This window comes from Ovis canadensis, chromosome 9 (assembly GCF_042477335.2).
Source record: "Ovis canadensis isolate MfBH-ARS-UI-01 breed Bighorn chromosome 9, ARS-UI_OviCan_v2, whole genome shotgun sequence".
Lineage (NCBI taxonomy): Eukaryota > Metazoa > Chordata > Mammalia > Artiodactyla > Bovidae > Ovis > Ovis canadensis.
Window position 1 is genome coordinate 89,576,829 of NC_091253.1, and position 1,134,154 is coordinate 90,710,982.

The window sequence follows — 1,134,154 nt, forward strand, 5'->3', positions numbered from 1 at the left end:
AGACAACAGGAAACGAGGTCCCTGATGGTCACAGAGCTGCCAAACTAACCTTGGACTGTCTACCACTTGCCTGCTTTTATGTAAGACCAATGACACCTTTATTTTGTTAGAGTCTAAGACTGGGTTTTCTGTTATATGCAGCTGAGCCAAGTGCTAACTTACACACTGCCATTTTGCTATTCTTCTCAGGGGTTTGATTCAGCAATTTCCTGCCTTTTATCTCCCTTCACAGCTTTCCCTACCATAACCCCTCCAGCTATCCTTACACTTAGGGATTGGGGAGCTTTCTTTACAGGCATTTTAGGAGCTATTTTAGGCTTTGAGAGTCATACAGCCTGTGTTGCATACTTAGAGCAGACCAGAGTCTGCTCGTGCAGTACAAAGCTGCCCTGACACCACACAAATGATGTTGATAGGGACAGAGTAGAGTGACAAAGTAGGTGATTAAATAGTTAATCACAGTAAGTCCCCATTAGGGGACTGTAAGTAAAGAAAGAAGTATAAGAGACCCCTGAAAGTTAATGATTCCTCAAGAAAGCAGGTGTGCAAAATTGAAAAAGACATTTTTCAATTGAAGAAGAAAAAAATGCTCATTTCAGCTCTATTTACAATAGCTAGGACATGGATGCAATCTAGATGTCCATCAACAGATGAATGAATTAAAGAAGCTATGGTACATATATACAATGGAATATTACTCAGCCATAAAAGGAATGCATTTGAGTCAGTCCTAATGAGGTGGATGAACCTAGAGCCTATTATACAGAGTGAAGTAAGTCAGAAAAATAAAAATAAATATTGTATATTAACACACATAGATGGTATCTAGAAAGATGGTACTGATGAACCTATTTGCAGAGCAGCAGTGGAGACGCAGACATTGAGAACAGACTTATGGACATGGATTGGGGGGTGGGGAGGAAGGAGAGGGTGGGATGCATTGAGAGAGCCACACGGAAACATACATTATCATATGTAAAATAGATAGCCAATGGGCATTTGCTGTATGACTCAGGAAACTCAAGCTGGGGCACTGTGACAACAAAAAGGGGTGGGATGAAGGGGGTAGTGGGAGGGATGTTCAAGCGGGAGGGGACCTAGGTAGACCTATGGCTGATTCATGTTGATTTTTGGTAGAAACCAGCACAATACTGTAAAACAATTATCCTTTAATTACAAATAAATAAATTAAAAAAAATCCACCCCCCAAAAGAAAGCAGATTTGCTTAATCACATAACCAAGCAGGCTTGCTTAGCAATAAAACCTAGGCAGCAGAAGCATGGACATGGCTCCAAACAGCAAAACAATGGTGGCATGAGACCCACATCCTGCCCAGTGAGCACAGTAAGTTAATGACCCCTGGAACATGGTCTGCACACATAGAAAACAATAATTTATGGAAAGGTGATATTTCAAAACAAAAGACCCTTATTGTGTTGAGATATGAAATAATTTTTCCATAGTGCCAGGACAGTCCAGGCTTGACCACGTAGGGACAAAAATTCCCCCTGTCCAACCTGGGGGAGAAGCTGATGATGGAAGTGTGATGTCTACTCAGTAATGCAGAAGAAGGTGGTCTTCTCTGCCCTCCTCACTTTTTTTTGGAATATAAAACTACCCCACTAAGTTCCTGGCATGGCACCCTCTTGCCCACCTGCTTATAAATCTCACAAGGATCCTTTTCTAATAAATCACTTTTTATCTATCACTTTTCCTCTTGCTGAATTCTTTCTGTGCTGAGACATAAAAGACTGGCGCTCCTTGGAGCCACGCCCCCTCCGCCCCTCCCCCTCCCCCCTTCCCCCGCCCAAATGCCACCTAAAGGTTTCAATGTTGTGGATGTGTTGGTTCTAGTAAACCTTTATTTATAAAGGTGTGTAGCTGGCCTGTGGGTGCTCATTAGCTGACCCTTCTTTAGCCCACAAAGCCCAGGGACACACCAATATGTAGGCTGGGGAAGGGCCCCCAGGTGGAACGCTAGACTTGGGCTTGCTGCAGGAGCCAGCCTCAGAAGCCCCTGAGAGGTGTCATTTGGGGAGGAGCACTAGGGTTACTGAAGATAACAGGATGTCCCAGGAACATCAGGTAGTTTTCCACCTGACTCATCAATACTTAACATTAATGAAGAGGTGCAGAACAGAGTCAGTCTTTCCGAGATGTATTCTTCCGACATCGTTATTCAAAGCCTCTCCAGTCTACTGGGCTGGTGATGCCCAGAAAGATCCCACTACATGGAGGTGGGAGCTAGGGTGGCAGACTGTTCTGGGAAGGTGCACAGAAGATGATTTACACAATGAAGTCACCACTAAACTGCAGCTGAAGTCCAGTCTCTGACCTTTTTTCGGCTGGACAGTCCAGAATCATCTCTTTAAAAGCCAGAGAGTCCATCATGGTGAGCACCTCATGGAAAATGTCACTTCATCTTCATGGTGCTTTGAAGCCGCCATGTTAAATCCGCGAATCCGCCACATCCCTGCTGCTATATGCTGCTGCTGCTGCTGCTAAGTTGCTTCAGTCGTGTTTGACTCTGTGCGACCCCATAGATGGCAGCCCACCAGGCTCCCCCGTCCCTGGGATTCTCCAGGCAAGAACACTGGAGTGGGTTGCCATTTCCTTCTCCAATGCATGAAAGTGAAAAGTCAAAGTGAAGTCGCTCAGTCCTGTCTGACTCTTCGCGACCCCATGGACTGCAGCCCACCAGGCTCCTCCGTCCATGGGATTTTCCGGGCAAGAGTACTGGAGTGGGGTGCCATTGCCTTCACTGCTTCTATATACTTTTTCTACCAAAGAAATGTATTTGTTAGAAACAGATGTGTAGGTGAACTCATTGCCTTCCATGTCTTCTAATCCTGGTGGTACTTGTCCATGAAATGCCTCTGTAATCTCTGGAAATCATCATCCATGATAATGGCCGAATATCTAACCGCAGCATCAAATTCTGTGTCAGAGGCGGAGGATGGCGCCGAGCGCTCTTTCTTTGGGGCGTCCTCTTGCTGCCGCAGTCGCCTCCGCGCGGCCCTGGCACGGCCTCCGCTCAGCTCCGCAGGGCGCCCGCTGGCATCGGGGAGGCCTCTCCGCGCAGACCAGCCGGCTCACGGCCCGGCCAGGCAGCGCCTGCACGCGAGGCCCCGGCCTCAGGCTCCCGGGCTGCGCACCGGCCTTCCACGCCGGGCCAGGCCTCACTGAGCTCGCGGCTGCCGCCGCCCACCCCTGCTTTCTTACCCGCCTGCAGACAGAAGCACCCGCTCTGCCGCCAACTGAACAAACGCCTCTCACTTGGGGAAGTGACGTTTTGAAGTCCCAGCCCCGAGGGCAGGCTGTGCTACTGGCCCAAGAAGGAAAGGGGGACCAGCAGACTTTTCTGTCCTCCGCTTAAAGTAATTCAGAGCCCAGACAGAGGAATCAAAACGAACGGCGTTCCAATCAGAAAGTGAAAGTCGCTCAGTCATGGCAGACTCTTTGGGACCCCCATGGAATTCTTCAGGCCAGAATACCGGAGTGGGTAGCCTTTCTCATCTCCAGGGGATCTTCCCCAGGGATCGAACCCAGGTTTCCTGCATTGAAGGCAGATTCTTTACCAGCTGAGCTATCAGGGAAGCCCCTTAGGGAAGCCCCTTCCAATCAGAAGGGAGACTTTTATATTTCTTGTCTCTTCATCACTTTGGGAAATTGGGAAGAAAAACTCTCGCCCTTGGTGACTAACTTTTGAATCACCAGCAGAGGGCAGGCACTGCTCACCTAAAGGAAAACCCGCCTTTCCCCCACCTCCTTGGTCAAGTAACAGGATGAAATGCCGCTATCTGCAGCGACCGGCTGATCCATCAACTCCCATCTTCTGGTGGTTTTCTTCCTCCCTGTCACAAGTGACACAATTAAAGTCACGCAGTAATAATCCTGTATCAGGAAAGATTTAATTTGTTCTCCCTTTTGGAGACAATTGTGTGAGATAATTTGAAAATCTTTCATAAAAAAAAAGCAAGTATTGTTTTGCTAATTAAAAATAATGCAGGAGGGATAGGACTTCCCTGGTGGGCGAGTGGCTAAGATGCCACTCTTCCAGTGCAGGGGGCCTGGGTTCAGATCCCTGATCAGGAAATAGATCCCACATGCCACAACTAAAGATCATGCATGCGCCAGCAAAGACCCAGCCCAATCAAATAAATTAAAAAAATAAAAATATGCATGATATTTTTAAAAATTCAGGAAATCCCCTGAGGGTCCAGTGGTTGGGATTCCATACTTCCATTGCAGGGGGCACAGGTTTGAATGGATCCTCCTGGCATGCCACAAGATGTGGCCAAAAAAAAGAGAAAAAGGCATAAAGCATTGAAGAAAATTAGAAAAAAATATAAAACCACAAAGGAAATTTTCACCTCCTGGAGATGATTCCTGTTAGTTTGTCTTTTTGGTGCTTTTCCTTTTAACCTCTTTTCTTTGAACACTTATGAAATGTGTTTGTAGCAATGACGCAGGAGGGGTTCTTGACACCGAGAAACATATCAACATGCCATGCTTTCTTGCCTCTGTACTCACCTCTGTCCTCTTGTCTCACCCAGCTCAATTGGAGATTTTTTTTACTAATCTCTGAAAATCCAAATGTAAATAGTCTTCAAGGTCAAGCTCAAACGTCTTGCTTGATTCTCCCCAGCAGGAATTGATTGCTTTTCTCTGTATTTTTGTGTCACTGTGTTTATGACTCTCACGGCAATTACCACCTTCCATCTTGTTTTGTGATTTAGATGAACTCTGAATCTTCCTACTCGGTAGATCTAAATCTTTTAAATGTAGGACTCTTCATCTTTCAAAAGGAAGGAGAGAGGGAAGGCCAATGGTGGGATTTTCTCAGAGTAGAAGACCCAAAGTTTGGGCATTTTGGTGGGCTGAATGATGTCCTTTGAAATGATAGGTTGAGGTCCTAATGCCTTGAATGTGAACATGATCTTATTTGGAAATAGTGTCTTTGCAGATGTAGTCAAGTTAAGATGAGAACACACTGGATTAGAATGGGCCCCTAGGCAAAAAGACTTGTAAGAAAAAGGAAATTTGGTCCCAGAGACCCACAGAGAAGGGGGAAGACCCTGTGATGACCAGGCAGAACTTGGGGTGATGCCATCTGCAAGCCAGGGATGCCACCAGAAGCTGGGAGAGGCAAGAAAGAATTTTCCCTTGGAATCTTCAAAGAGAGCACGGCCCTGTTGACACCCTCATCCCAGACTTCTGGCCTTTAGAACTGTGAGAGAATAAATTTCCATTTGTTTAAGCCACCTGGTTTGTGGTAATGGTAATTTGTGACAGCAGCTCAAGGAACTAAATGCATCATGTTTGGGATGCTTAGTGACAATAAATCCCCCTGGGAGTGAAGGGAAGCCCTATGGATATTTGGAAGGAAGTCAGAATAGAATTTGAAGGAAATATACAGAGTTCTTGGTGAGGATCAGACAGAAGCAGATGTGTTTGATGGGTTCAAAGTTAGCTTTCATTTGTTTCTTTGCCAAAATTTTAGCACAGCAATCCATCTTTCCCCTTCATTTATTTCTGAAGGCATTAGGCCTGACGGAAGGTCTTTGAAAAATGTTGCAGAAGTGGAACATTTGATTTCTTCTGTGTCATCATGGACTATTTCTAAATGCCAACAGTGGCTGGCATCTTCTTATTTCTTAAATAGTTTCTATTGTATCATGATATATTTGAAAATGTGATGTGAAAAGCTAAGATTATGGTACCCACTCAGCTCAAACTCTCAGAAGGAAAATAAGAATTTCAGGTACTGCAGCCATTCATTTATCTATTATCATTCTAACAAAGGTTATTATTGATTCTGAGGATTAAATTAAAACTGGGAAAGTATTGCCAAAGTAGGGGCAGTTTTCATTCCAATTCCAATGAAGGGCAACACCAAAGAATGTTCAATGAATCTCACACTTGCGCTCACTTCACATGCTAGCAAGGTCATGCTCAAAATTCTCCAAGCTAGGCTTCAACAGTATGTGAACTGAGAACTTCCAGATGTACAAGCTGGATTTAGAAAAGGCAGAGGAATCAGAGATCAAATTGCCAACATTCATTGAATCATAGGAAAAACAAGAGAATTCCAGGAAAATATCTACTTCTACTTTATTGACTACACTAAAGCCTTTGACTGTGTGGATCACAACAAACTGTGGAAAATTCTTAAAGAGATGGGAATACTAGACCACCTTCCCTGCCTCTTAGGAAGCCTGTGTGCAGGTCAAGAAACCACAGTTAGAACCAGACATGGAACAGTGGACTGGTTCCAAATTGGGAAAGGAGTATGTAAAGGCTGTATATTGTCACCCTGCTTATTTAACTTATATACAGAGTAGTACATCATGAGAAACGCTGGGCTAGAGGAAGCGCAAGCTGGAATCAAGATTGCTGGGAGAAACAGAAATCACTTCAGATATGCAGATGATACCACCCTTATGGCAGAAAGTGAAGAGGAACTAAAAAGCCTCTTGATGAAGGTAAAAGAGGAGAGTGAAAAAACCCAACATTCAAAAAATTAATATCATGGCATCTGGTCCCATCACTTCATGGGAAATAGATGGGGAAACAGTGGAAACACTGAAAGACTATTTTCTTGGGCTCCAAAATTGCTGCAGATGGTAGCTGCAGCCATGAAATTAAAGATGCTTGCTCCTTGGAAGAAAAGCTATGACAAACCTAGACAGTATATTAAAAAGCAGAGACATTATTTTGCCTACAAATGTCCATCTAGTCAAAGCTATGGTTTTTCCAGTAGTCATGTATGGATGTGAGAGTTGGACCACAAAGAAAGCTCCAGAAGATGATGAAGGACAGGGAAGCCAGGCATGCTGCAGTCCGTGGGGTTGCAATGAGGTGGACATGACTGAACGACTGAACAGTAACGACAAGGGGAATGGTGTTTCCTCTCTGAAATTAGCCCAACTGTTCCCCTTCACTTCTGTAACTCAGGTAACTTAGGTTTTACCATCCAAGAAAGAAAGATCAATTTTCAGAATGACTTTCTGGGAGGTATAGGTGAGACTGCTTGATATATGTCATCATTTCTCCCCATTGTAGGAACCAAAAGTTAGCAGACATCTAGATAACTTGCCTTGGGATCCCATGGTGACCTTCACATGCCTCCAGCATGGGAGAAATAATGATGAATATGATGGTGACAGGGATAAAATAAGCATGATCACTGGAACAAAACCAGTAGCAAACACTATTTCAGAAAAGATTTTAACTTAGCAGTGTCTAGCACATAGTATCCACTCAAAGGAAGTGCTGGGTGAATGAAAAAGATGAATAAATGAATGAGAGGATTTGAATCCCTTATAACAGTGCCCTTTATTGCTTTGTGACTGAATTTATTTCTGTAATTTCCCACCAGGATGTCCAGGAGTGAGGGAGGCTCAGTAAATACTGACAATAGAGGCCCAGAGCTCTTAATTTCAAGCTGTTAATGAGTTTTGGTTTTTCTATATCACCTCCTGTCTTTTCAGGGTCACTGGCTCCTGAGCATATTAGTGGGCTGGGATTTGATCCTAGACAAAGATTTCAGGGCTGCTGTGATGCATTGTCTTCAAAACCAAAGGCAACTATGTCGAATGTAGCAATGCCCATGACATTTCTGCTTTCAGTTTCTGCTGAGTCCCTCCCTGGATTAAGTTTCTATTGGCTAAAAATAATATTGCTATTTGAGTATTTCTTGATCTTAGGATTCAATCCTAATTGATTTACTCAACAAATATTTTGGGGGTAACTATTATGAAGCTCCAATATTTTGGCTACCTGACACAAACAGCCAACTCATTGGAAAAGACCCTGATATTGGGAAAGATTGAAGGCAGGAGGAGAAGGGGGTGATTAGAGAATGAGATGATTGGATGGCATCATCGACTCAATGGACATGAGTTTGAGCAAACTCAGGGAGATAGTGAAGGACAGGGAAGCCTGGTTTGTGGAGTTGCAAAGAGTTGGACACGACTTAGCAACTGAACAAGAACTATGGGCCAGATGTGTTTAAGGTATTGAGGACTTTTTAGTAAACAAAATGCCTCCATAGAGCTTAAATTCCACCAGAAAAAAGAGCAATAATAAATAAGAGTGTAAAACAGTGTCAGATGTTGGTCATGCTATGAAGCAGAACAGCAGAATAAAAGGATGGAGAATGTTGGGGAGGCAGGAATCTCTCCTTTATTTTATTTTTGATTGAAGTATAGTTGATTTACATGTTATGTTAATTTCTGGTTAGTTTCTAATTTCAGTTATATATGTATATTTATATTTTCATATTCTTTTCCATTATGGTTTGCTATAGGATGTTGAATATAGTGTTCCCTGTGCTATACAGTAGGACCTTGTTATTTATCTCTTTTGTGTAGAGTAGTTTATATCTGTTAATTCCAAATTCCTAATTTATTCCCTCCAACCCCCTTTCTCCTCTGATAACCTTAAGTTTGCTTTCTTTGTCTGTACAGGGTTCTCTATTTCATATAAAGTGGCCAGGGAGAGCTTCTCTGAAGAGGTAATATTTTAGCAGAAACTTAAATGAAGTGAGGGAGTGAATTGTGGGAAAATCTCTGGGAAGGACATTCAGGCTTGTGAAGACTCTAACCTAGGAATGAATTCAAGGTGTTTGAAGAGCAGCCAAAAGGCCAGTGTGGCTAGAGTGAAATGAATGAGTCTGAGAGTTCTAGGAAATGAGGTTGCAGCCTATGTGGGGGCCTACAGAGCATGGGAAACAGTTTGGATTCTATTCTGAGTGAGATGGAAAGCCATTGGAGGGTTTTGAGAAGAGGCATGACTTGACGTGGCTTAGAGTTTGAAAAATAAAAATTTCTCAGGCTGCTGGGACTGTGACAGAGAAGATTCAAAGCAGGGAGCATGGCCAGGTGGCCACTGCAGCAGCTCAGGAAAGAAATCAAGGTGCTTAGGCCAGGGTGGTGGGAGGTGGTCTTTTTCTGGGAATTTTCGGAAGGTAGAGCCAGTGAGACTTGCTAACAAATGAGGTGTGGGATGTGAGGGTGTGAGAGAGACATCAAGGGAGATTTCCAGGGTGTGGGTGGGTGTACATTTTACAGTTATCGGGGAGACAAGGAGAGACGCATTTGGAGGAACAAAGTCAAAATTTGTTTTAGCCGTGTTAAATTGGAGATGCCTATTAGATTTCTGAACGTCGTTTTCTCCTGATGTCAGAGTTGTAGATATGTGTGTGAGTGCATGCACGTGAGTGTGAAGAAATAGGACTGAGTTAAAAGAGCACTGGACAGAATGTCCAGATGCCTGGACCTAGCTGTAGGAAAAAGAGAGGAAAAAAAAAATAAAACAACCTATGTGGCTGTAAGCATGTAACTTAATCTTCTTGGGTCTTATTTTATCTTTAAAATGAAAAATTCATTAAGATGATCTCTTATATCATTTTCATCCTGTGATTCTAATTTGTGGTATTTCTATCCTTTAACTCTAGACAGCTTCCTGGTTGCCCTAAGAAGATTATCAATGTCCTAAGCTTTTGCTGAAGGCATGGTTATCTGGGCAAATGAGACAGTGCTTTGACCCATTCATTCACTCTCCATCACCCATGGATGGAGCATGATGCATCCGTGATAAAGAGTTTTTCATCAGTGTACCTTCTAGTTGTCATATAATGGGTGAGTTGTGGTTGTTCTGTACTCATGATGTTACACTGTGGACCTGTTAGGAGGGAAGCCAGCTCCATTGCACAAGAGGAAATGTTTAATCTCAAGGGTGAAAAAATGCATTTAGGCAAGCCCCAAAACCCACCTCTACTGAGACCGTTTACTATATGGCCAGTCTGCTTAACTATGAAGTCCAGGGGGCTTGCTCATATTACTGACTGCTTTATGCATGTCACTTGGCATTGCTGCTGAAACTTGCCTTGAACTGCCTCCTTTGTTGTCTTTCATGCCCAGACAGCCCTCATTCTCTGCCTCCTTCTTTGACTCTTTCCTGTGTCCTTGTTATTTCTGGCTTTTCCTCTTTCCCTCTCTTCCGTGAATGAAGGTCTCTCTCCATAGGGTTCTTTTCCTGGTTTTATATTTTTTCCCTTTTCTTTCTGCACATCCTTCCTGGACCATATTATTTTCTGCTTTGGCTCCCTCCACCACTTAGATAACGTTGATTCCTAAATCCTCAACTCTGACCTGTCTTAGGAACTTCCTATTTTCAAAAGATGATTAGGCATCTCTGTATGTCTTCCACATGGCAGATCTAAAAATGAACTACTTATCTCCTCCTTTCTCTCAAAAACTGATTGTTTCTCTTGTGTTCTGTATCATGCTTACTTCCGTTGTTGAATCATTCAAGCCAGAATTCTCAGTCGGCCTTTTTGGTTAACTTCCATCTTGTTCGTTGTAGTAGTCAGGCTCCAAGATGGCCTCCAATTATCCTCACCTTCTGCTATTTGAATCTTTTTATGGTCCCCTTCAACAATGCATCATAGTTGGTTTGTCTGACCAATGAATACATTAGAAGTGATGGTGTGTGACTTCCCAGGTTATGTTATCAGAGAAAGTGCCACCTCATTTCATTGTCTTTTAGGTCACTTGCTCTGGAGGAAGCCAGCGGCCATGTCATAAAGATACTCAAGCAGCCCTATGGGGAGGTCCTTATAGGAAAGAAATGGAGCCTCCTGTCAACAGTGAACATCAAGTTGTCAGTCATATGAGTGAATCATCTTGGTCATGGATCCTCTAATCCCAATCAGACCTTCAGATGATGCAGCCCTGGACAACATCTTGAGTGCAACTTGAGAGATCCTGAGCCAGAACCATCAGCTAAGCTTTTCTTGAACCTCCTGACCCACAGAAAACTGTGAGATGATATATTTATCATTATTTTAAGCTGATATACTTTTGGAGGAATTTGTTATAAAGAAACAGATGACTAAAATATTTATAAACCACATTTTATTAATCACTGAATTCTTGTTGATTTTGTTCTTTAAATATTTTCTAAGTATAGCTCATCTTATCGCCACTATTATTGTTCTAATTTTAGGCCATTATCATTTCTTTACTAGATTATTGCAGTATTTCCCTGTTGGTTTTCTTGCCTTTAATTAACCTCCGCTCCTACCTCTAATTCATTCTCCATGTTGCCATCAACTGCCTTTTAAAAATATCAATCTGATCATGTTATTCCATTGCTGTATCAGTCAGGATAGCCTGAGGTTTTGCTGCAGTAATAAACAACCTCTAAATTGAAGGGGTTAAGACAACAAAGGTTTATTTTCTTACTCTTGCTACAAGTGCACTGTCATTCATTGTAATCACTCAGGAACTGAGTCTGACAGGAAAGCCAGTATCTTAAGATTGCTGGTCACTGGCTGGAGGTGAAAGAGAAGCGGTAAAGCATGCATGGGCTGTTAAAGATCTATGCAGAAGTGACACCCAGCATGTCTATTCGCGTTTCACTGGCCAAAACAAGTCATATGATCACTTCTAACTTCAGGTGGGCAGGGAAATTCTATCCATCATGTGCCAGCTTAAAACTCTGACTGGTTCCACGTTGCTTTTATTTTTTGAATATTTTTGAAGTATAGTTGATTGACAATGTTGTGTTAATTTCTGCTGTAAAGTGATGACTCAGTTTTACATATATTCTTTTTCATATTCTTTTCCATTAGGTTTAATCACAGGATATTAAACATATTTCCCTGTTCTATCCAGTCATTGTTGTTTAGTCTCTTAAGACATGTCTGACTCTTTGCGACCTCATGAACTGCACATGCCAGGCTCTGCTGTCCTTCACTCTCTCCTGGAGTTTGCTCAAATTCATGTCCATTGAGTCAGTGATGCTATCTAACCATCTCATCCTCTGTCACCCACTTCTTTTGCTTTCAGTCTTTCTCAGCATTAGGGTCTTTTCCAGCGAGTTGGCTTTTCACATCAGATGGCCAAACTGTTGGGGCTTTGGCTTCAGCAACAGTCCTTTCAATGAATACTCAGGGTTGATTTCTTTTAGGATTGACTGGTTGGATCTCCTTGCAGTCCAAGGAACTCTCAAGAGTCTTCTCCAGCACCACAATTCAAAAGCATCAGTTCTTTGATGCTCAGTCTTCTTTATGGCCCAACTTTCACATCTGTAAATGACTACTGGAAATACCATAGCTTTGATTACACAGACCTTTATCAGCAAAGTGATCTCTTTGCTTTTAACACGTTGTCTAGTTTTGTCATAGCTTTCCTTCCAAGGAGCAAGTGCTATACAGTAGGACCTTATTTATTCCCTGTGTATACTAGTTTATATCCCCTAATCCTAAACTCTCAGTCCTTCCCTCCTCCCACTGCCCTTGGCAGCTACGTGTCTGTTATCTGTGTCTGTGAGTCCACACTGCTTTTAGACTAAAGTCCAGATCCCTTTGCAGAGTATGTAAGATCCTTTGTGATTTGGGCTTAGTCTGCGTTTTCAACATCAACTTCAACCTCCCTCTACTTAGTACGCAATGCTCTGCTTCAATTACACTGAATTACTCTCAGTTGTAGAACGTTGCTTGTACTTTCTTGCCTCTGTGCCTTTGTACATGTTAAATTTGCCCAGTTGCAACTACTCATCCTTCAAGGTCTATTTTCCCTTCCTTTATGAAGCAATGCTAGAACTCCCTAAATACTCATTCCTTCCTCTTTGACTGCATTCCATTTTTGTACATATTTCCTTTCTAGCTTACCTTTCATCACCTCACAGGGTAGGAAGGTAGAAACATCAGATTTATTTCCATATCTGTCTCTTCTCTAGTCCAGAGCTCCCTTAGGGCAGGGCTAATGTCTTATTCACATTTATGTGGCCATGCCTAGCACAGAGACTGGCTTAAAAAATATTTGTTGAATGAATGCATAAATATCCATTTCCACAATCCCTGAATGTTAGACATATGCCCTCTGCTTTCTGATTCATGGACTTTAAGGGATTTCTGCCATCTTATTTCTTTCCCACTATGTCATTTTTGCATTTCCTGCTTTCTAATACAAGACTGACTCTTTCACTTAAATCCCAAACAATCTGTTAGTCACACTCCATGAATTCCCTAAGTAGCTCTGATTGAACTCTCACTTATTATTCTCAACTAATATCAATCACATTTAATGCCAATATTTATTGCCCTCTTTATATGCCAGCACCATGCTTGGTACTGGGGATATGAAGGCAAATGACAGTGTCTGTAGTCTATTTTACCCACATCTTCGGGTGTACCTTGGGACCTGATTAGGTGCCTTCATAGAGCGGGCTAGCTAAAACTCCTATTCCCATTTCTTTTCCCAATATAGGATGCATATAAATCCTTTGTGGGAAGAAAGCGTCTTCTGTCCCACCATCTGTTAACGCTCAGGCTGTCGCTTGGCACTGTTGGCCAATTTAATTACTATCCAACAGCACCAGATTAAATAAAAATTTTAGGACAGGGATCTGGGATTTGGGGTGAATACGTAGCATAAGTCAGAGTGAATTAGGAATGTTATTGACTGGAGTGATATAATGGAGGGGAGTGGGTGGGTCTGCTGAAGTGGAGGCAGGGCTTTGGAAATGGGGAAAGCGTGGAGACAAGGTGAATAGAGTCTGGAGCTGTGCTTTCAATATGGAGGCCTCTAGCCACCCGTGTCTAGTGAACACTTGAAATGTGTCTAGTCTGAATTGAGATGTTCAATAAGTATAAAATACACACTAGATCTTAAACACAACACAAAAAGTTGAGAATCCCATGATCATTTTTTATATTGACTACATGCTGACATGATAGTGTTTTGGATATATTGCACTAAGTAAAATGTCTTATTAAAATTTATCTCACCAGTTTCTCCTTATATTTTTCATGTGGCTACCAGAAAATATGGAGTGACAAATGTAGCTCACTATTAGGGCTGGCATTACACTTCCAGCAGACAGCCCTGGTCTAGAAGCCAACATCACCATTTGGTTGGTTGTTGCCTCCACCCTCCTTCTTCCCTTTCCTCACCCCTCCCTTCCTTCCATGCCTCCCTTCCTTACTGAGCATCTTTTATGCTCAGGTTCTGTTCTAGGCTCTGGGTTCTTCCTAACCACTTCTAATCAAGTGGTGAAGAAATTCATAGAGACAAATGATTATACTCTAGTGTAATTATACTAGATAAACTCTTTCTTAGGCTATCCATGGGGAGTCCTTTGGGGGAGCATTTGATTCTGAGGAGCCGAGGAAGCTTGAGCTGACTTTCAGTTCAGCCTGCACCCATCTGCGGGGAATGGCTGCCCCAAATCAAATAGTTCTTTACAATTATGGCTCTAATTACTCATTAATCCTCCGAGGGAACAATGATCCTTTCAGTCAAGTTAGGGTTGGGAAGAGAAGAGGAAAGGAACTTAAAAATTCGGATTTTACAGTATACAGAACACTCTGCGCTTCACATGTACCACCTTACTTTATCCTCTCCACAAATCTTCAGATTATGTATTGTCTCTAATTACAGGTAAGGAAGCCGAAGCTTCCAGATATTCAGGAATTTGCATATTTCACCTTGGCCACCTGTCTTCAAAGAGGCATTGGATAATTCGGTGTGGCTGGCTCAATGCTAATCCTTCACCACAATGAGAAAGTAGCTGAAAGACTTGTCCTATTGATCATGAACTAACAATGTCATACACAAAGGATATTTCATTGCTTTCACTTTTCACTTTTTCCCTTATTTTTATTTTTTCTTACATTAAAAAATTAAAGTATAGTTGATTTACAATCTCATGGCTTTTGATAGCCATCATCAATGTATAGTTAATTTTGGTCCAGCATCCCTGTTTCTGCAATTCTACCATTTGGTCAAATGTCACTCTCTGGATCTTGGGGAGTTCTGCCCTGTGTGTTACCCATCTTTCCTGTACTTCTGCTTTCATCTCAGGGGTTTTTCATTTATTACATCTCAGGTGACAGAATGCTTCTGTGAACAGAGAAGAGCTCTCAGAGGTCTTTACTTTTTCTCTTTAAGCTCCTGTTTTCCTTTTTATCAACGATACTATTTCCTTTCACATTTTTTAGTTTGAATACCCTATTGCTACCAATGATGAATATTTCCTAAAAATACTAACATTGACTTAAAATACTAAAATTGATTATAATCAATTTTATTGACCTAAAATAAGTTGATTATAATTGACTATAATCAAATTTACTGACCTAAAAATACTAACATTGATTATAGCTATTGTGAATTAATGAAAATGATTCTTGGACTAGCACTGAATTAGTTGAGTTGAATTAGTTCCAAGAAATAAGTCTAGGACCTTTACCTCATATCTTCAAACCCTACCCACCGTGGCACGTGCCCCCCAGCCCCCACCTTCCCAACACAAATCATCCGTCAGAAACAGTCTAGGAGTAGAGTATTTTAGGACAAGAGCACTGGCCTGAAGCTCACGATCTGGAGTGTGGTTCTTTGGGTCTCTGTTCTGCCATCCTCAGTGCTGGTTGCATCTTCAGGCTAATTAGCAAGACAGCTGCAACAATTTCAGGCAGCCATTTAAAAAAGACAACCCACAGAGCCTTCCAGTGGCTCTTTATGGAGAACGAGGGAGGAGTCTTAGCAGGCTTTTTTTTTGCATCTCATTGGCCATCCCTGTGTTATTAGCCTGTGCCTGATCCACTCACTCCAAAAACAGTGGCATTATCCTTGGTGGGATTGACTTTGATGGGAGTCACCTTCCTCTGAGGCACTTGGCTGTGTTACACCTGAGCCAAATTACGGCTCTATTAGGAAGGAAGAAAAGAGAATGGGTGCTTGGTAGGCAACAAAGGTATCCACTCCAGCAAAGTCAGCACAAATCAATATGGTACAGATGACAGGTAGGTATTTTGGTGGACTGTGGTAACATACAGAAACATTAGTGTCAGTGACTAGATTTTCAGGGTAATTAAGAAGTCATGAAGAGTAGAGGGTGGGAGAACTCTCCGCAGGGATTGAAGTTTCATCGTCAAGAATAGTTATATATAGGATTGCTGTGTTATTGTTTTGCTGATGAATCCAGGCCTCTGCAGGGGAAAACAGATGTTTAGAGCAAAGAGCTAGAAGAGAAAAGAAATGAATCCAAGTTCTGCTGCGTAATATTCAGGTGTTTCATCAACTTAGCTGCTTGAGTCTCTGGAGAGAAGGCAAGAGGCTCTGAGTCAGATGTTCACACATAAGTAGTAGGTCAAAAATAAATGAGCCTTTTGCTACATCACGCAGCCTGGGGTGGTGTTTAGTCACATCAGATTTCTTATTTATTCACATTAACAGTAGGAACTAACAGGATGAGTATAACATGTGGGACTGGATCCGTACCACACTCTCCCTTGGGGCTAGTGGGAAGTTCTGCAAATTCTTGATTATTCACAACAACGGATGAAAGCAAGAGCACAGCTAATCCAAACTGGCAGTCAAAAGGGTTTCTTTTTGGCAACTATGACTTGCCTATGAATATGTGTGTTACCTGCTGTTTTGTTACTAAAAAATCCGGCTCCAAGATTAGGAGTCTCTCTACTTCCTCCCTTCTGTCCTCCTGCTGCTCTTTGGACCTCTGTTTGACTCAGATGGAGTCACCCCCAGGCCCCTGCTGGTCTTTCCTAGAATGACCTTCCCTGCCTTGCTCACCTGGCAAATTCATACCCCTCTTTCTGGATTCGGATCAAGGCTTTGGAAGTTCTCTCCCGCTAACGATTCTCTGCCACCCAAGTGACTAAAGCCTTCTATTGTCTTCAGGATGTCTCCAGGCTAAAAAGAAGTTCTTCATCAAAAGGATGAGACACTGTTCCGTTCGCCTGGGCCTGAGTTGGGGGGGGAAGAGTGTCCGGGGATGTGGATTTTCAGTGCCAAACCCACAAAAGTCCAGGCAAAACTGGCACAAGTTGGTAATCCCAGAAGATCAGCCACTTACGTGTAAGGAGGCAAGAGAGGCAAGGTGGGCTGGGAGGCAAGAAGTAGTAGGCGAGCGAGAGGTTGAAACGGTGACCAAGCTCTCACGAATCCCACTCCCTCAAACTTCAAAATTCATCACGAGGTTCAGGCTTTGAAACACTGAGTGAAAACAGTTTTGAGATGGAGACAATTAACAAGATGTTGATCTTTTCTGATTAAAACATGTGTATTAAAAGCTTTCAGTCTTACCAGGAAGCAGTACTATTGAACTGCCATGACCACTTCAGTTCAGCTCAGTTCAGTCGCTCAGTCATGTCCAACTCTTTGAGACCCCATGAACCGCAGCATGGCAGGCCTCTCTGTCCATCACCAACTCCCAGAGTCTACCCAAACCCATGTCCATTGAGTCGGTGATGGTATCCAACATCTCATCCTCCATTGTCCCCTTCTCCTCCTGGCCTCAATCTTTCCCAGCATCAGGGTCTTTTCAAATGAGTCAGCTCTTTGCATCAGGTGGCCAAAGTATTGGTCAAGCACTTATGGGGCGCTTAGTGAGAGCTCAATCTCCCAAGCTGCCCTTGTAAGTTATGCCCCACTCATTCATTCATTTATCCCTTTAACAGTCATTCGCTGAGTGCTAGGCACCATGTGGGGGCCATCAGTCTGGAAGAGGCAAGGCGAGGGCCCTGTCTCCACCAGGAGCCAACTCTCAACTCTCTCCTGTGCCTCTTCTTGTTTATAGCTGATGGCTTTTCTGTGCAGGGGGATCTTGGTGGGCTTCCAGAGCCATCTTGAGAATGAAATAGCAGAACCTTGGCAAGTTTGACTATAACTTGAGACTCAAGTTCTCTGAGATGCCCAAGAAAGAGCATCACCAACTACAGAGCTTGCCTGGTGGCTCAGTGGTAAAGAATCCACTTGAGAGGCCAGAGACATAGGTTTAATCCCTGGGTCAGGAAGATCCCCTGAAGAAGGAAATGGAAACCCATTCCAATATTCTTGCCTGAAAAATCCCATGGACAGAGGAGTTAGGTGGGCTACAGTCCATGGGGTCCCAAGAGTCAGACATGACTTAGGACTCAACTACACTTTATTCTCAGCTTAAATGCAATTGTGAGATGTAGAAACAAATCATTTTTTGGGTTAACTGTACAGCTCCTGTCCTCATCACTTCCCTCCATCTATCCCCAGTGAACTATTTGTAGCTCCCTGAACATGCTTGCTCCTCCGGCTTCTAGGCTTTCCTGTGGGCTAGTTTGCTTGACATCCTTCCCAGGATAACAGTTGCCTCCGCCCCCATGAAGTTTCATCTTCTTCACCTTTAGAAGAATATTGTGTAATAAATGTAATAAAGTAATAAAGGATACTATGTAATAATGCTGTATTATTATAAATGTGTAGCATTTATTACATAGTATTGAAGTCAATTTTTGAAGTTATGTAGTTGAGGTTATTTATTGTTAGATGTCTTTGGCACTAGATTGTGAGTTTTCTGGGGGCAGGATTGTGCTCTGCTCGTGACAAAGCAGGTGCCTAATAGACATTTGTTGAGTAATTGGAGGTGTGAATAAAATAACGTTTTCTTAAAATGGCAGTAAATATATATTCCATGATCTTTGAGGTTGATTGACGTATTCTAGTTTGAGAATAATATTCAGAATATTTATTACTACTGAAGTAGGTTATCAGTTGGAGTAGACCCTGGCTCAGTGGGGCTGGATTAAGGTGCTGGAGCCCCAGCTGTGCCGGAGGATGTTAACTTTTTAGTTGCTGGATCCTGAGGAGGTGGGGAGTCCCGCAGGGAGGAGCCTGATGTTGGAGGGGGTGGGGCATGATGGAAAGATGTCTATCTACCAATTGATACTGAAGCATTTTAATATTTTAACAACTGTCATGGGCATCCAGGTGCATTTGGGCCACATTTCAGCCCAGGTCAGGTTCATTTTCTCATTAAAATGGATGCTATAGAGTTTTTAGCAGGAGGAGAAAGGCTGCATTTTAAATCACCCTAGTTTCCCCTGGTGGAATGCTCTGTGTAATCTTATTAGATATGTTTATGCATAGGGAGGACTCTTTATTTGGTTTCCATGGCAAAGCAGAGAAACATCGATTTTGTCCAGAATTCTCTCCACTAGAATGCCAGGCTGTGGGGCTTCACTGGGGTCCACGCTGACCACCGTTCCTGACATTGACGTTATTAAGCCCCATGCTTTGACAGAAGGTGTAACGGTTTGGGGAAGTTGGTGGTGGGAATGTTGACAGTTGGGCAGTATTGGGGGATGCTATGCTCCTTGGAGCTTTCCAAAGGATACCGACCTTCAAATCAGAATTTTGAAACAGAGACAACCCCCAAACTGATTTCTTTCAGAGCCTGAAAGTGCCAAAGTAAAGTGTGAAATCATCAAGAAATGAAGACACTTGGATATATTTGAAACCTCTTTGTATTTCCAAAGACTTTAAAATTTGGCGTCATTTAATTTAGCCATAGGGAGATGGCTGGTATAATCGCTTTGCCTGTTTTGCTCAAGAGCAGAATTTAGAAAGGTGTTGAACTGCAACTTGGAGGCGAATGAGTGCAAATTTCAACAACTTTGCCACGTTCCCCAGTGAAACACTGATTTAAAAGAATTATACAGAGCCATACTTTCCAAGCATAAGGGATTTGGGAAAGAGATAGAGTTCAGAAAGTGCAGCTTTGTGTTATTAAGCCTGTTTCCTACCCATTTTAATATATGCTTGGAAAATGCAGGAATATTAGAAGCAGGGGAGAATGTAAGTAAGATCTGAGTTATGTACTGAAAGATCCTGGGGAGTAGCTTCCAAGGTGTAATAGGATGTAAGACGGTCAGAGACTGCATCAGCTCTAAGGACACCATCCCTGATTAAGAGCTCAAATCTAACGGCCAGCACACCTGAAGCAGCTGAATGAAAATAGAATCCCCCAAAGAATCTTTGAAAAGAAAATAGGACAGAAGCCCAGAGGCATATCTAGAAATTGCTAAAGGCACCAAGTAGAGAAAGATCACAAAGAATAAAAGAACATGGACTGGTGAAAGGAAGGAGGAGACCAGGAAGGGGCATCTCGTTAAAATATAGTGTAAAAACTCTACTGTTTCCACTTCCTGTGACTTAAGCAGGGGGACAGCCTTCTGTGCAGGCCCCAATTTATGCTCAAAGATGTTCATCACAATGTTATTTATCACAGCTCAAAGTGGAAATTGTCTTAAAGGTCAACAGTAAGAGAATGATTGAACAAAGGCCAGTGTGCCTATATGGTATGCTGCAGCATGCAGCCATAAAAAGAACGTTCTTTTGCAAGTTTTTACTGAAGTGAAAATATCTGTGGCATTCACACAGCTTAATTTCATCCATGTACACAAAGAAATTTGTTTTGTGGCTGCAGGTTAGTTCGTTGAAATAGTAATTTGTTTTTCTCCCTATAATTCCCCTCCCCTCCATTTTTAATAAGAAGGCAGATTTTGTCATTCTTGGGCTCGGAGATATGAGCAGTAAGCAGAAACAGTCTGAAGTCAATTACCTTTGAAAATATTACTTTCATAATCAGAAAATGGCATAAGTGTTATTTAAAAACTACTACTAACAGTTCCACTTTGAACATTGGGGAAAAAATTACGCAATGCCATTTGGCAAAACGGTGTGTGCAGCCTGCTCTGAAGCAGCTGCCTCAGCCGCTGCCCCGAGTGGTCCTGGTTGCTTGCTGCTGCCAGATTTTCAGAGGACAGGCAGGTTGCCCGAGGCTCCTGAGCCCCGGAGAAAGGATGAAGCTTCCCCATCCTCTCACCGTGGGAGAAAGGATGAAGCTTCCCCATCCTCTCACCGTGGAGGTCCTCTCAATTTCTATCAAGAGCGACTTTGATCTTATGATAAACTATCATGGAAAAGAATAAAAAAGAACAACATATATTGTTGTTGTTCAGTTGCTCAAACTGTGTCTGACTCTTTGCAATCCCATGGACTGCAGTATGCCAGGCTTCCCTGTCCTTCATCTTCTCCCTGGAGTTTGCTCAAGCTCAGATCCTTTGAGTTGGTGATGCCATCCAACCATCTCATTTTCTGTCGCCCCCTCCTCCTCCTCCTGCTCTCAATCTTTCTGAGCATCAGGGTCTTTTCCAATGAGTTGGCTCTTCACATCAAGTGGCCAAAGTATTGGAGTTTCAGCTTTAGCATCAGTTCTTCAGCTTCCCTGGTGGCTCAGACTATAAAGAATCTGCCTGCAATCTGCCTGCAGGAGACCTGGGTTTGATTTCTGGGTTGGGAAGATCCCCTGGAGAAGGGAATGACAGCCCACGCCAGTATTCTTGCCTGGAGAATCCTCATGGACAGAGGAGCCTGGAGGATGCAGTCCATGGGGTTGCAAAGAGTTGGACATGACTGAGCAACTAACACACACACACACCCCCATGTGTGCATGTGTATAACTGAATCACTTTGCTGTATACCTAAAACTAACACAATATTGTAAATCAGTTATACTTCAAGAAAGAAAATAAAAAGAGCAACTTGGAGAGTTTACCATATATACATATAATGTATTGGGAGAGCCAAGAGTGGTTAAAGCTGGTGCTATCTTTCTATTAACCACCACTTTCATAAGACTTTACAGTACTTCCTGAATCATCCACATTAGCTCAGAACAGGTTTAGGGTGAAGTACATTTTGTTGTGGGCTTCCCAGGTGGTGCTGGTGGTAAAGAACCCACCTGCCAATGCAGAGACATAAGAAACTCGGGTTCGATCCCTGGGTTGGGAAGATCCCCTGGAGGAGGGCATGGCAACCCACTCCAGGATTCTTGCCTGGAGAATCCCATGTACTGAGGAGCCTGGTGGGTGACAGTCCATGGGGTCACAAAGAGTTGGACATGACTGAAATGACTTAGCATGCTCACACGCTTAGTTGTAATCCAATTATTCCAACATTGGTAATTCAGGTAGGGTCTGAGTCATGGAACTTAACTAGTATAGTGGTTTCCAAACTTTCTTTTCAACAGAGTGACAGTCCGTTTTTCAAGCCCAAGCACATGTTTACTAGGTCAAGGAAAAACAAGTTGAGTTGCTCTGGTAAAGTGGTGATGGAGAGCCGTCCCCATCTCCAGGTCAGTCTCACTTCTCCTCTAAGTTACCGCCTCTCCCCCCTGCCCCAACCTGGGAGGACCCTCAGGACTCTTCCGTGCTCTGTGAGGACAATTAGAAAACTACAGAACCTCACTATTTTAATGAGAATGGGCTTTGTTCCAACCACAACAGAAAAAAGAGATTCTACAGCTTATGGATGGTCTAAGCTTATTACGGATTACTGTGGCTTGTGGGGAGGTAAGGGAGAGAGAAGGAAGGGGATATCTTCCTTAACTGAGGAAGATTTGGCGGTCCCCAGGCCCTTTCCCTCCCCCAAACCTCATCATTTATGCCTTTCTTTGGACTATGAAATCTGAGAGTGAGATACTGCTTTATGGAATGCAATAGAAAATTAAATGAAACCCCCAGCTTTAATATATTCCAGGGTCAACTCTACATTTGAAATGTGAGAAAGAAGAATGCTCTAACAATGTTGTGTCAGAAAGCCTTTGCATTTTAAGTTCATTTGGTATGACAAATTTCTTCATCTCCTCTCTTTCCCTAATTAAGGTCAGATTTTTCAGGGATCCTCCGAGCTCATTTACTAACTCTGTGGCTTCTTCGGTGTCCTGGTGATCAACCTTGCCTGGGTTCTGATGTAGACAGAATGGAGTCTGAATCCTGTCCCCCATGGAGTAGCTGCATGTCAGAGAATGAGGCAGGTAAGCTATATGAGCTCTGATTTCTCTCCGGGAAGAGGAGAGGAAAAGCACTTATTTCAGAGGGCAGTTGTGAGGATTGAGTGAGATGATGCATTAAAATACCTATCACAGTACCTTGCACGTGGGAATTGCCCAATAAATATTTATTATTATTGTGATTTTTGTTTGTGAGCCTCTAAGGCAGTAATTAAAAAAAAAAACAGGACTGTCCATTAGAATCACTAGGAGTGCTCTAGTAAATTACCGATAGCCCAGACCAATTAAATCAAAGTTTTGGGGCCGGGGTCCAGGCACGGGTAATTCAAAAAATTATTTCAGTAATTGTAATGTTGACAACCACTGGGATAAGACATGCAGCTGTGGGTGAGACAGCTGATGGTGGAAGATAACAGATGTGGGAGCAGGAAGAAGGCTGTAGAGACCCACAGGGATGCTCGTCCTCCTCTGACCCAGTGTGGGGGTGTGTGTGTGTGTATGTGTGTGTGCGCGCGCGTGTGTGTGGCAACCGAAGGAGGCCAAGGCTGACTGGGAGGAAGGGAGGAACTGATTTCAGAGATGCTTGGAGGGAATGGAACCAATCACCAGAACTTACGTGTGCATGGCATTTTCAACATGCTTTCCCATAATTAACCTGTTCCGTCCTTTCAATAACCCTGAAGTACACAGGGCACAGGTTATGCCCAGTTAAAGAAAGGGGGATTGAGTTGCAAAGAGTCAGGTCCTGTGATCTCGGACAAACAATACCTGGCACAGTCGGGAGGAAATCAGTTTTGGATTTTGTGTCAATAACAAGCCTTAGGGCTACTTTTGTGCCTGAGCTCCTGGAAGTTGAATCAAGTTTGTGAATGGGAGACAAATACGTTACAGGATGGAGTTCAAACTACTTCTGTTGAATATTCCAGGAAAAGTCGAACTGAGAATACATGATGTTCTCAGTGTCCAGTGTAACTTCTTAGAAGAACCTGTTCCAAAGTCAACTGTGGTCTGGAGAACAGATGCTTACACACATATGTACCCGCCCACTCCCCCCGGGACAATAACCCAGAACTGGATCCAGCTCTTGGGTACTCTGTGGCCCACTACTTCTTTGATACTCCAGCTCTCTTTATTAGCCCAGCATAAACTATCTGATTTCCCCATCCTTGGGGATCTGTTGCAACTTCAAATGCTGTAAGCAGACGATGGGTTTACAGGAATCGCCTAACCGGGCATTGCATCTTGATTTCTAGTCTTACAGTTGGTTTTAGAGTTGATCTGGAATCAAAGAAGTGAATGACCACAGAATCAGGGTGTGGGTTGGTCTTAAAAACAAGGGTGGATGTTCATTTAGATACAGCCTTCTGGGAACTAGCTTATTTTGTACCATGAAAGAGACCATCAAGGTGTTTTTTTTTTTTAATCTCCATTTTGTTTTTAATGAGACTTGGTTTAGTCATTTATTTGGAGACTTTAAGCTACATATGAAATCCCCTAGGACCTGAAGTTATAAAAGGAAAACTATTTTAAATTATGTTTCAGTCAATGCTGCTGAGAGAAATATTATCCAGAAAACCTCTGTGCTCCATCCTTAGGGACTTTTTTCTCATGAGGATCTCAGAAACATAGAGAAATGTCAGGTTTATATCTTACACTTTGGATTCTGATCAAGGTAACCATCATTATAGTTTTGATGAGCCGTCAGGAGAAAAATCATCACACATGGATAAGCCAAAAAGAAGTGTGACTGTGGGGTAATGTCATCTTGCTTTCTTTCTGTTCCCCCAATATCACCCTCCTTCCTGCTGTAGGACATTTGACAGGCCTTTCCCTCTGGCTCACTTATCATCTGCTGGTTAGCTCCTAACCATCTGTTATGAGTTGAATTGTGTCCCCAAAATAGGTACGTTGAAGTTCTGGTCTCCAGTCCCTCAGAATGTGATCTTATTTGGCAATAGGGTCATTGCAGATGAACTAGTTAAGATGGGGTCTTACTGCGGTAGGGTGGGCCCTTGGTCCAATATGAAGGTGTCCATAAAAGAAGGTCTTGAGAGACACACAGGGAGAAACCCATGTGATAATAAAGGCAGATCCTAGAATGATGCAGCTGAAAGTCGAAGTATGCCAGAGATTGATGGCCACCACCAGAAGCCAGGAAGAGTCTCGGAGGGATCGGGTCTCTGCTGACACCTTCATTTTGGAGTTCTAGTTTCCATAACTGTGATGTTTCCATAACTTCTGTCATTTTAAGGTACCAGGTTTGTGGAGTTTTGTTATGGTAGCCACAGGAAACTAATACACCATCCTGATCTGAGTTCAAATGTCACCCTTTGGAGAAGCCTCACAGGTCCTTCCATGGCTTACGAGTATTCTCCTCCGTCATGGTCTGTTACCACCTCTAGTTTTCCCTCACAGCACTTATCCCAGTTGGCAAAAACTGCAAGCTTCACCTCTTCTCTTAGACTGTAGGAGCTCTGAGGGCAGGGATGATATTTCCAGGACTCAACATTGCATTCCAAGCAACTACCATGAGCAGCCATGCTCTAAATATTTGTTTACCAAACCAAAGAATAATGAGTAAGTTCTATTTAATTTCATTTCTGACCTTCCAAAATAATCAGCAGGCTAACACTTTAAGAGTAAAAATTTTCTTGTGAAGTTCACTTTTCTGAGAGAAGGGATTGCTTTTTTTGAAGTTTGAAACCCACTCTTTTTATACTTAGTCATAATATTTTTTCAAAGTACTGAAAAGTATTTAGGCTTTCTTTTATATGAATAGTTTTCAAGATGGGAGCAGTGTGAAAAAAACCTCACTGAAATTGTTTGAAGTCTTCTTTTCCTCTCTCTTCCATAAAATGCCATTTAGAATATATTTTGAATATCCTCTTCTTGATGGATCTGCCACTTAAGGAAGTAACAAGGCCATTCATTGAATATGAAATGAGTCAACAAGTTGAAACTATCTTCCTTGCCTTTTCCTCAGTGTCTTCCACCTTCCTCTGTGAAAGATTATAAAGTATCTTTCTAAACCTTCACATTCCCTTTAGACCGTGTATAATAGTTACAGGGAACACTTAGAAAAATGAAAATATGAGGTTCAACCATAAAGGAGTACATTGAAAAGAGTGTCTCTTCACCTTTGGGTATTTAATGCAAAATTGCTAGAAACATTGTTCTTTTATTTTGGAAGAGTTTCTAGAACTTGCAAGAAGACCTGTCATTACTATGTTGTCATGTCTGGTTTTGGAGGGGAAAAAAGTAGATCTCCTCTTTATTTATTTGTGTAATCTTTATCTGATTTTTGACCATCTCCAAGGACGGAAATTTGTCCAGGAAGGGGAAATTGGAGGGCTGGGGTCCTGAGGGTTCAGCTGTGCCAGCTGACGAGCCCGAGGAAATGCTGGCGGCGGTGGGGGGGGGGGGTTGAAGTCAGCATGGATGAACCTGAACGCCCATTGGTGAGGCTGAGCGAGTCCTTAACTGTCTTGCATCTCAGTTTCTTCATTTATAAAATGAAAATGAGATTTTATAATGTTGCTAAGAAGATGACTTATGACAATACGTGTGAAAACACTTGACTGCATATTAAGTGCTCTGTGGCTATGAATTGAAACAGAAGTTAATCAGGTATAATTAAATGGTACACTTTGGTAATACCACTTACAAATACCACTTTTGGACACATTCTGTTATTTGAAATTTAAAGTAGTCTACTAAGCAACCTGAGTTAGGCACTGAACTATTTTGAAGAAAAAAGAGTTTCTAGTGTCATGGAGCTTGCGGCCTACTGGGAGAGAAAGAAAAAAAAGTAGACAATTGCAGCAGTAAGTGCAGTGATAAAGGCATGGGTGAAGAGTAATCACAGGTGACAGACACTTAGTGAGTGTTAGCAGGTGTCATATCCTTTACCTTGTACTTTATGTGTGTTAAACTCGTACAGTCAAGCCACGAGGCAGTAATAATTATCTAGGCGACTTGCCCACGGTTACACAGCTGGCAAAGGATGATCCTGGTACTGAAATCTAAGTGTGTCTCCCAAGTTTAAGGTTTGCTACTGCACTTGGCAGTGACTTCATAGATGTTCTGGTTTTATTACTGTGTAACATACTGTTTCAATCTGAGTGACAAAACAACAACCATTTTATTATGCTCATGGATTTCTATGAGTCATGAGCTCGTAAAAGGGCACAGTAGCAGCAGCTCGCCTCTGCTCCATGGTGTCCAGGCCTCAAGTGGGCAGACTGAAAGGCTGGGAAAACTCAGCAGCTCAGGGCTGGAAGCCAACTTACTCACATGTCCCATGGTTGACGTTGGCTGTCCACTTGGACCTCAGCTGGAGCTGTCAGCCAAAACACCCACATGTGGCCTCTTCAAGTGGCTGCTTGAATTTCCTCACAGCATGGTGTCTTGGTTTCAAGAGGAACCATCCCATGGGGAACCAGAGTGCAGCTGCACAGCTTTTAACAACCTAGCTTTGGAAGTCACACGGTGTCATTTATAAGCTCCACTCCCACCTCATAGTTAAAGAGAGGGAACATAACCACCATTCTCAATGGGAGGCGTGTCAAAGTTGAATTGTAAGAATACATGGGATTGGAAAATATATCTGCCACAATCCACCCTCTCTCTGGCCATAATAGTTCACAGTCCTCCTACATGTAAAATTTACTCATCCCCTTCTCCAAGAACCCCAAGTCTCATCCCAGTGTGGCAGCAGCTTGAAGTCCAGGATCTCATTATTTAAATCAGATCCAGTGTGGATGAAGCTCTTTCCATGCAGCATCTCTGGTGGAGTTTCTCTGAAGCCCAGAGACAAGTTATCCACCCTCCTCCTCCCCACCCAGTATACATTGACAGGACAAGGCATTATGTAGCTATTATAGCACTCTTATTTGAGCAGGGGAAAATGAGCGGCACACAGCAGTTACTGGTCCTTAGCAATTTTGAAATTAACCTGGCATAAACTGTTCCTCGGTCAGGGCTTAGTCCTACTGCTTGGGAATTGTTCTCTTGGTTCCACCTTCTGAGTTATCCTTCCTTTTCTACAAGAAATTGCTGGTGCTTATCACTGAGTAGTTTTTCTAACTGATTTACCACAAATAGTAGGTCAAAAAAATCAAAGACCTCTTGTTTCTTTTACATCAAATCTGATGTTCTTTTACATCAAATCTGGTATAATTCATTAAATGATTTTGCGAGTTTCCTGTGTCTCTATTATTTCCATTAAACAAAAACCATACCTATAAAACTCTTTGAGATAAGCACCCTCCTCTCTCAGGCTCCCTTGGCACTACTGTGGGACTATGTTCTTATGGTTCTTAGGAACCATATTGTTTAACAGGGAGAATCTATGAAGTATGTCTTTAAGATACTTAAAAGCCAGTTGCCTATTTGAAATGTTCTATGAAGTTTCAATAAAGGATCTTGGAGTCTTTTAAATTGACCTCCACCCTGGATTTGATCTTTGGCCTGAAATCTTTTCTTAGTTTAAGAACTGGTTGCTGTTGGAGAGGTTGGGAATGAGAAATGTTTTCTATTTGAACCTAGTAAGTCCTTGGTCCTTTATATTTAGCATTTCATTCTTATTTTCTCATATTTTATTATTGAAAGCAAGAAGAATCCAAATGTCATTTTCATTATTCTGCCTAGATAACAGAAATTGCAGAAATATCTTTTTGGATTGGTTTCATAAAGTAATGGAAATAAAAACAAAAATAAATGGGACCTAATTAAACTCAAAAGCTTTTGCACAACAAAGGAAACCATAAACCAAATGAAAAGACAACCCACAGAATGGGAGAAAATATTTGAAAATGATGCAACTGACAAGGGATTAATCTAAAAAATTTACAAACAGCTCCTGTAGCTCGATATTAAAAAAAATGACCAATCCAGTCAGAAAAATGGGCAGAAGCCCTAAATACACATTTTCCCAAAGAAGACATACAATGTTGGCCAACAGGGACATGATAAGATGCTAGTATTGCTAATTATCAGAGAAATACAAATCAAAACTACAATGAGATATCACCTCACACCAGTTGGCATGGCCATCACCAAAACCTCTACAAATAATAAAATCTGGAGAGGGTGTGGAGAAAAGGGAACCCTCCCACACTGTTGGTGAGAATGAGAATTGGTATAGCCCATTATGAAGAACAGAATGGAGGTTCCTAAAGAAACTAAAATGGAGTTATCACATGACCTAGCAGTCCCACTTTTGGAGCACATATCCAGAGAAAACCATGGTTCAAAAGGATACATGCACTCCAATGTTGACTGCAGCACTGTTAACAATAGCCAAGACATGGAGGCAACCTAAATGTTCATTGACAGATGAATGGATAAAGATGTGGTATATATGTACAATGGAATATTACTCAGCCATTAAAAAGAATGAAATAATGCCATTTGCAGCAACATGGATGGATCTGGAGATTATCATACTAAATGAAGCAGGTCAGAGAGAAAGAAATATATCATGTGATTCTGCTTATATGTGGAATCTAATAAAATGATACAAATGAACTTATTTACAAAACAGAAATAGACTCACAGAGTTGGAGAATGAACTTATGGTTATTGGGGGGAAGGGTGCAGGGTAGGGATAGATTGGGAATTTTGAATTTGTTAGATATATGTCCCATTTTCCACATTACCCCAGTGACAATGTTGCTAAACTTTCTGTCTTTAAATAAGAAGCGCCCCCTATCTTCCAGTTTCTGATAACATTTTAAAAAAGTTTCCTTTAATCCCTCATAAATAACCTCCTCTAAGTCTTACAGGTTTTCACTAACCAACCAGTCTCAAAATCAGTGCTATATGTTTTAGGTTTTATTTTGGCAGCACTCTACTTCTGGATATAAAAATCTATTTTGGATACTATTGCCACACTATGTACCATCCTAAACTGAGTGGTGTAAAACAGCAAACATGTTGTTATGTGGGTTAAGAATTCTGAGCAGGCATAGATCTCACCTCATTTTCATGAAAATTTGGAACTGGGACAGTAAATGTCAATTGGAACATCTTGGAGACTGAGGGGGAATTGATGGCTGAGGACTAGAATCATCAGAAGACTCATTCACCCGTGTGTCTGGTACTTGATCTGGATGTTGCTTGGGATCTTAGCTGGGATTGTCAGCCAGACCACCTATACGTGGCCTTTCCTTGCGACTACTTGGGCTTCGTATGAATTCACTCTGTGCTCCAAGAGTGAATTCTAAAGGGAACCAGGAAGTAACTGTAACATTTTAAAGATTTAGCTCTGTGAGTCATATAACGTCTCTTCTACTCTAGTCACGAGCCTTCTCAGATTGAGGGAGAAGGAATATAGACCCTTTCTTGATGGAAAAAAGGTCAACATTATTGAAGAATAATATATGAATGGGAGATGCTGTTATAGCCATTTTTGGAAAATATACTCTGCTATGATTGGGAAATATGGGATTATAAAGAATGAACACCTGAGGATTCCAGAAAGGTTGTCACAGGTCTAAGTTTTAAGGGGTGGCCTTGGAGAGAGTAAGTATCATCCTGTTCCTTACTTGATGGCAAAGGGAAACAGAGTTATATGAGTACAACCTTTTATATTCCTGTGGGCATAACCTCCTGAAGTGACTCAGTCAGTTCAGTTGCTCAGTTGTGTCCGACTCTTTGCTACCCCATGAACCGCAGCATGCCAGGCCTCCCTGTCCATCACCAACTCCCAGAGTTTACCCAAACTTATGTCCATTGAGTCGGTGATATCATCTAACTATCTCATCCTCTGTAGTCTCTTTCTCCTCCTGCCTTCAATCTTTCCCAGCATCAGGGTCTTTTCAAATGAGTCAGTTCTTTGCATCAGGTGGCCAAAATATTGGAGTTTCAGCTTCAACATAAGTCCTTCCAATGAACACCCAGGACTGATTTCCTTTAGGATGGACTGGTTCAATCTCTTTGCAGTCCAGGGGACTCTCAAGAGTCTTCTCCAACACCACAGTTCAAAAGCATCAATTCTTCTGCGCTCAGCTTTCTTTATAGTCCAACTCTCACATCCATATAAGACTACTGGAAAAACAATAGCTTTGACTAGACAGACCTTTGTTGGCAAAGTAATGTCTCTGTTTTTTAATATGCTGTCTAGGTTGGTCATAACTTTCCTTCCAAGGAGTAGGCATCTTTCAATTTCATGGCTGCGGTCACCATCTGCAGTGATTTTGGAGCCCCCCAAAATAAAGTCAGCCACTGTTTCCACTGTTTCCCCATCTATTTCCCATGAAGTGATGGGACTGGATGCCATGATCTTAGTTTTCTGAATGTTGAACTTTAAGCCAACTTTTTCACTCTCCTCTTTCACTTTCATCAAGAGGCTCTTTAGGTCTTCTTCACTTTCTGCCATAGGGGTGGTGTCATCTGCATATCTGAGGCTATTGATATTTCTCCTGACAATCTTGATTCCAGCTTGTGCTTCATCCAGCCCAGTGTTTCTCATGATGTATTCTGCATATAAATTAAATAAGCAGGGTAACAATATACAGCCTTGACATATTCCTTTTCTTATTTGGAACCAGTCTGTTGTTCCATGTCCAGTTCTAACTGTTGCTTCCTGACCTGCATACAGGTTTCTCAAGAGGCAGTTCTTGAAGTGACCACTTTTAAACAAAAACACTCATTTACATACACAAGTTATACTGCATGAGAAATGTCCACTTTGTAGCCAACTTCACACTAAATATATGTTTAACAACAATCTGTAAATGGTAAAAAGAGTCACTTTTTCAAGAGATGTAATTCGAATGAATTTGTAACAAAGAGCTATAAAGAACTGATAAAAGATAAAAAGAAAATTCAAACACGAACATCAGGAAAAAGAATTCTACAGGAGGAAGAAAGAGAACTGAGAATCTGCCACAGTACAATTCAGGGAGATTCAAGGCTTCAGATTAAATGGCTTTTCAATTTGGGGATAAATACAGCCAGGACTGGTCAATATGGAGGGCAGAGGGATGATACGGAATCTCCTTTTAAAAGCTCTAGGTCACTATCTCCATAGCACTGTTCTAGGTGGGATTGTCTATGCCATACATTTTCCTGTTGAAATGATGGTCTGATAGTGAATGGAGGGCCATTTGGATTTCTAAATGTCCTTCTAATCTGCTGCACTTTTCTAAAAAAAAAAAATAATAATTTTTTCTCTTTTTTCCTCCTGTGCTGAGTCATGTCTGACTCTTTGTGACCCCGTGGATGTAGCCTGCCAGTCTTCTCTGTCCTTGGAATTGCTATTTCCTTCTCCAGGGGATCTTCCCAACCCAGAAATGGCGTCTCTTGCATGTCCTGCATTGGCAGGTGGATTCTTTACCACTGTGCCAACTGGGAAGCCTCTGCTGCCCTTTTGATGGAGCTTTGTAGTGAAAACTTCTCAAAGCCTTATTTCATCTTTCTGTCCCAAGTTTCACCTTAGTTTGGCACATTATTTATTTTTCTTTAAAATAATTTTATTTGAATTTCTCTGATAATGAGTGATGTTGAGCATCTATTCATGTGTTTGTTAGCCATCTGTATGTCTTCTTTGGAGAAATGTCTATTTAGTTCTTTGGCCCATTTTTTGATTGGGTTGTTTATTTTTCTGGAATTGAGCTTCAGGAGTTGCTTGTATATTTTTGAGATTAGTTGTTTGTCAGTTGCTTCATTTGCTATTATTTTCTCCCATGCTGAAGGCTGTCTTTTCACCTTGCTTATAGTTTCCTTTGTTGTGCAGAAGCTTTTAATTTTAATTAGATCCTGTTTGTTTATTTTTGCTTTTATTTCCAGTATTCTGGGAGGTGGGTCATAGAGGATCCTGCTGTGATTTATGTCAGAGAGTCTTTTGCCTATGTTCTCCTCTAAAACCACAATGAGGTACCATTTCACACCAGTCAGAATGGCTGCGATCCAAAAGTCTACAAGCAATACATGCTGGAGAGGGTGTGGAGAAAAGGGAACCCTCTTACACTGTTGGTGGGAATGCAAACTAGTACAGCCACTATGGAGAACAGTGTGGAGATTCCTTAAAAAACTGGAAATAGAACTGCCTTATGACCCAGCAATCCCACTGCTGGGCACACACACCGAGGAAACCAGAATTGAAAGAGACACGTGTGCCCTAATGTTCATCGCAGCACTGTTTATAATATCCAGGACACGGAAGCAACCTAGATGTCCATCAGCAGATGAATGGATAAGAAAGCTGTGGTACATATACACAATGGAGTATTACTCAGCCATTAAAAAGAATACATTTGAATCAGTTCTAATGAGGTGGATGAAACTGGAGCCTATTATACAGAGTGAAGTAAGCCAGAAAGAAAAACACCAATACAGTATACTAACGCATATATATGGAATTTAGAAAGATGGTAACTATAACCTTGTATGCAAGACAGCAAAAGAGACACAGATGTATAGAACAGTCTTTTGGACTCTGTGGGAGAGGGAGAGGGTGGGATGATTTGGGAGAATGGCATTGAAACATGTATAATATCATTTAAGAAATGAATCGCCAGTCTAGGTTTGATGCAGGGTGCAGGATGCTTGGGGCTGGTGCGCTGGGATGACCCAGACAGATGGTATGGGGAGGCAGGTGGGAGGGGGGTTCAGAATGGGGAACACGTGTACACCCGTGGCGGATTCATGATGATGTATGGCAAAACCAATACAATATTGTAAAGTAAAAAAAAAAAATCTGGAAAAAATAGTTTTATGAGTAGTTTTAACATTTACCTTATTCAAAGAATCAGAAAGTATAAATTGCCTTGCCATGAAATTCTTCCTCCCATTCTTGTCCCTATTCCACTTCGTTGTAAGTAACCTCTATCCTTGGTCTCTTAGGGGTTGTTCTGGAATTTCCTCATGCATAGAATAGCAAATACATTGACAAATACAGACTTTTATTTTCTTCCTTACCTACCCTTGCTCCACTGCCTTTTTTAAACACCAAAAGATAGTATATTATATAACCTGTTCTGCACTTTGGTTTTTTCATATAACTACCTCTCTTGCAGATTTTTTTTCCTCAGATAATTACATGGTGAGTTTGTCTCTTTGTTTGACTCTATATATTACAAGCAGTAAGAGAATTCTTAAACCATGAGCTTCCCTCATGGCTCAAATGGTACAGAATCTGCCTGCAATTCCAGAGTGAGTGAATGAAATCGCTCAGTCGTGTCCGACTGTTTGCGACCCCATGGACTGTAGCCCACCAGGCTGTTCTGTTGGTTCAATACCTGGGTCGGGAAGATCCCTTGGAGGAGGGCATGGCAACCCACTCCAGTGTTCTTGCCTGTCAGAGGAGCCTGGCAGGCTACAGTCCATGGGATGGCAAAGAGTCCGAACGGACTAAGCGACTAACACTTTCACTTTCTTTCATTGAATAGAATATAGATGATTGGGATTAGGACCAATATGGGTTTGAAACTAACGTTTTCAGTTTTAAAATATTTTTGATTCAGATTAAAAATTCAGTGTAATATTTGGCAAGTTCCTTGATCTTTTAGAACCAATTTCCTCCTTTGAAAGTGGTAACAATAATACCTGGCAACCTGGTGGTGATGCCATCAATGAAAGGCTGTATATAAATGGCTTAGAACATAGCAGATGATCAAAAAAACTATCCCAACTTCCACCCTAGCTTGGCCCACTATTTATTTATTTCTCTTTAAATTAATTTTATGAGTAGCTTTAGCATTCACTTTATTCAAAGAACCTGAAAGTATCAATGGATTTGCCATGAAATTCTCCCTCCCAGTCTTGGCCCTATTCTGGTTCCTTGTAGGTAACCCCTATCATTACTATTATTGTTTCATCACCTGAGTTTGGAATGACTCTTACTGCTTTTCAGTGCCCCAGTCATCATCCTGATCTGGTTCTGGAGAGGTTTAATGATTGTCTCCTAAACAAGTTCCATCTCCATTCTGTCAGCCACTTTGTAAATGAGGTTCTATAAGTCCTTGGAGGATTCAAGGTCTCTGATGAGCCTCAACGATGCTGTGCAGGTAATTGGCAGTACTCAAAGGGAGCAACGAAAGATGCCAGATCTTAAACTGAAGCTTGTATTATGGCTCAGGTGCACTGGCCATTGGGACTTTTTTTTCATCTTTCCCTGTATCCGTGCCATTAGATATGTGACTGGCAGCTGTATTGCTGATCTTTCTCACAGCGCCAATTACCTCACTATCCATGCTGTCCACGTGGTTTGTTAAACCCAGGGTAGGCAAGGCACAAACTAACATACTGAAAGGAGACTCGAGGCAGACATGTTTATGCTCTACTGACTGACGCCCCAGACGTAGCAGTATTCATGCTGTGTTCTCCCCTCTTGTGGCTGACCCAGCGGACACAGCCGTGAGGCAGTAGTAATACCAACGCTTTTTAGGTGGAGCTCACATATCCCTCCAGCACAAAGTAGCCCGTGACCAAGTGAGTATACCGCGATGCACACGCACAGTGCTACGGGTGACCTCAGCTGTTACATAGTCGTTATTTAAAAAACGTGGGGCGAGAGAGCCTGAACACGCCATCTTGGCTAATTCGCTCTATCCCCTCTGCAGTTGCCCTGCTAAAGGGATGGAGTATATTTCCCTCTAACTTAACTATGTGTTTGGTCATATGATTTGATTTCATCGATAAAAAAGGGTGAAAGTGATGGTGTGTCACTTCTTTTTAAGGAGGCCTTGTGTATTTCCATTCTCTTTCTGTCTTTGCTGTGAGGAGAACACTTCTCAGTTAGCCCTCTGGCCATTAAGTGAAAGTTGTTCAGTCATGTCCAGCTCTTTGCGACCCCATGGACTATACTGTCCATGGCATTGTCCAGGCCAGAATACTGGAGTGGGTAGCCGCTCCCTTTTCCAGGGGATCTTCTCAACCCAGGGATCGAACCCAGGTCTCCCACATTTGTTTAACTTACACATCTGTGAGTTGTCTAGACCCTGCAAGGCTGTATGGCTGAATTAACCCCGTGGCTATAGAGGAGGACAAAAGATGTGTGAAACAGGGCCAAGCCAGATGAACCATTCCAGTCATACAGCCTTGCTGGATCCAGACAACCCACAGATGTGTAAGTTAAATAAATGGTTAATGGAATTATGGTCATTTTTTGCACAGCAATAGCAAACCAGTACAACTGCCCTTCACCGAATGCTAGGGAACGGCTGAAAAATAACAGGAAATTCAGAAGCCACAATTAGTTGGGGATAGATTTATCCTGTTATATACAGGGACAGAGTAGGGGTCAAGGAGATTAAGAAGTAGAGCAGGCATTTCCTCTGTGGTCCAGTGGCTAAAATTCTGTGCTCCTAATGCATGGGGTCCAGGTTCGATCCCTGGTCAGTGAACTAAATTCCACATGTTGCAGCTAAGGGTTCTCATGCTACAGTTAAAGATTCCACGTGCCACAAGGAAGATAGAGGATCCCACCCCCCACAACTAAGACCCGCTATGGCCAAATAAATAAATATTAAACAAAAAAGAGCAATAAAATAGTTAGGTATGTTACAATGCAGCCAGACAGGGATAGGAGCGGGTATATAAACTCACTTCAAGCATCTGAAGCACAAATAGAAGGGTTGAACTCAGCAGTCCACTGAGCTCCAAGAGGAAACACTTAGGAAAAAATGTGTCAATGCTGAGCCAACAAAAACTTAAGCTGGGCCCAGAAAAAGTCTTCCCGGTAAGATCCGCATCACTTTTGCTCCTGAGGAAGGATTAGGGGCCCCTTTGCTTTCACAGTTTTAAATGTAACTGAAGAAGAAAATAGAAACATATTGTGGAAATAACCTCTGGCCAACTGGATGGGGACTAGAATCTGCAGTTCAGTAAAGCTGAGCATCCAAGTCTCATTAGACAGATGGGCAGCTATCCTGTCCCCAGTGATCTTCCTGCTGTCTAATTACATCCGTCTGTGAATTTTAGACAGCTTAAAAGAAGAAATATTATAAATCATCTCTTGACTCAGAACATTCTCCTTTAAAGCTAGATGTACGGCACAAACAGACCTGACAAGGAGTCCAGGTTAATGGGCTTTGGGTCAGAAAGGAATTGGACTAAAGTTGGTCTCGTAAAAGCTGGCACATGGCCTGGGACTATGGCTGGAACACTGGTAATGCGCCCCAGTCCAGGCCGAGGGAGGCCTCGCTGCTGTCATGGTTAATATTGGCTGGGAGAGTTTTTTCTCTCTCTCCCTGTCTCTTTTTAAAATATAGCAACAAGATTGAACATTTCAGGGGAAAATAATTCCAAAAGAAGTTCCTGTTCCCTGAATAAATACAGGCTTTCAACCCTCCAAACGGCCATTCCAATTTCTTTTTTCAGGAAACACATATTATTCTTAAAGGACCCGTTTAGAAGTCCTTTTTGCAATTTGGAGAGTCGAATAGTCTGTTGGTTATACAGGAACAGATTTTATGGGAGTGTTGATGGGGCTCTCTTGTTGGGAAGGAATTCACAAGAGGACCGGACAACGTAGTGTACCTTCCTGTCATTAGCGGAGAAGGAAATGTTCTGTCATTGGCTTTATCAGGGGCTGGGTCTGTGTGAGTAGCTTCTCCTGGTATTCGTAATAATCTGCCTCATAATGCTTTCAAAATAATTTAGATTGACTTTTGTTGGCTTCTTACAAATGAATTCATTCCAGCATCCTGAAATAGGTAGCTGGGAGACTTGGCACAGTCTCCTTCCTAAGGTTGATTTAATTAAAACAGTTGCTTCCTCATGGTTGTTTGCTCTGATTCTCTTCAGGATTGTCTTGATTTTGATGAGTTAATACAGAGAAACAGAATACTTAGAAGGGAGTTAGAGTAGTGTCATTCTTAAGGGTTAAATATTTTGGTGACAGCAGGGTAAGTCTAGATTCTAGACCAATTGGTAATGATTCTGGAATGTAGATTTATATACGTGTGGGAGAGCCTCTGCTATGTGAATGGTAGAACATGTTCCTCTAATGGTATGTGTAAGAAATACTTTAATCTTCTGTTCTCAGGTTTTAAATGGACATATAGTTGATTCACCATATTGTGAATAAGTGGAGAAGATCTATGTTTAAAAAAAATGACCAATTCAAAGTCACACAGTCGGTGAAAGAATTGGAGGGTTCTGGGATTAGAAAAAATGTTCTTATCACAAATGGGATATGCTTTTATGGTAGAATCAAATGAGCAAAAAAGAAGGACACTTACATCATCTGTAATTTCCCTACCCACTGAGTGATGAAATCCACACGTGGCAGGTGAGACCTCTCCTCCTGGTGGTCTCCACCTCTGTGGGCAAAAGGGAAACAGGATCCCAGAGCCCTGCAGACCCCCTCCACTCCCTCCCCCACAACTCTCACCATGTTAGCCTCTCCCTGCCTGGTGAGCAGCAGAATGAATCATCCTGGAGTTAGCTGTCTCAGTCTCCCTGCTCACCCCTCTGTCCCCCAGGACTCTGATGCCTGTAAGGCTCTGTACACGCCCTTCTCTGACCTCATCTCCCTGACCCAACTCAAATTTTCAAGCTACACAGTAGGTGAAAGAATTGGAGGGCTCTGGGATAAGAAGAAATGTTCTTATCACAAATGGGATATGCTTTTATGGTAGAACCAAATGAACAAAAAAAAGACACTTTATTCTGCCCTCTGGAACTCAAGGGCAGTCATCAACCTTCTCTCTCCAGCCTCTTCTCTGAAGTTTCCCTTTATCATCTTGCTCTCATAACTGGCCTCTCTGCCTCCCTCTCACTAGGAGGTTGCTTTCTTGTCTTATCATTCATACCATGGAGCCTGGAGATAGATTCCATCTCCTCCTGATTCTTCTTGCCGTGGCCAGATCGTTTTCCTTATCTTCTTCCTGAAAACCCTGGGTTTGAATTTCAATCAGATTGTAACCTGTATTTCTCCTGTGACAGACATCTCCCTCTGTTCTTCATTCCTAGAAGCATGTTCAATATCATGCTTGCTAAGAGGACTAGAACCACTCACTGCAATCTTGGAGGTTTTCAATATCTGCAAAAATAGCTATTCTAGTACTCTGACCTCTCAGTTCCTTGGCTTCTTCTCCTCCAGTGAATTTTTTGGTTGCACCTTGTGCCTTGTGGGATCTTTGTTCCCCTCCAGGAATTGAACTCAGGCCCTTAACAGTGAGAGTGTGGAGTCCTAACCCCACCAGGGAATCTCCTCCTCCAATGATCTTGCCCTGCACCCTGTTTCAGCCTCCACTTCCTGGCCATGCCCTGGACCTCATCATTACCAATGACTCTGCTGTGTCATTTAAGCAAACCACTTTGAAGTTCTCTCTCTGTAGTTTACCTCTAAGTATCCCAGACACACGACTTCTCCAGCATCACTAGCACCAACAGTCCATCAGTCCTCCCACTTCTCACCGTCTCTCATAGCCTCTTCATGTCCTCACCTGCCGCCTTACCATACTTGGACTCCATGGTTGAAATTTTATCACTCCCTATGTATACTCTTGATATATAGACCCTGATGCTGGGAAAGATTGAAGGCAGGAGAAGGGGACAGCAGAGGATGAGATGATTGGATGGCATTACCGACTTGATGGACATGAGTTTGACCAAGCTCTGGGAGATTGTGAAGGACAGAGAAGCCTGGAGTGCTGCAGTCCACGGGGTCACAAAGAGTTGGACATGACTGAGTGACTGAACAACAATATGTACTCTTAATTCCCTTTCTTTTCTTCCCTTCATCATATTCTCTTGGCAAAACCCTTTTTCAATCCAAGTCTCTACTGATTCTGTGTCTGTTCAACTGAGCATGGCTGGTAAAGCTCATGATCCTGCTGACTGGAGCCCCTTCCAATTTATGGCCACTAACCTCAAGTGGGCCTCTCTTGCTGCTTGGCAGCCTCATTATATTTTCCTAGTTCATTTATGCTCTCGCTCCCTGAGTGAATTTTTCATATCTATTTCTCTCATCTCAAGCCTCTACTGTAATCCTTACTCTGAGCTTGCTGCCTGTCTCACTAATAGAAGCAATTAGAAGATGATTTCTTCATGTTTCCATCGCCATATCTACCGAGCTAATTGCATCTGTGTCCACACACCCCACCCGTCTTCCTCCCTGGATGAGCTGTCTGTGCTCCATCAATGAAGAGCATTTCCACTTTTGCACAGCCCTGATCCCCTCTCAGCTACTCAGGGATGTCATGGTCTGTGTGTGAGTTGGAAAAGAATTTCCAGACGTGAGGCAGAATGAAAGGAGAATAGAGTTTATCAGAGCTGTTAGAAGAGTGGGCCAGCTCAAGGGAGAGCCACCGCTTTCACGGGCTAGTGGCTGATTTTTATAGCTTTAAGACAAAATTCCTGCTGGAAGGGTGGCATTAGGTGATTGGTTAGAATGCTATAGGGTGGGTGATAGGGTGGGTATGTTACCTAACATGGGATCAGGAAGCTGGTCAGTTTAGATCAGGGGGGGCTTCTGGCAATAGTTGCTATGGGACTCAGTCAGTTCTGGAGGTGACCTTGGTGCCAGACTCTGCATCTGTGGCCTTGGTGCAAGGCCTTGCACCTGTGACCTTGTTATAAGGTTCCACAAGGGATGCTGCAATTTTTTTTGTGTGTGGTGCCTCTGTCTACATGAAATTTTTGATTAAATGATGTATTACAAAATTCATATGCAAAATCCATGGGAGATACTGTGATTTATTGATGAAGATTTGGGACTACAGCCGAAGTTCTTATGTATTTGTTTATCATCCCACCAGTGGAAGTGAAGAGGCTTCATGGTGTCCAGGGGCCATTGTTTTCCTCTTCAGATCCAGGGACCATCTCTTTGATGCTTCAGGCTAATTTCACATCTCCTATCACATGAAAAGGTAGTAAGGCTGCAATCACTTTGGCCTGGCTCTCCAGAATCCATTTATATGAAAATAATATCAATCTTCTGGCCTCTGAATTTCCCTAGAACCTTTTATTTAAGACATGTTATCTTACCACTCACGAGGCTGCATCATTCATTACGCTGCCAGTGAACGCTGGCTTCTGACTCTGTCAGAGCTTATTTCCTTGCTTCATTGCTGACCGTGTCAAGTGCAAGTCTCACCCAGAGCATGCAGGAAAATGTGATACTTTCTTTTCTGGTTGTGTTAAATTTACCACTCAGAACTTTATTGAATGAACACAGGACAACACAGTCTTCTCTTGAAACACTTTGGGCTGTAATCACTGCATTCCTAGGATGTGATGTCTTTCAGTGTTGACCCAACCCCTGCTTTGCACACACTGGCCCCAAAAGGAAGAATAGGAGAGGAGTGGGATGAGAAGAGTGATTTCACCCAACCCACCTCCATCCAACATGACTTACGGTCTGCTTGGGAGAGCATGGTGTTGTCACATTGATTGAGATTGGAGAGAGCATCAATTGGGAGTACCCACTTGGGCAACTGTCTCAGAAAGCCCCTGGAAGAGGTAGGCAGGGACCCTCTGAGGACTGCCTGACACATGGAGTGAAACCTGAGAGGAAATGGATGACTACCCTGGGTACCAGTTACAGGGACGTACAGGGTAAAGGATGACTGTCACTGTCCCTCTGGATGGGAAGTGGCATTGTGGTCAGAACACAGATGAACAGGAGTCGTCACACAGGCCTGTCTACACCCAAGAGTTGGTAGTAGACTACTGGTAGCCCAGACTCCTGAATTCATCCTGTAGTACTGGTAGTGTTAGTTGCTCAGTCGTGTCTGACTCTTTGCAACCCTGTGGACTGTAGAGCCCACCAGGCTCCTCTGTCCATGGAATTCTCCAGACAAGAATACTGGAGTAAGTTGCTCTTCCCTTTTCCAGGGGATCTTCCAGACCCAGTGATCGAACCCATGTCTCCTGCTTGGCAGGCAGATTCTTTACCATCTGAGCCTCCTGTGAAGTCCATATTTACTATGCTATTGCCAAAGAAACCTCAGTATTTCACAATCTACTTTAAATCTATTTCTTCTTATTCTACTTTTAATTAGTAAAGCTGGGGAAATTGCTATTCACCCCTGCACTGGATTGAATAGTGTCCCTCAAACACTCGCATCTGCCCAGAATCTGTGAATGTGACCCCATTTGGAAATAGGGTCTTTGCCGGTGTAATCAAGTTAAGATGAGACCACACTGGATTAGGGTGGGTCCAAATCCAACCTGATGGACATCCTTATAGAAAGAGAGATTTGGACACGGAGACATACACACATGGAAGATGGCCATATGATAGTGGAGACAGAAACTTTTGAAATGATGTTATTGCAAGCCAAGGAATGCCAAGAATTGTCACCAGAAGCTACAAGAGACAAGGGGTCATGCTACTCCCAATCTCAGAGGGAGCACGGACCTGCCAACACCTTGTATTCAGACTTCCAACCTCCACGACAATGAGAGAATACATTTCTGTTGTTTTAAGCCACCTGGGGTGTGGTGATCTGTGACGGCAGCCGCAGGAAACTGATCAGCCCCGGTCTTTATGTCATCGTCCTCTCCTGCCTCTGTGAAGGCTTTCTGCGGTAACTCCTTCACGCTTCCTTTATAGTGTTCGCTTTGTAATTGTTCAGTCTATGTATGAACATGCATTTTCTCTAATCAGAAAGCCTGTTTGAGAAAAGTGTTAAAGGAAAGCAGCCCACATATAATATAGGAGAGCTGTGGACCACACATGAGGAAATGTTTTAGGATTTCAGAAGACAAGCTCATTCAGAGTCAGTGGTAGATGTGGCTTCCAGAAAAGCTAATGCATTGTCGAACTATACTTGGTATTCATCCAACAGAATCATCCCTAAGATCCACGCAACAGCTTTGGTTTCTACCAAGGCTCCCTGTGAAGAGCCTTTTCAGTTCCGTGTGGTCTGGACTGTTAGTCTTTAGGACGCTTTCTTCTGGAGACAGAACAGTAAATGGTTCCCTTAGAAGAGAGATGGAAATGGCTGCCTAGAGGCTTCCAGATACTACCCGTCCATTCAGCTGATCAGACAGCCTTCCCCTCTAAATGCCTACCTGCTGGGCCTGGAATTAGGAGGGACCTTTAAAATAGTCTGCCAAGTAGGCAACAGATTTCACACTCTAAAGGACAAGCAGGAAATAAGTCTGAGACTTGTCCCACTTCCTTCCCCTGTCTTATTTCCCAATATGCTATTGTAATTGGTTGTCACTGACTTCTCTTTCTTCTTCTGGATTCTTCCTTTTGATTGATTCCTTTACTGTTTCCACTCTGTTTTATTTTTTCCTTCTAGTTTTATTGAGATATAATTGACATACAGCACTGTGTAAGTTTCAGGTATATAGAGTAATGATTTGACTTATACATGTCATGAAATGATTATCACAGTAAGTTTAGGGACCATTCATCATCTCATATAGATACAAAATTAAAGAAATATAAAAAAATTATTTTTCCCTATGATGAGTACTCATAGGATTTACTCTCTTAATGGCTTTCATATATGACACACAGCCATGTTAATTATATTTATCAGGTTGTGATAAACACCTCTAGTTTATCTCATAATTGGGAGTTTATGCATTTTTACTGCCTTCATCCAATTTCCCCTTCCCCTACTCCTACCTCTGGTAATCACAAATCTGATATCTTTTTCTATGAGTTTGTTTTTGAAGTACAATTGACCTACAACACTATGTTAGTTCCTTTTATAAGCATAGTGATTCAATATTTCTATACATTTCAAAATGATCACCTTGATAAGCCTACTTGCAATATGTCACCATACAAAGATATTACATAATTATTGACTATATTCCCCACACTATGTTTCATACCAGTGACATTATTTTGCACTGGAAGTTTGTACCTCAATCTCCCTCATCGATTTCTTTCCTTACCCCTGCCCCTCTGGAAACCACCTGTTTGTTCTCTGTATCTATAGCTCTGTTTCTGTTTGTTATGTTTGTCCATTTGTCTTTTAGATTCCATGTATAAGTAATAATTCCATTATAAGATTAATTACATGTATAGATTCCATGTATAATTTTTCTTCCTCTGCCTAACTTATTCCATTTAGCATAATACATCCTAGGTCCATCCATGTTGTTGCAAGCAGCAAGATTTCATTCTTTTTTATGGTTGAGATGATGGAATTTCAGCAGAGCTATTTAAAATCCTAAAAGATGATGCTATCAAAGTGCTGTACTCAGTAGTTAATGGAAATCTGGGAAACCCAGCAGTGGCCACAGGACTGGAAAAGCACAATCCTCATCCCAGTTTCCAAGAAGGGCAGTGCTAAAGAATGATCAAACCATGGGACAGTTGCATTCATCTCCCATGCTACTAAGGTTATGCTTGAAATTCTCCAAGCTACACTTCAGCATTACATGAACTGAGAATTTCCAGATGTTCAAGCTGGGTTTAGAAAAGGCAGAGGAACCAGAGATCAAATTGCCAACATTTGCTGGATGACAGAGAAAGCAAGGGAATTCCAGAAAAAACATCTACCTCTGTTTCATTGGCTACTCTAAAGCCTTTGACTGTGTGGATCACAACAAACTGGAAAATTCTTAAAGAGTCGGGAATACCAGACCATCCTACCTGTCGCCTGAGAAACCCACATATGGGTCAAGAAACAACAGTTAGAACCTTGTATGGAACAACTGACTGGCTCAGGATTGAGGAAGGAGTATGACAAAGCTGCTTATTGCCACCCTATCTATTTAATTTATACACAGAGAACATTATGAGAAAGCCTGGCTGGATGAGTTACAAGCTGGAATCAAGATTGCCAGGAGAGATGTCAAGAACCTCAGATATGTGGATGACACCACTCTAATTGACAGAAAGTGAAGAGAAACTGAAGAACCTCTTGATCAGGGTGAAAGAAGAGAGTGAAAAAGTCGGCTTAAAACTCAATATTAAAAAAAACTAAGATCATGGCATCTGGTGCCATCATTATGCAGCGAATGAAGGGGAGAAGGTGGAAACAGGTGGATTTCCTTTTCTTGGTCTCTAAAATCACTGCACATGGTGACTGCAGCCATGAAATTAGAAAACGATTGCTTCTTGGCAGGAAAGCTATGATAAACCTAGGCAGTGTGTTAAAAAGCAAACATCACTTTGTTGACAAAGGTCTGTATAGTGAAAGCTATGGTTTTTCCAGGAGTCATGTACAGATGTGAGAGCTGGACCATAAAGAAGGCAGAATGCTGAAGAATCGATGTTTTGAACTGTGGTGCTGGAGAAGGCTCTTGAGAGTCCCTTGGACTGCAAGGAGACCCAACCAGTCAATCCTAAAGGAAATAAACCTTGAATGCTCATTGGAAGGACTGATGCTGAAGCTGAAGCTCCAATAGTTTGGCCATCTGATGCAAAGAGCTGACTCATTGAAAAAGACCCAGATGCTGGGAATGACTGAAGGTCGAAGGAGAAGAGGGTGACAGAGGATAAGACAGTTGGATGGCATCATCAGTTCAATGGTCATGAACGTGGGCAAACTCTGGGAGATGGTGAAGGACAGGGAAGGTTGGCATGCTGTCGTCCATGCGGTCACGAAGAGCTGGACTTGGTTTGGCGACTGAACAAAAACAGCAACAAAGATTCCACACTGTGTCTATCCATCTGTCTAGCTGTTTGTTGTTTTTAGTTGCTAAGTTGTGTCTGACTCTTTGGCCATCCCTTGGACTGTAGCCTGCCTCCTTTCTCCATGGGATTTCCCAAGCAGCAATAATGGAGTGGGTTGCCATTTCCTCCTCCCGGGGATGCTCCTGACCCAGGGATTGAACCTGCATCTCCTGTATCAGCAGGTGGATTCTTTATCACTGAGCCATCAGGGTAGCCCCCATATTAATGTGTGTGTATAAATATACACACACACACATCTTCTTTATTCAGCTATGGGGTGGGCACTTAGGCTGTTTCTGTATCTTGGATTGTAAATAATGCTGTCATGAACATAGAGGTGCATATAGCTTTTCTAATCAGTGCTTTTGTTTTCTTTGGATAAATACCAGAAGTAGAATTTCTGGATCATATGATAGTTTTATTTATTTATTTTTTTCGTGAGGAATCTCCAGAACTGTTTTCCATAGCAGCTGCTCCAATTTACAATCCCACCAACAGTGTGTGAGGATTCCTTTTTTCTCCACATCCTCACCAACTCTTGTTATATGTGGTCTTTTAAATGATACTCATTCCTTCTGCTTGCATTTTCCTGATGATTAGTGATGTTGAGCACTTTTTAATGTCCCTGTTGGCCGTCTGTATGTCTATTTTGGAAAAATGTCTGTTTCGGTTCTCTGCCCATTTTAAAAATCGGGTTGTTTACTTTTTGATGTTGAATTATATGAAATCCTTGTTTATTTTGAATATTAGCCTCTTATTGGATATATTGTATGCAACTATCTTTCCTCTTTCAGTAGGTGGCCTTTTCATTTTGTGATGGCTCTCTTCACTATAGCTTGATGCAGTCCCATTTGTTTATTTTTGCTTTTGTTTCCCTTGCCTGAGGAGACATATCGAAAAATACATTACTAAAACCGATGTCAAAGAGCTTACTGCCTATGATTTTTTCTAGAAGTTTTATGGCTTCAGGTCTTACATTTAAGTCTTTAAATCATTTTAAATTTATTTTTGTGCCTGGGGTGAGAGAGTAATCCAGCTTGATTCTTTCGCATGTAGCAGTCCAGTCTGATCTTTTTTTCCTTTTCTGTTGTATTGCCTTCTGAATTGTCTTAGGTTTATATCCACAAAAGACTGCTGGATTGACTTGTACCACACATCTGTATTGAGTCTTACTGGCTTGCTCTGGATAGAGAGGGTTTTTTAAATAGGAACCATAGACCTCCCACCACAAACTAAAAAGACCACAGCTCTTGATTCTACTTCTTTGAGCTGCGTGAGGTCAGAGGGGCCTTATAAGTGTGGAGTGATCTATTGCTTTGACCAAGAACTTTCATGTTTGATTGGTCCCAGTTTTCCTGTACTTTCTGATAGGAAACAGCCTGGACTACATTTTCAGGCTTCTCAAAGTGAAGAAATGGGCCTAGACCAGCAGGATGAAATTGAACAGGATTGTATGTATATAAGAACAGGATATGGCATCCTGAAATATTCTACTTTGGCAGAAGGATTAGTTTGAGCTGAAGGCAATTAAGAAACACAGAGACAGGAGAAAATTTCTGCCTCTTTCTGTCTAAAAGCAGGACATAAATTTTCCTTTCATAAGGTTAGCATAAATTTCTCTTTGCAAAGGTGTCTCACTCTTCCTTATCAGGAAAAGGAGAATGGCTCTTGATCATTCCGGACAATGCATCACTAGCGAGGACACCAAATTGAGGCTGCATACAAACCTTCTGTGTGTGTGTGCGCACGCACGTGCGTGCTCAGTTGTTCCAACTCTGTGTCATCCCACAGATGTGGCCCGCCAAGCTTCTCTGTCCTTGGGATTTTTCAGGCAAGTATGCTGGAGAGGGTTGCCATTTCCTCCTCTAGGGGATCTTCCCCACCCAGGGATTGAATCTGAGTCTCTTGCATTTGCAGATGGATTCTTTCCAAATGAGCTGCTTGAGAAGTTTTGCTAAGCAACCCTTATCTACCATTAGTTTCCTCACATAATTACCCTCTCATAATTTACCACCTCTGGGATGCTACTTTTTGTCTAGTCACTTCTCTGCAACTTACCACCCTTTGTTAAAATTGTATATAAGTTTCAAAGTCTGAATTGACCCTCCCCTCTATTCCATGCTTGTAAAATTAAAAAACTGACAACAATGAAACATAAATGCTCTTATTCCTGTTAATCGGCCTTTTGTTTTTTACTTCCCATGCCCCAGCTGATAGACCTGAGAGGGAAGAGGAAGTTTTTTTTTCCTCCTCTACATATGTAATGTTCTGAACAATGAACCAGAAAACTAGCTACATGAGTTCAGTGGCATAATAGCATCAAGAGCATGGGAAAGAAACTAGTCAATAGTAATATCAGTGTTAGTCAGAAATTTTCTTTGTAGTTTCTCATACAAATTAATGTCCATCTTAAAATAGAAGAATAAAAATAGCATTAAGAGGGATCCACATGAGCTAGAGCTTATTACAAAGACCAAAATAGAGAATTGCCTGTGTAGCAGATGAATTAAAAAAATGTCCCCAATCTTTCAACCTCCTCTCTGTTTCCATACATTCTGCCATTTGAACATGCCATTTCTTCCATCAAGAGATGAAATGTATTTCTTCACCCCTTGAATCAAGCCTTGTGATGTTCTTTGGCTACTGTATAGCGTGTGGCAGAAATGATGGTGAGACAGTTCTGAGCCTAAACTTTGTGAGCCCTTGCACATTTCCACACTTTGTCTTGGAATCATGCCTCTATCAAGTGAACAAGTCCAGGCTGTGCTTAGTTGCTCAGTCATGTCCAACTCTTTGTGACCCCGTGGACTGTAGTCCTCCAGGCACCTCTGTCCATGGGGATTCTCCAGGGAAGAATACCGGAGTGGGTTGCCATGCCCTCCTCCAGGGGATCTTCCCAACCCACTGACTGATCCCAGGTCTCCCACATTGCACACGGATTCTTTTTCTGAGCCACCAGGGAAGCCCAAGAATAATAGACTGGGTAGCCTATTCCTTCTCCAGGGGATCTTCCTGACCCAGGAATTGAACCAGTGTCTCCTGCATTGCAGGTGGATTCTTCACCAGCTAAGCTACCAGGGAAGCCCAACATGAGAAATGCATGGCCTAGTCATCACCCCAGTTAACAGTCAATGGCTTCATGTGAAAGGGCACTGTTGTAGACCAGCCAGTCTCCAGCTGACCTGGCATTTGACTGAGGATACATACATGAGTTCGAGATAAGAGCCATCAGCTGGCCTGTAGATGCATGAGTTACGGTAAATGTTTTTAAAACCCAAGTTTTGGTTTGTTACACAGCAATAGATAACTGATACAGCCTTGAACGCATAACTTAAAGAGAATTGTTACAGTAATTAGTGATTTTGTACTTGTAGAAGAGAAGAGTTATGAATATGAGTGGGGGGGGTATGTCAAGTCTGGAGACACTGGTGCCATAGATATTTGTGGAAATGTAAAGTTCAGAAGGCTGCAGTAGTTAGCTGACTTGATTGATGACAGAGCAAAGAAAAGTGGCTGCTAAGTGAGTGGCCTGCCCTCCTAGATTGTAGGAAGAAAGGGTGCATATTTCCAATAGATCCAGTGTGAACTATAGCCTCGAGCAAGTTTAGAGAAACTCTGCTCAAGAAGGTAGCCTGGAAGGTGTTACCTGCCAGAAGCAGAGTGCTAAAGGTTGGTAATAATTGCTGACTGGAGGGAGTATCAGATATGTTAAGGGGATTGTGTGAAAGATCTCGAGGGAAGTCTCTGGTGAACCCACCAATACCCACCATGAAGAGTCCACAGGGCACCAAGGCCAAAACACAACAGAAGCTCTCAGGTAAGCTCTGTCCCTGCCCTTTACTATCCCTCCTCCTACTCTTTATCTCTGGGGAGAGAGTCCTGGTGCGTGGGGGATGAGGGGTGGAGGTGCCAGGCAGGTAAATACAATGCAGAGAACTAACCACTGTACGATCTTGGCAGGACAGCAAAGCACTGTAGCATAAATGATCATGTCTTCTTGTCTCTTGAGAGTCCCTTGGACAGCAAGGAGATCAAAGAGGTCAATCCTAAAGGATATCAACCCTGAATATTCATGCTGAAGCTGAAGTTCCAACAGTTTGGTTGATGGATGCAAAGAGCCGACTCATTGGAAAAGACCCTGATGCTGGGAAAGATTGAAGGCAGGAGGAGAAGGGGACGACAGAGGATGAGATGGTTGGATGACATCACCGACTCAGTGGACATGAGTTCGAGCAAACTCTGGAAGATGGTGAAGGACAGAGAATCCTGGTGTGCTGCAGTCCATAGGATCACAAAGAGTTGGACACGACTGAACGACTGAACAGCAAGGGAAGCCTGGAGTCTGTAGTCAGGCACTGGGGTTGCAAAGAATCAGACACGATTTAGCGACTGAACAACAACAAAGTCACATCTATGGAAATGGGAACAACCAGCTATAACCTAGGAGTCTTCCTTATTTGGTTATTCATATACAGAGGTGTGTGATATACGTATATATATTATATATATATTCCTAGTGTGTGTTACTCACTCAGTCATAACCGACTCTCTGTGACCCCATGGACTATAGCCCACCAAGCTCCTCTGTCCATGGAATTCTGCAGGCAAGAATACTGGAGTGGGTTGCCATTTCCTTTTCCAGGGGATCTTCCTGACCCAGGGATCGAATCTGGGTCTCCCGTATGCCGGGCAGATTCTTTACCCTCTGAGCCACCGGGGAAGCCCATATATATTCCTGTATGTTCTTTATTATTGACTGTTTTTTTGGCTGCACCGGGGCTTGGTTGTGGTGTGTGGGATCTAGCTTCCTGACCAGGGATCAAATTCATTCCTCCTGCATGGGGAGTGCTGAGTCTTAACCACTGGTCCACCAGGGAAATATATATTATTGATTTTTCATAGCATTTTAAGAGCAGTTTTAGATTCACAGCAAACTTGAGGGAAAGGTACATATACCCCTGCTTCTACACATACAAAGCTTCCCCCATTATCAACAGCCCCACACCAGGGTGGTATGTTTGTTACAATTGATAAGCCTATATTGACGCATCATAATCATTGAAAATCCGTAGTTTGCAATAGGGGTCATGTTGTACATTCTGTGGGTTTAGGCAAATTTGCAATGACATGTCTTCTATAGCATCGTATAGAGCAGCTTCACGGCCCTAAAAGTCCTCTGTGCCCCGCCCGTTCACCCCTCCCCACTAAGCCCTGGCAACCACTGATCTTTTACTCTCTCTGTGGTTTTGCCTTTCCCAGGATGCCATATAATTGGAATCATACAGTGAGTAGCTTTCCAAATTGCCTTCTTTCACTTAGTAAGACGCATTTAACTTTCCTCCATGTCTTTTCATGACTTGATAGCTCATTTCTTTTTAGTGTTGAATAATATTCCCTTGTCTAATGTACCATGGATTATTTATCCATTCACCCAGTGAAGGGCATCTTGATTACTTCCAATCAAGGATACTGGCTGAGATAATACTCACTTAGAAAACTACAAGTAATTTCTAGCTGGTTTCGAAGTGCTTGATAAAGTTCCTTTACTACTTTATTTTCCCAGTGTGTTTTTGGTTAGACCAAAGCTCAAATTAATTTTAATTTAACTAATGAACTTGTCACCAGGAGAGCTGTAAAGGTGTAGGCCAAGATTAAGTCTGATCCAAAGTTTAAAAAAATGTTGATGGATAATCACAATTAACCAAGATTTAACTGTTATTGAAAGTTACACATATTTTATTCTCATGTCCATGAAATGCAAATACAATGACTTCAAAATATTTGTCTGGCATGTCAATAAATTCTTCTGCATCTATATAAAAAGCATACCGCAGATGTACCACAGATTGTTTATACATTCGCCTAGGGAAGGGCATCTTGATGGCTGCCAAGTTTGTGGTTCATTGTTCAGTCACTCAGTCATGTCTGACCCTTTGCAACCCCATGGACTGCAGCATGCCAGGCCTCCCTTGTCCTTCACTGTCTCCCTGAGTTTGCTCAAACTCAGGTCCATTGAGTTGGTGATGGTATCCAACCATCTCATCATCTGTCATCCCCTTCTCCTGCCCTCAATCTTTCCTGTATGTACTTTTCCAAAGAATTGGCTCTTCACATCAGGTGGCCAAAGGATTGGAGCTTCAGCTTCAGCATCCGTCCTTTCAATGAATATTCAGGACTGATTTCCTCTAGGATTGACTGGTTTGATCTCCCTGCTGTCCAAGGGACTTCTCTAACACATAGTTTGAAAGCATCAGTTCTTCATCGCTCAGCCTTCTTTATGGTCCAACTCTCACTTTCATACATGACAACTGGAAAAACCATGGCTTTGACTATACAGATTTTTGTCAGCAAAGTGATGTCTCTGCTTTTTAATATGTTGTCTAGCTTGGTCATAACTTTTCCTCCAATGAGCGAGTGCCTTTTAATTTCGTGACTGCAGCCGTTTTGGAGCCCAAGAGAATCTGTCACTGTTTCCACTTTCTTTCTGTACATTTGCCATGAAGTGGATGGAACCAGATGCCATGATCTTTGTTTGTTTGAATGTTGAGTTTTAAGCTAGTTTTTTCACTCTCCTCTTTCACTCTCATCAAGAGGTTCTTTGGTTCCTCTTTGCTTTCTGCCATTAAAGTGGTATCATCTGCATATCTGAGGTTGCTAATGTATCTCCCACAATCTTGATTCCAGCTTGTGAGTCATCCAGTCTGGCATTTTGCATAACGTACTCTGTTCTGGTACTTATAATTATAGCTGCTATAATCATCCTTGTGTACACTTTTGTGTGAATATAAGTTTTCAATTCCCTTGGGTAAATCCCAAGGAGTGTGATTGCTGCAGTGTATGGTAAGAGTATGCTCAGTTGTCTATGAAACCACCAATCTATCTTCCAGAGTGGCTATATGATTTCTTTAAAATTTTTATTTTATTTTATTTTTGATTGTAATATAATTGCTTTACAATGTGGTGTTAGTTTCTGCTGTACAACATCATGAATCAGCCATATGTATACATATATCCCCTCCATCCTGAGCCACTGCTCCCCTGTTCTTGTCTAGGTCATCGCAGAGCTCCCTGGGCTGCACAGCAACCTCCTACTAGCTATCTATTTTTCGCATGGTAGTGTATTTATGTCAATGCTGCTCTCTCCATTTGTCTCTACGTCTCCTTCCCTCCATGTGTCCATGAATCTGTTCTCTATGTCTGTGCCTCTATTCCTCCCCTGCAAATGGATTCATCAGTACCATTTTTCTAGATTCCATCTTATGCATTAATGTACAATATTTGTTTTTCTTTTCCTGGCTTACTTCACTATGCATGACAGGCTCCAGGTTCATCCACATCACTTCAACAGACTCAATTTCGTTTCTTTTTATGGCTGAATAACATTCCATTATATACATTTACCACAGCCATTCATCTGTTGATGGACATCTAGGCTGCTTCCATGTCCTGGCTATTGTAAATAGCTGTGTAATGAACATTAGGGTACATGTGTCTTTATGAGTTATGGTTTTCTTAGGATATAAGTGAAAAGGAACTAAAGAGCCTCTTGATGAAAGTGAAAGAGGAGAGTGAAAAAGCTGGCTTAGAACTCAACATTAAAAAAAGCGAAGATCATGGCATCTGGTCCCATCACTTCATGGGGAAACAATGGAAACAGTGATAGACTTTATTTTCCTGGGCTCCAAAATCACTGCAGACGGAGACTGCAGCCATGAAATTAAAAGACGCTTGCTCCTTGGAAGAAAAGCTATGAAACCTAGACAGTATATTAAAAAGCAGAGACATTATTTTGCTGACAAAGGTCTGTTTAGTCAATGCTATGGTTTTTCCAGTCGTCGTGTATGGATTTGGACTATAAAGAAAGCTGAGTGTCAAAGAATTGATACTTTTGAACTGTGGTTTTGGAGAAGACTCCTGAGAGTCCCTTGGACTGCCAGGAACTCAAATCAGTTCATCCTTAGGGAAATCAGTCCTGAATATTCACTGAAAGGACTGATGCTGAAGCTGGAGCTAAAAAACTTTGGCTACCTGATGTGACGAACTGACTCATTGGAAAAGACCCTGATGCTGGGAAAGAGTGAAGGCAGGAAGAGAAGGGGATGACAGAGGATGGGATGGGTGGATGGCATCACTGACTCGATGGACATGAGTTTGAGCAAGCACCGGAGTTGGTGATGGACAGGGAGGCCTGGCGTGCTGCAGTCCATGGGGGGCGCAAAGAGTCGGACATGACTGAGCGACTGAACTGAACTGAATACCCAGTAGTGGGATTGCTAGGTCATGTGGTAATTCTTTATTTAGTTTTCTTATTCCCAGCAACTGTGTATGAGAGTCCCTTACCTTCCCTGGGGCAAGACTATTGTCTGGGCTGTAAAGAAAGAAGTTGGATTTAGGGAAAATACCTAGAGGTTATTTCAAATATACTATCCCCACTACAGAGGCTTCTCAGGTGGCACTAGTGATAGAGAAGCTGCCTGCCAATTCAGGAGACCTAAGAGACACTGGTTTGATCCCTGGGTTGGGAAGATCACCTGCAGGAAGAAATGGCAACCCACTCCAGTATTCTTGCCTGGAGAATTCCCCTGGACAGTGGAGCCTGGCGGACTACAGTCTATGTTCTCAGAGTCAGACAAGACGGAAATGACTGAGCATGCATGCATCCCCACTGCAAAAAAGATTAAATGAAAGGAGAAGGTGGTTGAAAGCAAAATGTCCTTGGGGGAGGGAGCGGCAGAATGCACCCCATCAGTTGTGTGGTGGGTGGGGCGTCTGAATGCTCTGCTCTTCAGCCCGGGAAGTATTATGCACTTTAAGCTACATTGATCTCATGACTCTTAAATTCATGAGACTAGCTCACTTCCCTGATGATCAACTCTTTCTTTATCATTTTACTCTAGGAGACTACGGTTGGAAAATGGCCATGCTTCCTTCCGCATAAGTATAAACAGATAATACATACTGTTAGTATCTAATAACCAAGATCTATGAACTCAGCCCAGGGTGATAAAGCTGAATGATTTTTCTTTTTATTCACTGTCTTTCATGTCAATCCTCCTTCACCACAACATCATCAATCAATCAAAGTGTGCTTGGAGTTCTTACGTTACCATGGCAATGCCTGCCTGCACAGTTAAAAATAAAACTTCTGTGCTCCTGCTGAAATTCGGAGAGAGCAAGAACCTAATTGCCTGGTGGTCTTCACCATGGGAGAAACGGTACCTCAGCAAAGGCAAGCCGGCTACTTTTGTCCTGGAGGGTGAAGATGAAGGGTCCCACTGTCTCCTGGGATCGTTTCCATGAGCAAGCAAGCCTACCTGTGTGCAGAGGTACGGTGGTGGTTTTCATCACAGACCCACTGAAGAGCCGCCTTAGTTCTTAGTCCTTGACAGATATCTTTTGGCAGTTTGGCAAACCTATGAGGAAGATGGAGAAAAAGAAAAATCAATGCAGATAGCAGGTTGGGAGCCTTAACTGCTCTCTAGGACATTTAAGGCTGCTTAATAAGGAAAAGATTTCTCAGAGATGTTGCCTTCATTTGCATTTCCTTAGAGACAGACCCTCATAGCTTCCCTCGTAGCTCAGTTGGCTACACAGGAGTGCAGTGCAGGAGGCCTGGGTTTGATCCCTGGGTTGGGAAGATCCCCTGGAGAAGCAAATGGCAACCCGCTCCAGTATCCTTGCCTGGAAAATCTCATGGACAGAGGAGCCTGGTGGGCTGCAGTCCACGGGGTCGCAAAGGGTCGGGCACGACTGAGCGACTAACACTTACTTACTTAGAGACAGATGCCCAAGACAGGTAGTTTATTTGAGAACATTAGTGGGGCAGGGGGAGGTGGAAAAGTCATACTGAGAAGAAAAGATAGTCAGTAAGGTTGGATGGCCTCCCTGACTGGATGGACATGAGTTTGAGCGAGCTCCGGGAGTTGGTGATGGACAGGGAAGCCTGGCATGTTGCAGTCCATGGGGTCGCAAAGAGTCGGACATGATTGAGTGACTGAACTGAACTGAAGGCTGTGTTAGTCACTCAGCCACCCCGTGGGTGACTGGAACTTAGTCCGGTGGGGAAACTCCAAGATGCACAATAAAGACTTGCCTTCAAGTTATCCTATCTGAAGAGTGTGGAGTTGGGTGTTTCCTCCCAGCGCCTGAGTTCCGCCACATGAAGCAGAGAAGCCCTTTGGCTCTACGAAACCTGCTGGTGCGGTGCTCATATCTGCCGTCAGAAGTCTGTGGCTGAGGATTAAGGTTGGGACGCTAAGAGTGTCAGCTACACGTTCTCAGACTGGAGACTTTCTTTCTTTTGGGAAGTCAGAGAAATTCTATGGAAGCGAGTTTATAAGAACCTAGTGAGAGTGAGCTCCAGAAAGAGTGAGTGTGGAAAGAAGAAAGGAACAGAAAGTGGCTTTAAAAATCGAATTGTTTTGGTTGGTGGTGTTTTTTAATTTTCTGGGTAATTTCCTATAGGAAGGATATATGAATCTTCACTATTGTAAAAGGGTCGCTTCATCCTCAACCAAGTGCTTAGAACTTTGAAAGTCAAAGTGTTAGTTGCTCAGTTATGTCCAACTCTTTTGTGACCCCATGGACTGTATAGCCTCCAGGCTCCTCTGTCCATGGAATTCTTAGAACTTTAGTTGTTCAAAATCAGCCATTTATTCCCCAAATATCCTCGTGCCACCACATCAGTATAACCACCTTCCCTAAGTATGTTTTGCCTTTTAAGTTTTGCTCCTTTGAAATCTTTCCCAAAAATGACTCCTGAGAACAGTATCTGAGAATAAAGAGACTGAAATGACAGAAATAAGGCTCCCCACAGGAGGGGTAATAATGAGCCCTTGCGTTTATTCAGAGTCTGCCATGTGCCAGACACTGTGATGTTGTTGAATCCTTTCACCTAAAACTCATAACCGCTCAATAAGGGAGATGCTATAGTGATTCCCTTGTACAGATGAGAAAACAAAGCCACAGTAACTTGAAAGTCCCACCTCTAACAGATTTGGGAGCCAGAATTCAAATCTAGGCTGTCTATTCCTGGAAAATATGTCCTTGGTCAACTTCATTATCTTTTTTTGTTTCATTAGTTCTTCCAAATCAAAGTTGATGTTTTGGGTTGACAGTTTTCAATACTCAGATGGACTATACTGCAAAGTGTCTTGGGTTATCTAGGATTAAGCTACCCTCAACTAACCACTCCAGCTGGCCCTGGTCAGGAAACAATGTCACTTCAAATCAACTATTCAAGGAAAGTGTACTAAGATCCCTCTCCCACAACCCACCCACCAACACAAACAACACCCACACCCCCACACCCCCCCCCCCACACACACACAAAGGCAAATCACTGGCAATATTCTTAAATATTTCTCTCAGGTCAAAATTTGTTTTGTATTTCAATTTGTCCAGACCACTGAGAAGATACTGCTTGAGGACAATTTGCCTCTGGTTTAACGACACCAGCAACCAATCTGCTGGAGAGGTGGAAGTTTCTTTAGACAAAGCAATATATCTAAATTTTTCCTCTTTGGGTGAGGAAAGAGTGACTTAGAATACTGTCTTAGGTAATTCACCATTTATTTTAAGGAAAACTGCACCCAGGAAACAGGGAAAACTGCAGAACCGGACAGGAAAGGGCAAGGTGCACAGACTACAGAGAGAAGGGCCTGAATTCTAGAGCCTTGTGCTGATGAACCTTCAGCCCCTCTGCAGACCTGCACCTTGATTCTCTCTGCTCTGTTTTCCTTTCTGTATCTCCACACACTTCCCTGCTTCCTATCTTCTCCTTTGTGTAGCATTTCCTCTTTTTTATCTTTGCGTTACACATGGAGCAACAGCAATCCTGGCTTCTATCTACATCATCATCTTTCAGCTGCTTTTTTCACAGTTGACTGTTCTAATCTCAGTATTTCTTTTCCTTCTTTGTTTTTTTTTTTCGCTTAAATGATGAAGGGAGAGGTTTGCAGTGGACACATTTTTGTTTTCAATGACTGAGCCAGGTCATAAGTTTTCAGTGGCCTAGGGTTCATTAGCCTATAAGCCAAGTGACTGCCTCTGGTCTGGTTAGCTTTGGCCAGGTACACACACAGAACCCCTTCAGCAAAGGTGTCCACAAGGGCTGTAGGCAGGTCAGGCAAGGACCACGACTGAGATCTACTTGATTTCCGTGACCAAATGGCATTGTGCCCCTGCATTTCTGTTATTGAAAGCACATGGATCTAACATCAGGTGTCAACAGAACTATAAACATATTTAGGAGAATTCAGTCTTGGGTTGTCTCTCTAAAGCCCAGCCATGATATTTTATATTTGAGAAAAATAATCTAACAGAATTTCTAACCACCTAATGTTCTAGGGTTTCCAGGTTCTATCTCCACATCAAATTCTAGCACAGAAAATCACAAACCTGGAGCTCATTAATTACTTCTCTGCAGAAATGCCTTCATAGAAATTGGACCCAATATTATACCCTTGGGGTTTAATATAAGAAATGGTTACATGAAGAATGTTTGTATACTTAAAATTGCTTTAAAAATTGCCTACTATTGTTCTTTAAATATAGATTCAGGCGATAATTTTCTCTTGGATTTTAGTCCCAAGGACAAAATCTTTGTTTCTATTTTAATGAATGAGAATTATATAATTCACCAAATTTCCTATCTACCTCTAGAAAAATCTAAAGCAAAATTTAGGATTCAGTTATAGAAACTCTCTGTAGTCTGAGGTTATATAATAATCTTCCCAATTGTGGTACATGCTTTTTATGTTGTATCTTTATCTTAATGATCAAGAAAGTATATGTATCTGTTTGCTAAACCACTGCAAATGCTTTCCAGAGTAGCTAGAATGGGCTTCCCTGGTGGCTTAGCAGTAAAGAATCCGCCTGCCAATGCAGAAGACTGAATTTGATCCCTGGGTCAGGAAGATCCCCTGGAGAAGGAAATGGCAACCTACTCCAGTATTCTTGCCTGGGAGATTCCATGAACAGAGGAATCTGGAGGGCTACAGTCCATGGGGTTGCAAAGAGTTGGATACAACTTACTGACTAAACAATAAGAAGAATGCAAATAATAAATATTCAATACATACTGTGTATTAATACTGTTGCTTTATAAAGTAAATTCTAATGATTTCAGGAGAATTTTTGATGGTTTATGGAATCTCCAGACTAGTAACTTTTTATGCTTAAACATGTAGTAAATGAGTTATTAGTTATTACTGTGATTCAGCTATTAAGCAAATGTTTATAGGGCTCCTGGAGCAATCTGAGGATGTACTTAAGTTGTAGAAAACTGGAATTAAAGAGAGTTCATGCAAAGATTTTTACTGAAAGGGGAAGGGCTGAAGTTGGTAGCCATTGGTGAAGAGTTCTTTATTCCATGAAGGAATCAAAGAAAATCTGAGAGTAATTGGCCTTTTATAACTGCTAGAAGCTTTTGCTAGTTACTTTTAAGTATGTTTCCAGTTTCATCTTTCTGATATATATTCTGGAGTGGTGTCTTCTTTCCAGCTACTTTAGCATCAGTTGAAAATGCAATGTGTCAACGACCTGTCTGTGCAATACCAAGAATGGATTAATGGATTTTTTCCTAACTATGTAAGCAGGGTAGTTGTTGTGACTTTGCTAGACACAACTCCAGGCTTCCCAGGTGGCGCTAGTGGTAAAGAACCCACCCGCCAATGCAGGAGACTTAAGAGACGCAGGTTCCATCCTTGGGTCAGGAAGAGTCTCTGGAGGAGGGCACGGCAACCCACTCCAGTTTTCTTGCCTGGAGAATCCGGCAGGGCAGGGGAGCCTTGTGGACTGAAGTTCTTACAGTCGCACAGACTCGGACACAACTGAAGCAACATAGCATGCAGGGCACGCAGATATAACTCCAGTATACAATTTTAAATAAGTCCATGGAAACTAACACTTTTCAGAAAAGAAGCCACTTTTCTGGAAGGTAGCAAGCCATGTGATCTATCAGGGTCACAAACTCATTTTCCACTAAATGTTTTTTGGGTTTTGCATTAAAATATGAGATATAGAAATAGCACCAACAGAAAGGGTTGTCATTGTGACTTTCATCTCTGTGGAGTGGTATTTCTGGGTCACTGGGCATTCTCTGCTCTTGGATTTAGTGACATGTCAGTGAATTCTTATTTCGAAAGTTGTCAAGTCTTAAAACCTTCAGACCCTTTAGCCTCTGTCCAGTCCTCCTGTGGCCTTGATCAGTCCCCAGTTGACCTCTGTGGCAGAGTGAGTTTGATCTGTTGCTCTGGGCCTCTTTTCCGTTGCTGCTTGTTCTTTTGGGTGCACTTTGGAGGACTCAATGCAGCTGCTTTTGGCACCTGAGTCTGTGACCTTTTTTGAATTTCTCCTTCACAAGCTCTTGTCACAGACTCAAGTCCCAAAGGCACATGCTAACTCAGTCCAGATGCCAGGAAGATCCAGCCCTAGCTGGGCCATCTGACCCTAATGAGTGGGCAGCCATATGCACAGTTAATTAAAACTGAGGTTGAAAAAATAAAATGAGTTTTCAAGTGCACTTAGCAATGGTAACTCTTCCTTTTGCAAAACCCAAACCACTTGCAGAGCCACCAGGAAAAATGGGCAAGCTACTTGTATTAATTCTGTTGTCTCCTTCAAAATCTCAGTTTGCTACCTGTCACGTGGATCTATGTGATATACAGAAAAGTCTACTGAAAGACGTTACAAGACAGATACAATAAAAAGAAAGCTCTGCTCTCAGTGAGCTTATAGCTTAGTGGGGCGTTTAAAATTTAAACTCTCTCCTTCAATGACTTCAGTGACTGGAGACTAAGATTTTCTTTATTTTCTTTGATGCTCTGCAGGTAGGACTTGTCGCTTACCTGTGTGGTTCCATGGCACACTGTGCCTGCCCCTGTATCCTGATGATCTTGTCTCCCTCATTCAACTGTGAGGTTCAGTGGTTGTACCTGCACCAGGTGCTATGTTATATGTTCAAGAGTGTTGTGAGCCTGCTGTTAAACCATAGGTGCACGCTAAGTTGCTTTAGTCCTGTCAGACTCCTTATGACCCAATGGACTGCAACCTGCCAAGCTCCTGCACATGGGATTCTCCAGGCAAGGATACTGGAGTGTGTTTCTGTGCCCTCCTCCAGGGATCTTCATGACCCAGGGATTGAACCTGCATCTCTTAAGTCTACCTGCATTGGCAGGCAGGTTCTGTACCACTAGTGCCACCTGGGAAACCATCGGCCATAGTGGGGATATTTACATCATGAAAATTGGCAAAAGCTACAAAATCAGGGCTAAGAATTTTTTGAGAGTCAATTTACCAGCACATAAGGTCCTTGAAGTCAGCAATATGGCTTTATGTTTGGATCTCCCAAGACTTACAGTATCTGGCATGTGATGGGTACTCAATACCTATTTGCTGAATGAATGAAGACACTCTACTTGGGCTCTCTAGGACAGAAATAGAATGAAACCAACCAACCTGGTCTTGTGTAGAATGAAACAAGCTGTCACAACAATGTAGTGACTTGAGAAACCTGTGGAAAGGGTCCCATCTCCCTATCAGAATGTATCCCTTGCTCTCTTGCTGCAATACTGGATTCCCATATCGATGTCATTTTTTTAAAAGGAAAGTACACATTTTGACTGGTTTTAGGGAGAAGTTCACTGGGTGGAGCAAGAGAAGAGGAAGCAGATGGGGGCAAGATAGTGGAAGGTGACGCATTAGCCATACTGAAATGAGGAGTACTTTATCCGACGGTTGTTCCACTTGTGGTCTACCACCGAGCTGGCGCTGGGCAGGGCTGTGAAACGGGGATTTCTTCCTAATCCTTTCTCATGCCCCTCTCTCTTTTGGCCCTTTCCCTGTAACCTAGGGCCACCAGGGCATCCCTTGTTGAGTCAAGGAGCATTTCTGATGTTTTTAAAGAAAATAATTCCTGAAGCTCTAAACCTATTTTTCCGATTTTTATTATTCTGTTATAACTTCTTCGTCTTTTGGCCCATTGTCTTTAAGCCGGTTATTCCTGGTTAGGACTTCACTGTAATTCAACAGAAGGCTCATGGAAATGGTGGAGGTTGAATCCAATGCAGCAAAAACTCCTTTGACAGTATTTCAGGACCTGCGGGAGGAGTATGGGAGAGAACTTCATAGTGGGGGCAGAGAACATTCAGGACAGTGTGCTTTAAATCCTATCACATAAGCAAACACCTCTATGGCCTCAGTGTAACATAGGTTTTAAGTCATTTTCCATAGAAGTGAGTGTGGGCCTGGAATAGGTTAAGTTTTAATAAAGCGAAGGAAGAGAACAGGTCTAGGATAGGGGTAATGTTCCCTACCACGAATCCTAGACATTTGGAGGGTATAAAGAATATGGAGTGTGGGTGCGTGTTGAGGGTGGGGTTGGGGGCTGGAGTGTGGTGGGGGAGGAGGTTTCTGAAAGTTGTAGGCAAGGGGACGGCAGGGGAGTAGAGGGTCTTGGACGAACACACCTCGAGCTAGCATTGACTGCCAGCTCTGAGTTTCGTCTTCTACTATTTTTTACTAGTTTTCATAATTTCTGAAAACTTGTAATGGAATAAGCTTCTCAGATGAGATTTCAGGTTTTGCATTGCTGGCCTATGAATCCCATGAATCTTTCCTTGGAGGATTTCTAGGTTTAGGGACCCCTGCCCCTCATCCACCCTTTCATTATGCTTTAGAGAGAAGGCGGGTCCAATGAAAGGGATTCTCAAAAAAGGCTTATTTACAGTCTACTAGAGGATTCTGGGAAATAATTTTGATACCAAAAAGCAAAAGGGGCAGAATCTTTTTATTACAATCTCCACATTTACCTAAGTGTATGTCTTTATTCCTTAGATAAACTGTGAGGAGATGGCAGGTGGGGAAAACCCTAACACCCTCCATACTGTTTTGCAGTGTTTATAAGGTTTAGGTAAAGATTTCATCAAGGCTTCAGAAAAGTACCTCTTCTCCCTTGACTCAGCTCTCTGTCTGGGAGTGTAAAGTACAGTTGGAGAAAGCGACTTTACTTTTGTCTCCACTGAGACTGGGACAAACAAGTAGCATCCTTAAAGACAGTATGAATAGAGAATTCCCTGGTGGTCCAGTGGTTAGGAAGCCACCGTGCAATGCAGGAGATGCAGGTTTGATCCCTAGTGGGGGAACTAAGATCCTCTGTGTCATGGAATCTCACGGAGCAAGTAAGCCTCTGTGCCACAGCTGGAGAGTGTGTGTGCCCCAATGAAAGATGCTGCAGGATGCAGCTAAAACCTGACACAGATAAAAAAGAAATAAACCACAGGATGAATAGAGGAATGATGCCACCAGGTGAGCGACTTGCAGCAGGGTGTTGGTTTGTGACATTTTGCACAAAGCTCAACTGGAAGCTGCTTTGTCTTTAAAGGTTTCAGGTCATGCAGGGACGCAAGATGGCAGCTAGAGGGAGGCCCCGCGTGCGTGTGCCTAACCTCAGCTGGTTTGCCCGAGCCCACCTGAGTGCCAACCCTAGTCCCCCGTGCGGCCCCATTTCCGCTCCAACAAGATGAAAAAAACTATCATGAACCAAGAGAAACTCTCCAAACTGCAGGCACAAGTGCTCACCAGTGGGAAAGGAACTGCTGGCAGAAAGAAGAAGGTGGTTCCTAGAACAGCCACAGCAGATGACATAAAACTTCAGTTCTCTTTAAAGAAGTTATTAGGGGTAAACAATATCTCTGGTATTGAAGAGGTGAATATGTTCACAAATCAAGGAACAGTGATCCACTTTAACAACCCTAAAATTCAGGCATCTCTGGCAGCGAACACTTTCACCATTACAGGCCACGCTGAGACAAGGCAACTGACAGAAATGCTCCCCAGCATCTTAAACCAACTTGGTGCAGACAATCTGGCCAATTTAAGGAGACTGGCTGAAGCTCTGCCCAAACAATCCGTGGATGGGAAAGCACCGCTTGCCACTGGAGAGGGGGATGATGAAGTTCCAGATCTTGTGGAGAATTTTGATGAGGCTTCCAAGAATGAAGCAAACTGAATTGAGTTAACTTCTGAAGAAGATAAATCTTGAAGACGTTACTGGGAGCTGCTATTTTATATTATGACTGCTTTTTAAAATTTTGTTTATGGATCTGATAAAATCTAGATCTCTAATATTTTTAAGCCTAAGCCCCTGGACACTGCAGCTCTTTTCAGTTTTTGCTCATATACAAGTCATTCTTTGCAGCTAATTAAGCTGAAGAAGCCTAAGAATAAAGTTTGAGACAAAGATAAATAAAATTCTTTGCCTAGTAAAAAATAGAAAATAAAATCAATGTTTCAGGTCAGAGTAGTAAGGGAGTAATCAGTTCAGTTCAGTTCATTTCAGTGGCTCAGTTGTGTCTGACTCTTTGCAACCCCATGAACTGCAGCACGCCAGGCCTCCCTGTCCATCACCAACTCCTGGAGCTGGCTCAAACTCATGTCCATCGAGTCAGTGATGCCATCCAACCATTTCATCCTCTGTCGTCTCTTTCTTCTCCTGCCTTCAATCTTTCCCAGCACCAGGGTCTTCTCCAGTGAGTCAGTTCTTCGCACCAGGTGGCCAAAGTATTGGAGTTTCAGCTTTAGCATCAGTCCTTCCAATGAACATTCAGGACTGATTTCCTTTACGATTGACTGGTTTGATCTCCTTGCAGTCCAAGGGACTCTCAAGAGTTTTCTCTAGCACCACAATTCAAAAGCATCAATTCTTCGGTGCTCAGCTTTCTTTATAGTCCAGCTCTCACATCCATACATGACTACTGGAAAAACCATAGATTTGACTAGATGGACATTTATTGGCGAGGTAATAGAAGCACACATCAGTGTACTGAGTACTTACTGTGTATCAGGTACTGGGTGCTAAGTACTTTCCATGATTATCCCACTTGGTCTTTTAACAAAACCACCCTATGAGGTGGTCAGTTATGAGCATCCTCATTACATAGGAGAGGACACTGAGGCAGAGAGCAGTTGATTAACTTGTCAGTGGTTAGCACTGGAGATGAGACTGCACACCCAGACAGTCTGACTCCTCAGCCTATGCTTCTAACCACGATGCTCTCCTGTCTCCTGGCAGCTAAGGGCAGGGGGAAAAACTGCAGCAGCGTTTTTGGAGCACCTACAGTATGCCAGGCGCTGCACTGAGCCTCTCTACACATCATTCACTTATTTTCTTAACAACACTGTGCAGTCGGTTCTGTTAGATTCCCATTTCACAGAAGAGGAAACTGAGGACATAGGTCACAGGATTAGTATGATGGAGCTGTGGGGAGGGGCGTGGGAATGAAGCATCAGCTGGGCTTGAACTTCTGCAGCTAAGCATCAGAATGACTAAAAACTCTAGCAAGGACATACAGCGGTTTCCATAAAGGTTAACCTAGAGGCCTCACATAACTGGTCATGAGCATGCTCAGAGCTGCACACATGTGGGATTTCTCTCCCTGGGGGGTGCTACCCAGAGGTTGCCCTGAGGTTTCTGCTCTGCCTCCTGCTGCAGTGGCTTCCAGCACCACCCTGCGGCCCTCTGCTCTGAGTGGCTCACTTCTCAGGGTTCAGTGGAAACCTTTTGGTGCTGCCGGTGCACAGACAGGGTCTTTGGTTTGTTTGTCTGATTGCGGTAATAAATGAACATTAGACAGAAGGAATTTCAGGTTCTTCTACATCACTTGGTTCCTGTTACCAAAATTGTTCTCCGTCTTTTTCAGGCAAGAAGAGAGGACCAGCAATCAATGGAACGTAAAAGTCACTAAAAGCAGCCTTTCAAGATGACAAAGATGCTGCCAACCCACGTGGGCAGGTTCAGGGACAGAAGTTTACTGACCATGTCTTGACTTAGCAAGGTTGGCTGAAAGCTGAATTTTATCATTTATTCTTTATTGAACCTCACTTGAAGTTACTGTGCTCCCTACTTTGGTGTTTTAGAGATTAAACTGGTGGTCCATTCCCCTCCCCCAATCTCTTTTATCCCTGTGCTGTGCTTAGTCACTCTGTTGTGTCCAACTCTTTGTGATCCCATGGACTGTAGCCTGCCAGGCTCCTCTGTCTATGGGGATTCTTCAGGCAAGAATACTGGAGTGGGTTGCTATGCCTTTCTCCAGGGGATCTTCCCAATTCAGGGATCGAACCCAGGTCTCCCACATTGCAGGCGGATTCTTTACCGTTTGAGCCACCAGGGAAACCCCTCTTTTTATCCCTACATTGTACTTACCTTTTATGATCTGGAGGTTGGCCATCTCAGTGACTTATGAAATGAGAGATGTCTGCAACTGAAAGGTGTACCCGTGCCTCATCATTTGAAGACTTACTATTTGTGCTTGAGTTGTTTTCCCAGACACAGAGATAGATTGGCAGTGAGTCATCCATACTACGTTGCTTCAAGCCCCCTGCCTCTAGAAGCAAGTGTAACCCAAGCTTCCTGCATTTATGTGGGTGGGGACTCAATTGGCTCTGCTCCTGCCTCACCACTATGGATACCACACCCCTGTACGCTGATGTGTAATGAATGAACTGCAGCCCCATTCAGACTGCCACCAAGGCTTTGCTGGGAGCTTATGAGCTGTTTTTTTTAAAAAATTAATTATTTTAATTGGAGGCAAATTACTTTACAGTATTGTAGTGATTTTTGCTGTACATTGACATGAATCAGCCATGGGTGTACATGTGTCCCCCATCCTGAACCCCCCTCCCACCTCCATCCCCATCCCATCCCTCAGGGTCGTCCCAGTGACCTGAGCTGGGTTTCTATTTTGGATCCTCTTGTCGTTGCCCCAGTGGTGTAGTCTCCTAATGCTTCTCACCTCGCAAACCCTAAGGGAGGCTATGGTGCCCAACCCCTCTGCAGTTTTCTTGCACAAAAGCTCCATGCAGAGGTGAAGCTGTGCTCCACACCATGGCGTGTGCCCTTCTCCCCTGTGGGGTCTCTGAGTCTCCCAGGTCCCTACTGCACACAGCTTCCTAGGTTTCTGTCTGCAGCTTTCTCCAACAGCATCAGCTGTAAGTCCACGGGGCTGGCCCGTGTCAGCACCAGACACAGCATCTCCATCAGCCCATCAGACACACCCAGACAACGGTGCATCCCAAGAGCGAGTGAAAATTAGTATGAGATTGGGACCGCAGCTTGTGATGTAATTTCAAGACATAATTATATTATTCTGACAAATTCGGCTTAAGGGTTAGAGTGAAGCCAATGTTTCCATTCTGACCTGGAACACACTGCTTTGGCCTTTTAGCTCTGGCTACTCCACGTGCTGTCTCTGACCTATGGCCCCTGCCTCACTCCAGAACAGTTCAGAGATGCAGTCGCAGCCTCCAGCCTTGATCTACTGAAGATAAATTTGCATTTTAAGCAGCCCCTGTGGTGGTTTACATACACAGTTAAGCCTGCGTGGCACTGCTCTGCGCTGTAACTGACAGATCGGGCTGTACCTAAAAAATGATGTTGAAATGATTTTCCAGATTTGGGGAGCCGTGCAGCGTAGCATGTCTCAAGTAAACCCAATGAGTGCTTGCTATTAAATCCCTACAGAGATTTTTGTTTTGTCTCTACCACTTTCATTTAAATTCATATTTTATCTTGGGATTTTTCAATATTCATATTAGTCAATAATGGAGCTTGATATTGTATATTAACTTGAATTCTCCTTCTCCTCCATTCTTCTTGGGTTAAGAACTCTGATAATAGAAGAAATGTATAGAGCTGACATTCAAGGAAAATCCAGAAAATGAATTCCGTTTTTATCTTTGGGCCGAGCAGTGCCGATGAATAAGGTACTGTAATAAAACCTTTTTATATGCCTGTCGTAGAAAGACAAACCTTTTCCAAAGGAAATGGATTTGAGTATTTGCGAGATATGATAAACAGCCTGACAAAAAAGGGCCTGAATTTCCCTTTTAAATGTTCAGGAGGGGAAGGTTTTAGCTTCCCTTGTCAGGTAAAAAAAGAATTCATTATCAAAGCCACTCCAGCTGAAATTCAGAAATGAGAACTAGACTGGATCAGAGTGGAAAGCAATGATTTAGGAATGTGTTAAAGGGAGCAGTTTAATGAATAAAGTGTCAACTTTCTATAGGAGTAAAAATAAATCATGCATCGGCATAACCAGTTTTGTCGCCACGAATTAGCTGGGTGTAGCTGGCTCCGGCACTCGGCGGTGTAAGGAGATATTAAAATCTAATTCTCACTAAGATCTGTACATGTGAATTGCTGAAAATGATGTTAATAATTGCATTATATCCATTTTATGACTACTCTATTCCAGAAAGGGCTAAAGGGGAAAAGAAAACAAGGAACATTTGAATGAAAATGGCCCGAATTCTCGCTTTTTTCTCTTGGCAGATAGCCTTGAGCCCTGGAATCATTTCGTCAGGAAAAGTCCAGGTACAGAATTGCCAGGACCCTTGGAGCTGCCTGTCTGGGGTCTTGGTTTCCAGGTGAGCTGCCTGTCTTATTTCCCAGGGCTGCTCTGACAAAGTGCCACCGGGTGCCTTAAACAACAGAGATGGATTCTTGGACAGTTCTGGAGGCCAGGAGCCCTACAATAAGGGTTTGGAAGTTGGTGCCTTCTGAGAATCATAAGGGAGCGTCTGCTCCATGCCTCTCCCAGCTGCTGGCGATTTCCTGCCGGTCTTTGGTGTTCCTTGGACTGTAGACACATCCTGCTGATCTCTGCCTTTGTTTTCACATGGTGCCCTCCCTGTGTGTGTCTGTGTCCAAATTTTCTTGTTTTATAAGAACACAAGTCATATTGGACTAGGGCCTACCCTATGGCCTTATCTTGATTACACCTGCAAAGACTCTATTTCTAAATAAGGTCACATTTTGAGGTACTGGGGGTTAGAACTCCAAAATATCTTTTTGTGGGAGACATAACTAAACCCATAACACCAGGTGAGGCTGCTTTATAATGAGGTTGTTTGATTTGCTAATAACTAAACTGTGGAAGCAAACGGAATGTCCATTAACAGAAGAATGGATAAAGAATATATACAATGGGATATTACTCAGTAATTAAAAGGAATGAAATAGTGCCGTTTGCGGAGATGTGGATGGACCTAGAGACCGTTATACAGAATGAAGTAAGTCAAAAAGAGAAAAACAGATACCATGTAATATTGCATATATGTGGAATCTAGAAAAATGGTACAGATGAACTTATTTGCAAAGCAGAAATAGAGAGAGATGTAGAGAACGAACTTACAGATACCTAGGTGGAAGGAGTGGGAGGGATGAATTAGGAGCTTGGGAAGGACATCTATACACTATTATGTATAACATAGATAACTAATGAGAACCTACTGTGCAGCACATGCAGCTCTGCTCAGTGTTATGTGGCAGCCTAGATGGGAGGGGAGTTTGAGGGAGACTAGATACCAGTATGTGTATAACTAAATCACTCTGCCATACACTTGAAACTAACACAATATTGTTGATTAACTATATTCCAATATATAATAAAAACTTAAAAAAATGAATTCATTTGATCTAGTAAGTTATTAACAAACTGATGCAAATTTCATTAAACACTTGGGCTCCCAAATCACTGCAGATGGTGACTGCAGCCATGAAATTAAAAGACGCTTACTCCTTGGAAGAAAAGTTATGACCAACCTAGATAGCATATTCAAAAGCAGAGACATTACTTTGCCGACTAGGGTCCATCAAGTCAAGGCTATGGTTTTTCCTGTGGTCATGTATGGATGTGAGAGTTGAACTGTGAAGAAGGCTGAGCGCCGAAGAATTGATGCTTTTGAACTCTGGTGTTGGAGAAGGCTCTTGAGAGTCCCTTGGACTGCAAGGAGATTCAACCAGTCCATTCTGAAGGAGATGAGCCCTGGGATATCTTTGGAAGGAATGATGCTAAAGCTGAAACTCCAGTACTTTGGCCACCTCATGCGAAGAGTTGACTCATTGGAAAAGACTTTGATGCTGGGAGGGATTGGGGGCAGGAGAAGAAGGGGACGACAGAGGATGAGATGGCTGGATGGCATCACTGACTCGATGGATGTGAATCTGAGTGAACTCTGGGAGTTGGTGATGGACAAGGAGGCCTGGAGTGCTGTGATTCATGGAGTCGCAAAGAATTGGATATGACTGAGCGGCTGAACTGAACTGAACCTTCCTATACACAGAAGAATACACAGAAGAACTGTACAAAAAAGATCTTAACGACCAAAATAATCACGATGGTGTGATCACTTACCTAGAGCCAGACATCCTGGAATGTGAAGTCAAGTGGGCCTTAGAAAGCATCACTATGAACAAAGCTAGCAGAGGTGATGGAATTCCAGTTGAGCTATTTCAAATTCTGAAAGATGATGCTGTGAAAGTGCCGCACTCAATATGCCAGCAAATTTGGAAAACTCAGCAGTGGCCACAGGACTAGAAAAGGTCAGTTTTCATTCCAATGCCAAAGAAAGGCAATGCTAAACAATGCTCAAACTACCGCACAATTGCACTCATCTCACATGCTGGTAAAGTAATGGTCAAAATTCTCCAAGCCAGGCTTCAGCAATACGTGAACTGTGAACTTCCTGATGTTCAGGCTGGTTTTAGAAAAGGCAGAGGAACCAGAGATCAAATTGTCAACATCCGCTGGGTCATGGAAAAAGCAAGAGAGTTCCAGAGAAACATCTATTTCTGCTTTCTTGACTATGCCAAAGCCTTTGACTGTGTGGATCACAATAAACTGTGGAAAATTTTTCAAGAGATGGGAATACCAGACCATCTGACCTGCCTCTTGAGAAACCTATATGCAGGTCAGGAAGCAACAGTTAGAACTGAACATGGAACAACAGACTGGTTCCAAATAGGAAAAAGAGTATGTCAAGGCTGTATATTGTCACCCTGCTTATTTAACTTCTATGCAGAGTACATCATGAGAAAGGCTGGGCTGGAGGAAACACAAGCTGGAATCAAGATTGCCAGGAGAAATATCAATAATCTCAGATATGCAGATGACACCACCCTATGGCAGAAAGTGAAGAGGAACTAAAAAGCCTCTTGATGAAAGTGAAAGAGCAGAGTGAAAAAGTTGGCTTAAAGCTCAACATTCAGAAAACGAAGATCATGGCACCTTGTCCCTTCATGGGAAATAGATGAGGAACCAGTGGAAACAGTGTCAGACTTTATTTTTTTGGGCTCCCGAATCACTGCAGATGGTGACTGCAGCCATGAAATTAAAAGATGCTTACTCCTTGGAAGAAAAGTTATGACCAACCTAGATAGCATATCGAAAAGCAGAGACATTACTTTGCCAACTAAGGTCAGTCTAGTCAAGGCTATGGTTTTTCCTGTGGTCATGTATGGATGTGAGAGTTGAACTGTGAAGAAAGCTGAGTGCTGAAGAATGGATGCTTTTGAACTGTGGTTTGGAGAAGACTCTTGAGAGTCCCTTGGACTGCAAGGAGATACAGCTAATCCATTCTGAAGGAGATCAGCTCTGGGATATCTTTGGAAGGAATGATGCTAAAGCTGAAACTCCAGTACTTTGGCCACCTCATGCGAAGAGTTGACTCATTGGAAAAGACTGATGCTGGGAGGGACTGGGGGCAGGAGGAGAAAGGGACAACAGAGGATGAGATGGCTGGATGGCATCACTGACTCGATGGACATGAGTTTGAGTGAACTCTGGGAGTTGGTGATGAACAGGGAGGCCTGGCGTGTTGTGAGTCATGGGGTCGCAAAGAGTTGGATGCGACTGAGCAACTGAACTGAACTGAACTGAACCTTCCTATGGAAAGTCCCAGTAGCTCAGAGGTTAAGAATAAGCCTACCAATGCCGGAGCTGCAGGAGATGCAGGTTTGATCCCTGGGTTAGGAAGATCCCCTGGAGGAGGAAATGGCAACTTGCTCCAGGGTTCTTGCTTGGAGAATCCCATGGACTGAGGAGCTTGGTGGCTATAGTCCATGTGGTCACTAAAGAGTCAGACACAACTGAGCAACTAAACACCAACAGCAGCCTTCCTACATGCAATAATCTCTGAACTCTCCTCTCTTCTCCCCTCCTTTCCCCTCCCCTTTGGTACTCTTTCTTTCCCTTCTCCTTTCTTCCATCCCATTTTTAAAAGATGCTAATTTGCACTTTTAAAATTGATTTTATGATGCATGAATGAATTCCAACCTGCAGTTTAAAAACCCAGTGGAAGAGACCACTAGCTGTTCATGCAAATCCATCATCCCTCTTCCGGTCACACAGTGGGATGATGTTTCTCTGCCTTCTGTATATTTAGGTATGACCCTGTACCCAAGTCCTCTCCACTGGGGTGTGAGTGGAAGCAGTGGGCACAGCTGCCAAGCCCAGCCCTATGGGTCCTTCATGCTCCTTCCCCCTCCCGGTGAACTGGGAGGGCAGTTCTCAGGGAGACTTATGCAGCCGCCTTCTGGAAATGGCAGAGCCATCTTGGCAGAGTCCAGGTGCCCAGGACTCTTACAGGAGAAAGAAATTCACTTCTTGGTCTTTAGGCTCCTAAATCTTTGCAGTTATTTGTAAGGATAACAGTAATATCTCATCCTCATTTATCTAATGACCAAGTAGAGATTTGACTTTTGAGAGACAACAGACCTCTGTGTAACACTCTCTCTCCTTTGTAGCTGTGGTCATCTTTCTGTTTACAGGCCAGGAGCAAATCTATCCAGGTAAACAGAGGCTGCCTGCCCTATTGCCTCCTGAATACGAAAGTCTCGGAAGATGCTCTCTTCCCCAGGGCTACGCTGACTGACTGAGCTTGGTACGTGCGAGATGGGCACATTCACACGGCTGCTGCTGCCTTTTTATGCACAATGGGAACAGCACAAATAGCATGAAAGCACAAATCTGCAAGAACGAGAAGACCAGATCTATAATGGGAAAACACACTCCAAATCTGAGTTATCATGACAAATCACCCATTTAATGCTCATGCATGCTCTTTGGATCTCTCCAGCAGACAGTGCGGAAAGATGGCCATTACGTATTGGTTCTCCCTGCATGCCTGAGACAGAGAAGCCCATTGTGTTCTGTGATGCAATGCTTAACATTTCCTTCCTCCTTCTGCTTTTCATCTTTGATGTATTAAGTTTCCACCTGTATCTTACTTGGCTTCCCATGTGGCGCTAGTGGTAAAGAACCCACCTGCCAACACAGGAGACATAAGAGGCGCAGGTTCGATCCCTGGGTCAGGAAGATCCCCTGGAGGAGGGCGTGGCAACCCTCTCTAGTACTCTTGCCTGAAAAATCCCATGGATAGAGGAGCCGGGCGGGCTCCAGTCCGTAGGGTCGCAAAGAGTCGGACTGATGCAACTTATCATGCATATTCACCAACTGGCAACCGTGATGAACTGCAGTGATTATCAAGGGTAGCAGGAGCAGAAGAGAGAAAACAGGGGCCTGCATCATTTTTAAACTGAGTTCATTCACATGTCATTTAGAAATGACTATGGAAAGACATAAAGTCCTCTTTATAAGACTTGACTTTAGGTAAATTCAGTTTCCATAATCACCCTATTGAATGGAAGTGTCACAGAGCCTTATAACTTCTAGTCCATCTCTCCCTTTTTACAGGATACTGAGCCCAGAGACGATAAGGGACACATCCAAGGTCACAAAAATTAGTTTTTGCCAAAGTCTGTACTGGAGTCTACATTTTCTTCATGCCTGAGTTTCTATTAGAGTATGCTACATCTCCTTCCCTTGTGTCTCAGCTGGTAAAGAATCTGCCTGCAATGCTGGCAGTTCAGTCCCTGGATTGGGAAGATCCCTGGAGAAAGAAAAGGCTACCCAGTCCAGTATTCTGGCCTGGAGAATCCCAGTCCATGGAGTGGCAAAGGGTCAGACATGACTGAACGACTTTCACTTTCACATTCCCTCCCAGAACTCAAGAGCTTTTTTGCTACCCCTTTCCTCTTTTTCTTTTCTTTATTTCAATTTTTTTAAAATTGAAGTATAGTTGATTTACAACATTGCACTAGTTTCAGATAACAGCAAAGTTATTTGGTTATTATAAATACTTTGGTGTCTCCTAAAACTTGCCTCTTTTCTCATTTTCTCCTTCTATTTCTGCATAACCCCTCTCATATATTCATTCTAGAAGATGGCTAACCATGAAAAATGTGTTCTCTCTCTTCCCCATTGTGGCATTGTTACTGGGAACAGGCAAGCCAGACAGGGATGGCATTTTCCAGCCTTCCTTGTGTACATGTGTGACGAGTTCCCAACGATGAGAGGTGAGCAGAGAAAAGTGTGTCATTTCAGGCTGGGACTTTGGGGAGGAGCTCTGCTTTCTCCGCTATCCCTTTCCTCTTCTGCCAGCTCAAAGTAGAGGTCTCCAGGGCCCTGGTGAAGTTACTTCAACCTTTGCTTTTTATTGGAAACATCTGGAAAGGTTAAAAAAGAAAAAAAGACTTGGTTGTCCATTTTGATGCTAATTACATCGATCTGAGGTATGGTGCCAGCAACAGTTTAAGCTCCCCAGATGTTGCTCTAAAGGGCTTCCCTGGTGGCTCAGATGGTAAGGATCCACCTGCAGTGTGGGTGACCTGGGTTTGATCCCTGGGTTGGGATGATCCCCTGGAGGAGGGCATGGCAACCCACTCTAGGATTCTTGCCTGGGGAATCCACAGGGACAGAGGAGCCTGGCGGGCTGCAGTCCTTGGGATGGCAGAGTCCGATGTGACTGAGAGACCAAGCACAGAACAGATGTTCTAGAGGATAACCAAGGTGGAGAGCTGCTGCTCCAGAGGGCTAGAGGGACCCTAACTGATTAAGGACGAAAGCTGCTCAACTGGCCAGGACATCCACACTGGAATGGTACTTAAGAGAGAAAGAAATTTTTATCCTATGAAGTCCCTGGAAATTTGAGGTGTATTTGTTACAGCAGCTTAGTTATCCTAATTAATATATCTTTTTAATGAGCTCAGGGAGAATGCCTCTTTAGCATGCCATGATTTTCTCTGCTCCAGCATTTTTCAGCTGCTTTGTTCTGTCGGATTGGACTGTCCCGAATCAGGCAGCTGGTGCGATGTGGTGGAGCGGCCGCCGGGCTCTGACATTCCTGGGTGCTACTCCTATGACCTTGAGAACTTTGAATTAGGAACAGCGCCCCTGGCCACCACCCGCCCCCAAAACTTACAGGGAGCTAATCACTATTTATTTGAAAGACAGTGATTCCCTGAGGTTTGTATTTGTTCCGTGATTCTATTAGGCTTTGCAATTCTGTTTACTAATACCCAGTGCTCAGGGTGATGCCTTCTACTCTGTGGGTTGGTGATATGATACCACATTTAAATTTTCCAAGTTTTCTGATACCACTCAGTGGGAGAAATAATTGTTAGTGTGTAATTGCAGAATGTTTCCACCTAATTGTCTCAGAACTGCAGGGTAGGTATTTGATTTCTTTGATTGATCTGTTTTGTGTAGGTATTTTTCCAACATCTTGAATAATTTAGGAGCAAGCCTGGGTTGGTGGCTAATTTGGTGTCTAGCAATTATGAGTTCTTCTGAAGCATATTTCACTCAAGTGTCTGAAGGCAGGAAGGAACCGCAGAAACAAGATTCATTGTTACATGAACTTGGGCATACCACGTGGCCACTTAGGTTCCTGGAAGCCTAGTGCTTATCTTCAGGTTCAGTTGCATTCTAGAAGGCAGGCTTGGTCCTATCTCCTGACACTGGCTTTGATGGGTTGATAAGTTTTCTCTTTGCTCCTTCTTGTGTATTAGTTGAAAGCAGTGAAGAAAGGGAAAACAATGCCTGCTCGAAGTCCAGGACCAAACTTGAAAATCTAGTATGGGGTATCCCATACTAGGAAATCTAGTGTCTAGTATCCTGCTTCCTAGCAGAATCAGCTCAGGAGCAGAAGTGGGCTGTGATAGGGAGTAGGCAACAGTACTATAGATGCTAGGGAATTATTCTAAGCACTTAGGGACTGTACTCCAACTCTCGAGCAGGTAAAAGGATTCATCTACACCAAACTGTGTCCTTTTTTTCCAGCATCTGACAACAGGATTCCACAGCCAGGAGGTCAGGATCTCGCCTGCTAGATCTGGGACACTTCGTGCTCTTCTCTTGGCAGCTTTCGAGAATTACCAGTGGGATGTTGAAGAGGGTGAGGAGCAGATCCCCTCTTTCTTCCTCCCAGGAAACTTAAATAACAGTCTTCACTGAGGGTTCAGGCCTTTCTTGTCAGAAATCCCCTTCTCAAAGTGATCTCAAGGCTTTGGCAGTACACAAATGCACCTTGTCGATGACCTCTGGCCAAAACCACCAGGAACACACTGGTGGTTGAACAAGTCGGGTTTGTTGCTTGTGACGAGGAAGACACACACCACAGGGAACTTGGGGAGACTGGGTTAAAGGGTGTTGGGAAGAACCTACTATAGGATTTGGACTGTGCTTGATGCTTGATAATTTGGGGGAAAATTCAAGAAATCAGGACTGGATGTCTTCCGGAACTGGGTATGTATGGTTGGGCATCTTAACCCAACCATCGGAGGTGCGATGAGTGAGTCAAGGCTGGAGCTGTAACCGGTAAAGAGAAGGGATCACTCACTAGCAGAGCAGGGGGATGAGGGTCACTTTTGTACTCTGGATGATGTTCATGTTTTTGCATGGTCTTGTTTTCCTTTGGATCCATCACAGTCATTGGTGTTCTGTGAAGCTGCTCATATTCAACAAGGCCTGGCCGCCGGTATTAGCTCCAGCTCCTAGCGACACTGAGGCCTGACTGATAGAACTAGGCCCGTCTGGGATGTCAGTGGCTATTTTTCTTGTTCTCAATCTGGTACACTCTGGATCGTTAGAAGATGGAAATAGTTCTGACTCGCTCAGGTAATAGTCATTGTCCACTGCCACGAGCCTTCCGAGGGCACTCTCCTGCCCTGTCCTCTTCCACTTCCCGCATACCACTGGCGAGTAGCAAAGTTGCCAACCTTCTAGATCCTGTCCCAGCTCCATCACTAGCATCTGTCCTGATGAATCAGAGCCCGAGTGGTGCCTGCTGCCAAGGTTTGGAATAAAAGCTGAACCCTAGCTTTAGGACTATAGATCTTCTCAACATTAAGATGGAGAAGACACAAGATGCCAGAGGAAAGGGAAAAGAGAGGAGAAGGAAGAAATAAGACAAAAAGAGAGAGTGAAGGGTAAACAAGGGCGAGGGCAGCAGGAAAGGAAAAGACGTCTAGACAATGAAGCAGAAATGAGGCCCCAGGAGTGCAGGTAACAAAGGCCAAGAATGGAAAGACAGTGCTGAGAAGTGGGAAGGAATAGGCGGAGACAGAGAACAAGAGGACCATTCAGTCTAAGGCGCCCCGCTTAAACATCTTACCTTGTACTGCGGTTCCCTTGCATTGAATATGTCTTGAAATAAATCTGCCAGGAGCTGGGGCTTAGAAAACAATCATTTTGTTAGAGAAAGTTTGGGTTGGAGCTGGATCAAATTTGACAGGATTTAACCCGTAAAGAAAAGAGGATGCAGGGCTCTCCAGTCAGACGTTGGCCGCAATGCCGCTCAGGGAGGCTGGTTACGAGTCGCAGCTTGGGGCCTCTGCTGTTCTTCTTTCTATTTCATCCGCGCTGCTTCTTTGAATCCCAACTTGCACAGGTATGAAAAACCTGTCTGTCTTTGAGTTAGGATGAAAAACAGCGTGCGTTTCCCTGCCAAGTCTCGGAGAGAAGGCAGTGCGAGCAGATGGCGGAGGAAACTGCACAGAGAGCCTTGATTAACCCATGGTGATGGAGCGGGCATCACTCGCGGAGGCCTTTTCCCTGCTTGTGAAGAACTTCTGCAAATAGCCAGCGGGGACCCGGGAGCGGGGTGGAGGCGAGCTCCCTCGCCTCTGAAGTGGTGGCTCTTTGAATTGGTAGCATAACCACTGTTTCCTGAACACAGGGCTATTTGAAGGCGTCATTGAGAGGGAAAGAGGAAGTGAGCAGGAAGCAGGGGAGGTGGAAAACCGGCAGATGGAGGCTGGGGTCCTAAAGCCAGAGCGAGCCCGGAAGGTCACTCCATTCCGAGTTTTCACCGCCGCTCCCTGAGACCTGGTGTCTCGGCATCTCCGGCAGCGAGTCCTTGTGGACCCTTCCAGTGTCCTACTGTGGCGGGGAGAAGCAGGCGATTGGGAGATTCAGACCAGGACAAAGTAGATAAGACATTCACGGAGTGACTTGCCAGGAAATCTCTCTTGTTTGCTTTCCCCTAGAGAAACATCACAAAAGATTAAGACAAGCCCCACCAGCTCTGAGTCTTCTTCCTGCATGTTATGTTTCTGTCCCAAGGAAATAACTGTTGACGTTGTTCTTTCACGGGAATTCCTTTGTCTGGGCACTAGTGGATGTAACTTGTGTACATTTCTTTGTTTTGCATTTTTGGTCACGTGAATATACCTGGAAAGTTGAATTTCCTTCAGGGTCGTGTCAGTGTAGTTCCTTTTTACTCAAGAGGGTTCCTTTGAGTCATAAATGTTATATCTACCTCCTCTGGAGACAGTAGTGTATGTTGGATAAAATGATATCTCATCTAGAAATCTCAAACCTGACCATCACATTCCTCTTTTTCTAATGCCTTAAACAGAGACCCATAATTTCAGGATGAAAGCCAGGATCGTTGCCGTGGCGGACCGTTTAGGATCTGGCCCCTCCAGGCTTCTGTCTCCTCACTTCCCCCACAGCCTGTCCACGTTTCCTGTTAGGAAAATCCTGGGAATCTTTCCGAATAAGTCATGTACCGTCCTGTTTTTCTGCCAAAGCACAGACTGTTCCACGAGAAACCACTCTCATCCCGTTGGGCAGAAAAGACTTGTTCCTGTAGAGTTAGATTTGTTCAGGTTCCAAGGAAAAGAGGCTCAGCTAGAGTACTTTGGGGTTTCATTTGAGGATGCTTAGGGAACAAAGAAAAACAGAAAATTGTCTTAATCCGCGGCACCGCTGAACTCGGGGAAACCAGGAGTACTTGGGAAGTGGGCCACAGTGCAGCGCATCGTAAGGCTTATCTCGTTACTGACTCCCTCGCCTGTGCTCTTTTTTTGTTACGGTGCCATTACCTTGTAGGTTTGGTTGATTCGTGGCTTCTGCTCACTGCCTTTTTTCTTTCTTTTTTTACAGAAGAGATTTCTTAAAAAATTTTTTTTGGCCGCACTGGGTCTTCATTGCTATTCACGGGCTGGTGAGTGGGGGCTGCTCTTCATTGCGGTGCCTGAGCTCAGTAGCTGTGGCCCTCGGGCTCTATAGTGCTGGCTCAGCAGTCGTGGCCCACGGGCTGTGTTGCTTTGGGGCCTGTGGAATCTTCCCAGACCAGCGATGGAGCCTGCATTCCCTGCATTGGCAGATGGATTCTCAACCACTGGACCACCAGGGAGAAGGCCCTTATTGCTTTTTCCGACTGGAGTTTTTCCATTTCCACGGCTTCTATGTCTGTTTTCCTCTGTGTTTCACGTTCAGATTTCCTTAAGAGAGAGATTCTGTTTGGGCAGTCTGCATCCTGAAGAAATGGCACCCACTGAGTCTGGTTTTGATCCTGGGCACTCATTTTGGGCACTGGCCGATCAAGAGGTCAGATGCCTGTAGGTCAGATGCTAGTCCTTGGTCCGACCAGCTGTGGTCAAGGTAGCAGAATTACCTGGTGGAAAACGTATTGCCCTGGCTTGATGATGAGAGAGGGGCTTCAGAAAGGGGCCATTGGTGGGTCGGCATAACAAAGCTTCTCAGAAATGCTTGTGTGGGCTGCTTGGTACTCAGAGAGAAGACAGACAGCAGTAAGTGTCATATTAGTTAAACTGGCAATACGTGTTCTTGACCAGGTCAGAAGTAGCTGAGATCATTATGGTCTGGGGTGGGCATTCCTCTGCTTACAGTCTTGAGCATAAGCTTCTCAGAGTGCCATAAAGTCTTTATGGGATGAGGCCCTACTCTGTCCCAGCCTCTGGATCCTCCCTGCAGCCCCTGGGTGGCCATGCCATGTTTATTTGGATGTCACTCCTACACCTTCACTCTGTGTATTCAGAAGAACTCCTACGCTTTAATTTCGAGGTAAAGCATAATTTCTTTCCTGAAACCTTACCACCCTACCTCAGATACTTAACTCCTCCCCCAGCCCTCTGTACCTGCCTATTATAGCAGCAAGAGCGCTGGGCTGTGGTTCCTGGTGGACATTCCCACCTTGATCACCAGACTGGGAGGAAAGGGACCAACTGTGATTTATTCACTTCTATGTCCTAGCAACTCGCCCAGTGCGTGGTACCTACTACTACTGCTAAGACTAGCTCCTGTTTATTGAGTTATTATTCTGTTCCAAGTATTTTATGTATATTAACTAATTTAATCCTCTCAGTAGGAGTCATCATAATCCTGTCTGTGTTTTGGGAAACTGAAGCACAGAGAGGCTGAGAAACTTGCCCAAAGTCATGCAGCTCATATTGAGTGGAGTCAGGGTTCAAATCAGGCAACTTGTTCCAGTCTGTCTTTTGCCTGCTGAGTTATACTGTCCCTTGGCAATAAATCTTGTAGAGGAATCGATAGGCATTCAATTAGTTTGAGGATATAAAGGAATCAATGCTGGTGTTTTGAGAAGAAAAGGCAGGGGGAAGGCAGTGTAGGTGAGGCAAATGAGGCATGCAGAAACTCACCCACAGAGCAGCAAGCGCCAGCCTTGGAGGCAGGCCGGACATGTTAGTTGGACCAGATGGTAGACAAGATAAGAGGCTGGGAGTGACGTTGATTAAAAGCAAGTTTTAAGAAGATTAATCTGGCTTCAGATTGTTCAGTTCACTTCAGTTCAGTGGCTCAGTTGTGTCCGACTCTTTGTGACCCCATGGACTGCAGCACGCTAGGCCTCCCTGTCCATCACCAACTCCTGGAGTTTACTCAAACTCATGTTCATTGAGTCGGTGATGCCACCCAGCCATCTCATCCTCTGTCATCCCCTTCTCCTCCCACCTTCAATCTTTCCCAGCATCAGGGTCTTTTCAAATGAGTCAGCTCTTCGCATCAGGTGGCTAAAGTGTTGGAGTTTCAGCTTCAACATCAGTCCTTCCGGTGAATATTCAGGACTGATTTCCTTTTTTAGGGTTGACTGGTTGGATCTCCTTGCAGTCCAAGGGACTCTCAAGAGTCTTCTCCAACAGGTTCAGATTGTAGGAGGCTTGAAATGGGAAGAGGATAAGTACAGGGGTCCAAATAGTAAGCCATTGAAGTAGCCTTGGGAGGCAGGAGATGCTGAGGTGATGAGTGTGGGCCTGGAGTCAGGTGAATAAAGGATGTGAGTCTCAATTCTGTCACTCACCAGCTGTGTGACCTCAGTCTCCAAGCCTCTGTTCCTTCATATGCAAGGCAGGAATTATTACTCAACTCACAGTGTGTTGCAAGCATTACATGCGTGTTTGCCAAGGGCTTAGCACAGAACTGACCTTCTTCTTCCTTTGCCTTGGGTGGTAAGGGCCTACGCCCCTGTGGTAGCACTGCAAGGGAAAGGATGGGGAAATGAGACCCTGTAGAACTTGCTGATTGCTGGGCCTTGGGAAACTGAGGCAAGGAAGGGTCAGTACAAGGAGCCTGGGTCCTGGGTCGGGTTTTGTCACTAACGACTTATGATAAGTCACGCATCCACATGGCTGGATCTCAGTTCCTTCCCTGAAATGTAAAAGCGTTGCTCTAACACTCGTTTTCCTTCCAGCTCTGAATATAGCCAAGAGGTTTGGAACCTGGAAACTGGGAGAATATAAAAGATGGTCAAGCTCTGCCCTCCCCTCCAAAGATATTTTTCCACCTCCTTTGCTTTTTATTAATCCAGCCCTTTGTTCTCCTTCTGAGTTGGCAATATGAGTGTTTTCTTTTGTTTTAGGCAAATGGTTCCAAAATCTCAGCAACTGATGGAAGGTTTTGCAAGTGGAGCAGAAGGTGAATCAGAGACGAGTTTTCCCCTGGAGCCCTCTGGTTGCCCTGGTCCTGACCTGAACCTCCTCATCTCTCGAGAGGCAGAAGCCAGTGACTTCTCATACAATTTACCCTTTCTTTTCACTTTCCTGCAGGGCACGTCCCATGCTCTTCTTGGTCAGTCTTCAGAGCTGATTTGATGCTCCTAGGATATCTTAACCCATGGAGACTCCAGCTGGGCGTCCTCAAAAAGAAAGTTGGAGCCTATACCTGGCAACACACACGCATAGTCCCCTGCTAATAAATACTTTTATACTTTGGGCATTTCCTTGCCTGGATTCCATCCTGCTGTAGGTGAAATGAAAATGTGTAAGCAGTTGCCAAATCCTCCAGTGAGTAGGTTTCCATGGCAGCTTTCGGAGGCTTGTTCAGTTCAATTCAGTTCAGTGGCTCAGTCATGTCCGACTCTTTGTGACCACATGGACTGCAGCACGCCAGGCTTCCCTGTCCATCACCATCTCCTGGAGCCTACTCAAATTCATGTCCATTGAGTCGGTGATGCTATCCAACCATCTCATCCTCTGTTGTCCCCTTCTCCTCCCGCCTTCAATCTTTCCCAGCATCAGAGTCTTTTCCAATGAGTCAGTTTTGCAACACGTGGCCAAAGTACTGGAGCTTCAGCTTCAGCATCAGTCCTTCCAATGAATAGTCAGGACTGATTTCCTTTAGGATTGACTAGTTGGGTCTCCTTGCAGTCCAAGAGACTCTCAGGAGTCTTCTCCAACACCACAGTTCAGAAGCATCAATCATTCGGTGCTCAGCTTTCTTTATAGTCCAGCTCTCACATTTATACATGACCACTGGAAAAACCATAGCTTTGACTAGATGGACTTTTGTTGGCATAGTAATGCCTCTGCTTTTTAATATGCTGTCTAGGTTGGTCATAGCTTTTCTTCCAAGGAGCAAGCCTCTTTTAATTTCATGACTGCAGTTACCATCTGCAGTGATTTTGGAGCCCAGGAAAATAAAGTCTGTCACTGTTTCCATTGTTTCCCCATCTATTTGCCATGAAGTGATAGGACCAGATGCCACGATCTTAGTGTTATGAATGTTGAGTTTTAAGCCAACTTCTTCACTCTCCTGTTTTACTTTCATCAAGAGGCTCTTTAGTTCTTCACTCTCTGCCATAAAGGTGTTGTCATCTGCATATCTGAGGTTATTGATATTTCTCGTGGCGAACTTGATTTCAGCTTGTTCTTCATCCAGCCTGGCATTTCTCATGATGTACTCTGCATATAAGTTAAATAAGCAGGGTGACAATATACAGCCTTGACTTGGAGGCTTGTGTCCTTCTCCAAAAGACAGTAGTTTATTTTCAATTAACAAAGGGCAAGGAGGCCCTTACTTCAGTTTGCTTATGGAAACTTCAGATAAATCTACCCAGCTCTCCAGAGGCCATATGGTGCTGGGAGGAGAGTTGTTGACTTCTGTAACATACAACACCCCAGACATGGAATGTTGGTGATATGAAGACACAAGAAAGCGTTGGTTCTTAATCCAAAAGGAAAACATTATCAAATTGACCTACTAGGCATTCATCAAGCACCTCCTGATACTTCCACCTGCCAGAGATGGCAGATTTCCACTCTGAAAGAGTTCTGGGTTGAGTGTTGAGATTGGATGTCTACTTCATAGGAGGATGAATTGCCTCATTCTTTGAGATGCTGACCAAAAATATGGGTGCAGTCAGCTACCACCTTAAATAATTTGAGAATCACAGTTTCTATGAAGAAGCAGAGATAATAATTACCCACATATGCTTTACAAAAGAGCAGCTCAACCTGTGGAAACTTGCCATGTTGTTGTTGTTTAGTTGTTAAGCTGTGTCTGATTCTTGCAACCCTATGGATGGGATTTCCCAGGCAAAAATACAGGAGTGGCTTGCCGTTTCCTACACCAGGGGATCTTCCTGATTCAGGGATCAAACCTGTGTTTCCTGCATTAGCAGGCGGATTCTTTACCTCTGAGGCACCAAGGTACCCAAAAACTTGCCAGAATTCCACTGAAAGAATAGGGAACAATTCTGTTTTAGAGTCCTGGAAAATGAGATTCTATTTGACTCAGAGGATGTCCACAATTTTTTCCAGATTACTAATTTTCTCTTCAGATGTGTCCAACCCGCAGCCAAATACAACCATTATAACTTGTTGTTTTGGTTCTTGTATATTTTTCATTTTGGAAGTTCATTTCTTTTTCAAATATGCTTGTTACTTTGTAGAGTTTCCTATTCCATGTGTGGGCTTCCTTGGTGGCTCAGTGGTAAAGAATCTGCCTGTCAATGCAGGAGACCTGGGTTCGATCCCTGGGCTGGGAAGATGCCCTGGAGGAGGAAATGGCAGCCCACTCCAGTATTCTTGCCTGGGAAATCCCACGGACAGAGGGGACTGGAGAGCTACAGTTCATGGGGTCACAAGAGTCAGACACAACTGAGTGACTGTAAAGCAGAAACAACAATCCCATGCATATATATTCGTGTTGTTATTCATTTCTTTAAACATGTCATCGGAGTTTTTTTCTTTCTTTTTTAAAAAATAAACCAGATCTAATAATTCCACTCTCTAAAATCTTTAGTCTATTCCTGTGATCTGTGATTTTTGATGGTTCTTTTTTATGTTCAGGTGGTTTTGTTTTCTTGTATGCCTGCTAATCTTTGTTTTCTGGTCATTTCATTAAAAAAATTAATTTATTTTAATTGGAGGCTAATTGCTTTACGATATCGTGGTGACTTTTGCCATCCATTGAGATGAACCAGCCGTGGGTGTACGTGTCCCCTGTCCTGAACCCCCGCCCCCCAACCTCCCTCCCCATCCCATCCCTCTGGGTTGTCCTAGCGCACCGGCTTCGAGCGCCCTGTTTCAGGCTTTGAACTCGGACCGGCGATCTATTTCACATATGGCAATATACATGTTTCAATGCTCTTCTCTCAAATCATCCCACCCTCGCCTTCTCCCACAGAGTCCAAAAAGTCTGTTCTTTATATCTGTGTCTCTTCTGCTGTCTCAAATATAGGGTCTCCATTACCATCTTTCTAAATTCCATATATATGTGTTAATATACTGTACTGGTGTTTTTCTTTTTGGCTTACTTCACTCTGTATGATAGGCTACAGTTTCATCCACGCCATTAGAACTGACTCAAATACGTTCTTTTAAATAGCTGAGTAATGTTCCATTGTGTACATGTACCACAGCTTTCTTATCCATTCATCTGCTGATGGACATCTAGGTGGCTTCCATGTCCTGGCTATTGTAAACAGTGCTGCAATGACATATGTGTTCATGTGTCTCTCAATTCTGGTTTCCTTGGCGTGTATGTCCAGCAGTGGGATTTCTGGGTCGTATGGCAGTTCTATTTCCAGTTTTTTAAGGAATCTCCACACTATTCTCCATAGTGGCTGTACTACTTTGCATTCCCACCAACAGTGTAAGAGGGTTCCCTTTTCTCCACATCTTCTCTTTTCTGGTCCTTTCTATTGAAAAATTATCTGTGTGAGTGCTCTGAGGTCTCAGCTTGACGTGTTTTCTCCTGAGATGAGCTATCAGTCAGAACACCTTAGAGCAAGGTTCAAGGTTTGAAACCCAGTGACTCAACATCCAGGCTGTATAGAATGAGGTTCGAATTTCTAAGAGGGCTGTCTGTGACTGCATATCCCCAAGAATAGCTGTCTCTCTACTTTTCTGTTCCCTCTCTCTCTCTTTTTTTTTTTTTTTTTAAATCACTGAAACAACCCTTTGGGAAGTTTCCAGAGGTTTTTTGGGGGGAGAGGCAGGATGAGATCTGGTTGCATTTGTCTTGAGATTATAGTCCTTTTGGATCTCAGCACAGTGTGGGAAAGGTCTCCCCAAACTCCTCACTGTCAGTGGGCTTGAGCCCAACTCCTCTCTCTGCACATCTGTTGCTGACACCTGGGGTCACTTGTGTCCTTGGCAAGTGCCCTCAGATCATAAGCAGTTTTGTAGGTCTCATTTTAGGCTTACCTTTCTGGTTACAGAGTTTCACCCCACAATTAGCCTGGACGTTCTTATGGTTTTTTTTTCTTCCAGACAGATAGTCAATGTTTTTAAGTTGTTTTCATTTTGCAGTCTTATCCATCACTTTCCTTTGATTTCAGCTGCAAGTTTAATCTGTGTAACATTTGGTCTGGGAGGCCACCATGATCTTTCAAAATGTAAGCTAAGGCAAATTTCTGCTCATCATGTAGGACAGTCTTCTGATGGTGGGACCCTGGGCTGCACTTCGAGAAACTTCCAGGATAAAGTTCCAGCATCTTAGTGTGGAACATGAAGCTTCTTCCTCCCTCTCTAGACCTACTGCCTTCACCTCCCCCTTCTCACTCCCAGACACTGTGCTCCAACAATGCAGATGAGCTTGGATTTCCCTGAACACACTGTATCTTTTCTCACCACTGTGCCTTTGCACGTGTGCGCCCTGTGGACTAGAATATGGTTTCTCTTTGAGACAAACACTCATCCATCTTTCAAAAGTCAGCTCAGAGATCACCTCCTTTACAAAACTCTCTTCAACTGCCCTCTAGCCATAGTTGCAATTCATCTTCTCTTTATGGTACACTTTGTACATCATCCTATGAGTACGTATACTATTGTAATTTATTTTTGTACTAGATTTCAAGATTCTTGAGAGCAAGGATTATAGTTAATTCATCTGATGCTCAATCTATTTTTGCCAATTGCGTGAATGCAAGACACAGTCAGACAAGTCAGATATCCAGCCCAGGAAGAGAGAATCCTGCCGTGACTTCTGACACGCCTTTTTTTGTTCAGTCTCTAAGCTGTGTCTGACTCTTTGTGACCCCATGGATTGCAGCATGCCAGGCTTCCTTGCCATTCACTATCTCCCAGAGTTGGCTCTGACACTAACCACCCAGAGTTAAATTAAACTTTACAGATTAAAGGCATAATCCTCCACGAGAATGCCCTCATTTCAGAGGCCAGTGGCAAGTTCAGGGGTCCCCACACTGCCCTCACTTCTGCTTAACTGGTAACAAACTTTGGGGTTCACACCACCCCTTGGGTTTGATAATTTGCTAGAACCTTCTCACAAAAATCAGGAAATGCTGTACTTATGACTATAGTTTTATTATAGCACAAAGGATACAAATTAGAACAAGCTGAACGAAGAAGTACAGAGGGAGGGCCCCAGACACGAAGCTTCCATGTCCTCTCTCTGTGGAGTCATGATGTTTCACCTTCTGGGTACATCGGTGCGTGATGATATACTGAGTATTGCTAACCAGGCAAGCTTACTTGCACTGCGATGTCCAGAGCTTTTACTGGGGTATCATGATGTAGGCATGACATTGAATTATTGGCCACATGATTCAACTCAGTCTCCAGTCCCTTCTCCCTTCCTCAGAGGCCAGACTGATGTCAGCTGGCTCAAAGCACCCAGCCTCTAATCACAAGTTTGTGTTGTGTGCTTAGCCGCTCAGTCATGTCCAGCTCTTTGTGACCCCATGGACTGTAGCCTGCCAGGCTCCCTTGTTCATGGGATTCTCCAGACAAGAATCCTGGAGTGAGCAGCCACTCCCTCCTCCAGGGGAATCAAACCCAGGTCTCTTGCGTCAGTACTCTGGCTTCCCTGGAGGCGGTGGCTCAGACTATAAAGACTCTGCCTGCAATGTTGGAGACCTGGGTTAGATCTCTGGGTCAAGAAAATCTCCTGGAAAAGAGAGTGGCAACTCACTCCAGTATTCTGGCCTGGGAAGTCCATGGGCAGAGAAGACTGGAGGGCTCCAGTCCATGGGGTCACAAAGAGTCAGACACAGCTGAGCAGTCTTCAGTTCAGTTCAGTCGCTCAGTCGTGTCCGACTCTTTGTGACCCCATGAATCGCAGCACGCCAGGCCTCCCTGTCCATCACCAACTCCCGGAGCTCACTCAGACTCACGTCCATCGAGTCAGTGATGCCATCCAGCTATCTCATCCTCTGTCGTCCCCTTCTCCTCCTGCCCCCAACCCCTCCCAGCATCAGAGTCTTTTCCAATGAGTCAACTCTTCGCATGAGGTGGCTAAAGTACTGGAGTTTCAGCTTTAGCATCAATTCCCTCCAAAGAAATCTCAGGAGTGATCTCCTTCAGAATGGACTGGTTGGATCTCCTTGCAGTCCAAGGGACTCTCAAGAGTCTTCTCTAACACCATAGTTCAAAAGCATCAATTCTTCGGCATTCAGCTTTCTTCACAGTCCAACTCTCACATCCATACATGACCACTAGTAAAACCATAGCCTTGACCAGTCGGACCTTTGTTGGCAAAGTAATGTCTCTGCTTTTCAATATGCTATCTAGATTGGTCTTCCAAGGAGCAAGCTCTTTTAATTTCATGGCTGCAGTCACCATCTGCAGTGATTTTGGAGCCCCCCAAAATGAAGTCTGACACTGTTTCCACTGTTTCCCCACCTATTTGAGCAGTCTTAGGACCAGTTAAAACTCAGGTGTGTTGGGGGTAGGGAATGAGAGATGTATTAAAAAAAAACAAGTAAGAAGATGGATATTGGGAAAAATAAACAGATTGTATCATACCAGCCTAACATGTTTGGATTTTGTCTCATAGGACGCAAAAACCTATTGAGAGTTTTAGTGAAGAAATGATCAAGCTCAGTTCTGAATGCCTTCTAGTGCCTGCCGAGGGGTTTCTAGGATGGAGAATAAATATTTTTGATTTATGTTGATAGTGAGACCAGAGCAGAGGAGGACCAACCTTACCACAGGAGGAGGCAACTGTCCAAAAACCTCCACAAACATCTCCACTGATGCTTGAAATTCCGCCTTTTGGGAAGGGCACTGGGAGTCAAGCTTCCCGAGCCTCCTCCTGCAGGGAGCACATAGTCCTCACTCTCAGTGGTTCCTTCTGTAGACGGTCCTTCTTCACAGGGACACCCTGGCCTCCCTCTGCTCCTACATCACTATTCCCCAGAGGAAGAGGAGGCTCTTACTTGATGGATGAGCCTTTAAATAGGGACAGTGTCTCATTTGTTCTTGGTTGTGAGGGGTCCTTCAGGGTTGGTCTCGAAGGACGACCCTGGCCCTGGCTGGTGACAGTGACACCAGAGCTGAGCCGTGCCCTCCAGGAGAGCTTTTCATCCGTATTGAAGGTGGTATTTCCAACTTCATCTGGCAGATTCCTGCGTCTGCCTCTGAACCGTTTCAGAACTCTGTTGGGGGAACAGGAGCACTATTTATGGGCCCCTCAAAAGTGGCTCAGACGGTAAAGCGTCTGTCTGCAATGCAGGAGACCCGGTTTCGATCCCTGGGTTGGAAAGATCCCCTGGAGAAGGAAATGGCAGCCCACTCCAGTATTCTTGCTTGGAAAATGCCATGAACCGCGGAGCCTGGTAGTTTACCGTCCATGGGGTCGCGCAGAGTCGGACACGACTTCACCTTCACTTTCACTTTCACAAGCTAACAGGTGTGCACAGAAGCGACTCCTGGCAGGTGAAGGAGCTCAGTTCATCCCCTCTGCTCCTGAGAAGTGGGGAGTCTGACTCTGCAGGGGAGAATGCAGCTGGCTTATTGGCAGACACTTCAGCAGACCTGGGTTCGATCCCTGGGTTGGGAAGATCCCCAGGAGAAGGGAAAGGCTGCCCACTCCAGTATTCTGGCCTGGCGAATTCCATGGACTGTATAGTCCATGAGGTCGCAAAGAGTTGGACGTGACTGAGTGACTTCCACTTCACTTCACTTCAGCAACACATCGAATCCATAGACCCTCCTGAAAGAAATGAAACCCACACAAGAGAACAGGGAGGAAAGAAGGAAAAAAGAGGAAAGCAAGAAATGAGAAGGACTCAGAAAGAGGGAGCTGAGTTAGTAGAATCAGGATGGGTTTCTTGGAAGAACACAGGGCATGGCCCAGGTTTTACATTTTTCTCTAATGGTTTCTTTTCTTGCTTCCACTCTGACAAAGCCCCGTTTTATGTCTTCTGTGTCCTGGGAGCCCAGAATTTTCCACAACATACTGATCAGCTCCATACACCTCTTTTTTTTAAGGGGTAATATATGAGTGCAATTTTCCATCCTCCTTTCGAGCACACTTGGCTCCCTTAAGGAAGCTCGGCAGGCTGTGGGGGGAACCAGCTGCAGGGAGTCCCTTGTTTCTGATGGCCAGTGATGATTCACTTCCCTCTGCTGGCCTTGAAGAGCTTCCGAATCTACTCCTGGGTCAGGCTCCTGCTCCATAGTAGCCCTTTCCTCTGAATTCCATATGCAAGAAGTTAGCCGCTGGCGACCCGGAACGCAGCCCCAGCTGTTAGGTGGAGGACCCGGGTTTCCGATTCTGCAGCAGTGGGACACGTTCTGGATTGTCATCAAGCTCAGACTCTGAAGGAAGGATGAGAACAAAGCTGTGAATGCCAGAGGCGGGGACCAGCAGGCAGGGTCAGGATCCCAGAGGGCTTGCTTATTACACTGGGAACTTCAGGCCTCAGGATAATGACTTTCAGAAGTCAAGAAGGATTTAGCTCTCTGTGGCCCCCAGGTAAGACAGACTGAATTTAATAGACACAATGAGAAATCCTGGGTGCACAGACTAGAAATCTCCGCTTGAAAGTCTAAGTGGTCCCTCAAAATGAAAATTTTCAAAATCAAACTGACCTTATTCTCCTCTCACCAAGCCTGCTTTCCCCTCACCTTCCTTCTTATTTAGTGATACCACCATTTACCCCAGGGCTTCTCTGGTGCCTCAGATGGTGAAGAATCTGCCTGCAATGCAGGAGATCTGGGTTTGATCCCTGGGTCAGGACGATCCCCTGGAGAACGGAATGGCTACCCACTCCAGTATTCTTGCCTGGAGAATTCCACAGACACAGGAGCCTGGTGGGCTACAGTCCATGGGGTCTCAAAGAGTCAGACATGACTGAGCTCACAGCATACCATTTACCCCACGTGTGCCTTTATGCTAAGACGCTTCAGTCGTGTCTGATTCTTTTTGACTCTATGGACTGTAGCCCGCCAGGCTCCTCTGTCCATGGGATTCTCCAGGCAAAGAATACTAGAGGAGGTTGCTATGCCCTCCTCCAGGGAGTCTTCCTGACCCAGGGATCAAAGCCGGGTTCTTAAGGTCTCCTATATTGGCAGGCAGATTCTTTACCACTAGCACCACCTGGGAAGCCCCATTAACCCCGTATGCAGCCTCAATTTTCATTCTTTAAGCCCCTGCTCAAATGTCACCTCTTTTATAAAGACTGGCTTGCTTTCGCCCCTCCCTCCACTAGAGTTACTCCCTTCCTGTTCCGCGCTGCTCCAACTGTGGTTCATCCTGCTGCCCTAACACAACACTATTACAACTGGTTTTCTCTCTGGTTTTACCCCTTATTTCACATCTCCCAGAGTTCCCTGCAGAGAGCTTGGACTATTTGTCTGCCAGGGCTAAACCAAGTACCACAGCCTGGGAGCCTTAAAGAGCAACATGTATCGTCTCACAGTTTGGAGGCCAGAAGTCAGGGATAAAGGTCTCCGCAAGGTTGGTTCCTCCAGAGGGCCGCGAGGGAGCTCTGTCCCAGACCTCTTGCTTCTGGTGATACTGCCCGTCTTTGACCTTCTTCGGCTTTTAGAAACATCACCAGAATTTCTGCCTTCATCTTCGCATGAAGTTTTCCCTGTGTGTGTATTTCCTTCTGTCCAGATTTCTTCTTTTTTCTGACACCAGTCATATTCGATTAGGGCCCACCCTAGTGACCTCATTTTTTCTTGCTTGCATTTGTAAAGACCTTGTATCTCAATAAGGTTGCCTTCTGGGTTACTGGCTGATAGAACACCAACATATCATTTTTTTTGTTTTGGGAGGATACAATTCAACCCATAACAAGTACGTACCCCCAAATATGAGTTGGTATAAACTGGAGTCATTTTCTGGGGAAACATAATAGTACCCGTGAGTCTTCTAAGCTTCTCTCTATGTTGAGTTTCCTAAAGGCAAGGCCTGTGTCTGGTTTCTTTTTCTGTTCGCAGAATGTAGCTCTGGGTGTGGCATGCTGCAGTTACCCAGTAAGCGAATAATTGGCTATAAATCCTTATTCAGATGCCAATTTTCTTCAAGAGAAACCTGCGTAGCAGGAAACTTCTAGGCTTTAAAAGGATAGAATTCCTTTTAAATTTACGTAGAATGGTAAGTAGATTTATGCAAGTTGGCCTAATATCCAGCCTAGCATTTTTCAGTGTAGCAACAAGACAAATTACATTTTGCGCCCTGTGAAACAGCTACATGAATCAGGTAGTGGGGCCAGGTGAAGATAATAATAGCCAACTTTATTCTCTCACTGAACCCTCACAATCATCCTTGGAGATACTGCAGGTACGGGTCCCATTTTGCAGATAAAGAAGTAAGGTAGATACATGACAGACAAGTGTCAGGTGGTGAGAATCTGACCCCAGTTCTGAGACCAAATCCAAGGTTCTTAGCTACCATGATGCTCTGCCTCTCTACTTAGATTTTGAGTTGTCTGGGGAGACACAGGCTTAAAAGTTGGAATGACTTTGAAGATCATCTCAACAATAGTCCCCTCAAGGCAGGAGCCCACACTCTCATCTCTAGGACCCATGGTGTGCCTGTAGCATTTCTGGGCCGGCATTTTGTTTTCTATGCAATGAAGAGGTGGGAATCTATTGTCCCCACCAACTCAACAACATCCCCAGGAAGCACTTTGCCCTGAGAGGGGTGGTTATAGCCCTAACTGAGAAGTCTGTATGGACTTGACATCTGTCCCTGCAGATTCTGCCCCTTTCTCCTGGTTTGGCCCCTCTGGATAATCTAGTCCTTCTTCCCCACATGGCAGCTCTTTAGAGGCAGCAGCCTTTTTCCTTTGACACCGTCTTGAAGGACTTTCCTACATTGGTTCTCCTCCTCTGAACGGGCACCATGTTGTCAGAGAAATCCATTGTGAAATGCAGGTTGGGGAAGGTCTGATGAGGTTGGGGAGTTCTGTGGTTGCCACGTGCAAAACTGCTTCTACAAAGCTGTGGGCTCCCCTCTTTCTTCCTTTTGGATGCCTCTGCTTAGGCAGAGCGCCTGGGAAGGTACTGAGGCCCATCGCCCTGGAGCTGTGGTGAGACTGTGTGGCCACCTCGGGCTGGCTGGGCAGCCTCCCAGGGCTTTCTAGACCCCAGCCCTGCAGAACTCTTGGACACCATCTGCTTCCTGACTCTTCTATTTCTTGCTCCCACTCAGGCCTGTGTTAGGAACACTTTTACCTGGTTAGTAATCTGGTCAAGTTTCAATTTCGAGTTCCATTAACATTTTTTTTTTTAGGTTTATGTTGGACTAGGTTGATTTACAATGTTGTGTTAGTTTCAGGCGCACAGCAGTGATTTAGTTACACATATACACATATCTGGGCTTCTCTGGTGGTTCAGACAGTAAAGAATCCACCTGCAATGCGGGAGACATGGGCTTGATCCCTGGGTTGGGAAGATCCCCTGGAGGAGGGCATGGCAACCCACTCCAGTATTCTTGCCTGGAGAATCCCATGGACAGAGGAGCCTGGCAGGCTACAGTCCATGGGGTTGCAAAGAGCTGGAAACGACTGAGCGAATAAGCACATATGTATATCTATTCTTTTAAAAATTCTTTTCCTGTTTAGGTTATTACAGAATATTGAGCAGAGTTCCCTGTGCTGTGCATTAGGTCCTTGTTGATTATTTTATTATTTTATGTATAGTAGTGTGCATGTCAACCCTAAACTCCCAATTCATCCCATACCCCCAACCTTTCCCCATTTGTTAATCATGTTTTTTTCCTACATCTGTGACTCTGTTTTGTAAATAAGTTAATTTGTACCATTTTTAGAAAAGATTCTACATATAAGTGATATCATATGATATATTTTTTAAGACTTTTATTTATCTATTTATTATTTTTGGCTGCACCGGATTTCGTTGCTGCATACAGGCTTTCTCCAGCTGCGGTGCCTGGGCTTCTCATTGATGCAGAGCATGGACTCGGGTGCGCGGGCTTCAGTACTGCGGTGCATGGATCAGTATCTCAGACTTAGTTGCTCTGAGACCTGTGGGGTCTTCCTGGACCAGAGATTGAATCCACATCCCTTGCGTTGGCAGGGAGATTCTTAACCCTTAGACCACCAGGGAAGTCCCTGATATTTGTTTTTCTCTGTCTGACTTACTTCACTTAGTATGATGCTCTTCAGGTCCATCCGTGTGGCTGCAAATAGCATCATTTTATTCCTTTTAATGACTGACGAGTATTCCATTATATATATGAACCACATCTTCTTTATTCATTCATCTGTTGACGGACACTTAGGTTGCTTCCGTATCTTGGCTAAACAGTGCTGCAATGTCAAGTCCCATTTCTTTAGAATATCTCCTGGGGGATATTCTACTGCCTCTTCTCTTGGCCAGACCCTGACACCCCGGGGCCTGGGTTTCCCCTGTGGCTGCATCCTTTCCTACTCCCTCTCGCCCCATTTCCTGTTGCCAGAGTAGCTGTTCTGCAACACCGCCTCATCCAGCAGCCCCTCCTGTTCCTATATTCTCTTTCTGCCTCTTAGTCTGTGGTCAGGGTCCTCTAGCTAACCCGCCTGCCCCCCTGCTGGACCCCACACATATGGTGTCACCCCAGTGCCTCTCACGGTGAGAATGAGGCCTCGTAGCGTAGATGCAGAAAATGGAGTACAGACTGTTTATCCCTAAAACACTTCCTTATAAACTGATATGAACTGGAGTCCTTTTGTGAAGAGCAGGCACCCATCCATTTTCTGACAGTGAAGAAAGGACTTATTTATTTAAGAAAGAACTTATTTTGATTTCTCAAGAAGTCAAAAAGGACCAAGTCTGGCTGAAGCCACTCTGATTTCAAACATAATCCCCCTTCTCATTAAGAATTTGGAGATGTTTGAGTCTGAAATTAAAGAAAACAGTTTCCAAAGTATTACCTCCCCTCCCAAAGAAATTCATCCAATTTTACCAACTCAGAGGAGGATATTAAAGATCCTACCAAAAAAAAAAAAAAAAAATCTAACATTGCTCAGGTGCCAGTTCCAGATGGTGAGAATGAAAGATTATTAAAAGTGAAAAAAACCCAAACAACTGATCATTAAATGACAAGAGGATGACATAATGGCTTTGGGCTTTCATGTGAGTTTTATATGGGAGGATAAGGATCATTTCCAGCTGTGTAGCTGGGTGCGGCTTCCCCTGGAATGACCAAAATTTCCCACTTATCTGAAAGTCAGTTCCGTGAGAAAGATATTAGATTCATTTCTCTTTCCAACAGCAGATGTATTTTTAAAGTGTCTTTGGGACCAGTTCCTCATTTCCTCACTGAGAGTCTTTTCTTACAGTGACATCCCAGGACTCCCCGGAGCTTCAGGGCTCAGGATGCCCCAAAGCAAACTCCCTGTGTTACTTCCTGCCATGCAAGCCACCTCCAATCTGCAGGCTCTGCGGCCCTTTCCCCTGGGACCAGTGCAGAGGAGAGTGAGGGCTTCCAGCTGGAGACCGAGGACGACTCAGCCTATAGAGTCATGGATTTGAGGGAAGTGAGTATTGGTTTGTTCTCAGCATGTTAGTCAGCACCCTCTCCTCCATTTTCCTCTCACGTGTAACATGCATTTCCTCGTCTTTCCAAAACTTCTGCAAGCTCTTGGGGTAAGGCGGGAGGCGACTTGATGGATGCAATCCGGAAGCTAACACATGAGGCACTTGTTATCTAATCTGAATGGTATTTGGGGCTTGAACAAAGTATGATTGTTTAGAATTTAAACTGCCAAAAAAATCTTGAATACAGATATTAAGTGGGATCATAGCATCCTGCAAGGGCTATTACAGAATATGAATTGAGTGGGATATTTGTAATTCATTGATTCACTTGATAAACTTTTATCAAGACTTACACATGCCAGGCAGGTACCTCAGTACTGGGAATGGGGGAAATTTAGTAATTATTGAGATGCCTACGTGCGCACACACACACTCAGTATTCACATCACAAAATCTCCTTTTGACACCTGGGTAAGTACTGGTGCTTCAGGTCAACAGTTTGACCTGAAGCACCAGCTGTGGTTGCTTGTTTTTGCTTCAGTTACCCAATTTCCTTATTTACCTTCCCCTCCAGTTTAATTTGGTGTTGCCACTGTGTAAGAAGAGGCTTAGATGTTGGGAGAGAGGTGGAAAGACATATGTGTATTTGGTGTAAGACATTTGTGTGTGCAACTGAGCCGCTGATCTAATGAGATGACATCTGGGTCTGCAAGCTCAATGAAAAGGAAGAGAGAAGGGATTTACAAGCTGGCTTGATAATTAAAGATTTGTTTAACTGTTACCAGGATTCCATTTCATGGTTTTGTTTTTGTAATTAAAATTATTTCACCACAGGGTTAAAACCTTATATCTGAAGTGTCACCCAAAAGCATATTTTTTGTGATTTAGTTGTTCTGGAAAGCCTTTGAAACACAAGGTTTACCAAGGAAATAATAAAATGCAGGCATAATAAATACAAAGGGGCAAACTCAAGGTGGCTGATTAGCATGGAAAAATTATTGAAGTGTGCAGTGAAATATGGGGTAATCTAGTGGACATGGTTTATGGGGAGACATTTTAAAACACAGGGTGTTTTAAAATAAGTAAAACCCAGCTTTGATTAGTGTGTGTACTTTTGGTAACAGGATACGTAGTCTTGAAAAAATATTGGAGTCCCCTTTGAGGTATAATGGTTTAGCACAGATTTTTCATTTGAAATTAGTGTTTACTTTCAGCCAGAGAAAACTCCCAGATGTTTTTTCCATTAAGTTGTGTATTTAACTCGAAGCCATAATTACAGAGCATTTTGCAATGTGTGGTGTGCTATTGCCTATATCCGAAGCCTATACTAATATTAATAACTACCATTCATTACGGGTTTGTCTTATGCCCAAGCCTGTGTTAAGCATTTTGCAAACCTATTTAATCCTGAGGAACACCTGTGGGTATTATTATGTCCATTTTACAAATTAGGAGCCTGCTACCCAATGAAGTTAACAAGTCCCCTGCCCAAGTTTCTGGAAAGGCAGAGCTGGAATCCTGGGCAGGTGTGTCTGACTCCAGAGCCTGGAGCTCTGTACCTACTCGGGTCCTGAATGGGGGTGGGGTGTTTGCGTGGGACTCCCTAGGTCTTGCCTCCTGTGTCACCAGGGTGCCGTGCAGTTGGAAAGAACATGTGGTCCTCTACGCCAGCAGCCAGCACCTCAGTTTCATGTTCTGTAAAATGGAGATCATACTTTTAAAAAAAATTATTTATTTATTACTGTTTATTTTAACTGAAGTACAGTTGATTTAAAATGTTGCATTAATTTCTGCTACAGCAAAATGATTATCCATATATTGGTCTTCCCTGGTGGCTCAGTGGTAAAGGATTCGCCTGCAATGCAGGAGCCACAGGAGATGCAGGTTCGATCCCTGGGTTGAGAAGATTCCCCTGGAGGAGGACATGGCAACCCACTCCAGTATTCTTGCCTGGAGAATGCCATGGACAGAGGAGCCTGGTGGACCATGGTCCATGGGGTCACAAAGGGTTGGACACGACTGAAGCAACAGCAAGCGACAGCATAATAATTAATATTGTTATTAATAATGATATATTATTTTCATATTCTTTTCCATTCTGGTTTATCACAGGATACTGAGTATAGTTCCCTGTGCTATACGATAGGACCTTGTCTTTATCCATCCAATATATACTAGTTTGCATCTGCTAATCCCAGCCTCTGGAGAAGGAAATGGCAACCCACTCCAGAATTCTTGCCTAGAGAATCCTGTGGACAGAGAAGCCTGGTGGGCTGCTGTCCATAGGGTCGCACAGATTCAGACATGACTGAAGCGACTTAGCATGCATGCATGCATTGGAGAAGGAAAGGGCAACCCACTCCAGTGTTCTTGCCTGGAGAATCCCAGGGGCGGGGGAGCCTGGTGGGCTGCTGTCCATAGGGTTGCACAGATTCAGACATGACTGAAGCGACTTAGCATGCATGCATGCATTGGAGAAGGAAAGGGCAACCCACTCTAGTGTTCTTGCCTGGATAATCCCAGGGACAGGGGAGCCTGGTGGGCTGCCGTCTATGGGGTTGCACAGAGTCACACATGATGGAAGCGACTTAGCAGCAGCAGCAGCAATCACAACCTCTCTCTCTGTCCCTTCCCCATCTCCGCCCCCGTCCCCCCTCTCTATCGCCATGCAACCACAAGGGTGTTCTCTGTCTGTGAGTCCTTTTCTGTTTCTGAGATAAGTTATGAGTCACCGGCTTGTTGCGAATCTGAAGTGAGACAATGAGTAAGAAAATTTTGTAAACTGTATGGTGTCCTATACATGTAATATCAGTTATGCTAATTTTACTGTGACAATAATATTAATCAGTCAATCCTCACAAACTCTGTGAATATAGTTATTATCCCAGTTTCCCAAGGAGGCAGAGTGTTTGGCTGGCTTTTTAAAGTTTAAAACACAGAAATGTGTTTAGGAGTATGTGTTTTGCTGACTCTTCTTCTCTTCTACCTGCAGCTCAGATCAGGGGCCCATGCCTCCCTGTAGATGGAGAATTTCATTTAACTGAAAAACCTCTTGGCCTCCGGAAAGCATTCCTTCCTTTGCAATAACTATTTAAAGGTTTTATTGTCATGGTGGCACTAGTGGTAAAGAACCAACCTGCCAATGCTGGAGATACAGGAGACGTGGGTTCGATCCCTGGGTCTGGAAGATCCCCTGGAGAAGGAAATAGCAACCCACTCCAGAATTCTTGCCTGGAGAATCCTATGAACAGAGGAGCTTGTCAGGCAACAGTCCATAGGGTCATAAAGAGTCGGACGTGACTGGAGTGACTTAGCATGCACACGTTGTCATCTGAAGAACTTTGTTTGTGTGGCCACCACTGAACCCTACCTATTTGCATCCTTTTTTCCCTACTAGCCCCAGGACTTTTAAAGCGAGACTTAGGGATTTTTTTTTTTTCCTTCCCATCCTGAAGGATCAAGTGACTCACAGCAGCTGGGAGAGAGTCTAAATGGCTCTAAATGGATGGGAGATAGATAAATAAATGATAGGTGGCAGTCCAGTCCAGAGATTTACCTTCTCCTGGGCAGGCCTAATAAGAACCTTCATTCAAATGGTCTGAGTGAGTTGCTAAGGCTCTCATGACTCAGAAGCAATAGATAAGATATGAAGTACCTTTTCTTGGGATCAACTGTGGTATTGGAGAAGACTCTTGAGAGTCCCTTGGACTGCAAAGAGATCCAACCAGTCCATCCTAAAGGAGATCAGCCCTGGGTGTTTATTGGAAGGACTGATGTTGAAGCTGAAACTCCAGTACTTTGGCTACCTGATGCGAAGAGCTGACTCATTTGAGAAGACCCTGATGCTGGGAAAGATTGAAGGCAGGAAGAGCAGGGGATGACAGACGATGAGACGGTTGGATGGCATCACCGACTCAATGAACATGGGTTTGGGTAGACTGCGACAGTTGTTGATGGATAAGAGGCCTGGCATTCATGGGGTCGCAGAGAGTCAGACATGACTGAGCGACTGAACTGAACTGAACTGACACACTAAATGAGAAAACCATCTAGAGAAGCTTCTGGAAATTCATATGTATTCCATAAATATTTGCTAGGGCCAATCACATGTTAGGGATGCAAAGATGAGAAAGACACAGGGCTTGTTTGCAAGATGCATTTGTACTATTGGGAGGAAAAGACTGGAAGAGAAGTGAGTGTAAACTTAGGTAGGATATGCAACTCATGTCAGAATGAAGATACAACATATGGGATTAAGAAGAGGCCCAGAGCACATTCCGTTGGGGGAAATGAAGAGGACTCCATGATGAAGTTGGGACCCTGGAAACAGAGAGTGGTCCAGGTTGGCAAGAGTGTTGGGTTGTGTAGGGGAGCAGTGAGAAATGTGATGGGGAGGTGAGCAGTTCAGGTGACATCACGGGCAGTCTTCAATCTCAGGCCCTTGAGGGAAACTGACAGAAGAGCTGGTCCCTAGAGTCATCTCGTTTTCTGCAACCTTTCCAGGTCCTTGTGTAGGATTATGTTAAACCCACATCTTTTGATGGGTGCTTTAATTGGATTCCTTGTATAAAAAGAGCATGACCAAAGCTAATCTTTCTCTCTGTGATTTTTTCCTCCTTTTGTCAATCTACCCTCTCCCAGGGCTCAACATTAGAGCTGTAGGTATGTGATAATTGGCTGTAGCCACTGAGGGTAACGGGGCTCCCCGCTCACTTCATCTGAAATCTCTTCATCTTGGTTGCACATCCTGTGAAGATTGGGATGGATCAAGGCTCACTTCAAAACACACGGAGGAGGTTCCTTACATTATTGGTTCTCAGCCTTGGCTGCATGTTAGAATCCCTGGGGACATTTAAAAATTCTGGTCCTTTGGCTCCACCTCAGGATAACTGGATGAGAATCCCTGGGGCTGGGCCTGGATGTAGATGTTTTAAAACTTCCTCTGGTGATTCCAGTGTACAGTGAGGGTTAGAAATCACTGCTTTAGGTAATTTCTGCCGTACAAAAACTCAGCAGTCGAGGAACCTAATGTTTCCCTTTTTGACATCTTTTCCTGAACTCAAGGTGGAATAAAGAAGTGCCATCTCTCAGTTCTAAGTGCCTACCCAAGTGTCGTCTAGAAGCAGCTGCCAGCAGCCTTACCGCAGGGGGTGACTGAGAAAGCACGTTTGCCCCACGTGGGGACCCGGCAGGCTAATGTCAAGATTGTGATTTTTGACAAAGTGAGCACTAACTCTTCTTCCTAAACACAGTGCTAGTGTGCAATGACTTTGGAATCTGCAGTGTAAACAGTGTTTTTGAAGCCAAGCAGGGCCCTTTGGGGTTCCTGGGAGCCTTTCTGTGGCCTTCATTCTTTGTTCATAGGGAACAGGCTCCAGTCTCCAAGATTTTCCCTGAATCCCACAGGTCAGATTCAAACCACTGCTAAGCAGGGAAGGTAGCGGAAGCAGAGACAAGGCAGGAGCAGCCAAGAAACAATAGTGTAGCCGAGGGGCAGGGTCCTGGTTCTGCCTCAAGGGATACACATAAAAATATCTTTGAGGCTTTTCCAGAACAGCAGGGCTTCCCTGGTGGCTCAGACAGTAAAGAATTTGCCTACAGTGCAGGAGACCTGGGTTTGATCCCTGAGTCAGGAAGATCCCCTGGAGAAGGGAATGGCAACCCACTCCAGTGTTCTTGTCTGGAGAATCCCATGGAGAAGGAGCCTGGTGGGTACAGTCCATAGGGTTGAAAAGAATTTTGACACAACTTAGCAACTAAACAACAAGAGGCTGCACCACACCCTAATCTTATCAGCAAACATACCCTTGAACTATTGCTATAAGACTCCTCACCAAATCCTCCTGTTAGGTAGTTAGAATAGGAAGTGTTGTTTCCAAGAACCTGATTTTTTTTTTTTGTCTTGAATTATCTGAATAATTCTTTCATGCACTCCATTCTGTATACAGTTTTCCTTGGATCAAGAAGTCCAGATCCCTAAATGTGAAGTCTCATGTTTGATGCATATCTGCTCCCAGAGTTGTAAAACAAAGGCAGTACATTCACAAATGTTGGTTCAGGGGAAGAATTTGGTCCAAAAACCGCAAATTGTTTTGGCTTCACAGTTATCATATAGGACATTATCTTGATATATTAGTAGGCATCACTGATTCGTTGGACAAGAACTTGGGCAAACTCCGGGAGATGATGGGGGACAGACACCCTGGCATGGTACAGTCCATGCGGTCGTGAAGAGTTGGATGTGACTTGGTGACAGAACAACAAGTACATTATCAGGCAAGCTATCCCAGGGTAAAGATTACACTCTCCAGACTCTCTTGCAGCCAGGTGTAGCCAGGTCACTAAATTCTGGCCTATGAGACATAAGCGAAAGTGACATGTGACATTTTCAGGTCACACATCTCAGAAGGAAGGCGTATCCCCTCCCCTTCTCCCGTCTTGCTGGCTGGATTGAGGGTGCCATTAAGTCTCCAGGGATAGGTGGTTGAGAGCAGCTTTCATAAGAGAGAGAAAAACACATTTCTATCTTATTTAAATCAATGTGGTTCTGGGTCTCGGTCACATGTAACTGATCTCATATCCTAGCTGATAACAGAGTCCTCAATCTCCTAAGTACCATTATAAAATCTTTCCTAGGTACTGGCTCCAGGGGAGGGAAGGGAGTTTGGGAAGAAAACTTGACTTGCGGCACAGTGATGTCCTGGCCCGCTTTTTTTTGTTTGTTTGTTTAAAGTAGTCTGATTTGAGTACACCACAGAGCCAAGGAGGAATGGAACACCAGAAAACCACACAGCAGAGAGGGTCCCTGGAACACAGGTGCGCTGGGCAAGCTACCCTTGGTCATGCTGGAAGCCTTGTCTAAGTGGGAGAGAGACACAAATCAGAAACAAACCAGGTCACTGAGAACAAAGCGACAGCCACACTGTATACAATGCATCATTCTATAAAGGAGACGCCTCCATGTGCCATGCACAGTTCACGGGAAAAATTTGTTTAAAATAAGACCTTAGTTATGTCTATATGTTCAAAGTGTCTCCCAAAAGAGTTGGATTTCTGAATTACGTGCACCAGTTGCTTTGCTAAAGTCATAAATTCCAAAGAAACAGAGAAACGTGAAAGGTGTTAAAGTCCAGGGAGCACTTAGAGCCGGGGCAGTGAGCCCCAGACCATTTGTCTCTGTACAAGCTCCCTGAGTGATCCTTGCGGTATCTGCTGAGGAGAGAAGCTCGACTCCATACTTCGCAGAGGTTCACTTCATTTTTCCTCAGCCCCAGAGAAGACTGTCTAGCATCTGGCATGTTTAGGAAAGAAAGTAATGAGCTGTCAGGAAGGGCAGATTAGAAGCAATTGACTGAGTAGTCAGGAAACAGCTCTGTTTTTGTCAAGGAGACAAGCTCTCCTGTCCTTGATTCTTCTTTGGAACTTCCTTGTGTATTAGCCTTGGGGTAAGGTGTCCAGTCAAGCCGCTGTGGTCGTCTAATCCCCTCACACTGGCTCTAGTTTTCTAGACATGTAGGAACTGATGACATTGGATATATGTTCACCTTTCCCTCTCCTGAGCCACTTTTCTTCCCTTGATTCCAGTGCAAACTCAGATATTTTCAGAGCACCAGACTTAACAAAACCTATGATACGGAATTACATGAAGTGTGTTTAATTCCACTTAGCACTGTATTTGCTGATGCATTGTGAAGTTTTAAAATAATAGTTCAGCAGAGAAATGTAAATGTTCTTGTAAATGTCGCACCTTTCCCAAGCACTTTGGTTGATTCACTGTTAAATGAAAAGCCTTAATTATATTTCTGTTCCTCATTAGCTGCCGGGCAGGGATATTCAGTCTCAGAGCTTTTGGAGGGCTGATTTGATGAGATGGCTCACAGATATCAGGCGAAAAGACATGTCCCTCAAGGAGATGGGGTGAAGGAGTGGCTGATTTATTTGGTGCTATAACTGACCTTCAGGGAAGGATGCGGAACTTTTTTTCGGAAAATATCTGCCGACCTCAAAGTGTCCTGTTCTCACGGATTACTGAGGTTCTCTCAGGTCTAACAGGACTCCCAAGGCACCTTCTCAGGCTCCTGACATGAGCCTCTCCCCCAAACTGCCTACCTCCATCCAGGGCGTGTTGTTATGGTTCTTTCCTCTGCCCCTTCTAAAGGAAGAGGGAGGTGTAGGTTCTGAGAGAGGAAATGGGGATCAGACAGTTGTGAAGGTGAGGGGAGTGAGGCCTGGGGACCAAAGGACGAATGAATTAAGAGAAAAGGCAATTTAACATATGGGCCACCATTGGCTGGAGAGGGAGAGAGATTTGTAGCTCACCAGCCAGGCAGAGTCTGAAGCAACTGTGGACACCAGGGTCTCCCAGGGAAGGGCCAAACTGGGCAGGGACATAGAGTTTAGTGTTGTCCATTTTGCTAGTTGAGTCCCCCTGGGAATGTCTGCTTAGAGTGTGATAAGGAACAGTGGTCCAAAAACCTAATGTGGGTTGAGTTTATACTAACCTTTTTAAAGGCTGTGTATCCCTTGCCTCATTTCAGCCTCATCAAGTAGCGTTTCAAGGTGGTGTTGGTGTTGTTCAGACACTCAGTCATGTCTGACTTTTTGTGACTCCATGGACTGCAGCACGCCAGGCTTCCCTGTCCTTCACCATCTCCCAGAGCTCACTCAAACTCATGTCCACTGAGTCGGTCATGCCATCCAACCATCTCATCCTCTGTTCCCTTTTCCTCCTGCCTTCAATCTTTCCCAGCATGACTACATTTCCCAAATGTAGTCAGTTCTTTGCATCAAGTGGCCAAAAGATTGGAGTTTCAGCTTCAGCATCAGTCCTTCCAATGAATATTCAGTATTGATTTCTTTGAAGATTGACTTGTTCAATCTCCTTGAAGTTCAAAGGACTCTCAAGAGTCTTCTCCAACACCACAGTTCAAAAGCATCAATTCTTCAGTGCTCAGCTTTCTTTATGGTCCAACTCTCACATCCACACATGACCACTAGAAAAACCATAGCTTTGACTAGACAGAACTTTGTTGGCAAAGTAATGTCTCTGCTTTTTACTATGCTGTCTAGGTTGGTCATAGCTTTTCTTCCAAGGAGCAAACGTCTCTTAATTTCGTGGCTGCGGTCACCATCTGCAGTGATTTTGGAGCCCAAGGAAATAGAGTCTGTCACTGTTTCTATTATCACTATTTCCACTGGCATTTCAAGATAGTGAGGATCATCTCTCCTTCTCCAAAGGAAACTGAGCAGTAAAGAATCTTGACTGAAGTTACTCAGGAAGTGATGAAATGTAGGTTAATTTATCCATTTCATTCATTCATCCCATAGCTGGGTGTCTACAGGTCTATTAAAAGACACTTGCCCCTTGGAAGAAGAGCTATGACAAACCCTCAGAGGTGCCTAGATATTGATACCTCTACTCTCAGGGCAGCTGGGAGGGATAGGAGCTCCCAGCCACTTCCTTATCCCGTGATCCACACACGTATTGTCATTTGCTCTATGCACCACAATGGGAGAATGGTTGGGTAGTGCTGCTATAAACTGATCTTGCTCCTGAGACCACTCTATATGGTGAAAATGAAAGGCGGGTGAAGAGTACTACTGTGTTCAACGTACAGTCTCATGGTATCTCAGTCTCTCCCAGTTTAATCCGCCTCATTCAGGTGAGCTCAGTGTGGTCCATGGAGATGCTTGGCTCTTCAGCCTTCCTCTCATCCCCTCTCCTTCACTCCCACGTGGTTGCCCGTGTACAGGTGTGCACGCCATTGGCCCCGGTAGGCTGGATCCTTGCTGGCTTTGATTGAGGGGTTTTGGCCTGCTTGTCTTTGTGTATCTGCTTTCATCCTCACTGAATCCACTGCTGGGTTACGTGCTAACATCAGTGGTGGCTTTTGCCCCAGGTCTCAAGGTCTTTGCTCTTGGGAGTCTCATCACCCCAACTCCAGACCTCTTCAGTCCTTCTTACCTTTCCTGTGACCCCAGCCAGAGTGCATTGGGACTTCTGGAATGCCTGCAAATTCTAGACCGGCCATGGAGAACCACGAGGGCCATCTCAGTCTCTCTGTCCAGCCCTCTTCCTATATCATCCTTAGACTCAACCAGATAAGACCTCTGTCCTGGGCCCTACATTCTGGAGGGCACCCCACTGGCTGCACCTCTTCCCACCAGAAGGAGCCCATGGGCCAAAAAAACGTGTTCTTTCTCTAGACTACATTTTTGGTACCCAGGTCCCTGAAAATTCCTGTGCAAACAGTTCAGAGGTGCCCTGCATGCCTATTCCCAGGCCACTAGTGTTACAAAGCTGGGCCCATGAATGACCAAAGGGCAACCTTGGTCTGTGCGGAGATGCATGGATATGTGGGCAATCCCCATTGTGGTGCAGAATGGAGGCAGGGATGGGAAGAAGAAAGGAGTCATGTCAGGGGCCTCTGGCTGCCAACCGACCCCTTCCCCAAGGGTACACCTGCTCCTCCTTCTGCCTGGGAGCACCCTGCAATTGTGCCCAATTGGAGGCGAGGCCCTGCTGGTTGCAGTTCTGCTCTGAGAGCCTGCAGTCTCCCTCCACGGTGTTAAGGAAGCTGGCCACTTGTCCCAGTTTTACTGTGGTTTCTCCATATGGGTCTGGATCCTTCTATGACCATCAGCAATCCCCTCTCCCTATCTTAGGATTTTTGTGAAAATGAGGTCTAAGGGATCTCCCGTTAAGACACAGAGATGGTTCCCCATCTCCGAGGCACCCCCCACCCCCTGCTAATAAACATGGCCCAAGGAATGTCTTCTGGGCAGATGAATCAGGCTGGGAAACCCTCCTCTCAGTGTCAGGCGCGGGGAGTGCAGCTGAGTGGAGGGCTGGCAGAAAAATGGCTCAAGCAAGTTGTCTTCATCACTGTGGTCCAGCAAAGGTGTTTTGATATTGTCAAAACATTTCTTTTTCTTCTCAGTAGAACCACCAGCTTTGGTGTCACTGTTTAGTTTAAAGGTGCATGATTCTTTTTACTGAGTGATTAGACTGAAAGAATTAATGTGGTTCACTCAGCAACGTCCCATTTGAAATGCATGGGTTGTGGAAAACAGATCTGTTTTAGGATATGTATCTTTTTTCCCCAAGGGTCTCAAAGCCCAGGTTTGGGAGATTTTTCTTCCTAAGTTGCAGATAGGAAACAGGCCCAGGGAGGTTGAGCAGGCTGCCTGTGGTGATCCATCAGCGGTCAAAGAGGGTATTTGGTTCCAATTCTCTTCTTGTTGCTCTGCCCAGTATGACGCTCTTGGGGATTTGTGCAGCACGATCTTTGCCTGGGTTTCTGAGGCAAGTGATCTGTTTCTTAATAACTCATCACAGAGAGGCCCTTAATGGATTTACTTCATTTTTTTTTTAAAAGGGTGGAGCTCATTTCTTCTCCCAAGACACATGTGTGGCGGATGAAATTATCTTGTCAGTTGAATTCTCCCTCTTTTCATTTTTGCTGCTGCTAAGTCATTTCAGTTGTGTCCAAATCTGTGCGACCCCATAGACAGCAGCCCACCAGACTCCCCCATCCCTGGGATTCTCCAGGCAAGAACACTGGAGTGGGTTGCCATTTCCTTCTCCAATGCATGAAAGTGAAAAGTGAAAGTGAAGCTGCTCAGTCGTGTCTGACTCTTAGCGACCTCCTGGACTGCAGCCTACCAGGCTCCCCCGTCCCTGGGATTTTCCAGGCAAGAGTACTGGAATGGGTTGCCATTGCCTTCTCCTTTCGTTTTTGAGTGGAGGGCTTTTTAGCTGCACCTGCTTTGACAAAAAAGATTGCCTGTAGTGGTGAAGACCTACGATGCCCTGGAGGGGGCGCAGTGGAGCCAGCAAGTGGCATTCAGCGGTTTTGGGTTTCCATTTCTTGCTGCTCTGGGACCTCAGTCTGTACACCCATAGAAATGCTGCACACGCATGGACAGTCACATTGGTTGAGGAAGTCGGGTGTCTTTTTCACCTTCCCCACAAATGTATGAGGCACAAAGAAGCCCATTTGGGACTTCAGACTGAAGGGTACCCAGGACAAAGTGTGTGTGTGTGTGTGCCAAGTTGCTTCAGCCATGTCCGACTCTTTGAGACCCCATGGACTGTAGCCCACCAGGCACCTCCGTCCATGGGATTCTCCAGGCAAGAACACTGGAGTGGGTTGCCACACCCTCCTTAAGTGGATTTTATTTGAAGGGAGAGATAATGGAGGCAGAGACTCCCATTCTCTAATGGAAGGGAATGATGAGAAATCAATAGTGGTTCTCATGTTGAATGCACAGAGCTTGGACTGGGGGCAGAGCTAAATTTGGAGGGTTGTTGACTGGCAAGAGGACCAGGTGCCATTCTGCATAATGTTCTGTGCCATTCTTCAGAACATCTGAGAAATATTGTGCAGAGTAACTCAGATTTCCACGCGATGTTCTCCATAACTGGCCAAAGGCAGACTGATTCTGTGCCCATTAAAACAAGCAAGACCTCGAGTGGAAAGCAAAGACTAACTCCTCACAGTTCATCTCTGAGTATCTGCAACATGCGTGTGTAAGTTGCGTGTTCCAGCCTTCTGTACCTTGAGTCTAGCTCCTGTTACAACTGTGAGAAGTTGGCATTTGTAGGGAATGGATATTTTGAAGCTCAGTAATGCATGATATGGGCTTCCCAGGTGGTGCTAATGGTAAAGAACCAGCCTACCAATGCAGGTTAGACAAAAGAGATGTGGGTTCCATCCCTGGGTCAGGACGATCCCCTGGAGGAGGACATGGCAACCCACTCCAATATTCTTGCCTGGAGAATCCCCATGGACAGATGAGTGCTGGGGTCCAGCCCTGGTGGATCCAGGGTAATTCAAAGCAGGGACAGCATGGGCGAGGAAAAAACTTATTTATTTAATTAGAAATATAAAGAGAGATTAGGAAGAAATAGTATAGTAGGAAAATTTAGTGGAGAAAAGAGGCTAAATAACTTGGTTTACAGGGAAAGCCAATAAAATCTCAGGACAAGAGATCTGCACCATCTACGTTAGGCCACCAGCGTCCGTTTGAATATTGGAGAGTGCCCTGCCTTGGGCTCCCTCTCTCACGGATCTTAGAAGCCAGGGCAAGTAAGTATACATGGTGAGCCTCCACGCCCCAGATGGGAATTCAGCCTAAAAATAGAGTAAGAAAAGAAGACACGGGGGAAACCAGTCCAGCGACTGGCCCAACTTCTATTGTTGTAAAGGCCTTTTATACCTTTTTTTTTTGTACATAGAGATCAATGGATAATATAAAATTATGCAGCATCAGCAGCCCTGACTCTTATCAAAACCAGGCTTTCTTTCTGCATACCTAGTAGTATACACAAGTCTTAGGTGATTTACGTCATCTTCTGGCCAGAAAGCCAATTAGCATTTTACAGCCTTTTTTTCTGATAAGGGTTTGTCAACCAGAAGACTTATTTATGTTGTTCTTCCCAAAGTCTGGTGCCACTCTCAGAAAGCACTAAATAAAGTTACATTCCTACATAGCAAAGATACAACAGTTTATAACAATGAAAGAAGTACAGTGATTTATAACAAAGAAAAGTAATTAACTCAAAAGTCTAGTGTTGCTAACATCAAAACTACTATATTCCTATTTCTATATCCCAATTACATTGATTAATATCCTTCAGGTGCCTAAAAGATAAAGGATATGGAGGCCTGGCAGCAGTCATTGACCCAACAGTGAAAACCCATCACCAATATGATTTTTAGCTCTTTAGAAAAGGCTCTGTATCTTTAAGATGCTTTAAGCTTTGGTTGGGGGGCTGTAAACAATTCACAGGTTGTAAAAAGTCTGGGGGAACCTGTTAGGCAAGTTAGAGAGGCATCAGAGGGGGTTTGAGCTGAAACATTCCTTTCAAATGCAGAAGACTGAAGCCCTAAGTTAACTTTTTCCAGAGAGTGTCAGAAGAGTGGAAAAGCACAGTACAATAAAATCAGGCCGACTCTGGTTTTTGGGGATAGGTGTTCAGGAAAACTCAGGGGGAACCCCTGAAGCCAGATCACGCCTTTGCGTTTTGTCGGGCTTCCTTCCTCATGACCTTTGCCATGGGCGGGATTCCTCACGCTGGCTCCCAGCAGATGAGCCTGGCGGGATACACTCCATACAATATCAAAAAGTCAGACACAACTGAAATGACTTAGTACACATGCAGTACATGATATGGTACTTTTTAGTGGGCATAAGTAATTTATTTTACAGTGTCTGACTCTTTGCGACCCCATGGACTATACAGTCCGTGGAATTCTCCAGGCCAGAATACTGGAGTGGGTAGCCTTTCCCTTCTCCAGGGGATCTTCCCAACCCAGGGATTGAACCCAGGTCTCCTGCATTGCAGGTGGATTCTTTACCAGCTGAGCCACCAGGGAAGCCCAAGAATACTGGTTATGTAGCCTATTCCTTCTCCAGCGGATCTTCCCAACCATGGAATTGAGCTGGGGTCTCCTGCATTGTAGGCGGATTCTTTAACAACTGAGCTATGAGGGAAGTCCCTATCTTACAGTAATTTATTTTATTGTTGACATCTTTACATGGTTCAGTTTGCTTCTGAGGCATTTTCTGGTTCTGAAGATGAGAGTCATTAATCTCTCATTTTTGAACCTAGAAAAGTATGCAGTTTTTGTTAATAGAAAATGAATTTCTCTTTACTTCCATTAAATAAATGTTGAATAGGAAAATTCCCTGGAGAAGCCCAGTGGATAAGACTCTGTGCTTCCACTGTGGGGTTTGGTCCCTGTTGGGGAAATAAGATTCTACAAGCCACATGATCAGGAAAATAAAATTGAACAAATGGCTGAAGAGTATTGGTCTGAAGGATCATTTAATTACTAACTGCTCAGGCCTGATGTGAAGAACTGACTCATTGGAAAAGACCCTGATGCTGGGAAAGACTGAAAGTAGGAGGAGAAGGGGACGACAGAGGATGAGATGGTTGGATGGTATCACTGACTCGATGGACGTGAGTTTGAGCAAGCTCTGGGAGTTGATGATGGACAGGGAGACCTGCGTGCTGCAGTCCATGGGGTCGCAGAGTCAGACACAACTGAGCCGCTGAACTGACCTGAGCAGGCCTCTTGTACGTCTCGGTAGATAGAGTTCTACCCACTTTCCTAGCTGGAGGTAGAATTGAACGTGGAAGATAGATTTTGCCAATGTTCCAGAGAAAGAAATGACAGAAGACAGTGACAAATCAGACAAGGGAAGACAATGACAAGTCCTACTGTACTGATTTGCATTTGGCCCAACCAGAGTTGGGCCTGAGAGAGGTGGCTTTTATGGCAAATGGGGGAATTGGTGCTTAGGGGCTCTCCTCACTCTTGGAGCCCTAAAGGGACCAGAATGCGACCTAACAATACAGTCTTTGCAGTTTTGCTGTTTCAAAGTGAATATATGAACTCAATCCAAGATTATTCTGAAATTTTCTCTGAGAATAATGAGAGCACATTTGTTATATGAAAGAAAGAATCAATTTAGAGAAAGATAGTAAAGAAATGTCATCTTTGCTATTTCTAGCCGAAACTGGGATCTGGTAGGAGATGTCAGGAAAATAGGAAAAGAGGAGAATGAGCTAAGAGTCAGGAGGAGAGATATGTGGGCTCAGGGAGAAACCTCCTCTCTCTTATTATTTTCTCAAGACCTAACTTAGGGAGCAATTATTTATTTAAAGATGTTTCTCAATGTAGCTGTAGAAACATGCAATCCTCTTGGAGGAAGACTAAACAAAAAGCCTAATGATTACCGATATATCATTATTTTTCCATGTTGAACATGAGAATTATTATCTGTATTATTTTGCATTTGGATTTCAGCATTTTTCGTTTGCCCTTCAGATCATTAAATGTGTTTTCAAATCAGGAAAATTCTCAAAGGCTTTCGCAAGCTAGGATTGTTTATAGAGCAAAAACTGAGCTCCCAACAAGTATTTGCAACTTAATGACAGTTTGTATAAAGGCTGGAATTTTGTATAAAACAGGTGTTGGCTCTGTGCATGTTCCCTGCTTCATTAAGCATCTACCTTCCCCTTGAAATTACACCCCATCTTATATGGCACTAATACACTGAAGTGGTCATTTATTTTAAATTAACTCAGTGCTGGACTGGAAAACATGGTGCCCAGATGATGGCAAAATTATTCCAATGAGGTTGCCTTTGGGACTGTTACCCATAAAGTGATCTTTATAAGTCAGTGTTTTTCATTGCGAGCTGCTGTGACTGCATGGATGATAAACGTCTGGCATGGAGCAAAAGAGGTGTTTGACCAATAGGGCTTTATGGCCCATATGTCTTCAAATTCCATTTTCTTTTTTCTTTTACTCTTTACTCACCACTGGGACATGTGGAAAACAGGCGCTTTGAGCAGGGGAGACATTCAAAGGTCTCCCTGTTCTGCGGCAAAATATAAACAAACACGCTGGTCATCGGTTTTCAGATTTCCCCGTTTATTGCTTTCATTGCACCGCCGGCTCTCACTATGGGAACTGTTCTGGGTCCCATCTGGGGCTCCTCTTTGGCAGAGTGAGTGAGCGGACGAGTCCAGCTCTCTCTCCCTGTGAAGATTTTCTGACCCTGCCGGATCCGATATTGTTGCTTCTAGAGCTTATCTCTCAAGTCCTATAACCCAGCCCATGGCTTCTTGCCAGGCCGTCCTAACAGAGGGTGAAGGGGGTCTCCCTGTCTAAACTGCAGCGCTGACTTTGATGGTTTAGCTCATGGTTGTGGGGTTTGCTTACCAGTCTCTCTCCCTGAGTTCCCTACCATCTGATTCCCGGCTCTTTTTTTTTTTTTTTTTTTTTTAATTGGTTAATTTTTGGCTGTGCCGGGCCTTTGTTGCTGTGTCGGCTTTCTCTAGCTGTGGCCAGTGGGGGCTACTCTTCCTGGCGGTGCTCGGGCCTCTCACTGCAGTGTTGCCTCTGGTTGCAAAGCACAGGCTCCAGGCACACGGCTTCAGTAGCTGTGGTGCGTGGGCTCAGTAGTCATGGCTCACAGCTTGGCTGTCCCGGGCATTTGGGATCTTCCTGGACCAGGGATCGAACCCATGTCTCTTGCATTGGCAGAAGGATTGTTAACCACTGGAACACCAGGGAATTCCCACTCATTCCCAGCTGTTGGTTTAGCCTAGTAGCAGAGGGTACGCATTGGCTGCACGCAAAGGAACAGAGTCCTTGTTTACGTAGCTCTCCTTCTTCTTAAGGCCGATGGTGTTTTTCCAAGATTCTGGTGCTTGGTCTTTGGTGCACTGACAGCCACTGATCAGAGCCCAACATCCAGGTTGCCTTCAAGCCCAGTCATGTCAGAATCTTGAGACTGGGATCCAAGCATCGATATTTTTTTAAACCTTTTCGGTAATTCTTAAGTGCAGCCACAGTTGAGAACCACCATCTTAAATGTCTTTGAGTGATTGTGACACTTCTTTGGTGTTTCCTAGTGAGATGATTGGAGAAGGAAATGGCAACCCACTCCAGTGTTCTTGCCTGGGGAATCCCTGGGACGGAGGAGCCTGGTGGGCTGCCGACTATGGGGTCGCATAGAGTCGGACACAACTGAAGCGACTTAGCAGCAGCAGCAGTGAGATGATATTGACTGACTGTTTTGATTTCCTTGAATTCAGATGAAACCTGGGAAAGCCTGGGTCTGAAGTTACCACCTTAGATGTCTCTGCAACTTGAACACTGAGAATCTCTGTTCTTGAAACTTCTGCCTTAGCAGAGCTTGAGACGTCTAAAATTAGAGAGCCAGCAGTTCTTCACTCAATTAACAACTTAACACTAGAGTCATAAGCTGTAATATGTAATATGTAATGGGGTATTGCTTAGAGACGGCTTTACAAAGTACCATTTGTTGACTAATTTGCATACACACAGTTATGTTGCTTATTATAGTTTGTTGTTATGGGCATATTTTCTTCACGTTTATACACTGGGAAGAACTGAAACAAATTGTGATGTTGAAACTGAAGGTGAAACTTTTCTTTATGTGCTTGGCTGTTAATTCATTCATAGTCCTCCCCTCCAAAAATAGGGCTTCCCTTGTGGCTCAGCTGGCAAAGAATCTGCCTGCAATGTGGGAGACCTGAGTCTGATCCCTGGATTGGGAAGATCCCCTGGAGAAGGGAATGACTACCCACTCCAGTATCCTGGGCTGGAGAATTCATTCCATGGACTATATAGTCCATGGAGTTGTCAAGAGTTGGACAGGACTGAGTGGCTTTCACTTTCACTTTCCTCCAAAAATAGAATAAAGCAAATAAATCTCAAAAAATTATATTTTGAGCTTAGGAAGTTGTTTTACATTAGGTGACTTCAAATATACTTAGATGCGACCATGTTAATGATCACTTTTTCCTATTGTGATTGGATTCATTTTTATGCCATTCAAACAGCCAAATTGTGTATTATCATCCATAGGAGGCTTATAATAGATTTTGTTTACTGAGATAATCATGATGAGTATTGAGCTCTCAATTCCAGAAGATTTATTTGAATGATTTATTACAAATAAATATTTGTACAATTTGCAACAAATAGAGATATTACAAATAAATTTATTTGTATAATTTAAAACAAATAAATTGGCCAAAGTGTCTGATAAGCACAGACTGTGGTTACCTACAGCACACGTAGGCATCAGCAAGGAAATGAGAAAAAATAGCTTCGAGTTGCATCAAATAGTCCATGAGTTTCCTTGTGAACTCTTTTTCATTTTTCTCTTAGAATCTAAGAATTTTAGAAATGGAGCCTAAAATTTACCTAATATCTTGGGGCTAAAACATCTTATCCTTAGTGCCAGGCAGTGGTTGTGTGGGTCGTTGTGTTGATGAAGAGAGTGAGATAACCTGTGGACTTAGTGGGAGGAACTCCCCTGTTGACAGTAGTGCCTACAGTGGGAGGAGGGCAATGGCAGAGGCTGGGTCAGTATTCCTTGCCTTCATTTAGTCCACCTGTTTCCCCTTCTAACAGTGGTTTTCAACATGGTTGCATGCTATGATCATTTAGGGGTCATAAAAAATCCCAATGTCCAGGCCACAAACAGGCCAATTAAATCAGAATCTCTGGGCATAGGGCCATAGTGATTTCCAGTGCATCCAATGTTGAGAAACACTTTCTTAAGGAAACACGAGCCTTGAGAGATAATGTGAGTCACTCAATGCGGAGTAATAGTTGTAGGGAAAGGATGTCTACTGAGTCTCATAATTGCTATCCGCTCTTCATCATACCATCTTGGCTCCAGCATGATTCTTTATGGAAACACACGCATGATGGCTCATTGATGATCTTGTCTGTCAACTTTTAGAACTATATTTCCCTAACTATGACTCTCTGCATGAAATTAAGTGTAAGTTGTGATACTTTAAAAGTACTGTTTTGAAAATATGTAGAACTTGCTTTGATGAGTAAGACACAAATTTATTTAGAAGCACTGCTAAATTCAGAGTAGCTTTTGACCTTTTGTATTTCTCGCTTCCCCCTACCTGGTTGATCCTGCCAGTAGCATATGCTTGTCTCAAAGATTAAGCCATGCATGTCTAAGTACGCACGGCCGGTACAGTGAAACTGCAAATGGCTATGTTGAGGTTGGGAGCCTTTGATTTAGACCTAAGAGGTGCATGAAGCAGGGCAGCTGTGAGGAGCCCAGACTTTCACCAGAATTAATGAAAAGGCTCAGTGATTGCCTGCGGACAAGCTTTGACACTAGCCTCGCTGGCCTGTCTGCTGCTGTTGACATATGTAGAGACGAGAAGATTCTTTTAGGACACATGTAGCTCAGTGTAATCTGACTTCTTGGGTACCAGAAAATGATATCCTCGAGTCTGATTCCATGACAGTACCAGTGACACCTCAGCTTGGAGGTATTCTGAGACTCTTTGAAATCACCAACTAGCAGAAATTGGCAAAGTTAATGATCATGTGATTTGCCACTGTGGTTCTTGTGTTTGTATAAAGTCTATTTAGGTAACTCCATTTTATTGTAGCCAGAAAGCCTTGTATAAGTCACTTTTCCCCCCCATGATCCAAATTTCTAATCTCTAAAAAGGAGGGATTAATATCTCTTCCAATTCTAAGAAACTGTCTCCTAGGGACCTATAGTTGGATGGTTATTATTTCATAAATGAGGACCCCAAGGCCCCGAGGTGCATGTAAAAACTTCCCTAAGACACTACTTATTTATTTGAAAATACTGGACTAGAGTTAGGTTTCTTGACTTAGAGATCTATTTTCTTTCTATTAACAAGGCTAATTAAAGACCCATCGTGGTACTGAAGTTTTAAGGTGAAAGTCTTGGCTCCACACATTCTTCCCGGGATCTCCACTCCAGGACTTCTGGAGGATGCTCGGAAGACAGCTAGGAGCTCAGAAGCACATCCTTCCCACTGCTGCTGTGCTTGTGAATTGGGTAAAGGGCCATCTAAGAAGATGCAGTGGTTCTCTTCTTTAGGAGTCAGCCCTGGAGCAGGAGCTGGGGAATGGGACATTTAATTCTGTAGGACATATATTTATTGAAATTCTACTTACTATGTGCCAGGAACTTTCAAGAAACAAATTGAGTTGAAAGGAGCTTCTACCGTCTTCTTGTTTGTGAAGGAGACTGACACACGCGCAAACAATGACTATAAGGCAGATTGATAATGCAGGTGATGGCGGCAACATTCAGAGACATCGCAAATGAAGATGGGGCCTGCCTGGCCTTCAGAGCCCGTGTCATTGGACATGGGTGTGTTGGCCAATTTAGTACCCATCTCTAGATTCTTTGCTTGCCACCCTCATAGAGGCTCAAAAAGCTAAATGTTTTAAAGTATCTTGTGAAGGAGGCTGGGTCATACGCTGCTGCTGCTGCCGCTGCTGCTAAGTCGCTTCAGTTGTGTCCGACTCTGTGCGACCCCATAGACGGCAGCCCACCAGGCTCCCCCATCCCTGGGATTCTCTAGGCAAGAATACTGGAGTGGGTTGCCATTTCCTTCTCTAGTGCATGAAAGTGAAAATTGGAAGTGAAGTCGCTCACTCGTGTCCGACTCTTTGCGACCCCATGGACTGTAGCCTACCAGGCTCCTCTGTCCATGGGATTTTCCAGGCAAGAGTACTGATCATATGAAGTCTTGTCAATGAGATATAAGAGGAAGACAATCTGAGAATGCTTCTGAGAAAGCTTTATGTTTCTTTCTTGATGAAAAGAGAATGTCATCACAAGTGCTACTTCTTCCCATTCTTCTTGGATATGGATGTGGTATCTAGAGGTTCAACCACCATTTTTCAACAAGGAAGCAAACTGTATGTAGAAAAGGGCAAGACATTTGCAGAGATGGCCTAACATAACCCATCCACTGAACCAACCGTAGTGGTGGCTGCCTCCAGACATTTTGTGATATGAGAAAATGAAATCTTGGTTTGAACCACTATAAGTTGGAAAATACTATTACCTTCAGCTGCATGCATTTCCAACAGACGTAAATATATGCAAGTATTCTGGGAGTCCTTTTCTCTCTTCAGATGGGGCAGTGTAAGATGGTGTTTAAGGGCATGGACTTGGGAGTCAAAGAAGGCTCTGCTGCTTAGGAGCTGTGTGACCTTGAGTAAGTCAGTTAACCTCTCTGAGCTGCCTTTTCTGCATTTGTAAAATGGAGACAATATCTCTCCAGGGTTGATATAAGGACCAACGCTCACAGAATTGATGCAAGGACTAACTGAATCTTGATAGTACCTGCTATCATGACTGGCATGTGGAACATGCCCAACTGGTAGCTCTTTTTATTAACATCCTTCTTGAACCTTTTTATTGAAGTTCTTGTGGAGGGCTTAGGTATTTTTTGATAAAGCTTGCTGCTTGTCGCCTCAGTCGTGTCCAACTCTGTGCAACCCCATTGACGGCAGCCCACCAGGCTCCCCCGTCCCTGGGATTCTCCAAGCAAGAACACTGGAGTGGGTTGCCATTGCCTTCTCCAATGCATGAAAGTGAAAAGTGGAAGTGAAGTCGTTCAGTCGTGTCTGACTCTTAGCAACCCCACAGACTGCAGCCCACCAGGCTCCTCCATCCGTGGGATTTTCCAGGCAAGAGTACAGGAGTGGGGTGCCATTGCTTAGTGCCTGGTATATAACAGTGGTTCAAAAATTTTTTTGTTGGATGAGTGACCTAGCACCCAGTGAACAAATCTCTAAACAGAAGGCAAGCCCAAGTGTGACCTGGAGAGCAGGTCATGAATGATCTTTGCTGTGGATGCTGTTGAGTGCCACACAGGACCCCCTTCCTCTCTCAAGGCTGCTGGGGGCGTTGCAGCTGATACTTCTCAGCTGAGTCCCTCTCTGAGTGCTGTCCTCAATTGAAGAGGACACCTCACCCAAGGTCATTCTCCCTTCCCAAAGTCAGCCTATATCCCACCTATGCCTAATGACACGGGCTATGAAGGCCAGGCAGGCCCCACCTTCATTTGAAATGTCTCTGAAAGGCCATTCCAGCTCCAACTCTCCCTGTAGGTTCCAGCGAGGCCACTGTTATGACTATGAAGTGAAAGTCCCTCAGTCGTGTCCGACTGTTAGCAACCCCATGGACTCTACAGTCCATGGAATTCTCCAGGCCAGAAAACTGGAGTGGATAGCCTTTCCCTTCTCCAGGGGAGCTTCCCAACCCAGGGATCAAACCCAGGTCTCCCGCATTGTGGGCGGATTCTTTACCAGCTAAGCCACCGGGGAACCCCTGTTATGACTGTATTGCATAACAATTGCATACCTGCTCTCTGTGCCTGGCCCTGCTTCTTTCACTTCCCAGGGGTGTTGATCCTGAGAGCCCTCACCAACCATCTTCCCACAGGAGAATCTCCATCTCCAAGGCCATTTCCAAGGGAAAGACTGCAAGTGCCTGGTCCCACCTGTGCACAAAGAGCCATGGCGAGTTTCGGCCACATCCCTGAGGACGAAGGACAACCTGAACCATAGTAGATATCTTTGTGGGATCCACAGTTGTGTGTGTGTGTGTGTTGTTGTTGTTGGGGTTCCCAGGTGGCACTAGTGGTAAAGAACTTGCCTGCCAGTACAGGAGCTGTAACAGACGTGGGCTCAATCCCTGGGTCAGGAAGATCCCCTGGAGGAGGACATGGCAACCCACTCCAGTATTCTTGCTGGAAAATCCCATGGACAGAGGAGCCTGGTGGGCGACAGTTCATAGGGTCGCACAGAGTTGGGCACCACCAAAGCTACCACACACACTTGTGTGTGTGATTACTTCTCTCCAAGACATTACTTGTTCACTTCTTTGTTTATTCATTCATTCCATCCCACGAACAGTTCTCAAATGTCTACTGTGGTGCATGGTGTCTACTCTAGCATGGTGCCAGGCTGTGCCCACAAGAAGCTCATGGACTAGTATATGAAGGTAGATGTTAACTGAACAATCACACACACCTCGTAAGATTACAACTATGACACACCCTATGAAGGAGAGGGGTGCAAGAGACTGGTTTTGGGGTGGGAGGGAGGAGTCAGGAAAGTCTTACCTGAGGACACGATGCTCCAGCTGAGAGCTGAAAGCTGAAGGGTCAGCAAGAGTTAACCGAGCCACAAGGGGAGGCAAGAGCATTCCAACAGAGGGCCTTTGGGGGGACGGAGGGGGAGCCTGAGGGGCTGAAAGGAGGTGATGTGGCCACAGTGAAGGAGCGCGTGAAGGGGGCTGCCTTTCCTTCTCCTCGTGTTTTCTCCATGTGGTGGGAGCTGCATTAGTTGTGCGTCCCTGGCCTCTTTTGACCCCTCGCTGGCTCGCCTTCCCTGGGGTGGAGTAGGAATAGCCTCTGTGAAGTAGAAATGGAGGTGCAGCCTGGGTCGTCTTACCTCTGAGGGAGGGAGCTGCCTGCAGGGGCTGCAGGAGCCCCCCATCCTCCAGGGAGGGACCCTGCACCCCCCAGCTGCATTGCCTCCCCGGGGCAGGGAAGTCTGCTCAATTCTGGGTCTCAGAGCATGAAAGCACAGCAGTGCAGAGACCCCAGCTTCATCCTCCAAACTGCCATTCATGTGAACAAAGATACTGTTATGGTCTCTATCAGCTTCCTCCTATGCTCTCTCTCTCCACTGTCCAGAACTTGGAGAAAAAGGGACATGATTTACGGGGCCCACAAAGACCCCAAGAGGGATAGGTTGTGACCATAGAGATGGTCAGGGTTCAAACCATTCAGAGCCTCGCAGTTTTTGTTTAGAGGTTTGCATTTCATCCCATGAGTGATGGAAGTGTTTGACGGGGTTTCCAAGCAAGACAGGGACCTGATCAGACTTGCATTTTGAGAATTTCCGTCTGGCTGCTCCCTAGTGAACAGAATGGGAGATTCTTCATCCTGGGTGCACCTCTTTCTCTGTCCTCTGACTTGGAATAAATTGTCCTAGGTCTTGCTTCAGGAGATCTCAGAGCAGGCAGAACTGCAGTGGGTGGTCCTGAGCCCCCAGAGGGGCGAGAGTCAGAAGCAGATCTTTCTCCTCCAGCCTGAGCTCTAGCTGAAGGAAGCAGCTGAGGCTCCCTGACCACCCCACAACCCCCACAACCCCTCCCCAAGGTCCCCCTAGCCCTTCCCCCTACCCTGCCCTGGCTCCTTTTAGTGGACTAAAATAGACTCAGACACACAGGGCTGACTTTGAATAGTGATGACCTGATCTTTTCAGTTGTTGATGCTGAGAAAAGATTTAAAATGCAGCTTCAGGTTAAAAGGTGCAGTTTGGGTGGTGGAAGATAGATTGGCAACGGCTCTTTTGATTTCTAGATGGGTATCTGTCTATCTCTGGATTTTTTTTTTTTTTTTTTGTAACATGGAAGTATTTGTGGAAGATGGGACAGGCAAGGGGAGAAGGCTGCAGCTTGGCTGTTTGCTTGTTGGGGAGAGGGAGCAGGCAGTGTGGCAAGCCGTGATCAGGGCTTTAAGGAAGCAAACTGGGGACTGAGAGAATTTAACAGGGATGAATGACCTCCTGTCAATAAAGGGCCAGGGAAGCCTATGAAGGAGGGATTTGTGAGCAAGAACCTGAAGGAAAAGCAGAGGTGAGCCAGAAAGTAAGAGATTAGATGAGCTTGAGCCAGAGGAGGGAAGAGTTGAAGACACAGAGCGGGCCAGTTACACCAACTGCCAGTAACATGGGTCTGTGTGACCCCGGAAGAGCTGCCTTGGCCAGAGGAAGCAGTGCTGACCTAGGGGGGACTTCAAAGGGGAGATGGCATTGGAACTGAGCCTTCAAGTCTGAGTAAGAATTCTTCAGGCAGAGAGAACAGAGATGCACATTTCAGGGACAAAGTAGCCTTGCTTAAAGGCAGAGAGGTATGGAAAGACCTGATCTGGGATGACCACAGCCTTCAAGGATACTTAATACAATGGCTTGTGGCTCAGGTTGTATTTCCCCACTTCCTGGTTTCTTTCCCGTTTTGTTTGTCTACTATAGACAAGCGTCTTAGTGCTTCCACTGAAAATAAAACTCAGGTAATTTTACTCACACTGTGAAAAGCCCTTAGTGTTGGGCCAGCATAAGCAGAAAGCAACCAGAACTGTCCCCCAAATACTTATTTCCACAGTCTGTGTCTTCTATGTGGATTGAAAGAGATGCTTGTCACTGATGCAGCGATGAGCTAGGGTTTGAAAGTTGGTCCACAGAGCAGAAGGCTCAGGGGTTCACACCAGTTTAACCAGGCCAGGAAGTTGGGACTCTGTCAGCAGAGAGACACTGAGAAGAGGGAAACCTCCTGAATAATTCAGATCAGAAGTGAAACACTTTGGCTTTAACCTGGTTTCTGGAGAGATGCCAACTTCCTTTCCCTCAGCCCTCAGAGGCCAGTCTGTAAAGAGGCAGCGATAAGTGATCACCCATTAGGACTCCTTTCTGCAGCATGGTCTGTTTACCTCAGGAAGCATGAGAAGTCCAGCATTCTAGACCCTTCCTTGTGGCCCTCCCTCTGGCCGCCTTTAAGCTGCTGCCCCCTTTTCTGACTCCCCAGCCCTCCAGAGCTTCCCACCGTGCCTCCTGGACTCGTGGCGTCTCATCAACAAAGTCTTTTAGGGCCTCAGATTCTTTTCGGAACATTTTCTTCATCTTCTTGCAGCTTGACTGAAATCCCCCTCACCTCCCTCAAGTGGTGTTTCTTGGTTGCTTTTTCTCTCTCCTACTGTCTTCAGAGGAGAAGGAAATGGCAACCCACTCCAGTGTTCTTGCCTGGAGAATCCCAGGGACGGCGGAGCCTTGTGGGCTGCCATCGATGGGGTCGCACAGAGTCGGACACGACTGAAGCGACTTAGCAGCAGCAGCAGCAACTGTCTTCAGACCCTGGGCTGGGAGGTGGGTAAGGTGGCCTCCTGGCTTCTCACTGTTGCTTCCAGGGGTTTGTTCTCCCCACTCCTTGACGTCGTCAGGGCCCCGAATGCACAGGCCACGGGGCTTGGCCACGTCCTTCTCCTCCCTTTGCATCACCCGCTTTCTTCCTCCTCATTGATAAGTTTAACCCCTGGATTTCAGTCTTTCCACCACCACTGTTGTCATTCCTTTTGCGTGGTGTGTGCTAAGTCGCTCGAGTGGTGTCCCACTCTTTGCAGCCCTATGGACTGTAGCCTGCCAGGCTCCTCTGTCCATGGGATTCTCCAGGCAAGAATCCTGGAGTGGGTTGCCATGTCCTCCTGGAGGGGATCTTCCCAACCCAGGGATCGAACCTGCATCTCTTATGTCTCCTGCATTGGCAGGCGGGTTCTTTACCACTAGCGCCACCTGGGAAGCCTGTCATTCCCTTTAGTAGTCTGAATATCCACGTGCGTGATGCATCCAGCCCGGGGCCTCTCAGCTGCAGGGATCTCATGTTCCCACCACAGCGGCCTGTTGTTTCTGTGGTCAGCATCCTGCAGACTCTGGAGCACCCTCTCCTTCACCACCTCAAAGTCTCAGCTTCACTTTCTGGCCATCTCCTCCGGTCCTAGTCCACTCCCTTCAATAGGCCAACTCTGGGAATTGTTTGGCCCATCTCAGACCTTCCATTCATCTTCCTTCTTTCCATTGCCGTCTCTTCCCTCTTTACCTAGCTGAGATTTCATAGCCGGTCTTTCATATATCTTCTTTCCTGCCACCAGACTCCTTTGTTTGTCTCTCCCTTCTTTGAATTTGTTGGCAAAACTCCAACTCTGGTAAAATCCACCTCTCTCACCAGCAAGACCTGCTCCCAGCAGCAGCTGAGTGTGGCTTGTGAGTGACCAGCCTTTCAATTCATGACTATGGACTTGAGGTAGGCTCTCATCCCGGCCTGGCAGAGTGACTTTGTTTCCCTTGTCAATTCATTACCTACCCTTTGAGAGAACTGGTTCACTTTCTTCTCTTTCCTAAGACTGCCAATGCTCTCCTCCTATCACCCACAGCGTTACTTGTCACTTCACCGAGAAAATGAACACGATGGACGAGAACTCTGGTAGGCTTCACTAGCCAGATCCGCTGCTGCCGGCTTTCCCCACCGCTCCCACGTGTTCTCTGTACCCCGGTAACTTGAGGGCGAGTTTACAGAAGCTCTTACTCAAGGCTGGCTCTCCATCCGTGCCCTGAGTCCCAGCTGCTCGGGGGCCTGCTCCTACCTGTCTGTTCTCTTCGGCATCACCCATCTCGTCCTCTGCCCCTTCATTCTGTTGTGCTTTATTATTATTATTTTTTTTCTGTTGTGCTTTAAACCTGCTGTACTACCTCCTGTCTTCATCCCACATCACACTCAGCCTCCAGACTCACGTTGTGTTCCTTTTTTTATAACAGAACTCCTTCAGAGAGCTGCCTCTTTTTTGCTGTCTCCATTTCCTCCCTTTTTGTTCTCTCTTTCATCCATTCTCATCAAGTTTTGGTCCTAATTACTCCATCAAAACTCTGTGTGTCTACACTGATCAATCCAGTGGAAAGTTCTCACTCCTTATCTCAGCTTAAGAGCATCATCCGACACTTCTTCCTGAGGCAGCCTTCCCTTGGCTTGTAAAATGCTGCTCTCTCCTGGCTTCCTTCCAGCTTCCCGGCCCATTCCTCCCCAGTTTCACCACCTGGACCCTTCTCTTCTGGACCTCTACATGTCAGACCATGCCTGGGCTCTGTCTTGAACCTGTCTCTTCCTTAGCCAGATTCGTTTCCCAGGTCATCTCTTCCAGGTCCGTGAGTTTCAAGACCATCTAGTAGCTGATGACTCCCCAGTTGGTATCACTTGCTGGACCTCTCTCTGGTCTTATTTCCCACCCAGGGCCATACAGTTGGGCTTCTCACAATTCCAGGATGGGGTATCATTGGTATTGGTGGCAATCATAGATCTGTGTATTCATTATTATAACTTTCTGGCAATTGACAATGAAGTGTTTTCTAGTTTGTACCAAGTCACCTGGTGGGCTAGTGGGCAAGGCTGTAACAACTTTTCCCTCTATCAGGCTACACTCCTGCCATCCTCTGTTGGGGCTGCTCTTTAGGCAAACCAAGGACACACCTCCCTGTGCTGTGCTCTGCTCTCGTCTGCCGTGGCCCTATTCTACAGGCATGTGCTTGGTCACCTGCCCACTTATGTCACTCCAGGTTGTGTTCAAGTATTACCAACCTGGATAAACCTCAACTCTCTGCAGCTTGACTATTTTTAATGGTCAGCACCTCTCCTTTGCATTGTATTGTAATTATGTTTTCTTTCTTTCTGGTTTTTTTTTTGTTTGTTTTTTGTTTTTTTGGCTTCTTTCACTAGTCTTTAAATTCCTTGATGGCAAGGACTTTGTTTTGCTCACTGTTGCCATCTCAGCATCTAGAAGAGTGTCTGGCATGGAGCAGGTGCTCAATAAATAAATACTTCTTGAATGGATGGATGAGTGGGTGGCATGGCTAAACTTCATGGCACCAGCTTATGTCCTAGTATTCCCTACATAGTAGGTATTATGGACTGAATGCTTGTGTTTCCCCCAAATTCATACGTTGAAGGCTTATCTTCAAATGTGATGGTATTTGGAGGTTGTATTGGTGGTATTTGGGAGCTAATTAGGTTTAGATGAGATTATGAAGGTCCTGGGGATACAGCAGTGAATAAGCAAAGTTCTTGTCTTCCTAGGGCTTACAAATTCTCAGAAGATCAGATTTCCTTCTCTTTTTCTTCTTTGCTCCAGCTTCGCTAGTGCGTGGTTTGGGTGAAATGTGCAATCTTTAAAAAAAAAAATTATATTTATTTTTTTTTAATAGAAGGACAATTACTTTACAGTACTGTGTTGGTTTCTGCCAAACATCAACATGAATCAGCCATAGGTATAACATATGTCCCCTCTCTCTTGAACTTCCCTCCCATTTCCCTCCCCAGCCCACCCCTCTAGGATTTTACAGAGTCCTGCTTTGAGTTCTGTGAGTCATACAGCAAATTCCCATTTGGCTATCTATTTTACATACGGTAATGTAAGGAGGACTTCCCTGGTGGCTCAGAGGTTAAAGCGTCTGCCTCCAATGCGGGAGACCTGGTTTCAATCCCTTGGTCGGGAAGATCCCCTGGAGAAGGAAATGGTACCATTTCAGTATTCTTGCCTGGAGTATTCACATATTCAGCAATACGTTAACCGTGAACTCCCTGATGTTCAAGCTGGTTTTAGAAAAGGCAGAGGAACCAGAGATCAAATTGCCAACATCCGCTGGATCATCGAAAAAGCAAGAGAGTTCCAGAAAAACATCTATTTCTGCTTTCTTGACTATGCCAAAGCCTTTGACTGTGTGGATCACAATAAACTGTGGAAAATTCTGAAAGAGATGGGAATACTAGACCACCTGACCTGCCTCTTGAGAAACCTGTATGCAGGTCAGGAAGCAACAGTTAGAACTGGACATGGAACAACAGACTGGTTCCAAATAGGAAAAGGAATACGTTATGGCTGTATATTGTCACCCTGCTTATTTAACTTATATGCAGAATACATCATGAGAAATGCTAGACTGGAAGAAACACAAGCTGGAATCAAGATTGCCAGGAGAAATATCAATAACCTCAGATATGCAGATGACACCACCCTTATGGCAGAAAGTGAAGAGGAGCTAAAAAGCCTCTTGATGAAAGTGAAAGAGGAGAGTGAAAAAGTTGGCTTAAAGCTCAACATTCAGAAAACAAAGATCATGGCATCTGGTCCCATCACTTCATGGGAAATAGATGGGGAAACAGTAGAAACAGTGTCAGACTTTGTTTTTGGGGGCTCCAAAATCACTGCAGATGGTGACTGCAGCCATGAAATTAAAAGATGCTTACTCCTTGGAAGGAAAGTTATGACCAACCTAGATAGCATATCGAAAAGCAGAGACATTACTTTGCCAACTAAGGTCAGTCTAGTCAAGGCTATGGTTTTTCCTGTGGTCATGTATGGATGTGAGAGTTGGACTGTGAAGAAGGCTGAGTGCTGAAGAATTGATGCGTTTGAACTGTGGTGTTGGAGAAGACTCTTGAGGGTCCTTGGACCGCAAGGAGATCCAAACAGTCCATTCTGAAGGTGATCAACCCTGGGATTTTTTTGGAAGGAATGATGCTAAAGCTGAAGCTCTAGTACTTTGGACATCTCATGCAAAGAGTTGACTCATTGGAAAAGACTCTGATGCTGGGAGAGATTGGGGGCAGGAGGAGAAGGGGAAGACCCAGGATGAGATGGCTGGTTGGCATCACGGACTTGATGGACATGAGTTTGAGCAAACTCTGGGAGTTAGTGATGGGCAGGGAAGCCTGGCGTGCTGCAGTCCATGGGGTCGCAAAGAGTCGGACACGACTGAACCACTGACCTGACTGAGCTGCCCCGCTTACAGCTGCAGGAATAGCAAAGTTACTTTGTCTCCATAAACCTCATTCATCTACCCAGTAAAATGCAGGGACCAATGGAATTTACCTCGCTGGGCCGCTGTGAGTGTAATCTATGTGAAGCACTTGGACCCAGGGGAACCTAAGTGTTCAGTAAGTGTTACTACTTGTGGAGCCATTTTAAAGAGAGGTCAAGGAGAGAATGGGCTCCTCTCCTAGCTCAGAAGTAAGGAATCTGCCTGCCAATACAAGAGTCGTGGGTTCGATCCCTGGATCGGGAAGATCTCCTGAAGAAGGACATGGCAACACCCTCCAGTAGTCTTGCCTGGAGAATCCCATGGATGGAGTTGGGCACGACTTGGAGCCTAAACAATGACGACAACAAGGAGGGAACAGCTCCTGAGGGACAGCGTTTCAGATCTTAGCGCAGGAAGGAGGATTTCTTAGAGAGGTCCTGGATGTAGGCATATTTATTACCCAGAGATTGGCTGCTACAAAAGGACATCATACAATAGCAGGGTCCAGTAAGAAAGGAGGGGGAGAAGCAGGGCTGGAGCAAGAACAATGAGCCAAGTGTGTCTGAGGATGTGGAAGAGGTGGCCTTTCTGAATTCCAGGAACGAAGGAAGGTGGGTTGGGTCCATGGGTTTGGGGCCTGACAGTGTGAAGGGGAGATCTTCCAGAGGGAAGTGGGCCTGTGTTTATTTAGCTGAGACCTTGAGAGGCTTTGAGTTTGCCAAGGTGGACGTGGGGTTGCAGAGGGGAGTGGGAAGACTGAGCTCAGTAGAGTGAAATGAGTCTGGAGCTTTCTGGGGCTCTGGGGAAGTGAGTTAGGAGGATGGTGAGGGGAAGGAATGGAAAAGAGGGGAGATGAGCCAGCAAACAGCAGCTTAGTGGGGTCCAAAAGTGACCCCAGTGGCTGAAACTGAAGAGCAAAACAAATTGCCACTCTAAGCTGATAGCTCTATGTTGTGGCCATATAACCCCTCCCTGTGCTGTGCAGCCCCTTGCCTGGGGCTTGATGTTTTCCTGGATGGTTTAGAGTAGGGTTGAGGGGACTGAGTAAAGTCATCCTTTTGGAAGGAGTTTTCATTCAGTCCAGGACTTCACGCCCCCCACCCTACACATGTACAAAGACATATATTATTCCATGATACAATACTTAGCCATACTTTGTGTGATAAAGTACAAACATAAGCGATATCAACTATGGTATTAATTCTTAAATGCAAATGGAAACAGTTTCAAATAAATAAAATTACTATAATTTCAAACAAATAAAGATATAGTGAGATAGTTCTTGCCTATTCATAAATATATCCTAAGACACATCTACTTCTGGCATATCTGGTCAGCAATTGATCACAATTTTTCTTTCCTTTTCATGTGGTCAAGGTTAAAAATTTAGTTCACCCAAATGGGTTACCATGAATGATAATGTTAGCAACATACTTTTCTACTTAAAAACTTCTTAGTCTCAATCCAAAGTAATGAACATAAGCAAATCTTGTAATCTTTCTTCAAGGCAAATGATGAAGCTGCAGTAATTTATTCCCTTTTTTGGACAGCATCAAGTTAAACTCAGTTATTGAATCAGGGTTTGGAAAAGAAAATGGATTTGTAATCCAGGCGTTTTTCTTTAATGTTTCAATTTCTCTTTTGGAAAGCTAAAAATTAAACATTTGGGATGGAAGAGACTTGTGAAATATCTCTAATTCTATTTCGCTTGGGTTGTGTTAACTAGTAATGTTCTCTTTGATATGTTGTAACAACACTGGGAAGATTTAGTAGTGAAAGCCATTGTTTATTACTTAAGTTCAGTTCAGTCACTCAGTCCTGACCGATTCTTTACGACCCCATGAATCGCAGCATGCCAGGCCTCCCTGTCCATCACCAGCTCCGAGAGTTCACTCAAGCTCATGTCCATCAAGTAGGTGATGCCATCCAACCATCTCATCCTCTGTCGTCCCCTTCTCCTCCTGCCCCCAATCCCTCCCAGCATCAGAGTCTTTTCCAATGAGGCAACTCTTCCCATGAGGTGGCCAAAATACTGGAGTTTCAGCTTTAGCATCAGTCCTTCCAATGAACATCCAGGACTGATCTCCTTCAGAATGGACTGGTTGGATCTCCTTGCAGTCCAAGGGACTCTCAAGAGTCTTCTCCAACACCACAGTTCAAACGCATCAATTCTTTGGTGCTCAGCTTTCTTCACAGTCCAACTCTCACATCCATACATGACCACAGGAAAAACCATAGCCTTGATTAGATGGACCTTTGTTGGCAATGTAATGTCTCTGTTTTTCAATATGCTATATAGGTTGGTCATAACTTTCCTTTCAAAGAGTAAGTATCTTTTAATTTCATGGCTGCAATCACCATCTGCAGTGATTTTGGAGCCCCCAAAATAAAGTCTGACACTGTTTCTACTGTTTCCCCATCTATTTCCCATGAAGTGATGGGACCAGATGCCATGATCTTTGTTTTCTGAATGTTGAGCTTTAAGCCAGCTTTTTCACTCTCCTCTTTCACTCTCATCAAGAGGCTTTTGAGTTCCCCTTCACTTTCTGCCATAAGGGTGGTGTCATCTGCATATCTGAGGTTATTGATATTTCTCCTGGCAATCTTGATTCCAGCTTGTGCTTCTTCCAGTCTAGCGTTTCTCATGATGTACTTTGCATATAAGTTAAATAAGCAGGGTGACAATATACAGCCTTGACATACTCCTTTTCCTATTTGGAACCAGTCTGTTGTTCCATGTCCAGTTCTAACTGTTGCTTCCTGACCTGCATACAGGTTTCTCAAGAGGCAGGTCAGGTGGTCTGGTATTCCCATCTCTTTCAGAATTTTCCATAGTTTATTGTGATCCACACGGTCAAAGGCTTTGGCATAGTCAAGAAAGCAGAAATAGATGTTTTTCTGGAACTCTCTTGCTTTTTCGATGATCCAGCGGATGTTGGCAATTTGATCTCTGGTTCCTCTGCCTTTTCTAAAACCAGCTTGAACATCTGAAAGTTCACGGTTCACGTATTGCTGAAGCCTGGCTTGGAGAATTTTGAGCATTACTTTACTAGCATGTGAGATGAGTGCAATTTTGCTGTAGTTTGAGCTTACTTGGCTAAAATCCGTTGAAACCCTTGGATGTGTTATCTTATTGATTTTCTTCTATGGTTTCAAGTTTAGTTAATTAAGAATACTGAAAACATCATCAACATATGCCATTTTATTAACAATATCATCTTTGAAAAAATTATCAGTTAGTATTACCTCTCAATTAGAAAAATGTGAATTTCATTCTGGAATTCATATACCCTGCTTACCACTTTCAATGGATATGATTAGCTCTAATCTCTGAATAAAATATTCCCAAAGTCAGTTTTGGTGAGGTTCTTTTAATAAATTTAACAACTTAGCCTGTATTTTTCAATTTGTCCATGAGATTTGTAAAATATCTTTAGATGCCCAAGCCTCAAGATATTTAATCCACATTCCAAAATGTAACGTCTATCCATTTTCTAATAACTCCATTTTTTCTAGTTGTATTTACTGTTCTGTGTCTTTTAATCTCATTATAGTGTCCCAGTTTAATTCATATTGATCAATAACACTAATTTTGTGCATGTGTGTGTGTGCTAAGTCACTTCATTCATGTCTGACTCTGTACGACCCTATGCACCATAGCCCGCCAAACTCCTCTGTCCATGGGATTCTCCAGCCAAGAATACTAGAGTGAGTTGCCCTGCCCTCCTCCAGGGGATCTTCCCAACCAAGGGATTGAACCCATGTCTCTTACATCTCCTGTGTTGGCAGGCGGGTTCTTTACCACTAGCACAACCTGGGAAGCCCCATTTCTAATCGTATAACTGTTCAATTAAGTTGTTTGAGACCCAGTTTAAATTATTCAACAACTTCTCCATGTATTATCTTACCACACATATCTGACATAAATGAAAGGGATTGTTTCTCTCTCTCTCTTTTTTAAAAGATTTATTTATTTATGGCTGCCTTGGGTCTTTGTTATTGCATGTAGGCTTTCTCTAGCTGTGGTGAATGGGGGCTACTCTCTAGCTGGTGTACATGAGCTTCTCAGTACAATGGTTTCTCTTGTTGCAGAGCATGAGATCCAGGCATGCGGGCTTTAGTGGTTGAGATGCATGGGCTCTGTGGTTGCGGCTCACAGCACGGGCTCAGTAGTTGTGGCACAAGGGCCTAGTTGCCCCTTGGCATGTGGGATCTTTCTGGACCAGAGATTGAACCTGTGTCCCCTGCACTGGCAGGCAGATTCTTTACCACTAGGGCCACGAGGAGAGCTCCAGAGACTGTTTCGATTATAATATTGGTGCCCTCAAATTGGATCTCAAAATCTATACTAGTCTGTGTGTTCTGTACAATATACTGGGTTTTCACTAAGAAGAAGAGTTTTGATTTTTATCAAAACTGATGATTTATCATTAAAAATAGCATTCACCATATTTATGCCTGCCAAAGATATAATATTTTTCAAGCTGTGTATTCCATTTTCTCTTTTATTGCACAGTATGTCACTATATATGAGGTTACGACTTTCTTCTTAGCTGCTGTCGAATGAGTAAGAATACCATAAACAAATGCCTATATGTAGGACTCTCTAGGGTCAAGCTTTACCTTTTTTCGTTTGTTTTTAAAATTAATTACTTAGGTAGGATCTTTCTGGACCAGGAATCAAACCTGTGTCCCCTGTATTAGCAATCTTAACTGCTGGACCATCAGAGAAGTCCCAGGGCAAGCTTTGTCTTTACAATGACACCATGAATTAACTACTGTTTTTATTTTTCACTTTACAGATAAGGAAATGAGGCACAGAGAGGTAAAGAAGCTCATCCAAGTGATCACAGCCTCTAACAGGGGGATCTGGAATTTAAACCCTGGAAGCTAACTCCAGAGATTGATTTGAACTACCTCTCAGATTAGGAATTGTGTCACTAATTTGTCTTTTTTCCTTTTATTTGAAAAGACTTTGTGGGATTTGTAGAAAATATATGGTCACAAAAAATATATTGGGTTCTCTCATTTTCAAGGGATTAGATAAAGCCCTAATTCTACGTACTCTTCACTACAAAATCTTGCATTCAGTTTTTACTTTTCTAGAACGCTGTTCAAATTAAGTTCAAGTGTACTGATAAAGTTGCCATTTTACTTGATATGGGTAGTTTTAACTTCAAATCCAGCAGCAGAACTGTGCAAGTGCCTCGGGATGTTTCAGCTCATCATTCTTCTGTCTTCTAGCAATAAAATATCATTTTTATGGTGAATTTATATTGTTTGTACTGAAAGGTAACAATTGTTGAGAAATCCAAAAAATGACATGTTTGATAGTGTACCTTTTGAAAAAGATTTTGCAAATTTGCAAGCTGTTGTGACTTTGTTAAACCAGCACTTGTTACATAGAGCCTAGGGGGTGTCACAGAATGGTGACCCCCCAGTTCAATAATGGACCATGATAGAAATGAAAATGGAGAGATCTCAGGGGAGGTACACAGCCCACCTCCAGAGGCCACATGGGGAGGAGGTCCAGGCGGGGTGCAGACACAGAGAGTGGCAGGACCTGGGACACTTGGATGGAGTGCTTTGGAGTTCCTGGGCTAAACCTGGATCAGTCCTTTCAAACCCCTCACAGCAGGGTTTTTGCAGGCTCCAAGGGGGTCTTATTTAAGGGGCACAGGAGAAGGTCCTGGGAGGCAGGAAAGACTTGATCATGGGTTGCTAGGGGAGTTGTATCAAGAACTGACATTTGTTTGTGACTCTGTGGGCTGTCAGGAATACGCTCAGGGGGAAGAGCTGGTGTGGGTCCAACAGTCCACTTGGCCACACAGGACATATGCTGAGGCAGTGATACTATGCTATAGTTTAACTAACCTCTCAACACACCAAAACTCAGTTGAATGATTCTATAATTTTGCCTACAGGGAAAATGCAAAATTTCATATAAAGGACACCAAATTAAGCCTCACATTATGGTAATGGTCAAATTGACCATCATAAGTAGAGAAATAGAATGAGGCTTCCATGAGCAAAAGAACAATCGACCCATTCCTGGTCACTGTGTGTGTTCATCAGATGCCTGCCGCTGTGCCTCTTGCTTGGAAGAGAGAAACTGAGCACAGCATTTGGGGTACAATTTGCATTGCCAGGATTCCTCCCATGAACTCTGATATTTTTCAGTTAATTTTAAAAGAATGCTGGTAGTGACCATTGATTTTAAGACCTACCAATAGGTGGGAACTGCAGTTTGAAAAACACCCAATGAAAGGGGTTGAGTTCCCCATTGGGTCAATGCCAGAGTGGAGATAAATGAATAGCCATGGGATATGGCATCCCAAGAATGGGGATTATGGCAAGTTTAGTGGAGCCACCCAATTAGTGCCAGAGGTGACCATGAGACCCTTGACCTTTTGAAAAATTTCAGGATGAGTGGAGAACACTGGAGTTTCCTCAAGACAGGGATGGAAGTTTGAGCTGACCTCATCTTGAGGGGCCTGGTGGTCCCAGTTGCCATTGGGTGGACAACAGCAGCAGTGCATTGAGCTTTGGGGTCAAGTGCATGAGCTTTGGGGCATGGATGCTGAGTGTGAATCTTGGTTCTGCCACTTACTACCTGTGTGAAGGTTGTTTTACCTTTTTGTGGTTCAATTTTCTCATTTGTAAAATGGGATAATCGTATTGAGTTCAGAGGATTATCGTGAAGACTAATGAATTACTGTATACTGAACATGTAAAATACTTAGTGCATACAATGAGATATGCATTCACTTAGAATAAGAATTATCAAGGAGAGTTGTGCTCAGGCAGACTGTAGGAGTTGAAAGAGCTTCTCAGGATAGTTGAAACCTCCACCTGAAGATGGCCTCTCTGGGAGAATAGTGCTTCCCAACATCAGATGAGTTGGAAACGCTGTCATTCCCCATTAGACCCTCCCTAGGAGTCTGTATGAGTCTGTGTTCAGAGACTGCACACCAGGGTCCAGGAGCTGGGGTAGGAGCATGTCATCAAAAGGCCCGGGTCAAACTTGGGAATCCCAATCAATACTCCTCATGAGCAGTGTGATGGAGATTAAGTTGTTTGCAGTAGAGGAAAAACTTTCAGATTTCAAATGATGCAGTTTAAGATGTTGGCAGAGGAACAGCTATGGGTTGGGCCAGGGTTCAAAAATGTGAGCTGTGGCACACTGCTCAGAATGGCTATCACTAAAAAAATCTGCAAACAATAGATACTGGAGAGAGTGTGGAGAAAAGGGAACCCTCCTACACTCTTGGTGGGAACGTAAGTTGCTGTAGCCACTGTGTAGAACAGTATGGAGGTTCCTCAAAAAAACTAAAAATAGAGGTGCCACATGACGCAGCAATCCCACTCCTGGGCATATATCTGGAGAAAACCCTAATTCAAAAAGATACATGTGCCCCTCTCTGGGAAAACTGGACAGCTATGTGTAAAAGCATGAAATTAGAACATGCCTAATACCATACACAAAGATGAACTCAAACGGATTAAAGATCTAAACGTAAGACCAGAAACCAGGCTGAACACTATGACATAAATCACAGCAAGATCCTCTATGACCCACCTCTTAGAGTAATGGAAATTAAAAAAAAAAATAAACAACTGGGACCTAATTAAACTTAAAAGCTTTTGTACAACAAAGGAAACTATAAACAAAGTAAAAAAAAAACAACCCTCAGAATGGGAGAAAATAATAGAAAATGAAATAACTGACAAAAGATTAATTTCCAAAATATGCAAGCAGCTCATCCAACTCAATACCACAGAAACAAACAACCCAATCAAAAAGTGGGCAGAAGACCTAAACAGACACATCACCCCAATGTTCATTTCAGCACTATTTACAACAGCCAGGAATGGAGGCACCCTAGATGTCCATCAACAGATGGATGGATAAAGAAGCTGTGGTACACATATACAATGGAATATTACTCAGTCATAAAAAGGAATACATTTGAGTCAGTTCTAATGAGGTGGATGAACTTAGAGTCTATTATACAGAGTAAAGGAAGTCAGAAAAACAAATATTGTATACTAATGCAACAGACTGGTTTCAAATATGAAAAGGAGTACGTCAAGGCTGTATACTGTCACCCTGCTTATTTAACTTCTATGCAGAGTACATCATGAGAAACGCTGGGGTGGAAGAAGCACAAGCTGGAACCAAGATTGCCAGGAGAAATATCAATAACCTCAGATATGCAGATGACACCACCCTTATGGCAGAAAGTGAAGAGGAACTAAAAAGCTTCTTAATAAAAGTGAAAGAGGAGAGTGAAAAAGTTGTCTTAAAGCTCAACATTCAAAAAACGAAGATCATGGCATCTGGTCCCATCACTTCATGGCAAATAGATGGGGAAACAGTAGAAACAGTGTCAGACTTTATTTTTTGGGCTCCAAAATCACTGCAGATGGTGATTGCAGCCATGAAATTAAAAGACACTTACTCCTTGGAAGGAAAGTTATGACCAACCTAGATAGCATCTTGAAAAGCAGAGACATTACTTTGCCAACAAAGGTCTGTCTAATCAGGGCTATGGTTTCTCCAGTGGTCATGTATGGCTGTGAGAGTTGGACTGTGAAGAAAGCTGAGCATCAAAGAATTGATGTTTTTGAACTGTGGTGTTGGAGAAGACTCTTGAGAGTCCCTTGGACTGCAAGGAAATCCAATCAGTCCATTCTGAAGGAGAGCAGCCCTGGGTATTCTTTGGAAGGACTGATGTTGAAGCTGAAACTCCAGTACTTTGGCCACCTCATGGGAAGAGTTGACTCATTGGAAAAGACTCTGATGCTGGGAGGGATTGAGGGCAGGAGAAGGGGACGACAGAGGATGAGATGGCTGGATGGCATCGCCTGCTTGATGGACATGAGTTTGAGTGAACTCTGGGAGTTGGTGATGGACAGGGAGGCCTGGCGTGCTGCGATTCATGGGGTTGCAGAGTCAGACATGATTGAGGGACTGAACTGAACTGAACTGAATGCATATATATGGAATCTAGAAAGATGGTATTGATGAACCTGTTTGCAGGGCAGCAGTGGAAGTGCAGACCTAGGGAACAGACTTGTGGGCACAGGGTTGGGAAGGAGAGGGTGGGACAAATGGAGAGAGGAGCGTGGAAACATATACATTACCATATGTAAAAGAGCCAATGGGAATTCGCTGTATGACTCAGGGAACTCAAATCAGGGCTCTGTGACAACCGAGAGGGATAGGATGGGGCGAGAGGTGGGAGGGAGGTTCAAGACTATGGCTGATTCATGTTGCTGTATGGCAGAGACCAATGCAATATTGTAAAGCAATTATCCTTCAATTAAAAATAAATACATTAAAAAAGTTTAAAAAGATACATGCACCCCTATCTTCATAGCAGCACTATTCATAATAGCTAAGACATAGAAGCAAACTAAATGTCTATCAACAGAGATTTGGATAAAGAAGATGTGGTACCTATATACAATGGAATATTACTCAGTTACAAAAAGAGTGAAATAAGGCCATTTGCAGCAACATGGACGGACCTAGAGATTATTATACTAAGTGAAATGAGTCAGAAAGAGAAAGACAAATACCACATGATATCACTCATATGTGGAATCTAAAATATGACACAAACGAGCTTAACTACAAAACACAATAGACTCACACACAGAGAGAACAGACTTGTGGCTGCCAAGGGGGCGGGGAAGTAGGGATGGAGAGTGGGTGTTTGGGGTTAGCAGATGCAAACTATTGTATATAGAATGGACAAAGAAGGTCCTACTGCAGAGCTCAGGGAACTGTATTCAATATCAATGATTAAACCATAATGGAAAAGAATATGAAAAATGTATATGTATCACAAGCACTGGGACATATGGTAGAAATTAACACAATATCGTAAATCAACTATACTTTAGTTCAGTTCAGTCACTCAGTCGTGTCCGACTCTTTGCGACCTCATGAATCGCAGCACGCCAGGCCTCCCTGTCCATCACCAGCTCCCGGAGTTCACTCAGACCCACGTCCATCGAGTCAGTGATGGCATCCAGCCATCTCATCCTCTGTCATCCCCTTCTCCTCCTGCCCCCAATCCCTCCCAGCATCAGAGTCTTTTCCAATGAGTCAACTCTTTGCATGAGGTGGCCAAAGTACTGGAGTTTCAGCTTTAGCATCATTCCTTCTAAAGAAATCCCAGGGCTGCTCTCCTTCAGAATGGACTGGTTGGATCTCCTTGCAGTCCAAGGGACTCTCAAGAGTATACTTCAAAAAAAAAAAATATGCTTGATGGCAAAAAAAGGGAAAAAAATAGATTGTGAGGCATGGGATGCAGGAAGCTGAGGTCCTGGGAAAGCTGGGGGCGGGGCTGCAGATGGAGCGTGGAGATGATGGAGTGTGAAGATGATGGAGCGTGAAGATGATGGACCAGATGTCAGAGCTAGTGGCCCTAGAGGATGAAGCAGAGCGACAGACGGAGTGAAAAGTGGGGCAGAGAGAGCTGCGAGCTTTCAGGGAGAGGCTGTTCAGTGGGTGGGGGGGGGAGCTCACAGAGGTGTGAGGGCAACGTGGGGATGCTGATGCTGCCTCTGAGCCTGTGAGTGTCTCGGGGCGAGGTGAGAAGAGCAGCCTGATTTGAGAGGAGGAAGGGGGAAATGGCCTTTGGAGAGCTGGGCAAGGCTGAGGGCACGCTGCAGGGTGGATGTGTTAGCGGCCGACCACAGGTCTAAAGGGAGGGAAGCGGAGGCAGACGGGAGCAGGAGAGATCCAAGGCATGGCAAGACGAGAGCCCCTTTGCCGACAGAGGTGCCAAGAAGGACAGGAGCGGAGGACATGAGCTGACCCAGGGGAGCTGATCTGGGCAGGGACATGCCTGGCACAGCCCCTCCCTTCTGTGAGTTTCGACAAACTTGCTTCCCGTCTCCCTTCTCTCCTTTCCCGTCACTGAGCCTCAGTTTCCTACCTTGTACACTGAGCAAAGCAACTGATGTTTGCACATTGCTCATAGACACAAAAACGGGCAATTGACTCCATGGTATTCTTTTTCTCAGTACCCACATCCTTCAAGGTCCCTCCTTTGTGATCTTCCCTGAAGACGGTCCCCCAGTGGTCTCCAATTCCAGTCATTGGAACCTGTGAATTGTGTACATCAGGGCTGGGGGTAGGGCTCCCTTCTGGCTGTCTTGCCAGCCCAGGGGCTGGACTCTTGCTTCCATACACCATGGCCACTGGGGGTAAGGCTCCACTTTCTGTTTTAGGGACATTGGTACATTTAGGGCAGTTGATAGGGGAGGAGCCACATGGGGCTGTTCTGATGGGGGCTAAGCTATCCTTGCAGCACAGGCTGCCAGGTGAGCTGGGGCATGCAAGCTTCCTTGATGGAAGTGGCGGGTGGATGTGACCTTGGCACCGGAACTGCTTCCTTGAAGTGCTGGCATGAGCTCCAGGCCCTCGATGGGCTTGTGAGTGGCTCAGACACCTCTCAACACAGACTTCCCTCCCTGAGAGTCCTTCCTGTACCCCACCTAGTTCTGGTCCTTCTGTCTCTGATTACAGAGCCCCCCCAAGGTCAGGGTCTCACCATGCTAGTACACCGTCCACCCCCTCCACACCCCCACCCCCTCCATCCCCCCATCCCCCCAACCCCCCCTACCCGTGCTGCTCCTGGCCTGCTCCAATGCTGACTTTCCCCATCTCTCTGAGGGAGAGTGCCGCTTGGTGGCTTCCTCCTCCGTGACTTTCTACTCTTAATTACAGAATTAACTCTGTCTGTGTTCTCTTCCACTCAGGGCTTGCTCTTGATTCTCAAGAGTCTGGAAGTAAAGGAGTCCAATTATTAGCTCTTTCCTTTTCTCTGTGTCCCTGCAGCTCAAGGACTTTAGCTGTCCTAAAGGGGGAGTGGCCCTCCCTAATCTCTGTTAGGGCAGCCGACTTGAAGCTCTGCTCCATTCAGGGCCTTCTGTTCCCTTCAAGGTCAGCAAGTGAGGGAAGAAAGAAAAAGCCCAGAGATGGCCCTTTCAGCCTCTTATCTCAGCACACAGGCTCCTGGCTGTTTAGGAGTCGACTTCAAAGGGCTGCACTGGGACAGGCTGTCCCATCACAGACCCTCCGTGGGAGGGACCTGACGGCCAGCCACTATTTCTTATCAGGATTCTCTCTGTTACAAGTGTCACAAGCTCCCTGGGGAATATTTCATACAAGGATACAAGGATGTCCCCCTGCTGTTGGGAGCAGGGGAGCAGCTGGCCTCAGATGGCGCTTGGCACCCAGGCCTGGAAGCATCTTGGTGTATGCGCTCCTTCTTTCATGCGGACTGATTTTTCTGCTGCTCTGGCTACTTGGCAAACATGGCTGCCCTAAGGCTCTCATACATACACAATAGAGGGTCAGCCACTTGGATGTTGTCCACTGCCGCCATTTCTAAGCCCAGATTCCCAGGATGGGACTCCGATGGCTGTGTTTGGATCAAGCATCTGCCTCTGTTCTGATCGTCTGGGGCCAGGTGGGTGCGGGGCTGCAAGAGGGCTCAGGCAACACCCCGTGGTTCTAGACTGGCCATGTCTGAGAGAGGAAGGGGCAGGTCATCCTCAAAGATCAGAGAATCCTCACACACAGGGCGGGCTTCTGTGCTTTGTCCGGCTGTACATCTGCTGTCGGGGGGCCCCTATGACCACACTCCACCTCCTGGTGGTCCAGCCTATGTGAGTCCCTCCAGGGAAGGGCAAATCTGTCACTCTCTTTCCCCAGGGTTGGCAGACTGTTGAGCTGAAGGCTTTCTCCCAGTGACATCCCGTCCCTCTTGTTAGTTCTGACCCCTGAGGCCAATGAAAATTAATCCAGTCCCTTTTCCATGAATAAGCCCATTTGGTATTTAAAGAAGCGGCTTCTTCAGGGAACTCTGGCCAACTCCTTTAGCTTCTCCTGGTGGGATGTGGGCTGGCTGCTTTGCCGTCCTGACCACTTCCCTCTGAAGGAGCTCCTAGTTCAGTCGTCTTAACTGTGAAGTGTGGCCTCCCGGGCTGGCTGCGGTAGATTTCTGTGTGGCCTGGTGTGGCACAGGCCAGCACCGACGCGCTTCCCTCATTCTAGAAACTCTAGAGCATGCAGCATACGGTTGCAGCAGGTTATCTAATGAACTTCTGTAAAGCTGAGAGGGCGCTAGAGCAGAATTTAGCCAGCTGCCTGTCTCCAGATCCTGGCTCAGCCACTGGCTAGTGAGGGATTATGGGAAATCACTTCACGAACTTCCGGAGCTTCAGTTTCCTCTTCTGTGGGAACGCAAGTGGCCCTAACCTCCTAAGTATATATGTTCCTTTTAAATGGGGACTAAATAAGTTAGTAAAAGGAAAGATCTTGGCGCAGTGCTGGATTCTAGGACATGTGTAGTAAAAGTTAGCTATTAGAGCCATTGTTGTTAGTATTGCTTCAAGCATCTGTGTGGGCTTGGATGTTTCTTTCTTTCTTTTAATGTCCTCTGGGGGCAGAGGAATCACCCTCCCCTCCTCCCCCCTCTCTCTCTTTAAAACAATATTTATTGATTTATTTATGCAGGATCTTTCAGTGAAGCCCATGGGCTTCTCTCGTCGTGGCTCGCGGACTCAGTAGTTGCAGTGCTCAGGGCTCTCCAGTTGTAGCACATGGGCTTAATGGCCCTGCGGCAGGTGGGATCTTATTAATAGTTCCCTGACCAGGGATTGAACCCATGTCCCCTGCACTGGAAGGCTGATTCTTCATCCCTGGCTGACCAGGGACGTCTCCGGCTTGGGTGTTTCGTACCTGATGTTCCTGTAGGCATCCGGCTGTACCCACGTGGTGTTTAGGAGTCCAATGTGGGGCTCTGCCTTTGCGAAATTCCATCATGTTAGATGATTCTGCCCATTATTCTAACCCCTTCCTGCTAATTTCGGACTCTGGCTCAGTGCAGCAGTCTATTCCATGATTTGCCCAAATTTGTACCTTGGCCGTGGTTGAAGGAATCTCAATACCAATAGGAGGGTAGTGTTCATTTTCCATTGGCCTCTCTAGAGCGTTGGTGAATGGAGTGGAGAATATAAACGGAGAAATGGGAAGGTCAACCCACCATCTCAGGAGTACAGAGTGGCCATTACCAGCTCCAGGAGGGGAGTCAGCAGCTAGGGGTTCCAGCGTCTGCCAGCTCGTGGTGCAAGGCAGCATCAGTGAACGGAGTGCTCCAGGCCTCAGCTTCTTCATCTGTAATATGTACAGTGTACAGAATCTACCTCTTAGGGTTGTAAAGTGTGGATTCCATGAACAAAAGCATGTCTGGTACATACCTAGTAGGTGCTCAGTAAATTCGAGCTGCTCTTTTTACATTACTGTGATGGTTGTTCTCTGTGGTCCTGGGCACCATGGCACACCCCTGAGCCTAACAACAGCTAGAGTCTGGATGGCACTGGTGGCTGGGTACCATCGGAACAGTCCTTGGGAGAAAAAGGAAGGGGATGGAGTGAAAACTGGAGGATCTGATGGCCAGGGGAGCCAGCTAACAGAAACAGCAGCAAAGCGGTCCAGCTCGCACAAGCCACCCTTTGTTCAGCCCTCCCCTGGCACGCTGTCCTCCAACACTGAGGCTATTATAACACAGGCCTCCTGAGCAGTGCACATATCCCCAGCCACCAAGGTCAGGCGTATGCAGCCAACCTTCCCCAGCTGTGGTCTGGCCATCTTCCAGCGCATCTGTGGGTTGGGTGTTCAACAGAGTGGGGGGCCCACAGGGCCAGGGTGGGTGGGGAATTATGGAAGCTGAATCTTGTGTGGCAGCCACAGAAATGTGAAAAAGGTCCTTTTTTATTTTTCAAAAGCTCCCACCTTAAGGTTTGGCATTGGGTGTCCCCAAAGACGATGGTGATAAAATGATGGTGATACATTGTAAAGATAGGGGCTGTTCAGGCTTATGTTTTGGCTTGATGGAAATGAACAGCTTCTATGCACATTGAAAATTAATCAAATGATTGAGATCTTTGCATAATTAAAGTCCTTTGTAGGGATCAATGAAGCCTCTGCTGGGAGGCTCTCAGCCATGCGTGTTCTGGAGATCTGGGAGATACCCAACCAGGCTTATTTTGTCCAGACTTAATGACAGTGAAACGGAAAGAAAAACCAGAGAGGACCAGACCAAGTTGTTTGTATCTGTCTGGTCCCAGACTACCCCAGCGTGACTGAGTGCAGACCTCGCCTTGGAGAACTTTCCTCCACCCTCCTACTTGTTCTCAAGGGTCTCAGGAGAAAGGGGTGCTGCATCCCCACACTCAGCCATGCCTCAGACCCAGCCCTCTGCTGCAGGACGTTGTTCAGGAAGCTGGAGCCCACCAGACCAGCCGAAGCCCTGAGGGTAGACTGTCCCAGGATCGTGGCATCCAGGCCCTCTGTTTAAAAAGGAAACATTAGAAGTAGGTCATTTGGCTTCCGTTCTGGGCTCTGGGGCCACTTTGCAACTTCCCTGAGGTTTCACTTTGCTCTGTGGTAATATCTTTTCAGCCCGTTCCAGAAACCAGGCTACCCGCTGGCTGCTGGGTTCCTGGCACTGCCTCTTGTTCCTGGGTGGCCAGGTGGCACCTGGAGAGAACTCTGCCCCCTCCTCCTAAGCCACTTGCTTGAGCCTGAAACGGTTCTCTTTCCCCGCATCTCACATGATGCCCACAGGTCTGCCCTCCTCATAACTTCACAGCTGACTGTGGCAGCGCTGTGGCTCAGACCACTTGAGTCTTTTATGTGGGTCATCATTACAGAATTCCTCACAGGAAGCCCTCTCTTCTCCCTCCAATCCATCCTTCATGCCAAGGTTTCCAGAGTCCGGATCTGACCATCCCCAAAGTCCACCATGCCTTCCCACTGTCTACAGCACAACGTTAAATTCCTGAGCCCAACAGCCAGCAGCTCCTTTAGCCTGACTGCAGTCCCCTTTGGTCACTCCGCCTGTCTCTCTCTCTTTTATTTTGTTCCCACTGTGTCATGCAACCCAGAGTTTTATGAACCTGGGATGTATCTTCTTGCCTTATGCTTTCGTGTCCACTCCTCTCTGCCTGTCTTTCTCCATCACAGTTTCACTCGTCTTGCTGATCAGCTTGGATGCCTTCTCTTGCGTGAAGGCTGTTCAGACCCCCTGTGGAACTGACTGATTGTTCACTTTGCTCTCACAGAACTTGGATTCTACCTCTTTTTGAACATTTGTTTTCTTTCTGCTTTGCCTTAGCGTTCGTTTGTTGCCTGGCCTCCCTGCCAACCCTGGCCCCCCGCACTGTAATGGCCTCTAAGATTAGACCTTGTCTTACCAAAAGTACCTACCAAAAGTAATGCTTTCCTTGCGCATAGTTGGTGCTTAATATCTGGATGTCGAACTGAATCGAATCAAAGACAAACTGCTTCTTTTTCAATACAAATAACTTTGGTTTGAAATCACACTATGGGCAGGGACTCTCCAAGTTAAAACATAAATACATTCTCCTTGTTGGAGTTTTGAAGTAACCAATTATGCATGTCATTCTTGTTCAATTGCTAAGCTTACTGAGAAAAAAGATGCAGATGTCAGATTGGGATCAAAATTTCATATTTTGATCTATTTCTGACAAAACAGGACTAGAAAATGCTATTTGGACTCAAGGGCAAAATAGACAACCTACTTTTCCCCCGTTTTGGTTGAATTTGTCAGCTGAGATGAGGATGGAGCAGCAGAACATTGGCAGGCCCAATGGCAAGTGAGGCAGAGTCTGGCCTAGTGCTCGTTGCCTGGAAGAGGGAGGAACCTGAGTGCCCTGCAGACAGCCTGCCCAGAACACGAAAGAGCCAGGCAGAGCCACGTTTGTTCCTGCCCTGTTTCCCTGTCTCAGTGGTCAGAGAACTGACTCCCCCTCAGAGGTAATCATTATTCACCCTTTAATGGCTCGTTCCAAGCCTTTCTCTTTAATGTGTTTGTAGAATAATGTAGATACTTATGCAAACATGGTCTATATTTTGCATACATTGAATTATACAGTATTTTCTGCAACAAGTGTTTTCCATGATGATATGTCTTACATAATTTTTTCCTTCAGCACAGATACACATACTGTGTTCTTTTAAAATTCCACTTATAATCCATATTACAGATGTGTCATGAAACATTTTTTCTCTGGATATGACATTCTGGTTTGACAGTGATTTTCTATTGTTTTGTTGAATTTTTGACTTTGGGCTTTCATTGTGGCTGTTGGCATTTCAGCTTTCAGCTCAAGTGATAGGAGGTAATCTATCTTTTTTCTCTTATGGACATAGAGACTCTCTGTGTTCTGTAGTTTGCGTGTGTGTGTGTTGTTTCTTTGTGTATCTTGAATCTGTAGGTTGATGTCTCTTAATACTATTGAAAAATTCTTACCCGTTATCTTTTAAATTATTTCCTCTGCTATCCTTTCTCTCCTCTTGTATGAACTTCAATTCAACATATGTTAAATCTATCCTCTGTGTCTTACTAAGTTGCTCATCTTTTCCATGTATTTCTTTCTTTACTTCATTCCAGATACTTTTTAAAGTCTATCTTCCAGTTTATTGTCGATTTTGTTGAATCTATTCTGCTGTTAAATCTGTCTGTTGAGCTTCAAAATGCTAATTAACATCTTTTCATTGTTTGGTTTTGTAAAATCTTTTTTTTTACTAGTTTTTTTAACTTTATTACACGTTTTTCAAGCTTCTATTTTCTTTCTTTAGTCATAGTAAGCAGAACTATTTGCGTTTTTGACTGATAATTCACATATCTAAATTTGGGGATTTATTTTTGCTGTCTATTGTTTCAGCTGCCTCTCAAACTTGGTGACAGGACTTCTAGCGAAAAGCTCACATAATTTTCATTGTGTGTATGTGTGTGCATGTATGTGTGTGTGTATATGTGTGAAAACAGTCTTGAGGCAGGAATGAAGGTGAATTCTTCCAGTGAGTATTTGCCTTTGCAACACAGCTGAGAGCATTACAAGGTCAAGTTCAGAATCATTTAAAACATGTATTTATGTATTTGGTAGTCGTGGCACGTGGGATCTTCGTTGCATCACGTGGGGTCATTCTTTGCATCACACGGACTCTCTAGTTGTGACGTATGGGCTCAGTAGGGTGGTGCGCAGCTTAGTTGCCTCTTGGCGTGTGGGATCGTAGCTCCCCAATCAGGGATCAAACCCATGCCCTCTGCATCGAAAGGCGGATTCTCAACCACTGGACCACCAGGGAAGTCCCAGAACCACTTTAAACCAAATACTTGTTTTGAGAATTTTATAAGACCCACCTCAGACACTATGAATTTGGGCAATAAATTGGAGTGAGGAATGGCTTGTGGATATAACTTCTAGAACTTTGTTTTTCTCCTTCTGAGGGTACAGCTTATGGGGATGAGAATTTTCTATTAGTCCTCCAACTTTTGGTGGCTCTTGGCCTTCCTCAGGCTATAAAAATGAAACAGAAGTGCACTGCGCTTGGCAAATACGCTCTGGTGAAAGGAGCATTTTTGGGTTCTGTCTGCCTTTTGAAGTTCCCGTCCTCACTTATGATCTGATGTTAGTAATTCTTAGTTATTTTGCAGCTCTTTGCCTTTAAGATATCAGTCGTATTTCCTCCAGCATTTTAGCTGTATTTAGTGAACAAGTCGGTCTTGAAACCTAGCTACATATATTATCTTCCACAAATTTAGTCAACCATTTTCTTTTTATTGGAAATTAGTTTTCCCCCAAATTTTTCTGTTACAAATCATGCTGCAATGAACATGTGTCTTTGTGCATATATGTGGGTATGTTTCTCAGGTAGATACTTATAATTGGAAATTCTATGTGGAAGGGTAGGTGCAGTTTAGTTTTGATACATAAAACATTACTAATTTATCTTCTCATAAAAAGTGGATGAAATTGCTGTTTTTTGTAACCTCTCACTAGCATTGGATTTTCATGCATAAGAATTAGTGTCAGTGTAATAAGTAAAAATATATATCATAGTTGTTTTAATTTGGGATTTCTTGTTCATTTGTGAGTTTTATTATCTTTTAATCTCTTAATTGACTTTGTATCTTTCCTTCTGTGAAATGTCTATTTATATCCCTTGTCCTATTTTTTTTTTAAATGGACTGTTGTTGTCTTACTAATTTGTAGACTCTCTTTGCACTGTATGGATATTAATTCTTTGTCTTCATATTTATTGAAAATATTTTTTCAAATTTTTCACATTAGCTTTCAACCTTTTATGACATCTTTTTCCACAGAGCAATTTAAAAATTTTATGTATTCAATATTTCAATTTCTTTCTTTATGGATTTTGAGTTTTCCACTATTTTTATCTAAAAATTTTATGGTTTTGCTTCTGATGTTTAATTCTTCAGTCTATCTAGATTTAATTTTTTAAAATTGTGTTATACAGTGTTATGAGCTTTTTTTTGGAATGGGCAGTTGCATACCATTTTTATTGAAATAAAGATTTGGAAAAACAAAAATAGCCCTTTATTATATACTAAATTTTCATGTGTGTATTAGACTATATCTGTACTCTCTATTTTCTTTCTTTGACTTAGTTTTCTATTCTTGCTCCAATATCTGACTTTAAATTATATTATCTTTAAAACATAATTTGAAAGTTAGAGCATATCCCTCTTCATTGTTCTTTTTTGGAATTTACTTGAGTATTCTAATGTGTTCTTTATTCCTGATGGAATTTTAGAATCAGCTTGTTAAATAGTTTGAGAGTCCTTTTCATTATAATTACATTGGTTTATATTTTATTTGGAGGGAATTAGAGTCCATATAATAATAAACATTTCAATTCAGGAACAGGGATAGCTATTTAGCCTGGTCTCTTAAAAAACATCCTTCAATGTATTGTTTTTCAAAGCTTTCTCCATATTTTTTTCTGAGTATTATCTATTACATTCCTCCCCTAGATATTTTTATGGTACAGTAGTGAGCAGAGTCTCTCTTCCTATAAAATTTTCTAATTGATTAATTTTGGAAAAAGACTGGTTTTGTTGATCATGTATTCAGCTCCTTTGATGAATCCATTAGTAGTTTTCATTAATAAAGTTATCTTGATATTTCTAAGAAGATATCATTATCTACTGCAAATAATGACATTTGTGTGCATGAGTGTGTATGTGTGTTTATGATAGATTTTCTCCCAAACCTCACATTTGGATCACATACAGAGGCAAAAGAAGGGGGGAAGGCTAAGGCTCTAACGTAATAATTTGCCTGACCTAGGAACCACTGCCTTGACCTTATCAGGCATCCTCAAAATAGCATTGCCCCAAATTCTATGTCCTGACCTGATTTTGGCTCTTTGCCTCATCTTCTTCCTCTTCCTTTGTAAGTTTTTCATAGATCAGATACTTAATACAGCTCCCTTGGTACTTCTGAATCTTGCAAATAATTCCTCTTGTTTCTTTTTCTTATCCTATTGTACTGGCTGGATATCTAACACCATGATGATAGGAGATTTCTTTGTCTTTTACCTGAATTTAATGGGAATGTTTTTAATATAAGTTTGTTAGAGATTTTAGATAGCTTTGTCGTATTAATAAGTTTGCTTCTATTCTTAGCCCAGCTTTTTAGGATAGGCTTTTTAAAAATATAATGTTCTTTTAGAATATGTTGGGTTTCATAATTTTTTCATCTCTAACTTGACAATGCATTGAATTAAATTAATAGATATCTTAACACTGCATAATTACTTAATACTTGCATAATTATGATAAACTCAACTTAACCATGAGGTATATTCTAGAAAATTACTACTATATTCCCTTTGCTGCTTTTACATTTATGACTTTTAAAATTTTTTCCAAGAAAGATTGGCCAATCATTTCTTTGATCTATTTTATCTTCTCCATCTTGGTGTTGGGGTTATGTCAGCCACATATGCTCTTGCTGCAGCCCATCCCCTACTTCATGCCCTTACTTTACATAACACAGGGTTTGTGTGCTTGCTAGAATTTGCCATTAAAGTCATCTGAGCCTATTATCATTTTCAGGATGTATCTTTGGCAATTTATAAAAAATTTGTTAAGTGGTTATGTGTACACTGTTTTCGCACCTCTTCTTGAGTCATAGATATTCATAGGAAAACATGCAATACATGTAAATATTCAAATTTATTGGCATAAAGTTGTATAAAATATTTTTCGTGTTTAAAAATAGCCCTTTCTGGGGACTTCCCTGGTGGTCCAGTGTCTAAGACCCTCTGCTCCTAATGCAGGGGCCTGGGTTTGATCCCTGGTCAGGGAACTAGGTCCTACATACCACAACTAGGGGTTTGCATGCCACAACTAAAGATCCTGTGTGCTGCAACTAAGACCTGGGGCAGCCAAATAAATAAATAAATACAAAAAAAACACAATCTTTTCTGTATCTAAAGTTATATTATCTTTTGAATTTCTCACATATTTTTGGTCTCTTCTTCCTTAACAAGACTTGCCAAGTTTTTTTTATTGATATTTCTAAAGAACAAACTTAGTTGCAGAGTTTGTCTGCTATTTCTTTTTTATTTTGCATTCTAATGCATTAATGTTTGCCTTTTGGTCATTAGTTACTTCTTTGGGTTTAATTCTTTGTTTTTTCTTAGCTTCTAGAATCAAACACTAAATTTAATTTCATTATTCTTTTTTCTAATAAATATCTATGAGGTTACACATTTTCCCTTTTGGTACCACTGTAGCCAAATCTCTTAGCTTTTGATATGTAGTACAGTCATTCCCTTCTAAATAATTTATAATTTCTCTTTTAGTTAAGTGATTATTTTGAATGCTTTTAAATTTCCAAGTTAAAAAAAATAATTTTTGGCATGGGAGATGGTATTAGTTCTTACTGATGGTATAATAAGTTACCATAAACTTAGTGACTTACAAATTTTTTTCTCCTCTAGTTCTAGAGGTCAGAGTATGGGATCAATCTCATTAAGCTAAAGTCAAGGTGTTGACATGGCTGATTCCTTCTGGAGGCTCTGAGGGGAGAGTCAATTTGCTTGCCTTTTCTTCTGGTGGTTGCCTGTGTTCCTTACTGTGGCTCTTTCTTCTTCTTCAAAACTCACCACTCCAGTCTCCACCATTGTCATCCCTCTGCCTTCTTTTCTGTAGTAGTGTCTCCCTCTGCTTCCTTCTTAAAATAAATCCTTCTGATTACATCATTGGGCCCACCTGGATAATCCAGGATAATCCTCTCGTCTCATGATCATTAATCTAATCACAACTGCAGGGTACTCTTGGAGAAGGTGGTGGCACCCCACTCCAGTACTCTTGTCTGGAAAATCCCATGGAGGGAGGAGCCTGGTAGGCTGCAGTCCATGGGGTCGCTAAGGGTCGGACATGACTGAGCGACTTCACTTTGACTTTTCACTGTCATGCGTTGGAGAAGGAAATAGCAACCCATTCCAGTGTTTTTGCCTGGAGAATCCCAGGGACTGGGGAGCCTGGTGGGCTGCCATCTATGGGGTCGCACAGAGTCAGACACGACTAAAGTGACTTAGCAGCAGCAGCAGCAGCAGGATACTCTTAGCCATATAAAGTAACATTAATATTCACAGGTTCTGAGATTAAGATGTGGATAATTTAGGAGGGCACTAGTCACCCTAATCTCTAATTGTGAATTTCTAACATGTTTTATTTCTGTGTTAGTGATTTTGTTATGTATTTTATGGGAAGATTAACATGCTTAAGTTTTTAAGAATATTATAATTTAAACCCCTGATAATGATATGTAGGGCATATATATGACAATATATATATGAGAGAGCATTAAAATTGGTACGAATATGTTGTATACAGAAGATAGGAGAAAAGCTGGCATTTTAGAGAAAAATGAATCAGGAAATGCTTATATAAAATCAGATGATGAAAGAGTTAATAAAATTAGAGTTAAATTGAAACATCAGTGTGAGCTCACAACTTTGAAATGGCTTCTAGTGTGTCACTAAGGTAGTGTAGGCAGCCTTTGGCGTAACTGTGTCTACAACTTATAACAAAACAAAACCCTTTAATAGAAGATGCTTATTGTGGCCATTGCTTTTCAGCAATGTAGGCCAGATGTTTTCTGCCCTATGTTGCAGCAGTATTTGCAAAAAGAGAGAAAAAATATTTGCTTGAAGACGTTTGTTTAGGATTCCTGATTGCTTGCTCTTTTGTTATATGTCTTTGTATCAGGAGAAAGCTGTAAGGGATTTTGTCAAGGTTCGAGCTCATGATTGATTTCCCCATGGGTAGTGGTTTTAAGTAAATTTCACCATAGCTCTATAATCTGCTTGCTGGAATTATAACCTGAAAATTCACTAGAGGGCTAAGATTTGGCTCCTGGCATTTCTTGCATGCTCCACTTGCAAAACTGTGCAAGCGATCCCAGATCTGGGTCCTTGGACTGTTTGCAAAATTGTTTTTTCCAACAGAGCAGAAGCCTGAAATCAATGTGGGCAGAATCTAAATATCATTTAAGCATTACATACAATAGTGGATAAAGGGCTCTGAAATCAGCCTGTCTCTTGATGTTCTGAAACTTACTTCAAGAATCAAAGAATCAGTGTATAATCTATAATGCTGCTGCTGCTGCTGCTAAGTCGCTGCAGTCGTGTCCAACTCTGAGCGACCCCATAGACGGCAGCCCACAAGGCTCTGCCATCCCTGGGATTCTCCAGGCAAGAACACTGGAGTGGGTTGCCATTTCCTTCTCCAATGCATGAAAGTGAAAAGTCAAAGTGAAGTCGCTCAGTCGTGTCCGACTCTTTGTGACCCCATGGACTGCAGCCTACCAGGCTCCTCCCTCCATGGGATTTTCCAGGCAAGAGTACTGGAGTGGGGTGCCGTTGCCTTCTCTGATAATCTATAATAGAGATAGTGAAATTCTAAAATTTGGTCAACTGTAAATTATGTACCAAGTTATTTAGTTTTAACTGCAGGTTCTCCTGGTTTCTTTGCTTACCACTTGTGGTGGGATGAATTTGGTTTTGCTTGAATCAGGTCTGTCAGAGGCCACTTGACTTGTGAGGGGCCCATCGAGAGACTTGCTCAGTGTACATCACAGAAGGTTCAATGTATTTCTCCTTTGTCTTTAGCCATCTAGTCTTACCAATGAAAAATTTTATTAGGATATGCTTGGGCAGCCTCTTTTTCATTAATACTCTTGAGCACTTGGAAATTCCTTTCTAGAACTTTGGGATGTTTTCTTCTATTTAAAAAATCACTTTCTGCCCTTACTATTTAATTTTTATTTTTAAGACTTTGTTGCCTCCTGAGAAACCTGTATGCAGGTCAAGAAGCAACAGTTAGACCCGGACATAGAACACAAATTGGTTCAAAATTGGGAAAGGGGTACATCTAGGGTGTATATTGTCACCCTACTTATTTAACTTATATGCAGCTATTTAATTTATATGCAGAGTACATCATGCGAAATACCTGGCCGGATGAAACTTAAGCTGGAATCCAGGTTGCTGGGAAAAATGTTAATAACCTCAAATATGCAGATGATACTTTAATGGCAGAAAGCAAAGAGGAACTAAAGAGCCTCTTGATGAAGGTGGAAGAGGAGAGTAAAAAAGCTGGCTTAAAACTCAACATTCAAAAAACTAAGATCATGGCATTTGGTCCCATCACCTCATGACTAATAGATAGGGAAAATATGGAAACAGTGACAGACTTTATTTTCTTGGGCTCCAAAAGTCACTGCAGATGGTGACTGCAGCCATGAAATTGAAAGGCGCTTGTTCTTTGGAAGAAAATCTATGACAAACTTAACGTATTAAAAAGTAGAGACACCACTTCTCCCACAATGGTCTGTCTAGTCAAGGCTATGGTTTTTCCAGTAGTCATGTATGGATGTGAGAGTTGGACCAGCCTTCTTTAGAAGGCTGAGGGCCGAATAATTAATCCTTTTGAATTGTAGTGTTGGAGAAGACTCTTGAGTGTCCCTTGGTCAGCAAGGAGACCAAACCAGTCAATCCTAAAGGAAATCAACCCTGAATATTCATTGGAAGGACTAATGCTGAAGCTGAAGCTTCATACATTGGCTACCTGATGTGAAGAGTAGGTTCATTGGAAAGATGCTAGGAAAGACTGAGGGCAAGAGGAGAAGGGGGCAACAGAAGATGAGATGATTGGATGGCATCATCAACTCAATGGACATGAGTTTGAGCAAACTCTGGGAAATGGTGAAGGAGAGGGAAGCCTGGTGTGCTGCAGTCCATGGGGTCACGAAGAGTCAGACATGACTGAGCGACTGAACAACAATTAATATATAAAAATTGCATATATTTAATATTTGCATTTTTATGAGTTTGGATATATGTATGTTAGTCACTTAGTCATGTCCAACTCTTTGTGACCCTGTGGACTGTAGCCCATAAGGCTCCTCTGTCCATGAGAATATTGGAGTGGGTTACCAGTTCCCCCTCCAGGGTATCTTCCCAACCCAGGAATTGAGCCCAGGTCTGCCACATTGCAGGCAGCTTCTTTACCATCTGAACTGCCAGGGAGCCCTTTCAGATATATGCATATATCCATAATACCAATTCTAGAGATATGCTATACAGTATGGTGTCCTTAGTTAGCTACACTGTACTATGTACTTTAAAATGTTAAGAGGACAGATAAGATGTTAAGTGTTCATACACCAAAAAATCCCCTCAAACCCAAAAGAAACTGGAGGTGATGGGTATGTTCAGTGCCTTGGTTGTGGTAATAGTATTATATACCAGTTTCTCTTGTGGGTTTTTTTTTTTTCTTTTTGGTGGTAAGAACACTTAACATCTTATCTGTCCTCATAACATTTTAAAGTACATAGTACTAAAGACACCATGCTCTATAGTGTATCTCTAGAATTATTCATCTTCTGTAACTGAAACTATACCCATTAAGCAACAATTCTCCATTTTCCTCTCCCTCCAGCCCATGGCAGTCAATGTTTTACTCTCCATTTCTATTGGTCTATTTCATCTTATTAAAATTTTTTTAAAATTTATTTTCAGCTGTTCTGGGTCTTCGTTGCTTTGCCCACGCGTTCTCTGCCTGCTGCGAGTGGGGGCTGCTCTTTGTTGCCGTATGTGGGCTTCTGATTGCAGTGGCTTCTTTTTTGCAGAGCACAGGCTCTAGGCCCACGGGCTTCAGCAGCTGCAGTTCGCAGGCTCACCAGTTGCAATTTGCTGGCTCTAGGACGTGGCAGCCTCAGTGGCTGTGGCACAGGGGCTCATTACTCGTGGCTTGAGGGCTCTAAAACATAGGCTCAGGAGGCTGGGGAGACGGGCTAGGGCGGGACCACGGGAACTTTGTCTGATGTGCCAGGAATCAGTTCAGCAAAAGCCTAGCTCCTTATTCTTAGACAGTGGCCCCCAGAGAGGAGTGCATGAGACCATATAATGGGAGAAAGGGAGAAAATAGTAGAACTTCCAGAGAACTTCTGTCTATACTCGTTTTGTATCTCATTCCTCCCAAACGTCTTCTTTTCAAACAAAATATATTGACAATGTTTCATTCATTTCAGGTGTACAGAAAAATAATTCAGTTATACATACATACATACATGTTCTCTTTAAGATTCTTTTCCATTTTAGGTTATTATAAGATATTGAGTATAGCTCCCTATGCTATACAGTAGGTCCTTATTGGTTATCTACTCCATATATAGTAGTGTGTGTGTATATATATATATATTTTTTTTTTTTCCAAATAAGAAAAGGAGTACATCAAGGCTGTATATTGTTACCCTGCTTATTTAACTTCTATGCAGAGTACATCATGAGAAATGCTGGACTGGAAGAAGCACAAGCTGGAATCAAGATTGCTGGGAGAAATATCAATAACCTCAGATATGCAGATGACATCACCCTTATGGCAGAAAGTGAAGAAGAACTAAAGAGCCTCTTGATGAAAGTGAAAGAGGAGAGTGAAAAAGTTGGCTTAAAGCTCAACATGTAGAAAACTAAGATCATGGCATCCAGTCCTATCATTTCATGGCAAATAGATGGGGAAACCGTGGAAACAGTGTCAGAGTTTATTTTTTTGGGCTCCAAAATCACTGCAGATTTTGACTGTAGCCATGAAATTGAAAGAAGCTTACTCCTTGAAAAGAAAGTTATGACCAACCTAGACTATTAAAAAGCAGAGACATTACTTTGCCAACAAAGGTCTGTCTAGTCAAGGCTCTGGTTTTCTCAGTAGTCATGTATGGATGTGAAAGTTGGATTATAAAGAAATCTGAGAGCCGAAGAATTGATGCTTTTGAACTGTGGTGTTGGAGAAGACTCTTGAGAGTCCCCTGGACTGCAAGGAGATCCAACCAGTTCATCCTAAAGGAGATCAGTCCTGGGTGTTCATTGGAAGGACTGATGTTGAAGCTGAAACTCCAATACTTTGGCCACCTGATGTGAAGAGCTGACTCATTTGAAAAGACCCTGATGCTGGGCAAGACTGAGGGCAGGAGGAGAAGGGGACGACAGAGGATGAGATAGTTGGAGGGCATCACCAACTCAATGGACATGAGTTTGGGTAGGCTCTGGGAGTTGGTGATGGACAGGGAGGCTTGGTGTGCTGCAGTTCATGGGGTCACAAAGAGTCAGACATGACTGAGTGGCTGAACTGAACTGAACTGAACTGAACACTGGGGTACATGTATCTTTTTTGAATTAGAGTTTTCTCTGGATATATACCGAAGAGTGGGGGTCACCTAATGTCTCTCTTAATGACCATTTTGTATTGCTTGTTTGGTAATTGATACATATAATCTAGTACTATAAATGATACATATACATACATATACACATATGTGTGTGTGTGTGTATATATATATATATATGTGTGTGTGTGTGTGTGTGTGTATGTGTATTATCGGAGAAGGCAATGGCATCCCACTCCAGTACTCTTGTCTGGAAAATCCTGTGGACAGAGGAGCCTGGAAGGCTGCAGTCCATGGGGTCGCTAAGAGTCAGACACGACTGAGCGACTTCACTTTCACTTTTCACTTTCATGCATTGGAGAAGGCAGTGGCAACCCACTCCAGTGTTCTTGCCTGGAGAATCCCAGGGACGGGGGAGCCTGGTGGGCTGCCATCTATGGGGTCGCACAGAGTCGGACACGACTGCAGTGACTTAGCAGCATATATACTTCCCAGGTGGCGCTAGTGGTCAGAACCCACCTGCCAGTGCAGAGGACACAAGAGACGCAGGTCTGATCCCTGGGTTGGGAAGATTCCCTGGAGGAGGGCATGGCAACCCACTCCAGTATTCTTGCCTGGAGAACCCCATGGACAGAGGAGCTATAGTCCATAGGGTAACAGAGTCAGGCATGACTGAAGCGACTTAGCACGCATGTGCGTCCGTGTGCACAAACACATGTAATATTTTGTGTGTGTTTGGTGCTCAGTTATGTCCAACTCTTTGTGACTCCAAAGACTGTAGCCCTCCAGGGTGCTCTGTTCATGGAATTCTCCAGGCAAGAACACTGAAGTGGTTAGCCATTTCTTTCTCCAGGGGATCTTCCTGACCCAGGGACCGAACCTGGGTCTTCTGCATTGCAGGTCGATGCTGTAATGTCTGAGCCACCAGGCAAGCCCATATCATATTTTGCTGATTTGGTATAGGACCAAAAGAGTTCAGATAATGCAGTACTTTAAAGCACAGCAGCACAGTCTCCCCAACTGTGTGGCCAGGAATGAGGTTGTTCTATCAAAGTGGCAAAATTGGCTCTAAGGTTCTAGGATGCCAGTCCTGGGTCCTGGTGGCTGCTCAAAGCAGGTGGGAAAAAATTGTTCAAGATGCTGGAATTGAATCCCACTGGCCCTATTTTCAATATCTTCCAACATCTAACTAACCTGTCCTGACAGCCTGCTACAAGTCAATGTGTTTAGTTACTGGTGTATCTTGGAGGGGTTTCCAGGAAGTGACATTGCTTAAAGTTCAGTATCTGGCTTAATCAGTATATTTATTGATTTTTTTAAATGACTGCACCTAGAGTTTGTTAATAGGTGATTGAATTTGTTCTAGGCTGAAATGATTACAGGTATACTCTATGGAGTAAGGCTTTGGGGGCTCGGTCACGCATAGTACCCTGGTATGCCTGAAATCATTTGTAGAGAGAATCTGCGCCCTGCTCGGGGGGTTCTCCTGTGTCTCGCTCTGCACAGGAGTGGGATGGGGTGTGTACCAGGTTCCTGTCTTTAAAATGCTTCTCATTCTCCATAGAAGCTTGTAGGTCCTTGCTGGTTATCTACTTTGTCAGTGTCTATCAGTACGTAGACACCCAGGGGAAGACCATGAGCTTTCCTTTAGCAGTGCCATGGAATGCCTGCACCCGTGGTATTAGAAAATGTGCTTATGGAACTCTGCCTCCAGGGATTCAGCTGGGCTGTTAGAAAGCTGTAAAATCTGGATTTGGCTCTTTTCACCTGGGTTATGAGGTTCAGCTTCTTCATGGCACCAAGTTGTGTTGTAAATGGATCCATGAGCTGGTCTCATGGAGCTGTTGTCAAATTTGCTTCAGGGTGCTGTAGCCGGCGACAGTCTATTATTACATCACACAGCCCTTTTTAAGAGCCTCAAGTGAGGAATTCTCTGTACAGGGGATGAGATGGTTGGATGGCATCACTGACTCAATGGATATGAGTTTGAGCAAACTCCAGGAGATGGTCAAGGACAGGGAAGCCTGGCGTTCTGCAGTCTACAGGGTCGCCAAGAGTTGGACATGACTGAGCAACTGAACAAGAAAAACAACTCAGTACCAGCATAGAGACTTTTCCCCCAAGAACGTAGTTTTTCATTTTATGAATACTGTAGAGTATGTAAGTAAATATATGTCCCTCTTTGAGAAATGTAGAGCCAAACTTTCTGCTTTCTTCTTCAAATACATAGGACTCTTGGGTGTATATTTTGTGTGCTAACTCCAACTCCATCTTATTTGTTTCTGCCTTAAGTTTCCTCTTATCTCTTTACTTCGCTGATTTGTCATCTTGTGTACTGAATGTTTTTTAAGTCACCGCAGATATTTCTGGAATTAAGGGAACTGAGAAAGGGGCACTGATTAAAAATGTGAACTCTTGAGTCAGAATGACCTGAAGTCGAATTCCTCCCCTGCCACTGAGGACTCATGTGACCTTGGATAACTTAGCTGACCTTGTTCAGTCTCAGCATCCTCAACAGTAAAATGGAATAACAAGAGCACCAATTTTTAAAGGCTGGTGTGGGTAGCAGACGGAAAGCATTTACTGTAGCTTCTGGCAAATAGTAAGTACATTTGACGCTGGGTATTGCAAGGAATTCGCTCCAGGACCTGCACCAGCCCCCATCCTTGGACACCTTCTATAAAATGATGTAGTACAATCAGCTCTCCCATAGACGTGGGTTTTGCAGCAGGGCATATGGAAGCTGACTACACTGAACCAATGTTACCCCTGGCAGCTCAGCAGTAAAGAGTCTGCCTGCTAATGAAGGAGACATGAGTTCAATCCCTGGGTTGAGAAGATCCCCTGCGGAAGGAAATGGCAACTCACTCCAGTATTCTTGCCTGGGAAATCCCATGGATAGAGAATGGGACAGAATCCCAGAGAAGCTCGGCAGGCTACAGTCTGTGGAGTCACAAAATGCTCAGACACAACTTAATGACTAAACAACAAACAACAGAAGTATTGAAACTAGTGGGAGATTAAACAAATACTTGAATAAATGAATGTATCTGTTGGACTAGAAAAAGTCAGTCTTGTCTTACTGAGACATTTCCTGTGTTCCCATGGGCTGAGGCAGCGCAGAAAATAAACTGTATAAACTCTAATGAAGATGACTTAAAATCCTGTAGAAGCTCACAAACCCCTAAGTCCCTGAGAAGAATATTTATTATTTTTTTTAATGTTTTGACTAGAAGGGAGTGGAGGAAGGGTCATAAAATGTTACAGTATATTGCTGATTATATTACTGAACTATATCACTTTTTAACAGTAACTCCTAAAATTATTACCATCTCAGAAAACAATTCCAAACAATAACATTGCGGCTGGTGTGTATGCTGTCATCAATTCGGAGAGGGGTATTGATAGCTAAGAGCCACACACTCCAAAACTTCAGCAATAAAACAAAATGGAACCATAGAAGATGATAATATTCTATCGCAGGCTGGTAATGTTACAGTAACTAAAGACCAGATGTATTTGAGAAAGAATAGTAATACCAAGGTGGTGTCTTTATTAAGGTACTTTGTAAACATGAGCCTATTATTTCCCCGAGGAACAGTCTGAAATAGCATAAGCTCGAGACACCAGACTGAGAACTCATTTGGGTCTGAACTTTTATGTGCTTAACTCATCTTTGACTCTCTTCCAGCACCCAGAACATGCCTGGCACAAATGTCTGTTGATGGAAGAAATGAATGAATAGGTTGCCTCCAGTTGGGGCAGGTCCCCACACTAGGCATGAGGACCACAGGAACCTCGGTGACCTGTGGGTTGATGAGTAAAAGCCGCCGAGGCCTGGAATCCCGGACACACGGGAGAAGGGGGACACACGGGAGAAGGGGGGCACATGCGTTCACTCATTCTTTCAATAAAATTTTAAGTCACTACTCTGGGTTGTAATGCCAGGCTGGCCATGGTGGATAGAAAGGGGGAGGCAAATCCAAGCTCTGTTCTCCTGGCGCTGACACAGTAACAACATAAGCGACGGGCAAAAGGCACACCCGGGGACGACAAAGGAAGGAGACCCAATCCAGAGCTGGAAACGGGGAAAGCTTCGGCAGGAGTGGCTGCACTGACGAGGTGAACGGTGCAAGGGGGTGGGGGCAAGAACAGTCAGAGAATTAGAGAGTGAGTGGCACTCGAGGGACACTGGCATGCCGGGTCAGTGTGGCTGGGGCAGAAGCGGTGATGTGAGTCTGGTGAGGGAAGGGGAGGAGCCTGATCAGCGAGTCCTTGCCTTCTCCGAAAAGTGAGAGTGAAAGTCGTTCAGTCGTTTCTGACTTTGTGCATCCCCGCAGTCCATGCGATTCTCCAGGCCAGAATACTGGAGTGGGTAGCCTTTCCCTTCTCCAGGGGATCTTCCCAACCCAGGGATCGAACCCAGGTCTCCCGCATTGCAAGTGGATTCTTTACCAGCTGAGCCACCAGGGAAGCCCAAGCATACTGGAGTGGGTAGCCTATCCCTTCTCCTTCTTCCTGACCCAGGAACCGGGGTCTCCTGCATTGCAGGTGGATTCTTTACCAACTGAGCTACAGGGAAGCCCCTCTCTGATAACAAATAGAGCTAAATGCTGAGATCTGTGGGAATGAACTGAACATTTTCAAGCAGAAGAGTTTCAATATCAGATTTGGGTTTAGAAAGCTTATTCTCGATTCTGTGGGGGAGTGAATTGAGGGGTGGAAACTAGGGGAACCACCCAGGAAGGGGGCTGTTGTTGTCAACCGGGAGATGCAGTGTGGGTTTGAAACACAATGGGGGGTTCTGAGTGGTTGGTTGTAATTGAGGACCACAAAGAAGGGCCAAAGCTATTTGCATAAGAATGAATGAAGATCAACGCTTGCTTTGAGTCCTGGGTAGACACATTTCCACTTCTGTTTGCAAAGGCCACCTTGTGACCCTTGGGTGGGACAGTGGGATGTGCCCCCACACACAGGGGGCTTCCTGAAGTTCTGGGAGCTTCTCTTCTCTCCTCGTCCCCAGTCTTTCCATCATGGTGCCCTTGGTGCTACAGTCACTCTGGGAAACTGGCAGGGCAGAGGGGGAGCTGAGGACCCTTCTGAAGGGATTTAGGAGGTTTTAGATCTTCTGACAGTGCTGCCTCACACAGATGAGTGGGGATTAAAAGCTGCCCATGAGGGCTTAGTAGAAATAGAAAACAGGCAGATATCAGTGAAAGGGATAATCAGAGCAACTGGGCTTCCTGGGATTTGCAGGCAGAAAACTGGAATCCAGGCTCCATCTGGGGTGAGTGTGGGAAAATCATTTAAGCTCCAACACTAAAATGTTATTAATGTTGACACTAAAAATTATAACGACTTAACACAAATCCATGAGTCATTTATGCTCTTCAAATCACAATTTTCTCCTTTATGGAATGAAAATTAAAATATCTGTGTGTACATATATCTTGAATGAAATAAATCACGTGTACTAATGTTTGAAGACTGCAATATGATTAACTATGTACATGTTAACATAACATAACAGCACAATATATTTGGTTGTTTTAAGTCACCAAGCTGGGGGGTAGTTTTTTAATGCAGCAATCCATGACAAACACATCAAGTCACTCTCCCTGAGGTCCAGTGTCCTCCTCTATAAAATGCAATCCCAGTATCTGTTTGTAGGAGTCACAGCAACAGTTCAATGAGAGAATGTATCTAAGCCAAATGCAGTAGTGCCTGGCATGTAATAGCACTTTGTGGATGGTTGTTATTATTTTATAAAAGGCAGCAGAGCCCAGAGACAGCTGAATGCTACACACAGTGCGGGTGCCGAGTTTCGGGCAGTGAGTTCCTGGCTGCCCTGTCATCGCATCACTGCACTTTTATTATTAAAATTGTTTGTTTAGTTATGTGTCTTCCGCAGTTGACTTTGAATTGGATGAGGCTGTGTCATGTCACCACTTTATCTCCTGCCCAGCAGCACTTAGTGAAAGAAAGTGAAAGTCACTCAGTCGTGTCCGACTCTTTGCGACCCCATGGACTGTCCATGGAATTCTCCAGGCCAGAATAATGGAGTGGGTAGCCTTTCCCTTCTCCAGGGGCTCTTCGCAACCCAGGGATCGAACCCAGGTCTCCTTCATTGCAGGCGGATTCTTTACCAGCCACCAGGGAAGCCCAAGAATACTGGAATGGGTAGCCTTTCCCTTCTCCAGGGGATCTTCCCAACCCAGGAAGCACTCAGTGAGGGTTTGTTAAATGAACGAACAAATAATTGAATTAATGAGAAGGCTGAGAGATGTCCCCGTGGGATACCTAGTTCCATAAACAGCTGGCACTCGTCCCAGGAGGTAGCGCAGGGAGTGGACAGGTTGCTGAGCTGCAGCATTAGGATTCCTCCAGGCTCACGGGTCTTGCTTGCTGTGCTCAGACCTTGGTTTTCTTATGTATCAAGTGAGAGTAAAATAGTTGTCCTAATTTCTTAGAGGGTTGCTGTGAAGATGAAGCAAGGTCATGGATACAAAAGTACTTGGACAACTGCAAATACAATACAGACATGACTATTAGCATCTTGGTGGAAACCAGCCCAAGATAATCATTCTTCTTAAGTGGCCTATTATTCAACCAGCCATGTTTTGACACAACTCAGACTTAGAAAATATGCTTGGATTGTAGATAAAATCCATGAACTAATTTCATGTAAAAGGCCATATTCTAACAAACATTACCCTTTTATATTATCTGGGTTATATATTCTTTCAAAGGGGTAGAATGCCTTGTTTTTCCCTTGAAATGTTTTTGTTCGCCTTTGTGATCCGCATATTTGGATTTTCGAATGGGGAATGTGTCCTTTAGAGAGATATTCTTTAGCAAAGGACTTGGTAGGTTTGCGTGTCGTTCTTGAATTTGGCTTTCAACATTTGTTTGGGGTCCACTGACATGTAAGTAAACACACTTACTGGCTGCAGAAAACAAAGGGTCTTGAGAAGGACTTCTAGCTGAGGTCAGGCTGGGTTAACCACCCCCCCCCCACCCCCCCCACCCCCCCCCGAGGAACCAATTCTGTCTCATGTGAAATACCCCAGCAGGCCCCAACTGGACAACTAGTTTTTGCCTCAGAAAAACCCAACATAGCCAAGAAGGCTAAGCCAGTTTTCCCGGAGCAGGGAAACTCCAGACCTCTTCCCATGACACCCCAGCCTCCCTTTCCAAACACAGCTTCCTTTGTACAATGATGTCTTTCCCTGGCATTTTACAAATTGAGTGCGGGAGGGATTCACCTTAAATGAAGGCACCGTGTGACGTGAACTTGAGTTGAGGGTACACAGCACACTGGATCCCCTGCATGAAAAATCACAAATCCCTGGTAAGGCAACTGACCTTAACACCACTTAGGTCAAAACAAGCAACATTAAGGCAGAGTTAACTGCTTCCTTTGTTCTTTCTTATAGCTTTTTAATGACAATGTTAACCTTATTACCTTTTAGTTATTTGTCCACTTGCGTATCTCCCTAGTTGCTCTAACATCTTTAAGAGTATAGACTAACTTTTTACCTCTACTTTTCTGCTTGTCCGATATCCAATACAGTGCTAAGAATAGAATAGAGATTAATAAATGTTTCTTCTTTTTTTTTTTTTTTTGCCACACTGCAGGGCATGTGGATTCTTAAGTTCCCCATCCAGGGGATTAAACCTGCGCCCCCTGCAGTGTGGAAGTGCTGAGTCTTAACCCTAGAATACCAAGGATGTCCTCAATAAATGCTTTTAGAATAAACTGATGGAACAATAAAAGCTGAATCATCTAAGGTGGGCCACATAAACAGAACTTAGAAGAAGAAGCTACGGAGAGGCAAAACCAGTCAGGTTTGTAATGGGCCAGAATCAGTTATGGGGTAAAAATCCCACTTTATTCAGTTGCTCCGGGCCGAGTCTGACATCAGATGACTAGTCATCACTCCAGATAGATTTGGTCCTTTGTAGCCATTTATTCAGTGTCATATAAGGATAGTCTTGTTTGTACTTTCCTGCCCAGGGATACTTCTTCATCCACACAAATCTTTAATTTTTTCCTAGAGACATGAGTTTGTTTACCGGGGGAAAGCAATTTATAAACTGCTCATCTCAATTTGGAGTTAATGAAACCAAATACACTGGGATCCTTAAATGACCAATAAGATGATCCTCTCACAATGACATTGATAAATTTGGCCAGATACCAATCTAACAGCATGGCACCAACCACCTCCTCTCATGCTGTGGGTAGAAGGTAATTCTTGGAGGCTTTGAGCAGGCTCTCAGGTTCTCCCTTACTCACCAGGTTGCACTCTCCTTTATGGACAAACACAAACAAGTGGAAAAAAGGATTTGACTCGGACAGGCTCAAAAGTCAGAATAAAGTGTCCTCTGTAATTTTTACCCTTGGAGATCCCCTGTCTTTCAATTAGCTCATATGTCTTTCAATGTAGCTACATATATCTGGGGGTCTGAGTGTAAGAGAGAGAGATGACTTTTCAGATAATAATGCTGACTCCTAAAACATGGCAGCTGCCAAACAAAGGGGAGTGTGATGGCATTGGGTTGTTTCACCATTAGTGAGACAAAACATGGCCATAAACTCCAGTTAAAGGTCTGTGTCCTCTGGTGCTAATCCTAACGGCATGTGGAAACAGTGGAGGACTCCTTCAGAACTTGGCCATGACATGCAAAGCTTTAGGACGCACTTGGGTCTGTTTCCTGAGACCTAAGTGTCATTAATTGCTGAGTAAGGTCAACAAGCACAGCAGAAAAGACAACAGGAATGACACCTTCTTGCATGTACTTACTGGTGGCTCAGCTGGTAAAGAATCCACCTGCAATGTGGGAGACCTGGGTTCGATCCCTGGGTTGGGAAGATTCCCCTGGAGAAGGGAACAGCTACCCACTCCATTATTCTGGCCTGGAGAATTCCATGGACTATTCTATGGGATCACAAAGAGTTGGACACGACTGAGTGACTTTCACTTCACTATCAAGGGCCATCCTGGGAACCCAGTTAAAGGAAAGAGAATTGGTAAAGATAATCTTTATTAAAAGTGACACCTGTTAAATTGCTAGTTGACAGGAATTCACAAAGCATGCCAAAGACAGAAGAATTAGACTTTCTTTTTATTTTTAATTTATTTTAGGTTTTATTGAAGTATAGGTGATTTATAAGGTCGTATTAGTTTCTGATGTATGGCAAATTGATTCATATAGATAGATAGATAGACACTCCTTTCCATTATTATAGGTCTTCCCAGGTGGCCCAGTGGTAAAGAATCCACCTGTCAATTCAGGAGACACAGGAGACATGGGTTTGATCCCTCAGTCTATCAATACACTGTAATTACCTATATGGGAAAAGAATCTATAAAAGAGTTGTTGTTGAGTCGCTAAGTCATGTTTGACTCTGTGACCCCATGGACTGCAGCATGCCAGGTTTCCCAGTCCTTCATGTCTCCTGAAGTTTGCTCAAACTCACGTCCATCGAGTTGGTGATGCCATCCAACCATCTCATCCTCTGTGGCCCCTTCTCCTCTTACCCTCAATCTTTCCCAGCATCAGGGTTTTTTTTTTTTTTTTCCCAATGAGTTGGCTCTTCACATCAGATGGCCAAAATACTGGAGCTTCAGCTTCAGCATTAGTCCTTCCAATGGAATATTCAGGGTTGATTTCTTTTAGGGGTGACAGGTTTGATCTCCTTGCAGTACAAGGGACTCTCAAGAGTCTACTCCAGCACCAGAGTTCAAAAGCATCAATTCTTCAGTGCTCAGCCTTCTTTATGGTCTAACTTTCACATCCATATATGACTACTGGAAAAACCATAGTTTTGACTATACTGACCTTTGTCAGCAAAGTGATGTCTCTGCTTTTTAATATGTTCTCTAGGTCTGTCATAGCTTTTCTTCCAAGAAGTAAGCATCTTTTAATTTCATGGCTGCAGTCACTGTCCATGACAGCACAGTCATGCTGTCAGTGATTTTGGAGCCCAAGAAACTAAAATCTGCCCCTGTTTCCACTTTTACCCCATCTATTTGCCATGAAATGACTGGACCAGATGCCATGATCTTAAGTGGATATATGTATATAGCGGATTCACTTTGCTTTACATCTGAAACTAACATAGCGTTGTAAATCGACTATACTCCAATAAATTTTTTAGATTAAAAATAAATTATAAAAAAAGAGTAAAAAATAAAAGATGTCTGGGAAGAAGAGAGGGAAACGAGGTAAAGACAAGGGGAGGTCCCAGTGAGCATCATAGATACCTGGTGGGCAGCTCGTTAGACAAATAAGTGAAGCGCCAAATCACTTACTGCTGAAATTTTGGAGGGAGTTACTGGAAGGAGTCTAGGAGGCCAGGCAGAAAATGATTAGCAGAAAGTAATCATCTACCACTTTCAGAGCAACACTGAAAATCGTACTAAACAACACAAACCAAAAACATCACAGAAAAAGCCAGAAGATGTGCTCTGGAGCCTGAAGGCTCCTGTAGTGAGGGGGTGGGGTGGGTGGCTGCTGTCCCGCAGACAGAGAGCTGCGATGGGAGCGGGGACAGTCTATGATGCTCTGGAGGAAATATTGGTACCCCAGAGCTTTGTAGTTGACAGAGCAGCAGTTCCTGCAGACAGAGAAGAGAAGGTCAGGACTGTTGGAAGCCCAGCACCCCTTCCTGAAGAAAGGAGAAATGATGTCAGCTCCTGGAGATGAGAGCTGTTTGGTTTGGCCCCAGGAGTTGCCCTGCAGAAATTCATGGGTAGAGAAAGGGCACGCACTGTGCAGTCTGGGAGATGGGCTGACCGTGCCGGAGGCCATAGCAACCCCAGGAGCTGGACAAGATATGACCAAACCGTCTCCATGTGGGTCGGAACCCAAGGCTGACTTGCTCCCTCCAGCGCATACATTCTCCGGTTTCTGGACTGTAGCTTTTCTGTTAAGTGTCTAGGTAGTACTCCGGCCACAGTAAACAGTCTGGTCAACCCTTTTTCTCCTCTAGGGGTTGCAGAGGGATGGGGTGGGAACTGTTTAGGGTCCTGGTATCTTCCTGGGCATGGTGATGCTGGGCTCACCACTGGCATTGGGGTGGGGGGAGTGAGGTGCCCAGGGTACAGGATGGAGGGAGGCGCTGACTCCCAGTGTCCTGGAGAAAGTTGAGTTATACTTTGTGCCTGAAGTTCCTCACTCCCCCCGCCCTAGTGCTGGCTCTGGTTGGGGTCATGTATTTTGTTTCACATTTGCTGGTCAACTAAGGCAGTTTGCAGTCTTGAGAAGCTGTAGCCAAATCTGGAAAGCATCAGGGTGGGGAGGGGTGTTCTATTCTCTGCAGCTTCCAGACTCCCAGGAAGCTGTGGTTACCATTCAAGAAGGGACTGGTGGGGACCCACTGCTGCGGGTGCTTGCGGTCTATATAATCCACTCCTTCTCTGGGCAAGGAGAGGTGAGCAACAGGAGGAGAGCTTTGAGCAGTGTGAGCTCAAGGGAGTACTAAAAGGACATACTGACCAACTTTAAAAGATGGCACCTGTTTTTCTCCTGTTTAGAAAAATAAATGCATGTTCATTTTAGAGCTTGAAAATTAGAAAACCTACAAAAATTAGAAAACCAACCTCCTCAAAGTGATCCACTCTTTTCATATCAGTCAGTTCCTTTGGATTTTCATCTTTAATCACGTGGTACTAAAGATGATAATGACAAAGACGAGAGTGATGACCACAACAAAAAAGATGTGTCGAACACTCACTTCTCCATATCAAACGCTATGCTAATTACTTGACACGCATTTTCTAGCATGATCTAATTTATTGATCATAGAAATCCCATGAAGCTAGCAATATTATACCTGTTGTGCAGGTGAAGACATGGAAGCTTAGGGATGTGAAGTTGCCAAGGTGACACAAGCAAGAAGGAGCAGAGTGGGGGTTCCAACCCAGGTCGACCTGACCCCAGAGCTGGCGAGCAGGACGATGTGTTTAGAAGCAGTTCTTCCTGTCCCTACTGCCTACCTCCATTCCTTCCCTGCCCTCTCACAAAGGAAGTGTAAGGGAAAATGAAACAGCAGGTCCTATTTTGGATGGTTTTCCACCCTCTCAGGAGGAAGGAAATGAGAGTCCCTCAAACAAGAAGTAAATGGTGATCCCTCCTGCCCACCGCACTGTAGGTTCTGCACGGTGTTTCTTGAGCTTCCTCACAGCATTTAATTTCCGAGTTGAAATCAAAGCCTCTTGTCTTCTTTTTGGGTTTGCATTTAGATTTTCCAGATTGTTGTGACTCTTTCTGGCGTTGCATAAAGTTCGAGCAGTGGAAAAGACAGGGGCCCATTGGAGAGGACTGTCTCACTCAGATCCAACATCTCTCCTATCAGACTTTCTCCACTCTTTTTGTTGAAGCCAGACACAGTGGGGCTACACTCCACTGTCATACCAAAAAACTGCCCTGTGTACATACGTGTTTTAGAATTACATGCAACATGAAATAAGGATGGCTGCAAATTCTTTGACAGTCCCTCTTTCGAGGGAGAAGTTTTGTTTCTCCTCCTTGACACTCTGAAGGGTGGCCTGTGACTGCTCTGATCAATAGAGTATGGCAGATGAGGTGCTATGACATTTCTGCCTGTAGCTTTTATAAGAACAGGCAGCTTAGTCTCTTAGAACATGCTTTTGGAGTCCTAAGCTCTCCAAGTGTGTTTCAGGCTACCCTGAGGCCACCATATTCTGAGGAATCCATGCCAGCAAACCCTGAAAGGGAGGAGGAGAGAGACTAGATAGCCTTGCAGCTGTTCTTGTCCCCAGCATTCAAGTCATCCCAGGTGAAACCTCAGACACTGCGGAGCAGAAATAAGCTGTCCTTTGTGTCCTTTCTGAGTTCTGATTCATAGGCTCTTGAGATAAAGTCATATTTGTTATCTTAAGCTCCTAAGCTTTTGTTTGTTTGTTACTCAGCAACAGATAACTAACAGAACAATTTGTAAAATTTAACAAAACCACTGACGATATTTTGACCCAGACAAGCCCATAAAAGCAAAGGGGCACTGTGTTAGTTTCCTAGGGTGGCTGTAACAAAGAACCACAAACGTTTTTGTTGTTCTGATAAGACTGTGTTTTAATTGCCTATGACAGATATATCACATAATGGCTCAAATGAATAATCCAGCAAAGATTATAAGGAAAACAGAGGAAAATGAGTTTGTGAATCCTTAACATTACATAGGCTTCCAGCAAAAAAAAAAGAAAAGAAAAAATCAGAGTTAAAATCATGTTGGTTCTTTGTTACAGCATTTGTAAGGCTAAAAATGTGTGGTTTAAATCAAAGCCTCACAGTCCTGAAGGCCAGAAGTCCAAAATCATGACAAAGGCAGGTCCATGCTTCCTCTGAGACTCTGGGTAGCATCCTTCCTTGCCTCTTTGGATCATGTGGTGGTCAAGGGTGCCATCAATCTTTGGCACCCTTGGATCAAATCACTGCAATAACTTTTTCTGTCATCAGGCACTATTCTCCCTGAGTCTCTGTCTCTCTTTTTCATATAAAGACCCAGTTGTACTATGGGTCCACCCTACTCCCGTATGACCTCATCTCAATTTAAGTTATTAGTCTATTTCCAAATAAAGTCACATTCTGAGGTACTAGGGGTCAGAACATGAACCTATTTTGTTTTTTGCAGGGGGTTGCAATTCAACCCATAATAGGCACTCTGGATAAGCGAGAAGTCAGCTAGCAGTCCAAAGGCTGTTCTCTTGGACAACACATTTCCCAAATTATTAGCAGAGTTAAATAAATAATTTGTTGTCTTCTAGTCCAGTTTTAGCTTTTACTCTGGTTTTCAATTCAAGAACTGAAAGCATTCAACATTCTAGGGAGATGTTTATTTCCAACTTTCATTGGAAATATTTCATGGATAGCCTGTAGACATATTTATACTGGTAAGACTGGGGGAACTAAAACAGTCCACACTGTTGCCTATTACAGCCTGTGATTGTATAAAATACTGAGCGATCAGACAAGAATGTGGGCACTCCCTGTATTCCCCCCTACTTTTATTACACTCACACACACACACTGCCACAAAGCTCAGAAATTCTGCAAGTAATCAGGGCCAATCACAGAGCTTTCACTTTGGGGGTAGGGGGGGAGGAGGGCTGGGTGGGAACAGCACGGCAGGAGGACAGACAGGTTCTGGAAGAGTCTAGGAGTGGCAGCCAGGTGGCCACCGTGCATTCAGTTGCTCACACGTTCATCCAGCAGCCACAGCGGCAGTGCAGTGACCGTCGATTGAGTGCGAGTCTGTGTGCCAGCAGCCGTCAGATGGTAACACCTGTCGTTCTCAGTAAGGACTTCTTGGCAGCCAGGAATGTTAAAGGAGGTGGTGGGAGGCGGAGTAGAGAATGATCTAGATTATCTGATAAGCTAAACTCAACCGGGACAGTGAGTGTGAATCTTGGAGGAGGTGATGGGTGGAGGGGATGGTGGAAACAGAGGCATTTACCGTCACAACCGACAGTTAACTTTAAATGTTAGGATGAATCCACCACCACAGTGTAGGTGGCCTTGTCTAGTGGTTAGGCACCACTTAACCCCTGGGGCCTGATCACTGGAGTTTGAACCCAGCTTGACCCCTTCCCTGCTCTATTGGTTTGCTGGGGCTCTCATAACAAAATACCACCGCCTGGGTGTCTTCAACAACAGAAATCTATTTTCTCACAGTTCTGGAGGCTGGAAGTCCAAGATCAAGGGGTCACAGGCTTGGTTTCTCCTGGGGCCTCTTTCCGTGGCTGCAGACAGCCGCCTCCCCGTGGTGTCTTCACCTGATCTTCTCTGTGTGTACCTGAATCCTTAGTGCCTCTTTTTTGTGTCCAAATTTCTTCTTCTTATACAGACACCACTCAGATGGAATTAGGATTCATCCTAACAGCCTCATATTAACTTAAGTGAAAGTGAAAGTTGCTCAGTCGTGTCTGACTCTTTGCAACCTCATGGACTATACAGTTCATGGGCTTCTCCAGGCCAGAATACTAGAGTGGGTAGCCTTTCCCTTCTCCAGGGGAATCTTCCCAACCCAGGGATTGAACCCAGGACTCCTGCATTGCACGCGGATTCTTTACCTGCTGAGCCATAAGGGAAGCCCCATATTAACGTAACCACCTCTTTAAAGGATTTTCTTCCAAACACAGTCACATTACTCCACAGTACTGAGAGTGAGGACTCAATGTACGGACTTTGGTGAGGGGGTGGGCCCGGGGCACAAGTCCATAACACCTGCTGTCCAGTATTGGCAGTTAACCCTCTCTCTCTAAGACCTATCTTCTGTACCACTGGAAAGATGTTTACAAGGAACACAGATCAAACATTTCCTGTGTTTTAAATATTTTACTTTCATTGTCTCATTTAATCCTCACAATAGCCATATAAAGTTGGTGTTACTATAACACCAAATGAAATTATAAGATGCCCAGTCAAATTTGAATATCAGATTAAACACTAATATATATATATATATATATATATATATATTTTACTGTAAATATGTCCTGTGCTTGTTGGAGACATATTTACACTAAAAAGTTTCTCATTGCTTATCTGACATTCAAATTTAGTCAGTTGTCCTGTAATTTATCTGGCGACATTATCCCTTGGAGCTAGGATAGCAAGCAGAGTCAAGACTGCTCCCCTGGGACAAGGTCCGATTGCCTGTCCTCTCTCAGCGGAAGCTCTCTTCTCTGCTGGAGCATCAGAAGAAGGCCTCCTAGGTCAGCCTGGTTCCTGATTTTGAAAGGAATTTACTCTCTCCCTCTCTCTTTAGTTCCTTCTCCTCTCTGTCTCTGGGTAGTGTGGCTTAAATAAGATTTTCCCTGCATTGCAATCATAATACCAGGGACTCAAATATAAGTTGGAGGGAAAATGGCTATTTTGGTCCAGTGTGACTGGTTCAGAGTGTGACCTACCTACACAGAAAAGAAAGACTCCTCTGTACAAGCCAGCAATGTTCACCTAAGCCCTCCACTCAATTTTGAGCTCAAATCTTCAGCCAAGAGTAAAGTGCTATTTGCCTTAGTTTGCTTTTCCTCATCTGGAGGTTTAGATCTCCCTTGGGCACTTTGAATGGAATATTGAGAAAAGTTATTCAAAACTTGGAAGTGAGTAAAATGATGACTTCATGACCTCTTAATGTCATTTAAGGCCATGTTACCCAAAGTGTGGTTTGCTAATGGTGGCACCTCTGAACTTATTAAAATCTGGGGTGCTGGGCCTAGCCATATGTGTTTTCACACAGAAGCTTGTCTAGGGATCCCCTCCCACTTTGGGGGAATGTAATATAATTTATACGATTGATTTGGCCTCAGACATTTTACAGTATGGGTGAGATGGTGATGATTTTATCTTCTGTCTGGCAGAAAAGACAATTCCAAATATTATGGTTTTGCTGCTCTCTTGGATATTAACCAGTTTTGTATCTGGGTTTGCAATCCTACCCCAGCCCTCTGTTCGTCCCCCACTGACTGCAGAGGCCTGCCTTCTCACATTCTCCTATGATCCAGCAATGTCATCCTGCCTGCTCCTTTATTAATGAATTGAATAAAAGTATGACAAGGGCTTACTTATCTATCTATATGAAAATTAGGTTTTTAATATTTAGAGAATTATACTCTAACACAAGCATAACTGAGAAAAGACAGAGATTCCTCTCTTCCTCAGACTCCTGGCTAAATACTGTCATAACACTCTGTGTCTCAATCAGGGTCTGTGTTACAAACAACAGAAGCCAACCTGAATAACCGTAAAGAAAAAGGGATTTAGTGAAAGCCTATGGGAGTCTCATGAGCCTCATTTGCAGAAAGTATAGTGAGGCTCCAAGGGAGTGGTAAACTGTCAGTTAGTCTCCGATTCTTTCACTCCAGTGCCCTCTGGCCCCTGATATTCTCCAGCAATAAGCACTGCATTCTGGCTTCTTTACAGACTGGTTTCCCTGTTTACTTATCAGCATGAATGTGGCTTAAAATGGATCTGAATGATCTTCCAGCCTCTGACAAACCAGTAAATCAGCTAGATTTGCGTCAGATGCCAGCCTGCTGGGAGAGGGGGAAAGAACCAATGCTTCAGCTCAGCCATCCAATCAGAAGCTGAGGTTAGAGCTGATCGAAAAAGCACCAGTGGGCAAGGCTGGTGAATATACCTCTGATACTCTAGGTGGCGCTAGTGATAAAAGACCCGCTCGCCAACGCAAGAGACAAAAAGAGATGGCGGTTTGATCCCTGGGTCGGGAAGATCCTCTGGAGAAGGGCATGGCAACTCACTGCAGTATTCTTGCCTGGAGAATCCCACGGACGGAGGAGCCTGGTGGGCTACTGTCCACACAGTGTTGTAAAAAGTCAGACACGACTGAGTGACGAAGTACAGCGCAGCACAGAGATTAAGGAAAGACAGATGGTGAGAGAGGTGTTCTTTCCAGAGTTTCCTCCCTTGGACTTGAGAATGGTCTTGGGACCAGTTTGGCTCAACCCACCTCTGAGGACTATCAGATAGAAAAGCCTCTCGGGCTTTTCTGAAATGGGCAGAGTGAAAGTTGGGGAATGACAGGGTGATTTTTGATTAAAACTCTTTGAAATGGAACCTAATAAAAACCTTATTATTACGGGTTGCACATTTTAGTTAATTAACCTTTGAGAAAAATCATATCATACTGGTATTTTCAGCCAAAATATTTAAATTAGAATAATACTAGCTACTATAACAAATCTCTAAATTTCACCCTGTTTAGCACAATAGAAGTTTATTTTCTACCTACAGCAATGTAAATATAAAGCAGATATTCCTGGTCAGTGGGTAAGAATCCTTTAGTTTATTTGCTGCTGCTGCTGCTAAGTCAATTCAGTCGTGACCGACTCTGTGCGACCCCAGAGACGGCAGCCCACCAGGCTCCCCTGTCCCTGGGATTCTCCAGGCAAGAACACTGGAGTGGGTTGCCATTTTGTCATTAATGGTTTTTACATCTTTTGCTAAATTTATAGATATGGGGGGATTCGGATACTATTGTAAGAATTATATTTTTAAAAATTCCATTTTCTAATAATTTGTTGCCAGAGTATTTGAAAATATAATTTTATAAATATTTACCTTGGTCTATCTATTTTGGAGAAGGCAATGGCAACCCACTCCAGTACTCTTGCCTGGAAAATCCCATGGACGGAGGAGCCTGGTAGGCTGCAGTCCATGGGGTCATGAAGAGTCAGACACAACTGAGCGACTTCACTTTCACTTTTCACTTTCATGCTTTGGAGAAGGAAATGGCAACCCACTCCAGTGTTCTTGCCTGGAGAATCCCAGGGACGGGGGAGCCTGGTGGGCTGCCGTCTGTGGATCGCACAGAGTTGGACACAACTGAAGGGACTTAGCAGCAGCATCTATCTATCTATAGTCATATGTACATATGTATATAATTCCAATCTGACTAAATCTACTTTTTCATAGTTCCCAAGGTACTTTGTGGTTTTTATTCCCAGGTGGTATGAGTGGTAAAGAATCCACCTCCAATGCAGAAGATGTAAGAGACATGGGTTTTATCCCTGGGTCGGGAAGATTCCCTAGAGAAGGGCATGGCAACCCACTCCAGTATTCTTGCCTGGAGAATCCCTTGGACAGAGGAGCCTGGTGGGCTACAGTCCATAGGATCACAAAGAGTTGGACACGACCGAAATGACTTAGCACACATGTACAGATGGATCCGTTCAGTTCAGCTGCTCAGTTGTGTGTGACTCTGTGACCCCGTGGACTGCAGTACACCAGGCTTCCCTGTCCATCACCTACTCCCAGAGCTTGCTCAAACTCACATCCATCGAGTTGGTGATGCCATCCAACCATCTCATTCTCTGTCATCCCCTTCTCCTGCCTTCAATCTATCCCAGCATCAGGGTCTTTTCTAATGAGTCAGTTCTTCTCATCAAGTGGCCAAAGTATTAGAGCTTCATCTTTAGCATCAGTCCTTTCAATGAATATTCAGGACTGATTTCCTATAGGATTGACTGGTTTGATCTCCTTGCACATATGTATACCATCATATTATCAAAATACCATTATTTCTTCTTTTCTAATTGTAATACCTTTTACTTTCTTTTCTTTTGTTCCTCCCCTGGCTAGGTCCTCCAAGATGATGTTTTGTAGATGAGATGTCATCAGATATCCTTGTTAATTCCATTTCTCAGGGAGAAGCGTCCACTATTTTACCATCAGGTATTTATCTGTCAAGGTCAGTTAGAATACAGAAACCATACAAGTTATTTTAAGAGAGGGAATTTAATTTAAAGAGTTGTCATCCGTGTTTTGGAGAAGAGAAAAGGCAAAGAGATGACATTAAGTATTGAATATCACAGAGATTGTAACGGCAAGAAGCAGCTGCTACCCTTGTGCTATGAAAACAAAGGGAAAGAGATTAATATTAGTAAAACTCAAAACCTTAGATAACGGACTCTATGGATCTGGCTGCAGACTCCTGGAGACGGGACATTGCCTGACCAGTGCTTGAGGACCTTGAAGAGAGCCCCTTGGAGGTGCTTACAGACCTGTGAGGAGGGGCAACCAGGGCTCTGGTATTATTAGCTCTGACCGGGCATGGTGAGACAGATTCTGCAGTATAAAAAAACTGCAAACTGCAAACAATCGCCGCTTCCAGGTTGAGGAGCTTTGGCTGCCGTAACACAAACAAACAGGAAGGAAATAGGAAAGAGAAAGCCCTTTCTTCCTTCTCTAGGGTAGCAGGCCCTCTCTTGCGTCCCCTTAAGCCTAACAGGGAGCTTGTTGGCAAAGGAAAATATGATATGCAGAGTCCAAGCTCCCAAAATACAAAATGAAGAAAAAAAGGGTGGGTTTTGTAAGGTCAGGGCGAGGTCAGGATGAAGGGTCAGGGCAAGGCCAGGAAGAAAGGTCAGGGCAAGGCCAGGAAGAAAGGTCAGGGCGAGGTCAGGAAGAAAGGTCAGGGCAAGGTCAGGCATGTCGGGACATGTCCCAGCAGAGGGCGCTGCAGACAAGCCTCGGAGACGGCCCGGCAACCAAGCCGACCAATCAGGAGCTGACACGAAGCCCTCGCCGTCCAATCAGGTGCTGACACGGAGCCCTTGGACACCAATCACTGCTGAGCCCGCGTTTTCTTCCTTATATGGGAGCCCCGGCCCAGACTATAAAACCCTTCCCCACCCTCACAGACTCCCTTCGCTTCGCAGACCCCCTCGCTCCCTTGCTTACCCGCCCTTGGGAGTTCTGCCCGAGAGCGACCGCCCAATAAAAGGCCCTGTTCAACGGTCCATAGGGGTGGCTCCTTCTTTCCGCGGCGTTTCTTACAGGTTTGAAGCTTAATACTTACCAAATAGCTTAATAATCCAAAAAATAACTGTGGCACTTGCTGTAGATAAATCCACTTTATAGGAAATTTGCATCTATGCCTAGTTATTAGTAGTTTCTATAGTGAATGAGTGTTTAGTTTTATTAAATGCTTTCTCTGGACCTGGGGCTTCCCTGGTGGCTCAGACAAGCAGTAAAGCATCTGCTTGCAATGTGGGAGACCCAGGTTTGATCCCTGGGTGGGGAAGATCCGCTAGAGAAGGAAATGTCCACCCAGCCCCAGTATTCTTACCTGGAGAATTCTACGGACAGAGGAGCCTGGTGGGCTACAGTCCTCAGGGTCGCAGAGTTAGAGCCACTAATGCTGTCACTTTCTGTCTGTAGCTATTGAAAGAAACAGGTAATTTTCCTCCTTTATTCTATTAGTTTAGTGAGTTACAGGGATTGATTTGGAGTGTTAAATTAACTCTCTATTCCTGAAATAAGTCTTACTTGATTATGTCAGATTACACTTCTATTAGTCGCTTGGTCATGTCCAACTCTGTGACTCTATGAACTATAGCCCGCCAGGCTCCTTTGTCCATGGAATTCTTTAGGCAAGCTTAATTAAGCTATAAAAAAAAAAAAAATCTATGACTAAAATTTTCCATTTATTTAGAATTTAAAAGTCATACTTCGAAACATTCCAAGGCCAAAGGAGAAATAACAAGGAAAAGTAAAGCATATTTAGAACCTGAATCATATTAAAGATACCATCAAAAATTTTAGGCTTCCACTAAAGCTATATTTAGAGGGAAATTTATAGTCTAAAGAGCAGTCAGACAAAAATTATGGTAGAAAATAGATTAATTAAATATCTTAAGAAGTTAGGAAAAAGGACTAAAATACACTCAAAAAAGTAAAAGGAAAAAAAATAACGCAGGGTTAAAGCAGAAAATGAACACATAATAAAGAAGACTCACAAAGCCAAAGGTTTTTTTGAAAGGTTAACAAAATTGACGCACTCTGAAAACAATGAAAACGAGAGAGAAGAGGCACAAGTTAATGTTAGAAATACAAAAATATCTGACTACAGATGTTGCATATATTAAAAAGAAAATATGGTCTCTGAACAATTTAATGCCCCTAAATTAGAAAATTTAGATTTAATTGACAAATCCTAGAAGAATATAACTGACCAAAACTGATTCAAGAGAAATAAAATCTGAGTAGTTTTATAGTAAATAAAAATATTCATTCAGTAATATTAAATATTGCCACAAAATATCAAGCATATTTTTTACAGTTTTATTGTATTTTTAAAAACAATTATACAGTTTTACTAAGTGCTATCAAACATTAAAAAAAATCGGTTTTATAAAAATTATTTCAGAATATATGAGTCTAGCACAGTAGCAATATCAAACTTGGCAAGGATAGTACGGGAAAAGAGAATTACAGTCTAGTGTCACTTATAAACATGGGTGCAAGCATTCTACACAAAAATATTAGCAAATTGAATTCAGCGATGTAGGAAGATAATAATATGTCATGAGTTAGTTGGATTTATCCCAAAGATATAAAGTCAAGCATTAGAAAATCAATTAATATGATTTACTACATATTAAAATAAAGGGGTTGGGAACTCCCTGCCAGTCCTGTAGTTAGGATTCAGCACATCCACTGTGATGGTGGGGGTTCAATCCCTGGTCAGGGAACTGGGATCCCACAAGCATGTGGCATGGCCAAAAAAATTAAAAGAGGAAAAAGGTACAATTATATCAATAGTTACTATACATGGATTGCTAAAATTCACCATGTGTTCATGATATAAACTCTTAGCAACTAGGAGGAACGCTCAATAGGAAAAAACCTCATTAACTTAAAAAAAAGTCTATAAAAGCTCTCCAGCAGCCAAATCATAAAGAAAGAAGTATTGAAAACATTCCTTTTAACATCAGGATGAAGACTAGAGGGCTTACCGTCTCTAGTTCTATTTCATGTTATAGTTGCAGTCATAAGTAGTTGAGTCAGTGTAATGCTGGCATCATAAAAGTTATACTAATAGCATCTGAAGTTGTCTGCGTAGAAAATTCAAAGGAAAACTCTGCAATCACCCTCTGTGGTTTTTTTTGGTTTTGTTTTCTTCTGTCTAACTTTATCGAGGCTTTCAATGACTAAGTCAGAGATCTCTCTTGGTAAATGTCACATTGAATTTGAAAATATGTGGGTTATTTTCAAATATCTTTTGATATTGATTTCTAACATAATTGCATAGTGCTAAGAGAACAGACTTTGTATGATTTCAGTAACTTCAGACCATGAAATTTTTGTGCCTTGTTTTATGTCCCTGGATATGTTCCAGTGTCTCCTGGTTTACAGTCTATGGGAACTTGAATAGAATTTGTATCCTACTATAGTGTAAAATGGAGAAGGCAATGGCACCCCACTCCATGGGGTGGAGGAGCCTGGTGGGCTGTAGTCCATGGGGTCGCTGGGAGTCGGACACGGCTGAGTGACTTCACTTTCACCTTTCACTTTCATGCATTGGAGAAGGAAATGGCAACCCACTCCAGTGTTCTTGCCTGGAGAATCCCAGGGACGGGGAAGCCTGATGGGCTGCCGTCTGTGGGGTAGCACGGAGTCGGACACGACTGAAGTGACTTAGCAGCATTGTGTAAAAATTGTATAAATCTTAATTATATGTTGAGTTGGTTCACAGTGCTTCTCACGTCTACTCTATCCTTCGACTTCTCTGTATATTCATTCTATTAATTTTTGAGAGTTTGATATTGAAACTCCCACTAAAAATCTTTAAAAAGTAACTGTAATATATAGTGGAACTATATGTAATTTTGTTCTATATTTTCCAAGTCTCCTGTAAATGTGTTATCGTACTTTTGAAATTAAAAAAAATGAAAATAAATACAAAAAAGAAAATCCAAAGGAATCTACAGTTCAGTTATTAAACTTAGTAAGAAAGTTTAGCAAAGTGACTGGATAAACAACCAACAAAATCAAGAATAGCAACAATACAATTGCATTTTTAACTATTGGCAATGCATTAAAAAAATGAAATAAACGCACACATGGCTTGGGTCTAGGTGTCATCCTGGCAATGACAGGTATGACAGTATCCCCAAGCAAGTCCACTGCATAAATTAAAGGTTTGTAAAATAAGGACTGCAGGCGCTTGACTTTCTTCCAGGGAGAGACTCTGACCTTAGAGGAGGAAGTCTTGAGAAGTTAAACAACTCATTTGTATTGTGTTGTTTCAGCCTCCAAGCTATGCAAATCCTAAAACCTTGCAGAATGTGTCAGTTAAAACTGACTGGAGAAAAATGGCTCTCTCCTTTCTCATGGAGAAAAAGGTGATTGGTCTTGGACAAATAGAAAATGATTTTGCCAGATATATGGTAATAAGAGACCCCTCAGCTTTACGGTTTGCTGTAACAAGGCTGAATTACTCTTGGCATGGTTCAAAACTTGAAGGCTTAGTTTTTATCTTCAATTACTGTCAGACGAGGCTACATTAGGCTTCAGGTGCTTTGCCTCAAACCAAGCCATCCATTGAAAAAAAAATCATACTGCAGTAATGAAAAGGAGGCTAACCCAAGTCCTCATTTAGTGAAATGTGGCCCCTGTCACAGGGGAACACAAGTCTGGTTACAGTGGGTGTAAATGTCCTACTGTGCCCTTTTTCTACATAGAATTTATCACCGTGTTATTATTATCCATTGAAAATCAATGGGAAAAAAGTTGGGAGCCCAAATCGCATTCAGACTAATCATCTCAGGATGTTTAATCACACGACTGTCAGCCTTGGTGTAATCATAGCCCGCACAGGTGGTAAATGGCATTTCAAAAATGCTGTCAAGTCCTGCCTTTCCCCTGTGGCTTACTTCTACAGCTGAGATAATTTGACCCACACCAGCAAGTTCAGTCCCACAGTAGCTTCCAGGAAAACAGTTACAGATACGCTTACCTCTATTTCCTGCTTCCCTTTCTGAGATAGACACCATTAATGGACCATCACGTTTATTGTTGATAAAGCTGCAGCCTTAGAATCCTGGCTGACTCAGTGTCCCAGGCAGGATAGACATGCAGGCAGGAATGTATTTGTCTTCCCTCTTCTTGAACCAGTTGGGTGTAGAAGACCATAACAGAGCCAACCTAGGACCCTAGCTCCACGTGACATCACTCATGCTGTTCAGCCGTCCTTGACCTTGTGTTCCTATTCTTAAACCTGGGCTCTGCTTCATCCATCCATTTATTCAACAAACACTGCCTGAGGGCCTCTTATAGTTAGTTAGTGTGAGTTGCTCAGTCATGTCCAACTCTTTGCAACCCCATGGACTGTAACCTGCCAGGCTCCTCTGTCCATGGAATTCCCCAGGCAAGAATACTGGAGTGGGTTGCTATTTCCTATTCCAGGGGATCTTCCCAACCCAGTGATTGAACCCAGGAGGTCTCCTGCATTGCAGACATATTTTTTACCATCTGAGCCAGCGGGGAAGGGCTCTTATAGATCAGCTACTATTCTAAATTCAAACGATACAGTGTTTATATTGTATTATATTTATTGATAATATATTTATATTATTTACAATAGAACATACTTATCTATGAGCTTCCCAGGTGGTGCTAGTGGTAAAGAACCTGCCTGCCAATGCAGAAAACGTAAGAGATGCAGGTTTGATCCCTGGGTCAGGAAGATCCTCCGGAGGAGGGCCTGGCAACTCACTCCAGTATTCTGGCTGGGAGAATCCCATGGACAGAGGAGCCTGGTGGGCTACAGTCTATAGGGTCACACAGAGTCAGATACAACTGAAGCCACTTAGCATGCATGCATGCTATCACCTTAGAGTGCTCCCTCAGTACCAAGGTCACTCCGAGGGTATGGCAGAATGGAGGGTTGGTATGGAAAATGTTAAGGTACCCATCCAGATGGTTTCCACTCACGGGACATTGGCAAGAAGGCAGTTAGATGGCCACGACTAACCACAAAGGATGCTGGCTCAGAAGGAAGAGAATCAGGTGTGGAATTAGGCAGCAGTCTTCTCCAGTTCAGAGTGGCCAGACCAGGATTGAAACCCAGGTCTGTCTGCCTCCAGAGTCAATCTTTCTTTTCGCTGCCCTCTTCTCTCTCCCTGATGTGAGCTCTCCCTGTGCTCCCATCTGAAGGCCTGCCTCTTGCCCCTGCTGACTGCCTTCACTAAGCCCTGCTGCCTGCCTGCTTTGGAGTGTGGCCTGTTCCCAAATGCCTTTCCCCCGTGTTTGGGTCATGCGTCAGCGTGTTGGCTCCCCTGTTGTCTGGGTCTAGTCCTCCACATGCCGAGGGTCTGCCTGCTACACTGGGCCTGCACGCAGGGCTCCCCTGTCCCAGTACCTGGGGTGCTCCAAAGGGCAGCCTTCTCCCAATACTGTTTGACTTTGTAGCCATGATGGGGCTAACCTCAGTGTTAACTGCAGGCATTATGTTTGGAAAACCAATGGTTTCAACATACGCTACCAGTTGACCATTATGGTTAAAGGAAAGGTATTTTAGGGACTTTGACAAACTTAAAGGAGACAACCTAACACTTAAACGAATTGGAAGTCATCAGAACCAGCACACGTGGAGACACAAGTGTGGAGTATATGAGTGAATGGAGTCTCAGAACATAAGCATTGTACTTACACAGGGTCACAAAAAGCCTGAGGCATGAGAGGGATGGTTTTGGGCCCCCCCTGCCATGCCCAGAAAGGAGCTCAGAGCACATGTGTCCCTGAGAACAGGCTAGTGACCTCACCTTTACATATAAAAGAGAAGACACAGTAACACAAATTTATAGAGGAGGACTTAAAAATTCAATTTCTACTAAATGCACGTTATTCTGTTTTATAGAATGATTTTGTCTTCAGGATCTTAGGATAGCACATGCCTGCTTGCTTTGCTTCAGTTGTGTCCGATTCTCTGCGACCCTATGAACTGTAGCCCACCAGGCTCCTCAGTCCATGGGATGTCCCAGGCAAGAATACTGGAGAGGGTTGCCATTTCCTACTCCAGGGATCCCACGTCCCTTGTGTCTCCTGCTTTGGGAGGTGGATTCTTTACCACTAGGGCCACCTAGGATTGCACAGCAGAGTTTCTTAATACACACTTGATAAATGAAGCATGAGTTATAGATACATGAATGAATGAAAAGGAAGGATAAAAACTGAAGTTCTCCAACTCTTAACATTTGTGAGGAGATGAATTTTTGAGCAGAAAGTTTTGGAGATTTGTGAAGATGATTGGTTACCACAATTTAATAAGCCTTATAATAGAGTTAATCTGATGCATGTTACATATGCATGGAACATACAATTAATCAGGTATGAACTTTAACCAACTCCAAAGGTGGGACCAGTAGGACACCCAGACCACTCCCTGAGGTCCTCCCTGTGTTATGAGCTTGGGGAGCCTGACCCTTCACACTCAGGCCAGTGTCAGGGAAGATACTTCACCCGAAGTCTTTCAGAGAAGGTCCCAGAAAGTAATAGACCCAAGGAAAGAAAAGAAAGGAAAAGGCAAATAAAACTGCAAGGAAAAACCAAGAGAAAAGAGCAGTCTTGATTCTCTTAACTCTGGCTCACATGTGAGTGTGCGCATGCACGCATACACACACACACACACACACACACACACACACACACACACACACACACCCCTGTTTCCAAGGCACTTGACTTTTCCCTGCCCTCTTTCTTCTTCCCTGGAATTTTCCCGTTCCCTGGCTGATCCCTGTAAAGGTCTAGATTCATTTTATTATAGTGTGAGGACTCCAGAAAGAGAAGCCAAGGAGACAAAACCAAACCTCTCGTTCAAGGTGATGCTCAGGGGGTCTCTTGCATTTTGGTCTCCTCGGGCTGTTTTGTCATGGGTGAGCATGTCACTGCAGGCTGCAGGGACCATAAGAAATGAGCAAGTAGGACTCTAAGAGGCAGTGGACTTCCCCCTTTCTCTTATTCCACACACACCCTTATGGGAGTTTAGTTCTATGGGAGTTGAGTCTGTCCTCTTCTCTTTATCAGGCTTCTTCCTGCCTTGGGTCAGGCTCTGGCTGCCTCTTCCTGGGTTGACAGCTGTGGTTTGAGCCCATGGACCAAGCATGCATTAGCCTGGCTGAGCTATGAGGCTTCCTTCACCTCACTGGGTCCCAGTTCCCACAGCTACCAAGCGTATCTGGAAGGTTGTTGAGATTAAAGAAGACACGAGCCTGGGTGTCCTCCTGGGAAGGGTCTCAGAGAGTGAGACCCCCCACTTTCCTCTTCTGTCTCACTCACCCTCCACACTGATGCCACCTCTCTGAAATGCAAATCCAATCGCTTTGTCTTCCTTCTCTCACCTCTCCTGTTTCCCTCCATACTATAAAGACTCCTTATCGTGGTTCACAAGGCTTTCATGACCAGCTCACTCTACTTTTCTGATCTAATCTGCTGCTACAAATTACTGCCTTGCTTCCAACCATACAAAATCACACACACTTCTCCCCGAACGTACCCTTTCCCCTCAACCCAAGCCTTTTCATGCACCAAGACCCCTGTCTGGACTTTCTTCCCCTCTCTTGTCCATCTGGTGAACATCCAGTCATTCTTAGAGGCAATTCAGATAGACGGCATTCTGCAGAAGCCCTCATGCCTGTGAGTTCTCTCCTCAGCGGGCAGCCACACTGGCCACATGTGCCTGCAGTGGCGAAGCCAGCCTGCAATGTGTTGTCAGTTCACGTGTCTCTCTCCTAGTCTGGGGGCTCAGTAAGAGTAGCAGCCTGACCATTCCCCTGTTTGGATCCCCAGCATGTGCTCAGTGCTAACTGATGCTTATTGAATCACAAGTTTTAGCTGGTTAATTCATCGTGAGGAGAGCATTGCATCCTTTCTGTTGCGGGTTGATTATGTTCCCCCAATAAGATATGTTGAAGTCTTAACTCCTAGTCCCTCACAACATGACCTGATTTGGAAGTAAGGTTGTTGCAGATGTAATTAAGATGGAGTCATGTTGGGTTTCCCTTGTAGCTCGATTGGTAAAGAATCTGCCTGCAATGCAGGAGACCTGGGTTCGATTCCTGGGCTGGGAAGATCCCCTGGAGAACGGAACAGCTACCCACTCCAGTATTCTTGCCTGGAGAATCCCATGGACAGAGGAGCCTGGCAGGCTACTGTCCATGGGGTCGCAAGAGTTGGACACAACTTAGTGACTAGACCACCATCACCACCACGTTGGATTAGGGTGGGCTCCTCAGTGAATATGACTGGTGTTTTTATGAGAAGAAGAAAAAGCACACAGACACATACACAACATTGCAGGCAGAGTCTGAACTGGTGCATCCTCACGGCAAGCATGCCAAGGGTTCCGGGGAGCCACCAGAAGATGGAGGAGGCAAGGAAGAATCCTTCCCTAGAGCCATCAGAGGGAACACAGCCCTGCTGACACCTTCAACCCAGACTTCTAGTCTCCAGAACAGCAAGGCCGTCAATTCCTGTCATTTTGAGACACTTAGTATGCAGTGCCCTTATGGGAGTCCCACAAAACGAACACACTTCCCATCAGAATATCTGATCAATCCATGCCCTTCACATTTAAGGCTGACTTTGCTGATTTTCTCCCTGTCACTGCATAGAGATGATACAAAGGTTGGCACACAGAAGCACAAGGACCAGGAAATTCATAAAGCTTAAACTTCAAGGGTCCTCACGTATGAGCTCCGTTCCAAGAGCATGCGAGGATCTCCAGCTTGGTGTTCACATGATTATCAGTTCAGTTCAGTTCAGTTCAGTTGCTAGGTCGTGTCCGACTCTTTGCGACCCCATGAATCGCACCACGCCAGGCCTCCCTGTCCATCACCAACTCCCGGAGTTCACTCAGACCCACGTCCATTGAGTCGGTGATGCCATCCAGCCATCTCATCCTCTGCCGTCCCCTTCTCCTCCTGCCCCAATCCCTCCCAGCATCAGAGTCTTTTCCAATGAGTCAACTCTTCGCATGAGGTGGCCAAAGTACTGGAGTTTCAGCTTTAGCATCATTCCTTCCAAAGAAATCCCAAGGCTGATCTCCTTCAGAATGGACTGATTGGATCTCCTTGCAGTCCAAGGGACTCTCAAGAGTCTTCTCCAACACCACAGTTCAAAAGCATCAATTCTTCGGCGCTCAGCCTTCTTCACGGTCCAACTCTCACATCCATACATGACCACTGGAAAAACCATAGCCTTGACTAGACGGACCTTAGTCGGCAAGTAATGTCTCTGCTTTTGAATATGCTATCTAAGTTGATCATAACTTTTCTTCCAAGGAGTAAGTGTCTTTTAATTTCATGGCTGCAGTCACCATCTGCAGTGATTTTGGAGACCCCCAAAATAAAGTCTGACACCGTTTCCACTGTTTCCCCATCTATTTCCCATGAAGTGATGGGACCAGATGCCATGATCTTCGTTCCAAATGCCATTTTAACCACAGTAAATTAAGAGCACTGCCTTTTCCCTCTCTGACTTTGCTTGGGGTCAGGTGACTTTATCATGGCCTGAACTTTTACGGTTGTTGCTAAGAGGATGTAGACTCAGAAATACTTTTAGTTTGGTTCAATGGCTTATATTTATGTGGTTTTCAGTCGCTTTCACGTAGAGTGAAGTTGTTGCTAGATCTCCTGGTGTCAATGACTTTCTGAAATTCTCCCCCACTCACTGTGCCAGAGGCTGCCCCATGTTACACATGTGTCCTTCCGTGTCCAGACCTGATGCCAGGGAGAAGATGAAAAGAAGGTTTCAAGTATATCTAGACACTTGTCTGTGGAGAAGTCTAAATCACCAGATGTATAAGATTGTAATGAGAGAATTCGGCACTCATTGACTGTCAAAACTGAAGCTCTCTCCTCAGTCAGATATATACTTGAATGACGTGGGGTGTACACTGATAATGCTCCTTACATTTGAAAACATTATAATGAGGGTCTTCTAAATACTGTAAATAGAGAGTCCATTCTAAATGCAAAGTTGTGTTTTCTGCATGCCTAGCAGATCGTGTTTTTATGAATGTAATAATATCTCTTGTTCTGATGAAGTCTGGTGATTCCAGATAAAACAGCATGTAAGAAACAGCTCTTGGAAACAAGTGTATCCCTGAACAAAACTCTTACACATGTCCATTTTTGAATCATTGTGTAGCATAAGAGTAATTTGTTGTACAACCTGGTAGTGCATTATAACACAACAACCATTTTAAAGTGCATTTCCTCTACTGAATGTGTGTCATGAATTTTAAAACTATTTAAGATTAGCTAAGAAATGTCCTGAAATCCTATGCCTCATTTTTGAAAGCAACAGGATAGTTTCCCGGACTTGAAAACCCTAAAAGTTAGTACAAAATTGCGAATAATAATTTGTGAAGCTCAGAGTAAATTTTCTAAACTGTTGACAGTAAATTTTTTTTTGTTTGCTTTTAGAAGAAAGAGTAAAATTTCTACTCTCTCTCTGGAGAAGATTACACAATTATTATTATATGAAGAGTTATATTGAGAGTATGGAGCCAAAAACTGTGGGGCAAGAAAGTATTATAGAAATGTGCCAGACAATTAATTCATAAAAGTATTATCTTACATTTATGGATTTTGTAATACTTGTGTTATTAGTTAACTTTGCTATATTTGTAATTTGTTGTACTTTCCTCTCTCAGTCTGAAGAAATAGTCACCTTTTACCAAATTCTATATTTCTCATTTTGTATTCTTTGTCTTAGAGAAGTCCCTTCTTCCAAATTATATGTGTTAAGCCCCATAAAACCAGGATCTCCCCATGCTAGCACACAGTCATGATTGACATGATTTGTTCATCAAGTTTGGTTGAAAGCCATGACAATGTGGGGGGAAGTTTCTGGTGCAGAGTTAAAGTGGGATGTGGTTGGAATTAAGGGTCCAGAAGTTCAGTCCTAACTCTCCCAGAAAGAGCTGTTTGAGACAAGGCAAGTCCCTTCCCTCTTTAAAACTTGGTTTCTTCTTATGTTAAAGGAGAAGTCTGGATTAAATAAGTTCCAAAGCTCATCTTCATGGGACAATTTTTTGCTTCTTAAAATTTATTTTATTGAAGCATAGTTGATTTACAATGTTGTCTTAATTTATGCTGTACAGCATAGTGATTCAGTTTTACGTATATATGCATTCTTTTTCATATTCTTTTCCTTTCTGGTTTATCACAGCATACTGACGATAGTTCTCTGTGCTATGCAGTAGGAATTTGTTGTTAATCCATTCTGTGTATAATAGTTTGCCTCTCTTGTGACAATTTTCTGAATGTGCATTTCAGAGTTAGCTCAGCTTTAATACTACTTATGAATAATATTGCCTTCATCTAACAGTTTCCACTCTCTAGGAGTTTATGATCTTGGTGAGCCAAGATCAGCCTTTGGTTTGTTGTTGGAGGAAGTGTTTATGGGTAGTTCTGTTCCTTGGCTTTATAGGTTGGTTTACATCTTGTGCCACGTATGCCCCCTTTCCAGTTGCTGAGTCATTGAAGCTGTGCCTGGTCAGGTCCTCGTGAGGACCGCTCCATTCCAGTGAGAGTCACCACACCTTATGGCTGGAGTGACATTTGGGTCTCACTGAGCCTCTGACAAATCCTGCTCACAGGACCTCCATCAAGATATACTCCTGCCTGGTAGTCTGGGGCAGGATTCCTTGACTTTGCGTTCACGGACTCTACCTTCTAATAGAGTATTCTCTTCCATGTTTTGACTGTGTTGAGGGGATGGCTGTGACTTCTGCCACAGAGATAATGCTTATTGTCACATGGGATATTGACAAGAGCAATATCTACGTTGTTCCATAGTTCTTTGTTTACTAAAGAACCATCTTCCATATAAGTGCCAAAAACGAATATTCCAGCAACCAGCTAATGTTTATCCTACATTAGAAGATTAGCAGTGCCTACTTCTGTTGACACTTCTATTTTTATTTTCATGCCCAAGTTAATTGATGGCCATTTTATTCATGATTCATCTATTGATTTGATTCACCTTTCTTCTTCCAACTGAAGGATTTAAGTTGGATTTCTGAACTCAGTAGGGAATTCTGGCCACATCAGAATGGCAGTTTTTAAAACTGGTGAGATGGTAATTGTATTTGGGTACAATTCTGGTTTCCAAAGATAACTTCAGAAGGTGTCAACATCCCTTAATAAGGTCAGTTACATAAGCAGGTAATTAGTTTGTGAACAGAATGTCAACATTGATAAAAGCTGCTAATTTGGTTATTTTTAAAGGTGTTTCCGCTGTGGCACATACTTTTTAAATAAGAACTCTTGTCTGCTATGGCTGTTTTTGAAGATTACACACAAGTCAGTTAAATGATTCATTTACTAGCTCCCTCAATAAATATTTGCTAAGGCACTGAATGAGATGCTGTTGGCCACTTTGCAGAGATGATGGCAGTTCTGCAGATGGAGGGTTAGTGTGAAGATGAAAGTTACAGGTCAATTTGACCCAGAAAAAGAGACCTTGCCTTTGAAGTTCCACCCCAAAGATGTGAAGCTGATAGATGGTGTTGATCCCTGCTGGCTTGGCAGACACTAACAGAATAATTGGAAAAAATGGTTCAACTCCAGCATGATCCTCTTGGGAGTCAATAGACATTGACTCTTTTTAATGAAGAACGTTGTCATTTGGTTGCTGCTGCAGAAGGTAACCAACCGTAGGGTTGAGCTACAAAAGCAACAGAACAATAGAAATTGCATGGATCAAATTATTAGTATTAATGGAACCATGCGGAAAGTGTCCTGGACATCTTACTAATTAATTCAAGCACTCAGTCATTCTAACGTGGCAACCCACTCACTCTTGCCTGGCAAATCCCATGGACGGAGGAGCCCGGTAGGCTGCCGTCTCTGGGGTCGCACAGAGTCGGACATGACTGAAGCGACTTAGCAGCAGCAGCAGCAGTTATGCACTAGGCCTTCGCTAGGTGTTGAGAAATCAAATATGAATAAACTGTATGGAGGTCAGTGTAAGGAGATAGATAACTAAATCAACACTGCAAAACAGTTTGGAAAGCACAATGACAGAGTACTTGACAAGAACCCAGTTCATTCTGGCGAGGGAGTGCTGAGCAAAGAACTATAGGAAAGGAATAGCCAAAACTGTCATTAGTCTACCAAGCTCCATTTCTGTCATTTGTTTTTGCCTATGGAACCTGATAGCCTACCCAGGTGGTGCTAGTGGTAAAGAACCTGCTTGCCAATGCAGGAGACTTAGGAGACACGGGTTCTATCCCTGGGTGGGGAAGATCCCCTGGAGGAGGGCATGACAATCCACTCCAGTGTTCTTGCATGAAAAATCCCAAGGACAGAGAAGCCTGGCAGGCTACGGTCCATAGGGTTGCAAAGAATCAGACACGACCGAAGGGACTTGGCGTGCACACACATACACACACAGAATAGGGACTTTGTTCTGTAATGCATTCAAGAAAAGGGGTTTCTCCTCCAGTCACAGATAAACCATAGTAACTCTTCTCCTTTTGCCAGTGATTTGTCCAGAGTGAGACAGCGACCTGGACTTCACTCAATGGGACCAGAAAAGAAATCTCCTGGGAAAGATTTTCTTCTCTGCTTAAAAATAAAAGAGATATTCAAGGAGAAGCTCTTATTTATTTATTTATTTATTTTTCTGCCTTTGGATGTAATTTTGTGTGGATTTCATGTTTGAAGTCAAGGTACGCATTCTGAGATGGAGACAAAAAAAGGCAGCCTCAGCTGCTAAATGAGCTAGTTCCAGAACGGCAGAGTCTAAGAATCTCTATATGATACTGTAATAAATATCTAATTTGATATTCTGTTAGCTGAAGTTGAAAATATCCAAGCTGATACAAAAGTCTTCCTAAAGGAAGTTCTGAGCTGAGTCTTGAAGAGCGTGTGAGACTTAACCAGACAAAGAAGTGGGTAAAGGATTTTCCTGGCAGAGTCGCATGTTTGGGGAACCACAAGTACTTAAGCATGACAATAGCAAGAGATGGGGCTAGAGAGAAATGCAAAACCTTGTGTGCTATGAGAAGCAGCTTACAAATGTTTCCTAAGGTAACCTGGGGGTCACTGAAGATTTTGCTTAGATTTGATTGTGCAGAGATGACTTTGTGGCCACATAAAGGCAGATCAGGGGGTTGGGGATGAAATGGAGACCATGTAGGGTGATCCCTATCAGAAATGGAAGGGGTACTGGCGAAGGTGAGGCAGAGGATGGGTAGTTTCGGGAGATGTTAGGGAAGCAAACTCCACAGGACTAGAAATGTGACTGAATATGGGAAGAAGACAGAGGGAGGTGAAAAGGACAACCCTTGGCTTTCTGGTGGGTGTCCATGGGGAAAGTGGTTTTTGCCATTGAGATACGAAATTAACAGGTTGGGTCTAAGACCAGGGGAAATAGCAGGTAAGCATGCTATGATTTGAGGGTGGCATAGGGATAATAAATTCAACTTGAATGTATTACATTTGAGAATTTTGAAGACAAACAAGTGAGATTTCTAGTGGGAAGTTTCATACGTAGGACTGAAGCCATATGTTCCAAGGTGAGGCCTCACCTGAAGAGATCTGAGGGTCCTCAAGATCATGCTGTCTGGTTTCATCACTTCATGCAAACAGATGTGGGTAACAAAGGAAACAGTGACAGATTTTATTTTCCTGGGCTCCAGAATCACTGTGGACAGTGACTGCAGCTGTGATATTAAAAGACGCTTACTCCTTGGAAGAAAAACTATGACGAACATAGACACAGCATATTAAAAAGTAGACACATCACTTTGCTGACAAAGGTCCATCTAGTCAAAGCTATGGTTTTTCCATTAGTCATGTATGGATGTGAGAGTTGGACCATAAGGAAAGCTGAGGGCCAAACAATTGATGCTTTCAAACTGTAGTATTGGAGAAGACTCTTGAGAGTCCCTTGGACTGCAAGGAGATCGAACCAGTCAATCCTAAAGGAAATCAACCCTGAATATTCACTGGAAGGACTGATGTTGAAGCTGAAGCTCCTGATGGCCACCTGAAGCTACTTTGGCTACCTGATGCGGAGAGCCGACTCATTGGTTGGATGGTGTCATCGACTCAGTGGACACAAGATTGAGCCTACTCCATGAGATGGTGAAGGACAGGGAAGCCTGGTGTGCTGTGGTCCACGGGGTGGCAAAGAGTTGGACACAACTGAGCAACTGAACAATGACAAGCGTTAGAAACAAAAAAGAGGAAAAAGTAAGAAAAAGTGGGACAAATGAGGCAAAGAGACATAACCAGAGAAACAGAAGGAAAGTAAGAAGATGTGCATGAAAGCAAAGGGAAGACTTTCGCTGCACCAGTTCTCAAGGGTGAGTGAGTTGTCATTTATGTGATGAATGGACTGTCAGTTAGTTTCTTGTTTATTTCTGTCCCTCTGACTATACTGCAATATCCATGGTGGCTGGGACCTTATCTCTTTTGCTTGCCATTGAATCTCCAGTGATAGACTTACTTCCTGGACTCTAGTAGGTTCTCATTAAATATTTGTTGAATGAATCCATGGTTTATTTATCTTGGTGTGCTCAGCGGCAATCACTAGGATGCTCAAAAATATGTCTAAAGAAGTAAGAAGCCAGAAGCCTGCCACAAGCATCACACCACATCCCCTTCTTGATTCCTCAATATTGCAGAGCCTAGAAATAAAAAATGAAGACCAGTGTCAATTATGCAGCCCAGACCCCATTACTACCTGTGAACTGACTTGGGCAGGCTGGTCACCTGGGCGACTCCCTGGAGAAGGGAAGGAGAGTTGGAGTAGGAAGTAGCTGTTTGGGAGTGTGAATGATGCAAGGATAATTCCAAATGTGAGCACAAAGGCATTTGGAAATGGGTCTTCCATTTTTTATGTCACCTGAACAGAGTAGCCAGCTCATAATGTACAAGCAGCAGGAAGAAAGAGATTAACAAAATCTGATGTCTCTGTTTCCCTTATTGGGCTAGCATGTGCCTTCTTGGGGATTGTTTGAATTTGTTGGCTTGTCTCCCCTTAACAAAAAGTAAGCTCCATGTTGTTGGTCAGTCACTCTGTCTTGTCCAGCTCTTTGCGACCCCATGGATTGTATGTAGCAGGCCAGTCTTCCCTGTCCTTCACCATCTTCTGGAGTTTGCACAAACTCATGTCCATTGAGTCAGTGATGCCATCCAACCTTCTCATCCTCTATCCTCCCCTTCTCTTCTTGCTCTCAATCTTTCTCAGCATCAGGGACTTTTCCAGTGAGTCAGCTCTTTACATCAGGTGGCCAAAGTATTGGAGCTTCAGCTTCAGCATCAGTCCTTCCAATGAATATTTGGGGTTGATTTCCTTTAGGACTGACTAGTTTGATCTCCTTGCAGTCCAAGCTCCATGAGGGCAGGAAATTCTGTTTCATTCCCTGGTATATTCTTAGCTCCTAAATCAGCATCTGGCCGACAATAAATATTTATTGTATGAGTGAATGAACATTCGCGTTGGGCTCTGGCTATTATTCATGGCCACTTTGTGGGTTTCCTGCTTTCAATCCTGCAGCAAACTCCCTCCCACTCTAGAGCTTAATCATCACCTGCTCCATCATGATGCTGGTTGGTCTAGCTTCTTGAAGTTCTGGACTCCATAGGGAAGAGATTTTTGTCTAATTGCCCTCAGTACTATTACACTCCAGAGCACAGAAGAAAGTGTGAATGAAGTGTTGAATTTATTCATTCAAAAAAGACTGGCTGAGCATGGCTGGTTTCAGGCTCTATTGACACCTTGGTACCTATTGATGCCTTGGTAAACAAGACCCACTTCCAATCTCAAGAGTTTACCATCCTGGGAGGACATATGGGCAGATAATAATCAAACCAGTGAGAAGTGCTATGCCAGTGGGGTCCGTGCAAAGGGCATCAGGAGGGAGTATGCTGGGGTACCTGTCTCTGCCTGGGGGTGGTTGGAAGGTACACCAGGGAAGGCTCCTCAGAGAGGATTCTGTTTGAATTGGGAGATGGGAGGACCTGTGGGTTGGAAGGCATGGATGGGTTGGAAAGTGGTGTGAAGAGAAGCATATTAGGCAGAGAGAAGAGTGTATAGACCATAAAAACAAGGAGACACAAGAAAGTGTGCATGAGTTCAGGCTAGGAACATCTGTCATGACGTGGAAATAAATCAATTGATTATAATCAGAATCTGGGACTCCAGCTTAACTATGGCAGCTGCAGGTAGGCAGGATTGTTCACTCTGCTCCCCGAACACAGTCTCAGTGCACGAATCCCAATAAATAAGATCTCCAGCCTGAAGCTTGGGCTCTGCTTTCTCTTTTATTTGTAATTAATCACTGTGGTTGATAAGATCTCATCTTTCTCCACTTTAAATCCTGTGTTTTGTGGCTGATACTGATCTATGTGATTACAACTCTTCTCTTAATATTGACCTGGTTTTATGGCATAAGATACACTTTCAAATGATGAAACTTGTTTTCTTTGAGATAAAAAGGGTTGGGAAAGAAACTGACTACAGTGTCTGTAGAAGGAGAAAGAAAATAAACACTTTGGGATGAACATGGATATTTTAAGCCCCAAACTGTGATCTATTAGGGACATTTATATCCAAAGGCAACCCTGTAGACAGCAGTGAGCAGAAACTGTTTGGGCTGCAAATACTAACTGCTTCAAGCAAAACATTCCTCTTTTAAAATAATCAAGTTCAAAGGAAAGAGAATTGAAACTAAATCCCATTCCTAATTTGGGCTAAAATTCGTGTGGTTATAATGTACGATTTTTAAACGAAATTATCTTTGGCCTCTTGAACTGACATGATTGGCTTTCTCAATAAAAGGAAAACAAAGAAGGAAGAATCGTTTTCTCAGAATGTGTTTGCTCTCTGAGTGGGGCTCTTATTTAATTGGTTCTGTTCTGATTTTTCTGTGAGTAGATATGGAGATGAGGTTGCAAGGTAGACCAGACTCCTGTGTCTTCAAACAGAAGAGACAAAGTAGAAGGTATTTTGCCATTTTGTTTTTATTTTCTGAACTTGGCTGAAGTCACTTATCTTTCTTCAGAATACAGAGAAATTTACACCAGAGAAATGCAGACCCTGTAATTCTTGTCAGGGACAAAAGAGAAAAAAAGATTTCCAACTGATCATGCAGTGGGCTGGAAGCATGCAGACACATGTGGTATGAATTGAAAGGCTCCATGGAACTTCCTTTATGACCATAATACAGGTAGTTTCCATGATTCTACCATTGTCCCTAAAATTCCTATTTGATTTATTCTTTTAGGGGAAGATAGGTCAATATTTCAGATTACTGTCATCAAATGGTGATAGCCAGCTAGATTGCTAGCTGTTGGATGGCAGGGCTAGCTGATGCTTCCTTAATAGGCCCAGTTGGTTCAAGTACAATCTATACACACAGTAGGTATTCAATAAATACATGTGAGAGCCCTAACATATGACTACACTAAGCATAGTTAACCCTTACTTAGCACCATATGGCTCGTTTGTAAAACAGTTCTCCAACTAAGAACACCAAAATCTGTGCTTATCCAGGAGAACAAAAGTTAGGTTGGTTTGGGTGTTTTAGAGAATCAGGAGTAGGATGTGAGCATGAGTTGTTTGGGGCCCAGGTATTAGGCCTGTATTAGAAATGTGTGAACCACATATGTAATACGTAATTTAAAAATTGCTAGTAGCCACACTGGAAAAGGAAGAAGAAACGTGTGAAATTATTTTTAATATATTTAATCAATATACAAGAATATTATGTCAATATGTAATCAAAACAAAAATTATTAGTGACATATTTTACACTTTTTTAATGCTGTCTTCAAAACCCATCATGTACTTTAATCTTATCACAAACCTCAATTCAGAAAAGCCACATTTCAAGTGTCCAGTAGCCATCCACGGTTACCATACTGGACAGCACAGATCTGTGCCAGTTGAAAGTGACTGGAAATTGGGAGGAGAATGGGGAGAGCCAGGGGTCAGTAGAAAGTGGCCAGAGAATGGGGAAGAGAGTTGGAAATCGGGAATATGACAAAATGTGCTTTGAAAGTTTTCTGGGGCATCTTTGGTTTAATGGCTGGAGCTCCACTGCTCAGGTGTGTTTGGCTCAGACTGGGCCAAAAGGATTCTCAGAGGTTCTCATAGATGGGGTTCCTTTAAGTGAAAGAAGTATCATTCCTTTGGTGTCTTTGAAGTGAACTGATCCAACCCAAAGTCTCTCAGACACCTGAAGTTATAGTTACTTTCTTCTAGAGAATATCACCATCTCCTAGAGGAACATAATCAAAAGCTCATTTTCCAGCACAGGTATACCTAGCCAAATTCTATCTCCACAGCTCTATATTTAATATCCTGAAGATCATAGCAAAGGCTCTGAGCAAGAGAGTACATAGAAAAACTTTCGGTTTCACCTTTTTCAGAATGCCATCCAGTCTACCCAGGGCACTTTCCCATAATCCATGACCTGTGAACTTAGATTCAGCTGGGAGACAACTTCCTTAGATTACTTATCACACTAGTTTAGCATGCGTGGGGTGGGTGGATGAGTAGGAGTGAAATCCACATGAAAATACCATTTCCTTCTTTAGAGACTAGACATCGAAACATTCCTGTTTTCTTGCCGAGTTCAGAGATTTACATCAGGAGCAGCCCCAGTCACCAAGCCTAATTCAAAGTCTATTTCTCTCCCATGAAGCAAATTAAAACTTAGAAACTTTAGGATTGTTTTTCTATTATTAACCTCTAGATTTTTTTCTCCTGAGGGTACCTCATCCTGAAAGAAATTAAAAAAGTGAAGTTGCTCAGTTGTGTCCGACTCTTTACGACCCCATGGATTGTAGCCTACCAGGCTTCTCCATCCACGAGATTTTCCAGGCATGAGTACTGGAGTGGGTTGCCATTTTATTCTCTAACCTCATCCTGAGAGCTAAGAAATCAAAGATTTCTGGATCTTTGCAGTATCTATCATTCAAAAGCAGGTTTTCCATCTTCATATTATGAGTTGGATACCCCAACCTAGGGGGTGTAGTTCTGGTAGACCAATATGTAACCTGAGGCTTGCACCTGATCTACTTTTGAACTGCTTGGCTTCTTTTTAAAGCGTCTCGTTTTCACTGTGCCTTTGTGGGGACTCCATGGATTTCTTGGGCATGTCTTTCAGGTCACAGGTATTGTTTGCATTCACTTGTGATAACAGTTCTATCTTGAAACTAACCCAGTATTTCTTCTGGGTATTTTAGATGGATCCTCCCTTCTCAAATCTAAGATTTCTGTAACCACTGCTGCTGCAGGCCCCTGCCTGTGGTTTCTCTGATTGCTCGCTTTATGGATTTTCTTCCTGTTTAAGAGCCTGCATCTCTAAATGATCTGCTAAACTTGGGATCTCTTTGTGGGTAGGGGTGGGGGAGGGCTCGTTCTAGCTGGCTCTGTTAGATTTCATCACTTTTTCCCCTAATCTTCTTTTTATGAGCAGCTGGAGCTGGGTATGCCTCCTGATCCCCTTTATATCCACCTACCTTGTCTCTCACACCCCAAACCTTCTCCTAAGGAAACCTTTCTCTTCCTCTTGCTTCATCAGCCCATCTGCTTTTATTTGTCTTTCAATTCTAGTGAGCTACAAAGGCAGAAGTGTATTTTGATAGTCAACCCAGTTTCTCCCGGAGTGAAGAAGTGAGCAAGCCCACTTTCAGCAACACTGTTTTGGTTTCAGGCTTTCTGAGTTGCCTTCTAAGCTTTGGGGCCGAGCTTCTTTGGGGAGTCAGGGGTTGTTTTATGTAAACCCAAGGAGATGGGACATTCTTTATAAAAACTGTGGCTCCTATCCCTTCTTTGATGTCTTCATTAGTGAAATCTATCATCCTTTGGAAGTGTCACCAATGGGAAGTAAAGCTAGGGCCAGAATTTATGTTAGTGAACAAACTGAGGATAACCTTGAGGCCTGGTGATTGGGGGTGACTTGAGTCTGGGGATCAGCTCCCTCTTTTTACACTTGTCCCTGAATGCACTTCTAGATTAAGGTCTGGCATGAAACCACCACTGTTGCTCTGTAGCCAGGAAGAACATAGCTGACAATGTTGTTTAAACACTCGGCCTCTAGGAATGTCAAAGAGACATAATCCCAGTAGGGAAAAAAACCTCCCTACCCCAATGTCTAAAAAAGCACATATGCTGCAGCTTTGCCGATTTGAGGATTAGTTTTAACTAGGTTTAACATGTTCCATTTTTCCTGGAATGCAATTTATGTCACAGCCACACCTGCTCGGGCATGAAGGGCTCCTGCAAGATCAGATTAAGGTCATCCTTAAAGGTCATCATAGTCATTGCTTATGGGTAGGAAGAATTAGAAGATTCTGCACCCCCAAATTCTTGTTCTCCAGCAGAGTGCATCCTTTGTGGGAAGAAAGATGAGAATCAGAGATTCTAGCAGGGGCTGACCTCAAACACTCAACTCCTTCCCTGAGATTCACCAGGAGGACACAGATCCTCTCCAAAAGGTAGGGAAAATCATCAGAAGGGTCACTCAGCTGAAGTTTCTCCACCCGGAAACCCAAATGCAGGGCAGCGGTTCTCAATTTGATCACTTGGAGGACTCGTTGAAACAGAGATCACTGGGTCGCTCCCAGAATGTGATTCAGGAGGTCTGGGGTGTCCTCTGAGCATCTGCCTTTCTACCAAGTCCCTAAGCGATGCCAGTGCTACTGGTCCAGAGACCTCACTTTGAGAATCTCTGATCTATAAAAATGCAGATGTTCTCCAAGAGGCAGACCAGTCATTCTTTGCCTGGACGAGAAAACTCCTTGTGCTTTGAGTGACATGGAGATGTGTGAGTGACAGAATGGGGGATGTAGTCCCAATGGTTTGTTTCCACAACAGACCTGGAAGAGAAGAGCTGACTGAGAAAAAGGATTTTTACCATTCTGACACTCAGTCCTTCCTTACAAGGGGCATTGAATTGATCTGTCAATATTATTCTAGAACCATGGTGACACGCTGATTATACTAGACCCAATGCTAGGAGGTGTACTGAGCAAGATAGCACACAGGCCTGTCCCTTATCAAACTTGGACTATCAGAGGCTGCACTAAATGGTTGGACTTCTTGGGACAAAGAACCATGGACCAGCAGCACTGGTTAGAACTGCAGAATCTCAGCCCTACCCCAGGCCTCCCGCAAATAAGACTGTGCATCTTCACAAGATCACCAGCTGATCAGGCACACTCAGACATTCCAGAAGCACTGAGATAGTTACATCCTCTTCTCTCCATCCTTTATGCAGCTGCCAGAGTGCTCTTTAAAGATCTAAATCTAAACAGTCTTTGCTTCAAAGTCTTCAATGATAAGGTTTCCCAGTTAGTGCTAGTGGTAAAGAATGTGCCCATCAATGCAGGAGATATACAAGATTCAGGTTCCATCCCTGGGTCAGGAAGATCCTCTGGAGAAGGGCATGGCAACCCACTCCAGTATTCTTGCTTGGAGAATCCGGTGGGCAGAGGAGCCTGGTGGGCTACAGTCCATTGGGTTGAAAAGAGTTGGACATGGCTGAATTGACTTTGCATGCATGCTTCAATGATATCCATTCATCCAAAGAATTAAATTTAAGTGTCATACTTTTGGGGAGACAAGGAGTAGATAAATATGATTCCAACAGAGGAGTTGTAGGTAGATAGGGTTAGTGACTAGACAGTTTTACAGACTGAATGGTGTTTTTCTGTCTTTCCATTACTCAGAGAGGCATCAGAGGAGCCCAGCTCAGCCTGACCCTTCACCCCACAAAGACCATGCTTTGAAAAGGGCAAAGCCTTGCGTGCTTATGCCGCTGCCCTTTCCTGTACCGGTGGGTTTATCCATCGGAGTTCTCTATGGGACGGGAAGAGGTAACCCCCGTGCTTAGAGAATCTAGACACAGCAACAAGGGGAGAAACTGCATCTACGTGCTGGTAGTTAGGCAGGGGAAGGGGGAGCATGTGTTGAATCTGAAGGGGTTCATGGAGCAGTAGGAAACCACCGAGGGGCTCCCGGATGAGAGCCCCCATTTACTGAGGGGTTCCGGTGCCACGTCATGTGCTAAGAGCTTTACTGATACTCTTTCATGGAATCTCAACAGTCATCGAGTCAGGTACTAATAATACCCACAGTTAACAGAGAAGAAAAGAACGAACTGGGAAGGTTAAGCAATGAGTCCATGTTACTCAGCCAACAGGAGGTGAAACTAGGATTGAAATTCAGATCAGATTCTAAATTCAGTGCTGTCACTTGGTTCACTACATGGCTTCCTGTCACAAAGGCAGTCATTGTCCGTCCCTGGCCAGTGATGCACATATATATGAATATATATGTATATATATGAATATATACATATTCATGTCCATATTCCTTGGACATGCATCTCAGGAAATTGCTGACTGCCCTTTCCCATGATGCTTCCAGAATGCGTTTCCTTACAAGTGATGAAGTGGAAATGGCACCAGTGTGCAGGAACGAATGGACGGATGGGGAGCTCCAGATGGAGGCGGCAAATGCTGGAACGACGGGCCGTGACCATGAATCAGCAGACGAGCCTTGGCTCTTGGTGACAGACACCCATTTGCCCCGGAGCCAAACTGTCTGCTTTGGCTTCTCTGAGCTGCAGTGGAAGCCAAGTTGTCTACCACCCAATCAATGACCCAACAAGAGGGGCTGAAATTATGGCAAAGTCAAGCCAGATAAAAATCCACCCCTGTGCATTGCTGCAGCGGCAGAAGAGAAGTCACATATCTGTTTCTGAATGTGTCAGAGATTCCTGTGGCCTGGGAATGGGATGCCCATGACTGGAAAGGCAGAGGGGTGACTGCCTTAAATGCACTGCCTGTAAAGTCTTTTCGTCTTCTTGCCAAGAAATTAACGAAGCCAGGTCAGAAGGAATTGTTATTGGACAACTTAACATCTGCCATTTAAGCTAAGAATAAAGCAGAAAAGGAGGGCCTGCGAAGCCATAAAGGACAATAGTTTAAAGCTACCGAGAGAGAACTAAGGCAGGTTGTTGTAAACCTTGATTTTCAACCCTATTACTGACACAGATAGGCCTGTGGATATTTTGAAATTTATTGCTTTTTCATGCAAGTTTGAACCAAGCAAATCCGAAATCATGTAATGTGAAGACAGTAATAAAGTCTCCCTTTAGGTACAACATTTGAGATAATATAAATCTCCTTGATTTGCCATGGTCCCAATAGCAAATAGATGGCAAGCTTAAACTGTATGAAAGAGCTCTTGACAAAGGCATGGGCAAGGTGTAGGGAAACTGCAAGGAACTGTGGCAATCTCCTCTCCTGCCCTGAAGGAGAGGGGAAGGAGCAGTCACTGCCCTTCTTGGGAGGGTTAGCTGTGTGGAGAGGATCGTTGGACAGGAGCTGGGACTTTGGTAAAGGGACACAGTTGATCTGTGGTAGCCTGGCAGAGGGTTCTGGAAGAGACACCTAAACCACTCTTTTCATCACCTTGATGTCTGTTGGTGGGACCTGCCTGGAAGCCACAGGTCAAGGAGACTTGTTCGTGTAGCCCATATGGATCAACCACCTGGGAGGAAGAGGATGGAAACAAACCCCAAAATGAGGCAAGTATGATATAATTTCAAACCAGCAGGAAGACAAACTGTAAATAGTGTTTCTGCTATTGCCACATGACCCTGCCATTTCAGCTGGTAAATAGCACTCTTGCCCCCGAGGCCCCCAAACTGTAATATCTACCTATCTGTGGTTGCGATCGCTTTTGAATTGTGTGGATTTTGAACTATGACATGCTTTTAGGAAACATGCTTTCCATCAACTTCCCTAATTCGTCTTCAAAAGACCACTTTGGTTTGGAGTCTCTTGTAGATTTTAAGCTGCAAATAAATTATCAGGCTACAGAAAGAATTCTGGCTTACCTCCCTTTATGCAGTTTCTGTGCTCTTGAAATGCCACAAAATTAAGATTTTTCAAAATGCAATTCTATTTTTATTTTGAGGCATGGGATACGTTCAATTCTGTGCAGACTTTTTTCTTACTTTAGAATCAATTGATGCTCCAAGAAGCTAATTTTGAACAGAATGAACAGCTGAGTGTTCACAGTCATAATGGTTGTAGGAACTTGGGTTGATGGATTACAAGCTCCCTGAGAACAGGGGCTGTGTCTCATTCAACAGTGTATCCCCAGCTTTCAGTGTAATGCCTGGTTTATAAAAAGCAGTCAATAAATGTTTCTTGAATGAATGAAGAAAGGTTTTTAAATACTGCATAGATCAATTGTACCAACTTCCAACCATATTCCTATTTATTTCGAGCTTTCAGAATCACTAGAAATGATACTATGAAGGTTGACTGGTTTCCCCTCTCCACTGGAATTCTTATAAACTAAGAATTAGCCTCTAAACTTAGTCCTCCTGTTATTGTTCAATTATTTTGAGAATTCTCCTAAGTGTAATAATTGCCAGTTAGAAACTTTTCCCAACCAAGAACCAAAGGAAGTCATTTATAGTTTCAGATTCCCTGTGAATACAGAAATCTGGAATCTCAACCAAACCAAGTATAAGTGTTGTCATGGGGGTCCATCCTGTTTAGTCATCTGCTTTCCTTAGAAGACGCCAATCCTGCATTTTATAGCCACAAAGTGCAGCACAAGCAGGTTGGAAGAAGCCTTTGATCCTCTCTAAGACATCCGGATTTACTTGGTATCACCTGCTACAAGAACGAGCTGGAAGGGGCTAGAAGGATCTAGAAAAGCTTTGCCCTGCGATACTGGGCTTTGCTTACAAAGCCTGGATTCTGGCATCCCTTAATGATGACCTCATTTGGGATATTTTTAATTCAGGAGATTAAACCGAGGCCTCATTAAAGAGGTAACCCATGAATTTGATTTCCATTAAGAGCAGGAGGAATGGATTGTTTTCCTGTCTTTTTGGGGCTGAATTTCCCCTTTACTCAGACTTCCTCTCCTCTGCTTGGTGGTGATGCCAAGGTAGCTTTTAGTCTCTGGTGGGGCCGTGGGTGTGTGGCTCCCCCTGCAGCCATCGCTGATTCATCTCGGTGACTCATCCGCCGGGGGCCTCTGGGCTGGGATTGAGTGATGTCACTGCACCCCCAACCCCCACCCCCTGCCGCCCCCTGCTCTCCTTCTCTGCATGATCACCAGAGGCGCATGCCGCTGAGGCTGCCCAGGGAGTCTGGGAACTCGCTGAGCTTCCCACATACCAGGCGATCCCAGGCAGGGAGCCCTGGGGTGCTCATCGATGGAGGGCTGAACTCCTTCACCTAGCTCACCGCGAGGCCATTTATAGACACAAAGAACCGGGAGGTGACCAAACCGACACATCCGAGGCTGCCAGAGGTCCACGAGTCAAGTTTCCCTGCCCCAGTCTCTCTGCTTTGAGATCAATTATTATAAACTACCATTTGGTAGGAATGCTCTTAATTCAGCTGTTGTATAAACCATGGGTCTGTTTCTCAGCACTTATAACTCAGAGCCTTCAGACAGCCGTGATCCCTGGTTTGATCTCCCCGCCCCCGCCTTTCCATTTCTTTCCTCCCATCTCTGCTTCAGCCGCTCCCCCACCTCGCTCCTAACAGTTTCCAGCTGTGTATCATTTGGCCCTATTCTCACCCCGGTTATCACACGCAGCTGGACCCCTTCTCAGTCCCAGATATGCTATTTATTTATGCCCAAACATCTGGGCCTCGACACAGTCTTGTCACGGCAACGTAGCGAACTTGAGAAAGCTCTGACTGGCGGTCAGCTCACAGGCTCCAGCATTGCAGCCAGCCAGGCAGGAGGGGCCGTGGGGACCCGGGGAAGCCAGAGGCTCACACGTGCATGCTGCGGCTTTTAGAGGGGCCTAGTCACGCTGGAAGATGAAGGTGTGGTTCCTTTTAAAGTGGAGGTTTCACTGCAAAATCCAAATAGCTCATTCTCCCCCATCAGGGAGCTGGAAGCGAGGTTACCCATTTAAAGCAAATGGTCGTCGCCCCTAAGTGACTGGGCTGTGACCAGCAGAGATGCACGCCAGGATCTTCAGACCGCCTGCCAGGGACAAACAGAGAAGGCAATGGCACCCCACTCTAGTACTCTTGCCTGGAAAATCGCATGGATGGAGGAGCCTGGTAGGCTGCAGTCCATGAGGTCGCTAAGAGTCGGGCATGACTGAGCGACTTCACTTTCACTTTTTACTTTCATGCATTGGAGAAGGAAATGGCAACCCACTCCAGTGTTCTTGCCTGGAGAATCCCAGGAATGGGGGAGCCTGGTAGGAGGCTGTCTATGAGGTCGCACAGAGTCGGACAGGACTGAATCGACTTAGCAGCAGCAGCGGCCAGGGACAATGGATTGGGAGCCCAGAGTCCTGGTTCTGGCTCTGGCTTTCTACTTGTTCTCTCCCTGACCTTGGACAAGCCTTCAATTTCAAGGGTTGATTTGAAATTTCAAATCAATTTCACATCAACAGGCCAATTCACTTTCAATCTAGACTCCTATTTCCTTTTCCATGAAGTGAGACTAGGTTAAATTGTGCAGTTTTTAAGTTTCTGTTTTTAAAGCTCTAGGTTTAGCTTTTCTTCTATGGAGCATCTTTTAAAATTTTGTGGCTGCAGTATCCACAATGATTTTGGAGCCCAAGAAAATAAAGTCTGTCACTGTTTCCACTGTCATCCCCATCTATTTGCCATAAAATGATGGTACCAGATGCCACGATCTTACTTTTTTGAATGCTGAGTTTTAAGCTAGCTTTCCACTCTCCTCTTTCACCTTCATCAAGAAACTCTTTAGTTCCTCTTTGCTTTCTACCATTAGGGTGGTGTCATCTGCATATCTGAGGTTATTGATATTTCTCTTGGCAATCTTGATTCCAGCTTGTGCTTCATCCAGAACTTCACATGATGTACACTGCATATAAGTTAAACAAGCAGGGTGACAACATACAGCCTAAGTATCTGGTACTGAGAAAACAATAAACATTACCTATTTTTATTATCCCTCAACATCCTTCAAGCTAGGCTTTAGCAGTATGTGAACTGAGAACTTTCAGATGTACAGGCTGGATTTAGAAAAGGCAGAGGAGACAGAGATCAAAAAGCCATCATTCGTTGGATCATAGAGAAAGCAAAGGAATTTCAGAAAAACATATATTTCTGCTTCATTGAGTACACTACAGCCTTTGACTGTGAGATGGGAATACCAGACCACCATACCTGTCTCCTGAGAAACCTGTATGCAGGTCAAGAAGCAACAGTTAGAAACGACCATGGAACAACTGGTTCAAAATTGGGAAAGGCATATGTCAAGGCTGTATATTGTCATACAATATGTCATAGCTTGCTCCTTGAAAGAAAAGCTATGACAAACCTAGATGGCATATTAAAAAGCAGAGACATTACTTTGCTGACAAGGTCTGTATAGTCAAAGCTAAGGTTTTTCCAGTAGTCATATATGGATATGAGAATTGGACCATAAAGCAAGTTGAGGGCCAAAGAACTTATGCTTTTGAACTGTGGTGTTGAAGACTCCTGAGAGTCCCCTAAACAGCAAGGAGATAAAACTAGTCAATTAAAGGAAATCAGCCCTGAATATTCCTTGGAATGACTGATGCTGAAGCCGAAACTCCAATACTTTGGCTACCTGATGTGAAGCATCTTTCCTGATGCTGGGAAAGATGGAGGGCAGGAGCAGAAGTGGGTGGCAGAGAATAGGATGGTTGGATGACATCACTGAGTCAATGGACATGAGTTTGAACAAACTCTAGGAGACAGTGAAGGACTGGGAGGCCCGGCGTGCTACAGCCCATGTGGTTGCAACGAGTTGGACAGTAACTGAGTTACTGAAATGAACTAAAGCTGGGCTGGACTGCTGTGATCAGGAGGGGCCCGATAAGTGGTAGAGGGAAGCTGGTGGGATTGAGATGTGAAGATGGAGCAGAGCTGAAGAGCCAGGGGATGTGGACAACCTCCAGGAGATGGAGAAACACTGGAAAGGACTCTCCTCTAGGTTCTCCGTCAGAAACGCAGACTGGCTGATACCTGGATTTCAGTCCAGTGTGGCCAGTTTGCATTTTTGACCTCAAGAACTCTTAAGATAATTTATGTTGAACTAAGTCACTAAATTTGTGGTAATTTATTACAGAAGTGATAGAAAATAAATTCAGGCCCCCGTACCTCATTAGCTTATTTCAGTATTTCTGTTTCTTGCCAACAGGAAGCCTGGGTTCAGATCAGTTCAGTTGCTCAGTTGTGTCCGACTCTTTGCGACCCCATGGAATGCAGCATGCCAGGCCTCCCTGTCCATCACCAACTCCTGTTTACCCAAACTCATGTCCACTGAGTCAGTGATGCCATCCAGCCATCTCATCCTCCGTCATCCCCTTTTCCTTCTGCCTTCAATCTTTCCTGCATCAGGATCTTTTCCAGTGAGTCAGCTCTTCACATCAGGAGACCAAAGTATTGGAGTTTCAGCTTCAGCATCAGTCCTTCCAATGAATATTCAGGACTGATTTCCTTTAAGATTGACTAGTTTGATCTCCTTGCTGTCTAGGGGACTCTCAGGAGTCTTCTCCAACACCACAGTTCAAAAGCATCAATTCTTCGGTGCTCAGCTTTCTTTATGGTCCAACTCTCACATCCATACATGACTACTGGAAAAACCATAGCTTTGACTAGACAGACCTTTGTCGGCAACATAATGTCTCTGTTTTTTAATATGCTGTCTAGGTTGGTCATAACTTTTTTTCCAAGGAGTAAGCATCTTTAAAATTCATGGCTGCAGTCACCATCTCCAGTGATCTTGGAGCCCAAAAAAATAAAGTCTGTCACTGTTTCCATTGTTTCCCCATCTATTTGCTATAAAGTGATTGGACCAGATGCCATGATCTTCGTTTTCTGAATGTTAAGCTTTAAGCCAAATTTTTCATTCTCCTCTTTCACTTTCATCAAGAGGCTCTTTAGTTCTTCACTTTCTGCCATAAGGGTGGTGTCATCTGCATATCTGAGGTTATTGATATTTCTCCTGGCAATCTTAATTCCAGCTTGTGCTTCATCCAGCCCAGCATTCCTCATGATGTACTCCGCATAGAAGTTAAATAAGCAGGGTGACAATATACAGCCTTGACGTGTTCCTCTCCTGATTTGGAACCAGTCTGTTGTTCCAAGCCCAGTTTTAACTGTTGCTTCCTGACCTGCATACAGATTTCTCAAGAGGCAGGTCAGGTGGTCTGGTATTCCCATCTCTTTCAGAATTTTCCACAGTTTCTTGTGATCCACACAGTCAAAGGCTTTGGTATAGTCAATAAAGCAGAAATAGATGTTTTTCTGGAACTCTCTTGCTTTTTCGATGATCCAACAGATGTTGGCATTTTGATTTCTGGTTCCACTGCCTTTTTAAAATCCAGCTGGAACATCTGGAAGTTCATGCTTCACATACTGTTGAAGCCTGGCTTGGAGAATTTTGAGCATCACTTTGCTAGCGTGTGAGATGAGTGCAATTCTGTGATAGTTTAAGCATTCTTTGCCATTGCCTTTCTTTGGGATTGGAATGAAAATTGACCTTTTCCAGTCCTGTGGCCACTGCTGAATTTTCCAAATTTGCTGGCATATTGGGTGCAGCACTTTCACAGAATCATCTTTCAGGATTTGAAATAGCTCAACTGGAATTCCATCACTTCCACTAGCTTTGTTCATAGTGATGCTTCCTAAGGCCCACTTGACTTCTCATTCCAAGATGTCTGGCTCTAGGTGAGTGATGACACCATAGTGATTATCTGGGTTGTGAAGATCTTTTTGTATAGTTCTTCTGTGTATTCTTGCCACCTCTTCTTAATATCTTCTGTTTCTGTTACATCCATACCATTTCTGTCCTTTATTGTGCCCATCTTTGCATGAAGTGTTCCCTTAGTACCTCTAATTATCTTGAAGAGATTTCTGGTGTTTCTCATTCTGTTGTTTTCCTCTATTTCTTTGCATTGATCACTGAGGAAGGCTTTCTTATCTCTCCTTGCTATTCTTCGGAACTCGGCATCCAAATGGGTATATCTTTCCTTTTCTCCTTTGCCTTTTGTTTCTCTTCACAGCTATTTGTAAGGCCTCCTCAGACAGCCATTTTGCCTTTTTGCATTTCTTTTTCCTGGTCTTGATCCCGCCTCCTGTACAATGTCATGAACTTCCATCCAGAGTTCTCAAGCACTCTATCTATCAGATCTGATCCCTTGAATCTATTTCTCATTTTCACTGTAATCGTAAGGGATTTGATTTAGGTCACACCTGAATGGTCTAGTGATTTTCCCTACTTTCTTCAATTTCAGTCTGAATTTGGCAATAAGGAGTTCATGATCTGAGCCACAGTCAGCTCCTGGTCTCATTTTTGCTGACTGTATAGAGCTTCTCCATTGTTGGCTGCAAAGAATATAATCAACCTGATTTCGGATTTGACCTTCTGGTGATGTCCATGTGTAGAGTCTTCTCTTTTGTTGGAAGAGGGTGTATGCTATGACCAGTGCATTCTCTTGGCAAAACTCTATTACCCTTTGCCCTGCTTCATTCTGTACTCCACAGCCAAACTTGCCTGTTACTCCAGGTGTTTCCTGACTTCCTACTTTTGCATTCCAGTCCCCTATAATGAAAAAGACATCTTTTGGGGGTGTTAGTTCTAGAATGTCTTGTTGGTCTTCATAGAACCATTCAACTTCAGCTTCTTTGGCATTACTGGTTAGGGCATAGACTTGGGTTACTGTTATATTGAATAGTTTCCTTGGAAATGGCAAAGCCATTTGGAAAGACTGGAAAGCTTTGAAAGCCTAGGTTATCTGAGTTCAAAATCATAAAGGTCTGGGTAGAATTTCTTTAGACCCTAACATATGCTGCATTAAGGTGCTATCTGTTCCTGCCAACCCCCTTCTCCATGCAATGTGATCCCATCCTATCCCATCCCACGAATGCAATTGCAAAATCATAAAATTAATTTTGTTTTAATTTTCAAATGGCACATTACTTTGCTGTGTGCAGTTTTAGGGGGTCGTTGGGAATATTTACCACTCATGACTGATGATAAAATTAAGGCCAGAAAGCCAGGCTCTTAGATTAAACTGAGTTATGCCAGCATGATTCTTAACATGATTTTTTCCAGAATTTTTCCTAGGAAATAAATTCTTTCATCATCAAGAGAATGCCATATAAACTCTCTTGATAAAAGAATTCAACTACTGGAGTATGTGAGGCATATGGTAGTATTTATTTTTTTTTAATATCACTGGTTGCTGAAATCCTGTTTGATTATACAAACTGGGAGAACTGATTGTTGTTACTTGCTTTTCTTTTTCAGTTCCTTTTACTTTTTAATTGGCTCAAGTGATGGAAGACAAGAAACGAGGAATATTTGCCTTCTCCTTCCCACAGGGGATTCCCTGGTGGCTCAGATGGTAAAGCACCTGCCTGCAATGCAGGAGACCCAGGTTCGATCCCTGGGTCATGAAGATCCCCTGGAGAAGGGAATGGCAATCCACTCCAGTATTCTTGCCTGGAGAATTCCATGGACAGAGGAGCCTGGCAGGCTACAGCCCACAGGGTTGGAAAAGTCATACATGACTGAGTGACTAACACTTTCCACAGGCATTTTCATCTTGTTTCAGTCATCGGTGGGCTGCCCAGGTACTCCAATGCTTGGAAACCTGTGCAAGAAGCCTGCTGGTGCCCAGTGTCATTTCCCGGCCTAACCCTGCAGGGGTGGTTCTTGCTTCCTTCTGCTTGAGGGTGGGGTGTGGGTGGTGGAGTGAAGAGAACACATCATGGAAGGAGGCAGGAATCCCTTGGCCAACAGGTCATATGTTTAGCCACAGGACAGTTCACTTTCTCTTCCTGTTCTACATAAAGTAATAATTCTATGTTCAAACTGCTACTTGTTTTGCTTGCCATTGACTCTGGACTCACAGATCCCATGATGCTGGGAATGGCTGAGTTTCCAGAAATCTCAGCTATGACATGCTGCTTAGCTTTAGCTATTTTCTCTTATTAAAGAGGGTTGCAGGGTGGGAGCGGTTCCCTCTTTAAATCCCCATGCCAGAAAATAGATCTTTTATCTTTCCTTATACTTGGCCTTGTATTTCTAAGTCTTCCCCCACCCTCATCCTTCTGGAGCTCACAGCTGTTGAGAATTACCCAGTCTCCACACTCTTGCTCTCTCTGAGAGGCAGTCTTAGAGTAGGAGCGTCTACTTATTCTCCAGTGACCAGCATCTCAGAGGGTGTGTAAAGTCTTAGTCGACACTGTATACTCTTCTTGAGTTAGATTTTTACTATCACATTTCAGCCTGGATTCTGCAGTGGGAAACTTACTGCTACCCAATTCACTTTTATGCAACATCTTTTCTAAATGTGGCTATACCCCTTTTTAGTTCGATATTGTAAAAATTAGTGCTGAATCATACCCAAGACCAGATGGAGTTGGCTTTTTCTGAGGAAGACACAGTGTTAGGTTTCCTTTTTAAAATAAACTTTAAACTTTTTATTTTGTATTGGGGTACAGCCATTTAACAATGTTGTGGTGGTTTCAGGTGAATAGCGAAGGGACTCAGCCGCACATATACATATATTCATTCTTTCCCCAACGCCCCCGCTATCCAGGCTGGCACAGAACATTGAGTAGAGTTCCATGTGCTATATAATAGGTCATTGTTGGTTATTCATTCTGAATATATAGCAGTGTATCTATTCAAACTTTCTAAACTCCCTATCTTTTCCCCCCAGCAACCATAAGTTTGTTTTCTAAGTCTGTGAGTCTCTTTCTGTTTTGTAAGTAAGTTCATTTGCATCACTTCTTTTTTAGACTTCACATATAAGGGATGCCGTATGGTATTTCTCCTTTTCTGTCTGACTTCACTCAGCAGGACAAATCTCTAGGTCCATCCATGTTGCTGCTGACGGTCTTTTTCATTCTTTTTAATGGCTGAGGGATATTCTACTGTATATATCAACCACATCTCCTCTATCTGTTCCTCCGTCAATGGACATTTGTCTTAACTGTAGTAAACAGTGCCGCAATGAACATTCGGGTGCATGCATCCTTTTGGATGTTTTTCTCCAGATGTATGCCCAGGAGTGGGACTGCAGGGTCATACGGTAGCTCTATTTTTAGTTTTTAAAGGAATTTCCATACTGTTTTCCACAGTGGCTGTACCAATTTATATTCCCACCAACAGCGTAGGAGGGTTCCCTTCTCTCCATACCCTCTCCAGCATTTGTCGTCTGTGGATTTTTGATGACAGTAGTCATTCTAACTAGTATGAGGTGATTATGAAAACTGTCAGTTTGAGCAATAACCTGCTGGTGTCCTAAATGTGTTAATGTGAGAATCAGAGGGGCCATGTGGGCCATCTGATCAATTATGTGGGTACTGATTGAGAACAGGAAGAAGTAAACAACCCAGAGAGGCAGTGTTAGTCACACAAATCTACCATTTGTGTCAGAATTCTGTTACTTGCTTGTTAGAACTTTGCAGATACAGCTGCTGGGTGAGCAAACCAGTATGGATGTGTCTCTGAGCTGATCTCACAAAGCCTTCGTATTGCAGGGAGATGAAAAATGTTTTCAGAGTCTAAGTCACACAGGGTAAGAAATCAGAGGTAGCACAGGATCTTAGGTATGAAAAAATAAAACCAAGTAAAAATAACAATCATTATCTTTGAAGTTTAAAATGAAAAGGGATCTTGACGAAAATATAATCCCTTACTTGGGCTCATCTTGAGTAAAGCTGTCTCCTGGTTCCCATCAGTTCCTCACTTGCCTTAACAACACAGGATGGAGTCTAGCTTGAGTGAGATTACTGTTCTTTATGTTCATTGGTTTTCCTTGAGTGACAGCCACAAAAATTGCTCTTCTTTGGAGGGATTTAGGTAATTTCTAGACACTACTTCATGATTTCATTTAAAAACTGAATTAAAGAAAAAAAAGAAAAACAAGATTGAGGAACAGGGGTGGCAAAGTAGAATCTACAAGCCTGACTGTCCTGTTTGGCTATCACAGGATTTTTTAAATATTATTTTATTTATTTTTAATTGGGGGATAACTGCTTTACAGTGCTGTGTTGGGTTCTGCCATACATCAACGTGAATCAGCCATAGGTAAACATATGTCCCCTCCCTCTCGAACCTCCCTTCTCCTCCCACTCCATCCCACCCCTCTAGGTTGTCACAGAGCACCAGATCTGAGCTCCCTGTGTCATTCAGCAAATTTCCACTGGCTATCTAATTTAACGTATGTAATGTACATGTTTCAGAGCTGCTCTCCCAATACGCCCCACCCGCTCCTTCCTGCACTGGGTCTATAGGTCTGTCCTCTATGCATCGTCTTTGCTGCCCTGCAAATTGGTTCTTTAGGGCCATTTTTCTAGATTTCATATATATGTGTTAATATATGATATTTTCCTCTTTCAGACTTACTTCACGCTGTATAATAGGCTCTAGATTCTGTCACGGGAGTTTTAAAGTGAGGAATTTCACATAAAAATACAGATTTCTCCACGGCTACGATCCGCTGGAGTGGAGTGGCAATTGCCAGCCGGAGATGGGGCGTAATTCCCTCTTCAGTTCCCTAAAGGCTTGCTCTGGGCCTGCTTGCCTCACTACTCCCCATGCTGGGTCCTGAACCTGAACTCTGATTCTGGCCGCCACCTGACACTGTGGAGACAGTGTGGTACAGAATCACTGTGAGAGGGAACCGCGGTTTAACTCCACGAAGACTGGGTTTAGCCTGTGTGTGAATGGGGGAGGACCAGGAGCGGGAAATAGTTGTCGAAGCAATTGGAACAGTTTCCCCAAATGCATCCATGTACAGGGGAAGCAAAGAAAGGGAAGTGAGCAGAGATAGAAAAAAAAGGGGAAGGAGAGGAGGGCCTGGTTCTCAGAAAAGGTTCTGATCCATTAGGTAGCAGGGAGTGGGACGGAACTCACCAGCTCACTCTTCGTGTGATCCCTTCCACAGGCAGCACCAGGCTTCAGGCACACGGTCAGCCGAGGAGGCCCCACTGCAGAGGCTGACCTCAAGACACATGCCCACCTTCTCCTCTAAGTTCTGCAGACTCTTCTGGAATAAGCCATTCTAGCTCTGGACCCGAACCACCATGGAACTGCATCTACAACCGGGCTCTCTGTCCAGCTGCCCACCAGCCTGTAAGGCGGGGCTCCGGTTACCACAGTGCCAGACTCAGTGTCAGGATGCTAAGGGGACCTTCAGTCCTGATATTCCTCTCTGGATTCAGCATTTTGGATCAGTGTATTTTCTCTGAGAATCTGTTTTTTTTTTTTTCTTGTTTGTTTTTAAGTATTACAAAACATTATGAACCTTACACCACGTCTGATTTCTCTCTCTGCGCTGGTGGATAAACATCAGAATCAAATTTGTGGCCAGCTTCTAGCAAGTGTAGGAGACACAAATGTCTGGGATGCATTTGGGGACAGTCAACCTTCCATTATCTGTAGTTTTTGCATCTGCGGATTCAGCCAACCTCGGAGGAAACCATTAAAAAAATTCCAAAAAGTGTCAAAAGCAAAACTTGAATTTGTTGCATACCAGTAACTATTTATATAGCATTTACATGGTATTGGATATTACACATAATCTGATGATTTAAAGCAGGGGTCCCCAACCCTCAGGCCACAGACCAGTAGCGGTCCGTGACCTGTGAAGAACTGGGCCTCACTAGCAGAGGTGCTGTCTTCCACAGAACCAGTCCCTGGTGCCAAAAAGGTTGGGGACTGCTAATTTAAAATATATAGGAGGATGTGCATACGCTAAGCTATGCTAAGTCACTTCAGTCGTGTCCGACTCTGTGCAACCCCATAGATGGCAGCCGACTAGGCTCCGCCGTCCCTGGGATTCTCCAGGCAAGAACACTGGAGTGGGTTGCCATTTCCTTCTCCAATGCATGAAAGTGAAAAGTGAAAGTGAAGTCGCTCAGTCGTGTACGACTCTTAGTGACCCCTTGGACTGCAACCTATCAGGCTCCTCCATCCATGGGACTCTCCAGGCAAGAGTACTGGAGTGGGGTGCCATTGCCTTCTCCGAGGATATGCATAGGTTATATGCAAATACTACACCATTTTATATAAGGGACTTCAGCATCTTTGGATTTCTTATTCTAGGTGCCCTCCTAAAAGCAATCTCCTGCAGATACCCAGAGACAACTGTACTTTGCTTTTTCTTAATTTTTGAGCTCTTTATTTTCCTTTGTTCTTCTTCTTGACTGATAATTTTAAAGTGCTTTAAAAAATATCTTACTGCTGTCAGATGCTACACAAATACAAAATGAATAACCAAAGAAGGCATTCCAGAAGGCAAGGAGCATCTTCAGTTAAATTAGTCCAGGAACAATCAAACCTCATGCTTATGGGTGCTAGTTGATTGCAACATGCAACTGAACATTTTAACTGCACAATGCTCGCCCATTAATTTAAAAATTAATTTAATTTTACCTTTGTTCATTTTCCTCATGTACTCAGTGGAAATTCCTAGCTTCATGAAAACCGATGGCTTACCATGGGGTCGGGGGAGGGTGTCTTCTCACCCTCATAGCTATCTGGCAGTGTGTGACATGTGCTGATTGATATGATTGGATTCACTGGCCTACCCCCATCCCAGGATCCCAACTCCCTGCAGGTACTGGTTGTCCTCCATGAAGATCCTATGTGTGTGTATATGTGTTAGTCGCTCAGTTGTATCCAACTCTGTGACTCCATGGACTGTGGCCTGCCAGGCCCCTCTGTCCATGGGATTCTCTAGGCAATCATACTGGAGTGGATAGCCATTCCCTTCTCCAGGGGATCTTCCTGGCCCAGGGATCGAAGCCAGGTCTCCTGCATTGCAGGCAGATTCTTTACCGTCTGAGCCACTAGGGAAGCCTCAGTCTTGGGACCCTGTGTAACCCATGAGAGATCTTAGATTATATATGAAGTTAGGGTGATTCCACTTTCTGTTCTTCATACTGTCCTTTCTCAATGACTCTTATTTTTCTGGGATATCCCAAGATTTATATCTAAGTCCTGTTGGGATCTTTTCTTCCCAATTAATCTCCCAAGTGAAAATCTACCAACTTCACTTCTTTCTCTAGAATTCTTCTGTACCATTAAAGTGTTGTTGGGAAAAAAGAGAAGCTGAAAGTATGTGAAGAGTGTGTATGTACATGTTGGTGGGAATGCAAACTGGTGCAGCCACGATGGAGAACAGTATGGAGATTCCTTAAAAATTTAAAAATAAAATGACCATGTGATTCAATAATCCCACTCCTGGATATATATCCAGAAAACACAAAAACTGTAATTGGAAAAGGTAAAGCACCCCAGTGTTCATAGCAACACTATGTACAATACCCAAGACATGAAAGCAACCTGACAGATGAATGAAGAAAGATGTGGTGTTTGTACACATGCACACACACACACACACAATGGACTATTGCTCAGCCATGAAAAAGAATAAAATAATGCCATTTGTTTCCACATGGATGCACCTAGAGATGATCATACTAAGTGAAGTCAGTCAGACAGAAAAAGATAAATATATGATATCACTCATGTGGAATCTAAAAAAATGATAAATGAGCTTATTTACTAAACAGAAATAGACTCATAGGCATAGAAAACAAACTTATGGTTACCAAAGGGGAAGGGGGGAGGGATAAATGAGGAGTTTGGGGTTGACATATATACACTACTATATATATATACAAAATAGATAAATAACAAGGATCTATTGTAGAGTGCAAGGAACTATAGTCAACATTTTATAATAATCTAAAAATAATCTGAAAAAGAACATATATATATATATAAACCAAATCACTTTGCCATACACTTGAAACTAACACATTATAAATTTCTATTAAAAAAGAGTATGTGTGTGCATAAAGGAAAGGGAATAATAAAGATACTAAAACTATGGGTATAATCTGAACAAAATATGGCATGAAAAGAGATGGTAGGGAAAAGAGAGACTCTGCACCTACAGCTCTCTGTGCTAGACAGCATGTGGAGGTGTTGACTGAGGGCAGCTTTTTTGTTCTGGAAAGTGATGAGGGCTGTTGGACAACTGGGGAATGACTCTAGGGTGATTTAGAGAAGTCATGATGTAGCTTACATAGAAGGCAAGACCAGGCTTTGTAAATCATCAAGCTTCTACTCTGGTTGGAGATGAAGGCTGGCATATGTATATCCCAACCAGAGAGAAATTCAATGACTAAATTACACATTAAAAGTAGTAACTGCAACAATTGGAGAAGGCAATGGCACCCTGCTCCCGTACTCTTGCCTGGAAAATCCCATGGACAGAGGAGCCTGGTGGGCTGCAGTCTGTGCAGTTGCTAAGAGTCAGACATGACTGAGTGACTTCACTTTCACTTTTCACTTTCACGCATTGGAGAAGGCACTGGCAACCCACTCCAGTGTTCTTGCCTGGAGAATCCCAGGGACGGGGGAGCCTGGGTGGGCTGCCGTCTATGGGGTGGCACAGAGTCGGACACGACTGAAGCGACTTAGCAGCAGCAGCAGCAACAAATAGGGTACACCCATGATTCTAAGTTCTACGTACAAGCAATTAGTGGAAGACTCTCTTGGACAGCACTTAGTTGTGCTTTAGGGTCTCTTTCTAAATTGTAGTGAAAATCTTCATATTTGGTGATTGGAGTCTCATAAATTTCTTGATTTTTACAATCATAACCGTGTTTTATGAGGTCTTCTGTTAATACTCTGTTATTTTCTAAAATAATCAATGTCGTTTACCTTCTAAGAAGTTTTGAAGTCAGCTGTCCCTTAAGTTTCTTTGGCTTTGGTATCGCATAGCTTAAACCCATTAGTTACTCAGTCTAGTCTAGGTAATATTATTGTAGTGAATATGAATTTTCATAGTTACAACAATTCATAAAATTCAGATGAACTTAAACATGGCAATTCAAGGAACTAGGTAACAACACTTAAAATACAAAATTCAAATAACTTTCTTTGGCAATACGTACGCTGTACAAATACTTCTGGCTGCCCTGTAATGGGAATAAAACCCCCTAAGAGTATTTCTTGTCTGAGTCCAAATGTACAAGTTGGGAACTAGTTCTCCCTCCTCTGAGAGGAGTACTCCCTACTCCTTTCCAGGGAAGGTGGTCTCTACCAGTTCCAGGGAAGGTGGTCTCTACCAGTTCCCCAAGAGTTTTGACCCCTGGAGGGGTAACTGTGAGAATTCCTTTCTCAAGATCTTGCACCAACAATCCAACAAGGCACTCTCTAAATGTTTCCTAAGCTCTTTAACTCCAGCCAGCAAAGATTTTTGTCTCCTCTTTGTGTGGTAGAGATTTGGCTTATATATCATCACATGTTTTTCTTCCTTTATGATTTATATTATAAACTCTTAACGCTCCATGGTTTGCCCTTGTAGAGCTAAAACTTTCTCTTTCAATGCTACTGTAGCTTCCCCTCTCAAGAAATTATTCTGAAATTCAAAATAAGAATTTGAGTTGCTAAATTCTACTCTTTCTGGGTTCTTTGGTATTTTCCCTTCTCTGTAACAAAAATCTCAGCCTAAAGATCTCATTTTTCTGGTGAAAAGAAAATGCCAGGAAGGAAGATTATGTCTACCAATATTTTAAAAATATTTTGCAGTTACTTATATGACATGAGACTACTTATATGACATTGAGAGTCCCTTGGACAGCCAGGAGATCAAACCAGTCAATCCTAAAGGAAATCAACCCTGAATATTCATTGCAAGGACTGATGCTGAAACTCCAATATTTTGGCCACCTGATCCAAAGAGCTGACTGATTGGAAAAGACCCTGATGCTGGGAAAGACTGAAGGCAGGAAGAAAAGGGGACGGCAGAGGAGGAGATGGTTGGATATTACCAATTTTATGGACATGAGTTTGAGCAAGCTCTAGGAGATGGTGAAGGACAGGGAAGCCTAGCAGGCTGCAGTCCATGGGGTCGCAAAATGTCAGACACGACGTAGTGACTGAGCAACAACGACAAAATATGTGAACGGAGTGACTTAGGTGGTCTGCTATAACATTTTGCTCTGTGGGTGGCAGGGTGCGGGGAGGGAACTGGGAAAAAGCTAGGCACATTTTTCAAGATATTAGTTCAAATAGTTTTTGCAATTTACCTTTAAGAGCCAGATTTTTTTTCTTTCCCTTTGAAAATATTCCTTACGTCACTCCTTTTCAATGATCTTCCATAATCTGGGAGGGTTAGTTGGCAAAATTTCATACCGTAAGCAGTACTCACTGTCTCATCTAACAGACTCAAACTATCACTCTGGGGGAAGAGAAAATCTCTGTGGCTAAAAAATGTCATCTGGGATCTTAAAGCCCATCAGCAGGGAGACAGTGAGGAATGTGGTTCTCTTGATTGGGGAATAGGTTGGATGACTGGAATGTCTTTTTCCCCCAGCATGTTAATTTCTATGACTGGAAGAAATCAGACCTTAAAAGGAATGGAGGAAGTACAATTTTCAGAGAACAACAGTGAAGACTAGTTACTGGGGAAAGGTGAAAATACTTCCAGGTCTGAGTTCATGACAGTAAATTTGTATTGCTTTCATAACATTAATAGAATGATTTTCACAAATGCAGTGCAAATGATGATGTTTTATTCCCAATGTGGACTGCTGAAATGAACCTCACTTCTCTTCAGCATCATCATGCCACATATACACACCATAGAAAATGATTCACAACATATATATATATATATGTTTATACATAATTGTAGGTGTATATGAAGACTCATGCATATATAACTGTATTAAATATATATATTTGAAAATTAAAAGGTATTTTTATCCACTAGAGAGAGTCTGATATTTCAATCTATCAAGCCATAATTTTACATCACAGATTAGTGGCTAAGAGCGTGGGTGCAGGAGTTGGATTGCTTGGGCTAAGACCATTTATTAGCTGCGTGATCTTGGGCAAGGTCCAGGATCTTTTTGTACAGCAGTAACCTCAGCTCTAAGATGGGAGAAATAACCGTACCTGCCCAATGGAGTAGTTTAGGGATTCAGTGAATTGGAACATGGTACTGGATAAAATGCAAAATAAAGGTGAAATTGTGTTAGAATTACTAGTATGTGTAAGGGCCACACTAGGTGCTTTGAGGGATAAAAAAGGAGACACAGTCTCTACCCATACACAGTCTACTGTCTAACTGGAAACCCAAGATGCAGTCTCATACGAATTAACTACTAATGCCTGAGAAGCAAACCAACAGTTTAGTTCAGTAGCACAGACCAGCTTCTCAAGGAACAGAGAAGTGTATATGAGGTGTCAGTTTCACATTTGCGTCCCTTTACTCAATGCTTACCTCTTTGACATGATGAAAGGCTCAAGCAGATTGTATAATAAACACTGCTGCAGTGGTCAGCCTACATTAATCCTGCAGTGGTTTAGTCATGGGTAAGTGTTATGACGCAGATGTTAATGCTGGATTAAGGCTCTTGACAACGGAGGTTGGTCCAACTGTTAGTGCTCTGAAAAGTGAGCCAATCCATCAATTTCTGCAGTTTATACAGGGATGGTGATGACTTCAGCTAATCCCACCCCACCCCCCCAACTCCCTGCTGAGATTTACAGAGAATTCCAGACTGTGGTTATCTGGTTTAAGAGGTAATTCTGGACAAGAACTAGCACAAAACTGCATGTCTAATTGCCAAATGAATGTATTACAGTTAACAACCTCTCTGTGGGATCAAGGGCTGCTTATATGTGCTCTGAAATGATGATGGAAGGCCTTGGGAAGAAGTGATTATGAAAGGGCCTTCAACAAGATTTAAGGTGATTCCTGGCTTAATCCCTTTTAAGTTAAATATTAATTCCCCTAACTTAATTTTTAAAGCATCACTCTAGATTTTTACCTAAGACTGCCCTGAATGGTGCCCATATCAAAAGATGCTTTCTAAAGCTAAATTATCAGTTTAATAGGTTTCCATGTATTGATTTAAATATGTAACCTGCACCTATAAAATTGCTTCTGTGGGGAAAAGAGGGATATTCTGATTTCAGAGTAAATTAAAAATCAATTTATAAACTCACTTTTAAAAACTCTGCTCTGACTGGTTCTTTCACTCAACAATTATTTATTGAGTGTTTTTTATGTATCAGACATCAGACACTGTTGTAGTCACATATGAACAAAACAAAGATCCTTGCCCTGATGGAGCTGACATTCTAGAGAGGAGAGGCAGTAAATAACGAACACAATAAAGAGTTGGTATAATGTTATTACCAGAGAAGGCAGTGGCACCCCACTCCAGTACTCTTGCCTGGAAAATCCCATGGATGGAGGAGCCTGGTAGGCTGCAGTCCATGGGGTCGCTAAGAGTTGGACATGACTGAGCAACTTCACTTTCACTTTTCACTTTCATGCATTGAAGAAGGAAATGGCAACCTACTCCAGTGTTCTTGCCTGGAGAATCCCAGGGACAGGGGAGCCTCGTGGGCTGCCGGCTATGGGGTCGAACAGAGTTGGACACGACTGAAGCGACTTAGCAGCAGCAGCAGCAGCAGCAGCAGCAGCAGCAGCAGCAGCAGCATAGTGTATTACAGGTTTCCCTGGTGGCTCAGACAGTGAAGAATCCACCTGAGATGCAGGAGACTCAGGTTCAATCCCTGGAGTGGGAAGATCCTCTAGAGAAGGGAAGGGCTACCAAGGTGTCAAGTGCTAAGGAATTAAAAAAAGTAGTGCAGAGTTAGAAGGATGGGGCTGGGTGTCAATTTTAAATAGGACAGTCGTTGACAAGGTTATATTTAAGCAAAGTGTGAAGGGAGCCAGCCAGGGGAGTTGAACCATACATGGGGAAAGAGCCAATGCCAATGCCCTGAGGCAGGAACCTACCTAGTGAGTCTGAAGAACAGTAGGTAGGCCAGTGTAGTTGGAAGTGGGTGGGAGAGCAAGAGGATGTGGTCAGAGAGGTAAGCTGCATAGTGGCAGGGAGGGAACTGAACAAATCATGGAGAGCCTTGCAAGCTACTGAAAAGCCTTTGAGAAAGACAGCAGTCACTTGTACTAGGCTGGTTTAAAGTAAGGCCCTGAGCTGGGCTAAGTTGCTTTAGTTGTGTCTAACTCTTTGCAACCATCATGGACTGTAATCCGCCAGGCTCCCTTGTCCATGGGAGTCTACAGACAGGAATACTGGAATGGGATGCCATGTCCTTCTCTAGGGGATCTTCCTGACTCAGGGATCATATGGACATCTCTGACCTCTCCTGCATTGGCAGGTGGGTTCTTTATACCACTAGCACCACTTGGGAAGTCCACCTGTATCAAAACAATTCCTCTTATTCCTTGTCTCCTATACTTCAATTTGAATGTGGAAACAATCCAATTGAGATCTTGTTAAAAGTCAAATTTTAAATTAGCAGGTCTGAGGGGGGCCTAAAATTCTGCATTTTTAACGAGCTTGCAGGTGACGCCAGACTGCCAGTCGACAACCCCACATTGACTAATGAGAGTGAAGAACCAAGGGGCTTTGAGGCTTTCTCCTCCATTGGTTGGCTGCAAGGGCCTTCTTGCTCCCTTTGAGCTTAAAAGGACATCCTGAAAGCTTTCATACTGGTCATAACCTCATCACTGGCCTCACTCTTTCATGTCCTTTCACATGGCTAGTAAGGGTACGGTCCAGAGCTCTCTTGGGAATATGAGATTTGGCTGTTTCCATGCAGGGTCTAAGAAGTTTCTAGGGCCTCCTTACTGCCACTATGGGGGCTCTGCTTCTAAACCTTCACCTGGGAAGCCCTGCTCTACTCCTTATATGATAATAGTTCTCTGAACACATTCCTGTCTTACTCCAATTATAGCAAGTAATTCTGACTTTTAGCCTTCACTCCTGGTCCTGTATCTTGAATGATAGCCTGACTCTATAAACTAGGCCTGAGGCAGCTAGAGAATTTGGGTGATGGTCCTGGGATGAAGAGGTGCTCACCTGATGTTAGCGCAACAGGTAAGGTTGAACTTTTTTTTTCTTTTTTTGCTGTTCAGTGCAGCTAGTGAGATCTTAGCTTCCTCACCAGGGATTGAACCCTTGCCTTTTGCAGTGGAAGCAGAGTACCAACCACTGAACAACTCGGGAAGTCCTGAGTCTGACTTTCATAAAAACTAATGAAGTAATTTACAGCTGAACAGGCCTGGAAGGACTAGACATTTGTGAAAATAAAACCAAGGTTATGAGTCGGATAGACCTGGGTTAGAATTATCCTTCCACGCCTTACTGTGTTATGTCAAGAATGTTCCTTGGCATCTCTGAGCCATAGCTTTCTCACCTGGAAAATGAGAATGATAACGATACCTCCTTCATACATTGAGAAAAGGCATATGAAGCATGTAGTAAAGTGCCTGATGTAATGATACTCATAAAATACTAGACGCTATTAGTTTTATAATTACTATTAAAATCCAACCACATGTCACATCGCTCTGTGGCCTGGCATTACGGTACTTACCTTTAAAGTCCCTGGAGTTAAAAGTACCAGGGCACATCCCTCAGCAAAGTCTTTCAAAGATGAGACAGACCAGGAGCAGGTTCATCATGGCAGATGTTACAGTAGTTAATGGAAGGAACTTTAGATGGTTAGTTTAGAAAGCATATCATGGGGGTACTGATAATGATCACTGTCTTGAGGGTATCTTGTAGAAGAGGACCCTGAGAGCACACCTGAGACCAAAGGGGAAGGGGGAAAAAAAAAAAAAAGGGAAACGGAAGCACATCCCTCTGTAACCTGTGAGTGAGTTCAGGGGTGAAATAGGGGGTGGGGGCGCCTGCGAGGGTCGGCGGCTCTTGCGCAGCTGCGGCGGAGGAGCCAATCAGCGGGTGCATCCCGTCCTCGCGCGACGGTACAGTCGTGCCGTCGTGACGTCGGCGGTTGCCATGGAGCGCCCCGCTCCGTAGGGCCGCAAGCCGGCGCCAGGGGGGCCGCGGGGTCGCGTCGCGGCTTTGAGGTCCAGTCGGCTGCCGCCATGAGCGGCCGGAGTAAGGGGAGAAGGTCCTCCCGCGCCAAAGGCCGTGGCAAGAGCCGCGCCAAAGGCCGAGTCCGCGCCGCGCCTGACGACGCCCCACGCGACCCGGACCCTCCACAGTGCCAGAGGCTCGGGGAGGAGACCAAGGCGGCACAGGTGCAGGCTGGCGCGGTTTGGGGTGGCCCGGAAGGCGCTGTGCCGGCGCCGCCCCGCCGGCCCGGGGAAGAGGCTGCCTGCCGGCTGCCCCTAGACTGTGGCCTCGCGCTCCGGGCCCGGGCGGCGGGGACTCGCGGGCAGGCGGTGACCAGGCCCTGCCCGGTCAAGGCCACATCCCTCCCGGAGCGCTTGGTGACCGACACCGTCTTTGTGGGAACCGTGGGCGCCGTCGCGAGGCCGAGAAACGGGCCCCGCGTCGGAAGCCGGCGCGGCCCCGCCGCAAAGAAGGCCCCAGATACCTGTAGTGCGGTGGGCAGGGGGTCTGCGGCCTCGGCCGGTGGGAAGCCAAAGAAAGGGGCCGCGGCGGAGGCCGCCTCCGTCCCCGTGGGCGAGGAGAAGGTGGAGAACGCGGGGTCAGGCCCCCCGGCCACAGAGGGCAGCATGGATACGCTGGAGAACGTCCAGCTGAAGCTGGAGACCATGAACGCCCAGGCGGACCGGGCCTACCTGCGGCTCTCCCGCAAGTTTGGGCAGTTGCGGCTGCACCACCTAGAGCGCAGGAACCTCCTTATCCAGAATATTCCAGGCTTCTGGGGGCAGGCCTTTCAGAACCACCCCCAGCTTTCGTCCTTCCTGAACAACCAGGATAAAGAGGTCCTCAGCTTCTTGAATAGCTTGGAGGTGGAAGAGCTTGGCCTGGCGAGACTGGGCTACAAAATCAAGTTCTACTTCGGGCGCAACCCCTATTTCCAAAACAAGGTGCTCATCAAGGAATACGGGTGCGGCCCTTCGGGTCAGGTGGTGTCTCGTTCCACTCCAATCCAGTGGCTCCCCGGGCACGACCTCCAGACCCTTAGCCAGGGGAATCCCGACAACGGCCGGAGCTTCTTTGGGTGGTTTTCAAACCACAGCTCCATCGAGTCTGACAAGATTGTGGAGATAATCAACGAGGAGTTGTGGCCCAATCCCTTACAATACTACCTGATGAGTGAAGGGGCCCGTGCAGAGAAAGGAAAGGAGGGCAGGCCGGGTCCTGCGAGGCCGCCAGGGGAGACCCCAGAACCTGGGGTAAACAAGTCCAACTGATCCTGCTCAAGTCTGCGTCCTACCTCCTGCTGGCCCTGTGCCCGGCTGGCCTTGGGTGTTTGGCTGTCTGCCTTCTCTTCGTGTTGGCCTCTGCACACTATTGCTGTTGGACTTCGGTTACAAGAATATGGCATTTATGATCATGTTCTTTTGCCTCCCCGTGACGTTCTTGCTTTCTCTTTACATTAGTATCATATGTTATATGATCTCGCCCCTCCTGTTTATATGTTAAACTCACTTGATTCCTGTGTGCTGCCTCCCTCTACATTGCTTGGACCTTGTTCTTGGCTCTGTTGCCCACATGGACACTCATGAGTCAGTCAGCAGGAAGACCAGCGCATCCTCAAGCTCTACTACTTCAGGGCTGGTGACTTGCTGGGCTTGGAGTTCATGCCAGCCATGCATGCCATCTGTGGCAAGCTTTTCGGTGGCCACTGCAGAATGAAGCTAGTGCATGTGGCATTGGCCATCAGCCAAAACTGATTGTCTCTTGGCTCTGGGGTCACCAGCCGAGGTGCCACCTGCAGGATCTCTGGCTTTGGCCAGGGACCCATGCTGCCCTCCTAGACACAGGTTGAGGTTCAGGATGAGAAGCAGTTTGCTATGGGTTCTGTACTATTCTGCATCTCTTCCTGCCTCTGGGCCTTTTCCTGGTAAACCTTTGTCAAGGTCTGCACCATACCTCATCACTGTCAGGCCATTGGATTTTGTCTAGGTTGCCAGTCGGCCCCAATTGGCTTCCTGGGCAACAAGGACCTCGAGAACTACCTGTGGGCGCAGGCCCTCTGCTGGTGCATGAGACACACACCTACCCTCTCCAGCCTTCCAGGAACTCTGCTGGCTGCTGGACTGATGGGCAGGCTGGTACGTGTGGACATGTGCTCACTGCTGTCAAGCTGTGGCTCCAGGTGAGGGTGGTAACCGGACTCACTTAAAGTCTAGGTACCTTTATCCACTCCCCCCCTCCCTGCCTCCCACATGACCAGAGTGCTATAGTGGGGTTGCTGGGGAAGAGGGATTTCTGACCTGTGGGCCTGTGTCTACTTCACCTCATGCCGCTGCACCTCCTGCCTCAATCCTTTTGCTGTTCCCTCACCCTCTCTTCCTGCTTTCCCTCTGTCCCTGTGCTTGTCCCCCACTCCTCCCTTCCCTTTTTTTTTTGGTTTCAGTAGTGGTACTTCTGAAAGAGAAAACAGAGAGAGAGAAAACAAAACAGTTGTGAAACCAGGGTTTTCTGCGTACAGCTAGTGAGTTGGCTGGGGCCTTGTTAAACACACGCACACACTGGGCTGGAAGAGGGTAGAGGAAGCCAGAAGGCCAGATCAGATCCTGCTCCCTCCCGCCTTCTGTGTTCCCTCTCTCACTCTGACATGGAGATTCTTCACATGGTGGTGCATCTGCTAGAATGGTCACCCCCCAGGTAACAGTGTTGGGGACTAGGGTGACTCTTGCTTTGGCCTTTCCCTCTGCCTCCCAAGACCCGGTTGCCTTCTGTTTCCTCCTCTGGGCAAGTGTCTCTTGCCCTCTGGGCTCATCCCCCAGCGCTCACCCTCAGCAGTGAGGTTTCTTCCTTTTCTCTAGGTTTCTACCTTCACGTACCCTTGGAGAAGACTGTACTCTTTAGTATGGGAGATCCCAAGGCTGCCCTGGGGCATGGGGGTTGGGGAGGGGGGGAGTACTTTTTCGAAATCTCCAGGGCTCATTTCCAGTGGGTGTAAAAGCTGAGCTGCGCCCTCCCTGCCTAGGCTCATCTATGCCCTCTTTCCTCCACATCCCTGAGGATGGGCTAAGTACTGAGGGTGTCTGTACTTGCCTTCACCCTAATTTCTCTCTCCATAGGAAGACCTCCTTCTGAGTTTCCCGTGGGCTAGGGAAGTCTTGCCTCGGGAGCTGTCAAGAGGGTGTTTGGGGCAGGCGAGTTGGGGCAAAAACCTAGAGCAGGAATAAGCCTAGGGTGGAGAGGGCTTGGCAAAGCAGCTGGAAGTGGCTTGAGGATCCTCCAGGAGAGTATAGCTATCTCTCAGAGACAGAGGGGATGGGAAGGAGGCTTCCCTAGGGCAGGGACAGAATTAAAGGGCAGTGGGCCAATGTTTTGCTGAGGTGAGGGTATGCCCAAACTTTTGTCCAATCTTTTATTTTTGGTAGATTTTATAAATCACAAAAATAGTCTGGATAACATTTCTTTGGATGCTTTCTCTTTTGTTCTAGGTGTGGCCTTGGTTTTGTGGAAGATTATGTGCTACTTATTTTGTCTCTGAGTAAATCTTATCATTTTCCCCATTTTTTGCCTAATGGGAAAATAGAGCTGTACAGGTCGGCTTTTTTTTTTTTTTTAAGCTTTTTCCTCTTTATTATGGACATTTTCTGACATGCACAGAAGTGGAGAGACCCCCGTGTGCCGTCACCTAGCTACATCATTTATCAGTTACGGTCAACCCAGTTTCATCTGCATCTCCATCTCCCCGCCTGTATTGTTTATCGAAAGTCCAAGACACTGTGCCAATTCAACTGGGACCGCTTTGGGAGACTGAGACACTGCTGGTGGTGATTGTGGTGAGGTGCACTCTCACTACCACATCAGATCTGCTTTTTGCTTTTCCTGTTAACTAATGACATTCCAGAGATGGGCCTTAGAAATGAAAGTGTTCAGAGTTGACAAGAAGTCTCAAAAAGTGATGAAGCTGCCTTTTCCCTGTGTCCACAAGAGGAAAGAGAGACTGTTCTGTTGTAAACTCTTTCAAAGACTTATCTACCAGTCTTTGATAAGGTGCTTACTTGAGACCTTTCACCAGAATAACAGTCTTTTTTTTCCCCTGTAAGATGGAGACTTTGTGTGACTATTACAATTATCAGCGTGTCCTGGTCTCATGATATAACTCTGAACTTGAAAGTAAAGTATAATTTGGAAATTGTTCCTGTGTTCTGTGAAAATAACCTCCCCAAAGTAATCAGTAACCAGTTGTCTTACTTGGTAATTTGGCACTCTGGTAATGATGCGATTATTTCTCTGTTCTGAAACAGTATAAATAGTTGTAAGCTTGCATGTGTGATGGAAACAATAAAAGCTTGTATCTCTATTATATTTTATTATTTTAAAAAAAGAATTGGACGGTTAAGCAGAGGCTAGGTAGTTGATGGCATGTATACTGTGGCATACGTGAGTGATTCTTAAGCCTCAGGCCCTTGTGTGGCTAGACCTATAACAATATATAAAATTCTGATTCCCAAGCCCTTATCAGAGGTTGAGATCCTGTGGTTCTGGGAAGAAGCCATGCAGTCTTGTTTTTAGCAAGCTTTCCAGGTAATGCTAGTGCAAAGCCAGTGCTTCTCAAATTTTAGAGTTCCTCTGAATCGTATGGGGAATCCTGTTAAAATACGAATTCCGATGTAGCAGTCTGGAGTAGAAGTTAAGATTCTGCATTTCTGACAAACTTCCAGGTGATGCTGGTGCTGGCGGCTTGTGAACTGTACTTGGAGTAGCAAAGGGGGTGACTTCAAGGACCTTTCAGACTAGAGTAACAACACTCAGTCTTGGTTGCACATCAGAGTTATGTGGGAAGCTTAATATCCACACTGGCAGAGCTCGCAAATACCAACTAAATTAGAATGGGGAATGGGATTGATCCAGTTGTAGATGTTTATTCTGGACACACCCCAGGTGATTCTGATGTCTAGCCATAGTTGACAACTAAAGTTTCTGATGCTGTTCTTAATAGATTCATAGACCATTTTCCAAAAATCGGGCGGATCAGCAGCAGACAACCAAATGCCACATAAAGCTGCCTGGCTGAAGATTGTTGGAAAAAAAAACAGAAGTGAGCTGCTAACTCACAAAGTAAATTTTGGTTTGTATGATGTTGCACAGCAAATGTGCAGTGTTCAGGTGCTCAAATTATTGAGTGAAAGTGAATTTAAAACAGGTTATATTCAAATGCCTTTGGGCTAGGCTGGTAATTAAATTTGTGAAGTGGGTCATATTTACTTTATAAGGATGTTATGTGTTAGGTTATCCGGGCTTCTGTAACGAAGTACCACAGATCAAGTGGCTTAAACAACAGAAGTTGACTTCCAGTTCTGGTGGCTAGATTTCTGAGATCAAGGTGGCGGTAGGGCTAGTTTCTGCTGAGGTCTCTGTCCACTGTCTGCCTGCTGTCTCTTGGTGATCTTAGCTCTGTGTGTGTCTGGGGGCAGTGGGAGGAAGTCTGGGCTGTGTGTAGCTGGGGCAGCTGTGTGGCAGTGCCAGGACGTTTACTTGGGGCCCACAGGCCTGGTGTTGCTGCAGCTTCAAAAAAGTGGCAAGAATCAGCATCTCCCAATTTTGAATATTTTCAATTAAAAAAATCGAACACCCAGAGCCTCGCTCTTAGTGGTAGGTGGAGTGCAGAAGGGTCCCAGGGGCAGCCTCTCCAGGTGTGAGCAGCCTCTCCAGGCATGAGTGTCCTCCTGAGACCCATGCAGAGTCCTCCGGGGTTGTGAACCGGGACAGCTGTCTGCCCAGTTCAAGCTCATATACACTTCCCAAGCCCCTTTCCACAGCCCTCCCTTCAGTTCCTTGCAGAACCCATCTGATGGGGGGTTTCATCCCCCTACTGCCCCAGGTCTTCCTCACTCTTTGCCTGCTATGTGTGTCAGTCTTGCAGACATTAGAGATACAGCTATGGACAAATACAGCTTTGAATTGTGCCCCTTGTTCTGCGTTTCAGCCTCCTCTTGGTTTTGCCTGAAATTGTCAGTCAATCCTTTTTCCCCCCTTTTCCTACATGGGCCCGATGAGGGTGTCAGATCCATATGGGGGTAGCTAAAGGAAACCTCTTCAGTCTGGCCTCTAGGTCTGACTTCACAAGGTAATTTGGACTTTTAATAACCTGGAGAGTGAGGGCTTCTTGGAGTAATTCTTGTTATGCTAGGAGTCCCTTGCCCCTTTCTCACTCGGTTTTATTGCCAAAGACCTGATTTCTTCTTACGTGCTGGGCTTTTCTGGAATGTAGTGGGTTTGTGCTGTGCCACAGGGGAGCAGGGAGGAGAAAAGAAGCATCTTAATACCTGTAGCTTTCCCGAAGTCCCTCTCAGCTTCTGTCTCCCCTCACACGTGGGCTCCCCCTCTGGTCCACTGCACTGATTTGCTACAGGGAAGGAGGTACCCTGCTTGGGGGTGGCCTCACCGAGGGAGGGGTCTTCCCCCCTCTGCCCTCAAGATTTTGGAACTCCTTCCACACTCTTATCCCTTGAGGTCCTTGGCCTCGGGGAGCCACTGGTACTGCTGGGTGGAGCCGTATCCCTCCAGTATGGAGGCAGGAAAAAAACAAAACCCAGAGATTCTGTCTCCAGTCTGTGGTTTCTGTCTCTGTCCTTAGCGTCTTCATTTCTGCTTTTGGAATCTTCTCCAGCTACATTTCACCAGTCAGGCTCACAGCTCACTTCTGCCGAGTCACTTTCACCTGAAACTCCGACCTCGCGTTAGTGCTTCCATACCCCAGGTCCAGCACCATCTGGTCAGGTGTTCAGTTACGGACTGTCCAAGGCTGGAAACTTGAATTCCTTCCTCCTCTCCCTGCCTCCTGTCAAGCTGGTGCTGAGCTGAGGTTTGACAAATACAAGATGAAATATGTGTGATACTTCATGGTTTACAAAGCACAGTCACTCTCATCATCTCAGGGATAACAATTATCCCATAAGATGGCTCGAAGAGATTAAATGACCAAAATCACAGAGCCGGTAGGCAATAGAGCTGGGACTCAAACTCAGGGCTCCTGTTTCCAAACACCTTCTGAACGTGCGTGGGTAAACCTGAGGCCTGGCAGTCGTCTGGCATAGGACTGGAGGAACTTCTGCATGCAGAACCTGTATTTAACCCTTCACTCAAAGCATCAGAACCCTCAGCACAGCACATCAGTCACCACCCATCCCTTGGAGCTGACGTGAATGTGAACCTTCCTGATAGTCTGCAGCTGCTGGAGCTCAACGAGGGGCAGTGACTCGATGACTTGAGCGACTCAGAATGTGGCCAAGGCTTCCTCTCACTGCTCTGTCCCAGAGTCAGGACTGGTTCCAGACACACATGGCTGCAGATGAAGGCTGAGTGGGGAGGTTTGGGGCTCTAAGTAGCAATAGTCGAATATGAATGTATTGGAGAAAAGGGTAACAGAAGTTCTCCTGTAACAAGAAGTTGGGTGATAGGAAGTCACAGGCTTGCTTCAGTAGCACAATGATATCAGGGCTCTGGGTCCCCTTGTCTGCTTCGCTTCTATTGGGTTTCCCCTGGGGGTTCCCTAACTCCAAGCACCACAGTCTCACCCAGCTGCACTTAAAGACAGACGGGAAGGAGGAGAAGGGGTCTTCTCCCATGTCTCTTTCATCAGGAAAGAAAATCTTTGCCTATAGTGTCTGGTGGATTTCAGGGGATCTGAGTCAGTTTCCTTGGGCCAGAAATGAGTCATACTCTCACACTCTGCTTCAAGGAAATTAGCATTTTTTAACATCTCTCATGAGAGTGGGGTTCTGCCTCCAGGGAATAAGATCAAAGGGCTAGAACTGACGGGAGATCTTAGTCACCTGTAGACTCGTCCTTTTTGCGGTAACATGGCCGTGCTGCTGACCCAGAACACGACTTAATAATACCTGGAGGTGCATGTGCCTGTGCTTTCCCCAGCTCCCCCAGTCACCTCTTCTGACAAGAAAGCTTGTTTTGTGTCTCACCTCCTCTGTTTATGGTAAGTGTGTTTCAAGCCAGCAACGCCTTTTTGGTGTTCCTATCTCCCACAGCACTTAGCTCAGGCTTCTCTCAGCGTTTGGTGTGAAGTGAAAAGTGAAAGTCGCTCAGTTGTGTCCAGCTGTTTGCGACCCCATGGATATAGTCCTTGGAATTCTCCAGGCCAGAATACTGGAGTGGGTAGCCTTTCCCTTCTCCAGGGAATCTTCCCAACCCAGGGACTGAACCCAGGTCTCCCACATTGCAGGTGGATTCTTTACCAGCCGAGCTACAAAGGAAGCCCAAGAATACTGGAGTGGGTAGCCTAACCCTTCTCCAGCGGATCTTCCCGACCCCAAAATTGAACCAGGGTCTGCTGCATTGCAGGCGAATTCTGTACCAGGTGAGCTAGAGGTGGTCAGTAAACGCTAGTTCAGTCAACACATTAAGCCAATAATCTTTCTGAGATGTAAATTTGATCCTGTCAATGACCCATTCAGCCTTCAGGAGTAAGGTCCAAATTTCCAAGAAGCTCAAAACAGGCCATTCATGATCTGACCCTACATTTTTTTCTTTCAAACTTTTTTATTATGAAAACTTACATGAAAGTTGATAGAAAAGTACAATGATCACCCATCATACACCTACCATTTAAGCTCAGTGAATGGTAGCTTTTTGCCGTATTTGTTTACTCACGTGTGTATGTTTGTATTTTGCTGAACGTCTGAAAATAATTTGATGTTTCACCCCTAAATACCCAGCATGAACCTCATAAGAAATAAAGATATTCTCCTACATGATCAAAAAACCATTATCAGACTGTGGGAAATTACAGTTCCTGAATACTGTCTAGTATCCAGTCCAAATTTAGACTTTTCCATTGCTCCCAAGATTATTTTAGAGAGAGAGAGAGAGTGTGTGTGTGTGTGTGTACAGTCGTGTCTGACTCTTTGCAACCCCAAGGACTGTAGCTTGCCAGGTTCCTCTGTCCATGGGATTTCCCAGGCAAGAATACTGGACTGGGTTGCCATTTCCTTCTCCAGGGGATCTTTCCATCTCAGGAATCAAACCCATGACTCCTGAGTCTCCTGCATTGGCAGGTGGGTTCTTTACCACCAGTGCGACCTGGGAAGCTCTATTTTATAGTATTAGGTTTAAAATCAAGGTCTAATAATGTTCAGGCATTGCATCTTGCTGTTTTTCTTCCTTTTAAAACAAGAAAAATTCACTCACGTTCTCCCCACCTCACCCCACCTGGCCATAACATGGAATTTCTAAACACGTTAGGCAGTTGTTTTACAGGCTGTCCCACATTCTGGATTTGTCTGATTGCTTCTTCCCGGTGTAATTTAACTTCTTGTTCTGTATCCTGTATTCTTGAAAACTGAGGATTTGGGTGAAACATGTTTGGCGAGGATACTGCATAAACAAGGTGTCACTTCAGAAGGCACATGCACGCTGCTAGTTTCGTCTCTTGGTTAAGGTGGGTGATCACTAGATCTTTCCTTTGTAAAGATACATTTCCCCTTCCAAGCAGGTCATCTCTGAGATGGTTCTTGATCACTGTGAGAATATCCTCTTCCCTTAAACTTTTCATTTCAAGGTTTTAGCAGCCATTGATGATGTTTGCCCAAATCAGTTATTTCTCTGTGGGTTACCAAATAGTGATTTTCTAATCTTGGCAGTTTTTTTTTTTTACCTATCTTAGCTGATATTCTATAAAGAAAACTTCACCCTCATCATTTGGTGATGAACTCTATCTACTTCCTTCTAGGAAGGCAGATAAATGCTTAACTTATTCCCTTTAGCTTCCAGTGTTTAGAATCAGAAGTTGATGTAGTAATAGTCTCTCATGCTTTTGAATAAGGGCATGTTTTTTTCCCTCTTTACTATGTCTGTGAACTTGTGGAATTTTATGTATTTAATGTTTCACAATCAGTTATGGTCATTTTTCTTTTGGCTACACAATTGACTCCCATTTTGCTCCAAACACACTTTCAGCAGACTCCCTCTCATCCTTGTCCCTTATTTCCTCCCTTTTCCTGTGTGTGCCTTAGCTAGCGAGAACCACTGTGAGTTCTCTGGACACTAGGGTGTTTCTTCACACCCTGCACATTTGCCTACACCATTTGCTGGAAAAACACCCTCGCAGCTCCTCTTGGGTGCTCAGATAGGGCTCAGATATTTTTGTCCGTGCTGTAGTTTTTAATCTTTCAAGGTGAAATTCATCCCTCCCTTTTCTTTATTTCCATTATATTTTCTTCACACTTCGATTCATGGTACCTGATGGGGTGACTTGTTCTTGCCCATTTATCTGTCTGCTTCCACCAGAGACTATGAGATCCTTGAGACAGCAGATTAGTAATTAGCAGTATGTCTTATTTATTTTGGCTTTCCCAATAGCTCAAGAGCTTACACACAGTAGATGCTCATTCAGTCCTGAACAAGTGAGAGAATGAATGGTCCCTGACAATTCACAATAAACTGCAGAGAGGTTGGAAGTACCGAGGAGCAGAGATTGGGAATAACTTCAAGTGAAGGAGGAGCATGAACCTAATACAAATGCATTAAAAGATGGTGGGGAAAGGAAGCTATTACCTGCACAAAGCCTCGGGCAAAAACCGCACCAAATAACTCTCACAGCATATTGGAAATCAAGTAGGAAGATGGAGGTGAGCAGGAAGTTGGACATGTACCAGGTATGCTGTGCTTTAGTAATTTCCATAGCACACAGGTCTCTAATGGAAAACAAGAGAAAGCTAAGCCCATGTGATGACTTTCCTGGGAGCTTTCTCTCTCTTTATCCGGGGATGTGTATATAGAGTCTGAGATCTCCTAAGAGGTCCTTTGAATTCAAATGACTTTCACAAATTGGATAAGAACCAAGTCAATCTCCAAAGAATGATGTCATTGAAAAGCACCTGGGCTAGAGTGAGCTGCTCAGTGGCATCCAGGGAGTGGATGTAGGGGAGAGGGGCCTTGAGTTTCAGTATCAAGAAGCCTAAATTCTGAGATGCTGCTAGTTCGCCTATGGTCCTCAGAGCCTGCTGCTGCGTTGCCTAGTGAAGTGGTACCTGATGTCTTAAGAGAGCGTTCACAGCACTTCGGGGGACGGAGGAGCCAGACCCGGATGCTTGTCCCTCAGGAGGTGAGGCTGTTGGGCTGGGTGTGTCACGTGGGAGCTCTTCCTCTTCCGCTCTGAGAACTCATTTTGCTCTCAGCACCGCCTCTGGCGTGGGCGCCATGGACTCATCCAACCCTCCTTGGACTGAGCTCCTGCATAGTCACACAGCTTTCTCTCAGGAGAAGGTCTTATCTGACTCCCTGATAAAATAGTTCTCCCACTCCTCACTGCTCGCTGTATTCCTTCTTTTCCTCCAGAGGACTCAGCACAAGTCCAGACTATGACTTTGTCTCTGAGTTTGTCTCTTCCTCTGGACTGTAAGAGCTCAAGGCTCTTTGCTCACTGTTGAATCCTAAGTGTGTATGCACAGGAGTTGCTTGACAAAAAGTGTGGGCCAGGGGTCGTGCTAGTCTTACACGAGCTCCTGCCTGATCCCGTGGTGGTTGTATGGGCTGTGCCTGGCAGTTGTCCTCTGGTGGGAAGAGACTGTCTCTTACTAAATAGGCACTGGCACTTAAGTCTATTCTGTTGAGCACATATCACATGCTAAGCACAATGCTAAGGCATTTTATCACATCCTCGCAACCATTCATAATACCTGGATTTTCCATGTGAGACCAAAAGAGCCCAAGAGCATGTTCCGTGTCATGGAAGTTATCATTCCTAAAGCTGAGGGAATTACCCACCACTCTGCCCTGCTTCTCAGGCTGGGGTCTGCAGGCGAGTTGATGAGCTAGACTAACATTGTCTCCTGACTTTGGAAAGGTGTGAGGAGGGTGTGTGGCTGCAGGCAGGCTTCCAGCTTTCTGGAAGGTGCCCACTCACCACAGATGGGAAGGGTGTGTGTTCGTGTGTGTGTGAGGCCATCTCTGGATGTGTGAACAGGAAGGGCATGGGTCCTGGGTATGCCCAGGTGTGTATCCGAAGCCAGCTTTGGAACACAGCCTGCCGATGGCCTGCTTCTTATCTGCAGGCCCACGGTGCCCCGAGGCTTCTGGGCATGCTCGCTTGCTCCGGACACTGCCAGCTGAGCCTTGGAGCCTGCGCTTCAGAGGCTCCCAGCTTGGGCCGCCTGTGGGGAACAGACTCTCCTGGTCTGAAGCTGCTTAGAAGAAGGGGCCTCTACTGAGGCCCCTGAGTGGATGATTTGTCAGGGAAGCTGAGTCCCAGAAGGCACCAGACTCAACAAAAGTGTGTCGCAGCTACGAAAGAAGAGGATTTGTTTGTGTGTGGGCAGCGGAGATGGGCCTGCTGGTCTTAAGCAGGTCTTTGAGCTGCAGCCTCCCACACAGACAGTCGTTCTTAGCACTGCTCTTGTCTCTGAGTGAGAAAAATGGTGAGAGATCGTTCTTTCTTGACATTTCCCTAGGGGTGTGCTTCCCTATGGGCTGCTCTGGTGGCTCACATGGTAAAGAATCTGCTTGCAATGCGGGAGACCCAGGTTTGATTCCTGGGTTGGGAAGATGCCCTGGAAAAGGGAATGGCAACCCACTCCAGTATTCTAGCCTGGTAAATCCCATGGACAGAGAAGCCTGCCAGGCTACAGTCCATGGAGTTGCAAAGAGCTGGACTTGACAGAAATTCACAGAACCTGTTACTCCGCACAGGGATCACATGGAGGGAAAAGAAGCAAGGTAGTGAGCATTTATTTAATACCTGCTGCATACCAGACTGAGGGGCTTATGTGCAAATTATTTTTTACTTTTTATAATAGTAAGCTTATGAAATCTGCATTATCTACATGTTATAGTTAATGATACCGAAGCTCTGAAAGTTAAAAGCTTGATCAGGGTTACTCAGCCAGAATTTCGATGGACAAGAGCGCCTTTGGTGTCAAAACAGATGTTCTCTCCCTTATAGAAAGGAGACATAATTACTCCAAATTTTAGTGAAAGTAATATGAATCAGATAGAATGATTTCAGTATTCTGTAAGTGCAAGTAACGTATGCAACTGTAATGCAAGTAACAGAAACTTTGACCGGTGAGGTCCAAGGATAAGGGCAGTGACTGTTTTCATAAAAAGGAATTTGGAGGCAAGTGATCCCATGCTTGGTTTAGCTGCTCTGTTATTTTATCAAGTCCCCAGGCTCTTTCCACCCTTCTAACATTTTTGGCATAGACTGAGTGAGAGCTTTGCGTCTTCACACTTGTCTCATGGTCTCAAGATGACTGCTTCACTTCCAGGCATCATATTCTCAGAGACAGTATCTAAAATAGAAAAGTAGCCTTGGGGGCAAACAGGGAATTCTCTCTCTGTGTCTTAACTGGAGAGGGAAATCTTTCCTGGAGTCTCTGGTGCGCTTTCCTTAACACCTCATTCATCTCACTGGCTAGGCACGAGCCTCACATGCGTATATTTCCATCTTAGACCAATTCCTGGCCAAGGGGAATGTTCCTGCCATGACTGACTTAAACCAACCAAAGGATTGGTTCCCAGAGGCTGGGCGCACACTTGTAGGGAAGAAAGGAGCATGGTTGTTGGGTGGGCACTGGCCACATGGTATTCGTCTCACCGGCCTCTGTGTCCGCTGGCATAGCCAGAAGAGAATAATTGGGAGGACTGACAACATTCACTGTTTATTCATAGATCTGGACAGCATGCTTATTTAGTACCTTCTCTGATCTGAGACATGAGTTAGGTATCATGATGTGTTGAAAGAACTGTGGGATATAGATATGCAATGTACTTTATAATGTAAATGGGGGAGGAGTTAAATAACAGTGAAGAGTTAAAAAAAGCATGAAACAAAAATTTAGCCAAAGCCAGCATAGGATTTAATGGTGTCTGGGTGAGAGGATAATTTTGCAAATTCTTCTGTTTTTAAAAAAATTGTTTTTAATTGAAGGATCATGGATTTGCAATGTTGTGCTGCTTTCTGCCAAACGTCAACATGAATCAGTCATAGGCATACGTATGTCCCCTTCCTCTTGAACCTCCCTCCCACCCCCATCCCCACCCCACCCCTCCAGGATGTCACAGGGCACCAGCGTGTTATAGAGCGACTTCCCACTGGCTATCCGTGGTACACACGGGAGTGTACATGTATCAGTGCTGCCCTCTCAGGTCTTCCCACCTCTCCTTCTCCGTCTGTATCCACAAGTGTGCTCTCTATGTCTGTATCTCCACTGCTGCCCTGCAAACAGGTTCATCAGTACCATTTTTCGAGATTCCATATATATATATGTTAATATACAATATTTGTTTTTCTCTTTCCAACTTACTTTACTCTGTATAATAGACTCTAGGTTCATCCACCTCATTAGAATTGACTCAAATTCCTTCCTTTCTACAGTTCGTTCTTCTTGAAAGTATTTTGTGATTTCTTTGTCTCACTCATGACTGGATAGAAGTGCTTTAAAAACTAGTTTCAATAAGCAGGATTCATTTTTGTATCTTCTGCTGGGTTTTTGCTATTTCCTTCCAAAGAAAATGCATAAAATTCACAATGATTTGAGAATATTTGGGGGCCAAGGAAATTAATTTTAGGTGTTAAACACAATATTGCTGGTTTCCTGGAAAAAAAAAATTTGCTGTTTTAGCAAGAGATCTGAACCAATCTTAAATTTAAGCATCAGCACTGGTGGCCTTACTGTGTAAGGCTGACATTTAAAGTGAAGTTGCTCAGTCGTGTCCAACTCTGTAACCCCATGGATTGTAGCCTTGCAGGCTCCTTCATGCATGGGATTTTTCCAGGCAGGAATACTGGAGTGGATTGCCATTTCCTTCTCTAGGGGATCTTCCTGGCCCAGGGACTGAACCCGGGTCTCCCGCATTGCAGGCAGACTTTTACAGTCTGGGTCACCAGGGAATCCCCTTGTGGATCTAAACAGTATTCGAATTAAGTATGAACATTCATTTCAACAGTTACATTAGAGACATTTGAATAATGCTTCAAAAAATGCCATAGCTGCAGCCAAAACTTTAATTTGGCCTCTGATGAAGGACAGTCTTCTCAAATTGGCCTCAGTTCCTAGAGAAATCCTTTGAATAGATAAACACAAACACATACTTTGCTGATAATTGTGTTGACCCTATAATGAATTGGTTAGGAATTGTTTATCATTTTAAACCAAAAAGGGTGAAACAGAATGTGTGCATGTTAAGTCACTTCAGTTGTGTCTGACTTTGTGCAATCCTAGGAACCGTAGCCCGCCAGGATCCTCTGCCCATGGTATCGTCCAGGCAAGAATACTGAAGGTGGTTGCAAGGCTCTCCTCCAGGGGATCTTCCTGACCCAGGGATCGAACCCATGTCTCTTACGTCTCCTACACTGGCAGGCAGCTTCTTTATCAGTAGCAGCACCACCTGGGAAGCCCATGATCCAGAATATAGACCCCTATTTCTTTAGAGTTCCAGATGGAGAATCTTCCTTGTAGCCCACTCACTTTGGAAAGATCATTATCTGGGAGACATCTCCCCTTTGTTTGGGGGTGCTTTTGTTATGTGATTCCACCCTCCCCCCACAGAGATGCTGACTTTATTTTTTCCAGCCTCTTTTTGGTTGGGGTTTGGAGGGAGCAGGCAGGGTCATGCCCAGGGGAGCATTTCTCAGGCTCTGTTTTCAGGGACTGTTGTAATTAGAGTGGGGAGTGTTTTGTTACCTTACCCCAGCCTGTTGGGTATTTTAACTGCTCCTCAGCCCTAGTTGAGCTGGAGCCATGGTGACCCAGGCTAACTGTAGGGAAAGAGCAAATTAGCCAAGATGGCGGTGGTCAGGCTCTCTCACCCCACATCCTCTGTCCCTCGCTCCCGCGTTCTGTGAACAATGACTTTGCATGGTTATGTAACAGCAGAGATCACTCACAGCACTGCGCATGCACCTAACGATGTACTCACTTGGCCGCGGGCCACTGCGGCCTGTGTGTACCCTTATAAACTCCACCTGAAAAGCCCTTGTGGCTGTGTTATGGCTGAGTTATGGCTGTGTCCACTGGGTCAACCACAAGAGAATACAGCATAATTAATTGCATTACGGCTGCTGCACCAGCCTGGAAAGAATAAACATGTCTGTGGTTCTACGGCTCCTTGAGTTTTCTTCCAGCTTCCCCACTCATGCCTTGCCTACTCTGGGTTCAGGGAACAGTGTATACAGCGAGGCAGTTGACGTAGTGGGCAGGGTATGGAGGAGCCTGAGGCTCTGATGGATGGAGGAAGCCAGTAGCCACCACATAGTGTGTGGTGCCCAGTGGCTGCAGTCCTCCTGGCGGAAGACTGGGCGGCGGTGGACTGGCCACCTGATAGTCTTCAGAAGGCGTCACAGGCAGTGAGCTCCCATCTGCCGGACAAAGTGGCGGGTACTGCTGCTGGCATCATGGGGTGGGTTTTCTCGTTGCCTGGAAGGTGAACATGGACAGTGCCCTCCGTGATGCTGCCCAAGTGCATGAGTTGTAGAGACAGGAGGAGCGAGGGCATTGTATATGCATGCTGGAGCGAGAGATGCATGGCTCTGAGGAACTCAGCGCCTCAGACTAGCAGGTAATGAGGGATGAGGACGAGGAACACTGTGAGACCACGGGTCCCCGCTTGGCAGCGATGCCCATTGTACAGCAGAAAGTGAAGCATGAGCAGCTTGTGGCCCAAGCAGGGCATCCTCAAGGGGCCCCCAATGTGGCTGAGTTCATGGCATATTGACCACATACTCAGGTGGAGTTGGTTGATTTGGCTAAGCAGTTTTGGCCGAAGCAAGGAGAACCCTTGGCAGCATGGCTTTTGCGACTCTGGGACACAAAGGTGGATGGTATCATTTGTTCGGGGGATGAAATGAATGGTTGGCATCTATAACCACTCAGCCCTCGTTGAGACAATGGCTGTAGAGTGCTAGGCGACTCATGCAGGGGGCGCCTAATCAAACACACACACCCTGATGGAATGCATTAACGCTGCCACCTGAACCGTGTATGTGAATGCAGAGAGCTCCTGGCTACTGTGAGTAAATGGTATACCTATGCCAATTTGGCCCAAATTGTGAGAAAACTGGGCGTAAAACAACATTTAACCCAAGTACCCAAGGCCCAGATAAGGGCCATGTGCAAGGTTCTGTAAAACACGTGTTTCACAGGTGGCATGCAAGACGCCATTTTGAACAATGCCCTGTCCACCTCTTTCGGATCCCTGCCTGCTTTTCTTGCACCCTATGGTGTGGGGCACCCCATCTATGAGATGACCTAGGTGTGACTAGCTTGGGAGAAATAGAAGGGCACTGCCAGGCCAAAAGTGTTAGGCGTGTGAAGACCCCAAAGGAGGGGCCAAGCTGGTAAAGACCCTGTCTGTGTGCCATGGATGCAAGTGAGGGCTGATTTGCTGGCAGCAGGAACTGACAGAAATAAAACTGATAAACAGCCCAATTCTCCACTCCTAAAGCTCTGGAGGCAACTGAGACTGGAGCAGCGGTTTACCAAGCGTGAGACGCGCCCACAGCGAGATATATGGGCGGTTCAGTTAGAAGATTACATGGCGCCCAAGGATGTTCTTTCAGATGCCCTTTTCCACTTTGGATAAGGCTCAGGCCAAGGTGCCCACCCGAAGAGCCCAAGTGGGGACCAGAGGCCCCATGTAGAACTTGCCATGTACAGAGAGCGGTGGCCCTGGTCGACCCCGGTGCCGAGTGCAGTCTTGGTTACGGCCAGCCAGAGTGATTCCCAGCCCTACTGCACACATTGGTGGCTATGGCGGCCAAAAGGTTAAGGTGAAAGCTGTGTCCTTACCTTTGAAAACTGGACGATTCCCTGTGCAGCTGTATACTCTGTATGTGTCCCCAGTCCTGAGCCATATTTTGGGGACAGATGTGCTACAGAGCACAATATGACAGACCTCCGTGGGGGGAATTTCCTCTCCGAGTGCATGTGGTGACGGCCATTGTGAGGGGCGATTTGAAGCATCACCCATGGTTAGCGCCGGGACGTTGCAGGGTAACAGCTCTGATACAACACCGTTTACCAGGTGGCCATGACGAAATCTGTGCCAGCATTGCTGAATCTAATTGCATTTAACTCCCCTGTGTGGCCCGTTCAGAAGCCCGATGGCCCATGGTGAAGGTGGTGCCGCCTGTGCCTGCTGCTGTAAGGGCAATTCATGACTCGAGGGACCTACTGACCGCAGTGCTGGGCGCTTATCACCATGTGGTGGATTCTTGAAATGGAAACACCCAACTTCAGTACTCATTCAGCATCAATGAAGACAAAAAAAAAATGTTTCTTCCCTTGCAGCTCCCCCCCGCAAGTCCTGAGATTGACACGCTTGGTTCTTAGGTCATTACATACACTCCAACCAATCGCTAAGAACTGGGTCACGCCCACCCTGGAGCCCCAAATGGAGTCACCCCACCCAAGCTATTAAGAACGACGATAGGGAAGGGATCATTTTTCTCAAATGAATATGAATGATGGTGTCAGCATCAGAGGAAGTGGGGATGGATGCTGGGCAGGAAAAACAATAGATGTCCACTGAGCAGAAGTCCATTCCCGGGTCATCCTTGTTAAGAAGAGGGTGGGAAGGAGGAACAGAAACACCACTGTTGTTTATCAGAACCAGGCGCCGACAACTCCCTGCCTTGCCTTTCTTCACAGTGTGAGGACGACAGCCTTTCTACTATGGAAATTTGGTTGCGGCTTGAATGTGACGCACAAACCATGTTGCTGCAAGCCCTCAGGGCATCGAGGTTTGTTCTTCAGCAGCTCCGCTCTTCCCCCACTTCTGTCCTTCATTACTGTTCTTCCCTCCAGATTTTGGCGTTTTCCTCTGTGGTTTCTGGCGTGCCTCTTGGCTGCGGGTCATCTAGACAGTGACTGCTGACTGTGGGCACGTGAGGCTGGGAAGGCCCAGCAGTGAGGTTGGCAGCTGCTCCTGGAGGGCGAGGAGGGTGCCTTCAGAGGGCAGGGTGTGGGGCCTCTCACCTGTGGGGGTGCAGAGCCAGGTGAGAGTCTGGGTCCTCAGAGGATCTGATGAGGGATTACGGGGTTTCCTGGGAGCTGTGGGACTTTATGTACCTCGGAAAGGTTTAGGAGTTTTGGCCCACCCCCCGCCATTTCTCAGGCCTCTGGCCTGCCCTTCACCACCCACCATGCTCCCTATGGCTTCCACTCTGGGGCTTGCATTCCTGTGGCTCCCTCTTGTCTTCTCTACATGATGGGGGATACGCCATCACAGGTCACCCCTCAGGAATGTGGGTGGTTCAAGGACACACAAGCAGGTCAGTGACTCCCAACACTGGGCCAGTGAAAGGTTGGATGTAAGACTGGCCACACAGGTGAAGTTCCTAAGGCCAGAGAGATGGCAGGATTTACCTTAGGCCACAGCAAGACAGGCTTCCCTGGTGGCTCAGACGTTAAAGCGTCTGCCTGCAATGCAGGAGACCCGGGTTCAATCCCTGGGTTGGGAAGATCCCCTGGAGAAGGAAATGGCAATCCACTCCACTACTCTTGCCTGGAAAATCCCATAGACAGAGGATCCTGGTAGGTTACAGTCCCTGGGGTTGCAAAGAGTCGGACACTACTGAGTGACTTAACCCACAGTAAGAGAATTAGAATGGATGAATAATAATGAGAAAATGATTGTTTACAGGAAATGTCCCCCACAAACCTATAAAAAGAACATCAGCTGGGGAAAGAGCTGATCTCTCCCTGGTGATGGTGGTGGTGGTGGGCTGTGTGCTTCCCTGCAGGCCATGCCGTGGTGATGGGAGGAGGCCAGGGAGAGAATAAAGGGAGTTTAGATGAGTTGCACAAAATGTGGGAATAAGAGGGAAGGCGGCTGGACACAGAAGGGGCATGGCTAATTAGGTTGGGATGGGTGGGTATCTAGGTAAATTTACCCCAGAGCCCAAGGGGTGGGCCTAGGAGTCAGGCTGTGTGAAGAGGCTGATGGTGTGATGCTGTGGGGGCTGCCTGGGTCTCAGCACTGAGGCTGTGGACAGAGCAATCTCTTCCTCCAGACGCAGGGATGGTGGTGGGCGGGTGAGGACTGGAGAGGCCTAGCAGGGCTGCAGGACGCCCCCCGTAGGCACTCAGGGGGCTCAGCCTGTCCTTGGCCCAGCAGGGTCTATGTCCTGGTTCCCATCCTCCACCCTGCCTGAGAGCCATAGTGAGGTCACCCACCACCCCCCCGAACTCCACCCCCACCCCCACTTCTAAATCATAAAACTCTCTGGCTCCAGCCCAGCCTAGAGAAACTATTTGTTCTCTTAAGCTTTATTTCTATTTCCATAGCACAGAAGGAAAAAAAAAAAAACAACCAGTTTTAAACAAAAAGGAAAACCATTTTAGACAACTAGGGGCTTTGTTTTGGTTATTTTTGGAAAGGCGTGTAGTGGGGATTGAGGGGCAGCTGATTCGGGGCATTTTTCCAGCCCTGGAGAATCTAAATCAATGAAAAGTAAATTAAAAATTGGGTCCCAAGATGACACAGAAAAGTCTCAATCCAGAATAAACTCTGAAAGCCACATTTTCAGCTTGAAAGATGAGAGCTGGTGGAAAGGTTGGCAGCCCCTGGCTCAGTGGCCCTGGCCCTGGGCAGTGCTGTGATGCTGTTTATTTGAGGACAGGATACAGCCCCGGGAGTGGGATGCTTGGGGGATGCGATCCTCAACTCTGGGGCCTCCGTGTCTCCAGGAGCGAGCCCCTTCTCCTGCCCAAGCTCTGCCCTGGCTCCACTGCTGGAGGGCTCTCACCGCAGATGCACCCTGGGCATCTTCTATGAGCTCCCCTCACCTTCAAAAGAAGGCACTGTTGCTTTCCACCTGCCTCTTCCTGGGGATTTTCTTTACATGGGCCTGCAAGGCAGGAAGCGCAGCTGTGGGCATGGGGGGTGAGGGGCCCACTGGGAGTTGAAGTAAGGGCTGAAGCCACCACTGGCACCCGAGGGACTTGTCCTGTAGGCCCCATACCTCATGCCCCAGCTGTGGTCTTCTGCTGGCTGGCAGCTCAGCTCCTTGGCTGGGCTTGAACCTGGAGGGAAAACCATGCTTAGCCATGTAAGGATGGCAGTGTGTGTGGGTGTGTGGGTATGTGTGTGTGTGTGAAGGGGGGGTGAGTGTGGACAAGGACAGTAGGGGTACTGATTGGGAGCACTGGCCTTGCAACAAGACAGAAGTGGATTTGAATCTTGGACCTGAGACTTTATGGTAGAGAATCCGCCTGCAATGCAGGAGACCTGGGTTTGATCCTTGGATCGGGAAGATCCTCTGGAGAAGGAAGTGCAACCCACTCCAGCATTCTTGCCTGGAGAATTCCATGAACAGGAGAGCCTGGCAGACTACAGTCCATGAGGTTGCAAAGAGCTGGACATGATTGAGGGGCTTAAAACACTGGACTTTTCACCTGAGACTTACTGACTATGTGACTTTGGGCTAGTCACTTGACCTCTCTGAGGACAAAAAAAATTTCTTGATTATTTTTTTTACAGTGATAATAATGAATACTGTAGATAAAGGCTTAGGACCTCTTGTGCCCTGCAATATATTGTGTGATTTTGAAATCCATGCCTTGGACTCAGACCTATAGACTGTGGTTTATGAAAATTCCATCCTTCTCCTGAAATGGGGTCTACGTTCTGGTAGACTTCTCTGCTGCAGCTTCCAGTTGGCACCACAGCCTCCATGTTGCCCTCTATTAGCCCACACTCAACACTCAGGTCCTTCAGTACTTTTCACAAAACCCTCTCTCTGCAAGCACCTTGTGCATCTGTAAACTTCAGGGATGGCCTGGGGACAAGCACCCAGCTTCCTGTGTTCTTTCTGGTTCTTTCTCTCACCTCTCTCCACTCCCGTCCACGGAGATTGCTCAGAGTTCCAAGTCCTCCTGCCCCTGTTTGCCGAGTGTGAGGCAGTTCTGGATATTGGGGGTGGAAGTGGAGATGTTGGGGGCAGCTTCCAGGAGCCCACCCTCCACTCCCTTGGTCCTTACCCCTTCCTCCCTCCGCCCATCTGTTAATGTGGATGGAATGGCCGTCCCAGGAATGGCAGAGGAATGGCCGAGTCGTGAGCCCAAAGGAGGTGGGGCTCCCCAAGGGCAGGTAGAGCCACCATCCCAGCCATGGGTGGCTTTCCTCTGCATTTTTATATGTGAGAGAAGGAGCGTCCGTGTTGTTTCAGCCACCGCTACCTTGGGTCCCTGTATGTCACGGCTGAATCCTCTCCTATCTGAGGTGGCAGGCTTCTTGGCTTCAGGCCCAGCATGGCCTGTCATCGCTGTCCACAGGGTGGTGGGGTGCAGGCTCACTGTGGGGGCTCTTGGGGGTTGGGCAGGGGAGGAGTCTCTCAGCAACCCCCACGGGGGGCTTTGGAGCATACAGTGGTCCTGCTGTGGGCCAGAATGCCAGGGTCTAGGGGTCCCGACCCTGTCAGCTGTGCATGGATGCCTGGAAAGGAAAGACCTACCCTTGGATGAAGCAGCCCTCCGCAGCTAGGCATGCCTGGAAGGAGCTGGTGGCTGGAGGCAAACAGTCCTTTCCCAAATTGGGGTCTGATTCTGCATCTCGTCCTCTATCACGTTCTCCATCTGCACAGTGGGGGTGGTAACAGGACCAGCCTCACAGGGTTTAAGTTAGATAATGCGCGTGTATATCTTTTGTAAATTGGCATCGGTCATCTCTACAGGCATTAAGGGCACTCTCCCAGTCAGGCAGCCCTGGATGTGGGAGCCCTTCCTGGTAGAGTTGCCCTGGGAGAAAAGAAAAGTGAAAGTCGCTCAGTCATGTCTGACTCTTTGTGACTCCATGGACTATAACCTACCAGGCTCCTCTGTCCATGGGATTTTCCAGGCAAGAATACTGGAGTGAGTAGCCATTCCCTTCTCCAGGGGATCTTCCCAACCCAGGGATCAAACCTGGGTCTCTTGCATTTTTTTTTTAAACCATCTGAGCCCCCAGGGAAGCCCTGAGAGAAAGACCTGGGTAAGTCCCCGAGCTGACCAGTCCGTCCTGACAGGATTAACCCCCTGCGAGTGTCAGGAGTGGTGGATCCAGAGCCCACAGAATTGGATGGCAGTGAAGAGGAACATTTTATCGAGTCTCTGCTGATCCTTCATTCCGATGTTTCACATTCACTGGCAGTGCAGACTCAGAGTAAGGTGGTTTCTGATCAAAACCAGTGAGATTAAATATGGAGCATGTCCAGAAAAGAGGAATGCTGAAGGAAACTGAGTTTCATTCCATTCTGAGATTTCTGGATGTATATAAGACCTACATCTGCCTGTTTTAAAAGCATAGAGCTTTCTATTCTACATGAGTCAGAACAAGAGTCATTTCAGACCCAAGCCTAAGTTGGGGTAGATGAATATAAGGATGGCTATAGAAGACTGTCCCAGTGATGGCCCCCAGAGATTACGCTTCCTGGCATTCACCCCTGTGTGGTTCTCGCCCGCACTGGCTCTGGGGTTGGCCATGTGACTTCTTTTGGCCAATGAGATACCAGCCCACGTAACAGAAGCCGAGACTTGGTAGGTGCTGGGGCACTGGGATTTGCTGAGTTTTGGACTTAACTCCTTGAGGATGAGTTAGAAAGAGAGGCTCTGCCCTCCCAGGCAACCCTTCTGCTGAATGGAGCCTAGGTGAAGCCGGCAGAGTCTGCCAGCTGGCCCACAGAATTACGAGAAAGAATAAATTGCTGTTATTCCATTATTTTTTAAATGAAATGAAATGCATGTAACATACAATCAACCATTTTAAAGCATACATACAATACTAAAGCGGCATTCAGTACATCCACAATGCTGTGAACCCCTCACCTCCTTCCGGTTCCCAGACACGGTCATCACCCCACAAGCAAGCCCTGTGCCCTTTAAGTAGGCACTCCCGGTCCCCCTCACTCTCACTCCTGGCGGCCACCAGGAGCTTTCTGTCTCTATGGAGACAGACCTTTCATGACTAGCTTCTTTTCATTTAGCATGTTTTCCATATTCACCCATGTTTTAGCAGGTGTCAGTACTTCATTCATTCTTGTGCTCAAATAGTTGTGAATGTTCATAGCAGCACTATTCATAATAGCCAAGGGACAAAACAATCCTAATGTTCATCAGAGGATGAATGGATAAATAAATTGTGGTATATGAATACAACAGAATATTATTTAGCCATATGTTAGTCGCTCAGTTGCTTCTGTCTCTTTGTGACCCATGGAGTGTAACCCACCAGGCTCCACTGTCCATGGAATCCTCCAGGCAAGAATATTGGAGTGGGTTGCTATTCCCTTCTCTAGGCGATCTTCCCAGCACAGGGATTGAGCCTGGGTCTCCTGTATTGCAGGCACATTCTTTACTGTCTGAGATTATTTAGCCATAGTTACTGCTATTTTCAGCCATTTGGTTTGGGGTTGGCTTGTTACTCTAGTCATAGATAACTGATACAGTTTTTAAGGTGACTGGAGTAATAATAAGAGCTACCAATTCTTACATAGTTTCTATATACCCTGTACCATGTGAAGGACTTTGAATGCTAATGCTTTAATTTTCACAAGAAGATTAAAGTACCCTGTGATTTAGGTACTAATAATGATCCCATTTTGCTTTTTTGCATTTCTTTTCCATGGGGATGGTCTTGATCCCTGTCTCTTTACAATGTCACGAACCTCCATCCATAGTTCATCAGTCACTCTAGCTATCAGATCTCATCCCTTAAATCTATTTCTCACTTGCACTGTATAATCATAAGGAATTTGATTTAGGTCATACCTGAATGGTCTAGTGGTTTTCTCCACGTTCTTCAATTTAAGTCTGCATTTGGCAATAAGGAGCTCATGATCTGGGCCATAGTCAGCTCCCGGTCTTGTTTTTGTTGAGTGTATAGAGCTTCTCCATCTTTGGCTGCAAAGAATATAATCAGTCTGATTTCGGTGTTGACCATCTGGTGATGTCCATATGTAGAGTCTTCTCTTGTGTTGTTGGAAGAGGGTGTTTGCTATGACCAGTGCGTTCTCTTGGCAAAACTCTATTAGCCTTTGCCCTGCTTCATTTCGTATTCCAAGGCCAAATTTGCCTGTTATCCCAGGTGTTTCTTGACTTCCTACTTGTGCATTCCAGTCCCCTATAACGAAAAGGATATAATGTTTGGGTGTTAGTTCTAAAAGGGCTTGGAGGTCTTCATACAACCATTCAACTTCAGCTTCTTCAGCATTACTGGTTGGAGCATAGACTTGGATAACTGTGATATTGAATGGTTTGCCCTGGAGACGGACGGAGATCATTCTGTCATTTTTGAGGTTTCATCCAAGTACTGCATTTCGGACTCTTTTGTTGACCATGGCTGTCTGGGAAGGCCTTACAAACAGCTGTGAAAGGAAGAGAAGTGAAAAGCAAAGGAGAAAAGGAAAGATATAAGCATCTGAATGCAGAGTTCCAAAGAATAGCAGAGATAAGAAAGCCTTCCTCAGCGATCAATGCAAAGAAATAGAGGAAAACAACAGAATGGGAAAGACTAGAGATCTCTTCAAGAAAATTAGAGATACCAACGGAACATTTCATGCAAAGATGGGCTCAATAAAGGACAGAAATGGTATGGACCTAACAGAAGCAGAAAATATTACGAGGTGGCAAGAATACACAGAAAAACTGTACAAAAAGATCTTCATCCGAGGAAACCAGAATTGAAAGAGACACATGTACCCCAATGTTCATCGCAGCACTGTTTATAATAGCCAGGACATGGAAACAACCTAGATGTCCATCAGCAGATGAATGGATAAGAAAGCTGTGGTACATAAACACAATGGAGTATTACTCAGCCGTTAAAAAGAATTCATTTGAATCAGTTCTGATGAGATGGATGAAACTGGAGCCGATTATACAGAGTGAAGTAAGCCAGAAAGAAAAACACCAATACAGTATACTAACACATATATATGGAATTTAGGAAGATGGCAATGACGACCCTGTATGCAAGACAGGGAAAGAGACACAGATGTGTATAACGGACTTTTGGACTCAGAGGGAGAGGGAGAGGGTGGGATGATTTGGGAGAATGACATTCTAACATGTATACTATCATGTGAATTGAATCGCCAGTCTATGTCTGACGCAGGATGCAGCATGCTTGGGGCTGGTGCATGGGGATGACCCAGAAAGATGTTATGGGGAGGGAGGTGGGTGGGGGGTTCATGTTTGGGAATGCATGTAATAATTAAAGATTTTAAAATTTAAAAAATAAAAAACTAAAAAAAAAAAAAAAAAAAAAAGATCTTCATGACCAAGATAATCACAATGGTGTGATCACTCACCTAAAGCCAGACATCCTGGAATGTGAAGTCAAGTGGGCCTTAGAAAGCATCACTACAACAAAGCTAGTGGAGGTGATGGAATTCCAGTAGAGCTATTTCAAATCCTGAAAGATGATGCTATGAAAGTGCTGCACTCAATATGCCAGCAAATTTGGAAAACTCAGCAGTGGCCACAGGACTGGAAAAGGTCACTTTTCATTCCAATCCCAAAGAAAGGCAATGCAAAAGAATGCTCAAACTACCGCACAATTGCACTCATCTCACATGCTGGTAAAGTAATGGTCAAAATTCTCCAAGCCAGGCTTCAGTAATACGTGAACCGTGAACTTCCAGATGTTCAAGCTGGTTTTAGAAAAGGCAGAGGAACCAGAGATCAAATTGCCAACATCCGCTGGATCATCAAAAAACAAAAGAGTTCCATAAAAACATCTATTTCTGCTTTATTGACTATGCCAAAGCCTTTGACTGTGTGGATCACAATAAACTGTGGAAAATTCTAAAAGAGATGGAATACCAGACCACCTGACCAGCCTCCTGAGAAACCTATATGCAGGTCAGGAAGCAACAGTTAGAACTGGACATGGAAACACAGACTGGTTCCAAATAGGAACAGTACGTCAAGGCTGTATATTGTCACCTTGCTTATTTAACTTATATCAGAGTACATCGTGAGAAGTGCTGGGCACAAGCTGGAATCAAGATTGCTGGGAGAAATATCAATAACCTCAGATATGCAGATGACACCACCCTTATGGCAGAAAGTGAAGAGGAACTTAAAAGCTTCTTGATAAAAGTGAAAGAGGAGAGTGAAAAAGTTGGCTTAAAAGTCAACATTCAGAAAACGAAGATCATGGCATCTGGTCCCATCACTTCATGGGAAATAGATGCGGAAACAGTGGAAACAGTGTCAGACTTTATTTTTCTGGACTCCAAAATCACTGTAGATGGTGATTGCAGCCATGAAAATAAAAGATGCTTACTCCTTGGAAGGAAAGTTATTACCAACCTAGATAGCGTATTCAAAAGCAGAGACGTTACTTTGCCAACAAAGGTCCGTTTAGTTGAGGCTATGGTTTTTCCAGTAGTTATGTATGGATGTGAGAGTTGGACTGTGAAGAAAGCTGAGTGCTGAAGAATTGATGCTTTTGAACTGTGGTGTTGGAGAGGACTCTTGAGAGTCCCTTGAATTGCAAGGAGATCCAAACAGTCCATTCCAAAGGAGATCAGTCCTGGGTGTTCTTTGGAAGGACTGATGCTAACACTGAAACTCCAATACTTTGGCCACCTCATGCAAAGAGTTGACTCATTGGAAAAGACTCTGATGCTGGGAGGGATTGGGGGCAGGAGGAGAAGGGGACGACAGAGGATGAGATGGCTGGATGGCATCACTGACTCAATGGACATGAGTTTGGGTGAACTCCGGGAGTTGGTGGTGGCCAGGGTGGCCTGGCATGCTGCAATTCATGGGGTCTCAAAGAGTCGGACACGACTGAGCGACTGAACTGAACTGAACTGAATGATCCCATTTCCCAAATGGGGAAACTGAGAGATTAAATAATTTTCCCATTTTAACCCAGATAATCTCATTCCAGTGCTTATGCTTTATCAACTCATAGTATCCACTCAACCCAGCCCTAAATGATAGGCTTGTTCTGGGAGGTGTAAAAGCCCATGACAGTCTGTGGCTTTGCCATGAAAGAGACACAGTCTCAGTTTTCTATACGGTTCATACTGAATATCACTGGAAGAGAGGATCGGCAGAAATGAAAGCCAACTGTGTTTAAAATCTATGTGATGTAAAATTCTGATCTGTGAAGCCTGACTTGGGAACATTGAACTTTGTAGAAATACTGTCTTTAAAGGAACTGTTCAAAGGCAGAAATAACAATCATAATATTTGATATAAACAAAGCACACATATTGATGGGTCATGCTTTATTGTAAAACCTGCATGGGAAAGAACCCCCAGTGAAAATAAATTCTGCGATGTTCAATATGACAAAAATGAAAAGACTTTGAATGGATTTAACTGGACTATTAAAAAAAAATTGATCAAGAAATCAGATTGACTGAGTGGAGCTTTTCCAAAATTTAGTCCCAGTACAAAAATGTATCCATGATGATATAGTTGTGGTTTAGATTGTCATATTCTTAAGAGTCAAAATATCCTCACAATAGAACATCCTTCTGACTCAAAACATCTTTCATCTTTTCATAAGGATGCTTTGAGGAGTGTTAAATGCTATGAAAATGTGAGTGTGGGCTACTCTGAGATGTCATGAGAGATTTCTATGAGCCTTTGGAGAGTAGGTACGCTGGGATTTGGGCAAACTCCCGGATGATGAGATTGCTTATGATCTGGGTGAGGAGGTGGAGGCTGCCCTGGGGAGTCAGGGCACTGACTCCCTCCTATGCAGGGCGGAGTCGAGTTCTCATATCTCCCTTGAGACACAGGTTCTGGGCACTGGCTCATGAATAACCTCCTGACCCAACATGTAGGGAACTTAGTATAAATTTTCCATAAGAGAGAGATGTCATCCTTAATGGAGAAGGAAGAGCAGCAACTTTTGGGGCTGTGGTCTTCTTAGGAAGCCAGAGAGCCCAGCACAACAGAAGTATGAGCCAAGCAGCAACAGCCACCCACTAGCCAGGAAGAGGATTTGGGCTGGCTGGGGCAGCACGGGGATGGGGAGATACAAGGGACCATTTCCACATTAGTCCTTATATGTAGGCCTACAAGTTTTTCAGGACTTCTGAAAATATTTATTAGCTATAAATGTATAAGGAAAAGTTCAAAGCTAAAATGAATACATGAATAAATGTATATAAAATATAACACTATTATCTAGTAATAGATTCTGTATAGGTCTCATAGAGTTATGCATATATATAAAAAGTCTGGATTATAAAAATAAAACAGTTCTTTATTTTTTGCAAACTCAAATTTGTGAAAATTAAACCTCCTTTCAAAAATATATTGCAAAAATATAGAATATAATATAAATAATATATACGTGGAGAAGGCAATGGCACCCCACTCCAGTACTCTTTGCCTGGAAAATCCCATGGACGGAGGAGCCTGGTGGGCTGCAGTCCATGGGGTCGCTACGAGTCGGACACGACTGAGCAACGTCACTTTCACTTTTCACTTTCATGCTTTGGAGAAGGAAATGGCAACCCACTCCATTGTTCTTGCCTGGAGAATCCCAGGGATGGGGGAGCCTGGTGGGCTGCCGTCTATGGCGTCTCACAGAGTCAGACACGACTGAAGCGACTTAGCAGCAGCAGCAGCAGCAGCAAAATATATGTATGATTCTCTCTATTTATCTATCTATTCATCCATGAACACTGTGGGTATGTTTTCACGTATTTGATGTGATGTACGAGTGGTCTAGGACCTATACAGGTTTTCATGTGACATGAGTGGGGGTGGGGACATGACTTGAAAGTGAAGTAAGGGTAGTTAGCCTGTTAACAAAACTGGGTGGGTGAGGAGCCAGTGACCTTGTCAATTAGCCCAAGAGTTTGTTTTTTCTTGGGGCACGTGTGACCTTGGAGACAAAAAGAGTATACAATGTTATGAGAATTTGAGCAGAAAAAATACTGAGTACACAGATAAAATCTAGGTTTTAAGACTGAACATGTAGATTGTGGCTCAATGACATACTAGGTGCCAAGTGGGGTTAAAAATAAGCCCTCCTAACCACATCTGGGGCCTCTGTGTGGATGGAGCCCTCTGGAGTTGCGCAACATCGTCATGGCCCTGCCACATTGCTAGGGTTCACAGAAACGTGGAAAGCAGGATAGAACTATGGGGATTGTTCATCCAGCCTCTGTTCAATGAGATCCTGTGTGTGTTTGTGTGCGCCTATGCGTGTTCAGTCATGTTCAACTCTTTACGACCCCATGGACTACAGCCCAGCAGGCTCCTCTGTCCGTGGGATTTCCTCATGCAAGAATACTGGAGTGGGTTACCATTCCCGTCTCCAGGGGATCTTCCTGACCCAGGGATCGAACCCATGTCTCCTGCATTGGCAGACAGGTTCTTTACCACTGAGCCACCTGGGAAGCCTCAATGGGATTCCACTCAAGTTATAAGGGCTGTGGAGTCATCACAGGAGAGGGAAAAAGAAGGCGTCACGAGAGACAGGAAGCCCCCAGGCTAAGCCCTACCCACATCATCACCTCTCTGTCCTTCCTTGCAGGAAGCGGGCTCAGAGGCTCAGGGAAGACACAGCTCTTGCCCTTTTTCTAGAGAAGCTGGAGAGGTCTGGGCAGCTGGCCATGGGCTGAAGAGACAGCCTGAAATGTGGAGAGCACTCATTTGTCAGGAATCCCTGAAGCCCCTTCTGTCACTGGACATTACTTACATCCTAGAAGTTTTCTTTGCAGGGGCCTTCTCGCTCACAAACACATCCATAAACTTAATGCCTTTGTTTTTTAAGGGGACAGAATGTAAGTCAAGGCTGCAGCAGCGGCTGTGTGCTCTGCGAGCTCCGCACACTCTCACGGTTCATCTTGTTGAATGAGGCAGGCCGGCCTCAGCACACAGGACAGTTAACTACTGCAGCTTCACTTCTGGAGAGAACTTGAAAGTTCTCCTGACTCCTAGCCTCAGCATTCATTTTCCTGAAACAGGAACCTCTCCCCTTGATGCTTCAGAAGCTGAACAGATCATGGGAACACTTCCATGGTGGATGCTGAGAAACAGATCCTTCACCAACACCACCCTTCCCAAGTTCAAAGAGAGCTTGGCCAGTGTATTGCTAACAGCTATTCTTGCAGCCACTCATAGGGCTTTGGTGGGAATTTGACTAAAAGGGCTTCATCCTCTTTATTCTTGCACAGGTGACTGCCCATTCTCACCCTGCCCACCTCTCTGTCTCTGCTCTTCCAGATTTAGAATCCTAGGGCATCAAATTTTAACCTGAGACTGCCTTATCTAACGTAGTCTTTTTTTTTTTTTTTTCCCTTGAGGAAACAAGACCCTGAAAGATGAACAAAATAGCCAATAGTGACTCAGCTTAGCATCACAGCTGTGGCTAAGTTGGACCCACTGAAGGCAGGGCCATTCCCACCAGGGCTCAGGAATTGTGTCTCTTATTTTTCACCTAAAGGAAGGGGGCTGAAGACCTTTTGATGATACCCAGTTAACTCCAGGCTCCTATTTGGAAACGTGTGGGAATAGCCTCATAGATACAGGTTGACTAGGACAAAACTCTACTGGACATACAATTTTGCTTTGCGGACCAAACAGTTTGCTAAAAATTGTATACAGCTTTTTGTTAACAACTACACTTTATAAATGCAAAACAAACAAACAAAAAAAAACAACCCTGGTAAGTTTAAGGAAATGTAAAGGAATCCTTTTGAGAGGCAAGTTAGCATTTCTTAACTTGCCTTTTATGACAAATGCAGATCTTCACAATCTGTGAGAATCTTCATATTTGGACATCATATGAAACCTTGGATTAAGAAAGTACTGTATGTCTTTGTTTTCTCACCAGCAATATAATACTGATATTCCCCTGTATTCGCTGACAGGACAACTGTGGGTGTTGACTCAGTAGGCTGAACAGGAGCTCTCAGCCCCACTGCCTGCCCAACATTGTCAGCAGGGTCCATTCAGTCCTTAGCCTTTCACTGATGCTGGCTGGAGCTTCCTGTCCGGGAACAGGAAGATAGATTAGAGTGTGTTTATGAGGGCCCGGCAAGCTGAAAGGGGAGCTATTCACAGTGAAGAGAAGCCCAGACCGAGGGGGTGACAACCCACTTCAGGTTAACTTGTCTACCGAGCACCCACCGTGTACCAGGCGCTGTACTGGGCCCGGGAATGGAGTGACCTGCCTTTGGCCTCACATGGTCACTAAGGGAGGGCCCCAGTCAGAGCTCTGCTTGGATTCGATAAAGAGAAACACTCCGCCTTCTGACTCGGGTGTGACCCATCAAGGACAGAGTCATCTGCCACCAACGTATATTCAGTTGTATTGAGATGATCCTACCGGACTTCATCAGACACATCCTGAAGATTAGCAGAGGCAAGAGGCCCATGGAAGAAAGGTGGAGAAATTCACAGCGACTTGAAGCTTCACTAAAGTCAAGATGTTTCTTTGGAAGGGTTCTGATCAAGCTTCCACCTTGTGGGGAAACTTCTCCCCCGCTTTCCTCCTGCACCTGCAGCTGCAGGCGCTGAAGGTAAGCTTCAGCCGTCGCGTCGCTTGCCTTGGCTCTCTCAACATCAGTAACCATGACGAGCAGCATCTGGCCATGGTAACGTTTAACTTTTTTTTATAGAATCCTATCTGGAGCACTCACCACACTTAAAAAGAGTGCTGCCCGATAAGCCGCCTTCAGGATGCCATTTCCAAACACCCATCTCTAACGATGCGTGGCTAACAAAATGTGAACGGTGATTATTTATTCTACCAGCAAGTCCCAAGGTGATAGAATCCATTGTATGTGAAATTTGCTTTGACAAACCATCCCTGATTATGTAAGCCTTCTTCTGTGCTCCGGATCATGGAGCTTCCACTACTGACTGGAGCTTCTGATCAACTCTTCCTGCAAATGGCGGAATAGAGTTGGAAGTCATCTTTCAGTTGAGGCATGCGCCATCTCCTGGGACTGCACTCGGAGAAACAGGCTGCTGAACAGTGGGGAGGTTATGGGGCTGCAAGATACAGTGTGAGATGCTGTTGCTTTCCTGGGGAGAAGCCAGTTGTTGGAGACCAAGAAAGGATGGTGTGTGGTGAAGATGTGATGATAGAATTCCAGGTTATAGCGGTAGTGAGGTTTCAGGGAACCCTGTCGGATCAGGCTTTGTCTCTCAGCAGATGCCCAGTTTCTGCAGTTTCAAAGGAACTTATACCTGCCCTGGAAATTCTGAAACCTCCGGCTGCTGGCAGTTTGACATTTTCCGTTGTGTTTAGACTTGATGGCTTCAGTTTTATAGAGATGCACCCACATTGTTCAGGACAGAGAGCCTGGGACAAATGGGCAGTTTACTTTGATTCAAGATAGTGAAGTCTTTCTTGAAAGAACTCATAAATATCATTCAGTTTGTATCTGTTAAGGATTAGGACCAGCTGCCAGAAACAGACAACAGAAATAAAAGTGGCCTCAATAATATAGAGGTTCATTTTCTCTCATATAAACTAAGTCCAATACCTAGAATAAGTTTGGCCCTCTAGCTTCCATAGCCCACAATGGCTTCTGGAGTACCAGTCATCACATCTGTACTCTAAGTAGGAGAAGGAAGAAGGATGGGCAAAAAAAAAAAAAAGCCTTCTGATGGAGTTAATTTTTTAAAGAAGCCCCGCTTTTACTTTTATTGGTCATCCTTAGTTGCAGGGAAAGCTGAGTTATTTATTACTTTAGGTGGCTACATTGCTGCTCACTGCTTTATTTTGGGGGGCTCCAAAATCACTGCAGATGGTGACTGCAGCCATGAAATTAAGAAAGATGCTTGCTCCTTAGAAGAAAAGTTATGACCAACTAAGACAGCTTATTAAAAAGCAGAGGCATTACTTTGCCAAAAAGGTGCGTCTGGTCAAAGCTAGATGTTTTTTCCAGTAGTCAAGCATGGATGTGAGAGCTGTACTATTAAGAAAGCTGAGCACCAAAGAATTGATGCTTTTGAACTGTGGTGTTGGAGAAGACTCTTGAGAGTCCCTTGGACAGCAAGGAGATCAACAAGTCAATCCTAAAGGAAATCAGACCTGAATAGTCATTGAGGACTGATGCTAAAGCTGAAACTCCAATACTTTGGCCACCTGGTGAGAAGAGCTGACTCATTTGAAAAGACCCTGATGCTGGGGAAGATTGAGGGCAGGAGGAGAAGGGGACAAGAGAGGATGAGATGGTTGGATGGCATCACCAACTGAATGGACATGAGTTTGAGTCTCTGGGATTTGGTGATGGACAGGGAAGACTGGTGTGCTGCAGTTCATGGGGTCACAAAGAGTCGGACACAACTGAGCAACTGAGCTGACATTGCTGCTCAGAACATGCTGGGCTGGCAATAGGCACACTCTGCCATATCACCTTTTAAGGGTTTCCTTTATGGCTCAGATGGTAAACAATCTACCTGCAATGCAGGAGACCTGGGTTTGAACCTTGGGTCAGAAAGATACCCTAGAGTAGGAAATGGCAACCCACTCTGGTATTCTTGCCTGGAAATTCCATAGACAGAGTAGCCTGGCGGGCTACAGTCCATGGGGTCGCAAAGAGTCAGACATGACTGAATGACTAACACACACTGATTCTTAGGGGGAAAGAGTATTGCTTGAGAACCTAGACAATTTATTCTGATTTTCTGATCTGTTTCTTTAATCATAAAAGTGAAAGATACTAATGCTACTGAAGGGACGGCTATAAGGAGTAGATGAGACGGCTTATGAAAGCGCTGAGCACATGACTGACCCTTGAGTGGTAGTTGTTCAATAAATGTTAGTGCCCTTTTCTTTCCTGTGCATTAGAATGTATTATCTCCCTGCATGGAGGACCAGCAGCTCCTTGGCTGGGGCTCATGACACATTCCCTGGCAGAATGCCCGAGAGGATGACAATCACAATTTCATGCTTACAACCAGAGAGGCATAGGCAACAACAAGAGGGGACACGTGTCCTGCAACTTTTCCGCATAGGCACCGTGCAAGGTGTTCTTCACAAACCCTCTCTTACAAGCCTGTGAGTGTTAGATGTCGCGTGTCCTCCGCCAGGTCCTGGGGCTTCTTTTACCATATCAGTGCTTCCGGGGCTCACATCTGTGTATCTCATCAGATCTGACTAAGGGCTCCTGGCGTTGGTTTGTCCACAGGGTAGAGTGCCTGAGTGCCTGGACTATATCTCCTGCACGCCCTGAGCCCCTGAATGACCAGAGCAGGCACACGAAAACCCTGTTTCCTTGTGAGCGGGACAGGCTGATGGATAGCATCCTCCGAAGTGCCTGGGAGGATCAGGCTGGGAAACCAGACCTTTCTTTGACTTCGGCCCATCCCTGCCTGTTTTGTCAACTCTTGTAATGGAAGCGTGTCCTAAAAAAACCACCTGCATGCAAATCCTCCTCTCAGAGTCTGCTTCTGGTGAGTCTGACCCAAGATACACCTCAAAGCCCACAAAGTTTTTAAATTGAGCTTTTTATTTTTTATTGGAGGATAGCCGATTAACAATGTTGTGACAGTTTCAGGTGGACAGCAAAGGGACTCAGCCATGCATATACTATTTTATAGGGGGAAAGTGGAAGTTTAGACTGGCCAAGCAATTTGCCTGAGGTCACATAGCAGCAAAGTGGTAGAAACGTGACATGGTCCTGACTCCACCTAGCAGCACCCGAGATCTTACTCTCTAGCTATACATCCTCTCTGAATGTGGGACCAGAACTCCTGGGTCACGTTCCAAGGACTCTGGCACATTGAATTCCTCAGCCTGGATTGAATCCCAGCCTGCTGGTAAGGTGGGACCCTGTTGTTTCCAAGGTTACTGACGAGCACATCTAAGTTAGGTCCTCAGTGAGGGGTCACCAAGGGTGCCCTTGAGATGTGACTGTTTCGACTGAGGTTTAGGGAGGAAGCAGTCTAGCCACCGGAGAAGATGCAGGAGCATCTCCTGGCCAGCCGGAGGGGCTGAGCCCAGTCTGGTGGTCCCCGTGGTACAGAGGCTGTGGCATTCACGCCTCACAGCCAGTCCCTGCCACATGCTCTCCCACGGTGCTCTGCGCCAGCCTGGCATGCCAGCGTCAATTCTGCCCAGCAAATTGGGCTCACTTTTACTGTTTCCAAGCCATTTGGCTTTATCTCTGAAAGAGTGACACGCTGAGTCTTTCCACTTCCTAAGGGCTGGAAGCTCACTCCTTTCCCTCCCTTGGGCCTGAGGAGACTGTCAACACTATTTCCATGGAGGGAGACTGGGAAATAATGAAATTAGCAGTAACAATTCAATAATTATAAAAAGTCCTCATTATCTGAGACTGATTGATATTAATGGGAAAAAGGCTATGTGAAAGTGAATCCACTTAAAATATTGATCAAAAGATCGTGGTAAGATAGTAAAAAAAATAAATAAAACCCCCCAAATCATGAATGCGATTTTGCCTGGAAAATGAAATATTTAATAAAAACCTTTATAAAAATTGGGCTTCCCAGGTGGCACAGTGGTAAAGAATCTGCCTGCCAATGCAGGAGACACAGGAGATGCAGGTTCAATCTCTGGACTGGGAAAGTCCCCTGGAAAAGTAAACGGCAACCCATTCCAGTATTCTTGCCTGGAAAATTCCATGGACAGACGAGCCTGGAGGGCTACAGTCCATGGGGTTGCAAAAGACTGGACACAACTGAGCAAACGAACACACACACAACTTTATACAAATTATTTCCTGTTCACCAAACTTAGGGAGTTAATAACAACTATTAATTCTTAAAGAACCCCACTACTGAGCATACACACCAAGGAAACCAGAATTGAAAGAGACACATGTACCCCAATGTTCATCGCAGCACTGTTTATAATAGCCAGGACATGGAAACAACCTAGATGCCCATCAGCAGATGAATGGATAAGAAAGCTATGGTACATATACACAATGGAGTATTACTCAGCCGTAAAAAAGAATTCATTTGAATCAGTTCTGATGAGATGGATGAAACTGGAGCCGATTATACAGAGTGAAGTAAGCCAGAAAGAAAAACACCAATACAGTATACTAACACATATATATGGAATTTAGAAAGATGGCAATGACGACCCTGTATGCAAGACAGCAAAAAAGACACAGATGTGTATAAAGGACTTTTGGACTCAGAGGGAGAGGGAGAGGGTGGGATGATTTGGGAGAATGGCACTGAAACATGTATACTATCATGTAAGAATCGAATCGCCAGTCTATGTCCGATGAAGGATACGGCATGCTTGGGGCTGGTGCACGGGGATGAACCAGAGAGATGTTATGGGGAGGGTGGTGGGAGGGGGGTTCATGTTTGGAACACATGTACACCCATGGTGGATTCATGTCAATGTATGGCAAAACCAATACAGTACTGTAAAGTAAAATAATTTAAAAAAATTAAAAAAAAATTAAATTACAACTAAAAAAAAAAAAGAACGAATGAACATTTTTACATGTGAAAAATTTCCAGCAAAATCATATGATTATGTAATACTAAATTCTTCACATTTAACTTTTGTAGCACAATCCAAAAACTAGTAATTTTTAAAAATGCTTGAGCTTTTATCATTTCCTAAAAAGCCCCTTAAAAAGCTTTTGCCTTTCAAATGGTTTTCTCTGATGCAGCACTGACCTTGCACTTTTCCTCTCTGTTGGTAGCTGCCTACCTCTGCCCATGCTCCTTGGTGAGTGTCTTAGTTCACTGAACTGTGCAGTCCCCAACATCACTTTCATCGACTTCATGAAATCCCTCATTTATTGCAAAATTTGCAGTTGCATTTTGCCATCTATTTGCATTGCATCTGCAAATATGGTGAGTTCTTGAGGGGATCAGACCCTCAGGAAGGGGCAGACCTTTCCCTTCTGGCAGGAACAAGTGCTTATATTAACGACAAGGAGTTTTGGCGTGGGGACAGAATTTTAAGTCCTGTACCTCAGCAGTGGATAGTGTTGGGCTGTCACTCCTTGTGTCAAGCATTTGCATGATGAATATCATGCAAGGCCTCCTCTGTGAACCTACATCGCGTTTCAAAGTTTATGAAGCACTTTGACATTTCATTTGACCCCCAGAACTGCCTAGTGAGGAACCATTAGTTTCTGGATGACCTTTCTGAGAGCCATAAAGGTTACCTGACTTGCCCAAGCTCCCTTAGACACTGGAGGAGCAGAGCCAAGGCCTGGAACTTGGGGCTGTTGGTGTCATTCCTGGCTCTCTCTCTCTCTCTCGCTTATCCGCAGAGCTGGCTTATCCAAGGGGAACTAAAGTAGCCTTTGAAAGAAAGAATTTGATATTTCAAAAAGATGCATCGAAGCTTTAGTAGAAAAAAAATTCAGAACATCTTTAGAATTTCTTGAATTAATTTTAAAGTTTACTAGTACATTTATTTTAAATTATGCATCATGGAAAGTGAAAGTGAAGTCGCACAGTCGTGTCCAACTCTTTGCAGCCCTGCGGACTGTAGCCCACCAGCCTCCTCTGTCCATGGGATTCTCCAGGCAAGAATACTGGAGTGGGTTGCCAGTTCCTTCTCCAGGGGATCTTCCTGACCCAGGGATCAAACCCGGGTCTCCCGCATTACTGGCAGATGCTTTAAAAGCATCATGGAGGGCCGTGTTTTTTGGTGTTTGCACTCTGGAAGTTCTTTATCTGGCCCTGCACGCTTGGACACCCAGCAGAGCAACAGCACATCCTGAAGGGAGGGGAGAAAGGCGGAGACCCCCTCCCTGATTCTGTCCTGGTCTCTTTCACTAAATAGGAAGCCTGTATATGGGCAAAATCTGACACCTAGCCCTCCTCAGATCTAGCTCCATTCCCAGGTTAAAAAGCCCCATTAACAAAGCTCATTTATAAACTTTACCAAAACCAAAGTTAGGTCCTCTGTTGGCAGAAGAGTCTGCTGTGAGCAAGGAACTTTCTCTCTGGTCCAGCATTGCTGTCTGCTTCACCTTGGCAACGTCATTTCAATTAGGGTCAACAACCTCCTTAATTAGGCAGTATTCCTTAAGCAACAAAGTAATGCTTCATTCATCAGAGTTTTATCTCCTCATTACACCGCTAAGAGTCCCTTTGGTCTACTCCACGCAAATCATCAACGTGAATAAATCTGAGAGTTTAGTATTATCGCAGAGCCAGTCATTCATTAGCGCTCGTTTTATTAGCCTCCTGCAGTTTGGAGCTGCCAGCAACTGGGCTGTCCGCTGCTGGCCAAGGATGAACTGTTACAACTAGACACAGAGGCGCAGTGGCCCAGGGGGGCTTCTAGGCAGGCCAAGAATGGGGAGGGGGCCCTTGGGTGGGTTCTGGGGGAGGCAGAGGCAAGGATTTCTTCTCATCATTTCTAGCAGATGAAGCATTCTTTTCCCCATATCTTTCCCAGGACACGACAGGAGAGGTCAAGGACTCACAGGAACCATCCAGCTTATTCTTCCCCCACTGGCTCCCGTATGCTGGCTTTGCACTCGAGAGAGCTGAGGGATCATTGCAGTACGTCTGGGCACCCATGAGGGCATCCACCTCTGTATTGCACTGCCATATTTCAAATGTTTTCCGGTGCCTCTGGGATGAATAAGATAAAAATTCATTTAAGAGATACAGAATTCATAATCATTACATCAGCAGCTTTATGCAGGCCATCTTTTCAACCTCCAAAGACTCTTTTTCTTTGAGAACTAATTTCCTTCCCCAAATAGAAAACGGCCCCTGGCCCATGTTCATATCCCTCATGCCCCCTTCTTCTCAGTTACAGCTAACTGGACTTGGAGCTGGCGCCTTGTCTACGCGAAGCTGACCCGAATCTCCCTTCTAGGACTTGGACTTGAGATTTAATGAATGTTAGGTGCAGGTGTCTGGCACAGAGGTAATCCATAACTGACAACTGTGGGCCAGCATCACCTTCTTGTTTTAAGCTGGAAAAATGGGGAGCTGGGGAGAAGTGTTGTTAACACATGGAGAGAAGCAGAAATCCAGGAAATCACAGCTGAAAACCTCGCACTCTCCAGGTCCAGCATTTCTCTTCCCAGATGCTGCTGGCAATCCCAGGAATCCTTCCAATACATTAAAAATTGATTAAGTCTAATTCCCTGGTGTGCATACTAAGTCGCTTCAGTTGCCTCCGACTCTTAATGACCCTGTGGACTGTAGCTCACCAGGCTCCTCTGTCCGTGGGATTCTCCAGGCAAGGATACTGGAGTGGGTTGCCATTTCCTACTCCAGGGGATCTTCCCAACCCAGGGATTGAACCCTTGTCTCTTTTTCTCCTGCACTGGCAGGCTGTCTCTTTACCACTAGCGCCACCCGGGAAGCCCCAATTCCCTGGTAGCTCAGCAGTAAAGAATCTGCCTGCCAATGCAGGAGACCCAAGTTGGATCCCTAGGTCAGGAAGATCCCCTGGAGAAGGAAATGGCAACTCACTGAAGTATCCTTGCTGGGAGAATCCCATGGACAGAGGAGCCTGGTGGGCGACAGTCCATGGGGTCACAAAGAGCTGACATGACTGAACACGCCACAAAACCAATCAAAGAAACATTGACAAAATAGTGATTTCCTGTTAGAAAGATTCTAAGTAAAACTGTTATTTTGTGGGGATCCTGATTTTCATAAATTATAAGGGTCCCTGAATTCCTTTCTTCCAGTTTTAATATATGTATTTTAAATTGAGGTATAGCTGATTTGCCACGTTATGTTAATTTCTCCTGTATAGTAAAGTGATTCAGTTATGCATATATAGTCATTCTTTTTTTAAAATAATCTTTTCCTTTATAGTTTATCACAGGATATTGAATGTCGTTCTCTGTGCTATTAAGACCTTGCTTATACATTCTATACATAAAATCTTACATCTGCTAACCCCAGCCTCCTACTCCATCCTTTCCCCAGGACTCCCCCTTCCCTGGCAGCCACCAGTGTGTTTTCTGGATCAATGGTTCTGTTTGGTAAATAGGTTCTTTTGTGTCATAGTTTAGATTCCACATATAAGCAATATCATATGGTATTTGTCTTTTTCTTTCTGACTCGCTTCACTTGGTATGATAATCTCTAGTTGCATCCATGTTGTGCTAAATTCTTAATAAGAATGTTTTAGAAGGAGGGTGGTTTCTGCTTTGCCTGAAAATTCTCTGCAGAAGGAGATGCATTGCAGGAGAAAATCCACGTGCATCACTCAGCAGCCTTCACAGACTTCATGCTCAACAAGCATTATCAAGTATTTTCGTAGACTCCTGACTAGTGCTCACAATGACCAAAAATACCCTTCTGAAGTCTAGAGTATGTCCATGGTTTGAGTCATGATTTGAGCATAGGTCTTCCTCACCTTGAAGATCTTTGCAGACATGAGGCACTATTGTGCTTTCAGGAGCGGGAAGAGCAGGCACTGGGATTGTTTGTGGAGTGTGGTGGTCTCACAAGCAGCACCTGGAGAATGTGTTGAATTAAAAATTCTCAGACCCCATCCAAAACCCACTGAATAGATGCTTCAGGGGAGGAAGCTGAAGAGCTGCATCTTTATCAAGTACCCGAGGTGATCCTCATCACCAGGGAGTGTGGCCCTGACTTTTAAGTGGATAAGCCACAGCTCTGAGCAGATGTCCTGGGTGTAGAAAATCATATCATGCTTTTTAATTAAGATAAAAGGGGTTGGTTATTTTCACAGTGACCTAGCATCCAATTGCCTACTCTAACACTACTGAGATTTTCAGTCTGTTTTCTTCTTCCTTACAAATCACAGGTGCTTTTAGGAAGCTGACATTGCACTCCCCCCTGCACCCAGGTCCAGAGGTGGTTCCTGACTAAATCAAGCCAACCACTACATTCAAATTCCTGGTTAAAGTGTGGACACATGACCCAGGCTGATATCATCTAGGGGGATTTTAGGCCTGTGGCTTCAAAGGGATGGTGTGCTGTAAGAAAGTGAGGGTTGAAGCTACTGTAGTTATTTTGCCACAATGAAGGGGAAAGTGTTTAAATGACTGACCCTGTGCAAAGCATAGTAGAAAAGAGAAAAGAAACCAAGCCTTCACTGACATTATTAAGGTGCCAAAGCTTAACTTAACTCTGTGCTTACTTATCCTTTGTAGGGATTGAGATCCTCAGCTCCATCTCCTTCACTGTCCCAGTGCATTGCTAATGCTTCTCATGTCCTAATTAGGTGTATATGTCCTAGACAGTGCATCCTCAGCCTGTTTAGCCCTGAGTTGGATATTTGAAACTCAAAATCACTGCAGATGGTGATTGCAGCCATGAAATTAAAAGATGCTTACTCCTTGGAAGGAAAGTTATGACCAACCTAGACAGCTTATTCAAAAGCAGAGACATTACTTTCCTGACAAAGATCTGTCTAGTCAAGGCTATGGTTTTTCCAGTAGTCATGTATGGATGTGAGAGTTGGACTGTGAAGAAAGCTGAATGCCGAAGAATTGATGCTTTTGAACTGTGGTGCTGGAGATGACTCCTGAGAGTCTCTTGGACTGCAAGGAGATCCAACCAGTCCATTCTGAAGGAGATCAGTCCTGGGTGTTCATTGGAAGGACTGATACTGAAGCTGAAACTCCAATACTTTGGCCACTGCATGTGAAGAGTTGACTCATTGGAAAAGACTCTGATGCTGGGAGGGATTGGGGGCAGGAGGAGAAGGGGATGACAGAGGATGAGATGGCTGGATGGCATCACTGACTCGATGGACATGAGTTTGGGTAAACTCCGGGAGTTGGTGATAGACAGGGTGGCCTGGCGTGCTGCAATTCATGGGGTCACAAAGAGCTGGACACGACTGAGCGAATGAACTGAACTGAACTGAACTGAACTGAATAGATATACTTCACAACATCTTTAAAAACCACTAATTTTATTTCATGTATTCCTGTAAATTGATCAAGGCATTACATCTTTGATTAATCCTTAAGCAAAAGGGAATGAACTTGAATTTCAGCAATAGAGATTTGGGTTAGAAAGAAGGAATACTTTCTTCCCATGAAGGTTGTGAGGTATTTAAAAGTGTCATCCAGAGAGGTTTTAAGAGTTTCCTGTTCTGCAGATTAAAAAAAGAGAATTTGTTAGGCTAATTTTAGTGTTAGATGAATTATCCTCACTTAGGACCTTTTCTGCTCCATGATTTCATAAAACCATCCACACTTTATTCTAGATGAGGGTTCTGATTCCAGTTATGAAATTCATCATCCCAGCTCTCCTGGAGTTACCGGAGTGATACGTTGCAAACCTTCTCCAGGTAGACCTGCCCACATGCCTTCTCTCAGGCCATGAGGAATGAAAGAGCTCGTTCTCTCTCTCTCTCATCATAACCAACCAGATGTGTCCCTTGGCTGGCCAGGAATATTTTTATTGCCAATGATGCTGTTTCCACCAGTCACAATTCCAAAAGCTGTTAAGACAGAAACAGAATAAAATATTGTATTCCGGTTTGTTTGATTTTTCTGATGTGGACTTGATGAAGCAGACTTTATTCCAGGGTCTTAAATCTTTCTCACCAAAATGTCCCATAAATCCAATGCCTGCTCCTTTATACACGAATGGAGCCATGGAGGTAGCTTTGCCAAAAAAAGACTGTGGGTTTTGTTTTTTGCCTTTTTTTTTTTTCCTATACAGGCTGCAACATGGACCAGGGTGCAGTTTGTGTGTGGGGGAGACATCCCCAAGTTTATTCACTTGTTTATTAGTTGTTATTCAACTTCTGATGCTAGGCAGAGGTTGGTCAGAGTTGAATTAGACACCATCCCTGCCACTGATACTCTCACAGGCCAGGGACAGAGGACCCTGAACTGCTAAGAGGATGTGAGAAGTGTAAGCAAAATGCCAGGGAGGGAGGGATGGATGGTGGTGAGGATCAGCTGGGCTAGGATCCCGAGAGGGAGAAGGCCACCTTTCTGGACTCCCAGAGGACCGTGAGCTGAAGAGAGCTGACGGTAGCTCTCATCTGGGAGTTAAAGCTCTGGCTGTGTAGTCCCAACTCTGCTTTTTTGTTTGTTTGTTTTTTTAACCTTAAGCCAGTCACTACAGTTTCCTGAGCTGGTTTCCTCAACAGTCAAGCAGAGCTTATAAAACCACTCCGCAGATGGTGTGCGAGGGCTTTAAAACCATGACGTGTCACTGCGGGTGAGTTCACTGTGAGGCTGGGAGGGCCTGGGTCAGGAGGCACCTTTTGTGAAGAGGGCAGTGAGCTCCGGGGAGGCCGGAGCAACATGGACTGTTGCTGGTCTCTCCTTTCAGCTTAAAACGGCAGCAAAGGCAGGCTGTCTCAGATGATGGCGTCAACCGTTTCCAGGCATGGGAGTCAAAACTCAAAATTCCAATCCCACTTCCCTGGCCAAGCAAAAAGGCCCAATTTGTGTGTGAGTGTGTGTGTGTGTGTGTGTGTGTGCACGTGTGTACGTGTGTGTGTTTTCCATCTCTGAAAGCTCAGGAATGTTTGACAAACCAGGCTGTGTCACCATGGAGATGTGAACCTGTGGGTGATTCCTGGAGCAGGGCAACCCAGGCATCGAGGATGCCACACTCCATGGGCCGATTTCAGACATCAAGAAGGCCCCCATCTCTTACTTTCCCTAAGGTCCTCAGGGCTTGCTTTTCCTGTTGAGGGGGAGGAGGGACACTGTTGAGTAGTGCGGACATTTCCTCTAATGAGGATAATGTCCTTTCATCCCTTAAAGGCTACAAAGGGCTAAGATTCCATTGTCCTCAGGGAAGAGAGGAGGGTGACTGTTGCACAGAGGTGTACATAAACAGTGCGTGAGCATCGTTTGAGAAGGATGTTGGGAGCTCGAGAGAGATGAGAAGAGAGCCCAGCACTACTTAGTGTTTGGAAACCCAGGGAAGCACCGCCTACTCTGGCAAGAAAGAGGGGAACAGAATGGCTGCTCAGCACGCTGCTCTCTCTTAGTCCCTTTAGGCCTGCTCCTATTCAACTGCCTGAGACCCAGGGGTGCTGTCTGTCAGGAGACTGGCATGGTGAAGACAATATGTCCATTTTCCAAAACAGGGAGAAAAAAGAACTTGAGGAAATACTGGGTTTACTGTTGCTCTTCACCTGAATTCTAGAATAGATTATTTCCTAGAGGTTTGTGAGCCTCTCTCAAAAAACAATGAAAAGATGGGCAACATCTTTAGTTATTAGAGAAATGCAAATCAAAACTATAATGAGAATGGCTGCGATCCAAAAATCTGCAAGCAATAAATGCTGGAGAGGGTGTGGAGAAAAGGGAACCCTCCTACACTGTTGGTGGGAATGCAAACTAGTACAGCCACTATGGAGAACAGTGTGGAGATTCCTTAAAAAATTGCAAATAGAACTACCTTATGACCCAGCAATCCCACTGCTGGGCATACACACCGAGGAAACCAGAATTGAAAGAGACACATGTACCCCAATGTTCATCACAGCACTGTTTATAATAGCCAGGACATGGAAACAACCTAGATGTCCATCAGCAGATGAATGGATAAGAAAGCTGTGGTACATATACACAATGGAGTATTACTCAGCCGTTAAAAATAATTCATTTGAATCAGTTCTGATGAGATGGATGAAACTGGAGCCGATTATACAGAGTGAAGTAAGCCAGAAAGAAAAACACCAATACAGTATACTAACACATATATATGGAATTCAGAAAGATGGCTATGACAACCCTGTATGCAAGACAGGAAAAAAGACACAGATGTGTATAACGGACTTTTGGACTCAGAGGGAGAGGGAGAGGGTGGGATGATTTGGGAGAATGGCATTCTAACATGTATACTATCATGTAAGAATTGAATCGCCAGTCTATGTCTGACGCAGGATACAGCATGCTTGGGGCTGGTGCATGGGGATGACCCAGAAAGATGTTATGGGGAGGGAGGTGGGAGGGGGGTTCATGTTTGGGAACGCATGTAAGAATTAAAGATTTTAAAATAAAAAAAATACAAAAAAAAACTACAATGAGATATCACTTCACACCAGTCAGAATGGCTGTCATCAAAAAATCTAGAAACAACAAATGCTGGAGGGGGTGTGAAGGGTAGGGAACCCTCCTACACTGTTGGTGGGAATGTAAATGTACAGCCACTGTGGCGAACACTATGGAGGTTTCTTAAAAAACTAACCATATGACCCTGCAGTCCCATTCCTGGACATATATCCAGAGAAAAAGAAGATCTGAAAAGACACATGCACCCCAATGCTCACTACAGCACTGTTTACAATAGTCAAGACACGGAAGCCACCTAAATGTCCATCGAGAGAGGACTGGATACAGAAGTTGTGGTATATATATACAATGGAATATTACTCAGCCATTAGAAACAATGAAATAAGGCCATTTGCAGCAACATGGATAGACCTAGAGGGTGTCATGCTGAGTGAAGTAAGTCACACAAAGAAGGAGAAATATCATATGACAGTTAATTGTGGAATCTAAAATGAGATGATGCAAATGAACTGACTTACAAAACAGAGACTCATAGACTTAGAAAATGAACTCATGGTTGCTGCGGGGGAAGAGATAGTTAAGGACTTTGGGAAGGTCATGTACACACTGCTAATTTTAAAATGGATAACCAACAAAAACCTATTGTACAGCACATGGAACTTTGCTCAACATTATGTGCCAGCCTGGATAGGAGGAGGGTTTGGAGGAGAATGGATACATGTATGTGTATGGCTGAGTCCCTTCACTGTTCCCCTGAAACTATCACAACATTGCTAATCAGCTATACCCCAATACAAAATGTTTTTTGGTGTTAAAAAGTAAAAATTAAGAAAGATAACAATAAAAAACCAAACCAAACCAAAACAAAGAAAGTAGTGCTCGTGGGTTATAAGCAAAGGCTCAGTTAGGAGTAGCCTGTAGCCATCTCCTTCCACCAAGTGCTATGAGGGAGGCAATAAAAAATATTTGTTAAATAACTGAAGGCAGACTTGAGGTGACCTGTAAAAACAAAAATATATCCTAGAATGGATAATTGTAGATATGAAAAAAATAGTGGAGAAACAGAAAAATAGTTTTAAAAAAAGAAAGAAAAAACAGAAGTAAATATTTTAGTATCTGGGCTGATTGAAAGACTGCAAATAACATAAGATTTAGCTCCAAGATTCCTGGAAACCAAAGCAAAAGAGTCATTGTTGGGCTCTCTTATTCTTTCTATGTTTGGCAAAAAAAAAAAAAAGGAAACATAGAATTGCATCTGAATAGATGGTTTTCATTTTTTTCTGGCACTAGACTGTATGTGAAATTTATTGCATGAAAATTGCATTTTACAAGGAACAATATGTTCCCAAAGATCGAGAAATGTTCTTCAAATCACCTTTTAATACTGATTTTCTATAAAAACTTAGGACTTTGTATTGAGTCATAATTCAGGTAAGATATTTCTTCAGGAAACTATTCAAATACAGGCCAGATAAATGTCTTCAGAGACCCTAAAGGAAACAAATAAGTAACGTGTCCTTTTCTAGTGCAAGCTTTTCTAATATTAAAGCTGAAGATGAACTTCCGGGCACTAGCAGATGCCAGAGATGCCCGTGCTCTGTAGATGTGATGCAGGAGGGAGTTAAATACAGAAGAAAGTTGGATACAATGTTATTAAGAGACCGTAGGAATTTGATAAAAATTCTCATTCAGATAAGTAATATAGTATAGAAAAATAAGAGCTGCTCAGATAGACTGGGTCTCAAAACTTTGCTCAACAATTATTATGTGACCACCTTGACTAAGCTACTTAATGTCTCCCAGTCTGGGGATTCTCTTTGCTAAAATGTGGATAATATGCCCTACTTTCAAGGTTGAGTGGAAATTAGATGACATAGTGTATTGATTGCCATTAGTTTTATCTACAAGTAGCAAAAAAAAAAAAAAAAAAAAAGAATCCAAAGCAAACAAAATAGGAGTGACTCAAATAAGACAGAAATTCATTTCTTGTTTTGTTCTAGACCAAGGATATTCTTCTTGTAGTAGACCAGTCTCTTAGCTTTTTGTTCTACCATGAGGGACTTCCATACCTCAGATAACCTCATAGTCCAAAATGGCTGCTTGAGTTCCAGCATGCCCTTTATATTCCAGCAGGTGGGCAGCAAGGAGAGAAAGGGGCACACTATTTCCTTTAACATTTTTATTTGCATCTCTTCAGCCAGAATTTTATCACATTAGTCTCATTAGCACTGCTGTGCTATGCTCAGTTGTATCTGACTCTTTGCAACTCCCTGGATTTTAGCCTGCCAGGCTCCTCTCTCCATGGAATTTTCCAGGTAAGAATACTGGAGTGGATTGTCATTTCCTCCTCCAGGGGATCTTCCTGACCCAGGGATCAAACCCTCGTCTCCTGCCTCTCCTGCGTTGGCAGGTGGATCCTTTATCACTGTGTCACCTGGAAAACCCAGGTGGCTGTTTAGCCAGCACAGAACATCTACTGTTATCCCCAACATATTTATAAAATCGCAAAGACCCAGGCTGCATGCTATGCCTCTCACCTTCCTTTCCAACAATCTCATTCCTCCTGGTGTGCTTGTTCTTGGAGGCAGAGGAAGTCTAAGTGGGAAATGATTGCTCACTTTCAGCCGCACAACACAACCATGCTGAGTGATGAAGACAGTAAAATGGGGTTGATAATAATTAACCATCAAACTGATGATCCAGAAGGTGTGTAATTGGACATAGACTTATACAGTGGTCTGCCATTTAGCAGTAGTGATTAAAGGAGGGTTCTAAGTGGGTTGGACTTCCCTGTGACTCAGACTGCAAAGAGTCTGCTTGCAATGTAGGGGACCTTGGTTCGATCCCTGGGTTGAGAAGATTCCCTGGAGGAGGGCATGGCAACCCACTCCAGTATTCTTGCTTGGATAATCCTCATGGACAGAGGAACCTGGAGGGCTACAGTCCATGGGGTCCCAAAGAGTCTGACATGATTGAGAGACTAACATACACTTTAATGTGTTTGACCTGGGTATTTTCCTCTTTGCTTCAGGCAGTTCACCTTAATCATTCCTGGAGAAGAAATTGTCTAAAGAGAAGCAATATTCCTCATCCAGCTTTCCCACAGATGATTGTTTGACAGAGCCATCGTCAATTTTGTCATTCATATATCAGATTCAGCAGATGTTTTGCAGATGTCAGACTCAGAAGAATTGATTGGGTCCCTATATTTCTAGGATGTGTATATATTTTTGTAAGATAAGAGATTGCAAGATGGCCTTGGAGAAGAATCAACATCAACATTTAAAGGGATGAGTTACCAGATGTGCAGAGCTGACCCATAATTTTCATAGAACATTACTTTTAACGAGAGGACACATATCTTGTGATTAGGAGCTTTGTGGGAAATTAAATATGACCACAAATCCTTTCCCACTCCTCCCTTTGAGAGATGAGATCCTCTCTCTTTGAATCTGAGCTGGCCATAGTGTCTTACTTAACTAATAAAATATAATGAAAATGATGTTCTGGGATTTCTGAGGTTAGGTCATAAGAAGTGCTGTAATTTCTGCTTAGGGCTCCTGGATTGTGCACTCTCAGAATGGCGCCTCTTGAGGCAGATGCCAGGCTGTCAGAAGCCCAGGCCAGCATCAGCTGCCAGCTGTTCAAGTGAGCCTTCTTGAGCATCCTCCACAGCCAAGGCTTCGGATAACCAGCTGCTATCTGAGAGTAAGTGGATGAGAAAGCCCAAATGAGAACACCCAGCTGAGCTCAGTCCACCCACAAAGCCAGGAGAAATAGCATATTGTTGTTGTAAGCCATTAAGTTTTGGGTGGCTTGCTATGCAGCCACAGATAATTAGAACAGAGTTTGGTATCTGTAAGTGGAATGCTGCTATGATAAGAACTTAAATCCTGGGATGTTGGCTTTGAGACCAAGCAGCAAGAAGAAGCCAGGAAGTGCTTGAGGAAACGATGAATGGAAACAGAAAGGAAAAGGAGGAAACAGTTATTGCAGGCTGGAAAAAGGCATCCCTTGTTTTGTAATGATGGGTAATTTGGAACTCTGTTGTGTATGGTAATGCAAACAACAGGAAAAGTACCTGTGACATAGCAGACTTGGCTAAGGATACATCCAGGTGGAATGTTGAAAGTGCCCACTGTTTTCTTTCAGGCAGGTACAGACAGAGAGGTGAGCTGAAAACTGAACTATTCAGTTTCAAGTAAATGTAGATGAAATATAAAGAAGCAGACTTGTTGGGTTTAGCAATAAAGTTAATTCTTATTCCTAGCCTCTCTTGCTGGAAAAAGGTTCTCAAAGTAAGATATGATATGAAGGTATTGATCATCTCAAGACATGGCTACAAGATACTTGTTAAGCTTTTAGAAAGTTTTAAGAGTATGCCTCATGACCTTCTCAGCTACACAGACAAGTTTCAAAGGAATCTGATGGGTATTGTTCCACACATCCGACTCTCAGCCCAAGGCAGAAAGGGGTCTGTCTCAAAGAGATTTGTTGGTATGTATTTTGACTAATGGCATGAACTCAAAAGAGTCCTTAGGAAGCTCACAAAAATTTAAGAGCATTATACATGAGGAAGCACCTTTAGCTGGGACTGAAAAAGATAGAGATAGTTCAAAAGGCAAAGAGCCTTCTATGGGTGGCAAACAGGAGAAGAAGGCTACGAAGCTGCAAACATGGCCATTTCTTAGGGAAAAGGAAGAATGATTGAGAGTGAAGAATCAAAATCACAGTGAGTGGGGCTGAGAGCCACAGGAAATCAGTAGTGCTCAATTGGTAGTCCTGGAAGAAATCCCAGCCCACAGCCAACACTGACAGGCAGCTTGTATGAGTCGTCTTCTTGAACATCTAGCCCAGTCGGGCCTTCAGATGACTGCGGCCCCAGGACAGAGGGCCAGTGAAGACGTCCACCTAAGCCCAGCCAGCCCATGGAACCACGAGAGGCAACAGTCAACTTGGGTAAAGCCATTACATTTCGGAGGTGGTTTGCTATACAGTGATAGACAAGCCGATGAGACTTCAAATCTCAAGTCCTTCATTTATTCACAGCTATAGGAATGCGGGTAAATCAACCGAAATCTCTGAAAACTTCATCTCCTTCTTTGCAGAGTGAAAATGTTAACAGGCTCTACCCAGTGTACTTGTTTGGGGGATTAAAAGAGATCATGTACGAAAAGCAACAAGCCCAGTGAGCATGTCTTAGTAAGTGGGTGATAAGTAGCTACCACAGTCAGTAAATCAGTGAAAATCATTTGCTTTTGTCTAAAAGGTATTAGTAGATGAAAAGCCTGGGGAATGTGGGAGGAATTCCTTTAAGAGTCTGGTGTTTTGTTAACAACCTGAGAGTAAGATTAGGCCATCAACATCTCTACGTTTACTTTCTATTTTTTTTTCCCCCACAAGCCAGAGGGCATTTTTGAGTCACTGGAGAAATTTCCCAAAGAAATTCTGAGGTCAGAAAAATTAGTACCAATTGGTCTTTGAAAATGTGGCTGCTATGACCCTGTAGGTGGGTCTTACTACCAACATGTGAGCTGAGCAGGCCTGGTTCATGAAGGGGATAATGAGGGACTGAGCAGCCCTGATTATTGTCACAGTGAGACCTGTGGACCTCCCAGGCAGAGGAGGAGGGCTCTAAGGTTTCCTGGAACCGGAGGATGGTGCTATCTTCCCACGTGTGTAGGTGTATGCCGAGGGCTGGGGTGGTTGCTGGGGAGTAGGTCCTGGAATTCCGAGTGGATGGGGCAAGCTTTAAGAGGCGAGGCCCTGGCAGAGAGAGTTAAAGGAACATCACACTGAGTTTCAGTGCATCAGCACACTCATGGGTTCGGTCACATTCTGGTCATTCATTCATTCATGTAGTCATTCACTCATTCAACACCTATTCATAGCGCGGCTCTGTGTACCAGACTGGGTGCTGTGCTCTGGAGACCCACGATGCATAAGAGACAGTCCCTCCCCAAGAGGTCACAGTCTAGTGGGGGAGACAGATGCGTAAACAGGAAGTATAACCAGACAGTAAGCACCGCAGGAGAAGAGACGTGAAAGCGTGGGAGTGGAGCCCCAATCCTGAAATCGAATCTGTAACAAAGCTGGTGACAAAGCTCTGAGAGGAGCTGCAAGTGGGGCTTGAGCTGCGTCTGGAAGAAAAGGACAGGCTCAGCATCAACAAAGAGTGAGGCTCGGGCAGAGGCTACAAACACAGCAGGGACACCAAAGGACAAGCCACCCCTGACCTCCTGGGGGCTCAAGCCTCTCCCTCCCCTACGCCCCATCCCCCCTCCTGCAATGAGGCTCAGCTCCTGGAATCAATCAGGCAGGTTTGTTCCAAGCCTCCCAGGGGACCTGAAGGGAGGGACCATCTCTCTCAGGCTCAGATGGAAAGCAAAGCAGTTCAAATATGTCTTGGTTTTTGGCTCCAGAGACAACTTCTGTGTGGGCAAATATTTTTCTTCGTGTGCTCTATTACTATTTACTGTTCATGATCTTAAAAAAAAAAAAAAACAGCAAGGAAAAGCTAAAATAAACTTCCACAGGGTTCAAAATGGCAGACTGTGGTTAGAGCCAACGTCCTTTCCCTTCCAACACTGGCCTGTCCACCGAGTGATCTCATACACACTTGGGGAGACTGGGCCCCCCCCCCCCTCGACTCCCCTCTTCTCTTTCCTCTCACCTTCCCCCATCCCTGCCCACATGAGGTTCTCGTCAACAGCAGCTGTGGTCAAAGGCCTGGGATGAAGTCTACCCTGAATTAATCTCTTCGGGGCTTGGCTGAGGGACTCGTGTCCGTATTTGGAAGTTGAAGTGCCTATGTGGGATTGGTCCCCAAGATATCATTTTTGTCAGTGACGATGTAGAACTCTCTGGTCCTTTATCCAGCTGATTGTCTAGCTTGAGTCAAGAATAGATTTCTGGGACTTTTCTGGTAGTCCAGGGGCTAAGAATCCACCTTTCAATGCGGAGGACACCAGGTCCATCCCTGGTCGGGGAGCTAAGACTCCATATGCCATGGGGCAACTAACCCATGCTGAAACTGCTGAGAAGCCCACACACCGCGAAAAAGGGGCCACATACTACAGTGAAGAACCGGCACAGCCAAAAATAGATAAATAAATTATTTTTAAAAAAGAATCGATTTCTCCCTGAAGTTATAGCACAATGTTGGCAGCAGCCGTGGCCAAACACAATCCGAATGTAATGGTCATCAGCATCAGTGGGTGAGGGTCCCAGTCCTGGTCCGGGAGCTCCTGGAGAGACCAGAACTCCTTGATTTTCCAGCATCCAGCAGCCTCCGTGACATCTGGAAGGGGTCAGTAGTGCTCGTGGCATTCAACCCGGCTGTCAACCAGGCAGATAATAGCTCTCAGCTTCACCTTATTATCAGGAGGGCTTTTTTTACTGTCGAAGAATAATTATGATAATGGTAATAACAATTTAAAAATGAATGCTATGCATTGAGCCCTAACTCTTTGTCACTTTGTAGGAGGACAAGCCTTTTCCATGCGTGACCTCATTTGAGACTCAGAACCTTTGCTGTTTGTCATTACCCTCACTTGATAGATGAAGAAATGGAATCTCGAGAGTTGAGGCAACTTGTCGCAGACTGGTACATGGGACTTGGACCAGATGTAGGAGGGTCAGTTTTGAAGACTGACTCTTACTCACGATATTGCTGTGGATCCTATGTTAAGACTTCTGGAAGGGCTCAACCCTGGAGGGCATCCGGGTACCAGGGGATAAATCAATCCTCGGGAGTGCGGAGCAGTTCCTGCCAGGTGTCCCTTTTGTCTGGGGTATACCTCCAACTCTCCCCCAGGGAAGCAGGAGCCAGGCTTGTGCAATGGGAGGATGGGGTTTGGTGCCCAAGCAGTGAAGAGATAAACACTATCCTGATTCCCACTTAAAAGAAGCAAAGCAGCCCCAGGGCTCACATGGGCAGGGCAGGGGCTGAGGGATTTGGTAGGTCTGTTTATTTCAGTTTGTATTTGACCTTCCATTACATTTGCCAAGCAACTCCCAGTGAATGCAGAACCCTTTCTCCTGCCTTGGGAACATTTCCATACAAACAGAAATGTCGCACAGATGACAGAAATTAAGATGTACTCTCTAGCTCGCCTTGCTGTATTATTTAAAACAATTACTGTATGATTTTGCTTTCACATAGCCATGGAAACCCTGCTGAAAGGATTTAATACAATTTATTGTGTGAAGCTTAAGAAGAAATCTGTTTCCCTAGTGCTGGAAAACAAAGCAAGCCAATTCCTCCCTACTTCCGTACAAGGTGTGATGGATGCAAATTGGGGACCGGTGACCTCACACAGCAGGCGGCTGGGCTTTCTGGGAAAGCGTTCTGGAGATAAGCGGACGTGCTTCCTTTAGTTGTAGGGGAAAACAAAGCCAGTGCCAGAGGAGTGACAATCTCCTTTGATGTGCCCGGAGCTGGTTTGCTATTTCAGAAAGGGAGATACAGCTCTGAGTGGCAGGACCACAGAGCTTTGCAGTAAACACCAGAGAAACCCTCCCTGCCAGGTGCCCCCAAAAGCCTCTCTTTCACGGGCGGCTCTTACAGGTATCTCAGACCACAGTGATGGGATTCACGAGCGAGGGTATCTTGACACCCGGGTCTGATGAGTCGGTGGGTAGTTTTACAGCAGCGGTTCTCAACACTGGCTGCTTCAAACCCCTCAGGGCTTGGGGAAATTCTGACTCTTAAGTCCTGGGTGTTATTGGTTAGATCAGAGCTTGGGAGGCTGGAGTAGGCACAGGTATTTTTATAAAGGGCACCAGGTGATTTGAATGGGCAGCTGGGGTTGCAGGCCACTGCTCCAGGGTTTGACCTTCTTTAACTAACCTCTTTGATGGTTACTTTCAGGTTCCCAGGAAGAGAGGCAGTGCCTGATGGTCTGTAAACCTAAAAAGCCTGTTTTCGCCACAAATCTGTAGTTCAATTCTTTATCCTTGGTTTCAGTGGGTGGTGGGGAGAATGTAAATTGTGGCAGAAGCTGGGGAACACGAGGCTTCTCTGAACTCTTTTTTGCAACTTCCTGGGCATTTCAAAACAAAACATTAAGCAAAAATTGCCGCTGAAGACTTGGGTTCAAATTCTGTATCTGCTACTTGTTAGGTGTGGGACTCAGGGAAATGTCTTATCCTCTCTGACCTTTTCCTTTGGAAAATGAGGATGATTGTAATCTACTTATAGTGTGAACAAATGAGATATTAAAAGTGAAAAACCTAGATGTTAGCTGGAGTTCCTTTGCCTCTAAAGGGCTAGATGACATTGTTCAAACCCTCAACCTCCAGATCGCGGAACGCCTGATTATTTTCTCAGGAGTCATGGGAATTTCTGAGCAGCTCGCAGCCTTGTGGTCACCTTATGCTGTGAGCTCCTGCAGCCACAAAACTAGTCGGTTCAGCAAGCGCCTCATCACCTACCTGGGTTGTTCAACCCAGATGTGCAACCAGTTATGTCCCTTAGCTTCCCCCAAACAGACCTCTCATACAGGCGCTTGTGAGTGTAGGTGAGTTTACTGCAGACTGGGGAGGACGAAGGGAATTCCACTGCAGCATCAGAAGAGACACACCACACAGCGGCAGACAATCCTGCTTCTCAGCTTTCTGGCCACCTCCACACGCTCATCTTTCCTCCTGTATTTCCCCTTCATCCCTGAGTGTCTGCACATTTTTAACATGGAGCGTTGAGTGAGCTCATTTGTTTCCTTGGATCTTGTCTTTTAAACTAGACATCTTGATTAAACGATTTGCCCCTCCAAAGCTCCGTGGAGCTTCAGTAGGTTGACAAAGCTGGTCCCTGCCTGACCACATGTGGAGATAACAGCAGCAGAGCGTCCTCAGCTCAAAGTCACCGTCGCGGCCCCTCCTGCCCTCCACAGGCCCCTCCCACCTTCCACAGTCCCTGCAGCAGCCCTGGGAAAGCCCAGGTGTCAGGAGTGGGAAGCCGTCTAACTCAAACTCTCTCTCCTTTTTCAGGTTCAGATTGGAAGACCACACTCTGGACATTGGAGATGAAAAAAATTCCAGCCTTTGGGGAGAATTTTAAAAAAGGGTTTATAGAGCCTTCTGGTATCTTGACTAGAAAATGACATTTTGAGGAATGTAAACAAGTCAGAAACCCAAGACTGACATTTCCTCTGGAATATACAAGTTTATAAAAATCGAAGTAAAACACACTGGGCCCAGTGCCCTCTACATGTTCAGTGGGAATTTGGACTCATGTTGTTGTCCACAGGCCTCCTACCAACAAACCCAGCTGGGAGGAAGGGGCCCCAGAGACCAGGAAGGGCCAGTGCTCCACAAACATTCCCCCCATTTGTCCTTCTTCCAGGGCTGATGACAGGAAGCTCAGAGTTTTGAGGCAGATAACTGAAGGATGGAAGGGATCCAGTCAGTTCCCACTGCCTAGGAATAGCTCCAGAAGCCTCCCGTCCCTCCCCTCCCTTATGGATGTTTCTCTGCGACCTGCCAGATCCAGGGCGGCCTTGCAAGAGGCGTCCCTGAGAATCTTCTCCTCCCCCAGGCAGGTTGATCAGCCTCCTGGTGTGCCACCCAGGGTTGCTATTGGTACCTCCATCAGATGGACTTCCCCCAGTTGTACACTGGGTCTCTTTCTTACCCAACCCCTTGCCCTAGCTGGTCAGGTTTTCCAAGGCAGGAAACACATGTCTTCTAACAAATAACACAGCCCTGGTGCAGAGAAGACATTTATGAATGCTTGCTCCAAGAATCAGCGAATATGTAAGGGTTCACCAAACAACAGCCCTAAATGTGCTGCTGCTGCTGCTGCTAAGTTGCTTCAGTCGTGTCCGACTTTGTGCGACCTCATAGACGGTAGCCCAACAGGCTCCCCCGTCCCTGGGATTCTCCAGGCAAGAACACTGGAGTGGGTTGCCATTTCCTCCTCCAATGCGTGAAAGTGAAGTTGCTCAGTCGTGTCCGACTCTTCGCGATCCCATGGACTGCAGCCTATCAGGCTCCTGTGTCCATGGGATTTTCCAGGCAAGAGTACTGGAGTGGGGTGCCATTGCCTTCTCCATGAATGTGCTAGTGTTATTTATTTTAATATCCTGTGAAATACAGAGTGGGCATTATCATCTGCTCCTAAGGCTTTTGTGAGTGGCTAATCAACAAGTTATGACTAAAGATAAACTGCATCCTAAGAAGTGGGTGAGAAGAAAGCAATGGTGACCACATTCTTGAAGAGGTTTATAATCAACTGCTACCTTCCATTGTTAAAGCCATTCTTTAGAGTGCAGCCATTCTTCAGAGCTTATAAAGTGCTTTGCTTCATTTAAAAACATCTTAGCAAGGATAAAGGACAGCGCATTTTATAATCGCTCGTCAGTAATTACCAGCTCTCCGGTGATAGGGAAGGATCGAAATTCAGAATCTTTAGAACTTCAGGCTCTGCTGTCATTTAGTTTCTTGCAATAATTCATTTCTGGAGAGAGAAGCTAAATCCCTCTAGCAGGCAGAGATGTGTGTCTTAGCAGCAGAAGGCAGGTCTCGGTTTTCCCAACTGCCTTGGAGCTCGTCTTCCTCTGGAGTCCTGTGAACTTGGCCTGGGGCTTTTCTGGATCTCTCAGCTTTCAGGTCCACCCCAGCACTGGAGGCGGGCAACGGGCAGCTGAGGAGGCGCTTGTCAAGCCTCAATGCTCATGCTCGCTCAGTGCCATTGAATTGACACCACGTGGCTTCGACATACTTCGGAGAAAGTCAGTCTGAACACATTTATTGGCTGCCTTCTGTGTTCAGGCACTCTTCTAGGTACTGAAGATTCTGAAAAAAAACAAAAAAAAACAAAAAACAACAACAACAAAAAACAAAAATGAGAGCCATGGCCCTTATCCTGCTTGTCTAGCGGAGAAGATGGACATTTAACAAATAAATGAGGATAAATGTGAAAGTTGCTATGAAGGAGAAGGTGCCCTGTGCAAATCAAGGGTATCGTGGAACTAGGGGAGGAGGTTGAGGTCCCCATGTGCTTTCTTATTGTGCAAACTGTGGTTTCTATGAACAGCATCCACTGGAGTTTTGTCTTCTATAATCTATCTGGTCAACACAGTAGTCCTGGCTGAGAGGGAAGAAAGAACATGTAAACTGAAAAGGATGGAAAAGATTGACCAGGTGAAGAAAGGACAAGAGCCTCCCAGAAAGAGAGCTTGACATGTGCCAGGGCCCTGAGACAGAGAGGAGCTGAGCGTGGCCAAAGGGTGCAGGGAGCCCGGAGTGACTACAGCGACGGGATGGTGGGTGCTGCGCCTGGAGGAGGCGGAGGACCATGCAGGGCCTCTCTGGCCCTTGCAGGGAGTTTGCCTGCTACTCTTTCGTTTTTTTCATTGAAGTATAGTTGAGCTACAATATTGTATGTGTTTCAGGTGTGCAACAAAGTGACATACTTATACCTATATACACATGTATAAAAATATGTATATATTCTTTTTTCAATTCTTTTCCATTATGGGTTATTAAAAAATATTGAATACAGTTCCCTGCACTATATAGTAAGTCCCCTACATATGAACCTTCAAGTTGCAAACTTTGAAAGATGCCAACGTAGATCCGGTTCCAGCAAGGAACTAGAACTTATGCCATCAATGTCAAGTGTGAGCGAAACTGCACTTTGCCCTCCATCTTCTATTGCTGAGGATCCTTCAGCTCTCCCATCTCTCACTTCTTCTCCCTCCTCCAGTCAGTAGCTCTTCTTGCCTGTTTGCTTGACGACAGCCCTTGTGTGCCAGCTGTTGTCATGTACCACTTTACTTTTCAAGGTACTCTACTGTAAGAATAAAAATATTTTGGTTTATTTTGTGTGTTTGTTTTTAATGTATTTGTGTGAAAAGTATTATAAATCTATTACAGTCCAGTACTACATGGCCGATTGGGTTACTTGGGTATCCAGGCTGACTTCGTTGGTCTCATGAACGTGCTCTCGGAATGGAATCATTCGTAAGTAGGGGACTTACTGCACAGCGCATCTTTGTTGTTTATCATGCTAATTCTAATTGCTGTGGGAAAACCTTTTAAACTGAGAACGACATGATCTGATTTATGTCATTTTGCCTGCCGCTGGCGGAAGGACTGGGTGGGAGTGGCAAGATTGGAGGGGTAGCAGGCTCAGTGTCAGGGTCATTTTGCAAATCCCTGGTGCACGCTGGGTGCACAAGCCTGGACTTCCTGTTCCTTCCCTCTTATAACTGCGACATGCTTTGCAATTCCCGAAGCACTTGCAATTCCTTATCTGCTTTGATTTGCATAACGTCCCTGGGAGGTGAGATGAGTATTTTCTCTGGACTTCACCCCTGCAGAAACTGAGGATTACAGGGCAAACAACTTTCCTAAGGTCCTCTAGTGCGTCCCTGAGCTGGTTTTCCCATCAAATCAGGGAATCACCAAATCATCCATCCTACCGCATCATTCAATGTCCAAACTAAATTATATAATTACTTACTTTTCCAAACATGAAGAAGTAATTTAAAATTTCCAGGAGTCATGATGTGCAAATAGAAAAAGAAAGAAAGAAAAATACCAGTGAAAAAGATAATATTTTCCCTAAAAACAGCCTGGGTCATCCAAATTTCAGATTGACTAAGAAGACTGTGTTTCATTGGAGTCACAGTGCTTCTCTCTTCTTTTCATCTTTATTTACTTCAGCTTGGCCCACTAAAAAGCATCCAGTGTGCTCTGAGTCTCGGAAGAGATATTTTTGCTCATTAATCACCAAACAGGGGTTAATACATAAACAAATCAACATTATTTATACTGAATGAGGCAAACATTCCTTGCAAAGACTTGCATTTCCTCTGGGAACACAGGCTACCTGAGCCATAACCCCCAAATAAGTATTTTTTCTTTCCCTTTTAAGGAAATGCCACCTCGTTGCCAAACCTCAAACACAGCATCCCAAGTGGAAGGAGATGTTTCAAGTAGACCCAGGGGGTGGGGGATGGCGGAAAACTCAGATTCAAAGGCTTTAGTCCTCAGCCACTAGGGACTCTCTGAAAATGTCTGTGGATAGTGTTTAATGTTCTGCAAATCTTCTATTGAAAAGAGATTTTCGTCACAATTACATTATAATGTTTTTCCCCAAGATCCTTCCTTGTCTGGGAGCCAGCAGCTGAAACCTTGAACCAGTGGTTCCCAGACCTCATTTCCAATGCCCTCATTAAAAAGGAGGCAGGCACGCAGGAACATCAGGCTTATCTTGCCTTTGTCCCTGACTCTGGGGGGCACCAGATAAGTTGGGAGTTTGGGGCTTGAGACCGTAATGTGCGATTGGCCCGCTTCCCTTTGTTTGGCCAGCTTTTTGTCAGACTGTTCTCTTGCATTTGTGTTTTCCTAGCATCTCTATGGAAATTACTGATCCTGAACATTACAAGCACCATCCCCATGAAAGCAATAAAACTGACATGTGGGTCGACGTGGCCTGGTGGGAAACAGAGAATGGTAAACGTGAAAAGGGGACCTTTTCAGCAACCTAGGGTTGAGGTGAAGGGATGGAAGGTGACAGAACTCAAAGCGGCCACAGCTTCAAGGCGTGGTCAGTGGAAGGTCTGCGCCTGGGCACTCAGGAGAGACAGCTCGGGGGATGCAAAGCTGCCAGCCATGCCCTCCTTCACCTGGCTTCGCTGTCACCACTAAGAACCCCACTCTCTCCCTGGGAACCCTTGCCCAGACATGGAAGGAGGGGGTGGTTGCATCCACTGGGTCAGCTCTCAGTTCTGGGAGGAAGCTCAGTGTGGTCACCTGACTGTGGCTGGCACACACAAGCAGCAGAATGGGTGGGCCGCGGGCCGGCTGCAGGGACTATCGCAGGCATCCTGGGTCTCTGTGCACACGGTCCCTGCTGTCTCCTGTATGCCTTTTCCCTCCCCTTGGGGGTGACATGAGCATCTGCATACCTGCTGAGGGTTATCGACAGAGGATGAGATGGTTGGGCAACATCATCGACTCAAAGGACATGAGTTTGGGTAAACTTCGGGAGCTGGTGATGGACAGGGAGGCCTGGCATGATGCGGTCCATGGGGTTGCAAAGAGTCGGACACGACTGAGCGACTGAACTGAACTGAGCTGAGGGTTGTCTGTGCCTCTTTTTATTTTATTTTTTAATCCTTTAGGGTTCCTTGAATGCAAACAAGAGAAAGTGACTCTAAGCAGCAGAAGGGTGGTGGGGAGGGTTTGGTTGGGCAGCAGATGAGACACTCATAGAATGAGCAAGACTGTTGGAGCAAAGGCTACGAACAAGACAGGAGGCCAGGGGGACCCAGGGGCCTGGGAAAGGAGAGCCCGGGAGTCACCTTTTATCAGGACTGGGCACTCGGGATGCCACCACTGTGCTGGAGGGACCCTATGGTGGCTCCTTGGGACACTCAAGACTCAGAAGTGGGGGAAAGCATTCGTTCCCTGGGCTCGGTCCTGCCTGGCTCCTGTGACTTTGGGTAGCAGGGGAGAACTGTCTGGTTCCTCTTTTAGGAGGGGAGGTCCATGGTAGAAGTTCCTCCACCTACCTTTTTGGAAATCAGTGTGCTGATAGGAAAGGGCATGGATGCTTTGTGGGGGTGGATGGGGAAGAACAAGTTTCACCAGACTTTCTTGGTCTCTCCCAAGGGATGGAGAGCTGGTCTAAGCAGGGGACCAAGTGTTGTTTGTCATCTTGTATCCCCAGGGTAGAGTCTCCTGTTTAATGACAATATCCCCAAATGGGGGCCAATGGGCTCGCTCTTGTAGGCTGAATGCTGGGAACAGAGAAGTCCTGAGAGAAGGTAGGAGGTGTCTGCGGCTCCCTCTCCAGGGTAACTGTTGGCTGTGAACTCTCCTCACTGAGGGAGCTTCAGAAGTGGGGATCAGGGGTCTCGGCAGGGAAGGGAAGATTCTCTCCCAAAGCCCCTAGGGGATGCCCAGCCCAGCTACTCAGAGGACCTCCAGGAGCCAGTGAAAGGTGGGAATGAGTGTGGTTGAGAACTTGAAAGAGAAAGCACAGGTTCTCTGCCTCTCCCTGGGATCCCTGGCTGTCTCAGCGGCAATGATGACTGCCTTTGTCCCTCCCCTTCTTTCCCACCCCTGAGCTAACACCCTCGACAGGATCTGCTTTCTGAAGCAGTTAGAAAAAACACAGCACCCTATAATGATTGGTGGTTGGGTTACAGTTTTAACACAGGTGAAGACTTAAGAGAAAAGCACTGGTTTTCTGGGAATCAGTAAATGGGAGGGAAGGTGGAGATAAGAGGTTGCTGTATAAGTAACTAACAAACTTCTGAAGTTATGACTATGTGTTTTTTTATTAAAATAAATAGTTGTTAGAATATTAGCATGTAAAAGCTCTTTGCAGTCCTGACAGAAAGGGAAAGGTTTATCTCTTTATGATTTAGCACCTCCCTAAACTTATTTGGACATGAAATATTTTCTTTTCATAAAATACTCATTAACAGAGGGGAACTTTGCAATATATATTTCCACATATCTATTTGTACAGGATGGGAACTGACCACAGAGTTGAGACAGTTGGGTAGTTTGCAAAGAAATGACTCAGTTAATCAGGGCATTGAATTTTCTTTGAGTGCTCACCCAGGACCACGTATTATAATGGGTATACAACAGGCAAGTTAGTAAAAATCCAAGGTTTCTTTCTTTAAGGAGCATGCAATCTGGTAGTAGGAAAGAGACTCATGAAAATGATGTAAACTTGCCTTAAGTACTGTTATGGAGTGAAGTATGTCTCCCTGTTATGGGTTAAATGTTTGTGTCCCCCTCAAATCCTTATACTGAAACCCCATATCCCAGTGTAATGGTCTTAGAAGGTGGGGCCTTTGGAGGCTATTCGGTGGTTCAGATGATAAAGAGTCTGCCTGCAATTCTATAGGATACCCAGGTTTGATCCCTGGGTCAGGAAGATCCTCTGGAGAAGGGAATGGCTACTCATTCCAGTAGTCTTGTCTGGAGAGTTCCATGGACTGAGGAGCCTGGCAGGCTACAGTCCGTAGGGTCACAAAGAGTGTGACATGACTGATCAAGTAATACTTAAGTTTCAAGATTAGAAGAGCCCTGATGGGTGAGCCTAGTGCCTTCATAAGGATCCCCAGAGAGCCTGCTTCTCCCTGCTCTCGGCCATGTTCAGATACAACGAGAAGCCAGAGGAGGGCTCTCACCAGAACTCAGCCTTGTCAGCACACCCATCTCAGGCTTCCAGGCTCCAGAACTAAGACAAAATAAATATCTGTTGTTTATAAGCTACCCAGTCTATGGTACTTTGTAGGAGATTGAACAAGAAACCCCCAAAATTCACAGTGAAGCCCTGTCTCCCAATGTGACTTTATTTGGAGATACAGCCTAGAACAGGAGGAAACTAGATTGGATGAGGGTGGGGCCCTAATCTGATAGTCTGTGGCCAAAGAGGAAGAGAGAGGCCAGCCTCTCTGCACACACGGAGGAGAGGTCAAGTGAAGACACAGTGAAAAGGCAAGCCAGGAGGAGAGACCCTACCAATGAACCCAACTCTGCTGGAACCTTGATCTCAGGCTTTCCAGCTCCAAATTGTGAGAAAATAAATTTTTATTATTTAAAATAAAATAAACCCAGTCTATGGTATTTTGTTATAGCAGCCTGTGCTGACTAATATAAGTATAGTACGCATTTGGGCAGGGACAGGGGACCTGAAGTCGAAAGTGGTCAGTCACAAAAGTGTCAGAAATGACAGCTGGGGTGGACGAATCTGGTTCCTTCCAGTACACCATCCTTGCCATGCACTCTCTGTGGACATTTGAAAGCCAAGTCAGGTCTCTGGGCCTCAGCTTCCTCATCTGATAGGTCTAGATGACTCTAATGCTTTGCCATTATTTTGTATTTGTTTTGTAGGGATGTCACAAACTTGGTGGCTTAAAACAATGAAAATTTATTGTCTCACAGTTCTAGAAATCAAGGCGTCATCAGGCCCACGCTGTCTCTGAGACTGTGGAAGAATCCCTTCTGGTCTTTGCCAGTGTCTACTGGTTACCAGTAGTCCTTGGAGTTCCTTGCCTTGTAGCTCATCACTCCAACCCTGCTTCTCTCCTTTCATGGCCTTCTGCTCTGTGTGCATATCTGTGTCTCCAATTCTACTTGTCCTTACAAGGCCACCAGTCACTGAATTTAGGGCTCAGTCTAATACTAATGACCTTGCCTTGATCACATCTTTAAAGACCTTATCTCCAAATAAGGCTTCACATTCAAAGCTAAGACTTAGACATACCTCTTCATGGGACACATTCAACCCATTACAGCCACCCATAGGTAGACGAGATCAACTTGCCCAAAGCTTGTTGCAGTGCTTTTAGGCCATGTCATAACGCAAGAAAGATTGATCAAGACTGGCCATGTTTGCAAACATCTCAAGCTAGAAAGCATGCCATCAGCTCCTCCCTAGTGGTCCTGCTGCTCGTCTCACACTCCTGCCATTCTCTACTGTGCTCTGAGAGTGTCTGTAATAGAATACAGATCTACTCATGCCATCTCCATGTCCAAAATTCTTAGGGAATCCTCGCTTGCCTAAAACACAAACAATACTCTATCAGAGACCATGCCAGACCTCATGATTTGGTCACCACACAGCCTGGCGTGGGTTTGTGTGCCTGCTCCTCCAACTCATCAGAGCACTGGGATGCCAGAAGGCACAGTCAGGTGGAGAGGGGAACAGCAGTTATCCCCCAAACTCCATGATTGGGAGGGATGAGATGGGAGCTTTGGTTCAGTGGGTCCTTCCCCAGAAAGGGGCAAAGAGGAATGCAGTGGGGCTTCTGCCAGAAGAATCTCAGAAGTGACCATGTGATGTCTAAGGAGTTGTGTGAGATAAGAGGTTTGTCAGCAGGGCTTGTATGGCGCCCCTTCCCTGCCCATGTCTAGAGGGAGTTGGATTGGCACTCTGGTGGTTGGAATAGACAATTGTCTCCCCATAGGTGTCAGCTAGGAGGGGCGCGCCCCCTTCCTTCTTCCCGCCTGCAAGACACATCAGAGGGCGGGTGATGAGAAAGCAGATTCTGACTCATCCCAGCCCATGGCCCCAAACCCTAGGAGCCACACATGCAGTCAGCACTGGGGAGCCAGCAGGAGAAGAACTTTGCAGCTGGCACTTTAAAATAAATAACCTCAAGTTCAACTGGAGAAAACAAACAGTGAAATGACTGTAAGTGGCAACGTGCAGTTGCCTACAGTTACTGAAGAAAGAAAATTGTGTGGTGTTTATGCCTAGCAAGTTAAGAACTCTTCAATAATCTTTCTAGATGAGGAAATCGAGGCAAAAAGATGTTAAGTGGCTATCACGTTCAGTTCTGGGGAAAATTAAATTGTGCACGGTCCCTGGCATAAAACTAAGCGCTCTGTAGAGCTCGGCTTTTACTATGTCAAATAGAGAGAAAAATGTGGCACAAAACAGATGTTCTGCTGACCTTGGTATCGTCTCCACGCTGGCAGTTGTCATCAGCATTGCGGTTCTTGCTTCTCATGCCTGCCTGCCTGCTTGACTGTGTGTGATGTGCCTGACACGTAAATGATGAATGAGTGAATAAACAATGAATAAATGGAGTTAATACACTGAAAGGTATTCCTTTTTCAAATTTCAGGATTTAAGAGCAGACATGGTGGGTAGATAGGTTTAGCTAAAATAATTGGGATGTTGATAAAGATGGTGATAAACTTGGAATTTTGAATTTTTTCTTTGAGATGTGGGTGGTAATAAATTTGAGTTCGTGAGAGAATAAGTGAGAATGAGTTGATACCTTTAAACCAAGCTGGACCAGTGATGTACAGTGGGGGAGGGGAGGGGGTTGTCTCTCTGATTTCTAGGGAGTCATGAGCAGCCTGGATTTGATGGTGACTAGTGACAAAGGGCCAGAGAAGGCAATGGCACCCCACTCCAGTACTCTTGCCTGGAAAATCCCATGGACAGAGGAGCCTGGTGGGCTGCAGTCCATGGGGTCGCTAAGAGTCGGACATGACTGAGCGACTTCACTTTCACTTTTCACTTGCATGCAATGGAGAAGGAAATGGCAACCCATTCCAGTGTTCTTGCCTGGAGAATCCCAGGGACGCCAGAGCCTGATGGGCGGCCGTCTATGGGGTCGCATAGAGTCGGACACGGCTGAAGTGACTTAGCAGCAGCAGCAGTAACAAAGGGCTTCCCTGGTGGCTCAGTGGTAAAGAATCTGCCTGCAGTGCAGGAGACCTGGGTTCAGTCCCTGGGTTGGGAAGATTCTCTGGAGGAGGGCATGGCAACCCACTCCAGTACTCTTGCCTGGAGAATCCCAGGGACAGAGGAGCCTTGCAGGCTACAGTCCATAGGGTTGCACAGAGTCAGCCACGACCGAAGCGACTAAGCAGCAGCCGCAGTGACAATTGGAAGACAAAGCATGTCATTATGTTCATTGTCAAGTGCCTGAGTGTTAGACTTGGGCTTTAAGAGATCAATGTCACATGGAAGAAAGCATTCCCTGTAAGCCAGTTCTGTTGTAATAATAATAATAATAAAACTACCAGGGACCCAGCTTAATAAGGTCAAATCCTGACTAACAAGGCAGCGCTGGCCCCATTTACAGAAACTCAGCATAGAATTGTGCTTATTTGGGGTTTTGGAGAGATGTTTTCCGAATTGCAGAAAAAGAAATCATTTCCAAGGAATTATTCTCAGAAGAGAAGCACCATCCTTCTGCTGGGACAGCTTCCCAGGCTTCCCTGAGACAAAGGGTGAGGGATGTGAGCTCTCTGTCCCCAGCATGTCAGAGTCTGGCATGTAGTAGCTGCTCAATAAAGACGTGTGGGTTCAAAAGGAGTTGGATCTGAAGTCTTAGGGAGAAAATAACTGACCTGTGTAGGGTGGAGCTCATTCTTTATCTTCTTAAATGACTCAGTAAGTGGCAGTTTGATAACTGTGACTGCACAGAGCTGAGACGACACAGTTCACACTGCAGGAGATGTAGCCATTTGGTTTCAAGGACTTTCCTGGAGATCAAGGGGCTAAGCGTCCACCCTGCCAATGCAGGGGGTCAGGGTTCCAGCCCTGGTCAGGGAACTAGATCCCACGTGCCACAACTAAGACCACGGATGCTCAGCCACTAAGTTGTGTCTGACTCTTTGTGACCCCATGAACTGTAGCCCACCAGGCTCCTCTGTCCTTGGACTTTTCCAGGCAAGAATACCGGAGTGGATTGCAATGCCCTCCTCCAGGGGACCTTCCAGACCAAGGAATCAAATCTGCATCTCCTGCATTGGCGGGCAGATTCTTTACCATTGAGCCACCTGGGAAACCGACTAAGACCTGGCACAGCCAAATAAGCAAATAAAAATAAATATTAAAAAACAGATTTTGCTTCAGAAGGTTTTAACAATCAGCTCTTTCATAAGGTGAAAGTCCTATATCTTGTGATCTCCTCCTTGCCCCTTTGGTTTCAAAAGGACCAAATATACTTATGAAGCACTTCTAGCATACCACAACTCTGTGGTAGGTACTGGATTTGCTTTCTAGTCTGGGTGGCAGATATGTAAACAAAAACAGAGAGATACAGGATGCTCAAAGAACTGCAGCAATCTTCCTCTTCCACATCCTGGGAGGCTGAATAACTCAACATCCCTGGACAGGATTCAAGGTTAATCCAAGACTTTTGATCTGAGCTCTGGAAGGATGGAGTTTCCACTTCTGAAGATGAGAGAGAAACTTGGCAAGAAATAGATTTTGGGAGGTGGGAATAGGGCTTCAGTTCTGGATGCCAAGATATCTGAGATGGCTGTTAATAGTTTGGACTTAGAAGTCCATGGTTCATAAGGATGAGTGGTCTGAGCTGGAGACAGAAGTTTGGAATTCAGCAGCACATAGATGGTGTTTACAGCATGGAGACCTAAAACATCTATGGAGTGATTAGAGTCGAGAGAAGAGAAAAGATCTGATGACTGAACCCAGGGTGTCTAAGAGAACTGAGGAAGATGAGGAGGGTCCAGCAAAGGCGACCAAGAAGGAGGAGCTCCCGAGGGAAGGGAGCCGGGGAGGGTGGTGCTTTGGAGGACAGGTAAAGTGTCTGGAAGAAGAGCATGCGGTCCCCTGGGGGCAGACAAGCACTGAAAGAGGCAGACAGGGTGAGGATGGAGCCAAACTGATTTAGGGATGCAGAGGCTTCAGGACCAAGACACTGTTTCAAGGGGGAGGAATGTTGTGACCAGAACGAGCTCAGGAATAAATGAGAAGGAAAGACATGGAAACCCGGAGGAGAGACAACACTTTTGAAGAATTTTGCTGTAAAAGAGTTGAGAAATGGGACAAGAGATGGGGATGTGAGGTAAAGGGAGTTTGTTTGTTTGTTTGTTTGTTTTATGGGAGAAATGATATTTGTGTGCCAATGGGAAAGTTCCAGGAAGGAGAGAAAAATAAATGAAGCAGGAAAGAGAAAACTGCTGCTGGGAACAAGTGGTCTCCCTGGGGCAGGTAGAGAGTCCCCTGGAGGTGATTCAGGAGGGAGCAGGGCTCAGCGCCAGGGCTGGGATGGGGTGGGGGGCAGGGCTCGGGAGCGGGGGTGGGGTAGGGCTGGGGGAAGGGTGGGGAGGGGTGGGGAGGGGGAAGGGAGGGGAGGGGTGTCTCTGCAGTGCCAGGGGCCCTGGGGGTGTATGGGTGCTAGGAAAACGTGCAACTTCTTTTTGGATTTTTCCACTTTCTTGGTGCATTAGTAAGCTGTGAGTGAGAAGAGGGAAGAGTCGTTTGAGGAGGAAAGTGTGAAAAACTCATCTATGAGAAAAATGATGTGATTGTCCTGGGAAATGATCCTTGACTGGTCCTGGGAAGCTTTCAACAAAATATCAGTGCCTGAGTGGGAAGGAGGGAGGGGGCTGGAGGAGGCGAAGCTGGCTGCTACTCCAGCTCTGCTTGTACCACAAGGGGTGTGGGAGGGGCAAGTGGCCTCATGGGACACGGTGCCCTTGGGGAGAGTGGCATTCAGTGAGAGTGAGAGAAGAGGGTGAGTTTGCTGCCCGGTCAGGGATGCAGCTGGAGAAGGACACGGCAACCCACTCCAGTATTCTTGCCTGGAGAATCCTAGGGATGGAGGAGCCTGGTGGGCTGCTGTCTATGGGGTCGCACAGAGTCAGGCATGACTGAAGCGACTTAGCAGCAGCAGCAGCAGGAGGGACGCATCAGCCACCCCACCACCTGCCACCCTCCATCCAGTACCTGCTCTGTATTCCGCACACAGCCTCGGTTTCCTGAAGGGTCTCTGTTGACGTAGAACCGCAGCCTTCCGAGGGCAGGGACGAAGGCCTGCACACTGCTTTCTTCCTCTGGTCCTGGGCACTACCTAGTGTTTTATATGGGCTGTCAGTATTTTGTATTTATCTGTTAGTGTTTTATATATCTGTCAGTATGTACCACATTGAAAAAATTTTTTAATTAAATACTTATTCAATTCAGTCCAGTTCAATCACTCAGTAGTGTCTGACTCTTCATGACCCCATGGACCACAGCATGCCAGGCTTCCCTGTCCATCACCAACTCCCGGAGTTTGCTCAAACTCATGTCCATTGAGTCGGTGATGCCATCCAACCATCTCATCCTCTGTCGTCCCCTTCTCCTCTTGCCTTCAATCTTTCCCAGCATCATGGTCTTTTCAAATGAGTCAGCTCTTCGCATGAGGTGGCCAAAGTATTGGAGTTTCAGCTTCAACATCAGTCCTTCCACTGAACACCCAGGTCTGACTTCCTTTAGAATGGGCTGGTTGGATCTCCTTGCAGTCCAAGGAACTCTCAAGAGTCTTCTCCAACACCACAGTTCAAAAGCATCAATTCTTTGGCACTCAGCTTTCTTTAGAGTTCAACTCTCACATCCATACATGACTACCGGAAAAACCATAGCCTTGACTAGAAGGACCTTTGTTGGCAAAGTAATGTCTCTGCTTTTTAATATGCTGTCTAGTTTGGTCATAACTTTCCTCCCAAGGAGTAAGCGTCTTTTAATTCCATGGCTGCAGTGATTCTGGAGGCCTCCCCCCTCCAAATAGTCAGCCACTGTTTCCCCATATTTATTAGTTCATTCAAAAATAATAAACCCATTACATGTTAACACAAGTCAGTACTTTTATGAACAAATGATTGTATTTTCCCAAGGCCTTCTCTGGTTACATGCTAAGTTGCCTCAGTGGTGCCCCACTCTTTGCGACACCATGCACTATAGCCCACCAGGCTCCTCTGTCCATGGAATCCACCAGGCAAGAGTACTGGAATCAGTGCCCATGCCCTTCTCCAGCGGATTGAACCCAGGGATTGACCTGACCAGGGATTGACCTGACCCAGCAATTGAACCCTGGGTCTCTTATGTCTCCTGCATTGGCAGATGGCTCTTTACCTCTAGCGCCACCTGTTTTATTAAGTCAGATGCAAATCTCTTTAAATCTGACTTAATGAAAAGTCAAGGGATCCTCATACATGCTAGTGCCTTCAGTATGTTGAGTCTTCCCTGGTCATGTAGACTCTGGAAACCCCCATGGGACATTTGTAAGAGAATGAGGGTGGAAAAGGTACAGTTTTGGAAGTATTGTGAGAATGGTTTTTTGGAAGTATTGTGAGAATGGTTTTGACTACTTGCACATGCTCTGGGGTACCATAGAACTATTCCATGGACACTCTTTAAATATTGATATTTGCTGACTGATTGGCTGACTGAATGAATGACCTTCTCTTTGTGCTGTGTCCACAGTGTTCAATTATAACTGGGCTTCCTGCTCCCACTCGGGTCTCCCCCATCCCACCTTCAGTACTATTGCAGAGTGACCTTTCCATTGCAGTCTCTGTCATCTTCAGGATCTAGTGTGACTTGGTAGCATGGCCTCCATGTTCTCCAGATCTGGTCCTCCCCCCGCTTTTCCACTCTTTCTGTCCCTTGTTTTTACTCTCCCCACAGAGGCCCCTGCTCGCCTCCAGCTGAACATAGCTGCTTCCACCTCTGCTGACATTGTTCTTGTCCCGTCCAGAATATCTGTCCTTCTCCCCTCACCCCTCACAACACAGCATCTGGTAAACTTGTTCAGCTCCTTCAGAACCTACTAGAGGTCACTGCTCTAAAGCCTTGCCTGCCTGACTGTCACCTAATCCACAGGCAGACAAAGAAGCACTTTGTCCAGACCCTGCTGCACAGAGGCAGAGACCTTCAAATTCAGCGCTGATGACTAAAGTGGGTGCAAACACCCCACAGGCCTTACACCTTCAACCCTCAGGAATTCTGTGAGTCAGAGGTCGCCCTGTGGCTTCTGTTGGCCACACTGGACTGCAACCCGGGGTCCTTTAGGTCATGGCTCTGGATCAGATTCTGAGAAGCTTGTCTGAAATGCCCGGTTGTATGACATTAGGCAAGTGACTTAATATTGCTGAGCCTTGGAATCCTTAGCTATAGAATAGGATGCTAACTGGCCCTAAGGGCTTTACAAGGTTTGAACAGGGTGATACATGGTTTAGTACACACAGTGTCTGGCACGCAGACATATTCAGCAACCGTGGGCTCTTGTTATTTATTGCCATGAGTTCATTAGTTCCTATCTTCTCTGCTCTCTAAATGGAGTCAGATATTTATGTCATTTTTCCCTATTTGACTCTGAAGTCATAAAAGCAGCAAGTATGTCGTATGCCAATGTATGTAAGGCATCCGCTACAGGGCATGGCACTTAGTAGGTGCTCAACAAATACCCCGTGAACCAAAGCATGAGCGGCTGAACGACGGCCTGAGTCAAGGAACGCATATTCCCTGTTCACTGGATGCCATCTTGGTTAACGTTTGGCTTTCACATCGTTGACTGAGCTACACATTCAAGCCAGCATCTTGAGAAGGCCCTTCATGGTGCCTCCTTTTCTCAGGGTGACCAGAGGAATTTGCCCACATTATTTTCTCAGAGGGAATCTGCAAGGAAGTATAATTTGAGGAAAAGTGTCTGGTGAAGGCATGCACCGACATTTCTTTTGAGAAGTGCCCTTTGAAGGCGCATGCCTTTTCGGAACAGGAACAAACCCAGGGTGCCCAGTGGGCACAGAGTCTTCTGGACTACTGCAGCTCTGTGTATGGCTCCTCAAAAGTGCTCCCTGATGTGCTCGAGAGAAGACGGGCTGGCCTGCTGTGGGGGCCTGGCTCTGTCCCCCTTAGACTTTCTTCCCGGGCAGTGGCTGGGTGGGGCTCTGGCTTCGGGAAGGAGTGCTGGGTTCTAGTCCTTCCACACTCTCACTGCCTGGCCTTGCACACACATTGTTTGCTGTTGCTGTTATTATTGTCATTGCTGTGGGAGTGTCACTCAAAGTCTGTCCTCCATCAGAACGAATGATCAGCTTCTGGTCCATAACTGTGCTCCTTAGGCCTGAAGGCTGTGATTCATGATGGTCAAGGGCACCTGCTTGGGGAGTCAGGCAAAACTAAACACAAACCCCACCTCTGCTTTTTACTGGCTGTGTGAGATTTCACACAGCCAGAGCTCAGATGAGAAGCCTCAGCTTCCTCATCTGCAAAATGTGGGTTGTGATGGTCCCTCAGAGAGCAAGCATGAGGCTTATGTGATTTAGGTAAAGCTCTGGGACAGCCCTTAGTGTTTAGTAAGTGCTCCAGAAATTCTAGCTGTTGTTAGGACAGAAAAACCTCAGGGTAAGCAGGCCGGTGTGTGCATGCCTGCTAAGTCACTTCAGTCCTGTCCAATTCTTTGCGACCGTATGGATTGTAGCCCACCAGGCTCCTTTGTCCTTGGGATTTCCCAGGCAAGAACGCTGGAGTGGGTTGCCATTTCCTTCTGCAGGGCATCTTCCTGCCCCAGGGATCAAACCCGTGTCTCTTAAGTCTCCGGCATTGGTAGGCAGGTTCTTTACCACTAGCGCCACGTGGGAAGCCCAAACAATCTGGTACTTTTCCTTTTTTTTTTTTTTTTCCTTAGAAAATCCGTTGGGAAGAAGGTTTGATTTTTATCTTAATAAAGCAAGCACACAGTGTAAATATTTTATAAGTGTTGGAAGTGTTAGTTGCTCAGTCGTGTCTGATTCTTTGGGACCCATGGATTGTAGCCTGCCAGGCTCAGTCATAGAATTGATTCATGGAATTCTCCAGGTAAGAATACTGGAGGGGTTAGCCATTCCCTCCTCCAGGGGGATCTTCCCAACGTAGGGACTGAACCCAGGTCTCCTGCATTGCAGGTGGACTCTACCATCTGAGCCACTTTGAAGATAAAACAGAACCTTTGGGAAAAATAAAAGAGTGTTTTCAATGTCTGTTTTGCCCTTTGTGAACTTGATTCCAGAGTTGCCAGTCCTAAGACCAGAAGCTCACTCTCCTGTGGAGGAGTTGGGATGGGCAGGATTACTTCAAGTCTGCAGATCAGGCCCTTCTCTGTGCAGGCCTAACAATACAGAGTCCTGGGTCCAATGACTCAGAGGAGCTGTACCCCTAGGAAATGGGAGAGGGTGAAGCTTGCCCTCTCTTTTATTTGTATTTTTATTTATTTTTAAAATTTATTTTATTGAAGAATAGTTGTATTAATTTCTGCTATATGCCAAAATTATTCCACTTCATATATGTATATATTCTTTTCCATTATGGTTTATCATTGGATATTGAGTAAGTTTCCTGTGTTTAGGGCAATGTTGTGTATCCATTCTATATATTACAGTTTGCATCTGTTAACCCCAGCCTCTCACTCCATCACTACCCCCGCCCCCCTACCATGTCCCCTTGGCAACTACAAGTCTGTTCTCTATGTTTGTGAGTCTGTTCCTGTTTCATAGCGGAGTTTGTGTCATATTTTAGATTTCAGATATAAGTGAAATCATATGGTATTCGTGTTTCTTGTTCTGACTTACTTCACTTGGTATGATAAGCTCTAGGTCCATCTACGTTGCCGCGAGTGGCATGATGTCATTGTCTTTTATGGCTGAGTGATGTTCTGTTATGCGCGCGTGTATGCTGAGTCACTTTTGAGACCTTATGGATCGTAGCCCGCCAGGCTCCTCTGTCCATGGGGTTCTCCAGGCAAGAATACTAGAGTGGGTTGCCATGCCCTCCTCCAGGGGATCTTCCCGACCCAGGGACTGAGCCTATGTCTGCTGCCACTCCTGCATTGCGGGTGGATTCTTTACCACTGAGCCACGGGGGAAGCCCAGTATTCCATTAGATAGATACAAAGATACAGATATAGATATATACACACACAGATATCACACTTCCTTTATCCACTCTTCCGTCAGTGGATATTTAGGTTGCTTCTATGTCTTGGCCATTGTGAATAGTGCTGCTTTGAGCATAGGGGGTGCATGTATATTTTTGAATTATAGTTTTGTCCAGATATATGCCTAAGAGTGGGATTGCTGGATCATATGGTAGCTCTATTTTCAGTTTTTTCTTTTCTTTTTTTTTTTTTTTTTTGGCTGTGTCACGGGGCTTGCAGGATCTCATTTTCCCAATGAAGGGTTGAACCCCAGCCACAACAGTGAAAGCCTGGAATCCCAACTACCAGGCCACTAGGGAACTCCTTATTTTTAGTTTTTAAAGTAAACACTGTACTTTTTTCCACAGTGGCTGCACCAGTTTACATTCCTACCAGTGGGTATAGGATGCTGTCCCTTTTTAGGACTCCTAAACTGTCACAGATGAGCCGCAATTAATCTGCTGCCTGAAGCCAGAACAGAGCTGGTCCATCGGGGAAGGCTAGGGGCGATTTTATTCATTTCTCATCGCTGAAGTCCTTCAATATCCTGCAATTTTTTGTCTCCCTTGAATCCATGTTCTCATTCCCAGCATTTGAACTCACTTCAGGGCTGTGTTTAACCTCTGGAAAAGTGGACAGGACTGTTAAGATGTGTGGCAATTACTTCAACCACACCTTGGCTTTCTTCTTACTTTGGTGGCAAGGCTTGAACCTACGGTTTCTGGTGGCTGTCTTCTGGGTAATTAGATGCCAGGAGACAAGTATCAATACAATCTATGATGCAGGCTGGGTAGCTGCTTCTCCACACTTCTCTGCAGATGGCGCAGGCAGTTCATGGCCTCTCATCCCTGGGTCATCGTAGGTCTATTTAAGGTCAATTACGACAAGCTCAAAACAAAGGATTAATGTAAGTCTGACAAATCGTGTTAGGAAATGTATTTATTGTGCCAGATTTCTTGAGCAGTAGTGTTTCTCTGTGCAGGCTGAATGATGACACTCAACGTGCATACTTACTCATCCTGACAGCTAACAAGATAAACATGTCAGCATGTGACTTGCCAAATAATGCCCCATGAATTTCACATAGAAGTCGCCAATGTGCACGCTTTGGAAAAGGGATGAGTGTTACCTTCAAGGCAGTGGCTATCAAACAAATTCATTTCTGCCTGCTCTGCCCAGGTATTGGCCTCTCATGACCAGGTCAGCCACACCTGAGCCTGATTGGCAAGCTCAGGATGAAGCACTGTGGCATTGCAGGCAGAGAGCTGAAGGCCTGTGGGCACAGGCAAAGGGCACCACTGATTGGCAAGGGCATTTCTGCAGGCACAGATGTCCAGGAGCTGCAGTGTAGAGGGCGCCTGCCACTGTCAGACTGCCCGAAGGGCACCAGATTGAGCCCTGGGGAGAACCTCGGATCTCAGAAGGCTGGTTGGGGCCTGGCGACAGAGAAGATGGGGGTCTCAGAGTGGGGGTACCCTGTGATCCCTTGCCTGGCCCGCCAGGCAATGGCTTGTCAGGAACTACTGTATCAACCTCTCTCTTCATTTCCATGCAGGCTGCACTGGCAAGACAGGGCACTTCTGGGTTAATTTGGTCCTTTTGCCTGGCCTCTAGTTCCTCTTGAGGGGTGCCCATGGACACAGGATGCCTCCAAGTTTAAAGCGCAGTGGACCTCTCCAAACTGGAGAACAAGTTTTGACAAGGAAGCCATGCTAGTGCCACAGAGGACTTGCCCTCCCCGCCCTGCTGTCTCCTCTTCTCTGACAGTTTCCCACCCCGAGTCTCAGTTCAGTTCAGTCGCTCAGTTGTGTCTGACTCTTTGCAACCCCATGGACTGCAGCACGCCAGGCTTCTCTGTCCACCACCAACTCCCAGAGCTGGCTTGAACTCATGTCCATCGAGTCGGTGATGCCATCCAACCATCTCATCCTCTGTCATCCCCTTCTCCTCCTGCCTTCAATCCTTCCCAGCATCAGGGTCTTTTCCAATGAGTTAGTTCTTTGCATCAGGTGGCCAAAGGATTCGAGTTTCAGCTTCAGCATCAGTCCTTCCAATGAATATTCAGGACTGATTTCCTTTAAGATTGGCTGGTTGGATCTCCTTGCAGTCCAAGGGACTCTCAAGAGTCTTCACCAACACCACAGTTCAAAAGCCTTGTGTCTGGTCTCTCACAGTATTCAGGTAGGTCCTCAGTACATTCTTGTAGGTTGACCAAGTTCTGGAGGGACTTTTTGTTTTGCCCACTGAAGACACAGCCTAGAAGATAAGGTGAGCTTCCATCTCCTTGATGAGGTTTCCCCAAAAGTTGCCTTTTTGCCAATCTGATTACATAAATCTTAGGGTATAAGTTAACTATATGCCATGCTTGTGTTTTGGAGGCATCTGCCATTTACAGACTCATGTCTTCATTCTTGGTTTTCCTGATGTTGGACCCCCTGGCGCTTCCTTCCACTGAGACCCTCTGTGAGTCTGGCAGCTCCACAAAAAAATCCTCCCTGAAGGAAACTGTCCTTGAATTGGTCTCTGGTCGAATTCTATACTGGCCATAAAGCCAAGAATACTGGAACTGGTTGCCATTTCCTCCTTCAGGGGATCTTCCTGACCCAGGGATAGAACCAGCATCTCCTGCATTGGTAGGTGGGTTCTTTACTGCTGTGCCACATGGAAAGCCTGGCCATCACGTCTACTTTAGCATTTGTTTTATTTAGTCATTTGTTTTTTAGGTTTTTTTTTCATCTTATAAGGTATTTTTTGGTATTTGTGTTTGACATTTTATGTTACTTAAAAAAATAGATTAAACCCTTCCCTAATACATGGTTCTGTACTTCATAGAAGAAAAGTTATGACCAACCTAGACAGCATATTAAAAAGCAGAGACATTACTTTGCCAACAAAGGTCTGTCTAGTCAAAGATCTGGTTTTTCCAGCAGTCATGTATGGATGTGAGAGTTGGACTATAAAGAAAGCTGAGTGGCGAAGAATTGATGTTTTTGAACTGTGGTGTTGGAGAAGACTCTTGAGAGTCCCTTGGACTGCAAGAAGACCCAACCAGTCAATCCTAAAGGAAATCAGTCCTGAATATCTATTGGAAGTTCTGATGTTGAAGCTGAAACTCCAATACTTTGGCCACTTGGTGCAAAGAACTGACTCATTGGAAAAGACCCTGATGATGGGAATGATTGAAGGAGGGAGAAGGGGATGACAGAGGATGAGATGGTTGGATGGCATCGTTGGCTTGATGGACATGAGTTCGAGCCAGCTCTGGGAGTTGGTGATGAATGGGGAAGCCTGGCATGCTGCAGTCCACGGGGTCACAAAAAGTCAGACGTGACTGAGTGACTGAATTGAACTGAACTGACTTCATTTTTCCCCCTAAAGGAAGATTTATTGTGTAAATCCCACAGTAAATTTCTTTATTTTAATGATTGATTTTGGAGTTAGTAGGGTTTGAAATGGGATCTCAGAAACATCACAAAACTTTTTTCCAGTTTTATTTAAAAAATGAAGTTTTATAGCATTAAAATGTGCTTTTCATTTTTTACATTTAATTTTTACATGTGGTTTTGGAGCATCTGTACTAAAAGATGACTTTCAGTGTTTTTAAACAGAAATCCTATTAGCCTATCTTAAGGACCCAGAATCTTGCTTTAGGTTGCTTTCCAAAAACAATAATTTCTCTATAAAACGCAGTGTCTCATGTCAGGCTCTTTGTTGGAATGTTGGGACATTCTCTCTGCCCTCTCCTCTGCGTCCACTGTCTCCCGCCATATGGTGGCTTCCCAACTTCTCAGGATGGCCGCTAGGGGTCGGCGCCAAGTCGACATCCGGCTCCTCACCGCTTCCTCAACAGTGTGATTTGTCCTTTGACATGTTCTCTCAGCCAATCAGAAATTTGTACATGGTAATCAAGTCTTTATGATTCTTTTCACGGTATGGGATAAGTCACAACTCAGTCTAATTTGGAGGATGACGGAGTTACTCACTTTCAGCTTTAAGTTTCCAAATCCCAAGTGTGTGAGAAGTTAGTCCCTGGAATCTTGGGAGACACAGCACACACTGGTAGTTGTGCAATAAGGGTCCGTGCAAGCAACTTGCCCTTTCAAGTGTGATTACCCCACAGTACTGCAGCTCACAGAGGAGGGGCAGCACCTCCCACTCTGTACCCCCGGAAAGCAGAAACCAGCCGAGAGCTCAGCCTTCACCTTAAAATACAAATGCTTTACTTTCTATTTCTCAGAATGAAATTCATGAGTGAATTTCATATGTGAATGGTAGAACCAAGGGCTTTTGAAGTCAGAAAAACCCAATTTAAAACCTTCACTCCGCACTTCTTAGCTGGGTGACCTCAGGCTCAGCGTTTCACCTTCCTCAGTCTCAGATTATTCACCCATAAAATGAGATGATGACACTGACCTCCTAGGGCTGCTCAGGACACTCAAGGAGACAAATATGTTTATGCGGCACCAGATGGACTGTACCCAACAGACAGCAGGAGGTAAAGAAGTAAAAACAGGCCAGCCTTTTGAAAGACCTGGCATATCAGTGACAGAGTTTCTAGTCTAATTCAGGCCAGGAGATTGCCCTTGCTGGGTGCCTCTTCATGCTGCCCTCAAGTCGATTGTGGGGGCAACCACAGGGCGTGGTCCTCATGCAGAGGGGGCATCAGCTCAGGGGTGGCAGATGCTGTGGGCCAGCACCTGGTTAACTGTTGCCTCAGCTCTTTCCACGGAAGGTTATAATCTTATAATAAACTCCCGTCACCTGAGGCAACTTGGAGACATTCTTCAGAGTTAACACATCTTAAATAATCCAGGATCAGAGATCAGAGGTCAGAAAACATTTTCTCTAAAGGGCCACATGGAAAATATTTTAGGCTTTCTGGCCTGTGTGGTCTCTGCTGCCACGACTCTCTTTACAGCATGAAAATCAATCACAGACCACACTCAAATAAAGGGGTGTGGCTGAATTCTAATAAAACTTTATTTGTAGAGACTGAAATTTGAATTGCATACAATTTTCCCTGGTCACAAAATATTCTCCCTTCTATGTTTTAAATTGGCATGTAAAAATATTAAAAAATGAGCCATACAAAAAGAGGTAGTGGACTAGATTTGGTCCACAGGTTGTTTCATTGACCCCTGGTCTAGAATGATGTCTTGTTAAACATAAAATAGGGGAGTCTGCTGGCTTTAGTTTTCTTCTTATTAAATGTATGTGTGTGTGTTGGCTGGGATCTTAGTTCCCTGACCAGAGATTGAACCTGTGACCCTTGCAGTGGAAGCATGGAATCTTATCCACTGGACTGCCAGGGAAGGCCCAGGTGCACATCTTTTGCATGTGGATTCTGGGCCTGTATTGGGTTAGGTTCACATTATCCAAACTTCAAGGGGAAAGCAACAAATCCACCATTATAGTGAAAGGTTCCAACACTCTCCTTCCCGTAAATGACCCATAAATAAGACGCACATTATGTCTTCTCATCTCCACTCAACACTCCAAAATCACCCTGATTTTGCCATTGGGGAAACAGAGGTTCAGAGTGGCTGCCTAACCTGTCTAGGGTAATACACGGGGAAGTGATAGAACCAAGATTTAGCCCAGCATTGTGTGCTGTTAAAGCTCACAGTGCTTTGCACTGTCTCTCATGCCCCCTGCCCTTCACCCACAGCCTCATGATCATGGGCAAACTTGCAGGGGAGCAGAGAGCTGGAACTGCAGAGTTGTGTTGACCACTGATCTCAATTTAAAACCCAGGTCAAGGATTCTGTTAGGGTAACACTGAGTTTGATCAAATGATCAGCAACTGAAATAGCTATTCATATTTGGTTTTGAATCACATGAGCAGGCATGACTATTAGCCAGGAGTTGATGGCCACACACGGTGAGAGACACCCAGCAGTGGGACAATAATTCCCGAGGCCCTCTGTCACTGTGGGGCAAAGCTGATGCCAGGGTCTCTTCACTGATGGAGCAGGTCAAGGAGGCTGAGCCATGCTGGATGTAGTTCAAAGCTGTCTGTGTCAAAGGATGCCAATCAAACTGAAGAAATACAGAAAAATAAATATTAACAGCTCTGGAAGGGGCTGAGTCAGGGAGCCCAGTTTCTGACTTGACAGAGTTGTAGTGGGGGCAAGAGATGATGGAAGGTTCCCAAGAAGAGCCATTTGCTCATATTTGGCTTGAGAGTAGAGGAAAGGGGTCAAGTGATCAACTTGAATTTTTCTAGACGTCATTAACCAGTCTCCTCTCAGAACATATACACACACACTCTCACACACAGAAAGACATGAGCAAAAATTGAGAAACAAGCCAAAATAGCAAGAAAAGCTTGAGGTTTACCATAAACTGGTCTTGGAATAGCCTCTGAAAGGAAGAACGTGTGTTTGTTGTGGGAGAAGCTGGACTCGGGTGCAACATGAGATAATAAGCAAACAGGAGGAACGCTAAGTATGAAAATGCCACATCCGTTTTCTCACACTGGGACCAAAGGGGCCAGGTTTCAGGGCGCGAGCCTGGCACTGTGGCATGGAAAGTGTGCTTCTCCAGGGCGTCCTGCCCACGGTGTGTGGGAAACGCAGGCGGTCCCAGACTGATGACAAGAGGATGTCTCAGCGGAGGCTGCTCCCTGGAGCAGACGCGGAGAGCAAGCCTTCAAGAGCAAGTAGGTTCTCGGGGAGGTGATTGCAGGAAGCAGAGGGGGGAAGAGAGAATGAGACAGGAAGACAGCCCAGTAAAGGGACATCACCTGGCAAGTTACCCCTGCGGACAGACAGCTTAATCCCACCGGGAACGCAGTGGGCCAATGTGGAGTGTGGGCTTTGGAGTCGTCCTGCCCCAGGGGACAGGGAGAGACGATCAGTGGCTGCTTTCGGGCCTTTACCCACGTGCTGTGTGACCACTGACTCCCAGCGGGCTCCTGTGGGCACAGCAGGCACAAGGACTTTTGCAGTCAGAAAGAGCCCTTGGGTGAGCATCACAGGGAGGATTGGGCTGGTGCGTATGGTCCTGGTGAAAGCGGAGGGGATATGGCCAGGGCACTGACAGCGTCTCAGCTGGGCACCTTCCAAAGCTTATCTCAAAAGTGAAGGCCGAAGGGTTACGGTTTTCCACGTCCACATGCCCCTGGCTAAACAAGCAGGAGGCAGGTGGGAGAGAAGGGAAAGATGAAAGCTGTAGAGCCAGAGGATGGCTACAGAGAAAAAGCAAGGAAAGAGCAAGTTCAGGTAAGACCAGGGGTGTCAGAGGGAAGACCAGAGCCAGCAAGCTGAGGGCTAGACTTTTCTTGCCAGTTGCCCATTCCTGGGACAAAGCAAAGCTGGATATCGTCCGTGGAGCCTCATAATTCAAGTCTCCCCGTTCTCATGCTGAGGATCGTGCTGGATACGAAGATAGATGGTTCTCTCCTTCTCAAGAGTGGAGCTAGACATGGGAGAAAAAGTTGGCCATGTCGAAAAAATTAAGCTGCTTTTGTTGGCATGAAAACCTCCACAGATTAGGGGGAAAAGAGCCTCTGAGTCCTCCTTGTAAGTGGTCTAGTAGTGAGACAGTTTTCCCCAAATGAATCCCTGGGCCAGTATAAACCTCTGCTGGGGCCAACCTGCCTTTGCTCTCTCCACCCATTTCCCCAGAAGCATGAGCCCAGCCAAGTCCTCTTTCAATACAAGCTAAGCTCTTGGAAGGCATCCGAGAGTCGGTCTTGTGTAGGGAGAGGGTGTCTCCACTCAGCAAACAGGCTCCATCCATCCTCCGAGTCTGGGAGCCGCTCGCTCAGATGCCCTGGGGACACTCTTCTTATCTTTGAGGCTGTGGCTTTTGCTGATTTTCCCTGTTACCCGGGGGGATGGGGTGAACTCCTCTGAGCTCAGGGCATCTTCCTCCCTCAGGAAGCCAGAGATATCAGGTCCTGATTCCTGGAAACTCTAAAGGTTCCTCTGTTTGGAAAAAGCATGTTTGCATTACTAGATGTGAATAAGTCAAGAATCTGAAGATGAAGAGATGAACCTGGGTTATCCAGGCCCTGAAGGCCATCACAAGGGTCCTTACAAGAGAAAGGCAGAGGGGGATATCACACTCCTGGAGAAGAAGGCATATAAAGACGGAGGCAGAGGCTGGAGGGATGCAACTGCCAGCCAAGGAACGTTGGCAGCCACCGGAAGCTGGAAGAGGCACAGAGTGGATTTTCCTCTAGAACCTCTGGAGGGAGTGAGGTGGTGCTGACACCTTGGTTCAGGACTTCTGGCCTCCAGGGCTGTGAGAATCAATTTCGGTGTTTGAAAACAAGTTTGTGGTCATCTGTCACAGCAGCCAGAGGAAAGCAATGCACGAAAGTATAAACTTGCCCATCACAAGATGGTCTGGTTTCAACCAACTTGTGGATCAAGCTGGGTAACCTCTCAGCATATCTTCTTCTGAGCTGAGGAGGAGGTAGGGAAAGGAAAAGTCAGGAGAACTCTGCTTCCAGCAGTAGCATCTCTGGGGTGCAAACCTGCCTCCAGAGTCCTTGGGGGAGACTTCAGTTCAGTCGCTCAGTCATGTCCGACTCTTTGCGACCCCATGGACTGCAGCATGCCAGGCCTCCCTGTCCATCACCAACTCCCGGAGTTCACTCAAACTCATGTCCATTGCGTTGGTGAAGCCATCCAGCCATCTCATCCTCTGTCGTCCCCTTCTCCTCCCACCTTCAATCTTTCCCACCATCAGGGTCTTTTCAAATGAGGCAGCTCTTCAACTAAGCAGGTCCTTACTTTCATCTTCTCAGTGGCCATGCTGCTACCCAAGGTGGGGTAACTCACCAAAGGAAAATGGGGCACGCTGTGGATTTGGGTCTGGGGGCCAGCTCCAGTTCCCCCAGCTCCTCTCTGTGCAGTGAGGGGGCAGGCCTGGGGTAAAGCTGGGGTCTGTACTCGGGTCTCCTGACTCCACCGTGGACAGCCCAGGACAGAAATGCTTCTGCCTTCCATGGGCTGTGAGGAGGCTGCTGGTCTCAGACCCTGTTCTTTTACGGGTAACGCTGAACACTTGTAGGATACCAGGTACTGTCTTAAGTACTGCAAAATGTCTTCACAAAGTAGAATTTCTTATTCCCTCCAGAGAAGCAGAACCAATAGGATGTGTGTGTGTGTTTTAAATAGGGGCTTCCCAGGCGGCACCACTGGTAAATAATCTGCCTGCCAATGCAGGAGACACAAGAGATGCCGGTTTGATCCCTGGGTTGGGAAGATCGCCCTGACTGGGAAGATCACTTTCATGTATATATGCAAGTTAAAGTGAAAGTGTTAGTCTCTCAGTTGTGTCTGACTGACTGTGATCTCACGGGCTGCAGCCCGCTAGGTTCCTCTGTCCATGGAATTCTCTAGGCTAGAATACTGGAGTCGGTAGCTATGCCCTTCTCCAGGGGATCTTCCCAACTCAGGGACTGAACCTGGGTCTCCTGCATTGTAGGCAGATTCTTTACCATCTGAGTCACTACAAATATGTACATATATATATATATATATATATATATATAGTGTTTTATATGTATATGAAAAATAACATGTATATATAGTGTTATATACATATGGAAGATAATATATATAATACATATATAATACAGTATATATACTATATAATATCTACCTATCTATCTGCCTATCTACCCATCTATAGAGAGATTTTAAGGACTTGGCTCATGCAATTGTGGAGGCTTGATAAGTAGAAACTGCAAGATCGGCCAGCAGGTGGAGACCCAGGGAATCACTGATGCTGCAGCTCAAGTCCATAGGCTGTCTGCTGGCAGAAATCACTCTTGTGTAAGGGGAGGTCAGTTTTTCCCCTTAAGGCCTTTAGCTGATTGGAGGAGGCCCACCCACATTATGGAGGACAGTTTGTTTTGCTCAGCCTACTGATCTAATTATTCATCTAATCCAAAAAGTACCTTCATAGCAACAACCAAATGTGTTTGACCGGCTGTCTGGGTCTTGCGGTCCCACCAAGTTGGTACAAGAAATCACCAGGCTCTTCTCCCCATCTCCCTATTTTTTCACAGGTAAGGAAACTGAGGCTTAGAGAAGTAAGACCACTTGCTCAAGCCGTGCAGTGAGTGTGTGATTTAACTCAGAAGCCATGCCTTAGCCTCCACGTTACACTGTTAAGGTAACCCTGCTGTTAGGCTGAAGTTGGATGCACTGATGCCCCGCTCTTTGAGCAGGCAGATAGCCAATGCAGCCTCCTTTGCCGCGCTGAGTCGAGGCAACAAGCTGAGGTGACCTTCATCAAACTGAATTCTTTGTCCTTGTTTACTGCTCACCCAGAAGATGCCTGCAGTACAGGAGACCTGGATTCGATCCCTGAGTTGGGAAGAACCCCTGGATAAGGGAATGGCAACCCATGCCAGTATTCTTGCTTGGAGAATTCCATGGTGGGCTACAGTTCATGGGGTTGCAAAGAGTCACACATGACTGAGCAACTAACGCTTTACTCCTCACCCTTAGCCTTCTGATTCTCTTCCTCAGCACCCTCCTGCCCATCACATTTTTCTGGTCCCTGAGTTTCTTTTGGCATGTGCTTCCCGCTGGTGTTCTATTGTTTCAATTTACTTTCAACACTTCACACAGATTTCAGGTGCCATGTATTTACCCAGAGAAGGCTGCCACTGCTGCTGCTGCTAAGTCCAGTCTCCTGCCAAGAGTCGTGCTTCTTGTTGGGCACACTTAGTCGCGGCTGGTGAGGGGTTTCCCTTCCTGCACCCATCAGTCACAGGCAGTGAGAAAGAACAGAACCTGAGTGTTCTCACTCTTGAAGGGTGAGGGCTTGTCCCCTGCCGACCTTGAAGGCAGGGCTGTCTCTTGGACACCTTTGTGCCCTACACTGGTCAGTGTCAAATCAGCAAACCTGAAACATACCAGAGATTTGAAACAGAATCTGAACTCAATCTGGGAATCTATTGGAAAAAAAATCCTGAATAGCACAAGGAAAGGGTAAGGGAGACCAAAGATTAGTGGCTGCAGAGAGCTTCTGGGGAGCAAGGGGAAGATGGGACGTGCAGAGGGCTCACCAGCCAGAGAGACGGCTGTGGTCCTCACTGCTTTGACCCCCGGTTTGACCAGCTGCTGCTGCTCCTTCAGGAAGTTAGAAAGCATGCCTTATTCTGGATAGGGGTGCTCTCTCAGAGAGATGCCTGAGATTGATGCAGAGCAGCCGTGAAGCTGAGGGTGTAGCTGTCATGACGAGGCTCTGTGCATATGTGTGTTTGTGGGAACAGGTGCTCTTCATTGCTTAGTGCCTGGATTGGGTAATTAACCAGGCTCCCGTGGCCCACTGCCATCCTACAGCACTTGGTCTGTGCCCCAGTTACTCCAGTGAGCATCTGTGATCATTCACTTTACCAGCTTCCCATCTAGACCGCTGGCTCCCTGGACTAAGACCTGGCCCTCTGTTTTGTTTTGTGTCCCTTGTGCCCGTCACTCAGAGGCTACTCAGTGCCCGTGCATTGACTGACCACCAACCGGGATCTCAAGAAATACCTCTTCTTTTCTCATCAAAAAACACGTGCAGCACATCAAAGGGTCTCATGGGAGTGTCTGGTTTTTTGAGAAGAAAGCTGGCTTTGCAGGGTGTGTTTTTCCTTGGCTATGGCTGTATCATTCAGCTTTGCGCAGAGAAAGGGCAGCAAGAATGCATAGGCAAACGGCAGTCAAAAATAGAAGACTGGAGGACACGCGCTCCTTCCTGGGGGCATCGCTGAGCAGAGGTGGGGTGGTCACCGAAGCAGGCAGAGCTGGGATGCGATAGCAGCCGGGAGCCTGCCCACACACTCTCTCATCATCCATCTCTCCCTGTGACCATTATTTACAGCCCACTGCCCTGATCCCACAGGCTCATCTTCACTCCCCAGGGAAAAAGACTTGAAATAGATGGATAAGAGAATCGGTGTGTTTCGTGCATGAGCCTGTGGGAGTTGGCATTCTGAGAGCAGCATTCTTTCTCCCAGAGAGAATCTGAAGGTCTGGGTGTGGCCTCTCCCTGAGAAGCTGCTCTGTCTCGTGGCCGAAAGGGAATGGACTGATTCCTATCCTCGGCGGTGTTAATTAAGCTCTAGTAATGAGTTTATGTTAAGGGACTGTCAGGTCTGCTGGACCATCACAGCGTGGGCTCTCTGAGGATGCGTTTTAATCTTGTCCCTGCAAATGTGTTTAGTAGACTTGCACTTGTTCAAGAGGCTGCCCCTCATCCACCGTTTGACCACAGCATAACCTTGGCATGTCTGTAAGGTTCATACTCTTCTAAAAAAACCCAGATAACTCCTGTGTGGGAGGGATATAAAGTGCATTTTATCTTGGATGTCCACTTTGATCATCTGTTGGCTGCCTGGGGCATTGTGTTGAGAAGGATTCTGAAGCACTGACATCAGTAAATGAGGGGCACCAGAGGACTTGTAAGACTCTTGTATAAGAAACATGCTAAAACCAAAGGCTTAATAAGGGGCCTGCGAGGGATTTTTCTGTTTCTCTAAAATGCACAAGGGGCTATGGTTGTTCTTTTCTTTTCTTTTTGCTAATAGCAAAATTTCCCTTCCCGTCACACTTGCCTGTCAGCAGACGTGACAGACTTCACAGTATCATTGAGTGTTAGTGCTGGATGATTCTTCAGAGAGCATTTAATCTAAGCACCTTGTTTTACAGCAGGTGAAAATGAGGCTGTAGGAGTTTGATTTTCAAAAGGTCACACAGCTGGTTAATGCAAGTCCTTTCTGTCTCCCCTTGTCTTCTTTAGGACTGTCTGCTACCAAGGCACGAAAACTGTCTTTACCTTGACTCTCTGCTTGAAAAATATGCGGGCTTGTGTAAGATGGGGACCTTGAGCTGTGACAGGAGCATCTTCAAGCCACAGAGCCTGGCTCTCTCACTTTCTAGTTAATTGGCCACGAGTGACATCATCGTACTAAGCCTTGGTCTCCTCACCAGTCAACTGAGGGTGAAGATTGTGAGGATCAAACGAGATCATGAATATAAAGTGTGTAGCTCTGAGCCTGGCTCCACAAATACAGGCTGCTGTTAACATCTGCAGAGCAGACTAGTTGGGCTCAATGGTTCCTTACTCTGAGTGCCTGTAATTTGGAGCATCAGCAGATAATACGTGGGGTTGTGTCTGAAATATCTGTGAGGAGTTCCAGGTTTCCATCAGGACTGATCTATCAAATGACATGATATGTGGAGGGTGAATTTTTGCTAACTGAAAAGCAATTTTCATTATTTCAGATAACCTATGTACAACCATCATTATTCCTACTGTTGCTGCTAAGTCGCTTCAGTCATGTCCAGCTCTGTGCGAGCCTATGGATTGGAGCCCACCAGGCTCCTCTGTCCATAGGATTCTCCAGGGAAGAATAGTGGAGTGTATTGCCACGCCTTCCCCCAGGGATCTTCCCGACCCAGGGATCAAACCCTCCTGTCTTCTGTCTCCAGCATTGGCAGGTGGGTTCTTGATGACTAGTGCCACCTGGGAAGCCCCATTATTCCTGCTACTATTAATCATTTCAAGATATAGTCTGTGAGTATTGCTCTGATTCCATGGCAAGTTTCAAATCCATGAAGGACTCTCTGGAATTCCTAACCCCCTTAAGGACAACCTCTTGTTGCAAAGCTTTATATTCTGACTTGTGACTTTAAACTGATCCTTCTCAAACAGGGTGGTGTTTTAGGTAGATCTTTTTATCTCGCTACAGTTTAAATTAGTATCATATTTATATTTGCTTTTTTATTGATATCTTATTCCTGGCTGGTATCCAGTGTCATTTTATAAAGGACACAGTTTTTAAAAGCCTAATAAATAAATGATAACTAACTAAATAAGTAAATAAATGATAGGCTTAAGTTGGCACAGCTTCTGAACAGCGAACATAGTTATCTGTGAACGGGAGTGGCGTCTTGAGGAAGAATCATCTCTTAGGCTTAGGAATGTCGTCTGGGCACAAGTTCTCAAATATGCCATTCTCCATGAAGCACAATGAGGGCGCAGTTGAAACAGGCTGGGACCTGGGACCCGTCACTGCAATGCTTGCACCTGGACAAAGGTCTCCCTCAGCAGCGAAATACACAGAAAGTGTGTGTGTGTGTGTGAGTCGCTCAGTTGTGTCCAACTCTTTGTGGCCCCATGGACTGTAGCCTGTCAAGCTTCTCTATCCATAGGATTTTCCAGGCAAGAATACTGGAATGGATTGCCATTTCCTTCTCCAACAGAAAGTATAAGGGACTAAAAATAACTTTGAGCTTGTTAGCTGGGCCAAATTATGGACAAAATGAAACAAGAAGACCAAAAAGCCCACTGCCACTTTCTGAAGAGCCGGGAGCAAAAGCAGGGTATTAGAAGCAAAGGCAGGGAATTGCATATGCCCCCCTGCACACAGCACCACCAGAGGGGTGGACAGACCACCTAAGCCACACCTCTGGCCCAACCCCTGGACACATCCCTTCTGTCATCCCATACCAGGAACCAGCTCACTCCCATTCAGTGAGCAAGCCAGCAAGGGAAACTGTCGTTTGTTCTTGCTGCCCCCTGCTGCAGTAGGGACCCAGTAAAGCCTCGCCTGAATTTTTGTCTGGCCTCTGATCAATTTCTATTGATGAAGGAGGCCAAGAACCCTGGTCAGTAACAAAACCATCCCATTCTTGTAGACCTGATCCACGTGGCATGTACCAGCTGGGAAGATGGATGACATGAACTCAGCTGATGTCTTGTCTTAAAGTATCTCGAAGCCCCATTGAGTTCCTGGGTCTGCGCTTTATCCTGCTAGAGACGTGCTCCATGGACAAAGTCCAGTAGTGGGGCTTGGCTACATTCTGACTGGCCAAGGAATCTTAAATGTCCATGATGGCTGGAGTTCTGGTCTTCCCTGGTGCTCAGATGGTAAAGACTCTGCCTGCAATGCCAGAAACTCAGGTTCGATCCCTGGGTCGGGAAGATCCCCTGGAGAAGGGAAAGGCCACCCACTCCCGTATTCTTGCCTGGAGAATTACATGGAAGGAGGAGCCTGGTGAGCTACAGTCCATGGGGTCGCAAAGAGTCAGATACGACTGAGGGACTAACACTTTCATTTTCATGACTGGAGTTCATGGACCCACTAGGGTAAAATCACTGAATATTAGGTCTATTCTTTTTTCATGAAAAAGAAGCACAAAGACAATGAGGGAAAGTGAATGTTTTGTGATTGGAGCACCTGAGTTAGCGTCCTGGCTGGCCCTTGCTGTGGTATTAGCCACCTGATGCCAAGGCTGGTGCCTCCATCTCCTGCAGGGTCAGTTTCCCCATCTGTGAACTGGACTGTTCTTCCACTGACTTATAGGTTGTTGAGAGCTTTGAGTGAGATAATAGGCACAAAAGCATTTGTAAATTCTTAAGTTATTTCAAAATTAAATTTCTCACAACAATCGTAACAATTCTAGTGATGCATTCAAGTTCCAAGGGCAGAGAGGAGGAGCAGGAGAGATATGGAAAGAATGAAGGATGGTCTCCCCTCTTGAAAGCTGCAGCCTAGACTGCGCCTGTGATCCTGATGGCAAATCACCAATGAAGCCTGGAGCTCAGGGCTTGTCAGGCAGGTCTTTTTCAGTCATGAGTGACAGCACCCAGGTCAGCATGGCCTTAACAGAGAACAACTGATTGTCTCTCCGCAGGGACAAGATCACAGCTGGATCCAGAAGCTGGATGCCAATGGGCCCTGGTCTCCCTCACTCAATCTCTTGTCTCCACTCTCCTCCTTGTTAGCTTTAGTCTTGGGCAAAATCATCCCACAGTTCTTGTGTTGATTCCAGGCATAAAGGAATTTCTTATTCTCAAGAAAAGTCCTAGAACTTGAATCCAGCCTCTAAGGGAATGGCTTCGGTCGTGTTGGTCAGGTTTCTAAACCAACCGCCGTTGCCAAGGGCCTGCAATAGGCTGATTCATTCATCTACTGAACACATACTTATTAAGCATCTACTTTGTTCCTAAAGCTTTTCTGGGAGTTGAAGATAGACCAGTGACCAAAACAGACACACAAGTAAGTATATAACTACACAAATAACTTTGGAGACAGACTCAAGTCAGAGGTTCTAGGTGGGAGCCAGGACTGCATTTTGTCAAGCTCCCTGGTAAGCTGGATGCCAGTGGTCACCACTTGATAAGGTGGTATTGGGCTTCCCTGGTAGCTCAGCTGGTACCTGCAATACTGGGGAGCTTGGTTCGATTCCTGGGTCTGGAAGATCCATGGAGAAGGGATAGGCTAGCCACTCCAGTATACTTGGGCTTCCCTGGTGGCTCAGCTGGTGAAGAATCTGCCTGCAATGTGGGAGACCTGGGTTTGATACCTGTGTTGGAAAAATCCCCTGGAGAAGGGAAAGGATATCCACTCCAGTATTCTGGCCTGGAGAAGTCCATGGACTGCACAATCCATGTGGTAGCAGTTGGACATGACCGAGTGACTTTCACTTTTACTTCTCTTCACTCACTTAAATGGAAATGTGCATTAAAGGTGGAGACTCAGAAGAAGGCAGAGTGGAAATGTCCCAGCGCTCATCCCGTGGGGCTCATGTACCAGAGAGGGAAGTGAGTTCAACAAACGGGGTGACTTAACCAAGGTCAGCCAGGAGCTTTCAATGACAAAGCACTGCAAGGCAGAGGCTGGCCACTGTGCCCAAGGGCAGTTTGGATTCACCCGGAAGCGCAATTCCTAAAGTCTATCCAGTTACATAATAAAGAAAGAAATGATATTATGTAGTTATTTAGGGATAAAGAAATGTTATGAGTCAAATTTTGACTTTACTTGAAACTTATTCCTCTGGGGCAAGATGCTTGGCAGAGAGAGGATGGCTCCATCTGTAGAGGAGGATTTGGGCAGCTCTTGACTGCTTTCTGTAACGAACAAGCCTCCTCAATGGTGACACCTGGTTCCTTAGGACCTAGCAGTTTCCTCTCTTATTAAAGAGCTTCTTGAATAAAATTTGAATCCTAATTAAAATAATAATAAAATAAAACGATGAAGAATTAATTCAAATCACGTATCACTTCCTGCTTCCAACCCTTCAGTCCAAAGGTCTGAGCAAAGCTTTAGCCCTTAACCAATCTCAGCTGCCACCTGACTTCTCACCACCCTGAGCTACTGGCTCCATCCTTTTGAAGACTAAGTTATGCATGGAAATCATCAAGTCTGAGAAAGTGAGTTATCTGTTTCAGCATGTGAGAAAGTGTTTCTTTAAAAAAATTATTTTAAACAGTCAGATGAGTTGTCAGTATTGATACTTGGACTATGAGAGCTGAATTCAAATGAAATGGTGGTGGAGGTGGGTGGGTTGGGGACAGAGAAGAAATATAACCTGGTATTCAACTAAAAATATTAGTTCGACCTTAGGTACTAAGGTGAACGGGGGGGGTGGGGGGAGGGAGGCTTCTCTGAGCCAAGTTCAGACATGACCTCCTTTCCTAAAGAGGCCCAGTTAAAATCATATATCAAATCACCTCCCAGATTTGCATGTGTGAAGGAGCAGTTATGGACATAGCAGCCTGTCTGCCTGTTGAATTACGTATAAGGAGCTGTCCCTTCCTTCTGTCATCAAGACACTATTTCAGCCATTTCTGTATTGATTTTGTAGACTGGAAAGCCCTTGTTGCCATTAATTACATCTGTTCAGAACTGGAACGAGTGGAGATGGGTTGGTAATAAAATAAGGCGAGGCAGAAAATCTTGCAGAATACCCCTCCCCTTGCTGGGAAAGGGCTTGGGATTATCTGTGCAAAGAATCCAGGCGGGCAGAGCTCAGGAGGCCAAAACCGTCTCTCAGGGCAGAAGACACTTTTTAGATGCCCGTCCCCACGTCCTCTTCTCTCTCCACCACCCCCACCAGGGGCAAGCTCGTCCGAGTCACCACCCAGCATCAGGTATCATGCTTTCTCTTCTGCTGTGAGATACATCAGGGAGACCCCTCCCTGACCCGCCAGCAGCCTGTTGCCTCAACCCAGATAAATACTTTGGTTCTCAAGTTATCCATGCATTAAAATTACCCAGGAAAATTAAAAAATATATATACTGATGTTCAGGCCTGATTTAATTGGGCTGGGTGGGCCCAGATGTTCAGTTTTCTGTTTTTTTTTTTTTTTTTTTGTTTTTTTTTTAAGCTTTCCCCCTTGGTTCTAACATATAGCCAAGGTGGAAAATTAATGCACTTAAGAAAAGCATAAATACTTCAGGAAAAGATGATGCTTCTCCATCATTGTGTTCAGTTCAGGCAGGAACCTTCAGACCCAGCCCTCCAGGAAGCATGCTGGAGGGAGGAGGTCTGACTTCGGGGCTCCTCACCCCATTGGCCGAATGTCTCAGCCTCACTGGGCTCAGGTTCCTCTCAGATGAAACTGGCTCCGTTTCCTCTGGTTCTTAAGGAGATGATGTTGCCAGAGCCGCTCCAGGTCTGTGCTCAAAACCTGCCAACCCACACCTTTAGCCAAAAAGAATGCTTAGTCACTAAGTCATCTTTGACTTTTTGTGACCTCATGGACCGTAGCCCGCCAGGCTCCTCCATCCATAGGATTTTCCAGGCAAGAACACTGGAGTGGGTTGCCATCTCCTCCTCCAGGGGATCTTCCTGAGCCAGGGATTGAACCCATGTCTTCTGCTCCTGCATTGGCAGGCGGATTCTTTACCTGCTGAGCCACCTGGGAAGCCCTTTAGCAAGAGTCAACATAAATCTTTAAGTTAAAGTGTCCACAGACAAGAAAGGATGGTATAAATGAACAGACAAAAACCCAGATGGAACCAGCCAGGGTCAAGGTGGTGATGAATCTGACCTCCAACAGACCTTGAGTCTCATTATATGCTGATTTTACTACATGAGCACATTAAACGGCACACCTATCAGTGACCAGGACTGGACCTTAAGGCCCAGGAAAGGATTAAAAGGGGGTGGCAACCACGTCCTAGAAAAAGCCCTGCCCCTTCCCCAGTAGAAAAATGCACACGCTTCCCCATCATTAGCCCCCCTCCCCCTCCCTTTGTCTTACTCTTTAAAATTAAATCCCTGTCGCCAGGTGCGATTTCACTGATTCGTAAACTTATTTCTTGCTTCTCCATTCTTTGGCCACTGAGTAAAGTTTATGCTGCATCCATCTCACCTCATCTTTGATTTTATTTTATTCAGTAGCTTAAAAAAAACATCCTCTCCAGCCGAGGCAGAGAACCTGGCTGGGGTAGGGCCCCAGCAGGGCCCATAGGAGTGAATTCTGTGACCGTGACTCTGGGATTCCTGCCGGACCTCTGTTTGCCTGCCTGACCGAAGCGCAGTGACCGAAAGTAGCCTTTGTCCCTTGTTAGCCCAGTGTAAACGGGCTCGCACCTTGCTGTCTCTTCCCTCAGATTTCAAGTTTGGTCTAACTCTAGGCTGGCGAATCACATTCTCTAATGAGAACATTTCCACAGTTTATTGTGATCCACACAGTCAAAGGCTTTGGCATAGTCAATAAAGCAGAAATAGATGTTTTTCTGGAACTCTCTTGCTTTTTCGATGATCCAGTGGATGTTGGCAATTTGATCTCTGGTTCCTCTGCCTTTTCTAAAACCAGCGTGAACATCTGGAAGTTCACAGTTCACGTATTGCTGAAGCCTGGCTTGTGTGGATCACAATAAACTGTGGAAAATTCTGAAAGAGATGGGAATACCAGACCACCTGACTTGCCTCTTGAGAAACCTATATTCAGGTCAGGAACAACATGCTGGACATGGAACAACAGACTGGTTCCAAATAGGAAAAGGAGTACATCAAGCCTGTATATTGTCACCCTGCTTATTTAACTTCTATGCAGAGTACATCATGAGAAACGCTGGACTGGAAGAAACACAAGCTGGAATCAAGATTGCCGGGAGAAATATCAATAACCTCAGATATGCAGATGACACCACCCTTATGGCAGAAAGTGAAGAGGAACTAAGAAGCCTCTTGATGAAAGTGAAAGAGGAGACTGAAAAAGTTGGCTTAAAGCTCAACATTCAGAAAGCAAAGATCATGGCATCTGGCCCCATCACTTCATGGGAAATAGATGGGGAAACAGTGGAAACAGTGTCAGACTTCATTTTTTTGGGCTCCAAAATCACTGCAGATGGTGATTGCAGCCATGAAATTAAAAGACGCTTACTCCTTGAAAGAAAAGTTATGACAACCTAGATAGCATATTGAGAAGCAGAGACATTACTTTGCCAACAAAGGTCCATCTAGTCAAGGCTGTGATTTTTCCAGTGGTCATGTATGGATGTGAGAGTTAGACTGTGAAGAAGGCTGAGTGCTGAAGAATTGATGCTTTTGAACTGTGGTGTTGGAGAAGACTCTTGAGAGTTCCTTGGACTGCAAGGAGATCCAAACAGTCCATTCTGAAGGAGATCAGTCTTGGGATTTCTTTGGAGGGACTGATGTTAAAGCTGAAGCTCCAGTACTTTGGCCACCTCATGCAAAGAGTTGACTCATTGGAAAAGACTCTGATGCTTGGAGGTACTGAGGGCAGGAGGAGAAGGGGATGATGAGATGAGATGGCTGGATGGCATCACCGACTCAACGGACAAGAGGTTAGGTGAACTCCAAGAGTTGGTGATGGACAGGGAGGCCTGGTGTGCTGCAATTCATGGGGTCGCAAAGAGTCAGACACAACTGAGTGACTGAACTGAACTGAACTGAATCAGAACATTTTCTTCCATTCAACCTTAATTGGCTTGAGTTTGGCACTGCAAGGCCTGATGCTGGAGGAGAAAGGTCAGGATGTCGGGTTCCAGATGGCAGGCAAGCTCAGTACCTGTCAGAGCTGAAAGCATGCTGCACCACTGCTCAACAGGCACCTTGGACTTAAGCACTCTAGCCTGGAAGCCCAGATGCCTGTGACCCTTAGAAGCTTCTAGGTTGAAAAAGAAACTTCAGGCTCTTGGAAGCATAAAACTCCCCCCAAATCCTTGATTTAAACACAAAAGACATAAACGTCCACTTAGCTCTAGAACACAGGCTGTCACACAAGAGCAACTATAAGGGTTAATACATAAAAAATCGGTTAATAAATCTTGAGGGCAAAACTGAAGTGCAGGCAAAGTAGTAAGATGTGCATTATGTTTTCCCTAAATGGAACTCATGGTGAAAAATAAGACAAGGATTTGGGACTGAAATATGCTGAGGTCTCCTTGAGCTCATGCTGTGCACAAAGGCAGCCTGGTGGTTATGTATGTGAGGGTGTGTGTGGCTTTTTCTTTTTTTCCCTCTGCCTGAACCTGCTGCTGGAATCTATCGTCCTGTCCTTTTTCATAACCTTCTCTGCAGGGTGGATGTACTTTCCCAACTGGAGCTCTATTTGCCCTGCCAAATCTCATTCTGAAAATCACCTTTCCAAATGGCAGCCTCACAGGGACACAAACAAGGCTGAAAACTAGGGAATCAACCTACAGGAGTGGCCTGAGTTCGAAAGTTAGAGATTCTGAGCTTCCCCATGGAGCGCGCTCATATTTCCAGAGGCCCCTGCTGGCTTGTGCCAGCAGAGGTGACCGGGCTTTCCAGATGGGTCGTGCCACTTCGTGCACTGGGCTGCGAAAGCCCCTGACAGCTGCGGTCTTCTTACTGCACCAAGAAGAAGAGATATGCCAATGGAAGCAGCAACCAGAAACGCACACTGCTTGAGGCAGATGTCCTATTAAAGCTGCAATGGCCTCCACTAGAGAAACTCCTCCCCGTGTTCTCGTTCTCTGTATTTTTCAATAGTCTTCCCCCAACCACTTCCCTCAAATCTCCTGGTGGCTCTTTTGTGGAAGAGAACCAAAGGACTTTCTAGCCTGGACTGCTCTCACTGTTGAGATATAGCTGCTGCTGCTACTGCTAAGTCACTTCAGTTGTGTCCGACTCTGTGCGACCTCATAGACGGCAGCCCATCAGGCTCCTTCGTCCCTGGGATTCTCCAGGCAAGATCACTGGAGTGGGTTGCCATTTCCTTCTCCAATGCATGAAAGTGAAAAGTGAAAGTGAAGTCGCTCAGTTGTGTCTGACTCGTAGCAACCCCATGGACTGCAGCCCACCAGGCTCCTCTGTCCATGGGATTTTCCAGGCGAGAGTACTGGAGTGGGGTGCCATTGCCTTCTCCGGTTAAGATATAGGAAAAAGCCTTTTTCTTGTTTCTCCTTATAGAGACCCTTGCCTCAGACATTGCATTTTTGTATTCATTCACACATCCATCCAAACATTCATCCATCCACCCATATATTCAAGCATTTATTGAACCCTCTGAGAATATTTGTTGTTTTTGCCTGCCCAGAGATGTTCCTTCTTCTTTTGACAACAACCTCATTTTTTCTTTAGGAAAATGTCCTTATTCATTTTCAATCCATGTGGTTCAAGTGGAACTGACCTAAAATCAGGTGATACGTACACCACCCAGGCTGGACACTGCCCTACTTCAGGGACTGGATAAATTGGGTGACTTGGAGTCACTGGTCTGTGGCTGGAGCTCTTGGGAAATAGAATCTCACGTAGCATTGATTGCCAAGCTACAAGAATATTAACTTCGAGTTGACAGTAGTGAAATAGTTAAGAAACAAAACTGGGAGATGACGAATGGGCAGGCAAATTCCCCTGCCTGGTTGAGTCCACGGATCTAGCAGTTTCAGTTCTAGTCCCTAAAATTTTCAGGCTTGTGAGTGAAAAATATTCCTTTTCACCTTTTGGCTTGGGTTTCTGTCACTTGCAAATGAAAGAGTTCTGTGTACTCTGTGCTAGGTGCTGAGACCAAGACAAACCAGTCTCAGAGCCTAGGCAGTCTACAGAGTGATGAACGTAAACTGTGCTCACATATGAGTTTTGGTTCCACTGACAGACAGCATGACCTCACATGCGCTCCTTTGTACCTTCCTTTACTCACCTGGAAGATGGTGAAGGGACAGGGTATTTGTCATGGCTTGCTGTGAGGATAAGCAAATTTAACCAAAGTGTTTAGTATGGTGCCTGGTCTGTAGTGAGCATTCAATAAATAGGAGCTAGAGGCAAATTGTGGTCCACAGTGTCTGGAGACAATGAGTGAGATCACAGTCATACCAATTCGCTCATGAATTTGCCTTCTTATCTTTCTCTTCCCTCTTTATCCCACTTGTAGAGATTGCATTATCATTCCTAATTCATAACAAACCATAGTTGTTGTAAGCCTTTGCTCCTGTGGCATATCTCAACAACAGCTGACTAATAGATCATAGCTCTCCACCCACTGCAAATAAATGATGAAGGCAAGACATATCGTGTAGGAAGATTATCTCCAAGTCCATGAGGTTCAGTTCAGTTCAGTCGCTCAGTCGTGTCCGACTCTTTGCGACCCCATGAATTGCAGCACGCCTGGCCTCCCTGTCCATCACCAACTCCCGGAGTTCACCCAGACTCACATCCATCGAGTCAGTGATGCCATCCAGCCATCTCATCCTCTGTAGCCTCTAAATACACCATCAGGCAGGCTATCCCAGAAAGACTCATAGAACAAATTAAAGTACTTATGTCACAACGACTAAGATACATTCAAAACATACAGCAAGAAAGATGGGGTGAGTTAACTCACTCAGGACAGGGTACAAGTGGGGTGCAAGGACCACATTACCTGAGGTACACAGTGTCTCTCTCTGCACTCAGCTCTCCCTGCTGGTAGTGTGGTTACTTGGACCAGAGTTGAGGTTTGAGCAAGAGGAGTGGCTGGAAAAGGGTTAACTGAGCAGGCTCGGAGTGTTCAAGCTCTGTTCATTCCAAAGAGAGGACTGGCCCTTGATCAGCTCCTGGGAGGTAATCCTTGAGCCCTTGAAATATCCTGCCTGATAAGAATGTCTTGTTTACCTGGGGTCTTGGAACCTGCCAGATAGTTTATGCTAACAGTGTGATTAACGGAAGGGGCTTTTGGTCACACACCATCAGCTGGACTTCTGGGGGCTGGGAACTGAGGAGTTAAGTCATTCCCATGGGCAATCTGTGCCTATGTGACTGAACCCCAGTAAAAACCCTGGACACCAAGGCTCAGTTGAGTTTCCTGGTTGGCAGCACTTCGTATCTGGTATCACACATTGCTGCTAGGAGAATGAAGCGTCATCCATGTACAGTTCAACTGGGAGAGGACAGCTAGAAACTTGTGCCTGTTCTATGCACCTTTCTACTTTGCTGATTTTAACTCGTATCGTTTTGCTATATAGTAAGCTGTAACCAAGAGTTTAACTGCTTTTCTGAGTTCCATGGGTCCTAGAAAATCATCAGATCTGAGAATGGTGTTGGGGATCCCTGACACAGGGGCCACACATGGTGGTGCCCTGGGTCAATGTCACATACTTGTCCTCCTAGAGAGATGTGGTGTCCCTGGCCTCTGCTGTCACACGCCAATTAGCCTGATGAACAGTTATGAACTCTATTTGAGTTTTTTGGGCAGAAGACATGTGACCCACGGAGTGTAACTAGTAGGTTCTCAAATTAGGAGAACTTGAATGCTAAATACTCATGTATATTTAATGACTCTTGATATTTAATCTCATGTGTATTTAATACATTATGAATATTTAACACTCAGGTACATTATACATATTAGGTATTTCTTGCTTCCTCCACTCCTTCTCTATTTGTGTTTAACATGCACATGTCTTTAAACATCTTAAGATAGTTTGCCTATGTGTGTAAACTACAGGTTTCTTTATTTATTAGAGCTGAATAATCTCAAAAGCACGCGCATCACAGGGCACAGTCTGATCGGTGAATTAGGGGAGGGGAGGCACGAATATGTCACTGAGCACTCTTGTGCTCTAACCACTTCGGTTCCAGAAATGAACATGCATAGTCTCGATTCCTGGTCATGGTGGCTGCCTCCCAAAGCGTTGAGCTCCTGCTCCTTGCTTCTTGGGGAATAATGATAATTGTGATAATAACAGCAATCACACACATAGAGCGACTATGTTCCAGGCATTTTTTAAAAGCACTTCACATGAATTTATGCTTGACAGGAACCCTATGAGGTAGGGGCAATTTTAATCTCATTTTTACAGAGGAGAATATAAAATGCAGATGAGTGAAGGCACTTGCTCAATATCGATAACAGCGATGATGCTACAGCTGGAGCTCAGACTCAGGAGAGCTGGCTCCACAAACCCTGCTCCTGGTCACAGCCATCTGCTCACTTCCACAACAGCGTCAGCCCCTCATTTGCTCACTGCCTTGGATGAACTCAAGCGGAAACACCTCAGAAACATTGCTAAATATAAAGTATCTGCAAATTAAAAACGCTTAAGCTCAATGTTGATAAGAAACTAGAGTGTGGTAGAATGCATTCATTTATATTAACCTGTGACAACACCACCATTCAGGAGAATGTCTTATAACTATCATAATTGCAAAAAGACGTGAAGAGTATAAGTCCGAAATGGTAAAATGTCATCCAGCGCTAGCACAGTGAAGGGGATGTTCTTAAAAGGTAATTTGATTTGGAAGTGTTAGAATAAAAAAATACTTATCCATAGCAATATTGAAAACACAGTAGCATTCATGGAGCATCAACCCATACAACCATTCCAGACTGGCCAGGTATTTGTCACAAGGTTTGTCTGCCTACATACATACTCAAAAGTTAGGAATATTAAGAAAAAAAAAAAGTCCAGAAGCATAGATGGGGTGGGTGAGATCGCAGTGTTCATACTCAGAGGGAGCCATTTGAAAATTCCTACCTTTAATGCTTATGGCAACAATTTGAACATTTCAAGTTCCTGTCTGGGTTATTCTGTTGAAACAGGGTTGAAGAACCGCAAAGGACCAACAGCGGTCAAAGGATAAAGATGCCAGCTCTGCATTCACCAGGTAGCCTGCTGGTCTCTGAGCCTGACTCTCAGTGTGTCGTCAGCAGAACTGCTGAGCATCATGCGTGCTTGCAGGTCCGGATGCTCTGGGTATGGGGGAGCAAGATCAGGAAAAGTCCGTTGCACAGGGTCTGGCATACAGTAGGTGCTTAGTAATGAGCACAGTGGATTCTGAAGTGTGTATACATATTATTAAAATAGTTCTTTGGGAAGTGAGCTACTACATTTTGCCTGTCCTGGCTTCTGCTTTGTCCTCACAATGTTGGAGGATGAGTGAGTGGGTTGGGAACTGAGTTCCTGGCTCAAAATCCAATGTTCTTGACAAAACACAAAATTTAGTTTCCAAGGGCTTCTGAAAGAAAATGTCTCATGCAGTTTCTTGGAAATAAGTGCTTCCCACCTGAGTGTGTTTTCAGGCACAGGTGAAGGCAGAAGCACCGGGCACAGAGGAGAGTGGGGAGGAAGATCTTGAAAAAGCTGTCTCCATCAACGTACTGATCCCAGGGACCAGGGAGCCGGCCCCCGGGGCAAGGTCTGTTCAGAGCTTTACCAAGATCCTCATTTTAAGAAATGAGTAATTCTGCTCATCTTGCTCCTGCCCGCTTCCCCCTACCAGTAGTTAATGATCCCTGTGGGCAACGGTCCCCACAGCTAATGAACCCAAACACGACCAGGCCTCCAGGCCAGCACACAGGCCCGAAGGCTGCATGTGGCATCAGACTCCCCGCGAAGCCTTTGCTGGGAGGGGACCGTTGTCACCAACCGTGGCCACCTGATTGACCCCTTCGCTGGGCGTCACTAAAACCCCTCAGCTCAGGCCATGGAGTTCTCCTTATAATTAACCTCTCTTTTGTAGCTAATGGTTCTTACAGATAAGGCTCTAGTGTAGGGCAGCCAGTAATTCACCAGAAGGCTTCTTTCCACCTATGAAATTAAGCATTGTTAAAAAGAGTCTTTCCGTGGCCCAATAGCAGCTAAATGTTGCTTAGAAAGCTCATGGCAAAAACCTATGTTACTCTGAGGACAGTTCTGCTGGACCTCGGTTTGATTTCATTGTTTTTCCCCTTTATTTATTTGTTTATTTTAACAACAGAAGGAACGAGGTTCATTCCCATTTAAGTGTGTTGTGTGATTGTAAATGGTGCCCTCCCATATTCTGGGGAATATCTGACCAGGGGTTGCTGGAAGCTGAGATTTCAGAGAACTTTCAACCCGAAAGTGATATTGTTATTAAGACAATTTCTAAGATGGAAAGCTGTATCACCCACCTGTGAATTCAAGGGCACAAACATTGAGGCTAAGGCAAAAAGGGCTAGAACTTTCCAACAGACAACCTGTTCACAGTTCCCACCAGACTGCCAAATAAGTAAATAAATACAAAAACAAACATACCAATAAACAAAAGTTCCAAGACCCTGAAACAAGATAAAAAATGAATGTGGCATCTCTCAGCTCTGTAAGAACAACCGATTTGGTGATAATGACACTAAGAAGAGAGAGTATTTATTGCCAATTGAGGCCATGCCAGACGTGGTTCTAAGCAGTTGGTAATGGTTCCCTTACATAATTCTAGGCCAACTCGATGAAGTAGTGGCTCTTAGTCCCATTTTACAGATGAAGACATTGAGGTGAATATACACAAAGCCGGAAAATGTTGGCTTATGACCAAGAACTGGTTCCTGGCCATGCTCCAGGCGAGTTCATACAGCAACCTGGGTAAGGATGTCCTCTAGAGACCAGTCTTGGGTGACCTGCTGACCTTCTTGGCTGTTGGTGGCAGCTTATGCTATATTTTCTATTACACAGCTTTAGAGTCCTGGAAAATTCTCCCTTTTAAAGCCACGTCTCCAATCTGTTCTATCTAGTCCCTCTTCAACCCATTTGGTTTCTAGATACAAAGCCTGCAGCCATGTCAAACCAGAGGATGAGTAAGACAGAGTGTCCAATGAGCCTGCCCTGGGTTGATGTAATGTGTGGGCCTCTGGCACACAGAAGATCAAAATCCAAGGTCCTTGCCCTTGAGGATTTCATAATCTGGTGGTGGCGACAGACATGTAAACAGACCTTTCCAAAACATGTCACAAATGTTATTATAATATGCACAAATAGCACTTAATTTGTACCAGGCACCGTTCTTAGCACTTTTCATAGATTTTTCTCATTTAATCTTCACAACAATCCCATGAGTAGCTGTGGTTATCATTTTGCTGACATAGTGAGAGGCTATGTGACATAGATGGAAGTGAAAAAGACAGGATTCTGAAGCCAGGCAGTTGGGCCCCATTTCTGCACTTTTAGCTGAGCTGCTCCGTGGTCTCCGCCGTGACGGAGGCGAGCATGGTGGACTGTGAGGGCACAGAGCAGGGACTCTGCAGCAGGCAGGGAAGGGCCTCGCCAGAAGAGGGGGCTCCCAGGTTGGGCGAACTGACCCACAGAACCCGTTTGTCCATGCCTGGGCCGGACATGGGTTGGGGGAATAGCAAAATGGTGCAGACCATATGTATGTGTTGTTGTCGGAAACAGCGTGCTGGCAGCCTGGCAACCTTTTACATACCTTTTGAATACAAGACCGAATGGCAAAAGGAAGACAAAGAATGGGCCCTACAGCCTGATGTCGTATATGTAAATTAAAAATGCATGCACACAAAACAATATGTATGATATAAGAACACATATAAATGAAATGATTTCTATCAAACAGATAGCGTGGCTGCCTTTGAGGACAGGTGGAGAACAATGGGAGAAGAGGGATACGATGAAATAAAGAAAGAGAAACACGATGACAGTAATGTGTTGTGAACTGAAGAGAATAACTAAGTCAGCCTTGGGCCCCTGAGAGGAGGCAAGAGAGGAGGAAGAGGTTCCTCAGGGGCAGCTGCAAAACTCTCCTGAGCTAAGTTTAGCCCCTTCCTGCATCCTTCCCTGGGTGTGGTAGGGGCACCAAGTTGCTTTCTCCAGTGTGATCCTATGCCCTTCTTATCCCTGATTGGTTCAGGGATGGGTGCCTGACTCAAGCTCAGCCAATCAACTCATTTCCTTTTATAGACAGCTTTGATGCTCAGTAGAGGCACCCTAGTTTAGGGTAAAGGGCAAACTCCAGCCAAAGTAAATTACAACATGGCTTCCACTGCTGACCACGTGAGCTTGGGCACATGATTTAGCCTCTAAGTCCTGAGTTTTCCTGTCCATATTGTAGGAATATATAATACCCAACGTACAGGATTGTGTGAAGATTTCATGAATGAATGAAATCCGTGTACAGTGCTTAGAACAGTGCCTTCCTTAACAGGACTCTATAAATGTTGGCCATGACTGTTTTCTAGTGAAAAATGAAAGTTGCTCAGTCGTGTCTGACTCTCTGTGACCCCATGGACTACACAGTCCATGGAATTCTCCAGGCCAGGATACTGGAGTGAGTAACCTTTCCCTTCTCCAGGTGATCTTCCCAACTCAGGGATCAAACCCAGGTCTCCTGCATTGCAGGTGGATTCTTTACCAGGTGAGCCAAAAGGGAAGCCTGATTGTTTCCTAAGAACTTGGTAATTGAAAGACTAAAGAGAGGGCTGGATCTGGGCAGCTAATCAGTGCCAAGGAGTAAGTCACTTCCCTGTTGTGTGAAGTATTCTCATTATTTTATCCCCAGGGGCCATAGAAATATCATTGTTTTGTCTAATACTTGAAAGGTGAAAAAGGTTGGAAATTATTGCTAAGCAGGGGTCAGACTCCGGTTCAATTCCTGAGGCTTCACTATACTAAGACCTTGAGCTCACCTCATACTTCAGTATCTTTGCATTCTATCTGATACCCACACCCTCCCACCCCTTTTTGTGCGTGAAGTTAAAGTATATTTCTGTCAGCTACCTACAGAATCCTGGTAAAGAGGGTCATAATGACAGTGAAGACTCCAAGGCTCAGTCTCTGAGCTCATCTCAATGTATGGTCACTTCCATTCTGTCATCCTTACAGTGAAGGTCACCCTTACACACTGATGACCAAGTTAAAAATTCTTGAAAAACAAGTACAAGATCATATATCCCTCTTGCTACCATGATCAAGTCCTAGTTCATACAAAGTGTAGCCTAACAACCTCAGCACACAGAATTTTATAAAATCTGGATTTTACACAGGATTTTCTGGAGGTAACAACACATTTGTGACTTCATGAGCTTTAACTATGTTGACAAAAAAGTCAGTTCTTGCCCTTACTCATTTACCCCTATTCTGGTAAAGTTCTATTTACTATTTCCTAATAGAATGTTTATACAACTGTTTCTGAAAAAAAAAATCATTTTCAGTTTTTGGAAAGGGTGGTCAAGGCCTTATTGGGAATTCAGACTTGCGTATTAAACAGATAAATAATGGATTTCAATTTCCTAGAACAAAAGTACCTAGGAGAGAATGTGAAAATGTTTCAGGAAGGAGGAACAAACAAAAACCCTTCCTTGACCTTTGGAAGTCAGAGAATAATCCACAAACTGATTTAGGCAATTTCACCACTTTGAAGGTTTTCAAAGAAGACTAATTTCTGTTTGTTCAGCCACCATTTGGAAGTGCAAAGATCAGGGACATCAAAAGCTTTATCTGAGCTTCGAAATGTGTTTGTGAAATTGCAAATATGCCATGGAGGCAATTCTCGGAGATCTGCATTTTGACAGTTTTTATCTATCAGTTTGACAGGTGCCATCTGATCAAGTGGGTGGCCCTTCCGGCATGCCAAACGCCTTCTGGACGCCTTCCAAAGGCAAGCCAGAGAGAAAGGAAAACCAGCCATTTCCTGTGACTGGGAGTCAGGGGCAGCTGCTGAAGGGGTCTATAGTGACTTCCTGAGGATGTTTAGTCAGTCACTACAGTGGTTAAAAGCTTTTGCATAAAGTCCGTGGTCCACACTTCCCAAAGAGCAGTATTAAATCTTCAGAATCATAAAGTCTAGTCATCCTTCAGTAGGAAGTACAATAGCCATAAAATTTATCTGAGTGAGTCAGCCCAGGCCCGACAGGGTACTCCACAGTCTCAGGAACCCATAGTCCTTTCTGTTTGCGTCTCTGCTGAGTGTGCTTCCCAAGTTCACTTCGTGGTTCAAGTCTGGTGCTGCTGCTTCAACCTTCCAAGAAGAAAAAGGATGGGAGGAGAAGGGCACACCCACCTCCGCCAACTCTCGTCAGGAGACTTTCTGGAAGTTTCTCATGCTACTTCTGGTTTTAAGCCATTCGCCAGAACATAATCATGTAGCTACCTCTAATCACAAGGAGGGTTGTAGGATATACTCTAGCAAAGATTTAAGGGGTCTGTTATCACTTATAGAAAAGGTAGACCGGATTTTGGTGGACAATTAGCTAGCCCTGCCCTATCACCTTTCAGGACTCAGCTCAAATGTCCCTTCTTTGAGAGAGACCGTCTGAGCCCATCCTCTCAGGAGCAGGCTCTCCTCACTGACTCTCTCTCATGGAACCTGTTTGATTCCTCCATAGGAATGATCTTGTTCATTTGTTTCCTCTTACTTTTTCTGGCCTCAGTCCCCCAGTGGAACAAAGCTCCCTGAGTCCAGGAGCCTTATCTGTCTTGTTGCTCTTCACTCTGCCCACAGTAGCTCTCAGTACCTGGCACCCAACAGAATAAACATGTGGAATGAGCAACAAAATAGTGCCCTTACAAAGAAAACCACTGAGATTAAATATATAAGCTCTGGGGTTGGACAGCCTTGATTAAAATCTTGCCTCACCTCATTAATAATGTGACTGTGGGTAAGTGACTTAACTTGTCTAAGCCTTGGTTTCTCTTTTTGTAAAAATGGAGAGGAGGACTTTTGGAAGAATGAAAAGGGTGCATATGTGTGAAGCGCTTAAGTCTCGGCCTATTCGAGAGTGAACGGTCAATAAGTTTATATATGCTCACCAAAATGATTTTTAGTTTTGTTGTTATTAGGATTTACCTAGTCCAAAGATTCAAAGGAGGCTTCTTGGAAGAAGGCATCTTAGGGAGAGTCCAATGGACAAGCAGGAGTTAACTAGACAGGAAAGGGGTGAGGAGGGCGTCACAGGGAGAAGGAAGTGCACCTGGAGAGGTCTTGGGGTCCGGGGGTGGGGCTGTGCGGGCTGAACCGGAATAAAAGGCAACTTGGCCAGAGTGAAGAGAGAAAAAGCAGCGCGCGCACAGATGGGGAAGGAAGACATGGCGCGCTAGGACACGCAGGGCCTCCATACTATGAATTTTATCTCAAGTGCAAAGAGGAGTTACCAGAGGTCTCCAGGCAACGGAGTGCATAATCAGGTTTATAAATCTTTAATATCATCCTGGCTGTGGTATAGAGAGGCAGTTACAGCATCAGAGTGACTTCCATCCATGAAACGGCTACTGTATTCTCACTTTCAAGTCCAAGTTAGCCCCCATCAAACATTGTGAGGCTCTGGGCGAAGAGCACAGAGCAGGAGGCCAGCTTGGGCTAGCTATTCTTGGGCTTCTTGACTGTGAGAAACTTTTAGATATGCTTAATATTTAAGCATTATGAATGAAACCATCAAACTCTTAAACTAAATGTGTTGTAGCATCCTGTTTTGAAAACTATACACACATAATGACAAAAAGTCAGAAAAATATAAAAAATGGTTGAATTTAATTATCATCCATGCCTGGGTGTTCTGTTATTGGGCTAGACATATATAATTTGAAATTTATTATACATGTATTCAAAAAACTGTATTTTTATTGCCTTCAATTTGGCAAAATCATGAATTGTGTTCTTATAATCCAGATTTTCACATAATTTGCACTCTGCTGAAAAAAATGTTCTACAGGATGAAAAAATTAAATGCACTTGTGTTCAAAGTCTAGAAAATTTGAATACATTTAATAAAAATGTAAATTAAAGTAAATGTAAGCAATTAAAATATTTGTATACATTTTCAGAAAAGTGACTGCTCTTCTAAAATGTTGAAAGTTAACTACTAAAGCCAGGGCAACTAGCCAAGAAAAAGATAAAAAGCATTCAAATTGGAAAGGAAGAAGTAAAATTATCTCTGTTCATAGATAACATGATATTATATGTAGAAAAAGCCAAAGATCCCACAAACTGTTAGAAGCAATAAACAAATTCAGTGAAGTCTCAGTGCACAAGATAACATATACAAATCAGCTGCATTTTTTAAACATTTATTTTTATTTATTTTTTGGCTGCACTGGATCTTAGTTGCAGCAGGCAGGATCTTTAGTTGTGGCATGTGGAATCTAGTTCCCCAACCAGGGATCAAACCCAGGCCCCCTGCACTGGGAGCTTGGAGTCCTAACCGCTAGACCACCAGGAAAGTTCCATGAGCCTCATTTCTCTATACTAACAATGAACCATTTGCAAAGGGAATTAAGAGAACAATTCCATTTATAATAGCATCAAAAAGAATCAAATACTTAGGAATAAACTTAACCAAAGAGGTAAAAGTCCTGTACACTGAAAACAACAAATTGTCGCTGAAAGAAATTGTCACAAATAGATATAAAGGCACTTGCTGTGGACTGAATGTTTGTGTTCTCCCCAAACCCATATTTTGAAGCTCTAGTCTTCAATGGATGATATTTGGAATTAGGGCTTTTGGGGAATAATTAGGGTTAGATTAGCCCATGAAGGTGGGGCCCTTGTGGTGAGATTATTGCCCTCATAAAAAGAGGAAGAGGCCTGAGATCTCTCCATGAGCACACACCAAGGAAAGATCATGTGAGCACGTATTATGAAGGTGACTGTGTACGGAAGAGGGCCTTCAGCAAGAACTGAATCAGATGGCACCTTGATCCTGGCCTTCCTAGCATCCAGAGCTATGAGAAAGAAATGTCTGCTGTGTAAGTTACTCAATCCGAGGTAAGTTGTTATAGCAGCCCAAGCTAAGACAGCATTCCTTATTTGTAGATTGGAAGACTGAATACTGTTAAGATGTCAGTATTATTCAAAGTGATTGACAGATTCAATGCAATCCCTATCAAAATCCCAATAGTGAACCTTTGCAGACATAGAAAATATATCCAAAAATTCATATGGAATCTCAAAGGATCTCAAATAGTTTAAAAAAAAATCTTAAAAAAGAACAAAGTTGGAAGTCTTATGCTTGTTGTTTTAAAACTCATAAAGTTATAGTAAGTGTGGTGTGTAATAAAGATAGACATATAGATCAATGGAATAGAAGAAAGACCTTAGAAACGAATACTTCATTTTATGTGGCAAATTATTTTTGAGAAGTGTGCCAAGACCATACAATGGGGAAAAGACAGTTTTTTTCAATAAATGCTGTTGAAAACCCTGGATATCCACATTCTAAAGAATGATGTTGGATGTTCATCTTATACCGTATACAAAAATTAACACAAAATGGATCAAAGGCCTAAAAGTAAATGTTAAAACTATAAAATTCTCTGAGGAGAACATAGGGGGAAGGCCTCATGACACTAGATTTGGCAGTGGCTTATAAGACGCCAAAGGGACAGGCAACGAAAGTAAAACAGAATCACATAAAAATGAAAAAATCCTCTGCATCAAAGAATGCAATCATTTTTTGAAAATTTATTTTTTTTTATTTTTTTATTTTTTTTGTCTGTCTTTTATTTTTTTTTATTTTATTTTTTTTAAATTTTAAAATCTTTAATTCTTACATGCATTCCCAAACATGAACCCCCCTCCCACCTCCCTCCCCAAAACATCTCTCTGGGTCATCCCCATGCACCAGCCCCAAGCATGCTGCATCCTGCGTCAGACATAGACTGGCGATTCAATTCACATGATAGTATACATGTTAGAATGTCATTCTCCCAAATCATCCCACCCTCTCCCTCTCCCTCTGAGTCCAAAAGTCCGTTATACACATCTGTGTCTCTTTCCCTGTCCTGCATACAGGGTCGTCATTGCCATCTTCCTAAATTCCATATATATGTGTTAGTATACGGTATTGGTGTTTTTCTTTCTGGCTTACTTCACTCTGTATAATCGGCTCCAGTTTCATCCATCTCATCAGAACTGATTCAAATGAATTCTTTTTAACGGCTGAGTAATACTCCATTGTGTATATGTACCACAGCTTTCTTATCCATTCATCTGCTGATGGACATCTAGGTTGCTTCCATGTCCTGGCTATTATAAACAGTGCTGCGATGAACATTGGGGTACATGTGTCTCTTTCAATTCTGGTTTCCTCGGTGTGTATGCCCAGAAGTGGGATTGCTGGGTCATAAGGTAGTTCTATTTGCAATTAAAAATAAATAAATAAATAAAAAAAAAAAAAAAAAAAAAGACTACCAAGCCACTGAAAAATATCACCTTCATTTTATTATTTTTCTTTTTTCTTGACTTTATTCCTTCTCAAGCTGAGCATCTATGGCTCATCATTCAATTATGCTCTTGGAAATAATCTGACCTCCTTTTTTCTTTTCCTCCATTGTAGTTGTTTGAAATAACCCAAACACTGAATAAATCTAAATATCTGAAAAAAAAAAAAAAAGAATGCAATCAACAGAGTGAAATGGTAACTCATGGAATGAGAGAAAATGCTTTCAAATCACATCTCTGGTAAGGGGCTGGTGCTCAGTGTTCAGTCACTTCAGTCGTGTCTGACTCTGCGACCCCATGGACCACGGCCCGCCAGGCTCCTCTGTCCATGGGATTCTCCAGGTAAGAACACTGGAGTGAGTTGCCATTTCCTTCTCCAGTGATAAAGTATGAAGTGAGGGTAAGGGGCTAATATCCAGAATATGGGCTTCCCAGGTGGCCCTAGTGGTAAAGAAGCTGCCTGCCAATGCAGGAAATGTAAGAACTGCAGGCTCAATCCCTAGGTCAAGAAGATCCCCTGGAGGAGGGCATGGCAACTCACTCAAGTACTCTTGCCTGGAGAATCCCATGGAGAGAGGAGCCTGGAAGGCTGCAGTCTATAGGGTCCCGAAGAGTCAGACACAACTGAAGTGACTTAGCATGGACACACATCCAGAATATATAAGGAACTTCTGCAACTCAGTGACAAGAAGTGACCTGATTAAAAGGCGGGGGGAGGACTTGAGAAGATATTTCTCTAAGAAGATATATACAAATAACCAGCAAGTACCTGAAAAGATGCTCAGCATCACTACTCTGTAGGGAAATGCAAATCAAGACCATAAGATACCACTTCACATGCATTAGGAGGGCTACAAAAAACAAACAAAAACAACACCCCACAAAAAGATCCCCCAAAATACAGGGGAAGAAACAGGAAGATAACGACTGTTGATAAGGAAGTAGAGAAATCAGACCTCTTGTGCACTGTTGGTGAGAGTGTAAGATGGTGTAGGCACTGTAGAAAACAGTATTGTGTTTTTTCAGAAAATGGAAAATAGAGGTGCCATATGACCCAGCAATTTTACTTCTGAATTTAAGCAGGATCTGGAAAAGACATTTATACACTCATGTTCATAAGAAATAACCAATAGCCAAGAAGTGGGAACAATCGAGGAATGGATTAACTTCAATGGATAAATAGATAAACACAATGTGGTATGAGATATAATGAAAAAGTTTTCAGCCTTAAAAAGGAAGGAAATTCTGACACATCCTACATCATGGATGAAACTTGAGGAAAAGTGAAACTCCAGTCACAGGACAGATGTGATATGATTTCACTTATATAGGGGACCTAGATAGCTCAGCTCATAAAGCATCTGCCTGCAATGCAGGAGACCCCAGTTCAGTTACTGAGTTGGGAAGATCCCCTGGAGAAGGGATAGGCTACCCACTCCGTTATTCTTGGGCTTCCCTGGTGGCTCAGCTGGTAAAGAATTCACCTGCAATATGGGAAACCTGGGTTTGATCCCTGTGTTCGGAAGATCCCCTGGAGAAGGGAATGGCCACCCACTCCAGTATTCTTGCCTGGAGAATCTCCAAGGACAGAGGAGCCTGGGGGGCTACAGTTCATGGGGTCGCAAAGAGTTGGACATGATTGAATGACTAAGCACAGTGCAGTGCAGGGTAGTCAGATCCAGAGAGAGGGAAAGTAGAAAGGTAGCTGCCAGGGGCTCGGGGGCAGACAGTCATGGATGTTACTGTTTTACAAAATGAAAAGAGCCCTGGAGATGGATGGTGATGATGACTGCCAAAAATAATGTGCATGTACTTAATGTCACTGAATTGTACATTTCAAAATTATTAAGATTGTGAACTTCATCTTATATATCAGTTCAGTTCAGTTCAGTTCAGTTGCTCAGTCGTGTCCAACTCTTTGTGACCCCATGGACTGCAGTACACAGGCTTCCCTGTCCATCACCAACTCCCAGAGCTTGTTCAAACTCATGACCATGGAGTCGGTGATGCCATCCAACCATCTCATCCTTTGTCGTCCCCTTCTCCTCCTGCCTTCAACCTTTCCCAGCGTCAGGGTCTTTTCCAGTAAGTCAGTTCTTCACATCAGGTGGCCAAAGTATTGGAGCTTGAGCTTCAGCATCAGTCCCCCCAATGAATATTCAGGACTGATTTCCTTTAGGATGGACTGGTTGGATCTCCTTGCAGTCCAAGGGACTCTCAAGAGTCTTCTCCAGCACCACAGTTCAAAAGCTCAGTTCTTCAGTGCTCAGCTTTCTTTATGTCCAACTCTCACACACATACATGACTATGGAAAAACCATAGGTTTGACTAGACGGCCTTAATATATATGTATATTCTACCACAATTAAAAATAATAACTTAAGTAAAAGAGAAATATAAATTATACTGAATAAATCTCAAAATTTTAAAATAAAAATATTAAAACATTTTCTTTTTAAATTTCAAAGTTTATGGAATGTTGATAATTTTACAAATATAAAACTATTTGCAGTTCTAGCATGAAATGTCCATCAAGTTGCTAATCTAAGTAATGGATATTAATATTAAATAACATTGAAAATATTAAATAATGCCATGTGCCACCATGTACAATTGTTGTGAATACCCAGCTTATTCATGAGTACTTTCAGAACCACAGATTGGAACATGATGAGAATCAAGACAATGGGTGCCCCACACTTCTGGGAAACACCTAATTATAAAAGAATACTGCTTTCTAAAAATCTCTTGATGAAAGTGAAAGAGGAGAGTGAAAAAGTTGGCTTAAAGCTCAACATTCAGAAAACGAAGATCATGGCATCTGGTCCCATCACTTCATGGCAAATAGATGGGGAAACAGTGGAAACAGTGTCAGATTTTATTTTTTGGGCTCCAAAATCACTGCAGATGGTGACTGCAGCCATGAAATTAAAAGACGCTTACTCTTTGGAAGAAGGATTATGACCTACCTACATAGCATATTCAAAAGCAGAGACATTACTTTGCCTACGAAGGTCTGTCTAGTCAAGGCTATGGTTTTTCCTGTGGTCATGTATGGATGTGAGAGTTGGACTGTGAAGAAGGCTGAGCACCAAAGAATTGATGCTTTGAACTGTGGTGTTGGAGAAGACTCTTGAGAGTCCCTTGGACTGCAAGGAGCTCCAACTAGTCCATTCTGAAGGAGATCAGCCCTGGGTGTTCTTTGGAAGGAATGATGCTAAAGCTGAAACTCCAGTACTTTGGCCACCTCATGCAAAGAGTTGACTCATTGGAAAAGACCCTGATGCTGGGAGGGATTGGGGGCAGGAGGAGAAGGGGACGACAGAAGATGAGATGGCTGGATGGCATCACCAGCTCGATGGACGTGAGTCTGAGTGAACTCCGGGAGTTGGTGATGGACAGGGAGGCCTGGCGTGCTGTGATTCAATGGGTCACAAAGAGTCGGACACGACTGAGCTACTGAACTAAACTGAACTGATTGCCTTCTTGCTGTCTGAGAGGAAAGGTTTGACAAGTGAAAGAATTTCTTTTCTTCTGGGGTACTTGTTTCCTCACCTCCTCTTGCTCTGAGGCAGCATCTATGTTCACAGCATTTGGATACAGTTGTCTCTCAAAGGCAGGACTTGAGTGGCAGTGTTTCTTTGGAGCCAACACGGCGTTGCCTGGAGGTGGATGCTTAGGCCCAAGAGTCTTGCTGTGCCTGCCTTGAGTGTCAGATAGCTGGTGACAGGAACACCCTTATATCTCTCAAGAAATTTGTTGTTTGTGTGAGTTTGTGATATGCAGGGCCCCTCTTTCTTGGGCCAAAGCGTGGCACTGTTCAAGCCCCACTTTCTAGTTCTCAAAATGAAAATAAACCAGTTAGACTGGATCTGTCCATGTAGTGAAGTCTAGAGGGGTCACCATCCAGAGGGTTTATGTTTGTCTGAGTGGGACTTTGGGGTTTGAATTTTCTAGATGTTAGCCACATTTTTTCAGCTCCATGATCTTGGAAAAGTCAATTGTGAGTTGTATATCCAGGATTTCTCATCTCTAAAATGGGAATTAAAATAGAGCTGACCTCACTGCATTGGGTGAGGGTTCACTGAGAAAATACACTTAAAGTTCCCAGCAACATAACTGGCCCAGGCTGGGCATTAGTGATAATCATGATATGATTTGGATGACAAGGTGAACATGGGAACATTCACAATCTTGAGGATAGACTGGTTGGTCCTTAGAATTAAGAGAACTAGTTGGATTAGGGTGTGACTTTATCATCAAGATCTGAGTCACAACTAAATGTTCTTTAAATCTGGAAGATAAAGTGAGGCTTTCTGAGGTGCCATCAGACTCGTTGATGTGTGGCTTGGGCAGATCTGGAATGGCCACCAGTGATAATAACATCAGATTCTTATAACATCAAATAAGAACATCCAAGGAACTTGGACATATTTAGGATATGCTGCATATATATGAATGTTTCTCTGTCAAGTTTCAGGACCAGGGGGAGGCTCTAACATCCGGGGAAAAGACCTTTACCTGAAATGGTGTAATTGATTGGTTGGAAGACCTGATTTGCTGAGAACTGAGTTCACCCGTCTCATCTTGTGTACAAAACCCCATTAACCATGCTTGTCACCATTCCATTACTGAACTGCAGATCAAAAGGGAAAGCAAAAAGGCAAAAAGAAAGAAAGAAAGAAAGAAAGACTTCAAAAGTAATTCCTTTCTGCTTCAAAAACAGTCTTGGGTTTTCTGGTTTAACTGAGAATTGAGAAGCAAGCATGCATCATTAATTTCTATGCAAAAACATTCTTCACTTCAAATGGCAATTAGTTGATAACATTTCTATCTCGTGTCGTGATGAGATTTTTATGCTAATCATCACATAGCAGTAAATTAATCATTTGGGCACAGTTAGAGAGGATGTATATTTCATGAGACAGATATAGATATCAAGATCTCTTTGATATTTACTCAAGGTAAGTGAGAAGCATCTCAAATTATTACAAGGGAAGCATACTGGGCAAATAGGTCTGTGTGGCACTGAAATGTACGCAGTGGAGGCACCTGAGGATTTTCAAAACACTCTTGGTGTCATTAATGTAATTATTGTGAGGAAGTTGGGGCACTCTGGGGAACTTCAATTCCAAATCATTCACAGAAATGCCAGAACCCTGAAAACCACATCTTTAACAATGTCAAGGGCAAATTCGGCAATCGACCTCCTTTTCCTCTAATCCACTCCTTTTTCTGTTATAGAATTCACCCTTTTCACATTGTACAATATTTAAATGGGTTTCTCTGCTCAATTTGCACTTAAGTCTACTCAGTCAAACGAATCAGAAAAGCATCTTGACCCTAAAGTCAAATTGGAAAGCTGCTGTGTGCATAGGAACTAGGCCACCACTCAAAATGAAATGCTGTTTCTTAGTAGATGAACAGGGCCTCTTACAATTTATGGAAAACAAGAGAATTGTACTTGAAAATGCCTGTAGCCATAGTGATTCAACAGCACGTGCTAAGCTACCTGGCTGCCTGGGAGACCTTAGTGATTACGATGTGCAAGTGGAGTTATCATGAGAAGAAACTCTTTAGACCCCTCTCCTCCTAATTCCTCATCCACCACGTGTTTCCCCAACCCCATGCAGCTCTCTGCAACTCCTATGCTATCACTACTACTTCTCACCCCACCCGCTGACACACTGCCCACTGCACACACTCACACTGTCCCCTGACCCAGCCCCTCCCTTCTCCTCCAGTAAGCCAGCAGCAGAGCACCCAATGAGGGCGTGCTTTTAGTTGGCATGTGCAATTATTATTTTTTTCCCCAGGGAACTAGAAAACCTTATGGGGAAAGGATGGGCTAAGATCCATCTCTAGGATATAGGAGGTGAAGGTACGCCTCCAAGCCTTGTGCAGAAGGTGGGGTTGGAGCAAAGGCTGCCTTTCCTAGAGGGACGGTGGGTGCAGACTCAGGAGGCATTTGGTGAGGTGGGGTGGAGTCTTGCCAGCTGGTGGCAAATTGAAGCTAGACTATAACTCTTTTTCAAAGTTGCTTCAAAACTTAAAATTCTAGAGTGAGTGGGGAGGATGGTGGTGGCAGAGAGTGGAGAACACAAAATGGGATGTATTTGAGTTCCACCATCTGGGAGGGAGATCTAAAGATGCTACCCAGGGCGACAAGCAGAAGGCATAGCAACTCCAAGTCAAAGGGAGGTGGGGCCCATGAGTGTCCCTCTCTGGTGATCTTGAAGGAAATGGAGACACTGGTCCAACAGGACATAAACATCCTATTTTAGGGAGCAACAAGGAGGCAGCTAGCAGCTTATGAGTTTATATAATAACTATGTACTTTAAATATAGAGAATACCCTGGTAGGTTAGTCAGTAAAGAATCTGCCTGCAATGAAGGAGACCCAGGTTCAATTCCTATGTCAGGAAGATCCCTTGGAGAAGGAAATGGCAACCCTCTCCAGTATTCTTGCCTGGAAAATCCGATGGCCAGAGGAGTCTGACGGGCTACCGCCCATGAGATCACAAGAGTCAGACATGACTTAGCGACTAAACCACCCCCACTTTATGTGTACTTATATATTATTTAAAAAATATATATATACTATTGTTGTTCAGTCACGAAGTCATATTTGACTCTTTTCAACCCCATGAACTGCAGCATGCCAAGCTCCTCTGTCTTCCACTATCTCCCAGAGTTTGCTCAAACCCATGTCCATTGAGAGAGTGATGCCATCCAGCCATCTCCTCCTCTGCCACTCCCTTCTCCTCCTGCCCTCAATTCTTCTCCAGCATCAGGGTCTTTTCCAATGAGTTAGCTCTTTGCATCAGGTGACCAAAGTTTTGGAACTTTAGCTTCAGAATCAGTCCTCTCAATGAATATTCAGGACTGATTTCCTTTAGGATTGACAGGTTTGATCTCCTTGCAGTCCAAGGGACTCTCAAGAGTCTTCTCCAGCACCACAGTTTGAAAGCATCAATTTTTCAGCAGAAAACAAAAGGAAGAAAGAATTAAACCTTGAAGCCTGAAAGACAATAGGCTTTAAAAAAATAATAATGAAAAAGGCAGAGAAATACTGTACAAATGAAAGAACAACTACTGGAAAAACCATGGCTTTGACTGTATGGATCTTTGCTGGCAAAGTGATGCTAATGCTTCTTAATATGCTATCTAGGTTTGTCATAGCTTTCCTTAAGGAACAAGTGTCTTTTAGTTCATGGCTGCAATTATTTGGAGTGATTTGGGGGTCTGCCGTGATTTGGGAGCCCAGCAAAGTAAAAATCTGTCATTGCTTCCACTTTGCCCCTTCTATTTGCCATTAAGTGATGGAACCAGATGCCATGATCTTTTTTTTAACGCTGAGTTTCAAGCCAGCTTTTTCTCCCTCCTCTTTCACCTACATCAAGAAGTTCTTTAGTTACTCTTCACTTTCTGCCATTAGAGTGGTACCATCTGCATATTTTAGGTTGTTGATATTTCTCCTAGCAATCTTAATTACAGCTTGTGATTCACTGAGCCCAGCATTTCACATGATGTATTTCTGCCCAGAAGTTAAATAAGCAGGGTGACAGTATGCAGCCTTATTGTATTTCTTTCCCAAGTCTGAACCAGTCTGTTGTTCCATGTCAGGTTCTGTTGCTTCCTGATCTGCATACCAGCTTCTCAGGAGACAGGTAAGGTGGTCTGGTATTCCCATCTCTTTCAAAAATTTCCACAGTTTGTTGTGATCCACACAGTCAAAGGCTTTAATATAGTCAATGAAGCAGATGTTTTTTTCTGGAATTCTGTTGCTTTTTCTATGATCCAACAGATGTTGACAATTTGATCTCTGGTTCCTCTGCCTCTTTGAAACCCAGCATGTGCACCTGGAAGTTCTTGGTTCATGAACTGCTGAAGCCTAGCTTGAAGGATTTTGAGCATAACCTTGCTAGCATGTGAAAAAGTGAAAGTGAAAATTGCTCAGTCATGTCCGACTCTTTGTGACACAACAGATTATACAGTCCATGGAATTTTCCAGGCCAGAATACTGGAATAGGTAGCTGTTCCCTTCTCCAGGGGATCCTCCCAACCCAGGGATTGAACCCAGGTCTCCCGCATTGCAGGTGGATTCTATACCAGCTGAGTCACCAGGGAAGCCCAAGAATACTGGAGTGGATGACCTATCCCTTCTCCAGGGTATGTTCCCAACCCAGGGATCGAACTCAGGTCTCCCACATTGCAGGCAGATTCTTTACCAGCTGAGCCACCAGGGAAGTTCAAGAATACTGGAATGGGTAGCCTTTCCCTTCTCCAGCGGATCTTCCTGACCTGGGAATAGAAACGGGGTCTCCTGCATTGCAGGAAGATTCTTTATCAGCTGACCTACCAGGGAGGCCCTGCTAGCATGTGAAATGAGTGCAATTGTATGGTAGTCTCAACATTCTTTGGCATTGCTCTTCTTTGGGGTTGGAAAGAAAACTGACTTTCCCAGTCCTGTGGCCACTGCTGAGTTTACCTAATTTGCTGACATAGTGAGCACAGCACTTGAAACAGCATCATCTTTTAGGATTTTAAATAGCTCAGCTGGAATCAGTCCCCTTCTCTAGTTTTGTTCATAGTAATGCTTCCTAAGACCCAAGATGTTCAGCTCTTTACTTCACACTCCAGGATGTCCAGCTCTAGGTGAGTGACCACACCATCATGGTTATTTGGGCCATTAAGACCCTTTTTGTATAGTTCTTCTATATATTCTTGCCACCTTTTCTTAATCTCTTCTGCTTCTGTTAGGTCCTTACCATTTATGTCCTTTATTGTGTCCATCCTTGCATGAAATATTTCCAACTTTCTTGAAGAGATCTCTAGTCTTTCCCAGTCTGTTGTTTTCCTCTATTTCTTTGCACTGTTCATTTAAGAAGGCCTTTGTATTTCCCCTTGCTGTTCTCTGGAACTCTGCACTCTCTCTCCTTGCCTTTTGCTTCTCTTCTTTCCTCAGCTATTTGTAAAGCCTCCTCAGACAACCACTTGCCTTCTTGCATTTCTTTTTCTTTGGGATGGTTTGGTCACTGCCTCCTGTACACTTTTATGAACCTCTGTTCATAGTTCTTCAGGCACTCTTTCTACCAGATCTAATCGCTTCTATTTATTTGTCACTTCCACTTATAATCATAAGGGATTTGATCTAGGTCATACCTGAATGGCTGAGTGGCTTTCTTTAATTTAAGCCCGAGTTTTGCAATAAGGAGCTGATGACCTGAGCCACAGTCAGCTCCAGGTCTTCTTTGAACTGATTCTTTAGAGCTTCTTCATCTTTACCTGCAAAGAACATATCAATCTGATTTTGGTATTGACCATTTGGTGATGTACACATGTGAAGTCATCTCTTGGGTTGCTGAAAAGGGCATTTGCTGTGACCAGCATGTTCTCTTGACAAAACTGTTAGCCTTTGCCCTGCTTCATTTTGTACTCTAAGGCCAAACTTGCCTGTTATTCTGAGTACCTCTTGACTTTCTACTTTTGTATTCCATCCCCTATGATGAAAAGAACATCTAATTTTCATGTTAATGCTAGAAGATGCTGTAGGTATTCATTGAACTGGTCAACTTCAGCTTCTTTGGCGTCAATGGTTGGGGCACTAACTTGGACTTGCTGTGATGTTAAATGGTTTGTCTTGGAAACAAACCAATATCATTCTGTTGTTTTTGAGTTTGCACCCAAGTACTGCATTTCAGACTCTTTTATTGACTCTGGAGGCTACTCCACTTCTTCTAAGGTATTCCTGTCCATGGGAGTAGATATAATGGTCATCTGAATTAAATTCTCCCATCCCATCAATTTTAGTTCACCAATTCCTAAGATGTTGATGTTCAATCTTGCCATTTCCTGCTTGAGTACATCCAATTTACTTTGACTCATGGACCTAATCATCCAAGTTCCTATGTAATACTGTTCTTTACAGCATCGGACTATACTTTCACCACCAGACACATCCACAGCTGAGCATCATTTCTACTTCGGCCAAGCTGCTTCATTCTTACTGGAGCTATTGGTAATTGCCCTCTGCTCTTCTCCAGTAGCAATATTGGACATCTTCTGACCTGGGGGGCTCTTGTTCTGGTGTCATGTTTTTTTTAACCTTTTTAAACTGTTCGTGGGGTTCTCCAGGCAAGAATACTGGAGTGGGTTGCCATTTCCTTCTCCTGTGAACTATGTCTTATCAAAATTCTTCACTATGACCCATCTGTCTTGGGTGGCCTTGCACAGCATGGATCATAGCTTCATTGAGCTAAGCAAGCCCCTTCACCATGACAAGGCAATAATCCATGAGGGGAATATACTTGTATATTAAATATATAGTGTAAGATATTTATTCTGCTGCTGTGCTCAGTTCAGTTCAGTTGCTCAGTCGTGTTCAGCTCTTTGTGATCCCATGGACTGCAGCATACCGGCCTCTCTTGTCCATCATCAACTCCTGGAGTTTATTCAAACTTGTGTCCGTTGAGTCAATGATGCTATCCAACCATCTCATCCTCTGTCATCCCCTTCTCCTCCTGCCTTCAAACTTTCCCAGCATCAGGGTCTCTTCCAATGAGTGACTTCTTTGCATCAGGTGACCATCAGTCCTTTGCTGAGCTCCATCATATCCAACTCTTTGCGACCCCATAGCCTGTAGCCCACCAGCCTCCTCTGTCTGTAGGATTATCCAGGTAAGAATACTGGAGTGGTTTGCCATTTCCTACTCCAGGGGATCTTCCCAACTCAGGGACTGAACCCAGGTCTCTCATACCTCCTGCATTGGCAGGTGGATTTTTACCACTGCACCACCTCTTGCGCTCTATTTATATATAATATTATATATTATATGCAAATATATATATGTAAATGTATATATCCATGTATATGATATAGTCTTTCTAGAAAATAATCCTGAAGCTAAAGATAATTACCAGGTAAACCATTAGATTATCTTTGGACTCTGATAATGCAGAGATGCCATGAATTTTAGTTCAGTCTTTGGACAATTTGTGAAATCTCTAAGAAACTATTTTTCCAAATTGGAATCAAGCAGTGAGAAAAGAATGGTTCAAAATGTAAAAAGAAAATGCGTGTATACACTGGATAAAAACTGATGACTTGACACTCATTTCTGACCAAGCAGGGGTAACAGGGATCAGACTTAGTTTTAGGTATGAAGTAATTAAAAATTCAAATAAAATATAAAAACAATAGTTTTTAAGACACTACACATCAGGAAATGAAGGGCAATCATGCCCGAGATACAGAAAGTGACTGAAATGAGTCCTAAATGGCACTAGTTCACCTTGAGGAGCTCCCGGTCGCACTTCAGGAAAGGAAAGCCTAAGTAGAGCCGGAACCGCAGTGGGTCGAAGAGCGGAATCCGAAAGTCCAGGGAGGCCCCGGCAGTGCGAACTCTCAGGACACAGTCTCAGGGAGGGAGCGCCTCGCACAGTGAGACGCTGGAGAGCTTCGGGGGGGGGGGGGGGGGCCAGCCCTCCCCAGCTGGGCGCGGATCCATGCATGCGTAGGAGAAAACCATCAGAGGCTGGGGAAGCAGCCAGCTAAAAGGAATAGAAGAGAGGGCTCAGAAATCATCTGATTGTTTGTTCCTCCAGTCAGAGAGGAAAGCCTCGTAATTAATGGGGCGTCAATAGAGCACTCAGAGAGGTTAGTTCTAGGAGTTAGACAAAATTAGCCTAGAATAATGCTCTCAGAATTCCACCTCACAAAGCCTGGCTAAAGAAGGAGGATGTGGTATATTTCTCAATCCAGCATGAATCTGAGGACGCCTGGATTTTGGAGTGAGGTGGAAGACACCACTTTGTAAACTGCCTGACCAGTATTCAGTCAAGAGATCCTCCTGTGTCTCTGGAGGGCCTCCGGGGTAGGAGCTGGCAACCTTGTAGCAACTTCCAGCCCAGGTCTCCATTTATGGCTTCTGTTTCCTTTTGTGAAGATGGGATACGAATGGGACACAAATGGGACCACCTAAAGCACAACTGTGGAGACCTCCCTCACTGGCAGCTTCCCATATATCCTGCCTAAGCCTCAAGAGAATGCCAGGACTTTCCTGCTGGTGTTCAGGTTAGCTCTCTCTTGACACGGCTCTACGATGTGACTTTTCATCTTGTTTCTGTCATTTCCTCAAAGAAGAGAACAGAGGAATGGAAACTGAGAAATGGATTTGCCATCAGATTGAAGGAGCTGATGTCCCCTAGTCAGAGGACATTTACTGAAGCTGCTATGCCCTGTGCACTCTTTTTGGTGCTTTCAGATATTTCTCAGGGGATTGTGCCTTTAAATCAGGCAAGTGCTTTAATCACTTGTTTCAATCTATTCTCAACAAGATGCTACAGAAGAGGTATGAAGTGGGAATCGAATTGTTGACTTATTAGACAACTGTTCTAGCATTGTCTGAGAAGTCTTTTCTTTGTCTCTTTTGCTGATCTTCTCTACCAACCTGGCCATAAACCAAGTCTTCATGAATGTGCGGCTCTGGATCTAGACTCTCTGTTCTGTTCCATTGGTCTATTTCTCTACCCGTGTGCTAATGCCATGTCATCTGAAATACTACATCCGATAAGGAGTCAGAGAAAGCTATGATAATAAAACCTCACAAATTATCCATGTCTGTATATAATAAAGATTTATCTCTTGTGCATACATCATGTCCATCATGGGTAGACTGGAAATTGGGTCATGCCTCATTATCACTCAGGAAAGAGGTTCCTGGAGCAGGCACTCTTGGGAACATTGTCCTTAATTATGGTGGGGGAAGAAAGAGCCTACCAAAATCATGCACTAGGTCTTAAAATTTTCATCCAGAGGTAACCACTGCTGCTCCTATTTCTTTGTCAAAAGCACATGGTAGTACTAAATTACAGGGGTCAACAGGGTACAATCTTGCCGAGAAAGAAAATAAAAATGTTTGGAAATCACATTGATGGCTACTTTGATCCTTTACTTTCACTTTCTTTTTCAGGAATGCTGGCTATTGTTAGTCTTTTGTCATCCGATTACACTTTAAAATCAGGTTGTAAACAAAAAAAACAACAAACAAACCAAAATTAAGAACTCAAACCAAAAAAATCCTATTGTGAATTTTGATTGAGATTGCATTGATTCTATAGATAAATTTGGGGAGAATAGACATCTTTACTACTGAGTCTTCCAAAACTTAAACATGGCGTATTTATCTAATAATTTAGTTCTGTCTTAATATACATGAGGGCTTCCCTGGTGGGCCAGACAGTAAAGAATCTGCCTGCAGTGCAGGAGACTGGAGTTCGATCCATGGGTGGGGAGGATTCCCTGGAGATGGGAATGAGAACCCACTCCAGTATTTTTGCCTGGAGAATTCCATGGACAGAGGAGCCTGGTGGGCTATAGTCCATGGCGCTACAAAGAGTTGGGGATGACTAACACTTTCACTAAAATATATGAATGGAGTTTTACGATTTTCTCCCTAAAAGAAACTTGCACATCTTTTTGTAAAATTTGTTTCTAGATATTTTATATTATTAGATACTAATATAAATAATATAGATTTGGTGGCATTTTCTAAGCATATGTATGAACATGCTTCTCATTATATCTGTTAATTTTTTCTCTAAAACTTCTAAACTTTGTTTTTAGTTTTGATTTTTTTTGTAGGTTCCTTTGAATTTTCTACATAGTCAATCATGTTTATCTATAGATAAAAAGTTTCTTGCTTTTTCTCATTGACTTTGCCCTCCCTGCCTTTCTATAGTGGCCAGGACATCTAAGAAACCATTGACTACAGATGACTCCAGTAAGCACTCATGCCTTATTCTTTATATTAAAGGAAAGTGCTTGGTAATTGTGATATTTTAACTTTTTCTTTTTTTGGTAGGAGTTTTTCATCAGGTAAGGATGTCCTCTTTAATTTTTATCATAAATGGATTTAGGATTTTACATGACTTTTCCCTGTATCTTTTGTGGTCTGTAGTTTCTCTATAACATGTCATTGCAGATTTCTTGTTTATTCTTTTTAGGATTCATTGGGTTTCTAGATTCTGTGGACTGGTATATTTATTTCTGGAAAATTTTCATTTATTATTCAGAGGATTCTGTCTTCCTCTTTTCTGGAGCCCTGATTAAACATAAACTAGACCATATAACACTAGCTTTCATATTTTTAACCTCATTCATATTTTCCATATCTTTTTCTTTTGATGCTGAATTATCATTAATTTCTTCACTATTTTCTTTAAGTTCATGAATTCTCTTATCTGCAGTTATGCTGGTCCTCTAATTTTTAAATTTCATTTACTATAGTTTACACTTTATAGAATAGAAGTTCTATTTGTTTTCAGTAGAAAGAGAAGTTCAATTTTTTTTTTTTTACAATACACTTGGTCACTTATTATATCCCTTTGCTTTCTCTTCTACTTTCAATCCCTTCTCTTTACTTCCTTAAACATTATAGACATAGATTTGAAAATCAATTTAAACATTCCAGTATCAAAGGATATTGTGAATTAATTTTGCTGTTTTCTTTTTTGTACTGCTCTTGCTCAGAATGCTATGATTCCTGTTTTATTTTATTTTATTTTTTACTGGGAGTTAATAGTTATTGTAACTTAATCTGTGGGAATTTCTCTGGACTCTCCACTCAGCACTTAAAACGGTAATGTTTCTTATGGTTCTCAGAGTTATTTTTAATGTATAATTTTATTTACTTACTTATTTTTGGCTGCGCTGAGTACTCTTTGCTGCTCGGGCTTGTCTCTGCTTGCGATGAGCGGGGCCACTCCTTGCTGCGCGGTGCAGGCTCCTTGCTGTGGTGCGCAGGCTCCTCACTGCAGCGGCTTGTCTTGTGAAGCGCAGGCTCTAGGCTCAGGCTTCAGCCATTGCAGCGCGGGGACTCTAGCTCCTGGGCTCTAGGGCACAGGCTCAATAGCTGTGGCGCATGCGCTTAGTAGTGCGGCAAGGTGGGATCTTTCTGGATAAGGTATCAAACCTGCGTAGTCCCTTGGGGGTCTCAGTTTCATTGAGGTTGTCTAGTATCCCTAATATGGCAGGCTATGGAATTTGCTGAGTCCCCAAGCCACTAAAGTGAAAACAGAATTTAAGTTCAAAAGAAAGCTCAATGTGCTCTCTATCACCTTGGTTCATGTCTTCACTTAATTTTCGGTCTCATGGTCTTTATCTTTTAATCAGTTAATTCATATGTTTTAAAATGTGTTTCTCAGACGTCATCCAGCATTTTGTGTTCAGTGTAAGGACCAGTCCGCTACCTTGCCAGGAATGAAAGATCTTTTTAATTATTACCATTAATAAAACTGATACTTTGTTTTTTCCTTCCAAGAATTTAGTTATGTGTATATTAGACCATTTGATAACAAATTACATGTATATTAGGCCATATACATATTAGATCACACTCTGGGGTGATTCATTCTGGTGTTTGCCTTCCTTCACTTTTCCTTCTCTTCGTGTTTTAGTTTGGATCATTTTTATTGACCTATTGTCAAGGTCATTGATTCTTTTCTCAGCCTTATCCAGTCTGCTGATGAGCCCAAAAAGGAAATTACCCATCTCTGATGTTGTATATTTTATTTTAGTATTTGCATTTGATTCTGTTTTATAGTTTTCATCTTTCTGTTGAAATTCTCCTTCTGTTCATGTATATAGTCCCATTTTCCTACTAGATTTTAACATATTAACCATAGTTATGTTAACGTTGCTCTCTGATATTTCCAATATCTGGAAATATGATGCTGCTTTGTCTGGTTTTCTTAATTGCTTTAACTCTTGACAATGAGTTTTTCTTGTATTTTGGGGTGTGTCTTGTAATTTTTTAAATTGAATATTGGACATTGTGTGTGAAAGAATAGTAGAGATTATTCTCAGACTAGATGAGGATAAGTGTTTTGCTCTGTGAATATGATTTAGCTTCTATGAGCCTCAATATTTTTTCTTTTTGACCACGCTGCACTGCATATGGGATCTTAGTTCCCTGACCAGGGGTTGAACCCATACACTCTGCAGTGGTAGCACAGAGTCTTCCCCTATGAGCCTCAGTTTTGTTATCAGCAAAATATGAATAAGCTCCAACTTCATAGATATATTATATGAAATATATAAAACATAAATGTAAAATAATATTATCATTTGCTCATGGTAGATCTTTAATAAGGAAATTGGATTGTACATACTTGATTTTTTTCCTCAAGTGGTAACATTTTTTTCTATTAATTAAAAAATTTCATACCTCATTAAAAAATTCTAATAATATCAAAGTATATAAATTAGAAAGTCAGATGCCTGCATATGTTCAATTAAGACCATACTACAATTGTGTATTCCTCTACCTTTCAATGAATAACTTAGAACAAAAAATTGGTGTTACTATATTTGATTTAATGTTCATAAATACATGCATAAAAGCCAGAGGTCTTCCAAAGCTTTATCCAGTATTTACTTGTGAAATAGAAACAATATTTTTAGTAAGTGGTATAAAGAAATGCCCCCAGTGGGATCTCTACCATATTTTGATTCTATGTGGGGGTGGGATTTGATTTGATTCTATGTGGGATTATTCTTTACACTAGGAAAACAGAATTTGGAAAGTATCAAGAAAGATAATGTCAGAAATTAAGAAAAATTGTTGTGCTTTGTAAATGATTAATAAAGTTGTCGGGTGAAGAGGAGCTTCCTAAAGCTGCAGACCCAGGATTCCTGGCCAGAAAGGACAAAAGTGCCCTCTCTCTTTCTTGCTAAGACCTGGGCAGCATTTCTTCCAAGTCTGCAACGACGTAAGAGACGACGGCCCAAACAGCGGCAGCAACATTCATCTGCTTTGGATCCATGACGGTCATGGTGTCTCCATGGGAGTGATGGAAGGAGAAATATTTATACAGGTCATCAAGCAGACTGGCTCCTGGGGAGAAAAGAGGAAGAACTCTTAATGAAGTCTTTTGACAGACATTGCTGAATAGCTGTTCAGATACCACTGGCCCTCTTCCTTGCTCCTATTGGACAGGCTGTGATGGCAAAATAATGACATTCCCAGCCTCCCTTGCAGCAGGAAATGGCAGTATGGCATCATTCTGACAACTCTGATATGAGTGGCAGGCATGGGAGAGTTCTAGGAAAGTCTTAACTTGGTTGACAAGAGTCAGGAAATGCCCTCGTGCTGAATTCAAAGAGATGAGAAGTTTAGAACTGCAGGGGGCAAAAAGCCTCCACACTAAAAATGGCAAGGTGGAAACACAGAAAGAGACTGGGTTTAGAAAATATTGCAAGCCCACCGAGTAAGCTCTACATTGCCTAATTCTGAACTTCCTGCTATGGGAAGGAAAATAAACTTTATTTGAAAAGCAAGTGATGCAAATGTCCCCTCTATTTATAAAAGGACAATATATGTTTGGTTTTTTTTTTTTTTGTATCAGCAGAGTGCAAATTATGTACATCCCTGGATACAAAAGAAAGTCAGTACTCCTTTGCTCAAGATTTTTTTCTCAAGTCATTCAGTCACTTTCCATGAAATTTCCCAGCAAGCCCCACCAACAGGAGTCTCTACCACCCTTAAGAACTTTCTTCTTACTCCAGTGAGGTCTTTTTCTAGTTTGGTCATGGATCAGAGCCTCAGGGAATGGTAGCTCAGCTGGTAAAGAATCTGCCTACAATGCGGTAGACCTGGGTTTGATCCCTGGGTTGGGAAGATCCCCTGGAGAAGGGAAAGGCTGCCTACTCCAGTACTCTGGCCTGGAGAATGCCATGGACCGTATAGTCCATGGGGTCGCAAAGAGTCGGAGACAGCTGAGCGACTTTCACTTTCTCACTCTAGTGAGGCGTTCATCTACTTTAGTTATGGATCAGAGCCTCAGGGAATCTTCACACCTCCTAGTCATCCTTCAGAACCTACTGGGCCCACTCTGCAGGTTCTTTCGCCTCAGGCCTAATTATTTATTTACTTACCATTTTATTAAAATATATACCATACATACATAAGATTGTATAGAACAAAAATGTATATTATAAAGGGTGACAATATAAAAGTTCACATATGCCCATGATTCAATGCAAAAAAGGCATCACCATTACCTATAAAGCCCATTTTATGAGCTCCTTCTCACAACCCCATGGATCCTTCCTCTCTCCAGAGGGACCCACTATCCTGTTCTGCTGTGTGTTAGCCACTCCTTGCTTTTCTTTATGGTTTTTCCAAATAAATATAATCAACACCCTCCAGGCTCTAAACGTAGGGGTGTAATTGTTGGGCTACAGAGCATGCGTATGTTTAATTTCATCACGTATTTCCAAAATGTATTCCTTTTCGGTTTATCCTCCCATTGTTATTATATGAGTCTTCCTCTTGCCTCACATCTTCTTTAGCACTCAGTGTTGTTAGTTTCTGCTTATCTAGTGGATGTGAAATATTATCTCACATGATTTTAATTTTTAAAATTATTAATGAGATTATGTTTTCATATATGCATTTTTTGGTCATTTCTTTTCCATGAAATGCCTGTTCATGCCCCTTGCCTATTTTAAATCGATTTTCCTTTTCTTATTGGTTTGTAGGAGTTCTTGATATATTTTAGATACTAACCTTTTGTTGGTGGTCAGTTTATATAAATCATTTCCCAGCTTGTGACTCTTTTCATTCTGTTTAGCATGCATTTAGATGAATAGATGCTCTTACTCTTAATATAGTTGAATTTATGAAGACTTTCCTTTATGATTTTTACTTTTTTCTGTTGTTTAAGAAATCCTTCCTTACCTTTATATCACAAAAAATAGTTCCTAGGGTCCTAGTCTAAAACTTTTAAAGCTTTGCTTTTCATTTTTAAATTTTTCATCCACTTAGAATCAGAATTGATTTTGCAAAGGAGAAAAGGAAAGATATAAGCATATGAATGCAGAGTTCCAACGAATAGCAAGGAGAGATAAGAAAGCCTTCCTCAGCGATCAATGCAAAGAAATAGAGGAAAACAATAGAATGGGAAAGACTAGAGATCTCTTCAAGAAAATTAGAGATACCAAGGGAACATTTCATGCAAAGATGGGCTCGATAAAGGACAGAAATGGTATGGACCTAATAGAAGCAGAAGATATTAGAAGAGGTGGCAAGAATACACAGAAGAACTGTACAAAAATGATCTTCATGACCAAGATAATCACAATGGTGTGATCACTCACCTAGAGCCAGACATCCTGGAATGTGAAGTCAAGTGGGCCCTAGAAAGCATCATTATGAACAAAGCTAGTGGAGGTGATGGAATTCCAGTGAGCTATTTCAAATTCTAAAAGATGATGCTGTGAAAGTGCTGCACTCAATATGCCAGCAAATTTGGAAAACTCAGCAGTGGCCACAGGACTGGAAAAGGTCAGTTTTCATTCCAATCCCAAAGAAAGGCAATGCCAAAGAATGCTCAAACTACCGCACAATTGCACTCATCTCACATGCTAGTAAAGTAATGCTCAAAATTCTCCAAGCCAGGCTTCAGCACTATGTGAACTGTGAACTTCCAGATGTTCAAGCTGGTTTTAGAAAAGGCAGAGGAACCAGAGATCAAATTGCCAGAATCTGCTGGATCATGGAAAAAGCAAGAGAGTTCCAGAAAAACATCTATTTCTGCTTTATTGACTATGCCAAAGCCTTTGACTGTGTGGATCACAATAAACTGGAAAGTTCTTCAAGAGATGAGAACACCAGACCACCTGACCTGCCTCTTGAGAAATCTGTATGCAGGTCAGGAAGCAACAGTTAGAACTGGACATGGAACCACAGACTGGTTCCAAATAGGAAAAGGAGTACGTCAAGGTTGTATATTGTCACCCTGCTTATTTAACTTCTATGCAGAGTACATCATGAGAAACGCTGGGCTGGAAGAAACACAAGCTGGAATCAAGATTGCCGGGAGAAATACCAATAACCTCAGATATGCAGATGACACCACCCTTATGGCAGAAAGTGAAGAGGAACTAAAAAGCCTCTTGATGAAAGTGAAAGAGGAGAGTGAAAAAGTTGGCTTAAAGCTCAACATTCAGAAAACAAAGATCATGGCATCTGGTCCCATCACTTCATGGGAAATAGATGGGAAACAGTGGAAACAGTGTTAGACTTTATTTTTCTGGGCTCCAAAATCACTGCAGATGGTGATTGCAGCCATGAAATTAAAAGATGCTTACTCCTTGGAAGAAAAGTTATGACCAACCTAGATAGCATATTCAAAAGCAGAGATATTACTTTGCCGACTAAGGCCCATCTAGTCAAGGCTATGGTTTTTCCTGTGGTCATGTATGGATGTGAGAGTTGGATTGTGAAGAAAGCTGAGCGCCGAAGAATTGATGCTTTTGAACTGTGGTGTTGGAGAAGACTCTTGAGAGTCCCTTGGACTGCAAGGAGATCCAACCAGTCCATTCTGAAGGAGATTAACCCTGGGATTTCTTTGGAAGGACTGATGCTAAAGCTGAAACTCCAGTACTTTGGCCACCTCATGCGAAGAGTTGACTCATTGGAAAAGACTCTGATGCTGGGAGGGATTGGGGGCAGGAGGAGAAGGGGATGACAGAGGATGAGATGGCTGGATGGCATCACTGACTCGATGGACATGAGTCTGAGTGAACTCTGGGTGTTGGTGATGGACAGGGAGGCCTGGTGTGCTGTGATTCAATGGGTCGCAAAGAGTTGGACACTACTGAGCAACTGAACTGAACTGAACTGAAAGTTTATGCGTGTAGGAGCACACAAACTTGGAATCACATCTTTCTGGTATTAATAAATTGAACATCTTTATTAATATGTGGTCATCCTTGCCATTTGTAGTAATGCTTTTTGTCTTGAAATCTAGTTTTCCTAATATTTAATAACAATCTCCTTTCCTTACCTCATTCTTTTTGTGCCTTTTCCCATCAATTTATTTGCAGTCTGCCTCTGTCCTTATATTTTTAGGGAATTCTCTTATGAATAAAGTTCAATTTTAAAAACTAGTCTAATAATCTTTGGTTTTAACTGGAGGTTATAATTCATTAATGTAGATTCCGATTATTGTTAACTTGGACTCATTTATACCATCTCAATGTTTGCTTTCTATTTGTTTATTTGTTTTCTGTTGTTTTTTCCTTTCCTTTCTTGCTCTCCTTGTGTAATTTTTTCCCCCTCCTATTATTCCTCCGCCACCTCCCCAACTCTTCTTGTTTGGAAGTTACACACTTTATATCAGTTTTCTCACTGGAGATCTCAAATGACTGATATCTCAATAGCTTACATATTTATCTAAGGTTAATCAATAAATGACACTAGGATCCTAAGTTTTGTCTCCTGTCCCAGAAGCACTCACTGCTCTTTAAAATCCATGCTCTAGGAGAAAAAGGATGGGCAAAGATACCCTCAGACAAAGGCTCTGGAGTTTACTCACTTCTTACAGATTCTCACTTCATCTTTCACCTCTGAGGAATTCCCTTACTTTGCCTTACTAAGCCATGTATTATAGGAAGATGGTCATCATTTTACCCAACAATTATTTTTTGGGGGGGCGGGGGTGGCATGATGTGTCTCGGAGCTTCTGGTCTACCATGTTGCCATTGTTCTCTTCTCCTATTCCTCTCCTTCCTGGTCTGTGCAGTGGACAGTCTCATTGTTCTTGAGCCCTCTATTGCCTCAGAATGCTATCCAGCTTTTCTTTCCACCAACCCAAGTTTTAAAAACTTTGTACCAAGGTTTTCTTGTACTTATCTTCCCAAACTCCGTGCTCTGGAGTAAGATACGAATTTCTCTGTATTCATTCGTATTTCACACTGAGTTCAACTATGATGCTATCAAACATAACACAAGCCACTGAAGCAAAGTAAATAGATAAAAGAAAGCTCAGCTCTCAACTGTGACAATTAAAGATTCCAATACCTGTCGGCAAATATCCAAAACAGGGTGTATTAAGCTGATAACACCTATTGAACCCTTCACCAGCGTTGAGGAGGTTTCTTCCTGTTCAGTGATTTTTTGCTTTCTAAGCTAATAAAACATCTTTTCTGTTTCTCAAACAGCTCTGAAAGGGCGGAGTCTCACTATTATCCAGCCTAATGATGTACACCCTTCAGTGTGTGGGCTAGAGCTGAGGTTCATAAGTGTTCAGAAGGTTCTATCCAATTCAACTGGACAAGTACTTGAGTTCCTACAACATTCTAGCAGTGGGCTAAGATATAAAGGTGAGAAAGACAGTCTCTGCTCTCAAAAGCTTATTCTGCAGTAGAGGCAGCAAAAATGTGTCCACAAGTGATAACAACACAATCAGAATGTACTGAATGCTGTGGCGGAAGAACAAAAAACAGTGGATACTTTGAGTAGTTGAATGACCTTTCCTGAGCCCTATGTTAGGCACCCTCGCTGTGTGCTCCCCGTACTTCTTCTGTTGGAATCGTCACCATTCTTTCTTAGAATTGCCTGTTTCACATTTGTTTTCTCCACTATGTTGTAAGTTTCCTGAAGGCAAGAACACTGTTTTGTTCTCTACTCTGTCACCAGCTGAAGCTGAAGCTCCAATACTTTGGCTACCTGATGTGAACTGCTGACTCACTGGAACAGACCCCGTTGCTGGGAAAGATTGAAGGCGACAGGAGAAGGGGTCGGCAGAAGGTGAGATGGTTGGATGGCATCACCTACTCAATGGACATGAACTTGGGCAGACTTCGGGAGATAGTGAGGGACAGGCAGGCCTGGCGGGCTTCAGTCCATGGGCTTGCAAAGAGTTGGACATGACTTAGCAACTGAACAACCACAAAAAGCCTAAAATGTAACAGCAAATAGATGATGAATGTATATTTGCAAAGCGAATGAATGAAATCAGCAAATTTTATATGTGAACTGAGGCTTGAGGGTGCTGTGACAGTTAGAGCCTTTGTAGGAAACAGATGGGACACTCCAAGGAGAAAACTGGGAAAATTTAATGAAAGGATTATTTACAAAGAGTGGTCAGGGTTAAATGAAACTAGTAAGGGATGCTAAAGGAGCTGCAAGGAAGGCCATCACCACCTCTCAGCCTTAGAGGCACAGAAGAAAGCAGCGATAGCTACGGTTCCATCTGCTGGAGAGGGCCACCAGAGGAGCTGCGCGGGTCTAAAGAAGCCAGCGAATTAGTCCCCGCTGGTGCCTCTCATATCCGACTGGGCTCCCTTGGCCAAACCCAATCATAAGCCAGAGGGTAGTCCGTAAGAGTTCGCCTCCCAGGGCACAGTATCGGGTAGAGAAAGGTGAGGACTGATACGGAGTAGTGAAAGAGTATCTAGCCCAAGCACTTGGGATGTCAGCAGAGAGGTGAACAGAACACGGGAGCATTCCAGTTTGAGTGATGTGGGTTAATTTCAGGCAGATAAAGCTGGCAACTGATTTATCCATGAAAAGTCCTAAATAAGGCTGAAAATAGACTGAATGTAGTCCTTAAATGGGGAGCGACTGGGGGGGCAACAGGCAAGAAGATGGGGAGACTGGAGCTGCACCTTAGGGAGACATCCCAGAAAAATGTGGAGCTGGAACTGCATGAACGACTGTGGTGATGAGGAGACGGTTGGGGAGAAGGTACAATTTGGGGGACAAGTGACAAAGATCAGGGCCAGACGATGATACCCCAGCCTCTGAAATTCTCTGAACAGTGTGTGGACAAAGATAGCCAAACCCGCAAACAGTGAAAAGGGCAGCAGTCCATTTTTAAACTAGAAGACAACTTGTGCCATGAACTCACAGCACAACCCAGGAGAGACAAATCGGCATGTTTACTCTGGTAGGAAAAAGAAGCAGTTTAACAGAAATCATGACATTTTGGATCTAGTTAAAGCTGGTGAGAAGCACGTGCTCTCTGGATCCCAGTTAACTTGGGGTGGATGTCTTATTCATGGATGTGTTAAGGAGGGCATCAAGGATTTCACAGAATGAAAGTCACTAAAGCTAGATAGGTCAGTCACAATTGTGCGCCTGCAGAAACAGGAAAGGACATTTAACTCCAACAGGCAGACTACGGCTCGCTCAGGGCTGGTTTGCCCCCATTTAGTTTCCTAAAGACTCGGCATGGTGGGTGACAGACTAAGGCTCCAAATTCCTTACTGAAAAAATAGATGCAAGAAATATTTGTGCATGCCCTCTGAAATTCCATTTCTGTCTCAGACTGAAAGAAACTGACTGCCAGATGGCTGGGAACTTGGCTGCCTCCCTTCAGAAACTGGTGACTTAAGGAAAGCATTTCCTCAGAGACCATCGACGTTCCCATGAACATTTTACAAAACTGAAACAGTTCCAGAAGATCTGGTACCACCAATGAGAACACTGATAACCACAGGAGATATGAGAGCCGGCCTGCTGGCAGCCTTGCAGCTTTGTCTCTGTGGTTCCAAGGAGGCGTTTTATCAGTGACAACCACTGCTTGGAAAGACCAGCACGGAGGGACAGCCTGCATTTCAGTTTCTGAGAGCACCTGACAATACAGGGTGGGGGCAACGGGGGAAATCTTAACTATCCTTAGGGGTAAATGGCACAGTGTCTTTGACAGGTATGTGAGTTCTGAACAGGGAATCATCAAATTTCTTTTTCCTTTTTTTTAAAAATGATTTTTTTTTACAATTAAATTTATTTTTAGCTGAAGGATAATTGAAACAATGGAAACAGTGATAGATTTTATTTTCTTGGGCTCCAAAATCACTGTGGACAGTGACTGCAGCCATGAAATTGAAAAAGGCTTGCTCCTTGGAAGAAAATCTGTGATAAACCTAGACAGCATATTAAAAAGCAGAGACATTACTGTGCCAACAAGGTCCATATAGTCAAAGCTATGGCTTCTCCTCTAGTCATGTACGGATGTGAGAGTTGGACCATAAAGAAGGCTGAGGGCCGAAGAATTGATGCTTTTGAACTATGGTGTTGGAGAAGACTCTTGAGAGACCCTTGAACTGCAAGGGTATCCAACCAGTCAATCCTAAAGGAAATCAGTCCTGAATATTCACTGGAAGGACTGATGTTGAAGCTGAACCTTTAATACTGTGGCCACCTGATACAAGGAGCCAACTCATTGGAAAAGACTCTAATGCTGGGAAAGATTGAAGGCAGGGGGAGAAGGGAACGACAGAGGATGAGATGGTTGGATGGCATCACCGACTCAATGGACATGAGTTTGAGCAAGCTCTGGGAGATGGTGATGGACAGGGAAGCTTGGCGTGCTGCAGTCCGTGGACACAGAGTTGGACATGACTGAGGTACTGAACAAACGATTGTGTTGGTTTCTGCCAAACATCAACATGAATCAGCCATAGGTACACCTGTCCCCTCCCTCTGGAACCTCCCTCCCACTACCCTCCCCATCCCACCCCTCTAGGCTGTTGCAGAGCCCCGCTCTGAATCCCCTGAGTCACACAGCAAATTCGCACTGGCTATCTATTTCACATATGGTAACATATATGTTTCCATTTTACTCTCTCCATGTATCCCACCCTCTTCTTCCTCCCCCTGCTCCATGTCCATTCGTCTAGTCTCTATGTCTTTGTCTGCATTGCTGCCCTCCAAATAGGTTCATCAGTACCATCTTTCTAGATTCCGTATATTATGAGTTAATATATGATATTTGTTTTTCTCTTTCTGACTTCACCCTGTGTAGGTTCATCCACTTCACTAGAACTGACTCAAGTGCGTTTCTTTTTAAGTCTGAGTAATATTCCATTGTATATGGTTTTTAGAAATAGAAAGCTGGTAGGAAGGAGTCTGCTCTGAAGGCCAACATTCACCCCTTGGAAATAAACTACAGCAGGCTCAGGGTAGTTCACCTTTAGGAAGTTAGTTCTGATGGAAGTTTGGAATATAAGGATGTGAAGATATGTCCTTGAGCTTATCAGTCAAGGAACTGGACCTAGACAGGGAGATACAGCTGAGAGAACATAGGGGTTAGCATCAGGTATGACTGGGTTCAAATTTAAACTTGAGTGAATTCAGGCAAATCACGCAAGGCCACCCAGCCTCAGTTTTCCTCATTCATGAACGAATCAGCGCTGATGATACCCAAGTTCAAGATGCTGGTGAGGATGACTAGGCACTCAGTTAATACATTGTTATAGGTATTATGTATCCACAAGGTTGACCCAACATATCCACAACAGCATGACCGATTAAATACAACTTGAAGGATTTAAATCTCTCATTTAATAAATCAAGGTTCTGATGTGTTTTTTAAAATTTTTATTTACTTAGTTTTGGCTGCACTGGGTCTTTGTTGCCGGGTGGGCTTTCCTCTAGTTGCAGCAAAGCGGGGCTGAGGGGGGGTGTGCTCCTCCCTAGCTGTGATGCGCGGGCTCCTCATTGTGGTGGCTTCTCTTGTTGCAGAGCATGAGCTCTAGGGTGCACAGGCTTCGTAATGCTGGCTCCTGGACTCTAGAGCACAGACTCAGCAGTTGTGGCTCATGGGCTTAGGTGCTTTGTGGCATGTGGGATCTTCCCGGTCCAGGAATCAAACCCATGTCTTCTGCGTTGGCAGGAGGCTTCTATCAAGAGCCACCAGGGAAGCCTGATGATCATTCTTCAAGAAGAACCAGTTGGGCTGTGAGGTCTATTCTATGTGACCCTGCCATGACCTGGGTTTGGATTATTTTCTCTTCTCCTCTGGCTCTCCCCGCTTCTCTCTCCTCTCTGAATCCCTTTCTGTAAACTTTCATCTCACTAAATTTTTTCCAGCTGTGTGACTGGGTGAAGATGGTCCAGTGAATATTGTAAGAAATACCTGACCTGCCCCTCATTGCTCACAGCAGATTCCAGTCTTCACAGAGCGATCCCATCAATGACCGTGGTCCAGGCAGGATATTGGAACAAGGTTAAATGAATATGTGCTAATTTCTGAAGAGATGGGTGGTAAATACACAAAGATTCTCATGGCCCCCTCTTATCGTAGGTTGACTCATTCATATGTAATCAGTGGGTTTTCATGTACACAAATTAAGCAATTCATGTTATGAGAAGTTTTTGAAAGGCATTTGAAAGCTTTCAGAGTTTCAATTCGTCTGTTACTTCCGGGCATACATTGACTGCCGCAATGTTTCATGAAGGATACACTCACAGGCAAGCAGCTGTGGAAAATCCATTTCTCCTTTATAAACAGATCTTGAACAGTCTGGGGTATGCAATTTAATTACAGTGTAATGTATTACAGACATTTCCTGATCATAATAATTATGGGGTTAGAGAAGAATGTTATGGCCTTAACTTATTCCCTGCAAGAATAGTTAGTCTCTTGGATAAAATATACAATTACATTTAAAGTTTAATTAAAATTATTTCTTTCAGCAACATTATCAGATGAAGAAACATTATTACCAAAACAATTAGAAAATCAATTTGTGAAATTTGCAGACATTTAATCTCTCTTTTCAAAGGGGGCAGTTTTATCCTTACTATATTAAATTTCATTGAAAATTAGAGTGAGGTGCAGGTAATTAATAGCTTCCTAACCCCTAGCACTCCAGAGGAGAAGCAACTTACAAAAGAAAAGAACAGTAAAACAAAGGAAATGACAGGACAGGAGCAGAACTGGAAAAACATCCCAGATCAAAACTCCATGAAAAGGATTATAATTTTACTTTCTAAATTCTCACCCAGGAATTTCCAAGCATGTGCTAAAAGGTTTCAAGTGTCACTAAGACCTTCCTCCTTCCATCTCTTTGGAAAACTTGAATTGGTGGCTAGGATAATTTTGACCACAGATCAAAGGTCAATACCCACATATCTGGAGGACCTCCAGTTCCTCTGTGAGAAGGAAATGGCAACCCACTCCAGTGTTGGAGTGGAGAATCCCAGGGACAGGGGAGCCTGGTGGGCTGCCGTCTATGGGGTCGCACAGAGTCAGACATGACTGAAGCGACTTAGCAGTAGCAAACTCTATGATAATGATCCGTCTTCCCATAACGCTGAAGAACTGTATGGCTGTAATAAGACTAATTAATTACTGCTACATGAAGATAGCACTACAGGCTCTCCCAAACTGCAGGAATGACAGGAACAATACTATTTGTTGAGGACTTCCAGTGTGTCTAGGGCTTTTTGGAGTTTATTTCATTTAATTTTCCAAGTGACGCCATGAGGGAATGACTATCATACCTCACTGACACATGGAAAATTGACTTGAATAACTGGAGTTCCATGGTAGTAAGTGATAGAGACAGGATTCAAATCCAGGTATCTCTGACCTGAACACTCTGCTCCTAACCAGTTTCCTGCGCCTTCTCTCCCTGCCCTATCCCAGGACACCTGTAAGAGTTTTTATTTTCCCTGGTGGAGAACTGTGTGTGTGTGGTTTGCTCCACTCTCAGCACTAGTCCCCCATCCCTATTTTGCTTCATGACAAGAAGATGGAAATTCAAGCTGGAGGTATCTTGGGCCATGAGCTAGAGTGAAGGCTCAACCACGTTCCGACAATGGGCGCAGGCAGCCTGGGACTACTCGTCAGAAGATGGATGGCAGAACCTCTCCTTACACTAAGTCCTCTGTTCCTGCTGGGCCATACCCTGCAGGGCCTGCCAGTCCTCCCAGGAGCTAAACACCATCCCATCTAAAACCCACCCCTCCCCTCTGATCATTCATTACACTCTTACCCTGCTTCTTTCCCCTCACTTTTCATAGCAATTTCTACTACCTAAATCTATGTTAGTCTTATAATGATTTCATTATTTGCTGCCTGGCTTTCCCATTAGAAAGTAAGAGCAAGGGCTTTGTCTTTTTCACTCTAATTCCCAATGCCTGGCAGGTAGTAAGCGCTCAGTAACTGTTTGTTGGATCACTGAATGGATAAATGAATGAATTATTAAACATCTAATGGGGCAAAAGTAGAGATATATACTGACTGCATTCTCTGACTCTATAGTAATTTTGCTAAGTAAATCCTATTTTCTGGGGATTCTCCTCTCACTTGCTGCCTTGGTGAAAGACAAGAAGATTCTTGTTACCAAAAACATGGGATATTTCACGGATAAGCTGAGATCTAAACACTATTCTGTACTACTCAATATGCCCCTTTACTTTTCACCACTGTTATGGAAATTATCCACAATTTGAAAATAAAGCAGAAAGGTGGGTAGCGTATACTTCCAGTGTCATTCGGGGACAAAGTCCACGTGAAGTCCATCCTATCTAGGACGATGTACTTGGTTTGACTCGTTGCTTACTACTGATTAAAGGTCTCAGACTTAGTGATGTTTTATGTTAACTCATAGATATTTAGTCTAGTAGAGTTGAAAATTATTTCTGTCCCATAGAACAGTTAGTTCTGAAGGTTACAGTTTATTGGCCTCTAAAACATTAACCAGTTAACAAGTTTTTATCTAGGGAATCTTAGGTTAATATTTATTAAATCACACACACTCAGTTTCTCAAAAGTTCTTTGAATTAGTGTGAATATCTTACTGATTCTCATATTAATGAATGAATTGAATAAAATCTTGGACATGACACGCGTTCATTTTTCATTTGCATGTGAATCATGATTTTACCTTTTAGAAAGTTATAAGTTAATACCACCCATCTACAACCTTAAACCTTAAAGCAATAATCACATTCATGTTTCTTCTCCAAAGTTCAGTGACTCATGGATCCCGTCTATGATTTTATCCATGATTACTCTAAAAGCACCGGGCAAGGTGGTCACCAACATAAGGGCTGGTCTTCTGCCTTCTCCCTGTATGGTCCCCAGTTATGAAGACTGTTGGGGGGAAAAGAAAAGCAAATTTTATACACAGACACACACATATTAATGTAAATGTATGTGTATATATCAATATGTGTCTCTCTCTATACATAGAAAAACACGTGTGTGTGTGTGTATGTGTGTGTGTGTGTGTGTATAAAATTGGACTTGTCTTCAGCATCTACCACCCACCTCTTAATATCCTAATTTCTCTCCTGACTTGCCTTGTACCTTCCCCATGAGTCATGATTTTGCCCTTCGGAAAACTATAATTTAATACCACTTGCCTAGAAACCTTAAAAGTACAACCACATTCATATATGATTGGTTCCTTATCTTGGAGTTTGTAATTTTATATTTGTGCATGTGTAGCCACAGCTTCCATATGTAGCTATAAAGAATACCACTCTCTGCATCTACCTTGTTTTGCAACTCAAACTAATATTGACACTTCTTCTGGGAGGTGTAATTTTGAATCTTACTCGTGTTTACTCGTCAGTCCTAATTTATTAATCCCCCTTTGTCCATATAGAAATGATTGCCCATTCTTCTTTCATGGCCTGATGTCAATAAAGCTCCCACCTGTCTGAGTCAGTGCGACTCTCGTAAATGCCTTTCTGCGGTTCTCTCCATACCTGAGAACGATGCTCCGAAGAAAACATCAGTAAAAACTGTCTCTGACAGAGAACACTGTGAGAATATTCAATGCACATGGGTCTTCAGAGTTGGAAAGACTAAAAATTGGTGCCAGGGTGGAGTTTATAATGAAAGTCTTAAAATCATCCTGGTTTTCTACAGTTGTGTTCAAATGGAAAGATTTTGATTTCTGGGTACAGATATATACAGGTTACAAAGCTGCATGTGCAGTGGAAGACAGCTGTTGGTAGATAGAAACCTTTGTTTCTGCGTGCCACCTCCATTCTGTTGGCAAGAAGACACAAAGGAAAGAGAGAAGTTGGGAGTATTGCATGGACATGTGTAGGCTTACTTCCTGCACTGAATATGAATGATTCTGGAAGGCTGGCTAGCAGGGGTATTGCAGGAATGCTGGGGACATGCGGCAGCTGGAGACAGCCATTGTAAATGACTACTGTTTTGGAGGACAACAGGTCAATAGGAAGATGTCCATTCATGAGAGAGGCTGCAAGGGAGACTACAAACCTCTGATTAGTGATACTCACTGCCACATGGCCAGGTTGGTGGATTTGTAAAACTTACTTTAAAAAAAAAGTTTGTTATTAATATTAAAGCACTAAAGCACTTCCCTATAGTCTATCAGGAAAAAGAGGTCATAGTTTTCATAAAAGGAAGAGTTGTATTATTTTTACAATCTTTAAATAGGTTTTAAAAAAGTTACAAAAAAGGAGAAGGGGGGTATTTTACTCATTCAAAGAAACTTTGATAAAACTATGCTGACAATCAAAAGGTTACGCTTGCTGTAGGACTGAAGGGAATGTTTTGCCGCGCATAGGGATCTAACCGGCTATGAGACGAAGAACAGGAGCAGCTGGGTCTTTCTCACTGTTCAAGGCAGCCCACCTGAGGATTGGTGTCACTACTGGGAATTGGAATCAGTTTTGAGAACCCACACTAGCCCTTCCAGTTACATTGTGGATCTCCATGTCCCCTCTCCTGCCTGCCCCTACCCAGGCTAAAATTGTCCCTAGATGAAAGTGAAAGAGGAGAGTGAAAAAGTTGGCTTAAAGCTCAACATTCAGAAAACGAAGATCATGGCATCTGGTCCCATCACTTCATGGCAAATAGATGGGGAAACAGTGGAAACAGTGTCAGACTTTATCTTTTTGGGCTCCAAAATCACTACAGATGGTGATTGCAGCCATGAAATTAAAAGACTCTAACTCCTTGGAAGGAAAGTTATGACCAACCTAGATAGCATATTCAAAAGCAGAGACATTACTTTGCCAACAAAGGTCTGTCTAGTCAAGGCTATGGTTTTTCCAGTAGTCATGTATGGATGTGAGAGTTGGACTGTGAAGAAAGCTGAGACCCGAAGAATTGATGCTTTTGAACTGTGGTGTTGAAGACTCTTGAGAATCCTTTGGACTGCAAGGAGATCCAAACAGTCCATTCTGAAGGAGATCAGCCCTGGGATTTCTTTGGAATGAATGATGCTAAAGCTGAAACTCCAGTACTTTGGCCACCTCATGCGAAGAGTTGACTCATTGGAAAAGACTCTGATGCTGGGAGGGATTGGGGGCAGGAGGAGAAGGGGACGACAGAGGATGAGATGTCTGGATGGCATCACTGACTCAATGGACATGAGTTTGAGTGAACTCTGGGAGTTGGTGATGAACAGGGAGGTCTGGTGTGCTGCAATTCATGGGGTCACAAAGAGTCAGACACAACTGAGCGACTGAACTGAACTGAACTGAAAGGGATCTAACTAAATTCAGAGCTGATCAAGCTATGTTGGGTTACAAAGAGTTATGACATTATTTTAGAGTATGCACTCCAAATTTTAGAGGTCATGGCAAGGTGGGCAGCCAAGTCCTCCACAAAATGGCTTTGGGGGCTATTGTCAGCAGTAGAATTCTGGGCTAGAGGGACCAAGAGTCTCTACCAAGATGGGCTTTTTCATTTTTGGATATCATAGTGTGAAGGTCATGGGAAGTTGTACAACAGAAAATAGGAAATATACAGAAGAAAGCTTTACTACTAAAAAAAAAAAACTCATCTAAAAAGATAGCAGCATTAAAAATAATAAAAAGTAACACTAAATGTGATGCTAGAGAAGACTCCTGAAAGTCCCTTGGGCAGCAAGGACATCAAACCAGTCAGTCTTAGGGGAAATCAACCTTGAATGCTCGTTGGAGGGACTGATGCTGAAGCTGAAACTCCAGTATTTTAGTCATCGGATGCGAACAGCTGACTCATTGGAAAAGTCCCTGATGCTGGGAAAGATTGAGGGCAGAAGGAGAAGAGGGTGTCAGAGGATGAGATTGCTGGATGGCATCACCAATGAAATGGACATAAAGTTGGGCAAACTTTGAGAGATGATGAGGGACAGAGAGGCCTGGCGTGCTGCAGTCCATGGTGTACAAAGAGTAGCACATGACTAGGCCACTGAGCAACACCACCACTAGCGAAAAATACGCAATCAAAGTCCAGAAAAAGGAGAATGGTACCTTGTGAATCAGTTTACAGGCAGCCCAGGCCAATGAGGAAAATTGATCTGGGAGGGAGCACCTCTAGACTCCTTTCGATTCTTTATTGTTTGTTTATATGTCAGATAGCATGGATTTATCCAAAATAAGTATGTCCACACTTTTGCGTAAGTCAATTGGTTTCAAAAAGATCACAGACCACTTGAATACAGCTGCAAAATATAGTCAAATTTTCACACCAGCTTCTGGGGAAAGAACTACAAGGAAAATAGAAACATGGTGAATAGTCCTGCCTCAAACCCTTGAAGACAGAGCAAGTAAACTTAGAGGTTGACACTGGTGAACAATTTGGCGAATACTGGCTCAGTTATTCTAATACGCTCTTTTATTTACACCAATAGCCTTTTTCTTTCTTGGTCACCTGGCTGGCTCCCGTTTGGCAGTTAAATGCGGCCCCATTAATTGACTGTCTGCTAAAGGGATGCTCTTTTTAAAAAACACAAAACCTTTAAAAGTATAACCTTTTAAAAATCATTATGCAGTGAGGGGGAAAAATGAGCTAAACATCAAAAGCTTTGTGGATTCCAAAACAAAGGAAACAAATGTATAAGAAGGAGACTGGGAAATGAATAGGCTTTTAATGCAAGCACGTTTCACTTAAAGTAAAACATCAATTCAAGGAATATCCATTAAACGCCAATGCTCATGAAAAGATCCTGGCCCATAGTCATCAATTTATAGGGAATTTATAAGGCTGAGGTGTAAATTTAACATTTAAATGTAGCTGAATTCCCAATGGTATTATGGTTCACCCTCAATGTAATTCTTAGGGCCATTCTTATCACGAAGAAACAGTGATTATTCTCAGTAGCCACCCAATATATAATTACAGTACATTTGATTAAATGCTCCTGTTGTGAGATAAACCACAATTTGTACATTTCTGCATATTCTTTTAAAAAAGGCTGATGATGAAAAAGGAAGCTAATGCTCCTTTGTGAGACATGTCCTTAGCTGTCCCATCCTTTCTACTCAGACTCCAGCTTTATGGGCAAGGTGAATGGTGCTTGAGATGTGCTGCTATAGACCCTGAAATAATTTCCAGAGCAGAGTTTATAAGTAACAGCTGGAGTCCAGTTAGTTGGTTCACCTTCTGAGTCACTTTTCTTAGAGTCTTCAGAATTCTTGAGAAAAGGTGCAAAGGAAAGAATGCTGTCCTTTACTAACTAATTAAGCTGGTAAGAAGACCTCATTATTAAGAGGGACTTGGAACACGAAGCATGAATTATTTCTTGACAGTTTCATACAGCTGAAGACCAATCTTCAGCTGCCGTAGACATGTTAAATGACTACTCAATATGATTAGAGTGACACAAAGTAGGAATCTTGACTTTATTGCTGCATAACCCCACAGCACTTGGGGCTGTGTCAGACATGATGTGTATGCAAGGCTTTTGGAAAGAGATCACATTCATTCATCTGATACCTGATGAGCACCTACTGAGTGCCAAGTATCTTGCTAGGCCCTGGGTAAACACTGATGGACATAACTTACAGATGTCTGCTCTCATGGAATTTCATAGAACTTTTAATTTAGTAGAATACATCTCTGTAGAAATGAGGTTGACTGGAAAATAAAGTATATCACATCCAAAGCTGCTTAGGACTCTGCAGATGAAACTTAAAAAGGAGAAAGCTCATTCTTCCCAGGTTTCTGATTTTAATGCAGAAAGGATTAGAGGATGTTAGAGGGCGGCACAGGCTGGTTCACTCTGGGCATGGTACAGACTGGACATGGAACTCCTACTTATTGTCTCTGGAGTATTGGCAGGGTATGATGACATATTATTTAATGATGAGAAAGATAATAATTCATAACCATTTTCATAGCCAGGACTTACTAAGTACTTTCTATATGCAATAGACCTAACTAAACATGCAAGGTCTTATCGAATCTTCACGAAGATTCTATAATTATTTTTATAGAATTTTTGCAGATGAATAAACTTAGACTTAAAGATTTTAATGACAATTTTAAGCAAAGGGGTCTGATGAGAGGATGTGCATAACTTTTTCTGTTGTGCTGAATCCGTTCCTTCATCTTAAGGATGAAGGTCCATAGGAGTGAGGAGTCTTGCCCTCACAGAGTCGGGTGAAAGGGCAATTCTATAAATCTTCCATCCTCCCCATCTTCAGGTGATCCATGCCCACATCAGCACCATCTTTTCTTTCCAGGGAACTTCTCACATGAATCTGTGTTTTTTGAAATTCCTATTAGATTTCATAATGAATATCACGTTTGTACATTTCAGAATTAGATCCTTCTCTTGCTTGTAATTAAACCTCACTTGCTTGGTAACAGACACTGGATCCCACTCTGTTGTCTCGGGGGGAACCCCACTCTCCCTGTGGTCAGTGGACTGTCAGGATGGCTACTATCCCTCTTAATGTTTAGAATCTCTTCTCTCTGTGGGGAAACACCTCATCCTGGAAGCTTTGTTTTTACACAGATCAGAGGTGGGAGAGAACTTCTCTAGTCCAGCCACCATCTGACGTTTGAGTCGCCTTGCAGCATTTTTAATGGAGAGTCACTCAGTCTTCTCTTAAACTCCTCTATTGACAGGGAACTTGGGACCTTCCAAAGTGGCCCAACCCAGTTGGTCTCCAGTAATGCATTCATTCAGCATTAACTACATTCATAAAATGAGCTTCGGGGCAAGCTTTAAACAAAGAACAGTTACAATTCTACCAAGCCCCTGTGCCTTATGAGGCTCAACTAAGGGAGCTAAGACAGGCACACCAAGAACTAAAACATGAGATCCAAAGTTCTGTAGGAGCTCAGTGGATAAACAGGTCAACTTCAATTATAATATTCAATCAGACCAAGACAACCCATGCTAATCTCCTACTTCTCATATTAACTGAAGGAATTCAATGTGCTGTATAACTTTGGGAAAGAGTTAGACAATAGTAAGTGCTAATATTGTTTATGCAACAAATATTTAACTTCTTTTATATATAATCTGTGTATTATAAAATATACCCATTTTAAGTATACGTTCTTCAATTCTGACAAATGTACATACCTGTGTAACTCCCGCCGCAGTCAAGCTGTAGAGCATTTCCACCGCTACTAAAAGTTCCCCTTGTAGTTCATTCCTTCCTACCTTTACCATCAGGCAACCACGGATTTGTTTCCAGGCACTATAGATTACACACGTCTTTCCTAAAATGTCACATGAATGGAATTACACAGTATGCAGGTTTAGTGTCTGGCTTCTTCTGTCTGACATGATGATTTCAGAGTTCGCCTATACTGTTGCGTAGTTTTTTTTTTTTTATTGGCCACTGAATATGTAGGAAAGTCTCATCTTTGTTCGAATTCAGATTTCTAAGATGACTAATAATGTCAAGCACCTTTTGATGCAATTATTGGGCATTTATGTATATTCTTTGTGAATGTAGTGTTTTTTAAACTTTATGTGATAATGTATATATATATCCGTTTTTGGATTCTCTGCTCTGCTATTGATCTGTTTGTCTATTCTTATGCCAATATACCACACTGCTCTAATTGCTGTAGACAGGGTAATTTAAAAATAAGATAGACTAAGTCCTCCAACATTTTTTTTTCTTTCTCAAAATTGTTCTGTAGTCTAGGTCCACAGCATTTCTGCATAGATTTTAGAATCAGCTTACCATTTTGTACAATAAAGCACTACTTTAGCTTCATCCCACGTATTTTGATATGTTGCATTATTATCAGGAAGATCCTAAACAATTTCTAATTTTCCATGTGATTTCTTCTTTGACCCATGCATGCTGTTTAATTTTTATATATTTGAGTATTTTCTTAATACCTTACTGCTTTTGACTTCTTATTTAATTCCATGGTGGTTAGTCAGCAAATATGATTTCAGTCCCTTTAAATTCATTGAGATTGCTTTTAATGACTCAGCATATACTCGATCATGGTATATGCTCCACGTGCAATTTAAAATAAGAACATGCATTCTGTTATTACTGAATTCATTATCCCATAATATCAATTTGATCATGTGGGCTGATAGTGTGTTTGAGCCTTCCATACCCATACTGACTTCCTATCTAATTTTTCTAACATTAAAAAATGAGCATTGACATTTCCAACCATAACAGTCTATTTGGCTCTTCTTTCAGTTGTGTTGTCTTTTTTTTTTTTTCATGTATTTTCGAAGCTCTGTAATTGAGTGCATTCACATTTAAGACTTGTACGCCTTGCTGATGAATAGACTATTTTATGATTACAAGATGTCCCTTTTCTACAATAACATTCTTTATTTTGACAGTTATTTTTACGGATAGTACAGTTAGTATGGTCTTCACATGTTCAGAATTTGCTGTATATCTTTTATTCATCCCCTTACTTTTAACCTACTTGTGTCTTTAAAGTGTGCTTTCTGCAAATAGCATATATGTAAGTCTAATTTTTTGTTCAGCTTGACAATCTCTGTCCTCTAATTAAAGGGTTTGGTCTGTTTATGTTTATGTAATTACTGATATGCTTGAATTTTAGTCTACAATCTTGTCGCTTTGCATTTGTGTCACTTCTTCTTTGTTCTTCCATTGAATGTACCACATATTCAACAAGCTTGATCCAGTTTTTGGCTGATCAAAATGTAAAATTTTCCCAGCCCTGTGGTCTCTGGGAATTGTTCAGCCTTCAGCTTCCTGATAGCTGTTCTCTGCTGATTCTTGTGGAATTTTATTCTATGCATGCTCAGCTTAGTATGCAGCAAAAGACTCAAGGGGACCCTTATGCAGATTTCTGGAGCCACTTTTCTGCATTGCTCCTTGCTCTAGTACTCTGTCCTACAAAACACAGCTCCCCCAGACTCCCTGAGCTCCCATCTCTGAAACTCAATGAGGCCACTGGGTTGTGCTTGGGTGTTCCTTTCCTGCCTCATGACAGAAAACGAGGGCAGTGACTCATCTTTGGCTTTCTTTAATCCAGGGATCACAGTCCTCACCACCTTGTTGTATAGTGGGTGAACTAGTTGTCTGATATATTTGTCTAGTTTGCTAGTTTCTTCTTTTTTTTAATGGCAAGGGCAAGTCTAAGTTTCTCTCCTATGGCTTGAAGTAGATATACTTACAGCTTCTTGAAGGTGCAAAATATGTCACAGACTCCTACATTTCAGCATCTGACAGTTACTTTACTTGTCAATATAGCACAGTGATCAATATCACAAATTATAAAGCCAGCCTCTCTGAGTGCGAACCTTGACTGCATGTATCAGCCTGTGAGGCGGGGAAGGGTATTTTACTTCTCTGTGCCTTAATTTTCCCATCTATAATATAGGAATGGTAATAACCTAGCTTTTTGGTTTCTTTGAGTTTCAATGAGCTAGCTAACAAGTTAGAAGCCTCTACACATGGACATCACCAGATGGTCAATACTGAAATCAGATTGATTATATTCTTTATAGACCAAGATGGAGAAGCTCTACACAGTCAGCAAAAACAAGACTGGGAGCTGACTGTAGCTCAGATTATGAACTCCTTATTGCCAAATGTAAACTTAAATTGAAGAAAGTAGGGAAAACCATTAGATCATTCAGGTATGACCTAAATCAAATCCCTTAAGATTATACAGTGGAAGTAACAAATAGATTCAAGGGGTTAGATCTGATAGAGTGCCTGAAGAACTATGGATGGAGATTCATGACATTGTACAGGAGGCAGTGATCAAGATCATCCCCAAGAAAAAGAAATGCAAGAAGGCAAGACGGTTGTCTGAGGAGGCCTTACAAATAGCTGAGAAAAGAAGAGAAGCTAAAGGCAAAGGAGAAAAGGAAAGATATACCCATTTGAATGCAGAGTTCCAAAGAATACCAAGGAGAGATAAGAAAGCCTTCCTCAGTGAACAATGCAAAGAAATAGAGGAAAACAATAGAATGGGAAAAACCAGAAATCTCTTCAAGATAAATTAGAGATACCAAGGGAACACTTCATGCAAAGATGGGCACAATAAAGGGCAGAAATGTTATGGATCTAACAGAGGCAGAAAGTATTAAGAAGAGGTGGCAAGAATACACAGAAGAACTGTACAAAAAAGATCTTCACGACCCAGATAACCACGATGGTGTGATCACTCACCTAGAGTCAGACACCCTGGAAAGTGAAATCAAGTGGGTGTTAGGGAGCATCAGTACAAACAAAGCTAGTGGAGGTGATGGAATTCCAGTTGAGCTATTTTAAATCCTGAAAGATGATGCTGTGAAAGTGCTGCACTCAATATGCCAGCAAATTTGGAAAACTCAGCAGTGGCCACAGGACTGGAAAAGGTCAGTTTTCATTCCAATCCCAAAGAAAAACAATGCCAAAGAATGCTCAAACTACCGCACAATTGCACTTATCTCACACACTAGTAAAGTAATGCTCAAAATTCTTCAAGCCAGGCTTCAGCAATACATGAACCATGAACTTCCAGATGTTCAAGCTGGTTTTAGAAAAGGCAGATGAACCGGAGATCAAATTGCCAGCATCTGTTGGATCATCAAAAAAACAAGAGTTCCAGAAAAATATCTACTTCTGCTTTATTGACTATGCCAAAGCCTTTGACTGTGTGGATCACAATAAAGTGTGGAAAATTCTTCAAGAGATGGGAATATCAGATCACATGACCTGCCTCTTGATAAATCTGTATGCAGGTGAAGAAGCAACACTTAGAACTGGACATGGAACAATGGACTGGTTCCAAATTCGGAAAGGAGTCCATCAAGACTGTCTATTTATCTTATATGCAGAATACATCATGTGAAATGCTGGGCTGGATGAAGCACAAGCTGGGATCAAGATTGCTGGGAGGGAAAAAAAAGATTGCTGGGAGAAATATCAATGACCTTAGATATGCAGATGACACCACCCTTATGGCAGAAAGCAAAGAACTATAGAGCCTCTTGATGAAAGTGAAAGAGGACAGTGAAAAAGTTGGCTTAAAACTCAACATTCAGAAAGCTAAGATCATGGCAATTGGTCCCATCACTTCATGGCAAATAGGTGGGGAAACAATGGAAACAGTGTCAGACTTTATTTTTTTGGGCTTCAGAATCACTGCAGATGGTGACTGCAGCCATGAAATTAAAAGGCGCTTGCTCCTTGGAAGAAAAGCTGTGACCAACCTAGACAGCATATTAAAAAGCAGAGACATTACTTTGCTGATATAGGTCCATCAAGTCAAAGCTACAGTTTTTCCAGTAGTCATGTATGGATGTTGAGAGTTGGACTGTACAGAAAGCTGAGTGCTGCAGAATTGATGCTTTTGAACTGTGGTGTTGGAGAAGGCTCTTGAAAGTCGCTTGGATTACAAGATCAAACCAGTCAATCCTAAAGGAGATCAGTCCTGGGTGTTCACTGGAAGGACTGATGCTGAAGCTGAAACTCTAATACTTTGGCCACCTGATGCAAAGAACTGACTCATTGGAGAAGACCCTGAGACTAGGAAAGATAGAGCGGGAGGAGAAGGGGATGGCAGAGGATAAGATGGTTGGATGCCATCACCAACTCAATGGACATGGTTTGAGTAAGCTCTGGGAGTTGGTGATAGACAGGGAGGCCTGGCACGCTGCAGTCCATGGAGTCGCAGGGAGCTGGATACGACTGAGTGACTGGACTGAACTGAACTGAATGAGTTAAAATACTGCTTGGCATACGATATTATTCAATACTAGTGCTATTTCTAATATTATGATGACTTGTCTTCAAAGGGCCAGGTAGCTTATTCCTGTATGACTGATTCTTCACTTTTTTGGAATCTCATGCAGATAATCAGAGTAGGTTAATCAGTGAAAGCACATGATACTGTTCCATTGTTGTTGTATTAAAGAATCACGCACCTCCATCTTTCCCAGCCAATTGTAAGTAATAAGTAACAGTAAGCTCCTAGCCTGAGAACAAAGGACCTTGACAAAAGCTGCATTAAGATCTAAGGGGACTTAAGCACGCCCTGCTCTTCATATTTCCATCTAGGTTAGCAATGAAAAAGCGCATGTGTGCTGCTGTTCTAACAATGAGATTTTATTAGAACTGCACCACTGGCAGTTAAAGGGGCACGGCAGCGAATCTGCTTGTGAAGTAAAGACTTCTTTTATAGAGCATATGATTGCTCACTAATTTATCTCTGCCATAAATCTAGAGATTTGTATGTAGAGTGTGTAAATGGGCTGCGCCTGAGCCAATGGTACTTTCAAAGAGTAGGGGTGACTTGGCTAAGACTTAGCTGGCTGCTTTGAGACATGTTAAGAGTTGTTCCTTTAGGGAGCTCCTCTCTGGGTCTTTACCCCACCACCACTGTTCTGTTTTGGGAATAGTCCTTTTTCTTTCTTGGTCCTGGATTAACATGGCCAGCTCTCAGGCAACCTCAGCAGAGATGCTGGCATGATCTGAAGTTTATGTCTTGTAAATGTTTAGTGAAAGTCTTCAGCGAATAAAGGGATAAAGCAGCAATTAAAATGCTCTCTCTTGACAGGATACTATTGATTAAATCAGATTCTGGTGTGTTACTGTAGCTTTTGATGTGTTACAACGGTACAGGGGTTTGTATGCTATCACTGATCTAAGTAACCCCTCACGATGTACATGAGACAACTAATATCACTGAGTAATAACACACCAGTTATTGCTTCCGAATCATCTAAGGGCATCTGCCCTATGAATAATAGTAAGTGTTAGTCACTCAGTCGTGCCCGACTCTTTGTGACCCCATGGACTGCAGCCCACCAGGCTCCTGTGTCCATGAGATTTTCTAGGCAAGGTTACTAGAGTGGGTTACCATTTCCTTCTCCGGGGGATCTTTACTACCCAGGGATTCAACCCGGGTCTCCTGTACTGCAAGCAGATTCTTTACCAACTGAGCTACAAGGGAGGCCCATCTTATGAATAATACTTGAATTTAAATCATATTTCCTTCATAAAAATATCAACATACTTGTTCTCTTATCTACCTTAAAACTTCTAAGAGGAAAAATGGGGTTGGATCTGTATTTCCCTCTTTGGAGGAGTTGGTTTCCCAGGTGGTGTTAGTGGTAAGGAACCTGCTTGCCGATGCAGAAAACATAAGAGATGAGAGAGACACTGGGTCAATCCCTGGGATGAAAGATCCACTGGAGGAGGGCATGGCACTCCACTCCAGTATTCTTGCCTGGAGAAGCCCATAGACAGAGGAGCCTGGAGGGCTACAGTCCTAGGGTTGCAAAGAGTCAGACACGACTGAAGCAGCTTGGCACACACACATGCACTTTTGAAGAGTATGAGAACCAGAGAACCAGAGACTAAATCACTTGCATGATATCCTTCAGTGACATGGGACCCAAGAGAATCCTGGACCCTGGAACACCAATCTTGAAACCTTTCTGCTAAATCAGGGTTAGCCAAGTATTCTTGTAAAGAGCTCAGTTCAGTTCAGTTCAGTCGCTCAGTTGTGTCCGACTCTGCGACCCCATGAATCGCAGCATGCCAGGCTTCCTTGTCCAACATCAACTCCCAGAGTTTACCCAAACTCATGTCCATTGAGTCTGTCAAGAACTAGAGGCTAAATATTTTAGACTGGGTGCGTGATACTGTTTCTGTGGCAACACAACTATTCAACTCTGCTGTTGTATCATGAAATCAACCACAGAGTATAAATGTACAGAATGAGCATGGCTGGTTAATATGATTGACTCCCTCTCTTTCTCTCTACACACACGCACATGCACACACACACACACACACACACAGAGCAGGTGATGGGCCACACTGGGCTCACATTTAAAAATTTAACAACACTTGCACCACATTGTGACCCATGTTAGATGCTACCTTAGGACCAAAAGGATACTGCATGGCAATAGAATGCGACATTTGTCCTTGCTTTTGCATTATCACTCAGGCTTCACAAGAACCCTGCTATATAGTTTATTAATGACTTTCCATTTTATATATGATAAAACTGAGGCTAGCTCATTGTCTAAGGCTGTGTGTATGCTTAGTTGCTCAGTCCTGTCCAACTCTTTACAACCCAGTGGACTGTAGCCTGCCAGGCTCCTCTGGCCATGGGGATTCTTCAGGCAAGGATACTGGAGTGGGTTTTCATGCCCTCCTCCAGAGGACCTCCCCAACCCAGGGATCAAACCCAGGTCTCCTGCATTGCAGGTGAATTCTTTAAGGTCTGAGCCTCCAAGGAAGGCCACATGGTTGTAAATGCAGTGTGAAGACTGCAGTACAAGTCTCCCGACTTCTAATGCTTCTCTTCTGCTAGCTATTCCATAAAGAGTTCTTATCCACACTTTCATTTTGAAATGTGAAAATGCTTGGACCGGGGGAGGAATTATTTGTCTGGGGTCAGTGATCCTTTAGTGACTTGTGCCAGGATCAGAACCTCATCTGTTGGCTTCCAGGTTGGTCTTCTATCCCTTCACATTATTGTGAACATCCCCACCCCCCCAAAAAAAGGTGTAACTTGATAGAATGATGGCATGTTCATTGTATTTCATTCTTTAAGCTTCCTGAAATGATATCATTTTAGAAATGATTTCTTTGAGGTACCAAACAGTATCCAGATGGAGAATAATGATTTGCGATTCACTTTATGTCTTTGACTAGTTTTCAAAATCCCAATCTGGATTAAACAATTCTTTTTATAAAATTAAACAGCAGTATCTTTTGTTTAATTTTATTCTTGAGTGCTGACAATTACAGATTTGGTCACAGTATTTAATTATCTCCTCCGATCCGAGGAATGTGTGAATCAGAAAGTAAATTGGTAAAGAGGACTCAGTTTTAACCAGCACTTCAAAAGGAATCATTGAGTAGGAATCACTGTGATTTCTAGGGTCTCTTCAGGCTCTGTCAGAATATGGAAGATGATTGGGTGATCAATCGTCCTGGTTTGCCTGGGACTGAGGGGTTTCTTGGAATGCAAGGCTTCCAGGGCTCAAGCCAGAAAAGTCCCAGGCAAATGGTTAGCTAAATCATATATGTTCAATGAATTGACCATTAACCATAACTCTGCATGCCTGGAGGTAATGATGTTCCTCTGGAAAGGAACTGGGGGACAAGAACAGGACAAGAACAGCTTCTCAGCAACACTTGAGCATGACAGGGCTTCATGAATTTGTAGAGAAACCTAACTATAGATACCCAACGATATTAAAATATCAGAGGGTATCGAAAGACTAGCTTACTGACAAATATAAACCAGTCTCAATTATTGTTGCTACTTTTCCCACTCATTGGTAAAAATCGTGGAATCAGACACTTAATCTAAGAAACACATAAACGAAGAGGACTTTTAGTTCCAACTATAACAGAAGGTGTCTGCTCAACATGGAAAATTATCCACAGGCTACTGGAGAGCATCAGTTCTTAGACTCAACAGAATATCCAGTTGCCAACACGGGATCCACAGCAAGACCAGGAGGTGATGCCAAGTTTCCAGACCCTGGATCTGAAGCCATCGGCCAAATGACACCTTCTTGAGATTTCTCTCAGGCCTCCTGCCATTTCTCCGTCCTCTGACAGTTCTGGTTTTGCAAATGTGGGCTGGCTGAGAAGACCTGCTCTGGATTTCCCAACTTTGGGGAAAGAAGTTTCTGGTGGTCGCATTATACACCAAGTCTCTGAAAGGTCCCTTTGTTACTGCTGGAGTTAACTTTCCTGCCAAGGGGCTTCTCTAGCCACCACAGGTGTTGGCCACTCTCCCTACCCTGGAGGATGTTAAAAGTAAACACCAGAGGGATCCACACAGTCCAGCATTGGCACAGTTGCTACCATACTAGCCAGGGTTAAAAACCACACATGACTAAAAACTTTGGAAAAAGCAACACAGAGGATTTTCAGATTTTCCTATAGAAATGCTCACTATCGAAAGCCTTATTCTGCTTTTTCAGTTACATCTGGTGACTGTTTATTTAAGAACTTGGTTAGAAAATTCAGTTGAAATATGTATCAGTAAATTCCGTTGCCCATCACAGGCTGGCCAAACACAGTTAATGAGTCTTCTTGGCTCTGATTTCCAAGTCTGAGTTAGCATCTGCAGGGGGGCGGTCTCCCTGACCCTCACGTGTCCTAAGGCATTCAGACACCTAACCCACTAGGGACTCCTAGCTCTGCCCACATCCTCCCAGTAACCTGCAGTTCTAGAGCCCTCACTGGCTCTGACGTTTTTCTCCTTAATCCTTACTTTGGCCTTTACTTTTTCTATTCCTTTGTTGAGTCCATTTCTCAGGTCCACATCATTTCTTTTCCTGTCTCCTGTCTTCCCTTCTGCTCCTTCCTTGACGCTTTCTCCCTTTCCGATGCATCCCCGTCGACCTCTCCCACTTTTCTGTGCTATTTGCCTCTCTCTTTTGAACTGTTTCTGCGCCCTGATTTTTCTTCCTCTTGCGGAACCTGTTTCTTGCTTTCCACTTGGAATTTCTTTAACTATTAAAAAAAAGAACAATTATTGCCATGCTGCTTCATTTTTAGTAAACCTGATTTCGAAAATGGAAAACTCTATTTCCTTAGCGTGCTGTGGCAGAGAGGTAGAGACATAAATTAACTAGAGCTGGCTGAGATGCAGAAGAGAGCCAATTTGTAGTTCTGCGCCAGAATGAATACGAAGCAGGTGGCGAAGGGAATGAATACACACCTCCATCCAGCTCAGCACACTCTGTGCTCACCGAATATCTACAGCCTGTGCGGGCCCGGAGAAAAATCAATTTCTCCTTATCGAATGCCAAATGAAGGCTGTTGAAGTCAGGTACTGATCCACTATTTAAAGAGAACAAATTCAAAACTGGCACAGAGCTTTCTGAAATTGCTGCGAAGTCCAGTTTCAAAAACATGAGTACTTGACTCAGCCGAGGACACTCCTACAGGGGTTCTGATGTCTGTGTGTTGGCAGGAGCGCCCTGGTATATTCCCCAGATCCCCTAACTTTCTGCTAACACAAAGGCTGAGCCACACAGGCCCACTGGCTAGAATAAAATTGCTTCAGGTTGGTAAGCGTTCAGTAGTTTCCCTGAGTTTTCAGCAGGCTCAGATTCACACCTGCCAGTATTGCTTTTGATTACGAAACACAACAGTTGGGCAGTCCAGGTAACTGTAATTGTCTCTGTAATTAGATTCTGTCATGCACGGTATACTCAGGCCTTGGGCTTTTGTGGAAACAGAAGAGGTGCCTGGAGTATCTTTAGAGCACTTGGTCTCTTCTAGAGAGCAGGTTGCTAATAAGCTCTTCCTGCAGCAAGGAGAAGGCGGGTTGTCTCCCTCTCACACCTCCTTCTACCCCTTTCTGGTTCAGCAAATTTGAGCTGTGTTGCAGAATGAAAAACAAAGGAGAAAGCTGTAAACGAGGAGAAGGGACGGAAACTGTCCAGGAAGAAATCCAATTTCTGTCTTGGGTTCCCTGCATTTCAAAATGGAAACGCTACACTCGTTAAAGTGCCCATTAAGCAAACAATACAGGGAAATGAGGTGGGGTTTAGGAGGCTGGGAGGGAGAAGAGGCAGGTCAGGGAGAGGAGGGCATTGTTTTTAAAAGCAATTGCAAAATGTTCAATAAGGGGGAAGGAACACCTGCAGATATTTCACTGGAGAGTGAGGAGAGCATTATCTCTACACTGACAACTGGCAATAATGTCTCTATTGTAGTCACACAAAGGTCTGTCTGTATCTAACAAGACAATGGCGGGTTTAGTGATGGTATAAACTCCACGCCCTGAGATCTAGGCATCAGGAGGCGGAATGACTAAATACTTGATATACTGAGTAGATGTGGGGAAATATAGCAGATCTGTGAGAGTAAACATGTTTACCCAGCAGTTAAAACAGTCACACAAGGAAAGGCAAAGAAAAAACACAGCTTACTGTGTGCCAGGTACTTCCATCTTCTCTGTCTCTATCCCAAACTCACACTGATGCAGTGGGCATTATCAGTCTTCATTCCCAGATGAGCAAAAGAGTTCAAGAAGATGTAAATAACCCAAGTTCATCTAGCTGCTCAACAGTAGAGTCAAAATTTGAGGGCAAATCCCACTGCAGATGGTGCCTGCGGCCATGAAATTAAAAGACGCTTGCTCCTTGGAAGAAAAGCTATGACCAACCTAGACAGCATATTAAAAAGCAGAGACATTACTTTGCCAGCAAAGGTCTGTCTAGTCAAGGCTATGGTTTTTCCGGTAGTCACGTATGGATATGAGAGCTGGACTATAAAGAAAGCTGAGCACTGAAGAACTGATGCCTTTTAACTGTGGTGTTGGAGAAGACTCTTCAGAGTCCCTTGGACTGCAAGGAGATCTAACTAGTCAATCCTAAAGGAAATTCAGTCCTGAATATTCACTGGAAGGACAGATGCTGAAGCTGAAACTCCAATACTTTGGCCACCTGATGCAAATAACGGACTCACTGGAAAAGACCCTGATGCTGGGGAAGATTGAAGGAGGGAGGGGAAGGGGATGACAGAGGACAAGAGGGTTGGATGGCATCACCGACTCAATGGACATGAGTTTGAGCAAGCTCCGGGAATTGGTGATGGACGGGGAAGCCTGGCGTGCTGCAGCCCATGGGGTCGCAAGGAGTCGGACACGACTGAGTGACTGGAGTGAACTGAACCCATCTGACTTATACCTGGTCATGCTGCCCTCCAAGAACACAGTCTCCGTACCTTCCAGAAAGGAAACCAACACTTAAGAATCACCAACCATATGCCAGTTACTCTGGACCACACTCTCACATTCTTCATCTCCCACAATTTCAGTTCCACCCACACACAGATGATTTGACAGACAAACAGTACGTGGTCTCTTCAAAAAAAAAAACAATTCAAATCTCTGCCACTGCAATTACACAGCCCTGGTGTCTGGGGTTGGGAGTTCTATGAGATTCCCAGCACTGGCATCCCTCCTGAACAGAGAAATCTCATCTGAAAATCAGAGGAAAGGCTTTGGAAAGAAACGGGGTAGAGTCTACAGGAGATTTCTGGGCTACGCTCACACTGCCTTCCCAATGGGCACATCTCCTGCCCCTCTGAGTGGAGCCGACTCACAGACTTGAGGAACCCAGCTCTTTAGGACGGGTCTGATTTTCTACAGTCTAGAGAACAGGATGTTTTTTTCAGACTCATTAGTAGCCCAGGTGAGAAGCCACTAGGTGAGTCCCTTCCTTGGAAAGTTAGGCTTCCTTAGATGATTTCGGCTAACATTTCATTAGCACTTGCCTGCATGTGCCAGGCACTGTTTTAAGCACTTCTGCATCTTAGCTCCTTGCACTGACGAGGTGGGGATGTTTATTCCGACTTCGGGCACAGAGATTGGGTAGCCTCAGCTTCTAACGCGCCACAGGGTCTGCCCCGGGACCAGCCCACCCTGCTGCCGTGTGGAATCAGATTCTTCAGCCCTTTGGCAAATTGGGGACTCAGCCTACTCTTGTAGAACTTTGTTGTTATCGAGTGGACACAGGGCCTATATTCCCTCATTTGCTATTTTCTCTCTTATTTGCTTTCTATCCTACAACTGCTTCTCAGCACAGATTCCGTGTTTGCACCTTCCTTGCTCATTCTAAAGCACGTTTCAGCCCTGTTTCTGGTTCTCCCACCTTACAATACCGCCCATTCTTTCACCCCACGCCCCTCTCTAGCTACTGCTCTTTCTATCTCCTCCCTTTATAGCCAGTCCTCTAGAGAGTTTCCTGTCTTGCCATCTCTGTTTCCTCACTTCCGCCTCACTGCTCAGTCTGCTTTACCTCCACCATTCCCCTGAAATTGTAGCCTGTCTGGGCGGTAACTCCAGTGGGTTTAAGGGTTTCTTCCTGGGACATCAGACCGGGTTGGCCATCTGTCTCTTGAAAGACTCACCATTGCCTCCTGTTAGGGTGATCCGTCCGCAGGTTTGCCCCCTCCCTGCCGCCCCCATTCAGTCTCCTCTGTATATTCCTCTTCCTCTGCTCTCCTTGCTTTCCTCAGCCCTCCCCTCTCCTGGGCTCTCTAACCCGTTCCTGGCCTCGCCCTTTACCCTTCCTTCTCCCCCAGCTCTCTTGACGTCTCTAGCCCACTGCCTTCTCCAGTCTCCCCGCCGCTCCTCTGGCTGAGCCCCTGTCCTGCTCGTCTGGCCCGCCTGCTGCTCCGGCTTCACCTCTCCAATCCACGCTGTCAAACGTGGCAGAGTGACCTTTGCAGCCACTAAAGGGGTGACCTCTCTCTCCTCTATGAGCCTTTGAATGATCCCCCTTTGCTACGAGACATCCCTACTCATCCAAATGTACAGGCAAGGCGTGTTAGGATCATGCCCACAATTGCCTTTTCGGCTTCAGTTTTCATGATCTCTCCTGCATCCTGTGATCCAAACCATCAAACTTCTCTCGGTTCCTTGCTGTACCCCACTCTCACAGGTTCCACTTGTTCCCACATATGGCCTTTATTACATGAAGCACCCCTCTCCCATGCTCATGTCTTCCAGCTGACGTCTAGGTAAGTGTTACTCGCTTAAAGGTCAGCTCGTTTTCAAAGCCTTCCCAGACGTCCTGAGCTTGGACCGAGTGCTCCTTCTCTGTGTCCCTCCAGTGCCCTGGATGCCAGTCAGGACACTTTTTTGTAGTTGTCTCTCTGTATATCTATGTCTCCTAGTAAACATAAGCTCTAGAAGTAGGCACTGTTTGTATCCTGGCTTTCATTCGACTTGAACCCCTACCATAATGTTAACCGATGCAAAGAGCAGACTCACTGGAAAAGACCCTGATGCTGGGAAAGATTGAGGGCAGGAGGAGAAGGTGGCAACAGAGGATGAGATGATTGGATGGCATCATCGACTCAATGGACATGAGCAGACTCTGGGAGACAGTGAAGGACAGGGAAGCCTGGCCTGCTGCAGTTCACGGGGCTGCAAAGAGTTGGTGATGACTTAGTGACAGGGCAATGACAATAATAGTGTTTAGTGAAAAATTAAACAATTTAAAGTAGCATTACATATTTTTGAATGAACAAGCATGCTTTGTAGGAACTAGGAGGTGAGGACAAAATGAAGCAGCCTAGCCTGGTGAAGGGATGACCAGAAGGGCGGAATGAAGGAAGCTTGGGAAGGTAATATCCCTGAGTACTCCTGCTCACGCTGTCCAGTATTTAAAATGAAGGCTCTTTCTGGAGTTGAATAAAGACAAAGGGAATTGAAAGAGAAGATTCTTTCGTCCAGCCTGTCTTTCAGGAAGATGTCTGGGAGACTGCCCAGAGTCTACGAGGAGACAGAGAAGGTGCTGGTTTGTTTCGCGAGAGAGTGAGAGGGAACAGAGACAAGAAAACCTGGAGGCTTATAAGTGCCCCCAACCCCGTCCTGGTCAGGATATTTACCAAGTTTCAGCCAACTGTTTCTGCGTCTCGCTTGGAAAGTGAGCAGCCTGTGCGGATGGGGTGGGGAGCTATGCCACTTGCTGCCTCTCCACATGCCTGCAGCACTGAATGCTTTGACACACGCTCTGAAATGCAACTCAAGCTTTCGACTGACTGGTGAGTGACGAAACCTGGTCTGAGGCAATTTATCGTTTCAAGATGATGGCAGGAGGCAGACAGTTCCGGCTAGAAGTGGAGCGGATCCTTTTGAGCAAAGGATATAAAAAAAGAGATTCTGCATAGCAGCCGGCCCCCTGGAATGCTGGCCACAGACATTTGGAGTACACTTGTCATGTAGGGGTCCTGGGATGCCCCTATTAACCTAGAGCCCCTGGAAGCCAGGATGGGGGCTATCACCCTCCACTGGGACGGTTATAATGATTCACAAGAGAGAATAGTTACCGAAGGGTAAAGTGGTGGGCAAAGCATCATAGAGATATTGGCATATGCCAGGCCTTGAAGATGTAACTTCTAGGAGGGAAAAAGACAGGGCATTCCATGTAAGCATTTCCCCCATAATATGGGAAAAGGCAAGGAGTAGGGTGTAGGCAGGGTATGCCCGGGGAATACCGATTAGAACAGCTTGGCTGGAGAGGCGAGCTCCGGTCATAGAATATTGGAAGTGAAGACAGGATAAAAATACCCTGCAGTGCTCTATAGGTAAGATCAATGGCTCATTTACCCAGCTTCAAAAGGCTGCAAATAGCTATTTTTTATGTTGGAAAAGAAATCCAATAATTTGTATCACTTGCCGCTATGAATCTGATAAAAAGCCCTTCCTGAAGACTGTAACAAATGGCCGCGGGAGCCCTGCATTCAAGCTGCAGTATTGTAAGACACGGCCAGGAGAGCTGGATCATATTGATTTTGTTGGGCCTCTTGGGCTGTGTGTACAGAATCCCCAGAGCCCCTGCCTCGCTCACTGGGTTCCATTTTCTCCTGTTTTGTATAGATTTGGAGAGAGCCAGCTCGAAGGAAGGCTGCACTGGCGTGCGCAAAGCCCATCGAAGCACAGCTGCAGTCCTTAAGAGAAGCTCGAGTGGAACAGAGGTAAGATGCTCTAATGATTCAGGGCCACGTGTCAAAGAAAAGCAAGAACGAGGACACGAAAAGAAGAGACAGATGTGGAGCAACTGGAACTGTCGTCCACAGCTGGCAGGAATGTCATTCAGTCACTAGGTCGCATCTGACTCCTTACGATCCCATGGACTGCAGCACACCAGGCTTCCCTGTCCTTTATTATCTCCCAGAATTTGCTCAGTTTCATGTACATTGAGTCGCTGATGCCAACTGACCATCCCATCCTCTGCCACCCTCTTCTCCTGCCTTCAACCTTTCCCAGCAGCAGAGTCTCTTCCAACGAGCCAGCTCTTCGCATCAGGTGTGAATATAAAGAATGGGAAATGGTAAAACCATTTAGGAAAAGTTAGGCAGTTTCTTCCAAAGTTAAACATAGCTGCCCTTCTAGATATTTCCCTAAGGAAGAAAATGCATGTATCCACATAGAACATTTGTATAAGAATATATTGTAAAGAAACTATACCCCAATAAAAAATAAAATAAAAAGAATGTACCTAGTAGTTTTCTGCATAAATACAAAAAAAAAAATAAGCCCTGAAAAAAGCTAAATGTATACTTAACAAGAAAATGGATAAACAGATTGTGGATGGAAAGTGCTCATCAGTAAAAAAGAATCAATCACTGACAAGCGCAACAGCATGGATGGGCCTCAAACACACGACAGAGCGATGGGTGACCCAACTCCCTGCGCGTATTCCATTTACACAAAGTTCAGGCACAGGCAGAACCGCACTTGGATAATAGAACTCAGAACAGTGGTTGTCTCTGGGGATGGGGTGAGGTTGGGAGTTGTCTGGAAAGGAGAATGAAGAACCTATCTGGAAATGTGGTATCTTAACTTTGGGTGGTGGTTACCAAGGTATTCACGACTATCAAAACTTATCAAAGTGAGTACATTTTACTGTATGTCAATTGTATTTCAGTAAAAAAAGGTATAGAACAAGAAAGGAGCGGGGTAAAGGACAGCATGGTTTCATGGAGATGCTGCCTTGGGCAGCTTCAGAGAGAAGCTGGAGCTCGGAGTGAAGCTGTGATGGGCGCGGTATGTGAGTGCTCCCAGTGGATGTCCTCACATCTCAATACAGCTGGAAGAGAGACCCTCAGTGAAGGGGACAAAAAGCGAGGGCTGGGGCTTGAGGAGCATAGACAAAGCTCAGAACAGGATGCTACAGAGAATTAGGAAGGGGCTTTTCCTGAGATGAATGGACACATTTTGAGAGTTACGCATCATGGCTTACCGATGGAGACCATTAGCCAGGCTCGGGACTGGCAGGGCATGGAGGATGGAAGCGTACGGTGCTCACTGAGAGCACACTCCCAGTGGTCTTGGCTAGAGGATAGGGATGAGAGTGCAGGGCCGATGGAGATCGCAGAGGGGTCAAGGTTCTGGCTGTCAGGAAGAAGAGGAGCAAGTCCAGGAGGCATAAGACATTTGACTGGTAGCTCAGACAGTAAAGAATCTGCCAGCATTGCAGGAGACCCAGATTTGATCCCTGAGTCAGGAAGATCCCCTGGAGGAGGAAATGGTAACCCACTCCAGTATTCTTGCCTGGAGAATCCCATGGACAGAGGAGCCTGGGGGGCTACACTCCATGGGATCACAAAGAGTCAGACACGACTGAGCGACTAAGTGCACGAGACGGTGTTGATCAGTGAAGGTGGTTTTCTGATTCACGATGCCTGAAGGAGAGCAGTTCTGAATGATGGAGAGGTTGAATGGTGATGACACAGCCTTGGAAGCTGGGAGTCAACAAGGACAGTGGCAGAAGAGACATGGAAAGGGAGACTGAGACAAAGGCTGAAGTCCTTGCAAACACGGTGGCATGTCCCCAGTTACAAGTTCCTCTCTCTCTCCAGATGAAGCGGAAGCTGACCTGAGCTTGGATTACAAAGTATTGCTTTAAATAATACGCAATTGGCTGTATTTAACTCTTTCTATTCTATGAAGATGAAAATGCTTCAGGGTATGTTTTAAAGCTGATTTTAATCAAGTCTCTATGAGTTAACACAAAATGGTTTTTATTCTCTTTGTACAAATGAGGAAAGGAGCCTTACCTCACACAAGGCTCCTCCCCACAGCCTTCCTTCTGATCGGGGTAGGATATCACCGGGCTGTGCAGAAAGGGACTGCCCTTCAGAAAGGGCACAGCATGGCAGAGGTTTCAGTGTTTGAAAAGAGCTGTACTGTATGTTTTGACACTACAAAAGTAAAATTTATGGGAAGAAATAAGTTGTTCTGTTCTTATTCATCTTTCCAGTTCTTTTATTGATTTTCTTATTGGAATAATTCCTTCAAGCCCTTAAAAATCTAAATTCTTATTTAGAGACTCCCAGACTCCTACATCAAGAAATATATTCCAAAGGCCAGTGGGGGCTTTTTGGTATATCATGAATCAGAAGGAAATGGCAGCAGAATTGTTTCTACTGCTTATTAACTGTGTGATCTCTTGACAAAATATTGCATCTCAGTGCTTTGAGTTCCTCATGGGGAAATTATGCAAGTAAAAGAGCTATACAAGGTTGGGATTTTTAATACTCTAAGAAAACAGTGAATCGTTAGTGAGCCCTTAAATAGAATTAGCAACAAGAAAGTCAGCTTAGACCTGAAACAGCATTCTGGCAAGGTATTCTTAATCAGGGGTCTTCTAGAAATGAGCGCTGATCAATAAGATGAGAACACCCCCCACTCCCACCCCCACAGCTACTTCCTCATCAGCATCAGTACCCCCGTGCTCTGTCTTCCTGCCTGTTACCAAAGGTGAACCATTCAGGCTTATGTTGTTCAGTTGCCCAATCATGTCTGACTCTTTGCAACCCCATGGACGGCAGCAGGCCAGGCCTCCCTGTCTCTCATCATCTCCCGAAGTTTGCCCAGGTCCATGTCCATTGCATCGGTGATGCCACCCATCCATCTCATTCTCTGATGCCCTCTTCTGCTTCTGCCCTCAATCACGGAGTGTGGGCTACAGGCCCTTTCCCTCTGCCACCAAGTTATGGTGTAGAACTCCAGAGTCAAGAGTTCTAAACCTGAACCTAGTTTTCCAGGTTCTTATGAACTGTATTTGTATGTATTTGTCATGGGAAAAAAAACATTTTTGTCTAATAGTTTGTTAGCTTGATACAGAAATTTTACATATTGAAAATATATGCTGATTCCTTCCTTGATCTTATCCCAACCTCTTATATGCTGGGGTTGCCAAGGCTCAGTCTCAGAGCCTCTTCTCTTCTCTACACTCATTCCCATCTGATCCACCCAAGCCACGGCTAGACTGCTGATGACTCCCAAATGGCTTCTCCAGCCCACACCTCTTTCTTAGTTTTATACTCTTTACTTGACATTTCCACTTGGATGCCTAACAGGCATCTCAAATGTGCACATCTACCAAAATAAACTCCTGTCTTCTTTCCAAAATCCATTCTAGTCACAGCCTTCCACATTCCACTTTATGCCAACCCCCTCTTCCAACTGCTTACGCCAAAAACCTTGCAGCATTTTGGAATCACCTTTGAGTCTTGCAATCTGTCAGGAAACCATGCTGGCTTTACACTTAAAATATATCCAGAATATGACCATTTCTCACTACGTCTGCTGCCACACCCTCTCCAAGCTCCAGTCACCTCTGGTCTGGACTACTGTGATCGCCTGCTCATAGTTCTCTCTTTTGGTCTATTCTCAATACAGACGCCAGTGTGATACCATCCCAATATGACAGATCATGTCATTTTGCTCAAGATCCTGCAATGGTTTCCCCATTTCTCTCTGAGTAAAAGTGAAAATCGTTAACATTCTTCAAAGCCCTATGTTCCCTAGACCCTCATACCTTCGGCCCGCTTCCTCCCTTGCTCCTTCAGCCTCAGGCACTCAGGTCTCTGTGAAGGTCCAGAAATGTGCCACGTAGATTCCTGAACCAGTATGTTGCTCTGGCTGTTCAGTCCGCTGGGAGGCTTCCCTCTCACTTATCTGCTTAGTATGTCTCCATCCACCTCATTCCCCACACTGTTCTCTACTTTTCTTTACCCCATACCACTTACTATCTTCTAACATTCTATAGTTTATTTAATATTCCCCTTTCCTACCTCATGATGGAAATGTCATACATCTGTACTGTTCAGTACAGTAGCCACCTGCCATCTGCGGCTATCGACCACTTCAAATGTACTTAGAATTGAATTTTAAATTTTACTTAATTTTAATTAATTTAAATTTAAATTTTGTTTAAGTAGCCACACGTGGTTTGTGGCTAGCATCAGGAACAGCTCCAGAATCTGAGTACCATGAGACAGGGAACTTTGTTTCATTCGCCAAGGTCACCTAAATACCCAGCAGAGTGCATGACACACAGTAGGTACTCAATAAAAATGTGCTAATGAATGTGTGATCAAAGTCCAAGGCCAACTTTTCCAAGACCTGGCAGTCTACCACTGGACAAGAGATAGAGGCAGAATCAGGAACTCATCAATAGGAAGCCCGCTTTCCCAGCATATCAAAGAAAGAGCCACAAGTCAAGGCAAGGGCTGTCTGTAAGTAAGGGCCCTGTCAGTAAAGTCTAGGCAAGGGTTTCCTGCAAGCAAGGGCCCTCAAAGTAAGCACAGTGCCTCGCACATATAAATTAGGAAAACAAACAGTCCCTCCTGCACAGAATACAATCTCCAGTCTCTACCAATGTGTAACCAACTTGGCTCACTTGTGGCCACCATCGGAATACAAGGCAGGGGCTCCCCACAGGCATGGTCTTGCAGAGAAAGGTTAATACGAATGTGTAAAGCACTGCAACATCCCAGCAGTGAGGAATAAGAAGGCAAGTATCAGCATCACTGATGAAAATGCTGAGGTCATGGAATACAAGGTTTTATGCAATTGCATCTTGGAAACCAAGCAGAAGTAATGAAGAGTTGTGGAAATTTATGTGAATTTGGTAGAATGAACATACCATGCAGGAAATTAAATAACCATTGTGTGAATGGTATTTTAAAAGCTATTTTGGAGACGAAGTAGAGAATCAGTCTTACAATACCAAATCAAGATTTTCAAACTGTTTCCTTCTAAAATCTTATTTTGAAGACCCTGAAGACCAGTGCTTTCAGTATTACTAAGGTAGTGAAGAAGTTAAAAGTGCTTTAAGCTACAATAATACTAAGGATTAGGCAATATTTTCTTTGTGTTATCTGACTAGCTCTTTAGGTTCCTATTGAAAGCAATAGATTTTTATGTCTCTAGTTTTTACTTTAAAATACTTCAGCATATATTTATACACCCATGTTCATAGCAGCATCACTTATAGTAGCCAAAAGGTGGAACCAATTCAAATGTTCACTGAATGAACATTTCGATAAACAAATAAATAAAACATGGTATATACATACAATGGAAAATTATTCAGCCTTAAAAAGAAATGAAATTCTGACACATGCTACAACATGAAGACATCATGCTAAGTAAAATAATGCAGGAAAAACATTGTATGATTCCACATATATGAGAAATGTAGACTGGTCAAATTCATAGAGACAAAAAGTGAAGTGAAGTCACTCAGTCATGTCCAACTCTTTGCAACCCCATGGACTGTAGCCTACAGGCTTCTCTGTCCAAGGGATTTTCCAGGCAAGAGTACTGGAGTGGGTTGCCATTGCCTTCTCCAGAGGATCTTCCCAACCCAGGGACTGAACCTGGGTCTCCCGCATTGTAGGCAGATGCTTTACCATCTGAGCCACCAGGGAAGTCAGGGGAATGGTTATTTCCACTTTGGGAAGGGGAGTTATTGTTAATATTGTTTTCTGGGTATAGAGTTCAAAGTTTTAGATTGAGAAGATGAAAAAGTCCTGGAGATGGAAGGCATGGTGATGGGTAACAATGTGAATGGACATAATATCACAGAAGAGTACACTTAAAATGGGTTAAAAGGGTGAGTTTTCTGTTAAGTATGTTTTACTACTGAACAAAGACAGACAAAAATTATCAGCATGTGCCATGTGATACCGTGTGGCCATTTCTCAGGGTAAGCTATAACCGGGTGCTGGAATGTGCTGCATTCTAACAAAGAAAGCACAGCACGGGCTGGTCTTTCCTATTAGCTCCCACAGGTGTCTGCTTTCTGTGTCTCAAATCACTAGCAGTGCTGTGCCAATTATTATACCAAAAGTCAGAAATGCTTCTTTTAATTGATGAAGTTAGTAGTCGGTGATGCAGCATGGTGAATCTTAGAAATGCTCTCTTATTATTGAAATTTAAATACTACATTATATTCAGAGGTGGACTGGCAGAAATTATTTGAAATCATCCCCATACTTGCTCCATCTGGGCATAAGAATGACCTAGTAGTGAAGCTGTCAGCTAAGTAGGAAACTCTTACCTCAAAATTTCTTCAGGGGCTACCATGATTTACCAAGAAGAACCTAAGGGTCACAGATGGCCGAATCAGCCCAGGTCAGGTCACAGTCACACACACAGAGGCCAGAGGAAAGTTCTAGTGTCAAAGGACAGAGGAAACCAATCTGTGAAGACCTGAATTATTAATCCTGGGAAAATACAATAGATTGCTTAGTTTACTTCCCTCCCTGATTTTAGAAGACAAAAAATTTGGGCTCAGAAATGTTGAGTGATCTTTTTTAAGTGTTGAGTGATCTTTCCAAGTGTGAATGAATTTCATCTGCAGAAACTAAGAGGGGGATATTTGATGTCATCCTTATTGAAGAGCTGCCAGTTATTGAGGAATGAACATATGCGGGGCATACTATTAGGAGGTTCACCACGTGATTGCGGATTTTCACAAAATCCCTGCTGAGTGAACTGCTGTCCTCAGTTTTCAGAGGAGGGGCTGAAGTTCAGAGTGGTCATGCCAGCAGATGTGGTCTGTACCACATTCACAGCCCCAGCGCACACAGGCTTTCTCACCAGTTGTGGGCGACCTGAGCAGGCGGGGAGTCCTGGGGACAGTACCTCTGGGTCAGCACTTGGTCAATGAAGAACCCCCTCCCAGGTTAGGCATCTCTGAGGTAAGTTTTATACCGTCTCCCAGAACCCAAAGTGCACCCAAGTGGCCCACAAGAGTAACCTGCCCAAGACCATGATGCTTGTTAACTTTCTTCCATTCCTAGACTCATTTCCTCACTCCCCATCAGTGCTTCTGGGATCACCTTTCAAATAAACTACCTGCCTCAAATCCATGCCTCAGGGATGCTTTGGGGGCAATAGTGTAATTTTCCAAGGTAACCCAGCCAGCCACCAGGTTGCAGAGTTGGATGGTGAACCCAAGTCTATCTATGTTTGAGGATCACACTGCTCTTCTACAAATTTAATTACATCTTTCTGCCTGAGTAAGTAGAGATAAGATAGAAGGAGACAGTGGATGTTTCAGAAGTTCTTGAGATTTCTAAATGATGTGTTTGGTTAGTATCTCAAGTACTCATGTCCTCCGAGTTTCTACTCACTGCTTTGCATCATAGAGACATGAAGCAAATTATCACAATGTTGTTCACAAATCTGATCCACGTGGGAAGTTGAAAAATGGCTCCCAAAGATGTCCACAATTCCAGACCCCCAAACCTGTGAATGTTCTTTTGCTGCTGCTGCTAAGTCGCTTCAGTCGTGTCTGACTCTGTGCGACCCTATAGACGGCAGCCCACCAGGCTTCGCTGTCCCTGGGATTCTCCAGGCAAGAATGCTGGAGTGGGTTGCCATTTCCTTCTCCAATGCATGAAAGTGAAAAGTGACAGTGAAGTCGCTCAGTCGTGTCCGACTCTTCGTGACCCCATGGACTGCAGCCCACCAGGCTCCTCCGTCCATGGGATTTTCCAGGCAAGAGTACTGGAGTGGGTTGCCATTGCCTTCTCCGGTGAATATTCTTTTATTTACTGGTTAATCTTATCTTATTTTACTTGTTTGGCTGGGTCAGGTCTTAGTTGCAGTATGTGGGCTTTTTGTTGTGGCCTGCAAGCTACTCTGGTTGCGGCATGCAGGCTCCAGAGCGTATGCAGGCTCAGTAGTTGCAGAACGTGGGCTGAGATGCCCCATGGCATGTGGGATATCAGCTCCCCAACCAGGGATCAAACCCATGTTCCCTGCATTGGAAGGTGGATGCTTAACTATTGGACCACCAGGGAAGTCCCTGACTGTCTATATGACAAAAGGGAAATTTGCAGATGTGACCAAATTAAGAATCTTAAGATGGGAAGATTATTCTGGATTATCTGGGTAGATACAATGTAATCACAAGGGTCCTTATAAGACGGACTTAGAAGGAGTCAGAGAAGGTGGTAATGGAGTGAGGAAGGCAGAGATCAGAATGATGCACTCCGAGAATGCAGGGAGGGGCCACAAGGTAGCAATACTGGGGGACAAAAAAGATAAGGAACCGGGTTTTCCCTCACACCCTCTAGAAGGAACCATCCCTGCTAATCCCTTAACTGTAGCCCCATGAAACTGACTTCTGACTTGCAACCCCCAAGACTGTAAGAGGACAAATCTGTGTTGTTTTAAGTCAAGTTTGTGGTGGTCTATTACAGGGGTGACAGGAAACTGACACAGTTAGCTAAACATTACCAGTGATAATAATATAATAATAGATGATATTTGGACCTCCCTGGTGGCTCAGTGGTAAAGAACTCACCTGCCAGTTCAGGAAATATAAGAGATGTGAGTTTGATCCCTGGGCCAGGAAGATCCCCTGGAGGAGTGCCTGGCAGCCCATTCCAGTATTCTTGAGTGGAGAATCCCATGGGCAGAGGAGCCTGGTGGGCTACAGTCCATGGGGTCACAAAGAGTCAGATGCAACTGAGCGACTAAACTACCACCAGATAATGTTTATTCCTAGTGATAATAGTTAAATAATAACAGATAATGTTTATTCAGCCCGGAACATGTTTAGGCATAGTTCTGGGAACTTTATTAGACCATCTAATCTCTAGTCCTCACAAAAACAGTGAGGAACTACTTTCAATTTCCTCATTTTAGAGATGAGGAAGCTGAGACTCAGGTTCAGAACTTGCCTCAAGTCACAAGCTAATACCTGAACTCAGGCTTTTCTGACCTCAAACCACATTTCTAATAAAATTTCCAAAATCTGATTCCAACACTGAGAGTAAAAGGAGGAGGGTGAAAGGACCCTGACTCTCAGTGTTGCACAGCAGCCGCCTTGGCCTTCCATTGCGTGAGCAGAAGAGAGATAGCAACATGCACAACCTTCCTGCCGGACACAAATCGCTCTGGTCCTCACCTGATTCTCCCAGCACAGAGCCTCTTTCCTGTTCCTCTCCATGTTTCTGGAAAAGGGAAGCTTAACCCAAACATACTGCTGGTTGGACAAGGGTAGTTTAGTAATTAGGTGTTTTGGTTTCTAAGGTATTCTTATCTTCTAGCTTCTATCAGAATTGAGCTAACAAGAAATTATCCAGCAGCTTTCCTGAAATCAGCAGTAGCTTTGAAAACCCAGAATGAAACACATCCTTTTTTTACTTTTTTTTTTTTTTTTTTTTTTTAGTTTGAGCGCTTTTTCATTTTAAAAACAAACAAAAAGCTCAAGTGATCACATTTTAAAAGGGAGCAGGATTTGTCTGGTTCACATAGCTTGACCTTGTCTAAGTATACAGTACTGTATATGCTTCCAGAGCAGGAAATGGTCTCATTATACCTTTTCTCTCCTAAGCACTCAGTATAAGGTGAGCTATAAGTAAACCGAAGGGGATTGGGGGTAGCAGAGTCACTAGTCCAATAAATAAATAAAGAAGAGCCAAATAAATGAAGCAAGCAAGATGTGAGAAGGGAAGCTGAGAGCGGCTTTCATATCAGTCCTGCATCTATGCATTTTAATCATATGCGCTTATACACTTCCGGGCCATTAACAGTGATAAGGGGGGTCCTGTATTTGCAACTTTGTGGAGCCATCCCTCACTCCAGGATAGTAAGCAGTTTTCCTTTTGTCTGTGTCAGCTCTGACCTAGTGGTGTGTTAGGCGCTTAGTCATGTCTCTTTGCAACCCCACGGACTAGGGCTGGCCAAGCTCTTCTGTCCATGGGATTCTCCAGGCAAGAATTCTGAAGCAGGTTGCCATCTCCTTCTCCAAGTGGGTACTGGCTTCTAAAACCCTAAATGGTGAAAAGAACTAATGGCCAAACCAAGACTCAGCTGGAAAGAATGTGTGATTGATTAATGATGTCTGCTTTGAACGGAGAGTAAGAGAGGAGTGTGTGCATTTGCAGAAACTTCCACACAACTAACTGTGGGCGGAGCTTACTGTCCAAGTTTGTTTCAAGACAATGCCATCATCTCAAACTGTCTCTACACTGTGAATATGTAGTTTTCACTTCTGCCTCTTCAATAATTTCTTTCACTCACAACCACTGGATCTTGCTTTTTGCTTCTAGGCATACTTGGAAACAATGACTTTAATTTGAAAATGTATTTGAAAAGAAGTTTAAATTGATGTTTGTCAAGTTCTCTAAAGATACAGAATGCTACATATTCCCTAAAACATCAGCAACAATCAAGCTTTGTTGAACATTCTTGAACAATACAAGTGCGCTTGGGTATTATTCTAATCGAGTTCCTTCACTGACTCAGTGAATCAATGGATCTTTACTTCCTGCATATACCTTTGTGAAATGAATATATCCAATTGATAGTAATTTAAATTAATTACACAAATTTAACTTTTAACTATAGTCACGTTTAAAGTTTTTTTTCTCACTTGTCCTATTTTGAAATTATTCAATAAGAAGTCAACAGATTTCATCTTTTTATCTATTTCTTCCCAGGAACACATTCTAGGCCATTCTATGAACCATTTTCTGCATTCTAAGAGCACCTCCACAATCAAAAGGTCACCCAGAAACAATAATAATAAAAATAATGCCATCTCTTAAATAGTTAAAGTTTATAACTTTTCACCTGTTGTATCTTCTTGATTTTTAATTAATATATATTTTAGTATTATCCCCAAATTATAGATCTTAAATTAGGTTATTGAATAAATGGCAGTTCAAATCAGTTCAGTTCAGTTCAGTTCAGTCGCTCAGTTGTGTCCAACTCTTTGCGACCCCATGAATCGCAGCATGCCAGGCCTCCCTGTCCATCACCAACTCCTGGAGTTCACTCAAACTCATGTCCATCGAGTCTGTGATGCCATCCAGCCATCTCATCCCCTTCTGTCATCCCCTTCTCCTCCTGCCCCCAATTCCTTCCAGCATCAGAGTCTTTTCCAATGAGTCAACTCTTCGCATGAGGTGGCCAAAGTATTGGAATTTGTTTCAGCATCAGTCCTTCCAGTGAACACCCAGGACTGATCTCCTTTAGAATGGACTGGTTGGATCTCATTGCAGTCCAAGGGACTCTCAAGAGTCTTCTCCAATACCACACTTCAAAAGCATCACTTTTTCACCACTCAGCTTTCTTCACAGTCCAACTCTCACATCCATACATGACTACTGGAAAAACCATAGCCTTCACTAGATGGACCTTTGCCTCTGCTTTTCAATACGCTATCTAGGTTGGTCATAACTTTTCTTCCAAGGAGTAAGCATCTTTTAATTTCTTGGCTGCAGTCACCATCTGCAGTGATTTTGGAGCCCAGAAAAATAAAGTCTGACACTGTTTCCACTGCTTCCCCATCTACTTGCCATGAAGTGATGGGACCGGATGCCATGATCTTCATTTTCTGAATGTTGAGCTTTAAGCCAACTTTTTCACTCTCTCTTTCACTTTCATCAAGATGCTTTTTTAGTTCCTCTTCACTTTCTGCCATAAGGGTGGTGTCATCTGCGTATCTGAGGTTATTGATATTTCTCCCAGCAATCTTGATTCCAGCTTGTGTTTCTTCCAGCCCAGCATTTCTCATGATGTACTCTGCATAGAAGTTAAATAAGCAGGGCGACAATATACAGCCTTGACGTACTCCTTTTCCTATTTGGAACCAGTCTGTGGTTCCATGTCCAGTTCTAACTGTTGCTTCCTGACCTGCATATAGGTTTCTCAAGAGGCAGGTCAGGTGGTCTGGTACTCCCATCTCTTGAAGAATTTTCCATGGTTTATTGTGATCCACACAGTCAAAGGCTTTGGCATAGTCAATAAAGCAGAAATAGATGTTTTTCTGGAACTCTCTTGCTTTTTCCATGATCCAGCGGATGTTGACAATTTGATCTCTGGTTCCTCCGCCTTTTCTAAAACCAGTTTGAATATCTGGAATTTCACAGTTCACACATTGCTGAAGCATGGCTTGGAGAATTTTGAGCATTACTTAGCTAGCATGTGAGATGAGTGCAATTGTGTGGTAGTTTGAGCATTCTTTGGCATTGCCTTTCTTTGGGATTGGAATGAAAACTGACCTTTTCCAGTCCTGTGGCCACTGCTGAGTTTTCCAAATTTGCTGGCATATTTAGTGCAGCAGTTTCACAGCATCATCTTTCAGGATTTGAAACAGCTCCACTGGAATTCCATCACCTCCACTTGCTTTGTTCATAGTGATGCTTTCTAAGGCCCACTTGACTTCACATTCCAGGATGTCTGGCTCTAGATTAGTGATCACACCATCATGATTATCTGGGTCATGAAGATCTTTTTTGTACAGTTCTTCTGTGTATTCTTGCCACCTCTTCTTAATATCTTCTGCTTCTGTTAGGACCATACCATTTCTGTCCTTTATTGAGCCCATCTTTGCATGAAATGTTCCCTTGGTATCTCTAGTTTTCTTGAAGAACTCGATAGAAACCCAAATGGTGTGACAAAGTCCATACTTGCATGCTTGGTCTGCCTGGTTTCTATCACGTCACTGAGTTAAGCCCATTTCCCCACTGCACTGTGATCATTCCCTCTTCTCTTCTTCTCTTTTCTCGTCTCCTGGCTCGGTGTGCCCATCTGACTCTCCTCTATCCACTCGAAGCCTATAACTCTTCATGGCTCTGCTCAACCCTACCATCTTCATGGATTGCTGCTATTCATGCTGAGCTCCTTCAACTCTCTCTATGTTGTCTCATCTCCATTCATTTAACAAATACGCCTAAAGGAGCCACTACATGCCAAGTCCTACTTAGGCACTAGGTATTCAGCAGTGAATAAGGCTGCTTCTCATGGAGTTCCAATTGGGGTTCCTGCTTCTAGGGTCCACCTCTGGGTTTTAAGCTTCTTTACAACAGTAACCCTGCTTGTGTCTTCTCTATGCCTATGAAAGAGCAATGTAAGTTCACTGCTGTACAACTTATCACAAATAAAGTGTTGTCCTGGTCATGTGAGTATATAGCCAGCTAATATCAGAGGACTGGACAAGCAACCTCACTTGAGATACCAGCTCATTCAATTCTCCAATAATTTTCTAACTCTGGGGAATCTATAATACTGTTGGGTAAGTGACTTTAGAAAATCTTGAGGAGGATATTGCCTGGAGATGCTTCTTCATCCATGCTAAAGCAAAATCCAAAATATTCATTCCTTAGAGATATGTCTGGGAAGTTCCACCAACTTGGGAACAACAGTTGAAAAGGTTTTGAATCATTGTGTCTCATTAACATGTTCTTCCCTCCTTTGATCTTTTCCTTGAGGGTAACTAGAATTACTCTTACAACATTTCAGGGGTGGTGAAAACTTAACACTATGAGAATACTTGCTCAGAAAAAACCCAAAACCATATTTTAAGATTTGTTATAACCAAAATGAACAAGGATGGAATTGAACCCACCAACCAAATAAACAACAAAAACACCACTTTTCTCTCTCAAGTATGATAGGAAGTGATCAAAGAAGTTGTTTTAGGACTTCTTCCAGAGAATTCATCTTAGGAAATCTGGCATTTAGAATGTTTTTAAAATTTGATTTAAAAAGATACTTGCTTGCTGTGTTAAATTAAACTTATATTTAACAGCCTAAGGCAGTCTCCTCCACAAAATTTCCCCCTGAATTTTGTAGACACACACACACCCACACCCACACACACTCACACCCACGTCTTCCTTGAGGAATCATGAGATTTCACTGGCTGTCTGTGGGAACTGATTTGCATAAAGTCCCCTTTTTCCTTATGGGAGGACATGAGAAGGGGAACTTGGGATTCCTGCCAACTCTTCTCTCTACCTCAGAGCAAGCTTCCTCCAGAGGCCTGTGATGCCAGCCTGGGACATCCAGAGCCACACAGAGAAGTGTGAGAGCTCACCGTGTACCGGCGAACACAGTGGATTTGTGTCATGCCTCAGGACACAGCTGTTGAAACAGAATCTTAGCTATAAGCAGGGGCACGGCACTGGCTTATGTTCCCTATACTTATCTCTCAAAATTAATCCTAGGGACATTTGTAGAAGGTTTTGAACCTTTGGAAACAGAATCTCTGGAAGATCAAGTAGGCTTTCTATAAAGAGTTGCTGTCTAGAGCTGACATGGAGAGGGGACTATGTCTTCTCTCTGAAGGACTTAGAAGCAGTCTGAGAAGGAGAATGTCTCTGGAGAAAGACTTTTGGAGTTGATGTTAGAACATGACATGTTCTAAGGCTGGCCCCCAATAGACTGAGCATCTTAAGAGCAGTCTTGTTTGCGATGTACTCATCATGACCTAGGACAGGGGCCGACTCATGGTAGAACCTCAGTGTGTTTGAACTGAACTAAATCGGAAGCAGCTGCAGAAAGCTATGATCAAGGAAAAAGTAGGCAGGGCAAAGTTGAGAAGCCTGTATTATTTGTGTATTCCCAGTGTTCTTCACCAACCTATGGATATCTGAGAGTAGGGGAAGGCAACTTTGAAACTTTCAAAATATGCATAATAACCAGAATAATGAAGAGGATAAGGACTGTGATAGAGATAATACTACGTGTTCACCAAGCCACTTTATTTCTCTCCTGAACACAAGAAGGCTACATTTTCCAGGTTCCTTGTATCTAGCCAGGGCTGCATAATGTGCTCTGGGCAATGGGATGTAGGGCAGAGGTGATATGTACTACTTCCAGGACTTTTCTAGTGGTCCAGTGGTTAAGACGCTGTGCTGCCACTGCAGAGGGCGTGGGTTTGATCCCTGACTGGGGAACTAAGATCCAATAAGCCTTGTAGTGTGGCCAAAAAGAACCCCCCCCCCCCACCCCAAAACCCTGTATTACTTCCAGGGCCTGGCTCCAAACTCCTCTCCTGTTATCTTCCAAGTCCCTCCTTCCTTCCTCCCCTCTCCCCTTCCCTCCCTTCCTCATCCCCCTCTCCCTGAATAGACGCAGAGGTTTCAGTGGAGGACTCTGAAGGTTTGAGGGCACAGCGAGGCCAGTAGAGGGGAGGAGTCGGAGAACCTGAAGACTGTGGTGCACAGCGTCCCCTCCCAAACACTCAGCCCACTGGACCGTGACCTGGGTAAGAACAAAGCATTTATTTGTTAAGTCCCCGAGCTGGGGCTGTTCATTGTAGCTGCCAGCATTACAGCTCTGACTGATAAAAGGCCACCAGATTCTGTGTTGGTTACAGGGGCCTGGCATCCACTGGTTCCTGACAGAGGGTAGGACTGGAAAATGGGGATTCCAGTCAAGTGTGTATGTGTACACTGAATCACAAATGCAACTTCTTAAGCATTTTCCATATGCAAGGCATCAAATAGCAAGCAAGGATTTCAAAATGACTCTTTGTGTATTCATACATTAGAAGAAGTGAGTCACCAAGTAGTCATGTCAGAGCTGGCTGCTACCGGCTTCAGGAAATCAACCCTGAATATTCATTGGAAGGACTGATGCTGATGCTGAAGCTCCAATATTTTGGCCACCTGATGCAAAGAACTGAGTCCTCAGAAAAGATCCTGATGCTGGGAAAGATTGAAGTTGGGAGGAGAAAGGGACGGCAGAGGATGAGATGGTTGGATGAAATCACTGACTCGATGGACATGAGATTGAGCAAGCTCCGGGAATTGGTGATGGACAGGGAAGCCTGGTGTGATGCAGTCCATGGGGTCACAAAGAGTTGGACATGACTTAGTGACTGACTAACCAAAGTGTCAGATTTCCTATGGCTATTACCTATTTTCCCTAAGAAAATGCATGCAGAAAAATAATTCTGTGTTAAACAAAAAAGGGATCAGACTCACTGAGCAAAAATCCTTGCAAGGATCTCCTGAGAAATCCACAGAGTAGAACAGAAAGGCTCACTGTGCTGCTTTCTAGGAACCAACAACTTTTCAAGACTAGAAGCACAAGGTTCAGTTTCAAGGCCTCAGGATAGCTCAATTTTCTCCTGGGGTGTTAAGATACCATTAAAAAAATCAGCTCACCTTATTGTCCAGGGAAGTAGGCACACTTAGACCAGGTGATGTGCGAATGCATGAGCTCTGGGAAGGAAGCATGCATCAGTCTAAAGCTTTGGGGCATACTTCCTTGCTTCCAGAGACCCCTGCATGGCAGCGACCAATGGGTTCTGAACCAGGGGTGACTGTCTTCTACCTCTACCCCTCCTTTCTCCGGAGGGAGAAAGACTGCTGAAGCCTCCTGCTTTTGTTTCACTCCTCTGTTATAAAGTCAAGTAATAAGAGGTGGTTGTTCTTTTCCCTGCAACCACTCTTCAAATGCCATACACTCTTCAGCCCTGGTCATCTTCACCCACTAGGACCCAACTTTTCAGGAGCATATGAGATGCCACCTCTTCTAAAAAAGGCTTTCCTGAGTTTTTCTCAACCAGGCTTAATCTTTCTCATTACTTAATTTTCATATCATTTGTAAGTTCTACCATTTATAATATTTTCCCTAGTTGTTTTGGTATGTCTGTATATTATTTACATGTCTAGGTAATAAACTTGAGAGAAGTATATTTTATTCAAAGACCTATTGGGTTGGCACAACCGTAATTGCAGTTTCGGATCGCAGTGAATTTTAAATCATTATAACTAGACTCAAACACATCTTTATTAATCAAAATAGGAACCATTACAATCAATGCATTTTTTCCAATGAGAAATAAGTTTGTGTATTTCTATAATGTAAAAATCCATGCTTCAAGGTTCAGTGAACCCTTGGAAAGCATTTTCTACCTCCTGCTGGTTGTGGAAGCATTTTCCTTGCAAAACATTGTTGACATGCTTTAAGAGGTGGTAGTCAGTTGGCAAGAGGTCAGGTGAATATGGCTGATGATGCAAAACTTGGTAGCCCGATTCGTTCAACTTTGGAAGCACTGGTGGTGTGACGTGCGGTCCAGCGAAGTCACAGAGAAAAACTGCGCCTTTCCTGTTGACCAAGTCTGGCTGCAGGTGTTGCAGATTTTGGTGCACCTCGTCAATTTGTTGAGGGTACTTCTCAGATGTGATGGTTTCACCAGGATTCAGAAAGCTGTAGCGGATCAGACCAGCAGCAGACCACCAAACAGTGACCATGACTCTCTTTTTGGTGCAAGTTTGGCTTTGGGAAGTGCTTTGGAGCTTCTTCTCAGTCCAGCCATTGAGCTGGTCATCACTGGCTGCTGTGTAAAATCCACTTTTGGTTGCATGTCAGAATCTGATCAAGAAATCGTTCGTTGTTGTCATGTAGAATAAGAGAAGACAACACTTCAAAATGACGTTTTTTTTTTTTTTTGATTTGCAGTCAATTCATGAGACACCCACGTACTGAGATTTTCACTTTTCCTATTTGCTTCAAATGCCTAATTTCTGTAGAATGGTCAACACTGAATTCTTCAGCAACTTCTCGTGTAGTTGTAAGAAGATCAATGTCAAGATCAAGATGATTGCTCTCAGCTGGTTGTTGTCAACTCCTGACAGCCAGCCACTATGTTCCTCATCGTCAAGGCTCTCACCTCCTTTGCAAAACTTCTTGAACCACCACTGCACTGTACGTTCGTTAGCAGTTCCTGGGCCAAACGCATTGTTGATGTTGAGAGTTGTCTCTACTGCTTTACCACCCATTTTGAATTTGAGTAAGAAAATCTCTTGAATCTGCTTTTTGTCTAACATCAGCTCCCTAGACTAAAATAAATATAAAATAAACAGCAAGTAAGAAGCCATTATCAAAAAACATAAGGCGAGAAATGCACATTGAAATGATGTATAACATAACCACATTTATTTAAGAATGGATCCTGATATCAATCAGCTAACTTCAACAATGCAAAACTGCAATTACTTTTGCACCAACCTAATAATTCAATTAGAAATTAGATATATAATGAACATTTGAGTTGAGTTTCCAGGCTTTCTCTCTCACAGAATAATAGGATAGACTAAGGTTAGTATCAGGACATGGAAGATATTTCTCCTTTCTTTTTGTACTCTGGACTACTATTCCATGTGTTCAAATCCCAACTTCACTATTTATAAGGTGTATCATTTGGCTAAGGTACTTTCTTCTCTCATCTCTAGTTCCTTCACCCATAAAATGGAATTAACAATATATATATTACACTTAGAAAGTGCCTAGCATGTAGTAAGAACTCAATACATGTAATCATTATCAGCATCACAAGAATTTCACTAGAAAACTATGGATGGTCTTTGTTATTTTAAACAGGGATAGCAAACTCCAATGCTGTAGGGTCCAGGTAGGTAGTGTGAGTGAAAGAAAGTAGAATGGATAAGTAAAGTGAGATGCTTGAAGTTCAGAAGTAGGTGGTGAGGAAAACAGGTAGCTGATTACAACGTACAGATAATAGTATGATTAATGCTGTGTTACAGGTTTACTATGAAAAGAATCAACAGGAGGGGCACCAAGCAGCCTTACATACTAAATGGAGGCATAATGACAAAAGCAGCAACTATAATAATTGCCAGCATTTCCTGAATGAGCATGTAAAGAAGCTATCTGAGCTGAGCCTAAAATTAGAAATTAGCTGGGAGGATTAAAAAGGAAGACAGTTAGAAGCAGAAGTAGCAGTATATGACAGGAGGAACTGTGAAATAATTTGGTGTTTTTAAGGAACTTTGTGGGTTTCCCAGGTGGCTCAGATGTTAAAGTGTCTGCCTGCAATGTGGAAGACCCATGTTCAATCCCTGGGTTGGGAAGATCCCCTGGAGAAGGAAATGGCAACCCACTCCAGTACTCTTGCCTGGAAAATTCCACAGATGGAGGAGCCTGGTAGGCTACAGTCCATGGGGTCACAAAGAGTCAGACACGACTGAGCGACTTCACTTTCACTGAAGGAACTTTGAGTAGGATATTATGGCCAGAGTGGAGGTCCACATGGAAACCTGGTAAGAGCCCAGGCTAGAGAATTTGACTGGTGTCAGGTCATGAAAGACCTTGTATGTCTTGCTCTAGAGTTTGCCTAGAAAGCAATGGGAAGTGACATTTTAGGAAAATGGGTAGAAATAACGTAGTAATGAAGACTTTGAGTACTGTAACTTAAAGCACAATGGACAGAGAAGAGGCTACATTTAGAAGGTGGAACTGGTGTATCTCAGGGACTGGTTGAATGGATACGGCTGACTGAGGAAGAGAGGGCAACGTCAGTACAAAGCCTGCAGGTCTGGGTGACTAGGATGACTCTCTGCTCTTCCTAAAGATGGGCAGCAGTGAGAGTGAGAAAAGTTCAGCTTCAGACATGTGGAGTTAAGAACCTACAGGGCACTGAAAGGCTTCCCTGGTGGCTCAGAGGGTAAAGAATCCACCTGCAACGCGGGAGACCTGGGTCCGATCCTTGGTCTGAGAAGATCCCCTGGAGGAGGGCATGGCAACCCACTCCAGTATTCTTGGCTGGAGAATCCCCATGGACAGAGGAGCTTGGTGGGCTACACCCCATGGGGTCGCAAAGAGCTGGACATGACTGACTGACAAAGCACACGGGGCACCCGAGTGGTAACAGTGGCTATATGGATTTCAACACCTGGACATACAGATTTGGGGATCTATAGAGTTATCTTCTAGGAACAGTGAGTTGAATAAGAGTTTAAGGATGATACCATATACAAACTAACACTGAAGAAGCCAGTGCAAGGACAGAAGCTTGAAAAGGAGGAGGGAAAAGGGGGCGCAAAACTGGGGAAGAGAAGTGCAAAGAAGTTAAGGAAGTAAAGAGCTGCAAGATGTGGACGGTGTTTGACGGTGTTTGACAGTGTTGATGCTTCAGAAGGATCAAGTTAAGAAAGGACTAACATGGGCCCATTTGATTTGGGCAAAAGGAAGACCTTTGGGTCCTGGGAAGGGCAGTCCTGGTGGACTGCTTCAGGTGGAGTTCAGTCTATAGTGTGAAAAGGAATGAAAGGGAGGACAGGAGCTGTGATGCAAAGAAAAGAAAGAGCTGGAAGGTCATGGAGTCATGTAAACGTGTTTATGCTTTTTTCTTAATGCTAAAGACTTGAGGATATTTTATACTCTTAAGGGAAATCTTTCAGGGAACAAAGAGGACTCAGGCTATAGAATTTGCTGTTGTTGTTTAGTTGCTAATCATGTCTGACTCTTTGAGATTCTATGAACTGCAGCCCACCTGGCTCCTCTGTCCATGGGATTCTCCAGGCAAGAATACTGGAGTGGGTTGCCATGCCATTCTCCAGAGGATCTTCCTGACCCAGGGATCGAACCTGTGATTCCAGCTTGGCAGGAGAATTCTTACAACTGAACCACCTGGGAAGCCAAAGCTATTGAATAGAAACTCTAATTTTCAGTTTGAGGTGCTTGAGGGCATACAAGGATATAGGGCCCAGAATGTAGCCTGAGATAAGAAGACATATACCCTACTGTATCCAAAAGGGAGAACGAGAAAGGATGGATATTGGATGGCTCTTTGCTGAGCGAGGGAGCAAATGGAGCACAGGAGAATGTCAGTGGAGATGGTTTGGGAGAGGAAGTGACTGAGGACATGTTGCCGAAGTATGAGGCCTCATCAAGGGTTTAGCTAAGGTCGGAGGTCTTGAGTCTGCAGGGGCACCAAGTTAGTGTGTACGTGACTTTCAAGCACCCCTTGGTTGTTCAGAGGCAAAGAAGGCACACGAAGGAATTGATCCAAGGTGTCCAGACATCTGGAGAAAAGCTCATGCCCATGAACTATTTAGTGATTTCCTCAGCCTGAGATTTCATTATGAGTCAGAACAATTTGCAAACCTGCAAATCATCTGAGATTTCCCCAAAGCTGTGCTGAATACTAATTCATCTGGATAGACAGGGTAACCTGCGAGGGAACTGGAGCCTTTAAACTCCATTCTCCCTTGACACTTGAGAAATGAACGGAGAATCATGTGTCCAATTCTTAATCCCTGGAGAGCCAAGCACAAAATGTTTTATAAGAGTTATCAGAGAAGAATTTTGTTCTTTGTGGAATGCTCAATTTGAAACGAGAGAGGAAAAAAAAAAAAAAAAAGGAGAGCACGGGGATTTTCACATACTCCAAGAGTAGTAGGAGGAGCTAGCTAAGGGCCCTCCCTACCTTTATTTAATAAAGCCTCAGACCTTATGGTGCCACAGGCTCTAGATACTGGCTATGACAAGGCTTTAAAGTAGGAGGAAAAGAAATCACATGCCATTTGTTTCCCTTAGAGATTTCAAATTCTGGTTGGTGGTTTAACCTCTCAGTAGGTTAGTCCTTACAAAGAATCCGGAAGAGAAGAGGGACCACTGTCCTGTGCCCAGGGTCCTAAACGCTGAGTGAGAGCCCAGCCTCTATAGTCATCTATAGCACTCACGAGGCACCTCTGGGCTCTTTACCACACCTCTAAAGGAAGGCTGCCTCTCCACCGAGTGTTTCCACAGGAGTGTCTTTTGGAAAGGAATGCACCCCTCAAACCCTGACTCTCTTCTATGTTTGTATGAAAATGAACACTTCATAGGCTTCAAACTGTATGATGCTGAGGTTGTGATAACCACAGCTAGTAAGAGACTTCTGACAGATTTCAAAGGTAATGGGGATTAAAACAGGCTTCCCTGATAGCTCAGTTGGTAAAGAATCTGCCTGTAATACAGAAGACCCTGGTTCAATTCCTGGGTCAAGAAGATCCCCTGGAGAAGGGATAGGCTACCCACTCCAGTATTCTTGGGCTTCCCTTCTGGCTCAGCTGGTAAAGAATCCACCTACAATGCGGGAGACGTTGCAAATAGATTTTTTACTGAGTCTTCATCCTACTTGTGTTCCCCTTAGTTAAGAAAATCTTGTGAAACATTAGTTGCTTTTCCCCATAATTTTAGTAGCCCATAATTTCAGTATTATGTGTCAATACCATGTGGAATATGTATGTATGGATATGTGTACACACATAAACAAATAATAAAATGGGAGGAATCATATGCCTTGTTGGTTATTGGTTCTAGAGGTATTTAGGATAACTGCAACATGTCTGGCAAGGAGTTCAGATGGGCTTGGTATTTTATATCCACCCACCCATCTGTCCAGAGAAGGCAATGGCACCCCACTCCAGTACTCTTGCCTGGAAAATCCCATGGATGGAGGAGCCTGGCAGGCTACAGTCCGTGGGGTCGCTGAGTCAGATACGACTGAGCGACTTCACTTTCACTTTTCACTTTCATGCACTGGAGAAGGAAATGGCAACCCACTCCAGTGTTCTTGCCTGGAGAATCCCAGGGATGGGGAAGCCTGGTGGGCTTCCATCTATGGGGTCGCACAGAGTCGGACACGACTGAAGCAACTTAGCAGCAGCAGCAGCAGCAGCACCCATCTGTCCACTCATCTGTTCCAGACTTGAGTAGACTTTGGCCTCAGTTGTATCTTTCCTTGCTCCTCCTTATCATTTTCCTACTGATTTACAGCTTCATGGGGAGGAACCTCTCCTCACTCTACTTACTGTTCCTCAGTCCCTAAATGTCCCTAATGCCTAAGTTCCTAAATAGCAGGGGCAGACAACTTGAGATCAGATAAACCAATCATAAACAATGGCAAAGCTGAATATTAATTAAAAAAAAAACCCGACAACAAAGTATCTACAAAGAGAACTTGAAACATTCACAACAAAATAAATCATGCTGCTCTAAAACCGATTTTTATACAAGGTCACTTGATCAGAATAAGCAGAAGCAGCCCCTGGCATTCAGAAACTGATGTGACCCTTACAGGTCGGTGGCAGGGCTGTTAAAGAAGCTGGGCCATCTCGTTCTCCTGCTGGACACATCAAGAACCTCGCAGAACACCAGCGTCAGACAAGAGCATTCTGCGACTGACAAAGTGAGTCAAAAACAAGCCACTTCATTGTTCTGTGTAAGTCCAGACCAAAACAAAGTTACTCTGCAAACCACAAAATATGAAACATCTCCTTTTCTGAGTAATATGAGTGACTGTTCCTTCTTTACTCATTAAAATGAGTAAAATGCATTTGGTCTGCTTCCAACACATGAGACTGAAGATACCCAGTCACTGAACTGTCCCTCTTCCAGAAGGCAAGCAAGTTAGAGGAAAGCTCTGCTTCCTTCAGTTCAGTCGCTCAGTCCTGTCCGACTCTTTACAACCGACCCCATGGACTGCAGCATGCCAGGCCTCCCTGTCCAGCACCAACCCCTGGAGTTTACTCACACTTCCTTGGACCTTCCCAAACCCTCTCCTCACCAAACCCTGAATCTCCCAAGTCCTTTCTAACATTCTCTGACTGAGATGCCTCAAGGTTCCTCATGGGATGTGCCCTCCCTCATTGCAACAAGTGATCAACTCGCCTGGTTCCATCACAGGCATCTCCCTGGGTCGACAAAGCAGAGGTGACAGAACTCTCGCAGCACACTGCTCTGAAGTGAAGTTCACGCAGTGTCTGGAAAGGATGAAGTGGGCAAAATGAGAGAGGCTCCCCTAGTGAGGAGGCAAGGAGGCTTCCCTGCAAAAATTCCAATGCCAAAGAACCACTTGAGAGCTTTCCCCCAGTCGGCCTCTTCTCTTCTGCATGAAGTCCTGTATAGAGGCATCCATACACTGACTCTTGATTGGGAAGGCTTTGTGGTTTAATCAGACTTTTTATCATACACCATCTCGGGCTAGCTCAGCAGCTGTTTGTTATTTTTGGTGAGTCAAATATGGCTGACCTCCTAGTTTCTGAGCATGGGAAATGTAAGATTTCCAAGGGCCCCAGTCAGAGGGTGGTTTAGGAACGTGACATGTAATCTGACATCTCAATACCTTTACAGAAATGAACTGAGACAGGACGAAGGTAAAGTTGAAAGTTATGGGCAAAGTCTCTGAGGAAATAGTTTTACAAACCATCATCTAAAACTGAGGGAAAATATTATAAAACTTAAGGAAAAGGATAGCTTTTCCACGGGTGTCTGGTTTCTGGAAATCTGTTACTTATGTAACTACACTACCACATAGGGATTAGCTTCTTTTTACAACTTGTCCTCAACGTTTGTCAGAGCCTTGGTATTAGGTGGGTAGAAGGCAAAGCTAATTATCTCCACTCATCTACTAGAAAACTGAGTCATGATAATAAGTCACTCAACGCTGCCAAAGCTTCATCAACAGGGCCCTGGAACTAACCCAGGTCTTCCCACCCCAGGGCGCTCTCAGCAGCCACTAAATGGCGTTCAGGCAAACTAGCCTTTGGGTCTGAACCTGGTAACGTCAATAAACCTAGGAAAACACTGCCCAGGTCATCTAATTCTCAGGTAGCTACAGTAGATACCTGTTGTTTTGGACTTGTGGGTAAAAAGTCAGAAACCATCTTCTTCATCAAAGGATGGTTCCCAGACAGCCTATGTTCTACTTATTAATCATCAGGAGAACTTTAAAAAAAATGAAGATTCCAGGTCCCACCACAGACTTACTGCAATACTGTTTCAGATATAAAACTCAGGAATCTGCACTTTTAATAAGCTTTCAGAGAGCTTCCTAATTGCACTGTTTGAATACTACTGGTCCAGGGTAAGCACGTGTTTGCAAAAACCACTCAAAGTTAAAGAAAGGGTCAACACCCCGAACCATTATCCTCTCCTTGTTAGGAATAGTGCTGAAAAGGAAAAAGCTGCAAATGTTTAATTCAGGAGTCACCAAACAAAAATGTCAGAAGTGGCCCTCTTAGTTTTTATTGACTACAAAATAAAGAGATCTTCAGCATAAAGGGATCCAGAGGGTTTTCAGATCCTCTTACAACAAAACTGCTGTTCTTATGCTCATGGGGCAGGCAGGTATTCCCTGTATTAATAGCAAGAACTAGCGACTATTTTGATGTTAGCAGAATCTGCGGCTTTAGGTCTGGTCTTGATTGAAATGGGGCCTTAGGATATATTCTGGATCATTAAAATCGCTTCTAGGCCTGTGCTTTTAGGAAAGAAGCAAATACACAGCAAGGGGATGCAGAAGCAATGTAATTTTCTTATTAGCAACGGCTGCCTGGGAACCTTAGGAGTGTAACGTTGTAGATTATTATATTTTTTAATAGAAGGCTCACCTATAAAAGTTATTTCAAGCATAGCTTGGACTTCATATTTTTTATAGCTATGCTTTAGGCAACCTATTTATTTTCTTCCTGTATATGTAGTTAGTTTTAATCAAGCTTTTAAAGCTATCTATGGCTAAAGCTAATCAAGTGGGATGAAAATCATGTGACAAACCACTCTGTTACCCTAAAGCAGACCAAGCCCTGGGTCTGAATGCAGAGATCTCTCCTGACTAATAAAAGCAACACAAGGGAGTGAGGGGCCTGGTAACAGAGCTGAGACCATCATCAGCCTGTCCAGCATTTCAGTCTCAATTATTCTCATTTTCATGGCTGAAACCAGTGAAGTTTCAGTTCTTCAACAATTGTATAACGTTTAGAAACTCACAGCAAATCACATTCTGGTTTTTAAAATGCCATTCTAGGTAACAGAGTTTAAACTAAGGTAACCAACTTGTATAAAATTTCTCTTTACAAAAGTTTCATTTGGGATCTGAATACAGTATACAGAACCAGAAAACAGGTATTAAGAGAAATCAATGAACCTTTTAGCTTCCTTTTCCCAAATGGTCATCTTGAACACAGATGTTTAAAATGCGCTACAGATGTACACATCAAGTATATAGCCATTTATAAAATTAAAATTCCATTGATCAAAGGCAAAATATTTACATTTTTTTTACCCGAATCTCAGCTTGGCAAATAGTTGTGTGAAAATTAAATATACTTACCTGAAATTTATTACCACTCCTTTCATCACTACCATTTCTTCTTTGTCATCAGTAATTTTAGGGCAAACACAAAGTATGAAATATTGTTAAAGAAGTAAGTACTTTCTCTTTTAAAATTATATTATGAAGAAAATAGGCGAACAGAGGTAATTTTCTTCCTTTTTCTCTCTTTAACTTCTGTTTGGATGTAAAATGTTTAATAACTGGAAGTCAAATATCTTTTGATGAGAAAAGAAACTTCTGATATTATCTTATAAATTGTGATTGCATCTCACCAGAACAAAATAATAACTATTTCCATTTAAAATTTGATAAAGTGCTCTAAATGTATAACTTCTTTCTCAATCAGGTACTGCAAATAGGTATTTTTAAAACCAGCTACAGACTATGAATATAAAATATCCCACGCTAGCAATAACCTTTTGTGTTTTTTAGTGAGATCTTTTCAAATTCATCTTTCAACACTGATATTGAGAAATCCCAGTTCTTGTCAGTTCTCAAATTTAATGACAGCCTTTTGCATTTGTGATGCGGAGGATTAGAATGAGGTAATGAATGCACAAACTTGGCCAATTTAACTTACCTCCCGTCCACAAAATTAATGCAACTGGATTCCTAGAGGAAAAGCTTTTAAAATTTAAAATTCTGTTTTGGATTTCTTAATTTACTATTCAAGATGTAATGCTAATTACCATGATAACAAAAGATTAAAATAAAGAGAAGAGCCTGCTACTTTGCAGGGAGGGTGGTAAGGACTTGCTGAGAAAGGACTGTTCGTTAGGCAGGGCTGAAAGCTCATTAGGCTGAGGGTGACCTCGGCTCTCTGGGCCAGGAAAGGTGGACTCCAGAGGCAGCTGCCTGCCCAAGCCAGGGGCCAGAGGCTATCTTGATTCCCTCATTTTTTCACAGTGCAAGGCCATTCCTTCTGTCCCATGTAATTTGCAGCCATTATCATAGATATTAGATGTGGAAAGACTTGGCAAGTTACCTAATTTCCCAGCCCTTCGCACAGAGTGCCCCTGTTGAATATGTATGAGGCAGTTGTTAGCACGCGCCTGTGCCTGTTAGCAGTAATGGTCATTTACCACCACCTGGGGGGCAAACAACAGCCAAAGAGCTTTAACATATAATCATAAGTGGAAAAATAAAGAAGGAGGGAAAGCCGTATTTAAGACATCTGACTAATTGTCAAGCAATGAGGTTTACTAAAAACTTCCATAGAAACTAGGTTCCTCTTATTTTAAGAGGGCTGGAAAGAGTACACAGTGGTAGCTTTCTTTTTGTGTAGAAACATCTCAAAATGGGCTCTTCCCATATCAGTTCAAGAGCCAACCTGAAGGATTCTTAATTTAGGTGCCATACATTTAATGAATATGAGACAGCACAGCATATACTTAATATAAGATGACAGTCTTCCTGTTCCCTGGAACAGTATGAGTCTTGAGACATTTTGAGCTGGCTATAAAGTAGAAACTAGAGACTGGATACAGCGTTATTTGATCTAATTTAGACTCAAACCCAGATTAATCAAGCCTCAAGTTGATTTGTAGGTTTGAAGTTGGGTGTGTGTCTTTGGCAAGTCAGGCTACACTGATTGCAAAGCCTAAGTGAACTAAGAAGCTGCCACTCTTTGCTGTTTTCAACAAAATCCCAGGGATGTAAAAATAGCAGAGATGGAAACAGGTTTTGCAGTCATGCAGAGCTGATGTCAGATTGTGCTACACCTCATACAAGTTAGGAGAATGCTCCTAGGCAGTCCTGGCTTGTTTCCTCATCTGCAGAACAGAGATAGCAGTATCTTCTCATGGATATTAAGAGGAGAAGATAAAACAATGAATGTAATACCTTGCAGATCTTCAATAAATATTAGCTTCCTTTTTCCCTCTGAGAATTCTATTGTTGCATTTGAATAATACATTATTTAGGTGTACAGCAAAAATTTATTACAGGTAAATTTGCATGACTTATAATGCAATCAAATTTTCAAACTATTTCTAACCCACTGAACAGTAGAGCAAGTTTTTGAAGTGCCAAGCAATTAGAATCACTTCCTTCACAAATCCTTGTGTTTAATAGCAAACTGGTGCAAAATTTAATGCTGGAGAAGAGGCATGCTCTTGCATCCTGCTTTCCCCACTTGAAGGATGTGGTACCTTGGATGTAAGAGCTTTCTCTCTTCTGTAGAACTCTCAAAACTCCTTGAGCTGCTCCTCTTCAATAAGCACTAAAGAATCTGTGGGACGCTTCCAGCCTTCTCCAATATGGTGGTAATTCATTTAGATAACAGTGATAGTTAAGCATTACAACATACTTGATATTTAAAAATTAAGAAACACTGTTATCCACCATGGATGAAACTACCACTGGCTTTAATCTCAGTCTGAACTTCTTTCTCTTCTAATTCTCTTTCAGCCATTAAATAACTTTGAGGTACCTCTTCTGCTAGGATTCATTTCATTGTTCATAATATTAATAAGAGGTACAATGTCCAAAAGTACCTATGTCTTAAATGAAAACAAAATTAGTATTCCTATAGTCATGCATACCCAATGCTAAACAGTTGAGTGAAAGCAGGAAAAAAAGGTCAATACTTTGGACATTGCCAAATATTCCAGGTGCTAGGCTTAGACAGATAAAATACCTAGATGGATGACTTATAAATCCAGCTTCTCTTCTCTAGGTTCTAGATACTTCTTGAATAATACTGTTTATAGAATGAAAAAGGCTACATGCTCTCAGGTCAACTAGAGGGCCGAAAGAAAGACAGCATAACTCCAGAGGGAATCCCAATGATTTATAAACACATGGATCATATTTTGAAAAATCTGACCCAACTCTTAACTAAGAATATAAATGAAATCAGAATTAAGTAGTATCCAAAGAACAGATAAAATCCAAGAAAAGCCAGAAAATGTGCTATTTAACAAAAGAATGAATAAAAAAAGTAAAGAAGCAGTATATAAGAAAAGTGGGTGGTTATGTAGAAAAAGGTCTTTATACTTATTAAATGGCATGGTTCTTTTTTGGTGCAGATACACACACACACACACACACACACACACACACACACCCCATAAGGGAAAGCAAAAGGGAATGATTAGTTCCTTTACAAGATACATAAACACGTTATCAGGCAAAATTAAACCCTTTAGTTCCAGGACAGTTAAAAAGCACACACTTGCAAATGTCTCTGAGGGCTTGTGACCCGAGGCACAGGGAAGCACAGGCCATGACATGAATGGCACCGTATGTGCCCCTGTAATCGTCACCAGATGTGGCATGCCAGCAGACTAGAAATACAGCTTCCACTTAACAGATGCCTTTTTGGTGACTGACAGGCTGAAAGTCTTAGAAAAATGAAGGTTTGATGAATGAGGATCCCTGCTTAATTGTGCTAAGCTGTTTAGTTGCAATTTTCATAAACAGATTCAACAGTTGAAAATAGGAACCCTCTTCTGGCTACTCTCAAGAAGAAAAGAAGGGGAGGGATAGGAAGGAAATGAAAGACAGAAGCACAAGCTCATGTTGCCATGGGATACCTAAGCTGTATAAATCAGGCATTTATATGGCTGTATTAGTAGAAATTGAGATAAAATTGTACCAAGACCAGACAGTAAAAAATATTAAGAAAATACGTCTCTTTACTGCTGAGATATACTCATCAATTTGCTCCCTACGTTTTAGTGATGTTGAAGTACCATTCTTCTGAACAATTTAAAATCCTTAGCTGACCTTTATTCATGTTTGTTTGATATAGGCAATTCTGTGCTATTTAATCTCTTGCTCCTAAAAGGTAGATGTAATCTCAGTTCTCTTTCATTTAAAATACCTCTGTTTTATTATCAAAAGGAATTTTCACTTCTGGAAAAATATGGGCTTTGGGTTAAGACGTCAACACTAGAAGAAGCTTAGAAATGTAATTCTCCCATTTTTTAGGTCAGAGAAGATGCACACTGTCTATATTTTTTTGCTGCACACTATCTGAATATCAATTGTCTGTGATGAGGCTCCTTGCCAACAAAGGATACCTACTTGGTTCACAGTACAGAATCTAGAACTTGATGTTGCCCAAGAGAGTCAGTGAGAGTGCCATCTGTGTCCTTGGCCATGAGCCAGTTGGCTTTTACACATTCACTTATATAATCCTCCCACCAACTTTTATCAACCCATAATCAATTTACTTTGGCTGAATAGAAATGGTAAAGAGGCCTCAAAATCCCCAAAGTATCATTTGACATAGAAGAGCTACTAACGGTATTAACATATGGCTTTTTCCTTCTTTGCTTCCTTCTCCGCAATGTTCACCATGTTGTAATGAGGTGAGTCAGGTGCTTTCCTAGATAATGCTGTTGAACCAGTCAAGTACCAGGGTCACTTGTGGTGAATGTCAGCAGTTTTCATCCCTCATTTGCACAACCACAAAGTAAGCATGCTAAGACCCCAAGGTCAGTGAATACCAATAATACTCCTGCATCTTCTGCAATATTTCCTAGAATATTCAGGTCATCCTCTCTACCGGGTCTAAACACATAAGAGCATGTTCATAGCGAGGTCTCTTCAGTAATTCTTTAAAGTATAAAACTATACCCCAAACACTGAAACCACTTATTGAAGATCAACTGTGTAGGGTGTAATTGACTTTCAAATACATTATCACTTATCAAATGCATTTCATTCTCACAATAGTCCTGTGCAATATTATTGCCCTCACCTCACAGATCAGGAATCTGGAGCTCACAGAAGTTAAATGACTTGTCAAAGGCACAGAGATGAAAAGCTACAAAGCCTGTTGCTCTAGACATTTGCTGCCTCTCTAACACAAATGTTAGGTAAGTGGTTAGAACAACGCAAATGTTAGAGTGTGGCTGTGTCTTCTGGGTCATTCTTCCTCATTGACTTCTTGGATAAATACAGAGAGCATTTGTAGAGTGTGCTCCTATGAACAAGTCTGCTAAGTTTTCCCATTTGTGGAAGGAAGGAGAGACCTCTGGGTGGCAGTGGCAGCAGAGAGCACTTTCGGTGTTAGACCACGTGGGTTGCTGCGAGTGTGGCACCAATTTATCCAGCTTTGCATGTACTTTTTTGCCTGAGTGTCTCAGGTAAGCTGAGCCAGAAAGGGTGAAGGAATGCTTTTTCTTTTTTGCCCTAAACTCATCTTCAGTCATGAAGAGCTGAGGGATTAGGTGTTATAAATTCAAGGTATTTTTTTTTTTTTAATTGCTTCTGGGACTTCATTGTTGTCCTTCCATCTGCTAATAGATCTTAGATAGCAGAGCTTTTATGTGTTTTACATATTTGAATCAGGTCTTAACAGTGAAAATAAAGGTGGTTTCTGTGTTTGTCTACCTGCATATCACTGGTTCTCCCCACTCTAAGGACAGCGCATCTTGACCACAAGGATGAGCAAAGGAGCCAGGCTGGGCCACTGTGATTTTCTCAGCTGAGTTGGAGGTGATGAGTTACTCGATTCTTCTGTGCTAAAGAGGCTGTAAAGATCTAAGTCTTTGAGCTTTAAGCTGCCTAAGGTCATAGCTTAGCCCCTAAGGAGACAGCTGGCTTGAGAGAATGGAGGCAGCATGAAAGAAGGTGGAATAAGCACCAGAGAGAGAGAGGATACATGCTCTAAGAGCATCCTAAGGCCTGAGTCCGTGAGACCAGATCCAGCCCTCCTCTTCCTGTGGTGTGCTCAGAGTCTCCATTTCTGTCTCAGGTCTTCGGAGTTGGACTTCTGTCACTGAGTACTGAAGGAGTCTGGACTAATACAGAAATTATGCTTTAATACTGAAATAATAACAGTGGCTTCTTGACAGTTAACTTCGTGCCAAGCATTGCTTTTGGATTGTCTTTATTTTTTTTCAATATAATCTCACGAGATGGTATCATTATCACCATTTTATTTATGAAGAAGTTGAAGTTTCAAAAGGTGAAATGACTTTCTTAAGGTCACACAGCTAGAGAGCAAAGCAAGATTTTGAATCCATTTCTACATGGCTTCTAAACCCATGCTCTTGAGGCCTAGGCTATGCTCTACCTCAAAATGGTTCTCAATTCTGGCTGCATATTGAAACCCCCTAGGTGGCTTCTGGAACCAGTGCTCTCCAGCGCTCTCTCTAGGCCCCAAGTCTGCACAAGCTCAGCGGGCCCCTTCAGTGTGGAACACGATGGTGTTCTTGGTCAATGGTTCTCCCTGAACTTGTGCAACTGCTGTGGCCCCGCAGCCAGACCAATAAAATCTCAGTCTTTGGGGTAGGGCCCAAGTGCCAATATGTTTTTAAAAGTCGCCAGGCAATGGCATTCCACTCCAGTCCTCTTGCCTGGAAAATCCCATGGGCGGAGGAGCCTGGTGGGCTGCAGTCCATGGGGTCGCTACGAGTTGGACACGACTGAGCGACTTCACTTTCACTTTTCACTTTCATGCATTGGAGGAGGAAATGGCAACCCACTCCAGTGTTGTTGCCTGGAGAATCCCAGGGACATGGAAGCCTTGTGAGCTGCTGTCTATGGGATCGCAGAGTCAGACACGACTGAAGCGACTTAGCAGCAGCAGCAGCAGTAGCAGCAACAGGTGATTTTAAAGCTCAGCTGGGGTTGTGAACCACAACTATAACCTGAACACATATCTGGGTCTACATCAACACAAAATGAAAAATTAAAGCCACTGAAGTTAACATGCCAAGTGACTACAATTATGTCAGATAATTGGATATCTCAGGTCAAATCCTCTATCAGGAATAGTGAGTGAGGAATTACTGACTCTTCCATTTGCGCTTTGCACTATAGCATTGACTAAAGATATTAAAATGATATCTATGAGGCCCTTCATGCTTTAAATATGGTATCAATAATACTTAATAAAACATTTCTTCCAAAAATGTGGACTTTTGGTAAATATGTGTCCAGCAAACATTTTCAGGTAGGTATACATTGTTCACAACTGCTTAGTTTTGGGTGATGAAAGCCCTAATGAAAGCTAGGCCCATCTTTACATACAATTCTGTTCTCTCAATTGTTGGGAAGTTATTGCAGCCATTGCAACAAGAAAGAAAGACAGAGAGAGAGAGAAAGAATGAAGGAAGAGAGGGGAAAGGAGGAATGAAGAGAGTGGGGAAGAAGGAAGAGAGAGAGAAGGAGGAGAAGGAGGGACAGAGGAAGAGAGGAAGGTGGGGAAGGGAAAGGAAGGAAAGAGGAAAGAGGAAGGAAGGAGGAAGAAAGAAGAAAAGAAAGAATTCTGAGGATGTACTTCATAACTAGTCCTATTACAGCCAACAGCTCATCACATCACAAAGATCCACAACCAACAGATTTCACAGAGCTCACCCATGTTTGACTTATGCAGTACGAACTGGAAGGACAATTAAGATAGCAAATGTCATATTGGAAAAGAAAGTTTAGTTACCTAGAATTATGCAATCTCACACTTTCTTATAAAAATGAGATAATAGAGAGACTTCATTAACTGTTAGAAATCCCCATGAGGGGAATGTACAAAAATATCGGGTTAAGTAGTCATTTTTGAATTTTAATACTGAGCAAAAAAAAAAAAAAAAAAGGAAGGATCTTAAGCCAATGAAATTACATAATCTAAGGAATCTATCATACATAACTGAGATAGAATTCACTTCTATAGTCAGAAGACTTTATTCAATCAGAAAATCAATTTTACCAATATCTCTTGCGTTGTGATGTTTTTCTGTTGTTTCCATAATCCTATGCTTATTAAAGTAATTAAATTGATAAGCATATTTTTAGTAGAGCTCAAAAGAAATAGATGAGCTGTCACTGTACTCGAAGGTTTGTTTGACTCAAAGGAGATTCAACAGGCTGATTATGTCCAATTATAGTCAGACTTCATTGTTAACATCTAAGAACCCCAGCTACCACTGCCAATCATGGTGCAACGTTTTATGGGACTACTCTCTATGTCTTTCCAATAGGATAGTCCGTCAAGTAGCAAAACGTCCCAAACAGTGCAATTTTAGCAAGAAATTGCTAGAGGACATGCAGACCAACCCGTGAGATGTGCTGGTATTTGTTCTGAGTCTCCCAAGGACGATGCTATGGGTTAGATGGTGCCTTTTCAGGGGCTGGAATTGAGCCCTACCTCGTCTCCCTCCTGTTCTAAACTTTCAAAACTTTCTGGCTGTCCCAAATTCCTAAATGACAGATAGGGTCAAACTGGGGTCCCAAGAGACCTTTTTAGTTTTAGCTCTATTTCCCTATATTAAACTAAACTGTGGCCAAACCAGTTGTTGTTAGTCGCTAAGTCACGTCTGACTCTTTACAACCCCAAGGACTGCAGCATGCCAGGCTACCTCTGTCTTCCACTATCTCCTGAGTTTGTACAAATTCATGTCCTTTGAGTCAGTAATGCTATCTAACCATCTCATCTACCACTGGCCCCTTCTCCTTTTGCCTTCAGTCTTTCTCAGCATCAGGTCCTTATCCAAAGAATCGGCTCTTTGCATCAGGTAGCCAAAGTACTGGAGCTTCAGCTTTAGCATCAGTCCTTTCAATGAATATTCAGGGTTGATTTCCTTTAGAATTGACTGGTTTGACCTCCTTGCTATCCAACAGACTCTCCAGAGTCTTCTCCAGCACCACAGTTCAAAAATATCAATTCTTAGGGGCTCAGTCTTCTTTATGGTCCAACTCTCAGATCCATACATGTCACTGGAAAAACCATTGCTTTGGCTATATGGACCTTTGTTAGCAAAGTGGTATCTCTGCTTTTTGATACACCGTGTAGATTGGTCAATAGCTTTTCTTCCAAGGAGCAAGTGTCTTCTAATTTCATTGCTGCAGTCACCATCTGCAGTGATTTTGCAGCTGAAGAAAATAAAATCTGTGACTATTTCCACTTTTTTCCCATCTATATGCCATGAAGTGATGGGACCAGATGCCATGATCTTAGTTTTTTTGAATATTGAGTTTCAAGCCAGCTTTTTCACTCTTCTCTTTCACTCTCATCAAGAGGCTCTTTAGTTCCTCTTCAATTTCTGCTATTAGAGTGGTATCATCTGCATATCTGAGGTTGTTGATATTTCTCCAAACAATCTTGATTCCAGCTTGTGCTTCATCCAGCCCAGCATTTTGCATGATGTACTCTGAATATAAGTTGAATAAGCAAGGTGACAATACAGAGCCATGACATACTCCTTTCCCAGTTTTGAACTAGTTGTTCCATGTCTGGTTCTAACTGTTGCTTCTTGACCTGTGTACAGGTTTTTCAGGGGACACAGGTAAGGTGGTCTGTTATTCCCAACTCTTAAAAGAATTTTCCATAGTTTCTTGTGATCCACACAGTCTAAAGCTTTAGCATAGTCACTGAAGCTGAAGTATATGTTTTTCTGGAATTCCTTTGCTTTTTCTATGATTCAACAAATGTTGACAATTTTATCTCTGGTTCCTCTTCAAAATCCAGTTTGTACCTCTGGAAGTTCTTGGTTCACAAACTGCTGAAACCTGGCTTGAAGGATTTTGAGTTTAACTTTGCTAGCATGTGAAGTGAATGCACTTGTCGAGCACTTTGAACTTTGTTTGGCGTTGCCCTTCTTTGGGATTGAAATGAAAACTGACCTTTCCCAGTCCTGTGGCCACTGCTGAGTTTTCCTAATTTGCTGACATACTGAGCACAGCACTTGAACAGCATCGTCTTTTAGGATTTTAAATAACTCAGCTGGATTTCCATCCCCTCCACTAGTTTTGGTCATAGTAATGCTTCCTAAGGCCCACTTAACTTCACTCTCCTGGATGTCTAGTTCAAGGTGAGTGACCACACCATCATGGTTATCCGGATCATTATGACCTTTTCTTGTACAGTTATTTCGTGTATTCTTGCCACCTCTTCTTAATCTTTTTTTTGCTTCTATTAGGTCATTACCATTTCTGTCCTTTATCATGCCTATTTTTGCATGAAATGTTTCCTTGATATCTTTAATTTTCTTGAAGACATCTCCAGTCTCCCCCAGTCTATTGTTTTCATCTATTTTTTTTTTCATTATTTAAGAAGGTCTTCTTACCTCCCCTTGCCATTCTCTGGAACTCTGCATTCAGTTGGGTATATTTTCCCCTTTCTCCCTTGCCTTTTGCTTCTCTTCTTTCTTCAGCTATTTGTAAAGCCTCCTCAGACAACCACTTTGTCATCTTGCATTTCTTTTTCTTTGGGATGGTTTTGGCCACTGCCTTCTGTACAGTGTTACAAATCTCTACTCATAGTTCTTCAGGCACTCTTTCTACCAGATCTAATCCATTGAATCTATTCATCACCTCCACTGTATAATCACAAAGAATTTGATTTAGGTCATACCTGGATGGTCAGGACTTCCTTTATGGCTCAGTTGGTAAAGAATTAACCTGCAATGTGGGAGACCTGGGTTCGATCCCTGGGTTGGGAAGATCCCCTGGAGAAGGGAAAGACTACCCACTCCAGTATTCTGGACTAGAGAATTCCATGGACTGTATAGTCCCTGTGGTCATGAAGAGTTGGACACAACTGAGATAATTTCACTTTCACTTTCACTGGATGGTCTAGTGGTTTTCTCTACTTTCTTCAGTTTAAGCCTGAGTTTTGCAATAAGGAGCTGATGATTTGAGCCAGTCAGCTCCAAGTCTTGTTTTTACTGACTGTATAGAGCTTCTCCATCTTTGGCTGCAAAGAACATATCAATCTGATTTCAGTATTGATCATTTGTTGATGTCCCTGTGTAGAGTCATCTTCTGTGCTGTTGAAAAAGGGTGTTTGTTGTGACCAGCATGTTCTCTTGACAAAACTCTGTTAGATTTTGTCCTGCTTCATTTTCTATTGGAAGGCCAAACCTGCATGCAATTCCATGTACCTCTTGATTACCTACTTTTGCATTCCAATTCCCTATGATGAAAAGGACATCTTTTTTTGGTGTTAGTTCTAGAAGGTCTTGTAGGTCTTCATGCTGCTGCTGCTGCGAAGTCACTGCAGTCGTGTCTGACTCTGTGTGACCCCATAGACGGCAGCCCACCAGGCTCCCCCATCCCTGGGATTCTCCAGGCAAGAACATTGGAGTGGGTTGCCATTTCCTTCTCCAATGCATGAAAGTGAAAAGTGAAAGTGAAGTTGCTCAGTCGTGTCCAACTCTTAGCAACCCCATGGACTGCAGCCTACCAGTCTGTCCATGGGATTTTCCAGGCAAGAGTACTGGAGCGGGGTGCCATTGTAGGTCTTCATAGAACTGGTCAATTTCAGCTTCTTCAGCGTTAGTGATTGTGACATAGACATGGATTACTGTGATGTTGAACGGCTTGACTTCGAAACGAACTGAAACTATTCTGTCGTTTTTGAGCTTTCACCCAAGTACTGTATTTTGGACTCTACTGTTGACTATGAGGGCTACTCCATTTCTTCTAAGGAATTCTTGCCCACAGTAGTAGTTACAATAGTCATTTGAATTAAATTCTCTGATTCCCATCCATTTAAGTGTCAGTGTTCACTCTTGCCATCTCCTGCTTGACCATATCCAGTTTACCTTGATTCAGTTTACCTAACATTCTAGATTCCTATGCAATATTGCTCTTGAGAGCATCAGATTTTGCTTTCACCACCAGACACAGCCACAACTGAGTACTGTTTCTTCTTTCAACCAGTCCCTTCATTCTTACTAGAGCTGCTAGTAATTGCCCTCTGCTCCTCCCCAGCATCTTGGACACATTCCTACCTGGGGGGCTCATCTTCCAGTGTCATATCTTTTTGCCTTTTTATATTATTCACGGGGTTCTCCAGGCAAGAATACTGGAAGGGGTTGCCATTTCCTTCCCCAGTGAAGCACATTTTGCCAGAACTCTTCACTATGACCCATCTGTCCTGGGTGGGCCCTGCACTATATGGCTCATAGCTTCATTGAGTTATGCAAGACCGTTCGCTGTGACAAGGCTCTGATCCCTGAGTACTAGTGGTGTTAGCTGATCAGTCATGTCTGACTCTTTGCCACCCCGTGGACTGTAGCCCACCAGGCTCTTCTGTCATGGAATTCTCCAGGCAAGAATACTGGAGTGGGTTGCCACTTCCTTCTCCAGGGGATCTTCTTGACCCAGGGATCAAATCCAGGTCTCCCACATTGCAGGAAGATGTGTTATCATCTGAGCCACCAGGGAAGCCTGTGATCCCTGAAGAGGTGGCCAAACCAGACTACTCATCACTTTAAGAACCCGCTAAACTTTTTCACCTCTGCAGTCATGTGTACCCTCATCTTTTCATGTGGAATGCACCCCCTCTCTACCCCTCAGAATTCTATTCTTCCTGGAAAATCAGGGGAATTGTCTCTTCTCTTGTGATACTGCTGCTATAATTCTCTGTATTACCCTTATCACTCCCTAATGTTTGTTTGTTTCCATTCTGGATTGGTTACATTTTGTCTCTTCCTATTGCCCTCTCCGTACCCCTCATTACATTGTAAACTCCACAAGGGCAAATAGCTGGTCTTTCTCAGGCTCTAGCCTCAGTGTCCAGAGTGCCTGGTTTTACAGTCGGCACTCAAGACAGGCTTGCTGATGGAGTGAAACCGCTGGACTATGTAGAGGGTTATAGTAACAAACCAGGGAGTGTCCTTTTCATGTTCCCAGTGGTGTGAAGTCTACTCACCATGCAGCATCACTCTGTCACACATCACTGCTGCTGCTAAGTCGCTTCAGTCGTGTCCAACTCTGTGCGATCCCACAGACGGCAGCCCACCAGCTCCCCCGTCCCTGGGATTCTCCAGGCAAGAACACTGGAGTGGGTTGCCATTTCCTTCTCCAATGGGTGAAAGTGAAAAGTGAAAGTGAAGTCGCTCAGTTGTGTCTGACTCATAGCAACCCCATGGACTGCAGCCCACCAGGCTCCTCCGTCCATGGGATTCTCCAGGCAAGAGTACTGGAGTGGGGTGCCATTGCCTTCTCCAGTCACACATCACTAGAGCTGTTTTTTTTGTTTTATTTTTTTAACCATAAAGGAGGCATCTTTTCATTAGGGACAGCAGGGGACACAGAACTACTATATTGCACTGTTCCATCTGGGACTGGAAAACATATGAGCCCTGGGCCCAGAGGCTGAACCTTCAATTTACTGTACATTCCTACTTGTGCCCTCATCTTCTCCTTTCTTGGAAAATTTTAGAAGAAAGGCCTTTGGAAATGTAGAAATAAAACATTTTAATTTAGTTCTGCTTAATGCCATCTAAGGTATCAGAAAGAAGCAAAATGGAAAATATGAGAAATTCTGAGTAATCTGAATATTTGGTACTACACTATGGAGTCTGAACTATTCTTAAAAAATGAAAGAAATTAAAATGTGATTTTAAAAACAATACATAACAGGACAGCTTGATGAAGCAAAGTTATCACTACAGTAATCACAACTTATGGCATTTCAGTTTACAAACTTCTTGTACAACATCACACTCTTCCTACAAACGTAGATGATACTGATTCAGCATTTGATTCAGGCCATTCAGGCCGTTTGGTCTGGGCTCCACCCTAGACCCAGGAAGTAAAATGTAATCAATTCAGGGCCAGGCACTCCTTAGATGCTGGAACTGATGAGGAATTTGCAATCACAGCTCTAAAAGGGTAACTGCCATGAGGAGAGGTGAACAGGGGGTTATGAGAACACAGCCAGGGTTTACTCACCCAGCCAGCTAGGGATTAAAGAAGGTTTGTGAGAAGAGAACAGGGTGCTGAATCATGGACGAGTAGGAATTCGCTGGTGAAGAAGACAGAACAGGCAGGGCCAGTGGCAAGGAAAATGAGAGTACAGGGTGCACTGGAATCTCGGTGAGTGAGACTTGTATAAATAAGAGATGGACAGAAAAATGGGGTGGCCATAAGAGGGGAGGCTGCACAGCCGCCCAGGGTGAAAGCAGAAGGGCCTTGAATCTCAGGCTAAGCAAAGACCTGCCACAGAAAACAATGGGAGGCGATGAAGGATTTTAAGCAGGGAGAGATGATTAAATATGCGGCTACTCTCCACCGCTCACAAGTGGGAACCCTGATCTTCCTACAGAATCCAGTTATTCTCACGCATCAGGAGGCTACATTTTCAGGGAAGACTGGGCTCCACCCTAGACCCAGGAAGTAAAATTTAATCAATATAATACAGTTTTGGTAATTCCACTTTACTGCCACCAACATGTTACAATTTTGGCCAATGAAACTGAGGAACAATTGGCTTTAAAGCTTCTGGATGAGACTGCCTCACTGTTATAAGGGCCAGCCATTGTGGACATTCACGCTTCCATTGCCGTACAGTGTGTGAAAATCTATTGCCTGCAACAACTGCAGCCATCTTGGGGCCACGAGGGGACAAGCCTGAAGACAGAAGTCATGCTGATGATGGGACAGTGGAAAGATGTGAAGAACCAAGATATTTGGTATGACTGATGACTAAATTAAGCATTCTGTAACCACCTACTCCAGAGCTCTTTTTTTAAGTAAATTAAAAAAATCCCCTTACTACTGTTCTAAATATTCTGTTAAGGTGACCTGAGGGAATGGGCCCATCATGACTGCACATCTTCCAATAAGAGTTTCTTCCTCTGCTTCAGAAGCTGAGAAGCAGTCTTTTGCTTATGATCTTGGCAAGTGGTAGACAGTGTGCTGGGAAGGATTAGAGAGTGTGTTCTAACAGAAGTTGCAGCTTCTGTGTTATTTTGCAGCCAAGGGCAACCCAACTGATAGTCTGATTTTTAATCTAGAAAGTTCACTTTGGAAGAAGTGAGCCAATTAGATGGAAGGGAACCAAGAATGCAGGCTGAGATGCTAGCGGCAGGCTGCCGCAGGAAAATCAGTGAGTACTGCTGGGATAAGGTTTGTGGGGTAGAGAGGAGGGAGTGGGCTTTAAAAATAAGAGGAATTTGGAGTAAACAGGACTTGAGAGCATTTGGCTCTGTGTCCTGGATGGTTGTGTGGTTTCTGGAAGGTGGTCCTGGTCAATGAGAGAGAGGACAGAGAAGGAGGAGGAACATATATGGGGGCTTGGTGGTGACCATACCCATTTTACATATGAGATAATCAAGTCTCACTCACTAGACTGTAGAGACTGTGGAGCTGTCTGTCTCCTTTACTATGGATTCCCAAGTGCCATACAGCAGGATAAGAATAGTCTGGTTTTCTCTGGTGGTCCTGTGGTTCAGAATCTGCCTTACAGTGCAGGGGACACCAGCTCAACCCCTGGTCGGGGAAGATTCCACGTGCTGCGGAGCAACTAAACCCGTGCACCGCAACGACTTTGCTGGTGGGCGGCAACTACGGAAGCCTGTGCGCCCTGGAGTCCGTGCTCTGTAATAAGAGAAGCCACTGCACATAGAAGCCGGTACATCGCGACTGGAGAGGAGCCCCCACTTGCCGCAACTAGCGAAAGCCTGCACGCAGCAATGAAGACCCAGTGCAGCCAAAAATAATAATAAATAAATAAATCATTTAAAAAGTTATACAGAAAGAATGCTTAATAATAACTGTGTGAGGCTGAGAAAACTTACATCATTTGCCCAAGATGGCACAGGCAGTTCAAAGTGGTGAACCCAGAACACACTCCCTGATCCTTCCCAGCAGACTGTCTACCACTTGCCGAGATCATCAGCAAAAGACTGCTTCTCAGCTTCTGAAGCAGAGGAAGAAACTCTTATTGGAAGATGTGCAGTCATGATGCGCTCACTCCCTCAGGTCACCTTAACAGAGTATTTAACTTTTTCATTAATGTACATTTTATAGAAGAGTTTCTAAAGAAAAGTGTTCAAGCTGGATGCATTATGGACATCTGAGCACCATGAATTATATCTTATTACTGACATGTTCAGAATGAAATAGATTCCTGTCACTCTAACTCAGACCTCATAATTGGAAAATCAGGCAAAAATTTAAGATTGAAAGCCTCTCTGCTATCTGGAATCAATAGAGACTCACCTAAATGCATCTTGGACACTTTTGATGCTCATATTATCTTTCAAAGAGAGTCAGGGAATAACTGTTTACGATTTTAGGTATAAAAATCACTAATGGACTAGAAAATACTAATCAACATCTTCTCTCAGTCTTTACTCCTTTAAGGTAAATAATCCTAATTACTCTAACCTTCTTAATTTATGTCATCCCTTCCATCTGTATGTCTTTTTTTCCCCAGCATCTTTTAATTTAACCACACTTTTAAGCTGAAGGACCCAAAGCTTGTTGAGAAAACAATTACTTCTATGTTTTTTTTTTCTCTTGTGATATTTACAAGAATTTAAATGTTTCCCACAGTTAAACTAATAGCTAAAGAGGATGCAAAGAAATAGAAACCCTTGACCTCAAAGAACTGATCATTGAGTACAGGAGGCAGGATGAAGGGAAATTCCTAGTAACCCAGTGCAATGTTAGTGTGCGTCTCGAGTGCCATACTCGGGATTACAGAAGTGTTTTAGAAATTCAGGAAAGCAATAGAGCACCAGGCTGTGTTAAAGAAGGATTCCCAGACACAGATGAATATGGAGTGAGCCTTAGAGAGCATTTAGGATTTGGAGAGAAAATAGGAAGAAATATAGAAGAGGGTGGTGGCTGAAGTATGAAGATGTCTAGGACAGAGAGTTTATGTGAGACATATATCTAAGATTTTTTTTAAAACTTTCCTCCAACCCAAAGCCTTATGTTTATGTTGATAATTATTCTGTTCATCATGGACATCACCTAGATGGATGAAGGATATCCTATCACCTCTCCAAAGATGATCATTTCATAAATTTATCCATTTGACTTCTATAATTAATGAAAATCATGTTGAATTTTAATCCTATCTGTGCTCTTAATTAGTATTTTGATACAGAGTATATAAAAACCATTTAAAAAGTGGGGCTCAGTCATCACACTACAGAAATGTGATAGGCCAATAACTTGAAAGGGCCCAATAAATATTTATTAGTTCAATGGAAGAAAAGGAAGAAAAATAGAAAGAAGAAAGGATGAACAGAGTTTGGAAATATTTCTCATTAATTTTTCAAAAGTGAGCTGAACAGTTATTTCAATCATAACTAAATTAGTATTTTGAGTCCCATTTTTAGGTTTAACTCACTGTAACTTGCCATGTCTTCAAGAATTCCAAGTACACAACTAATATACTTTAATTTTCTTTTTCAGATTAACTATGGTTCTTTATCTTTTTTTCTAAAGTTCCTAAAATTTTCGATGGGTAACAAGAGTTATAAACAGTTCCATTATTTCTTCCAGGAAGAGCTCAAACTTGAAACACCAGAAGACAGCTCAATAATAATAGGGGAAAACAGCAATAATTTGGTTCCATCTTACAATACTCTAAACGGAATGAAAAAGAATTCCAGGAAACATAAGTTGCAGTCTAAATGAGCTACCAAGTTTACATAAACCTTCCTGATAGAGAGAGGAGTGGAACAAAGAATGTGAGAAGAAATAAGTAGTTATTTACAATAACAGACTCCTTTCCCCAGGGGTAAATTATTCTGGAGCAGGAATGAACTGAAATCCTTTGCATAAGCAAGAGCCGAGCAAGATAAACATTTCAGACACTGTCATAGATCTGGAAGACCATCTCAGCATTCCAGACTCCCCGTGTTGTTGCATATTGTGGGAAAGGGGCCACCAGCCTTGAAACCAAAGTGGCCTGTTCTCAGGGTGACTTCCGCACTTAAGAGCCAGATAGACTTGGGCAAGTCATTCAGTCCCTCTGAGTCTGCTTCTTCATCTTCAGAACAGGAATAACTGTATCTAACTCTTAGGATGGTCATCTAGAGCAAAAAGACAGTGTCTGCAAAAACCCTAACTGGGTGTCTGACAGCTAGCAGGAGTTAAGTAAATTGTATTGTTTTTGTTCAATCACTAAGTCATTCAGTCACTAAGTTTTATCCCACTCTGCAACCCCATGAACTGCAGCATACCAGGCCTGTCTGTCCTTCACTATATCCTTGGGTTTGTTCAAATTCATGTCCATTGAGTTGTGAATCTATATAACCATTTAGATAGATTGATGCTATCTAACCATCTTCATCCTCTGTTGCCTTCTTCTTTTGGCTTCAATCTTTCCCAACATCAGAGTCTTTTACAATGAGTCAGCTCTTCACATCAGGTGGCTAAAGTATTGGAGTTTCAGCTTCAGTATCTGTCCTTCCAATGAATATTCAGGGTTGATGTCCTTTAGGACTGACTGGTTTGATCTCCTTGCAGTCCAAGGGATCCAAGAATCTTTTCTAGCACTGCTGTTGGAAAGCATCAATTCTTTGGCGCTCAGCCTTCTTTATGGTCCAACTCTCATATCTATACATGACTACTGGGAAAAACCATAGCTTTGACAATATGGACCTTTGCTGGCAAAGTGATGTCTCTGCTTTTTAATATGCTGTCTAGAGGCTTCCCTGGTGGCTCAGATGGTAAAGAAACTGCCTGTAATGGAGGAAACCCGAGTTCGATCCCTGGTTCCGGAAGATCCCCTGGAGGAGGGAATGGCTACCCATTCTCGTATTCTTGCCTGGAGAATCCCATGGACAGAGGAGCCTGGCAGGCCACAGCACATGGGATGGCAAAGAGTTGAACACAACTAAGCAGTTAACACTTTCACTTTCTTTTTCAGGTTTGTCGTAGCTTTCCTTCCAAAGAGCAAGTGTCTTAATTTCATGTCTGCAGTCACCATCAGCAGTGACTGTGGAGCCCAAGATAATAAAATCTGTTGCTTCTTCTACTTTTCCCCTTTCTATTTGTCGTGAAGTGATGGGACTGGATGCCACGATCTTAGTTTTTTAAATGCTGAGTAAATTATAACTCACATGAGTTCTTAAGTAATCACAGTGGGGTTCAAATTCCCCACTACTCCGTGGCAAGACGGGAAGCCCTCCTTACCTTTGTGGAGACAATCAAATCAACTTGTTCATCCCAAACAGAACCATTCTTATGGAATATCAACATGGAAGGAATAATGCTAGAACTGATTCTCAATCATCCAGTGCAACAAAGGCAGCAAGTACCTGGCACGAGGGAGCACACATGTCTTTGTTCTCCTTCTGTCTTTGGTTTCAGCTCCACCCCTCCCCTCCCTTTTTACCACCTCCAGTCTTCACGCTAATTCACCCACAACCTGTCAGGGTTTTTTCTCACTTCTTACCACCCAGCAAACTTACAAGCTTTTCTGAAATTTTAAGAAGATTCTTTCTGGAAAATTCATGGGTCAAGAAAAATCTAAAATTCAAGCAAAAACATTTTATACAATTCAAAGGGCAAACATCCTTCCCGTAGACCTTGATCATGATTAAAAGCACATATATGGAGAGAGTCTCGGTTCTGTACAGATGAACCACAGCACTGAAAATGGAAATGCTGTTTTAAGTCATTTCAAAATGTGGTTAAAATATACACAAACCACTGGAGAGAATTTAGGTCCTTGTCTTACAATAAAGAAAAACTCCTTCTCTTTTTAGTTATAAAAGACTATTACCAACCTTAACATCTAAAATATGCTTTAATCTATAATAGCTAAAGAATGAATTTTAAAAAAACCTTAAATACATACAGTATGGTTTTTCCAGTGGTCACGTATGGATGTGACAGTTGGACTGTGAAGAAAGCTGAGCGCCGAAGAATTGATACTTTTGAACTGTGGTGTTGGAGAAGACTCTCGAGAGTCCCTTGGACTGCAAGGAGATCCAACTGGTCCATCCTAAAGAAGATCAGTCCTGGGTGTTCATTGGAAGGAATGAGGCTGAGGCTGAAACTCCAATACTTTGGCCACCTCATGCAAAGTGTTGACTCATTGGAAAAGACCCTGATGCTGGGAGGGATTGGGGGCAGGAGGAGAAGGGGACGACAGAGGATAAGATGGCTGGATGGCATCACCGACTTGATGCACATGAGTTTGGGTAAACTCCAGGAGTTGGTGATGGACAGGGAGGCCTGGCGTGCTGCGATTCATGGGGCTGCAAAGAGTCAGACACGACTGAGTGATTGAACTGAGCTGAACTGATGCTACTGACAAAGTCTATTTTGCAGGCTGAAAAAAAAAAAGGCTAGAGTGGGGTGGATCTTGAGAGACTTTTAAAAAATTGTGAAATATTTTGTAGCTATAAAAATGGTTCTGGAAAATAATTTTTAAGACTATTCAAAAGCTAGACTTCCTGTTTGCATAATACAAGTACAGAATAATACACAAATAGATTTTTTAACAGTGTTTTTGGTTATGGATATAATGGTGTTGAGGGAACAACCTCTGTGATCAGAGGTCTAATATCATCAATAACCCTCTCCCATGGCCAGTCTCAGCAAATTTATGAAGGAAATTTGTTTGTCTTCTTTCTTGTCCTGTAACTATCCCATGTCTAGTCCTACTACATAATTTCATACCTGCCCAGGACTTGTCTGTCCAACCGCTTAAAGCAGTCTTTGCATTAGGAAAAAATGATTAACAAAATGTTCCCAACCTCAGAGAATAAATCTTTAGTGGTAAAATTCCAGATACTTTGATTTTGGGTAGGGGATTATTTGGGTCAGAGAAGTTTCTGCAGCACAGGACTAGAACTAGAAGGATATCAGTAGTAGTAAATAACAGTCACCTCAGATATGCAGATGACACCACCCTTACGGCAGAAAGTGAAGAGGAACTAAAAAGCCTCTTGATGAAAGTGAAAGTGGAGAGTGAAAAAGTTGGCTTAAAGCTCAACATTCAGAAAATGAAGATCATGGCATCCGGTCCCATCACTTCATGGCAAATAGATGGGGAAACTGGAAACAGTGGCTGACTTTATTTTTTGGGCTCCAAAATCACTGCAGATGGTGACTGCAGCCATGAAATTAAAAGATGCTTACTCTTGGAAGGAAAGTTATGACCAACCTAGACAGCATATTAAAAAGCAGAGATATTACTTTGCCAACAAAGGTCCATCTAGTCAAGGCTATGTTTTTTTCATTAGTCATGTATGGATGTGAGTGTTGGACTGTAAAGAAAGCTGAGCACTGAAGAATTGATGCTTTTGAACTGCGGTGTTGGAGAAGACTCTTAAGAGTCCCTTAGACTGCAAGGAGATCCAACCAGTCCATCCTAAAGGAGATCGATCAGTCCTGGGTGTTCATTGGAAGGACGGATGTTGAAGCTGAAACTCAATACTTTGGCCACCTGATGCGAAGAGCGGACTCATTTGAAAAGACCCTGATGCTGGTAAAGATTGAGGGAGGAGAAGGGGATGACAGAGAATGAGATGGTTGGATGGCATCACTGACTTGATGGACATGAGTCTGAGTAAACTCCAGGAGTTGGTGATGGATAGGGAGGCCTGGAATGTTGCAGTCCATGGGGTCGCAAAGAGTCGGGCACGACTGAGTAACTGAATTGAACTGAACTATCTTCTACTCTATTTCATAAATTTTGGTCAGGAGATCATTTGTGTTACAATCACCACATACCTGTTTTTAAAAACACCAAACCAATTTCTAGGCCCCATCCCAGAGTCATTAAATCAGAATTTTTTGGAGAGAGGAACTTGTACTTTAGAAAGAGAAGACAGATGGATAAACAAATATAAAGGAGTATTATTATCCCAATATTGGAAATCATCAGATTATCTCTTGTAGACAAAAGCTAAGGGTGTCCATGTATTAATTGAACTACCAGTATCTGTTGTGGCGTGTTTGTTAGAACAGAAACTTTGTTTTAAATCGCTGGCAGTACACAAAGAACCCCAGCTTCATCTTCTGCTCTTACCAGGCACTCCATCTTGGATCCAGAAGTTAATGTCCGTCCCATCTCCAGCCTTCAGGACCTGTGTGATGTTGATGGGCTTCAGCAGGCTCATGACCTCCTCCATGATGATCCTGGCCGAGTCAGAGCCAGTGAACTTCAGCCCAGAGGGTAAGAAGGTTCCCAGGTCCGACTCCATCACGAGGCTGTAGTTGGAACTATTTGCCTAAACAAAAGAGATAAGTGTTTGGTTCATATCTGCTGCACTCTGCTTTCTCTTTGGGAGTTACTGAAAAAACAACAATCAGAGACTTTATCTCCTCACGAGTTCTTGCCAAAACACATGAGGCCCTGCTGGACTTGGGGTCTGGTCTGCATATTACTAACAGTTCTGAGATGCAAACTTACTCATCCTGGGATCTGCCAAATTTGAGTTGACTTGGAAAGATTTTCTTTAAATTCTATGAAAATCAACATAAAGCTCCATATTAAAATTACTCAATTATTGCTATTATCAATAATATTCTTTCAATTAATTTTCTTAACAGCTTAATTTGTACCAGATACAGTTCCTTTTCTACAGTAGGGATCTCCAGATAGCATTAGCCACGTTCAGGCCAAAAATAGGTACGCTCTGTGGGCCTATTTCGCTGCACCTCTTTCCTCTTGATGGACATTCTGTCTTATTTTAATTGCGGATTCTGCAATGGCTTAAAAGCATCAAACCAACAGGTTTGTCTTGGTTTTCTGATTCTGTTGTTGTGCCATCTGTTGAGTCCCCAGGGAGGGAGGTATTAGAATGCCACTGAAATGCTGCTCTCTCTGGGGTACAACTGTAGAACTCTAAACCCCAGCAGTTCTGCCAGGAGGCTAGTGTGTAAACTTTTCCCAAATAAAGTCTGGTGAGAAAGCACAGTGATTTCATGTAGCCAATATTGTCACAGCAAGAGCCTAGAAGAGGCCCTCACCAGATTGCACAGCTCAATTGCCACCCAGCCCAAAGATTTTCAAGTTTAAGGTTCTTTCAAGTTTAAAGTGGCCTGGCCATCTATTTCTCAGGAACCATTCTTTTCTTCAAGACTGACCAAATACTAATTTGGTCGAGTTATTCTCAAGCTGGCATCGTCATTACTCACCTAGTAAAAATCAATAATGACATTTTTACATTGCTTTCAGAGGGCTTTCATGTTTGCAATCTCCTTTGATCTTCTTCCATAACCCATAAAGTAGACAGGGCAGTTTTATCATTGATAGTGGTTTATGGAAAAGGAACTGAGGATCAGAGAGGTTAGGTGACTTGCTCAAAGTCACATAGTTGGCAAATGAGAGAGCTGGGTCCGAAATACTATGCTTTCCAAAACTTCACAATGCTATAGCTAGCATGGAGTTACACCTGTTTTGAATTAGAATGATTTTTCACTTGCATAACAATTTCAGGGTTGCATAACTATTTTTTTCTTTTGTAAAACAGATACTTTTTGTAATGATTTCCTATTGCCATGGATGGGCACTGTTGTTACGACAGCAAGAACAGTGGTGGGTTCTAAAGAAGGACATTTCTAACATTTATAGGACTGAACTTTGTGGTCCTGGGATACCTATTCTGTTGTTATTGATGATAAGGTTGACAAAGCAGAAGTCTGTTGGTATTTTCACTTTCACTTCTAAGCAATTTCTGTCTTCATGGTGATTTTTAGAGAAAGACCCAAGGCAATTTTGATTAAAACAAAACAAAACAAAACACTTTCCTCTGCTTTCAGCTGTGGCTACTGCAAGAAGGTAGCATCATTAAGAGTTAATAACATGCAAAAATATTTGCATTAATGTATTATATTCAGGGTTCTTTCAGCTAGCACATTGGTGCTGGTCAACAAGTTGATATGAATTTGGCAGGGTTAATCCTGTCCCCTTATGTGCCCACTGCTCCCACCCCAAATTCTCTTCATCCCCTATAAAAATGAGAAGAGAAATAGCACAATTTATCTTTAAATAAAGACAGAGTTAGGTAATGTCTGTGAGGGTTCCCATGCTTCTCACACACTTCCATCCTTCCAATAAGAAAATTACCCAATTTGCTCCTGACTATATACTTTTTAGTTGAAAGTAGAGCTAGGTAGTGATTTGGGCATCCGCCTGGTGAGGCGTGCCCAGCCCTGGACCCACTCAGCTCTACTCCTGGCTCAAGAACCGACCTGCTGGACTGACAAGAGGAGTGTCTGGCCTCTCTCTCTGTCCCCAAGTCATGATGCCTTGACCTTTAGCATCTCCATCTGTAGGCTGGAACAAATGCCTTTTTCTAGGCTTAGACAGTGGTAAAGAACACGCCTGCCAGTGCAGGAGATGTAAGAGGTGCTGGTTCAAGCCCGGGGTTGAGAAGATCTCCTGGAGGAGCACAGTGACCCACTCCAGTATTCTTACTTGGAGAATCCCATGCACAGAGGAGCCTAGTGGGCTATAGTCCATGGGGTCAACTGAAGTGACTGAGCACGCACCCAAGCTTGAACAATGAGCCTGGGCACATGGAACTTTGAGGGTCTTCAAAGAAAAAAATCTTTGTGGACCACAGTGAAAGTGGTTGTGTGAGTTGAACTTGTCCAAGCTCCTTAAACAATATGCATGAAGGGCTTATTGACCCTCTACAAATGAACAAGGGCTAGGGTATCCCACCATCTGTGAATGGTACCATGCAATGCCAGGATGCTGATAGGAATGTTGAGAATAATTTAAATCAGGGCACTTTCAGAGGTGTCAGATGCTATGTGGCAACAGGTTTAGCACAGTGATAGCAAGTATGGGCCCTGGGACTATTCAGTCTGAGTTTAATCTGCAGACTGACCAGCCACGAGCTCTGTGACTCTGGGCAGTCTGTGTGACTTCTCAGGTTCGTCTGCTGTGAAATAGGGATAATGGTGGCACCGCAGTACTGGTCTTACCACGAAAGATCTAGACTTCTCAGGTTTTCAAGAAAGGCCTCCATATAAACCATTCTGTTAGCATATAATGATAACCGGTATCATTTTTGCAGTGCTTCCAATGTGCCAGACACTGTGTGACATGCCTTATAGCTTAGCCCAGGTAATGCTTATAATCATTCTGTAAGTGCTATTATATTTCTCATTTCACAGATGAAGCAACTGAGGTCTGGCCAGGTTAACTAACTTCCCCAAGCTTACCTAGCTAGTGAGTGGAGTGGTCAGAATTCAAGCCCAAAGGTCTGCTTCCCCAAGCCTGTGGGCTCAGCCTCTCCAATACTCTGTCTGCTCATGCTTACTTCCAATTGTCAGGCCACACAGGTCCTTGCTTTTAATTAATAAATGCAAAGACTGTAGTCAAACAAATGTACAGAGTTTAAAATATTCTTGCATGATCACAATACAAAATCTGTTTGGACAGAATTTATTGTTGCTGCTAACAAAGTAATTTGATTAGGCAAAGAGAAGATTGAAAACAAAAACAAAAACAAAACCCTTGCTCCACCATTTCCTACCAACCAGGAATAAAAAGCCTAAAATAATAAAATATCTTTTCCAACCCGAATTAGACAGGATGTGCAGATTTCAGTAAATCAGAATTCTGTCGTCGGTAGAGACGTGCTACATTTCTATTCATGGAGGATTTTACTAGCCGTTGCTAACATGACGGCAGCAGTCCATTGTTGTCTATTTATATATAAACATTTCCATATGTTTTCAACAAGGAACTAAGAAAACAAACCACCCACCATCCATGACACTGCTTTTCCTCCTCATTGCTGGCATCATTGTCTAATCGTTAGCACATGGCCAAAGAGCTGGGAAAACAAAATGTCTCTGCACAAAGAAACCGGGATGAATAAGCCAGGTCACAGGGCTGTTACAACTGCTGCTTCTCAGGAATGTGTTGTCACAAACATCCGTGTCCCTCACTATGCTATGGGTCACTGGGGACACACTCAGTGTCGATCTGGAAAGCTGATTATAGCTAGTGACAGTGGTGCAGACCCATGCTGGTTTCACTCAACCCATTTCTGCACACAAAACCAAATATCCATCCTCCTACTTACAGGATGTAGGGAGAAACCTCCCTTCTGGAGACTGAATGCTTTATTGCTGAGATAACCAGCACTGATTGAGGCAAACGTATAGATGGGGAGGCTGAGAAGCTCAGTGACAAGCTCAGATACTACATGTAAACTCCTTGCCCTGCTCTCTTAATGAGGAGAAACACTTCTTTCTTAAGAGTCATGGAAACTGTCCTTCATTGCCCTGTAATGGACATAATGCAATGCAGAGAAAAGCTGCTGGCTAACCTCCTAGATTGGGGTTGCTCGAGTAGTTAATATCTGCTTAGGGTTGAAGATTCATACGTTTGTTTTGTGCTAGAATCACATCCTATCACTTCTTTTCTTTTTTTAAGGGTCAGCTTACTCTGCCAAAGAACAATTTGGTAACCATTAGCATTCTTTGGGTGCAACGCAAGATTAAAAAGTAGAACAGTGCTTAAAATACATATTGCATATTTTCAAATGCTTACTTCCTAACATAAACACAAGGGTGATGTTTGTGTTTTTTGCCTTTATAAAACTCAAGATAAATCTTCTTCAGAGACATAGACCCAAGCTCGACATCTCCCTCCTCTCCTCCCAAACTTGGCATCTTTTTTGTTTTAAAGCTTTTATTTTCTCATAACCTAGGCAACCTGTTTTTAGTTTTGAACGAAAATCGTAATCCCCAAAATCAAATGATGAGAAAAAGAGACTCCTAATTATTTGAATTAATCATTTAGCCTCCTTAGTTCAATCTTCAAAGAAGTAAATGCACCCCCCTCCAACACCGCCCCCAACACAGGGCAATCAGTCTTGGTACCACGTCCCTGCTCCAGTAAAAGTTAATATTTTGCAGATGATGGTGGTGACACTGTTTGGGCAGGTGGTAAACTCAAAACAAGTTCTCAGAAGGAATCATCCTATGAGACCATGCTCTGAGTTGCTACAGCCATCTTCTCCAGCGCAGCCAGTGACCCTGAGATTCCCATTTCAAAGGGTATATAAATGGGGTAGGGCAGTGCTGCATGAAGCTTTAGGTCAAACACCTGTCATGACAGGGTGATAGGAAGAGGTTTCTCCCTGCTGGGCAAAACCAAGAAGAGGTTTTCCCTTCTGGTCATGTCTACCCTGAGGTTCAGACTTTTATTTCTGGCAGTCGCCAGCACTCAGTTTTGAATAACCTTAAGGACCCAGCGGGGAGAGTCAGGAAAGAGGATGACAAGGTGGAGGACCATACGTTATTTTTATTTGACAGTTAAACTGGCTGTGGCTCGGGAGAAGGGGCAGTCTTGGGTAAGTTACACTGGTACTAAAATCGCAGACACCTATTGCGGTTTAGCCACCATGCTGCCTGGAGATGGCACAGAATAAATGGCTTGCGGAGACCCCTTTCCAACCCCATCATTCTCTGTGTGTGCAAAGAAGGTTTCTCCTGTGAGTCAAACCTGTGTTTTCGGGCAATCCAATTTTCACAATGTTGCTCCAAGCACTCCAGATCTCAGTGAATTCTCTTGAGCTGGTTAAGGCCCATGTATGTATAGCCCTTAAACTTATGGAAAACACATGATCCCTCTATAAATGTCACTACGGTAACAACAGTGAGTTGGAAGGCTGAAAGATATAGCATAAACATAGGCGAAAAGAAATAAGAATTTTATTTATATTATACTGGAACTATGACTGTATTCACATTTCTTTGCGGAATAAAAACGACCCAGTAACCAGAGTATTTGGTAGACAGGCTTAAGAGCTTACATGGCAGCTCGTTGTCTATCTCAGCTTTTAATTTTATTCCTGCATGTTGAAGCAACATAATCAATAGCTGAAATCAGTAGGACTCAGAGTCCCCGCAATTCAATTTTGATTCCTTTAACATAATGTATTGCCCAAGTGTTTTGCATTGCTCGCTTCATACACATTTCAATACGCAGCTGTAAAGAGAAATCTCCAACACAGCTGGCTTTATGAAAGCAGCTGCTCTGCCTCTTTCATTCTCCGTCCCTCTATCGACCTCCTACCTCACGTGGCTTTTCCCTGCCTGGCTCCTCTTGTGCCTGCCATGCTGCCATCAAGGTGTAAGAACTAAATCGTTTAAAAGAGGATCCCTTCCTTCGTCTGACCTTTCTTCTCTGACACTGTTACATGCTTAATAGGCACAGAGACGTGTTTCTTGTTTTGGACAGCGGGGTCTTATCAGCCAAGACAGAGCTTTTGAGTTGACTTCAAATCAGTCCCCTTCTCTTGGCTGGAAAGCCCCCAGCAGCTTCTTTAAATCCCTATTCAAGGTTACAACTGATAAGGGGTTCCTTTTCTTATGTGTAGACAGGTTATTTCTTTTAAAAAATAATAGTGCTTATTTTCATGTCCTGCAAAAATAGGCTACTTTATAATCTGAAACTGAAATATTTATTTGATCCAATGGTGTATCATATTAAGGCATTGTTAACCACTAATTCTCCTTTTTCCACAGCCAGTAGATAAGCACTTAGAGCCTGTTTGGATTATGATAATATCCTTAAATGCTTTATTTGATCAAGCACTCTTTACTAATATTAGTAAAGATGCTAAACACAGCTTTAAAAGTAATTTTATTTTTTAAACATGCCTTCTTTTCTCTCAGAAGCAAAATGGAGGGTCTGAAACCTCATGAAAGACAACGGTACCCAAATATAAGCTTCAGGCTCTGGCCCTACTCAAGGCTTCACACTCTGCCTCTCCCCTCGCCTTCTGTTTCCAACACACCAGACCCCTACCTAATGCGCTGCACTGTTACATTTTATTCAATTTGTTTTTTATACCCACGTTGCTCCTGAAAGAATTCCTATAGACACTAAAGTCTTCCTATAAGATACTAATTGACAGAACTGATGCTTTTGAACTGTGGTGTTGGATGAGACCCTTGAGAGTCCCTTGGACTTCAAGGAGATCCAACCAGTCCATCCTAAATGAAATCAGTTCTGAATGTTCATTGGAAGGTCTGGTGCTGAAGCTGAAACTCTAATAATTTGGCCACCTGATGTGAAGAACCGACTTATTGGAAAAGACCCCAATGCTGGGAAAGATTGAAGGCGGGAGGAGAAGGGGACAACGGAGGATGAGATGATTGGATAGCATCACCGACTCTATTGACATGAATTTGATTAAGCTCCGGGAGTCGGTGATGGACAGGGAAGCCAGGTGTGCTGCAGTCCATGGGGTCGCATAGAGTCGGACACAACTGAGCGACTGAACTTAGAACTTATAAGACACTAATATGATATTTTTAAAGTATTGTAAACTCGAGAACCAAAAAAATGCCCTGAAGGCAGGGATTGAATCTGTGTGGATCTCTACCACACCTCTAGCTTAAATAACAGAGCTCAGTACATGGTGGGTGCTCAAGAAATATGTGAGGAGAAATAAGGTCACAACTGGGAAAATCTGACATGATATCCCAACAGCAACTTGGAGATGTAACTTAGCTAGTGCCGCCAAGGTAAGAGGAAAAAGCAACGTGCTACAAAGCTCTCACTACTTAGGAAAAGAAAGGATATCACCAGTTCCTTGGAGAACTTACTTCAGCTCCAGATTATCCTCTTTTTAACAGTTTTGCCAGCAATCAATTCTGAGAGGAATTGCCACATGGTTCTTTCTATGAGGAACATTGAACAAAATTATGAAAGAGTCTCCAATAGCAGTTTTTATAAAAGAGGCAGAAACTCCTTTCATAACACTGCTTCCTAAATATTGATCCTCAATTAAATCCAAAAGCAAAATATTAAGTCACACTTCAGTAAAGCTGTTTCTTTAGGAAGCAACCTGTATTTATTTAACAGTTACTGAGGCAGAAACCAAATTGGATGACCGATTGGATGTTTGCTATTTGCTCTGGGCAGTCTGTCTGTCCCGGTATAATTATTAACGGTGCCTCCTTTTCCTAACCCACTCTCAAATATCAATTGTCCCCCCTAGAATTTTTGTAGAAGTTAGTGAAAATTCCAAGATTGAGATCACTTAGCATTAAACTGCAAATATTTGGCGGAGCTGAGCTGGTCACTTGCTGATTCCTGCCAACACTATTCCCTTGGCTTCCGGGGCCTTAGACTCTTTGCTCTCCTCATGCATCACTGGATGAGCCTCCTTGGTCTCCTGGCTAGTTTCCTCATCCTTCTGATCTTTAGATGTTGAGGTGGTCAAAAACAGTTAAGAGGGCTTGTTTTCCTAGCCTCTTCTTAGAATAGAGTTTGGACCCTGATGGCAGGGACTTCTCTATTATGTTTAGTACTTATGATTGATTATTTAATGGCTACAAACCCTCCCATTCCCTGTATATATTTCCTTTTCTAATGTGAATGTGACATTCCTTTCATCAGGAGGTATAAATCTCTCCCCCCATGCTCTGAATGTAGGCTGGTCCCATGCCTTTCTTTGACCAAGAGACTCTGGCAAAAGTGACCATTTGTGACTTCAGAGTATGGGCCAAAAGAAGGCTTATAGCTGCCACCTTGACCTGTTGTTGCCCTAAGACTGACATGTAAGGAAGCCTGGGGTACCACATGGGAAGATCAGCCTAGATGACAGTCAGTCCAGTCCCAACTTCCATAAGTAGGACCATCTTTGATCACCCAGCCCAGGCACGCTGTCATGTGACTACAACCTGAGTGATCAGATAAGATGCAGGATACTCAGTTAAATTTGAAGTTTTTAGTATAAGAACATCCTATGTGATAGTTGGAAGCATATAAGGCAGAAAGTGAAGAGGAAGTAAAAAGTCTCTTGATGAAAGTGGAAGAGGAGAGTGAAAAAGTTGGCTTAAAGCTCAACATTCAGAAAACGAAGATCATGGCATCTGGTCCCATTACTTCATGGGAAATAGATACAGAAACAGTGGAAACAGTGTCAGACTTTATTTTTTGGGGCTCCAAAATCACTGCAGATGGTGACTGCAGCCATGAAATGAAAAGATGCTTACGCCTTAGAAGAAAAGTTATGACCAACCTAGATAGCATATTCAAAAGCAGAGACATTACTTTGCCAACAAATGTCCGTCTAGTCAAGGCTATGGTTTTTTCCAGTGGTCATGTGTGGATGTGAGAGTTGGACTGTGAAGAAAGCTGAGTGCTGAAGAATTGATGCTTTTGAACTGTGGTGTTGGAGAAGACTCTTGAGAGTCCCTTGGACTGCAAGGAGATCCAACCAGTCCATTCTGAAGGAGATCGGCCCTGGGATTTCTTTGGAGGGAATGATGCTGAAGCTGAAACTCCAGTACTTTGGCCACCTCATGCAAAGAGTTGACTCATTGGAAAAGACTCCGATGCTGGGAGGGATTGGGGGCAGGAGGAGAAGGGTATGAGAGAGGATGAGATGGTTGGATGGCATCACTAACTTGATGGACGTGAGTCTGAGTGAACTCCGGGAGTTGGTGATGGACAGGGAGGCCTGGTGTGCTGTGATTCATGGGGTCACAAAGAGTTGGACACGACTGAGCGACTGAACTGAAATGAAATGAAGAGTCTTTTGATGAAAGTGAAAGAGGAGAGTGAAAAAGTTGGCTTAAAGCTGAACATTCAGAAAACTAAGGTCATGGCATCCGGTCCCATCACTTCATGGCAAACAGATGGGAAAACAGTGGAAAAAGCAGCAGACTTTATTTCTGGGGGCTCCAAAATCAGTGCAGATGGTGTCTGCAACCATGGAATTAAAAGATGCTTACCCCTTGGAAAGGCCAATCTAGACAGCATATTAAAGAGCAGAGACATTACTTTGCCAACAAAGGTCCATCTAGTCAAGGCTATGGTTTTTCCAGTAGTCATGTATGGATGTGAGAGTTGGACTATAAAGAAAGCTGAGCGCAGAAGAATTGATGCTTTTGAACTGTGGTGTTGGAGAGGACTCTTGAGAGTCCCTTGGACTGCAAAGAGATCCAACCAGTCCATCCTAAAGGAGATCAGTCCTAAGTATTCATTGGAAGGACTGATGTTGAAGCTGAAACTCCAATACTTTTGCCACCTGATGTGAAGAACGGACTCATTTGAGAAGACCCTGATGCTGGGAAAGATAGAAGGTGGGAGGAGAAGGGGACAACAGAGGATGAGATGGTTGGATGGCATCACTGACTCAATGGACATGAGTTTGGGTAGACACTCCAAGAGCTGGTGATGGACAGGGAGGCCTGGCGTGCTCCAGTCCATGGGGTCACAAAGAGTCGGACACAACTGAGCATCTGAACTGAACTGAGGCTCCCTAATTACAGGGAACACCTTAATGACAGGGTACCGGAAACACCAAGAACATGTAACAGGTTCTCAATAAATAATTATTGAATGAGTGGATATTCTATATTATCGATTCAAAGAAGATTCATATGTTTACATATAATTTGGATATGTGGAAAAGTTTGAATTTTTATCATTAAAAAATTAAAAAGTTTGGTTGTAATCTTCCCCATGTGTTAGACCATCCCTCCTCTGCTGACATGGGTTTAGGAGCAAATCTAAAAAACATTCTCAAAAAGCACCTTCAGATATGCTGAAAAGCCCAATTACTTGCTTAGTTGAATTTCCAGAATTCTTCACCAAAAGAATGAAAGAAATGATCTTGGTCAGGAAGAATCTGGGGGCAAGAGTTACTAGTTATTTGGTTTTATGATTAAAGTAGCCTCAGGTTGTCCATAGACGATTGAATTGAACCTGAAAGAAGGCTGAACAAAACCATCTCAATCAAACAGAATCAACTGACTTGTTGAATGGAGTGGTGGAGCATCCAATGCCTTAAGGGGCCGGTGGCTATAAGGGCCTTGGGGGAAGGAAAGGAGAGATGGAAACTGAATCAGGAATAGGGAGAGAACAGCCCAGATAGAGTGACTTCCAATGAGTCTCATAAGGATGCGATGAAGGAGACCTTGGAGAATGCTAACTCAAGAGACTTGTCCAGTCACTCAGTTGTGTCTGACTCTTTGAGACCCCATGGACTGTAGCCCACCAGGCTCCTCTGTCTATGGGATTTTCCAGGCAAGAATACTGGAGTGGGTTGCCATTTCCTACTCCAGGGGAACTTCTTCACCCAGGGATCGAATCCATGTCTCCTGCACTGGGAGGTTATTCTTTATGGCTGAGCCACCAGGGAAGCCCATAGTCCTGGGGACTAAAGGCTCTTATATCTGCTGGAGGGCAAAGATAGCATCCCTCTGTTGAAATCATGGAAGCTGGGCTTCCAATGGATGGGAGGCAGAGGTACTGAGAGAAGGAAAGTAGTACTGTTGATACAGAGGGAGCATTTATATGGAGAAAACTCCATAACCATGACTACCTTTAGACTTCTCCCCTAAACTCTAGTCTTTTTTACTGAGCTGTGTATTTGACCTCTCCATGTGGATGTCTGATAGCTCAAACTTAACATGTCCAAAACTAAGCTCCTTTTCACCTCCTCAGATCCTTCTAACAACTCCTCCCATTCGAGTTGCTCAGGCTTCCAACTGTGGGGTCACACTGGTCGCCTTTCTCTCACATTCTATATACAATTCACCATCAGATTCTATTGGCTCTTCCCTTAAAAATATCCCTGGAGGCTAACAACTTCTCACCCCATCCACTGGTCCATGTTACTATTATCTCTCACCTGGATTATTCAGCCTTGTTCAGTTCTAGTCCGCCTTCAGTCTTCGTGAACTCAGGGATGGCATCATGCCAGACTCCTCTGTCCTCTACTATCTTTCAGAGTTTGTAAAAATTCATGTCCATCGAGTCCCTGATGCTGTTTAAGCATTTTATCCTCTGCTGCCCACTTCTCCTTTTGCCCTCAATCTTTCCCAGCATCAGGGTGTTTTCCAGTGAGTTTGCTCTTCCCATCAGGTGGCCAAAGTACTGGAGCTTCAGCTTCAGCATCAGTTCTACTAATGAATAATTAGGGTCAATTTCCTTTAGGATTGACAGGTTTGATCTCCTTGCAGTCCAAGGGACTTTCAGGAGTCTTCTCCAACATCACAATTCAAAAGCATCAATTCTTCAGCATTCAACCTTCTTTCTGGTCCAACTCCCAGATCTGTACATGACTACTGGAAAAACCATAGCTTCGATTATATGGACCTTTGTTGGCAAAGTGATGTCTCTGCTTTTTAATATGCTGTCTAGGTTTTGTCATAGCTCTCCTTCCAAGGAACAAATGTCTTAATTTCATGGCTGCAGTCACCATCCAAAGTGACTTTGAAGCCCAAGAAAATAAAATCTGTTACTTCTTCCACTTTTCCCCCTTCTATTTGCTGTGAAGTGATGGGACCAGACCATGATCTCAGTTTTTTGAATGCTGAGTTTCTTCACTCTTCTCTTTCACCCTCAAGAGGCTCTTTAGTTTCTCTTCACTTTCTACCATTGGAGTGGTATCGTTGAGGTTGTTGATATTACCCCTGGCACTCTTGATTCTAGCAGCTCCCCTAGCTTGTGACTCATCCAGTCTGGTCTTTCGCATGATGTACTCTTCATATAAGTCATACTTTTTTCCCAATTTTGAACCAGTCAATTGTTCCACGTCTGGAACTGTTTGTTTCTTGACTCGCATATAGGTTTTTCAGGAGACAGGTAAGGTAGTCTGGTACTTCCATCTCTTAAAGAATTTTCCACAATTGTGATCCACACAGTCAAAGGCTTTAGCTTAGTCAATGAAGCAGAAGTAGATGTTTTTCTGAAACTCCCTTGCTTTCTCCAGGATCCTACAAGTGTTGCCAATTTGATCTCTGGTTCCTCTGACTCTTCTAAACCCAGCAGGTACATCTGGAATTTGTCAGTTCAAGTACCACTGAAGCCTAGCTTGAAGGATTTGAGCATAACCTTGCTAGCATATGAAATGAGGGCAAAAGTATGGTAGTCTCAACATTCTTTGACATTGGCCTTCTTTAGGATTGGAATGAAATTTTTTTTCCAGTCCTGTGGCCACTGCTGAGTTTTCCTAACTTGCTGACCTTTGTGTAGCATTTGAACAACATCATTTTTTATGACTTGAAATAGCTCAACTGGAATTCGGTCACCTCTACTAGCTTTGTTTGTAGTAATGCTTCCTAAGGCCTACTTGACTTCACCTCTAGGATGTCCAGCTCTAGGTGAGTGATCACATCATTGTGGTTATCTGGGTCATTAAAATCCTTTTTGTAAAGTTCTTCTGTGTATTCGTGCCACCTCTTCTTAATCTTTTCTGCTTCTGTTAGGTCCTTACCGTTTCTGTCCTTTATCGTGCCCATCCTTGCATGAAATATTCCCTAGATATCTCCAGTTTTCTTGAAGAGATCTCTAGTCTTCCCCAGTCTATTGTTTTTCTCTATTTCTTTGCATTGTTCATTTAAGCAGGCCTTCTTATCTCCCCTTGCTATTCTCTGGAACTCTGCATTCAGCTGTCTATATCTTTCCCTTTCTCCCTTGCCTTTCACTTCTCTTCTTTCCTCAGCTATTTGTAAAGCTTCCTCAGACAATCACTTTGCCTTCTTGCATTTCTTTTTCTTTCAGATGGTTTTGGTCACTGCCTCCTGTACAGTGTTATAAACCTAACATAGTTCTTCAGGCATTCTCTCGACCAGATCTAATCCCTTGAATCTATTTGTCATCTTCACTGTATAATCATAAGGGATATGATTTAGGTCATACCTGAATGGTCTAGTTGTTTTTCCTGTGTGTGTGTGCATGCTAAGTTGCTTCAGTTGTGTCTGGCTCTTTGTGACCTTATAGATTATAGCCCACCAGGGTCCCCTGTCCATGGGGATTCTGCTTAATTTAACCTTGAGTTTTGCAATAAGGAGCTTATGATTTGAGCCACAGTCAGTTCTAAGTCTTGTTTTCACTGACCGTATAGAGCTTTTCCATCTCTGGCTGCAAAGAACACAATCAATCTGATTTTGGTATTGACCATTTGGTCAATTTGGTCATTGATATTTGGTGATGTTCACGTGTATAGTCATCTCTTGGGTTGTTGAAAAGGGTGTTTGCTGTGACCAGCATGTTCTCCTGACAAAATTCTGTTAGACACTGCCCTGCTTCATTTTATACTGGAAAGTCAAAGTTGTCTATTATTCTGGGTACCTCTTGACTTCCTACTTTTGCATTCTAACCCCCTATGATTAAAAGGACATCTTTTTTTGGTGTTAGCTCTAGAAGATGTTGTAGGTCTTCATAGAACTGGTCAATTTCAGCTTCTTAGGCATTGGTGGTTGGGGCATAGCGTTGGATTACTGTTATGCTGAATGACTTGCCTTGGAAATGAATCAATATCATTCTAGTTTTTGACGTTATACCCAAGTATTGCATTTTGGACTCTTTTGTTGACTGAGGGCTACTCCATTTCTTTTAAGAGATTCTTGTCCACAGTAATAGTTACAATGGTCACCTGAATTAAAATCCCCCATTCCTATCCATTTTAATTCACTGATTCCTAAGATGTTGATACTCACTCTTGCCATCTCCTGCTTGACCACATCCAATTTACCTTGATTCATGGACCTAACATTGCAGGCTTCTTTGCAACATGGTTCTTTACAGTATTGGGCACATCCATAGCTGAGCATCATTTCGACTTTGGCCCAGAGGCTTCATTCTTTCTGAAGCTATTAGTAATTGCCCTCTACTTTTCTCTAGTAGCATATTGGACACCTTCCGACCAGGGTGCTCATCTTCCAGTGTCGTATGTCTTTGCCTTTTCATACTGTCCACGGGGTTCTCTAGTCAAGAATACTGGAGTCGTTTGCCACTTCTTTCTCCAGTGGACCACGCTTTGCCAGAACTCTTCACTATGACCCATCTATCTTGGGTGGCCCTGCACAGCATAGCTTATAGCTTGAGTTACCCAAGCCCCTTCACCATGACAAGGCTGTGATCCATGAAGGGGTATATTTTATAAAGCTTTTCAAATATATAAAGTTTTACAACACTTGTTATAAGGGCTAAAAATAAATCCTTCCTATAAGGCTATACAAACTAATAGCAATAAAAAATGCTCTTCAATTACCTAACTGCAAATGAAAGTTCTAAGATTCCTTTAATAATTGAATATGAAGATAATCTTATTCACAAAGCTGTGCGGCCAAAGTAATCTCTCTCTCAGGTGAAAACAGTGCTAAAAGACATTAGCAGACCCTATGTCATGATCATTTCACCATCAAAGATGAGAAATCCTAATGTGCAAGATTTGTCAAAATAAAAAGGCCAGCATCAACAGGAAGAGGAAGAATGAGCAGTTACCAGCTGAACTGCCAAGGGGGCATGCACATAGAATTTTTAAAATATTAAATAATTTTTAAAAGAAATCTTAAGGTTTGTTATGCTAGAGTTAGTACAACGTGAGGCCAATAATACATGGTGTAATTGGTAAGACTCAATTACAGAAACTAATAAATGCATCCTGGGACTACTTAGAGCTCTAACAACTGCCTCACATACTTCGTAAGTTTTAAAGTATTCAGACAAAATGAAGGAAAAATAATAAACAGATGAGGCAATTTAGCTTTGAGAAGAGTTAAGATAATTTAATAGGTATAGTTTAGATAAAAAGAGGCTAAGGAATTACAGCAATTACAGAACAAAATCCAAATAAGTATCTATATTGAGCTAGGGGAGGTGTAGAAAAACAATTTCCCTCATCTGAGAATAGTAATAAGCAATAGCAGTAATCACCTAAAGGTAGAAAAGGAAAACAGCTACGGTAGAAAATAGCATCAAATACATCGGAAACAATGATCATTCTGAAAAGCCACCTGGGGACCACTCAGGGGGAGACTGAACACTAAAAATGCTTGGAGGAAAGTTGAATAAAAACAGTCAGGCACAGAGACCTTGCCCCAAATTTCTCTTTGGTTATCTGCAATCTTCACCAAGGATATCATTGGTGTTTGAAGAAGGTGCAAGTGATTTTAATCCTGATGGGGTCATCTGTCTCAGAGAGGGGTGGATGCTATTGAGTTCCCATCTCAATAGTGATTGCCACTGGGGAGTCAAAGGAGGTGATGCACAGATGCTAATATCACTTGACACTCTTCTTGGCTATTGGGTGAAAAATATTAGGCACATTACTAAATATTCTGGGCCTCAGTTTATTTAGTTGTATGATGGGGTTAATAGTTATTTTGCCAATTTATTGAAACTAAGAGTTCTTAACCTAGAATCCCTTGGGAGTTAATAAATTTGGAGGTGGTCCCACTTGAGTGGGAAAAAAGTACATTTTTATTTTCAATATCCTCTAATTGAAATTTAGAATTTCCTTCAATTATGAATGAAAGTAACAAATCACAGTAGTATAAGCAAAACCTGCCACTTTGTCACCAGTAGACATCACAGATATTTTCATATCATGTTAGACTTGTAGAAATCTCAAAATAATGCTTATGCTCACCGCTTCTTTGAAACTACAATAATAGATAATGGTGCAAGATCTTATTTTATGCATTTAAAAATATAAAAATATCACATATTTAGTTTAAAATTTTGATAACTCTATTTTAATAAAATTCATATCCTTGTAATAACTATGCATTTTATTTTATGCTTTAAAAAATAGTTCTTGAAAAGATGTCCATAGTCTTCACCAGATTGCCAAAGTGGTCAATGAAACAAACAATAGTCACCAACCTCCAATGGGTAACTGATAGCTTTACTATTAATGTGATGATGATGATGATAATATTCCTCCTGTTATTATTATTAAAGTCACTAGAATTCTTTGGCCCTGGACATCTGGATTGGAGTCTTGGTTCTGTAACATAAAGTTGAATGAGCTTGGCAGCCCACTTAATCTCACTGAGCTTTGTACCCTCTTCAGCAAAGGAACAACTGATTTAACAAGGTTTTCCTGAAGATTATATGAATTTATTATATGTATTTATTGATATATTGTATATCAAGCTATTCAGTTCTCCTGAAACTTGTCACTATTGGTGTGACCAACAAGTGTCCAATACATAGAACAGTCATATAAAGGATCACCCAAACCAATAACTCCTTTAAGAGCATAAGGTTAATAATTATGGCAGGACAATGGGTAGAAAGTGGACTATCTAAGGTAAATTAGGAACCAAGAAGCTACTTGAATATTAGCTTTTTTTTTTTTGTACCTCCTATTTCTACCACTGTAAAAGTCAACAGATAAACAGCAAATTTCCATGATTATAAGAATCACATTTTTCTCCTATTTTAGCATTTTGGAAATTGGAATGCACCTTGTTATTGATTGTTGGGGCTTCCCTAGTGGCTCAGATGGCAAAGAATCCACCTACCATGCAGGAGACCCAGTTTGACCCCTGGGTTGGGAAGATCCCCTGGAGAAGGGAATGGCAACCCACTCCAGTATTCTTGCTTGGAGAATCCCAAGGTCAGAAGAGCCTGGCGGGCTACAGTCTGTGGGGTCACAAAGAGTCGAATACTACTGAGTGACTAACAGTTTGTTGTTGATACATTCCATAAGATACTTGCCAAATTCCAGGCAAATAAACAAATTATGCCATTTATTAGCTGTCATTATCTATGAACAAGCATCATCACACACAAAGGGTCTCTGAGATTTCATTTTATGCTTTGGTTATTTGCATTAGTATCAACACAGATCCCTAAATTTTAAATTTTAGCCCCTCATTATTGACTAAAATTCCTCATAAGTTTCATGTATACAGAAGATTGATTTATGTGTATGAGGCAAACAATGAAAGGCAGTAGAAATTGCCAGATGTTCAGGCTAAATCCTAGAGTGTTCAGGGTTAGCAAAGATGGGTGTTAGCAAACATACATCATGGAGGCCTCTACTCAGGTATGGAACAATTTGTTGACAACTTCCTTAGACTTTCAAAAGAAGTTGTATGACTTTCAGAAATATTAAAATTCTTAAATGGAAGAAAAAAACAACCTTAGCCCAACTGAAAATACAGAGGAAATCCTATATTCAATATGCCTCATAACTGAACTGTCAACCATAAGAGGCCATCCCGAGCCCCTCATCAAGATGAGTAGCACAGGTTACACCACGTGGCCTCCCACCAGACTTGAGGCCTAATTGCTCAGAGCCAAAATGTATCCAGAGCCATCTTTAGACTTGGTGAGAACTACAAAAGTGTGAGATACTGTACTCTATTGTCAGTTCTTAAAAACTGTACATTTAAAGTAGTTTCACTTTTCCTGAGGGGTTTCCCAGGTAGCGCAGTAAAGAATCTGCCTGCCAATGCAAAAGAGGTGGGTTTGATCCCTGGGTCAGGAAGATCCCATGGAGGAGCAAATGGCAATGCACTCCAGTATTCTTGCCCACAGAATCCCATGGACAGAGGAGCCTGGCGGGCTAGAGTCCGTGGGGTGACAATGAGTTGGAAAGGATTGAGAACACACACATGTACATTTTTTTTCTCCTGAAAAGGCTTTATTATTTCTAGTTGCACTCCTTAAAACTGATAACCCTTAAATCAAATAAATGGAGAATCAAATCTCTTCCAATCAACCCTACCAAGTGCCTCTCCAGTTTTCTCTCCCCTCTTTCAGGCCCCACCATTATTTTACAGCTTAAATTTGAGACTACAGGATTTTATATTCTGTTGTTCTAGCTGAAGATCTGTGAGTGGTTGAGGGTTTTTTTGCTGCTGTTTTTATGTAAAAGGACCTCTCTTCCACCACTATTTGTACATCAACTGCTGGAGCTGTGTTTTGAAAAAGAGGAATAGTCCAGATTCTTGCAGCTGTTGGTAGCCATATCCCTTTATATTCCTTGGGTTTCACTGTCAGTAATAATTTACTCACATAAACCTCACTACCCTACTTCAATGATAAATATTTGCTAAAATAAGGTAGGACTATACATATAAATATAAGAAGGCACTTTTTACTTACAGTAGTCATGAAAAAAGTGCATTTCATTCCACTTGAAAATTTTAAGTGAAAGTCCACAACTGCTGGTTCTTATGAAAACCACATTAAGCTACTACTTCACATGTGTCACTTCAATATAACGAAATAATTAGCTGGGAAATTTATATTTGCATTCTCAATATTTTTGTACAATAGGAATGTCATTAATTAGGCATTAACACAGTTTAAGAGAACTGGAAGTAGAAACCTTATATATCAGCGATTATTTTTTCCATCTTCATTTGCTCCATTCTCATCTCAGTGATTCAGAAAAAAAGATGTTTAAATAGAGCCTTTCAATGGAAACCATCACTACTGTGTCCCATGTCAAGGTAATTGCCTAAATGAGTATGAAGATAAAAATCACATGGGTGGCCAGTATTTCTGCCAAGCTCTCAGTTCAGTTCAGTTCAGTTCAGTCACTCAGTCGTGTCCAGCTCTTCGCGACCCCATGAATCACAGCATGCCAGGCCTCCCTGTCCATCACCAACTCCCGGAGTTCACTCAAACTCACATCCATCGAGTCGGTGGTGCCATCCAGCCATCTCATTCTCTGTCGTCCCCTTTTCCTCCTACCCCCAATCCCTCCCAGCATCAGAGTCTTTTCCAGTGAGTCAACTCTTCACATGAGGTAGCCAAAGTATTGGAGTTTCAGCTTCAGCATCAGTCCTTCCAAACAACACCCAGGGCTGATCTCCTTTAGGATGGACTGGCTGGATCTCCTTGCAGTCCAAGGGACTCTCAAGAGTCTTCTCCAACACCACAGTTCAAAAGCATCAATTCTTCAGCACTCAGCTTTCTTCACAGTCCAACTCTCACATCCATACATGACCACTGGAAAAACCACAGCCTTGACTAGACGGACATTTGTTGGCAAAGTAATGTCTCTGCTTTTGAATATACTATCTAGGTTGGTCATAACTTTTCTTCCAAGGAGTGAGTGTCTTTTAATTTCGTGGCTGCAATCACCATCTGCACTGATTTTGGAGCCCCCAAAATAAAGTCTGACACTGTTTCCACTGTTTCCCCATCTATTTCCCATGAAGTGATGGGACCAGCTGCCATGATCTTCGTTTTCTGAATGTTGAGCTTTAAGCCAACTTTTTCACTCTCCTCTTTCACTTTCATCAAGAGGCTTTTCAGTTCCTCTTCACTTTCTGCCATAAGGGTGGTGTCATCTGAGGTTATTGATATTTCTCCTGGCAATCTTGATTCCAGCTTGTGCTTCTTCCAGTCCAGCGTTTCTCATGATGTACTCTGCATAGAAGTTAAATAGGCAGGGTGACAATATACAGCCTTGACACACTCCTTTTCCTATTTGGAACCAGTCTGTTGTTCCATGTCCAGTTCTGCAAGCCAATAGACTTAGTAGTTTAGATTCCAAAGATGTGATACACTCTTGAACATATCCTTCCTTTCACTTTCCTTTCCACTGCTGTTGTATTAGACTTTGGCGGACTGAACTACTCAAGAGAGGCAGCTCTTGGTCAGGCACCTTTCAGTGAAGAAGAGCAAACACCAATCTATTCTGGCAGGTACAATTTGCCTCATGTTCAGAAAACAGTTTGTCAAAAGCAGTAACAAACTGAGGTCTCAATTATGAAGAAAAGAACATACGGAAGGTATAAATTATTTTATCTCCCCACCAAGGAGAGAATACATTAGATCCCCCTTACTTAAAAACAAAATGAATGAACAAACAGAACAAGTGCTAAAGAATTTGCTCTTTGAGTTTAGTTTGTAAATGTTTAAATTCCTCTTTCGCAATGCACAATTCATCCCCCACCCCACAATTTGTCTTTCCTTCCTTGGTGTTTTACACAGAGATTACTAAGGCAGGGAAGGCTTAAGGCACACTAACTTTTGGAGACCTAATGGAGATCTCATGGCTAACTTCTATTATAACTGCTCCTCTGCTATTCTAAGTTACATCCTTAAACTAAGACATTGCTAAGTGGACACGGCCTGCAATATGCTTATTGTCTGGTAATGCTAAAAAAAATACTGACACAGTGAAATCTCTGCCCTTGGAAATGTGTAAAAATAACATAAGCAGGGCTCCATCCTGGTGTATCCTCCTTACTTAGCGTTCCAGGCACAGCTATCTTGGAGCAAGTAAGCTGAACTCCATTTGTGGAGAGTTTCAGTATATTTTCCTAGGTGTCTAAGCTCAACACATATACAAAAGATGTAAACAGATAAATATATATACTATATCCATCTCTCAAGGATCAGAGTTTTCATCTCATTTTCCTTTCTTTCAAGATTAGAGGCAGATTCCACACATACGTGCTAAAATACGATATTTGTTTTTCTCTTTTGGACTCACTTCACTCTGCATGACAGATTCTAGGTCCATTCACATCTCTACAAATGGCGCGGGTCTGTTTGTTTCTATGGCTGAGTAACATTCCCCTGTATATGTGCTCCGCATCTTCCTTATCACTCCTCCGGTGATGGACATTTAGGTTGCTTCCATGTCCTGGCTATTGTAAACAGTGCTGCAATGAACACGGGGGCGCATGTGTCATTTTGAATTATGGTTTTCTCTGGGTATTTGCTCAGGAGTGGGATTTCTGGGTCACACGGTGGTTCTATTTTTCGTTTTTTAAGGAAACACCATACTGTTCTCCACAGTGGCTGTACTTACATTCTTACCAACAGTGCAGGACAGTTCCCTTTTCTCCATATCCTCTCCAGGATTTTACTGTTTTTAGATTTTATGGTGATGAAAATTCTGACCAGTATGAGGTGATATCTCAGTGCAGTTTTGATATGCATTTCTATAATAGCTAGTGATGTCAAGCATCTTTTCATGTTTTTATTGCCCATCTGTATGTCTTCTTTGGAGAAATGTTTGGAAGATGTCCTAAGGTGGTACCCAGCTCAGCCTCTGATCTGAAGTCAATCTTTTAAACAGTGAAATGATTTCAACTTTTATTAGTGTGAAGACTTTCGTATCACTAAGAGTACTCGTTGCATGTTTTTTTTTTAAATTTTATCTATTGTCTAGCTAAAACATTACTTAGAAAATGCCCCAAACTAAAAGCAAATTACAGTGAATATTAAATTTTTTTATATCATTGTAACAGGATTTAGATAATTAACCTCAGGAACAAATAAGTATATTTATTTTTACAGTCTTCAGAGAAAGTGTAAATATAAAACATTGAGAATTATTGGTGACAGCCAATGTCTGCATGATTATACAGTATTTCTTGACCTTTATACTCTAAAATATAGTAAAATATGATTCTGTGCTATATGTGTTTTAAACTAAGCATTTAGAAGTGACTTCTCCATTCATCCATTCATGTGTTATTGCACCGAGCATTGCTGTTGTTCAGTCTCTAAGTCACGTCCGACTCTTTGTGACCCCAAGGACTGTAGCACGCCCGCCTTCCCTATCCCTCACTGTCTCCTGGAGTTTGCTCAGATTCAGGTTCATTGAGTCAGTGATGCTATATAACCAATCTCATCCTCTGCTGCCCTCTTCTCCATTTGCCTTCAATCTTTCCCAGCATCAGGGTCTTTTCCAATGAATCGACTCCTTGCATCAGATGGTCAAAGTACTGGAGCTTCAGCTTCAGCATCAGTCTTTCCAATGAATATTCAGGGTTGATTTCCTTTAGAATTGCCTGGTCCAGGGGACTCTCCAGGGTCTTCTTCAGAACCACAGTTCGAAAGCATCAATTCTTTGGCACTCAGCCTTCTTTATGGTCCAGCTCTCACATCGGTACATGACTACTGAAAAAACAATAGCTTTGACTATATGGACCTTTGCTGGCAAAGTGATGTCTCTGCTTTTTAACACACTGACTAGGTTTTCTCATGGCTTTTCTTCCAAGGAGCAAGTGTCTTTTAATTTCACGGTTGCAGTTACCACCAGCAGTGATTTTGGAGCCCAAGAAAATAAAATCTGTCACTTCTTCCACTTCTCCCCCTTCTGTTTGCCATGAAGTAATGGGACCAGATGCTACGTTCTTCGTTTTTTGACTGTTGGGTAGTGAGCCAGCTTTTTCACTCTCCTCTTTCACACTCACCAAAAAGTTCTTTAGTTCCTCTTTGCTTTCTGCTATTAGATTGGTATCACCTGCATATCTGAGGTTGCTGATATTTCTCCTGGCAATCTTGATTCTAGCTTGTGATTCAAGCAGCCTGGGATTTCATACAATATACTCTACATATAAGTTAAATAAACAGGGTGACAATATACAGCCTTGTCATATTCCTTACGGGAAAGACTAGAGATCTCTTCAAGAACACTGGAGCTCTAAAGGGAACATTTCGTGCAAGAATGGGCATGATAAAGGACAGAAATGTTAAGGACCCAACAGAAGCAGAAGAGATTAAGAAGAGACGGCAAGAATACACAGAACTATTCAAAAACTGTCTTGAAGACCCAGATAACCATGATGGTGTGGTCACTCACCTAGAGCCAGACATCCTGGAGTGTGAAGTCAAGTGGGCCTTCTGAAGCACTATTACAAACAAAGCTAGTGGATGTGATGGAAATCTAGCTGAGCTATTTCACATCCTAAAAGATGATGCTGATAAATTGCTGTAGTCAATATGTCAGAAAATTTGGAAAAGTCAGCAGTGGCCACCACACAGGAAAAGGTCAGTTTTCATTCCAATCCCAAAGAAGGGCAATGCCAAAGAATGTTCAAACTACTGTACAATTTTGCTTATTTCACATGTTAGCAAGGTTATGTTCAAAATCTTTCAAGATAAGCTTCAGCAATACATGAGCTGAGAACATTCAGATGTATAAGCTATGTTTAGAAAAGGCAGAGGAACCAGAGATCAAATTCCCAACTTTCGTTGGATCAAAGAGCCAGCAAGGGAATTCCAGAAAAGCATCTACTTTTGCTTCACTGACTAGGCTAAAGCTTTTGTGTCCAGCATGCCTAATAAATTGGTATGTATATGCTTCAGACTATGACAAGCAGATAAATGTACACATGCTGCTGCTGCTGCTGCTAAGTCACTTCAGTCATGTCCGACTCTTGTGTGACCCCATAGACAGCAAATGTATGTAAATCCTATTTATAAGTACACAGAGAAATCATTATGGCTCAAGTCCGGAGACAGAAAAGCTAGGTTCAGGTTCAGGCTCTGGAGTGCAGGTTCAGGCTCCATGCTGTGTAACATGGTTGCTTTTTTTTTTTAAACTCCTCTTGAGCCTTATTTTTTCAAATATCAAATAAGGAAAGCAGTACATGGCCTGGCAACTGCCAGGGTCATTACTATTACCAGTAATGAAATGAAAAAGTGTTCAGATTTATAAATGATCATACAGACACAAGTGATTATAATAACATCTTGTAAATAGTAAGAACATAGTACCTATTTGTTTGGGAAATGGGATCTCTCAAGATTCTTGATTGTTTCTTTTCTCTCTATAAGTCTAACCAAAAAAATCTCTAGTGTTGCATTTCCAGATCTATTAAAAGGAACAAAGTATTTTCTCTTATATGGAAAAATTGAACAATTTTCAAAAAGCACTTTCCTCCTCTACTATTGCATTCTTTTCCCTTTGACCTTTCCTATTCAATTCAAAGGATAAAACAGTTTCATTGTCTCCCATTTAGTTCTGTGGGGCATAATAAAGTCTTCCAGAGCTTTGGAGGGGAAAATACCACACAGTCATGCCAGTGACAGGCTTGGAGGTGCGCCATACAGCCCCCAGGTGTTAGTGAATACCTGCAGAGTTTCCTGAAATGCAAATTTACAAGTATTTAACATAGGATCATCTGTACTTTCATGAGGAAAGGAGTACGTCAAGGCTGTATATTGTCACCCTGCTTATTTAACTTCTATGCAGAGTACATCATGAGAAACACTGGGCTGGAAGAAGCACAAGCTGGAATCAAGACTGCCGGGAAAAATACCAATAACCTCAGATATGCAGATGACACCACCCTTATGGCAGAAAGTGAAGAGGAACGAAAAAGCCTCTTGATGAAAGTGAAAGAGGAGAGTGAAAAGTTGGCTTAAAGCTCAACATTCAGAAAACGAAGATCATGGCATCTGGTCCCATCACTTCATGGGAAATAGATGGGGAAACAGTGTAAACAGTGTCAGACTTTACCTTTTGGGGCTCTAAAATCACTGCAGATGGTGATTGCAGCCATGACATGAAAGCACACTTACTCCTGGGAAATAAAGTTAGGACAAACCTAGATAGCATATTGAAAAGCAGAGACATTACTTTGCCAACAAAGGTCCGTCTAGTCAAGGCTATGGTTTTTCCAGTGGTCATGTATGGATTCACATACAACTCTCATGAGTTGGACTGTGAAGAAAGCTGAGTGCCGAAGAATTGATGCTTTTGAAGTGTGGTGTTGGAGAAGACTCTTGAGAGTCCCTTGGACTGCAATGAGATCCAACCAGTCCATCCTAAAGGAGATCAGTCCTGGGATTTCTTTGGAAGGACTGATGCTGAAGCTGAAACTCCAGTACTTTGGCCACCTCATGCGAAGAGTTGACTCATTGGAAAAGACCCTGATGCTGGGAGGGATTGGGGGCAGGAGGAGAAGGGGATGACAGAGGATGAGATGGCTGGATGGCATCACCGACTCGATGGACATGAGTTTGAGTGAACTCCGGGAGTTGGTGATGAACAGGGAGGCCTGGAGTGCTGATTCATGGGGTCGCAAAGAGTCGTACATGACTGAGTGACTGAACTGAACTGAACTGAACATAGGATCATGTGCACTTTCATGAGGATGAGTTTCATTAAATGAAACTATAGAAATTTCTAAAAGTAAATTACAGTCTTTTTTTAACTAGTAATGAATATTCTGTCTAGCCTCAAGAACACTCATGTTATGAAACCAACTTAAACCTCCATTGAAAGGTCTTGCTAAGTTTCAAAATTTCAAATTGTTGTCTATATATGTTGTGCTGTGTGGGGTATAAAAGCTCTTGAGCAATTGATTCTGAGAATGCTCCTTTAAGAGAACTCTGAAACCAAAGCAGTTTAGGCAAACTGCTGGTTGCTAGGGGTAACCTCAGCTTCCGGAATGAATAATTTTAAATGCAGTACAAGCATTTGATAAGAAGATGCAAGAGTGAGATCTTCTGAAAGAAAATAAGGAATGAGAGTTCTAATCGTTTAGTTTGGAAAAAATTATACATAAAGGTATAATATGCTTTTAACACAAATAGATTATAGCTGTATCCTAACAGATAAGCAAGCTAGAAAGCCAGACCATAATCTACTCTATCAGGGGACAAGTGGTATCTTTAAGACAACACAGGACTTGGGTTAACACTTATGGGAATGACCTACTGGGATGAGTTCCAGAGAGAAAGACAAAGGACTACGGGCAATACTCAGGCTGTGCTCTCAGCTGTGTCCCACGATTCTACTTCTCAGTTCCCCATTTGATCTCTAGTCCTGAAAGTAACGCAGTTTCAGGACTACCTACTGTGACTTCTGGACACTCCTTCTCAGAGTACCAAGTAAACTCAACATCCAGTATCTGCTTTCTAGCACTGACCTTGCTGGCATCCCTGCTAGCTTGGTTCTGCCTATTCAGTCCTCAAACCATCATTGACAGACCATTTTTCAATGGTTATGTATTATTCTAGCAGAAGTACACAAAAATTGCAGCAACCAGAGTGGAGGACAAACTTCTAGAAAGACTTGTTGTGTTGTTCAGTCACTAAGTCGCGTTCATCTCTTTGTGACTCCATGCACTGCAGCACGCCAGGCTTCCTTGACCTTCACTATCTCTTGGCATTTGTGCCAACTCCTGTCTGTTGAGTCTGTAATGCGATCCAACCATTTCATCCTCTGTTACCCCCTTCTCCTCCTGCCCTCAATCTTTCCCAGCATCAGGGGCTTTTCCAATGAGTCTGCTCTTCACATCAGGTGGCCAAACTATTGGAACTTCAGCTTTAGCATCAGTCCTTCCAATGAATTTTAAGGGTTGATTTCCTTTAGGATTGACTGGTTTTATTTCCTTACAGTCCAAGGCACTCTTAAGAGTCTTCTCCAACACCACAGTTCAAAAACAGCAGGTCTTTGGTGCTCAGCTTTCCTTATGGTCCAGCTCTCACATTTGCACATGAGTACTGGAAAAACCATAGCTTTGACTATGCTCAAAATTCTCCAAGCCAGGCTTCAGCAATACGTGAACCATGAACTTCCTGATGTTCAAGCTGGTTTCAGAAAAGGCAGAGGAACCAGAGATCAAATTTCCAACATCCGATGGATCATGGAAAAAGCAAGAGAGTTCCAGAAAAACATCTATTTCTGCTTTACTGACTATGCCAAAGCTTTGACTGTGTGGATCACAATAAACTGTGGAAAATTCTTCAAGAGATGGGAATACCAGACCACCTGACCTGCCTCTTGAGAAATCTGTATGCAGGTCAGGAAGCAACAGTTAGAACTGGACATGCAAAAACAGACTGGTTCCAAATAGGAAAAGGAGTACGTCAAGGCTGTATATTGTCACCCTGCTTATTTAACTTCTGTGCAGAGTACATCATGAGAAACGCTGGACTGGAAGAAACACAAGCTGGAATCAAGATTGCCAGGAGAAATGTCAATAACCTCAGATATGCAGATGACACCAGCCTTATGGCAGAAAGTGAAGAGGAACTAAAAAGCCTCTTGATGAAAGTGAAAGAGGAGAGTGAAAAAGTTGGCTTAAAGCTCAACATTCAGAAAATGAAGATCATGGCAGCTGGTCCCATCACTTCATGGGAAATAGATGGGGAAACAGTGGAAACAGTGTCAGACTTTATTTTGGGGGGCTCCAAAATCACTGCAGATGGTGATTGCAGCCATGAAATTAAAAGACGCTTACTCCTTGGAAGGAAAGTTATGACCAACCTGAACAGCATATTCCAAAGCAGAGACATTACTTTGCCGACTAAGGTCCGTCTAGTCAAGGCTATGGTTTTTCCTGTGGTCATGTATGGATGTGAGAGTTGGACTGTGAAGAAAGCTGAGTGCCAAAGAATTGCTGCTTTTGAACTGTGGTGTTGGAGAAGACTCTTGAGAGTCCCTTGGACTGCAAGGAGATCCAACCAGTCCATTCTGAAGGAGATCAGCCCTGGGATTTCTTTGGAGGGAATGATGCTGATGCTGAAACTCCAATACTTTGGCCACCTCATGCGAAGAGTTGACTCATTGGAAAAGACTCTGATGCTGGGAGGGATTAGGGGTAGGAGGAGAAGGGGACGACAGAGGATGAGATGGCTGGATGGCATCACTGACTTGATGGATGTGAGTCTGAGTGAACTCCGGGAGATGGTGATGGACAGGGAGGCCTGGCGTGCTGCATTTCATGGGGGTGCAAAGAGTCGTACATGACTGAGTGACTGAACTGACCTGAATTGATATGGACCTTTGTCAAGAAAGTTATGTCCCTGATTTTTATTTATTTATTTTTTTAAAATTTTTTTTATTTTTATTTTTTTTTAGTTTTTTATTATTTAAATTGTCTACGTTTGTCCTAGCTTCTAGAAGGGCTGCTGCTGCTGCTGCTGCTGCTGCTGCTAAGTCACTTCAGTTGTGTCCGACTCTGTACGACCCCATAGACAGCAGCCCGCCAGGCTCCTCTGTCCACGGGATTCTCTAGGCAAGAATCCTGGAGTGGGTTGCCATTTCCTTCTCCCTTTAGAAGGGCTACTAATTACCAAACGACATGAGGTGCTTGGGGTTTCCTGGGAAGAGCTTCTCTCTCACATAATAATTCAGATTTAAAAAGACACAGCAGGCAAATGTATGGATAAAACTAGGATGTGGTTAAACAGTGAATGACAATCGCTATGGATTAGTAGAAAATTGCCAAGATATTACACATTAGAGTGTTCATTTCTTTCAAAGATGCTTCTACATTTTAAAAATGCCATTTAAAATATATTTTCAAATGTTATCGTATTTAGTTATCTTAATAAAACCTTCTGCTCTTCTTTAGGAAATATTGAGGAAGTATGTTAACCCTGTCATCCAATCAGCGTACTATACTTGTTGTGTGCCTCACTGGGCTATGACTAATGAGACAGACTGACCTGGCAATGGAGCATTCTGTTGGCCAAATATCTAAGGGGAAAAAACTGCAACCTCTTGAGTGCTGAGCATACAAATAACAGTCATATTAAAATCTAAATGTTAGCTAAAGACACTCTAAATGTTAGAATATCATCATGTGCTACAAACCTCTTTCTCCAAAAGGCGTGATTATGAAATTGAAAAAAGATTTGGAAGAAAGTTCTCTAAACTTCTTCCCAATAACAGGAATCATCATACTATGGCCAGCACGTCATATCTGACCGCCTCCTTCTCCTCCCTTCCTTCTGCCCTTTCTCCTCCCCTCTTCTCTCTTCTTCCTCCTCTCCTTTTTCTCCTTCTCCTTCTTATATTTTATTGGAAAAGTCATTTGTCTAGTATTGTCCATGACTACTTTGGACCTGTAAAGACTGAGTTGAATAGAGAGGTGATATGGCCTGAAAACCTAAAGTATTTACTACTTGATCCTTAAGAAAAGCTGACCAACCCTCACTTTAGAAGACAAAGGGAAGATGACATTCCTAGGTGAATTAAAATAGTGCTGGTGGTTCAAAAGTGGTTTGTTGGACTCTGTAACTTGTGCATGGGATGCGACAATTTAACACCAAAGGCTCTTGTGATGCATAAGTCACTTGGGAGTCTAAGCGTGACATTCAGATTTGTGTATCCTTGTATGCCAACCTGATTTCTTAGGAAGTTCATGCACTAAATATGCTGTGAGTTCTTCCGGGTCGGATCACGACCTGGTTAGCAACAGAGGCAGAAGCTGTTTGTGACTACTAGGCAACCTCTAGTAAGCTAGTAAAATAGGCTGGGTACAAACTGAAGTCAGTCATGGTTTCACAAATGGAGAACAAATGAGGTAAGATGCCAACCACAAGAATTCACAATAAACCTTGGGGATTTGGCACAGTGTTCTTGGAACCAACTTTGACAGGTGGTTGCCTTATTTGGATTAGTAGTCGTAGTAGAGAAGTCAGGATGTGGTTCTTTACATGTTTGGGCAAAACCAATACTCAAGCCAGAATTCACTGTGACCTGTGACATAAGGTCATATGATAAATATGGTAAATATTGCCCCACGACTGTAGGCAAGCTCAAAGATTCCATTCTAGTTGTCTAAGGTAGTCTTTTTACTTTAAACGACTTCTTTTCTTCTATATGGAAAATAATACTAAAAGCTTAGCTAAGAAGTATACCTTCTGAAGAGTTAAAAGACAGAGGTGAGTCCAAGCCTACTTTGACAAGGTGCTGTAATGTGATTGTCCTAAAACCAAAGGAAATATTTTGACATCTCTGCCCAGGCTGACATAACATCTATATAAATACAATACAGAATATGCTAAAGTCCCATAGTCATAATGGAGTTCTCAGGAGAAAGCAAACAAATGCAAAAGACAGCACTTTCCTTAAAATATAAAATAAAATTCACAAATTCGAATAAGACCCCAAAGAGCTCTCAGGCTTGCTGTAGAAATTATGTGAATGTTGGAACTACATGGGACTCCAGACCAAGAAGACACTAAGAGAAATGAAATTTAAACCAATTTTGTGATGTGCTTGACAGACTAATGCAAATGCCTAGATCCTGAAAGAGAAACATGGATGCATTGAAGCCCAGCAGTAATGACTGAAACCATAACCTCTGATTAGTACATCTATGCTGCACGGAACATCAACAATATAAGAAACGCCATTCTGGAGACCCAGTCCAGACACAAGCAGGCTGAATGAGCCTATCAGGTCTATTATTTTTATAACCAGAGCTGCAGATGAGTACAACACTGTTTTCTCTCTAGCAGTGTCACCCTAGCTAAATCACCATTACATGGAAGCAATAGGGTTGGTGAAATAAAAATGCCAAAGTAAATCCATTTGCCCAAATAACATTGAAGAATTCTCAAAAGCATTTCCAAGTATCTTTTATTTTAGAGTGAAACATGAATCCAGCGTGGGTTGGGAAGTTGGCAAGAACTTTACTACTAAAAGAAGCTGGCATTTTTATATATTTACATAAGTAAAGAGGAAATTTTGTTCCTCAGCGTGGCAACACCAGAAATTCTGACAAAATATTATACATATTCATTTTAACTTTTTCTGTTTTAGAGTTGGCTAGAGTTAGGATAAACTAATGTATTTAGAATGATCATACATCCCATCCCTCATTTAATAAAGCCTGTTTAAAATATTGCCCTTATTAATGACTACCAGAACACAGCAGTGTTCATAATCCCAGTAATTCAATTGCCAGTAGTTTGTGCAATAAATCAGGAAAAGGTTAAAATATTTTTCATGCCAGAATAGAACATATCAATCTATTTTATTTGATTACTTTGTGTAATGAGGCTTTTTCAAGGCCAGATTACCTTACTCATTATAATTATGCCAGATCATATTTTTGCTTAAAATGGAAAAGATTTAAAAATGCCAGCAATAGAGTTGAAACTAGTCTAGGGTGTTTTTCCTCCTTTGTATGTTTCAGGACATGAGAAATGACATCCTGCTCTCCTTTTAAGAGTAGAGAAGAAAGTAACATTGTTCCCATGAAAAGCAGATTAGGCAAATGGCATCTGGACAACACTCATTTGACTCATTGACGTGAAAATTCAATAAAATCATCTGCAATGTTTTTTAACTCCAAAGTTAAATTCCACTCTGATAAGTAAACTCTTAAAAATCACTAAAGCACAATAATATCCTCTACGTGTGGTGACATTCCTTTCTCAGTGAATGCAAGCTGAATTCAACCAAAAAAAAAAAAAAACTGTTCATATTTTTAAAAAATAATAATTTTATCAACAAAGAATAACTCAAAGCATTTTCTGACATTCTTTTCCCACTTTCTAGAATAAACTCTTTCGGGGACATAAGGGAAATCTCCCTTCCCAAACCTGATGGAGCATCAGGCCCCGTTTGGCTCCAGCTGAGTTCCAGCAGCTCCACCCTGCTGTGAGGTCTGTCTCTATGGAGTCAGCTGTGGTCATGAGAGGAGGGCATTTCTATAACCTGCTCTCCCGTGTTCCCCCAAATTGAAATAAGGTCACTCCAACCATGAATAGCTCCACAAACTTCACGCTGGGTAAAAAGGCCTTTGATCTTGGTAAATCACAAGACAGAACAAAGAATGAAGGCGGCAAGGAAGCAGGAAAGGGTGAAACAATGATGGCCACTAGAAGTGGGGTCAGAACTTTTCCTGGGACTTTTCAGAACTGTATCTCATAAAATTATTATTCCCACAAGAATGGTCAGAAATAAGAAGTCTACCAAATACTACCATATATTGGGTAGGATGGGGGAGCAGTTAGGACTCTTGTATGTTGCTGGTGAGAATGCCAAATGGTATAACCCCCTGCCACTTTGACAGTTTCTAACAAAGGTAGACATTCATCTCTCACATGAGTCAGCAATTCTACTCCTAGAAGAGAAAAGAAATGCGTATCTTCACCTAAAGATTTGTCCAAAAATTCACGTCAGCCTTATTTACAATAGCTAAAGCTAGGAGCAACCCAAATGACTGGAAGTAGGAGAATGGATGAAGAAGTTGTGCTATATACTACTCACACAATAGGAAACTTGGACGTGATCAAGCAGGAGATGGCAAGAGTGGACATCAACATTTTAGTAATCAGTGAACTAAAATGCATGGGAATGGGTGAATTTAATTCAGATGATCATTATATCTACTATTGTAGGCAAGAATTCCTTAGAAGAAATGCAGCAGCCCTCATCGGCAATAAGAGTCTGAATTGAAGTACTTGGGTGTAATCTCAAAAATGACAGAATGATCTTGGTTCATTTCCAAGGCAGACCATTCAACATCACAGTAATCCAAGTCTATGCCCCAACCACTAATGCCGAAGAAGCTGAAGTCAAATGGTCCTATGAAGACCTACAAGATCTTTTAGAACTAATACTAAAAATAGATATCCATTTCATCACAGGGGATTGGAACGCAAAAGTAGGAAGTAAAGAGATACTTGGAGTAATGGGCAAGTTTGGCCTTCAAGTGCAAAATGAAGCACGGCAAAGGCTAACCGAGTTTTGCCAAGAGAACACACTGGTCACTGCAAACACTCTCTTCCAACAACGCAAGAGACAACTCTACACATGAACATCACCAGATGGTCAATACCGAAATCAGGTTGATTATATTCTTTGCAGCCAAAGATGGAAAAGCTCTATACAGACAGCAAAGACAAGATCTGGAGCTGACTGAGGCTCAGATCATGAGCTCCTTATTGCAAAATTCAGGCTTAAATTGAAGAAAGAAGAGAAAGTCACTAGACTTTTCAGATATGACCTAAATCAAATCCTTCATGATTATACAGTGGAGGTAATGAATAGATTCAAGGGATTAGATTTGGCAGACAGAGTGTCCAAAGAACTATGGATGGAGGTTCATAACATTGTACAGGATGGGGTGACCAAAGCCATCCCCAAGAAAGAGAAATACAAGAAAGCAAAGTGGCTGTCTGAGGAGGCCACAAATAGCTAAGAAAAAAGGGAAGCAAAAGGCAAAGGAGAAAGGGAAAGATATTTACAACTGGATGCAGAGTTCCAGAAAATAGCAGGGAGAGATAAGAAAGCCTTCTTAAGTGAACAATGCAAAGGAATAGAGGAAAACAATAGAATGAGAAAGACTAGAGATACTTCAAGAAAATTGGAGATGCCAAGGGAATATTGCATGCAAAGATGGGCACAATAAAGGGCAGAAACAGCAAAGACCTAACAGAAGCAGACAAGATTAAGAAGAGGCGGCAAGAATATACAGAAGAACTATAAAAAAGGTGTTAATAACCCAGAAAACCATGAAGGTGTGGTCACTCACCTAGAGCCCGACATTTTGGAGTGTGAAGTCAAGTGGGCCTTAGGAAGAATTACTACAAACAAAGCTAGTGGATGTGATGGAATTCCAGCTGAGTTATTTAAAATTCTAAAAGATGATGCTGTTAAAGTGCTACACTTAATATGTCAGCAAATTTGGAAAAATCAGCAGTGGCAATAGGACTACAAGCAAGGTAATGCTCAAAATCCTTCAAGCCAGGCTTCAACAGTATGTGAATTGAGAAATTCCAGCTGTACAAGTTGGATTCAGAAAAGGCAGAGGAACCAGAGATTAAATTGCCAACATACACTGGATCATAGAAAAAGCAAGGGAATTCCAGAAAAACATCTACTTCTATTTCCTTGACTACACCAAAGCCTTTGATTTTGTGGATCATAACAAACTGTGGAAACTTCTTAAAGAGATGGGAATACCAGAGCACCTTACCTGCCTCCTGAGAAATCTGTATACAGATCAAGGAGCAACAGTTAGAACCGACCATGGAACAAAGGACTGGTACAAAATTGGGAAAGGAGTACGCCAAGGCTGTATAATGTCACCCTGCTTATTTAACTCATATGCAGAGTACATCATGAGAAACGCTGGGCTGGATGAAGCACAAGCTGGAATCAAGACTGCTGGGAGAAATATCAATAACCTCAGATATGTGGATGATACCACTTTAATGGCAGAGAGTGAAGAGGAACTAAAAGAGCCTCTTGATGAAGGTGAAAGAGGAAAGTGAAAAAGCTGGCTTAATACTCAACATTTGGAAAACAAGATCACGGCATCTGGTCCCACCATTTCATTGCAAATAGATGGGGAAAAAGTGGAAGCAGTGACAGATTTTATTTTCTTGGGCTCCAAAATCACTGCGGACAGTGACTGCAGCCACAAAACTAAAAGCTGCTTGCTCCTTGGAAGAAAAGATATGACAAAGCTAGACAAAATATTAAAAAGGAGAGACATCATTTTGCTGACAAAGGTCCATATAGTAAAAGCTGTGGCTTTTCTAGTAGTCGTGTATGGATATGAGAGTTGGACCATAAAGAAAGCTGAGCACTGAAGAGCTGATGCTTTTGAATTGTGGTGATGGAGAAGACTCTTGAGAGTCCTTGGACTGCAAGGAAATCCAACCAATCCATCCTAAAGGAAATCAGTCCTGAATATTCATTGGAAGGATAGACTGAAGCTGAAGCTCCAATAGTTTGGCCACCTGATACGAAGTGTGAACTCATTGGAAAAGACCCTGATTCTGGGAAAGATTGAGGGCAAGAGGAGAAGAATACAGCAGAGGATGAGACAGTTAGACAGCATAGCTGCGCATTTTATCACTGAGTGCTAATTATTCCTCAATAAAACAGCAGGAAAAATGTATTGTTATTGTTTAGTTGCTAAGTCCCATCTGCCTCTTTTGTGAAGCCATGCATTAAGCAGGAAGTTAGCTGAGGGTAAGGAGGGGTGGCCCCTTCACCTAAACATCCAATGGCCGCCTAATCCCACCAAGAAATTCACCAGCCTCACCTCTACTATGCCCCTATCAGTACTCCAAAATAGTTAGAGGACCTGGAAAAATTCCTCACTGGCCAACTGATGGGACTTCACTACTCTGTCACAGGAGCACACCTCACACTGTGTGAGTGTGCTGAGTCACAGCCATGTTCAACTCCTTGCGACCTGATCCACTGTAGCCCACCAGGCTCCTCTGTCTATGGAGTTTTCCAGGCAAGAATACTGGAGCAGGTCTCCATTTCCCTCTCCAGGGAATCTTCCCAAACCACGGATAGAACCTCTGTCTCTGGAGTCTTCTTGCATTGGCCAGCGGATTCTTTACCACTGAGTCACCAGGGAAGCTCCTGAAAAATGTGTTACTTTTAAATGAATCAATAAAGTACAAACAATATACATTTAAATAATTCTCAAGTTCATGCGACAATGTAAGGAGCCTGCGGAAAGGATCTCCACACTAGGAGAGAAAAGTTTACAGTTTATCAAAATAAGGGAAATAACTTTTAAAAATTAATTCATTTGTTTTAATTGGAGGCCAATTACTTTATAATACTGTGGTATTTTTGCCATTAAAAAAAAAAAGAGAGAGAGAATATTATGTACACAGCTCTGCAGTCCTTATGGGACTTTATGCTATGAATTGTTATGGGCATGCTGGATGGACACCAGGAATGATTTCTATTGAAGTTGACTCCAAAATATAGCGAAAAACTCAGTATTTCCTGTTTGAGTATTTATTAGTAATGCTTGCTAAAATGCTCATAGACATTTTTCAGTTGGAATCTGCTTCCTTGTAAAGTGTTTTAGATATCACAATAAAGTTCGATTTTCGTTTCAAAATTTATATGCAAACCACAAATAGCCTCACATATTTCATGACAATTAAGTAAGGCTAGCAATTATTATAATAATTGAACTAATACTTTATAAGAAAGCATAATTATGAAATAAAGGCAGCTATTAATCTGAATACAATTTTGAAAATTAGGTAATAAGTTTAAGCATATGATTTTAAATCATTTTAATTTTATATATTTTTCTATGAATATATTAATTATAAACAAAGATATATTTCCTAAGAAAAGGATAATAATGGTAATATTAATTTTATTCCCATGAAAGTTTGGCTTATATACATATCCCTTAAAGTAATATTTATAGAACTTTTACTGTTGAAAAGATTCTATAATGATAAAAAAAGAATATATTCAGGGCAACAAAAAAGAAGAAATAATAATTTTTTACAAACTACAAAAAGAAGAAATTTTTTGCATACTGGTTTTCTTTATAATTAATGCTGTGAAAGTCTAGCTAACTTTATGGTAAAACTCTACACCAAATAAGAATGCATAAAAAAAGAGTGGTAATGTAATTTATGTTATTGAAATAATATCTTTCTGCAAAACACTTAACTGGCTCCAAATAAAATGTATAAAATTATCATTTAGGTCATACAAAGTTATACATAAATTATTATATGGAAATAACATGAAAATATTTTATGATTTTTATCATATAAATTAAGGATCAATGAACCGTTTCTGCAAAGGGCCAGATACTTATTATTTTGGGAGTTGCAGGCTACATACAATCTCAGTCACATAATCAGTTAAAACATATAAAAACATTCTTATCTTGAGGTCTGTACATAAACATATGGATTTAGTCCACAGGCCATAACTTACTGATCCTTGATATAGATCATTAATAACCATAACTATATCATAAAAATGCTAGCATAGTTATTTTAAAAGTTCAAATCTTTTCTTTTTATAATTACCCAATTAAAGTTCTGTTCTTGTTTGTTATCACTCAAACCAATGCCAAGGGTATTTGTCAGGCAGTTCTCATCAGTATGAAGGGGAGTGGCTTTCCTTTTTTTCTCCCTCCTGACTACTCACTCAAACTCACTTACTCCTCAAGGATGAGGTCCTTGTTATAGTTACTTTAAAGTTAAACTCAGCCACCCAGAAATCATTTGCTCTTGACAATTCTTAGATCCATATGCTAATCATAAGAATATAGAATTAAGTCCTTCAGAATTGGTTGTGTCTTGTAAAACACACAGAATGTCTTTTTAAAGGAGAGATAAAGAGTTATCCTAAAACAAAAGGCCTATGTTTTCTCTTTCTGGAATTTCTTCTTTCGATCCCTGAAATTGCAATTCAGACCAGCCACCAGTATATAGACACATCTGTAAGAAGGCAACATGGATGTTTCCAAGATAAAACAGCTTCATTGCATGTCCTTTGAGTATATATTCATATATGTGTGTGTGTGTGTGTTCATACCTGCCAACTTCTTAGAAGTTTAAAATCAAGTAATTTCTAATTTTATCCATGTAGTAGACTACAGCAAAACTCAAAATCTTCAGAGAAATAAATTTTTTTTTTCAGATCTAAGGAATTTCAGTGGTTGAGGAAATTTCAAGCTGGAGCCACTGCAGTTTTATTAATACATCTTTTTTTTTTCTTGAAGTAGAGAATGACAGAGCTTCAAAAGAGTTCCTTTAGGTGTTTTGTTTTTAATAGAGGCCAAGATGTATAGATTCTAAACGCGCCTTCTTAAAAATAATTTAATTACTCCCTTGTCCTCTGGATAAAGTGCCAACTTCGAAACGTGGTTTGCACCTTCTCATCCAGGCTCCTTTTTCTCTCTCTTCTTTGCTCCTCCCGTGGGGCACCTTGCATTTGATGTGGCAGCCACTCTGAATGCCTCTCAGTTTCTGCTGTGTTCAGTGACCTCTGTACCTCCAGCCTTGGTGCATGGAGGTCCCAACTGCTCTGGACTCACTTCCTCTCTGCCAGCACCTTTCCCTTACCTGGCTTCTGCTTAGTCCTCAGTCTCTGCTTAGATGTCATTTCTCTCATGTAGTCCATTGTGACGGCTCCCGAAGCCCAGGTTATGTGGATTTTCTGTCTCTGCCATCGCTGATTTATTTTTTATCAGAACACTCTTAACACATTTTATTGTGGTTGAAGCTCAGTGGTCGGTGCCATTCTTTTGATAGCTGTCTCAGTAAGGTCAGGGTGAGGCTTCTTAATGACAGTAAACCTAACGCCTAATATGGTGCCTGAGACGGTAGATTCTCAGAGAATATGAAACGAATGTTGCTGGATTTAGAATGACTTCCTGTCTGATCCTGTCCTACAAGATCAGATCTCTGATTTTTTAGTCTGATCTCTCCTACTACAACGGAGAAAAGATGATGCTACTGACCCACCAACCAAAGGACATAATCTGAAATAACCTCATTCTCCATGAATACTTGAGGCCTTAAGAACTGAAGTAGAGAAAGAGTTGGGCAAAAGGCATGGCCTTCCTTTGTACAGAAAGTAACAATATTTAGTGACCAAATTTGTGACCTTGAACTTATTCTTAAGCTCTGCATAACCGAAATAGGGTAACAGAGACTGACTCTGTCAAGTGATCAAAAAGGATACAAACACAACTTGGAAAACAGCAGACTTCTCTCTGATTTAGATTAACTGAAATTTACAAGACGTGTTCCTTTTAGCCTGCAGATGCAGGGAGAACAGTCCAGCAGACCAGATTCCGCTCCTCTGCCCAGCCACCACTGCTCAGCAGTCACTGACTGGGGAATTCCTCTTTAAACCAACATTTGATTCGTGCTTGTACATTTTGCCCCTTCTCCCCTTTCTCAAAGGTTGTTCTGGATATTAATCTCTCTGCCCCTCAATTTTTTTAAAATTAAGTTTAGTTGATTTATAGTATTGCTTTAATTTTAGGTGTATAGCAAAGTGATTCAGTCATGTATACATATTTTTTCAGAATATTTTCCATTATAGGTTATTACAAGATTCTGTACATCTTCTGTTATATAGTAAGTTCTCATTGCTTATCTATTTTATATAGTAGTTTGTATGTGATAATGCCATACTCCTAATTTATCCCCCGCCACCCTGACTCCCTTTCCCCTTTGGTAACTGTAAATTTGTTTTCTATGTCTGTGGTTCTGTTTCTGTTTTGTATATACATTCATTTGCATTATTTCAGATTTCACATATAAGTGATATCATAAAATATTTATCCTTCTCTGTCTAACCTACTTCACTTAGTATGATATTCTCTAGGTCCATTCATGTTGCTGCAAATGTCAATTTTTTATGACTGAGTAATAATACCCCACTGTATGTATGTATGTACGTATATATATATATACACACACACCACATCATAAGTCTGTTGACTGGCACTTGGGTTCTTTTCATGTCTTGGTTATTATAAATTAGTGCTGCCATGAACACTGGGGTGCATGTACCTTTTCAGATTAAGGGTTTTTATCCTTCCCAGATATAGGCCCAGGTGTGGGATTCCTGGGTCATACGGTAGTTCTAGTTTTCATTTTTTAAGGAACCTCCATACTGTTTTCTGAAGTGGCTGCACCAATTCACATTCCCACCAACAGGTTATGAGCGTTCCCTTTTCTTTCAGAATGTATTATTTGCAGCCATTGTAATGATGTCCATTCTGACTGATGTGAAGTGATACCTTATTGTGGGTTTGATCTGTATTTCTCTAATAATTAGTGATGTTGAGCAACTTTTCATGTGTCTTTTGGCCATCTGTATGTCTTCTTTGGAGAAATGTCTTATAAGGTCTTTGCTCATTTTTGATTGGGTTGTTTGTACATTTTGGATATTAGATCTTTGTTGATCAAGTCATTTGCAAACATTTTCTCCCATTCCACTGACTGCCTTTTTGTTTTCTTTATGGTATCTTTTGCTGTGCAAAAGCTTTTAAGCTTGATTAGGTCTCATTTGTTTATTTTTGCTTTTATTTCTTTTGCCTTGAGAGCCCTGTTCCCTGTCTTAAATGTGGTCTTGTATTTCTATATATGATCTTCCACTATCACCTTCTTGCCTCAAGCTTCACTGTCGCCTTATTTTGGTCAGTGTCAAACCACACTGCCCTCCACATTCCCAGGTCTGAGACCTTTGCTTGCTGCCATTCCCACGGCCATTATCCTGGCTGACTCGAGGTCTCAGGATGTGGCTTTCAAACACCAGCACTTGGGACCTTGGGGCATGAGGGTGGGCTCAAGAGGAACAGGGACCGTGAGCCTGTCACTGCTTCTCTGGCACACATGAGCATGGCAGGACTGGAGAGTCGACAAAAATGGCTACATAGCAAGTGGACTCTTCCTAATGCCACAGACTAACGTAGACATAGGAGATCCCTCAGCTCACCAGGGGGTTCTCCTTTATGGGGCTGAATGACGAAGATTTCTGCAAGAGGTGTTTGCCAGGGTCAGCCTACCACAGAGTACTGTTGAGTCTTCAGGACAATAGAGGGAATTTTCAAACCAACAGCGTCAGTGCTTTTGGTGTATTTACACTGATCTTACACGTGCAAGTGCCCAGCAGTCCGTGGCTGCTCTCCTACCTTGTGCAGCTGATAATACTGGGAGGAACCGATTCCACCTTGCTCCTCCGCGGTCCAGAGCACCAAACGCAGGGTTCTCTTCGGACGCAGCCCTGGGAATGATAATAAAACAAGTGATTCTTCATTTGATTTTGAATTAAAAAAAAAAATGGCAGGGCCTCTCATCTGAATTCTGCAGGAGGGAAGCAGGAGGGAATCAGAGGTATGCCCTTTCATCTCTTGCTGGTGTGGCTGCCTGATTCACGGTGTGGCAGACCCAGCAAAGGAGGACCCTCAGGGCCAATCTCCAGGTCAGGTTAATGATGAAAGGGATTGTGATGAATGCTGTCTGCAGCCCAGGGAGTGAGAGCCTCTGTTCATATTTTTAACTGGACAATGTACTCAGTAGGACACAATTGATGGCCAAGTTCACTGGGCTACTAGAGTTCATCCAGAAGACGTAGTTAGGAAGACTCTAGGCAGATCCTGAGGCCTTCCTTCCCATGATTAACTGAAACCCTGTGATTAGTCTCTACTTCAAGATAAGGTACGGAAGGGGTTGCTTCTTAGTCTAAATACACGAGTATAACCAACTGCCCATGCTACCCTTAGTAATGAATGATCATGAAGAAAACACAATGCTGCATTCATTGACTCGGGAAATACAAACTTACATCCTGCAGTCATTGAAGTTACTGGCAGATCTGGCATATTTAGAACCAGTTTTGAGTGATGGTGTCAGCTCCGTAAAAGCTAACTACAGGGGTCAAACAGTATGTTGGGAGTCCCACTTTTTGACCAAGACTTGAAACTTATTTCTGATTTGGACCTGATAATGTTGCTTCTGAGAAATAATAAGTGCAAAAAACATGAAGCAGGGCTGAAACCTCATTAAGAAGACCTTTCCTCTTGCCTCACTGCAGGGAAGCCATAAGGAAGGACTTTGAATGGCCACGAGACAGGCACACAGCAAGCATCAAGTATAACTACCCAGTGCTGCCACCCAGGCACGTGGCCTTCTTGAAGGGAGCAGGCTGCTTGACTGCAGCCTGGATGATAAGTGCTCCTGGGAAATGGAGCTCTGTTCCTCCTCCTCTGGACACCGACAAGCATTCTCTCCTTGCATAAGTCTAGTGCTAAGGTACTGAAGAGGAGTTAAGCTTTTCACTAAATGAAACACTATGAAATGACTTTACACCTGAGCAATTTAGACATCAAACAGCACAGGCTATTGAGTTCCAACTGTTGAGCTGAGTTGAGTTGAGTTGAGGCAGGCTGACCTGAGTTCCAACTGAAGCCCAGAAAAGCAGTGTCCACATCCAGTTGTTCAGCAGATCCCATTGGTGTTTCCTGCTAAGTCCATCTAGAATCCAGCTTTTCACCTCTGCTCCCATGCTGGTCCAAGACCCACCCATTTTTGTCTGGACTGTTGCAGTCGCCTCCAAGCTGGTCTCCCTGCCACAGTCCATGCCCCTCTGCAGGTGATGGTCTGCACTGCAGTCAGCAGGCCCCTTGTAAAACATATGCCAGAGTATGTCATTTCTCTGTTCAAGACCTCCAAGAGCCACAGTGTAAGCTTCTGGTTCAACGCGATGCCCCCAGTGCCTAGACTGTTTGGCACACATATTTGGTGCCCAATAAATAGGTACCAAACTACTGCACAATTGCACTCATCTCACACGCTAGAAAACTAATGTTTAAAATTCTCCAAGCCAGGCTTCAGCAATACATGAACCATGAACTTCCAAATTTCAAGCTGGTTTTAGAAAAGGCAGAGGAACAAGAGATCAAATTACCACTGGATCATCCTAAAAGCCATAGAGTTCCAGAAAAACATCTATTTCTGCTTTACTGACTATGCCAAAGCCTTTGACTGTGTGGATCACAATAAACTGTGGAAAATTCTGAGAGGGATGGGTTTCTGCCTCTTGAGAAACCTGTATGCACATCAGGAAGCAACAGTTAGAACTGGACATGAAACAACAGACTGGTTCCAAATAGGAAAAGGAGTATGTCAAGGCTGTATATTGTCACCTGCTTATTTAACTTCTATGCAGAGTACATCATGAGAAACGCTGGGCTAGAGGAAGCACAAGCTGGAATCAAGATTGCTGGGAGAAACATCAATAACCTCAGATATGCAGATGACACCACCCTTATGGCAGAAAGTGAAGAGGAACTAAAGAGCCTCTTGATGAAAATGAAAGAGGAGAGTGAAAAGTTGGCTTAAAGCTCAACATTCAGAAAACAAAGATCATGGCATCCGGTCCCATCACTTCACAGCAAATAGATGGGTAAACAGTGGAAACAGTGGCTGACTTTATTTTTCTGGGCTCCCAAATCACAGCAGATGGTGATTGCAGCCATGAAATTAAAAGACACTTGCTCATTGGAAGGAAAGTTATGACCAAGCTAGACAGCATATTCAAAAGCAGAGACATTACTTTGCCGACTAAGGTCTGTCTAGTCAAGGCTATGGTTTTTCCAGTGGTCATGTATGGATGTGAGAGTTGGACCATAAAGAAGGCTGAGTGCTGAAAAATTGATGCTTTTGAACCGTAGTGCTGAAGAAGACTCTTGAGAGTCCCTTGGACTGCAAGGAGATCCAACCAGTCCATCCTTAAGGAGATCAGTCCTGGGTGTTCATTTGAAGGGCTGATGTTGAAGCTGAAACTCCAATACTTTGGCCACCTGATGCAAAGAGCTGACTCATTTGAAAAGACCCTGATGCTGGGAAAGAATGAGGGTAGGAGGAGAAGGGGATGGCAGAGGATGACATGGTTAGATGGACCAACTCTTGGTTAGATCACCAACTCGATGGACATGGGTTTGGGTGGATTCCGGGAGTTGGTGATGGACAGGGAGGCCTGGTGTGCTATGGTTCATGGGGTCGCAAATAGTTGGACACAACTGAGCGACTGAACTGAACTGAACTGAAATAGGTACCAAATGAATAAATAAATCCAAGATGTGGTGTCTTAGAGTAAAAGTCAAAGCTCTCTAACACTATCCCAGCCTCATCTCCTAAAACTTTCCTGCTAGTTCATTTTCCAGGCAAAGTATTACAGTTGAAAAATGTGGACAGATCTGCTGAGCCCTGCTATCAACAGGCACCAGGTGTGTAACCACTGAGATATTTCTCCACCTGAACTTCAGCTTCCTTATCTGAAGAGTGGAGGGAATATTACATGTTCATAACATAACAATTTCCCAGTGTGGTTGTGAGGATGAAATGAGATGTGATGCTGTATGTAAGACACTCTGTATCTGGCATGTGGCAGACACTCAGTGAACAAATTATAAAACTACCCAATGGATAGCCAGGCACAGAGCATATGCTTTTACCCATAGAGAGAAGGAGCATCTAAATACTCCGTACAGACAATCTTCCAAAGTCGTTTGAAGACTTTTTCAGCAGGGACTGACAAAGAACCCTGCTGAAAAAGAATCCTGAAGGGCCCACTGCCTGCTCCACAGAGTCAAACTGCCTACTCATCTTCATAGCACAAACTGTTGTTGGAGAAAGAAACTTAATCAGTCTATCTAAAGATTACAGTCATTGGCTCCTCAAACAGAAATGTGATTAATGTCAATTTAAACCCAATGACATTTTGTTGCAACATAGAAAACAGTAAAAGAAAAAAGGATAAAGTGCTGCAAATGAAAATTCTGAACATTTTTTAAAACCCACAGAAAAGGGGGAAAAAGATTTCTGTTTACATATCTCTGCCTTTACCAGCAAAACAATACCAAATTATTAAAATGATGGAATTCTCTAAATAAGGATCAGATGACAGTTTAGCACAAATTAGAGAAAAATTAATTTTTCAAAGCAAATGCTCTGTATATCCCCATAGACTTGGTGTTCTAACTTGCAAATCATTGCTGTATAGGATTAGTCTCCCTCACATTTCAAATCAGCCAGGTGGCCAGTGATGTTCCATTAAGATAACAAAAAAGTGATCTGTTTGAAGTAAGGGATGCTAAAACCCGCAAACACCAGCAGCCTAGCTAGTGCACAGCTGGCCCTGAGGAGACAAAGAGACCCCCACCCCCACTCAGTCCTGGAGAAATTCAGTCCCCATTCTACTCCGCAATCAAGGTGAAGGCCCAACAGAAGAGGTTAGGAAACCGGCGGTTAAGCAGATACCGACTGAGCTGCAAAGTCTCTTTTCTGCTCTGACCTTCTAATTGCCCCTAGGACCTAAGAGAAGGGGCCTTCACTCAGCCCCAGACCCTGACTCTAGCCTGGAGTTCGAGCTCCCAGGCCACCTGAGTCCACAGACAGGCAGTGCGGGGCACAGAGAGGTGTTGGCCCTGGGATCTCAATAAACTCGGGGTCCCTGCTCTGCCCCTTCTAGCTCTGTGACTTCAGGGGAGTTGTCTAATCTCTCTGAGCCTCAGTTTCTTCATCTACACAGTAAGGAAAAGAGTAATTGCCTTATGGCCTTGTTAAGAAAATTAAATGAGACCAGGCATTTAAGTAAATATGAAGCACAGTTCCTGGCACACAGTAGGCTTTCAAGAATCATGTATTAGCGTCTTTCTACATCACTCCACGAACTTTAGCCTGTGCCAGTGATTTCCAGGAGGTACCTGTGAGAGTACCAGGAAAGAGGCATCTTCCTCGTTCCTCTTCCCTAGGAGCCGCAAAACATCTTTGTTTACACAGAATACACTCGCAGCCAAGGGGAAGATACGAGTTTCATCTAGCTTGTGGAAAAACACATAATCTCTTTCAGCATGGAATATGCCCTCATTCCAACACAGAGCATGTCTACTTCCAAATAAACAGAAGTTGTTTCCTCACTTTAAAAACAAGACAATCAGAATTTTTAGTTTCTGGATAAAGTACACACACACACACACACACACAATAAATCGGAAAGCTGAGTGAAATTTATATAAGCGATGTCTATATTTATCATTTTAAATAACAGAATTTATTGTGTATCTCAAATTCAAACTGGTTTTAAAAGCTGGGAATTTTAAGTATATGAAGTAACAAAAATAACAACAATAATAAAGCAATAATATTGACAGCAACACAACAAAGTGATTCAAGGTCAAAGGCAGGGCTCTCATCTTGTAGCAAAACCAGGGTAATGTAGGAGTCCTAGCTCACAGCTCTGGCCCTGGCTCAGGGGTTTACAGCACCAGACTAAGGCAAGCACAGGAAAAGAGTCTTTGAGCTGACAGAAAGGACTCTGGGCGGAGCAGGCTTGGAGTCGTGTCTCATTGAGGTTTTGTCAGAAGATAAGCAATTAGTTCCCCCATCAATATAACAAAACTGCCCAGAGATCTCCTGACCTCCTGGAATTTTTAATTAGAACTTTAGAGAGTATAAGAAACATTATATGGGATTACAGTTATCCTTTAAAAGAACATAGACTATGGATAATACATCAGAATTTTGCCTTTGTTTATGAAATATGACATCCATGCACTCACTTTCATTTCATTGAGGAGAGTGATAACGCTCCCGGGAAAACAGTGTCTATGAGAAAGGGTGAAGATAATCTGGTAGGAGTTTATTTTTTGTTGTTATCAAATTTAAAGATAAGAAGGTTGAGAGTAAAACTGATAAATCGGAAAGGTCAACTGACTGTCCTACACTTGGATGAGGAGTGAGCCAAAATTAGATTAATCCACCCCTGTAGAGAGATTCTCCAAATTATGAATTCTAAAGAACACTATTTATAAACAAAGTGTATTAACCCAAACGCCTGTTTACTACTCCGCTTCAATCCTACCAAAACTATATAAGTACTCTTCTCTGTTCTGAGACTTAATTTTTCAGCATGCATGCATGCTAAGTCACTTCAGCCATGTCCAACTCTTTGCGATCCCATGGGCTGTAGCCCTCTAGGCTCCTCTGTCCATAGGATTCTCCAGGCCTAAATACTAGAGTGCTTTGCCATTCCCACCTCCAGGGGGTCTTCCCAACCCAGGGATCATATCTGTGTCTCCTACACTGGCAGGCAGGTTCTTTACCACTAACAGCACCTGGGAAGCCCAAATTTTGCAGAGAAAACACATTTTTCTCTTATAGTAAATATACTCAATTTATACATATATACAGTTTTAGATCATAAATACTTGTTGTCCAGCTCCTCTTTATCAACAATTCAATATCTGCACTTAGAGATGTCTAATTCTCAGTGGTAAAGAATAAGTCTGCCAATGCAAGACACTCAGGTTTGATCCTTGGGTCAAGAAGATTCTTTGGAGGAGGAAATGGCAACCTATTCCAGTATTCTTGCCTGGAAAATCCCATGCATGGAAGAGCCTAGAGGGCTGCAGTCCATGGGGTTGCAAAGAGTCAGCCATGATAGCATCTATTACACAATTCTGTAATAAACTCGACTAGTATAAGTGTAGTATCTAAATTAAACAGTAAATAATGATATGTGCTGTGCTTAGTTCCTCAGTCGTGTCTGACTCTTTGCGATCCCATGGACTGTAGCCCACCAGGCTCCTCTGTCCATGGGGATTCTCCAGGCAAGAATACTGGAGTGGGGTGCCCTGCCCTCCTCCAGGGGACTTTCCCCAACCCAGGGACTGAACCCAGGTTTCCTGCAGTGCCGGTGGATTCTTACCACCTGAGCCACCAAGGCAGCCTATGTTATATTAGCACATAAGCTGAGTGAGATGAGGCAGTGAACACAGTGGTTAAGCATATAGGTTTGGGGGTTGAGACCTATTTCAATTTTGGCCAACTTACTTAGCTCATTATATATGAAAACATTACACTGATTTTTTTAAAACAGGGGGCATGGTTACATAAAGATTCATTATTTTTGTGAAGTAAATTGTGACTACTCTTTATAGGCAGGAACAGAAAACCACTCGGAAAAAGATCTTTTGTTCTCAGAAGAATCACTTGGTATCTTTCATAGTCATGTAAATATAAAGCAATTAGGCACTTTGGGGGGGCACTGGGGCAGGGCAACAAACTTGTAAAACTCTTGCTGGTTACTGCCTCTTGAGCTCTCTGACGGAACAACCTGGATACCAGGCAGGAGATAAATCAGAGTGTGAAAGGAGCCTTCTGGGAGGAAAGCCAGTGCTCCGACTGCTGCTTCCTTGGGTGGAGGACTGGGGCTGAGGGAACTGTTGAGGCAGAGTGCTGCTGTTCTTCAGTCACTAAGGCGTGTCCGAATCCTTGCAACCCCATGGCCTTCCCTATCCTGCACTGTTCTGGAGCTTGCTCAAACTCATGTCCATTGAGTTGGTGATGCCATCCAACCATCTCATTCTCTGTCATCCCCTTCTCCTCTTGCCCTCAATCTTTCCCAGCATCAAGGTCTTTTCCAATGAGTCGGCTCTTCGCATCAGGCGACCAAAGTACTGGAGCTTCAGCTTCAACATCAGTCCTTCTAATGAATAGTCAGGGTTGATCTCCTTTTGGATTGACTGGTTTGACATCCTGGCTGTCCAAGGGACTCTCAAGGGTCTTCTCCAGCAACACAGTCCGAAACCATCAATTCTTCGGCACTCTGCCTTCTTTAAGGTCCAACTCTCAGATCCATACATGACCCCTGGGAAAATCATAGCTTTGGTCAGGGTGACCATAGCTAAAGGCCCCAGGGCAGGGAAGGTCCTGGAAACCACTAAAACAAAATGACCTTGATGAAGAGAGGAATCTGGGTTGTTATTGTCCTGGGCTCAACACAGTGGAGTAAGACTGAGGGGAAAGGTGAATTTTAGACTAGCGTGTGGCCAAGTCCAGAAGCTCCTCCAGATCCAGCCACTCTAGTAGAGGTTATGATTTAGAGAACAACAGCTGAGGATGGGAATATCAGCAAGGGGCGTTGTAACCTTGTTTCCCAAAATGGGCACCACTGTAACTTAAGACTGTGAACAGTGCCGTGCAGCAGGCAGAAAGAATAGCAGTCACAAGTGGATCCAGCCACAGGTTTCTGGAGAAGAAATGACCCATTTGTCTTGAGTCAAGGCTCAGGAACCTCTGGAGGAGATAATAGACTTTGTGCTAATAAGGTCTATGGAGGTTTGGATGATTAATGGCAAAGAAGATTGAAGGATGTGATCATATTTATAACCTGTGTTTGTGGAGCAGGTCATAATAGTTATAATTTCCATAATTCAAAGGGAACAGTCCTACCTCATTATAAAGATTAGGATTCTATTAGCCAGGAAAATCATGATTAATCACTGCTGAAGTAGAAACGCTGTGGCCACCAGGGTGTGAAGGCCGTTTCTGGCCCTTATCCAGTTTTCCACTCTTTCCATCCTGCTTTTACCTCTCACTCTGAGCTCCAGCCACATATTCCCTACTTGTCCCTGACCCGAGATGCCATGCTGTCTCAGATTTCTGGTCCTTTGTAGACTGATGCTCTTCTTCCTATCTAGAATGCTCCTTCAACTTTTCCACCTGGCAAGCGCTTATTCATTTGACAAAGTCCATTGCTAACATTTACTTTATCTAAGATGGAACCCCTAACTCTAGGGAAAAGCTGGCTGTTCCTTTCTTAGAGTTCTTCTAGAACTTCCTACGGACTTCTCTGTCAATTTTCAGCCACACTTACATGTTGATCTCCCCACCAGATCATTAATTTTCTGAGACTTACTTGTTTCTCTTTTTCATAATCCTGACCCAGTCCCTGACATGCAGCGAGTGCTGAATAACTATTTACTGACTGACTGAATGAGTGAATAAACATATTTACATAAGTGTATATGTAGCTACTGTCTTTTCATTTAATCTAAAGCATGCTAGCTACTCCTTAGTTCAGAAAGTTAAGCTGTACTTTTGCTGTGAAACCAAAGTCCAAATAACACAGGTGAAACCACCCCAGTAGCCTGGTTAACATGCGCTTCAACTTCTGCATCTGCTTCAGTTACTAATACATTTACCTACTTTTGTACCACAGGTGGATCTATTAACAGTCAAAAGTATTACTCCATAGCTCTTGCTGATCAAGTCACTAAATATAGAATAAATATATTATGGTCTCAGAAATCATTCTGTCAGCTAGTTGTATTAAATTATAGGTATTTACATTTTAGACTTTGATAACTCTAATTTTCACTTCAATTTCTTTATGATTATAAACAATATATCCTTAAAATATGAAAAACAATAAAAAGTAGAAAACAGAACCTATAAGCATGTGGTAGTTCCTTATAATTTTTATATGCTTGTATTTGTATACATATACAAAGAGTGATTTTTATATTTGATTTTATTCTACTTTTACCACTTAAAAACCTTGACATATATGGCTATTATTATAATCAATAATTTTCAAGAAAGTAATTCTTAAACTTTTTACCTAGTCTCTTATTGCTGCATATTTAAGATTTTTCCTTAGGGCAAGTTTTTAAAAGTAGAAATAATTAGTCTAAATATTATAAATATTTTTAATTTTTAAGGCTCTTGAAACATATCTGTAATGCCCTAAAGAAAGCTTATCAATATATATTCCCACCAGCAGTGTATGAGAATATTCACTTCTACTTAATGTGGAAATTTTAATCTTACTTCTAATTTTTATGTCTGTCAATATGTTGTATATATATTTTCTATACTACATTCTACTCATTTTCAGCCAAAATAATTACACACAGACACACACACACATACACACACAATCTGTAGTGGAGTTCAACTTGACTGAGACAAATGTTAAGTTTATATCTGATGCCTGACTAGAGTTAAAATATATGAATTTGTTTTTCTTGTTTAAAATGCCTGATCATACAGCTCTTTCATCAAAATATTTCTAAGATAATGTTATGTCTTGTAGGGATCATAAGCCTGATCTAGCTGGCATTTTAAAACATACAATTTCTTTTTCCCTATCATTATTTAGAGGGTTCTTATCTCCAAGGAGAAATCGAGAAGCCTGCTTAATGATAGATTAGAACTTTGAATCACGCTTTTGTTAGGAGTTCTACCTTGCAACAACATCAAATGGGGAAGTTAAACAAATAGTGCAATTTTAAAAAAAAATTATGGTAAATAAAGCACAAGTACCAAAACCTACCTCTCTTACAAATTTACATTCGCCAATATGGTGCTCTAAATTGTATTTCTTGTGAAGATGGTGCTGTGTGAGGAAGCATGAGAGTATCTGTATTTCAATCAAGGATTATCAACAAATAATGCATCTCCAAAAAACTACTGAGAGGGAAGCTTTCTGGAATCCTTTTTCAACACCAAGCAGCAGATATAAAGCATAGGCGTTTTATTATATAATGAAGCACCATCATTAAGCTGCCCCTGTTTACTCTTCCAAATGCTCATTTTTAGGATTATGGTGGAGAAGAGCGGATGCTACCTATATTTTTAAAGATTTCTTTGTGTATAAAATGATCTGTAAAGTTATCTAAACTTGTTTTCGACCAATAATTAATCATAATTCTTATTCTTGTTTCTATTTAAGTTTTAGTTTTCAGACCACAACATGTTTGGTCGTATCAATAAATTTTTGCAATCCATTTTGAATAACAACAACAAAAAACTCATCTTCTTTAGCAAAAGTGACTGCTGACTGCTCTTGCTAAGGGAAAATCTCACTGTGAAAGGAACAAGATTATCAATGTGTCCCTGGAACTCCCCACCTTCTTTCCATTCCCACCATGGCCACCATTATTTAAGTCCTCTGAATTGCTGCGGTCGCAAACTAACTGCTTCTTCTCTCTGTAGAACTGCTGCCAGATTTATCTTCTTAAAATACTGCTTTGAATATGTCACTGATTAAATGAAAATCTTTAATCATTCGTCATCTAAAGAAGGAGCCTGCCTCCATACTTTTTTGAACATGCATCGCTTCCAGTAAAACATTTGAGGATGCATCACCACATATGTATATTAATGAATAAATGACACATATAATATTGTCTACATGTGCAATAAATATTAGCAAGAAATTAATGTCTCATTTTAGACAGAGAATAAATATTTTCCTGTACCCAAATAATGGTCCTACACAGCACCTTGCTCTGATGGCCACTGGTTTATAGTGCAGTCGGTTGATAAAGGACAAAAATGGTATGGACCTAATAGAAGCAGAAGATATTAAGAAGAAGTGGCAAGAATACACAGAAGAACTGTACAAAAAAGATCTTCACGACCAAGATAATCACAATGGTGTGATCACTCACCTAGAGCCAGACATCCTGGAATGTGAAGTCAAGTGGGCCTTAGAAAGTATCACTATGAACAAAGCTAGTGGAGGTGATGGAATTCCAGTGGAGCTATTTCAAATCCTGAAAGATGATGCTGTGAAAGTGCAGCACTCAATATGTCAGCAAACTTGGAAAACTCAGCAGTGGCCACAGGACTGGAAAAGGTCAGTTTTCATTCCAATCCCAAAGAAAGGCAATGCCAAAGAATGCTCAGACTATCGCACAATTGCACTCATCTCACATGCTAGTAAAGGAATGCTCAAAATTCTCCAAGCCAGGCTTCAGCAATACATGAACCGTGAACTTCCTGATGTTCAAGCTGGTTTTAGAAAAGGCAGAGGAACCAGAGATCAAATTGTCAACATCCGCTGGATCATGGAAAAAGCAAGAGAGTTCCAGAAAAACATCTATTTCTGCTTTACTGACTATGCCAAAGCCTTCGACTGTGTGGATCACAATAAAGTGTGGAAAATTCTGAAAGAGAGGGGAATACCAGACCACCTGACCTGCCTCTTGAGAAACCTGTATGCAGGTCAGGAAGCAACAGTTAGAACTGGACATGGAACAACAGACTGGTTCCAAATAGGAAAAGGAGTACATCAAGGCTGTATATTGTCACCCTGCTTATTTAACTTGTATGCAGAGTACATCATGAGAAACGCTGGACTGGAAGAAACACAAGCTGGAATCAAGATTGCCGGGAGAAATATCAATAACCTCAGATATGCAGATGACACCAGCCTTATGGCAGAAAGTGAAGAGGAACTAAAAAGCCTCTTGATGCAAGTGAAAGAGAAGAGTGAAAAAGTTGGCTTAAAGCTCAACATTCAGAAAATGAAGATCATGGCAGCTGGTCCCATCACTTCATGGGAAATAGATGGGGAAACAGTGGAAACAGTGTCAGACTTTATTTTTTTGGGTTCCAAAATCACTGCAGATGGTGATTGCAGCCATGAAATTAAAAGACGCTTACTCCTTGGAAGAAAAGTTATGACCTACCTAGATAGCATATTCAAAAGCAGAGACATTACTTTGCCAACTAAGGTCCGTCTAGTCAAGGCTATGGTTTTTCCAGTGGTCATGTATGGATGTGAGAGTTGGACTGTGAAGAAGGCTGAGCGCCGAAGAATTGATGGTTTTGAACTGTGGTGTTGGAGAAGACTCTTGATGGTCCCTTGGACTGCAAGGAGATCCAACCAGTCCATTCTGAAGGAGATCAACCCTGGGATTTCTTCGGAAGGAATGATGCTAAAGCTGAAACTCCAGTACTTTGGCCACCTCATGCGAAGAGTTGACTCATTGGAAAAGACTCTGATGCTGGGAGGGACTGGGGGCAGGAGGAGAGGGGATGACAGAGGATGAGATGGCTGGATGGCATCACCGACTCGATGGACTTGAGTTTGAGTGAACTCTGGGAGATGGTGATGGTCAGGGAGGCCTGGTGTGCTGCGATTCATGGGGTCGCAAAGAGTCGGACACGACTGAGTGACTGAACTGAACAGTCCTGTTAGTTAGTATGGCATTCAAGAGCCTACACAGATGGGTTCCAATCTGCCCCTCCAGACTTGCCTCTACCTCTCCCCTTCCCAAAGTCTCATTTCCAGGAAACTGGTCTCTTCATGTTCTTCCTGCTTATGTGCTTTTCCTCACACAATTTATCCCATCCCCTTTGCCCTTTCTTTTCCTTCTTGATTTACCTATATCCCAACCATCTTTTAGAATTCAGTTCTAAGACCTCCAGTTCCACTCTCTTCTTCCTCTGAGCTCCAAAGCAATTATTTTCTGTTTTACCCATTTGGCAATTAATCATGACGAATGTATTAATACTTCCTGCTCTTGACCTCCACAAACCAGTCCCTGGTCAACTACACGTATTTCTGATGAATGGATTAGCACATCTAGTGGAAGTTGTTTTAAACTGAAACAAGACAGATACAGACTAGACTGCAAAAAGAACTTTTGGACACAAGACAGTTTTAAACATTAAATCCGTTATCAGTTACATTTGCTTAAGGGAGAGTAAAGCCTGGAAAACAGGCTGGGCTTGGACAGGTTTGGAACATGGAAACAGACTGGAATCTTTGCCATCTCCGTTAGATCTAGAATATTATCATTGATGACTTTGCAAATACTGAGCTCCACCCACAGGGATGTGAGGCTGACATTTTCTCAAGAGAAGTATTTGGCCTTACAGAAGATATGTTGTTTATCTCAAACACTTTCATTTCTCAATTATGAAAAGTGTGAACTTATTTATATTCTCCAGATGAAAGAAAACTTAGAGAAAACTCAGAGTGTTTCCATGAAATCAATGCTGCATAATCTATGCATGCCACATTGCCAAGGTAATGGATTATCTGACCTCGTGGGCCTCTTGCTTTTCCAGGTCATTATGTCACATCTTACATATAAAAGCCATTAGGGTAAGGGAGAGATTTTATATGTTCTGTTAAAGTAGTTATAGGCACTCGTAAAAATGTACTGGAGATCAGGGGATTGTCGTCTTAGAAAGACTCTCCAAATTTAGCAGCTCCATCCCAGGGCCAAGCGCCCAGGGCATGTTCAGAGTCTGTGGACACTTTGCTTCTGAAATGAAACCAAACCCATGCAGAGTTATGTGCTTAGTGTGGGAAGGAATGCGATGCCTCCAATCTCGGAGCTTTTCCCAGGACCCCTTGTCCTCAAACCTTAAAATCAAACTATTAGAATTCTTTTTCCCTTTGTAGACACTGACATTTCAAGAACATTATTTCCTGTCATTGATATTTAATGTGTATATATAATGCTTACTAAAACACAGCACGGTCCATCTTTGGATGTACAAGCATGTGTTTAAGAATTCCATGCCATAAAAGAGGAAACTAATTCTGTGCTAGAACAGGTGAACATATAAATCAACAAATACTCACCTGGACTGACTGTGCAGAAATCAAGAAGATGGCATAGTCAAAGCTGCTTGAAATATCAGACTCCTTAATTTAACAACTATTCTTGGTCCAGGAACAAGGAGTTTAGGACTGAAAAAGACAGTCATGCTCTTTGAAACTTACAATCAAAAAGACAAAGTGAGTAAGAAATTCCCACCTTATTCTTATCATCATTGCCATCACCATCAATCACTGTTGTAGGTACTTTCAATCTGTTTAAAGAAAATCGATTTTTAAAAATTAAGTTATCATTGCTCTGGATGGTGACTTAACTAGGTTCAAGGGTAGAATTGGGAGATACGGAAGAAAGGTAATGAAGAAAAGAACTGGGGGAGAGCAATGATGTAGGAGTAAAAGCAATGACAGCATCATCCATGTGATTACAGAGATGGCCAACATTCAGCACAAGATGCGGGAAGAGGGGGCCAAGATGGATGGGCACTCAGTACCCTACCAGACACTGCCGAGACGTTGTCAGACGCTGTATCATATAATTTCAGAAACATGATTTCATTTAGTTCTGCAAAGCAAGTAATAGTGCCTTCCTCTTTTACAAATAATGAAACCAAGAGACAGAAAAATTGTCACTTGCCCAATACTACACAGTCGGTAATCAGCAGAGCTGGGATTCTAATGTGGGGCTGTCTGATGCCCATACTATGATCTTAACCACATCATGCTACTGCCTTCCCAAGCAGTTAGCTACATGGAAAGAGCTGACCCACCCTGTGCAACCTCTGCCTTCGGTCTTTATTAGCTGAAGCTCTCATGTCAGAAAATAATATACTCTAACAAAGCCACTGTGTCTGTCCCGTTACTCAGAGGTCCATGTTAAGGGTCTTCAAATCCATCTAAAAGCATTCAGTTTCAAGAGACAGGGTGGCAAGAATACGACTATAGATAGTTGGCTGGGTAAATGCGTTTGGTCAGGGCGGGTGAGGGCTGGGACCAGTGCAGAGAAGGACCCTTTCCAGGCCAATAGAGATGAGCAAGACACTGAGCCATGCAGAAACTGAACTGAGATTCGAGTACTGAGATTTATAGCGACAGGAGTGACAGAAGTCTTATAAAGTGTTGGGTCCAAAAACCATCACGGACTCAAAGTAAATAGGTGACAGAGAGAATACTTTAACTTCTGGGTGAGGTGCTGAAGAGTTTCTTGCATTTTGGGGACCTGAGCTCCAGAAATATTCGAATGAAATCTAAAAAATTAGAAGCCTAGCTTAGATAAGTTAGACAAGATCCTTTCTCTGCACACAAAAAACAGAAGGCTCTGCAAAAATCAGAAAATACTACCGTCATAAACTCCAAATGTAAATATATTTTTACTGTCAGTAATAAAACCTATTGGAAAAGAAACACTCATAAGGTATTCTAGGAGCTTTAAGTTCTTTGCAAGAAAAATTATTTCTTTAATCATCAAGATTTCACTGTCTTTGTGAAGGAGATTTCATTAGAGAGTCACGGTGTGTATTTACTACACAGTTGGTAACTCGCAGAGCTGGGATTCCAAGGTAGAGCTGTCTGGTGCCCTTTCCATGCTCTTAACCACATCATGCTACCACCTTCCCTTGAGCTTAGGACCTGGTCCTTGAGTTTAGGACCACTTGGAGGGGAGGCAGAAGGTGATCAAAGAGTGGAGTGGCGGAGAGTGATTTTATCAAAGTAAGTATTTACAGCCCCACTGCTCCTGTCTTAGAAACGGCTGACTAGCTGTGAGCTGGTGAAACAGGGAGGTGAGGAGAGGAGAGCAGGGTAGACTGGATGTTAGCCATTGAGCTGGACTTTGTGCTAACTTCTTTCCAGACAGGATCTCACTTCATTTTCATAGCAATCCTACAGTACCCAGGAGTATGATGATACCTGGGGCTGTTATCCCCAAGTAACAGATTAGAAATAAGGCTAAAAGAACACAAATGACTTGCACTATGTCACAGGGCAGGTAAGAACCAGGGGCTAGATATGAACCCAGTGTCTGCGCCTTCTCTACTAGACCACCCTGACTCAGGCTCTCTTACAGTAGGAATATTCTCTGACAAATAAGACAAAAATAACTTAGGACAAATACCGAAGCCATAGGGAAACCACAGGGACCTGAACTTCAGTACGATGTGGAGATAACCAAACTAGCGTATGTTTCACTGAGTCCACCGAGGGCGGAGTCATCAGTGTTAGGTTACCGGCATCACCATTGTGGAGAACAGGGCCTGCTTACATGTCTTCTGGTGGCTCAGATGGTAAAGAATCTGCCTGCAATGCAGAAGACCTGGGTTCGACCCTTAGGTCAGGAAGATCCCCTGGAGAAGAGAATGGCAACCCATTCTAGTATTCTTGCCAGGACAATCCCATGGACAGAGGAGCCTGGCGGGCTACAGCCCATGGGGTCACAAAGAGTTGGACATGACTGAGTGATTAACACTTCACTTCATTCATTTCTATTAGGTCCCTAACCTTCAAATCCCTCAAGCTTCCAGAGCAACCTTCCTCAGAAAAACAAAGATTGAGATAAATGCAAAGTGTAGGGAAGGAAAGAAGTGGTACAAAGACAGACACAAAGCATAACAGCCAATTAAACACCACCAACCAGCTACCTGCAGAAATCATAGAAACGATACAGACAGATCACGTTGTGTGCCGTAGGCTCTGAGCCATCACATCGCTGTTCTCCACTATACACTGTACGCCGCGCTCTGAGAAAAGTGTCACCTTCTGTCATTTAGCGGACCATGTCACCTGGTTTAATGGATGGATGAGCAGATGAATGAATGAACAAACAAAAGAATAAAAGAAAGGAAGAAAGAAAACTAATTTAGATTTAAGAAAATCAAGAAAGCAAATGAGTAGGACATAGTGATATAGATATGATACAGACATTCATTCTCAAGTCCCATTTCAAGAGATGAAAATCAAATGGTAACCTGTGTTTCTTTTCATACAGAATAAAGAACATCTTTTTTCCCCTCAGTAGATAAATAATTCCTTAAATAAAAACTGCTGACCATAAACAACACTGTCACAAACTCAAGATGTGGATGCCTTCCTCTGTTCCTCCCAGCCCCTCCTGCCAACACCACCCAGGCTGGAGCGGCTGTCAGCAAGCCACAGTCACTCCTGAGACTCTGCATCCATCCCCTAAGATAAGGAGAAATCAGATGTGACATGGAGGAGATGAGGCGGAAAGTGTCGGGACCGGGTAGAAAGAATGCTGGAATTTGTCAAACAGAGACTCCAAGAGTCCCGACATGTAGGTGCCATCTGGCCTGGCTCTCTGAAGACTGGTATGCTGCGGTTGCTGCAAGCCAGCACGGAGCCTTGCAGATGGTGAACAAGTGCCCAGGGGCTGATCAGTGGGGGCCTGAGCAGCTGGCTGACTGCGGCTAGCACCCTGGACAGTCAAGAGACCTTGTGCACAGGACTGGCTGCACCCCAAGCCAGGACCACAGCCTGGACGGTGGAGCCACCCAGTCAGCATGTGAAGAAGTAAGTAAGTAAGCAAGTAAGGCTATAATGGACCGATAAGGCTGGTGGGCTGCAGTCCATGGGGTTGCGGAGTCAGCCATGACTGAGCGACTGAGTGCACACACACTGTACAGCACAGGGAATATCATCAATACTTTGTAGTCACTTTTTTGGAGTGTATTCTATATAAACTTCAAATTGCTACATTGGTATACCTGAAATACAAACCAGGCAGACTTCCATGGTGTCACGCTCACCCTGATGTAGACAGGAGAAGACTAACTAGAGGATAGAGATGTTTGCTAATGAAGTAAGGTCAAAAGGAAGCGACCATTTACTGAGTACTTGCAACGCGCTAAGGCAGTTTTACAGTCTGTTAAGCACTGTGTGTGTTTCTTTAATTTTTCTCAACTGATCCTCAGAGTAACACAAGGACACAGGTATTATCACTATTCCTAGTTTACAGACTAGGAAACTGAAGCTTAGGAAGATGAATGAAGCAACTCACTCATGGTCATATATATAATATTGGCAGAAGCAGCACTTGAACCCAGGCCCTTCTGACTCAGAGCCCATGGATTTAGCCTGCCCAGGGGGCCCTCAATGAGCCTGGTGGGCCAGGGTTGACTCACATGGGGAAGAGCCCTAAGGTAAGGGGCATAGATACCTGATGAGGATGATAACATTATATCACTGATACACACTCAAGACTCTAATAAGAAAACTATGCTTTCATCCAGTCACCAAACTGGAAAATGAGGAACCCAGTCAAGGCCAAGAGCTAATCTCTTGGCACTAGGCCCATGCTGGCTGCAAACTGAAGGTACATGTATATACATTTGTGTAAGCGAACAGTCTAAAATGCCCAAGTATAAACCAACACATTATTACAGAGTCTGCTGGGCTATTGATCCAGCTTCCCAGTTCTCCTCGGCCTGACTCACTACTTGCTTAAATCTATTTCTGTGTGCTGGGAAATCAGTGGCACAAGGCATCAATTTGCTCTGGGCACATAATTTTGTCTTTATATTCTTCAAATGACAACTGGCAATAGAGGGATTTTTTTAAAACATAGAGATGCTAGACCTCTTCCTCAAGGCCCGGACTTCACAAGGACCTAAGGAGGGAGTATGACTCAGCGCCCCATCACCCAGCCACACATCGGTTCAAACGCTCTGTGTGCTAACCATGTTGATGTATTCATTTTTGAGCCTTGGACCTGGATTACTTTGAGTCAACTGCCTAATCTAAGTCAGACTGTTTAACTGTTCCAGCATTAAATAATGGCACCTCAGTGACTCTCTCTAGCACCTAACAGACCACGGGCATTAAATGTTAAATAAACAAGACTTATCCCAGTGTTTCGCAGCCCACTTCTTTATGGTATTAAAACTTGCTTCATCCCCCTGAGGTTCCCAAATAAGAAAAACAGCCTGTTCTTTATTATAAGCAGTAACATTTTTTCCTCCCATCTAGAAAATGCATGTCACTGCCCAGAATGAAGCTTATTTCAAGAATTAGATCACCTTAGACTGTAAAGCATAACTGTATTCTGGCTGCCTGAGAAATCACAATCCTTTTTGAAAATGTGTACACATTTGTCATTTAGAAATAGTTCTTTGCCTTGGCTGTTGAGCAAGAGGAGAATTTTTCTAAGGACAGTGTCAGACAGCCTCATCGTGACTCCCAGTTTGGTGTGCTAATTGTTATCTTCCATGACCTGGCTGCAGACATGGTAGGCTTTGAAAACAGCCTCTGTAAGGAAAACAACATATGAGTCAGGAGGCAAACAAGTTCTCAGTAGCCTTTGTGTATCATTTTATCCTAGGCAATACCTGCGGCATTTCTGCAGGGTGGGCCTGCTGTCATCAGCTGCCAGGGCATCGTGGGAAGACACTAGCTCTCAAAGATCTGGCTGAAAAAACACCACACAGCTTCTGTCAAAACAGTCAGATGCCAAAAATGAAGCCACACAGAAAACCGTTGTGTCCAAACTCCAAATGAAACAGGAGGTCTGCCTCTCTTGAGAGAAGCTCCTCTCATTCCAGAACCAGCTGTTACAGACATCGGGGTACTTGGGGTACATCTGTTCCTCTACAGAAGAAACTCTTCAAACCAACTTTGGTGCAGGGGGTGGTGGGGGTGGGGAGACAGGGTTGTGCGCAGGAGTGTGCTTTTTAATGACCAAGGCTGAATAAGCTTTCCTCTGGTTTTCTTTTATGTTTCTCCATAAAGCACTTTTCATGCTTTCCTGCTATTTTGCAGTGGCTTTTTTTTTTTTTTTCTAATTTACTTAGGTTGCCAAAGGGAAAAAGATTCTATCTCTCTGGTTAGTTGAAAGGCAAGTTTCAACTATTTCATGCAGGAGAATGAGCTGGCAACCTGCTGCCGAGGTCAGGTAACAAAAGGCTCCCTTCAGAGCCTGTCAGTTTCCAGGCGCTGCTGCTCTGCGACCAGGTAAGTTGGTTCCCTGTGCACCTGGGTCCTCCCAGGCTGCCTCGCATCAAGGAATCCGTCATGATATTTGCATTTTAATAAATATTTTGTTGTTATTACTTTTTCCTGTTTGTTCCCAGCTGTTCTAAGAAAGGGAGAGACACAGTTATAATCGACGCATGTAGGGTAGAAGCAGCTACATTGGGCTGAACTGCCATTTGGTCTAAGAAATCTGAGCTGGAATTTTTTCCCAACAGGACAAATGTTTAGAAGGCAACAAATGTACATTGCATAAAGTCCTTTCATGTCCCTTGCAGAGCAATTCCTTGCCACCCTAGTCATGGACGGTAACAGTTGTGGTAGAGTAACAGAGCCTATGAGACCGTGGGAGTCCAGCTCCTGACACCTTTTTCTGGGTCAGATTTGAATAAACCTAAGGAACAGCAGGACAGGTACACAGAAGAGATGCAGAAAAGGCAACTCTACTTTTAGAATCTTTCACTCCTATTCAATCTTACTTCTATCCCTTCTGCAAACTGTAACAGTTTTCCTGGTTTCAAAATTGCTTCCTTCTGACAATTATGAATAATCCTTCTGATAATTATGAATAATTATGAATAATCCTTCAAAAAACCACAGGTACAAGGATTTCAGACCAGGTGACAGACTCAGCTGCCTGAAACTAAAGGCCTCTGTTAGGGTACCACTGGGCTTGTTTAGACTATACTTCCATCATCATACACTTTTGAGGACTTTTTCAGGATTCTAAACTGAGGAGGGTACTTGGGATATTGATGGTTATTTATGGAGCATATGAAATGGGCAATTTAAAAAATTTTAAGGTTCCCATTATTCAGTGCAACACTGTATGCACGTGGAGATCAATATTTCCAGAGTGGGAAGATTAGCCTTGAAGGACGAAAAACTGAGATTTTATATTCAGAACAAACAAACAAACAAACCACAACTCTGTTTAAGTTCAGTTCAGTTCAGTCGCTCAGTCGTGTCCGACTCTTTGCGACCCCATGAATCACAGCACGCCAGGCCTCCCTGTCCATCACCATCTCCCGGAGTTCACTCAAACTCAAGTCCATCGAGCTGGTGATGCCATCCAGCCATCTCATCCTCTGTTGTCCCCTCTCCTCCTGCCCCCAATCCCTCCCAGCATCAGAGTCTTTTCCAATGAGTCAACTCTTTGCATGAGGTGGCCAAAGTACTGGAGTTTCAACTTTAGCATCATTTCTTCCAAAGAACACCCAGGACTGATCTCCTTTAGAATGGACTGGTTGGATCCCCTTGTAGTCCAAGGGACTCTCAGGAGTCTTCTCCAACACCACAGTTCAAAAGCATCAATTCTTCGGCACTTAGCTTTCTTCACAGTCCAACTCTCAACATCCATACATGACCACTGGAAAAACCATAGCCTTGACTAGACGGACATTTAGTTTTCATCCTATTACACTGATAACCTCTTCAATGAATAGATAAGGTTCATTTGTAATCAGTACCATTTATATGTAGTGATATACAGTTATAGAGCAAAGACATCACTTTGCTGACAGAGGTCTTTATAGGCAAAGCTATAGCTTTTCTGGTAGTCATGTGTAGATGTGAGAGTTGGTCCATAAAGAAGGCTGAGGGCCAAAGAATTTATGCTTTCAAATTATGGTGCTGGAGAAGACTCTTGAGAAGTCCCTTGGACTGCAAGGAGATCAAGTCAGTCAATCCTAAAGAAAATAAACTCTGAGTATTCATTGAGAGGACTGATACTGAAGCTAAAGCTCCAATACTCTGGCCACTTGATGCAAAGAGTTGACTAATTGGAAAATACCTTGATGCTGGTAAAGATTGAAGGCAATAGGAAAAGAGGGTGGCAGAAGATGAGATGATTAGATAGCATCACTGACTCAATGGACATGAGTCTGAGCAAACTCCGGGAGACAGTGAAGGACAGGGATGCCTGGCATGCTGCAGTCCATGGGGTCACCAAGAGTCAGACACGACAGCAACTGAACAACCACAACAATAACACTTTTATATACTTATTTGGCTGTGCTGGGTCTTAGTTGCAGCACGCAGGATCTTCAGTCTTTGTTCCCGCTTGGGGGATCTTTGAGTTGTGGCATGAGAACTCTTACTTGCGGCATGTGGGATCTAGTTCCCTGACCAGGGATCAAACCCGGGCCCCATGCATTGAGAACCTGGAGTCTTAGCCACTGGACCTTAGGGAAGTCCCTTCTATGCTTTTAAATTGGTTTAAGTTGATCCATTACACATGTAGATTTTTCACTTTACATTACAACCTGGATGTTAATCTGTGTTATCTCTGTAAATTTCTATTTCTATTTCAAAATATTTAATTATAAGGGTGAAGCATAAGTTAACTGTTCTTCACTTGTTATACTTTTCATTTATTTCCAACGTTTAATATTAAACATAATATTGTAATGACTATTAAACATAATATTGTAATGACTAGTTTCAACAAAAGCCTTTCCAGATATTTGAATTTTTTGAGGATAGATTATGAGAAGCAGAATTAGTCAAAGGGTAATTTTACCTCTTGAGATATATTGCCAAATTGCTTTCCAACCAGTTAGTATCAAATTATACTCCTATACACAGTGTATTGGAGAAGGCAATGGCAACCCACTCCAGCACTCTTGCCTGGAAAATCCCATGGACGGAGGAGCCTGGTAGGCTGCAGTCCATGGGGTCGCTAAGAGTCGGACACGATTGAGAGACTTCTCTTTCACTTTTCACTTTCATGCATTGGAGAAGGAAATGGCAACCCATTCCAGTGTTCTTGCCTGGAGAATCCTAGGGACAGCAGAGCCTGGTGGGCTGCCGTCTATGGGGTCGCACAGTCGGACACGACTGAAATGACTTAGCAGTAGCAGCAGCACACAGGTATAAAAATGTCTTTCTGTTGTGTTCTTGCTAGTACTCTTCTTTAAAATAGAATCTTACTTATTTTTGGTTGTGCTGGGTCTTTGTTGCAGTGAGCGCTTTCCTCTGGGTGCAGAGATGGGGGACTGCTCTCCTGTTGCAGTGAGCGGGCTTCTCACACAGTGGCTGCTCTGGTTGAGGAGCACGGGCTCTAGGGCACATGGGCTGAGTAGCTGCGGCACATGGGCTTAGCTGTTTTGTAGCATGTGGGATCTTCCCACATCAGGGATCAAACCCATGTCTCTGGCATTGGTGGCTGGATTCTTACCGCTGAGCCAACAGAGAAGCCCCAGTATTCTTTTTTTTTTTAATAACTAATTTAAAAGGTAAAAGTGTTATTTCATTGTTTTGAATTACATGTATTTGATTGCTACTACATTTTTGTGAATTATATATTATGGTTCTTGGCTCATTTCTTTATTGTGAACACTTTATATTAGGGATATTTATATTAGGGATATTATTGGCTATAATTTTATTGGAATTCTTTCATGTATTGTGAATTCAATTCTGTGATTTTACTATCTGTCCTTCTTAATCCTCAGTCTTCCTGTTAACATTTCAAAGGATGGTTTTGGATATCACATAATAAAAATGAATTAGGAGACTTAAAGAAAAAGATGTCAGAATAGTTAAATTCAAAATGTAATTCTCTCTCTAATATTATAAATTCAATGCTGCTCAACATGCCAAAATTCCTTCCTAAGCCTGAGTAATAGAGACAGGTGCACGTATCCTAGATAACGGTGATGATCATCATCAACAAAATATCTCACCGAGTGATAAGGTTTAAGGTAAATGCTGCATCTATGTCCCTGCTAACAACTAGAATTCTTCCCCTCCCCCCCACTTGGTTTGGCATCATGAGGAAGAGTGTAATTTTAAAGGCCCCTACCAAGCAGAAGTTATCAATATGCATCCAGGTCCTTACCAAATACTTTAGTTACCAAATTCACTTGACAAAGCACACAGATACCTTCAGACCAAGTTATATAGCACGAGGCCACCTGGGAAATGAGAGAGGTAAGCTATAGGTGGGAACTTAGTGCTGGGGTCTCATAATACAGCAAAGCTGGTTACCACTGAAGCAAAGGCCAAGGCTCTCGGGCTTCAGGGAGAACACCTGAAGGAGTGTATAAGTCTGTACAGTGGGTAGAGTCATAGGAAGTAAAGTCAAAAAGAATTGCAGACAAATACATTCACCTAAAACAAAAACTTCAGGTTAGTAACAACTAAACTGTATACAGTGCTCTGAGGTGGCTCAAATGGTTTTAACACTGATTTCTCAGTTGATCCCTCCAAAAATTCAGTGCCTAAATGATTATATTAATTTTACTGATATAATAGCTAAGATAAGAGAATTTCATTGAGGTGTCCACAATCATAGAGCTTTCAGCTTGCAGAGCTGAGAATCAAAGACAGACCTATTAAATAAACTATAAGACCAGTCAACTCTTTGACTTATTAATGAGCCCTAGCCTTGCTGGTCTTCTGTGGATACCTCTCCTCCAACCCGAATGGAAAGCTCAACTTGTCTTCTCACCTAAACTTTATAAAACTCAGAAGTAGAACCAGTGCCTGCTTTCAAGAGAAATACAAAAGAGTAGAGAGGAAATGCCCTTTTGTTAGAATCTACAAAAGGCAAGTAAGTGCTATAAAGGGTTCTCCAGAAATATATATCACAGGGATAACTAGACTGGCTGAGAGAGTACTTATGCTTATCTAGCCTGGATGATCTTGGCCATATGTGGATCTGAAAAAGTGAACCATCTATAAACCAACCAATCACTTGTCTGGAGATCAGAAGTCATCAATGTCAATGTTCTAGAATACAACCACCACAGGAGAAAGGCTGCTGAGACAGATAGCCAGTAGTTTTCCTAAAGGCTTCTCTTTTTCATAAAAAAGGGGCTTAGTATTAGACTGACTCTGTTAAAATCTAGGATATCTCACTGACAGTACTAGTCAAAGCTACACGACCTTGGACAAGTGACTCAGCTTCTGTAACTAAAACCCAGGGTTCTCATCTGGAGGATGAGGATGGTACAGTAGTGCTAGCTTCATGTGGATATCATGAATGGAGATTATATGAGAAAGGTCTTGTAAAAGTGCCTCATAAATAGTAAACATTCTATAAACAGAAGCCATCGTTACTCTAGTATGATTACATGCTGCTTTAAGCCTATCCTTTGTTCCATGGACTAATCTTATTTATTAACTATTGAAAGTTTCTTAATAAAAACAGTTTTTGGATTGCCTAATAAATAGTAAAGAACAGCAGCAAACTAAAACAGCTGGAGGAGAGCACAATGACTACATGACTGACTGTAAGCAAACAACTAATATAAAAGAAAGCGTCATCATAGGAGAATGTCAGAAGAAACCTCCGGTAACCAGGAGAGCTTCAGTATTATTTCATGTCTCCTCATTTAGAAAAGTAAACATTTTGTCCTTGACATTCTTTAGCTTCACTATAACATAAACACAAGAAGTTTTAAAAATGTAATATTGCTTGGCATTCTTTGAAATTTTGTGACTACGAATACTCATGTCTTGCCTTAATTACAGAAAATATTCAGCCATTTGCTATCTGTTTTCTCCTACTGGGACTATTTACTAATGTACACTAGAATTTGTTATATTTTAAAATCTTTAATATTTTCAATTTTCTTTTTTCTCTTTTATGCAATTTGATTGTTTTCTAATTTACCTGTTCCAAACCATAGTCTCTCTTTGACTATTCCTTCTGTTGAGATTTTTTTTTTTAATCTGAATGACTATACACTTTATTTCCAATAGTTATAATTGGTTCTGTTTTTGTATCTGGACATTTAGTTTCACTCTAGTTTCTACTATTTAGTTATTATTTCGTAAGCTATTTGTTCTTTTTCAATGGATGCTATTCATTCTTTTATTTTTGAAGATTTTAAACATACTTATTTCTTACTTTCAAATCTTTTCCACCATAATGTTGCCACCCTGTGATGACTAGGGTAGCATGGCATGCTCCTAATGGATATAAACTCAGGTTGCTAGACAACAAAAGAAAATATAAGACTGAAGGAAAGGTATAAGCAGAGGAACGGAGGTGATGGAGATAACGTGAGAAAGCCACCACAGCATTTCTACTCTTCTCAATTTGGATTTTAAAATATTGAGAGAAAGGTGTTGAATACACTTTTAAGAAATATAATAGCTTAAGACCTATGGTAAATGACTTGATTTTACAAATTCAAAACTCTGATTATCCCCAGGTAGCGTTCATCATCCATTGCTTAGCCAGAGCTTTAAGACCCAAATGCTCTCAATAACTGCAGGTTGAACGGATGCATGAAGAATAGATGGATGAATATTAACTAATGATGAGTCCCTCAGATGGAAAGTCTCAGTCAAGTGAAATGATCATTAATACCAGAACTTTTCAATTACAAGAGCATATTCTCCAACATTTAATGTTTTTAAAATAGAATTATGATCAACATACACATTCAAAATTTTTTTTCTCATGAAAATTTCTTAATGCAAAGATGTATCTTTCAACTAATCCTATTTGGAGTTAAGAAATAGAATATTTTAATACTGTAATTATGAAAAGGCATTACACATCTGCATGAAAAATAAAATGATTAAAATGATTCGAAAGTTTCTAACTAAATGGGAACAACAGAGACCAGTCCCTAACTGAAATGGGATAGGCTGCATTACATATGTCAGTTCAGTTCAGTTGCTCAGTTTGTCTGACTCTTTGTGACCCCATGGACTGCAACATGCCAGGCATCTCTGTCCATCACCAACTCATGGAGCTTGCTCAAACTAATGACCACTGAGTCGGTGATGTTATCCAACCATCTCATCCTCTGTCGTACCCTTCTCCTCCCGCCTTCAATCTTTCCCAGCATCAGGGTCTTTCCCAATGAGTCAGTTCTTCACATCAGGTGGCCAAAGTATTGGAGTTTCAGCTTCAGCATCAGTCCTTCCAACGAATATTCAGGGCTTATTTTCTTTAGGATGGACTGGATGATCTCCTTGCTGTCCAAGGGACTCTCAAGAGTCTTCTCCAATACCACAGTTCAAAAGCATCAATTCTTCAGCACTCAGCTTTCTTTATAGTCAGACATCTTGGAATGTAAAGTCAAGTGGGCCTTAGGAAGCATCACCTCAAACAAAGCTAGTGGAGGTGATGGAATTCCAGCTGCGATATTTCAAATCCTAAAAGATGATGCTGTGAAAGTGCTGCACTCAATATGCCAACAAATTTGGAAAACTCAGCAGTGGCCACAGGATTGGAAAAGGTCAGTTTTCATTCCAATCCCAAAGAAGGGCAATGCCAAAGAACATTCAAACTACTGCACAATTGCACTCATCTCACACACTAGCTAAGTAATGCTCAAAATTCTCCAAGCCACGCTCCAACAATATGTGAACTGTGAACTTCCAGATGTTCAAGATGGATTTAGAAAAGGCAGAGGAACCAGAGATCAAATTGCCAACATCAGCTGGATCATCAAAAAAGCAAGAGAGTTCCAGATAAACATGTCCTCTACTTTATTGACTATGCCAAAGCCTTTGACTGTGTGGATCACAATAAACTGTGGAAAATTCTTAAAAAATACTAGACCACCTGACCTTTTTCCTGAGAAATCTGTATGCAGGTCAGGAAGCAACAGTTAGAACTGGACATGGAACAACAGACTGATTCCAAATAGGAAAAGGAGTACGTCAAGGCTGTATATTGTCACCCTGCTTATTTAACTTATATGCAGAGTACATCATGCAAAATGCCAGGCTTGATGAAGCACAAGCTGGAATCAAGAGTGCCAGGAGAAATATCAATAACTTCAGATATGCAGATGACACCACCCTTGTGGTAGAAAGCAAAGAACTAAAGAACCTCTTGATGCAAGTGAAAGAGGAGAGTGAAAAAGTTGGCTTAAAACTCAACATTCAGAAAACTAATATCATCGCATCTGGTCCTATCACTTTATGGCAAATAGATGGGGAAACAATGGAAACAGTGGTAGACTTTATTTTTTTGGGCTCCAAAATCACTGCAGATGGTGACTGCAGTCATGACATTAAAAGAGTGCCTGAAGAGCTATGGATGGAGATTTGCGACATTGTTACATATGAAGTCAGCAAAAATATAAGCTTGGTCAGTACCAGAGGAAAATTAAATTATATGCCTTGAACTCTTCAGAAGAAAATAATCTTTCCCTAGTTCCCTAGGGTCTGTCCATACGAGCAACTTTGACTCTTCAAACTAACATGAGCTTTCTAATAAACCAGTGGAACCTCGTTTATGAGTTTAAGAGGAACTTAATTGGTAGAGAAAAAACTAAAAGGGGATTTCTGAATGCTCTTGATCAAAACTGAGGTATCTGTGGGAGAAATTTTTCCCCTGAGGCTAAGAAAACATTTGAAGAGACTTTCCAAACAGAATATCTCAGATAAAAGGCAGCAGTCTTGAATAACGATGCAGTCATAAATTCTGATTCTCTTATGCCCTAGCAAGACTGGAGGTGAGTGATGGGAAACCTGGGACCTTTTAAAAACAAGGCCATTGGCTCCTCCTGGTAGAACATTTCCAGATGCTTAGTCTACCTTATCCCACTAGTAGCAAACTAACTGCTTTATTCTAGTCAATAATCCAACTAGAGCTCTGGGGGAAAATGTTAAAGTCTTTGAAAAGAATTATCATTCAGTAAACCTCATCCAATGTTATGATCTAATGATTTAATAATTATTCTTTGCAAAAAGCTGGAAACATACGCATGAAAAATAAGTCAAAAAGATAAACTGAAAATAAGCATAAGCAACTGGTTGTAAAAAGTAACCCATTAAAGAGGTAGGTTGTAAAGGAATTAAATGTTGTGATGCTAAAAAATTGAGAGCCCTGTTAATAAATATAGTAGGTATGGATTTATGTTTGAAGATATATATCCCAAAAGACTCATAAGATCAAATTGAATTCTAATTTAAATTTGTTAGGATAAGACAGATTTTATGATTTGTGTACAGGTATCACCCTGTGAAAATAAAAGCTGAACCATGGAAATTATTAAGTAGAGAATCATGGAATAATAAACACTGAGGTGGAAAGAACTTTGAAGGTTATGTAATTTAAAAACCTTTCCTGGTCTGCAAATTCTTTTGCAACCCGGGGGCCAAATGATCCCATAAGCTGTTTGTTTTTGTTTTTTTTTAAAGAGGCTCCAGCCACTACCTGACACTTTTTTCTCCTTCACAGTCAAGTGTCCTGAGGAAAAGAATGTTTCATTATCTCCACATTCTCTCTTCTCATCCTCACTGCTACTCTGTGATCAGACTTCTACTTTCCCTACTCCGTTGAACTTACTTTTTTCTAAAATCACAAAGAGACCCTCCTTTTTGTATCCATAGCACTCATTTCGGTTCTTGCCCTCTCGAGTTGTGTTTGGCACTCAACACTGACACCCATCTTGCTCTTCGTCCACACCTATCGCTGATTCTCTTCTACCTATCTGGCTATATTCCTTCTTGTCTTTTTCAAGGGTCTTTATCCTCTGACCTTCAAATATTGGCTTATCCCAGATATCAAGTAATGGCTCTTTCTTGTCTCACGCTGAATACCGTTTGATCTCCCATATTTCCTTCGTTCCAACCACCATTTAAGATCCTAAAAACTCATAAATCTAGGTTCCAACTCAGAACTCTATCTAAGCCCAGATTTAGATATTCAGCTTCTTATAAGACACTGTCATTTGGATAACCAACAGGTCCCTTAAACTCAACACAAACTTTTATTTTCCCCCACTTAAATTGGCTTTTCCTGTATCAACTCTTTTAGTAATATATCCAAACTATATGCATTATTTCCCTCACATAAATGTTTCCCCTGCATTTACTATTTTTAAGAGCTTGTTTTCTTTCATTTATTTATTTGGTTTCATATTCTATATATAAGAAAGGTCATACGGTATTTATCTTTCTATGTCTGACTGTTTTCGCTTAGCATAATGCCTCAAGGTCCATCCATGCTTGCAAATGACAAGATTTCCTTCTATTTTATGTGTTTGTTATTTGCTTACTCATGTCTGACTCTTTGCAACCCCATGGACTGTAGCCCACCAGGCTCCTCTGTCCCTGGGATTCTCCAGGCAAGACTACTGGAGTGGGTTCTCCCTTCTCCCTTCTTCTCTATTTTATGGTTGGATAATATTTCATTGTCTGTGTGATACACACACATATATGTGCATGTATATATGTAGCAGATTTTGTTGTTATTGGTTACTGTGTATAGATAGAGAGACAGATTTTGTTGTTGTTTAGTCACTAGGTCATGTCTGACTCTTTTGGCAACCCCATGGACTATAGCCTCCAGGGCTCCTTCCATCCATGGGATTTTCCAGGAAAGAATAGTGGAGTGGGTTGGCATTTCCTCCTCCAGGGGATCTTCCCAGCCAAGGAATAGAACCCACATCTGAATTTCAGATGGATTCTTTACCATTGAGCCACCAAGGAAGTGTATGTATATGTGTGATACACACACACACACACACACACACGTAATTGTCTCTTTTCTCATCCATCCATCAGGGAAGTGAACATTTAGGTTGTCTCCATATCCTGACTATTGTAAATAATGCTGCAATGAACTTGGGGATACATATATATTTTCAAGTTAGTGTTTTCATTGTCTTTGGACAAATACCCAGAAGTGTAATTGCTGATCATATGGGATTTCCAGTTTTAATTTTTTGGCAGAACCTCCATACCATTTTCCATAGTGACTTGTATCAATTTACATTCCCACCAGCATGCATGAGAGTTCCCTTTTCTCTACATCATTGCCGACATTTATTATTTCTAGTCTTTTTGAGAAGAGCCATTCTAACAGTTGTGGGATGATATCTTTGGGGTACTGATTTGTATCTCCCTGATGATCTTGTACCTGTTGGCAATCTATTGTCTTCTTCAGAAAAAAAGCCTATTTGGATCTTCTGGGTTGTTCAGGTGGTTTGTTTTTTTTTTTTAAGCTATTGAGTTGTATAAATGTTTTATCTATTTTGAATATTAGCCCCCAACAGGTAGATTGCCAGGAGAAATATTAATAACCTCAGATATGCAGATGACACCACCCTTATAGCAGAAAGTGAAGAGGAACTAAAGAGCCTCTTGATGAAGGTGAAAGAGGAGAGTGCGAAAGCTGGCTTAAAACTCAACATTCAAAAAATGAAGGTCATGGGATCTGATCCTATCACTTCATGGCAAATAGATGGGGAAACAATGGAAACAGTGACAGACTTTTGTTTTCTTGGGCTCCAAAATCACTACAGATGGTGACTGCAGCCGTGGAATTAAAAGATGCTTGCCCCTTGGAAAAAAGCTATGACAAACCTAGACAGTGTATTAAAAAGCAGACATTACTTTGCCAACAAAGGTCTATATCGTCAAAGCAGTGGTGTTTCCAGTGGTCATGTATAGATGTGAGAGTTGGACCATAAAGTTGGACCTTATCTGAACAACAATCAGATAGAGGATTTAAAAATATTTTCTCCCTCTAAGTAGGCAGCTTTGTCATTTTGATGATGGTTTCCTTTACTGTGCAGAAGCTTTGCAGGTTGATATAGTCCCACTTGCATATCTTTGCTCTTGTTCTTTTGCTTTGGTATCAGAGTTCAAAAATCATTGCCAAGACTTATGTCAAGCAGCTTACTACTGAGGTTTTCTCCTAGGTATTTATTGGTTTCAGGGCTTTCATTTAAGTCTTTAGTCCATTTCAACCTAAATTTTGCATATGTAACTGTAAGATAGTGATCAGTTTTATTCTTTTTCATTTGACTGTCCAGTTTTCCTAACAAGAAATTGTCCTTTCTCCATTGTATATTCTTGGTACCTCTGTCATAATTTAATTGATCATATGTATGTGGGTTTATTTCTGGGCTCTTTATTCTGTTCCATTGATCTATGTACCTGTTTTTATGCCAAAACCATTCTATTTTGATTACTATAGCTTTGTAATATTGTTTTAAACCAGGAAGCATGATGTCAGCAGCTTTGTTCTTCTTTCTTAAGATTGCTTTGGCTATTTGGGGTCTTTTTGTGATTTCATACAAATTTTAGAATTGCTTGTTCTATTTTTGTGAAAATTGCCATTGGAATTTTGATAGGGATTGCATTGAATCTGTAGATTGCTTTAGGTGGTATGGACATTTTAACAATTTTAATTCTTCCATTACTTAAGCATGGAATATCTTTCCATTTCTTTGTGTCTTCTTCAACATCTTTCATTAACATCTTGTAATTTTTGATATACAGGTCTTTCATTTCCTTGGTTAAGTTTATTCCGAGGTGCTTTATTCTTCTTGATGCAATTATAAGTTTATAAATTATAAATCTTTGCTTTTCTTGATAGTTAATTATTAGTGTATAAAAATGAAACAGATTTTTGAGTATTGATATTGTATTTCACAACTTGTTGAATTTGTTAGTTTTAACAGTTTTTTTTTTTAAATTTGATGGTCTTTAGGGTTTCCATACATAGTATCATGTCATCTGCAAACAGTGACAGTTTTATTTCTTCCTTTTCAATCTGAATATCTTTTATCTTTCCAGTCTGAATGCTGTGAATGGGAATTCCAATAAAAATAAAATTTTCATTAGAAGTGAGAAGAGTGAACATCCTTATTTTTTTCCTGATCTTAGAAGGAAAGTGTTCAGCTGTTCAGTGATATTAGTTGTGGGCTTGTAATATATGGCTTTCATTATGTTGAAGTTTTTTCCCTCTGTACTCCCATTGTGAGAGAGTTTTTATCACAAATAGATGTTGAATTTTGTTAAATATTTTTTATGCACCTATTGAGTTGATCATATAATGTTTATCCTCATTTTAGTAATGTGGTCTATCACATTGGCTGATTTCTGGATATTGACCCATCCTTACATCCCTAAAATAAATCCCATTTGATCACAGTGTATAACTCTTTTAGTGTATTGTTGAATTCTGTTTGTTAATATTTTGTTGAAGATTTTTGCATCTGTGTTTATCAAGAATGCATGTGTGCTAACTTTTGCTACCAGCGTAATGTTGACCTGATAAAATGCATTTGGAAGAGTTCCCTTTTGTTCTGCTTTTGGAAGATTTTTAGAAGGATTGGTATTAATTCTTCTTTGAATGTTTGGTAGCATTCACTAGTGAAGGCAGTTGATCTTGGAATTTTGTTTGTTGGGAGGTTTTTAATTACTGATTCAATCTCCTTTTCAGTAATTGGTATGTTTAGATTTTCTTTTTCATCATGATTCAGTCTTAGTAGGTTGTATGCATCTAGATTTTTATCCACTTCTTCTGGGTTTCCAATTTGTTGGTGAATAATTGTTCATATTAGTCTATAATGATCCTTTGTATTTCTGGGGTATTAGTTGTAACATCTCTTTCATTTCTGATTTTATTTATTTGAGTCTTCTCTTTTTTTTCTTGATGTGTCTAGCTAAAGGTTTGTCAAATAAAAATAAAAATGCAACGTACCAAATTTATGGAATGCAACAAAAGTCATTATAAGGGAGAAGTTCACAGCAATAAATGCTTACCTCAAGAAACAAGAGAAGTCTCAAACAACCTAACTTTATACCTTACGGAGCTATAAAAAGAAGAACAAATGAACCCCAAAGTTGATATAAAGAAGGAAACAACAAATATTAGATTAGAAATAAATGAAAGAGATTAAAAAGATATAAGAAAAGATCAAGGAAACTAGGAACTGGTTCTTCACATTTTCTGTTTTACACAACCATCTATCAAGACTCCAAAGTCAAAAACCTGTGAGTTTCTCAGATACTTCTGGCATATCCACTCATTACAGAAGAACCTACTCCTCCTCTGCCCCCTCCTCCTCCTTCTTCTTTGTTATTGTGATCATAACAAATATTTATGGAGTGTTTACTGTATGATAAACACTCCTAAGCTTTCTAAGTTATCTCATTTAGTTTTAACAACAATTTATTATTAATCCCATTTTACAGATTAGCCAATGAGGCCAAGATTAGTTGGTTAACTTCCCAAGTTAAAATAGCCAATAAGTGGTACAGTTGGTTTTCAAATACAGAGAGTCTGACTCAAGAGCTTGCTGCTAAGTTGCTTCAGTTGTGTCCGACTCTGTGCGACCCCATAGACGGCAGCCCACTAGGCTCTTCTGTCCCTGGGATTCTCCAGGCAAGAATACTGGAGTGGGTTGCCATTTCCTTCTCCAATGCATGAAAGTGAAAAGTGAAAGTGAAGTCGTTTAGTTGTGTCCGACTCTTAGTGACCCCATGGACTGCAGCCCACCAGGCTCCTCCATCCATGGGATTTTCCAGGCAAGAGTACTGGAGTAGGGTGCCATTGCCTTCTCCGACTTAAGAGCCTATGCAGGTTAGTTATCAAGACTGCTTAGTTTAATTTCTCAGCCTCTTTCAAATATATCTACCCTGCTCCATCCTTATAGTATTGCTCTGTTTACACCCACATCATTCACCAAATCAGATTCTAACTCCATGAAGATCAGAATCATGTGTGCCTTTGTTTATCCATGTCCCCAGTGCTTAGTACAATGATTAGCACTTAGTAGATCTTCAATAAGCATCTGCAGAGGATACAAAATATTTTCACCATGTTAATAATAGGAAGATAGCCATGTACCCTCATAGTTCAGTAGGTAAAGAATCTATGATGCAAGAGACCAGGGTTTGATTCCTGGGTCAGAAAGATCCCCTGGAGAAGGAAATGGCAACCCACTCCAGTATTCTTGTCTGGAGAATCCCATGGACACAGGAGCCTGGCAGGCTCCAGGCCACGGGGTCGCAAGAGTCAAACGTAACTTAGCAACTAAGCCACCACCAGCCATGTACTTTGGTGTCCAAACTGGGAGTTTTTTTTATTGAAACAGGGCACTATCAATAGTTACTCTGCATCGACAGGAATAGGTTGGGACTGTTCCAGACAAACTGAGACCTATCATGACCCTGATAACTGGGTTACCTGTGTATGCCGAATTGTTTTCTGCAACTCAAAACCATTTTCTCCTTCACTACTCTCCCTGGTAGTAGAGGGATGGGAAATCCAGGAGCTACAATTCCAGGAATCCATGCCACCAGTGTTATGAGGTAAGATGAAAACAGTGAGCTTCATTCACGTGAGATTTCAAAGACAAAAGAGAAATAGAAACCACTATTGTTCTTTTGAGCTGCATAGTCACTTCAGCCTTGATAGATAGAATATGCGATCTTTTGCCAACAGCTTCATAGTATCTTCCTAAAAACCACTCACTTTGGGGCTGGGGACAACTGAAATCATTGGTGAAAGTTTCCAGTAGTTTCTGTGCTTCAAGATTTTCTGAATATCAGTAGCTGCATCCCTGATATTCCCTTTCCTAGGCTGCCCTGAGAGAGGGAAAGTCCCTTTATTTGCAAGGCAATCATTGTAGATACCTCACAGACAACACTCTCAAATCTCTTTGTGTTAGTCTGGTAAAAGTTGACTTATGCTCATGCAAAGTCCAAACACAGGTTGATAAGAGCTCTCTTCCATCTGGTGACTCAAGACAACCAGGATTCTTCCATCTTTTTATATAGCTTCCAGGGTTGCTCCCAGGGGCAGTAAGTGTTGGAAGAGGCCTACAAGCGCTTAACCATTTTTGCCCCGGGAAATTAATTCACTCTCCTCCATAGTCCTTTGACCATCATAAGTTCCCAACCTCATAGCAAAAGAGGATGAGAGAACACTACAAAGTTTGGTAAACATTAACTTTCTGTCATAGGCTCATATTTCCTAAATTGAATCGCTTCCTGCTTGAAATATTTGAGGTAGTCCCTGCTCTTCTTCTGGATATGCTATGAACTAATACATAATCGTAGAAACTAAATATATTAACTTTATGAAGAGGCATTTATCATTTGTTTCCACACATAAATGTGTAATTATTGAGAAGGAAATGGCAACCCACTCCAGGATTCTTGCCTGGAGAATCCCATGGATGAAGGAGCCTGGTGGGCTACAGTCCACGGGATCGCAAAGAGTTGGATACGACTGAGCGACTTCACTTATATATACAAATATCTTACATAAAATTTTACATACATGCTATGGCTTAGCTCATATGTATATGAGCTAATATCTATACTGCTATATACTGTTTGAATTAATAGATTTAACAGTAAAGACTAAACTGTCTTTACTGTTTAAGGTATTATTGCCTTAAAAAAAGAGAACAAAACTTTGTCGATATGTAACCTATTTCTACATATAGCTACCATTCCTTTGAATTAAAATCATCTATTTTTTATGATTAATAATGCTTTCGAAATTTATAAAGGACTGCATCTGTTGTACTTGTAAGGACCAGGGTCCGTATCATTATCTTTTTATACCAACATGCCTAATGGTGCGTAAGGCTGTAATAAAGTGAGCAAGAGTGGATGTGAAACAGGACATTGACTCCTGACCTTAGTAATCACTATATGTTCAGAGAAAACTATTAGCTTCCATTCAACTCTTATCAAGAAACATAATAATGCGTATACAAACCCACTCATGCAACAGAATATCTGAAAACATTTGTGTTGGTGTGACTGCAGATGCACCATATATATACAGTGCTAGCTATCTGTCCTTTCCATTTGAAGGTGACGCCCAGTGGACAGACCCTCGTTTCCACCTCAGGGACTGTGGTGAAGATGGGTTAATTTCCAGGGATGATGTACAGTCAGTGCAGGTGCCAGAGCCAGCCTGCCCCACAGGCAGCATTCAATTCCTGCCCAAAGTGAGATATTCATCACCGTGTTCTGCCTGTTTGTGTCTCTGTCAGCAAATGAAGGTCAGGTTACTCCCTGCAATTGGTGTTAACAGGAAACATGGGTTTCCAAGCAATCTGAAAGATAAATATGAGTTGAGAGTAAGTGCTCTAGGTGAGCCACTCCAGGATGAAGTCTAATTCTGCCCCTTTTCATTCAGGTTAATTTATAGAAAAGAAAATGAAGGGAAAGGAAGTGAGTGGAAACTCACCTTCACTAAATATTTACTCTGGACCAGATTCTGGGCTCACTAGTTTCAGACATATTTCCTTACTGAGTCATCACAACATCTCTTGTTCAAGGCATGACTGTTATTTTATAGTAAGGAGGCCTGACTGTGTTATTTACTGTCTCAAAAACTTTGAGCCAAGCTTCCTGTCTCTCTCAGCCTCAGTTTCCCCATTTGTTAATACCTACCCTACAACTAGGTGTTCTTTATACATGAAATTGTTTCTTTAACATTTCCCTTCTTTACCAGACTATCAGCTACATGAAACGTTCACATGCAGACCTGTCTGGTGCCAGAGGCCGTCAGAGCCCACCTGTAGGGAGGCTTTAAAATAAGAGCTCGCTTGGATAAGCTAGAGCCTCCTCTGCCGACACGTGTACACCCTCAGGCAGGAAATGCATTTAGTGCCGCACTATGAGAAGCTTATCTCTGCCGCTAAAAATACTCATACATCAAAGACCAAAGAAGAGAACTGCAGGAGAGCCGGTCAGCGGTGATAAGCAGAGAAGGTCACCCCGCTGTCTATGATCACCCGCACCCATGCATCACGGGACGCAGAACAGACCCGAGAGAAGGTCAAACGCCTCCACGTTGTGTGCCAGGTACTGTGAGACCAGGGAAGACGCTACAGAGAAATATCATGAACTTTTGATGGGCCTCGCTTACAGCCGAGGGTCAGTGTGGGTCGTCAGATTTGCTGAGTCTTTACCTTCTCAGTCATGGAGAGTAGAAAATGGGAACCCAAACTAAAAACTACCATTCTCTACAGAGCCAGGACAGGAAGGTCATAGATAACAGGAATCATATAACAGCTCACAACTGCTTTTAACTCTTCCTGTCACTGCATCAGCCAACCACTGACTATGGCACATACCCCACTGTGGACCGAGTTCTGGAGGTACAGCGGTAAACCAGACACACACGGGGCCTGCCCTCGTGTAGTTGATAATCTGGTAGTGAAGGAAACGCCAGGAAATTCTATGTGTGGAGAATATCTAGATGTAGGGCAGGGATTCTTACTCATATTTAACAGGCAAGACTGAAGCTGGGATTGGTAAGAGGCTATTTTTTGAGCATCATTTTTTTAAACCAGTAAGTGGTACAGTCAGGCCTCAAACATCGGTCTTTCTATTTGTCATCCAGGGCTCCTTCCATGTTGCTACATGTCTGGCTGCCTGCCTCTGAGGACCCCTTTCTAAAATCAAGGCCCCATGCTTTGAGTGTACCGAAAGCTGAACACGGTGAATACAGACTAGAATGAGAAAAGAGTAAACAGATGACAGGAGATCCTGGAGCTGACCTTGTGTCCTTTCTTTTCCTGGCCTTAAACTGCAGGTCTCTTGTTTCCAGAGGGGTTTTAAAAAGGAGGTAGAAAGCATGTCTCTGAATTGCACTATGATTCACAGGACTTTTGCTTAGGATAACTATGGTCTTTATTAGTTTCCATGCAAAATCTTTCTATCATAAGGATCCTGCAGCTTTCCTAGGGCTCCCCAGTCAGCAGTCAGTAGATACCTGTGTTGACCATCTACCATAATAGCCCTCCTGTGGCTTCTGCCCCTTCTCAAAGAAGAGCTTTAGATGAAACTACGGGCGGCAGACTATACTATTGGCAAGGCTGTTGGGAGACTTCCATCTCAACAAGAATAGGAACTAGCTCTTTTTGGAACTGTCTCTGGAGGGAAGGGATACATAAAAATGACTACTGATGCACTAGTTACAATAGCGAGGACATGGAAGCAACCCAGATGTCCACCGGCAGATGAATGGATAAGGAAGTTGTGGTACAAATATACAATGGGATATTACTCAGCTATACAAAGGAACGTGTCTGAGTCAGTTCTAATGAGGTGGATGAACCTAGAGCCTATTATACAGAGTGAAGTAAGTCAGAAAGAGAAAGACAAATACTGTATATTAACACATATATATGGAATTTAGAAAGATGGTATTGGCGATCCCACGTGCAGGGCAGCAAAGGAGATACAGATGTAAAGAACAGACTTTTGGACTCAGTGGGAGGAGGAGAAGGTGGGATGATTTGACAGACTAGCATTGAAACATAGATGTTTACCATATGTAAAATAAATGACCAAGTTTGATGCATGAAGCAGGGTACTCAATGCCAGTGCTCTGGGACAACCTAGAGGGATAGGGTTGGGGGGAGGTGGGAGGGATATTCAGGATGTGGGGGAACACATGTATACCTATGGCCAATTCATGTTGATGCATGGCAGAAATCATCATATTATAAAGCAATTATCCTCCAATTAAAATGAATAAATAAATAATGGCTGCTGATACAGATGCTAGAAATGTTTGACCAGTGGAGATTGATTCTGAAGAGGACCTGAACTTGAGTGCAAGTGACTTCTGTGTGGTGTGTTTCTCCCTGCCTCTACCTGCCCGACAGGAGACTGTTCAATCCACCCACTGACAGCAGCGAGGCCGCTGTGTTCTCAGCCGAGTGGGAGGAGTGGGAGGACTACAGTGCAGAAGAAAAAAACTCAGACATCAGAGAGTGTGGTCTGATTAGGAAGCTGAGAACAAGCAAGCATGCTGCTGCTGCTGCTAAGTCACTTCGGTCGCATCCGACTCTGCGACCCACAGACGGCAGCCCACCAGGCCCCCCAGTCCCTGGGATTCTCCAGGCAAGAGTACTGGAGTGGGGTGCCATTGCCTCCTCCAAGAGGAAACATGAAACAGAGGGTAAAAATGGGGTGAAGGAGTCCAGGGAGAGGAGAGGTTTGTTTAGATGGGAAGAGCTGTAGAGCCTTCACTTTGGAAACAGGATGGATTGTGTGCTTCGGGAGGTGGTGAGTTTGACTAGAGGAGCTGGAGGAAAGGACACATGGCGTCAGCAGAGGTGTCCAGGTGGAAGTGAGGAGGGCTCCTGGGGGCCGCAGCGGCCCATTCCAAGAAGTAGAACATGCATCCTGGAGAGCAATGAGATTCAGCTGGTGAGTGTACTACAGCCTGCCCAGGGCCACAAGTCAGAAAACCTGGCCTGCGACACACTCTGTGCTCTGTATCCCTGCATGAGCCACATTCTACTTTATCCCTACGAACGGATTATTCCACTGGATGATCTCTGAGATCTGCTTCCAGCTCTAGCAACTACGATCCTGTGATTCTCAAAGATACAGGGGCTCCACTTCTGGCTAAAAGGTCCAGGGTCAAACCGAGAACCAAGACCCACAGGTAGGAAAATGTCCGATTATGGTTTAGCACGGTTGAGACCGCTGGAACCCCTTAACAGAAGGAAGGAGTCTGGGTGGTTTCACACGGAGGTGCTGAGGCTCCCTGTTCCTCTCCTCCCAGGACCCACTGCCCATGATTGCTGGGGTTTGAGGAAATCCAGCTCACAGTTGCTTTCTTTGCTTTTCTGCGGCACTCGCTTTTGACAGGAAGACATGCTTCACCAGTCATACCCTGTAAAACTGGCCGCGCCCACTGCTTTCTTCAGAATCATTTCCCCTTGAAGAAGATGCTTCCTCACAAACAACGTGTTCAGTGGCCACTGCGGCACTTTTCATTTGGTGCCTCAGAGCTGGGGCCTGCAGAGGGCCGGCTCCCCTGTGTGGTGTCACCGTGACGGGGGTCACCTCTGCCGCCTGGCAGCGCAGGGGCCTGAAGGGATGGCTGTGGGAGATGCAAGGCCGGGCCCTATCTGTAGCAGGGGGAATTCACACAGTGGATAAAAATCTTGTCTTCATCTCAACACAGCCTGGGCAAACAGGACATTTTAAGTAGGCTCTTATATAAAACAAGCATTTTGCAAGAAAACCAGTTTGATCTAGATGTGTTTATCTTAAGGAGGATAAATACATGAGAAAAATACATTTTTGAAGACCAAATAAAAATAAGCACCAAATAAAAATATACACACACTCATCAAGGGAAAGCCTCTAAGACTTTGATTTCATTAGTACTACGCAGCATCCTCAGTTCATACTTAACTGAAGGAGGAGGCGTTTCTGTTTGATCATTTTTATCTCCTCCTCCTTAGCGAGGAATTGCTTTTTTAAATTGCCGGCTGTCTGAACAAGAAGCAGAATGACCAAGTTTCCTTTTTCTTGATGATGTCTCATAAGATTTTAACTGCGAATATGACTGCTTCCTCCACCGAGTCACAGGAGACAAATCTCCCCAAGTTTGTCAGGTCAACAACCAAGGTTTGGTCAGAATTGGGAAACAGCATCTGTACTCGCGTTTCTCACGGTTTCAAGCAATAAGTCATGGGGAGAGAGAAATAAAAAGGCATCTATTGAAATTAAATCATCTGCTCACAAACAGCACATTTTTTCCCAGTCTGAAAGACTTGAAAAGAAAACAGAAACCCTGGAGGTGTATGCAGTAAACAGGAGCAAATGCTGATCAGTCTTAAATAATACATATAACATTCTAGAAATGAGACTTGTGTAGAATAGTAGGTATATGAATTATTTGAAAAAGTGAATATAATGAAGTTAGTATCACTGAGGAAAGATAAAAGATTCCCTCTCTTCTCTAGGCATCTTCCAGTAAATGAAGTCGGGGAGGGAGAAGAGCATGTAAAAACTGCATATTAACATAAAATTTCAGGACAGCTAAACATAACAAAACTACCCCACAACTGAACTAGTGAACAGCAACCAGATCCAAAAACAACAACCAAAAATGTTTGAATCGCTTGGATGTAGATCAACTCATCTCACACATTTTTGAGTCTAAAACAAACTCTACATAGTTGCTGACAGACAGTGTGGAAAGAAAAATTACTTCAAAGATGATCACCACAATTCACAATGACAGGACAACTCCCATCATGGGAATTCACTTCATGCCATTAAGTTACTTTTTATAGCATTTGGAGAATTATGAAGTGACCACAACTAATCTTCCCACTTGAAAAAATTATTCAATAAAATCTATCTTCTTCCATAAGAGGAAATAACTGTCACTTTATTTTTTTATTAAAAAGTACTTCCATATTTAAAATTTTTTCAACGTGTATATTTTATCCCAAACTCTTTTAAAAAATATCTACAAACTTTATTGGCCATACTACTTTACTAACTATACTTAAAAGTGTTTGTAAAAAGAATATCTACAAGAGAAAATCTATTTAATAGATGTTCAGATATATAAAAAAGTACTTTATTGCCAAAAAACACTAACCATGATCTAGACCTTCAATGAGCCATAATATTTTTGCTGGTTAGAGTCTTGCTCTTGGTTGTAGAATATCAACTTGATAATTGGAATTAGAAGTGGAGCCTGAAGATATGACTGAATTGCTATAATCTCATGATAAAACTTGAACAGATGAAGAGTAGCTTCTTATGAATGGTCAAAGAAAGTACTGAATAGCTTTCTTGAGATGAAATCAACTCCTGATAAAGATGCTGGGAAGACTGTTGCAATGACAACAAAGGGTTTAGAATATGACATAAACCAAGTTGATAGTGGTGGCAGGGTTTGAGAGATTGATTCCAATTTTGAAAGAAGTTCTACTGTGAGTAAAATCCTATCAAATGATATTGCATGCTCTAGGGCTTCCCTTGTGGCTCAGCTGGTAAAGAATATGCCTGCACTGTGGGACACCTGGGTTCAATCCCTGGGTTGGGAAGATCCCCTGGAGAATGGAAAGGCTACCTACTCCAGTATCCTGTCCTAGAGAATTCCATGGGCTGTATAAGTCCATAGGGTTGCAAAGAGTCAGACACGACTGAGCGACTTTCACTTTCAGAGGAATCATTCATGAAAGGGAAAGGATGAGTCGATCAATGTGGCAAATTTGATTGTTATTTTAAGAAATTGCCAAAGCCACCCCAGCCTCCAGTAACCATCACCCTGATGTGTACAGCAAAAGGACTGAATGTGGCTCCCCTGGGAGACTGCCGAGGTTAGAAGAAGTGTTCTGAGTTAATACCAATGTGATGGTTAAGATGTAGCTTAGGAAGGACAAAAGAAAAAATGACTAAATTATTAAATAAAGGCTACTGCTGTGCTGCTACTAAGTTGCTTTAGTCGTGTCCGACTCTGTGCGACCCCAGAGACGGCAGCCCACCAGGCTCCCCCGTCCCTGGGATTCTCCAGGCAAGAACACTGGAGTGGGTTGCCATTTCCTTCTCCAATGCATGAAAGTGAAAGGTGAAAGTGAAGTCGCTCAGTCGTGTCTGACTCTTAGCGACCCCATGGACTGCAGTCTACCGTGCTCCTCTGTCCATGGGATTTTCCAGGCAAGAGTACTGGAGTGGGTTGCCATTGCCTTCTCTGAAATAAAGGCTAAGTGATTACCAAAAAGCTAAAATCCAGAGACAGTGTAATGATGGCACTCAGATCAACCAAACTTAGATGTGGACTTCCCGTCTGACTTTACAATATGCACCCAAACATCATTCCTTCAATCTGCGCTGGCTCCCTCAACCAGGCTCTGCTTCTGCTGGGTTGTACCTCTACCATCTTTTCTTCTTTTTTACCCCTTTAGTCACAGCTGGCTTACTTACCTGCCCTGTGTTTCTGTAAGAGACCCAGTGTTTCTGTAAGAGACCTAGGGTCTCTGCGGATTGACTCCTATACCTGCCAAATCAAGCTTCCCTTTTCACTTTCCTGGCCCAAAATATTTCAGTGGATCAGTTCTGCTGAATCTGACAAACACTACTATTAATATTATCTTGTGTTGGGGGCTGAACATGCAAAGATTAAGTCATGCTTAAGGAGCTCAAACCTGACTATGGAAACAACAGGCACATGTAATGTATTGGAGATGAAGTGAAGGAGAAGAGATGAAACAGTATGGCCGATGTAGGGACCTGCTGTAGATGTCACGTAGCATACTCTTGAAGACACACTCTGAGACCTATGCCCACTCCTTCCAGGCCATTGACCAACAGTGACCAACATCACTTTCTATTCTATTCTCTTTATTCATGTTCCCTAGATTTAAATATGTACTCCTAAGTGTCCTCAATGGGCTTCCCTGGTGGCTCAGATGGTAAAGAATCTGCCTGCAATCTGGGAAACCTGGGATCAATCCCTGGGTTGGGAAGATTCTCTGGAGGAAGGCACAGCAGCCCACTCTAGCATTCTTGCCTGGAGAATTCCCATGGACAGAGGAGCCTGGCGGGCCATAGTCCTTGGGGTCACAAAGAGCTGGACACAACTGAGTGACTAAGCACACACACAAAGTGAAAGTTGCTCAGTTGTGTCTGGCTCTTTGCGACCCCATGGACTATATAGTCCATGGAATTCTCCAGGCCAGAATACTGGAGTGGGTAGCCGTTCCCTTCTTCAGGGGATCTTCCCAACCCAGGGATCAAACCCAGGTCTCCCTCATTGCAGGTGGATTCTTTTGTCCTCACTAGTGTACCCATCCCTCACTTAATGGCCTTTCTTCATTATGAAAATAAAGAACAGTACTTAGAAGTAAATCAGGCAAATTATGAGGCTAGAAGTGTGATTCACCAGTTTGGATAATAAAGCTGTATTGTTTATCCCTCTAGCAAGTCCATTCCAAAATTATGCTCTCTAACTACATAAAGCAACAAAGAAATGGCTGCTCCTCCTGGTGGCTTCCTGATTCACCCTCCCACTGTCGCCTCAGGCTCTCCAGTGACTAGGGCTTTGCCCACTGTCCTTCAATAATAGGGCAGCTTCTGAGTAAGCTCAGGTGTGAGTGTCATGCATGGCTTAGATTTGGAATGAGGGATTTGTTTCTTCTTCAGTGATGGGTGTTGGGGGCTGCAAGATGGGGGGATGGAGAAGACTGCTTAATAATTACCAAGAAAAATCAAATAGATTTTTCTAAGGTACTATTCTGAAAAAATAAACAAAAACCCACAGTGAAAACCTTTAAATGAGGGTGATTATATAAGTTGCATTTATAAAAGCTGGCAGAATCACTGATAAGAACACATTTGATTAGATGTCCAAGGACTTTATAATCTGATATGAAAATTGGGGTCATTTATTAAGGGTGGCAATGAGAGGATTTTGTGTGATAGTCTTCCTGCTAGTCCAAATAGCATCCTCTGAAAACTATTAAACACCTGTGCTCAGACCATTTAGGAACTGTATCTCCAACCTCTGTAGATGCTGAGAAGAGGGTTAGCAGGGACTTCAGATGCAGTTTCTGGACCAGCCAGCAACAGCCAGACCTTGGGAGAGAAGGAGGTAAGCAAGAATGACTGTTCTCTTTCTAGGGCTCTATCAGTGCCTTTATGTCAGTGTTTCCATGAGAGGGTCTATAAACCAATTTCTAAAATCACAGAACAAAAAATTACACCTTTATATGTGAAATGGTTCCCTGTGTAAATTAAACTGACTATTTTTTTTTTTTTGCTCTTGGTTGGAAGAATATCAGCTTAATAAGAGTAACACTGGTCAGCCCATGATAAAAGTGTGGATGTTAAAAAATTTAATGAAAAACAAAATTTGAAAATAAATCATCATTAGTTAAGAGGTTTGTTTTCAAGATCTTGCAAAGCATGCAAATAAAGATGAAAACACAAAGGAAGCTGGATGGTAAAATGATAGGGGACTTTGGCCTTGGCTCTCCATTCTTTTCTCCTTGTCCCTTTCTCATTATTCCATGACAGTAAATGCCATAGACAGCTCACCATCCTGGTTTTCCAGTTGTTCTCATTTCCAGATGCCAAGCATTAGGGTGAATGAAAAGTGTTCTGCTTTCTTTGAAAAGAACTAGAGAACTTCTGGCTGCTCAAGGTGATGCCAAAAGGACCCCTTCTCATATAAATATGTATCAGTTCAGTTCAGTTGCTAAGTCATGTCTGACTCTCTGCGACCCCATGAACCACAGTACCCCAAGCCTCCCTGTCCATCACGAACTCCCAGAGTTTACTCAAACTCATGTTCATTGAGTCAGTGATGCCATCCAACCATCTCATCCTCTGTCGTCCTCTTTTCCTCCTGTCTTCAATCTTTCCCAGTATCAGGGTCTTTTCCAATGAGTCAGCTCTTTGCATCAGGTGGCCAAAGTATTGGAGTTTCAGCTTCAACATCAGTCCTTCCAGTGAGCACCCAGGACTGATTTCCTTGCAGTCCAAGGGACTCTCAAGAGTCTTCTCCAATACCACAGTTCAAAAGCATCAATTCTTTGGTGCTCAGCTTTCTTTATAGTCCAACTCTCACATCCATACATGACTACTGGGAAAAGATAGCCTTGACTAGACAGATCTTTGTTGACAAAGTAATGTCTCTGCTTTTTAATATGCTGTCTAGGTTGGTCATAACTTTCAATAAATATGTATAAATGCTTAGAAACTATGCATTTTAAAAATCATTTTTAATTCATAGCATTAACTCATAAGAAGAGAATTGGAGGAAGAATTGAAAATTATAAAGTTGACATGACTTAGCAACTGAGCAACAACAACAAAATAGGTAACAGCAATAAAGATAGGCAGAATAAACATCCCTGTTAACTGACAGGGATTGTGAGATTGAATATTTAAAAATCTAACTATATGCTGTTTGTAACAGAATCAAATGAAACACAATGACCTAGATTAATCAAAATTAAACTTAGAAAAAGAGTAACCAAAAGAGAGATAGTCATGATACGTACTAATATAAAATAGACTTATAGGGAAAAAACATTATTAAGGATGAGAAGATCTTTAGACTCAACCAGACACAGCAACAAAGCTTCAAACTATACAAAGCTAATTAAGCTGACAGAAATTCAAGGAGAAATTTATAAAATCACAATCTTAGTGGGGGATTTTATTATATTGCTCTCAAAAACTGATAGTGCAATCAGATTAAAAACTAGTAATAATACAGTAAAGAGCACAATTAATATATTTTCTCTACTGAATGCATATGTAGAATGCTATCCTCAGGAAAATGAGGACACATACTCCTTGTAAGTCAAAAGGACACAGGTTTTAAAATTTGACTGAGTAATAAACCAATATTTTCTCTCAAAAAATACCAAAGAATCAGTATTACATAATCCATGTTTAACAACCACTTTCTAACAAAATTAGAACTCTATAACTAATATTTTTAGAAACTTAAAGCTGTAATGACTAAGTAGTCAAAGAAGAAATCATAATGAAAATTCTAACATGTTTAGATTTCATGGCCATTAAGACACTATTTCAAAACTGGTGGAAAGTAGCTAAACCAGAGATTAGCAAGAGATGTATGGCCTTAAATGTGAATATTATAAGAAAGGCTGAATATTAGTGGACTAAATAGTCACCTGAAGAAGATAGAATAAATAAATAAAACACAATAAATCCGCATATGGAAGAGAATAAAACCATTTATGTAAATTCAAAATAACAATAACTATATGATACTGATTTTGGATAAACACACTTACAGAATAATGTTATAACAATCAGAGCATGACAACTGCAGGGGAGAAAGGATGGATTGTGGAGAGGTGCAAAACAGGTTTCAACTATACTGGTAATGTTTAGCTTCTTTTTTTTAATGACAGTATAATTTTTTAAATATTTTAATTGGAGGCTAATTACTTTACAATACTGTATTGGTTTTGCCATACATCAACATGAATCCGCCATGGGTGTATACGTCTTCCCCATCCTGAACCCCCCTCCTACCACCCTCCCCATACTGTCCCTCTGGGTCATCTCAGTGCACCAGCCCCAAGCATCCTATATCCTGCATCGAACCTGGACTGGCAATTCGTTTCTTATATGATATTATACATGTTTCAATGCCATTCTCCCAAATCATCCCCTCCTTGCCCTCTCCCACAGAGTCCAAAAGACTGTTCTAAACATCTGTGTCTATTTTGCTGTCTCACATACAGGGTTATCATTACCATCTTTCTAAATTTCATATATGTGTGTTAGTATACTGTATTGGTGTTTTTCTTTCTGGCATACTTCACTCTGTATAATCGGCTCCAGTTTCATCCACCTCATTAGAACTGATTCAAATGCATTCTTTTTAATGGCTGAGTAATACTCCATTGTGTATATGTACCACAGCTTTCTTATCCATTCATTTGCTGATGGACACCTAGGTTGTTTCCATATCCTGGCTATTATAAACAGTGCTGTGATGAACATTGGGGTACATGTGTCTCTTTCAATTCTGGTTTCCTTGGTGTGTATGCCCAGAAGTGGGATTGCTGGGTCATAAGGCAGTTCTATTTCCTGTTTTTTAAGGAATCTCGACACTGTTCTCCATAGTGGCTGTACTACTTTGCATTCCCACCAACAGTGTAAGAGGGTTCCCTTTTCTCCACACCCTCTCCAGCATTTATTGCTTGTTGACTTTTGGATTGCAGCCATTCTGACTGGTGTGAAATGGTACCTCATTGTGGTTTTGATTTGTATTTCTCTGATAATGAGTGATGTTGAGCATCTTTTCATGTGTTTGTTAGCCATCTGTATGTCTTCTTTGGAGAATTGTCTATCTAGTTCTTTGGCCCATTTTTTGATTGGGTCATTTATTTTTCTGGAATTGAGCTGTAGGAGTTGCTTGTATATTTTGGAGATTAGTTGTTTGTCAGTTGCTTCATTTGCTATTATCTTCTCCTATTCTGAAGGCTGTCTTTTCACCTTGGTTATAGTTTCCTTTGTTGTGCAGAAGCTTTTAATTTTAATTAGGTCCCATTTGTTTACTTTTTGCTTTTATTTCCAATATTCTGGGAGGTGGGTCATAGAGGATCCTGCTGTGATTTATGTCGGAGAGTGTTTTGCCTATGTTCTCCTCTAAGAGTTTTATAGTTTCTGGTCTTACATTTAGATCTTTAATCCATTTTGAGTTTATTTTTGTGTATGGTGTTAGAAAGTGTTCTAGTTTCATTCTTTTACAAGTGGTTGACCAGTTTTCCCAGCACCACTTTTTAAAGAGATTGTCTTTTCTCCATTGTATATTCTTGCCTCCTTTGTCAAAGATAAGGTGTCCATAGGTGTGTGGATTTATCTCTGGGCTTTCTATTTTGTTCCATTGATCTATATTTCTGTCTTTGTGCCAGCATCATACTGTCTTGATGACTGTGGCTTTGTAGTAGAGCCTGAAGTCAGGCAGGTTGATTCCTCCAGTTCCATTCTTCTTTCTCAAGATTGCTTTGGCTATTGAAGGTTTTTTGGATTTCCATACAAATTGTGAAATTATTTGTTCTAGTTCTGTGAAAAATACCATTGGTAGCTTGATAGGGATCGCATGGAATCTATAGATTGCTTTGGGTAGTATACTCATTTTCACTATATCGATTCTTCCAATCCATGAACATGGTCTATTTCTCCATTTATTAGTGTCCGCTTTGATTTCTTTCACCAGCGTTTTATAGTTTTCTATATATAGGTCTTTAGTTTCTTTAGGTAGATATATTCCTAAGTATTTTATTCTTTTCGTTGCAATGGTGAATGGAATTGTTTCCTTACTTTCTCTGTTTTCTCATTATTAGTGTGTAGGAATGCAAGTGATTTCTGTGTGTTCACGTTATATCCTGCAACTTTACTATATTCATAGATTAGCTCTAGTAATTTTCTGGTGGAGTCTTTAGGGTTTTCTATGTAGAGGATCATGTCATCTGCAAATGGTGAGAGTTTTACTTCTTTTCCAATTTGGATTCCTTTTATTTCTTTTTCTGCTCTGGCTGTCATGGCCAAAACTTCCAAAACTATGTTGAATAGTAGCAGTGAAAGTGGGTACCCTTGTCTTGTTCCTGACTTTAGGGGAAATGCTTTCAATTTTTCACCGTTGAGGATAATGTTTGCTATGGGTTTGTCATATATAGCTTTTATTATGTTGAGGTATGATCACAACAGACAACACGGAAATAGAAAGGATCATAAGAGACTACTATCAGCAATTATATGCCAATAAAATGGACAACCTGGAAGAAATGGATAAATTCCTAGATAAGTACAACTTTCCAAAATTGAACCAGGAAGAAATAGAAAATCTTAACAGACCCATCACAAGCACAGAAATTGAAACTGTAATCAGAAATCTTCCAGCAAACAAAAGCCCAGGTCCAGATGGCTTCACAGCTGAATTTTACCAAAAATTTAGGGAAGAGCTCACACCTATCATATTCAAACTCTTCCAGAAAATTGCTGAGGAAGGTAAACTTCCAAACTCATTCTATGAGGCCACCATCACCCTAATACCAAAACCTGACAAAGATGCCACAAAAAAAGAAAATTACAGGCCAATATCACTGATGAACATAGATGCAAAAATCCTTAACAAAATTCTAGCAATCAGAATCCAACAATACATTAAAAAGATCATACACCATGACCAAGTGGGCTTTATCCTAGGGATGCAAGGATTCTTCAATTACTGCAAGTCAATCAATGTAATACACCACATTAACAAATTGAAAAATAAAAGCCATATGATTATCTCAACAGATGCAGAGAAAGCCTTTGACAAAATTCAACATCCATTTATGATAAAAACTCTCCAGAAAGCAGGAATAGAAGGAACATACCTCAACATAATAAAAGCTGCTGCTGCTGCTGCTAAGTCACTTCAGTCGTGTCTGACTTAGTGCGACCCCATAGACGGCAGCCCACTAGGCTCTCCCATCCCTGGGGTTCTCCAGGCAAGAACACCGGAGTGGGTTGCCATTTCCTTCTCCAATGCATGAAAGTGAAAATGAAAGTGAAGTCACTCAGTCATGTCCGACTCTTAGTGACCCCATGGACTGCAGCCTACCAGGCTCCTCCATCCATGGGATTTTCCAGGCAAGAGTATTGGAGTGGGGTGCCATTGCCTTCTCCTAATAAAAGCTATATATGTTTAACTTCTTTTAAACTAAGGTTTGGAAACAAATATTTGAAATTGTTAACATTTATGAGATCTGGGTGGAGGATTGTTGGTGTTTATTATCTTATGTCAGTTTCCAAATATTTGAATTATTTGTTTAAAAACGAGGGGGCAAAGAAAAAAAGAAAAACATTAAGAAAAAGAAATAAGAGATTTTCTACTTTTGCAGAAATTGTAACCAGCTTCAGCTTTAGGCCCCTCATCTGTAAAAGGAATAATAGTAATTTCTACCTTCCAGACTCGGTGAGAACTGCATACCCCACACGTTGCTCAGAGCTTGGGACACAGTGCTCTAGCAAGCTAAATGCCATTATTATTTCATCCTGAAGTCAAGGAGCATCTCCTCTCTTCTTCACATCAATCTAAGGAGACCTGGATGAGAAATCTCACTTGATTCTCCTTCATTTACGTTCCTAAAGCAAGAATATCCACTGTTACTGTTGACTCTTAGAAAGAGGAATGTTATACATTTGTAATTAGTAAAATGATGCTACCATTATAAAACGCTGTAGGACATCACTGAAGCTTTTTCTTACTACCACCGCTTTAAGGTTGCCTTGTCTCCCTACCTCCCAAATCACTTCTCCACTGAAGCGCTCCGTTTGAATTCCAAGTCGGTGAGATGGCCACCATCAGTGGCAGCATTGCCATCTCAGTGTTCTTCAACATCTGTGGCATGGAGTTTTCATCTTTACAAGTCTGATAGATATGCATTTGCTTACATTGTGTTTGATTTATGTAACAGTCCTGCAAGCATATTGTCATCTATTTTCTTGCTAAGGAACTAAAGGCTATATCTAGCCTTTAGTCCAGTGTACCTTCCAGGCATAATGATATATACATCGAAGGGCTCTTTTGAGGATTGAAAAAGGTCATGTGATGTAACTGGTGCACAGGAAATATTCCTCATGTATTAATTCTCTCCTCTTTTCTCCTAGATGTTCAATTAATGTTTGCTGGTATGTTGTTTAATTTATGTCTGTTTATTATATTAATATTAAGTGAAAACATATGGGCCTCTTTTGATATATGTTTTCCATTTTTACCAAAAACTCATGTTTTATTAATTTAACCACCGGTTTCTTTTGCAACACATAAAGTTCAAAAATTCTGCTCTTTATTTGTGGCTAAAATGATACTCAAATGATTCCACCTAAAATTATTCAACTATAAAGGATGAATTCACACTTATATCTTTCATAAAAAGAGTAATTCTAATTGCTGGTTTCAGTGTAGGTATGGAGGCATTTGATGAGCTCCTGTCAATTAATGTTCCCTGGAGTCAGTTCTCTGGTGTTCTCAGGATTTGGACTTAAGCCTCCTGCTTCTGGTTTTCAGTCTTATTTTTACAGTAGTCTCAACACTTCTCCTTCTATACAGCACTGTTGATAAGACATCTAGGTTAAAGATGAAAAGTTTCTCCACAATGAGGGTCACTCAGAGAGGTTCACAGAGTTACATGGAGAAGAGAAGAGGGAGAAGGGAGTTAGAGGTGAACCGAATGAGATAAGGTGGAATCAAAAGAAGAGAGAGCAAGCTAGCCAGTAATCACTTCCTTATGTGCACTCCTCAGTCTGGACCACACAGAGATGTTCATGGAGTTATACAGGGAAAAGAAGAGGGAGGAAGGAGACAGAGGTGGCCAGGAGGATAAAAGGGGGGAATCAAAAGGAGACAGACAGATCCAGCCAGTAATCAGTTCCCTAAGTGTTCTCCACCATCTGAAACACACAGAGATTCACAGAGTTGGGTAGAGAAGAGAATGGGGAGGGAGGAGACAGAGGCAACCTAGTGGAGAAAAAGGAGAGTCCAAAGGGGGAGAGAGCAGTCAAGCCAGTAATCTCGCTCCCAAGTAAAAATGGGTACTGAAGATTGGGTTCTTAAAGGTACAAAATTGATAACAAATACCAAAAAGCAAAGATTCAAAAGCTTGGGGCTGGTCCACTGGGATGACCCAGAGGGATGGTATGGGGAGGGAGGTGGGAGGGGGTTCAGGATGGGGAACACCTGTACACCCATGGCAGATTCATGTTGATGTATGGCAAAACAAATACAATATTGTATAGTTATTAGCCTCCAATTAAAATAAATAAATTTTTAAAAGGAGTAATTCTAGTATGAATCACTTCATGAAATCTTCCCTTGTTCTAAAGTGCTGCCTGAAACAACTGAATATGGGATGGCTAAGTGGATATATGGTCTATGGTGATGAGAACAAAAATACAGCCTTTAAATCAGTTCCTGACATGTTTTCCTATACACATTAATCAAAGCCATAACTTGGAATACTTTCAATTACGGTTTAAATGTATTTCTTTTAAAAGATGCCATTATTACAGAGAAAGAACAATAATTCAAGCATCAGTGGTCATTTTCCTTAGTTTTCTATGCATGATGATCCTCTGAGAATGACCGGAAAGTGCAGGATTTTTTTATTATATTAAAAAGCAGAAATATTCTTGAGAATTTAGTTATAAGAGTAAGAACTAGATTTGATTCTTTGTTTTCCCCACTTTAAGTTTTTCTATATTTCAATTTACTTTGTAGTAGATTATGTTGCTCTCAACAGCTATTTCCTGATTTTACTATTTTATTTTTCTTCAGGGATATTATACAGGGCTTCCCTGGTAGCTATTATAAGTCTTTGTAAATACGGTATTACTAGCTTAAGGATATTGGCAGAAAGCTAAAAAGACACAAAAAAAGATGGAGCTCTTTCCATTCCCATATGCTGTGCATGTTACTTTAATTCTGTGTCACATTTTTGAAGCATCTATTTAGTGCCCTTCTCTACAGCAATGAGGAGAGAATCAGCCTTATAGATTAGCCTTATATATGCTCATGGATGCGGGCTATCCTGGGGTGATGGTATGTGAATTGGGCTCATTGGAGCCAACTACTGTTCTTTCATTATGAGGCTTCTCTGCTTTAGGGATGACCCCAGCCAACCCCAACTGTGCAAAGAATACAGACATCAAGCCTTGAGAGACAAAGTCAATCCTAAGATTATACCCTCTGCTAGAATATCCACCTTTGCTTTGGCAATTAGCATCTAATAATCATAGTTATTATTACCGATGATCTAGTTGAGGGGGCAGATACTATCTAAATTATTTCAAATTATCCTCTAACAATTCAAGATAAGCTGTTACCATGGTAAGAGGAAATGGAGATTTAAAGGTTAAATAAATTTGTCCAACATAATACAGCTACTAAATAGCATAGAAGGATTTGAACCCTCAATACTCCAACAAGGAGGGTATATATCCATGCTGCCTCTCATTTGCCTACAGATTCTGAGTTATTTGTGGGTTAAGGAAGGAGGATTTCATGGGCTAAAAAGCCCATGAAATCTGGGTCACATGGTACAGTCTGGAGATGTTGAGGTCAAACAAGAACATGGACTGGGCATCAGTTCATTAGCAATGATTTATCCAATATGAGGATGGCATTAGCAGGATCACAAATAAGTAATCTTATAATAGTCAACTTAATTTAATACTTATCATTTCTGGCACACACCCAGTAGAAACTCTCCATCCCTAGAGCTTGATTTTGAGGATGTTCACAGGGTTGGTGGTGCCTAAAAATGAACTAAACTAAATCCTTATCTCCCAAGGTCCAAGCAGAGGTTCATAATATATTTCCTTGTTTCTTGGTCTGCAGACTTCTGTTTTTAGGCACACTTACTGGAATGGAATTCATTCTAAGCTCAGTAGACCTCAGCTTTCACAAAATGTAGCATTAAGCAGGATGCAGAGAAGTGTGTCGGCAAAGAACACAGCATCCTTGGAAACCCCAGCACTTCCTCTTTGGTATATTTAGCATAGAGAGGTAGAAGCTGGCTTGTCAGCTACATGGCAAATAAACTTTGCTTAGTAACTCCCAAACTCTGGTTTTCCAGGCTCTGTATAGCTGGAATCTCCCTGACTCTACTTTCCTGTGTCTCCATTCTATTCATCCCACAGCCTACCCAGTATCTTTAGAAGAAGTCAATCCCATGCTTAAAATCTTCAGTGGCTCCTACTGCCTAGAACACCAACTCCAAAGCTGAGCTTTGTGTCCAATGCCTTTTTACAAACTGACCCTAATTTCCCACCACTCCTCACTCACCTATTGCTCTAGATTTACAAAAGCGTCCTCCACTCCTCAAAACCATGGACTTTCCTGAGCTCTAATTTTGTCTTTTCTTCTCCTGTCTCCCACCCATTCAAGGCTTGACTCAAATCTCTGTCCATGTGAAGCTACCAGTTCCTGACTGTGATCTCTTTGATGGAAGGATCTGTGTCCTATCCCTTTTATTTGTTGACCATGAAGTGGGTGTTCAACATTTACTACTGAAGGAGGAGATCTCCTTGTGAGCCAAGTTGTGCAACACTGTGATGACACTGTTTTAATGAGGTAGCCTCCATTTTTGAGACAGCCCTGCCCTGGGCTTATATGGATCCCATTCTTGAGTGGGAAGAAATCCACTCGGGTGCTAAGGATACCATTATTGTTTTTCCATAGCTGTTCTTCTCCAGGATAAATAGCAGCAACTTTCAAAGCTTCCATTTCCTTTACCAACACCACATTTCTTAGCTTTCTAAGGCATACAGGCCAAATCAAATTAGATGTGGGAGAAGCTGAGTATGCTCCAGAGGGGCCCCCCGAGACCCTTCCTCTCACAGCATTCATCTGCCACCCCTCCAGATTCTGTCACACAGTGAGGAATTAGTCATTATGCTGAATGTCACTGGGCCAAGGTCTTGTCTATTTTTACAAAGAAATGGTATATTTTAGCTAACTGATAAAATAATAACAGCAATATTAATGTAGTCTAAGGCTTGAAAAGGACTACAGAGTCTCCCCTATCACATCCAAACTAAAAGGTAGGATACCTTCTAAGTGATTCATTTTTAATAAATCTTACTTTATCTCATGACACATTTGGAAGATCAATCTACACAGTTACATCTCTTTACACACACCAGTGGAATTGTTTATGTTATCTGAATGAGATATAAAGATGCAAAGTGTTTTACTGAGACTTATCAATGTGTTCAAACCTTAAGAAAAGTTCTCAGCAATTCCCAGCTGCAAAAATATGTATCCGCCACAAGTGTTAAGGTAAAGCCAGACATTACATAACCTGCCACTAGAGGAAATAACCAGCTGAATAAAAATGAGAGTACCATCCTCTAAAGATCATGAGAATGAGCCATAAATGTCCCCTTACTATAAATCTACTTTTAGATTTTACACAAAAAAGAGAAAAAGCAAGCAAATCAGTTTTTACTTCTTCCATTGTTCTAGGTATTTGCATCACTAAATATAATCATAAAATATCAAGACCAAAATTTGTTCAGAAAAAAAAGGCAAACAACCATCTGTACATTAAAATTCAAATTAATAAAGTGTAATGTTGGGGAAAACATTTTTTTCTAAGTTAATTTTTTTCCAAGTTAATGGAGAGTTCCAGAAGCAGACATATTATTTCCTAAAGGGATTGAGGTATAATAGGAAATCTTTCCCAGGGCTGTAAGTTTCCTAAATAATTGTGTTCACAAAATAATTGCAGAGGAACAGCATCTAGAATGGGAGGAGGGAATTTAAACATTGTGGAATGTTTTAAGATAAAACTTCCTCCTAGAAAAAATAAATCCTAACAAATTCTAATGTACTTGGAGCCACAGAAAAACCTGGCAGAGAGAGCCTTCAGCATATGTCAAACATTTCCAATAATACTACATTCATCTTAATAAAATAGGCTCAGATAGTACAGAAATAAAGTTATGTATTAGGTTAAATTTGCACTTGGGTGGGTACAAATGCTCTTCAAGACATAATAAAAGAATAATCTCCCCCATGCCAATTCAGGAACCATTACATGCTTATGTCTTGTCAATATTCTGGCAAACACAAGAGCCCAAAGACAACCCACAAAATCTAGAATGAAAATAAATCCACGGCCATTTGTACTCAGTTCCATGAACTGTACCTCAGCAAGCATTCTTGGATTCTTCCTCACTTCTGCCAACACTGGCAATGGCCCAGAGCAAGGCTTCCAAAGCACACTTGAGTCATGGAAGACTCTCCCAACAAATGTGTTTTAATGAATAATGAAATTACCAAGAGGGAGTTTCCCAAACTTATCTGACCATAAGAGAAGATTCTTTCCAATGGGCTCTTCTTTCTAGATGTGGGCTAGTCCTGAGCTGGCTTCAGGCTTTCTCTGTCACTGGCTCTACCCTTCAGGTGTCCCTCTCTTGGAAGTTTTTCATATCCCTAACTCAGATATTCTGGATTGAACTTCCTGAGGCTTTTCCAAGGGAGGCTTGACCAGGGCCTGGGAGAAGAAAACCCTTTTCCTGGATGGGTCCCCACCTCTAAGAGGCAACCTGCTGCATTAGAAATAATTCCATAAAGCTCTAACTACACCAAAGCCTTGGCATGCATTTGGCTGTGTATACTTCTGGGCCTGGAAGGCTTGGTGACTCATGTGTGATTCTTCCTACTTCATACCTCTGCTCTGTAGTTCCTGTTAGCAGACTATTTTTAGTGATGGCAATACCAAGAATTTTTTTTTTTTAAATTTTGAGGGTTTTTTTCCTTAATAAAGTAACACAGCTTCACTACTAAAAAATCTAATGGTATGTATGTATAGGAGGTAAAAAGAGCATCTCTTGCAATTCTGCAAATCTTCCCTTCTCCCCACAGTCCCATGACTGTTAACTGTCAACAGTTTCCTCCTCATTTTTAACGATGCACAGCACTGGAAGCTCTATAATCTGCTGGGAATCCTTCATTGTGCCCCCTTTGCTTCAAGAATTTCTATTTATCTTTATAAAAGAAAGCTCAAATATCACCTTTGTGAAGGTGCCTTGACCCAGACAAGCCATGCTGGTCCCTTTTTTTACCAGCTGCCTGAAGTAATTTGCACATATTTCAGTTAAAGTGTTTATAACAATTTCATTGCAATTTTTAAACTAAATGTCTCTCTTACTTCAAAGACTTCAAGGATTGTGTCTCATTCCTCTTTATTGCAAGGTATCTGGCACACTGACATTCAATCAGTATATTAAATATTTGTTGACTCAATGAAATATGAATAAAATATTTTCTAACACACAGACTTCAAACTCTATAAAAATTACAGTCAAGATACTCACATTAAAATTTCTCTAAAAAGATGTTTCACTTATATCCAACATTTCAACAACCAGGTAGTACTGTAATTTTTTCCCTTTGTTTAGGCCTGAAAATTAAAAATTCTAACTTAATGGAAAATGGTAAAGTTGGAAGAATTTGGGGATGGATGGTGGTCTATTATTCAAGTGCCAAATGAACATTTTGAAGCATAACTTCTTTGGCCATAGGCTTTGTCCACTGACACCAGAACATTCCAGGAAATGACATTTCAAATAAACACTGAGTTTCAAGTCCAGTAAACCACAAACACAAAAAAGTATTCAATAGCATTTCATAGCAAATAGCCTTCTGTTGACAGTTACTCAGAAATGACTGATTACATTTGCAAAGTACAAATATCTCTTCTGTTAGATTAATTGAATCTGGTTTTAGCTGATGACTTGGGCAAAAGAGTGAATCTATAAAAGTAGTAAGAGAAGAGACATGAAGAATGAATCTTAGAACAATATGCCTAAATATCAGAAAGTCCCACTAGACCAACACTTCAAATTAACAAGCCCCACTGAGGGACTTTGACATGCATTCTGCATGACATATTGTCCAAGGGACAGCAGCCAAAAGAAGTCTCACTTTTCTTGGAAAAACAGATTGCCATAGAGCTTTCATATTTCACCAACTAAATAGCCTGGACTCAATGTAATTAAGTAACATAATTATGAACCCATTTCTTGGCCTCTAGCCCAAAGTGCTAGCTCTCATTCAAGTAAATCAGTAATTTTCATCTAGAAGGCATCAGTCACATGTTAGACCTAGTTCTTCATATTAAAACACATAGGTAATCTATAAACAGAAATCAACAGTCTAATTTTAATTTTAAAATTAAAGAGTAAGACTCAGTAGGCGCAATTGCAGAATATGAGATGTAGTGTGGATTCTGGGCATTCAACTTAAGCAGAAAGTGGAAGCAGAAGATGACCAGGAGAAATTTAGACTCTTGAAAAATTACTATGAAAGTGGAAAACTGAAGAGGTCAATGGATTTCCATAATACAATGGACAGTGACTTTAACAGTAAATGAAAAGGATATTTAGGGATATCATAGCATCTGGCCCTAGAGTTACAATTAACATATTAAGTTAGGAGGCAGGGCAATCACTGAGCAGATGAGAGGTTTAAGACAAAAAAAAAAAAAATCCCTTAAGTAAAAAATACAGTACTGTTAGATCATGCTTATTAAATAATAAAAGTTAATTTATTGAGTTTTGGGGATGGGTTAGGCTCTGTTTTAAGTACATTATATAAATAGATTATTTCATTTTCAGAGCAACCTTGTGAGATAGGAACTATTATTATTTCCGTTTCACAGGTAAGAAAATAAGCACAGAAAGGGAAAGTAACTTACTGACGGCCACATGTTAGTGAGTTGCTGAGATGGGATTTGAACCCAGGCAGTCTGGCTCCATAGTGTTGTTTTAACAGTATAGCATGCTGTCTCTTAACACCTACTCAAAAGAAATGTTACTCTTTAGAGCTGTATTCATATATTTACATAGGTTTTCAGATATCTATAGAAGAGTTAAATCCTGAATTGAAGGAGACTTACTACTACTTTCAAAAGCAAATGAAGTCAGTGTAGTTTCAAAGCTGGAGAAAGATAATTCAATTCACCATTGCATGCTATTCATGCAACTGAATTCAACTCAATTAACAGTGATTTAGAGTCCCATGATGAAGGAAGTAAGATTCAAGCCTAGAAAAGACACTAATAGGAGATGGCAAGAGTGAACATTGACATTTTAGTAATCAGTGAACTAAAATGGATAGGAACGGGCAAATTTAACTCAGAATACCATTATGTCTACTACTGTGGGCAAGAATCCCTTAGAAGAAATGGAGTAGCCCTCATACTCAACAGAAGAGTCTGAAATGCAGTACTTGGGTGCAGTCTCAAAAACAATAGTATGATCTCAGTTCACTTCCAAGGCAAACTATTCAACATCACAGTGATCCAAGTCTATGCCTCCATCACTGACTGCAAAGAAGCTGAAGTTGAACAGTTCTATGAAGACCTACAAGACCTTCTACAACCAACACCAAAAAAAGATGTCCTTTTCATCATAGCAGATGGCAATGCAAAAGTAGGAAGTCACGAGATATCTGGAGTACCAAGCAAGTTTGGTTTTGGAGTACAAAATGAAGTAGGACAAAGGCTAACAGAGTTTTCCCAAAAGAACACACTGTTGTAGCAAACACTCTCTTCCAACTACACAAGGGATGACTCTATGCAGGAACATTATAAGATGGTCAATACCAAAATCAGATTGTTATATTCTTTGCAGCTGAAGATGGAGAAGCTCTATACAGTCAGCAAAAACAAAACCTGGAGCTGACTGTGGCTCAGAGCATGAGCTCCTTATTGCAAAATTCAGACTTAAACTGAAGAAAGTAGGGAAAACCACTAGGCCATTCAGGTATGACCAAAATCAAATCCCTTATAATTATACAGTGGAAGTAACAGATTCAAAGGATTAGATCTGATGGAGTGCCTGAAGAACCATGGATGGAGGTTCATAACATTGTACAGGGGCAGTGACCAAAATCATTTCAAAGAAAGAGAAAAGCAAGAAGGCAAAATTGTTTGAGGTGGCCTTACAAATAGCTGAGAAAAGAAGGGAAGCAAAAGGCAAAGGAGAAAGGGAAGGATATATCCAACTGAATTCAGAGTTCCAAAGAATAGCAAGGAGAGAGAAGAAAGCCTTTTTAAGTGAACAGTGCAAAGAGATAGAGGAAAACAGGAGAATGGGAAAGACTAGAGATTTCTTCAAGAAAATTAGACATACCAGGGAACATTTCATGTAAAGATGGGCACAATAAAGGACAGGAATGGTATGGACCTAACAGAAGCAGAAGAGATTAAGAAGAGGTGGCAAGAATACACAGCAGAATTATACAAAAAAGGTCTTAATGACCCAGATAACCGTGATGGTGTGGTCACCCACCTAGAGTCAGACATCCTGGTATGTGAGGTCAAGTGGGCATTAGAAAGTATTACTACAAAGTTAGTGGAGGTGATGGAATTCCAGCTGGGCTATTTCAAATCCTAAAAGACAGCTGCTCTGAAAGGGCTTCACTCATTATGCCAGGAAATTTGGAAAACTCAGCAGTGATCATAGGAAAAGGTCAGTTTTCATTCCAATCCCAAAGAAGGGCAATGCCAAAGAATGTCCAAACTACCATAAAATTGTGCTAATTTCACATGCTAGCAAAGTAATGCTAAAATACCTTCAAGCTAGGCTTCAACAATACGTGAACTGAGAACTTCCAGATGTACAAGCTGGATTTAGAAAAGGCAGAGGAACCAGAGAATTGCAAACATCCATTGGATCACAGAAAAAGCAAGAGAATTCCAGAAAAACATCTAATTCTGCTTCATTGACTATGCTAAAGCCTTTGACTGTGTGGCTCACAACAAATTGTGCAAAATTCTTAAACAGAAGAGAATACCAGACCACCTTATCTGCCTCCTGAGGAATCTGTATGCAAGTCAAGAAGCAACTGCTAGAATCCACCATGAAACAAAGGACTGGTTTAAAATTAGGAAAGGGGTACATCAAGGCTATATACTGTCACCTTGTTTATTTAGTTTATATGCAGAGTACATCATGAAAAATGTTGGGCTGGATGAATCACAAGCTGGAATCAAGAATGCAGGGAGAAATACCAAAATCTCAGATATGCAGATAATAACAGTCTAACGGCAGAAAGTGAAGAGGAAGTGACGAGCCTCTTAATGAAATTGAAAGAGGAGAGTGAAAAAGCTGGCTTAAAATTCAGCATTCAAAAAATTAATATCATAGCATCTGGTCCCATCACTTCATGGCAAATAGATGGAGAAAAATGGAAATAGTTGCAGCCTTTATTTTCTTGGGCTCCAAAATCACTGTAGATGGTGATTGTGGCCATGAAATTAAAAGATGCTTGCTCCTTGGAAGAAAAGCTATGACAAACCTAGACAGCATATTAAAAAGCAGAGACATCACTTTGCTGATGAAGGACCGCATAGTCAAAAGCTATAGCATTTCCAGTAGTCATGTACACATGTAAGAGTTGGACCATAAAGAAGGCTGAGCGCTGAAGAATTGATGCTTTTGAAATGTAGTGCTGGAGAAGGTTCTTGAGAGTCCCTTGGACAGCAAGATTAAACCAGTCAATCCTTTTGGAAATCAACCCTGAATATTCAGTGTGAGGACAGATGCTGAAGCTCCAGTACTCTGGCCACCTGATGGGAAAAGTTGTTTCACTAGAAAAGATCCTGATGCTGGGAAAGATTGAGGGAAGAAGGGGAAGGGAGAGACAGAGAATAAGGTGAGGTTGGATGGCATCACTGACTCAATGGACATGAATCTGAGCAAACTCCGGGAGATTGTGAGGGACAAGGAAAGACTGGCGTGCTGCAGTCCATGGAGTCACAAAGAGCATGACATGACTGAGTGGCTGCACAACAACAAGAGCAGGTAAAACACTCTGGAGGCTAACAGCTGAAGTGAGATGAAGAAAACAAATCCAGAGAGTCCAAATGACCTGCCCCAGGCCAAGAAAGCAGTCTGTGGCACAGAGTGACCTAAAAATCTAATGGAGATGGGTCTAGTTCTCTCTTTACACTACCATTGTGCCTCCAAGCTGGTTGGAACACACTGAATTAAAATTAACTTCCAATATAAATATCTATGCCCCATGGAGAGGAAAATTTTTGATAGTTGCCTGCCTCATCTCTCGAACCCACTTCATTCTGGAATGAAATTAAGGGCAGATAGCCAAGGGTATATTTTTTTTTAAGGAAGAAGAGGAAAGAATTTACATGTGGAGTTTCCCAGATCTCTGAAGGAATGCGTGTTTCTGTTTTTATTTGCTGGACAATTTATCTTTCAAATATTACCCAATTCTAAAAGCAGACTTGATATTTTATATTTGTAACTATGTGTGTAGGTGCAAATGAATGTCTTCAATTATATTCTAAGGGTCTTAAGAACAGAGAGTATGTAATATGCTCAGCTTTCACAGAATGATTTCACATAGTAGGTGCTCAGTATGGTAATGATGTTTAAAGTATAAACAATATAAAGTTATTAATTAGTTCATTTAAAAAAATGACCTGTGATTAAACCATATTGGAAAACAATACAAAAGAAGAATGCATATATATGTATAACTGAGTCACTTTGTAGTACACCAGAGATGGGCACAACATTGTAAATAAACTATATTTCAATTAAAAAAAAGGCAATTATCTGCCCCCAAATAGCAATAATGCCAGGGTTGTGAGACACTGGTCTAATTAGAAGTAAAGAAATTGCACAGTCACCTTTCCATTTTTCCATTTTAAAACACAAGTAAGATATAAATCAAAATTATACACTAAAGATTTGCCCCAATCAAGACAATTTCAGTAGTCTATTGTTAAGATGAACAATTGTATACCTGTGGCCAATTCATGTTGAGGTATGGCAAAAACCATCACAATATTATCATTATTCTCCGATTAAAATAAATTAGTTAATAAAAAAAACAGGGCTCAAGTCCCCCCAAAAAGATAAAAAATCATTTAAAGAGCTGATTTAGGGTTCAGTCCAGTTCAGTTCAGTCACTCAGTTGTGTCCGACTCTTTGTGACCCCATGAATCGCAGCACGCCAGGCCTCCCTGTCCATCACCAATTCCCAGAGTTCACTCAAACTCATGTCCATCAAGTTGGTGATGCCATCCAGACATCTCATCTTCTGTCGTCCCCTTCTCCTTCTGCCCCCAATCCCTCCCAGCATCAGAGTCTTTTCCAATGAGTCAACTCTTCGCATGAGGTGGCCAAAGTACTGGAGTACAGTACAAAGCTGTACAAAGTACAGCTTCAGCATCAGTCCTTCCAATGAATACTCAGGACTGATCTCCTTTAGGATGGACTGGTTGGATCTCCTTGCAGTCCAAGGGACTCTCAAGAGTCTTCTCCAACACCACAGTTCAAAAGCATCGATCTTCGGCACACTCAGCTTTCTTCACAGTCCAACTCTCACATCCAAACATGACTACTGGAAAAACCATAGCCTTGACTAGACGGACCTTTGTTGGCAAAGTAATATCTCTGCTTTTCAATATACTATTTAGGTTGGTCATAACTTTTCTTCCAAGGAGTAAGTGTCTTTTATTTTCATGGCTGCAAGCACCATCTGCAGTGATCTTGGAGCCCAGAAAAATAGTCAGCCACTGTTTCCACTGTTTCCCCATCTATTTCCCATGAAGTGATGGGACCAGATGCCATAATCTTAGTTTTCTTAATGTTGAGCCTTAAGCCAACTTTTTCAGTCTCCTCTTTCACTTTCAAGGGTTCATTAAAAGTCAGAGGCAAAGCTTAGATTTGAACACATGGGTATTTAAGTAAGCAATGGAATGCTTTCACCAAAGGGAGTGCTCTGATCTCTATGACATTTAAAACTCCACAGTCACAATGGAAACATTCTGCTGATGAGGCATTTTCCAAACCACCACTAGTCTGATTCAGATATGGAACTGTCATTACAGATTGATTGTTTCTAACCTCACTTAAAATCCACCTCTTGACCAGCCCACAAAAAGCAAATGTATGTTTTTTGTTTGCAAATAGGGTCATCAAAATAAACTATTTTCACAATTAGTTCTTGCTTTGTATGCCTATCCATTTTCCCCCCATGTCTAGTTTAACCTGCAAGGTCCAGTTTTTCATGCTGGATTCCTCACTGTGGTGAAAAGAATCATTCCTCCAGGCCTACTTTGCTCGCCTTGACTCCGGATATGGAAAGATGAGTGCAGCAAAGCTATCCAAGCAGCTAGGTGATGTCTTTAAACAAGGAAAAGGAAGTGGGTGAGCTACTGATTTTTCTTTCCACTTGTTTATGGTTTCCTTACATAGTCTCTAGCTGATGCGGTTGCATTTGCTGCAGTTTTATTACCTTGTTCATTTTCCCCAGTGGCTGATTATATTTGATACTTTGGCTGTCTGGTGGACACTTGAATAAAAATTTCGTTCTTTATGGGGACAAATTAGTTCTTTTCTGGGAATCAACTGACAAAAAACATACAGACCTCAGGAGCATCTTTGAACATTCCACAGCAACTAATCTGCTGAGCATTTTGTGTGTTGAGTTAAATATCACCACTGACAACCTCACACATTGGTTAACTACTTTCTAAATATTTACCAAGATCTTTAATAAGCGAGAGGGCTTCCCATGATATAAAGGCTCCACCACCATCATCCATGGCACCCTGCCCGACATCCCAGCTGTCCAGATGTCCACTGACCAGTACAACCTAGAACAAATAATAAAAAGAGAAATAAAAACCAAGCAGAAATGACATCAAAGAAGAAGCATTCACAGGCATTCCAAATACAGAAAAGAAGTTTTATATTTTTTTTTTCTATTTTTACTTTTTAAAAGAACTGTGTCATTGCTAATGGAAAACTTGGTATAGAGGTATTACATAAGGGGTATAAGGTCATCTTAATATGAATAAAACTTCTCATCTTGTACTTCTATTAATATAATTTTGAATGCTAAAGAAAAATTATTTATTACTGATGGATGTTTGACAAGTTTATTATATGGCTTGAAACCTAAATGACATGCAGATAGAGCTCAAAACTTCAACCATATTCTCAGTTGTCCCAAATTCTAGCAGACAAATAATAAACATGTGTTGAATTGAATTTAAATGAAAAAGCAAGAACAATTAATTTGTTTTTAATTATTGTGTTTGTGCATTATAAATCACTCTAGTGTTGAATAAATATGCCGGTATTACAAACTAGAGTCTAATTTAACAGAATAACTTCCAAGAAATATCTCAACTTACATGCTAAATAAATTTATAGATTATATTATAAATTTTACACCATCATAGATTTAAATTATTTTCTGAGAATCATTAATAATTATCACTAGAAAAATATAAAAATATCTCAGTAAAACTAAATTTCACAGATATATTTTAAACAAGTTAAAAACCAAATAAAATGATGCTGGGCTAACAGGATATCTACATGGAAATTATATATTGATCTCTGGATTATACAATATATGAATAGCAAGTCAGATGAATTACAAATTTAAATAAAGATGTTGGAGGAAAGCAGAAAAGAGCTTTGTCAACTTAGAGTATGCAAAGATTTCTTAAACTGGATAAGAAAACTGCAAACTATAAAATGAAAAAATAATAAACTGGACTTTAAAAATATTAGGAATATTTGTTCATCAAAAGATCTCATTACAAGAGTGAAAAGGCAACCCACAGAGAAGAAAATATTTATAAAACATATTTTCAACAAAGTCCCATATTCTGATTATATAAAGAACCCCTATGAAACTGTAACTAAAAGGAGAGTGAAATGATAGAAAAATGGGAAAAAAAACTTGAACAGACAATTCTCAAAGATAGATACACAAATCACTAATGAAAGTCACTCAGGTTCATTATCAACAAGGAAATATATGTTAAACCACAATACATATCCACTGAAATAGCTAAAATGAAAAAGATAGAAAATATTAGTGAGGAAGTGGACTAACTGGAACTCTCATATATCGAGTGTGAGTATAAATACTAGTCAAGCCTGTGGTTGACTAGTCTAGTTAACCAGATCTAGTCAAATCCATCTAGTCAAGGCTATGGTTTTTCCAGTAGTCACGTATGGATGTGAGAGTTGGACTGGAAAGAAAGCTAAGCACTGAAGAATTGATGCTTCGGTGGAAAAACCACCAAAAAACAAACAAACAAACAAAAACCACCATAGCTTTGACCATATGGACCTTTGTCAACAAAATGATGTCTCTGCTTTTTAATACACTGTCTAGGTTTGTCATAGCTTTTCTTCCAAGGAGCAAGAACCTTTTATTTCATGACTGCAGTCACTGCCTCTGGTAATTTTGGAGCCTAATAAAATAAAATCTGTCACTGTTTTCACATTTTTCCCCTTCTGTTTGCCATGAAGTGATGGGACTGGATGCCATGATCTTAGATTTTTGAATGCTGAATTTTAAGTCAGTTTTTCATTCTCCTCTGTCACCCTCATCAAAAGGCTCTTTGCTTTTTGCCATTAGAGTGGTATCATCTACATATCTGAGGCTGTGGACATTTCTCCCAGCAATCTTAATTCCAGCTTGAGAATTTTACACTTCAATACTGAGAATATTACACTTCAATAAAAAGCTTAAAAAACCAAGTTCAACAGTCTGATCCTATGAATAGCATACAGTAAATAAGCAAACCAAACTCGAACAAATCTTCTTGATGATCAACATGAAAGTGCCCCAGGACTTTGGGAAAGCATGATTTGGGGTTTCAAATGTCAGAGTGACCCATAGCACGGCCGTCTTCCCTGAGCAGCTGCAGGATCTCCCATTGACTCTGTGTATACAGACAGTCCTGACTTACTATGACTTCACTGTGGTCACAAACAAGCACAATGCCCCAGACTAACAAATGGCCATGTAATGAACCCAAATGGATTGCTTCTAAGGAAAAAAAAAGAATAAAGAAAAAACATGTTGCAATAGCAGGAAATTCTGGTTCAGAAAGTGGTATAATCCCCTGTGGGATGAACAAGCCAATTAGTCAACATGCTTACCCTCTCAGAACCATTTTCCCAATGAAGTTCAAGTTCCAGTGGATAAAAAGTGTCAAAATCTGTTTTAATCAACTTTTTCTCATATAATACATCAGTCAGTAAATCAAGGCAGCTATTGTTTTAAGCTTCAGATTTTGGAATAATTGAGGTTGCTTTTACAATCATACTTCTTTCTGTTTTCTGAAATATCTCTGTTCTCCAATCCAGAATTATTACTTAAACTAATAGTTCAAAGATGGAAGTGTTTTTGAATGATAGGGGAGTAAATGTTATCTCACAGGATAAGGACTTTGGCACAGTGATATGGAAGAATGATCACAAACTATTTGGATTATTATTTGTTTTAATTTTTTTTTCTTACAGAAAAGAATATACTGGGGATCATCAAGAGACAGTAATTTTAATATTAACTGATTCAAAAACTAGGTGATGACAGAAAACTACTTCAAATTCAGCGACATGTTTAACAAACTTGAATTTTCCTAATCATAAAAGCTTCAACCTATACCTGGAAAATAGCAGTGCAGGGGGTCTCAGTTAACGTGGTGTCTGTTTAGCATTGCTTAGTGCAGTCTCACGAAGGATAACCCAGTAACACATAACAAAGTCACTACATCTTGTGCCAGGGTCAGGCAGAAATGAATATCAGCTGTAACACATTTGGATCTGATTTAAGCAAACAAAACAAAAACACACAACTCTGAGACACAGTAAACTCCAGATTTATGAAAAAGGATCACTTTATAAAAGATAGGAGAATGCACTGGTTCTGTTGCCAGAAGTGGAGCCCCTCAAGCAATAACATGGCCTAGAACCAACAGAGAAGTGGGGCTCCCACCCATCGACCCCTCTTGTGTGCTGCTCACCAAGGCAAGCAGAGCACTGACCAATTCCCCGCCCTCCAACTTCCTTCTCACCACCGTCTCTTCTAAAGGCAGTAATGACTAAAAATGATTAAAACCCTCAGCAGGAGCCAAGAACAGCCACAACAAAACAAACATGAGGGCAGGATGGGAACCGCAATGCTCTGAAATACAGAGTTGGCCATTTGTGAGGCACACATTAGTCCTGTCCACCAAAGAATTGGCCTTAGGGTGGGAGCGGGGAGGGCCTTCTGCAGCAGGGCAGAGATACCCTGGATGACAGCCTGCCAGGATGAAGAATTAGACTGGCAGTGGTGCAGAAACACTTGCAGGCCAGCTGTGGGTCTGAGAGCAAAGACAGTAAATCAGGGGTAGACAGATAGCAGCCCAGGGACAGGTCCCCACTTCTCTGTTATTAGGGCATATGGAGATACTGAAGGCAATCAGATTTGCTTGATTAAAAGATGAATAAGAACATAGCTGGAATGGGACATATGAAAAACATGGCAGAACGAGGGAGAGAGGAACTTCAGAGAAAGTACATTCTTATGAAAACAGGTAGGTGCAAAATACTGGAGAAAAGGTCCTGCTCTTTGGGCTTTCCTGCCTGCACTTCTCCAACAATTTTAATTGAGTGTCTATTAAGAGCCAGAGACATAGAAATGGATAAAACAAATATTCTGCCTTAATGGAATTTATGTGCTCGTGAGGGAGATGGGCAATACATAAATATAATGATAGTTTCAAGTACTACAAAGAAAAATCAGGCAGAGAAAGGGGATAGAGCATGGTGGTGGCAAGAAGAGGAAGAAAAATCAGTCTGCTTCTTCCTAAATCATAGACAGCCTCGGAGAATTCTGCCCCCATCTTAATGAGAAATCGGGATAATCTCGAAAATTGTAACTTTTTAAAAGCCTGTCAGAGGTCTCAGATTGTCATTCAGTCAGAGGAACTGAATTCCAGAGGATAAGGAGCTCATCTAAGGAGAGGTGGGATACAGTCTTCCTTTAGCAGAGAGTAGAGAGAGAGAGCTAACAGGCATAAAAGCAGGAATAAAGACAATGAAATGCTGACAAATTCTTCAAGGGTGAGTGTGAGTTAACATGAGAGTTTAGAAACCCTGGGAACCTCCTATATAAGCGCTCTAGGTATCCGTTTTCCAGGTCTTTTCCACAAGATTCCATTAGGTGCTGATAGGAAAAACTGAGAGCAGGGCAGAAGCCCTGAGAGCCCACCTCGTGACGCAGGGGTGCAGATGACGACTGGTGCTGCTGGGAAGCAGGGAGCAAATACGCCTGCATCCAGGACCCTTCTTTCAAACTAGAGCCAACTCTAATGTCCAACAACAGTGAAATGAATAAGCTATGATACAGTCATACAGTGGAATATTATAAAGTAGCTAAAATTACCTATAGCTACATTTATAAATGAACACAAGAACAGAAATATGAAAGGAAAAGAAAGAAGAAAATAAATTGAAGAAGAAATAGAAGAGTATGATTCCCTAACACAAACTGCAAAATTCAGTGAGTTAAGTAATCTTTTGCACTGCATAAAAAATATGATAAAATTGTGAAGAAAAAGCAAAGTCATAGTAAATGAAACTTAGGAGAGTGTTTATATCAGATGAGGTTCAGGCAGAGAGGAAGAGACCATCAGAGAGGGCAGACAGTGGGCTTCGCAGGCACTGGTGGGGTTCTATCTCTGAAACTGAGAAGACATGTAACCCTCTCATCCTCCTTTAGACTGCATATACATGCTAAATAGAGTCTTGGTACGTGTGCTGTGTTAAACCATAGCAAGAGTTATTAAAGATAGTTCTTAAAGTGAGTTGAAACAAACACTAAAGGTCAGATTTATCTCATTCATTTCAGCTGTTGCAAAGAAAAATATGGAAAATGTCTATATTTACTTACAATCATAATTTTGTCACTAAAGCATGAAAAAAGTTTGCATTACTTTCTAAAAGTCCACTAGAGATTAACTATAATTGTAAAACCTAAGATTATTGTATCTAGTAGCATATTGAAAGCTATTGAAATATAATGACTCAATGATCTTCAAAGTTACAGATATGCAGCAGATAACAGTCATCTCTCCCTCAGTATATTCAGAGTGTTTGGTTCCAGCTGTTGTTAAGTTGCCCAGCTGTGTCCAGCTCTTTGTAACCCCATGGACTGCAGCAACACAGGCTTCCCTGTCCTTCACTATGGCCAGGAGTTTACTCAAACTCACGTTCACTGAGTCAGTGATGTCATCCAACCATCTCATCCTCTGTCATCCCCTTCTCCTTCGACCCTCAATCTTTCCCAGCATGAGGGTCTTTTCCAACGAGTTGCCCTTCCCATCAAGTGGCCAAAATATTGGAGCTTCAGCTTTACCATCAGCCCTTCCAATGAATATTCAGGGTTGATTTCCTTTAGGATTGACTGGTTTGATCTCTTCGAAGTCCAAGGGACTCTCAAGAGTCTTCTCCAGCTTTTGAATTGATTCAAAAGCATCAATTCTTCAGTGTTCAGTCTTCACTATGGTCCAACTCTCACATTCATACATGACTACTGGAAAAACCATAGCTTTGACTATAATAACCTTTGTTGGCAAAGTGATGTCTCTGTTTTTAAATACCCTGTCTAGATTTATCGTAGCCTGTTTTCCAAGGAGCAAGTGTCTTAATTCCATGGCTCTGTCACGATCTGCAGTGATTTTGGAGCCCAAGAAAATAGAGTCTGTCACTGTTTCCATTGTTTTTCCATCTATTTGCCAGGAAGTGGAGGGATGGGATGCCATGATCTTAGTTTTTTGAGTGTTGATTTTTAAGCCAGCTTTTTCACTCTTCTCTTTTACCTTCTTCAAGAGGCTCTTTAGTTTCTCTTTGCTTTCTGCCATTAGGGTGGTGTCACCTGCATATCTGAGGTTATTGATATTTCTCCCAGCAATCTTGATTCCAGTTTATTTTTAATTCAGCTCAGCATTTCACAGGATGTACTCTGCATAGAAGTTAAATAAGCAGGGTGACAATATATAGCCTTGACATACTCCTTTCCTAATTTTGAACCAGTCTGTTTTTCCATGTCCGGTTCTAACTGTTGCTTCTTGATCCGCATATAGGTTTCTGAGGAGGCAGGTAAGATGGTCTGGTATTCCCATCTCTTTAAGAATTTTCCACAGTTTGTTGTGATCCACACAGTCAAAGGCTTTAGCATAGCCAATGAAGCAGAAGTAGATATTTTTTCTGGAATTGCCTTGCTTTTTCCATGATCCAGCAGATGTTTGCAGTTTGATGTCTGGTTCCTTTGCTTTTTCTAAATTCAGCTTGTTGGGCTTCCTGGTGGCTCAGATGGTAAAGAATCTACTTGCAATTCAGGAGACCTGAGTTTGATCCCTGGGTCGGGAAGATACCCTGGAGAAGGGAATGGCTACCCACTCCATTATTCTTGCCTGGAGAATTCTACAGACAGAGGAGCTACAGTCCATGGGATTGCAACGAGTTGCATATGACTGAGCTACTAACATTTTCTCTTTGGTTGCAGGGCCCCCAGCAAATACCAAAATCCATGGATGCTCAAGTCCCTTATATAAAATGGTATAGTACATGCAGATAACTTATGCACAACCTCTCATAGACATTAAAATCATCTCTAGATTACTTATAATGCCTAGTACAACATAAATGCTATGCAAATACCAGTAGTTGCCAACTTGCAGTAAATTCAAGCTTGGCGTTTTGGAATTTTTTTCCCCAAATAGTTTTGATCTGCAGTTGGTTGATTTCTGTGAATATGGAACCTGCAGACCCAGAGAGCCAACTGTATGAATAAAGGGCCAGTACTATTATACAGAGTGAAGTAAGCCAGAAAGAAAAACACCAATACAGTATACTAATGCATATATATAGAATTTAGAAAGATGGTAATGATAACCCTGTATGCGAGACAGCAAAAGAGACACAGATGTATAGAACAGTCTTTTAGACTCTGTGGGAGAGGGAGAGGGTGGGATGATTTAGGAGAATGGCATTGAAACATGTATAATTTCAAACATGAAATGAATCTCCAGTCCAGGTTTGATGCAGGATACAGGATGCTTGGGGCTGGTGCGCTAGGATGACCCAGAGGGATGGTCCGGGGAGGGAGGTGGGAGGGGGGTTCAAGATAAGGAACACGTATACACCTGTGGTGGATTCATGTTGATGTGTGGCAAAACCAATACAATATTGTAAAGTAATTTGCCTTCAATTAAAATAAATAAATTTATATTAAAAATTAGAATAAAAGCTAAAATATATATTTATATTTCTTTACAATAATAACCATGTAATTACCTTTAAAAAAAGGGGGGCCAGTACTGTCTCACCCTTGCCATTTTGGTGTGCCTAGATTTTCACAGTCTGCATTTTAAACTGTGAGTTGTATAAGCATTTATCTAAACCTGACCAAGTTCTTGTTGATCAATCTTCAATAAATGAGATGCTAACCTCTCCGAAGCATGCTTCATTTTATAAATGTTTTGCTCAATCAAAAGCCAGAATGACAAATCTGGTGGTTTTACTTTTTAGTTTTGCGATGTTTTGTTTTGTTTGCAGCTGCTTCATTCTCTTTGTCTCATTTCATTTTGTGTATTTAAAGAGCTAGCAGGGAGGAGTATTAGGGCTACAGAGTTCAAGGACTAATGCATTTCCAGACATAGGAAATCCCCGATCAAATTTTCAACAAAATTCATTAAATAGTTGAAAAATATGACCTACAAAAAGAGAAGGAAAACCTTCTCATTACTTAGCCTTAAAGGAGAAGCCAAGAAGTGATCTAATAATGGGCTTCAGCTGTGATGGGACCCTCTGTGGCAGATATGAGCAGCAGAAGATGGAGCAAAGGAACAGGTCTGGGCTGCAGCAGTGAGCATTTAGGGTCATAGAACCGAACAAGAATTTTCTGATGGAAGGATTTTGTAGAAGTTAAAAAAAATAGGTAACAGGGAAAAGGTTATGGAAAACTCCATTCCTTGGAGGGTTTCTAAAATAGGACACAGGAATAAATAAAATCTTTCAAGGTCCCATCTTGTCCAAAGTCTATGACAGTTTTCAAGAGTTCTTGTTTTATTCAAACCACTTTAAAGGGGGAAACTGTGCTTTGAAAAGTCTCCATAACCTCAACAGACTTTTTGCTTAGCATGTCCCAGCTACTGTGGCTACCACAATCTTCCCAAAATTTAGAATCTAAACACAGGTGGGTAGGCACCTCTCAAGAAATCTGTTTCATATTTCCTGTCAGAGACAAAGACTTGGCTTTCAGAGGGCAGTTGCTGAATGTTTCATGCTATTGCCTAGAACAGACAAAGGGGACAATGTTTGAACAGATATTATTCTCCCCAATGAACAGACCAGGTGGTTTGCAGAATAAAATGGGGCTCCTGACACATAGGGTGTTCAGAAATAACCCAGCAAACAACTTATCTCCTCTTGACTTGGTTTCTTATCATCAAACCTTGTTTAATGAAGCTTTTGGGTGTTGATAGCTTGTGGGTCACAATAAAATGTTCCATCTGTCCAAATGCTCATGCATCACAGAGCTGCTTCTGAAAGGGTCTCTTTCCATCCTACAGGAACCCCTTACCCAGGCAGGGCCCTCACACTCGCCTCAGAAAATGAAGATCATGCCTATTTCTAGTTGAATTCTGTGAGCTGATGTTGGAGGGAAAACCAAGATGGGCCTAATTTATCTGTGATTCACAGAAACCAAGTCTCCAGTAGATTTAGAAAATGTGGTTGCAGTGTATTTGAAAGAAATGGCTGAAATTGATTAAACATTGATTTGTGGATGGGGCACAGCAGAGACTCTATGGAAGGAAATCATTCCAATTAAACGGAGGTGATTGAGTTTTATCCAGAAGTCAGGACTGGTTGCAACTAAAGATGATATTCTTTCAAGTGAAAGAACTATGCTCCTGCACGCCTCCTCCCTTGGTCTAAGCAACTACAGGATAAGCTGCCTCACTTCAGAGGATGGGAGGAATAGAAAAGCTGACTTACAACATTGCACTTGAACCTTCTCAGGGGAGGCGTGAGAGACAGAGGCTTTAGGCAACTTATACCTCGATGACCATCTTTCCTGTGATTGAATCCAACTATGATATTAGTACTGTGCCCGGATAAAACTTCACTCTTATTACAACCATTCACTGACCACTGTGTTCCAGAATTTTGTTAGGCATGGTATATAGGACTAGAAATAGAAAGAACAGAGGCCCATGGTACTTTGAAATCCTACAGACACTTTCATGGTTTGATTTAGACAAGCTAATAGCGGTACATCACTTTCATTATAGAAAATGGAGGCTAAGGTGCTTCCTACCTAAAGAAACTTTTTTTTTTTTTTTTGCCATTTAGATTTATAAGCTAAAAGATTCTTCTTGTCCCCTAATGGTTTCTAAAATCCCAGAAGCCTTTGCAGCTTAGAGTACTGCTTTTGATGCTTGTTTGTCTATTGATTGTGGAAACTTTCTCAGTCACTGAACCTTCTCGGATATTCTGAACATTCCCTACAGAAGCTGGTCTACAAGATCAGCTGAAAGGCTCAGTCTATAAAACTTCCCGTTCTGAGCCATGAGACAAAACTAAATAACAGGCCAAGATTTACCTATTCAAATGAGTACTGTCATTTTGAAAAGCACAGTCCTTGACAGGTTATACAATAATTCCTTCTCTACCGCCAGTTCCCATAAAGAGAAAGTCAAGTTAGCATGGATTAGTATACACATTTACTTCTGTGTACTTTTTCCTTAACAGAAAGAAATTTAGCCTGAGGATGAGGGATTTTTACTTGCTTTAATTGTGATGACTGGGAAAGGAAGGAAAGAATTACAGAAGGAAGGAGAGAGGGGGAGGAAAGGAATGACAGCACAAAACAGAAGATGAAGAGAACAGATCAGAAGGGAAAGTGTAAAAGTGAAAGTCGCTCAGTCGTGTCCGACTCCTTGCAACCCATGGATTATACAGTCCACGGAATTTTCCAGGCCAGAATACTGGAGTGGGTAGCCATTCCCTTCTCCAGGGGATTTTTTCCAACCCAGGGGTCAAACCCAGGTCTCCCACACTGCGGGTAGATTCTTTACCAGCTGAGCCACCAGAGAAGCCCAATCAGAAGGGAAGAGGTTGGCAAAGAAACTTGGAGAAAGGCAGAGGAAGAAAAGAGATGTAAACCCAGATCAAGACATGAACTCAGGCTTGTGGCAGGTTGCTGAGGTTCACCTGGCAAAAGTTAAGAGAAGATGTTTCTCCATGTTCTGATGTGCACAAGCTAGAGGTCCTCGTGGATGGTGCTAAGACTAGGTAAGCTCAGAAGTGGGAAGGAGGCACTGGAAATACCCAGACATGATAGCCTGTGTAATTTAAAGAAAAGTTACCTAAAATATTCCTGCCTCAAACATCTAAGTAATTCTGTTGGCTCCTGCCTGCTGTATCTTTGGACCACAGTGGTAAGAAAGAATCAGAAGTCAACCATCTCAAGTCCTAAAACTTTGTAGTGAACTCAGGGGTAGCTCCATGGCTTCCTATGACACCAGCACTTAAGACAAGCTTAATTTTGATGCATAAAGTATAGCTTAAACAAAAGACCATCAAATCATGTTATAGCTACCCAGATAGAGGACATCATTTTTTTTTCTTTATAGCTGTATCATGCAGCCTGTGGGATCTTAGTTCCCTGACCAGGGATCAAACCTGTGACCCCTGCAGTGGAGGCATAGAGTCCTAACCAATGGACTGCCAGGGAATTCCCAATAGAGGACTTTTCAGAACATTTTGATGACCTAGTGTTTAACTTCAGGACAGAGTGTCAAGGAGCCAAGCCACAGGCTTGCTGCTCAAGGGTAGCCCTTCCTGGTCTTTTGGTCCTCTCATCATACTTGACCTCACATTCTATCAGCCAGGTCATAGGAGTCAATAATCTCTATATTAAGACTCCAGAAAGAAGTCAGATTTCCATTGGTAGATTTTGTTTTAGGAGAAAGATGTTGAAAATATTAAACATTTTATATTCTTGCATCCTTGTGCAAAAGAATATTACTTTGCCCATTAATCCTGATTCTGTCTTATTTTTGATTTCAGTTTCATGTCCTAGGAAAAAAACCCAGAATAGACCTCTTATCTAGCATTGTACCTAATATATACGCTATGAGATCCAGGGAAAAGTATACACTACATATATTTACCCAAACTGAAAAACTCTCTTTCCATTCAAAATACAATAAACTGAAGCTCAACTTCAATATTCACAGGCAAATTACACATCTACATGAAGAAGAGAAGTGACAATTTTAGTCTCACAAGAATCAAAAGTCACTATAGCTAAAAAGTGGGTTAACCGTATGTTTGTGCATCACAGCTCAAAAGGAATTGCCAGGAAGTGAATTCTTCTAAGTCCAAAGTTAACCTTTGAAGCATGGCTGTGCTTTGCACAACCCAAAAACTTGTCCTCTGTCCTTTTTAAAGTGACCTTCAAGGATAAAAGAGCTGCCCTGGTGGCTTAGAGGATAAAGCATCTGCCCACAATGCAGGAGACCTGGGTTTGATCCCTGGGTAGGGAAGATCCCCTGGAGAAGGAAATGCAACCCACTCCAGTACTCTTGCCTGGAAAATCCCACGGATGGAGGAGCCTGATAGGCTATAGTCCATGGGGTCGCAAAGAGTCGGACACGACTGAGCGACTTCACTTCACTTCAAGGATAAGAAGTAGGAGCAGTTTGAATGTCATAATGTTTGGTAAAGGCAGACCTGCTAGACAGAAAGGAATAAAAATGGGCCCGAGGGACCAAGAGTCCATGAGGAGTGCCTATCGAGAAAAGAAACTAATGAGAATACAAGGTAATTTTCAAAACTTATCAGAGGCCACAAAAAGATAATGAATAGTTTAGCTTTTGTCTCTCCAAAATGCAATTAATTAGACTAAAGTAACATCGTGATAAAAGAATGTTCACTTTCTCCATAAATGGATATTGGGACATTATTATCCCATTGTAGCCCTAGATTTCTTAATGTCAAATCTGATGAGGCCATCCATGATCCCCTAAGTATTTTGACTTGTCATGAGGTTATATTCTCATCAGTTAAATGTTGATTATAGCCATGTGGTTTGAATAGTTAATCATATACTTTGGGGAAAGAAAGGAAGAGGGGGAGGGAGGAAGATGGACTCTTTCTCCTGAGTTGTCCTTTTTTTCTGAAAAATCAAAATGCTAATAAGATAAGTATTTATTAATTTAACTTGTATTTGGTAGCACAATCAGTATATTTTAATAGAATACAGAACTAGAGCAAGATAAAGAGAAATATAAGCATCAATACAAGTCACATAATTTGCACCAAATTCTTAATGTCAGCATAATCAGATTCAATGTTTTCATCAATATCTTAAAGATATGCTTATGAATTTTAGGAAGATAGAAGTATAAGATGAATCAATATGTTGGGTCAAATCAAGATCCAAAAATATCCTGAGACAGAAATAATAGCTTATTGCCAACAAGATAATTCAGCAGGATGAATATGAAGGTGCGCCTTGCACATTTTGATGGTGGGTTGATCACAGATCATTTGGGGACAACCAGAGCATTCATGTGGGCATCAGCATATTGAGCCAAGAGGGTGTCTCAACTATGAAAAAATGTTAGTAAAATTTAGGGTTTGTTGATTAAAAATATGGTATTCTGACTCTCACTTTATTCTAATCAATCAAACAATTTTTCCTCCCTTTTTTCCCCCACCTAAATACCTAAGCAGATCTTCTAGGGGAAAGGACTGTGGCCAGAGAAGAGCTGTTGGGATTAGAGAGGATGTGGACATCACATTGGTTGAAGAGCAACTGAATATGTTACACTGATGAAGAGAAGGCTTCAGAGGGCTAAACGCTTCATCCACAAAAAGAAGAAGAACCAGGCAGAAGCAGAAGGAACACCTGTCAGGTAAAGATGGATTCCTGACCTGAGGTGGGAGTGGCAGGTGGGCACTGAGCTGGATAATCTCTAAAGGCAGTGTCAACCCCAAGATTCAATGATTCGCAAAGGAAAAATGGACTTATCCTGGCCATTATTCAGCAATTCCCATGATACTACTTATTTTTCTACAATAAATTTCTATTATGCTTTTTTTTTGACTGGGCTGAAAATAAAAATTGAAATTATATTGCTAGTGACATTTATTATTAAGGAAATGTGCTGTACTGAAAAAAGAAAACTTTTTATGATTTCAAGTTTGCCTTCCTGCTGCATCAACTTCCACTGGAACCTAGGGGCGTCCTGTGGGAGGGCAGAGTAATATGATCTCTCTCAACGCCATCCTTTGGGGGAAGCTCCACCTTTTACAGTTTCCTTTACTAATTCATGACGGACCATCACCTCTTCATTCAATTAAATGTTATCAAAGTCATTTTCATGTTTTGCATCCATGGGTAAAAAATCCCATCAGTCTATCAACCCCAAGTTGTATTTCCCTTTATCTGCCCTAAGATTATCTTCTCAAGTACATAATACATAAAAATTATGACTTGGCAGACATTTCTAAATGAATTATTATTTTTTCTTTGCAAGGTATAAAGATTGCTGCACTCATTATAAGGGTCTCATTATATCATTTTGATGGTTCATTCTGAACCTTCTCCAATTCCACTGGATTTTGGAGACGTGGCAATCAAACTTGTAATGTATAGATGACATAACTTTTTGTGTGTATTATAAAGAAACTGCAGGAACCTTCCTGATAGTTCACAGAATTTACTTGGACTCTTTAACTGCTTAGAATTACACAGATTAAGAAACCTATCTGTCTCTGGACTCCTTGTCAGGCTCCTACATCCACACTCTAAGTAAAAATAACCTTAGGAGATCATGGCCAACACCCTGCTTTTACACAGGGAAGTAATTTGCCCAAGTGGCAGGGCTTGCAAATAGAACCCAGAACTTCTGACCCACAGCCAAGGGTTATTCCCATCACATCCCTCTGCCTGCTTCATATGAATGGTACATAGCCTACTTTTGATTGCTTTTCTTTAACACATTACCTTTTACTTGACTATGCTAAAATTAATCTGCTATGTTTAGCTTTAACACATAATCTAAAGAATTTTTTAAACAATTTATCCCGATTCATGTGACATGGCTGAGTTCTTTAACCTCTCTAAACCTTGCTTCCCTAGCTGTAAAGTAGGAATAATACAAACCTTGAAAGTGTATTGTGAGAATTAAATGAGATGAAATAACGTGTTCATCACTGTCATGGTCCCTGGCACAGAGCAAGAACACCTAAATGGTTGCCAATATTGATTACACCATAATTATTTCAAGACGACCTCAAATGCTGCAAACAATTCTCTTGAGGAAAGCCTCACTTGGGGGGCTGGAGCACATAAGCGGGTTTCACACAGCCCACTGCCACAGGCACAGGTTTTGGGTACTATGTGCTGCCAGTTTAAATTACAGAGAGTATCAATCACAAGCACATGTTATTTAGAAATATGACAAATATTCTAAAAATGTTGTTTGGTGAGCTTAATTTAAAACAGCATGAACTTCTTCCATCTGAAAACATCCATATGCCATGAAGTAGCTAAGTTACATTTTCATTTCAACAGTAGGTTGCAAAGGCAGTGGGGGGTTGAGGGGGAAAGTTAGAGCTCAAGCAATCACAAACACACAGGCTTCTCTAAATAACTCTGCAGTTACTAGGTAACCAGGTAGCACTGGGTGAAAATAAATTCAGGTGTTTGAACTGACGCTGCCCATGTACCAGAGGTGAGTTTTGCCCTGGCAATGGCTAATTGAATGAATGATTCCACTGTCAATTGCATTTACAGAGCTAGTAAGACTGGCTACACAATAGCTTTCTTCTTAGGAGAGTCTAGAATAGAGTCTTGGAGGAAGCATCAAAAGCCTGGCATATTTCATGTAGAACTGAGAAGCTTATGCTGGGAACAAAAAGCATATCCTGACATCACATTTGAGCATACTCTCTGTAGGGAAGGTAAAAAAAATCACCGAGAATGGGGAGGGGATGACAAAGGGCAGATATCAATAGTTTATGCTATTGTAGACAAATTTAAGGGTAGCATTGTCTGAAGATCAAAGAAATAACTCAATGGCTTATCAAAGGAGCATTGTTTTATCTCATTCAACTCTATACTTTAACAGTTTATGAATTTCAATGTCCATATGTTCCTACAGTAAACTGCGATGAGGTACAGCAGGTTTCAACATTGACTTTGCCCCTCTTCTTTCAACAGAGTAGTTAAGACCATGGGCTCTAGAGGTAGAAGGGTAGGATTTAAAGCGCACCTCTGGCGCCCACCAGGCTTCCCAGGTGGTGCTAGTGGTAAAGAAGCCACCCGTCAGTGCAGGAGGTGTAGGAGACGTGGGCTTGAACCCTGGGTCAGGACGATCCCTGGAGAAGGGCATGGCAACCCACTCCAGTAATCTTGCCTGGAGAATCTCATGGACGGGGGAGCCTGGTGGGCTGCAGTCCACAGAGTTGCAAAGAGTCGGACACGACTGAAGCGACTTAGCAGGCACACATGTCACACTGTGCCATTTACAAGGAGCTTTCAGTAAGCTGCTTGGGCTCTCTGGGCTCCCATTTCCATGGATCTAAAAGTGAACATTAACAAATATCCCCAGCATTGATGTACTCACAAGCACGAGGAAAGGGACTCGTGCCAGGCAGCCAGTGCAGGCTCCATCCACCTAGTTTCCTAATCAGTCATCCTAGTGTTTCATTACATGTTTAGTTGTTAGCAGGCTGTCCTGATGAAATGGTGTCTGTCTTTAGTACAAACGGATCTCTTGACGGTATTCTCAAGCAACTGAGGGGCAAAGAATAAACTACCCTCCCCTGGTGGTAGGGGCCTGGGAAGGGGGAAGAGTGTGCAGACTTCAAAAATAAAAAGGCTCCCACCGCTGATCTGGTGCACCTCTCCCGGAGAGAGGGGAGGGTGCGCCCACAGCCCCGTCCCTCAGCTGAGAAACACTGTGCTCTCCTAGCGGCAGTTAGGTCCTTTGTGTACGTTTCTCAAAGGACCTGAAATATGGTAGAGAACCAACACATCAATGGTTGATTTTCTTCTATTTAGTAATAGAATGTGACTCATAATCAAAATAGTTCAGTCCCTTACAGAGAAAGATATTAGTTGTTGTGATCAATATACAATGAAAACAAATTTCCAATTGATTACTTTGACTTATACGATTTAATCACATAAACCTATTAAAGAAGTTTACTTTCTACTATGCATAATGGATAATGTAACTGTCTTCCTCTCAATGACGAGTATAAACACTGAGTATAAACATTAAAAAAAATTAACCTTCAATGCATTCTTTGATGGTCAGAACCATATAGAGCTATGAACAAGAAATTAGGACCAGCATTAAAGTCATGCTTAAAAAGTTAACTATAAGACTTCTGGTCAGCAAATTCACATCTTCATGAACCTTTGTCCCAAACATGTAGCAATTAGAAATGAAATTATAAAAAGAGAAAATCAAAAGGTTATAATTTGCTTCCAAAAACCAGATAAACATCTCTGTGGACTAGAAATGGATTAGAATCACAAGGCAGTGAGTGAGTTTGAAGCCAGGGGACCTGCAAGGCTCCAGATGTAGAAGCCAGCCATGACTGCTGGGCTTTCTGTTCCTGTAGGCAGAAAAAAATATAAAATCCCTTCACTGGAGAAAGGGAAACCTAAGCCAGGCTAACTGTGTGAAAGCAAGCAAGAGGGCTGAGTTCAAGAGAGGAGGCTGAAAACAAAAGAAACCTGCCAAGAGGTGAAGCTTTATGAAATAGTTGCGCCTACGACGGAGAAATGAACTAAGATATTATTGAGAACCAGGCACTGAATCAAGCTGGCCTTGTAACAGGATATGTGATCCTTGTTATCACCATTGGCAAGAGCGGCTGATACAACATAACGAAGCCTGGTTCTCGACTGGCAATGTCCTCAGCCAAGTGAAAGCAACCACACAACCTTGAGAGAGAGAGAACTGAACCCAGAGGGAGAGAACACAGTGCAAACAACAACACAAACTGAATTTTAAAACTCAGAAAGAGCTAGCAAACCCAAGTTTCAAAACACACAGAGGAACAGAGTGCTAAAAGTGTCCACAAATCAGCAACTGAAAATAAAACCTCCACTCCAGATTAATTTGTGGAAAGACTGTATAACAATTTTTAAAAAATTATGCTTAGGGTGATCAAAGGATTAATTTTCTAGAAAAAGAAAAATCACCAAAACTGACCTAAGAAGAAATAGAAAACCTGGAAATATCAATAAACATTAAGAAAGTCAATCAAGAATCAGAAAGCACCCTCCGTCTGACACACACAAACTAAGCCACCAGACTCAAGAGGTTTTACAGGTGAGTTTCACCCAATCAAAAGAAATAGAATATCCTCAAACTTAGCCAACTCATTTATCAAAGTGTTACACTGAAACCAAAAAAAGACAGGGACAGTACAATAAAGTAAATTATAGACCAACCTTATTTTTGAATAGGATGCAAAATTATTGAACAATTAAACATGATGCACAACTTCCTTCAATTTTAATTGATAACATTAGAAAACAACAGAAAAGCTTCAGTCCAGAATGTGAAATATAAATTGGTGATTCTCTATGAAAAAAATAAAATCCATGATACTTCTGATTAGAGACGTGATGGGGTCAGCAGATCTGTGTACACAGACAATGGCATTTGGAATAATAAATTCCAGGTTGTTACCCAAAGATTAATTTGAGCAGAAAATGAGCATGCTACTTCATTTACTCCTGCTCCACTGCCCACATACGTAAAGCCTAACAGCATGGTACCCTAGCACCACAGTTTGTTTATTTTTGTTTTATATTTACACTATTGCAGTATCCGTGAAATATTCAGCAATTTAAAAAGAAAACAAAACAACAGTAAGAGAGAAACATAGGACTGCGGGCGCCCAGTTGTCTTCTGGGCCAGACAGGAGCCCTAAAGCACTAAGTGCCTGCCCCGCCTGAGGCTTCTCCCTAGGAGAGCCTTGGGATTCCTTATGGACAGAGCTATTGGAGCTCACGCCATGTGTCAAGAGGAACCAGCTCTGCGTCCAGGGCTACAAATCATTATCTCAAAATCAGCTTCTAAATCAAAGTAACATAGGTAAATCAGACATGAGAGAAGTTTACCTTTGACCTGGCTTGGCTCAAAAACCTATTCAAAAAGGTGAGTTGCACTGGATGGTGATACATGAGGGGCCACAGAGAGAGGGAGATGGGAGGGAGGGGCCCCGACATCCTATGGGGTTCATCTTGGTTTATCCTTAAACCTGCTCTATAATACAATCTTAAAAGTACAGGGGCTAGAAATCTCTGTAAAGCGAAAAAGCAAACGACACACCCTCCACCCACAGGTCCTCATCGCCCCCCAGGTTAGTCTGGGCATATCCCATCCCTTCTATGTTCCCACAATTATCTGTCCCATCTATCTAAATATAGTTAGAAAATGCTATTTCACTTTAGAGAAACCTGTTTAGCTTTACCCACCATTTCCAAAATGTTTTATCCATGTACTCTGCAAGCATTTATTAATCCACTGTTAGACGTCATAGTGCATATGTGGTGAGGATAGAGCAATGAGCTTGACGGATAAGTCCTCTGGCCTTCTGAAATCACATTCCAGTTGAAGGACAGGTGATGACCAAGTGCACAGAGATAACCCCAGGCAGTGACACATGCTGTGAAATAATAAAATCGCATGATGTGTAAAGAATGGTGGGGGGCTCGTTGGCCAGAAAAATACCTCTCCAAGGAAGCAGAGTTTGATTGAAAACTGAATGGTAAGAGCTGGACACACGAAGATCTGGGAAAGGAAACTCCAGCCAAAGGGAACAGCTGATGCAAAGATCCAGGGGTTGGAATGAATTTGAGTGGTTAAATCTTTTTTCACAACAACTTGTCACCATTTAGCAGAACAGTGAATCAGGGAACCACATTTAGGAAATATTTGAAGTACCAGAAATACTGGTTTAATTTGAATTTGGGAATTATGAATGGACATGCTGATAATTACTAGAAATTACTTAAATGCTCATAAACAGATCCATCTGGAAATGACAATAATTCTCTTTCAAGTAGGGGAAATGCAACATATTAGATCTAGAAGTCACAGGAAAGGTGTGATATAGCAAACTGAAGTGAGATATTCTAGGATTATTTTTCTAGTCAGAGACATTCATCAAATAATTTTGTTTTGGAAATCAAAGTAACGCGAATGCCTACTTGTCATAGAAGTCTTGTCGAAGGGAACCAATAGGGGAGGATTTTTTTTTTTTTTTAGGGGGCAAAAAAATCTATCTACAAGGGAAAACTGGGGAAGGGATGGGCACTGAAGATGGAATCAAATGGAAGAGGAGCCGGATAAACAGAAGATCAAAGCAGACACAGACCCCTTCATGGTCAGTGGGAAAGGCAACATCACTGAAAGCAGCCTCGGGGCCTGTGGTCTGCAGCACTGGGGGCGCCAACCAGGCAGTGCGCCCCTGGGCCGCTGCAGCATATCCGGCGAGCAGCCGCGGCTCAAGGCAAGTCCCCTGGGAGTCACCTGGGCTGACTGCAGTTCAGCCTCACAAGAGATGGGCAGAGAGCAAACTCAGGGGAATGTGAAAGCGAACTAATGGTGTGGAGAACTTCCTCAAGAAGAGGACGCAGTTTTGGAACGTGGGGAAATCAGTTAAGGAAGAATTCATGCGGTGCAAACTGGATGAAACGGGGACAAGTGAACAAGTTAGCGAGGAGGGTTATGTTTTGGGTTTTATGGACTATCGTACCATTACAACAGATTACCTTTGAGAAATGTAAGTTCCTCCAATTTCAAATCTAACTTGAAAGGGACGCTAAACTGGATTTAAGTGCAAAAGATAACCATGCTGCTGGGGCCTCTTTCATCTTGAGGAAAAAAGAAAAAGCAAGCTCAATCAAATCATTTGTGGGATGGAGCGTTCTGATTAAATCGATTTCCTGACTAGATAGATTTTTAAAATACAGTTGCCAATCTTTCTTAAAGATATCAGCTAAGATCAGAGGAACAGAACAGAAGCAGTCCTAAAGCAGATCTGTATATGTATATGAAATAATTAAGTGTATTATAAAAAAATGGCTCACAACACCGGCACACTATGTGCATTATGAAACACCCACAGAACTAGAAATTTGAAATGAGATAAACCTAAGTTTTACATTTTCCCCCAACATCCTCAAGGGCCTCCTTGTACCCACTCAGAGACGTCTGTGTTCTCTACCCACACTGACCTCTGCTAAATTACCATCATGACCTCTAGGAGGGTGGGGACCATGGCTGCCTTGTTTATTCTCTGCTGCTGCTGCTGCTAAGTCACTTCAGTCGTGTCTGACTTAGTGCAACCCCATAGATGGCAGCCCACCAGGCTCCCCTGTCCCTGGGATTCTCCAGGCAAGAACACTGGAGTGGGTTGCCATTTCCTTCTCCAACGCATGAAAGTGAAAAGTGTAAGTGAAGTTGCTCAGTCGTGTCCAACTCTTAGCAACCCCATGGCCTGCAGCCTACCAGGCTCCTCCATCCATGGGATTTTCCAGGCAAGAGTACTGGAGTGGGGTGCCACTGCCTTCTCCTGATTATTCTCTAATCCCCAGTGTCCTTAGAGTGCTCAGTGAGTATTAGATCTCCCTTGAGCCCTTTCCTTCCTGGGGGGCGCTGACACTAAACACAGGTGATACTAGCTTTTCCATTAGCTTTCAGTTCAGTTCAGTCGCTCAGTTGTGTCCGACTCTTTGTGACCCCATGAGCTGCAGCACGCCAGGCCTCCCTGTCCATCACCAACTCCCAGAGTCTACCCAAACCCATGTCCACCAAGTCAGTGACGCCATCCAACCATCTCATCCTCTGTCATCCCCTTCTCCTCCTGCCCCCAATCCCTCCCAGCATCAGGGTCTTTTCCAATAAGTCAACTCTTCGCATGAGATGGCCAAAGTACTGGAGTTTCAGCTTTAGCATGAGTCCTTCCAATGTACACCCAGGACTGATCTCCTTTAGGATGGACTGGTTGGACCTCTTTGCAGTCCAAGGGACTCTCAAGAGTTTTCTCCAGCACCACAGTTCAAAAGCATCAATTCTTCGGTGCTCATCTTTCTTTATAGTCCAACTCTCATATCCATACATGACCACTGGAAAAACCATAGCCTTGACTAGACATTAGCTTTAAGCAATCTAATTCTATAACCTCTGGGGCTGGGGACCACTAAAGTGAACTTCTCCACACAGTGACAGAATGACAAGCATGGGGTATAAAGTGAGTCCCTAGCCTGAGGCTACTGTTGAAAGTGAAGGAGAATTTTTATACCCTCTAGGAAATGCAGTCCATTAAACCATTAAAAATAGGAATTTAAGGTATTTCCCCACTACCCTCTGCCACTGGAAGAATTTTTAAAGTTGAAGAATAAATATGGGAACACTGTAACCTTTCAGAAGTACAACTGTTTAAAAAGAGCATACTGGCAAGCTGCTCAAATATTCTAAAACAATGAGCAGCTTGACATTTTTCAAACAAATATTTTAAAACTCAGGTCCACATGTGCACTGAAAATTAATGCCATTTGTTCCACAATAATAGACTTGATTCATATCTACTCTTGTACTTTGGATTATATTTGCTGATTTCATTAAACCTTCAAAAGGTTACAGCTGGTTGACATATGAAAAACTCTACACCTCTATAAGAAGGAATTTTTGTACCAGTCCTCTTTGTATAAAGCCTCTCTTCAGAAAGAAATGATAAAGTATAGGACTCTGTTCCTTTCTATCACAGATTATATATTCAAACTTCTTCACCTACAGATACACGAACAAGGAAACAGAAACAGGTGGTCATGAACAAGCGGGACTGGGAACAAGGCAGGTACCAAGGGGAACTCCTAGAACTGCCGGAAGGGACTTTGAAGGGAGGCCTGGAGACCTGCGCTTCTAGAGCAAGGGTCATAGAATGCAAAACTGGGCATGAATGTTCATGATCCCACCCTCAGCACTGGACTGGTGGGGCCAGGGGGGCATTTTGATCGTACAGAGGACTCTGGAATTCAAAGCCAATTGTCTTCCTAGCTCTTCTTTCCAGAACACACACACACACACACACACACACACACACACACACACAACTTAAAAGGGATTTTGGCAGAACTAACAGAAGGGCTGTGTAACTACAGAGAGATTGGAGCCAGCCCTTAAATACGCTTTATAAAGCTACTTGAATCAGAAGAAAATTTTTGACCATGCCAGAAACATATTGTGATCAATGTGGGTTAAGTTAGAGTTTCCAAGATCATGACAGTAATTTCTGCAATAAGATCTTTACCAGTTACTAATGTACAGAACTTTCCAGCCTAAAAGGCCTAGTGACACAAATAGCTATTACACTGTCAAATCCTGAGTGACAATAAAAGTTCTGGAATTAACCCCAACATGCATTAAAGGCCGCAGCTACTGTATCTGCAGCCTAGACACATTTCTGAAAAACCTGATAAAAAAAAAAGGACTACAACACTTCTCACTAGTGGTCACGCTGTAGTGCCCTCTATATGTTTATTTTCTTCCTTTTGATAAAGAAGGCTTCTTCAGATTCCTAGAGTTTCCGTAACAGTTTCATTTTAACTTACACAAACCGAGAGGACCGGAACTGCTATGCTCTAGTTGTACCAGTTCCCTAACTTCCTTGTGCTTTGGGTTTTTTATCTATAAAAGAAGAATAACGATAATAATACTTAAAGTAGTGGTTATTATGAGGATTAGCTGAACATGCGAATCATTTAAGACAAAGCCTGGCTCACGGTAGTTAATTATCAATTATTTGTATTATTTCAGTGTTTTATAGATTCATGAAAATAGGTCAAACCATGATATGGGAAAACTTTCAATTAAAAAAAAAACTCATCTATTGCCATTTATTTATTTATTTCTGGCTGTGCTGCGTTTTCATGGCTGCACGCATGGGCTTTCTTTAACTGCGGAGAGCGGAGAGCGGGGGCTACTCTTTGTTTGCGGTGCTGACTTCCCTTGTTATGGAGCGTGGGCTCTACGGCACGCAGGCTCAGCAGTTGTGGCACAGGGGCTTAATTGCTCTGTGGCGTGTAGAATCTTCCTGGATCAGGGACCCAATCTGTGTTCCCTGCATTGGCGGGTGGATACTTAACCACTGGACCACGAGGGAAGCCCTCACATTTTCGATAATTTACTTTCAGGTTGTTCAGCTCTTGTATTTGAAATTCCATCCTACAAGTTTCTCTTATTCTACACTGGAGTACTAGAGGGTTTTCCAAAGGAACAGAATTTGGGTAGGTCTGGAAGGCTAGCATCTTTCAATTGAAGACAGCAGCTTTCAGTCTACTCGAACCGGAAGACAGTACATGGGTCTGGTGAAAGTGAAAGTTACTCAATTGTGTCCAACTCTTTGCAACCCCACGGACTGTAGCCTGCCAGGTTCCTCTGTCTATGGAATTTTCCAGGCCAGAATACTGGAGTGGGTAGCCGTTCCTTTCTCCAGGGGATCTTTCCAACCCAGGGATCGAACCCAGGTCTCTCACATTACAGGCAGATTCTTTACTGACTAAGCCACCAGGGAAACCCAAGAAGACAGGAGTGGGTTGCCTATCCCTTTTCCAGGGGATCTTTCCAACCCAGGAATTGAAGTGGGGTCTCCTGCATTGGAGGTGGATTCTTTACCAGCTGAGCTACCAGGGTCTGGTGAGAGTCTTCCAGAAAGTAAATCTCCAGTAAATACACTTAACGCCCTCTCAGATAGAGTTCAACTAGATTAAAGGTTACATCACAGGAATTTCTTGTGGTTCAAGTGGTGTAATAATCATATTCAAAGTCATTTCCTGAAGCAGAGAAAGAGCAGAAGGGAACAGATAAGAGGTACCAAGTTGGTGTTTCTCTAAGTATGGTCCTCAGACCACTAGCATCAGAATCATCTGTGACATCGGTACAAATGCAGATTCCTGGGTCCCACCCTAGACCTACCGAATCTGATCATGGGTTTTCGAAGTCTACATTTTTATTAGTCACCCAGGTGATTCCTGTGCATGCTGAAGTTTGAAGACCAGTGCAAGATATTCGACTCAGGTTGTGGGACTAAGTCATGAGCCTGCTGTTGGTGGTGAATCTCTGTGTCAGCTGGAGGAGCTGTGAACTGGTTGAGCTCTGGCTTCTCTCTCCTACACCCTCAGTGTCCCTTTCATTTGCCTCATCCTTGCACCTCATCCCAGCCTCAAACAGAGAACCTAACTCTATAAATCGTACTGGGACCAAAGGAGGCAAATGGGCAGAGCTTGCCATCCTGAGAACTTGGCTCCAACAATGCTGACTTGGTAGTATTCCTTCCTACACATAGCTTTTGGCAAGACTTAACACTTTGGCAAGTGTTAAGTCGCTTAGTCGTGTCTGACTCTTTGTGACCCTATGGACTGTAGCCCGCCAGGGTTCTCAGTCCATGGGATTCTCCAGGCAAGAATACAGGAGTGGGTTGCCATGCCCTTCTCAAGAGGATCTTCCTGACCCAGGGATCAAACCCAGGTCTCCAGCATTGCAGGCAGATTCTTTACTGTTTGAGCCACGAGGGGAGCAATTTCTATTAAAAAAAAAAAAACAAAAAACAACTATTGAAGTTCAGCCTAAGACAGTAAGGCTTGATGAGGAAGGAAGGAAACAAAGAAGGGAGAGAGGAGGAGAAACCTAGAGGTGGGAGAAAGAAAAAGAAAGAGAGAGAAAGAAACCACTCGGCTCCTTCCTTAAAGGGATGAAAGAAGAGAATGAAATATAGAAAATGTACCAAATTAAAGAGAGAGAGAAGAAAATATACCAAATAATTGCTTTTTCTGATTTACTTGTGAAATCAAGTTAGGCAGTTTTTGAAAAGTCCATATCAGGTTCTCCTAACAAGAATAGCCAGATTCTCTCTCAAATTATAAATCAACATGGAGCTGTACATTTTTTAGACATTGCAAAACAAGCTGTCTTCTCTAGAGAAAAGGAAAGGAAAAAGGATAAGCACAATAAAGTATTCTAATATATAAACATCACCATCAAAAAAACCCAATATTTCGATAGAAGCTTGAATGGATAGGCATCTTCATCTTTAAAAGTGAGCTGCCTTAGATGAATGGATAAGAAAGCTGTGGTACATATACACAATGGAGTACTACTCAGCCGTTAAAAAGAATTCATTTGAATCAGTTCTGATGAGATGGATGAAACTGGAGCCGATTATACAGAGTGAAGTAAGCCAGAAAGAAAAACACCAATACAGTATACTAACACATATATATGGAATTTAGAAAGATGGCAATGATGACCCTGTATGCAAGACAGCAAAAAAGACACAGATGTGTATAACAGACTTTTGGACTCAGAGGGAGAGGGAAAGGGTGGGATGATTTGGGAGAATGGCATTCTAACATGTATACTATCATGTAAGAATCGAATCGCCAGTCTATGCCTGACGCAGGATACAGCATGCTTGGGGCTGGTGCATGGGGATGACCCAGAGAGATGTTATGGGGAGGGAGGTGGGAGGGGGGTTCATGTTTGGGAACACATGTAAGAATTAAAGATGTCAAAATTTAAAAAAATAAAATAAAATAAAATAAAAAAAGTGAGCTGCCTTATTCTCTCTTTTTATCAGTTCAGTGTTCTTACATTTGCATACTTTAAAATATTAAAATGCTTATATTTGATCCATAGGCATGAGAATTCGACATCTCAATGAACAGGATGTGCCCAGGTGTGAAATTGTGTTTGCCCTACTCCCGTGAGGGCATGGAGGAGTACTGCACACTTTTGCTCCAGTAGAACCATGGATCTCAGTTATGTTCCTAGCAGCAAAAGGAAAATGTCACCTCTGGCAGGAGTCGGGTGGGGAACCTGGAGTGGCTTGGCAAATTCTCCAGAGTCCCACAGTGGGCTGGCCAGGAAACTCTCAGTTGCAAGCATCTCGATCACCCCATCCTCTCAAACCTGTGCTGATGCTTAATCAGCATTATATTAATATTAGTGTAATTAATATATTCATTAGTATTACCGCTAATACTCATAGCAACCATATTGTCCAGCATTCAGGTGCACTGCCATGCTACGGAAAAAAGCCTAAAGAGAACGAAATCATTACAGAGTGTAAACTGGGGGAGTAATAGGCAGCTGAAAGTCTGAACAGGTCTGATTTGCATGCAAGCCAGCCAAGACAAATGGTTAAAGAAACTAGGGACCCCGGCAAATTCAGCTGGGTCTGGAATGCAAATAAAGTGTACACACGAGAAAGGTATCAAGGTTATAATAGTGAGAGTGCAAGGCCAGCAGGAGTTCAGCCAATCCCAGCAGCTTGTTAAAAGCAGTTCTCCCCTGGCCCACAAATGCGCTTCCTGATTGCAAAGTTCCATAAGCCCATCTGCAGCAGTGGCAGCTCCGCACTCCATCCATTACCCACATTCCATCCAGCTAATTACCAAGCACCAGACGGACTTCTATGCGAGAGGGCTGAGAGCAATTTGGTAAAGTCCCTGTGTTTTCATTAATGTGAATTTCTCAGCCTTTCTAGGTCAGAGAAACGCTGGGTGATTACAAGCTCTTACTTGTATGAAAAGGGGGAAAAGCAGGCTGGTGCATTATAAGGAGCTAATGCCAGTTCCCAAGATTTGGGGAAAGAGGACAGAGTGCTTGAAAGAATGCAAAGGTTTAAGTAAAATAAATTGATAGAATCGTTATCATCTCCGAAAAGAACAAGAGATAATACGAGGTGTTCTGAATATTAAATTACAAAAGACTAACTCCAGCAATTAAAGGTGGACTAGTTGATAAGGAATTCAACTTCATGCAGTTCTTCCTAAATGACAGTGTGCTTAGCCACTCAGTGGTGTCCAACTCTTTGTGACCTCATGGACTGTAGCCCACCAAGCTCTTCTGTCCATGGAATTCTCCAGGCAAGAATACTGGAGCAGGTTGTCATTTCGTCCTTCAGGGAGTCTTCCCGACCCAGGGATCGAACCCATATCTCTTATGTCTCCTGCACTGGCAGGTGGAGTCTTTACCACTAGAGCTACCTGCTGCTGCTAAGTCACTCCAATCGTGTCCAACTTAGTGCGACCCCATAGACGGCAGCCCACCAGGCTCCCCTGTCCCTGGGATTCTCCAGGCAAGAACACTGGAGTGGGTTGCCATTTCCTTCTCCAACGCATGAAAGTGAAAAGGGAAAGGGAAGTTGCTCAGTCATGTCCTACTCTTAGCGACCCCATGGACTGCAACCTACCAGGCTCCTCTGTCCATGAGATTTTCCAGGCAAGAGTACTGACTGGAGTGGGTTGCCATTGCCTTCTGGGAAGCCCTAAATGAAAATGAATGAAGAACTGAAAACTCTTTATAGGATTCATTCATTTATTCAGCAAATGCTCAGTGCAGCCTACCTCATCCCAGGAACTGAGGTGGGCTCAAGAATACAGAAGTCATTCAATTTCCTCCTGGTACTCCGGAAGCCATCTAGCCCCTCCACAGCACCCGATCTGGAAGTTACTCAGGGATTTAGTTTGTCTTTTCCACTAGGACTTTAGCTGATCCATTAATGAATCCATGAGAAAGGTAAAATAGAAGAGAGGGAGAGAGAGAGATGGAGGGAGACGCAGTTCCTTTCCAAGAGCACATTGTCTAGTTTGCTGTGAAAATCAAGGTGGTCTGAGGTCGGTAAAAGGGTACCATGGAGAACTGTTGGCTTTCTTCCCTCTTCGTGAGCTAAGTCCTTCTCATGGGATGAACCCTGACCTTCAGCTCATGAACCATAATTTTATGTGGAGCCCTATCAGGTCACATTCATTTTAGAGTTGTCTGCATGCTCAGTCACTTGGTTGTGTCCGACTCTTTGCAACCCCATGAACTATAGCCCACCAGGCTTCTCTGTCCACGGGATTCTCCAGGCAAGAAGACTGGAGTGGGTTGCCATTACCTTCTCCAATTATTAGAGTTGAGAAGAACTTAAAACTGATTTGGCATATTCGTTTCAATGAATTAATATCAAACTGGGTAACAGGGAACAATGAGGCAAATCAAATAGGGAAGGAAAGGGAAACAATTTTACTGAGAAAAGTAGAATTCATGTTTTAGGATAGCCTGTTAAAAATATTTATTATGATAACAGAGTCAGACTCTCATTAAACTTTCATTTGGCATCCCTGAAAAAATTAAGACATCTGAAATCATCCAGCAACGGGGAGGACAGGGAACAACCAGACCCTTACGTACTTCTGGTGGGAATGTAAATTGGCCCAATCCCACTGAAAACAATTTGGCGTCACCTAGCAGAGCTGAATATGAGTAAACCCCTTGATCCAGAAATTCCACTCCTAGGTATATGCCCTAGAGCAACTTTTGCATGTACATACCAGGAGACATGGGCAAAAAAAAGTTCATAAGCCACACTGTTTGAAACAGTAAAAACTGGAACCAACCCAAAAGTCCATCAGCAGTCAAATGGGAAGGTAAGTTATGGCAGTCACACAATGGAATATTATAAAATGTGAAAATAAATGAAGCACGGCTGCATACAGCAAAATGTATGCTATTTATTTTTAAACAAATTCTGGAAGACTACATACAATTAAAATAGTCTTGTAAAGCTTTTTAAAAAGCAAAATTATAGGATATACTGTTTAGAGATACATATATGGGAAAATTATTTAAGAAAAAACATAAAAGGATTAACACAGAAAGTCCAGACTAGCATTTGCAGGGTGAGGGGACACAGAGTGTCCAGGAGTAAAGCCCAAGGTAGTCAATGGGACTAGTGACCAGAGGCTGAGACTGTTTCATTTAACAGATGATCGTTTCATTGTTAGGCTTCCTTATATGAGATCTTAGATTGAGATCGTTTCATTATACATACTCGTTTCATTATAATCGTTCTTAGGCTTCCTAATGTACGTAGGTGGTACATATTCTGTTACACCCCTCACCTATGACATATATAAAATATTTAAAATTCTGATACAGTACCTCATGAAATAGTACACAGCCATTAAAATAAGTTAATTAGATCTGTACCTTCTGATAGGAAAAGATCAAGACAAATTGTTTAGGTTAACAAAAGAGCAAGTCAGAACACCACGGGACACTCCCATTTCTGGAACAAGTTAGCAAAGATGTTAAAAGCTCATATAACTATGTGGTAAGTATATATTTGTATTGAATCACTTCTGTTTGGCCCTCTAACCCATGCTCCATCCTGTTCTCTGGCCAAGGAGGCTGACCTAGATGGATGACATCAATCCATTTTCCTGCCCCGTGCCCCAGGCTTCCCATAGGGTTCAGTCGATGGCAGGGGTGGTGGGGAGCTTTAGTAGGAGAGTGGAGGGACTGAAAAGAGGGCAATCCGTGTGCTTCTTCCCAGACACGTACCTCCCTGGACGTGCGGCCGCATCTCTCCACCAAAGGTCTCGGCACCATCAGAGGGTCCTGTCTGCCGCACGTCCCCCGTGTCCAGGTATCCCTGACACTCCGTCTCGGTGCCCTTTCAGGCTCGAACTAGTAAATACTGTCTCCTGTGGCTTCCCCTCATCCTCCTCACGATTTGTAAATTGTCCCTTTATTAAACTCAAAGGATCCTAATTTGATGGCTCCATCTGTTTCCTGCCGTGAGCCCAACTGATACAATTATATATGGACAGTATTCTTGCCCAGAGAATCCCAGGGACAGAGGAGCCCAGGGGGGCTATAGTCCATAGCGTGGCAAAGAGTTGAAAACGACTGGAGCCAACTTAGCACGCATGCATACATGCCTAGAAAAAGAACTAGGAATACACCCAAGAAAGGTTATCAGTGGTTAACATGGGTGAAAGAAGCTAGAATTAGCAGAAGAAAGAAACACGAAGGTTTTGGCCTCTATATTTTTGTATTGTGTTACTTATTTCTAAGAGGCAAGTATGCATGTATTTGAGCAAAATGAATTTATGAGTACCAGAAAAAATAATGGTTTAAATGTAGAGCTAAAGGACCACCTCAGGTCCTTTCATGTCTATATCCCTGGTCCCCAGCCCAGTGCCAGCTACACGGTAGGTGCTGATAAGAAATGCTGACACTCTAGTCCAGTGAACCTTAGACGTAAAGGATTTCCCAGAAGCAAAGCTAGGTTCTACAGAGTTAAGTAATAAAAGGGAAAGAGTAAAGCCCTGCTAGTGTAACTCCACAGGGGATGCCTGGAGGTGTGGGTGATGGTGGCCCCAGTGACTACAGGGGCAGGCAACAACTGGGCGGGCCTGGGCAGTGCCCACAGCTGAGGCCCTCTGCAGGCTGAGCTGAGCCATGACCTCTGGGCCTGAGGATGGCACCTAGCCACTCTCATGCACGTGCACCGGTCTCTCCAAGGCCTGAGAGACTGAGGATGACTATCTCCTCTCTTGGTACCCAAGGTCTGGATGCTTCTCTGCACTGTGAACTCCATGGCTAAGCCCTTTGGCTCTCAGATGATGATCTCTAGACTGAATGCCATCTCGGCAGCTGAGACTGGGGGTGGCCCCCAACACCTGTCTGAGCCCAGGAGGGAGATTAAACCCAGGGCCAGGCTCTCCTCAGGCTTCCACTCAGCCATGGAAGACCAGGTCTGGTTAACTCAAGTTGTCCTTCCAAACTCACTTCCTCTGAGAAGCTTTTCCTGGTTCCCTGAGCTTGGGTTAAGTGCTCCTCTTCTTTAATGGTCCACACACACTGTGTACTTCCTCCATCATAATAGTTTTATGCTCTACTGGCGTTTCCCGTGAAGTTACTCATGTGCATCTCTCACTGAAATGCAAGCTCTGAGGACAGGGACTGAGTCTTAGTCACCTCTGTATCTGAAGGGACAAGGACACAGAGAAGGGATCCATCAAATACTGGAAGGGAGAAAGAAAAGGGAAAAGAGAGGGAATGAGGGAACCAAGGAAGGAAGGAGAGAGGGAAGAAACCAAAAGAAACCACACATTGCTGCATCCACAGATGTGACAATACAAAATAGACACCCTGTTTTGCTTTACCCTGGTGGCTCAGACGGTAAAGAATCTGCCTGCAATGCAGGAGACCAGGGTTCAATCCCTGGGTCAGGAAGATACCCAGGAGAAGGAAATGGCAACGCACTCTAATATTCTTGCCTGGAGAATCCCATGGATGGAGGAACCAGGAGGACTACAGTCCGTGGGGCTGCAAAGAGTCAGACAGGACTCAGTGACTAATGACTTGAAGCAATGGATATCCAAGATGAATATCCAGTGTAAAGATGAAGTTGTTGATTTATCACTGGGAATTTCCCTTTCACAAATCTCTTTGCTAGGGGCCACTGATATAATTATGAGAAAGAATACAAACCATAGTCTCTTATTGCACATATTTAGGGGTATTTTGCTTTTCGAACTTCCGCTGTTTCTAAATGTTTTGAAATATTTTCCGAAGATCTCTCGAGATCTTTGGAATATTTAGATATATAGCGTATTTCTACTAATTGTTGTCAGGCAAGAGATTACGTGAGTTAATTAGCATTAGGTACAGCTATCAGAGACCTGCACTGGCTCCTCTGTGCTGAATTATCTCAAGAATTCTTTGCCAAAGCCATGAAGATGAATGTTTCATTTTGACCCCCTCTGTCTTTCTGATGGCTTTACAGAATTCTGTGGTATTTGAAAAGCATCAGGAAAAGTAAATAATGAAGGCTTAGTGTTCTTTTTTTAAACACAAATGATACCATTAGGCAAATGAGTCAGAAATCATATAAGAGAACATTAGGAATTAAAACAAACTTGAAAATAATTTCTAAAAGATCTTAGGCAAAATTCTATTCAATTCTGCCCAGAAATACTGCACTCGTCCATCCCACCACACTGAACAACGCTACCTTCTGACTGCTCATCATCCCTACCTTCTTCTAATATGTACCCACTGGCACAAGGCATTAGGATGAGAGAATGCAGGTCCTTCCTTCTTAACAAGGCTCAGGGTTTTCTCCAAGCACGCGAGAAGTACACTAAAAGACCACGAAAAGGCGAGAAAGAGTAAACCAGCACATAAGATTACCACTCTCTGGTTTTCACTGCTCGACTTGGGCTCATCAGACACTGGCCATGCTCATTAGAAAGGTACGCAGTACATGGTGATGGACAGCCAGCTGTCAGTTACCCACAGGTGGTTAACTAGTGCAGACCTTTTAATCTCAGGGAATCTCTGATTGCCTGGGCTACCATCAAGATAAGATTTTTAAGTGGACAGAGTAGACAGTTTCTTTGTGCTATGATTTCAGGAGATCCTGAAATCCAACCTCTTCATCTTCTCCAACCCCTTTCCCTGGGCCTTTCCACGGGACACAAAATTCCCATGTTATACACACTAAGCCACTGACAGTCCTTCACCAGAAGGCAAACTCTACCAAGGATACAAAGCTTAAAGCTTTATCGCCCAGTGATAGGCTGTGTGGGTGATGTGAGAGTCAGTTCACACACACTGGCTCAACATCCATTTCCTTTTCTTTTGAAAACAGAAACCTGGATTTGTCCTGGGAACCAGCTCTTCTCCACACTCAGTCCACAGTTCGGGTGAAAGAGACCACAAACCCTGGTTCTAGTCGTGAGCACCCTAGCTAGTGCTGACAACAACAGGTCTGCAGCCCTTCAACACAATGAAAGGAGGCAAATGACTCCAGTCAAGCAGATGCAAGCTTTCTCCAGGACTTTTGCCAGAAGAAAAGTTTTCTCCACTTCTCTTTGCTGTTGTTCAGTTGCGAAGCCATGTCCGACTCATTGCGACCCCATGGGCTGCAGCACACCAGGCCTCCCTGTCCTTTACTATCTCCTGGAGTTTGCTCAAATTCACGTTCATTGAGTGATGCTATCTAACCATTTCACCCACTGATGCTCCTTACTTCTCTTGTCTTCAATCTTTCCCAGCATAACGGTCTTTTTCAATGAGTTGGCTCTTTGTATTAGGTGGTCAAAGTATTAGAGCTTCAGCTTCTGCATCAATCCTTCCAATGAACAGTCAGGGTTGATTTCCTTTAGGATTGACTGGTTTGATCTCCTTGCAGTCTGAGGGACTCAAGAATCTTCTCCAGCACCACAATTCTCTAAAATGATAGAACATAAGCCTGGATGCTATTAAGGCCTTCAGGACACCATTTTTCAGTTTGCCGAGGAATGAAGTATACCAAAAAAGTAGAGCCTTGTGAAGGAGAGGGTAACACTGGACACATGCTAGAAACCTGTATTCAGCCCCACAAAAGTGCTTTAGTTACAAGAGCCAGGACATTGTCCCCTCATTAAACCAGTCTCTCCAAGTTTCTGAAACTTGAAACTCCAAAAGTTCTGATTCATACATGGGTGCTGAGGCCCTAATCAGAATGCATGGTGCACAGGCTACAGATTGGAAGGAAAAGAACAGAACGGGAGATCACAAAGATCTGGCTCTGTCCCTAAATACTTAACATTGGGCCACATCCCTTCATAAAAACAACAGGGGAAAAAAAAAAACGGGGGGTAGATGATAATGAACTCTGCTGCTGCTGCTAAGTCACTTCAGTCGTGTTTGACTCTGTGCGACCCCAGAGACGGCAGCCCACCAGGCTCCCCCGTCCCTGGGATTCTCCAGGCAAGAACACTGGAGTGGGTTGCCATTTCCTTCTCCAACGCATGAAAGTGAAAAGTGAAAGTGAAGTTGCTCAGTCGTGTCCGACTCTTAGCGACTCCATGGACTGCAACCTACCAGGCTCCTCCGTCCATAGGATTTCCCAGGCAAGAGTACTGGAGTGGGGTGCCATTGCCTTCTCCGATAATGAACTCTAAGCTCCCTTTGAGCTTTGACATCCCGTGATTACAGACATACTTCTGAGAGCAGAGAGAATAACTAAAGAAGGGCATACTTTGCAGGTTTGCAAAGGACGATTGTTGAGCCGAGCTGACAGGGACCCACAGGTTGGGTCCATTTTCCATTGCTGACAGGAAAATGAATGATCTTCATTGAAGATGAACTTCAATAACTTAATAATTTTGCCAGAACCAGCCCTGACTATCAAAGAAAGACACTCCTGAGTCAAAGTCGAGATCTGTATGAACCATTCTTCCAGGAGCAAGGCTGCCCTAGAGGTGAGGAGGTGAAGGGTGCAGCCGCCGCACTGATGTGTGACTGGGCCCTTTCTGCTCCAGCGAGCCCCTGCCTTGAGTGCCCTCCTCAATGTGCCCTTCCTGTCTAAAGCCCACCTGACCTGCAGCAACCAGCTCAAGGCTCTTCTCCTCCACGAAGCCTCCGGCATCATCACATCACCCAGTGATCTCTCTGTGGTCCTTCATCCTGGGTCCCTTGGTTTATGTTCCCCTCACTTAAAAATTTCTGATTGTGGATGGGCCTCTCAGCAAGGATGGGAGACCCCAGAGGGTGCCAGAGAAGACACTCCCAAGGGCACCTCGGTCCCCACTGACAGACGCTGAGTGAGAACTTAGGTTCCCCAGATTCAGGGCTCTTCCCTCCACATCCACCAACCACACCCACTGCTAGCTTCTCCTACGCTTGCTGCCTTTTTACTGAATGCTCATTTCAACCTCCTTGCCCCTGAAACTTCTTCCTGAACCTCCTGTGTACGAGGCACTGTGTTAGGCTGCTTGAAAACATTCCTGTAATCATTCCAGCCCTCCTAGAAGTACACATCAGCAGTCTCATTTCACAGATGGGGCGCAGTAAGGCTGGGTGACTTGTCTGAGATCACAGAGCTAAGAACAGAAGGGCTAGGATTTGAAATCAGGACTCTCTAGTTGTCAGGCCATTTCCCCGCCCCTCTATCATCATCAACACCACCAACGCCACATTATCATCACTGGTACTTAGCAAAGAGCAACGATTTAAAGACACTACTTTAAATCCTCCCTGCCTTGCCATGTAAGCTATTCATCTTAACCAGATGAGGTTACTGCCCCCCGAAGCCATCACTGACCACCATCCCAAGCTGAGTTTAGTGTCCTCCTAGTCTTCCCTCCACCCCTGCCACCACGCTTCCTCTACTTTTAGCATGTAGCTACTACCTTGAGAAGACCAGCTTTCTGTCTCCTCCACTGAATAAAAGCAACTTGGAGGACGTCTTGTCAGCGGCTTGAAAGTGTTCGTTGCTGAGTCGGGTCTGACTCTGTGCGAACCCATGGACTGTAGCCTGCCAGGCTCCTCTGTTCATGGGATTCTCCAAGCAAGAAGACTGGAGTTTCCAATCCCTTCTACAGGGGGTCTTCCTGACCCAGGGATTGAACCTGTTTCTTGTGTGCCCTGCATTGTTAGGTGTCTTTTTTACCGCTGACCCTACCCAGGAAAGGCTGCTTATTCAGTAAATGACTCTTGAATAAATAAGGTTGACAGACATTCACAAGAAGCCTCTGCTGATGGCACAGCACACTTTCCGTTTCACCCTGGCCCCTCACTCCTTCCAGGAGGGCGCGTTCACTTGCAGGCAGAGCAAGAACAGGTGGCGCTGGCTGGCCAGCACAGCAGCATCGGGGGGACGTCACCTCCCAGTGACACTTGGCGTTTTCTCACCCAGTCTGGTATCCGTGACTTTGCTGGGGCCTAGGCAAAGCCAGATCCAAGCTAATTCCCAGAGACAGACGGCAGAAGAGCGTGACATCCACCACACCTTTCAAATTGCCGATTCCCTGTGGCAAGAGTGTTTTGGTGGCTCTCTGCAAACATTCAGTGGGCCTCACGAAGCCACGTGGAAGGACTCTACAGCCTGAACGAGTGGGCAAAAATCATCTCTTTTATCTCTTGGCAATTTGTAAAGAATAAATCAATCAGCAATCAGCGAGAATTCAGAGGTTGCTGGAGAGGGGTGAGAAGATTTTCAGAAAAGGCCATAACACCCTCTCCCAGGCATTCAGAGTCACAGCATTAAACCCTTATTCTACAGACACCTCCTTTCGCCACAGACAAACACTGAACCAGCACTCACTGCAGACCTATTTAGAAATAAGCTCCCTCCTAGACACTGCACAAATGATGGTGAACAGATGAAACCTGGCATCACAGATGAACCCTTACCAGGGAGAGGCTGCTCCTCAGGCCATTTGTACTCGCTGGAGTCAAGGCACAGGCAATTACTTTATCAAGTAGGTGAACAGTTCTTTGGAAAAGCAGGACCAAAGGGGAGCTTGACCAAGACAGGACAGTCACCCCTCTGTATCCACAGGGGGCTTGCCTTTTCTGTTTGTGTGTGTGTGTGTGTGTGTGTGTGTGTGTGTGTGGTTTTCTAAAATGTTTGAATTTTTCTAGAATTCAAAATAAGCTTTAAAAAAAGAAACATTGAGACCAATTAGGGAGTAGGACATTAAAAAAATACAGAATAATAATGAAAAAAAAATCTCAAGTTTCCTCTCCAGGGAAGTTACTAATTGGCTGGAGGGAAAGATTCCACAGAGATCCATAAATATCATTTCAAGGCAAGGGGACTAAACTCACACCAGAAAGACCTTGATGTATGAAATCAAGGTCTAAGATCTTTCATCATACCAAGATGTAGCCTGGTCCCTCTTCTCCTCTCAGCTCTAGCAAATGAGGCATTTCTATTTGGAGCAGTTCTGCTCACAGGACTCTCTTTGAAACTTGGAGAACAGGGTGTGTGGGGTCAAGGAGAGGGAAGATCAGTAGTTCTAAGGTTAATCTCAGGGCTCAGTGACACAAAGTTCTGGAACAGGTGTCTGAGCTTGAGACAGGGGCCCCAAAGAAAGGGAGGACCAACCGAAGCAGGCTAAGCCCACGGCAGCCTCCTCTGCACTTTTCCTGACGTGCCTACTCCTTCTTTGAAGGCTGAGCGTCAACCAGTCTAGGCGATCACAGAAGTAAAGTGTTACTTCCTCAGGCGTGTCCGACTCTTTGCAATCCCATAGACTGTAGCCCTCCAGGCTCCTCTGTCTATGGGAATCTCCAGGCAAAAATACTGGAGTGGGTTGCCATTTCCTTCTCCAGGAGATCTTCCTGACCCAGGGATCGAATCTGGGTCTTCTGCACGGCAGGCACTTTCTTTACCATCTGAGCCGCCAGGGAAGGCGATCACAAGTTGGGAGATAAAACAGAAGCAAAGGAAAAAGTGGGACTATAATAAAAATGAACAACAACAACAAAAAAAACCACAACAGTTTTGTGGAAACTGCATGGCAATTTCTCTGGGGTTACCATAAAACTCTAGGACCAAAACTTCACTTTTGCCAAAACATCTTCAGATAAGCAGGGGATGCGTGTGTTCTTTGTGGCACAAAAGAGAAGCTAAAGAGAAGTAAAAAGAAAAGAAGCTGACAATGAAGTCGTTTTTACTTATTTCGTGTTTGAAGCCAGCATGGCGATAAGGCAAAAAGGTCAGACCAGCAGTTGCTGAATGTCGGTGAATAGCCTTGATCCCTGGAATACTCTATAAGTGAAAGTTGGTCACCTCCTAGCCAACATTGTGATCACTGCTTTGATGAGTCCTTTGAGGGAAGAGGGGGAGAGAGTGTGTCTGTGACCTTTGGTGAACACACAGCCACTGACAAAAATGGGGGAAAGTGCACTCCTGGTTTCCCTCTTGTCCCTCTGCCCTGGACTCTCATTACTGCTTGGGGACCACCCTCAGGGAGCTGACGCAAAGCAGGCTGATGTCAGTCCTGCCATGTGAACGTCTTTCTAGGGGACAAGCATCTCCCTCCTCCCTCGGGACTGACGGACACAAGTCCAAGGAGAAATAAATCTGTCTGACATTCTAACTGTCCAGCAGCCAGCGATGCCGATCTCCATTCCTACCCTTTGGCCAGGTGGTCAGACGACACATCCACTGTGGTCCTGTGAAGGGAGCCGGCATGGTCCCCTGCACTCTGCACACTTGAAAAGTCATCATTGGGAACCAGGAGGGCAGTGATGGCTTTGCCTCTAACCACTGGGAAATGGCTGCATGCAAGTTATGCCTCCAGTGAAACTGAAAGTCCCCAAAGAATACCATCGTTTACTGCCAGAGATAGAACTTTTTGGTAATTGTGTTTGTGAGGGTCCGACTTACACTTTAGAAACAGCTAAGCAAAGAATCCAATCTCTGAAACAGCAATTCTATGGACTTCAATGGGGGACCAGGAGGTGAGAGAGATTTTCTATTCTGAACAAACTCTGCACAAGTGAACAGGATTAACATTTCATTATGTCCAAAAAGAAAATCACTGTGTATTTTAAAAATGTAACAGTTCTCGTAAGTCCTCATCCAGTGAAGATCTAAGGAGTTCCAATTGCTAGACATCTGCTGGGCTAAAAGAAGTACATGTCCCTCTTTGCTCTGTGACTTGATGAATTCAATTTCTTGATCTTGGGCTCATGTGAAGCTGAGGGATCTTAAGGAGAGAAGATAACACTGTATTTCCCCTGTTCATTTCTGTTGTCATAGAAACCTCTACAGTTTTTGAATATGTTTCAGGAAACCTGTGTCTCCCTCTTGATCTCGTAGCAGTGAAGTTTGGGAAGGATCAGTGCCCTCCTCTTGGTTTTTGAGCACTCTAGCTGGGGATGTTTCTTGACTTACCTCCTGACCTGAACACAGCACCCCTTGAGTTCTCAGCACACAGAAAAGGCTGTTTTCAAAGCAACTTGTGAAGAAACTTTTGTCTCTGAAACACAGACCTAAAGTGAATTCTCTGCCTACGTTTTTCAGTGGATGCTTTCAGCTGGGAGCAAGCACAAGTGATAATATTTGAGCACAATCCACTTGAGTGTTTATATACACACTCCTGAAAATAAAAGAAAAGACTGAAAGCACATTTTCAACCCAAGCCCTAGGGTGTAAAGGCAGATGTAAGAAAAAATTAAGCATGTTTCAGGGAGTCAGAGCTGGAGAGAAGCCAAGCTTTGAACCAGGCTGAAGAAAACGGCAGGAATATCCACTTGGGTTTCTGAAATAAGCCACAGCAGGATAACCTGAGAAGGGACTGCATTCCAATTCTCTAGGATCTGAACTGAGAAACTGACATTCGAGGAGCATACAAGAAAGCCTAGAAAGAAGAACATTTTTGTTTCCTCTTGTTAAGCAGGTCAAAATAGCCCGGGGCACAACCTCTTTACAGCATGACATGCCATGTTCAAAGAAAGCAAAACATCCTACAACCAGTTCAAGTTTGGTATATGAAGCAGGGAACCCAAAGCCGGTCCTCAGTGACAACCTGGGCGGGTAGGGTGGTGGGGGTGGTGGGAGGGGGGCTTCAGGATGGAGGGGCACATGTATACCGATGGCTGATTCATACTGATGTATGGCGAAACCATCACAATGTTGTAAAATAATTCTCCTCCAATTAAAATAAATTTTAGAAATACTATGCAAAACACAAGTTAACTAGGAGTAGGATTCAAAACAGAATTGTTTTCCCAGACCCATGTATTTGGTGAGCTTTCTATGTCAGTACATATATTTTTTTTTTTATTTTTTACATTTTAAAATCTTTAATTCTTACATGCATTCCCAAACATGAACCCCCCTCCCACCTCCCTCCCCATAACATCTTTCTGGGTCATCCCCATGCACCAGCCCCAAGCATGCTGCATCCTGCGTCAGACATAGACTGGCGATTACATATAGTTTCACTGTTCTCAATCCCTGCAGAGTGTTCCTTAACAAGGATATATTATAATTGAACAACTTCTACGGAAAAAAAAATCCTACTTGCCGCATTCCTTCCACCCAACACAATAGGTTGCTTCAGTAAGGCCTTCCTCGTGGGAACCAAATGAGTGTTACACATTTTATTTCTTTGCCTTGGAAAGGTTCTCCTTGGGACATCTTACTCCCCTATCCTTCTCCAATTAACAAAGAAAACAAGCACCTGGGATTTTAAGCTATCACTCACTTGTCAGAACGATCTTCCACCATTCAAAAGTCTGCTCAGGCTCTAAGATAAATGTTTGCTAACACTTGCTTAGAAAGTCCTGCCCCATCTGTGGGAGAAGGTGAGGGTGGGATGATTTGAGAGAATAGCATTGAAACATGTATGCTACCATATGTGAAACAGATCACCAGTCCAAGTTCCATGCATGGAGCAGGGCACTCAAGGCCAGTGCACTGGGATGGCTCTGGGGGTTGGGATGGGGAGGCAGGTGGGAGGGGGGTTCAGGATGGGGGACACATGTACACTCATGGCTGATTCGTGTCGGTGTGTGTCAGAAACCACTACAGTACTGTGGAGTAATTGGCCTCCAATTAAAATAAATAAATTAAAAAAAAATACAGTTGGATCTTAAAAAAAAAAGAAAGAAAAAGTCATGCCTCAGAATGAGGGTGGAAGGGGAGAGCGTTCTCTCACTGGGAATACTGCTAAGTCACTTCAGTTGTGTCCGACTCTGTGCAACCCCATAGAGAGCAGCCCACCAGGCTCCCCCGTCCCTGGGATTCTCCAGGCAAGAGTACTGGAGTGGGTTGCCATTTCCGAGTATAGGAAAAATACAGGTTTTTAAGTCATTCACAGCTCCTTGAAAGTGACCTGGACTGAAGAGTTTGGGTTTTGTTTGTTTTCGGACTGTGCAGAAAGCCTTCGGGCCCTGGACTCCTCAAATTAAAAATCAGACACCAGTCCAAGCAAATTGTTTCTTCTTACTTGATGCCTTCAGATATGGAGTATCATCTGCCTTCATCCAGGTCTTCAGGAGCCCATCTTGCAAGCAGTTTTCAGTCCACAAACCAAGTGAAGAGACTTCTGCTTTTCAGCGGGAGAGTCGCTGACACGGAGGGCCTGGCGGCTCTTCAGAGCACAGCCCGGGCGGCTGCAGTCTAAACATGCGGCTGCTCTGATTGCTGTGGCCAAAACTTCCAGAACTATGTTGAATAGTAGCGGTGAAAGTGGACACCCTTGTCTTGTTCCTGACTTTAGGGGAAATGCTTTCAATTTTTCACCATTGAGGATAATGTTTGCTGTGGGTTTGTCATAAATAGCTTTTATTATGTTGAGGTATGTTCCTTCTATTCCTGCTTTCTGGAGAGTTTTTATCATAAATGGATGTTGAATTTTGTCAAAGGCCTTCTCTGCATCTATTGAGATAATCATATGGTTTTTATTTTTCAATTTGTTAATGTGGTGAATTACATTGATTGATTTGCGGATATTGAAGAATCCTTGCATCCCTGGGATAAAGCCCACTTGGTCATGGTGTATGATCTTTTTAATGTGTTGTTGGATTCTGATTGCTAGAATTTTGTTGAGGATTTTTGCATCTATGTTCATCAGTGATATTGGCCTGTAGTTTTCTTTTTTTGTGACATCTTTGTCAGGTTTTGGTATTAGGGTGATGGTGGCCTCATAGAATGAGTTTGGAAGTTTACCGACACTAATAGATGGAGAAATATACCATGTTCATGGATCGGAAGAATCAATATAGTGAAAATGAGTATACTACCCAAAGCAATTTACAAATTCAATGCAATCCCTATCAAGCTACCAGCCACATTTTTCACAGAACTAGAACAAATAATTTCAAAATTTGTATGGAAATACAAAAAACCTCGAATAGCCAAAGCAATCTTGAGAAAGAAGAATGGAACTGGAGGAATCAACTTGCCTGACTTCAGGCTCTACTACAAAGCCACAGTCACCAAGACAGTATGGTACTGGCACAAAGACAGACATATAGATCAATGGAACAAAATAGAAAGCCCAGAGATAAATCCACACACATATGGACACCTTATCTTTGACAAAGGAGGCAAGAATATACAATGGAGTAAAGACAATCTCTTTAACAAGTGGTGCTGGGAAAACTGGTCAACCACTTGTAAAAGAATGAAACTAGATCACTTTCTAACACCACACACAAAAATAAACTCAAAATGGATTAAAGATCTAAATGTAAGACCAGAAACTATAAAACTCCTAGAGGAGAACATAGGCAAAACACTCTCCGACATAAATCACAGCAGGATCCTCTATGATCCACCTCCCAGAATTCTGGAAATAAAAGCAAAAATAAACAAATGGGATCTAATTAAAATTAAAAGCTTCTGCACAACAAAGGAAAATATAAGCAAGGTGAAAAGACAGCCTTCTGAATGGGAGAAAATAATAGCAAATGAAGCAACTGACAAACAACTAATCTCCAAAATATACAAGCAACTCCTACAGCTCAATTCCAGAAAAATAAACGACCCAATCAAAAAATGGGCCAAAGAACTAAATAGACATTTCTCCAAAGAAGACATACGGATGGCTAACAAACACATGAAAAGATGCTCAACATCACTCATTATTAGAGAAATGCAAATCAAAACCACAATGAGGTACCACTTCACACCAGTCAGAATGGCTGCGATCCAAAAATCTGCAAGCAATATGCTGGAGAGGGTGTGGAGAAAAGGGAACCCTCCTACACTGTTGGTGGGAATGCAAACTAGTACAGCCACTATGGAGAACAGTGTGGAGATTCCTTAAAAAATTGCAAATAGAACTACCTTATGACCCAGCAATCCCACTTCTGGGCATACACACCGAGGAAACCAGAATTGAAAGAGACACATGTACCCCAATGTTCATCGCAGCACTGTTTATAATAGCCAGGACATGGAAACAACCTAGATGTCCATCAGCAGATGAATGGATAAGAAAGCTGTGGTACATATACACAATGGAGTATTACTCAGCCGTAAAAAAAGAATTCATTTGAATCAGTTCTGATGAGATGGATGAAACTGGAGCCGATTATACAGAGTGAAGTAAGCCAGAAAGAAAAACACCAATACAGTATACTAACACATATATATGGAATTTAGGAAGATGGCAATGACAACCCTGTATGCAAGACAGGGAAAGAGACACAGATGTGTATAACGGGCCTTTGGACTCAGAGGGAGAGGGAGAGGGTGGGATGATTTGGGAGAATGACATTCTAACATGTATACTATCATGTAAGAATTGAATCGCCAGTCTATGTCTGATGCAGGATGCAGCATGCTTGGGGCTGGTGCATGGGGATGACCCAGAGAGATGTTATGGGGAGGGAGGTGGGAGGGGGGTTCATGTTTGGGAACGCATGTAAGAATTAAAGATATTAAAATTTAAAAAATAAAAAACTAAAAAAAAATAAATAAACATGCGGCTGTGTGCTTTCTGCTCAGGAACCATCGAGCACAGAGGGAAACTGCTTAACCGTGCCCGCCTGTTCAGAATAACGACGTCAGAAGAACCTGATTAAGAGGCCTGTAGCCGGCCATAAGGTCAACATCTGATAAACACGCTTCACCCGCAAATCACCAGGCTGTGTCTCTGCAGCTCCACGCAGGCCAGCACCTCTCTTTCTCTCTCGTGCAATCCTATCTTAAACCAAGACCTAATTTTTGGCTAATTCCTAATTCAAAGTAGGCAGGCACTAGACAACGCATACGAAAGGAACGTTAACCCCTGAATATTGAATTTCCTGACAACTGATTTATGCTACCATGGCAATGTTAACTCCATTTAATTTAATTGCTTTGGTTTATGTTCTTTTCAAAAGCACAAAGGAGGGAAGGTTATTAGTGCATAATGCCCAGGGTCTGGAACTCAAAGAGCACTCTCCCCTCACTCCCTTAGGAGTCTTAGGATGTTAGAAAACACTTCCTCTTATTCCTTGAGGATAAGAGATGGGTACGGTCAACCCACAAAATGAGTTGAGTAATGAGTTGGTTGTAAAACATCATGATGAACTCGAGCTATACAGTGCTTGCTGGACCGGCCCTGCATATTTTCAGTGCCTGTGTCTGTTCTAAGGTCGATGTGGTTGCAGAGGGCGCAGCTATGTCCTGGCATGATGTTATCATGGGATAGGGCAGAGCAGGGTGGAGGAATAAGCCAGAATTCATCACCGGAGTGCAAATTTCATGGCACTGAGAAACTCAGTTAGAAGGAATTCAGATCATCTTGGGGCTGGGTTTATTTGAAGGAAATAAGAACCCAAGGTCAAAGAGAAGATGATGGTGGAAACATCTTAGCTAGGTTGGTGTCTGGAGTATAAAAGGCCTCTCTGACATGTTTCTAACTTGGGGGAAGTGGCACCTTGTTCTGGTACCCACGAAAACGTTCCCGGGACCCGACTTTCCCTCTGATGGGGCGGCATAGAGTTTCAACACTTCTCCAGCACTGGTTCCTTCATGGCTGCTCATCTCCACTGTGCCCTGGTGCCAATGCCACCTCACAACACCTCCGTGGGTACCATTCTCCTGACATCTTCCAACACCATTCCTTGGGATCCACACAACAGGAATGGAGCCTGCAGAACTCCAGGTCTCAGCAGCCTGCCTTCCTCTGCTTGAAAAAGCCTTGGGAACCCATTTAAGGTTAGTGTGACCCAGACCAGCCTTTAATGTGCTTTGTTTCCAGAAAAACCTTCAGTATTAGGGAACTGGCATGATCAAGCACTTTTGGAGCAAGGTTCTCCTGGGAGACCCCAGCTGGCTGCTGGCATCATGGGGAATAACCAAAGGGGAGGCAATCTGGACCATCTTTCCCTCTCCCCAAAGTATCAAAAGTCAGCTATCTTAATCATTTAGCCTGGTTTCATTTAGAGACATAGAATGACCCAGAAGGAACTCTGAGAAGGGACCTAAGACTCTGCCCTCAGCCCTCAAGGCAGTATATAAACAGAGTCACATGAAAGTATGTCCTATTTAAAGTTTCAAGAAAAGATTCCACAGCCTCACATGGTAAACTGTTCCCAAAGTTTTATAGTCATAACAGAAATTTCTCATGTTGTAGCTTAAGCCCACGTGGTCTTTTAGTGTTCTAGCCTAGACAGATTTTTATATAAGAAATGTGGCATATTAAAACAAAACAATTCATTTATAGAAATGAAAACTGACTTTCAAATCTTCCTAAGAATCTGTACTTTTACTTCCAAAGAGGTAACCAGTGTCCCATACGTAGTAGGCATTCCTTAAATTTTTTTGAATGCATTATTTAAACATTAAAAAAAAAAAAAACTGGGGGAAGATTTTTTTTTCCCCCAAAAGTGGTAGAAAGAGGAAAAACAGTGTGAAGCTACAAAGAGATGGACTTGGATCTCAACTGTTTAGAGCCGTCCAAAGATGCAGGAGGTGGAGGGGACGACACAGGATGAGATGGGTCGATGGCATCACCGACTTGATGGACATGACTTTGAGCAAGCTTCGGGAGTTGGTGATGGACAGGGAGGCCTGGCATGCTGCAGTCCATGGGGTCGCAAAGAGTCAAATAAGACTGAGTGACTGAACTGAAACTATCCAAAGATGGATTAGCCTGCAGTGGGGAATAAGTTCCCTGCCACTGGGGGTATTCAAGCTGGACAACCAGAATGCTGTCAGTGGTATCTGGGAACTGAAAGAGTGGCTGGGTTAGTCCATCCTCAAAGTACTTTGATCCAGACAACGAGGGGCAATTATAACTGACTCTAAGAGTTATAATCAAGGTTTTCTGGGTCTTCAGAGAAGGTAGCAAAGCCACGCAGGTAGGATGGTGGTTCTCCATCTTGGCTGCACGTTGTAACCACCTGAGCTTTTAAATATCGAGAAACCTGAATCCTACCCCTAGCAGCTCTGATTTAAATAATCTTGAGGGTAGCCCAGGGTGGGGAGAAATTTTAACAGCTCCCCAACTGCATCCCAATATAAGAAGCACTGAATTAGAAGAGATTGAAGAAAAGTCACGATAGAAAGAGAAATTATGTCTGTGCCTTAAACACTGGACAAGATTTGAATAAGCGGAGAGACAGAGAAATTTCTGATATAACTTGGTACGTGCTTGATAAGCATGTTATAAATAACATGTTATATAAAACGTGTTCATGCTCTATACAGCAGCCATAAACGATTACAAAAAGAAGGTTAATTACTAATTTCTGTCAGAGTTTATGGGCACTTGTTCTGAGATATTAATTCCAAATGAATTTCTTTCAAGCATTTCAATAATATTTCCCCTATATTAGTTACAATTATGTTTGTCCTCAGCCCAGTGATGTATAGTGTAGAAAAAATTAAACAAAAGGGGAAGCTGCATTATAAAAAAATGACATGGACAATTCAATTATAAAAGATTAGTAAAAATCTTTTCTCTGATACTTGAAAGTATTAATAACCATGGACGTTTCTTTAAATTTAATTAATTCAGTGGTACCTGGTAAATTAAGCCCACCAAACTGAGCGTATAGCAATCAGTCATTGTGTCTAGTCTGGTTTTATATCCATCTCTCCTTCTCTGAAAGGTGGGCTGGATCAGATATTTCTCTCCCAGCTTTCCATGTTAGTGTCTGCTTACTAACACACAATAATTGGAGAGTGAATGGGTAATAAAACAAACTGCATTAGCCATTAAAAGAGTTATGCTACATAGATGTAATCATTCTTTGTAAAAAAAAAATCATTGCATGATAGTTGTGAAATATTCTTTTCAAATGATAGATAATAAATCAAATGGGCATGATTAATATCAGCACAGGGAAATTTGCAGTGGTGCTTTCAGTTGCAATATTTTTCTTGTCTGCATAAATCTGCTGAAAAGAGGTTGTAGAGAAAAGGGAAGCTATATATATTCAGGAAATGAGTAAGTCCAGTTCTAAACATAGGGCTGTGTTTCTGTACATGAAATAGAGTAAATACCCACTCTGGTAAACTTTAACTGGAAAATGGAAAAGTCTCATACATTTCTATTTCAGGCAGTTAGGATGGATGTAGATACTATGGGGACCTCACCCCACGGCCTCTGGGCCCACCTCTGGGCTCACCTGCAGCCTTGGTGAATAGAACCTCTTCATACCTCGCTTCTCTGCTTTTATACCCACGACTTTGTCTGGCATTAAAAGTCTACTAGGAGGGAGTCCTGAAACATGTCAGGGATTTAATGCCCCCAAGGTGATTCTCAATCGATGAGGGCAAGAGTCAATGGATAAATCTCTCAGCTTTCCCATCTTTCAGTGGGACAATTCTGAAGTGTGCTCTACAAAGTTTCTTAAAAAATTCTCAGCAGAACTGAGCCCACTTGTCCATGGCAATTACCTGCATCTCAGTTACCCATGTCTAATGCATCCTTTATTATTTTTTCCTCTTTCTTTCTCCTTTACTTCACTTTGGCTTCCTTGAGTCACCTATCAAATAAGCTACCAGTGCAGTTCAGTTCAGTCGCTCAGTCGTGTCTGACTCTTTGCGACCCCATGAATCACAGCACGCCAGGCCTCCCTGTCCATCACCATCTCCCGGAGTTCACTCAGACTCACGTCCATTGAATCCATGATGCCATCCAGCCATCTCATCCTGGGTCGTCCCCTTCTCCTCCTGCCACCAATCCCTCCCAGCATCAGAGTCTTTTCCAATGAGTCAACTCTTGGCATGAGGTGGCCAAAGTACTGGAGTTTCAGCTTTAGCATCATTCCTTCCAAAGAAATCCCAGGGCTGATCTCCTTCAGAATGGACTGGTTGGATCTCCTTGCGGTCCAAGGGACCCTCAAGAGTCTTCTCCAACACCACAGTTCAAAAGCATCAATTCTTTGGTGCTCAGCCTTTTTCACAGTCCAACTCTCACATCCATACATGACCACAGGAAAAACCATAGCCTTGACTAGACGGACCTTTGTTGGCAAAGTAATGTCTCTGCTTTTGAATATACTATCTAGGTTGGTCATAAATTTTCTTCCAAAGAGTAGGTGTCTTTTAATTTCATGGCCGCAGTCACCATCTGCAGTGATTTTGGAGCCCCCCCAAATAAAGTCTGACACTGTTTCCACTGTTTCTCCATCTATTTCCCATGAAGTGATGGGACCCGATGCCATGATCTTCGTTTTCTGAATGTTGAGCTTTAAGCCAACTTTTTCACTCTCCTCTTTCACTTTCACCAAGAGGCTTTTTAGTTCCTCTTCACTTTCTGCCATAAGGGTGGTGTCATCTGCATATCTGAGGTTATTGATATTTCTCCCGGCAATCTTGATTCTAGCTTGTGTTTCTTCCAGTCCAGTGTTTCTCATGATGTACTCTGCACAGAAGTTAAATAAGCAGGGTGACAATATATAGCCTTGATGTACTCCTTTTCCTATTTGGAACCAGTCCGTTGTTCCATGTCCAGTTCTAACTGTTGCTTCCTGACCTGCACACAGATTTCTCAAGAGGTTAGGTGGTCTGGTATTCCCATCTCTCTCAGAATTTTCCACAGTTTATTGTGATCCACACAGTCAAAGGCTTTGGTGTAGTCAATAAAGCAGAAATAGATGTTTTCCTGGAACTCTCAAGCACTCTCCAATTCTTTATTATAGGTTCTGCTTTTGAAGAATCAAACTACAAATAGAGCATCTAACCTTTCATTGGCTTCCTAAGCTGCCCAGAGAAATAAAGCTTTGAGAATATGCCTTGTATACTTGACAAATGATGGAGGGGTGGATGATTAGATGGAGGAACAGATGCAAAGATGGATGGATAGATGCACAGATGGATGAATGGACCAACAAAAGTATGTTACTGGGGACAACAGAAAAAAAAAATAAAGTTAATACTGGAGCCATGGGAAATAACATTTGAAGGAAAGAGAAACAGAAGTTGAAGAAGGAGACTCAATTATTCCTGTTGGCTGGGTTCCAGGATCCAGTTGCATGATTCTGATGGAAGAGCAGTGCCAGTGTAAGAGGAGAAGGAAGCACTTCATGAGCACAGCTGAGAGGTTTATCCATTAGAGAGGTTTATCCATTGACTCTTGTCCTCTTTGGTTGATAGTTAACTCGGGGACATCAAAAAGACACTCTCTCTGGATGCCTAGACCACCATGTGCTTAACTGTATAGCCACTGATGATTCAAGTTCATATTTTATACCATTTTCTTACACTTCATTGCTTCATAATCTTCAGTTCAGTTCAGTTGCTCAGTCATGTCTGACTCTTTGTGACCCCATGGATCGCAGCACACCAGGCCTCCTGTCCATCACCAACTCCTGGAGTTCACTCAGACTCACATCTATTGAGTCAGTGATGCATTCTAGCCATCTCACCCTCTGTCATCCCCTTCTCCTCCTGCCACCAATCCCTCCCAGCATCAGAGTCTTTTCCAATGAGTCAACTCTTCGCATGAGGTGGCCAAAGTATTGGAGTTTCAGCTTTAGCATCATTTCTTCCAAAGAACACCCAGGACTGATCTCCTTTAGGATGGATTGGTTACATCTCCTTGCAGTCCAAGGGACTCTCAAGAGTCTTCTCCAACACCACAATTCAAAAGCATCAATTCTTCGGCGCTCACCTTTCTTCACAGTCCAACTCTCACATCCATACATGACTACTGGAAAAACCATAGCCTTGACTAGACGGACCTTAGTCGCAAAGTAAGGTTTCTGCTTCTGAATATGCTATCTAGGTTGGTCATAACTTTTCTTCCAAGGAGTAACCATCTTTTAATTTCATGGCTGCAGTCACCATCTGCAGTGATTTTGGAGCCCCAAAAAATAAAGTCTGACACTGTTTCCACTGTTTCCCTATCTATTTGCCATGAAGTGATGGGACCGGATGCCATGATCTTCATTTTCTGAATGTTGAGCTTTAAGCCAACTTTTTCATGCTCCATTTTCACTTTCATCAAGAGGCTTTTTAGTTCTTCTTCACTTTCTGCCATAGGGTGGTGTCATCTGCATATCTGAGGTTATTTAGATTTCTCCCGGCAATCTTGATTCTAGCTTGTGTTTCTTCCAGTCCAGTGGTCAATTTAATATTTAATGCATTTCTTTTAACCTCCATATTAGAATTCTGATTCCAGAGAGATGATATTTTAAAAAAATCAAGTAAGGATAACAGAGGCCAAGAGAATAAAGACTAAAAGAACATCAATCTGGTTAAGTGTGCCTTGTGCCACTAAGAGGGCTGCTATGATCTTGACTGAGAAGTTCTTATCTTTGTAGCTGAGTCTTGGCTAAGATAACTTCAGCATTCAGTGGCAATGGCTCATGGAGATATCGACAGTTTGCAGCCTGCTACCTTCTACCTAGTTCTGGCCCAAGGAAACATGGAGCCGCTGTGGTAGAGGCAGGTCCTATCCCTACAGGGAGTTTATTCTCATTGAGACATATGGGAATGGACTGAAGGGAGGGTCGATGTTAAGGAGTGGTCTCAACTGCACAGCCCTGCCACTACCTTGATTTTGGAGGTCAGCTAATCCTACGGGATGAATCATCTAATCAAGCACCAAAGGATTGTTCTGACCCTGCCTAGGGCACTCTGAGCCCTCTGCATACCTTGAGGTAATCTAATCAACACCACCCATGAATGCATTCATTCAAAGACATTGGCTTTTCAAGCACATTATGGTAAGCATTCACAGGCTTTCCTGGTGGCTCAGATGGTAAAGAATCCATGTGAAATGCAGGAGACCCGGGTTCAATTCCTGGGTTGGGAAGATCCCCTGGAGAAGGGAATGGCAACCCACTCTAGTATTCTTGTCTGGAGAATTCCATGGACAGAGGATCCTGGCAGGCTACAATTCATGGAGTCTCAGAGTCAGACACGATTGAGTGACTAACACAACACTAAGTATTCATTTTTTAAAAGGAGTCTCTGCACTGGAGGTAACTATAAGGAATTTGGTGGAAATTATGATAGGTAAGTAACACTGTCTTATTTTTTAAATTTTATCTATTTATTTGTTTGGCTGTGCCAGGTCATAATTGGGGCATGCAGGATCTTTGGTCTTCATTGCAGCATGCAGGATCTTTAGTTGCAGCACATGGATCTAGTACCCTTACCAGGGACTGAACCCAGGGTCCCGGCATTAGAAGCGCAGAGTCTTAACCACTGGACCACCAGGGAGGTTCCATATTGTCCTATTTAATCAGATTTAAGCATGTTCTACTGTCCTATTTAAGCATGCAATATCTAAAAGCCTTTCAGGTTCAGAGAGACATTGAATCAAAAGTTGTAATAAATTTTTAATTCTTTTAAAACAAAACCCTGTTGCAAAGACTCATGCAGAACAGGAAAACAATAAAGTTATCCCTGCCTCCTATTACAGCCGCTAGTCAGTCTCCAATCCTGTTTGGCAGCTCAGGTTGAGTACATGGAATTCATAGCAGTCTAGCCCTTTCCAAAAGGAAAAAGAGAAACAAATTAGGGGGTTAATCCTTGCTGTCTGATGAACTCCCACTGTCCGAATCACATGCTGCTGAACAAACAGATTTAAAGCCTCTGTTTGCAAAAGCATTTTGATTATCATTCAAAGTTGTTGTGTTTTTCCCACCAAACTCACTACTTATGTCATCTTGTAAAACAGACAGTTGGGAAAGTATTAAGGGTTGATCCTTCTTAGGAAAATGGGTTGTCATAGTTACTGTTTTATAAACATGGGCTTTGGACCAATTCCAATACTGATGACAGTTAGGAAACATCTTTCTAATTAGATGGCCAGAGAATTAAAGTTACATACTTTGTGTTGTCTCACAAGAAAAACAAAGGTCTCTGAAATTTAAAATTTTAGTTTAATTTTAAAAATATGCTTGAAAAAAATAGCTGCTACTGTTAGGGAGTAAATAGAAGCAGTCTCCATTTCTTGAAGTAAGATTTTTAGTTAAAAAATAAATAAATAATATGCACAAGCTCCTTTTAAATTGTTGTATAAAAATAATAGAGATGAAATCACTAATCAAAGTTGTTACTTAAATGTCCTATCTACTCACCTTCTCTCCCAAGATATTTCCACACATGAGCAAACAGTTATAATAACTTTAATTATGAATGACTATGACAGCAAACTAAGATTGTATAAGACCAATAATATCAGATTATTTACTATATTATTTTGAGGCACACTTCTTCAAATTGCTGTAGAAATCTTTCTGAGAATGAAGGAGAATGTTGGAAGCTTAATTTTGGGGTGGGGGGAGGTATACTCTCAACACAGCAAAGAAGTGACCGTGTAATCTCAGAGAAAGGAGAAACCTCCCTGACTCAAGGGCCATAGTTTTCTATTCAAGCCACACCCCTCCATCCACACACATGACATCCTACTTCAAAAGCTCACGTCCAAACTCGGGCCTCCCAACAGATGCTCGACACATAGCTGTGGAACAAATGAACAACTAAGAGTTGATCTACCCACAGAAAGGCTTCAAATCCAAACAGAAACAGAACAATGAAAAGGCAACTAAGAATGGGAAAAAATAATTGCAAAAGAAGCAACTGACAAAGGGTTAATCTCCAAAATATATAGGTGGCTCATACAGCTCAATATCAGAAAAACAAATAAGCCAATCAAAAAATGGGCAGAAGACCAATACAGACACTTCTCCAAAGAAGACACAGAGGTGGCCAACAAACATGTGAAAAGATGCTCAACATCGCTGATTATTAGAGAAATGCAAATCAAAACCACAATGAGAGGTATCACCTCACACCAGTCAGAATGGCCATCCTCAAAAAAATCTACAAACAATAAATGCTGGAGGGGATGTGGAGAGAAGGGTACCCTTCTGCACTCTTCCTAGGAATGTAAACTGATACAGCCATTATGGAAAGCAGGATGGAGTTTCCTTAAAAGACTAGGAATAAGTCTACCACGTGACCTAGCAATCCCACTACTGAGCATAAACCCTGAGAAAACCACAACTCTAAAAGACACATGCGCCCCACTGTTCACCGCAGCACTACTCACAACAGCCAGAACCTGGGAGCCACCGAGATGGCCCCTGACAGACGAATGAATAAAGAACCTGTGGGGCAATTATGCCACCGAGTATGACTCAGCCATAAAAAAGGAACCCATCTGCATCAGTTGTAGTGAGGTGGATGAATGCAGAGCCTCTTATACAGAGTGAAATACGTCAGAAAGAGAAAAACAAGCATATATATAACAGTTAGTGGGAAGTCACTAAATAACACAGGGGGTCTAGCCTGGAGCTCTGTGATAACCTAGAGGGGTTCGGATGGAGGGGCAGGAGGGAAGCTTAGGAGGGAAGATATATATATATTTATGCCTTATTTGTGTACAAGAAAACCTAACACAAAATTGTAAAGCAATTTTCCACCAGTTAAAAAATAGATTTAAAAAAGGGTATGTCAATATTCCACTCTTCACTTTCAGTGGAACAATGATAGAAAATTTAAAGGCACTGGATTCTGGAAGCTGAGTAATAAATAAAAATCTTCTTTCCAGGTTTGGCAAGTTTGCTATTTTCCTCATCCCAGCATTAGGCAGTGATCTGCAGTCACCAGTGATACCCCGCCAGAGTTAACCTGTCAAAACTCTCTAGCAACAAATCCAGTATATGAACTACACTGGGAAGAGACAGACGCACAGTGTACACTCATGGTGACGGGAAAGAGGAGGAGGCTTGAAAGGAAAAGCCTCACTTCCGCCTGCCGCCTGTGTTTGCACAGATTCTCTGAAGGCCCAAGCACTTCATCTGTAAAATGGAGTAAATAATAACACTTATTTTAAGGGCTGGGCAAGATTCAAATGATGTGTGTGACAAGTGCTTTATAAACTACAAGGAATAAAATAAAATCAGAAATTCCGGAGTGAATTTTTCTCCTCAGTGCCAGCCGTGTCAGTCAGCTAGGGCTGCCATAACATAATACCACAGAGTAGGGGGCTTAATGGAAATTTTTTTTTTCTCAAGTTTTCTCACAGGCTGAGAGTGTAAAATCAAGGTGCCAACAGGTTGGATTCCTCCTGAGGCCAGTCTCCTTGGCTTGCAAGATGGTCTCCTTTTACCTCTTCACATGACTGTTCCTCTGTGATCACACACCCCTGGTCTCTCTGTGCCCCAATTTCTTCTTAGAAGGACATCAATTAGATTAGGGCTCACTCTAAAGGCCTCATTTTAGCTTAATCACCTCTTTAAAGACCCAATCTCTAAATACGGTCACTTTCCAAAGTACTAGATGTCAGAGCTTCAGTGTCTTTGGGCAGGGGTTGGGGGGAGGGCACAGAATTTAGCCCATAACACCAACTAAATATATTTTAATATAAAAGTGTGGTGAGGGGATGAGATACTGTAACAACACTGAAGGCTGACCTGCTGACTAATTAGCAGAATGCCAGAGTTAAATGATAGCATTTGGAGAGAACAATATATTATAATTGTTAAGAAAACAAGTCCATTACCAAATAACACATTTATTTACACCAACGGCCTCACAACATTAACAGCTAAATGGAGTAGCTAATGGACTTTAGATCATAAGAAATGATTCGTGGAGCTGCTCTTTTCCTTGGCTGCTGGAACACAATCTTTCAATTTAACGGGGCTCAGTGAAGAAAGTACGCTGCTTATTTAGACTGGTAAATTTTTTACTCCCCCACCCCCAATTTTTTTCCTAAACATTACCAAGTAATTCTAGACAACTATCGAATACTTGATTGACATTCTATTAGTTGTCATGACAGCTAACAACAAGTATAGGTAATACTTACTGAAAGCTTACCACATGTCAAGTATTATGCTAAGTGTTTTATACGCATTATCTTGTTTTATCCTTACCCAACCCTCATACAACAACCATGAGTATCCTTTTTATCTCAGCTTTAATGTGGAGATACTGAGGCTCAGAGAAGCTAATGACTTACCCATTTGGTCAGTGAAGGAGCTAAGATTCAAACTTGGTTGTGTCTAACTCCAGAGCCCATATTCTCAATTACCTCATGTGGCTCTCTTGTCTTAATCCTAACCGGACTTGTCAGTCATTGATGAAATGACTCGTTCTAAAGATTAGGCTGCAACTACATCATACCAAGGGCTACCCAGGTGGACCAGCAGCAAAGAATCCGCCTGCGATGCAGAAGACACAGGAGACGTCACCGGATCCCTGGGTCAGGAAGACCTCCCTGGAGGAGGGCATGGATGGTAATCCACTCCAGTGTTCTTGCCTTGGAGAATCCCATGGACAGAGGAGCCTGGCAGGCTACAGTCATAGCATCACAGAGGCAGACACGACTGAAGCAACTGAGCACACACACATGTACATCACAGCAAATCTGCAGGAAATTATATTAAAATACGAGTGATGCCTCCATCTAATTAGAAAACTCTAGCTGCCATCTATGGGGTCGCACAGAGTCGGACATGACTGAAGCAATTTAGCAGCAGCAGCAGCAGCAGCAGCTCTTTTGGAAATTTCCACAGTTCTTGCATTCTCAATTTCCCACAATTCTTCCAGGTCACCCAAGAATACTTCTTAGAGGCAGCATAGTTTGGGGGCATAAAACTGTGACAGATTTTTATGTGTATTCTCCCAACGCCAGCAAACTGAAGTGTAAGTCTCACAGAGGCAAAGGCTTGAAACTCAGTGACCCATGCAGGATAAGGCACCAATCTGAGAATGGGGAGATTAACTGAGAGCCTCCTATAAAACAACAGAACCCTCACTTTCCTTTTATATCCAGTTCCCAAGTACCAACGTCCTTGTTCCTGGCACTTACATACTTATTCTCAAGGAAGTATTTCAGAAAAGAGAGGATCCTGGGAGGTGAGGATGAGTGGTAAGAAAGACTGAAAATTAATAATAAGTTTGAACATGTGGGAAAAAAATTTAGACCAGAAGACAGTGATAGGTACAAAAATTAATGATCAATTCCAGGATTTTTTAATTAATAAGAAATTAAATAATCCAAAACTAAATACTGATTTAATTTTAAAAAGTTGTGAAGTTACTATGTTATAAAGAAACTGGTAACAGGAAGGAGGTGAAATAAAAGTTAAATCCTAACCTAAAATATTAGGAAATCAATGGATAATGTTTAAAGCTGATACCTCAGTAGAAGTTATAAGCACATTATTCAGAATTATGGATACAAACAGCTGAGTGGTCACTGTGCTGCTCTTGAGAAACAGGTCAAGATGGAGTCAGATGAAGGACTGCTATTTTTTTTTTTATATTATAAAGCCTTTTGTATTACAATATTTTCAGTACTATTTGACATTTTAAACTATATGTTTATTCCTTGGATAAACATAAAACACAATTTTAAAAAGATTATGTTTTAAAATTGTGTGACTGGGAAGGAATCAAGATGGCAGAGTGGGAATACCCTGAATCACCTTCCTTGGGCACACCAAAATGACAACTCCTCAGAGAGCAGCTTTTCATGAGAACAACCATAAGGCTAGCAGGAAACACTTCCTAAGACTAAAGATATAAGGAAGGAAACACAAGGAGGTGGGTAGGAGAAGCAGCATTCCCTAAGGAGCAAAAGTCTGAGCCTTGCTTTGGACTCCCCAACCCAGGGTTTTGTACCAAGAAAAATGAAGTCCCAGAACATCCGACTTTGAAAACCAGCAGGGCTTATCTTCAGGAGAGCTGGGGTTGTATAAGAAACAGAAACTCTCCTCTTAAAGGACATGTGAAAAAGCTCATACACTCCAAGTCCCAATGCAGAGGACGTAACCTGAAAGGCACCTGGGTTGGTCTTGGAGTCTCTTCTGGAGAGGCAAGAGGCAACTGAGACTCCCTGTGGGGACTAAGACACAGGCAGAAGACTTTTTTTTCGGATCTCATTCTACTGTGCTGATACTGGCACTGGCAAGTATAATTTTGAAATGCTCCTTCCAGTCTAATATTGAGGGGGCCTTTCTACTCACCAGCAACCACACATGGCTGGCCCACACAGCCAGTCATGCTAGGAGCTGGCCTCGCCCAGCAGACACGCAGCAGCTACGTAAGTCAGAGCCTCATAGCCTCACTACCAGCATGCCTATGGTATCTGGCACCACAAGAGAAGGACCCATGCAGCCACATAAGAAACATCCCAGGAGGATCTGTTCTGATGACCAGAAGGAAGTATGATGCTGGGTCCCAGAGGATGTCTCCTCCATAAGATTATTTCTCCAGGATCAGGAAACATAACAGATTTACCTAATACAAAGACATAAACACATAGAATTAGGCAAAACAAGATCATTTCTCCAAGATCAGAAAACATAACAGACTTACCTAGAACATAGAAATAAACATACACAATTAGGCAAAACAGAGAAATATGTTCCAAACAAAGGAACAAGAGAAAAACCTCAGAAAAAAAGAACCAAATGCAACAAAGATAGGCAAACTACCCAATAAAGAGTTGAAGGCAATGTTTATAAAGATGCTCACTGATCTTGGGAGAAAAATGGATGAGTACAGGGAGAACTACAACAGATTAGGAACTCCAGAAAAGAACCTGAAGAATATAATGACTGTCAGTCAGAGCTGAAGAATACAATAACTGAAATGAAAAATATACTGGAAGGAATCAACAGTAGACTAGATGATACAGAAGAGTAGATCAGCAATCCAGAAGACAAGGTAGTGGAAATCACTCAAGTGGAAGAGAAAAAAGAAAAATATATGCATATATATATTGTATGAGGATCATTTAAGGGTCCTCTGAGACTACTATTCACATTATAGTGGTCTGAGAAGAAAAGGAAAGAGAGAAAGGTACAGACAAATTATCTGAAGTAATAAGAGATGAAAACTTCCAGGTTCAGAAAGCACAGACAGTCCCAAACAAGAAAATCTCAAAGAGGCACACACCAACACACCCAGTAATTTAAATGTTAAAAATTAATGAGAAAGAGAGAATCTTAAAAGCATCAAGAGAAAAGTGACTAGTTGCATATAAGGTAACTCCCAAAAGACAATTGGTTGACTTTTCAATAGAAACCTTGCAGGCCAGAAGGGAGATGCACAATATATTTAAAATTATGAAAGGCAAACCTAGAACCAAGAATATTCTACCCAGCAAGGTTATCATTCAGAATTGAAAGAGATACTGTTTTACAAACTAGCAAAAGTTAAAAGAATTTATCACCACTAAACCAGCCTTAAAAACATGTAAAAGTGACTTTTCTAAGTGGAAAGGAATAGGCCACATTTAGAAATAAGAAAATCATAAAAGTAAATATCTCACTGGTAAAGGCAAACATATAGTAAGGGCAGTGGATCACCCAATCATAAAGTTAGTAGATAGGTTAAAAAAAATTAAAACAGTAAAATTATCTACAGTTCACCCTTGAACAACATGGGTTTGAACTATACAGGTCCACTTATATGTAGGTTTTTTTCAATAGAAAATGTACAGTTTTACCAGTTTCATGGTTGACTTAATCTGTGGATATGTAGGGCCAACTATAAAGGAAAACGCGGAACAACTAACAGTTAACATAAAATTAAAAGATATAAAATATGATGTCAAAAAACATGAAACATAGGGGGCAATGAAAGTATAGGTCTCTTAAAATATATTCAAGCCTAAGAGATCATAAACTTAAAAAATACACACATTTCTCATGTTTCAGTTCAGTCGCTCAGTCGTGTCCGACTCTTTGCAACTCCGTGAACCGCAGCACGCCAGGCTTTCCTGTCCGTCACCAACTCCCGGAGTCCACCCAAACCCATGTCCATTGAGTCGGTGATGCCATCCAGCCATCTCATCCTCTGTCATCCCCTTCTCCTCCTGCCTTCAATCTTTCCCAGCATCAGGGTCTTTTCAAATGAGTCAGCTCTTTGCATCAGGTGGCCACAGTATTGGAGTTTCAGCTTCAACATCAGTCCTTCCAATGAACACCCAGGACTGATCTCCTTTAGGATAGATTGGTTGGATCTCCTTGCAGTCCAAGGGACTCTCAAGAGTCTTCTCTGACACTACAGTTCAAAAGCATCAATTCTTCGGCTCTCAGCTTTCTTCACAGTCCAACTCTCACATCCATACATGACCACTGGAAAAACCATAGCCTTGACTAGATGGACCTTTCATGTTTAGTGTAAACCAAAAATCTATAATAGATACACAAAAGTAAAGAGAAAGAAATCCAAATGCCACACTAAATCTAGTTATCAAATAACAAGGGAAGAGAGCAAGAGAAGAAAAAATACAGCAGGGAACTACAAAAACAATCAGAAAACAATGAACAAAGTGGCAATAATTACATACCGATAACAAATTACTGGAAATGTAAATGAACTAAGTGTTCCAATCTAAAGACAAAGAGTAAGTGAGTGGAGACAAAATAAGACTTACATATATGCTGCTTCCAAGAGACTGACTTCACATTTAAAGACATACACAGACTAAAAGTTAGGAGATGGAAAATGGTATTTCATGCAAATGAAAAGAAAGCTGGAGCTTATCAGAAAAAATAAACTTTAAAACAAAGACTGTAAAAGAGATAAAGAAGGGCATTGCTGCTGCTAAGTCACTTCAGTCATGTCCGACTCTGTGTGACCCCAGAGACGGCAGCCCACCAGGCTCCCCCATTCCTGGGATTATCCAGGCAAGAACATACTGATAAAAGGACCAGTCCAACAAGATATAACACTTGAAAATATATAAGTACCCAACATACATGGTTCACCAAAATACATAAAACAAATATTAACAGACATAAAGGGATAAATAGTAGAAGACTTTAACACCCTACTTACATCAATGATCAGATTATTCAGGAGTCAAATGGTAAGGAAATGCTGACCTTAACCTATACATTACAGCATAAGGATTTATTATATATATATACCAATCCATGCAAAAAAACTGTAAAATAAACATTTTTTTTTCAGGTGCATTTGGAACATTCTCCAGGCTACATTACATGCTAAGCCACAAAACAAGTCTCAGTAAACATAACAAGACTGAAATCATGCCAAGCATCCTTTCTAATGAGAACAATATGAGACTAGAAATTAACTACAAGGAAAACTTAAAAATAAGTAGCCAAGTGGAAGGTAAGTAATATGCTACAAAGAAAAATAATTGGCTATTAAAGAAATTACAGAGGAAATCAAAGAAATAAAAAAAAATAATTGGAGACAAATGAAAATGGAAACATAATGTACCAAAATCTACTGGGCATAGGAAAAGCAATTCTAAGAGGGAAGTTTATAGTGATCTAGACCTGCAGAGTACATCATGAGAAATGCTGGGCTGGAGGAAGCACAAGCTGGAGTCAAGACTGCCAGGAGAAATATCAGTAACCTCACATATGCAGATGTCACCACCCTTATGGCAGAAAGTGAAGAGGAACTAAAAAGCCTCTTGATGAAAGTGAAAGAGGAAAGTGAAAAAGTTGGCTTAAAGCTCAACATTCAGAAAACGAAGATCATGGCACCTTGTCCCATCACTTCATGGGAAATAGATAGGGAAACAGTAGAAACAGTGTCAGACTTTATTTGTTTGGGCTCCAAAATCACTGCAGATGGTGACTGCAGCCATGAAATTAAAAGACGCTTACTCCTCGGAAGAAAAGTTATGATCAACCTAGATTGCATATTCAAAAGCAGAGACATTACTTTGCCAACAAAGGTCCATCTAGTCAAGGCTATGGTTTTTCCAGTAGTCATGTATGGATGTGAGAGTTGGACTGTGAAGAAAGGTGAGCACTGAAGAACTGATGCTTTTGAACTGTGGTGTTGGAGAAGACTCTTGAGAGTCCCTTGGACTGCAAGGAGATCCAACCAGTCCATCCTGAAGGAGATCAGCCCTGGGATTTCTTTGGAAGGAATGATGCTAAAGCTGAAACTCCAGTACTTTGGCCACCTCATGGGAAGAGTTGACTCATTGGAAAAGACCCTGATGCTGGGAGGGATTGAGGGCAGGAGGAGAAGGGACGACAGAGGATGAGATGGCTGGATGGCATCACTGACTCGATGGACGTGAATCTGAGTGAACTCCGGGAGTTGGTGATGGACAGGGAGGCCTGGCGTGCTGTGATTCATGGGGTCGCAAAGAGTTGGACATGACTGAGTGATTGAACTGAACTGAACTGAGACCTACCTCAAGAAACAGGTAAAATAAGCAATCCAATCTTTTTCTAAAGGAACCAGAAAAAGAACAAAGCTCAAAGTTAGTATAAGGAAAGAAGTATTAAAGATCAAAGCAAAAATAAATGAGATAGAGTCAAATAAACAACTTTAAAGATCAATGGAAGATGAAAAGACCCAAATATATAAAGCCAGAATAGAAAGAAGAGAGGTTCAAACTGACACCACAGAAATACAGAGGATCCTATTATTAAGATAGTTATAAAGTAACAAAGGACAACCTAAAAGAAATGGATAAATTCCTAGAAACATACAATTTTCCAATACTGAATCACAAAGAAACAGAAAATCTGAATAGATCAACTACAGTAATTAAATGGAATCAGTAATCAAAACCACTCACAGGAGAATTCTACCAAGCATTTAAGGATTAATACTTGTGCTTCTCAAACTACTCCAAAAAACTGATGAGGAAGGAATGCTCTGAACTTATTCGACTAGGCCAGCATCATCTTCATTCCAAAACCAGACACACTCAAAGGAAAAAAAAAAACCAAAAAACTTGCAGATCAATATCATAGATAAACATGGATGCAAAAATCCTCAACAAAATATCAGCAAACTGAATTTAACAATATATTAAAAGGATCATACACCATGATCAAGTGAGGTTTATCCCAGAGATGCAAGGATAAGTGAATATCCTGATCAATGTTACACACTACGTTAACAAAATAAAGGGTAAAAACCATCTGTTCATCTCAATAGATGCATAAAAAGCTTTTGACAAAATTCAGCTTCCATTTATAATAAAAATTCTTAACAAAGTGGGTAGAGACGGAACATAGCTCAACATAAGAAAAGTAATCTGTGACAAATGTATAGCCAATATCATAGTCAATGGTATGAGGCTAAAGCCAGTTCCCCTAAGAGAAGAAGATAAGGATGTCCACTCTTGCCACTTTTATTCAAAAATGGTATTGGATGTCCTAGCCACAGCAATCAGACAATAAAAGAAATAAAAGGAATCCAAATTGAAAAGAAAGAAATAATAAAACTGTCACTGTTTGCCAATGACATAATACTATAAATAAAACAGCCTAAAAACTTCAATAGAATCTATTAGAACTAATAATGAATTCAGTAAAGTTGCAGGATGCAAAACTAATATACAGAAATTTGTTGTGTTTCTATATTTTAACAACAAACTATCAAAAAGAGAAATTAAGAAAATAACTCCCTTCACAATTGCATCAAAGAGCATAAAATACCCAGGAGTAAAGGAGGTGCAAGACCTGTACTCTGGAAACCATAAGAACTGATGACAGAAACTGAAGACAACACGCACAATGGAAAGATATAGCATGGTTAGGGACTGGAAAAATTAACCAAAACAAAGGTGACAGAAGTACATAATGGGGAAAAGATGGCTTCTTTAAGAAACGATGCTGGGAAAACAGAGCAGCTGCATGACAAAAAATGAAACTATAAGCACCGTACACTAGTTAGCTGATAAAATTGTTTCCTGCAGGAGTATGAGTTAACAGTGCTGAAGCAATAAAATGCACACACTGGAATTCAAGGGAAGGGGGGTGATGGGAGCCAGCTTTCTCATTGTTGGGTGAGAGGTTATAGAAAAGCCAGAGGATAAGGCTATAATGCGGTAAAGGATTAGAGCTAGAGATGTCAGGATGAATTCAAGTTTAGTTTAATATATCCATGGATGTTGTTGAGTTGCTAAGTCATGTCCAACTCTTTTGTGCCCCCATGTTGCAGCCCACCAGGCTCCTCTGTCCATGGTGTTTCCCAGCCATGAGTACTGATGTGGGTCGCCATTTTCATCTCCAGGGGATCTTCCCAACCCAAGTATTGAATCTGCATCTCCTGCACAGGCAGGCAAATTCCTTACCACTGAGTCACCAAGTAAGTCCATAGCAATAGATACAGATGGTTATATACAGAAATATTTACAGATATGTATATACAGATGGGTTGGTATTATAAACATATCTCCTTGCTCTGTCAGCTGAGAGGACCTAGAACCAATGACATTTACTTATTACTATAGAGTAGCAGGCATACCCAGGGCCAGATCTTTGTTTTTCATGACAGTCTCCTAGAAAAAGAACTAAGGTTCCTTGGAAAAATGGCTGATTTTCAAACTGGGGCAGAAACATGCAAGATTAGCCTAGAGCATCTTGTAGTGTCAGAAAGCAAGGAAGTGCATAAAAACAAGAAAACAACAACCCATGCAACAATAATGGGAGTATGTCAAAGGGATACAGGAGCCAAATGAAAAAGCTCCCAGTGGCCACAGATGCAACAATATGAGCAAGAAAATAAACTAGTATTGAATTCGTGGCTCAAATGTAAAGAATCTGCCTACAATGTGGGAGACCTGGGTTCAGTCCCTGGGTTGGGAAGATCCCCTGGAGAAGGGCATGGTAACCCACTCCGGTATTCTTGTCTGGAGAATCCCCATGGACAGAGGAGTCTGGCAGGTTACAGTCCATGGGGTCACAAAGAGTAACACAACTAAGCAACTAACACTTTCACTTTTCACTGAATTATAACCTGAAGGGTAGAATAAATATCTATGTAACCATTGTAACATAAACAATCGAATAAACAAGTAAATAGACAAATAAAAATAGTCAAATCTGTGCATAAAAATTACAAATAATTTATATAGGTGTTCCACCCTTTAAGAGGTACGGCCTGACTCTTCAACTCTTTAAGTGTGGGATGCACATATTATTTCCTTCCAAAGAATACAACATGTAAAGGGAAAACTTTAAGGTGAAGAAAACTGTCAAATGAAGTCAACTTCAAAGGTAATCTCATATTGTTGATGTGTACCCTTGATATCGTGTGATGAGAATGGCACTTTATACCTCTGTGGTCTTCCTCCCCAAAATATATCACTCTGATCTAATCATTAGCAAATATTAGACAAATCCCAATTGAGGGACATTCTATAAAAATATCTGATCAGCACTCTTAAACTGTAAGGGACATCAAAAACAGTCAAACCAGGAGGAGTGTAAGAGGTGAGCCGTCTGAACGTAGCATGGATTTCTGGATAAGATCATAGAACAGAAGAAGGACATCAGGGGGTAAGAAGAAACATGAATAAAGCGTGGGTCAACATCAATATTGGTTCACAAGTTATGGCAAATGTACCATATTAATATAAGATGTTAAAAATGGGAAACTGGGGGCGTGGGCTATATGGGAATTCTGCACCATTTTCACAATCATCCTGTAAATTTAAAACTGTCCTGAAATAAAAACTTTGCTTAAAAAGAAGATAATGGTCACCAATTTCCATAATTTCTGCTCTAATTCTCCATGTTAAACCCACAAGTTTCTAAAACTCTTGGGAGAAATAAAACAGCATAAGAGGGAACATTATTTAAATTCATATCCAAGATCCTATTGAATTCTAAAATGTTCTGAACTGTAGGCAACAATCTACAATATGTTTTCAACATGCTGTACACTACTGTGACATCAATTGGCACTGAAGGTCAATATGTATATTTAGTCAGCAAACAATAGCTGACTTTGGCCAACTGGGACAAAATAAAGGGATTTATTGGAAAAATATGGGGCAGCTCACAGAATCTTAGGTATAGCTAGCTACCCAGCTGGGCTTCCCAAAGGACAGGAAGCAGGCAGCTCCCAGACAGGCAGCAGGATCTGCTGATCTCGTCTCATTTGAATCATGTGACCACCTATAGGCAGAGTAGAGTGGAGAAGCTTATTTTTGATGTTACTTAGCCTGCATGCAAAGTGGGACAGAAAGTTCTCCCAAGTAACTAAGGCATTTCCAGAAAAAGAGGAAGCAGATGCTCAGTGGGCCAAAATACTAGCCGTCCAACCACAGTTGTCCCTTAAAATCCAAAGGGAAGGTTGAGGCCAATAGGACATTTGGACCCAAGCATCATGAGATACAGAACAGACGTGGCAAGTTACAGAGCTGAGAGGTGGGACCCTCGAGAGAGGAATCTTCGCGATCCCCCCTCAACACTGGCAGCACAGAGATGGAAGACATCAGAGTCAAACTGATGTTTTCTGGGAAGGGAGCATTCAGTGAGAAACAAGTACAGAAAACTCTAGTGAGTGATTTACAATTTATCAATGTTGAGAGTAACCCATTTTGTCTACATGGGTGGGTGGTGTGTTTTCTCTTATTTCTTCTTTTGCAAATCAATATAATTTTTTTTTTTTTAGAATATTCACAAATCCATGAATGAAAAAGAAAGCGTATGTTCAGTCACAGGGACGCTTCCAAAGACCAACTTTAGCTATTTTAGTGTTCAGTCTGTCAGCAGTGGACTTCTAGGTACACAAGTCGCATGCTCCTAGAACAGGATGCTATCAACACTTCAGTGGGCTTGTCTCCACCTCCCCGATGTCCAAAGAGCCTTGCACACAGGAGGGATACCAGAAAAGAACCTTCTTAAACCTTGACTCTTAGAAAACAGAGGCTCCTGCAATGGCAAGAAGGAAAGATCTTTGCTAGTTTCACTTCTCGTTGGGCAAATCAGTGCTAAGGCCCACTCAGTTGTTTCTGGCTCTTTAGTTCTCTTGTGCATTATGTAAGGCAGGTAGAGCAGATAACCCAGGACACCAGCCTCCTGTGTCACAATCCATCTTTTCTGATAATTTAGAAGATATCCCTCAGATTATTCCATCCATGATTTCAATGCCAAAGAGCCAGCTGCAGTAAGTAATTTTTTCCCATTTCTGAATGCACAATGGACCACAATTGGCAGAAACGCATCCCACAAGTCAGTCTCTAACCCACGAGTCAGGCTTACATCAACAAATTCCTCCAATTTGCCAAGTGTTATTTCATCTGAGCAATCACCTTACTCCTGGCACCCATCATGCCACTTCCTGTTTTGTACGCTGGTCGTGGGGCTGGTTTATGGCTGGCTGGAGTCAGCAAACTCAGCTTGAAAGTAGCCTGGTGGAATTCTAACCCCAAAATCCCTTACTATAATTTAAAAATAAATCATACCAAAATGACAAAGCAGAACTAGGGCTTTGTTCCCCTCACTGAAAACGAAGGAGTTTAATGGAAAATAAAATGCCAAAGCTGCAGGGAAAATTACTATTGCAGAAATTGTATTTCAGATTTCTGAGCACAAGTCAATTATATTTCCTAAAGCTGTTCAGAGTATAGATAAAATGCCAGCTAACCTCGCAGTGTCTATATCTATTAATTTCCTACCAGCAATACCTGCTGAAAGTACCACAAGATGATTCCAGAGTTCTGTTTTGGGCCCTACTCTAGTCGCTTCTCCATCTCACAACCATTGCTATAGACTGCTCTGTGATGTGGGCATTCAAGGAATAAACCAAAACTATTTTTTCCCTCTTGTCTAGGTTGTAGTGAGTAACTATGGCTGACTTTTCAAAGCTATGCAGTCCTTGGAATGGTATCTTCTTTCACAAAGCTAATCAAAATCAAAAGTGAAAGTGAAAGTGAAGTTGCTCAGTCGTGTCCGACTCTTTGCAAGCCTATGGACTGTGGCCCAACAGGCTCCTCTGTGCATGGGATTCTCCAGGCAAGAATACTGGAGTGGGGTGCCATGCCCTCCTCTAGGGGATCTTCCTGAACGAGGGACTGGACCGATCTCCTGCACTGGCAGGCGAGTTCTTTACCACTAATGCCACCTGGGAAGTCCAAATGAAAGCAGCACTAATATAATTTGTTTATTGAAAAGCAACTAAATTTGTTTTGGCTATGCACCCAAACTTACCACCACAATCCCCCAACACACGCATGGCACAATTATGTAAAGAAGCTTGAATACAATGAAAGGAATAAAAATAATTTTCTTGAAAAGCCATTCGTAATCACTTTGTAAATCCAACAGGTATTTAGGAAGCATTATTTCACAAGTTCTTTTCAGTGGTGTTCAAGGGCATGCGGGTAGTGTAAACAGCAAAGTAATAACTTAATGACTTAGATCTCAATGATCATAATACTGTGGTTGTGGTTGTTTCGGTAAAGTTTTCAGCAATCAGCAAGACTTTAGACTGACTAATAATAATTTATAAATAGTTAGACTACCAAAAAAAATCCCTTGAATTGCCTCTTTGGAATTTTAGTTGGTGAGGAATTTTTTTTTTTCCTTAGGTGGAAAACAGTACATTTATAGAATATAGATGGTTTACTCTCCAACCTGAAATCACAACTAGAGTCTTGACTAGAAAAGGAATGGCAAAGTATTGTCCCATAAAGCCTGAAAGCATGGAACAGATGCGAGTCTAGAGTCCTGAGTTAAGAGAAGACAGTCTTATCCATTTAATTTCCTCTTCTGACACCCCACCGGCACATGGGCAGGGCCGCCTTCCCTTGCATGGGTAGGGCAAAGCCAGCTGCCCCTCCCTCTAATCTGGAATCAATTTATCCATCACTTTGTGCTAGAGGAGCACAGGCGTTCACAACTTGAGAGCAGATAGATATTTGCTCTTCTGGACACACCATAAGGATGACGTGGTTGGCTCAGCAAGACTTTGAAAGCCAGAGTGAAAAGCAAGGGACCATATGTGTTGTAACCATTCTTTAAAATGCTGCCAGCCCTACAAGCAGCGTGGACAATGGCCCCATATGCAAGGTACATCTGGAGCTACATGCGGTTGCCTGATTGCCTTGCTCAGTGCTTTTGCATGCTTAGTAGAATAGGAGGGTTTAAAACAGAGTCCTCTTCATACGGGAAAGTAATGGTAGCTTGTGTGTGTGTGGCTGGAGGAGAGGAGCAAGAGGAAAGCGGAGGAGTCGTCAGTGGGTCCTGGCCTCTCACGGTCAGAATGTCATGATCAGATGAACCATCTGTATGGGGCATGGCTTGCAGGCACTCCTCCTCAGAGCACTCCTGTCTCACCGTGTCTTACTCACGTGGGCCTCATGCTGTGCTTGGTCGCTCAGGCGTGCCTGACTCTTTGCGACCCCATGGACTATAGCCTGCCAGGCTCCTCTGTCCATGGGGATCCTCCAGGCAAGAATACTGGAGTGGGCTGCCACGCCCTCCTCTAGGGGATCTTCTCGACCCAGGAGTCAAACCGGGGTCTCCTGCATTGCAGGTGGATTCTTTACCAGCACTTGGGGCCTTAAGAACAGCCCGTTTTACAGACAGAGAGGAGGTGTCAGAGGAGAGCATATGGAATCATTCTGTGTAGCTGAGGCAGATTTGATTTCTGAGACTAAAGATTCTAAGTTTGCAGCAATATAACTGATTGTTTCTCTTAGTGCTCCTTCGAGGTAGGTCAGATTCTGCTGTTTCCTTCAAAGAGCTGGCCGACGAATTCACTGAATTTCTTTATTTTAGCATTATTTCTATAAAACCCTAAAGAAAATCCTACATAAAGTCATGAATTTGGCACATGCCTGATGTCATACATTTATGAGAAAATAGTAACCTCTTGACATGTCCCCAAGTCCTCAAAAATATCCTTATCATTTAATATACTTTTCAATAAGCATTTTTAGTTATTATTATTATATTGGAAATTTGAGATTTTTCTGACATTAAAAGGCTATATTAAAACAAACAATATGCTCCCAGAGATGACCCTGGCACATACAGGGTATTTTCACATTAATTTGCAAGCTAACAGAAAGAATGCCTTTCTAGCTGCCTTCCTTGCAGTGAAAGGATAAGGAATGAAAGTAACCTGGAGTGAAAACACTGATGTTATAAGACTTGACTTCTAAAGTGAGGTACCAAGCTTTAAAAAGAATATTTTTTAATCTTCCCCATACAATGAATGCATTTCAAATGTTAAAAAGAATCTCGAATGACCTTTGTCTAGCTAAAGATTCCTAATGAGGAAAAAACATCACAAATGAGCCACTCACCTGGTTCTGGGGAGCAAGATCAAGCAAAATGCTGTTCTTGAATTATAGCACTTTGCATGGGGCAGCTCCTTTGATCCTGGCAGCAACAGCGGGCAGGAGGGAGCATCACTGTCACCTTACAGGTGGGGAAAGTGAGGCTCAGAAAACTCCTAGGTCGTCACAGTTAGGCAGCAGAGCCAAGCCTCGGCCCGGGCCTGGCTGACTCTGGCCAGTCCCTGCTGTGCCCTTTTGAATAATGCTGCCCCTGTGCTGCTCTATTAACCTCCATTCGGGAAAATGCCCACAGAAAGAGCAGAAATAATGAGAAAATCAGACTGCATTAGGTTTCACAGGAAAACCTCAGAATGTCAATATTTACATTTTTCAAATGTGCATGGTTTTCTACATATGGCCATTAGAAGGGTTTCTGAGATTTAAAGATTTCATTGTATTGCCGGAAAGAACTGCTTCTCAGTAAGCCTGATTATTATATGGTGGGCCTGGATGGCTCAGTGGCAGCAGGATAGGGGTGGTGGGGCATGAGCCTTAAACGCGAGAGGCCGGATGGAAGTGCAACTCACCGCGGGTCCCTCTCACCAAGGACCCCTAACCCTGACCGCAGTGTGGGGGACAGACAGAACACGCAGCGTGGGGGGGCTGGGGGAGTGCAGAGGGGCTCCTCACGTGGATGCGGCACCACGACAAGGGGGCAAGCCAAGGCCCACAGACGCCGCTCCTGCTCAGCTGCCATGTGCCCTCTGGAGAACATGCACCAGCCTTGTCCTTGCTGGCCTGAACCTGCACTTGGCAAGAACAAATGGCTCAGACCGTCTCCTCATTTACGAGCTGCATTTTTGGAGGAGCAGTCGACTCATTCACATGTTGCAGCAAGGGCCCTTCCTGGCTGTTGTCTCGTACATTCGGTTTGGTTTTATAATTACTCCCAGTGGAAGCCTGCTGTCTTAAGCTTGATCTCTCTATGTACCGATCGGGTCTGATGGCTCGAAAGCACATGGATCACTAAAATATTAATATAACTCCAGAAAATCACTTTGGTCTTGCAGCATCCTCATCCTAAAAACTCCTGACTGCGGCCACTCAGTTATAGCTAATGCCATGGATTCCTGTTTGTCCCATCTCTCAGTCCTCTCCTCCAGCTGCTGGCACGGCACGAGCGTCCACTGAGCACAGAGCGAGGCCCACACAATGAAGCTGCTCAGACCTGGGCTCAAGCCCTCAGTCGGTCCTCAGTGAGACCCCAACAAAGTGCTTGGTCTTTGCGAGTATCACTTTCCCCAACTGTAAAGTAAGAAGCGGTGACATGATTGGAACAATACTTTACCAACTGCAAATTAAATCAGTTCAGTTCAGTTCAGTCGCTCAGTCATGTCCGACTCTTTGTGACCCCATGGACTGCAGCATGCCAGGCCTCCCTGTCCATCACCAACTCCTGGAGTTTACTCAAACTCATGTCCATTGAGTCGGCGATGCCATCCAACCGTCTCACCCCCTGTCGTCCCCTTCTCTTTCCGCCTTCAATCTTTCCCAGCATCAGGGTCTTTAAATAGGAACGTTAATTTTAAAGGGCTTCCCAGGTGGCACTAGTGGTTAAAGAACACACCTGCCAAAGCAGGAAACGTTAGAGACCTGGGTTTGATCCCTGGGTTGGGAAGATCCCCTGGAGGAGGGCATGGCAACCCTCTCCAGAATTCTTGCCTGGAGAATCCATGGACAGAGGAACCTGGTGGGCTATCATCCATGAGGTCACAAAGAGTCGGACACAACTGAAGTGACTTAGTACACATGCACACACATTCATTTTAAAAAGGACTTTACAAATTTAAAAAGCACCACACAAGTGATGGTGATTAAGGTCATCATTGTATAAAAGTACAGTGGACGACAAGGAAGGGAAAGGCAGCCAGAGGTCTAGATGTGACCTAGTGAGAAAAAGCCTTAGAAACTTTCCTCCCAGTTCTAGGTCTGCCGTTACCTCAATGTACAACCCTGGACGAGGTGCTCAGCTTCTTTGTACCCGTCTGCATCTGTCATAAATACGAATGGAAAGAAGGGAAGAAATGGGCTAGGATGTACACATCCTCTCTCATATAACCCAAATGGTAGGCTTCACGAGAAGCATCATGTAGCCACTGGTACAGGTGAAGAGCCCAGAGACCCCGAGAACTTAGTGAAAAGAACGCAGAGCACAGCCTGGTGGCTCCGGGTTCAAACCCTGCTCTTCCGACTCCAAGGCGCAAGCCCATCCTGGTCGGGAACCACATGGCAAAGGCAGAGTGGCCAGGACTTTGACTGAGGTGGCTTCTAAGGATTTCTTTTATTTCTAAAATATCATGAGTCTAAAACTTGGTGATTTTTCCATTTAATTAAAAATAAAAGGCTGAGCCATGCAGAGCTGAATCTCTCTGCAGTTTCTACTTGAGCTCCCTCCACAAATGTTCCCTTGTTTTTTCAGGGTCAGGCAAACTGGCTACTAGTGGGCTGATCAAAGCTCCTCAGATGTCCACTCCCATCGCTTCTCTGGGGGATGGCTGTGACTCATGGCATTGGGCTAATACAACTCATCTCTCTTCTCACAAAAACACAGGCCAACAACAGCAAGACAAGCAAACCCCTGGCTTCCAATACTGTGAGAAAGATCTGCCCACACATCCCCAGCCCCATGGACAAAATAAACATCTCATTCTCTCACTAAAAGAAAATAGCAGAATTTAAAGCGTAATATGCTCATGGTACCCACGTTGAGAAGGAAACAGAGAGAAACCACGGAGGAATTCTCCTCTCTGACCGATGCCTGCCACAGAAGAAAAGCATGAAGAGGAAGGCTGCCTTGTGTTAAGTACAAGGCCTCTAACTCCATCTTATTTCCACTGTCACTGATGTAATTGTGAATTCCTGTTGCATTTATAATTAAGAAAGAAACAGATGGTAGTGCTTAGTATTAAGCACTAGGGAGTGGCCATTAAAACAATCTAGAATGCCAGCAGTTGTATATGATATCAGAGGCTCGGTTTACCATAACAAAGTTTTATATCCATGGGAAAAGAGGCTGAGAAATGAAGGCCTCTTTCTCCATCACAAATCCATTCCCATCACAGCTGTCCCCTCACTGAAGGCACAGTGCGCATCACAGGCAGCCTCCTAGCCACATTCGCTGCTGGACACAAAATGGGTCACGTCACATACTATACATGGCCAACACAAGTGGCAAAACACGAAGTCCAAGATGGAACATGCACCAAGTTATGGAAATGCAGTTGGGGAGGCACCAGAGAATCACTAAAGGCACGTGGGGATCAGGGCAGGCTGATAGAGGAAAAATTCCAGAATGCTGTGGGAACATGGCCGGCAGCCTGGGCCTCCTGGAGCACATAAGAGGCTATTAAATTCTGCTACAAAAATAAAACAAACTGCCCCTCTCACGAAATATATGTGTTTATGCAGTGTGTATATGTGCGTGTATGTGTGTGTGTAAAAACTGAAAAGAGAATGGCTGTATAATTTTTTCCAGTAAGACAATCTTTAGTGACCATATCAGCTAGCTGTTGGGAAAGTAATCTATCTCCCATTCTCCACTGATACACATGAGTGCTTTTGCCTTTAGTAATCTGAGCTTCCTGAATAGTTTCTCAACTCAACCTGCCTTCAGATTCCTCTTTGAACTAATCTCATCTCATTGGAGTCACACCACACTCTCACAGGGATCCAGTTCCCATGGTGAGGGCAGGTCACTTGCCGAACCAAGGTACCCACCCTGGCAGCAGCTCGCGCTCACATCGGTCTGCTTCCATCATCCTTAGCAACGTCTGTCACTTGCCAGCCTCCGGTCTAAGTCACTAATCACACAAGGTGCATGGCAGCAGAGTAGTTTCATCTTTAGAACATCCCAAGGCCTCTAATTATAAGACCTTCCCACTATGAATAGTGCTATACATCACAAAATAATGAGGAACCAACTCTAAGAATTCTGAAATACACTGTCAGGTTAGAACATTCTCTCCCTGAATTTTGTCCCCACCCTCAACAGAGAGGGAGTGAGAGAGAGAGAGAAATTCAATAAGCAGCTCATATAGAACAAAGGAGCACAGGGGCAGGTGGAATCTTGGGAACCATTGGTAAAAATGTTGAAAATTTGTGAACTCCTCTTCTGCTTGGATGATCCTTAAGAAAATGTCGGTAATGTTTCAGAGCCTCTGATTACGTGACCAGAGTCACGCTTGAGATTCATTGTGTCACAACTGTCAGAGAAGCAAATGGAAGACAGTCCAGACCAGGGCTTTTACCAACATTTTCCAACTAACAGCACATTTAGTGGCTGTTCGACATGACTCAACAAGTCTTTTCCCCTGAGGTGCACAGGATATAGGAGAAAAACCCTAAGGCTGAGAAAAAGGAATGCCAGCATCCACATGGCCCAGAAGAACAAACAGGCGTGGCCGGATGCTAGGAGTGACGTTTTAGACAGGCTGGGAACAGCACATCCAAGGAAAGGGAATACTCAGCACAGCAGCCAATTAGTGAAGCCAGGAAGTGCAGTGACTGGCCCCACTTTCAAAGTACCATATACCTTTTCTCTGGCAGATACTGCTAGAGAGTCACCAACTCTATTCTCCCCTACTTCTACTACTAAGTCACTTCAGTCGTGTCCGACTCTGTGTGACCCCATAGAGCCCACCAAGCTCCCCCGTCCCTGGGATTCTCAAGGCAAGAACGCTGGAGTGGGTTGCCATTTCCTTCTCCAATTTATGAAAGTGAAAAGCAAAAGTGAAGTCGCTCAGTTGTGTCCGACCCTCAGCGACCCCATGGGCTGCAACCTTCCAGGCTCCTCCGTCCATGGGATTTTCCAGGCAAGAGTATTGGAGTGGGGTGCCATTGCTGTCTCCCCCCTACTTCTAGAGCATTAATAATAGAGGCATAGCTGGGTGTGTTGCTACTCAGCGAACCTGCACTTCCCAGCCTCCCTTGCACTTAAGCATGGTGCTGCTTTGAAGCTTGTCAATGGCTTGTGAATGGAAGTGACATGGGCCACGTTTAGGTCTGAACCTTAAGATATTCCACATTTTCTTATCTTTTTTCCAGCTGACAAGTCAGCTGCTGCAATAAGGATGATGACAACTGCCCTGGGTTATGAAAGAGCAACAAAATGGAAGGAAACTGTGGCCTGAATGACAACAGGAAGCAGAGGGACTCAGGAGACATGGACCACTCATGACAGGCCTGCTGCATGAGCCATAAATAAATCTTTTTGATATTTGAGTCACTATATTGTGGAGTTTGTTACAGCAGCTAGACTTTGATTAATACATTACCTGAATAGGATCAAAATATATCAAAAGTATAAAATACAGTGTGCATATTGGCCATATAGTATATATATAGTTCTATATATAGAATTACATATAGTTCTATATAAAGTATAGAAATATATATATTAGTATATATTTTATGTTTTATATATATATATGTATATATATATATATATATATATATATATATATATATATAATTCTTTGGTCCATATTTGTTTTCATCTATTGAGCTCCTTCTATCAATCTGCCTTGGCAAATTCTTCTATATTAGTTTGGCAGATCCTAATTTCTAATAGCATAGAGATATAACTAATAGCCAGGTGGTGCCGTGGTAAAGAATCTGCCTGCCAGCGCAGGAGATGCAAGAGACATGAGTTCGATCCCTGGGACAGGAAGATCCCTTGGAGTAGGAAATGGCAACCCGCTTTAGTATTCTTGCCTAGGGAATTCGCTGGGACAGAGAAGCCTGGCGGGCTACTGTCCATGGGGCTGTAAAGAGTTGACTGAGCGCATATGCGTAACTAACAGCAGTCTTGCCAATTTGATATTCTAGAAATCTTTCAAAGGCTTCGAAGCAAACTAGGTCAGATTAGGGTACCTTCCGAACACATATTCCTGTGCCCAATGGTGGATGCAGTGGGTGAGTTTACAGAAGCCCTGAAATAGATTTTTACTCATGTAGATTTCTTTCTTTCTTTCTTTCTTTTTTTTAAAGCAGATTGACATAGTGCTTTATTTAACCTTCCTGTATGAAGAAAAATAATGCACATCCCTATCATATATTTGTAAAAATACTAAGGGATGTAGAGTGTACAAAAACAGTTTCTTGTAGTTATTTCACACCCTTGTGGGCCATATACTTAAGGAAAGAAACAGTTTTAGTATGACCAACAGGAAGAGTAAATACAGTTTCTTGGGTATGTAGTTGTGTCTGCTTAAAATCCTTAACCAGAAGACTAGATCTTGTGTGGATCTAATGAAATAACTAGCAAGGTCGAGAAATGTCACAAACTATAAAACTATAGGAAGGTAAATCAATTATTAATTTGAGATTTTTCTTTTTATTTAAGTAAGCACTTTACATTTCATGCTTGCCTGTAATGCACTACCAGGAGCAAGATAAGGAAATTCTACCGTAGACAGTACAAACGATAGCAGCAAAGTGTGTACACTGATGTGTAATAGAAAGACCCTGCAGTTAATAAGCAAGGCCCTTACTATAGACTCTAAGAGAAGCAAGTGGCCCCTGCAAGTACAGCCAGCTTTGAGAAACTGGAGACCAGGTATGGGAAATGGGAAACACTAGAATAATGCGATGGAGTTAGTGTGGAAAGCAAAGCTCTGAGCAGCCCTGCCAGAAATCCACGCAGAAACGGCCAGTTTCCTCCAGGATGGCTGCATTACGGCCAAGAGGCAGACTTCATGAAAGTCGGTACAGGAATGAGTCTGCAGAGCCTGAACTCCTGCTATGAAGCCTGAACTTCAGTCACTCCTGAACAAAGTGACTCTAGGTTCAAGCCTTTCCATCCACCAGAATCCAGAACTTCAGCTATGAGCAGACACGAGGGAAGTTTTAGGATCTCCTTCTATACGCAGTTTCTGTTTGTCTCTTGTTTTTCCATGCCAGCTGACTGAGATCAGGGAATGAAAGTAAGGGATTCTTAAAATGAAAGCCAAGGAAACACCTTGTGTGACACTAACAGAATTTCAGAGCAGAGTCAAGCCTACGGTTTTTCCTGTGGTCATGTATGGATGTGAGAGTTGGACTGTGAAGAAGGCTGAGTGCCGAAGAATTGATGCTTTTGAACTGTGGTGTTGGAGAAGACTCTTGAGAGTCCCTTGGACTGCAAGGAGATCCAACCAGTCCATTCTGAAGGAGATCAGTCCTGGGTGTTCTTTGGAAGGAATGATGCTAAAGCTGAAACTCCAGTACTTTGGCCACCTCATGTGAAGAGTTGACTCATTGGAAAAGACTCTGATGCTGGGAGGGATTGGGGGCAGGAGGAGAAGGGGACGACAGAGGATGAGATGGCTGCATGGCATCACTGACTCGATGGACGTGAGTCTGAGTGAACTCTGGGAGTTGGTGATGGACAGGGAGGCCTGGCGTGCTGTGATTCATGGGGTCGCAAAGAGTTGGACACGACTGAGCGACTGAACTGAACTGATGAGACTAAGCCCTAGGCAGCAGCTGGGGACGGAGAGCCAGCTATGCAGAGTGGCCAGCCTGGGGCACAGTCAATGCTGTCATTAATCCGGAGGAAGGGTCCTTGGCCAAGGTCATAGAAATTACCTTAAGATTTGGAGGTGGGGTGGGGACAAAACAAACAATCAAAAACCAAAACCCCCAAATTACCTATGTGCTTAGTGTATGGTATTACACGTTCCCTCTGAAGAAACAAATGCTCTGAATGCCAGCCAGTCTCAGCTTTCCTCTCTTCCTCATTCCTGTTTCTTTTTTATAAAATGGATGCAAGACAACTTATAGGACATACCTAACAGTCTACTTCCTTGTCAAAGGGAAACATTCAACATAATTACCAAAAAAAAAAAAAAAAAAGTTGGGCTATATGTGTAAGTAAGAATGAACTACCATTGACTGTAACTTCCTACTCAGTACTAAGGATGAACTTTACTCCGATAGAGATATGAAAAATTAGGATAAAATCTATGTCTGAATATGTTTTAGCTGCTTTAGTTAAATGACCTTTAACCTCCTCTCAGCCCCAGTGGTCCACCCACTGCCAGCAACGGTTTCCTGTCTATAAACCCACACTTCCAGCGTCAAGAGGCTAATACATCTGCATATGAATATGATTCATCCTATTCATGACTTAGAAAGTCACTTGCTTTTTCACACAATGCAATCACAACACTACGTCATGCTGTAGTCTTCCATTTGGGGGCTGTCAGCTAGTTTAACTAAAGTACATCTCCACAATGACTCCATGGAGTCGGGAGGACTCCAGCTTGCCTCAACAAGGGCCCCCTGCCCCCTGGACTTCACAGGCGTCTTTGGAAAATGTCAGCTCCTAGCACCAAAGGGTTTAATCTGAAATCATCATTAATGAAAGAAAAAGATGAGGTTTGCATACATGCCCCCTTTCAGTGAGAAATGTTGGAATTTGAGGACATGAGCATATACAGAAAAAGAAAAGTCAGAGGGGTTCTTTGTTTTGTTTTGTTTTGTTTTTCCCCAATGGCTTAATTCAGTGATAAATGTACCATGATCAGAATAAACACACTGGGTCCTTATCCTTTACTGCCCACTTTGTAAGTACTTGAGCTGTGTTCATTTTGGAAAATAAAGTCCATTACTTACCATCCAGGACTCAATTTTCTTTATTATATTATGTTGCCAGGCCATCATAGCCTTTTAATTCTCAAAATAGCAAATATAACATCCATTTGTTTCCACCCCTTAGCATAGATAGTTGAGGATTTCTCATTTTTAGCACCAAGGGGTTGAATGACAGCATCTCTTCTCCCAAAGCCAAATTCGAATCTATATGTACAATTTCAGAGCCTCGTCAAAAATTATTTTACAAAGAGGAAAAAGTGCATGAGTCTCACCAGCGTGTACATTCCTTGCACATGGGTCAAAAGGAACTGCAGTATGTCTATTTTACATAAGTTGGAGCTGCATTTGCTAACATGCCATACAGTTCTCATCACTAAAAAATAAATATTACTGCAATATAAACAAAATCATAAAAGGACATTTGAAGTTTTAACATCCGAGAAAAAGCGAATTCACGTAGAACTGAAAGTAAAACAAACCAAAACAAACGAGGCGAACACCTGTACACCTCTGTGTACAGATTCTGGTGAAAAGCTGGATCATTACACCTGCCTACATTCTTAAGCCCTCAGAGGTGATAATATCATGAAGGAGAAGAGGATTCCAAGCACAGGGGAAATAAAATGCTCTCTGGTGCAAATCATATTGGAGACTCTTCACTCATCTACTCTGCTGTGCCCATGCCTTCTTCCTTGGCAGAATAATGTCCCTTTACCAATAACAGCCTGTGAAATCTGGACATCCACGTGAAACACCAGGCTTCCTGGGTACCTCCGTACACATATTCCTGTGCCCAATGGTGGATACAGGGGGTGAGTTTACAGAAGCCCATGAAATAGACTTTTACTCACGTAGATTTCTTTTCTAAGTAATTGGCACCATCATCTCTTTTATCTCAGTTTATTTTGAAGTATTTTTCTGAGACCTGTGATTTTATTAGGAGAAAGTATCTATTTATATTCCATGAACGAAACTGAGGCTCCAAGGAGTTAGTATATACAATTCCCTAGAAATGCAAAGAGGCTCTATTCTGAGACAGAGGTCATCATCCTTCCTCTCATTGTCAGGAGAGCAATCTCAAAATACGGGCCCTGGAGGTTCATGATAAGGCACAGCCTAGGTATCTCCTCATATCCATCGAATCAGAATTAGCCAGAGATTTGGCAGAAATCAGCATTGCTGAGAAGTGCCTCATGCAAATTAAGAAAAATACTCTTCTAGACAATGGACATAACTCAAGCCATCTCAGAAACATTTTACTGGCTTGCGAGGAGAAAAAAAAAATTCATTTATAACATTTAATTTAATCAAAACTGAATCTCAACATTTCCCCACCCCCCCCCCAGAATTTTAACTTTAAACTAGAGTACTCAATTATTTACCAACATAACCTGACTTCTGCCAGCTACTGTGATATCTTTGTACAGGCTTAAATGTGAACAAATCTCTTTTTTTTAACTTGGTTAAGAAATGGCTGGATCATTTTTTCAAAGGGGACTTTAAAATATGTAAAGGGAAAGCAATGCAAAGAAATTGAGGAAACAATGGAGTGGGAAAGACTAGAGATCTCTTCAAGAAAGTTAGAGATACCAAGGGAACATTTCATACAAAGATGGGCACAATAAAGAACAGAAACAGTATGGACCTAACAGAAGCAGAAGATATTAAGAAGAGGTGGCAAGAATACGCAGAAGAACTATACAAAAAGATCTTCACAACCCAGATAAGCATGATGGTGTGATCACTCACCTAGAGCCAGGCATCCTGGAATGCAAAGTCAAGTGGGCCTAGGAAGTCTCACTACAAACAAAGCTAGTGGAAGTGATGGAATTCCAACTGAGCTATTTCAAATCCTAAAAGATGATGCTGTGAAAGTGCTGCACTCAATATGCCAGCAAATTTGGAAAACTCAACAGTGGCTACAGGACTGGAAAAAGTCAGTTTTCATTCCAATCCCAAAGAAAGGCAATGCCAAAGAATACTCAAATTACCACACGACTGCACTCATCTCATACACTAGCAAAGTAATGCTCAAAATTCTCCAAGCCAGGCTTCAACAGTATATGAACCATGAACTTCCAGATGTTCAAGCTGGATTTAGAAAAGTCAGAGGAATCAGAGATCAAATTGCCACCATCCACTGGAACATCGAAAAAGCAAGAGAGTTCCAGAAAAACATCTACTTCTGCTTTATTGACTAGCCAAAGCGTTTGACTGTGTGGATCACAACAAACTGGAGAATTCTTCAAGAGATGGGAATATCAGACCACTTTACCTGCCTCCTAAGAAATCTGTATGCAGGTCAAGAAAAAACAGTTAGAACTGGACATGGAACCTCAGTCTGGTTCCAAATTGGGAAAGGAGTACATCAAGACTGTATATTATCACCCTGCTTGTTTAACTTACATGCAGAGTCCATAACGCAAATGTTGGGCTGGATTAAGCACAAGCTGGAATCAGGATTAAACGGAGAAATATCAATAACCTCAGATTTGCAGATGACACCACCCTAATGGCAGAAAGTGAAGAGGAACTAAGGAGCCACTTGAAGAAAATGAAAGAGGAGAGTGAAAAAGCTGGCTTAAAACTGAACATTCCAAAAACTAAGATCATGGCATCTGGTCCCATCACTTCATGGCAAATAGATGGGGAAACAATGGAAACAGTGACAGACTTTATTTTCTTGGACCCCAAAATCACTGCAGATGGTGACTACAACCATGAAATAAGCTTCCAAAAGCTTGCTCTTTGGAAGAAAAGCTATGACCAACCTAGACAGCATATTAAAAAGCAGAGACATTACTTTGCTGACAAAGGTCCATCTAGTCAAAGCTATGGTTTTTCCAGTAGTCATGTATGGATATGAGAGTTGGATCGTAAAGAAGGCCGAGAGCCAAAGAATTGATGCTTTTCAACTGTGATGCTGGAGAAGATTCTTGAGAGTCCCTTAGACTGTAAGGAGCTCCAATCAGTCCATCCTAAAGGAAATCAGCCTGAATATTCACTGGAAGGACTGATGCTGAAGCTAAAACTCCAATATTTTGGCCACCTTAATGCAAAGAGCTGACTCATTGGAAAAGACCTTGATGCTGGGAAATTTGAAGGCAGGAGGAGAAGGGGATGACAGAGGATGAGATGGATGGATGGCATCACCGACTTGATGGACATGAATTTGGGCAAGCTCCAGGAGTGGGTGATGGATAGGGAAGCCTGGCATGCAGTGAGTCACACATGACTGAGTGACTGAACTGAAAGGGAAAACAAAGCCCATAAAGAGGAGAAATTGGCAACGACAAGCTTGTGTTAGCTGGGAGAAAGTCTTACTCCTCTTGCTCAACTCAACTCTGCCTGATGAACCCTGAGCCAGGCTGCCCTTCGATGCCCTGCTTTCTGTCCCTCATTTCAGATGGGTGCCAGGCGTGACGCAGGCAATAATCTGATAACCGGCTTCCTGCGAGGCGGTGTTCATTAGCTGTTCTTAAGCTTCCATCCACTGTCCTATCCTAGCGTCATAGCTACTGTGCCTCTGTGGGGAAAGATACGCTTCCGAGTTGCTGTCTATTCAACACCTCACTCCACTCAGATAACACAAAGTCAGAGTATCCATGCTTGGAGATGACCGTCTGCAGTCATCCGCTCCCATAGCGTTGCTGTGTCACACAGCTCCAAGGGCAGCAGTCACATTCTACTCCCCGGGAACAGGGCCCACGGAGCCCGCACAGGCAGATGGCAGCCCTGGAGCTGTGCTACTGGCAATGCTGCATAAAGCGGCTCCTGAACTGTGCATCCTAATGGCCTCGGGAGCTTGTTGCAATTATGGATTCTGGGCCTCTGCTCCTTCGTCATTCTGCTTTCTCTTCCCTCTACCGGAATTGTGAATAGGCCTAAGATGGGGTCCTTTTTAAAAAGTATCAGTGGTGATTCTATGTTCAGCATGGTTTGGGAATAAATACTCTCACCCAACTCTCCCATTCTGCAGGTGAATGAACTGAGTCCCTTAAGGACTAGATGAGAGTCACCCCCAGCTGGTAAGGCAGAACTGCAATCAGGTCCCAGATCTCAAGACTTTCAACACGGGCCTTTGTCTCCATTATTTAAACAACAATAAATGACACAAACAAAGGAAAACTAAGTAACAACAACAGAAACATTACCAGAAGGGTAAAAAGTGGCGAGACATCTCAAAGTCAAATATGAAACGCAATTTGTGTTTCCACCTGTATCATGACTTGCTTCCATGGCAAATGTGGTCCTATTTGTGCAAAAAACACAAAACTGGGGATGTAGCAAGGAGGGAAAGCTGGGAGGTAAGAACTTTCAAGTCAAAGGAATGTTTAAATAAAACTTGGCTCCCCTAAGGACACCTATCAAGAAATTTATTAAGGAGGAATTCTGCTGGCTGCTCTGGGCTGGGTGACCTTCAAAAGGTCACTTTACTCAGGGTTTGGCTTTGCCAGGCAGACTTAGAGGACAGGTTCATGCCAATCCAAATCTTATACGCATGGTCCAGGAGCCAGAGGGCCCATTTACTATTTTACAATGGTATCTCTTCTTGGCTTGAGATGTATCAACAGTCTGCTACCCAGGAACAGGCACTTCTTCCTGGGAGGCAAGGACACTCCAAACACAAGCAGCTGGCTCCATCAGAAGTTGCTTCTGGAGCAAATTAGAACAAAGGGAATAAGATGCTCTCATGCCATATTTTCTCTCCATGTGGCTCTTCCCTGCTCCAAAGAACTTGCTTTGATGAGGAACTTTGCAGAAGGCAGTGGAAGGTATCAGTTTTGAGCACAGCCTTCAGAGTCTGGCAGCCCTAGGGGCTTCAGCATTCATTAGCTGCTCCATAGGCACTTCTCTGAGTCTCGCTTTTCTACCTCAAAGGAATAAATGAAACATTCTTCACCATTTTGCATGGTGTCAGGAGTTTAGATTGGTAAAAAAATCCACCTGATAATGCAGGAGACACAAGAGACTCAGGTTCAGTTCCTGGGTCAGAAAGATCCCCTGGAGAAGGAAATGGCAATCCACTCCATTATTCTTGCCTGGAAAATTCCATGGACAGAGGAGCCTGGCAGGCTACAGTGCATGCAGCCACAGAGAGTCAGACATGACACAGCACATATACACACAGGAGTTTAGAAAATGCTGGCTATTTCTACTGTTGGCAACATGAAGAGGAGAAGGAGACAGGTATAAGAGGCGGTGAAACAAGTGTGATCTCCAATTAACCTAATCAGAGACAGCATACCTGAGATGTTCTTCACTCCTAAGCACCCCTCCTCCTTTGTACTTGTTCACATTTGGTGAAATTAACTTGCTAAGTACTGACACTTCCTAGTTGTAATATCAACTTGCACTTTATTCTAAATGTGTTTTTCAAAGAATCAATGTCCTCTTTGCCACTGAACAATGAAGTATTGCTGAGACATTGCCCACTTCTCTGTTTCCACTTTTTAGCCCAGGCCTACTTTCTTAGATTGGCTTTAATAACTACGGTGGCGGTAGGGGGTGGGGGGCGGCGTGGGGAAGACGGGGCTGGAGTGGGCGGGCAGGGGGCTGGGAAGGCAGTAAACCCAGAAGAGGAAGAGTTATAAAGAAGGAAAGGGGGACCAGGAAGGATGCCAAGCACTGCCAAGTAAAGTCAGACTGTTGCTTCAAGATAAGCCACAGAGAGACCCAAGGTCTCAGGCAGGTGAATCCACTTGACACAAGGGACTTCTCTGGATGTTCTAGCAGGAAAATGCTATACCTCATTGATGGCACAGCAGGTGACGGGATATACCAAGCCACGTGTCCCTGATGCTTGCATTCCTCTGGTCAAGTCTCACCCGACAGGGAGCTAACCCTCCTGAATGTCTGGATCGTAACCCCTAGGTTCTTCTGATGCTCTTAGAGCTGCATACCAGGGCCCGTGGTTTGGTATCTCATCCAGGTTTTGAAGTGGCAGCAAGAAAGAGCCAGAAACTCTAAGACTAGCTGGCCAGCAGCACAGAGACAAGCAAGGGCAAGAACCCAGATCTCCCAGGGTGGATGGCTGGATGATTCCCTGGGCTGTGAGTGCATGATGTGGTTGGGCCAGATGGATCTGAAAAGGCATAGAGAACGTGAGTCTGGTATGCCCATCTCCTCACCTCCCACATACTCACTCTTGGCTTCTCATCAAGGAAAGTTGTGATATACAAGAAGCTCTGCCTCAGAAGCAGCTATGTAAGCATGAGCAATACTCAGAAGAGCATAAATTTGGGGGAAAACCTGGGTTTGAAGCCAGGCTCAGCTACTTAAGAGCTATGTGACACTGGAGAAGCTTTTGGACCACTTTGTGCCTCAGTTGTCTCATCTGCTAAATAGGTTTGAATGATCATCCTTTCCTCATACCATAATACACACACCTACCTCATAGACTTATTTCGGGAGTGAAATTACATACATGCACAAAATGAATAGAACAGCACCTGACATGAATGTAATAAGGGACACAGAAAAAGTATTCACCATCGCTGGACATCTGTTCCACAGCCTGACATCTGATTTCCTAGGCACTCTGGCTTGGGGCCCCATCCCTCTCTTTCCACTCAGAGTCCTGACTAGCTTCTCGGTTCTGAGATGAGCTTCCTGAACTTAACCCAGGCTGTCTCTCTTCACCTCTGCTGATCTTCCCCGCTCTTGGATATCTCAAGTTGTGGATGTGTAGCTCTCATCAGCCTCTCCTTTGTCACCAGGCTCTCAGTCCTGGCCTGCTCAGTCCTGTTACTGCCAGGTTCCTGAGATGACAAGTATGAAATTTTTGACATGCTTTTTCAGACAGTGCAAGTATTACCAGGACAATCTTATGCAGGTCTTGGGACTCACAGCTCTCCCAAAGTAAATAAAAATGCTAATTGGCTGTCTGACTACATCTCTCAAATCTCCTGAAAAAAGCCCATAGCTCTGCCACTTGACACCCCAAAGATGAGCTCATTAGGAAGCTGCTGATGAAGAATTGCAGGGACGAAATGACGGCCATCACTGTGACTAACCCGTTCAGAGCTGAGTCACTCACAAGGGACAGCAGCACCTCCACAGGAAGTGATGCTGAAACAGGGCCTCAGTTCATACAGAGAAAGAATATGAGCTTCATTTGGATCCCAAGCTACCTCCCCAACCCCTCACTCCTCACCCTGATTTAATTATAAAGCACTACCTGGCTTAACATCATCGGAGTCAAAACTCTGCAACATTCAAAATGTAGTGGACACCGGGCAGTTAAATCAAAGACATCAAAGGAACTCTTAGAAAACCACTGTCAAAATACTTAGCAACACATGTCTGCTGTTGGTAAACAAGCACGCCAAATATATGGGCCTTTAAATGGGGGCTTCTGTAACGTCTCTCTGTGATAGTTTGCTCTCGACACTTGGCTAGCCAAGTTCAGAATTCTACTCATGAGTCAGCAACCACTTCACTACTTCCAATTCATTAGAAATTCTCTCTGCCTCTTATGATCAGAGCAAAAAAAGCTTGACAACTGTTGTACGAACTTGTTAGGAGTAAATCCAGTCCAGTGCACTCAGTCCTTCTTAAAACCCACACACAAAGAAAATCCTGGGACCACACCATGTTTGTGACTAACTACCACCATAGACTGGTCCCCTCTTGAGCCTTGTCTCACGTCTCGGCCCAACTTTTCAGACCTATGATTGCTGCAGTGGCCAGTTCCGTGCAGGTGTAACTGGACAGAATTTTGCCTCAGCTGCACTGGGCATCTCTCACTTTCTGCCCAGAGCCTTCAGTGTGTGCCTCCTGGGAAAGTCACAGGCCGTCTCCCAGTAGTCTCAGGGCGTGGGCAAGCCTGGACCAGCAAGGGAGTGGGCACCTTACAGGGAAAGTCTTGACCAGTGGGGATCAGGAGCTGGTGGAGAAATGCTCTCCTTTCATCTTCTGGCAGAAAACTCTGCCCTGCTTCTCAGAGGGTCACAGAGAGGGTGTACCCCAGGTGCCCATGGTGGTGAGTAGCTCACTGATGAACCACTGGACAGGCTTTCCCTCCTTTGCTGTTTCCAGTCTTCCACTTCTATTCCTTGAGATAATTTCTCAGAATGAACTACTCACAAGTCAGCCTTGTCTACAGCCATACATTTGAGCGGGGTACCTTGGCTGAAAAACTTTTTTTCTACTATATCAGCTCTACACATTGCATTCATGTCAATGAAACTAAATTTAAAATATTCTTCAGAGTCAAAAGCTTAATGGTCAGATAGGAGATTATCCTAGGTACCCATCCATTCTGGAAGCCCTACCAAGGTATCTAGGTCTGTGAACAAAGTGAGAACCATGAGAACCACGGTTCATGAAACCACCCATCAGAGATAGGGTGTCGCAGAAGGCAGACTGCACCACACTCTGGCCTGCAGACTGTTTACATCCCTGGGATGCAGACCTGAGGACAAGAGAGGAAGGATGCAGGAAGGAACGGGTGGAGAAGTCAAGGCGTAATGCAGCCCAACCATGGCCTCACCTGGCCCCACTGGAAGCTCCAGGACTAAACTGGCTTGCCAGAATTGTCACACATTGGACCAAAATAACTGGGCTTTCATACCTTCGTACGAATCAGTCATTGGATGTGGACCACTTCAGGACAGGGAATGACCCTGGATGAAAGGCTCTCTGCCTGTGAAACAATCCCCGAATGGGGCGATACTGGAGGCCATCTGCGGAGTGCATGCCCAGATCCTGGGCCAACATCTTCCCTAAAGGAACATGTCCCCCAAAGAACCACTGAAGAGCTGGAGGAGAAACTCAGCCTAGCAAAGAGAAAGTCAGGAGAGGCAGGGAGGCTGCTTCCAGATATGTGATGAGCTCTCATGTGGAAGAGATACTGGGATCTGTCTTCTGTGAATAGAACTAGAAACAACTGGTGAATATCTGCTCATGGGTAGGAAGGTTTCACCTCAACAGGGAGGTGTAGGGAGAGCCATCTAAAGAACTGGGATGTGTCAGTAAGGATCTCACGCAGATGTAAAACAAAGTCTGCATATGGAGCAAACCCAAGAGACAATATCAGGTTTCTTTCCAGCCTTGAGATTCTCTGATTCCAAGAGTCAGAGCAATGTTCATAATACAAAACTGTCACTCATGCATCATTCATAGGCAGCACTATCAGCCCTTAGGCACAAAAAATAAATATGAAAGTTCTATTTGTCATAGCTCCATGAGGAAATAAAGTTGCTAAGCAATAGGAATACTGACTAGTGACTGCAAACACTTCCCAATTTCCAAACACTCACCTCACCAATAAACATCTGTTCATCTACCTATGTATCTACCTAGCTGTCTCTGTCAATATATCCACCTATTTATCTTTCGCTCTTCTGCAGCAAATGAATCACTCCAAGTATGCCCATTGCCGCCACTGGGCAACAAACCGAGACTTCTCTTGGGACCAGACAGCAGGACGTAGCTATCCTAGGGCAGCTCAAAATCTACATATCTAAAGCCAAGCTCACCTTTCCTTTGTCCATACCATGCTCCATCTCATATTTCTTCTATAATCCTTTATTTTGTTAATGGTGGTCTATTAGCTCAAACATTCCAAGCCAAAACTGTTAGAGTTAGTGAGTTTCAGAGCCAGACAGACTTGATTATGAAGCTGACTTTCCCCATTATTATATGGACATTAGCAAGTTACAGAAACTCTTCTTAGTCTCATATTTCTTAGTTACATCATTAGAATAATGCCTATTTCATTGGGTTGTCTTGCAACAAGGGGGCACTATGTGGGAGAAAAGTTAACAGGAACTGGAAGAAGAGGACAAAAAAGAGGGTCTATCAAAGATGACATCTCTCTCTCTCTCTCTCTCTTTTTTTTTTTTTTTCTTTATTTTGGCCAAGAATTGGCCCAAAGTTTCTAGATGAGAGAGGAAATTCTCCTTTTCCATCATCCTGTTCGCTCACACTTTCTGTTACCCTAGAACCTTGTTCTGTTACATCTAAATGCTAGAATACGAATTAAACAACCATTTTCAGCCTCATATCTATTGGAAATATGCTCAAAATTCCAAGTGACCTACTTTTTGTACAATGGCTGGTAAATTGGCAACTGTTCAAACTTAAATAATATAACAAAAGGTCACTTTAAATAGCTATGTAGCTGCACCTATGGCTTCTAATACTCTCTCCAGGCCCCTATACTAAAGATCAAAGGTATACATTTGATCAAAACTCCCCCAACATTTCACATCAGTGTTCCACCAGCCAGCAGGACCCTAAAATTGCCCAGAACCTTTCATCGGCTAAAATAACAAAGTCTTGATCCTAGGTTTCCTTAACACAGATGCCTCCTGGACATCTCATTTATAATTCTCTATATTCTTATTATCAAATCCAATCTGCACTGTTTTGCTTTTGAAGTTCTTACCACCCATAGCTGAATGTTGATTAATATGCTGGAGCCTCCTCATTCATTAAAATGGTGAGGCTTGGCAACTGGATGCCTAGATGGCTACTTCTTTACAGACTATCATCCTTCTTACTCCCTCCATGTCCCCCATCAAACCTCCAACCTCCCAAGAGACCACTGATTTTGTGAGAGCCGAGCACTGTGAGTTTTACCAGCAGTACTCTAACAAAACAGCAGTGTGACATCCCACAGTTCACAATCACCCTCAGCATCATTTGTTAACTCATCATGTGAATGGTTGGATGTTCTTCTCAAGCACCATTAACAATTCTGTGTATGCTGTCTCCTTAGGAGAAAGCATCTACTTTTGCTTTTCTTCCTTTGAGGGAAAAAGAATTATTCCAAAGACTACTAATCTCAAAGTGTGGTAAACAGCATTCATTGAATAACAACTCTGTGCCTAAGCTTTCATGGACAGTATCTCACTGAATATTCAAACCACTCAGTGAGGCATATGAACCCCATTTTGCAGAAGGAAAACCTCAGGCCCAGAGATCCTGAACTGTGTAGGGCAAGTCATGGGTGATTCAGCCCCAGCCTCCTCGTTCCCTCCGTGTCTCTGCTCAGGTTTGCAATTCTTTGTATTGCAGTAGAAGCTGGTGGCCTACCGGAAGCACAAATTTTGGAAGAGGGAACATTCCCAAAGGGAGGGATCCTGGGCAGGCACGCCTTTCTCAAGTTCTAGTTCCTTAATTGGAAGCCCACTACTTATTTTTTTGTTTCTTTAACTGAAATATAAGAAAACAAAATTCAGAGTAACTGTAGATTATGACAGAATAATCATCTTAAGGAGAGTCTCATCTACTCTGCTTTGGTATGGTGTACAGACTAAAATGAAACCATCAACTACTAGAAACAGTAGAACTGTTCAAGATTTTGCCTTTCTGTGATTTCAATAGCTTCCTGCAAAAAAAAAAAAAATCAATCCCATAGTCTCATCCATCATGCATAGAGCTAAGGTTTAATCTGCCTCCCCATCATGGTTATTAATCTAGTGGGCATGGACAAGTTGCCGGATCTCTTTAAAGCCTAAAGGCATACTTGAGGAAAATTGGCTGAGTGGTGGTATAATGGACAAATGGAGAGGAAAAAGACTAGAACAAAGATCAGAGGAGAAAAGTACCTGATTCATAGACTTCTTTAGGGGAGAAATGAAACACTGGACAGGTAATGAGGAACCTGATGGGTGGTAAACACGAGCTGATTGTTATGATGATTCTTTTGATGTCTCACTTCTATTAGGAACTAACCAAGCCACCTAGTTCTTACTCATTGCTCAAAATAAATGGTTTTTCCAAATTATTTAATCTTCTATGTTTTTCTTATGACTCAGATTAACATCTTCCCTTTTTTAAAGCTAAAATAGGTTACTGGCCCACTGAAAGTAGAATATTCCTATTGAGTGAAACTGAAAGTGGCTCAGTCATGTCTGACTCTTTACAACCCCCATGACTATACAGTCCATGGACTTCTTCAGGCCAGAATACTGGAATGGGTAACCTCTCCCTTCTCCAGGGGATCTTCCCAATCCAGGGATCGAACCCAGGTCTCTGGCATTGCAGGCAGATTCTTTACCAGCTGAATCATGAGGAAGCCCAAGAATACTGGAGTGGGTAGCCTATCCCTTCTCCAGTGGATCTTCCTGACCCAGGAATCCAACTGGGGTCTCCTGCATTGCAGGTGGATTCTTAATCAACCAGGCTATCAGGGAAAGCCCCTTTCCTATTTAGTGATGTTCCTAAAACACTAGGTCTTATAATGAAAACCAATGACAAACTATAAGGCTGCTTTTGACTTCTAGAATATAGAATGTGGTAACATGCTTGAAAGAAAGGATTGATCTAGAAACCAGAAGATAAGGATTTCAGGCATTCCTTTCTCTGTTGAAATGATCCAGTGTGGAAACCACATAGGAGTGTTTCATAGACTTGAAACCCCTAACAATCTTCAATTTCTATCCTAGTTTAACCATTTTATTTTAGTCGTTAGGTTCTCTTACTAAAGAAGTCAAAACTTTTCTTTGTTCATTAATTCATCTACCCATTCATTTCTTTATTTCAAAAAGAATTTTTGAGAGTCTACTATATACATAGCAATGAGATTCAGATTTGTGACAAAAGAGAAGTATAAAAAAAAAACAAGAAAAGTTCCGAAGACAGAAACACTGTGTATGGCTGAGAATAACTATCCTAACTGGAAAGGCTTCTTTGGGCTTTTCTGAGAGTAACTATCCTAATTAGCTAGCAAAGTAATGCTCAAAATTCTCCAAGCCAGGCTTCGACAGTATGTGAACCGTGAACTTCCAGATGTTCAAGCTGGATTTAGAAAAGGCAGAGGAACCAGAGATCAAATTGCCAACATCTGCTAGATCATTGAAAAAGCAAGAGTTCTAGAAAAATATCTATCTGCTTTATTGACTATGCCAAAGTCTTTGACTGTGCGGATCACCCCAAACTGTGGAAAATTCTTCAAGAGATGGGAATACCAGACCATCTGACCTGCCTCCTGAGAAATCTGTATGCAGGTTAGGAAGCAACAGTTAGAACTGGACATGGAACAACAGACTGGTTCCAAATAGGAAAAGGAATACGTCAAGGCTGTATATTGTCACCCTGCTTATTTAACTTCTGTGCAGAGTATATCATGAGAAATGCTGGGCTGGATGAAGCACAAGCTGGACTCAAGATTGCCAGGAGAAATATTAATAACCTCAGATATGCAAATGACACCACACTTATGGCAGAAAGCGAAGAAAAACTAAAGAGCCTCTTGACGAAAGTGAAAGAGGAGAGTGAAAAACCTGGCTTAAAACTCAACATTCAGAAAACTAAGATCATGGCATCTGGTCCCATCACTTCATGGCAAATAGATGGGGAAACAATGGAAACAGTGACAGACTTTATTTTGTGGGGGGGCGGGGGGGGGGCTCCAAAATCACTGCAGATGGTGACTACAATCATGAAATTAAAAGACACTTGCTACTTGGAAGAAAAGTTATGACCAACCTAGACAGCATATTTGGAGAAAGAATTGGCAACCCACTCCAGTATTCTTGCCTAGAGAATCCCAGGGACAGAGGAACTTGGTGGGCTGCTGTCTACGTGGTCGCACAGAGTCGGACACAACTGAAGTGGCTTAGCAGCAGGAGCAGCAGCAAACAGCATATTAAAAGGCAGAGACATTCTTTTGCCGACAAAGGTCCATCTATTCAAGGCTGTGGTTTTTCCAGTAGTCATGTATGGATGTGAGAGGACTGTAAAGGACTATAAAGAAAGCTGAGCACCAAAGAATTAATGCTTTTGAACTGTGATGTTGGAGAAGACTCCAGAGTCCATTGGACTGCAAGGAGATCCAACCAGTCCATCCTAAAGGAAATCAGTTCTGAATATTGGAAGGACTGATGCTGAAGCTGAAATTCCCGTACTTTGGCCACCTGATGTGAAGAACTGACTCATTTGAAAAGACCCTAGTGCTGGGAAAGATTAAAGGCTGGAGCAGAAGGGGTCGACAGAGGATGAGATGGTTGGATGGCATCACCAACTCAATGGACATTAGTTTGAGTAAACTCCGGGAGTTGCTGTTGGACAGGGAGGCCTGGCATACTGCAGTCTATGGGGTTGCAAAGAGTCAGACACAACTGAGCGACTGAACTGAACTGAACTGATGCTAATTAGAAGGGCTTCCCAGGTGGCTCAGTGGGTAAAGAAACTGCCTGCAATGCAGGAGACTCCAGAGACATGGATTTGATTTCTGGGCTGGGAAGATTCCCTGGAGGAGGGCATGGCAACCCATTCCAGTACTCTTGCCTGAAGAATTCCATGGATAGAGAAGCCTGTCGGGCTACAGTCCATGGGGTTGCAAAGAGTCAGACATGACTGAAGCGACTGAGCACAGCACACAGCACATCCTAATTAGAAAGGCATTTTGACACTTGAGCTGGTCCTCGAACAGTGTTTGGCATGCAACTGGTGTTCTGTAAATATTTATTAAATAAATTAATGTTATTCAATCACTCAATTAAATATTGAGCTAGAATGAGTGGTAAGATTTCAGTGGTGGATACAGAAAAGGAGGTTGGTATGGAGAAGGCGAAGAGACTTGGAAGTGACACAGAACACACGGAACAGAGAATCTTCTGGACTTCCAGAACACAGATCACCTGAGAGAACAGGTATGACCAGTATAATAGCTTGTAGACACTAAACTTTACCTGAAAGGTTTAAGAAGTGTTAGCTATTATCTTACAGGAAGTAGGGGCTCATTGACTTTTTAAAATTGATGGTACACAGAGGGATACTTAAGGAATAAGCATAAGGGCATATTGGTTGAGTGGTGGTACACCAGACAGATGGAGATGAGAAAGATCAGAAAAAACATGTTAAGATGGCATCACTATTGTCTACCCAATATCCCCTGAAGGATTAAAAAAAAGAAAGCCTGGGCCCAGTACCCTGTGTTGCATTGCGTCTTGTGCCCTCAAATCCAATCCCAATTCTTGGAGGCTTATTATGAAAATACACAAATGGTGGTTTATAGTATAAACTCAAAAGTCTTCTGATATAAACACTGAGGGAAATGGGAGAAAGTGCTACTTATAAAACTGGTCAGAATAACTCTGGAATGAAATATTGTAATTTTGCTAAGGGATGAAGCATGGCTAAGGAAGAACATGCATTAACTGGCCATAATTGCTGCTAAAAATTCACATGACATTAAATTAAGTTACTTTAACCTTAAATTAAGAGTCAAGAATATGCACAGAATAATAACATTCTTCCTCCAATCATCCGTGTTTAACTTAACTAATGGTATAACTATGATGGCACTTTCGGCACACAGCTTTATTGTCATCTTAGAACTTTCCAAAGGCAGTTCTTTTGGCAGAGAGAGAAATCCTGTTAACCCTTTGCTAAGCTTCCCATTGGTTATTATTTAAAATTACTCCATTTTAGCAAAGCCCATGAACAGTTCAAAAGACAACTTCAATATTCCCTAGCTGAATCCTTATTTAGCTATAACATCGTTTTCACTGAAAGATTCATGCATAACCAAAACATCTAATAACAGGTTAATTATAAAGCACCATTTGTTTGAATAACTGGGATACTAACATTTCTATTTCAAGGGATATTTTGCCTGATGTCAAACAAAAATTTAATCTGACAACATTTATAAAATATAACTATAAAATTGTTCAGAGAAGAAAATACAGGGAAGAAAAAGCAGCAAGATGTTGAGAGCAATTTTCTGAGTTACTGTGCTTCTGAGTGAAATTCTTCTCATTTTTCTCTATTTTTCAAATAAGTAGGTATTAATTTTATATTAAAGTCCAACTTAAACAATAAACGGAGTCTTTCTACCAGGAGCTGCTATTAACTCTAGAAAACAGTCGAGCTGGACCTGGGATTCAAAGAGATTTCTGCAACACAAACATAAAGCTTTGCTTTATGAGCCTGTCAGAGCGGGTAACACATGAATAGCACTCAATAAATAGTCAATTGATAAGATAAGCATAGAATAACAAGTCAATTTGAGCTATTCCCTTTTATAAAATTTCAGCTCGTTAGCATGACGCCAAGCAAAACACGTATCTGGTTATAAAATGTTAATTTCTACCTGATTGTTGTAGCAGAACTGGTAGGGCGAAATCCTGGGGAAAATCCAGGTGTTCTTCATTAGCTATTTCTTGGCCCTACATTTAAGCCTAAAGTTTTCAAAACACAGACCCAGACACTAGAGAGGCTACAACATAGGGAGGTGGCTATTTTGGATAGCCCAAACTATCCCCTTCACTTAGGATTTATACAGTACTTTTTAATTTTTGAAGTAAATACTTCAATGTTTTACTTTCCTATCTTCTTCAATATTACATTTGCTACTTTCTTGTAGACTCAAGTCACTTTCAGGAACATTAGTTACTGAATTATCATACACTATAATAAGTTCTTAGCAAGATTCTTATACTCCAAATGCTATGATTTGTGAGTTGTGAATTTTGTTTTGTTCTTCACTTGCAGTTTCTAAAATGTGCCTTGCAGTGTTTAAGCTTTTTCACACACATTTTCTCTTGGCACAGGATGCTTCCCGATAAATTCTTGCTCTACCTATTAAATCCCTACTCATCACTCTCATCTTCAGTAGTCACTTTTGCTGATAGCTCAGACTCAGTTACTGTTCTCTGTGTTTCTTATATTCTTTGATTGCTATATTAACATACTCCAAAACCTAATGGCTTAAAGCAATTGATATTTATTATATCATACAATTTTTGTGGGTCAACAATTTGGAAGTGACTTAGTGGGTGGTGCTGGCTCAGAGTCTCGTATAACATTGCGATCAAGATGTTGGCCAGTGTTGCGGTCATCTGATGGCTTGACTAGAGCTGCTGGATCTACTTGCTGGCTGATTTGTGTTGGCTGGTACAGAAAGCTACAATTCTTCACTAAGTGGATCTATCCCCAGGGCTGCTTGAGTATCCTTACAACATGGCAGCTGGCTTCTCCCAGAGTGAGTGATGTGAGAAATAACAAGGAGAAAGTCACATTATTTTCTATGTTCTAACTGCAGACATCACACCAATCATTTCTGCCACACTCTATTCATTACAAATTCATTCCTAAAATGAAAAACAGATAGCACAAAAAAAGAAAATGACAGGCCAATATCAATGATGAATATAGATGCAAAAATCCTCAACAAATTCTAGCAAAGAGAATCCAACCACACATTAAAAGGATCATACACCATTTAAGTAGGGTTTATCCCAAGAATGCAAAGATTCTTCAATATATACATATCAGTCAATATGATATATCATATTAACTGAAAGATAATAGCTATCTCAATAGATGCAGAGAAAGCTTTTGACAAAATTCAACACCCATTTATGAAGAAAACTCTCCAGAAAAATCAACATAGAAGGAACCTAACTCACCATAATAAAGGCCATATACAAAAAACCTACATAAAACATTGTGAAAAATTCAAAGCGCTTCCTCTAAGATCAGGAACAAGACAAGGGTGCCCACCCTTAACACTACTATTCAATATAGTTTTGGAAGTTTTAGCTACAGCAATCAGAGAAGAAAAACAAATAAAAGGAATCCAGATTGGAAGAGAAGAAGTAGAATCCTCACTGTTTGCAGATGATATGATACTATACATAGAAAATTCTAAAGATGTCACTAGAAAATCAGTAGAGCTATTCAATAAATGTAGTAAAGTCACAGGATATAAAATTAATATACATAAATTTCTTGCATTCTTATACACTAACAATGAAAAAACAGAGAAATTAAGGGGAAAAAAAATCCCACTCACTATAGCAACAAAAAGAATAAAGTACCAAGGAATAAACGTACCTAAACATGGAACAACAGACTGGTTCCAAATAGGAAAAGGAGTACATCAAGGCTGTATATTGTCACCCTGCTTATTTAACTTCTATGCAGAGTACATCATGAGAAACGCTGGGCTGGAAGAAGCACAAGCTGCAATCAAGATTGCCGGGAGAAATATCAATACCTCAGATATGCAGATGACACCACCCTTATGGCAGAAAGTGAAAAGGAACTAAAAAGCCTCTTGATGAAAGTGAAAGAGGAGAGTGAAAAAGTTGGCTTAAAGCTCAACATTCAGAACACTAAGATCATGGCATCCGGTCCCATCACTTCATGGGAAATGGATGGGGAAAAAGTGGAAACAGTGTCAGATTTTATTTTGGGGGGCTCCAAAATCACTGCAGATGGTGACTGCAGCCATGAAATTAAAAGACACTTACTCCTTGGAAGAAAAGTCATGACCAACCTAGATAGCATATTGAAAAGCAGAGACATTACTTTACCAATAAAGGTCTGTCTAGTCAAGGCTGTGGTTTTTCCAGTGGTCATGTATGGATCTGAGAGTTGGACTGTGAAGAAAGCTGAGTGCCGAAGAATTGATGCTTTTGAAGTGTGGTGTTGGAGAAGACTCTTGAGAGTCCCTTGGACTGCAAGGAGATCCAACCAGTCCATTCTAAAGGAGATCAGTCGAGGGTGTTCTTTGGAAAGAATGATGCTAAAGCTGAAACTCCAATACTTTGGCCAGCTCATGCGAAGAGTTGACTCATTGGAAAAGACTCTGATGCTGGGAGGGATTGGGGGCAGGAGGAGAAGGGGACGACCCAGGATGACATGGCTGGATGGCATCACCGACTTGATGGACAAGAGTTTGGGTGAACTCCGAGAGCTGGTGATGGACAGTGAGGCCCAGTGTGCTGCAATTCATGGGGTCACAAAAAGTCAGACATGACTGAGCAACTGAACTGAATTAAACTGAACTGAAAGAGACAAAAGACCTGTATGCAGAAAACTATAAAACACTGATGAAAGAAATCAAAGAGAATACAAACAGAGGGAGAGATATACCATGTTCTTTGATTTGAAGAATAAATATTGTGAAAATGGCTACACTACCAAAAACAATCTACAGATTCAATGCAATCCCCATTAAACTACCAATGGCATTTTTCCACAGAACTAGAACAAAAAATTTCATAATTTGTATGGAAACCCAGAAGATCCCAAAAAGCCAAGACAATCTTGAGAAAGAAAAATAGAGCTGAAGGAATCAAACTTCCTGACCTCAGACTATACTACAAAACTACAGTCATCAAGACAGTATGGTATTTGCTTAAAAACAGAAATATAGACCAATAGAACAAGACAGACAACCCAGAGATAAATCCAAGCACCTATGGACAACTTATCCTTGACAAAGGAGGCAAGAATATACAATGGAGAAAAGACAACCTCTTCAATAAGTGATGCTGGGAAAACTGTATAGCTTCATGTAAAAGAATGAAATTAGAATACTTCCTAACAACATATACAAACATAAACTCTAAATGGATTGAAGACATAAATGTAAGGCCAGAAACTATAAAGCTCTTAAAGGAAAACATAGGTAGTACATTCTGACATTTTATAAATCACAGCAAGATCTTCTTTGACCCATCTCCTAGAGTAATGGAAATAAAAATAAAAATAAACAAAGTGTACCTAATTAAACTTAAAAGCCTTTGCACAGCAACAGAAACAGTAAACAAGATTAAAAGACAGTCCTCAGAATGGAGAAAATCATTGCAAAAGAAGCAACTGACAAAGGATTAATCTCCAAAAAATATATGCAGCTCATATAGCTCAATATCAGAAAAACAAATAGCCCAATCAAAAACAAAAACAGACATTTCTCCAAAGAAAGATGTCCAATAAACACATGAAAAGATGTTCAACATTGCTCATTATTGGAGAAATGCAAATCAAAACTACAATGAAGTATCACCTCACACCAGTCGGAATGACCATCATCAAAAAATCTACAAACAATAAATGCTGACGAGGAAGAGGAGAAGACAGAATGTTCTTGCACTGTTGGTAGGAATGTATGTTGATACAACCATTAGTGAGAGAGCACGGAGATTCTAGGAATAAAACTACCATTGTTGTTTTTCAGTCTCTAAGTCGTGTCTGACACTTTGCAACCCCATGAACTGCGGCATGCCAGGTTTCTCTGTCTTCCACTTTCACCCGGAGTTCATTCAAATTCATGTCCACTGAGTCAGTAATGCTATCTAACCATCTCATCCTATCATGCCCCTTTCTTGTTGCCTTCAATCTTTTCCAGAATCAGGGTCTTTTCCAATGAGTTGGCTCTTTACATCAGGTGGCTCAAGAACTGGAGCTTCAGCTTCAGCATCAGTCTTTCCAATGAATATTCAGGGCTGATTTCCTTTAGGATTGACTGGTTTCATCTCCTTGCAGTCCAAGGAACTCTCAAGAATCTTCTCTAGCACCGCAGTTCAGAAGCATCAATTCTTTGGTGCTCAGCCTTCTTTAAGATCCAATTCTCACATCTAAACATGACTACTGGAAAAACCATAATTTTGACTATATGAACCTCATCTGGCAAAGTGATGTCTCTGCTCTTTAACATGCTGTCCAGGTATGTCATAGCTTTCTTTCTGAGGAGCAGGATTCTTTTGATTTCATGGCTGCAGTCACTGTTCACAGTGATTTTGGAGCCCAAGAAAACAAAATCTGTACTGCTTTCATGTTTTCCCCTTCTATTTGCCATGAAGCAATGAGACTGGATGCCAGGATCTTAGTTTTCTGAATATTAAATTTCAAGCCAGCTTTTTCGTTCTCCTCTTGCACCTTCATCAAGAGGATCTTCAGTTCCTTTTCACTTTCTGCCATTAGTGTGGTATCACCTGCATATCTGATGTTGTTGCTATTTATCCTGGAAAACTTGACCCCAGCTAGTGATTCATCCAGCCCAGCATTTTGCATGATGTACTCTGCATAAAAGTTAAATAAGCAGGTTGACATTATACAGCCTTGTTATACTACTTTCCCAATTTTGAACAAGTCCGTTGTTCCACGTTCAGTTTTAACTGCTGCTTCTTGACCCACATACAGGTTTCTCAGGATACAAGTAACACAGTCTGGTACTCCAATCTCTTAAAGAATTTTCCACAGATTTTTATGATCCACACGATTAAAGGCTTTAGCATAGTCAATGAAGCATAAGTAGATGTTTTTCTGGTATTCCCTGGCTAGCTCCATGATCCAGTGAATGTTGGCAACTTGATTTCTAGTTCCGCTGCCTCTTTGAAACCCATCTTGAACATCTGGATGTTCTCAGTACATGTACTGCTGAAGTCTAGCTTGAAGGATTTTTTATAAACTTGCTAGCATTTGAAATGAGTACAATCATATGGTAGTTTGAACATTCTTGGCACTGCCCTTCTTTGGGATTGTAATGAAAACTAACCTTTTTCAGTCCTGTGACCATTGCTGAGTTTTCCAAATTTGCTGACATACTGAGTGCAGTACTTTAACAGTATCATCTTTTAGGATTTTAAATAGCTCAGCTGGAATTCCTTCCTTTCCACAAGCTTTGTTCATAGTGATGCTTCCTAAGGCCTACTTCACTTAATACTCCAGGGTTTCTGGCTCTGGTGAATAACCATACCATCTTGGTTATCTGGCATAAAGACCTTTTTTGTATAGTTCTTCTGTGTATTCTTGCCACATCTTCTTAACCTCTTCTGTTTCTGTTAAGTCCATATACCCTGAGAAAACCACAGTTCAAAAAGATACCTGTACCCTAATGCTCACTGCAGCACTATTTACAATAGCTAGGACATGGAAGCAACCTAGATGTCTGTCGACAGATGAACGGATAAAGAAGATGTGGAGCTTTAAGCCAACTTTTTCACTCTCCTCTTTCACTTTCATCAAGAGGCTTTTTAGTTCCTCTTCACTTTCTGCCATAAGGGTGGTGTCATCTGCATATCTGAGGTTATTGATATTTCTCCTGGCAATCTTGATTTCAGCTTGTGCTTCTTCCAGCCCAGCGTTTCTCATGATGTACTCTGCATAGAAGTTAAACAAGCAGGGTGACAATATATAGCCTTGATGTATTCCTTTTCCTATTTGGAACCAGTCTGTTGTTTCATGTCCAGTTCTAATTGTTGCTTCCTGACCTGCATATAGGTTTCTCAAGAGGCAGGCCAGGTGGTCTGGTATTCCCATCTCTCTCAGAATTTTCCACAGTTTATTGTGACCCACACAGTCAAAGGCTTTGGCATAGTCAATAAAGCAGAAATAGATGTTTTTCTGGAACTCTCTTGCTTTTTCCATGATACAGCGGATGTTGACAATTTGATCTTTGGTTCCTCTGCCTTTTCTAAAACCAGCTTGAACATCAGAAAGTTCACGGTTCATGTATTGCTGAAGCCTGGCTTGGAGAATTTTGAGCATTCCTTTACTAGCGTGTGAGATGAGTGCAATTGTGCGGTAGTTTGAGCATTCTTTGGCATTGCCTTTCTTTGGGATTGGAATGAAAACTGACCTTTTCCAATCCTGTGGCCACTGTTGAGTTTTCCAAATGTGCTGGTATATTGAGTGCAGCACTTTCACAGCATCATCTTTTAGGATTTGAAATAGCTCAACTGGAATTCCATTACCTCCACTCGTTTTGTTCGTAGTGATGCTTTCTAAGGCCCACTTGACTTCACATTCCAGGATGTCTGGCTCTAGGTGAGTGGTCACACCATCATGATTATCTTGGTAGTGAAGATCTTTTTTGTACAGTTCTTCTGTGTGTTCTTGCCACTTCTTAATATCTTCTGCTTCTGTTAGGTCCATACCATTTCTGTCCTTTATCGAGTCCATCTTTGCATGAAATGTTCCCTTGGTATCTCTAATTTTCTTGAAGAGATCTCTAGTCTTTCCCATTCTGTTGTTTTCCTCTATTTCTTTGCATTGATCGCTGAGGAAGGCTTTCTTATCTCTTCTTGCTATTCTTTGGAACTCTACATTCAGATGCTTGTATCTTTCCTTTTCTCCTTTGCTTTTCACTTCTCTTCTTTTCACAGGTATTTGTAAGGCCTTCTCAGACAGCCATTTTGCTTTTTTGCATTTCTTTTCCATGGTGATGATCTGCTCTTACTGCATTCTAATTATTTATTTAAACACTTTGATTTTTAAGTTGCTTTTTAGGACATTATTTATTTTATCCTATATAAAACTAAAGACCTGGGCACTGACTAAAATAGTTAAGTTACAGAGGAATCAAACTTAAAATTAAGTTATAGAGGACTCTCATCTCCCACTTAACTAGATAAGTGTCTGACTTTAGTCAAGTTTGTTACTCTGAATCTCAGCTTCCTGATCTTTAAAGTAGGAGTTGTAACCACCAGTCCTGTGGGTAGGATGAAATGGAATAATACAGGTGAGAGTCCACTGCAAACTGTGAGGTACTGTATGATTACTGAACCAGGCAGGATGCAGTGAGCATAGTCTGGCTTCCAGAATTTACTGCCTTGTTTACTTATCAGTCACCACACAAGAGCCCCTTTATCACCTTTCCTGTCCTCTCGGCCTCAGACTGTGTTGCTGTTCACTGTGATACTGACAGTTGTCCTGATTTTCTTTTCATTCCAGGTTAAAGAGAGAAAACTTTTTAAACAGCTATCTTGCAGAAACTAGAACAGAAGTACAGGACCATGAATTGTTCAGAGCATGGGTTCCGGGAACAGACTTGGGGCAGACTTGGGTTAAACTCATGTCTGCCAATCAGAAGTTTCTGAACTCTGTGAACTCCCTAAGCCTCCTCAGTTTCTTCATATGTAACATGGGGATAACAGCACTGATTATTTGACAAGGTCATAATGAAGATCAAGGAGATAATACATGAGAAGCATCTAGAATACTGCCCATCACATTTTCAGTACTCCATTAATGTGTATTATTATTCATCATATGATTATTATGAAATGACTCCATTATTAACAAGGGAAAGGTATTCAGACCCATGACAGATGGCACCTTCCTGCTTTTAAGTCCCATTTTGCACTCCAGGATGACTTACTGAGTCCAGGTAAAAGAGCTCTTCCAGGCTTACCTTGTCTACCTGGGTGGCTATCTATCTAAAACAGCCTGTCTGGCTTGAGCTATTTCCATTGGCTGTCTTTATGAGCCCAGAGGCATGCACAGCTATGAGCACATTTCAGAAATTTGAAAAATAAACAATGAAATGTCTTACGCTTGCCACACACGCATTTTTTCCTACCATGATTTAGGTTGGCTGGTTCTAAGCCATAAAAAGTTTATAATAAGAAAGAAAAAAAGAATGAAATTTCCCAGTTTAAAACTCTTTAACCCCAGCCCTCAAAACTTTCCAACTCAAGGTTAAGATGCGAACAAATGTTCCAACCAATATGTTCATGAAAGATTTAATAATTACTTTGCTTATGAAAGTTTAAACAGCTGCTTAAGCGAGTAAAAAGGCTCCCACCCAGGCAGAATAACTTGCTGTACCCATTAAGAAGGTTTTACAAATCACTAGACTATGTATTCAGATGAAAGGAAAGCTGCTTTTGCTGCACAGCCTCTAACTTTCAATTATGTATGGAATGAGTTTGTCCATCAGGTCAATCAGGTTTTGTTTATTCCTTCAGCAGGGGTCTTGACAGCATCAGTGTTAAGGCAGTTTCCAAAGGGATTGCTAAGCTTTTCCATCATGTATTTTTAAAAACACACATACAGTAAATAGGCCAAGCCTTTTTCTTTAGGTTATTTTATGCCTTAGCTCCATGAATACAAAGTTCATTATCAAATTGATTGGGAAATTATAGGAGGTTGCATTACACTCCTTAAAAAAGAATAACATTACTCTTTGGACTTTCACATATGCTACTCCTTCTTCTTGGAATATTCCCCATCCCAACTACATCCCCATAACCTTTTGCATGGTTAACCCTTCATGGTTAACTATTCTGCTGTAGGAATAAGTTGGATCTCACCAGAAAACCTTCCTTGGCCTTCTTGACCAGGATGGTTCTCCCCACCATACCACTTGGCTACCATATTATAGCACTTAGCACCTGTTACTGCACTTACTTGTTTAACTCCCTGTCTCTACCATGAAACCTCACAAATTACTGAGGGCTAATTAATATATCAGCATAGAGTAGGAGCTCAGTAAATTCCTGCAGAATTAATGAACAAATTCTCCAAGTCACCCACACTGCACTTTTCCTTCTCTCCAAACTTTAACAACTCTTGCCAATTTTATTTCTTAAATATTTCCTGAATCCATCTCCTCTTTTCTAATAGTATTTCAACTGTCTCTGTTCACACCCAGCTGATTTCCTGGCTGAATTTCAGTATTTTGTCCCTCAAATACATACAGTGGGTAGAGTGAGTCAAAGTGAAAAGTCTACTGGTAACCATACCTTTCAGCCCCTCCGTGCTACTAACAGGACAAAGCCCAGCCCTCCGAGGGGCACGCCAGGCTTCTGTGGTTAGTCCCTCCTGATTTTCAGTCCCTTACTCCTGCATAAGCTCTGCCCTCTCCAAAGAAGGCTAACACTCACTGAGGGTCAGAGAGGCAAAATAACCTACCAACAAAATGTCAGAGGCAGGATGTGAATTCTACAAGCTACATTTCTAGCCACGGTGCCATGCTGCCCACTCAATGCTGCTGCTGTAACCCTAGTGCCTGACACACACCACATATTCCATAAATGTGTGCCGAATGAATGAATGAATGGTTGAAAGGGGGAAGAATATAAAAAACACCAAAATATAAACTATCCGATAGATCTTACTCCTCTTTTCTCCTGTTTCTCAGAAAGTTTGGGGATTATTGCAGAACGACCTGTTAGAGATCTCCAGTGCACATCAGCACATTAAAGGCTTAAGGAGTTCTTCAGAAAAAAAAGTGGGGTGTTTGCTTAACTTTTCTCAATAGAAGAGTTCCTAACTGTATTTGAACACAGAATGTTTTCTTTAAAAAAAGAAAGAAAAGAACACCTACCAACACCCCTCCTCTGTGAAACACTGAAAGGGCTCCCACTGTGTCTGAGCATCTGAGAGCATACAGTCTGCACTGTCAAGCTCCTGATAATCTCCAGGTATTTTTTTTTTTTTAAGAATGGAATTTTAAGGCTGGAAATGACCTTTGAGCTTTTCCAGACAAAGTCCCCCATTCTGTCTTTGAAGGATTAAGTGGCCCAAAGTCGCTCAGGTTATTTGTGGCAGAAATAAAACCAGAAACAAGGCCTGGCAACTCCCACCCAGTGGGCTCTTTGCATCAGTCCACACCAGTGACCCTCCATGTGCAGTGACCTCTGTCCCTCAGGGGACATCTAGCAGTGCCTAGAGACATCTTTGATGGTCTCGGCTGGGGAGTAGGGGACAGACGGGGAACGCTGCTAAATATTCCACAATGTAAACCATGGCCTCCCACAACAAAGAACTATCTGGCCTCAAATATCAATAGTGATGACGCTGAGAAACTCTGTCCCACACTAAACAAAAGAAAAAGCAAACTGTCCAGTGAACAGACGAGAGCTTTCATTCCAACATTTCCCGCTAGCCTGCACAGTGCGGCATTATATTTGAAATAATACCGGCATATGAAAATGAAATTGTCCTTTGAATCCCTGAAAATAACTGCTGTTGGAAAAAGGCTTAGACTAACCACCCCCCCATCAAGGCTTTACTGAAATGGGTTTGGATATTATTAACCAAAAAAAAAAAAAAAACCCAAACATACTTCTTTACATGTAATTCCCTCAGAAGAATTCTTGAATGTATTAACTTTTGAAAAATACTGCATTTACTAAGCAAGACCTCAGAATAAGGCCTAGGAGATCACTGAGGAACAATAGCAACCAGCCAGCCTTAGGCCAGCTCAAGAGACTCTGCTCTTGATCTCCCGTAGAGTCTCCCCCATAGCTGCCCTGTGGCCCTGGTCCCAGGTCCCAGTCATGTCAGTTTGAGAACAACCCTCCTTCTTGTTTGCTTGTTTGAGTGGGAGACCCTGGAAGGATCATAAATGAAGCCTGGGAAAGGACTGTGTGGGGAGATGCTAGCACGGGGTCCCACCTACACTGGGGGCTCCACAGAGGTTGCTCACGGGCAGCCGCTGCTTTCCAGGAGACAGGCTCACTCTTGGGAGCATCTTCAGAGCGTCTCCTCATTGGGTTTCTGTGCCACTGTTCTCTAAGATATCATCACTGGGGAAGCTGAACAAGGATATACCCCACCCAAGCTTCCTGCACTATTTTTACAACTTCTTGGGGGCTGAAAATTATTTCCAAATAAAAAGTGCTTTTTAGATGATGAGATTGGTAGTAGGTCTATCTTGTCTTCATCTCTGGTCTTTTGCTAAAACAGAAACACCTGATTACCTGGTTGGTGAGGGTAAAGCTGTATGAATAGGGCCACAGGGGAAGAGGGCATCAGAAAGTGTCACTGACACCAAAGAAGTGCTGTGTCTATCAGCTCCTCTTCCAAAGGGACAGGGAGCTAAAGAGGCTGAGACCCAAATCAAACTCAGCGGAGAGATGATGAGTAGCAGGAATGGACCAAGCACAGCTGGGTTTCCAAGTAACAACTCTCACGGGTGCGCTAAGGAAACTGCAAAACAGCAACGGACAGTATGTCTGAGAGTTGCTCGTGCCCAGAAAAGTGATGTCAGAAGACACAGCATGAGAAAAAGACGCAAATAATGACTTAGCAGGCACAGCATGACTTGAATCATGAATCGACAAAATCCCACAGATTTACACACTATCTGTCCAGCTAAAATGCACCCCGGCACAATGGAGTATCTTTGAGGTAGAAAGAAATGGGAGTCGGGAAACCTGTAGTCACCTTCCAGATGTGACCACACATTTGTTGTGTCTCCTTGGACAAAGTCACTCAGATTCAGTTTCCCCATCTGCAGATCAGGGAATGCCTGCTGATTGCTAAGAGCCTCACCTGTCTGTCTCACTTGTGTAAGACTCTTCTAATAGGTGTAATACCCTCTATTGACTTACTAAAAAATAAAACCTATTCATAATGGCAATAAGTTTCCTAAGAATTTTCCAATGCACATCTGCTCTTTAATAAATGTGAGTAGAATAACGTGGCTATTCTAGGGCCAGGGAGGATCAGCTCAGAAGTCAAGGAGCTCTCATTCCCACCCTTTCAGATTCATTTTCAATCATGGATGGGCCACACAAATACATGATTTCCTGGGGGAAAAGCTGTCTGACAGAAAGGCGTTCAAAGGCCTAATGTCACACAGATGGCCAGAAAACACATGAAAGAAATGTTCAACATCACTAACTATTAGAGAAATGCAAAACAAAACTACCATGAGGCATCATCTCACACCGGTCAGAATGGCCATCATCAAAAAATTTCCAAAAACTTTATGCTGGAGAAGATGTGGAGAAAAGGGAACCCTCCTACATGGTTGGTGGGAATGTAAATTGGTACAGCCACTATGGAGAACAGTATTGAGATTCTTTTAAAAAAATCTATAAATAGAACTACCATATGACCCAGCAATCCCACTCCTGGGCAGACACTGGGAGAAAATCGTAATTCCAAAAGATCTATGCACCCCAATGTTCACTGCAGCACTATTTATTAACACAATAGCTAGGATATGGAAGCAACGTCAGTGTCTATCAATAGAGGAATAGGTAAAGAAGATGGGGTACAAATATACAATGGACTCAGCCCTAAAAAGCAATAAAATTGTGCCAGTTTGCAGAGACACAGATGGACCTAGAGACTTCATACAGACTGAAGTACGTCAGAAGGAGAAAAAAAAATATCAGATAATACCATGCATATGCAGAATTTAGAAGGATGATACAGATAGGCTTATTTGAAGAGCAGAAATAGAGACACGGACTTGTAAATGCCAAGTGGGGGGAGGGTAGGATGAATTAGGAGATTGGGATTGACATGTATACACTACTATATTTAAAACAGATAACTCATGAGGAATCTACTGTGCAGCACAGGAAATTCTACTCAACGCTCTGTGGTAATTAAATGGAAAGGCATTTTCATTTATGGCATGTAGATGGGGAAACTTCATGGCAAATAGATGGGGAAACAATGGAAACAGTGAGAGACCTTATTTCTTTTGAGTTCCAAAAAATAAAGAGACTTTATTTTGAGGGAGGGGCTCCAAAATTACTGCAGATGGTGACTACAGCCATGAAATTAAAAGATGATTGCTCCTTGGAAGAAAAGCTATGACCAACCTAGACAGCATAGTAAAAAGCAGAGATATTACTTTGCCAATAAAGGTCCGTCTAGTCAAAGCTATGTTTTTTCCAGTAGTCATGTATGGATGTATGACTATAAAGAAAGCTGAGAGCTGAAGAATTGATGGGTTTGAACTGTGGTATTGGAGAAGACTCTTGAGAGTCCCTTGCACTGCAAGGAGATCCAACTAGTCAATTGTAAAGGAAATCAACCCTGAATATTCATTGGAAGGACTGATGCTGAAGCTGAAACTCCAGTACTGTGGCCACCTGATGCGAAGAAGTTACTCATTGGAAAAGACCCTGATGCTGGGAAAGACTGAAGGCAGGAGGAAAAGGGGATGACAGAGGATGAGATGGTTGGATGGCATCACTGACTCGATGGACATGAGTTTGAGCAAGCTCTGGGAGTTGGTGATGGACAGGGAAGCCTGGCGTACTGCAGTCCATGGGGTCGCAAAGAGTCAGAGACGACTGAGTGACTGAATTGAACTGAAATGGAAAGGAAATTCATAAAAATAAATTATATATATAATGATACACTTTGTTGCACAGTAGAAACTAACACAACATTCTAAAACAACTATATTTCAATAAAAATTAGTATTTTAAAAAACAGCCTATAGTTTTCTTTTTTTGTGACATCTTTGTCAGGTTTTGGTATTAGGGTGATGGTGGCCTCATAGAATGAGTTTGGAAGTTTACCTTCCTCTGCAATTTTCTGGAAGAGTTTGAGGAGGATAGGTGTTAGCTCTTCTCGAAATTTTTGGTTGAATTCAGCTGTGAAGCCATCTGGACCTGGGCTTTTGTTTGCTGGAAGATTTCTGATTACAGTGTCAATTTCCGTGCTTGTGATGGGTCTGTTAAGATTTTCTATTTCTTCCTGGTTCAGTTTTGGAAAATTGTACTTTTCTAAGAATTTGTCCATTTCTTCCACGTTGTCCATTTTATTGGCATACAACTGCTGATAGTAGTCTCTTATGATCCTTTGTATTTCTGTGTTGTCTGTTGTGATCTCTCCATTTTCATTCTTCAATATCCGCAAATCAGCCAATGTAATTCACCACATTAACAAATTGAAAAATAAAAACCATATGATTATCTCAATAGATGCAGAGAAGGCCTTTGACAAAATTCAACATCCATTTATGATAAAAACTCTCCAGAAAGCAGGAATAGAAGGAACATACCTCAACATAATAAAAGCTATCTATGACAAACCCACAGCAAACATTATCCTCAATGGTGAAAAATTGAAAGCATTTCCCCTAAAGTCAGGAACAAGACAAGGGTGTCCACTTTCACCGCTACTATTCAACATAGTTCTGGAAGTTTTGGCCACAGCAATCAGAGCAGAAAAAGAAATAAAAGGAATCCAAATTGGAAAAGAAGAAGTAAAACTCTCACTGTTTGCAGATGACATGATCCTCTACATGGAAAACCCTAAAGACTCCACCAGAAAATTACTAGAGCTAATCAATGAATATAGTAAAGTTGCAGGATATAAAATCAACACACAGAAATCCCTTGCATTCCTATACACGAATAATGAGAAAGTAGAAAAAGAAATTAAGGAAACAATTCCATTCACCATTACAACGAAAAGAATAAAATACTTAGGAATATATCTACCTAAAGAAACTAAAGACCTATATATAGAAAACTATAAAACACTGATGAAAGAAATCAAAGAGGACATTAATAGATGGAGAAATATACCATGTTCATGGATTGGAAGAATCAATATAGTGAAAATGAGTATACTACCCAAAGCAATTTACAAATTCAATGCAATCCCTATCAAACTACCAGCCACATTTTTCACAGAACTAGAACAAATAATTTCAAGATTTGTATGGAAATACAAAAAACCTCGAATAGCCAAAGCAATCTTGAGAAAGAAGAATGGAACTGGAGGAATCAACTTGCCTGACTTCAGGCTCTACTACAAAGCCACAGTCATCAAGACAGTATGGTACTGGCACAAAGACAGACATATAGATCAATGGAACAAAATAGAAAGCCCAGAGATAAATCCACACACATATGGACACCTTATCTTTGACAAAGGAGGCAAGAATATACAATGGAGTAAAGACAATCTCTTTAACAAGTGGTGCTGGGAAAACTGGTCAACCACTTGTAAAAGAATGAAACTAGATCACTTTCTAACACCGCACACAAAAATAAACTCAAAATGGATTAAAGATCTAAATGTAAGATCAGAAACTATAAAACTCCTAGAGGAGAATATAGGCAAAACACTCTCAGACATAAATCACAGCAGGATCCTCTATGATCCACCTCCCAGAATTCTGGAAATAAAAGCAAAAATAAACAAATGGGATCTAATTAAAATTAAAAGCTTCTGCACAACAAAGGAAACTATAAGCAAGGTGAAAAGACAGCCTTCTGAATGGGAGAAAATAATAGCAAATGAAGCAACTGACAAACAACTAATCTCAAAAATATACAAGCAACTTCTGCAGCTCAATTCCAGAAAAATAAACGACCCAATCAAAAAATGGGCCAAAGAACTAAATAGACATTTCTCCAAAGAAGACATACGGATGGCTAACAAACACATGAAAAGATGCTCAACATCACTCATTATTAGAGAAATGCAAATCAAAACCACAATGAGGTACCACTTCACACCAGTCAGAATGGCTGCGATCCAAAAATCTGCAAGCAATAAATGCTGGAGAGGGTGTGGAGAAAAGGGAACCCTCCTACACTGTTGGTGGGAATGCAAACTAGTACAGCCACTATGGAGAACAGTGTGGAGATTCCTTAAAAAATTGCAAATAGAACTACCTTATGACCCAGCAATCCCACTTCTGGGCATACACACCGAGGAAACCAGAATTGAAAGAGACACATGTACCCCAATGTTCATCGCAGCACTGTTTATAATAGCCAGGACATGGAAACAACCTAGATGTCCATCAGCAGATGAATGGATAAGAAAGCTGTGGTACATATACACAATGGAGTATTACTCAGCCATTAAAAAGAATTCATTTGAATCAGTTCTGATGAGATGGATGAAACTGGAGCCGATTATACAGAGTGAAGTAAGCCAGAAAGAAAAACACCAATACAGTATACTAACACATATATATGGAATTTAGGAAGATGGCAAAGACGACCCTGTATGCAAGACAGGGAAAGAGACACAGATGTGTATAACGGACTTTTGGATTCAGAGGGAGAGGGAGAGGGTGGGATGATTTGGGAGAATCACATTCTAACATGTATACTATCATGTGAATTGAATCGCCAGTCTATGTCTGACGCAGGATGCAGCATGCTTGGGGCTGGTGCATGGGGATGACCCAGAAAGATGTTATGGGGAGGGAGGTGGGAGGGGGGTTCATGTTTGGGAATGCATTTAAGAATTAAAGATTTTAAAATTTAAAAAATAAAAAACTAAAATTTAAAAAAAAAATAAAAAATAAAAAATGGCCTAATGTCAGAGCTCCCAGCGACCTGCTTTTTGCCAGTGAAATGCACCCCCTCAAAGTTTTCAGGTCTGCTGAGCCCTGCACAACACGCCCAAATCACAGAGGAGCAGTTTCAGAAGAGGGAAGAGTGGAGAGAGGATTTCAGGCCTGGAGGAGCCGTCTTGTGGGGTTTTTAGGAAGTGGGTAGGATTTGTGTCTATAATACCCTTATTCTGCCTTTTCATATATTGAGACCCAATAAAGTATTTGTTAATTGGCATTTTTTAAAGCCTGTGATTAATTCAGTCAAGGCTTATATCTGAACTATGTAACAGGGTTCTGAAACTAATGCTTTGTTAATCACACATACACTTTTCCAGAGCCAAAATTCACAACATGTTGTCCATAGATCTTGGGCCAAATCAGAAGGATTCTTTATGTGTTACATGCTTTCTTTTCATCAAGGTGCTGTGCATGTATGAGATATAAGGTGGGTGTCAGCGTCGAAGAGTATCGGCCACTGCCCGGTTGTTAGACCACTTTCAGGTCACCCACATTGCTTGGCTGCAGGCAGAATAATGGTGGTTTCAAAACACATCCTCTTCATTTTTAGCAATAATATCCACTGTGACTGGTTTGCTCAGCACTATTTGCTCGGCATTGTTCACAGGCGTTAATAAGAAGCAAGGTATCAAGGATATGTCAGGGATAAGTAGGTCAACATAAATGATCAAGACCAATATTTATGTCATTGTCAACATACTAATTTAAATTAAAACTTTATTAAAATTAAAAATAAAGTTAAATCATTTTAGAAAAGTTTTTCAGAGTTTAGGAGAGCTGAACTCCCTCACTAGCCAGTGGAAGAATGGGTCTAGGTGGTCTGGGATCTCTGCCATACATCTCCTTTTCCCCTTCTTCATTCTAATTTTCCACTCGTTTATGAATAGTACTATATAATTTAACCATAACTGCCTCCTACTCAACTTCCCTAAACTTTTCCCAATGTGATCGCTTTTCCTCTGTCTTCCTCACCTCTGATCACTCACTTCAGCGTTTACCTTTATTTTACTTTTTTTTTTTTGGGGGGGTGGGGGGAGCTTTCCTGATAGCTCAGTTGGTAAAGAATCCACCTGCAATGCAGGAGACCCCAGTTCGATTCCAAATCTGAATTGAATTCATTACAATATTGCTTCTGTTTTATATTTTGGTTTTTTGGCTGCGAGGCATCCCTCCCCAACCAGGGACAGTACCTGCACCTCCTGCATGGGAAGGTGAAGTCTTAACCAGTGGAGGGCCATCAAAGTCCCAGCATTTACCTTTATCATAACTTTTATCTTTTAGGGGACAGGACAGGGACCTGACAGCTTGGAAACTCCACTATGAGACTGGCATTTTAAAACATAACTGAACTGCATTGCAAAAATGCAGAAGCAGAAAAAGAACAGAAGAAAAGAAAGTCAGGGGGGAAATTTCAAGGGCCTGAATTAGAACAATAACAACATAAAGACAAAGCAGGAATAGATTGTTTTTTAAAATAGGTTGAAAGTAGACTGAATAGGATATGGTTCTTAACGGTAGGTCAGTAATAGAGAGGAGAGAATGAAAAATAATTTGAAGTCTCTGAACTGTGCTCATAAGTAAATAGGGTTCCTTTAACAGAGACAAGAAATTAAGATGAGGTGTCAGGTGTGAGGGGGTTGATGAACTCGAGTTTAGCCACAAAGAAATGCATTTGGGGATGATGTCCAACATGCCCATGGACAACCAATGTTCTAAATAGGCAGGAAAACTTTTGGATTTAAACAGAATAGAGATTAAGAAAATCATCCATTCATTTTCTTCTTTTTTTAAAATTTTTCTCCTCATTTCACTGAAATAAAATATGTATGGAGAAGCCACTGCTTGCCAAATTCTGGGATAGGCATTAGGGAAAAAAAGAAAGAAAGTAAACAGGAGGCTCATAGCATCTGCAACAAGCTCTGGTGGGAGATGGCGGTCTAACAGTGGCGTCAGGTGGTGGAATGAGGGAGGCTTGTAAGGGATGTACTGTGCTTACTCATGCTCATTAAGCTGCCTAACCCCTAGAGGGGAAACACACGCTTCCGGCTTCCCTTCATAGCCTAGACCCTCTCTGTGGTTCCAGGCAGACTGCAAGACAGACTCTTCCCGGCCCCCACCCCCCACCCCCCACACACACAGCCACGTGGACATCACTGCAAAGCGCTCACGCACATTCCTTTTGGGCAGGTAATGCTGTGACTTCTCTGTGGGAGACCTTTTGCTAATCTTCCATCCTTTACATCTAGGTAACAAAATATTTATAACTAACTCTTGGAATGCTAGGCAATACTATGATTGAGGTAAAATCCTGATTCCTAGGACCTCTCTGCAATTGTCCATCACACACCTGGAGAAGGTGTTACCCCATAGAATACAGACTGAACCATCTTGACAGAGATTAGGATGCTAAGATTCAGGCAAGCCTTGCAATTCCACTCCTAGGCACTTGTTGTTTATAAAGAAGGAAAACATATGGCCAGAAGATTTATACAAGAAAGTTCACAAAAGCTTTATTCGTAACAGTCAAAAATCAGAAACCACCAAAATGTCCATTATCCTTGGTGAATGGATAAACACATTGTGGTCTAGCCTCACAATGAAATATTACTCAGCAGAATAAAGGAATGAGTAGCAGATACAACATGGATAAACCTGAAAAGCATTATGCTCAGTGAATAAATCCAGTGTGAAAGACTCCACGTGCATGATTCTATCTCCATGAAATCCCAGAGAAGAAAGAGCTATAGTTTCAGGAAGCAGATCGTGGTCCCTTGGGGACAGAGGAGTTGAGGAGGAGATGGACTGTAAGGGGGCCCAAGGGAATATTTAGGGTCAGGAAAATATTCTCTATTATGCTTGGGGTTATGTTACTGGGTGCATTTTTTCAACACTCATGGAAATGTACACTTAATTTGGTAAGCTTATTTTATGTGAACTATACCTCAATAAAACTGATTGAAAAACAGTCCTGCAGGGCTGAGGAGCAGAGTGAGCGCACGCAGCAGGAAGATGCCACTGGCTCCTGGGAAGCTCTGAGCCAGCACCACCTCAATCTTCCTGCTGCTGCTGCCCAAGAAGGCCTCTGTTTTAATGCTTTAGCCACAGACCCTGACACCCACTGGCCATTTCAGACTACGGTTCTGATAACTCACTCTCACCTTGCCACCCGTACTCAGGCTAGAACCAGCGTGTGCATCTGGATAGCTGATAAAAATATAATCCTAAACCCCTCCCACCTGGACTAACAACCTTAACATAGCAACATTTTGTCCTGGAAGTACTGACAGTAAGGATTACACTCCAAGGGGGTCTTGACTACTCGGTTCCTGGACCCTGGACTCTTGGCTCTTTTATTGCCTCTGTTTCCTGAAGAGACAAGGGGCTTGTTTCTTTTCTCAACACTTAAAACCATAATTTCACTATGGCTGTCTGACTCCCCTGGTCCTACTGAGATCTTGCTTTTCCACTATATCTGTGGCTTATAACCCCAGGGTTGATCAATGCCCCAGCCCTGGGAGCAGTTCATTTAGGAAGAGAGAAAAGGGTTCTGAACTTGAAACGAATCTGTACTGCAGCACAGCCCTTAAGTCTGAGAGAGGCCCCAAGCTAGGACACATGCAGAAGTTTCTCCATCACTGTGCACTTGTTCTTTCACCCCTCTGATCTCCTTAAACAAAATACAAGTCTAAACTTTCCAAACAGCTTTATTTTAGGGGCTATTTTCAGAATTCCAATACCTACTAATAAATAAGATTCATACCAGAAACCTTATAAAAGCCGTTTTTTTTGTACATTTGATGTCATAGAAAGAAAACATGACATTCAGTGGGTTCCTGTGACATGACAAACACTGTATCAGGAGGCTATCGGATGTGCATTATCTAATCTAGTCCTCACAATAATCCTGTTCTTCCCCTTCTTTGTAGATAAATTCTCTTAGACTTAGAGAATAAGTAACTCGCTGAAGTTATTTGATCTTTAGCTAGTATAGAGTTTGAATATGTATCTAGAACTATTTGATTTAAAAAACAAACAAACAAAAAAACCTCTAAAGATTTCACATAAACTGTGGTCTACAGTTTGGTTTAATATTCACAAGGTCCTGGGTTTGAGTCCCTTCTCAGCCATTTACTAGCTGTATGGACCTTAGGCAAGTGAGTTTCCTTCTAGATTATTTTTCCTCATCTGTAAAATGGAGAAAATAGACCTACTTCACAGAGCTTTGAAAAGATGAAGTAAGACAAGTCACACAATAAGCATACTATCAACTATTGGCATGATCTCAAATGCCAAGCTGGTTCCAAATGGAAGAAATACGACACAAATAGACAAATACTGCCCTCAGCTATTCAGAGTCGAACTTCCACAGAGCGGGTCATGTTTTGCCCTTCAGTTAGTCCTGCCCTTGTTCATTCAATGTAGTAAACTTTTAATAGGGAAAATGTGTGTGAGTGTGTGTGTGTGTGTGTGTGTGTGTGTGTGTGTGTGTGTGTGTGTGTGTGTTAGCTGCTCAGTCATTCTTTGCAACCCCATGGACTGTAGCCCTCCAGGCTCCTTGGTGCATGGGATTTCCCAGGCAAGAATACTGGAGTGGGTTGCCATTTCCTTCTCCAGGAGACCATCCTTACCCAGGGATCGAACCTGGGTCTCTTGCATTGCAGGTAGATTCTTTACCATCTGAACCACCAGGGAAGCTCTGTGTGTGTGTGTGTGTGTGTGTGTGTGTGTGTGTGTGTGTGTGTGGATCAGCTGTGTGTGTGTGTGTGTGTGTGTGTGTGTGTGTGAGGATCAGCTCTGCAGATTCGTGCTCTCTTTCCTAAACCGTTTCTAAAAACTGAAACTTGACCACAACATCCTGTTCCCAGACAGTCCATCTCACCTGCTCCGGATACTTGCTCCCAGTGATCTCCGCCACCGTGTTGAAGGAATCAGCATCTGGATAGCTCTTTGCCCCCATCTTCAGTTGAATGACAATTCTGTTCCCGTGAGAAGCCATTCTTGACATCATCTCTGCGTCTTCCACCGTAATACAAGCTGTTGGGATCTTTGGCACACCATTCTGGTATTCCTGAATACCTGTGTGAGGGCTTGAGAAAAGAAGTCACCAGGTTACCTTGATAGTGGAAATGGACCAAATGTATTTTTTTAAAGCCCCTGTATTTGACATTTGATTTTCACTGGTCTTTGTTTGTATGTGAGGAACGGAAAGGGTGGGCAATATTGGTTTACTTGCTTTTGATGTGAAGGTAATTTTTTTTTTTGGTAAAAATAACTTAGAAACTGGTTTAATAATAATTTCATTGAAAACAGTCTATAAAATGTATTTTGATAATTTGAATAATCCTTTAAAAAGTTGTAAATTGCTTCAAATTCAGTGTCTTTAAGACCAAGAGGTGAACACATGTGTTCGAGGAGATGAAACTCTATCACAGCTACAGACCAGAGGACCCACAAACTGGCGTAGATGCACCTGGTTCTCTGGTCTGGCTTGAGTGCTGCTGTCTTCCCAGCCGAACACAGAGGTCTGCAATGTAGCCCTGTGTAAGAGGAGAATGCCCTGCATAAGGGTAGAACGCTCTGCAGGAAAACCATAGAACAATGTTGGAAGAAATGTTTGTGTTTCCATAAGGAAAAGTGCCAAATAAACCCAGGTCCAGTGACGTCACCACTACAAGAAAAAGGCTCCTGAATGCTCCCCGTATCCCATCAGTCTATCCCTGTCTTCTGTGGAAGCACAAGCTAAGAGCCTTCTTATTCAAATTAAAATTTTTTTTAATATTTCCATACTTGCTTCAGGTTGTCTCATAGTCAGAGAAAAGCCTCTCTCCTCCTTTTAGCCATAACACATTTCTCTCCTGGAGAAGTGACCTCAGTCTTCACGTGCACAAACATGGTGATGCAGTCTTACCACTACCTTCTTGGTGTGACTATACTCTCGTGACCATGTATTAGGTGATGACTAGAGAAACTGCATGGCAAAGTGATTAAGAATAGAGATCCTGGATTCAAATCTGGGCTGTGCCACGTACTACTAATTGGCCTTGGTCAAGTTACACATCAGACTTCCCTGGTGGCTCAGCGGGTAAAGAATCTGCCTGCAATGCAGGAGACCCAGGTTGGATTCCTGGGTTAGGTAGATCCCCTGGAGGAGGGCATGGCAACCCACTCCAGTATTCTCACTTGGAGAATCCCAAGGATAGAGGAGCCTGGCGGGTGATGGTCGCTAGGGCCACAAAGAGTCAGACACGACTGAAGCGACTGAGTATGCACGCACTAAAGTTATACATCTTTGCTTCAGTGGCTTCATCTGTGACTGAAGATGGTAATTATAATATCCACTCCATAGTTATTTAGCAAATTTACTTAATTTATACAAACATATCACTTACCCTAGAATATAGTAAGCACTCGATAAATGTTAAATATTTATCATACTAATTTATCTATTGCATTAATCTTGCAGAGAAAGACTGTGTGAGCTCAAGTCCTTAGGAGCATCTAAGCACATTCTTTATAGACATTTCTTAAGTGTTGGCTGGAAATTTTATCCTTCAGAAGAGAGAGACAAATGACTTTTAAATCTAAAACTTATAAACCAAAGCCTGAATCTGAATCCCTGTTCCAGAATATGCCTGATCCGCTCTGACTTCTGGTTTAGGGAAAGCTATGGAGTTACATAACTCAGGTCAGATCCTGGTTCTGCCAACTCTCTGCCTGCCTGACACCAAGCAATTTGGATCATCTCTCTGTTTCTGAGCTTCCACATCTGAAATGTGGAGAATATTAGCACTGACCTCACAAGATTGCTATGAGGAATAAAAGAGATAGCTTAGGTAAAGGATTTAAAAGTGCTTGGCACATAGGAATTACTTAGTAAACATTAGTTGTTATTATTATTATTTCTTCAGTGTTAATTTTCCCCACTGACTTGGTAGAGTGATTAATGACCGAAAGTATTTTGAAACATGTAGGAAGACAATCTAAATATTTATTATTCATATTACCTTATGTGATGTCTAGGATCCAACAAACTCTCCTTGTTCTCAGGCTCTCTGACTCGAAAGGAGGTCAGTGTAACACTTCTTAATAGGCTCTTTTAAATAATGTTTCCAAACAAATTGGCACTAAGTTGCAGGTAAGAGGTCTTAATCCAGGTACAGTGAACTGGGCATACACCCATAGCTCTACTGAGGAAAATGGCATTTCCCAACTGTGGTACTGAATTCAAGATATAAAATGCTTCTAATTTATTTCTGTAATTAAGCATGTGCTCTGGTGGTGGAGTATTCAGCACTGTTTAGTGGAAGTAGACAGAAAGAAGACTCAGCAGTTTTAGTTAACGTTTTGTATTGTCACTGACAATTGTCCTACAGGAGATGAGCAGCATAGACACCAGCTCTCTGACCCCATTTACAAGCCCCATGTGCAATTTACAAATAACAAAGCATAAATGAAAAGGAAGCTGTAAAAAACACTCAAAATAAGAACATTTAAAGATTAATACCAATCCCTTGCAAAGTCTTCAAAAAATACAAGGGAATGGAACGCTTTCCAACTCATTCTACAAGGCCACCACTACTAATAACAAAACCAGAGATAGACACTGCTAGGAAAGAAAACTACAGGCCAAAATAGCTTATAAGTATAAATGCAAAAAAAAAGAAGAAGAAACTAAAACAAACTGATACAGCAACATATGAAAACACCAGGACCAAGAGGACTTTATTCAGGAATGCAATTGATTTAATATCAACAAGTCAATCAATGTAGTACACTATAATAATGTAATCAAAGATAAAAATCACATGATCATCTCAATAGATGCTGACTAAGCCTTGGACAAAATCTAATCCCCTTTGACAATAAAAACACTCAACAAACTAAAAATGGAAGGTAACTTCTTCAACTCAATAAAAGCTATCTATGAAAAACCCATAGCAAACATCTTAATTAGTGGTAGAAGATGAAATACTTTCTCCCTGAGATCAAAGAACAAGACTAAGATGTCTGCTCTGAGCACTTCTATGCAACATTGGACTAGAGGTTCTAGCTAGAAAAATCAGACAAGAAAAAGAAATTTAAAAAATCTAGATTGGAAAAAAGAAGTAAAACTGTTCACAGATGGTCAAATATATAGAAAATCATAAGGAATCACACACAAAAAAACTACTAGAACTAATGAGCAAGTACAGCAAGGTTGCAGGATTTAATATCAATATACAAAAGTCAATTGTACAGTAGTGATAAACAATATAATATAGTAGCAATACAGTAGAAATGAGGGACACCTGAGTTCGATCCCTGGGTTGGGAAGATCCCCTGGAGGAGGGCATGGCAACCCACCCCAGTATTCTTGCCTGGAGAACCCCATGGACAGAGGAGCCTGGCAGGCTGCAGTCCATGGGGTCGCAAAGAGCTGGACATGACTACGTGAGTAAGCACAGCACAGCACAGCAATGAGCAGTCGGAAAATGAACAATCGCTTTTTCATTAGCAACAAAAGGAATAAAATACTACAAATAAATTTAACAAAAGGTGTGTGAGATTTACACAATGAAAACTGCAAAATGTTGAGATAAAGAAGATCCAAATGAAAAGTGCCCTATGTTTATGGACTGGAAGCCTTCACATTCTTAAGATGCTGTGTGCGTGCTGTACTCAGTCGCTTCAGTCGTGTACAAATCTTTTCGCCCCTACAGAATGCAGCCTGTCAGGCTCCTCAGCCCATGGGATTCTCCAGGCAGGAATACTGGAGTGGGTTGCCACGCCCTCCTCCAGGGGACCTTCCTGAGCCAGGGATTGAGCCTGCATCTCCTGCACTGCAGGCGCCACCAGGGAAGCCCTCTTAAGATGGCAATAGTCCCCCAATTTATTACAGACTCAGTGCAATCCCTATCAAAACTCTAGCTGCCTTTTTTGATGAAATTTACAAGTTGATTCCAAAATTCATATGGAAAAGCAAGGGACTCAAAATAACCGGCACAAGTTGAAAAAGTGGAACAAAATTGGTGGATTCACACTTTCATATTCAAAAATACATTACAAATCTATGGTAATTAAAAGGATAGTACTGGTATAAAGGTAGATATAATGATTAATAAAATAGAATTGAGAATTGAGAAGTAAAGTTTTTAAGAACGGTCAAGTCATTTTCAACAGGAGGGTTGAAGTAATTCATTGGGGATGAAAAGTATTTCCACAAATGGTGCTGGGACCAACCAGATACCTGCATGAAAAATAATGAAATTGCACCCCTACATCACACAAAATATGAAGGAATCACAGACCCAAATGTAAGAGCTAAAACTATAAAACTTCACAATCACAGGTAAGGAAATTGTTTCTTAGATACAACATTGAAGTCATAAGCAACAAAAGAAAAAAGAGATAAATTGAATCATCAAATCATTAAACTTTTGTACTTCAAACGGCACCACCAAAAAGTGAAGAAAACAAACCACAGAATGGGAGAAAAATTTTACAAATCAAATATCTGAGAAGGCGCTTGTGTCTAAAATATATTAATCACTCTTAAAAGCTCAATAATAAAAGACTAGCCAATTTAAAACTGCGTGAAGAAATTGAATAGACAGTTCAACAAATAAGATACACAAATGCATAAAAAGCCTCTGGAAAGATGCCGCACACCACTGGCTATAAGGGAAATGCAGGTCAGAACTACAACAAAGTGCCGCGTTGCATAGGATGGCTATGAACGAAAAGAAAGGTGAAAACAAACGCTGGCAGTAATGCGGAAGACTCAGTCCTTGTACATAGCTGGTATTGAATATAAAATGGCATAGTCAATTTGACAGTTCCTCAAAAAGTTAAACATTTAGTTACCATATAACCCACAGTTCTACTACTAGGTATAAACTCAAAAGAAATGAAAATATGTGTTCACACAAAAATGAGCACACAAATGTTTCCAGTATTATTCAGAAGAGGCCAAGGTCAGAAACAAACCTAATGCCCATCAGCTGATGAGGGGATATTCCAATACACTATATCTATACCATGAAATACTATTCAGCAATAAACAGCAATTGTTCTGAAGTGTGCTACAGCATGAATGGACCTTGAAAGCATTATCCTGAAGCCAATCACACACCACCACAGTTAGTCCCCTACATACGAACCTTCAAGTGGCAAACGTTCAAAGGCGTGAAGACGTGTTTGCATGTCTCACCACATAAGTTAGTTCACATGTCTGGCGTACCTCGTCATGTGTGTGCATTCTCTGTAAGTGGTGTGCTTTGGGGTACTTTACTGTGTAGTACAGTATCTTTATTTCAAGCCCTGGATGGGAGTGAACTTGCAGCTCGCCCTCTCTCCTATTGCTGATGACTCTTTCAGCTCCACCATCTCCCACCGCTTCTTCCTCCTCCGGTCAGTAACTGTTCTCTGGATGCCAGCCTCTGGATGCCAGCTGTTATTCTGTACTACTGTAACTTTCAAGGTACTATACGATAAGATTAAGAATGCTTTCTTTATTTTTTGTATTTGTTTTTTTATGTGTTATCTGTGTGGAAAGTATTATAAAGTCTATTACATACTGTTTATCAGCTTATTTAGTTGGGTACCTAGAATAACTTTGTTGGACTTATAAACAAATTAGACTTATAAATATGCACTCAGGACAAAACTTGTTTACACGTAGGAGACCTACTGTATCATAATATTCCATTTGCAAGAAATGTTCAGAAAAGGCAAATTCATAGATGTAGGAAGCAAATTTTAGGTTGTCTTGTGCTGCTGGAAAGGAGAGGAAATGGGGAGTGAATGCTGATATGGGATTTCTTATCAGGATGATAAATATGTTCTAAAATTAGACAGTGATGGATCTTTGAATATACTAAAAAAAACTGTATGTGTTAAAAAGTAAATTATATGGTTTGTGAATGTATCCTAATAAAACTTTTAATATAAAATATCAAAATAAAAATCTAAGCTTCCAGATTTCTCTTCAGGGGAAAAAGTTCATTCAAAAACTATGCTTTCATGACTCTGGTTTATGAGATGTATGAAAACAAAGCCTGCTGCTCTCTGCGCTTGCAAGAGGGTAATCCCAAAGTGTAAAATGAATATGGAAACTAAGTTTCAAATCAGCTTTTCAAATTCTACTAAATTTCTTGTGGGTGTGGTGTAAAGTGATACAATTTGAAGTAGGTTGAATATTGTCTTTTATCTACATAAAATAAGTGCAAGGTTTAAACAAGTAGGTTTGATATTTCCCACCTGACTGCCATACATCAGTTAAACTCCCTTATGCTAGTCACTTCTGACTAGCTCTTTATAGAAAATACAAGGTACACTGTGTTTCCAAGTACTTCAAAATTTGCAAAGTTCAAATCAACTGTTGAAAGTGGGTGTCATCTTATGATGTTAAATATCCTACAAAAGGAAAATTATGTATCCTTACTAAGGAACAGGTAGCTTTCCACAGGGACATGGAGACATTGACTAAAGTAAAAATTATTCACAACACAGTGAAGTCTTGGACTGTTTCCTGAAAAAAGAGGTGGAAATGATTGTGAGGACTGGGAGCTTTTGAAGCTATCGTCTTTTGTTTTTATGAGAGTGTTTTTTTTAAACTTCCTTATTAGGAAGGTTAAAAGAGCATCTATTCTGTTTATTTGCTTCCCTGGTGGATCAGTAGTAAAGAATTCGGTTGTTAATGCCAGAGATGCAGGTTCAATCCCTGGGTCAGAAAGATCCCCTGGAGGAAATGGCAACCCACTCCAGTATCCTTGCCTGGAAAATCCCATGGACAGAGGAGCCTGGCAAGCTATAGTCCATGGGGTCACATAATCAAACACGACTTAGTGATTAAACAACAAATTCTGTTTGTTTTAAAAATCAGTTTGAAAATAACTTTCTTGCAAAAATTACAGTTGACTTTATTAATTTTTTTAGATTTAGCACTTTAACAGTAAATTCATCTCAGACTTTTCTACTGTTATTAACAACAACAAGAGTAAACTGATCTCAGGCATTTATACTGCCATTAAGAATACAAAAGCAAAAGGATTCATTTACACCATAATTTCCCAAAAAGGAAACACTAACATAGTTTCAACTCCCACAGGTTAAAGAAAAGGAAAGCAAAAGAAAATCTTGATTAAGAGGGAGAAAGTAGGACTAAATTTCATTTCTAATTTTTATAATTCAGTTGAAATGGCAGGAAAAAAGAGAAGAAAAAGTCAAAGTGTTGAATTCTAGTCCATACTGATGACAGATACCACATGAGCAAAACTCAACCAGCCTATTAATATTATATTCACTGAAAGATCTTATTAAGGAGACTGTAACCGACAGCATCAGAGAGCTGTGCCTGCTTCCAAAACAGAGGAACCTAGCCAGCTCCACAAGTGCGAGACAGAGAGAAGATGGTCAAAGTGCTTAGTGGAATAAAACCAAGTGATTTTTTTTTTTTAACATCCACAGCATATACGAAGGTTTTGGCTTCTTTCTAAGACAAAAAATATAAAGAAAATTAAAGATATAAGGAGGTACTGCCTGTAAAATTAATATAAAATAGAATTCAAGATATCTAAAAAGTTTACACAAGATTTTGTCATCTAGAAGTATTGTATAAATACTAGTTCTGTTATTTTTAGATATTTTGTAACCTTAACATCAAAACATGTATTTGTTCCCTTTTTTCCTTTCTGATCTTGTTCTTCTATGTAAGTTACAATTTTCTGCTAATATTTAGTCATTTCATCATCTTAATTTGTTTTCTTATTTTCTCCTTGAATCTTTACAATCTCTAAAAGAAAGACGTACTTGTGTATTAAGTAAGATGAAAACCCACCTTGGAATAATAAAAATGTTACAATAGATACTTCATTTAGTAAAAATAATAATGATAAAGATATAAAGCAACATAAAAATCATTTTATAAATGAAGATGGTAACCTTAACCAATGAAATGTTCTGTCCATTTTACTAATTAAATGTTGCTTTTAGTTTAAGTCTCAATGGGAACCAGTTTTGATTAACTGGACTGGAAAGTATTTAAAGGTCATCTAACCCAAGATCGCTGTCTTCTCAGTAAGAAATATGCCGTTTCTATTATTAACACTGTTAAACTATGTCAGTCTCTCATTACCCTCAGAGCCCAAACACCCTCCTATTAGAACAGAACTGAAAACATAACTCATAGCACATGCTATAGATGAATGTTCATGTCCCTGCAAAATTCATATGTTGGAATTCTAACCTTCATGGTGATGGTATTAGGAAGTGGGGCCTCTGGCAAGTGATTGAGTCATGAGGATATAGCCCACCTTAGAGGGATTAGTACACTTAGAAAAGAGGCTCCAGAAAGATCCGTCACTCCTTCCATCTATGAAGTTATAGTGACTAAACACTGTCTAAGAAGTGGGTGCTCACCAGACACTGAATCTGCCGGCACCATGATCTTGGACTTTCCAGCCTGCAAAACTGTAAGAAATAACTGTTGGTTGTGTATAAGTCTATGGTATTTTTGTTATAAAAGCCAAAACAAACTAGACAGCACATTTTGTCATAAGGGAAATAAGATAAAGACATTTGAATTATTTATTATCCATTCTTGATTAGAACTCTGGGGTCAGGGGGTAAGGAATGGTTGATTTCTTTCTTGACATGAAGAAAATATTTTTAAAACAAAGCATCAGATAGTCATATAAGGTCAGAGCAAGATGACAGAGCAGGAGGACGTGGAGCTCACCTCCCCCCACAAACACGTCTACATGTGGAACAATTCCCACGGAAAACTAATTGGAGACTGGCAGAACTCTACAGCAGAAGCTGTAGGGAAGATCTCCACATATCTGGGTAGGATGGAAAGAGGACATAGGGTCAGGACTTCCACCCTTAGGATCTGAAAGAAGGGTCTGCACAGGCAGACCCTGGACCTGGGGCTGGATTAGGTTGAGCCACAGCTGAGCAGCTCAGTCTTGGAGTCTTACATGGAGGAGACAAGCCCTCTTGGCTTCAGGGAGAACCACAGGAACTGGAGAAGGGCTGGAGAAGTCTCGACTCCACTCACAAAGAGCGTGCAGGTGCTGGCTTACTAACGAACAGGGTAGAGATAGCCCTGCACCGTGGCTGCCACCTCACCGTGCTGCAGAATCCAAGTGGGGCAACACCCCACTCTGCCCACTCCATACGACGTCTTGGCACTGGATCTGGAGCAGACAGGCCCTGAGGGAAGACCCAATCCAGGGACGCACAGGAGGCTCTGGGGCAGGGGCTCTGGGGGTGTGGGGCCGCAGCTCCAGTGTTGGTGCTAACTCAACCTGCAGAGGCAGCCCAGGTCGCTGACAGCAGTACAGCCGCTGCCATTCCTCTAGCCAAGGTGCCCCAACCCCCGGCTCCAGCCTAGCGACTGCTCCACCCCTGCCCACAGTACACCCCAGCCTCGCCCTAGATCACACAGCACTAGACGCCCTTACGCTAGAGACTGCAACAAGGGAGGAACACACCTGGGGTTGTGTCTGAGTGGTGCTGCGCATGCCTACACGGGCAGTGCATCAGATCTCTGCAAGCACGGAAGCCTCACTCACTTCAATACTCCTGTCCTTCGGGGCAAAACACACACTGAGAGGGAACAGACTACTTAAGCCCAACCCTCGGGACTTCTGCTATAACATATGGGGAGCATACCCCACCCCCGACAGGCCAGGGATAGCTACAGAGCAGACAAAGCTCCACCTCACACATTGCATGGTTTTTACACCCTCCAACACCAACCACGCTCCCTATCAAGGGGACAGAGCCAGCACGCCTTGAGGAAAGATGTGGCTGGTGTCTACATCAAAATCAGCCCTCATGCCAAAGACACTGGATAAAACACAGTCTACCCAGGGACACTCCCACGTAAAAATACCCCTTCAAGACCACAATAGGTAACTTTTTCTCCTAAATTAACAGAGAACTGTTATTTTAGTTTTGTTTTGTTTTTTTTTACAGATAAATAAAATTAATGAATCTTTAGCCAGGCTCAGCAAGAAGAAAAGAGGAAAGGAATCACTTTTATTAGAGAAATGAAATTATTAGAGAAATGAAAATCAAGGCCACACACAGGTCAGAATAGCTGTCATCAAAAAGTTTACACATAACAAATGTTGGGGAGGATGTGGAGAATGGGAAATTATCATACACTGTTGGTGGAAATGTAAAATTGCTGTACCCACCACGGAAAACAGCATGGAGGTTCCCTAAAAAGCTACAAATAGAACTACCATATGATTCAGCAACACCACCCCTATGTATATATCCAGAAAAACAAAAGCACTAATCTGAAAAGATACACGCACCCAATGTTCACAGCAGCAGTATTTACAGTAGCTAACATATGGAAGCAACCCAAGTGCTCACCAACAGACCACTGGCTTCAGAAAATGTGGTGTGTGTGTGTGTGCGTGTGTGTGTGTGTGTGTGTGTGTAGTAGTAGTAGAATACCAGTCATAAAAAAGAATGAAATACTGCCATTTGTACCAACACAGGTGGACCTAGAGACTATTGCACCTAGCAAAATAAATCAGAGAAAGACACGGACTGTATGATGTCATTCATATGTGGAATGCAAAAAGTAATACAAAACTGAATATACATATACAAAACAGAAACAGATTCACAGACATAGAGAACAAGCTTATTGGGACAAATTAGGGATATGGGATTAACAGATACAAACTACTATATATAAAATAGCTGGCAACAAGTAATTTATTACATGGCACAGGGAGTTTTACCCAATATCTTGAAGTAACATAGAATAGAATCTGTAAAACAAACAAACAAAAAACCTGAATTACTATGAATCTGAATTACTTTACTGTACATCTGAAACTAGCACTATATTAGTAAACTAATTTTTAAATTTAAAAGTTAAAAAAAAAACAACAAAGTATCAGCTAAGCACCAAAGGAAACACTAGAGCCATGTTCTCAGGGTGTTTTCCACAGAATACCAGGCCGAAGAAACCTGGTAAGGGGCAAAAGATCCCATGGGCAAATACAGTCATGAGACGTTGAGCACTATTTCCCTGCTTTGAGGAGTCACAAAGCACATTAGTTTACTGATAGCTCTGAGAAGCATCATAGCTAAGAAACATGTTTGACTAAGCATTCCCAAGCTTACGTGACACTTAAGTGTAACACTTTTATCATCTCATAGTCTTATCTGAGCAAAAAGTTGATTCACTATCCTTAAAGGAGGACGAAGAAAACCCCTGGGCATTTTCCTTCAGTGATCAGTTCGGCTGGCCCTTTTTCTATAAATGTGTCTGAATACCACCAAGGCAGAGTTCCAGACTCGTTCCCCTATGTACTCCTGCTTCTCCCTCAATATTTCTGTTTATAGCCCTTATGACACTGTTATATTCACATGCCTAAACATCCCATAGTAGATATGAGTTACTCAAGAGTCTAGACCATGTCGAATGATTCTTTATACAGCAAGAACTTGTAGCTTCTACCGTATTTTAAGTATTTATATTTGCTACCATATTTTAAAGTGCTCAACAAATACATATGTGCTCTATGTATTTGTTGAACAGTTTATATATACCTTATTGGGTCTCTTTTTCCAAAGAATCCTGAGTAAAAGTCAGATTTATTTTTATTTGCAGCCAAATATATTCAAATCCTGAAAGATGATGCTGTGAAAGTGCTGCACTCCATATGCCAGCAAATTTGGAAAACTCAGCAGTGGCCACAGGACCGGAAAAGATCAGTTTTCATTCCAATCCCAAAGAAGGGCAACGCCAAAGAATGTTCAAACTACTGCACAATTGCACTCATCTCACACGCTAGTAAAGGAATGCTTAAAATTCTCCAAGCCAGACTTCAGCAATACGTGAACTGTGAACTTGTAGATGTTCAAGCTGGTTTTAGAAAAGGCAGAGGAACAAAAGATCAAATTGCCAACATCTGCTGGATCATGGAAAAAGCAAGAGAGTTCCAGAAAAACATCTATTTCTGCTTTCTTGACTATGCCAAAGCCTTTGACTGTGTGGATCACAATAAACTGTGGAAAATGCTGAAAGAGATGGGAATACCAGACCACCTGACCTGCCTCTTGAGAAATCTGTGTGCAGGTCAGGAAGCAACAGTTAGAACTGGACATGGAACAATAGACTGGTTCCAAATAGGAAAAGGAATACATCAAGGTTATATATTGTCACCCTGCTTATTTAACTTCTATACAGAGCACATCATGAGAAATGCTGGGCTGGAAGAAGCACAAGCTGGAATCAAGATTGCCGGGAGAATTATCAATAACCTCAGATATGCAGATGACACCAGCCTTATGGCAGAAAGTGAAGAAGAACTAAAGAGCTTCTTGATGAAAGTGAAAGAGGAGAGTGAAAAAGTTGGCTTAAGGCTCAACATTCAGAAAACGAAGATCATGGCATCTGGTCCCAGCACTTCATAGGAAATAGATGGGGAAACAGTGGAAGGAGTGGCTGACTTTATTTTTCTAGGATCCAAAATCACTGCAGATAGTGATTGCAGCCATGAAATTAAAAGACGTTTACTCCTTGAAAGGAAGGTTATGACCAACCTAGATAGCATATTCAAAAGCAGAGACATTACTTTGTCAACAAAGGTCCATCTAGTCAAGGCTATGGTTTTTCCAGTGGTCATGTATGGATGTGAGAGTTGGACTGTGAAGAAAGCTGAGCCCCGAAGAACTAATGCTTTTGAAATGTGGTGTTGGAGAAGACTCTTGAGAGTCCCTTGGACTGCAAGGTGATCTAACCAGTCAGTCCATCCTAAAGGAGACCAGTCCTGGGTGTTCATTGGAAGGAATGATGTTGAAGCTGAAACTCCAACACTTTGGCCACCTGATGTGAAGAGCTGACTCACTGGAAAAGACCCTGGTGCTGGGAAAGATTGAGGACAGGAGGAGAAGGGGATGACAGAGGATGAGATGGTTGGATGGCATCACCGACTCAATGGACATGGGTTTAGGTGGACTCCGGAAGTTGGGGATGGACAGGGAAGCCTGGCATGGTGCGCTTCATGGGTTCGCAAAGATTCGGACATGGCTGAGTGACTGAACTGAACTGATATTCCCAAAACTTGCAACAACCAAGGTAGAAAAGTCAGTACATTGACTATTTTTTTTTTAGTTTTTTATTTTTTTAATTTTAAAATCTTTAATTCTTACATGCAAGCTTCCCTTTTAAAAACATAAGCTCCATATCAAATAAATAAGTTCAAACTAAAATTACTGAAATAAGTCATTGCAGAAGATTCTTGGAATATGATAGAATAAACCTGCTCTTTAAGAACTGATCAAAAGAATCCCATAGGTTAAAATAAAAGGACACAATAACTCGAAGCTATAGAAAGAAATAAAGATCTCAGTAAAGATAAATGGGCAATTATAAGAGCTATTTTTTATTATAAAAACAGATTGTAGCTCCACTTTTAGTTTTCTACATGATTTAAGAGAGCAATTCATCGAAAATAATTAGTTTATGTATTGGGGCACATAATATATGGAGATGTAATCCTGTAACATCAACAACCAAAAGGGTTGGGGAAAGAGCTGTAAAGGAACAGTTTTTGTATGTTACTAAAATTAAGCTAATCTAAATTCAAATTAGAGTGTTATAACTTTAGGATGTTAAATGTAATCCCCATGGTAACCACAAAGAAAATAGCTCTAGAATACAAACAAAAGGAAATGAGAAAGAAATGTAAACATTCCACTAGAAGATAATCAACTAAACACAAAAGAAGATAGTAATACAGGAAATGAGAAACAAAAATGCTAAAAGGTAAAAAGGAAGCAAGTAGCAAAATGACAGAAGTCACTAATTATCAAAATTAGTTTAAATGTAAATGGATTAAGCTTTCTAATCAAAAGACAAATATTGGCAAAACTGATTTTTTTAAGTGATCCAACCATCTGCTATCTGCATGAGACTTGCTTTGAAGTCAAAGATGCAAACATATTGAAAGTGAAAGAATGGACGAAGATATTCCATACAAATAGTAACCAGAAGGGAACAGTAGTGGCTATACTAACATCACACAAAATAGACTTTGAATCAAAAAAGTTTACAAGAGAAAAAAAAAGGATACTGTTTATTAATAAAAGGTTTGATACAGGAAGAAGGCATAAGAATTATAAATACTTATGCATCTAGTAACAGACTATAAATGTATATGAAACAAACACTGACAGAATTAGAATTGGAAAGTAGAAATGGATGTTTCTAAAATAATAGTCATAGACTTCAATATTCAACTCTCAGTAATGGTGAACAACCACTCAGAAAATGAGTAAGATAATAAAGGACTTAAACAATGCAATAAACCAACCAGATCTAACAGACATATATAGACTACTCTTCCTAACAAAAACAGCATTCAGTTTCTTCTCAAATCTACATGAAATGTTTTCCAGGATAGACCAAATGTTAGGCCAAAATTTAATTCTCAATATATCTAAAAAGACACATATGCAAAGTATGTTCCCTGACCACAACAAAATAAAGTTAGAAACAAATATCAGAAAACTTGAAATTTTACATATTTCTGAAAAGTACATGGCAGACTCTTAACCAACCATTGGCTCAAAGAACTCACAAGGGAAACTATAAAATATTTACAGATGAGTGAAAAAATAAATACAACACACAAAATGAAAGTCAGGACATTCCTATCAATTGCACAAAATTAAAAAGAATTTTAAGAGAGTTATACGTATACATTAACAAACTGGGTAACCTGGATGAAATTGACAAATTGCTACAAACACGAAACTAACCAAGACTGAATCGTGAAAACATAGAAAATTTGAATTAATCTATAACTAGTAAGGAAATTAAATCAGTAATCAAAAATGTCTTCTGACTGATGGCTTCAGTAGTGGATTCTACCAACCATTTAAAGAACTAATACCAATACTTCTCAAAATATTTCCAATACAATTTAAGAAGAGAGAATGCTTCCTAGTTCATTCTATGAAGCCAGCATTACCCTGATACAAAAGCCAGGTAAAGACACTACGAGGAAAGAAAGCTACCACAAATATCCCTTAATATTTGATGCAAAAATCCTCAACAAAATACTAGTAAACAAAATTCAGCAGCATAATAAAAGGAATATACGCCATGACCAAGCGCAGTTTACTTCTAGAATGCAAGGATGGTAAGGCAAACAAATTTGATCAGTGTAATATACATGATCACCTCATCTGATAAAGAAAAAACATGTAAGAAATGTCAAAACCCTTTGATGATAAAAAACACTTAGTAAATTAGAATAGAAGGAAACAATTTCAGCATAACTAAAGCCATGTATGAAAAACCCACAGCCAACATCATACTCAATGGTGAAAGACAAAATTTTTTCACTAAGATCAGGAACAAGGCAAAAGAACACGTGCAATGGTGAAAGCAACCAGGCAAGAAAAAATAAATAAATAAAAGGCATCTAAGTTAGAAACAAAGAGGTAAAATTATTTCTGTCCACAGATAATATTATCTGCAGAAAACCCTAAAGATCCCCCCCACACACATACACACAGAACTATTAGAAGTAATAATGAATTCAGAAAAGTAGCAGGATACAAAGCCAACATGCAAATATCTGTTGCATTTCTATACATAAACAGTGAGCAAGATGAAAAAGAAATTTAAAAGCAATTGCATTTACAGTAACATAAAAAAATAGAATACTTAGGAATTAACTAGCCAAGGAGGTGAAAGACTTATACAGTGAAAACAATGTTGAAAGAATTAAAGAACAGATAAATAAATGAAAACACAGTGTATGTTCATCAACTGTTTAGTCCTTAAGTAGTATCCAACTCTTTAGGGACTCTGTGGACTGTAGCCTGCCAGGCTCCTTTGTTCTCAGGATTTCCCAGGCAAGAATACTAGAGTGGGTTGTCATTTCCTTCTCCAGGAGACCTGCACAACCCAGGGACTGAGCCTGCATCTCTTGCACTGGCAGGTGGATTCTTTTCCACTGAGCCACCAGGGAAACTCTCTTCATGGATTAGGAAACTTAAGATGGTTAATATGTCAATACTACCAAAGTCATCAGCAGATTCAATGCAATCCCTATCAAAATTCCAAGGATGTTTTGAGAAGAAATAGAAAAATTCATCCAAAAGTTTATATGGCATCTCAGTGAGCCTTAATAGCTAAAACAATCCTGAAAAATAAGATCAAAGCTGAAGGGCTCATGTTTCCTGATTTTAAAACTTACTTCAAAATCAACATAATCAAAACAGTGTTCTGTTCAGTTCAGTTCAGTTCAGTCACTCAGTTATGTCCGACTCTTTGCAACCCCATGAATCGTAGCACGCCAGGCCTCCCTGCCCATCACCAACTCCCGGAGTTCACTCAGACCCACGTCCATCGAGTCAGTGATGCCACCCAGCCATCTCATCCTCTGTCGTCCCCTTCTCCTCCTGCCCCCAATCCCTCCCAGCATCAGGGTCTTTTCCAACGAGTCAACTCTTCACATGAGGTGGCCAAAGTACTGGAGTTTCAGCTTTAGCATCATTCCTTCCAAAGAAATCCCAGGGCTGATCTCCTTCAGAATGGGCTGGTTGGATCTCCTTGTGTTATGCTTGCATAAAGACAGGCATGTAGACCAATGAGAGCCTAGCAATAAACCTTTGAATATATGGGGTTTTGGACAAGTGTGCAAAGACCATTCAATGGAGAAAGGGCAGTCTTTACAATAAATGGTGCTGGGAAAATTGGATATCCACTTGCAAAGGAATGAAGTTAGACTCTTACTTAACATCACACACAGAAACTAACTCAAAATGAATCAAAAATTTAAATGTAGTGCCTAAAGCTATAAAACTCTAAAGAGAAAACATGGCAAAAGTTTCTTGACACTGGATTTGGCAATGATTTCTTGAGTATGACACTGAAGGTACAAAAAACAACAACAAAAATAGACAAATTAGACTTCATGCATATTAGAAAATTTGGCATCAGAAGACAGTATCAACGGGTTAAAAAGGCAATCTACAGAATGAAAGAAAATGTTTACAAATCATATCTCTGATAACAGATTAATATCTAGAATAAACAGAGGACTCTGAAAACTCAAACACAAAAAAGCAAACAACATAATTCCATAATGGGCTAAGGATTTGAACACATATTTAAACAAAGATATATAAATGGTCAATAAGCATAAAAATTATATATTCATCTACAGATTCAATGCATTCCCTATCAAATCACCAAAAACATTTTTCATGGAACTAAAAAAAAAGAATCTTAAAATTTCTATGGAAACACAAAAAAACCCCAATAGCCAAAGCAATCTTGAGGAAGAAAAACAGAGCTGGAGGAATCAGGCTCCCTGACTTCAGCCTACACTACAAAGCGACAGTAGTCAAAACAGTATGGCACTGGTACAAAAAGAAATACAAATCAATGAAACAGTTCAGAAAACACAGAAATAAACTCACACACCTACGGTCCATTAATCTATGACAGAGGTGGCATGACTATACAATGGTGGAAAGATTGTCTCTTCGACAAATGGTGCTGGAAAAACTGGACAGCTACATGTAAAAATATGAAATTAGATCATTCTTTAACACCATATACAAAAACAAGCTCAAAGTAGATTAAAGGCCTAAATGTGAGACGGGACATTCTACAACTCCTAGAGGAAAACATAGGCAGAACACTCTCTGACATAAATCACACCAATATCTTTTTTGATCCATCTCCCAGAAAAATGGAAATAAGAAATGAACAAATGGGACCTATTTAAACTCAAAAGCTTTTGCACAGCAAAGGAAGCCATAAACATACAAAAGACAACCCACAGATTGGGAGAAAATACTTGCAAGTGATGGACTGACAGGGGACTAGTCTGTAAAATTTACAAACAGCTCATGAGGTTAATATCATCAAAACAAACAATCCAACTAAAAATTTGGGAAGAAGACCTAAATAGACATTTCTCCAAAGAAGACACACAGATGGCCAAGAGGTACATAAAAAGATGTTCCATATCACTAATCATTAGGGAAATGCAAGTCAAAACTACAATGAAATATCATCACATACCAAACAAAATGTCTATCATCAAAAAATCCACAAACAATAAATGCTGGAGAGGGTGTGGAGAGGACAGAACCCTCCTACACTGTTGGTGGGAATGTAAATTGGTATGGCCACTATGAAGAATAGTATGGAGGTTTCTTAGAAAACTAAAAATAGAACCATCATATGACCGTGCAATCCCACTTCTGAGAAAATATCCTGAAAAAAAACATGGTCCAAAAGGATGCATGTACCCCAATGTTCTTTGCAGTATAGCTTACAATAGCTAGGACATGGAAGCAACCTAAATGTCCATCAACAGAGGAATGGATAAGGAAGATGCAGTACATACATGCAATGAAATATTACTCAGGCATTAAAAAGAATGCAATAAGGCCATTTGCAGCAATATGAATGGGCCTAGAGATGGTCACACTGAATGCGAAGTAAGGCAGACAAAGAGAAATATCATATAGTATGTCTTATATGTGGAATCTAAAAAGAAATGATACAAATGAACTTATTTACAAAATAGAAACAGGCTCACAGACTTAGAGAAGGACTTAACATTACCAGGGGGAAGAGGAAAGGGAGGGATAGTTAGGGAGTTTGAGATCAACATGTATACACTGCTGCTGCTGCTATGTCGCACCAGTCGTGTCTGACTCTGTGCAACCCCACAGACGGCAGCCCACCAGGCTCCCCTGTCCCTGGGATTCTCCAGGCAAGAACACTGGAGTGGGTTGCCGTTTCCTTCTCCAATGCATGAAAGTGAAAAGTGAAAGTGAAGTCGCTCAGTCGTGTCCAACTCTTAGCGACCCCATGGACTGTAGCCCACCAGGCTCCTCCGTCCATGGGATTTCCCAGGCAAGAGTGCTGGAGTGGGGTGCCACTGCCTTCTCTGAACAGTAATCACCAGGGAAAGGCAAATCAAAACTACAGTGAGATACCTCCTCATACCCATTAGAATATCTACTATCAAAAAGCAGATAATAGCAGGTACTGGTGAGGATATGGAGAAATTGGAACGCTTGTGTGTCATTGGTGGGAATGTGCAAGAGTACAGACTCCTTGAAAAACTGTATGATTGTTCCTTGAAAAATTAAAAATAGAATTACCATATTACTGGCCATACTCCCCAAATAATTAAAAGCAGGGTCTCAGATAGATATTTGTATACCCATGTTCACAGCAGCATTATATCAACAGCTAAAATGTATTACCAACTCAATTGAATGGATAAGCAAAACGTGGTGTTTATATGAAATGGGATATTATTCTGCCTTAACAAGGAAGGTGATTCTAACATATGCTACTGCTGCTGCTGCTAAATCGCTTCAGTCGTATCCGACCCTGTGCGACCCCATAGATGGCAGCCTACCAGGCTCCTCGTCTCTGGGATTCTCAAGGCAAGAACACTGGAGTGGGTTGCCATTTCCTTCTCCAAGGCATGAAAGTGAAAAGTGAAAGTGAAGTCGCTCAGTCGTATCCGACTCTTAGCGACCCCATGGACTGCAGCCTACCAGGCTCCTCCATCCATGTGATTTTCCAGGCAAGAGTACTGGAGTGGGATGCCATTGCCTTCTCCAACATATGTTACAATGTGGATGAATATTGAGAGCATTACGCTAAGTGAAGTAAGGCAGTCAAAAAAAGGCAAATACCATGTAAATCCACTACTATGAGGTACTGAAACTAGTCAAAATCACAGAGACAGAAAGTAGAATGGGGGTTTCCAGCGGCTGGGAGAGGGGAGCTATTGTTTAGTTGGTACTGAGTTTCAGTTTTACAAGATGAAAAGAGTTTCAGAGATGAGTGATTTGATGGCTCCAGAACATTATGAATGTATTTAATACCACTGAATTGTACACTTAAAACGGTTAAGATGGTAAACTTTGTTACTTCTATTTTTAAAGCCACTGCATACATAAATTAAAATAAAATCCAATATCGTATAGACAAGGTGGAAGCATGCATATATCCCACACTGATGGTACTGCAAATTAGTTTAGTATTTCTATAGTGTGATATCCCAATATGTAACAATAACTTTAAAAATTCTTATTTTTTTCAGTTATTCTGCTATGGAGAACAAACTCCATGGAAATATTATAAAATTTAAAAAATTATAATAAGATGTTCTCTATGTCTCTGTGTATAAATGTGAAAATCTAGAAACAGTCCAGCAGAGCAATTTCAGGAGAGGTGGCAAGAAAATAAATGAGCTACACTGCAAATAAATGGCCAAAAGCTACACACAGAAACATATAGATAAAATAATGTTAAATAAAAGTATGATAAAGATTGAATATGAATTTGGATTGAAGTCAATTGAGTTAATAGTCACTTGATTCTTTGAGAAATTAGTCATCTTGTTAGACTGAAATCATGTGAACTGCAGTATTAACAATAAACAGAATTAAATCCTTAGAAGTCTGTGTCACAGTCTGTTAAAGAAAAAAACCTGGAAGCAAAATCTGAAGCTATCACAGTAGCAATCTGAATCCTTGAAATTCTAGGTCATGGGCATTTCAGCACCTGTGGCAGAATAATAGAAAAATATATGTTGACATTTTTTCTTCCACCATCAATTATAGGAAATTCTTGCAGCTGAATCCTGCTGCAGTGCCAGTCCATCGACACGCCATCTAGGCAGAACGACAAAGTTAATATTTTCTTGACGTCAATCGCACTTGAGTTCAAGGGCTCTTCCTATATATCTGGTAGTGTTTCAACTGTTTATTCCTGCTTGTGTACATCTTCTCAGCCTCTGAGTCAACAGGTACATGTCTTCTACCTTTAGGAAAGTCATTCATGAGGTCTCCATCCCACAATGATACAGAAGGGCATAGAATTAATTCTGAAAAGGATTCTGGCACAGACAGAAAGTCAGCACTTAGTCACTTCAAAAGAGGAAAATTATGTCTACAAACAGCATCCGTGCATTATTCTCAGTAAGTGTGCTTAAACAATGCATTTCCATGAAATAAAAATGGATGTCTTGCCCTTGGACTTAAAGTTTTTCCTTCTCTTGGCCTTTTTTAAAGCTTTACTTTAGTATCAACATTTTCCCCCTATTTTAGGCACCATGAAAAGACCTTTACTCAAATAAGCAATGGAGCTATGAACCCTACAGATTTAAGGAAAGGTGATCTTTCTGTTCCATGGACCCTTAAAACATAAATCCTTCCATCAAAATCACAAATACCATGAACAGAAGTCAAATTCTCCAACAGAGTGGTTCATAGAATGTTCCAAAGATGTTAATGATAATAATAGCACTTACTAAGCACTTGCTATGGGGCTGGCTGTGTGCTGAGTGTTTTATATGCTTTAATTCATTTACCAGTCACTACAACCCTATGAGGGCTTCCCTGGTAGCTCAGTTGGTAAACAGTTTGCCTGTAATGCAAGAGATGCGGGTTCGATCCCTGGGTTGGGAAGATCCTCTGGAGAAGGAAATGGCAACCCACTCTAGTATTCTTACCTGGGAAATCCCATGAACAGAGAAGCCTGGTGGATACAGTCCACAGGGTTGCAAGAGTTGGGCATGACTTAGTGGCTAAACCACACCACCACCACAACCCCATCAAGTAAGGACTTGTATTGTCCCCGCTTTACAGATGACAAAATTAAAGCATAGAGAGGCAAAGTCCACAGTCTCACAGCTAGAAGCTGACAAAGCTAGAATTGAACCCTGGTAATTCTGTCTCAAGTCCATCCTCTTTAACTGTAAAGAATCTGTATTATACGGCCATACACCACACTAGTAACAATGATGATAATCTTGATGATGTTAATTAGTTAACAGCAATAATTACTATCTATTGTATAGTAAGACATACACTGAGCTAAACAATTTCATGAATTACCTTATTTTTAATCTCAATTCTGAGATAGGTGCCCATATACCCATTTCTGAAATGAATTGACAAATACAGATTTCATGAATAGCTCAAGTTCTCTGGATAAGAAACAGTGAACTTTGAGACAAAAAATTTATTTTTTCCAGATTCAAGGGAACCCATTCAAGCCATACAGAATGTTTTAAGCTTTTATATTCCTTCTGATGGGAAGACCAAAAGAGATTATACACTGTGATTATACACTTGCACTGGGCCTCGCTGGTAATATGTAGCTTATAAACAGTATTTATCATCACCACTCATATACTGCATATATTTCTACATTAAAGTACAAGAGATCATTGCATTTATTTACACATTTTATATCCATTATACATTTTATCTCTTTTAGACCATCAGCTCCATGAAAACAAAGACAAGATCAGTTTTGCTTTTGGGTGCTTGTTACCAAGTCCAAGCTCACTCTGCTCACCATGACAGGCCAATGAATCGGAGAGACTAGGTGTTGAGGCAAGGAATATGACTTTATTCAGAAAGCCAGCTTACCGAGAATATGGCAGACTAATGCCTCACAGTAACTATATCGTTAGGGTCTGGATACCAGTTTCTTTCGTAGAGTCAGGGAGAAAGAAGCAATGAGGAACTAAAGTCGAAAGACAGAAGAGAGAGGGAGAGGGGAGTAAAGTGAAAGTGTTTTCTGTCTTGCAAAATATCTCCACAAATGGCCAGTCTTTGGAAGAGGTGTATTAATCTCTTCTTTTTGTTGTAGCTATTCACGGACGGGCAGGGTCAGATTATCTCTCTATGAGCTGAACAAAGGCCCTTTACAGTCAGGCAGAAGTGCAGGGTCCTTAGAGCCAGGACCCTATGTATGACTGTAATAACAAAAGCAACAAAAGGCAAGTCAAAGAAATAGCTTCCAACATGAAATCAGAACTGGCTTCTTCTCTGCAACATACTCAATGTTGGGGCTTCCCTGGTGGCGTAGACAGTTAAGAAGCTGCCTGTAATGCAGGAGACCCAGGTTTGATCCCTGGGTCAGGAAGATCCCTGGAGAAGGGAATGGCTATCCACTCCAGAATTCTTACCTGGACAATTTAATGGACAGAGGAGCCTGGTGAGCTATAGTCCATGGAGTTACAAAGAGTCAGACATGATGGAGCGATTAACACTTCACTTTCACTTGATGTTACAGCACAATTTTCAAATTTCAGTCTATAATACATGCTCAGAAAACATTTACTGAATTTTATTAACCTATGGCCTCTGACACCAACTTCTCTCGTCATACTATCATATTCTTGAACTTTATTTTCCCCAGGCAACTTTACTACTATTTATTTATCATGAATCTGCGTCAGAATCACATAGAGGACTTGCTGAAACACAAACTGTTGGACCCAAGAGCCAGAATTTCTAATAGGTCCAGAGTGAGGCAGTGGCATCTGCATTTCTAACAAATTCCTAGATGATGTGGATAGTGTTGAAGAGTTTGAGACTTCACTAGCAGAAAGAATTTATTCAAAGATAGCACCTATCAATTGAAAAACTAACTTTTTAACAGAGTATTCATTTCCCGAGAATCTGTCCCAAATATACACAGGTACATATACAAGATAGTAACAGAAGTGCTGTGAAAAAATCAGTCCTTACTCTCAATGATCTGACATTTGTAACAACGTTAGTTTTCTACAGAGTGTGACTATAGCATTATGAACTTGATACGGTGACAAACTTACTGAAACTCATGTATCAAAAGGACTGTTAAAGCTGTCACTATGGGAGGCTGGCTGCAGAATGAATGCAGTGATTGCCCATTGCTCTAAACATTTTTGGAACTTTTTCTTCAAAACCCACTTTCAGAGAATTTGGCAGTCTTCCAAATGGTCTAAAAGTGGAAGCAAAATTTAATATTTAAAATTTTTATTTTTTGAAATAGTCAAAATATTATGAAATAATATTATGAACAAAATGAATGAATGTTACAAAATAATTAAAATGCTGTTAATGCATGGCTAACTAATTGGCTCTAAAAAATTTCAAGATAGGTATCAGAAATATTTGCATCAATGGCAACTGTTAGAATACGTGTTTAGTCTTAAAAGGTATTTACACAATAATGCTACTTAGATGTATATATCCTAGTGTATTTGTAGAAAATGACTTACCAACAGTTATTTCTCTCTCTTTTTTAAGATTGTGAATTTTATTTTTTAAATTATTTTAATTAATTTATTTCAATTGGAGGCTAATTAATTTATAATATTGTAGTGCTTTTTGCCACACATTGACATGAATCGGCCATAGTATTTCTTTTTTAAAATGAGAGCAACCTAACAGTTCAGTAATAAGGAAATTACAATATAAATTATGGTGTTCAATTTCAATGGAGTCTTTTGCAGCCATTAAAACATTAATTACAAAACATATAAAACCACATGAAAATTGTTGATATAGAGAAAATGCCAAGTTCTATATAAACTATGATAAGTAATATAGAAGTTATACCCAAGGAATAGAAGAAAATACAGATAAAAGAAATAAGTTTAGATAGCAGGGGAAATTTTTTGCCTGTGAACTTTCTCATTTTTATACAACTACAAAATTTAGCCTTAAAAAACAAATTTTTATCTTAAATTTGCTATTGGTATTTGCCATAGTGACAGAAAAATATGGGCAAAGCTAAACATAAATATTATAAGAACAAAAAGTATGAATCCTTCTATTTGTATGTGACATGAGTTATTAAATATACCTGAAGTCAGTCAAAGGAACACCTTAAAACAGAAGTGTAGGGAGAAATATTCCCCAACTGTTTGAGAATCTGAAGGTATTTACAGCGATCTGGCACATAATTCAATAAAATGAAGGTAAATATGGATCCATTTGATGATCACAAGTGCTAAACCAGATTCCAAGTCTGAATACGTGATAAATGTATCAATCACAATAGGCTAAGTTGTACTATGAAAACAAACAGCCCTTACAATTCCATTAATTAAAATGAAACAGCCCTTACAATTCCATTAATTAAAATGATAATTTTTAAATTCAGGGACATAGAAAATAGACTGGTCATTGCCAAGGAAGAGGGCAGTGGGAGAGAGTATAATTTGGAGTTTGGGATTAATAGATGCAAACTGGTATATACAGAATGGATAAACAACGTCTTACTGTTACAGCACTGGGAACTATATCAATATCCTGTGATAAGCCATAATGGAAAAGAATATATATATAATATATATATATGTGTGTGTGTATTTAGTATAACTGAGTCAATTTGTTATAGAGCAGTAATTAACACAACATTGTAATTCAAGTATACTTCAATAAAAAATAAATTTTAAAAATGATAGTTTTATTTAAAATTTCAGCCTCTTTGAGATATAATTGACACATGAAATTGTAAGATATTTAAATTGTACAGAATGATTGATTTATGTATACATTGTGAAAGAATTTCCCCCTTGAGTTAATTCAAACACCTGTCAACTCACATATTTATCTTTTTTTTTTTTCCTTTTTGGTGAGAGCATTTAAATTTCTGCTTTCTTAGCAGATTTCAACTATATAATATCATTGGCCCTTGAACAACATTGGTTTGAATGTCTAGGTCCACTTATATCATGGATTATTTTTCAATAAATATGTCCTACCGTACTACACAATCTGGGGTTGGTTGAATCCTCAAATGGGGAACTACAGATATGGAGGGCCAGCTATAAACTTATATGCAGGTTTTCGACAGCACATAGAGTTGGTAGCCCTAACCCCAGAGTTCTTGAAGGGTCGACTGTACAGTGTTATCAATTACAGTCACCATGTTTTACATCAGGTCCTCAGACCTTATTCATCTTGTAGTTGAAAATCTGGACTTTTCCCGGCCTTTCCCTATCCTCCTTCACCCCCACACACCCAGGCCCTGGTAATCAATTTTCTACTTTCTGTTTGTACCAGTTAGACCTTTCTTACGGTTCCATGTGTGAGTGATGCCGTGCAGTATTTGTTTTTTTCGGTCTAGCTTATTTCACTTAGCATAAAACCCTCAGCGTCGATTTGTGTTGTCACAAATGGCAAGATTTTCCTCTTTCATGGCCAAATAGGATTCTATTGCACATGCATATTCATACGCGGGCTTCCCTGGCAATTCAGCTAGTAAAGAATCTGCCTGCAGTGCAGGAGATCGCGGTTTGATTCCTGGGTCAGGAAGATCCCCTGAAGAGATAGGATACCCACTCTAGTATTCTTGGGCTTCCCTGGTGGCTCAGTTGGTAAAGGATTTGCCTGCAATGGGGAGACCTGGGCTCGATCCCTGGGTTAGGAAGATCCCCTGGAGAAGGGAATGGCTACCCACTCCCATATTCTGGCCTGGAGAATTCCATGGACTGTACAGTTCGTGCAGTTGCAAAGAGTCGGACATGACTGAGCGACTTTCACCTTTTTCACACACACACACACACATATGTATCAGCATCTTTATCCATTTATCTGCCGACAGATGCATATAATGCTTATTATTTTGTCTACTGTGAATATTACTGCATTGAACATGGGGTTGCAGATATCTCTTTGATATTGTTTTTATTTATACCTAAAAGTGGATTTGCTGGATCATATAGTAGTTCTATTTTAAAATTTTTAAGGAATATCCATACTGCTTTCCATAGTGGTTGTACCAATTTACATTCCTATCAACAGTGAATAAGGGTTCCTTTTTCTTCATATACTCACCAACATTCATTATCTTTTTTCAATTTGATGATACTCCAGCAATACCTCATTGTGGTTTTGATTTGCATTTCCCTGTTGACCATATGTATGTCTTCTTCAGAAAGATGACTATTCAGTTTCTATGCCCATTTTTTAATCACATTTTTTTGACTATGAGTTGTATCAGCTATACATACTTTGTGTATTAACCCTTAACAGATATACAATTTGCAAATATTTTCTCCCATTCAGTAAGCTGCCTTTTCATGTTGCTGGTGGTATCCTTTACTGTGTAGAAGATTTTTAGTTTGATATAGTCCAGCTTACTTATTTTTGCTTTTTTTTCTAATCAAATCAAAAAAAAAAAAATTGCCAAGTCCAAGGAGCTTACTGCCTGTGTTTCCAAGTAAGAAGTTTATGGACTTAGGTCTTGTGTTCAATCCTTTAATCCATTTTAGTTGATTTTATATATGTGGTATAAGAAAGGGACCCAGCTTCATTCTTTTGCATATGGCTATCCAGTTTTCCCAATATCATTTATTGAAAAAAATTATCCTTTTGTATATTAAATTATCCTATTATAGGATATATTATTATTATCTGTATTATTTCCCAGGGTTGCTTTGGTTATTAAAGGGTCTTTAGTGCTTCCATTCAAGGAATTATTTGTTTTCTATTTACATGAAAAGTTCCATTGAAATTTTGAGGGACTGCTTTGTAAAGAATGAGCATTTTAACAATATTAATTCCTTTAGTCTATAAAGTACAGAATATCTTTTCATTTGTGTCTTTCTTTCATCAATGTCTTATAGTTTTCCAAGAACAGGTATTCACCTCCTTGGTTATATTTATTTCTAGACATTTTATCATTTTCTATGCAATTTTAAATGGAATTATTTTATTTTCTTTTTCTGAAAGTGTCTCATTAGTGTATAGAGATGCAATTGATTTTTGTCTATTTGTCTCTTATTATAATCCTTGGCTTAAAGTCTATATTGTCTGATATCTGTATTGCTACCTTTGCTTTCTTTTGGTTTATATTAAATGGGATATATTTTCTACTCCTTCACCTTCACTTTATTAAAGTTAAAGTGAATCTTTTTTAGGCAGCATATAGTCAGATCTTTTTTGCTTTGTTTTTTTTTTTTTCTCCCATTCAGTCACTGAATAATTTTAATTTAATTAGAGAGCTTAGTCTATTTACATTTAAAGTAATTATTGACAAGTATGCTTATTATTTGCCATTTTGTGGATTATTTTCTGGCTGTTTAGTAATTCTTTTCTTTCTTCTTTTGTTCTATTCCTTTGTGATTTGATAATTTTTATTAATAGTATGGTTAGAATCATTTTCTTTATTTTCTATGTATCTACTATAGGTTTCAGCTTTGGGGCAGTACCAAAGCTGAGGCTTACATACGTTATATGCTTTATAACAGCCTATTTTAAATCTTTACTTCAAACACATACTAAAGTTCTACGTTTTTACTCTCCCCCTAACATTTTATGTTTTCTGTCACAATTCATATCTCTTTTCCTTGTGTATACATTAACCAGGGCTCCCCAGGTGGCGTTAGTGGTAAGGAACCTACCTGCAAATGCAGGAGATGAAGGAGATAATCCGTGGGTTGGGAAGATCCCCTGGAGGAGGGCTTGGCAACCGACTCCAGTATTCTTGCCTGGAGAATCCCATGCACAGAGGAGCCTGGCAGGCTACATGGGTCTCAAACAGCCGGACACAACTGAAGTGACTTAGCACGCACATATATTAGCCAATTGTTGTAATTATAGTTATTTTACAATTTTGGTCTTTTAACCTTTATAAAGTATTTATAAGTGATTTGCCTACCACCATTACAACATTACAGTATTCTAAATTTAACTGTGTATTTACCTTTACCAGTGAGATTTATATTTTCTTATGTTTTCTTGTTACTAATTAGCATCCTTTAATTTCATCTTGGAGAATTCTCTTCAATACTTCTAGTAAGGCTGATCTAGTGGTGATGAATCCTTCAGCTTTTGCTTGTCTTGAAACTCTATCTCTGCTTCATTTATGAAGGACAACCTTGCCAGGGAGTGTAATCTTGGCTGATAGGCTTTTTCTTCCCAAATATTGAATATATCATGCTAGGCCTTGTGGTCTGCAAAGTTTCTGCTGAAAAATATGCCTTTAGTCTCTTATAGGGTTTCCCTTGTGCCTAAAAAGCTGTTTTCCCTCTTGCTGCTTTTAAGGTTCTCACTTTGGTGCTAACTTTAACAGTGTAATAATAATAATGTGTCCCAGTGTGGGTCTTTTTAGATTCTTTTACAAGAATCTCTGGGATTCTTGTGTCTGGATGTCAGTATCTTTCTCCAGGCTAGAGAGGTTTTTGATCATTATTTGTTTGAATAAGCTTTCTGCCCTTTTCCCTCTTTCTTCTCTTTCTGGTGCAATATTTACATCATAGGACCACCATCAAGAGTCCTCTTGATAGTGTCCCATAAATCCCTTAAGCTGTCTTCACTCTTTTTCATTCTTTCTTTTCTTTTTGCTGCTCTGACAATAAATTCCAGTGCCCTGTCTTCAAGTTCACTGATCTTTTTCTGTTTGATCTGGTATTGGTTATTAAACCTCCCTTAGAAATTTTATTGTATTCTTCAGAGCTTCCATGGTGGCTCAGCAGTAAAGAATCCACCCGCAATGCAGGAGATTCAGGAGACACAGGTTCGATCCCTGGGTCGGGACAATCCCCTGGAAGAGGACATGGCAACCTATGCCAATATTCTTGCTGGAAAAATCCCATGGGCCAAGGAGCCTGGCAAGCTACAGTCCACAGAGTCACAAAGAGTCAGACACAACTGAAGCAACTGAGCGTACATTGTATTCTTCAGCTCTGTGATTTCTGTTTGGTATTTTCTTATATTTTCTGTAGACATTCTCACTTTATTCATACATTCTCCCCTGATCTCAATGAGGGTCTTTATGACGACTGTTTTCAACTCTACAAATACCATAGCGAGCTAAGAGGGACTCAGGGAAGACAAAAGGTAGATGCGAAGCGCCAGGAGACTAAGACTGGCACCATGAAAGGGTTCTTTACCACTAGCACCACCTGGGAAACCCCCTTAAAAGATAGGAAAAATCAAATAAAGGATGGTAAAATCATCACAGATGGCTATACAGCCATTAAACATCATATTTTGATGAATCTCTAGTGACACAAGAAAATGGTTAAGACATATTTCAATAGTGTGCATATATTCTAACCCCAATAGTATATATGTAAATTTATGCAGCAATATATGACTCAAAAATAGATGAAAAGATAAAAGTTTTTTATCCTCTGAACCTAAATATAACATATAAGCTTTAATATGGCCTTGTTGTGGTTGTTTAGTCACTAAGTCATTTCTGACTCTTTTGCGACCCCATGGATTATGGCCCACCAGGCTCCTTTGTCTGTGGTATTTCACAGGCAAGAATATTGGACTGAGTTGCCATTTCCTTCTCCAGGGGATCTTCCCTACCCAGGGATTGAACCCGGGTCTCCCACATCGTGGGCAGGCGCTTTAATCTCTGAGCCACCAGGGTAGGCAAACATATATATATATATATATATATATATATATATATATATATACATTTAACCACAAAGTCAAAGTATAAGCAGGACATTAGTAAAATGGCATTTTATAAACATTTGGATAATGCATTCCTAAGGCCTAGGCCTAAAGATTCAGGAATCAGCCCCCAATAATTACAAATCCATCACTGATTGAAACACTTTTCAAACATCAAACCTGTACTTCTTGCTATGGTTTCAGATTGCACTGGAACATTCCATATGATTTAATCCATTTCATAAACACTATTTTGAGGTATTTAGCCTTAAATTTATAGTTTTAATTTTAAAGGCAGGGGTAACTAAAATCATCCAAAAATAGATGGAACTTAACTCCAAAAAATAGTAATCAAACAGAAACTATTATTTCTACTTTAGAACTACAATTAAACTTCTGTGAAAAATTATAATAATATCTATTACTCTTTCAAATCATAAAAAGTCACCAAGTAACATATAAATTTCCCATAATCATCCCCCTTTTCATGTAATTTCTGCTATTAAATACCAAGATAGATGTAATTTTTTGTTATTTTCCTAGTTGTTTTATAAGAATATTATATAATCTAATAGGTCTCATTTACTGAGAAATTTTCCTAAGCAATCTGGTGCAATGTCTTAAAACTGCCAACAGATTTGCTGAGCTTGTCCTGGGTCTTCTGCTTTTATTAAAAATAAATCATTCACCAAACCTGTGACTAAGCACAATCATTAATTACCAGAATTTAAACATTTGGCTACCAGGTTGACTTTGGCAACCCAAAGTTTCAAGCTCACTAAAGGGAGTAAAAGGAACTCATGGGTTACATTAACTCATTCTGGCCACTTGATCATACAATTAGAAATATTAATACTATAATAAATTATATTATAATAATACTATATTAAAAATATTAAGTCACTTCACAAAATGTCTTGGGCACTCAGCTAAACCAAATTCTGTGCTAAGGTAATGAAGACAGGCTACATCTTTGAATAAAACAAATGCAATCCTTGTCCTCTAAGGAAAAAAGAAATTCCACATTTTTGCAAGAGCTTATTGAGCATTTATTTCCAAGACTAACCTGAATGCCACCCTCAGTCTCTCTATTTCACTCTCTAGGACAAGTATTGTTTACATCTTTATCTCTGTATGCATAGCATTTAGTACGTACCATAACGCACAGTGCATTTTTAATAAATGTTTGATGGATACACAAAAATACACATTATTGTATCCATGATTATGTCCCTTACTAGAGGATGATGAGCCTAATATCGACAACTTGAGTTTAGGAAATACTTAACCTCTCCTCATCTGTACTCTAACTGTTCTCAAACCCTATGGGTATACTTAAAATCAATACCATCGAGTTTCTAACTAAGTCTGACAAGCATCGGTCACACAACAACTCGAGAGAAAGTGCAGCTTAGGAGGCAAAGGCAGGTTGCAAGCCCTCCAAAGTTAAATGAACTGAAGTTGAGTGGAATAGGAATCCAGTAAATGGCCACCCTCCACAGGGCAGCGTATTGACTGCACACACTAAGAAGGGTCCTGCTGGGCTCCTCTCACATGCACTTGTTAATGAAAGGGATACCTGAATATCTCAGCACATCATCTATGTGCTGCTCAAAGCTAAGTCAGGTCTAGCAGAGCCTCTTTCTCTGTTCCTTTCTGCAAAGACAGACCTAGCTTGCCCTGGTGGCTTACCCTCAATATCTGCCTCTCTACTCCAGACAGACTTACAGTCTTGCTGAGTGAAAGCTGGCCTTTGAAAGCCTTCAAACTAGACAGAGCTTAGCTATCATTCAGGGAACTGTTGATTCCATGGAGAATCCTGGAGAGGCAGGGTCAACATATGAACCAGAACAACCAGGGTCAAGTCCACCACTGACACTAACAGTATAACTTAAAGCAGCTTTCAAAGCAGGCTCGGCCTCAGGTTTCTCATCTGTAAAATGCAGGTAATATCTAGCTCAGAGTGTTGGTGAGTCTTCAGAACAGTTTATACAAAATTTCTAGCCCACTGTAATTTAAAATCGCAACCATCATTATTATTCTACTTTTTGGAGCCACTTGCCTTCCTACATATCCAGAGGCCCAAAACCCACACACTCCACCCAAGCTTTGCTCTCATGCCTTCCTCCACCGATCCTACTCCCTGGCAGTGCTACAATTATTAGCAGTTTATTACACTGTTGCTACAATTATTAGTAGTTTATTACACTGTTGTTAGTATCAGTAATAACATCTGACATTTGCATTGTACTGAGAACTTACTAAGCAGGTCCTCATAACTTTTATTTACTTTCACAACAATCATGTAAGGCAAGTATTGCTCAGTTCAGTTCAGTTCAATTCAGCCGATTAGTCGTGTCCGACTCTTTGAGACCACAAGGACTGCAGCACTCCAGGCTTCCCTGCCCATCACCAACTCCTGGAGTTGACTCAAATGCATATCATAGAGTCGGTGATGCCATCCAACCATCTTATCCTCTGTTGTCCCTTTCACCTCCCACCTTCAATCTTTCCCAGCATCAGGGTCTTTTCAAATGAGTCAGTTCTTCATAGCAGGTGGCCAAAGTATTTGAGTTTCAGCTTCAGCATCAGTCCTTTCAATGAATATTCCTGACTGAGTTCCTTTAGGATGGACTGATTGGATCCCTTTGCAGTCCAAGGGACCCACAAGAGTCTTCTCCAACACCACAGTTCAAAAGCATCAGTTCTTCGGTGCTCAGCTTTCTTTATAGTCCAACTCTCACATCCACACATGACTACTGGAAAAACCAGAGGTTTGACTAGATGGAGTTTTGTTGGCAAAGTAACGTCTCTGCTTTTTAATATGCTGTCTAGGTTGGTCATAGCTTTTTTTTTGAAGGAGCAAGCGTCTTTTAATTTCATGGCTGCAGTCACCCTCTGCAGTGATTTTGGAGCCCAAAAAATAAAGTCTGTCACTGTTTCCATTCTTTTCCCATCTATTTGCCATGAAGTGATGGGGTTGGATTCCATGATCTTGGTTTTCTGAATGTTGAGTTTTAAGCCAACTTTTTCTCTCTCCTCTTTCACATTCATCAAGAGGGTCTTTAGTTCTCCTTTGCTTTCTGCTATAAATGTGGTGTCATCTACATATCTGAGGTTATTGATATTTCTCCAGGCAATCTTGATTCCAGCTTGTGCTTCATCCAGCCTGGCATTTTGCATGACGTACTCTGCATATAAGTTAAATAAGCAGGGTGATCCTATACAGCCTTGATGTACTCCTTTCCCGATTTGGAACCAGTATTGTTACATTTTATTAAACGGAGAAACTCTGGTCAAACTCTGGCTCAATAGCACACAACTAGTAATTAAAGGAACTGAAATTTGAACCACAGTTTTGCCAGTACCTTTGTTCTGTGGGGAAGACATGCTGCCTCTCAGTGCTGTGCCATTCTTTGCCTTATCCCTCACCCTACCACTCCAATTAGCTACTGGTGTTCATTTCCTTATAGGTGAAAACACGGAGGACACATAGATCTAGGATGCAATTTTAAAATATTCCTGAAATAAGAATATTTACCCAAAATTCATTTAACAAGTATTTATTGAGGCACTCCTCTGGATTTGGATGATATACCAAGAGAATGTGATATTTTGTTATCATGGTTTGTGACCCTTTGGGGTCTCTTATGGTTCATTCATAACTCTGCAAAGTTTTGTCTTCCATATCACAGAACACTAGCTATTTTGCTATTTTGTATACTGCTCCTTAAAGCAAAACTCTGTCTCACAAAGAGTCCTATAACCTTTACATACACAGACCTTCCCCTTTAGAGTCTGGATGAGTGCAGGTAATCATAGTTTCTGAAGTTTCTATGGTCCAAAATCTGCTAAAAGGAAGTAAAGCTTCAGGTACATAAAGTCTCAAAGCACTTGCAGGAAATCATGCAGCCAAAGATGGCAGTATCTTCCGTCTTCTCCAACTGAGAGAACACGGCCAGTCCTGGCACATGGATACCAGACAAGTAGACCCACTAGGTCCTTTGGTAGGCTTGACTAGGGGCGAGACACTCTAGGCCCCCACCTCTAGCACAAGCTGATTACAAAAATAGGAGGGGAAAGGTGCCCACTTCTCAACCTTTCCTCTTGGCACAAGCCATCCTGTCCCTCACATTGCTCAACATTATCCCACTTACAGCTATTCCCATAAACACCTGGTATGTCGAGACAAAGGTAATACTGGCTACCACCAATTACAGCCAGTTACTATATGACCTGTTGTCCTGGAGACCACTAACAATTATGCATCTCATTACAATGTGTGAAATACAATTTGTTATTCATTTCATTTGATGCCAAAACTAAGACATCATGAGTTCTCAGTGTTCATGGTTTGTTGCTTATGCAGTATGATCATCTGCTCACTGCTTTAAAAGCCATTAAGTAACTTTCCAACCAAGACGATCCACTGAGACTCTTTGGGATGCAGTTGCCCACCTGAGAAGAGCTTACCAAAGTTGTAACCAAGTCTTAAAAACAGAAAATAACTTGGTGGGCTGCAGTGAAAGGCCTCCCCTTGAAACATTCAACAAAACAGCATTTTATTCATTAACAAATAAACACATCTAATCAGTACATTCTTGACTATGAGGAACCTGGGAATTCCTGTTCCTCTCCCACATTTCTCACCATTTGCAAAAGAAATAAACATTACCAATCTAGTCTCGATTCTTCCTTTAACCTTCAGCCTCAGTATGCTGCTTCTGCCTAACCCTTCCCCCACCATCTGTGAACAGAGCTTTCATCCAGTGTCAGCCTGCAGTTTTTTGCACTCATTTTACACACTTCCTACACTCTTTTCCCTTGGAATTTTCATCCCCTCCCATATAATCAATTATCAGAACTATTTCGAGGCCTGTTTCCCACTTCAAGTCAATACCCCCAACTCTGACCACTCTTCCAGGCTTCAAACATTGTTTGGTTTTGTTTTTTTTTTTTTCCTTTTTAAAAACATTTATTTAACTTTAATTGAAGGAGAGTTGCTTTAAAGTATTATGTTGGTTTCTATCAAACATCAACATGAGTCAGCCATAGGTTACCCATGTCCTTTCCCATTTGAATATCCCTCCCACCTCCCTTCCCATCCTACCCTTCTCGGTTATAACATAGCCCAAGTTTGAGTTCCCTGACTTATACAGCAAATTCCCATTGGCTACCTATTTTACATACGGTAATCATCTGACATCTCCATCTGGACTGAACCCCAAACATGCTCCCCTATATTCCCACAATTGCCATTGGCTTGGACTCCTAGAAAGCAAACTCCTATTCACTTTCCCCTCCAACTCCGAGTTGGCTAGGATTACATGCTATTGCAAGTAACAGAATGCCAAATTTTCAATGATTTCAATAAGATAGTTTAATCCTCTCTCATGTGGAAGTCTGGCAGAATTTAGTTTACCACTGATATGACAGTTGTGGCCCATGAAGTCTTCTGGGACTCAGACTCCTGCTATTTCACCTTTTCCAGTATTCCTAGGATCCAAATGAGCATCTAGACCTACCAAGAAGGCAGATTATCTCAGTAGCAGAATCAAAGAAGCGACGGAAGTGAAGGATGTGTGCTTGCAATCTTTTAGGCATGCTACTGCCTGATAGACACTTCTGGCCAGAACATAATCTTACAGCCCCACATAACCACAAGGAAAGTTGGGAAAAGAGTCTTTATTTTACAGCTAAAACTTTGCCATCCTTACAGCTAAAAATTGAAGGGGGAAAGAACAGATATTCAGGTGTGACTAGTAGGGTCTGACATCATTCTCCATTAATTGCTCTAATCTTTCACATTTCATCTCCACAATGAATCTGGCATCAGCACTGCTGTCAGAATAAAATTTCCAGTTCTAAACTTTAACTGCTTCCTAGTCAAACATTTTCAATGGCTCTCCGATATCTATATGTAAATTAAAGTCCATATTCTCAAACTAGCTCCTTTAGACCAACCAAAATTTGATCACAGAATACTTTTCTGGTCTTATCTAATACCATGGCCCCAAATTGAGACAACCTAACTACTTAACCATAATATTTGCTACCATTTCCTGATAGCCAAAGAGTTTACATAGATTATGACAAATCTTCAGGAAAAAGAAAATCAAACACACAAAAGAAACAAATATTACAGTCCCTATTTTTAAGATGAGAGAACTGAGATTCAGAAAGATTAAGTAACATGGGCATAGTCCCACATTTATGAGTAGAAAAGATCGAAGACATATCTGTGTGACCCCAAAGCATATTGTTTCTCTGCATCCTCCATCCCCACCTCCACCCAACAATATAACAATAGTCATCATAACTCCTAAAGCTTTGTTCTAAACCCAAAGCTGCTGTTATCTCACGCATAATGTCCATATCCTCCAGCCCTGTTGAGATCTATAACTCGTTGACGTTCAAGCCATCTTCCATGGTAAGTCAAAGTACTCTTTCCTTCATGAAGGCTTCTCTGATTCTTTGCCTTCCTTATTCTCTCTCTAGTCAATTATCCAAAAACCAGAAGTGCATTTTCCTCTGAATGCCCACAATAGTTTGTTTGTATTTCTTGTAAAGTCTTCATCATATCCTATCTTATATCATGGTTGGCTGTATTCCAGCCTGCCCTCTCGTGGCTTCTTGGTCTCAGAGGCTGGACCAGTGTTGTCCTGTACATCCCCAGTTTGGTAGCACTGGGTGCCAGGCATTCTGGGTAATCATCTAATTTTTGGAAAGTAAGTAAGTCTGAATTTAAACCTCAGGTTTTCTTAAGAACACACACACCTGTTTAAGATGTATCTCCATACACTCTTCAGCATGTGCTCTGTGTCAGCTCTGATGCCAGAATCAGCTAAGGGAAGTGAGATGGTGAAGAATGTATCACAGCCCAGTGATATCCTTCCTCATCATGTCCTTTTATTGAAAATTTATTTATTTTAATTGGAAGCTAATTAATTTACAATATTGCAGTGGTTTTTGCCATACATTGACATGAATTAGCCATGGGAACATGTGTTCCCTATCCTGAACCCCCCTTCTCACCTCCCTCCCCATCCCATTCCTCTGGGTCATCCCAGTGCACCAGCCCTGAGCACCCGGTCTCATGCATCGAACCTGGACTGGCAATCTGTTTCACATATGATAACATACATGTTTCAATGCTATTCTCTCAAATCATCCCACCCTTGCCTTCTCCCACAGAGTCCAAAACACTGTTCTATACAACTGTGTCTCTTTTGCTATCTCGCATATAGGGTCATCATTACCATCTTTCTAAATTCCATATATATGCATTAGTATACTGTATTCATGTCCTTATGTCTTCAGGGTCACAAGGTACTGATTGGGAAATAGAAGATCTTGTAAGCTTAGTGACCTAAACAACCTTCTTCAATCCTTGTTGCTTTTCCTCCTTCTGTTTAAATTCTGTCCTCTCAACTCTGTCCCCATTCCATTAACTTCTTGCCTCTTTCATTGTTCTTCCCAATTTTCTGCTCAGTGTTAGTCATAAGATTCTGAATTACTGGTAACAAGCAGAGCACTTTCTTAGACAACTGGCTGTATAATTTTTATTCTAAATGGAGTATTTCTGTTTGATTTCTATTTTCTATATTCTAAAGTGCTCATGCTGGCTTAGAATTCAATCTAGACAATTTTCATGGCATACCACCAACAAAAGTATCACCAGCTTATTCATTTGTCTATCACTAATGCAAAGCCCGATGTCTAATATTTAGGAGGAAGTTAAATAACTGCTTAATGAAGAGTGAATAAATAAATGAGTCCAGAAAAGAGGCTGTTTTATTTCTGACCCTTCCCCTGCTATATTCAAAGAATTAAAATGACACCATAAATCAAAATTCAAAATTTTTAAATTCAAAAGAAACCAGCATGTATTACTAGAAAACCTCACATTTAAAATCCATTTACTGGTTTTGAAAATAAGCACTACAGTTTCTTATTTTAGTATAACAGAGAGCTTATGAATACTGCCTAAAGCTAAGCTACCGTAAAGGAAAAAGGAATAAGGAATTTCTCTTTAGAATTTTAGGTTAAGTGTCCAGAGCCCTGAGACTTATCCCTACCTCCCATCTATTCAGCCAAGAGTTTAGTTCTACCCTGGAGTGAAAGGAGGCCCAAGGTCACTATCCCAGCCGACCCACCCTATGAACTGGAGAAGTCCTAGAGACCAAGCACACTTGTGCACACCACGCTTACTGGCTCTCACGCTTCCCACCGCTCAATACAAATAAATGCTTAGAAAAAGCTACCTTCTCACTCCCTGTGCCTTGGCAAGCAAAGGAATCGCTACTGGGCCAAGGAGCGTGAGGGAATCTGAAAAGGTATTCACATGCACTGAGTGAACCAGCCAAAAGACTGATTTTATAGCAAGCACATGAAGAAAGCCACTGATATGAATAACGAGCAGGTCCCACGACTTTAAAGCAGTCACCAGTATCCTCTCAGTGCAGTAATAGCTAAGCTTGTCAACTGGGGAATTGCCTGTATTGGAAATATGCTATTCTCAGTGATTTGCTTTTGTTTTCTGCCTCCTCAGGTTTCACTCCATTGGTGTCTCAGAGAATGTGCTGAAGTGCTGTAACCCACGGCATCATCATCCAACACATTGTAAAAGATCTGAATGTGCCCTCAGGAGACCATCAGGGCCAGAGCGGCAGGGCCCACCGTGCGCTCAGTGTCTCTGGAACAGAGTCTGTAGACCTCTCCATGTTCCTAGTAGAATTATTTGGTACTAGGTCAAAGGCAGACCTAAAAAGTATTGATCTAGTTGAAAGGAAGCCCCGAAGAATCTAATTTAAATAGTTTTGGAGAACAATTTGGTAATCGCTATCAAAATTAAAAATCCATATTTGTCAGTCCAGAAGTTCCAGATATTAGTAATTGCCATACACTTTAAAGTACACAAAGATGGATATACTTTAATTTCAATTACAAGACTGCAACAGTGAAAACCTGGAAAGAATCAGCATGTCCATAAACAGGGTGACGGCTAAATAAACTGTAGAAGTTAGTATATCATGCTATGAAATCATCTGTAGGAGTTTAAAAAAAAAAACGTAGGGAGAAATTCTAATTCTGGGTATAATGAGTTTTTCATAGAAGCCATGGGTATAATGAATTACTCATAGAAGGCCAACTTTCTCACTACAAGCAATAAGAAAAATAAAATAAATGACAAAAATCATATGTTTAAGATATGAAAGCATTACTGAAGCAAAGAGGACTGAAAAGTAAAATTCCAGAAAGAGAGGAAGATTTCAGAGGTGACCTAAGTATAAGCAGCTACCTACGGGGGACATCTGCTGCTCGTGAGCTGGCTCCTGCTAGAGGGTCTAGAGGACAAGCTCAGGGTCCACGCAGGCAGCAGAGAGCACTGGGACAGGGACAGCAGCAGGTCCGCTGGCAGCCACTGGGACTTCCATGACAAGACTGGCCTTATGAGCGACTTGACCACAGAGCTGGTCTCCCCATCAACTTGGCAGATTATGAAGTTGCACATGGCATAAAAGTAGAGAATTAAGTCAAAACTTCTCAAAAGCATGTCAGAAATTCTGCATTCTCTTGGGACTAAGGATTCAGAGATATACCAGGCTTTCGATGGAAAGCCCTAGGGAGCCATGCTTAGAACAGGGAGAAACCTATAGAGTCTGAGTTGTAACAAAATTGCAACCTATCCTGATGCAGCTTAGTCTGCAGCTGAATTAAGAAGATCAGTCCCTTAACTTGGTTAGTTAACCATAGTTAGTTAACCTATGAAGCCTCTATAGTTTTTTTTTTTCTTAATGCATGGTATTTGCATGAAAATTAGTAGGCATACAAAGAGTTAGAAGAACATAAATGACAATTAAGAGAAAATGAAAATAAAAGCAATTTAGTAGTTTATATAAATTTATTTTAAAATATTTCTAAACACAAAACTAAACATTCACAACAGCTGGAAAATTAGTGAGTCAGTAACCTATTTGCCTTGATAGGATAGAAGGAAAGAAGCCTGTGGAAGGACAGAAAGAGTGGGAGATCTCATTAACTACCCTAGGAATGGCGATTTCAGTTATACTCATTTTGTTAATACAATTTTGCATTAGCAATTTTCATTTGGGTGGGAAAAACAAGAGTAGCATTCAGGATATTTAACACTATTGTGTAAATAACTCAGGATTTAAATAAGTGGAAACAAAGCATAAACTCAAAACAGATGGAAGATTATCTGATAAAAATGAACACAGGCACACATACCAGTCTTGATATGGTTTGCCACAAGTTAGAGAGAACTAACAATCCAAGAAAAATACTCAAAATTAAAATCTGGTAGAAAATTTACAGAAGGATCCCTAGTAAGGCCTGGATTACCCTAAAGTATTATCATCTGTCTCCTCTATTTCTCATTGTTGTTCGGTTACTCAGTCATGTCCAGCTCTTCACAGCCCCATGGACTGCAGCACGCCAGGCTTCTTTGTGCTTCACCATCTCCCGGAGCTTGCTCAAACTGATGTACATTGAGTCGGTGATGCCATCCAACCCTCTCATCCTCTGTCATCCCCTTCTCCTCCTGCTTTCAATCTTTCCCAGCATCAGGGTCTTTTCCAATGAGTCAGCTCTTGGCAGCAGGTGGCCAAAGTACTGGAGCTTCAGTTTCAGCATCAGTCCTTCCAATGAATATTCAGGATTGATTTCCTTTAGGACGAACAGGTTTGATCTCCTTGCAGTCTAAGGCACCCTCAAGAGTCTTCTCCAACACCACAATTCAAAAGCATCAATTCTTTGGCACTCAGCCTTCTTTACGTACAGCTCTCACATCCATACTGGAAAAACCATAGCTTTGACTAGATGGACCTTTGTCCGCAAAGTAGTGTCTGCTTTTTAATATGCTGTCTAAATTTGTTATAGCTTTTCTTCCAAGGAGCAAGCATCTTTTAATTTCATGGCTGCAGTCACCATCTGCAGAGATTTTAGAGCCCAAGAAAATAAAATCTGTCACTGTTTCCATTGTTTCCTCATCTATTTGCCATGAAGTGATGGGACTGGATGCCATGATCTGTTTTTTGAACGTTGAGTTTTAAGCCAGCTTTTCACCCTTCTCTTTCACTTTCATCAAGAGGCTCTTTAGTTCCTCTTCTCTGTCATTAGGGTAATGTCATCTGCATATCTGAGGTTATTGATATTTCTCCCGGCAATCTTGATTCTAGCTTGTACTTCATCCAGGCTGGCATTTTGCATGATGTACTCTACATAGAAGTCAAATAAGCAGGGTGACAATATACAGCCTTGACATACTCCTTTCCCAATTTGGAACCAGTCTGTTGTTCCATGTCCTGTTCTAACTGTTGCTTCTTGACCTGCATACAGATTTCTCAGGAGGCAGGTAAGGTGGTCTGGTATTCCTATGTCTTTAAGAATTTTCCACAGTTTTTTGTGATCCACATAATCAATGGTTTTAGCATAGTCAATAAAGCAGAAGTAGATGTTTTTCTGGGATTCTCTTGCTTTTTCTATGATCCAGTGGTGTTGGCAATTTGATCTCTGGTTCCTCTGCCTTTTCTAAATCTAGCTTGAACATTTGGAAGTTCTCTGATCACATACTATTTCTCGTAAGACTTCATATTTCCCTTATTAACTTATTAGTAGGTACATGCTTCTTGGAGAGACAGTGCTCATGCACACTTCTTTCCTGCACTCAAAACTGAGGCCCCAAAGGACAGCAGTGTGTCAGGTGGATCTCAGTATCCTGCCTCACTTCTAGCAGAGTGTCCATATGCGGTCAGTGCTCTACATTTGTCTATGATCTAAACCAGATGAGGACACTCTGGCCATAGTGCTTAGCAAGAAAACAGACATTCACTCTGCAGGGCACCATCCATTGAAGCCATCAAACCAATGAATCATGAATCGAGCTTCCACTGTCTGGTTAGCATTATGCTAAGCTCACACTTTCACAGCATAAGAATTGCCATGACTCACCTCTTCCCAGTCTGCCTTCTGATCAATATTTCCTCCTAAAATTACAAAATGGGTTAGTGATCTTGAGTTATGAAGAACACAGAGACAGAAAAAGCATTAAATAACAAGAAGGCAAAGCCTTAGGAATGGTTCCTAGTGGAGAATGAGTAAACAGGAAGGATGAACAAATATTTAGAGACTACCTAACAACCAAAAAGTCTGTTCTGGCTAAAGTGTTTACAGTTGCTTATAAATGGACAACTGGAAAATGTCATGCTACCAGAGCATTTTGAGATTACTCCAGTCGGGGAAGATTTTTCATTTTTCATTTTCATAGCTGACCAACAAACAGTGAAAAATTTCCCCTGATCATGCATCCTTATCTGAGGAAAAGATTGCTTAAGGTCAAACAAAGCTCTTTTGAAAATCTTCTGTTCAAAGCAGATACCATGGAGGAAACAATTTCGTCGAGGAGCTCTAAATATGTTCCTTTAGTAGGGGAGGAGGAGGTGTTTTTTTGTTTTTTAATAAACATGTGGATGCTCTTAGCTCCCTCTGGGCACTGATTTCTGGCACTCCATGCTTATTGGCCTGAGTGTATCTTCCTTACAGACTTAATTCTTCCCTACTGACCTTGAGGCACGATCTTCAGCTAAATTTGCAGCAAGGCTGTGCCTGTGTGAGTCCATGGGTGGACTGTCCATGCTTAGTGACAACCAAAGCCAGGGGAACAGTTAATTTACAAGGCCTGTCCAGGCAGAGACCCATGGGTCTAGGCACTGCTGACCTACATGAGAAAGGAGAGGCTTGGCCACTTTCGTTAGCTGTCCACTTGCACAGGTAACAAAACAGGTGCCTAAGGCACACTAGGAACCAAGGGGGGCTTCCAGGCATGACCAGCCTATTTGTATTTCCTAGGGACAGATTATCTGCTTGACACTATACATAGAATATAAGACCTAGACCTTACTTCCGCGGAAATTACCATCTAGTGAACACATGGAGAACAAGAGATAAACTATTTATCATTTTCTCAACTCAGTGAAAGAGGATGAGATGGCTGGATGGCATCATCAATGACTCAGTGGACATGAGTCTGGAGCAAATTCTGGGAGACAGTGAAGGCCAGGAAGCCAGGTGTGCTTCAGTTCATGGGGTCACACACAGTCAGACATGACTTAGCAACTGAACAGCAAGAACAAGAACAACATAGCACTTATCAGAATCTGAAACAACTGGTTTCACATGTTTGTTGTCTATCGCCTCCACCAGAATGCAGACTACAGAAATGCAGAACTTTCTTGTTCTCTATACTTCAGCTTTAGGACAGGCCTGGTTCATACAAAATACTCCATCGATAATTGATTCACACACACATTCAAGCCATGTCGCTGTCCTAGATGTTGAGGCTAAGCAATTCCTTAGCACCTGATGATATAAGCAAGGTTGCTTCTCTCACTGTACCTGTAGCCTGGCAGGAGGAGACAAACAGGAAAATATACAAATGAATAAGCAAGATAATTTCAAATCAAGACAAATGCCACTTAGAAAATAAAACCTAGCATTCACCTTTGAATCTTTTATTTTCTTCACCTCCTGCATCCAATCCATCAGCAAGTCCTGAAGACTCTGCTTCCTCAACAGCCAAATCTGACCACAGCTGGCCATCCCCACTGCCATGAGCACAATCCAGGTATCACAATACCCCTTGAAACAGCCTCCTAAATGTGTGGGCTTCTTTCTTCCATTCCTTTTCCCTACAATCTGTGTGTCCCACCCTGAGGCCAGTCATTTTCTAAAGCACAGATTGTACTGAAAGTGAAAGTTGCTCGGTCGTGTCCAACTCTTAGCAACCCCTTGGAATTCTCCAGGCCAGCATACTGGAGAGGATAGCCTTTTCCTTCTCTGGAGATCTTCCCAACCCAGGGATCGAACCCAGGTCTCCCACACTGCAGGTGGGTTCTTTACCAGCTGAGCCACAAGGGAAGCCCAGATTGTATTGCTCTTCCACTAAAAACCCATTTCCATTAGAGTAAAATGTAAGCTCCAAACCAAGGCTTATACGACCCCTTTTATGAAGACGTAGCCCTGCTGATCTCTCTGCCAGCTACTTCCTACCTCTCTCCCTCTTGCTCCCACTGTTCTAGGCACATCAGCTTCTGTTAGATACTTAAAACATGTCAAATGATTCTCCCTGTTGTGCTATCTAACTAACTGTTACCTCTGACCAAGAGTCTCTTCCTCCAGGTCTCTGAATGGACAGCTTCTTGTCATCACTCAAATACAAGATGAATGTGATCTTATAGAAACGTCTTCCCCGACCAGCGGAGCTACTGTAACCACAACTGTGGCCAAGTCTACACTCTACTGCATTAATCTATTGTATTTGTTATTGCATTTAATACTATCAGAAATTACATTCTTTATTTGTTCATTTGTTTCCATTTGGGTCCATTAGTGGGTAAGATGCACAAGGGTGGGGACCTTGTCTCTTAACTACAGTCATTGTTGAATTCCCAATGCCTTTCATGGGATAGGCTCTCAATAAACTTTTGTGAATGAATAAATGAGAGCAGCTACAAGGACTACTTTAGGCAGTGTCTAGGGACAGCCCCCTGAGGAAGCAGTATATGAATTGAGGCTGCAATGGAAAAAAAAAAAAAAGACAGAATGAATGAATTACATAATTTAGAAGCTTATTTATTTCCCAGAACCAAGAATTCTCCTATCAGGACTGAATTTACCATCTTTGCCTTGGATCCTCGGGCTCATGACATGATGCCATCAGTTCCCTTTTCTCAGCATTCACTTGTTGTCTAGAGATAGGAAGACATCTTAATGTAACTGATGGGAAATGGCTGAGGTAGTTAATTTTATGTGTTAACTTGCCTGAACCACAAAGTACCAGATATTTGATCAAACATTATTCTGGGTATTTTTGTGAGGGTGTTTCTGGATCAGATTAATATGAAGGGGTCCCACCCAATCAGTTGAAGGTCTGAATGAAATAAAATGATGGCTTTCTGCAAGTGATAGAGAATTCTTCCTACCTGATTGCCTTCAAACTGAGACATCAGTTTTCTCCTGCCTTCATCTCAGACTGAAACAATGGCTCCTCCTGTGTCTCAGGCCTGCAGTCCTTGAGTTGGAACTGTATTACTGGCCCTCCTGGTTCTCGGCCCCTCGGACGTGGACTGGGATTACGCCATCAGCAGATCTCCAGCTTGCAGGTCTTGGGACTTATCAGCCTCCATAACTGTGTGAGCCAATTTCTTATACTAAATAAAGGTTAGTTCCCCTAATCTGTTACTTCCAAAAAAGAGTCACAATATAATTTTTCTGGGTGACTCAATGTTATCCCTATGAATTTCTATCATTATGGGTATGGAAATCCAACTTTGTGGCTACACTTTAGTTTTGGTCTCTTCTCTTAGTGTCAAAAATATCCTCTAGCAGTCCTACATCTGCTAATCTGGCATGTCCTTAAAACCCAGAAATCTACATTTGTCAAAAATAAAGTTTCAAGAATACCTAACACAGTATTAAAGGAGAACAAAGTTGAAAGACTGACACTACTCAATTTCAAGACTTACTGCAAAGTTGCAGTAATCAAACACTGTGGTGTTAGTGAAAGAACAGACAAACAGACCCATGGAATAAATCAGAAGCCCAGAAACAGTCTCATCTCATACACATAGGTAAGTGATCTTTGACGCAGAAGCAATAGCAACACAATGGAACAGATAGTCTCAACAAAAGGAGCTAGAACACATCCACATGCAAAAAACAAACAAAAAGCATCTAGACACACATTTTATGCCCCTCACAAAAGTTAGCTCAAAACGGCTCTTAAACATAAAGTGCAAAATTCTAGAAGTCCTAGAAGATAACATAGGAGAAAACCTACACGACTTTGGTTATACTGATGTTTTTTAGATACAACATCAAAGATGTGATGCATGAAAGAAATAATTGATAAGCTTGACTACATTAAAATTAAACATTCTGTTCTATGAAAGATAATACTAAGAGAATTAGAAGATAAGACATAGATTGGGAAAAAAAGACATCTGATGAAGGATTGTTATCCAAAACATACAAAGAATTCCTAACACTCAACAATTAAAAAAAACAAACAACTCAATTTAAAAATGAACCAAAGGCCTTAACAGACACCTCAGATATACAGATAGGATATAAATATATGAAAAGATTCTACTCATCATATGTCATCAGGGAAATGCAAATTAAAACAATGAGATACCACTATAAGCCTATTTGTTATTGTTTAGTCCCTAAGTCATGTCCGACTCTTTTGTAACCCTATGGACTATAGCCCATCTAGCTCCTTCTATCCTTGGGATTTCCCAGGCAAGAATACTGGGATGGGTTGCCATTTCCTTCTCCAGGGATCTTCCTAACCCAGGGATCGAACCTGCATTGGCAGGTGGATGCTTTACCACTGAGCCATCAGGAGGCCCAGTATAAGCCTATTAGAATGGCTAAAATCTAAAATACTGACAACACCACATCTGGCAAGGATGTGGAACAACAAGAACCTTCATTCACTGCTGGGGGAAATGCAAAAATGATTCAAACAGAAATGGCAACCCACTCCAATATTCTTGTCTGGAAGATTCCATGGACAGAGGAGCCTGGCAGGCTACAGTCCATGGGGCTGCAAAGAGCTGGACACAACTGACCAACTTCATTTTCTTTCTTTCTTTACAAAACTAAATATACTCTTAATACACAATCCACAAATCACACTCCTAGGTATTTACCCAAAAGAGTTAAAAATATATATTCATACAGAAACTTGCACACAAATGTTTATAGCAGCTTTATTCATAACTGCCCAAACTTGGAAACAACCAAGATCTCTGTCAATAGGTGAATGGATAAACAAACTGTGAAACATTCAAACAATGAAATAATATTTAGCACTAAAAAGGGATAAGCTACTGAGCCATGAAAAGACATGGGGAAAACTTAACTGCATATTATTAAAGAAGCCAGTCTGAAAGTGCTATATGCTGTATGATTCCAACGATAAGACATTCTGGAAGAGGCAGAACTATGGAGATGCTAAAAAGATGACGGTTGCCAGAGGCAAGGGCAAAGAGAGATGAACAGGCAGAGCACAGAGGATCTGTAGAGCAGTGAAGATATTCTGTATACTACTCTAATGGTGGATATCTGTCACTATGCATTTGTTCAAACCCATAGGATGTACAATATCAAGAGTGAACCCTAGGGAATTCCCTGATGGTCCAGTGGTTGAGAATCCACCTTCCAGTACAGGGGACATGGGTTCAATCTCTGCTTGGGGAACTAAGATCCCACACGCCACAGGGCAAGTAAGCCCATGCTCCACAACAAGAGAAGCCCTTGCACTGCCGCTGGAGAGAAGCCCCCCACCCCTCCACCCCCCCACCCCCCCCCCCCCGCCACACTCCACCACAACAAAGACAGGACAGCCAAAAAGAAAGGCGCAAACCCTAAGGTAAACTCTGGACTTTGGGTAATAATGATGTGTCACTGTAGGCTAATCCTGGGTGAACATTTTTGCCATTCTGGGGAGTGATGCTGTCTGTGGGGTGGGTTATGTATGTATGGGGGCAGTGAGTACATGTGAAATCTCTGTATCCCCCTCTCAGTCTTGTTGTAAACCTAAAACTCCTCTTGAAAAATAGTCTTCAATAATATTCATGTGCTAAAGTCCCAAGAGTTCTTGGAGAGAAGAGCAGAAGTACAACATGCTATCTTGCCACATGGGGGTTGTAACAGCTAGATAAGGCAGCTCAGACGTCTTTTTCTCTGATTCCCATTTTAAGTTATTAATGAAACGCCAACCTCCAAGTAAATATGCCATTGCCATCAATTGGCTTTGCCCAACTGTGCAATTCCTAATACCAAGCACATGTATCCTGGGTTGTCTACACTATTTGGTACGTCATTTCTTTGCTCACAATAATCCTTTTCTATGAATAAATTTCATCACTGAATTAGCAACAACATCAAACCTCCAAAACATGTAAATCCAGAGCCAAAGCTTACAGGCTGGAAAAAATAAAGGTTCTCATGTGAACCAAGTATTGACCAAAAAAATATTGATGCCCAGCATTAAAAACACCTGCTTTGTTTGTGTACTTGGAACATAAATTTGTGTTGTTCTCTCAGAAGGCCTCCTAAGTGACCAGTAACAGCACAGTGCAAGGCTGAGGGAAAGAATTTCACTGCAAACATAAGCAAACAGCAAATGTCACATGAATTACCAGTGTTCAGAGGAGAAATTCCACCTGTGTCTACAAAGGTTGATCTCTCTCTTCCTGTTCTCAGGGTATGTTAAGAATTTAATGATTCATAGATTACAGCCTGTCATGGTGCCCTGGCCTTGAATTTTAGGAGGTTTTACATGGACCAAAAAAAAATCTTACCTTCCACTAAATAACTTCCAATGACAATTATGTCTATAGGTTCCCTGTCTGGCAAGTGAGAGTCATCCTCCACCCCCTTCCCCACAAAAAGATCAGTCCAACTGGGAGGCAAATGGGGAAGAATATTTAAGAGTAGTAGTGTTAGTCGCTCGGTCACGTCCAGCTCTTTGCAATCCCATGGGCTGTAGCCTGCTAGGTTCCTCTGTCCATGGGATTCTCCAGGCAAGAATACTGGAGTGGACTGCCATTCCCTTCTCTAGAGGATCTTCTTGTCCCAGGGATCAAACCTGGGTCTCCTGCGTTGCAGGCAGATTCTTTACCATCTGAGCTATACGGAAGAGCCTATATTAAGACATGTCAAATGTAGCCAAGGTGGGTGATTGTCCAAAACGTCAAAGTTTTTTCAGCTTGGATAATAGGCCTGTTTATTAAACAACTAGCAGGGCTCACAACTGAGGCTTCTTCAAATATGCGCCCAAAGGGTTCTGTGGAGCATCAGCAGTAATAAGCACATATAAGGGGAGGGAGTTGTAGACTTGCTAGGCTGAGTCACTATCACGTCTTTTCCTTCGCAACTTCCAAGGAGAACTGCATTTGTATTTCAAAGTTTCCGTTTGGGTCAGCCGTGAACAAATAAGAATAGGGGAGGGAGAGATAGACAGGCCACCTGGAACGTGAGCTGGGAGCCTGATAAGAGTTTCTCCTGTTGAGCCATCTGGTGTGTCCTGGCACTTGTCATCCAAATTATTGTTCTCCTCAACAAATTTAGCTTCCCCCAGACAGTTCAGCTTAAATGAGCTCATACTGTCTATCTGACACTTGTCAAAAGAAGAGTGAAAGATTTCTCTAAGCCCTGATTGAAGGAGAGAGGGAGGTAGAGAGAGAGAGTAAGCAAGTCAGCAGGAGCGAGAACAGGGCAAGGAAATGGGATTCGAGCAGAGCAGGAGAGCACAAAAGGAGCTCTTCCTTGAAGAGCCAGAGCATTTTTATCTTCACCTATAAATCTCATGCCAGAAGGTAGGAAAAGAAGAAAAAGGGCCACTTCCAATCGTACTTGTTAAGGCAAAGATGATGGAACACACAATATAGGAAGCAGTACAAGCCACCATCACACTCATCCAGTGTCATTTTCCTTTTGGGGTCTGATTGTTGTGTGGTGTTTTGTTTTTAGTTAAGAAGGGAAGAGATGGCAGCAGAGAAATCTGATCTGGTTGGGAGTGCATGGCCAATGCTCTTTTCCATCCCAGCTGAACAGGATTCAGTAACAGGCAAGGGCAAGTGGAGGAGTGATTCATCAACTAACTCTTGATTTTGAGCTTTGCATATCTACAGATCTGGTTTTTTTCCTCCTCCCCAGGTCTCGGGGAGCTGCCAATATGTGCAAAAGGGATGATGGTAATGGACTGAAGCTGCCACAGGGCAAAGCTCTGGAAGCGAAGATATAACCAGCTGCCAGGAGGGTACAGCTTGTGCCTCTGCCTTTTAGTCTGACAGGTAACAGGGAATCTCATTTAGGAGCCACAAGAAGGTACTAAATAAAGAGAAGTAGGAGGAGCGAAAGGAAGAGCCTCACAGAAATACAAATATGTCTTTCAAAACCTACCTTCCAAAGGAAAAGGGCCTAGGACTGCAAAAGCCTCTTCACTATTGTTAATGCTGGTGTTCATACATTTGTTGGCAATTTTCCTTCTTTCATTCTCTTGACCCGATCTTCTCAACTGGAACATATCACTTGATCTCTTTTCCACTTTTACCAAAGTGATTTTACAAAAACTCTTATCAATACATTACTTCCTCTATTTCCAGTTTAGTTACATCAACACTGTCAGTTCTTAAGCTGGCAAACAGATGATCAAAGAAATTTTCTCAAAATGTCCTAGGATACAATCTCGACCAAGTTACTCAAATGTAAAACGAGTCTAAAGTCCCCTGCAACCCAAGGGTTCAGCTGAGATTTAATATAAAGTATTCAATGCTTAAAAGCTGTTGAATATACGTTAGCTCATTTCCTTTCCCCACTTTGAATTAACAGATTCCTAGAACTTATAGCAGAAAAACCCACATCATTAATAAGCAGTATTTGGACATACATTCATGAACTTAAGTTTTTTCTTAGAGGAATAAATCCATACACCTGTGGTGGATTCATATCAATGTATGGCAAAACCAATACAGTAAAGTAAAATAAAGTAAAAAAAAACAAAAACAAACAAACAAAAAAAAATCAGTATACTTTCACAATGCCTATTTGGGCTATTTATGAGCCTCAGAGTCCCTTGTAACAATTATTTAAAGGAGCAGTATTTTAAATTCACTGTGGTGTTATGGATACAGCTGGTGCTAAGCAACATAAGGCACGTAAGCAGTGAAGATCTATTTCACAGCTTCTTTCCTTAGCAAGAGAACAGATGAGATTTTGTCAGCCTCACCTCCCTGGAGATTAAAAACCAAACCCCAGAGGAAGACCAGGTAGCTGACATATAGACTCTTCCCCTGCGGAGGGAAGAAAACACCAAGTCCATGGAAAGCTTACTTCTTTGCCAGGTGAGTTCCCATTTTCTGTGATAGTGTTCCTGATATAGAGCACTTTGCTGAAAAGTCCTATCAAAATGAGCAAGGCAACCCTATTAGGTGGCATTTCAGAAGCACATTGTGCATGCTAACTCTTAAAAATATCCATTGGGGTGGGGGGAGGAATCCCACAGAGATTAAGTCAATGTATGTCTAAGTTAATTGACTCAATCCAGGGAGGCTGCGGATAGCTGATAGAGATTTACCCATGGAGACATGAGAGAAAAGAAATGTGATCAGGAGCTAAAAGACACGTTGTCCCTGTTCTACCATGGCTGAGTTACCTTCAGCCCCAAGGTCACTACTGATCATCTTTAAAAGGAAGGGGTGACCTTCAGCCCCAAGGTCACTACTGCTTATCTCTAAAAGGAAGGGGTGACCTTCAGCCCCAAGGTCACTACTGCTCATCTCTAAAAGGAAGGGGTGACCTTCAGCCCCAAGGTCACTACTCCTCAACTCTAAAATGAAGGGGTGGACTAGACGTTCTTTCAGGGCTCATCCAGCTGTACCATTTTGAAATCTAGGTCCTAAAAGGGAAATGGAATAGAAACAGGAAGAAGCTGCTTATAAAGAATTGCAAGTGCCAAACCACCAAAAACTGAAAAGACCACTAAAACACATACAGAAATGAGGAAGAGGAGGAGGAGGAAGGTGAGCATGGTGTTACCGGCTCCATCTGTGGAGGCCTCACTAGAAGCCCAGCTCAGGTCCATGTACTTCACAGTATTAACTCTCCTAAAGACTTCCCTGGTGGCTCAGATGGTAAAGCATCTGCCTACAATGCGGGAGACCCAGGTTCAATCCCTGGGTTGGGAAGATCCTCTGGAGAAGGAAATGGCAACCCACTCCAGTACTCTTGCCTGGAAAATCTCACGGACGGAGGAGTGTTGTAGGCTACAGTCCATGGGGTCGCAAAGAGTCGGACACGACTGAGCGACTTCACTGATACACTCCGACTCTATTTCTGTCATACCTCCCATCATGTTAGACAATATCAGAATGAATCTAGACATTCTGAGGAAGTTGACTGGGGATGCATGTACAGGATTCACAGTCATAATCTCCACCTGGTATGAGAGAGGCTCCCAGGGCTAGTGGCGTCATAATACAAAGGGCGGGGCCAGAGGTCACATGGTGCTGAGAACCGCTCCTGCAACACCTGGCGATGAAAGTAAGGAGCGAGTGGTAGAGGTTCAGAAGCTGGTCACTCAAAATTCCTTCCAGTTATCAGGTGTGCAAAACTGCAGCTGAAGGATTCCATTCCTATGGGCACCTACTTAACATGGAAAGAACATGGAAAGATTCTGGAATTCAGGGTATGCTATTATGAAGACACCTCCTAATTTTATGTTTTAATTTTCTTTTTTGAGCAAGTCATGCAAAATGCAATTTGTCAGAAACCCTATGTTCATAGGGCACAAGCCTATGGTTGTACTGCAAACAGTGCGTTGCTGTATGAAGTCACATGTTTTATTTGAGTCAACAGATCAAATCACATGTTAGCATATATAACATATCTGTTCTGACCAGTCTGGCAATAAATACCAGAAAAAAAGACATAGAAAAGCCATGTTTTACTGGGAGAAAGAGATGTGCTTTAAGTATTCATGATGAATAGTCTCTTAGATTATTTAATAATACAAATAATGAATGATAAATCACCTTAGAAAAACACTGACATTTCTTGACTGGACACAAAATAGTGACAAATATAAAGGTAACAGAAAGTCATAATATGTATCCAAAGACTGCTGTCAATTCATTGTCACTGTACTCAAGAGCATCCGTAATGTCCTTAAGCTCATATGTGAAAATAACTTGATAGCAACTTTCTGAAATCTGACAGCCTTAAAAATGCATATATTGCAAACAAAAATCTGTCAAGCTGAAATAAACTTCCCCAAACTATCACTAATAAAATCTAAATTTCAACCATGGTAAAGGAAAATCTGAATTTTCTTTTTATTCTCTCTATAGAAAATATAAAGACCAATCAGACTATGCAAGAAAAAAACACAGGAAAAATATAGACACTTGACAGATACTTATTTTAAAAAATTAGAATTTTTAAAAAATTTTTGTAATGTTTATAGTATTTGGCAGATTTCTTAAATTTGTAACTTTTGACAATTTGCTATTCTAACTAAGTAAATATTGATTTTATATCTAAATTTTTTTGCGATTTTGTGTTCTTTTCCTTAAAGAGACCCTCAAATTATATAAGTGCCTAGCCCTACAAAACTTGGGTCCTTCCTGGCCTGGAATATAAAAGACACCTGATGAATGTTTATTGAATGAATCAAGTTGGTAAATGTCAAAAATCATTTTCTCCTAGATGTCAAATATTTAATTTTTAGAGGGGCAACCAGTGTGGAAACAGACTTTCATTGAGCTATTAAACTAATACCCGCTGACTCACTGGCCAAAGTTGGTCACCCCTTCGCAAACACTGATGACGTGGGGAAGATGCAGTGGGTGGATAACTTCCAGTTTTCTGCAGCCCACCACAAACACTAGGTAAACTCCTCCCAAACAGGCATCCGCGCAGGCCTCTGCAAACCCACACTGAGACACATTTCTTCTGGAAAGAACTCTTTAGACACACTCCTGAACATCAGCACCACACAGCAAAAAAGTGAAAAGAAAAGGGTTAAAAAAGAAAACAAAACTCTGGAGAAGCAGCTGCTGCTGCTGCTAAGTCACTTCAGTCGTGTCCGAGTCTGTGCGACCCCATAGACGGCAGCCGACCAGGCTCCCCTGTCCCTGGGATTCTCCAGGCAAGAACACTGGAGTGGGTCGCCATTTCCTTCTCCAATGCAGGAAAGTGAAAAGTGAAAGTGAAGTCGCTCAGTCATGTCCGACTCTTTGCGACCCCGTGGACTGCAGCCCACCAGGCTCCTCTGTCCATGGGATTTTCCAGGTAAGAGTACTGGAGTGGGGTACCATTGCTTTCTCCAGACTTTGGATCTGAGATCTTTGCTTATTTTAATAATTAACAGCAATTATGGATGGGGTGAGGATCTTCATTCACATATGGTACACACTGGTAATGATAAACTCTAAAAATATTTCCAGAGTCATTACTCCAGAGTGCATGCTGTTAATGACAAAGTTCAGAGGAAATGGATGGTATTGATTACACCCTGCTAATTAGCTGACTACCTAGGATAGTTTGGGTTCCTTTGGATTAAAAGGAAAAAAAAGGGAATTCCTGTTAATGTTTCCAATATTCGAGCTTATCATAAAATATTAGCTTTGACACTTAAGGGCTTTGAAATTGTTGATGCTTTATCAACAAGAATGACAGTAATAAATTTTAATACATTCCTTTTAAAAAATCCATGAAGTGATAATCAGAAACAATCAAAACAGTGAAAGCTCTTCTTTACAAAAAAGTGCCAGTTAAAAAATATATATAATAGGAATCACTGAATTAGGAATAGATTTGTAACTGGCAATGTAATATCTGATGCAGGCAAGGATCATCAACACATGCTAAATTTTCACTGGATGAAAATTTAATGGAGAATATAAAATTCACAAAGTCTCAAAGCATCTCCCCATAATTACAATGTATTTATTTATCCTACAAAGGAGAACCTCTCTAATGAAGAAATCCAGAGATACTGCCTTAGACAAGTGATCAAACTTAGCCTCACTATTAAGGAAAACTGTTATTACTCATTTCCTTATATAATGCAATAGGGGGTACACCACATATCCATTTAGAATTCTTGCCAAAAATATTTAATTTGAATTTAATAATGGGGAAATAACTAACTCCAAACTGAGGGACACTTTGCAAAACAACTGCCCTTATCCTCAAATATGTCAAAGTGATAAAAAGACTAGGGAACAATTCCAGGTTTAAGGAGACGAAAGATACATGACCCCTAAATGTAATGCCATATCCTTGATTGGGTTCTAGAACTTTTTAGAAAGCAGGGACATTAATTATTGAGAGTTGGGGATAACGAGATCTGAATATCAATGGAATTTACATTATATAATATTTATACAACTATGTTAAATTTCCTAAGTATGACAACAATACTGCCTTATGTTACAGAAGTTCCTTGTTCTTATGAAGTATATGCTCATATATTTATGATTTAAATGCTCTGTGGCTGTACCTACCTCATTTTAAATTGATTAAAAGGTGAAAGAGAACAAATGTGGTAAAAATTAAGTCATGAATGTAGGTGAAGGGTGTATGAGTGGACACAGAAAGCAACTGAAAAACTTGATAAGTTAAAATCCACCAACATTTAAAACTTCTCATCAAAAGGCACTGTTTAACATAAAAACAAAACTATAGGTGAGACACCAACTGAGAGAAAATATTTGCAAAACTAGTGGACTTTCATTTAGAATATACAGAGAATTCCTATTATGGAATAATTTAAAAACAACCCAATTATAAAATAGAGAAAAGACTTAAGCAGACTGTTCGCAAAGGAAAATTTGGAAATGGCCAACCAACATGTGAATGTGTGTTCAACATCATTAGTCATCAGGAAAATGGCTAAAATTAAACAGACTGAAAACATCATTTTTCAGTGAGAAAGTGGAGCAAGCTGAACTCTTACACATGGCAGGTGGCAACACGAAAGATACCATCTCTTCAGGAAAAAGTTCAGCAATTTCTTACAAAGAGTATATGAGTCATCTAATAGTCTTTCAATTTTACCACAGACTGATATTTTACCAAAAAACAAAATTGGGGAAAAACATCTGTGATGCTTTAGAATGTGGCTTCAGAAAATAGACATGAGTCAGTATATATCCATTTATAGTTGGTTCTCCATTCTTTTTATCTTAGATAATTTTTTTTTATAATTTTTTAATAGTAACTGTGAAAAAGTGAAAGTGTTAGTCACGTAGTCATGTCTGACTCTTTGCAAACCTATGGACTATAGCCCACCAGGCTCCTCCGTCCATGGGATTCTCCAGGCAAGAATACTGGAGTGGGTTGCCATTCCCTTCTCAGGGGATCTTCCCAACTCAGGGATCAAACTCGGGTCTCCCACATTGCAGGCAGATTCTTTATCATCTGAGCCACCAGAGAAGTCCAAAAGACATACTCCCAGGAGCGGGTTCCACTCGGATGGATCCCAGGACCTTCTGTGTAAAAAAGCAAATGTGCTAACCACAACTTGAATCAATAAACAGTTCTTGAGTAACTAGTCATGTGTACTGAGAGTATAATGATATACAAGAAAGATGCAGTCCTGTCCTTGTGGAATGTATATTCTCATGGAGAAACACATACTGAACAAGTAGAGAGAGAGAGATGGAGAGCAGTTAGTTACCAAGATCGGGGGTCTGATCCCTGGTACTGATATGAGTCGCTTCATCTGTGGTCTGGCCACTGATCGGTCTGAGACACTGTATCTTTGGCACTATAACGGTGTGGAACACTGAAAGTGAGGTCAAAGGGGATAAAAAGAGAACAGAGTTTTAAGCCAAAGAGTGAGGGAGACTACAAGAGTGGGCTCCTGAAATCAAGACACACAGAACCAAGGTCTTTGGTGCCCACACCAAGGAGAGTTCTGGAGTTGCTGCTTTTTAAAGTGTTTCAGTTCATGTCGACCCACCTGCTTAGTGCTGTCATTATCCAAGGAAGACAGTGATGATGATAACAACCATGAGAAAGATAAGATGTCAGTCACAAAATTCACTGATTGCTTCTCACGTGCCAGGGTCTCTACACTGAACGCTTGATCCCATACAGTTCTCTCAACAACGCTATGAGAGAGTATTCTCGCCATGTTACAGATGAGCAAAGAGGTTCTCACATTAAACCATGTATGTAAATTCACACAACCTCTAAGTGGCTAAACCTGCCTTTGAATCTAGGTCTGTCTGACTCCAAATCCCACGCTCTATATTGTTACTTTGTTCATCTCCAACCCTCGAGGTGGGCTTCTCTGGTGGCACGAGCGGCAAAGAACCCATCTATGGAACCCATCAATGCAGGAGACATAAGAGATGTGGGTTCTGTCCCTGGGTCGGGAAGATCCCCTGGAGGAGGGGATGGCAACCCACTCCAGTATTCTTGCCTGGGAAATCCCATGGACAGAGGAGCCTGGAGGGACATATAGTTCATCAGGTTGCAAAAAGTCAGACATGACTGAAGTGACTTAACACACACACACAGTCCTCCTGGTAGTACCTTCTGATCAGTACTTTATCCAGGGGGCTAGAGATGCCAAAGGGTCCTTTGGACTCAAGAGGACTTTTGGAACGGTCTTCAGCTTTGATGTGAGAAAGGGAACAGAAGCGCAGACAATAGTAAAAAGCAGACTTGAGGCTACTGGGGATTATTTCGGTTCATATGCTACACTAGACATTTTTCAAAGGGCACTGTATAAGCAAACAACATTGTCATAATCCTGAAATCTGAATTCAAAATGCATTAATTTCTTTTTACCACTAGGGATTCAGAGAAACATGCCATAGTGATATGGTTCTTAAGCTTATGCTTTCTGTAATCAGAAAGCTGGAAAATAGAAGATGAACATTTACAAATATTTTAAAATTATGAATGCAAAATATCAGCCAAGAATAAATCTTTATATCAAGGTTACAAGCAGATGAAAAATGACAGTCTGTACTGGGAATGCAAACAGACCATTAATTATAGCAGCCTCACAAAGCACCCAAGTAACAGCAGTTTGCAATTCTTTACCAAAATTTACATAACTGTATAGTCTCCTTTCAGATTCTAGAGATTCTATGTTTGATAAGTAGCAACTCAGGTTAATTACCTCATCTCTATTATTATTCCACTTTTATGAATATGAAATGGTGACATCTTGAATTTACATGTTAGCAAACCTAATAGGCTCCCTCTAACACTTTTTATTCATTCATTCCAGCAATACTGTGTGCCAGGCATTGTGCCCAGCCCCAGAGACACTGAGATGAATAAGACATGGACTATGTCCCCAAGAGAACTTCCAATCCAGAAAGAGAAGCAGATTAGTAAACACACAACCCTAACAGAGTTGGAACAAACCAAACAGATGGAGATCAAAATGGCAATACAATGTTAGGCATCTCCCGATCAGATAGCAGCAATCACAACAGCGATATTGAGTAAGTTAAGTTCTCCTTTCTCTCTTCTCTCCCTCTTTCCTACCTGTCTCCTTCCTTCCTTCTCTTCTCTTTCTTCTTCCTTCCCTCCCTCTCTCCATGTTTCCCTCCCTTCCTTTTTTATTCAGTGAGTATATCCATTCATTACTTAGCAAAATTATATAATAATAGTATATTACATGTATGCAAAACTTACTTTGTGTCAGGCAATTATAGAATTTCATTTAAACCTCACAAAATGCTCAGAAGAAGGTACAATTTCCCCCATTATACAAGATGAAACTGAGGTTCAGAGAGTTACCCAGGATGCCAAGGTCACACCCTGTCAAGAGACTGAATAAAGACCCAAACCCACTGTGACTCCAGAACTGGGGCTGGAGTCCTCTAGAGAGCACATCATCTGAGTCTACCCACTACCAGATAATATGCCTGCCTGTCACACTACCCAAAGCAGTAATAAGAACTCAGTGATGAAAGGACATTTTGGAATTTCTAACAAAGGCTTTCTAAACAAAAGATCTGCCTTTCAAAAATCAGAGAGACATGAAAAAAAAAAGGATGATGAGAAGAAAAAATGCAGTGTTCAGTGTGGGTTTCCCCCTCGGGAGCACTGTGGCCTCCACCTGCATAAACGATGAGGACTGGCATTCTGCTTGATTACCATGCATCTCTTAGGGGCCTCAGAGTGAACGAGCAAACACAAAAGCAGGAAGAAAAAGCGCCTACTAATCGAGGTTGGTCCAGTTGCACCATATGAGTCATGGTGATACTCTCTTTATTTTGTAATCACCAGTGGCACATATGCCCCCTAGGCTGCAAAAATACTTCAAAACAACTTAAATCAAGCTTGATAGCTAATTATGCTAAGGTCATGCCAAAGAAGCAAACCACCAGGACATCAAAAATCCAAGACAGTCTAAGTATAAAGTAGCAGCATTAATTTTTCTCCCATTAAAAAACAAAGGGAGGAAGACAAGCTTTTTTTACTCTCTTGAGAATACACGGGCTTTTAATAATCATCCGAAATAGACCTCTTAAGACATTTCACCTCTGCTATGAATGTTTGAAACTGGTCCTCTGATTACAAAAATGTTCATGTTAAATCTCATCAAGATGCTTTCTTAAGATGAAGAATGTTTTATAAATTGTAATGGTTTTAATCAGAACCCTCTTTGAAGCTATTAAATGCTACAATGTAGCCCGACCATTGCTTCAATTATGCCACTTATCGACTCTGTATTAATTAAGTATCATTATAGGCACTGATTTATATACTTCCTCACAGCTCTCTTGCCAGATGGTCCAACATTCTCCCTCTCTGACACTCCATAAACATCACCTGGATTCACTCATATTTCTCTCCAGTTGAATGTTTAATCAGCTCTTAGTCATCTTCAAATTGGATTGCTTCTGTTCCTCCTCTTCACTATACTCTATCAATACAGTACACAAATGCCAAGTGATATAAAACATAAACCAGTGGTAGTTACAAAGCCAAGTTCTCTCATCAGCTCATTCGCACCTCAATGAATTCTTCCCCAGTATGATGACGCACTTCTCACAATAAAGAGAAAGCAGAGCCTTTTTGCTTCCTTAGCTGATTAAAACTTATAGTCTGTGTTCAATTATCTGGGGCAATGGAGAAAATAACTAGGAAAAAAAATGTATATTTGGCAATGGGAGTACAATAGACAATTTGGCCTCAGTAGAGTTTCTTTCTCAATTATATTTTGCTTGGTATAATATAAAAATTATTTTGCATTCTTGAGCTCACACATTGAGAGAGCAGGAGGCAGAAGTCCCAAGGTGTACTGCACTGCAAGGAAGCCAGCCTAGAATTTTAAACTGCCTTGGGTGATCCAAAAAGTAGATAATAGAGAAATGGAAATGCTTAACTGTTTTTCTTACAAAATATGAAAACCAGATTAATGAGACAATCTCACAGCCGCCTCAAGTTCAAAAGATCTAGAAACCCAATTGACTCTGTTGCCTCTCTATGGGCTCCCCTTCTTGACCCCCCGAGTCTCTCATCATTCTTCAGTCCCCAAGCTGGGCAAAGGGAAATGGAAACTGAGGCAGACCGAGGAAGGCACAGGCCATCAACCAAAAGGACTTGGTGCTAACCCACGAGGCTGCAGTTTACCTTACAGAAATACAAGACGTCACCTGCACAAACACCTATTTTTACATAAAGCTCATGACTTTAAAATATTGGGCTGGACTGAATGCAGATTCAACCCTTGGTTTTCAATCCTTGACTTAATGTTGACTTTGACTCCTCGTCTTTCCTCCCTTCAAATGCAACCTGTCCTTAAGTTTTGATATTTTTTTCATTACCCTTCTGTATGATCAGGCCACTCAAGATGGCTGTTCTCTTGCACTCTGTACATCCCCTGCTCAACCAGTCCCGGCTTCACCAACATGCACCCTCATGACTATCTAATTCTCTTAATCATAAAGCTTAATCAGAGTCGGGCTTGCCTACATTTGCCTCCTACCCCACTGATGGTCTGTCTGATAACCAGTGAGCCAACCTGACGTCCCTTCCCCCTCCCCTTCTCTACCCCAAGAAGCAAAAACTGCTGCCATACCCTGCCTGCTATCTGCCATACGCAGTGGGTGCCACTCCAGGACTCTGCTTCCGAGCTGTAAAATCTTCTATCCTATAAACTGCTGATGGCTGCTGCTGTCTCGGGGCTCTTCCTTCAGTGTCACAGTTGAGCAGTTGCACAACCTGCCAGGCACAGCCCAGCACCCTTCTGCTGCCTCCTCTTCTCCACTCCCACCAGCCATGTCCTCGTTACTTCACATCTGCATTCGGAGATCAGTGTCCTTACGGTCGCAAAGCACATCATCTATGGTCACCAAAATGATCTAAAACAGTAGTTCCCAAACTTTAACAAATTCAGAATCACCTGGAGGGCTGTTTAAATCACATACCGCACCCCCAAGCATTTTTTAATTTAATGGATCTCAAGTGGAGCCTAACAATTTGCATATCAATAGTTCCTAGGTGAGGCTGATGAGCAGGAGAAGGGGAGGACAGAGGATGAGATGGATGAGATGGTTGGATGGCATCACCGTCGCAATAGACATGAGTTTGAGTAAACTCTGGGAGCTGATGATGGACAGAGAGCCCTGCCGTGCTGCAGTCCATGGGGTCGCAAAGAGTCGGACACAACTGAGCAACTGAACTGAGGTTGATGAGGTTACAGGGACCACTCTTAGAGAAACAATGCTCTAAAATGTCACCTCCAACTATAACACAATCAGTGATTTCCCATTTATTCCACATTAAACTTAAAACTCCTTAACCAGGTACTTTAGATTCTTCCTAAAGCTGGTCTCTTCCTCTCACCTCAAAATAACATTTCCCTGATCTCTCATGAAGCCCTGTTCCAGTCCAGCTGGTCTACTTAAATATCAGCTAGAGATCAGGCACTCCCACTTTCCTGCCTTGATAATGTACAGAAAGTCTTTCCAGCTCTGATCACTTGCTCAAGCTCAGCCTTTTCACTGAGTACCCCAAGCCCACATTCTCCACAGAGCCAGCCCCTATCAGACCTCTTGCTCAGGCTCAGCCTTTTCACTGAGTACCCCAAGCCACATTCTCCATGGAGCCAGCCCCCATCAGACCTCTTGTTCAAGCTCAGCCTTTTCACTGAGTACCCCAACCCCACATTCTCCACGGAGCCAGCCCCCATCAGACCTCTTGCTCAAGCTCAGCCTTTTCACTGAGTACCCCAAGCCCACCTTGTCCACGGAGCCAGCACCCATCAGACCTGTTGTTCAAGCTCAGCCTTTTCACTGAGTACCCCAAGCCCACCTTGTCCACGGAGCCAGCACCCATCAGACCTCTTGCTCAAGCTCAGCCTTTTCACTGAGTACCCCAAGCCCACCTTCTCCACCGAGCCAGCCCCCATGAGACCGCTGCTGCCTCTCCTAGACTTCTAGAGCTTTAACTCTCCACGCTGCTGGTTGAATCCAAAGTGCACTGACTTCAGAGCCAGAGCCTCTCTGAGTATGACTCCTGGTTCTTTCATTAGCTGTGTAATTTGACTAGTTACATAGCCCTTCTGAACCTGTTTCTCCCTCCATAAAATAACAATAATAATACCTATTTCTATAAGTTGTATAAAGAAGTAATCAAAACAAAATTTTTAAGGCTTCTAAGAAGTATAAACAAAGTATGCTTAATAAATGTCAATTTCTTATCTTGGTCCCTTCTCCCAATCATGCATTCAGCATGAAATAAAAAATATATTACATTAATCATAAATATTTTAAGCTTACTTTCCTCTCTTTTAGCCAGATAGAAATTTCCAAGGAACCAAAAACATGTCTAATTCATCTGAGCAACCGTAGTGCCTGACAAATTCTGAGTAACAGGTAAGCTCTCAATAATCATTTACTAAAAAATATGATTAATTTGAGAAATAACATAAGGCAAGTGGTTCCACAGAGCAGCTCTTCTCTGCAGAGCTTAAGTCTCTTACAATTACTTTTATCATAAATATCTTCCTATGACAAGGCAAACTGTATTTTACACACAAGAAAACTAAAACAGATCTAATGAGAATCCCTATTAGATAGTCCCCACTTGATACTTAATACTGAACAAGAGAAAAGTCATTATAAAAGCATCAATGAAGGACAAATCTTCTCTTTGAAGTCAGTTTGAACACAAAGACACTAATAATGGGAACACAGAGAAATAATGACAAAAAGCCCATAGATAATGCTGCAGCAAGTAATGGGCTGCCTTTTGAGGACCTCTTTCATGTAACCATGTGACCGTTGTACTTCCAAAACAGCTGACACATATTGCTAACTCTACTGACAGATGTTAAGTCAAGATGTTGGTAAAACACATTGCCTGTCCTTTAGGAGATTCTCTAATTTTTAAATCAAGCAGAAACAAATGACAGCTTCTATTCTGTTCTCCAGAGTTACTGACTTCTACACTATTCCTAAACAGAATCCAGTATAACCCACTGGCATAGGGCTAAGGGAGACAGAAAAAGATATAACCTGGCATATTGGCATCTGGATATTCTCCTCCAAATACAGAGCAAAGTGCCCTAAAAGTTCAAGTTATTTTAAATTCACTATACAGAGGATACACAGTTTGATCAGAGAGCCCTAGGGACTGGGTCACCTGATTTGTTGTAAGAGCAATCTACCATAACTGATCACATAAACTCAGACAAGTTGATTCCTCCAATAGTCATTTCCTGAGTGGCCACTATATATCAAATATTATACAAGATGATGAGGATACCAAGGTAAAGTGTTTAATCCATGTTATCCTGGAACTTACAGTCTAGTGTAGAGTCAGACAGTTGGAGAAGACTGTACAGTTGTTCACCAAACTCGTTTTCCTTTCATGGTGAGCATGAAAACAGACCAAATTTCCCAGCCTCCACATAACTCCGCATTGTGGACAGAGAATGTGAGCAATGAGGTATGTCATACCCAGGCCTGACCACAGAAAGCCTCACCTTTGATTATTGACTTTCTCTCTCCATCTCCTTATTTGCCAGTTGGATGCTAGGGACCCTGCCAAGGACTCTGATTTCTTAGAGGTGACGGAGCCACAAGATGGGAGCAAAAGGCCACCTGCTGAACACTCTCTTGGAACTATCATGTGAACAAGAAAGAAATTCCTATTGTGTTAAGTGGCTAATTTGTTTGTTACAACAACACTTGAAGTGAAAGTGAAAGTTGCTCAGTTGTGTCCAACTCTTTGCCATCCCGTGGACTGTACAGTCCATGGAATTCTCCAGGCCAGAATACTGGAGTGGGTGCCACTTCTGTTTTCCAGGGGATTTTCCCAAGCCAGGGATCAAACCCAGGTCTCCTGCATTGCAGGTGGATTCTTTACCAGCTGAGCCACAAGGGAAGCCCAAGAATACTGGAGTGGGTAGCCTATCCCTTCTCCACGGGGTCTTTCCAACCCAGGAAAAGAACTGGGGTCTCCTGGATTGCAGGCAGATTCTTTACCATCTGAACTATCAGGGAAGCCTTACAACACTTGATCTACCATATCAAAGCATGAACTCAAACTACCTCCAAGGCAATATGATACAGAGTATGCATAGCCTGATATGGGATACCCAAAAGAGGCAGCTCACCTGAGCTGAAGCTGGATATTGGGAAGGGCTCCTCAGAAGAAGTGCTTAAAATGAATCTTGAAGGACAGTGTGAGACAGTGAGAAAGGGAATAGAAGGTTGCAGAGGAGAAAGCATTTGCAAAGTCATGAAACTTTGAGGAAATGGGCTGCATTGGGGAAGTCTTAGTGATTCCTGACAATACGTATTTGCTAAAATGACAGACAAAGAGCAGAACCTAGGAGATGTAGTAGCTACTAGAAATGATGGGTAGGGGAAGAGGAAAAAATGATCACGAACCATCTAACTTTAGAAGGCAGAAGAGATGGCACTGAGATAGAAAATGCAGGAGAAAAATGTGAAAGAATGAGTTCAATTTTGAAAAAGAAAGAAACTGAGATAGCTATGGAGCACCCAAAAGATGAATCAGCAGGTACTTGGACATGCGGACCTAGAGTTCAGGCAGTGGTGTGGACAGGAGAGGTGAGTTTGGAAAGGGCCATTGCACAGGTGCTGGCTGAAGCCAGAAGCAGGATGGGATGGCTCGGGTAGAATACTCATAGCGAGAAGCCAGAGAAACAGGAAAGGAAAAAGGAAAGCGGGAAAGAGGGAAGGAGCAAGAAGAAGAATATGAGAAAGAAGTTACAGATGCTAAAGACTGAAAGAAAGCAGCAGTCCCACTGCTGGGCACACACACTGAGGAAACCAGAAATGAAAGAGACACATGTACCCCAATGTTCATCGCAGCACTGTTTATAATAGCCAGGACATGGAAGCAACCCAGATGTCCATCAGCAGATGAATGGATAAGAAAGCTGTGGTACATATACACAATGGGGTATTACTCAGCCATTAAAAAGAATACATTTGAATAATTTCTAATGAGATGGATGAAACTGAAGCCTATTATACAGAGTGAAGTAAGCCAGAAAGAAAAACACCAATACAGTGTACTAACGCATATATATGGAATTTAGAAAGATGGTAACGATAACCCAGTATGCAAGACAGCAAAAGAGACACAGATGTATGGAACAGTCTTTTGGACTGTGAGGGAGAGGGAGAGGGTGGGATGATTTGGGAGAATGGCATTGAAACATGTATAATATCATATACAAAACAAATCGCCAGTCCAGGTTTGATGCATGATACAGGATGCTTGGGGCTGGCATACTGGGACGACCCAGAAGGATGGTACAGGGAGGGAGGAGGGATGGGGGTTCAGGATGGGGAACATGTGTATACCTGCGGCAGATTCATGTTGATGTATGGCAAAACCAATACAATATTGTAAAGTAATTAACCTCCAGTTAAAATAAATAAATTTATATTTTAAAAAAGCAGTCAATAGTAAGAAACATTTCAGAGTGGTGAAATAAGAGGACAGCCTGAAAAATGTCCACTGTATTCAATTAGGCAGCTATTTCTGACCTTAGCAAGTTCCATTTCAGTATCAGGAAGAGCTAAGTTAAGATGGTCTGGAGAGCAAATGAGGGATAAAGAATTACAGGCTGGAATACAGAATACTCTATATAAAAAAAACTGGTTTCTAAAAAACAATTAGCTCAAAGTGGGGACAGAGAGAGAGTTTGCTTCTCTTTGATTTTCACTTTTCAAGAAGCAACACTTAAACATGTTAACATGTTGAATTCTCTGAACTTTTATTTCTCTGTAAAATGGGGATAATAAGGCATCGTCTTGGTCCATTGGATTGTTATCAGAACGAATAAGATGAAAGACAACATATGGGAAAGAGTCTAAAGTTCTACATAAACAGCAATGTTATTTTGCATTTATAAATGTTGAAAATATAGAGTTATAAAAGTTAAGAGGCCATTGAAATATGGCTGGCCATAAAATTAATGAAAAATTATAATCAGTCTAGATCTAGAAATATTAAGCAAAATGCCTTTTGAATACACACTACATGTTGGCAACCCCAAATCTTAGAGACTAATGACACAGGCTAATTTTGCTGGACAAATTTCTTCTGGTGCATCTAGGTTACAGCCTGAGTTTCCAGATGTCTTCGTTGTAACAGGGAAAAAGAAAAAAAAAGGCCAGTGAACCCGGGCAAATTGCTGTGCATTAAATTATCTGGAAATTTTTTAGTCTTATGAGTAGTAGTTTTTATAAATAAATGTTTCTGGCATTTACCCAGTTTCACAAAGCAACAGACTAGCCCCATAATTTAGGTCTCACGACCAGTGAAACCATGGTGAATGGCCACAAGCTGCTAAGTATGTTATTCTAAGGAGTGACTGAAGTATTCTGGGAAGTGAGCTGGCCATCTCAGGACTTCCTGCCTGGGAAGACCAACCATCCGAAACAATATGGCCCAATCAGTATTTCACTAGTCACCAAACTTTTAAGGACTCTACAAAGAGCATTATTTTAAGCACTATGACATCACTGTAACTAGGTTTTCTCTCTTAAAACCGGTAACAAGTGGTTTTAGCATGCCCCAACTTCCTCCCCTGGGAAGATATCTTATCCCTGTAAAAGAAAAATCTCCCTTTCCTTTTCTGCGCACTTTTGAACAACTCTGACTGGGCTCTGATGTCTCCTCAGTTATTTTCAAGGACATAGGGTGCTAATTGAGGTCAAGCAGCTGTGACTCCAGTGCCAAAGAACAATTGTGCAGAATACAGAAGTCTTCCTTTACAAAAGATACTAAGGATCTAGTCTTGAGACCCAAATAAACTCTGTTTGCAATTACTTTTGCATGTTTCTTTTATCTTAAACAGACCGAGCTACAAGACTGAAATGGTGTTTCTTTTATCCATGTTTCTCAAATATTTTATTCTTGATATATGACACTACCTTATGCAGCTATTAAATTGGCCCAATGTCTCCAGGTCAGTTTTTAGAACTTTTATCTACTGCAATGCTAAATTTCTTCCTAGGGCTGAGGGTCAATAAAGTGCTTTGCAAATACCTCAATCAGAAATACAAAGAAAAAGACAAAGCTTCCATTGCCCTCAAAATAGACCTTTAGAGAAAACTGAGTATCTTTCATAAGTTTACCTCAATCTTAAAATAATTTTGTAAAAGTATTGTCGTTAATTATCACCAATTAATAGAGTAGAATCCTGAGGCCCTAGGAGATTTAAGAACACTCCAAGGTGGTATGAGATTAATAGGTATAAACTACTATGTATAAAATAAAGAAGGAACAAAAATATATTGTATAGCACAGGGAATTATAGGCATTATCTTGTAATAACTTACGGAGTGTGATCTGCAAAAACACTGACTCATTTTGCTGTACGTCTGAAACTAATACAATACTGTAAGTCAACTATACTTCAATTAAAAAAAGAACATTCCCAAGGCCTCTTAGTTCTTTAGAAGCAGAACCAGGTCTATATCCAAGGTCCTCTACTGCCTCAACACTTTCCACTACACCATAGATGGTCCCCATCATGTTACCCACTTTATTTGTAGTTCACTTCTCTAGCAACAATGGACGGAGAAGGCAATGGCACCCCACTCCAGTACTCTTGCCTGGAAAAATCCCATGGACGGAGGAGCCTGGTGGGCTGCAGTCCATGGGGTCACTAGGAGTCGGACATGACTGAGCAACTTCACTTTCACTTTTCACTTTCATGCATTGGAGAAGGAAATGGCAAACCACTCTAGTGTTCTTGCCTGGAGAATCCCAGGGACAGGGGAACCTGGTGGGCTGCCGTCTCTGGGGTAGCACAGAGTCAGACATGACTGAAGTGACTTAGCAGCAGCAGCAGCAGCAGCAACAATGGAAAAAAGCCTGGCTTCCTCTGAAGTCATTAGGAATCTTTGATGAAATGCAGACGTGAATTCAGTTCTCCCTCCAATGAAAATACATAAAACATACTGGTTATATAAGGAATGTTATGGGATCATCGTGGATGTAGAAAACTTTTTAAAGGAATGCACCAATGATGCTTGGAATCCTGAAACAGCCAAAGAAGATACTACAAACAAATAACCAAATGTGTAATGGGGGAAAATTCCGTAAACAATCAGTATTTTCACTGGACTAGTTTGTTTTTATTTTGTAAGGGCTTCTCTTTGATGGAAAACCCTGGTTTTTTAAAGCATTTCAAATGAACTTGATGACCAACCTGTAGATGGAGAAGGAAGCCACGGATCGAATGAGGGATGCCAAAGCCCCCACTTTGGCAGCTTCTACCGCCCCCTCCATGCGGTACTGCACTGCTGCGGAATAGTTGGTATAAGGTTGATTGTAAACGACGATCTTCCCTTCTGCGTCTGGCCCCCTTCTCTGCAGTTCATCGAAAGAGGTCACCACCAGAACTTCCGCAGTAATGCCTACAAATAAAAGTCATGCAAGATTAACGCCTGGTTTCCGATCAGCCAGGTTGAACTGGCACACAAAAGGTCACACATGCTCTATCCACTACATCTGGCAAACCGGTTTGCAAAGATCAAAGTTTCAGAGCCATCTGCTATGGGAGAAAGACTGTGGGGGTTAGCCAGTTTCCCAAGAAAGAGAAAAAGCGTTCAAAACATTTAATATATGACTCATTAGGTTTTTCAACTCGCTTGACCAGCTGCTATTAAATCACAAATTGCTTGCAAAGATGTCTTTTTTTTGTCTCTTTCCCACCCTAACAGGTCATGAGTTTCACAAAATGACACTAATTATTTATTTAAAAAACACATTTTAGAGAGCTTCCCTTGGGATTAATGAAACACATATTTATCTTTTCATAAAACTATTTTGATATGTGGCTAAACAACATTCATTGACGTCATACAAAGGATGGCAGTTTATAAAAAAAAATATTCTTAGGAACCAATGATTTTCATACTTCCAATTTTTAACAAATAGTTAATGTAACTTCTCCCAAGAGCCACAAAAAGTCAGCTTGTTTTCTTTCCTTCTTTGTACTGAATCTTTTTAAAGAATGTGAATACTGCCCATGTCTCGATTTATAGGACTTGTTCATTACCAAACATATCACTATTCTTCACCTAAAAATTCTGAAGATGCTATGTAACTATTCTATAGTCCTCTTGTCTCATTTAGAAAGATGTGACATCTTTTTTCACACCACCAGTCTTGCCCAGATCTTCCTGATTAGGACAGGTTTCACAGCTTCTGAGAAGTCATTCAAAAACTGCCAGACCACTGAGGATTCAATTTGATGGAGTAGTTACAGTGACAAGAAAAAAAGTATTTAGCAACAAAGGCCAGATGCAGTAGCTAAATATAACTATCTAAAGTAAAGAGGCAGGCGCCTACTGTTTTATAGCTTTAGCCAGGCAGTCATGAAATATGGCAGTAAAAACCCAAGTATCAACATGGATTTGGCATATTTCTTTAATCTTGCAAACTAGAGAATCAAGTTCTTCTGGAAGCTTAACATGTCATTAAAATAGTAACTGTTACTTGGAAAATCCTTTTTAAATACACTGCAGGTATGAGAGAATTCTTGCTTTCAACACAGGCCCCACCACAATGGACCCTTTGAGCTGGCTGCTCTCTGCTTCTGGTTCCACCATCCAGACTGAATCTGTACCATCACTTTAAAGTGACTGACTACATATCTATAAGTATGTCTCCACCAACATTCAGAACTCAGAACTTAATTCATAATCTAAGGAAAGCAATGTACAATTATGAAGAGTAAGGAAGCCACTAGCTTTTTCACATGATAATTATGTGTAAGAATACAAATAAAGGCTTGGCTAGACGGAGTTTGAGATTCATAACTTTTTGAAACCTGGAATTACCTTGAAATTTGACTGGCGTTATTGTTGGCATGTCACAGGAATTTTGTTGATGCTTTTCAGCTGTTTCTAATGAATAACAGATTCAATGGTCCACCCAAGGGGTGTCCCAGCAATGGGGTAATTTTGGTATCTGGATTGGAGCCACTAGAAATGAAGCCAAGTTTCTATAAATTTTCATTGGCCACTGCAAAATTAAAATCATACAAGGGGAGTATTTCACTAGGGTCTATGGTTCAAGTTCTTTTAACAAATGTGAGTGACAGAGTCCTAATGAGCCAAAACCTAACCTAGACATCAGTTGCCAGTGCAGAACACTAGAAGCAGCTATAGGTCAAAACCTGTCACCAAGACCTTGCAAGAAGTCTTCAAATTAACCCGCTTTCCTGAAAGCTTAGGGTCATCTCCAATTCCTCTGTCTCCTTCATTCTCCAGGTCCCATCAGTCCTCAGATGCTGAGACTCTTACTCCTTAAGTATCACCTGAAAGCAGGGCCTCTGCTCCGCCACATTACACCTCTCACATCACTTTGGTGCCCTTCTGTTTGGACCATGAGTTCCTCCTCCTTCACCTCGCCACTGCTAGTGTCCCAGCCTCCAGCCCAGCTCCCTCAACTTTAACTTCCAGAGAGCCGCCAGGGTGAAGGACTCGGACTGCAGAAAAGTCAGAGCAGCCTGTGCCACCATCTCCCTGGCCCCTGCCCCCTGCCCCCTCTGCCCATTACCTATCACTCCAAAGGAACCGTCAAAGCCTGTCTGTCTGTATAGACACGGGCTCCCTTTTATTTTAAAGCAGGTCAATACTAAAGGTAAAAGTTCCCACTCTCACCACAGCAGTTCACTTCTCAGTGTCTTTGTTCACACTACGGTAGATATGTCTTGTTGACCCCATGCTCCCGACTTTGTCACGTGGCTAACACCTATTTATCCCTCAGAGGCTGTTTAAGAATCACTCCCTCAAAGTGTACACAGTGTTCTGCAACAACCTGTATCAGGAAAGAATCTAAGAAAGAGTAGATATGTGAATATGTATGACTGATTCACTTTACTGTACACATGAGAGGGAGCTCGTGTCTATACAGACAGACAGGCTTTGAAACTAGCGCAACCTTGTAAACCAGCTATTCAGTTCAGTTCAGCTCAGTTGCTCAGTCGTGTCCAACTCTGCAACCCCATGGACTGCAGCACGCCAGGCCTCTGCCTGTCACCAACTGCCGGAGATTACTCAAACTCATGTCCATTGAGTCGGTGACGCCACCCAGCCATCTCATCCTCTGTCAACTATACTCCAATAAAAATAAAATTTAGATAAGACATAGAAAAAAAAAAAAGAATCATCACTTTAGGGAGCATTCTCGAGGCCTCTGGCTTCTTTGTGTCACCCCCCCCCCCCCCACCTTAGGGAAGGCTGGCTAGTGAGTGAGCCACTCAACTCTTGACTTTCAGTCTCCTGGACATACCCAGGCACTAGACAATGTTGTTTAGTTGCTCAGTCATGCCTGACTCTTCACAACCCCATGGAATGCAGCCCTCCAGGCTCCTCTGTCCATGGGATTTCCCTGGCAAGAATACTGGAGTGGGTTGCCATTTCCTTCTCCAGGGGATCTTCTCAGCTCAGGGATCAAACCCAGGGCTCCTTCATTATCAGGCAGATTTTTTTTACCACGGAGCCACCAGGAATGCCTAAGAGACAATGAAACTTTGCTTATTTATGATTGACAATACCACCTAAACCAGGAACTCTTCAGGGTCTGGGTCTGTGTTTACCTTGGTTTGTATCTCCTGGGCCTAACATAGTGCTCAGCGTGTGTGTAGGCAGCCAGTCAATAAGCTTCCCTCAAATGGCACTGCTCCAAATACGGGGCCATTGACTGGATCTGAAGCATTTCCATAGAAGCACAATTTTATCTTTAAAGTTTGAAAGCACTTCTCCCACAATAACTCAGCAGTCTGACTCTCTGACCACCCAGAGCACAGCTGCACAACAATAACCAAGCGAAAAAGGCCTTGAGGCAGTCAGAACAGAAATATAAACCCCAAGTATAAAAACTCAGGCACTTGAACATAAGGAAGCTCTTCTGGTCTTAAAGCTTAGTTACCCTTATTTATATAAAATTCTAAATCTAGTGCTTAAACCTATGAACTATGGGAAACAATGTATCAAAAAGAAGAGATAGGTTTGGAAGCTGATAGCAGTACCACAGGGGGAAAAAAGGCAATGTCAGAGACAGGAACATGAAACATAACAAATATGCACTTACTGACATTTTTGCAGTATCAGAAATGTTCTGTGTCTGGGCTAACGGCGGCCATTAGACACGTGGCTACGGCACGGTTATTTATGCGTTTACTTGGCTGCACCAGGTCTTGGTTGTGGCAGGAGTTTTGGTCTACATTTTGGCAGGCAGGCTCTTAAATGCAGCAGAGAAACTCTTAGCTGGGGCATGTGGGATCTAGTTCCCCGACCAGGGACCAAACCCAGGCCCTCCGCATTGGGATTGCAGAGTCTTGGCCACTGGACTACCAGCGGGGTCCCCCGAACACTTTAAATGTGACTAATGGGACTCAGAAACTGAATTTTGAATGCCATTTCTTTTAATCAACTTATACTCAAATGTAGATAGCCACATGTAAATAGTGGCTACTGTGTAGAATGGCACCGGGGCAGGAACAGACATGACCATCACGACAGGGCCTCCTAGAGCAGCCTGTATTCAGTACCCACTGTCTGGGAAGTCAGGGTGTGTACAACAATACTTATTTTTTGCTCAAAATGAATAAAATGAAACCAGGCCGTCTGGAAATCCTCACTCTTCCATATTAGTTGCGTTTTGACACGTTACACAAAGGAAATCCTTCTGCTCGCCTACAAGTCAGCAGGCTGCTATTCTTTTCTCTCCTCTCTGCTCCCTTCTTTTCATGCCCTCGTTCTTAAAACTAGTATATGAAAACCTCAAACATAAAACCATTGTCAGGTGTCCTGAACTCCTTATTAATAATTGTAACCCACTCCCAACCCCCATCTCTCTTTCCTAGCTTAATTTTTCAATAGCAGTTGTCAGCTTCCAGCTGTTTCTACTACAGTAATGTAAGCTCCATAGGGTGGGGGTGGGGGGGTTAGGGTAGAAATTCTTGTCTGCCTTATTCATTAATACTATCAAAATGCCTTAAGTGGTACCTGACAGGTAATATGTGAAATTTACTCATAGATACTCATAGACACAAATGCACACATGTACACATGCATATACAGAATGAAATAAAGAGAAACCAAATAATAAAAGTATAATAATAGCCCATCCATGATCACTCCCTTAAAATGTATACTTCCAAGGAACTTATATATTTCTGTAAGTGAGTATAATTGATAAAATCATAATAGTGATATTTGAGTTTAAACCAGTGTTCACAGCAACTCTGCAAAGTCGTCTTTAGGAACACGAAGTGCATAGAAATAAATTTACACAACTACGAGGTGCTGAAACGAAAACTTGAATTATCGGTCATCTGAATCCAAGGGTCATGCTCTTCCTATTAACATCATTGCTATCTTCTTTTGAAATGTAAAACATATCAAAAGAAAAGCTCTGGATTTTCATCTGAAGAGGAATAAGAAACATAAGTAAGTATATAAAAAGCTGCCTAAAGTTATCCTTTATTTTTCCTTCATCTTGTTCATACATCAGAGCACTGTTATCACACTAGGTCCGTCTTCTCACGGGGGAGCTGTGAGGGATGTTTTACTCTAGGACAAGAGCCATCACACTCTTAGAGTGATGAAAAGCATGGTGGTACTTAATTCTGAAGGAAACGTAAGACTGAAGGTAAAAGTATTCATATTATAACGTGATTCTCTTAGCTAAAGCTGATTATATTATAAAACTAGTATAAAAAGCCTCAGGTTCCCTTCTATTCTCCACTTCTAGTCCTCCATTTCTCATTTTCAAAATTGATTCACTTATTTTTTTAAACGCCTCACCCTGTGCATAGCTAGTGCGGCAGTTTTCTTGCAGAGACGACAGACGCTGACTGCTGTGGTGCTGGCTGGGATCATTTATTCTATGGAAAATTTGATACAGAGACATAAATCTCAGTCTCTTCTGCCCTGATTCCTCCCAAGAACAGTTAAGAGTAGGAAGATAGTGACGTGAGAATTTCATAATGTTTTCTATTATTAAAAGGAAAAGATTACAGACAGAAAAACATGTCTCTGGGGCTCAATTCAAAGTGGGAAATCTCAGGAAATGGATTCTGATTTCAAAAGACTTAACCCCAAATAAGAATTACTCCAGCCCCACCTAAAAGAAAGCCTAGTGTCTCACTCTTCACCACGTAATCTTATACCAAGTGCGCTATACAAGGCTACTAGGTCCAATGGAATGGTTGGTTTTCCTGAATTCAATTACAGAAAACAAGGATAAGAGCTGTTCTTGGAAATCTGATGTTTTGGCCTGAAGTGGTAAGGAAATTGCAAACTCATGACAAGGCAAATAAAAAGAACTTCAGAACAGTCCTTTCTGAGCATCCATCTTTTGGGGGAGAAGATGATAATGATTATGCACCAACCTTTTCATGGAAGAATAAGCATTAAAGATTCAAAGTTATTGAAAAAATTTATAGCCCTCCTACTGGGTGGGATTTGTGTTGAGCATTGGGGATAATAGGAAATTTAAGTTCCATTTCTGTCCTCAAAAGTTGTATAATCTGGGGAAGAAAAATAGGTAAATAATAACTTTAAAAAGCACAGGATGTCACAAGTGCTGAAAGTACAGAGTAAAATTTCATGAAAAAAGTAACATAAATCCATATCAATTCTGATAGGGGGAAATCTTGTAAGTGTCCCAATAAGATAAAACTTTAAGTGGGACTTAAAAGATTTCAGTAGGCTGAAAATAAAGAAAAGGGCATTCCCAGGTAAAGAACAAAGAAGGGAACCCCAAAATAGGTGAAACATCTATTCAAATTCAGTGAATAGACTTCCTGCCAGGTCCCACAAAACAGATAGTGGGACACTCTAAAATCTTCTAATTGTTAACCAAGATATTTATGGACCCCTATCATTCTTTCAATTCTAAGAAGACAAGTAGAAGAGTCTCCTTGAAATAATTTTCAGGAAAATATGGTTAAACTAAGCTATTATCTTATGAAAAAGTTGGCTTAAAGCTCAATATTCAGAACACTAAGATCACAGCATCCAGTCCCATTACTTCATGGCAAACAGATGGGGAAACAGTGGAAACAGTGGCAGACTTTATTTTTAGGGGTTCCAAAATCACTACAGATGGTGACTGCAGTAGTGAAATTAAAAGACATTTACTCCTTGGAAGGAAAGTTATGACCAACCTAGACAGCATATTAAAAGGCAGAGATATTACTTTGCCAACAAAGGTCCATCTAGTCAAAGCTATGGCTTTTCCAGGAGTCATGTATGGATGTGAGAGTTGGACTATAGGTAAAGGTGAGCACGAAAGAATTGATGTTTTTGAACTGTTGTGTTGGAGAAGACTCTTGAGAGTCCCTTGGACTGCAAGGAGATCCAACCAGGCCATCCTAAATGAAATCAGTCCTGAATATTCATTGGAAGGACTGATGCTGAAGCTGAAACTCCAATACTTTGGCCAACTGATGTGAAGAACTGACTCACTGGAAAAGACACTGATGCTCGGAAAGATTGAAGGTGGGAGGAGAAGGGACGACAGAGGATGAGACGGTTGGATGGCATCACCGACTCAATGGACATGAGTTTGAGTAAACTCTGGGAGTTGGTGATAGACAGGGAGGTCTGGCGTGCTGCAGTCCATGGGGTCGCAAAAAGTTGGACATGACTGAGCAACTGAACTGAACTGAAGCTATTATCTGAGTGAAAGTTAGAAGAGCAAGAGTCAAAACACTGCTCCAGTAACAGAATCGCCCTATCCACACTGGCCTCCGAGAGCCGGCTCCAATCAAACCTTGTCTGTCCGCCTTGCAAGTGAGCCCAGACCTGACTTCATCACAATCCAAGGACACAATAAATTCTCACCATTTCGTTTGTTCAACATCACAGCATGCCACAAGCTGTCTTTCCACACTAACACTTGAGGATGGGCCACAAGCAAAGCAGCTGGTCTACCCTGACCTCTAAAATACAGAGTTTGCACGTTTTGTCTTTTGCCGGAGAGGTACCTACCCCAGGACCACTATTTTTAATCAACATGTAATATAGGCCACTCAGGTTGTCCAGAGACCCAACTCAGCAACACCCTTAGCCACAGTATACAGCACAGACCAGTCCTTAGCAATCTGATCACTTAGAATCCAAACTGCTTCCACAGCAGGCAAGGCAGTCACACAATCAGGCACCTTGATCAACCTTAGTGATTATCAAAGGGAGCATTCATAGCCTAGAACATGAGGTGCACTGTGTTTGAAACACAGTTGCTTTGAAACATGGTTGGTTTGAAACATGTCTGAAATGGTAGCCTTCTCCCCAGCCCCTGGTATTTCCTTGTAATGGGGATGGGTGTGGGTGAGTGAGGGCTTTCGCCAAAACCAGTTATCTAATACGTCTGGTAAAGTGAGCAGCTGCAAGATACTGTGCACCTTGGTCAGCTTCCAGTGGTATGTAAGGAATAAAATCCACAGGCCTCAGTGATAGTGGAGATAGAGAGGTGAGTTTCTATAGACTAAAACAGGATTCATCTTAGCTTTGCTGAGAAGGTGTGTTGTTAGTTGCTCAGTCATGTCTGACACTTTGTGACCCCATAGTCCGCCTGGCTCCTCTGTCCATAGTATTTCCCAGGCAAGAATACTGGAGTGGGTTGCCATTTCCTTCTCCAGGGAAACTTCACGAGATCAAACCCAGGTCTTCTGCACTGCAAACACATTCTCTACCATCTGAGCCACCAGGGAAGTCCTTGCGATCCCAGGAATGAGTGTTGAGGGACTACGGGACATTGGCAGGGAGGCTGCGGTGAGGTGGAAGGGAGGAGAGTACTGTGATTCCAGTATGGACATGGAACAACAGACTGGTTCCAAATAGGAAAGGAGCATCTCAAGGCTGTATATTGTCGCCCTGCTTATTTAACTTCTATGCAGAGTTATCATGAGAAACGCTGGGCTGGAAGAAGCACAAGCTGGAATCAAGATTGCTGGGAGAAATATCAATACCTCAGATATGCAGATGACACCACCCTTATGGCAGAAAGTGAAGAACAACTAAAGAGCCTCTTGATGAAAGTGAAAGAGGAGAGTGAAAAAGTTGGCTTAAAGCTCAACATTCAGAAAACAAAGATCATGGCATCCAGTCCCATTACTTCATGGGAAATAGATGGGGAAACAGTGGAAACAATTGTCAGACTTTATTTTGGGGGGCTCCAAAATCACTGCAGATGGTGACTGCAGCCATGAAATTAAAAGACACTTACTCCTTGGAAGAAAAGTTATGACCAACCTAGATAGTATATTCAAAAGCAGAGACATTACTTTGCTGACTAAGGTCCGTCTAGTCAGGTTGTGGTTTTTCCAGTAGTCATGTATGGATGTGAGAGTTGGACTGTGAAGAAGGCAGAGCGCTGAAGAATTGACGCTTTTGAACTGTGGTGTTGGAGAAGACTCTTGAGGGTCCCTTGGACTGCAAGGAGATCCAACCAGTCCATTCTGAAGGAGATCAGCCCTGGGTGTTCTTTGGAAGGAATGATGCTAAAGCTGAAACTCCAGTACTTTGGCCACCTCATGCGAACAGCTGACTCATTGGAAAAGACTCTGATGCTGGGAGGGATTGGGGGCAGGAGGAGAAGGGGACAACAGAGGATGAGATGGCTGGATGGCATCACTGACTTGATGGACGTGAGTGTGAGTGTACTCTGGGAGTTGGTGATGGACAGGGAGGCCTGGCGTGCTGCGATTCATGGGGTCACAAAGAGTCGGACACGACTGAGCAACTGAATTGAACTGAACTGAGACAGTAAGGGAGAGGATAGCATGAGAGGAGACGGGCGGTATGTAGGCAACATCACATGGGAGCCCTGTAGCTGTACTATGGAAGGCATTTGGGTGGGGATCGAGAAGTCAGGCAAATTCAGATTTACATTTAGAAAACATCACTGGGCCCAGGGTGATGGAGCATTGGAGGAGGTAAGGAGGCGGGCTTGCACCACCGCCACATTCTGCCTGAGAGGTGACAGTGGCTTGGAGTAGCGCGGGGCAGTAGAGAAAAAGAACAGTGAACCGACTTTGGGCAATAGTGTGGAAGGGACGGCTTTCACTGCGATGGGGAGACTGACTTGGAGTTTTGCACTCCACTGTCTGTACTGCCCCATCTACATAACGATTTTCCTGGGGAAAGTTGTATATCAACTGAAATTTAGTGATCAAATCATTCAAAATGAAGACAATTTTGAAAATTTCTGTTTGTTTAATTTCTATTGAAGTATAGTTGACTTACAATATTGTGCTAGAACAGCAAAATAAATCAGTCCTGCATATCTCACTTTTTTAGATTCTTTTCCCATATAGGTCATTACAGAGTTTCTTGTGCTATGCAGTAGGCCTTCTATTAGTTATCTATTTTACATATACTATACTAGTGTGTATCTGTCAATTCCAGTCTCTCAATTTATCCCTCTCCCCTTATCCCTTGTTAACCATAAAATTGTTTTCTATTTCTGTTTTATAGATAAAAATTTCACATGTAAGTGATACCATATGATATTTTTCTTTCTCCATCTAAATAATGTGAATCCTATTGGTAAAACAAGCATCTTACTCTAAAACATTTTTACAGAGTGTTTATATATTGCATTATATATATGTTATTCTTTACGATATACTTTAAATGGGGTATTTCTTTATCAGTAATAAGAAGTCTCCATCATTATATATTGGCTACAAGGCTCACTAGCCTTTGATCCGGAACAAGTTGCCCAACTTTCCCCAGCCTATAACATGAGAATCACAATATTGATACCACCAGGATTCGTGGGAGCACTGTATAAGATGATAGAGGCAAAAATTATTCTGTGTATTACAAAGCATTATAAGACAAGAGTACATATGCAAGGGGTCTGGACATACATAGAATAAGTATAAGCAATAAATATATGATTTATATAAAATTTCATTTCAAATGATTACCAGAAGTAAAACAAAAATAGTGGGTATGACTTCAACAAAGAGGAAGCCTCTTGGCTCGGAGCAGAGCTAGTCTTTCTCAGGTCAGACAGCTCCAGAGGCTGTGTGACTTCTTGTCAATTTAGACTAAATAGATAACTTAGGCAGCATATCATAAAGAACTCAAGTCAGGCTGGGCAAAGAAGTTGAGTAGGTTTCATGGGTCTACTTGGCAGCAATAAGCACAGAAGGAGTGATGGCAGAGAGGAGGAGGGAAGGGACATTTTTAAGTAGCATCAGAAGAACAGGCCAAAACAGAAAAAGATGCCAGTAGCCCTATCTAAAATTACATCTGTGCTAAATGTGATGATTTCCTCTACACTTCTCTATTAAAAAAAATGACCACTTACTCATCAATTGCCTTGTAAACTGCAGGGTATCTCTTGGAACACTGGGTTTGCCATGAGACTTGTTCTGGCCAATGGAATGTGAGTGGCCAGGGTGTGTGGTCACAGCTGGGTGGGAAATGTAAGAGCCATTGTTAAGTTCTGACTGCCTTTGGAGAGCCCTTTACTTTCAGCCACAAGAATGGAGTGTCCCAGATGGGTTTTCGTTCAGCCTGAATCCTGGGGTGAAAAAAGATATCTGAGGTAGAAACAAAGGCATTACCAACTTAACATACATATTATATAAACATATATATAAAATATATAATGCATATATAAATATATTTTAAATATATTATTTTAAAAGTTTATGTTTATATATTTATGTTATATATATGACATAAACCTTGGAACTTCCCAGGTGGCGCTTGTGGTAAAGAACCCACCTGCCAAAGCAGAAGAGATAGAGATGTGGGTTCAAGACGCGGTGGGTCAGAAAATCCCTGGAGGAGGGCATGGCAACCCACTCCAGTATTCTTGCCTGGAGAATCCCATGGACAGAGGAACCTGATGGGCTATAGTCCATAGGGTCGCAAAGAATTGGACATGACCGAAGCAACTTAGCATGCATGCATGCATATGACACGAAATTTAGTGGGTGCAAGCCACAGAGATTTGGGAGTTGTGTATTATCATGCATTACTGAGGAAGAGCTGAGTGATGTAGGAGCCTTGAATTCCAAGTTTCTATCGGTATTTTACAATCTGCAGCTGATGACAGATAAGATATAGAATAAACATATTTAATGCCTTAGGGAAGACTGTTCAGTGAAAATTAGATAACTACTGTCTTCCTCCTATCAAACATCAAAGCGATCAAACACCAAACAGTAGAAAGAAAACAAATCTGAAGAAGAATTTAGTAAGCGTCAGTGATTTAACACACATAGACTAAATGACAAAGAATTTTAAGTAGGAGATAAGCCCTAGAGATCATTAAAATACAGTCTTGGCAGCTCAGTTAGCTAACCCACCTGATGTTACTTCCAAAGAAACAAGAAGCCCTGTTGCGCAGTTAAATAATTCTATATACTTTCAGGAGATTTCAATGTTTCATAGCTGAATGCATTTTCTAAATTCTATCCTCAAAAATCAAGGGCAAAAATGATAGAAATTGGTGTGGTTATGTTTGTACCAAGTATAAAATAATGTTATTGTAGTATTATATTAGAGATATAAAATAACTCTGTAACAATCAGGCATTCCAAAATGGGATTTTTGTAAAGCTATGTTTTGAAATGTTAACTGTCTTATGCTCTTCTTAGAGAAGTAAAAGTTAGGAAAAAATACTGTAACCAAACAGAATATCTGCTCTCAATAATAAGAAACCTGGCTCAGGTTCATGATTAGTTTGATACAGCAATCTGCCTCTAAAAGAAGGTTCTAGAGACATGATTGAAATATCAGAATCATATGCATTACATGAGAAAATTTCCAGGATGCCGTTTATTAAAGTCCATTGACTGGAAGGACATAAACTCAGCTATCAATGTCAATCCCATTACAATTATAATTAAAAGCTATCACCATACAGTTTAAGCAGGAGTGATTTAAGCATAAAGGCATTAACCACATTTAATAGGTGAAAAAATATGAAGTTTCAGGAAGGTACAGGAAAGTTTAAAGATCTTATCAAACTACAAAGTGGCAGAATTTGAATATATTTAGGTCAGACTGACTCCGAATCCATTCTCTTCTCACCCCATCCCACATAGATTCCCTCCCAATTAACTTAAGTAAGCATGTACTGATAAGCTTTCTAGGACTCTCTCCTCAGGTGGCCAATAATCTTCGAAGGTGCCCAACAACTGATTCTGTTCCACAAATCCCTGGACTTAGAAAGTGGAAAAGAAAAGCGAAAATATTCTGAAGCCTCACAAATGAATAAGTACCATTAACTTTTTAAATATTCAAAGATCTTATGTTGCCTTTGGGATACCCAAATTCACTTATTCCCTATATCCTCTACCCTATTCCTTCCTGTTTTACAAATAACCCATCTGTCCATGCTCGGCCAAATATCTATCTGATTCAGCACATAACTGAATCAAACTAGACTCAACTTAAATTAAGTGATGTTAGAGTGGGAGAGGTGTGTATATATATACATATTTTTTGGTCGTCCCATGTCATGTGGGATCTTAGTTCTCCAAGAATTGAACCCACACTCCATGCAGCAGAAGCATGGAGTCTTAACCACTGGACCACTAGGGAAGTCCCTATATTTCCATTTTAAAAGAGATGTTCACCTACAATAATTTGTTTATTCAATAAATGTATTTGTATTTATGCCCTTCCAATATGCTAGGCCATTCCAAAGTGCTAAAGATACAATCAATGATATGGTGGTTTCACTAAATGAAGATTACATTCTAGTGGGTAGGGTCGGTAACCATCAAAACCAGCAAACATATTATAATTACAATTTAATACATGATGCTCTGCAATTAGAGTCCTTGGGACTTGATCTGGTCTGAAAGGATCTTGAAAATCTTCTAAGAAAAGGAAACATTTAGTTAAGAACCTGTGAGATGAACAGACATTAAGCAGGTGGAGCAGGAGTGGAAAGGGAAAAATAAAATAGTCCCAGCTGACCAAATAGCATACGCAAAAGCTCTGAAGCGAGATGACATCCAAGGAAGTGAACGAGGACCAGGGAGAGCAGTAGAGCGATACAGAATGAAGCTGGATGGGTAGAATGAACCAATTTGGGCAGAATCTTGAGGGCCACTTTAAGGAATTCGGGAATTTATTAATTAGTTGGAAATAATTGAGAGGTTTTAAGTGTGAACAGTGGTAATCCATCTTCTATTTTTCAAGATCATGTAGGACTGTATCCAAGGTGCTGATGACCTTGTAACTTCATGTTTCAAGAATTAGATAAGATTAAAACAAGGTTGTTCTCACAACTTCTATTCAGCAATATACTAGACATCTTAACCAATGAAGCAAGACAAGGAAATAGAGCAAATACTTAAGCACTGGAAGGAAAGAACAAGATGTCTTTATTTGAGAATAACATAATCATCTGTAGATAATCTGAGAAAAATCCATAGACAAAATATTAGAGAAAATAGTCACACTGTTTACACAATCAATATACACAAATTAAAACATCCTACATACCAAGGAGATCCTGATGCTTAAAATGTAACAGAGAAAATCATGTTATTATTAATGGCGACAGAAATTAATGTGAAAAATTGTGAATATATTACAGAAAAAAATCCATTCTTGTGCCCATATTGAGAATGGAAGCCAAAAATAGCCTGCAACATCTCAATAACAACAAAACATAGAGAGGGTATTGCTAGATAGTATGACTTATTATAGAGCTTACATAATGAAAAAATGTAGTACTACTACTTGGAAAGAGAAACTAATGGAAAAGAATAGAGTCCAGAAATAGACCCACCCAGCGATGAAAGTTTGGTATATGATACAAGATGACAAAGAATACAACACTCTAATCAGTGGAGAAATGATAACTCATTCTATGAAAGATCCTAGAATACTATTAAATTACCCTCGACCTTCTAATATATAGAAAAATAAGTTATAGAGAGATCAAAGACATGAAAATCTTTTGAAATTTAACACAGATCAGTTCAGTCGCTCAGTCATGTCCAACTCTTTGTGACCCCATGAATCGCAGCACGCCAGGCCTCCCTGTCCATCACCAACTCCCGGAGTTCACCCAAACTCATGTCCATGGAGTCGGTGATGCCATCCAGCCATCTCATCCTCTGTCGTCCCCTTCTCCTCCTGCCCCCAATCCCTCCCAGCATCAGAGTCTTTACCAATGAGTCAACTCTTCACATGAGGTGGCCAAAGTACTGGAGTTTCAGCTTTAGCATCATTCCTCTCAAAGAAATCCCAGGGCTGATCTCCTTCAGAATGGACTGGTTGGATCTCCTTGCAGTTCAAGGGACTCTCAAGAGTCTTCTCCAACACCACAGTTCAAAAGCATCAATTCTTCAGCATTCAGCCTTCTTCACAGTCCAACTCTCACATCCATACAGGACCACAAGGAAAAACCATAGCCTTGACTAGATGGACCTTAGTCGGCAAAGTAATGTCTCTGCTTCTGAATATGCTATCTAGATTGGTCATACTGGTGATACTGGCATAGAACTAGATAAACAGGCCAATGAAATAGAATAGAGAGCCCAAGGATAAAACCCTCGCAGATATAGTCAACTGATCTTTGACAAGGATGTCAAGACAACTTGAACAGCTGATGTTGGGAAAACTAGATATCCACATGTGAAAGAGAAATTGAAAGTTTACCTTACACCTTATACAAAACTTAACTCAAAATGGATTAAAGAACTAAACATAGACTTGACACTATAAAACTCCTAAAAGAAAACAGAAGGAAAGCTTGATTACATTAGACTGGGCAATGATTTCTAGGGTATGTTACCAAAAGGGCAGGGAACAAAAACAAAAATAGACAACTGGGACTACTTCAAACTTACACAATTTCTGTGTATCAAAGGACACAGTCAATAGAGTGAAAAGGCAACCTATAGAATGGGAGAAAATATTTGCAATTCATAATTGGGTAATATCCAGAATACATAAAAGTATCCTATAACTCAACAACAACAACAGAACACAAAGTTAACCTGATTAACTGGTTAAAAAATGGGGAAAGACATGAATACACAAAAACACAATGAGATATTACCTCACATTCCTTAAGATGGCTACTGTCACAATAACAAAAGATAACAAGCGTTCATAGGATATGGAGAAACTAGAACTCCTGTGCACTCTTCAGTTCAATTCAGTTCATTTCAGTCGCTCAGTAGTGTCTGACTCTTTGCAACCCCATGAACTGCAGCATGCCAGGCATCCCTGTCCATCACCAACTCCCGGAGTCCACCCAAACCTATGTCCATTGAGTCGGTGATGCCATCCAACCATCTCATCCTCTGTCATCCTCTTTTCCTCCTGCTCTCAATCTTTCCTAGCATCAGGGTCTTTTCAAATGTGTCAGTTCTTTGCAAACACATCACCATTCCTCAAAAAATTAAAAACAGAGCTATCATATGATCCAGAAATTCCACACGTGGGAATATATTCAAAGGATTGAAAGCATGGTCTCTAAGAGATATTTGAACACTCATGTTCATGCTAGTACTATTCACAATAGTCAAGAGGTGGAAGCAACCTAAATATCCATCAAGAGATGAACAGATGAACAAAATGTGGTATATACATGTAATGGAATAGTATTCAGCCTCAAAAAGGAAGGAAATGTTATCTCACACTACATAGCTTACCTTGGTACATTATGCTAAGTGAAATAAAACCATCACACACACAAAAAGTAGTATATAATTTTACTTATATGACAATGATCAACTTCATAGAAATTGAAGGTAGAATGGTGGTTATCAGGGGCTAGAAGAGGAAAAAAAAGGGAATTATTGTTTAATGGGCATAGGTTTTCAGATTTGCAAGATAAATAGTTCTGCACATCTGTCTCACAATAATGTACATGTACTACCACTACTGAACTGTACGCTTAGAAATGGCTAAGGTACCAAGTTGTACATTATGTGTTTTTCATCACAATTTTAAAATGTTTGAAGAAATTATACTAATATTTATGACATCAGAGTAGGAAAGGAATTGTTAATACTTTATTTATTTATCTGTTTTGCTGCACCAAGTCTTAGTTGTGGCACGCAAACTCTTAGCTGCAGCATGTGGGATCTAGTTCCCTGATCGTGAATCAAACCCAGGCCCCCTACGCTGGAGCACAGAGTCGTAGCCACTGGACCAACAAGGAAGTCTTGGAAAGGAATTTTTAAAAGACACAAAGTGCAAACTGCAATGAAATGTTTATTAAATTTCACTACAGTGAAATATAATCATATAAAAACTCATGTCTGAAAAACACACAGTGAACAGAGTTAAAGTGGCGCAGACTTGGAGAAGATATTTGCTCTTCATACAACTAACAGAGGATTAGTTTCCAAACTATATAAAGAACTCGGGAAAATCTATAAGAAAAATTAAACAGGAAAATGGTCAACAAATATAAATAAGCAATGTGTATAAAGTAGAAATGCAAGAGACCAATAAACCAAAAGGCATTTAGCCTCCAATTATTCTACAGTGAAATAATATTTTACATCCATTAAAAGAAAAGTTTAAAAGTCTGGCAATACCGTGGGTTGACAAGGATGTAAGGACAATGCAACCTTCATACATTGCTAATGGTAGTGTAAACTGACATGAACATGCTGTAGAGAAATTTAGCAATTTCAAGTAAAGTTCAAGAAATCCTGCTGCTGCTGCTAAGCCACTTCAGTCATGTCTGACTCTGTGCAACCCCATAGACGGCAGCCCACCAGGCTCCCCCCTCCCTGGGATTCTCCAGGCAAGAACACTGGAGTGGGTTGCCCCAACAATTTCACACTGAAGTATTAACATTGACTTCAAAGAAATTAAAGAAACTCTCACACATGTGCATTGTGTGAGATACACAAAGATACTGTAGCATTATTTTTAACTGAATAAAAGCATAAATAACATAATAAAAGTATAAATAATGAACAAAAGTGTCCATAAATAGGGAAAATATATAAATTCTTATATAGTCATTCGAAAGAATACACAATTGTTGAACTGGACGAACCGGATCCATATGTACCAACATGAAAATCAAAGCATCAGTTGCTCAGTCACGTTCGACTCTGCAACCCCATGGATTGCAGCCCACCAGGCTCCTCTGTCCATGAAATTCTTCAGGCAAGAATACTGGTGTGGGTAGCCACTTCCTTCGCCAGGAGATCATCTCGATCCAAGGATCAAACCCAGGTCTCCTGAATTGCAAGCAGCTTCTTTACTGTCTGAGCTACCAGGGAAGCCCGTATCAACATGGATAAATCATAAAAAGAAAACTTTTAAAAGCAGCATTCTCAGACCAATTTGTTTGATTAATGTGTCATTTAAAAACACACAGAATGAAATCGCATGTGTCGTCTATGACATGTACATATAAAGCAAAAGAATAAGTACATGTAGGGGAGAAATAAGCATAACCTTCAGAATAGTTATTATACTTGGGAAAAGAAAGAAAAGAGAAAGGAATTGGTGAGAAGTACAAAAGGAGCTTCAACTGTATAAAAAATTATTTATTCTTTATTTTAAAAAGTGTATATGAATGTGTTTGTGTCTGTGACTATGAAGCAGATATACCCCAAATTTTATAATTATTAAATCTTACTAAGGAACAGTTTTCTACAAGTTTGAAATATTTTGAAAATTCACCCTAGTTGAGGGAATTGCAGAATGGAAACGCTATTCTTTTCCTATATCCTATGTCTTGTTCTCCTGTGAATATGGTACACAGTAATGCCACTATAAGCATATACACTGAGTTTGCAACTTTAAAAATATATAGGTTGTCCAACAACCCAATTGCAAAATGGGCAATCGATCTGAAGAGACATCTTACCAAAGAAGACATATAGGTGGAAGTAAGCATACTGAAAAAATGTTCAGTATCATGTATCATTAGGGAACTGTAAGCTAAAACAATGAGATAACACTGCACACCTATTAAAATGGACAAAATCCAAACACAATACCAGTGCTGGTGAGGATATGGAAGAACAGAAGCTCATTCATTGCTGATGTGGACGAAAAATGGTATAGCCTTTGGAAGGCTATACCACAGTTAAGCAACTGATACATGGATTTCTTAAAAAGTAGCATATTGACAGTAATAGTAGTAGGGCTTCCCTGGTAGCTCAGCTGGTAAAGAATTCACCTCCAATGCAGGAGATCCCTGTTCAATTGCTAGGTCAGGAACATCCCTTGGAGGAGGGCATGGCAATCTACTCCAGTATTCTTGCCTGCAGAATCCCCATGGAGAGAAGAGCACAGAGGGCTACAGTCCATGGGGCCGCAGAGAGTTGGACATGACTGAACGATTCAGCACAGCACAGCACACAGTATACTGATACAACAAAATATTATTTGGCAATAAAAAGGAATGAAGTACTGATGCATGCCAAAACATGGATGAACCTCAAAAGCATTAGAACACGTAGAAAAATCCAATAACAAATATCTCACTTTGTATGATTCCACTCATATAAAATATCTAGAATAGGCTAATCCATAGAGAAAGCAGATTAGTGGTTTCTGCTGCTGCTGCTGCTGCTAAGTAGCATCCGTCATGTCCAACTCTGTGCGACCGCAGAGACAGCAGCCCACCAGGCTCCCCCGTCCCTGGGATTCCCCAGGCAAGATCACTGGGGTGGGTTGCCATTTCCTTCTCCAATGCATGAAAGTGAAAACTAAATGTGAAGTTGCTCAGTCGTGTCCGATTCTTAGCGATCCCATGGACTGCAGCCCACCAGCTAGGGGCTGTCAATGAGGAATGACTGCTAATGGGAGTGCCTGTCCTGAACGCAATGAAACATTCTAAAATATATTGTGGTGATGATCACATTACTCCAAATATAATAAAATTCACTGAATGGTATACTTTAAATGAGTAAATTGAATGTTAGTTCAGTTCAGTCGCTCAGTCATGTGCAACTCTTTTGTGACCCCACGGATTGCAGCATGCCAGACTTTCCTGCCCATCGCCAACTCCTGGAGCTTGCTCAAATTCATGTGCATCAAGTCAGTGATGTCATCCAACCATTTCATCCTCTGTAATCCTCTTTTCCTCTCACCTTCAATTTTTCCCAGCATCAGAGTCTTTTCCAGTGAGTCACTTCTTCACATCGGGTGGCCAAAGTACTAGACTTTCAGCTTCAATGAATATTCAGGACTGATTACTTTAGGATAGACTGGTTGGATCTCCTTGCAATCCAAGGGACTCTCAAGAGTCTTCTCCAACAACAAAGTGAAAAAAGATTCAATTCTTCAATGCTCAGCTTTCTTTATAGTCCAACTCTCACATCCATACATGACTTCTGGAAAACCATAGCTTTGACTTTGTTGACAAAGTAATGTCTCTACTTTTTAATAAGCTGTCTGGGTTGATCATAGGATTTCTTCCAAGGAGCAAGCATCTTTTAATTTCATGGCTACAGTCACCATCTGCAGAGATTTTGGAGCCCAAAACAATAAAAGCTCTCACTGTTTCCATTGTTTCCCTGTCTATTTGCCATGAAGCGATAGGACCAGATGCCATGATCTTAGTTTTCTGAATGTTGAGTTTTAAGACAACTTTTTCACATTCCTCTCTCACTTTCATCAAGAGGCTCTTTAGTTGTTCCTCACTTTCTGCCATAAGGGTGGTATCATCTGTATATCTAAGGTTATTGATATTTCTCCTGACAATCTTGACTCCAGCTTGTGCTTGATCCAGCCCCACATTTCACATGACATACTCCACATATAAGTTAAATAATCAGGGTGACAATATACAGCCTTGACATACTCCTTTCCCAATTTGGAACCAGTCTGTTCCTCCATGTCCACTTCTCATTGTTGCTTCTTGACCTGAATACAGATTTCTCAGGAGACAGGTCAGGTGGTCTGGTATCCCCAACTCTTTAAGAATTTTTCACAGTTTGTTGTGATCCAAACAGTCAAAGATTTTGGCACAGTCAATAAAGCAGAAGGAGATGTTTTTCTGGAACTCTTGCTTTTTTGATGATCCAGTAAATATTGGCAATTTAATCTCTGGTTCCTCTGCCTTTTCTAAATCCAGCTTGAACATCTGGAAGGTCATGGTCCATGTATTGCTGAAGCCTGGCTTGGATATTACTTTGTTAGTATTACTTTGAGCATTACTTTGTTAGTGTGTGAGATGAGTGCAATCGTGCAGTAGTTTGATCACTCATTGGCATTGCCTTTCTTTGGGATCGGAAGGAAAACTGACCTTTTCTAGTTCTGTGGCCACTGCTGAGTTTTCCAAATTTGCTGGCATAATGAGTGCAGCACTTTCACAGCATCATCTTTCAGGATTTGAAATAGCTCAACTGGAATTCTGTCACCTCCACTAGCTTTGTTCGTAGTGATGCTTCCTAAGGCCCACTTGACTTTGCATTCCAGGATGTCTGGCTCTAGGTGAGTGATCACACCATCGTGGTTATCTGGGTCATGAAGAGCTTCTATGTATAGTTCTTCTGTGTATTCTTGCCACCTCTTCTTAATATCTTCTGCTTCTGTTAAGTCCAGACCATTTCTGTCCTTTATTGTGCCTGTCTTTGCATGAAATGTTCCCTTGGTATCTTTAATTTTCCTGAAGAGATCTCTAGTCCTCCCATTCTATTGTTTTCCTCTGTTTCTTTGCATTGATCACTGAGGAAAGCTTTCTTATCACTCCTTGCTATTCTTCGGAACTCTGCATTCCAATGAGTATATTTTTCCTTTTCTCCTTTGCCTTTAGCTTCTCTGCTTTTCTGAGCTATTTGTAAGGCCTCCTCAGAAAACCATTTTGCCTCTTTGCATTTCTTTTTCTTGGGGATGGTCTTGATCACTGCCTCCTGTACAGTATCACAAACCTCCATCCATAGTTCTTCAGGCACTCTATCAGATCTAATCCCTTGAATCTATTTGTTACTTCCACTGTATAAGTGAAAGGGATTTGATTTAGGTCATACCTGAATGGTCTGGTGGTTTTCCCTGCTTTCTTCAATTTAAGTCTGAATTTGGCAGTAAGGAGTTCACGATCTGAGCCACAGTCAGCTCCAGGTCTTGTTTTTGCTGACAGTATAGAGATTCTCCATGTTTGGCTCCAAAGAATAGAATCAATCTGATTTTGGTATTAACCATCTGGTGATGTCCATCTGTAGAGTCTTCTCTTGTGTTGTTGGAAGAGGATGTTTGCTATGACCAGTGCATTCTCTTGGCGAAACTGCATTAGCCTTTGCCCTGCTTCATTTTGTACTCCAAGGCCACATTTGCCTGTTACTCCAGGTATCTCCTGACTTCGTACTTTTGAATTTCAGTCCTCTATAATGAAAAGGACACCTTTTGGGGGTGTTAGTTCTAGAAGGTCTTGTAGGACTTCATGAACCATTCAACTTCAGCTTCTTCAGCATTACTGGTTGGGGCATAGACTTGGATTACTGTGATATTGAATGGTTTGCCTTGGAAACGAACAGAGATCATTCTGTCATTTTTGAGATTGCATCCAAGTACTGCATTTCGGACTCTTTTGTTGACTATGATGGCTACCCCATTCTTCTAAGGGATTCTTGTTCACAATAGTAGATACAATGGTCATCTGAGTTAAATTCACCCATTCCAGTGAATTTTAGTTCACTGATTCCTAAAGTGTTGATGTTCACTCTTATCACCTCCTGTTTGACCACTTCCAATTTACCTTGATTCTTGGACCTAACATTCCAGGTGCCTATGCAATGTTGCTCTTTACAGCATTGGACTTTATTTCCATCACCAGTCACATCCACAACTGGTGCTGGTTTTTCTTTGGTCCATCTCTTCCTTCTTTCTGGAGTTATTTCTCTACCGATCTCCAGTAGCACTGACCTGGGGAATTCATCTTTCAGTGTCCTATCTTTTTGCCTTTTCATACTGTTCATGGGGTTCTCAAGGCAAGAATACTGAAGTGGTTTGCCATTCCCTTCTCCAGTGGAGCACGTTTTGTCAGAACTCTCCACCATGGCCCATCCATCTTGGGTGGACCTACATGGCATGGTTCATAGTTTCATTGAGTTAAGACAAGGCTGTGGTCCATGTGATGAATTTGGTTAGTTTTCTGTGGTTGTGGTTTTCATTCTGTCTGCCCTCTGATGGATAAGGATAAGAGGCTTATGGAAGTTTCCTGATGGGAGAAACTGATTGAGGGGTGTCTTGTTCTGATGGGTGGGGCCATGCTCAGTAAATGTTTAATCTAATTTTCTCTTGATGGGCTGTGTTCCCTTCCTGTTGCTTGACTCGAGGCCAAACTACAGTGGAGGCAATGAAGATAATGGTGACCTCCTTCAACAGGTCCCAAGCACGCACTGCTGCACTCAGTGCCCCTGACCCTGCACCAGACCACCACCGACCCACGCCTCCACCAGAGACTCCTGGACACTCACGGGCAAGTCTGGGGCAGTCTCTTGTGGGGTCACTGCTCCTTTCTTCTGGGTCCTGGTGCACATAAAGTTTTGTTTGTGCCCTGAAAGAGTCTGATTCCCCAGTTCTGGGTAAGTTCTGGTGGCTCTATGGTGGGGTTAATAGCTACCTCCTCCACGAGGGCTTATACCATACCCAGGTCTGCTGCACCCAGAGCCCCTGCCCCTGCAGCAGACCACTGCCAACCCGTACCCCACAGGTGACACTCCAGACTAAGATGGCGGAGCAAAAGGATGTGCACTCATCTTATCCTGTAAGAACTCCAAAATTACAACTTGCTGCTGAACAACCATCAACAGGAGAATGTTGGATCCCACCAAAAAAAAAAAAAAGATACCTCACGTCCAAGGGCAAAAGAGAAGCCCCAGGAAGATAGTAGGAGGGGCAAAATCATGTTTAGAATCAAGCCCCATACCCAGCAGAGACACGCGGAGGGCTCAAACAAACCTTGTGTGCACCAGGACCCAGAGACCCCACAGAGACTGAGCCAAATTGAATGTTAAGTGATTTTATTAATACTCTCAAAAAAGCTGTTATTAAAAAGGTCAGAGAGAGGAGAAGGAGAAAAGAAAAGAGGGGAGGGAGAGACAGAGGGGAGAATATTAAAAGCAGAGGGTGAAATGGATATGGAGGAAGAAACAAAGTCCCCACAGTTGTATCTGTGGTAAAATGGACTCAGCCATTACTATATCACGTGGCATTTTCTTCATGATGGGCCGCAAAATACTTTTCTTATAGAAATTTGCACTTCCTGGCTTATTTTCCTACTATGGACACTGGCTTGTTTCCTACTATGGACACTGTGAATCTTGTATCTGATCATGTTTCTTCCTTTGCTTTGTTTGTCAGGCACTTTGTAGCTAAACTTATGGTGATCCCTAGCAACTGCACAAACTTTATGATATGTACTTTTTCTATAATATTAATCCTGGCATTATTTTATTTGATTGCACCTGTTTACTTTCTTCACTTATTTTCAGTGTAGTTTTGAAGTCCCCTCAAAGTCTTTTGGTAATAAGGTAGAAAAAAAATAAAATGCAAACATAAATAAGTAAATTTAAAACTGTATATTTAATGAGGATATTAAAAGTATTTATTCATAGAGCTTCTGAGAGAATCAAGAGTTAAAGCAAAACATTTAAAACAGTGGCTGGCACACTGTAAGAACTATGTAAATGTTTATTCAGTATTTTTATTAAAATTGAATCTTTACTGAAGTGACCATCAAGTAAACCTATTTGAAGAGACAGTCTTATGAACACTGGAAATAGGTTAAATGAAGAGGTAAAAGATAAAGTTATATATTTAAGGGCCACTCATCAATGATTTTTCTATGTCTGTGGATTATAATCTATGTGGCAGCTAGAGAGATGTTATGGGGAGGGAGGTGGGGGGGGGTTCATGTTTGGGAACGCATGTAAGAATTAAAGATTTTAAAATTTAAAAAATAAAAAACTAAAAAAAAAAAGATAATATGCTTAAGTCTTTATAGATATGGCCTCCAAGACATTTCATGTGTCCAGTAGTTAGGCATCTTATAAATACATATTGCTGATTAGCTGGATGAGGATTCAATCACCAGAAAGACAGTTGCTCTCAATCTACCTTTTTTGATGTTAGTAGCACTCCATCAGATATGTCTGGAATTTTTCATCTACAATATACCAAACTCTGGGGCCTAGGTTAAGTTTCCATTTTCACCTCAGTAAACAGGGACAGTGATAGTTACAGATATGAACATAAGACTTATCTGAAATAAAGCAAGTTGAAGCGTTCTGTGTGAAATCCAGCCGAAGTGTGTACATATGAAATCCTGCTAGAGTAAATCCAGACAACAGGTTTTTCCTGTTATTAGTTTCTTATAAATCTTTTAAACCAAAGAATTATTACCTCTCATCTCTAAGGTTTATTATATTGAATACAGACAGTATCTGCTGCTTTCTTTTCTTTAAAACGTCTGCCCTAAAATATAATGGAAAGTCTTAAAGTTTTACTTTTTCATCATGAGGTTGTCTAGAATAGTAGCTTCTTAGAAATGGTTCACGGATTATAAATGGGCCACATGAATTCTTGGGAACCAAAGAAGCCATGGGTTCCTGTTGCATTAATGTTTCTATTACCATAGCACTTCTGCTTAAGTTTCTGGTATCAATTAATAAACTATTAATGGTGTTAAATGAATGGCTGGTTTTCATTAATTGGTAGCTCTTCAGAAACTCATCAAAACCTTCCCAATCATTTTGTTGAATTCAGGTTGTTGGGGATGAATGACTTGAGAGCCTCTTTATTCTGCTAAAATGGATCATGAAAAATATGGTCAATTTAATTCAATCTAGCAAACATGTACTGAATTCAGAATATTGGAGAAAAACATTGTCACATACTTGGGAGGTATCACGAGATATCCTCTGTGGTGGCCATCTGTTGTTTGCTACCCAGCAACCAACCATCTCTCCTCTATTTGGGAGTAGGTGAAGGCTGCCCATTCCCAGCCATATGATTTAGGTGGGATCAGTCCCTCATTTAAACCTAAAGGTGGGTTTGCTTGGCCTAAAGTAGTCAGCATATCCCATCATCAAGACCATAGCACTGGACTCAGAGGGGACATGTAACCAGTGACTCTTAAAGCTGACTTGTTCCTAGGGTGTCTGTCTTTCCCATGGGGACCACTGGAAGAGACACTTTCTCTTTACCTGGCCAGGATAATAAGTTGTGGGGTCTGAGAGAACCTGGAGCTGTGGAGGAGCATCACACCTCACAGATGCTGAAGATGAAGGAGGGCAGTGCCAGAATCCAGAAGCTATGTGAAGTCAGCCCTACTATTGGTCACTTGAGCTGATACACTTACTTAAGCCAATTGGAAATCTCCTTAAGCCAAATGGGATTTTTCTATCACTTGCAAGTATGTGAATCCAGACATTCTTTGACCTCAACAATTAGGAAAAAAAAAAGATGCAGGATGGTTGCAACTCAAATGACAAGTATTTATTGAAATGTCCTGAGAGAAGGGACAATATTCTTCATTTACTGTTTGGTCTTCTAGGACCATTCCTCCATAGTTAAGCTCTCTATATGTTGATTGAATATGTGAGCTCAACCCTACACTAGGCTCTGTGTTTCCCACATATAGGAGAGCTTCCCCATTGGGACATTTCTGATTATAGACTTTAATGGCCTCTTTCTTTTCAATATATATTTTTAATTAATAAAACTTATTTTTAGACAAATTTTAGGTTCACAGCAAAATTGAGGGTAAAAAAACAGGGAATTCCCATATACTCACTACCCCCTACACACAAATACCTCCCGCACTATCAACATCCCACACCACAGTGTTACATTTGCTACAACTGATAATCTACATTGATACATCATTATCCAAACCCATGGTTTACATTGGGGTTCATTCTTGGTCATACATATTCTATGAGTTTGGATGAATGTATAATGACATGTATCACCATTATAGTATTGTACAGAATCATTTCATTGCCCTAAATGTGCTCTGCCTATTCATCCAGAATGTCACATAGTTGGAATCATACAAAGTTTAGCCGTTTTAGATTGGCTTCTTTGATTTAATAATATTCATTTAAACGTCCTCCATGTTTTCTTATGGCTTGATAGCGCTTTCCTTTTTAGGCCTGAATATTTGTCTATAAGTAACATCACTTCATGGGAAATAGATGGGGAAACAGTGGAAACAGTGTCAGACTTTATTTTTAGGGGCTCCAAAATCACTGCAGATGGTGACTGCAACCATGAAATTAAAAGACGCTTACTCCTTGGAAGAAAAGTTATGACCAACCTAGATAGCATATTCAAAAGCAGACACTACTTTGCCAACAAAGGTCCGTCTAGTCAAGGCTATGGTTTTTCCTGTGGTCATGTATGGATGTGAGAGTTGGACTGTGAAGAAAGCTGAGCGCCGAAGAATTGATGCTTTTGAAGTGTGGTATTGGAGAAGACTCTTGAGAGTCCCTTGGACTGCAAGGAGATCCAACCAGTCCATTCTGAAGGAGATCAGCCCTGGGATTTCTTTGGAAGGAATGATGCTAAAGCTGAAACTCCAGTACTTTGGCCACCTCATGCGAAGAGTTGACTCATTGGAAAAGACTCTGATGCTGGGAGGGATTGGGGGCAGGAGGAGAAGGGGACGACAGAGGATGAGATGGCTGGATGGCATCACCGACTCGATGGATGTGAGTTTGAGTGAACTCGGGAGTTGGTGATGGACAGGGAGGCCTGGCGTGCTACGATTCATGGGGTCGCAGAGTCGGACACGACTGAGTGACTGAACTGAACTGAACACAGTTTATTTATCTACTTATATACTGAAGAAAATCATGGTTGATTTTGAATTTTACAGTCTTAAATAAAGCTGCTATAAACATCTCTGTGAAGATTTTTATGTGGCCATAACTTCAGATCCTTTGGGTATATGTCAACAGGTACAAAGATGGACCAGACAGCAAGAGTATGTTTTAAGCCACTGAGCACTGTTACCCCAGAACTGATGCCACCAACTGTATATTACTCATCTCTATAACAACACCACCAACACCTGACTGGCATATAGTATGTGTTCAATAAAAGTCTACTCAATGAATAAAAGAATAATAAGGTTTCAAAATAATTTATTGAGAGATGTCATATATTGAGAGCAAAATTTAATAAAATACAAATATCTAGATTTAGATTAGTTTATTTATTCATTAGCCCTTAGATAGCCCTAAAAACTAATCTTATGAAAGCAATAGACTGCTTCCTTCAATGGAGCCAAATTTTCTTAAGTTGGAATGAAAACTCTCCAGGAACATTTATCCATCCGGAGTCCCTTCACAGTATTGTGCCAAAAGCCTTTGACTTTCCAACTTCTAGTCTTCTTAGTGAAAAATATGTTGTTTCCAAAAAAATGCTGTGTTGCCTTTGCAGGACTCATAATCCTTAATCTAATTGATAGAGTCCCTGTATCCCATTGAGGGAGTTTGGGGGAAGGCTTAAGGAAACAGATTGATTTTCTGTACATTTAGAAAAAAAAACATAGAGGCTAATTTAAGTGAAATTCTGTTTATTCATGGTCTCATCCTTGATTTAGGTAAGTAGACAGAATAATGACCAAAATGATTCAAGAAGTACTTAAAAGAAAAAAATAAATAAATAGAAGACATTTCTGGTGACAGTCTGGTAGCCTGAGTTCCTCACTAATTCCTACGTATCTTTTCAGATTGGCTCCTCCTTCTGGAAATGAATAAGTCAGTTCACAGAACATGGCCTGACCTAAGAGTATAATGACAGCCCAGCATCGAGAAATGTCTCATTATCCAAACACAGTCACCTGGACAAGCACTGTTGCCTCATCTTAGAAAGAAGATCAGGAGTGAGCAGCACCCAAAGTCTCCATGCCACTCTAAACTCAGTGATCTGAGTGTCAACCTCTGCATCAGCTCCCAGGCCTTGCCCTCTTCCAGATTTAGCTTGTTCTCTCCTTCCCACCAGAGATGCCTAGAATATCTCAACTAAATACATGAATGGAAAGTTGAGGTTCAAGTTGCAAAGCAGTAAAAGTTATGCTTAGTTCAGTCGCTCAGTCATGTCCAACTCTTTGTGACCCCATGAATCGCAGCACGCCAGGCCTCCCTGTCCATCACCAGCTCCTGGAGTTCACTCAGACTCAGTCCATCGAGTCAGTGATGCCATCCAGCCATCTCATACTGGGTTGTCTCCTTCTCCTCCTGACCCCAATCCCTCCCAGCATCAGAGTCTTTTCCAATGAGTCAACACTTCACGTGAGGTGGCCAAAGTACTGAAGTTTCAGCTTTAGCATCATTCCTTCCAAAGAACACCCAGGGCTGATCTCCTTCAGAATGGACTGGTTGGATCTCCTTGCAGTCCAAGGGACTCTCAAGAGTCTTCTCCAATACCACACTTCAAAAGCATCAATTCTTCGGCACTCAGCTTTCTTCACAGTCCAACTCTCACATACATACATGACCACTGGAAAAACCATAGCCTTGACTAGACAGACCTTAGTCGGCAAAGTAATGTCTCTGCTTTTGAATATGCTATCTAGGTTGGTCATAACTTTTCTTCCAAGGAGTAAGTGTCTTTTAATTTCATGGCTGCAGTCACCATCTGCAGTGATTTTGGAGCCCAAGAAAATAAAGTCTGACACTGCTTCCACTGTTTCCCCGTCTATTTCCCATGAAGTGATGGGACCAGAATGCCATGATCTTTGTTTTCTGAATGTTGAGCTTTAAGCCAACTTTTTCACTCTCCTCTTTCACTTTCATTAAGAGGCTCTTTAGTTGTTCTTCACTTTCTGCCATAAGGGTGGTGTCATCTGCATATCTGAGGTTATTGATATTTCTCCTGGCAATCTTGATTCCAGCTTGTGCTTCTTCCAGACCAGCGTTTCTCATGATGTACTCTGCATGTAAGTTAAATAAGCCTTTACATACTCCTTTTCCTGTTTGAAACCAGTCTGTTGTTCCATGTCCAATTCTAACTGTTGCTTCATGACCTGCATATAGGTTTCTCAAGAATCAGGTTAGGTGGTCTGGTATTCCCATCTCTTTCAGAATTTTCCACAGTTTATTGTGATCCACACAGTCAAAGGCTTGTGATCCATTCAATATCACAGTAATCCAAGTCTAAGCCCCAACCAGTAACACTGAAGAAGCTGAAGTTGAACGGTTCTATGAAGACCTACAAGACCTTTTAGAACTAACACCCCCAAAAAATACCCTTTTCATTATACGGGACTGGATTACAAAAATAGGAAGTCGAGAAACACCTGGAGTAACAGGCAAATTTGGCCTTGGAATACGGAATGAAGCAGGGCAAAGACTAATAGAGTTTTGCCAAGAAAATGCACTGCTCATAGCAAACACCATCTTCCAACAACATAATAGAAGATTCTACACATGGACATCACCAGATGGTCAACACCGAAATCAGACTGATTATATTCTTTGCAGCCAAAGATGGAGAAGCTCTATACAGTCAACAAAAACGACCAGGAGCTGACTGTGGCTCAGATCATGCACTGCTTATTGCCAAATTCAGACTCAAATTGAAGAAAGTAGGGATAACTGTTAGACCATTCAGGTATGACCTAAATCAAATCCCTTATGATTATACAGTGGAAGTGAGAAACAGATTTAAGGGCCTAGATCTGATATATAGAGTGCCTGATGAACCATGGACGGAGGTTTGTGACACTGTACAGGAGACAGGGATCAAGACCATCCCCATGGAAAAGAAATGCAAAAAAGCAAAATGGCTGTCTGGGGAGGGCTTACAAATAGCTGTGAAAAGAAGAGAAGCAAAAAGCAAAGGAGAAAAGGAAAGATATAAGCATCTGAATGCCGAGTTCCAGAGAATAGCAAGAAGAGATAAGAAAGCCTTCCTCAGCGATCAATGCAAAGAAATAGAGGCAAACAACAGAATGGGAAAGACTAGAGATCTCTTCAAGAAAATTAGTGATACCAAGGGAACATTTCATGCAATGATGGGCTTGATAAAGGACAGAAATGGTATGGACCTAATAGAAGCAGAAGATATTAAGGAGAGGTGGCAAGAATACACAGAAGAACTGTACAAAAAAGATCTTCACAGCCATGATAATCACAATGGTGTCACTCACCTAGAGCCAGACATCCTGGAATGTGAAGTCAAGTGGGCCTTAGATAGCATCACTACAAACAAAGCTAGTGGAGGTGATGGAATTCCAGTGGAGCTATTTCAAATCCTGAAAGATGATGCTGTGAAAGTGCTGCACTCAATATGCCAGCAAATTTGGAAAACTCAGCCCTGGCCACAGGACTGGAAAAGGTCAATTTTCATTCCAATCCCAAAGAAAGACAATGCCAAAGAATGCTCAAACTACTACACAATTGCACTCATCTCACAGGCTAGTAAAGTAATGCTCAAAATTCTCCAAGCCAGGCTTTAGCAGTACGCGAACCATGATCTTCCAGATGTTCAAGCTGGTTCTAGAAAAGGCAGAGGAACCAGAGATCAAATTTCCAACATCCACTGGATCATCAAAAAAGCAAGAGAGTTCCAGAAAAACATCTATTTCTGCTTTATTGACTATGCCAAAGTTATGCTTAGGTTGGAGCCAAACTCTAGAAGGCCTCCACCTGCCACCAACGCTTAAGTGTTTGGACTTTTTCCTGTCTTTCCCGTGGGGGAAGAACAAAACTAAATCACCATTTAGTTTATAAATACAACTTTCTGCACTAATCTATGGTATCAAACACAGGACCAAAGCCACCGGAAGAAGCCTCTCACTCTGCGTGAGGGCCCAAATCACTGTCAACCTAGACTTCAAACATTTTGACTTTCTTAAAAATGGATGTGTTGTTTCTGTTTTGATAAAGAGAAGCAATAACATATGGCTAAAAATCCAGACATCTGCTCAGCTTGAGAGGACAACCTTGGTGGGGACTCAGTATTTTCGAAGATCACCTCTTTTTTCTCTTTTGTCTGGTTTAGTAGCAACAGCATCCTTCCCTCTTATGTGACTGGTGCTGCACCAACACTGAGACACTTCACAGAAGATCAAGGAAGAGCAAGGAAACCCATTTCTGTTCTCAAAGACTCCATTATCTAAGGATCTCTTCTAACCATGCCTCTCATTCCTTGACCTTGACAATACTATTCCAGTTTTATGTTTGCATCTGAGATATTCAAAACAGTCTGCCTATGCGCAAAGATACTATTTCCCAATCACACTAACATTTCGATCCCTCCAGCAATATTTTATAGTAATTACTTTCAAAAAGAGAAGTTCTTTATTATGCATGAGGCAAGAGACCTAGACCAACCACATTTTTTTCAATAAACAGCTATAAATTAATCCATGCTGTTTAGTAAATAGGCACATCATTTTGGAAGGTGCTTTTAATCCTTTTAAAAATTAATGTAAATTTAAATATAATTAAAGATGAATGGCTGAGAAACATTTTTCCTATGGCATATAAAGGTAAGGATGCCAAACCATCTTGAAAGCTTGCAAACTTCTGAGAAGTTATAATGCAGCCTTTTCCCCCCAACCCCTGGAGGTGGGGGAGGGTATGAACAGGAAAATATCTGTGCCAAAAAGCTATGCTAAAATAAAGCCCTCTGTATTTGCAGGTTCTGCATCTATGGACTCAACCAACCACAGACAAAAAATATTTTTTAAAAAAGGCAATCAAGTTCCAAAATGCAAAACATGAATTTGCCATGTGCTGGCAACTATTTACGTAGCACTTACATTGTATTAAGGCTTCCCTGGTGGCTCAGACGGTAAAGCATCTGCCTGCAATGTGGGAGACCCAGGTTTGATTCCTGGGTCAGGAAGATCCCCTGGAGAAGGAAATGGCAATCCACTCCAGCACTCTTGCCTGGAAAATCCCATGGACAGAGGAGCCTGATAAGCTACAGTCCATGGGGTCGCAAAGAGTCAGACACAACTGAGCGACCTTACTTTCACTTTCACTTTCACTTTACATTGTATTGGGTGTTATAAATAATCTAGAGATAATGTAAAGTATATGGGAGGATGTGGGTAGGTTACATGCAAATTGTTGTTGCAGTTGTTCAGTCACTCAGTTGTATCAGACTCTTTGCGACCCCACTGATGCAGCACGACAGGCTTCCCTGTCCTTCACCGTCTCCCGGAGCTTGCTCAAACTCCTGTCCATTGAGTCAGTGATGCCATCCAACCATCTCTTCCTCTGTCGTCCCCTTATCCTGCCTTCAATCTTTCCCAGCATCAGGGCCTTTTCTAATGAATCGGCTCTTCGCATCAGGTGGCCAAAGAATTGGAGCTTCAGCTTCAGCATCAGTCTTTCCAGTCAATATTCAGGACTGATTTCCTTTAGGATTGACTGGTTTGATTTCCCTGCTGTTCAAGGGACTCTCAAGAATCTTCTCCAACACTACAATTCAAAAGCATCAGTTCTTTGGTGCTCGGCCTTCTTTATGGTCCAACTGTCACATCCATACACGACCACTGGAAAAACCATAGCTTTGACTAGACAGACCTTTGTTGGCAAAGTAATATCTCTGCTTTTTAACATGCTGTCTAGGTTTGTCATAGCTTTTCTTCTAAGGAGCAAGCATCATGGTATATGCAAATACCATGCCATTTTATAGAAGGGACCTGGGCATCCCAGATTTTTATATCCAATGAGGGTCCTGGAAACAATACTTCACAGGTACCAAGGGACAACTGTTCTGCTATATTAGAATACTGAAGATAACCCACTTGGTAAAAATGTAGTATTTCTCTTTGAGCATACCAAAGAGAATTGCCTTGTAAGCATATATAATTTTATATGAAAATAATAATCTACAAAGAAAAGGAATTATTGGGTTAATATCCCAACTATCAGAATCACTAAGGCAGATTTCTAAATAAAGACTATAAACAAATATTTGGTCTATATTCAAGTTCCTCTTTCTTTCCACTTCCCCCAATTTATACAGTCACTCATGGGAAATTCTGATTTGTGTAAAGTAAATATGAACAAGTACTGGATTTATTCCCCAAATATTTTCATATCCTGACCAAGAACACATTTGGATAAATATCTATAAATGCCTCAAGAAGTTAGTGCCCCTTGGCATATTTGAAAAGTTAAGCTAACAAATCACTAAATTATTTTAAATTGCCTACCAAAATAGAACATAGGTTTAAATCACCTTGAAATGGAAATTCACTTATTAAAAATGTCAATAATATAGAGAATTTTTTGCTTTCTACTATAATGTTATCTCATAAATTTAATATTTGTAGAACTTACTTTACCAGTAAAATATTCCAGAATCTCTCACATATTCTTGTCAACTTCACTTATTTCCATCTGTGTCTAAAAATAGTCATATCATCTACAATATTATTTTGATGAACTGTTGTTGTTGCTCAGTCACTAAGTAGTGTCCAACTCTATGTGACCCCATGAACTGCAGCACACTAGGCTCCTCTCTTCTCCACTATCTCCTGGCATTTGGACAAATTTATGTCCATAGAGTCAGTGATGCTATCTAACCATCTCATCCTCTGCCACCCCCTTCTCCTCTTGCCCTCAATCTTCCCCAGCATGAGGGTCTTTTCTAATGAGTCAACTCTTCACATCATGTGGCCAAAGTATTGGAACCTCAGCATCAGGCCTTCCAGTAAATATTCTGGGTTGATTTCCTTTAGGGTTGACTGATTTCATCTCTTTGCTGTCCAAGGGACTCTCAAGAGTCTTGTTAATATATTGAGTGCAGCACTTGAACAGCATCATCCTTTTGGTTTAAATAGCTCAGCTTGAATTCCTTCACCTCCACTAGCTTTGTTCGTAGTAATGCTTCCTAAGGTCCACTTGACTTCACACTCTAGGATATTCAGCTCTAGGTGAGCGACCACACCACTGCGGTTATTCAGGTCATTAAGACCTTTTGTGTATTCTTGCCACCTTTTCTTAATCTCTTCTGCTCTGTTAGGTCCTTACCATTTCTATCTTTATCATGCCCATCCTTGCATGAAATGTTCCCTTGATATCGTCAATTTTCTTGAAGAGATCTTTAGTCTTTCTCATTCTATTCTTCTCCTCTACTTCTCTGCATTGTTCATTTAAGAAGGCCTTCTTATCTTTCCTTGCTATTCTCTGGAACTCTGCATTCAGTTGGGTTTATCTTTCCCTTTCTCCCTTGCCTTTCACTTCTCTTCTTTCATCAGCTATTTGTAAAACGTCTTCAGACAACCACTTTGCCTTCTTGTATTTCTTTTTCTTAGTGATTGTTTTGGTCACTGTCTCCTGTACAGTGTTACAAATTCCATCCATAGTTTTTCAGGCACTCTGTCTACCAGATCTAATCCCTTGAATCTATTTGTCACTTCCACTGTGTAATCATAAGGGATGTGATTTAGGTCATACCTGAATGGCCTAGTAGTTTTCCCTACTTTTTTCAATTTAAGTCTGAATTTGACAATAAGAGCCACAGTCAGCTTCCAGTCTTCTTTTTGCGGACTGTATAGAGCCTCTCCTTCTTCAGCTGCAAAGAATGTAATCATTCAGATTTTTATATTGACCATCTGGTGATGTCCACATAGAGTGGTCCTTTGGGTTGTTGGAAAAGGGTGTTTGCTATGACCAGCATGTTCTCTTGACAAAACTCCGTTAGTCTTTGCCCTGATTCATTTTGTACTCCAAAGTCAAACTTGGCTGTTATTCAAGGTATCTCTTGACTTCACACTTCTGCATTCTAATCCCCTATGATGAAAGGACACCTTTTCTTGGTGTTAGTTCTAGAAGCTCTTGTAAGTCTTCATAGAACCAGCACACTTAAGCTTCTTCAGCATCAGTGGTTGGAGAATAGGCTTGGATTACTGTGATATTGAATGGTTTGTCTCGGAAACAAACCAAAATCATTCCGTCATTTTTGAGGTTGCACCCAAGTACTGCATCTCTGCTCTTTTGTTGACTATGAGGGCTACTTCATTTCTTCTAAGGAATTCTTGCCCACAGTAGCAGATACAATGGTCATCTGAATTATATTTACCCATTCCCATTCATTATAGTTCACTGATTTTTAAGATTTAGATCTTCAATCTTGCCATCTCCTGATTGATCAAGTCCAATTTACCCTGATTCATGGACCTAACATTCCAGGTTCCTACGAAACATTGTCCTTTATAGCACTAGACTTTCTTTTGACCACCAGACACATCCACAACTGAGGGTCATTTCTGCTTTGGCCCAGCCACTTCATTCTTTCTGTAAATATTAGTAATTTGCCCTCCACTCTTTCCTAGTAACATATTGGACACCTTCTAATCTGGGCAGTTCATCCTCTGATGTTATATCTTTTTGCCTTTTCATACTGTTCATGGGATTCTCACAGCAAGAATACTGGAGTGGTTTGCCATTTCACTATGACCTCAGGTGGACCACGTTTTGTCAGACTTCTTCACTATGACCCATCCGTCTTGGGTGGCCCTGCACAGCATGGCTTATAGCTTCATTAAGTTATGTAAACCCCTTTGCCACAACAAGGCTACAATCTGTGAAGGGGTTAAAGTCTTAATGTACCTCAAAATTTATACATCTAATTAGTTTTTCTCCCATTTTGTTCCAAGCAATATCAATTAGGTTAATAGAAACTAAAATTAACGATGTATCTATCCAATTAGAGCAGATCAAGTGCCTAGTGCTTGATCTATTACCTACAAATAAGACCTAGTCCCCATTATTTCTCCAACCAAGGTAAAATATTATTTTTAAAATGAAAATCTCCATGAAATGCTGAAAGGAATGCCACACAGATATTGTATGGTAGATTTTAAAAGTTATGGGAAATGGATCTCTTTTTTTTTCTTTTTTTTTTAATTTTTATTTTTTTTTTTAGTTTTTGAAATGGATCTTAAATACAACGAATTCATTAGTCTTAGTCACTCATTCCAGTCATATCTGACTCTTTGTGACCCCATGGACTCTTTGTAGCCCACCAGGCTCCTCTGTCCATGGAATTCTCCAGGCAAGAATATTGGAGTGAGTTGCCATTTCCTTCTCCATCATTAGTCTTATGAAGTTCCAACTGAAGGCATCGGTAAAGATCCAAAGATCCAGGAGATTTTTATTAGCTTCAACTTGGCAGCAACTTGGAGAGTTTCTGTGGTTACCCCAAATTATCTGACTCATGAACAGACTCTGAAAAGGAGATGCAACTGCAACTTGATTTTGAAATTTAGCCTTCTTAAAGAAAACTGGATAACATTTCTCTAGACTTCTTTATTCTATAGTAAGCACTACTTGGTTTATCATTTTCACATGTCTGGGTGCACTGCTTTCTGTTAAACACTAAGAAGGACACAGAGATAAATAAGAAGAGCTCTGCCTTCAAAAATTTTACACACTGGTTGGCAGTTGCTTCAGTGTGAAATAACAGAGTGAATGGATCTGACAAGACTATGGATGTCTCTCACAAGCAGAGGAAGTTCTAACTAATGCCACAAGGAGTCGGATAAACAAATCAACGTAATGCTGACTGAACTCAATCTTAAATCATCGACGGTGAACAGACTTTACCTATTTGATTTGATTTTGTATCACTATATCCCAGAGCTGAGAAATTACTTCCTTCCAATGATACAAAATAACTCATGTGTGCAAACTGTGTCACTCCATAGACTGCTTTCACCAATACATCTTATTCATGTCTCTCAGGAAGCCTATTCAGTAGATAGGACTATTTCCCTCATTTCTTACACGAGAAAGCTAAAACTGATACATTAAACAACTTGTCCAAAGTTATTCTAACCACTGAGAGATTGGGTTTCAATTAGATCTTCCTTCTTTTCCAAACTTTTCACAATCTCACACTGCCTCACCACAATTCCCTGATACACTTTCATTCATTCATTCATTCATTTTCCTTCAGAGACATTAGCAACACACTGGGCTCCGGGGATAAAAAGCATTTAAGCTACAGTGCCCAACCTCTAAAAGATTATTATCTTGTAGGGAAGTCAAGTCCATAAAGACCTAATTATAATGTAATCTGGAAAATGTTGTGATACAGCTAATATATGAGGATACTCAAGGGTGTCCCATATTTAGAGGTGAGGGGAAAATCATGGAAAGCCTGCTGGAGAAAGTGAATTCCAAACCAGATCTTCAAGGGTAGGTGGGAGTCAGCCAGGTGAAGGAGAGAGGAAGTGGGAGCCCCAGGCGAGGACAGAAAGGGAGCAAGTCCACCCAAATGTTCAGCATAAGCAAATGACAGCAGAGAGCAAAACAGTACAGTATATATGGAGGACTTCTCGGCAAGTTTCATATTACCAGAGACTAATGCTCAATGCAAGAAAAATGAGGCTGGGAAATGTATTACTTAAAGGCAGAAACTGAAATATATCAACTGTAAAAGGGGTCTATCTTGATTTGTAATAGAATGTTCCTCCTCTCTATTTCAACACTATGTTTTCTATTTTTCATGAGAAAAGTATTTTTAACTACTTCAATTTTTTAATCAACTTGTTATAAGGCATAATTTATATAAAACAAAATAGGCCAGTTTTCAGTATACAATCTAGTGAGTTTTAACAAACATATATAATTATGTAACTGTTCACCACAATCAAGATATAGACTATTTTCATCACTACAAAAAGCTCCCTCCTGCCTTCTTCAGTCAATCGCTTCTGCCATTCTGGACCCCTGGCCATCACTAATCTTTCTGCCACTAACCTTTTGCCTTTACAGGATTTTATATAAATGGCACCACAGATATGAAATGTTTTGGATTGTCTTTTCTCACTCAGCATACAGCTTTGAGATTCATCTGTGTTGTGGTATCCACCTGGCATCCTCCCATTGTATTGCTGAGTAGTACTCCACTGCATGGATGCACAACGTATGTTTATCCACTTCTCCTGGTGCTGAACATGTGAGCCACTGCAAGTTTTCAGCTGTTATGGATACAATTCAGATGAATATTCACAGGAAAGCCTTTGTATGGGCATCTTTTTCCATTCCTCTTAGGTAAATACCTAGGAATGGAATTGCTGGGTTGTATAATAAGCATTGGAGAAAGAAATGGCAACCCACTCCACTTTTTTTGCCTGGGAAATCCCATGGACAGAGGAGCTTAATGAGTTATTTCATAGGGTCACAAAGAGTGAGAGAGGAATTCATGACTAAACAACATCAAATAATAAGCATATGTTTAACTATGTAGGAAACTACTTTTTAAATAAATGAAGTGGTGGGGCAATAATTATTTATTCTCATTGAAGAACTGTTTGGTCAAACTGCTGAAAGTGAAAGAGGAGAGCGAAAAAGTTGGCTTAAAGCTCAACATTCACAAAACAAAGATCATGGCACCTTGTTCCATCACTTCATGGGAAATAGATGGGGAAACAGTGGAAACAGTGTCAGACTTTATTTTTTGGGGCTCCAAAATCAGTGCAGATGGTGACTGCAGCCATGAAATTAAAAGACACTTACTCCTTGGAAGAAAATTTATAACCAAACTAGATAGTATATTCAAAAGCAGACATTACTTTGCCAACTAAGCTCCATCTGTTCAAGTCTGTGGTTTTTCCTGAGGTCATGTATGGATGTGAGAGTTGGACTGTGAAGAAGGCTGAGCACCGAAGAATTGATGCTTTTGAACTGTGGTGTTGGAGAAGACTCTTGAGAGTCCCTTGGACTGCAAGGAGATCCAACCAGTCCATTCTGAAGGAGATCAGCCCTGGGATTTCTTTGGAAGGAATGATGCTAAAGCTGAAGCTCCAGTACTTTGGCCACCTCACGCGAAGAGTTGACTCATTGGAAAAGACTCTGATGCTGGGAGGGATTGGGGTCAGGAGGAGAAGGGGACGACAGAGGATGAGATGGCTGGATGGCATCACAGACTCGATGGACGTGAGTCTGAGTGAACTCCGAGAGATGGTGTTGGACAGGGAGGCCTGGCGTGCTGCGATTCATGGGGTCGCAAAGAGTCGGACACGACTGAGCAACTGAACTGAACTGAACTGAATGCATTCGTTTTGCCTTAACAGCACAGATTTATTACTTATATTTTCTAAGTACACGCACATGGGTGATCTTATTTTACCCTTACAGCAACTCCATAAAACAGTCCTTTTTGATGTTCAGCTGCTAAGTATCAGAGACAACCTTCCCAGATGTCTGATAGATCTACAGCAAGAACACACTGGCCGTCAGGTATTTTAAACACTTCTGAAGTAGGTCCTGTTGGCCCCGTTAGAAGATGAGGAAACTAAGGCTCAAAGTTAAGAATCTTGGCCACCATGAGACCCTGGAAAAGCACAAGGACCACAGACTTCCATTTATATCTTCTAAGCTCCTGTCCTTTCCATATTTTATAGGCACCACAAAGGAGTAACCTGGTGAGTTTAGGGGATGTTTGGACTATAATTAGATAAAAAGTGCACCTTTCCTTCCACAAGCTTTGCATGAGAAGTTTGCCCTCTGAAGTTCCCAACTAAAATTCTAGAGAATTTTAGCAAAAATACATTGGATTTCTCTAAGAGGGGCCAGGAATAGAAAACAATATCAGAGATGTTAGAAGCCTCCATCCTTGAGAGGAGAGAACTGTACGCCAAATTCTGTGATGACAAGGATAAGGGACTTCCCATGCTCTGTGTATCCAAGCTCAGTGTGATCCCCTAACAAATTCTCCCAAAGCCAGGCCAGACACCTAGCGGCTACAGCTCAGCTACCAAGACCCACTTCATAGTTTTATTTTTCTTTAGCTCATAAAAAGACACAGGTAATTTAAAAGGTGTTATTTTTTCCTCTATTTTCTTAAAATAAAACTATATTGTTACAATCTTAACAACCTTACTAAAAATCACTAACTGATAAACATTTAGTTTGGTAAAACTGAATAGAATACTAATGAGGACAAAATTAACGTTGTCCGGATTCAAGAGTAACCCCAAGATGCAGTCACGGTCTCAATAGAGTGATCTGTAAAATTAACAACAGTACCAAACTCCAACTTTGCCCAAGGCCATAAAAAGCACACTTTTCCTTGAGGAGTGTGAACCCCCTCACAGATGTTCACCTTGACACTGTCTCTGGTCTCCAGCTTAATACATTCAACTCTCTGACAAAATAAAATGCAAAAAGAAACTTTCAAATCTGCATATAAATATATTTTGATTTCACGGTTGCTTTGGGTCTGAGCACAATCTACAATTTAGCATCTAAAACTCATCCCATGTATTCTAGATCAGTGATTCTAAAGTTGAATTTAAAAAAACAACAACAATAAAAACTATGGTTGTGGTGTATATATGTGTGTGTGTGTGTGGTGTGTATATATATATATGATATCTATATGATACTACTCAAGTATAACAAAGAATGAAATTTTTCCATTTGTGGTAACATGGATGGATTTGGAGACTATTACACTAAACGAGGGCTTCCCTGGTAGCTCAGCTGGTAAATAATCCACCTGCAATGCAGAAGACCCTGGTTTGATTGCTGGGTTGGGAAGTTCCCCTGGAGAAGGGATAGGCTACCCACTCCAGTATTCTTGGGCTTCTCTGGTGGCTCAAACGGTAAAGAATACATCTGCACTGCAGCAGACGTGGGTTCAACCCATGGGTTGGGAAGATCCCCTGGAGGAGCGCATGGCAACCCACTCCAGTATTCTTGCCTGGAGAATCCCCATGGACAGAGGAGCCTGGCAGATATAGATCATGGGGTCCAAAAGAGTTGGGCACGACTGAACGCCTAAGCACACAGCACACACATACTAAATGAAGTAAGTCAGACAGAGAAAGACCAATATTGTATGGTATTACTTACATGTGGAAACTAAAAAATACAACAAACTAGTGAAGATAAAAAAGCAGCAGACTCACAGCTACAGAGAACAAATTAATGGTTATCAGTGGGGAGAGGGAAGGGAGGAGGGGAAATATAGGGGTAGGGGAGTAGGATGCACAAACTATTAGACACAAAATAAACTAAAAGGCTATATAGTATAGCATGGGAAATATAGCCTATATTTTATAATATAAATGGAATATAAACTTTAAAATTTGTGATTCACTGTATTATACGTTTGTAACATATAATATTGTATATCAGCGTTGCTGTTATTCAGTTGCTCAGCTGTGTCTGACTTTTTGCAACGTCATGGACTTCAGTAAGCCAGGCTTTCCTGTCCTTCACCATCTCCCAGAGTTTGCTCAAACCCATGTCCATTGAGCCAGTGATGCCATCCAACAGTCTCATCCTCTGTTGTCCCCTTCTCCTTCTGCCTTCAGTCTTTCCCAGTATCAGGGTCCTTTCCAACGAGTCAGCTTTTCTCATCAGGTGGCCAAAGTATTGGAGCTTCAGTATCAGTCCCTCTGGTGAATATTCAGGGTTGATTTTCCTTTAGGATTGACTGGTTGGATCTCCTTGTTATCCAAGGGATTCTCAGGAATCTTCTCTCCAGCACCACAATTTGAAAGCATCAGTTTTTCAGGGCTCAACCTTTTCTTATGGCCCAACTCTCACATCCATACATGATTACTGGAAAAACCATAGCTTTGACTATATGGACCTTTGTTGGCAAAGTAATGTCTCTGCTTTTTAATAGACTATCTAGGTTTGCCATTACTTTTCTTCCAAGAAGCAAGTGTCTTTTAATTTCATGACTGCAGTCACCATCCATCATCCATAGTTGTACATCAACTAGGTGTCCATAATAAAGAAGAAACTAGAGTTGCACCTACTTTCATGAAGCAAAAGTTTCTTGAAAAGAAACTGTCAGAAATTACAGGATAAATGATCCCAAGATATATTTAGTTCAGAGCAAGGGCATTAAGTGTGCAGGTAGACAGGGAATGAATACACAGTATACTTCTCAATCACAGACTGTCAACAGCTAAGTGGTTTTCTCTAACAAAGGGAATAGAGATCATGGCTCAGGAAAGGCTTGATTTCATTTGTCTTGCTGGAATTTCTCTTTGTTTGTGACCATGTATTAAGTTCCTCTTCCCCATTCTAGTAAATCACAAAGTATGTTAATCATATGAAAATTAGATACAGTATAGACATACTTCATCCTCTTTACATCTTAATATTTTGTCATCTCTGCTTCAGTTCTTTTTTTTTCCTTAAATAAATATCCATAGAGCACAAATCTGTAATGTTTTACCTCCCCCATCTCATTCTCTTTTTTTCTCCAGAGATAATGCTTATTATCTAAATGTAATTTTCAGATTACACGCGTGTTTAAACCTTTACTATATATAAATGTATAAACACAGCATTATGTGAATGTTCTTTAACTTCATATAGGATTTGCTCATTTGCATAACACCTCTCAAAAGGTAGCAACTCATACTCCAGGAGCACTTGGAATTTCTGCTGTCCCAGAGCATTTTGCTAGAGTCAAACTTTTAAAATTTTTTAAACTTTAATATTACCTCATTTGTATTATACTTTCAATAAATATATAAATTTGGAGTGGAGGAGGAGCAGCATGAGCCTCCAAGACATCACCAAGATACAAGCAGACAAACACACCACTGAATTAGTACCTCCAGCCAAAGTAGCACCAAAATTCATTAAAGATATGTGAGCTTCATTTCCTTGTCCATCCTACCTTGTGCTGGTGATACCTGACTCTGCTCCTTAAATTCCAACTTGGTTTCATCCCTAGACTTCGGTACCCTGCATACAGGGGCTCTGGCGGCCACACATAAAATCCTATGACAGCATGACTCAGATCCAGCCTTGAGACCCACGTGGAAGGCCAACCACACTTCTGTTACCAGCCCCATCTTCCCAGGTTTCACTCCTACCAAGTCCTACTGTGGAGGGCATGAGAGAGCATCACCCACTGCATAAACCTCATGTCAACCAAGTGAGGTCATGTGGTATAAAAAGAAAGTAAAAATGAAAGTTGCTCAGTGGTGTCCAACTCTGCAATCTGGAATTTTCCAGGCCAGAATACTGGAGTGGGTAGCCTTTCCCTCCTCCAGGGGATCTTCCCAACCCACGGATTGAACCCAGGTCTCCCACACTGCAGGCAAATTCTTTACCAGCTAAGCCACCAGGGAAGCCCAAGAATACTGGAGAAGGTAGCCTACCCCTTCTCCTGTGGATCTCCCCAACCCTGGAATCGCACTAGTGTCTCCTGCATTGCAGGCGGATTCTTTACTAGCTGAGCTACCAGGGAAGCCCATGTGGTACAACCAATGCCATATGAAGACAACGGAGAGAAGTCCCAAGTGTCAGAAACCCACGGAAAAACTCCCACAGGGACAACCTGCAATGGGGTGAGAGCTGGCTCAGCAGTTCTTTCTTTATAATGGAACTAGACACACAAATCAATAGCTGCACAGTAAGAAATCTGATGACACCAACTGTGTCGTGTAGCTTAGCAAATATTTCATGCAGAAAACAAAAAATCCCTACAAACAACTGAAATATCAGTAATAAAGGACTCAAGTAATAAAACGCTATGTGTCATGCATTGAATGCTTTATATGTATTATCTCACTTTGCCCTGATTGCAACCCTGTGAGGTAAACACCATTATTATCACGTTTCTGCAGAAACTACAACAGAGCCTTTTGAAGGTTAAAAAATTTGATAAAGGTCACATTGCCAATTAGCAATCAAATCAGGAGACAACCTCAAAGCCATGTTCTGAACAATTATACTGCACAGTCATTAAAAAGTGTAGAAATGTTCACAATGTATTTAAATGCATATAAACATTCAAATGAAGAAAAAAATAGAAGGTGTATATAGATCAAAATGTTCTTAGTTCTTACCTTTGGGCAATATGATTTCATGTTATTTTGTATTCCTACTGGTGTTTTTCTTTAGTTTTTGAATTTCTACATTTGAAAAGAAATGCATTACTTTTTAAAATCGGGAAAATATTATTTTAAAGAACTGTATGAAACTGGTACTTCCTGCTGGTACATCATTAGCTATTTAGTTGTTTAGACCAGGTATAGCACTAATCTACCCAAAGATGAGTGCTGAATAAATGCTCTTTGGGATGAAAATAATGCATTAAATACAGTCCAAGAACAAATGTCCTGTTCCATGAACTGAGAGAGACAGCCAAGAGCCTTCTCAGCAAAGTCCTGGATGTTTTGTGGTAATTTCACCAAATTAAGTAGAGAAAATCCACTTGAAGAGTAAGGTTCAGGGGCAGCACAATATGGAAGTCTGAACTTTAAAAAAAAACACACACACTTTGCAAAGCATTCTTTCACTAAAAGGTACATTAGCTTTAAAGTCATTTGGATCATAACAAGACTGAGCGACAGAGATTACAAAATGGCAGCATAAAGAAGGAGGTGAACGTAGTAGACGACGAGGTTAGCAGCTGCCCGTGAAGGCAAGACTGGAAATTATTTCGTTGATCTGGGATGATCAAGAAACTATGAGCTGTTGTTTGGTGCATTTGATTTTTTAAAACCAAAAACCTAGATATCATACTTTAAAAACTGTCAAGAATTCTCATATCAAATACATATTACACAATTACTAGTAATAATTATAAATACCAAAGTAATTGACCCCAAATCATTCGGACAAATTTTTTAACTGTCCTGGTCACACGATATAGTAACAATGATTAAAACTCAAAACTCTTCATAGCTAGTTCTTTATGCTTGACTAGGAGATACCAATTTGGATACCATCTAATCTCCCCTTCCCTTCTTTCCTTACCCTAGAAATAATTTCTGTCCTAAGAAAGGTAAGAATGCACAAGATCACCTTAGCAAGGATTTTTGCAGTCTACCTTTGCACCTTCCCAGCCCTATCATATCCCCTTCTTCTCTCCATAAACATGCTCCTCCAGTCATCAGGCAAGTTCATCGGACACTTGCACACCCTCATGGCTTTGCTTGTCTTCTTTCCTGTCTTAGGAATATCTCTTTTTCCTTCCTGGCCCCAGGGAATCCTTCATCCTTCAATGTCATGTCCGTCTGCAGGGTTGGTTAATCCACACATGCAGCTTCTCTATGTTGCCATCTTATTTACACCAGCGTTGTCTCCTTGTTTGACGCATCTCGGTATATTTGCCACCTAATCCTGTGCTGGGCATACAGAGGGGGCCAACACAACAACCAGGTAGTGTGCACCTGCCACGTGAGAGATGCAACCTTGGGGCCTGGAGAGGAAGACATTCTACACAGCTCTTGTCTGAATTAAGCTCACAGTACATTGACTTGACAGATAAGTAAACATGAATCACTGTTATGGCAGTATCAGTAGAGAATTCAGTTGTTTGTAGAATTTAACTAAGGAAAACAAGAAATGTCGCATTGGTGAGATTAGTGACCACCCTGGTCCACTGCTAACATTTTGTGGCATTTGGGAATGTTCTATAAGAGAACATGAAAGTTTTCTATGGAATCACCCTCAAAAGGTCAGTGTATTAAAAACTAACCCAATTTCAACTGTCTTCAGTCTACTTCCTTCCCTAATTCTCTTCTTTCTCTGTGGTTATCGTTTTTCTATTAATTCAGACTTGAAAGTTCTATAATCTTTAATTCCTCCCATTCCTGATCTCTTGTATCCAAAATGTATTCATGCTGCTACTGCTAAGTCACTTCAGTTGTGTCTGACTCTGTGTGACCCCATAGACAGTAGCCCACCAGGCTCCCCCATCCCTGGGATTCTCCAGGCAAGAACACTGGGGTGGATTGCCATTTCCTTTTCCAATGCCTGAAAGTGAAAAGTGAAAGGGAAGTCACTCGGTCGTGCCCAACTCTTCGCAACACCGTGGACCGCAGCCTACCAGGCTCCTCTGTCTACGGGATTTTCCAGGCAAGAGTACTGGAGTGGGGTGCCATCGCCTTCTCTGAAATGTATTCCTAGATATATATTTAATATTCATGGAGGAATCCCCTGGAAGTCCAGCGGTTAGGACTTGGCACTTTCACTACAGGGGCCCAGGTTCAATCCCTGGTTGGGGAACTAAGATCCCACAAGCCACACAGGCTGACCAATATATATACATGTCTCCATTTATTAAATCATTATCCAAACTGTTAGTCCCTCAAATCTGAACTCCCTGTGATCTTTCTCCTTTCTCATCTATTTGTCACAGAGCCAAGAGAATGTTTTCTGAAAAATGTTTATCCAAAAATTTCCCTATTTATAAGTTCACAGCAGTTCCCACCAGTTATAAATCTGATCTGGCCCTATCTTAGGTTTTCACCATTATTTAGACTGTCTGAAAGAGAAGAGTGAAAAAGTTGGCTTAAAGCTCAACATTCAGAAAACTCAGATCATGGCATCTGGTCCCATCACTTCATGGCAAATAGATGGGGAAACAGTAGAAACAGTGTCAGACTTTATTTTGGGGGGCTCCAAAATCACTGCAGATGGTGACTGCAGCCATGAAATTAAAAGACACTTACTCCTTGGAAGAAAAGTTATGACCAACCTAGATAGTATATTCAAAAGCAGAGACATTACTTTACCGACCAAGGTCCGCCTAGTCAAGGCTATGGTTTTTCCAGTGGTCATGTATGGATGTGAGAGTTGGACTGTGAAGAAGGCTGAGCACTGAAGAATTGATGTGTTTGAACTGTGGTGTTGGAGAAGACTCTTGAGTGTCCCTTGGACTGCAAGGAGATCCAACCAGTCCATTCTGAAGGAGATCAGCCCTGGGATTTCTTTGGAAGGAATGATGCTAAAGCTGAAGCTCCAGTACTTTGGACACCTCATGAGAAGAGTTGACTCATTGGAAAAGACTCTGACGCTGGGAGAGATTGGGGGCAGGAGGAGAAGGGGACAACCCAGGATGAGATGGCTGGATGGCATCACGGATGGACATGAGTCTGAGTGAACTCCGGGAGTTGGTGATGGACAGGGAGGCCTGGCATGCTGCGATTCATGGGGTTGCAAAGAGTCGGACACAACTGAGCAACTGAACTGAACTGAACTGAACTGAGCCACAGAGGAAACGGCTGAGCCACAGAGGAGACAACACAGAGAGCTTCCCTGGTGGCTCAGACAGTAAAGCGTCTGCCTACAATGCGGGAGACCTGGATTCGATTCCTGGGTCGGGAAGATCCCCTGGAGAAGGAAACAGCAATCCACTTCAGCACTCTTGCCTGGAAAATCACATGGACGGAGGAGCCTGATAGGATACAGTCCATGGGATCGCAAAGAGTTGGACACGACTAAGTAACTTCACTTTCATTTTCAAACAAGTTTTGACAGTTTTACCCTCAACTTTCTTTGAAAACACTAGGTGAATGTCATCTGGTCCCAGAGGTTTGTTTATCACCCACTTTGTCAATCAGGCATTGAGGCTCCAATGTATTTACCAGTAGTCTATCTAAAACATCTAAGCCATTTATTTCTAAAGAAGAAAAATCTTAATGTTTCCTCAAAAAAATGTTTCAATTTGATGATGCAAAATTCTAAAACTTCTTGGAAAATGTACATGCAAGTTTTTTTCTGACAAAGAAAATCAAGAATGTGAGGAGTCCCACAAGCCTTGGCCTATTGAGTGACCCTGGAGAAATCAAAGTACCTTCAGCTAATCGATATCACTGATGTGTTTTCCCAGTAGCCATCAAAATGACACTGATTCTGAGGAAACCATTTTCAACGTGAAAATGAAAGTGTCAGTTACTCAGTCATGTCCAACTCTTTGAGACTTCATGGACTATAGCCCACCAGGCTCCTCTGTCCATGGAAATCTCCAGGCAAGAATACTGGGTAGCCATTCCCTTCTTCAGAGGATCTTCCCGGCCCAGGGATTGACCCTGGGTTTCCTGCATTGCAGGTGGATTCTTTACCATCTAAGCCACCAGGGAAGCCTTTCAGTGTGAAACACATCACAAATTTTCCCTCTACTGCTGTAAGAGTACAAAACACGTGCTCACCAACTTGCTTCAAGTGACTATAATTCTAAGAACACAATGAGGCTGTCAAAGAGGACCGTTAGAGACTAAGAAAAAGATAGACGTTCCAGTTGTATCGAAAGCAATAACCTTATGGAGCTGCAAAGACATCAGCCTTGGACCACCCTGTTCGTGAGGCAATGAACCAGAAACTAGGAAGCAGGAAATGAAGAGAGACGAAATAAAAAGACAGAGTCCAAAGCAAAAAATAAAAAGAAAGAAAGCAAGAAATAAAGAGAATAAGAGAGAAGGGCAGCGATGGTTAGTACAGAGAGGCACAGAGAAAGAAACAAGGAAGAGAGAGACGGAGTACAAACAACAGGGATACAAAGAGAAAGAGAAATAAAGATTCACAACTGTTAAGAAGAAACACCTAAATTTCCTAGTGCTTCATGATGTAATTCAATACTAACTGTAGTCTTTTGATTATTGAACACGTTTCTTGGGTTCATCCACAACACCAATTATCAAAAACCTATAGTTATTAACCAGTGATACCGTCCATTAGTAAAAGGGAGTCAGAGATTCGTTAAAGGAAAGGACAGGAGGAAATGTGAGCTGAAAAAGGGTGTTTTTTAGAAAGGATACCTGGGTATCATCAACCTACATTATTTCATCATCAAGTCTCTAGGGAACACCATCCATACATTCAGATTTTAAAAGAAACCTTCTTCCTAGAAGATTTTCCAAAAAAATTAAACTAATGTGACCTAAGGGTCTGACTATGCTAAAGGCACACAAAGCAAATGTAAAAGAAGACATCATCCCTGCTTTCAGAAGTTTTGAAAGTTAAAAGATAAAAATGACAAATATTGTATATTATATCCAAACTAAAAACATATAAGTAAAAAGTAAAGATTTTACATTGTGTAAACATAAATCTAAGTGATTGCCATAAGATTATGGATGAAGAGGTAACTAGATAATGTTTAAAAAGTAAAAGAGAAATGGTTTCCTTTCCTCTTGGAGAAAATGACAAATTACCCAGATGTCTACCTTAACCTCATGGCTCATGGACAGGCAGGTGGATCAAAGTGCTGGGCTAATTATACTCCTTAGCTTATAGTATACCATCCTCATTGGCCTCTTCAAGGCAAATGTCTTATTTGCTTGTTTTTAATTTATTTATTCTATTTCCCAACCTGGTAAAGAGACTGAGAACCCCCAGGGAATTTTACTTTGGAGGCCAGTGGGATTTGATTACAGAACTTCCACAGGACTGGGGAAACAGACTCTTGGAGGGCACAAACAAAACCGCGTGTGCACCAGGACCCAGGAGAAAGGAACTGTGTCCACACGAGAGACTGAGTCAGACTTGCCTGGGAGTGTCCAGGAGTCTCTGACGGAGGCATGGGTTGACAGTGGCCTGCTGCGGGGTCAGGGGCACTGAATACAATAGCATGTGCACAAGTCCCTTCAATGGAGGTCACCATCGTCCTCATTACCCCTCCTATAATTTGGCCTCAGGCCAAACAACAGGAAGGGAACACAGCCCCACCAGTCAAAAGGAAATTGGATTAAAGATTTACTGAGCATGGCCCCACACATCCATCACAGAAAAGACAGAAAGAAAACCATAATCACAGAAAACTAAGCAAACCGATCACATGGACCACAGCCTAACTCAATGAAACTATGAGCCATGCCCTGTAGGGCCACCCAAGAAGGATGGCTCATAGCGGAGCGTTCTAACAAAACGAAGTCCACTGGAGAAGGGAATGGCAAACCACTTCAATATTCTTGCTTTGAGAACTCCATGAACAGTATGAAAAGGCAAAAAGTAATTGCACCCAAGTACTTCATTTTGGACTCTTTTGTTGACTATGAGGATTACTCCATTTCTTCTAAGGGATTCTTGCCCACAGTAGTAGATATAATGGCCATCTGAATTAAATTCACTGATTCCAGTCCATTTTAGTTCACCGATTCCTAAAATGTCAATGTTCACTCTTGCCATCTCCTGTTTGACCACTTCCAATTTACCTTGATTCATGGACCTAACATTCCAGGTTTCTAGGCAATATTGTTCTTTACAGGATCAGACTTTACTTCCATCACCAGTCACATTCACAGCTGGGTGTTGTTTTCACTTTGGTTTCATCTCTTCATTCTTTTTGGAGTTATTTCTGGTTCCAAATTAGGAAAGGAGTACATCAAGGATGTATATTGTCACCCTGCTTATTTAACTTATATGCAGAGTACATCATGAGAAATGCAGGACTGGATGAAGCACAAGCTGGAATCAAGATTGCCAGGAGAAATATCAATAACCTCAGATATGCAGTTGACACCACCCTTATGGCAGAAAGTGAACAGGAACTAAAGAACCTCTTGATGAAAGTGAAAGAGGAGAGTGAAAAAGTTGGCTTAAAGCTCAACATTCAGAAAACTTAGATCATGGCATCTGGTCCCATCACTTCATGGCAAACAGAAGGGGAAACAATGGAAACAGTGAGAAACTTTATTTTCTTGGGCTCCAAAATCACTGCAGATGGTGACTGCAGTCGTGAAATTAAAAGATGCTAGCTCCTTGGAAAGAAAGCTATGACTAACCTGCTGCTAAGTCGCTTCAGTCGTGTCCGACTCTGTGTGACCCCATAGACGGCAGCCCACCAGGCTCCCCCGTCCCTGGGATTCTCCAGGCAAGAACACTGGAGTGGGTTGCCATTTCCTTCTCCAGTGCATGAAAGTGAAAAGTGAAAGTGAAGTCGCTCAGTCGTGTCCAACTCTCAGCAACCCCATGGACTGCAGCCCACCAGGCTCCTCCATCCATGGGATTTTCCAGGCAAGAATACTGGAGTGGGGTGCCATTGCCTTCTCTGTTGACTAACCTAGACAGCATATTAAAAAGCAGAGACAAAAATAGAAAGCCCAGAGATAAATCCACACACATATGGACACCTTATCTTTGACAAAGGAGGCAAGAATATACAATGGAGTAAAGACAATCTCTTTAACAAGTGGTGCTGGGAAAACTGGTCAACCACTTGTAAAAGAATGAAACTAGATCACTTTCTAACACCGCACACAAAAATAAACTCAAAATGGATTAAAGATCTAAATGTAAGACCAGAAACTATAAAACTCCTAGAGGAGAATATAGGCAAAACACTCTCAGACATAAATCACAGCAGGATCCTCTATGATCCACCTCCCAGAATTCTGGAAATAAAAGCAAAAATAAACAAATGGGATCTAATTAAAATTAAAAGCTTCTGCACAACAAAGGAAATATAAGCAAGGTGAAAAGACAGCCTTCTGAGTGGGAGAAAATAATAGCAAATGAAGCAACTAACAAACACCTAACCTCAAAAATATACAAGCAACTTCTGCAGCTCAATTCCAGAAAAATAAACGACCCAATCAAAAAATGGGCCAACGAACTAAATAGACATTTCTCCAAAGAAGACATACGGATGGCTAACAAACACATGAAAAGATGCTCAACATCACTCATTATTAGAGAAATGCAAATCAAAACCACAATGAGGTACCACTTCACACCAGTCAGAATGGCTGCGATCCAAAAATCTGCAAGCAATAAATGCTGGAGAGGGTGTGGAGAAAAGGGAACCTTCCTACACTGTTGGTGGGAATGCAAACTAGTACAGCCACTTTGGAGAACGGTGTGGAGATTCCTCAAAAAATTGCAAATAGAACTACCTTATGACCCAGCAATCCCACTGCTGGGCATACACACCGAGGAAACCAGACTTGAAAGAGACACATGTACCCCAATGTTCATCGCAGCACTGTTTATAATAGCCAGGACATGGAAACAACCTAGATGTCCATCAGCAGATGAATGGATAAGAAAGCTGTGGTACACGTACATGATGGAGTATTACTCAGCCGTTAAAAAGAATTCATTTGAATCATTTCTGACGAGATGGATGAAACTGGAGCCGATTATACAGAGTGAAGTAAGCCAGAAAGAAAAACACCAATACAGTATACTAACACATATATATGGAATTTAGAAAGATGGCAATGACGACCCTATATGCAAGACAGCAAAAAAGACACAGATATGTATAACGGACTTTTGGACTGTGAGGGAGAGGGAGAGGGTGGGATGATTTGGGAGAATGGCATTGTAACATGTATACTATCATGTAAGAATCGAATTGCCAGTCTATGTCCGATGCAGGGTACAGCATGCTTGGGGCTGGTGCACGGTGATGACCCAGAGAGATGTTACGGGGAGGGATGTGGGAGGGGGTTCATGTTTGGGAACGCATGTACACCTGTGGTGGATTCATGTCAATGTATGGCAAAACCAATACAGTATTGTAAAGTAAAATAAAGTAAAAATAAAAATTAAAAAAAAAAAAGCAGAGACATTACTTTGCCGATGAATGTCCATCTAGTCAAAGCTATGGCTTTTCCAGTGGTCATGTGTGGATGTGAGAGATGGACCAGAAAAAAAGTTGAGTGCCAAAGAATTGATGCTTCTGAACTGTGGTGTTGGCAAAGATTCTTGAGAGTCCCTTGGACTGCAAGGAGATCCAACCAGTCAATCCTTAAGGAAATTAGTCCTGAATATTCATTGGAAGGACTGATAATGCAGTTGAAATTCAAACACTTTGCCACGATGCAAAGAACTGACTCATTGGAAAAGACCTTGATGCTGGGAAAGATTGAAGGCAGCAGGAGAAGGGGACGATAGAGGATGAGATGGTTGGATGGCATCACTGACTCAATAGACATTAGTTTCAGCAAGGTCTGGGAGATGGTGATGGACAGGGAAGCATGGCGCGCTGCAGTCCATGGGATCGCAAAAGTCAGACACAAGTTAGCGACTGAACTGAACTGAACCAATTCTATTTTACCCCCATTCTTCATTCCTAATTCCAACCCATGTCCTGGGTAGGTAACTATTCTAAAGATATTTTTTGCATATATGTCTTCTTGTAAAATGTGAACTATAATTTTGCATACATGAAAAACTATATTTTATGTATGCAACTATATTAGGTATGCCATTCTATTTTTTATTTTATTACACAGCTTTATACATGTAAGATATAACAATATAATACATCTATGTTGAGATATATATATATAAACTATATATATATAGTTCAGTTTGTTGCTTCCAACTTCTGTATAGCATACCCTGGCGGGGGGCATCTACCACATTTCACTGTCTACTCTCCCAGTGATGGACCTCCAGATGAGCCTTACCCCCAGAAACAAGGCTACAATAATCATCCTGCATTCATCCCCTTAGGTAGTACATATGTGTACCTGTGTGAAAATGTCTTTGAGAAATATACTAAGGAAGTGAATTACTTGCTCACTGGGTATGAAAATATATTTAAGTGAACTAAATATTACCAGTTTGCTCTCCAGAATGGTGGCACCATGCTTCATGCCCACCAATCAATATATAAGGGTTCCTATGTCACCACAGCACTACCAATATATTTTTACATCTCAGCTGTAAAATTATTTCATTATTTTTAAAACTTGCATTGATCTGATTACTAATAAGTTAAGATCTCTTAATAGACTTGTCAACTTGTCAACCCATTTTTCTAATAGGGTTACTGCCTTTTTCTTGTTGATTTCCAGTAGTTCATAGCCTACATGTAATCTAATAACAATTTTAGACAGTGTTAATATCTTCTTTGTTCATGGTATCTTTTATTGAATAGTAATTTTTAATCCTGATGCTATCAAATTCAGGGATGTTTTCATCTTGTGGTTTGTGCTTTTTAAGTTATGTTTGTGTGAGAGTGTTAAGGCACATAGGAGACAGATATAGTGTCCCTATTCTTGAGGAAACAACCAAGAGGAAAACAGATACACCTGCAAAGTGTTGGCAGAAAGATCCACCAAGAGGCAAGATGAAGAGGGAAGGCCACTGAGAAGGTTATGACTTGAGACATGACTGCCACATATTATATGCTGTGTTACTTGGACAAAGTGTTAAACCTCCCAGAGCCTGCAATGTGTAAAGAGTGAACAACACCTATCCCAAAAGACAACATAAGTTACAGAATCTGCCCGATGACTCATGTATAACAGATGCGCTCTCAATAAATGTGAGTTCCTTTACCCCCTTTTTTCTCATTCCCAATCCTGATGTGACGCTGAAGAATGAATTTGCAACTTGGGACACTTTAGAATCAGATCCTTCAGCTGACCCCACACCTCCAAATTCCAAGTACCATCGGTAGACATAGGCTCTTGAGAGCACTTCTGCCCATACTGCATCAGGTATCAGACAAAGATTAAGTCCTGACAAAACAAACAAACAAACTAACTAAAAAAAAAAAAAAACAGTGAAAATGCTCTTTTCCTGATGATGCCAAAGGAAGAAAAGTGGACAGGGGCAAATAACTTATTATCTGATTTTAAGTTCTTCGTTATAAATCAGTTAGCACCTCACTAAGAAATGGATCAAATGTAGAAGGCCTTCATTTGATGGATGTGCTGGGAGTGTGCAGGAGGGCTATTTTAAATTCCCATAAGATTAATGTGGTGAGAATTTGGTATAAGATTATGCTGTAGCTTTCCAGGCTTTCTGATCCATGTTGCTAAAATTTTCAAAAAGAATCCACGGGTAAACAACCTCACCGTGATTTGATTGGTGTTCATTTATCCTCCTCTTTCCTTTGTGCCTTTACCTCAGATGCAAAGCAAACTTTAAATATCTTTTTAAAATCTGTAATATTTATCACAATCTACTCATCAAATCAATATCTAGTTAATATGCATTAGTATTACATTACTTGGTGTAGTGCTGAAGGAGATACAAAGATAATGAAGATGTGCATTTCCCTGGAGTAGGTCACAATTTCTCAAGAGATAATCACGTAAACAACTAATTATCAGTTCAGTTCAGTTCAGTCACTCAGTCGTGTCCGACTCTTTGCGACCCCATGAATCGCAGCACGCCAGGCCTCCCTGTCCATCACCAACTCCTGGAGTTCACTCAAACTCACGTCCATCGAGTCGGTGATGCCATCCAGCCATCTCATCCTCTGTTGTCCCCTTCTCCTCCTGCCCCCAATCCCTCCCAGCATCAGAGTCTTTTCCAATGAGTCAACTCTTCGCATCTGGTGGCCAAAGTACTGGAGTTTCAGCTTTAGCATCGTTCCTTCCAAAGAAATCCCAGGGTTGATCTCCTTCAGAATGGACGGGTTGGATCTCCTTGCAGTCCAAGGGACTCTCCAGAGTCTTCTCCAACACCACAGTTCAAAAGCATCAATTCTTTGGCGCTCTGCCTTCTTCACAGTCCAACTCTCACATCCATACGTGACCGCTGGAAAAACCATAGCCTTGACTAGACAGATCTTAGTCGGCAAAGTAATGTCTCTGCTTTTGAGTATGCTATCTAGGTTGGTCATAACTTTTCTTTCAAGGAGTAAGCGTCTTTTAATTTCATGGCTGCAATCACCATCTGCAGTGATTCTGGAGTCCAAAAAAATAAAGTCTGACATTGTTTCCACTGTTTCCCCATCTATTTGCCATGAAGTGATGGGACCAGATGCCATGATCTTCATTTTCTGAATGTTGAGCTTTAAGCCAGCTTTTTCACTCTCCTCTTTCACTTTCATCTAGAGACTTTTTAGTTCCTCTTCACTTTCTGCCATAAGGGTGGTGTCATCTGCATATCTGAGGTTATTGATATTTCTCCTGGCAATCTTGATTCCAGCTTGTGCTTCTTCCAGCCCAGCGTTTCTCATGATGTACTCTGCACAGAAGTTGAATAAGCAGGGTGACAATATACAGCCTTGATGTACACCTTTTCCTATTTGGAACCAGTCTATAGTAAACTGTGATCACTGCATAATACAGGCAAATAATGTGCTATGAGAATGAAGATGAAAGAACAATTACATTTATTCAGGTTTGGGTTCAAGAAAGACTTAGAGAAGAGAGCCACCTTAAATGAGTCTTTAAAATGGGTAGGAATTCTCTAAACAGAGAAGGGTTGGATTGGGTTAGAACTAGGGTTGGGTTAGCAGAGATCCAGGCAGCAGCTTTTAAATCAAGGAGGAATGAATACATCCAGGCAAGAGCAGTTAGGATCATGTGGCTGAAGCACAAGGTGGATGGCTTGGGAGAAACTAGACACAAGCCTAGAAACACAGCCTGGGGTCACTTTTTAAAAGGTCATAAGGATCTAAACTATACTGTGAAAAATGAAAAGCATTTAGGTAAGGGAGTGACACAATGAGATCTCTATTTCACAAAGACAACTGAATCAGCAGTATGGAAACTGATTAAAATGAGACCAGAGTCAGGAAAATCAGTTAGGAAGTGATTATAACACTGCAGGCAGGAGAACCCTGAAAATAGAAAAGTGGAGTCATGTGACATTTCAGTCTTGGTGACCAACTGAATGCTGGAGTGAGATAAATGGAAAGATTCATTCAACAAATATTTCTCAAAACTTTTCTGTATATGAGTTACTATGTTAAGAGCTAAGACAGAGTTTATCAACTTTGGCACTACTGGCACTTTAGAATGGATGATTATTTGATGTGGGGTAAAGGGACGCTTGTTCTGTACACTGTGAGATGTTTAGCAGTATTCCTGACCTCTACCCATTAAAGGCACTGCCTCTCAGTCATGTGTCCAGACGTTGCCAAATTTCCCCAAAGGAGCAAAATTATCCCCAGTCAAGAACCACTAGAACTGAGATCTCTAATTCTAAGAGGCTTATTACATGTAGAGAAATGCTGATGACACACACAAGTATAGGGTACAAAAAAAGGAGAAAAGAGGAAGTTGTCAATACTTCTTTGGGGATGAGTAAGCACAGAAAAAATCTCCATAGAAGAGGAGACATTAAAGCTGAATCCTTAAATAAGGGCATTCCTGGCATGGAAAAACAGACTGGTTCCAAATAGGAAAAGGAGTATGTCAAGGCTACATATTGTCACCCTGCTTATTTAACTTCTATGCAGAGTACATTATGAGAAACACTGGGCTGGATGAAGCACAAGCTGGAATCAAGACTGCCGGGACAAATATCAATAACCTCAGATATGCAGATGACATCACCCTTATGGCAGAAAGTGAAGAGGAACTAAAAAGTCTCTTGATGAAAGTGAAAGAGGAGAGCGAAAAAGTTGGTTTAAAGCTCAACATTCAGAAAATGAAGATCATGGCATCTGGTCCCATCACTTCATGGCAAATAGATGGGGAAACAGTGGAAATAGTGTCAGACTTTATTTTGGGGGGCTCCAAAATCACTGCAGATGGTGACTGCAGCCATGAAATTAAAAGACGCTTGCTCCTTGGAAGAAAAGTTATGACCAACCTAGACAGCATATTCAAAAGCAGAGACATTACTTTGCCAACAAAGGTCCATCTAGTCAAGCCTATGGTTTTTCCAGTAGCCATGTATGGATATAAGAGTTGGACTATAAAGAAGGCTGAGCACCAAAGAATTGATGCTTTTGGAATACGGTGTTGGAAAAGAGTCCCTTGGACTGCAAGGAGATCCAACCAGTCTGTCTAAAGGAAATCAGTCCTGAATATTCATTGGAAGGACTGATGCTGAAGCTGAAACTCCAATACTTTGGCCACCTGCTGCAAAGAACTGACTCATTTGAAAAGACCTTGATGCTGGGAAAGACTGAAGGTGGGAGGAGAAGGGGACAACAGAGGATGAGATGGTTGGATGGCATCACCGACTTGATGGACATGAGTCTGAGTGAACTCTGGGAGTTAGTGATGGACAGGGAGGCCTGGCGTGCTGCAGTTCATGGGGTCACAAAGAGTTGGACACGACTGAGTGACTGAACTGAACTGAACTGGCAGGTGACAAAAACATGAAAGTAAGATACCATATCTGATATTAGCAAAATTTTGAGGCTCTGAGTCTGAGCACCTGGGTGGTTGGCAATGATATTAATGAAGATGAGAAACACTGGAGAGACAGGATGCTCAATTTGTGGGTTTGCAAGACAACCAGTAGTTCTCAGAAATCCAAGTAGAAAATCTTCCTCCAGTTTTCCACAGATAGCTCACAGTCTTAACCCAGACACACAAATTAATAAATGCTATAATACTCAAGTCCAGAGATGGAAAGCTTAAAAACATTAGCTCCAGTTATATAAGGAATCTGCTCCATAGCATGTGCCTAGAATACTTCTCTTTTAATATTCTGATCATCTTCACCCATCCCTTCTGGATTCTCAGAAAAAAAAAAAAAAAAACAGCCTTTCTAATCTAGAAAGATGTTATAGACTTATACGTCAGCCATTTTTCATTTTATATGTGACAAAATTAAGGCCATAGAGATTAAATGACTGGGCCAAGGTCACACAGCTAGGTGGCTAAACCAAGGATACAGCATGGGCTTCCAGGGAGATGAGCTCTGCACCATAATATCTGCACCTAGAGGTCCTTTTATGCAGACCTTACCCTATCTCCTCTGGGAATTTTCCCACACCTGATCCAGCCTAACTCTCCAGTCTTCTCAGAGCTTAAAATAGATCAGTTGCTAGACAATTGTTTATGTACCTTGAGCTCCATGGAAGAGGGCATGGGGTGAAAGTGAGTCTTAGAACACCACAGTAGACTCCAATGAGTAAAATTCACTTCCCCTTGGGTTTTTAAGGCCCCAGCAGTAATCAGTAACTTGGCTTAGTTTTCCCAGTCAGAGAGCCAGAGAAGAGCAGGCCCAGCTAAAATACAAGAAATGAGTATAGAAAAGAAAGAGAAATGAGAAGAAATATCCAAAATAAGGTACAGACACTGGTATCATCATAGTACAGGTACCAGCAACTCTTGAGACAGATCAGCTTCAGTCAAATGGATAAAAAAGGAAATCTTAGAAGTGAAAATAACATTGTTATTTGTATGTGAGGCAATATAGTCTAATGACTAAAAGCACAAACTCCGGAATTTGACACTTGTTCATGCCTGAACTTGGCCTCTCACTAGTTGTGTAACCCTGGGCAGACTGTCCAACATTTTGTAGTCTGTTTTTCTCATTTGTTCAAAACAAAACAAACAAAAACCTGTAGACCTTTAAAGACAGTTATGAGGGTTAAAGAGAAAATATATACGTATACACACACACACACACACACACACATACACACACTGGTATAGATGAGTGATAACAGAAGGCAATTAAGCAAACTCCTAGTTGACAATATAGAACCCGAGTGGAGGGTTCTCTAAAGCCTTAGAGGACTCTACCAATTATTCATACAGCCTCAGAGAGATCACAACTAGCCATCCCAGTGGTATATCCAGAATGTTGGAGTGAGAAACTTGGCAGCTCTTCTTCCCTATGAAACATTTAACTGGGAAAAAATCTTTTTAAAAAATCACTTAAAGTCTCTCAACATTGTCCTAAGGGCATATAGCAAGTAGAAAAACACTCATTCAAGAAAATACACTATTAATACATCTAAGTTAGAATTATGAGTCTGTAGCTTTTGGCAATGACCTGCTTCTTTCTCACATCCCCAGTTCCATGTTATAGAAACTGTATTCTGGTCACTTCACCCCATTTCTCTACCCAGCCTCTACCTGTCTGGTAGAAACTCTATGCCAATGATATTAATGGTGGAAACAGCCATGAGAAGACTGGAACCTGACCACAGCTATCTTAGCTTGCTCACAGGAAGAGGTCCCATGGTGGGACAGGCAAGCTGAAAAGACCAGTAGCTACCACCCCTCCCTTCTAGCACCTCCCAGGGATGTCACTCCAGGGAAGCAGGCCACAATCTCTGTGCTGAGATCCTGGGAACTCCCAGGGAAGAGGTAAGCCAAGTGGATGAAGTTCTTAACCAGGCATGAGGTTCTTAATCAGGATGGTGATTTTATTTGGAACAGAAAACAGACAATTCCATACCTGAGGATGCTGTTGCAAATGATGGAGAGCTTGGGAGATACTGATACTTCATGATACTGAGAGTTTCATGATACTGCTAGCAACAAGCCAAATGGAAGAACAATCAGAACTTCACAGCAACAACAACAACAACAACAAAAAAAACCCAGGAGAAACAACAACCAAGAAAAGCCCTCCCTGGATCACAATAAACCCTGGGGCTTGGGAAGGCTATATGCACATGTTCCTACTTAGAAACAATTGAAACTGGACATGGGTCAGATTGAAAACATTTTCCAAGCTGCACACAGATCCCTCAACAAAGGGCAGAGGCCCTACTGGCACAAGAGGCTTAAGTGCAACCTCTAACCAAATACTGGCTGTAAAATAAGCTATTCTGACACAGGGGAAAATATTATTAAACTGGGCTTAATATTAAAATCATACGCATCCTCGCAAGCTGGAACACTATGTACATGTCCAAGGCTGTGACCTCTCAAGACTGATTGGAGAAGAGATGTTCAAGCTACTAGGCCCTGACTGAACCCAGGGCAAAAACATAAATTCTTTAGTTTTAATAACAGCCCTTAAACAACATAAACATCCAACAATAAGGGGTAAAAATATAACTGGCTAAGGGGACCTAACCACAACCTTTGACCAGTAAGTGGCTTGTATAGACCTCAGGATGACACCTAGAGAGCCCGACTAAAGGAAAAATAAAAGCACTGTGAATAGGGACATCAGAATCTGTACACTATGGGAGAAAGGGACTTCACAAAGTTAGTAAAACTACCTTATTAAGCTAATAAAGGACAAAACAATAAAAACATCAATCTCCAGTGGGCAGTGGAGAAGGGACAAGAATCAGTACTCAGAATTGCTAAAATACATTATTTAAAATCAGTTTTAAACAACAACAAAAATAAACGGGACATGAAAAGAAATAGGCAAGTGTGACCAATACACACACAAAAAAAGCAGGCAAGAGAAACTGCCTGGAGAGGGTTAGTTGTCACAGACATAGACTTCAAAGCAGCTATTATAAACATGCTCAAGGAACCAAAGGAAACTGTACTTAAAGAATTAAAGGAAGGTATGATGACAATGTTTCATCAAATGGAGAATACCAATCAAAAGACAGAAATGAGACAAAAGACCAAAAGGAAATTGTGGAGTTGAAAAGTAAAATAACTGAAAAGAAAAATTCAGTAGAGGGACTCAGTAGTATATTTAAGCTATCAGAAGAAAGAATGAATTTATTAATAGATTGATACAGATTATGCAATCTGAAGAAAAGAGAGAGGGGGGAAAGAGAAGAAGAAAATGGGCAGAGCCTCAGAGAAGTACAGGACATCAAGTGCCCCAACATACTCATAACTGAAGTACCAGAAGGAGAAAAGAGCAAAAAGAGGGTAGAAAATATATGCATAGAAAAAAAAAGTTGGAAATTTTCCAAATTGATGAAAGATATTAATCTATAAGTGAAGTTCAACAACCTCTAATCAAGATAAAAGGAAAGAGATTCCCACCTAGATACATCAAAATCAAAACACTGAAAACTGGTAACAAAGACAAAAATCTTGAAATCAGTAACAGCAAAATGACTTGTCACATAGAAGCATACCTCATTTTACTGTCCTTCTCGGTTACTGTGTTTTTCTTTTTAACAAATTGAAGGTTTATGGCAATCCTGTGTTGAGCAAGTCCATTGGTGCCATTTTCCAAACAGCATTATTTTTTAATTAAGGCATATACATTTTTTAGACATACTGATATTACCCGCTTAATGGACTACAGTATAGTATAAATATAACTTTTATATGTACTAGGAAACAAACAAAAAAAATCATGTGACTCACTTTCTTGCAATATTCACTTAATTGCAGAGGTCCAGAACCAAACCACAATATCTCCAAGGTATGTCTGTACAAGGGAATTCCAGTAATGTGAACAGCTAACTTCTCATCAGATACAATGGAGGCCAGAGAACAATGAAATGACAAATTCAAAGTGTCCGAAGTAATAAAAAAAAAATGAATCAAGAATCTAATGAGAGTAAATATATACACCACCATATATAAAACAGAAAAATAGATAGCCAGTGAAAATTAGCTGTATGAATCAGGGAGCTCAAACTGGTACTCTGAGATGATCTAGAGGGGAGGGATGGGGTGGTAGGTGGAAGAGAGGGGATATATGTATATCTATGGCTGATTCATGTTGATGTATGGCAGAAACCAATACAATATTGTAAAGTAATTATCTTTCAATTAAAAATAAATTAAAAAAAGAATCGTATGAATTTGCAGGGCAGGAATAGAGACACGGACCTAGAGAACATACTTTGGACACAGCAGGGTAATGAGCTGTTGTTCAGTCGCTCAGTCATGTCCGACTCTTTGAGACCCCATGGACTGCAGCACACCAGGCTTTCTACACCATAACCAACTGGGATTTATCCCAGGAATGTAAGGTTGGTTTAACACCTGAAAATCAATAAATGAAATGTATCCAATTCAATGGGGAAAAAATAGTCTTTTCAACAGGTAATGCTAAGACAAATGAACAACCACAGCAAAAGAACAAAGTTGGACTCCTACCTCACATCTAAAATTAACTCACAAACCTAAATGTAAGAGCAAAAGTTACAGAACTCTTAGAAGAATAAATAAAACTAAGAATAAAACAGGAATAAATCTTTGTGACCTGGTTTAGGCAATGGTTTTTTAAATATAACAGTAAAAGTACAATCAACAGAAAACAATTAGAGACATTGTACTAATTCAGAATTAAAGACATTTCTGCAGGAAATACAACCATCAAGAAAGTTTAAAAACACACACACAAAAAAACAATCCATAGAATGGGGAAGAACATTAGTAAATCACACTGATAAGAGACTTGCATCTAGAATACATGAAGAGCTTATGCAATTCAATAATAAAAATTCAACTAGCACAATTAAAAACTGGGCAAAATGATACCCCTGGTGGTCCAGTGGTTGAGAATCCACCTGCCAATGCAGGGGACACAGGTTCAATCCCTGATCCAGGAAGATTCCACATGCCAAAGAGCAACTAAGCCCATGGCCACAACTGCTGAGCCCACGTGCCTAGAGCCCATGCTCTGTAATAAGAGAAGCCACTGCAATGAGATGCCCAGGCACTGCAGCCAGAGAGGAGTTCCCACTCGCTGCAACTAAAGAAAGCCCACACACAGGGGCAAAAACCCAGTACAGTCAATAATAAGTAACTTTAAAAAAAACTGGACAAAGGCTTCAAATATATATTTCTCTGAAAAATACACACAAATGGCAGACAAGAACATGGAAAGGAGCTCAAAATCATTAGCCATTGGAGAAGTGCAAATGGAAACCACAATGAATATCACTTCATACCCACTAGAACAGCTGTAACCAAAAAGACAGAAAACAAGTTCTGACACATAGGTATAAAAATTAGAACACGTGAGTGAAAATGAAAATGAAAAATGGTGTGGTCAGTTTGGAAAACAGCTTGGCAATTCCTCTGAAAGTTAAACAAAAAATTATCATATACACAAGGAATTTCACTCTTTGGTATATACTCAAGAGAAATAAAGTACATACAAAAAACTTCCACATGAATGTTTATAGCATTATTCTTAATACCTGAAAGGTGGGGAAAAAAGGTTCATCAGTTGATCTATGGATAAATAAAATATGGTATATCTATAAAATGGAAAATTTTTCAACAATAAAAATGAATCAAGTATTGATGCATGCTACAACGTGGATGAATCTGAAATACATGCTATGTGAAAAAATTCAGTGACAAAAGAAAATACTAGTGTATTATTTCTTTCATCTGAATTATCCAGAAAAGGCAAATCCATAAAGACAGGAAATAAATCAGTGGTTGCCTGGGGCTTAGGATGGCGGCAGGAAAGGGATGAAGCATGGCTGCTGATGAGTATAAAGTTTCTTCAGGGGGCGATGAAATGTTCTTCAGTTAAGACTGTGCTGGTTCTGTGAATATATTGAAAACTACTAAAGTGTAAATGGGTGAGTAATTATGATATGGGAATTATATCTCAATAAAGATTTTTTTTTTTTCGCTGTGCCCAGTGGCATGCAGGACCTTAACTCCCCATCCAGGGATCAAACCTGTGCTCTCTGCAGTAGAAATGGAGGGGTCTTAACCACTGGATGGACCACCAGGGAAGTCCTGATATCTCAATGAAGATGGTTTTTATTTTTTATTTTTTTAACTTATTTTATTTCTTTATTTTCACTGGAGGCTAATTACTTTACAATATTGTATTGGTTTTGCCATACATCAACATGAATCTGCCACGGGTGTACACGTGTTCCCCATCCTGAAGCCCCCACCCACCTCCCTCCCCATACCATCCCTCTGGGTCAGCCTAGAGCACCAGCCCCAAGCATCCTGTATCATACATCAAACCTAGACTGGCGATTCATTTCACATATGATATTATACATGTTTCAATGCCATTCTCCCAAATCATCCCACTCTCACCCTCTCCCACAGAGTCCGAAAGACTATTCTATACATCTGTATCTCTTTTGCTGTCTCACATACAGGGTTATCATTACCATGAAGATGCTTTTTAAAAGCTGACCATCTGCTTCTCTACTGGATGTTTCTCTTGGCATTAGAGAAGGTCAAAGGTTTTTATAAAGTTTTTAGAAAAGCTCAACTTTTTTTTTTTATCACTTACAGTTAACCCTTGAACAACACAGGTTTTAACTGCACAGGTCCACTTACACATAGATTTTTTTTCAATAGCAAATACAACAGTACTACTGTAGTACTATGATCTGTAGTTGGTTGAATATGCAGATGCAGAAACTCACGGATACAGAAGAACCAAACCATATATGGAGGGATGACTGTAAGTTCTGTGCAGATTCTTAACTGTGTGGAGGGTTGGTGCATCAACTCTACTATAGTTACTTTGCCATAGGAAAACAGTCCATGAATACATGCATAGTCCATGAAGAGTCCATTACTGATCAGTGGCTCACTGTTGACTACTTATACATTACTGATCTAAGCGTTTATATTGTCTGATGAAGCTGAGCCAGAGTGCTGTTAAGTAGATGGAACACCATCCTAACAACTCTTCACATTAGAGGCCTTGGGTTCTGTTAAAATAATTACTTCAAATCAATTCAATGTGCAAGGCTCTATCGTCTATTTCATTAATTCTAAGAAGTTCTGTTCATTGAGGCCACTTGAAAGAAATCACAGCTTTTGCGATCTATTTACATATATCGCATTCTCTACAAAATGATACTAATGTTATACTAGATAGAAATTATTAAGTGATTCAGTTCATAAGTATCATGGACCAATAGCAGATGCTTCATTTTAAAAAGTGACACTTTCAGAAAAGGTGGGGGGGAGAAAGGGAAGGGAGAAAAAGAGTATGAGTACAGAACTCATGAAGCCAATGAAATGGAAAATGATTCTTTCTTTTTATCACCCAATTATAATGTGAACCATGTACACTATAATCAGTTATGTCACATGGCAGTAGTTTTATAATGAACACAGCAAATTGACTTGAAAAAGCAAATCATACCTTCTGGGGGCGTTCCAATGCTGCTGCCAAGACCCAAAATAGCCATCTTGTGAATCCTCGGCTCCAGCATCACAGCAGACTCCTCTCCCCTCTCCCAGTGGGGTATTTTGACAGGCTCCAGGTGGACATTCTCCAGCCCATCTCCCTTCAGGTTTTGCTGCATGATCTCGATGGCTTTTTCTAGGTTCTTGGAGCCGCTTAGTCTGGGCCCAACAGTATCAACCAGAAGTGCCAGTCGCTCATAGGATCTGTTCTGGGCTTTACCATAAACACTAAGGTTGATGATTGATTTAGCAACATCTCCATAGCGGGCTATTTCTTCTTTGACTTCTTGTAAAGTCCTCTGAGAGGGGCCATTCCCATATATAGCTTTCCCAGAGGCCAGGGATAAAAGGTGAACAACACTGAATAATATGAAGAGAAGGAACTTCATTGTTTTTCCAGTCAGTTTTCTTCCTAAAATCATCTGTGTAAGGAAGAAATGCGTGTTAGGAGAAAAGAATCTCACTACCTGCCCATAACCCAGGGACTGCTTTTCAAATAGGATTCCCCTTCCCTTCTCAACCGATACCCAGTTTCCATCAAATTCATAACTCCCAGGAATGAAGGAAAGAGACAGCAGTTGTCCTTATTGATAGCGTAGCATTTATTAAAACCACAAAATCACATATTACCTAGAAATCAGTTTAAAATCTGCCAAAAGATTATAATAAGAAGATACCTAGGAAAGAGAGGGAGAAATGGTGGTTAACGGTGATAGGAATGTGCTGTGCTGTGCTCAATCATGTCTGACTCTTTGTGACCCCATGAACTGCCGCTTGGCAGGCTCCTCTGTCCATGGGATTCTCCAGGCAAGAATACTGGAGTAGGTTGCCATGCCCTCCTCCAGGGGATCTTCCCCACCCAGGCCTCCTGCATCGCAGGCAGATTCTGTACCGACGGAGCCACCAGGGAAGCCGAGTGACAGGGTGAGGGCAGTGTTATCTGCTACCCCTTTTTCTGAATAGTGGTAGTGCTCAGTTGTGCCCAACTCTTTACAGCCCCATGGACTGTAGCCTCCCCCCCTCAGCCCCAGGCTCCTCTGTCTATGGGATTGGAGTGGGTTGCCATTCGCTTGTCCAGGAGATCTTTCCAACAGCGCGAGGGCAGTGTTATCTGCTACCCCTTTTTCTGAACAGTGGTAGTGCTCAGTTGTGCCCAACTCTTTGCAACCCCATGGATTGTAGCGCCCCCCACCCCCCCAGCCCCAGGCTCCTCTGTCTATGGGATTGGAGTGGGTTGCCATTCGCTTCTCCAGGGGATCTTTCCGACAGGGCGAGGGCAATGTTATCTGCTACCCCTTTTTCTGAACAGTGGTAGTGCTCAGTTGTGCCCACCTCTTTGCAACCCCATGGACTGTAGCCACCCCCCTACCAGGCTCCTCTGTCTATGGGATTGGAGTGGGTTCCCATTCGCTTCTCCAGGGGATCTTTCTGACCCAGGGATCGAACCCACATCTCTTGCATCTCCTGCATTGGCAGGCAGATTCTTTACCACTAGTGCCCCCTGGAAAGCCCTTCTTCTAAACAGAGTATGGTCCAAATCCACTTCAGAGTTCCCTCTACCTGAAAGGCCTATGGAACTCATCCTTTGAGGCCCTTTCACATGTTACCTTTTCTTGATCCTCTCCCTAACCCTATCCCCTCCACATCCTTTAATCCTCACAAGCCTATGAGACAGTTTCTTATTATTACCTTCATATTAGAATTGAGGATCCTGAGATAGTGAGAGATTAAGTAACTTTCCAAAGACACACAAAGGCTTTCTAGCTCTAGAGACCATAATGTAGACGGTGCTACTCAAAGTATGGTTTGTGGACCAATGTGAGTCCACAGGTGTTTTTCCATAAAATATAAATACAAAGATTAAGAATAAACATATTCAAGGCCTCCTTGGTGGTCTAGTGATTAAGGATCCACCTTGAAATGCAGGGGGCACGGGTTCTATCCCTGGTCGGGGAACATCCCACGTGCTGCAGGGGAACTGAGCCCATGTACCACGACGACTCCACAACTACTAAGCCCGTGCTCAAGAGCCACCAGCTGCAACTACTGAGCCTGCATGCTGAAACTACTTAGGCCCAAGCACCCTCGACCCTGTGCTCCTCAACAAGAGAAGCCACTGCAATGAGAAGCCTGGGCACCACTAGAGAAAGTCAGAGAGCGGCAACAAAGACGGATCGCAATCGAAAAGAAACAGAGTAAACACATTAAGTGCTGTGCAGCACAGTAGCTAATAGTCTAATGTGATTACAATTTAAATTAAATTAAATTAAATAATCAGCTTCTCAGTCACACTAGCTGCATTTCAAATGCTCAATACCCACATGTCACTAGTGGATATTGCATTGGGCAGCACAGCGAGAACATTCTATTATCATAGAAAGTTCCACTGAACAGCACTAGCTCAGAGTCCTTTATAGATAACTGACAGAACAATGGTATATTTGTCAAATCTAGTAACTAAAAATGGTACTTCCCTTTGTATAACTCATTTTATTTTTCTAATTCACTATGATATTTTGCAAAAGTATCAGTCCGAAACAAATTCTAAATTTAAGAATCTGGTCCTTCATGACAGATAGTTTGAGAAGCACAGTCACAAACTACGATAAGAATAAATTCCAGATTCAGACAGACAGCATACAAGGCCTCTCAAAATACGGTTCCAACAACCACTTCAAGCTCATCTCTCCACCTGCCCCTCCACACATTTTCATTCTCATTCTCATTTCTTCTCTCTCCCTCTCTCTCATTTCTTCTCTCTCTCATTTCTTCCCTCTCTCTCATTTCTTCTCTCTCCCTCTCTCTGTCTCCCACATGCACCGACACACATACACCCCTAAGCTTTGAGAAACTGAGCACCTGAACTGTGGCTAGACTACACTGAGATGTTTGTACATGTAAAACATATACCTGATTTGATCTTTAAAACCTACTTCATACTTAAGTATGAGAAAACAACATAAATATTTCAGATATATTGGATTATTACTAATCTCACCTATCTCTTTTTTACTTTTTAATATGGCTATTAGAAATTTTTACTTTATATAACATTTATATTTATAATTAGCAATATTCTACCTACACTGAACTGTACCCTGTTCTTCAAATACCCAGGTCCTTTCATAACTCTGAGTCTCTACTTATGTTCATTCCCTTTTATTGCAAGGACCTTTTCTTCACCCTGCTCCCTTTCTGTCAAATGTCTATATTCACTCTTTAATGAGAATACATTAAAAATCACCTCTTCTATGTAGCCTTGCCAAACAATACCCCAGAGGTACATGCATCATTTTTGTGTGTCTACCATAATTAACTGTGTGTGTGTGTGTGTGTGTGTGTGTGTGTGTGCTGCTCAGTCATGTCCAACTCTTTGCAACTCCATGGACTGTAGCCTGCCAGGCTCCTCTGTCCATGGATTTCTCCAGTCTAGAATACTGGAGTGGGTTGCCATTCCCATCTTCAGTGAGTCTTCCCAACCCAGGGTTTGAATTTGGGTTTCCTGCACTGCAGGCAGATTGTTTACCATCTGAGCGATCAGGGAAGCCCATAATTAACTGTATTATTAACTAATATATTTGTTTATAAATCTGTCTCTCCTGCTCTCAAAGTCAAGTAGGGTAAATTATTCATCATTTCATCATTATATCCATACATAGGCACTCAATACATTTTATGAAGGAGTTAATAATCCTTTAATCTCCCTAGGTCTCAGGCTCCCTAGAGTACGAGAGTACTTGTCTTTGCCTCCTTCACAAAGAAGCTATAGGAATTAAAAACTTGATATCATATTTGAAATTATTTTGAAAAATTATAAAAACTATACATGGCTGCTGCTTCTCTTTCATTATAACTACAGTTGACCCCTGAACTACAGTTGATCTGGTGTGAACTTCCCAGGTCCACAAATAGGCAGATTTTTTTTTCCAATAAATACTACAGTAGTACAAGGTCCAGGGTTGATTGAATCTGTGCATGCAGAACCATGGATCCAGAGGGCTGACTGTGGGACTTCAGGGTCCACCGTGGGTCCTGGAACCAATACCCCTCCTCGTTCAAGGGTCAACACGTAGGTTTTTACATTTCTACAGGTACTATACTGATGCTGTGTTAAAAGCAATTTATAAGAAAAGAAAAAAGAGGTTAATAAGTTATCTTTTAATTAGCACTAACCACAAGTATCTACTTCTTATTAAAAAATTCTCTAAGCCTTCTGCAAACATTAATTAATGATTTCATAATACATGTCTAGTGATGGATTAGAGTCATATTACAATAACATATTACAATAACACTGTAGAGATACCAGTTAACTTAATCCATACCCTCCTTTTATAGAAAGTTAATCAAGGCCTCTGATGTAATTCCCAGGCAGTTGACAAGCCAGCAACTACAATCAACCAGGTAAGTGGTCCAACTAGCACATACTTCCTAAAGGATTAAGAATAGTTTTCTTATAGGAAGGGCCTCCCTGATAGCTCAGTTGGTAAAGAATCTGCCTGCACTGCAGGAGACCCTGGTTAGATTCCTGGGTCAGACGGTCTGCTGGGGAAGGGATGGGCTACCCATTCCAGTATTCTTGAGCTTCCCTTGTGGCTCAGCTGGTAAAGAATCCACCTGCAATGCGGGAGACCTGGGTTTGATCCCTGGGTTTGGGAAGATCTGCTGGAGAAAGGAAAGGCTACCCACTTCAGTATTCTGGCCTGGAGAATTCCACTGACTGTATAGTCTGTGCAGTCACAGAGTCGGACAAGACTGAGTCACTTTCACTTTCTTATAGAAAATTATATGCATTAACATATAATAGAAATTCAGTGAAGGATACCTAAAGGCAGTCTGAGAAGCAAATACACATAATAAAATATATGTATATACAGTAGCACCAGAACAAAGAGAAGAACAAAGGGGACCATGAAAAGCTACAGAAAAGACACAATATCTCAAGACAGGCTCAAGAAATGGCTGCCGCTGCTGCTGCTAAGTCGCTTCAGTCGTGTCTGACTCTGTGCAACCCCATAGATGGCAGCCCACCAGGCTCCTCTGTCCCTGGGATTCTCCAGGCAAGAATTCTGGAGTGGGTCGCCATTTCCTTCTGCAATGCAAGTATGCATGCTAAGTCGCTTCAGCCGTATCTGACTCTGTGCGACCCTGTGGACAGCAGCCCACCAGGCTCCTCTGTCCATGGGATTCTCTAGGCAAGAATGCTGGAGTAAGCTGCCATTTCCTTCTCCCCAAGCAATGGCTACAGAAGCAGAAAAAAATGAATGGCATCCCTATCAGAGGGCCACCAGAACATCATCTGTCAATCCTGGCTGTCCAGAAAATAACGGGGCCTGAGTCTATCATCTTTACATCTTTTTGCATATATGTCAACTGAATTAACAGGTAATACATCATTTTGATAATAATTCTTAACGCTTTTTAACATGGTCAGTTAACTAAATTTTGACATTAAAAATGATATAATTACTTTAAAACATAATTCAGTATCTTTGAGTATTGTTCTGAGTACCTTAACTTCACTGTTTCTTTAAATCCCACAAATGCAATAAATGCTTATTTTTAAAAGTAATTTAACTTTTTTTTCCCAATGGATCAGTTTTTCCCTGAGTATAATATTTTCTAAGATCAAAGGCACAAAACAATGCATTACACAAGAAATCACCTAGAATACTTGACATAAGTAAACACTAAATACATGTTAGTTGATTCTAAACCTAGTGCTCCTCTGTAACATAATCAGAAAATTACCAATGCAATACTTGGCTAGAATGCATAATTATATATCTCTCCAATGGAGCACTACAGAAGTATTATAGTTTATTTTATTATTATTGTTTTTAGAAAGGTACATTAGCCCAACTAAGATATGTCCTCACTAATAACTAGCAGAAATAATTATAACCAACAGTCTATATTTGGGGAGGTAAGAAAAATGGACCAAGATATTTCTATATCACATTCCACTCAAGAAAAAAAAACAAAAATATCATATATAATTTAAAAACACAAGGACTATATATAATTTATACAAATCTGATACACAATTTGTACAGTGTACAAAATCTGATATATTTGTACAGTCCTAGCAAGAAATAAAGGATTAAAATAGTGAAATATACAAACAGAGTAAGACTAAATAAAAGCCAATAATCAAAAACAACTTGAAGAAATTTGTTCCTAATTCGCAGATTTAGGATCGCCATACAACAAAACATTCATTCTAGAACTGGAGTCAATCCAAATGAGAAGGATGGCCAAAGACCCCAGTTTATTTGCAGGAAAAGACTAAAACACAGCCCACCCCAGTGTGAATATACACAGGCCAAAATTAGAAATACTTTGTTGCATAAAATCAAGAAGGGTTTGGAAAACATAAATATAGATTTACTTGCCAAATCTTTTCACACTCGTACAAGAGGATAACCCTAGTAGCTCAGAGCTAATTTTTGGAAAATCAAAATACGGTTTTACACAGTAAATTATAAACATGTAAATGCTTTACCTAGGAGAAAAGAGGATTGGCTAAAATCATGAAAGATACAGTCACTAAAGCTGAACGCTTGTGGTTCATTTGAACCACAAAACACTGGCACCACACTGACCTCAGTAAATTTCCGTAGAGGATCACCAGGAAGGTTTGCTGATCTGAGAGGCTGTCAGTCTGCCATGGCTCAGAGACAGAAAAGGTCCCTATACAGTCATTCAGTCAAATAAAATTAAGCAAGCTATAGTATTTTTCTGTAGTCTGCAAAGGGAGAAAATAATTCTATGGTGATCAATAAAAATAAATAGAATCACTTATCTCAAATATTTCCCCATTATAATTGTAAATGAAGCTTCATTTCTCCAGCCATTTAACAAGAATGTATTGAGCACCTTACCTACTAAGCACCAAAGACACAAATGTTTAAGAAAATACTCATACTCAAACAGCCATCAAGTACAATAAAGAGACCGATAATGTGAAAGCCCAATAACTGAGATGGTTACAAGGTTCTGTGCAAACAAAGTGGAGGGGCGATTAGGAGGAGTTTCCTGATAGTGTGTGAAAAAGGCCAGCGTGGCCCTGAAGGAAAGCAGAACAAAGAATGCAAAGACAGAGGGGCTTTACAAAACTTGGGCTAAGGAAAAAATAGCAAGTAGTTGGATAAGTATGGAAGATACAGCACTTCCACTGCTGTGGAAGATACAGCAGTGATAGAAAGGAATTATTCCTCAAGGTCTAACTAAAAAGGTCTTCTGTGTGGAGCTTCAGAGTATACGGGACAGAAGTCCCCAGGGCACTGTAACGGGGGATTAATAAACAGTTCCCACCACACGTGTAGGAAAAGTAATGGAGGCAGGGATGGAGGGAGGGGTGGAGGGAGGGAGGGACGGAAGAAGGAAGGAAGGAAGGATAGTTTTCTTTCTGATCTTCAGTACGACCTGCTCCTTAGCACAAAGAATCCACACGGATTCCACATCAGGACAAGGACAGCATGTAGTTCCTCAAAATCCCCGATCAAGCCACTACTTATTACCTATGTGGGTTATTCTTTGGAATTTTCACAGAGGGAAAAATAGCCCATGCTTACAAAACATGTGTTTGTCAAATAATTCATTTACAAAGACACTCAAGATTTTATTTAATATCCCTAATACTAATAACCCGATTGAAAAAAAAAAAATCCAGCACACTCTTGAGCAAATTACAGGACACTTGAAATGTCTAAACTTGAACTGAAACACATTTTTTAAAATATTATTTTTGTACACAAAAGTTTGAAGTCATTGTTCCTCTACTTGAATTCCAACTGTAGAAATATTAAACGTTATACTCTTCAAAATCTTGAGCAACTATTTTAAAGAACTCATGCTGTATCAGGTCTTTGAATTTTGAAAGTTACATATTCAAAGGAACCTTTGGAGCACTGTTTGAAAAAAGGCTTTCTTTTCATATATTGCCTTCATGAGCCATAGTTACAGATTATCTTTTTCACAAAAAGAGATAAAATTGAAATGTCATTTTCATTCTTTTCTACTTAAATTTGGAAGGAAACTTAAGCAAAACCAACTTTGCTTCTGCTGTGAATTACATTCTCTCTAATAATAGGTTTATATTTTGAGGAAACAAAACAAAATCCTTGCTTCTATTTCTAAATCTTTTCCCTGAAATATTATTGTTTGAAAATGTCTCAGGCTATGATAGAAATGCCACAATGAATAGACTAAGTGAAGTGGAAAAGGACACAATGAAAACAGAATGTGCTGAAAGACAGGAAAAGTAAGATTTAGAGACTGAGATTTTTATTGATTTTTTTTATTGTGTCACTTTTTCTTCTAAAGACTGCATATACTACTTATATAAAGACTTAGATATTTTCCCTAAACCTATATTGCTGAACAGGATTCACTGACATAAATTTAACTCTTTGTCTTCAGCCTAGCATGTGTAGCAGATACAATGGCCATAATTGTTAAATACTAGTTTATAAACTGGCACATCAAAATTTACTTCCTGACTCCCACTAATGCTCCTAGATTTATAATAATTAGCCCTTTAACCATCTTAAGGAAGATTCTTTCCTTTATTAAATTCAAAGTTAAAACAAGACCAACCTAGACAGCATATTAAAAAGCAGAGACATTACTTTGCCAACAAAGGTCCATCTAGTCAAGGCTATAGTTTTTCCAGTGGTCATGTATGGGTGACAGAGTTGGACTATAAAGAAAGCTGAGCACCAAAGAACTGATGCTTTTGAACTGTTGTATTGGAGAAGACTGTTGAGAGTCCCTTGGACTGCAAGGAGATCCAAACAGTCCATCCTAAAGGAGATTAGTCCTGAGTGTTCATTGGAAGAACTGATGCTGAAGCTGAAACACCAATACTTTGGCCACCTGATGTGAAGAGCTGACTCACTTGAAAAGACCCTGATGCTGGGAAAGATTGAGGGCGGGAGGAGAAGGGGACAACAGAGGATGAGATGGTTGGATGGCATCACCGACTCAGCGGACATGGGTTTGGGTGAACTCCAGGAGTTGGTGATGGACAGGGAGGCCTGCGTGCTACAGTTCATGGAGCCACAAAGAACTGGACACCACTGAGCAACTGAACTAAACTCAACTGCTTTCCATAGCTTATATCTAATCATTCAGTCCTTCAAGAAAGCTCATTGAGAACTTACTATCTGCCAGGAGCTGTACAAGAATTTGGAAAAGATATAAACATTAGCAAGACTCAGTTCCTAAGTAGACTCTGTTAATTACTTATTTAATATCCATCCCTCCCTTTTCTTGCTAAACAAAACTGGATTTTATTTGGGGTGCAAAGTGTCCAGCCCCATTAATCTAGGCTTTTTGCCCTTAATATGGATGGCACCAGTCTTATATTTTGTAAATGTGGTGGGTAGGGGAGAGCGTATTTGGTTGTCATAAAGATGTAGGGGGTCCTACTAGTAATTAGTTGGCAGAGGCCAGGGACACTAGACATACAGCTCTGTGGAGGGAAATCCTGTCTACTAAGAACTCTCCTGTATTCTACACAGATTTTTATTTTAATGTGAAAACCTATTATTTGAACCTTGACCCAAACTCTATTGTACATACAAATACATGCAAAACTGTTTTTTTTGCAGTTTTAATGCAAGCTGACTTTTTCAAGAAGCAACCACCATGCATATCAAGGGAGGACCATACTGTGCTTTTTCAGGATTTTACTAAGAGCAGTTCATCATTTCAGTGAAACACCAGTGACTGCACTGCTCCTGGTATTGGAGACACCATCAACTCTGGACCCGTCTGCATTCATTGCGGTCACGTTCACCATGTAAGCATCTGAACGTGTCATTATGTCACCTAGTGCAGTCATGCCTAGGAAGGTATGTTTTGAAGTACTTTATTATCAATTATTTTTCTTTAACGGCCTCTTTATATTACAGTTAGGATAGCACAGTGATTTACCTGAAAATATGCAAAAGCATATTATTTGTGATGCTTTACTCAGGATAATAAAGCAGGCATTATAAATTACTTGTTTTGCTTTTTTTTAAGAGGCACTGCATCTAATAGGATAGCGACTAGTGATTTAAGTGAATTCAACAATTCTCTTCCTCACTCTTCCTGCTTACTTTTTAACCAGAGAAGACCCTAAGATCCAATTCTACTCAAAGATAACCCAAACAGAAGCAGTTGTCAAGAAAATGGCCATAATATTAGAGCTGCATCAGCTACTTTGTAACCAAAATGGTAACTCCAAGAGTACTGTCCTGATATCACTGAGCAGTTAAACCAATATCAGCACCACCAATCTGTCCGTTATGTGAGAAAAACAAGCTACATTTGTTACAGCCACTGTTAATTGGATTTTCTGTTATTTACAGATGTCAACAGTTGGTAAAGAATCTGCTGCAATGCAGGAGACCCCAGTTCGATTCCTGGGTTGGGAAGATCTGCTGGAGAAGGAAAAGGCTACCCACTCCAGTATTCTTGGGCTTCCCTGTGGCTCAGCTGCTATGTGGGAGATCTGGGTACAATCCCTGTGTTGGGAAGATTCCCTGGAGAATGGAAAGGCTACCCACTCCAGTATTCTGGCCTGGAGAATTCCATGGAATCTATAGTCTATGGGGTTGCAAAGTGACAGACATGACTGAGCAACTTTCACTTTCACCTTATATTTCTAACTGCTATAGTACTTTCAGGCCTTCTTGGGGATCCGTAATTAAATATATTATTCATACTAATTAACACCATAAGTGTAATCAGTTCAGTTCAGTTGCTCAGTCCTATTTGACTCTTTGCGACCCCATGAATCACAGCATGCCAGGCCTCCCTGTCCATCACTAACTCCCGGAGTCCACCCAAACCCATGTCCATCAAGTCGGTGATGCCATCCAACCTCTCATCCTCTGTTGTCCCCTTCTCCTCCTGCCCTCAGTCTTGACCAGCATCAGGGTCTTTTCAAATGAGTCAGCTCTTCGCATCAGGTGGCCAAAGTATTGGAGTTTCAGCTTCAACATCAGTCCTTCCAATGAACACCCAGGACTGATCTCCTTTAGGATGGACTGGATGGATCTCTTTGCAGTCCAAGGGACTCTCAAGAGTCTTCTCCAACACCACAGTTCAAAAGCATCAATTCTTTGGTGCTCAGCTTTCTTTATAGTCCAACTCTCATATCTGTACATGACTACTGGAAAAACCCTAGCCTTGACTAGATGGACCTTTGTTGACAAAGTAATGTCTCTGCTTTTTAATATGCTGTCCAGGCTGGTCACAACTTTCCTTCCAAGGAGTAAGCATCTTTTAATTTCATGGCTGCAGTCACCATCTGCAGCGATTTTGGAGTCCACCAAAATAAAGTCAGCCACTGTTTCCGCATCTATTTGCCATGAAGTGAAGGGAACAGATGCCATGATCTTCATTTTCTGAATGTTGAGCTTTAAGCCAACTTTTTCACTCTCTTCTTTCACTTTCGTCAAGAGGCTCTTTAGTTCTTCACTTTCTGCCATAAGGGTGGTGTCATCTGCATATCTGAGGTGATTGATATTTCTCCCGGAAGTCTTGATTCCAGCTTGTGCTTCCTTCAGCCCAGCATTTCTCATGATGTACTCTGCCTATAGGTTAAATAAGCAGGGTGACAATATACAGCCTTGATGTACTCCTTTTCCTATTTTGGAACCAGTCTGTTGTTTCATGTCCAGTTCTACCTGTTGCTTCCTGACCTGCATACAGGTTTTCTCAAGAGGCAGGTCAGGTGATCTGGTATTCCCATCTCTTTCAGAATTTTCCACAGTATATTGTGATCCACACAGTCAAAGGCTTTGGCATAGTCAATAAAGCAGAAATAGATGTTTTTCTGGAACTCTCTTGCTTTTTCAATAATCCAGTGGATGTTGGCAATTTGATCTCTGGTTCCTCTGCCTTTTCTAGAACCAGCTTGAACATCTGGAAGTTTACGGTTCACGTACTGCTGAAGCCTGGCTTGGAGAATTTTAAGCATTACTTTACTAGTGTAATAAGGAAGAATAAATCTGACACCATATTGGATCTTTTCTTTTACTTTAACCTTTGTATTCTATGCTTTTGCTTCAAGTTAAGAATGTTGCCTATAGCCTGAAATATACAAGATAGCCCATTCTCCAGGTTCTTAGCTTTAAAGGTTTAATGCTTTTCCATTCATATAGAGATAAAAAGTTGCAGAATAACATGTGTCTTGTTGAACGTTTACAGGAACATCCTGACCTGACCTAAGAGGACAGCTGCAAGAACAAAGGATTCCCACACCAAGAAGTTTGCAACAACCAATAACACCTCCTCCATTTTTAGCACAAAAGCAGCCTGAATTCTAACTCAGGTAAGATGGTTCTTTGGGACACTAGTCCACCACTGTCTCAGTCTACTAGCTTTCCAACTAAAGTCACTATTCCTTGCCCCAACAACTCTTTTTTGATTCATGGGCCTGTCATGTGACAAGCAGTACAACCTTGAACTCAGGAACATAAGCAAAGCCTAGGACCTAGCATATGGTCTACCTAGACTTCCCACATGCAACTAACTTCTAAATTTCCAGGACCAAACTCAGAATCTTCCCTTCCAAACCTGCTCCTGTTCCGCACCCTGGGTCAGCAAGTTAGAAACTACACTGTGTTGTTGAATTCTTCCCTCTTCCTTGGGGAAACAGGTGAACAGACAGCAGGTCATGTAACTCCACCTTCAGATTCTTTCTCGACCCATTTCCCTCTTTTCCAGTTTACCATCACTTCCCTAGCTCAGAACCTCATTACCCTTCTTGTGAAACCCTTCCTCACATATCTCGCTGCCTTAAACTCAGGTCCCTTTGTAATCTGTGTTCCATGCTGCCATCAGCTTTATCTAGGAGCCAAACTGAATGATTGGGCTTAAAGCGTCTGTTGCCCGGTTTACTGTTCGGTGTTCTGGATGTGGCTTTCTTGACAGTTGTTTCCTGGTGTTCTCCCACCCTGATGTTGCAAGCCCTAATGAACATTTGCCATTCCTTTAAGTCAGGAAAAACTCTTTACACCTCACTAATTCTGCTCCTGCTGTTTCCTCTGCCAAAAACGCCTTTTCATCTCTTCTCCTCCTGGAGAACTCATGATCAAAACCGAGGTCCAGCTCATCAGTCTCCAGCTCCAGGCAGAATCATTTGCTACCTTTTCAGGAGTGCACTGTATGCTCTATGTCTTTGCGTCTGTCACCCTGTTGGAGTATACATCACTTAACAGCAGTAATATTTCACTTTTATAAAATTCATCAAGAAAATTCGCTGGAAGGAATGTGTTCTATATGTTTTTTATACTAAGCAAATTGCACAATGTGTGTCCTAAGTCACTTCAGTTGTATCCAACTCTGCAACCCTGGACTGTAGCCCACCAGGCTCCTCTCTCCATGGGAGTCTCCAGGCAAGAATACTGGAGTGGGTTGCCATGCCCTCCTCCAGGGGATCTTCCCAATCTGGGGATTGAACCCATATCTCTTATGTCTCCTGCACTGTCAGGCAGGTTCTTCACCATTAGTGCCTCCTGGGAAGCCCAAATATCACAATATCTGTCAGTAAATATTTATAGAAAAATAAGTTCATCAAACAAGCAGTTATATTTCACAACAGAAGTATACAGCTCCGATTCATCAGTTTAATGATTACTTTTCCTGCATCAGACATTAGTTTGCTCCTTTAAACTCTAGCATATTTGCAACTTTCTTTCATAAAGGGAGTCAAGTGACCTGAGACTTAGTCCTGGCTGTCCCTCTCTAGATGCATGACCTTAAACAATTGATCTGAAGTCTCTCTTTACATGTAAAATAAAGGGTTACATTCCAGCTCTAACATTCTATTATGGATTTTCTTAAATATTTAATATCAGTCACACTTTCTTTATACTCCGTACTAGCACTTGAATAAATTGCCTTCTACCATTTTGCCTCCTCCCACCAGCCGAAGTCAAGTGGACCTCAGAAAGTATCACTACAAACAAAGCTAGTGGAGGTGATGGAATTCCAGTTGAGCTATTTCAAATCCTAAAAGATGATGCAGTGAAAGCGCTGCACTCAATATGTCAGCAAACTTGGAAAACTCAGCAGTGACCACAGGATTGGAAAAGGTCAGTTTTCATTCCAATCCCAAAGAAAGGCAATGCAAAAGAATGCTCAAACTACCACACAATTGCACTCATCTCACATGCTAGTAAAGTAATGCTCAAAATTCTGCAAGCCAGGCTTCAGCAATACATGAACCATGAACTTCCTGATGTTCAAGCTGGTTTTAGAAAAGGCAGAGGAACCAGAGATCAAGTTGCCAACACCAGCTGGATACCGGAAAAGCAAGAGAGTTCCAGAAAAAAAATATCTATCTCTGCTTTATTGACTATGCCAAAGCCTTTGACTGTGTGGATCACAATAAACTGTGGAAAATTCTTCAAGAGATGGGAATACCAGACCACCTGACCTGCCTCTTGAGAAATCTGTATGCAGGTCAGGAAGCAACAGTTAGAACTGGACATGGAACAACAGACTGGTGCCAAATAGGAAAAGGAGTACGTCAAGGCTGTATATTGTCACCCTGCTTATTTAACCTATAGGCAGAGTACATCATGAGAAATGCTGGGCAAGGAAGCACAAGCTGGAATCAAGACTGCCGGGAGAAATATCAATCACCTCAGATATGCAGATGACACCACCCTTATGGCAGAAAGTGAAGAAGAACTAAAGAGCCTCTTGATGAAAGTGAAAGAGGAGAGTGAAAAAGTTGGCTTAAGGCTCAACATTCAGAAAACTAAGATGATGGAATCTGGTCCCATCACTGAGTGGCAGTCCCATTCGCAGAGGCAATCCCAGGAGCTCTGGGTTGGGAGGTGTGGGGGTGGCAACCTGCTAAGACATCTACCAGCAGACCTCTCTCCTTTCACTGGCCACACTGAACACCCAGAGCCCCTCTCTACAAATGTCAAGTGACCGTCTCTCTCTTATCCCTTCACAGCCCATCAGGATGAGCCACAGAGTTAACTCCTTTTTGTCCCTTGACATTTTATTGCTTACCAGTGTGCAGTTTTGAGAAATTTTAAGAAAACTGTTTGGGCTCACTTTACCAATTTTTTCCCAGATTTCTTTATCTCTTTCTTGACTATATAAGATAACAAAGCCTTAATTCCTACTGTTCAAAAACAGGCATCTTTGTCATATAGCTGAATGTAACTGACTTTTGACCTACATCATGCTGAGACTAAAAGCAATAAATATGAAGCTTCCTTACATGTTGCTTCAGGGAAACAATACGATTAAAATGCCAATAAATTAAATCAACCATGAACTCTAGGACAAACTTTATCTTCTTGGCTTGCAAAATCTGTACAGAAACTTCAAATAGATAATGAGACAGCTCTTGGTCCCTTTGTTAGTGAAGGATGCTGGACTGACAATGAGGGTGGATCCCTTTGAGAACAGGGGTCCATGATCAGTGACTCTGCCACATGTGTTCATATCTGCAATCAGCAGCCATGCCAAGCACATACAGTCAACAAAAATACAGAACAAGTCATGAAGAATGCAGCCCATACCCTTTGGGGAGCCAAATGCAAAGCAGGTAATCATAGGTGGAAGTATTTCTGAGGTCCTGTGATCCGAGAGAACTGAAGAAAAGGAGAAAACGCCATGGGATTTTAGTCTCATAAAGTCCTAGTTTTCTAGAACTTGGACCCCCAAAGTAAAAGAAATAACAGGAAATGCTTTGTTTCTGTCAGTAAAACCAGTGAAGCATTTGTCTTCGATCTGGTGATGTTAATAAAAACTACTACAAGGCACAGCAGTCTCTTCCAGAGGAAAGGCAGAGAATATGGCCCTTCTTGAATCAGACAAAATGCAGAAGGCTTCCAGAGACTCTGCTGCAGAAAACTATAAAGCTAGAGATATATAGATTTAATTACGACTTGCTAATACAGGGTTACAGTAAGCTGACTGTACTAGTGGGGTTTTACTGCTAAACAGCATGTTTTCCCCCATCTCTCTTCCCCTGAACTGGTTAATAATAAGTTCCAAGGAGCACTCTGGTAGAGATGTAAGTAATTTCCTTTGGAACATGCCTTTTTGTTTCCCTCGCTTTAGCCAGCCCCCCCACACCCCATTCTATAAACACAAAAGCTGAAAGACTCACTGAATCGTGCTGCAAACACAGTTCTTATTACAGCCCAAGCCAGGGAGCCCTGTTCAGCAAGTCACTAACTGCAAAATTTGCTATTAAACCTGTCAGACAGACCTGGATGAAACTGTGGGCGTCACTAAACAGCTGTTAAGTTTCATGAGCTTAAAAAGAAAATACCATCTAGCTATGCACTCACTGTGAACAGAAACTCACCATTCAGTTTTAAAACCTGATCTGCAGATACTCTTTTCCCCAAATCCTAACATTTGCTCTCTGCTATGAGATGGCTGCCACACAGCACCATCAGCAAACATGAGACAGCACACACACACACACACACACACACACACACCCGCACATGCGTGCTCACTTGACAACTGTGCGTGCTCCCTCCTCTTGCAATGGGAGCACTCAGCACCCGTTGCTTCAGGCTCCTGCACCTCTCAGTGGTGTCAAGGGGAGATGAATGCGCTGAGCCCTCCCTGTCCCAGTGGTCACACATTAATCAGAGGCGGCAAAAGAAAAGAGTTAAGCCAAACAGATTCACAGTAATGGAGCTAAAACAATTACTCAAAGTGCTTAATCAGTCAATGTAAAATAAAACCCTGGTAGCACTCCATCAGAGCACAGCCTGCCAAATTATCCTGGGGAGAAAGAACACTCATAAAACAAGTTTTCTACAAAGTGGAGAAATCAAGGTGATACAGCAGATGTTTGACAGCAGGAAATTAAAAAGCCAATTTTAAAAAATAAAAAAAGGAATTAGGGAGACACTCAGAGATGAGTTTGGAGTGTGGAACGACAACAGTGGGGAAAATATATCTCAGTCCAGAGGTGAGAAGGGAGGAGAAAAAAACCTTAAAGAGGCATGGACCACCAGCTGAAAGTAACTTTTCTTAACAGGAAATTTCTAAATCCAGAAAGGAACTTATTAAAAGACAATCATGCTTATCAGGAGACTGTATGATTTAAAGGATAATGAACACAGACTTAAAGAAAAGATTCTCGGATTCCAGATAAAAACTGCAGAAGAAAATAAAAAGAAAAAGAGAATTGTTACCTCTGGGGAGAGACAAAAAAAAAAAAAAAAGGCTTGGGAGGATAGAGAAATAAAAGGTACCGCAGCTTGTCTGGGTTTTGGTGATTTATTCCCCACATCTGACTCAAAAGGATGAAAATAGTCAGGTCACTTAAGTCATTGTTATGGGAAATGAGGTGAGGAAACATGGAGTCGGGAATAATCGCCCATAATTGCCTAGAGGTCTGCTCAATCTGTGAAGGATCGGCCTGTTTCCTAAAAGCAGTGTGTGTGATTTCCCTCCAGAGGATGTAGGAAATTGTACCCTTTGAAACAGATGAGAAGTTTTGGATAACATCAGCTTCGCCTGGAAAGCCCCCAGGTAATGAGTCGGCAGCTCGAAGCCTGCACAGCAGTGTCGGATACGTTTAGTAGCAGATGAGGGGAAGTTTGTTGTGACAGCTGGGCAGAAAAACAAGCCTGAAGGTTAGGTGGATCTGCAACAGCAGACGGTGGTTTGGGTTTGGAAAAAGCAAAGACGTCTTCAGATGAGGAGTACACAGAGAGATGAACAAGAGAAAAACGCAGTGCGGCGGAAGTAGAGGAGCCAGTGGTGCAGACTTCTCGGCAGCATGTCTGTGTCAGGAAGACCCGCTCATCGGTGAGAACGCCCACCCAACACAGTTGTACCGTTCGCTTTTACGGCAGTTAAGGCCTAACCAAGAGGTGGAATAATGTACTACTTGCAAGATGCATAGATGCAGAGTAAACTTGAGATATACTCGAAGATGATTTTACTTTCTGTTTGTCCTCCCCGGAGACCGGCATCCAGGCCTCTGTTCCCTCCACCCAGTCACGAAGGCCATCTCTCAGGCTCTGCACAGGTGAGGGCTGCCGGCCACCCGCCTGCCCCCCAGTGTTCTGTTCAGCCCGGCCCACGGTGCTTCATTTGTTTATTTCTCATCTTCCCTCTGCCGTCACCACTTGCTCAGAGGCCAACCGCTTCCCCTCACGAGGTGTCACCGGCAGGACAGGAGAGACCTCCTGCTGTCCACGAGATGGTCCAGACCAGCATCAGAAGGAAAAGCCCCTGGTGAATTGGAAGCAGGAAGGTAAATGACAAGTGACAGAGATGACGGCTGAAAATCCTCCAGAACTGACCACTCTGTGATCAAGTTCCTCACAGGATGCAGGCGGAAGCGGGAGATAAAGGGAGTAAGAAAACCAGTATTGACCCTTGCCTCAGCACGTGACTGGGCTCTGTGCTTTCATGTATATTATCTGATTTAATCCTCTTCCTCAATCACGGAAGGAAATAATAATAATTACTTCCAAAACAGAGGTTCAGAGAACATCAGGTGATGTGCTTACGCAATCTGAGCGATTTGCTCATTGTCACTTGAGTACTAAAATGCAGAAGCTTTTCCACTGCTTCTCTGAAGGGGTAACTTTGACTCAACTTTTGAAAAGCCTTGCCTGACTTGATAAGTTTGGGTTGGATGATCCTCCTATAGGTCCCAGTGCTACTCTGTTCCAAGTACTTTCTCCATGGTACGTATCACTCTGCATCATAAATCGCCTGTTTCTCAACCTCTGTCTCTAGGCTGAAGGCTCACTGAAGGCAACAGCTGTGGTTCAGTGTCCCTTAGCGCTAAATACAATGCCTGGGCTCTATGTGCTTGAGGAATGCTGGCCAGAAATGAGAGTCCCACCCCATGCTGTCTCTGAATAGTACTGCTTGGAATTTTAATTTAACCAAGTGCTTAGCACACTGAAAAGAGAAGCTGCAAAGATTAAACGTGTCCTACTTTCAAGCTCCTACTGTATAGTCTCAATGGTACTAATGCTATTATGTGGAACATGTTTATGGACTTGTGAAAGAAATAGGGTGTTTAAATGCAAGTGACTATACAATGCCACGGTACTTGCTATTCCCTGGTTGAAAATGAATGTTAGGTGGAAATGTTTGTGTCTGATAGTAGGGTTTTTTCCCAGGTTCTATTCCATAGAGTAATGAGAACACTGTAAGTTTAGTCTTCACTCTTAAGAGTCCCACAGACACCAATCATTCCCATGCAATATCACAACTTCAAAATGTATAAGGTGCTCTGAACTTTGGTGGAATCTTTCTTTTAGAGATGGGAACAAGAAGAGACCCAAATTATCAATACCTCTTAGCCAATGTTTTCAGGAGACATTCTGGTTTCTGCACCGTAGAACCCATGCAACTATTTCAGCAATTATATTCCAATGCCTAACTCCAAAGCAAAAAATATGTGGCTTAACCACCAGGAATGTGTGTACTAAGTTCAAGCCCAGAGCAGAATGACTGTGTCCGAGTTATCATCCCTGAAACCCTATCAGTTAATAAAGTCTAATCAATCCAGAAAACCAGTGTAAAAAGGTCAGCCAAACAACTATGTCCAGACTGAAGCAAATCTGCCTCTAGTTACTTTTCTCTCTTGTTCTAAACATATCTAAGTACAGACTTTCATAAAGGCATGTGCAAAGGCTGGTTTTACTGAATTCCACACCCAGTGGGGATAACAAATTGTGGATTAAAAAAAAGTAACCTCTAGCTACTAGAACCAGACTTGAATGTGCATTTAATTCAAAGGTACTGAACTCTATGAAAAAAAGCTCAACCTTTCTCAATTTGCCAAGGTATTTTGTGGTTCCATGCTGAAATATCTGGTCTGCCAACACTGTAAGGAATCTCCTCTCGGTCTCCTCACTGGCTGGACTGGATATTTCCTAAAGCATACAAGAAAAGAGTTGCCCAAATGCTACTGGGATAGTGGAAATTCTAATAGGCCTGAAAGCTGATGGCTAATATTCTTGTATTTTTCACCTTATTTTTTGAGTCTTCATAACATTAGTCCAAATGTTTTCAGCCACTTTTTAAAGCAGCTTTATTGAAGTATAATTAACATATAGTAACATTGTATATTTAAAATACACAATTTGATGAGTTTTGACATATGTTTAAACTCATGGGACCATCACAATTAAGATAATGAACATATTCTTTCAAACTCTCAAAAGTTTCTTCACACCCTCTGCTTGACAATCCCTCCCTTCTACTCCACGTTGAACCCTTTTACCCTAGCCCAAGGAAACCACTGATCTGCTTTCCATTAATAAACATTAGTTTGCATTTAGTAGAATTTTATATAAATGGAAGTATATAGTATGTATTCTTATGGCTGGCTTCTATGACCCATCATAGCTATTTTGAGATCCAGCCACATTGTAACATGTAAGGTCATTTCTTTTTATTGCTGAGTAAAATTTCATTATTATGGATATACTGCAGTTAATGTATCCATTCAAGTGTTGATAGATATTTCGGTGGTCTCCAGTTTGGGGCAATGACAAATAGAACTAGTATAAATATTTGTGCAAACTCTTTGTATGAATATATGCCCTAGTAATGGAATGACTGGACCATGAATGTATGTTCAACTTTTTTTAAAAAATGCCAAATTGTAGTAGAGCCTGAAGTCAGGCAAGTTGATTCCTCCAGTTCCATTCTTCTTTCTCAAGATTGCTTTGGCTATTTGAGTTTTTTTGTATTTCCATACAAATTGTGAAATTATTTGTTCTAGCTCTGTGAAAAATACCGCTGGTAGCTTGATAGGGATTGCATTGAATCTATAGATTGCTTTGGGTAGTATATTCATTTTCACTATATTGATTCTTCTGATCCATGAACATGGTATATTTCTCCATCTATTAGCGTCCTCTTTGATTTCTTTCACCAGTGTTTTATAGTTTTCTCTATATAAGTCTTTAGTTTCTTTAGGTAGATATATTCCTAAGTATTTTATTCTTTTCATTGCAATGGTGAATGGAATTGTTTCCTTAATCTCTTTTTCTATTTTCTCATTATTAGTGTATAGGAGTGCAAGTGATTTCTGTGTGTTGATTTTATATCCTGCAACTTTACTATATTCACTGATTAGCTCTAGTAATTTTCTGGTGGAGCCTGTTTTTCAAAGTGATTGTGCCATTTTACATTCCCACTAATAGTATATGAGAACTCTAGTTCTTTCATATCTTTGCCATACTTGGCATGGTCAGTCTTTTCTTATTTTCCTAATGGTGGCTTTGTAGTTTTATTTTATATTTCTCTAGTGACTAACAATTCTGAGTATATTTTCATGTGCTTATTTGCCAACTACATATCTTTTTTGATGAAGTATATATTCAAATCCTTTGCCTATTTTTTATTGGGTTATTTTCTTATTAGTCAGATCTCATAGCTCTTTATATATTCTGGATATCAGTTCTGTATCAGATCTATGACTTCCAAATATATATATATATTTTCCCCATCTTTGATTTGTCTTTTCATTTTCTTAACAGTGTCTTTTGCAGAACAGAAGTTTTCAATTTTGAAAAAGCCAAATTTATCAATTTTTCCCCAAAACTTATTATAAAGCTAATGTAATCAAGATAGCATGGTACTGGAGTACAAATGATCAATAGAGCAGAACAAAGACTACAGAGATCAACTCACATTTATATAAACAACTGCTTTTCAACCAAGACCCAGAGGCACTTCAGGAAAGAGAGGAGGTTCTTTTCACAAAACTGTTGCTAAAACAATTAAATACCTATACAAAACAGAAGAAAAATCTCACTTCAATACATATATCATGAGTTCAATTATGTTCCCCTCTCAATTCATATGTTGGGGACTTCCCTGGTGGTCCAGTGCAATGAACCATGCAATGCAGAGGACATGGGTTCGATACCTGGTCAAGGAACTAAAATTCCATATGCTGAGGAGCAACAAAGCCCGCATACTACAATTACTGAGTCCACATGCCACAAACGGAGTCTGTGTGCCACAACAAAAGATCTCACATGACACAACTAAGACCCAGCACATCAAATAAATAAATATTTTTTAAAAAGTTCAAGTCCTAATTTGCAGTACTTCAGAATGTGACTGTTACTTAGAGAGAAGGTTTTTAGAGGGTTAATTTAAAATTCGGTCATATGGGTGACCCATAATACAGCGTGACTCATGTCCTTATTAGAAGAAGTCAGAACTCAGATATACATAAGGGAAGGACTATGTGAAGGTGAAAACAGCCACCCAGAACCCAAGGGGAAAGGCCTCAGGAAAAGTAACCCTGTTGATACTCCAACCTTAGGCTTCTGGCCTCCAAAATTGTAAGAAAATAAATGAATTGTTTAAGCCACTCAGTCTGCAGCACTTTGTTATAACAGCCCTAACAAACACCCAAAACTTTCACCATATATAAAAATTGACTCAAGATGGATCACAGATCTAAATTTAAAACTTAAAACTATATAACTTCTATATAAAAAATATTTGTGACCTCGGTTACAAAAAGATTTCTAAGATACAACACGAAGTAAGATTCATAATGAAAAAACTGATAACTTGGGCTCATTTTTTAAGCATTTTTCCTTAAAAAAAAAATCTTATGCAGAGCCCCTATATATAGAAGAGATATAAACAGAGCTTCTTTTGAAGAGGCAAGGATCCTGGATAGTTTCCTTAGTCCTTCCGTCACCTTCCTTTGTGTGAGAAAGATGTCTCTGAGACATCTCTGCAGAACACAGAGCTCAAGAATAAAAAGTGGAAGCCATTAGATTTTATTAACAGGATGTTTGGATCTGCCCAAAATAATAACCACTGTTTGGATCTCACTGTTTGGATCTGCCCAAAATAATAACCACTAGCTTTTATTGTGAAGAGGGAAGTGGCAACCCACTCCAATACTCTTGCCTGGAAAATCCCATGGACGGAGGAGCCTGGTGGGCCGCAGTCCATGGGGTCGCTAAGGGTCGGACACAACTGAGCGACTTCACTTTCACTTTTCACTTTCATGCACTGGAGAAGGAAATGGCAGCTCACTTCAGTGTTCTTGCCTGGAGAATACCAGGGACAGGGGAGCCTGGTGGGCTGCCGTCTCTGGGGTCGCACAGAGCCAGACATGACTGAAGCAACTCAGCAGCAGCAGCAGCAGCTTTTATTGAGAGGCTATTAAGGCATTATGTAATGTGATAGATACTTTATTATTTGCTTTTTTTCCTTTTAATCCCATGATGTAGATGTTATTTATATTCACACATGAGGAAAATTAAGGCTCTCATGGCTGGTACATTTCACAGGTGAAACCTGAACCCAGATCTGACCCCCATGTCCATTATCTTTCAGGGACACCTCACAGTATCTTGAAATCAAACATTAAAGATAAGAACCTAGAGTTTTGTGGCCATCAACCAGTTGTACAAAATAACTGTCAATTCTAAAACATGAAATTATTTCCCCAGAAAAATAAACTCTAGCTAAAAATAATATATTATAAACATCCTGATAGACTTCCAATAAAGCCATGCCAGCATGTGATAGTGTACTCTAGGGGGAGGTTTTTTGGCAAGTCTCTTCTCCCAGACATACACACACCCATACCTTCACTACTATTAAGCAAGGGGTGCATGGGGGCGTTGCAGCTGATAAATTCCATTTGTTTAAAAGCCTAGCTAGGGGCTTCCCTGATGGCTCAGCGGTAAAGAATCTGCCTGCCACTGCAGGATTTAATCCCTGATCCCTGGCTCAGGAAGATCCCCTGGAGAAGGAAATGGCAACCCACCCCAGTATTCTTGCCTGGGAAATTCCATGGACAGAAGAGCCTGTCAGGCCATAGTCCATGGAGTTGCAAAAGAGAAGGACACGACTCAGTGACTAAACAACAACAAAAGGCCTAGCTAAGCTAGTTTACTGTGGTCTATACAGGAGAGGGTTAGGATAGCAGTGGTGATGAATATATTAATATCACACAAAGAGTAAAGAGATGGAGCCCTGATAAGATTTGATACTATTAGTAGAGGTAACAGTTAAAATAATATCTGAAAGTGAAAGCTGTTCAACCATGTCCAACTGTTTGCTACCCCATGGACTATACAATCCATGGAATTCTCCAGGCCAGAATACAGGCATAAGTGCTAGTCGTTCCCTTCTCCAGGGGATCTTCCCAACCCAGGGTTCAAACCCAGGTCTCCCGCACATTGCAGGTGGATTCTTTACCAGCTGAGCCACCAGGGAAACCCCAAATAATATCTACTCCTTCTCAAGTCATAGGGACTTAATATCACATGGCACCCCACTCCAGTACTCTTGCCTGGAAAATCCCATGGATGGAAGAGCCTGGAAGGCTGCAGTCCATGGGGTCGCTGAGGATCAGACATGACTGAGCGACTTTACTTTCACTTTTCACTTTCATGCATTGGAGAAGGAAATGGCAACCCACTCCAGTGTTCTTGCCTGGAGAATCCCAGGGACGGGGGAGCCTGGTGGGCTGCTGTCTATGGGGTCTCACAGAGTCAGACACGACTGAACTGACTTAGCAGTAGCAGTATCTCATTTAATTCTCACAACTCTGGAAGCTAGGTATCAATAGCATAGTATTATAGATGAAAGAGAGGCTTAGAAAGGATAAATGGTGGGGTCACACAGTGAATGAGGGACAGAGTCGCAATCTGCACCCAAATTTTTGACTGCAGAGCTGATTCTCTGAACCCCTGCTGCAGGGTGCCTCTCTCACGGAGAAGGAGCACAGAAAACAGAAAACTTCTCCACCCTGAGTGATTTCTCCTACCTCTTTGTCCCTTCACTCTAGTTCCCTAGGGTAGGGCAGTCACACCCCTGATCACCCTACAGACCCTACAGAGGGGGATCCCATTGAGGAAGTCAATGTAAGGCTTCTGGGAGAGGAATATGTGGGGTGCTGAGAGGAGTGGATGGTGCAGAGAGCTCTGGCCCCTGGAGGCGGTGAAGTCACATCGGAGGGCGACGAGTCTGCAAGGCAGTTTATCTGCATGTGATGGCATCACAGGCTTCAGGCCAGCCTAGGCATGTCAAGCCTTCCTCCCAGACATGCAGCCTTCCTCCCATAAGCCGAAAACCCAGCCTGGCCAGGCCTCCTTGCTCGAAACCACCTCACACCAAAAAGGCTTTAGAAAGAACAGGAAAACGCTTGTCACCTACGACCTCCTCACTTTGTCACTAGACCATTAGAGACTCAGAAGGGAGGTTTTCACCTGAAACAGCTGCGTATTTCCTAAGACTTCTCAGACAAAATGCTCAGCCACACAACAGTTTAATCAACACACAACCTGAGACTTTTATAGCTTTAGTTTTTCTTGTTAGAAGACTGTGCCTCTCTCTGACATAATTACAAGTTCCATATTTTTGCCCTAAGGCTAAAATGTAAATCATTTCCTGGTACACCACAACTTCCCAGCACTGACTATATAAGGGAAGGCTGCATAGCATTTAAAATTAAAAACATCATTTTCCTGAATGTGTGTGTCATTATGATGTTTACCAATGTGTTTTTGCAGCTTAAGTCCCAGTTCTTATGTATTTCAGTCAAAGACCCGCTGGCAGCATGATAGAAGCTAAGCACTGTAGCCTAAAACTCGCCAATTTTTATTCTCTTTGGCTTCTCTGAGTTCCTTCATAGGATAATTTACGGGGCTCCAGAATATTGATTATAATGCTTATAACCAGCAGGGGCTAAATTCTTCTCAGTTGGTTAAAGTCCTCCTTTGGGCCCTGAGAAATATTGCTCCCTCCCATTAGCCATGAGAGCATTGCCATTGACAGACCTGGGAAAAAAATCCTGACTCCTCCACTCATAAGCTTGCAGAAAGTTCTTTCACCTCTCTGAACTTATGTTTCCTCCTTCACAGTATGGGAATGGTAACATCAGATTTCTAGAGTTCTCAAAAGTGACACAGGTTGCCAACAGCCTCTGGGCATAAAACCAGTGTTCAGTACATGCTAGTTCCTGTCACTTTCTCTGGCCCTCTTATACACACAGCTCTCCCAATCCTACCCCGACAATAAATCCCGGGTTTGTAAGGGTCATAGGGAGGAGAATGAAATTTGTAATCATAGCTCAGGAAATCATTAGAAACGGCGCAGCCTTTTAAAAGCTAGGCTGTGTTGAACATCCTCACTGGCTGTGTCCAATATAAAGCTAAGAGGGAGCCAAGTAGCTAAGAGCTTGGGTTATGAAACCAGAGAAACCTAGGCTCAAAGTGCAGCCCTATCAGTGTGAGCTGTGTGACCTTGGTCAAGTTGCCTAACCTGTCTAAGCTGCGGTTCCCTTGTGTGCAACTGGGGGGATAACATGGCTGGATCTGCTGTGCTAGGAAGAGTATTAAGTAGCACCATGAAAGGACTCCCCTGGTGGTCTAGTGGTTAGGTCTTCACCTTCCAACGCAAGGGATGCAGCTTCGATCCCTGGTTGGGAAGCTAAGATCCCACATGCCTCGGGGCCAAAAAAAATCAGACCATAAAACAGAATCAATACTGTAACAAATTCAATAAAGACTTTAAAAGTGGTCCACACCAAAGGTAAAAAAAAATGACATCATGAATATAAAAACTCTAACACAGTGGTTGGTGGTGGTGGTGATTCAGTCTCGAAGTCGTGTCTGACTCTTGTGACCCCGTGGACTGTAGCCCACCAGGCTCCTCTGTCCATGGGGTTTCCCAGGCAAGGACAGTGGAGTGGGTTGCCATTTCCTTCTCCAGGTGGTGTTCCCAACCCAGGGATCGAACCCCAGATTCCTGCATTGCAGGTGGATTCTTTACCAACTGAGCCATCAGGGAAGCCAACACAGTGGCTGGTCTGCTGTAAACACTCAGCGATCGCTTTCTTTACTAACAGCGATAGGAAGCACACCCGTGTCATCCTCGCCAGAGACCTAGCTTCGGGTCCCCATGCTGCCACCTTACTTGCTGCAGGACTCTGGACGAGTCACTTAAACCTTCTGCACCTCAGTCTTCTCATCTATAGAACAGGAATGAGGATAGACTCCCTACATCCTTCAGCATTGTTGAGAGTATCAAGTAAAATAATGACCATAAATCACCACAAAAAATATGATACAGAAATTTCAGAAGCTATGATTACTATAATACTAAATGTTATGGAAATGCTAATGGATACTAATCATAAGGTTCTTAAGTTCATCCAGAAAAAGTTGGTCTGAATAGGGCTTAACTGAGTGCAAAAAAAAAAAAAAAAAATCAAGCCAGAAGCATCCATTAGTCAGGAAATCACACTTCAAAGAAGGGTTTTAATGGTTCATACATATTTATGTGGTCTATTTCTGACTTTGGAATTCAACAGCCCATTTTTCTAATACTAAAATCTCTTCTCTCACTGGAGGTTCAGGGGAAAGAAAAGAAAGGAAACAAGAGAATAAGCTGAGCTTCGTGAAGGCAGATTAAAGGCAGGACAGGGACGAAGCAGGGGGAGGCAGGCCATCCCCCACAGCCCCGGAGCATCACGCTTACTGGCTTGGTCCCAGGAGACAGGTGAGGCAGCACATGCTTCCCCCACCAGGAGATCAGAAAGCAAGGGGGTAAGGCCTGCATAGTAGGTGTCTGGGTTCCAGAGTCTCCTTAGAAAACATAATCCCACTTTGTCCTTTTTCAAGCTTTGGTGGAAGAAAGAGGAGTAGAAGCTATCGGCCCTTCATGAAGTTTATCAGTATATAAATGTTGAACATCCACTGAATGGGAAATACAGTGAAGACATTTTTTAAGTCTTAACTTAAAAAAGTTAAACTGGTGGCTCAGCTGGTACAGCATCCGCCTGCAATGCGGGAGACCTGGGTTTGATCCCTGGGTTGGGAAGATCCCCTGGAGAAGGGAAAGGCTACCCACTCCAGTATTCTGACCTGGAGAATTCCATGGACTGTATAGTCCACGGGGTCACAAGGAGTTGGACACGCCTGAGAGACTTTCACTTTCAAGACAATTTTGATCTTCAAGAAAGAAGCTCATGGTCTAATTGGTGATTCAGTACCTAAGATACTCATCCGTGCAAGTGATAAACCAGGATGTAGAACCAATAAGAAGACTCAAAAAAAGGTTCGAGGGAAAAAGTTGAGAGATCACCCAAGATGAGTTAAGTGAAAGAGAATCCAGCCTCTGAGGATGAATTAAAAACACAAAAATAAACATAAAACAAGAAAACTTAATAATAAAAATAATAACTAAAGAGAAAACCAAAAGCCACCTGAGATCCCTAGTTCATCAAAATTCAGTAACAGGCTAATGACTGGTCTCCTTAGCATGGTAGTAAGCTAGATGTACTTAACAGGGCTTCTCCGCACTTCTTATTATAAAAACACATATAATAGCTGGTAAACCCAAACACAAACACAAACCCAAATACAAACACATGTAATAGCTGGTAAAGTACAGAAACCAAAGATCAGAAGGGATAATCAATCACTATGGGTATCAAAATTCCATTGAATGAAGCCTCAGTAGGAATGGGTTAGGAAGAGTGTCCTTAGACTATGCATCACAGGCTTCATCTTTAAATCCAGACGAAGGATGGTCCAGAGAACAAAGGAAAAGATCTCTACCATCTCAAAAGCCAGCACCAAATATTAGAATACAAGAGCTGCAGTGGTCAGAAGTTCTCATAGGACAGCTTCCTGTCTACTGGCTCTGTCTAGACTACTTTGCTAAGAGACCTCAGCTCTCCTAACTTAGCAACATAATGAATATAGGTGAAAGCGCAGTTCTTTTAGAAAAAGCATCATAAATAGGGACAAAGACAGGAAGAGTTCACATTCTGGGATGACACATTAAGAGTATTTAATGTTTTACACTATTTTAAAAACTGCAAATAACATGTAACCTTATAGTTTCAAAAATTGCAAGAGCTGTATTAAGAGGATATTAACTGTAATCCATCTAAATCCTTGATAGGTGAATGCCTGCTAGATATAAAAATAAGAAATAAAGAAAACATGAAATTAAATTTTTACATTATATCTGAGCCAAACAATGTGAACAGTAAGTAGAGTGAAAAATAATTCACCTATTTCTTTTATTAATAAGAACAAATCCTGGCTAGATTTCGTATAATTCAGGAATAAATAAAGTAGGAAAAGAGCCAATAATGGGCTTATGAAAAACAAAAAGCCTTCAGCAAAAGAAAAAATAATGTCCTAAAACCTAAAAGAAAGAGAAACTAAAAAAAGTTTTCTACAAGTGAAAAATTAAATCTTATTTTGTCCTCTTCATAAAGATGTAAAAGGTCACCATCTCTATCAAGCAAAATCAGAACACAATAATTAGAGAATAAACTGCCAAAAGACTTGGCTAAAATAGGAAGATATTAGAAACCCAAAATGCAATTGGGGATTTTAAAACATATTAACAACAATGAAGAATAGAATGACATTGCATAAAATGGAATTTGTGATAGAGTAGCACTTTTCAAAATTTCAAGTACATGTGGATCCCTTAGGGCCCTTCTTAAATATAAATTCTGACTCAGCAGTTCTGGAGGGGAACCCAAATTCTGCACTCCTAACAAGCTCCTGGGAGATGTTGAAACTGCTGCTTGTTAGACCATGTACACAACAAAAATACAGAGGAAAAAGTTTGAAAAATTCTGCCAGAATACAGAGAAACAAAAAACTACACAAAGGAAGATGACAAGTAGGATGAACACAGAATATACATTCAACACCACCTATATGTTTGCCAAATGGAAAAAAAAAGATTAAAAGCAATAAACAAACAAAATTTGTCTCAACTTTAGAAGGGTCGATGAAAGAAAAAGACTGTTCAAAATCATTGCGGAAAATCATACCTAGAAAATTTTCTGAATTTCACCCTGAAAACACACACACACACACACACACACACACACACACACCCCAGATCCAGGCAACAAAACAACTGCCACAAAGGGAAATAGAGAGGGAAAAGGATGGAAAGAAGCAAAAGGTTGGTCTCAGACTTCCCCACCGAAAACATAGGAACAAAGGGGTACACATTTACACACAGATTTTACAGAAAAAAGCTGTGCCCAAAGAATATACACCAGGGCAAGTTACTATGCTCATCCCAAAGCAGCAGAACAGCATCTTCAGATGTGAATATGTTTAGCAAATATGACATACACACACTTGCTGAAAATACTACTTACACATATTCTGCCTGTAGGGTCTAATCAAAATTAAGAACTGATTAATAGGAAAGTCACCATTTTAAAATACTATTAGTGAGTATTAATCCAACTCAACACTGCTTACAATCAACAAATTAAAAGAAAATGAGGCTGAATAAAGCTATATCAGCCAAAAGTAGAAAAAAAATGAAAGGGAAACGGTACTGTACATACAAAACACAAAGGAATTCAAGACAAAAACTATTAACTAGAAGAAAGCACATTTAACATTGAAAAAAAAATTACAGTGAGCTTTATTTCCATATGAGGAAGCAGACCAATTACTTACAAATAACTCTTCCTTCCCATGAGACCTCTGAAATGCCAGTTTCAAAAAACTACAAAAGAAAATAAAAGCAGAAAATATCTGAAAAAAGGAATAGAATAAAAAACTTTCAAACTTGAAGATATCTGTCTTTAGGTTAAAAGAATCCAGGAATGCTCACTAGGAAGAGTAGAAAAACAATTCTTAGTCACTTTTGACAAAAGCACAATACTGACGTTATAAAGAAAATCTTAGAGCTTCCAGAAGGAATAACTCAGATTACTTAGAAAGTAAAGAGAATCCACTTGACCTCACACTTTCATCAGGAATGGTACATGCTAAAAGACAAATGAAAAAGCAAAGAAGCAATACTTTCAAATTGCTAAGAAGTTATTTTAAATCTAGAATTCTATACCTAGCAAAATATCAGTCAAGCATTAGGTCAAAACAAAAATATTTTCAGAAAAACTTGGACCTAGAAAGTTTATCTTTGATATACCTTTTCTGAAAAAAAAAATCATTTTAGTATGAACTACAAGGGGGAAAAATGGAATAAAAATAAGGAGGTAATAAAATAATAACTACAGAATAAAATATAGGATGTAAGGAATAAGTGGAACAAATCCAGAAGTGAAATTAAGGAAAATTCTAGGGTGCTAGCTATAGACAGACCTAAAAATTATGTCAATATAAACTAAAGTATTCCAAAATACCATGACTATCAGTTGCCATATATTCTATATGGTTAGAGTGGCATGTGCTTCTTTTAAGAAAAAAGACAATCAGAAATTCTAAAAAGAAAAAGCAAAATCGCTTTCTAAGAATGGTCCACATATGAAACAAGTTAAATCATTGAATGAGTCTGAGTAATAGATGACATATTAAAAGAGAAAGAATCCATTTAGCCTTGTCTTTGGAACATTCACCTTCAGGGGGCATATATGTTGAACTGCACTATCTTCTCTACATATTCAATATTCCTACCAAATATACAGTGAATATTTATATGACTTATTATATTAAAATGCCATCTATCAACTTTTAACTTTCAATCTATAGACAAAATATGGAAGGGTCATTATAACTAGAGAACAAAATGCTCTAAGCTTTCTCCAAACAAAAGCGATAGCATAATTGGATGGCAGAAAAAGAGAGGCACAAAAGATGTTAAACTGGGAAATTAATTTCTAAATCATAAATAACAGCATTAAAAAATGTTTAAAATGTATGAATCAAGAAGTTACAGTTTAACTGCTTTTTTAAATTATAAAGGTTAATAAAGCATTAAAATTAGGAATTTGAAGAGAGGTAAAGATTGTGTAAATAACTTAAATCTTAATCTTTTATATTGAAAAGTCAATATGTAATATTAAGTTAATAAATTAAGAATGAAAGATATAAACCTATAAGATTTATATAAGATTAAAACTTATGGAAGTAACCACTTAGAAAAATAAAAATAAGTACAATTTAAGTGTGACATTGTAGGTGGGGAATTTGAAAAAATATTTTACTTTTCATCTGATGTCCTTCTCTATTCCTTGAATTCTTATTTCCAGGTATAGGTATGAAAGGTTGTTGCTGAATCACGAAAAGATGCCGGGATTCCTGGCCTCTGGAGGAGAAGAATTCAATCTGGGGCCAAAGACAAGGCTTGATCACTCAGAGCTTTTGTGCAATAGAGTTTTAGTAAAGTATAAAAGGGATAGAGAAAGGTTCTGACATAGACATCAGAAGGGTGCAGAAGGAGTACCCCCTTGCTAGTGTTAGCAATGGAGTTATATACTCTCCAATTAGTTATTACAATGAATCAAAAGAATGTCTGGAGGTTGTAAAGACCTCACTAGACCTACTCCCATAATTTACATTTTAAGATAACAGGATTAGCCAGGTTTTTTCCAGAGACTGTCCTCAAGCAGGATACATTATTGTTATATAATCCTAAGGAATGTAGAGGGAAAAAAGTTTGTCCTTTCTTCCTCCTTGAGAATTCTAGACCCCTCTCTCCTTGGGGACCCCTGGACTTCTTATCAACCTGCCTAGGAAATGACTCTCTCAGGTATTATTTTAGAATTTTTTTAAAGAAGCAAAAGTTAGACTCTTAAATAAATATATAAGAATAATTAAGCTTTATGTACATAAAATATAAAACACAAAAATTATCAGAAATAAAAATAAAAATTGACAAAAGTTAAATTTGAAAAAGAAAGCAATTCACTACTCTTTATAATAATAGGTCAACTAAATAACAACAAACAAAAAATGTTTTGATTAATAATTATATACTTTGGGCCTCTAAAGACAATACAACCTAAAATATCCATGAAATATTTATAAAAATTGACCATGTAATTGATCACATGATGTATGTCACAACTGTTCAAAGAGTACAGAGTATAAACTACATTAATCACAATGCAATAAAAATAGAAATGAATAAATAATTTAACATCTTGTGAAAAAGTTTTAAAGCCACAGTCCTATTACTGTATTAAATGAGAAATTAAATTAAAAGTAGGTCCTTTACAAAATAGAAATAGAGTTACAGATGTAGAAAACAAACTTATGGTTATCAGGTGGTAAGCGGGGAAGGGATAAATTGGAAGATCATCTACACACTACTATACATAAAACAGATAACTTATAAGGACCTACTGTTTAGCACAGGGAACTCTGTTCAATGTTATACAGTAGCCCAGATGGCAGGGGAGTTTTGGAAGAGAACTGATATATGTATATAGATGGTGGAATCCCTTTGATGTCCACCTAAAATTATCACAACACTATTAATCAGCTATACTCCAATATAAAATAAAAAGTTAAAAAAATAAAATAAGATAAAGAATACTCTATGGTGGCCTACATAGTGAAAGCATCTAAAAAAGAGTGGATATATGTATATGTATAACTGATTCACTTTGCTGTACACTTGGAACTAACACAATATAGTAAATCAACTATCTGTTTTTGTTGTTGTTCAGTCACTAAGTTGTGTCTGACTCTTTGCAACCCCATGGACTGCAGCATGCCAGGCTTCCCTGCTCTTCATTATCTCCTGGAGTTTGCTCAAATTCATGTCCATTGAATCAGTGATCTATCTAACCAACTCATCCCCTGCTGCCCTCTTCTCCTTTTGCCTTCTTTCCCAGCATCAGGGTCTTTTCCAAAGAGTTGTCTCTTCACATCAGGTGGCCAAAGTATTGAGGCTTCAACATCAGTCTTTCCAATGAATAGTCAGGATTGATTTCCTTTCGGATTGCCTGGTTTGATCGCTTTGCTGTCCAGGGGACTCTCAAGAGTCTTCTCCAGCACCACAGTTCGAAAGCATCAATTCTTCGGCATTCAGCCTTCTTTATGGTCTAACTCTCACATCCATACACTACTACTGGAGAAACTAAAGCTTTGACTGTAAGGATCTCTGTTGGCAAAGTGATGTCTCTGCTTTTTAATACACTGTGTCTGGAGAAGGCAATGGCACCCCCACTCCAGTCCTCTTGCCTGGAAAATCCCATGGATGGAGGAGCCTGGTAGGCTGCAGTTCATGGGCTCGCTAAGAGTCAGACACGACTGAGTAACTTGACTTTCACGTTTCACTTTCATGCATTGGAGAAGGCAACGGCAACCCACTCCAGTGTTCTTGCCTGGAGAATCCCAGGGACGGCGGAGCCAGGTGGGCTGCCGTCTATGGGGTCGCACGGAGTCGGACACGACTGAAGCGACTTAGCAGTAGCAGCAGCAGGTTTGTCATAGCTTTCCTTCTAAGAAGAAAGCATCTTTTAATTTAAATTTTGATTTAATTTAAATTTACTATATGCCAATAAAATTTTCCTTAAAAAGCAGGTCTTTTTTAAACCTAACAAAAATAAAAACTAAGCATAAAGGTATTCATTCCTGACAAAGCCATTTAAGAGTAGCTCTGGAACAAACACAAGGAACTGGGAACTGTAGTTGGGGACTGATGAGTAGATGACTGGGCCAGGGGAAGGAAGGAGACTCAGTTTTCTTTGCAAGTCTTTTAGTAAACTTTGAATACTGTACTATGTGCATAAAGGACCAAAAATACACAACTATTTTAAAATTAAATTAATAGGCTTATTTTTATCACTAGTCAAGAATTTTGTTTAAATAAACTTTTCAGTCACTTAAGAAACTAGACAAAAAGAAAAAGCAAAACAACTGTAAGAAACATAGGAAAAATAAAATAACAATCTAAGCAGAAAACCAATAAAATAAATAGATGGATAGGCGGACAAATAGATAAGTAGAAGGAGTGACTATCTGGGCAGGGAAAGCTTTTAAATTGAGGAAGCTATGACAAACTAAATAAAAAAGAAAGAAACAAAATTAGAAGGAAAGTAGGGGGAAAAAAGAATTCAGCATTTATGAAGTGCTATATACTATATTTCAAATATTTGGCATAGATCATTTCTTTCCATTGTGTTTACCAACAAATAAGAACGTGTCTTATCAATTAACAAAAATTCTACACATTTACATTTTAACCAGTTTAGAAATCTCAATAATATGAACCATTTTATAGAAATATGAATTAATAAAATTGATTCAGTGGAATAAGAAAGTTGAGTATTCATGGAAAACACTGCTAATGTTATGAAGAGATAATTTGTGAGACTGGTTCCAGGCCAAGACAATGCTATGGGCAAGGCTTTGAAAGTTTTCAAGAAACTAATTAATATCTATATTGTATAATCTATTCCAGAGCATATAAAATTATGAAAGGTTATCCCGATTCACTTTGAGATGTTAACATAACTCTAACGCTAAATTTTGAAAATGAGTAGTATATTCTAAAGAGGGTTCCGTGGATATTAGTGTCTAAGTTTCTAAGGGGAAAAGTCTATGCATTAGTTTGGAAAACACTCTCTCAGAAATTTACAGCATGTATTAATTAGCATATTAAAGTCTCTGAGAGGCCAGAAGCAAAGACAGTTCTTTAAGTGTTTTAATCTGTCTTTCTTAAATGTGTTTGACCGTGAAACTTTTTTCCCCCTTGTAATATTCCTTCTAGAAAATACTTCAACTAATGATACTCCAGAAACAGTTCATTTACAGATACAGTTGTGAAAATCCTAAATAAGAGACCAGTGAATTTAAGTATATTAAAACAATAAGCAAGCATAATCAAGTAGGGCTTACCTCAGGAATGCAAGTATTATTTAATATTAGAAAGTATATTAATATAACACTATTACATCACTAGGTCAAATGAGAAAGAGCCCAAGATTATCAAAAAGGACAAAAGATCATTTGATAAAATTCAACACTTTTTTAAATTTTTAAGCCTCCTAGTGAGCTAGGAAGCAACGTATATTTCTTAATCTCTCCTAGACCAAATGTCAATCCCTTTTAGCAGCAAATTACTAAAATTGCTCTCATTAAAATCTGGAAGAAGGTAAAAGATGTCCAGGATCATTACTAACATTCAAAAAGAAAGATACATAAATATTTGAAAATAGGATAGAAGTTATAATTTTCTGCATTAGATGATTGTTTCCTAGAAAAATAAGAGAATCAAAAAGCAAAATTATAACAACTAACACTCAACAAATTGGTTAATTATAAAATATATATTCAAGATTCAGTTTCCTATATAGTAACTTCCTATATAATAACCAGTTAGAAAATATAATGAGGGAAAGGTCTAATTCACAAACTGCAAATTTCAAATTCACAGCTACAAACTGCAAATTACTTAAGGAAAACCCTGAGAGATGAAACAGAGGAGAAAATTAAACCAACATGTTCAAGAGGGCACACTAAATAATGAAAAATGTCAATTATTTCCAAATAAATTTATATTTTTGGCATAATGCCAAGCATTGAGTAGTATGCATGAAAACAGTAACATCAGTGGAAATGTACTCAAACTAGATATTAAATTGTATTTTAAAATTCGAACAGTATAATACCAGTGTCAGAATCAACAGACAAAACAATGAAACAACAACAAAAAAAAACAGGCATGAAATACTTATATATATTATAACTTAATATATGAAAAAGTACATTTCACAAGTCTATATGGAATAAAATGGGTTGCTCAATAATTTCTGTAAAACTGGACAAGTGTTTTGGAAGAAAAAAAAATGTATGGTCTCACTTCAAACCATACAACAATAAATTTCAAAAAGATTTTAGAATTAACTTAAAACATATTTTTGAAGCAGAATAGATAAATACTTGCCAAATTTTAGAGAGGAAGAATTTTCTAGACCTAATAGCTTCTGGACAGACCCACAGGTTAAAATCATGAAATGACACGGGACCATGAAACCTGACTCTCAAAACCTTTAATGAAATGAACAAAAATAATGAATGACCAGCCAGAAATATAATACACCAGCAACATTCAGAAAAAGAAAGGGGCACAACCTCACACCAAGGAAGGTATGTAACCTCATAAATGAGAGTCTGAGAAGCGAAATCCATGGAAGGAGAAAACATCTCAAGAAAAACTAAAAGCAGCTGTCCCTCAGAAACAGTTTCACTGGAAAAAGATGAAAGAATAAAATTTAGAAAAATCTTTCCATCATTACCTACCATTGCCAAGCTGGAAGTAAAGTTGTTTGGCCTTTCATGCACTCATTTAATTCGCTAAAACCAGGTGGCACAAGGGGTAAAGAGTCCGCCTGCAATGCAGGAGATGCTGGAGACCTGAATTTGATCCCTGGGTCAGGAAGATCCTCTGGAGGAAGAAATGGCAAACCACTCCAGTATTCTTGCCTGAAGAATCCCATGGACAGAGGAGCCTGGCGGCTACAGTCCCTGGAGCCACAAAGAGGGCTGAACACAGTGATACCTTTATTCTATTCCAAGCACTATTCATTTAATCCAGAAAATACAAATCTGAATGAACTATCCTTCTGTAGGTAACAATATTTTAAAAATTGTTCTCTTTATAAGTCAAGCATTATATGCTCTCTGTAGAAAATTGTAACACTAAATTAAAAGAAAAAAATGTTTTAGTGTTTAAGTGAAGTGAAGTGAAGTCGCTCAGTCGTGTCCAACTCTTTGCGATCCCATGGACTGTAGCCTGGAGCCTGGTAGGCTAAAATCCATGGAATTCTCCAGCCAAGAATACTGGAGTGGGTTGCCATTTCCTTCTCCAGGGGATCTTCCCGACCCAGGGATCAAACCCAGGTCTCTTGCATTGCAGGGAGACGCTTTACCATCTGAGCTACTAAGGAAGCCCCATTGCTTGGTCCATATATACACGAGTATATATGTTTTATAAAGAATAATCATAGTCACTTATGGTTTCTTGGACAGCTTTCTTTTAATATACCATGTACCTCTTTCCTTTTTAGTAAATATAAGCCTACATCATTATTTAAATGCCTATGTAACATTCTCCTGTATAGATGAATCAATATATTTAATCAGTTCCCTATTTTTGGAGCTTTAGGCTGATTTCAAATAAGTATCTTTATACAAACATCTTGGTACTCTTCTCATATGATTCCACTAAGAGAAATCCTTAGAAGTATAATTTGTAAGAAAAGTAAATGTAAACACCCTTAAAATGTTGAACACGCACTGTAAAACCACACTCTAGAAAGGCTGTACTGGTTTACACTTCTGTACTCACCAACAGTGTAAAGCCCCGTTCTCTCACACCAGAGCTAACCGCCAGCACTAAGAGACTTTCTTGACTGCCATGCCCTTGCGTTTCCTTCATTCTCAAGCTCTTCATCAGACCTGAACTAAGGCTCCTTCCTGAATTCCATGCTGGCAGCAGAGCACCCCTTCCAAACTGTGGCCTTCCTGCCTCTTCCTTCTAATCCTAGAAGGTCTGCATTGTTTACTGACAAATCATCTCAGCAACTTTCAGGTCAGAATACAAGATTATGAATTTCTCTGCACCCGAGGCCAGGGGTGGCGGCCGGGAGGAGCAACCCTATGTCCAAGGAGCGGTGGCTGCGAGGGCGCAGGAGGGCCTAGAGGAACTATCCCACGTTGAAGGTCAGGAAAGGCGGCAGTGAGAAGATACCCCTCGTCCAAGGTAAGGAGCAGCGGCTGCGCTTTGCTGGAGCAGCCGTGAAGAGATACCACACTCCCAAGGTAAGAGAAACCCAAGTAAGATGGTAAGTGTTGCAAGAGGGCATCAGAAGGCAAACACACTGAAACCATACTCACAGAAAACTAGTCAATCTAATCACACTAGGACCACAGCCTTGTCTAATTCAATGAAACTAAGCCATCCCTGCAGGGCAACGCAAGACAGGTGGGTCATGGTGGAGAGGTCTGACAGAATGTGGTCCACTGGAGAAGGGAATGGCAAACCACTTCAGTATTCTTGCCTTGAGAACCCCAAGAACAGTATGAAAAGGCAAAATGATAGGGTACTGAATGAGGAACTCCCCAGGTCAGTAGGTACCCAATATGCTACTGGAGATCAGTGGAGAAATAACTCTAGAAAGAATGAAGGGATGGAGCCAAAGCAAAACAATACCCAGCTGTGGATGTGACTGGTGACAGAAGAAAGATCCGATGCTGTAAACAGCAATATTGCATAGGAACCTGGAATGTCGGGTCCATTAATCAAGGCAAATTGGAAATGGTCAAACAGGAGATGGCAAGAGTGAATGTCGACATTCTAGGAATCAGCGAACTAAAATGGACTGGAATGGGTGAATTTAACTCAGATGACCATTATATCTACTACTGCGGGCAGGAATCCCTCAGAAGAAATGGAGTAGCCATCATGGTCAACAGAAGAGTCCAAAATGCAGTACTTGGATGCAATCTCAAAAACGACAGAATGATCTCTGTTCGTTTCCAAGGCAAACCATTCAATATCACAGTTATCCACGTCTATGCCCGAACCACTAACGCTGAAGAAGCTGAAGTTGAACGGTTCTATGAAGACCTACAAGATCTTTTAGAACTAACACCCAAAAAAGATGTCCTTTTCACTACAGGGGACTGGAATGCAAAAGTAGGAAGTCAAGAAATACCTGGAGTAACAGGCAAATTTGCCCTTGGAATGCAGAATGAAGCATGGCAAAGACTAATAGAGTTTTGCCAAGAAAATGCACTGCTCAGAGCAAACACCCTCTTCCAACAACACAAGAGAAGACTCTACACATGGACATCACCAGATGGTCAACACCGAAATCAGATTGATTATGTTCTTTGCAGCCAAAGATGGAGAAGCTCTATACAGTCAACAAAAACAAGACCAAGAGCTGACTGTGGCTCAGATCATGAACTCCTTATTACCAAATTCAGACTCAAATTGAAGAAAGTAGGGAAAACCGCTAGACCATTCAGGTATGACCTAAATCAAATCCCTTATTATTATACAGTGGAAGTGAGAAATAGATTTAAGGGCCTAGATCTGATAGATAGAGTGCCTGATGAACTATCGAATGAGGTTTGTGACACTGTACAGGAGACAGGGATCAAGACCATCCCCATGGAAAAGAAATGCAAAAAAGCAAAATGGCTGTCTGGGGAGGTCTTACAAATAGCTGTGAAAAGAAGAGAGGCAAAAAGCAAAGGAGAAACTGAAAGATATAAACATCTGAATGCCGAGTTCCAGAGAATAGCAAGAAGAGATAAGAAAGCCTTCTTCAGTGATCAATGCAAAGAAATAGAGGAAAACAATAGAATGGGAAAGACTAGAGATCTCTCCAAGAAAATTAGACATACCAAGGGAACATTTCATGCAAAGATGGGCTTGATAAAGGACAGAAATGGTCTGGACCTAACAAAAGCAGAAGATATTAAGAAGAGGTGGCAAGAATACACAGAAGAACTGTACAAAAAAGATCTTCACAACGACGATAATCATGATGGTGTGATCACTCACCTAGAGCCAGACATCCTGGAATGCGAAGTCGAGTGGGCCTTAGAAAGCATCACTACAAACAAAGCTAGTAGAGGTGATGGCATTCCAGTTGAGCTATTTCAAATCCTGAAAGATGATGCTGTGAAAGTGCTGCACTCAATATGCCAACAAATTTGGAAAACTCAGCAGTGGCCACAGGACTGGAAAAGGTCAGTTTTCATTCCAATCCCAAAGAAAGGCAATGCAAAAGAATGCTCAAACTACTGCACAATTGCACTTATCTCACATGCTGGTAAAGTAATGGTCAAAATTCTCCAAGCCAGGCTTCAGCAATACGTGAACCGTGAACTTCCTGATGTTCAAGCTGGTTTTAGAAAAGGCAGAGGAACCAGAGATCAAATTTCCAACATCAGCTGGGTCATGGAAAAAGCAAGAGTTCCAGAAAAACATCTATTTCTGCTTTCTTGACTATGCCAAAGCCTTTGACTGTGTGGATCACAATAAACTGTGGAAAATTCTGAAAGAGATGGGAATACCAGACCACCTGACCTGCCTCTTGAGAAATCTGTATGCAGGTCAGGAAGCAACAGTTAGAACTGAACACGAATAACAGACTGGTTCCAAATAGGAAAAGGAGTACATCAAGGCTGTATATTGTCACCCTGCTTATTTAACTTATATGCAGAGTACATCATGAGAAACACTGGACTGGAAGAAGCACAAGCTGGAATCAAGATTGACGGGAGGAATATCAATAACCTCAGATATGCAGATGACACCACCCTTATGGCAGAAAGTGAAGAGGAACTAAAAAGCCTCTTGATGAAAGTGAAAGTGGAGAGTGAAAAAGTTGACTGAAAGATCAACATTCAGAAAACAAAGATTATGGCATCCGGTCCCATCACTTCATGGGAAATAGATGGGGAAACAGTGGAAACAGTGTCAGACTTTATTTTTGGGGGCTCCAAAATCAGTGCAGATGGTGCCTGCAGCCATGAAATTAAAAGACACTTGCTCCTTGGAAGAAAAGTTATGACCAACCTAGATAGCATATTGAAAAGCAGAGACATTACTTTGCCGACTAAGGTCCGTCTAGTCAAGGCTATGGTTTTTCCAGTGGTCATGTATGGATGTGAGAGTTGGACTGTGAAGAAGGCTGAGCACTGAAGAATTGATGCTTTCGAACTGTGCTGTTGGAAAAGACTCTTGAGAGTCCCTTGGACCGCAAGGAGATCCAACCAGTCCATTCTGAAGGAGATCAGCCCTGGGATTTCTTTGGAAGGAATGATGCTAAAGCTGAAACTCCAGTACTTTGGCCACCTCATGCGAAGAGCTGACTCATTGGAAAAGACCCTGATGCTGGGAGGAATTGGGGGCTGGAGGAGAAGGGGACGACAGAGGATGAGATGGCTGGATGGCATCACTGACCTGATGGACGTGAGTCTGAGTGAACTCGGGAGTTGGTGATGGACAGGGAGGCCTGGTGTGCTGCGATTCATGGGGTTGCAAAGAGTCGGACACGACTGAGCGACTGAACTCAACTGAACTGATCCTTACTCACTGAGATAACCAAACACTGGCCCTAATCTAGACTTGAGACAGACACAAGTCTTTTACACTAAAAAGGTGGTTTCAAGCTTTTCAAATAGCCATCGTCACATCACACTCAATAAATGAATTTTTCTTGACTGCTCTTTGGCAGGGGGAGCTATTTCCCAGAGCGAAGAAAGAAGTCAGATCATTTAGCCAGTCTGTTATGGCTAAGTGGGTACACATAAGGTCCCGTGATCTAGGTATTACAGAATAAGGTAAGAAGGATACATTTCTTGAAGAACAAATATCTTGGCCAAAAGAAAATTTTCATTTAACATAAATTATTGAACATCACTTTGTGCTATAGAAGCACTTAGATATAAAGTAGAATGAAACATAACCTAGTAAGGGAGACAGAAACAACTACGTCTAGTCTCTCAGGCATGTCCAACTCTTTTTGAACCCATGGACTGTAGCCCACCAGGCTCCTCTATCCATGGGGATTTGCCAAGTCAGAATACCAGAGTGGGTTGCCTTGCCCTCCTCCAGGGGATATTTCTAACCCAGTGTTTATTATTATGTTCAATATGAATTATTAGAAAGTATAGACAAATATCCCAAGTAACAGGGAAAATACACAGGAAAGAGCACTTCACTGGGTCCATATGTGTCAGAGACAGCTTCACAGAGACGGTGACAGAGCCACTGAGTCTTGAACAATGAGTAAGAATGCTTCAAACAGAGAAGCTTCAAAAAGGCAAACCAGAAAGAAAGAAACCATAGCAACACAGGCTCCGCTACTTCACGGAGGACCCTGGTGCTCTACAAGCAGAATCAAGGTAGTTTATAGAATGGCAATCTGCTGCAACAAACCTTTATTTCTAAAGTAACATATAGGGAATTCTAAATTTTATGTTATTATTGGATAAAAACATCTTTGGGGCTTTTTCTCTTCCAGTTTTACTGAAATATAATTGACATAAAGCACTGTAATAAGTTTAAGCATAATGATTTGACACCATACACACCATGAAATGGTTATCACGAGAAGTTTAGTGAAAACCTATCATCTAATATGCTGCTGCTAAGTCGCTTCAGTCGTGTCCAACTCTGTGCGACCCCACAGATGGCAGCCCACCAGGCTCCACCATCCCTGGGATTCTCCAGGCAAGAACACTGGAGTGGGTTGCCATTTCCTTCTCCAATGCATGAAAGTGAAAAGGGAAAGGGAAGTCGCTCAGTAAGTGTCCAACTCTTCATGACCCCATGGACTGCAGCCTACCAGGCTCCTCCATCCATGGGATTTTCCAGGCAAGAGTACTGGAGTGGGGTGCCATTGCCTTCTCCGATCATCTAATATAGATACAAATAAAAAGAAAATATATCTTTCCTCATAAGAATTCTTAGGATTTACTCATCACTTTCAAATACAGATATAGCAGTGTTACTTATGCTGATGATGTATATTACATCCATAGCACTTATTTATCTTATACCTGGACGTCTGCACCTTTTCCCTGCCTTTATCCAATTCCTTCTCCTCCTAGTCTCTGGTAGTCACAGATATGATTTCTGTTATTATGAGCTTATTTATTTGATGAAGTATAATATATACCCGAACACTATGTGAGTTTCTGGTGCCCAATATAGTGATTCTATCTGTCTATACATTTCAGAACGATCACCATGATAAGTCTAGTAACCATCTGTCACCATATAAAGACATTACATAGGTATTAACTATACTCCTCAAGCTGTACATCTCATGACCATGACTCAAGTATTTTGTAACTGGAAGGGTTTTCTTTTGTTTATTTTCCATTATTTTTTTGGCTGTGCCGGGTCTTCTTTGTTGCGCCTGGACTTTCCCTAGTTGCAGAGAGCAGGGGCCACTCTCCAGTTGCAGTGTGTGGGCTGCTCAGGTGCTGGCTTCTTGTTGCAAAGGGCGGGCTCTAGGAGCGTGGGCTGCAGGAGCTGCAGCTTGTGGTCGTTCCAGTGCAGGCTCAGCAGTTGTGGCACATGGGTTTAGTTGTTCCTCAGCAGGTGGGCTTTCCCTGGGTCAGGGATGGAACTGATATACCCTGCATTGCAATGTGTATTCTTAAATCACTGGACCACCAGGGAAGCCCTGGAAGGTTTTTTAATTTTTATTTTATATTGGAATACAGTTGATTTACAGGGTTGTGTTAGTTTCAGATATACAGCAAAGTGATTTATATTCTTCTTCAGATAGAGCCTGTTACGCAAAGTGAAGTAAGACAGAGAAAAACAACGGATGAGTAAGTGAGTGAAAGTTGCTTAGTCCTGTCCGACTCTTTGCGACACCATGGACTGTAGACTGCCAGGCTCCTTTGTCCATGGAATTTTCCAGGCAAGAATACTGGAGTGGGTTGCCATTCCCTTCTCCAAAACATCATATATTAAAGCATATATATGGAATCTAGGGGCTTCCCATATGGTTCTAGTGCTAAAGACTCCACCTGCCAATGCAGGAGATGCGGGAGACCTGGGTTCCGTCACTGGGTCGGGAAGATCCCCTGGAGGAGCATGGCAATCCACTCCAATATTCTTGCTTAGAGTATCTCATGGACAGAGGAGCCTGGCGGCCACAGTCCATTGGGTTGTAAAGAGTCAGACACGACTGAAGCGACTTAACACGGATGCACGTGCAGTCTAGAAAATGGTACTGATGAACCTATCTGCAGTGAAGGAATGGAGATGCAGATGTAGAGAATGGACTTGTGACACAGTGGCTGAGGGAGAGAGTGAAATGAATGGAGAAAGTGGTATCAGTATACATACAGTGTCATGTGTAAAGTGGATGGCTGGTGAGAGGCTGCTTTATAACATGGGGAGCCCAGGCTGGCACTCTGTGATGACCTAGAGGGGTGGGATTGGGAGAGGGGAGGGAGGCTCTAAAGAAAGGGGATATATGTATAATTATGACTGATACACATTGTTATATGGCAGAAACAAAAACAACATTGTAAAAACTATAAAGCACACAAAAAAAATTTTTGAAGCCTATCTAAAAGATTGTCTTCTGCCATGCGATAGGTCCTTGCTGATTATCTATTTTATATATCAGTTCAGTTCAGTCGCTCACTCGTGTCCGACTCTTTGTAACCTCATGGACTGCAGCACGCCAGGCCTCCCTGTCCATCACCAACTCCCGGAGCTCGCTCAAACTCATGTCCATCGAGTCGGTGATGCCATCCAACCATCTCATCCTCTGTCGTCCCCTCCACCTCCTGCCTTCAGTCTTTTCCAACATCAGGGTCTTTTCCAATAAGTCAGTTTCTTCACATCAGGCGGCCAAAGTATTGGAGTTTCAGCTTCAGCATCAGTCCTTCCAATGAACATTCAGGACTGATTTCCTTCAGGATGGACTGGGTGGATCTCTTTGCAGTCCAAGGGACTCTCAAGAGTCTTCTCCAACACCACAGTTCAAAAGCATCAATTCTTCAGTGCTAGGCTTTCATTTTGGTCCAAGTCTCGCATTCATACATGACTAATGGAAAAACCATAGTTTTCACTACATGGACCTTTGTCAGCAAAGTAATGTCTCTGCTTTTTAATATGCTGTCTAGGTTGGTCATACATTTCTTCCAAGGAACAAGTGTCTTTTAATTACATGGCTGCAGTCACCATCTGCAGTGATTTTGGAGCCTAAGGAAATAGTCTGTCACTGTTTTCACTGTTTCCCCATCTATTTGCCATGAAGTGATGGGACAGGATTCCATGATCTTCATTTTGTGAATGTTAAGTTTTAAGCCAGCTTTTTCATTCTCCTCTTTCACTTTCATCAAGAGGCTCTTTAGTTCCTCTTCACTTTCTTCCATAAGGGTGGTGTCGTTTGCGTATCAGGTTATTGATATTTCTCAGGAGGCCGTTAAGGGCCTCTGATATTCCCAATTGAAGAATTGTCCACAGTCTGTTATGATCTACACAGTCAAAGGCTTTGGAATAATCAATAAAGCTGAAGTAGATACTTTTCTGGAACTCTCTTGCTTTTTCTGTGATCCAAAGGATGTTGGCAATTTGATCTCTGGTTCCTCTGCCTTTTCTAAATCCAGCTTGAACATCTGGAAGTTCTTGGTTTACATACTATTAAAGCCTGGCTTGGAGAATTTTGAGCATTACTTTGCTAGTGTGTGAGATGAGTGCAATTGTGTGGTAGTTTGAATATTCTTTGGCATTGCCTTTCTTTGGGATTGGAATGAAAACTGATGTTTTCCAGTCCTGTGGCCACTGCTGAGTTTTCAAAATTTGCTGGCATATTGAGTGCCATACTGTCATAGCATCATCTTTTAGGATCTTTTTTTTTTTTAATATATAGTAGTGGAGAAGGCAATGGCACCCCACTCCAGTACTCTTGCCTGGAAAATCCCATGGATGGAGGAGCCTGGTAGGCTGCAGTCCATGGGGTCGCTAAGAGTCGGACACGACTGAGTGACTTTCCTTTCACTTTTCACTTTCATGCATTGGAGAAGGCAATGGCAACCCACTCCAGTGTTCTTGCCTGGAGAATCCCAGGGACGGGGGAGCCTGGTGGGCTGCCGTCTATGGGGTCACACAGAGTCGGACACAACTGAAGCGACTTAGCAGCAGCAGCAGTGTATATATGTTACATCCCAACTTCCTAATTTATCCCTTCCCCCACCCCACCTTTCCCTTTGATAACCATAAGTTTGTTTTCTAAGTCTGTAAATCAGTTCATTTGTATCATTTTTTTAGATCCCACATATAAATAATCATATGATATCTGTCTTTCTGGTTTAACTTTTTTCACACAGTATGGTAATTTCTAGATCTATCCATGTTGATGCAAATGGCATCATTTCATTTTTTTTTATAGCTAAGTAATTCTGTGGGGCTTCCCTGGTAGCTCAGTAGTAAGGAATCTGCCTGCCAATGCAGGAGATGGGGTTTTATCCCTGGGTCAGCAAGATTCCCCTGGAGAAGGAAATGGCAACCCACTCCAGTATTCTTGTCTGGGAAATCCCGTGGACAGAGGAGCCTGACAGGCTACAGTCAGTGGGGTTGCAAAAGAGTTGGACACAACTTAGCAACTAAAGAATAACAACAAATATTCTGTTGTATATAGGTACTACATCTTCTTTATCCATTCATGTCAGTAGACATTTAGGTTGCCTCTGTGTCCTGGCTATTGTAAGTAGTGCTGGACATAGGGGTATATGTGTCTTTTCAAATTATGGCTTCTTCTGGATCATGTGGTAGCTCTATTTTAGTTTTTTAAGGAAAATCCTTATTGTTCTCCATAATAGTTGTACCAATTTACAGTCCCATCAACAGTGTAGAAGGACTCCCTTTTCCCCACACCCTCTCCAGCACTTGTTTGTAGACTTTTTGATGATGGCTATTCTGACTGGTGTGAGGTGATACCTAATTGTAGTTTTGATTTGTATTTTTCTAATAATTAATGATGTTGATTATCTTTTCATATGTCTTTTGGCCATCTATATGTCTTCTTTGGAGAAATGTCCATTTATATCTTCTGCCCATTTTTTGATTGGGTTGTTTGCTTTTTTTGACTTTGAGCTGAATGAACTGTTTGTACATTTTGGAGATAAAGCCCTTGTCGGTTGCATTGTTTGCAAATATTTTCTCCCATTTTGGGTGCTGGCTTTCTGTGTATTTTTTTTTACAGTTTCCTTTGCTGTACAAAAGCTTTTGGGTAAGTTCCACTAGGTTCCATTTGTTTATTTTTGTTTTTATTTTCATTACTCTGGGAATTGCATCCAAAAAGATATTGCTGCAATTTATGTCAAAGAGCATTCTGTCTATGTTTTCCTCTAAGAATTTTACCTTTAAGTCTTCAATCCATTTTGAGCCTATTTTTGTATATGGCATTAGAGAATGTTCTAATTTCATTCTTTTAGATATAGCTGTCTAGTCTTCCCAGCACCATTTATTAAAAAGACTCTCTTTTTTCCATTCTAGCCTCCTTTGTCGTCGATTAATTGACCATCAATGCAGGAGTTTATTTCTGGACTTTCTGTCCTATTCCATCGATCTATAAGTCTGTCTTTGTACCAGTACCACACTGTCTTCATTACTATAACTTTATACTATAGTTTGAAGTCCTCCAGCTCCATTTTTCTTTCTCAAGATTGCTTTGGCTATTAGAGGTCATTTGTGGAAAATAATTTTCTTCATCTTTTCTTTTGTACTTTTTTCAATTTTCTAATAGCAGTAAGTAGCAAACAGTAAAAATAAATACAATAACTATGAAATAAAAAACTCAAAAAGCCAAACTAAATCCAGTGCTTGCTTTTTTTTACTAATAAATGCTTTTGATTTAATGATTTAGCATATTTTATATGAATAAGATTGTCCCTATATCCAATGATGGCGTAAAATACTCCAACGATGGAGTAAAACTATTTCATATTAAAAAAAATTAACAGGATGACTAACTCTAGGTAATCAGCCCCATATGCTAGTTTGAGAACCAAATGATTCCTGGATGGATGGATGGATCCATGGATAGATCAGTAGATGGATGGATGGATGAGGGTGAAAAATTGGTAGATAAAACTACAAAGATACGGTAAGATGCAGTACTTGAAAAGCTCTAGTAAAATCTGTTGAGAAATTAAGTGTTTTATAACACAAAGAAATAACATATCAATTGTGTGAGGGACTTCTTTGAGTTTGTTATTTTACAGACCAAAATATCCTCAGACAAATCCATCCTTAGGAAGAGACTGAAGGTTACTGCAGTTATGCAGGAAAGAGACAGGACCAAAGCAGACTGTAAGTTAGGAGACACAGACACAAATAATGAAAATAATATACTGTCATCACATACTAATTAGTTGATTTCTGGCAAATTTAAAACAACTAGAGTCTTTGACATGAAAGAAGAGCATTCAGTTATAACCAACAGGTACATGAAAAAGTGCTGAACATCACTAATCATCAGGGAAATGTAAGTCAAACCCAAAATGAGATGTCACCTCACACCTGTTAGGATTCAGTTCAATTCAGTGGCTCAGTTGTGTCCAGCTCTTTGAGACCCCATAGACTGCAGCACGCCAGGCTTCCCTGTCCATCACCAACTCCCAGGGTTTACTCAAACTTATGTCCATTGAGTCGGTGATGCCATCCAACCATCTCATCCTCTGTTGTCCCCTTCCCCTCCTGCCTTCAGTCTTTCCCAGCATCAGGGTCTTTTCCAATGAGTTAGTTCTCTGCATCATGTGGCCAAAGTATTGGAATTTCAGCTTCAGCATCAGTCCTTCCAATGAATATTCAGGACTGATTTCCTTTAGGATGGACTGGTTTGATGTCCTTGCTGTCCAAGAGTCTCTCAAGAGTCTTCTCCAACACCACAGTTCAAAAGCATCAATTCTTTGGTGTTCAGCTTTCTTTATAGTCCAACTCTCACATCCATACACGACTACTGGAAAAAACCATAGCTTTGACTAGATGGACCTTTGTTGGCAAAGTAATGTCTCTGCTTTCTACTATGCTGTCTAGGTTGGTCATAGCTTTTCTTCCAAGGAGCAAGCTGCTGATGCTGCTGCTAAGTCACATCAGTCATGTCCAACTCTGTGCTACCCCATAGAAAGCAGCCCACCAGGCTCCTCTGTCCCTGGGATTCTCCAGGCAAGAACACTGGAGTGGGTTGCCATTTCCTTTTCCAACGCAGGAAAGTGAAAAGTGAAAGTGAAGTCACTCAGTCGTGTCTGACTCTTAGCGACCCCATGGGACTGTGGCTTACCAGGCTCTTCTGTCCATGGGATTTCCCAGGCAAGAGTACTGGAGTGGGGTGCCACTGCCTTCTCCAAAGGAGCAAGCAAGCATCTTTTAATTTCATGGCTGCAAGTCACCATCTGCAGCGATTTTGGAACCCCAAAACAATAAAGTCTGCCACCTTTTCCACTGTTTTCCCATCTATTTGCCATGAAGTGATAGGACTGGATGCCATGATCTTAGTTTTCTGAATGTTGGATGGCTATCATCGAAAAGACAAAGATAACAAATGTTATCAAGGATGTGTAGAAAAGACAGCCTTGATATACTATTGGTGGGAAAGTAAATTGGTGCAGCCACCATGGAAAATAGTATGGAGTTTCCTCAAAAAAACTAAAAATAGACCTACCACATGACTCAACAATTCCACCTCTGGGTATTTATCTGAAAGAACTAAAATCAGAATCTCAAAGAGATATCTGCATTCTCAGGTTCACTGCAGCATTTTTTCACAATAGCCAAGATATGGAAACAAACTAAATGTCCATGGACAAATAAAATGCAGTATTTACACTCAATATAGTATTATTTAGCCTTATAAAAAAGGAAATCCTGCCATTTGCAGCAATATAAATAAACCTGAAAGACATTCTACTAAGTGAAATAAGCTAGACACAGAAGAATAAATACTACATGATCCTACTTATATGAGGACTCTAAAATAGTCAAACTCATAGAAGCAGAGTGTAGAACAGTGGTTACCAGGGGCTGGGAGGAGGGAGAAATAAGGCAATGTTGGCTCAAGGAGACAAAGTTTTAGTTATGCAAGGTGAATAAGTCCTAGAGATCTACTGTACAAGTACAACTTAGTGCCCACAGTTAACAGTACTGTATTACATACTTAAAAATTTGTTGAGGAGTAGATCTAATGTTGTGTTCTTATCACAAGGAAGAGAGGGAAGAATGAAGAGGGAAAGGAGGGAGGAAGTGGAAAACTTGTAGGTGACAGATGTGTTCATGTCACTGACTGCACTGATGGTCTCACAAGTGTGTGCTTATCTCCAAACGCACCAAGTTGAGTACATTAAATATGTTCAGCTTTTGTATGTCAAAAAAGTTTTATGCGCAAAAAAGAAGTAACAAAATCTCTGCCAAAATTAAATTTACAATTGCTATCCTTCTTCATCTTCTCACCCAGAAAATCATAGGCTGTCTCAGGTGACCAAACCTCAGCGCACATACTTGCTCAGCTTGTTAAAAGGAGTTAAAAGGAAGCCACTTGTGTCCCTTCCCCCAGAGGCTCCAATCCTGTTGGCCTGGATGGAGTTCAGGAATCTTGACTTTTAACAAGCTCCCCCACTAGAAGTTCTGAGATATGTGATCCAAGGACCATCTTCGAAGAATCACTGGTCTGGCACAACAGTCACATGAGAAGGCTGAGGCCAGGGCAACAAAAGTAATGAGTCCAATCTCAGGAAGTTTCAGAACCCAAGCCCTAGGTTCCCAGTTCCCACGAAGCTTCACACTGCACATCTCTGGCTACCCACAGACAATCCAAAGTCAGTGTGGGCAACTAGATGAAATCAGAATGGTCCACACCTAAGAGTCACACGGCCGAATTCTGAAAGTAAGGATCTTGGGGGGTGGCTTTAGTCTCACACAGGCAGATGGCAGCACCTTCACCCCAGTGGGAGGCCCTCCTCAAAGTGTGTTCGCATGCTAGTAGGCTTTAACAGCCATGCCTCTTCCCACGCCTTGGGTAGCCCTTGGTTGGCCCTTTGCAACAAGGAGCTCAGCAAACTGTAAATACCTCAAGCCCCAGGTATCAGCCATGTCATGGCTTAAACACCAAGAGTCAGAAACTGGTGGGAAATAATTCGGAATGCAGCATTTGACTGTAAGAGCCAAGGGGCTAAAAGATGCTAACACTGCTAACTATTTACAATTCATAACCTCCTTATGCCTCAGTGTCTTCACAAAAGACCACAATGAGACTTTTCCTACCCCGCTCAGAGGCCTGGTATAGCATACAGGTAGCTGTGACACTGCTTTTACACATTTTAAAAGGACTATCGAAAAAACAAAATCCCTTCTCATCTACTTCGGCTGCCGCTACTGGACACTTTGAGAGGTTCCGGTACAAGCAGAAGCATAGGTCAATAGAAGCATCTGGAAGAAATTTGCTTTTGGCAAGGCTTTAAAAGAAGTGGTTACTGATGGACTGACAGTGAGGATAAAGAAAATAAGGTGTACAGAAGAAAGACTACAGGACAGGCAGCCTGATAAAACTGCTGACAGAAATCAACTAATTTCTTATTTTTTTAATGGGCTCTTGGCCTTCACAAGGCAGAATGTAGCAAGAAAGCAAGAAACAGAGGACAGACCTTTTCCCCCCCAATTCTGGCTACTTGTAAAAAACCTACCTATAAAATAATATTTCATTGTTAAAACACTGAACTTAAAAGTAAAGTACTGCTTGATTGTTGACAGTTTTTCAAGTGAGGAGGCTGATGTTAAATGCAGTCTCTCGGCTCTTGCATCTCTTGGCTCCAGCATGCCAAATTAATGAACCTTATGCTGCACTCGTGTTTTCACTCTATAAAATACACATGACCTGTTCTTCTCCTATCTAAACAGGCCAAGTCGACTTTCATCAAGTCATCATCAAATAACATTTTATTAAGCCACCACCTGTGCACATCATGTAACACTGCGGCGAGTGAGCAGCCTGAATGAAGAAAGGACAGGTTCACATTGTGGCTCCTCTCAAAAAAAGGGAGGGAGAGTTTTGAGAGGCATACACTTGTTAAGCTTTGGCACAGTTTCAGTAAGGTGATGGAAACTGAGCTTGATAGACCTTATCGGTCATCTAATCCAAGCATCTGTTCCATCAACTTCCCACTCAAAGCAAAACTGCCACTGCCACAGCCTTGACACATGAGCACCTTCTCTCTGCTTGGAAACGGCTAAAGATGGGATGCTCACTTCCCCCAAATGATAGGTCCTTAAGCTCTTGATCAAGTTTAGTTAAAAGACAGGTCTTCTCTTATTTGCTATTTACCTGTTCAACTCCCTGTGATATCACTTAATGAAAAAAACAAGAGTTGTAGAGCCATACAGGATTGAACACAATTCCCAGTTCTGCCATTTACCAGTTGTTCGACCTTGGGCATCTTCTCTAAGCTCCCTGATCCTCAGTTTCCCCACCTGTAAAATGAAAGCAGTAACTCCCTACCTTAGTGGTTTGTTGTGTGAAGTAAATTATATGTGAAAAGTGCTTAGCAATGTATATGGAACTTAACAGCTGTTCAATGAACAAAGTATATTATTCCAAGCGTTTGTTCTAGCTCTGTCACTTGCTGCTAATGTTTTATTTCCTCTTTCATGTGCATATGAGAGTTGTTCAAACACTGATGAAGGTGAACGTCTCCTTTCCTACCACTGGCCTTACACTGTCTCCAGTTCCCGCATTGTGTTCTGTTGCCATTTAATCCCAAGTCTCTACCCTGTTGGGGTCGTAGGGATAATCCAACATGGGTGGTTGAGTTATTCAGTGACGTGGAACATCTTTCAGCCGAAGACTGTGACACAATACACATCAACAGTTCAAATAATTACAAGATGGAAGGAATAAATTCAAATACAGGCATACCTCATTTCATTGTGCTTCACTTTTCTGTACCTCGCAGATACTGCATTTTTAAAAATTGGAGGTCTCTGGGAAACTTGCATCAAGTAAACTCTATCAGGACCATTTTTTTCCAACAGCACTTACTTCAAACCTCTGTGTCACGTTTTGGTAATTCTCCTAACACTTCAGATTTTTTCGTTATTATTTGTTATGGTGACCTGATAGTGACCTTTGAAGTCACCGTTATAATTGTTTTGGGACACCACAAACTGCACCTACATAAAATGACAAACTTAATAAATGTTGTGTGTGTTCTGACCACTCCAGACTCTCTCCCTTTCCTTGGGCCTAAGACACAGCAATACTGAAATTAGGCAAATTAGGAGCCCTATGATGGCCTCTAAGCATTTGTTTGAGTAAAAGAAAGAGCTGCACATCTCTCACTGTAAATCAAAAGCTAGAAATGGTTATTACACTTTGTGAGGAAGGCACATCAAAAGCCAAGAGAGGCCAAAAGCCAGCCTCCTGAACCATACAGTCGGCCGAGTTGTGAATGAATGCAAAGGAAAAGCTCTTGAAAGAAATAAAAGTGCTACTCCAGTGACCATACCAATGATAGGAAAGTGAAATAGGCTTAGTGAAGAAAGAACAAAGTTTGAGTGATCTGGATAGATCGGCCACATTTCCTTAAGCCAAAAACTAATCCGGAGCAAGACTCTAACTCTCGAATTCTGTGAAGACTGCAGAGGTGACCAAGTTGCAGAAGAAAAGTGTGAAGCTAGCAGAGGTTGGTTCTTGAGCTTTATGGAAAGAAGCCTGTAACATAAAAGTACCAGGTGAAGCAGCAAATACTGTTGTAGAAGCTACAGGAGTTATCCAGAAGTTCTGGTTGAGATAATTAACGAAAGTGGCTACACTAAACAACAGATTTCCATATAGATGGAACAGCCTTCTGTAAGAAGCAGATGCCATCCGGGACTTGCATAGCTAGAGAAGAGAAGTCAGTGCCTCACTTAAAAGCTTCAAAGGACAGTCTGACTCTCTTGTTAGGGGCTAATGAAGCTGATGACTTGAAGCTGAATGAAGTTTAAACGACCATTTCAAAATTTCCAGGGCCCTTAAGAATTATGCTTAATTTATCCTGCCTGTGCACTATAAATGGACCAATAAAGCCGGGATGACAGCACATCTGTTCACAATATGGCTCACTGAATATTTTAAGCCCCCTGTTGAGACCCACTGCTCAGGGAAAAAAAAAAAAAAAAAAACGATTCCTTTCAAAATATTACTGCTCATTGACAATGCACCTGGTCATCCAAGAGTTCTGATGGAGGTGTATAATGAGATTAACGTTGTTTTCATTTCTGCTAACACAAAAACCATTCTGCAGCCCATGGGTCAAGGAGTCGTTTCCACTTTCAAGTCTTACTATCTAAGAAATATATTTTGTAATGTTATAGCTTCCATGGATATTCCTCTGGTGGATCTAAGCAAAGTAAACTGAAAACCTTCTGGAAAGGATTACCACTCTAGATGCCATTAAGAACATTCATGATTCATGGGAAGAGGTCAAAATATCAACATTCAAAGAATTTGGAAGAAGTTGATTACAGTGCTCATGGAATGACTTTGAGGGGCCTAAGACTTTAGTGGAGGAAGTAACTGCAGATATGGTGGAAACAGCAAGAGAAACATAATTAGAATTAGAAGTGGAGCCTGAAGATGTGAACAAATTGTTGGCAGTCTCATGATAAAAGTTTCACAGGTGAGAACCTGCTTCTTTCGGGTGGGCAAAGGGGTTTCTTGAGATGGCATCTATTCTTGGTGAAGATACTGTGAAGATTGTTGAAATGACAACAAAGAACTTAGAATATTAAATCAACCAAGTTGATAAAGCAGTGGCAGGACTTGAGAGGATTGACTGCAATTTTGAAAGAAGTTCTACTGTCAGTAAATTCTATCAAACAGCATTGTATGCTGCAGAGAAATCACTCCTAAAAGAAAGCATCAATCATTGCCTTATTTTAAGAAATTGCTATGGCCACCCTAGCCTTCAAGCAACCACCAACACCAACCTGATCAGTCAGTTGCCATCAACAATGAGGCAAGACCCTCCACCTGCAGAAAGGTTACCTAATGATGGGACTTCCCTGGTGGTTCAGTGGCTAAGACTCCGTGCTCCCAATGCAGGGGGCCCAGGTTCTAGCCTAGTCAAGAGAACTAGATGCCACATGCCTCAACTAAGAGTTCTCATGCTGCAGCGAAGACCCAGCACACTGCAACTAAAACCTGGCACAGCCAGATACATACATAAATATTCAAAGGGAAAGAGAGATTACAATCTGACGAAGGCTCAGAAGATGGTTAGCATTTTTTAGCAATAAAGCAATTTTTAACTAAAATAGGTACATTTTTTTGTCGTTGTTTTTGGCTTTGCTTTCTTTTTTTCACTGTTTTTGGAGATATAACGCGGCTGCTGCTGCTGCTGCTGCTGGTAAGTTGCTTCAGTCATGTCTGACTCTCTGCGACCCCATAAACGGCAGCCCACCAGGCTCCTCCGTCCCTGGGATTCTCCAGGCAAGAATACTGGAGTGGGTTGCCATTTCCTTCTCCAAAGATATAACGCTAGTATCACATATTTAACAGACAACAGTATGGCATAAACCTAACTTTTATATATACTGGAAGGCCAAAAACTTCATATGACCCATTTTATTGGGATATTTGCTTTATTGAGTGGTCTGGAATCAAACCCCAAATATCTCCAAGGTATGCCTGTATAACATTAATCACAATCAGTGTAAATGAACCTGACTGTCTGGTTAAAAGACAAATAGTGTCAGACTGGACTAAAAACGAAAATACAACTTTAAGTTATTTGTAAGGGCCATATATAAGGCTTAACACAAATTTAATGTAAAGTTTATGAAAAAATACAGCAAACACAGTCATCAAGAAAAAACTGGTAAAGCTATATCAATATCAGACAAAACAGATTTAAAGGCAAAAGGATTACTGATATAATCATTAATAAAAATGTTCAGTTCACCAGGAATATGTAACAATTTTACATGTATATGCACTTAATCGCATAGATTCAAAGGTATATAGAGAAAAAAGAGTCTGAACTAAAAAGAAAGTGTAAATCCACATAACAATGGAAGATTTTAACATACTCTCTCAGTAACTGACACGCAAAGCAACAACAGCAATAAAATCAATAAGGACACAGAAATCTGAACTACACAACCAACTCGATCTACTGAGCACCTACGATACAATTCATTCAACAACTTGATCTACGGAGCACCTATGATACAACTCATTCAACAATTTGAGAATACACCTTCTTTTTAAGCACACATGGCTTATAAAAATTAACCATACCATAAAAGACCATTAATCAGACCATAAAAGAGATCTCAACAAATTTCACATTCTCTTAGCTCACAATGTTATCTGAAAGTAAATAGCTAAATTAAGTATCAGTAGCAAGAAGAACTATAAAAGGAAATTATATACTTGAAATTCAGAAACAAAATTCTAAATTACCCAGAGGTTACAGAAGAATTAAAATTAGAAAATACATAGAACTGAAAGATAACAAAATACTATTGATCAAAATAAAGGAAGCTAAAGCCAGATTCGTAACTTTGGAATAATGTGGAGTGTACTTAAATGAGATTTTAGAAAGCAGAACCATAAAGGAAAAGATTGGCTAATTTACTATATTAAAATTAATAATCTTGATTTGTGAAAAGACCATATAGAATGACATAGGAGGTAAAAAGCAACAAACTGGGAGAAAACACTAGCAATACGAATATCATCAAGCATTAGGACCTAGAATATAGAAAAATCTCAAAAAACCAATGAGGAAAAGATGAACAATCAAACAAAAAAAGGCAAAAGTCATTTTAGAGAAAGGAAAACAGGAATGGTGAATTTAAAAAAATTAAAAGTTCATTAGATTTTCATTAGAAATTAGGAAATTATAAATTTAAACCATAAAACATCATTTACACCACAATACTGGCAAAAACACAAAAGTCTGATAAGTATGGCAGATAACATAGAGCAAACAAAGAATTCCTACACTCTGGAAAACAATTTGGAATTATATGGTCAATTTGAACATGCACATACCTATGACCTAGAAATTCCACAACCATGTGAGCTGGTATGAGGACGGGGAGGTTGGTGGTAAAAGTACGCTTATTCTACAATACAAATTTGGTGATATTGCGGTCATTATCTCAATGCCCAGTGGAATTTTCCCAAATCTATCAGCAATTTGCCGAAGAAGTAGCTTCATAAAGGATACACTCTAAGATGTTCACAGGAAAACAGAAGGTAGAACACTGCAGTCATATCAACATGAGGTTCTGCAACCTCAAGAAGCCTCCTAAAGCTCCCAAACTGCCAGAAACAACAGGCTGAGCCATTTACAGGTTCAGCTGGAATTTACTGAAGGCTTGCAATATGCCGGGCCCAGGGCTGGTACCAAAGATACAAAGGTCATGAACAAGGGAGAGAGTGCGCTCTTTCATCGTGACTCTTACACTGGCCAACCCAGACAATACACTAAAATTACACAAATAATCACAAAACTCTGATCAATGTTGAAGGAGACAGAGTGGTACTATGAAAACATAATGGGAACCCAAGAGTCAAGGAAGGAAAGAAGGCAACCCAAGGAAGTCCTATTTGGCCTGAAATGGCAAAAATAAGTTAGCCAGGCAAAGGCAGAGGCAACAAGCCCTGGAAGTAAAAGTTGAAAAGTGTGTGAAAGTCCTAGTAAGGAAGAGAGGAGCAATGCAAGACAAAGAAGGAAGGAAGAGTAGATGTGTAGGAGCCTCAGAGAACCCTGTGGGCCACCAGAGGATTTTGGACTCTATCCTAAAAGCACGGGAGGTTGTTAGAAGATTTTCAGAGGGAGAGAGGCCTGCTCAGACTTGCCTTTTCCAACACAGGTTGCAACATGGAGAAAGGACCGGAGAACATCCAAAGTGGACGTGGGGAACCAGTCAGCAGCCACTGCGTTAGTCCAGTTGGTAGCAGTCTCTCTAAAGAGGTGGTAGCAGAGACTGAGAGCTGAAGTCAGAGTCTAGATGTATTTTGGAGGCAGAACCAACATCACTCGGTGAAAGACAGACTGGAGAAGATGGGCAAGGCGGGTGGAGGAGATAAAGTATTACAAACTCCCTTTCTGGCATGGACAATTAGGCAGTGTTACTGACACAGCGCGACTGCAAACAGCCATGTGCATTGTAATCAGTAGCTCTTGGAGGTGCACAGTGCCCTACCTATAAAAACATACAGAGCAAACCTGCCAGTGACGATTACTGAAGTGGAGAACATCAGGGAAGATTTAGGAATAAAAATCATCAGTTTAGACAAACATTTTTCACAAAGAATACAGTCTAGTTAAAACTAAACCTAAGCTCACAATTCAGTAGTCTTTCTTAGAAACTTTTGAAGTCTAAAAACAATATAGTCACTAGCTACATTTAGCTACTGAGCACTTGAAATGTGGCTATTGCAAACTGAGATGTGCTATAAAATATAAAACTACATCCTAGATTTCAAAGACTATGTACAGGTGGTGGGGCAGGGGCGGGGGGGACGAGTATGAGATACTTCACTTTCTATGTTGATTGCACAGTGAAATAATATTTTATACTGGATTAAATAAAATATATTACTAAAAATGTATTTCACCTGTTTCTTTTCATTTTTTATTGTGGCTAATACAAAATTCAAAATTAAGTATGGAGCTCACATGCTATTTCTATTGACCAGGGCTGTTCTAAGAACTGTCTGAATCATGTATTCACTATTATCCATGTCTTCATTAAGTAACAATGGAGTGAAAAAGTTCGTTGTTAAAACTAGTGAAAGGGAAATAAAGATGTGCCTCACACTGAAAAGTCAGGATCATAATCAAGGGAGTCAATTGTTAACTGAATGCAAAGGGAAGAATTGAAATCCCTATACTCTACAAGCTTCGCCTAAGTGGGTAGAAACTGAGAGGTCACCAACTTCCTATCTTTGGTAGGAAGGGAGGGGACTTTTAAATGTCCTGGCAATGGGGAGGTATAACTAAAAGGGAATTAAGTGACATTAAGTTAAAATTTAAGTAAGCCCTATCTTTAAAATAGGTTTGAAACATAAATCTTGCGTTGAGATTTGAGGAAGTCTGTATAAATGACTGTACACCATTCTGCCCCTGTCATTAAAATCTATAATGAAATCCTGAAATGCCTTTGTGGACAGATGGATGCATTAGTTGGGGTTTATAGGGAACTTCTCTTGAAATGAATACACTCACAGCAGGCTGAAAACACTGAGCCCTATCATTGATGTCACACAGAACTTAAACTGAGCTATCTTTATCAAATTCATTCCTCAGATAGCTTGTTTACCCTGAGGCATTAAAAAAATAATAATAATTTTCTTGGGAAGGAGAAATGCTAAAAAAAAAAAAAAATAATAAGATCTTAGCCTTGCAGGGGGTGCTCTTATAGGACACTATGGGCAAGTAAACTGTAATCCCAGAGCCACACGGGGCCCCTAGGCAGCGCCTGGATGTGAGCAGAGGCGCGCCAGATGATAGGAGACGGGGCCCCAGAGAGGAGGCCCCAGCTCACAGTGTGCCAGAAACTGCCTTGGTTTCAATTTCAAATTACCAAAAGGTTTTATCATTCCAGATGAACATTTTCTACTTCTTACTTCTTAGAAGTGTGTTGTTTTTTTTTTCCCCTCATCTGTCTGTTAAGAATGGAAATAAAAACTACAATACTACATTAAAATGGGTTAGCAACCAAACTCACCTATTTCGGATAATAACCTGTCAATAATTTTAAAAAAAAATTTTAATGGACTAAAGATAATCCACAGTGAGCCCACCAAACATCCTAATTTGCTCAAACACCTACTGTAACAGGATGCTATTCCTCCGCTTAGTCAGAGGCCAGAAATAAAAGAACTCTGAAGGTTCTTCATTGTGAGTGCTGAGGAAACTAGGAAAGCATTTTTCATTCTGTAGAGGTCGGGGGTGTGCAGGAAACACGATGTGGAAATCAATGCCAGCTTGTGGAAGATAAACAGGAAATACCACATTTAGCCATGCTGAGACTTGAAACATTAGTTCAATGTCACTGAGATAGGGCCAAACCCGAATGAGTTTTCTTTAAACAGATTTTAGACACTTTTGATTTGTGTATTCTACTCAACATTATTCAATTACAGATCATCTAGTTTTGTAATTCTCCTAGCCTCTGACTTCTCCTTTGTCATCTTCCTGAACACCTCCAGCCATTTCACAACTTAACAAAAGTCTGGGTAGGAAGAAGGAGAAGGAGGAGCACGTTAAATTCATATCGCTCAGTTACACTTCTCAGCATATGCACAATGAAAAACACTGAGGTGTCTGTATTACCTGGGAGTTTTGTTTAACTATATTGGGATAGCAAAATGGGAAAGAATACGTTCATGTTTTTACATACTTGCTTAAAATTCCATTGTCATTAAAAAAAAAAAGTTTCTTGAATCAAAAAAAGTCCTCCCTCATCTATGAACCTACATCTCTGTCTGGCCCACAGAGAACTCCTTCCCACATCAAACTCCAGCCCATCCATCACCACCATTTCTAGACCCTCATACTGCTTTCATTCTCATGAAAATAGGCTTGCACCTGCCTCCCTCTCCAATGATTATCTCAGTTCATTCAGTTTACGAAGTTACAGAGTATTTCCTGAGACATTTCATGGAAGTTCCTGGCTTCTCCTTCATCATTCAACAGGAACAACTCCGCCCCCCCCACTCTGTCTGTTCCCATGAGGCTACAAGTCAATCAAGAACTTCTGACCTGTCATGGATAGAGCGGATCTGTGTTCATCCGACAAGGCAAGTTCAATACAAAGGCAACTGAAGTTTCCTGGATTAAGCCAAACCATCAGTTCCTTGCCAGAACAAACCTAAAAGTTTACAGTGGCCTCAAGGAAAGCCTGAAGTACCCAAGGAGCTAACCTCTATTGAGAGTACACTAGCTTATATCAAACTTTCTTTTTTATTAACAACGTGTGAGATAGGTATCATCTCCAATTAAGAGGTAAAGGAAATGAGGGTCAGAGAGTTTAGGTGTAGTTGTCTAAAGTCACACAGTTAACAAGTAGCGTTCAAATCCAGATCTAGATGGCTAAAATCCAGTAAACTCTAGATGGGTGATGTTTCTGAATAGTCTTCCTCTTTGGCACTTAGTTCTATGAAGATGCTGCTATAGGGAGGAAATGAGAGCTTGGAAAAAAGTTAGTAATGCAGATGGCAAATGATGTCCGATGAGCAAGATTTCACAAACACCTTAAGTAAAGAAAATCCACTATTATCTTTTTTTATGCATTAGAATTCCATACAGCTTAATGGAGGTGGGAAAGATGATTGGATGTCTTTAAAAAAAAAAGATAATGCATATATGGTCTATTGCTCTAGGTCAGTAGGTCTCAAACCTAGATGCACATTAGAATCACCTGGGGAGTCTTTAAAAAGTCTGTTGCCATGCCCACATCTGAGACTCATTACATCAGAATTTCTGAGGGTGGGACCTAGGTATTTGTTGTTTTTAAATCTTCCCACATGATACCATTCAAGTGTCAGTTCCCCTGCGTAAGTTAACGCTAATAAGGACTGAGTAATTTTCCAAAACACCTTTAAGATCAGAAAGATTTTAGAGCCTTTCTCATAGCACCAGTCTTTGGGGGGAAGGAGAAAAGAGGTGAGCTGGACCCTCTCACTGTTTGCCTCCCTATACTACACTTCCTTCTTTGGCTGTGTTCCTCTTCCCAAGCCTAATCTCCTAAGGTCTGTCATCAGCTTCTCCCAAGACACTTCATCCTCTGCAGTTGTCTATTCCAAATTTGGTTCCCTGCTACAACCGAGAGAGATGGGCAGACTTCAGGAGAGAACAAACCCAAGCTGTCAGGCTGCTGGTAATTTCCTATGGCCTTCTCATAGTTTTAGTTTCATCTTCCTGTCTCTTTGTTTTAACTTGTTCTACTCAAGATATGCTATTCAATATATATGTCCAATTGGATCATTATATCCTCAAGCTCTGTGCTAATGGCCTAGCAAAACGAAAAGTCTTGCTGGTTCTTTCTGAAAGGACTATGGTGCTGTGTGTTCATATGAGTCTATCAGCTCTGCCAGGAAGCAAAACACAGGAACACAGAATACCCTACTGCCTTTTTAGTCTATCCTCCTTATTATCTGGGGCCCTCTGTGTACAGGGTCTCCCAACTGCCAATATTCAGACCCAAGGAGATGTTCAACATCAAATAAAGCATCAAAATCCATCCTGAAAAAGCAGACAAATTCAGGAAATGAGTCAGGGTGTAAGCCAACTGGCTTGTCTCTTTAACAAGTCAATGTCATGTGTTCACACAAAGACACACACACATATAAAAGTAAGGATAAGGAAGAACTGTTCTAAGATCAAAGAGGCTTAAAGAGACATAAGAATGAAATGAAATGTATTGGCCTTGATTAGATCCTGAACTGAACAAACCAGCTACAAAAGATACTTTGAAGACAAGCAAGAAATTTGAATATGGACAACGTATTATATGATATTAAGGAATTCTAGCTCAGTTTAATAAGACCAATAATAGTATATGGCACTGCAAGAAAGAGCCATATTTTTAGAGAAATATGTAAGGATGATAAACACTAGCAATAAAACAAAAACGATACAGCAAATGTGGTAAAATGTTGACAATTATTAAATCCAGATGATGTATGTATGGATATTCATTATTATATGATATTTTGAAATTTTTCATAATAAAAAATATTTTTTAGAATTCTCATCCTTGAAAAAATAGGCACAGCTAGAAAATACTGTCCTACCTATAATGAAAATTTTCATAGGAAAATGTTCAGGAAATGTGAAACCAGGATGTACAAATATTCAGGATGTATAAGGCAGCAATAAGACAAGTGTCTCCAATCCTAGGCCCAGTATGACTGTTTTCACCCTGGGTGAGCAAAGTGTTGCCTCAAGGTACACGCACACATTGCTGTTCAGTCTCTAAGTCGTGTTTGAGTATTTGCAACCCCATGACCCGCGGCACACCAGGCTTCCCTGTCCTTCACTATCACCTGGAGTTGGCTCAAACTCATGCCCATTGAGTCAGTGATGCCATCCAACCAACTCAGCCTCTGTCACCCCCTTCTCTTGCCCTCAGTCTTCCTCAGCATCATGGTCTCTTCCAATGAGTCGGCCAAAGTATTGGAGCTTCAGTTTCAGTATCAGTCCTTCCAATGAATATTCAGGACTGATTTCCTTTAGGATTGACTGGTTTGATATCCTTGTAGTCCAAGAGACTCTTGAGAGTCTTCTCCAACACCACAGTGCAAAAGCATCAATTCTATGGCACTCAGCTTTTTTTTATGATCCAACTCTCACATCCATACATGACCACTGGAAAAACCAGTAGTTTGACTAGACGAGCCTTTGTCGGCAAAACAATGTCTCTGCTTTTTAATTGCTGTATAGGTTTGTCAATAGCTTTTCTTCCAAAGAACAAGCATATTTTAGTTGCAGTCACCATCTGCAATGATTTTGGAGCCCAAGAAAATAGTCTTTCACTGTTTCCATTGTTTCCCCAATGATATGCCATAAAGTGGTGGGACCAGATGCCATGATCTTCATTTTTTTGAATGCTGAGTTTTAAGCCAGCTTTTTCACACTCCTCTTTCACCTTCATCAAGAGGCTCTTTAGTTCTTCTCCACTTTTTGCCATAGGGCGGTGTTATCTGCATATCTGAGGTTATTGATGTTTTTCCCGGCAATCTTGATTCCAGCTTGTGCTTCATCTAGTCCGGCATTTCACCATGATGTACTCTGCATGTAAGTTAAATAAGCAGGGTGACAATATACAGCCTTAACATACTCCTTTCTCAATTTTGAACCAGTCTCTTGTTCCATGTCCAATTCTAACTCTTGCTTCTTGACCTGCATACAGATTTCTCAGGAGGCAATTTAGGTGGTCTGGTATTCCCATCTCTTTCAGAATTTTCCACAGTTTATTGTGATCCACACAGTCAAAGGCTTTGGCATAGTCAATAAAGAGTTTTGCTGGAACTCTCTTGCTTTTTCAATGATCCAGCCAATGTTGACAATTTGATCTCTCATTCCTCTGCCTTTTCTAAGTCCAGCTTGAACATCCAGAAGTTCTCAGTTCACATACTATTGAAGTCTCACTTGGAGAATTTTGAGAATTACTTTGCTAGCACGTGAGATGAGTGCAATTGTGCAGTAGTTTGAACATTCTTTGGCATTGCCTTTCTTTGAGATTGGAATGAAAACTGACCTTTTCCAGGCCTGTGGCCACTGCTGAGTTTTCCAAATTTGCTGGCATAATGAGTGCAGCACTTTCATAGCATCATCTTTTAGGATTTGAAACAGCTCAATTGGAATTCCATCCCTTCCACTAGTTTTATTCATAGTGATGCTTCCTAAGGTCCACTTGACTTTGCATTCCTGGATGTCTGGCTCTAGGTGAGTGAGCACACCATTGTGGTTATCTGGGTCATGAAGATCTTTTCTGTTTAGTTTGTTTATATATTCTTGCCACCTCTTCTTAATATCTTCTGCTTCTGTTAGGTCCATACCATTTCTGTTCTTTATTGTACCCATCTCTGCATGAAACATCCCTTGGTATCTCTAATTTTCTTAAAGAGATCTCTAGTCTTTCCCTTCTACTGTTTCCCTCTATTTCTTTCCACTGATCACTTAGAAAGGTTTTCTTATCTCTCCTTGCTATTCTTTGGAACTCTGCATTCAAATGGGCATATCTTTCCTTTTCTCCTTTGCCTTTAACTTCTCTTTTCTCAGCTATTTGTAAGGCTTCCTCAGACAACCATTTTGCCTTTTGCATTTCTTTTTCTTGGGAATGATTTTAATTGCTGCCTCCTGTACAATGCCACAAACCTCCATCCATAGTTCACCAGGCATTCTGTCTATCAAATCTAATCCCTTGAATCTATTTGTCACTTCCACTGTGTAATCATAAGGGCTTTGATTTAGGTCATATCTGAATAGTCTAGTGATTTTCCCTACTTTCTTCAATTTAAGTCTGAATTTGGCAATAAGGAGTTCATGATTTGAGCCACAGTCAGCTCCTGGTCCTGTTTTTTCTGGACCTGTTTTTTCTGTATAGAGCTTCTCCATCTCAGCTGCAAAGAATATAATCAGTCTGACTTCAGTATTGACCATCTGGTGATGTCCATGTGTAGAGTTGTCTCTTGTGTTGTTGGAAGAGGGTGTTTGCTATGACCAGTGCACTCCCTGGAAAAGCTCTGTTAGCCTTTGCCCTGCATCATTTTGTACTCCAAGGCCAAACTTGCCTGTTATTCCAGGTAGCTCTTGACTTTATACTTGTATCTCAGTTTACTCTGTACATCCGTTAGCAAGATATGTTTTGCACTTTACATCATTTTGGTTTCATAGGTTTCATAGGAATGCTCTACTTTCATATAGCAGGAAGCTTGTATAGGCCTTCCAAGAAAAATGTCTGTGTTGCAACTTAAAGAGCAGGAGATAGCCAAGTAAGTGGGAAGTCAAGATGTGGGGATTCCAGACACAGAAAAGTAAATGTGCAAAGGGAAGTAACACCGCTGCACATCTGACAACTAGGGGAGATCAGCGTGACCCACACAAGGGTTCAAGACAGAGCAACGAAACCCAAGGCTGGAGAGGAAGGCAGGGGATGAATCAAAGAGGGAGGACTCTGAGTCACTTTAGAGAGTCTGAACTTTATCCCAAGGGTAATAGAATTCCTAAGGAGGATTTCCACCAGTGAAATTACAGAGCAGATGGGTGTTTTACAGAGTTCCCTCTGGAGATTGTATGGAGGCTGAAGGTAAGGAGACCAGAACAGTTAAAAGGCTGCTGTTTCAATCTTGGGTGATTATCACCTGTGCTAGTGATGGATGGGTTCTGAAAGAAGCAGAGGAAGGATTTCTGCTTCCAATAGGAGTCCGAGACAGGAGTTACTCATTTAGGACTAACACTTCCACCGTTCCCACAGAACCATAAAACCGAATGAGGGCAATGATTTTCAGACACTGACAACATCTTTCAGAGCAAGACTGTAATCTCTGAGAGAAAAAAACTCACAAGGTGACCCCAACTGCCCAGCTCTTTGCCTAGGAACAATTTATCAAAAGCAGCAAGGGGAGCTAGAATCCACGCAGAGCACAGCAGGCTCTCTGAACTGGGAAAGCTGAGTTCCGAGTTTGAAGAGCTGGAATCTGCCAGGAAGGGCAATGGAGAGGAGCAAGTCGAACAACGAACAGCCTGGGAAGTCACTGTGGGTGTCCCTGCAAGTCCCCCGCTGAGGGCTGAGACTACCGAGAGCTTCCCAGAGAGTGGCTGCTGGAGGGTTGAAAAAAAAAGCAAAACCAGAGCTTGAGGCGTGATGGAAAATCCTGGTGTTCTGACATAGCCAAAGAGGAAAAAATCTCATTTTCACCTCGTGAAACCCCTTGGCACCCAGGAGAAAGACCAAAAAGGCTTCATCTCATGAACAGGGTCCACACCCTAGAACCTGTATGCTCAGCAAGAGTGAGAGCATCAAAAGGGTGAAAATTAATGCCAGGGAGAGAAGGAAAGTGAAAAATAGCTTACCTATTACACAGCTCATAAACAGATATATTGTTAAAACGTCACAAGAGGAGTAAGGGAGGTGGGAGCAGGGTTAAAGATGGGGGAGGGAGTGAAAATGTCTCAAACGTCCCCTTAGTGGGTAATCATTTTTAAAATATTGACAAACAATGCCCTAGAGTACAGACTACTCTAGACCTTAACAAGAAAAGCCTAAAACTAAGCCTAAACAAGATCTTCACAGGAAACTGAGTATTTCTATGAGTCTCAGTAAGTTAGGCTTTGAGAACACCTAGAGCTTTCCATAGGACCATTCTAGCAAAGCATAACCCAAGCTTATCCAAGCTCAAAGTGATTATATGTCTTCTTAAAAAAATGCAAATGCCTTCTAAAAAGAAAAAATACTCTTCAGAGGACAATAACAGATCATATAATATCTAAAATGTATCACCTGCAATATCTAGCATGCAATCAAAAATTGCTAGATCTGCAAAGAAAAAGGAAAAGGTGGGCCACAGTTAAGAAATGAGTAAGCAATAGAAACTGACTCCAACATGGCCCAGGTGCTGAATTTATAGAAATTCTTAAATAATTATTATAAACATGTTCAAGAAAATATAGATGCTCAGAGAATTCAAGAAAAAGTACTCTTAGTTAATAAATGAGACTCTAAGCAAAGAAATGAAAACTATTAGAAACTTTAAATTCCAGGACTGAAAAGTATAATTAATTACCACAATGAAGAAAGTGGAATATATGAGAAGTATTTTCGGAGCTATACATTTTAGGATCTTTAATGGTGGTAAACAGAGAGAACTCTGAAACTTTCTGCTCAGACACCTGTTGAGGGGTAGCACCATTTCTTGAGATAGTAACACCATAGGAAAAGTATATCAACACTGTTCCAAAAGTCAAAACCAGAGTGCTACTGTGTGGAGACTAAAAGGCCAGCTGATAGGATGACAAAACAATTAAAGGTATACAACACTGAGACAGATTTTGTTCCTAAGTGTGGCGTACCCTTCATAGGAAACTAATGACAGAAGCTAAGATCCGCTGGAGAAGGGATAGGCTACCCACTCCAGTATTCTTGGGCTTCCCTTGTGGCTCAGCTGGTGAAGAATCCACTCGCAATGAGGGAGACCTGGGTTCAATTCCTGGGTTGGGAAGATCCCCCGGAGAAGAAAAAGGCTACCCACTCCAGCATTCTGGCCTGGAGAATTCCATGGACTGTATAGCCCATGGGGTGGCAAAGAGTCAGACACAACTGAGCAACTTTCACGTTCACCTTCAAATGAACCACAGATTCTATAGAAGAGGATAATACTGTATGGGATAGAAGATTGGACTAGGAATCCTTAGTCCAATAACCTTATACCTTATATCTAGGTATAAGCTTCCTTTTAAACTTAAATTTCTACTGTTTTCAAATCATTATGAGAACTTCAAACAGCAGTGAATGAAAAACAGGCATAGGCTCAACAAATAAAAGATGAAAAAGATGTACAGGGCTTAGCTTGCCCTTTCACTAAATGGCTCCATATTTACAAGATGATGTGGAATTCAGAATAAAGTCCTCCTAAAGATGTCCAACTCTTAATCTCTAAACCTATGAATATGTTAGGTTACATGGAAATGGGGAATTAGGGTTGCCAACCATCTGACTTTAAAACAGGGAGAGTGGGCTGGATTATCCAGGTGAATCCAGTGTAATCACAAGGGTCTTTAAAAGTGGAAGAGAGAGACAGGCGAGTCAGAGGGAGATGTGACTATGGAAGAAAGGGACAGAGATATGTAACGCTGCATTAAAATGAAGGAAAGGGACCATGAACCCAGGAATGTGGGCCACTGCCAAAAAACAGAAAGAGCAAGGAGATGGACTCTACCCTAGAGTCTCCAGAAAAGAAAGCAGCCTTGCAAGCACCTTGATTTTAGGTCACTGTCACCTCTGCCAGACTTCTAACCCACAGAACCATAAGAAAATGCAATCATGTGCTTACCCCGCTAACTTTATAATAATTTTTTTAATTGCAGCAATAGGAAACCAATACAATGACCTAGAACTGTGTCATCTAAGATAGGAGCCACTATCCACATGTGACTATTTAAGTTAAAATGAAATAAAAATTTATATTCAGTTCCTTATAGCCACATGGCCAGTGGCCACTGTAGGGAATAGTACAATCATGTCTGTTATCACAGAAATTCCTTCTGAACAGCACTGATCTCCTCAATGTCTCTCTCAATTACGTTTTCAGGCCAGCAACTTTGTACAGGGCTATTTTTAAGGCCATCATCTTTTGTTTTGTTTCCTAGGTCAAAAGTAAAAACTATATATTTCCAGGAAAAAAATAAATAAAATGCCATAGACATAACTAACTCAGATAAGTTCCAGGCCTATTACAAAAAAAGGAAATGCCATTCTAGTTTTACAGGGTGAACTCATGGACTGTGTGGAGCATGTTTTTGTTGAACTCAAAGGTTTTTATTATTGGTTTTCTCCTATATTTGTGGCTACTCACAAATATAGAAGGTTACAATTGTAAGAAATAGGCTAATTGAGTAGCAAGATCATTACTGCAATTTAAAATCTGCAATCATGTAAAAGGGATTAAGTAATGACTACTGAATTTTTTAAAAAATCAATTAAAAAAATCATTTCTTCCTCTGTAAGTTTTCTGGGTTTTACTCACAGTATTAATATAATGAAACCTGAAGATGCAAAGCAAGTTAGTGTCAATGAAAAAGGTCATGCTATTCAAAATTATACTACTGCTTATAAATCATAACTTTCCATTTTTAACATTACACTGTCATCTTAAATGTATGCCTTCAAATGTTTTAAAAAAAATTGGTCTTCACTCATGTAGACAGAATTTCATATTCATCTTGATTTGAAATCAGTGAAATTTATTTTGATGAAAGCCCCTCACCAAAGCAGCCCCTGTTTCCCCAAGACTCTCTGCCCTGACACCCTCCATGCACTCACCCCAACCCTCCAAAGCTAAGCACTACTCGTCTCCAGTCACATGCAGGTCAGGCTGATGCCCTTGCCCAAAGCTAACAAAGTGCCCAGTCATCCAAGTCATCCTGGAGACAAGAAATATAACAGGCAGAAGCTGAAAAACACAGAGCTGGCTTAAAAGAACAGAGTCACTGGTTCAAAACTAGGGACTTAAGAAAAATTCCACAGATCAAGTAAGCATAAAATTCCACAGGTCAAGAACAAACAGTTTAAGTCTTGAGAAAAGAAAACTCAGGTAGCAAAGATCATGAATTAAAGCAGAGTCCAGGCATCAAGGGCCGGATCACTAGCTGACAGCAAGGTTTCAATATTACAGCTGTTGCTTCAGCCCAGGAAAAAGAATCAGTCCCCAAACATGGGCATGAGAGGCTATGCCAGCACAGACACCCCCACAGGAGTGGAATAATGCGAGGACAGGATGGACCACTGACCTTCACACACTGATCATATTATCATTATCAGATCCATTATCAAAGAGAAAATAGAAACCCCATTACCAAAAGTAAAAATTATATGAAATGAAATAATGCATTTCAGAATAAAGAATGGAGACAAGGGTCACTAACCATACAAAAATATTAAATCTTTAGTAAAAATAATGCCTGGAAAAGGTCAGCTTTCATTCCAATACCAAAGAAGGCCAACGCTGAAGAATATTCAAACTACTGCACAATTGCACTCATTTGGGGGAGCCTGGTGGCCTGCCGTCTATGGGGTCGCACAGAGTCGGACATGACTGAAGCAACATAGCAGCAGCAGCAGCAGCAAGTGCTAGCAATGTCATGCTCAAAATCCTCCAAGCTAGGCTTCATGAGTATGTGAACTGAGAACTTCCATATGTCCAAGCTGGATTTAGAAAAAGCAGAGGAACCAGAGATCAAATTGCCAACATCCGTTGGATCACAGAAAAAGCAAGAGAGTTCCAGAAAAACATCTACTTCTGCTTTATTGACTACGCTAAAGCCCTTGACTGTGTGGATCACAACAAACTGTGGACAATTCTTAAAGAGATGAGAATACCAGACCACCTTATCTGCCTCCTGAGAAACCTGTATACTAGTCAAGAAGCAACAATCAGAAAAGAACATGGAACAACAGACTGGTTCAAAATTGGGAAATTGTGTCAAGGCTGTATATTGTCACCCTGTTTATTTAACTTATATGCAGAGTACATCATCTGAAGTGTGGGCTAGATCAACCACAATCTGGAATTAAGATTGCAGGGAGAAATATCAACAACCTTAGATATGCAGATGATATCACTCTAATGGCAGAAAGTAAAGAAGAACTAAAGAGCCTCTTGATAAAGGTGAAATAGGAGAGTGGAAAAGCTGGCTTAAAACTCAACGTTCGGAAAACTCAGATCATGGCATCTGGTCCCACCACATCACGGCATATAGATGGGGAAACACTGAAACAGTGAAAGACTATTTTCTTGTGTCCAAAATTACTGCAGGTGACTGCAGCCATGAAATTAAAAGATGCTTGCTCCTTGGAAGAAAAGCTATGACCAACCTAGACAGCATAGTAAAGAGCAGAGACATTACTTTGCCAACAAAGGCCCATCTAGTCAAAGCTATGGTTTTTCCAGTAGTCATGTATGGATGTGAGAGCTGGACTATAAAGAAGGCTGAGGGCCAAAGAACTGATGCCTTCCAACTGTGGTGTTGGAGAAGACTCTTGAGAGTCCCTTGGACTGCTAGGACATCAAACCAGTCCATCCTAAAGGAAATCAGTCCTGAATATTCACTGGGAGGACTGATGCTGAAGTTCCAATATTTTGGCCACCTGATGCAAAGAACTGACTCATCAGGAAAGATCCTGATGCTGGGCAAGATTGAAGGCAGGAAGAGAAGGGGATAACAGAGGATGAGATGGTTGAATGGAATTACCGACTCTATGGACATGCATTTGAGTCAACTCCAGGAGTTGGTGATGGACAGGGAAGCCTGGCATGCTGCAGTCCATGGAGTTACAAAGAATTGGACATGACTGAGCAACGGAACAATAAAAATAATGCCTATAATTGTGAAACATGTTCCTGGATTCTTCCAGCAAAGGAAAAAGAAGGATTCATAAAAAGTTAGGGGAAGTGGCAGTACACAATTAAGAAAGAGATGGAGGAATTCCCTGTCATTCAGGACTCCAGGCTTCCACAGCAGAGGGCATGGGTTTGATCCTTGGCAGGGGAACTAAGATCCCACAAGCAGCAGGACACGACCGAAAAAAAAAAGCAATAGAAAAGAGAATAGAGGCCTGTTGGTGGATACCAAACTGTGACGCAGCAGCTTCTAGCAGCCACAGGCCTTGGGATAGGAACAAATCCACGCAAAGACATCACAGATGAAGCATTTGAACTCCTCTACCCCTAGAAATGGTCCCATATATTTCCTGATACCTGAAGGTCACCATTGCACATTTTTAGACAAAATTCTTAAGATCGTCTATGGTTGCCAGCCAGAGAAGCTATGTAAGAAAGCTCTGCTTTCTGTCCTCACTCATCTTTCCTAAGGAGGATCCTTATTCCCACTCAAACACAGACATCTGTTTTGTGACAAACACAAACCTTCACGTTCATGCACTGGAGAAGGACATGGCAACCCACTCCAGTGTTCTTGCCTGGAAAATGCCAGGGACGGGGCAGCCTGGTGGGCTGCCATCTCTCGGGTCACACAGAGTCAGACACGACTGAAGTGACTTAGCAGCAGCAGCAGCAGCAGGTTGTCGGTGTGCTGGATGCTAGGGTTTCAAGCATGGTTTTAAAAAACAAAGTCCCAGTTCTCAAGGACAGTAGAAGGAATGGACAAGAAAATGAATAATTAGAACATAATAAATTAAGTTGAATTTCAGTAGAGAAATTAGGCTTAAGGTGGATGTAACTCTCTTTGGGCAACTGACAACAAAACTGTCTATAGAGGAAACAGAAATTGATGAAAATATAAAATTTCAGCCCCTGCCACTTTTAAGATTCTTCCCTGTTCATCCTTTTTGTCAAATCTTTAAAAGTTGAAGTTCCTTGGGACTTCCCTGGTGGTCAAGTGGCCAAGACTCTAAACTCCCAACGCAGGGGGCCCAGGTTTGATCCCTGGTCAGGGTACTAGATCCCACATACCACAGCTAAAAATTTGAATATGTCAGTTTAAGAACCCACATGGGGCAACTAAGAACCGGCTCAGCCAAATAAAATAAATAAATTTTTTTAAAGGTGAAGTTCCTCACGACTCATTAAATAAAGCTCTCTCTCTTTTTTTTTTTAAAGTCTATACTCTCTCTCTAGCCATTGATCAATACCCTCGACCTCAAATAGCATCTACAGTTTTTTGTTTGCTTGTTAGTCACTGAGTGGTGTCTGACTCTTGTGACCCCATGGACTGCACACCAGGCTTCTCTGTCCATGGAATTCTCTAATACTGGAGTGGGTTGCCATTTCCTTCTCTATGGGATCGTCCCAACCGAGGAATGAAATTCACATCTCCTGCGTTGCAGGCGGATTCTTTACCATTGAGCCACCAGTGTGTTTTTATGCAAATGTGTATAATCATCTCAGACCTCTTCTCTAAACCCAATAATATGTATACACAACTGTCTATTTGACATCTCCAACTAGAGATGTTTTACAGGAACTTTGACTTCAAGATTTCCAAAACTGAATGGCTCATCTTCAAAACCACAAAAGGTCACACTGATTTGTCTCCCTCCAATCTATAGAGCAACAAGACTGATTTCCCGTTTATAGTTCTTCAGTGCTTCCCACTGCTCGTAGGATAAAACTTTAAATCTCTTCACACAGCCTGAAATCCCTGATGTCCTGCCCTCTCCTACCTCTGTAGGCTCTTATGCATTCTCCTACCCTTGAACTCTAGATATGTTGACTTAATCTCACACACTCCATCATGCCATGCTGTGTCCCGATTCCTCTGCCTGGAAAATACACCCTCCTTGTCCCCTTTGGTTAATTCTTACTTCTTCAATTCAATCAGTATTTTCTTAAAGACATTCCTGATTCCTTGCGCTAAGTCAAAATCTCACAGAATACACTTCATAACATTACCACAACTACAAATAAATATGACCAAACATTTATTAGTGTTAGTTGCTCAGTGTCTAACTCTGAGACTATGGACTGTAGCCCGCCAGGCTCCTCTGTCCACAGGATTCTCCAGACAAGAATACTGGAGTGGGTTGCCATTCCCTTCTGCACAGAATCTTCCTGGTCCAGGGATTGAATCCAGGTCTCCTTCATTGCAGGCAGACTCTTTACCATCTGAGACATCATGTAGTATAGAGAAACATTTACTAAATAGCTACTATTAGAGTGAAAAAGTTGGCTTAAAGCTCAGCATTCAGAAAATGAAGATCATGGCATCTGGTCCCATCACTTCATGGGAAACAGATGGGGAAACAGTGGAAACAGTGTCAGACTTTATTTTGGGGGGCTCCAAAATTACTGCAGATAGTGACTGCAGCCATGAAATGAAAAGACGCTTACTCCTTGGAAGGAAAGTTATGACCAACCTAGACAGCATATTCAAAAGCAAAAACATTACTTTGCCAACAAAGGTCTGTCTAGTCAAGGCTATGGTTTTTCCAGTAGTCATGTATGGATGTGAGAGTCAGACTGTGAAGAAAGCTGAGCACCGAAGAATTGATGCTTTTGAACTGTGGTGCTGGAGATGACTCCTGAGAGTCTCTTGGACTGCAAGGAGATCCAACCAGTCCATTCTGAAGGAGATCAGCCCTGGGTGTTCTTTGGAAGGACTGATACTAAAGCTGAAACTCCAATACTTTGGCCACCTCATGCGAAGAGTTGACTCATTGGATTATTAACATAGCAAATAGCAAATTTTGGTACATCGACAATATCTCAATAAAAATTTTTGACTTGTAAAAAAAAAAAAGACTCTGATGCTGGGAGGGATTGGGGGCAGGAGGAGACGGGGACGACAGAGGATGAGATGGCTGAATGGCATCACTGACTCTATGGACATGAGTTTGGGTGAACTCCGGGAGTTGGTGATGGACAGGGAGGCCTGGCATGCGATTCATGGGGTTGCAAAGAGTCGGACACAACTGAGCAACTGAACTGAACTGATCAGACCAAACACTGTTGTAGGTGATGAAGATTTAGTTAACAGAAAAGACAAGCAAGGTGTGCACTCTTTTGGAGCGATATACCTATGAAGGCAGACAGACAATGAACAAATAGACTCCCACAAAGCAGGATAATTTCAGATAATAATATGGGGACAATAAAATTCATGATGTGAGAGAGTGGCTGGGTTAGGAACAAGGCCAAAGGAAAAAGCACTGATCTATTGTTCACTATCTGCTTCTCCTGGAAGAATGGAAACTTCAAAGGACAGAGGCTTTGTCTGCTGCTATAACCCATGTGCCTGGACATAACAGATGATCAATGCATATTTAAGGAATAAATTATAAAATATATTGCTTTCTAAATAGGACTATTTTCCAATATGCCACAGAATAGCTGCAATCTCCGGGAAGTCACATTTTTACACTACAAATTACATCACCAAAATACTTGTTCAAAATCCTTGCTGAATAGATAAATAAATGAAACAAAATCATCCACGTTTATAGGTCCCCAGGCATTTATAAGGCTCTTCATGGACCAGAATCCCTTACATAATCTACCTCTCTAAGCTGGTGATTCTTGATCTCTGAACCCAACAGTGAAACAGATGACAAGGAAGTGACATTGGTGGCTGATAATCTCTCCGTTTACTAAAGCGCTCTTAGGAAGTCAACACTGCATTCTTACCCAAGACGGACCTTAATCTTATCAGACAGGACTAAGGGAAACAAACAATCTATATAACAAACTGTAAAATTCCATTCAGAAAATCCCAACAGCCAGTGCTTAACAAACAGTATATAATCAACTAGAAGGCAACTTAAAAGTTTTATGGCTTACTTAAAGAAATTATTGATTCCCATGTCCATTCTTGTATTTCTTAAGATGTGGAATAATAAACTAGTTTATTTTATGGATATGAAGCATTCACTTACCATTTGTTAACTCATTCATTCACTCCGTATTCACTGAGCATCAGCCACTTCAGGTACTATGTACGATATTGGGTATGGGATTTTACGACATGAGGAAGCAAAGCCTGTACAGCATTAGGGGCGGCGTGTGGCAAACTGACAACACGGCTTAGAAAGATGGCTGTGTGTCTAGCCAAACTTAGATGGCAAGGAGATATTTTCTATCATCTTTGCCAGAAAAGTATGTACAATCAAGTCTCATTATTCATGGTAGTTATACTCTATAAAGTCACCACAAGCACTGAACTATAGAATACTAAACTGAGGCTCCTAGGGAAATACAGGGTTAGGTTCCTTGTCCTCTGGTTATAAGGTTTCGGGCAACTTATCAATACTTAACTTTGTTTCATGTGTTTCTTTTAAAGACACCATATATAACACCTCAGTCAGTCAGTGAAGTTGCTCAGTCGTGTCCGACTCTTGGCAATCCCATGGACTGGAGCCTACGAGGTTACTCCATCCATGGAATTTTCCAGGCAAGAGTACTGGAGTGGGTTGCCATTTCCTTCTCCAGGGGATCTTCCCAACGCGGGGATCGAACCCAGGGCTCCCGCACTGTAGGCAGACACTTTACCATCTGAGCCACCAGGTGTTAGGGGCATAACACCTAGTGACGCATTAACATCGAACGTACAGCCCATAGCACTGTAACTCGTGCCTGAACAAAGCTTATCTAACAAAGCACATCTATCCTTGCCTTCCATGTAAGGCACATCACAGCCTTCTTGCACTTGGAATGCTGGACAGCACTTCAGGACTACATTTGAGGGCCAATTTATACACTGTAATCATCCCCCCAAAAAGCACAAAAATGTGAAGAAAAAAAAAAGTGGCACAAAAGAGATCTCAGAAAAGACACTTGTTTACTGTATGAGTGAGGAGAGAAGGAAAGGGAGGGGAAGGGAAAGAATCGACCATTCGCAGGCAGGAGTCTTCTTGTTAACTGGGCAGCTCTGCAACTTGCCCTCCTTCTGGCAGCAAGGGACTAGAGCTGCTCCATCAGTGTTCAGTGGGTCACAAGGAATCTAGGCTCCAGGCAAAGTAAAGAGAGAGATGAGGAGCCAGGTGGGATGGCAGTGCCAAAGCGGGGACCTTCTCAAAGCAAACCTCCCCCTGCACCGCTGAGCTGGGAGAAGAGGGGAGGAAGCCTGGGTCAGGGCCAGTGAGTACAAGGGAAGAGATACAGTGACCATCAGCGTACAAAAGTTCCTCAGATGGGGGAAAAGGAATTGGTAGGAGCAAAGGCACTCAAGCCAGCCCCAAGTGGCAGGGCCCTGGCTGGCAGCATAAAAATCCCCTCTGCCAAGGTTGCCGAGGAACGCGCTCCCGAGGCTGAGAGCATGTCATTCAGAGCGTTTTCCCAGTGAAACGTGTGTGGCACATTTGGAGGCTGACAGAAGCCCTGCCTCGGGTCTCTTCTTTGGAGCTTCCTTGTGTTTCTGATCAGGACAAGAGACCCTTTTTTCATGGTTTTCATAGAATTAGATTCCAGTTAGATATGTTTAAACTTGTATATCAAGCAGAAAAATGCTTTCAAACTGCTACTGCTTTTACTGAAAAAGAAAGTTTGGGATTTAGAAAACATCAAATGCTTAGCAGATTTAACACGTCTAACTGCAGTAAATGACAGGTGACAGCTACACTGGCCATTAGTCCTTGACTTATCACGTCTGTCTTGAGTTACAGTAATGATCACTCCCCTTTTCAAGGATCCATGCTGCAGCCATCACACTAGACACTTCCTAGAACTTATTTCATTCAATCTTCCCTCAAATCCCTGGGAGGTGTTTGCTACAACCCATCCGCATTTCACAGTGAAGGAAACTGTGCAGAAAGTAATTTGCCAGAAATCATGTGGAAAGTAAGTGGCTGAGCAAGGACCCAAACCCAAGTCAGCCTGAGTTTAATATCTGTATCCTTTCTACTCTATTGCATATAACCAGGTAATTGTATGGTCTGCATTCAACGAAACACGAACTTGAAACGGTTTTATTTTTCCCCAGTCTTTCCTGTGAGTTGTGCCAAAAAGCACCATATACCTTATCGTCCCTTAGTAACATCTGGACAGACTCCAGAATTTTCGGATCATTTTCAGTTATTAGAAGAGTCTCAGTGCAGTTTTTAAGACACAAACCCATTTATTTCCTGGACTCCTGTTTCTCAGCCAGTTTCAAGCTCCCCTCCTTCCACCCCCCGGGGGCAGCCCTGCTTCAGGGCAGGTCTGGGCTTGGAGGAACAGGGGCCTCCAAGGGTCTGCTCCTCTCCCGTCCTCACCCTCCAGGTAGAGAGACCTGCTCAGCGCCCAGGGCACCTCCTCCCCTCCCCACCTTCCAGGCTTCAGTCGGCCAGTGCTTTGGAGCAGAGAGGGAGACCTGTGAGGTGGCAGGGCTCGAGCTCTCAGGCCAGCTGCCGGTGAGAGGCGGGCGATCACGAGAGTGTATTCGCGTGTCCACTCTGGCCGAGTCCGGTTCTCTCAGCCGCTGGAGGTCATCACGTATTTGGCAGGTTTTTACCCAGAAGGTGAGTGTGGTTTACTTGGGGAAACGCGCTGCTCCATCTCCGTCTGTAACAGAGAATGCTCTCAGAGAGCTGGGCGGTATGTCTCCTGTTGTCTCAGCCGTCAGTCCACACCCCCCAGGATCTGCCCCAGCCCCTGAACTAGATGTCACCTGATCATCCCAAAACCCAGGCCTCCCAGCCTGCATTCTCTGCTTCCTCTGCGGAGCCACAGGAACCATGGAAATCCCCCTTCAGGACCTTCTAGGTGGGGTGGGAGATCCCCTCTGCCTTCTTAGATGCCTTGCCCTCTGGAGCCTTCTTTATCAGCTTTGGCAGACTCCAGGACCAGGCAAGAAGCAGCCACCAATTTCCAAATTCACATATAGCCCTACACTTCGGAGAGCCGTGTCGGTCTCTCTCCTTCCTTCCCCATGCTTAGCTCCACTCCATGCTGATGGTAGCATCAAGAGTGGCCTCTGTTGCCCCATGTCACCCACCATCTAAAAGCCAGCGAGAGAAGCCAGGCTCCCGGGACACCCCCAGGCTCTCATCCGGCAGCCCCCCTGTCATAGGGCTTGGAGGTCCTCAGGAAGGCCCCGTGGGGAAAGGAGGGAAACACTGCCACGCTTGGACCTTTGGTCAGCATCTCACGACTGTAACAATGCCTTCTTTCTCCTCTCTACCCCACGCTTTCTTTCCTCAGCTGAGAAAGGATGGGGGAGGTATGAGGTAACAGTTTGGAATGAGAACAGTCTGGCCACCTCTTACTGAGTTCTGGGAGAAATGTCTGACTCCACTTATTCGCATCTCACTTTACAATAAGGGGTGCTGATACATGGGCCCTTGTTACCAATTCCAAGTGACAGGAGAAGTGACATTGCATTCCACTCAATACAATGCAACAGAAGTTCTGCCTTTGATATTGGTACCATGCCTTTCAAATTTTAACTGAACTTCAGTTCAGTTCAGTTCAGTCACTCAGTCATGTCCGACTCTTTGTGACCTCATGAATCGCAGCACGTCAGGCCTCCCTATCCATCATCAACTCCCAGAGTTCACTTAGACTCACGTCCATCAAGGCAGTGACACCATCCAACCATCTCATCCTCTGTCATCCCCTTCTCCTCCTGCCCCTAATCCCTCCCAGCATCAGAGTCTTTTCCAATGAGTCAACTCTTCACATGAGGTGGCCAAAGTACTGGAGTTTCAGCTTCAGCATCATTCCTTCCAAAGAACACCCAGGACTGATCTCCTTTAGGATGGACTGGTTGGATCTCCTTGCAGTCCAAGAGACTCTCAAGAGTCTTCTCCAACACCACAGTTCAAAAGCATCAATTCTTTGGCACTCAGCTTTCTTCACAGTCCAACTCTCACATCCATACATGACTACTGGAAAAATCATAGCCTTGACTAGATAGACCTTTGTTGACAAAGTAATGTCTCTTCTTTTCAATATGCTATCTAGGTTGTCATAACTTTTCTTCCAAGGAGTAAGTGTCTTTTAATTTCATGGCTGCAATCACCATCTGCAGTGATTTTGGAGCCCAGAAAAATAAAGTCTGATACTGTTTCCACTGTTTCCCCATCTATTGCCCATGAAGTGATGGGACCAGATGCCATGATCTTCGTTTTCTGAATGTTGAGCTTTAAGCCAACTTTTTCACTCTCTTCTTTCACTTTCATCAAGAGGCTTTTTAGTTCCTCTTCACTTTCTGCCATAAGGGTGGTGTCATCTGCATATCTGAGGTTATTAATATTTCTCCCGGCAATCTTGATTCCAGCGTGTGCTTCTTCCAGCCCAGTGTTTCTCATGATGTACTCTGCATATAAGTTAAATAAGCAGGGTGACAATATACAGCCTTGATGTACTCCTTTTCCTATTTGGAACCAGTACTTAGTGGAGTACAAATGTGAAGCTGTGGTTATAGATTCTTTCAAAGGATGTTGAAAGTCTAGTGCCTCAGTGACAACTGTTTTTAAATGTTGTCCGTCTGTCAGTGGAGTCAGAAGAACGCCACTCAACTGAAACTGATGAAGAAACATGTCCCTACTCTCCATCATTAAGTGGTGGTCCCAAATGAAAGCCAACCAGTAAAAAAACCAAAAGTCCCACCCCAAGGGCTTCCTCGGCTCTCATTTAACAGGGCTGACAAACTGATGGCCAAGGCCCCAAAACTGCCAATGGGCATTTTGGTTTGAGTTACACAGCATTTTTTTTAAAAAATTGGAAACAAGTGCCAATTCATCCAGAGGGCTCACATAAACTCCAGATCTCCCAGGAAGGGCCACACCGGCCGTGCACCCCCTCACAGTGACAGCTGCAGAGGCTGGGTAGTGGTTCCCCCCGGAGCCTGGGCAGGAGCTCTCCAGTCCATGACCTGCCCCCTTCAGTCATTTGTGCCATCCTGGCCCCCAGAGATGCTTGTTTATACATCATGGCCCGCTTCTTCTGCCTGCTCTCTCTGCAAATGCTTTTTTTTAAAACTCAATTAATCTTGCATCAAAACTTTAAGTAATCAAATAAATTCACCCCATATTTTCCCTTAGTCTCTTCCTTGGTTTCTATTCTCTACCAGAACCACAGCTCACAAAAGACCAAACCCCTTCCATACAGTGGAGCCCAGAAGTCCCTGACCCCATACTTCACTGACTGTGGGAGTCAGAGCTCTACTCTCCCCTTCCCTGGAATTCTCACTAACAGAAGCACCCCCTGAAGGAGACACCCAGAGAGAGAATGTCCCTCTTCCTGTCAATTACACTTAGCCTGACTTGTCCAGATCCTGTCCACCTTGGCATTTCATGGGGCCGCTCACTCTTACATTTCTAGTCCCTGTCTCTAAGCTCTCTCCTTCCAGGCTCTTACCTGATGCTGAAGTCCTCTCTGCCTGGTCAGTTATCTGAGGGGACCACCTGCTTGGACTGCCACTCGTTCTGTCCCTCCCACTCATTACCAGTATGGCTCTTTCCTCACCACCCGCCTCCTCCTAACTCTCTGCCACATGCCTGTCACTGCCCTCCATCCCGCCACATGCCCACTGCTGAGATGTGTTATTACACATCAGGAATTCCAAATTGCCGAAAGGCTCTTCTCCTTGACCTCTCTCAGCTTTGGGACTTTATAGGTCAAGTCATGCTTCTCAAAATTTTTTCCTAGTTGAGCCCCAGTGACCCCAACCTATCCTGGTTTTCCCATCTCTAGCGGCTCCCTCTCTGTATTTTTGACAGTATTAAGGCCAAGTCTCACAACAAAATGAATGGTGGCTCTCACTGTGAAGTACAGTAAAAAAAAAAAAAAAAAAAAAAAAAAAACTCACAGGCTATGGAAGGCTCATCCTTTACTAAGAACTACAACTTCAGTACTTCCCTGCTGGTCTGGTGCTTAGGACTCCAAGCTTCCACTGCAGGGGGTATGGGTTTGATCGCTGGTGGAGGAACTAGGATCCCACAAGGCATAGAGAGGCAAAAAAAGACCAACAACAACTTTATTCAGGGCAGTCCTTATATTCATTTACAAGCAAATCTGCAGTCTTGCACTCCCACTGAAAGCCTGAAGGAATCCAGCCAGACCAGACCATTCATGTGTTGTTTCAAGCCTGTCTTAGGTACATTCCTGCCTTTACCAACGTCACAGTCACCGACGGAATGCTCTCCTTGTCGGTCATATTGCATCCAGCCTTTCAGATTCACTTCAAGATCCATTTCCCAGAGACAACTCAAACCAGAGAGTCCTTGCCCTTCTCCAAAATTACAGGACTTATTAACAACATCACTGTCTTGAATTTAATCACATGAAGTGTGTGTTTTTATAAATCCCAGCTCCTTTACTGGTTTCCAAAGGAAATCGACTCAACAAACTTTTATTGTGATTTTTATGGTTATTACTGATATATATAGAGAATAAGAAAGGGTCACATTTCAGAAAACAGAGAATTTCACATGAAAAAAATCCTCTTTTGGCTTTCCTCTCCCTAAAGCCATCTCTCATACCACCATCAATGACCCTCTTGATCCTCCTGCTTTTTAAATTCGTTCTTGCAGAAACTTGAGGACCTGCCAGGCCTTGGAGCCTAACAACTCTTGCCCAAACTTATCAAACATCATCTCAAAAAAGGCATTTCTCCAAGTAAACTAATTCTTATACTAGTTACCAAAATGTTCCACTTTTTAAACTAACTTTTAAAACTTGTATTATTGTTCAAATGTAGTTCTTAAGTCCTCAATCAAATTATAAACATTTTGAGGAATACTGGTAACTAGTAGTAAGTAAGTAAGTAAGTGTTAGTCGGTCAGTTGTGTCCAACTCTGCCGGTTGTGCCAGACTCTTTGCAACCCCATGGACTGCAGCCCACCAGGCTCCTCTATCTCACTGCCCTGTGGACTTTGCTCTCTCAAGTGACTTCTGTTCTCCCACTTGCAGATGATTCCAAGATGCCATACCCAGACTAACCAAACAGCTGCCTACCTTACTGCAGCCACTCAAAATAACTTCACTTGCATCTCCAATTTCACTTCAGAGTCAACTAAACCAAAACCAAACAAATTCTCCCTCAAAACTGACTTCCTATTTTCAATTTCCCCATTTCTATTACTACAGTTATTATTCTCCACAATTCTTAATCCCAAATTTTAAGTCATCTTTAACTCATCTGTGGTTCCTATATTTAGTCAGTCTCCATACCCTGTGTGTATTAGCCAGGGTTCTCCAGAAAAACAAAGATTTATTATAAGATATTGGTTCACACCATTTTGGGGCTAACAAGTCCAAAATCTGCAGAGAGTTGACTGATGTCCCAGTTTGTGTATCAAGGCTAGTTCAGTTCAGTTCAGTTCAGTTGCTCAGTCATGTCTGACTCTTTGTGACCCCATGGACTGCAGCACGCCAGGCCTCCCTGTCCATCACCAACTCAGAGTTTACTCAAACTTATGTCCACTGAGTCGGTGATGCGATCCAACTATCTCATCCTCTGTCATCCCCTTCTCCTCCTGTCTTCAATCTTTCCCAATGTCAGAGTCTTTTCCAATGAGTTAGTTCTTCACATCATGTGATCAAAGTATTGGAGTTTCAGCTTCAGCCTCAGTCCTTCCAATGAATATTCAGGACTGATTTCCTTTAGGATGGACTGGTTTGATATCCTTGCTGTCCAAGAGACTCTCAAGAGTCTTCTCCTACACCACAGTTCAAAAGCATCAATTCTTTGGCGCTCAGCTTTCTTTATAGTCCAACTCTCACATCCATACATGACTACTGGAAAAACCATAGCTTTGACTAGATGGGCCTTTGTTGGCAAAGTAATGCCTCTGCTCTTTACTATGCTGTCTAGGTTGCTCATAGCTTTTCTTCCAATGAGCAAGCAAGCAACTTTTAATTTCATGGCTGCAAGTCACCATCTGCAGTGATTTTGCAACCCTAGGTCAGCTTTTCCTAATCCCTGCCATTATCAGGAGAGACCGCAAGAGTCTGAACAAGTCAACAACTATAGCGTTCAAAAGAGGCGCATACCACATTTTCCTTGCATTAGACATATAAACCTGTGTCACAGCTCAAACAGGGCTGCACAAAGATGTCAGAAGAGAGCACTGGTGGCTACTGATCTGAGACAAACCCAGCCGAGGACAGTTTTCCAAACTGCCCAATCTGATGGAAAGAAGCAGCAACCCCTTGTTTGGAATGATGATAGTAGAGACATGAAGTAGCAGCAGATTTTCTGGACCAGAGTTAGCACAGAAGAAAGCAGGTAGCTGGGAACAGGTAACAAGTCAAACATACAAGCCGTATTTTCAGAAAGCTGATGATGAAGCACTGAGGAAGAAAGTAGAAGCTAAAAGACCATACTCTCCAACAAAGTCCCATGTCCCAGGGACATCTGCTACTAGCCTGGAACACAGCAGTCGTCCCTCTCCCTTACAAACCTTACACAAATAACTGACATGGAACGAACATGCCTCATTTAAAGAGGACCATAAAAAGTGAGGGAAGGGAAACCTCTGGTGGTCCAGTGGTTAGGACTCAGAGCTTTCACTGCCAGGGAGGTTCGATCCTGGTCAGAAAACTTAAGATCCAGCAAGCCATGCAGCACAGCCACATAAAATTTAAAAATTACATAAAAGTCACAAAGGAGAAAAAAAGTGACTTAAAAAAATATTGGGACAGAACAGATGAAAAATGTGGCCAGATAAAACTTCACAAAATCAAAAATAAGCAAATGCCCCTATAAAACAAAAACTCAGTGTAAATATACAAGAGCTTAAGTTAAATAAACCAAGTCAATAGAAAGAGATTAATTATGTATTGATGGAATTCATCAATAGAAAAGAAAAATAAAATCATCAGAGAAATGAAAATCATTTTAGAGACAGCCCAAAGAGACCGGTAAAAAGAGTAAGGATCAGGAAGGACACAAATGAGAACAGTGATCAGAATGAAATGCAAATACAAGTTAAAAATATTTACAACAAAATTATAATTTTCAAACAATTATAGCAAAAATGAAATATATGGAATTCAAAAAAATGGAATCAAACATATGCATAGACATTGTCTCCAAAGCACATAATCAAAACAATGAAACAGACAGGATTCAATCCATATTTATTTCCCGATCTGGAGAAAAATTCTCAAGGAAATACATCAAGACCAAGCATTTTGTATCCAAAAGAACTGTTGCTGAAGTATAACGACAGCTGACAAACATTTTTTGAGCATGGAAGGACCCAAATTGATTCCCTCTCTCCTCTTCACCATCCTTTGAAGAAACCGCTAGTATATTAACCTCAGCTAATCAAGAAATAAATGAAAAAAATTCCAACAAAAAATGACTAATTCAGCAGTACTGAATTCACTATAACTAAGAACAAAACAAATAGAGAGATTATGATTATAGGATAGAATTACTGTGTTATAAGCCATAACATGCAGAAAAGTTTATTAACAAGTAAAGGAGCAAAGCAACAAGAAAGTTAGTGATGATCTACTTCTGCTGGTTTCCCATCTTAAGGAAGCAGGGATAGCAGACGCCAATGTGTAGGTCCCACCTGCACAAGTCTATTCTCCCCAGCTGCTTCTTCAGCAGAGCTAGAGGGGGCTCCCCTCAGTTTTGAGGAACGGTCTAAGCCAGGCTTTGTAGTCTGTTTGCCTTAACAGTTAATGCCTTAGCATGAACATGTGGTTCAGTTCTAGCCAATGAGGGATGAGGAAACATTTGTTTCTTTGCTCTTGTGAAGAAATGTGAGAAGGCAAAACAGCACTGTTTTTCCATCTCTTGCCTCAGCTTCATAGCTACTCCATCCCTGTAATGGAACCAAAAAGAGATAACCATGAGGATACAGTCTACATGCTAAGGAATGCAAAGTGGAAAGATGCAAAAACCCAAGGTCCTTAAAGACACTACTGAGATACTAGAACTATCCTATCTCTGGACATTTGTTATTGAGATAACACGTCTTTATCGATTAAGCAATCATTAGATCTGCTGACAGTTTTCAGTTATTCATTGATGAAAATATTTTGATATACTAGAGGTCAAAAGATATCTTTTAAAACTGACAAATCAAGCTTTAGAATTAAATGTTTTAAATGTATATAACATAATTAAATGTAGAATTATATTTAAAGAGATAAAAAGAAATATAACACTATGAATTTGGTGGTGAAGGTAGTAGAAAGAAGTGGAAATAGCCACATTCATCAATGTTCACAGGGAGAAAAGAGAGAAATATGTAAAGATGATCATAAGGGTAACTACTAGAACAAAAGTACAAATCTTCCAAATTACCATAAAGTACACACACAACCCAACAAGGCAGTTCACCCAACTAAACTGTATTTAATTCATATTGTAAATTTAAAAACAAACAAAAAGATGACAGAACTAAAAGCAAACATTTATTTCCATAAACACATATAACTTAAACTTAACTATTTACAGAAAAAAGGGACCGTTAGACTGACTCTCAAAGCAAAATCCAACTATCTGCGGCATATAAGAGGAGACCTTTAGATTCGGTAAAAAAGGTTGACGATAAAAGGAAGAGCAAAGGCTCTAAAAAGCAATAGCAAATAAAAAGAAAGCAAGGTTCATGATATTAATATCAGATAAGTTTGAATGCAAAGTAAAATACATTAACTGAAAAAAGCTTTATAATGTTAAATAGTACAATCCAATATGAAGATTAATTGCTACAAATATCTAAGTATCCATCAATATAGCATTGCTATCCATAAAGCAAAATATATTTAAAAAATAGAAGTTTTAAACTAGAAAATATAATCTCAGCAACAGGAAATTTTGATTCTTTTCTTTCATGTACATGACAGAACAGACAGAATATATCTCAGAATTTAGAAAACATAAATAAAATAATGTACCGCTAAGTGATATGCTCAGAAAATAGAGAACATACCTTCTTTCAAGTTCCCAAGATACATTTACAAAACTGACTATCTGGAAACAAAGAAAACTTTAGCAAGTTCCAAAAAAGTAGAAACAGTATAAATATCTGTGATCACAATGCAATAAAACTTTAAAATAACAAAACTAGAACATAAAAAAATTCTACCATGAGATATCTTAAAATTCTGTTAACTTTTAGAACCCTCTTACACTATAGGTGGGAATGTAAGCTGGTATAGCCACTATGGAAAACAGAATGAAAGTTTCTCATAAAAATAAAAATAGAATTACCATGTGATTCAGCAATCCAACTACTGGGAATATACCTAGATAAACTATAGTTCAAAAAGACACATGCACCCCTATGTTCATAGCAGCGCTGTTCACAAACATGGAAGCCACCTAAATGTCCATCTACAGACAAACAGATAAAGAAGCTGTGGTGCATATATTCAATGGAATACTACTCAGCCAGAAAAAAAAAGCCGTCTGCAGCAACATGAATGAAACTAGAGATTACCATACTAAGTGAAGTAAGTCAGAAAAAGACAAATACCGTATGATACCAGTTATATGTGGAATCTAAAACATGGTATGAGTGAATCTATCCACAAACAGACTTATAGAGAAACAGACTCATAGAGAACAGACTTGTGGTGCCAAGGGGGAGGGAGAGGGAGAGGGATGGATTGGGAGTCTGGGGCTGTAGATGCAAACTCTCATAGTCAGAATGGGTAAGCAACAATGTTCTAATGTATAGCACAGGGAACTACATTCAACATCCTGTGATAAGTCATAACAGAAAAAAAATACTAAAAAGTGTATAAATGTGTATAAACGAGTCATTTTGCTGTACAGCAGATATTGGTTCAACATTGTAAGTCAATTACACTTCAATATAAATGAATAAACTTATATTGCTAAAGTTTTCTCTGCTTCCAAATATGATGTAACCGATATCATATTTCAAAGATGATACCAAAATTGAAGCTGTAGAGGGACCTCCCTGGTGGTCCAGTGGTTAAGAATCCACCTTGCAATGCAGGGGATGCAAGAAGTTGAGGAATTACAATCCCAGTGCTGCAGAGCAACTAAGCCGGGCACCACAGCTACTGAAGCCTGTGTGTTCTGGAGCCGGTGAGCCACAGCTGCTGAGCCCACGTGACACAAGCAGAGTCCACACACTGCAACCAAAGGTCCTGTATGACTCAGTGAGGATTCCCACATGCTGCAACTAAGGCCGAATACAGCCAAACACATACAGAAATTAATTTCTAAAAAACAGAAGATGTAGGATATCTAGAAAATAATGATTAAAAAAAGAACTATGTGGATTGAAGCAAGAGAGTTCCAGAAAAACATCTATTTCTGCTTTATTGACTATGCCAAAGCCTCTGACTGTGTGGATCACAATAAACTGTGGAAAATTCTGAAAGAGATGGGAATACCAGACCACCTGACTGCCTCTTGAGAAACCTGAAATCCAAGAACTGTTTCTTGGGTGAAGAGGGAGTGGCGAATACAATAGAAAACCTTTGATTTGCATACTTTTTTTTTTTTTTTTTTTTTAGTTAGAAGGAAAGAAACAATGATGAGAAAATGACAAAGCATAAGAAATTAAAATCCTAAAACACAATTTTGGTCACTCAATGTGAGTAAATTTGAGAACTAAGATGAAACAGATTATTTACTAAGAAATCTACCCCAGATAGGAATGAAAATTTAACAGACTAACGTCCATAAAAAAAGTAGGACAAATTGTCAAACATTTACTCCTACAAAAATATTTCAACACACAGTTTGTTTTACAAGAGAAATTCTGCCAAATCCTTAAGAAGCAGATAAGCCCAATGCCATTTAGTGTTTCAGAGCATAGGAAAAGAAGAAAAGCCTCAAAATTATGTTTATGAAGATATAAACCTCCAATAAAGATAGTGTAGAAAAAACAAAACTACAGTTCAAATTCATTTTATGAATATTTGAATATTCATAAATATTTCATTTTAAAAACATTAGACAAATATTGCAAACAGAATCCAGGATCATATTAAAATATATCATGCCATTACCAAGGAGAGTTTATTCCCAAAATAAAGGAGTAATTTTATAATTAAAATTGATTAAATAATTTTGCATATTAATAATATAATAAAGAAAATTAAATGACCACCTCTATAGACTACAAAAAGCTTTTACTTAGGGGCTGATGTTCATTCAAATGGTGGCACAAAGGCAGAATGGCTTGATCCTTGGCAGGAACTCTAAGACAAGAAAGTTTAGTGTAGTCAGTCAGAATTGGTGGCAGTGTGTGTGTTAATCACTCAGTCATGTCTGACTCTTTGGGACCCCATGGACTGTAGCCCACAAGGCTCCTCTGTCCATGGAATTCTCCAGACAAGAGAACTGGAGTGGGTTGCCATTTCCTCCTCCAATTGGCGGCATTCAGGACAATAAGAAACACAGGAATGGTACACTGAGAACTCTTTTGAGATCACAGTTTTCTCACCAGTTTGGAGGGCTATTGAACCAAGGCAGCCCTGTAACACCAGCTGCCAGAAGCTAGAAAAAGACTCTAATGGTGCCATAGCTCCTGCCCCTGAGGCTGCTGGTGGCCCTGCACACTTGGAGCCGCCAGAGTCCCCACTGTCCAAGCAGCTGTCACCTCCATACTCTCATGGGGCATACTCTCAGGTCTCATTGGGGCAGAGGTGCTAGAGGCTAGAGGGCCAAATCTCCTGTGCCCGTGGCTACCAGCTTCCTTGCATACCTGGCAGTGCAGGGGTCCCAGTGATCCAAGAAGCTGCACCACGGTCACACCTGGCCCCCACTGAGGTAGACCCGTCCTCCAGGGCAGCCTCGGGAGCACCCTCGAAAGTGGCAGTGCTGGTTGCTTGCACGCATGCATGTAAGTCGCTTCAGTCTTGTCCGACTCTGTGCGACCCCATGGACAGCAGCCCACCAAGCTCCTCTGTCCATGGGATTCTCTAGGCAAGAACACTAGAGTGGGTTGCCATTTCCTTCTCCAATGCATGCCTGCATGCTACGTCGCTTCAGTCGTGTCTGACTGTTTGTGACCCCATGGACCGCAACCCACCAGGCTCCTCTGTCCATGGGATTCTCCAGGTAAGAATACTGAAGCAGGTTGCCATTTCCTCCTCCCGGGGATCTTCCCAACCCAGGCATCAATCCGCGGTCTCCTGCATTGCAGGCAGGTTTGTTACCACAGAGTTGGGGATAAAACTACAATTGAACTCCAGGGTCAGGGAGGTTAAGGAAGAGGATCGAGAACCGTTTCACCAGCTGTACGAGCAGCAGATTAAATCCATGCAATCAACTAGGCAGACTCTGTGTCTATGGAACATATAAAAGGACAATGAGAGTTACCACAAAAGAAAACACCCTAGCTCTGGCAGCAGTGGACAGTGGAGGCAAGAACATGCAGGGGAAGGGCCGGATTAGAGTCTGAGCTGTCCCCACAGCAGGTATAGAGACCAGCCCAGTCCTGGAGGGCAATCTAGGGAGGGGACGGTAGACTGTGACTCAGTTTTGAGGGAAAGGAAGCTGATAGCTGAGATCCGAGAAGAACATTTAGTATTATTCTTGTCTTTTGATTCACTCTGTAGTTGTTTCTGGATTTTTGTTCTTCTTTTTTTTTTTCCTCTGTTGCTATAGTTGTCGATTTTATTATTATTCTTAACTTTATTTAAGCTTTTGAGAACTTTTTATTAAATCACAGTTTTTATTTCCTTTATATACTTCTACCTCTAAGTTGGCTTTTTGAACTTCTGTGCAGTTTTTTATCTTTTTTATTAGTTTTGCTTGTTTTTCTTGTTCTTTTCCTGCTGTAGATATTCTTTAATATATATACATCTTTTTTATACACTTCTGCTTAACTTTGCTTTTCTATATTTTTTCCTTCCTTTTCTGTCTTTATCTCAGCATGCTTGTTAGTTTGTTTTGTTTTCCTTGCTTTATTCTCCAGTTGGCACTCTGCTTTGGTCTTATTTTCTGGTTTATGTTTTATTTTGTTTCATTTTTAATTGGTCGATAAATTTTTTGCTTTCCTTTGCTCACCAGGTCACTCTCTTGTACTTTCCTTTCTTTGGACTATTTTGGTTTTGTTTCTGTGTGTGTGTGTGTTCCTTTGTTTTTGTTATTATTTGTCTGATTTTGTATTTATCATTTGTCTGGGGTTTGTTTTTTCATTCTTGTTTTATTTTTTATTTTTGTGTATTTGCTTTAAACCCCTTTATTGCCGTAACAAACAGCTTGTGGAATCTCGGTTTCCCTGCCACAGACTGGCCTGAGCCTTTGGAGTGGGAATGCTGAGTCTAGGACATTAGGCTGCCAGAGAACGCCTGACCCCAGGGAGTATTAATTAGTGAGAACTCCCACGAAGGCCTCCACCTGTACCCAAGACCAGGCGTCACCCGACTGTCAGCAACACCCACTGCAGAATGCCTCAACCAAACAACAAGCAAGACAAAGACAGAAACCTAGTCATCAGCAGACAGGCTTCCCACAGACACCCCAAAACATACCAACTGACACGGCACTGTCCATCAGAGGGGAAAAAACAACCTTACCTCCTCCCACCAGGAACACAGGTGCAAGTCCCTCCCCACACAAAGCTTACACAACTCGCTAGAACAATCTCATCCACTGAGGGCAGAAGCCAAAAAGAAGAAGGAATGCAACACTGCAGCCTGAGAAAAGGAGACCACAAGCAGAAAAAATTGACAAGACAGAGAAATACGCAACAAAAGAAGGAACCAGGTAAAAACTGACAAGACCAAATAAACGACGAGGAAATAGGCAACACTGTCTGAAAGTTATTCAGAGTAATGAGAGTAAAGATGATCTAAAACCTCAAAAACAGAATGGAGAAAACAGAAGAATCAATTAACACATTTAACATGGACCTAGAAGAAATAAACAAACTGAGCAGAACAACATAATTACTGAAATTAAAAGTACTCTAGAAGGAATCAATAGCAGAATAACTGAGGCAGAAGAATGGTAAGTCCGCTGAAAGATAGAATGGTCGAAATCATAGCTGAAGAGCAGAATAAAGGAAAAAGAGGGAGAAGAACCGAGGCCATTCTCAGGGACCTCTGGACAATATTAAACTCACCAACATTTGAACCCCAGAAGAAGAGAAAAAGAAAGGGTTTGAGAAAATTTTTGAAGAAATTATAGTTGAAAACTTCCCCAATAAGGGAAAGGAAATAGTCAATCAAGTCCAAGAAGTGCAGAGAGTCCCATACAGGATAAATCCAAGAAGAAACATGCCGAGACACAACTAACAAAGATTAAACACAAAGAAAGAATATTAAAAGCAGCAAGGAAAAACAACAAGCAACATACAAGGGAAACCCCATAAGATCAATAGCTGATCTTTTGGAAGAAAGTCTGCAGGCCAAAATGGAATGGTAGGATATATTTAAAGTTCTGAAAGGGAAAAATATAAAGCCAAGATTACTCTACTTGGCAAGGATCTCATTCAAAATTGATTGAGAAGTCAAAAGCTTTTCAGACAAGTGACAGAACAAGATAGAAAGCCTGGAGTTAAACCCATGCACCTATGGGCACCTTATCTTTGACAAAGGAGGAAATAATATACAATGGAGAAAAGACAGTCTCTTCACTAAGTGGTGCCGGGAAAAGTGGACAGCTACATGTAAAAGAATGAAATTAGAACACTTTCTAACACCATACACAAAGACAAACTCAAAATCGATTAAAGACCTAAATGTAAGACCAGAAACTATAAAAAGAGAAAACATAGTCATAAATGCATTAAGGATTCTCACAAGTCAATAAGAAAAGTACAATAAAGCTTTTAAAAAATATTTAATTTTATTGGCATACAGTTGATTTACAATGTTGTGTTAGTGTCAGATGTGCAGCAAAGTTATTCAGTTACAGATATACATGCATTCATTCTTTTTTAGATTCTTTTCTCATATACAGAATACTGAGTAGAGTTCTGTACCATTTAGCAGGTCCTTGCTGGTTATTTATCTCATATACAGTAGCATCTGTGTGTTCGTCCCAAGCTCCTGATTTTTCCCTCCCCTTCACCTCTCCCCTTTGATAACCACAAGTTTATTTTCAGTGTCTGTAAGTCTGTTTCTATTTTGTAATTAAGTTCATTTCTATCTTTTTTCTTTAACTAGATTCCACATGTGAGTGATATCATATGGTATTTGTCTGTCTTACTTCACTTAGTATGACAATCTTTAGGTTCCATCCATGTTGCTATAAATGGCATTATTTCATTCTTTTTTTATGGCTGAGAAATAGTTTATTGTATAAAGGTACCATATCTTTTTTATCTGTTCCTCTGATGACAGACATTTAGACTGCTTCCAAGGGATTCCCTGGTGGCGCAGAGGTTAAAGCCTCTGCCTGCAATGCAGGAGACCTGGGTTCGATCCCTGGGTCGGGAAGATCTCTTGGAGAAAGAAATGGCAACCCTCTCCCGTTTTCTTGCCTGGAGAATCTCATGGACGGAGGAGCCTGGTGGGCTACAGTCCACGGGGTCGCAAAGAGTCAGACACAACTGAGCAACTTCACTTTCATGTCTTGGCTATTGTAAATAGTGCTGCAATAAACACTGGGGTTCATGTATTCTTCTGGATCATGGCTTTCTCCAGGTAAATGCCCAGGAATAGGATTGCTGGATCATATGGTGGTTCTAGTTTTAGTTTTTTAAGGAACCTCTGTTCCTTTTTAAGGAACCATTCTGTTCTCCACAACAGTTGTACCAATTTTCATTTCTGCTAACAATAAAGGAGGGTTCCCTTTTCTCCACACCCTCTCCAGCATTTACTGTTTGTAGATGTTTTGATGATGGCCATTCAGACCAGTGTGAGGTGATTCCCCACTGTCATTCTGACCTGCATTTCTCTAATACATAGTGATGCCGAGTATTTTTTCATGTGCTTTTTGGCCATGTACATATCTTCTTTGGAGAAATGTCTATTCAGATCCTCTGCCTGTTTTTTTTTTTTTTTAAATTGGATTGCTTGCTCTTTTTGACACTGAGCTGTATGAGCTGTTTGAATATTTTGGAGATTCATCCTTTGACAGGTACACTATTTGCAAATATTGTCTCCCATTCTGTAGACTGTCCTTTCATTTTGTTTGTAATAATGCTTTTAAAAAGAATTAAAAGACATGAATGGACAGATCACAGAAAATACAAATCACTTTTAAAGTTTGGAAAAAATGTTCAACATCATTTACAATGAGATAAAAACCAATACAGGGTACAATTTCCCTCCATCAGACTGCCAAATATCTTAAGGTTTTTACATGGTGGTAACAAGGAGATAGGGAAATAGGCACAGTTATCTATTGCTGCTGGGGGTGTACAATTTCTATAGAGAGCATGCACTTTTTAACATAAGAATTCCTCCTCTAGAAATTATCCTACAAATATACTCAAGCAAAAAGACCTACACACAAGGGTGTGTGTGTGTGTGTGTGTGTGTGTGTGTGTTAGTCATTCATTCGTGTCTGACTCTTTGCGACCGTATGGTCAGGCTCCTATGTCCGTGGAGTTCTCCCGGCAAGAATACTGGAGTGGGTTGCCATTTCCTTCTCCAGGGAAGCTTCCAGACCCAGAGATCGAACTTGGGTCTCCTGCACTGAAGGAGATTCTTTACCATCTGAGCCACCAGGGAAGTCCACAAGGATATTTACTGTTATATAGTTTATAACAGTAAAAGTGTAGAAAAGCCTAAATGCCTGTTTATAGGAGACTAAATACGTTATGGCACATCTGTTCAGGTAAAACATGAAACTATTAAAAAGAATGAAGTGCTCTCTCTGAACAAACATTGATCAGCCTAAAGATGAAATGTCAGGAAAAAAAAAAATGAGGCACAGAATAAAATGCATAATAAACTACTATTTAACTACAATAAAAAAGAAGAAGAAGAAGAACTGTCTCCTGAAGAATACCCAAGACATGATAACAAGGGGTTCCTGTGCGAGCAGGGGTTGCGTCTGTGAAGAGTAACCCAGTGGCTCAGGGCAGAAGGAAGGGGGAATCTGACATTTCACTACATACTCTTTTTGAGTGGTGTTCCACTTGCACATATGGCCTCAAAAACTATAAAAACTTAAAGCCTTTTTTATATGCTTTATCTGTCATGTATCTTCTCAAATTCTCAACAAATATGCACTTAGTGTCTCTTTATTTTTCTAAAGAGGGTGTCACCTTTGCGGGTATTCTTGTTTTGTTCCAGGGACAGGCCAGATAAATTGCACCCTTAGGGGTATCAGTGTTTCAGTTTTCAATCTGATTATGATAACCAGGAGGGAAAAAATGTAGACAATACTACTTCTTTTTAAAAAGCCCTCTAAACCATTTCTATTCTTAAGCAAATCTGTTGCCAAACATCAAAAGGTGTTTTTCCACCTTTACATCTGAAGATAAACTGTTTTCAAAGGCACTCCTTATTTTACTAGAAACAAAATAAAAATCAACATTCCCACTTCTGTGGGATGTAGCTGTATCAGGGTACAAAGGGAATGTCTCCTTCTTCAAACAAAAGTAAGATTTTCTTCACGTTTTGTTTGAATCTCTTTCTTCTTTGGAACTGCCATGCCAAGTTTCAACCCGAAAATATGTGCCTGTCATGGACATGCTGACAGATTTTTATCTAGAGAAATGTGAATCCAATGCAATAATTCTTAGCCAAGTAAGACAGGTAGTTTTTCATTATCTTAGTCTCCACAAACATTTCTTCAGGAAACTTACAGCCTTAGTACCACTAATTTGGGTTATAGGTGATGAAGTCTTACACATTAGAGACTACAAAACAATACTATTCAGCCACATAGATCTTTTTTTTTTTAATTTGGCTGCACCATGTCTCGGTTGTGGCAGGTGGGATCGTGATCTTTGCAGCATGCAGGATCTTTAGTTGCAGCATGCAAACTCAACTGTGGCATGTGGGATCTATTTCCCAGACCAGGGATCAAACCCAAGTCCCCTGCATTGGGAGCTTGGTGTCTTAGCCAGTGGACCACCAGGGAAGTCCCAGCCATGTAGATCTGACTTTAATGAGATATAAAGGAGTATATTGATTAAACAATAAACATAAAACCACAAAAGTGTATTAAACATAACATCATTAAAGAAAGGACAAAAAGTTCAGAAAATTCATGCATTTCGGCCCCTTCTACATCTCAGGCTCCTTCCTCTTCAAAACCTTTTCGGTTTTCAACAGGTTTTTCCAGTGTGAGGAATCCAACCTGAAACAGGTATTTGGGGTATTTTGCAATGTTGAAAATTTTAAGATACCGTGGTAATGGCTGGCATATTATTGTACTACCTACTAAAATAGATCTGTGATCAGTTTCATTGTTTCTAATTCAACAATTATTTGAGATACAAGATTGTTTTTATTATAGGACTATCTCCAATTCCTCCATCTCCACTATCTTAAAAGTAATAAAAAAGTCTCAACGGGTATTGTGTGTGTGTGGTTTGGGGGTTTTCCTTTTTTTCAGTCTAACCACCCTTTTCCCCAGTTGCAGCCCTAACAGCATTTTATGGCTAAGTTGCTTCACTGTGGTATTTAAGCTGCTTCCTTACTAGCAAGGCAATATGGTACTCAAGCCAACATTAGCTGTCAAACAGGATGTTCCCCTGCTGAAAGCCCTCAAATTGCGCCCCATCTCGCTCAGATACCCGCAGGCTCCTGCTACTTTCAGACCTCCTTACTCCCACTCTCTCCCCCAGCTCCAATCACTCTGGTCTCCTTGCTAAAGAACAAAGTCCGCACCTTAGAACTTCTGTACTAACTGTTCTCACTGTTTGGAACACTCTTACCCAGAAGGAACACAGTGCCTTCAAGGCTGTGCTCAAAATTCACTTTTTCCTTGACCACCAGATTCAAAATTCCAGTGCCTCCCTGACTCTACCAGTCCTTCTCTTCCTCCCTCAGTTTATTTTCTGCATAGAACATGTCACTTCTAAACATAGTATAAAATTAACTTATCCATTTAGCTTATGGTCCATATTCCCAGTCTAGAATGGAAACTCTTTGAGGGCAGAGATTTCACCTGTTTAGTTCACTGCTGTATCCCCACTACCTAGAAGATTATCAGGCACCAGGTAGGTGTTAGGGCTGCTACACAGAACTGAGCTGACTGTGTAATACATGACCCCAGAGAACATCATCACAAGGTCCAGGAGTGACACAGTGGTGCAGTCCTGACGAGGCATCCGGAGTTGTTAACTAGCTGCTTTATGATATTTAATATAGCAGCTTTCACAAATGGTTTCAGATGTCCATGAAGCTTTATTTTGCCTCCTTTTTGACTCTTGGATTCATTTTTATTACATAGAAAGAGATGGGAATACCAGGCCACCTGACCTGCCTCTTGAGAAACCTGTATGCAGGTCAGGAAGCAACAGTTAGAACTGGACATGGAACAACAGACTGGTTCCAAATAGGAAAAGGAGTACATCAAGGCTGTATATTGTCACCCTGCTTATTTAACTTCTATGCAGAGTACATCATGAGAAATGCTAAGCTGGAAGAAACACAAGCTGGAATCAAGACTGCCAGGAGAAATATCAATAACCTCAGATATGCAGATGATACCTCCCTTATGGCAGAAAGTGAAGAGGAACTAAAAGGTCTCTTGGTGAAAGTGAAAGAGGAGAGTTAAAAAGTTGGCTTAAAGCTCAACATTCAGAAAACTAAGATCATGGCATCCAGTCTCATCACTTCATGGCAAATAGATGGGGAAACAGTGGAAACAGTGGCTGACTTTATTTTTCTGGGCTCCAAAATCACTGCAGATGGTGACTGCAGCCACGAAATTAAAAGACACTTACTACTTGGAAGGAAAGTTATGACCACCCTAGACAGCATATTAAAAAGCAGAGACATTACTTTGCCAACAAAGGTCCGTCTAGTCAAGGCTATGGTTTTTCCAGTGGTCATGTATGGATGTGAGAGTTGGACTGTGAAGAAAGCTGAGTGCCAAAGAATTGATGCTTTTGAACTGTGGTGTTGGAGAAGCCTCTTGAGAGTCCCTTGGACTGCAAGGAGATCCATCCAGTCCATCCTAAAGGAGATCAGTCCTGGGTGTTCATTAGAAGGACTGATGTTGAAGCTGAAACTCCAGTATATTGGCCACCTGATGTGAAGAGCTGACTCAAAGGCCCTAATGATGGGAAAGACTGAGGGCAGGAGGAGAAGGGGACGACAGAGGATGAGATGGTTGGACGGCATCATCCACTCAATGGACATGGGTTTGGGTGAACTCCGGGAGTTAGTGATGGACAGGGAGGCCTGGCATGCTGCAGTTCATGGGGTCGCAAAGAATCGGACATGACTGAGTGACTGAACTGAATTGAAGCTGATATTGGATGTTGAGCAAACCCCGGGAGACAGTGGAGGACAAAGGAGGGTGGTGTGCTACAGTCCACAAGGTCGCAAAGAATTGGACACAACTTAGCAACTGATCAACAACAATTGGACATTGAACAGAAAGACAATTATCTGGTTGTATTAAAGCAAAAATCTATTACACCTAAATCTGTAAGAATTCCTTTAAACCATAAGATGTGATTGAATCTCTTTTTCTGCCAGATTCCTAAATATCATAGTGGTGAATTACCACTCTAGTTAAAACTTAGTTGTTTTAACTAGATCAGAAAAATTAACTGATAATTAGGAAAGAATCTAAAATGCTAAACTTCCATATACTTCATAAAGACAAATCAAGGGAAAGTTGGCAAGACCTTTATTTTCTTTATTCTTCCAATTTTTGGAAATGAGTTATAGATTTTTTTATTCATTTCAAGCACTTAGAATTACTTTTAAATGCAATCCATTACAACAAACTTCAAATTGATAGGTTCCTTGCTGCAGCTGCCAAACCTTAGCTAGACCATTTGTTTATCTTTTGTTTTACATAATTCACATGGATATGACAAACAGTGGTTAGTAGTATAGTGAAGCTATATATCCCAATAGAGTATATTCTTCTTGGCAAGTTAAGGGCTAAATAATATCACAAATGCCATGTTACACTACTGTATAGCTCTCACAATGTACTATGAAACATTAGAAACACTGAAAAAGAAGAATTACGTCTACTCTGCTAAGACATTCTTGCACATGCTTTTCACTAGCACACTCACACTTTAGGTTTGCACATACTGTAAATTGTATGCTTCTATAATTGTATTCCTAATAGCTCCAGCCATCACAATGCTGATTGATTTTCAAATGCTGAATCAGTCTTGCAATCCTTGGAATAAAGTTCTTTTTCTGTGTTGCTGAATTCTATTTGTTAATATTGTGTTAAGGATTTTCTGTCTATGTGTAAAGGAGGGACATTTGTCTGTAGTTTTCTTGTTTTTATAGACTTTTTTGCCATTTGGTACTGAGCAACTAAACACACAGCACAGCACATCACAGTAATGCTATGTCTGACTGGCTTTACTTGGGTCATCCTGTCTCTACCATTTGGGTGTGTCCTCCCACATGTGCCATTTGTTTTTTTTTCCCTGGCATCTCCTTACCTTGGAAGCTCCTGAAATATTGCTTTATTTTCCATCCCATATCATCCAGGTGACAAAAATAATAATAATAATAATCTCCCTTTAGGGGTGAGGTGGCTGTCAAGACTGTTGGAACCAGGCTGGTTATTCCTTGAAAGTGAAAGTCTGTCGCTCAGTCATGTCCGACTCTTTGCAACCTCGTGGACCGTAGCCTGCCAGGCTCCTCTGTCCATGGAATTCTTCAGGTAAGAATACTGGAGTGGGCTGCCTTTTCCTTCTCCGGGGGATCTTCCTGAATCAGTGACTGAACACAGGTCTCCTGCATTACAGGCAGATTCTTTACCATTTGGGCCACCAGGGCTGCATCTTTTTTAAACCTTCTGTTTTAACTGTTTTTTTTTTCTGGTACCCTAGCAGTAGAAGGGGGCTGGAGATGCCGCAGCCCAACACTGCCATTGGAGACAGCAGTCCAGGTTTCCCACGTGGCCTCCACTGACACTCAGAGAGGGGTCTCCTGTGAATTCTGAATGAGGATGGGAGTTTCAGATTTTCCACATAGTCTACACTACGTAGTGAGATGGTCTCATTACTGCTGGCAATGGTGAAGGCGCTGACCCTTCAGAATATCTCCTCTGACACCATGCCAGCAGAGAAGGGGAGGAGTACATTATTGCCAAATAGGCCACAGCCCCGGCTCCCCACATGATCTCTATGTACTCTACAGATGGAGTTCAGGGTGGGGAGGCTCCTTAGTGGCTGGTGGGCATGAAAGTCCTAGTTCCCTGTTTGGTCTTCCATGACCACCACCTGGTAGGCATGTTGGGATATCCTGCGACAGTCTTAGGAGGGAAGTCTAAGGTATCCATCCACTCAGTCTTTGTTGGCATGGGTCACAACGGGCTACATTTTTTTCTGTAATGTTTGACTAGAATAGAGTGATTACTTTCTAAGTTTTCTCTCTTATTAGATTCTCTCTTTCCTGATTCTTCAACTAGAGAGAACAGACTTCTGTGGAAGGGCGGGGGGCGGTTTCTGTTGGTTAGTTTGTTTGTTTTCTGTACTCACTGGCATTTCCAAGTTGCCAGCTTTTTCAGCTCCAAGTCTGAGATACATGACACAAAAAGAAAACCCAAGGGACTCAGGTCCCAACATCTGCAGCTGGCCTACCTTCTGTCCACCTTTCAGAATCTTATTTTGTTGGAGTAGGTAGGTAGGTAGACAGACAAACAGATAAGTTTTTTAGTGGTAGTTAGTAGGATAAATAGAAAAAAGTACATCTACTCCATCTTCCCAGAAGTGGAAACTCCCAGCATGCTAATTTTTAACAACACACTGTGTAAAGTACAAAACTGTCACATAGCAAACATGAGTGTCAAAGCTACCTCCCTGCCCACTTCATTTTTTTTTCTGAATGTTTTCTCCTCTGTGAATCCTTTCCTGAACTATTCAAGTCAGAATGAATTGCTCCCTTCTTTTTGTGTCCACAGCATACTATTTACTTTTCTAAAATGACTTACAATCATCCAACAGTGTCATCATTGGTCACTGAAGTAAAGCAAATTGACGATGAGGACCATGTCAGATTCACGCTTGGATTCTCAGTGTCTGAATGTCTAATAGTATACATGTATTACAATAACTCACATGGTGTGGGGAAATAGTAGATACTCAACAAATATTTGTTGATTGAATAAGTGAACAAGTGAACATTTATTCAGCACTTGCCATATGTTCCAGAACTCAATAAGGGTTTGTTAAGTTGGACTAAGCTGTTTCTGCATCTGTCAGTCTAATCAATCCACAATTATTTCTTCCTGTGGGGAAAAGAGAAGCTCACTAAGCATATCCAAAGTGCAATTATTGCAGATTAGCACTTTCTCCCAATTAACAATTAATTATCAGTCATTTATTTAAAACTATATGATCAGAACTATGCACAATACAAAAGTAGTTAAAGTTAGGATTCCTGCCCTCAGAAGTATAAAACAATTATATAGACTAAAAGATAAGCAAAAATTAAAAAGTAAATGATCAATAATGAAAAATGAAGTATAAGAAAAAAAGAGAATATGGGTGACCTGAATATTAAAAAGACTTCATAAAAGAGGCAGGACTTTAGTCAGGTCTTTTAAAAAAAAAAGTGGTTAAGACTTAGTTGTCAGAAGAGCAAAGAGAAGAGCATTTCAGGTTTAGCAACATACAGAAAGATACAACCAAATGTGGGCTAAATGTGGAGACAGAGAGGAATTCACTTAAAAAGAGGAGAAAAGGCTGAAAATTAGAGTTTGGAAAAGACTTAGAATTCATACAGCACAGAAAGAGAAAGAAAGAAACCACTATCATCTGAACATTACAGTTTATAAAGATTTTTCAAGCAAGCATTTTCTCATTTAAGCCATAAAATATCTTTGATGAAATGCAGAAGAGGTGACTTGAATTTCAATCTTCAGACATTCACCCTTGTGCTGTGTTTGCACCATTCTCTCTATATAATGTTAAAGTAACTTGTTGGTTCAGTTCAGTTCATTTCAGTTCAGTCGCTCAGTCATGTCCAACTCTTTCGACCCCATGAATCGCAGCACGCCAAGCCTCCCTGTCCATCACCAACTCCCGGAGTTCACTCAGACTCGCGTTCATCGAGTCAGTGATGTCATCCAGCCATCTCATCCTCGGTCATCCCCTTCTTCTCCTGCCCCCAGTCCCTCCCAGCATCAAAGTCTTTTCCAATAAGCCAACTCTTCACGTGAGGTGGCCAAAGTACTGGAGCTTCAGCTTTAGGATCATTCCTTCCAAAGAATCCCAGGGTTGATCTCCTTCAGAATGGACTGGTTGGATCTCCTTGCAGTCCAAGGGACTCTCAAGAGTCTTCTCCAACACCACAGTTCAAAAGCATCAATTCTTTGGTGCTCAGCCTTCTTCACAGTCCAACTCTCACATCCATACATGACTGGAAAAACCATAGCCTTGACTAGACAGACCTTAGTCGGCAAAGTAATGTCTCTGCTTTTGAATATGCTATCTAGGTTGGTCACAACTTTTCTTCCAAGGAGTAAGCGTCTATTAATTTCATGGCTGCAATCATCATCTGCAGTGATTTTGGAGCCCCAAAAAAATAAAGTCTGACACTGTTTCCACTGTTTCTCCATCTATTTCCCATGGAGTGATGGGACCGGATGCCATGATCTTCGTTTTCTGAATGTTGAGCCTTAAGCCAACTTTTTCACTATCCTCTTTTACTTTCATCAAGAGGCTTTTTAGTTCCTCTTCACTTTCTGCCATAAGGGTAGTGTTATCTGCATATCTGAGGTTATTGATATTTCTCCCGGCAATCTTGATTCCAGCTTGTGTTTCTTCCAGTCCAGCGTCGGCGGGGGTGGTTTATCCCCAGGAGTAGGAGCTGATTTTCCCCCAGTGAGATAAATCTGACAATATGAAGAAAGATGGACTAAAAAGAAGAGACTAGAAAACTGATGAAGACCCTAACTAGAAAGTCGGCAGCAAAATATGCATAAGAAAGGGATAAATCTAGAAGAGATTCAGAAGAAGATAGATGACTTGAGAGAGGGGAAAGGAAAGGCGTCAAGAAGAAAAAGCTAAGATTTCTGTTGTAACCATTGAGGAGAACATTGGTACCTAGTCAAAGGGACTAGAAAACATACATGTACTCATTGAGTTTCAGGAACTCTATAGACTTATAGAAGCCCAAGATAAAGGAAAGGCCTCAAGCCAGGGAACAGTGCATGTTGTGCAATCAGAGCTGCTAAGACAAAGACAACCCCCTAACCTGTCTGAAGTCTGGAAGCCCAGAGCCATATTTGAATTGCAAGTTGCTCAGCTCCACCACAATGGCTGCAGGCGCCTTGCAGGGCACTATGGTAACTATAGTTCCTGGCTCCCCAGCAGAGCTTCCTCCTTTTTGTTTTCTTTGGCTTTAAGTTTATCCTCTGGTCCAGACTGGCTGTCAATCACAGTACCATTCCTATCCACACTCCATACCCAAACTACAGAGATAGGATGACCCAAGCAAGGCCAATCAGAATCTTCACTGATATTGATATTGTAAAATAACAACTGTATCTTCTTATTGTCTATATTCTTGAAGCTCTGGCATCTTGGATCTCACAGACTGGGAGAACTACCCCTCCCAGGGTTGCTGCTGCTGCTGCTAAGTCACTTCAGTCGTGTCCAACTCTGTGTGACCCCATAGATGGCAGCCCACCAGGCTCCCCTGTCCCTGGGATTCTCCAGGCAAGAACACTGGAGTGGGTTGCCATTTCCTTCTCCAATGCATGAAAGTGAAACGTAAAAGTAAAGACGCTCAGTTGTATCTGACTCTTAGCGACCCCATGGACTGCAGCCCACCAGGGTTAGTGAATTCTTAATGAACATCCCTTTCATATACAATCAACCAATCTAAAACCCATACTGTTCAATCACTTCTTTTATCTAACTCTCACAGGCCAAACCAATTTTTCCCTGCCCTAATCAACCCAGGGCCAGGTACCAACCAACCTGGGACAGTTCCAATATCTGACAGTCCATTGAAATTATTCATATTAGCCAACACTAAGCCTGCCTACCCAGTCTAACCCATTCTTTCCTGCCAAAACTACAATCAAGTCTTTTGCCCATGTTTCCCCCTCATTCCTTTTACCTCTTAACCAATCCTGATGCTTCCTTATGTGACCATGCATGGCATGGCATGCCCTTCCTTCTGGGAATCATGAGCAGCATTGGCACATTCCCTCCTGGGAACTGTGAGCAAACACAAGACACTGGCAATCATTTCCTGATCTGTTGGCCTCACCATACACGAATAATAATAAAACAGATTTTAAAACATACAGATGTTGCAAGTAAAAATTATTACTGGCAGTCCTACTCATAGAAATAAGGCAAGAAAAAGAAATAAAAAGCATTCAAATTAGAAAAAAAGTAGTAAAACTGTCACTCTTTGTAGATATATAGAAAATCGTAAAGACTCCATCAAACCAACGGCTAGAATAAACAAACACAGTAAATTTGTAAAATATAAAATCACACACACAAATCTACCACATTTCTATACACTAATAATGAAATATCAGAAAGATATCCCACTTACAACTGCATCAAAAAGAATAGAATGCCTAGAAACAAATCTAACCAAGGAGATGAAAGACATATGCACTGAAAATAAAAGACATTAATGAAAGAAACTAAGAAAGATACAAATAAATAGATATTCTGTGTTCATGCAATCAAAGAATTAATTCTATTAGAATGTTCATGCTACTGAAAGCAATAAACAGATTCAGTGTAATCCCTACCAAAATTTCAAGGGTATCTTTCACAGAAATAGAACAAATGATCCTAAAATTTGTACAGAACCACAAAGACACCAAATAGCCACAGAAATCTTGAGAATGAAGAACAAACCTGGCATCATGCTCCTTGATTTCAAACCATACTATAAAACTATAGTAATTAAAACAGTGTGGCATTTGCATAAAAACAGACACATAGATCAATGGAACAGAATAGAGAGCTCAGAAATCAACCCAGGCATACATGATCATTAATTTATAACAAAAGAGTCAAAAATATACAATGAGGAAAGGTTGGTTTCTTTAATAAATGGCGTTGGGAAGATAGGACAGCCACATGCAAAAGAATGAAACTGAACCACTATCTTCACCACACAAAAAGAATTGCCCAAAATAAATTAAAAACTTGTATATAATACTTGAAATCATAAAATCCTAAAGGAAAACATAGACAGTAAGCTCCTCGGCGTAAGTCTTAGCAATGATTTTTCGAATCTGACACCAAAGCAAAAATAAACAAGTGGGACTATATAAAACTGAAAGCTTCTATACAGCAAAGTACAGATGCACACTGGTGCACCCACCGTGGAAAACAGTCTCCCCAAAAAATTAACACTAGAACTATCATCAACAAAATGAAAATTCTATCTACTGAATAGGAGAAAATATTTGCAAATCATAGGGCTAAATATGCAAAATATATAAATAACTCATATAACCTAATAACTATGAAAAAAAAGATTCCAATTAAAAAATAGTTACAAGATCTGAATAAATATTTTCCAAATAAGACATGCAAGAAGCCTCAGTTCAGTTCAGTCGCTCAGTCGTGTCCAACTCTTTGTGACCCCATGAATGGCAGCATGCCAGGCCTCCCTGTCCATCACCAACTCCCAGAGTTCACTCAAACTCACGTCCATCAAGTTGGTGATGCCATCCAGCCATCTCATCCTCTGTTGTCCCCTTCTCCTCCTGCCCCCAATCCCTCCTAGCATCAGAGTCTTTTCCAATGAGTCAACTCTTCTCATGAGGTAGCCAAAGTACTGGACTTTAGCATCATTCCTTCCAAAGAACACCCAGGACTGAACTCCTATAGAATGGACTGGTTGGATCTCCTTGCAGTCCAAGGGACTCTCAAGAGTCTTCTCCAACACCACAGATCAGCCTATCAGTTCAGTTCAGTTCAGTTCAGTTCAGTCGCTCAGTCGTGTCCGACTCTTTGCGACCCCATGAATCGCAGCACGCCAGGCCCCCCTGTCCATCACCATCTCCTGGAGTTCACTCAGACTCATGTCCATCGAGTCTGTGATGCCATCTAGCCATCTCATCCTCTGTTGTCCCCTTCTCCTCCTGCCCCCAATCCCTCCCAGCATCAGAGTCTTTTCCAATGAGTCAACTCTTCATATGAAGTGACCACAGTTCAGCCTATAGGTACACAAAAAGATGCTCTACATTATCAATCATCAGTTCAGTTCAGTCACTCAGTCATGTCCAGCACTGTGCGACCCCATGTACTGCAGCATGCCAGGCTGCCCTATCCATCACCAACTCCTGGAGCTTACTCAAACTCATATCCATTGAGTCAGTGATGCCATCCAACCATCTCATCCTCTGTCATCCCCTTCTTCTCCTTTCTTCTATCCTTCCCAGCATCAGCATCTTTTCCAATGAGTCAGTTCATCGCATCAAGTGGCCAAAGTACTGGAGCTTCAGCTTCAGCATTAGTCCTTCCAATGAATATTCAGGACTGATTTCCTTTAGGATAGACTGGTTGGATCTCCTTGCAGTCCAAGGAACTCTCAAGAGTCTTCTCCAACACCACAGTTTAAAAGCATCAATCTTTCAGTGTTCGGCTTTCTTTATAGTCCAACTCTCAAATCCATACACGACCACTGGAGAAATCATAGCTCTGACTAGATGGAACTTTGTTGGCAAAGTAACGTCTCTGCTTTTTAATATACTGCCTAGGTTGGTCATAGATTTTCTTCCAAGGAATAAGCGTCTTTTAATTTCATGGCTGTAGTCACCACCTGCAGGGATTTGGGAGCCCCCAAAAATAGTCTCTCACTGTTTCCATTGTTTACGCGTCTATTTGCCATGAAGTGATGAGACTGGAAGCCATGATCTTAGTTTTCTGAATGTTGAGTTTTAAGCCAGCTTTTTCACTCTCTTCTTTCACTTTCATCCAGAGGCTCTTTACTTCCTCTTTGCTTTCTGCCATAAGGGTGGTATCATCTGCATATCTGAGGCTACTGATATTTCTTCTGGGCAATCTTGATTCCAGCTTGTGCTTCATCCAGCTGTCATTTCACATGATGTACTCTGCATATAAGTTAAATAAGCAGGGTGACAATATACAGCATTGGCATACTCCTTTCATGATTTGGAACCTGTTGTTCCATGTCCAGCTCTAACTGTTTCATCTTGATCTGCATACAGATTTCTCAGGAGAGAGGTCAGGTGCTCTGGTATTCTCATCTCTTTCGGAATTTTCCACAGTTTATTGTGATCCACACAGTCAAAGGCTTTGGCGTAATCAATAAAGCAGAAGGATGTTTTTCTGGAACTCTCTTGCTTTTTCAATAATCCAACGGATGTTGGCAATTTGATCTCTGGTTCCTCTGCCTTTTCTAAAACCAGCTTGAATATCTGGAAGTTCACATTCCACATACTATTGAAGCCTGGCTTGGAGAATTTTGAGCATTACTTTGCTAGCGTGTGAGATGAGTGCAATTGTGCGGTACTTTGAATATTCTTTGGCATTGCCTTTCTTAGGGATTGGAACGAAAACTGACCTTTTCCAGGCCTGTGGCCACTGCTGAGTTTTCCAAATTTGCTGGCATATTGAGTGCAGCACTTTCACAGCATCATCTTTTAGGATTTGAAATAGCTCAACTGGAATTCCATCACTTCCACTAGCTTTATTCATAGTGATGCTTCATAAGGTCCACTTGACTTCACATTCCTGGATGTCTGGCTCTAGGTGAGTGAGCACACCATTGTGGTTATCTGGGTCACAAAGATCTTTTCTGTATAGTTTGTTTATATATTCTTGCCACCTCTTCTTAGTATCTTCTGCTTCTGTTAGGTCCATACCATTTCTGTCCTTTATTGTGCACATCTTTGCAGGAAATATTCCGCTGGTATCTCTAGTTTTCTTGAAGGGGTCTCTAGTCTTTCCCATACTATTGTTTTCTGCTATTTCTCTGCAATGATCACTGAGGCAGGCTTACTTATCTCTCCTTGATATTCTTTGGAACTCTGCATTCAAATAGATATATCTTTCCTTTCCTCCTTTGCCTTTTGCTTCTCTTCTTTTCTCAGCTATTTGTAAGGCCTCCTCATACAACCAGTTTGCCTTTTTGCATTTCTTTTCCTTGTGGATGGTCTTGATCTCTGCCTCCTATACAACGTCACCAACATCCGTCCATAGTTCTTCAGGCACTCTGTGCTGGGAGCCAGCGTGAGGAACTCCACCCATGGCAAAGGTCATGGGGAAGGAGGCTTCGGCATGCGCAAAGGCAGGATCGAACCTCAGGAAACCCCCTGTTCCCGAGCATCTACTCCCAAAACCAGAGTCTACCTACTTTACTGTTTCATGCTCTCACCTACACCTCTGACTTTATGAGGGGCTGTTCCCCACCGGTTCTCTCGGAGAAGGTGTAAACTTGCAGCTCCAGTCAATAAAAATTCCTGGGCGTGACAAGGGTGTCTCAGGTCAAACCTCTCTGCTGGCAGCCTAGTTTGTGTGACAGGATTATCCATACTCCTGCCACTATGTACATGATTGTTTACTACCTCTCAACCATAAACAGCACAGAGAGTTTGGAATATTTTGAAAATCTTAATTAGCATAGAGCTTTTCTCATTGTTGAGTCAATGGTTGCCGCCAGGCCTCCGTATCCCTAGGCACCTGGGAATATATTAATGTATTTGGAATATAGAAAAGGAAATATAGTAGTTTTTGATGTTAGCAATACTAAACCTTTTGAGTTAATGAGTTTTCTCTTTTTTTATAGATCACTGTACTTTGTTATAAATCACTGTGTCCTTGCTATGCAAAAATGTAACTTTATCACTATCTTAAGACTAAATAGATCTTGAGGGGAACATTGGTGAAGGGTTTTCATTTGTTGGGCTGATGTTTGCTGCTAAATCTCCATATTCCCTGCCCTTATAATGAATATAACTAGCATATAGGAGAAATAAGTATTAACCTTTAAGATTAATCATGTAGGTTAAATAAATTCCTTTCTTAGTTGTAACCCACTACACCCTCACCCTATAGGAATGCAACTTTATCTGCTACCTTCAGAGGGTGGCGCCTGGTTTAAGAAAAAACACCTTTGGAAAAAATAAGTTTTTTGGTAATCAGAAAGAAAGGATCATAAAATATAAACAGGCCTCATGGCCAGAAGATGATGTAAAACCCCTACGACCTTTTTTTATACATTTATGTGAAGCACCTGATTTTGATAAAGGTCAGGACTGCTGACTCCCAGGTGACTCTGTATTTATCCCTATGTATAACAAAAGGTATATAAGCAAACCTCAAAAATAAAGAAATCGGATCAGTTTCTGGAAAGACTGATTCCCTTGTGTCATTTCTTTCTTGCTCCCCGTTTTTCTGGCTGAATTCCTATCTGGAGCATGGCTGCCCGCCATGTCTACTTACTTGCCCCGGCTTTTAAGTTCCATGCGAAAAGGAGCCCAAGGAGGGGCACCTTCCAATATTCAAGTGGCGCCAGTGGCCCAATGTAGACGGTGCAAATTCCTTGTCTTGGAATTTTATTGGTATCCCACGTAAACCAAGTTATTCAGCATCTTTTTCTCTACTAATATTTCCTACTACACTATCTGTTTCTAATCTCTCTATATACCTGTAATTAAATAAGTTTTTTCCTAGGATACCGATTCTGCCTCCCCTTCGAATTACCCTGGATCCACCAGGTCTGGACCCCGCCAACTCTATCAGATCTAATTCCTTGAATCTATTTGTTACTTCCACTGTATAATTATAAGGGATTTGATTTAGGTCATACCTGAATGGTCTAGTGGCTGTCCCTACTTTCTTCAATTTAAGTCTGAATTTGGCAATAAGGAGTTCATGATCTGAGCCACAGTCAGTCTTATTTTTGCTGCCAGTATAGAGCTTCTCCATCTTTGGCTGCAAAGAATATAATCAATCTGATTTCGGTATTGACCATCTGGTGATGTCTATGTGTAGAGTCTTTTCTTGTGTTGTTGGAAGAGGGTGTTTGCTATGACCAGTGCGTTCTCTTGGCAGGACTCTGTTAGCCTTTGACCTGCTTCGCTTTATACTCCAAGGCCAAATTTGCCTGTTACTCCAGGTATCTCTTGACTTCCTACTTTTGCATTTGCGTCCTCTGTAATGAAAAGGACATCTTCTTTGTGTGTTAGTTCTAGAAGGTCTTGTAGGTCTTCATAGAACCGTTCAACTTCAGCTTCTTTAGCATTACTGATTGGGGCATAGACTTGGATAACTGTGATACTGAATCGTTTGCCTTGGAAATGAACAGAGATCTTTCTGTCATTTTTGAGATTGCATCCAAGTACTGCATTTTGAACTCTTTTGTTGACTATGAGGGCTATGCCATTTCTTCTATGAGATTCTTGCCCACGGTAGTAGATATAATGGTCATCTGAGTTAAATTCACCCATTCCGGCCCATTTGAGTTCACTGATTCTTAAAATGTTGATGCTCACTCTTGCCATCTCCTGTTTGACCACTTCCAACTTGCCTTGATTCTTTGACCTAACATTCCAGGTTCCTGTGCAATATTGCTCTTCACAGCATCGGACTTCACTTCCAACACGTCACATCCACAATGGGGTGTTGTTTTTGCTTTTATACTAATCATCAGGGAAACGCAAATCAAAGCCATAATGAGATACCACCTCATGCCGGTTAGAATGGCTGCTATCAAAACAACTAGAATGACAAGTGTTAGCAAGGATGTGGAGAAAAGGAAACCTGTGTGCACTGCTGAGAGGAATGCAATCGCTGCATTCCGTTGCTGAACCTATGGCAAATAGGTTCCTCAAAAAATTAAAAATAAAACGAATCATATGATCCAGCAATTCCACTTCTGAGTATTTATTTGAAGAAAACAAAACAATTATGCACTCATTGCAGCATTATTTATATTAGCCAATATACTGGCAACAACTGTCTATCCATGGGTAAATGGACAAAGAAACTGCAATATATACGCAATGGAATACTCCAGCCATTAAAAAAAAAAAAAGAGTGAAACCTTAGCATTTTCAACAAAATGCATGGTCTTCAAGGGCATTATACCAAATTGTCAGAAGGAAAAAATGGTGGAGTAGGACTTTGAGCTCACCTTCACTCTTGAGCACACCAAATCACAACTAACTGCTGAACAACCACTGACAAAAAAGATGAAGACCTGCCAAAAAGGATATTATATATCTAAAGACATAAGAAGGAACAAAACAAGAGGGTTAGAGCAATGCTGCTGCTGCTAAATCACTACAGTCATGTCCAACCCCATGCGACTCCATTGACAGCAGCCCACCAGGCTCCTCTGTCCCTGGAATTCTCGAGGCAAGAACACTGGAGTGGGTTGCCATTTCCTTCTCCAATGCATGAGAGTGAAAAGTGAAAGTGAAGTCACTCAGTCGTGTCTGACTCTTCGCGACCCCATGGACTGTAGCCTACCAGGCTTCTCCATCCATGGGATTTTCCAGGCAAGAGTACTGTAGTAGGGTGCCATTTCCTTCTCCGTAGAGCAATGCACTAGTGATATAATCAAATTCCATCCCCCCATCTCCCCAGGGCAGACCCATAAACTGGAGAATAATTATATCATAGAAGTTCTCCCATAGGAGTGAGAGCTCTGAGTCCCATGACAGGCTCCCTTGTCAGGGGGTCTGGCATCAGAAGCAGCAGCCCCCGAGGCATTTGGCATTGAAGGCTAGCAGGGCACGAGTGCAGGAGATCCACAGGACTGGGGGACATAGAGACTCCACTCTTGGAGAGCGCACACAAGGTCTCATGGGCACCAGGACCCAGAACTTCATACAAGCCTAGGCCAGACCTACCTGCTGGTCTTAGCAGGTTTCCTGGGGAGGCAGGGGATGGCTATGACTCACTTATGGACAAGAACACTGGTGGTGGAGGTATCAGGAGGCCAGCATTTTGGCACCAAGACCTGGCCCCAATGAACACCTGTAGGTTCCAGTGCTGGGATGCCTCAGGCCAAACAACCAACAGTGCTGGAACACAGACCCACTTATCAGCAGACAGGCTACCAAAAGACTTTCTGAACTCACAGTCACCTCTAGACACACTCCTTGATGTGGCCCTGTCCACCAGAGCACCCAGGCCCAGGTCTGCCCACTAGTGGGCAAGGACTGGCCCCTCCCACCAGGAAGCCAGACACCAGAAGCAAGTAAGCTGCAATTCAGCATGCTGGAGAACCGAGTTCACAAACACAAAGCAGAACCTAGCCTGGAACCAGCTGGTCCCTGGCCTTTGGGTTGAGAGAGGAGTATACTGCTGAAACACATAGGACATCCCTACAGACAGCCACTTCTCCAGGGTGAGAAACATAACAGAAATATACAACTAGAAATTTAGACAAAAATGAGGGCATTATGCCAAGTGAAATAAGTCAGACAAAGATAAATGCCATTCCACTTAATTTTTTAAGTGGAATCTTAAAAAATTAAGCTAAAAAGAAAACAGGCTCACAGATACAGGCAAGGGTTTAAGACTGGGAGAAATGGGTGAACAATTCATTTTTTTAAGTGTAAAAATAAAGGAAGGAAGGACGGGAGGGAGGAAGAAGAGCCTCTCCTTGCAATTAAAAGATGGGAACTCAGACACGCATCTATCACTGGGATTTGTTTTCTAAATGTTCCTTTTGTGCTGACATTAGATCCCTCTGAGATCTACTGAGTTTGCTGCTATTATTCTCCTACCCAAATGCTTTTCTCACCCAACTTAACCATATTCAATGTCTCTTTGCACCTAATCCCAAACCCTGTGTTTGTTTTCTTGGACCAGACCTACATTCCAAATGCGCCTGGGAGGCATCTCAACTTGTGGATACCTTCAAAGCCTAACTAAATTTACAACCTCTTCTCCTTAATGTCTTTCTAGATTCCCATTCATGATAGAACACACTATCCTTCCACATATAAATTCTCAGAACTTGGTGGGCAGCCTTCCCTTCTTCCTTCTCTCTCTAATCCTGCACACCAACTGGCCCCTGCATTGCCTTTACCCTATCTTTGCACAGCCCTTGGGGCCTCGCTCTTGGGCCAGAAGCGAGCCTCTCAGCTCTGTGGGCATCGGAGCCTTCTGCTCATATTCCTCCTGAGGATCACTGCTGATCATCCAAGTGTTATGTTCGGATGTTTGTCTCTGACACTAGACCGTGACTGTCTTGAAAACAGACAGCTTTATTTTATGTAACTATGTATTTTGATTTCCTCCATATTTCAGTCTAAAATCAAAAAGATGCTCAAATAATATTGGTTGAATTACTTTTTAATTGCATTGATTGCAATAAATGCAATGACAAATGACAATGTAAATGCAATTATTTTAAAGGGAGGATTTTCTTGAGTCTTCTGATTAGGGGAAATTAACAGAAAAATCTGATGTGAGGTGTGATTAGAACAGCATAAATAAATAAAGGGGTAAAAATTCAAGAAACTTGGTAGAAAGATGTTTAAAAGTTTCCTAGATTGATGGAAATAAAATAAATTTGGAAAATACAAATGTCTTTAACTTCAAATGATTGGAAGACAATTATAGTTGTCCCTCAATCAGACTACACTGAATACTGAACATTTGAAATAATTTACATTTTTTAAATTATAATTGAGAAAAGGTAAAATAAAGTCTTCACGTATTAAACTCCGAAAAAAGAAACGTTGTGTCCACTGGGAATGTCAGGATGGGAATCTATAGCTATAGGTACCCATTTTGCCTATTGTATACTGAGAACCTGTCTGCAAAATGAAGCTAAACAGGACAAGCTAAGCCAAAAGACAGAGACAACAGGGCTAGAGATTGGTCCATATCACATCATTTGTAACCTGAATCCTGCCATGACTAACACCAGGTATCAGAGATACCAAAAGTATCTCTGAACTTTCCAGTTACGAAAGTTACAGATCTCTCCTTTTGGTTTAGTATCATTTTAGTCACATTGCTTTCACTTCTAACCAGATGTTCTGATTCAAAATCTCCAAACTCATCACCTTCCCCAGAATCTTCTCTAACCCAGAAAGAGGATTTGCCCCCTTTCTGTTAATGTAAACATAATTGTCCTATCGTTCAGTCTCATCTATTCATTCTCCCACATATTCAATGTCACTAAATCTTATCATTCTATCCTCTGACATCCTTCCTTTTCTCCCTGCCAACAAAAATGTCACCACTGTAATTCTGGTCTTTTATTTTTCTACTTTAGCAGTAGTATCATATATCACACATCTCAAAGATCACCTTCTTTCTGAAACCTTTTCTTATCTGCAATTCCCTCACTCTACTTTTTCTCCACCTTCACTCTCCTTCAGTCTTTTTGAGTCAACTCAGGCACAGTTTTTTCCTGAGTGCTTTTCCTGACCTGGTTCCTCTTCTCACAGAATGTGTTGCATGTATTCTTCTACAATTTTCTAGCACCCTCTGCTTATCTCCTTTGAAGTTTACCATTTCTGAATCAAAATTCTCAATCAAAATTATCTAGATTATGTCACCAGTCTTAAAGCTTTTCAAGGGAAAAACCAATGTCCTATGTATGATCTGCCCAGTATACAGCAGAAGCTCAATAAATGCTTTTGAGCTTTTAAAGAGAATTGTGTTTTCTTCATCCTTGTATCCCCACCACTCAGCACATGTGTGGCAGAGCAGGAGCTAGACTGATACCAGCTAAGTGAAGAGCCTCCTGCAATAGACTGAATGTATCACCATAAAATGCATATAATGCCACCATAATAATGTGACAGTATCAGCAAGTGGGGCCTTTGATAGTTAATTAGGTCATAAGGATATAGTCCTCATGAATGGGATTTGTTCCCTTGTAAGAGGGGCACCTTCTATTTTTGCCATGTGAGGATACTATGAGAAAGTGGCAGTCTACAACCCAGAAGAGGGTCCTCGGCAGAACCTGACCATTCTGGCACCTTGATCTCAGACTTCTAGCCTCCAGACTGTGAGAAGTAAATTTCTGCCATGCATAAGCCACCCTCTCTATGGCACTTTGTTACAGCAGCTGGAGCTAACTAAGACACTTCCTTGCTTCCTCAGTTCTCAGTTCAGTCGCTCAGTCGTGTCCAACTCTGCAACCCCATGAATTGCAGCATGCCAGGCCTCCCTGTCCATCACCAACTCCCAGAGTTCACTCAGACTCACGTCCATCAAGTCAGTGATGCCATCCAGCCATCTCATCCTCTGTCGTCCCCTTCTCCTCCTGCCCCTAATCCCTCCCAGCATCAGAGTCTTTTCCAGTGAGTCAACTCTTCGCATGAGGTGGCCAAAGTACTGGAGTTTCAGCTTCAGCATCATTCCTTCCAAAGAAATCCCAGGGCTGATCTCCTTCAGAATGGACTGGTTGGATCTCCTTGCAGTCCAAAGGTCTCCTTGCCTCCAGTCCAAGGATCTCCTTGCCTCCAGTCTGACTGTATTTCTGTCTACCCAACTTACCATTTCAGATTAATCTTGGCTCACAACATCACCTGGTGGTTAATGATTCCAAGAATGCTTTCATTAGCACCTTATAACACCTTTGCCTTTCCTCTTCATCTAAGCTGCCAATTCTTCAAAATTGCATGTGCTCCATGATATTATCATCAACATTTTCTTAACCATGGCAAATATCTCCACTATGAACTAAGGCTGTCTGATCTCAGCTGGGTCCTTTGCATTGCTCAGCAACCCTTATATTTATCTTCAACTGACTCCTATCAAATTCCCCACAGCAGCTGCTACAAAGTTTTTCCACTCTCCTTAAGCCCCAGATTCAACCTCTACTCCCCTCATGCTCAGCAAAAGCTCTCCTCTTCTACATAACTGAGAATATGATATTATGACCATGAGATGACTTGGCTTTCTTCATCCTCAACCCAAAACTTTTCTATCCCTTTATCTACACAATTCTTCTCAGCTCCCATCTCAGTGAAAGAACTATGCACCCTCCTTTCCAAAGCCAAATTCTCTATCCATATTGTAGCAATTACTGAGAGGCAGAGACACTGAAGAATATCCTCCAAACTGACCAGGAACTTTGAGACCAGAAAACAAAGCAGGCAGTGCCATTAAGTGCAATTATGAAGTTTACTATGGTAACCTACACACAGGAAGGATCAGGCAGATGGGATGATCTGGAGGCGTTTGCAGTTGCACTTTGCACCATGGAAAGGGGTACGGGGGATCTAAAAGGGCCAAAGCTAAAAACAGAATCCAACTATCGAGTGAGAAGCATGACCACACCAGTGGGGATGGGGGATTTTTTCCCTCCCCGGGGATCTCATGACCAGTAACCATCTGTGTAAGCATAAGGCAGGCTTCCAGTTTTCATACCAGAAGACATGGGTAAACGTTGATGGGGAACATATCTGGCTTGAGTGAATTCCTTGTCAATTAAGCTAAAGCTCAGCCTCACAGAAAGAGGGGTAGGGGTTAGAACTGTGGATCTAAAATAGAGCTGACAAGATGGACTCAATGTGGTACAGCCACACACCAGCTATCCAGTTTTCTCCCTCTTCTTGGCTCCTTCCCTTCACCATATAGGAATGCTTCAATCTTCTCTGTCCAAAAAGTTATCAATATTTCATCATTTGCTAACATTGACTGAGCATTCACAATGTGGCAAGTGCCACCGTGAACAGTTTGCATATGTGCTCAATTGCTTCCGTGTGTCCGACTCTTTGCAACCCCATGGACTATAAACCACCAGGCTTCTCTGTCTATGGAATATTCCAGCCAAGAATATTGGAGTGGGTTGCCATTTCCTCCTCCAGGGGATCTTCCTGACTCAGGGATTGAACCCACATCTCCTGCATTTGGAGAAGGATTCTTTATCAATGGGCCACCTGGAAAGCCTGTAAGCAGTTTATATAGATCATTTTAATTAATTCTGACAATAAACTTTGATGTTCTTGATATTATATTCCCTATTTTAAAGACTAGGATACTGAAGTTGCTGCTGCTGCTGCTAAGTCACTTCAGTCATGTCAGACTCTGCAATCCCATAGACAGCAGCCCACCAGGCTCCACTGACCCTGGGATTCTCCATGCAAGAGTACTGGAGTGAGTTGCCATTTCCTTCTCCAATGCAGGAAAGTGAAAAGTGAAAGTGAAGTCGCTCAGTCATGTCCAACTCTTAGCGACCCCATGGACCGCAGCCCACCAGGCTCCTCCATCCATGGGATTTTCCAGGCAAGAGTACTGGAGTGGGTTGCCATTGCTTTCTCTGAAACTGAGCTAATAGCACTGAAAAATTTACTCAAGGTCACTTGCTTTTCACTTCCTTATACATGCCCACTTTTCTAAAGAATAATCTAAATTTGATTCTTCTCTCTTATTCCCTTCCTCTCTCCCTTTGTGCATCTGTGTCATGTGTCCAGAAGCTTCACTGCTATACCAGTCACAATTTGAGCAGTTCCATGTCTGTCAGCACAGACAGGGAAACGCATACACTACAGACACACATACTTACACACCATTAACACTTATTCAATATATATTCGCTGAAATGTTGAAAAACTGAATTATATATAGTTCTCTTATAGCTCTCAAGAGAATATTTTTTTAAAAAATCACCAGTGCCCTTTTTCACTTTCTCAGCTACTATTATCACTTTTACAATTTTTCAAGCTCAAAGGACAAAACAACTACAGCACTGAGTAGGTTTTCTTGAGTTTGAAATGCACTCATGGCCTCAGTGTTTCCCTCTAGTCACCTAACCTAATCCCATGGCCCACAGGTTGGCACAGTTTCCACAGCTTTCAAGAAGACTCTTTTTTTTCTTTTTTTTTTTTTGGCTGCACTACTCAGCTTGTGCATCTTAGTTCCCTGATCAGGGATAGAACCCAGGCCATGGCAATGAAAGCACTGAGTCCTAACCACAGGACATGACTGGGTCCAGAAACGAAGGGCATTCAACAGCTGCAACTCCTTCCCCACCAGACAGGCCAGGCTGACACCAGGTCAACTGAGGAAGCAAACGTTTCTTTTATTGAAAAGTGTTTAATTGGACATTTTGAGAATCCAATGTCATGTATGCAGATGCAAATGTTTGAAGAGTTGTTTACAGTGGAGTTTGTGCCAGACAGGCTCCTATGCCAAGCCAGCACACAGCCTCCCATTATTCAGCTGGGCTCAGCTTCTAAAGATGTTTCAGGGCTCTCTGAGTCTTGTAAATTTCCACATCCAAAGGCTCATCTGTTTTTTCAAGGCAGAGTCATTTTTCCCCTCATGCGTAGACATCAGTCCTTCCCCTGCCAATCCCTGTTACTGCCTGCTCTGGTTCAAAAAAGGCTTTGGAGCTATTATTTAAGAGGCAATTACTCCATCTCTAGAAGTTTTAGTAGTTTTGAGAAGACTGACAAAGGATAAGTCGGACTCTTGATCCCTACTCGGAAACTGGATCTTAGCTGATGTAATTATTTCAAGAACTGTTTCTGTTATTCACTGACCCAGAAAAGCACAGCTTATTATTAGCTCAGCTAATAGATTTCCACCTTAACATATCCCCCCTAAAAGGAATCAGTTCTTGATTGGGAGGATAAACAAGGATATACAAGCGGATGCTGGGAAATCCATTCATCTGTAAGAATTGAACCATCCACACTCTGCCTTGAAAATGCAATGCAAAAAGAAAAATTTGTCATTATCACAAATTGTTACGATGCCTTCACTATATTCTCTTCCTATTATCAAACACCTTCTATAGGAAAAATTTTTACATGTTCAAAGTTCTAAGTGGGAAATACACACTAAGTGGGAAGAATATTGTTCTGGTACCATGTTAAGGATACCCAGTTCCAGAGTAAAATCTGCCATTAGTTTTACATTGTAAAGCTAATAATTTTCTTATGACTTTTTATCCAGTGGAGAGCACTGGATAAAACAAACAAGCTTATCAAATTGTAAAGCAACTATAGTCCAGTTTTTTAAAACCCACTTAAAGAAAAAGAAATTAGTAGCATTTATTAATGAGTTCATTTATTCATACTACAGACAGTGACTGGTTACCTACTGTGCTCAGAGCAACTACAACTGTTTCAGATATACAGAAATAAAGAATAGGTCATCCTAGGCATAGGCCTTAGGAAGCTGGTGAAAGATGAAGGCAAATGACTAGGACACACACAAAAAACAGGAAACTGATTCTAAAGTATTCACAATAAAGTACAGTTGACCCTTGAACAACATGGATTTGAACAGTGTGTGCCCACTCACATCTGGATTTTTTTCAATAAATACCGCAGTACTGCAGGATCAAATGTTGGTTGAATCTGAGGACTACAGATAGGTGGGGCTAACTGTAAAGTTATTCTCAGATTTCTGACTGCTATGGGGTTCGTGCCCCTAATCCCCAAGTTGTTCAAGGGTCAACTGTAATAATAAAGTTGTGCAGGATTATCACAGGAGAGAACAAGGAAGTAATAACAGAGAAGATGGTATTTCAGCTCAGCCTTGCAGGATAGATGAATTTTCACAGCTGTATAGTAGGAAGGGTCTTTCTAGTTAAAGAACAACCGTGAGCAAAGATATGAACATTTATAACATGTTCTCCAGAACTTACTTATTTTGAAAAGTCTGGGGTATAAAAAGCTGCAGTTTTATAAAGCACTAGGGGGAACCTGAAACATACACATGCCTACAACAAACGTATTCCCAGTCCCATTTCAGACAGAGCGGTTCAGAACCCACAGTTAGGTGGGACCCAGGAATCAGTATCTTTCAAATCTTCCCACGTCAAGATGTGCCCCCATGATGCAATCCAATATACACATATAGAGTAATACTCGGAGGGGTCTTACAGGTGTTATGGGCTGAACTGTGCCACACCCCGTTAATATGCTTAAGCCCTACAACCCAGTGCCTCAGAATGTGATGCTATTCGGAGATGGGGACTTTAAAGAGGTAATTAAGTTTAAATGAGGGCACTGGGGGAGGTGGGCCAATATAACCTGATTGAAGTGGAAATTTGGACATATAGAGACACCAAGGTGCACATGAACAGAAAAAAAAAAATGACCATATGAGGAAACAGCAAGAAGATGAACATCTGCAAGCCAAAGAGAGAAGTTTCAGAAGAAACCAAACCTGTTGACACGTTGATCTTGGATTTTCAACTTCTATAACTATGAGAAAATAAACTTCTACTGCTTAAGCTACACAGTCAGTGGTATTTTGTTATGACAGGCCTAGAGAACTAATACAGTAAGTGAAGGCACTAGGAATGCACTGAGAAATACATTTTAATCCCAAATCTTTAAGAACCTTAAATGTCACATTAGGAGTTTCTACTTTATTTCACAGGTAATTTCTCAAAGTGTAGGTCTTCTGAGAAGGAAAATAATATGATCTGGCCTATGATCCAACTCTTGAAGCAGTGTGGATGATTTAAAGACTCTGCCCGTCCAAGGCAAGAAACAATAAAGGATATGACTAGAGCCATGATAGGAAAGGATTGCTGTTCTTGGTCAGTCGCTAAAGTCACATCCAAATCTTTGCAACTCCATGAACTGCACCACATCAGATTGCTCTGTCATCTACTATCTCCCAGAATTTGCTCAAATTCATGTCCACTGAGTTGATGATGCTGTCTAACCATCTCATCTTCTGTTGCCCTCTTCTCCTCCTGCCCTCAATCTTTCCCAACATCAGTGTCTTTTCCAATGAGTCAGTTCTTAGCATCAGGTGGCCAAAGTATTGACACTTCAGCTTCAGCATCAGTCCTTCCAATGAATATTCAGGGTTGATTTCCTTTAGGATGGACTGGTTTATCTCCTTAAAGATAAGGGTCTCTCAAAAGTCTTCTCTGGGACCACAATTCAAAAGCATCAAGAAACTCTTTTCTTTTTGGTATTAGTTCCAGAAGGTATTGTAGGTCTTCACAGAAGCGGTCAACTCCAGCTTCTTCAGCATCAGTGACTGGGATATAGACTTGGATTACTGTGATACTGAATAGTTTGCCTTGGAAACAAACCGAGATTATTCTGTCATTTTTGAGGCTGCACCCAAGCACTGCCTTTCAGATACTTCTGTTGACTATGAGGGATACTCCATTTCTTCTAAGGGATTCTTGTCCACAGAGTGGATATAATGATCATCTGAATTAAATTTGCCTATTCTGTCCATTTTAGTTCACTGATTCCTTAGATGTCAATATTCAATCCTGCCATCTCCTGCTTGATCACATCCAATTTACCTTAATTAATGGACCTGGAATTAACATTCCAGGTTCCTATGCAATGTTGTTCTTTGGAGCATCGGGTTTTGCTTTCACTACCAGACACATCCACAGCTAACCATCATTTCTGCTTTGGCTCAGCCATTCATTCTTTCTGGAGCTATTAGTAATTGCCCTCTGCTCTTCCCCAGCAGCACACTGGACACCTTCTGACCTGGTGGGCTCATCTTCCAGTGTCATATCTTTTTGCCTTTTCATACTGTTCATGGGGTTCTCCAGGCAAGAATACTGGAGTAGGCTGTCATTTCCTTCTCCAGTGGACCACGTTTTGTCAGAACTCTTCACTATGACCCCATCTGTCCTGGGTAGCCCTGCATGGGATGGCACATAACTTCATTGAGTTAATCCCCTTTGCCCTTACAAGGCTGTGATCCATGAAGGGGATAGAAAGGACGGGGACAATTAAAAAACAGAACATTTCAGGTGCTATCAAAGGTAGACACAACAGCATTTGGTGACTTTAAATCTGGGAGGATGAGGAATAGGGAAGAGTTAAGGTTAATCTCCCCAGGTTTTGAGCCTGTTTGTACCCTGTATTTCAGATACATCACAGAATCCTTTCTGGGTTTTCTATTTTGGTTAATGGCGTCTCAATCTATGAGAAAATCCAGAAAGCATTCTTTGGAATGAAACTGAGTTGAAAACCAAAGAACAGAAAGGGATCCAGTATAGAGATGGAATTCTCTTAAGAACAGAGGAGCTCATTACAGCTATAGGGTACTGAGAGCACTGTTTTCACTTCTTTCATTACTCCTGTCCTTATAGGAGGAAATAGAACTGAACAAACTGACAACCACTCCCCTTAGAACGGAGAAGTGAGGGTAAAAAGCAAACCACCATCCTGAAGTCTACAGAGATAGGCAAATCCAGAGAGTCACAGCCCAGCTCTGGCTTATCTGGAGCAGAAGCCACTGAACCCATAAAATGTAGGAATACCTGAATGGTAATTCTAACAAATTGCTGGAGACTGAATAACGGCTACCCTGGGAGTGAGGAACTCCTAAGGTCACAGTCTCAGGGAAGGAGGGGAGTGATTTCCAACAATCAGGGGTAAACGCAGGACGGCTATTACAAAAAGGCAAAAACAGAAGAGAAAGTACCAGTGAAAAAAATAATAATGACAGTAGCTAGTATTGACTGAGAAGGCCTCTCCTAAATGCTTACATTCCTTAACCCTATAACAAATCTATAGGACAACGCACTGGTTTTCTACTGCTGGCTGTAACAAAGACCCCAAAACTTGGTGGCTTAAACAAAACAAATGCTTATAGCTCTGTAGGTCAGAAATCCAACACTGGACTTACCAGCTAAAATCAATGTGTTGGCAGGACTGCATTTCTTCTGGAGGCTCTAGGGAAGGATCTCTGCGTTTACCAGATCCTAGTGGCCATTAACATGCCACTTAATTAAAGGGTTATTTGCCTCTTGGAAGATTTAATCATAAAATTGTTTCATACTGTAGACTCTCCTATTACATTTTAAGTATTGTTTGAGTTTCCCAGATATTCTCTAGAGACTGCGTGACCATTTCTACTGCATGTAGCACAGCTGGTGGTAAGGAGCCTTTCCATCACTGCCTCTCTCCCTGATCTTGGTTTTCTTGACCCTCAAATATCATCTGCTTTATTCTTATTTTTACATGATGGACATGGTGGGAGTGGAAGGGACATACTGTAACACATCAAGGTTCCCAGGCAAGCAAGATTCCAAAACAATGGATAGAGCAATGGGCTGAAATTCAGAAGGCCTGGAGTGCTTGCCAGTTATAGGATCTGAGACAAACTACAGCCTCTTTCACATCAAGATTTTTAGTTTATAAAAGAAAGATAATAGTGCCTGGCTGCACATGCTTCTGAGGGTTCATGTAACAATCAAATGTAAAAATTCTTTCTAATATATAAGGTTCTATGCTAATTTATCCTTTTTTCCAAGCAAGTCTAATGCCATGACCCTAAGAGAATACTACATCAATCTAACTTTTTCTTTGTTAGCAACTATTTCTCATAGAATTCATTATCTGGAAATTCCTCCTAATTATTACCCTTCTCATTTTATCTTACTCTGTTTTTCTTCTCTTAGTTCAAAGTTTTCCAACACTTTATCTGCAAAATAAGAATAAACCCTCTGCACAGTACCTCTAAACAATCACCTGTTTGTCTCTCCCTAACAAGCTGAATTAAGAGATGCTTGCTCCTTGGAAGAAAAGCTATGACCAACCTAGAAAACATATTAAAAAGCAGACATTACTTTGCCAACAAAGGTCCATCTAGTCAAGGCAATGGTTTTTCTAGTAGTCATGTAAGGATGTGAGAGTTGGACTATAAAGAAAGCTGAGCACCAAAGAATTGATGCCTTTGAACTGTGGTGTTGGAGAAGACTCTTGAAGAGTCCCTTGGACTGCAAAGAGATCCAACCAGTCCATCCTAAAGGAAATCAGTCCTGAATATTCATTGTAAGGATTGATGCTGAAGTTGAAACTCCAATACTTTGGCCACTTGGTGCAAAGAATGACTCCTTGGAAAAGACAAGAAATATTGAATGTGGGAGAAGAAGGGGACAACAGAGGATGAGATGGCTGGATGGCATCACCGACTCAATGGACATGAGTTTGAGCAAGCTCCGGGAGTTGGTGAAGGACAGGGAAGCCTGGTGTGCTGCAGTTTATGGGGTCACAAAGAGTCGGACAGGACTGAGTGACTGAACTGAACTGAACAAGTTGAACAGATGAGAAACCAAAGCTTGTGATATTCTTACCACTAAAGAAATACACTATTTGGAAGAGCCAGCTCAAATGTCATCTCTGTATTCCAAATCTGCCTATACCTGTGTCTTGAGCAATCTGTCCTTTCTGCTACACTCCAACCATTTGCTTATCATTGTTCGTTTCAACCACCCCCCTCTGTGTCACTCTAGTTTGGTTTTCTTGATAATTTTTAATAACCCCTGATTGTTTGAGTATCTTTTTTTTTTCAGTAGAAGTTACATAAGAATTAGAGTTCTAAGAAACTCACCTGAAATATAAACATCATTAGTAAAGTCTAATGTGTTTTTTCCTTCTTTTTACATGATTTATTGAATTGATTTGTCTATTTAGACTGCGGATCTGTCATAAAATTTGACCAGTCTTGGCTATATGATGTCACAGTACTATAGTCACTAGTCAAGGGTCTACATCAAGGATATTCCTACATGTTCTCACATCTGTGAGTTGTCTCTACTCACTGTCTTCCTCCCCAAACCTCTTCCTCATCTGATGTTTATTACCCTCATTAGTGGCATCTGCATCTACCTAAGTAAGCAATACCAATACCTCAGAATTATCGTCAACCTTACTTCCCATATCCGGCTAGTCATTAAACCCTGCTCTGCCTATCTGCTGATAATCTCTCAAACCTATGCTAGTTTAGACCCTTATCCTATTTCCTTTGGACTATAGCACCAGCATCCTCATTTTCCTCTGGACTCCCAGCTTTCCATCTCTAGTTTCCCCAAAATATTATTGCTGGAGTTATTTTCTAGAGAAAGTCCAATTATAGCACTCCCCCTTTTAAAAATTAGCTTTAAAACTCTTAAATAAAATTTTCTAGGCTGTGATAAAGTTGAAATAACATGACATTCAAGGACCTTCTTTCTCTGGCCCCAGCCTTACAAGACCCACCCAATCCATGTCTCTCCCTGGCAGTGCTATGCTCACACTGCCTCCTTTTCTTTGCCCATCCTGTTCTCTGTGCTCAGAACACTTTTCTCCCTCCTTTTGGCCTTTAGGCTTCAAAATCCAGTTCAAAATTCACCTGCTCTGTGAAGTCTTCCTAAATTCTGACCAAACCTCTCTCCTGGGAGAATGAGTGGCCACTACTTCCACATCACCCTGTGCTGCAATTATTTGTGGATGGCTCACTTCCCTCCATAAACTTGGGATCTCATTCATCTTTATCTGGCACACAGTACGCACTCAATAAACGGTTACTGAAATTAACACACAGAGTTATAAAATAATAACTAAAGAAAAATTCCACAGAAGCAAACCAGTCCTTCATCTTAGCTGCAATAAAGAAACAGAGCCCAAAAATAAAGGAAAGGACTAATAATCTAATGTAGCAAACACATAAATGGGTTGTTTGTTTTAAAAAACCTAAGTGGTTTAGGGAGGGAGGGCAGGGGGAGAAGAAAGTACATTTTAAAGCTCTAGCTCCAGGGCAAGTAATAAAAATTATTGCTTTAATGTTTTTTTCATAATATTGTGAGCAATGGGAAGGTCTATTCCATCACACCAGCCTTCAGGGCAGAAAGTTTCAGCCTCCTGAGCTAAATCAAACTGGCATCACTCTTAGTTTTTCAAGCAGCTGCAACTGGTCTCTGCCTTCTATGAAACTCGACTGACGAAGAAACAAAATAATTTACCACTTACTTTATGGGCCTCTCTTTTCCTCTTTTGCTCTTGTCAATTAATTATAAGAGTTTTGGAAACTCATCCTGCATTCCTGCCCCTAGATTACAGCAAGGTAGGCATTGTATTTTGCATTAGGAGTTGTCACTCTTATAAAGAAGGAAGTTGGGAGGTAGCAACTTATCAAGGATCGGAAAATTAGCCCAAGAAACAACACTGTACTCAGTTTGATGTCCATAGGTGCCACTCATCCATATATCTCTTGATGTGATTGATCCTTTTTATACTCCCTGGATTATTAAATATGAGCACATTTAACATTAAGATGTATGTGCACCTATGTAAAAATGTGAGTCTTCCAGAGTAGCAATGGAACTCAATAATTTTCAAAATGCTATACCAATTCTCTGTAATTCAGTCTCAATTATCCCCCTCCTGAGCTCCCATTCTAAATACCTTTATCCACAATGCCCGAGAGTTTAATATATATCCTGGAACACACACAGAGACCACATTCTCCAATGTTACACAGATTTTCCTAGCAGGGATTGTCTACATTTCTGGGAGAAACCCTGCCTCCATCTGTTTGTGTTTTGAATACCTGACCTTCCCATTTTCAAAGCACTGTTTCTATTTTTGGAAGGTGGACTAGGGATTACAAGGTATGCAGCACTTAAGTTTACAGCAAGGATGAAATGGGGCAAAACAAGTAAAAAGGTTAAATGTAACAGTGCTTGGTGAGTGGTCATTGGCCCATAAATATCATTTCTGTTACATTCCATGTCGGAATCATATGTGACCCAACAACTGGATCTTTGAGAACAGAGTCAAAAAAGTTGTGTTTTTTTTTTCACCAAGCACCACATCTGACTTCACTTCTCCCAAGAGACTTGAAAGAACAGAAGTAGGTAACGTTAATTTTATTTTACTTAACACATTTGGGACTTTGTGAAATGTAGCATGCAAGAAATATTTTAATATATATGTAAAATGACTTTTTAAGAGCCTTTTAAAGATCTCTAAGGTCCTTTCACTTCCAAAATGTTGTGATCTATGATAACTAATCTCAAATGCAGGCAAATTAATAGTGATGATTCCCTAGATATACTGAAAATATATGGCATTGTCAGGCTGGGTGCATTGAAAACAAGTTAGACCCAGGACGGGGGGCCTGTGGCAATGCACACAACTGTTTTGCCCTCCTTTCTCCCCTCCTGCCCAGAGTCTATAATTCTCATCTTAAACTCCCAGGCCCTTCTGCAGCAGATGTGAAGAAGGTGAGGAATGAGTTGTAATTTGCAGATAAGACAGTGGGGCCAATATTCTACAGAATCCCAAGCAGAGCAGCTAAAGTGAGTTAAGCTTTCCTAAAATCATCTGCAATTTCACCTTTTACCTAATAAAAGAGAATCCTGGAAGTCTATCTCAGGAAGGGGTCCTACCGAACCTCCTGCATTTCAAAGATTAAGAAACAGACCTAAAGAGATAAAGGAACAAGTCTAAAGTCATCCAGGTTTTCTGAAACCCAGGCCTGGAAACCTGGAACTGAAGCAGTGACCAATTGAGTTAAAGCAGTCTTCACCTGTGTCACTTCCAAAGTATCTGCACACAGATAAATATCTCTCTTTTCCTCTCTTAACTATAGGCAGCCTTCTTCAGTCACCCACAAACCAGCCAGCACCTGTCTTGGGAAAGCAAACAAGATCCTCCACAATCCTGAATTCAAAGAAATGTCTGGTTTTACAAATTACTAAAAGCAGAGTCACGTGGTACTGCCTTCAGATTCACTTATCTTTCATAAATACATTTAAAAATATTATAAAGTACACAATATGTAAAAAAAAAATTATAGTGACACTGATTCTGCAAAGTCAGAAAATAAAATACAAGCAAAAAAAAAAAAAACCCAGAAGAAGAAGCCTAGACGTACTTCACTTTAAGCAATGCATAAAGGAAAATCTACCTAAAATGGAAAATGAAGGGGTGCTTCTGCGGATTATTTTAATACAGCATAGAACTTTCAAACAGCCACAATCAGAATGACTGCGTTTATGAGTGCAACATCTATATAGCCCGTTTATGAGTGCAACATCTATATAGCCTTTGGAAAACTACCAGAAGATAAAGATTTGTCAGCCTCTGTCTCCACTGCCTCCACGTTGTGTGTATTTATATCCATTCATGTATTCCTTCATTCAGATCTATTTCAAGCATATTCATTCACTGACGTTAATTCACCAGTTCTCCATAGGAACTCACTTTTTTGCTCAATTCCTCACTGAGTACTACTGAAAGAAAAAGAAAGTGAAGTCGCTCAGTCGTGTCCCATTCTTTGGGACCCCATGGACTGTAGCCTACCAGGCTCCTCCATCATGGGATTTCCCAGGCAAGAGTACTGGAGTGGGTTGCCATTTCCTTCTCTGGGGGACCTTCCCAACCCAGGAATCGAACCTGGGTCTCCCACATTGCAGGCAGACGCTTTACCGTCTGCACCACACTGAGGACCTGACAAGTCCAACAGGGGCTCTGTCCCGTGGAACTTAAGAGCCGGCGTGGAGCCTAGAATTGCACACCAAAAATGAAAGTACAAAATAAAAGGTGAAAAGAACCACAAAGGAGCTCCCGATAAAAGGGAGAATTAGGAATTGCTTCCAGATGCAGGCAAGGCAAGCAGCTCGGCAGCTTGGGGCCGGAGCACTCCCTCCCGCGTCCCAGGACGAGAGGAAAAAGGAGCCATGATGCCTGGCTCCCGCCCTCTGCGCCCAGCATCCTCCTCCATCCCGGCGCCCTCATTCGATTTCCTCATTTCTGGGCCTTTGCTGCGGAAGCCACAGGCCAGACCGGTCTCCCGGCGGCTTCCCCACCCCGTATGTCAGTCGCTCCCACGAAAGAGCTACTCGGAAAGTTCCCCTCACTCTGGGGTCGGCCACCCGCCTCGGCTCGCCTTCCCGGGGAAGCCAGCTCAGCCGTTGGCTGACTGGGGCGGGCGGGCGGCGCACGCACCTGGTCGGCCGCTGGAGCTATGGCGGCGCCGGCGGCGGCGGCGGGGGTGGCCGTGCTCAGGGCCAGGTTCAGAGCCCAGCCTTCAAGTGGCGGCGGCCACACCCGCGACGCGGCCCACCCCCCACCTGGTCCTGGCAGCTGCCGGGGTTTCTGCGGCGAGAAGGCGGGGCGCAGCGGCCGGGGACTCCGGGCGCCCGCAGGCGGGGGCGGGGGGCCAAGCGCCGCCTCCACGACGCCCGACCACGGCCTCGCTGCGACTCAAGCGACCTGAGGGCCGCGGGCTACCGGCTGTCCCCTCACCTTCTGGATCTGGCTCCACAGTGTCCTGGGCCCCCGCAGTCTGGCGTCTCTATTTGGAGTCCTTCGGCCAGAACGTCGCTCTCAGGCCTCGCGGGTGCCCACGGCCTTGAACCTCGGAGCCACGAGGGGGTTTCAAGAGCGCAAGTGACCAAAGGGCCTACCTGAGATGTGACTTCAGGTGGCCAAAGGGCTCACCCGAGGTGTTGTATGCTTGCAGGAGTGGCCGGGCGGGTAGCGAAGAAAGGGGTTGAGGAGCTGAAAGGAAAAGGTTGAAGTTTTGGCTGTCTCAGCACCTGGATGAGGGCAGAGTCTGGAAACCCTGGGATAGGTGGGCTGTCCAACGCCTCCCACGGCTACCGGGTGATTAGAGCGTTATTGTCCCATCCTACCCCGCAGGGTTGTTGGAGAGCCGAGGGTGAAGAAGATGGACGAGAAGACCCCAGCTGGGAGAGATGCGGCAGAGTCCTGCCTCTTCGGTTGATGCGTTAATTATATGAGGGTGCTGGAGAAAGCAGATTCATCTGATTACCTGGCGTAGCTTTTTGTATCAAGGAGCCACTCGCATCACTGGTCACACAATGTGTGCTCACGTATTTTCAACATTTTCTGTTTTGATAAATTTGAATTCCTTTGTATAACCACACTCTTGTCAAATAAAAACAGTTATATTTGTGAGACACGGAGCAATTCAGGTCTCCTCTTTAACAACAAGAAAAACACATGCTCCCTGGGAACTTTAAAAAGTACAAAATTTGCAGTGTCCATTTACCTCGCTACACTTAACCCTCGGTTAACAATCTGTCTAAACTTTTAGTAACCCCGTTGCCCGTTGAATAAAGTGTGAACTCAGACATTCAAAATAGTTCCTCAAAGGTGACCCTGGCCCACCAGGATCATCTCTATGTTGCTATCTCCAGCTCTGCAGTATTACTTTTTCTCAAATTATCTGAGGTAAAGATAGTTTATTATTTATTTATTTATTATTTCCAATAAGTCATGCACTGTCACTTTTGTAAGATACAATTTAAAACTTGCTGCTGCTGCTGCTGCTGCTGCTGCTGCTGCTAAGTCGCTTCAGTCGTGTCCGACTCTGTGCAACCCCATAGACGGCAGCCCACCAGGCTCCCCTGTCCCCAGGATTCTCCAGGCAAGAACACTGGAGTGGGTTGCCATTGCCTTCCCCAATGCATGAAAGTGAAAAGTGAAAGTAACATCTCTCAGTGGTGTCTGACTCTTAGCAACCCCATGGACTGCAGCCCACCAGGCTCCTCCATCCATGGGATTTTCCAGGCAAGAGTACTGGAGTGGGGTGCCATTGCCTTCTCTGTAAAACTTGCTAGAAAAGTGAAAAAGAAAAAAACCATAAAAACTCCAAGTCTCAATTTTCATTACGGATATTTTCAATTCAGTTCTGTTCAGTTGCTCAGTTGTGTCCAACTCTTTGTGACCCCACGAACTGCAGCATGCCAGGCCTCCCTGTCCATCACCAACTCCCAGAGTCCACCCAAACCCATGTCCATTGAGTTGATGATCCCATCCAACCATCTCATCCTCTGTCATCCCCTTCTCCTCCTGCCCCCAATCTTTCCCAGCATCAGGGTCTTTTCCAATGAGTCAGCTCTTCACATCAGGTGGCCAAAGTATTGGAGTTTGAGCTTCAGCGTCTGTCCTTCCAATGAACACCCAGGACTGATCTCCTTTAGGATGGACTGGTTGGATCTCTTTGCAGTCCAAGGGACTCTCAAGAGTCTTCTCCAACACCACAGTTCAAAAGCATTAATTCTTCTGCGCTCTGCTTTCTTTACAGTCCAACTCTCACATCCACACATGACCACTGGAAGAACCATAGCCTTGACTAGACGGACCTTTGTTGGCAAAGTAAAGTCTCTGCTTTTCAATATGCTGTTCAGGTTGGTCATAACTTTCCTTCCAAGGAGTGAGCGTCTTTTAATTTCATGGCTGCAATCACCATCTGCAGTGATTTTGGATCCTAGAAAAAGTCAGCCACTGTTTTCCACTGTTTCCCCATCTATTTGCCATGAAGTGATGGGATCGGATGCAGGTATATAAATATAAAATTACTGTCGATTTATTTTTGTATTCTTTTAATTTCTAAGTGTTTGCTCTCAATTTCTATATTTATCTCATCATGGACCAGTAAAAACTGTTCATAGATTGGCCCTGATGACCATATTTTAAAGTGCCCTTTGACTTGCTATTCTTCAGATGTGTCCCATGCTTTCTGACTTTGAGACCTTTTATTCCTTTAGTGCCAATCGAAGTTCTTCTCACTCAAGTTTCAACTCATAATATAATAATAATAATAGCTTCACATTTATTGGATACTTTATGCTAAGACTTTAATGCATTAACTGTGACTTTAATGCATAAACTGTAACTTTAATGCATTAACTCTATGAGTTATTATTGTTATTATTATTATTCCCACTTTACAGATGAGGACATTAAGAATTAGAGACGTCAAAATCACAAACTAGTGAGATGCAGAGTTCGCACTATGACCTGTTCAGGCCTATGCCGTCAACCTTAATGGGAGCCCTCCTCCATAAAGCCTCTGCATTTGCTTTGGAGTTGAAGTTAATCACATCTTAGTTCCTCTACCACAACATTTCTCCCCTCGTTGTTGTTTGGGGAGGGGGGTGTTTTTATTGTTGTTGTGTATAGGCAGCCTGCAGGATCTTAGTTCCTTGGCCAGGAATGGAACCTGGCCCCACTATTAGAGCACTAGCTGTGGGACCACCAGGAATTTCAACCCCCACCGTTGCACCCCCATCCCCCTCATTGGTTTTTATTGATGTCTGGCTTTAAGCTTTAAGCATTGCATCCAAGTCAGTGACATTTGTGAATCTCCACCCCTCTTAGTGCTGCTCTCTCCAGCTGGAACATCCTTTATGCTCTTGACTCTGCTCCTAATAACTGGAAACCAAGTTCATCTTCATCTTTGTGTTACCACTATGTTTTGTGCTTACTCCATGCTATTTTATAATGATTTGTTTTTATCTGCATCCCCTATTAGACCACAGCCCTCCCACAACATTCAGTTGTCTTACCAAAGATATTTTTGTTTGTTTAATTGAACAAGCATTTTCATTAGCATTTATGATGAGCTGAGTGCTGAAGAATTGATGCTTTTGAACTGTGGTGTTGGAGAAGACTCTTGAGAGTCTCTTGGACTGCAGTCCATTCTGAAGGAGGGATTGGTGCTGGGACTTCTTTGGAGGGAATGATGCTGAAGCTGAAACTCCAGTACTTTGGCTACCTCATGTGAAGAGTTGACTCATTGGAAAAGACTCTGATGCTGGGAGGGATTGGGGGCAGGAGGAGAAGGGGACGACAGAGGATGAGATGGCTGGATGGCATCACTGACTCGATGGACGTGAGTCTGAGTGAACTCCGGGAGATGGAGATGGACAGGGAGGCCTGGCGTGCTGCGATTCATGGGGTCGCAAAGAGTCAGACATGACTGAGTGACTGAACTGAACTGAATGTGCTGTTCTAAGAGCTTTACAACCTGATAAACAGCCTGTAGATTAGGTTTTATCACCATTTAACCCATGAGGAACGGAGAAGGTAATGGCACCCCATTCCAGTACTCTTGCCTGGAAAATCCCATGGACAGAGGAGCCTAGTAGGCTGCAGTCCATGGGGTCGTGAAGATTCGGACACGACTGAGCGACTTCACTTTCACCTTTCACTTTCATGAATTGGAGAAGGAAATGGCAACCCACTCCAGTGCTCTTGCCTGGAGAATCCCAGGGACGGGGGAGCCTGGTGGGCTGCCATCTACGGGGTCACAAAGAGTCGGGCATGACTGAAACAACTAGGCAGCAGCAGCAGCAGCAGCAGCAGCAATTCATGAGGAAACTGAGGCACAGAGAAGTTACTAGTAAACTGCTAGTAAGTCACAGAGTCAGCCTTTCGAGCTAGGCAACCTGGCTGCAAAGCTGATTTCTGAAGTGCCACACTATGCTGATTTTCCACTTGTTCGATGTGCTTTACCTACTCAAAACACTTCAGTGACTTTCCACCACTCTTAGGATAAAGACAACACTCTTTGGTGAGGCTTGCAAAGCCCTGTGTAACCTTAACTCTGCAGCTGCATCTCCCACCAAGCTCCCACTTGCCACACTTGTCCTCTTTCCCTTGATCCTGAGGGTCATGCTCCCTCCAACCGTAGCACATGTTGTTTCCTGGACCTGGAATGCTCCTTCATCTTGCTCCTTCCTAAACCTACACTTATCCTTCATCTGATTTTAGCTCAGGAAAACCTTCCTGGACTAGGTCAAATATCCTATCACAGATTTTTTTTTCATGTATGTTCTTTCCATTTTATTTTACTTATTTATGTTTTGGCTGTGCCAGGTCTTCATTGCAGTACACAGGCTTCTCTCTTGTGACACATGGACTCTCTAGTCACATGCAGGCTTAGTTGCCCCAGGGCATGTGGGATCTTAGTTCCCCAACCAGCAATAGAACTCATGTCCCCTGCATTGGGAGGCGAATTCTTAACCACTGGACCACCAGGGAAGCCTCACCTATTGTAGATTTTTAAAGCATTTTTTGGTCTTAACGTAATTATTATTTTTAGTTTAATTTATGTGGATATCTGACTAAGGTCAATCTCCCCCTTTCAGCATTGTCAGCTCCATGATGGTAAGGATTATCTTATTTGCCCACCTTTATAGCCTCATCAATAAGAACAGTATCTGACATATAAAGTAAATGGTGTTCTAAGCATTATGAAAATATAGGAGGGGCACAGTGTTGTTCTGATAAATGTTGACTAATCAGTTGAAAAAAAAAAAAAGACCCTGATTTGCACCACTTCCACTGTCACCAGTTTCAAGATGCCAACGTGATGTCATGCAATGCTGAACTTGGGAAATGATGTGAATAATCAGCTTTGAGAGACTGTTTCAGTTGGCTCCAACACACCACTGGAAGGACACCAAGTTAGTGGGACAGAGAGTGGCTCACAAAGTCCAACCACGCTGCCTGGAGATCTAACTAAGATCTCAAGTATGAATGTTAGTTGCTCAGTCAGGTCTGACTCTCTGTGACTCCATGAACTATAGCCCACCAGGCTCCTCTGTCCATGGGATTTCCCAGGCAAGAATACTGGAGTGGGTTGCCATTCCCTTCTCCAGGGGATCTTCCCCACCAAGAGATTGAACTCAGGTCTCCTGCATTGCAGGCAGATTCTTTACCATCTAAGCCACCAGGGAAGCCCCAAGAATGAATAGAATATGGGTTTGGGAGATGGGTATATGTGTGGCACAAATACAGGCAAAGTGGGTGAGGTTGGAAAAGAAAAAGAAAGTTCAGTAGGGCTGACATGTACATTTGAGAAGAAAGGCCTGGGAAATCTTAAGAGGTTCAAACTTCATCTTTATGGGAAGCACCACATTGGCTTAGGAAGGTGAGCAGAATGCTAACATTTGGAGAGATTGCTCTGTATTCCTTTGCTAAATGGATTGGACACTGTGCGGTCACCTAGAGAAGAGATGCTGGTGAACAGAATCAAGAAAGGGATGAAGAGAAAGTGCTGAGAACTGTAAAAGGGAGCCTGGTAGGAAGTGTTTGATGTGGAGATTTGGGCAAAAGGGCAGTTTGGCAGACCTAAACTACAATCCAAGTTTCAATAAGGTGGGACCCCCATGCCTGAGGGATGGGAATGAACACAAGGCTGGAGACCCACAGATTACACCTGATTATAAGCACAGGTTTAGAAAGAGGGAGCAAGGCATGAGTTCTGGTTTAGTCACTTACTACCTGTGACAGGTCATTTAAGCTCTCTGGGTTTGCAGTTTTCTTATCTGTTAAAAAAAGAGGGGTAGAAAAAGGGGTATATACTGATGACAAGATGTGTCAGAGTAACAAATATAGTACATGGAACATAAGTGTGCAATGAATATTTTTACAATTTAATAGGAGAAAAGAAAGTCAGGTACCTTGGTTTATAAGAGTGGTCTTCAGATCTGAATAATGTTCACTTGAGGAACCACAAGGGGTACTTGATGGGGCGATCAATATTATCCTCCAAACGGAGATACTTAAGAGAGTGACAGGGTTTCTGTTAATACTTACACCAGAATAACAGGCATAAACTGGAATGTGTAGTCATCTCAGTGATGAAGGACTTTCCAAGAGGCAGACAGGCGTGAAGAGGCTTAAGATCCAGAAGCTCAAGAAAGAATTCCTCTCGTATATCCCTCATCACCCTAAAAAGGCAATGTCCTGAGGGAAGAGATGTCCCTGAGCAAGCTAAGGGACATTTTGATAATGCCCTTAATCAGAGTTCTACAGATCTACATGACCCCCATCTATCTCATTCCAGTATCTTACATTTATATTCAAGAGTTGTGAAGTGAAAGTTTCTCAGTGGTGTCCGACTCTTTGCAACCCCATGGACTATACAGTTCATGGAATTCTCCAGGCCAGCATCCTGGAGTGGATAGACTTCCTTCTCCAGGGGATCTTCCCAACCCAGGGATTGAACGCAGGTCTCCCGCATTGCAGGCGGATTCTTTACCAGCTGAGTCACAAGGGAGGCACAAGAATACTGGAGCAGATAGCCTACCCCTTCTCCAGTGGATCTTTCCAACCAAAGAACTGAGCCAGGGCCACCTGCATTGCAGGCAGATTCTTTACCAACTGAGTCATCAGGGAAGCCCATATTCAACAATTAGTGAATTCATAATATGTTTTAATGAATTTTGAACTACTGGTAAATATAATGATAATTCAATTTAGAAAAAAATTTTAACACAAGACCTTATGGTCACAGGAAATTTATGTGTATTTATTAATGTAAAGAATTATGACAGATACGGAAGCCAAAAAATACTTTGAATCATAAAAACTGGGGGATAAAATCCTGGAATAAGGGGATTGAGATGGAAAAATAAGTTCATGGAAGGAAAGGAACTGTGTGAAATTAATAACTATTTTAAGTTTTTTCAAGTATTTTTAAATGGACTATGGTGAGTAGCCAATCACTGTGAAATTTAAATGCCATTGGATACGAAGAGTGATATAACAGTTTTATTTTGAAATGTCGGTATTCACAATGCTGGAAATTATATTCTTTGTAACTATTATAATTTTAATGAAAATTATATAAGTAATTTTTTTTAATGTCCCAGAGAGTATATTAGCAAAAACATTGAAAGACCATGAGTTTACGTGACCTAGAAGTTAAAGTCTGGCTCTGCCATTTGTTAGCTGTTAGCCATGGACAAGTCGTTTAGCCTCTCTCTGCATTAATTTTCTTATCTATAAAATAGGAAATAATAAACCTACTTTGAGGATTAGATTGAATAAACTTTATAAAAATTCCTTGCAAGTCTGGCATTCAAGCCTGGTACTCAATAAATGGTACACAGTGGCAGTCAGTGTTAGCAATAGCTAATATTTCTTGATCACTTACTATATGCTGAGCACTGAGCTAATGGAATTTAATTTTGATATGACTCTCTGAAGTAGGTTTCTATGAATCATAGATGAAGAAAATGAGGCACAGGGCTGTGTCATTTTGTTTTTCAAGTACTTTTCAAAGCAATTGGTTAATGATAGAGCCATCATTCAAAAACAAGTACTTGAACTCTAGAGCTTTCCCTGGAAACCACTATACCTTGTTTTTCTTCCCTAGAGACTCCTCTAGCCCATCCAGAAAGCTCAGTTACTACCAGAATTTAGAAATAATTCTCTGTTTATAAGTGGAACTCTTTACTGTGCTGCTGCTGCTGCTAAATCACATCAGTCGTGTCCAACTCTGTGCGACCCCATAGACGGCATCCCACCAGGCTCCCCAGTCCCTGGGATTCTCCAGGCAAGAATAGTGGAGTGGGTTGCCATTTCCTTCTCCAATGCATGAAAGTGAAAACTGAAAGTGAAGTTGCTCAGTCGTGTCCAACTCTTCTCAACCCCAGGGACTATAACCTACCAGGCTCCCCCATGGGAGCCATGTAGGCTCAAAATCCATGTCCATGGGATTTTCCAGGCAAGAGTACTGGAGTGGGTTGCCATTGCCTCACTGTGCTAGGAGTCTCTTATTATCTTTCTCATTACTGACTTTCCAACCCTTTGTACATTACTGCACAGGGAAAATATCTATAGTAAACAATGGATTTGAAGAACGAGGTATCTCATTGTAGGAATGACCAGCCCAGTAATTTCTTCCACTTTAGGCCTGGCTTAACCACTCTTGAAGGTTAAGTAGAATCCGGCCTCCATACACATGTAATTCATTCCCAACACAAAGTGCACCAAGGCACACAGATTGGGAAGTTCTAATATGCATACTACTGAAGAGAGGTCTACACCTTCTTTTTCCCTTGACGTGGGTTTGCAGGAATAACTGTGGGTCCTTATTTTGGTGGGTCCTGATCAACTTGGCATTATGAAAAAAAAAAGGTGTTTTTTGTCAAAGTTGGCATCATCAGAATATTGCAATTAGAGAAGGTGTTATAATCCAATGCTATCTGTCAGCTAACAAAAGCTAATGTTATGTTGATTCTTCAAAGAATGCAATAAGAAGCATTACTTATTCCCTTTCATCACTCACTTCTAACTACTCTCCAGGTATGTGAAAAAGAGGTCTCCCTGAATATGAAAGGCTGAAACATATATCTATTCCTTTAACTTGTCTACTGTAAATCCAGTGAGGGAAAATGAGTGTCATTATAATTAAAAGCAGTATAGAATCAATGGATTTTTATCATACTTCTCTGTTTCTAGGCAACCACTTTTAATTAAGATTATACTAAACAGTATAAAGAGTCTGATAATTATGAATGCTAAATACCTGTGTATAACTCAGTGACTTTTCATGTGAACATACCTGTATAAATCAGCATGAAGATCAATAAATAATATTACCAGTACCACCAAAACCCCTTCATGCCCCTTACAGTTGTTACCTACCCACAAGGATACCCCCTTACTTCTAACACCATAGATTAAATCATTTTGGAATTTTATATAAATGGACTCATACAATTTATATTATTTTCTATCTGACTCCTTTACATTTGACGGCATGGACACAGACATATAGACCAATGGCTTAGAACAGAGAGCCTAGAAATAAATCCTCATGTATATGGCCAAATGTTCTTTGCCAAGGATGCCAAGACTACTCAATAAAGAAAGGATAGTCTCTTCAATAAATGGTTCTGGGAATCTGAACATCCACATGCAAATGCATAAAATTCCACTCTTACCTTATAGCATATACAAAAATCAACTCAAAATGGATTGAATACCTAAAACATAAGACCTAAAACTATGAAACTCTTAGAAGAAGACCTTGGAAAGAAATTCCATGACATTGGGTTTGGCAATGATTTCTTGGATATGACACCAAAAGCATAGGCAACAACAGTAAAAATATGTTAAATGGACTTCACCAAAATTTAAAACTTCTGTGCTTCAAAGGACACAATCAACTGAGTGAAAATTTCCCCTAAAAACAGGAAAAAATACTCGCAAATCATGTATCTGATAAGAGGCTCATACTCAAAATATCTAAAGAACTCCTATAGCTCAACAACAAAAACCCCCCAGATAGCTGAATTAAAAATAGGCAAAGAACTTGAATAGACATTTCTTCAAAGATAACATACAATAGTCAATAAGCATATAAAAAGATGCTCACCAATCATTAGAGAAATACAAATCAAAACCACAATGAGATATCATCTCATACCCATTAGGATGACTACTGTTTAAAAAAAAAAAAGACAGGAACTTCAATGGAGGTTCAGTGGTTAAAACTCCAAGCTCCCACTGCAGGGTCATGGATTCGATCCCTCAGAGAACTAAGATCCCAAATGCCACAAAGTGCAGCCAGCAACAAAACCAAAAATAGAAAATAACAAGTGTTGGCAAGGTTATGAAGAAATTGGAACAGTAGCACCCTGTTAGTTGGAATGTAAAATGGTGCAGTCACTATAGAAGGGCTCTGTGATAATCTAGAAGGGTGGGATGGGGAGGGAGAGAGGAGGGAGGGGACATGGGTGTACCTATGGCTGATTCTTATCAATGTTTGACCACAAAATTCTGTAAAGCAATTATCCTTCAATTAAAAAAATTTTTAAAGTGGCAAAAAATTAAATTTAAAAAAAAGAAAAATGCTCAAAACTGTAAAAATAGGATTATCATAGGTTCCAGGTATCCTACTTCTGGGATAGCCAAAAGAATTGAAAGTAGAGTCTCAAAGAGATATTTGCTCATCCATGTTCATAGCAGCATTGTTCACAAGAGCCAAGAAGTGGAAGCAATCCATATTTTCATCAGTGGATAAATGAATAAACAAAATTCAGTATATAGATCCAATGGGTATTATTCAGTCTTAAAAAGGAAAGAAATCCTATCAAATGTTAGAATGTGGATGAATCTTGAGGACATTATGCTAAGTTTGTGGCCCCATGGACTGGAGCTCACCAGGCTCCTCTGTCCATGGAATTTTCCAGGCAAGAATACTGGAATGGGTTGTCATTTCTTCCTTTAGGGGATCTTCTTGGCCCAGGGATTGAACCCACATCTCCTGCACTTGCAGGCAGATCCTTTACCACTGAGCCACCAGGGAAGCCCAAGCCACTCACAAGAAGACAAATATTCATAAGATTCCACTTATATGAAGTAACTAAAGTAGTCAAATTCATAGAAACAGTAGAATGATGGTTGCCTGGGCCTAGCAGAAAGGGGAAATGGAGAGTTGTCTAATGGGTATAGTTTTCAGTTTTGCAGTATGCAAAAGGTCTGGAGATTTGCACAACCTTGGAAATGCACCCAACACTACTGAACTGTATGCTTTAAGTGTATATGTCATATATTTTATGTTCCATGCTTTTTACCATAATTAAAGCATTTTAAATTTAAACACTGAAATAGAACTTTTAACAGTGAAAGTCAGATAATGTCATCCTGTTTAAAACTCTCCAGCAACTTCCCATTGTATCCAGAGAGTCAAGGTGCTAATAACAGCCTACAAGATGCTGCGTGGTGTAGCCTCCATCCTCACTTCTTCTCCTCCCCAGGGTTAGCCTTCTCCACCAGACAGCTTTCTTTGTTGCCACTCCTTAAACACTCCCGCATTAGGAACTTTGCTCTAGCTGCTCCTCTTCCTAGAATTCACCAGCTCATCCTCAGCCATGTCCTTCAGGTTTTGGGTCACATCTCATCTTCTCTATAAGGTTTACCCTGACTACCTACCGTATGGGATTTCCTGATAGCTCAGTTGGTAAAGAATCCGCCTGCAATGCAGGAGACCCTGGTTCGATTCCTGAGTCGGAATGATCCCCTGGAAAAGGGATAGGCTACCCGCTCCAGTATTCTTGGGCATCCCTTGCATGGTCCGCTGGTAAAGAATCTGCCTGCGATGTGAGAGAACTGGGTTGGGAAGATCCTCTGGAGAAAGGAAGGGCTACCCACTCCAATATTCTGGCCTGGAGAATTCCATGGACTATATAGCCCATGGGGTAGCAAAGAGTCTGACACAACTGAGCCAACTTTCACTTTCACGTCACTTTCACCTAGTTAGTACTATAACCAGCCCCATCCACCCTTAGCCTGCTCTGCAATTTTTCCGCATGCATGAGATTTTCCAACATACTATGTAATAGTATTTACTTAGCATGTTTATTATATGATGTCTGAAAATTCCTCAAGGGCAGATAGTTTTCCTTTTTACCTACTGTATTTCCAGCATTGAGAACCCTGTCTGACATACAGTAGGCACTCAATAAATATTCATGTTGTAAGTCCTAGTAATAGTTAAGACTGAACTGGCCAGGATAACCATGATGGTGAATTAAATTGACTTGCAGAGCCATGTAAGAACCAAGAGGTAAAATTAAGTATAGGAACTTCCCTGGCAGTCCAGTGGTTAAGACTCCATGCTTCCCCTGCAGGAGGCACAGGTTTGATCCCTAGTCAGGAACTAATATCCTGCATATCGTGTGGCATTGCCAGCAAAAGAAATAAATTAAATATAAGAGAATGGGTTATACTTCAAAACCATTCCTCCATTCCCAGCAGAGAACACCACTATGGTAGAAACCATGTTTGAAATAAAGCTTTTGGCTCACGTAACAAATCCAAATGATAACATGTGTCACATAAGTCAAAGCCAATATATGAGTTGAGCTAAATTCCATTATAATACTGTTCTTAATTATAGTGAACTGCAGCCAAATTGCACTCCCCAAAACCAAATAAATGTAGAATATACCAGGTGGTGGCCCTGTTTTCCAACACCAGAATTTCAAAGGAATTGCTTGATATTTATTTTGAATGTGCTATTCTGCAATTATCTGATTAACAGTTTAGTTTTCCCAGAATTGCAGGACCAAATCCAGTTGGGTTTTTTTTTTCTCTTGGTCTCATTGTCCATGAGATGTCACTTTACCTTTAAAACATAATGGTAGATTAGGATTTTCTAAAATATTAGCCAAAAAAAGCTAAATCTGAAATATTATTCAGGCTCAGAAATGAGGAAAATTTGATGTATGCTTTAAGGATGAACTTCAAGGACATTATGCTGAATAAACTAGTCATAAAAGGACAATGACTGATAATTCCACTTATAAGGAGTATCTGTAATAGTCAAACTCATAGAGACAGAAAGTGGATGGTAGTTGCTAGGGACTGGAGTCAAGGGAGAATGAGGAATTATTGTTTATAGGGTACAAGATTTCAGATTTGCAAGAGAAAGAGAGTTCTGTAGATAAACAATGATGATGGTAGCAAAACAATGTGAATGCACCTAGTGCCACTCAACTGCACACCTAAAAATGTTTAAGATGGCAAATTTTGTGGTATGTGCATTTCCTGACAATTAAATTTTTTTAAAAAACATAGTGGCAGCCCTTAAGTACTTGGTATGGGGCCTGGGGGATCATGTACAGTTAAAATCCTTCCCCTATTGAGGAAAAAGAGCCTCCTCTTAAATACAGAAGGATTTCTTAGTTTGAGAATGTTTTAAGTGATTGCTTGATATTTATGTTTTTTCTTAGTATTCATTCCCTGTGGGGGTTGTCCTCAGCCTAGTATTGTGATGGATTCCAAGAATCAAAGACAAATGGAACACTGTCTCTGCTCTCAAGGAGATTAGAGGCAGGTGGAAGAGGCAAGCATGTGAAAAGATGGTTTCGAGTGTGACAAAGGCTAGATTAAAGGTGAACATACCTAAGGAAGCATCTAAATCATACTGGAGGGCCAAGAAAGCTTCCCGAATTAGGTGATGTTTTGCTTCATCTGGAAAAAATGATTGGAATTAATTAGGCAGAGGAGTCAGGGCATTCCAGGGAGAGGCTGCTGAATACACAAAAGACGTGAAGGTGTGAAACAATGAGCAACGTGGGGACCCAGCATGGCGAGTGTGTAGAGGTGATAAAGTGGACAGTCAGGCAAGGATAAGAACCAAGACTGGAGATCAGCTAGAGGGTGGACTTTATCCTAGAAGCTACAGGGAACTTTTACAAGCAGAATAATTACCTCTCTCATCCCAATTTCAGGACAGTGCAAAAATGTCTACAGTGGATAAAAAGTGTTCTAAGAGATTGTCTCAGCCAGCTATTGATGTATAACAAATCATCTCAGTGTCTAAAACAGCTCATTTATTTTTGCTCATGTCTTCAGGCTGGCCAGGCCCATTCTAGGCTAGGCTCAGCTGGCTGCTCTGCTCTGCAAGTCTGCCGGGCTCAGTCCCTTGCTGTAGGTTGAGCTCCACATCTGATCCAGGTGTGTTAATTCTGGGCCCTGGGGAAGCACTGCCTATGGGGGCTTCTTATCCTCCTTGGTGCAGTTGACCATCCAGGGCATCTTCTTTCCATGGCAATGACAGAAGTCCCAGAGGGAAGGCAGAAACTGTGATGTCTCTGAAGGCCAAGGCTCTGAACAGGGGCATAATGATGTCCACCCACATTCCATTGGCCAGAGCAAGTCGTATAGCTGAGTCCAGAGTAAAGAGGCAGGGCAGTACCCTGTGCCTCTAGCGAGAGAAACAATCAACTCACTTGTAAAGAATGTAGATACAAGGAGAAGTGAAAACTGGGGTCAGTAGTTCAATTCAGGGGACTTCCCTGCTGGTCCAGAGGCTAAGACTCTGTGCTCCCAATGCCGGGAGTCCAGGTTCGATTCCTGGTCAGGAAACTGGACTCCCACATGCCACAGCTAACACCTAGCACAGCCAAGTAAATAAACTAAATTAAAAAGAATGATATTGGCATAGTCTCAAAGTATTTTAAAAACCAGTTCAATCTACCATAGAGGACATTTTTACTCAATATTTAGAGACTACATGGAAAGTAGTCTATAGAAAGAAATTCAATTGTGGAGCCAATCACTTAATATCTTTGTGGCCTTTTTAAAGTTATTTAAAATTCTCTAGACATCAGCTTTCTCATCCATAAAATATAGATTGGTATCTCCCCCACCTTGTGATTGCAAGACTTGCACGTGATGTTCTCCATGGGCTTTGCATTTTGGGCACCGATGCTAGCTATCTACAACGTGCCATGGCTATTGATAAGAGGTATGAGGAGGGAGATCAGTGGTTTGACTTTGGGGCTGCCAAGTCAACATATTGGAGAGAAACAAAAATTGAGTAGAACCCAGAATACAGCATTCCCCTAAGATGACCACTAACACCCTCTCTGCCGGCAACGACAACTTTCTGTCTTTGAGGAAAGATGTGTCTTCCAGAGAAAGTCAGCAGAATGGTATGTGTTTGGTCTGACAGCTCTTTTACATGTTCACTTTACTCCTCGGCAGGTTGAATTTTTGGCTCGTAAATAAGAGGGGTATTTGCCCCACAAGGATCTAGGACAAAGCAGGGCAGGAGGCAGGTGGGGAAAGCAGCTCCTGGCATTGGTTTACAGATGTTCCCCCTGAGTGTGTAACCACTGTTCTGCCCAGATGGGCTCCCTTGGCCAAAGCCCTGTGACGAGGACAACCCCCAAGCTATTCTTATTTATCTTCTCAGATTGAGACCAACTGGCCCAACATCAAAAACCTCTTTGAACCCGGCTCTCTTGAGTCCCATGGCAATGCTCGTTCTCCTGTTGGCATAAATTAGATAGGCAAAAGGCCAAGCTGCTGAATATGAGACAGCAAAAAGCATAGAAACTCAAATAATAATGATATTCAGTTCTCTCTCATATTGTTCAAAATGAGCCTGAAGTCAAAATGGTTTGGAGGCTGAGCTCCATGTGGACATCCAGGAATGCAGATTTCTTTTAATTTTTTCTTCAACATCCTCAAGCAGCCCTTCTCAATCAAGAAAATTAAGGTTCAATGCTATAAAGTGGTGATGACTTAACCCTTTATCTTCTGTATATACAATAGTAGAGCTTTGTACCATCCTTGGAATAATGGAAATCAGAGTTACTTAAGTCATTTCCTCTAAGATTTATTTCTCTTACAGGGATCTGATTTTGAGATAGGCTGCTTGAGTGTGGTTCTTACCCATGGTTGAAGGTAGACCCCAGCACCGTATCTGCACATTTCCCTCCATGGGAAGGGAGACAATAGATGTGAGAGGAAGGAGATTCTTCGGTCAACTCTTGCGAGTCACACACTTCTGCTCACATCTAATTACCCCAGATATAATTTCATGGCCTCATTTAGTTACACAGGTGCTAGGGAAAGTAGTTTCGCACTTGCCCACCACAAGCACAGCTAAGACTTCTGGGGATTCTGTTATTAATATGAAGAAGGATGGAATAAACAGGGAGACAGTTATCAGTCTCTGCCACATTTCACTATTATTCACTAGAGAGTAAGTTTCATGAGAGCAGGAACTGTGACTCATTCGCTAAGAACAAATAAGTAAGTATATTTTTTACAAGGACTTCCCTGGTGGCTGAGACAGTAAAGAAACCAGTGCAAGAGACCTGGGTTTGAATGATCCCTGGGTTGAGAGGATCTCCTGGAGGAGGGCCTGGCAACTCACTCCTGTATTCTTGCCTGGAGAATCCCATGGACAGAGGAGCCTGGTAAGCTAGAGTCCCTGGGGTCACGAAGAGTCAGACACCACCAAGCAATGAAGCACACAGATTTTTTTTTTTTTGTCATTTTTTACCATAGTATCTAGTACCTAGAAGATTGAATTCCATTTATTTATGTCACATTAAGATAGTTCAGAGGACTGTCTGAAATTTTAATTTTCAGAAGACCCAAGGACTACGTATTTCAGTTCAGTGCAGTCACTCATGTCCAATTTTTTGTGATCCCATGGACTGCAGCACACCAGGCTTCTCTGTCCATCACCAACTCCTGGAGTTTACTCAAACTCATGTCCATTGAGTCGGTGATGCCATCCAACCATCTCGTCATCTGTTGTCCCCTTCTCCCACCTTCAATCTTTCCCAGCATCAGGGTCTTTTCCAATGAGTCAGTTCTTCACATCAGGTAGCCGAAGTATTGGAGCTTCAGCTTCAATATCAGTCCTTCCAGTGAATATTCAGGACTGATTTCCTTGAGGATTAACTGGTTTGATCTTGCAGTCCAAGGGACTCTCAAGTCTTCTCCAACACCACAGTTCAAAAGCATCAATTCTTTGGCACTCAGCTTGCTTTATAGTCCAACTCTCACATCCATACATGATGACTGGAAAAAACATAGCTCTGATTAGATGGGCCTTTGTTGGTAAAGTAATGTCTCTGCTTTTTAATAGGCTGTCTAGATTGGTCATAGCTTTTCTTCCAAGGAAGAAGCATCTTTTAATTTCATGGCTGAAGTCACCATTTGCAGTGATTTTGGAGCCCCCAAAATAAAAGTCTCTCACTGTTTTCATTATTTCCCTGTCAATTTGCCATGAAGTGATGGAACCAGATGCCATGATCTTAGTTTTCTGAATGCTGAGTTTTAAGCCAACTTTTTCATTCTCCTCTTTCACTTTCATCAAGACGCTATTTAATTCTTCTTTGCTTTCTGCCATAAGGGTGGTGTCATCTGCGTATCTGAGGTTATTGATATTTCTCCTGGCAATCTTGATTCTAACTTGTGCTTCATCCAACCCAGCATTTCGCATGATGTACTCTGCAGGGTGACAATATAGAGCCTTGATGTACTTCTTTCCTGATTTGGAACCAGTCTGTTGTTCCATGTCCAGTTCTAACTGTTTCTTCTTTATTTATTTAACATTTTCTTCTTCTTTTTTTTTTTTTTTTTTTTTGGTGGAGGAGGGAGGTAACCTTGATCTGCTCTGAGGTAAGTTTCTTATGCTGGGAAAGATTGAGGGCAGGAATAGAAGAGGGCAACAGAGGATGAGATGGTTGGGTGGCATCACTAACTCAATGGAAGTGAGTTTCAGTAAACTCTGGGAGATGCTGAAGGACAGGGAAGCTTGGAGTGCTGCAGTCCATGGGGTTGCAAAGAATCAGACATGGCTTAATGACTGAACAAGTTTCTCATTGTTCATTTTAATTATTGATTACTTTCAAATGTTTAGGATCAATTTGAGGATTTTCATAAACCTGCAGAAGAAAAATTATTTCCTCAACTCTGACACAAAATGTTAGGATATGAAAATTATGTGGAATAAAGAAGCTGGTGTTTGTAAAAAGCACTTAAAATGACACCTGGCACATGGTGAGTGTATACAAGTGAAATCGCTGACAGAAGATAACCGATAGCTAGATAGAATGAAGAAAGTGCAATGAGAAGCAGGTCAATGCTATCTGCCTTATCTGTGAGTATATTATAACATTTTCTACTAGAGGCAGAAAATGTTGCTAGGTCTCTCTGGCAAGGACTATCTCATCAGAGACCTGAAGCTTCATTTCTTTGCTTGGCAAACCCGGGACACACTTTGCCCACTACATGGGCTCGAGTCAGTGTAACTCTTACCAATCTCTTTGTGGACACTAAAATGATGAACAAAGGTGGATGAGATTGGCAATGAAGACCCAGGGCAGCCAATTAATTAATTAATTTGTTAAAAGTGGATGAGAGAAGATGCTAGTTTAGCATATAGAGAAAGGGCCTGACTCAGAAGGAGGCCAGTGCCATAGCAAGAACGTTAAGAGTCCTCAGACTCAGTCTTCCAAGGTCATTCCTGGACATGATAGAGATAATTCTAGCACACAGATACTTCAGGACAGGAGATGACTGGAATTTGTAAAATCTATCACCCTTGGTTTGGGTAGAGCAGCCTGGAATGGTTGTGTGTTTCGTCCCACCCCTCTCCATGCATCCATAGTCTATTTCTCTGGTAAGAGCACTTTGCTACTCTTCTAGAGATCCATTGCTCTCTCCTTCCACATGATTCTGGTACACTTGTGCCTGCTCCCACCACACCCAGAATGAACTCAGAGTACGCTGTCTTCCTGACCATGTGACTGGTTTGTTAATGGATATATGACTCAAACTGAACTAGAGTCTCCCTTAAAATGTACTGCAGACACCGGAAGAAAGAGGGTGGATTCTTCTGGACAGATAAAGGAAAGTGGAAGATGATCTATTTGAAAACATCTTTCCTAGCCCTTTTCATGTAGTTTAAAAAATGCAGTCAAACCAAAGAGGGAAGCAGAGTTGAGCAGATGCCAAGCGGAAAGTACTGTTACCACATGAACCCCAAGATGTAGTTGTTTCTGAAAGTAAATTTGCCCCTTTCAGCTACATGCACAAATAATTCCTTTTTTTATTAATATTTAAGCTTATTTTACTTAGTGTTTCTGCTGTTTGCTTCCCAGAGAGTCCTAATTCATAGAGTATATGATTTGGTTGTAAGGACTAAGCTCACCATGACTGAGACTGCTGGGGAGCTAAAGACAGTTCCTAGTTATGTCCCAGAGGTTCAGAAAATTGCTCTAGGTTCCACTGTGTACCCTCCACTCTAACCCTCTTCCCTGGTTGCTCATCTCTATTTCTGTCCTGTGGTCTGGTACCCAGATCTCTTTGGATTGACACTTCACAGTCCATTGAGCCTGGCCTTCTATTTCAGTCTCACCCTGAACTTAGTTCCTCCAAAAGCCCTGGGCTGCAGCCTTCGTATCCTGTGGACCCGTATCTCCAGCCTCTGTGCCTGGCCCAGGACCCCTGAGCCTGACATCTCTCCATAAGCAAGAACCACTTTGTCATCTTGTTTTTTCCCATGGGCCCTGGAGCAAACCTTCCAGAGCCCCTTAACACATGTTCCCCTTCTTTCATGCTGGTGCCTTTGGCTTTAATTTATGCTATTCAGGAAACCCAAAGGTCAAAATTTTCTCTAGGGTGGTCCAGTGGTTAAGACTCTGAGCTTCCACAGCAGGGGGCATGGGTTTGATCCCTGGTCGGGGCTTATAAGACCCCGCAAGCTATGTGCCGCAACTCCTGCCAAAATCCAAACAACAACAACAAACGCTTCCTCTGTCATCCACCAAAGGTATTCAGACTATTTCCCCCAGATTTGTTAGTAGGAATTTTTGATGGGAAAATAGAAGAATAAACTTTCATGAAGAGGTTAGTCATTCAAATAAGGACGTTTTATGGAAGCAACCTAAATGTCCATCTACAGAAGAATGGATAAAGAAAATGTGACACTTATATACAATGGAATATTACACAGCCATGTAAAAGAACGAAATAGTGTTATTTGCAACAACATGAATGGACCCAGAGAATGTCAAAACAGAGTGAAGTAAGTCAGAGAAACAGAAACGTAGAATGACATCCTTTACATCCAAATCTAAAAAGACATAATACGAATGAAATTATTTACAAAGTAGAAACAGACTCACAGCCCTACAGCACAAAATAATGGTTGCTGGAGGGAAGGATGGGGGAAGGGACAGTTAAGGAGTTTGGGATGGGTGTGTACACTGTTCTATTTAAAATGCATAACCAACAAAGACCTACTGTATTGCTTCGGGAATTCTGCTCAATGTTATGTGGAAGCCTCAATGGGAGGAAGTTTGGGGGAGGATAGATACATGTACATGTATGGCTGAGTCCCTTTGCTGTCCACCTGAAACTATGACATTATTATTGGCTATGCCCCAATACAAAATAAAAAGTTTAATAATCCTAAAAATATGGAAATATTTAACATCTATATTGCATAAGGCACTCTGGTCACTTTTAGCCTTATGAAGACTTTTAGCCTTATTGGAGTATGTCCTTATTGTGGACTCAATTGTGTCTCCTCAAAATTCTTATTGAAGTCCTAATCTCCAGTGCCTCAGAATGTAACTGTATTTGAAGATAGAATCTTCAAAGAGGTAATTAAGTTAAAAGGCAGTCATTAGGGTGGGCCCTAATCCAATAGGTTTGGTGTCCTCATTGGAAGAAGTGATTAGGACATGGCCATCTCTCAGCCAAAGAAAGAGGCTTCGGAAGAAACCAACCTTGTGGACACATCGATCTTGAACTCCTAGTCTTCAGAACAGTGAGAAACTGAGTTAAGTCACTCAGTCTGAGGTACTTTGTTATGGTTTCCTTTGCAAACTAATCAGTTCCCTACTAATTATTAGCAAACTGACATTTCTCTTCACCAAATCCATTGGGAAAGAACAATAGAAATCTCTTCCTGGCTCGCTTCCTCTCTTTCTCTCTATGTCTCTCTCTCTCAAAAAAAACAAAACAAAACAAAACACACACACACACACACAGAAAAGGAATTCATGGTATTTGTGGAATTACTACTAAACGTGGATCAGTAGGCGTGGATCCAGGGTCTCGATCACTGGTGGGAGAGGATGCTAGCAGTCTCATCCGCCAGAGTCAACTATGGCCTCTTTTCCTCCTCTTCTTTCCCTTCCTTCCTTCTTCCTGAACAACTCGTGCAAAATCCATTAGATGGAGCTGAGCAAGTAAGGTGTGTGTGCGTGTGCGTTGGGGACCTAGGGGGTTGGTGAGCTGTGGTGGCCCAGAGGAGGACGATAGTGTCTGCGTGGCAGGAGAAGGGTATCCACACAGGGCCAAGCCTGGCACGAGGTAGCTTGGCCTGAGAAGGGTGAGGAGGGTGTTTCTGTGGTTGAGCTGCCTGAGTGAGGAGTTGAAGGCTGAGTGGGGAGAGGCGAGGCTCCATGTGGGAGTGTGACCCCGTGTGGGGTGTCATGGCCAAAGTGAGGAGGGTGTCTCTTCCTCACAGGGGTGCTACTCAGTGAAAGAGTGAAGCCTGAGCAGAGTGAGGACGACGTCCACACTGGGTGTTGGGGGGCGGTGCTGGTATGGAGTGGGAGCCCCAGAGGGGTGAGGAGGATGCCCAGACAGAAGCAGGGGGTGGTGGTATGAAGTGTCAGGGCTTGAGCTGGGTGAATAGAGCATCCATGTGGCAGGTCAGCCCAGTGTGGGGTACTGGAGCCCAGGTGGTGTAAGGAGGACAAATGAAAGATTGGTTACATAGAAGTGGGTTGATTAAATAAGAAGATATATTAAGGACAAGGAAAGGTAGATGCCTCACGGTTGGAGAAGGAAATTACAAATACAGAAAAAGGAAAACTAGTATGAACCCTGTGTGTTGGATTAGAGTTGAAGATGATGATGTGAACACACTATTTGCAATACAGATATATAGAGAGTAAACAGAGAGATGATAAATAGATTTTCAAAATGTAAATGTGTACACACACAAATACACATCCCTTATTTCTGTGCGCTGGGAGGATGAGAGGATCCGGGAGTAGTGATACCCCAATATCAGTGAACATCCAAAGTGTCTAGATTGTGATTTCTAAACACTGCTCTGCACTTTAAAAACATCAGGGATCCTTGGATAAACGGCTGATTCCAGAACTGGGCTACAAAAAGTACAAGATCACTCTGAAACCTCTTTTTGTTCCAGAAAGTTGAAAAGTGAGCAAAGAATTTAGAGCCATGTCACATCAAAAAGACACCGAAGCCAGTTTAAAGGGACTCCCACTAGCCAAATATGGAATAATACTAAATATGAAAATAAAGATAGTTACAGATTGTGACCCATTAAAGTAGGAATCCATGAATCAATACTGATGTAAATAAATAAAAAATTTTAAGGTATGATAAGAAATAGTATAGGGACTTCCCTGGTGGTCCAATGCTCTCAACAAGGTTGAGATGCACTGGGGGCCCGGGATCGATCCTCAATGCAGGGGGCCCGGGATCAATCCCTGCTTGAGGAACTAGATTCCATATGCTGCAGCTAAGACCTGGTGCAGTCAAATAAACAAATATTTTTTAAAAGCAATAGCATAATGAGATATTTCCCTAATCTCAAAATAAATCCCCATAAGGTTCTGACAAATTACAAAGGGAAAGATGCCTGGGAGGCAGATACCAGCGTAATGGTCAATGTTAGCCTCATCATGCTTCGTCATGCTTCATCACTCAGTCACATCCGACTCTTTGCAACCCCAGGGACTACAGCCCGCCATGCTCTTCTATCCATGGGATTCTCTAGGCAGGAATACTGGAGTGGGTTGCCATTTCCTCCTGTAGGGGATCTTCCCGACCCAGGGATCGAAACCATGTCTCTTGCATCTCCTGCATTGCAGGCAGATTCTTTACCACTGAGCCCTGACATCATCAGTAATGGGGCAAATCTAAGTCTTTTGACACCTGATGGGAGGCGGCATCAGTTCTATGATATTTCTGTCAAAGACACACAGCCTGAATTTAATCAGGAAGACACATCAGGCAAATCTGTGTGGAGGGATGCTCTACAAAAGCCTCAAATCTCCGCAAATGTCGAGGTCGTGAAAGTCAAGGAAAGATGGAAAAATGTTCTGTATCAAAGGAGACTAAAATGACACCAAAACTTCACATGTTATTCCAGACTGAATCCCTCATCTGAAAAGCTTTACTGGGGTAATTAAAGAAACTTGAAGAGGATCTGAAGATTAGCTGGTAGTGATATATTAGTGTTGATTTCCTGATTTGCTAGTGGCATTGTGGTCATGCAGGGGAATGTCTTTTTAAAAAAATATATACATATAGGAAATACTTAAATGTCTGGATGTGATGGGGCATCATGTTAGCAACTCACTCTCACATGCTTCAGAAAAAAGAAAAACCAGATAATTTGTGCTGCAATGTTTCTGTAAATTTAGGATCATTCCCAAATTGAAGAAAGCAAAGGTCAAGGAGGCAGCGCAACTGGGCCAGTCTCTTCAAAGAAACTTTGTCATGAAAACAGGGATGGGTTAAGAGAGTCTTATGGGATATGACAAGCAGATGCAAACATGGTCTTGGATGGGATTCAAATTTGGATAAACAGCAACAAAGCACACTTTGGAGATGACTGGGTAATGTAAATATGGTTTGTTATTAGATGAGATGAAACGTGCTGAAATGGAAAAATGGACATCGTTCACCAGGGGACAAAAGAGCAGGTTACATAGAACAAGTGGAGAAGGCGATGGCACCCCACTCCAGTACTCTGGCCTGGGAAATCCCTTGGGCAGAGGAGCCTGGTAGGCTGCAGTCCATGGGATTGCTAGGAGTCGGACACGACTGAGCGACTTAACTTTCACTTTTCATTTTCATGCACTGGAGAAGGAAATGGCAACCCACTCCAGTGTTCTTGCCTGGAGAATCCCAGGGTCGGCGGAGCCTGGTGGGCTGCTGTCTATGGGATCGCATAGAGTCGGACACGACTGAAGCGACTTAGCAGCAGCAGCAGCATAGAATAAGTAGTATGCATAACGTGATCTCCTTTCACACACACACAAAGAAATACAAGGAAAGTTCTAGAAGCATAAATGCTAACCTTAGTACTGGTACTCGCTGAGTGGCAGTTTATTCTATTTTTGTTTGTCTTTATTTTCTAATATATAATAATGTCCATGCCCTCTTTCTGTGATAGTAAAAGATATTTTTAAAGTAAAATTTAAATAAAAGAATTAGCTGGAAAGAGTCAATGGATCAGTGTATACAACCTTGAATAACTCACATTTTTATCAGCTGGGATGTGTTGATATTACAGAAGACATTGGGCAAAGTCCTCGAAGCATCTGCTTGTTTCTGGAATGGGATGATCACCTCTGTTCCATGTGTCTGAGAGGTGCTTAAGGGTGTATCTGGCTGTATCAGTCCATTTTAACACTATTTAGAAGCATTTCACTTAAATCATCTGTAAAATTGGAACTAATGCCCAACTGCAGAAGGATGTTGCGTGTACTAAATGAGTTAATACATTTGCAAAATGTTAAATGGGCTTCCCAGTTGGCTCAGTGGTAAAGAATCCACCTGCCAGGCAGGAGAGTCAGGTTAGATCCCTGGGTCAGGAAGATCCCCTGGAGAAGGAAGTGGCAACTCACTCCAGTACTCTTGTCTGGGAAGTCCCACAGACAGAGGAGCCTGGGGAGCTACAGTCTGTGGGGTTGCAAAGGATTGAGTACTACTTAACAACTAAACAAAAACTGAGAGCTGAATGGGTCATTAATAGGTACACATAGCCCCTCATTTATACAACTACAAAACTTGCAATCATCTCATTTTTCGTTTCCTAAAGAGAACAAAACCCAAGTTCTCGGTTTACAGGAGAACCCGAGTCTTCTGTTTGGCACTTGGATTCTTTACCACTGAGCCACCTGAAAAGCCTATTTAACACTTTACAAATGTATTGACTCATTTAGTACTCCCAATATCCTTCTGCAGCTGGGCACTAATTCCAATTTTACAGGTGAGGTAACTGAAATGCTTCTATATGGTATTAAAATGGACTAATATAGCCAGACAATCCCTAGGCAGAAAAGAAAAAAACAGAAAAGAAACAGAGCCTCCCAGTTTAGATTGGGGTGTGGCATTTATTTTAACTCATGAACTCTTCTATTGCACCTTCTGTATGCTAGGCACTATTCTAAAGACTTTACAAATAATACATTTTTAACACATTAAAAAATGGTTTATTCATTTATTTTGGTTGCACTGGGTCTTTGTTGCTGCACGTGGGCTTTCTCCTGATTGCAGTGTGGGCTTCTCACTGTGCTGGCGTCTCTTGTTGCAGAGCACAGGGTCTAGGCGCTTGGGCTTCAGTAGTTATGATGTGTGGGTTTAACTGCCCATGTGGAATTTTCCCAGACCAGGGACTGAACCTGTGTCCCTTGCACTGGTAGGCAGATTCTTATCCATTGTACCACCAAGGAAGTCCCAAATAAAACATTTTTCATCATCATCATAATCTTATGAGAAGGGTAATTCTATTACCTTCCCCATTTTATAGTTGAAAGAATTGAGCCCGAGAGAGGTTAAGCTGTATAAAGTCACACAGCCAGCGAGAGGCGGGGACAGGATTAGAACTAGGCAGTCCCAGTTCTCAACCTCAACCCATGTGGCCGTTCTTGCCACCACATAACCAAAGTGCAGGAGTTGCGCTGGTACATTTATGTGGTGGTGGTGGATTAGTCTCTAAGTTGTGTCCAACTCTTTGTGCCCCCATGGACTGTAGCCCACAAAGCTCCTCTGTCCATTGGATTTCCCAGGCACGAATACTGGAGTGGGTTGCCATTTCCTTCTCCAGGGGGTCTTCTGGACCCAGGGTTGGAGCCCGCATCTCGAACACTGCAGGTGGATTCCTTACCACTGACTCACCAGGGAAGCACATGTATATGCCAGTTGCTTTCCAAAAGTTCACTTGCAAGCCGATATTTTCAGTTCTAATATATTTCCCACCAAAACAGTACTGCAAATTGTTTGGTCCTAGGCCAACCTTTTTAAATATTCCAAACTTATTTAATGACACAGCTGATTCATAACAACTATGGCCTCAAGACCAGTGTCCCTCTGGGCAAGGGATGGTGAAGAGGTTTTATCTCCCAACTCGATTCTAATCAGTGACTAGTTGCTGCACAGGGCAGTGAGTGCTGTCTAGAGAAGAACTCTGAGGTTGTCCTTAGCAGACGAGGATCAGTTAATAATGTCTTCCATGAACGGAGATATAGGAAGAGGGGCCCTGAAGCTGGACATTTGCTGTTTCTGCTCTGGGCTCGTTTCACTCTGACATGAAGTTGTAAACTGAGGCTGGCAACCCTGTCTCTGAATGAGTCTCACTGTTGAGTCCTGAGGAGTCCAGGGAGTAGACATGGCAGCGATTCTGAGAACCAAAGTGGGAGGCAGAAACTGCTCGAGGCTTCCACCGACGGCAGGGGTGGAGGGTGAGATCAGCGGCCAGGACTCCTCTGATGGGGTGACAACAGCTGTTCAGAATCACGGGTAACTTGCAAGCTGAGAATCTGTGTGTCCATCATGCTGGCCTGGCCCTTCCCCACACATGCAAACATCTCCCCCACCATCTCCACCAGCAAGCCTAATGGAGGCAAGTTTCTCTCTACTCTTATGGCACTTTTTTCAAGAAGTTGTCACAATGGTTAAATGATTCATCCCAGGTCACACAGTGAGATCAGTCATGAGCTATATATAAAAGCAATGTCAGAGTAGAATGAAAATAAGTACATAGAGCCCAGCAAGAAGATCCCACAAACCACCAGCTTACGTACAGGACTGTTAAACTAGGGTTTGGGATGGGTGGATCCTTGCTCATACTGCTGAGGTTTTCAGAGAGGCACAGAAGAATGTGAAATAGACTTTGCATGTGGTTTGCTGACGGCTTATTTCTCAAGATAAACTAGAAAAAAAAAATTTAGATAAAGCTAAAAGTGAGTCCGGGGCTAGGTTGCATTTAAAAGAGTACTGTAGCCCAGCAGGCCTCCAAAATGTCATGTCAGCTTTCAAAGGCATTTCACAGTTGCTGCAACAGCACTGATGGAATAAAGCCAAGCGGCGTTAGAAGCAGCCCAGTCCCCTAGACATCGATAACAATGCCAAGAGCAAAATCAGAAAGGGCCATTGCCTAGCTTGACATCTGGGTCCTACAGCTGCCAAATCATATCCATTAACCATGCCAAAGTCATCCTCGGAGAAATTCCTCATGAGAGGCCCAGTGGCCCAGCAAGCTACAAAATCGCCCAGGATCTGGGCAAGCAATGGGTTCCAGTTCTCCAGCTTCTGCCAGGCAGAAGTTTCACTGAGTTTCCTCTTGATCAGAGCAGATCACTAGGAAGCGTTCAGTACCTGTCCTCTTGTTCATAAAATGGGCACTCCATCCATAGTGTTTGTGTGCGTGTGTAAGAGAGAGAGAGAGACAAGGAGTGACAGAGAGGGCACCGGAAAGAAATGACAAAATGAACAAAAAACATTTTTTAGGGGATGGGGTCCAGTGGCTGGGGCTCTGGGATTTCACCACCAAGGGCGCGGGTTCGATTGAGCCCTGGTTAGGTAACTAAGATCCCACAAACCTTGAGGCCAAAATAAATAAATAAATGCATTTTTTTACAAGTTGTCCGGAATATGGGGTTAACATGATTAAATGAACTGAAAAGAGAAGTGTGGAGAAAAAGAACACCTTGCTCAATTCCTAATCCCTTGTTCCGGTACGACAGGAGACTGTGGCACAGGGGCTGAAATGCCTCCCAGCAGGAATGACAGTCACACTTTTCCTCTGCTGAGGCGGTGAAAGAAAGCAAAGCTGAAACTCGGCGAAGTTGGCTGAGCCAGGCGAAAGCTTCTCTCCCACCTGCACATCTGCCTTGGGCTTTTCTTCTTTTCAAATTGTTGCAAGAAAACAGATGGTTGCAGAAGCTTGAATTTTAAATTTATGAATGGAAATTTGAACAGATGTTAGCAATCAAGATGGCATATAAGAATTTTTTTCATACCGTGCTTACAGCCCAGCCTCCTTCACATAAATGGGAGGGGAGGTCATAAAAAGGGTAGTTTTTGATCTCAGGACAGCATGGATCCAGCTTGGTGATTATGTGGCACCATAACGGAAATATTGGGAGAACAAAGGGAGAAAACACAAATCAGCTCCCTGTATAAATGATAAATATTTATCTACAAAATGATAAAGTGTATCTGCAAGAATACCATTAACCCATCAAGAGCACATTCCGTGTTTTAAGTGGGGGGATGTTCAAGTCCAAGGTCTTAACAAATATCTGTGAACACCTACTTGCTTGGATTCTGTTTAGATTTTTGACGTGATATAGATTTTTTGGTTTGGTTTGGCTTGGCTGAATGTCCCAAACATATGGTGCCTTACTACATTTCAGGGAGGAATTTTGTAAGAGCTAGTAATAGAGCTGATGATATGGGTGTGTGTCCATTATCCAAGGCTAGGAGCAGGCCGAGGTACTCAGGGTGGGAAGCAGCAAAATGGATCGAACCTGATCTAGTCCCTCAACACACTGAGAACTGAAGCATAAGCAGATACGTAACATGAGGCTTGACAAAGGTACAAGCTGAAAGTTGTAGGAGTGAGGAGGGAGGAGTGGGTTGGCTGGGGACTGGATCATGACAGTGGTTCCTGATCTCTCAAGAAAAAGGGAAAAGTCAGGAGCTTGCAGCCATCTGGGAGAAGAGTGTCACCCAGGGCTTGTTAGTAATTGCTGTTGGCCACACTTTCAAAATACGGGGTGGCCATAAAGTATGGAAATGTGAATTGTCGAATGTAATCAGGTATTAAAATATAAGGTCAATAAACCACTTATGTATTCATCTGGATTTTCAGACTTGGCCACCGTGGCTCTCCAGAACTGGCCTAGGTGTGCTCAGGCTGGGAAGCAGCAAAATGAATCACACCTGATCTAGTCCCTCAGTACAATGAAAACTGAAGCCAAAGCAGGCACATAACATGTGGCCAGCACTTCTCGCCACTGCCTTCCAATATGGTTGTCTCTCTATGGTTGTCGAGGACTGCAACAGCCTGTGGCTCAGATAGTAAAGACTCTGCCTGCAATGTGGGAAACCTGGGCTCAATCCCTGGGTTGGAAAGATCCCCTGGAGAAGGGAATGACAACCCACTCCAGTATTCTTACCTGGAGAACTCCATGGACAGAGGAGCCTGGTGGGCTACAGTCCATGGGGTCACAGAAGAGTCAGATGTGACTAAAGCATCTTGTTTTTGGCTCTCCAAAATCCACTGCTCTCGCCACTGCCATCTGTGATGGTCGTGTCTTCTTGAGGACTGAAACCGGCTCACTAGTCTTCCCGCTTGTGTTTTTGCCCAGATCCACCACCAGGCTTCCCTGGTGGCTCAGAGGTTAAAATGTCTGTCTGCAATGTGGGAGACCTGGGTTTGATCCCTAGCTTGGGAAGATCCCCTGGAGAAGGAAATGGCAACCCACTCCAGCCTGGAGAATCCCATGGACAGAGGAGCCTGGTGGGCTACAGTCCACGGGGTCGCAAAGAGTCGGACATGACTGAGCAACTTCACTTTCACTTTCATCATCCACAACCAATCTGTTCTCAACACCATAATCAAAGCAACCTGTTTGAAGCAGTGGTTCTCAAAGTGGGGTCCTTGGGACTAGCAGCAGCAGCTGCAGCTGGGAAGTTGTTGGGAATGAGAGTTCTTGAGTTCTCCTCAGCTTTAGAGTCAGAAGTTCTGGAGGCAGTGTCCAGAAATCTGTTTCAACAAGCTCTCCTGCTGATTCTGATGCCTCCTAAGTTTTGAGAATGAATTGTAAGCACAGGAGAGGTAATGTCGCTCCTTGGTTCAGCTACACGGCCATCCACATATCATCTGGCATGTGGGCCCTTCTCTGATAGCCCATCACTTGTCTCTAACCCACTTGCTCCTTGGCTATACACTAGGTCTTGGCATTTACTGCTCCTTCTGCCTAGAATGTTCCCCAGTGCTCCAGGCCTCCTACCATACTCACCATAACTCAGTCCCTCCCCTCCTTCTTCTCTGCTCACACATCGCTTTTTTTTTGACACATTACATATTTATGGTCTATCTCTTCCCGCTAGAATGTAAGTTACTTAAGAACGGGAACTTTGTTTCATTGGCTCCTGTATTCCCAGGGCTGGACCTGTGTGTCTGGTACAGAGTGGGTGCCCAGGAAGCAGTTGGTGAAGGGATGAATAAATGATCCTGAAACGAGGTTCTACCAGAACCATACCAGAAAGTGCATTAAGTGCATTACCTCACCACCTGTGCCTCACTGGATTCCCACAACAGGTCATGCAGTGTATGTTATCATCTTTATTTTACATGTGAAACAGTGAACTGGATGAGAAAAAGAAGGAAAAAAAGAGGAGAGGATGGAGATATGGGGTGATCAGAAAAGGAAATCTTCCCTAATCTCCAAGTTCTGGGTCTGACAGGCAGCCAAACTCATCTACATTTTCTACCATCTTTATCAGTTTTTGTTGCAATTGGTCTGGGCAGAGGAAATGCCAGATTACTCTGGTATTTACCTGAGCAGAATGTAATTAAGGAACAAATAAAGCTCTGCTTTCAATGATCCCAGGACAAGGTTACAAGTAGAATTACTGTTTAGTGTACTGGTATTTTCCTATTGTAAACACAGAAGACAGAGATATTTCCTGAATATTCAGATAATTCTTACTACCTCCCCATGACTTTTTTCAGTTTTAACAACAGTCCATCGTGTATGTTATTAATGACCTGGTAGAAGTAGATACTTTAACATGCTTATTAATGTGCTCAAAAATGAGCACCCTATCAAGCATTATGGGGATTTCCTGCTAAGCATCTGCCAAAATGAAAATCCAGTCCTGTGACCAGCGCTAGAGCGAATCTGGTAGTGGCTCATCTGCAAAGGACTGTGTGAGTAGGCAGGCCTAGGGCCTTCCTCCCGCTCCACTGTCCACCTCTCCAATGATCTCATCTAGTCCCACGGCTTTAGTACCACCGTCTGCATGCTGCTCACTCCTGTGTCATCAGTCGGGGGCCAGGAAGGAAAAAAGAACCCCTGAGGGGTAACAAAACAGAGGAAATTTAATCCAGGGAATTACTGACAAAGACATTGGAAAAGCTGTGCGGGCAAACCGGGGAGAATCAGATAACCCAGAGAAGAGCAACAGCAGGAAGCTGTGACCCTCTTGAGGCTGGAGAGACAAGGAGGGCAAAGTGGGGTTTATGAGAGTTTGGGAACAGTGTGGGGGTGGTGGGGGGTGGTACTCGGAGGAGAGTCGGACCAGTGGAACCCAAACAATAGAGGAGATGCATTAAAGCTGGAGATGCTGCTCAAAGCAGGGAGAGGGGAAAGTACTCTGGCTTTTCCCTTCCTCTTGATCTTTAGCCTTCTGCCAACACTGGTCAGACTTTCTCAGAAGTCAGTTGGCAGGGAAATTTGGGGAACATAGCTTGCATGGGTCACCCCCACTCCAATTTCCATGCAGAGCAGAGCAGGGAAGAGAAGGAAGTGAGTCAGAGTACAAACAGGCAATAATGGACACTGCTGCTAAATTTACATCTCCAGCTCAGACCCCTTCTCTGGGCTCCAGATTCTTACATTCAGTTGTTCACCAGACACTTCCACGTGGGTGTCTAACAGTTCTAACTTAACATGGTCCAAAGAGATCTTGTTTTAATAGCCAATTCCCCCTGATAGTCTCTCCTTCTCAAAATGCAGATCATCCAGCTCAGTCAGAAATATGAGTGACCTCTTATTCCTTCCTTTCCTCTCTGTTCCTTCCAATCTTTTAGCAAGAGCCATTGATTCCACCTCCCCAGTAGTCCCTCTCCAGGCTTCTGAGTCTCCACTATTACCACCTTAGGCCAAGCCACCGTCATTTCTCTGCTAGGTAATGATCATGACCTTTGAACTGGCCATGGTTACCCACCCACCCAGCCTCCGCCCTGCCTCCTTACATCCATTGTCCAGGGTTCAGTTCCTAAAGATCTGGAGGGCAAATATAAGGAGTCAGGATGTTACTCTCAGTAACACAGGAGCCACTGAAGCAAGTGACATAAATAATTTATATCGTAAAGAGACCAGCCGAGATTCTTCACGGGAACTAAAATAGAAGGGACCAAAGGTGGAAGAAAGGAGACTAAGCAGGAGGTAGTTACGCATCTCAGCACTCTTATCCCCCCTCTTCTACACCTGTGCACTTGCTCAGACACCGCTGGCCTTCCCACTGTGCCTCCAACATGCCGAGCCCCGTCCCTCTGAAAGGCATCCCACAGCCTGGATGTCCATCCTAACGTGAGCACGTTTGGCTCCATATCATTCAGGCCCTACTCTCCTGGAGAGCGTTCCTGACCAGGTGGTAGTGATTACAGCTGTTCGCAAATAGCCCACCTCTGTCCTTAGGGGCACAGAGTGGGACTGTACTTCTCTGCACCTGGGGAGCCGGTTGTGGCCATGTGATTTGCTTTGCCCAATGAAACATGGGTGAAGTGATATACATTGCCCCTGGGGGGATGCCCAAGAACCACTGTGTGTTTCACCATGACTTTTCTTCTGCCACGAGACTGGCAGCGTTCCAGATCATGGCTCCTCCACTGGCCCGAGGCCTGGAGTAAAGATGACGATTGTTCAGAGTCGCTCTCTCTGCCAACCCATGGGCTGGTGGCATGAGCACCATGTTTCCTGTTTTAAGCTGCTGAGACTTTGAGATGGTGACCACAGCATTCCTAGTCCACCTGGGCTGAAATAAGCCCTCAGTCCCTTACATCAGCCTGTGTCAGGTCCATTGTGGAAATACTACCACCAAGTGATCATTTCTACTTGTTGATTTTATCCATGAATTTTGTTTCTCTTATGCAGCTCTCTCCAAACTCCATGAGAGAAGGATTTCTGTTTACCTAGTTCACCACTATACCCCCAGCTTCTAGGAAGGAGCCCAGGACAAGTCACTAGGCAAATATCTGTTGATTAAACCTCCGATGCCTTGCACATAGCATTTGTGGCTTATGTGTGCTATTTTGTTGAGGCAATTGGCATGAATGAGTCTTGCACTCAGCACATCTGAAGCACCAAAGCCTAAAGCTTCACTCTGCTATTTATGGGTTAGGACAGTTGCTCAGGTTACACCCTTCCAGCTAATTCACAGGAAACCAATTTTCCCACAGTCACCACGATTTCTTGGTCAGAAAAAGCTCTGCTAAAAACCATATGCAGCAGATAAACAAAAAGGAATGAAATCCTAGAACCATAAATAAGAGTGAAGTTGCTCAGAGTTAGGAAACAGAGTGGAGCAAAATTCATTCTGATTGTTTTATCAATTCTATATGGCCGAAACATTACTTTGCCAACAAAGGTCCATCTAGTCAAAGCTATGGTTTTTCCAGTAGTCATGCATGGATGTGAGAGTTGGACGATAAAGAAAGTTGAACGCTGAAGAATTGATGCTTTTGAATTGTGGTGTTGAAGACTCTTGAAAGTCCCATGGACTGCAAGGAGATCAAACCAGTCAATCCTTAAGGAAATCAATCCTGAATATTCATTGGAAGGACTAACGCTTAAGCTGAAACTTCAATTGTTTGGCCATCTGATGCGAAGAACTGACTCATTGGAAAAGACCCTGATGCTGGGAAAGATTGAGGGCAGGAGGAGAAGGGGCCAACAGAGGATGAGACGGTTGGATGGCCTCAATGGACATAAGTTTGAGCAAGCTCTGGAAGTTGGTAAAAGACAGGGAAGACTGGCGTGCTGCAGTCCATGGGGTCGCAAAGAGTCGGACGTGACTAAGTGACTCAACCAATAATGGCAGATAGCTGTTTTATCCTTTTTCAAGTTTTCAACGCCAACTAAGTCTAATTCCCAAGAAATGAACAAACCTCTGATTTCACTACGGTCATAAAATATTCAGTTCAGTTCAGTTCAGTTGCTCATCGTGTCCGACTCTTTGCGACCCCATGAATCGCAGCACACCAGGCCTCCCTGTCCATCACCATCTCCCAGAGTTCACTCAGACTCACGTCCATCAAGTCCGTGATGCCATCCAGCCATCTCATCCTCAGTCGTCCCCTTCTCCTCCTGCCCCCAATCCCTCCCAGCATCAGAGTCTTTTCCAGTGAGTCAACTCTTCGCATGAGGTGGCCAAAGTACTGGAGTTTCAGCTTTAGCATCATTCCTTCCAAAGAAATCCCAGGGCTGATCTCCTTCAGAATGGACTGATTGGATCTCTTTGGGTATTGAAGAAAACCTTAGTGATTACTTAGATAAATCTATTTATCAGCTGGTTTGATTTATTTTAATTGGAAACCTCTGAGGGTCTCACTGTTGTCTGCCAGAGGCTTAGAACTTAAAAAACTCAAGTTAGAGGTCATTTTGCTTAGTCATTGCCTTTTAAAACCAAATACATTTTAATACACTTTTCCAAGCATTTCATTATGTAATTATAATAAAGCTGTAAAGAATATCCTTATTGTAAAATTAGGGCTTCCCTGATAGCTCAACAGTAAAGAATCTGCCTGCAATGCAGGAGATGTGGGTTCCATCTCTGGGTCGGGAAGATCCCCTGGAGAAGGAAATGGCAACCCACTCCAGTATTCTTGTCTGAAAAATCCCCATGGACAGAGGAGCCTGGCAGGCTACAATCCAAAGGGTTGCAGAGTCAGACACAACTGAGCAAGCATGTAGGATTTTAAAATCAATCCTGCAATATTTTTTGTTTTATATTTTTGCTCCTCACTTAAAAATTTTCCTTACGGTTTCAAAATATCTGAGATATTGAAGAAATAAATTCCTAAAAACTACAAAGTTACTGTACCCTTTGGTTTTTTAGGGCAACGAAGGTAAATTAATTTTGTTCTCCTTATTTAGCTGTCTCCTAGACCCTAGACAAACAGGCTATATCCTTAATAAGGAAGTGTATATTGTCTTTTACTTGCCCCCCCCCAAAAAAAAATTACCAAAATATAATTCCTTAAACATCTGATCTGAAAGTATTAAGTTTCATGTTAATAGATGGTAATTTCTATAATCTTGTCTAACCTAAATTCAACTTTATTAACCATGTCCTAATCCTGAAGTTCAGGTACTAGGCACTTGCAGGTGAAACTTTTCTTAAAATGAGCTCATACCATTACCCACATATGCTCAAAATGGGACAGTTTGAATACTGCAAGCTTCTCAAAGAAAGCCATATTCACACACAGGAAATCATTTAGATGTGGTTAAGGAAACAGGAAATTTTCACATTGGCTTTAATATTTATATTTTACCAAAATTTTCCTGAACTTGGTAATCATTACTAACACTTTTCATAGTAGTATTTACTGAATCTTAAAAAAACCAAAAAACAAAAACTGAGCAGAAAACGTAGAGTTGAAGAAAACTGGATGTCAGTCTATACAATGATTTTTTACTTTCAGCATGACAGACTTTATTTTGGCACTTTAACAAATATTTTGCTTTACAGCAGTGACAAAATATTTGCCAGAAATTTCCTTTTCCTGACATGAATATTCCAAGCAGTTAATATTCTACAAACTGAACTTTGCTATGCTTTGCACAGTTAGAGGTATACCCACTACACTCATAACCTCCATAACCGAGGGACATTGTGCAGCTTTAGAAAGTGCTATCACTTCCTTTTAATCACTCTGCAGTAGACTGATTCTGTAAGTGATGGGACAGGACTTTGAGAATTAAGGCCATTAAGAATTTAAGTAAACACTGTTCTGAGTGCTGCATCAAATTTTTTTTTTTTTTTGAGTTCTGTGGCAATTCCAGGGAATGTTCTCCAAATGAAGCAAGTATTCATACTTCATTAAAAGCAAATTATATGTTGGAAAGGTTGCTATTTTTGCTGTCTTCTTCCTACTTTGGCAGCTCACACTTTAAAACAAAATTGGTGGTAAAACAGAAAAAGGAAATGTTCAGTTAGAAGGAAGTCCCCAGCCAGGGCACCAGGGTACCCTCCCATTTCCATCTCTTCCTTAGGCATCACTGCTCTCTGGCAACCTCATTCCTAAGCAGTGAAGCCCTCCTTTTAACGCCTAGAACCTCCCTGAGGGACTCTTCTTCCCCATAGTGTGAACTATGGTATTCCATCTATTACTTCTTCGGTTAAACTTCAGGAGAGATTCGGAGCACAGTTTCAAAGGTAAAACAATCCAGAGGACTAAACCATAGATACTGACATCAGGAAAGCCCTCTTTAGTTCTTTGGAAATTATAGTCCTAAAAGTTATTTGCCAGAGCAGGTATCCATCTCAATATTGCCATCAGCTATCTCTATAAAGGTTGTGAAACTCACAATTCCCTCCCTGGCAGCCTTCCAATATCTACATCCAAACACACACAGGATGATACATTCAGATTTCCTCTGGCCAATTCAGAAGCGAATCTGATAATAAACAGCCTCATCAAATGAGCTCTTTGGTTTTGATTTACAGACACCGTGGAACACTCAGAAATCAAACCCACAACATCCTTGAGAGCAGACGGTCATTAGCAAAGGGGAAGTGTACATTTGATCGAAAATGTACAAAATTTATAACAGTGACATTTTCAATATTAGGCCACATGATTTATTCAGTAGTTTTTATATTCCCAAATTACAATTTATGTCTATTTGTAAGACTACAAAAGTTACCATTAGAATTGTCTGTGCTTATAAAATACCAACTTTTCTTTTAACTGTTATATATACTCATTAACACCAGTCTGCAACGAGTTACATAGAATCATAGGCACTTCAAAGGCTTAAAAAGACGTTTACAACTTAAATGCATTTGTAAGAACAAAAACTGATTTTTTCCTTAAGTCCCTACTCGTACCTTCAAATTGCAAGAAATTAGCAAATACAGTGGCCAAAGGAATCTGCAGCAACTTCTCAAAATACTGTTAGCATCTTTGGGTTTGCTGAGGCTTGTCAGTAACTCACATCAAATCCTCTCAAAAGAAGATCTGAATGGATAGACATGACTAAACAGTTTTGTGGTGATAATCCAATTTTACACATTAATTTGCTGTTGCAAATCTGCCTGAAGCTACAGGTAATGAAAAATAAAGCAAGTGTAAAATGGATAGTCTGACACTTAAAAATTTATACAAAGTGGAGGTTAAAGTTTACATATTTGAAAATCACATATACACTAAGTTACCATTATCTGAATTACCCAAAGACAAATTGCACCGTAACAGCTACAAAAGGCATAGAGTTTTGTTTCGTTTTCAAGGGCGAGCAGAGGAGAGGGGAACAACAGATAAATTAACAAAGTAAGACCAACTTGATAAGGTCACTCTGAGACATGCTGACACAAATGAAATAGCTTTCATCTTCGAACCATCGGATAAAAACACTCTTTTCATATTTGCGCATAGAAATTTAAACTGATTCCATGTACATTGAGCGTTTTTATAACATAATATTTTGCCACTGCTATTCACAGAACACTGCAGATGTTAAGTTTGAATTTTATGTTGTTCTAAAGAAATACATGAAAAGATTTAAATACAATGGGATTTTTATCATTAAAGTGCCAGAATGGCTCTTTAATGAAAAAAACAAACAAACAAAAAACAAAGATCTTCATTATTCTATGCAAAAGCTTTATTTTTAAAAGTTCAGTGATCTCATAAATAGAGACACTAAATGGGAGTTTTCACGCATAAAACTCCTTAGTAGGTGCCTTCTGATAAGCAGCACTGGATGGTTTGCGTTCTCCAAGATCATAACTTCCTTCATCCTTCTTTCTCATGCGATACACCAACAGCAGGATAAGGAAAATTGCAAAGAGAAAGCCGATAACTCCGCCAGCAATGACAGCTGAAACACACCAAAAGGAAAATTACTTATAGAAGAGATTCAAGGATGGTAGAAATCAGCTTTGTTAAGGCCAATTTATCAACACTTTCATAAAAAGCTTAATTTGAAAACCCCAAAACTAAAAAAAAACTGGATTAGTGAAGCAACCAGGTAATTAAGCAAAGCTGACATTCTTCAAGAGGTATAATACTTCCTTTGATTAGTATTAATAATATCACCCAAAAGCCTCAATAAGAAAAAATCTGGCTGTGACCTCAACTAGTTCCATACATTAAAACTCTTAAGCCTTTTCAGCATTCACATTTTTGTAATCTAATCTTCTAATTGCTTTTTCAATGAAAACACAAAACATGATATAACTGACCTAAATTTTGCAAAGGAAACTGTGAAAAAAGCATGCAAATTTCCTTTGTCATCTTGGATTTGGGACTTTCCTCTCAAGGATCAAGTGTTCTACAAAGGTAGAGGTCAGATCTGTGGTTGCTAAGGGAGGGGTGGGGGTGGGGGAGGGCTAGAATGGGAGCTTGGGATTAGCAGATGTAAACTATTATATGCATAACTGAATCACTTTGCTGTACATCAGAAACTAACACAACGTTGTAAATCAAATAGACTTCAATAAAATAAACATTTTTAAAAAGGACTGTGTTGTAAAATCTTGCAAATCTTCCCCTTTAAAATCAAAGGTTAATACTTTATTTATGATTAGAGACAACATCCTTCTGTGCCGTAGACACTGTATCAACGGCCCTCTCCATAAAGAACCTTCTCTTCTCTTAAATTTATCTTGAGATCAGGAGGTCTTGGATCAAGCCTGACTGAGCTTCACATTCTGCCATACCTGACACCCAGTTGTTCTAGACCAATTTAGGCCTTAACTTTCTTCTTGCCTCTCCCCACCCCAACTCAAATGGTGGGCCAAGGGGTAGGCTGAGGGAGCTGACAGAAAACAGAGACAACCTCTGCCTAACCCTTGCCTCACTCGCTCTGAAATGAGACAGGCGCTCAAGATGGTTTTCAATAGTAAGGTAACATCCGGCAAACTCTGCTGATACTTCTGAACATCACTCAGACAAACAGAAGCCTATTTAAGGACCCTCCACCGGGCTACTGACCTGCCAGGACTTCTGTTCGTTTAAACAGATTGTCTGAGTGCTTCTCAGTATATACATTTGTATCCTCTTCAGCTGGGTCCATTTTCCTTTCTGAGTCAGGGAGGTGAACTTTTTCCTTATCAATTTCTTCAGGTGACTGGTATAGGCAAAAAAAAAAAGAAAGAAAAGAAAGGTTATAAAAATCTTTTAATGTGCTGGAAGAAAGAAATAGTAAGTACGTTCCCAAGTTTGTTTTTTTTTTTTCAAACAGTGGGTTTAGAAAATAAATGAAATAGTCCCTTTGTGTGATGTGCATACCAATGGGTGAGTCCTATGGTGGACCCGCATTGTTCATGGTTTTATACAACACCCGTCACATGTACAGGCAAGATGGACAACTTACTGAGTTTGCAATAACCCTAATGGCATGGTTATTCTCCAAGCTGACATTTCACAAGGATCTCTAGCCTTCTTACCACTCTTCAGTCTTCCGGCCACCATCCCCTTCTGGCTGCTGCAACCCAACAACATTACCCAATTCAACTCACTCCTTCATCACCTTTCTGCGACCTGGGGTAAAGCGATGGTAGCTTCCCTGCAGGCATTCTCCCTGAGTGTTCCCCCAGGGCTCTGCCTGCTCTGTGGGGCACAGCCAACAGGCTTCATCTGTAAGGATCCCCACTACTTATTCACTCTTACACCTTCACCACACCCTGGATTAGAATCTAGACTTCAGGGGGGCCTGGGTTCTGTAAGGAGCTCCTGTGTGGCCCTGATCCGCTATTTTTCTGGACCTCCCTTTTTCTATCTGTCCAGTGAAGGGCACTCTCAGTTTCTTGAGTATTCTACAGTTCTCACCATCTCACCTCCAGGCAGCGTTATTCCTACCTACCAGCACCCTACAGGACCCTCATCCTTGGCTGTACCATCATAATAGATTGACCCTCTCCCCCATTTTCATCAATAGTAACTACTATTTTCTTGGGCCCCCAAAGTTATTTTGGCACATTTCAAGTTATATGTTTTGGTATGTCACAATCCTTTCAATGGGCTTGCCTGGTGGTGGCTCAGATGGTAAAAAATCTGCCTGCCATGTGGGAGACCTGGGTTCAATCCCTGGGTTGGGAAGATCTCCTGAAAGAGGGCATGGCAACGTACTCCAGTATTCCTGCCTGAAGAATTACATGGACACAGGAGCCTGCCTGGCTACAGTCCACAGGGTCGCAAAGAGGTGGACATGACTAAGTGATACCTCATATATCATATATATATGTGTGTGTGTATATATGTATTTATATATAGTGATAGTGAAGTTGCTCAGTCGTGTCTGACTTTGCGACCCCGTGGACTGTAGCTTACCAGGCTCCTCTGTCCAAGAGATTTTCCAGGCAATAGTCCTGGAGTGGATTGCCATTTCCTTCTCCAGGGGATCTTCCCAACCCAGGGATAGAACCCGGGTCTCCCACATTGTAGACAGACACTTTACCGTCTGCGCCACCAGGGAAGTCTATATATATATATATGTGTATATATATATATACACATATATATATATATAGTCCTTTCAATTTGCCTTTCACCATTCCTTCAAATTCAGTGTCTTCCATGGATTCTCATTCCTGAGGCCTCATCTAGGTCTTTACCACATCATACCCAACTGCATGCATTGGGTGGCTTCCAATCCATCTCCCAAGGCCACTCCTTAATCTCCAGTAGGAAGCCCTGACAAGCCATCTCTATTACCACTTACTTACTAAAACTGATTCCTAACATCTGTGCCTCGGTTCATACACTTCTAACTCCAATACAAAATTTTCACTTCTTTCATTGTCCATTTGTCCTTCACAAAGCCCTGATCTTCCAGCTCTCAAAAACCCCAGAACACTTTATAGCCCATTATACCATCACATAAATCATCTGTTGGCTTTCTAACCTTCAGCACCAATGTTGGCCATTGTGTACAAATGACCTAAGATTACACTGAAATCTGAAATCACCTGAAAAGTTAAAGAAAAAAAAAATACATATATATGTAAAAGACCACCACTAGAGACTGTTTCATTGTTCTGGACTGAGTAAAACTGGCACTGCTTATTGTTGGTACTTATTTAAAGTTCTCCAGATAATTCTACAGTTTAAGAACCACTGAATTAGATAAGCACAGTTCAAACGAGTTGTTTCTTCTCTATCAGGCTCAAGTTCTTATTGGCCAACACTACTGACGAAAAACAGTCAATTCCACTGGTCTCTTACTGTAGACAAAAATATTTTTTAGCTTTACTCCTCTTCCAAAGAGCAGCCAACCACCTTCATTAGGATTCTAAGCTGTGGCCCAGTTAAATGCCTGATGGCTTTTTGAAGGCCAGCATTCATCCAATATGGCCACTAGCTATTTAGCCTAGAGGGTTAAAAAACATAGGGACCTCACCTTTCTGGGGTGCCTTAAGGTCATCAGTGTTTCCAAGAAGGATCACTAGGTGTATCCATCTGAGCTCCAGGTCAGTGGGCCTTGCCTCAGTGGACAGAGCACTAGACTGGTTTCCACTGAAGATGACATATAATAAAGCACGATAAAGAATACCCGTCTTATTTTCCTAAGCCACACGAAAACCCTGTACTGACTTAACCCTCAACCTGCCATGACTTACAAAAAGCAGAGGCTACAGGAAAATGATCATTTCACTGCCGTACAACATGCACTCCAAATTTCACTATTCTCTACGTTATTGTGTGGAGAAGGCAATGGCACCCCGCTCCAGTACTCTTGCCTAGAAAATCCCATGGATGGAGGAGCCGGGTAGGCTGCAGTCTATGGGGTTGTGAAGAGTCGGACACGGCTTCACTTTCACTTTCACTTTTCCCTTTCATGCATTGGAGAAGGCAATGGCAACCCACTCCAGTATTCTTGCCTGGAGAATCCCAGGGACAGGAAGCCTGGTGGGCTGCTGTCTGTGGGGTCGCACAGAGTCGGGCATGACTGAAGCAACTTAGCGGCAGCAGCTACATTATTGTGAGAGAAGAAAATAAGGTCTCTCCTGGCTTTCCTGTACCAAGGGAAAGCTAAGAGAAAAGCTCATTGACAGTATTCTGCCTCAATTCCTCCACTCTTCTCATGGAAAGCCCATCGTTAATTGGGTGCCTGGTAGAAGGACAGACAACTCAATAGATGAGAAAATGAATTATCTGGATTCTAATCTAGGAGACTTTTCACTGCTCATTAGCAGTTAAGGGAGAGCTAGGAAAGAGAAGAGAAAACTCAAGGAGGTTGATACCCAGGCTTGTGATGAGGGAAAGAAGTGAGTTCTGGTGGTGAATGAGGTGAAGGCAAGTAGCTACTGTGACATTAGAGATGGAATTTAATTCATCCATGTCATCTTCGTCTCATTTACATGACAGATCACATGAGTTCCCCTCAGGTCTTTTCAGTCCCTAAAATCCTTTGAGAGAGTTAACATTTCCATTTTACTCAGCTTCGGATCCAACAGCCAGGAATGAGCCTACATTTCAGGGGGTCTGCAGGTTGGGGGACAGGAGGTCTCCACAGAACTGGGGCTACCACACTACTCACAGGAATGAGTGCATAAGCTTCTAAGTGCTCTGGATGGAACAGTTACTCTTTAAATTTACAAGTTTTATTGTAGGAAAGGAAGAGTTTGACTAATACGAATACTTTCTATAGTACAGAACTAATCTGAAATGCTTGGACTCTCATATACATGTGCAAAGTGAAATTATGAAAAGGCAGCATGGATGATTAGATGAAGTCAATTAAAGATCTGCCATAACCATGTCTAGTTCCTTGGATACCATGAAAATGTAACGGAGTAAAAGGTTACAAGCAATGCTCTGCTTGAACAGATGCCTGTATTCTTTTTATTTTAGTCACATAAATTTACAACAAACTGGACAGAATATCTATAACAGTGACATCAATGCCACTGTGACGCCCACTCAAAAGCAAAGTCTGTATTAATGGTATCCGAAAGGCAATGTTTAATTTAGCTGTGCCATGTAATTACAAAATAGAACATTTAATCACTAATATTAATATTATCATGATAAGTACTGCAAAAAGTATTCGACACAATGAGTAGCACTCAATAAACCTCCCACAAATGGATGAACTTTTATTATTACTACATCAAAAACAAATGATACCAAGAATACATTAAAATGTTTTGGGGTCCTTCATTTCTGAGCTCATCTGCCAAACATCTATCTTTTCTATTTCAATCTGACACTCCCTTAAAGTCAATTTTTTAAAGCTTACATCAATTTTCAACCTATTGTTGTCAACTGACCAGACAGTTCTATGTCAAATTAGGTTTTCCTGAGGATAAAAACTCTACCACAAAAAGCCAAAACTGAGTTTCTTGTCTCAAGCTGCTGCTCCTGCTGCTAAGTCGCTTCAGTAGCCCAACTCTGTGCTACCCCATAGACAGCAGCCCACCAGGCTCCGCTGTCCCTGGGATTCTCCAGGCATGAACACTGGAGTGGGTTGCCATTTCCTTCTCCAATACATAAAAGTGAAAAGTAAAAGTGAAAAGTGAAAGTGAAGTCGCTCAGTCGTGTCCGACTCTTCCTGATCCCATGGACTGCAGCCTACCAGGCTCCTCCGTCCATGGGATTTTCCAGGCAAGAGTACTGGAGTGGGGTGCCATTGCCTTCTCCGTGTCTCAAGCTAGTGAGTCCTAACGGTTCCTGACCTCAGGGGATTCAGTCACGACAACTGGTCACATATACGTGCAGTGGAGTCAGACGCATCTTTCAGCGGCCACCCTGGATGACCTACCCTCAGCTGCACCTATTGCTTTTCACTTCTCTTCTCCCTTTTTCTTTTCATTCATTCTACAGAATCCATTTCTGGAGCAGCTACCATGCAGGGAGCCAGATGGGTCTGCCTCACGGCTCACAGCTCCTCCTTCTAGTGCCTGGCCTGTGGAGTTGGTCTACCGCTAACGGAAACAGGCCCTTCTCCATCCAACAGAGGGCACTCCAGGCTGGAGAGGACTGTCCTGGCTGCTCCACATCTGAAGAAACCTAGCCAGCCCTGTTCCTCCCCAGCCTATGTGCTTGTGTGGGGAGTGGCGTGGGCAGGAGGTTAGCTGGGGAAGGGGAAGAACAAGCGCACTGTGGGAAGGGGAGGGGAAGAACAAGTGCACTGTGGGAAAGGGAGGAGCGTCATCGGGCTGGAAGCCCATGCGCAGTCCTACCTGCAGAGGGGGCACTTCTCACTCCGGAGACAGCCTGTCCCTACCTTCATGACACAGTCTTCCACATCCTGTCTGCTGTTAAACCTTGGCAGCATTTCATTTCTAACCAACAGACGGGTGAGCACCAAGCAGGGACACTTGTGATTCCAAGCTCTCCTAAGCAGCATGGTATCCTCCACTGTCTGCAGTCTCCTGCCCCTGCTACTCCACACTTTCCCTTGGGGAACTGCCCCAGTCTCTACTGCTCTAACCGACTTCCATGAAGGCTTACAGAGTGCTTACTGAGTCTCAGGTGCCATGCTGTATGCCCTCACATTTAATCTTCCCAAGGACCCAAGAGAAATGGGTCAGAGAAGCTAAGACACTTGACCAGATCTAGGACTTGAGACATTACTTTGCCAACAAAGGTCCATTTAGTCAAAGCTATGGTTTTTTCAGTAGTCACGTATGGATGTGAGAGTTGGACCATAAAGAAGGGTGAGGGCCGAAGAACTGATACTTTCAAACTGTGGTATTGGGGAAGATTCTTGAGAGTCCCTTAGACTTCAAGGAGATCAAGCCAGTCAACCCTAAAGGAAATAAACCCTGGATATTCATTTGAAGGACTGATGCTGAGGCTGAAACTCCAATAGTTTAGCCACCCGATACAAAGAGCAGACTCATTAGAAAAGACCCTGATGCTGGGAAAGATTGAAGGCAGGAAAAGAAGGGGACGACAGAGGATTAGGTGGTTGGATAGCATTACTGATTCAATGGACATGAGTTTGAGCAAGATCTGGGAGATGGTGAAGGGATAGGGAGGCCTGGCGTGCTGCAGTGCATGGGGTAGCAAAGAGTCAGACATGACTGAGCAACTGAACAACAACAGCAGGATTTGAAACTTCAGCCTTCTTTAGACTATAGCATGCATTTTCCAACGTAAAAAGCTTACCTAGTAGTAGCTGGTCAGCTAACTGCAATACCATGCTAATAAAGCCAAAATCACCAGTCCCCTAGTTTCCATTAGAAACCTTTGCTCTGTTTTAAGGCCAAAGATCTTATTTCTTAATAAGACAGCTCTCAAAATGAATATAGATATGTACCCACGTTCATCATTATCATTGGAAGAGCTGAAGTTTACATACCACTGGTGGTGGGCCTGAAAAGACTTTGGGAAAATACTTACTGAGATTAGTACCTGGAGTCTTCTTAGTCCATAACCTATTTCAGCAGATGTAAAGTTTACAATGGTTTTAACTCACAACCAATTCTTTATGAAATAAAAACAAATTTTCCTAATGTATGTCCCATAAACTGAAAAGGTTTTGCTTCCTAACTGGGCTGTGAGTTCCTTAAGAAGAAGCACCCTGTAAAAAAGATTTGTTTGTAAGCTAGGCCCGGGTGATAAAAATAATGGGTAGAAATAGCCATTAGGCTATGAAAAGACATGGCGGAACTGTAAATGCATATTACTAAGTGAAAGAAGCCAATCGGAAAAGACTACATACTACATGAGTCTAACTATGCAACATTTTGGAAAGGCACAAACTACGGAGACAGTAAAAAGAAATCAGTGGTTTCCAGGGGCTGGGAGGGCAGGAGGAACAAACATGTAGGGGAGAGAAGACTTTTAGGACAGTGCAGTTATTCGGTAGGCTACACTAATGGTGGATACATGCCCATTAGAAATGTGTCAGAACCCATACAAGGTAATACATCACAGTGAGCAAATCCTAAATTAAACTCTGGATTCTAGGAGATTATGACCAGCCAATGTAGATTCTTCCTCCTTGGAAGAAAAGCTATGACAAACCTAGACAGCATATTAAAAAGCAGAGACATTGTTTTACCAACAAAGGTCCATCTAGTCAAAGCTATGGTTTTTCCAGTAGTCATGTATGGGTCTGAGAGTTGGACTGTAAAGAAAGCTGAGCGCTGAAGAATTGATGCTTTTGAGCTGTGGTGTTGGAGAAGACTCTTGAGAGTCCCTTGGACTGCAAGGAGATCCAACCAGTCCATCCTAATGGAAATCAGTCCTGAATGTTCATTGGAAGGACTGATGCTGAAGCTGAAACTCCAATACTTTGGCCATCTGATGCGAAGAACCACTCATTGGAAAAGACCCTGATGCTGGGAAAGATCAAAGGCGGGAGGAGAAGGGGACGACAGAGGATGAGACGGTTGGATGGCATCACTGACGTGATGGACATGAGTTTGAGTAAACTCCAGGAGGGAAGCCTGGCGTGCTGCAGTCCATGGGGTCGCAAAGAATTGGACACAACTGAGCCACTGAACTGAACTGAATGGATTCATCAGTTGTAACAAGTGTACCTCTCTGTTACAGGATGTTGATGGTGGGGGGGGTGCAGTTGAACATGTGTCGGGGCAGGTGGTATACAGGAACTCTCTGTGCTTCCCACTCAATTCTGCTGTGAATCTAAAACTGCTTTGAAAAACAAAGCCTATTTAACAACAACAACAAAACAGTAGGTGGCAAATGTCAAAACGATCATGAAGAATAAGGAGGAGCCATGTACAATATAATGAAAAGACCAGTTGTCCTTACACAGTTTTAAAAGGTGCCTCTTAAAAGGAACATTCTGTACAATTTTTAAAAAAGGCACATTGACCATAACCTGATGACGCGATGTGAAATAAAACACACCTTTGTCTGAGCAGGGATCTTGTCCTGTATCTTGCTCAGCGTTGTGGTTTCCACTCTCGGAGCAGCACTAGTGAATGGTATCTTTGGAATGGGCCGAGACGTGGTCAGCTCTGGACTCTCTCCATCCTCATCAGCTCCTGGGAGAATAAGCAAAGATGAGCTAAGCACATGAGTCATGACACAGAATTCTACAGTATCTGGCTACATGGTCTGAAGTTGATAATGACAGAGCCATGTTTTTTCACAATACCTACTCCTCAGGAACTTAGCATAAACCTTCCTGCAGTCTTCAGAGTCTGAAGAAGTGACTTCAAAGTGGATCTGTGGGGAGTCTGGCGTTTTTTTCTGTATTATTATTATCCCGAATGTTCTCGAGTAGCCCTTTTAAAAACAATTTCTTTATTTGGCTGCATCAGGTCTTAGTTGTGGCATGAGGGATGTTTCATTGTGGCACACAGACTCTCCAGGAGTGGCCTGTGGGCTCAGCAGTTGGTGCACCCGGGCTCTCCGGCTGCAGTGCATGGGTTTAGCAGCTCCATGGCACGTGGGGTCTTAGTTCCCCAATCAGGGATCGAACCGATGTCCCTTGCGTTGCAAGGTGGATTCTTAACTGCTGGACCACCAGGGAAGACCCTCAAGTAGCCCTTCTTTTGCTTGTGTGTTCAGTCTCCTCTCCTCAAGAGATTGCTTCCCTTTGATGCTGAAACATGCTATATTTTCCATTTTCCATCACAACAACAACGAAAAGGGAACACCGACCCTGTATGTGAGTGAGCTGCTGCACTTCCTCCCCCATTTATAGCCAGACTTTCTCAGTGGGGTTGTGCAGACTCACCAGCTCCTTCCCACACCACCTATTCCACTCTCTGCTCTACTCCCCCTAGTCAACTGTTCCCGGTCATCACACTGCTGGCACTGTTTTCTTAAGGTTACCATTCCCCTTCACGCACCGTATCCAGTGGCATTTTCCAGAGTGGTCCTCATCTAATTGAACCTCCTAGTATTACTGGACGCTTGTCAACTCTCACCTCCTTTCTGATGCACTACCTTTGGGTTTCTATGACTCTGACTTCCCGGCTTTCCTCTCACCTCTCTGGCTATTTCTAAGTCTCGTTTGCAGATTCATTGTCTTCTACCTGGACACAAAATATGAAAAGTTCCTTAAGGCTGAGCCCTAGGCTGCACCTTACTCTACACTTTCTCTCTCACCCATGGCTTCTGTTACATCTAAATACAAATGAAACCCAAACTAACCCAAGTGGTTCCCTTCTACCACTCCTCCAAAATTTAGACCTACATATCCACCAGCCTGCTTGGCATTTTCACATGAATGACTCAAAGGTAGTAAATACATCTCGGTCACGTTCAAATAGAACTCATGAAACAGACCTGTGGTTGCCAGGGGAGAGGAGGTAAGGAGGGAAGGATTGGAAGTTTGGGATTAACAGACGTAAATTATCATACATAGAATGTATAAACAACAAAGTCATATTGCATAACACAGGGAGCTATATTCAATATCCTGTGATAAACCATAATGGAAAAGAATATTGAAAAAATATACACAACTGAATCACTGTCATACAGCAGAAATGAATACGATATTATAAATCAACTACACGTCAATAAAATTTTTAAAAACTAGAACTCATGATTTCCCTGCCTGTCCCTCTACAAACACAGTCTTTTCTCCTCATGTTATCTGGCAGTTAGTGGAACCTTTTGTTCCTGTATATCACAGCTCTGGCTCCCTCCCCTCTTCCTCACCACCACACTGAATCTATACCCAGTTCTATGGATTTTACCTTCTTTTTACGTCTCCACTCTTAACACCTTTCTAGGGTTCCCGGGCTTCCATCGCCATCCAGTCTTTCCATAATCACCATACCTCCCTTCTTCCTCATTTCCTTCCAGTCCTCTGTGCACAGACGGGCTGCAACCCCATCACTCTCCCGTTTAAAACTGTACCAGTGGCACTCCACTGCTCTCAAGGTGAATATGAAATGCCGCCACCTCTTCTTGTGTAGTCCGGTCCTGGCCTACCTTTCTTTCAGTTTCCTTCAGCATCATTTATCCTGTTATCCCCTAGACTCCAGCTGTGGTCCCCTGATCTTCGGCCAGAAGTCTCTGCCTAGTTAATTTCTAAACCTCACCTCTAGACGTTAGCACAAATGTCATTCCTTGGAGAAGGGCTTCCTTCCACATTAGAGTCTTCATCACCTGCTTATTTAGCACCACCTGTCTTACCCTAAGACTGCACTTATCACAAGCTTCCTATGGCTGAGGGACTGCATTTGATTGGCTCCCCACAAGAGTGTCTAACAAAATCCCAACACCCCCAGGGGCTGGCCCAGTATCTGTGCGGTAAGGACTAACCACTGACTTCCAACTGGCACTATGTCTTTTTGTTTGTTCATTTTGCCTTTTTACAAAAATAACACTTGAGAATTGTTCACATTCAAATACAACATTCTTTTTAAGTTGATCATTTGTCAAACTTGTAACAACTTAAAAAATTCAAAGTCTGTAACTCAAACTAACCTGCTTCCTCAGACAGGAAAAAATGATGAATAGCCCCAGACTCTGCATGGAATCATGTTAAAATAACAAGCAGTTCAAAAAATATGAGGTAAGATACTAGGAAAAGTGCAAAGCTATGAATATGACTCATTTTAAATATTTTAATATATTGATTTCCTCCAGCATGTACACTCATTATTCAGAAAAAAAATGGTGAAGAGTATATTGAAATAAATATGGGATTTGGCATTAAACAAACTTAGTACTTATTCTGGCATTTATTATCTCTGTGACCTTGGACAAATAATGCTTGAGTTAGTTTCTTCATCAGTAAAATGGAGTTAACAACTAATTCTCAGAGGTGCAAACATTATATATATATATATTTGAAAGCATTCTGTGTACATAAAATGTTACGTAAATGTAAGTCATTAATAATGATGGGTCCAAATACACTGCTCTCTCATATCAGCTTCCCTGATTTTCCATCAAAATTTTATACATAATATGACTGATTTGCTTCTTAGGAAAAAAATTCAATGAGAAAGGAAAAATTTTCAATTAAGGGTTTTCGAGACTCTTGGCTTACAATAGTTACCAATACGAATCGCCAAATTAGGAGTTTGGAGAATTTGTTGTGAAAGAAGAGATTTTATAAAGTAGAAAATTCTCTCAAGTTAGCACTTCTTAAACTAGATGAGTGGCTCTTCCACTGTATTTATCATCTTTATTAAAAAGATTGACCCTCTTGCCCAAACCAGAAATCTGGGAACCCCATTGATCACATCCCCTTCACCCCTGACTTTCAGCTCTCACTGTCCTCTGTGCCTGAAACAGCTTAACCTTGAGCCCAAAGCCTGTTTCCACCTTGGAAACTCTCCTGCTTAAACTCTCATTCCTAAAATCAGTGTCATCCCCTCTTTCTCCATCATGGAACTATTTTAATCTGCTTCCACTGTTCACTGAGTCTCTTCTTTAAAAAAAAAAAATTACATTTTCTTCTACTTCCTGAAGAAATAAATCTTTTAAAAATATAATGCATTTTTTTTTCACAGATGAAATTGGGAAATAGAGAGTATAGGAAGGAATAACTACGATTATTTCATCAGAGAAAGCATTGTTAGATTTTATGAATGGTGTCTATTTCCCCATGTTATGGGTCATTATTAAACACTAGTTGAATGAATTGAATAAATATCTGCATATCATCTCATTTCCTAATGAGCTGTTCATTTCTGACATGACAGTTTCACTCTCCAAGGACTCTTGCACTCTCACAATGTTCTTTTTTTATAGTATCCTCTTCTTGTTTCAACATTAAAGCACCTTATCTCTCCAAATTTAATAAGTTTTTCTCTAAGTTCTCACTGTGAGTTTCTGTTCTCTTCCAATTTGGAGGTATAGGAAGGTCTTGATCTTTCAGACATTTACAGCTCTCCTATAAATGTCTAGGGAGCCTTGGTTATCTTCTCATATTTAAGAGGGAAAGGTTGAGCAGCTGACTAGAAACTGAGCACACAGAAGTCTGTTAAATGCCAATGTCAGTATTTTAGACTTATTTCCTTTGAGTTGGTTCAAGTCCCTAGAGAGGGTGAAGGCCAAGTTCTGGGAACTGACTGTGAGAAGACAACTGGAAAAATCTCTGCATTAACCTAAGCATTAATCTAAGAACTCGCTCTCCCTGTTTTCAATGTGGGGCCCCCATCCCCAAATGTGCCTGATACATTTCCAGTCCAAAGACCCCTCTGTTTTTCCTCTCCAGATAACAAACCTCCAGTTTTCTTCTCAGATCAGGAGCATCAATCCCTTTGCTGCATTCTGATGGGAAGGAACTAGGGAATCTACTTACTTTCTTTTTTTTAACCTTTTATTGTGTATTGAAGTATAGTTGATTAACAATGTTGTGATAGTTTCAGGTGGGAAATCTACTTAGTTCATAAACTTTCAGTCAGTCATCCTGAGTTCAGTACCATCTTCACCCTCCATCTAGTGGCGTGAATTCTAGGGCCCTGTGGGGACTCTGCCGTGTAAATTAGTTTGCTTCTTTGCTCTCCCATCCCTGCCCCGTCCGCACCCCACAGCTGGCTAACTCAGCTTTCTCATGCCTGCCAAGTCTGTTACTACAAGCCCATCTGCCTCCCAGCTTTCAGAACACTGTGGCCTTTGGCTCCTATACCGTTCCATTTGTCTTCACGAGTTTAGGCCCAATTCATTTACGGGCAGTTTAGCTGGGTATTGGAAGGTATATACCTTCAATCCGCCACCTTTATCCAGAACTCTGCATTTAGCTCTTACACTTTTGTTGTATAGCACCTTCTTATGCTATATCATCCATGACATGGTGTAACAATTATATTTTTTCTCATTTCTACATTTTTCTCATCTGACTCTTGGTTCCTTGAGAACAGAGACCCAGTTTTTCATCTCTGTGTGTCCAAAGAATATGGCCGAGCATCTGGCACACAGTGAATGTCCATGAAACGTTTAAGCGGATGGTTGAAGTTTTCATGTCTGTCAATGCCCACCCCTGAGTCCACATGTATAGTAAGAGGATGATATATCTTCTCCCCGGGGAGGTACCCTCTGGGTCTTGGGACATTCCTGCAGGCCCTGTGCTCCTCTACTGAACAGCATGACAGCACTGAGAGCAGAGGGAACACTGGCCAAAACCCAGGAGACCCCAGTTTCCACCAGGGACTGTGCATCACCGAGGCAGGATCTCCCCGTCCTAGAGTGGGGTTTCAGGACACAGGGAGGCAGTAGAGCAAAGGAGTGAAGGGAACACACTCCCAAGCCCGGCTTCCTAGCCCCTATCCCAGCTCCATTTCCTTTAAACAGTGTGATCTGAGGCAAGCGATTCAATCTCCTCAGGCCTTAGATTTTTTCATGTGAAAAACAGAGGTAACAGAATCTGTCTTTATAGAGATGTTATAAGACTAGGAACAGTGTCTGACATGCAGTAAATAAGTAATAAGTAAAGGGCTTTACAAATTTTAGTTATATCTTCTGCTACCTTTAAGCTGAAAATCAACATCCCCAGTATAGTGCAAGGAGGTTTCCAAAATCCAGAACGATACACTTCTTTGCAGCAATGATCTGCCCAAGGTTGCAGCCGAGGCAGAGGCAATGTGGGCCCACATTTAAGTCTGAGCTCGATCTGTCTGATGAGTGGTTCAGGATTTCAAACTACCACTTCAATCCCCTTTCATCTGGATGGGGGACATGGGGGGCTTCCAGAGGAGCAGGACTGAATCTGCATTCTTTATATTAAATTTCAGGACAATCTTAGCAGAAATCAGAAAAATAACTTGGACAACCTCTACAAGTCTCTAACAACTCTCAGATTCTAAGATCTGTGAAATGAGGACCAAAATGTATGTATAGGTATATTTCCTGAGACATTTTGAAGAAGACAGTTACAAAGCACTTTTGAGGTGTTAACAAAAAAAAGAGGTGCCATGAGCGAACAATATTAATAGAGTTGTGGGCTACAGAGAACAACTTTTCACACTCATCCTGCGTGTGTGATATATATCACTCTCCCCAGAATAACTAGGGCTATTTTTACAAGAGGACTGCATTGTAAGCTCACTGTTAACTAGGTCGGCCACTACCCTTCTTCTTGTCTTTCTCAGACTTGCATTTTCCAACCTAAGATACTCATTCTTATATAGCTAGATCTCTCCCAAAGACACAATTTTAATTTGCTCTGGGTTATTCTGAAGCCCACGCTGATCTGATTGTGAGACATCTACATTCGGCATTTATTCAGTTGCTAACTCAGGTCTGACTCTTTGCAATCCCATGCACAGCAGCACACCAGGCTTCCCTGTCCTTCACTATCTCCCAGAGTTTGCTCAAACTCATGTCCATTGAGTCGGTCCAATGGACCAACCCAACCATCTCATCCTCTGTCATCCCCTTCTCCTCCTGCCCTCAATCTTTCCCAGCATCAGGGTCTTTTCCAATTAATTGGCTCTTCACATCAGGTGGCCAAAGTACTGGAACTTCAGCTTCAGCATCAATATTCAGGGTTGATTTTCTTTACGATTGACTTGTTTGATCTCCTTGATATCCAAGGGACTCCCAAGAGTCTTCAGCACCATGGTGTGAAAGTAGCAATTCTTTGATGCTCAGCCTTCTTTATGGTCTAACACTCACATCTGTACATGACTACTGGAAAAACCATGGCTTTGACTACACAGACTTTTACCAAATGTTGAATGTAAAATGAAACTCAAATCAAGGAAGATCCTGGATAAGACTTGCCTAGGATGCTGCTGACCTCACCTTCCTGATCTGATCATTAATACATGCACAAGCTCCTCCTCTTTCTCAGTTTCCTGGGAGCCAATCCTGGCACAGGTGAAATATGTCCCAGGTATGGGAAACTGATTGCAAAATGATCAAATCTTTTCTCTTTCTTGTAGTGTTTTCCTCTGCACTGTGACAACCCTACGGCTCCCTTCACTAGGAAGCAGAGTCTGGGTTGGGCCTACGACTGGCTTTGACCTATCAAACATGGTAGTGAAATTGTGCCCATTCTAAGCCTTGACTTCAAGAGACTTTGCACACTCCTACTTGCTATCTTGGGATCTCTGTCTCCTCCCTGTGGACAAATGGCTGGCCTTCTGGAGAAAGAGAGCCCATAGTGACCAGAGCCACGTCCGCCCGGCTGCCCACAGATATGACAGAGCCCAGCAAGATGAGCACACTCAACCTGCAGCTGACCACTGACATGGGAAAGAGCCCAGTCAGGCCACCTAGACTGCCACCCTGAACAATAAGGAGCTAAGCAAAATGACTGTTGTTTTTAGCCACTACCCTTTGGGATGGTTTGTCACAAGGCATTACTGAAGTAATAGATAACTGATACACCACAGGAGTTGAAGATATCAGTGTACAATCATTTTACTTGGCTACTGCATTCTCCCTCCTACTTCTGAGCAATACACTAGTAGTAAGCAAGCATAACTCTTCTCGGTCTCATCTATAAGCTTTAAGGTAGGGTTGGCAGTTTTATGAAACTAGTATTTGAGGGTGGTTTTCATGACATCACTCTGATAATGTTGACAGAACACTGACTACACGCCAAGCAGCAATCTCTAAGAGTTACAGATGTATCAACCCCTTAAGATGCATGACAACCCGATGTGGGAGGGATTATTATCATCTTCCATTCTATAAATGAGGAAACTGAGGTTCAGCCAAATTAAATATGTTTCCAAGATCTCACAGTTCAAGTAGCTGGGAGCTAGAATTCACACCCAGGCACTGAGTGTGCCCTTAACAGTTATGCCTCCTGCTTGCTTCCCTGAAGCACGTTCCAATAGAGTGTGAGTGTATGTGTGTGTAAGAGTGTGTGTGTGTAAGAGTGTGTTGTGTGTGTGTGCACATGCATACACAAACACAGAGATCAGAGATGAGTGTGGATGTAGCTAGCCTTACCCGAGCCTGATGCAGAAGCATAGTCATCATCGTCAATAGGATATACTCCTGAAGCTTCTTCAATGGAGCTGTTGTCGAGGTACATGTCTTTATCAGATGTCAGCTCTGCCCGCTGAGAAAGGAGAGAGAGGGGGTTCAGGATGGTGAGAAATTAGGAAAGAGTTTATTCATTCATCTCACTGTTCAGGCTTATACCTCAGTGACTACCTGTCCCTCTCTCCTGTTCCTTTAAACTGATTTTTGTCCCTACCTTTCCTCGGCACACCCTGACAAGTCACATGACGTCAAGGGCTGACCACAGACAATGCTCCTGAGGGAAACCTAACCCGGTGGATCCTCAGAAGATGCCTCAGAAGCACCTATCACGGGCTTATTTCCTCACTTCCTACTAAAGCTGTCTGAGTGCCAGTGGCCCCAGTGCTAGCTGGAGCCATCTGCTTTCCCAAAGTCACCGTGAGGCTCCTTGACTGGAAAAGCTGCAAGACAGTCAACTCATTTAAGACTTCCTTGGGGATGCATTAGGGTGCTTGGGAAAAATCATCTCCCAGGGATGTGTCAAGGTCCCTTAGACATTTACAGGCCTGGCCACACTCAGAGAGGCACCAGTATGGCCAGGAGCTCTCGGGGGCCGTGCAGAGGCCAGCACCACACCCCGCCAGGAGCAGGGCCTGCGAGGCTGTGGACCAGGGCAAGCCCACCGCGAGCCGCATCTGGGGCCCACAGGCTTAGTGGAGCCTTAATGACAAATGCAGATAAACCCACAGGAGCACATTCTTTTTATATTCCTGGCACTGGGTAACAGCAAATCACACACTGAATAGGGAAAGGGATCATTCGCTAAGTTGACCAGTTCCACAGCTTCTTAGCTCTTCAGTAAGAGTTTTAGTATTAAAATTCAATCTAATCCTGTTAAGAGAGTCATTTGCATGAAGTGGAGGCTGAGTAGATGTATAATTTTTCTTAAATGGTTTCAGTAAATTGATATTTTACCACCAGTATCTCATGACAGCCCAGAAACAAATACAGCAGCCTGTAAGCCTCTAAAAACCCCTCGTGTTTGGGAAAAGGCAGCACTCATTATTGTCCTATATTTTAAAAATCAAATGGAATGTTTGTTTTTAACAGGAATGACAAAAAAATGTTTCCCTCATTACAGTGGCTTTCATCAGATTTCCTTTTATTGATAAAATAAAGCCTTCTTCTGCTCCAGCAGTCACTGGACTGGAACCTTCCACGGAGGACGCCGGGGCCACCCCATCACAGCACCACTTTCTTCTCTCGGGTTTTGACAGCTGATTGTAGAGACGGAAGTATCCTAAACCCAAGCTGGTGTCCTAAACCCAAGCTGGTGTCCTAAACCCAAGCCGGTGTCCTCCAGGCCTCAGTGACGACTACCGTGAAGGTATGGATGCCTGCTTTGCTCAAGCGGCCACATCGGCACGTTCTGAGAACTGACACCTTAATGAGGCCCTGGTTTCCCAGTAGCCTGGCCGGCAGGCACTGAATGACCACCCTGAGACAAGAGTGTGCTTGAATTTTCCTAGAACAGTCAGAGCTTAACTCTGCCCTCTGAGGCCATGCTTCATGATAGCAGTCTCCAAGGCTTTCACCAGTCCAGGCTGGGCTTCCCAAAGCTCGTGAACCTACAGTATCAGGAGCCGTGGGTTCCACAGCCCCACCATCGGCGTCACTGACCCTGGCAGTCTCTTAGCTCCTACAAGGGCAAGGACTGTGCTTCATACGTCCTCAGTTCACCCCACCCCCCACAATCACACCATCTGGGGGGCAGCAAGTGCTCAGCAAACAGCGCTTGGGCCGTTTGCTGTCCTGTGTGTATTAAACTTTGTCCTATGAACTCCACTGGCAGAGCCCTCTCATTCTTTCTCTCAAGTCCAGTCTACAAAACAGGCTCTGTTTTTTCAGACCTTCCACGTCCCCTTGTTAGAAACTACTATTTTAGATTTTTAGCCTGTGAACAATTGAAGACAAAGGCTCGGTGTTATTGTCTGGTGTGCATTGTCCTGTGGCCCCTCAGCAGAGCACACTTGGAGAAGGCAGGGCCTCAATGACCTAAGCTCTCTGGCCCTCTCGGAAGGCATGGGGATTCAATAAATATTTGCTGACTGAGATTACCTAAAACAAACTGGCCTTTGACTCAGGCTTCAGAGTTAACACATGTCACGAGTCCTGGGGGACTCCTACAGTTGATATCTTTCCATCCGAAGCCTCGGAGACCATCAGTCCCAAACTGTACACATGGACAGGGACCTATTTGCGCAACCTTGAACTTAAAAGCAGAAACCTGTTTGCCTTTTCTCAACACTGAATGATTTTTTCCTCTTGGCTCTGTCAAAGAAGTTGGAGGTGGCACGGGCCATGTGAAATATTTAATCCCTACTTGTAAACTGCAAGTCTATTCATTAGGTGACCCAGTTGCTAGACGGGCACGTCTGTCACACGCACAGGCAGATGGGCCAAAACACGTCTCCCAGAGGACTGTGGCCACCTCACGACTCAACCACACAGGCTGGCTTGACAAGCAACTCACTTCTCTATGACAACCAGCTCCTTAGGAGGAGGCTGTGGGACCTGAACTGCTACAAGACTTGGGCTCAGGACACACCTAAAGAAGCTGGCAGCCCCTCAGCCCCTCAGGCTCTGCGAGGCTCCAGGGCAGTCCTGGGGCTGATGGGATGTTTAATGTGCTCGAGGGCAGCTAAAAGGATTTGTTCCTCCATTGTCTGATGTGGTACCAATAATTATGACATCACACTAAAAGTTATCTCCTCCTCTGACATCAGGGGCACCAAGCACCTAAGAGGAATTGCCAATATCTGTCCTTCCATAGAGAGCTTCACTGGTGGCTCAGCAGTAAAAAAAATCCAATGCAGGAGTCGCAGGAGCTGCACATTTGATCCCTGGGTTGAGAAGATCCCCTGGAGGAGGGCGTGGCAACCCACTCCAGTATTCTTGCCTGGAGAATCCCATGGACAGAGATGGGTACATGGACTGGTGGGTACAGTCCATAGGGTTCCAAAGAGTCAGATACAACTAAAGCAGCTTAGCATATGCGCGTGCGCACACACACAAACACACATACACACACACACAACCTTCCATAGTCTGATCTCATATAAGCAGGCTTCTTTTCCCACGGTAGCAGATAACGCTCAAAGAAAACCTCCACTGTCTTTTCCTCTTAACAAAAAATTCTTTGCAAACATGACAATTCCTTTGGTGAAGACTCCACACTCTGTGCAGAAAGGATTGCTGCAGTTAACATGCCCAGAAAGGGAAATGAATTCTGCACTCACATCCCCTGGGGGCAAGACACGCATCTTTCCAAAAGCCAAGAAAAGGGGTGACTCAAGACTATGGCTTCTACACCAGCCAACTGTGATTTGCCTCACTAAGCAGAAAACCCCAAGACACACGGAACATTCTTGCATTCGATGAGACAGAGCCCCTGGATGAAGGAAACCAATGGGGAGGAAATGTGCAGAGGCCCAGCTCGATGGCAGGACTTCCTATCGAATTTGTCTCACTGGGGACTGGCCGTGACCGAGGGGCAGCGTCAATACTGTTGGCTAACAGGGCTCAGAGTACAAGCTGGAAGAAAACCAAAGCTGGTCTTTCAGACCCTTCTCCCCTCAGCTGACTCGAGACATGCTGTGGGAGAGCAGAGGGAAGATGTGGAAAGCACCGAGGTACAATGAAGAGGAAAAGCAACCGCAGGACACAACGGAGGTTCAGCCATGGAAACCGAGCCCCGAGTAACCTCCACAGAGGAGGTAATGCCTGAAGGCTGGTAAAATCTGCCTTTGTCTCCCAACTCTATCGCTTCCTCCCTGCCCTTCAAACTGCAGCAACCGTGCCATGCTGGGCCTGGACCGTTACAAAGGCTTCCTTCCTCAGCCACCCCTCAGGGCTTTGTCTTTGAATCCATCATCTGCCAAGGAACCATTCTTAAACATGACCACATTGCTCCCCTGCTAATATAAAAAACCCTTTCTTGGCTCCCTATCTTCCACTGGATTAAAATAAAAACTCCTTGGCCTTGAAAGACATTCTTCCACTACACAACCTCACCTGCATTTCCAGTCAGTTACTGCCACTTCCTCCACCCAAACCCCAGGTTCCATGACACACACACACACACACACACACACAAATCAAAGACAACAAAAAATCTCCACTCAGACCTGGTGACATCCATTTACTTTATACAAAACCTCTAAGAGGAAATAAACTCCTCCAAGGTCAGAAAATTGAGGGGCTCGTGTATTTGAAGATGATGAAAACCAATATTCTGACAAAACAGTTCAGCCCAAACATATATGATGTCTGTAATAAAAATGAACAGAGAAAATGCTGATTTGGTGCATAGAAGACCCCAAGTGCACTAATCTCAAAATAAGAAATATCACGAATCTTCCCATTGTCTCAGCAAAGAAAATGTGTGAGATGGCAACTGAATAAATCTACTTGCTGGTTTTTTTAATTATGAGGTAAAGCTTACATCCGGCAAATCTCATGTTTCCAACTGCTGGGGTGGAAATCTGTTATTTAGAAATCCGAGGTCTTCCTTAAAAGATACACTGCTTTATATACTAGATGGATGTCCTCTAAATCGTGCAACCAATAAACAGTGGTCAAGATAATTAAAGCTCAAAGCAGTAGGTGTTAAATTCACCTTATGGTGGAAACTGGGGCTTCCCTGGTGGCTCAGTGGTAAAGAATCCACCTGCAATGCAGGAGCTGCAGGAGACGTGAGTTGGATCCCTGGTTTGAGAAGATCCCCTGGAGGAGGGCATGGCAACCCACTCCAGTATTCTTGCCTGGAGAATCCCATGGACAGAGGAGCCAGGCGGGCTACAGTGCATAGGGTTGCAAAGAGTTGGACACAACTGCAGTGATTTAGCTTGCACGCACACATGGTGGAAACTTAGGCTGATAGCAAAGTCAGAAAGTAGAAAGCCTATTTATGGATACCACCACCCCAAACCCAAACTTCAGAAAATTAGCCTTCAGACTTAAAAGTTAAATGTTTGTGTGGCCTGTTATGACACTCTGAATCACCTCATAGAAAACAAGCACCTGGATGATGTTTCTTAGTTTTAGCATAAAGGCACATTCAGTCCTGACTTGGCCTCAAAGACTCAAATGCTTATTTATTTTCATGGTGATTACAAAGCACGACACTGGCTGTAACTCTAGCTTATTTTTCCAGAGATGACTTAATAACCTATTTTATTACTAGTTGAACACACACTGTAAATGAAATAATAATTAAAATTTTCTCCTACATAGTCCCACAGGGATGATATACTTGCCCTTAAGATGATCTTGCCAACTCTGGCTTAGGTAGAGCCCATGGGAACATATAATCTTAGAGCTTGACTGGACATTATAGGCATCCAGATGACCTATTTCTTTCAAAAGTGAAGACACAGAACACCACAGTGATAAAGTCACTTAAAAATCATCCAGTCTAGTTGGTGGTCAAACTGGAGCCCAAAACATTTGCCACCTAAATTCTGGGCTCTTGCTATTGAACTATAATGCCCCACAACACGAAGCTATCAGAGCTAGTCAGCCTGGGGTTCAAAAGGATTAACTGTAGCTAACTGCTAAGTGTTTATTATGTGCCAGGCATTCTGTGTTAAGTGTTTTATAAGCACTGGCAAATCTAATCATCTCAACAATCTCCACTACAGACCAAGGAACTGAGGCTTGTCCAAAGACAGACAGCTCAGAAGTGGAGAATAAGGATTCATGTCCAAGTCAGGGCGTCAAAGTGTGTGCTCACTGAGAGTGTTGGCCTTGCTGGGCCTGCCCACTACCCACCCCTCACCACCCTGCCTTGTAATTCACACGTAATCATAATAAAGGCCCTGAGAAGAACTGTAATACAAGAGTCTTGTTGAACTCTGCTTGATCCAACACTTTCAAACTTTGGCCATGGAAATTCTCCCCACATGCCCTGAAAATCTATTTCACATCTTTCAGAACTAGTGTTTTTGGCATTATAGACGGGGAAAAGTCTGTGTGAAGAGTTAGAATTCTAGCTTAACAATTTGTTCTCTGCCTAACATCCTGTACACTGCCCCTGTGAAGGATGCCAACTGTCACTCATTCATTTTTAGTAACATCTTCATCTCTGTTAGGTGTCCCACCCAAATCAAAGATGTAATGGAAGAAAAGAAACCTATGTTTACTGTTGGGAAGCATACTGTGGTCCCTGAACATGTGTGAGATATGACTGCATTATATATTTACAGGCAAGTGCTACTGTATTTACCAAGCACTTATTCTAAGGACTTGTTTACATAAAATGCTCTGCTGTCTAACAATGGCTTAGACTTACTCTACTATCGTAACTCATACAAAAGCTGTCACACATGAAAGCAGATTCTTAAATTCCTACTTAAGAAATCCTTAAGAAAGGTCTTTAAGCTCAGACCTGCTTCAAACACCTACGCTGGTCCTTAATTACATAAAAAGCTAGCCTCTAACTTTAAGAAACATGCATTTTTATCAGCATGCATTTCTATTAAGTGGGAATTTAGTATAAATTATTTACTTGTGTCTATTAGGAAAATAAACCCAATTCTGGACAGAAAAATATCAGGTTTATGAAGGCAGAATCACATTTGGGTGTGAAGTATGAAGCAAAAAGATGACTGGGCTGCTCATAAAAATGTCACATCAAAAAATAAACTCTAAGAGAGTCAAATCATCAGCGACTGTGAAAGAATACAACTAGTTCCATGAACCTTTTGAAACAAACCAAAGCATGGGAGATGACAGAATTCCTACAAGTAACTACTTACAATCCTGCAGGTCTGAACCACTCATTCAGAATTTACTAGTCATGGCAGATTTTCCTGTTGAATGCGATAATCTTACCCCACCCCTTAGAATGTACATTACTTGGAGAGGCTGAGGAACCAGGAGCAGGTCTGGTGTTTTCTGTATCTCCTACTGCTTTAGAGCCAGCATATGGGTAAAGGTTCAACAAATAGGAGAGGTCGCATTTTTCTGAAAGGCTGAAAGCAAGCTTAAAGCCACTGGGTGAAAGAAAATCACCACATATTTGAAACAAGTTACCTGGTTAAAACACATCGGGGAAAACTCAATCCATGAACTCTTACAAGGTCTCCTTATGAAAGGGGGAATCTGGAATTTAGCCTTATATTGTGAGGAGGACTAACAGAAAGATAAGGATGACTTGAGAAGAATTCGCCAACTCTTTAAGAATACCTCCAAGGAGCCGGGCACAACACTAGTCTCTGGAGTACATCGGAATGGCTCAAAAGTGTTTCAAAAAGTAACACTGAGTTAGTGTACTTCACAGTCGAAATTTTCTTCTTTGTTTAAAAAAAGAACAGAATGTGGGTCAAAGCATTTCGATTTTCTAGCCAACAATGCACAAACAAAATCTTTCTCTAATAAAATGCTCAGCCCAACAATCAGCATGTTAAGAAAAAGAATAGCAAAAGAATCTGACCAAAGGATTTCTTGGCTCATCTCAATGTATATTAATGATTCAACAGAATCCATATCATTGTCACAAAAGATGTCTCACCATAGGTACGTTGGAGAAGCTGCTTCAACATTATTTTTCTTCCTATAGGGTTTGTCTATTGAGTCTACAGTATGGTCCTGGCTCAGTAAATGGTTTGGTGGGTAAATTTAAACCAATATCTCAAACAGGAGGACCCAGAAGGCCCTGCATGCTTATTTAACTGAAGGATGCAATTCTCCTCTGCATCCCCGCCCCCACCCCCAAGCATTACAACATAGAACAGGCAGGATTCAGGGCGTCGGTCCCATTTCTCTTTAAACTATGCCTTGGTAACAACAAACGGCCCTGATTACAGACACTTCCTTGCCAATATGCAAGAATCTGCTCCCTTGCCAATAATCGTATCACAGCCATATCACTCTACAAAGCCCCCTGTTGCACAGCCCTCAGTCTCTATAGGCCACCGTCTCACGAAGAAAAGCCATCGCCTAAACTGAGCTGAAAGAAATCTAAGCCTTGCACCTGAATTCTTGACATACTTTATGCTTTGTCACCTAGAGAAAATTACAGGGTCAACTAACTAAATGCAAAATCTCTCACCTGGAGAGCGTTTTCACTTTATGTCCTTTTGTAAATTTTGAGTTTTGGAATATCTATATTGTGAAATTCAATTTAATTTTCTTCCCAGGATTCAGTTCAGTTCAGTAGCTCAGTCATGTCCAACTCTTTGCGACCCCATGGACTGCAGCTCGCCAGGCCTCCCTGTCCATAACCAACTCCCGGAGTTCACTCAAACTCATGTCCATTGAGTCAGTGATATCATCCAACCATCTCATCCTCTGTCGTCCCCTTCTTCTCCTGCCTTCAATCTTTCCCAGCATCAGGGTCTTTTCAAATGTAAACACAACCAGTCTTCCTCTTCAGGGACATGGACGTGAAAAAGGAGGTGGGGGTGAGGGGTGGGCAGTGGGGGACAAGAGCAGAACACACCACCACGTTGCACTTCTCTTTGTGATAAAGGGTTTGCATTCTTGGTCCAAAGAGAGAAGGGAAGTTACCTGGGTCTTGAATTAAATTTGTCGGCACCAAAACTAGGGATCTTACAGAGCAATGGATATTAAAGCAATGCCTGGGCCGTGTGGGGAGGGGGGTTATGTTGAATATGCATGACACACAAAAGGAAAATGTTCATGACTTACAGATGTGCTCTGAGTGGCGCTTTCTTCCTTTTTTGGAATATCAAGCAGAGGGAAGAGAGAGGTTTGCTGCCATGTTATTATAAGCACTGCTGCCTCTCTCCCTCCTGAACTAAAATATTCTAGTATTTATTTTGCCATCCATATGACCACAGTTTAGACTAGAGTAAAAATAGAAGCCATGTGGGCCTAACCTGAAAAGTCCCAAGGGCTGGAGAGGGTCAGGATTAATATATTCTAACTGAAGTAACCAGATTCTGTTTCCTGGTGGCGTTTGGCAGGAGAGGTGGGGGAAAAAGAGATTTGGAGTGTATTTCTCATTCAGAAGTGTTTTGTAAAAACTACCATAATGGAACAGACTCCAAGTCAAGCACAGGAAGCCAAAAGGCTCTGGTTTAGATTTAATAATTCACTCTAAAGGCTTTTCAACTGCTACAATTTTAAGCCCCGAGGCATAGCCACATATATTCTCTACACGATACAGGAGCTGACAGAGTGCCCCAGGATGCCTATGGGACAGGAAAATGGGAAAGACCTCAGGTCCAAAGGGTAGACCACACCCTGCCAGGCTCCAGTTAATGCTGGAGAATAAACTTACTCTCAAGAGATGAGGGGCAGTTGGTGGATGGAATTTCCAACTGAGCCTATTTCAGGTCTAAGCTAGCACTGAGATTGAACACTGATACGGACACTTTCCTTCAGGCCTGTAAAGAGGAGTTCTGTGTGAAAGATGCCAACTTACAGAAATGGGCATGAGCCCTTTGGGAAGCACATTGGCAATGTGTTTTAAGAAGATATAAAATCTTTTCTACCATCTGATCAGATATTTCTACTCTCAGGAATTATCCTAAGGAAATATTCTAAAAAGAAGGCGAGGTGGAATGTTTACTTCTGAATTAAGGCAAAACCACTGAGACAATGTAAATACACCTACAAAAGGATAGCTATGTCAATTATGTCTCATACATTAATTTTCTCAACATAGCCATTAAAAATCATATTCCACAGAACAATGAGGAAGAATGTTTGGACAACACACTGTATTTAAAAAGTATATATTGCTTTAATATTTTCTAATATTACAACTCTCAAAATCTCAAATCAATAGAAAAATGAAGAGTTAATTGGTGAGGCTGGTGGCTTGTGAATGATCTTGTTCCTAATTACTGTTATATTTTCCCAACATACATACGCTGCTAAAGCCACAAACAATGGAAATGGCCAGGAACCAGCTTCCAAACATCAACAGTACTTTAAACAGCTAATATATTTAAACAGACAGCTACATACACGTAGAAAGAGCCTAAAGAAAGCGTCATGGAAGTATACACGTCTATAAGTGACAAACATTAAAAAAAAAAAGTGCACACTTCAGGAAAGTGCCCCAGAATCACACCACAGTGCTTTGGTCACTCTTGATCCAGTTTATCTAAAGCCATACAGGCAAGAGGTCTAGCAAAATGGATATTTAATCACAAGATTCTAGGTTCTAAAATGCCCTGGGTCTCATTACCCATCTCATTAGTTACACTTTGCTTCTGGGTTATTTAAAGCAGGGAAGACACTTCACGTCTAGGTGTGGCTGTTGGTGCCCCAGTCAACAATCTTCCTTCCTGTCTAGTCCCCACCTGCAGTGGCCACTATCTGACCTGGAAGCACTGTGCCCCGGACACACTCCAGGGCTGATGTGCCAGTGAGCCCTAAAGATGTTTTGAGTTGCTCCCGGTTTTCAGGGCACATTCTGTTACATTCCCTGATAGCTCAGTTGGTAAAGAATTGGCCTGCAATGCAGGAGACCCCGGTTCAATTCCTGGGTCAGGAAGATCCACTGGAGAAGGGATAGGCTACCCAATTCACTATACTTGGGCTTCCCTGGTGGCTCAGCTGGTAAAGAATCACCTCCAATGCAAGGGACCTGGGTTCGATCCCTGGGTTGGGAAGATCCTGTGAAGGGAAAGGCTACCCACTCCAGAATTCTGGCCTGGAGAATTCCATGGACTGCACGGTCCACGGGGTCGCAAAGAGTCGGAAATGATGGAGCAAGTTTCACTTCACTTCACTCTGTTACATCGATGTTGTCTGTCTGTAAGGAGAGCCTCTTGTTCTCTCTCTCCTTTTGCTGATTCTAGAAAGCCTTGGGTTGCCAAGGTGACTACCTGATCTAGGAGACTTTTTCGATGAAGAAAATGACATGTGACTACTTCCTTACCCTGGAAGACTGAAAATGTGACGGCACTTATCTAAATAAAAGGAACAAAGCTAGACAGAAGGAGATACCTCCAAAGGTGATGAGACCACAGATTTCAAAACTGAAGTCAAACTGTTCTGAAGGGTGGATTTTTAATACCAAGTGCCAAGTCACAGTGGTGGCTCTATTGGGAGCTGAAGCTAATCACATTCTTGATTATCTCCCAGAAAAACATCCTGATTCTGCTCAAGACTCATAGCCTCTGGCCCTGTATTTCTTTTTGTCGTAGAAAGGAATTGTTCCTGATCAAACTCTTCAACCAATTAACAAGGAAGGCCAAGCAGCCTTTAAAGAAATGATTTCCTTAACAAAGGAAGCAGGCAAAGATTTAAAGGTATTAGAGACTGATTACGAAATCCACTGTGGATCCCGTATAAAATTCCACAAGAAATGAAATCTGAGCTCCCAGACAAAAGCACCTGTTTCACAGGGAGTACGTTTATAGTCACGTGACCTGTGCCATCTCTTCTGCGAATGCATTTGAGAAAGCACTCATGTTGGTGTTGTCGAGTGTTGTTTATGAGTTATTTATCTGAAGATAATATTTACAATCTTACCAAAGGAAGAGGAAAGAAGCTGTGTAGACAGCTCAAACTAACATGTGGGGAAAAAACTTCAAAAATCCAAAAGGTAACCTAATCCCCACCACCCAGCGCTGCCTTCTGTCTTTCTGATCAGCATCTACGGAGACATTCCAACATCCTGCTGATGGAATCCTATACTCTTACGATACAAGGGTATGGAAGATGAAGGGAAAAGGGGAGCCTGCAAGATGGTAAAATTACATGCGCAATTAAAAAATAATATTTAAGAAATGCTTTCGAGAATATATTTTTTTGAAAAGAGCCCATCATTATTATTTTGTGCATCCAAGTGAGGCCGATTCATGGTAATTCCCTAGTGATAATTAAAAGTCTCAGTTGGAACACACATTCATAAGCACATTTCATAAGAGAAATAGCACTTCATTTTCTAAAAATACAGGAGATAAAGAAAAGCAAATATCAATCGCTGGGAGTCAAAAACATATCAGATCATCTCAAGGAATTTTTTTCCCCAAGTAAATCCAGTAACAAAGGCTGCTTACCAACTGATTCCATCAGTTCTAAAGCAAGCCATACCAAAGGCCTATGGGGAGATTTAGCACTCATGGGTACTAAATGTAACAATATTTTCTAAAAATTCCCACATTCCCCAGGATTTTGACTTCTTCCCAAATTAATGGGCCACCCTAGGCCTGCAAATGCCTTCTGCACAGCAACCCATGGCAAGGTCTATGCAAAACGCCCCACCTTCTCAGATGACAGCCACCCAGGGCTGCTTGTTACATCTTCATTTCTGAAAGAGCACAGGTCTTCCTGAGAAGTAAAGACTGGGGAGCCCAGCCCACATTCCCAGTCTCTCACTTTGTTCCTGTCACAACCGTTCAAGATGGGACTGGTTTGGGATAGATGTGACTGCTCCAGGCACCCTGCCGCCACGCAGTGCCTCTGCCCACAGAGTGGAGTTTATTATTTAACTGGGACAACAGCACCGGGCAGCCTGATTAGAGCTCACTCCTGGTGCTCGGTGTAAGAGGCCCATGGAAGACGCGTCCACTCCTCACTGGCCTCCAGGCAGCAGTTGGGGGTGTGGAAACTGGGGACTATCTGTTTCTATGCCTCCTTACTTGGCCTGAACATCCCTGCCTTTGGCCAATGCTTTGGAACAGAGACTGACTTTCATCTCTCTTTTCCGGCTGCTTTACACACCACTGGTAGAAAAGTCACTTGCTTCTTGCCTCTCCTGCTTCGGAGGCTGAGGAATTTGGCTGAATGATTGCAGCTGCCACGGTAACCTCTTTGGCACGCACTCCGACACCCCCTCACCTAATAGCCTTTCTCACCGCCTGCCCTGGCTCGCCGTTGCGGCCACAAGCCCTTCAAGTGGTCACACTGCAGCGCAGCCCCCATGGAAACCCGCTTGGAACTGTTCAAGCTCATAGCAAAGAAGGAGGTTTTTAATACAGATTGTTCTTTTTAAATCCTTTACAAAAACAGCTGTAATCAATCGTGCTGGGGGGGCTCTGTATAAAGCTGCCACTCAGAAAGCTCTAATATTGATTCTTTCCCCTTGCATGGCTTTTAAGAAAACAACCCCATGTGAAGAAACCATAATCAATTTCTCAAGACTTTGCTAACATGAAACAGTGTCTGAATTAAAATATACTTTTTAAAATTAACTGAAAACCATAGTAAATATAAGAAATCCATCCATTACCCTGCCTTTTATTCGAGGGCTGATGTGTTCGTTTTTAAAGCAAAGTCAATTGAACAAATGCAATAATTATTAAATACTGATTAAATCTCAGCAACTTTTCTGAGAGTTGTTTAGCAGGTGACACTAGCTGAAAGATTAAAGGGAAATCCATCTTCATTTGAGGTCTGGCATTTCCAGTTCTTCATTTGCAAGATAATATACTATTTTCTCTGTGCCTATTCTTAGAGAAACTATCAATTGTAAGCCTGTGTTTATAGACAGTCATGATTCCAAGTGGTCACATCCTGACTGGACGTCCAAATACCAGAATATTTTAAGCCTTTTCACAGGAATTCTGGTTGATATATTATTCTGTCAAATTTGCCTTTCCACATGAGGCCCCTTAGAAGCCTGAGCATGCCAAAAGGTGAAAAGTCAACATTTAAAGCTGCACTGTGCAAACAGAGCAATTTGGTGCTTTCCGTTGAAAATTCTATTAAAAACCCTCACCAGCATCAACAGCCAATTTCAAGATTAGGCATTAAGGAAAAGCACAATTTCATATAATGTCTGTTATCTGGACTTCAACATAGAAGAAAAAAACCTGAAGACTTCAGTAAAATGCCATACATAAAACGAATACAGAACTGAGATCCAAGCAGACTGACAACCCATAATACTTTGTGTCAGCATGGCACTTACCGTGTGAATGAAATTAGATCTGAGCAAATCCAAGAGCTAGCAAAAAAGAAGGAAAAAAACACACAAGAAAACTGCCATTTGCTTTTGCTCCCAAATAAGAGTAATTTCAATTTCAAGGGAGAGAGCTACAATTTCTGTGGCAAATATGTGATATTCGGTCAAGATTCACATTCCTGGAATTCAAGGACCACAGGATTTTACTCAGGGATGCGTGTACAATTTGCAAGCTTATTAGTTGAGAAGTTTAACTCCCTTTCCACACCCACCCCAACCCCTCAAATTAGAGAAAGCCCCTGCTTTTTCACCAAACTAAATAAGCAAGAACTCAGGGTTCTGTAAAAGTCCTTAACACTAGCTGATCAAGGGCCTAACCCTTTGTCAAGCTGGGCCTCCTGGGGTTGTCACACAAGGAGGATTTCACAGCTTCACTGCCCTGGGCAGCCTTTTTATCCCTAGTAAGTTATTTTAAGCAACTTTGCTCCAGCAGACAAATCTCTGGCCTTCCTCTCTTCCATTGTAAAACTGCTGCAGCACAAAACAGCTAAGCCTTAAAGAGAAACCAGAATTGGCCTGGTCAACTCACTTCAATCCCATCCTTCTATTTGAATGCTCTAGATCAGGGCTGTTCGACAAAACTATCTGTGATGATGACAATGCTCTAGATGTGCTTTGTCCAACGTGGAAGCCGTTAGACACATATAGTTATCAAGCGGTTGAAATATGGCTGGTGCAACAGAGGCACTGAATTTTTTATTTCATTGTTAATCAATTCAAAAGGAAATAGCCACATGTGACTGGTGGCTACTATATGGGACACTGCAATGCTAGGGAGAATTTTTAAACTGTTGTTAGAAGCCTGGGCATATCAAAGTTGTCTGCAGTTAGTTGCTGGGCTAAGCGGCTGTGGGGTTAAATGCTCTATCCTTAAACGATAACTGCACATTAGCAGAAATCAGTTCCTAACACAGAATTGCCTTTTCCATCACAACACTCCCTTTGTACTACACACCTATCAGAAAAAAAGTAAGGATTCAATCTAAGCCATTTAATAACTACTAATTAACCAAATACCTAATATGTGCCAAAAAGTTCTATTATCTGTTTAAGAATAACAGTAATGACTAAAGAAAGTGAATGGATAAACAAAGTGTGATACAGCCAAACAATGGAATAATATTCAGTGATAAGCTAAAATGAGCTAGCAAGCCACTAAAGGACGTGGAGGAAACATATATGCATATTACTAAGTGACAAAAGTCTGTCTGTAAAGGCTACACAGTGTATGATTTAAACTATGACATTCTGGAAGAGCCAAAACTAGAGACAATAAAAAGGTCAGATTTTCAGGGAGAAGGAGGAATGGATGAACAGGTGGAACACAGGGAATTTTTAGGGCAGTGAAACTATCCTGTGGAGAACTGTAATTGTTAATACTTGATATGATGCATTTGTCAAAACCCATAGAATGAGGACTTCCCTGGTGGTCCAGTGGCTAAGACTGCACTCCCAATGCAAGGGATGTGGGTTCAATCCCTGGTCAGGGAACCAAACCCCACATGGAACAACTAAGAGTTCGCAAACCACAACTAAAGATCCTGCATAAGTAAATAAATAAGAATAAATAAGTAAATACATAAGAATAAATAAGTAAATAAATAAGCATTTTTTGAAAACCCATAGGAATATACAACACGAAGTGTGAACCTTCATGCAAACTGTGGACTATAAGTAATGATAATGTATCAATATTGGTTCATTAATTACAACCAATGGGTGCAACAATAAGGGAAATGACGGAGTGCTGGGAGATACATGAACCTACATAGTATCTGTTCAATTATTCTGTACATCTTAAAATGAACTCCCCCAAAATAGACTCTATTAATTATCATGAAATCCAAATTTCTGGAGAATTCTTGCCCATATATCTCTCCTGAGCTATGCTCCCTTCCAGAATAACAACACACGTTTTTGGCAAACCAGCACACACAAGATGGTTCCTAGGTGCTAAAAATGGGTGTACACGGCTGCATCGAAGCAACGGCAGATACAATTAGCTACATGAAGAAAATGAGACCTTCTGGACTTCTAGGAGTGATGAGTGGTCCATTCACAGCAGTGATGGGTGTCTGCATTCATGCTTATTAATTCACTGTTGCCTCCACTGCTGCATGAAGCAAGTAAGGAAATAGACAGGTAAATGCAATCTTCTCCTGGAGAAATGTCTACACGACTGCAACATTGTTCTGTCCCCTGAGCCATCACAATCACCCAGAGGGTCTCTGACGCACTAATAAACTACAGGAAATAAAAACTCTTGTATAGCCTGGTTTTGAAAAAAATTATAAAAGACATTCTTAGGACAACTGGGGAAATTTGAATGTGGACTGGATATTAGAAGATAGTATGGACCTAGAATTAACTCTCTTGGGTAAGACTGTTTTCATATAAAATACTGTCCTTACTCACAGGGAGTGCATACTGAAGTACTCATGGATGAAATATCCTGATGGATAAATTTTACTATCAATAGCATAACCCTCCAAAATCTACATATAAATAAAGCAAATATGACTTCCAATTACTGAATTCAGGTGGAGGACAGTCTTTCAACTTTTATGTATATTTAAGAATTTTCATAATTAAAAAGTTTTGGGGTAATGGGGGAGACAATTCCAGCCGAAAACATTTCATATGACACTGAGGCTGATCATAACGTAAACAGTTCATCACTAATGGGTCAAGAAAGGGATGTTTTCCTAACCGGAAGGAAGAGTGGATTGAACTTCACTGAAAAGTACAACAGCCTGTGTTAAGCTGCTTCAACTAACTGGATCCACAAAGGGCCACATGGGAAGAGGGGAGGTGATCAGATAAATCTTCCAGAAGAAAAGAAGGTCGTGAATTTGAGAGATAAACTACAGACCTAAAGAATTTCCACCTCTGAAGACAGAAGGGAAAGACATGGGGATAAGAGAGGCATCTTCAGAATAAGGGGGGGGGAATACACCTTAGATTGGAACTCCCTTATCAGAGCCAGGTGTGCAGATAAACTCTTAGGTGTCCTTTCTTTGGACAAACAAGTATCCAACACACAAAGACAGGAGCAGGGCATTTTCATACACGGGATGGGGGGCTTCATGGGATTCATCATTCAAAAGGCAAAAGAAACCAAATTGGAGGCAAAAATTCCAGGCTGTAAGTGGCTCAAATATTAGCACCAGGAAAACAAAACTACCTCCTTGAGCACATAAGTGACAGGAAAGTTATCAAACAGCTGTGTCAAGGGAAAAGGATTCAGAACTTCCCATTTCCATCCTCACCTTCCCTCCATTTAATTCAACAAGAAATTGCTGGTGGCACTGAGTCTTAGAAATTATTATATATTAATATATGAAAAGGGTGATTTGCAAATTCAAGCTGTACACTTCTGGTTTGTGTCCTTTCCTGAAGGCACTGGGCTTCAGTAAAAAGTTGGCTAAAACAGACCAACCAATAAAGAGAGCAACCAGAGTCTTAGAGAATAAATCCTTTCCCCTGGTCATAGCCTTCTCTCTCGACAGGTTTGCATTTCTAAGACTCACAGCAGGTAGGTTGTGGGGTCCTTTTTCAGGCACTTTGAAGTTAGGGAAACCTGGCATGCTGCAGTCCAAGGGTCACAAAGAATCAGACACGACTGAGCAACTGAACAACAGTAACTCAAAGATGTCAAAACCCGCTCAGGAACACATTTAGCAGGCTTTGCATCTTTCTGAGGAAGGGGCAAAGCAAATCCCCACAGTGGGAGAGAGGCTTGGATTTCCAGAGGTTTCAAACATAACATGTAATGCAGTAAGTTCTAGGTGGTTCTTGAATTTTCCAGACCATAACATATGGACAGAAGTGTTCAATGGCTTTCTCACAAAACAATAAGACTAACACCTCACAATCTTCTGTGGAAAGCTGTCAGATGACTCTGGACAGGAGTGATCTCAGTCACAACAGGGTAAGAGCCTACAGCCTGCAGGGCCAAGAGGCCCGGCTTTGTTACTTTTCGGCTAATGGACACGGTAACCATGGCTGATCGCTCCCAGCTGGTTGTTGCTGAGGGTAGGGGGAGGATGTGGACGGCTGCTTCTGCCAGGAATATTTAGGGACAATTCTGGAGTAAACTCTGAGTAGTGAAGTGACAACTCTGGATAAATTCCTGGTGAGACGGCTGCTGCTGTATACGTGCTATGCTGTGCTTAGTCGCTCAGTGGTGTCTGACTCTTTGCAGCCCCGTGGACTGCAGCCTGCTAGACTCCTCTGTCCATGGGGATTGTCCAGGCAAGAATACTGGAACAGGTTTCCATGCCCTCCTCCTCCAGGGAAATCTTCCCAACCCAGGGATTAAACTTAGGTCTGCATTGTAGGCAGATTCTTTACCATTTGAGCCACAAGGGAAGCCCAAGGATATTGGAGTGAATAGCCATTCCCTTCTCCAGGGGATCTTCCTGACCCAGGAATTGAACCAGGGTCTCCTGAATTTCAGGTGGATTCTTTACCAGCTGAGCTACCAGGGCAGTCTACTGCTATATACACGTGAATCATACGTAGGCTGATAAAGCGGATGAATTGTGGTGACAGTGACCTCCTTTCTCTTCACCCCAAGTTCCCAAGGGCAGACTCCAGGTCTCCTCATGGCTCAGTTACCCATCCAGGGTCTTTCCTAAAGATCCAGTCTGTGGTCCAGCCTTGCCAACTCCTCAGAGATGCTGTCAAGTTGAGAAGACCCAGGGCTAAAGGTGCCTGGCCACCCTGTATCCACTGAAACCAAGAGTTAATTTGTTCACTTCTTGAGCACCTACTGTATGCAGGATGCTATGGGAAGTACTGAGACCATGAGGCTGAAGGTGAGATGATACCAGCTAGGCACGGGGAGGGGGTTGGGGGAGGTTTAAGGGGCTGGAGGGAAGAAGGGAAACTGAAGGAAGAGAATGCTAGCTTTTAGGGGACCAAGACTGGATGGGAGGTTATTCAGAGGAGTCTTAGTTCCACACTATGGAGGGCAGCGTGTGCGTCCAGGAACAGGAATGATAGTGAGAGGAGGCTGTGTAAAGGGGCAGGTCATGAAGGGCCTTTGGGGAGAAACTAAAGAATTTTTATTCTGTAAGTAAATGAGGGGCTTAAAGGAGAAGTTCACATTTGTGCTTTGGGAAATATCAGGTTAGATCTAGTGCAGATGATGGATTAGAGGGGCTGGACTGGAGCCACGGTTGATGAGTCAAATTATGGCAGCAATTATGTAAGAAGTCTCAGGTAGACAGACTGGATGGCATTAATGTGGGTAGAACCTGTAGGACCTGACAACTGATCACATGAGGGGTAAGAGGATCTAATGACTTTTTAAAATGACAGTAGTGGTTGCTATCCTTACGGTGCATTTGTGTACCAAATTTAAACGGATGAGACCCCCAAATATTCACAACATAGGGCAGGTATTAATTAGCCCCATTTTATAGCTGAAGAATCCTGAGCTTTAGTGATCACATGGTGAGTTCACCATCACTCACATACAACCCTAACACCCAGGACTGGAATGAGGGGTAGAGTCCTTCACTGAATCAGAAATACAGGCAGAAGCAGGCATGGGGTTCCCACAGCAGTGGTTTGAGATTTGATGAGCTTGGAGACCGAGCAAGCAGGACGTGCCAGTGATACCTCTAGGGAGAGAATCAGAAATGAAACTTGATGGGTGACAGATTCCTCCCCTTATATTAAATGAATGGATTTTTATAGTCCATTGGGCCATGCTCCAGACAGTTAGGCAACACGGGAGTTAGAAGGGGCTTATGAGATTCCATCCTGAAATCAGTGCACCCAGACAGAAACTCAGAGGCTTAGTTCATCTCCTTTTGGGTAAAATGAGAAAAAAACAACACCTGTCTCCCGGATTTTATGGGAAAATTAAAGAGAGACAACCTGCGAACCAGCACTGCAAACTGGAAAATAAAAACCCAGTGGATGATTATTTATAATTGTGCAGATTTTCTCTTTTAGGCAGATCAGCTACCATTTTATTGATTAAAAGAAAAAAAAGACTGTTACTCAAACTCAGGCCAATCTGGGGAGCCACACAACTTTCTTAATCTATGTCATAATGAAGCCAGGGGGTCACAGTGATCTGGATAACCTTTATATAAAACGAACCAAACAAGCTTATCAGGACTGAAGAACAAAGGAAAGGCTCTGTAACTCCCCTAAACACAACTCCACCTTCATATGAGCTACCCGAATATGGAGTTCCTCGTGTGGTTAGAAAGTGGTGAATGAACGCAGCTCATGACTTCTGTTAGTTGACCATTTGACAGTAAGCAAAGATGACACAACAGTGACCCACAGAAACAGATCACAGTATGCAGAGCTGAGAGATCTGCTGGAAATTACGGGACAGATTCCTGCTTTGTGGCTCAGACATCAAAAATGACATCACATGCCTCCACTGTGTTTAGAACATTAGCTTGCACAGCACCTAGGCTACCAGGAAAAGATGTCCAGTCATCCCAGGAGAGCACAACACATCCAGACAACTTTTAAAAAATTATATTTATTGATTTTTAATTGATTGGTGATTGCTTTACAACATTGGTTGATTTCTGCCATACATCAACACGAATCAGACGTAAGGGCACAAATGTCTCCTCCCTCTTGAACCTCCCTCCCACCCCTCTAGGTTGTTACAGAGCATCAGGTTCAGGTGGAGTTCCCTGAGTCATGCAGCCAATTTCCAGTGGCTATCTATTCAACACGAGTTAGTGCGTCTGCTTCCGTGCTATTCTCTGCATTCACCTAACCCCTCCTTCTGCTCCCTGGGCCTTGAGCTTCTGCCCCAAGGGAGAGAGGGAGTCCTGAAGGAGGAAAAGTTTTCACAGAAGAGGAAATCCCCCTCACAGGCAGGACCAAGGGGGAGTTGCGGAACCTCAAAGAGCTGTGCAAAAGCGGGGGCTCAGAAGACAAAGAACAGACAACTTTTAACACCCCACACAGCCCAAGGAATCTGCACTCCCCTCTTCCCTCTCTACCACCTGAGATGCCCCAAGGCCCAAGGCAGTAATCTTTATCCCTAGCTGGACTCAGTGGTCCCCAGCAGGTGGCCAGAGAGGTTTCCAAGGCCAGAGACTGTTTCCAGAAAATGAAAGATTTTAGGTATTAACCATCTTCCTCTTTAACATGAACAAACATTTTCCACCAGGGGCTCTGGAACCAAAGATGATTAAGAAAAAGATTTGGCCTGCAGCACCTCTGGTGGGCTCACCTCTCCTTGTCTCCGGGTCCCTGCTCCAGGAGAGGCGGTAATAACACACCTCAAGACCACCTTGGTGGCCTCGGGAAGCAAAGCACGGCTGAGATACGACCTGGGCCGGCGCTGATGGCCTTTAATACAAGGTTAAAGCACCCCAACTTGCCTTTCCTACAACCCTCCCCAGCTACGGGGAAGGTCAACCCTTCCATTTACCTGTCCTGAGCCAAGGCCTTTCCAGAAGGAAAAGTTCCCCTGTGCAATAATAATAAATGCCCCCAGTGACTTGATAGAGACAAGAGATGCAAAGGTACTAATGATACTATTATCTCTTCTTCCAGGTTCCAAGAATCACCAAGCTGACCAAGACAAAGGTTTATCAAATAGGAAACATTCCAGAGACTGCCTCCAGGATTGTTTTTCATTCCTTGTGACAGCGTCAGCTTGTGATCATCTAGGTTTTCTTCCGTTTCCACACAGACGTGTTGTCAGGCCCTGTGTGCTCTGCAAGACAACGGGACGGGGCGCTGTCCTCCGAGGAAGCCACCAAAGAATGAGTAATTAGAAACAATCAAAGTGCATTCTTCGCTTGCAGAAAGGGCACATCCCGGGTGAAACAAATCCCACTATGAGGTCTGATGAGAGGAAATTACCATTTTGTAGGTCAAAAACATCAGCAACTTTGTATGGTTTCATCTATACATAATTTGCATTTTTTAATTGCATTGTTTCTGTTCTCAAATTGAGCAGAAGGAGTACCTGAACTCTTCACCATGGCCTGTAAGGCTGCAGGATCTGCTCTCATCCTTCTCTCACTCGCGCCCCCCACAACAAGCACTCCCACTTGTTTCCACCACAGGATCGTTGCACCAGCTCTTTGTCTGCCTGAAACTCTCCCTCAGGCTTCTTTGCGGTCAATTCCTTCTCATTTCAGAGGACTCATCTTTCTTTTAGTAAATCTTTTCAAAAAGGCCTTTCATGACCGTCTTACCCACCACTCTTTATCCCAACACACTCCGAAAAGACTATAATGCAAAGCACATGTGTAATTTTTAAATTTTTAGCAGTGAAATTTTTCCAATTAAATTTATCTGTTTAACTTTTTAAAAACTGTAATTAAAACGGACATAAATTTCACCATTTTAACCACGTGGGGAGTGTATAGTTCAGCGGCATTAAGTACCCTCACACTGTCAAGTAACTATGACTACCTTCCATCCCCAGACCCTTTTCATCATCCCAAACTGAAATTCTCTAGCCATCAAACAATAATTCCCCATTTCCTGCCCCTCCAGCCCCTGGGAACAACATTCTACTTTCTGTCTTTGGAATCTGCTTATTCCTCATATAATACATGGAATAGACAATATTTGTCCATGGTGTCTAGCATATTTCACCTGTCATTTATTTATTATGTTTTATTTACCCCAATACATAAACAACTGGCTTCCCTGGCAGCTCAGTGGTAAAGAATCTGCTTGCAATTCAGGAGACACAGGTTCAATCCCCGGGTCGGGAAGATCCCCTGGAGAAGGAAATGGCAACCCATTCCAATATTCTTGCCTGGAGAATCCCACGGACAGAGGTGCCTGGCAGGCTATATAGTCCATGGGGTCACAGAAGAATTGGACACGACTTAGCAACTAAAAACATAAACAATTTATTTTAAGATGTAATCAATGTAAAAAATGGGATATTGATAATTTTCTTTTCATACTAAGTCTCTAAACTGCAGTGTGCATCTTACATTTTCAGCTCTTCACAGTGGGGAGTGGCCGTGATTCACTTACTCAGCGTTCAAAGGTATGCAGCCGCCATCGTGGATAGCATAGGTCTACCAGGTCACCTTTTTAACTTTTTTCACTTACTTTTCTCTAGCCAAAATTATTTTAACTTTTATGTCTATGCTCAGCAGAATATAAGCTCCTCAAGGTAGGGCCTGTGTCTTCTGTGTTTTGTTTGTACGTTTTGTTTTCTGCTCTAAGCCAAGCATATAGTAAATAGAACAGAATCATTTAAATATTTCTAGATAGATGTCTTTAGAGCAGATGTTTTTACAAATGGAAGACTCCGTCTCCAACATATCACTGAGATCCTCTATTATCTAGAAGGGCAACATCCCTGGAGACCACCAGTAATCAGATGTTCCCTTTCACAAAAAGGCTCAGGGCAGCATGGGACGCTGGTTAAGAGCCTGGACTCAGCCTTGCCTGGCACATAATGAGCATTCAACGAATACCTATTATTATTACAGGGCCCTCCCCAACTACATTCCAACATTTATAGCTTCATTTAGCAAATACTTAAGAACCTACTGAAGGGTACTGTGTCTACATGGCTGTTTCTATCACAGGAGCTTAAAGTCAGGTAAGAGTAAGCTATCATCCAGGGGGCAGATGTCTGCTAGGGATGCTATACTGAACTTTAGGTCCCCACAACAAGGAAATCTAACCTAGTCTTGGGATAGGGGGTCAGGAAAGACCTTCATGGAGGAAAGGATCTCTAGGCTTAGTTAATAAGAAGGAAGAAGGGGGAGTGAACATGGAAGAACATTCCACCTAAGCAACAGCCACATGTAACTCCTCACCGTTCCCTGATCACGGAATGACTTCATTACTCCTCGTGACTCTCATTTCTATTATTCTCTGACTTATGTCTTCCTATCCCCACAGACAAAGAGTTTCCCTCATCACCTGCTTCCCTACTAAGCACAGAAAATATTCAGGACATGTTTATTGAATGAATTAACTTCCCCCTATTTTTTCCTTAGGAATAAAGACCCACTTTTCCAAACTGGCCGCCTAAGCCATGGTTCTCCACGCGGTTTACACCAACTAGCTCCTGGCTTCAACAGACTCACGCTCAATTCACAGTACCAAACCAGTTCACATTCTTCAAACCTGCAGATACAAGAAAAGATGCCTCTAACTCAATCTCTGCGGTGTTTATTTCCCACCTACGAATCAAGAACACCAAGTGAGACTTCCACCTCCAGGTTTTGCCTCAGGCAAGTCATTGAGCCTGTCTGACCCACAGACATCACCTCTCCAGCCACCTTGCCTGTCTAGCTGACCCACAGGCATCACCTCTCCAGCCACCTTGCCTGTCTAGCTGACCCACAGACATCACCTCTCCAGCCACCCTGCCTGTCTAGCTGACCCACAGACATCACCTCTCCAGCCACCTTGCCTGTCTAGCTGACCCACAGACATCACCTCTCCAGCCACCTTGCCTGTCTAGCTGATACAGACAGAGCTTCAGGGCTTTATCACCAAGTTCTCATCCAACCGTTTTAGCAACTGGACGATTGCTTAGTATCTTCAACAAATTCTGATTATGTTTTAAAGGTACATTATGAAAAGCAAATTCTTTTGAACTGCTTCCTCCCCACTTTTGTTTAAACCAACTTGTGACTGGCCAACAATTTTATTCATTATAGTTACCATTTCATTTTCCACCCCCACAAGATACATTCTTTCACTATAGGATGTGCCAAGAGTAATTAAGTACTTCTGAGTAAGAGATGAAAAACCCACAGGGTTTGCTGCAGATCGGGTTTACCTAGGCCCTACCTCATATAACTTTTAAGACAAAGCAAAGAAAACTGAGAAAACTCAGAAGAGACCCACTTTCCCAAAATGGCAGCCTGAGCTATGGTCAGAAAACTCCTTCAAGGAAAAGTTGACAAAGAAAACTCCTTCAAGTTTAGAACCACCTTTACTAGAGTATTAGATAAAGAGTGGGCAATAGCGGCGCAGTGGTAAAGAATCTGCCTGCCAATGCAGGAAACGCAAGAGACGTAGGTCCGATCCCTGAGTCAGGAAGATCCCCTGGAGTAGGAAATAGCAACCCACTCCATTAACCTTGCCAGGAAAATTCCATGGACAGAGGAGCCTGGCAGCCTTTGCAGTCCATGGGGTAGCAAAAAGTTGGACACGACTGAGCGTGCACAAAAGGAAGTAGTGGGAAAACTACAGACGTGCAGACCTAGGTTTGAAGCAGAGCAAGAATTCACAGGAGTTTCCCCTCCTAAAAAGTGAAGAGTATACCTCTGCAACGGTATAATGCCACCTGCATATGTAACAGTGCCTGGCACACAGTCAGTACTCAAGAGATGTTACTCTCGCTCTACTTCTCAGAATATAGTTGGGTAATGAGGCTTTTATGGAAAAAGTAAGTTTAGGAAAAAAATATCTATGACTACTAAATTACCCTTGTGAACACTTGATCAAAATAAAGATGGCAGAACATGCCAAAACTTAAGACTTTCATAAGAAGTCATTATGAAATCATTTTCTCTTCAAACTGCAACTGAGAAATGAGAATTCTCCCTATCTTTTTGCTACCAGAATTCCCTTAGTCAGACTTTAATGACACTTGATAGAAACTGTTATAGCCATGATAGCTTACTATAAAATTTTCACTGTGTAGACAGAAATAAAGATATACTTGAGCACACATACATAAACACGTACACACACCCTTCCTTAAATATAAATGCTTACCACAGAATTAACATATGAAAATAATGCCCAAGCTTCTCAAATTGCAAGGTCAGAATGACTTAAAACAAAAGACAACTAACATCTTAGGGAAACTAAGACGAGCAAAAATATTTTCTGTTATGTTACATATGCTTATCAGCTTATTTTCACTTGAACCAAATAACTACAATGGTTATTATAAAAGCTTCTTTAGACATGTAAAACATGCCCAAATAAAATCTGTAATGGTTCATACTTAATTATTTTCCCAGAAATATTGTGAGTAGAATAACTCAAAACCCTTTCACAATATTTCTTATCATTCTAAGGAATTAGCTGCAGCCTTTGCTTCCAAAGCCATAACACTATTAATGGTTCTATAACGCCATAGCATTAGGACAAATTAAATGCTCTTAAACAATCAAACAATAATTAAAGGCTGAGAGAGAGTTTAAGTGTTTAAGTTCACGAATTTACCAAAGTCAACTCTAATGCTTTTACATGAACTGTGCTTTCAAATTAAAATTCCCAATTTCTTTAAGAGAAAGCATCTAAGAAACCCACAATAAAGTCAACCAATATAATAAACACTATAACCAGGACAATTACCATGATAAAACACTAGACATTTCATTTCACCGCTTTATGCCACATCTCCACACCATCCAGTGATGGCTTCCCACAGCCAGGTGAGGCAGTTAACGCTCCTGGCACCCAGATGAGGGAGACCAGGCAGTGGGCACCATCAATAGCAAAAGGGGTGCTCTCTTTTTTTCTCCGTCATGAGATGCTCTCACTTCTCTCTGTTCTCACCAAGTCTTCTCATAAGACTTTCAGGATCAAGCGATTCATGGCCAAGAAACAAAAGCAGAACTGTCCGAACGCCCCAACGGATTGGATGATAATGTATAACAGAATCAGGTACAGCTCCAAGAGGAGACACTGGAGAAGAACCGAGCTGGGTCTGTAAGGAGTCGCTCACCTGAGCTGGCACACATATAGATGCTGTATCAAGGTCACCGGCATCTTACCATATCGCTGTGAAAACATCACTACTGTCTGGACAGCCAAATGTGCTTTACTGGGAAAATGATGTGTCTCTTTGCTTCAGTGTTTCTGTATTAGTGAGCTGGCTTGGTAATAAATATATAAGATCTTTTGTTTGAAAAAAAAAGAAAAGTGACTCTACGGGGAACTCAAACCCAGGCTCTGTAACAATCTAAAGGGGTGGGATGGGGAGGGAGGTTCACGAGGGAGGGGACATACGTATACCTATGGCTGCTTGATGTTGCTGTTTTGCAGAAACCAACAGAACACTATAAAGCAATTATCCTTCCATTAAAATTACATAAATTTTAAAAATTAAAAAAAAGAGGTGCAATATCCTACTATATGTAGCACAGGGAACTCTGCTCAATTTTATGTTAACAATTAAATGGGAAAAGAATTTGAAAAAGGACAGATGCGTGTGTATATACAACTGAACCACTTTGCTGTCCACCTAAAACTATCACAATATTGTTAATCAACTATACTATAAAATATAAATGTCTTTAAAAAGTATATTAAAAAATGTGAGTCTAGAATCCTACTGAAGATCACACAGCTAATAAGTGATGTAAGGGGCAGAAAAGAAGGCAGACTCAAGCCCAGATCTCCAGAGCATCATGCATATGGCATTCTCCACTCACAGTACGAGTCTTCCAGCGAGTGACAACTCAGGTATTTCAACTGGCTGCAGAACTCCAACTCCACAACACTCTGGGTCATTGATCCCCCAGTCTTCCACCCTTCCCTTCGCACCCCCAAGGGAAACACCATTTCACTCCAAAAGTCTTCAGTTTCTTCATGACCATTATCTATGAGGCCTGTTTGATCAGACACACCTAGGGCAGGGCTGGTGGAAGGAAAGGTAGCTTTTCCCAATCTATGTGGATGTGTGAAGGGGCTACAGTGGGAGTCAGGGAGACTGAGACAGCCACAAGGCAACACTGTCAACCCTGCAGTTATAGCAGTGTTGCCGGTGCTGGCATCACAGACCACTGCCTACCCTGTCCCTACCGCAACAAGCAAGACCACACAAGACCAGTGCTGGGGCTCATGTGCGCTCTGTTTATCCAAAACACTACTAAACCAAGACTCAACCTAAGCTTATTTCCTCCACCTAGAGAAACACAGAAGATTCTTTTCAGTATGACAACCCCACAGGACCCTGAGATAGCATCTGAATAAAAGATAAAGTCGGACTCAGGGTGGTTTCAGAAATCAGTGTGATTTATCAAGACCTCATTACATGTGTGCATGTACGTGCTAAGTCGTGTCCAACTCTTTGCAACCCCATGGACTGTAGCCGGCCATGCTTCCCTGTCCGTGGGATTCTCCAGGCAAGAATACTAGAGTGGGTTGCCAAGCCCTCCTTCAGGGGATCTTCCCAACCCAGGGATCGAACCCACATCTCCTGCATCGTAGGCAGATTCTTTACTGCTGAGCCACTGGGGAAACCCAAAGAGATTCCGTTTCTTATCTAACAAGAAACAAAGGACCTCACTGCACTTACCTATGAAATAAGAGATTGGGCATCTCTAATATAACTTTCACCTCTAGAAAAACATTCTAAGAATTTTTTAAAAATTGAATTACAGGCAGCTAATGTATACACTTAACCAGACTATTATTAAACAGTAATCTTATTTCTAAAAAAACTTCAGAAATAAGACCTCAGTGTATTAGTGTACACTATTCATTCATACAATAATTCAGTCATACAATATTCATTTTAAAAAAGTGTAATTAAAATACTTGATATGCTTTATGCCTTTATTGTACATGTTTAATGCATTACAATTTTCCTAAAAACTACTTTCCTTTCCTCAATGTACAACTTTAAAGAATAAATAAATATACCTGGGCAGAAAAAGATACCTATCCCACTGCTTGCTAATTTATCAAAGTTTGTGAAGTAAAGAATGGACACAGAATGACTAAAATGCAACAGAAGGCATGAAGTCAGTTTTCTAAAGGATCACAAAGTTCAACTCCCAAAGCAATGGGCAAGGCACTTTGCAAAGCACCAGCAAGGTCAACCTCATCACCTAACTACACAGAAATGAGAAAACTTCTAAGACAAACCACAGGAAAAGATACCTACAATCAGAAGACATTTCCTCAGGAGGTTTTGTTTGGGGTTAGATATTAAAAGTCCAGAGGTAACTACATCTTAGGCACATTGACTCAGCAGCAAGCACTCTTCACACTTTCCCTTCAGAATACTTTACAAAAGAAGCCCCAAAGAGGTCCTTTACTTCCCTGCGTGAGGCCAGGCCACAGGCTAGAAGTTTAAAGGACTGCAGGCTATACCCAGAGAATGTAACTATAATGAGAAGACAAGTGAAAAGTCTTCTTTTAGGTTCTCGTTATCTTCCAGACAACCTCCTCAAACTCACGCACCCTTGGACTTGCCCTTGAAAAGTGAAAAGCGCAGAAGTGGCTCTAAGAAGCTGGAGCCCACACCACCTTCCTACCTGCTCTTTCCTACCCCCTGCTGTTGGTACAGGCAGCCTACACATCCATTTTCCAATGGGACAAGGATAGATCCCTACATTTAAAAATAAGACTGAAATGTATAGCCTTCTCATCAGGACACATGGGGACACCTGAGTCTTTAAAAGGGTGTAATTACCAAGCCACCAAGCTACAAGGCTGTACCCAGGCCTGGGAACAGAAAACAACCGAGGTGCTGGCATTACTTTCAGGGCACAGCCCTGTAGTTTGGTAATTGGCAGTTGACTGGCTGGAGAGCCTGCTGGTCTGTAATGACAGAGCAAGGCCATCTGTGGCCCACGAGTCAAGATGACAAGCATCCTCATGTAGCATGTAGAGAGGAAACAGAAGTATAACCCTTAATTCAACAGTGCTTTTACAGGCAAAGGGCCTGTCAGCTGGCACAGAGTAAGAGCTTAAATTATACACATTTTTAAGTTCAAAACTCCATTTTAGCACTGCTGTACACGAACTCCAGTGCACAGATGTGGGTAACGGACAACCTTATGAGCTAAATTTAACCCAAATGTATTAAATATGGACTGTAATACTTCCGTGTCAGCTTTGAAAATTGCTTTGCAGAGCAGTACTCAAGGTCCAAGGTGGAGTTCTATACCATCAACATCACCCGGTTATTTGTTCAGTTCATCAGTTCAGTCGCTCAGTCGTGTCCAGCTCTTTGCGACTGCATTGACTGCAGCACGCCAGGCCTCCCTGTCCATCACTAACTCTCAGAGCTTACTCAAACTCATATCTCAAAACTGACTTCATGCCTTCCGTTGCATTTTAGTCATTCTGTGTCCATTCTTTACTTCACAAACTTTGATAAATTAGCAAGCAATGGGATAGGTATCTTTTTCTGCCCAGGTATATCAAGTCGGTGATGGCATCCAGCCATCTCATCCTCTATCATCTCCTTCTCCTCCCACCTTCAATCTTTCCCAGCATCAGGGTCTTTTCAAATGAGTCAGTTCTTCACATCAGGTGGCCAAAGTATTGGAGTTTCAGCTTCAGCATCAGTCCTGCCAATGAATATTCAGGCCTGATTTCCTTAAGGATTGACTGGTTTGATCTCCTTGCAGTCCAAAGGACTCTCAAGAGTCTTCTCCAATACCACAGTTCAAAAGCATCAATTCTTCGGTCCTCAATCTTCTTTATAGTCCAACTCTCATATCCATACATGACCACTGGAAAAACCATAGCTTTGACTAGACGGACCTTTGTTGGCAAAGTGACGTCTCTGCTTTTTAATATGCTGTCTAGGTTGGTCATAGCTTTTCTTCCAAGGAGCAAGCATCTTTTAATTTCATGGCTGCAGTCACCATCTGCAGTGATTTTGGAGCCCCAAAATATAAAGTCTTTCACTGTTTCCATTGTTTCCCCATCTATTTGCCATGAAGTGATGGGACCAGATGCCATGATCTTAGTTTCTGAATGCTGAGCTTTAAGCCAACATTTTCACTCTCCACTTTCACTTTCATCAAGAGGCTCTTTAGTCCTTCTTCACTTTCTGCCATAAGGGTGGTGTCATCTGCATATCTGAGGTTGTTGATATTTCTCCCGGCAATCTTGATTCCAGCTTGTGCTTCATTGAGCCCAGCATTTAGCATGATGCTATTTGTTAGAACCATAAATTCTTAGACTGCACCCCAGACCTATTGAAACAGAAACTCGGGGGTGGCACTCAGTGATTTGTGCTGCAACCAGACTACCAGGTGGCTCTAACGCCCACTGAAGTCTGAGGCCCACTAGCTTAGAAGAGAATGAAGACACAAAAGGAAAAAAGTACAAGATATTTATATGAAATGGGGTGGGACACAGAAAGAACGCTCAGGTAGAAAAGAGCATGAGGAAATGTAGTAGAAATAAGAGAAAAGTTAGGTTTTAAAACCAGGAAACTGAAGATATCGAGTGCCAGCCCAGGATGCCCAAACTTTGAACTGGGAATTGTGAAAGAATAACCAAAATGCTGGCATACTTGAAAGTTTGGGAGCAGGAAGTGAGATCCTTAGAAGGGTGGATTAGGAAGAGCTGGGAAGCCTTGATGGAAAGCTATCAGGAAGGCTACTCTAGAGCCAAATAATGAAATAGGGACAAAGGAGGGGTTTACAAGGTCTCAAGATTGGAAATTTCAGTAAGACTTGGCAGCAGAGACATCTTGCCAACACCATTTATAGAAAAGCAATGAGAAAGGTACGTTTGGGAGAAGACCAGACAATGCTGGTTTTGGTGTTTGGGATACCAACAGAGCGTCCAAGGAAAACGTCTACCAGGTGATCAGAACAGTGAAAAAGAAAAGGGCTCAGAGCCAGAAAAAGAGATTAGAAATGATGCGGGCATGTGAAAATGATGGTCTGAAGCCACAAAGTTAAGTGATATTTGCGGGGCAAATGAAAAGAAAAATAAAAGAATAGAATTTCATAGTGAATTTCTTTCTTACATTTACTAACTTATCACCAAATAGCAGAACCATCCAAGTCCCCAAGTGGGAAATCTGGAATTGAGATCAGCCTGTAGATACAGAGAGTGAGAGAAGTGGGGTAATTTAAACACAACAGCTCTGCTTGAAAACAGCCCTAATTGTATTTTAGGTTGCCCTAGAATGAAGAATTGAAGGTGAGGATTACCAATTATATTTGTTTCAAAGGAATCCCTGGTTCTAGTAGTTACAGAGAATTTTGCTCTAATTATCTTATCAGTAAGAATGAAAGTGTTATGAATGGGGAACCTGATGAACAGCAGGAAACAAGCGTTAGATTCACTTTTATTCTATTACAGAACCTTTCCCTTTTACCCCAGCAACAAAGATTTTTTTCCTTGGAAACTCCCAGAGCTCCTAAGATCACAGGGTGGTGGGGGGGCCGCCATGTCAGCCCCCTGCCCTCTGACTCCCCTGGCTGACCATTGCCTGCAGAAGTCCTGCCAAGAGCAAGGAAGGGAGGCAGGGCAGTTCAGTAACCATACCACCTCTGTCACTTTAAGTCACTAACAGGTTGTGGCCCAGAAACAGACGCAGAAGTACAGCTGACCCTTGAACAGCGCAGGGGTTTAGGGGTGACAACCTTCCTTGCAGTTGAAAATCCGCACACAACTTATAGTTTGTTCTCTGTATCCACTGTTGCCTGTATCCTCCCCATCTGTCTATCATGCCAGCCATTCAACCTACCATGGATCATGTAGGACTGTAATATTTACTATTTAAAAAAAAAAAAACGAACCCACATATAGGTGAACCGGCATAATTCAAAGGTCAACCGTGTAGCCAACTGATTTTTGACAAAGAGGCAGAGGGAGTACAACGGAGAAAAAGCAGCCTTTTGACAAATGGTGCTGGACGCGTGCTAAGTCACTTCACTCGTGTCCAACTCCTTACGACCCTATGGATGGTAGCCCACCAGGCTCCTCTGTCCATGGAATTCTCCAGGCAAGAAAACTGGAGTGGGCTACCATAACCTCCTCCAGGGGATCTTCCTGACCCAGGGATAAAACCTGCATCTCTTAGGTCTCCTGCACTGTCAGATGAGTTCTTTACCCCTAGCGCCACCTGGGAAGATCCACACGCCAAAAAAAAAGTCTAGACACAGACTTTCATGCTTCAGAGAAATTAACCCAGAATGGATTATAGACCTAAATGTCAAACGCAAAACTCCTGGAAGATCCCATTGGAGAAAATCTAAATGACTTTGGGTATGAGAATGACTATTTAGAGACAATACCAAAAGCATAATCCATGGAAGACATAATCGATAATAATTCATTAAAATTGAAAACGTCTACCCTGCAAGCTACACAGTCAAGAAAATGAGAAGAGAAGCCACAGACTGGAGAAAAGATTTATGGAAAACACATCTGGTAGGGGACTATGATGCAAAGGCTGGACAGCAAGTGGTCTTCCTATTTGTCAGGGCCTCCTGGCCATGCTGTGTTCACCAGTACTCATTTCGCTTTCAGCTCATCTTTTCTCCCCATCACAACCTTCTGGACTTTGTTCTTAGTCAGATCCTTTCACTGCTGGTACCTACATATTTTCCCACAATAATAAACATTTCCAGCTAAGGGAAGGAACTGGGAAAATAGATACGATAAGGAAGAAATCTGCTGTTTTGATACGATAAGAACTTTGTTAAATCTACTGAGGGATGCCACACCATGGGGTCACAGAACCGCGATGAAACAAACAAGAGTGGAGCGGTATCAAGCAGCAGCTATCTGGAGTATAACCTCAATCAAGGCCATCTCGCTCACGTACAGTAAGACTGTTGTGAATTCCCGCATCCCCGCAGACCAGTGGGAATCAGCGCTTGTTTATACAAGGGTTCTAAAATGGGCAGGCCCAGGGGGTGGGTGAGCAGGCACTGCTTACAATATGATAGATGCTCTCGTTTTTTCTTCCTCTCCCCAGCAATGACTTTCAGGGACACTACCCTCCATTTCTTCTCTGCGTGAGATGTGTGTACATTTCTGTGCCTAGAAGAAAGTCCCCTTTGCTGGGCCAAACACTTACTGGGCACACTTTGACGTGGACATTAAAAACTAGGAGATCAACAAATACCCTTCAAGTTAAAGGTTGTATTTTCCTGCCAGTGTGTGGGTGGCACTGCTCACTCTAGCTTTGAAGAGCTATTTTCTCTCTCTTTTAAAAGACTATGGGCTCTTAATATACTATGTAGGGAGTATATGGATAGTTTTAAAGGATCCATCAGCCTTCTGATTTTTAAAAGAAATGAAATCAAGCGTATGTGTACAGCCTTCATCAAATTCTCCAAGGAGTCTGTGATCCAAAAATAGCTTTAAGTAGCACTATATTTGGTTCTATAGGGAAATCCAGAAGCACTCTTCCATCTTAAAAGTCAAACCCTAAAGTCACACCGACAATAAAACTATAGCCTTAAAAACAGAAACTCTGTCCTTTTGTATCCAGACAATTTTACGCATTGTATTATGCTTCACCAACTACTTTAAAGGATCAATATTTGAAACCCTTTAATAATTCAGTTATATACCTCCTGTGGAAGGCATACCTCACTTAATACTTTTATGTAAACGTCCTTTAATCTTCACAAAAAGCTGTGAAGTAGCTTTCATGTTTTAAAAGCATGAAAACAGACTTACAAAGCTGATTTTTTTCTGAACGTCATTGTACTAGGAAGCTGGGGTTTGAACCCAGGTCTTCTGATGCCAAAATCTGTGGTAACATTCTGTAAACTACTAGTTTAAATAAATATCAACTGGACTATAGAGACAGAAGGTTGGTTAGTGGTTGCCTAGAGCTGGGAGGCATGAGAGATGAGGTGAGAATGGCGTGGGGCTTAGGAGCAGGAGGGAAGTGACTGCTAATGGATATTGGTCTTCATTCAGGGGCTTGATGAAAAAGTTCTAAAATTAGAGTGTGGTGATGGCTGCACAACTCTGAACACACTGAAAACCCCTGAGTTGTATACTTTTTAGATGGATGAACTGTAAAGCATGTGAATTATATCTCAAAAAAGCTGTTACCACATCAGATGAACACTTAAGGAGAGTACCAATTTTCAGTATTTCGTCATCTTTAAGATCAAGATGAATACAACTCAGAAACTATGACTTAGATGTTTTCGTTTCCCCAAGTATTTACAATTCATTTCACATTAGGAAGGTCAGTAGTAGCTAGAAGAGCAAAGTTGACTTACTATTCCTGGATTAATTCCAGCTTGGCTAGAATCTGGCTGAAGATCTCTTGAGTTTCCTCTACCTCTCCTCCTGCAGGGTAGGGACTGAACTTACTTATCTGTACTCTGACTTAAAGAGACATAAAAATGGAGACAAAAACCTAATACTCAGAAAAGTTTAATCACTAAATTATTACTGGTCATTAGGGCTATGGAAACTGCAAGTTATGCTAATGTCATGAGAAGTACTCATAAACATACCAAGTCAAGCTTATCTTTAAAACCCCAGTTTCATTCCTCCACTTCCCTTTTCAGAAATGTTCAATAGTTCCTTATTATTTATCTTATTAAATTCCAAATGCTCCGACTGGCACCCAACCCCTCCTCATCTCCCATCTATTATAAAAGCCCTAAGTCGGTTGCCCTCCTCACTGTTTCACACTCAATTCCATTTCCAAATTAGGGGGGATTCTCCAGCAATCCCTTCCCTTCTTCTCCCTTGGCTCAGCTGGTAAAGAATCCCCCTGCAATGTGGGAAACCTTGGTTCAATCCCTGGGTTGGGATGATCCCCTGGAGAAAGGAAAGGCTACCCACTCCAGTATTCTGGCCTGGAGAATTCCATGGACTGTATAGTCTGTGGGGCTGCAAAGAGTTGGACACGACTGAGCGACTCACTTTCACTAGCCTTCAAAATCCTGTATCTTTTAGGCCTACCTCAAGTCTCACATCCTTCTTGACCATTCAGCCTTGACTCTCTTCTTTCACATTACATCCCATCTAGTCACCACTGAACCTTGTACCAAATACAGTAAGCATGCTTCCATCATCATTCTTTGGGGAGGAGACCCCACGTGACAAGCACATAGATCAGAACTGTGTATAAAGAAGATAACTTAGTCAAACTACCATGAGTAGACTTACTTCCCAAGTCCAATAAGTCATGCAAAACAGTCAAAAAATAAACCAGTTCGTTCACTAGCAACCCATGAAATAATCTGGAAGTTATCTTTATAGGTGAGATTTAAGACAATATATGATTTAAGAGTTTTCTAGTGAGGTGCTTAATTAATATGTATCACTTAGTTTAGTACACAGAAGAATAAAAAATTTCACATGATTTACGGAAATGATTCAGACATGGATATTTGATTGATATGGACTTCAGTTCAATTCAATTCAGTCGCTCAGTCACGTCTGACACTTTGCAACTCTATGGACTGCAGCACGCCAGGCTTTCCTGTCCATCACCAACTCCCGGAGCTTACTCAAACTCATGTCCATCGAGTCGGTGATGCCATCCAATCATCTCATCCTCTGTCGTCCCCTTCTCCTCCTGCCTTCAATCTTTCCCACCATCAGGGTCTTTTCTAATGAGTCAGTTCTTCACATCATGTAGCCAAAGAATTGGAGTTTCAGCTTCTGCATCAATCCTTTCAATGAATATTCAGGACTGATCTCCTTCAGGATGGACTGGTTGGATCTTCTTGCAGTCCAAGGGACTCTCAAGAGTCTTCTCCTACACCACAGTTCAAAACCATCAATTCTTCGGTGCTCAGCTTTCTTTATAGTCCAACTCTCACATCCATACATGACTACTGGAAAAACCACAGCCTTGACTAGACAGACCTTTGTGGGCAAAGTAAAGTCTCTGCTTTTCCAACCAGTCCATTCTGAAGGCGATCCGCCCTGGAATTTCTTTGGAAGGAATGATGCTAAAGCTGAAACTCCAGTACTCTGGCCACCTCATGTGAAGAGTTGACTCATTGGAAAAGACTCTGATGCTGGGAGGGATTGGGGGCAAGAGGAGAAGGGGACGACAGAGGAAGAGATGGCTGAATGGCATCACTGACTCGATGGACGTGAATCTGAGTGAACTCCGGAAGTTGGTGATGGACAGGGAGGCCTGGCATGCTGCGATTCATGGGGTTACAAAGAGTCGGACACGACTGAGTGACTGAACTGAACTGAACTGATATGGACTTACTCCATTTAAAAATCACATTCATTCTTCCATTCAATAAATATTTCATAGCACCCACTAGGTGTCAGGAATTTAGTCATCAGAATTCAAAGCCTATTTTTAAAGGTAACATTCAGAAATACGTTGTCATTGGGTTCACTTTGAAAAGATTTCCTCCATACATGTCAAGGTATCAACTGAAGACAACAACCAACACAGACGCCTAAACAGGCAACATCCTTATCAATGAAGGTCTTTCAGCTTCTTGCCATGAAGTCACCATTGGCTATATCTTTTGCTTGGGCATTGTTCCTAGTTACCAAAGCCTTGAGCCTGAATCATAAATCCTCTTCTTTCCCAAGAATCAAGACAAATCCAGCTATTTTCCTCTTTCCCCATCTCCACCCACCAGAAAAGCAGCATGTCTGAGCCCTAGCAAACCATTTCTAAATGACACACAGCTCTACCCTACACTTACAATCTCCTCAACCGCCAAGAACAGAATGGATCCTTCTCAGATGGGTTTCATGCAATTAGAACTGCTAACTACTCATGCGTACCAATTATGGGCTTTATTTACAAAGTACACTGAGTGTAGACATGGTTCAGACACGCCCTGACATTTATCCTCAGGATCAGTTTAAAATACTTACCTTCCTCTGGCACTTGTGTATCTTCTCTAAAAAAACATCCCCCCACCCTGCCCCCGCCAGCCGAAAAAAAAATCCAGCCTGGTATTCTAGGACTTTCCTACTATACAACAGAGGTATTGTGTTCTTGGGCTTGGGGCAAGTATCAAAGAGATAGAAATACTGTTTAGCAAGAAACACCATCCTTATATAAAGGTATGGAGTGACCACACATAGGACAAAATGTTCAACTGATCCAGTCTTAAAACTGGTTGAAAGTTAAGATCCACAGCATGAGGGCAGTAGTGTGGCCAAAGAGGATGAATCATTTCCATGTTTAGTTTTTTCTCTTTTAAACATAATAAAATTTCTTAAACCTGGCTTATATGTAGTTAACTTTTCAAATGATCATCCCCAAAGAGGGAAATCTAATGATGAAAAATCTGAACTTACATTACAAAAATAATCCAAACCATAAACTTTCCAGTTCATACTCGGACTTCCAAGTATGTCACTTAATCATATTTGAACATACGTGTTTGTGTGATATTCTGAGAATTCACTGCAAACAAACTATGGTTTAACAACCAAGCTCAAGAGGAAGTTGAGAGGTCCAGCTTTCACTAAAAGTTTAACAATTTATTACAGCTCAAGCTGGAAATATACTATTCTTAGACCAAGAGAAAATTTATACTAACTCGAACCTTCTCTACAGCAGGCAAATAAGTTAAGCCTGTGGATTTGTATGGATGCCTCAACGTGCAGGGTCAATCAAGGGAGTTTGAGAGATGAACAAAGGAAGGACATTGGTGCAGAAAATGCTATTAAATCTGAAGAGTAAGTGTTGTCAGGAGTAACTGAGAAGTAGCCACATTTTCTGAAAACTTTCAAGACTCTGAAGTATTATACACCAGAGGGAAAAAATGTTAATCTCGCTGACTTTATTAAATTCCTCCAGCGACATACATTTTGCGTTTAAATGTTTACGCAGCTCCCTTAAATAAATATCAGTATTTATTAGCTGTGCACGTTTACCTGGTGGCTTCTTTCAACTACCTGAATCATTCTCATTGCTCTATAAACTATGAGTACATGCTACAATGGAGACATAAAGAAGACCAGAAAGCTACAACACTTCACACCCTGGCTCATACTCAGTAGACATTGGTGAACTGATTGGACTTTGCACTAAACAAAACATTTCTAAGTTATTCAAATCTACTCGAGAGCCATAACAGATACTCTTTTTTTTTTTTTTGGCCTGATTTGTAGCTTACAGAATCTTAGTTCCTTGAACAGGGATTGAACCCAGGCCACCGCAGTGGAAGGCCCAAGTCCTAATCACTGGATTGCCAGGGAATTCCCACATCAGCTACTCTTAATGAATGCTAACTGAATCCCATGAGCGCCCCCTGATTCTAGTGGCCTAAGAAAGGAGACAAAACAAAGTCTGTATTAACCATCCATCCACCTACCCATCCAGGAATATGAAACCTCTGAAGTGCTAGGCACCATACTAAAGGCTGAGAATATAATGCGTGTATATTTTTCCAACTTCTTATTTTCCTTTGCCTCAAAATCACCACAGACAGGCTGTCAACACCTCATGCAGATGACCAGTTGCCCCAGTGCAATAAAGCTGGCCCTACCACATGTCCCCCTTCCTGCCCTCCCCCAGTTGTGAGCTAGTGACATTCAAACACACCAGTGAGTTCACCTCCCGTGCTTGTATTCCCCACCTGAACCCAGTGAAGGCACCCGACCAGGGTCCTCCCCGCCCCCACCTGCCCCGCTGAGTGTGCTCCCTGGAGCTCCTCGCACACAGCCCCCCGCGCCGCACGCTGGGCCTCCCTCTCCCAGGACCTGTGAGTGTGATAACGCCTTTAATTTCATATGCCTCTCTGGGGGGTAAACTCTGCGGCCATTTGTGATGATCCCTCAAGACCCCACAAGGAGGTCGTACGCCCCCCTTTATAACACAAGGTGCAAACTGAACAGAGCCCCGTCCCACTGGAGCTTGGTCTAATGAGAGTCAATCAAATGCCACGAAAACAGATTGGAGAAATAAGCGTTCCCAGGGGAGGTGAGCAGAGCCACGAGAGTGTGCGTGCCTGTGTGGGTGCTGGGGGTGGGGGAGGAGTGGTCAAAGGGGACTGCTCTGAGAGTTGAGGGTGGACAGGCCTTAACTAAAGGAAGAAAGAAAAGAGAAACAGACAGGAAGAAGGTTTCACACAGAAATAATAGTCTCTGGGACTTCCTTGGGCATCCAATACTTCAGCCATCTGATGTGAAGAACTGACTCATTGGAAAAGAAGACACTGAGGCTGGGAAAGATTGAGGGCAGGAGGAGAAGGGGACGACAGAGGATGAGGTGGTTGGATGGCATCACCAGCTCGATGGACACAAGTTTGAGCAAGCTCCGGGAGTTGGTGATGGACAGGGAAGCCTGGCATGCTGCAGTCCACGGGGTCGCAAAGAGTCAGACACGACTGAGCAACTGAACAACAACAACCCTAGCGGTCCAGCAGTTAAAGACTCTGTGCTTCCACTGCAGGGGGCAGGGGGCAGGGTTCAATCCCTGGTCGGGGAACTAAAATCCCATATGCTGCTCAGTGTGGCCAAAATGTAAAAATAATACAAGAAAGAGCAGTTTATGCAAAAGTCCCTGGAGCAAGGAAGTGGCCCACAGGAGAAGCTGAAATCTGCCCACTCTACTGGGTGACAGGAGAGCAGGCAACACGAGGAGATGGGGCGGAGAAGCAGGCAGAGGCCAGACGTGCAGCAGGCAGGTAATGGTGTGTCCATACCTTAACATTAAACAAGAGGAAATAACAAAACCCCAAAAAGCTCCATGTAGCAACGATAGAAAGTGGACTGGATCCCAAATCAGATGAGTGCTTCCTAGTCCCAAGTTCCAGATCAAAAACAAGTGGGTGCCAACCTCTGCCTCAGTCAGTGTGTCAAAGGAAGGTACCAAGACCTATCTCCCAGCATCCGGTGAGGAATACATTAGGTAAAGCATGTGAAGTCGCTCTGTAAAGTGTTTAGAAAATCATTGGCATTATAAGATTACTGGTTATTTTAAATTAAATGTTGGAACATAAACCATGATTTGCATAAATTCTATTTTCTCCTTTTAACATCAAATTAGGAAACATGTGCCCAAAGATGGGAGGCTTCCCAGGTGGATATAACACACTTTAAGGGTAATATTCTCATATTTGTGCTTCACTGAAAGAAATGATATTTACAAAACTTAAGACCTAATTAAAATTCAGATGTTAACCTACACTCTGACCTTTTATGGGTGGATAGCCTGCTCTTCAGCTATTCATATATTTCAATACACCATATATTATATTTCAATATACTAGAATCTTAACTACCACCATGTAAACTTCCTCAGGAAAAATATCTCTGGTATTAATACAGAATTGTATGTCATCAATCAATAATCTTATTACATAGAGAGCTTGGCGCCAAACTAGACAGAAAGCTTACCAATCCTTGTATATAATTAGACATAAGTAAGTACAAGTGGCTTTCATGGTTTGAAGGCAATATTCTAAAGTAGAGCAATAAAGCATAAAGAAAAAAATACATTTGTGGTTCTTTATGATGGATAAATGACTCTATCATCTACTTCATTCTTGGTGTGTGCAGTTCTTGCTGCCAAAAAATAGCAAGCAAGAAAAAAAAAAAAGCAGGGTGCTCTAAAACTGATGTTGGTGTAAGGCTGGCTTATCTCTACAACTTCCCATGACCCTTATCTCTTCCTAAAAGGAAGAGATTAAAGCAATCAAATTTAGCAAGAGGAATGACTCAGTAGACACACACACACACACACACACACACACACAGTTTAGGCTATTTTCATATTATACAGGGTAACTTCTAGGTCATTTGCAGCTAAAACTGCTACAGGAATCTTCAAAAAATATGTTTTAAAAATCAAAATAATAAAACAGTATAAAATTTTATAAAAGTACATTCTAAAACAATCCATGTGTATAGCATACTTACAGATTTGTTATCAAAATTGAATGCCTGTAATTAGTATTTTCCAAAATTAATATTGGTTTTAAAGGGATTGAGTCTATTTAAAAAGTAAGCCTCATAAAACACATTTTTTTCCTTACAAATATTTATCAAATGAAACTTATTTTATGTCTTTTAGCAATTTCTCCCTCAATGTAAAATAAAGGTGTTAACTTTTGTAAAATAAAGGTGTCAGATTTTTGCATCATTTTTAAAATGTGAAATTTTCATTACATATTAACTTCAAACTTAAAATTGCTTTTTTCTCTTCATCAGTCTGACTATAAAATAGCAATTTTGAAATTACTGAAATACTTACAAGATTTTTCCATTCAATACCAGAAAACTCTTATAAGCTTAATGAATTGGAGAAGCATTACCGGCTGACAAAGGCAAGAAGCCTCAAGAAGCCCCAGGAATTTCATCATTCCATCTTCCAACGTGGGATGGGGGAGGGGAGACCACTCTAGGAAAAGCTAACTAAGTACACACTGAAGGATTGTAAAGTATCCCTTCTACAGAACAACAGAACCACAGAACAAAATAGACAGCCTTCAAAACAGTATAAAAATACTTTTAATTGTATGTTAAGAGTTAGGAACAAAAACCTAAAACCTTTGTCCCTTTTAGCGTTGAAAGCAGAGAAAGAGTGCCTAAAAGTAAGAATATTAGAAAATGTTGTCCTAAGTAAAAGTTAGGACTTGACAATGATATTGAGTCAGAATAAATGCCTAGGTACACAAGCACCAAATGTACTGAGTGAAACAATCCATTTTTTAAAAGGCAAAGTGCAAACTGATCTTAAGTCAAAAAACAGTGGCTGGATAGAACGCCTTCCTTTAAGACACTGGATAGAATTCAAACAAATGCATGGCAACAACACCACACCATTTACTTCCCTTTCAGTTTTGAAACCCATATGTGCCAAGATCAATAACATGGAATATAATCTAAGAACTTTAATATATCAAAACAAAAGAGGGAAAGAAGGCCTTCGGGACCTCTGGGTAGAAGAGAGTCTCAAGATGGAACTCATGAGTAAAAACAAGTTAGAGTTTAACATTAGACACTAGAATCTGTATTTCATTCCTTATTTCACGTGGAGACTGAGACATCAGCTTGAACAAAGTCTGGGTGAAGTAAGGCTTTAAGCCAAGCCCAGCTGGAGAAGAACACCATCAAGTCAGGGGCAAGTCAAATACACACCAATGTTTCAAGGCTTCTGCTAAAGAATGCTGAAGTTTGTTCCTTTTCCCAAACCAGGACTCATCAAGTCCTCCAAGAAGGCAGCAAGAACTGGTCCCTTACACTGCCGATCAAGTCCCTGATTCATGGGGCACTCACCCTGCCCCCCAAGAGTGAACTCAGGCTGATCTTGTTCAAGGAAGAGGAAGGAGGAAGACGGGAACTGATGGAAATGGAGATATCTGAGAAAACATATTCTAAGAAAAAGGAAGTGGGCACAAGAGACTCTGGCACCTGAGTTCATGGTAGGGGCAGGGGTGGAATCAGAGTGGAGAGATTGAAGTCTCAGAGCAGAGGGCCTGGCAAGCTCGCTGAGCTAGTTAACTTTTTCTATAACTGGTTTCTTCCTTGGTATCTGTCTCTCCATAGAGTCTCAAAACGATCTGCCTGCTCTCATAAACAAGCAGAGTCAACCATTTGAAAAGCCCATTAGAACCCAAAATGACCCATCCTGAAACTAGCTTGCACTGGTGATGAGCAGTACAAGAGCTTAAGGACAAAGCCTTGGGGCTGGATAGGTTAGGCTACTTCCTGGTTCCTTCCTGGTGACTTCGGGCAAGTGACTTAACTGCCCCGGGTCTCTCTGGTTAACTCATCTGTGACTTGGGCTGGGTAACAGTATACCCGCCTCACATGAAGGCAGGGAGGATTCCACGACTGAACAGACACAGAGCGCTTAGGACAGCTGCTTGGCACTCAAATAAGCAGTGCATAGCATTAGTTACTAGTAATTTTTTACTGATGAAGTGACTTTCCTAATGTCCTATGTAGAGATGGGTTTGAGAAGAAAAATTATTCTTATCAAGAAATAAGATAAGATTCTTATCTCTTAAGCAGATTCTCCCTTAATCCCATTTAGTGGGTGAGAGGCGAATTTCTGGGGGTTTGTAGGAACCCAGAGCAAGCACGTAGAAGGTATCTTCTATGTACCTACACCACCTGCCTGGGCGTGGGCTGAAGAATACCGCCCCCATGGGATGAGTTAATGGGCCAAAGGGCTAGAAGCAAGTTGGAGCTCCCTGGGGACAGTCACCTCCTATTGCCAGCAGCCCTGCTCAGGTGGGACTTGGCTGGTAGGAGACAAGTTTCAAGTCTTCCTCAATAGCAGCCTATGAGTTATGTGCAACCCAGGGACCTTTCCAGACCGATGATCATGGAGATAGGGGGTAGGAACCAGGAGCTGATGATACTGCTGCTGCTGCTAAGTCGCTTCAGTCGTGTCCGACTCTGTGCAACCACATAGACGGCAGCCCACCAGGCTCCCCCATCCCTGAGATTCTCCAGGCAAGAACACTGGAGTGGGTTGCCATTTTCTTCTCCAATGCATGAAAATGAAAAGTGAAAGTGAAGTCGCTCAGTCGTGTCCGACTCTTAGCGACCCCATGGACTGCAGGCCACCAGGCTCCTCCGTCCATGGGATATTCCAGGCAAGAGTACTGAAGGGGGGTGCCATTGCCTTCTCCAGCTGATGATACTAGGACTAGAAAAATGATCAGGTCACTCATCAACAAGAAGCAATTTGACTCCTGCAACTCCAGAATCAGGACCCACACAAAAGGTTCCTGGGGCCTCCAAATACTGATGAGGAATAGTTAGAAAAGGGCAATGGATCGTTATAATTCAGTTCAATTCGGTTTAGTTCAGTCGCTCAGTTGTGTCTGACTCTTTTCGACTCCATGGACTGCAGCTTGCCAGGCTTCCCTATCCATCACCAACTCCCGGAGCTTACTCAAATTCATGTCCATCAAGTCAGTGATGCCATCCAATCATCTCATCCTCTGTCGTCCCCCCTTCCCTTTCTGCTTTCAGTCTTTCCCAGCATCAGGGTCTTTTCAAATGAATCAGTTCTTTGCATCAGGTGGCCAAAGTACTGGAGTTTCAGCTTCAGCATCAGTTCTTCCAATGACCATCCAGGACTGATTTCCTTTAGGATGGACTGGTTGGATCTCCTTGGAGTCCAAGGGACTCTCAAGAGTCTTCTCCAACACCACAGTTCAAAAGCATCAATTCTTCAGCGCTCAGCTTTCTTTATAGTCCAGTTCTTACATCCATACATGACTACTGGAATTGTTATGATTGGCTAGTTTAAATAAGAATCCTTGTAATATACTTCAGTGGAGCACTTTAGTTTTTAATGAGACATGTCTGGAGAAGGGAGGTCAGGGGTCTTGTTTGGGGCTAAGTTACTTCTCCAGGGTTCTAGGGGTCTGTTTGTTGGTTGGCCCAAGTCAATGGAGGTGCTACACGTGCACAATGGGGGGGGGGCATCAAAACTCCCTCCTCACTGCACAGCTTACAAAGTGTGCCAATAATGATAGTATCAATGGCCATTAAGCTTTCTTCTTCAGTAGAATTTTTCTCTCTCTGGGAATGACTGTTAGCATTCTCCATCAACTGCTTGAACTGAATTATCGCTAGATTCAATCAAAAATCCTACACTTAGACTGGGGCAACTATCCCATCTTCCACTTTGATTTTAATTCTTACATTTTACATTATACACACTTGTAAATATGAGATCACTGACAAGGGTTGGGGGTTCAAATTTTCATGTGAGCCAAGAGGTCCCAGCCTATCTAAGCTGCCCATATTTAGAGGGACTATACACTACTACAGAAACCCCAGAGGCCCAAGTGTAAAATTTCACACCGAAATGCAAGAGAGAAGTCTCAAAAGGGAGCTGGATTTCAAACCCAATGAATCAGAAAAGTTCTTCTAACTCTATTCTTTGAGTTAAAAGACTAAGACAGTTAATCACTACAACAGTTTTTAGGCTCTGGTTCAACCTAAAGAAATAAGTTTTGTTTTAAACAATGTTCATTAAATTTAAAACTATAAAATTCTTGAGTAATATTCAGTACTTATCGAATTTCTATAGTAAGGCATTTCAGGGTATGCAAACATACAGAAGTTATTACTATAGCCTTTAGAAGAAAAACTGATCTAAGGTCTTTTAAAACCATGTTGTCCCCGAAGACACACCAACTAAGGGGAAACAAAGGGCCAATTAATAAACATTCCCCGAATTATTGGTTCCAACGGGCCTACTTGTGAAGACAATGGTTCTATCTACAAGCTGTATTAACGCTTCCTAGAGTTACTGTTATTAGGGTTGAACCCCCCTTTCCCAACATCTCATAAGCCACTCATTTCTAAAAAGGCTGCTCAGTTCACAGCAGTTGCTGGACAGCTCTCAAATAGACTTCAGCTCCATTTTTCTGAGTTAGATAATACTAACAGATAAGACTTTTGTTATTCGGGTATCCCACATTGGCAGGAGACCCTCAAGCCTCCCAGCTGTTTAGGGGGACTGTGATTCAAGAGCAGGAAACATATGTAAACATTGCCGGGGCGGGGGGGAATTTGTTTGCTTTTTCCCCATATCAAGATCTCCTCCTGGGAGGAAAATGAATGAAAAGGAGAAAAACAGGAGAACATTTTAGAAACACTGCTATGCCAACTGTTTTCATACAACACTCTTCCCTAAGTTTACCTGAAGAACTAAGGATCTCAATTTCAGTTTAAGAGTGTTCTTTCAACACTCCATTTTTGGATGCCTACACTCAGACTACCCAAGAAATGCTTCTGACAGATAGAGATAAAAGGTACACAGACACATTTGAGTTCAATTTGCTAGAACAGTGATAAGAAGAAATTTCACCCCACACATAATATGCTGCAAAAACGCATGACATGATGTCTATTCTATGCGCACACTCTCGTCTAGGAGGCTCTAAAGTTGGAGATCAGAGCTTTTTCTGTTGCTGTGGTCCTACTCACCACCAAAATCAACATCAAGAGGAGTGAAGCGCGTGCCCTCAAAGCTGCAAATTCCCTGTTTTGCGTTCACGGCAAAGCAGATTCTCACCCATTAAAACTGACAGTTTAAACAGAGGGCTCAGACCAGCAATTTCATTGGTCCATTTCAGGTCATGGTTACTTCCAGCAGTTCCTCACCTTTCATGAATATTCCTGTCACTTCAAGAATAAAAAAAAGGAAGCATTGAGATGATGGGGTAAAATATAGGCTAAGAACAGAGAAAGGATGGCAGCTCCCTCCCTGCAGGGAAGATTGCCTGAAGGTGAGTAGAATCCTTCTATCAAGATGGATCACACTGCAGTCTGTAGCAAAAAGCATCTGTGATCCTTAGAACTTTCTTCCTCCTTGACCTTTCATGTCTGGGGAAAGATAAAGCGTGGGCATCTCAACTACCTTTATTATTATTGTTGCTGCTATTGTAACATCTATGAAACCTGTCTAAAACTTTGCATAAAAAGCCAAACCAGGAACCACCCAAGTCAGGTCAGCCATCAAGACAAAGTATCCTTTAAATTCAGACCCCATAGTTTTACATAAGAGCCACTTCAATATCCTATATCAGCAGGGGGGTGAAAACTCCTTTATCTAGGTACACCCTGATACCATTTATTGCCATGTACAAATTTTATGCAGAGTCCAGACTAACCTCACGATTAAATACTGTGATACAGCGAATGAAGGCAAACCCTAACAACTGCCAGCAGCTTCTTCCCTAAATAATGGTGGAAAGCGTTGCTGGGGAGGTGGTCCCCAAGTTTATGGGTGAGCCTGAGTCATAATTAGGCCTCCTGGATCCTTATTTACCAACTGTGACTCACACTGTAAGTGTGGCTGTGGGAGACTTTTATAGGATAAGCTACTGAACCAGATTTTCAAATGTACATCCGAGGTATCGGATGTGAGTGGAACTTTCAACAGGGGGTTGGCGGGGGGCGGGGGATGGGACATCACTGCCTAAACGCCATCAACTCAAGCCTTTGAGACACAATAATAAATTGAAAATAGCCCGCGCTTTCCACTCAACTCGGATATGAGACCATTCAACCTCACACAAAAAGGTTTTGCGAATCAATAGGCCATTTAGAAATGGTCCGTTTTCATTCTAGCACAGCGGCTTTTTAAAAAATGGTCACACCCAATATAGCAGCCTGTGGTCTGCGTGGAAAGTGCTGGTTCAGAAGAGCTCTGCTTTCTGTGAGGGCTCCCATCAACAGCGGGAATTCACAGCAGGATGCACGGCTGGGCCCATTAATCAATATATGGAAATTCAAACAAAAGGCGTGTGCAAGCCCTCTTCCCAGAAGCATTTTGTAATTTCACATAAGGAATCAGAGGTAAGGGACTCTAGACGGTTAGAGGACTAACCATTCTGACAAATCTTTAATGAAACACTTGAGAAATCCATTCACACATAGTCCTGTTTCACACACCAGCCTTCTTTCTCAGCTCCAAACTTGATGGCAATAACTAATAATTCACCTCCCTTTCTTTGTACTTTTAGCTGAGACCACTGAGGAACAGAAAACTCCATCGTACATTCTACAAAAATTGGCCCCATTTCTTTTTTCCTCCAGTTTACTATGAGGACGGCATTCCCATCACACAAAAGAAAGGGTCTTCTGTTGGGAGGTCCGTGTCTCCTCCATCACTCCATTCTCTGAACTGGAGCCCTCTGTGTTCTTTAATTGGCTGATTTTTTCACTAACAGGAATTTGTTTCAGATTTTTAAAACAGAGAAGAGAGAGACAGCAGGCCAGCCAATCAGTCAAGTACTAAATTGCTGTGCTATGCTGTGCGTGCTAAGTCGTTTCAGTTGTGGCTAACTCTTTGCAACCCTATGAACAGTAGCCCGCCAGGCTCCTCTATCCATGGAACTTCCCAGGCAAGAATACTGGAGTGGCTTGCCATGCCCTCCCCTAGGGGATCTTCCTGATGCAGGCAGGGATCAAAGCCGTGTCTCTAACATCTCTTGCTTTGGCAGCAGGTTCTTTACCACCAGTGCCACCTGGGAAGCCCAAGGACTAAACTCATGTCATTGCGTGTGTCACTCAGTCGTGTTCAACTCTTTGTGACCCCGTGGACTGTAGCCTGCCAGGCTCCTCTGTCCATAGGATTCTCCAGGCGAGAATACTGGAGTAGGTTGCCATTTCCTTCTACTAAATTAGCTTGCCCTAAATGAATCTAAGGTCATGGCATCTGGTCCCATCACTTTATGGGAAATAGATGGAGAAACAGTGGAAACAGTGTCAGACTTTATTTTTGGGGGGCTCCAAAATCACTGCAGATGGTGAATGCAGTCATGAAATTAAAAGATGCTTACTCCTTGGAAGGAAAGTGATGACCAACCTAGATAGTATATTCAAAAGCAGAGACATTACTTTGCCAGCAAAGGTCTGTCTAGTCAAGGCTATGGTTTTTCCAGTAGTCATATATGGATGTGAGAGTTGGACTATAAAGAAAGCTGAGCGCTAAAGAGTTGATGCTTTTGAACTGTGGTGCTGGAGAAGACTCTTGAGAGTCCCTTGGACTGCAAGGAGATCCAACCAGTCCATCCTAAAGGAAATCAGTCCTGGGTGTTCATTGGAAGGACTGACGCTGAAGCTGAAACTCCAGTACTTTGGCCACCTCATGTGGAAAAGAGTCTGATGCTGGGAGGGACTGGGGGCAGGAGGAGAAGGGGTCGACAGAGGATGAGATGGTTGGATGGCATCACCGACTGAATGGACATGAGTTTGGGTAAACTCTGGGAGTTGGTGATGGACAGGGAGGCCTGGTGTGCTGCGATTCATGGGGTCACAAAGAGTCAGACATGACTGAGCAACTGATCTGAACTGAAATGCTAGTAAGGGCTCCTCTGAGAACATAAGAAAGAGTGTGGACCCTCACCACACCCTGAAACTGGTCTGTCCACAAAAAATTCTACAGTTTCTGGCAGCTGATTCATGAAATCCTTAGGTTCCACCCAGGAACCTAAAAGTCCAGTTTACCCAAGGACTCTTAGTCAAAGTGGACCACTCTCTGACATTAGGCTATTTTGGACTCTGTGAGGGACCACTGTTGGACCCTTCAAGGGGTGGATGTAAAGGCTTTCCTTTCTAAAAAATGCAATAGATCATGGAAGTGGAAAATTCCTCTGCAATTTCTGAGCAGTCTGCTGCTGCTGAGTCACTTCAGTCATGTCCGACTCTGTGCGACCACATAGACGGCAGCCCACCAGGCTCCCCCATCCCTGGGATTTTCCAGGCAAGAACACTGGAGTGGGTTGCCATTTCCTTCTCCAATCCATGAAAGTGGAAAGTGAAAGTGAAGTCGCTCAGTCGTGTCCGACTCTTAGCGACCCCATGGACTGCAGCCTACCAGGTTCCTCCATCCATGGGATTTTCCAGGCAAGAGTACTGGAGTGTGATGCCATTGCCTTCTCTGTCTGAGCAGTCTACAGAAGGGCAAACTCCTTCTTCAGCTAATACTTTCTTTGCAAGCTGCCCTTTAATTGCTGATCTTCCCCTCTCCCTGTCCCCTCACAGCTTGTACCACCTCACCAGGATAACTCAGCAGCCCCAGAACCACTCCTCCAGCCAGAGCTCTGGTCTCCCCACCTTAAGTCACAAAATCCCATCCAAAAATGGAAGGGATGCCAAATGTCATCCCTGCTCCCCTATCAGGGTATCCTGTTTACTCCACAAAGCAGGGGGTCCCAGCACTCTGGGGAGCTCATGGTCAGCAGGACGTTTGTCAGAAATGTAGATGCCCAGGCCACACCCCAAACCTCAGAACACGCTGAACTGACCGAATTTCAGAGTAAGGTGCAGGAATGAGCCTGCTTACAGAGCTCGTGGACATTTCTTATGCACCCACAGTTTGTGAACCATTGTTCACAAATCATCTTTCACTGAAGCCTGGGTGAGATTCTCCTTGCCTGCCTCCTTCCTAATATTTACGTGTTCATTCTCACCTAAGACTTTGTTCTGTTTCTTATCTCTACACGAAAATATTCTCTACCTACTTAAATGTTACCTATTTCAAGAGGTCTACCTCAAAGCCCTTCCTTCCCCAACATGGACTGATCTATTCTGATCTCTCTCAAGCCTGCACTACTTTATGGGCCTGTTTAATTAAATGGCATAGGGGTTTTTGAGACGCTGCTGGGAGGAGGGGGAGGGGCAGAGTTGCGGTCTTTTCCAGAAGCTCCATGAGCCTCTCTCAAGTGAATTTTTCTCTAACTTCACACATCTGAACTACCTAGTCCTTAAAATGGGCTTCAGTGGTGGCTCAGACAGTAAAAAATCTGCCTGCAATGTGGGAGACCTGGGTTTCATCCCTGGGTCAGGAAGGTCCCCTGAAGGAGGAAATGGCAACCCACTCCAGGATTCTTGCCCGGAGAATCCCATGCATGGAGGAGCCTGGCGGACTACGGTGCATGGGGTCGCAAAGAGTCGGACCCAACTGAGTGACTAACACTTAGTCCTTAAAATACTAGTGATTAGCCCAGTCCTGGTTCTACAGAATTGGAAGAACATGGAATGAATGTAAATATGTAAACATTAAAAGAAAGAACTCTCAAAACCACCAAAATCTTGTCTGTTGAGTTTCTACTTTCCGAAACGCCTCCAAAATATTTCTGAAACAGAGCCCAGGCAGAGAAGAGTTAAAGTCTTTAAACCTGCTCTCTCAGCTAATGCAATGGATGCCAGCTACCAGAGCAAACCCAGTCAGGTGGAGACAGCTGTGCTAGGGCTTAGCCTAACAGGATATACCGACAGTGCGAAGAGCCAGATCACGGAGCTTCTGGAAAAGACCTCAGCTCGGCCCCTCCCCCTCCTCCCAGCAGCGTCTCAAAAACCCCTGCGCCATTTAATTAAACAGGCCCATAAAAAGTAGTGCAGGCGTAAAACTCCACATGATAACCTACTGCATAAAAATATACAATTACTTTTTTAAGTTATGCACAACTCGGGTAATAATTATACCAATAATTAACCGCCCTAGAATATGCATGTGTTTCAAAAAGCTTCAATCCTCAAATCTTATGAGTAGGCATGTGTGCAAGCGTGCGAAGTCATTTGAGTTGGGTGTGACTCTCTGTGACCCCATGGACTGTAGCCCGCCAGGCTCCTCTGTCCACGGGATACTCCAGGCAACAATACAGGAGTGGGTTGCCATGGCCTCCTCCAGGGGATCTTCCTGATCCAGGGATCGAACCTGTGTATCCTGCATTGCAGGCGGATTCTTTACCGCTGAGGCACTGGGAAAGCCCATGAGTGGGCATAACCATTCCTAAATCCACTCATTTATTCAAAAAAATTAACTGCAAAGCTTCTCAGATATGTGGCACCGTGCTAAGGGCGGAGGGGACACCAAGATGAACGAGAAATGGTTATTACCCTTGAGGACTCAGCACAGTCTTGTGGGAAGGTATATAATAAAGACAAATAGCTAGAGCGCAAAGCAGTGTGTAGTAAGTGCTATGAGAGAAAGTCAAGGTACTAGAGGAGCTCAGGAGAGAGGCAGTGATGACCAGAATAAATAGAGAAAAAAGCAGCAGCAGTTCACCCAGTTTTTGAGGTTGGGACTGAGAGGACAGTCAGCAAGCAGGAAGGGCAAGAGCTTAGGAACACAGAGGAAAAATGGTTATGATCAGAATGGGATGGAACGGGCAACTGAGGCAGAGCTGTTGAAAGGATAATTGAACTGATGCTCCTTGGCCTCTCCTGGGTACACCTGTAGGACAGGGATGACTTTATATCCGTCAAGTCACTTTGCTGATGGGGAAACCATGTCCAATCAGTCCAAAGGCCCGCAGGTTCTTTCTTTCCTAACAATAGTGTGGCCCAACCTCAAATTAAGCCTCCAAGGAAAGAAAATTGGAGGAAAACTATGTTTGGCAATAACTAGACAGGAAGAAACGAGAAGGATCCTTCTGGCAGAGCAAAGGACACAAAGTCAGGAGATCTGGGTTCAGGTTCATTTCTTCAGCTATAACACCTTGAGTAAGTCTCTCACTCCGTTTCATCATATGCAAAATATAATGCAAATGATAATTTCCCCACCCAAGAAAAGTGTTATTCCAATACATGGATGTGAATATCCTTTGTAAAATTATAAAGCTTTTCAAAATGTAAGGCAATATTACTGGGTAGGTTTTGAAAAGTTTTAAAATATATTTTAAAGTACACATTGTCTCAATTTAAAAAAAAAAAACCCTCAAATAATATGACTGTCCACAGCAAGGGGAACTCTAGGCTCAGGCAGAAGCAGATGCCAGAGTGGAAAAATGGAAATAAACAAGATGATGCTAAAATTGTTGGGCTGCTAGAAAACCAATCCTGAAAGCATCTTACAGCTAGTCTTTCTGTTTAATAAACAAAGACACCTCCTTAACAGAAAGTCAGCTCAAATTTGTTTAAATTAAAAACTGCAACATAAAAAAGTCCTAAATGATATTCGATTAAAAAAAAACACTTATTTTCCTCAGATTACAAGATGCTCCCTTAATAATTATAAAGATATTACTATGGTCCTACCTAGTTTCCTTCATTATCATCTTGGCTTTTTTAAATAGCTAGGGTCAATCAATAACAAATATCCACTATACAATTATCTAAGTTAAATACATACTCACAGAAAAAACAGAATTTTAAGAGACAACAAGAAACAAATGCAAGACACATACACACATCTGTACCTTATACTGAACTCTTTTGCCATTAGCCATAAAAATGTTTGAAGCCCTAAGTAAACATATTAACCTGTTAACCTGCACTAAAGGATTCTATAATGTGACTAATTAAAATAAATCCTCCTTTGATCCCATACAGCCCTCAAGACTTTCAAATTCTAACATATTAGACTAGCATATGCTTTATAATTTAACTAGCATGCTTATAATTTAAGAGTCAAATACTTTTTTCCATCCAAAGAACCCCCTAACATGCCAGACTCTGCAGCTATTTCTCAAATTCCTCACCTCCTGAATATCTAGCAGCTTCAAGTTGCATTCCTCTGCTCCCCATTTTTCCTTAATAACTGATTTTCTCCACAAGTTCCTCCTTTTAACCACAGTAGCAATAAAATTTATCGTTCAACCAGGGCACTTCAGAGAGGGAAAGAGGGGAGCTATTAATAATTAAGCCAGAAAATCAGGTATGAAAACCCAGGACATATGCTAAGCCCGCGTGTGTGCTAAGCCGCTTCCATGGTGTCCGACTCTGCGACCCTATGGGACCACTGGAAAACCTGACAGCTTGTTGGTCTCTGGTAGAAACGGAAGAAAGACTATCCTTCACTGTTAAAGAGGCATTAGTAACCTTCAATTAAATAGGCATCAACAACGTCAGCTTCCAACTTCAGAGGCTCATCCTCATCCAAAACATTCATTAAGTGCATTTTACTGTGCTGGGTGCTGCCCAGGTCAGAGGGCCACAGAGCCCATGTCCTCCCTGAATGGACAGTCCAAAGGAGGAAAATGATATGGGCTATAAAATTGGAGATCCTCACACACCAAACAGGTGATTCAAAAACGGAGGCCAAGGAGGAAGGGCAGAGCTGGATTTTGGAATGGAGCAGAAAGCAAACCAGTTAAAGGAGAAAACTGGTTCAAGGGATCCTGAAGGCACGGGCTCTGGGGACACAGCAACAAGCTACACCATGTGTTGGGAGGCGAAGCCAGGCAGAAATGGGCATCACAGAGAAGCAGGTGAGATCCTTTTTCAGGGCTCGGTGCAGGTTCACCTGAGTTTAGGGCCAAAGCATCCTTTACCAAGATGTAAGTGCACCCCCAGTCCAGCAGCCATCATACCCTCACCTCCCACTGACCTGCAAAGCTCCCCTAAACCTGGGGACACTTGTGTCAGTCACTGGAGTATAATGGGCACCCAAAAACCAGATAAATAAATATCTTTAAAAATCATAGGAAAATATGCAGAACATAAAATATATCACGTGAGCCATTCTCAGCTGTACAGTTCAGGAGTGTTTACAGTCCCTGTGTCTTACACCCATCACTACCATCCACGCTCTTCATCTTGCAAAACTGAAACTCTGTACCCATTACACAAATCCCCATTTCTCCTGCCCTCAGCCGCTGGGCCACCACCCTTCTACCTTCTTTCTGTGTCCAGAAATCTGGCCGCTCTAGGTGCCTCGCATAAATGAAAGTGGAATCGTACAACACTTAACACTTGTCTTTCGCGACTGGCTTATTTCACCCAGCATAATCTCGTCAAAGTTCATCCATGGAGCAGGTCTCAGAATTTCCTCTATTTAAAACTGAGTAATAACCCATTGTACATATGTGCTTTTTTTTTTAATAATAAATACCTTTTGAATCAAAGTACCTCAGAGACTGGAACACAGTCTCCTCAAATGTGAGTTTTAAGTCTCTTTCTTAAGGGCTTCCCTGGAGGCTCAGCTGGTAAAGAATCTGCCTGCAATGTGGGAGACCTGGTTCAACCCCTGGGTTGGGAAGATCCCCCAGAGAAGGGAAAGGCTACCCACTCCAGTATTCTGCTGGAGAATTCCATGGACTTTATATAGCCCATGGGGTCACAAAGAGTTGGACATGACTGAGCAACTTTCACTTTCACTTTTCAGAGAAACAGAGATGAACTTGCAATTAAAAAAAAAAAAATGTAAGAAAATGCTTCCCAAGGCTCTCTTCTATGCCCTACCACTCAAGGAGAGTATGGGACTTAATAACTCACTGGGCCTGTGTGAACTGAAATTTTCCTGGTAAAACGCCTTGCCTTTATCAGTTTATATTTTAAAGCTTCTGTTTCAGGGCAGGAGGAAAACCTATTTTCACGAAGGCCAGGAGGGTAGCCTCTTCATCTGCAAAGAGAAAGCCACTACAGAATGAATAAGCAATTGATAAAGCCTTTCAGATCCTGACTTCCACAAACCACCAAAGTTTAAATAAAGCTCTGTGTGTGTGTCTGGCTGGGGGCGGTGTTCTGGGCAGCCACTGTCTCCATAAGGGTGACCTCCAAGGCAGGCAGGGGCACCGGGGACCTGCCGAGAGCAGCAGACTTCTGAGTCGTCGAGGCACTCACCGCCGCACCTGGAGCGGCTTCCCGTCTCCTTCCTCCACCATCTTGAGATTCTAAATAGACATCAGAAGCACGTAGATAAGAGGTGCTGTTCATAATGAACATACTTTTCTTCCTACTCCTTAGCACTTCCTGGAAGCCTGATCGAATTATCTTCATGAAGCTAAATATAATGACTTGTTTTAGAAGCATTTCTTCTGGAACTCTTCCTGTCAATATGGCCCTATTTTCCCAGCCATGTTAATTAGTCCGAACTGCTTCTGTCTGTTCCTCTCAAATGACGTCCCAAATCGTGCTGTGCTGCTGTGCTCAAGTCACTCAGTCGTGTCTGGAACTTTGCCACCCCGTGAACTGTAGCCTGCCAGGCTCCTCTGTCCATGGGGATTCTCCAGGCACGAATACCCGAGCGGATTGCCATGCCCTCCTCCAGGGAATCTTCCCCACCCAGGGATTGAATCCAGGTCTTCCATGTTGCAGGCGGATTCTTTACCAGAATCTTCCCAATTCAGGGATCAAACCCAGGTTTCCCGCATTGAAGGTGGATTCTTTACCAGTTTAGTTACCAGGGATGCCCAAGAATACTGGAGTGGGTAGCCTAACCCTTCTCCAGGGGAACTTCCCGACCCAGCAATTGAACTGAGGTCTCTGGCATTGCAGGCAGATTCTTTACCAGTTGAGCTACCTGGGAAGCCCTCCCAAAGGGTAGGAAACTGTTAAAATAGACCTTGATCCAAAAAGGACACTTTAGAAAACTAGAAAATCTGAGGAGGGGAGTAACCCACAAGACTAAGAAGACCAGAAATGTTATCTAACACAAGCAAACAGGATGAACGAAAAAAATGAGGGTAGAATGCACTGGTAGTGAAAACCTCATTAAACTCATGTCTTATTGCCTTTTAATCACTAATAAGTGGTCAGGAGACTTTAAGAGGAGTACAGGTCATTCCTCTTGTCTTCCTTTGATCCCTGTGGTCTGGTGCTAGGCAAATAACTACCACACTAAACACAATGATTTATAGATTCATGCTTCCTTGACCATGAGCAATCATGCAAGATGAATGGTTTTCTTCCTTTCTTAACATAATTCAGTAATTTTTTAAAAACAAAAATTCAACCAGAAAGTAAGAGTCAACACATCCACACATTCTTAAGTAATTTACCGTGTATGCAACTCTACAAAGCACAAAACCAAATGAGACGATCTGTAAGAAAAAAAGAAGTGCCCAAGATGTTTGCAGAAAATGCTTTAATATCATCTCATTCACATTTAGATGTGTTTCATCTTTGACAACATGGGAGATAAAAGATCCTCCTTTAATGTCACTTCTGAAAGAACTCCAATATGAAATTCTATGGCCAGTGCTGGTTATTTACAAGTAATGCCAAGCCCTGCTTTGTTTTCTTATTGAAAAGAAAAACCAACAAATGATTACAGCATAAATTTGTTCTCTTAGCCAAAACTTTGGTTTTGCTCACTGTTTTGAGACACAAACACACATAGATTAAAGGAGAACATCCTAATAATGGCCAGGCAACAAACCCCAAAGACAGCTCAATTTGCAACTGGCTCTCCTCTTATAAGATCCTCACAAGGGTAACAAAACTGATGGCAATCAGACCCCCAAAAGTCAACACCTCGGTCAGTGAACTGGCACGGCTGATGCTCCTGGGGACGGCACACATCCAGCTAGCTGTCTGCTCTAACTGTACTTAGGGCAAATGAATTTCTCCAGCAATTGCTCATTCTGAAGACTTGAATGAATTCTTAATATTTCATTCACAGCTCAGCAAAGAAGATCCTTCTGAAATATCGGAGTACCGGTGGCTACAGAAGTTGCTGCAGCAACTGCCCCTCCTTCAGGTTTCAGCAATTAAGAAACTTAGAGGCATTTCTATCAATTTTCATGCACAAGAGAATCTCAGGCAGACCATTCCATTATATAATACAATTTTAAGGAACTTGAAGCAGTGGCAAAAATACCTATATTTGCTTAAGGGAAACTGAACTAACAACTTCAATCAATCCAACCTAGGCAGGAAAATTTCCCCAAAGTAACATTTATTTACAGCAAAGCTTTCTTTTTTTTTAAACTATCTTTCATCTAAAATATTTAATAAACATTTGTCTTTTAAAAAGGACAATTTAATTTCTGATATATTTTCATATCCATTTTGTTATTTTTGACACTATAAAGCAGATTTCCAGAGCCCAATACATCACATAAGCTTTACATTCAACACAGCCTACAGGAAACAAGAGTTTGTGTTATGGCCAGGCCTCAAGACTAAACGTTCGAAAACCAATTAGGCTTAAAGTCAGGGGTCACTTGTAAATAAAAAGATTTTAAAGACAAAGCTGACAGATATTTTTAAGTATATTAGCCCTTAAGGAATAGAAGAATGAACTTTTTCCCCCTAAATTATCCTTAAAATTCATGGCTAGGTTATAGGCCCACTACAAAATACTAGGCTCATTAAAATAGCATTTGAAACCAGTACAAAATAAACAAAATATCCCAAAGCAAAAATCTTTCAGAAGAAAAGTTATTAGATTGACTTCCCTGAACACCTAAAACCACTGATTTCTAGGCAGTCTTTTTGATAACCACCTCATTACTGTCACAGAGAAAGGAGCCTTAAAGAGTACTCCACAGCAGGCATTTATTCCTTAAGTATATTGCTTCCAGAATTTATGGAGAACTTTGTGACAGCTCTGAAATATCTGGACACTGTGAGGTCCTGTAAAAACTTCAGGCTGGGGTTCTCAAGCAGTCCAAGAAGCTTCTAGAATACAGGCAACAGTTCAGACTCCAAGGGCTTTAAAATCAGGCTTTTTCTCTTATCTTAAAAAAAAAAATTGAGAACTTCCAGAACCACCAGTCTTCTCTCTTATTCTGCACCATTTCAAATTCTCCTGGTAAGCAAGAAACACCTATCACAGTACAATCTTTTCAGTCCCCTCAAATGTATCATAAGGTCATTAGAATGAACCAAGTTCCACCATTTTTCATAACAGTAGACAACTATGAAGGTACCGCTAATGTGCCAGTGTTAGCAGGCATGCTATCTGACAAAACATGGAAGATCCCTTCGTTATTTTGAGAAGACAGATCGACTGGCTGGTTGACTAGCTATTTTATTACAGCCTGCCGCTGTCAGGTTGGACTGAAGATTCTGGCGTAAAATTCCCCAATGAGGGACCTGAGGTTTGATGAGCTTTCCGAACAACAGTGCCCAGACAGGTTTCCAGTGCTCTGGCCAACGACGTACCCTTTCTCTGACTGAACAGAGGGAAAGCACACATGAGCCAATCCTCATCGGGCTCCTGGAGGCCAGGATTTCCTCCCAACCTGGCACATCTTTGTATTTCTCAAGGTGCCCCCACTGATGGAGCACAAGCTCCATGAAGCTGGAACTGGGCCTAGGCCACTTGCTGCTGCAGCCCTGGCACCTGCAGCCCTGCCAGGCACACACAAGGCACTCAGGAAATACGATGACCACCCACACCCAGAGGATACTCAACAAGTATCACAGAGCCACCAGTGAAACCTCTACCTGGGAGCACTCAGCCAATAACCAACCTTCCCATGATTATTCTTGTCCACAGCTCTAGTTCTGTCTTTCAGGAGAGAAGTGAAAGGGAAGAAACAAAGAGAAGAAAAAGAAAAGTTGGCGTAAGCCATTTAGTTTTCAAATTTCTCACCCATAAATTAGATTCTTTGTAGGGTAAGTCCATGTCATCTGATGACTGGGTATTCCCCATGGACATTTCCTTAAGTGTTCACAGTTGATGAACACAGATCATTCCTGTTTGGGTTTTCCATTTCAACGTCATGCCTTTGAGCTGCATGAAAAAGCCATTTCTGCGTTTCATAAAACTGCCTGACATAACGCTGAACTGCTAAATGACCATTTTTTTTTAATATCGTATCAATCTGCCAAATCAAAGTGGATATGTATCCCCTGCACTGACATCACAGAGCTTCCTACCAACTGTCAGATTCTCCTAACCGTTGGGCATTTTCTTTTCAAGGCAGTCAAAACGCAGCCTCAGGAGGTACCTGGGAAGCCTCTCTTTTTCCTATTGGCATTCTTAAAGCCAAAATATGCCACAGCAGTGTAACTGGTAACAGATATTCATAGGGTTGCCAGAGTCATAAATAAGAGATGCTCAGTCAAATTTGAATTTCACATAATGAATACTTTTTAGTATAAATATGTCCCACATAGGGCAAGGGGCATACTCATGTTAAAAAAATTAGGTATTTATCCGAAATTGTATTTAACTGAGCATCCTGTATTTTATCTGGCAATCCTATGGGTGAAGGGGTAGGACAGTGAGACAGCAAGAAGCACAGTGAGGCTAGCAACTATGATGAAGGGACTGACAACTTGGGTGACAAAACTAAAGGGGTTGAAGAAACTCAGGATGATGCTTAAAAGTTAGTGGGGGAAGAAGGCAGAGGACGAGGAGCTTGAGGACCATTAGCTGAAAGTCACCATGGAAAGGCCACTGGTGAGAAACAGCCCTGGGCTACCACACAAGACTGCCCAAAGATGCAAGTAATAAAGTTAAAAAATGAAACCACAATTCTGGCAACAATGAACTCAGAAGAGACAAGGCACATTCATGGCAAACGGGCTACATGCCAGGCACCTCGCTCGCCTCTTACTCCGCATCCCTGATAGCTCGTACACCTGTAGCAGTTGGCTCCCACCTGGAGGACTACCAGAGAAGGTGAAGGCACAGCCGGGATGAGCTCAGTCACATGTGGCCAGAAGCCAAAGCCAGCTTGTCTGAATTCAAAGCTCTAGCCCTTCCCCCCACACCATCTGGAGGAGCGCATGGCTCAGAAAGTACCACGCTGAAGATACTGGTTAGCTGCAAGTCTTAGGAAAGTCAAAAGCTGGGATCTTTATCTCTCCTTCCTATTCCACAACAGTCTACAAAATAATGACCAGAACTTAATGTTAAATATGGGAGGAAATACATTTTCCCCATGTCCCAGGAGGCAAGCTTTCTTTATCTTTCTTCCAAAGGAGAAAGTCCAACAAAACCCCCCCTCAAAAGGAGCCTGTTGGAGGTACCTGGCAAGATTCACACTCCCTGGTGCTGCAAGAACTCAGTTAGGTGACTGCTACCTTTATAAAAGGTGTTAGTCTGAAACTGACGGTAGAATAGCTCTTACCCACGTCAGAAGGCCTCGCCTGCCCCTTACCCCAAGACAATCATGGTGGCAAATAATAGCAGTAGCTAACATTTATTGTGGGCTTGCTATGTGCCAGATGTTATTCTTGAGTCTTTGCATTTATAAAAAGTATTTAACCGGTGCCCAAAGTTAGCAGACAGGTACCATGATTTCCCCACTGTATAGATGAGAAAAAGGAGACAGAGATTAAGACACAGTTGTAAATGGTAGGTGATGCTGGTCTAGACTTACACATCTTGAGGTAATGATGGAACAAATCCATCTGATGTCAAGATTCTAGCATGCCATAAACTGTCCTAAACTGGCACAGAGTTTGTAGTTCAGTCCTGGAACTGAAAACTAGATGCCCTGTTCCAATACCATCCTCACTGGCACACACATGGACGTATGTAAGTCTGAACTAAGCTGTGATGATACTAGAATCAGTGAGTCATACCATGGGGGGGAAGGAGAACTCAGAAGCTACCAGAACCGAATCCTAAAACTACCCCAGAGAACCACAGCTACTTAGTATTCTTAAAGGGCTTAAATGTAAGGATGGAGGTGACGGCAGTTCACTGTGATTAACATTTTTCATCTCCTTTTCCATCGTACTTTTATCTCTTGAATTTCAAAAGCAAGACAACTCCCAAACTTACAGTTTTTAAACACTGAGTACACTCTTGATTTGTGTAAATAAAATATTTTAAAATGGTTTTGGTGATTTTTATATATACTGTGCCGTTTCCAGTTTCGTAACTTTCATTTTACTGTTTTTTTTAAACAACCTTTTATTCTTTGGATTGTTGAAATATATGTATGATTTACTACTCTTAAGCATGTACTTCTCTTTTATAAAATAGGGCAAAGAGATAATAAACCTTTTGGGAAAACATGCCCTGTAAAATGTCTTTATGGTCCTTAACGATCCTGAAAAAGATCATTCTATGTAAAAGAGAAGCCATTTCAGACTCGGAAATGCTCCAATTCTATCTACTATAACATCACTAATTCACTGTGTGACCTTGAACAAGCTGTTTTACCTCTCTAGGTCTTGATGTGTAAACACAGATGTCTCATTTGTAAAATGGGAGGGTTGGATTAGATCGCAGTTCCCCAACTGGCATGTGCTGGCCCAGCTGTGCCAGGCTTCTGATGCCCCCAGGCCCTCGGGGCATCTGTACAGAGCCCACAGTGGAGGCCCCAGAACCACACCTCCAGCCAAAAGCAGCCATTTGTCTCCCCGCAGTGAGTGTATAAACCTTTTCAATGTGTTCTATGAAGTGAAAATGACTGGGAAGCACTGGATTGGATGACCTCAAGGTCCCCACTAACTCTGACATCTTGTAAGTCTGAGCTACGGCCCATGGCCAATGACTAATGATGCTATCAGCTGCAATGCAGAGTATGGTGCTGTATAATCAGGAAACACTCAACATTTGTGACAATGGCTCAGACTGCAGAGGCATCTCTCAAGGAAAACAACATTGGTATAAAAATCAAATATATAATTACAACGTCCTTTACTAGCATTCCACCAATTGGAAATTTCTATTACTGAATACCTTAGTTTATTATCTCTGTTCAGAAGGTCAAGGCACCCTGTAAGACACTAAAGTGTTATATAAGAGGAAGGAATCAATATTTAGTACAGTCTTAATACATATAGTATTATAGCGTATTCTGACTTTTATGAGTCATTACTATATGCCCCAGTAGCCTCCCTATTAATCATTCTAAAATTTTGCTGAAGAATTATAATGGCACTTCTCATGACCCATGGGCCTGCCACCTCCAACATTTAGACAAAACAGTCACACTTTTCAGAGAACTAAAATGTTTGGAGTCAATCAAAAATGCTTTTTTAAGAAGCCAGAGAAAATAGGGTTTAAACACCTTTAATGTCTATATTGTTTTTTCCTCAAAGTAAAGCAAAGCCAACCAGAGGCAAAAAAAAAAAAAAGCCCACAATCTCTGGTGTGGTTTAAACTATCAGGTCAGAAAGTTCCAGGCAACTCATTATCAGAAAGATGTAAATAAGCAGGAGGGAGCTGGGGGAGGAAAAAATAATAATAATGACAAAGAACCTAGAAGGGCTGCCTTAGAGAGGACAAGTTAAAAACAGAATCTCCATTGCTTAGCTGAGCGGGCACAAGGGACATCTAACTATATACCCACTGGGGATCAAGAAGAACAAAGAGAGAAGAATTACTCAGTAATTCTAGGGGTCTCAGGGATGGGAGAAAGGGCAGAAAGCATTTGGGGAAGAAGATGACTTTTGGGGTAGGCGACCCTTGAGTAAAGAGAAGGCTTCTAACTCCCTCAACAGCAGGCCTCTGCTCAAAGGTTACTCCTCACAGCATAAACGGGCCCAAGCAAGAAACCCTGGGATGAAAATCCTCCAGGACATTTACATAAAGAGAAATGGGTCCTGGGTTTGGCATTTTATTTTTGTCAGAATCATAACACTGATAACCACAGTGGCCCCCTGTACTCATGAAATTTTGGAATATGACGATGGCTACAGGGAGACTTTGTTTTTAGTTGACTATTCTCATTTTAAACTTAACCCATTCTTAACACAGCAAATTTGAAAGACACGGAATATTAGAAATAAGAGAAAAAATTATCCATAAGCCCACCACCAAAAACAATCACTGATAACATTCTGATGTATTTTCCTCTGTTTATTTTTAAACACACTACTGAATAGTCAAAAGGATGAGTGGTTCATCGTGATATCTGAAATTATCTCCTTCCCCACCTAGCTTTTACCTCTTGAATCTAAAAGTAGAACAACTTGCTTCATCAGGGTTTGATGCAGTTAAGTGTGATTTTGGGTAGTATTTGCACAACCCACTGGGAGAAAGAAGTGGCTATTCTTAGCTGGAGGTGACAGGTCTGTGGCCTCCACCACAGGCTCTGTTCAGTGGCCCCGAGGGCTCAGACACATCAAAATCTCAGCACAGCTATGCCGCAGCATCCTAGCTGGGAAACTGTGAGTTAACGCAACTCTCCCATTTTACAGATGAGGATGTTAAGACCCAGAGAGCTAAAGCAGTGTACTCCAAGTCACTCTGTGACTTACAATGTGAACAGTTCAGAAACTGGAGTCTAGGCTGACTTGTCTTTTACATATAATGCCTCACTATGGTCTTCTAGAATATTAAGGGTCACAAAACCCCTGAATAAGTTATGCTTTCCCTGATGGTTTAATCTCTCTGCCCTATTTTATATGGAATAGTATATGATTAAAAGCATTAAAGTGCAGGTATCTCTCTTTTGGACAACTCAAAGTCCAAAGGGCCTTTGTTATTTAAAAAGCAACCACAAAACTAAAATGAAAAACCAAGGTTATAAAACTAGAGGTTTCCACGTTTAAATAATTTACATTAGTCTTTAAATAGAAATATTCCCCCAGTATATATAAAATCCAAACCACTTTAAATTATCTAGACTCTTTTAAACTACATTTCTTTCCTGAAAGGATGTCTAAGCGCATTCTAATGAGTACTGAGTACATCATGAGAAACGCTGGGCTGGAAGAAGCACAAGCTGGAATCAAGATTGCCGGGAGAAATATCAATAACCTCAGATATGCAGATGACACCACCCTTATGACAGAAAGTGAAGAGGAACTAAAAAGCCTCTTGATGAAAGTGAAAGAGGAGAGTGAAAAAGTTGGCTTAAAGCTCAACATTCAGAGAACAAAGATCATGGCATCTGGTCCCATCACTTCATGGCAAACAGATACAGAAACAGTGGAAACAGTGTTAGACTTTATTTTTGGGGCTCCAAAATCACTGTAGATGGTGATTGCAGCCATGAAATTAAAAGACGCTTACTCATGGAAGAAAAATTATGACCAACCTAGATAGCATATTGAAAAGCAGAGACATTACTTTGCCAACAAAGGTCCATTTAGTCAAGGCTATGGTTTTTCCTGTGGTCATGTATGGATATGAGAGTTGGACTGTGAAGAAAGCTGAGCACCGAAGAACTGATGCTTTTGAACTGTGGTGTTGGAGAAGACTCTTGAGAGTCCCCTGGACTGCAAGGAGATCCAATCAGTCCATTCTGAAGGAGATCAGCCCTGGGATTTCTTTGGAAGGAATGACGCTAAAGCTGAAACTCCAGTACTTTGGCCACCTCATGCGAAGAGTTGACTCATTGGAAAAGACTCTGATGCTGGGAGGGATTGGGGGCAGGAGGAGAAGGGGATGACAGAGGATGAGATGGCTGGATGTCATCACGGACTCGATGGACATGAGTTTGAGTGAACTCCGGGAGTTGGTGATGGACAGGGAGGCCTGGTGTGCTGCGATTCATGGGGTCGCAAAGAGTCAGACACGACTGAGCAACTGAACTGAACTGAATGAGTCCTGAAGTCTCTGCATTTTCTAAGTCTTGCCTGATACGATGTTAGAAGAATGCACACTTGTTGGGCTTGCATTTTTTGGTACTAGTGATCACTGGTCATTTGATAATTCCTCAGTATAAGTAATAATTTTATGTACCTAATTGAGCAACCACTGCTTCTTGCTTTCAGCCTTAAAAAGACACCCTTACTCAGAGATCAAATATCCTTCACTATTTTTTTGGTTTAGGGTTTTAAAAATACATAACCCAATGCACAAGAATGGTATTTTGGTGATGACCTGAGGCAAAGATCTAAATAGGTTGTGTGGGTTTTTTTTTTTTAAGTATCCAACTTCACAACCTCCTTTACCAGATAACCAGTACCTTCTCCCAAGGACTTACCATATAATTGTTATTCCACACACTGAAAATTTTTGAGAGGTGCTATTTTGTTTGGTTGTTTGTACATTTTTACACCCACGTCATCCTCTTTTATTATTATAGCTTTACAGTAATTTTCAATCTCCATAATACAAGTCTCTGTCTCATTTATTTTCCAAATTAAAAAGATATATGCAAGTGTAGATACACATGCACCTATACAACATATATATATTCTTCCAAATAAACTACAGGGTCAGTTGAAAACACTTTTTATCAAATAGGTCTTTGAAGACTATATGCAAAGATCCTTTAGCATCGTGATTTTTCTCTGTCCCTTAACATGAACTATTGCACCTATTCCAAACATCCAACGCCTTTTTCTTAGTGTACTGTACTGATGTGTGCCAAATATACTGATTTTCAGCTCATTTGGAGACCAACTCAGAGCAGGTTTTAAAACTCCCCGGTTAAACCCAGCAGATCTAACTCCATCTGGTAGATCAACACCACCCCCCTCCACTGCCTTTCACCCTCAAACAGCCTGCAGGGCTGCCCAAGGGGGTCCTGATATCCAACACAGTAGAAGGACCAGGTCAGAGGGCGCAAGGAGTATGGGCTTTACTGGGGGTGACAGGGAGCCACTGAGGGCACTTACTAGTAAGGAGAGTGCCATGATCAGATTTCTCTGTGAGAAGGACAAACATAGCCCTGAGAATGGGTGGCTAGCTTAGGCAGAAAGCACCCAGCAGAGGCGAGAGAAGGGCGGAACCTCCCTTGGTACCTGTTCCTGACAAGCCGTGACCTGGGCAACGCAGTGGGAAACAAAGACCGATTCTGGGGTTATTTATGGCATGGCAGCACTGCCTCCAGTGCTAGGAAGCATGCATTCAGACACTCCAGAGGCAGAAATAAAGAAGCTCGAAACTTGTCTGCAGGCATGGTCTCTTCCCACCTGTGAATAGGCACATTGTCCCTCTTCCCCTTGGGATACATTCGCTCAACCAGTATTTGCTGAGCACCCACTATGGGTCAATCACCGTGCTAGCTGTAGAAATAAATCCTGGGTGCGTCCGTGCCAAAAATTAACAGGAGTCATGGAAAACAAAGTGTGACTCTGACACGTGAACATAGAGCCAAGTATTAGGAACTGGAGCCACGCAGACATCAGAAAGACAGTTGCATGGAGTCATCACCTTCCAGAGGACACCTGCCTCTCTCCTCCAGGCTGGTGGCCAGCTCCCAACCTTCACCCCTGCAGATCCAGGACCTTGTGAGTACCTTCCAAGCCTTCCTTGAAGCTGTATCACCATCCCAGTTTTATGGATGGGTCAACAGAGCCAAGTGAAACCCACGGTGACATGCAGGGGAATCAATGTAGAATCCAATTCTGGATTCCCTGGCTTGACCATTTTGTCTTTGTGATATACCCCAAGGTCTTACAAAGGCCCTTCGTACTCAAAAAGAAATGGGAAAGACCTTTCCTCACTTTTTGCTCAACTGTTTACTCTCCTCCCCTCAATGGGGATGGCATTTCCACCGGTCTCCAGGCACAATCTATCCACTGTTAATAGGAGACCATTCCCTTGGCACTCCTATAATCTAGAAAGAAGTTCCTCTCTCTCCCTCATAGCATTGAAAACAGGCTAGAGACATTTGTTCCACTTTTTTAATGCAAAGAAGAGAGTAAAGAAATTTCTGCATTTATTGGCCACACGAGGCAAAACGAGAAACACATATTGTTAAGTAATAACAGGGTGGTTTCGGTCTGTACATCAAGCATGTAAACTTGTAACTTTTTTCTTTTGCCTCTGTAAAATGATTTTTGATGCTTCATTCCCTACAAAACTTCAAGTCTGCCATTAAAGATTCCTATGTTTAAATCTTGAATCATAGATGATCAGTACATATTTACTGAAATCTAATCAATTTAGACCTATTACAGTAATCGGTACAAAGCCACTTTGGCCAGGCCCATATCACAGAGACATACTCCAGGGCAAACCACTACCAGTCAAGTCCAAGAGCCAAGACCATCTCTACCACTTTACTTTGGATCAAATGCTTAGTTTTGCTAAACCTCTCCTCCAACCTCAAGGGGTGACTACTTTCCTTCCCTGTGAAACAAGGTCAATGATGCCCACCCCACAGAGTTACCATGATGAGTGATCTTGATAAGTTTATAAAATTTAATAAAGCTCTGTATACTGATAAGAGATATGCAAACATCCTGAGTCCTCCCCTCTGGAAGCACTGTGATGACCACCCTTTCAGTTACATGAGTTCCTTGTCTCATTCTGATTCTATTTATGGCCAAAGTAAGGCCAAATAATGCTTTTTTCCTGAGGAGAGGGGGGCATGCAACTATCAAGGGAAACCCCCAGAAATCAATAAAGACCTGGGAATCCAGTTTGTCGTAAGGCATGATCTTGGAGGAGGAGAGTCTCAACGCTTCTAAGCATTACCTACTGTTTGAGTTCAGCAAACCTGCCTGGAGGGTTGGAAGATTTTGTCATAAGGAAGCTTTAAGGAGAAGGAAAAGACTAGAGCAACAGGGCCTGACTTTCAGATCCCAGGGCAAGAACCTTGTCCCTATCTCCTAAGCAGCTCAGAGGTAGTGCAGTCCCACCAGGACACAGGGGCAGGAGGGTGCAGCCTCCCTCTACTGGGAAGGGTGTTCTGACAAGGAATCTGTCCAGGGACCTAAGTCGACCATCCAGTGTTGCAGCAGCAAGGCCGAGCAGTATTCACCAAGCACAGGTGGGAGGCTGAGCGTGGAGCTGCTGCAGAAAGCAGGCTGCATCAACGCCAAGGTAAGAGGATGACCACGTCCACGACAAGGCCGCCTCCTGCCCTAGTGACCTCACACCCAAACCGGAAGTCCCACTACTTCCTGCCTCCAGATTGGCCAAAGATGAGACCGAGGATGTCGTAGGGAGAGGGAGTGGGCAGCCACCAACACTCGGGAGCACTTGGGGAGACGGTGACATCCTGACCGGGATTCTCCTGAAGAAGGAGAGCAGGCATTCCAGCCACTTCTCTGGAGCAAGCGGAAACACAGACTGCAATTTTATGTTTGTGACTCAACGCCTCCAGCACCCCCAACGCTCATGTGGAAGCTCCGATGACCTGTTACATAACGGCCTAAGTCTTGTCTCCCTCAAATTCTGATCCCATGAAAGACTGTAATAATTGCAAAGTCCTCAGTCGTCACATCTTTTCAAAATAAGAATTCACCCACCACCCATGGAAGGGCGCATGACACTCCACCACGTGCGTGCTCAGTCGTGTCCCACTCTCTGTGACCCCACGGACTGCAGCCCACCAGGCTCCCCTGTCCATGGGGATTCTCCAGGCAAGAACACTGGAGTGGGTTGCCATGCCATGAGGTCCCATTAAACAGTCCAGGGAAGTCTTTGAGGTTTATTAGGTGTAACCACAGCCGTACTGGAAAGGAGGAAGGGAAGGAAGGAAGATTTTTAAATATTACTGAGCACATTGATAACAAGCCTTGCAGGCTTATGATTCCCAGCCACCCCCAAATCATTAAAGGGGGGGCAGTGTGGAGCGGGTTGGAAATAAGCCAAAGACCCCCAGCCTCCTGCCCAAAGAGCCTTCCCCATGCTGCCCCATGCTCCCCCCAGCAACTTGTAGGAAGCCATAATGTCTACATTTGAAAAGAAACCAGGAGAGCCGGGACCCTAAACTGGAATAGCTAGCTAAAATTAGTTCTGACTGATTTTCATTAAATCTTTCTAGCCAGTTGTCAGTGTGCTTCAGAGGAAAAAGTATATACATGCGCACACACACACACATATATATATTTATCTCACATGTTCAGCAGATGTGGAGAGGAATCAAAGCAGAGCTGAAGGGAGCAGCAGTCAGCGAGTGGCAGCTCCCCCAAACAAAAGGTCAACCACGGATAATGCCATCCCCAGAGTGATAAATGTGCACATTAGAAAGTTAAATCTCACAAAAAGAATGTCCAATAAAGCCATCAATTTTATTTTCAGTTCATCTGGCTGCAATTTCAGCCTCCAGTCACTGGGCTCCAGGAACACAGCAACCAGGCAGGCACCTGGACCCTCTGGGGGGTGGAGGAGGGCCCCGGTCCCTGAACCACCACGTTCCACACATACTTTCCCAAAGCGCGCACCGAAAGGGCTGCTCCCTCCTCCTTAGCTCACTGTCTGCACAACATTCCCTGCCCTTTGATGTGAAAGAAAAACACGCCGCTTTACCACATTCCCTTCCACTGGGCTTTTTCTGAAAGAAGCCAAGACACCCCCACTCTTGGGGCCACACCAGCTTGCGGCCACCCTGCCTGTCGCAACACCTGGGGGAAGGATGACTAGCTGAGGGTTGGGGCGAGTTTACATCCACTAAATCCTGTTACCCCCGGTACTACTTAAGGGGAGAGAGATTGTTCACAGAATTCCCCCACACTTATCCTTGCAAAAAAAAGCCCACCTCTCTTTTGGGGGGAGCCGGGGGGGGGGGGATTGGATTCTAATCCCACTTGGTTAAGAATCCCTCCATCCTTCTTAAAGTGACAGGATAATTTGCTATTAAATGCACATTTAAACCAGCGTTTTGTAAGGTTGCTGCTGTTTTCAGTGAGTCTCCTCCCCCTTCCTCCCAGGCATTTTGGACTAGAATAGCCATCCCACAGTCACCTCCTACTGAATAATTATACTAGTGGGCCAATTAAACTAATCACCTTGCCACGTATTTTTATCCGGCTTACAGACGTAAATCTCCCCCAGAACGCCAAGAATGAAAGGTTCCTCTCCAACAATACCTAGGACTGGAAGAGGCCCAAGGCACCGGGAACAAGCTTTACTCCCAACCAAAATTACTAAGTCACATTTCCAAACATGGTTGAGTGTGTGTGTGTGTGTTAGTCACTTAGTCGTGTCCGACTCTTTGTGACCCCACGGACTCTAGCCCACCAGGCTCCTCTGTCCATGGGATTTCCCAGGCAAGAATACTAGAGTGGGTAGCCAGTTCCTTCCTTGGAGGATCTTCCCAACCCAGGGATCAAACCCAGGTCTCCCACATTGCTGGCGGATTCTTTACCATCTGAGGCCTGGGGAAAGGGACATTCATGTATATTCCCCATACATCCCTCTTTCTTCTTCAAGGAAACCTAGGATCTCCCATTATTCTTCCCACACTGCTTCTACACTTCAAAAGACTGAATTTCATGTTAATGTGGTTTAGCTGAAGCAGCCAGACAACACCAAATCCTCTAAAACGAGATCACAGAGAATGACAGTCCAATACAATGTGGAATTTTTAGCAGCTCAGAAATTCATTGTACACATTTTGGGAAGAAAAAAATTTTTAAGAGATTTCAAATTCAGAAGTTTATCATTGTAGTGTGTGGAGTTTGCCATGGAGCAACTGAATTAATAAGTCTTCGGAGAAATTTCTCCTGATGAATTACACAATCTTCTGACTCTGAAAGGGAGGACACATTTCCATTCAAAGGCCAAGTGACAAGCAGTAAAAGGGAAAAATTCCAACCCCAGGCAAAGAGCAGCAGGTGGGAAAGACACTTCACTTGTGAGAAAATAATCCAGAAATAGACATATATATATATATATATATATATATATATATATATATACACACACACCCTTCCCAGAGAAAGGAGGCAAAGAGGGTGACAGAGGATGAGATGGTTGGATGGCATCACAGACTCAATGGACATGGGTTTGAGCAAACTCTGGGGGATAGTAAAGGACAAGGAAGGCTGGCATGGGGTCACAAATCATCGGACGCGACTTAGCAACTGAACAACAACCCAGAGAGAGTTCCCAGCTGAGGAATGTCACTTCTGGGCAAGCTGACAATTCAGAGGTAGTACTTATACAGAATTCATCTTACACTACACATCCACAAACTGCCCATTTTGCTCTAAAGATCCAATTAGATAGATTAGTAACTATCTCAAAGATCATAGATCCTTAAGCTACTTCCCCTCTCTTACACGTATAAATAGCTCTTCAAAAAGTTTTATAATATATCATAAACGGAACAATTGCCTACAGAGAAAATCACTTCAGCTGCCTCCTTTAATATCATTACAGCATAAGAATAGCATTAAGACAATGTATCCCAATGGGACAAAGAGCTGCTGCTATCAATTAAGGGAAACAAAGGAGGAAAGGACTCATGACCTTCGGATAAACTTCTTTTCCCAAAGAACTCAAAACTTTGTCTTTGGTGAAGAACAAGGAAAATAATATACAGCGTCTTCTTATGCCCTAACAGTCAGAGGGGAAAAAAAGAAAATCAGGTAACTGCTTTAAAAATTCACACTTGCAGGCAACAGGTACTTCAAAAGCTTGTCAATCAATAAACCGACACAGGCCTGTCCTAATTAGGCCACTAAATAAAAGACATTCCTAAGGCATAGCTCCAAAGGAAGACTCTCACATTTGCCTGTTTGAGACATGCTCCGGATCACCCATCGCTCCTTTTATTTTCAGCTACAGATGTCACCAAAATCCTAGAAAGAAAATTAAGCGCAAAGAAACACATCCCAGTGTATCTCAGGGTATCCTAAATGTAGTCTTTTTCTCTTAGGTTTCACAGAAAGGATGGTGGCGTGTAGAAAAGGATACTCAGCTCACACTCAATATAACCTTAAAAGGAGAATAAAAATTCCACTATTAAAAAGTATAAAAATAGGCTGCAAATCCGACTGGCATGTTAGTGAATAAGATTGTTCTGATTTTTCTCTCTCGTTTAATCAAAACCCTTTTAGGTCAACAATGTTACCCAGTGCCGTTATACCGAACAAAACTCTACCAGCTCAGTCCTTTAACCAGGCAAGAAGAGAAAGTATCCACATTTTAGTAATATTCCTGGATTTCAGTATTACTTTCTGTAAGAAATTAGCTTCTGAAACTTTAAAAGGAAGAAAATGTCATCTTATTTCAACCATAGGGCAGGGGGCAATTCTCACTTCCCAACACAAATGTAAAACAACCAACCACGCATTCTTCTCCAAGAACTCTAGGCAGCTATCTTCTCTGACAAAGCCTTTAGTTACCTGGACAGCCTTAGGCTCAAGGATCCCACAGGCATTCTTCAACACAGATAATGGAAGCCCACCTACCTTCACCAGACTGGAGATCATAAATCCTCAGAGGCTGTAGCCCAGCTCCAGATACCACAATCATTGAATAAGAGTTCCTTACCCAAACATCCTTCCTAGTTTTCAGAACCATCTTCCTAGATTCAACTTTTCCCTCCCAACACCTCTCCAATATGCCTGGTTCTACCTTTAAAAACCGACTCATTTGAAAAGATCCTGATGCTGGGAAAGACTGAAGGCAGGAGGAGAAGGTGATGACAGAGGATGAGATGGTTGGATGGCATCATCGACTCAATGGACACGACTTTGGGTAAACTCTGGGAGTTAGTGATGGACAGGGAGGCCTGGCGTGCTGCAGCTCACGAGGTCTCAAGGAGTCGGACACAACTGAGCGACTGAACTGAACTGACCTTTAAAAATCTTACGCAGAACTTACTGGAATAATCTATTTACTGGTCCACTTATTTACACACTGAGGAAACTCTGCTGCTTGAAAGAAAAATCTGAATACACCTGGTCAGCTCCTAACTCCAATGCTCTTTCAACATTTCTTCTCTTTCGGCTCAATTTTCAAAAATATACAATGCGTCATTTATACAGGTGTGAGAATCCCATCTTTAAAGCATGTGATCCTATACAAATCCGGGCTGGTGGGGCCGGTAGGGTGGTGAGGGTTGGGGGGTAGGAGGGTGGCAAGGAGATCTGGATTTCAGTTCTGACTGGTTCTCTCTGGGCAAGTCACTTAACCTCCCCAAGCCTCTGCTCCTTCATCTGTAAAATCAGAGGGTCTTAAAAGGCTCTTGCAAACTCCAAACTTCTGCACTCAAGTTTCCTTCCTAGACTGTTCGCTCAAATCCAGTCTTTAAAAGCTCCACTTTCTTTTAACCTCCATATTGTTTTGGCTTTTGCCCTTGGGTGTCCAGGGGAAGAGCCTTTTGTTTAAAAGAGAGGCCTGAGGTTCCCCAGGGGCCCAGGGTTAAGGCAGGTCTCCCGGAGCAGGATGTGCATAATCAAACTCAGACAGCAGCTGCTGAGTTGGAGATAATCCTAAAAGGACTGCTTCAGACCTCCTCTTTCTCTCACAGTAAAACTGCCTGGCACCAGGCCTGTTCCGGCTGTTTGAACCTTATGTTTTCAGCACATTGCAAACAACATCTTCTGTGGATTCAACTCTCAAAATGCCAATGGATTTTTCTGTTTTGCTTTTTCAAGCTGGTTCTCCAGAAGCAAATACTTAGAAGACGTAAGCACATACAGTGTCCGCACACTGATCACCTGCAAATAGGCTGGGATGAAAAAACAGTCTTTGAGGGGTAGGGAGGTAAGGGTTCCTTATTCAGGGAATTAATGCTGTCCCTCTGTTCACTCTGACAATTTTTCATGAGCTAGCAAAAGTGAATAAAATGACAAAAATCACCCACTTAGAAATTGCTGCATTTGGGGATCTCACACTAATTCCCAATACTGACCTGGTGTTTCCACAAGGTCACAACCTCTCCTGCGGCTCTCTGACTTGCTGCACTTCACTTTCACGGCGCTCTGAAATGAAAACTAATTCCAATTTGCTTTCCTGGAAATACAATGTGAATAACAACCTAGCTTCATAAAATGGGTTTTATTTGTAGATTCAAGGGAGTTTTTTACAATGCATACTTTTAAAAGCAAAAAAAGGTTGTCATCACAAAGTTATCTAGGCAGGATTCTTATATCAACTCTATCTGGCGAACGCTGTCTTATTCCAGAAGTCTTGTGGGAAAAGCAAAGAGGATGTGCTAGGAGAAATCACTTAGTTCCAGAACACAAGAGTGGGCCGCCTCGGCCAAACCAGGGGTCAGTGTGAATTATGAGAAGCTATAAATTTGTTCATGTAATTAATGTTCTACTACTAACTTCTAAAAATAACCAAAATTAGGATTTACATTTCTTTCACATATGCAATGTCAATTTAAGATTTTTTTTCTCCCCGAGGTATCCAAGGTGAAAGAGGTATCTTTTAACAATCTGATATAATTACATGTTCTCATATGAAATCTGTTTTGTTGTTGCTTTAAAATTTCTCAGAATACTACTTCCATTGAAATCACTGTTCAAGAATACACGTTTTTTTAATACTTATTCTCTCTCTCTTTCCCCCCTCTTTTTTTAGCTGTGCCGTGCAGCATGTGGGATCTTAGTTCCCTGACCAGGGATTGAACCCACATTCTCTGCAGTGGAAATGCAGAATCGACCACTGGACAGCCAGGGAAATCCATACTTACTCGCTAATAAATATTTATCACTTAGAAAAATTTCCCTAAGATGGAGTCATGGAGAGTGAATGCCTCCAGAAACTTGTCTTAATACTGTGGAATTTGAAGACTTGACAAAAAGCAAGGTGGGAGGAATAAATAACTTATAAAATCAGCTTTACGATTGCTTCTACTAGCTAGGGAATTGGAAGCATTCTTTTCATCCCAAGGAAGTAATGAGTGTCAACCACATTGGGGTTTGGCCTCCATTCACAAGCTCGTAATTCAAACTCACTTTTCCTCTGCTAACAAGGCTCCCATCTCCATCAGGTAAGGGGCCACACCTGAGGCCACAAGCTCCGCAGGTATCCTTGATCCAGGCTCCTGGTGCCTGCCGCACCTGCTCAAGGGCCCTGTATACAGTAAGGGTTTTGTTGAGTGTGGGCTGGTTTTTTGTGTGTGCTTTTAGGTGGAAGACATGAAAGTCAAACCATGGAAATCATTGTAACAAATTAGCAAGACAAGGCAGACACGCATACTTCCTGACCGAAAACTAGGATGGAACCCCTCCAAATGTTCCCACTGGAAGACGCTGCCAGACTTCAGATCAAAAAACTTTAGTGGATTAAAATTAACAACTTAAGAGGTGAACTGTATTGTTCCTAATTATTATTACCACTATATTCATGCACCAGCTGTGAACAGTTAAAAGCCTGTATCTCTAAAATTCGCATGAACCCAAGAACAAAAGTTAGACATTTCTGAAAGAAGTTTCAACTATTTGTCTGCAAGGTAACTGCTCTCAAGGTAAGGCCACCTTCCTAACTATTACCACACGGTGTCACAGCAAATTTTTGTTTCTTACTCTTTCTATGCCACATATTTTATCATTAAATATTAAAATAACGAAGAAATATCCTCAGAGCACGTGACTAGGCTTTTCATACCATTAAACGAAGAGCACTGGTCACTTCAATCCCCCTTCTTATGTGCTTCCTAGCCTCTTCTCACCAGAATTACTAACAAAATATGAAATCAACAGTAGGATATACCTTTATTCTTATAGTTACACATGTAGGCAACAATGATAAAACGTACCATTGTTTAAGGGGTGGCCAGGCACACACAGGGAGCCACCAGGTAGGAGGCTCAGAGAATAAAGAATCCTTCTGCAATGCAGGAGACCCAGATTTGATCTCCCAGTCAGGAAGAGCCCCTGGAGAAGGAAATGGCAACCCATTCCAGTACTCTTGCCTAGAGAATTCCATGGACAGAGAAGCCTGGCAGGCTACCGTCCTTGGGGTCACAAAGAGTCAGACATGACTGAGAGACTGAACTTAATAGATATATTTAATGGATATTAAATATATTTAAGGAGATCAACCCTGGGATTTCTTTGGAAGAAATTATGCTAAAGCTGAAGCTCCAGTACACTGGACATCTCATGCGAAGAGTTGACTCATTGGAAAAGACTCTGATGCTGGGAGGGATTGGGGGCAGGAGGAGAAGGGGACGACCGAAGATGAGATGGCTGGATGGCATCACGGACTCGATGGACGTGAGTCTGAGTGAACTCTGGGAGATGGTGTTGGACAGGGAAGCCTGGCGTGCTGCTATTCATGGGGTCGCAAAGAGTCGGACATGACTGAGTGACTGAACTGACTGAAATATATTTAACAGATAAATATATGTAAATTTACATAGATAAATTTGTCCATAAAATACTGCATATAGATCATATAGATAAATGGAGTAAAATCAAGAGTTTGGAAATAAATCCTTACATTTATGGTCTACTAGTCATTATGGTAATTTTCAACAAGGGTGCCAAGACAATTCAATGGAGGAAAGAATATTCTTTTTAACAAAATATGTTGGGATACCTAGTAACCACATGCAAAAAAAAAGCTGTACCCCCTACTTCATAACAGATGCAAAAATTAATAATTGACTTAAAATGGATTACAAACCTAAATGTAAGACCTAAAAACAGAAAATTCTTAAAACACATAGGAATAAAGTGAGGAAAGGGCTCCTCATATATGGCAACAAAAGAAAAATAAACATGACTTGATAAAAATTACAACTTCTGTGCTTTGAAGTACACTACCAAGAGAATTAAAAGACAATCCACAGAATGGGAGAAAATGTTTACAAACTGAGTATCTGATAAAGGACCTGCAGTTAGAACATATAAAGAACACTCAAATCTCAGTAATAAGAGAAATAACCCAATTTTAAAGTGGGCAGAGATTTAAACAGACATATTCCAAAGGGAAATACAAGTGGTTAGTAGGAACACAGAAAGATGGTCAACGTCATTAGTCATTAGGTAGAAGGAAAACCACAATGAGGTACCATGACACCCTCACTAGAAGGACTATGATCAAAGGCCAGATAATACCAAGTGTTAGCAAGGATGCTGAGAACCCTCGTGCACTGCTGGTGGAAATATAAAATATTCCAGCTACTTTGGAAAGCAGTTTGGCAGTTTCTCAAAATGTTAAACATAGAGTTACCATATGACCTGGCAATTGCACTCCTATGTATATAGCCAAGAGAAACAAAACCATATGTCCACACACAAACCTGTACATAAATTTTCAGAACAGTATTGTTCATCCTGCTCAGTCACTTCACTCATGTCCGACTGTGCAACTCTATGGACTGTAGACCACCCAGCCTCTCTGTCCATGAGATTCTCCAGGCAAGAATATTGGAGTGGGTTGCCATTTCCTTCTCCAGGGGATCTTCCTGACCCAGGGATCAAACCCAGGTCTCCCACATTGCAGGCCGATTCTTTACCATCTGAGCCACTAGCCCCACAGTACTGTTCATAAATGCCCCAAAGTTGAAACAATCCAAATGTCCATCAACTGATGAATGGGTAAAAAAAATTTGGTACATCCATATGACAAAATGTTATTTGGCAAGGAAGAGAAATTAAGTACTCATCTGTGCACCAACATGGATGAACCTTGAGAATATCATGCTAAGTGAAAGAAACTCGTCCCAAAAGACCACATATTATATAACTTCACTTACACAAAACATCCAGAACAGACAAAACTATAAATCTATAAAGACAAAACTATAAATCTATAAAGACAGAAGGCAGATTAGTGGTTACCTAGGACTTAGTGGGGGTGGAATGAAAGGTGACTGTTGATGGAATGAGAGGGTTTCCTTTTGGGGTGATGAAAAATGTTCTAAAATCAAATTGTGGCAAATGTTGCCAATTGTGAAAATACCAAAATCACTAGACTGTGCTGTAAACATTAAATGGGTGACTTTGTGGTATAAGAGTTATATCTTAAAGCTATTAAATTATATATACATATATATACACACAAATATATGTACATTAACTACTAAGAGCAAAAAGAAAGACTGTTTGCCAGTGATGCATGGCCAAGCAAATGATTTTTTTGAATAATAAATTGTTTTCAGATAATGCAAGGTATGTTTTGATCCTGAGTTCAGTGTCAAATTCCCTCTTTCTGAGGACCTCAGACCAGGCCTTCCCTGGTAGCTCAGTCAGTAAACAATCTGCCTGCAATTCAGGGAACCTGGGTTCGATCCCTGGGTGAGGAAGATCCCCCGGAGAAGGAAATGGCAACCCACTACAGTATTCTTGCCTGGAAAATCCTACGGACAGAGGAGTCTGGCGGCCTAGAGTCCGTGGGATCACAAGAGTCAGGCATGACTTAACGACTAAACCACACAGACCAGAAATCAACACACCGAAAAGGTTATTAGCAGAGAGGTGGAGTCCACAGAAAGTCCTTCCAAGCTTTCTAGTTCTCCAGCCTAGAGCAGTTATTCTATAACGTCAGTATTTAGACATTAAAATGCAGTGTCGAGGGTGGGAGCCAAGAAAGTGCACTTTTAATAAACCACCCCTTCCCTCCCCCAAGATGGTTCTAATCCAGGCAGCGTGAGGACAGTACTTGAGCAAGGAGACCCATCCACCTGGAAAGGCATCTCTGGGCAGTCCTGGGGCTAATGAACTGTAAATCAGTGGGTGTGTCGTGATCACAGTTGGGCAGCATTTTTCATAATAATTCTGGCCATCAACTTCACAGGCATTTGGGAGATATTCAAATTTGAAAATCTGTGGCTGAATCGTACCGGGTGAAATGTCCACCACCTTTGGAAGAGGAGATTCAGTCAGTCCTTGGGACCCCCCTCCCTGCGCCCCCCCCCCGCCGAATACCATACTTGAGCTACTCGAAGCCTCAGGAACTTTCCAGAGTACATTTGCTTGCCAGTTTTCAACAGAACTGTTAGATTCCAGGACAACAAAACTGTACATGTAGTGTGTAATACTCAGAGCCTAAAAATGAGGAAAGAAATCTGCTGGGAACTCTGATCCACAGAAAAAGGACAGCTGGCCTTCACACTGCAGCTGTTTCCTGCCTCCAGCAGGTGGACCACATTCTCCCTACTGCGAGAATTTCACCTCATACTCCAAAAAATTTCTATTTCCCATATTCAGAAGCAAACTCCATCCTCCTATCTGGGATGAAGAAATCTGAGCGACAGCAGCTAGATGGAGTGGCGTCTCTGAGAGAGGAAATGGTTAGTCATGAAGATTATAGCATTCTAAATGACAACTGGAACCAATGTACTCAGCTGACAAAGGAGAAGAGAGTAGAGTACCATGTCACAATGTGGACTGGAATTTTGAAAACTTTATTCCAAGGCAGTAGGCAGAAAGGAGAAAAAAAAGAGTATTTCCTTTAAAAAAAAAAAAGTGCAGCCATTATAGAGCTATAGCACGTTCGGTGGCAGAGATCATGGATTTTAGAAATAGGGAAAATGAGACAGAAGAGGCCAAGAGATGTGCCAGGGGTCACTGCTGGTTACTGGCAGAGAAAGGCCAGCTTACAGGAACCCGAGTCTTGTGGCTACCTGGCCAGCAGTCTTGCTTCACGCAGAGTAAACAAGAAAACACGAAGCAGGTGCTCTGTGGACAACAGTGAAGAGGTAGAGAAACAGTTCCCAACCTACCGACCTCCTGTTAGTTCCTAACCTGCAGCCCATCATTTGTTTCGGGGGTGTTTTTCACAATAGTAGCTTAAGCCTTTAAGGAAAGTCATAAGGGCCTCCCTGGTGGCTCAGCGGGTAAAGAATCCGCCTGCAATGCGGGAGACCTGGGTTCAACCCCCTGGGTTGGGACGACCCCCCTGGAGAAGGAAGAGGCTACCCACTCCAGTATTCTGGCCTAGAGAATTCTGTGGTCTACAGTCCATGGGGTCACAAAGAGTCGGACACGACTGAGCGACTTTCACAGCCCATGGGTCATGGGTGATCATGAGCATGACTGCCTCATCCGGTCTAAGCAAAGAACCTTGGCTGTGTGTCACAAAGTGATGGAGGAGTGAATGGTTGGGCAGCTCAGCTGACCTCCCGCCGCTGGGACACACTGGGACGGTGGCTCCTTTCCCCAACATCCTCCATGCTGGCTTGGAGGCCAGCTGCTTCTCGTCCTTTGGGGACTCTTCCTTCGCCCTCAAGTCCTGGCCCCTCTCTGTGACTTGAGTTTGCTCATCCCCCAGGTACACACCTCTCTGGCTCACATTAGGCAATCAAGCTGGCCATTCTGCCTGTTTTAAGCACCTGTCAAGGTCCCTTGAAGTTTGAGGCAATGGCACATTTCAGTAGTTTCCCTGCCCCCTAAAGTTGGCCAATTGAAATCTGTCCAATTATAAGTTGGACAGAAAATTGGTCCTTTAACTAAGGAAACAATGTGTAGTCTAAAACCAAGTTATTAGGAAAGGAAATCTATTTTAAGTTGCTCAGTGTCTAACTTTAAAATATTATAAGAACAACAGAATCTAAGGTTAGAAGGAAGCAATAAAGGTCAACTAACCTCCCAGCCACCTGATGCTCTGAATCTCTTCTAAAGATCCCAAACGGCCATCCAAGCACATGCTCACTTACTTCTAGGCTGGGGCCTCACTACTTCTGAAGTGGCCTATTCCATCCCTGCTTACCTTTCAGAAAGGGCTTTCGTTTATTCAATCAAAATCTGTCTCCTTGGAAGCTACCACCCTTTTTATTCCTAACTGTCCAAAACAATGAAAGATCTAAGAAGGCAAAGGGTCAGATGTAAGCCATCACATTATGTCTTCCTGGTGCTTGTAAGATGATGATGCTTTCCAGAAAAATATTTTTGTTTTTAAATTTTCCAGTAAAATAAATACAAGCTCTCACACATGGAGATGCTAAAGGAGAGTAGTTTTATATGAAATTAACTAAAAGGCTTTTCTGAATGAATACTAAACACATCTGCAAATAGTTTATGATATGGAACTGGTTTGAATCTTCTGGGTTTTCTGTCTCTATTTCTACCTCAAGGCAAAAAACTACAAAAGCAGTCTGGTAAAGGCTCACAAGAGCAGTGAATGCCCAGGGAGAAAAACAGCAAACACTAGGAGGCATCTCTTAATGTTTATTAAACCAACAATAGTGTTTTGGATAAATCTTATTAACGTAATATACCAAGTTATGGGCAAATGAAATTTTAACTCATTTATATCAGATATGCCTGCAATCCATATTTTTATTAAAAAGGACAATAAGCATTCAGTTGAGAGGCTTGGAAACTGCATGTAATTTTGAATATTATGCATTATTTTTCTATCATTTAACTGTTACAACTGTTTTTAAACATAGTATATGCTTTAAAAATGCTCCTGTTGCATATAATTCAACCACTTATACCATTTCTTTTAAAGTTTGTGGAAAAGTTTGCAGTCTTGGAAACCACCTCAGATCTTTTGTGCAATGAATAAGTTACTAAAATATACATATTAAAGGAAACAAAACCTTGAGAATGAGAGGTAAACAGCATAATTCATCATTTTTATAACATTCATCACTGTTTGATGTACTAAAGACCTCTGTTTATACAATCTTTCGCTGTTAAAGATGCAAACTATTTAGAATGTTTTTAAAAAAGCATTTGCCAGTCAAAGATAAACAAATTTATCTTCTCCTTTATTAATATTTACCAATCACTAAAATAAAACATCAAAAGTACATTGCTGCAGTCTCTTATGTTTATTAAACTCATCAAATACATTTGCTCTTAAAATGTCTTTTATCTAACGTGCCAATAATCTTCAGATATTCCATACACAACTAAGTTGACGGTAAACACTCCCCCACCCCTGGCTTTAGCACCCCCAAGTTCTCCACTTCCCTTTCCTGTCTAGGTCCAAATGCCAGTTAAAAGTGTAAGTTTACTCTGTAATACATCTGCTATTCAACTGGTCACTAAATAGATGGATATAGGAGTTTTCACATGGATAAAGGGCAATGCCTGAACCTACATCCAAGTTACAAACCTCCACTTCCCAGTTAGGACCCCTTCCCAGTTATGACCCCCTCTCCCTCTGCAAGATATGAGCCCACTTCCAAGACATGGTCTCAGGAGTGTAAGCCCCAAGGCCAAATGTTGTGTGTGCCAAACATCTTATTCTGGAAAAATAAAGTAAGGTGAAGATCAGGCTTGAAAGAGGAAAGAAAAGTGATTATAGTTAAGAGCCAGGGCACAGGGAAGGGAAGACGAAGTGTCCCACTCTGACAGCGTTCATTCTCCCCCCTCAGGTTAACAGTCCCCCCGTTTTTATCTGGAGAGCCAAGCCTTTCCCAGCACCATCTAAGGGATTCAGTCTCTTCCTCCACTTATAGTTCCAGGGATGATGCTTGTGGCCCAGGCCAGACACAGTCAGGTCAAGCCAATCAAGAGTCAATGACAAGCTCTTCTCAGATTCTTAGTAGAATAACTGGCAAAGAGAAGCTCTTTCTACCACAACTGCTGAGAAGATGGGCTGCTTGCTAACCTGGAGTTGCCAGACCCATCTTGCCACCGCAAGGGGAGTGGTCTCTTCTAGTTGTCATCGATATCTAAAATCTTCCTGTCTTTAGTAATACAACCTCCCCAGATTTTCACCAGGCATGTGGCTGCCCGTGGAGAAACTACATTACCCAAGCTGCATTGCATTTTGTACACTCTGACCAATGGGGTGTATTAATAGGTGGAAGTGATGCATACACTTCCAGGCTATGGCCTTAAGAGTAATGGACAGGGACTTCCCTGGCAGTCCAACAGTTAAGACTCCACCTTCCAACGCAGGGGGTGCTGGTTCAATCCCTGGTTGAGGAATTAAGGTCCCACATGCTGTAGGGTATGGCTGAAAAAAAAAAAAAGAGGAATGGGCCCATCTTCTCCTTGACCCTTTCTCCTGGCTGGGAGACAGTAAAGATGAAGCAGCCACCTTGGAGCCACAGACGAGAGCTGCATGTGGAAACAGCAGAACCATCCCAGCAGCCCTGTCTTTGGATTGTTATGTCAAAAGGAAATAAAACAGCTATTTTAAGACACTATATTTGGGGATCTCTTTTTAACAACAGCTGAGCTGCTACCTTAATCAGTGTAAGTCCTGGGAGTTAAACCTAAGAAAGGAAAGTTGTACTGAGAGACCTGATACTTTAGCTTCTGGATGCAGCTCAGACTGAAGGCAAAACTACTCCTGGGCTTCTGCATTATCTCAGCCGAAAACTTCCTTTTTATTCCTCATGCCGATCCAAGCTAGGATTTTTGTTACTCGCACCTGACCGTGTCTTCACTGCTTAAATGTCTATGGCTATGGCTTAAATGGCTTAAATGGCTATGGCTATGGCTACGGGCTACCATTAAGCCTAACAGTCCCAGGAGGATCTACCAAGCCATCCCTTTCTTCCCAACCACTGCCTGATTCCCTGAGTCAACATCAGATGGAAGCCGAAGCAGCTATTCTGTCTCCTCAACAGAACTGTAAATTAAGGGCATTCTAGGGGCTGACTTCTATAAAGGGAACTCACTATTTCTATAAAGTAGTGTTTCACCAACTATAATGTGCCTATGAGTCACTGGGAGTCTTGTTAAAATGCAAATTAGAAGTCAGCAGTCTCAGGTGGGGTTTGGGGTTCTGGATTTCTAATGAGCTCCCAGGTGATGCTCAGGCTGCCAAAACAGGGCCCACATTTTTGGTAGTGACGCCCTAAAGCAGTGGTCTACAAGCCTGGCTGCACAGCAGAATCACCACGGCAGCTGAAAACAAACAGCGAAACAAAACAAAAGCCCACTGACATGTGGGCTCCCCCAGGAGCCCTCCTTTAGTGGCGCCTGGACTGTTAGGGACAAGAACCATTTCTCAGGAGTTCTCAAACTCTAGTGAGCCACAGACCTCACCTGAGGGGCTTTTAGAAACTCAGATTGCTGGATCCCACCCACAGACTTGATTCAGTTGGCCTGGCGTTAGGCCCAGAACCCGCATGTCTAACACGTTCCTTGGTGACACAGAAGTTCTGATCTGTCCACTTTGAGACCCCCTGAGCAAATGCTAGAGTTAATAATGCCTCCAACAGACCAAAATTTCCACTAAGAGCAAATGCCTTTATCTGCCAGTTTTATTCTATCGGTGCTCTGGAACATCTATCAGGATACACTGCGGGTGCGTGCATGTGTGTGTGCGCGAAGTCGCTTCAGTCGTGTCCAACTCTGTGTGATCCTATGGACTGTAGCCCGCCAGGCTCCTCTGTCCACGGGATTCTCCAGGCAAGAATCCTGGAGTGGGTTGCCATGCCCTGCACTGGGGGAGGGGAGAAGAACTCACATGTCCGCTTCCTAAATTTCTAAGACTAGTCTCTGTGAAGGCTTAGTATTTTTCTAAGGACACACTTAACCCTGTTCTGACCAAAATAATAAACAGTAATAACGCTGAATTTTATTCTGGCTATTACAGACTCATCAGGTTTAAAAGCCTATGAATCATAGCAAACAGCTCACTTTAAAAGCTTGCTCAGAATACTACTTCTTTGCAACTGTACTGTAGGACAGATCCATGTTGAATGGCAGTTTCTAAAGGGTCAGCATTTTAATGTTATCCTGCGGAGCCGTTTTTAAAAGCTTTGAGAACTCCAGAATTCTTAAACAAGGTTTTTTTCCCCTGGAGTCAATTAAAGATACCCCCTTTTATTCAAGGGATGGAAAACTGTGTTTTAGAGTTGAGCGAGGGCAAACATGCTCCCGAATTAGCTATCTGAACAAAGCAAACTATGAATAGAGTGGATAATGGGCTGCTGCTTTTTTACTTAAGCAAGAACCAAAGACAACTCGGATGTCTTATTCACAGGACAGCCTAAAGCATTCTCTCTTCCCGGCTCTAACCGGAAACATTCTAGTTCCATGGAATTAATTCAACTTGAACCAGGTCCAAAAAGCTGAAGTGCAGTTACAATAAGAGGGCCATCATTTAAGACACGTGTAGATGGCTTACACATGACCAGTACATTCACACGAGCCCTAGAATACATTTCCAATCAGTCAAACACACCATCTCTCTGCTCAAAGCCTGAACTCAGGCAAATCTAACAAGCTGACCAAACATGCTTTTCTGCAACCAGACCAAAAAGACAGGCACCCTTTATTCCACCGAGGAGAGTTTTCAAAAGGCGAGGGATATATTTCAAATTTTTAAAGACGTCCTCGGACAAATTTAATTTATACACGTATAATCTTTTGTCTAAAGAGTTCTCACACGTACCAACATAATTATCAGGAGTGTGAACCAGCAGAAAGAGATGTTGAAGAGCTGGGTAGAAAAGTTTTGAAAAGCCTGGGAGAGCATGAAAAGTAAAAGCTGTTCAGTGATGTCCGACTCTTTGGAATTCTCCAGGCCAGAATACTGGAGTGGGTAACCTTTCCCTTCTCCAGGGGAATCCTCCCAACCCTGGGATCGAACCTAGGACTCCCACATTGCAGGTGGATTCTTTACCAGCTGAGCCACAAGGGAAGCCCTGGGAGGGTGTGAGTATTTCCCAATTGTATGCAGCTTAGGCTGTGCCCAGCAGCAGATCTGTCCTGGGAAGCCACTGTGCTCCACGTGGCTGGTCACATGCAGTGGACAGTGGGTTTAAGAGGACAAAATCTTGCGTGCCAGACTTCCTTCAAAGCTGTTACTGTTGTTCAGTCGCTAAGTCGTGTCTGACTCTTTGCAACCCCATGGACTGCAGCACACCAGGCTTCCCTGTCCTTCACCATCTCCCCAAGTTGGCTCAAACTCATGTCCACTGAGTCAGTGATGCTATCCAACCATCTCATCCTCTGTCGCTCCCTTCTCCTCTTGCCCTCAGTCTTTCCTAGGAGCTGGGCGAAGATCAAACAAGCATCCAGAACCATAGTTCTCAAATCTTCTAGAAGTGAGAATCACCTGGGGAGCTTTCCCAGCTGGCTGGGGTTCTGGTTTAATTGGTCCTGAGTGGGGCCCAGGCACAGAAAGCTTTGAAAAGCTCCCTAGGTGAGTTTAATGTCCAGGAAAGACTGAGAATCACTGATTCTGAACTTGTTCTTCACAGAAGACTAGGAGCTGAAGAGGAAAGACACCTCTTCTTATCACCAAAACACAACAGCCACAAAAAAAAGAAAGAAAGAAAAAGTCAGCCTCTCCTTTTGTCTTTCCTATCTGGTCAGCAGCACCATCATTTTTCTCAGCCTCAGGTTTTAAAACCTCAAAAACGGTTCTTTGATCAACATATCTTATTAGCCATCCATTTCAATGCACGTCAGCCAGAGACCAGCGCCAAGTCCACGCCAGGCCCTCTCCTAAGTGCTCATTAATCCTCACAGCATCTCGATGAACGGCCACTGTGACTCATCCCCTTTTCATAGATGAGAAAACTAAGTAACCTGCTGAAAGCCCTGCAGCCAGGTACCAACAGATCTGGCATTTAAAGAGTTTCTATTACCAGACTGAAGCTTGTGGAGAAAAGCTTTCAAGGTAAGATGCTGAATATTGGTAAAGAAATTAGGAAATGGTTGACCTAGACTATTAGCTCAACAATGCAAATGAAGGGTCTGACCCATCACTAATGGGGGCTGCACCCATCAGAGACTGCATTAAAAAGTGATTAAACCCTCACTGCTCTCTTGAAAGAGTATAGTATCAAACCAGGACTATCTAAAGGTAGAAAAATGGAGGATCTGACTTCTGCTCAGTCACCTAAAATACAGCCGTGGCAAGTAATACCACCAATTATAGGCAATAAATGGGAAGTGCTGATCAGAGTTCTGAGCACAGAGGAGATCAGGGTAGTAATGTCTCATGCTGTTGTCTTTTAACAAAATTCGTTTCTTCAAAATATCATCCCACAGACTTATTTTCTGAAAAACTAGGGCTCAAACGTATTTAAATTATTACACTAAGATTTACAACATTAGTATTCAAGAGAAAAGATGTCAGAAGATAAACCTTCACCCAACACTGGAAAAAGCACTTCTACTTGGGCACTCAGTTGCACAGACTCTTTTCCCTGAAGGCACTGACAGAATTTTAGTCTAAAAATCCAAAGAATGTTCTCCTCAACCTGCAACAGCAGTTTGCTACTCAAATAAAATGTGGTATTAATTCATGAGGATTTTGCTTCTAGTTTTGATTCTAATCTCCAAGAAGCTTTTATCTCTGCCTACGATCTTCCCAAGATTTACAAATCAATTTGATTTCAGTCCCTGATCTCTATGGGTCTTCCGGATCCCAGTGCTCTCTGCCCTCCTCCCCAAATGAGCCCAAAGGTTCACAGACAATAAAGGAGTTAGCAGGAGCACCTTTCTGGCTAGAAATTCAGAAACGATCTAAACATCACTTTAAATATTCATTTTGCACAAAAACACATGAACCACGTTGATGCAGCGTATATAACAAATAATGTACATTCTACTTGGAACTTCATTTATTCATCAAACATGGCCAGAAGTAAGTGTATTAAGTGCTAGTCATTAGTGTAGGGAATGAGGAAGAAGGAGCCAGATAGGAAATGTGTTATGGTAAGAAGAAAAACAGCAATAAATGAGATAGCCTGTGCCCAATTTATACATCTACCACTAGCTAACTATGTGATCTTGGACAAGTCAATTCCAGCCCCCAAATCCACTGTTACATCCTGAAAAGGCAGAATCCGAAAAGAACACAATGAAAATCATCCCAACACTTTTATACCTCTTTCATTCATCAACTATGACCTTTTCATCAACTCTTCAAACATAATATAAGATCTAGGTCTAATCTTTAAGATTCCAAAGCTTACAGAGTGTGGAGAATTAAATTGGATGAAACGTAAGACTTCTTTCTCCCCTGATATAAATATCAATAGACTACTCAGGTTCTAAACAATTTCTTGCTCATTGTGCCTTTTGTACATTTTAATATTCAGAAGTCTTTCCTTGCAGAGCAGATGGAAGAAAAGAAAGAAGGATCAAAACCCAGCGTCTAATTCTGGTTTTCTCTCTAAGACACGGTCCCACTTTAGGGAAGACTTTTTGTTTGCCTGGGAAAGCAGTGACTTCTCTTCTATAAGCGGTTCTTCTTACCCTTCTCAACTGTAGTTCTCAGGCAATTGTGATTGCTAGATATGCCAAAAGAGATTCAGACAAAAACAAAGTGATAGACAGTTTACAGAGAGCACATATGTTAAATATGGGCCCAACCCATCTGCAATTGCCCTGAATAATCAAAAGATAGATTATAGTGGCTTGAAGGTAGGTATCATGTCATTTCTTTTTAACTCACGAGACAAGAGCTTTGCACCTGGTTGATATGCAGTAACATGAATTAACTTACCACAGCTTACCCAGTGGTTCAGCAGTAAAGAATCCGCCTACAATGTAGGAGACAGGGCAGAAGCCACAGATTCAATCTCTGGGTTGGGAAGATCCTGCAGAAGGAAACCCACTCGAGTATTCTTGCCTCAAAAATCCCATGGACAGAGGAGCTTGGTGGGCTACAGTCCATGGGGTCACAGAGTCAAATGACTAAACAACAACAACAACTGCCTTACCAAATATAAATCTTCATCCAATAATTAATCAGGACAACTACAAAACCTAATCAACTCAAATACAATTAAAATACTCCCTTCAGTTCAGTTCAGTTCAGTCGCTCAGTTATGTCTGGCTCTTTGCAACCCCATGAACTGCAGCATGCCAGGCCTCCCTGTCCATCATCACCAACTCCCAGAGTCCACCCAAACCCATGTCCATTGAGTCAGTGATGCCATCCAACCATCTCATCCTCTGTCGTCCCCTTCTCCTCCTACCCTCAATCTTTCCAGCATCAGAATCTTTCCAAATGAGTCAGTTCTTCACAGCAGGTGGCCAAAGTATTGGAGTTTCAGCTTCAGCATCAGTCCTTCCAATGAATATTCAGGACTGATTTCCTCTAGGATGGACTGGTTGGATCTCCTTGCAGTCCAAGGGACTCTCAAGAGTCTTCTCCAACACCACAGTTCAAAAGCATCAATTCTTCGGCGCTCAGCCTTCTTCACAGTCCAATTCTCACATCCATACATGACTAGTGGAAAAACAATAGCTTTGACTAGACGGACCTTTGTTGACAAAGAAATGTCTCTGCTTTTCAATATGCTGTCTAGAATGGTCGTAACTTTCCTTCCAAGGAGTAAGCATCTTTTGATTTCATGGCAAATAGATGGGGAAACTGTGGAAACAGTGGCTGACTTTATTTTTCTGGGCTCCAAAATCACTGCAGATGGTGACTGCAGCCATGAAATTAAAATTTAAAAAATACTCCGTACTCTTAGCTAAAGAGTTAGAGGTGAGACATAAATGAAGTTAAGATTTTAATTCATTAGTGCACCTAACAGATGAATCAGTGTTTACAATAGGATTCCAATGTTGACACCTTGAAGCATTTTACAGTTACAATCCCAGGTACTAGGTCAGATATTTCAAGTCTTAACTAAATTTCCAACCTGCATGCACGTCTATTTTGAGCTTCACCTCAATATAATCCAGGAAACGGATGATGCAGGAAATTAAAAAAAACTGCCGCATCACACCCTGCTTCGTGAAAAACAAACTGGTCATAAATCGTGTGAAAATGTATGTCCCTTGGTGCAAGCGAGAAACAAGAATCATGCATACATATTGATGCATATATAATACATTCCAGAATCACAAAACTTAACGCTGAAAGGAAAGAGAACCAAATGAGTTTAAAACATCTACTATGGGTTAGTTTTTTTTGTTGGAAGTGTTCAGTCACTATAGAGGTGAGTCTTGAAAATTAACCCAAAGGCAAAATACTATAATTCCCGATTTTACACTGGAATAAAAAAAAAAAAAAAAAACGAGCTCAGAAATGATAAGCAACTGTGCCCCAAGGTCATATGGCTTTCAGGTGGTAATACCAGGAACCGAACCGCAGTATACTTGATTCCAAAACCTGCAATATCATCCCCTGTGTTATCTTGATTAGGGTGGGCGCACAAGTGAAGCGTGGCAGCACTAGGAATACAACTGCATGTGAGTTGGATCTATATATGTTATGACCCACACTTACTGCGATGTCACACACCTGTCATTCACGCAGGCAGACCGTTGCCTAACAACTCAGTAAACAGTGGTCCCTCTGGTTCCTAAACATGTCAAATGAACTGAGCCTTCAGCACAGATGTACCGAGCCTTCTACAGAAAGTCTTCACTTAACCAGATATTAGACCCTTACATTAACATTTTTGTAAACTTTTATCTGTGCTGCGGTTCACGCGGTCACAAAGAGTCGGACACGACTGAGCAACTGAACTGAACTGAACTGAAACTTTTACCAGATGCTCTTTTGCATTTGTTGAGATGATCATATCATTATCCCCCTTAGACTGTCAATGACTGCACTGCTCTTCTGATGTTGATGCATTCCTTGGATAAACCCTACTTGAACTCATTATTATTCTTTCAGTAAGCTTCTGTACTCAATTTGATAACATTCTGTTTTAAATTTTGGCATCTATGATCACAGTTGAAACTGGCCTAAACACTTGTTTCCCTGTGCTTAGCTTATCTGCTTCTGACATAATGCTAACCTCATGAAATGAGAAAGAACAGTCTTCTGTCATTCTCTAAGCTTTGGAATAATTATCTGTTCCTTGAAGGATCAGCAGAACTTGTTTGTAAAACCACCTAGATCTGGTGCCACTTTTTTAATACAATTTTTTGACTGAGATTCACATTTTTTGTTCCGATTCACCTGAAATTGAGATTCAATTTTTTGTTGAGATTCACCTGAAACTGTAAGAAATAATATAGAAACTTCTCTTGTACCCTTTACCCAATTTCCCCCAATGGTAACATTTTATAAAATTAAAGTAAACATCACAGCAAGGATACTGACATTGATACAATCAACCATTCCTATTCAGATTTCCCCAGTTCTACCTGCATTCATTTGCGTTTATGTCTGTGTTCATTTAGTTCTATGCAATTTCATTATATGCATAGATTTGTGGATGCATAAATACACAGTATATACCCTGGAGAAGGAAATGGCAACCTACTCCAATATTCTTGCCTGGAGGATCCCATGGACAGAGGAGCCTGGCAGGCTACAGTCCGTGGGTCGCAGGAGTCGGATGCGACTTCACAACTAAGCCACGACTACCATCACATATGTGTATAGATATATACAGATTTATTCAAGATAATCAGGGTTTTACTGTACAGCTTTTTTATTTAAGTTGATTTACACAGTTGTCTATATACAGCTGTATATCAGATTTTTTTCCATTATAAACATTTTCCAAGTTATAAACATTCTTCAAATCCATTTTTAATGGCTATATGATATTTAATGTGTAACTCAGAATCTTTTGTTTAACCATTCCTCTAGTATTATACACTAAGGGTGTTTCTAGTTTTTTAACTATCATAAGTAAGGCTTCAATAAATACATTTACCCAACTACAATTATTTCCTTTGGAGAGAGTTGTAGAGATGAAATTACTGCAGAAACTTATCATGGGCCAGAAATAATCAATGACACATTCTCTCATATTGCCCACATTTACAGAAAAGGCTGAGCACAGGCATACTTCATTTCATGGTGCTTCAAAGATACCACATTTTTTAGAAATTAAGGGTTTGAGGCAACCCTGCATCTCACAAGTCTGTCTGTGCCATTTTCCAACCAGCATTTGCTCACTTTGTGGCTTTGTTTCACATTTTGAAAACTTTTTCATTATTACTGTATTTGTTATGGTGATCAGTGATCTTTGATGTTACTATTGTAATTGTTTTGGGGATGAATTTTGCCCATTTAAGACAACAAACTTAACAAATGCTGTATGTATTCTAACCACTCCACCAGCCAGCCGTTCCCTGTCTCTCTCCCTCTCCTTTGGCCTCCGTGCTCCCTGAGACACATGATATTGAAGTTGGGCCAATTAGTAACCCTACAGTGGCCTCTACATGTTCAAGTAAAAGGAAGAGTCTCTCAGTTTAAATCAAAAGCTAGACATGAGTAAGCTTAGTGAGGAAGGCACGTCTAGAGCTGAGAGAAGCCAAAAGCCAGGCCTTTTGTGCCCAACAGTTGCAGTTACGAATGCAAAGGAAAAGTTCTTGAAGGAAATGGAAGTGCTACTCAGGTGAACACACAAATCTGAACAAAGTAAAACAGCCTCATCACTGATATAGAAAAAGTTTAATGATCAAACCAGACATAACATTCCCTTAAGCCAAAGCTTAATCCAGAGCAAGGCCCTGACTCTCTTCAATTCTGCAGAGATTGAGAGAAGTGAGGAAGCCGTGGAAGAAAAGGTTGTGGCTAGCAGAGGTTGGTTCTTAAGGTTTAAGGAAAGAAACCATCTCTGTAACATGAAAGTACAAGGTGAGAAGCAAGTGCTGATGTAGAAGCTCCAGCAAGCCATTCAGAATATCTAGCTAAGATAATTCATGAAAGTGGCGACACTAAACAGATTTTCAGTGTAGATGAAACAGCCTTCTATTGGAAGAGGATATCATCTAGGACTTTCATAGCTACAGAGGAGAAGTCAATGCCTGACTTCCAAGTTCAAAGGACTCTCTTGGTGGGGGCTAATAAAGCTTGTGACTTGAAGTTGAAGCCAGTGTTCATTTATCAATCCAAAAATCCTAGGACCTTTCAGAATTATGCTAAATTTACTCCGCCTGTGCTCTGTCAAAGGAACAACAAAGCCTGGATGACAGCACCTCTGTTTACAACATGGTTTACTTAATATCTTAAGCCCACTGTTGAGACGTACTGCTCAGAAAAAAAAAAAATTCCTTTCAAAACGTTACTGTTCACTAACAATCCACCTGGTGATTGCTGAGAGAAGAGATGAAGGCTGTTTTCCTGTCTGCAAACACAACATTCATTTTGCAGCTCATGGATCATTTCAACTTTTACTATTTAAGAAATACGTTTCGTAAGGCTATCAATAGTGATTCTTCTAATGTATCTGGGCAAAGTAAACTGAAAACCTTCTGGAAAGGATTAACCATTCTAGATGCCATTAAGAACATCTGTGATTCATGGGAAGAATTAAAATATAAACATTCACAGGCATTTGGAAGAAACTGACTCCAACCCTTGGAGGGGATGACTTTGAGGGGTTCAAGACTTCAGTGGAGGAAGTAACTGCAGATGGGAAGAAAATAGCAAAAGAACTAGAATTAGAAGCACAGCCTGATAATGGGAACGAACTGCTGCAATCTCATGATAAAACTTCAATGGATGAGGAGTTGCTTCTCATGGATAAGCAAAGAAAGCGGTTTCTTGAGATGGAATCTACTCCTGAAGACGCTATGAATAGCTTCATAGATCTTTTTGATCTTTCAAAGAGCTTTCTGAAATGAAAACAAAAGATTAGGATATGACATAAACTAAGTTGATAAAGCAGCATCAAAGAATGCAAGGACTGACTCCAGTTTTGAAAGAACTGCTACTGTGAGTAAAATTATCACACAGCACCAAATTCTACACAGAAATCGTGAGAGGAAGAGTTCATCTACGTGGCAGACTTGACTGTTGTCTAATTTAAGAAACTGCCACAGCCGCCCCAGCCCTTGGTAACCACCACCCTGATCAGTCAGCAGCCGTCAACATCAAGGCAAGACCCTCCACCGGCAAAAAGATTAGAGTTTGCTGAAGCCTTAGATGATGGTCAGCATTTTTAGCAGTATTTTTGATTGAGATAATGTACATTTATTTTTTTAACATAACAGAATACAGTATAGTATAAACATACTTTTATATGCGCTGGGAAACCAAAGAATTCATGTGGTTTGCTTTATTGTGATATTTGCTTTATTGCAATACTTGCTTTATTGCGGTGGCCTAGAACCTAACCCACAGTATCTCGAGTATATCAATACAAAAATGTCCCCAATATCTCAGGGTAGAGCTAGGCCTCCCCAAGTCAGAGAAAGAACCCAGCTATGAAAAACCGTTCTATCATGCCTATTCTGGGCTGCTCTCTGGACTTGAACTTATCAGATGAGCCCATATAGTATGTCAAATCCCCACACTTTAGAAGCGGAAAACCAGGAATTAGAATACTAGTGACTAACCCACTCCAGTGTTCTTGCCTGGAGAATCCCAGGGACGGGGGAGCCTGGTAGGCTGCCATCTATGGGGTCGCACAGAGTCGAACACGACTGAAGCGACTTAGCAGCAGCAGCAACATGTGACATAGAGTGTAGATACGCTACTGTGCTAAAAGTTCCAATGTATTCTGTCTTACATAGTCCTAAAACCCTATTTTAGGATATTCCACTTTACGGATGGGGAAGGGACAGAGAGGTTAAGAAACCTGCCCAAGGTGACACAGTAAGTGGATTCTAACCCAGGCACATCTTAACTCCAACGCACAGGCTCTGAGCCACTCTACCTTCTGCTCATTGAGTCTTGTCTTCACAGCACTGACGCTGGGCTCCAGCGCTATAGAAAGAACCCACAGGGAAGGCAGTTAAAGGCCCATCTCTGCAAATGAAGGTCAAGGCCAGAAACCAAAAGAGTAGCCTGAGATCCCTGCGGTGGTTTATGCTTCAAAAAGCCTTCCAAATTGCATCAACAAGGCATGCTGTCTTCCCTCTAGAATGAAAGTGAGTTCTATCACATTAACTGCTCTTGAGGCTATAATACACTGGCTTATATGAGAACATACATGGGGAAACACTAAACATTAGATCCTGAATATTTAGAGTGATGTATATAATCCCAGTACATGATGAATACCTAGCTCAAGTTAACTGATTACCACCAGCTAGTAGAAATGACTTGCTTTTCTGTAACATGAGTAAGTTCCTTGCTCCAGTAATAGAATAGTAAATATTTGGCAGGAGCTTAATAATCACTTATTGATTAGGTTAATCTTAACATTGCTCCAATTATACCCTGAAGCACATAGAAAAAGATAAATATAAAAGACAGAAAGTTCTTCTAGCTCACCTCATCATTTTATAGATGGGAAAGCTGAAGTCCCACAGGGATTATGATTGCTAATTACCGGTGTGCAAAACATCACCTTTGCCTTCAACATTATACGTTTACTTTTATTGCCTTTATACTTAACAATAAATTGTACAAAAATACAATTTTTAACTTACTCTTTTTTGATAAGAACTTTTAAAAAATAATTTTCCTTTCACTGGGTATCTTGTTCTATGTGTCTTTCTTACCATGAGACTAAACTCTATTAATTGTCCATTCTCCTTAAACATCTGTACTATTCATATTTCACGTGCATGTATAATCATAAGAAAAGACAATAAACATCAAAACGCTTTATAAAGGACACAACTGCATCTTTGTGACATTTCTCACAGAACAGATTCAACAGCAGAGGAGAGAAATGTGAAAACATATCTCATTTTTAATAACATTTTTCTATAGCTTGGAGTCTAAGACCATGCCCTGGCTCGCATAGCACTGACAGGTATACCAGTTGGCCTCACTCTGCTGATTCAAATGGAGAATTTTCCAGTGGCTTTAAGGCCTTCCCCCAGTCTCATCAACTGTTTAAGACACCAGAGGAAAAACAGACATACACCATCTATTTCAAGAATCCTTTCTTACTCAGAGCCAATCACCCCTCTAGGCAATCACCCCAGAAATTCTTTCATGCATTTCTACTCTTAAAGAATCAAAATGCCTCCTATCTCTACTCACAGCTCCCCAACATGCCTCACCTCCCATGCCATCTCATTCTAGATGCCCAGGGGCACTCAAGCACATGATGCCACTGTAACTCTCTCTTTCTGACCTGCTAGAAACTTGATCCAGCTGAAGGATCCCAACACAGACACGGAAGGAAGCAGGAATATACACGGATGGGAAGCCCTGGACTCGTTTATTCTTCACACCAACACTACAATGTTGATGAAACTGGAGGTCGAGAGAGTCAAAACTTGCAGGAAACTAGCCCAGGTCCTCTTCTGGGGCTGGGGGATTCAGTTGATTCCAGACCACACCGTCTTCAGGGGCCACAGCAAAGCTGAGCGTCAGCAGGTCTAACAGACTCCAATTTCCCAGGCCATGGGCACCTGCGCTTAAATATGGAGCATCAGCAGGCGTTTACTGCAGGGGTCAAAGTTATGGCAACAAGGGCCCTCTCCTCAGATGGGGCCAATCTCCATGCCCCCAGAGGGCTCAGGGGCTTCAAGAACATCAAATATGGCTCTCTCATTTCATAGCCAAGAAAACAGAGTCCAAGACAGAAAAAAAGAAAAATACTGTTATTTTCTGTACCTTAGGTACCATTCCCATGCTCCCTCATTTTACTCTCGCAACAGTCCTGTTATAAAGGCATTCTCAAGTGTAATTCATATGCACACATATGTATTTTTTTTTAAGTGACTCAAATATTTAGTATCTTGTCCAAGTCCTAACAGGAAGTAAGCAGCCAAGTACCAACATCTCCCCATCCCAAATCTTTTGTCTCTATCTTGGCCCTCAGGGTCACAGGTTCTTACCCAGGGGGAGCTTCAGGACTAATACAAAATAGCTTGTAAGAAGGGGTAAAGTGTATGACTGGACCTGTGGTTACCAACTGCGGCTACTTTATTAGCATCATCTGAGATGCTTCATAAAAATACAGATTACCCAACCCCTTTTAGGCTTCTGATTGTTAGAAGGCCCTGAAATCTTTATTTTTTACATACTTTCAGTGATTCGGATTGTCAGTCTGCCTTACAGAAAGAAAAAAATATGGCTAGATCAATCATAAAAGGCTCCCTGGGAGCATGGGATATGAATCAACAGAATTCAAAAGGAGAAACACTGAAGAGGTGGCAATGTCCAGGGCGCATTCATGAAAGCGAGGCCAGTGGGCGAGGGCAGGGAGGCGTGATGGAGAGGGGTGGGCCGGGGTGGTGTTAGCTGCGCCATGCGCTCTGCTAACTGGTTTCAGTTGCATCCGACTCTTTGCGACTCTATGGACTGTAGCCCACCAGGCTCTTCTGTCCATGGGACTTTCCAGGCAAGAATACTACAGTGGGCTGCCATGCCCTCCTCCAGCGGATCTTTCCAACCCAGGGATCGAACCAGGTCTCTTATGTCTCCTGCACTGGCAGGCAGATTCTTTACCTCCAGTGCCACCTGGAAAGGCAGAGGTACTTAGATGCCACACCAGGGTGACAAGGGAAACACAACATGGCACAGGATAAATCAAAGAGCCGGTGTTGTTTGATTTATCCTGTAAACAAATCCAACAGGATAAATGTTTGGGCCAGGAAGGGCGCTGACATGGCTGCTAACATGGGAAACATGCTGGCTTATTCAGTTGCTAAATCGTGTCTGACTCTTTGCGACCCCACAGGCTGTAGCCTGCCAGGCTCCTCTGTCCATGGGATTCCCCAGGCAAGAATACTGGAATGGGCTGCCATTTCCTCCTCCAGGGGATCTTCCTGACCCAGGGATTGAACTGGAGTCTCTTGCACTGGCAGGTGGATTCTTAACCACTGAGCCACCAGGTCAGCTTTACATGTTGGCAAGGCCCCCCCCCCCTTTTTTTTTTTTTTTCAAGAAAAACGTGAAAAGGAATGCTACCTGGATCACCAACATATGAGCTCCAAGAAGACAGAGGGGCTGCCTGGTTTCCTCACGCCTTTACGCCAAACACTTAGTAGATGCTGAATAAATATCATGGAATGAACAACATGTCAGTGCATTCAGTGGTCAACTGGTCACAAAATCAACAACTATGAATACATCAGGGACCTGACTTCAAGATTCAAATCTAAAAGTCTAGAATTAAGATGAGGGTACTGGCAGAGGCGACTAAAAAAGAGTAGCTTGTTTTCTGCAAAAACAAGTCAGTTCTTCTTCATTACTTCCTGCTTTTCTCTAAAACTTTATTTGGCTTCTGGTGCATGAAAGAATCAGGTGGTTTTGAAATACATGAATGTACCTTCGACAGCGGCATGAACAGCAGGTCTTCTGTCTTACGAAGAAGAAAACGATGGGCAAGATCTTCTGGTTTGAGTTTTGGCAGTGGAGGAGAGACAATCTCGTGAGAATCTAATCTCAGATGACATTCTTCTTGTGACCCAAGATTCTTGCCAGCAGACAGCCCGATAGCACAGTGACTTAACCAGACTCCCTATAAACCTTAATGACAGAGCTGGCCAGGCTCTGTGTGGTTGGGTCAACCTTGGGCTTTGCCAACTTGAGTAGACTCCTGGCCCCTTAAGTTGGCCAGTGAGGTCACTGGGGGGCTTCTGGAGACTTGAGGACTAGTTCTGCCCAGGAAAAAAAAAAAGGATGATCTTTTGAAATCTTTTTCAAACTAGTGATTATTCAAGATGCCACGTGTGTAATCATGTTACACAGTCCCTCAAATGGCAAGCACCATCAAAATTACATGTTCCAGGTCCCAGAAGTAGGACTTGGAAGGTGTACTCAGATTCCTCTGGACACCCATTCTTCCACAGGCCTGATCTTAATAAGATCTTTCCTTCCTAAGAGACATCTACCTACTGCTAAAATCCAACTAACAGAGAAAGAGCCCTTGTTCCTCTAAGATTCCCTAGCAAGTATAATTAGCTACATTACTAGAGCAGCCAAAATTTATTTTTTCAAGGAACTGCAAAAGGTTATATGGTTCCAATTTAATTTTTCCTTCAAATGCAAACTTTCCAATGCCTGCCTTTCATAATACATGAGAGGTAATGCATGGGTCCAGATGATTTGACAATTTCTTTTAATTTACACACATCTAAGCATGGGTATAAAATTCCACTAGTTCAAAACACTTCCTTTTCTTAAACATATCTCCAGTTCACATTACGTGTTTATAGCAATCTGCAATGTATTATTTCTAAAGATAAACAATCATGTAAAAAATTGATAGAAAAACAGCAGCATATCACTACTGCCACACTCCGTCAGTCTTTCCCCTCGCATGGTCAGTGGGAAGTATAACTGCACGGCCATGACCAGGCTCTCCCTGCTGTTTCCAGCATGCAGAAACCAAGGGGCACTGGTTCCCTTCCACAGACAGATAGCCTTGAGCCTTAGTTGCTGAGAATCTCGTTTTCTTTTCCCCCTTGAACTTGGTATAAAACTCAAGAATGCACTGCGGACACTTTTCCTTCCAAAAAAAAGAGAGGCTCTGAGTCCAGATGATCACTATTTCTGACTCCCTGGAAAACAGTTGCAGTTTTCCCATTAAAATGAAAAGTACTGGAAATAATGTACTAGAATGGTTAAAATGTTGAAAAATGAAGTTTTCCATTTATGTGGCTATACTTGAAACAAATAGAGACTGAAAAGTAATTTAAATGGGCCTTAAAACAGCTGCTTTTGAGAAAAATTGCCTCCCTCACAGACTCTCTGCTACAGTCTTCATTCATACTACAGTTGACATTTTAAAAATCTCTAATCACCCTTTTGAATGATATTCCAATTCCTGAAAATGGTATCTACCACGGTGAAACACCTCATTTGGAAAGCATCCAATTCTGGCTGGAAATGAGAAATACTAGAACCCCAAAGAGTTGGGGCAGGGGGGAGGGTGTCACCGGAGAAGACAGGTATCGTTCAGCCAAAAAGCTTCCTTATGAATCACTGTTGGATTTAAGAAAAAACCCAGGGAAATATTCTTCCTGTAGAATCCTCAAATAGTAACACTTTCTAGCAAATCTCCAAACAGGACTCAGCAAAAAGGGACCTCCTTAGCCCCGCACAGCTTTTCACGCAGGCTTCACTAGAAAATCTTTAGATAGAGTTCTCCCTTTGCCCTGTTTTGCAACAAGATGAACAGTAATGATTTTCTGAAAGAAACAGAGAATCTGTGCAAAGAGCCAAAGTTCATAACTGGCTGGGAGATTACCAATCCCAACGGATAAAAACGATCGTATGTCAAAGAGAAATGCTCGGAGCTCTACAGCCAGCCGGAGCACCCAAATGTGTTCAGTCTACGCTCTCCAATCTCCGCGTAACGTTTGGCGACCTGCTAGCACACCCAGAGCCCCTCCGCACACATGATAAATGCCACATCGGCTGCTCGGTGCCAAAGAGGTTCCCCAATCCTAAATCGTATCAATTTAAAAGGAAAAAAAAAAAAGGAGGGGGCCGGGAGAGAAGGGAAGAATAACACGCCAAAGGCGAAGGGGGGAAAAAAACCTTACAAAACCACCCCTAAAGATGACATGATTTGTCTTGGAAGGGACGGTCCGATTTATTAGAAATGGACACGTTGATAAGTAGCCAAGGGAGGAGGTATGGGGAACGAGAGGAGGGTAGAAACAGCTGTCCTCCCTACCCGAGGCCCCGGACCGCGCTGAGGCTGCAGACGGGCTTGCGGGTGTTTCGGGGTTCCACCCAGCCGGACAAAGCTCGGGGCGCCCAGGTAGGGGCCGCCAGGCACAAGGGCAAGCCCAGGAGGCATTTCCCTGTAGAGGGCGCTCACTGGGCGTCGTAGGGAAACCAGCTCCAACCCTCGAGCCAGAGGAGGGGAAACCCAGTTCCCACCACCAAGGCCGGGGAGGGAGGCTGGGTTGCCCGCAGCCGGAGCCAGAGAAGAGACTCCCCCGGGCCTGGGGGCACCCCGGCCGGGGTCCGCGAGAGCGAGCGCGTCAGGCTGGAAGCTTCAGGCTGCGAGCGGCCAGGCGGCCCGAGGCCGAGTGCAGTGCCATCCGCACCCCCGTCTCGCCCAGCTGCCGCGCTCGAACGCGATCCATACAGAGATGCCCTCCGGCCCCTGATGGCCCGCGAGCCCCCTGGACCCTCAAGCAGAACGGGTCGGCAGAAATGGGAGTCCAGGGTCCGCACCCCGGCATTTTCGGGTGCATTTTCCACGCACTCCCCCCGCGCCCCCAGCAGGACCCAGGACTGCGCGCCTCCGCGGGTCGCGTTACCCCGTAGTGTCTGCTCCCTCACCCCAGCCACTGGGAACATCAAACAAAAGAACTTTTTTGCAAACTTTCCTCTCCGGACACTTCGCGGGTTTCTTAAAAAGCTTAGCCCCATCTTCCCAGAACCTGCATTCAATCCAGTAGGGAAGCTGGCGCGGGGGACGGGGGGGGGGGGGGGGGGTGGCGCGGGGGGAGGGTGCATGGAGGAAAGGACCCCCAAAGTTTCCAGGCCGTCCCCGAGTCTCGGGGAGCGCGCGGGGGGGACCAGTTCCCTCGAAGCCCTATGCACGCTTCCTCTCTCCCGTCCCCCTTCCCCATCGGTCCTTCTCGGCGACGCAGCAAGACCCTCGGGAGGGTGAATAAGTTGGGAACGTCTTCAGCGGCCTCCGCGGTTCGACAAAACAGCAATACCTTCGCTCTCATCCCGGGGTACCTCGGGGTAACTTCAGCGAGAGGCGCTTTTCTGCGGAAAGGGAAAGGGGAGAAGGCGTGGAGCGCATTTATCCCTTAGATCCCCGGGGGATCCCCAGCTATACGTCTGGCAGCGGGGGACTGGGTGGGGGGGCATCCCCCAGGGGGCGCTCCCCGATTCTCCGCGGGGTCTGAGGACTCGGCTCGGCCTCCGCACCTTAAACGGCGCGCGACCCCCGCCCGGCCCAACTCACCGACTCGGCGGACACGCAGGCCACCAAGACCCAGGTGAGCAGGATCCAAGCGCGCCGCATATTCCTCCGGGACCGGTGGCTCCCAGCTGCCCGCTTGCAACGAGGGAGAACACGAAGCTTCTCGCCCAGCGCCCGGCGCTGCTCGCGCAGAAAGATCAGGAGCAGAGCTGCCGCAGCGACCGCGGTTCGGGGGACTCGACGGGACTCGGGGGGCTCGGGGCTCCGGAGCGCCCGCTTCCTCCGGCTGCGCCCCGGGACCGCGGCGCCTTCTCACTTGTTGGCTCCTTCACTCCAGAGGCCGGATTGTGGCTCCGGGCGGGGGAGGCGGCTCGGAGGCTCTTGTTGCTCTGCTGTGGTTTTACTCCTCCGCGGACTCCTTCCCCGTGTCGCTGCTCCGTTTCTGATTCTTTTGAGGAATAAATTAGATGGCTTGGAATGTAGCTGCAGCTGAAGTTTGGGGGCAGAGCGGCGGGGGCGCGCGATCCGCGCGGCTGCAGCTCCCAGAGTATCTGGAGAGTAGCGCGTCCGAGCCGGGCTAGTGGCTCAGCCGCGGCGCCCCTCCTCCGCCTCCTCCTCCTCCAGCGCCGCCGCCTCCCTCCCCGGGTCCTCCTCCTCCTCCACCCCCCACTCCCTTCCTCCTCCCGCTCCCTCCCTCTTCCCTCCCCAGCCGGCTTCTCCGGACTCCTCCGGGCCGCCCGAGGAGAGGAGGCGGCAGTGTGACTCCCAGCGAAACCCGGGAGAAATTCCTCCAGGATTACGCCCGGATTGGCAGCTCCGGGGACCAGTGGCCACAGGCGGCTCCGCGCCGCGGCTGCGCCGGGTCCGCTCGTCCTCAGTCCATGCTCCAGCGCTCTGCTACGCCTTCATTCTCTGGCTTCTTTCTCCCCTAGTCTCTCCCTCCTTTTCCTCTCTCCTCCTCCGTACTCCTCCTTCTTCTCTATTTCCTTTTCACTTGCACTTTTCTGGAAGAAAGATCGGTGAAAAACGAGATATGTATTTATTAATAGCTTTTCTGCCTGCGACAATTGGACTAGCGGTAAGAAACTGCTCGGGGTGGGGGGCGGGAAGCCACGAAGTTTACAGATGCAAGCAGTATGAAGTGTTTCTAAGTCTCCAGTTCATGAAAATTGTGTTTAAAAGAGAAGACAGTCAATATAGTAAACGTATATTGAGTATTTCCCACTCTCCCTAACCACCCCCCCCCAAAAAAAGGAAGTGGAGGAATACTCCCATAAATTAAAAATGCAACACTTTCAAAGCTTGTAATTTCAACTAAAGACTTAAGTACCATTTTGCCTCACACAGTTTAAGCCCCTGAGGTATTTTATAGGCTCCATTTCAGCACAGAAATAGGAAGCTACAAATAGGGCAATTTGATGAGAATTGGATGGAGACCTTGAATAATCACCGATTTAAGAGAACTTTAAAGAAAAGAGGGATAAAGTAATTTCTAGTTTGCAAAAAATAGTATTATTTCCTGGATGGAAGTAATCGATCTGAAACATTTTGTTGTGAAGTCTTTTTTTCAATTCCGGGTCTATAGGACACTATACAACATGGCAAACTGCATAGTTCTTTCCTATTTCTAGCATTATTTTTCCCTCTGACTTCTGAAGTGAATGAATTATGGAACCATTCTGCTCCTAGAATGGCTGCTCTAGGAAACCAGGGAACTTTCTATCTTGTTCACCACTGTATTCTCATTCCTGCTTCATAAAATACACAATAGATATTTCTTGGATAAACTTTGATCTAAAACTGCAAAAGTATCTGCCTGCCTGCACTGCAGGAGACACAAGAAATGCATGTTCCATCCCTGGGTGGGGAGGATCCCTTGGAAGAGGAAATGGAAACCCACTCCAGTTTTCTTGCCTGAAACATCCCATGGACCCAGGAGCCTGGGGGGCTACAGCCCAAAGGGTCACAAAGAGTCAGACACACCTGAGCACGCACAGATACTAGATAGCGAAAATTTTTGAACTTGGAATAAATTAGACTCATGCTCTAAGTGAGAATTACAATGTCTTAGTAACATTTCATGGAAGAAGTCTCAGAGAAAGAAATTTAGAGAGCCGGAGGAAACGTTAAAAGCACTGAGTCTGAGAGGTCCACTTCTTTGGTTTAAAAGTCCCAACTACCAGGCTCCCAACAGGCAAATCTAAGGGGTTGGCATCCAAGAGGTAGTTTGGAAAAATGGAAGAGTGGACAGAACAGAAAAATATCAGGAGACTGGGAGCTGTAACTTCCACAGAAACTGAGCTGGTACCTGGCGGATCGATGTGGGACTGGGTCTTGCTTGGTTTTGGGGAGAATGAACTGTGACGGTGTTTTAAGATGGATTCTCTGTGGTTTGAACACAGCTGAATGTGGCCATTCCTACTTCTGCCGGGCTGCCAGTCCAAGGGCCACTGTCATCCTGTAACCTGGATGAAAGTATTCTTAGCTCCCCTCACCAATACCCCGTATCCCATCCCCTCCTGCCCCCACTCCCACCACCCCCCACAGAAAAGGGTCTGGCTAAACATGCAGAGTCAGCAGCTTCCAAGTAGGGAGACTCAAACCCCAGTCTCCGGGTTTCAGAACCTGTGGGTTCCATAGAATTCATCCATGGGTTGAAGAATTTCTTGAGATGGAGAGCTTCTACAACGAGTTTCCAAAGGACAATGAACAATATAAGAGAAACGTCATCTCTATTCCCAAAAGAGACCCAGTCTGCTCTCCAGGCTTTGGGCAAGGCCACTCCTCCCATCTCCCCAACAGTTAAGAACCCATCAAATAAACTAGAATTTTAGTGAAAGAGGAAAAAGCACTTCTCGACTGGCTGTCACAGCTACTGATGTTTATTGGGTCATCCACCTAATGAGCATGGAGACTGCTGTCTGTTTCAGCTTAGGCAGACTGGTAAAAATGAATTAGCAGATGCATCTGTGAAAGGAATGCATCTATGCAACTGATGACATACCCCAGATCTCTTGGCATTTTTGAGACTCTCAGTGACTTGGTATTTTTTTAATAAATCATCTGTAGGAGAATTTATGTAATAAGGAGATGGTACTGTTTTACGGTTTTCCAGTAGTCATGTATGGATGTGAGAGCTGGACCATAAAGAAGGCTGAACACCGAAGAACTGAGGCCTTCAAATTGTGGTGCTGGAGAAGACTCTTGAGAGTCCCTTGGACTGCAAGGAGATCAAACCAGTCAATCCTAAAGGAAGTCAACCCTGAACATTCATTGGAAGGACTGATGCTGAAGCTCCAATACTTTGGCCACCTGATGCAAAGAGCCGACTCATTGGGAAAGACCCTGATGCTGGGAAAGATTGAGGGCAAAAGGAGAAGGGGACAGCAGAGGATGAGATGGTTGGATGGCATCACCGACACAATAGACATGAATCTGAGCAAACTCCAGGAGATAGTGCAGGACAGGGAAGCCTGGCATGCTGCAATCCATGGAGTTGCAAAGAGTCGGACACAACGTAGTGACTGAACGACAGCAACTGTTTTGAGAGTCACATAATATCAGGTACATGATAACAAATATTTAAGACTTGGTGCTTAAGTGCATGAACAGGTGTGGCCAAAAGGATAATCTGACCGTGGGAAAATCACAGACTGTGAAAGCACTTACATAAGAGCTGGCTACAAAAAAATTCACCCGGCTAAGTGGGAACAGGGTTGTCCCCAATGTTAGACACATGTCTAAACTTGAAAATGGTGAAGACCTGTGTCTTAGTTTATTTGAGCTGCTTTAAGAAAAATGTCATAGGTTAGGAGGCTTATAAACAACAAAAATTTATTTCTCACACTTGGAGGCTGGAAGTCCAAGATCAAGGCACTGGCAGCTGCAGTTTCTGGTGAGAAGAGGCTTCCTGGTTTAGAGACAGTTGTCTTTTCACTGCGTCCTCATGTAGTAGAAAGAATTCTCTGGAGCCTCTTGTAAGGGTGCAAGTCCTATCCACGAGAGCTATGCTCTCATTACCCAAGCACCTCCCCAAAAGCCGCACCACCTAGTACCATCACCTTGGAGATAAGGATTTCTTGGAAAGTGAAATTTGCTCAGTCCAACTCTTTGCGACGCCATGGACTGTAGCTTCCAGGTTTCTCTGTCCATGGAATTTTCCAGGCAAGAATACTGGAGTGGGTAGCCATTCCCTTCTCCATGGGATTTTCTCAACCCGGGAATTGAACATAGGTCTCCTGCATTGCAGGCAAATTCTTTGCCGTCTGAGCTGTCAGGGAAGCACACGTGGTGGGACACGATCACTCAATCTATGAGTTTGACTATCACTACGGATAGTCACCTATCTGTGCTTTTACCTATTTGAAATATTTTTAAACTGATAACAGACTAAAATTCAGTAGAATTTGGTGCACTGTATCAAATACAGTTATGTCTAGCTTGCGACTAGAGCCAGAGGCTCCTCTCTAACCTCTGTTTTCAAGTCCTTATTTCAGGACTGTGCTTTGAGGGGCACAGCAAATACAATAGCAAAACCAATCACTTTTCAAATAGCTTCACTGATTGCTAAAAATAAATGCCCTTTCTCAAGAATCTCAAAAAAAATATAACAAAAAAAACAGAATGCAGAGACTAAGGCTCAGAATCATAAAAGATAAAAATGAGAACCTATTTTGTATCTACGTATCTATCCTATGATAACTGTGGACTAGCAGGTGTTATGTTCCAGGGGGAACTGTCAGAGCAAGAAACTGCAGAGGGGAAAAAAAAAATGCTACCTGGTGGTTCTTCCACTCAGCAGCCCCTGGAATGTTCCCAAGGCTCTGGGTTAGAAATCCATTTAGTAGCATCAGCCCTGACTAAATTCACCCAGAAGAGAATAGAACCTGAGACTATGATGAAATCTAGCCAGCCAGATATTACCAGTGCTAATAACGGCAAGTGAGTGGAGGCCGTGATGAATATCCACAGGCCATCCAAGAAAATCTATTCTTAGCCTCAGTCTTCACACTGTTCTCCCTGTTCACCTCTGTCAAGCCTTTGCCAGAGATGTTGGCTGATTTGAGTTTCATAATTTGAGTCTGTGCTAATGTTGAACAAAATGGTCTCATTTTGGGCAGCAGGACACGAGCAGGAAAGTCAAATCATAGAGTACATAAATTATCCCCTGAATAACACAGAAGGAAGAACACTCTTTTTGGCTTCCCTAGCCTTGGAAGGAAAGTTATGACCAACCTAAACAGCATATTAAAAGCAGAGACATTACTTTGCTGACTAAGGTCCGACTAGTCAAGGCTATGGTTTTTCCAGTGGTCATGTATGGATGTGAGAGTCGGACTGTGAAGAAGGCTGAGCACCGAAGAATTGATGCTTTTGAACTGTGGTGTTGGAGAAGACTCTTGAGAGTCCGTTGGACTGCAAGGAGATCCAACCAGTCCATTCTAAAGATCAGCCCTGGGATTTCTTTGGAAGGAATGATGCTAAAGCTGAAGCTCCAGTACTTTGGCCACCTCATGCGAAGAGTTGACTCATTGGAAAAGACTCTGATGCTGGGAGGGATTGGGGGCAGGAGGAGAAGGGGATGACAGAGGATGAGATGGCTGGATGGCATCACTGACTCAATGGACGTGAGTCTGAGTGAACTCCGGGAGTTGGTGTTGGACAGGGAGGCCTGGCGTGCTGCGATTCATGGGGTCGCAAAGAGTTGGACACGACTGAGCGACTGAACTGAACTGAACTGAACTGAACAGAACAGAATGGCATGGTTCTTGAAAGACTGGCAAAATTGGCATCCATTCATTTGACAAATATACATGGGTCGCCTGCACATGCCTGGTCCTTGTGGGGTAGGCACATGAATTTTCTTAAAATATGTTACAGTAACACATTTTAAACTGAGAGTTATCCTCAAGTCACAAGTCTGTGACAAGGTCCATGTCAAATTTCACCCTAAAATCAGATATGAAATAAAGAAAACATTATTTATAGAATATATCATTCTTGGGCATCAAGCAACATTTTCCCAAGAGCTATATATGTGAAATTAGAAAGGTTCCATAAAGGTATCTTCAAATTATTTGCACTGCACTTGTATTCCAATTGGACAGGAATATCTAATCTTGGTTGATCTGATGTAAAATGGTATTCCTCTTGTTACTACTGTCTGCATAGACTATTACTTTAACGGCAGCAAGCTCTACCGCCCCTCTCTCCCCACTATTCTTAGAGATCCATCTTCTCTAAGACCCTGGATGGGAACCCTACATACTATATACTAAAAAGCCCACATCCCCTTGCTCACAATTATGCAGCCCAGGGCTGGATGTTGGAGAAGGCAATTTATTAGTGGGCCAGATTCACCCTTCAGATCATTTAAACTAGGGAACTTAGAGTCTAACTCAATTGTACATTGACCTGGGAGTTATCCAAAACCAGCTAGGGTTCTTGTGTGCTGAAACAGAAGGGGCTGATCTGCAGTCGAAAGAATAAAGCAGGTGAACAGAGAGGAGAGAATCAGAGAACACATGACCCCAGAATAATGTAAGATTCCTGATTTTTTTCCAGTTCCTTTCCTAGCCTCTTTTTGAGATCCACATCAACTCGATTCCTTTGGGAATCTACAAAATACTCTGGTAAAGTCAAGTCTTTAAGGTAAAATCCTCATTTTTCCTTAGCTAGTTTTAGAGGATTTCTGTTCCTGGTAAACAAATGATCTCAGACAAAGACAGAGCTGAAAATGAGAGCTTTGACTATGTTTCCTTCACTTGGAATAGAATGGAATCCTTGCCATTGACTGCTTTATACATATATGAGTAAAGAACAGGTTTCGTGAAGACAACCTACCATAAAAGTTATTTAGATTTTCAGAAAAAAAATTAGGAAAGAGGTATTTACATCATTGAATTACCTAGAGTTAGGTATATTAAATATTCTGAAAGCAGAATAGAATACATAAATATTTCTTTGAATAGAATAGTATCAATATTGGGACCACCTGCAGGCTAACACTGGCAGTTGCTTCATTGAACATATTTCTAAAAGGTCTAGCTGGCAAAGTGCACAAACATCCAGATGTGAAACGTTACCAAATTCTTTCAGGTAGTGAAATGTGAAACAGGCAGTGTGGTCACGCCTGGGTGAGCTGTTAACTCACTCAGGTGACAGAATCTTGCATTTTATACCTGCTGTTAGTACCCTACAGTGAATAATAGCTTCAGAGTTCGGCAACACACAGACTGGAGTTTGACTCATAATTCCACCCTTTATTGTGCTTTAAGAGGCCTTGACACCCAACAGCCCATTGACTCTAAGTCTCAGTTTCCTCATCTGTAGATTGGAAATAGTCAGGTTAATGTGCGGAATCTGTAGGCTCATGCATCAAAGCAGTTATTGAGTTATTTTGTACATAGTTTCCAATAAATGCCCTTGTCATTATTAGTGTTTCCTCTGTCTGAAATAACCTATCTGTTCTCCCAGTTCTCTGGCTAATTCTTACTTGACCGTTCAGTGTCAGTTTAGAAGGGTCCTCACTGGCAAACATTTGAAGGCTTACTGTGCATCACAACACCTCCTCCAGGTAGCCTTCCCTGATCCCCCTCAACCAAATAAAGAGACCTTTAAGACACTTAATTCTCACCTGTTAATTATAACCTAGGATAGAATATTTGAATATTAATAAAATTTGCTCATATAAATATGTTCTGTTGTGTCTAAAAGTACAAAACAAACAAACCAAAAAATAGCGTCAATAAGGGCATAGTAAACGAGAATCCAGCATTCTACCTTTAGAAAAATGTGCACCATAACAAATTTAAACCTACATAAAAACTCAGAGAGGGAGTGCAAAATTATAAATTGTAGATTCTAAAGAAGTAAAGAGAATTGAATTGTTAAACAAAAAAACCCTTACTCTTTTGAATTCAGATAGAAATAAGCAAACTGTTTCTGGGAAGGAAAAAAATATACTGTATCATAATGTCAAAATTCAGTATGTCTAATGTTTGCTCTTTTTTTGTAGCTGTTAGCAATGCCCCCATCACAGAGGAAGAGACGTTCTCTGCAGATTTCAGTCCAGTGTGCATTGTGAAAGCACCTCTTGCCACCTGCTCACTCACCACCCCCCAACACCAACAGCCCAAGGTGGCTTATGTGAACAGCCCAGTCTGAATGTCCTTTCCCTCCCAACTCGTATAACCCTATATAGGAACCTACACAAATACGTGACACACACGTAAGTATTTGGTTAATTTTGTTCTTACTTGTTTTGCAAAAAAGATCACATTAAACACCTCCTTCATCTTGTAGAAATTCCTCCAAGTCACGTGACAGAACTTTCACTAATTTTTTAATGGCTGCATATTTCCTTTGGTATGGGTATTTCACACTTGATTCAGTCATTTCCCTGTAATAAGGCATTCAATCTGTTTCCAGTGGTTTCCTAAAAACAATCTTACAGGAAATACCATTTATATATTTCCTTAATTCATGATGATTTTCTTTCTGGAGGATAGATTCCTAAGAGCGGGACTGTTGGGTTGGAAAGTATAAATATTTTTAATTTTATGAGATGTTGTTTGACAGTTTCACAACAGAAAGTTTTCACATTTCCGCTAGGGATGTTTGAGAGTATGCTTTTTCTTTCTCCGCGTTGCAGCCAGCAATAGATGTTAACTTTCTTCTTGGCCATTTAATAAGTAGGAAATGACAGCTTATTGCTAGTGTTAGGTGCATTTTCCTGAGTACTAGTACTAGTACTTTAGGCGGAGAAGGCAAGGGCACCCCACTCCAGTACTCTTGCCTGGAAAATCCTATGGACAGAGGAGCCTGGTAGGCTTCAGTCCATGAGGTCGCTAAGAGTCAGATACAACTGAGCGACTTCACTTTACTTTTCACTTTCATGCATTGGAGAAGGAAATGGCAACCCACTCCAGTGTTCTTGCCTGGAGAATCCCAGGGACGGGCAGCCTGGTGGGCTGCCGTCTATGGGGTAGCACAGAGTCGGACACAACTGAAGCGACTTAGCAGTACTTTAGGGCATCTTTTTTTTTTTTCTAAGTTGTTTTTGTTTTGTTTTTTTGATGTTGACCATTTTTAAAGTCTTTGTTGAACTTGTTACAATCTTGTTTCTTTTTTTTTTTTTGTCCTCAAGGCATGTGGGATTTTAGCTCCCTGCTGCTGCTGCTGCTACTGCTGCTAAGTCTCTTCAGTCCTGTCTGACTGTGCGACACCATAGACGGCAGCCCACCAGGCTCTGCCATCCCTGGGATTCTCCAGGCAAGAACACTGGAGTGGGTTGCCATTTCCTTCTCCAATGCATGAAAATGAAAAGTGAAAGTGAAGTCACTTAGTCATGTCCAACTCTTAGCCACCCCATGGACTGCAGCCTACCAGGCTCCTCTGTCCATGGGATTTTCCAGGCAAGAGCTCTGGAGTGGGGTGCCATTGCCTTCTCCATTTAGCTCCCTGAGCAGGAATCAAACTTGCACCCCCTCCATTGGAAGGCAGTCTTAACCACTGACTGTCAGGGAAGTCGCTAAAGCATTGTTTGTATTTGTTATATTTGGAGTTGGTCTTATGTATATTATCTGTTTGTATCCCTTTTCCCATTTTTCTACATGGTAACATGCTTTTTTTTCTTATATGAGCTCTTGCATAATTGCTCTAAATACATCAATCTACAACGGTGGTATTAATCCATCTTACGTATATTTTTATATATACTATAATCTATTTCCAATTAACTATCCTAACAACTGATTTGTCTGTTTCCATGTCATACCATAATCATTTGACTACCTTGATAATACAGTGCCTTCTGATATTTCCAAAACCAATCTTCCTACTCTCTAACTACACATTGTTTTCTTCTTTTCCATACTTTTCTTGGATATCTTTGGGTGTTTTTTCATCCATATAAATTCTAAGAATATTTTAGACAGTTAAACCATTTTAGAATTCTATTTGGGATTGAACTAAATTTATTCTTGGCTTTGAGACAATTTATGTTTTTATGATATTAAGTTATTTCAAACCAGAAAATTTTATATTCAACTTTGTTAAGATCTTTCCATTTTTGATAAGATTTTATAGTTTCTTATAGATCTTTATAGATCATGTGAGCTTCTTTTTATAGATAGTCCCATATTAATATATATTTGAGCACTATTATAGTGTTTCTCCTATTTCATCAAGGAAGTTATTGCTAGAGGAAAACTGCTTTGTCTTACATTTTGTATACTACCATCTTTTAAAATCCTTTCAGTTCAGTTCAGTTCAGTCTTAGTTACTCTCATATCTTTTTAATAGAGTCTCTTGGATTTCTAGGCATACAATATCATCAGCAAAAAGTGTGGTTTTATTATCTTTTCTAATATTTATGCCAGTTATTTAACAACAGAAGTTATAAACAATGAGGGTGATAACAGGGCATTCCAATCTAGCTCCTGATTTTAAGGAAAATAATTTAGTGTATCTTAGCATTTAAAATAATACTTGTGGTTGGTTTGCAGGTAGTTTTTAGCAGATGAAATGTTTCATTACTTATTATAAGTTTTTATTAGGAATAGTTGTTGAATTTGATGAAAGCCCTTCTGTTCCAAGATTTATTGCTAAGATTCTATGGGTTCTGTCCTTTAGCTAGTTGATGTAATAAATTGTGCTGATGTTCCGAGAGAGTGAGTTGTTTTTTTTTTAATAGCAAGCCACTTCCACATTCCTTTAACAAAACTTACTTGCTTTTAGTCTATCAGTTTTTGAGAACTTGCTATTATTTGCTAATACAGATTTTCCTCAGCTTATGATAGGGCTATGTGCTGATAAAAACCATTTTAAATTGAAAATGTCATAAGTCAAAAATGTATTTAATACACCTAGCTTACTGAACATAACAGTTTAGCTTTGTTTACCTTAAGCGTGCTCAAACACATTAGCCTACAGTTGTGCAAAATCATCTAAACACAAAGCCTATATTATAATAAATAAATACATTTTAGATCTTAGCAGTGATTATTTTTCACCTTCTTATTTTTTATTAGGAAATCATATTTTTAGTATTAATTTTTATTATTTATTTGCAGATGCATTTGAGCTCTTTAAGTGCACTTATTTTTTTTTTAACTTGTATTTTCATCTGTTTTCTCAGGTGAATTTTCTTCTCAGTTTTATTTTCAGGTGTGAGATCTAATGTATTTTCCTCACTCAGGCTACAAAAAGGTCATTAATGACCCAGACAACCATGATGGTGCAATCACTCACCTAGAACCAGACATCCAAGAATGTGCAGTCAAGTGGGCCTTAGGAAGCATTACTACAAACAAAGCTAGTAGAGGTACTGAAATTCCAGCTGATCTATTTCAAATCCTAAAAGATGATACTATTAAAGTGCTGCACTCAGTGGGTCTGCAAATTTGGAAAATTCAGCAGTGGCCACAGGACTGGAAAATGTCGGTTTTCATTCCAATCCCAAAGAAAAGCAATGCCAAAGAATGCTCAAACTACCATACAATTGTGCTCATTTCACATGCTAGCAAAGTAATGCTCAAAATCCTTCAAACTAGGCTTCAACAGTACATGAACTGAGAACTTTCAGATGTACAAGCTGGATTTAGAAAAGGCAGAAGAACCAGAGGTCAAATTGCTAACATTTTTTGGATCATGGAGAAAGCAAGGAAATTCCAGAAAAACATCTACTTTTGCTTCATTGACTATGCTGAAGCCTTTGACTGTATGGGTCACAATAAACTCTGGAAAATTCTTAAAGAGGTAGGAATATCAGACCACCTGACTTGTCTCCTGAGAAATCTGTATGCAGATCAAGAAACAATGGTTAGAACCAGACGTGAAATGGCAGACTTATTCAAAATTGAGGAAAGAGTACAACAAGGCTGTATATTGTCACCCTGCTTATTTAACTTCTCTGCAGAGTGTATTATGTGAAAAGCCAGGGTGGATGAATCACAGGCTGGAATCAAGACTGCCAGGAGAAATATCAACAACCTCAGATATGCAGATGATACCACGCTAATGGCAGAAAGTGAAGAAAAACTAAAGAGCTTCTTGATGAGGTGAAAGAATAGAGTGAAAAAGCCAGCTTAAAACTTAACATCCAAAAAACTAAGACACTGGCATCCTACCCCATCCCTTCACGGCACATCAGTTCAGTTCAGTTCAGTCGCTCAGTCATGTCTGACTCTTTGCGACCCCATGAATCACAGCACGCCAGGCCTCCCTATCCATCACCAACTCCTGGAGTTCACTCAGACTCGCATCCATCGAGCCGGTGATGCCATCCAGCCATCTCATCCTTGGTTGTCTTCTTCTTCTCCTACCCCCATCCCTCCCAGCATCAAAGTCTTTTCCAATGAGTCGAGGGGAAAAAATGGAAGGGGAAGAGAAAAGCCCACAGTTTTATTTTCTTGGGCTCCAAAATCACTGTGGATGGACCCTCCTAAGCTATTTTGTATTTATTTTTAATATTTACTTATCTGTTTATTTATCTGTCTGCCCTTGGGTCTCAGTTGTGGCACACGGGATCTTTGCTGGGTCATGAGGGATCTTCTGTTGCAGTAACAAATTGTCTAGTTGTTGGGCGTGGGCTTAGTTGCTCCACCACACGTGGGGTTTTAATTCCCTCAGACCTGTAACTCCTGCATTGCAAGGTGATTTCTTAGCCACTGGAGCACCAGGGAAGTCTCTCTTTCTTTATTTTTGTGTGCATGCACAGTGGCTCAGGCATGTCTGACTCTTTGCAACCCCTGGGCTATAGTCTGCCAGGCTCCTCTGTCCATGGATTTTCCAGGCAAAATACTGGCGTGGGTTACTATTTCCTACTCCAAGGGATCTTCCCAACCCAGGGATCAAACCTGCATCTACACCATCTCCTGCGTTGGCAAGAGGATTCTTTTACCACTGAGCCACCTGGGAAGCCCTATCTTTTATATTTTCTGAAATGAAATACACTACTGAAATTATGGCAGAGTAGCTAGAATGGGCTATGGAGTCAGACAGATCTAGGATTTGAAACCCATTTAGTGAGAACAGAGAAGGTTTAAAGAGCAAGTGTTCTTTGCAAGGTGGACATCTCAGGGAAAACTTCGTGCAAACCACGAAATGTCTTCATATAACAGACTAGAAACTGTGACTCTGAGAGTTCCCCTCATTTGCTCAAATTGACTCAGCTTTTAAGTTTTAGCGGCAGGATTCCCAGACCAGCATGTCTAGAACTTTTTTTTTAATCTTCTGAAATTTCTTCCATAAATTCTTCTTAGTCAGGAATTGGAAACACTAGTTACTTGCTAGCTGTTTAAAGGCTTAAGCAAAAATTTATAAATATCTCACTGAGGAAGTTTCCAGTTTTGTTTTCTATTGTACATTTTGGTTTTCTTATTTGCAGATTTTTTAAACTATTTTTTAATACCGAGTGTCAAATGACTTGTATTGTCATTAGAGAACATAATTAGAAGATTTTTATGTGTATCAAGCTAAAGAAGACTCGAGGTGTGGACTCAGCACCTTCTTACTAGGTGATGTTTATCTTCTTGTCTAGAATGCTCTCCTGGAGAACCAGATGCAGCTGGGGTTACTGTGCTTTAAAATGAGACATAAAAGGCCATTTGAAGGTTCTAGAGGAAAGTAGCAAAAATGCCTGCAGATTTAGGAGCTATCTAATTAGGAGAGATTAAATGAAATAGTCAAGCTCAGACAAGATTAAGGATAACAGGAAAGTGATTGATGCTTATAGAGTAATGAGAATTATCTTGGAGAGATACTCACCCATCAAATCCTAGACTTGGAACTAAGAGCATCACTTAGTTTTGAAGGAAATAGTTTTAGGACAGATGAGAGAGAACTAATGATGAACTTTTGGAATTTTCTTTTTGTTTTCGCTATAACATTTTATTATACAAAATTTCAACATACATAAAAGTAAGAAAAATCATGTATTAGAGATCTTTTGCCCAAATATGGCTTAGACTGAAAATAGATTCTGGAATCTATTTTTATAATGCACAGATTCTGGAATCATTTTTATAATGCACAAATAATGACTGAATGCTGGATTTTTTCAAAGGGTTTAGGATTTTTAGAATTTAAATTTTGAGGTGGATATTCCAGAAGATATCAATAAGAAACTTTGTGGGTAGTGAGCCTAAGTTTGACATGAGAAGGAAAACATCAGGTAGAAGGAAAGGTCACAAGTGTCCCAGAAAAATATCCTGACAACTGAGAGGAAAAAAAAACCTTAGAGCAGTTGGGATGTGACAGCTTTGCAAAAGCATGAGAAATTAGATCTCTGAGCTGTGACTATAAGTCATAATTCAATTTCCTTTGCAACACTATAAAAAATTCAAAGTTTTATAAAAACAGAATGAAAGCTTATAAGAATCAAGTCATGTCACCTCTCCTTCTGACCAGAATGGAGTCACTGCTACTGGGTTTGCTCCCCCCTCCATCATAAACAACTATAAATTTGGGCGAAACAAATGAGGTTGCTGTTTCAAAGCATTGCTTAACGGGAAGTACAGGATTGTGGTTCTTGAGAGAAGGGAAATACACAAAGGATGTCTATGGCTACCCTAGTTTTCTTCCTGGGGTTAATTTTTGGCCTGTAGTTCAGGAAGGGAAAGACCAATAGCAGTCTGGCTGAGTTGAGGAGGAGGGATGAAAGACTGGGGCTGCGGAAGGCTGCATTTGTGAGCAGAGTCCTGGTAAGGAAGTTGCTAGGCAAAGGTGACCCCGGAGCTCTGGTGGGGATGCATCATACGTGCTTGGAGAGGGCTAGCAGCCTAGTAGGACACAGCTATTGTGAAGCTAAGAGCAGAATAGAGATAAGGAAGATTGCACAGTGCTGGCTGATGTGGGTGCCTGGACCAGCCAGAGTAGGCAAACATCACTGCATTCAGTTGAAAATCAGAGTAAGACCATGTATTAAGAGTAAGTTCCAGCCATTCCTTAGGACTAAAGATAAAATCAAAATAGACCTACCCTAAAGAGCATAAAACCAAGCCTGACATGAAAATCTACCACTACTGTAACCGCCTGCCAGAAAAAAACTCAATACTCTTTGATGGAAGGCAAAATAATCCAGACTCTGACAAGGTGTTCCTCACAATATCCAGAATATCTTTGATAATTACTTGACATGCAAAGAAACAGAAAAATATGACCAATAATTAAGGGGGGAAAAAAGGTGCTCGATAAAAATTAACCCTGAGGTGGCCAAGATGTTATATTTAGCCAATAAAGACTTTCAAATAACTACTATAAATATGTCAAGGGCTTGAAGGAAAAAATGGATGTAAAAATTAAACAGGGGAGGGATGTTCAGTAGGAGGGGACATGGATAAACCTATAACTGATTCACGTTGATGTTTGGTAGAAACCAACAGAATATTGCAAAGCAAGCATCCTCTATTTAAAAATAAATACATTAAGAAAAGGATTAAACAAATAAGGAATATTAGCACATAAATGGAAATTATAAAAGAAGAGTTAGATGAAGATTCTAGAACAGAAAGTTAAATATCAGAAAAGTAAAAATGAACAGAGTCTCTTTAACTTGTGGGACAATATCAAGTAGTCTAATGTATATATATATATATATATATATACTGCCTTCCCCAGTGGCTGAGACGGTACGCGTCTGCCTGCAATGCGGGAGACCTGGGTTCCATTCCTGGGTCGGGAAGATCCCCTGGAGAGAGAAATGGCAATCCACTCCAGCACTCTTGCCTGGAAAATCCTATGCATTAGTGTCTGAAAAGAGAAAAGGACAGAAGAGAGGAAACAGGAGGGGAAGCGAGAGAAGAGGGGAAGAAAAGACAAAGCGAGAGAGAGACAGAACGGGCCAGAAAAAATATTTGAAGAAACAGTGGCTGAGATCTTTCCAAAGTTAGAGTCAAGAAGCTCAACAAATAGTGTGTGAGATGAATACAAAACAAACCTCACCTAGGCACATTCTAGTCAAGTTGATGGAAAACAATGATAAAGATAAAATCTTTAAGAAGTCAAGATTAAAAGACACATTAGGCTCAGGGGAATAAAAACAGAAATTACTGACTGAGTTTTCTGCAACTTTGGTGGCCAGAAGACAGTGAAAAATTATCTTTAAAGTGCTAGAAGGGGAAAAAATAACTGTCAACCCAGAATTCTTTATCTAGTAAAAGTATCTTTGAAAAATGAAGATGAAATAGAAATGATCAAATAAGCAAAAGCTGAGAGGACTTATTGCCAGCAGATATGCACTGTAAGAAATATTAAAGGAAATTCTTCATGTTGAAAGGAAATGGTACCAAATGGAAGCTAAATCTACAGGCAGGAATGAAGGCATACAGGGAATGGTAAAGATGCGTACAGTCATCCTGCAGCATCTATGGGGGAACTGGTTTTAGGGCCCACCAAAATATACCAAGGATCATCCCTCATAGCTCACTCGGTAAAGAATTAAAAAAAAGAGAGAGACTGTAAGATAGGAAAAAAAAAAAAAAAAGAATCTGCAAGGCTGGAGACCTGTGTTCTGTTCCTGGGTCTGGAAGGTCCCTTGAAGAAGGAAACAGAAACCCACTCCAGTATTCTTGCCTGGAGAATTCCATGGACAGAGGAGCCTGGCAGGCTAGAGTCCATGGGGTCTCAAGAGCTGGACACAATTTAGCGACTAAACCACCACCAAAATATATTAATACTGTGGATGCTCAAGCCCCATACTCAACACTCCATATCTGTAGCTCTGCGTCCACAGATTCAACCAACCACAGATCGTGTGACTGTAATAGTTACTGGGGAAAAAAACTCTGTGTATAAGTGGACCCATGCTGTTCAAATCTATGTTGCTCAAGGGTCAACTGTATACATTTTTAAATCTTTTTTCTCTTGATTTAAAAAAAAAAATTTGATTGTTTACAGTAAAAAAAAATTACAATTCTAGTCTAAAATTTATAATGTGTTCTTAGTGTTAATAAAATCCATGAGCGAAATAGCAAAAAGAATGGCATGGGTGCTAAGGCTCTGACTTTTTATATGAAGTGGTAGAATAGTAATTAGAATTAGATGTTGATAAGGTGAGGATCCATATTGTGACCTGAGGGTAACCAAACTTTTTAGGATGTGCCTGGAACTGAGTTGTTTTCCAGAATGTTTAGTCACCTTATCTCACATTTGAGGCAAATGAAATAAAATGGGCAAGATGGTACATTTAAACCCAGTTGTAGCAATACCTGTATTAAATGCAGATTGACTACACATATCACTTAAAAGCAGAAATCAGCCTGGATGAAAAAGTAAGACTTGGGGCTTTCCTGGCGGTGCAGTGCTTAAGGCTCCTTCCTTCCACTGCAGATGGTATGGGTTTGATACCTGATCCGGGAAGTAAGATCCCACATGCCCCATGACATGGCCATAAACAAATAAAGTAGACTGCTTTATGAAAAATAAAGTAAGGCTCGGAATGCATTTATAGATGTATAGCCCCATATATATGGATGTGAGAGTTGGACTGTGAAGAAAGCTGGGCACTGAAGAACTGATGCTTTTGAACTGTGGTGTTGGAGAAGACTCTTGAGAGTCCCTTGGACTGCAAGGAGATCCAACCAGTCCATTCTAAAGGAGATCAGCCCTGGGTGTTCTTTGGAGGGAATGATGCTAAAGCTGAAACTCCAGTACTTTGGCCACCTCATGAGAAGAGTTGACTCATTGGAAAAGACTCTGATGCTGGGAGGGATTGGGGGCAGGAGGAATAGGGGACGACAGAGGATGAGATGGCTGGATGGCATCACTGACTCAATGGACTTGAGTTTGAGTGAACTCTGGGAGTTGGTGATGGACAGGGAGGCCTGGCGTGCTGCGATTCATGGGGTTGCAAAGAGTCAGACACGACTGAGTGACTGAACTGAACTGACTGAGCCCCAACTAGGTTGTAATTTTAAAAATGGAAAAAACATTCCTGGTAAACAGTAAGCCTAAGAAATCAAACGTAGCAGTACTAATACCAGACAAAATAGACATCAAGACAAAAAAATATTACAAAGGATTTTAAAAGACTTTTCATAGTGTTAAAATGTCAGTTCATCAGGAAAACATATAATCCTGAATATGTATGCAGCTAGAACCAGAGCTTCAAAAGGCATGAAGTGAAACTGGCAGAACTAAGGAAGACAATCATAGCTGGGTATTTTAATGCTCTCAGTAATTGACAGGATACATAGATTTTAAAAATCAATAAGGACATGGAAGATATGAACAAGCCTATCTCTCCACTTAACCTTATTAACATTTACAGAACACCATACCCAGCCCCTGCAGAATGTACATTCTTCTCAAGATATATCCACCAAGGTACACCATAATCTGTCACACAAAATAAGCATCTATAAGTTTCAGAAGCAATTTAAATCATGCAGAATATGTACTCTGGCCACAGTAGAAACTAATTAGAAGCTAATAAAAATTTAAAAGTAATAACAATAAGATACTTAGAAAAGGCTCAAACATTTGGAAACTAAACTAATTTTAAATAACCGATAGGTCAAAGAAGAAATCATAAGATACAGTAGAAAGATTTTTTGAGTGAATGAAAATATTAAAGTTTGTAAAATATAACTAAACAGCGTTTAGAGATAAATGCATAACTTGATTTTTTTTTTTCTTCTATTTTTTGGCTGTGCTGTGCAGCAGGCAGAGATCTTAGTTCTCACGCCAGGGATTGAACCCGTGACCTCTACAGTGGAAGTGTGGTTTCGTAACCACTAGACCACCAGGGAAGTCCCAAGAAGTGTATAACTTTAAATACTTATGCTAGAAACAAAGAAAGGTTTTAAATCAACTCCCTAAATTTTCAACTTGAAAAGCAGAATAACCTCAAATAGGTAGAAAGAAGGAAACTAGTAAAGTCAGGATTAACAACATAGAAAATAGACAAACCGTAAAGAAAATAAGATTGCCAGGAGAAATATCAATAACCTCAAATATGCAGATGATACCACCCTTATGGCAGAAAGCGAAGAGGAACTAAAAAGCCTCTTGATGAATGTGGAAGAGGAGAGTGAAAAAGTTGGCTTAAAGCTCAACATTCAGAAAACGAAGATCATGGCATCTGGTCCCATCACTTCATGGCAAATAGATGGGGAAACAGTGGAAACACTGTCAGACTTTATTTTGGGGGGCTCCAAAATCAGTGCAGATGGTGACTGCAGCCATGAAATTAAAAGATGCTTGCTCCTTGGAAGGAAAGTGATTACCAACCTAGATAGCATATTCAAAAGCAGAGACATTGCTTTGCCGACTAAGGTCCGACTAGTCAAGGCTATGGTTTTTCCAGTAGTCATGTATGGATGTGAGAGTTGGACTGTGAAGAAGGCTGAGCGCCGAAGAATTGATGCTTTTGAACTGTGGTGTTGGAGAAGACTCTTGAGAGTCCCTTGGACTGCAAGGAGATCCAACCAGTCCGTTCTGAAGGAGATTAGTCCTGGGATTTCTTTGGAAGGAATGATGCTAAAGCTAAAACTCCAGTACTTTGGCCACCTCATGCGAAGAGTTGACTCATTGGAAAATATTCTGATGCTGGGAGGGATTGGGGGCAGGAGGAGAAGGGGATGACAGAGGATGAGATGGCTGGATGGCATCACAGACTCGATGGACATGAGTCTGAGTGAACTCTGGGAGTTGGTGATGGACAGGGAGGCCTGGTGTGCTGCGATTCATGGCGTCGCAGAGTCGGACACGACTGAGTGACTGAACTGAACTGAAAGAAAATAAATTAAAAAGTCAGTTCTTTGAAAAGATTGATAAAAGTATTACCCCCTAGCAAGACTGATTAAGGAAAAAGTGGCCCCGTAGGCAAAAGTGAAAACCTCACCGAACTCTGAAGTCACTGCTGTTAATTAGGGGAGATGTACACTCATGTGCTGTTGGGTGTAAAGATAAAAGTCTAGAAAGTCATTTTTCTAGGCTCACTGATTTTTGAGAAAAACATTAAAGCATTTTTTTTTTTTGCTCATTTTTTCAACTGCAACCCAAAAAGGAAACACTAAGAAGAGATAAAGTGCGAGAAGGTGGATGTACACACGGTTAAGTAGTATAGAATCTATGAATGGAGGTTCATAGATATTTTATAAGACTTGAAATACAAAAACACAAATAATCCAATTATGAAAACATTAGTCTTATTTTTATTTCTTTTGGAAGCTTAGGGAGACCTTATATATAAAACCTAGTTAATCATAATACTTGGTTCACACTCTCCTCTTTGAGCATAACTATCTTTTCTTTTCAGTTATTTTCTATTAACAATTATTTAATGAAAATCTAAGAACCTGCCATTCAATGTAAGATCTACAGTGATCCCTAAGTTAAACCTACCCATGTGCTATCTTCCTCAACTCCAGAAACAATTATCCTAAATTTTCTTTATTACTGTTAATGTTATTTTTAAACAATATGTGGTTTCATTTTGCTTTGTTTTTTAATATTTCAGACTTACTTTTCTCACTCAATATTATGTAACTAAAACTCACCCATGTTGTCGTGGATGTAGTTCATTCATTCTATTGGGTGACTGTCACAGAATAACTTATCCATTTGGCTACAGTGAATATCCTTTTTTTAATTCCCCAAAATATGAGTGTTTGGGTAGTTGCACAAGTACATGCCTCGGAGTAGAATTGCAGCGTCCTGAGACATGACTTTACGGGATGATGCCAAACTATTTTCCAGAATGGATGTAGCGATTTACATTCAATTCACATCCTTTCCAATATTTGGCATTGTCAGATTGCTAAATTTTTGCCAATTAAGTGGGTATAAAATGCTGTCTCATAGTCTTGATTCGCATTGGCCATGTACATTACCTCTTCTGTGAAGTGACTCTTCATTTCTTTTTCCTGCTTTTCTATTGGATTATTTGTCGTTTTCTTATTAACTTGAAGGAGTTCTGTGTATACCTTAATAACAATATTATCTTTTATATATGTTTCAGATACCTTCCCTCAGTCTTATCTTTTCACTTTTGAAAAGTCTTTTTGATGAACCAAAGTTCTATGTTTTACTGTAGTTGAATAGCTCAAGCTTTTATTTGACGGCCATTACAGGTTGATGTATTTAAAAGCTCAATGGTCAGTCACCTAGAAAACTCAAAATGTTTTAAGGTTTTGCATTTGACAAATAATCTTCAATCCATATATAACTGATTTTTGTATTTGGTATGAGGTAGGGATTCAATTTCACTTTGTTTCCTTTTATAGATAATTGTATCCATCGTCATTGTTTTCAAATAGGAAAAGTGACAGAAAGCCTAAGAAGAAAAATCTCACAGCAGATATTTTTCTCATTGGAGTCAAAGAAGAGAAAGCCATGTCACCCATTTGAAAGAACACAAATCTAATGCAATGCCCAAATTTATCATCACATTGCAGGAATAGAAAGAGCCTTCAGAGTCACATAATTCATCACTCAGCCCCCAGAGATGCTTCAACTAAATCACCCAGGACAAATTAGTATCTGACTCACATTTTAAGATATCACTGGGAAAAAATTTCTCATTCCAACCCTTGGTTGTTTTTCTTAGAAAATTTCTCCTCTGCCTAGTCATAGAATCATGCTCATTTCCTTTATATTGAACCCTACTGGAAAATAATTTATTGTAATAATAATCTGCACATGGATCACAAATCTCCCTAAAGATCATAAACTCAAATTAGTTTAAATTAGAATTATAGATAAAGGTTTTGAACACTTGTCCATTAAAACTTTCACTGACCTATAAAACATTTGCTTCCCTTTTGGACAATAAAAGAGAGCACTGATGCAGGGATGGCAGGGATCATTAATAGCATAGAGAATATTTATCTTTTTTTAATTGAAAAATATTGAGAAGTAGTGAAAGTGTTAGTTACTCAGTCATGTCCAACTCTTTGTGAACCCGTGAACTATAGCCCTCCAGGCTCCTCTGTCCATGGGATTCTCCAGGCAAGAATACTGGAGTGGGTTGCCATTCCCTTCTCCAGGGGATCTTCCCAACCCATGGACCAAACCTGGGTCTCCTGCATTGCAGGCAGATTCTTCACTGTTTGAGCCACTAGGGAAACCCTGAAAAATATTACATCCATTTAATTTTATTTAAGTCTAAGTCAATTTATTTTTGCCCTCCAAAGGGAGGGAATAAATACATGAATAGAGTTATAAATAATACTTGTTTTACACAGTAACAGCACCAGCAAATGCCAAAAAATGATTTGCAAACTATGAGTTTAAAGCTAATTCTCAAATCTTGAAACTTCTTTAAATAACAGGGAAACAAGGGGCAGAAATAATTAAGTAGACAATAGTTCCATTTTAGCCAATCATGTGCAGAAAACAGAGTAAGAAAGCCCTTCTTACAATTCAAATACAAGATCGTATTCTTGGATAGATATTTTACCTAGCAATAAAAGTCGTAAGTATCTTCATATTTGTAAAGAAATGGATAAAATCCAGAAAACTTACCCCAACTTGATAATTTGGAGAAAGGCCATAAATTATTTCATCTCTTTCTGCTATTTTCTCGTGTTCTTCCCTGGTGATGTTTTCCTCTAAATACCTCTCAATGTGCTTGCATTTAACATTCTCACTGCAGATTCTTTGTCATAGACTGAAAGGTAGTACTTCTTTCTAAGGGACAATTTGAGTTATGGTTCTTCCACACAGCTTTAGTGTTCTCAAGACAGGTACCCAAGGAGTGAGTCACGAAGGTGGAAGTTGTTGATGATAGCTTTATTGCTTTTATGGACAATAAGAAACAGCAATACACATTTAGGGGTGGGGGTAGGGGGATGATATGTTAACACTGATTTCCTTTTATTTAGAAAAGTATCTTATAAAGGAATGCCGCAAATAGCAATCTAAAGAAAGCCCTAATTGAGGTTGGTGCTAAAACCATTCAAATGCTGAAATAGACTTTCAAACTCTAAAACTGGAGGCTGCATTCTCTGAGAATTAGTAAATGAGCTAGAAGTTATATCTCTGTTTTTGTTTTATGTTCAAAGATGTGTCCTCACAACTTTCGCCCCATTAAACTGGAAGTTATACAAGCTCTTTGGGTTCGGATCAAAGAGTTCTTGGTTTCTTGCTTTGCCTCTGCCATAATCTGATGAGTTTTGACCAAATCACTCTATTTTTCATCTGCTTTTGTTACTGTATTAAATGGAGATGACATTTTACAAGGCTTTTGTTAGAAATAAAAATACTTCAGTATGATTAACTACTACATGCTGTGTTTATGAGTGCAATTCCTTATTTCCCCTTGAAGTGATTCAGAAGACATCTGGATCCTGGTCTATCTCCATTCTTGGTTTAGAACTAAAAACAGGAAAGCAAAGACCTACTGAAAAAAATAAACTACACAAAAGCCCCAAAGCATATGTTAATGTATATTTTAAAGAAAGAAATGGGAAGAAGTAAAAGCGTCGTTTTTGTTATTCAAGCAAAGATCAAAGAATTACATTGGAGACTCTCCATGCGCCAGTGTCCAGGCATACCAGTGAGTGTGTTTCTGAGTGAGACACAGACAAAGGGCAGGTACGGAGGCCCTTCTGAGTCCCCCTTTCATGGGCCGGCACGTCTGGTCCAGGGGAGGACATGCAGCATTTCCGCCACTCTGGCAGGGCCCGGCTCTCCAGGGGGTCCCAGCAGGACTGGAGGAGGGGCTGTGTTCCCAAACTGAATCAGCTCAGAGCCGGTTCCCACCGTTCAGTTTGGGTCACATTTGGTCCCTGGCAACAGTCCAGAAAAGATAAGGTGCCAATGCATAAGAAAGGAGGGGACAGAGAAGCAGATGGGTGGTGGAGAGTCACTGTTTACCATTTTTCTTGTCCTGTTCAATGGTGGATGATTGGCCATTGTTGATTTTTCCTTTCATTGAACACTTTTATGTGTTGGGAAAGACGCTGTCCTTCAGACTTTTTAATTTTGATTTTTTTATTGAGTGAGGTTGGTTTACAATGTTGTGTTCATTTCTGTGGCTCAGCAAAATGATTCAGCTATACATGTATATGTATATACATTGTTTTTAAAAATAATTTTTTCCCATTATGGTTTATCATGAGATACTGAATATAGTTCTCTGTGCTACAGTAGGACCTTGTTGCTCACTGTCCTTTAGGTTTGTTATCTGTGGCTCCAATGGAACATATAGTCAACGTCTTTCTCAGGGAATTCATATGATATTCTTATCACTCCCAGAATGGCTTGCCATTGGCCATGGTTCTTTTGTTTAAAAATTTTAAAAAGGCTTATGTCAGGGGCTTCCCAGATGGCACTAGTGGTAAGGAACCCACCTGTAGATGCAGGAGACACAAGAGACATGCATTCAATCCCTGGGTCTGGAAGATCCCCTGGAGGCGAGCATGGCAAACCACTGCAATATTTTTGCCTGGAAAATCCCTTCGACAGAGGAGCTTGGCAGGTTACAGTCCATAGGCTCGCAAAGAGTCGAACACAACTGAAGTGACTTAGCATGCATGTGAGAGGCATTTGTATGGCAAGTGTGACAGAGAAGAGTTGAAATGGGGGCAGGAATTGTCTTAGATAGTGGGGAATGTCAGGAAGGAGCAGAAACATGCAAACCCCAGAAAATGTAACGAAGTAAAATCTTGACTTTCTGGGACACAATGGCAATAAATGCTCACATATTAAGAAGTATGTCACCTAAAGGGACAATAACAAGATCATAGTATAAATTGGTGAAATGTTTCAAATTTTAATGGTTTATTTGTTTTTCAAAAAATCTATTCAGGAAAAACTATAAACATAATTTTACTTGTCTTGGAAACTTTGTATTTGGTTTCCAGGTACAAAAAATATTTGAGCTTTTAAATCTTATCTTTAACATAGAGGACCTAAGGAGAAACTTAAGGGCTAGAAGCATCATTACTTTTGAAGAAAAAAAAATGACTTTGTAACAACTAAGGTTGAGTTGAAAATAGCATCACGCATTCTGTGTGCATAGGACACAATGACATCTGAAGGTGGCCGACAACAAAGCCCGGTCTAAAAGGATGCTTTTTTGATGAGGTACGTACAGCTGGAATGTCGGCCCAGGCCACCTGCGACACCTTCCCTGCTCAGTTCAGTTCAGTTCAGTCTCTCAGTCGCGTCTGACTCCTTGGGACCTCATGGGCTGCAGCACGCCAGGCCTCCCTGTCCATCACCAACTCGGAGCTTGTTCAAAATCATGTCCGTTGAGTGGATGATGCCATCCAACCATCTCATCCTCAGTCGTCCCCTTCTCCTGCCTTCAATCTTTCCCAGCAGCAGGGTCTTTGCCAATGAGTCAGCTCTTCGCATCATGTGGCCAAAGTATTGGAGTTTCAGCTTCAACATCAGTCCTTCCAATGAATATTCAGGACTGATTTCCTTTCGGATGGAGTGGGTGGATCTCCTTCCTTGCTCCTCCGGCCCAAATCTTTCCTTCCTCTGCAGTCCCACAGCCTCTTATTATCATCTCTCATTCAGGTCACCTATCATGTGCCCTAAACAGCCCCTATTATGTGTCTCAAGAACTTAGGGCACATTTCAGATGAAGTTTCCTAGAACCAGAGCCGAAGATGCACTTCACGTGCAAGAGATAGACTGAAGGAGTTCTCGCGGGAGGTCTGCAAGTGATAGACTGAAGGAGTTCTCGTGGGAGGTGTCTGTAGGGTGGGGAGTGCAGGGGAAGGAGGTGGGTTGCATCCAGTCCTCTTCAAGCTTTGGACCGTAAAGTGTATTGCAGAGTCTGTCCTGCCTTCAGACAGATGAGCAAAACTTTTACACCCTTCCCTTGAGCTCTGACCTTGGATGAGGGCATCTTCACTCTGGGCAAAGTGGCTTCCATTGCGCAAGGGCAATCCTCTGGACGAGGTTGCAGGGGAGAGGATTTAGTTGGAGCCCAAGCAGAAGCAAGGGGGCCAAGCACACCAACCAGCAGATAAAAAGGATTCCAAGGGATCTGGGTGAGGGTCCCTGTTTCAGATTGGTATGGGAATCAGCATCATGTTTCCAGAGTGGGCAGAACATTCTGGAAGAGAATTAACTGAAACACAGACAGACCTGGGTCTAGGGTTCACTTGGCAGGAACCAGCATGGACCAATTAAGACCCAAGACCAAATGATAATAGTAATAGTAATCACAATAACAGCTAAAGTGATATAGTGTTTACTGCATGCCAGACCCTGTGCTAAGTCCTCCACCTAAATGAACACATTCATTCTTTGCAATAGCCCAAAGAAGTAGGTACTGATCTTAGTTTACAAAGGGGAGTATTAATTTACAGGTGAGAAAGTAGCTGTTCTTGGAAAAGTTATGTAACTTCATTCAGGTTATAAACCAAACAGGTGACTGATCTGAGTTTTGAATCCAGACGCTTTCTAATCTGAGTCCTTGTGCTCTATACAACCTTTCTTCATACTGTTGCCTCCCCTTTCCAGAATTTAGCTACCATGCCAGCAAAGTGAGGATGGTGTGTATGGGTTTCCTATTGCTGCTAAAACAACTTATCACAAACTTAGTGGCTTAAAACAATGCACATTTATGACTTTACAGTTGAGAGATCAGAAGTTTGAAATGGGTTTCATGGGGCTAAAATCAAGGTATCAGGTGGCCTGAGTTCCTCCTGGAGGACCTGGGGAGAATCTGCTTCCTGGCCTTTTCCAGCTTCTAGAAGGCTCCTACATCCCCTGGTTTGTGGCCCCTTCGTCTTTCTTCAAAGCCATCAGAGTAGCATTGGTACATCTCTCTCTCACTCTGACTCTCCAGCCTCCCTCTTTCAATTATAAGAACCCTTAGTGCCTACATTTGGCCACCCAGATAATCCAGGATAATCTTCCCTTATTTCATCGTATCTGCAAAGTACTTTTGCTGAAGATTTCTTTGGAGGGAATGATGCTGAAGCTGAAACTCCAGTCCTTTGGCCACCTCATGCAAAAAGTTGACTCATTGGAAAAGACTCTGATGCTGGGAGGGATTGGAGGCAGGAGGAAAAGGGGACAACAGAGGATGAGATGGCTGGATGGCATCACTGACTCGATGGATGTGAGTCTGAGTGAACTCCGGGAGTTGGTGATGGACAGGGAGGCCTGGCGTGCTGCGATTCATGGGGTCGCAAAGAGTTGGACACGACTGAGCAACTGAACTGAACTGAACTGAGCATATTCATACATTCTGGGGATTAGGGTGTGGACATCTTTGAAGGTTGTTATTCTGCCTACCCCTGGAGAAGGAACTGGCAACCTACTCCAATATTCTTGCCTGGAAAATCCCATGGACAGAAGGGCCTGGGGGGCTGCAGTCTATGAGGTCACAAAACTGCTGAACACGGTTTAGCGGCTGAGCACAAGCATACTGCCACAGTGTGCAAAGAGCAGCCTCAGGTTTATCTTTGGCCACCTAGCCTGGCAGAAGGAAGATTTAATATATTTTAATTTTAATTATAGGTGGCTCAATGGTAAGGAATTCGTCTGCCAGTGCAGGAGACGCAGGTTCTATCTCTGGGTCAGGAAGATCCCCTGGAGGAGGAAATGACAGCTGACTCCAATATTCTTGCCTGGGAAATCTTATGGACAGAGCAGCTTGGCAGGTTGCAGTCACAAGGTCACGAAGAGTCGGACACAACTGATTAGCATGCAAGCAATTTTAACTCTGGAAGAAGAAACTCTCATTTCTTTCACATCTGAGTTAATAAACTGAGATTCATACTTGGTATTGGGGCTTGTATACACATCTTATCCCTGGTAGCTCAGCTGGTAAAGAATCTGCCTGCAATGCAGGAGACCCTGGTTTGATTCCTGGGTTGGGAAAATCCCCTGGAGAAGGGATAGGCTACCCACTCCAGTATTCTTTCCTGGAGAATTCCATGGACGGTATAGTCCACGGGGTCGAAAAGAGACACAACTGAGCCACTTTCACTTTCATGCACATCTTATAAGCCACTTTCACTCATTCATTCATTTAACTAACAATTACTTACCACCTGCCAGTGACTGTTTTGTGAGACAAATGATCTTTCAGTATGTTTTAGCCACTTGACATTTTTGAGGTCAACGTGTTGGGGTCTAGGCTACACCAACTCCTGTAACTAAGTTTAAAAATGCAACTTTAAATGTGAGCACTAGAGAGTAGGTGCCTCAGAGTCTAGCAGATGCCTTATTTGGATTAAATCATTGTAAATTTTTTAAAGTGTTTAATTTTTTAAATTTTAAATATTTATTTATTTGGCTGTCTCGCGTCTTGGTAGCGGCGCAGAGGATCTTTGCTGCGTCAGGCAGGGTCTTTCCTTGCAGCGCACAAACTCTCCAGTCGCAGCACTCAAGTTTAGTTGCTCCGCAGCGTGTAGGATCTTAGTTTCCCGACCAGGGTTCAGACCTGCACCCCCTGCCCTGCGAGGCAGGTTCCCAACCACTGAACCGCCAGGGAAGTCCCCATCTATAATTTTTTAAGTTGTGATAAAATACACATAAAATTTACCATCTTCATCATTTTTAAGTATGCATACAGTTAGCAGTGTTGAGTATATTCACATTGTTGTGAAAGAGATATCCAGAACTTTTTCATCTCACAAAACTGAAACTCTACACCCATTAAACAGTAGCTCTCCATTTCCTCCGCACTCTGCCACTGGCAGCCTCCATTCTACATTCTGAGTTTAACTACTCTAGATGCCTCGTGTAAGTGGAATCATAGCGATTGTGTATTTTTGTGACTGGTCTATTTTAATTAACAAAATGTCTGACAGGTTCATTCAAGATGCAGCATGTGTCAGACTCTCCTTCCTTTTTAAGACTGAATAATATTCCGCTGTAAGTATATATTTCATTTTGTTTCTCCATTCGTCTGTTGATGCACATTTGAGTAGCTTATCTGTAATGCTTTCAGGGTGTAGAAGCCATCTTCACAGGAGGAGGACCCCACAGGCAACATTGTAGTCTGGCTTATTTCTTCACCTCCTAAGGATTCTAGCCACCAACTGCATTTCTTTTTCTTTTCCTCATCTTTATTTATTTTTTTAATTTGTATACAATTTTTAAAGATTACTTTCCAGTCACAGTTATTACAAAATAGTGGTTATATTCCCTGTTTCATACAATACATCTTTGAACCTGTCTTATTCCCAATAGTTTATACCTCCCACTCCACTACCACTACTGCGGCATTCTAATTCTGAAATGACAAATTCGGGGATTTAGGAATGGTAGCTGAATCAAAGTATGTACAGAGGCAAAATATGTTTAAAAAAAAAATACGTGAGGAGTCACTAGTACATTTCCCCCCAAATTTTGTTATTCCATGTATAAGAGAACAAATCTACAAAAAAACGCTTGAAAATAGGAGTAATGGAAAGCATTACTATAAAATGTAAAGCCTAAACTTGACATCAAAACACCCCAAATTACATTCATTATTCTGAAAATTTCTATTTGCCTCATGCTGAAGCACAGAATAGAATTTTAAAGCTCTTTTATGATTGTGAGTAGCTTTTTGGTCTATTATCCAAATAGGAGGCCTATAATTTATGCCTCCTATTTTGAAAAAAATATTTTTCAACTTTATATTAAAACAGAAAAAGAATCTTTCAAAAGCCAATTTAGATCAGAAGTTAGAGTTGTTTCTTCAACTCAACAGTGAATAAAGTTTGGGTATTTCGTTTTTAAAAAAGAACAGTGACACTCTACGATGGTGTCTATCCCATAGAAATATTGGCAATGTATACAAGGTTGTATGAACAAAAACATTCATTGGATTGTTGCTTGCATAAAGAGTACAGAAATGTCGTAAACATTCAATGACAAGAGAACAGTTCTATAAATTAGGGTACCTCAATACTATAGAATAATGTGTATCCATTTAAAAGAAGGTAGTAGATCAGTATATGCGCATCTGGAAATAGCTCCAAACAAATTGTTAAGTTAAATTAACCCAAGGCACAGATTAATACATATAGTATTCATTATTTCAATCCTTTTTTGTTTTCTTGAGAGCCAACTGCCTAATAGCTAGTTGTGAGAATTTAATGAGGTATAATTCATGCAAAACTTAATTAGAAATCTTGTAAAACTTGCTTAGGATACTGGTACATATATTAAGTGCTCCAAAATGTTAGTTCTTTTACTAGACAATATTCTGCTTATGTAAGCAGAATAACAAAATAAGCGGAATAACCTCCAAGAATAAGTCTCCAAGACATGATTCTTCCACATCCTTAAACAGAGGCAGTTCTGGGTGAAATTGTGGACTTGGCCTTCATCATTCCCTCGTTAACTGCAGACCTGCTGCTCTTCAGGCTTCCAGAGTCTTTGGGCTATAGGACTTCCATCCCCTTCATGTTCCATCACCCCATTACTCAGGATGCCTCATGTGGCCCTTATACAGACCTATCACCTTTGAGCAGAAGATTAAATATCTATCTGCTACGTACATAAGATCCTGGCTGAATGATTAGCCAATCTGGAAAACAACTGTTTATACAAGATCGACAAGTCTTTGCTAAGAATCCTCATTTTTCATCAAGATGTCTCCATTTTGGAAACACATTCTGCTTTAATGGGGTAACTGCTAGATCGCTACCATTCCTGGTTCAGAGTACTTGGAGGATGCAGCTTGTCATCTTGGGTCTGCAGTCCTGTGACCTGGCTCAGAAACTCAAATCCACCATTTGGTCTTAGTTCTGTGGTCTAGCACAAATTGCTTACTTTTCCTAACCAGAACATCTATAATTGAAGATAATATCTACTTTCTAAAAGTTTTTGGAAGGATTGTCTTAAAAGTAGATGTAAAGATTTGGAGAAGGAAATGGCAACCCACTCCAGTGTTCTTGCCTGGAGAATCCCATGGACAGGGGATCCTGGCAGGCCATGGTCCATGGGGTCACAGAGAGTCAGACACGACTGAAGCGACTAAGCATGCAAGCACGCACGTAAAGCATTTAGCATAGTATGGGGCATACAGGATGCATGTACCAACTGGTAGAGGTATGGCTGTCTAGATAAATGGGTGGATATCAAAGCAGTCAGTTTCATGTGTCTGGGTCATCTCATTAATATAATATGTATGTTGATCTCATCTCCTTATTATGGCTGTAAGCTCCTTGAAGATGGAGCCCTAACTTCCACTAAATTGTTTTTTTTTTTTTCCCCTTTGCTAAGGTGACTTGGTTCCCAGATCTTTCAGGGAATCTTTCCTGTCCTCTCTGAAAGACCATGGTTGGGACCATGCATTCATTTTCTGGATTGGACAGTATGACCAGCAGAATAACATAAAAGTTAAGGCTACTCTCCCTGGAGCCCAACAGACATAATTCTGCCATATACTCATTGTGTGGTCCTAAGCAGATTATTCAACCCTAATAAGCCCCAGCTTCCTAGGATGTGTATGTGATCAGTGGAAATTGCGACCTTGTAAAGGTTGATGTGAGGATTCGATTAGATTGTGCGTGTGAAACGTGGCAGAGTGCCTGGTATATAATAAGTGCTGATAAATGTTAACTGATATCATTAGTGTCATCATCATCATTTTATCTTCCTCCTCTTCCTCATCAGAGTACTAGAAAACCTAGCTCTGACACTGATCATTTATTTCTCATTCCTTCATCTGGACCATTGCTTAAGGAGTGTCAACTATATCAGGAGCTGTGATGGGTGCTGTGTGCTGTGCTGAGTTGCTCAGTCATGTCCAACTCTTTGCAACCCTATAGACTGTAGCCTGCTAGGCTCCTCTGTCCATGAGGATTCTCTAGGCAAGAATACTGGAGTGGGTAGCCTATCCCTTCTCCAGGGGCATCTTCCCCACCCAGGGATAGAACCGGGTTGTCCTTGCATTGCAGGCGGATTCTTTACCAGCTGAGCTACCAGGGAAGCCCACTGTGATGGGTGCTGTAGGGTATAAAGGTGGTTGAGTGTGCTTCTGAAATCACATTGCTCACTCAGCGATGCCGGAGACAAACATGTAGACAATGGGGTGAGTTAAGTGATGAGGTGGTGGTCACAGCGAGCAGGGTAGAAGGAGGATGCTCTGCGTGAACTTACTTCACCTAGATGCGCTCTCTGGAAAGGTCGACCCCTCATTTCCATGCCTTCCCAGAGGGGGAAAGTGCATTTTGTCCAGGGCTGGGGGAAAACCTCTCCATTCACTGCCTCTTAGCAGAGGCTTGCCTATTTTAAGGCAAATGGGAGGAAAATGTGACATCATGAACAGAAGAGATGATCTGAAATGGGTGGGACTCCGTGGTCACCCTCTGGACCCCGATGCTGGCAGTGGCGGCTTTGCTTGGGTTTGCGGCAGGCCCTCAATCATTCGTTCATTCATCCAACTGTTTCTGAAATTTCTTGAGGTTATTCTCTCGTTAGCGTGAGTGGCTGAGCTCCTACATAAACATGCGATGCCTAGCATGTTCCATGCTCACAAACACTCCAAACCTTCTGTCAACTATTTACTTTTTAAAGGTTTGTTTGTCTTCTCTGTTTACAAATTATGATGCTATATACAGACATGCATGTATAGAGAAGAGAGAACATGTTTTGAGTCATGAAACTTGGATTTTCATCACAATCTCTGCTTTAGATGTCACTTTAACTTTCAGGTCCACACTTTGCTCATCTGTAAAATGGGAGTTACTTCGATGTTATCATTGCTGTTATTAAAAACGCCTTTCACATTTCTGTTTCTTTTCCTAAGTATAGAAAGATTGGTGAAAAATCAGTGGAGAAAATGTCTTGATTTGCCAGCTGCTGGTCAGTATACACGTTTAAATCTCACTAAAAATGTCTTGTACAAATGGAAATATCTTGAATGCTTTAACAGGGCACCCTAAAGTATCAAAGTGCAGTGAAAGTTTTGCCAATGATAAACATCGTACAGAAGCTTTTTCATTTCTTAGCATTTTATTACAGATGTTAAATAAGCACATTGATTAAAGAGATTCTGAATGTGGTTTTTAATAAAACAGAAGACAGCTGGCTCCTGCTGACCAGATAGGAGGATATGAGTGGATGTTGACATTGATCTTTGAAGAAATTTACACGGAGAGATAAGAAAGGAAGAAGAGAAAGGGGTAATGTTCTTAAGGGAAAAAAAAGATCAATTAATGAGGAACCAGGGCAAGAAATAGATTCCAGGTCCAGTTCTGTGTCTGTGGCTGGGGAAATGGATCTCAAAGCCACTGGAAATGCACTATATATTGAGTTCTACTAATATTTGGATCTTACCAGAGCAGAAAAATGTCATAGAGTTTCCAACTCTTTTAACAGTGAGATCTTCATTTTTGAGCAGGTGGGGCGGGATTCAAATTATTTTGTTTGTAATGTTACCATTAAATTTAATCATGAGATGAAATTTGCAGTTGGGGAAATACTAAGAGTTAGAATCAGATCTCTCCAAGTTTTAAGTCCTCTGCAGCATTTATAGAGAAGCCAGACATTCCTCAGGCTGCTTCCAGCCGACAGGGGTAGGGGTCCGGTACAAGAGCCTGGAGATCGCTGCTCAACATGGGGCTCCTCTAGTGGGAAAGTTTTGTTCTCGATTGTTCCCTGTAAGCTTGGCTGAGATTTTCTCCAGGCGGTGCTACAGTCTGCGTCTCCTCCTGCTTCAGCCTCCTTCCTGATCTGCTCCTTTCACAGTGTTAGGCCTTTCACAGCATCATGACCTGAAATCTTTCCCTGTTACCCCTGCTCCCTCACCCCTTCATCCTCTATAGAAATTGCCCCCAATAAATCTTTTGAACTTTTAAATCCACCTTGACATCTGCTTCTTGGCAGACTTGAACTGACGCAGTTCCTCAAAGGTTTTTTGTGAAGCTTAAATGAGATCATTCACATAAGGTGCTTGGCATGGTGTTGGATTCATAGCAAATCTCATTGAAAAGTAGCTGATGAAATTTTGAGAAAGAAGAATAAAGTTGGAGGAATCACACTACTTGATTTTAAGAGTTACTGTAAAGCTATAGATATCAAGACAGTGGAGGTATTGGTAAAGGGATATAGACACATAGGTCAATGGAAGAGAATAAAGAACCCAGAAATAGACCCACACAAATATAGTCAATTGATTTTTGACAAAGGCCCAAAAGCAGTTCAATGGAGAAAGGATGGTCTTTTCAACAAATATGTTGGAACATTTGGACATCCATAGGCAAAAAAAAAGAGAAATTTGACCTGACACCACACCTTATACAAAACCTAACTCAAAATAGATCATAGATCTAACACTATAAAACTTTTAGAAGAAAACACAGGAGGAAATATTTGTTTAACTTGGGGTTAGTTCTTAGAGATGACACAAAAGCATGATTCATAAAAGAATACAACCATAAGTTAAAGTTCATCAAAATTAAAACCTTTTTGTCTGTGAGATATACTGTTTGTTAAGAGGATGAAAAGAGGGGCTAACAAACTGGGAGTAAATATTGGCTAATTAAATTTTCTACAAATGATTTATATCCAAAATATATTTAAAAACCCCTCAAAACTCAACAGTAAGAAAACAAACCAACTAAAATACAGATACAAGATGAACAGATACTTCACTAAAGGGGATACAAGGATGGCCAGGAAGCATGAGGAAAGAAGTTCAATATTATTAACCGTCACGGAAATGCAAATTGAGGTCACAATGAGAAATCAGTAGATGCCTAGTAGAACGGTGAATTACTGACCACTCAGAGTGCTGCTAAGAATGGAAAACAGCTGGAACTCTCCTTCATAGTTGATGGAAATGCAAAATAGTACAACTACTCTGAAACTTTCCTGTAATTTTAAATATAGACCATATAACTCAGCAATCTCACTCCTAGGCATTTACCTTAGAGAAATAAAAACTTGTGTTCATACAGAAATCTGTACACAAATATTTAGAGAAGCCCTATTCTTAATTTCCCCAAACTGGAAACAACCCAAATGTCCTTCCGCAAATGATGCCTCAACTGTGACACAGGCGTGCAGTGGAGTACTTAGCAACAAAAACGAGCCAGCTGCTAATATATGCAGTGACTTGCATGGATCTCAAAAGCATTATTCTGTATGAAAGAGAATCTCAAAAAGTTATATACTGTATGATTCCACTTATATGACAGTCTCTAAAAGACCGTAAGACCTTCCCAGGTGGTGCTACTGGTAAAGAACTCGCCTGCCAACGCAGGAGACATAACAGATGGGGGTTCCATCCCTGGGTCCAGAAGATCCCCTGGAGGAGGAAATGGCAACCACCTACAGTATTCTTGGAGAAGGAAATGGCAACCCACTCCAGTATTCTTGCCTGGAGAATCCCATGGATAGAGGAGCCCAGCAGGCTACAGTCCATCTCATCGCAGAGTCAGACACGACTGAAGCAACCCAGAGCAAAGGACAATACTGTAGTTATACAGAACAGACCGGTATCCAGGGGTAAGGATGGGGAGAGTGTGACTGCAAAGGAGCAACATGAGGGACTTTTCTGAGGCGATGGATTTGTTCTGTACCCTAATGTGCTGGTGGATAGGAGAATCCCTACAAATATTAAAATGCATAGCGCTGTATACACACACACACACACAGTTGGTTTCACTACATGAGAATTTAAAATATAGAATTAATTCAAATATTAGTCATTAATGCTATTGGTATCACTGAGTGTTTGTTATGTAAATAATAGTTGTCACTGGTCATTGTCTAATTGTAAGTATTCCTGTTTTTCATTTCCCACACCCTGCTAAACCTGCCATCAAGCTCATGCTTGCTGTGTTCTAAAACCTCATTCAGTTCCACAGTCAGACTAGGAAGATTTTGTTCAGAAAATTGATTCAGCAAAGGATAGTCATCAAATGCTATGAAGATTACACAATCGATTTAGTGAAAGTCAGTAATGACGGTAATGATGATACCAGGTATGATAACAGCATCCCGAAGCTCAGGAACATTTTCTCAGTGGCTCGTCTATGTAGAGAGATCCTAACAGATATTGACATTAACTCTTTCCATAGGCATGAACGTCAACAAGTCATGGCTCAAAATGAGGCGAGGACTTTCAGGGGAATCCCCGAAGTGACACTTCACTGTGATTCTGAGAAACAGAATGATTCTTTCGGCTTCCTGGACAAACTCTCAATGGGTCTGCACCAGAGAGCAGGAGCCACAGAAATACCTGTGAGGTTTGATTCACCTCCTCCTTGCTTGTCACTTTCTAATCAAGCCCTGACTCTTTGTCAGTGACCGACCCCACTTCTGATAGGTGGACAGTGTTGTTACCAGGTTCCTCCAGGTGGCAGAGGGTTGGCCCCAGCCCAGGGGTGGCACATAAAGGCTGGCATGGAGGTACCTGGGTACCAGTTGTGTATGAAAAGTGTAGCCACGGGCCTGCCTTCTCCTCTTTGTATTGTCAGTTTTTCTCCAAAGCCCACCCACCTCCCCTACCACCCATGGGCTCACTCTGAGTTTGTATTTTCTACATGAGGCTAACAGAGTCCCTGGTAGAACACAGAGTCCTATAAACCTTAGTTATGCATTCGTTGGAAGCTCAGCCAGTTTTGAAGGAAAACTCCCTGATGATAGAAATGTGAATTTGGTATATACAGAGAATACTGTGGGTGCCCTTTTGATGGTATCATACTGTGTGGCAGACTCCCAAAGTGCTTTCTCGGTTTTTTTTTTTTTTCCAAAAGAGAAGGATTCAATAATACTGGTATTAAAATAAGAAAAATTAAAAACACTGAGTTATTACCTTTTCCATTTGTCAAACTGGCAAAGAATAAGGAACAACCATGTCCACATCTTCACTCGGCAAGTTCACGGCTTGACTGATCTGATTCTCAGGTCCAGCTCGTGCCCTCTTCCTGCACACAGTCTCATCTTTTAATTTACTATTATTTACTATTATTGAATAAAGCTCACTGCTTCTGTACTATAAATGTAATATGTGCTCAGTACAAAAAAATAGATAAAATACCAAAAACGGCAAGCAAGCAAAAACAATTACCTGTAAAGAACAGATTTGCGGTTCTCCAGGGGGCGGGGGCTGGAGGAGGGATGGAGTGGGAAGCTGGGGCTGGCACATGTAAGCTGTTATATAAAGAAGGGACACACAGCAAGGTCCCATTGCATAGTATAGAGAGCTGTATTCACTATCTTCTAATAAACCATTATGGAAAAGAATCTTTTAAAATTACCTGTAGTCTCAAGAGCCATAGACGATCACTGTTGAAAAGTTGATGACATTCCCCACAATTGTTTTTGTAAAGCATCTGTTCCTGTTTTAAATAGAGTTAGGACAACATCAAGTATAATAATCTGTTGCTGGTGTTTAGTTGCTCAGTCTTGTCCGACTCTTTTGCAACCCCGTGGACTGTAGCCTGCTAGGCTCCTCTGTCCGTGGGCTTTCCCAGGCAAGAATACCGGAGTGGGTTGCCGTTTCCTTCTCCAGGGGATCTTCCCGACCCAGGAACTGAATCTGCATCTCCTGCTCTGGCAGGTGGATTCTTTACCACTGAGTCACCTGGGAAGACCTTAGTAGCCTGTTGTTCACTTGCTAAGTCATGTTCAACTCTTTGTGAGCCCATAGACTGCAGAAAGCCAAACTTCCCTGTCCTTCACCATCTCCAGGAGCTCGCTCAGCCTCATGTCCATTGATTTGTACATGTGTTAGTCGCTCAGTCTTGGCCGGCTCTGTGACCCCATGCACTGCAGCAGGCACCAGGCTTCTCTGTCCATGAGATTTTCCAGGCAATGATACTGGAGTGGGTTGCCATGTCCTTCTCCAGGGGATCTTCCCAACCCAGGGATCGAACCTGGGTCTCCTGCACTGCAGGCAGATTCTTTACCAACTGGGCTACAAGGGAAGCCCCAATTAACCATCTCACCCTCTGTCATCCCCTTCTCCTCCTGCCTTCAATCTTTTCCCAGCATTAGGGTCTTTTCCAATGAGTCGGCTCTTTGCGTAGTATTCTGTAGCTTACTTTTATTTTCACGTAACATCTTATCAAACATAGTCTTGTTCTTACACAGTCAGATCATTAAGCAGGGCAATAGGCGTTTCTGTCCCAAAGGACAGTTATAATGTCCCATCATGAAAACTCTCATCACCATCACCATGCCAGGTTAATTTCCTTACTCTGTCAAGACTTTTGTGCTCTCTCTTTCTGTCCCCTGCCACAGGGGGAGAGAGAATGAATGTTTACCTGAGGTTTTCACTTCCAGTTAAAAAACTTTACAGCCGACAAACCTCACCCTACATTAAAGGGCCTCTGGGGATTCAATTTTATGTTTCTTAGAAAGCCTAGAATGTGTCCATGGAGCACTCTGGCATCCCTCCAACAACTTCCCAACACGAAGAGGAGATAGACATCAGGGTCTAGTGTTACCAACCTCATTAATGCCTAATTTCTTCTCTGAAATAACACCACCTGCCGCAGCTTAGAGTTTTGTTTTCTAAGGCCTTCCTCAATGTTTTCTGGAATACCCAAGACAAACAAATGTCTGTTTGCTACAATCTTTCAAATCTGCTTCTTGCAAAATAACCACAATAGAGGATTCCAGCTGCTCCCGGGAGACTCAGAAATGACATAAGCTTTTTGAACCTCCTTCAGATCTGTGCTTCAAAATTAAGAAATAAAATTATAAAATTTTACTGCATATCCAAAGACAATGCAGAAAAATGCAAAGTATTCTGAATTTACAAATGAGGATCTTAAAGGATCTTTAAGAGCCAACCAAAGCACTTCCATTCAAGGAAGTCTTCCTAGAAGAGGTGATACCTGAGTTGAAGAGTAGAGGATTAACCAGGGTGGGCTGGGGAGCAGAGAGTGAGACCATCCTGGCAAGGAGCACGGCATAAGCAAAGGCACAGAAGCAAGAAGTATGGAGGTGACTCAGTCCAGTGTTCTTTCTGCTGTTAAAGAATAAACTACAAGGTGGTATGGGGGCAGAGGGAGACTGGACAGAAGTGAGACTAGAGAGCTAGAGAGGGAGCAAAAGGAAAAGCCAAACCCGCCCAGGCTGAACACAAAACCATTCTATTCCAGTGGGCTTTATGGATTTAGAGCTTCCCTGGTGGCTCAGAGGGTAAAGAATCCGCCTGCAATGTGGGAGACCTGGGTTCCATCCCTGGGTTGGGAAGATCCCCTGAAGAAGAGAATGGCTACCCGCTCCAGTATTCTGGCCTGGAGACGTCCATGGACAGAGGCTCCTGACAGTCTACAGTCCACGGGGTTGCAAAGAGTTGGACGTGACTGAACGACTCTCACTTATGGATTGAGTATTTCAGTCTACCACACTATTTAAATCCTTGTATGTAAATTGAGATACAAACAAATGATTTTTAGTAATTTTCACTCCCCAGATTTCTCCTACGCAGTGAGAACCTATCTTCAAATATTTTCTATCCCTTCTCCATGTAGAGTTTTGTGAAAGTTTAGGTCATTTGTTCACCCTAACAGTAGGAAATAAGCATTCGAATTACAATGGCAACCCACTCCAGTATTTTTGCCTAGAGAATCCCATGGACAGAGGAGCCTGGCGGGCTACAGTCCATGGGGTCGCAAAAAGACAAAACTGAGCGGCTAATATATATATATATATGTATATGTATATATATGTATATGTATGTATATGTGCAAGCATGTGTGTGTGTGTGTCTCTGTGTGTGTGTAAGGTGGCACAATAGATATACTTTGTACTTCATTCCCTAAATACCCTCTCATATCTCTGTGGCTTGGTGCATGTTGTTCCCATGCCTGAAGGCCTTTCCTCCTAATCCTTTCCCACGAGATAAATTCAAGCATATTCTTCAAACCCAGTGACACCCTCCTTGAAGACAGGGCCCTGGCAATTCATCTGTGCCCCCAGATAATTTTCTATCACTTTTTCAGTACTTCAAAGAGTAGTTCTCAATGGTGGCTATACAGCAAAAGCACTGAGGTTGCTTTGCAAAAATACCCTTGCATGGACTTCACCCTCTAGAGATTTTGATGTCATTGGTCTGGGGTGGGGCCCAGGGATCAGTATTTCTTAGAGCTGATGTTACACCAATTTGATGTAGTTGGTTGATTGTATGTTCAATTCATATATCCTTATGGATTTTCTGTCTATTTATTCTATCAAGTCCTGAGAGAAGAATATTAAAGCTGTAACTGTGGATTTTTCCATTTCTCCTTTTAGTACTATATGCTTTTTTTTCGTGTGTTTTGAAACTGTTGCTAGTTGCGTGCACATTTAGGCTTGAGTCTACCTTGTGAACTGACACTTCTGTTGTGGTGTGGTGTCTATCTTTATCAGTGGGAACTGAAATTTACTTTGTTATTAATGCAGCCGTTCTAGCTCTCTTTTCATTAGTGTTTGCGTGGTCTACCTTACCCATCTTTTTATTTTTAAGTTACCTATATCATTGTGTTTATTTCTTCCCCAAGATTTACTTAACTAAATTTTCTAATTGAATCGTTTTTTTTTTCCAAATCTTAAACTTTTTATTTTGTATTGGGGTATAGCCAATTAACAATGTTATGGTAGTTTCAGATAAACAACAAAGGGTCTCAGCCATACATATCCACGTATCCACTCTCCCCCAAATCTCCCTCCCATCGAGGCTGGCACATAACATTGAGTAGAGTTTCATGTGCTATACTGTAGGTCCTTGTTGGTTATCCATTTTAAATATAGTAGTGTGTCCATGATCTTCCAAAACTCCCTAACTATCCCTTCCCTTCCCCCCAGCAACCATAAATTTGTTTTCTAAGTCTGTTAGTCTCTTTTTGTTTTGTAAGTAAGTTCATTTGGGTCATTTCTTTTTAGATTCCACCTATAAGGAATGCCGTACGCTATTTCTCCTTCTCTATCTGACTTCACTATGACACTCTCTAAGTCTGTCCATGTTGCTGCAAATGGCATTATTTCGTTCTTTCTAACGGCTGAGTAATATGCCATTGTCTATATGTATCACATCTTCAGTATCCATTCCTCTGTCGGTAGACATTTAGGTGGCTTCCATGTCTTGGTTATTATAAACGGTGCTGCAGTGAACACAGGGGTGTATGCGTCCTTTCAGGTTTTTTTAAGGAACTTCCATAGCGTTCTCCACAGTGGCTGTACCAATTTACATCCCCTCCAACAGTCTAGGAAGATTCCCTTCTCTTCTCACACTCTCCAGTATTTGGTGTTTGTGGATTTTTTGATGATAGCCTTTCTGACTGGTGAGAGGTGATATCTCATTGTAGATCTGATTTGCATCTCTCTAATAACTACTGATGTCGAACATCTTTTCATGTGCCTGTTGGCCATATGTATGTCGTCTTTGGAAAAATGTCTGTTCAGGTCTTCTGCCCATTTTTTGAGTGGGCTGTTTGATGCTGTTATTGGCCTAAGCTGTTTGTAAATTTTGGAGACTAATCCTTTATTGGTCACATAATTTGCAGATATTTTCTCCCAATCTGTGGATTGTCTTTTTGCTTTGTTTATTGTTTCCCTTTCTGTGCAAAAGATTTTGAGTTTAAGTAGGACTGTGTTTTCAAGCAGTATATTAATACAACTCCAATATATAAATGATTGTGAGCAGAGTTGCTCTGGTTGAAAGGCAGAATTGGCTTGCAGGATATCATACTCTGAGCTACAGAAAGTGAGAAACTCCTGCTGTATATCACAATTCAGCCTCAAAGGACTGAGATATGACCACTGAGAACATAGCTTCTTCTCACCAAAGGTGAAGTTCCTCTGTCATGCATTCATGATTTCAACAAATTTTGTCACTTTCAATCACAGTTTCTCCCTGGGCACACTAAAGTTGAACCCATTTTTCCTGTTGTTTTTACTCAAAAATGGGAAAGAGAGGGTCCTCTTTTCTGCATCTTCACAGACCACCACCCTCAGTAGTCCTTGTTAATTTGTGAGATTCTCCCCTGGATTTACTAAAGAATAGCAGAGACAAGACTAAGGTTGGGCAGTGGTCATTGTAATGCTAAAATTGCTGTTCTTTTCAGCTACTCTTTGCATTCCTGAAAAGGGATGCTTAGCAAGGAGACCAAGCTGAGGCTTAGGAAGGAGAAAAAGCTAAGGATCAGCAAGGCTCTGAGCAAGGGTCCAAAGCCAGCCAGTGACATGGTGGGCCTATGTCCCATCCTCAGCTACTCATTAACAAGGCTCAGTAATTTAGTGTGACCCTGGTGGCTTTTTGCCACATTTCCGTGTGAGTAGCATCTCAATACTGTAAAACTCCAGATTAAATTAAAAATTTTATATTGCTGTTATTTCTTAGTTTCAGGCCTGGAATTTAGTATCGATTAATTCCTGGAAAAGACAGACTACGTGGCCTCCACAGTCACAGCTTTTGTTGGCACTATCCCCCGCTCCATACCCTGAGGTGTAACCAGCTAAGCACGTGTGAGACTGAACAGACTGCATCTCAGGATCTGTCCTGATGCTCTTCTGTGTTCTTTCTGTGATTCTCTGGCAGCATCTCTCAGGGCTGGAACGTAGCTCTTCCAGCATCATTCTGGAAGACAATAGTCTTGCAGAGTGTTTAACCACCTTCCTCGCTCATGCAAGGTCAGATCCTTCACAGATGTAACCTACTTGATTTTCACCAGGATTGTAAACTTTTATCTTATATGCGCTTGTCTTGCATATTTTCTCTCTGTTCAGTCTTGCATTCCAGGTTATTTGATCGTATCAATCTTCCAATTCTTTAGTTCCTTCTTTAGGGACGACTGTGTCTAATTTAGTCTACTCCAGTCTTTTAAAGTCTTTACTATTAACTTCTCCCCTAAACAATAATAATTAGCTATTCTCTACTCGGACAAAGACAAAACAAAGAAGTCTCTACTAAACATGTATTATTTGAAAAAGAAAGATGTAGGACGACAAGCTTCAGTTCAGTTCAGTTCAGTTCAGTCGCTCAGTCATGTCCAACTCTTTGCGACCCCATAAATCGCAGCACGCCAGGCCTCCCTGTTCATCACCATCTCCCGGAGTTCACTCAGACGTCCATCGAGTCAGTGATGCCATCCACCCATCTCATCGTCGGTCGTCCCCTTCTCCTCCTGCCCCCAATCCCTCCCAGCATCAGAGTCTTTTCCAATGAGTCAACTCTTCCCATGAGGTGGCCAAAGTACTGGAGTTTCAGCTTCAGCATCATTCCTTCCAAAGAAATCCCAGGGCTGATCTTCAGAATGGACTGGTTGGATCTCCTTGCAGTCCAAGGGACCCTCAAGAGTCTTCTCCAACACCACAGTTCAAAAGCATCAATTCTTCGGCGCTCAGCCTTCTTCACAGTCCAACTCTCACATCCATACATGACCACAGGAAAAACCATAGCCTTGACTAGATGGACCTTAGTCAGCAAAGTAATGTCTCTGCTTTTGAATATGCTATCTAGGTTGATCATAGCTTTTCTTCCAAGGAGTAAGCATCTTTTAATTTCATGGCTGCAGTCACCATCTGCAGTGATTTTGGAGCCCCCCAAAATTAAGTCTGACACTGTTTCCACTGTTTCCCCATCTATTTGCCTACTAACAAGCAAATGAAATAGTATTAAAACAACCATACACTATTCCCTTTTTTTTATCTTTTAGGAGACTAGTCAGTGCTGGCAATGATGTACATAAATACATATTTTCATATACTGCAGATATCTGTATATAAATTAAAACAATAATATTAAGAAGCAACTTAAAAATAAGTATCAAAGAGCTTTACCCAGTATTTAAGCTCTATATTGCCTATATAGACCATAGGCGATACTTTGGAAATAACATTAAATATGAAAACAGAATGTAAATTATAAAAGCAATATGAATTCTGTGGAACATAAACTGGAAGAAAGTGAGAAGAGTGTTGGATTTTGGGTGGTGCAACTCTGGGGAATACTTTTTATTTGTTTTTCTTTTTTATACATTTTCTTTCCACCTTTCTTTTATACATACTCCTTTTTAATTGAGGTAAAATTCAGATGACATCTCTGTCTTTGGCAACCTCTGACCTCCTTTCTATACGTATGTACCTTTCTGGATATTTCATATAAATGAAATTATACAATATGTGACCTTTTGTGCCTAGTTTTTCACTTAGGATAATATTGTCAAGGTTTGTGCTTGCACAATACATGTTTTGTGCTCAGCCATTAAGTCGTATATGACTCTTTGCAGCCCCATGGAGTCTGCCTGGTTCCTCTGTCCTTTGGATATTCTCAGTAAGAATACTGGAGTGAGTTGCCGTTTCCTCCTCAAGGGGCTCTTCTTGACCCAGGGATCAAACCCATGTCTCCTCCAGCTCCTGTGTTGGCTGGTGGATTCTTTACCACTGAGCCACCAGGGAAACCCTTTCAGGGTTCATCCATGTCATGATATATATCAGTATTTCATTCCTTTTTATGGCTGAATAATATTCCATTGTGTGGATATACCACAATTTGTTTATCCATTCAGCTATTAATGGATATTTAAGTTGTTTCCAACTTTTGGCTATGGTGAATAGTGCTGTTACGAACATTTGTGTACAAGTTTTTGTTTGAATACCTATTTTCAATTCTTTGGGGAATATACTTAAGGGTGTTTTTAGAGAACTGGAACTAATTACTCAGCAAAGGCATATTTATTAATTTTTCTCTCTAAATTTGTGTGTAGTATCAAGGATGTGATGAAATGCATGAAAGGAAGACCACACAGTAGGTTTTCCCGTCCCTGCAGGTAAGTGTGTGAGTCTGGTGGGCTGCCATAGTGGTTCTAAGGCATCAGTGCTCTAATGCTACTCAAAGTGCAGCCTGGGAGCCAGGTGCTGGTGTGCAGACGATGTGGCACCGGTAGAGGACCAGCATTTGAGCAGTGTTGCTTAGCACTGATAATGCGCTAGCACTGATTAGAGCCTGGGGAGCTTTTCAGTGTCAAATGCCAGCCTGGATGGAAGAGGGGTTGGGGGAAAAAGGGTATATGTATATGTGTGGCTGAGTCCCTTTATTGTTCACCTGAAACTATCACAACATTGTTGATTAACTATACCCCAATACAAAATGTTTTGCTGTTAAAAATAAAGTTTAAAATATATATATTATTAAAAAAAAAAGAATCTGGAGAGCTTTTGTGATGAGACTAACGGAGGTCCATGAATCTTTGAATGAGGGTTAGGGGAAGAGGGGTCTTTAGGTCTTTAGGGATACAGATCTAGAACGTTTCTACGGGGGCTTCCGAGGTGGCTCAGTGGTAAAGAATCTGCCTGTCAATGCAGGAAACGCTGGAGGTACATCAGGAAGGTCCCCTGGAGAAGGGAATGGCGACCCACTCTGCTATTCTTGCCTGGGAAATCCCATGGACAGAGGAGCTTGGCAGGCTACAGTCCATGGGATCACGGAGTCAGACACGACTTAGCCACTGAGCACACACACACGCAGGTTCCTGTTAACCTTGTGTGGCATCCTTAGGCCATGTATGGAGGTGGGGAAGGAAGAGAAGCGTTCGCACTGCTCTCTATCCTAGCAGACCTCCTCCCCACACCACTTATGACTCAGGGCTGGCTCAGTGGATGGATGGTTACCCAGGCAACAGGTGTTGTACAGCTCTCATCCATAGTTCTGCTCTGTATGTGACAACTTGGTCAGGAACACTGGGCTTTGCTATGTTCTTCTCAAACAGTTGGGGCTCTCATCTGGGATTTGTTTCCATTTTGATCACAGAGAGCTGATCCCAGAATTACACAGATGGCCCCAAATCACCTCTACTTCTGTTTCCTGCAAGGCAAAGATAATCATTAAAAAAAAAAAAAGATTACAAATGGAGAGAAAAACTCCCTCAGTGAAATGGATAGAAATTCATTTACTATTATTTTTTGAATGTCATATATATTAAGCCCACAGGAGCCCTTGGAAGAATATTACAAAGATATTGCAGGCAGAAAAAAAAAAGAAAAAACTACCTGAGAAATCGTTGTTCCTCTTAATGGAGTGTGGAGATTAACCTTTTTTGGGGTTTCAGACATCAACCTAGTGCTCAAAAACTTGAGGCAGAAAATGATGCAGGTTTTTAATCAAAGTCTGGCTGAGTCAGAGTAATGTCTCAAGTTAGTTCAGTCCAACATACATGTTTCAACCAAAGCTGGGTAGCCTTTAACATTTCTCCTTAACTGGAGAGTGCTTTAATTAGAGAAAGCAAAGCAAGCAGCTGGTATGAATCTGTTCTGCTCCTAAGTTTTCTATGCCCAGGCCCAATTTGGGGTACTCCTTCCTAAGCTTTCAGTACCATTCTGGAGTCTGAATTTGGGGGTAGTCAACAAGTGCTTACCAGCAGTATTGGTGAAATTTTAGCATGAGACTAGAGAAAAAAAAAAAAAAGAAGTCATCCTGACCTTGCTTCCTTTTCCTTGGGTAAGCATTAGCCTCAACTTTTTAGCAGTGGAGTTTTATTAACTTTTCCCTCCTTAGGTAACTGGAGACGAGAAAATTCAAGTCATCCTTCCTGAGCCTCTGGCTCTGTGAGGTTCCTTTAGAACTTCTCTGTCTCCTCCAGATCCATTCTCTTCTATGTGGCAGATATGTTTCGAATCTGATCCACAGTGGTCCTGCTATGTGCCGCTGAGAACAATTCTAAGGCCCCTTCAGGGCCCAGCAACAAGCAATGCCTTGTGTCTGCTTCAGACCTAGGAAGGGATTTCTACACAGGCCTTTTCAGTCTGACTTCGACCCCACAGAGATTTCCCTCTGCTGAGGAGGTGATTCTCTTGGCCTGAGGTCCCATCACCCAAGCCACCTGCCCGGGCCTCCCTGGTTCCTTAACAGCAGGATGCAGCAAAATGGATTTGGGTTCAAACCAACCTAGATTCAAACCCTGGTTTCGGTACTTATCAGCTCTGTGACTCTGGTGAGAGAATTAATTGAAATAAGTGCAATATCCCAAACAGATGCTCTATGAATTACACCTTACTTCTGAGACAATTTGTGCCTGATTTGGGGAAGCTGCTTCTGGCTCTGTCAGCTCCAGGGTCTATATACCTCTTCCCTCCGGTCTTTTCTCCTTTTACGGTGATTGGCATTCTCATCTCTCTTCTCTCACTGGACCAAGCCATTTGCACTGCGTGCGTTAGTTGTTCAAGAAATGCTGCTTGCTGTTTAAATTCTTGTAAACTACTGGTCCTTACCTATGATGGGAAGGATCAGTCCACGGGGCTCCTTCACCGCTGTCAAGGGCAAAGGGAAGCCCTAGCAGCGTCTGCTCTTCCCAGACAGAAACGAGCCAGCAGCACAGAAGATGAAGACAGCCTTAGTTGTCTCCAGACCATCAAACGAGAAGAGAGCTCTCCCAAACTTGGGCAGGGAAGCCAAACGCATCCGGTGATGAGCTTTGTGGTGACACACTGAGCCCGTGCTGGCCACTGAGTCTCTGGGACGATGGGACTTTCTTTGGATGCTGCTGGAAATCAGAATCCTAGTTGGGGCACAAGGCAATGCTCCTCTCCAGCTGCTCTTCAGCAATGCAAAGCCTCCACTAAACCCTTAACCCTCCTAAATTAGACCTTGGGGGCTTAAGCTTGGCATTGGATGAACTTATAATTAGAGCAAGCCACGAAACGGTCTCTCTGCCAGACTTCAGTGTGGAGGATCGAGTAGGGACATTAATATTTTATGTAGGGTAAATGCTTTCACCCCTATTGTCCCTCCCTGTTCTCCCTTAGCAGGGAAGGGGTCTTTAGTATAAAATACAAATTATCCTCTGGGAAGAGATTGGTTTTAGCTTGAAAGAGCCTGACTTGTACTTCCCTGGCCGTTCATTGGTGAAGACTCCATGCTCCCAATGCAGGGGGTCTGGGGTTCGGACCCTGGTCAAGGAACTAGATAAATCCTTCTGGCCACAACTAAAGACTCTGCATGCTGCAATGAAGATCAAAGATGCTGTGTGCTGCCACTGAGAACTGGTGCAGCCAAAGAAATAACACAAATAAATATTTTTTAAAGAGAAAGAGTCTGACTTATGCAATGGGTGCCCTTCCTGAAGAATTTCAAAACATGGGCAAACAGGACCTCAGTCATGGACCTGAGTGGAGCCCTGAGAGATGCCATTCACTAGCTCCCACTCAGGGCCAATGACAGGATGGAGCTGGGACCCTAGGGGTGAAAGTGGTTGTGGGAGGGTAGGTGACCAAAGAGAAGGGGTTTCCAGGCTCCCACATAATAATGAGCCAGCTCTTACTGCAAAGTGGCCCCAAGTGCAGGTAAATAAGTACCTCCCCCAGGCCTTTGAGCTTCCCAGGTGGCGCTAGTGGTAAAGAACTCAGCTGCCAATGCAGGAACCGCGGGAGATGCAGGTCTGATCCCTGGGTCCGGAAGGTCCCCTAGAGGAAGGCATGACAATCTGTCTGGAAAATTCCATGGACAGAGCAGCCTGGCAAACTATACAGTCTAGAGGGTCGCACAGTGTTGGACACGACTGAAGCAACTTAGCACTCACACATGCACCCAGGCCTTTGGGAGCCCCACTATTTTTGATAAGCCATGAGACTGAGTTCTTTGGGGATAAACTAAGGATCCACCTTTGTCAACTTCAAGGGGTGTAGTGGCAGCATTATGTGGACAATGTCCAGTTTAAAAAACAAAGAAAAGCTTCTGATATCTTAGTGCATGAAAAATTCTCCCTTTCTCTCACCCACACCATAACAATAATTTTTAATACAAGGTGCATGCTTCATCAGGTTTCAACTCATGTAATTCTTGAAAGTGTTAGTCCGACTCTTTGAGACCCCACAGACTGTAGCTCACCAGGTTCCTCTGTCCAAGGAATTCTCCAGGCAAGAATGCTGGAGTGGGTAGCCATTTCCTTCTCCAAGGGATCTTCCCGATCCAGGGATTAAACCTGGGTCTCCTGCATTGCAGGCAGATTCTTTACCGTCTGAGCCACTATTCTTAAATATTATCACCTCACCATTTTACAGCCGAGGAAGCTTCATTTCACCATTTTACAGCCCAGGATGCTGAGCCAGGGAGGGATGAAGCAACTCTACCCATGTTGTATGAGTTCATGGGAGGAGATCTGGGATGCTGAAGGCAGCCTTTGAAATGGGCCTGCACCCCTCACCCCGAGACCACACTACCTCTCCCCAGCCACCTTCCAGATGCCTCCTTTAGTCCTGACCTCCTCACCCTTCTCCTGACTTCTCCTCCTCCATAATCTCACACCAGTGTCTGGGGCTCTCTGAGGTGGCTCTCCTGTGACTGGGCAGATCTGTGATTCATTTCCAGATGAGACTGGGACATTAGGATATTTAGGAGGACATTTATGCTGTTTAGATATTCAGAAGCATGAACCTCATCTCATCATTTTGGAATTCCTGGGGTCAGGTTTGGTAATAGACAGAAAGCTAGTCTTAGAAAATGTTTGACAGATGAAATGAATGAATAAGTGTATGGGAGATATGGGAGTGATATGGGAAACCACTGGACCAGATGGAGCAGGATGGGACCTAGGAGGGGTGCTGAGCACTTTTCATACTTTATCCATTTCATCATCAACACACCCTCTGAGGTAGATTCTGCCCGTTGTATGTTTGAGGAGAGTAAGGGTCAGATTAAGTTAAATTTACACAGCTAGTAACCTGCAGGGCTAGGATCCTAACTCAGATCTGTCTGTTGCCAAAGCCATTGATTTCAACCTTCACAATCTTCTCCTGCTGTTCAAATAACCCTGCCCTGATAGTCTAACCTTGTGTGCATATGTGTGCGTGTGTGTGTGTGTGTGTGCATGCATGCTCAGTCGTATCAGATTCTTTAAGACCCCATGAACTGTAGCCCACCAACCTCCTCTGTCCAGGAGATTTCCCAGACAAGAATCCTGGAGTGGGTTGCTATTTCCTCCTTCAGGAAATCTTCCCAGCCCAGGGACCGAACTCATGTCTCCTGCTTTGGCAGGTGGATTCTTTACCACTGAGCCACCAGGAAAGCCCAGTCTAACTGTGTATTTGTTAAATAACAGGCCAGAGACTTTTCCAGCTGTCTTTTTATAGCCCCACCACCTTTGCTAGGATCTCCCTACAACAATACTGGATGTGGTCATCTCAGAAAAGCTCTGTTTTTCTTATCGGTGTTGTATAATCATCTCATTGTAACTGTGTGTGTGTTAGTCTGACTCTTTGCAAACCCATGGACTGCAGCTTGCTAGGCTTCTCTGTCCATGGGATTCTCCAGGCATGAATACTGGAGTGGGATGCCATCTCCAGGGGCTCTTCCCAACCCAGGGATCAAACACAGACCTCTCACACTGCAGGCAGAGTATTTACCATCTAAGCCACCAGGGAAGCTCCTCACTGTTACTACTGCTGGCTAATTCATGTTGAGCCCTTGCTTAGGAACTTTCAGTATTTAAATGCATTTAATACTGACAACCACACGAGGAAGGTACTTTTAGTAAACTCCTTTTACAAGTAAGAAAATGAAGGCCTAGGGAGGCAAATTAAAACTAGCCCAAGGTTCCACCATTAGTGAGAGACAGGTTGGTATTCAGTCCCGAGCAGTCTGATTCCTACCTTCTCAACCAATGTACCAACCTGACTGCCAGCAGTGCTCCACACCCCAGCCCTAATTAGCAAGGGGTCTTCAAAGGCCGGGGCTACGGGCTTGATCTCTTATCATGGTTGTCTGTGCCTTAATCCTGGCCAGATGTCCTGCAAGCATCTCACAGATCTAGGCCCTTGGTTACCAAGGAGACCAGGTGGGGATGGATCAGTGCCAGTCTGCCAGCACCATTGGGAGAACTGTGCTTCAGATAAAAGGTCAGAACCAGCTTCTCCTTGTCATTAAAATACCCATTAAAAAGTACATTAGTCAGTGAATCTGGCTTACTTATTTCTCCACTGGCTTTACATGCACAGAATGTTGACTTTCACCTCCATGATTGGTCAAAAGGGTCAAATTCCACATTGGCTATTTCATCACAAAGGTAAATACCATGTGTTTAGATATTTGCTGTCTTTAGACTGTGAGACTTTTTCAGTGAAAGCTTCAGAAGTTTTTGGACAGAGGCTAGAGTCACAAGGTGCTTTAGGGCTCAAAGTCCAGACCCGCTGTTTTACAGATAAGGGAGGTGAGGTGGGTGAGCTCTGCAATGCGCAGCTAGTCAATGGCCGACGCAGTACTGGACCTAGTACCTGCCACTAACAGGCCAGCTGCGACTGTGAAATTCAGTTGAGTTCAGTTCAGTCGCTCAGTCGTGTCCGACTCTTTGCGACCCCATGAATCGCAGCACGCCGGGCCTCCCTGTCCATCACCAACTCCTGGAGTTCACTCAAACTCACGTCCATCGAGTCAGTGATGCCATCCAGCCATCTCATCCTCTGTCATCCCCTTCTCCTCCTGCCCCCAATCCCTCCCAGCATCAGACTCTGACTGTGAAATTACACCTGCTCAAAACTCCTTCGGGAATTTGTTTTGGCCTCATTGGCAAGTCTGAGAATCAAAAATGACTATTTCCTCATTGGAAAAGGAAAAAGGAGGTGCTCTCAGAAGGCATTAACATCTGAACAGACACACTGATCGACTTTCTGGCCAGTTTGATCATAAAGGTGGTCAACAGGAAGTTGTTTCCTTAAATATCCAGGTCCTATATTTGAATTAACTACAGTCGACGTGTCAGTTTTGTGTATCGGTGGTGGTTTAGTGGCTAAGTCATGTCTAACTCTTGCAGCCCCATGGACTGTAGCCTGCCAGGTTCCTCTGTCCATGGATTCTCCAGACAAGAATACTGGAGTGGGTTGCCATGTCCTTCTCCAGGGGATCTTCCCGACCCAGGAATCAAACCCAGATCTCCTGCATTACAGGCAGATTCTTTACCAGCTGAGCTATGAGAGAAGCCCAATATTTCTGTGTGTTAGGTTGGTGCAAAAGTAATTGCAGTTTTTGCATTGTTAGACTCACGTCCATCGAGTCTGTAATGCCATCCAGCCATCTCATCCTCTGTTGTCCCCTTCTCCTCCTGCCCCCAATCCCTCCCAGCATCAGAGTCTTTTCCAATAAGTCAACTCTTCACATGAGGTGGCCAAAGTACTGAAGTTTCAGCTTTAGCATCATTCCTTCCGAAGAAATCCCAGGGCTGATCTTCAGAATGGACTGGTTGGATCTCCTTGCAGTCCAAGGGACTCTCAAGAGTCTTCTCCAACACCACAGTTCAAAAGCATCAATTCTTCGGCACTCAGCTTTCTTCACAGTCCAACTCTCACATCTATACATGACTACTGGAAAAACCATAGCCTTGACTAGACAGACCTTTATTGGCAAAGCAATGGAAAAGACTCTGATTCTGGGAGGGATTGGGGGCAGGAGGAGAAGGGGACAACAGAGGATGAGATGGCTGGATGGCATCACTGACTTGATGGATGAGAGTCTGAGTGAACTCTGGGAGTTGGTGATGGACAGGGAGGCCTGGCATGCTGCGATTCATGGGGTCGCAAAGTGTCAGACACGACTGAGCGACTGAAGTGAACTGAATTTGCCTTTGACATTGAATACCTTTTTAAAATATATGTGGTTATGTTATACATTATTTTAATGTGCGTTTCTCACTATTTTTTTTGCTAATGACTCATTACTTGCTATTAATTTTGTACTTATTTTAGACTAGGGAAATGTTAGACAAAAAGCAAATTTGAGTGATTTTCTTATTTGAGTTCAAAATGGGTTGTGAAACAGTGGAGACAACTTGCAACATCAACAACACGTTTGGCTCAGAAGCTGCTAAAGAATAAACAGTGCATTGGTGGTTCAAGAAGTTTTGCAAAGGAGACGAGAGCCTTGAAGGTGAGGAGTGCAGTCGGCAGCTGTCAGAGATTGACAACAACCAGTTGAGAGGATCATCAAGACAGATCGATCCTCTTACAACGACACAAGAGGTCACCAAAGAACTCAGCGTTGACCTTTCTATGGTCATTCGGCATTTGAAGCAAGTTGGAAAGGTGAAAAAAGCTCGGTAAGTGGGTGCCTTATGAGCCTACAAAATCAGAAAAAAAACATTTTGGTGAGTTGTCTTCTCTTATTCTGTGCAACAACAATGAACCATTTCTCGACTGGGTTGTGATATGCAACAACAAGTGGATTTTATACGACAACCGGCAATGACCAGCTCAGCTGTTGGACTGAGAAAAAGCTCCAAAGCACTTCACAAAGCCAATCTTGCACCAAGAAAAGGTCAGCGGTCATTGGTCTGCTTCCGGTCTGATCCACTACAGCCTTCTGAATTCCAGGGAAACTATTCCATCTGAAAAGTATGCTCAGCAAATCAATGAGACGCCCTGTAAACTGCAACGCCTGCAGCCAGCATTCGTCAACAGAAAGGGCCCAATTCTTCTCCATGACAACGCCCTACTGCACATCACACAACCAACACTTTGAAAGTTGAACGAATCAGGCTACGAAGTTTTGCCTCATCCGCCATACTCACCTGACCTCTCACCAAACGACTACCACTTCCTCAAGCATCTCGATACCTTTCTATAGGGAAAATGCTTCCACAATCAGCAGGAGGCAGAAAATGCTTTCTAAGAGTTGTTGAATCCCAAAGCATGGATTTTCATGCTACAGGGATAAACTTATTTTTCATTGGCAAAAAAAGGTGTTATTGTAATGGTTACTATTTTGATTAATAAAGATATATTTGAGTTGAGTTATAATGATTTAAAATTCATGGTCCAAAACTGCAATTACACCTGTACCAACATAGTACCTCCATGTATTTCACTATGTATCTATGCTGCTGCTGCTGCTAAGTCGTTTCAGTCGTGTCCAACTCCATGCAACCCCATAGACAGAAGCCCAGCAGACTCCCCCATCCCTGGGATTCTCCAGGCAAGAACACTGGAGTGGGTTGCCATTTCCTTCTCCAATGCATCAAAGTGAAAAGTGAAAGGGAAGTCCCTCAGTCGTGTCCGACTTGTAGCGACCCCATGGACTGCAGCCCACCAGGCTCCACCGTCCATGGGATTTTCTAGACAGAGTCATATTGAAACTTGGGTTATTTTTTATCCTTTATCCTTTTCTAACAGGAAAATTGTCACACCATTTAATAGCTCTTATATACAAATCATCTTCCACAAATTTTTGCACAGAAGTCTGTCACTTTAAAAATAAACTTGTGGCATGGGGTTTCCATTTGGGATAATGAAAAACTTTTGGCACTGGGTAATTATGGTAGTTATACAACATCATGAATGTACATAGGCCACTTAAAATAGCTAAAATGGCAAATTATGAATATTTTTCCATAATAAAAAATATAAAAGAAACCTAATTATTAGGAATAAGAAAAAAATAGATCAATTGAAAATAATATATATCATTGACTTAATAAATATATATGGAGTATTTGCTCTGAGGTGCATATTTGAAGGATATTTGAAATTCCTTGCTAACCATAAGGTATTATGAACATGTAAAATAAGTGTTTAACTGTGTCTGTGGTTTTGAAGTGAGTGCTGGGTATTGTTTGTTCACGCTTCACCCTTCTCTATGTAGCTTTTTGTTTGGGGAGGCTTTCCTGAAGGGACTGCAGCATTAGACTCTCTTACCATTTGGCTTCCTCTTAGGTTTGGCCAACATGAAGTGCCTGGAGAACATTTATTCCCACATTTTCCTTCCTTCCAGGTTGGGTAAGTTAGTTGCATCTTTCTATCAAAGGTCAGGGCTCCTTACGGTCAGCCTTCACTGGCAGAGTTTCAAAAAATACCTTCTCCCTTTCCCCCTTCCAGCCTAGGCTGGTAACAGCTCTCAGCTGTTGCTAGACCCAGCATGCTGCTGCTGCTGCTAAGTCGCTTCAGTCGTGTCTGATTCTCTGCGACTCCATAGACGGCAGCCCACCAGGCTCTCCCATCCCTGGAATTCTCCAGGCAAGAACACTGGAGTGGGTTGCCATTTCCTTCTCCAATGCATGAAAGTGAAAAGTGAAAGTGAAGTCACTCAGTCATGTCCGACTCTTCAAGACCCCATGGAATGCAGCCTACCAGGCTCCTCCATCCATGGGATTTTCCAGGCAAGAGTACTGGAGTGGGGTGCCATTGCCTTCTCTGCAGCATTCTGCTACAGTCCCCACTGATTCCCTTCAGCCCACCTACACAGCTGTGAATGGTCCTTTTATTCAACAATCCTCTGATAACCTGGCTGAGTATGCCAATCAAATGCCTGCAGGAACTCTGACCAATATAATTATGCGTTGTGTACAACACTCTTGTAGCAAATGGTAGACATTTTTTCTGCCTCAACTCATGTTATATAAAGCCATTGCAAAGGGCACAAAGAAGACTTTGCCTTGTCTGAGAAATCCAGAAGTATTCAGACTAGGGAGAACTGAGTTTTAAAGATTTTTTCCATATAAGGCTACTTGTAGGTTTGTTTGTTTTAATCTTTTTCAGCATTATGTCCCACAATTTAAAAGGTGACCATTCCCCAAATGAGCTAACATTTTCTAAAACTCAGATTATTTTAGAAAAACCAGGCTTCCAATGAACAGTTTTGAAGTATACAATCTCCTTTATTATAAAACAAGTATGTACGTTTCAACTTGAGAATACTGATTGCTTAAAATGACACTCTTTTGAATAAACCTATATTAGCTTAATGAAGTTTTTCTGTGATTAGTATAATTTACTGGAATTGTGTTCAAATCTCAAATTATGGGTATTATACACAAGAAATAACAGCATTGGTCTAAGGAAATTAATCACTTTCCTGATGTGAAATTAAGCAGGCGCTCTACAGGGCAGGATTGCCCCTTAGCACGTGATGTGAAGAGGCCAGCCCTCCTTACTGGTCCTTGTGGTGCAGATCCTTATTTTCTCACAACTGCCACCACCTCTGCTTTGTATGTGTAAAACACACATGGCTTGTTACAAAGCAATGCTACATATAGTGCTGCTTGTTGCTGTTGATCAATATCCTAAAGCTATGTACTTCAGGCTTCCCGCATCACTCACCTGGACAACTGCCAAGATGCTTCCTCATATGATCATGCACTTGGCTCACTGCACAAGGTTGCCTGGGCCGAAGCAAGGCTTAAATGTAGCCTGCACTCTGCTCACCAGGCCTGTCTAGGCTGCTTCGATGAAGAAAAATTGCCTTTTAAAAATTTACTCAAAAGCAGCAACAGTAGCTCTATTGCTAGTGTCTCCTAACCAGTCTCTCTTCTGCTGGTCTTGCTTTCTTTTCGGTATCCTCATTCAAGAATAAACTTCTAAAATGGAGGTTTGAAAAACATTGATGAAAGGAACTGAAGACACACATCATTGGAAAGATATTCTGTGTTCATGAACTGGAAGAATTAATATTGTTAAACTGCCCATACTACCCAAAGTAATCTACAGATTTCAATGCAATTCCTATCAACACTCCAGTGTTATTTTTCACAGAAATAGAAAAAAAAAATTCTAATCACAAAAGACCCTGAATAGTTGAAGCAGTTTTGAGAAAGAAGAACAAAGCTGGAGGCATCACACCTTCTGGTTTAAAATTATTGTACAAACCTACAGTAATCAAAACAATATGGTTTCTGACATAAAAAAGACATATAGACCAATGGAACAGAAAAAGAGAACCTAGAAATAAACCCCCATATATATGACCAGACAATCTTTAATGATGGTGCCAAGAATACGCAATGTGGAAAGGACAGTCTCTTCAGTAAATGGTCCTGGGGAAACCAGATATCAATATGTATAAAAATGAAATTGGACTCTCATCTCTCTCCATATGCAAAAGTCAACTCAAGAATGAGTTAAAAACTTAAGTTCTGAAACTGTAAAACTGCTAGAAGAAAACGTAGGGGAAACATGGGTCTGGACAATAATTTTTTAATTTTTTTAATGACCCCCCAAAGCATATAAAACAAAAGAAAAAATAGACAAATGGGATTTCATCAAGCAAAAAAGCTTCTGCATAGCAAAGGGAACAATGAATAGAATGAAGAGACAACCTGTGGAAATAGGAAAAATATTTGCCAACCATATATCGGATACAAGGTTAATATCCAAAATATACAAGGAATAACCTATAGCAAGAAAACACATAACCCAATTAAAGAAATGAGCAAAGGACCCGACTAGACTTTTTCCAGAGATGACATACCAATGGCCAACAGATATATGAAAAGATGCTCAATATCACTAGTCATCAAGGAAATGCAAATTCAGACCACAATGACATATCATCTCAGACCTGTTAGGATGGCTGTTATCAAAACACCAAAGATAAATACTGGAAAGGATGTGGAGAAACAGGAACACCTGAACAATGTGTGGGAATGTACGTTGGTTCACCGTTATGGAAAGTGGTATGGAGGTACCTCAAAGAATTAAAAATGTAGCTATTGTATGGTCCAGCAACTCCCTTCTGAGTACTGTATATCTAAAGGGAATAAAATTAATATCTCAAAGACGTACCTGCTGGAGAAGGAAATGGCAACCCACTCCAGTACTCTTGCCTGGAGAATCCAATGAACAGAGGAGCCTGGCAGGCTACAGTCCATGGGGTCACAAGAGTTGGACACGACTTAGCAACTAAACCACCACCAAGAGGCACCTGCATTTCCACGTTCACTATATCACTGTTCACGACAGCTAAGAATGGAAACAACTTGAGCATCCCTCAATGGGTGAGTGAATAAAGAAAATGTGAGAGAGATAGATGTATGATATTCAGCCTCAAAAAAGAAAATCCTGACCTTTGCTACAACATGTATGAACCTGCTATTGATGGGCACAGGACAATTCTGTCTCAACTCATAGAGGTAGAGAATAGAATGGTGGTTGCTGGAGGGGTGGGGGTCGGGGAAATGGGGGGATGTTGAACAGAAGGTATAAAGAAAAACATTGTGAGTTTGACCATGTTGTCTCTTCCTAACCCATTCAGTGGCTCTGCGTTCTAGAGAGCATGCTTCTTAAACGTCTATGTGCAATACGAATCACCTGGGATGGGGTGGGGGACGGGGTACATCTTGTGAAATGCAGATTCCACTTCACTTGGTGTGGAGATCTGAGAGTCTGCATTTCTAACAAGCCCCTAGATGAGACCAATACTTCTGGTCTGCTGACTTCTAGAGAAGCACTGTTCAATATGAATGTCTCTGATGACGGAAATGTTCTCTATCTGAACTGTCTAATATGATAGCCACTAGCTTCACATGAATGTTGGGATGAAGTGTGAGTATTGAAAGGTGACTTGTGTGACTGAGGAACTGAATTTTACATTTTATTTCATACTTAATCAGTTACATTTATTTATTTCGGTTCATTTTTTAAATTTATGGATGTGAGGGTTGGAATATAAAGAAAGCTGAGCACCAAAGAATTGATGCTTTTGAACTGTGGTGTTGGAGAAGACTCTTGAGAGTTGCTTAAACTGCAAGGAGATCCAACCAGTCCATCCTAAAGGAGATCAGTCCTGAATATTCATTGGAAGGACTGATGCTGAAGCTGAAACCCCAGTACCTTGACCACCTGATACAAAGAACTGACTCATTAGAAAAGACCCTGATGCTGGGAAAGATTGAAGGTGGGAGGAGAAGGGGACGACAGAGGATGAGATGGCTGGATGGCATCACTGACTCAATGGACATGAGTTTGAGTAAGCTCCAACAGTTGGTGATGGACAGGGAGGCCAGGCATGCTGAAGTCCACGGGGTCGCAAAGAGTCGGACACGACTGAGCGACTGAACTGAACTGAACAGAATAGTTGATTCACAGTCTGACTGAAGTGTAGTTGATTTACAGTGTTGTAAATCAACACTGTACACAGTGTTGATTAGTTTCTGGTACACAGCAAAGGAATTCAGTTATACATATATATATAATATATATATTCTTTTCAATAGTTATTTATTTTTTGCCATGCTAGGTCTTTGTTGCTGTGCGGGCTTTCTCTGGCTGCAGAGCGGGGCCACTCTCTAGCTGTGGTGCACAGGCTTATTGCAGTGGCTTCTCTGGCTGTGGGGCATGGGCTCTAAGGCATGCGGGCCCCAGTGGCTGTGGCATGTGGGCTCAGTGGTTGAGGCTCCTGGGCACTAGAGCATAGGTTCAGTAGTTGCGGCCCACAGGCTCAGTTGCTCTGCAGCATGTGGGATCTTTCTGGATCAGGGATCAAAGCCATGTCTCCTGCACTGGCAGACAAATCTTTTTTTAATCATTGAGCCGCTAGGGAAGCCCAATGTGAATTTTTTTAAATTGGAAGATTAGAGTTCTTTTTTTTTTTTGTCTATATTGCCTGACAAAATACAGACAAAAAAAATAGAGTTTTATGTTGTCTGTATTGCTAACTTTAAAGAAGCCAAAGATATAAAATTCTGCATCTCAGATATTGACACTTTTCTAAAAACTCCGAATGTCGAAAGCTTTGTTATCGTGCACTGATTTGTGTCTGAGTCTTTGCGACCCCATGGACTGCAGCGCCCCAGGCTTCCCTGTCCTGCACCACCTCCCGGAGTTTGCTCAGACTCACGTCCATCGAGTTGGTGATGCCATCCAACAATTTCATCCTCTGTCAAAAGCTTTATTTCTTTAATTATTCATCAACGGTGATTGCAATTTGCCCATTCTGTGCAGAAAACACTTTTAGGAACTGAACTTCTAGGATCTTGAGTTCTTGCACAGGGTGGATCATATATTCTTCTGGGCTGTTATTTTTTTCCCACTGCAGCTGCTGGTGCCAGTCTCCACCCTGTGTGCTACTGCAGGGCCGTTGTGATCTTGTCTGCCAACACCAGCCCATTTGTGGTGGCTGCCTAGCTTGTTTCGGACTTCCAGCTGGGAGCTTCAGTGTGTGTTCTGGAACAAACTATATTCTTTTTCATATAAGGTACTACATATACTTTCATATAAGGTTCTACAAGTTATTTAGTATAGTTCCTGGTGGTATATAGTATGTCCTTGTTGGTTATCTATTTCATATGTAGTAGCTTGTATCTGCTAATCCCAAACTGCTAAGCTATCCTTCCCCCCACTTTTCCCTCTGGTAACTGGCAGTCTGCTTTCAATGTCTGTCAGTCACATACAGTTACAGGGTCACATGGGGCTAGTGGCTGCTGTACTGGACATATCAACTACAGAAGATACCACCCAGGCTTCTCACTAGGACATACGCAGCCATGCGGTGATCTGTCTTTTGCTCAGTTCCTGCTCCTTACTCCCCGCCCTTCCTTGTTCTGTGTTGTTTGGTACAACATCACTAAACAACCGTGATTTTCCAAACGGACAAGTGGTTTTCATGCTTCCACTTTGCACATGCTGTTCCTTTTCCTTGAAAGGTTCTTCTCCACGTTTTGTGCCCAGTAATGTCCCTTTTATCCCGCCCGGTTCAATCCTAGCACCCGCTCCTCTCCCTCATCCTGCTAACCACAATCACTTACCACCTACAGATACTGAAGGCCTTTCACACACATTGTTTCCTAGAAAACCTGGTGTAAGGAAACTGAAGCTGGAAGTGGCTTGCCCAGGGTCCCAGAACTGGAAAGTGGATTACAAATTCAAATGTAGGTCTGCCTGATCCTGAAGCTCACTCTTTTCCTCCCACACGCTGGTGCCTTCTGCTGGTGCACTGCTATGGCAGGCAGAGCCCTCATCACGCCATGGTGAAATTATTTCTCTCCAGTTTCTCTGCTCCACGGGATCATAAGCTCTTAGAGGTCATGGTTGAGATATTATTTATTTCTGTATCCCTGGGGCCTGGCACGTCATGGGTACTCATCATCTCTCGTGGAATCAATGTGTATGTTTCAGCTCTCCAGCTCCACAGCAAAATCCCTGAGTGCAGCCACTGGGTTCATTTCACTGATGTGCTTGGTGCTTGACAGGTCCCTAGTAACTGTCTGAATAAATGAATGACTAACTAAATGAGCCTGTTGACTGTGGGCGACATTGGCAAGGATTCTTTTAGGAACCCAAGAGTACAGATTCTTGCTAAGCAGCTTTCGGATGTCAAGATAAAACACTCATTTTCACTCTTTTCATAATTTTACTGAAAGCTATTTTTCTACACTGTGTCACTTTGTCTCTTGAGCTATTTTGGATCGAAATCATACATTTTAATTCAATTAACCTACCTTATTGAACAAATATTTAACAAATCTATTACCAACAAAACTCTGTGCTAGGCCCTAAGAGTACAGAAAAATATAAATTGAATCAGACATGTTCCGTACCTTCAAACCTGTTAAGACTTAAAGCAGGAGAGAGATGGGTACCCAAATCATGCCAAGGAGAAAACAAGGAGACAGAACAGAGGAGTGTGAGGAAGCTCACGATGGAAGGAGACTGGGGTGAACAAGTTTTGATGCTTACTTCTCTTCACTGCCTAATTAGTATTGCCAGCATTCTCCTGAATTAACATCTTGTAAGATACACTTTACTGAGAATGGGAGAAAATGGGAATGCTTTTACATTGCCAACAGGACCCAGGAATATAAATTGGCATGATCTTTATAAGGGTACTCTGTAATCCTATTCAAATTCTTTAAAAATATGCCATTTGTTCCAGCAATTCTACTTGTAGGAATTTACCCTGAGATAATCATCATGGCTATGTACTGAGTTTCGTTGGCAAAGACTTCATTGTAACATTGTTTATAATGATTAAAAAATGCAAAAAGACAAATTTCTAAGCTGGAGGGAATGAAATTGCTCAAAATTTATATAATTGAGTACTGTTTTATCATAAAACGTCATACAAATCTATATATATTGATATTATACATCGTTATACATTTTGAAGCGAGGAAAAGCAAGTTAGAAGATAGACTATGCCATGAGATTTCCTAATTTGGGGGAAAGTTTGAGGGTACTTTTACATGCGCAGATTAATGCAGACTTTAGGGAAATATCCACAGGCTGTGGGTGATGGGATCACATTATTTGTGTCTATGCTTTTCCTCTATATATGCCACTTTTTATGACAGAAAAATACATCCACAAGAAAAGTGAAGATACCAGTCTCTTCAGTGGCGTCATTTTAGCCTGGCCTCTAATTACAGAATATCTTCTTAAAGATCCAAGATACCTTACAAGAAATCCTTAGGCGGCCAACTGCTTAGTGATGTCTCTGGCTTGGAGAAGCCCCTTTCTCGCCGTCATCATTCCATGTCTTCATTCCTCGACCGAAGATGGCCGTGATTTCCCTCTCTCTGCTTGCAAACTCATCCTAGGTTGAAGCCATCTCATCTTTGCCCAGCCGTCACTTGATCACTGTCCCCCAGGGAGGGCCCTATGGCAGAAGCAAGCCTTCTGACACCCCAAGGCGAGTGGCCCAGGCGCTTTTCTCACTGTCCAGTTTCCTTTGATGAACAACTTCTGTCATGGAGGTCTCTCACGCTTTGATTTTGTTGTCTTCCCTCTCTTGTGCTGTCTCTTCCTGAGCTTCCTACATGGTGAGGCGTGGGGAGTTGGGTCATACACAGAATATTAATGAATTGTCCCAGGAGCCCATGAGTTGCAAAGGAAAAGCAAAAAGTAGTTAGAGCCAATTAGGCGGCACTAGTGGGAAAGAATCTGCCTGCCAGCGCGGGAGACATGAGACATGGGTTCCATCTTTGGGTTGAGAAGATCCCCTGGAGGAGGGCACGGCAACCCGCTCCAGTATTCTTGACTAGAGAATCCCCATGGACAGAGGAGCCTGGCAGGCTATGGTCCACAGAGTCACAAAGAGTCAGACACAACTGAAGCAACTTAGCATGCTCCAACATCTGGATATTATTTGATCCGTCAAAGAGACATGTGAAAAGAGAAAAACAAACTAAAGGGAATCTCCCTGGTTTGTTCCAACAGCACAGATAGGTTTACAAGCCTTACATTAACTCCTTCAAGGAAATTCAAGTTATCATCTTAAAGATTTCTTCAGCTTTACATAAGATAGGAGAGAAAATTTTAAGAGCAAAATTAGAAAATGATTGGGCCTCTTTTTTTTTTTTTGTACTATTTAAGGAATGTGGCTTAAGCCACCTGCATGCCTTTTCACAGTACCTTTATAACAGAGTCTGGCTCCCTGATGTCACTCTGCATAGCAGATTGTGTGACAAGGGGATTCACGAGGCAGTAGAGAGCAGGGTGTGAGGAGAGAGCTGTGTGCGTAGGAAGTACCAGTGAGACTGTGCAGGTGGGCCTGAACCCTGAGAGGCCACATCCGTGAACCAACTGGAATAAATCAGCAGGTAATCAGCAAGCTGGAAGGGGAAGCAAAGGCTGAGAGCAGGGAGGTGTACCCCTGCTTGAAAGAGGAACCACCCCAGCCAGTGTGGCAGGTAGACATGGAGGCCACGTTCCAGTAGTGAGTGTGCTGCGGCTGCAGTGGCCGTCTGATGCAGACTTACTGACTTCCGGTCTCTGCAGCCCATCTGCCTCCATGTCTGTATTGGGGGCTACATGCCGGCCAGGGCCTCGGACACCCTACAATCCCTTCCACCTCAGAGCCTTTGAACCTGCTGTGCATACCCTACGAAGACTCCTTCCTCTTTGCCTAGCTACCTGCTGCTCACCCTCCCATCTCGGGATATCCCTCTATCATCTCCAGTTCTAGCTCTGGTTTTATATCTAGATTGGCATGTAAATCTAGACACACACACATCCCTCTTACTGTGTCCAAAGCACAGGCATAAGAAGTTAAGAGGGTCATTTCCTCAGGAGATTCCCTCCCTGACCACCCACCTGGACAAGGTCAAGTCCCCTATCATGAGCCTTGTGGCACTGTGCATTTCTCCATTGTATCACAGATGTATTCTTCCACTCTGATCACAGTGTAGAATTGTGTCCTGTATCTAGCACAGAGCTTAGCACCTCAGAGATGTTTCATAATATTTACTTGTGTCTCTTTGATTCACCTCTGTCTTCTGAGCTACAAGAGTGGTTCCGTAAGCATAGGCATTGTGTTTCAGTTCATCATTTGCTCCCAGTGCTTGGCACACAGGATGCGGTCTTCATCGCTGAGCGAATGAGTGAACTCTATACCAAGTGCCAATGCGGTGACTGCAGTGGGGGGTAAGACCCAGTCCCTGGCCTCATGCAGTCTCCATGCAGTTTAGCGGGGAGACGGGCAAGCAGACTGCTGCTCTTCAGTGTGAAAGTGCTGGGAAGAGTGTGAACAGGGGCAGTGTGTTAGCCAGGGGTGTGGGGAGTGGACTCAGAGATGGGGAAGGGGAGAAGGCAGGTGGGGGTTGGAGTGGGATCTGAGAAGGCTTTCTGGGGGACACACATCTAAGCAGAAGAGGTGAGTGTTAGACTGGCGATGATGCCAGGAAGGAATTTGAGCACTGTCATTTCCTGCCGAAGGGAGCAGAGTCGAGACCCAAGAGGAAATCAGGGACCGAAAGAGACAGAGACAGGCGCACAGGAGGGGCAGGCCACCGAGCTCAGGCCAGTGGCCATGTGGTTTACCCCTGTCAAGATGTACTTCATTTGAGGAGGGATAGATACTGTACAAAAACTTCATTGCACAGTAGACATCATCTATGAAATTGTTTTCTTCAAAAAAAAAGAAAGATAAAAGGGACTTCCCTGGTGGTCCAATGGTTAAAACTTCGCCTTCCAATGCAGGGCCTGTGGCGGGGGATCCCCGGTTGGGGAGCTAAGATCCTACATGCCTCAAGGCCAAAAAACCAAAACATAAAACAGAAACAATATTGTAACAAATTCAGTAAAGTATTTTAAAATGGTCCACATCACAAAATTAAAAAAAAAAGAGGAAAACCTGATTGGGAGGGTTCAGTTTGGAAGCAGGTATAAGCCTGACTTCAGAAAGGCCCCTTGAAATGTCCCCGGGACCCTTTCTAATTAGATAGTGCGGGATTCAGCTCAGGGCCCGAGGGGCTGATCACCCTCTCCGTGAGCTGGGCCTGCAGGTTAAGGACTAGCAGCAAAGAGAATGTTTTTATATAACAGACTTTTTCTCCTCTTAAAAGCTAGCTTTGTTCTTGAAAAGCCCTCGTCCGATACTGATTAGATGGGAGGTGGCCCTTATTTCTCGTCATTTTCCCCACACCTTAAGCCTCCCAGCGACCATGCCGACCATCCAGGAGTACTTTGTTAGGTTCCCCCTCAGGCCTCCCACCTACTTGAGGGAAATCCACAGCGTTTGCTTTCCTGCTATTCCTGGAACTCGGAGAGGTACAGAGAAAACAGTCCTTAGCATCGAAGAGCTAACGTCTACTTGAGGATATAAGATGCGTGTCCCTAAAGCAATTAGGGTATGGTATGAAAGTTCTTTCATTTACACGCAACAGAAACTAGCTCTTCCTTCTTAAGCAAAGCGGGGGGAATTACTGGATAGATACAAGGTGACCACACAGAACTGAAGGAGAGTTTGATAACTAGGATGCAGTATGTACAGAATCCAGGGCGGCCCAGGGATCCTATTGGTGGGAACGTGGATCTTATCTGTTGAGAGCTGTCATGCAGCTGCCTTTAATTTATTTACTGGTCCCCTGGTGTTGGACACATAAGCCATTTCCAATCTTCCCTTGCTATAAATCACAATGTAATGAACATCACGATATATTGAATCATTGAGTGTATGATTAAGAAAAAGACAATGACCGAGCATTTAAGATAGATCCTTGTATGATTTTAAATGCTGGCATCACCTGAAGGATTCTGCCCAGCCAGAGCAATGTTCCATTAACTTTGCCATTCTAGGCGGGGTGTCTTCTTCTGCATGCTCAGGACGCTGTTCTGTAAATCAGTGACTGCATAGTGTTCTAAATAGATCAATAGTCACTGGAAAGAGTGACCTCAAGGTCTAATCAATAACAGGCCAACTATTTATTCTTGGTCCCCAGAGATCAGTCTATGTTGTAGAAGTTAGGGAGAGTCAACCGACTGCCTTCCCAGCAGACTCTGCCATGGGTCAGGAGAGGAAGGAGGCAGATGTGTGTCTGGAAAGGGGATAAATTTTAGTGGTCCATCAGGGACCCCAGAAACTTCTAGTTGGTAGTTTTTTATTTAAGCAGCACTTACCATATGTCAGGCACTCTTCTAAGGGTTTTACAAATATTCAGTGACTTAATCCTCCTGCCAATTTTATAAGGAGGTATTACTGTTAATGTCATTTTATGGATGAGGGGTCATATAGTAAGGGCAGAGCTGGAATTTGAACAACTATACCATCTTTCCACAAATATATTGAAGTTTATATTTGGAAATTAGGATGTTTGAAAAATGCCCAAACATTATCAACAAAGAGCATGATACTCTATTGATTCCGCATCTCCCACACTGGGCCTCTCCATCAACACCACTCTGCAGCTCCAGTTCAGGCCATCACTGTCTCTCCTTTAGACTATGGTTTCCAAATGTCATCCCACAGACTCTGATGAAGTTTGTACCAATCTTCAGGGAAAAAGAAAATTAAAGGCATTGCAGTGAATTTCTCCATATATCTAAATTTATTTAAAATGAAGTGCTCAAAACTTGATAGCCCACTCTTAAAATATGAAGTTGGGCTCTTATCTTTCAACATATATAAAAATTAATTCAAAATGGATCAAGGCCCTAAGTATAAGAACTAAAACTAGAAAATTATTTGAAGAAAACATAGGGATTTAGGTTTCATGATATTAGATTTAGTGATGATTTCTTGGGTATGATGCTAAGCACCTAGGCAACAAGGGAAAAAAGCAATTAAAAATTGGACTTCATCAAAATATAAAACTTTTCTGCATCAAAAGACAGTATCAGCAGAGTAAAAGACAACTCATGGAATGGAAAAAAATATTTGCAAATTATCAATCTGATAAGAGATCAATATCCAGAATATATAAAGAAGTCTTGCAATCCAACAACAAA

General features: G+C 42.2%; 5 protein-coding genes, 5 long non-coding RNA genes and 1 other non-coding gene across 34 annotated transcripts; 6 read left to right on the forward strand and 5 right to left on the reverse strand.

Annotated features, from left to right (window-relative positions):
• Positions 1-62,703: 62,703 nt before the first annotated feature.
• On the forward strand, positions 62,704-63,352 carry LOC138446104 (transcription factor BTF3-like). Of its 2 annotated transcripts, XM_069600825.1 has the most exons (2): positions 62,704-63,091; positions 63,146-63,352. In XM_069600825.1, exons 1-2 carry the CDS (start codon positions 62,704-62,706, stop codon positions 63,190-63,192), a joined length of 435 nt encoding a protein of 144 aa, XP_069456926.1. In that variant the 3' UTR covers positions 63,193-63,352. The 2 variants fall into 2 exon arrangements, with proteins under 2 accessions (XP_069456926.1, XP_069456925.1); XM_069600824.1 differs by having other exon boundaries at positions 62,704-63,352.
• Positions 63,353-64,902: 1,550 nt separating this feature from the next.
• LOC138446105 (uncharacterized) lies at positions 64,903-67,601 on the forward strand. The gene is made up of 3 exons (XR_011259128.1): positions 64,903-65,017; positions 66,845-66,944; positions 67,513-67,601. It is a non-coding gene; the product is annotated as an uncharacterized lncRNA (long non-coding RNA).
• Positions 67,602-191,971: 124,370 nt separating this feature from the next.
• Positions 191,972-219,043, reverse strand: LOC138931599 (uncharacterized). The gene is made up of 3 exons (XR_011446637.1): positions 218,715-219,043; positions 215,581-215,746; positions 191,972-195,133 (listed from the first exon to the last, which is right to left on the reverse strand). It is a non-coding gene; the product is annotated as an uncharacterized lncRNA (long non-coding RNA).
• LOC138446308 (uncharacterized) lies at positions 206,713-209,538 on the reverse strand. The gene is made up of 2 exons (XR_011259267.2): positions 209,190-209,538; positions 206,713-208,171 (listed from the first exon to the last, which is right to left on the reverse strand). It is a non-coding gene; the product is annotated as an uncharacterized lncRNA (long non-coding RNA).
• Positions 218,234-223,547, forward strand: TSPYL5 (TSPY like 5). Its single transcript, XM_069601166.1, has 2 exons — positions 218,234-221,378; positions 222,679-223,547. Exon 1 carries the CDS (start codon positions 219,229-219,231, stop codon positions 220,468-220,470), a length of 1,242 nt encoding a protein of 413 aa, XP_069457267.1. The 5' UTR covers positions 218,234-219,228; the 3' UTR covers positions 220,471-221,378; positions 222,679-223,547.
• A 121,174-nt stretch (positions 223,548-344,721) lies between these two features.
• CPQ (carboxypeptidase Q) lies at positions 344,722-911,928 on the reverse strand. 22 transcript variants are annotated; one of them, XM_069600565.1, is made up of 10 exons: positions 911,380-911,457; positions 860,842-861,032; positions 783,194-783,240; positions 782,520-782,985; positions 716,472-716,679; positions 647,853-648,060; positions 532,915-533,026; positions 467,851-467,942; positions 427,247-427,448; positions 344,722-345,262 (listed from the first exon to the last, which is right to left on the reverse strand). In XM_069600565.1, exons 4-10 carry the CDS (start codon positions 782,983-782,985, stop codon positions 345,099-345,101), a joined length of 1,452 nt encoding a protein of 483 aa, XP_069456666.1. In that variant the 5' UTR covers positions 783,194-783,240; positions 860,842-861,032; positions 911,380-911,457; the 3' UTR covers positions 344,722-345,098. The 22 variants fall into 22 exon arrangements, with proteins under 22 accessions (XP_069456666.1, XP_069456663.1, XP_069456655.1 ...); XM_069600562.1 differs by having other exon boundaries at positions 860,797-861,032; positions 911,380-911,416; XM_069600554.1 differs by lacking the exon at positions 911,380-911,457 and adding an exon at positions 911,080-911,281 and having other exon boundaries at positions 860,797-861,032.
• Positions 350,852-354,519, forward strand: LOC138445955 (uncharacterized). Its single transcript, XR_011259064.1, has 2 exons — positions 350,852-350,962; positions 352,484-354,519. It is a non-coding gene; the product is annotated as an uncharacterized lncRNA (long non-coding RNA).
• Positions 699,901-699,972, forward strand: TRNAC-ACA (transfer RNA cysteine (anticodon ACA)). Its single transcript has one exon. It is a non-coding gene; the product is annotated as a tRNA-Cys (tRNA).
• A 34,499-nt stretch (positions 911,929-946,427) lies between the features above and the next one.
• On the reverse strand, positions 946,428-1,068,595 carry SDC2 (syndecan 2). 2 transcript variants are annotated; one of them, XM_069600571.1, is made up of 6 exons: positions 1,067,489-1,068,347; positions 1,067,235-1,067,286; positions 965,762-965,873; positions 957,794-957,930; positions 949,958-950,093; positions 946,428-948,842 (listed from the first exon to the last, which is right to left on the reverse strand). In XM_069600571.1, the coding sequence occupies exons 2-6, from the start codon at positions 1,067,244-1,067,246 to the stop codon at positions 948,679-948,681; spliced, it is 561 nt and encodes a 186-aa protein (XP_069456672.1). In that variant the 5' UTR covers positions 1,067,247-1,067,286; positions 1,067,489-1,068,347; the 3' UTR covers positions 946,428-948,678. The 2 variants fall into 2 exon arrangements, with proteins under 2 accessions (XP_069456672.1, XP_069456671.1); XM_069600570.1 differs by lacking the exon at positions 1,067,235-1,067,286 and having other exon boundaries at positions 1,067,489-1,068,595.
• On the forward strand, positions 984,536-992,388 carry LOC138446255 (large ribosomal subunit protein eL39-like). Its single transcript, XM_069601109.1, has 2 exons — positions 984,536-984,547; positions 992,236-992,388. Exons 1-2 carry the CDS (start codon positions 984,536-984,538, stop codon positions 992,386-992,388), a joined length of 165 nt encoding a protein of 54 aa, XP_069457210.1.
• LOC138445957 (uncharacterized) lies at positions 1,061,794-1,064,816 on the reverse strand. Its single transcript, XR_011259065.1, has 3 exons — positions 1,063,877-1,064,816; positions 1,063,516-1,063,598; positions 1,061,794-1,062,016 (listed from the first exon to the last, which is right to left on the reverse strand). It is a non-coding gene; the product is annotated as an uncharacterized lncRNA (long non-coding RNA).
• Positions 1,068,596-1,134,154: the final 65,559 nt, after the last annotated feature.

Coding starts and splice junctions, on each gene's coding strand:
- LOC138446104 (XM_069600824.1), top strand. CDS start 62,704: ATGAAAAAAACTATCATGAACCAAGAGAAACTCTCCAAACTGCAGGCA.
- CPQ (XM_069600550.1), bottom strand. CDS start 782,985: ATGATTTTAGGAAGAAAACTGACTGGAAAAACAATGAAGTTCCTTCTC. Junction 648,061..716,471: donor GCTTCCTTCTCCATCTACAG/GTTGGTCATCAA, acceptor TCTTTTCTCAAG/CCCTCACACAGGTATTCAGG. Junction 427,449..467,850: donor AGTATTATCAGCTGCACAAG/GTAGGAGAGCAG, acceptor TCTTTTGTTTAG/GCAAATAGTTCCAACTACAG.
- SDC2 (XM_069600570.1), bottom strand. CDS start 1,067,548: ATGCGGCGCGCTTGGATCCTGCTCACCTGGGTCTTGGTGGCCTGCGTG. Junction 950,094..957,793: donor AGATCCCTGCTCAGACAAAG/GTGTGTTTTATT, acceptor TGCCTATACCAG/TCACCTGAAGAAATTGATAA. Junction 948,843..949,957: donor ACGAACAGAAGTCCTGGCAG/GTCAGTAGCCCG, acceptor GGTGTGTTTCAG/CTGTCATTGCTGGCGGAGTT.
- TSPYL5 (XM_069601166.1), top strand. CDS start 219,229: ATGAGCGGCCGGAGTAAGGGGAGAAGGTCCTCCCGCGCCAAAGGCCGT.